The sequence below is a fragment of the Budorcas taxicolor genome, chromosome 8, assembly GCF_023091745.1.
Source record: "Budorcas taxicolor isolate Tak-1 chromosome 8, Takin1.1, whole genome shotgun sequence".
In the NCBI taxonomy this organism is placed as follows: domain Eukaryota; kingdom Metazoa; phylum Chordata; class Mammalia; order Artiodactyla; family Bovidae; genus Budorcas; species Budorcas taxicolor.
The window spans coordinates 54,541,100-55,643,752 of NC_068917.1; the positions used below are offsets into that span (position 1 = coordinate 54,541,100).

Sequence of the window (1,102,653 nt, forward strand, 5' to 3'; positions counted from 1 at the left end):
TCTGATTCCTGGTGAACCAGGGGTTGTTAATGACTTTTGAGTTAGAGATTGTCAGACCCCAGGAGAAAAACAGAAGAGGTCGGCATTCTATCTGGAAAAAGACTTTACCATGACAGAAGCTGAAATTCTTTTCTCCCTCTTTTCAGAGTAATATGGTCGATAGTGTGGATTATCTCTTTTTTAGTCTGTTTCTCTTTAGTCAGTATGTTCCTGATAAGAATAAAAATGTTTACCTAGCCTGTGAAAATATCTAGTATTTTATTTTAAAGAACCCTGGCTAGTGAGGTCACCTCTCCTTGTTGCATTTCTTTTGTATGTTCATAGGAATATTCTCTAATAGCATGAAAATTGACATCACTGGCCCTGGGACAAGACTAGTAAAAGTGAAGTGAAAGTGTAAGTCACTCAGTCATGTCTGACTCTTTGTGACTGCATGGACTATAGCCCGCCAGACTCCTCCATCCTTGGAATTCTCCAGGCAAGAATACTGCAGTGGGTTGCCATTTCCTTCCCCAGAGGATCTTCCCAACCCAGGGATTGAACCCAGGTCTCCTGCATTACAGGTAGATTGTTTGCTAACTGAGCCACCAGGGGAACCCCAGACAAGATTAGGGATAATCTGGTAATACCCAACTGAATTGATCGTATCTTCACCCAGAAGAAATCCTACTTAGAAGGATTGGACTACGTGTCTTAGTAGAAAGCAAGTCCCACGTTAAAATTGGCTAATAGGTAAGAATTCCATGAAGAATATAAGGTAAAACTAAGTGATCTAAACTTACCTGCCCTAATTTTACTGAATGTTAAAGGCTTGAAATCACATCTTTGCTGATGCAGTCTTCTATTATATTTATCACAATTATAGGTTTCAGTAGCGCTCAATACAGTTCTCCAAAATTAAAAGAGTTCCCAAAGTACTATTCACCCAAAAGCCTAAACACATCCTTCTTCCACAAACTACAGAAACCAGTAGGTCGTATCGCATTTTCATTAGATGTTTAATTATCATAGTCCTTCACAAAACATTTTATTTACAATTTCTAAATCATTTCACTTGGGATCACAGCCATTAGTCTATTAGAAAGATTTTCAGTAGAGTCTGGTTTTAAATTAAGATCAGCTGGCTTTCACAGATCAAGGAGCAGGTAGGAAATCTATTGTGCCATGCAGACCACCAGGACTATAAATTGATTTGGAGCTCTGGCCCCATAGAATGTTTACTCTCTAGGCAACTATCCAGAGACATCAGTAAAGAGGGAAATTCCCTTGTTTTGTAGTCATTCTCTCTCATATCATAGCATTTCTGTTTCAAGTTTAAATTTTAAAATAAAAATTTTCTATTAATGAGAAAGAATCAACTGAAAAATCTTTATTACATTTGTCAAATGATATTTTGCTCTTGGGGAAATTATCAATCAAGATATGAACCCGAAAAAACATATCTAAAACTCATATTATCACTGGTTTCCTTTGTTTATCCTTAGAGCAAGCTGCTGAGAACTGAGGAGGTAACTTCCTTCTGAAGTTTTCAAGTAGGAAGGAGGGAAGTCTCTTATCTTCCTTTAAAAATTTGTGATAGTATCATATGTCATTAGGAAAATGCAAATTGAAACAATAATAAGATACTACTGCCTACCTATTAGAACAGTTAAAATATGGAGCACCAACAGCACCAAAGCTGGTGAGGATGTGCAGCAACAGGAACTCCCATTCATTGCTGGTGGGAATGCAAAATGGTACCAACATTTTGGAAGGCAGTTGGTTAGATTCTTAAAAAATCTAAACATACTCTTACCAGATGATCCAGCAATCATGCTTCTTGTTACTTGCCCAAAAGAGTTGAAAACATGTCCACACAAAAACATGCATGCAGCTGTCTATAACAGTTTTATTCATAACTGCTGAAACTTGGAAGCAACCAAGATGTCCTTCAGTAGTTGAATGGATAAATAAATGGTATAGATTAATCAGTTTTACCCCTATTGTAGGAGATGTTGATAATATAGAAAGCTATGTCTGTGTAGGGACAGAGGTATACATAGGTTGGATATAGGTAGTCTCTGTACCTCTTCTCAACTTTTCTGTGATTCTAAGAAAATCAGACAATGGACTACTATTCAGCATTATGAAGAAATGAACTGTCAAGCCGTGAAGACATGGAGAAATTTAAATGTTTATTAACAAATGAAAGAAGCTAAGCTGAAAAGTCTACATACTGTATGATTTCAAGTGTATGACATTCTAGGAAAGGCAAAACTATGGCTTGAGAGGGCAGGCTCAAGAGGGAGGCAATGTATGTATACTTATGGCTTATCCATGTTGTTGCAGGGCAGAAACCAACACAACATTGTAAAGCGATTATCTTCCAATTAAAAATTTAAAAATGTTAAGGGACCGTGAAGACAGTATAAAAAGATCAGTGGTTGCCAAAGGGTAGGTAGAAGTGTTAGGAGGGGCAGGTGAATAGGAGGAGCACAGAGAATTTTTAGGGCAGTGAAACCACTTCCTATTATACTATAATAATGGTATATATTATTACACATTTGTCCAGATATATTGATTGAATGTACAGCCTACAAGTGTGAACCCTAATGTAAACTATGGACTTCAAGTAACTTTGATTACGGTATAGATTAATCAGTTTTAGCCCTCTGGTGGGGGATGTTGTTAATATGGAAAGCTATGTCTGTGTGGGGTATACATAGGGTGCATACAGGTAGTCTCTCTACCTCTTCTCAATTTTTCTGTGATTCTAAGACTGCTGTAACAAAAAGTCACTTTTTCTAATACAGAAATAAACACATCATTTATATTTTAAAAATCTGTGATAGTTTAACTTATGGCCTAGAGAATGAAAAATGTATCTGATTATGAAATGAAAGGATTCTAACTACCAATACTGCATAGTCTTTGCACAATCAAAGTAGAGGGTGTTTAAGTTTTATGTCTTAAAAGTGATGGATCATGAAGAAAGGTTAATAGATTTTTCATTCTACCTCTTCCAGAACAGGGCTCAGACCAGATTGCTAATTATTTTCCAGGGTCAAATAAACAGAGGGCACTCAGTTTTGAAAGACATCATTCATTCTTTCATTCTGTACCATGTTTTGCTCAATATACAAAGGAAGGAACCCCATTTAGATGGCATAATGACATTCTGGTGGGTATTTAGAACCCATCTTGAAGCAGCCTCTTCTTTTCTTTTTTGAATACTGTATTTATTTATTTATTTGGCTGTGCTGGGTCTTAGCTGTGGCACATGGGATCCTCTGTTGTGGCATGCAACCTCTTCGTTGTGGTATGTGGGATCCAGTTCCCCGACCAGGGGTTGAACCCTGGCCCCTTGCATTGGGAGCATGGAGTCCTAGCCGCTGGACTGCCAGGGAAGTCCCAAACAGCCTCTTCTGTATGAGAGCACCTCTGCCAAAAGCCTATCCAGCCCACAGGAAAAACTAGGACAGTTATCAACTGCTTAAATTTGGGCAGGCCCTGATGATTTATTCTGATGCAACAAGCAGTAGAATCTAAACGAGGTATAGGAGACAAAGAGAAAAAAAAAGGAAAGGAAGTTTGGTGACTGCTTATACAAGGGCGGTCTCTCAGCATTAATGTGAGAAAAGGAAATGACATTTTTATTTTCATTAAGATGCAGCAAGCATCAATGTCAGAAAATAGATCCTCTTTCCCCATCGCTGGAAGCATATAGGAGCAGATGAGTGGGTGCATTCTTCTGGGCGCTGCTGGGGAGTTCACTAACCCAGATCTGTCACCCTGCATGTGAGCACAGGCCTGTAGCGAGGAGGAGAAGAGATTGAGGAGGACTGGGTGGATCCCTGTTCTAGCAGGCACTTGGCTCATTCTGGAAGGCCCTTCCTTACTTCATTCCTCAAGTCTGTGTTGAATGCCTTCTCTGTACCAAGACACGGCAGTGCTCTCAGGTTCTTCCTAATCTAATGGAAGAAACAGATAATCTAGCAGACAACTGCAATATGGTGCTGAAGAATCACATGTAAGAGTTTTAAGAGCGTCAAAAAGAGCATTTACTTCTGACTTGGTTGATTCAAGGAACGCTTTGTAGGGGAGGGCAACATCTAGGTTGATACTCAAAAGATGAATAGGCCAGGTGACACCCCAGCAGTGAGGACAAGAGAGAGGGGCAGGAGCAGACAGGAGGCAGCAGATGAAGGCACTGAAAGGGTTCACAGCACGTTCAGAGGCCTGGAGGAGAATGGGAACATTGTGTGTGTGACTGAAGCATGTTCTGGACGGAGGAGATATGGGGCTGGATGGGGCTGAAGATACAAGAGAGGGAAGACGCTTATAAGTTACACTAAGAAGCATGAATTGTATCAGAGAGTCTCAAAAGCTGTGCTCTGGACAGTTTTGGAAGCTCTATAAATGTCCCAAAAGGTGTAAAGTGGATTCCATGGGAGGAGAACTGGGATTTTGAGATCTTTGAATAATCATATAAAGACCATGTAGGGAAAGGAAGTAGGGTATATAGCAGCAGCCTTAACAGTGCGAGAAGGATAGTTCATTTGTTCCTTCAGATATTTATAGAAACATCATTATCCACTTGGTGACGGAAATTCAGAGACAAATCAAGGAGTGGTGCTTCTCTCAGGATCTCACAGGGTGGTGCAATGTGATGAGAGGTGGGGCACGGTCATTGTAACACAGCAGGGTAAGTGCTGTGGTGACGACTTGTCAAAGGTTCTGGGGAATGCTGGGGGCAGGCAGTGAAAGCTCAGCCTGGTGGTGTGTGTGGTAGGTTAACTGGTGGCTCTCCCAAAAATATGTTCACCCAGAAGCTATGAATATGACCTTATTCGGAAAAAGGGTTTTTGCAGATGTAATTAGGGATCTCCAGATGAGATCATTTGAGATTGGGGTCTTAAATCCAAAGCAGTGTCTGTTAGAGATAAGAGAAGGAGAAGACAAAGACAGAGAAGAAAAGACCATGTGCAAATGGAGGTGGAAATTCTAGTTTTGTTGCCAAAAGCTAAGGAATGTTTGCAGCCTCCAGAAGCTGGCAGAGGCAAGACAGAACTTCCCCCTAGTGCCTTCAGAGGGAGTATGGCTCTCCCAACACCTGGATTTCACACTTCTGATCTCTAGACCTGTGCAAGAATAAATTTCTGTTGTTAGAAGCCACTCAGTTGTTGGTCATTTATTACAGTAGCCCATGAAACTAATACCCAGTGGAAGCTATGCAACTTCTTGGAGAAAGCATGCCTGAATGAAGTCTTAAAGCCAGAGAGAGACAGCTGAAAGGATGTGAGTGGGACTAGGAGGATGGAAAAGAGGTAGGGATGGAAGGACATGTGACATGGTGTTCAAGAAAGTGTCTTGAAAGATTAAAGGAGTGATCTTGAAAATGTACTTGTATCTAATTATCTCATGATTGATGTCACCAAGAAGAAAAGCGTTATTATACCTAGGCCTCAGAAGAGATTTCTGTGAACAAATAGTTTTGGAAAATGATGTATAGACTGCTCGTATTTTGAGACCCAAAGTTCACATAAACACATTGACACCTCAGGGAAATTCTGACTCTTTCCCCTAGAGCTTCCAACTTTGTGCTTGTGTGTATGAGTGTGAAACACCTATTAACAGCTCAAGGAAAATAGTGCTTCCAGAGGGCACTTAGGAAACAATGGCCCAGATAATGTTTGGAGTGTGTTAGGAAGACTCCTTTACCCTATGAAACCAAACTGTCAGGGCTCTTTTCCTTTTTTTTTCTTTCACGTAATTTTTTGGTAAATTTTGTAGTTGTGGGAGTTTTTTGCTGATTGTAATAACTGTGTATTTTCTAAAATTAACTTAATAATGGCCACTTTTTATTTTTAGTATTTTTTGGTAGTTGTTGAAAGACTAATCATTTGCTTCCAGGAGTTTACCCTGTAGGCTAATGCCTCAGAAAGTTTGAAAAGCTGATTCTGCAAAATGGGTTAAATTGGAACTAGTGTGAGAGGCCATGCAATATCCTGAGAAGAGTGAAAGGCTCGACCTCAGCATGGCCATGTGGTGGATGATGGTGAGGATGCAGACGGAGAAAGTCTGGGCAGAGTAACAAAAGCCAATTCTGGTGTCTCAGGGTCTGGTAGCACCGAAACTTGTGAGTTCACTCAGGCACTGACTCACTTGGACGAAGTGTGGCTTGTCTTTGTAGCTCTTTCTCCCCTGCTCTCTCATTCTGATTTCTGGCCAAGCACGCAGCCCTCTTAGGGGTTCTGAGAGAGTGATCCCCGGGACTGGAGCAGGACAGGTGTCCGTGTTCTGGTCATCTGTGTTAGCTTCTCCTGGGATAACACATCTTTTCCTCAGGATAAGCAGAAGAAGATGAACGACTTTCAGAGGATGACATGTGCGGATAAGTTCTCTTTGACCAAAGCAAGCTGCAAATGTGCAATGATTAAGCCAAAGATAATTGAAAATATTTTATTTAAATAATAGCAACAAAACCTCCAAGCCAATCCGGGCCTGTAAACTACACTTTATTGTGGTAACTTAAATGACAATTAAATGATGCCAAACACCTCAGAGTCACTCCTGAGCAGTCCTGGACCATGGTCCCCAATTTAGTTCACACTTGGGGTTTTGAAATCTTAACCAAAAGCAATTTACAGAAAAAGTTTTATTCCGTGACAAACATTTTAAAGCTATTAAAATTTGATTTGTCTTTTTTCTCTCTCTGTTTCTTTCTCTCGGCTTAGTTTTAGCTTTGTGCTTGTTTGTTTTATAGATTAGGCCTGATTTTAAAGTATCTGTAAATCTTTCCCTAAGTAAAGGACAGCTTGCCGATCTGTATGCAAATGATATACTTGCCTGCCTTAAAAATTTAAGATTGACTTTGAATTGACCCTGTGCTTTATCCCTCAGTGGAGAAAAATGAAAGGATATTTATAATACCTGTGGACATTGTATATGAGACCAGTGGGAGTTTTCTCCAACAATAGATGAATAGCAGAAACATGGGCAGAGTAAAATGTGGCAGATATATGCAAAAGGCAGATTGAAACTGATTTACATAGCTGGGTATTACTTACTGTAGTTCTCTACAGTTTCTGCCTCTCAGATACCTACACTACTATAATTTTTTGTAAAAATAAAGGATATAAAAAACTGAAAAAAGCGCACATATGATCACCTACGAATTGAGTCCCCAAAAGTTTGTAATATACAAGTTTTATTTTTTCTTTCTAAATGTATCATGATTTTGGTAACAACTAAAGCAGTTTCTTACAGTGACCTTTTTACCACCTGAGGGCAACTCACAAAAATGTGATTTGTATTGGAAGCTCATATGCTTCAAAATACATACCCCACTGCACATCAGTTTTCATGATTAGCAAAGACATTCTTTGTTTTATTTTTTGAATCTCTATTTTCACATTGCCTTAAAAAATTAAAATAGAGCAGAACATTGACCTGGGATGAAATATGGATTTTTTTACGCTTCTCTCAAACTCAAATTTTATTAAGGTTATTGAAAATAAGATCATTTCAAAACCAGAAAAACCAAAAGGATAAAATTGCATGAGATTAACATACCTATTCTTATCCTACAACAAATATATCTCAGTCCAAACCTCAGCGATTTCTTGGACCACACTGTTTCAAAGCTACATTTTTTAGTGTTTGGTTTTGATTTCCACAGTAGCACATTAACCATCCTGTGTTCTCCAATGAGAAGGTTGAAATCCCCCAGATCACTTGGGCAGTGGCTGGAGCCAGAGTCTTCATATCCTAAGGATCATGAGTTGAGTCTCTTCCCTTAAAGTTTTGCATTCATGGGGTCACAGTGACATAACTGCAAGTGCTGCAACTGAGCGCCCCAAAGACGTGATTGTGAAGCAATGAAAGGCGATACTCTCCTTTCTTTGCCCCTTGTCCACCTTCATGAAAACCTCCTACCCATAGCCTGTTACGTCCAGGGCTCACAGATGCTTTTCTCTTTCCTTTAGTTACCAAGAAACTATCTGATATCAGTCTCCTTCACTGAGTGCGTAGCAATAGATGTTTGTTATTGAATGAATATTCCAGTTGGAGGAGATGAATTAGAAAGAAAGATTAAAGAGGATGAAATGGGTCATACAGTATAAATAGATCTTTCTGGCAACAAAATAAAATAAATCACATGTGTGTCTTCCAACTCCAGTCTTTTTTTCATAGGGTAAATAGGAAGAAATATGGCTAAGATGAGTTGACAACTATTTCAGGAGCAGGAGGAAAATGAGAGGTGGCAGGAGAGGGATAGAACCTTCTGGGAGAAATCAAATTATTCCAATACCTTCCCATGTGTTCTGGCCTGAGGTCATATTCAGAAGGGAAATTACTACGGCGTGATGATGTGTTCAATAGTAGGAAGGAAAGAAGTCCAAAGACCAAGTAGAAGTTAAAGAGATATGTATATAATAGACACAGGAGTATAACAGGGCCCTAAAGTTTGTGGGAGAAAGTTCTGGGTTTGGCAGACCTGTTGCATTTCTTGCCAGCTCTGCAATGCATATAACAAAGCATGGAACCCTATTTCCTTAAGGTGAGGGCTCAACCTCATGGTTGCTAGATAGCTGGGTCTCAAATTACCCTTTCTCTCTGTCTTTTACCTCCTGGTGGTCCCTTGTGTGATAGGTGGGGGAGAAGAACAGGGACTCCTCAAAGAATGTGAGGTCACCTCCCTTTGTGGGAAAGAAGAACTTAGGATTCCTCTCTGAATGCTATGCTGAGTCAAGGAATGAGATTCCTTCATAGTTCCTTTTGGAGTAATCATCAACATACTCCCTGTCTTGTCTGTCACCAGTTCTTTATTGGGAGAGGTCAGAGTTAAATAATATGTTGTTTTTACTGGAGGAATTTGAATTTTATGACATTTCTTTCCTTAGGCAGTGAGAAAGTTTGATCCTTGTTAATGGGAATTCTGTCATTATTCAGCTACAGAAAAAGTAAGTGTTATACCAAAGCATTCTTAGCCTTCTCCAAACAAAATGAGGTAGACAGGTTCCTATCCTGCTGGTGCAGAGAGTGGCTGCTGGGAACAGAAGTGCCAAGTTCAAACTAAAAGGGGTATAGACCTCTACACTGTGATTCTGCATCTCTTATCTTCCAAGAAAGAGAGAAACACCCGGGAACCAGTCTGATGCTCACAGGCAGTCCTCAGTGTTAGAAGCTGGCCTGATACAGCTAGATGAGCTGTTCTCCAGTTGTATATAAACAGTCTCACAGAATGGAAGCATCAGGCAGGAGCACTCTTGCTCTGGAAAGATGAGAAAACTCGAGCCCACTTCATAATTTTTTCAATAAATAAAATCACTGTGCAATCCACAGAGTACCAAACATCACCTTGCTTGGCTAATATGAAGGACTGCCCTTCTTTACCAACTGCATTTCCCTTTAGACTGCTTTTCTTATAGATACAATTTATTGAGATAGCCTGTCATAAAATTGTTGCTTCTTTCAGACAGCCCTCAATCCAGAAAGCTCCTACTTCCTTAGTCCCAGCCTCAAAATACTATAAATCCTTTCTAATCCTCTCTTATTAAGATACCCATATTTCCTTATGGTAGGTACTCTTCTTTGCTAACAAATCCTCAATTTGTTCATCCACAGATGTGTACCTAGTGGCCTCTGGCTGGAGTGAACTGATACGTCACTCTTCCTGAAATGTGATAACCTTGTCTTCTGTTGGATCCTTCAGGACTTTGGTCACTGCTTTTCACACACCTGCTGCTAAAACACAAATCGAAAGGGTGACATAGATTAGATTATAGATACATGAAAGTTAGGACTCACATTTGCAAATGAAAGAAAACCCAACCTGAAAACATACTAAGAAAAAAAAAAAAGATGAGATCGTTATCTCTAGTGAATAATTCCAGGAATACATTTGGCTGCAAGAATGTCTGCATGGACATCCTGCCATTTGCAACATGGATGGACCTTACCTTGAGGACATTAGACTAAGTGAGATGTCAGTATTAACAAATACTGTATAATATCAATTATATGTGGAATCTAAAAAAGCCAAACTTGTAAAAACAGAGTAAGGTGGTGGTTACCAGGGGATGGGAGGGAGGATAGGAGAGAGATTGTTTAAGGGTATAAATTGTAGCTAATAGTAAATAAGCTCTGGAGATCTAATGTGCAGTATAGTAAATATAGACCATAATATTATATTATAATCATCAAGCTTTCTAAGACACTAGATCATAATTATTCCAACCACTGAAAAGCAATGATACTTATGGGATGTGGTAGAGGTGGTAATTATCACTACAATGGCAATCATACTACAATATATGAATGTATTGAATCAACATGTTATATATCCTAAAGTTTTACAATGTTCTATGTCAAATATATTTTGAGAAAAGAGAAAGTCTGTATAGGAGATTGAAACAACATAATAAAAAAATTGTTTCTCGCCATCTCTCATTCTTTTTTCTACTATATTGGAAATGTTCATCATTTTTGTTGGTTCTCATAAGCCTGTCACAATGTATCAGCAAAGTGCATTGTTTAGCTGGCCTAGCCTGGGTCATATGGTCCACCTCTGCATCTAGAAATGATCCCACCCAGGCCAAATGCAGCAAGAGCTTGAGATATGGGAACTGTCAGGCTGAAGTTCATTGCACATTAAGAATCTTATTGGCGGCAGGGATTTGAGAGGCAGCGACTGAAAGCTGGATCAAAGAGAGTTTGTGAAAGGATAGGTTTTAGAAGCTGTATAGATTAAAGAAATACCTAAGTCTCGCCCATGCTTGCTGGTATAGCACTGCTTTAAATAATATTTTAGAACTGGATGGATGTTGATGGGAGAAATTAAAAAAAAAAAAAGAGTTCAGGTGATACGTAGAAGCTAGGAGCAAGATTTTAGTGATTAAAATCACTAAAATTGATCCTTGAACAACATGGAGTTAGGGGCGTCCAGCCTCCACACAGTCAAAAGTCCACATTTAACTTGTAGTCAATGCTCCCTGTGGATTCAACCAACTTTAGATCATGTATTACAATTTACTATTGAAAAAAATCCACATATAAGTGGACCCATGTAGTTCAAACTTGTGTTGTTCAAGGTTGTTCAATTGTATAATTATGTGGGGCTAGTGTTTTACATTAAGAAGTGAATACACACACAGTAAAACAGGCTCCGTGGAAGCAAGAATTAACCTAGTTTTCTTCTGCCTGGACAACTCTCCCTGTCACTCTTCCCTGCTTTCCTAGTCATCCTCAGGTCCCAGCTAAAGAACATGTCCTCTGAATAAGTATTTCCCAATCCTTTAAAGGTCAGATCCCATGTGCTATAAATTTCACAGCATCATTTCCTTAAAATAACAGGAGAGCAAGGTGTTTGCACCTAGTGTCTTATCTGGCACATATGAGGTATGCATTGGATATTGACTGATAAATTTATTAGCAAACACCCCAACAGGTATTGGCTAATTTTAAAAGTATTTAAAAGCATACTGGAGTCTTTTAATATAGACTGTATTTTTGTCTTCTTAAGGGTAATAAAGGGTGAGCAGATACTCAGCCACATCAAAGGAGAGATCTAAAGTCTACATTGTGGCCTGTGAACAGAGCAATGCCTTTTAGCCTTATAGTCTTGAGAACTGTTAACCAAATGATCACTTGAAGTTTTTGTTCTTGGCGACACCATGATGCTGCAGGAGACCTGAGTCCAAAGTTCACCTGTTTTATTTCAGGTCAGTTGAGCAAGAACCAAGTGAGTATCATTGACCTAGCAACATACACCAATGGCTTCTCACACACACTAAAGGCTTTGGAGGTTTGTTTGTTATCTCTATTTCTACTGACATGGTTCTTTATAACAAATGAACTAAGACATTTGTCTACGACAATGGTTTTCAAATTATCACTGGGGAAGTATCACATTTTGAATTTCCAAATGATTGAGGAATACCTTTTTAAGGTTTCAGTAAAAGCAAATTGCTAATAACAGTAAACTAAAATAAACAAAGCACTTACCTAAGTTTTTATAGGTGAAAAAATATACTATGTCAAGTTGCTTAAAAATGTTTCTAAACACTCTAAAATTTGCACTTTTCTTGTTTATCTTGGCAACCTTACCTAATCTACAACTGATATGTTGCTATTTGCAATTGCAGAGAAGTCTCAAGACACCAGTTCAGTTCACACATAATGAGTGTGGAGCTTCTAGTAAATTATCATCTCTTTCTCACCAAATGAGTCTATAAAGGTCGGAAAGGCGGTATCAAAAGATATACTTTCCATTCATATACGGCAATTTGAGAAGGTAACAGTCTTGTTATAATTTGGGGTTCCACGTGAATAACATTTTTTCTATCAAATATTAAGAATTCAGCAAAAACATGGATGATACCTAAAAAGGAATGTGAAATGAGTGAAGCAATTTTTTATTTGGCAATATTTTAAAACTCATTATATACTTTAAAGTGTACACTTCCTTAAAAATGGGGCTCCCATTTCTATTACCCTGGAATTTAAATAAAAGAAGCAAGTCAAGTAAAGCACTATACCATATTGCCCTCTGACAACAAATTTCAGATCATAAGGATGGTAAATGTGGTGGTGTTAAAATGATTTTTTTAACTTGTGACCAGTATGACAAGACTTTCATTTCATACCGTTTGGTTTTATAGACAAAATATACTACTGGGATGAAATCAGATTTCCCTTGACAATCTGTAGGAGAAGGAAGGATCTATAGGAGAACTACATTATCATAATTGTGAGATTAAACACACACACACACAAACAGCATCCAAGTTATTCAGCACTGGGACACTGTAAAACTTGATTATTACAAAGGTGGATTGGCATATTAATTAAAAATAAGACTGACATTTGAAGCATATTTTAGATTTCATGGCAAACTTCATCATTCTAAATATAGTTTCAGATAATTATGACACATTGATGCTAAGCTATTTTAGAATTCAAAACATTTCCATCTTGGAATGGTTGCAGGAAATCAGGGTGTTTCATTAAGGGTGCAGAGAAAAGACAGTGGCTTTATATACCAGGTCTCTTCATATTCTGCTTTTAGCTTTTGCTTTCTGTGCAGGTTAAGTTGATAGAGTTATGCAAGGTGATGGCATTTTGAGTGCAAATGGGATTTGACATTTTGAGTATAAATAAGAATGGTTTGTCTTCTTGCAATATCAGTCACTTTTCACCAGCAGTTAAAGTGAAACCCACAGAAATGTGGGGTTATTCATTTTCTTTTAAACACACCAAGGAATTTTATATTCAGTTACATTTCCATGAACATTATTTTTACCCCTTTTTCAATTTATTGCCTCATTACAGGGATTGATAATGATATTTCTTCTAAATGACTATTATAGACATATTTTTTTTCAACTATGGCTAGCAGCTGGAGATATAACTTTTATCTCCCCTTTAGGGGGCTTCTTCGGTGGCACTCTTAACTCTTCCTAAAGTACATAAAACTTGAGAAACTACTATTCTTCCTCACTCTTTTTTCTTCTAGTGGTTTTATTGAAGTGCAGAACAAACCATGTAAAATGCAATTTAGTTTTCTCTCTAATCCCAAAATATGAGGGGAGGAGTCAGGAGCAAACTTAGAAAGGAAGAATAAGATTTCTGAGCTGGAAGGAATGATTAAATAATGCCACCAAGACGTCCCAGCTCCTTTTACAGATAAGGAAAATGAAGGACAGAGGTAATTTGAGTAAGCTTACCAACCTAGCTAATTATAGAACTGGCCATATAACACAGGTCAAAACAAATGACTTGGATGTGTAATTTCACAATCCTGAGCTTCATTTTCTTCATTTGTAAAATCAAGCTGTTAGTCAAGATAATCTCCCAAGTCCCTTCCAGCGCCAGTATTTCAAGGATTGTGTTGTCAGACATTAGGGTTTAAGTCCTGACTTTGTCTCTTTAGTCCCTGTGTGATTAAGGGGAGGCTGCTTAAACTCTCTAAACCTCAGTTTTCTTGGTTATACCATAGGGGTTAAATAATTAAGTCAACACACATTTATTGAGTTTCTCTCTTGTACTAGGCAATGCAGACACTGATGTGGGTATGGCAGAAATGGTCCCTGCTCTTGTAGGGCATTCATCCATTAATTAATTCAATCATTCAAAAAGCATTCTTGAATACCTACCATTTATTGGGCAGTTGACAGGTGCTGTAGATACCTAGGGATTAGATGATATTCCTAGAGTGAAGGCAGATGGCTAAAAAGTCTCAGCAGATAGCAATAGGTACTGTGATGGAAACAAATACGAAAGTGAGAGAAGGACAAGTCAGGACCGATGTCCTTTATAAGGAAGCCTTTCTTATAAAAGTAATATTTATGCTGAATCTTTTTTTATTAGTATATATTTTAATTGGAGAGTAGTTGCCTTACAGTATTGTGTTGGCTTCTGCTATACATCAACATGAATCAGCTATAGATAGACATATGTCTCCTCCCTCTTGAACCTCCCTCTCACCTCCCACCTCATCCCACCCCTCCAGGTTGTCACAGAGCACCAGGTTTGAGCTCCCTGTGTCATACAGCAAATTCCCACTGGCTATCTATTTTATGTATGTAATATATATGTTTCAATGCTACTCTCTCAATTAGTCCCTTCCTCCACTGTTATAAGTTAAGTTAAGTTGCTCAGTTGTGTCCGACTCTTTGCAACCCCATGGACTGTAGCCCACCAGGCTCCTCCATCCATGGGATTCTCCAGGCAAGAATCCTGGAGTGGGGTGCCATTTCCTTACACTGAATCTTAAAGGAGAAAAAGAAACTATGTAGCATGAAAGAGAATAACCTAAGTGCACCAGAGTAACAAAAAGAAAATCAGTGTAGCTGGTAGTAGTAAGATTAGATGACCATCGGAGAAACAGTCAAAGGCCAGACATACAAAGACTTTATTTGAGATTGCTTATTCTTCAGTTCAGTTCAGTTCAGTTGCTTAGTCATGTCCAACTCTTTGTGACCCCATGGACCGCAACATGCCAGGCCTCCTTGTCCATCACCATCTCCCAGAGTTTACCCAAACTCATGTCCATTGAGTCAGTGATGCCATCCAACCATCTATTCCTCTGTCATCCCCTTCTCCTCCTGCCCCTAATCTTTCCCAGATCAGGGTCTTTTCCAATGAGTCAACTCTTCGCATGAGGTGGCCAAAGTATTGCAGTTTCGGCTGAAGCTGAAACTACATCAGTCCTTCCAATGAACACCCAGGACTGATCTCCTTTAGGATGGACTGGTTGGATCTCCTTGCAGTCCAAGGGACTCTCAAGAGGCTTCTCCAACACCACAGTTCAAAAGCATCGATTGTTCGGTGTTCAGCTTTCTTTATAGTCCAGTTCTCATATTCATATATGACTACTGGAAAAACCATAGTCTTGACTAGATGGACCTTTGTTGACAAAATAATGTCTGTGCTTTTTGATATGCTGCCTAACTTGGTCATAACTTTCTGTCCAAGGAGTAAGCATCTTTTAATTTCATGATTGCAATCACCATCTGCAGTGATTTTGGAGCCCCCCCCAAAATAGTCAGACATTGTTTTCCACTCTTTCCCTATCTATTTGCCATGAAGTGATGGGAGGATACCATGATCTTAGTTTTCTGAATGTTGAGCTTTAAGCCAACTTTTTCACTCCCCTCTTTCACTTTCATCAAGAGGCTCATTAGTTCTTCTTCACTTTCTGCCATAAGGGTGGTGTCATCTGCATATCTGAGGTTATTGATATTTCTCCCAGCAATCTTGATTCCAGTTTGTGCTTCCTTCAGCCCAGCATTTCTCATGATGTACTCTACCTGTATTTCTTATTCTAAGTTTAGCTAAAAGCTACTGAAGACCTTTTGATAGTAATGGCAAGATAATGTACAGTCACTTCACCTAACATATTTAACATCTCTCTGTTTGGTGGAGCATGGATTGAGGGGTAGCGGTGAAGGAGAGTGGACCAGGCAGTAGCAAGTTGCAGTAGTTCAGGCAAGAGATCATGGCAGATGGACCCAGTGGAGGCAGAGGAAGTGGGAAGATGCAACTGACAGTGGGAACAGTCTAAGGTAGAGCACTCGGGATTTGCTAATGAATTTCATATGACAATTTTAGCAAATGGCCAAATTAAGGATGCCCCTAGTGTTGGGGACATAAATTTAGGGATGAGAAGCAGGAGTTCCATTTTGGACATTCTGTATTGGAATGCTGCTGAAGAAAGAAAGTAGAGCTGTCAAGTCATCAGTAAGACATGAGTCTAAAGCTCACAGAAGAGCACTGGACTGGAGAAAAATAAAAGTAGGCATCATGAGGAAAGGCCACAAGAATACATGAGATCACTAGAGAGAAGAGAGACAAAAATGCTTTAGTTAGTTCTGAGCTTTAAGGACTCTTCCATTCGTCCATCATAAAAACAGATCCCCTACGAAAAACTGTCAGAAGCAGTCAGAGAGGGAAGAGGGCATAAAGGCATTATGCTGTTAGAAGCTCCCAAAGAAGAACAGTTCATGAATGAGGGGACTCAGCAGTGTTGAAAATTGCTGAAGGATAATGGAGATGAGAGAAAAATATCTACAGACACAGGCCCATGATGTTTGCTGGTCAGTTTGTAAAAAGAAGATTGAGCTTCCTATCAGAAGAGAAATCCATTCTGCTGTGGGTTGAGCTGGGGTATGGGGGATGAGAGAGTGGAGACAGCACTTCTGAAAAGTTGGGCTAAGAAGGGAGCAAAAAATAAGTAGTAACTTGAGACAAACTTGGCGCCCAGGGTGTTTATTTTCCTTTTTGGAGATGGAGGTGTTGTACAGCATTGGCCTGCAGGTAATATTGGTATGTGGATAGTAAAGAGCTGGTGAAGAGGGAGTGGGCACAGTCATGGGACAGAAGTCAATGTTATGAAACATAAAACAGGGAACTGGAAAAAGCAAAGTCTTTGAGAAGCTGAGGCAGGTTGGAGCTTGGAGCACAAGCAGGGGAGCTCAGTGCAGTGTTGATGATGGTGGTGGCTCTAAGGGGCTTTTCCTCGCCTCTGTACTGGCTCTGCCTGAGAAGAGGCTGCAGTTGGAGAGAGGAGTCCTGGGAGTATAGAACAGCAGTGGGGTCACCACTTATCAGTGGCTTCCTAATGTAAAACAGCAAATTTAGGGGAAAACATTCTTGACAATAGAGACTTAATCACAGAGCAATCCTGGACAGGACAAAGAGGTTTGTAGGGACATTAGCAATGTCCTGTCTGCTCCCTACACTCTGCCACCTAAAACTATTTCCTCTCTTGAGTGCAAAGTGGAGAAAAATTTGGCAACACCTAACATGACTTCTCATACATTTGCCTTTTTACAAAGCACTTCCCTACTGGAATTTTGTCCAGAAGATACACTCTATAAATATGAAAAACAAAAATGAAAACACATGCAGAAGATTCACCACTGTGGCATTATTCATTTAAACACAATATTGGAAACATAAATGTTCATTCTTAAGAGACTAATTGAATAAACTATGATACAGTCACATAGTGCTGTAACTATGCTGTTTTGCAGTTGGGGAATATAATGAAGTGGTAAAGAGTGGTGTCTAGGATATATTGATAAGTGAAATATAATATGAATTGTATATACATATACATAATTTTTTGATAAGAGATTGCCCCTGAAATGTAAGCCAGAAAGAAATGAAAATGATTATGGGAGGTGGGTAGGCATACAGGGATAGAAACGGGATAAAAATAGTATCTTTTTGAAAATAATTTTTATTTAGTTTTGACTTCTTAATTATGTAAATATTAACAATTTTCTAAATGAAAAGAAAAATAGATTTGGATAGATAGATAAAGTATTTCCAATTCCAATTTTTGTCAATTTTTATTATAAATCCCTTCCTTTTATTCCTTTTATGATAAATCCTTTCCTTTTATTCCTATATTTATTCTTTTTATCCCAGTGCCTCAGCTCTGACCCTAATTTTGTCAGTTTAAAGATACTGGGTCAGTATTGTCCTGCATTGTACTGATTCTGAGAGCAATTTGATTATGTCCAGCTTGCAGGCTGCCATTCACTTTCATATTTCACTGTAAGTTAGTGACATTGCTGTCTTAAAACACACCGTTAAGTAGCTCTTAATACTCTCTCTTAAGTGGGACTCGACCTCCTAGACCCAAAGTCTAGAAATGTCATGGTCCTTCCGCCTCGGGTTTTGGGGGCAACCTGTCAAAGTGACCCTTGGAAAAACTTCCAGCTATTAGAAGGACAGGTAATTTTCTTAATCTGGAAGACCTGTCTCCTTTTCCTGAGCACTGGAAATAGTGGGTCAACGTGACAGCCTCCTCACTCATTCCAGAAGTAATTTTATCAATTTGACACTGTGACCTGGGGGGGTTGGGGTTATGAGAGAGTAATAGGATTTAAACTCCAATTCTTTTCAGCTGCTGGCTAGGATTAGCAAATAGAGATAAATAGAACCCCTTTGCTATTTTTATGAATCACAGCTTTGATATAGGCTTAGATTTGAAACATCTGAAATTTCTCCAGAGATGACATATAAAAGCTGCCAGTGGAAAGGTACAGAAAACCTATCTTTGGTTAAGGAATCTGGCTCAGTTTCTCTCCCAGACAGCATTTGGGGAAATGATCTCCATAAGGTTTTATTATTACTGATCACTCTATACTCCTTCTTGGGCATTTGTCAACAAATTGCTCCAATAAAAGCACTTGTAATAAATCCCATGTGCCCTGTGGATTCATCGCCTTGTAAGTACAATCCTTCTTGGAGATATTGCTGCTTGGTGGTTCAGTGACTTTGCAATTTAAACAGTAACTGGTAGAAGGAAGAAAACAGCCTCATCTTCTCAAAGTAATGATTTAAAGCTACTGTGCTGAAGACGTGAGAGTTTCACAGAGCTGTTGTTTCTGTCTTATTTCTGTGTTCATTAGAGTGTGCTCAACTGAGGAGGGCATAGTTAAGTCTGAGAACTATCTCAAATCAAGCAAATGTGTTTATTCACATTGGAGAAGAAAAGACATAGGGGACACATGCTTAAAATATTCAAACATTAGAAGGAAATATCATTTAGAGGAAACAGGCTGATTGCATTTCCAGCAAGGCTGAACTGTAAGCATTGATGAGAAGATACAGGGAGCAGGTTTGAATTCAATAGAAAAATAAATTTTCTGACACTATCCAATGGTGGAACAGATTGCCCAGCACTAAAAATATCCAGGTAGAGGCTAAATAATTCTGTCAAGGTTATAATTTAATCTCCAACATCTCTGTCAATTTTAAGAGACAATTCACTCATTCCACATTCATTCACTCATTCAAGTATTATTATTGATGAACTGTTATGTAAACTAGGTTACTGCCTAGACATTGTAGAAGCAATGATGCATAACAAGAGATGTACCACTTAACGTCAAACTCTGGTAGAGAGAGACAATGACTGAGTGGTCATAAGTGCCTGATGTTAAACTTGCGATGAGTGTCTTGAAGAGGAATATGGTCCGATGACGGCATAGGACAAAGGAAACTTCCTGAGCTTAGTGGTGGTAGAGTGGGATTGTGAAGAAGGGCTTTCCTGCTGATATCATGTGCAGGTGGAAAGTTGGGAGATGAGTAAGAGTAATTCTGGTATGGATGGAAGGAGGACGAAGGAAAAGATTTCCAAGGAGAATAAACAGCATTTGAAAAGTCTTGTGGAAGGAGAGATCATGGTATGTTTTTACCATTCTTTCCTGGTGGTTAGAATGACCTGAGGCTCTTATTAAGTATAGCATTTCTAGCCCTTCCCCTTAAAGTATTATTTAGTGGGCTTGGAAATTAATTTAATTTATTCAATAACTTGAACGGTTCCTATCATCACAGAAGTCTCAGACCTGATGTTAGAGGAACTTTTGAAGGCAAGTGTGGCTGAAGCCTAAAGCTTGTGGGGTTGTTGGATGATAGCAGGACATGTCCATGTATGGGGCATTATCATAAGAACAACAGGTAGATTTGTGGAATTGGTAACTGAAAACTGAGGGAAATTTTTCTTTTAGCTTCAGTTTTCTCTGTGATGGAAGGAAGAGAGATGGTTGGCCATACCCAGTAGCAGGAAGCTATCAGGCATCATCACAGGTCTGAGGAAAACGTAGACGTGAGAGGGCCAGTTAGCTTAGCGAAATTGGTGGGATTGATGCACAGTGCTGAGGGCTCGCTTGGGGTTAGTGATTATGGATTTATAGTGGTGACAGTTTGCCTTGTTGTGTTTTTCTCCAGAAATTAATAAATGCCTAAGTGTTACCAGACAGAAAACCCAACAGCAGGGTTGATTCCAAGTTAAAAGTGACAAAATACAAAGATATAAAGGAGTTCAGGGTATCAATGTGTTTTTTTTAATAATTAGTTTTTATTGAAATATATTTGATTTACAGTGTTTCAGGTTACAGCCAAGTAATTCAGTTATGTTCTTTCACATTCTTTTCCACTTCAGTTATTGTAAGATATTAACTATAGTTCCCTGTGCTTTGTAGTGGGTCCCTGTTGTTTATTTTATATACAGTATTATGTATCTGTTAATGCCAAGTTCCTAATTTATCCCTCCTATTCTCTTCCCTTTGGGTAACCGTAGTTTGTTTTTTATATCTGTGAAACTATTTCTGTTTTGTAAGTTCCTTTGTACTTTTTTTTTAGATTCCACTTATAAATGATGTCATATGATATTCACCTTTTTCTTCAGGTTTACTTCATTTTGTATGGTAATCTCAAGGTCCATCTGTGTTGCTATGAATGACATTATTTCATTCTTCACTATGGCTGAGTAATATTCCACTGTATATGTGTACCGCTTCTTCTTTGTCCCTTCATCTGTTGATGGATGTCTAAGATGCTTCCATGTCTTGGCTGTTATAAACAGTGGAACAATGAACATTGGAATGCATGCTCTTTTTGAATTCCAGTGTTCTCTGGATAAATGCCCTGGACTGGAATCACTGGATCCTATGGTAGCTCTATTTTTAGTTTTTTAAGGAAACTCCTTACTGTTCTCTATAGTAGCTGTACCAATTTGCATTCCTACCAGCAGTGTAGAAATGTTCTCTTTTCTCTACACCCACTCCAGCATTTATTATTTATGGACTTTTGGATAATGGCCATTCTGGTCAGTATGAATGAGAGTAATTTTGAAATGAATGATTATGGCATATAAACTGGATAAGGAAGAAAGTGAAGAAATTAAACAGGCTGAAGGATTTGTTAGCATATAGAGGTCAATATACCAGAGGTTCTGCTGAGTCCAAAGTGGAAATAATTGAAAGTATAATGTCATAGTCAAAGGCATTTAATACAGCCAGGTTCATGATTTGGAGATGAAGTCTTGTGTAACATTTATGTCCACAGTATTATGGGTTTGAGATAGATTTCTTAGGATTGAGTGGGGGAAAATTTTATTGGAAAAGAAGCAGCCACATATGTGTGAGAGAAAATCCTCTCATCTCTGCTACTATGATATAGGAAAATTAAGACTGAGGATTTTATTTCAAGACATGAACTGTTTTTGCTTTCACTCTACTAGTCAATGTCAGGGTAGCTATAGGTCAGGGAACTGTTTGGATGATGATACTGTTTTAGATCATCATAAACCACAAAAACCTTAGGGATCAAGACAGCAATATCTCAGGGTTCAGAGTCAACAGAAATCAGGAGGACATAAGTACCTGAGAACAAAACATGGCAAGTGGTCAGAAGTTGGTGGGGATGATTAGCAACTGGAAGACCTATAGGCACTGAGTAAGAAGCAAAAAGATTGAAAAATAAGCAGAAAGCCAAGCAAAATCAGAAACTGAGGTGAAGGCAAGCTAGGTGAGAAAGCAGAAGCAGCACATCTGTAGTGAAGAGTCACCCTGTTTTGACTCATCCTGGAGAAGGCAATGGCACCCCACTCCAGTACTCTTGCCTAAAAAATCCCATGGATGGAGGAGCCTGATAGGCTGCAGTCCATGGGGTCACTAAGAGTCAGACATGACTGAGCGACTTCACTTTCATTTTTCACTTTTATGCATTGGAGAAGGACATGGCAACCCACTTCAGTGTTCTTGCCTGGAGAATCCCAGGGATGGGGGAGCCTGGTGGGCTGCTGTCTATGGGGTTGCACAGAGTCAGACATGACGGAAGCGACTTGGTGGCAGCAGCAGCAGAGCTGTGTTATGTCATCCATGTGGCCCTGGTGCAAACTGATCCAGGACAAGCCTGGCCTGCAGGTGGTAGTAAATGAAAACAGCCAGTGATAAGAAAATGTCCGGTTGAAACAAATGCTTGGAACACATGGTCCTTTGTCTTTGAAGATGGTCCTATTATACTTTAGACACAAAATTGGGATTTTCAGCCAAAAACAATTTCTATTTTCTTTTCTCTGATGTTAGCTTATTAGCTTATTAGCCTATTATCCTATATAGGCACTGGAAAATAGGATTGTAATACTTCACAAGTCTAGAAATAACATTTCTTCAAAAATTCACCAGCTGGAGACTGAAAAATCTAGTGACCTTATCCCACTCTTGACCCAAATCAGTACATCTGAAGCTGTAATGCTGCATTTTTAGATGATTCACCTTGAGGAAAAGGTGATGACAAAGGCTGATAAACAATTCCGCATTTTGACCCAGGCAAGAAAGTGACTAAGCCTCAGAAATTCTCACAGTAGATCATGTCTGCTGAGCCTCATCCTTCCTATAGGCCAAAGAGTCCCTGGAGCCAGTGTGGTGAGCCTACCCCAAGAGGCAACCCTCTAAACCAGACTGATATCTGGGACCTTGGGATTCCTGTGTAAATGGCTTTGACCCAACTTTCAGAGCCTGGGTGAATCTATTGTTTCAGTCTTTGCTTCTAAAGACAAGAATGGCACCCCTGGTGGGTACACTCTGGACTAAGTAGTGACTGAAGGACACTGTTTGTGGAGGCTGTGGCTGGAGTTTATATACACCACCTGTGGGTCCACGTGGGAGAAAGCCAGGGATAGGAGGGAAGATGGCCAAAAGCCACAGGCTGGGAGCCATGGGCCATCTTTCCCTGCCCTGCCATGTTCTCAGACTCAGAATTCCAAATTCAGACCTGGCCTTTCAGGTTATTTTGAAGTTCTGTTTGTCACAGAAGAGTAGAACATGTTCTATTTAGCAGTCTGTTAGTTTGATGTATCCCTTTAAAATATTTAGACATATGTTACATGGGCCTTCATTTGTATTCTTCCTAAGCCCCAAATAATTGGGATAGACCTGGGTTGATGTGTGCAAATCACTCTAACTTTTTATAGTTCTCCATTAAGGCATTGTCTTAGGCCTGTTTTTGTATTTGTCTCTCCTGGATATTTTGCTCCTTAAATCATCTCCAATTTATCTTTAAATTTCCCAACATATAGCTGCCCTTTGCTGGAGCAGCCATGAAGAGACACCCCATATCCAAGGTGAGAGAAACCCCAGTAAGACAGTAGGCACTGAGAGGGCATCATAGCGCAGACAGACTGAAACCACGATCACAGAAAACTAGCCAATCTGATCAGACTTAAATTGAAGAAAGTGGGGAAAACCACTAGACCATTCAGGTATGAGCTAAATCAAATCCCTTATGATTATACAGTAGAAGTGAGAAATAGATTTAAGGGACTAGATCTGATAGATAGAGTGCCTGATGAACTATGGACGGAGGTTCCTGACATTATAGAGGAGACAGGGATCAAGATCATCCCCAAGAAAAAGAAATGCAGAAAAGCAAAATGGCTATCTGAGGGAGCCTTACAAATAGCTGTGAAAAGAAGAGAAGTGAAAAGCAAAGCAAAAAAGGAAAGATATACCCATTTGAAAGCAGAGTTCCAAAGGACAGCAAGGAGAGATAAGAAAGCCTTCCTTAGTGATCAGTGCAACGAAATAGAGGAAAATAATAGAATGGGAAAGACTAGAGATCTCTCCGGGAAAATCAGAGATACCAAGGGAACATTTCATGCAAAGATGAGCTCCACAAAGGACAGAAATGGTATGGACCTAACAGAAGCATCAGATAAGAAGAGGTGGCAAGAATACGCAGAAGAACTGTACAAAAAAGATCTTCATGACCACCAGATAATCACAATGGTGTGATCACTAACCTAGAGCCAGACATCCTGGAATGTGAAGTAAAGTGGGCCTTAGGAGCATCACTACTAACAAAGCTAGTGGAGGTGATGGAATTCCAGTAGAGCTATTTCAAATCCTAAAAGATGATCCTGTGAAAGTGCTGCACTCAATATGCCAGCAGACTTGGAAAACTTAGCAGTGGCTATGGGACTGAAAAAGGTCAGTTTTCATTCCAATCCCAAAGAAAGGCAATGCCAAGGAATGTTCAAACTACCACACATTGCACACATGCTAGCAAAGAAATGCTCAAAATTCTCCAAGCCAGGCTTTAGCAATATGTGAACCATGAACTTCCAGATGTTCAAGCTGGTTTTAGAAAAGGCAGAGGAACCAGAGATCAAATTGCCAACATCCACTGGATCATCGAGAAAGAAAGAGAATTCCATAAAAACATCTATTTCTGCTTTATTGACTATACCAAAGCCTTTGACTGTGTGGATCACAATAAACTGTGGAAAATTCTGAAAGAAATGGGAATACCAGACCACCTGACCTGCCTCTGGAGAAATCTGTATGCAGGTCAGGAAACAACAGTTAGAATTGGACATGGAACAACAGACTGGTTCCAAATAGGAAAAGGAGTATGTCACGGCTGTATATTGTCACCCTGCTTATTTAACTTATATGCAGAGTACATCATGAGAAACCCTGGGCTGGATGAAGCACAAGCTGGAATCAAGATTGCCGGGAGAAATATCAATAACCTCAGATATGCAGATGACACCACCCTTATGGCAGAAAGTGAGGAAGAACTAAAGAGCCTCTTGATGAAAGTGAAAGAGGAGAGTGAAAAAGTTGGCTTAAAGCTCAACATTCAGAAAACTAAGATCATGGCATCTGGTTCCATCACTTCATGGGAAATAGATGGGGAAACAGTGGAAACAGTGAGAGACTTTATTTTTCTGGGCTCCAAAATCACTGCAGATGGTGACTGCAGCCATGAAATTAAAAGACGCTTACTCCTTGGAAGGAAAGTTATGCCAACCTAGACAGCATATCAAAAAGCAGAGACATTAATTTACCAACAAAGGTCCATCTAGTCAAGGCTATGGTTTTTCCAGTGGTCATGTATGGATGTGAGAGTTGGACTGTACAGAAAGCTGAGTGCCGAGGAACTGATGCTTTTGAACTGTGGTGTTGGAGAAGACTCTTGAGAGTCCCTTGGACTGCAAGGAGATCCAGCCAGTCCATCCTAAAGGAGATCAGTCCTGGGTGTTCTTTGGAAGGACTGATACTAAAGCTGAAACTCCAATACTTTGGCCACCTGACGCGAAGAGCTGACTCATTTGAAAAGACCCTGATGCTGCGAAAGATTGAGGGCAGGAGGAGAAGGGGACAACAGAGGATAAGATGGTTGGATGGCATCACTGACTCGATGGACATGAGTTTGGGTAAACTCTGGGAGTTGATGATGGACAGGGAGGCCTGGCGTGTTGCATTCCATGGGGTTGCAAAGAGCCAGACACGACTGAATGACTGAACTGAACTGAACTGAACATATAGCTATTGCCTCTTGACACATAGTGTTTTCAATGTGATTCACCACTTCATCCCCTTGTCCTGGAAACTGAAGCGAGAACTGCATCATACATTGAGATTCTATGGTATAAAACAGAATTAAATGCAAAAATGCAGAACCCCAGAGATCAGGAATACTCTGAGAATGAAATGCTACCTTTCTTGAAAATTTGTAGAACTTCCAGAGAAAGTCTTGAACTTCCATGGATTGTGGAAGGAGTAGGAGTTCAAGAGTCATATCTAGACGGTGAGGTGTATTAACCATATCTTATACTTTCTGAATTTAGATGCTTTGACATCCCTCCTCACCTTGGAGGGACTGCCCCTATCAGCAACGGCCAGTTCCCAAAGAGTAAACAATTCACCCATAAGTATACCTTTGAAATGCAAATCATAGTTTTCCTTTGGCCGTCTGTTTCCTGACCAGCTTCCTTCTGTCTTCCTTCTGTGTCCCGCATGATGCGGCGTGCCCTCTCTGCTTGGGAACTAGGAGTATACTATTAATCTTTCCTTTGGTAGTGTCTGCTGACCTGTTGGCTCTACTGTATCAATAATAACAAAACGTGGGGCAGCTAGTACCCTTGAACCTTCCCATTGCAACCCTTTCTCTGCTTTCATTACCTCTCCTGACTTCCCTCTGGTATGGTGCTTGTAACAATTTGTTTTTAATGCTGCTGTCCAGACTCCTAGTAAAAATTGCTCCTAGCTTGTAAAGAGGATTCAAGTGAAGTTTGTTTGCAGAGAATTCACCTGGTTACCTAAATTTCTTTTTAATTTATTAGTGCTATTTATTTATAAAAATAAGAAAACATTATAAGAAAAAACTAGTACAAAAGTTTATAGAGTAAATGAGTTTAAAATATACATATAAAAGCAAATGTAATGTTTATTACGTTATCACTGTACTTTAGGGTTCTTATTTGAAAGTAAAGAAGTCTACTCTTGCTAACTTAAAAGCAAAAGCAGTTTATTGGAAAAAAAATTCAAGATATGATATCTGTAGATGGGGGACACAAAGAATGCCACTGATGCGCTAAAGCGTATTTCTTCCTTAAGGAAAATTGAATAAATGTTGAAGAGCTAGGAATAGATATTTGGAAAGGACAGGAATCAGAGTCATTCTGTGCACTGTGGTAGCAGGAACCCCTGTTTTAAGTATACATCAGCTCTGTTGAGATTCAGACTCCCAGGGAGATGTCAGATTGCTTAGCCTTCCTCTTGGCTGGGGTACCTTGACTGACAAAGGAGAGAGATGGTCTCTAGATAAAACATTACCAGAAACCGAGGGAATGGATTTATACAAACTTCAGATGTTCACTATAATTTTTCTCATGCCAACTGAAAAAAATGCAAGTTTCTTTTGGCAAAATGAGGGCCATAGCCTGGGAGACAGCATTTCAGATAGCTCTAAGAAACTGCTCCAAAGAGGGGGAAGGTTAATATATATGTGATTTTGATAAAAGGAAATTAAATCATACAAACATACTCTTTTTCCAGAAGGTTACTGCTAGTCATGAGGAGCAGATGTCACTATGAAGGATTTTAGCGCTTTTCTAGATATAAGGCAATGCAAGAATTGGGCTCATAAAATCTAAAAATATGTATCTGAAGCCCTGTTCTGCTAGTTTTCCCCAGAACACAGTGTGCCTTATTCCTGACCTCCACCCTGAACTCCTTTCAGGAGTGCTGAAGGTCAGCAACTGCAGCAGTTCATGATTCAGTCTTTGTGGAGGTAGATCAGTTCAGTTCAGTCGCTCAGTCGTGTCTGACTCTTTGCAACCCCATGAACCGCAGCACCTCAGGCCTCCCTGTCCATCACCAGCTCCTGGAGTTTACCCAAACTCATGTCCATTGAGTCGGTGAGGCCATCTAACCATCTCATCCTCTGTCATCCACTTCTCCTCCTGCCTTCAATCTTTTCCAACATCAGGGACTTTTCAAACGAGTCAACTCTTCACATCAGAGGCATGTGGAGGTAGATGACAGGTGCCAATTTGTAGTTAGCACACACGTCTGTATGTCATGGGCCTTCATTTACAGCAGCACGTATAAATCTACTTTTTATTTATTTTTTTTAATTTTATTTTTTAATTTTATTTTTTTTTATATTATGCAATTTATTATCAACTTTAATATTTTTTTTTAATTTTAAAATCTTTAATTCTTACATGTGTTCCCAAACATGAACCCCCCTCCCACCTCCCTCCCCATAACATCTCTGTGGGTCATCCCCATGCACCAGCCCCAAGCATGCTGTATCCTGTGTCAGACATAGACTAGCGATTCAATTCTTACATGATAGTATACATGATAGAATGCCATTCTCCCATATCATCCCACCCTCTCCCTCTCCCTCTGAGTCCAAAAGTCCGTTATACACAGCTGCGTCTTTTTTCCTGTCTTGCATACAGGGTCGTCATTGCCATCTTTCTAAATTCCATATATATGTGTTAGTATACTGTATTGGTGTTTTTCTTTCTGGCTTACTTCGCTCTGTATAATCGGCTCCAGTTTCATCCATCTCATCAGAACTGATTCAAATGAATTCTTTTCAAATCTACTTTTTAAATAAGGTGCAATGTTTTCTGAGTATGGATGAAGTATCCAGAGGACAAAACTTTTTCTTGAGCTTCCTCTTATCAGATTAGATCAGCTGATTTTAAACCATAAGGGTTTTATTTGACTCCTTATTTTCATATGCCTTGCTGACCTCAAAGTCTCTAACGTGGCCCACACTGCTTAAACAGCATTGAAAGTTGACTCCTGTCCTAAAAACTACATTTTTATTTAGAGCCAACTTCTTGAAATAAAACTAAGTTTGCATCTGGGTGCACGGAGTGTCTATTTTGCATTCTAGGTACAGTTGCAAAGTGTTCAATTTGCAAACATGCAGCTGCTAGCTATTTCCATAATAATAACTCCTATTTATTAATCATCTACCATGCACCGGGCACATTACCTACTTTATCTCTATTTTTATAGCTACCACAGGAGCTAGGTGCTGCCAACCTCTAGCGACATACAATCTGAGGCTCAGCAGGTGTTAACTGTTTCCCCAAGGTCACGGAAGAGCAGAGCTGGAATTTTAAATCAGCTGCGGTGCATGGATGGAGAAAGTAATGGTAACCCACTCCAGTGCTCTTGCCTGGAAAATCCCATGGATGGAGGAGCCTGGTAGGCTGCAGTCCATGGGGTCGCTAAGAGCCTGCACGACTGAGCAACTTCATTTTCACTTTTCACTTTCCACTTTCATGCACTGGAGAAGGAAATGGCAACCACTCTAGTACTCTTGCCTGGAGAATCCCAGGGATGGTGGGGCCTGGTGGGCTACCGTCTGTGGGGTCTCACAGAGTCGGACACGACTGAAGCGACTTAGCAGCAGCAGCTGTGCATGGAAACTTAAACTCAGCAGTTCAGCTCAAGCTCCTTTCCTCAGATTCCTCTTAGTGTCTGTGGACATATCTACCTCCAAAGTTATACTGGAAATGCCTCTGAAAGTACAGATTATTTTTAATTCTTATTGTGTATCCCATAGCAGTCATCATGGTGCTTCACATAAAGTAAATACTCTTTCTCTGACTGACGTCTGCTCTATCCCTCCTTTCTCTTTACAAATACATGTGTGCATACGCATACATACACACACACACAGATTGTTGGGGGAAAATGAGTTTTTTAAGATGATATAGTTAGCTATTGAATCTTTTCATTTTCTGATGAGCCAATTTCTAAAGTTAATTACTCAGCCATCTCTTCTTGTAGCAACTACCTAACTAAAAAGATTGAAAAGCTAAGTAGCTCCTCTTTATAAAGCACAAGGAACCGAACTTTAAAATCTCTAAAGTAACTACAATTGCTCCTTCAATAGTTTATCCACTTTGCTCAGGCTCAGAGGGAGAATAAATGAGCCTAAAAAGTCTTGAAAAACAAAAACACTTAATAAGTACAGAAAATAATTTCAAGGAGCCAGCAAAATTCTAATCTATGCAAGTGCAATAGGTTTGTGCAAATTAAAAATGAGGTGAGTGACCTTGGGCAGGAAGACAAGTGCTAGTAAAAGCCAAAACTTGAAAAAAAGTTGAAATACTCATGCCTTCTCATCCTAAGATGAGAAGAAGAAAGGAAGGCACTGTCATAGGGATGGTGAGGAGCCATGGGACTGAGGATCATTTGAGCAAAAGTATCCATAGGAAATTAGTGTACTTGAATTTACTTGTACTTAAATATACTTGAATTCTAACTTATAATGCAACTTTCGTCTCTCTGAAATGAATTTGTTCTTTTTTTTTAAGAGCCAAAGATTGTCTAGGGAAATGGAAAATCAGAATTGAGGAAACTTTTTTTTGATGACTTAGACCTCAAATTTCTGATAGTAAGATTAATGGGATTTGAATGTGTAAGGTAGAGAAAGGGAGATTGAGTTATCCAACTCTCCATCTGAATTTGTTATAAAGATGGATCAGTGATAAATCCTATAGAAACAGGAGCATTTTAGTATTTCAGGGAGCAATTGATTGAATAATTTTTGTTTATCTAATTTTGAGTTCATGTATGCATTTTAAATACCTGGTTTTCCTTGTTTATGGGACTTAAGATAATTTATCTTGTTGTTTTTTTTTTCTTGGTGAAATAGAAAAGAATAGCTTTATTGCTTTGCCAGGCCAGAGAAGGCAATGGCACCCCACTCCAGTACTCTTGCCTGGAAAATCCCATGGATGGAGGAGCCTGGTGGGCTGCGGTCCATGGGGTTGCTAAGAGTCGGATACGACTGAGCGACTTCACTTTCACTTTTCACTTTCATGCACTGGAGAAGGAAATGGCAACCCACTCCAGTGTTCTTGCCTGGAGAATCCCAGGGACAGGGGAGCCTGGTGGGCTGCCATCTATGGGATCGCACAGAGTCGGACACAACTGAAGCGACTTAGCAGCAGCAGCTTTGCCAGGCAGAGGGCCACAGCAGGCTAATAATTCCCTCAGAACTGTGTGTACCAACCTGGAAAGGGTAATGAGGAGTTTTTAGTAATGGTTCAGAGTCTGTGATCAACTTGTGGACATTCATCTATTTGGTTGGTGGTGGGGTAAGTGGGAGTCAGCATCATCAAGCTCCTGGTTCCAGTCAGTCTGGGGTCTATATGCTTGTGGGCAGCATACACTTAACTTCTCCTACCTGGTGGGGTTTCAGTACCTGTGAGCAACACGAAGATATTGTTATGAGTTTCCCTTGAGGGGGCCTAGGACTCTGCCCCAAGGCTGCACTATTAATTGTTTTTTGATTGTTCCTTCCTTGTTTCTGCATGCCCTCACTTCTCTCTGCATCCTCTCCTTTCTCTAGTCAGCAACTGTTTGAACCTGCCCCTAGAACTCAGGGGAGGTCACGAAGGCAGCCTATTTCCTGTAGTCACGAAATGGGAGACACAGAAAGGCTTTTGTGCCTAGGAGCCCCAGAGGGTCCTGCTCAGTTTCAACCCCTTCTTTTCTTTGATACTCCTCAATCTTGAGGAGAACAGGTGTTGGACAAGAAGGGGAATAATCATTCTGAATAGACATGTTAATCATAAACTCAGCAGAGGAACTCAGTTTTAGGGGGACTCAGTTTCTATGTCCCATTTTCTTTCAACCTTCCTCAAATTTTTTAGAGAACGGGGTGACAACCTCTCTGTCTACTTCTGCTGAGATGGGTCATTGCTTGCTTGCTCATTAGTCACTCAGTCGTGTCTGACTCTTTTGAGTCCCCATGGGTAGCCCACCAGGCTCCTCTGTCCATGGGGAATTCTCCAGGCAAGAATATTGGAATGGGTTGCCATGCCCCTCTCCAGGGGATCTTCCCAACCCAGGGATCGAACCCAAGTCTCTCTCACTGCAGGTTGATTATTTACCTTCTGAACCAACAGGGAAGCCCTGCCTCAATTTGGGAAACAGACACTTGAGTTCCAAGTCCTGGATCTGATTTTAGCATGAAAGATGGCTCTCAAACTATTCTGTATGTAAAGACTCCCTGAGAAATTTCTTTAAACTGTGGATTCCTAGCCCCTCACTCCCACCTCAGTCTAAGTCACTTGGGTGGTGGTTTCCTCCTGGACTCAGGGCTTTGAATATAATCCTAAGAGATTCAGATGTAGGATCCTAAAACTGTACTTAAAAAAAATATTGGTTTATCTAATAATGCCAATAATATGATTAATGAAACATCTAGATGTAAAGTATCATTAAACAGTCTTCCCGGGTGAATCAGTGGTAAAGAATTTGCCTGCCAATGCAGGAACCACAAGAGCTACAGGTTTGATCCCTGGGTTGAGAAGATCCCCTGAAGGAGGAAATGGCAACCCATTCCAGTATTCTTGCCTGGGAAATCCCATGGATAGAGGATCCTGGCGGGCTACAATCCATAGGGTCTCAAAGAGTCAGACAAATTGGTATATTTTCCAATTCATTTTTGGTCTTTATAATTTGATTGTTAGATAGCCTATATTCATGGATATGGTAAAATAAAGCGGAAGATATTCTAATACCATTTGATTATAACTCTTAGGGGGGAGTGATGGATCTTCAAACATAGTGTTCATGTTTGAATGGATATGAAGAACAAATCAAAGTAGGGTCAGAGAGCTGTGACCCACCTCTCCTGAAAGGGGGAAAAGGAGGGCTCCAACTATATCCCTTTTGGTCTTTTTCACATTCTAAAGAAGGCTGAGTGCCAAAGAACTGATGCTTTTGAACTGTCGTGTTGGAGAAGACTCTCAAGAGTCCCTTGAACTTTCAAGGATATCAAACCAGTCAATCCTAAAGGAAATCAACCCTGAATATTCATTGGAAGGACTGACGCTGAAGCAGAAACTCCAATATTTGGCCATCTAATACAAATAACTGACTCATTGGAAAAGACCCTGATGCTGAGAAAGATTGAAGGCAGGAGGAGAAGAGGATGACAGAGGATGAGATGGTTAGATGGCATCAACAACTCAATGAACATGAGTTTGAGCAAGCTCCAAGAGATGGTGAAGGGCAGGGAAGCCCCATGCATGGTGGGGTCTCAAAGAGTCAGACATGATTGAGTGACTGAACAACCACAGCAAATACTGACATGGTCAAAAGATTCTCAGAGTGTTGGTAGAAGTATGGTTTTACTGGTAGACATTGCTTCAGTCTATTTACAAATAAGTGCATCTAGTTGTAAGGAGAACATTTCTTGTCTATGTGAAGGTAGTCACAAATTTATAGGCAATGGTTGAGAAACAGTAGCATTACGTGGACAGAATTAATACTCAGAAATGGGATGTTAGGTTTATAAGATATAGTCTGAGTAGAAGGAGCAGAGTATTATGTAGCTGACTAGGGCTTCATTTGAAATCCATGACTAGAAACCCTAAATGGTTACTCTCTGACAATTCTGTTACAATCCTTTCACCAAGTATGACAAGCTTAATGAACAGACTTTCTTCCATAAGGATGAAGCAGGAAATCTCTTTACTTTTCTCCTACTCAGAAGAATGACCAAAATTTGCAGAGGTAAATTCAAACTACAGGACGATCTTTATATTTTGGAAGAGAAGAAAGCCCCATGGATTCCTATAATTTTTACCATCCTTATAATGTGTTCATCCACTTAATAAAACTTTGTATTCTGTTCAGAAGGAATCTCTAGTGGGAATATTCCTCAACTTTAGTATGGATTTTCTATATGTAGTCAATGTAAATATAAGTCACTATAAGTCAAAATTAACCTTCTAAGCCACTAATCAAAGTAAAAAATAATACTTATTACTGTATAATTTAATGTAAATTATTTTACTTTGTTTTTTCATGGTGTATGATTCTTTTATTTATTTTGTTGAAGTATTATTTATTTTCAGTGTGTTCATTTCTGCTGTTGATCAAAGTGATTCTGTTATACATATATATTCTTTTCATTCTTTTCATCATCCTGTTTATCACAGGATATTGAATATTGTTCCCTGTGCTATACAGTAGGACTCTGTTGTTTATCCACTCTATATATAATAGTTTGCATCTGTTGATCTCATATTCCCAATCCATCCCTCCCGCATACCCCTCCCACTTGGCAACCATAAGTCTGATTTTTAGTCTGTGAATCAGTTTTGTTTAGTAGACATGTTTATTTGTGCTGTATTTTAGATTCCATATAAAAGCAGTATCATACAGTATTTGTCTTTCTCTGACTTACTTTATTTAGCATTATGATCTCTAGGTCTATCCGTGTTGCTGCAAATAGCATTATTTCATTCTTTTTACGGCTGAGTAGTATTCTACTATATATATGTACCACATCTTCTTTATCCATTCATCTATTGATGGATTTCAGGTTGCTTCCATGTCTTAGCTGTTGTAAAATAATGCTGCAACATATGTTGGGATGCATGTATTTTTTTCAAATTATAGTTTTCTTTTGATATACACCCAGAAAGCGTGATTGGTGATCATTTGGCAACTCTATTTTTAATTTTTTGAGGAACCTCCATACTGCTTTCCATAACAGGTACACCAATATAAATAATTTTAAATTAGGTAAAACCAGTTCACATGTAGTTCATGGTAGGTGAAATCAATGAGGTATAAAATTAGAAACTGATAGATTTATTTTATCTGCATGAATCAAACTGGTTTAAACTGAAAAAAAAAAATTGGTCCAACTCATTTAAACTAACTCAAACTAGTTCTAACCAGTCTGCAAGATGATATTTTTAACCTGCTCAGTTACTTAACTTCCTCATCTCACAAAATTTTCACCTAGTCAATCTTACCTGAAATCTTACCCTCATCAGAAGTTGCATAACCTCTGAAATTTCTGTTTCAAGTAATAAATCGCTCTTGAATCATTGCAGTTTATTCTTCTGGTTGCTTCCTGTAGCTTCTTAACTATACCAGTTCTTCCCTCAATGAGTTTTTGCTCCATAATTCTACTCCCTTTACACTCCTCATCCCTCTGCTGTCTCTGTTTTCCTCCTCACTCAACTTGGATTCCATTCATAATCTATCATTGTAGTTGCTTCCTTGAAAACAATGATCGTTCACTTCTCACTCCCTTTTTATGTATTTGTACAGCAAAATTCTAAAATTGGTCAAATCAGATCATTCACTTCTTCTGTTCCTATTCTGGAGGAGCAAAGTACATGGGGGAACTATCACAATGTAGCTGACTGGCTTCACTTGAAATCTATAATCAGTTCAGTTCAGTTCAGTCACTCAGTTGTGTCCAACTCTGCAACCCCATGGACTGCAACACGCCAAGCCTCCCTGTCCATCGCTAACTCCCAGAGTTTGCCCAAACTCACGTCCTTTGAGTCAGTGATGCCATCCAACCATCTCATCCTCTGTTGTCCACTTTTCATCTGCCTTCAATCTTTCCCAGCATCAGGGTCTTTTCAAATGAGTCAGCTCTTTGCATCAGGTGGCCAAAGTATTGGAGTTTCAGCTTCAACATCAGTCCTTCCAATGAACACTCAGGACTGATCTCCTTTAGCATGGACTGGTTGGATCTCCTTGCAGTCCAAGGGACTCTCAAGAGGCTTCTCCAACACCACACTTCAAAAGCATCAATTCTTCAGCACTCAGTTTTCTTTATAGTCCAACTCTCACATCCATACATGACTACTGGAAAATCCATCGCCTTGACTAGATGGACCTTTGTTGGCAAAGTAATGTCTCTGCTTTTTAATATGCTGTCTAGGTTGGTCATAACCTTCCTTCCAAGAAGTAAGCATCTTTTAATTTCATGGCTGAAGCCCCCCAAAATAAAGTCAGACACTGTTTCCATTATCTCCCTATTTATTTGCCACAAAGTGATGGGACCGGATTCCACGATCTTAGTTTTCTGAATGTTGAGCTTGAAGCCAACTTTTTCACTCTCCTCTTTCACTTTCATCAAGAGGCTCTTTAGTTCTTCTTCACTTTCTGCCATAAGGGTGCTGTCATCTGCATATCTGAGGTTATTGATATTTCTCCCAGAAATCTTGACTCCAGCTTGCGCTTCATCCAGTCCAGCATTTCTCATGATGTACTCTACATATAAATTAAATAAGCAGGGTGATGATATACAGCCTTGACGTACTCATTTTCCTATTTATAATAAGAAATCCAAAGTAAATACTGCCTAACAGTCCTGTTACAGTGCTTTTGCAAACATGGCAAACTTAACAAATGGGCTCTTCTCCACGGGGACAAAGCAGGAAAGCTGTTTCCTTTCCACCAGTCACTGCTTTCCAATCCAATAAGTAGGAGTTCTCTTCCTCACCTACTAATGGCCTCTCAAGCACATTTCATGCTTTCTGACCACTTTCAGCCTTAAACAAATCACATTCTCAGATCAAGAAAAAAAGTATAGCCCAGTCTCAGTTACACCTTGGGCTTATCATTCAGGTAAAAGTTCCCCAGCTCTGGGTTGACCCATGGTTTGAAGATTTTCAGTGGAGGAGTAGAGCATAGTCTATCTATTCAGTGTTTCTTCGTCTTGCTCTTCCACTTCTTTAACCCCGCCCCCTTGTTATGTTTCTGTTGAATCCTAGAGGGTCAAGATTAGGAAAGGATGAGTAAAAATGGGGAAAGACCTTTTCACTTAGCTAAGGTAATGAAAATTCTCTCTTGTCTGTCAATTCACCTCTATCAGTTCAGGTATTCAAATGCTGGCTCTTGTGTTGTCTTTAGGGACTTCCTAACAGAGTTTTCAGTGACCTCCACCCCCAGCAGAGGGAATTTTGCTTTATTAGTGTTATCAAAATCTTATGACCCACCACTTCAGTTTCTGTACCCCAACAGCTCCACCAGTACTGTGAAAAAAAATAAGGACCAGCAGCCTTTTAAAGTTGGAGTTCCTTCAACCTTAAAGACAAAAAATTCCTTGGACAGAGATGCTATACGATATTCATTCTGACTCCCCTCTACGGCAACTACTTGCACCCTACAATAAACAGTACACATCCTAGGTCTGCTGGATCAGCACCTTGATCTGGGCTCTTTTCTTGTTTTCTTATTATGATCAGGTAAAAGCAGGGATCAAGTGTCTGTAGCTCTACATTTTTTTCCCCTTGAGACTCCCTCTAAAGACTCCCTTGGAGCCCTACCATCCTTCTACTGTCTATGGGGAAGGCAGTAAAATTATCATACAAAACTCTGTCTTTCCTCAAAACTCCCTTTCAAGCAATCATCCTCTGTGAGTTCTAGTGTGTGTATGCTTAGTCGTCTCTGACTCTTGGCGACCCCATGGACTGTGGCCCACCAGGCTTCTCTGTCTATGGGATTATCCCACCCAGAACACTGGAGTGGGTTGCTATTTCCTTCTCTATAGGGTATAGAATGTGATGATTACTAGGCCATTTTGCTATATGTTTGTAGATCCTTCATACAACCTGTCAACTCTGGGGCTTTAACTGAAATTCTGAAAATATCACATTCAGAATTCTTTTACATCTGTAATGTCTTTCTTTTAATCTTTGAGATGACTGTTTTATGGCTTCTTTCTCTTCATATCTGGCACTCATTTTCTCTCATTTCCTCTCAGCTGTTGACTTCTTCTCACACTTTGTGAAAGAACAAATATTGTGATAATGAAGGTAAAGAGGCAGATATAGCTATATTCTCTATTTTCCTTTTTGTTTCCAATAATAAGTATTCCTTTCAACTAGAATTTATTGTGGTGAAATTTCTGGGATTATCAGACTTGAGGGCAAGAACTTGTATAAAACTTGTTTTGGAAGACAAGAATCAAAGTGGAAATAAAGGAGAGAATAACTGGGGCTTGAAACCTGGCCACCAAAATTTAGAGGACACAACTATTTACACACAGATTTTAGAAATACTCCTCTATTGTAATAGAATGAAATTATGTACAACTTTATTTTATTTTTAGTTTTCATAAACATATTAACACAAGCATATGTTTATTTATATCCTCAAATACACAAGGACCTTTATCTGTTGTTTTTCTCCAAGAACAAACAACAGTAGCCCTTAACTCAATGAGTTGGAACAAAAAGGAAGATTTATGTCACGTACAAGACATGTTGAGATAGGGTTGTTTAACCAAGAGCTCAGTGATGTCAGGAAAGTTTCAGGTTCCTTCCACATGCTGCAGTCTGTGGATGTTCGTTTTCCCCTCAGTCTAGCTTCTTGGTGGTAGTCTTAGTCCAAGCATCAAATTTCAACAAGTCAGTTTCGAGAGAAAAAAGAGGAAACAATCTTCCAAGAATCTCCTTTCATATCTCAATGGACAGAACTGGACCATAAGACATCCTTTAACCCAGTCACTGGCTAGAGATCACAGGATTACCGTGACTCATTAGAGTAATTAGGATTTATCCCTTGGTTAGAGATGGTCAAATTCCCTGTGGAGTAGAAATCTGAATTCTGTTTGTAAGGAAAGAGGGAAAGACAGAACCATTGCAGGTGTATAATGAATGTAAAAAGCGATGTCAAATTCCCTCAGCTCCTCTCCCATTCCTGCACAGTATTTAACAAATTCATTCTTTCAGCCGATATTTATTGAGCATACACAATCAGTCAATTGCTGTTCTAGGTACTGGGGACACAGTAAGAAAGTTCTTCAATTTTTACTCCTGGTGGTTACTCCATATGTCTAAATTGTGTACTTATGATACAGTTTCTTGATATATCAAAACTAGAGCATTGCCTATTGAGTTCCTGTTATGAATCATGATAATTTAGCTATCTTGTATCACTACTGACACCCTCTATGTCACTCCTACACTTGTAGTCCCTCAGTGAATCTTCAAATAGGATTTTTAAAGCTGTTTCTTATTTCATAAATCACAGACAACCTCTCCCCCAACCCTCAACACTTAGCTAAAAGCACTTTAGCAACACAAATGTGAAATCTTTCTTCTATCTTTTCCTTTCTTGGAAAATATTTCAATGGCATTTTCAGTTGCTTTTATTTTCCACCTTTCGATGTCTTGGAGGTGGTACCCTTTTTCATATTACTTCTCTCTCAGTCACAGACCTACAGAGAGTGAGACTTGATACTCAATTTCTTTGGGAATTCAGTAGCTGAGGGCAATGGCAAAATCTGAGGGAAGGCTCTCATTTATAGACAGTGTCTCTTGGTTCCCAAATTTGTAAGATAAGGTCACTTAGTCCTCCCTCCACGATCCTCATCCTCTTTTTACCTCTTAGTCTTTATCAGCTATTGGGTTGGCCAAAAAGTTCATTTAGATGTTTCTGTAACGCCTCACAGAAAAACTCAAACTTTTTGGCCAACCCGATATAATCTTTCTTTTAATATTGTCAATACTAAGAATATTTAGATTTTATATCTTCTCCCTTGATTTACCCTTATTGACTCTAAAAGTTGAAAATCAATACTGTATTTTGTTAACAAGGCTTTTACATTTTTATATTAAAAGTTTCTAAATATATTTGTTATTATAGTGCTACCAAAGTATGGTACAGCAATCTGCATTTTAAATCTTTTAATCTCATTGTCATAATTAATTTTATAAATAAACAGTCTGTGCTAAGATTATGAAATAAGCTATGGTATTTTGTTTTAATTTTTAATACCTTATTGTGGTTTAATTTACATGCCATAAAATTCATTAACTTCAATATGAAACAATCAATGATTTGTGGTAAATTTAGAAAGTTGTGCAACAATATCATATTATGATTATGTAAATATTTTCTGTGCAGAGTCAAATAGTGTGCCCAGATTACATTTTTTCCTCCGTGAATCATACCAAAGAAATAAATCCTGTCAGAGGTTGAGATTGGATTTTTTTTTCTTTCTCTCTTTTAAAAAAGTAAGCCACCAATTATCTTATATTATCAAGTTATTCCAAGCTTTTAACCACATTGTATAATTCAGAAATTCCCAACAACCTTTTGGTTTTTTATAAAGGCTTCGTTTCATGGGTATGATTAATTACATCACTGGCCTTTACAACTGGTTCAACTTCCCAGCTCCTCTTTTCTTCCCAGATTTTGGAGGCGGAGGTGGGACTGAAACAGTGGTTGGAGGTGGGATGCTCAGTTGTGTCCGACTCTTTATGACCCCATGGGCTGCAGCATGCCAGACTTCCCTGTCTTTCACCATCTCCCCGAGTTTGCTCAAACTGAAAGTTCCAGCCCCCTACAAGGTTAGCTTTCCCGGCCACCAGCCCCCATCCTAAAGTGGCTTCCCAAAATCAGTCCATTCACATAACAAGACACCTTTTTGTTTTCATCGCTTAGAAAGGTTTTTAGGAGCTCTGTGCCAGGAACAGGGAAGGAGGCCAAGTGTGTACTGCTTTAAATCACCATATCACAAGTCTATCTTCAAATGACTTCCTAGAAATTATACTGGGACACAAGCATTCTGAGTCTTCCATTTCTCTAAATATCTTTATTCTGCCTTCACACAGGATTGATAGTTTGGCTAAAGATAGTCTTCTCATAATTTTGACAACACTGCTTAGTTTTCTAGCATTCAGTAATTGATGAAAAACTGGTTCCACTATTCTGTTTTCTGGTACATAACCTGAAAGCATTTAGGGTCTTTGGTTTATCCTTGATCTTTTGAAATATCACAGCGGGGAATCTGTAGAGCCATATCCATTCATTCAGTTGGGCACTCAAGGGACCTATTCATATAAATATCCATGTTCTTCTTTAGGTCCAAAAAATTTACTTCTGTTTTTCTGAAATTTTCCCTTCTGTTTTCTCTATTCTGTCTTCCTAAATTTTAAATCAGATCGATATCAGGCCTCCTAAATAAATCTTCACTTTCATCTTTCTTTACGCTTATATTTTTCTTTTCATACTGTTCTTGGGGTTTAGTGAAGGACATAGTGAAGGACCGGGAAGCCTGGCATGCTGCAGTTCATGGGGTTGCAAAGAGTCGGACACGACTTAGTGAAAGAGCAACAATAATATTTTTGTTTCTTCGTCTCTTTGTCCTATATTTTTGGAAGTTTCCTCAACCTTTACTCAAACATGGCTATTAAAACCCCAGAGCAAAGTCCTCCTTACTCTGAAATTTGGGACTGTTCAAGTATAAAAGCTGGTTCCTTATTGTTCAACCTACAGCAAAACCTTCTAATTGGCAAACCCCACCCACATAAAACAGCTTCTGCCCAGCCTTTCTATCACCTATTTTTCTTGTTTGCTTTTTAGATTTTCCTGAATGGTATTTTGATTATTTTTAATGGTATTTTGATTATTTTTTAATTGAGCTATAGTTGATGTGTAATATATATTACAGGTGTACAGTGTAGTGATTCACAGTTTTTAAAATATTATATTCCATTTATAGTTATTATAAAGTATTGCTTGTATTGTCTGTATTGAACAATATGTCCTTGTAGCTTATTTTATACATAACAGTTAGTACCTCTCAACTCCCTACTCCAAAATTCCCCCTTCCTCATTGGTAACCACTGGTTTGTTATCTATTTCTGTGAGTCTGCTGCTTTTCTGTTATATTCATTACTTTGTGGTATTATTTAGATTACACACAGAAGTGATATTGTATAGTATTTATCTTCCACTGTCTTATTTCACGAAGCATAATACCCTTCAAGTCTTTCCAAGTCATTGGCAATGGCAAAATTTCATTCTTCTTTTTTTTAAGGCTGAGCAGTATTCTATTGTGTGTGTATATCTCAATACTGCATTTTCTTTTATCCATTCATCTGTTGATGGACTGTTAGGTCATTTCCATATCTCAGCAATTGTAAATAATGCTGCTTTGAACACTGAGGTGCATGTATCTATCTGAATAAGTGTTTTTGGTTTTTTAGCTATGTACCCAGGAGTGGAATTGCTGGGTCATATGGCAGTTCTATTTTTAGTTGTTTATTTTTTTTGGCCATGATGGGTCTTCATTGCTGTATGTGAGCTTTCTCTAGTTATGATGAGCAGGGGCTACTCTTTGTTGTGGTGTGCCAGCTTTTCACTATGGTGGCTTCTCTTGTTGTGGAGCAGGGGCTGTAGGCATGCAGGCTTCAGGAGTTGTGGCATGTGGGTTCAGTAGCTGCGGCTTGTGGGCTCTAATGCACTGGCTCGGGAGTTGTGGTACTTGGGCCTGATTGCTCCATGGCATGTGGGATCTACCCAGACCAGGGGCTGAACCTGTACCCCTGCGTTGTGATGTGGACTCCTAACCACTAGACCACCGAGGAAGCTCTATTTTTAATTTTTTGAGAAAGTTCCATACTGTTTTCCATAATGGCTGTACCAAAACTATAAAGAAAGCTGAGCACCGAAGAATTGATGCTTTTGAACTGTGGTGTTGGAGAAGACTCTTGAGAGTCCCTTGGACTGCAAGGAGATCCAACCAGTCCATCCTAAGGGAGATCAGTCCTGGGTGTTCATTGGAAGGACGATATTGAAGCTGAAACTCCAACACTTTGGCCACCTGATATGAAGAGCTGACTCATTTGAAAAGACCCTGATGATGGGAAAGATTGAAGGCAGGAGGAGAAGGGGATGACAGATGATGAGATTGTTGGATGGCATCACCGACTCAATGGACTTGAGTTTGGGTAAACTCCAGGAGTTAGTGATGGACAGGGAAGCCTGGCATGCTGTGGTCCATGGGGTCGCAAAGAGTCGGACGCAACTGAGCAACTGAAGTGAGCTGAACTGAACCAACAGTATACTGGGATTCCTATTTCTTATTTATGTTCTTTTTGCTGATAGCTATTTTGACAGATTTGAGGTGATATCTCATTGTTGTTTTCATTTGCATTTCCCTAATGATTAGTGCTGTTGAGCGTCTTTTCATGTGACTGTTGGGCATCTGCATTTCCTCTTTGAAAAAATGTCTATTCAAGTCTTCTGCCCATTTTTTGATTGGGTTATTTCTTTTGATATTGCATTGTGTGAACTGTTTGCATACGTTGGATTTTAACCTCCTGTTGGTTATATCATTTGCAAGTATTTTTACCCCCATTTGATAGTCTGGTTTTTTGTTTTGCTGATTTCGTTTGCTCAGCAAAAGCTCTCTTGACTGAGAACAGATGATCAAGAATCATCAAGTATTCATAGAAGGCTTGTAACATGAAATGTAAATAAGCTAACTAAAGTTAAACTATCATAAACTATCAAAAAAATTGATTCCAATGAAAAGAGAGAGTTCTGAAATAAAAAGAACACAAAAATAAAAACTAGAAAAAGTTAATTTTTTTTAGGGGTTCAGAAGAGTCTTTAAGATGTGTCACTTTGGCATGTGAATTATTTTGAGCAAAAAGCAATGGAGACCCTGTGGGGTTAAGAGAAACTACTGCCCCTCCCTTAACTATCTAGAGGAATTTAAGTTGGAAATTTTCCCCAGAAAAAGAGTTATTACTAGAGGGAAATTTTATCTGAGTGGTCCCATCTATATGGCAGGGTAAGAATCTAATGACCAAATATCTGTTCTTTTTATCATTCTGTCCTTGGAAGCCTCAGGCCCCTACTCCATTCCTTAGCTCAGGATGGCACAGAGACATAATTTTACCTTTCTGATTTTGAGCCTCTCATGTGTATGGACTCTCTGACCCTCTTGAGTATGTAGGGTTCACATACATACAAAATTAATTTTATTTTTTCCTGTTAATTTGGGTCTTATCAACTTAATTCTTAGACCAGCCAGAAGAACATAAAAGTAGAGGAAAGTTTCTTCCATCCCAGCACTTTCTTGAAGAAATACCATTTTATTTAGCTCTACCTGGAGAAAGATAACAGGGTAGCAATTCATTGCATATATTTTCAATATAATCTCCCCATTTGCTGCACTTTTTCACTTTTGAATCCATAGCCTCTTTGAAATTTTTGCCTGACTCCCTCTTTAGCTGAAGTTCCCTCTGAAAGTATAACTTCCTCTATTTGTTTCCACTGGTTTTTGTTTCTTTTTTCTTTTTTAATTTAAATTTATTTACTTTAATTGGAGGCTAATTACTTTACAATATTGTATTAGTTTTGTTATACGTCAACATGAATCCACCACGGGTGTACACGTGTTCCCCATCCTGAACCCCCCTCCCTCCCCCCTCCCCATACCATCCTCTGGGTTGTCCCAGTGCACCAGCCCCAAGCATCTTGTATCCTGCATTGAACCTGGACTGGCGATTCATTTCACATATGATATTATACATGTTTCAATGTTATTCTCCCAAATCATACCACCCTTGCCCTCTCCCACAGAGTTCAAAAGACTGTTCTATACATCTGTGTCTCTTTTGCTGTCTCGCATACAGGGTTATTGTTACCATCTTTCTAAACTCCATATATATGTGTTAGTATACTGTATTGGTGTTTTTCTTTCTGGCTTACTTCACTCTGTATAATAGGCTCCAGTTTCATCCACCTCATTTTTGTTTCTTCAGAAGGTTTTAAAAACTCTCATCTATTAGTGTTGTCCCACATCTATTTCCTTTCTTATTAAGAAAAATATCTTTATGTATCTCTGCCATCATTTTACAGGATATCTGAGAGAAGACATTGATGCTTTTGAACTGTGGTGTTGGAGAAGACGCTTGAGAGTCCCTTGGACTGCAAGGAGATCCAACCAGTCCATTTTAAAGAAGATCAGGCCTGGATGTTCATTGGAAGGACTGATACTAAAGCTGAAACTCCAATACTTTGGCCACCTCATGCAAAGAGCTGACTCATTGGAAAAGACTCTGATGCTGGGAGGGATTGGAGGCAGGAGGAGAAGGGGACGACAGAGGATGAGATGGCTGGATGGCATCACCGACTCAGTGGACATGGGTGAACTCCGGGAGTTGGTGATGGACAGGGAGGCCTGGCGTGCTGCGATTTATGGGGTCGCAAAGAGTCAGACACGACTGAGCGACTGAATTGAATTGAACTGAGAGAAGACAATATGTGTTCTGTTCAAGATTTTGAACAGTGAAACAAATTTCAACTTTCAACTTTTTTGAAATATTTTTCATTTCATTTACTGGTTGAAGGTGCATATGCTTCCCCAAAGAGACTGCCTACTTATCAAGAATTGATTAAAATATTATAGTATCAAATGTCCCATAAAGTTAATCATCTCCATCTATTAAATGCATCCTGAATTATGAAGTCATAAAGTTCATTTGTGTTGTTAATTCTGGTCAGTGTTGCTAGTTACTACTCCAACCAGTTTTAGCACGCCAGCTAAGATTAGTCTAGGTGATGAGTGACTGTATTTGGCATGTACTTTACTCTTAAGAAAATTATAGCATAAAATATTCCTAAAAGGATTTTGTGAAAGAAATAAATATTTTTATATTGGGGTGACTTTGCAAATTTCTGACAGTGATAGACAGTGAGAGGGCTAGATCAACAATGTTAAAGTTTTGTTTGTGAAACTTCTAAAAGAGTTGAAACTTACTTTGATAAATACCTCTTTTTATATTTTAAGTATGCAATTGTATTTGTCAAAATAGAGAGCAAGTTTATTTAGAGATACACAATGTGTAGACAGAAAGCAGACCATCTCAGAAATTGAGAGCAACCTGTCAAAAGATTAAATAACTGCAAAAAGTACAAGTATCACATGTAAAATTAAACTATTACAACACTTTAAAATTTTATCCAGTAGAATCTAAATGAAATATGAATTTGTACCTATTTAAAAACACACAAGCAAGTTATCTTTAGTAGTATATTTTGATTACATTTCCCCTTCTGAATTTTATCCTAATGTAATATATATTTAGGTTTAACATCCTTTTTTAAAAATAATTTTTTTTTTTAATTTTTGGGCACTCTGCTCAGCATGCAGATTCTTAGTTCCTTGACCAGGGATCAAACCAGTACCCTTGGCAGTGAGAGTGCAGAGTCATAACCACTGAACCACCGGGGAATTTCCTGGCTGGAAAGTCTTTGATAGTCTTTATTGATTAATTCTACGTAAAAATATATATGAAAGTAAATTGAAATAGCAATGTATTTCCTGCAACTCGAAGGCTCTAACAGTTAAGTTTATTTTTATTGATTTATCGTTATAATCATTAGTAACAGCCTGTTGCACTCATCTCACACGCTAATAAAATAATGCTTAAAATTCTCTAAGCCAAGCTTCAGTAATAGGTGACCATGAACTTCCAGATGTTCAAGCTGGTTTTAGAAAAGGCAAATGAACCAGAGATCAAATTGCCAACATCCGCTGGATGATCAAAAAAGCAAGAGAGTTCCAGAAAAACATCTATTTCTGCTTTATTGACTATGCCAAAGCCTTTGACTGTGTGAATCACAATAAACTGTGGAAAATTCTGAAAGAGATGGGAATACCAGACCACCTAACCTGCCTCTTGAGAAACCTATATGCAGGTCAGGAAGCAACAGTTAGAATTGGACATGGAACAACAGACTCGCTCCAAATAGGAAAAGGGGTACATCAAGGCTGTATATTGTCACCCTACTTATTTAACTTATATGGAGAGTACATCATGAGAAAAGCTGGGCTGGATGAAGCACAAGCTGGAATCAAGATTGCCAGGAGAAATATCAATAACCTCAGATATGCAGATGACACCACCCTTATGGCAAAAAGTGAAGAAGAACTAAAGAGCCTCTTGATGAAAGTGAAAGAGGAGAGTGAAAAGGTTGGCTTAAAGCTCAACATTCAGAAAACGAAGATCCTGGCATCTGGTCCCATCACTTCGTGGAAAATAGATGGGGAAATAGTGTCAGACTTTATTTTTCTGGGCTCCAAAATCACTGCAGATGGTGATTGCAGCCATGAAATTAAAAGACGTTTACTCCTTGGAAGGAAAGTTATGACCAACCTAGACAGCATGTTAGAAAGCAGACATTACTTTCTCAACAAAGGTCCGTCTAGTCAGTTCAGTTCAGTTCAGTTGCTCAGTCGTGTCTGACTCTTTGTGACCCCATGAACCACAGATCGCCAGGCCTCCCTGTCCCTCATCAACTCCCAGAGTCCACCCAAACCTATATCCACTGAGCCTGTGATGCCATCCAACCATCTCATCCTCTGTCATCCCCTTCTCCTCTTGCCTTCAATCTTTCCCAGCAGAAGGTCTTTTCAAATGAGTAATCTCTTCGCATCAGGTGGCCAAAGTAATGGAGTTTCAGCTTCAAAATCAGTCCTACCAATGAATACTCAGGACTGATCTACTTTAGGATGGACTGGTTGGATCTCCTTGCATTCCAGGGGACTCTCAAGAGTCTTCTCCAACACCACAGTTCAAACACATCAATTCTGTGCTCACCTTTCTTTATAGTCCAACTCTCAGATCCATACACGGCAACTAGAAAAACCATAGCTTTGAGTAGACTGCATAGGGTATTGCTGAAGCCTAGTTTGGAGAATTTTGAGCATTACTTTACTAGCATTGTGCTGCTGCTGCTGCTAAGTCGCTTCAGTCGTGTGTGACTCTGTGTGACCCCATAGGCAGCAGCCCACCAGCCTCCTCCATCCATGGGATTTTCCAGGTAAGAGTACTGGAGTAGGGTGCCATCACCTTCTCCGTTACTAGCATGTGAGATGTGTTCAGTTGTGTTGTAGTTTGAGCATTCTTTGGCATTGCCTTTCTTTGGGATTGGAATGAAAACTGACCTTTTCCAGTCCTGTGGCCACTGCTGAGTTCCAAATTTTGTGTTTTATTGAGTGCAACATTTTCACAGTATCATCATCTAGGATTTGAAATAGCTCAACTGGAATTCCATCACCTCCACTAGCTTTGTTCGTAATGATGCTTCCTAAGGCCACTTAACTTCACATTCCAGGATGTCTGGCTCTAGGTGAGTGATCACACCATCATGATTATCTGGGTCATGAAGATCTTTTTTGTATAGTTCTTCTGTGTATTCTTGCCACTTCTTCTTAATATCTTCTGCTTCTGTTAGGTCCCTACCATTTCTGTTCTTTATTGAGCCCATGTTTGCATGAAATGTTCCCCTGGTATCTCTAATTTTCTGGAAGAGATCTCTAGTCTTTCCAGTTCTGTTGTTTTCCTCTATTTCTTTGCATTGATCATTGAGGAAGGCTTTCTTATCTCTCCTTTCTATTGTTTGGAACTCTGCATTCAACTGGGTATATCTTTCCCTTTCTCCTTTGCTTTTTGCTTTCCTTCTTTCACAACTATTTGTAAGGCCTCCTCAGACAGCCATTTTGCTTTTTTGCATTTCTTTTTCTTGGGGATGGTCTTGATTCCTGTCTCCTGTATAATGTCAGGAACCTCCATCCATAGTTTATCAGGCACTCTGTCTGTCAATCTAGTCCCTTAAATCTATTTCTCACGTCCACTGTATAGTCATAAGGGATTTGAACTAGGTCATACCTGAATGGTTGGAGAAGGCAATGGCACCCCACTCCAGTACTCTTTCCTGGAAAATCCCATGGATGGAGGAGCCTGGTAGGCTGCAGTCCATGGGGTCGCTAAGAGTTGGACACGACTGAATGATGTCACTTTCACTTTTCACTTTTATGCATTAGAGAAGGAAATGGCAACCCACTCCAGTGTTCTTGCCTAGAGAATCCCAGGGAAGGGGGAGCCTGGTAGGAGGCCGTCTATGGAGTTGTACAGAGTTGGACATAACTGAAGTGACTTAGCAGCAGCAGCAGCAGCAGCATACCTAAATGGTCTAGTATTTTTCCCTACTTTCTTCAATTTAAGTCTGAATTTGACAATAAGGAGTTCATGATCTGAGCCACAGTCAGCTCTCATTCTTGTTTTTGATTACTGTATAGAGCTTCTCCATCTTTGGCTGTAAAGAATGTAATCAGTCTGATTTCAGTGTTGACCATCTGGTGATGTCCATTTATAGAGTCTTCTCTTGTGTTGTTGGAAAAGGGTGTTTGCTATGATCAGTGCATTCTCTTGGCATACCTCTATTAGTCTTTGCCCTGCTTCATTCTGTACTCCAAGGCCAAATTTGCCTTTTAGTCAAGGCTATGGTTTTTCCAGTAGTCATGTATGGGCATGAGAGTTGGGCCATAAAGAAAGCTGAGTGCCAAAGAACTGATGCTTTTGTACTCTGCTGTTGGAGAAGACTCTTGAGAGTCCCTTGGAATGCAAGGAGATCCAACCAGTCCATCCTAAAGGAGATCAGTCCTGGGTGTTCATTGGAAGGACTGATTTTGAAACTGAAACTCCAATACTTTGGCCACCCGATGCGAAGAGCTGATTCATTTGAAAAGGCACTGATGCTGGGAAAGGTTGAGGGCAGGAGGAGAAGGGGACGACAGAGGATGAGATGGTTAGATGGCATCACCGACTCAGTGCACATGGATTTGGTGGACTCCAGGAGTTGGTGATGGACAGGGAGGCCTGGCGATCTGTGGTTCATGGGATCTCAAAGAGTCAGACATGACTGAGTGACTGAACTGAACTGAACTGAACAGCCAGTTAACTTAAAACAGTATAAATGTATCACAAATTTTGAAATGTATTAATTATAAAATGTGGAAGTGTATTGAAAATTAATCTTTTAATGAAATGGATAGAGCCATTTTTAAAAAATTCACATTACCATGAATAAGTATTTCCAGAATGAGAAAAAGTTCAGTGTATTTTTTATTCTTGTTTTTACTTTTATAGATATAATCACTAAGGTTTTACCTACACACACACACACACACACACACACACACACACATATGCCTATCACCTTTCTGTGCCAAAGCAGCAGGCTTATACATTATCTGAAGATCTTGCAATCATAATAAATTACTATTGCCTTATAATAGTTTTGGAAGACTTTGAGTAAAGGTAGACTGACTGATGATTATGTTGGGGACAGTGGCTTTTATTGCTTTTAAATACAACTTACAGTAAAACTCACAGGAAAATACAATTTACATCTATGTAACTGAAATGAGAGTTCTGTCAAAAAAAATTATACTTACCCTTACAATGTGAGATATTCCCTGATATTTTCTCTTCTGTCCTCTATTTTTCTTGTCTACTAAATACAGTGTTGCTCAAGAATTACCAAATTTATTTCACAACCCACTAATGAGTAATGATCTGCAGTCTGAAAATCATTGCTATAGCTCAGTTCAGTTCAGTCACTCAGTTGTGTCCGACTCTTTGTGACCCCATTGACTGCAGCATGCCAGGCCTCCCTGTCTATTACCAACTCCCAGAGTTTACTCAAACTCACATCCATTGAGTCAGTGATGTCTTCCAACCACCTAATCTCCTGTTGTCCCCTTCTCTTCCTGCCTTCAATCTTTCCCAGCATCAGGGTCTTTTCAAATGAGTCATTTCTTCACATCAGGTGTTCAGAGTATTGGAGTTTCAGGTTTAGCCTCAGTCCTTCCAATGAATATTCAGGAATATCTGTAGTCTGAACATCTTTGCTCTAAGGTCTTCTGAAAAACAACATTATGTCTTTGTATTAAATATTTATTTTAAAACAATCTTGTAAAGAGAAGCACTTACATTGAATTCATCTCTGCTTAGGAAAACCAAGCTGTTCGTATGCAAAGGGCAAGATTCCTTTGGTGGCAGCCAACCCCAATTGTAGGCACTGTGCATAGAATGAAGTAGTTTCTGAAATGCTACAGAATAGCAGTAAATAAGAAAAAAAAAAAAAACAGCTTAATAGAGAATCAAAGGCCTCATAAGCCAACCTTTTAGATGATGTAAGCCTTCTGTTCTGGGATGATAGAAAGGAGGGCTGAATGGGAGTGGAGGAGGCAGGGAGGCTGGGAAGGAGCAAGATTTGAGAGAACAGATGATGTAAGTGGAAAGTTACTGGATCCTCTTCACACAAATGATCTTCCCAACAGAGTGCTAGATTATCGATGTGTTCCACACATCTTGTAACTGATAACTGTCCTCATTTGCCTTTTCTCTCTAAGAGAAGAAATGTGTGGAATTAAACAAAGGCATCAACTGCCTAAGAATGTGCTATTGGAGTTGGCTTGAGTCTGAGGATAATGAGAGAACAAACACATCATTAGGGTGCAATCCAAGCAACTCAAGAAAGTGAACACAATAGCAAAGAGCTGTGAAAAGACTGCTGAAGACAAGAAGTGCTTTTTTTTTAAAAGGGAAAATATAAATTTCCAATTTTCCTATTACTCTAAGGAAATATTTTAAAGGGTTCTTTTTATAGTAAGTTAAAAAAAGTCAAAGACGAAACAAAAATATCTCTGAGTTACACAGTGTTATCACTTCCAAATCAAATTACAAAACAAAAAATTAAATAAGATTTATTATCCAGAAATGTATTATGATTGAAAAAAATACCCAGAATGCCTAGGACTTTGAACATTTCAAACACCCAAAGCTATCAATAGAGAATTTATTGGTGGGATTATTATTTAAAAAAAAAACAAAAACAAAAAAAACATTGTCCTGAAATCCACTGGCAAACCAACTGAAATGACCTTCAGTGGATTCCCAAATGGAACTACCTGGGAGAGCTTTGAGAGCATCAGAAAACACTGCCCAACCCAGACCAATTAAATCAGTGTCTGGGAATGAGACCCAGGCATCAGCACTGTTGAAAGCTAATATGCAGCCAAAGTTGAGAACCATGGCTCTAGACCCTTCCTATTCAGTGTCTTCTGTGGACCAACAGCAAGATTATCCCTTGGGAACTTCTTAGAAATTCAGAGCCTCAAGTCTTTCACCAGATTTACTGAGTCAGAATCTGCAGTTTAACAAGATTATCAGATGATTCTTGTGCGCATTAAATATTGAGAATCACAAATTTAAGATACACACTATTAAATTCTGCTGTTCACTGCTTGCTTAATACTGAACTGTTTCTAGAATGATGCTGATCTACAGCGTGGTATTTGGAGTGAGCCATGTGGCAGCCCTTGCCTTGTTTTACTACCTTTGACTTCTCTAATTACTCAGCGTTGGTGCCCTAATTCCTAAAACCGGAAAGACCAATTCCTGTCTTGATCCTAATTGTAAATAGCCTTGACCCTTCTCGGGTGGGATCTGAATCTTGCTAGTATCCAGTGTCTTTTGCTGAAAATCATATCCAGGACAAATTTTGGTATGCTAATCTTGTTTATTTAATTATTCTTTAGATTAGGCGTCTGAGTTAACACTCAGACCTTGCTCCTGCCTTCTCCCTCTCATGGTTTTCTTTTTCAGTTTCTGTTGCTAATTCTATTTAGAACCCTCCTCTGAATCCAAAAGAGTTATTGTACGGGCAATTGGCCTTCTTTGCTTGCTCTGTTTTTCAAAAATGTGTCTAGAATGCTGAATCCATATATACAACTGGATGATGATGCTACCCAATTGGTTCTGCTAGTACTGGCTTTTCCATGTATATGAACTTTCTGTGTCTTTTTTATTTTATTGGTCCACCAGGCTTCTGGAATGCACTGATGGTCATTAAAATAATTTCCAATATGACCTAGTCCCTTTGCAGTCCACCTGTAACTATAACATTGTTAATCAGCTATCAGTTCAGTTCAGTTCAGTTCAGTTCAATTCAGTCGCTCAGTTGTGTCCGGCTCTTTGTGACCCCATGAATCGCAGCACACCAGGGCTCCGTGTCCATCACCAACTCCCAGAGTTCACTCAGACTCACGTCCATCGAGTCGGTGATGTCATCCAGCCATCTCATCCTCTGTCGTCCCCTTCTCCTCCTGCCCCCAATCCCTCCCAGTATCAGAGTCTTTTCCAATGAGTCAACTCTTTGCATGAGGTGGCCAAAGTACTGGAGTTTCAGCTTTAGCATCATTCCTTCCAAAGAAATACCAGGGCTGATCTCCTTCAGAATGGACTGGTTGGATCTCCTTGCAGTCCAAGGGACTCTCAAGAGTCTTCTCCCATACCAAATAAAAAGTTTAAAATAAATAAAATGCAAGGGCTCATCCAATTTAGACTCACACATACTTCCAGTCTGATTAAACTTTCTAGATTACTTTCTAGACTAATCTAATCTAGCCTAGACTATAAAAGGCCATCTGGGTCCTAAGATTTAAACAAAGCATTCTTAACAAATTTCTTTTTGGAACATATGTTTGAGAACACCAGTGTAAAATGGATAACCAACAAGGACTTACTGTATGGGACAAGACTCTGCTCAATATTGTGTAGCAGCCTAATTAGGAAAAGAATTTGAAAAAGAATGAAAGTGAAAGTATAAATCACTCAGTCGTGTCTGACTATTTGTGACTTCTTGGACTAGAGCCCCTCAGGCTCCTCTCTCCAGGGAATTCTCCAGGCAAGAATACTGGAGTGGGTTGCCATTCCCTTCTACAGGGGATCTTCCTGATCCAGGGATCAAACCTGGGTCTCATGCATTGCAGGCAGATTCTTTACTGTCTGAGCCACCAAGGAAACCTGTGTATGTATAACTGAATCATTTTGTTGTACACCGGAAACTGGCTCAACATTGTTGACAAACTGTACTCCAATACAAAATAAAAAGTTAAGAAAAACAAACCAGAAAACAAACCAAAGAAAAACCAAAAAGAAATAATGTAAAGAGTAGAATTCTTCCTACCTTCCACTGAAGATAAGCCCTATACAGTAATTCTTCAGTCCCTAGCCCTGGAACTGAACTTATATAAAGTCCCAGCTCTCGTCTTCCTTTCTTTCTACCTATATTTGGTTGTATGTGAACCGTAAAACTTCATGTCTCATATCCAACTAACTTCTAACGTTGTGTATGTGGTAGATAATCAGTATATAGTCATCTCAGGTTCCTAAGACTCATTATAAGGAAACCACAGAAGGTTTCTGTGTATAGGGACAAAGAAGGAAAAAAAAAATAAAAGAAGAAATGCAAAAAAGAACCTTTACTCAACCATAAAAGTCTTTTTTACTATGTTTCTGGTGAACCTCAACTTATTCCTGGACATATTGTTGGATGGTTCTTGTGTAGACATGCTCTGAGATCCTGGGGAAAACGTGTCTCCAGGAACTAGAAGTGAAAGCCTCAAAGGATTCTATGATGACTTACTTCTGTAGTAATAGACTGAATTTAGGGACATGTGAAACTCTGGCTTGATGAAGAATTGATTTCTGAAAGGTAAGATGTGAAATCCCTCCAAAAAGGAACATAAAGCTTCATATGGCATTCAGATCATAAGAACAAGATAAGTAGTTGGTTTAGAATCAGGAACTTTTAAACTGAACAGCTGTAACCCATTTGGGCAGTCGTGCAAAACAGAAAGTTGGCAGACCAGATAGTCTTTTCAGACATTAAACACAAGATGCTTGGGGCCAAAAATTGTGATTAAGAAATCAAATGTTTTCTTTTTCTCCTTCCAACCTGTTCTCAGACTGTGGAAAGTTATGTGATTTTTCTTCTCTGACTCTCTGGTTGTAGTTATTGAGAACTGCCTATTTCTTTAGCCACTGGAGGTCAATTCACTTCAATTCAGTCCAATCCAATCCCATCCAGTCTAATCCTCATCTGTCTTTCTTTGGGGGAGACCTGTATACACATAAAGAAATTTAAGTGCCTTGAGGGCTGACATACCAGGTTGTCTGCAGCTCAGTTCATGAAATGTCTTGACTCTGGTGCAGTATCTATACTGCTCTGCTTCCACTGAGGACCTAGAAATATGGTTTCTAGACACTCTTCTGCATCTTGGATTCTGTCTCCTCTGTATTTCCCATTTGTCATTTGCTTTTGGGTTTTCTAATCATTTGGTCCTGACATGTTGCATTTGCGTCTAACAGGCATAACTGACATACCAACTCCCTCCCAACTCTCCCTCTCTTTTTCCTGTGCCTGTCTGTCCCTCTGTCCTTCATTCCAATCTATCAGGCTTCATTTTTTTGTCCCACAGCTTGGCCTAGTAGAGACTACTTCCTTTCAAAGGGTTCCCTTTGAAGTACACATGCAGAAATATGCATGAACATCAGGTGTGAGCCTTTTGTTCAAATTCAACCCCTAGTGAAATATAGAGACAGATAGAGACCCTAAACAAAAGAGAAAGAGGCAAGATTAATGAGAACAAACACGGGAGAAATGCCTTCATGTCTAGAAAATGTTCTGAACCTGCTTTGGCCACATTTGAACAGTTGTGTGTCTGGATTTTAGCCTCTTATTTTCTGGTGTACCTGGAATGGATTGAACTTCCAAGAGGCTTGGTGGCAGGATGTAGGGGGCTATAGTGAAAAGGAGCTGCTGGCTTCTGACGCTCACGAGAAAAGGAGAGAAGTCAGAGCTTCTAGTCAGCATACAAACACCCACAATAGTCATATTGGTTGTTAAAATATGGGAATGGCAGGCTGCTAATTGGTAACCAGCCTCTGCACACATCTTCTACCTATTCCTTTCTTTGGTTTGGTGGCCAGACTACCCCCACAAGTTCTTCTCATGCATCCAGCAACAAAGAGGCTAACACTTTAATTTGTGGATCCTGGGCTCACCCCCTGATTAAATGTTGTAGAAAAGAAAAAACATTCCTGGATGATAACTCTTGACTCTGGGAGGAACTGAATGTTTGGAGCTTCTTTAGGAACCAAAAGAAAAGAAATAATTTTTTAGGATCATCCTAGGAAGTACTGTGCTTGTAATGCCTCTTGAGCCCTAAGGCTGCCTAGATTCACCCAAGTCCTTTTCTTTCAACCATTCTCCTTATTGATTTGGCATTTGACTGTCTGATGACTTAGTCTTCCTTTTCCTCTGTCCCTCATCCATGGAGCAGGCTCCTTGGAGCCTGCTGTCTCCATTCAGCACTACTTGAAACTCTTTTTCTTCTTATGATCACCTCGTCATTTTTTTCTGGACAGGAAGTAGTCGGTTCTAAATCTGATGAAGAGTTTCTTCCCAAATGTTCACTCCATAACCCCATGCAGCCATGTGCCAACTTCTCTGCTGCTGCCACCAGAGGCAATCAGGTAGCAGTGAAGTCCAGAACCTCCTGCCGTTATTCTCCCAGACAGCATCATGGTAGAAGAGAGAGGAACCTATGGAATGAGATAGACCTGGGTTTGAAAGCCAACTTCTCTTTACTAACCAAGCAACTTGAACAAATGACTGATTTTTATAAGGGTATATTTTCATCTGCAAAATAAAGGTAGATATTACTTCTTAAGAATGAGAAAGAGGAATAAATGAAATGATGCTATTATTGTGATCTGTTTATTTTCTTGGTCTGTGCAGCATTTCTTTAGGGAACCACCCTTTCCTATTTTTATTCTACATAGTTTGGGAATAGAAATGCTCCCATGACACAGAGGACCAGAGTACTTGGTCACAGTGGTTGGTGCTGATATAGGAATATGACCCAAGTCTAGCCACTTAGTATCTTCCTTGAGAATTTGTTGAAGCAATCTACAAAGAGGTAGGCTCCTTTCATGAGTACATTTTGAATAGACAGTAGAAGGAAAATAATTATCTTTTAATTTATTTGTATCCAGTGTATTGTGTATTTTGAGAATAATGATTACAACAGGGTTCTTCTACTTGTCATCTAGAGTTTTCCTATACATAAAAGTTCTAACTCTACATATTTATTTCATATAAATATATGGTTTAGAGCATTAAAATAGTTCTTGATAAATGGTAGCTATTTTATTTAATCCTTAGATTAGCTTAAGAAAAAATGGAATTTTTTGGTTCATGTGTCATGGAGCTAAAATGGGGTGTTGAGGTAAAGAACTGGCCTTAGAGGCTCCAGGAAGTTTGAGAGTATTACCTCTGCTTCCCTGATAGCCATTGGCTTTATGACCACTACTATAAATGAGTTCATAAATGGGAACAGGGACATGACCAGAGATAATTTTAGGTCTTCATAATTTCAGTTCAGTAACTCCTGAGAAAAGAGAAGACATCTTTTTCTTTCAGTGTCTTTGAAGGCAACTTCCCCAAAGCATAATTTCCTAAAACTCAGGTTGGTCTGACTTGAATCACTTGACTATTGCTGAAACCATCGCTGAGATATATATGTATATGCGTGAATGGATGAGTGTGTTGTACTATGTAATTGACATTTTCACCAAAACCATTTGGATAGGGAGATAGCAATTCCTAAAGTAAAAGTAGATATAGCTACAAAAGAATGGTGCGAAGGAATGCTTGAGTAAGCCAAAACAGTAAATGTCGGCTATGATATCATCATCATCATCTTCATTCTCATATTACCAATCACCATCATTATTATTCTTGCAGGAAGTGTATATGCAACAGTGATTCACTGTCAGACTGATATTCATAGGACCTTTGAAAGCAAAGGGAGAAGATGAGTGTAATAAAAGGTCCTTTGACAAAAGTGACCTGATATCTCTGGCAACAGAATGTATGGATTGTATTTCTTTATTAAGAGGAAAAAGCTATAATTCCTAATTTATAGTAACAGATTGTCTATTTAAAATATTAGTGTCAGTAGGAGTTGAAAATAAGTTTTAGATATGCAGAAATTTTGTGGATCAAGTGCTCCTAGAAACAGAGTTCTGACCCAAAAGACACATCCCTGTAATACAGCCTCGTGTACTTTGTGGCTTTTTGATGAATATGAATTCAATGTGATTCTTGAACCAGGGGAGCAAAGGCAGTGTCTTTTAATAGTTATTTCCTGCATGTCACATCTTTGGTAATAAGGTGCCAACAGGGATATTTGTTGGAAAAGGAAATGACAACCCACTCCAGTATTCTTACCTGGAAAATCTCATGGACAGAGGAGCCTGGTGAGCTATGGTCCATGGGGTTGCAAAGAGTCAGACATGACTGAAGCGACTGAGTACACACACACACACACACACACACACACACACACACACACACACACACACACACAGGGATATTTATGGCTGTGGCTAGTTAGGCTTATTCCACGTACAGTAGAAGACATGCTAAATATATTTCCCTATTTTCTGCAGCAATATTTATTTGACTATATTCTGTAATTGAATTTATTAAAAATTAAGAAAAAGTAAAATATTCTTAGTATAGCACGTGAAGGTTGATGTGACAACCAGTTCTCTTAGTATATTGTGGATTTGGAAATTCAACAAATGCAGATGTATACTTAGGCAAATTCAAAAAGCACATTATCGAATTTCTACTTTATATAAATTAGAAAGTCATTTGGGGCTTTGTGGCTTTTGGTGATAAACTATATTAAATCAGCTTTGGAAGAAATAGAGTTTTATGAATTCTAAATTGTATGCATTTGGGCCTTCATCATGTCATATTAACATGCTATCCTTCTTACCAGACATCTACCACTTAGTAGCATTCATATTCCTTACTAAAAAAAATCTAATTTTTTTCAAAACAGAATGAGAACCAGTAACACTACTAGAATTATGTTCTGATTTCAGAAATGGAATAGATATTGCCCATTTGACACTCCTCTTGTCTATCTTTGTTTGACTCTGTGTTAGGATCACCAGATTTAGCATATAAAAATCTAGGGTGTCCAGTTAAATTTTAATTTCAGATAAACAATTTTAGTATAACTATGTCCCATGCAATACTTGGGACATATTTATGCTAAAAATTGTTTGTTGTGTTTCTGAAACTCAAATCTAACTGGACATCCTAGATTTTTTTTATTTGCTAAGTCTGTCAACCTTACCCAAAAATGCATTATTTGACTCCTCCATGATTGAGTGTCCTTCTATTATTTTTTATTGTCTTCCTGCTAAAATATGCACAAGGCAAAGGATCCCAAGCTCATTTTTCTAAGATATAAACCTGTAGGCAACCCTCATGGTCCATCTTAGCTTGCTGATATACCCAATAGAAGCATTCATCTGACTCAAAATTAGGCTTTATGGGAGGCAAATCTTTCCTGGTAGTCCCTCGAGGTTATAAAGTACATCACACAGTATATCATCTTAGAGAATGTCTCCTTTCCCAGTCTTTCTCCAAAGTGTTACTATGTGAGGAATTTTTTCCCACTCTCACTTTCTTTTCTCCCCAACTTCTTTATCAAACTCCCCTCTCTACTCTCACCCTCCATTATGTTCAGTTACCTGATCTTCCTCAGGCTTCAGCCATTTGCATTCACATTCATATCCCAGCTGATTGAAGGAGCTGTTGTTCAGTCACCAAGTCATGTCCAACTCTCTGAGACCCCATGAACTGCAGCACTCCATGCTTCCCTGTCCTTCATTATTGGAGAAAGGCAGAGGTAAAAAGAGGAAATGCCGTGGGTAAAAACTACTGTAGATGAGATACTTGTAAATATCTTATTGACTTGGATTGAGTTGGATTAAATTTAATCTTCCTCTAACTTTTCTTCCAAAACTAAGATGGTCTAACTCTCTTAAAATAGACCCCCCGCTTAGCATTGTTTGCAATTATATCGTCCTTCAATGTTTTAAGTGAAGACTTCTAGCATAAAATATAAAATAAGAATGCCCTTTTTCTTCCTTTTTTTTAGCTAGCAAGGTCATTATCAGAAGCCCAGAAATTATTCCAGGCAGGCAGAATTCCATATTCTGCCCTCTCTCTAGATAAATTGAGCTTGTTTGCAGTAATTTCTCTGTATTTCCATACCCACACTTATTACAGCTGCCATCGTCCAGCAATATTTTTCCCCACTTATCATCATAATAGTTTATAAGTATTTGATGGGATTAAACAGAGCCAACCTAATTCTGTCACTTAAGCAGCCAAATTCATGAGCCCAGTCATCAATATATAGTGATACAATGTCCAGAAACTCATTCTTGCTGGCCATCATCTGTACAGTGTGTGGGTGGGTCAGCCTGGTTTTAAGTTTTGGGGTCAGGTAGATAACCTATACAGCAAAGCAAGTGAATTGTGATATTAATAGTTGAATCAGCTGAACCACTGAGCCACCAGGCTATACAATAGTTGAATCACTTTGCTAAAATCTTACCCTGAATTTTTAAAGTTTTATATAATCAGTCCTTGGGAACAGTCAAGTGCATGCCTGAAAACAACTGTTTACCTTTTCACTTGCCCAGAATAAATAATGATTATTAAAAAAAAAAAAAAAAAAAAAAGATTATTTCTTGGTATGGAAAAAAAGGATTTGTTTACTTTATCTTGCTAACACTAGGACACCCACACCCCAACAACAACCAGGGAAATGTAGCTGGAAAAACATTTCTGAAAAGAAAAATAACAATAACAACAATGATAATAATTTAGTATTAGCAATGCATGTTCAGTTTGTGACCCTGTGGACTGCATACTGCCAGGTTCCCCTGTCCATGAGATTCTCCAGGCAAGAATACTGAAGTGGGTTGCCATGCTCTCCTCCAAGGGATCTTCCCAATCCAGGGATTGAACCTTTGTTTCCTTCATCTCCTGCACTGCAGGCAGATTCTTTACCACTGAGTCACTGGGGAAGCCCATTATTAGCAATAGTATATTCTATTTTTCAAATTATCTGCCTGATGCATTTGTACAAACAGAGTTTCAAAGCGTGATTTTAAAAACTATTGTACCGGGACTTCCCTGGTACTCCAGTGGTTAAGAATCTGCTCTGCAATGCAGGGGGTGTGGGTTTGATCCCTGCTCTGGGAACAAAGATCCCACATGCTGCAGAGCAACTAACCCTATGTGCCACAAGTACTGAAGCCCTGGAATCACAACTAGAGAGTCCATGTGCCACAAGTAAAGATCCCACGTGATGCAAGGATGATCCTGTGTGCCATGACTAAGACCCAACACAGCCAAATAAATAAGTAAAATAATGTTTAAAAAATTAAAAATATTGTACTACTAAAAGCTTGATCATCCACACTTGGAGTACAAAAAAATGTTATTAGCTATAATTAAAGCAGAAAGAAAGCTATCCTGCCTCTTTATATGCAGTTTCTCATTTTATAAATGATGTGCCTCTAACTTTGTAAATGAAACAGGAAGCATGTACAGAGTGAAAAAACACCCAGTTGAAAAATTGTTAATTTAGCCCGGTGACATTTAAAAATACAGTATAGGGCCAAAAAACTAATGGTTTCATATTATTTTGTGGACCCGTAGCATATTCTTAATCAACTGTTATCTGGATGACTCACAACTGGCTCTCCTATAGCTAAAAATTACCTTTTAAGCTGGAACACATATTTGCATGATGCAAAGATATTTTGCGACTCTGATTTTATCTTTCTAACGTGTTCTAGATTAACTGATAGAATACTGAGCCATACATGGATTCTATTGTTGGGGCTCACGTGCGTATAAAAAAAGCATTAAGTCAAAAATTTTAAAGCTGGATCCAAAAGAAAATGCACATATTGATTACAACTATGTAAAAGTATTATACACATTAGCAAAGAATAAAAATAGATTTGGAGGGTAATAATCTAAAGTTCACTAGGAGTGTGTGTATAAAGTTTGATTTATAATAGTTAAGAAAATACAAAGCATCCTAGAAGGAAAAGTGCCAAGGCAACACTAGCTTTAAAATAAAGTTTTGTACTATTAAAACATGCATGTGTAGCCAAGATAATTTATTACTAGGGATGGATTAGAGATATAGTATTTTAGTCTTTAAAAAAAAGCAATAGCACAAGATTAATATTTTAAAAATTTACTTAGAAACAAAACACTAGTGGCCTCCAGGATACCCTGTGCCAATTTTCCCCTCTGAACCATTTTTACAGACAACTTACAACCTCCCTAAATTATAGGTTTATGTGGAAAAATAGGGGGTTGTTGTATAATAAGGAAGCTGACAAATCTTTAACTCTAACAGTACTAGTTATTGCTACTGTAATTTATGCACAGATACTGATTCTAATTAAGTAATAGCAGAGGTTGCCTTTGAATTTATGAGGCTATAATCAGCTCCCTTGTGCTCAATAAATGCCACAGCTACAGTCTGTGGTGTTAATTTCACACTACAGTGGGAACTAGTGGTTGTTGCCAAATATACTCATAAGTCACAGGCAATTTGGATTATTACTGTAGTGTGTGCTGCATCAAGCAATGCACCACTCATAATCACTTTTTAAAGTCACTATTGAGTGTTTGTGTATGATAAGTCTTCTGACATTGACAAGGCAGAGTGCAGTAGCTTTTCTTTCCCGGAAATCATTTCCAGATAAAATAAATATGCTGAGTCCTCTGGAAAAATAATACTATAAGAAGCTCCCACTTCCTCAGCTCCCTAGCTATTTCTGATACATGAGAGCTGGGAACTTGGATTTTTTCCTATAAACTACCCTGCGTGTGATGTGCCCCAAAGGAGAGCACCTGATATGGGGTCACTTCCCTTTGGGAATTTCATGAATTCATGTGATAGGATTTCCTAAGTGCCCTGAGCTGAGCTTGCTGGCAGAACTGCATTCTGTTCTTTTCCAATTTCCTGAAGCTGGTTGTGAACTACAGACCCTCACTGTGAGCTGTAATGCTCGTTACTTTGCTCAAAACATCACAAAGAGGATGAGAAGAAAGCAAGCCAGCACACATGAACACAGGATCTCCCTCTTTCTTTTGTTTACTTTCTCCCTTCTATTTTATCAGAGTTACTCTTGACAGTTGGGATTTATGAAGTTCTACCCAGGACTGTGTCACATTCCACATCTTATGCTTAAATCCGCAGCACCAGAGTGGCTCCTTATCATCCAACAGTCAATGGGTCCAAATGCCAGCTGCGGACAATAGGGGTCTTCTTTGTGACTGAGTACAGTTTGCATTAATCACAGGGACAGCATGTTCTGACTGGTGGCAGGGGCCAAGGTTTCTGTTTGGAATATGGTTGCATCATTTCCTGAGGAGCGCAGCAGGCTTCAGTACCATCAACAACACAACAGGAGAACCATGTTTTCCTTTAAGGGGCAAGCACAGAAGTCAGGTGGCTCCCCAGGTGACGTTGTTTTAGACCTGCCAAAATCAAGATGCCAAGAGAGACTGAAAGCACTCAAGGAGTTTCACTATCCCGTTGTATTCTTCCAAATAAAATGACAGAGAATATTAAGTATTTCCGGTATGGCTTTTCATTATTGGCCGAGAGAGGATTCTTTAGACATCTGAAAGACTAGGTTCCTGGAGGTGAAGCTGCTCTCTTGGTGATGGGCTATACAGAGCAGGGTGGCTTCAGCAACCTACAGCCAATATGCTGTGGAGATAATAGGTAATTATTATAGAAAAATGTGTGTGTGTGTTCTGATCCTTCTTGTTAACTGACATTCCAGGGGCAGAAATTGTGGTCTCATAGTGGCACGTGCTGGAGGAGGGCATGTCAACCCACTCCAGAACTCCTGCCTGGAGAATCGCATGGACAGAGGAGGAGCATGGCAAGCTACAGTTCATAGTCAGAGTCAGACACAACGGGGGCGACTTAGCAGCAGTGGCGGTAGCACATAATCACTTTTCTTCACTTAACTTGTGACACAGGAGGACAAGTCTCTCTTCCAGTGTTGTATGGACACACGCAACAAAAAGTCAGGTCCGTTGCTCTATGAACAAAAAGGCTTTGGGGAGAAAAATTTCAATTGTACATTCTCCTCATTCTGTGCGGATGTACAACTTAGCTTTTGGGAAGGAAAATGGAGACCTTTAATAAACTCTACTTAACAACACAGTCATAGTCTGTTTGTGGTGGCCACAGAGGTGTGCCATTCAGTCCCTTCTAGAGGAAAGCTCTTGAAAGCATTGTCAGCACCTCTGTGGATGGGCATGGTGGGGAGACTAGAGAAGGGCCGCTCCCGTGTGATACAGGACTCAGAGGAGCCGGATGTGCACAGGGGCACCTCACCAGCCTGACCACAACTTTTCCAGAGCTGCCTTATGTCTGAGGCTCATTCTGCTCAATCCACCTTCTTTCCCTCTCCTTTTTGCACAGTTATCAGACCTATATCATCACTTGAATTCTCTCTGCTGTCTAGTCCTTTTGCCATACATGTCTGCAGATACCATCCAATGTCCGCTGGTTGAGAACTGTTAGAAAGTGAGAACACATCTGTAAGGAGAGCAAAGCACTTGCTCCCTTGGGCTCCTGGGTACTTAGGTTCACTGAGCAGTTTTTATATGTAATTGTCACTGTTTAGCTATCGGTTTCTCCCACAAAATTACAAGCTCCTCTTAAGGAACTGTCTTTTGTATTCATTATAATTTTCTAGCCATCTTTTGGTTCTGTTTAAAGGGTGCTGACTTTTGTTGACTAAGGGAAGAGAGTGAAGATAGCAGGAAGAGAGTGAAGGTAGCAGGAAGAGAGGGGCAGAGAGGGAAGGAGGACAAAAGCAAGCAGCTAGGCAGCCAAGGAGGCAGGAGAGAGTGACTGCAAGGCCCGCCTTTCCTCTGCTGGCCGAAGAGGACTATGATGAGTTTCTATACTTAAGCCTGTTCATTCCAAGTTCATTGCTTCCCATTTGGGCCTTTGTGCATTCTTTCTTTCCATGTTTTTGTTTGTTAAGGGACCACTCATTTATTATACTCCAAGTGTTGAAATCCTCTTTGGTTTTTGGACCTTCTCATGGTCTCGTCTGCCCACTTTGAGGCCGTTACCAGGCAACAGCTGGCAGCTTGTGGTCCCTCTCCAGTAGTTGACAGCAGTTAGCCATCAATAATGTGATCTCACACGCCAGGGCACCACTCCAGAGGGTGAGTACTTTTTGTTTTGGATTAACAAAAAAAAAAAAAAATTCTGCACAATGCTTGGTCCCAAGTGGAAAGGTAGAGAGGAATGTGATCAATTAACTTGGATGATGTCATAATCCACGAGTGGCAGAAGAGTTGGAATTCCAGCCCTTTCCTTGCTCAGCTCTTCTGGGGTGATTAGCTCTGTTCCAAGACCTTCAGCAGGCCATCGTGTTGTGTTTCTCTAACAATAAAATAGGCCTTGGAGACTTGGAAGAGTTCGCTTATTAAAATTATTTAAAACTCAGACTAGCAGGAATGAGAACGATGCTAGTAGGCAGAGCAAAATCATGCTAGTGCCTGTTTTGGCTCATCTTGCTCTCAAAGCCTGTGTTCTTCTAGACAGCAGATGTGCATGTATTCAACAGAGAGGCAAAGGAACTCTCTGTCTAGGCATGACCCAGGTATCACAACCAATGCTCGAAGTCCTCCTAACCCACACACTGACTCCTTCTAAATTTGTTCTCTAGACAGAGGTTTGCCAAGCTTAAAAATTTTTTTCTTTTAACTTTTTAGAGTTCTTAGTCTTTCATATTTTTCATAGTCTTCGGAACAGCTAAAAATATCCTTTGTCATCTATCTTTGACATTAAATAACGCTTTGCCACTGTCAGCCAAATTGGAGTTTTATGGAATCCTAAATTTGTAAGGGAGGAATAAATGATTAAACTTAGTATTCCCCAAATTTTAGTGAATAAAACATTCACCGTAGGAACTTATTAGAAATTCAGATTTTAATAAGGTCGAGGAATTTGGAAAGTTTTGGATAAAGTATAAGTTTCCTACAGCAAAATTCGTTTACTTAAAAAGTACACTTTGATGAATTTTGGTAATTGTACACAGTTATGTCACCTCCACTGCAATCACGATATAAAACAGTTGCATCACTCCCACAAAGTTGTGTTGTACCCCATTTGCAATCCATCTTTCTCCTCCCTTCCCCACAGCCTCCAGGCAACCATCAGTCTGCTTTCTTTTCTGTAACTTTGCCTATACTTCAATGTCATATAAATGTAATCATGTAGCATGGCATCTTTTGTGTTTAACTTTCTCCTTTAGTATAAAGTATTTGAGGCTCATCTGGAAAGGTTTTAAGTTTAAATCTAGAAACTCTAGATGATTCTGTGAAGGGAGTTCCATGGTCATATGTTGAGAAGCACTCGTCTCTTCTGAACTTCATTTCATCAATGAGGAAACCGAGGTGTAAATGTAAGCGCATTGTCTGAAGTGAGATATTACTGATAAACCATTGGAATTCTGTCCTTGGAGAGACGTCCTTGAGTCAATTTTCCTTGATCTCCCTGTGATAACAGATTGGGTCCCTGAGCACCTTAACAATCATATAAAGTACTCTGCTTATTTTGGATTCACTTGACCAATGATATGAGATCCAGTGTATGAAAGTCCTTTGGATTTTCTTCTGGGTTACAGGCCAGTTACTTCCAGGCCTTTCCTCAAATTAAGAAACATTTACTCAGAGACAGGTGATGTAACAAAATCTTTCACAAATGTATGTTCAAGAATGTACTCTTTAACATTCTTGATTATAGTGTTTGCTTTTGTACATGGTAAAATGTGATGCATGAGACCCCTAACTTGACATCAAGAAGCCTCCTCAGGTTCCTCCAAAGGAACTGTGTCTAACTGGCTGAATAGACTTCTTCCTCACCTGCCTATTCCATGCTTCCAGCTGGAAGCTGGTTGCATGGATCCTATAGATCTGGCAGAACAAGGTTTTTCCCCCACTTTTTTACTGGATCATGGTCACTTTGGGAATTTAATGAAAGACACAGAGCCTCTTGGGGGAAGAGGATGTTGAGGGACACACAGGCAGGTGATGTGGGACTAAGCAGAGGATCCAGGACCAGGCAAACCACAGTCAGGGAGCAGCCTGGGAAGGTCCTTGTGGGACTGGTTATAGCTCCTGAGGGCACATAAGAATGTCACAGCTCTGCCAAGTCATCCCTGCTGACTGAGTCCTATGATCTTCAGGCGTTCAGGTCTACCCCATGAAAACTACACTCAAGCTAATTTTATAGAAGAAGAAAATGAATTTCTGGAAAGACAGAAATCTGCCTGTAGCCAGTGCCTAGCTTAGTTATGCAGCCAGAATGGAACTCAGGTCACTATACTCTATCACCCATCCTGTGCTGTCTCTACTATTTGCCCTAAAACTGAATATAGGAGAATGATGTTGAGAAGCACATCAGCTAGTGACCATTTATAGGCAGAGCAAAAGTCTTCAAGGCCCTCACCATCTGCTCATTTATCCACAGGACCATTTTAAAGGACTAATAATCATTTACAAGGCTATTTTCCTTTTTTTGGTTGTTTCTCTAAAAATTGGACGTGAAACCAATGCCATAAAAATAATACGAATAATCTTCCTTCAAAAATTGCAAAAGAAGGGGGAAGCAACCAGAATGTATCCTTTAAAGTAAGCAGACAATTCTAAAGATAATACTCTTGATTTTCATGCATAATATTCTTAGACAAATGCTCAGTACTCTTGAGTGAGCATTTGTAACTTATGGATCCTGGAACAGAGTGCTCAGTCTTTGTCTTGAACGGACCTGTGATCTCCCATCACACCCCCAAGTTTGAGGTGAGATGGATAATCCTGTGATGACTAGCTTCTTTAATCCTTTTTCAGAACTCCTGAGAGCTAAAAAATGTGAATGCTAAGAAAATAAACAAACTGAAAGCATGAATTATCTTTAAATTATATATTCATATATATATATTTGTACATTGCAACAAAAATAAAAAACCTTGAAAGAATTTCTAAACAACACACAACACATGCTAAATGTATTTTAAAAGTTATCAAAGTAATCAAGTTCCTCCACCGTTCTTAGTCTCTCTCTGCTGAATCTCTCTCTCAGTGATTGGCTATGATTGTGTTCTCCCTTTTACTTTGAGTTCTTTTCCTTCTCTTTTCACCTGCAAAACTCTAAATCAATTCATTTCAAGACTTAACTTCAGTACCCACTACTATGACCTCCTAAGCTTGTTGTTCAGTTCAGTTCAGTTCAGTCGCCCAGTCGTGTCCGACTCTTTGCGACCCCATGAATCGCAGCACGCCAGGCCTCCCTGTCCATCACCAACTCCCGGAGTTCACTCAGACTCACAGCCATCGAGTCAGTGATGCCATCCAGCCATCTCATCCTCTGTCGTCCCCTTCTGCTCCTGCCCCCAACCTCTTAAACATTAATTAAAACACATACCTCATTGCATTATAATGTTTGTTTTCCTGTTTGTTTCCCTGTTAGGTTATGGGACTGTCTTGCTCATCTTTGTGTTCCCTGCACCTAGTGTAGTGCCTGGTGAACAACTGATACTCAGTCCAGCTAGACAATAGAATTAGTGAATGCCACCGCAACGCCTCCCCCCATTCCTTCTTATTGCTGGGTCTACCAACCTCTAGCTCACTTTCCTGTATTCATTGACAGCTTTACCATCTTGTATCTCTTATTCACTTCACTCCACTCCCTCAACTCTTACTATCATCCTGAGAGACTTCTATGTGGTCAACATATCCATCTTTAATATTAAATCAAATGGAATTTTCTTTTTGATTCTGCTTCATAAATTCATTTCCATGGCTCAAGAATGATTCTTCGTTTTGCCAAAGTATTTCCCTACCAAAATAATAAATTTCAATATACTGTCTTGTGATCACAATTTTGTATCCTTCCACTTTTATTCTTCTATTCTTTCCTACTCAATGAGATTTCAAAATGTTAGGGCTTCCAGTTCGTTTCTCTGATTATTTTGGGCCCACCCTGAAGTATGATTCCTTGTTTGCTATGTCCAAATCGTATGATTACTCACTTCATTTATCACCTATAGCCTCACCTCCTTTCACCTTCACTAATCCTATCCCAGAAATCTTTAGTTATATCTGCAGTGTGGTTACAGCCTTCTCATATTAGGACCACTGAATGCTGTTGGAGAGTAATGTAACATGACTTTGTAAATTATTGCCAGTATGAATATTTGTATCCAATATGTCTTCTATGCTGCTCAAATTCTTAGGGAGCTGATGACTTTTAAAGTCTTACTATTGTTGGCAAATTAACTTCCTATTTCAAGTACCTTTTCCACATAAGGTCAGAGCCTCTTGGCCTTACCTTTTCCAACCATTAACTTTGCCCCAGATGCACTACAGTGACCTTCTCTACATGGGCTCTGTCCAAGTAGAGCTTCACTTACTATCTGCATGTGGGCACAGTAACTCACCTTCCATCCTGGGGCTTCCCTGAGAAAATGCAAGGCACCCAGGTATTAGAAAACTAGCAGTGCAGACTTGATGCTTTCTGGGGCAAAACTTTGACCAGTAGAGATAGGAGCTACTGGAAAAATTCTTTTCCATTCTCACTCCTTCCCTGGATTGTCCTGCAGTCTTTCACAAAGCTTTCTTCATATCTACCTCTGTTAAAAAGCTCTACTTCAGTTAAAAAAAATGCAAGAGAATCTGATAAGACCATGGTTTTCAAAGTGTGGTTTCTGGTCCCCTGGGAATACCTGAGACTCTCCTAGGTTGTCCATAAGAGCAAATGTACTTTCATAATAACATTAAAGCATTATTTGTTTTTCTAACAAATTGATATTTGCACTAATGATGCAAAAGTAGTAGCGGACAAACACTTTGATGCTTTAAAATGAATCGAGACAGTGACACTAAACTGGTACTTGTTGGATTCTTCACTTCCTCCTGTTCACAGTAAAGAAAATTTCAAGATCCTTGAAAATGTCCTTTTTGAAATAATAAAAATTATTAGTTTTAAATCTCAGTCCTTCAGCGTAGGTCTTTTTAATAGTCTGTGTGACCACATGAGAAGTAAACATAAAATACTGAAATATAGTTTTTATCTTTAGGAAATTGTATAATTATTGTGTGATTTCTCCTTTTGTGTCTGTTAGGGGGCTTCCCTGGTGGCTCAGAGATAAAGAACTTGCCTGCAGTGCAGGAAACACAGGAGACATGGGTTTGATCCCTGGGTTGGGAAGATCCTCTGGGGGAGGAAATGGCAACCCATTTCAGTATTCTTGCTGGGAAAATTCCGTGGACAGAGGACGCTGGTGGGTTACAGTCCATAGAGTTGCAAAGAGTCAGACATGACTGAGGCAACTTAGCACACACACACACATGATTGTTTTAATTGGGGGGGTCTCTTAGCTTCAAACGCATTTTTAAAACCCAGCATTTGTACTCTCCTCTCCTCATCATTAGTATTCTTGATGTCATATCTTAGTCTGATTGTTTTGTGTATCTGTTAACTACTTATTGCAGATACAGGTGATTTTACCACTTTTGTCTTTTAACCTCCCTACTTTGTGTGTGGATGATCTCCTACCTTTAGTATATGTTTGCCTTTGCCAGTGAGCTTTTTTCACTTTGTAATTGTCTTGTTTCTGGTTCTAGCTTTTTCACCTGGAGAATTCCCATTAGCATTTATTGTAAATCTGGTTGGGTGCTGAATTCTTTTAGATTTTGCTTGTCTGCAAAGCTTTTGATTTCTCCATCAAAATCTGAATGAGAGCCTTGTTGGATAGGGTATTCTTGGTTGTATGTTTTTCCCTTTAATCACTTTAAATGTATCATGCCATGCATTTCTGGCTTGCAGAGTTTCTGCTGAAAAATCAGCTGATAGCTTTATGGGAGTTCCCTTGTTTGCTATTTGTTGCTTTTCCCTTCCTGATTTTAATATTCTCTCTTCATCTTTAATTTTTATCATTTGAGTTCATCTTGTATGGGATTCTGTGTGCTTTCTGGACAAATATTTTCTCACCCTGACTCTTCTCCTTCTTAAACTCCTATAACTCAAATAGTAGTCCACTTGATGTTGTCCTAGAGGTCTCTTAAATTGTCCTTATTTCTTTTCATACTTTTTTCTTTCTGTTCAGCAGCAGTGATTTCCATTACTCTGTCTTCCAGCTTACTGACTCATTCTTCTGAATCATTTAGTCTACTATTGACTGGCAAACTACTGCCTGAAACTACTATTGACTGGGAAACTCTAGCCTTCTAGTGTTTTTTTCATTTCAGTTATGTTATTCTTCATCTCTATTTGGTTGCTCTTTATATTTTCTAACTCTGTTAAAAACTTCTATCTTCTTGCTCTGTGCTTCTATTCTTCTCTCCCAAGTCTTGTGATCATCTGAACTCCTTCTCAAGTAGATTGCCTGTGTCCATGTCACTTAGTTCTACTGGGATTTTATCTTGTTCCTTCCTCTGAAATATGTTCTTCTGCAGCCTCACTGTGTCTAAGTTTCTGTTTGCATGTTTATGTATGTAGTAGGTTAGTTACATTTCTTGACCTTGGAGAAGTAGCTTTCTGTAGGAGATGCCCTGTGTCCCAGCAATGTCTTCCCTTCTCATCACCTAAGTTTTAAGGTCTTAGGATTCTGCCTAAGAAGGCTGCATGGGTCCTTCTGTTGTGGTGGGCTAACTATGTGGGCAGTCTGGTAGGCTTTGCTTGTCCCCCAGTCTGATAGATGTTTGCCAGGCTCTGCCTTGTTGTGGATGCTGCTGGCTGCTGTTTAACGGGGCATACTCATGAAGCGGCTGGCTGCACAACCCCAGGGGGATCTGGGGTTACCAATGGCTCATTGGTGGATGGAGTTAGGGTCCCGAAGACCCTGGAGCTGCTGCCCACCCACTGGTAGGTGAAGTGAGGTCTTGGGATTAGTGCTGGACTACTGGTAGACAGGTCTGGGTCCTGGAATCTGGGTGCAGGGCCCAGGTATCCTAGAGCTCATTTTAGATCACTGGTGGGGAGGCTGGTTCCTGGCACAGTTGGGTATGGGGTTCAGGGTATTCTGAAGCTTGTGTTGACCTGGTAGTGGACAGGGCCAGGGCCAGCTGGTCCCAGGGTAGAGTCTGGCTTGCTATCTGTGGACTTGGTCCACAGGCTGTGGGATCATAGTTTTCTTGTTTTGGTATCTTCCCCCATGTTGGATGAGGCTGGTCTAGGGGTTAGTGCATGCTTCCTGGAGGGAGAGGTCACTGCCTGCCCACTGGGGATGGAACTGGGTCTCTGCCCTCAGGTGGGCAAGATTGTGCCTTGGGGAGTGTCTAGAGGTGGCTGAGTGCTCAGGAAGTCTTTAGGTAGTCTGTCTGATGTTGGGTGGACCTTTGTCCCCATCCAGTTACTTGTTTGGCCAGAGGCATCCCAGCACTGGTGCCTACAGGCTGTTGGGTGGGGCCAGGTCTTGGTGCTAATGTGCCAAGATGCTCATTGCCATCAGTCTCCGTGTTGACAAAGTAGAATGTTCCCAAAAATGTCTGAAACCAGTGTCTGTTTCCTCAAGGTAAGCTGCAGTTGTCCCCCATCTCTCCAGAAGACTGTCCAAGACCAGCAGGTAAGTCTGGCCCAGGCTTCTATCAGATTATTGCTTTCTCCCTGGGTCCCACTGCATGTGAGATTTTGTGTGTGCCCTTTAAAATACAGTCTCTTTCTTCTCAAGCTGGCTTGAAACTCAACGTTGAAAAAAACTAAAATTATGGCATCCAGTCCTATTACTTTATGGCAAATAGAAGGGGAAAAAGTTGAAGCAGTGATGGATTTTATTTTGGAGTGTTCCAAAATCACTGCTGACAGTGACTGCAGCCATGAAATTAAAAGACACTTGCTCCTTGGAAGGAAAACTATGACAAACCTAGACAGCATATTAAAAAGCAGAGACATCACTTTCCTGACAAGGTCGGTATAATCAAAGCTACCTTTTTCCCAGTAGTCATGTACGGACGTGGGAGCTGGACCATAACAAAGGCTGAGCACTGAAAAATCAATGCTTTCTAATTGTGGTTCTGGAGAAGACTCTTGGGTTGGAAAGAGATCAAACTAGTCAATCCTAAAGGAAATCAACCCTAAATATTCATTGGAAGGACTGGTGCTGAAGTTAATGCTCCAATACTTTTGGCCACCTATTGCAAAGAACCTCCTCACTGGAAAAGACCCTGATGCTAGGAAAGATTGAAGGCAAGAGGAGAAGGGGATGGCAGAGGATGAGACAGTTAGATAGCATCACTGACTCAATGGACATAAATCTAAGCAAACTCCAGGAGATGGTAGAGGACAGAGGAGCCTGGTGAGCTACAGCTCACGGGGTCACAAAGAGTCAAATATGACTTATGACTGACCAACAATAAGTCTTTTTCCCATAGTCCTTCGGGGCTCCCCAAATTAAGTCCTCCTGCACTCAAAGCCAAGTACCTTGGGAACTCAACTTCCCAGTGTAGGACACCCAGCCTGGAGAGCCTGAGAAGGGATTCAGAACTCTCACTCCTGTGGGTGAACCTCTGCATTACAATTGTTCTCCAGTTTGTGGGTTACCCACCCAGAAGTATGGGATTTGATTCTATCTCCAGTCTTCCCCTTTGGCTGTAGATCTTTTCTGGTAAGTTCTGGTCTTTTCACTGATGGTTGTTCTGCAGATAGTTGTGATTTTGGTGTTCTCATTAGTGAAGATGAGCTCAGGGTCTTTCTACTCCACCATCAAGGTCACTCTCTATTGTGCAGTTGTTGAACTGTAAGCTATACTAGTTGCTGTATGTGAAATGCCATTTTTACTGGAATTACTGATGAACAGGCTGCACCAGGAAAGCCAGATGTAGACTTAAGTATCTGGCAAATATTTCCTAAAAATGAGGGAATGAGCCTGTCACAGAAAATAACTGAATGTTATCTGTTGCTAATGGTAAAATTCAAGCTTACAGGTGAAAATTAGGATTTTGGAAAACATAGCCACCTGTAAAATTTGAAAGCTTCCTCATATTTAAGGTTTTTTTGAGACTGAATGTGATATTAGCAATGTAATTTTTAAAAATATGCATTATGGGATGTGTCAACATTTGGAAGATCTGCATGACTTTGTGAACCAATGTTTTCCCAATAACCAATGCCTGATGTTAGAAAGTCATGCGTAAATAAAAGATCCTTTCAAAATGAAAGACAGATCAATGAATTTATAATTTAACAGAGTATGTAAATTTCATTGAAGTGGTTTTAGATCCCATATTGCAACTAACCTTTAAGAAGCTACAACTTGGCAAATTTTGATACAGTATTAATAAGAATATACACAGTTATCTGAAAAGGATATTAAAATACTCCTCCCTCTTCCAACTAAATATCTCTGTGAGGTCACATTTTCTTCATATACTTCAACTAAAACAACATAACTACAGGAGATTGAAGGTAGATATGGGAAACCAGCTGTCTTCTATTATGTTAGACATTTAAAAGATTTGTAAAAGTGCAAAACAACTCTACTTTTCTTACCAGTTTGTTATAAAAAAAAAATACACTTTGTTAAAAGATAATTTTTTTTTAAGTGCAAGTTAAATCATGACTTTCATACAGGCATAAAAATGAACACAGGTTAAAGATTTTACTCTACTTGCTAATTGGTAAGGGAATCAGGCAGATACTATAAACAGTTCAAAAAAATAAGTTAAATTCAGATTTATATGGAGTGAAGGTATATTAGTCAATTGTAAATGAAGGCAAAATGGATTTTCCAGTCTAACCTTTATCAGACAGGATATAATTTGCAAGTCTATTAGTCATCTATAATTATAGAGTTATCAAATGGCTCATAAAAAAGGACAAGTTTAGAGTTTGGTAACCCGGAAAGGGTGTCTTCTACACAATACATAGTTTCACACTGAAATAAAATTTTCTCAACAAATTAATTTTTATGAAAAAAAATTAGTTGTGTTAACAAGAAATAGTATCATTCTGGATTAAAAACACTTTCCATTAGCTGACTTTTTAAACTTTAATGACTTCTACTCCATTTTCATGATCAGACCCTAAAACTTGTCGTTACCAGGAACTCCTTCCCTCCATCCACATCTCACATTTCTTGACACAGTCACAGGTTCTTTCAGTTCCCTCGATCTCACTGTGTCTGCTTTCCAGTCCCTTTATGAGCTCTGCTCCCTCTTTCCTTCAGCTGTTCTCACATCATCTTTAGTCCCATCATGACTATAAAGCAAGTTTCCTAAGTCACCCTCTTGCCAGTCTTCAATTCTCTGTCTGCCTTTCATCTCCTACATCTGACAAACTCCTAATTTTATAGATCTCCAGTTGATTGCCTTTTCTGCCTCTACTCACAGGCTTCTCAGTGATACACATAAAGCTTGGTGCTCCTACAAATTCACCTTCTCTGATTCTGTGCAGTCTTTAAAGATGCCTTAAATTTATACATTTTATGAGTCATCTCTCTCCAGCTTTTTCCACATCTCTCGAGCCCACTCCACCACTCCTTTCTCCTCCTGTGCATCAGGAATGCATTTACCTCCTTCCTCATACACATACAATAAAAGGATGCCCTCTGGTGAGAACTCCCAACTTCCTGTCACTTCACCCCATGGCTGCATTCAAAAGTAGCTTTGCTTCCTCCTCTCAGATGCAGTGCCAGAGTCAGGAAGTGTCCTTTCTAAAGCTAATCCCTGTGTTTACAAGATGAAACAGACAGGAGCTGTGCCCCTAGTTGAAGGACGTAGCCAAATTCCAGTGACCCCACAGAGAAGGACTCAGGAAAAAAATACCTCGGTCTCACTTACTTTCTGTCTTTTTCTCTTGCAGTGCTTCCTATTGACTGAATCCAGTTGGAAGGAAGAGAGTAAGGGAGCCCACTGATACAATCCATAAAAAATTTCAACCTCCCAGGACCCAGGGTAGAGGGGACATGGTGGAGAGTAGATCTAGAAGCCAAAGGAAAATGTCCTCCTCTTTCAGAGCTGGGAACCGAGAAGGATCTTTTAGCATTTTTTTACTCCATTGGAATACGATCTCCATGGCACACCCAGAGTTCCAGTCATTTAATGTGTATGTGTGGCCACGGGAGGAGGGGCAGGCAGAGCAGATTGGAGTGGACTCAGACCCTTCTTCTGTATTCTGCTGTACATCAGGTCCTTTAGCTGGAAAAGAGCTCACCATTCTATCAGTAATACCCCTAAGAGGGTGGCAGCAACCTCACACCTTTCCCCTCATGTGCCTGCTCAAATAGATCCTGTGGTGGACATTCTGTGGCTACATCATATCTCCCTTTTCCTTAACTGCATTCTCAGTTTTTGGAGACATTTCCACTCCTCCACATGAAAAAATAACCCAGAGGACATCTCTCATGGTTTAGAAAACTCAAGCCAGGAGTTAAGTCAAAAATTAATTACCTAAGGGCCCTTGTTGAGATCACCTCTTCCTGTCACCTGCAGTGGGGAGCTGGGCTGAATGCACAACAGATGAGTTCAGAGAGAGATATAATGACCATTTGCCATACTTCCCTATGTGGCTGACTTCGCTCCTCCTAGCTCTTCCATACTTCAGATCCCTTTAAACAAAGCCCACTGTTGTAGCAAGAAATTGCTTTTGATATTAAGCATGTATTGGGCATAAAAGTTAATCTGTGTTCAGTCATTGTGTGTAAGAAATTAAACCAGAAGATTTTCCTAGTTCTGAGCCTTGTCGCAAATAAATATGTGCAAGCTATGTTAATGCCATGCTTAAACACACTGTAATAGAACAAGGAAGATGAATATCTGCCCTTCTGCTTTAGATTTGAGGGCAGATTGGATGGGTCTGTGCCAGAGCTATCCCGATCAAGACTGCAAGCAAATCACCTTTGCTGAGATCAGACCTGATAATGGAAATGAATTCACCAAGCTAAAATGTGTTGAGCCTTACAACAGATTTCCTGATGCTCCTGTTTATATAGGCAGATTACCCAACCCCATGGTTCCTAGTCCACTGCACTTGCTGAGCCTCTGCCTGCTATTTTTGAACCACCGATTTATCACAATGAGAATTTTATTTAAAAGGTACCCTCTGCTCTTCAGAGAACAAATATGAAAATCTGGTTTCTGAAGATATCAGAACCATTTATTTTTGAAGTTGGCAGCATCAGCTGTGAGCACTGCTCCAGGATGGGTCTCTTCTGTGGAAGGAGGAGTTATGTATTTTTCAGAACAAGGTTTTCTCCTTTCATCCACAAGAAACAATGAAATATTAAATATGGTATAAAAAATTAAAGGATTTTGAAAGGGAAAGAGCAAGCAAATCACATACCCTTGACTGGCAACCACTGCAGGGAGCCTCCCTGACAATAGGGGAGAGAAAGTGGTTGGCACCAGGGCTCTCTGATCCTTGCCTCTGTTCCCCAGCTTCCTGCAGATCAGGCCGCCCCATGCTGGGTGACAATGCTGGCTTCTTCCTGGCCATAATGGGGACAGGAACAGATGGGACATCTTTGAGGTGGCTGTCCAAGCCCAGCCAAGACCCACTATTGGAACACTAGAACAAATCATTGAAAAGTGAGAAAGTCAAGTGGCTAGCTCATCAACTGCTTCCTATTCACAAGTAGGAAGAGATGGCCTGGAATGAGAAAGAGTTGTTTAGGATTTGTAACTCAACCATTTACTCACTACCTGATCTTGGAAAAATTACTTATGTCCTTAGAAGTCCATTTCCTTTTCAAGGAAAAGAGAGACAATATGCACCACCTACCTGGAGGAATCGATTGCAATCACTAATGTAAAGCACCTGGGCTAGAGTAGGAACTTACCACAGTCATGGTAGCTGACACTTACACAGCACTGCTCCTGTGCCAGACTCTCTCTCAAGCTCTTTATAGGCTAGCTCATTTAATCCTATAACATCTGTATGATATAGGTACCAAAGTTGTATAGATACAACTTTTTTTTAAATTGGAGAATAATTACTTTATAATACTGTGATTATTTTGTTACACATCAGTATAACTTAGTGATAGGTGTCCCATCCATCCTGAACCCCCTTCCACCTCCCTCCCCACCCCATCCATCCAGGTTGTCACAAAGCACCGACCTTGGGTGCCTTGTGTCATACATAAAACTCACACTGGTTATCTATTTTACACATGGTCATGTTTCAGTGCTGTTTTCTCAAATCATCCCATGCTGTCCTCCCAACAAGTCCAAAAGTCTGTTCTTAGGTCTGTATCTCCTTTGCTGCCCCGTGTGTAGGATTGTTGTTACCATATTTCTAAATTCTTTGTATATGTATTAACATACAATATTTGTCTTTCTCTTTCTGACTTACTTCACTCTGTATAATAGACTCCAGGTTCATCCACCTCATTAGAACTAACTCAAACGTATTCCTTTTTACAGTTGAGTAATATTCCATTGTGTATATGTACCACAACTTCCTTATCCATTTATCTGCCGAAGGACATCTAGGTTACTTCCATGTCTTAGCTATTAAATAGTGCTACAATGAACATTGGGGTACATGTGCCTTTTTCAATTCTGGTTTCCTCAGAGTATATGCCCAGTACTGGGATTGCTATGTTGTATGGTAGTTTTAATCCTAGTTTTTAAAGTAATCTCCATACTGTTCTCCACAGTGGTTGTATCAGTTTGCATTCCCACCAACAGTGTCAGAGGGTTCCCTTTTCTCCATACCCTCTCCTGCATTTATTGTTTGTAGACTTTTTGATGATGGCCATTCTGACTGGTATGAGATGATATCTCATTGTGGTTTTGATTTCCATTTCTCTATTAATGAGTAATGTTGCACATCTTTTCAAATGCTTATTAGCCATCCGTATGTCTTCTTTGGAGAAATGTTTGTTTAGATCTTCTGCCCATTTTTTGATTGGGTTGTTCATTTTTTTGATATTGAGCTGCATGAGCTGCTTATATATTTTGGAGATTAATTCTTTGTCAGTTGTTTCATTTGCTATTATTTTATCCCATTCTGAGGGCTGTCTTTCACTTTGCTTACAGTTTCCTTCATTGTGCAAAAGCTTTTAAGTTTAACTAGGTCCCATTTGCTTATTTTTATTTTCATTACTGGGAGGTGGATCATAGAGGATCTTGCTGTGATTTATGTCAGAGTGTTCTCCCTATGTTTTCCTCTAAGAGTTTTATAGTTTCTAGTCTTACATTTAGGTCTTTAATCCATTTCAGTTTATGTTTGTGCATGATGTTAGAAGGTATTCTAGTTTTTTTCTTTTATGTGTAGGTGACCAGTTTTCCCAGCACCCCATTAGATACAACTTAATCTCCATCTTACAGGTAAAGAAATTGAGGCACAGCAAGTTTAAGTAACTTGCCCTAAAACATACATTTGCTTATAAGATACAAACCCAGGCAGTCTGATCATGGTTCTTAGTCTCTAGACTTGTGCTCTTCACTTTAGAAGAGCCTTATATGGATTAATGTTAATGTCCCCCTACCCATAGTAATAGGCTTCCCTGATGGCTCAGTGGTAAAGAATCCACCTGCCAGTGCAGGAGATGTGGGTTTGATCCCTGGGTCAGGAATATTCCTGGAGAAGGAAATGGCAACCCACTCCAGTATTCTTACCTGGGAAATCCCATGGACAGAGGAGCCTGGCAGGCTACAGTCCATGGGGTGGCAAAGAGTCAGACATGACTTAGCAGCTCAACAACAACATAAAATGAATTTTGTTTCTGTTATTTTTGTTTAGACACGGCTCCCATGAATTTGAGAGGATATCATAGGACTTTGCACTTCTTTTTTTCAGTGAATGGCCTCTCTTTTTACTATTTAAGAAATCCAGTACATGTCAGGTTGAGACTATTCAGTTTAAGCCTATGATGTTCCAACAGAAACCCACTGATTCAGTTACAATGATGTACAACAGACAAGTGACTGGGTATTTAGGTAGTTTTAATTTTCATCAGGTTGTCAGAGAATTGTGGCAATGGTATAAAGCTGGAGAATCCAGACCATCAAGATGCAATCCTAAAGTTATGATTTTGATGATAAACTTAGACATCAATTGCCAATCAGTAAGCTTTACTTAGCAAAAATGAGTCACTGTCAATTTTATATATGAAAACAAAAGGATACCACATTAAATCAGGATCTTGGCCGGTCCTGATTTATATATTAGTCTTGTTCTACATTAACTGATGTGTTTTTGTTAATGTGAGTATGGAAGTCATCAATAGATATTTTTATAACTGATTGAGTTAACCTCAAGTCAACTTCCCAGGTGGCCAATGCAGGAGTTGCAAGAGACATGGGTTCAATCCCTGATCAGGAAGATCCCCTGGAGTAGGAAGTGGCAACCCACTCCAATATTCTTGCCTGGAAAATTCCATGTCCAGAGGAGCTTGGTGGGCTACAGTCCAAGGGTTTGCAAAGAGTCAGACACAGCTAAGCGACTTAGCATGCAGTGCTAGTGTGCATGCATTGTGCACTGTATTGTGCAGACTCTGATTTTATTAAAACAGAAAGTTGAACTGCAAAAAAAAAAAAGTACATGGAGAATAAATTTCATAAACAAATTTTACATTAATAGGAAATGTACTGTTTTTTTTAAACCATTTCGTGAAATGAAAGCCTCCTCTGTGATGGAAATATTTGGGTTAATGTATGTATTCAATAATTCAAGTTTTGGTATGGTGAGATTTCTAAATCTGAAATTATGTGTGTGTGTGTAAATGTGTATATAATCCACAACAATGACACAGAACATAATCCTGAGCCCTTAAAGGGCATTGAGGTTTGAGAATGGGGTTCCCATGGGTGCCATGTTTGGTTTTTCCTTCAATATACACCTATAAGTTGTTGGCAGTAATTCAACAGTAATCAGACACCATCTGTGATTTCCTCTCTGTTTAATATCAAAATCTCACCCAATATAAATACCCTCCTTCCTCCCATCACCATGCCTCTCTCTGCCTACCCCAACCCCCACCAAATCCTCCCAACAGACTTCAGGGCTGCTGTCTAATCAGTTTATTTCAGTGAAAGAGGCACACAAGTTACAAAATAATGGCAAGATGAATTTTCCAAACGTCTTAGTGTAAACCTTATAGTCATCTATCAGTAGTGATATGAGCATGAACTAAAGCATAAAAACATTAAATTCCTAAACTAGGTTTATCAGCAGTTCAGCCTGATAACAATTTTATGTTTCTAATTATAGCTGATGATGCAAACATCAGACTAACACTAAAAATACATAAGTTCAATGGTATTTGAGGGAGTATGAAGGGGATTTCTACCCACATATACTACAGCTTTCAGAAGATCTGGACTTTAGCTAATGTGATCATTCAGATAATAAATGCACTTGTAGTGTCTTATTTACATAAAAGAAGGAAAGAGATGAGATGGGGCTGGGACTTTATCAAAATGGCTGCAAAGTAGGAGAGACCGAAATTGGTCCGCTGGACTTGAAACTAATTTGGGGGTCTAAGAATATGTGCATCTGGCACCCAACTCTTAGAAAATGTTTATAAATTCTTCTCTGTGACAAATATAATTTATTTTCTTTACATGTTGACTAGGTACACATTTTTCTGCTCAGTTGCAATATCAACTGTGCACATCTGTATGAAGGAAAAGATAGTCCTTGGTGTTAAGTGATGGCTCCTTTGCTTTTCTCCTGGCAATGATGCAGTCAATGTACCCATTACTGCTTTTAGTCCCCTTTATTTTCTAGGCCCAAGGTAAGCTAAAGGAGAGAATTCACTCCAAACAAAGAATAAAATAGAAAGGAAGAACAGAGAGGATTTGAGTGTTCATTACCAACGAAGAAACAAGGCAAAGAAAGGTCTCAGACTTACGTGAAATGTTCAGGATGTGGAAAGAGCCTGCAGAGTGGGCCTATACTGTTGGGAAAGAAGGTCTTCATGGGGAGGGAGGCAGTAAGAATAGGCTTGGATTGGTATAAATTAGGTAAAGGAAGACAGAGAAGTGGGAATGATCAGCAAAGACATGGAGATATGGAAAGATACTGAGTATAGACTTGAGAATTATCTCCACTGAAGGATCACTTGATGCCTTAAAAAATGAGTTTGCTTTGGTAATATCTTTAACTCATTATATTTAACATCTTATCGTGTTTTTCTGAATAGATCAATGTACTTTGGGGAAAAATAGGAAGGAATGTATATTCTAATTCAAGATACATTGAATATACATATTCACCTCCTCTCCTGTAGAGACTACATTGAAGTGAAGTTGCTCAGTCGTGTCCAGCTCTTTGCGACACCATGGACTGTAGCCTACCAAGCTCCTCCATCCCTGGGATTCTCCAGGCAGGAATACTGGAGTGGGTTGCCATTTCCTTCTCCAGGAGATCTTCCCAACCCAGGGATCAAAGCCGAGTCTCCCGTATTGCAGGCAGACGCTTTACTATCTGAGCCACCAGGGAAGCTCTACATTGTAATGATAACAAAAGTTTTTAAAGGAGTGGAAAGAGTGTAGAGAGGAGGAAATGAGTAGATGAGGGACTTCAAGAAACTTGTAGACAATAGTGGTTGAAGTGGTTGAAGTATTTAGGCAGATGAAACAAGAGTAGAAAAACCATATCCTAGAATGTGCTATGATGGTCTGAAGTACAGAAGAGCACTCACCTGTCTGGATGGGCTAAAGACTTGCAGCCACAGGAATGATAAGAAAGATGGGGTGAACAGAACATGTAAACAGGGGGAGGTTGTTTGAAAGTCTGTGTCTGGCAGCTCTGCTTGCTCCCTGACCACCAGAGCAGAGCTGCCGGCCACCTGGCCATTGTCTCCAGGATCCTTCTCCAAAGGTACTAAGCCTGGGAAAGCCATGACCTCTTTTGAGAGTTTTGACTGTTCAACCAAAGACATTCTTCCTTCTGGTCTTTGTATACCACTGAAATATCAGGACGCTCCATACCTACTTACCATAAAGTTGGTCTTTCCACATCCCCTTACCTTCTACACAGATCTTCCAAGAAGACCCCCAAGCAAGAAAAAAAATATTTCTACTAAACCAAGAAGGAAACATACACCTTCATTATTATATTAATAATAATATCTTCTCACGAGGATCAAACACAAGGAAAACAAGTAGCCTGAAAGAGAAAGACCACAATTATCAGAGAAAATAGATATAATTCAGAAAATAGAGAGGGACTTGTTCAAAATCCTCTGGTATTCTCAAAGAGATGTTAGAAGCTATTGTATCCTAAAATCAAATCAAATTGTTATGAAACAGGAACACAGGATAAGTAAGAGCGCTCAGAAATTAAACATAATTGCTGTAAGATAAAGCAGACAGAAATCTATAAAACAAAGCAAAAGGACAAAGAAATTATACAAAAATGAAAGTAAGAGACATTGCAGCTTAATTTTAAAAGTCCATCTTCTGACTCACTGAGGTTCAAGAACAGTAGATTTTAATAAAAGTAAGAGGTGAAAATTCTTTTAAAAATTAAGAGAAAAATGGCCCACAGATAAAGATAGACATGAGTATTCAGATTGAAAAGTCATACTGAGGGGCATATGGGATGAATACAAAAAAGACTCCTATCTGGAGACATCCTCATGGAACTTCAGAAAATGAAGGTTAAAGAAAAGTTCTTAAAACTTCCAGAGAAAATAAATTTAAACTTCAAAGGAGTGAGAATCAGACTGGCACAAAACTTCTTATCATTACCTGTGGATGTTAGAAGATAATGAGGAAAAGTTTTCAAAGTACTAAAGGAAGGTGGTTCTCAACGTAGACATTTTTCTTTTTCTACAACAGTTGAGGTATAGTACCCATGGTGAGATGCACAGATCTTAAGCGAAGTGCATGTGTGCTAGGTCACTTCAGTCACGTCCAACTCTTTGTGACTCTATGGACTGCCACCTGTCAGGCTCTCCCATCCATTGGATTCTCCAGGCAAGGGTGCTAGAATGGGTTGCCATGCCCTCCTCCAGGGGATCTTCCTGACCCTTAAATCAAACCTGCATATCTTATGTCTCCTGAATTGGCAGGCAGGTTCTTTACCATCAGTGCCACCTGGGAAGTCCAGGTGTAGAGCCTGATAAATAACTGCACCATCCAGCTCAAGATGTAGACTATTTCCTTCACCCCAGAAAGCTCCCTCATGTCTTCTCTCAATCAATACACATTACCTTCTCCCTCAAATAATCGATATTTGAATTCTAGCCCTGTATATTTGTTTCTGAGCTTTCTATGATTTTACTCATGGAGGATATACAGGTATGTCTAGCTTCTTTTGACTGATAATTGTTTTAATATCGTCCAAGTTGCTGGGTGTGGTTTGTCCTTTTCTATTCCTGAGAAGCCTTCTATTGCATTATTATGGTATGGTTTCTTTCTCCATTCTCCTTTTGGTAGGCATGGAGTTGTTTCTACCTTGATGCTATTTTAATTACAGCTACTGCAATCATTCTTACAAAGTTTTTGTGAATTGTTTGATAATTTCTTTTGGGTGAATTTGAATTGCTGGGTTGGTAATATGTGTTTAATTTATTAGAAACTGCTATAAAGTATTTCAAAGAGTTTTACCCTCTGATAAGCAATGTATTCAAAACTTCTGTTTAATTTAATTCTATTATTATTATTTAATAATTATTATTTAAATTTTATTATTTTATTTATGTTTATTTATTTCTATTCAATGTATTCTGTAGTTTCTCTACATCTTAGCCAGTACTCGGTATTATAAATCTTTTTAACCTAAGCCATGTTGGTCAATACAAAGTGATAGCTCACTATGAGTTTAATTTGATTTTCCCAGATGAGCATTAATACACAGCAATTTATCATATACTTTTAGCCATTTGGTTATTTTATTTTATTTTTTTATTGAACAATAATTGCTTTATGGCATTTTGTTGTTTTCTGTCAAACCTCAACAAGAATCAGCCATAGGTACACATATATCCCCTCCCTTTTGAAACTCCCTCCCATCTGCCTCCCCATCCCACCCCTCTAGGTTGATACAGAGTCCCTGTTTGAGTTTCCTGAGCCATATAGATATTCCCGTTGGCTATCTATTTTACATATGGCAATGTAAATTTCCATGTTACTCTTTCCATACATCTCACCCTCTGCTACCCTCTCCCCATGACCATAAGTCTATTCTCTATGTCTGCTTCTCCATTGCTGCCCTATAAATAAATTCTTCAGTACCATTTTTCTAGATTCCATATATGTGTGTTAGAATACAACATTTATCTTTCTCTCTCTGACTCACTTCACTTTGTATGGTAGGTTCTAGGTTCATCCACCTCATCAGAACAGAATCAAATACATTCCCTTTTATGGCTGAGTAATAATCCATTGTTTATATGTACCACTACTTCTTTATCCATTCATCTGTTGATGGACATCTAGCTTGCTTCCATTTTCTAGCTATTCGAAATAATGCTGCAATGAATAATGGGATACATCTGTCTTTTTCAGTTTTGGTTTCCCCAGGGTATATACCTAGGAGTGGAATTGCTGGGTCATATGGTGGTTTTATTCCTAGTTTTTTAAGGGCTCTCCACAACATCTTCCATAGTGGCAGTATCAATTTTTATTCCCAGCAAGAGTGCAAGGATGCTCCCTTTTCTCCACATCCTCTCCAGCATTTGTTATTTGTAGACTTTTTGATGATGGCCATTCTGATAGGTGTGAGGTGATATCTCATTGTGGTTTTGATTTGCATTTCTCGAGTAATGAGCGAGGTTGAGCATCTTTTCATGTGTTTGTTAGCCATCTGTACGTCTTCTTTGGAGAAATGTCTGTTTAGGTCTTTTTTCCACTTTTTGATTGGGTTGTCTGTTTTTCTGGCATTGAGTCATATGAGCTGTTTCTATAATTTAAAAATTAACCCTTTGTCAGTTGTTTTGTTTCCTATTATTTTCTCCCATTCTGAGGGTTGTCTTTTCACCTTGCTTATGGTTTTGTTTGATTAAACTTAAAAGTTTTTAAGTTTAATCAGGTCCCACTTGTTTACTTTTCTTTTTATTTCTGTTACTCTGGGAGGTGGGTCATAGAGAATCTTGCTTCGATTTATGTCATCAAGTGTTCTGCCTATGTTTTCCTCTAAGAGTTTTATAGTTTCTGGTCTTACATTTTGGTCTTTAACCCATTTTGAGTTTATCTTTGTGTATGGTGTTGGCAAGTGTTCTAATTTCATTCTTTTACATGTAGCTGTCCAGTTTTCCCAGCACCATTTGTTGAAGAGGCTGTCTTTGCCCCATTGAATATTCTCGCATCCTTTGTCAAAAATAAGGTACTCACAGATGCATGGGTTTATATCTGGGCTTTTTATCTTGTTCCATTGGTCTATATTTCTACTTTAGTGCCAGTACCATACTGTCTTGATGACTGTAGCTTTGTAATATAATCTGAAGTCAGGACTGTTGATTCCTCCAGCTCCATTCTTTTTTCTCAAGACTGCTTTGGCTATTCGAGGTCTTTTGTGTTTCCATGTGAACTGTGAAATGTGAATTGTGTTTTTGTTCTAGTTCTGTGAAAAACGCCGTTGGTAATTTGATAAGGATCTCATTGAATCTGTAGGTTGCATTTGATAGTATAGTCATTTTCACAATGTTGATTCTTCAGATCTAGGAACAAGGAATATCTCTTTGTCTGTTTATGTGATCCTTGATTTCATTCATTAGTGTCTTATAATTTTCTGTGTACAGTTATTTTGTCTCCTTAGGTAAGTTTATTCCTAGATATTTAATCCTTTTTGTTGCAGTGATGAAAGGGATTGATTCCTTAATTTCTCTTTCTGATTTTTCATTGTTTGTATAGAGAAATGCAAGTGATTTCTGTGTATTGATTTTGTATCCTGTATCTTTCCTACATTCATTGAAGAGCTCTAGTAATTTTCTGATACTATCCTTAGGGTTTTCTATGTATAGTATCATGTCATCTGCAAACAGTGAGAGCTTTACTTCTTAATTTCCAATTTGGATTCCACTTATTTCTTTTTCTTCCCTGATTGCTGTAGCTAAGATTTCCAGAACTATGTTAAATAATAGTGGTGAAAGTGGACACCCTTGTCTTGTTCCTGATCTTAGCGGGGGATGCTTTCAGTTTCTCACCATTGAGAATAATGTTTGCTGTAGGCTTATCATATATGGCCTTTACTATATTGAAGTTGGTTCCTTCTACGCCCATTTTTCGGAGAAGGCAATGGCACCCCACTCCAGTACTCTTGCCTGGAAAATCCCATGGATGGAGCCTGGTAAGCTGCAGTCCATGGGGTCGCTAAGAGTCAGACACAACTGAGCGACTTCACTTTCACTTCTCACTTTCATGCATTGGAGAAGGAAATGGCAACCCACTTCAGTGTTCTTGCCTGGAGAATCCCAGGGACGGGGGAGCCTGGTGGGTTACCATCTATGGGGTTGCACAGAGTCGGACACGACTGAAGCGACTTAGCAGCAGCAGCAGCAGCAGCAGCAGCATGCCCATTTTTTGAAGAGTTTTAATCATAAATAGGTGTTGAATTTTGTCAAAGACTTTCTCTGCATCTATTGAGATGATCATATGGTTTTTATCTTTCAGTTTGTTAATATGGCGTATCACATTGATTGATTTCCTATATTGAAGAATCCTTGCATCCCTGGAATAAACCCAACTTGAGCATGGTATATGAGCTTTTTGATGTGTTGCTGAATTCTGTTTGCTAAAATTTTGTTGAGGATTTTTGCATCTATGTTCATCAGTGATATTGACCTGCAGTTTTCTTTTTTGGTGTTGTCTTTGTCTGGTTTTGGTATCAGGGTGATGGTGGCCTTGTAGAATGAGTTTGGAAGTGTTCCTTCTACTGCAATTTTTTTTAATTTTTATTTTTACTTTATTTTACTTTACAATACTGTATTGGTTTTGCCATACATTGACATGAATCCACCATGGGTGTACATGCGATCCCAAACATGAACCCCCCTCCCACCTCCCTCCCCACAACATCCCTCTGGGTCATCCCCGTGCACCAGCCCCAAGCATGCTGTATCCTGCATTGGACATAGACTGGTGATTCGATTCTTACATGATAGTATACATGTTTCAATGCCATTCTCCCAAATCATCCCACCCTCTCCCTCTCCCTCTGAGTCCAAAAGTCCGCTATACACATCTGTGTCTTTTTTGCTGTCTTGCATACAGGGTCATCATTGCCATCTTTCTAAATTCCATATATATATGTGTTAGTATACTGTATTGGTGTTTTTCTTTTTAAAAGAGTTTTAGAAGGATAGGCATTAGCTCTTCTCTAAATGTTTGATAGATTTCTCCTGTGAAGCCATCTGGTCCTGGGCTTTTGTTTGGGGGAAGTTTTTTGATCACAGCTTCAATTTCAGTGCTTGTAATTGGGTTGTTCATAATTTCTATTTCTTCTTGGTTCAATTTTGGAAGATTGAACTTTTCTAAGAATCTGTCCATTTCTTCCAGGTTATTCATTTTATTGCCAGATAGTTGTTCATAACAGTCTCTTATAATCCTTTGTGTTTCTGGATTGTTTGTTGTAACCTCTCATTTTTCAATTCCAATTTTGTTGATTTCTCTCTTTTATTCTTGATGGGTCTGGCTAAAGGTTTATCAATTTTGTTTATCTTCTCAAAGAACCAGTTTTTACTTTTATTTATCTTTACTATTGTTTCTTTCATTTCTCTTTCATTTATTTCTGCTCGGATCTGTATGATTTCTTTCCTTCTACTAATTTTGGGGTTCTTTTGTTCTTCTTTTTCCAGTTGTTTTAGGTGTAAAGTTATGTTGTCTATTCAATTTTTTTCTTGTTTCTTGAGGTAGGATTGTGTTGATATAAACGTCCCTCTTAGGACTGCTTTTGCTGCATCCCACAGGTTTTGAGTTGTGTTTTCATTGTCACTTGTTTCTAGAAATTTTTTGATTTTCCTTTTTATATCTTTAGTAACCTGTTGGTTATTTACAAACCTGTAGTTTAATCTTCATATGTTCGTGTTTCTTACAGTATTTTTCTTGTAATTGATATCTAGTCTCATAACGTTGTGGTCGGAGAAGATGCTTGATACGACTCCAATTTATCAAATTTACTGGGGTTTGATTTGTGACCCAAGATGCGGTCTATCCTGGAGAATGTCCCACGTGCACTTGAGAAGGTGTATTCTTCTGCATTTGGATGGAATGTCCTGAAGATATCAATGAGATCCATCTCATCTAATGTATCATTTAAGACTTCTGTTTCCTTATTAATTTTCTGTTTTGATGATCTGTCCATTGGTGTCAGTGGGGTGTTAAAGTCTCCTACAATTATTGTGTTACTGTCAATTTCTCCTTTTATGTCTGTTAGTGTTTCTCTTATGTATTGAGGTGCTCCTTTGTTGGGTGCATAGATATTTACAATTTTTATGTCTTCCTCTTGGATTGATCCCTTTATCATTATGTAGTGTCCTTCCTTATTGCTTGTAATTTTCTTCATTTTAAGGTCTATTTTGTGTGATATGAGGATTGCTACTCCAGCAGTCTATTGCTTCCCATTTGCATGGAATATATTTTTCCATCCTCTCAGTTTCAATATTTGTGTTTAGGTCTGAAGTGGGTTTCTTGTAGACAGCATATATATGGGTCTTGTTTTTGTATCCATTCAGCCAGTCTGTGTCTTTTGGTTGAAGCATTTAATTCATTTACATTTAAAGTAATTATTGATGTATATGTTCCTATTGCCATTTTCTTAATTGTTTGGGGTTGATTTTGTAGATCTTTTTCTTCTCTTGTATTTCTTGACTGTATAAGTATTTAACATTTGCTGTAAAGCTGGTTTGGTGGTACTGAATTCTCTTAACATTTGTTTGTCTGAAAAGCTTTTCATTTCTCCATCAATTTTGAATGAGATCCTTTCTGGGCCCAGTAATCTTGGTTGTAGATTTTCCCTTTAAGTACTTTAAATATATCCTGTCATTCCCTTCTGGGCTGCAGAGTGTCTGCTGAAGGATCAGCTGTTAAACATATGGGGTTTCCTTTGTATGTTACTTGTTGCTTCTCCCTTGTTGCTTTTAATATTCTTTCTTTGTGTTTAGTCTTTGTTAGTTTGATTAGTGTGTGTCTTGGTGTGTTTCTCCTTGGGTTTATCCTGTATGGGACTCTGTGCCTCTTGGACTTGATTGACTATTTCCTTTTCCATGTTGGGGAAATCTTCAACTATAATCTCTTCAAAAAATGTCTCATACCCTTTCTTTTCCTTTTCTTCTTCTGGGACACCTATAATTCAAATGTTGGTGTGTTTGTCACCTGACAAGAAAAGTAAGACAGAAGTGTCCACAGAGGGGGCAGCAGAGGAAAAAAGTGACTTTTTTAATTCTTTTACAACCGTATTGCACAAACAGAGAAATAAGCCTCAGCAAACTCTTCAGGAAGACCTGCCAACAGTCGTTGAACCTTTATTGGAAATCACCAAACAGGAACCACCAAAACCTTTAAGATTCCTTCCTGGGGTCTTGATTGGCTGGGAAAATCAACCTTCTACTCTGGAATTGGCAAATAAACCTCTTCCTGTGGATGATATCCTTCAGAGCCTCTTGGGCACCACTGGTCAAACATACGAACAAGCTCAGTTAGGGACAGAACAAAACACTCTTAAGGAAATTCCATTTATAAATGAGCAAGCTAATCCAAAAGCAGGGACGATAGATACAGGAGAAGCAACTGGTGGTGAAGCCAAGGAAGTGAAAGTTAAAGGAGATAACCCTTCAGAATTGACAGATAATGCAGTAGGAGGAGAAGAGACGTCTGCACTGGGGGGTCTCTTCAGTTTCTGCTGGGCCTTTGACAGGGCTTAGTCTCAGAGGCAAACCACCAGATGTTTCTACAGAAGCATTCCTAACAAATTTATCAATTCAGTCAAAACAAGAGGACACTGTGGAGAGTAAAGAGAGAGTGTTAAAACAGCTGCTGCAAGATCAAGAGAATAATTTGCAAGATAACAGGACTTCAAATACTAGTCCTCCCTGTAGGTCTAATGTAGGGAGAGGAAACATAGATGGTAACGTGAGTTGCAGTGAAAATGCTGTTACTAACACGACAAGGGCCCCACAGTTTATCAACCTGAAAAGGGATCCTCGGCAAGCAGCTGGAAGAAGTCAGCAGGTGACTGCTCCTGAAAACAGAGAAGGAGAAGGCTGCCGTCAGGGAGAGAAGCCGCCGCTGCCTGGCCCATCGCACTTAGCTGAGCAGAGCAGCGTGGAGGAGAAGATGCCTTCTGTAGAGAAAAGCCCCTGTGTTCAGCAGAGTGATGATTCAGGGGCTGTACAAGACTCACCATCAGTAGAAAACATACAGTTTTCTCAAGTGGAACAAGCAAAACCCTTACAGGAAATTTTAATGCAAAATATTGAAACTGTACACCCATTTCGAAGAGGATCAGCAGCAACAGCATCTCATTTTGAGGTTGGAAATACATCCCAATCCGAATTTCCTTCTAAAAGCATCAGTTTCACTTCCAGAAGCACCAGCCCCAGAACAAGTGCAAACTTTTCACCCATAAGGCCGCAGCAGCCCAGCCTTCAGCATCTCAAGTCTTGCCCACCTGGGTTTCCATTTCCAGGACCTCCTAATTTCCCCCCACAAAGCATGTTTGGATTTCCTCCACATTTGCCACCCCCATTACTTCCCCCTCCAGGCTTTGGCTTTGCCCCAAATCCCTTGGTTCCCTGGCCACCTGTTGTCCATCTGACCGGCCAGCCCCAGCATATGATGGGTCCCCTCTCACAAGTGTCAAGGTATTTGGGCCCACAGAATTTTTACCAAGTTAAAGACATTCGGAGGCCGGAACGGCGCCATAGTGACCCTTGGGGTAGGCAAGACCAGCAGCAACTGGATAGACCATTTAACAGGGGTAAGGGGGATCGTCAGAGGTTTTACAGTGACTCACACCACCTGAGAAGAGAGCGCCATGAGAAGGAGTGGGAGCAGGAACCCGAAAGGCACAGGCGCAGAGACAGAGCCCAGGACAAGGACAGAGAGGAAGGGCAGGGACGAGGGGCATAAGGATAAAGAGCGGGCGCGGCTGCCTCATGGGGAGCGCAGGGTGGACAGCAGGGCGAGCAGGGAGAGCAGGAGTGCAGACAGGAAGCCCGACAAGCCGAAGGGCGAGGACCAGGAGAAGGACAAGGAGCGGGAGAAGAGTAAGCATAGAGAGGGAGAGAAGGACAGAGACAGGTACCACAAAGACAGGGACCACGCTGAGAGAGCTAAGAGCAAGAGGTAAAGCCGGCAGGCGGCTGCAGGGGTGCATTTAATAACTGTTCGATGTCGTGTCTTTGAAACTTCATGACTGCCTGCTAGGATCGTGCCATCTTTTGAATTTTTAATATTGGTGGTTTGCAGAAGAATAAATTGTGTGTGTTGGTGCAGAGTGCTCTGTGCCAGTTGCTCATCATCCCTTTTTCATACCAACAGCCCTAGTTACAGGAATTTAATATTTTTAAAAATTTACATCGCTGTATATTCAAAGATTTGTTTGATTAATATGCAATAAAGGCTCAGAAATTTTAGTTTTATTCCTTAATTGGTAAATATGGTTAACTGTGGAATATAGTTACCACCTCTAGTGAATGTCCTTTCTGTAATGACTAATTTGAGAGTAATGTGTACTCTGTAACTTTGTTTTAAATTGCACTGTTTTTAAAGAAACTCTAAAGGAGCAACAAAAAGCCAAGCAACTTCGTAATCAGATTATATTAATCATTTCATTTGGCAGTTTTTGACCAAGAATCAGAAGCCCAAGGAGTACATGTATTGCTTTTAATCTGCACTCACTGAAGGCGTTTATTATTGTGCTACAGCTTTGTGGTAGTCCATTATTTTCCTTTTCTTTTTGGCTTTTCAGAAACTTGAATACTTAAGCTTGTACATGATCTTGTGTTTTGCTATCCTTTTTACTGTAAAATGTAAATATTTTAAGGGATATTTTTATTCTAAATATGATAAAAGTTTCTCACCTAAAAAAACAAAACAAAACAAAACAAATGTTGGTGTGTTTGATATTGTCCCAGAGGTCTCTGAGACAATCCTCAATTCTTTTCATTCTTTTTACTTTATTCTGCTCTTCAGAAGTTATTTCCACCATTTTATCTTCCAGCTCACTGATCTGTTCTTCTGTTTCAGATATTCTGCTACTGATTCCTTCTAGAGTGTTTTTAATGTCACTAATTGTGGTGTTTGTCTGTATGCTTATTCTTTAATTCTTCTAGGACTTTGTTAATTGATTTTTGCATTTACTCTGTTTTGTTTCCAAGATTTTTGATCATCTTTTCTATCATTATTCTAAATTCTTTTACAGGTAGTTTGGCTATTTTCATTTATTTGGACTTCTTTGTTTCTAGTTTGTTCCTTCATTTGTGTAGTATTTCTATGCCTTTTTATTATTTTTTTTTAACTTATTGTGTTTGAGGTTCACTTTTCCCAGGCTTCAATGTTGAATTCTTTCTTCCTTTTGATTTCTGCCCTCCTATGGTTTGTCCAGTGGTTTGTGTAAGCTTCATATAGTGTGAGATTTGTGCTGAGTTTTTGTTTGTTTGTTTTTTCTCTGATGGGCAAGGCTGAGTGAGGTGATAATCCTGTCTGCTGATGATTGGGTTTGTATTTTTGTTTTGTTGGTTGTTTAGATGAGGCTTCCTGCACAGGGTGCTACTAGTGGTTGGGTGATGCCATGTCTTCTATTCTAGTGGTTTCCTTTGTGTGAGTTCTCACTATTTGATACTCCCTAGGGTTAGTTCTCTGGTTGTCTAGGGTCTTCGAGTCAGTGCTCCCATTCCAAAGGCTTAGGGCTTGATCCCTGGTCAGGAATGAAGATTCCACAAATGGTTTGTTATGGTGTTAAGTGAGATTAAAACAAATATCCAAAAATGAGAAACCAAAGATAAACCCCAGACAAATGGCTGTACAAAATCAGGCAAATAATAATCAAAATAATGGACTATACATGTGTACATATATACCCATGAACAAAGTCAAAGCAGCCCAACAAAAATAAATTACAATAGGTTGGCCAGGCTAACAAAGGAAATAAAAAATTACATTTACCAGTTAAGAGCAAAACTAACTAAAGCACAAACTAGAAAACAAAACTAAAGCAAAGTGCCAAGTGGGGAATAAAGCAATGAAAACAAAACTAACAAATATGTCGAGGGGAAAGGAAAGAAAGAAAAAGAAAGAATAGATATGCAGAGTTAAATAGAGGTAAATGAAGAAGATTTATATCTTCTTAAAGATTAACTGCAAGGGCAAAAGAGCAGTAGGAAAGGCAAAGAAAAGAATAAATGTAGAAAAAATATAATAGATTTTAAAATTTTGAAAAAGAAAAAAGAAAAAGTAGAAGAAAAAAGAAAAAAGGAACAAAAACAAAAACTCCACAGAACTGCAAAAGCCCAACAGAGATGCAGAGGTTTATAACAGCAATAAAAAGTGTGACTGAATATACACATATACATATACCCCCATAAGCAAAGTGCAAACAGTCCAGCCAAAGTAAAGTATAATAGAGTGACCCAGTGAACAAAGGACACCAAAAACTCTATCTACCAGTCAAAACTAACTAAAACACAAACTGGAAAACAAAACTAAAGCAAGATGCCAATTGGGGAATAAAGCAATTAAAATAAAACTAACAAATATGTTGAGAGGAATGGAAATAAAGAAAAGAAAGAAAGAATAAATATGCAAAGTTAAAGAGAGGTAGATGGAGATTTATATACATTAAAGATTTGCTGCAAGGGGAAAAGAACAGTAGGAAAGGCAAAAAAAGGAATAAGTGTAGAAAAAATATTGTAGGTTTAAAAAAAATTAAAATTATAAAAAAGAGAAAAGAAAGGAAACAGAAGAAGAAAGAAAACAGGAAAAAAGAGAAAACTCCACAGAACTGCAAAGTCCCAACATAGAGGCAGAGGTTTATAACAACTGTAAAAAGTGTGCCTGCATATACACATACATATACACCCATAAACAACATGAAAACAGTCTAGCAAGATAAAGTACAATAGATTGACCCAGCAAACAAAGGACACCAAAAACTTATCTACCAGAACTAAACTAACTAAAACACAAACTGGAAAACAAAACTAAAGCAAAGTGCCAAGTGGGGAATAAAGCAATGAAATTAAAACTAACAAATATGTTGAGACAAAAGGAAGGAGAGAAAAGAAAGAAAGAATAGATATGCAAAGTTAAATAGAGGTAGATAAAGAAGATTTATATATGTTAAAGATTAACTGCAAGGGGAAAAGAAGAATAGGAAAAGCAAGCAAAGAAATAAATGTAGAAAAATAATAATAGGTTTAAAAAATTAAAATAAGAGAAAGGAAAACTCCCCAGAACTGCAAAAGCCCAACATAGAGGCAGGGGTTTATAACAATAAAAAATGTGACTGAGAAAAAAAAGAGAAAAAGGTCAAAAGCTTAATTAGATTTCATAGTATAAATAAAATCGACAACTAAAACAGAGGGGAGAGAAAAAGAAAAAAAAAATCCAAAAAGAATCTACAGAACAAGTCAAAACAAAAATAATTGCTTTTCTTGAGTCATTGCTGTCAGAGTCCTTTCCCTTGCTGAGAACCACGGTTAACCTCACCTCCCTAAGATGCCACATAATACCATGCTGATCTCTGGACCTGCTGTGGGGGCAGTTCGGATTCTAATCTGGTCCTACCCCTGTGTGTTCTTGCCTCCAATGTCCACAGCTATCACAACTAGTGTGTTTTCTTTTGTGGGAACTCTCAGTGACCTTTTATATATTCCATAGACACAGAGTCTGCCTAGTTGATCATGTGGATTTAATCTGCTGCTTGTACAGCTGCTGGGAAGGTTTTGGGTCTTCTTCCTTAGCCACACTGCCCCTGGGGTTCAACTGTGGTTTTATTTCCACCTCTGCATGTGGGCCATCCACTGGGGTTTGTTCCTGAAGCTGCCCTGGAGGACTTGGGTTTGCCCCTGTGAGGGCCAGGTGTGGAGGTGGTGCAGCTGCCTAGGTCACAGAGTTCTGGCAGCACCAGGTACTCAGGGGAGTTGGCAGCTAGGGCAGCAGGAAATACAGTGCTCTAGAAGGGTATGGCAACCAGTATTGGCCAATATGCTCCAGTATTCTTGCCTGGAGAACCCGCCTCCCTGATAGAGAAGCCTGGCAGGCCACAGTCTACAGAGACACTACCAAAGAGACCCTGCACGCACAGACGGAAGACTTTTTTGCCTGTGGCAGCTCTGCCCCAGTGAGAGTTGAGCATGAAGGTGGTGCAGCTGCTTGGCTTGCGGGGACCCTGGCGGCACCAAGTGTGCAGGGACATGGACTGCCTCCACCGCAGGAGTTATTGCCCTATCAGAGTCTTTTTTTGAGCCTCTTGTAGCTGGCAGTCAGAATGCCTCTTTGGCCAGTCTTTCTCCGTAGCTCTGCCCATTCAAACTCTTAGAGGGCTCCCTTGCCTTTGATCCTTTTCTGTTTGGCTCCTTAGGCACATAGAGGGGCTGCCCCGACTGGGGTCCTACTCTGTTGTTCAGTGCCTCAGGCGTTTGATGGGCCTATTGTTCAGCTGCCAATGCTGGCCTGTGTGGGGTAGGGGATGGGGAGAGGCTATGGTGATGGCTCTACACCCTACACATGACTCAGCAGTATTGCCTTGCTTTTCCCACCACAATCTCCTCCCTCACATCCCCTCAATCTGTCTCTCTGAGGTCAACTGCAGCCCTCGCCAGGGGATTGCTCCACAATCCCTAAACTCCAGCTCCCAGCTGCTGCAGTCTGGGGTACATATGGCTGCGGCAAGGACATCTGATTCTCATTCCATTTAGGCTGCCACAGATCAGCTGTTTCACTTTCAGCCTTAAATGTTTCTCCTCTGACTCAGACAGTTGCCCCATGTGGTGATCGCTCCAGTTTTTCCCCCTACTTCCTTCCTCCTACTGAGTTTTGCGTGGGTCTGTATATTCTTTTCCGCTGGTCAGGTACTCCTGTCTGCTCTCAGCTGGTGTTCTGCATGCACTTCTGTGTCTGAAGGTGTAGTCCTGATGTATCCACGGAGAGATTTACTCCATGTCCACCTAGCTGCCATCTTGTTCGCGCCTCTATTTTCTTTTGCAAAGTTCCTATGCAGGTATTGGCCCATTTTTAAAAATTGGGTTGTTTAATTTTTCTTATTGACTTTTAGAAATTCTTTATAAATTCTAAATCCTGGCTTTTGTCAGGTATGTGTGTTGCAAATATTTCCTCCTAGTCGTAGCTCGCCTTTTTAATTCTTTATTTATCCTACAATTCTACACTTGGTCAAATTGTCCACTGAATATGAGAGTAAAAATAAAGACTTTTTTTAAGGTATACATGTCCCATTATCCCCTAATAGCCTTTCTTAGTAAGCTATTTTGGGATATCCTCTAAGAAGACAGGGGTGAAAAATAAAGAGGAATAGATAAGATCCAAGAAACAGTAGATCCAAGAAAAAATGAGGATAAAAGCTATACAATGGGCTTAAGCATCAGTACTTCTGTGTGGAGCAGGAGAATGCAGAGATGTGGGAATTCACTTTTTCCCCCAGAATTCCCTCAGAATTCCCCCAGAATTTTCCCTGGGGGAAAAAGTGAACTCCATACACTGAACAGCATGACTGATAGTCTAGATAATCCTGAGGATAACGTGAAGGTGAGTTATTCTTCTATGAATAAGAAAAGAGAAAGCAATTACTAACTTTAGAAAAAACAAAAATCTAAGTAGGAAATTCTAGGTCAGATATTATAAAATAAAGTAAAATGTGTCATGATTTTTTTGGATGTGGGATGCCATGATTTTTAGCATTTAATTGATTTGTCATAAGAGTGGGAAATTTGTTTGATTTGAGTTATTAGGATATAAATATTCTCCTTTAAATTGCTCAGGGTTATGTCATTAGACCTTTTAGAAAAAATATATAAGTCTAGCTTATTACTTGTCTTTGCAGTCATTCACATGTACATAGTTATGATAATGTAAATCTATTAATAGATTTTTGACTTTTAGAATCAACCTATTTATGTTTGAAAAGAAGAATGGAAACATTAAAAATCCTGATAATATGCAAAATATAAGTTCAGCTATAAAAGAATTGGGCACCATTAGGCTAGATGGCATCACTGACTCGATGGATGAGTCTGAGTGAACTCCAGGAGTTGGTGATGGACAGGAAGGCCTGGCATGCTGCAGTTCATGGGGTCGCAAAGAGTCGAACACAACTGAGTGACTGAACTGAACTGAGTTAAAAATAAGGAGTTAGTTGAACAATGAAAAGCCTGTGCACTGTACTAGAGAGTAGACCATGCTAGCCACAACTAGAGAAAGTCCTCAAGGAGCAAGGAATACCCAGTGCAGCCAAAAATAAATAGATAATAAATTTTTTTAAAAAATAAAGAGTTAGTTGAGACACTAATTAGGTGATAGAGCAGAAGTAGGAGACATAATGCAAGAATGTGGGTTCTTTGAGGACAAAGGTTTTTTTTTTTTAGTAGGGAAATCTCTTTACTGTTGTATTTCTGGCACCTAGAACAATGCTCAACACATAATTTGCCCTTAACATAAATGTGTTGAGTAAAACACATATTCAATGTAACAATTAGAAGAACAAAATATATGCAGCCTGCTACTTGATTTCCACCTCTTAATTCTTTCCTTAAGAAGGCCAATTTTGAGGTTCCTGATCTCGGCCTCACCCCTGGAAAGAATGTTTCACATGTCTCTTAGTTTCTGTCACTGCAGCCCACTACCCTTTCTATCTTAGGTTCTCACATACAGCCCAGTTCAATTCAGGCTGGTTGGTAAGCAAAAGCTGGACAGATGTCACTGGCCTACTCCAGTTCTGTTTCCAAAGAGTTCAGGGGTAGTATCCAGGGGCTGGAAATATGCCCAGTGGGAAGCACAGGAGAATAGGGGCCTGCCATGTGTATGCAGGATGGAACATATACTTCTAAGGGACTAATGCTGAAAGGGTTTATATGACTGAATGAAACAAAGAAGACAACATCAGTTAAACCCATATCTTTGAGGGGCCAAACTATTTGCTGTCAAGAGTTAGGAAATGTATTAAATTGGATTGCCATCAGTTTAGTTGCTCAGTCATGTCCGACTTTTTGCGACCCCATGGAATGCAGCAGGCCAGGCTTCCCTGTCCATCACCAACTCCCAGAGCTTGTTCAAACTCATGTCCAGCAAATTGCTGATGCCATCCAACCATTTTATCTTCTGTCATCCCCTTCTCTTGCCTTCATTCTTTCCCAGCAGCAGGTTTTTTCCAGTGAGTCAGTTCTTCACATCACCTGATGCGAAGTTTCAACTTCAGCATCTGACCTTACAATGAATATTCAGGACTGACTTCCTTTAGGATTGACTAGTTTGATCTCCTTACAGTCCAAAGGACTCTCAGAGTCTTCTCCAACACTTCCATTCAAAAGCATCAATTCTTCAGTGCTCAGCCATCTTTATGGTCCAGCTCTCACATACGTACATGACTACTGGAAAAACCATAGCTTTGACCATACAAACCTTTGTTGGCAAAGTAATGTCTCTACTTTTTAATATGCTGTCTATGTTTGTCATAGCTTTTCTTCCAAGGAGCAAGTGTCTTTTAATTTCATGGCTGCAATCACCATCTGCAGTGATTTTGGAGCCCAAGAAAATAAAGTCTGTCACTGTTTTCATTATTTCCCTATCTATTTGCCATGAAGTGATGGGACCAGATGCCATGATCTTAGTTTTTTGAATGTTGAGTTTTAAAGCAACTTTTTCACTCTCCTCTTTCATTTTCATCAAGACGCTCTTTAGTTCCTCTTTGCTTTCTGCCATAAGAGTGGTTTCATCTGCATATTTGAGGTTATTGATGTTTCAAAATACAAATTTTTGATTTGTATACATTTTTTATTGCCTTAACAAAGTACAATAGACTGAGTGGCTTAAACAGCAGCATTCTCTGTTAAAAGAGAATTCTTCTTTTAAGGGGTACCTGAACTGAACCGAATCCCATCTTGGGGGTCCCACATTCACGACCTCATCTAAACCTCCCAAAGGCATCTGCTCCAAATACCATCATCTTTGGAGGTTAGGCAGAGAAGGCAATGGCACCCCACTCCAGTACTCTTGCCTGGAAAATCCCATAGATGGAGGAGCCTGGTAGGCTGCAGTCCATGGGGTCGCTAAGAGTCGGACATGACTGAGTGACTTCACTTTCACTTTTCACTTTCATGCATTAGAGAAGGAAATGGCAACCCACTCCAGTGTTCTTGCTTGGAGAATCCCAGGGACGGGGGAACCTGGTGGGCTGCCATCTATGGGGTCATACAGAGTCGGACACGACTGAAGTGACTTAGTAGTAGTAGTAGTAGTAGTTGGAGGTTAGGACTTAAACACAGGACTCTTTAGAGGGACACCGATATTCAGGCCATAACACCTAGTAAATTTCAGTTTGATTTGGTTTTTGGTGCTCTTCATTTTCATTTTAATTTGAGAAAAGGAATTTTGTTACACTGATCAATTTGGGACTTTAAGGACTAGATACATAAGGACAAAACACTGGAAAGTGTCATAGAGAAATACAATGTTTGGGCAGGAAATCTCTAATTGTGATTTCCCTTCATTTATAGAAGAAAAAGGAAATAGGATTTTTGAGCGATTTTAAGACTTGATAGAGATATGGATGCTAATATGGTTAGAGAGAAAGATCAGAATCCGCTTAAATCTCAGCCAGTGTCTTCCTACAGTGTAAACTACTTCTCTCATTCTTGCCAGTGATCGACCATCTGTGGCCAGCAGTAAGGCATTTGATTTCTGTTGGCTAATTTTAAAAATCATGGCTTTTGTCATCTCCATCTAGAAAACCTTGAAAAATTATTTTTAGAATTTTAAGGAATGGCTGAGATAAATGAGCATCAGTGAGAATGTTTAAAGATCATAATAAACTGGAGTAAGAGGGAAACTTCCCTTGATGAAAGATACAATCCCATAAACAGTAAAAGGAACAGGAGAAAGTTTCCTATTGGAATTCATCTGTTGTGAATATTGGATACATACATTGTTTCTTAAATTGCTTTTAGTTTGGGGAGTCATTTAATAACATGCTACTACTTTTTAAATGTCTGGTTGAATCTAGTAAAATAACCATTTCATCAAGTTTTGTAAAAATTATTCATTTCATCAAATGCATTATCTTATTTTAATTTAACCTTTTTGGGTGAACCAAAAAAAAAAAAAGGCCATATAAGAAGCAAAATAAAAGGTTTATATAGGATATGCTTGAATATGCCTTAGGATTCTGGAAGAGTCTGCAAGAAAAAGGTAACAAGAACTGCCTCTAGGAGGGGGAGTAGAGTGAAGAGAATGTTGGCGAGATCTACATTTCAGCACAAACCTTTTGCAGCTTTTGAATTTTGTACCATGTGCATAAATTACCATTTAAAAGCTTTAAGCATCAAATTTGCTTTTAAAAAATAAAGGCATTTGAGTTTTTACAAGTTAAATTTGGAGAACACAAGGAGCTGTCTTGCTGCTGCTTGGAATACAATGTCCTGAAATATCCTGGCCGAATTTTTAGAGTCGGGCTGTGGCCTCCACGGTCACTGTACTGTTTTGCTTTGTTATTTACTGTAGCTGTGACGAGGTGGTGTGCAGAGCCCCAGAAGAGAAGCCTGCACCTTAGTCACTGGCAAAGTGCTGACTGGAGAAGTTTTGTTCTCTATCATGTTTTTTCAATAAAAACTGGCTGCATGCTCCACTATCTTTTTTTTTGTTTTTCCCAAGTCCATACAAATGTCAAAATTGCATTCACATTTCCAACTATAAAGTTAACATGACCAGCAAAAGGGAAACTGTCCGCTTCCAGGACTTGACTTTACTAGGGATTTTTCAAGCATGAAGTTTTTAATAAGCCCTCCGCATGCAGTATTTCATTTCCTTCAGACGAGACACTACCTCACGGCCTCCACATGGCCTCCCCTTGGCTCTCAGCAGCTGCTCTCTGTGAGTAACCTGCCCAGGGGGCTGTCCAGCCTCCTCCCATGGAACATGGCATGTTTCTAAAGAGATATGGCAGTTAAAAAAATTTTTAAGAGGTTTGTGTAGCTTCTTCACTCTAAACTCATGAAGTTGCATGTTTATGTGGTTATGGAGAGTACTAGGGACCTGGGCAAAAGCCACCAGTGCTTCAGGGACTACAGGTTTTTTGAAGAATGCTGATGGAGAGAGTTGTGAAGCTTTGGGACTTGCCACTCCTGGAATATCAAATATTTTCTCTTTCTTGCTTTCTTTTTTTTGAACCCCCAAAACAACATATTTTTTTTTTCTTCTTGGAATAAATATGGAATTTAGAGATGAACCTATAACCCTTTGGACATCAGTTTTTTATTAAGTGTTGAGTGGAGTAAGGTCAGCATTTCCAGAGAAAACTCGCCAAGAAAGGTGGTAAATCAGCATTTTTACAATCTACCATGAGAGTTTGAAAAAGCAAGAACTTAAATGACACTGCTGGGAATTACAGACTCTGCTATAATTGCGCACTGGGGCACATCCATATGGGAGGGAAGTTTTTATTTATTCTTCTAGTCATCTTTCCTCTGGTTGGTTGGGCTGGAACTGGGCTGTGTGCTGCCTTATAACATCTAGGACTGATGCTCTCAAATGTACCATCCATGGAGTGAGGTCAAAGGCTATCATTTATACCTCCACTGGTACTGCTTCTTACTGTTTGATGGGGAAGTGGAGGATGAGAAGAATTTAGAAGCCATGGAGAGATGGGCTCACTTGGGTGGGAACAATGAAGAAAATGTAGAGATGGTAGACCTAATATGGGCACTTTTATGTGTATTTTCGGAAAAGGCAATGGCAGCCCACTCCAGTAGTCTTGCCTGGAGAATCCCAGGGACGGAGGAGCCTGGTGGGCTGCCGTCTATGGGGTCGCACAGAGTCGGACACGACTGAAGCGACTTAGCAGCAGCAGCAGCATGTGTATTTTTGGCCTTTGCCAAAATATCAGGCTTGGTGTCCACTTGGATGAGATCTAATTTTGGTTCTTTAAAATAAGCAACAAAATAGAAAGTTCAGGACATGGAGAACCTTAGCAGAGACCCTCTGACTATCCAGAGAGTTACCTACTTCTCTTTAATGGTTTATCTCTGTGCTCACAAGATTCTTTCTTCGGTACCGTTATTTTCCTTTTATTTTTGATTGTCTAAGATGTGAGCCAACAACCTTCTTTTGAGGGAAGAGAGGATTATTTGTCAGCAAACTCATGTTTGCTTCAAAGTGAGGGTAAGTAAGAACAGAGGCTTATATGCTTATATTTTATATGCTTATATCTTTCTGGGGTTGGGAATGTGGAAGGCGAAATTGATTGGCAGTGCTGTCAAAAGCATATTGACTCTTTTTAATGTGGCTTCCCTGGGCAACATTCAACAGTAACAAAATCTTAGTGTGACTAGAAACACTTCTCTAGGGGAATTTGTAAGCATCATGTGTTCTGTTTATTGCAACAGTGTAAAATTTATCTTTCTGAGAAAGGTACATGCAGATCTCCGTGTGCTTTTACTTTAGTAAAAGAGGAAACAGTTACAATTTGCTAATCCCATTTGTTTCCCAAAAGAGGGAAAAAATCACTCATTTTATATCCCATATTTTATGGAATATAATGTCACTGACTGCAAGAACCACTGTTATTTTACAGATTGCTGAAGAAAGAAAAAATACTATCAATTAAATTTACATAACATTTTTGTCTCACTTAGAGTTTTTATTTCCTTCTTATTGAATGAGCTGTTTTAGAGTTATTTAGACATAGATTATTATAATATAGAACTGAGGCTTTTTTTTTTTTTAAAAGAAAAACAAACAAATTAAATTGGTTGAGATATTCCAAAAACTTCTTCACATTTCAATGTTGTCTCTTCTACAAACTTTTTCACTCAAAGCAGTAGATACTGTGATTTTCCACATACTATTGCTACTGACCTGGGTCTTAGACTCTTTAATCAATAGAAATTGATAAGAGGTCAGATGAGAGATTCAGGCAAGGCTTTATTAGGATTGAAACTGCAACACGGTGTGAAAACAAATGACAGGTACCCTTGCTCACTCTCTAAGCAGTGGCGAGTTTTTCCTTGAAAGGGGTAAGTGTAGGGGTGAGTCTGTGGGTTGGGTGGAGCGGTGGCTTGGGTGGTCTTCCCACCCCCTTGGTGATGCTGCATGCAGGGATCATGTACAGTACCCTGTTTCGCTCCCAACATATCAGAAGCGGCAGTTAGACTTTTGGCCTTTTTGCATCATGTTGTTCATAATTTGCCCTAACTGCTCATGCGTGCATTTGTGTTTAGTCCCTGATATGTGTGTGTGTTAGTCACTCAGTCGTGTCTGACTCTTTGCGACCCCATGGACTATAGCCCTCCAGGCTTCTCTGTCCATGAAACTCTCCAGGCAAGACTACTGGAGTGGGTTGCCATTTCCTTCTCCAGGGGATCTTCCCGACCCAGGGATCAAATCCAGGTCTCCTGCATTGCAGGCAGATACTTTACCATCTGAGCTACAAGGGAAACCCTAGCCCCTGATAGCTTCTTTGTATTCTGTTGCTTGAGGAAATGTTTTTCCAGGTACACAAACTGTAGCAAAGGGTTCCAGGTCCCAGGTCCCAGCCTGTCTCACTGTTATCTTCTATGGTGTCAGGAGCGTTGGTGACGTCATAGTTCTTTAAAACCATCCTTCATCTTTTCCACAAATTCCTTCAAAACCACTGATACCCACCTTACTACTTTGGATGTATTGTAACAACACACTGTGACAACCATATCCTGACTCTGCCTATCCAACAGGGCTTAGGAGATGCCTCATTGTTGCAGAGAAGTAAAACATGCAGGGAAAAAAACCCTGTGATGTAGAACTGACACCTCACCTTACAAATTGGAGTTTGTTGGAGGTCTTCTGAGTACGCATGATACTTTGGGAAGGACATGTAATGATCTTTTACATTTATATGCCATGATACCCCAGTTCAGTTGTCGGATTCATTCATTTATTCAACCATCCACCCATCCATCCATCCATCTATGTACTCAGTCATACAATACATTTATTGAAGGCCCAGGCATAATGCTTGATGCTGACAATACAATGATAATTAATATAGTAGGGTCCTGAACCTTAAGAAACTTGCAGAAAAATTCAGAAATAGACTTAAACACAATAGTTACAATATGATACTATTTGTGAAGCAACAGAAATATATGGCATCTGATCCCATCACTTCATGGGAAATAGATGGGGAAACAGTGGAGACAGTGTCAGACTTTATCTTTTTGGGCTCCAAAATCACTGCAGATGGTGATTGCAGCCATGAAATTAAAAGACGCTTACTCCCTGGAAGAAAAGTTATGACCAACCTAGATAGCATATTCAAAAGCAGAGACATTACTTGCCACCAAAGTCCATCTAGTCAAGGCAGTGGTTTTTCCAGTAGTCACGTGTGGATGCGAGAGTTGGACTATGAAGAAAGCTGAGCTCCAAAGAATTGATGATTTTGCACTGTGGTGTTGGAGAAGACTCTTGAGAGTCCCTTGGACTGCAAGAAGATCCATCCTAAAGGAGACCCTAAAGGAGATCAGTCCTGGGTGTTCATTGGAGGGACTGATGTTGAAGCTGAAACTCCAATACTTTGGCCACCTCATGCGAAGAGTTGACTCATTGCAAAAGACCCTGATGGAGAAGAAGGGGGCGACAGAGGATGAGATGGCTGGATGGCATCATTGACTTGATGGACATGGGTTTGCTTAGACTCTGGGAGTTGGTGATGGACAGGGGGTGGCTGGCGTGCTGCAATTCATGGGGTCGCAAAGAGTCCAACATGACTAAGCAACTGAACTGAACTGGTTACAAAAAAAAATAAACAAACAAACTTCTTTGCTAGGGAAGCCTGAACAGACCTAGACCTACTGTTTAGATGGAGCAGGGATATTTCTGGTCCCCAAAATAGCCTCACACATTTTTTAACCATACTACACTCAAGCAGAGAGCATTGTCAAATGAAAAGCACTGCTGTCCACCTCTGACTGCTGTTGGGTTGTTTACGGTGTAAATGCCTATCACTCCATGGGCCTCTCAGGATTGAAGAGCTATAGTCTTAGACAGGACGTGTGCTATAACTTCAGTAGCACACTAGTAGAAATTGGAGAGGAAGTTGGAAACATGTGGGCCAGAGCCAACAGGGCTAACCCAGGTGTGCAGCTGGCCACAAAGAAGCTAACCCATAGTACACATGACACTAAACCAGGGCTGTGGTCAACTTGGGGCTGACACTCAAGAGATGATCCTAACATTTCCTGGCAGACAACACTGTTATGTCAAGCCAGCTGGCAATGTTTTCTTTGCAGTAAGATCCAATCAACTACTGCAATGGAAAAATAGGTTCTTCTGTTGAGCCAGGGAAGGAGTCACACTGCAGTTATAGAGGTTTCAACCTGGGAAAACTGGAACGTGCTTATGAGAGCAGGGTAGAAGCCAGTCTTGGGATATCACAGGAAGATTTAGAAAGAAATGTTTTTCAATGGGCCTCTGAGCTCAATAGCTTACCCCAGGCACACAGACTTTATGCTCTAAGACTTATTCTACACTTTTTTCTCTGCATCCTGCCTCTTCCTTCCGGGGATAAGAGACCTCTAAGAGATTCCTCGAGCTACTCAGGATTGGCCCAGAAAATTCCTTGGGTAAACCAACAGGGAGAAGGCCTTTATCACAGCTAATGGGGTATGACTCCCACATTTTTTTCTGAGGGAATTGAGATCTCTAGGTGATAAAGAACTGCCGACATTTATCCAGCTAGGAGGTGGTGAAGGTGACAGCCTTTGCCTTGAACAGAAGCTTTCTGTTTCCAAAGTCCCTGAGGGGCATGTTGATAACCTAATAGGAATGGAAAGTCCTTCTCCCCTGGGCTTAGCCTCTGCACAAAGGAAAACGATTCCTGCCCATGCATCTTTTCCCCAGTTAGAGGACTCTAGAAGGAAATGTTAGTGGTTGCAACCAGATTTCCTTACCTGAGAGAAGGATTTCCTCTTTTTGTCCAAGCCTGACTTTCATTTGGTCACAGTTCACTAACGGGTGGGATCGTCACATTGAGAGCAGACAAGCATCTTCTGTTCACAATGGCAGTTTTCTCAGAGCAGACCCTTAGCTCACACTTCTGCTTCCTGCATTCTTCCCTTGGGCCTTCTGTTCTCACACAGGAGGGCCACTTGGGCAGAACTCTTGACCCACCTTGCAGAGGCAGGCTCTACCAGGACCCTTTCTCCCCAGAGGAAGCCAAGGCCTCTTTCATTTGCTCTCTTTCGTCTCATCTAACAGCTTCCTATCAGTTTGACAGCCCAGATAATGGGGTCTGGGGAGCCTAGGCAGCTCAACAGTATGCACTGGTGATAACTACATGATTTTTTTTTAAACTTCTTTCTTGTTTCCTTATTACTGGCACTGGTGAGTGTGTTTTGAATTGACTTTCCAATGTGGTGGAAGTTACTAGGTGTTAAGAGACTGAGACTTACTTAAACCTCTTGGTCTTAGCCCTGCTACAGAGCCTTTTCTAGAGGGGTCTTGATTATTGAGTATTTTCTAAGATATTTGACCTTTCTCACTCCTGTGTTCTGCGCTTAATACTTTTAGCATATAATCTGGAGAATAAAAGAAGTGAGAAACAGGATTTAAGCCCTAAAACCCAAATTCCACCTTGAACCCACTACAACAGCTTTGTCCATGATCAATGATAAGTACCAGTCAGTGATACGTGCTCAGTAAATGTTTAATTTTATAGAGAAATCAAGTGTCTGTGCATCATTAGTATGCTTCATCACAGAAAATATTTTCACATTTTCTAATCAATTAGTCCAAGGACCTTTTCTACCTTGTCCTAATAACTAAGAGCTGCCATTTAGCATATGCTAAATAAGTTTCCATATGAGGCAGTGACATTTCTAAATGAAGCCATAAACTATTATGAGTTATTTTCATTCACTAGCATCCAAGACAAACAGTGCATCTTATGCCTTTTGACAGCAATTGTTTGTTTGGAAGAATGTTTTAGGGTAATGCAGCATGAAAATAAAATTACTACAATCAGAAAGTTTTGCACACTAAAGAGGAGCAGACAATGTAGAATTGAAAGGAGGCAATGAGTCACACTGTAGGTTGGAAAACAATTCCTGAAACACTTGTGAAATGCCAGCTAAAGAGACATTCAGCTAAGGGATAACAGTTTTATCTAATCAGAATTTTTGGCATGATATGAAATTATTTTCTATGATTAGTGCTTCCTACATGACAGAAGTATCCTTTATATCCAAAATTATATTAAAAATGATGCAAAGAGTCAACTCATTAGAAAAGGCCTTGATGCTGGGAAAGATTGAAGGCAGGAGGAAAAGGGGATGACAGAGGATGAGATGGTTGGATGGCATCATCGACTCAATGGACGCAAGTTTGAGCAAGCTCCTGAAGGACAGGAAAGCCTGGCATGCTCCAGTCCATAGGGTCGCAAAGAGTGAGACACAACCAAGCCACTGAACAACAAATATCAAAAATAAAGGTATTTTAAAAAAGAAACAGAAATATTTCTTTCTGTGGCAGTGTCTTCTGAAGAGCGATAAAATGTTTCTTTAATTTAAAATAATACCTTGAGTTAAAGTTTTAGAGCTAGAGAGAAAGATTTCTTCAGGTGATTTGCATTGTCTTCACAATGCAAAGTTGCTTAGCTAAATTTCTGTTTCTTAAGAATTGTGGTTAGTTGAAATCTATGAAGAAATTACTTTTGGTTTTTGTCAAGGTGATAATCAGTAACTGATTCGACTCAACTTAATTCTTTTGGCCCATTATGCGATGTTGTATAAATCCAAAATTAAGAGAAAAGAGGTCAGGCCCGTGAAATGGCCACTGAATATTTAACTGGTTAATCTCCTTTGTGGTTTTGGATAAGTGAATTAAATTTACTGGGCCTTAATTTTCTTATTTGTAGAATTAAGGGAGTAAGTTAGAAGACCCCGTTGGAGGTCTCTCTGTTTTACTCCTCTTTCCTTACCTTCCTTTTACCACTTATTTTACTTGGGAAAAGAAGTCTGTATTGTATAATACTGCCAACCAGTTACAACTATTGCATTTACTCAGACATTTATTTCCAACCCTCTTATTTTATTGCTTCTATTTGTAGGAACAAAGAGATATAGACAAAATGCTTCATGTGTATGAAATAACTACAGCTGGAGCCTTACTCCTCTCTAACATGCTGTATGACTTTTAACAAGGAATTTGTGCTTTAGCATTGTGTACAGGCTTCCCTGGTAGCTTAGTGGTAAAGAGCCTGCCTGCCAATGCAGGGAACATAGATTCGATCCCTAGATTGGGAAGATCCCCTGGAGAAGGAAATGACAACCCACTCCAATATTCTTGTCTGGAGAATCCCATGGGCAGTAACGCCTGGTGGACTATAGCCCATAGAGTCTCAAAGACTTTGACATGACTGAAACGACTTAGCACATACAAGGGCTGATAACATGCCATTTGCACTACACCATGGAGCAGAAAAAAGAAACTATATATTATGGAAAATCCTGCTAATTTTATCAGACAATGTTGTGCCAACAAGAAAATAATACAAAACTGAGTTCTCAGACTGTTTGGCTGGGTTTGCTTATCTGAATGTATATTCTTTGAAATATCATTTCCAGGTTTATAGTTACTGCTGGAAAGCCTTCTAAGCAAGATGTATTTCTAGTTTGCACATTGTGGTAGCCATCCTCTACACAGTCCCCCAGTGATCCTTGCCTCCTCTGTTAAATAGGGTTGACCACTTCTAACTAATATGGTATTGTGTAAATGATGGCATGTGACTTCTGATAGTAGACAGTGAAAGACATATGGCTCCCACCTTGTATTCTTTGGAATTATTTTCTTGGAAGGAAGTCAACCACTGTGTCATGAAAACACTCCAGCAACTTTATATAAAATTACACATGGTGAGGAATTGCTGCTTCGTGCCAGCAGCCAGCTCCAACTTGCCAGTGATTGAATGAGCCATCTTGGAATCAGACCCTCCAGTTTCAGTCCATCCTTCAGATGATTACTCTTCTAATCATCATATTTACAGCAGCCGTGAGACACCCTGATCCAGAACCACCCAGGGCCCGCTAAGCTACTCTGGAATTCTTGAACCACAAGAACTATGTAAAATAAATGTTTAGAGTTGTTTTAAGCTTCCACTTTCGGGGGCTTCCCTGGTGGCTCAGATGGTAAAGCTGCTTATGAGGGTCACTTGTTACTCAGCAATAAATAACTAATATACAAGTCAAAAGAAAAGTGTAATGGCTTCTTACCCATGTGTAGGAAAGAAAATGTTCTTTATTTTCTGTAACTCAACATAATCTCCATTTTAAACTTCATTATATCTGATTATGGGAAAAATGAACAACTCATTCTGAAGTAATTTAGTAACTTCAGATTTTAACACAGGTAATTCAGGATTTTTCCTCACTCCCCATCTGGCTAGGAGTAGCACCTATGATCAGAGGAAAATAACTTACCTGATCTCATAGTATTAGAAGTACAGATGGAGCTCTTATCCCTTGTCTTTGCAAATGTCCTCAGTGCTCTCCACTAGAATATTAATGGCCTAACAGGTGATGTATTATAAAGGTGGACTTTTCAGTATTCTTTCTAGGTCAAATGCTTTTCCCTGTTTTATCATCTCTGATATTTCTTTACAATCCAAGGGAATTGTATAAGATACAGAAAAAAATGATAAAGTCTCACCTTAAAATTCTATGGCTTATTGCAGAGGTAGAAGGCCAATGTTAATTTGAATGTGTGAAATGGAAGTCATTCAGTCCTGACCAACTCTTTGCAACCCCATGGACTATACAGTCCATGGAATTCTCCTTCTCCAGGCCAGAATACTGGAGTGGGTAGTCTTTCCCTTCTCCAGGGGATCTTCCCAACCCATGGATCAAACCCAGGTCTCCCACATTGCAGGCAGATTCTTTACCAGCTGAGCCACAAGTGAAGTCCAAGAATAACTGGAGTGAGTAGCCTAGCCTTTCTGCAAGGAATCTTCCTGACCCAGGAATTGAACTGGGGTCTCCTGCATTGCAGGTAGATTCTTTACCAGCTCAGCTACCAGGGAAGTCCTTTGAAAGTCCTTTCCTTTTCTCTGTGTCATGAGTTATCCATGTAGTTTTAATACTTGAAAGCTTTCCTGGAAGGGCAGAAAGTAAAAGAAGTTACTTCGACATTGCTTGATTCTTTAAAGTGAATGATCATTTGGGGAGCTTTATAGTAGATGCCTCAAACTGTCTTCAATATTTTAAGATAATTTTTTTTTTAACCTGCAACTCTTTGGAATAGCTGTCATGACTCTCTCCTCCGGTCAGATAGAAGTGAGTGTGTTGAATAAATGACTAATAAAACATGTCAGTGATGGAATGTGGATTATTAGCATTCTGGACTGGAGTTGCCATCTAGTGAATCACATACTTGGGGGCAAGATTCTTTAAAAGAAATTACCTATGACAGTCCATCAGGACAGATGCTGCAAGGTGGCATGTCCCGTCACATGGTATGCCTCAGAAATGAACAAAATCGACCCTTATGTTACCTCTCGTTTGATGTTTTGCCCTTTGTTTCTTAGCCTTTGTTTCAGTACTAGAATTTAAATGACTTTCACCATGTTCTGTGTTCAGTGGCATCTCCAGGTTTAGGCTACTTCATCTAAGTAACAGCCTAAGACACGTTCCTGCCATACAACTCTCCTTCTATTTTTATCATAACAAAGCAATCCTCTTGTTAGCCTCTATAATTCTCATATAAGCTGAAGGATAAAAATAATACATTGGGAGGCCACTAGTAAGAGAAATTCTCTCCTTTTAGGAGATACAATTTCATGACCCAATTGTTCTTTTGATTTTTCTTGCCATTTCTTAAACCCCAGGTCAGCATTGCTTGTGAAATAACCTGAGTGCTTAGAATATATTACCATGCCATCAGTAGATGTGTATTTATTTTTCTACCTTACATGTTTTATTTGTTTTTTGGTTGCTTATCTATTTTGCTTTATCATTTTATAGTATTGATTTTTGATTCATTGCATGTCTTTTGGTATATGAAAGCAAGTCATAAAGGAATATCATAACACAGTACAAAAACTGATAACAGAACAATAATATGGAGTTCTGAAATAATGATTAAATCAAAGAAAGATGAAGAAAGACTGGTGTGATAGTAAGCACTATAACCAAGGTCTTCAAATGAGATGATTCCTGTTGTAGTTCATGTATAAAATCAATTTGAGAAACAAACATAAATTCTGATGTTTGAAGCAAGGTGAAAGGCAAGGTATATAAAGAGGACAGTGAGTGTAATTATTATAGTAACAAGTGACACACTGAATTGTAGGAACAGTCAATTACCTTGTCCCTTTGAATTTCCATTGCAGCGTTAGGGACTCTCAGTGAAATGTATTCTTGGAGAGACAGCCTAGTCTATTTAAAGTCAAGAAATTCTATGCTGTGAACAAAGACATCTCATTCCCCAAAATAATTTTCACTTTTATACTTCAGAAGCTTAGAAATATTATCCTGCTTTGAAAATATTTTTATTCTCTGTTGGCCATTTCAGTATCATTTGGAGATCTGTGGACTTGCTGTGTTACAGTGTCTGTGATGGACTCTGTAATCAGAGACTTTCTTTATCTTCTAAACTCTAGTCTTAAATGGACATTTCCTAACATAGAAATACACTTTGTTAACTCTCAGACAGGCAGTTTCTTAACATAGAAATGCACTCTGTCAACTCTTGTACATTCATCATCAATATCAAAAGTATCTGCTAAGTGGCTATTAAGTATTTATCACCATAAATATGCTGTAGTGAACCAACAATACATTCTAACTGAAAAACACAGCCTAGTACATTGTTGATAACCATATTACTTTTCTGTGTGAACATAGAAATAAAAAGCCTATCAAAATACTATCAATCCAAAATCAGCAGCATATACAGAAGCAATTACATCACAGATATAACTAAGTTTATCTCAGGGATGCCAAGAGTGGTTCCACATTGGAAAATTATAAATGTAATTCATTATATTAATGAATTTTTAAAAAGCCATATACCAATTCCATTTAAACAGGAAAATCATTTGATAAAATACAACACCCATTCAAATTAAAAATAATTTAGTAATCTATGAATAGAAGAAAAGATTTTATCATGATAAATATTATTTTAAAATATCTAGAGAAAACTTTATTCTTAATGGAAAACTATTGAAAGTATTCTCTTTAATGATAAAATTAAGATAAGGTGTTCACTTTACTGCATACAGTCAACTTTTATTGAAGGCTCTTGTCAATTCCATAAGACACACACACACACACACACACACACACACACACACACACAAACTAAAGGCATGGAGATTAGCAAGGGAGTAATAAAATGTTCATTATTTGAAGATTGCTGATTTATGTTATTTATTAGAATAAATAAGAGAATAAAGCAAATTGAACATAGATTAAATCAATATACCAACATTAATTTCATTTTAAAATACTAGCTAAACTTTGTTATTTTTAAAACTGCATGATATTAAAAATGGCAATAAAAATATAAGAGCCTTGGAAGTAAATCTAACAAAAATTGTGCAGAACCTGGTTGGAGATATTATAAAACTTTATGGAGAAATGTTAAAGAATACTTAAATTGTGAAATTTATCAGGTATACATATAGGAAGATCCAATATCCTAAAGATTTTAATTCTTCCCAATATGATCTATAAAAATGCATTCCAGTAAAAAAACAAAACAACCTCGATAGAATTTTTAGAGACATTCGAAAAGTTGCTTCTGAAACATATATGAAAGAACAAAATGCTAAGAACAGACAATGGGATAGTAGGATATGTCCCACCCACATCAATGCTCATTATAAAGCTTTACTAACTATGACAGTGTGGTGTTGGTATGGTCTCTGTTAAAAACAGAAGAGGAAAGTCAACAAAATAGGCACATACATTTATCAATACATGATACATTACAGAGTTACTGTTTTATAGTGTTGCTCAGACAATTAGTTATCTATGTGGGAAAAAATTAAATTATGTCCCTACCATAATCATGAATTAAAGGCTTATATGTGAAAGGCAAAATTTTAGAGCATTTAGAAGACATGACAGAAGAATATCTTTTTGACAGTGAAATAAGGAAAAAATTTCTTCAATCAAGAGGCATGAAACATCAAAGAAAAGATTAATGTTTGCTTATATTAAAATTAAGAATTTCTGTCTTTCATATAGTACAATATAAAAAGTGAAAAAACTAACCATCCCTTCCCAAAAAAAAGGTGAGAACATATTTGCAACAAATATAACAAGTATATAAGATCCATGTGTTAAAAAATAAAGAAAAAGAACTAAATAGATAAAAGGATAAACAGTATGAATAGGTATTTCCGAGAAGAAACCTGGGGCTTCCCTGGTAGCTCAGCTGGTAAAGAATCTGCCTGCAATACGGGAGACCTGGGTTAATCCCTGGGTTCAGAAGATTGCCTGGAGGAGGTCGGACAACCCACTCTAGTATTGTTGCCTTGAGAATCCCCATGGACAGAGGAGCCTGGCGGGCTACAGTCCATAGGGTTGCAAAGAGTCGGACATGACTGACTAAGCACACACACACAGAAGAAACCTGAATGGCCAACAAACATTTGAGAAGGTACCTAGCCTCATTAGCAACCAGGAAAATGTGAGTTGAGACCCCAGTCAAGTATTATTTTCCATCTATTTAAAGTCTGAAATACCACGTGTTGACAAGAATATAACTAAACAGATATGTATATACTACTTCTTGTGTGCTCAGTTGTGTCCAACTCTTTGTAGCCCCTGGGCTGTAGGCCACCAGGCTCCTCTATCCATAGGATTTCCCCAGCAAGAATACTGGAGTGGGTTTCTATTTCCTTCTCCAGAGGATCTTCCCAGCCCAGGAATCCAACCCACTTCTCCTGAGTCTCCTGCATTGCAGGAGGATTCTTTACCACTGAGCCACCAGGAAAGCCCCTTATGTATGCTAATAGAGTGCAAACAAGCAACAATTCTTTATAAAACAATGTATCATTATCTTATAAAATAAATGTTTACAGGACCTGAAATCCAACAATTCTACTTCTAGTTATATTCTCAGAGAAACTCTTGCACATGTGCACCATAATAGACTATGCCAAAGCCTCTGACTGCGTGGATCACAATAAACTGCGGAAAATTCTGAAAGAGATGGGAATACCAGACCACCTGACCTGCCTCTTGGGAAACCTATATGCAGGTCAGGAAGCAACAGTTAGAACTGGACATGGAACAACAGACTGGTTCCAAGAAGGAAAAGGAGTACATCAAGGCTGTATATTGTCACCCAGCTTATTAAACTTATATGCAGAGTGCATCATGAGAAATGCTGGGCTGGAAGAAGCACAAGCTGGAATCAAGATGGCCAGGAGAAATATCAATAACCTCAGATATGCAGATGACACCGCCCTTATAGCAGAAAGTGAAGAGGAACTGAAAAGCCTCTTGATGAAAGTGAAAGTGGAGAATGAAAAAGTTGGCTTAAAGCTCAACATTCAGAAAACTAAGATCATGGCATCTGGTCCCATCACTTCATGGGAAATAGATGGGGAAACAGTGGAAACAGTGTCAGACATTATTTTGGGGGGCTCCAAAATCACTGCAGATGGTGACTGCAGCCATGAAATTAAAAGACGCTTGCTCCTTGGAAGAAAAGTTATGACCAACCTAGATAGCATATTGAAAAGCAGAGACATTAGTTTGCCAACAAAGGTCCATCTAGTCAAGGCTATGGTTTTTCCAGTGGTCATGTATGGATGTGAGAGTTGGACTGTGAAGAAGGCTGAGTGCCGAAGAATTGATGCTTTTGAAGTGTGGTGTTGGAGAAGACTCTTGAGAGTCCCTTGGACTACAAGGAGATCCAACCAGTCCATTCTGAAGGAGATCAGCCCTGGGATTTCTTTGGAAGGAATGATGCTAAAGCTGAAACTCCAGTACTTTGGCCACCTCATGCGAAGAGTTGACTCATTGGAAAAGACTCTGATGTTTAGAGGGATTGGGGGCAGGAGGAGAAGGGGACGACAGAGGATGAGATGGCTGGATGGCATCATGGACTCGATGGACATGAGTCTGAGTGAACTCCGGGAGATGGTGATGGACAGAGAGGCTTGGCATGCTGCGATTCATGGGGTTACAGAGAGTCAGACACGACTGAGCGACTGAACTGAACTGAACCATAATAGAAATAAAAGTGTGTTCATTGCAGCACAGTCTGTAATAAGATAAACTGGAACCATACCAAGTGCCTGTCTATGGGACAATGGAATTAGGTCATATTCACACAATGAAACGTTATGCAACAAAATGGATGAATCTTAAAAACCCAAGAGTAAAAAGATAGGATGTATCTGTATGAACATTGGGGTACAAGTATCTCTCCAAATAGTTTTTGTTCTTTTCAGACATATACCTAGGAGTGGAATTGCTGGATCATTCAGCAGTTCATAGGGGCTTCCCTGGTGGCTCAGATTGTAAAGAATCTGCCTGAAATGTGGGAGACCCGGGTTTGATCCCAGGGTTGGGAAGATCCCCTGGAGAAATGAATGGCTACCCACTCCAGTATTCTTGCCTGGAGAATTCCATGGACAGAGGCGGGTATAGTCCATGGGGTTGCAAAGAGTTGGACACAACTGAGCAACTGAACACTTGAACAACATACACACATAGCAACTCTATTTTTAGTTCTTTTGAGAAACCTCCATACTGTTCTCCACAGTGGTTGCACCAATTTACATTCCCACCAACAGCATACAGAGGTTCCCTTTTCTCCATGCCCTTTCTCAAACTTGTTATTTGTGTTCATTTTGATGCTAGCCATTCTGGCAGGTATCAGGTAATATCACATTGTTGTTTTGATTTGCATTTCCCTGATGACTAGTGATGTTGAGCACCTTTTCATGTGCCTATTACATCTGTATTTCCTCTTCAGAAAAATATCTGTTCAGGTCTTCTGTCCATTTTTTAAATCAGGTTTTTGTCCTTGTAATGTTGAGTTGTATGAGCTGTTATGTATGTTTGATATTAACCCCATATTGGTCACATCATTTGCAAATATTTTCTCCAATTCAGTAGGTTGATTTTTATTTTGTCAATGCTTCCTTTTGCTGTGCAAAAGCTTTTAAGTTTAAGTAGGTCCCACTCATTTATTTTTGCTTTTATTTCCTTTATTTTAGGAGATAAATCCAAAAGAAATATGGCTACGAGACACTGGTGACCTGAAGGAGCAAGGTATGTGACTATTTTGGCAGGGATCCTTCTAGACAAAGGTTGATCAAGAACAGGGTACACGGATTGATCATAAGTGTTGGCCTGAGCAACAGAATGAATGGAGGTGACATTTAATGAGATGAAGACAGGTTTGGCCGGATGAGTGGGACAGGAGTCTATGGGAAATTAAGAGTTTGGTTTTAGTTGTGTTTAGCTTGAGATGTTCTTTAAGTCTCCAAACTGAAGGGCTGAGTAAACAATTGGGTAGATGAATTTAGAAGCCAAAGTGCATGTTGAGTTATATGGGGCTGCAGGTCAAAGCACATATGCAGTCATATTAAAAACAGGTAGTCATACAGGTTAAAATAACACTAAACATCCCTTCCTAACACAGTCCACTGATTTTTAAATGTAAAATAAATCACAAAATTAGTTTTCTTCCTGAGCAATTTACTCTTTCAATTTGTGTCCAAGAAGAAAAGCTTCTGATTCAGAGCTGTGGTCTATCATCTTTCTACTGGTCATTTCAAACAGCAAAGCAAGGTCTTGTCAATAAGGCTCAACTGAGCAGAGGCGAGGTCCTTTGTCTCACTAGTCTGGTGCTTGCTGGCCTGGTTGTGTGCAGCATCGTGCTGCACTCAGCATTTTTCAGGCATGAAGGCCATGTGGGTTGAAGAGCCACAGCACCATTGAAGCCAGTGCTTTGACAAGCAGATTTGCTCCTTCAATGGGCTTTCAATGGAGGCAGTATAACAAGGAGGACGTTCTACTAATTAGTGAATGACGATGGGCTGCCGGGCAAGCCATGCCAAGACTCAGCAGCAATTGTACCTAGAGACCAGAACATCCCATTTCCTCTTCCCCTGTGCCTCACATTCCTCGGATACCAATGTTTCATGTGGTTGTAAGTCCCCAGCAGCTCTCCCACAGCCCAGCAAGGCCTTCCTTCTTCCTCCTGTCTCTTGTGTCAACCATAGCTGACACTATGGTTGTGGGAGGGATCCACGGGTTTCAATTAGGCTCAGCATTGTGGTCTTTAGCCCAAACCTGCTCCCAAACAACTTGAGATCTTGGGAATAACCAAGCAATGGGACTCACTTAATTCAGAATATGGGATAGTCTAGTTCTTTGTATCTAGAAAGTGAGCATTACTTCTTTATGCCTCCTAAAGATTCAAAGATATGTCTCAAATATTTGTAATCACAAGGATGTTTAAATATATGAGATCAATGATAAGTACGCATGACTCCTTTGGAATCAAGAAGCTATACATTCTGTCCAGTGTGCAGAATTTATAAATAAAATTCAGATGTAAACTGAGGTTTCCATGACCCTGGAAGATCTCAGAGTTGACTCAAACTCAAATCCCCCCATTCTATGACCAGTGACAGTCCAAAGTCTTCCTTCATGATTTCAGTTAGTCCTAAAAAATTAAAATGCTTTTTGATCCCCTCTATCCTTTATGGTGTTGTTCAGTTGCTAAGTTGGATCTGACTGTTTGTGACTCCATGGACTGCAGCACGCCATGCTTCCCTGTACTTCACTATCTCCCAAAGTTTGCTCAAACTCGTGTCCACTGAGGCAATGATGCCATTCAACCATCTTGTCACTCCCTTCTCCTCTTGCCCTCAGTCTTTCCCTAAATCAAGTTCTTTTCTAATGAGTCAGCTCATCATGTCAGGTGGCCAAAGTACTGGAGCTTCAGCTTCACCATCAGTCCTTCCAGTGAATACTCAGGGTTGGTTTCTTTTAGGATTGACTGGTTTGATCTCCTTATAGTACAAGGTGCAGATGACACCACCCTTATGGCAGAAAGTGAAGAGGAACTAAAAAGCCTCTTGACGAAAGTGAAAGGGGAGAGTGAAAAAGTTGGCTTAAAGCTCAACATTCAGAAAATGAAGATCATGGCATCTGGTCCCATCACTTCATGGGAAATAGATGGGGAAACAGTATAAACAGTGACAGACTTTATTTTTTGGGCTCCAAAATCACTGCAGATGGTGATTGCAGCCATGAAATTAAAAGATGCTTACTCCTTGGAAGAAAAGTTATGACCAACCTAGATAGCATATTGAAAAACAGAGACATTACTTTGACAACAAAGGTCTGTCTAGTCAAGGCTATGGTTTTTCCAGTGGTCATATATGGATGTGAGAGTTGGACTGTGAAGAAAGCTGAGTGCCAAAGATTTGATGCTTTCGGACTGTGGTGTTGGAGAAAACTCTTGAGAGTCCCTTGGACTGCAAGGAAATCCAACCAGTCCATTCTGAAGGAGATCAGCCCTGGGATTTCTTTGGAAGGAATGATGCTAAAGCTGAAACTCCAGTACTTTGGCCACCTCATGCGAAGAGTTGACTCATTGGAAAAGACTCTGATGCTGGGAGGGATTGGGGGCAGGAGGAGAAGGGGACGACAGAGGATGAGATGGCTGGGGCATCACTGACTCAATGGTCGTGAGTCTGAGTGAACTCCGGGAGTTGGTGATGGACAGGGAGGCCTGGCGTGCTGCGATTCATGGGGTCGCAAAGAGTCGGACACGACTGAGCGACTGAACTGAACTGATAGTCCAAGGGACTCTCAAGAGTCTTCTCCAGCACCACAGTTTGAAAGCATCAACTCTTTCATGCTCTGCCTTCTTTATGGTTCAACTCTCACATCCATACATGACTATTATAACCCTTATATCTGTACCCATCTGTGCTGTGTCTCCCTTCTCCCATATCCATCTATACTCCAAATTAAAACCTTATATTGATTTTCACATACAAAAAGATTCACTCCTGCATCTAGTGGGTTTGGTAACTTTCCTAGGAGTTTGAATGGGAATATGGGGGGGGGGGGGGTCTGTGATGCACTGTAGGACTTTGGTCATCTCTATAGCTTTATCCCTCTTCTCTTCTCCTTCTTCACCTCCAAGGTCACAGTCAGTCTTTACTATGTTCATAGCAAATTCTGGTTCTAACAAAAAGTATGGCCTCTCTGGACTCTTAGCACCTCCATTTACACAGTCCTTAATATAAATGCCTACCTTTTACTGACTTTGAATCTCACTGAACTCATTCATGATAGGTTCCCCAGAATGCTATGTTGATATGTAATCATCAAATACAAATGGAGACCCAAGGAACACAGACACACATGTTGTACGTATCTCCTCTGCTCACACATGCTCCCTGTTTCATCAGACTTTACTTACAAAGCACAAGTTCAAAATGACAAGTTATATAAGAATATCAAGATGGCAACAGCAATTTAATCAAGTGTGTGAAACCCTTCTGAGCACGGTGCTTGTAAGACTGCACAAACTGTATGCCCCCAAAGCAGACCAGAAAGTGGATCTTCCTGTTCAAGTCAAGTCTTCACATTTCTGCAGTCCTGACTGATATCTAATAGAACGTTATGTGATAACAAACCAGAAATACTCAACTAAGCTTCTCCTGAATATCTGACCTGCAAGAACTGTGAGAGAGAATAAATATTTGTTACACAGGAACAGATAATGGATATACGAGTCTCCATAAAATGCATACTCATTGATTCTAATTCAGGGTCAGGTCATAAGCCAGGAATACGTATTTTAATAATAATCCCAACCATCAGGGAAGTACACATCAAAATCACAATGAGATACCAATTCACACCCACTAAGTTGGCTGTATTCAAAAAGATAGATAAAAACAAGTGTTGGCAAGGATGAGTAGGAATTAGAATCTTCACACACTGCTGGTGGGATGGAAAATGGTGTAGCCACTTTGGAAACAGTCTGGAAGTTCCTCAAGTGTTGACATAGACTTGCCAGATGAGCCAGCAATTCCATTCCTAGATGTGTACCAAGAGAACTGAAAACACATGTCTATAAAAAACATTGTGCACAAATGTTTATGGCAGCATTATTCATAATAGTCCCAACGTGAAAACAATCCAAATGTCTGTCAACTGATAAATGGATTTTGTTTTTTTAATGTGAAGCACAGTTCAGTTGTAAAAAGAAATGCAGTGCTGATACATGCTACAATGAAGATAAACCTTGAAAACATCTTGATAAAAGAAAGAACTGGGTCACAAAAGGCCACATATTTTATAATACCATTTATATAAAATACACCAAATAAGCAAATCCATAGAGACAGAAAGTAGATTGGTTGTCACCTAGGGCTGAGGAGCCTGGAGGGAAAAAGAGAGTCACTCCTAATGGGGGTATGGTTTGTTCTGGGAATGATGGAAACCTCCACAATTGATTGTGTTGATGGTTGTGTAACTGTGAATATGGTAAGAGTCATTGAATTGCACACTTTAAGCACATGAAAAGTGAATTATTTCTCAATAAAGCTGTTATAAAAATAATAATCCCCAGATGATTCTAATACCAGCAGTCCAATTTTCACACTTTTGATATGTAAGTCCAGTCTTTTAAAATTGATATTCATTTAAAATAAAAGCCTAACTATAATAAACTATAATAATAACTATATAATAACAATAACTATATAACTATTATAATAACTATAATAATTCTTTATTGTTGTGTTCATCACTTACACCTTCCTAGAGAGAAAATAGGACACAAGTGAAGAAAAACTGGGGATAAGACAGATCTTTAACTTCAGTCTGAAATTACTTTTAAACTACCTAGCTTTCTTGGCAAAGAACAAAAATGATGACAGTAGCTGTAAGGACTGAAATGAACTCTTGAGAAGAGAACAAGTGTGTCAGTAAGACAAGAAAACATTAATAGTTCCTCTTTATAGGATGTAAAGAGGAGCTTTAATTTCTCCACCAAGTGGCTTCTTTGCTTGTTCTCAAGACACTCTGGCTAGGCCTGGCCACCATGAGTGTCATTCATTTTGCTTTTTCTCTGAGGTTAGTTAGAGTCTCTCCTCTCAGCTGGGATGAGATGACAAGAAACAGGATGAACCTTATAATTTCAGTGAAAGCAGTTTTTAATTCTGGTTTGATGTCTGTTGATGCCTAGCATTTTGCCTTTTCTCTATAAAGCTTGCAGACACAGTAATTATTTAACTGCTCCAGCTCTATCTGTCATAGGCAGGGTTTGAGCGCTACTGAAGCCAGGGTTGAACTTGCAGAAAGGAAAGGAAAAGGCTCTCTGTGCCCCAGAACTTCTCTCTGGCAGTGTGCGCAGTCCTCTCGTTCTCTTACAAAATGGGAAAGGTAAAAAACTCCCTGATTTCCACCCTTTATTCCTTAACCATGAAATCTGAATGCTCAAAACAAAGTATGATCTTTTAAAAAATTTTGGCTTCTATATAATGTATAGAAACACTTACATGATAATAGATAGTAGATAAGTAGATAAATTTCTCATGTAACTCATTAACTGAGAATTATTTGCTAGGAATTCTAAATATCTAAGATGACCAATATCATTTGAAAGACTATGAAGTAGAGAAAAGCCGATTGCATGATTGTACTAGTTATATCAAAGATTGATTATGGATTTTCTAAGTTTATAATAAATGCTACTCTCTTCATGATTGAAATTTCATCTGAGAAGAAAACAAAACAAAACAAACAAACAAAAAAAAAAACTTTGATTTCAGTCCTGAGCATCTCCCAGGGAGGGACTGTGAATTGTTTGTGTGTGTATGAAAGTCGCTCAGTTGTATCTGACTCTTTGAGACTCCGTGGACTATACAACCCGTGGAAGTCTCCAGGCCAGAATACTGGAGTGAGTAGCCTTTCCCTTTTCCAGGGCATCTTCCCAAACCAGGGATCAAACCCCGGTCCCCACATTGCAGGCAGTTTCTTTACCAGCTGAGCCACCAGGGAATTGTTTATGCTTCCACTAAGCCCAAAGTGCAGCACAATAGCTGGAATATAGCTAGTGCTCAGTAAATGCTGAAGTTTACAGATTTACCTTGATAGCTTCCCTACTTCCCTTTGGGCACCTCCCTCTTGCTTCCATCCATCCCAAATCAGGATTCTCCAAGTGTTCCAAGTCTTGCCTTGTGTGGCCTTATCTCTACATAACCTCCTCCATGGCAGGATACCTTATAACAGGGCCTCACTGCATTTCTTTGAGCACCGTGTGCTATGAATCGTGAGGCGGCAAAACCACTTTTTAGGAATGGCTAGAATTTACCAGTTTTTCAAACTCTGTTGCTGGGAGAGGGGTTATATCCATCCCCAAAGGGTTAAATCAGTTCCATCTAGCTGTAGAGCCATTAATTTGAGGAAAATTCTTCAGTCTTCCTCGTTCTGCTTCAGGAAGCAAACTCTAGAGCTCATGAAATAGTCTAGCGGGTTGGGGAGGGGAGGAATAGTGGGGCTGCAGAAAGTAAAGAGCCCCCACAAGCAGCACACAAAACCCTGGAACATATCCTGTTCATTGGTAAGATCTGAGTCAAGGGCAATGCAGAGGACTATGGGATTACATATAGCATTTCCCAATATGGTGGACCTCCCAGTCAATCTGTTAATTTTAGTTGCCTGTGAGCCTGCAGGATGAATCTTCTTCTTAAAGACCTCTTGTCCCTCACGAGGAGGATTCCACAAATGGGCTTGTTATAGTTGAAAATTTTTACAAAGGTAATGGAGAGTGAGTAACAGTTAGAGGCTGAAATAGAACTTGTCAGCTGCCACCTTTTCTCTCTGCATCAATTTATTAATGATATCCTCATTAGTCCTCATCAAATGGGAGAGACCTGAAGAGTGGCTGATTTTCTGGGATTCTCCTAAGTCTCTAAAATTGGAAAAATAAATTACCACTTCCTTAGTAGGAGAATCAAGTGGACTGATTGGAATGTTTAAAGTCATTTTCTTTTTTTTTTCTTTTCAGGAAAACATAGGGCAAATTTGCCACATAGTTCTAGAGATATCCTATTTAAATGAACAGGAAGAAATCAGCAGAGTTTAATAGAAAAAGATCAGCTTTGGTTTTAAAAACTTTTCAAAGAAAGCAAAAACCACAACAAAATATGTTTTTAGTACCATTAGTTCCTACAGATAAAAGATAATCCAGTCTTTGTACAGATTTCCATGTCATGCTTTGTACTGCGTGAGGCTGGCTTCAGTGTATTCTTTGTTTATTTTCTCAGAAGCCCTTGTCTCTAGTCTTTTACCTGGAGACTTGAAGAATTTACCTGATGTTGACTGAGGGAGTGATTCTTATGAAGCAAAACTGGAAATTTTAGACACAAAATGAATCTTTAAGGGCCAAGCTTCCCCTCCCTGAAGCTTGGTCTCCTCATTTATGAGACTGAAGAGTCATACAGTATTACTAGGTGACCTTTATATTCTAAGCCTAATGATGATGATAGAACTACACGTATTAGTTTAACTTTCCCAATTCACCTTTAACTTCCATTTTATTCTTTCGTTGGAGTACATAGTAAAGAATGTGGACTTTGAAGTCAGTAAACCTATGTTTAAATCCTCAGTTGGCTCTTTGCTAGCTGTATGACCACTAATGAATTATACAATCTTTCTGAGATTCAAATTGCCTCTTCTGCAAAATAGCAATACTAATAGTGGATGATGATTGAACAAAATGAGCTATATACAGTCATCTTGTAGCATCCTCAGGGGATTAGTTCCAGACATGCCTTGGATACCAAATTCCATGATGTTCAATTAACATATTTGTGATTCTGCATCCATGGATTCAACAAACCTCTACTGGTGTAGTCACGTGGTACTTATTGAAGAACATCTGTGCATAAGTGGACCCGAGAGTTCAAACTCATGTTTTTAAGAGTCAAGTATACTGTGTTGTGGAGTGAATTCAACCTAAAATTCATATGTGAAAGTTCTAACCCCCTGTACCTCAGAGTGTAACCATGTTTGGAGATAAAAAGAGGTTAATAAGTTCAGATAGGGCTCTTGTGGTGGGACCTTAATCCGATATGACTAGTGTTCTTATACGAAGAGGAAGAGACACCAAGGAAAGGGCCATGCAGACACAACGAGAAAACAGCCATCTGTCAGCCAAGGAGAGAGCCCCCAGGATGAAGCAAATCTGTTAACACCTTGCTCCTCGACTTCAAGCTCCAGAACTGTGAGGAAATAGGTTTCTGTTGTCAGAGCCACCCAGTCTGTGCAATTCTGTTATGGCAGCCATAGCAAACTAATACAGCTTTTACAGTAGCTGTATAACAGTTCACTTTAACACAAATAGTAGCAATTATTACTGTTCAACAAACCTTGGTTGAGTGCCTACACTGTGCTGGGCCCCTAAGAGTGGAGAGCTGGAGAAGTAATGAAAAACAAATGCAGACTCTCAAGAAACTCATAGTCTACAGAAAGATCATATATTAGTAATTCATACATGGTAGTACGATTAATACTATAATGAAAGAATGTCCTTGCTTTCCAATTTTCCTCCTTTACTATGCAACTTCAATGTCATCCTTAATTTTATTAGAATATCATGCCAATCCTAATTACATTTTTCTCATTTCTTCTTTTCCTATTCAACTCTACATGTGCCTGAAGGGATTTTCTTGTTTTCTACTTGGGACCATCTGAATTCTCTGTTCTGTACCTTCATCATTCCAATCCTTTTTTTGTCATTTTTAGACCCATCACTAACTCATTTACTGGTTTCTGAGAGTTATCTTCTCAGTCAATTCCAATTGTTCTGAATAGCATCTGTACCTTTCAGTGTGATATAGCTAAGCAGTGGCTTTCCTGGCTCCTCAATTATATTAGGTTTCCATGACAACCTTAGCTTCCATTGATAGTTTTAACTTCTTTAGCTCTGAATTCCAAGTTGTTCCCTGCCCTGCTTTCCTCATTACTGTACTTGAGCACAATATTTTACTGTGGGTTGCTGTGTAATTCTTTTCTGCATGGTTTTAAGCCAAAGGTGTTTTGAATATGCAGGTGAGGTTCTTTTTAGACACAAAATTAATTTTATCTAGTGTGGGTCATTTAGATTCTTGACAACTGTTGACAGATGTGCAGGGATGCGCTGACTGCAATTACCTACTCTTCAGCTTTTCTACCCTCACATGGTCACATTCGCATTCAAAGATAATTGATGGGTGTGTCACAACGTTCATTAAAATTAGGACCCGTCTTGTCACTTAGAAAGGGCCTGACACATATCTAGGAACAAACCTCTAATTTGAGTGTTTTATGACTTTTCTATAAGGGAATTATTGTGGATTGAGAAGCCCAGAATGTCTCTCATCTCAGAAACTTTTTTTCCCACTCTCTTTCTAAACTGTAGTATCAATTTTTCATTATTTCTCCTTCTGGGAAGTTGAGAATGATCTTTATTTAATGGTTTATTCCATAAGTTGCATATGGATTCTGTAGCATTTTTGCCTCTTTGGAGTTTTCACCTGTACTTTGTAGGAGTAGTACCTGAAGATGTGGTGCAAATTGAAAAATCAAAAGAGCAACTGTGTCAGTTTTAAGGATGAGCGGAGGAAAGCAACAACTGAAAAAACAACAAAGGGTCTTGAAGCATGTGCACATTGTCAAGAAATGTAAAAGGCTCGACTGGATTCCATCCAACAGTCACACAAAAGGTGTGAACTGCTAGAGGGGAGAGGGAGCTGAACAACTAGATCAAGGTTTGCAAGAAAGGGGAATTGTCAGTGGAAATTCCTCTTACAACTGCCATTCATCACTTTTCATCTTAATTGAGGAATCATATGCTCTAGCCTTCTGGTGTCAACTACTGTGACCCTTTTCTCTCATTTGTCCTCATTCCAAGTGTCTACCATATTTCTCCATCTCTCTCTATAGCCACCATGATATTCAGGCTTCTTATCTTCTCACTACTGCCTTCCTCCCTTTGCCTCTCAGCTTTCCTTGCACTTCCTCTGTAGTATCATTAACTGAGATAATGCTTAGTGCACTTAGAACAGTGCCTGGTACATAGTCAGTGTCATTAAGGTTACTATTAGTCATCATCTCCAGCCTAACCATCATTTCTTCTTTTATATTTTCTACATGACTGTGAATCTTGGTTAGTCTATACTCCAAACCCAAACTCTTGAGCTGAATATCTGAGGCTTACTGTTAATAGGCGTGTGTTTAAACATGTCTAAACACATTTAGAAATGTTTTACACATTTTGTAATTGTCACTACACATTTTGTCACAAAGAGTCGGACACGACTGAGTGACTGAACTGAACTGAACACATCTTTAAGGTCATCGCTCAGGGTTGTATCCCTTAACCCCATTAGATTAACATGTGGCTTCTGTTTAGGTCTTAATTACCCCTGCTCTGGGAACATTTATGTCATCCTAGCTAACATTTATGCATCATCATTTTATTCCTCTATTTTATTGCTCTGTGCACACTATGCAGTAGGTATTATCACCCTAATTTTAAGATTAAGACATTTAGCCTTAGAGAAATTAAGCAATTTATTTCAAATGACATAGCTAAGACCTGGTCTAACCAAAACTTGGACCGAAATCTATACAAACTGTTTGAACTTCCCCAGGTTTTCTTGACTAGTCTCAGTCTTCCTCTCTGCTAATCCTCTGAGGCCATAATCTTATGTTGTCTTTTTTTTTTTCCATGTTGGATGGTTTACTATTCTTATTATAACCTCCTCAATCATGTAGTCCCTTATGTGGTAGAGACTGGTGTATCTTTCTTTTAATTGTCATCTTTCATCAAAGAAGATTGTCATCTTTCTTTTAATTGTCTGGATTAGCACTTGGGGTGGAGGGACATGACCAGTGATTGGTATTAGGCTTTCAGCTCTTTTTTTTTCTGAACACTCAGCAAGAAGACTCCTGGTAAACTCAATGACTAAGTGTGGGGTGAAAACGCTTAAGTGCTGAGCCAAATTTTCTGTCTGGTGGAAATCACCTGTCATAGCTAAGTATGTTGCATTTTTACCTAGCATATAAAAATATGCTATAATTCATCTAGTTTCCCTGAATTATAGAGCAACATGGGACTGGAGACTGGAAGGAAGGCCTTTATAATGCATTACATTCCCATGACTGTTACAGGGAACAGTCAACTTCTTTGCAGATCTTTGTGAGAATGCAACTGAGGCTTCAGTACTAACTGGAGACTGTGAATTAAACAGCAGACCACTCAGGCATGGGCTTTGCTTCCTGCCATAAATTGAGCTTCTCTAAAATCTTACTTCTATGTAAATGTCACTAATCTAGGATGTGCCAAAAATGTAACCTGTAAGATGGGATATTCTATGTAGAGTTGAACTTGCTGTATTGTCAGCACAAGAAAGCAAATGAAAACTTGGGGCGTGAAGGTGATACATGCGAGTGAATGTACTAAAGAGATTTTAGTTTCACACAAGGCTGAAGGGCAAACTTCACCCCTGCCACCTGAGCAAGGATTTCCAGGTTTGTTGGTTTTGGTCCCCCCAGCATCCTATAGCAGGTCAGGAAAGACTGGCTGCGAGCTACTGGGAACAAGGCTCATTGCTCTGCTTACTCTTCAAGGGACAGAAAGAATTCTCACCAGCTTTGCACCTACCAGCTGTGCCCTTTAAAAGGAAGAAAGAAGAGGTCAAGAATAAGCATTAAATCATGTTAAAGTCACACCCCTTTCAAAGTGCAGGTTCTGACGTGATGATTAACTCCACTGGCGATCAATTTAAATGGACTCAACCAGACAGGAAAAGAGAATTTAGATGGAATCATTTAAACAGTAAAAATTTCAGGAGCTGCTATATGAATTTTAAAGGGAACTTGGTTGCTTAATATCCTCAGAGCATTGCTTTGCTTTCTGCTGTTGTTGTCTTGGTCCTTTGGAAGATAAAGTGAATGCTTTGGTTAGGCTGAATGTGTTCTAGTCCCTTAAAAGTTGGGTTTTATCTTTGTATTGCATACTGCTGTGAATGAAAATAAGGAAATCTATCTTGCTTTTGTGACTACAAATCAAGAAAAATGTTGGACTATGCACCTCATCAAGAAATATATATAATATGTATTTATTATGCCAGCTGCTTCTAACCAGCTACCCTGGGTGCTTACCCTACCCTCTTCTAATGCTTTCTGTTCTCAACTTTTAGTTTTTTCCTTTTGTAGGCTTATGTGGGATCTCTTGTGTTATTGGAATGTTTCTTTTTGTGTTTATTTCTAAAGGATTCATAAGTAGTGTGTGAGGTAAAATCTGAATACTAATGCTACTTATTCTATTTTTACTCACTCATAATTTTCTTTTAGGCTGAGCCTTTGTATTTTGATCAATTTTTGCTTTCAAATTCTCAGCTAAATCTATTCATCTCTTTTGTGCATGAATAGCTCTCTAGTGGGAGATGTAGCTACATACTTGAGAAGGACGAAAGCTTTTAAACTTTTGGTACTTCGTGGTTTCATGACTATGAGTAGTCCTAGTGGATCTGTCAAATCCTAAGGAACTTTTGTAGGTTGTATATTGCATGGACTGCAGCTCACCACTCTCCTCTGTCCATGGAATTCTCTAGGCAAAAATACTGGAGTGAATAGTCATTCCCTTCTCCAGGAAATCTTCCCAACCCAGTGACTGAACCTGGGTCTCCCACATTGCAGGCAGATTCTTCACCATCTTTGCTGCCTGAGACTGCTGCCTCATACTGTTTTTAGGACACTGATTTCAAGTGAAGATATACTTGATCATTTTAACTCACGGTCTTCAAACTGCACTATAAAAATTTCATCATGACCCATTTATGTTTGTAAAAGACTGTGACACACCACATTTGGGATCTTAAATTGGCATCCTTGTGACATTTTATATCACTATTGCCATACTCCTAATTATTCTCAAAACTAGTTTCTTTCATTATTTGTTCTTTGTTAAAGAAATACAGCAGAAAGTGAAGGAATTTTTATCAAACATCCCTCTTTTATTCAGCCACATTTTCCAAGGGTCATTTTTTCCCTCTGTGGTTTTGGTTGCTCTTCACTTCAACTCTGAACAGTACCAAACTGAAACAAGGTTTTCCAGGCTAAGAATCCATAACTCACAACCAGTTGTACACATCTCCTAGGCAGGAGACAAATCTGAGAGAGATGAACGGTCCAGCAGAAGGACAATTACCATTGAACAAAAAGAAAAGGGAACTAAAGAGTCGCTATTATGGCAGCATTAGATATATTAAATGAAGCAAGCTGTCCTAGAAGCATAGATCTTCCCTGGCATTTCTCTTTGATGATTTATGATATGGTTACATTGAGTGTCCTTGTGGCTTCATATGCAGCAGACTTGACTTTGATTTTCTTTTTTTGGAGCTTCATTTCATTCCACAGAGCACAATCAAAGAAAGCCAGAGAGGCATCTGTTCAATGCACTGTACTCCATTTAAGCTAGCTCCCTTTCTGTTGACAGAGAAGAGGGAATTGGACTGGCAAATTTTATCTGGTAGAACAATGATAAACAACACTAGACAATTATTGCCTTTACTGGAATATTCCTTAACTCCCAATATCACATGATATGTTTTCTTTCACATGCTATTTTCCCACACTTACAGAAATCAGACAACTATAATCTTTTTTTAAATTTCTTTCTCTCTTCAACTGAGCTAGATATTTTCAAATACATCATTCAGTTCAGTTCAGTTCAGTCACTCAGCTGTGTCCGACTATTTGTGACCCCATGAATCGCAGCACACCAGGCTTCCCTGTCCATCACCAACTCCTGGAGTTTACCCAAACTCATGTCCATCGAGTCGGTGATGCCATCCAGCCATCTCATCCTCTGTTGTGCCCTTCTCCTCCTGCCTCCAATCCCTCCCAGCATCAGAGTCTTTTCCAATGAGTCAACTCTTTGCACGAGGTAGCCAAAGTATTGGAGTTTCAGCTTCAGTACCAGTCCTTCCAATGAACACCCAAGACTGATCTCCTTTGGGATGGACTGGTTGGATCACCTTGCAGCCCAAGGGACTCTCAAGAATCTTCTCCAACACCACAATTCAAAAGCATCAATTCTTCGGCGCTCACCTTTCTTCACAGTCCAACTCTCATATCCATACATGACCACTGGAAAAACCATAGCCTTGACTAGATGGGCCTTTGTTGGTAAAGTAATGTCTCTGCTTTTGAATATGCTATCTAGGTTGGTCATAACTTTCCTTCCAAGGAGTAAGCGTCTTTTAATTAGGTTATTTAAATTTCAATATTTCTGAGAGATATAATCACTAAATTCATTACAGAACCTTACATATATCATATATGTAGTAACTGGCAAGATTAGAATTCAAGCTGGAAGTGTCAGGAATGAAACTCAAAAGCTATATACCTTCATTACATAATGCTAAAATCTTGCTGAGTTTCCCTATTTCATATACACCATTAATGAAAAAGAAGATATTTTCTATACCAATAACTCATCCTGGGCATTCTACCTTTAAAAGCTCAAATCCAAATGATATTTGTGCATTCTGGTCCTTACACTCATTCTGTTCCCAACTGTAGGATTGTAGTCAAGCATTAGGATAAAGGAGGTCATCTTAGGACAAAAAGAAAGGGACTGTGTTTATTTTAACTGATGTAGAAACATTTCATGTCCAATTATAAGCCATTATTTAAGCCAAAAGGGAAAAACAGTTATTGTTTTGATGGCTTACTGTGACATTACGAAGGAAATCATCAAATCACATGACTCACAAAGAAAATGGCATTCTTTTACCAGATGGATGGTAGCAGCATATAATCAGAATTCTGAAATCAGATTTTTCTCTACTTTGGAATGAAATTATGGGTCTGAGTCACATTTGTTTTTAGTTTCATCTTTCAACTTCAAAGATTCTAGTCAGTGGTTTAACATCTAAAGTTTATGAGTTTCTTTTTCATTGAGTAAAAGAGAACATTTTAATTTGTTTATTGACAGTACTAACCCCTCCAATTAGTGTTATATTTGATACTTTAGCTGGATTTCCTTGTGTCTTAGATTGGATTCTTCCAGAAGCAGACTGGAGGAAGCATTTGAGCTCAAGTAGTTTATTTGGGAGATGATCCCAAAACACACCAGTAGAGAGGTAGAGAAGCGAAACAGGGAAGGAAATAAAGCCAGTAAAGTGTATGCTTATGAAACCAGCTATTACAGTGAGCAACCTGCAGAAGCCTTCAAGAACTATTTGTTACCAGTTAACAATGAGATAAATCCAAAAGATGATATAAAACATTTATAGACCCTTAAGCAAGTTGACATTGTCATGAAATACACATTGATTTTTTATGACATTTTACAAAAATATTGGCAAGAGACAAAAACTGGTACCTCACAAATCTAAGAGAATTCATTGCCAACAGAACTTCAATATAAGATGCTAAGAGAATTACTTTAGTCTGAAGGGCAATGATATAAGGAAATGTATATCGTTGAGAAGGAGTAAAGAATATCAGAGGGCTTCCCAGGTAGCTCAGTGGTAAAGAATCCACCTCCCAATGCAGGAGATGCAGGATCAATCCCTGAGTCAGGAAAATCCCCTGGAGAAAGAAATGGCAACACACTCCAGTATTGTTGCTTGGGAAATTCCCATAGACAAAGGAGCCTGGCAGGCTACAGCCCATGGGGTCACAAAGAGTTGGACCTGACTTAGGGACTGAACAACAGCAATAAAGAAATGGTAAATATCTTGGTAAATGTAAAATATTGTTTGTATTTAATTTTAAAAAACAAATGGACTATTTAAAACAAAATAGCAGAGCATTATCCTGTAATTTCAAAATGCATTTAACTTTAATATATATATCAATTATAGCACCAAGTTTGCCAAAATTGCCTATGTGATTTCAAAGTTTCTATGTATTAAGTAAAGTATTACAATGTTAACTTTATGTAGACTGTGAGAAGTTAAGGATGTATACTACTATTGCTGAAAAGACTACTAACAAATACAGAGCTGCAACTCTGATAATAAGTAAAATTTAAGGATTTATTAATAATCTCATTTACTAATGCCCCCAAGGTCCATCCATGTTGTCACAAATAGCAGAATTTCCTTCTGTCTCACGGCTGATTTCCTCCTTTTTCATAAACCAGCTGCTGGTTTTAAAAGGAAAATACATGTTGAAACTTTCTAAAAATTGAGAGCACTATAGTAAAATGCCTAGAAAACCAGAGAAAAATATTCATGTAGTAATAATTTTGAAAGATTATTTAATAGCAGGATACATGTAATTCTACTTTGTTTTAGATATTTGCCCCAGATCTATAAAGTTTATTTATGAAGTCTTTGCGAAGTATCCCCCAGAGCAGAATTTTGTAAACATGGGACTAAAAGAATTTAATGTTATCTATACATTTTTAATTTTATTTGAGGAAAACGGAGTTGAATAAATAGCTAATATTTTGAGGTGATAAAGTGGTCTCGAGAGAGTTTTCCTGTCTTTGCATTCTGATTTAAAAGGTTCTAAATATAAACCTTAACAACACTCTTGGACATCAGCATAAGAAAGATAAAGTGAGTGTCTTTATTTAGTAACTACAGACCCACACTTTGAGTTAGAAAAACATCCTGATATACTGTGATTTATTTTGGGATTTTAAATTTAATATTAGATGCAAAATTAAAACCATGTGTGCATGACATTCTGTTGTTCAGTTGCTCAGTTGTGTCCGACTCTTTGCGACCCCATGGACTGCAGCACACCAGGCTTCCCCATCTTTCACCATCTCCCAGAGCTTGCTCGAACTTGTGTCCATTGAATCTGTGATGCCACCCAACCATCTCATTCTCTGTTGTCCCCTTCTCCTCCTGCCTTCAATCTTTCCCAACATCAGGGTCTTTTCTAATGAGTTGACTCTTTGCATCAGGTGGCCAAAGTATTGGAGCTTCACCTTCAACATCAGTCCTTCTGATGAAAATTCAGGGTTGATTTCCTTTAGGACTGACTGGTTTGATCTCCTCACAGTCCAATGGACTCTCAATAGTCTTCTCCAACACCACAGTTCAAAAGCATCAATTCTCCAGCGCTCAGCCATCTTTATGGTTCCACTCTCTCATCCATATGTGACTACTGGAAAAACCATAGCCTTGACTAGATGGACCTTTGTTGGCAAAATAATGTCTCTGCTTTTTAATATACTGTCTAGGTTGGGCATAGCGTTTCTTCCAAGTAGCAAGCGTCTTTTAATTTCATGGCTGCAGTCACTATCTGCAGTGACTTTGGAGCCCCCCCCCCCAAAATAAAGTCTGTCACTGTTTCCAGTGTTTTCCCATCTATTTGCCATGAAGTGATGGAACTGGATGCCAGGATCTTAGTTTTTTGAATGTTGAGTTTTAATCCAGGTTTTTAACCACATGTGCATCATATTAGGTATGTTTACACAATGGATGCATAAGAATGAACTTTCTTACAATATGAGATATCCAAATGTGGACATTGTTATGATTACCAGCTGTTTAAGGGTATGAGAGAAGGTTGTAGGATTTTAGACCTCAGTATTTCTGGGGGCTCACTCAAACTATAAAGTTAAAAAACTAAATGACTGTTAATTCCAAGTTTGCCTGACTCCAACATGGACCTTTTCACCATTACACTATGAATGTTTATTTCTCTGCTGCCTTCTGTGTCCTCTGCCCCCAACACCTCTGCTCTTCATGTCTGGTTGTCTTTGTCGCTGCGAATATTTGATCATCTGTCCCTTGCTCTCCCTTTCATGTCTAGTGCTTTAAGTCTCCTGCTCAAGCCCCATGATGGACAAACAAATCCAGAAATGACCAGCAGAAGCAGCAGGAAGTAAGGGACATAGGAGGGGAGCAGCAAATAGAAGTAGCCCCTTTTAACTTCAAAGTGTATTGGACTAATCAAAATGAGATTAGAAAGGCTCTAGATGGAGCACCAGGATCTTGTAACTACATATCAGTAGTTAGTGAAAAGGGAGGAATCTGTCTCCTGCATGAAAGTAGTTGACTCCTGCAAGGCTTCTTCTGACCTTCCATTTGCCACCTTTGTACAGACACTGGCAGCTCCCGTGCTGCTTCCTGGTTGTCCAGCTTTATTCACTGACAAAATTTACATATCCTGTGTCCTGTTCCTTTATAATCCTTATGTCACATGTTAGCTATTTTGACAAACTGTTTTAGCAATGCATATGTATAGTTACCATAGCATCCTTTCTCAGGAAACATGTTGGCCTCCCAGAAACAGGTCTTATTCTCTTCTCTCTGCTCTTTGGAGGTCAGGCCACTAAGGGAGGCATTTGGAAGCCCTCTGAGGAGCCTTGATTGCATTGCGTGGGCAGTTGCTGCTCCTGCCTACTTTTAGGTACCAATTTGAGGAGTATACACCTTCTCTGCCCATCACTGCTTCTTTTGAACTGTCCCAAATAACAGTGCTGTCCAGTATATGGGTGAGGGAAGGATCTGACTTGCCAAGGATACCCTCTTCTGAGTGGTATTGACAGTGGGTGTGGTGGTGGAGGGGACCCATGAACCATGTGTGCTTCCTAAGAACTGCAAAACACAGCTCTAACATCAGAGCACAAGATCTAAAGCTGGTAAAGGCAAAGCCTAGATTGCAAACCAAATTATCCACCTGGAGGTAGCAGCACATCTGGATTTATTTTCTCTATAACATTGGAAAAGCAGTAAGAGAAGGGTAGGAGGAGAGCAAAAGAGAATGAGTCTGGGAAGGGTCTTGGAAAAGCAAGAAAGGGTCATAAAAGTAGAAGAGAGAAACTCTGCTGCTGCTGCTGCTGCTAAGTCGCTTCAGTCGTGTCCAACTCTGTTTGCGACCCCAGAGATGGCAGCCCACCAGGCTCCCCCATCCCTGGGATTCTCCAGGCAAGAACACTGGAGTGGGTTGCCATTTCCTTCTCCAATGCATGAAAGTGAAAGTGAAGTTGCTCAGTCATGTGAGACTCCTAGCGACGCGATGGACTACAGCCTACCAGGCTCCTCTGTCCATGGGATTTACCAGGCAAGAGTACTGGAGTGGGTTGCCATTGCCTTCTCCGAGAAACTCTTGGATATTCAGATTTTTCAACAGATCAGTAACAAGCATTGTGTTAGACAGCAAATCTTGGCAACTAAATATCCTGCTAGTAAGTAATATTGATTTTTCAGCTTTACGAAAGAAATGGCATGCCCTCCAGTCCTCATGAGTGATAAAGCCAGGAGCAGGTGAAGACCTCTGTCATCCTATCTACATGTGTGGGAGGTGGCAAAGCCACCAAGGCAGGGCAGCAGTCTCCAGGACTTTGCAAGCATAGCCCCTCCAGTATAAACAGGTTGGCTGTTTTCCCCTTATGTGCTAAGATAAAAATAAAACTACCTAACTCCCTCCTAGAGCCCCATGACCAGCTGCCTGCCATTTATTAGTAGGAAAGACTGGGTAGGAAAAATGACTTGTACTTCCTGCGTTTTGATCAAAATGGACTGAATTTAGATTTTCGAGTTCAGCACTGTATAGTTACTTCCCTACAGAGAACTCTACTCCAGCCTCGCTTCTCCCTCCCCTCCTGTCTGTCTTCTCTGTGTTTAAGATGAAGAGATAGCATAGAAGCACCAGGAATGGATTTATGGGGCTGGCTATCACCATGACTTCAAGATGCAGTTAATTTCCTGAAGCCCTGTGGTCACCTGGGAGTGGGAAAGGCTGGTCAATGTCAAAGAAACATAACAACCTTGTTTCCTTTTTTTTTTTTTTTTTTTAATGGGACTGATGGAAACCTATTTCCTTAGCTTGGCCAAGGAGGAGGTCGTTAATAACAAGGTTTCCCAGTATGGGTTCTGTCTGTATCAGGTCAATATTGTCCAAATATTGTTAAGGCCTCCAAACCTACTGATGGCCTTCAGTCTGACAATGACACGGCTGGCAGAGTCAGCTTGTGACTTTCAACCCGTTCACGAGTTGTGTGGAATCTGATTTCTACCTGTTTTCCTGCCCTCTCTCCTAGTCCCATCACCAACCCTCTTCTCCATTAATCTGTTCACCAACCCTTAGGCATGTTGGAGGTAGTCCTGCCAGCCAACAGTTGTTCACAATGTCACTCCTATCTAGGCTGCCTTTTTCATTCTCTTCTGTCTATCTTTCTGCTTCTCTGTCTCTGATGCTGTCTCTCTCCCTCTCCTCCCTTCTCTCTGTGTGTCCTCTGCTTCTTTCTGTTGTATTTACTGTTTAGGTCTTAGCTTGATTCTCTCTTTCCCTGTGAAGCCTTTCTTTCCCTCCCCCTCTTTAACTGTTTCCCCAGACGAGGTCCACATGCTCACAGCGTCACTATGGAAGCTTTGTTAGAAGTGCAGATTCTCTGGCCCCGCTCCAGATCTGCTGAATCATATGCTGCAGTCTGAAAGAACCCCAGGAAATTCATATGAATATTAATTTTAAGAAACACCTATTGCCTAGTTCAGGTGGCATTTTATCAGCTGTTTCCCCAAATAGATCCCAAGGTCTTGAAGAGATGTGGGTTCTAGCAATTCGTATCTCCAGTGCCATGCTCACAATGGCTAATGGTTCACTGTCATATAGTCACTCAACAAACATGCGGTGAGGCACTGAGCTTGGCTTCAAGGATATTAATATAATAGGATAACATTCTTTTAAGTTTCCAAGTGTATTTGTCCACCCAAGTTAAATTGCCCTGGGGTCGCTACACCAGTCAAAACAGTCAGCTTTAGTGATGTATAAGAAAAGTGGATTCCTCTTTTGCTAGAAAATTAGAATATTTTTTGTGAGCTTTGCAAGATGACCAGTTGGATTTTCTAAATTCCTTTATGTTCTCATTAGCACCTGAGGCTGGCTTAATCATAGAGCCCTTTTATAAGCTATGTGCTTAGCCACTCAGTCATATTCGACTCTTTGTGGCCCTATGGACTGTAGCTTGCCAGGCTCCTCTGTTCATGGGGATTCCCCAAGCAAGAATACTGGAGTGGGTTGCCATGCCCTCCTCCAGGGGATCTTCCCAACCCAGGGATCGAACCCAGAAAATTCCAGGTATAAGGTAAGGTAAAGGGACATTTCTAGCTCCTACCAGTCTCAATGAATTATGGGAAGGAAAAATTGGAGGTAGTGAAACAGGTTGGGAGACATGTTGGCCTCAGTTCTATAGCAGGGAGGTAGTAGAGATAAATCCAGGGGAAATCCAAGATCAGAGAGGCTTTTGTTCACTTCTCACTTGTGACCATGTAAGCAGGACAGACCACAGTGTCACTTTGCTCTGCAGGATCAGGAACAAAATAGAAATCTTAGCTTCCTTTAGGGACTCTACCACTTCAGGGCTAAGGAGGGTTGCACTGAGCAAGTGGACATGAGGTGTAAAGGAAACAGGCCTTGAGGTACATGAGCAGTAGACACAAAGAGGACACCCAAGGACAGGACTGAGGGATAAAAACCAATTAAAGATTTTAGTAATCAAGAGTTGGCATATGTCTTAACGTTAGGTTAACTCTTTACCTAAAGTAGGAAGAATCCACAGGAAGTTTATAGGAGGAAACTCCCTGCTTTGTTGCTGGAGATTTTTATTCTGAACTTTGCCATCCTTGAGGAATCGAAACTGGTGTTTCCAAATCCCTCCATTCAGAGTCATTGGTTTGGGCACTTATCAATCACCTGAGGTGTTGGAATGGAAATTCAGTTACTATAATACCTCTTTAAGACCTTCCAGTGAAGAAGGTCTGATCTAGTAAGAACTTAACAAGCATGAAAAATGTATTTAGTCATTTAATGAAATATTTTTCTTTGTTCTTTTTAAAGATACAGTTAGTAGACAGTAAGGTTTAACAATTAATATTCTGTCAAATTAAGAATGCCATAAACCAGAAGAAATCTTATTTTTAAATGGATTATGCATGCATATAGAAAAAAATGAAATGACTAGATGTGGAATAAGAAAGAATGACATTTAAAATGCAGCCCAAAATTTTGGTTTGTGGACAAAAATTCAGATGTCTGAAATGTTTTATACAAACTTGGCTTAGTTCCTAAGAGACACAGAAAATTCAGATAACTCATGTTTAGCTTCTCTAGTGTTTGGGGAGGAACGAAGTCAACAGCAGATGCCTCAATGGTGTGCATATGATGAAAGCTGAGTTACATTTTCACAAGATGGCAGGTTTGTATACCTGAAATTAAACTGTTGAACCACATCAAAGTCAAAAACCAATAATCCTACAAAACTGAAAATAAATTGCTGATCCTTTCTTATTTTCTCCTGAGAGACCCTATAACAAACCATTATCTTTTCCACCCATCTTCCCAATTTTTGCTCCTCTTATTTTCATAAATTAATAGAGGAACATATCATTGGTGTCTAAACTAATTTGGTTTTGTGGTTGCATAGAAGATTAAATAGTCAACTAACATAAGAGTGATTTGAAGGCCATCCCATCCCCTTTTGTATTCCTTGGTGAATCATTTGACAAGATGCCACCAAGGCAGCTCAGTTTAAAGAACAATATTAGTGTGGACACAAAACCAAGAAGCTCAGAGACCACTGTCAGCCAAAGTGTGTCTGCTTTTCAAACAGCGAACACATCCATGTTTAACAGTTCCTAATTGTGTGTGACATGCTGATATGAGGTTTATTAATGGAAAAGGTGAATTTGACTGGCCTCCTAATATAATACACATAACCAATTATATAGAAATGTTTTCAAACAACACTCCTGTTTTGTTGAGAATAGAAAAGGAAGAATGAAAATAATAACTGGGGGATAAAGTACAGTGGGATAGTGAATAAGACAATGTCCTGAAACTAAAGAAAAGCAAATGCAGATAAAGCAGTGACCTCCCTTCCTCCCCTGCACTCCAAGCCATCAAGAGAGAATAGAGAAGACAGATAAGGGCTATTTCCAATATCAAGATCTACTTGATGATTTAAAAAAAATAACAACAACCAATAATTATATTAAAAGAAAAGAAAATCACAGAATGACACCAGTTAACAAATTAAAGATCAATACTCTGACCCACTATCTTATGGGATGTGTTAAATTTCAAAAAAGTACCTGACAATCTCTGATGTGGGTGGGGAGTGGATATTCTTGCCAATAGACCTCAAGTGGTGGCATTTCAATGTGATAATTTAAACACCCTCAGTTTTGTTTATTTTATTCAGTTGGAGAATCAAAAACTCCAGCTCATCAATGCTGAAAATACAACTGGATGTAGTGATGCTGAGTCACACAAACTAAACTCACGGAGGCTTTTATAACATGCACTGTGGTTTAGTCACTCAGTTATGTCACACTCTTTGCAACCTCATGAACTGTAGCCCACTAGGCTCCTCTGTCCATGGGTTTCTCCAGGCAAGAACACTGGAATGGGTTGCCATGCCCTCCTCCAGGGGATCTTCCCAAACCAGGGATCAAACCCAGATCTCCTGCATTGCAGGCAGATTCTTTACCATCTGAGCCACCATGGAAGTCCTATTTATAACATAATGAAAACTTAATATTTTACAAGGAACAACATAACTCGCATGAGGAGTAGATTATTCATCTTAACCTGGAGAGTCTATTTTCTTCCTATAGAAAAGTCATACAAAGAGGCAAATAAAATTCAAAAGGTTGCTTCACAAATATGGAATGAAAAAGTTTAATGTCACTAGAAATTTAGAGCCCAGAACTGAACTGAACATCTATATTCACAACAGGGATTAACTACAAAGTGGATCTCTTCTTGCCAAGATGCTGTACTTTTTTAGACATTACTATTCTGACTTTTTTCCTTTTCTGAGTCTCTTTTGTCTCTATATTATTCCTGCTGACTTTCCTCCCTATCCTTCTGATTGATATATTCTTTCTTTAGATATGATAATAACATCAATGAAGGATTATTACTTTTGTTGTCATCATTGTTAGTCTGTTCTTTAGACTATTATTATTTTTTGAATCATGCTGAAGCAACTCACCACTCAAAGTATGGTTTAGGGACCAGCAGCATGGGTGTTGCCTGGAAGCTTGTTCAGTTCAGTTCAGTCACTCAGTCATGTCTAGCTCTTTGCAACCCCATGGATGGTAGCATGCCAGGCTTCCCTGTCTATCACCAACTCCCTGAGCTTGCTCAAACTCATTTCCATCGAATCGGTGATGCCATCCAACCATCTCATCCTCTGTCATCCCCTTCTCCTTCTGCCCTCAATCTTTCCCAGCATCATCATGGTCTTTTCAAATGAGTCAGCTCTTCGCATCAGGTGGCCAAAGTATTAGAGCTTCAGCTTCAACATTTGTCGTTCCAATGAATATTCAGAACTGATTTCCTTTACACTTGCGTGGTTGGATCTCCTTGCTGTGTAAGGGACTCTCAACAGTCTTCTCCAACACCAGTTCTTCAGTTCTCAGCTTTCTTTATGATCCAACTCTCGCATACATACATGACTACCAGAAAAATCATAGCTTTGACTAGACAGACATTTGTTGGCAAAGGTTTGTCTCAGCTTTTTAATATGCTGTCTAGGTTGGTCATAGCTTTTCTTCCAAAGAACAAGCATCTTTTAATTTCATGGCTGCATTCGTCATCTGCAGTGATTTTGGAGCCCAAGAAAATAAAGTCTGTCACTGTTTCCATTGTTCCCCCTCTATTTGCCATGAAGTGATGGGACTGGATCCTGTAATCTTAGTTTTTTGAATGTTCAGTTTTAAGTCAGCTTTTTCACTTTCCTCTTTCATCTTCATCAGAAGGCTCTTTAGTTCCTCTTTGCTTTCTGCCATAAGGGTGGTGTCATCTGCATATCTGAGGTTATTGATATTTCTCCCAGAAATCTTGAATCCAGCTTGTGCTTCATTCAGCCCAGGATTTTGTATGATGTACTCTGCATATGAGAGAAGGCAATGGCAACTCACTCCAGTACTCTTTCCTGGAAAATCCCATGGATGGAGGAGCCTGGTAGGCTGCAGTCCATGGGGTCGCTAAGAGTCGGACACGACTGAGCGACTTCACTTTCACTTTCATGCATTGGAGAAGGAAATGGAAATCCACTCCAGTGTTCTTGCCTGGAGAATCCCAGGGACGGTGGAGCCTGGTGGGCTACCGTCTGTGGGGTCACACAGAGTTGGACACGACTGAAGCGACTTAGCAGCAGCAGTAGCAGCGGCAACTCTGCATATAAGTGAAATAAGCTGGGTGACAGTATACAGGCTTGACATACTCCTTTCTCAGTTTGGAACCAGTCTGTTGTTCCATGTCTGTTTCTAACTGTTTCTTCTTGACCTGCATACAGATTTCTCAGGAGGCAGGTAAGGTAGTCTGGTACTCCCATCTCTTTAAGAATTTTCCACAGTTTGTTGTGATTGACACAGTCAAAAGCTTTGGTATAGACAATAAAGCAGAAGTAGATGTTTTTCTGGAACTCTTTGGTTTTTCTATGATCCAATGGATGTTGGCAATTTGCCTTTTCTAAATCCAGATTGAACATCTGGAAGTTTTTGGTTCACGTACTGTTGAAGCCTGGTTTGGAAAATTTTGAGCATTACTTTGCAAGCCTGTGAGATGAGTACAATTATGTGGTAGTCTGAGCATTCTTTGGCATTGCCTTTCTTTGGAATTGGAATGAGAACTGACCTTTTCCAGTCCTGTGGCCACTGCTGAGTTTTCTAAATTTGCTGGCATATTGAGTGCAGCACTTTCACAGCATCATCTTTTAGGTTTTGAAATAGCTCAGCTGGAATTTTATCATCTCCACTAGCTTTATTTGTAGTGATGCTTCCTAAGGCCCACTTGCCTTCAGACTCCAGTACGTCTGGCTCTAGGTGGGTGATCCCACCATTGTGATTATCCGGGTCATTAGGATCTTTTTGTATAGTTCTTCTGTGTATTCTTGCTTCTTTTTCTTAATATCTTCTGCTTCTGTTAGGTCCCTACCATTTCTATCCTTTGTTAGAAGCTTGTTAGAAATGCAAAATCTTGGGCCCTACCCCATACCCACTGAATCAGATTGTGTATTTTAATAAGATCATCAGGGATTTTGATGTACATTAAAGAATGCACTTCCAATCCCTACCTCTCCTTCCATCTCTGTTTTTCTGCTTTTGCCTTTACAGTTGGGTTAACTTCAATTCAACATTGAAAATAATCTCAAATATAAACTCTTTTCTATGCTGGCCCAGTGTGTTTTGAGTTTATATCTTAGTCTCAAGGAATACCTTCATGTCAGATTTTGGGGACTACTTTACTATTGTACCCATAGAAAAAAGCTCTCTGAAAATAGGGCCTGACATTGAGCCCAATAGCCTCAATGGTGTACTTGGAAGAAGCAGGCATACTTGAGACATAGCTCTACCATTGAGTGAATAAGCTAATTTCCAACTAAAATCTCCTTTGAGATAGTCAGGATTCTACCACTTGGAAGTTACAGAAAAGTGACGAAAATGGCTTAGGTCAATAGGAGAATTGTTAGCTCTCAAAATGTCCAGGGTTGGGGTTTGTGTCATTAATGATTCAGGAACCCAGAGCATCATGTTGCCAGGCTCTCACTCCCCACCGCTCATGCTGGTCTTACTCCCTCTGAGGATGGTTGTCAGCACTTAGAGATTCAGCCCCAGAGTAGCTTACAGTCTGATTTGCAGGATATTGCAAGACAATTTCTGTTCCTACTACTTGAAAGGCTAGGGTTCAGATATATTCCTGATCAAAGTTAACGAATTCATTTACTGCTACAGCCAACTATGGAAAACTGAGGAAGGCAATTATTAAGAAGCTTAAGAAGGAGAAGTAGAAGAAATATAGGCTCAGAGGATCTGGGCTCCTTCCTTGTCCTGTATTACCTCCAGGAACTGGAGGACCTGCCTGGTACTGTCACAAGATTAGTGGCCGCCCAGAGAGACTGTCTCCTTTTCAATTAAGTGTTATCATGTTTACCTACTTCAGTTTATAATCTGTTCATTATTTAGGTTTCTTTTTCCAGTGAGAGTCAAAATGCATATAAGCTAATCTGGCACTTCTAAATTGCTCACAGTATATTTAAGATTGAAAGCGAAAAGAATTCTTAACTTTATTCTAATCATCACATCATGGAACTTGCTCTATTGATGTTTGTGCGCGATTCCCAAAACATAATTTTTACATCTGTATGAAAACAAGAACAAACCACTTTTGGGGAGAAGCTTGTCAAGTTTAATCTTCTTTCATATTTGGAGTGATGTCTCATTTAGGGACTATGAACTTTACAGTACTATTTCTCCATTAAAAAAAAGCCTCATAAGGAATCATAATAAAAGCTCAAACTTTATGAATAAAATTAAAATCAATCATCCTTGGAAGGAATTACTTGGACTGCTTACTAATAAGAGCAAGTACAGAAAATGGATCCCACAGTGGCTAATGTTAATTCTTTTCTTCCTTTTTCTCCCCCTAATCAAATATAGCTTGCTTTTAAAAGTATTTGCCTAAGATTAAAACAGAAGTTTCTACTCTGTGGTAGAGAAAACAACAACAACCTTGATTTGGGAAGATTGAACATTCCTTAATTTGCTGAACTCATGCTGTGCTTAGTCATTTTTATGATTGTCTGTCCTACAATAGGACATGAATTCTTCAAGACAGAACTTAGAGACAATACAAGCATCAGCCTTTCATGAAGGACAGAAGTAGTGCATCTCAGCTGATCAAGACAAGATGCTGAGAAAGCTCATCATTTGAATAGCACTTTTAAAAAATGATAGGAACACAGGGCCATTCATGGGGGCAGACTGTCCCACCAAAATAATGCTGAAGGTGACTTATTTCCATAGGTGTGGGCAGAATGTCAGGGAAATGAGAGAAAGCATGGTGCCTTGAAGCTGATGACACTGGAGCACCTTTCCTACTGTTAGATATAAAAAGACGGGGATCTAGAGACAGAGCTAAGTATGGCCAGAATAAGGTTGGGGCAAGTGAAATGCTCAAGGTGCAAAATTGAAAGAGAAACCCTCAGGGTCCCTTCTCTGGCCCTGCCTCTTCGCCCCTGCCACATTCCCACCCGAGTGGGCGAACATTAACCCTGGAGGTTTAATTTCCCTATAATTCTGGTTCTCTTACATCATTGCATATAGCCTTGAGGCAGAAAGTGGGAAGACTAGCAGAGGAAGCTTGTCATTTGTCACAGGATGCCACCACTGTATGAGTCTGTGCCCGCTCGCTAGAACAGCTCCTGTAGGCAAAGTTAGCTACAGGGACCTGACCCCAGGCCCCAAGGCTACACAGGACAAGTCCTAGGTGGAGGAGCACCGAGACACAGTCCCCAGTGTCCTACTCCTTTGCTTTGCTTTTGACTCTCCCACCCCCATCCCATCAAGTCCAGACCTTTATCACCTTGGAGACAGGATTAGACACACTATTATGTCATGCATTTGAATATCTACTTTTCTAGTGGCAAAGATTAAAACCTTTTCTTTTAAGCTAATGTCTCCATCACAATTTATAACCTATATTTTGAAGCTCAAAAGCTGAGCATTGTATATTTATTTCTCCTCGTATTTCTGCTAAGACAACTCTACCCTGAACTGGGGAATGTGGGGAAAAAAGAATTAGAGTAGCAGAATATGGCAGCAAAAAGTATAGGCTAAAATTTCAAAACGTAATCTGCCTGCCACCTCCCCCCACAACCCTGTATTGAGTGGTAAAAATTATTCATTTTTGGATATCCCAGTCTTACCTCAAGGCATTGCTTACTCAAGAGGATGATGGCTTGACCTGCTCAATCTGTTCACTTCCCCACAGCACCCTCAACCTCCTACCCCAGCAAAGGTCCTGATGTGATAAACTGATTCTGAAATTGTCCTAGTTGGGAATCTGAAGAAAGGGGAAAAGAGGAGCATGGAAAGAGGCATAGAGTTGGAAGATTGGGAAGGGCTTGGGAGGAACCTCAAGTGAGAAAAGCAACTGTGGCATGTGAAGGCAGTGTTCAGAGCGGGGAAAAAGACATAGGAGCTTTAAACAAGTATTACAGGTGTTATTGGAGAAGGCAATGGCACCCCACTCCAGTGCTCTTGCCTGGAAAATCCCATGGACGGAGGAGCCTGGTGGGCTGCAGTCCATGGGGTCGCTGAGGGTTGGACACAACTGAGCGACTTCACTTTCACTTTTCACTTTCATGCATTGGAGAAGGCAATGGCAACCCATTCCAGTGTTCTTGCCTGGAGAATCCCAGGGACGAGGGAGCCTGGTGGGTTGCTGTTTATGGGATCGCACAGAGTCGGACACGACTGAAGTGACTTAGCAGCACAGGTGTTATATATATATGTATCTGTTGGTGTTCAAGAGATACATAATAGACGAGTTATTTTTAAATTGCTTCTGATTACAAGGACTATGTTCTTTTAACTGTGACTTTTCTCTGGGACTGAAGCGTGTGACTCACATTAAATATAATTCATATCATTCCCTGAAAACATGTCCCTGCCACTCTCTCCTTTCTCCATTCTTTCTCCTCCTAATCTCTCCCTTTCTTTCTCTCTCCTTATCAGCTGTATAAAGTGGGTTTATAGATTTATGGGCTATAAGGGCTGAGATATTATCCTATCCACAAATTTAGACCACCATGGTGATAAAAAGAAAATCATGATCTCAGATACTTGATCTTCAGTTTTTGGCTTTTGAATAATATTATGTCATTTATTCTGTGCTGTATGTTACAATCCTGATGTGCTCAGTTGCTCAGTCATGTCCAACTTTTTGTGAGCCCATGGATTATATCCTGCCTGGCTTCTCTATCTATGGAATTTTCCAGGCAAGAATACTGGAGTGGGTTGCCATTTCCCAGGGGATCTTCTAACCCAGAGACTGAACCCACATCTCTGCGTCTCCTGCATTTGCAGGCAGATTCTTTCTCACTGTACCACCTGGGAATCCCACAGTCCTAATGAGTGTTGCTAAATCTTTCTTGATTCTACCTCATTCTCTCTGTCATGAGCCCATCAGCTCTAAGGGCCTGATTTTCTCCTGAACTTGTCTCCAGCCCAGTGTTGCAACTCTTCTCTTTCAGACTGCAGCCTTCATTTCTATTCGTATTAGTTTCCTAGGTTGGCCTTAAAAGTCATTACAAACTGGGTGATTTCAACAATAGAAACTTTGTCTTCCAAAGTGCTGGAGGCTAGAAATCTAAAATCACAGTGCTAGCAGGGCCGTGCTCCCTCTGAAGGCTTTGGGGAAGAAACCTTCCTACCTCTTCCCAGCTTCTGGTCGGTGCCCGCAATCCTTGGCGTTCCCTGGCTTGTGGCTGCTTACCATGCCTCCACCTGCACGTGGCCTTCTCTCCTCTGTTGTGTCTCCTTTGTATGTCCGTGTGTCTCCTGTTATAAGGACACCACTACAGCTGACCCTTGAGCAATGTGGGGGCTAGGAGCACAGACCTGTGCAGGTGAAAATCCACATATAACTTTACAGTCAACCCTCTATATCCATGATTCTGCATTGATTCAACCTACAACAGATTGTGTAGTATTGTAGTGTGTGTTTCGTGAAAGAAATCCATGTATAAGGGAACTCATGAAGTGCAAACCTGTGTGGTTCATCAGCTGTCATTGGATTTAGCGTCCATCACAATCGAGTATGAGCTTTCCAAGTAGTAGGGTAGTAAAGAATCCGCCTGCCAATGAGGAGATGCAGGAGACTCAGGTTAGATCCCTGGGCCAGGAAGATTCTCAGAGAAGGAAATGGCAACCCACTCCAATATCCTTGTCTGTGGAATCCCATGGACAGAGGAGCCTTCTGGGCTATAGTCTATGGGGTTGCAGAGTCAGACATGACTGAACAACTGAACACGCACACAGGCACACACATAAATCCAGGATGACTTCATTTTAACTTTACTCATCACATCCAGGTTCCCAGGTGGCTGTGAATTTGGGAGGGCACTATTCAAGCCAGTACACAATTGAAGGCAGTGCAACAAGCACTTCCTCTGCACTTCACCCAAGGCATCATGCCAACCCAAGACTGCCAGTCGAGTCTGTGGCCAGGGCTAGACACTGGACTTGGATTTGCATCCCAACCCTGTGGGTTGCAGCTATGAAAATGCAACCTTGGGCATTCAGCTTGCTCTGACACTTCAGCTGTCACTTTTCCAGAAATAAATTCACCCCATAGGCTGTGGGGACATGTTTTTGCATGGGGAAAAATTGATTTGGTTGCAATGATGGGGTTTGAAGCTCACTGAGTGCAGCTAGCTATCCAGACAAGGCACATCAACTTGAATGCACAATTCAATTTATCCTTTCACAAAACACTTCAGAGAACAGGGACAGATATATTTTTTACAATGTTTAAACACTTCCCTAGTGCCAATAAAGGCAGAGCTTAGTTCTTGAGAGTCACTTTGACTTAGTGGTATCTTTCTGTGTTTATGGGCTGCCCTGTAATGCAGATTTATGGAACTAGAGTGAACTCCAAGTCAAAGCCACAAAGAGGAGGCCTTTCAGCAAAGGGCACAAGAAATTACCTCTTGCAATATGAGCTCCTGAATTGGGAAGTGCAAGTAAAATCCAAGTTTTGAAAATTAATTTAAAAATTGAAAAAATAGAACAATACCCTTAGCATTTATTTATTAATATATATAAAGATTCACATCCTGTATCTATGGACTGTGGTCACAGAGGCCTCTAGTTGCTGTGAGACTCCTTGACCACTGAATATTATTATGGCCTGGCTTGGGGCCTGAATTACTGATACTCTGTGTCTATGGGTGCCTTGCAAAACCGCTGGAAGATTGAGTATAAACTGTGCTGGGTGATAACTGAAACCAGTCACTAGGAAGTAATTTTATAAAATTTAAGATATATATACACGTACATGCATGCAGTTACTTCAATCATGTCTGACTCTTTGTGACCCTATGGGCTGTAGCTCACCAGGTTCCTCTGTCCATGGGATCTCCAGGCAAGAATACTGGAGTGGGTTGGCATTTCTTACTCCAGGGGATCTTCCTGACCCCGGGATCAAACCCACATCTCCTTACATCTCCTGCATTGGCAGGTGGGTTCTTTACCAGGTGGGCTTACCACTTGGGAAGCCCATATATATAATTTCTTAAAGGCCAAGAAGGTGATATAAACAAAAGAGGTTAGCTGGGCAAGGGCTGCAACCACTCAAAAGTGAGGCCCCTGCTACTAGAAGAAGCAGATACTTCAGTGGCTGTTGCTCCCTTAAAGGGTGAATTTCAGTAACAATACAGCAAGACATTCTTTAAGGAAAACAAAACATCCCAACGTTAATGTACAGTCCTACTTTTAAAAGATGTACATGACTGGTTAAATTGGTTTGAAAACCCAATTCAAGTAAAATCATTGTTATCATTATCATCATCAAGATTGAAGAAGCCTGGTTTCTGCAAGTATCCACTGATTTAAGTTTCCACCACAAGATTAAAGAGGAAATACCCCTTTTTAGGGGAAATTTCTATCCTCAGCCATATTTGTAACAATAGGTCTGCATTTTTACATAAGGAGACTTGGGGTGTATTCACAACTCTGCTACCAGTGAACTCAAAACCCTCCAGTAAGTTATTTTCTGGACATCAGTTTCCTGACGTGAGACCAGATGACTTCTGAATATTTCTGTTGTTCTCATTTATTCTGTGATTTTTGTGATGAAGCACCTTGAAGGCAAACATTGTATTCCTTTGTCCAGTCCACAGTGGCTGGCATGTGGTCAGCACTCAATAAGTATTGTTCACTGCAGGACTAAATGCATGAGTGAGTGAATCAGTGTTATCCCCATTTTCAAGATGAGTAAAATGAGTCCCAAAGAGGTTAATAAACTGTAGAAAATTCGGAAAGATATGGGAATACCAGACCACCTGACCTGCCTCCTGAGAAATCTGTATGATTTCAGTTAGAACTGGACATGGAACAACAGACTGGTTCCAAGTAGGAAAAGGAGTACGTCAAGGCTGTATATTGTCACCCTGCTTATTTAACTTATATACAGAGTACATCATGAGAAATGCTGGGCTGGAGGAAGCACAAGCTGGAATCAAGATTTCTGGGACAAATATCAATAACCTCAGATATGCAGATGACACCACCTTTATGGCAGAAAACGAAGAAGAACTAAAGAGCCTCTTGATGAAAGTGAAAGAGGAGAGTGAAAAAGTTAGCTTAAAACTCAAAATTCAGAAAACAAAGATCCTGGCATCTAGTCCCATCACTTCATGGCAAATAGATGGGGAATCAGTGGAAACGGTGGCAGACTTTATTTTTTGGGGGCTCCAAAATCACTGCAGATGGTGATTGCAGCCATGAAATTAAAAGACGCTTACTCCTTGGAAGGAAAGTTATGATCAACCTAGACAGCATATTCAAAAGCAGAGACATTACTTTGCCAACAAAATTTCATCTACTCAAGGCTATGGTTTTTCCAGTAGTTGTGTATGAATATGAGAGTTGGACTATAAAGAAAGCTGAGTGCCAAAGAATTGATGCTTTTGAACTGTGGTGTTGGAGAAGACTCTTGAGAGTCCCTTAGACTGCAAGGAGATCCAACCAGTCCATCCTAAAGGAGATCAGTCCTGAGTGTTGATTGGAAGGACTGATGCTGAAGCTGAAACTCCACTACTTTGGCCACCTGATGTGAAGAGCTGACTCGTTTGGAAAGACTCTGATGCTGGGAAAGATTGAGGGCAGGAGGAGAAGGGGACGACAGAGGATGAGATGGTTGTATGGCATCACTGACTCAATGGATGTGAGTTTGGATAAACTCTGGGAACTGGTGATGGACAGGGAGGCCTGGCGTCCTGCAGTCCATGGGGTCGCAAAAAGTCAGACATGACTGAGCAACTGATCTAAACTGAAAGAGGTTACGTGATGTATCTAAGTTTGTACTGTAAAAACAGGCAGAGCCAGTATAGGGAACTTTGGTCTTTCTGCCCTTGAGGTAGTGAAAGGTAAACCCTGAACATGAATGAGGACATACCAACTGCAAACTCTCCCGAGATTCTGTTGCCAGTCCAGCTGGGTCCAGTTCCTTGCTACTGGTCACTTCTCTCTGCCCGTTTTATTTTAAATTATCATTTACATTTCATAAAGTCACCCTAATTTTAGTGTACAGTTGGAAAGTTTTGTGAACACATAAAATCATATAACCACAACCAAAATCAAGATATAGAGAAGTTCTGTCAAAATTACACATGTATTGGGTATACATAAAGTTGTCCTATGAGTGGTGTTTATTATTTTTCAGACATTTTCTTCTCTGTGTTTCATTTTGGACAGTTTCTATTCCTATATCTTTAAAATCACTGATATTTTCTTCTTCAGTACCTAGTGTATTTTAATTCCATCCTGTATATTTTTCATCTCAGATTCGTGTTGTTCACACCTAGAAGTTCAATCTGGGTCTTTTTAAAAATATCTTCCATAGCTCTCCTTACTGTGCTTATGTTTTTCTCTATTGTTGTCAACATATAAGTAACAGTCATAATTATTTTAATATACTTGGTCCTAATCCCATTGTCTTTGTTACTTAGGGGTCGTTTTTAATAAGTTGATTTTCCTATTCATTGTGCATCATATTTTTCTGCTTCTTTTATGTCTGATAATTTTTGATTGGATGCCAGATGCCTTAAATTTTTCCTTGTTTGGTGCTTGGTATTCTTTCAGTGAACTTTGTGCTGGGATCCAGGTAGGTTACTTGGAAATTCTAGGATCTTTTTAAGGCCTTCTTTTTACTTTGTAAAAGTGGGATTAGAGGAGCCTTATTGTAGTGTTAACTTTGCCCCAAGATGAAACTGACAGCCTGTTGAGTCCTTTGCCCAGCCCTCATGGGCTTCAGGGTTTGCCTGCTTGTGGGCGGCAATAGGAACTATCCCAGGCCTGTCTGTGTGAGCCCTGGTGCTGTCTCCGCCTGCTCCTTTTCTGGTAGTTCACTCCCTGGCCTCGGCTAGTTTCTCCACACGTTTAAGAGGTGGTTAGTGTGCAGATCTCTGGAGCTTCTGCTCTGTGTACTTCTCCTCTCTGCTCTAGCTGCCTGGGCCTTCAAAAGCTCCCATCTCCGTCTCCCAAACTCAGGGAGACCTGGAGGACTTGCCTGGGTTTCCCTTTCCCATGATGAGGCCTGGGAACTCTCTGCAAGCAGTAAGTGGGGTGAGAGCAGACCTCTTCCTATTGTGTCTCCTTTCTCAAAGGCCATTGCCCTGTACTGTTTGTTGTCAACTGCCTGAAAAAAAAAATCATTTATTTTCTGGTTGCCTATTTCTTTAAGAATGTGTTTTGGGGGAATATAAGTCCAGTCCTCACTGTACCACGTTGGCAGGAAGAAGCCTTTGGCCTCTCTGATTTCCTCTCGTTCAGTCACTCGTGAGGTGGCTCTTTCAATGTCTTCTTCTTTAGTCCCTTAACAATGCTTGATTCAGCTTTCCTTCCTTGTCACGTTGTCTCTAGTTTGTAAGTAAATAGGCAATGGGAATAACTTCATTATTTTATTTCCAGTCAATAAGCATGGCTAACTCACTTTTTCAATCAATCTCTGTTGCTTGCAAATTGCTGCATCAGCCACTGCTTCAGTTTAGTATTGTTTCCTGGCACAAACACCCCTCTCCTGAGCTGCTGACCTGTCTGAGCTGTGTTCCCAGCATTTGAATTCACTCTAGACACCACCCCTAGTGTCTCCACTGTTCCACTCCTCTCCAAGGTTTCTATGATGCTCATATTCATTCAGAAATTGTTGTGGAGCATCCACTAGTCCAGCCCTGTGTTGGACTCTGGGAGAGCAGTGGTGAACAGAGACGCCACGGTTCCAGTCTTGGTGAACTTGATCACCTAATAGAGGGAATATATGTCAATCAAACATTCATATTTGTGAGAATACAACTCAGGAGCTATGAAAATGATGGATAAATTTGTTTTTTAAACATTCTTTAGAAAACCATAGCTGAGTGGCAGATATAGAGGGGAAGAAGCAATTGGTTTGATATAAAAATAGAAATTGCTTCAAAATAACATAAAATGGACATCAAAGTCCATATCCGTGGGGTCCTCAAGGCTTGTTTACAGCAAGCTATGAGTGAGAGGAAGCAAACCAGGAGCTACAGAAGAGAGATCAGGTCAGAAACCCTACTGAGGGCACACCCGAGGGAGTAATGATACGGTAGTGAGGCAGCCAAACTCCATCCCTCAGATGAGTTCATTTCAGTCTCACCCTCATCTCTGGGCAGAGCAGAATGAAATAAAAGGAAAACAGGTTCCTCTGAGACTCCATTACTACAGCCTTCAATCACCTGATATTGAGGCTTGAATTTAAATGTGAAGACCAAAGAGTTTAAGGCCAAAATTGTAATTTAAGGTGTTCCTGATAGTTCATAGGGGAAATGAATGCAAATGACTATTTAACATAGAGCAAGATGATAAACTTCAGTCATAATAAAAATACACTGAGATAATACTTTGCAGCTACCAAATTGGTAAAAATACCACAGTGTCTTGTTTTCTATTGCTGGGAGGTTGCAGAGGAAGACATTCTCATTGACTACTGACGAGTCTTACAAAATGCTCCTACTTCCATGGAGGAGACTAGTAAAATCGCATATACATCCACCCTGGTACACATGGGTCCTGTTTCTAAGGATCTGTCCCAACAATCTGCCAAAAAAGTCACAAGTTGATATCAGCAAGTGGCTAAAAATTGCAGCTCTATTTGTAACAGCAAAAAGCTCGAAACAATGCAAATGCTCATAGAGCAGGAGATGAATAAATTACTGTAATAAAGAAGTTGATTATCAATAAAACACTGTTATATACTGTTTGTGAGACATATTTCAGAAATAAAGGAACTTAAAATGATTGAAAGTAAATGACAAAAATATATATATAAAGCAAATGTAAACCACAAGAAGTGGGGAGGGGGTAAAAAAGTTTATTTTAGACAAAATAGAATTTGACAAGTTATTATAAGAGAGAAAGAAGATCAATGCCTATTAGTAAGTGGTAATTTCATCAGAAGATATATTTCTTACTTTGTCTGTACCTGTACTATAGCTTCAGTTCGGTTCAATCCAGTTCAGTCACTCAGTCGTGTCCGACTCTTTGCGACCCCATCAATCGCAGCACGCCAGGCCTCCCTGTCCATCACCAACTCCCGGAGTTCACTCAGACTCATGTCCATCGAGTCTGTGATGCCATCCAGCCATCTCATCCTCTGCCGTCCCCTTCTCCTCCTGCCACCAATCCCTCCCAGCATCAGAGTCTTTTCCAATGAATCAACTCTTCACATGAAGTGGCCAAAGTACTGGAGTTTCAGCTTTAGCATCATTCCTTCCAAAGAAATCCCAGGGCTGATCTCCTTCAGAATGGACTGGTTGGATCTCCTTGCAGTCCAAGGGACTCTCAAGAGTCTTCTCCAATACCACAGTTCAAAAGCATCAATTCTTCAGCACTCAGCTTTTCTTCACAGTCCAACTCTCACATCCATACATGACCCCAGGAAAAACCATAGCCTTGACTATACAGACCTTTGTTGGCAAAGTAATGTCTCTGCTTTTCAATATACTATCTAGGTTGGTCATAACTTTTCTACCAGGGAGTAAGCGTCTTTTAATTTCATGGCTGCAGTCACTATCTGCAGTGATTTTGGAGCCCAAAATAATAAAGTCGGACACTGTTTCCACTGTTTTCCCGTCTATTTCCCATAATGGGACCGGATGCCATGATCTTCGTTTTCTGAATGTTGAGCTTTAAGCCAACTTTTTCACTCTCCTCTTTCACTTTCATCAAGAAGCTTTTTAGTTCCTCTTCACTTTCTGCCATAAGGGTGGTGTCATCTGCATATCTGAGGTTATTGATATTTCTCCCGGCAATCTTGATTCCAGCTTATGATTCTTCCAGCCCAGCATTTCTCATGATGTAGCCTGCATAGAAGTTAAATAAGCAGGGTGACAATATACAGCCTTGACACACTCCTCTTCCTCTTTGGAACTAGTCTGTTGTTCCATGTCCAGTTCTAACTGTTGCTTCCTGACCTGCATATAGGTTTCTCAAGAGGCAATTCAGGTGGTCTGGTATTCCCATCTCTTTCAGAATTTTCCACAGTTTATTGTGATCCACACAGTCAAAGGCTTTGGCATAGTCAATAAAGCAGAAATAGATGTTTTTCTGGAACTCTCTTGCTTTTTCCATGATCCAGTGGATGTTGCCAATTTGATCTCTGGTGCCTCTGCCTTTTCTAAAACCAGCTTGAACATCAGGGAGTTCACGGTTCATGTATTGCTGCAGCCTGGCTTGGAGAATTTTGAGCTTTACTTTACTAGCATGTGAGATGAGTGCAATTGTGCGGTAGTTTGAACCTTCTTTGGCATTGCCTTTCTTTGGGATTGGAATGAACACTGACCTTTGCCAGTCCTGTGGCCACTGCTGAGTTTTCCAAATTTGCTGGCATCTTAAGTGCAGCACTTTCACAGCATCATCTTTCAGGATTTGAAATAGCTCCACTGGAATTCCATCACCTCCACTAGCTTTGTTCATAGTGATGCTTTCTAAGGCCCACTTGACTTCACATTCCAGGATGTCTGGCTCTAGATGAGTGATCACACCATCGTGATTATCTGGGTGGCGAAGATCTTTTTTGTATAGTTCTTCTGTGTATTCTTGCCACCTCTTCTTAATATCTTCTGCTTCTGTTAGGTCCATACTATTTCTGTCCTTTATCGAGCCTATCTTTGCATGAAATATTCCCTTGGTATCTCTAATTTTCTTGAAGATATCTCTAGTCTTTCCCATTCTGTTGTTTTCCTCTATTTCTTTGCACTGATCACTGAGGAAAGCTTTCTTATCTCTTCTTACTATTCTTTGGAACTCTACATTCTGATGCTTGTATCCTTCCTTTTCTCATTTGCTTTTCACTTCTCTTCTTTTCACAGCTATTTGTAAGGCCTCCTCAGACCGCCATTTTGCTTTTTTGCATTTCTCTTCCATGGGGATGGTCTTGATCCCTGTCTCCTGTACAATGTCATCAGGCACTCTATCTATATATAAAGCAAAACTTAACAGAACCCAAAAAGATATTGACAACTCCACTAGCTTAATAGAAGATTTTTAAGATTTGTAAATGCTAGTCAGGAGAGAAAAATCATAAGGATTATAGCAGAGAGCTACTTTCCTCTAATATCTGGGGTTATTTCCCTTTTTAAAAAAAATGTACTTCACATCGAAAGACTATATTTCCCAACTCCCCTGACACCCAGGTATAGTTCTGTGACCAAGTTCTTGCTAAAGGAAAAAATATGAAAGTGACAAGTATACTGTGTGGATCATGCCTTTTTAAAGAAATTGGCTAGACTGGAAATACGAAGGTAAGAGCTAGAGATGGACCAGGAGATGGAGGTCATGTGTTGAGGGGGAAGAGCAACAAAGCAAAAGGAGTGTGGGTCCTGGATACTGTAAATGCTTGCATGGCTTATATCCTAACTGCTGTATAAGAGGGAAGTAGACCCCTCTTTATCTTAAGCACAGTTTTTCTGGGTCGTTGATTCAATAGCTACATCACAACAAATACAAAGTTAGTCCCTGGAGATGGAGCTACAGGAACAGAATCTGGGTGACATTTGCTTGGAAGACACCCTACAGGCTCTGAGAATGCAGACAGGGCAAGCTGGAAATCTTGAGGCCTGCACAAATCACTTGGTAAATCTGTCTCCTCTGATACTTTGGCAGGTCTTTCACATGCTGACACAGCCTTCCTTCTCAACTCCTTTATTTTGAATGACTTCAAGGTAGCTGCCAATAAGTTGAAGCAGAATAGGATTGGCAGAGCATGGAGATCATTAATAAAACTCCAGAAGTGAAAAACTGCTGAGATTAGTGCTTTTCAACCTTGTTCACTCAAGCACTCAAAATATACTTTAATATTTATGTAGACCATAGGGGTACATCAGTGAGGCTACTTATAGCCGGTGGTGACCAAGCTGCATGCTCTGGTCATCCCAAGTAGAGCCCAAAGGGAACAATATCCTGGATGTATTTGTGACCTATTTGTGGCTACATAGTATGCCCAGTGCACTGCTTGAAGATTTCGGTTTTACATATGGTCTTAGGCTATGGCCATTCCAACGTGGAACTGACCAGAAGCAAGCCTAAGAAGCCTAAGGAAGTTTCAAGCCTAACTTAAAAGATCTGTCCTTGTTGACCTCTTAAAGTAGTTCTCAAGCCCCCAAGTCTGGAGAGGCTGGAAATGCCTGTAATGTGAATATCATTGCCTCACAAAAGAGGTGCACCTTCTCACAGCCTCTTCAATGTGCCACAGGACAGGTAAGGGGCAGGAAAACTCCTTCTAATGGCAAATCCAGAGGACAAAGGGATTCCTGCCAGATCTGAAATGACACTGCAACATGGGCTAAGCAAGAGTTTTCCCCCACTGTCAGGACAGCAAATCTTCACATGCCAGTAGCATTGAAATTTTCCTGTGAAGGAATGATTCCTGGGTGTTGCTAAAGTCCCCTTTTTTCAGTGAGGAGTTTTTATTGCCAGTATTCTGTTCATACTCCACAACCATGTAGGAGGCAGACAAGGGTGAGCATATAAACAGCCTTCATTGTAAGTGGCTGGGTCCTACAGAGGCAGGCCTGATGGAGTGACTAGGGCCTCTCCCAGCAATTCTGCACTTCTGCAGGGGATTTCAGGGACAGATTGTTATCTAGGGAGGAAAGGTTGCATTATGTGTAGTGAGAAGTATACATTGGCATGGCGGATAGGCATAATAATGATCATAACAGCCCAGAATTGCTTATGCTCAGACTGCTTTGGGAGAAAAATATACTTCTCCCTTAAGTCACAGACTTCTTGGGCCTGTGCTATTAATATATCTTAACCACTGGCATATAGCTTAACTACTAGAGGCACAGAGTAGATTTGAAAGCACAACCAAAAAAGCCAAAGGAAACATGCATAAGCATAGTCCTAGAAGCTACTTTTAGAATTATTTAAAAAAAACCTGAAACAATTCAAATATCCATCAAGAACAGAAAGGATAAATGTTATTTGTCAGACAGTAGAATATAAAGTAGTGGAGGAAAAACACAGGAATAAGCATGAGTCACCCATCACAAACATGATGTTTAATGAAATAAATCACAGAAAAATGCAGGCAGAATGATTCCAATTATGTAAAGTTTTAAATGATACAAAATCAGAGACTTATTGTTTAGGTATACATTCATAGGTGGTATATTAGACTCTTTGCAACCCCATGGACTGTAGCCTGCCAGGCTCCTCCATCCATGGGATTTTCCAGGCAAGAATACTGTAGTGGGTTGCCATTTCCTTCTCTAGTTGATCTTCCCAACCTAGGGATTGGACCTGGGTCTCCTGCATTGTAGGCAGACGCTTTACCGTCTGAGCCACCAGGGAAGTTCATATTCATTATGGTGGCTGATTTTATGTGTCAATATGACTGGGCCACAGGATGCCCAGATTTTTGTTCAAATATTATTCTGGATGTCTCAGCGAGGGTGTTCTTGGATGAGATTAAACTTTGAATCAGTAAAGCAGATTTCTCTTCCTAATGTGTGTGGACCTCATCTAATCAGTTGAAGGCCTGAGTAGAACAAAAAAGACTAACTCTTCCTCAGCATGCATGCTGTCACTTTAGTTGTGTCCAGCTCTTTGCAACCCTATGAACTGTAGCCTTCCAGGCTTATCTGTCCATGGGATCCTCTAGGCAAGAATACTGGAGTGGGTTGCCTTGCCCTCCTCCAGGGGATCTTCCCAACCCAGGGATTGAACTTGCCTCTCTCTGGCTTTAGCAGGTGGGTTCTTTACCACTAGCACCACCTAGGAAGCCCCAACTCTCTCTCTGCTGCTAAGTCACTTCGGTTGTGTCCAACTCTCTGTGACCCCATAGAGAGCAGCCCACCAGGCTCCCCCATCCCTGGGATTCTCCAGGCAAGAACACTGGAGTGGGTTGCCATCTCCTTCTCCAATGCATGAAAGTGAAAAGTGAAAGTGAAGTTGCTCAGTCGTGTGCGACCCTCAGTGACCCCATGGACTGCAGCCTTCCAGGCTCCTCCATCCATGGGATTTTCCAGGCAAGAGTACTGGAGTGGGGTGCCATTGCCTTCTCTGACTCTCTCTCTAGCAAGAGGAAATTCTATCTGTGTGATGATGTTTGAACTGGGATATTAGCTTTTATCCTGCCTTTAGACCCAAACTGGAACATTGGGTCTCAAACCTACTGGCCTTTAGGCAGGAACTACACCACTGGCCTTCAGCCTTGGGCTAGAACTCCACCAAGCCTCTCCTGGGTCTCCAGGTCGCCGACTCAGCCTGTGGATTGTGTGACTTGCCAGTGTCCATAATCACATGAGACATTTCGTTATAATAAATAATTTTCCCAGGCTTCCCTGGTGGCTCAGTGGTGAGGAATCTGTCTGCCAATGCAGGAGACACAGGTTCCATCCCTGATCTAGAAAGATCCTACATGCTGTGGAGTAACTGAACTCATGCACCACAGTTATTGAGCCTGTGCTCTAGAGCCCAGGAGCTGCAACCACTGAGCCCACGTGTCACAACTGTTGAAGCCTGCTCACCCTAGAGCCTGTGCTTTACAACAAGAGAAGCCACTGCAATGAAAAGCCCACACACCTCAACTAGAGAGTAACCCCTGCTTGCCACAACTAGAGAAAAGCCTGCATACAACAACGAAGACCCAGCGCTGTCAAAATAAACAAAATTTTTTTTAATTCTTAAAATTTTAAAAAATTGTTTAAAATTTAAATTTTTTCTTCTCCCTTTAGAACCTTATACAACTGTTTGAAAGAATAAAGCAAGGATGATTAATAATAAATTGAAGGCAATGGTCACATCTGTTAGGGACAGGGAGGAAAATCCATTCAGAAGGGGACACACAGGAGACTCTAGTGATCATGACGATGCTCTTTTGCTTCATCCAGAGTGGTGAACTTCATGGATGTTCACCTTATTATTAGCCTTTCAAATGTATTTTTATCGTATATTCTTTTTATATGGTATGTTTCACAGAAAAAAATGAAAACAAAATTTTTTTTATTAAAAAAAGTTGCAACTTTGAGAGTGCTGAGAAAGAGGTGAAAATGTCCATGGGTACCTACAGAAGGCTGGTCAGGGGTGGTGTCACTGATTGTTCCTGTAAGGACTTCTGGGTCTATAACTAACATTCATTTACTGATCGCATGAAGGACTTCCAAGTAAATACTTCTTTTTCAATATGCAATTGACAAAGGCAAGAAAAGTTCAGTTGCCTTTTAAAAGTGCCAGAGTCCCCTGGAAGCTCACTGGGACACCACTTTGTGCCCACACACACATTGAGATCATGTGACACCCACAAAGAGGCAGGTATTGGAAACACAGCCCTCCCCTAATTTGGTTCTATGATTCATTGGTTAATTCCACTGGGATTATCTCCAAGAAGAAAACTCTTATTCCCTGAGAAACACAAATGGTCAAAAGAAAGCACACAGGAGATCGCTGAATTGAGTGTCAAGGGAAGTAAATTCAGTTCACTCGGTTTTTAGGTATACTAATGACTCATTCATGGAAAAGTTTAAAATCCCAAAATCATTTATCATGCCAGTGAGGAATGTGGAGCTGGATGCTCTCGTTTTATCTGGATGCAAATTTTTCTTACACCTTACCTTGGAGTATGGAAACACCTACCCTTCATAGTGGAAGATGGTAGAAGGTGTATTTAACATGAAGAAATGTATTACAGACCAATCTATTTAAGTGAAAAGCATATTAGTAAAACAACAAAGAAAACAAGAAAAAGGCAATTGTGCTTTATGTGGCAATTGGAGTGGTTGTGTATATATGTATTCAGGGTTTTGAGAGTTGCTGAGATAGCAAAGTAAGAGTATCTTTCGTTTATTAAATGCCTACTAGGCGTTTTAGACACAGTGTCTCTTTTTTGTTGAAGTATAGTTGATTTACAATGTTGTGTCAGTTTCTGATTCAGTTATACATCTATATATTCTTTTTCATATTCTTTTCCATTATAGTTTATTATAAAACACTGAATGTAGCTCCCTGTGCTCTACAGTAAGACCTTGTTGTTACCTGTTTTATGTAGAGTAGTGTGCATATGCTAATCCCAAACTCCTAGTTTATCTCCTGCCCCTTTTCCCCTTTGATAACTGTAAGTTTGTTTTCTATGTTTGCTAGTTATTTTTGTTTTGTATATAAGCTCATTTGTATCATATTTTAGATTCCACACATAAGTGATGTCATATGGTATTTGTCTTTCTCTTTCTGCCTTTTATCACTTAGTATGATAATCTCTAGATCCATCCATGTTACAGCAAACGGCATTATTTCATTCTTTTTTACAACCGAGTAATATTCCATTGTATTTATGTCCCACATCTTCTTTATCCATTCACCAATCAGTGGACATTTAGATTGCTTTCGTGCCTTATTTCTTATTTTTAATGAATACTCTATGGTGTAAGTTTATTATCCCCACTTGACATAGGCAGGTTCAGCGTCTCTCCTGGAGCTGAGAAACATCCTTGGATTGAAGCAGAAAGTACAGAAAGAGCTGCCAGCTCTTGCCCACCTTGGGGTAGAGCACTGAAGTGGTGTGATTCTGTCTTTCCTAAGGTTAAAAAGGTAATGCCTGCCTATTCCTAAATAACTTGTCTAGTATCTTCAACAGTTTAAACGGTTGGAACTCTCCTTGTTCTTCCCTCCTTCTTGTCTGCATGCCCTTTTGTTGCCTTTCCTCTTATCCCTTCTTTCTGTGCTCCATCCTCCTCTGTTGGATCCTGCTTCTCCTTTGGGTCCTGATGTAGGCTTCTTGCTCTGGTTTCCATTTGTCATTTCTCTGGACCATCCTTTACCTTCCAAATGGAGTTTTCTGCAAGCCCTTATTTATGACCCTGGAAAGGATGGTCTAGTGTCAAGATTTTTGCTCCTTCCTCTCATTTCATTTGACAATAAACTATTGAGAATAGCCCTAGAGATAAAGTTCAAACTCTTTAACTGGTTTATGTAGCACGAAAATTCATTTAGATATCACTTTATTGTCTTATGTTAAGTCTACTGTAGGAGGCTCAAAGAATGAAAAACTAAACATTCTTTCCACTTGTATCCTGGAAGGACAACCAAGCCTCTGTCTCCTGGACTCCTTGTCCTAGTAATGTGCTTGTGCTTAGTCTCTCCGTCATGTCTGACTCTTTGTGAGCCTTTAGACTATAGCCTTCCAGACTCCTCTGTCCATGAGATTTTTCAGGAAGAATACTGGAATGGGTTGGTTGCCATTTCCCTCTTCCAGGGGCTCTTCCTGACCCAGGGATCAAACCGGCATCTCCTGTGTCTTCTGCACTGCAGGTGGATTCTTTACCTGCTGAGCCATTGGGGAAGCCCCAATGGAATAGTGAGGATTTATAATTCCTTTGTTTTTCCATAGTAGCACTAATGAATGCCTTTGTTTACAAGGCCTAAGAAGGATAGAAAAGCATACTTTGATAAAAAAAGTCATGTGACCCAGTCCTAGAGGGAGAACCAATTCTTTGTTCCTGTGAAACCAGGAATACAGGTGAGTTGTGGGTTTCATGGGAGAAGGCAATGGCACCCCACTCCAGCACTCTTGCCTGGAAAATCATGAGTGGTGGGACCAGGACTCTGCTTATACTTTTGGCCGTAGTAGATAGCAGGACCTCAGATATACATACATGCTGGGATGCTAGGCCCTAAGGCCTACATTTTGGAACCCATGGAAAATGGGTGTCTCTGCACTGTTCATCATGGATGGAGGGATACTGCTGGCTTTCAGATGGAGGGAAGCCCCAGCCAGGGTACACTGGAGCAGCAATAGGATAGAGGAAACATTACAGGTTCTCATCAGCTTTTCTGGAAAATGAATGCTCCATAATCCCCAGAGGAAATGATCGCGAAAAGGTAACTGAGAATAGATATCCTTCAATCCTCAGCAGAAGTAAATAGCCATTTGCTAAAATTAGAGATACATAACCTCTCCAGAGACTAGCACAAATTTATTTCTCCCCAGCGTTGCTTTACCCCTTTAACAAATTGTGTTTTGCCTTACTCTAGTTAAAAGTCTTTCAGTTTTTAAAATACACCATTAGTTCCTTTGCATCCAAAACTTTGTATTTGTCATTATATCTGCCTGAAATACTTCCGTTTCCTGTCTTCTCACCCCAACACATATACACACCCTTGCTGCTGCTGCTGCTAAGTCACTTCAGTCGTGTCCAACTCTGTGTGACCCCATAGATGGCAGCCCAGTAGGTGAACAGAAATTTGGAATGGGACCATGTGACCCTAGGGTTGATGGCAAACCTGCCTATTTTGATTCATTCATGTAGCTGACTGAGGATTTGCACTAGTTTAGTTTGGTCACTGCTAAATACAGTACAGAAAACTCACACAGAAAAATGCAATTTGTGTGTAGCCCTGATTTAGAAAGGAACACAAGTGCTAGCAGAGTTAAAAGAGTCCTGCACAGAAATATGTTTCTAATCATAGCTGAAAAATACTAGGAACCGGAAGACTGTCATTTGCCTTTTATTATAAATCTGATGCACTAGCAAAGACCTTGAATTGTTGAGCTCTGGTTACAAATACATGAAATAGTCTTCTCTAAGGAAGTATTTACCTTTCTTTATATAATACTCATTATAAATTAATTCTCTCTGACAACTAACTGGGGAAATATTTTAATCTGAATAGACAAAAATCATACTCTTCTAAGAAGTCACTGAAAGGTCTGTGTTCTGTATTAAGGTTCTGGAGTGATTTGCAAACTAATGTTGTTTTGATGTGTCTAATATACAATATAGTTTCTGAGTTTACCTATGGAATTAGTCCCTCTTGGTACACATTACATAGGAAGCAGTCTTGAAGAATGATAGTGAAATTGAACTTTGTTTCATGTTTTGATTATCTGTATTATTATTACTTCCTCCCTTGAAAGACTTTAAAAAAACAATTAAAATTTGGGGGGAGTAGAATGAAAGCAAATACTAGTCTGCCGTGCAGACATACAAGTATAAAAATAACACAAATGGTTCAAAGAAACCAAAGACAACTATGCCCAGTGGGGGATGGGGAGGGTTGTCCTCTTGTCAGAAGCCTATAGATTAAGTTTGCTATATTAAAATCAAATAATACATATTTCAGTCTGAGAGATATTGAAAGTAGAATTATATGTCTGTGTTCCATACATAAAACATCAGCAAATAATTCAGTGGAGGCAGAACAGTTGTTTCTTTGGGTCAGGACTTTGCCAGCACATTTTGTAGCTTTGCAATTCTCTTGAGCAAAGTGATAAAGGTGATGAATGTGTATTTTGAATTAACTCCCATTACAGTGAAGTGCCAGTTGATCCAAGCGCGTTCAGTCATGACGATTCAAATGTATCTCATTCTTTTTATAAAAATCTGAGTGATACCTTCTTGAAAAGCAAAAACAGACAAGAAGTACACCTCCCTGGAGATGAAGGATGGATGAGAATCATTGAATGGATTTGTGAAATGTCCCTGTCAGATTGCACTGGACGCTCTGCTATTGCTCAGTTGCATAGTTGCCCCCCAGCCTTCCTCTGTGTTCTCAACACCAATTCTGTCCAAAGCTGAGTCTTTGGAACTCACCCAAAAAGAAAAGGCATGGCTTTTTATGTCTTCCTAAATCTCTTTATGAAATAGTTGCGACCATTCTAAGTAGAATGTGAATATTACACTTTTGTGATAATACATTGAATCAGAAAATGATTCAAATCATGCCTGAAAGATCATCTTTACTGTAAGGAAATTCTGGCCATAGGAGGTGGCATAACCTGCCAGTCAGTAGAAAACCCTGAATTGGAACTTTGCATAATATATGATATAGAATAGCTACTCAATCAGTTTTAGCTGAATTGGATTGAATTGAAATATACTCTAGCTCATAATGCAACAAAGATGACTCATCACTTTACAGATGCTTAAGATAGCTCACAAAGTCATCTCTGGTTGAGAAGGAGAACTAACATTTCTTTAATTTATACTATGTGCCAAGCTTTATGCTAAGTGCTTTACATACATATTATTTTTACTGTTCAAACAGGTATATCTTTTGTCCTTCTTTTTGCTTCACACAAAGAGGCCAAGGATCAGGGAGATTAAGTAACCCAGCCAAAATTATCAAGCTATTGAACAAAAGAATAAGTCCAACTTGGGACAATCTAACTCCACAGCTTGTTTTTTTTTAAACCACTGTGTTATAACCAACTATTTTTACTGGCCAAGAAAAAGAATTGAAGGGCTCCAAGTGATGCCTGTCATGAAATACAGACTGTTGATACTAAGGGAGTTGAACTGAAAAATGCAGACAATAGTCTAATTTGACTTCTAATTCTGGTAACTTAGCAAACTAAACTATTCAGAAACTCTCATGTAACAACTACTTGGAGAGCTGGATGAATTATTTTCAAAGTGATATCCTTGAGGCACTTAGCAGGAAATCATACATACACATGTATGCTCATGCACATATCACACACATAAGAAACATATAGCTACAAGCAAAGACGAAGGATTTGTATTTGGGAAAGGAACCTTGTTGAAATTTAATTCTCATTCAAAATTACAAAACATATTTGAAAAACTCCACTTGTGTCAGTTATCAAGCACAACAAATAGCAGTTTAATGGCTCCCCAAATGGGATAATCGAACAATATTTTTTACACACACACGTTGTTGTTGTTGTTTAGTTGCTAAGTTGTGTCCAACTCTTTGTGATCTCATGGGCTGTAGCCTGCCCAGCTCCTCTGTCCGTAGGATTTCCTAGCCAAGAATACTGGAGTGGGTTGCCATTTCCTTCTCCAGGGAATCTTCCCAACTCAGGGATTGAACATGCGTCTCCTGTATTGTCAGGTGGATTCTTTACCACTGAGCCACCTGGATAGCCCCATATACATACATATATACATATATATATATATATATATATATATATATATATACACACACACACACTCATGTACACATGCATATATGCATAAGACACATATCTGAAATAATGTCAGAAATAGAACCCATAGGAAAATAACATGACACTGAAAGAAATAATAGGCAGATGTCAAGAAAAGAAAAATAAAACTTGAATTTATAAAAATGAAAAATATAACAATTTAAATTAAAACCTCAATCTATAAGCTAATTAGCAGATCAGACCTGGTGGCAGAGAGAACTGGCATGATTAAAGAGAAATCTGAGCAATTTTCCAGACAGTAGCTCAGAGATCTGAAGAAATGAGACAAATAAAAGGAGAGTCTAAGCACCATTGAAGATATGGTGAGAAGATGAAACATTATCTAATAGGAGTTCAGAAGGAAAGAAAAGAAAATGGTTGTTGGCAATGTTCAATATAATACAATATTCAATGATCGATGCCATTTGTAGAACAAGCAAAAGACACATCTTATCAGGTGGAATGCATGCAAGTCTCAAAGAATTTATTTGGCCAAAGTTTTGACAGACTCTGTCTTCTATGCCAATATTCAAATCAACTGTAGAGTTATCTATTGTAAGGCAATAAATTAAAAATGCAGAAATCCAAGAAAAAGTCATTAATAAAATGTTTTTTCAACAAGTCCATTTACCTCTACTCAAAATAACTAATCATCAGATATTATTCTCATTGTTTCTAAATATTACTTTTATAGTTTCATAACCTTCTGTGGTTGACATCTGTATCTTTAAATTGTTTCCTACTTTCATCCCTGCAGAACTGCCATCATAGCAATGACAGATCAAAAGAAGTTTGTCTTCCATAAAGCTTTGTGGACACAATCTAGCTAGTGCTTTTCCCAGAAAGACCACACATTTCCGAGAAAAACTAACAAAATTCATAAACATTTACAAGCTTTCTAACTCCTCAATGAGCAGGTATAGATGGAAAAGAGGAAAATTCAAACCAAGAGAAAACAGGTAGAGAAACCTAAGAAAAAACATCATTCAAAGAAAATACAAAGTAATATGGAAGAAATAAATTCAAGTATACCACTAATCACAGTAAATGCCAATGGGCTAAACTCACCAATTCAAAGATGGAGTCTCAGCTTGCTTTTTAAACAAGTACTGCTTTATTCTATTTAGAGAAGTCATCTAAAAACGTAAGATGACAAAAAGAAAAAACAAAAGGATGGAAAACATCAACCAGCCAAATACTAAGCAAATGTTATTATAGTGAGTAATGCTTAATACCTTCAGTTGAACATGGCCTAAGGGCAAAGACCATGTGGGCAACAGCTAGGATACACTAAGCATCAGAATTATCACATCAGTTTTCCTGGGATGTGACTATTTCATAATTCATGTACAATACAAGGAAGAAAAATAACCATTTTATTATTTTTTTAACTTATTTTTGAGTTGGAGCCTTATCTTATTTTTCAGTTTTCAAAATTTATGTTTTCAAGTATACATATATTTATTATATGCTGTAAATTTCCTACATATTGCTACATTCCATGAATATTAATATGCAGTGTTTTCATTGTTACTTACTTCTAAAATTTCAAATTTCCATTATGATTTCTTCTTTTGAGAGGTGAGAATTTCAATCTCCAAATACGTGAGTGTGGCTTTCTTTTCACTTTAAATCATGTTTTATGTTTAGGTATAAAGAACAGATAGTGACAACAGGGAAAAGTCATTACTTGTGAAAATAATAATTCTTGAGTAAAGTCTATTGGACTAATTGAATCTTTTCTTAGATTTACTATATAAATACTTGAAAGGACATGAAAAGATGTGCAGCTAAGCAACCTAGCTGTCATTTTTATATACTTCGAAATGATTTAACCAGATGTCTATTTATAATGTTTCACTAATTGCAGTGACATTATTGATGCCCTGCCCATGTCCCCTCAAAACACAAAAATTCTAGTATGGGCCCAAAACTACAAGCAGCTAAGTGCTTTCGCTTGATCCATAGGTGAGAGGAAAGCTGGAAGTGCTAGGGATTTAAAGCCCTTGGGAGCAGCCCTTAATCACTGATGAATGAGAACCATAGTCTTCTTGCTCCCTGGGTGAAACAGCTTCTGAGTGGAAACCATGTTCTCTAGTATCTCTCAGAGTGCCCCAGTGGGACCAAGCTCCAGGTGCCCACCTGCTTTATAACACTTGAATTTCTTGACTTTCAATCTTTTCTAATCTCATTTCCCCACCGCTTGCTGCTGCTGCTGTTGCTAAGTCACTTTAGTCATGTCCAACTCTCTGTGACCCCACAGACGGCACCCCACCAGTCTCCCCCATCAATGGGACTCTCCAGGCAAGAACACTGGAGTGGGTTGCCATTTCCTTCTCCATCCCCACCCCTTACTGGTGCTGCTAAGAAACCAACCCAAAACACCAACTGACAGCTTGAAAGAATCCAGTGTTTCTGAAAGGACAGACTTTGAGGAGAGAAGCTTTGATGCATTCGGTTACTATCAGTGTCATTATTTGCTTTTATCACAGATTAGAGGAACTTTTGGAGAAGGAAATGGCAACCCACTCCAGTGTTCTTGCCTGGAGAATCCCAGGGATGGGGGAGACTGGTGGGCTGCCCTCTATGGGGTCACAGAGGGTCAGACACGACTGAAGTGACTTAGCAGCAGCAACAGCAGAGGAACTTTTTCATATTTATGAAATAAAGAACTATAAGCAAATCAAGAAATACATTTTATCCCAGCAGAGAGCTTATGATCCTTCATTCTACTTTTGGAAAACTTGAAACTCTTTTAAAAAATATATTTCTGTTGTTTATGGGGACCCAGTATAAGGAATTCTGTTAGACAGCCAGGACAGAGTAAGACAAGGACTTTTTATCCTAGAAATCATGGGGGGACCAAAGAGTTAGTGGTTAGAATTCAGAGAATTCAACTTGGCCATAGATAGATAGATCTAGATAGACACAGATATAGATAGATATCTAAAGATGTATATATATTTTAATTTCAGTAGCCTTTAACTGAAATTTAATACATCCTTCAACTGAGAGTGTAGGTAACAAACCACACAGTAGAATTGGCAATACCTGTCATTTTATGACCTGTAAAAATTATTTTTTGTGTCACATTACAATAATTGTTATAGATATCTTAAAATATTTACACTCATCACAACTTCAAAACTATGATAGTTCTTACACCACTTAATGGAGAAGGAAATGGCAACCCACTCCAGTATTCTTGCCTGGAGAATCCCGTGGACAGAGGAGCCTGGCGGGCTGCAGTCTATGGAGTCGCAAGAGTCGGACACCACTGAGTGACTAAGCAGAGCACAGCACACCACTTAATAGTTCTTATTTTCTAATAAGATATATACAAGTACATATAACAACTATATCTTTTAAAATATAACTATTGAAAAATGTATCACATCTTTTGGAATCCTGTTGTATTTTATTTTATGTGTTAAAAAATAATTTATTTATTTATTTTTTTTTTTGAGAAGGGATCCATAGACTTAATCAGACTGCTAGGGGTTCAAGGCATAGAAAAGATTAAGAACACCTAATGGGCACTATTGGACTTCCCAGGTGGTGCTAGTGGTAAAGAATCTGCCTGCCAATGCTGGAGATGCCACAGAGGCAGGTTCAGTCCTTGAGTGGGGAAGATTCCATGGAGGAGGAAATGGCAAACCACTCCAGTGTTCTTGCCTGGAGAATTCCATGGACAGAGGAGCCAGATAGGCTTCAGCCAGTGGGTTCACAAAGAGTTGGACACGAGTAAGCACAGAGCACACAACAGGCACTATTACCCATTTCATATATTGGGAGACTGAGACAAAGACAACTAAGCAATTTGCTCAGGATCAGAGTTTATAAGGCACAGTTCCAGGATAGGAACCCAGGTGATCTGGCTCCAGAGTTCACGCTTCTAACCAGGACCCTGTAGCTGCCTCTCTGAGCGCCTATAAGAGCTCCTCCACTAGCCTACAGGCATTCCCCAATCCCCACCACTGTCATCTAAGCCACGCATGCGTGTTTCACCTAGCCGCTAGGTGCGCTCAATTAAACCCTCAATTGGTGTCTTTTTTCTACTGTCCTGCTGGTTCTAATCTTGGCCTACCTCTTCCAGCCTCTCTCCTGTGTTTTCCAGCCACAGTGCTCTTTGAATTCTCTCTTCTTGCTAGAATCCTTTTCCACCCTTCACTTCTTTGTCATCCTGTGACTTAGGCCCTCGTGTCACTGGTGCACAGAGGGCTCCCACGGTGAATTTATCAAAGTAAGTTCTCTTCTTTGTTTACTTTGTATGTTAATCCTTTTTAACATACAATCCTTTTACTTTGTATGTTAATCTGGATATTGCAAATGTGTTCCCCAATTTGGAACTTATCTTTTGGCTTCCTTAATGGAATCATTCAGTGAGGAATGTTCTTAATTTTAATAAGTCAAGCTGAGCAGTCTTTTCCTAGATAGTTTGTGCTTTTTGTTTCTGAAGCAGTCAGATTATCTACCTCCCAGGTCATTGGGATATACTTTTGTTTTTCTTCCTAAAAGCTTAAAGTTTTGCCACTCACATTTAAGCTTTTGAACATTTACAGTTGATAGTTGGCTATTCAGTTTTGTTTTGTTTTGTTTTTCCATATGGAGCTGAAACAATTCTTTACAATCCTTTCGTTGTAGGATATTTTAATTACAGAATACTGTATTTCCTAATGATAGAATTTGGAGTGCTTAACAAAAAGAGAAGATCCTGATGGTCTCTGTGTAGAAGTTGCTAGGATTTGTGGTGTGGAGGAATGAAGAAAGCATTTTTCTAGTTTATGCTAAGTATTTTCTAAAGAAAATTAAAACTGGCCAATTTTTTTTAAGTATTCAAATTTTAAATTCCTTAAGAAGGAAGACATGGGATTATAGACTTGTCAGTCATCTCCATGTGTTTCGAATGCTATTTCTTGAGGTAGTCCTACCTAGCAGTAGGTCCAGCAACTTGGCCCTTAACATCCAGCAAGTGAAACTTCTAGAAAACATGAGGTCAGGGGGAATGCTTATACATACCTGTATGCATACTTACGTGTCTTTGTATGCTTGTGTTGGGATTTGCATATTTGCTTATGTGTGAAGTAAAGGGAAAAACACAGCAATGGCAGGTGTGGCATTTCATCCTGAATAATGTACCCTCCCCCAAGTACAATGAAAGGAGACAGAGGGAGGTAGAGTCCTGGTAACAACACGGGCTGGAGTTGTTGCTTTTATAAACTCATTCATTTAGCCAGGCACCTCTCTTACTCTTATCAGGTGTAGGAAAAAGAAGGGAAGCAGGAAGGAAGTGGGGAAATGGCAGAAACTTCTGTGGTGAGATTTGCATGTACAGCCTTAAAACTTTGTGAGTAATTCTTGGCATACAGCAAGACATGTCAGGGCCTGGACTGTGGACTTGGAATCCCTATAGATGAATGAAAGGTCACAGCTGAACATCTGGAAAGATAACTGGTTCCTAAGAGTACATGATTATGACTGTAACTTCCCTATTGAAAGAGCAACAGCTTAAGCATTTTTTTTTCCCCCTTTAATTGGGCTTTAATCTGAAAATGGCACAGCAAGACTTATGTTTCAAAGGAAACACAGAGGGAAAAAAATCCTTTTCCAGACTTTTATAGAAGGATATTATATAAAATGACACTGGATAATTGCCACTGATTCTCTTACTAGGGCACCCTAAGTACTGTGACTGGGTCTAATTCTCAATATATTTTTAGGACATAGTTAAGAGCTCAGAACCTGGAGCGAAACACCTAATCCTCCAGCCACAATATATCACTTGTTTTTTCTTAAGTGACTGTATTTTTATGCCTAAATTCCTTTATCTGTACAAATGAGGAGAGAAAGTAAAAAATAGTATCTGCCTCATGGGTTTCTTCTAAGGGTTAGATGAATTAATATGTATTAAATGCTTGGTCAGAGCCTGATTGATAATATTATAGAATTGATAGACCCCCACTATCCCAAATTTCCTCTAGCAACTCTGTGTAACCACATGTGCTTGCCAACACAGCAAACTGAGTTAATAAGAAATAAAATGCTAATTGGTTTGATTTTATCATTGCTACTTTACCTCCAGGGAAGAAACTTGACATTTTGTTTCTCTAAAATGCCCCAGGATCTAGAGCTTGGTAGTTGGTGTTATTGTTCCTAGTTCTTCCATGTTTCTCCCAGTGAGTAGTTTACTTCCCTGCCTATCAGCTTGGCCATGTGATGTGTTTTGGATGATATATTTTGAGCAGAGTTGATATATGCCACTCCCAAAGAGAAACCTAAGGATCATTTCATAATATGGTCTTGCTTTCTTCCCATGAGGGCAGTTAAGGGCAGCTCCAACAACCTGAATCCACTAATGAAGAAGTTATGAATTAGAGTCATCTCCAGTTTGCAGCTGACATGAATATGAGCAGAAATAAACCTTTGTGTAAGGTTTAAATAAACCTTTATATAAGTCTCTTAAGAGTTTGTTTCTGCAGTACAACTTACATAAACAGATATAAGGGAGATGGAGAAGTGTTTTAGTTTGGGTAGTAGAGGCAGAAACTGTCAGTCCAACACCAGAAAAGAGTATGTTTCCAGGGACCCACACCTACTTTCCCTACCATGCTACTTTTCTGCCTAGAAAAGAGGACTGATCTGAGGAAAACAAACAGCTTAATGCATATAAGTGGGAAGAAATGTTAGTTATATGAGCTTCTGCTGCTGCTGCTGCTAAGTCGCTTCAGTCGTGTCCGACTCTGTGCGACCCCAGAGACAGCAGCCTACTAGGCTCCTCGGTCCCTGGGATTCTCCAGGTAAGAATACTGGAGTGGGTTGCCATTTCCTTCTCCAATGCATGAAAGTGAAAAGTGAAAGTGAAATCGTTCAGTTGTGCCCAACTCTTAGCGACCCCATGGACTGCAGCCCACCAGGCTCCTCCGTCCATGGGATTTTCCAGGCAAGAGTACTGGAGTGGGAGTGCCGTTGCCTAGCCTCCTCAAAAATGCCCTTGAATACACATCTTAAAGGGTTCAACCATGTTGACTTTTCTACGTGAGCACATCATAAGGACCACCATAAATTTAGGGGCTTCCCTGGTGACTCAGACGGTAAAGGATCTGCTTCCAACGCAGGAGATCCAGGTTTGATCCCTAGGTTGGGACGATCCTCTGGAGAGGGAATGACTACCTACTCCAGTATTCTTGCCTGGATAATTCCAAGGACAGAGGAGTCTGGTGGTCCATGGGGCCACAAAGAGTCAGACACGGCTAACTAACACTTTCACCATGAATCTAAAGCTAATAGGGTCTCCCTGAAAGATCTGGACTATGTAAGCCCCCACCCAGGGAATTTAGCCCAACCTGAATGGGATTGGGAGCCTAGGAAGGCCTGAAACTGAATTTCTCACCACCCTTACAAGATTAGAAACCTGAGATATATTTTGTGTACAGTTGTGGTAGTCATGAGTTTAGGCCTACTGTGTTTGCTTGTTAGAAGCTTCTTTTGAAACACATGATTACTTTAGCAAACATGTTTCCTAAATATTGAAGCAATAACTGAATTAGGGACCTTTATGGTATAATCCCTATGGTGATGAATTTCTAACACGGATATTTATTACTTCTGTATGATTAACATACAATTACTGCTTTGTTGGCTGATATCTTTACCTCATCTACTTCTTCAGAGTTCTTTGAATTGTTGACCTATATCCACCCAACTTTCCTCATCCAAGGGGGTTGCTTTTTAATTTGAAACTTGGATTGTGTCCACGGGGTTCTTTTACTATTGTGCGTGCTCTGTCTCCTCAGTTGTGTCCTACTCTGTGCACTGTGGCCCGCCAGGCTCCTTTGTTCATGGGATTCTCCAGGCAAGAATACTGGAGCAGATTGCCATTTTTCCCAGGGACTCAACCCTTATCCCCTGTGTCTCCTGAGTTGCAGGCATATTCTTTACCCACTGAGCCACCTGAGAAACCCTCTTTTACTATTAAATAATCCCAAATTCTTTTATTCTGTATAAAGCATTAAACTATTTGCTGTGTAGATAAAGTTATTCCTGGTAAGACAGGATGTTAATAGCAGAGTGCCAATGCAGAGTAAGCCCATTGGCAAGAGCCAGTTCCCATCAGCACAGAAACACACTACAATTTTTTCCAGGCTTTACTTCTCTGATCTTATTTTAAACTATGTTGTGACCTTGCTTTGGCTAAAAGCCATAGTACCATTTCTATAACTTTCCTTTCACTCAAATCTCCTTTAAAATTTTGTCAATTGTTATTTCCCATTCTTGTTTCTTTCTTAATTCCACTCCCATCTGGCTTTTACCTCTCACCTGACTCCACTCAAACTGTTCTTACCAAAAGTCACTGATGGTCTCCATATCATTTAATGTCCTAAGGCAGGGGTCCTCAAACTGAATCATCCTAAAACCACCACCTCCCTGATTTGTGGGAAAACTATCTTCTACAAAACTGGTCACTGGTGCCAAAAATGTTGGGGACCGCTGTCTAAGGGACTCTTGGTCTTCATCTAATTTGATCATTAGAAACACTTGGTATCTGATCACTTGACTCTTTCATAGCACATTTCCTTGGTTTTCTTTGTGTGGGTTCCTCCTCGTCTTCATCTCTTGCTATTGGAATGCTCCAAGCTTTAATCCTTAGATCTTTTCTGTCTCCTTTTGGTGATCTTATCTATAATAATTTCATATAACTTCTTTATGTTGATGTCCAAATATGTATATTCAACCTGGATTCTCCCCTGCCTCTAGACTCATATATTTAGTCACCTTCTGAAAGTGAAAGTGAAAGTTGCTCAGTCGTGTCTGACTCTTTGCAACCCCATGGATTATATAGTCCATGGAATTCTCCAGGCCAGAATACTGGAGTGGGTAGCCTTTCCCTTCAGGGGATCTTCCCAACCCAGGGATCAAACCCAGGTCTCCCACATTGGAGGCAGATTCTTTACCAGATGAGCCACAAGGGAAGCCCTCAGGATCTTCAATTAGAAGTCTTACACCATCTCACATTTTTCAAAAATCAAAATTGGGGTCCTTATCCTAAAATTGCCCACATCTGTATTCATTCTCATCTCAGAAAATGGAAATGCCCTCTTTCCATTCACTCAGACCAAATATCTTAAAGTTACTTCTATCTCACCCCTATCTCACCTCTATCTCACCCTGTATCCAAATCATCAGGAATTCTGGTGGCTACCTTTAAAAGAGATTCAAGAATACAACCACTTTCCATCACCAGGGTGAGCCAGTCTACCATCATCTTTGGCTTAGTGTATTATGGTAGCCTAACTTGTCTCCCTGCTTTCACATTTGCTCCTTGCTAAGGTTGCTACCAGCAAGACGGCCAGAGTAGTCCTACTAAACTTGGCACAGATTATTTTGAAATTTCAAAGTGACTCCTTATTTCTTCCAGGATTTAATCCATGGTCCTTACAATGTACAGTAAGTCCCCTTGTACTCTCTCACCTCTCTGACTACATTTCCTTACCTGTTTGCTGTTTTTTAAACACATTAGGCACATTCCTGTTCAGGGCCTTTGCACAGACTGTTCCTGATGTTCGGAATGCCTTCCCACACAATATCTGCCTGGCTTACTCCACATGTACCTCAAGTAATGGCTTAAATGTGTTCTCGCTGATGTCCAGTTGTTGTTTACTTGCTCAGTCATGTCTGATTCTTTGTGATCCGCCAGGCTCCTCTGTCCATGGGATTTCCCAGGCAAGAATACTGGAGTGGGTTGCCGTTTGCTTCTCCAGGGGATCTTCCCAACCCAGGGTTCAAACCCAGGTCTCTTGCATTGGTAGGTGGATTCTTTACCACTGAGCCACCTGGGAGGCCCATGTCCACTGATCCTCATAAATATAGAAACCTCCATCCAAAACTGTAGCCCTTTCTGACACTCCTGGTTTCCCTTATCCTTTCTCTTTTTATTTAGCCAGAGTACTTAGCCCGTTCTGACATTGTCTTATTTATTATGTTTGTTTTTTGTTGTTTGTGTTCCTTTCTGGGAATGTGAGTGCAGGAAATTTTGTTGATTTTGTTTGTCGAACACCAAGAGTAGTACCTACTACATATCAGATGCTCAATAAATATTTATTGAGTGAATAAATAGATGAAAGATGAAGTGCAGTACAGTGTGCTAGTGGTCACAGGCCAGAGCGAAAGCTCCATTCTGGTTTCACTGAGCTGTGCTGAAGTGAGGCGGGTCCCTGTGGTTGTGTCAAGCATTGCATGATTCTGAAAGGGAGAACCTCCTTAAATTTTGCACCCTACCAACTTCCCTACTCATCTCACACACCACTGACCCTGGCCAACCCTGACAACATCTGTTTCTTTTTTTCAATTAATTCATTTATTTTGGCTGCCCTGGTTCTGCACTGCTGCTCGTGGCCTTCCTGTAGTTGTGGCAAGCGGAGGCTACTCTCTAGTTGAAGTGCTGAGGCTTCCCATTGCAGAGGCTTCTCTTGTTGTGGATCATGGGCTCTGGAGTGCAGGCTCAGTAGTTGCTGCACACAGGCTTAGTTGTTCCACAGCACATGGACTCTTCCCAGACCAGTGATCAAACCCATGTCCCCTGCATTGGCAGGCAAACTCCCAGCCACTGGACCACAGGAAGTCCAGCATCTGTTTCCAATTCTGAATAAAGAAGATGATAAGGAAACAACAAAGTATATCTGAGTGAATTTTAAATTTTGTCCCCCATAAATCCAAGCATATTTTTTCCTTTTTTTCATTGAGTGCCCTACTGATCACAACAGAAAAAAACGGGAGAGGAAATGCTTTCTTCTCAGGAATGCAGGTGTCTTCAGGAAGAGAACTGTGATTACCATATTTTTAAAGGTTATTTGAGTCCACTACAAAAAAAGCTGTGAAGTCATACATTAATCTTTGAAAAACATTGTAATATAATCATTTACTGCTACCAGTTAGACTTAATAATTAACTCTCAATTCAGTTCAGTTCAGTTATTAGCATTTTCCTTCTCAAATATGCAAACATGGTTTAGTTATCTGGGAAATTCTTCCTAGGCTTTAAGAGTTCATATTCAGAAGACTTGAGAGGCAGGAAGCTGCTGGAATGTCATTCACACATTCAGAAACCTTATGCTGCAGCTCTAACTGGCATAAACTCTTTTGTATTCAGATCATAATATTGCTGTCTGTTTAGATTTTGATATTGAATTCACAAAAAAAGCCCCCCAAAAGGACTCATTTTATAACCCAGTACCTCAACTGTATCCAAAATGCTACTCCTTACTTCTTGGTATAAAGATTTCCAAGGAGGAAAGGAACCATCCTAGATTTTTATTCATTCGTTTGCTTGTTTCCTGCTGTAGTAGCAATTGCAGAGATTTAGAACTTCAAAGAGAGAGCTTGCTCCTTAACCAAATTAAAAGTTGTTCTGACTGCTTTAATGTCGGGTTTTATCATTTTGCTTTTCTTTAAGTCACAGACTGAAATTGACATTTAAAGTGCCGCAGCATTATAATTAACATTAATTAAAATGGCTATAGCCCAAGAGCCAGGAGGTGGTGTGGGGGGAAGCACAGTGGTCCCTCTTCAGGACACTCTTGTTAAAAGTGACCTGTTACACTCCTCCCTTGTGGCTATAGTTCAGTTTAATTCAACACTGAGCGGAAGGGGACACCTCTAATGTGAAGAGCTGTGAGCTTCTTTTTTGAACTGTTGCTGCTGCTGCTAAGTCACTTCAATCGTGTCCCTCATCAATACGTAACCTAATCAGCTAAAAAATAAATCTTCCATGCTTTCTCTTGGCACCGCCTTTAACCACGCATGGAGTATTTCTGTCCTTTGCAAGTGGTACACACCAGAGATGCAGGCTCTGAAAAAGACTGTGGGCAGTTGTTTTTGAAGTGTCTTTTTGGAGCAGGCCACAGAGAAAAATCCAGCAGGAGCATATGTTTGTAGATGCTTTTTATATCACAAATGGAAAAAAAAGGATGAAGGCACTGTAGGGATTGCAATTTACATTTGGATTACTTATTTATATGTTAAACGCAGACTCCCTGGGAGGAGTGTTGCTTTTAATGCAGGCCAGGATAGCCAACCATAACCTGGTATTCCTTCCTTCTGTGCAGGCTTGGCCACTCATTCAACCAACTGTCAAGCAAGGGGTTTGCCTCCTACCTAACTGACTATTCCCAAGCTCCCCCAGACTTCTTCACTTTCTTAAGTGGGTGCTAATCTTACACATTTTCCTAAGATACAGGGTAAAATTTGGCTGGAATGAATAAAAACGAATGAATAAAAATCTAGGATGGTTCCTTTCCTCCTTGGAAATCTTTATACCAAGAAGTAAGGAGTAGTAAAACAGAGGTAATGATAGCTCTTATCTCATATGGTTTGTCTTGGGACCAAATCTGTGTAAGGCATCTGACTCAGTGCTTGGTATATATTAGCCATTATTATTATTATTATATTTCTTATTGGCACCACAGAGTATATGCCTCCCAGGTAATTTTCATAAAGGAAAATATAAAATTCGAGTACATGCTAAAGACTTCCCAGGTTCTGCCCAGTTTGAGTCCACCGGAAAGTAGACACTGAAGCCAGGATATAGGTGGTGCAGGATCATAATGGTGGTTTTTATTCTTCAGTGTGTTAATGTGGCGTATCACATTGATTTCTTCGTGGATGTTGAACCATTCCTGCAGCACTAGAATAAATTCCACTTGATCACAGTGTGTGATCCTTTTAAAGTATTGTTGAATTTGATTTGCTAATATTATGTTGAGGATGTGTATGCCTATGTTCATCAGTGAACCTGGCCTGTAATATTCTTTTTTAAGGTGTCCTTGTTTGGCTTTGGTATCAGAATGATGCTGGCCTTGTAGAATGAGTTTGGAAGCATTCCTTCTTTAATTTTTTGAAATAGTTTGAGAAGGATAGGTAATAATTCTTCTATAAAAGTTTGGTAGAATTCACTTGTGAAGCCTTTGGCCTGAAATTTTGTTGATTGAGAATTTTTTGATGGCTGATTCAATTGATCTGTTCATATTTTCTGTTTCTTCCTGATTCAGTCTTGGGAGATTGTATGCATTGAGAAATTTATGGATTTCTGCTAGGCTGTCCAATATATTGGTGTTTAATTATTTGTAGTAATCTGTTATGATCCTTTGCTTTTTTTGTGTGTGTGATGTCAGTTATAACATCTCTTTCATTTTTGGTTTTATTGTTTTAGGCCCTCTCTCTTTTTTTTTGATGGCCCTAGCAAAAAGTTTATTACTTTCATTTATCTTTTCAAAGAGCTAGTTCTTAGTTTTATTGATCTGTTATATTGTTTTCTTAGTCTCTGTCTTGTTTATTTCTGCTCTGATCTTTATCATGTCTTTCCTTCTACCAGTTTGGGGTTTTGCGTGCTCTTCTTTTACTAGTTCTGTTAGGTGTCAGTTTGGTTTGTTGTTGTTTAGTTGCTAAGTTCTGTCTGACTCTTTTTGCCACTCCGTGGACTGCAGCCTGCCAGGCTCCTCTGGGATTTTCCGGGCAAGAATACTGGAGTGGGTTGCAATTTCCTTCTCCAGGGAATCTTCCTGGCCCATGGATCGAACCTGCATCTCCTGCCTTAGCAGCCAGATTCTTTACCACTGAGCCACCAAGGAAGCTCTATATTTGGTTATTTATTTGCACTTTTTCTTATTTCCTGAGGTGGACTTGTACTGCTATAAAATTCCCTCTAAACGAAGATCATGGCATCCGGTCCCATCACTTCATAGGAAATAGATGGGGAAACAGTGGAAACAGTGTCAGACTTTATTTTGGGGGGCTCCAAAATCACTGCAGATGGTGATTGCAGCCATGAAATTAAAAGACCCTTACTCCTTGGAAGAAAAGTTATGACCAACCTAGATAGCATATTCAAAAGCAGAGATATTACTTTGCCAACTAAGGTCCGTCTAGTCAAGGCTATGGTTTTTCCAGTAGTCATGTATGGATGTGAGAGTTGGACTGTGAAGAAGGCTGAGTGCCGAAGAATTGATGCTTTTGAACTGTGGTGTTGGAGAAGACTCTTGAGAGTCCCTTGGACTGCAAAGGAGATCCAACCAGTCCATTCTGAAGGAGATCAGCCCTAGGATTTCTTTGGAAGAAACTCCAAAGCTGAAACTCCAGTACTTTGGCCACCTCATGCGAAGAGTTGACTCATTGGAAAAGACTCTGATGCTGGGAGGGATTGGGGGCAGGAGGAGAAGGGGATGACAGAAGATGAGATGGCTGGATAGCATCACGGACTCGATGGACGTGAGTCTGAGTGAACTCCGGGGGTTGGTGATGGACAGGGAGGCTGCGATTCATGGGGTCGCAAAGAGTCAGACACGACTGAGCGACAGAACTGAACTGAACTGATAATAGTATTTGCTGTGTCCCATAGATTTTGGATTGTTGTGTTTTCATTTTCATTTGTCTTCCAAGTATTTTTTTATTATTTCTTTGCTTTCTTCAGTGACTCATTAGTTATTTAGTAGCATACTGTCTAGACTCCACGTTTGTGGTTTTTTTGTTTTTTTGGTTTTTTTTTTTTCAGTTTTTTTTTCCTTGTAGTTGATTTGTAGTCTCATAGCATTGTGGTCAGAAAAGATGCTTGGCATGATTTTAATTGAAGTTTACCAAGGTTTATTTTGTGATGCAGTATATGATCTATCCTGGAGAATATTCCATGTGCACTTGAAATGAATGTGTATTCTACTGTTTTAAAGTGGAATATTTTGTCTGTCTCCATCTCCCCCCACTTACATATATATATATACACACACACACACACAGAGAGACAGAGAGAGAGAGAGAGAGAGAGAGAGAGAGAGAGAGAGAGAGAGAGAGAGAGTTCGTCTGCTTTAATGTGTCATTTAAGACCAGCATTTTGTTATTGGTTTTCAGTCTGGATGAAGCATTCATTGATGTAAGTGGGATGCTAAAGTCTCCTACTAGTATTGTATTACTGTCAGTTTCTCCCTTTATGCTTGTTAACATTTGCTTTATGTATTTAGATGCTCCTATGTTGGGTGCATATATTTGTATGATTGTACTTTTTGTTGGATCAATTCTTTCATCATTATATAACGTCCTTTTTTTGTATCTTGTTACAGTTATTGTTTTAGTCTATTTTGTCTAAGTATTGCTATCACAGCTTTCCTTTTTTCCCACTTGAATGGAGTACATTTTTCCATTTTTCATTGTCAACTTCTTAACTTTAGATGTGAAGTGAATCTCTTGCAGCATCGTATATACATTTTTAAATCCATTCAGCCATTCTATGTCTTTTGAGTTGAAGCATGCTTTTTCACTTAAAATAACTACTGATGAGTATGTACCTATTTCCAGTAGTCATGTATGAACGTGTGAGTTGGACTATAAAGAAAGCTGAGCACCAAAGAATTGATGCTTTTGAACTGTGGTGTTGGAGAAGACTCTTGAGAGTCCCTTGGACTGCAAGGAGATCCAACCAGTTCATCCTAAAGAAGATCAGTCTTGAGTGTTTATTGGAAGGACTGATGTTGAAGCTGAAACTCCAATACTTTGGCCACCTGATGTGAAGAGCTGACTCATTTGAAAAGACCCTGATGCTGGGAAAGATTGAAAGTGGGAGGAGAAGGGGATGACAGGATGAGATGGTTGGATGGCATCACTGACTCAGTGGATGTGAGTTTGGGTAAACTCTAGGAGTTGGTGATGGACAGGGAGGCCTGGTGTGCTGCGGTTCACGGGGCTGCAAGGAGTCGGACATGGCTGAGCAACTGATCTGAACTGATGTACCTATTGCCATTTTGTTAACTGTTTTCTGGTTGTTTTGTAGTTCTCTTATTTTTTCCTCTTCTCTTGTAATTTGATGATTGTCTTTACTTTTCCTAACATTATAGTTAGTCTCAGGAGCCTAATGCACATGTAGGCCTGTTTCATTTTTCAGCTGTTAATAACCAATAATGCCATTTCAAACTCCTATGCAGCTCTTTCCCTAGAGACACACCCAGAGTGCCCTGGTAAATGGGACCAGGAGAGATCCAAACAATACACTCAGGACCAACTCTTCTTGCATCAGCATGGGCCTTGTGATTACATCTAGCTATTCAAATGAAACTTCCCCTTTCTAGATGATGAGTTAAATCTGAGACTGGGATGGCCTGTTTTCAGATGTAAAAACTATGCTGCTACTACAGCATCTTTCATTTGATTCTGCAGTTTTTTAAAAAGATGAAACATCTCTTATTAGTTGCAGCATAGAATTCTGGTGATGCCTGTTAAATGCATGGTCCCAGCTCAGAGACTCAGATATATATATATATAAAGCTACCTGTTTTATATTCTACTTGGATATAACTTGAGCTCCTCAAAATCACTTCAACTTCCTAAAATATGCTTTTCTTCTATGTTTCCTACTCAAAAAATAGGAAATGCAATAATCACGTACTCAGTTCCTCAAGTCAGAAACTTTAACATTTTCCTTGGAGCTTTCTTTCCCCTTACTCCTATGTGTAATCACTCACCAAGTCAGGTGTTTCTATTGAATAAACCTACCTCTCTCCATCCCACCTGCTACTGTTCTAGTCTAGTCCATATCTCATTTCAACTATGAAAAAAGCTTTCTAATAAAACTCTAGACATTCCTTCTTTCAATCATTCTTCATATTATAGCCAGTATGATGCATCTCAAACACACGAACCTAATCATATCTCTCTATACTGCTTATAATACTTTAATGTCCAGAATTCGGATGATCTGGCATTGCTTATCTTTTAAGGCTTTTTTCATCCCACTCTCCCCCTGACAACCTGCTGTTTGTACACTAAATTTCTTTCAGTTCCATGTGTGATTCAGGCTCTGTTTCACTTATAGGATGTTACACAAATATTTCCTCTACCTGGAGCATTCCCCCACCACTCTTCACCTGACCAACTTCTATTCATCTTTGCTTCTCAGTTTAAATGGTAGTTGAAATCTGGCACTCAGATTTGAGTAATTTCCTTTCCTGTGTACTCATAGCTCCTTTATTTATAGTTATCACTTTACTCTTCTTCAACTCCCAATAGATTATAAATCCTGGGAGAAAAGATCCTGAGTTTGCATCACCTTGTAAAACTAGCTTCTAGCACAGTACCTACTATGTGATCAGAGTTCAACAAATATTTGTTGAATGAATGAATAAATGAATTGTGAGAAGCCTTTATACACAGTTCATGGCTCTCCTACTTACATCATTATCAAATAAGCATCTAGGCAGTCAACAATAGAATCAAGTCAAGAGGTGCCTAGGATGGAAACTGAGTTTCTAAGTGTAGTTCTAGAAGAATTTACAGTTCTGTAGTTATCTTTTCTTTTTACTTTTTCTCTTTCTTGATGGTATTTAAAGATAACTCTATTTTTAATTGTATGCATATTCACTTTACATAAAATATTAATCCATTCACCCGAAATAATACTTGCTTTGTTTCTATACCTATTGCAGTTGTGATCATACTGTGTTGTTCTTAAAAACATTATTCATAAATAACATTTTAATGAACCATGAACTGAAGTAACTCATATTTTGATTCCATTGTTAAAATTATCTCTAGGAATATTAAAGAAATTTTAACTGCAATTAATATGAGCTTGAATTTCCAAAGAAAAGTATTTTGCAGTATATTGCTCTCAGCTGGGATTTTTACCAAATGGATAGTTGCCCAGATTTTCTGATCGGGAATGCCCTGGCACTTTTTAAGGCATCAGAGTCTCAGATCCCATCTCTGTTGCTATAGAATCCTCACAGTGAAAGTGAAAGTCTCTCAGTCGTGTCCGACTCTGTGACCCTATGGGCTGTAGCTCACCAGGCTCCCTTGTCCATGGGATTCTCCAGACAAAGATACTGGAGTGGATTGCCATGCCCTCCTCCAGGGGATCTTCCTGACCCAGGGATCGAACCTGCATGTCTTATGTCCCTTCTGCTTTGGCAAACAGGTTCTTTACTACTAGCGCCACCTGGGAGCCCAACAAGGGACACGGTATCCATAGTGCCTTCGCTTGTGTCATGAGATGCTAGAGCAGTAGAACAAACATCAGGCTAGGAGTTACTGAGACAAGAAGTCCAGTCCTCACTAACTTTCCCCAAACTCTGAGCCTGTAAGAAAGCTATTTAATGTCTCCAGGCCTCCAGTTTTCTTAACATAAAATGCTGATTCTTTTTCCTATGCTATTTACTCCAGAGGAATGTTGACCAAATTCAATGCCAAGATAAATATATATAACTGCTTTGAAATTTATACAGCCCTACACTGACATAGGCTTGATTAGTATCAGATGAAGGGTGCAAATTTATTATTTCTATGTGTATGGTTTAATCAATAGCATCACACTCTTGCTACTTTTCCAGTTACAAAGTTAAACCAATTCTAGGTGATTTTGAGTGAAATTTTAAATCAGACAGTGGCAAAGCTTTCTATTTAGATAAAGTCTCAATTTTCTCTATCTTATGAAAATAACATTTTGGCTAATCACTGGAATCTGCAGGAGGAGCAACAGCTCATAAAGGCAGTGTTTAGAAGATGGTCAGAGACAGGCTTGCATGCAGTCACGAAATTCTGTTTTTCACAGCTTTGATGTGGTTCTTTTCCCAACTCTCTCAAACAGCTTTTCCAGCTTTTTGAAAGATTAACCATTTTAACTTAAGGACAGTCTTTTAAAATACTAAAATTATTTAATTATTTGAGTAGTGTTTACCATTGTTTTCATATTTTTTATTTAATATACCAACACAGTGATGAATAGAGCCATTCTTATAGCTTTGTTTTATTCATGATTGTTTCTCAAGTTCTTATGCATGAAAACTTGCTCTGGGATCCTAAAGCTTAACTGACTCAATATCTATTCATGGTATTGAGTAAGTTCAAAAAAACATTTATCAAATATGTCATATTATATAACATATAGGTTGGGGCCGGGGAGAGAAAGATTGAGATAAAAATAATATCCTGATTGACTCTTAGTTCTCGTGGATACAATGCATCATAGTGGAAAGAACACAGGATTGAGAGTCAGATAGACAAGGTTTTGAAAGTGGAATCTGCCATTGCTAACTGCAGTGATTTCAGGCCAGATTTCACATCTGTCAGTATCAGTATTCTCATCTGTAAAATACGGATAATAGTGCCTTGCTGGTAGAGTTTGGAGAGATACCATAGAGAAAGTACTGGCGTGAAGTAGGCTTTTACCAGAGAACATCTGGTTTATTTCTCCTGGCACTGGAGCAATAGTTTATGGCTTTCATTTACCCTCCACATTCTTTTCCTGTTATCAAGTGGCAACTTTCATTTAATGCTGATGTGTTGACAAGGTAGGGTTTTTTTTTTTTTTCCTATTTCACATTTAAAACTTTTGTTTGGTATCCCAGCCCATTGCTCAGCTGTGATTGCATTGCCCTTCAGTTTATAGGAGAAAGGAGTTATAATACAGGTTAAAGAATAAAAAATAATAATAAGTGTCTGAAGCATGAGCAAGAAGCAAATATCAATATAGCCCAGTAGAAGTGAAAGTGAGGCTGGTGCTGAGAAATAGTCATTACCTCACTTCACAACATCAAATTTGTTGAGGGTCTGTTAGGTGTGTGGTACTGTTGCAACTGTTTTAAACACTCTATTTCATTTTTAGCACTGCCCTCCTTCCATGTTCAGCACAACCGTCCCTTTACTTTGTTTAGCTTGGTTCTTTATCTCTTATACTTTCTTTCCTTGGTCTGAACATCCTTCTGTCTCTCCCTTCTTCCTACTCCATCTATTTAAATCCCCATTCATCCTCCGAGGCTATGGCTTCACTAACATCCTCAATGAGAACGTTCTGTCTGCTTGAAACCCACCGAGGCATTCCTTCCTCTGCATGCCTCAGTTTCCATATTTGTGAAATGGAGGTAATAATAGAACCCATCACATAGAAGTATCATGAAGACTCTACTACAGGGTATATAAATTGCTTTGCAGAGTACCTGTCCTTTAAAAATGGAAGTGTTCTATTATTGATATTTTATCATCACCTGTAGCATCATCGTCGTTATCATTATTGCTTCTGAGTACCCATAGTATTTTGCCTATGCTTTATATTTGATGTATGTTTTATTCTGCCTGATACTGGTGGAAGCTCCAGTGTGTTTCCTCCAAAGAAATGTACATTGCTTGCAGAGAGCAAGGCTCTTCCCTAACTGTAGCCCCAGAGCCTTGCCCAGTGCCTGGTGAAGAGTGCAAATTTATGCTTCCTGGGGAGAAGTAGACAAATCCCTTGTTTCCAGAAAGAAAAATTTTAAGAACTTTTCCACAAAGAAAAATTCTCTGTGGTTTCGGTTTAGCAATTTTCATCATGAAAGCTGTCTCAAACATGCAGTGTGATTAAAAGGAGATTTTCTTTGTTGTCTTTTCTTTATTAAATGTTTAATGGTAAATTGGCATTTCCTTTTGCAAGGTAGTCCCTGAGGCCAAGGGTTTAAGGGAAAAAAAATGTGATTATGCAGATTTGGAGTAATGGGGCTTTTATACCCAGGGCCTGAGCCTTGGGAGTTGGTAAGGCCCACTAGGAGGCTCAGTCTGGCATTGAGGTCCCTGGAGAGTCATGTAGCTCAGTACTGTCAGACTCGGAGCTTGATGCTGGGCTGAACAGTCTTGGAAAAAAAGGCTTGCCTCGCCTCATTTCATTAAAACATCTCAGTCTTTGGAGTTTAAGTTATTTTTTAAAGTGATGGTGGTGTGGTTAGAGTAATATTTCCTGTACTAGATTGTATTTCTCTGTGCAAGACTGGTTTACAGGGTTAGCAATTATAGTTTTATTACATTTAGGAGGAAGGGGCTGGATCATTCTATGCTGGCCACTTCTCTTAGGTTTGAAGATTGAAGGTGGCAGAAGAATCCGTCTCTAGCTACAGGGATCTTGCTTCTATAGAGGCTACCAATGGAAGACTCTCTCCCCTAGGGGTTTGCTGTGGAAGTGGAGGCTGATCTACTGTCTGCATCTTAGGACTGTGTTCTTACATTTGGGAAGCTTTCTTTTTGTAGGGACTTCTAAAGATAAGGGCATTTTAAAAAATTGTACTTTTATGAATTGGAGTTTTGAAACCTAAATAAAAAAATGTAATCTCAAATTTTCAAGAAGTTAGGGGCTTGGATTTGCTCTTGAGGACAAATATTTCTTTCTGAAAGTCTATTTCTATTGACTTTTGGTGGTAAAAATGAAAGCAAAGAAAAAAAGCAAAGAATCAAATCCATTAAAATATCAAATTTATCTTATTTGTGGTAAGTTTGATCTCTAGATAGCACTTCTTTTAGGATTATTTTTTCCAAAATTGTAGATTTCACTGCCTCTAAAAAATTGCTTTTAAACATGGGTGTAGGTATCTGATTTTCTCATTCAAGCAGTTATCCACACACAAATAGAATTAGAAACCAGAAAATGATAGAAAGTTCTGGGACATGATCTCGTCTCATGCTGGTGGAAGATTTGATTGCTGACACCCAGCAAGAACCACGTTAAGGTTGTTGGTTGCAGCCATGGACTGAATTTCCTAGATATTGATGAAAATACTCATAGTAGTTATTTGTGACTGACATAAAACCCTGAACAAGGTTGTAGGGCAAAGCCAAGAGTAACTACCGACGACAGGAAATGCTTTTTTTTTTTTTTTCAATGAAAGTGTCGAGCATTGCAAAAGCCAATCATCTCAGAAGGTGAGGGATGTGGGATACAAAGTGAAGACTCTGGGAAGCAGAGCTGGAGCAGGTGTCTGTGGCCTGGGATGCCACAGGGAGCAGGCATGGCTCATGTTCTCTTTTCTCTCTCTCTCTCTCCAACCCACCCCCTCTGTTCCAGGGAGTATGGCAGGCTTTCTCCATGTGGAAGCAGGCTCAGAGCTAGACCGTGACACATCCAGGGGATCATAAGGTAAGGAGTTGGGCCCTTGTGGCTATGAGATCAGTTATATCTAGTATTTGAGCTTGAGCATCTATGAAATGTAATCCCCTCTGGCTATACCCCAGTTTTCAGTCAAGTTCGCTAAAGGTTTTGGCCTGGTTTGGGCAGCATAGTATGGAACTAGCTGTGTCTGAGCTTAGCATTTTGATGAGGACAAAAGCGGTTTTCTTACCCTCACTTCCATTTCTTAACTCCATCTTTTCTGAAATCATTATTGTGGCTTCTGTTCAAGGAAAAATTGACATCTTGAAAATTCCTGAGGTGACTGGGAGCAAAATAATTGGTCCAGGGCCGAGGAGTGAACAGTGATATGGAACCAGTCAGTGCTATGAAAACAACCTGTTTCCTAATCAGATGACAAGAAATCTTTACCAAATGGTCAAGAGAGAGATTTGCTCAGCTCAGTCACTGAATTATATTACCTGAGATGCTTTATCTGGCTATCAAAAGACCCTGAATTGTTGCTTTGATTAATGATGAACCAGACAACAGAGATAATTTCTATCATATGTGTTTTATACTAAAACCACCCTCAATAATTTTGATAGAATTATTACTATGTTTCTAGGAAAATGCTAGGAATTTTGTAAAGTAGGGTGATATGGTAGTAGAGGAGAAAGAACATCCTTATTGTTTTAGAAAATGACTCAATCCTATAGCTGAAAACAAAGATGACTGAACACCTCATGATAATTCGAGATAATTCCTAAGGTTTTGGCAATGAGAGATCATTTCACAGGTTTTATCAGGAGATGTCATTTCACCAGAAAGAGCACTCCCACCACAACCACAGTCAACAACCCAGTCAGTGTGCAGAATGGCTGGGGAGGTAAAACAGCTTTGGGAGAAAGTACAGTATCTCCTCTCTTCTTCTTCCCACAAGATGTGCAAGAATTCTCAACAACCACTGCTCCCCACCCCCACCCCTCATACATACACCACCTTAAAGATAAGGAAAAGGACACACAGGATAACTGAGTTTAAAGTTTGATAGTTGCTTCATGGAAGAAGTACATTCTTGCTCCGTGATGGTGTGACTTCCTTACTAGTAGGACTACTAACCATTCCCAGAGCAGTGCAAAGGCCACTGCGGGGTGTGGAATGGTAGCATGGACAGAAAATGAGGAAGCAATACTACCTGCCAAGGTATTCTTGGGCTTCTATAACAAAATGCTGCCGACTGGTGACTTCAGCAACAAAAACATATTTTCTCACATTTCTGGAGTCCAAAAGTCCAAGGTCAGGGTATCAGCAAGGTTGGTTTCTCCTGGGGTCTCTGTGGCTTGTCGAGGACTACATTCTTTCTGTGTCCTCATGTGGCCTTTCCGCCATGCATGAGCATTCCTGCTGTTCCTTCCTCTTCATAAAGCCCCACTCTCGTGACCTCATTTAACTTTTACTTACTTCTGTTTAGTGTTCTATGGAGGTTCTGAGTACCCTGTAGCCTCCAGGCTCATTACCCCTTTAGGCTCCAATTCTGGAAGGAAAACAGATTTATCTTTTATACTTCTCAAGAACATAATTTTGGGAGGATTGTTGTGGAGGACTCGATTGTGTTCCCCACAATTCATACATTGAATCCTTAACCTTCAGTGTGGCTGCATTTGGAGATAGGACCTGCCTCAAAATTTTATACTCATACATTACATTTGGAATTTTAAATATATTTTTCTGCAGTGAATCTTTGGATATCATCAAATGAAAGTGCTGTTCATTTTCATTAAAGAGGATCAAGTAAATGTTTCATTTGGCATATCTTTAGCTTTCAGTTACAGGTGTCTTGTAAGAGAGGAGATTCTTGGCCCACCTGAATCTGTCATCTACTAACGATTTCATGACATTTATGCATCTGGGTTATAACTAGGGCTTGATGGAGGAAGAAGAAGAAGGAGGAGGACAGGGAGCAATGAGGTCACCTCACCCAGGTGCCAATATGGAACACCTCTCTGGCTAACATCCAATGGCAGATTATAAACGGGGGTGCAGAACACTTATTTGGATTCGTCTGACCTCTCATATTCTTAAGAATCATAACCTCTAAGAAAAGAGACATCATAATAACAAAAGCATAGTTTAAACAAAGTCATAGTAATAATTAGATTTTCAAGGTCATGCTGCCAGCCAAATGAAGGACTTGAAATGGATTTCAGACATCTGTGCAACTAGACCGATCACAATATCCTTGTTATTTACCTCCAAAAAATGTCCTACTGTGATAACTGAAGAAAGTGATAGAAACAAGGGACGAATCATCAGAGGTTAAAAAAAAGGCTGAGGGGGTGGGGAACATACAAGATAAAAATCCTTCCAAATGTGACTGTGACAAAAAGACATCTCTGCAAGTCAATCTATAAAGCGTCTGTGATAATTCAGAGAAATTATTTAGCACTCAGGAAAACATTACCATGGAATGATGGAGGGGTCTGGCAGGAGAAATTGTCAGAAGATGGGCATCAATCACAGTTAAGTGTGGCGTCTCTGCTGATTACGTGTACCCTGCAGCGAGCCTGCCAAAACAGATCTCTGACACGGTGATGACACGCTGATAGGTGCCTGCGAGAGTGATTGATGGCCGCTAGCATCTGGGTCTAGAAGGAGTGGGTTGCCATCACTGAGTGTTTTGAATGCAGAGTAATGCTTTGTGATCCTGGCGTTACATCCTCGAAGCTCAGCGTACACAATGAGAAAGAAGTGACTCCCTGTGGATTGGCTTTCTATGTGTATGAGCCTATCCTCATTATTTGCTAGAGAAACCAAAGGTTTGAAATGGCCCAAGACTGGCCTGAACTATACCAAGAATCTGCAAAGAAATGCCTTTAGAATTTTTCTCATCAAAGTGTATGTTTATTGCATTTTCCTCATACTTTATAATGAACTCAAGAATAACACCAACAGCAGCTACCACATTTTGAGTCATTTATACCCTGTATACTTTATGCATTATTTCAGCTCTAACACTTGCCCTACCAAGTGAATATTGCTAAGCCCTCTATATAACTGTGGGACTTGAGGTCCAGAGAAGTTATGTCATTGGACTGAAGTCACCCAGCCTGTAAGTCGCAGACTTCCTGCTTGAGTTCAGGAATGTCGGGCTCCAATGACTATTCTCTGCCCATTCTGTTGTATCAGTTCAGTTCAGTCACTCAGTCATGTCCGCCTCTTTGAAACCCCATGGACTGCAGCAGGCCTCCCAGTCTATCACCAACTCACGGAGTCCACTCAAACTCATGTCCATTGAGTCAGTGATGCCATACAACCATCTCGTCCTCTGTCATCCCCTTCTCCTCCCACCTTCAATCTTTCCCATCATCAGGGTCTTTTCAAATGAGTCAGCTCTTCATTTTAGGTGGCCAGAGTGCTGGAGTTTCAGCTTCAACATCCATCCTTCCAATGAACACTCAGGACTGATCTCCTGTAGGATGGACTGATTGGATCTCTTTGCAGTCCAAGGGACTCTAAAGAGTCTTCTCCAATGCCACAGTTCAAAAGCATCAATTCTTTGGTGCTCAGCTTTCTTTATAGTCTCACATCCATACATGACCACTGGAAAAACCATAGCCTTGACTAGACCTTTGTTGGCATCTGTCATATCACCATCTCCCAAAAAACTGCTTACATGGTACTAGACACTGGGTCTGTTAAGAGATTATATAACCACCAGATGAGAAGTGGTGCCTTAGTTTTGAACTCGTTGTTTAGAACAATTAGGTTTCCCATAGATAAGAAAACTCAGAAATAATAGTTCATTTATAATAGTTCAGTTATAACTTCAGCCCTTCCATCATGAGGTCAAACTCAATCAGCCCCTGTCCAAATCCTACATGTGCAAGAAAAGTAAGTAACTGATAGCTTGCATGCCTAGTAACTGCCTATCAGATTTATCATGATCTAGATCGCTGCTGCTGCTACTGCTAAGTTGCTTCAGTCGTGTCCGACTCTGTGCGATCCCAGAGGTGGCAGCCCACCAGGCTCCCCCATCCCTGGGATTCTCCAGGCAAGAACACTAGAGTGGGTTGCCATTTTCTTCTCCAATGCATGAAAGTGAAAAGTGAGAGTGAAGCCGGTCAGTCGTGTCTGACTCTTAGCAACTCCATGGACTGCAGCCTACCAGGCTCCTCCATCCATGGGATTTTCCAGGCAAGAGTACTGGAGTGGGGTGCCATTGCCTTCTCCAGATCTACATCACTACTGTCCAATAAAAATAGAATGCAAGTCAAAAATGCTAGTCCCATAATATAATTAAAGATATATAATTAAATTTAAAATTTTCTAGTAGCCACATTTTAAGAAGAAACAGATGGGCTTTAATAATAGATTTTATTTAACCCAATAGTTCAGAGGTTATTTCAAAGTATGATCAGGACTTTAAGAAATGATATTCTTTTTGGTACCATGTCTGAAATATGATGTACAGAATGTCTCAGTTTGGACCAGAAATGTTTCAAATGATTGATAGGCACATACTGAACAGTATAGTTTTTGATAGTAAATGACTTGGCTTAATGAACCCAATGCCTTGAATTCAGACCAGATGTCTACTTTAGCCAGAGATACATCTGTCTCATCTCTCTATCAACTGATTCATTTATACAATATTCATTTATACAAGAATGTGAGGGAGCTGACATTCCTCTTAATATCATCAACGTCACCTACCAGTCTGTAAATTCTTATCATCTCAAACTTTGAAACCTTGACTTTGACCTGAAGTTCAGACCCCTTCCTCTTCTGTCTTCTGGAGATTCTGCATGGCCTTGAGAAAATTGTTCACTTGCTTTTCACTAAATTATCCTTTTCTGGTAATGTTCACAAATCATAAGTAGACAGCCCAATATATTCTCACTCAGAATTCAGATCAGAAAATCCTACTAACATCCCAAAAGCCCTCTTTCACCTTCTTATAGTCATCACCCTTTTCAAGATAACTACTATACTAATTTCTAACACAAAGATTAATTTTGCCCATATTTTAAAAACTTTATTTTATTTTTGGCAGCACTGGGTCTGCATTGCTATGTAAAGGCTTTCTCTAGGTGTGGTGAGTAGAGGTTACTCTCCAGTTACAGTGTGTAGGCTTCTCTTTGAGGTGGCTTCTCTTGTTGCAGAGCTTAGACTAGCATGCAGGCCTCAGAAGTTGTGCATGGGCTTCATTACCCCCATGGCATCAGGAATCTTCCTGGACCAGGGCTTGATCCTGTGCTGCCTACATTGGCAGGTAGCTTCTTAAGCACTGGACCACTAGGAAAGTACCATCTTGTGCATTTTTAGCATTGCATAAGTAGACTCTTCTAGGACTTACTCTTTTCTATCAGCTTTCTTTCATCCCCATTATATGTGCAAGAGTCATTGTGTTGTTGCATGTAGTTTATGCATTTATGCATGTAGTTTATCATTTTCACTGATGTAAAGTATTCCATTGGATGACTGTATCACTGCCTATCCATCCACTCTACCATTGATAGATATTTGGGTTGTTCTAGTTTCTGACCATTACACATCATGCTACTATGAACTTTTTTTTAAACATGTCGTCTGGTAGAAAAAAAAATGAGTGTGTATGTATGTGTATACATAATTGCTGAGTCATAGTAGATTACACCTGTGGTAAGTAGAATAAAGCCCCCCCCCCCCCCCAAAGATATCAGGTCCTGCATCCTGGAACCTCTGAATTTTATGTTATAAGAAAAAGGATCTTTGCTGATATGATTGTTAAGTATCTTGAGATGGGGGGTTATCCTGCAGATCCTAAATGTAATGACATGTTTCCTTACAAGAAGGAGGCAGAAGGAGACATCACACACACACACACACACACAGGAAAAGGAGATGAGAAGACAGAAGCAGAGAACTGGCATGACGCCACCACAAGGCAAAGAATGGGTTGGACGAGGCAAGGACTGTTCTCTCCCAGAGCCTCCAGAGGGAGCACAACCCTGCCAGCACCTTGCTCCCAGCCCAGTGGTCCTGATTTCAGACGGCTGGCCTTCAGAACTGTGAGATAATTAATTTGTGCTGTTTTAAGTCACCCAGTCTGTGATCATTTATTATAAGACATTAATAGTGCTAATTCGTTTTCCCAATTGATAGCTGTTTAGAAGAAAAATATCTTAGTTCTCAAATTACTAACAATATTAAAATGCAAACTATAAACTCTAAAGAGCAAGTTTCAAAAATAAAAGTCTACTCTTGCCATTACCATGTTTAAAAGAAAAAGTCGTCATCCAGAGGGCTCAGAAAAAAAACATACTCTAAAAAAAATTTACTGAAAGACACAGATGAAAACTTTGGTAAATTGTCTAGCATCCTTTGTAAAATACTAATATAAGGACGGCAGAGAGGAGCTACCCATGTCCGAGGTCAGGGGCAGCAGCCTAGAGTGACAGGCTGCGATGGCACAGGAAAGGCCGAGAGGAACTACCCTGTGTCCGAGGTCAGGGGCAGCGGCCGAGAGGAGCTACCCTGTGTCCGAGGTCAGGGGTGGCTGGGAGAAGCCATCTCCCACTGAGGCCAGGGGTGGTGACCCTGAGGAGCCACCCCGAGCCCGAGGCCAGGAGCGGCAGCTGGGAGGAGCCACCCATGCCCGAGGCCAGGGCCTGCAGCCCGGAGGAGCAACCCAAGGAGTGGTGGCTACGCAGACCCAGGAGGGCCCAGAGGAGCTATCCCACATTGAAGGTCAGGAATGGTGGTGGTAAGGAGATACCCCTCATCCAAGGTAAGGAGCAGTGGCTATGCTTTGCTGGAGCAGCCATGAAGAGATACCCCCACATCCAAGGTAAGAGAAATCCAAGTAAGATGGTAGGTGTTGCAAGAGGGCATCAGGGGGCAGACACACTGAAACCATACTCACAGAAAACCAGTCAATCTAATCACACTAGGACCACACCCTTATCTAACTCAATGAAATCAAGCCATGCCTGCGGGGCAACCCAAGATGGGTGGGTCATGGTGGAGAGGTCTGACAGAAGGTGGTCCACTGGAGAAGGGAATGGCAAGCCACTTCAGTATTCTTGCCTTGAGAACCCCATGAACAGTATGAAAAGGCAATATGATAGGATACCAAAAAAGGAACTCCCCAGGTCATTAGGTGCCCAATATGCTACTGGAGATCAGAGGAGAGATAAATATAGAAAGAATGAAGGGATGGAGCCAAAGCAAAAACAATACCCCGCTGTGGATGTGACTGGTGATAGAAGCAAGATCCGATGCTGTAAAGAGCAATATTGCATAGGAACCTGGAATGTCAGGTCCGTGAATCAAGGCAAATTGGAAGTGGTCAAACAAGAGATGGCAAGGGTGAACATCGACATTTTAGGAGTCAGTGAACTAAAATGGACTGGAATGGGTGAATTTAACTCAGATGACCATTATATCTACTACTGAGGGCAGGAATCCCTCAGAAGAATTGGAGTAGCCATCATGGTCAACAAAAGAGTCCGAAATGCAGTACTTGGATGCAATCTCAAAAATGACAGAATGATCTCTGTTCATCTCCAGGGCAAACGATTCAATATCACAGTCATCCAAGTTTATGCCCCAACCAGTAATGCTGAAGAAGCTGAAGTTGAACAGTTTTATGAAGACTTACAAGACCTTTTAGAACTAACACCCAAAAAAGATGTCCTTTTCATTCTAGGGGACTGGAATGCAAAAGTAGGAAGTCAAGAAACACCTGGAGTAACAGGCAAATTTGGCCTTGGAATGCAGAATGAAGCAGGGCAAAGACTAATAGAGTTTTGCCAAGATAATGCACTGGTCATAGCAAACACCCTCTTCCAATAACACAAGAGAAGACTCTACACATGGACATGACCAGATGGTCAACACCAAAATCAGATTGATTATATTCTTTGCAGCCAAAGATGGAGAAGCTCTATACAGTCAACAAAAACAAGACCAGGAGCTGACTGTGGCTCAGATCATGAACTCCTTATTACCAAATTCAGATTCAAATTGAAGAAAGTAGGGGAAACCGCTAGACCATTCAGGTATGACCTAAATCAAATCCCTTATTATACAGTGAAAGTGAGAAATAGATTTAAGGGCCTAGGTCTGATAGATAGAGTGCCTGAAGAACTATGGAATGAAGTTCGTGACATTGTGCAGGAGACAGGGATCAAGACCATCCCCATGGAAAAGAAATGTAAAAAAGCAAAATGGCTGTCTGGGGAGGCCTTACAAATAGCTGTGAAGAGAAGAGAGGTGAAAAGCCAAGGGGAAAAGGAAAGATATAAGCACCCGAATGCAGAGTTCCAAAGAATATCAAGAAGATAAAAAAAAGCCTTCTTCAGCGATTAATGGAAAGAAAGAAAGGAAAACAACGGATTGGGAAAGACTAGAGATCTCTTCAAGAAAATTAGAGATACCAAGGGAACATTTCATGCAAGGATGGGCTCAATAAAGGACAGAAATGGTCTGGACCTAACAGAAGCAGAAGATATTAAGAAGAGGTGGCAAGAATACATGGAAGAACTATACAAAAAAGATCTTCACGACCCAGATAGTCATGATGATGTGATCACTAATCTAGAACCAGACATCTTGGAATGTGAAGTCAAGTGGGCCTTAGAAAGAATCACTATGGACAAAGTTAGTGGAGGTGATGGAATTCCAATTGAGCTGTTTCAAATCCTGAAAGATGGTGCTGTGAAAGCGCTGCACTCAATATGCCAGCAAATTTGGAAAACTCAGCAGTGGCCACAGGACTGGAAAAGGTCAGTTTTCATTCCAATTCCAAAGAAAGGCAATGCCAAAGAATGCTCAAACTACTGCACAATTGCACTCATTTCACATGCTAGTAAAGTAATGCTCAAAATTCTCCAAGCCAGGCTTCAGCAATACGTGAACCGTGAACTCCCTGACGTTCAAGCTGGTTTTAGAAAAGGCAGAGGAACCAGAGATCAAATTGCGAACATCCGCTGGATCATGGAAAAAACAAGAGAGTTCCAGAAAAACATCTATTTCTGCTTTATTGACTATGCCAAAGCCTTTGACTGTGTGGATCACAATAAACGGTGGAAAATTCTGAAAGAAATGGGAATACCAGACCACTTGACCTGCCTCCTGAGAAATCTGTATGCAGGTTAGGAAGCAACAGTTAGAACTGGACATGGAACAACAGACTGGTTCCAAATAGGAAAAGGAGTACGGCAAGGCTGTATATTGTCACCCTGCTTATTTAAATTATATGCAGAGTACATCTTGAGAAACTCTGGACTAGAAGAAACGCAAGCTGGAACCAAGATTGCTGGGAGAAATATCAGTAACCTCAGATATGCAGATGACACCACCCTTATGGCAGAAAGTGAAGAGGAACTAAAAAGCCTCTTGATGAAAGTGAAAGAGGAGAGTGAAAAAGTTGTCTTAAAACTCAACATTCAGAAAACAAAGATCATGGCATCCGGTCCCATCACTTCATGGGAAATAGATGGGGAAACAGTGGAAACAGTGTCAGACTTTATTTTTGGGGGCTCCAAAATCACTGCAGATGGTGACTGCAGCCATGAAATTAAAAGACGCTTACTCCTTGGAAGAAAAGTTATGACCAACCTAGAAAGCATATTCAAAAACAGAGACATTACTTTGCCAACTAAGGTCCGTCTAGTCAAGGCTATGGTTTTTCCTGTGGTCATGTATGGATGTGAGAGTTGGACTATGAAGAAGGCTGAGCGCCAAAGAATTGATGCTTTTGAACTGTGGTGTTGTAGAAGACTCTTGAGAGTCCCTTGGACTGCAAGGAGATCCAACCAGTCCATTCTGAAGGAGATCAGCCCTGGGATTTCTTTGGAAGGAATGATGCTAAAGCTGAAACTCCAGTACTTTGGCCACCTCATGAGAGAAGTTAACTCATTGGAAAAGACTCTGCTGCTGGGAGGGATTGGGGGCAGGAGGAGAAGGGGACGACAGAGGATGAGATGGCTGGATGGCATCACAGACTCGATGGACGTGAGTCTGAGTGAACTCCAGGAGATGGTGATGAACAGGGAGGCCTGGCGTGCTGCGATTCATGGGGTCACAAAGAGTCGGACACAACTGAGTGACTGAACTGAACTGAACTGAACAGGTATAAACTCTATTAAAAGAAAAACTAGACTAGGTAAAGAGAATCCAAATTGCTGCATCTTAAAGAAAATAGCACAGGGCTATGTGGGAACTCTCTGTACTATCTTCACATTTTTTTCTGTAAATATAAAACTGTTCTAAAATAAAATGTTTAGTTAAAAAATCAGAAGAATAATAAACTCAGAATTCAAGATCAGGCTAACCTCCACTGAAGCCACTTTGTGGCTTCTCTTTGGCATATTTTAATGAGCAGCATCACTATTCTTGCACTTTGGGACTGTTATTAAGTAAAATAAGGGTGATTGGACACAAGCACTGAGATGCTGAGATAGTTGATCTGATAGCCAAGTCAGCCACTAAGTGACTAACACACCAGATAGGCAGAGCAAAGTGATAATTCCATGTTTTTGGCAGGATGAAGTGGGATGGCATGAGGTTTCATCACAATACTGAAAATGATGCACAAGTTAAAAGTGATGAATTGTGTATATCTGGAATTTTCTATTTAATATTTTCAGACTGCTCCTGGCCACAGGTAACTGAAACCACAGAAATTGAAACTGAGGGGGAAGGAAGGGCTACTGTAAAGAAATGAAGAGCTTAGAGCCTGGAATGAAGGTACTAGCAGAAAATGCTTTCTTGTACTGAGGGAGCAACTATATATTGAACAAGCTCACTCTAGGCAAAACTAATTAAGAAACCTACTTCTAGATACAGACAGGAAAAGAGACACAGTATCTTACTGGTACACAGACCAAATAAAAGAAAACATTTCTAACAAAGAAGCAGTAATCAATTTACCACAGAATTCTTTTCTGTAACATTACATTCCACACAAATCATGGAACAACACTTGGAGTTCTAGGAGAAATACTATGGCCCAATAATTATATAATTTAAAAATGCCATCCTTATACAAAGGTAATAGAAAGACATTCTCAGGTATTAAAAATCCCAGGAAATAAGCTGTCCACATCCGCATCTTGGAAAAATATATGTCTTACTTTAAGAAACTGAGATGAAGCAGTAATAAGTACTCCAGGACTTGGAAAATCATAAAAGGGCTGAGCAATATCCATATTTAAAATATTTCATAGTATTTTAAAGCTGTTTTAAAATGAAATGGGGAAACAGAAGATAATTATGAAAAGATATATAATGTATAGAACTAATTTCACAAGTATTATCTAGATCTTAAAACTAACATATATACAAACACATACATATCAGTGGCTCCTAGGAAGCCTCCCTTCTGCCCGCCCTGATACCACTATTGACTAGAACCCTACTTGCCCCTCCCTGCCAGTACAGACAATCTCAGGAACACAACCTGCCTAAGAGACTGTAAGAAATAACCTTACTCCATTTTTCACCTGAGTCACTTTGAACAGAAGCTCAACACTTCGAGGTCATCTTTCTTTACCTTGATCCTCATCTCCGCCTGTACATTCCTTGCTCTGATCCAATCTCCTATTCTACCCACCTTCACAAACCCTTACACTGTCTGCCAGTCCCAATATATTCAGCTCTTTTCTGAATGATTCTTGTATCTTTTTAGTCTGAGACCTGATTCTCTCCTCTGCCCCTTGTTTCCTGTCATCTGTCCCCAGAGTAGCTGTTTCCTCTTTACCACCTGTCAGGGCCACTAGAGTTAGGGCAGATATCCTCATTAGTACTCATTCCTTGAAGATGTTACAAGCTGGCTCACTGTCACTTTTTCCAAAATTCATCTTGTCATGATCATTGGTGATATTGATATCAATATCTGTGTAAATCAAACCAATAGACTGTTCTTCAGTAAATGTTCTATCTCTGCCTTAGCTCATATGGTAACCATTAGGTACAAGTACTGTTAAGCATTTGAAATGTGACTAGTGCAACTGAGGAACTGAAGTTTTACTTTCATTTAATTTTAATTAATTTAAATAACCACATGTGCTAGTGGCTACCATTGTGGGCAGCACAGACACCGGTGAAAATTTCAGTAGCCAGTACTCTCAGTTTTTCATCCTGTATTCTTCCAAGTAGCTTATCCTCACTGCTACACCATATTTTACTAATAAGACAAAATACTGCCCTGATTAAATCACTTAGGTAACTAAATGTAGCTGATGAAAAGCACACAATCATGCCAATCTGTCTCACTTTATATCCACCAGCTTCAAGAGGGCTTTTACCTCTCGCAGTTTTACTACATTTCACTAGTCCATTCACGCTCACTCTCTTAGACAAATGTGCTATGTCCAGTCAGACTCCTCTAACTCTGGACACCTCATCTCACTGTGTCTTCTCTGCCAAAGATTTGGTTCCCATTTCACTAAGAAAACAGAATTCATGAGCACAGAGTTTCTATAATGCTTCCCCTGATGCATCTCCCAGCCTAGCTGCACCTGTCCCCAAATATTCTGCTTCTGTTTGTGTGGAAAGTGCAGTGGATTCCAATCCCCTATAGCAATTAGGCCCCATATCTCCTGCATCATCAGTTTCTCCCTCTCTTCTACATATGCTCATCAATATGCAAACAAGCTACAATACCTCCCCATTAAAAAATGAAAGCTTTCTTTAACTTATTTGACTCATATTCCCCTTTAACTATAATCTCATTTCTCTCTTCTCCCTTACAGCAAGACATGGTGAAAAACTATCTCTTCCTCACTCAGCATGATTAATCATCAGTGTTAATATAGTTATCATTCCTTCATGCTGAACTTTAAAAAAAATCTATATTTATTTATGGCTTTCAATGTTAATGGACTGAATGTTCCAGTCAACAGACATAGGGTGGATAACTGGATTAAAAAAAAAAAGACACAACTATAGGTTGCTTACCAGAGACTCACTTAAGAGCTAATGACACATAAAGACTGAAAGTTAGGGGATAGAAAATCTATTTCATGCAAATGGAAATGACAAGAAAGTGGAAGTAATGCATCAGGCGAATAGTTTAATATTAATACAAAGTCTATTGTTGTCCAGTTGCTAAGTCATATCCAACTCTATGTGACCCCATGGACTGCAGCATGCCAGGCTCCTCTGTCCTCCACTATCTCCCCAAGCTTGCTCAAATTCATGTTCATTGAGTCAGTGGTGCTGTCTAACCATCTCATCCTCTGCTATCACCTATTCTTTTTGCCTTTAATCTTTCCTGGCACCAGAGTCATTTCCAATGAGTTGACTCTGTATCAGATGGGCACAGTATTGGAGCTTCAGCTTCAGCATGAGCCCCTCCAGTGAATATGCAGGGTTGATTTCCTTTAGGATTGACTGGTTTGATCTCCTTAAAGCCCAAGGGACTCTCAAGAGTCTTCTCCAGCACCACAATTCAGTGGCATCAGTTTTTTGGCACTCACCCTTCTTTATGGTCCACCTCTCACAGGTGTACATGACTACTGGAAAAACCATAGTTTTGACTCTATGGCAAAGTGATGTCTCTGCTTTTTAATATGCTATCTAGTTTTGTCATAGTTTTTCTTCCAAGGAGCAAGAGTCTTTTCATTTCATGGCTGCAGTCACCATCGCAATCTGTCACTGCTTCCACTTTTTCCCCTTCTATTTGCCATGAAGTGATGGGACTGGATGCCATGATCTTCGTTTTTTGAATGTTGAGTTTTAAGCTAGCTTTTTCACTCTCCTCTTTCACACTCATCAAGAGGTTCTTTAGTTTCTGTTCACTTTTGGCCATTAGAGTGGTATCATCTTCATATCTGAGGTTGTAGATATTTCTCCTGCAATCTTGATTCCAGCTTGTGTTTCATCCAGCTTGGCATTTTACATGATGTACTCTTATATATGTTAAATAAACAGGGTGACAATATATAGCTTTGTTGTATCCCTTTCTCAACTTGGAACCAGTCCATTGTTTCAGGTCCAGTTCTACCTGTTGCTTCTTCTTCTTCTTCTTCTTCTTTTTTTTTTTTTTTTTTTTTACTTTATTTTACTTTACAATACTGTATTGGTTTTGCCATACATTGACATGAATCCCCCATGGGTGTACATGAGTTCCCAATCCTGAACCCCCCTCCCACCTCCCACTCCCTATCATCTCTCTGGATAATCCCCGTGCACCAGCACCAAGCATCCTGTATCCTGTATCGAACTGCTTCTTGACCAGCATACAGGTTTCTCAGGAGGCAGGTAAGGTGACCTGGTATTCTTATCTATTTAAGAATTTTCCATAGTTTGTTGTGATCCACAAAGTCAAAGACTTTAGGGTAGTCAATGAAGCAGAAGTAGATGCTTTTCTGGAACTCCATCACTTTCTCCATGATCCAGTGAATGTTGGCAATTTGATCCCCACTTCCTCTGCCTCTTCAAAATCCATGTTATTCTCTGGAAATACATCTGGAAGTTCTTGGTTTATGATCTGCTGAAGCCTAGCTTGAAGATTTTGAGCATTACCTTCTAGCATGTGAAATAAGCGCAATTGTACAGTTGTTTGAACATTCTTTGGCATTGCTCCTCTTTGGGATTGGAATGAAAACTGGCCTCTTTCAGTCCTGCAGCCACTGCTGAGTTTTCCAATTTGCTGACATATCAAGGGCAGCACTTTAACAGCATTGTCTTTTAAGATTTGAAATAGCTCAGCTGGAATTCCATCACCTCCACTAACTTTGTTTGTACTAATGCTTCCTAAGGCCCATTTAACTTCACACTCCAGGATGTCTGGCTCTAAATGAGTGATCACACAATTGTGGTTATCTGTGTCATTAAGACCTTTTTTGTATAGTTCTTCTATGTTTTCTTGTTACTTCTTAATTTATTCTGCTTCTGTTGGGTCCTTATGGTTTCTGTCCTTTATCATGCCCATCCTTGCATGAAATGTTCCTTGATATCTCCAATTTTCTTGAAGAGATCTCTAGCTTTACTCACTCTCTTGTTCTCCTCTATTTCTTTGCATTGTTTATTTAATAAGACCTTCTTATTTCTCCTTGCTATTCTCTGGAACCCTACATTCAGTTGTGTATATCTTCCCCTTTCTCCCTTGCCTTTACTTTTCTTCTTTCCTCAGCTATTTATAAAGCCTTCTCAGACAACCACTTTGCCTTCTTGCATTTCTTTTTCTTTGGGATGATGTGGGTCACTACCTCCTGTATAGTGTTATTAACTTTCATCCATAGTTTTTCAGCCACTCTGTCTACCAGATCTAGTCCCTTGAATCTATTTGTCAGCTCCACTGTATAACCATAGGGGATTATAACAAAAGGAAAAAGAGTATTATATAATGATAATGATAAAAGGATCAATATAAGAAGAGGCTATAGTACCCATTAACGTAGATGCACCTAACATAGGCAGACCTTAATATAAAAAGCAAATATTAACAGACAGGAAGGGAGAAACTGATAATAATAAAAGAACAGTAGAAGACTTTAACACTTCACTTATACCAATGGACAGATCATCCAGACAGAAAATCAGTAAGAGTAGTCTTAAATTATATACTAGACCAGTTAGGTTAATACATGTCTATTATATGACTTTTCTTCCAAAAACAGCAGAAAACACATCCAAGTGCACATGAAACATTCTCTGGGATAGATCCCATGCTGGGCTACAAAATAAGTCTCAACAAATTTAAGAGGATACAAATTATATGAAGCATTTTTTTCTGGCTACCACAGGATGAAACTAGAAATCAACTACAGGAAGAAAAATGGGGGAAAAAACAAATACATGGAGACTAAACAACATGCTACTAAAGAACAAATGGGTTGATGAAAAATTAAAGAGGAGATCAAAAAACATGTTGAGACAAATGAAAATAAAAGCACAGTTTTCCAAAAACTATGTGGCCTTTAATTAGCATAGAGAATGTAGCCAATGTTTGATAATAATTTTAAATGAAGTATAATCTATAAAAAATTAATCATGGTATTGAATACCTGAAACCAATATAACATTGTAAATCAACCATACTTCAATTTAAAAATTAAAAAGAAAGTTTATATGTGTTTATATATAGAATATTCAAAGAGAGAGAAGTAGAAATTTTATGGTAAATTTTTTATAACTAGAACATCTCTAAATGAAGACCATGGGCTTTGAAAATTAAAAAAAATAGAGGCAATCCTAAGATGGCAGAGGAATAGGGCGGGGAGACCACTTTCTCCCTCACAAATTCATCAAAAGAACATTTCAACGCTGAGTTCTACAAAACAACTTCTGAATGCTGGCAGAGGACATCAGGCACCCAGAAAAGCAGATCATTGTCTTCAAAAACAGGTAAGAAAAATATAAAAGATGAAAAAAGAGACAAAGGAGGTAGGGAGGGAGCTCATCCTGGGAAGGGAGTCCAGTCCCGGGAAGGGAGTCTTAAAAAGAGAGAAGTTTCCAAACACCAGGAAACACTCTCACTGCTGAGTCTGTGGCGAGACTTGGAAGCACAGAGGGCAACATAACAGGGAAGAAAAATAAATAATTAAAACCAACAGATTACGAGCCCAATGGTAACTCCCCCAGCAGAGAAGCAGTGCAGACGCCTGCATCCACCACTAGCAAGTGGGGGCTGGGCAGGGAGGCACAGGCTGCAGTGCTTTTTAAGAATCGGGCCAGAATGCCCCAATTGTAACCAGAGCAAACTAACTTGGGCTAGCATACCAGACTGTGGGATAGCTGCCACACAAAAAGCTCTAACATAAGACACTGCCAGGACTGCACACAGAACAAAGGATGGAACAGAAATAATCGGCTGCAGACCATTCCCCGCCGGTGACAGGCAGCCAGAGCTGTGAGGGCTGGAAGAGGGCAATCATAGCCCCGGAGAGATTTACCTACTAAACTACAAGCAGGCTTCTTTGCTAACTAAGACTTCTTGGGGTTCTGGACAGTCACCATCTGCCTGGCAAGGGGCGCCAGTGGTACACCCAGAAAACTGAGCAGCAGGGAAAGGCGATAAGTCGCAGTGACTGCACTCGCCAAACACCTGAGCTACTCGGTCCTGGGAAGGGCACAAAATGCAGGCCCAACCGAATCTGCACCTCTGAGGGCTACCTGAGAGGCAAGCCTGGGCAGCTTAGACCAGAGAGGTGCATGCAGCCTAGGGCCGGCCTCAGACGGTTCCCGGTGGAGTAACGTAGAGTCTGAGTGGTGTGTGCCATGTGAAGGGGCATGGCCAGTGGGGCTGAGACACTGCGAGCACACGCCAGTGTTATTTGTTTGCCTCCCTCCCCAGAGTGCGACTGAACAAGTGAGCCTAAAATAAAAAGTGTCCACCACCGCCCCCATTGTGTCAGGGCAGAAATCAGACACTGAAGAGACCAGCAAACAGAAGAAGCTAAACAGAGGGGATAGCTTTGGAAGTGACCCCACAGTGCCCACAACACCAGAGAAAGTCCCAGAAATATCTTTACTATTCTTATGACCATTCTCTTTTTTTTTTTGATGTTGTTGTTTGACAGTTTTTTCTTCTTTTCTTTTTCTTCTTTTTTTTAACTTAAAAAAATTTTTAAGTCCTCTATTTCTCGTTTAATTTTAATTTTTATAACCTACTATCACTTTTCAAAAAAAAGACCTATTTTTAAAGCAAATGCCATATATATATTTTTTTGCTGTTTTTGTGGTTGTTGTTTTATTTTTAATAATTCTCGTGACTTTGTGTTTTTTTTTCCTTCTTGTTCTTCTTCTTTTCTTTAATATTGCATTTTTGAAAATCCAACCTCAACTCTAGATTTTTAATCTTTGCTTTTTGGTATTTGTTGTCAATCTTGTACATTTAAAAACCCAATCTTCAGTACCCAATTTCACCTGAAAGTCAGATTACTGGCTTGACCACTTTCTCCTCCTTTGGACTCTCCTTTTTCTCCACCAGGTTGTCTCTGTGTCCTCCCTCCCCCTTCTCTTCTCTACCCAACTCTGTGAATCTCTGTGTGTTCCAGACGATGGAGAACACTTAGGGAACTGGTTACTGGCTGGATCTGTCTCTCCTTTCATTTCCCTCTTTTATCCTCCTGGCCACCTCTGTCTACTTCCTCCCTCTCCTCTTCCCTGTATAACTCTGTGAACACCTCTGAGCAGTCCAGACTGAGGAGCGCACATAAGGAAGTGATTACTGGCTAGCTTGCTCTCTCCTCTTTTGATCCCACCTAATCTCATTCCAATCACCTCTAACTCCCCCCTCCCTCTTCTCTTCTCCATGTAACTCAGTGAGCCTCTCTGGGTGTCCCTCAATGTGGAGAAACTTTTCATCTTTAACCTAGATGTTTTATCATCGGTGCTGTAGAGACGGAGAAGTCTTGAGGCTACTGTAAAAATAAAACTGAAAACCAGAAGCAGGAGGCTTAAGTCCAAATCCTGAGAACATCAGAGAACTCCTGAATCCAGGGAACATTAATAGATAGGAGCACATGAAATGCCTCGATACCTACACTGAAACCAAGTACCACCCAAGGGCCAACAAGTTCCAGAGCAAGACATACCACGCAAATTCTCCAGCAACACAGGAACACACCCCTGAGCTTCAATATACAGGCAGCTCAAGTTACTCCAAAACCATAGATGTCTCATAACTCATTACTGGACACTTCATTGCACTCCAGAGAGAAAAAATCCAGCTCCACCCACCAGAACTCCGACACAAGCTTCGCTAACCAAGAAACCTTGACAAGCCACTGATACAACCCCACTCACAGTGAGGAAACTCCACAATAAAGAGAACTCCACAAATTCCCAGAATACAGAAAGGCCACCCAAATGCAGCAATAAAACCAAGATGAAGAGACAGAGGAATACCCAGCAGGTAAAGGAACAGGAGAAATGCCCACCAAACCAAACAAAAGAGGAAGAGATAGGGAATCTACCTGAGAAAGAATTCCGAATAATGATAGTGAAAATGATCCAAAATCTTGAAATCAAAATGGAATCACAGATAAATAGTCTGGAAACAAGGACTGAGAAGATGCAAGAAAGGTTTAACAAGGACCTAGAAGAAATAAAAAAGAGTCAATATATAATGAATAATACAACAAATGAGATCAGAAACACTCCGGAGGCAAAAAATAGTAGAATATCGGAAGCAGAAGATAGGATTAGTGAAATAGAAGATAGAATGGTAGAAATAAATAAATCAGAGAGGAAAAAAGAAAAATGAATTAAAAGAAATGAGGACAATCTAAGAGACCTCCAGGACAATATGAAATGCTCCAACATTCAAATGATAGGAGTCCCAGAAGAAGAAGACAAAAAGAAAGACAATGAGAAAATACTTGAGGAGATAATAGTTGAAAACTTCCCTAAAATGGGGAAGGAAATAATCACCCAAGTCCAAGAAACCCTGAGAGTTCCAAACAGGATAAACCCAAGGTAAAACACCCCAAGACACATATTAATCAAATTGACAAAGATCAAACACAAAGAACAAATATTAAAAGCAGCAAGGGAAAAACAACAAATAACACACAAGGGGATTCCCATAAGGATAACTGCAGATCTTTCAATAGAAACACTTCAGGTCAGGAGGGAATGGCAAGACATACTTAAAGTGATAAAAGAAAATAACCTACAGCCCACATTACTGTACCCAGCAAGGATCTCATTCAGATATGAAGGAGAAATCAAAAGCTTTCCAGACAAGCAAAAGCTGACAGAATTCAGCACCACCAAACCAGCTCTCCAACAATTGCTAAAGGATATTCTCCAGATAGGAAACACAAAAAGGGCGTATAAACCCGAACTCAAAACAATAAAGTAAATGGCAACAGGATCATACTTATCAATAATTACCTTAAACGTAAAAGTGTTGTGGCATTCATAAGGCAAAGACTGGCTGAATGGATACAAAAACAAGACCCCTATATATGCTGCCTAAAAGAGACCCACCTCAAAACAAGGGAAACATACAGACTGAAAGCGAAGGGCTGGAAAAAGATATTCCACACAAATAGAGACCAAAAGAAAGCAGGAGTAGCAATACTCATATCCGATAAAATAGACTTTAAAACAAAGGCTGTGAAAAGAGACAAAGAAGGCCACTACATAATGATTAAAGGATCAATCCAAGAAGAAGATATAACAATTATAAATATATATGCACCCAACAAAGGAGCACAGCAACATGTAAGACAAATGCTAACAAGTATGAAAGGGGAAATTAAAAATAACACAATAATAGTGGGAGACTTTAATACCCCACTCACATCTATGGACAGATCAACTAAACAGAAAATTAACAAAGAAACGCAAACTTTAAATGATACAATAGACCACTTGGACCTAATTGATATCTACAGGACATTTCACCCTAAAACAATGAATTTCACCTTTTTCTCAAGTGCTCACGGAACCTTCTGCAGGATAGATCACATCCTGGGCCATAAATCTAACCTTGATGAATTCAAAAAAGTTGAAATCATTCCAAGCATCTTTTCTGACCATAATGCATTAAGATTAGATCTCAATTACAGGAGAAAAGCTATTAAAAATTCCAACATATGGAGGCTGAACAACACGCTTCTGAATAACCAACAAATCACAGAAGAAATCAAAAAAGAAATCAAAATATGCATAGAAACGAATGAAAATGAAAACACAACAACCCAAAACCTGTGGGACACTATAAAAGCAGTGCTAAGAGAGAAGTTCATAGCAATACAGCCATACCTCAAGAAACAAGAAAAGAGTCAAATAAATGATCTAACTCTACACCTAAAGCAACTAGAAAAGGAAGAAATGGAGAACCCCAGAGTTAGTAGAAGGAAAGAAATCATAAAAATTAGGGCAGAAATAAATGCAAAAGAAACAAAAGAGACCATAGCAAAAATCAACAAAGCCAAAAGCTGGTTCTTTGAAAGGATAAACGAAATTGACAAACCATTAGCCAGACTCATCAAGAAACAAAGGGAGAAAAATTAAATCAATAAAATTAGACATGAAAATGGAGAGATCACAACAGACAACACAGAAATACAAAGGATCATAAGAGACTCTATCAGCAATTATATGCCAATAAAATGGACAATGTGGAAGAAATGGACAAATTCTTAGAAAAGTACGACTTTCCAAAGCTGAAACAGGAAGAAGTAGAAAATTTTAACAGACCCATCACAAGCACGGAAATTGAAACTGTAATCACAAATCTTCCAGCAAACAAAAGCCCAGGTCCAGATGGCTTCACAGCTGAATTCTACCAAAAATTTAGAGAAGAGCTAACACCTATCCTATTCAAACTCTTCCAGAAAGTTGCAGAGGAAGGTAAACTTCCAAACTCATTCTATGAGGCCACCATCACCCTAGTACCAAAACCTGACAAAGATGCCACAAAAAAAGAAAACTACAGGCCAATATCACTGATGAACATAGATGCAAAAATCCTTCACAAAATTCTAGCAATCAGAATCCAACAACACATTAAAAAGATCATACACCATGACCAAGTGGGCTTTATCCCAGGGATGCAAGGATTCTTCAATATCCACAAATCAATCAGTGTAATTCACCACATTAACAAATTGAAAAATAAAAGCCATATGATTATTTCAATAGATGCAGAGAAAGCCTTTGACAAAATTCAGCATCCATTTATGATAAAAACTCTCCAGAAAGCAGGAATAGAAGGAACATATCTCAACATAATAAAAGCTATATATGACAAGCCCACAGTAAACATTATCCTCAATGGTGAAAATTGAAAGCATTTCCCCTAAAGTCAGGAACAAGACAAGGGTGCCCACTTTCACCGCTGCTGCTCAACATAGTTCTGGAAGTTTTGGCCACAGCAATCAGAGCAGAAAAAGAAATAAAAGGAATCCAAATTGGAAAAGAAGAAGTAAAATTCTCACTGTTTGCAGATGACATGATCGTCTACATAGAAATCCCTAAAGACTCCACCAGAAATTACTAGAACTAATCAATGAATATAGTAAAGTTGCAGGATATAAAATCAACACACAGAAATCCCTTGCATTCCTATACTCTAATAATGAGAAAGTAAAAAAAGAAATTAAGGAAACAATTCCATTCACCATCACAGTGAAAAGAATAAAATACTTGGGAATATACCTACCTAAAAAAACTAAAGACCTATATATAGAAAATTATAAAACATTGATGAAAGAAATCAAAGAGAACACTAATAGATGGAGAAATATACCAGGTTCATGGACTGGAAGAATCAATATAGTGAACATGAGTGTACTACCCAAAGCAATCTACAGATTCAATGCAATCCCTATCAAGCTACCAGCAGTATTTTCCACAGAGCTAATTTCGCAATTTGTATGGAAATACAAAAAATCTCAATAGCCAAAGCAATCTTGAGAAAGAAGAATGGAACTGGGGGAATCAATCTGCCTGACTTCAGGCTCGACTACAAAGCCACAGTCATCAAGACAGTATGGTACTGGCACAAAGACAGAAGTATAAATCAATGGAACAAAATAGAAAGCCCAGAGATAAATCCACACACCTATGGGACACCTTATCTTTGACAAAGGAGGCAAGAATATACAATGGAGTAAAGACAATCTCTTTAACAAGTGGTGCTGGGAAAACTGGTCAACCACTTGTAAAAGAATGAAACAATCACTTTCTAACACCGTACACAAAAATAAACTCAAAATGGATTAAAGATCTACATGTAACACCAGAAAGTATAAAACTCCTAGAGGAGAACATAGGCGAAACACTCTCCGACATAAATCACAGCAGGATCCTATACGATCCACTTCCCAGAATACTGGAAATAAAAGCAAAAATAAACAAATGGATCTAATTAAAATTAAAAGCTTCTGCACAACAAAGGAAACTATAAGCAAGGTGAAAAGACAGCCTTCTGAATGGGAGAAAATAATAGCAAATGAAGAAACTGACAAAGAACTACCTAAAAAACATACAAGCAACTTATGCAGCTCAAGTCCAGAAAAATAAACGACCCAATCAAAAAATGGGCCAAAGAACTAAATAGACATTTTTCCAAAGAAGACATACGGATGGCTAACAACACATGAAAAGATGCTCATCATCACTTATTATCAGAGAAATGCAAATCAAAAGCATAATGAGGTACCATTTCACACCAGTCAGAATGGCAGCAATCCAAAAGTCTACAAGCAATAAATGCTGGAGAGGGTGTGGAGAAAAGGGATCCCTCTTACACTGTTGGTGGGAATGCAAACTAGTACAGCCACTATGGAGAACAGTGTGGAGATTCCTTTAAAAATTGCAAATAGAACTGCCTTATGACCCAGCAATCCCACTGCTGGGCATAGACACCGAGGAAACCAGAATTGAAAGAGACAAGTGTACCCCAATGTTCATCACAGCACTGTTTATAATAGCCAGGAGATGGAAGCAACCTAGATGTCCATCAGCAGATGAATGGATAAGAAAGCAGTGGTACATATACACAATGGAGTATTACTCAGCCATCAAAAAGAATACATTTGAATCAGTTCTAATGAGCTGGATGAAACTGGAGCCGATTATACAGAGTGAAGTAAGCCAGAAAGTAAAACACCAATACAGTATACTAACACATATATATGGAATTTAGAAAGATGGTAATGATAACCCTCTATGTGAGACAGCAAAAGAGACACAGATGTATAGAATGGACTTTTAGACTCTGGGAGAGGGAGAGGGTGGGATGATTTGGGAGAATGGCATTGAAACATGTATACTATCAGGTAAGAAATGAATCTCCAGTCTATGTTTGATACAGGATACAGAATGCTTGGGGCTGGTGCACAGGGATGATCCAGAGAGATGATATGGGGTGGGAAGTGGGAAGGGGGTTCAGGATTGGGAATTCATATACACCTGTGGCTGATTCATGTCAATGTATGGCAAAACCAATACAGAATTGTAAAGTGAAATAAAGTAAAAATAAATATTAATAAAAAAAAGAAAATTAAAAATATAAACAAGGCATTGAACAAAGAAGTCAGAAGAGATAAAGATATGGAAATTATGGAAGAGTATAGAGTAATAACAAGCTTTAACATATATCTGAGTTTCCAAAATGAAAAAACTGGAGAGGCACAAGTGAAGAGATAATATTATAACTGAAAGAAAGCTAGCTCAAAGAAGAACATAAGTTTTAGATGGAAAGCTACAGGAGATCCATAAAGCCAAATCCAAATCATAACAAAAACTATAAAATATAAAAGGGAAGACACACAATAGCTATCACAAGTAAAACGCCCATTATCTGTACAAATACAATAATCAGAAGAACATCAGTCTTTCCATCAGTATAAATAAAAGTCAGAAGTAAAAGACCATCTCCACCAGCAATGCACAGAAGGTCCCAGTTTCTCCATATACTTACCAATACCTATTTTGCTTTTTTATGTTATTAGTGTAGCCATTCTAGTGGATGTAAAGTGATATCTCATTGTAGTTTTGATTCACATTTCCCTGATGACATGATGTTGAATATCTTTTTATGTGCTTATTAGACCATTTTAATATCTTCTTTGGAAAAATATTTATTCAAATTACTTTTCAAAAGATTAAAAAAATTTTTTTTGGTGTGAACCATTTTCAAATCTTTATTGAATTTGTTACAATATTGCTTCTGTTTTGGCTCTGATGCATGTGGGATCTTAGCTCCCCAACCAGGGATCCAACCCATACCTCCTGCATTGGAAGTCAAATTCAACCACTGGAAAACCACTGGAAAGCCAGGGAAGTCCCTGTTGCCCACTTTAACTAAATTATTTGTCTGTTTATTATTTACTTCTAAAAGTTACATATACAAGTCTCTCACCAGACACATGGTTTGGTATGTTTGCTCCCATTCTGTGGGCTTTTCTTTTTACTTCTTGATATCATTTGAAGCACAAAGATTTCTAATTACAGTTTTAGTGGATTCCCTAGGATTTTCTAAATGCAGTGGGAAAAAAAAGTCATGTCACCTACAGATAGAGTGAATTTCACTCCTTCCTTTCCAATCTGAAAGTTTTATTTCTTTTAGTTGATTAATTGTTCTTATTAGAACTTCTGATACTATACAGTGTCAGATAAAAGTGGTAAGAATGGATGTCCTTGTCTTGTTCCTCATTTTAGAGGGAACACACTCAGTTTTTCACTATTAATTGTGATATTAGTTGTAATTTTCATATATGATCTTCATGGTATTGATCAGGTTAAGGAAGTTCCTTTCTATTCCTAGTCTGGATTTTCACAAATGCTTTTCTCACTTCTGTGTTATTTTTTCCTTTCATCTGATAATATGGTTTATTACATTGATTAATTTTTGTACATTAAGCCAACCTTACATTCCTGGGGTAAAGCTCATCTGATAATGGTGTATGATCCTTTTTATATGTTGCTGGATTCTTACCAAGATTTAGTTGCTTTTGTTGAATGAATATTTCCTCACTTGTTTTATGTCCTAAGACAATGTCCAAGGACTTAAAATTTTTATATATTTAAACTTTCAATAGTAAAATTGCTATTTTGTTATTTTGCCAAGGATATGGTCCACCAAACTCCTTATTCTGTCACTGTGAAAGATTTCATTTCATTCTTTCCTATTGTCATATATCATTACATTGTGTAAATGATATACTAAAACATTGTTTTCTACTGTCTATATTTGATTTGTCTCCAGTTGTCTTAGTTATTGTAAATTTTCTATTCATTATCTATTGAAATAAATGTGTAAGAGTTCTTTTTTTAATTAATTTATTTTTATTGAAGGATCATCGCTTTACAGAATTTTGCTGTTTTCTGTCAAACCTCAACATAAATCAGCCATAGGTATACATATATCCCATCCCTTTTGAACCTCCCTCCCATCTTCCTCCCCACCCCACCCCTCTAGGTTGATACAGAGCCCCTGTTTGAGTTTCCTGAGCCATACAGTGAAGTCCCATTGGCTACCTATTTTACATGTGGTAATGTAAGTTTCCATGTTACTCTTTACATACATCTCACCCTCTCCTCCCCTCTCCCCATGTCCATGAGTCTATGTTCTGTGTCTGTTTCTCCATTGTTGCCCTGTAAGTAAATTCTTCAGTACCATTTTTCTAGATTCCATATCTATGTGCTAGAATACGATATTTATTTTTCTCTCTCTGATTCACTTCACTCTGTATAATAGATTCTAGGTTCATATACCTCATTAGAACTGACTCAAATGTGTTCCTTTTTGTAGCTGAGTAATATATTCCATTCTGTATATATACCACACTTCTTTATCCATTCACCTGTTGATGGGCAGCTAGGTTGCTTCTGTGTTCTAGCTATTGTAAATAGTGCTGCAATGAACAATGGAGTACATGTATCTCTTTCAATTGTGGTTTCCCCAGGGTATATACCTAGGAGGGGGATTGCTGGGTCATATGTTGGTTTTTGGATTTGACCACCTGGTGATGTCCATGTGTAGAGTCTTCTCTTGTGTTGTTGGAAGAGGGTGTTTGCTATGACCAGTGCATTTTCTTGGCAAAACTCTATTAGTCTTTGCCTTGCTTCATTCTGCATTCCAAGGCCAAATATGCCTGTTACTCCAAGTGTTTCTTTACTTCTTACTTTTGCATTCCAGTCCCCTATAATGAAAAGAAGCTCTATACAGTGAACAAAAACAAGACCAGGATCTGACTGTAGCTAAGATCATGAACTCCTTATTACCAAATTCATACTTAAATTGAAGAAAGTAGGGAAAACAACTAGACCTTTCAGGTATGACCTAAATCAAATCCCTTATGATTATACAGTGGAAGTGAGAAATAGATTTAAGGGCCTAGATCTGATAGATAGAGTGCCTGATGAACTATGGAATGAAGTTCATGACATTGTGCAGGAGACAGGGATCAAGACAATCCCCATGGAAAAGAAATGAAAGAAGCAAAGTGGCTGTCTGGAGAGGCTTTACAAATAGCTGTGAAAAGAAGAGAAGTGAAAAGCAAAGGAGAAAAGGAAAGATATAACCATCCAAACGCAGTGTTCCAAAGAATAGCAAGAAGAGATAAGAAAGCCTTCTTCAGCGATCAATGCAAAGAAATAGAGGAAAAGAACCGAATGGGAAAGACTAGGGATCTCTTCAAGAAAATTAGAGGTACCAAGGGAACATTTCATGCAAAGATGGGCTCGATAAAGAACAGAAATGGTATGGACCTAACAGAAGCAGGAGATATTAAGGAGAGGTAGCAAGAATACAGAGAAGAACTGTACAAAAAAGATCTTCACGACCAGATAATCACAATGGTGTGATCACTCATGTAGAGCCAGACATCCTGGAATGTGAAGTCAAGTGGGCCTTAGAAAGCATCACTATGAAGAAAGCTAGTGGAGGTGATGGAATTCCAGTTGAGCTGTTTCAAACCCTGAAAGATGATGCTGTGAAAGTGCTGCACTCAATATGCCAGCAAATTTGGAAGACTCAGCAGTGGCCACAGGACTGGAAAAGGTCAGTTTTCATTCCAATCCCAAAGAAAGGAAATGCAAAAGAATGCTCAAACTACCACACTAATTGCACTCATCTCACATGCTAGTAAAGTAATGCTCAAAATTCTCCAAGCCAGGCTTCAGCAATACATGAATCGTGAACTTCCTGATGTTGAAGCAGGTTTAAGAAAAGGCAGAGGAACCAGAGATCAAATTGCCAAAATTCGCTGGATCATGGAAAAAACAAGAGAGTTCCAGGAAAACATCTATTTCTTCTTTATTGACTATGCCAAAGCTTTTGACTGTGTGGATCACAATAAACGGTGGAAAATTCTGAAAGAGATGGGCATACCAGACCACCTGAATTGCCTCTTGTGAAATCTGTATGCAGGTCAGGAAGCAACAGAACTGGACATGGAACAACAGACTGATTCCAAATAGAAAAAGGTGTACGTCAAGGCTGTATATTGTCACCCTGCTTATATAACTTCTATGCAGAGTACATCATGAGAAATGCTCGACTGGAAGAAACACAAGCTGGATCAAGATTGCCGGGAGAAACAGCAATAACCTTAGATATGCAGATGACATCACCCTTATGGCAGAAAGTGAAGAGGAACTAAAAAGCCTCTTGATGAAAGTGAAAGAGGAGAGTGAAAAAGTTGGCTTAAAGCTCAACATTCAGAAAACGAAGATCATGGCATCTGGTCCCATCACTTCATGGGAAATAGATGGGGAAACAGTGGAAACAGTGTCAGACTTTATTTTTGGGGGGCTCCAAAATCACTGCAGATGGTGACTGTAGCCATGAAATTAAAAAAGGCTTACTCCTTGGAAGAAAAGTTATGACCAACCTAGATAGCATATTCAAAAGCAGAGACATTACTTTGCCGACTAAGGTCCGTCTAGTCAAGGCTATGGTTTTTCCTATGGTCATATATGGTTGTGAGAGTTGGACTGTGAAGAAGGCTGAGCGCCGAAGAATTGATGCTTTTGAACTGTGGTGTTGGAGAAGACTCTCGAGAGTCCCTTGGACTGCAAGGAGATCCAACCAGTCCATTCTGAAGGAGATCAGCCCTGGGATTTCTTTGGAAAGAATGATGCTACAGCTGAAACTTTGGCCACCTCATGCGAAGAGTTGACTCATTGGCAAAGACTCTAATGCTGGGAGGGATTGGGGGCAGAAGGAGAAGGGGCCGACAGAGGATGAGATGGCTGGATGGCATCACTGACTCGATGGACATGAGTCTGAGTGAACTCCGGGAGTTGGTGATGGACCGGGAGGCCTGGCGTGCTGCAATTCATGGGATCGCAAATAGTCGGACCCGACTGAGCAACTGAACTATGTTGGTTTTATTCCTAATTTTTTAAAGACTGTCCATATCGTCCAACAGTGCAAAAGTTTTCCCTTTCTCCACACCCTTTCCAGCATTTGGTTGTTTGTTTTTTTTTTACTTTACAATATTGTGTTGGTTTTGCCATACATCTACATGAATCTGCCATGGGTGTACACGTGTTCCTCATCCTGAACCCTCCTCCTACCTCCCTCCCCATACCATCCCTCTGGGTCAGCCCAGTGCACCAGCCCTGAGCATCCTGTATCATGCATCAATCTGGACAGGTGATTTCTTTCACATATGATATTATACATTTTTCAATTCCATTCTCCCAAATCATCCCACCCTCTCCCTCTCCCACAGAGTCCAAAAGATTGATCTATACATCTGTGTCTCTTTTGCTGTCTCGCATACAGGGTTATTGTTACCATCTTTCTAAATTCCATATATATGTTTTAGTATACTGTATTGGTGTTTTTCTTTGGCTTACTTCACTCTGCATAATAGGCTCCAGTTTCATCCACCTCATTAGAACTGATTCAAATGTATTCTTTTTAATGGCTGAGTAGATGTTCAAGCTGGTTTTAGAAAAGGCAGAGGAACCAGAGATCAAATTGCCAACATCCACTGGATCATGGGAAAAGCAAGAGAGTTCCAGAAAAACATCTATTTCTGCTTTATTGACTATACCAAAGCCTTTGACTGTGTGGATCACAATAAGCTGTGGAAAATTCTGAAAGAGATGGGTATAACAGACCACTTGACCGGCCTCTTGAGAAATCTGTATGCAGGCCAGGAAGCAACAGTTAGAACTGGACATGGAACAACAGACTGGTTCCAAATAGGAAAAGGAGTCCGTCAAGGCTGTATATTGTCACCCTGCTTATTTAACTTCTATGCCGAGTACATCATGAGAAACGCTGGGCTGGAAGAAACACAAGCTAGAATCAAGATTGCTGGGAGAAATATCAATAACCTCAGATATGCAGATGACACCACCCTTATGGCAGAAAGTGAAGAGGAACTAAAAAGCCTCTTGATGAAAGTGAAAGAGGAGAGCAAAAAAGTTGGCCTAAAGCTCAACATTCAGAAAACGAAGATCATGGCATCCAGTCCCATCACTCCATGGGAAATAGATGAGGAAACAGTAGAAACAGTGTCAGACTTTATTTTTTTGGGCTCCAAAATCACTGCAGATGGTGATTGCAGCCATGAAATTAAAAGACCCTTACTCCTTGGAAGAAAAGTTATGACAAACCTAGATAGCATATTCAAAAGCAGAGACATTACTTTGCCGACTAAGTCCGTCTAGTCAAGGCTATGGTTTTTCCTGTGGTCATGTATGGATGTGAGAGTTGGACTGTGGAGAAGGCTGGACGCCGAAGAATTGATGCTTTTGAAGTGTGATGTTGGAGAAGACTCTTGAGAGTCCCTTGGACTGCAAGGAGATCCAACCAGTCCATTCTGAAGGAGATCAACCCAGGGATTTCTTTAGAAGGAATGATGCTAAAGCTGAAACTCCAGTACTTTGGCCACGTCATGCGAAGAGTTGACTCATTGGAGAAGACTTTGATGCTGGGAGGGATTGGGGGCAGGAGGAGAATGGGACGACCAAGGATGAGATGGCTGGATGGCATCACAGACTCGATGGACGTGAGTCTGAGTGAACTCCGGGAGATGGTGATGGACAGGGAGGCCTGGCGTGCTGCAATTCATGGGGTCGCAAAGAGTCAGACACGACTGAGTGACTGAACTGAACTGAATACTCCATTGTGTATATGTACCACAGCTTTCTTATCCATCCATCTGCTGATAGACGTCTAGGTTGCTTCCATGTCCTGGCTATTACAAACAGTGCTGCAATGAACATTGGGGTACACATGTCTCTTTCAATTCTGGTTTCCTCAGTGTGTATGCCCAGCAGTGGGATTGCTGGGTCATATGGCAGTTCTATTCTCAGTTTTTTAAGGAATCTCCACACTGTTCTCCATAGTGGCTGTACTAGTTTGCATTCCCACCAACACTGTAAGAGGGTTCCCTTTTTCTCCACACCGTCTCCAGCATTTATCAGCATTTACTGTTTGTAGACTTTTTGATGAGGGCTGTTCTGACTGGTGTGAGGTGATATCTCATTGTAGTTTTGGTTTGAATTTTTGGCCTGGTGTGCTGCGATTTATGGGGTTGCAGAGTCGGACATGACTGAGCGACTAAACTGAACTGAACTGAATAATGAGTGATGTTGAGCATGTTTTCATGTGTTTGTTGGCCATCTGTATGTCTTCTTTGGAGAAATGTCTGTTTAAGTCTTTTTCACACTTTTTGATTGGGTTGTCTTTTCACTTTGCTTATAGTTTCCTTTGCTGTGCAAAAGCTTCTAAGTTTAATCAGGTCCCACTTGTTTAATTTCATTTTTATTTCCCGTACTGTAGGAGATGGCTCAGAGAAGGAAATGGCAACCCACTCCAGGGTTCTTGCCTGGAGAATCCCAGGGATGGCAGAGCCTGGTGGGTTGCCATGTATGGGGTCACACAGAGTCGGACATGACTGAAGTGACTTAGCAGCAGCAGGAGATGGGTCATAGAGGATCTTGCTTTGATTTAGATCATCACGTGTTCTGCCTATGTTTTCCTATAAGAGTTTTACAGTTTCTGGTCTTACATTTAGATCTTTAATCCATTTTGAGTTTTTCTTTGTGTATGGTGTTAAGACATGTTCTAATTTCATTCTGTTACGTGTAGCTGTCCAGTTTTCCCAGCACCATTTGTTGAAGAGGCTGTCTTTGCCCCATTATATATTCTTACCTCCTTTGCCAAAAATAAGGTACCCATAGGTGCATGGGTTTATTTCTGGGCTTTCTATCTTTTTCCATTGGTCTATATTTCTGTTTTTGTACTAGTACCATACTGTCTTGATGATGGTAGCTTTGTTGTATAGTCTGAAGTCAGGAAGGTTGATTCCTCCAGCTCTATTCTTTTTTCTCAAGATGGCTTTGGCTATTCGGGGTCTTTTGTGTTTATGAATTGTGAAATTTTTTCTAGTTATGTGAAAAATGTCATTGGTAATTTGATAGGGATCACATTGAATCTGTAGATTGCATTTGGTAGCATAGTCATTTTCACAATATTGATTCTTCCTACCCAGGAACATGGAATATCTCTCCATCTGTTTATGTGGTCTTTGATTTCTTTCATTATTGTCCTATAATTTTCTGTGTACAGTTCTTTTGTCTCCTTAGGTAAGTTTATTCCTAGATATTTAATTCTTTTTGTTGCAATGGTGAATGGGATTGATTCCTTAATTTCTCTTTCTGACTTTTTATTTTTAATATAGACAAATGCAAGTGATTTCTGTGTATGATTTTGTATCCTGCAACTTTGCTAAATTCACTGATTAGCTCTAGTAATTTTCTTATACTATCTTTAGGGTTTCCATGTACAGTATCATGTCATCTGCAAACAGTGAGAGCTTTACTTCTTTTCTGATCTGGATTCCTTTTATTTCTTTTTCTTCTCTGATAGCTGTAGCTAGGACTTCCAGAACTCTGTTGAATAGTGGTGGAAGTGGACACCCTTGTCTTGTTCCTGATCTTAGGGGGAATGCTTTGAATTTTTCACCATTGAGAAAAATGTTTGCTGTAGGTTTATCATATATGGCCTTTACTATGTTGAGGTAGGTTCCTTCTATGCCCATTTTTTGAAGAGTTTTAATCATAAATGAGTGCTGAATTTTGTCAAAGGCTTTATCTGCATCTATTGAGATGATCATATGATTTTTATCTTTCAATTTGTTAATATGGTGTATCACATTGATTAATTTGCCTATATTGAAGAATTCTTGCATTCCAGGAATAAACCCAACTTGATCATGGTGTATGAACTTTTTGATGTGTTGCTGAATTCTGTTTGCTAAAAGTTTGTTGAGGATTTTTACATCTATGTTCATCAGTGATATTGACCTACAGTTTTCTTTTTTTGTGTTGTCTTTGTCTGGTTTTGGTATCAGGGTGACGGTAGCCTCATAGAATGAGTTTGGAAGTGTTCCTTCCTGTGTAGTTTTTTCAAAGAGTTTTAGAAACATAGGTATTATCTCTTCTCCAAATGTTTGATAGAATTCTCCTGTGAAGCGATCTGGTCCTGGGCTTTTGTTTTTGGGGAGATTTTTTTTTATCTCAGTTTCAATTTCAGTGCTTATAATTCAGTGCTTGGGTTGTTCATAATTTCTATTTTTTCCTGGTTCAGTTTTGGAAGATAAGAATCTGTCCATTTCTTCCTGGTTATTCATTTTATTGCCATATAGCTGTTTATAATAGTCTCTTATAATCCTTTATATTTCTGCATTGTCTGTTATGACCTCTCCTTTTTCATTTCTATTTTGTTGCTTTGATTATTCTCTTTTTTATTCTTGATGAGTCTGGCTAAATGTTTGTCAAATTTGTTTATCTTCTCAAAGAACCTGCTTTTAGTTTTATTAGTCTTTACTATTGTTTCTTTATTTCTGCTTGGATCTGTATGATTTCTTTCCTTCTACCAGTTTTGAGGTTCTTTTGTTCTTCTTTTTCCAGTTGTTTTAGATGTAAAGTTAAGCTGTCTATTCGATTTTTTTTTTTTTCTTGTTTCTTGAGGTAGGATTGTATTGCTATAAACTTCCCTCTTAGGACTGCTTTTGCTGCATCCCACAGGTTTTGAGTTGTTGTGTTTTCATTGTCATTTGTTTCTAGAAATTTTTTGATTTCCTTTTTGATTTCTTTAGTAACCTGTTGGTTATTTAGAAACCTGTAATTTAATCTCTATATGTCTGTGTTTCTTACAGTATTTTCCTTGTAATTGATATCTAGTCTGATAACACTGTGGCTGGAGAATAAGCTTGATATGATTTCAATTTTTTAAATTTACTGAGGTTTGATTTGTGACCCAAGATGTGGTCTATCTTGGAGAATGTTCCATATGCACTTGAGAAGAAGGTATATTCTGCATTTGGGTGGACTGTCCTGAAGATATTAATGAGAGCCATCTCATTTAATGTATCATTTAAGACTTATATTTCCTTATTAATTTACTGTTTTGATGGCTTTTCCATTGGTGTGAATGGAGTGTTAAGGTCTCCTACTATTATTGTCTTACTGTCAATTTCTCCTTTTATGTCTGCTAGTGTTTGTCTTATGTATTGAGGTGCTCCTATGTTGGGTGCATAGATATTTACAATTGCTATGTCTTCCTTTTGGATTGATCCTTTGATCATTATGTAGTGTCCTTCCTTATCTCTAGCAATCTTCTTTATTTTAAGGTCTATTTGTCTGATATGAGGATTGCTATTCCAGCTTTTTTTTTGCTTCCCATTTGCATGGAATATATTTTTCCATCTTCTCACTTTCAGTCTATATGTATCTTGAGGTCTGAAGTAGCTTTCTTGTAGACAGCACATATATGCATCTTGTTTTTTTATCCATTCAGCCAGTGTGTGACTTTTGATTGGGGCATTTAGTCCATTTACAGTTAAAGTAATTATTGATATATATGTTCCTATTGCAATTTTCTAATTATTTGGGGTTGATTTTGTAGATCTTTTTCTTCTCTTGTATTTCTTAACTGTATAAGTATTTAACATTTGTCATAAAGCTGGTTTGGTGGTAATGAATTCTCTTAACCTTTGCTTGTCTGCTGCTGTTGCTGCTGCTAAGTCACTTCAGCCATATCCAACTCTGTGCGACCCCATAGATGGCAGCCCACCAGGCTCCCCTGTCCCTGGGATTCTCCAGGCAAGAATACTGGAGTGGGTTTCCATTTCCTTCTCCAATGCATGAAAGTGAAAAGTGAAAATGAAGGCGCACAGTCGTGTCTGACTCTTTCAGACCCCATGGACTGTAGCCTACCAGGCTCCTCCATCCATGGGATTTTTCAGGCAAGAGTACTGGAGTGGGTTACCATTGCCTTCTCCTTGTCTGAAAAGCTTTTTATTTCTCCATCAATTTTGAATGAGATCCTTCCTAGGTCTAGTAATCTTGGTTATAGATTTTTCCCTTTCAGCACTTTAAATATTTCCTGCCATTCCCTTCTGGCCTGCAGAGTTTCTGCTGAAAGATCAACTGTTAAGCATATGGGGTTTCCCTTGTATGTTACTTGTTGCTTCTCCCTTGCTGCTTTTAATATTCTTTCTTTGTGTTTAGTCTTTGTTTGATTAGTATGTGTCTTGGTGTATTTCTCCTTGGGTTTATCCTATATGGGACTGTTTGTGCCTCTTAGACTTGATTGACTATTTTCTTTTCCATGGTGGGGAAATTTTCAACTATAATCTCTTCAAAAATTTTCTCATACCCTTTCTTTTTCTCTTCTTCTTCTGGGACCCCTATAATGTGAATGTTGATGCATTTGATATGGTCCCAGAGTTCTCTGAGACTGTCCTCAGTTCTTTTCATTCTTTTTATTTTATTCTGTTATTCAGAAAGTATTTCCACCATTTTATCTTTCAGCTCACTGATTCGTTCTTCTGCTTCAGATATTCTGCTATTGATTCCTTCTAGAGTATTTTAATTTCAGTAATTGTGTTGTTTGTCTCTGTGTGCTTATTCTTTAATTCTTCTAGGTCTTTGTTAATTGACTCTTGCATTTTCTCCATTTTGTCTTCAAGGTTTTTTATCATCTTTACTATGATTATTCTGAACTCTTTTTCAGGTAATTTTCCTATTTCCTCTTCATTTATTTGAACTTCTGTGTTTCTAGTTTTTTCCTTCATTTGTTCAGTATTTCTCTGCCTTTTCTTTTTTTTTTTTTTTTAAAGTTATTGTGTTTGAGGTCTCCTTTCTCAGGCTTCAAGGAAAGTTGAATTCTTTCCTTTGAAGAAGGTTGAATTCTTTCTTCCTTTTGGTTTCCTTCCCCCTAAGGTTGGTCCAGTGGTTTGTGTGAGCTTTGTATAGAGTTAGGTTTTTGCTGAGTTTTTGTTTATTTGTTTTTCCTCTGATGGGCAAGGTTGAGTGAGATGGTACTCCTGTCTGCTGATGATTGGATTTGTATTTTTGTTTTTTTTGTTGTTGTTGTTTAGATGAGGCATTCTACACAGGGTGCTACTGGTGGTTGGGTGATGCAGGGTCTTGTATTCAAGTGGTTTCCTTTGTGTGAGTTCTCACTATTTGATACTCCCTAGCGTTAGTTCTCTGGTAGTCTAGGGTCTTGGAGTCACTGCTCCCACTCCAAAGGCTCAAGGTTTAATCTCTGGTCAGGAACGAAGATTCCACAAGTGGTTTATTATGGCATTAAGGGAGAGTAAAGTAAATATCCAAAAACGAGAAACCAAAGATGAACCCCAGATGAGCAGCAATTACAAAATCAGGCAAATGATAATTAAAATAATGAAATATACACATATACATATATATCCATGAGCAAAGTGAAAACAGACCCCCAAAAAATAAAGTATAGTAGTTTGATCTGGCAAACAAAGGAAATCAAAAATTATATTTACCAGTTAAGAACAAAAGTAACTTAAGCACAAACTGGAAAACAAAACTAAAGAAAAGTGCCAAGTGGGGAACAAAGCAATGAAAACAACACTAACAAATATGTTGAAAGGAAAGGAGAAAAAGAAAAGAAAGAAATAATAGATATGCAAAGTTAAATAGATGTAGATAAAGAAGATTTATATACATTAAAGATTAACTGCAAGGTGAAAAGAACAGTAGGAAAAGCAAACAAAAGAATAAATGTAGAAAAAATAATAATAGGTTTGAAAAGTTAAAAACTGAAATTAAAAAAAAGAGAAAAAAAGAAAAAGGAAAACTCCACAGAACTGCAAAAGCCCAACACAGAAGCAGAGATTTATGACAAGAACAAAAAGTGTGACTGAGGAAAAAGAAAAAAAAGAGAGAAAGAGAGAAAAAATCCAAACAATCTACAGAACAAGTCAAGAAATAAGAATAATAAGTGTTTTTCATGAGTCTCTGCTGTCAATGTCCTTTGGCGTGCTAGAATCACAGTCCACCTTACCTCTCTAGGATGCCCTCCAACACTGTACTGATCTCTGGACCTGCTGTGGGGGCTGCTCAGATTCTAATCTGGTCCTACTCCTATGTGTTCTTGCCTCCAATGTCCACAGCTATCAGAGCTAATGTGTTTTCTTTTGTGGAAGCTCTCAATGTCTTTTTATATATTCCATAGACACGGAGTCTGCTTATTTGATCATGTGGATTTAATCTGCAGCTTGTATAACTAATGGGAAGGTTTTGTGTCTTCTTCCTTAGCCACACTGACCCTGGGTTTCAATTGTGGTTTTATTTCCTCCTCCATGGGTCGTCGCTGGGGTTTAGCTCCTGAGGCTGCCCTGGAGGGTTTGGGTTTGCCCCTGTGAGGGCCAGGTGTGGAAGTGGTGCAGCTGCTTGGGTCACAGGGGTTCTATCTACATATACTCATAATTTATTTTTCTATTGGATTATTTGGGTTTATTGATTTGTTTTCCAGTTTGGAAGTCTCATTTATGAAATCCTTTCCTACCCTAAAGTAACAAATATATGCTCACACATTTGCTTCTAAATATAAGCTTTAACATTTGGCTTTCAAATTAAAATCCTTAAGCCATCCAGAATTATTTTGGGGGCATGGTGTGAGTTGGGAATTAATTTCTTTTTTTGTTTGCTTGTTTTATGTTTCTCTTTATGGATAGTCAATTTTCTTAGTACAAGTTATTCAATATCACCCTTTTACCCACTTATCATACCTGATTGGTATATTTGTCTATCCTTAAACCAGTATAATACTATATGAATTATTATAACTTTTTAGTAAAGTCTTGATAATCTTGTAAGATAAGTTCCTAAGTCTGGTTTTTCTTTAAAATTGATTTAGCTATCCAAATGAGATTTTTACAAATTATAAAATCATGTTGTCATATTCCAAGAAAAATCCTTTTATGATTCAAATTGCATTGACTATAAAAAGTTTGGGATAATTGAATCTTCCTACATATGAATATGTTTCTCAACTTACATACTAAAAATATAATTTAGCAAAGTTTAAAATTTTATTTCTCTGCATTTGGAAATATTTGTATTCTTTCTTCATAAACATTTTGCTTTTCTATTCTTTTTCCAAGTTGTACCTTTTTTAGTTCATATTCTAACTCTGGTAAAAGTTAAGAATATCATTGATTTTTACACACTGATCTTTTATCTATTAACTTTGCTAAACTCCCTCATTGAGTCTACTAATCAGTCTGTTTTGGTTTTCTCAGTAAACAATTATGCCATCTAGCCTTAAATTCACTTTTCTTTTTCATTCCTTATGGCTCACTAAGCGCGGCCGGCTGCCAGAGCCGGCTCACTAAGCGCGGCTGAGAGGAGCTACCCGAGGTCAGGGGCAGTGGCCTAGAGTGACAGGCTGCGACGGCGCAGGAACGGCTGAGAGGAGCTACCCTGTGTCCGAGGTCAGTGGCGGCTGGGAGGAGACACCCAGTGTCCGAGGTCAGAGGCGACGTCCAAGAGGAGCTACCCCACATCCGAGGCCAGTGGCGGCCGGGAGGAGACACCCCGCGTCCCAGGTCAGGGGCAGCAGCTGGGAGGAGCCACCTCACACCCAAGGCCAGAGGCAGTGACCCTGAGGAGCCACCCCAAGCCCGAGGCTAGGGACGGCAGCTGGAAGGAGCCACCCAGGCCTGAGGCTAGGGCCACAGCCGGGAGGAGCAACCCGAGGAGTGGTGGCTGTGCAGGTGCAGGAAGGCCTAGAGGAGCTATCCCATGTTGAAGGTCAGGAACTGGGGCGGTAAGGAGATACCCCTCATCCAAGGTAAAGAGCAGGTTGTGCTTTGCCGGAGCAGCCGTGAAGAGATACCCCCATGTCCAAGGTAAGAGAAATCCGAGTAAGATGGTAGGTGTTGCAAGAGGGCATCAGAGGGCAGACACACTGAAACCATACTCACAAAAAACTAGTCAGTCTAATCACACTAGGACCACAGCCTTGTCGAACTCAATGAAACCAAGCCATGCCTGCGGGGCAACCCAAGATGGGCAGGTCATGGTGGAGAGGTCTGACAGAAGGTGGTCCACTGGAGAAGGGAATGGCAAGCCACTTCAGTATTCTTGCCTTGAGAACCCCATGAACAGTATGAAAAGGCAATATGATAGAATACCTAAAGAGGAACTCCCCAGGTCATTAGGTGCCCAATATGCTACTGGAGATCAGTGGAGAAATAACTACAGAAAGAACGAAGGGATGGAGCCAAAGCAAAAACAATACCCCGCTGTGGATGTGACTGGTGATAGAAGCAAGATCCAATGCTGTAAAGAGCAATATTGCATAGGAACCTGGAATGTCAGGTCCATGAATCAAGGCAAATTGGATGTGGTCAAACAAGAGATGGCAAGAGTGAAGGTCGACATTCTAGGAATCAGCGAACTAAAATGGACTGGAATGGGTGAATTTAACTCAGATGACCATTATATCTACTACTGAGGGCAGGAATCCCTCAGAAGAAATGGAGTAGCCATCATGGTCAGAAGAGTCCAAAATGCAGTACTTGGATGCAATCTCAAAAGTGACAGAATGATCTCTGTTCGTCTCCAGGGCAAACGATTCAATATCACAGTAATCCAAGTCTATGCCCCAACCAGTAATGCTGAAGAAGCTGAAGTTGAACGGTTTTATGAAGACCTACAAGACCTTTTAGAACTAACACCCAGAAAAGATGTCCTTTTCATTCTAGGGGACTGGAATGCAAAAGTAGGAAGTCAAGAAACACCTAGAGTAACAGGCAAATGTGGCCTTGGAATGTGGAATGAAGCAGGGCAAAGACTAATAGAGTTTTGCCAAGAAAATGCACTGGTCATAGCAAACACCCTCTTCCAACAACACAAGAGAAGACTCTACAGATGGACATCACCAGATGGTCAACACCGAAATCAGATTGACTATATTCTATGCAGCCAAAGATGGAGAAGCTCTATACAGTCAACAAACACAAGACCAGGAAGTGACTGTGGCTCAGATCAGAACTCCTTATTACCAAATTCAGACTTAAATTGAAGAAAGTAGGGAAAACTGCTAGACCATTCAGGTATGACCTAAATCAAATCCCTTATGATTATACAGTGGAAGTGAGAAATAGTTTTCAGGGCCTAGATCTGATAAATAGAGTGCCTGATGAACTATGGAATGAAGTTTGTGACGTTGTGCAGGAGACAGGGATCAAGACCATCCCCATGGAAAAGAAATGCAAAAAAGCAAAATGGCTGTCTGCGGAGGCCTTACAAATAGCTGTGAAGAGAAGAGAGGTGAAAAGCAAAGGAGAAAAGGAAAGATATAGGCATCTAAATGCAGAGTTCCAAAGACTAGCAAGAAGAGATAAGAAAGCCTTCTTCAGCGATCAATGCAAAGAAATAGAGGAAAACAACAGATTGGGAAAGACAAGAGATCTCTTCAAGAAAATTAGAGACACCAAGGGAACATTTCATGCCAAGATGGGCTTGATAAAGGACAGAAATGGTCTGGACCTAACAGAAGCGGAAGATATTAAGAAGAGTGGCAATAATACACAGAAGAACTGTACAAAAAAGATCTTCATGACCCAGATAGTCATGATGATGTGATCACAAAACTAGAACCAGACATCTTGGAATGTGAAGTAAAGTGGGCCTTAGAAAGCATCGCTACAAACAAAGCTAGTGGAGGTGATGGAATTCCAATTGAGCTGTTTCAAATCCTGAAAGATGATGCTGTGAAAGTGCTGCACTCAATATGCCAGCAAATTTGGAAAACTCAGCAGTGGCCACAGGACTGGAAAAGGTCAGTTTTCATTCCAATCCCAAAGAAAGGCAATGCAAAAGAATGCTCAAACTACCACACAATTGGACTCATCTCACATGCTAGTAAAGTAATGCTCAAAATTCTCCAAGCCAGGCTTCAGCAATACGTGAACTGTGAACTCCCTGATGTTCAAGCTGGTTTTAGAAAAGGCAGAGGAACCAGAGATCAAATTGCCAACATCCGCTGGATCATGGAAAAAGCAAGAGAGTTCCAGAAAAACATCTATTTCTGCTTTATTGACTATGCCAAAGCCTTTGACTGTGTGGATCACAATAAACGGTGGAAAATTCTGAAAGAGATGGGAATATCAGACCACCTGACCTGCCTTGTGAGAAGTCTGTATGCAGGTCAGGAAGCAACAGTTAGAACTGGACATGGAACAACAGACTGGTTCCAAATAGGAAAAGAAGTACGTCAAGGCTGTATATTGTCACCCTGCTTATTTAACTTCTATGCAGAGTACATCATGAGAAATGCTGGACTGGAAGAAACACAAGCTAGAATCAAGATTGCTGGGAGAAATAGCAATAACCTCAGATATGCAGATGACACCACCCTTATGGCAGAAAGTGAAGAGGAACTAAAAAGCCTCTTGATGAAAGTGAAAGAGGAGAGTGAAAAAGTTGGCTTAAAGCTCAACATTCAGAAAATGAAGATCATGGCATCTGGTCCCATCACTTTATGGGAAATAGATGGGGAAACAGTGGAAACAGTGTCAGACTTTATTTTTTGGGCTCCAAAATCACTGCAGATGGTGATTGCAGCCATAAAATTAAAAGACGCTTACTCCTTGGAAGAACAGTTATGATCAACCTAGATAGCATGTTCAAAAGCAGACACATTACTTTGCCAACTAAGGTCCATCTAGTCAAGGCTATGGTTTTTCCTGTGGTCATGTATGGTTGTGAGAGTTGGACTGTGAAGAAGGCTGAGCGCCAAAGAATTGATGCGTTTGAACTGTGGTGTTGGAGAAGACTCTTGAGAGTCCCTTGGACTGCAAGGAGATCCAACCAGTCCACTCTGAAGGAGATCAGCCCTGGGATTTCTTTGGAAGGAATGATGCTGAAGCTGAAACTCCAGTGCTTTGGCCACCTCATGAGAAGAGTTGACTCACCGGAAAAAACGCTGATGCTGGGAGGGATTGGGGGCAGGAGGAGAAGGGGACGACCGAGGATGAGATGGCTGGATGGCATCACAGACTCGATGGACGTGAGTCTGAGTGAACTCCAGGAGACAGTGATGAACAGGGAGGCCTGGCGTGCTGTGATTCATGGGATCTCAAAGAGTCGGACACGACTGAGCGACTGAACTAAACTGAACTGAACTGATAATTTTATTTTTTTTTTCTCTCTCGTCTGTTGTGTTCATATGAAATTGTGATCCTTTCATTCTTCTTATTATTATTGTTTTGTATTCTCTTTTTTCTTGATTATTCTTATTAGATGTTAGTCAGCCTTACTGTACTTTTCCAAAAAATCTATTCTTTTCAAATATCTATTAGCTGTGCTGATCTTCTTTAGTCTGTCTTCTCTACTTCATTAATTTATGCCCTTATATTTATTATCTTCTTTATTCTACTTTTTTGGTGTTAGCTTTGTTGTTATTTCATAAGTTAAATACTTGGCTCATTAATTTTCAGCCTTTCTTATTTTCTAATGTAAGCTTTTAAGACTATAAATTTTTTAAGTTCTGCTGTAATAACATCCTTCAAATTATTTGTAAATATTATTTTCATATTACTCACTTTTGATAATTTTTTTTATCTTCCATTGTGATTCATTTAAAAATTTTCTCATCACAAAAGGTGTTTGAAGTTGATTTGCCCTGAAAATCTTTTGCATTCAAAGAAAGCTCTTTCTAATCACTCATCAAGGATAACCTTATAGGAAATTAATTTCCTTTGTCCTTAAAGATCTCTGGTCTTCTCCCTCAGGGCTTCCCAGGTCGTGCTAGTGGTAAAGAACCTACCTGCCAGTGCAAGAGATGTAAGAGACATGGGTTCAATCCCTGGGTTGGGAAGATCCCTAGAGAAGAGGATGGCAATGGACTCCAGTATTCTTGCTTGGAGAATCCTATGGATAGAGGAGCCTGGTAGCTACTGTCCATGGGGTCACAAACAGTTGAACATGACTGAAGCAACTCAGCACGCATGCATGAACTTCAGTGCTGCTTTCCTTGGCTTTTTCTGTCACTCATTGACTGGATGAAATTAACACACCACTCTACTTCTGGCTTCTTCGATCCCCATCTCATTTTTTAGAGCATCTGTAACCAAATGTCTTGAGGTCCTCACGCAGTCTCTGAACTTTCCTCCACTGGCCAGTATCTCCATCACAGTCAAAGGTGACAGGCCAGAGCCCTGCCTAAAAATCCTTGGGCTTAATCCTGATGAGTTTCAACCTTAATGAATTGTCAGTTCAGTTCAGTTCAGTCGCTCAGTCGTGTCCAACTCTTTGCAACCCCATGAATTGCAGCACACCAGGCCTCCCTGTCCATCACCATCTCCCAGATTTCACTCAGACTCACGTCCATCGAGTCCGTGATGCCATCCAGCCATCTCATCCTCTGTCGTCCCCTTCTCCTCCTGCCCTCAATCCCTCCCAGCATCAGAGTTTTTTCCAATGAGTCAACTCTTCGCATGAGGTGGCCAAAGTACTGGAGTTTCAGCTTCAGCATCATTCCTTCCAAAGAAATCCCAGGGCTGATCTCCTTCAGAATGGACTGGTTGGATCTCCTTGCAGTCCAAGGGACTCTCAAGAGTCTTCTCCAACACCACAGTTCAAACGCATCAATTCTTTGGCACTCAGCCTTCTTCACAGTCCAACTCTCACATCCATACATGACTACTGGAAAAACCATAGCCTTGAATAGATGGACCTTAGTCGGCAAAGTAATGTCTCTGCTTTTGAATATGCTATCTAGATTGGTCATAACTTTTCTTCCAAGGAGTAAGCGTCTTTTAATTTCATGGCTGCAGTCACCATCTGCAGTGATTTTGGAGCCCAAAATAATAAAGTCGGACACTGTTTCCACTGTTTCCCCATCTATTTCCCATGAAGTGATGGGACCGGATGCCATGATCTTCATTTTCTGAATGTTGACCTTTAAGCCAACTTTTTCATTCTCCTCTTTCACTTTCATCAAGAGGCTTTTTAGTTCCTCTTCACTTTCTGCCATAAGGGTGGTGTCATCTGCATATCTGAGGTTATTGCTATTTCTCCCAGCAATCTTGATTCTAGCTTGTGTTTCTTCCAGTCCAGCGTTTCTCATGATGTACTCTGCATAGAAGTTAAATAAGCAGGGTGACAATATACAGCCTTGACGTACTTCTTTTCCTATTTGGAACCAGTCTGTTGTTCCATGTCCAGTTCTAACTGTTGCTTCCTGACCTGCATACAGATTTCTCAGGAGTACCTCCAATCATTTTATGCTTTGAGTTTTTCATCCAGTTGTAATTTTGTCCATTCTCCTATCATGGCTCCTTGCCTTGGGTCCTAATTAGCTCAACCTAACTTCCACCATGCTAGTTTCATAGATTGTTTGAAGTGCCCACTCACCCCTTTGCCTCTCCACTTCTCTACCTCCGTTTTATTCCTCCACACACATATACTTTTCAGTTTAGCTGATTTTCCATGGCTGCTCACTGGCCACATGCTTTCTGTGTCTCCATCTTTAGCCTTGACCCTAGGTTTCCACACTTTGTTCCTTGCAGTTCTCCATACCCACAATCCTTTATTCTCTTATTCTTTGCCTTCATTTCTATTTCTTTATTGTAAATGGAAACTAGATGCTATAATATTTTTTAATTTTATTTTTAATTGGAGGATAATTACTTAACAATATTGTGTTGGTTTCTGCCATACAGTAACATGAGTCAGCCATAGGTATGCATATGTCCCCTACCTCCACCCTCCCACCCCATCCCAACCCTCTGGGTTGTCACAGAGCACCAGATTTGGTTTCCCTGCATCATATAGTAAATGCTATTATCTTAACAAAAATTCTAGTTCTTACTATTAGGGTATACTAAGTACTACTTAAGCACTTTAAAAATTGTAATTTAGCTAATATTTATTACTCCTGAGGGATAGAGTTTATTATTATCACTGTCATTTTATAACTGCAGTAACAGAGGCAAAGAAACTAAATAAGTCATTCAAGAAAAAACAGCTATTAAGTGGTGGCATTGAGATTTGGACCCAGGTAAGCTGATTCTGACAAGTGCTACTCCACCATGCCCTTGCAAAGCCCTGTCTTGCCAGTATTCAGAATTGTTCTCTTCCTTCCCTAAGCTCCTACTGAACCATCTTTGTCCTGCTACCATGGCGTTTAAAGGAGATTGACTTTCTTACATGTTAATTTAGTGTGTATCTCCTCCTCAAGTTTCTATGTTCCCCAGGGTAGAGAATGTTCTTGTTTTTTCCACTCGCAGAACTGACTACCAGGTTGTTCAGAGTAACCCTTTAAAAAGTGCTTATTGAATAAGGAAGGTCTTTAATCAAGAGGCCACTCAGAATGCAGCAGTACAGGAGAAAGGGCAGAGAAACTTTGATCAGGAAAACTGAGTTAAAACTCTAGCTCTGGTGTTTGATGGCTATATGATCTTAGGCAAGTTACTTTGCTTTCTTGCCCTTTTCTCTTAATAGAAATAGGAATAAAGTCATCTAATTCATGTAACTTCAGTGTTTGATACAACATATATTTTACATGAATTATTATATTCTTCATCTATTATTCCTTTTTTTCCTAACTGCAGGTCCATGAGTCTCTCCATCTTTCCCTCTTAATTCTATACACCTCTGTCCTTTCACTTAGACTCCCTTCTTCACCTTTTTCTCTTATAATCTCATTGTATGTATGTGCTGTAAGTCCTTAAACTTTTGAGAAATAGCAACTATTTCTGTGTTACCTGTTGTGCTAGACGGTGCTATTGTCAGCTTGGTTAGGTGAGAAGCTAGATCTCTTCTGTCTTGGTAGCCAGTTAGAGTTGGTCAAAGCAGGAACCTGGATGAGAATTGGGAGGCAAATTGAAGCAGCAGTTATTATTCTCAATAAGTTTTTTTCACATCAGACACTGTTTTGGAAGGATGCAGTGAAGCCCAGCAGTCCTAGCCTGTCTCCAGTCTACTTTGCTCCACATGCAGTCATTTCCTGCCCATGCTGGGCAGGCTGCTGAACAGAACGGCCCCAGATGCTCCATACAGAGGTGGTGATGCTCCCCTTTCTCAGTATCTCTTCAGCAACAGCATGTGCTCAACTTCTTGGATTTCCCTGCAAGCTCCAGACTGTTCACACACGCCAATGTCTAGGTGAACTGATTAGGGAGGGACTCAATGTCTAATATCCTAACTGCCCCTTTCCAGACCTTTGTTTCCCCAGTTCCCCTCATATTTTAGCAAAGTCTAGATATACATGCACTATCTCCAGCTTATCTTGTGTGTATGAGAGAGAGACAGAGAAAGACAGAGAGAGAGAGAGAGACAGACCTGGCAGAGAATAGGTACCTAGTAAATGCTTATTAAATTAATAAGTGAATGTAAATATATATACTTACTTAATTCCCCTATAAGATTGTTTGACCCCTAAGATTGAGGACTACATCTAACAGCTCTTTAAATATCTTTTACAGTTCTAAACTAGTATTTGTTAATTTTCAAAATAGCTATGGAAGAATCAGAAATAATGATGAACCCTGATAAAGAGATAGAAGGGACAATTTATAGACTTTCATGCCACATAGTTGAGTTCCAAGGGAATACAGCTAAATACTATAAAATAAAAGCACAGGGTGACTCAGACCTTAAAAAATTTTAAATAAAAGCACAGGGTGACTCAGACCTTACAAAGCTAATGTGGGATACGATTAAGCAAAACAACAACTATTATGAAAGATTCTCCTTTACATGCATTTTCCAAATAATCTAGAAATAAATTTTAAGTGTGTTTCATATATAGATAGATTTCATGTCTTAAGAGTCAAATCATGTCCCCTTTTTCTTATATCTTTCTACTTCCAGTGAATAACCAAGAAGAATGAAATCTGTAATAGGAAAATCTGGTACATTGATTGAATATTATACGTGTTATAAATCTTTTGAAAATTCTACCCTAAGACTTCACTGTAGTCTTTCCTTTCCCTATTTTTTTCTTAGCTGTAATCATACCCACCCAAACGTTTGATCCCTGAACAAGTGTGATATGTTCAAGAGGTATACTTCATTAAGTGAGGATTTAACAGGAGCAATGGTGTGTAATTTTTCTTTTTGAACTACATAGAAAAGAGAAAGCCAAAACCTATGGTAATGTGACATTTAAGGTGCAAATTCAAACAAAAAAAAAGGAAATGCAAAAGTTATGGTTGTCATAGCAATTCTAGCTAAACCTCAGTATGCAAGTGTATTTCCTGAAACTCATTTACACTATAGAATCTTTTATGTTACATATTGTAGCATATATTTTAATGTTACATGGTTCACAATTCCTACTAGCATATGCATTTATATGAACACAAAACAAGCTCTTTTTTGTTTATGTGTTTTGCTATAGTAGTTCACATAGTAAAAGCTGAATCTAAAAACTGCTCCTAAAGTCATGCTAAAATTTTAAATTCTGGGTAGAGTTTGTTTGCTATGTCTTCCTTTCTCATCACCAGAACCTGATGTTCGGAGTAATGCGTTCAACAGCATATGAGATGATCTCATTTGGCTTCATCAGTATTCACATCAAAGTCCTCTTGACTTGAAAATGGTGCATTAAAAATTGTACAGAAGGCTGGATTCTTTAGTCCCAGTTGACTTCATCATTTCTATGTCCCACATTACACATTGCATGCCAGGTGCCATAAAGCTCTTTCAGCTTGGAAAACCTGATTTCTCCCAACTTAAAGACTTCTTTCTCAAAACAAAATAAAAAACAAAAAAACACCCCATCACTTCTCCAACCACTGTTCCACTATCCCCAAATGAGTACTTTTGAAATCTCATTTATTTTTGTAAGACAAGACAAAAATTGAAGGATCCCTCAGGCAACGAATAATAGCATGCATATCCTATCTTTTTTTTCCCCCACTAAAAGTTGTGTTTTACTTAGGGCAAAACTTGATAGAAAAGCCAAGATTTTTATGAATAACTTGAAGGCAAATTATTATAGCTCATACTTTTAGAGCTTCAAACCATCTCATCCAAGACAGTATATAAATATGCAATTTTGGGTATGCTGTATCAAACAAATCTAAAACGGAAAGGATTTTTTAATTTTCCTGTTATTTTTAAGCATCATTCCAGTTAAACATTCCCCTTTTCTAAAGGAAGACAGCAGGGCTGGGTGCTCTTAGCTTAAACCAAATCCAGCCAGCCTGTGGTTGACCTTGGCATCCTGTTTGTTCATATCACTTTTCTTAGTTTGTTACAGTGTTGTTTATTCATCTCTCTCCCAAGTAGAATTCAGGGTCCAGACCTTATCCTGTTCCTCTATTTTACACACCATTACATTCTGCCACTTCCCAAAGTGAAGCACTGTACATAGTACATGCAGATATGTATCTGTGGAATGAGTTAATTAATGATTTATAGCCTACTAAGCCTCTGTCTCACTGCCATGGATGCTATTATTAAATTCAGGGTAGGCACTCAGTAAGTTTTTGGTGAAGAAAAGGGGAAGGAAAGAGGGAAAGAACGCCTCTGGTAGAACTCTGAGGCAAGCTGAAAATTTCTTTTAAGACATCTAGGAGAGGAATATTGCTCCAAAGGAAATCACAGACGTCAGCGACCACCAGCATGTTTGTTATTTTAAGAATGTAATATATTTGGCATTGGATTCTGAGTCTCTGTTGCCTTATACCAAAATATTCACAGAAATGTCTAAATAAAATGTTTGCCTGTGGAGAGTTTTGCAAATCTCAACCCGTATTTGGCTGTCAGAACCCACTCAGATATTGAGAAATGTCGTTCTCTTGCATCCAGGTGTTTGGCTGCATCAGAGCCATTCTGTTTCATTTGCCCTGTGTTCTCACCTGGTAACACAGTCCACAGACTGAAAAAGCTCACCAGGCAGAGATCATAATGACTTAACATTGTTCAAAAGAGCCTTGGGCAAAAAGTCACCATTGCATAAATGCTCTGCAAGCATTTGAAAATCAGGAGATAACAACATATTAGAAAAACAGTTTCACTTGGTATAGGACAGGGAGTCACAGTAGGACATGGATATGGCGGGGCGGGGGGAGGGGGGTGAGTTTATTCTTCCTTTCAAAGGCACCCATGTGTAGTTTTTGCTCCACTCCAAGTCTGTGATCAATACATTGGATACTTTCAATATTCCTCTGTGGTTCTTTGTTCTTTATAAGTATTAACTCATTGGATTCATACAACATTATTACAACTATCCCGTGATACTATTATTTGCTTAGCCAATATCCATTTCCTCCCTTTCTTCCATGTAAATAATACCATAGTTTTGTTGGGGGGACAGTGTGGCCAGTTAAATTAGTAAAATCCTCAACCTTCCTTACATGGTAAATATGATGCAGTTCTGCCCAATGAGACAGAATTTTGAAATAGACTTGCATCATCAAATAATAAGATAGAACAAACCAAGACAAGACTCTTTTGCTTTTTGTCTTTCTGTTTTCCCCTCTTTCACATTCTGCCTAAAACATGAATATCTGTAGGTGTGGAAACCATCTTGAGATCTTGAGAATAAAAGTTATGTATTTGTTCCATACATTAAAGATGATGACAGAAAGCTAAGGAAAAAGTTTGGTGGCCTCTTGGAGCCATTGTTGCACCCCTGGACCGCCTACTCCTGACTTTTTGTTACCCTAGAAAAATAACTACTATTTGAATAAGCCTTTGAACTCACATTTGTTTTGGGCAGCTGAATCTAGTCTCCACTAATAGAGGTAGAGACTAAATCCCTATGTTTCTAGTGAGGAAACAAGGCACAGAGAGATTTAGTACCTTGGCCATGTCTGCCAGGCAGGAAGTGGAGGGACTCGGATAAGCTCCCAAGCCAGTGGCTCCTGGACCTTTGCTTCCAGCATCCTGATCTGAATGTGCACCCTCTTTCCCTCCCTCTCTCTCTCAATTTGGTTCCTACAGATCCTCAGGACCTTTGTACATTCTTCAAACCCTGGACCAGTTGTCCTACTTCCCTGATTCCAACAAAGAAAAAGACAAAGTCAGTGTCTACGACAGGCTTCTTCCCAGGTTTCAGGCTTAAAATAGAGCTAATTCTTCCAGAAAGAAATTACTCATATTTTTTTCTCTGAGAAACACATGAAAGTTTTAAACACAATCCTAAACTAATAGGCTGCAAATCTGTCTTGCAGTGGGCTCATGAGGAATAAACTGCAAACTAATGAAAACCTCTTTCATTTCCATGGGTTAAATCACTGTCTATCATTAAGACAGTAGTTCCAAGGCGGCGCCTGGAGAGCTATGGCTTAGTCATCAATCTTCAGCCATCATGCTCTCAATCTTTTTTCTCCTAGCAAAGTTTCAGTGGATGTGCATAGGCTTTGCTCTTGATACAAATTGTTTTAATTGCTTATTAAAATTGGAAAGGTACAACCATGAAAAGAAAGAAGAATACAAATGTTGTGTTAGGAGCCTCTCTTCTAGGAAATCACCCAGCAAGTGGCATGCCCATGGAGATCAAACTCTATCAAACAGAACACAGAGGGAGAAATGGATAGTACATCTAAGATCTGGAAATAGGATGAATCCACCCACTGACCTTAAGAGATATTCCAGAGAATGGTCATTTGGCTATAGGAACGACAGCTTTTACACTGCAAATTACTTTTCTATTCAAATAGAAATTTTCTGAGCGCTAGGATTAAATTCTAGATGATTTTGTCAGAAAGACCGTAGAGCAGCATTTCCCAGAGGGTAAAATGATCAAATTTAAGAAATACTATGCTTTGTAGACATTTACAATGTATATTAGCATATCAAAGAATTTGAAGGTTTCTGTAATACAGTGACAGGTTGGATATCATTCAATATACTTAAATACATTTGAGGGAAATATTAACTTATGCAGAAATTCAGAACACACATCTTTACCTTATCAGGTTAATGCTTACATGGACACTAATAATCCTCTTCCGCCACCAACCCCCCACCCCAGTCATAAAGCCCTTAGCTATGTGGGAAGTTTGAATTAATTATACATAGTCAGTTCTCTCTTTTTGCAGATCTGTATTCAAAAATCTGCCTATTTGCCAAAATTAACTTGTAACTCCCGAATCGATACTTATGGTGCTTTTGTGATCATTCGCAGACATATGCAGAGAGGCAAAAAAATTGTCTCTCATTGCGTGTGTTCACAACTGAGGGGAGAAAGGCAAGGCTCTGCCTTCTCGTTTCAGCTCTCATACTGGAAACAAGTGGCTTTTTCACAATACATTTAGTTCCACTTTTTTTTTTTTTCTGATGAGTTGGCTGATTAAAATAGCCCCATGTGAAGTGCTGAAGTGTGGTCTAGTGTTCCTAAGACCAAGAAGGCTGTGATGTGCCTACAGAGAAAATATTCATGTCAGATATATTCAGACATGAGTTATAGTGCTGATAGCCAATATGTAAGCTTGTGTATGTGTGTGTGTGTGTATATATATATATGCTTATATACAGTGGTAACAGATCAATAATATATCTCAAATATGTGCATGCTAAGTTGCTTCAGTCATGTCCAACTCTTTGTGACTCCATGGACTATAGCCTGTCAGGCTCTTCTGTCCTTGGGATTCTCCAGGATTGCCATTTCCTACTCTAGGATATCTTCCCAATCAGGGATCGAACACTCGTCTCTTTTGTCTCCTGCATCAGGAGGTGTGTTCTTTACCACTAGCACCACGTGGGAAGCACATATCTTAAATAAAGTGTCTTTAATAGCAACACACATAAAACAAGGCTAAGTGTTGATTGATTGACAAAAGTGTGGTGACCAGAGGCTCACACAAATCTGGCGCTGCCTTTCTCCTACGAGCAGTGTTTCAGTTTCTGCCACCTCAGTGTTCAGGACAACTTTATAAAACCTAACTACCACAAACAACAAGAATTGATTGCATTTTGTCAAATGTAATTTAAAAACTTTTTTCAATGCATAAGAACAAGTAACTGATAAGAAAACTTTATATATGACAGTTCTCATCCTCAGGACATTTTTATATAAGATGAGCAGGGATAGAAACAAAAATTATAAAACATTTACTGAGTGTTTGCTATGGCACTGTTTTATATCCTTTATATGAATTACTTCAAAAAATCCTTAGAACAACCTGTGAAGCAGGAACAATTCCTTGTCCATATAGTATCTGAGGAAACAGACACAGGGAAGTTTAGCGACCTGACCGCAAGCAGGCAGGCAGGACTCAGCAGAGTGGGGATTTAACTCTGCCTGCTGAGTCAGGCTCATCAACATGTGAACTCGGGCTGTGTGGAGAGGGGAAGGCAGCAAGATGCATTTTGATCCAGAACTCAGATAGAATGCATCAAAAATATTATGTTCAAAATGATACATGCCTGCTTGAGGGTGGTGAATAATACTGGAAATGTGCGAACTGAAGAGATTCCACTGGTAGTCATGGCATCAAATGCTGGAGGATGCTCTGGTTAAGGGTGCTGCTCTATATGTTTGGGCTCTGAAATTTAAAGTACTTTGATTTGGGGCAGATTTAGATCAGATGAGCTCTGAAGCAATAGCAGGCCCTGTGGATGAAGGGCCACTGGCAAATTCTTCTTAATTGCTGCTACTGCTCTCCCTCAGACACTTGGCCTGCAGGGAAGCTTGGTGGGAGACTCGTGGCAATCAGAGTGAGGGCGGAGGGGTAAAGAGTAAGGAGCAGAAAGGAATGTGCCTTGGAGTTGAGGGTTGGGGAGAGGTGGATAAACATGGAGAAAGAAAAAACTTTCTGAAATACTGAAGCTTTTTATAGGTGATTTAGAATCCCTTTCTCTCTCACCCTAGCAACTTCTATCTCTTCTTCAAATTTTAATGAAAACCTATGTGCTGACTGTATTCAGATGTCATCACCTGCCCAGCTCCATGGCTCTCCCTTTTCTGCTGGGCCTCTGCAGGCTGTGTTCACTTCCTGGCTGCTGCAATTGCCTGTGACTGGGCTCAGAGTGCAGAGAGGGTGGGAGGAGAGAGGGCTCAGAGCAGTTCCTCTCTACCCCTAGGGTGACCAAGTCATCCCAATTTGCCTGGAACTTTCCGGTTTTAGCAGAGTCCCCCATCCTGGGAAAACCTTCAGTTCCAGGCACACTGGTCCACCCAGCCACCCCACCTACTCCTCTCTGCTGGGGCACCATGTTCTCTGAGTGCCTGCATCCTTCCACGACCACAGCTCTTGTCAGAGGAACCCACCTCCATGCTTCCCTGTATCGTGTCTCTCTGGGTTCTATTCATTGCATTTCCTTACCTCACCTTTTTGACTTGCAGCTGGAATCTAGGTGCCACACTCCCTTTTGTTCATTCCCTAAACCCTGCCCACACCCTCACCTTCCTTTCATGAACATTTCTGTGTGAACTATCAAGAGTGAATTCTATTTCTATCATCACAATGAATGAGGCTACTCTCATGACCCTATTCAGAAATCATATCCCATCTCCTTTCCATCCCCTCTCAGAGGCATGTCTCACACTGGATATGCCCCTACCTTCTGCCTGGGCATGGCAACACTTGTTTGCATGTTATCTCTTTGTGGGTAGAGACTGTGCCTGATACTCCTTTGTAGTCCTCCCAACATTTAGCACAGAGCTGGACACTATGGGCCCACTGCTGCTTTGACTCCTGCACTGCTCTTTATTTTGCAGATTTGACTCAGTTTAGATGTTTTCCTCCAAATCCCTAATGTGGCACCAAACAAAGATATGAATTAAATTTTAAAAGGCTCTTCTGATTGTAGTGGACAGAATAATGGTCTTCCAAAGGTGTCACATCCTAATTCCAACCTGTGAAAATGTTGAGCTTTGTGGCAGAGGAAAATTAAGGTTGTTAATTAGGTGACCTTGAGATGAGGAAAGTATTCTGGATAACACAGGTGGGCCTAATAAGGTCACATGGTCCTTCACAGTGAAAGAGAAGAGAAGCAGGAGAAGCAGTGTCAGAGGCGGAGTGAGGTTTGAAGATGCCACACTGCTGGCTTTGAAGATGGAGGAAGGGACCATGAGGCAAGAGACGTGGATGGCTTCTGGAAACTGGGAAAGCTGAGGAAACAGACTCCTCTCCTCTCGAGCCTCCAGAAAGAAAACTGACTAGCCAACACCTTGATTTCAGCACACTGAGACCCGTTTCAGACTTCTGACCTCCAGAACTGTAAGGTAATTAATTGGTATTATTTTAAGCCACTAAGTTTATGGTGATTTGTTACAGGATCAGTGGAAAACAGAGTCGGGAACCAAAAAGTAATTGTGTTCTTTTAATGCAGATATTTGTTTGATTTCATAACCAAATCTTGTAGGATTAAAAAAAAAAAACTATGTCATTCAATTCTTGTATTCAGCTCTACAGTGTGATTTTTAGAAGTATAAATTCATAGTCTTTTTTTTTTTTGGTGGGGGTGAAGTTTAGAAACCTCTGGTGAATGTTAATGTTGGGTCATCGGCTTTGTAGGAAATTGTAAACTACCTGCTCCTGGTTTTCTTATCCACAGTGGCCACCTTGGATCTCTCTTGCAAACCTTTCCTCTTTGCCCCCTGTGGTTTACCTTCCTGTAGCTCATCCACAGTTAGTTGGTGAATTAATTCATTGGCTTACTCCATAAACCAGAGTTTCCAGACTGCAGGATGAAGTCCTGATCATACTCAGTAAAGCTTAACAGCACACAAAATCCACTCATACTCACCTCCTCCATCCAAAGAAATTTTATCTTAGGATTTCTGGCCAGAGATATTGCTAAACATCCTTCAAAAAACAATTATCTGCCCAAAATATCAGTGGTACTGAAGTTGAGAAACCCTGGTCTACATGGTTTATTACTTTCTCTGTTACCTACTTCATTCAGCATTTTTTAAAAAACAAACATTTGCTAAATAGCTACTGCACTCTTAACCCTATATAAGATTTGATTTTAGAGAACTTACAGCCTTGTTTGTAAGGCATTCACATTAACTGTTGTAGTTAAGAGAGATGGTATAATCACTAAAATATAAGCTCTATGAGGCCAGAGAGCTACTTTTTTGACATATCCCTTGTGAATTATCAACAAATACTTGTTATTTGAATCAGGTACTTAATACAGAGAGAGATGCACAAGAGTCTAGGGAACCCAGAACTGGTTTGGGTTGTCTTGAACTAAGGGGATCAGAATAAGCATCCTGAAAAAGATTGTCCAGACAAAAGAGATGGGATGTGGTAGAGGAGGGGTAGGGATGGTCACGAGGGATAAAGAGAGGTGATTTCAGAGAGATCAGTTTGGGTGTCATAAGACAAGATGCAGTCTCATTGTTACTGACCTTTTCACATATGTGTTCATGTCGTTATCTCCCGCTCCTGTTATAAGCAGACTGAGAGTTGGGATTGTGTCTAATCCTTTAGCAGAGTATCTCCCTTCTGTTCCTCTCCCTACTAGGGCCAGAGCAATGTCTTTCACAAAGCAGGTGCTTAATAAGTGATTGTTTATTAACCAGTATAATTCACTATAGGAAGAGATAATAACACCTCTGAATATATTATGGATAGCTTATTCTATGAAATAGGTGAGTTCTGAAAAAATGCACACTAAATTTTGTAAATTTTAAATTCTAAGAAATATCCTAAAAAGTAATCATAATTTATTGGATAATGCACAATATTTTTGTGATGGTGAAATTTTTCCCAGTGTCCTGGATCTGTTTTCTGTGTGTGATTTAGCTGTCTTGTGATTCCAGAACAATAAGCTTTAAGATGGAAAAGAAGCATGAGCAAAGCCTCAGTAGGCTGTGAGACAGTATTCAGCAGTGTAATCCATACCTGTATCTTGAGTTCCAGAAGGAAAGAAGGAAGCAAAGTTGAGGAAATAATGGTTGACAGTTTTCCACATTTGAAGAAAACTAACCCACCATTCCAAGAATCTCAATGAACCTAAGCAGGATAAGCACACACATACAAAACCTACCTAGTATAAAAATCAAATTGTAGAAAAGCAGTAATAGAGTCTTGAGTATTCTGCTTTTAGCTGCTGGTCCTCCATTTTCTTTCACTTGTTAAATGGGTATAATATCTGTCTTGACTTTTTTTTTAAATAGTAGAGCAGGTGTGTAAAGCAAACATGTTTTTAAGACCTCCATGACACAATGAATTTTTTTAAAGTATTTATTTATTTATATATTTGACTGTGCCAGATCTTAGTTGTGGCCCACAGAATCTTCCATCTTTGCTGTGGCATCTTTGAGTTGTGGCACATGAACTCTGAGTTTGGTATGCCGGATCTAGTTCCCTGACCAGGAATCGAACTCAAGCCCCCTACACTGGGACTGCAGACTCTTAGCCACTGCACCACCTGAGAAGTCTCACCATGGTGATTCTTAACAAAGGCGCAGGAAGAGCCTGTATCATAAACTCAGCTTGGCCACTTAGGGAATCTCTAGCAGGTTACTTAAGCTCTCTGTACCTTGGTTTTCTCATTGGTAGGACAGGATTAAAACCATCCTACCTATAGTGATATGAGGGCTAAATGAGGTGATGGCTACTTTGGCCACCTCATGCGAAGAGTTGACTCATTGGAAAAGACTCTGATGCTGGGAGGAATTGGGGGCAGGAGGAGAAGGGGACGACAGAGGATGAGATAGCTGGATGGCATCACTGACTCGATGAACGTGAATCTGAGTGAACTCCGGGAGATGGTGATGGACAGGGAGCCCTGGCGTGCTGCGATTCATGCGGTTGCCAATTGTTGGGCACAACTGAGTGACTGAACTGAACTGAACTGAAAATAGCTTAGTGTACTAGCACTAAAATAATGTCCTTATCCCCAAGTTACATTTGTAATTTCCCAACCTGTGAACCCTGCTCCAGGCTCCTTGGGTAGCAAAAGTGCCGTGTAAAGGATAGAATCAACCATCTACTTGGGGACGCAAACCGCAAAACCAGAAAGAATCTAGTTTCAGTTAGGATCTCCTAAAAAAAATGATCTATTTCTGCAACCACCATATGTTTAAAAATAGAAGAGCCTTTTAATAAAAAGACTTCTCTTTTTCCCCTAAAGATTAGAAAAAAAAATTTTAAACTATAATTGTAATGCCAAAATAAAGAATAAAACAGTGTCCCTGGAACTTTTATAATCACTTTTGTCTCTGCCAGCTCTTGTGAGCTTCAGAATTGTAGGTTTGATTTGCATTCTCAGTCGGTATTCATCCATTAAGGTAAAAAGTCCCACATAAAAAAAACACACAGGGAGGAAGGAGAAGATGGCAGAGGAATAGGATGGGGAGACCACTTTCTCCCTCACAAATTCATCAAAAGAACATTTCAACGCTGAGTAAAGTTCACAAAACAACTTCTGAATGCTGGCAGAGGACATCAGGAACCCAGAAAAGCAGATCATTGTCTTCAAAAACAGGTAGGAAAAATATAAAAGACGGAAAAAAGAGACAAAAGAGGTAGGGAGGGAGCTCCGTCATGGTAAGGGAGTCTTAAAAAGAGAGAAGTTTCCAAACACCAGGAAACACTCTCGCGGCCGAGTCTGTGGCGAGCCTTGGAAGCACAGAGGACAACATAACAGGGAGGAAAAATAAATAACTAAAAGCAACAGATTATGAGCCCAATGGTAACTCCCCCAGCAGAGAAGCAGCGCAGACACCTGCATCCGCCACTAGCAAGTGGGGGCTGGGCAGGGAGGCACGGGCTGCAGTGCTTTTTAAGAATTTGGCTGGAACACCCCGATCGTAACCAGAGTGAACTAACTTGGGCTAGCAAACCAGATTGTGGGATAGCTACCGCGTGAAAAGCTCTAACATAAGACACCGCCAGGACCGCACACAGAACAAAGGATGGAACAGAATTAGCCTGCTGCAGACCATCCCCCTCTGGTGACAGGCAGCCAGAGCCAGAAGGGCCAGAAGGGCGCAATCGCAGCCCCAGAAAAACTTCCAAACTGGAAGCAAGCTTCTTTGCTAACTAAGACTTCTCAGGGTTCTGGACAGTCATCTGCCTAATAAGGGGTGCCAGTTGTACACCCAGAAAACTGAGTAGCAGGGTCGGGAAAGGCGATAAGTCACAGCAACTGCACTCGCCAAACTCCCGAGCTGCTCGGACCTGGGAAGGGCACAAAACACAGGCCCAACGGAGTCTGCGTCTCTGAGGACTATGTGAGTGCCTGAGTTTGAGCGGCTTAGACCAGAGAGGTGCGTGCAGCTCAGGGCCAGCCTCAGAGGGTTCCCAACGGAGCACCTAGAGCCTGAGCAGTGTGCGCCATGAGTGGGGACAAGCCCAGAGGGGCTGAGACACTACGCACACATGCCACTGTTATTTGTTTGCAGCATCCCTCCCTCACCACAGTGCGACTGAACAAGTGAGCCTAAAAAAAAAAAAAGTGTCCACCACCGTCCCCCTTGTGTCAGGGTTCAGACACTGAAGAGACCAGCAAACAGAAGAAGCTAAAACAGAGGGAACCACCTTGGAAGTATAGATCTTAAGAAATATGAGCCAGACCAAGGAACTATCCAAAAATGAACTGACTCCACACTGCCCACAACACCATCAGAGAAGTCCCAGATTTGCCTTTACTATTTTTACGATCATTCTTTTTGTTGTTGTTGTTTTGTTTTTTTCTTCCTTTTTTTTAAATTCTATTTTAACATTTTTTAATTTTAAAGTTCTTAAAGCAAATGCCATATATATATATATATTGTCGTTGTTGATTTTTTAAAAAATAATTCATGTGACTTTTTTTTTCTTTCTTCTTCTTCATCTTTTCTTTAATATTGTATATTTCAAAATCCAACCTCTACTTTAGATTTTAAATTTTTGCTTTTTTGTATTTGTTATCAATTTTGTACCTTTAATAACCCAATCTTCAGTACCCATTTTTACTTGAGAGTGAGATTACTGGCTTGACCGCTCTCTCCTCCTTTGGACTCTCCTTTTTCTCCATCAGGTTGCCTCTGTCTCCTCCTTCCCCCTTCTCTTCTCTACCCAACTCCGTGAATCTCTGTGTGTTCCAGACGATGGAGAACACTTAGGGAACTGGTTACTGGCTGAATCTGTCTCTCTCCTTTTCATTTTCCTCTTTTACCTACCTGGCCACCTCATTCTCCTTCTTCCCTCTGCTCTTCTCTGTATAACTCCGTGAACATCTCTGAGCGGTCCAGACAGTGGAGTGCACATAAGGAAGTGATTACTGCCTAGCTTGCTCTCTCCTCTTCTGATCCCACCTCATCTCATTCCAGTCACCTCTAACTCCCCCCTCCCTCTTCTCTTCTCCATGTAACTCAGTGAGCCTCTCTGGGTGTCACTCAATGTGAAGAAACTTTTCATTTCTAACCTAGATATTTTATCATTGGTGCTGTATAGATGGAGAAGTCTTGAGGCTACTGTAAAAATAAAACTGAAAACCAGAAGCAAGAGACTTAAGTCCAAATCCTGAGAACATCAGAGAACTCCTGACTCCAGGGAACATTAATAGATAGGAGCTCATCAAACGCCTCCATACCTACACTGAAACCAAGCACCACCCAAGGGCCAACAAGTTCCAGAGTAAGACATACCACGCAAATTCTCCAGCAACACAGGAACACACCCCTGAGCTTCAATATACAGGCAGCCCAAGTTACTCCAAAACCATGGACATCTCATAACTCATTACTGGACACTTCATTGCACTCCAGAGAGAAGAAATTCAGCACCACCCACCAGAACTCTGGCACAAGCTTCCCTAACCAAGAAACCTTGACAAGCCACTGATAAAACCCCATCCACAGTGAGGAAAATCCATAATAAAGAGAACTCCAGAAATTGCCAGAATACAGAAAGGCCACCCAAATGCAGTAATATAACCAAGATGAAGAGACAGAGGAATACCCAGCAGGTAAAGGAACAGGAGAAATGCCCACCAAACCAAACAAAAGAGGAAGAGATGGGGAATCTACCTGAGAAAGAATCCGAATAATGATAGTGAAAATGATCCAAAATCTTGAAATCAAAATGGAATCACAGATAAATAGTCTGGAGACAAGGGTTGAGAAGATGCAAGAAAGGTTTAACAAGGACCTAGAAGAAATAAAAAAGAGTCAGTATATAATGAATAATGCAATAAATGAGATCAGAAACACTCTGGAGGCAACAAATAGTAGACTATCGGAAGCAGAAGATAGGATTAGTTAAATAGAAGATAGAATGGTAGAAATAAATGAATCAGAGAGGAAAAAAGAAAAACGAATTTTAAAAAGTGAGGACAATCTCACAGACCGCCAGGACAATATAAAATGCTCCAACATTCGAATTATAGGAGTCCCAGAAGAAGAAGACAAAAAGAAAGACCATGAGAAAATACTTGAGGAGATAATAGTTGAAAACTTCCCTAAAATGGAGAAGGAAATAATCACCCAAGTCCAAGAAACCCAGAGAGTCCCAAATAAGATAAACCCAAGGCGAAACACCACAAGACACATATTAATCAAATTAACAAAGATCAAACACAAAGAACAAATATTAAAAGCAGCAAGGAAAAAACAACAAATAACACACAAGGGGATTCCCATAAGGATAACAGCTGATCTTTCAATAGAAACACTTCAGGCCAGGAGGGAATGGCAAGACATACTTAAAGTGATGAAAGAAAATAACCTACAGCCCAGATTACTGTACCAGCAAGGATCTCATTCAGATATGAAGGAGAAATCAAAAGCTTTCCAGACAAGCAAAAGCTGACAGAATTCAGCACCACCAAACCAGCTCTCCAACAATTGCTAAAGGATATTCTCTAGATAGGAAACACAAAAAGAGTGTATAAACCCGAACCCAAAACAATACGGTAAATGGCAATGGGATCATACTTATCAATAATTACCTTAAACGTAAAAGGGTTGAATGCCCCAACCAAAAGGCAAAGACTGGCTGAATGGATACAAAAACAAGACCCCTATATATGCTGTACAAGAGACCCACCTCAAAACAAGGGACACATACTGACTGAAAGTGAAGGGCTGGAAGAAGATATTCCATGCAAATAGAGACCAAAAGAAAGCAGGAGTGGCAATACGCATATCCGATAAAATAGAGTTTAAAACAAAAGCTGTGAAAAGAGACAAAGAAGGCCACTACATAATGATTAAAGGATCAATCCAAGAAGAAGATATAACAATTATAAATATATATGCACCCAACAAAGGCGCACAGCAACATGTAAGACAAATGCTAACAAGTATGAAAGGGGAAATAAACAATAACACAATAATAGTGGGAGACTTTAATACCCCATTCACACCTATGGACAGATGAACTAAACAGAAAATTAACAAAGAAAAACAAACTTTAAATGATACAATAGACCAGTTGGACCTAATTGATATCTATAGGACATTTCACCCTAAAACAATGAATTTCAACTTTTTCTCAAGTGCTCACAGAACCTTCTGCAGGATAGATCACATCCTGGGCCATAAATCTAGCCTTGATAAATTCAAAAAAAATGAAATGATTCCAAGCATCTTTTCTGACCATAATGCATTAAGATTAGATCTCAATTACAGGAGAAAAACTATTAAAAATTCCAACATATGGAGGCTGAACAACACGCTTCTGAATAACCAACAGATCCCAGAAGAAATAAAAAAGGAAATCAAAATATGTATAGAAACGAATGAAAATGAAAACACAACAACCCAAAACCTGTGGGACACTATAAAAGCAGTGTTAAGGGGAAAGTTCATAGCAATACAGGCATACCTCAAGAAACAAGAAAAAATTCAGATAAATAACCTAACTCTATACCTAAAGCAACTAGAAAAGGAAGAAATGGAGAACCCCAGAGTTAGTAGAAGGAAAGAAATCATAAAAATTAGGGCAGAAATAAATGCAAAAGAAACAAAAGAGACCATAGCAAAAATCAACAAAGCCAAAAGCTGGTACTTCGAAAGGATAAATAAAATTGACAAACCATTAGCCAGACTCACCAAGAAACAAAGAGAGAAAAATCAAATCAATAAAATTAGAAATGAAAATGGAGAGATCACAACAGACAACATAAAAATACAAAGGATCATAAGAGACTACTATCAGCAATTATATGCCAATAAAATGGACAATGTGGAAGAAATGGACAAATTCTTAGAAAAGTACAACTTTCCAAAACTGAACCAGGAAGAAGTAGAAAATCTTAACAGACCCATCACAAGCACGGAAATTGAAACTGTAATCACAAATCTTCCAGCAAAGAAAAGCCCAGGTCCAGATGGCTTCACAGCTGAATTCTACCAAAAATTTCGAGAAGAGCTAACACCTATCCTACTCAAACTCTTCCAGAAAATTGCAGAGGAAGGTAAACTTCCAAACTCATTCTATGAGGCCACCATCACCCTAATTCCAAAACCTGACAAAGATGCCACAAAAAAAGAAAACTACAGGCCAATATCACTGATGAACATAGATGCAAAAATCCTTCACAAAATTCTAGCAATCAGAATCCAGCAACACATTAAAAAGATCATACACCATGACCAAGTGGGCTTTATCCCAGGGATGCAAGGATTCTTCAATATCCGCAAATCAATCAATGTAATTCACCACATTAACAACTGAAAAATAAAAGCCATATGATTATCTCAATAGATGCAGAGAAAGCCTTTGACAAAATTCAACATCCATTTATTATAAAAACTCTCCAGAAAGCAGGAATAGAAGGAACATACCTCAACATAATAAAAGCTATATATGACAAACCCACAGCAAACATTATTCTCAATGGTGAAAAATTGAAAGCATTTCCCCTAAAATCAGGAACAAGACAAGGGTGCCCACTTTCACTGCTGCTGTTCAACATAGTTCTGGAAGTTTTGGCCACAGCAATCAGAGCAGGAAAAGAAAGAAAAGGAATCCAAATTGGAAAAGAAGAAGTAAAACTCTCACTGTTTGCAGATGACATGATCATCTACATAGAAATCCCTAAAGACTCCACCAGAAAATTACTAGAACTAATCAATGAATATAGCAAAGTTGTGGGATATAAAATCAACACACAGAAATCCCTTGTGTTCCTGTACGCTAATAATGAGAAAGCAGAAAAAGAAATTAAGGAAAAATTCCATTCACCATTGCAATGAAAGGAATAAAATACTTGGGAATATATCTACCTAAAGAAACTAAAGACCTATATATAGAAAACTATAAAACACTGATGAAAGAAATCAAAGAGGACACTAATAGATGGAGAAATATACCATGTTCATGGATCGGAAGAATCAATACAGTGAAAATGAGTATACTACCCAAAGCAATCTACAGATTCAATGCAATCCTTATCAAGATACCAGCGGTATTTTTCACAGAGCTAGAACAAATAATTTTGCAATTTGTATGGAAATACAAAAAACCTCGTGCCGGGGGCCAGCGTGAGGAACTCCGCCCATGGCAAAGGTCTAGAGGAAGGCGGCTTGGCATACGCAAAGGCGTGATCAAGCCTCAAGAAACCCCCTGTTCCCGAGCATCCAACCCCAAAACCAGAGTCTGTTTTATGCTCTCACCTACACCTCTGACTTTACGGGGGGGGGGGGCTCTCCCTGTCACCATTTCTCTCGGAGAAGGAGTAAACGTGCAGCTCCAAGGCAATAAAAATTCCTGGGCGTGACAAGAGTGTTTCAGCTTATGGACACCTCTGAAGGTTATCTAGCCCGCCTGTATAGGTTCGTCCAGCCACATGTGATTGTTTACAGCCTCCCAACCTGAGAGGCACGAGATGTTTTAGACTTACTAATGGCAAATTCTTTTGGGGAGTTGGAAATTATTAGTATAGTGGGTTGGTTAGGAATTATATTGGTGAAGGGTTTTTCATTTGTTGTGTCAATAATTGCTGCTAATTCCCTGCTCTGGGTGGGACAAGGATGTCTCAGGTCAAACCTCTCTGCTGACAGACTAGCTTGTGTGACAGGATTATCCATACTCCTGCCACATGATTGTTTACTACCTCTTAACCATAAACAGCACAGAGAGTTTTGGAGTATTTTGAGAGTCTTAATTAGCATAGGGCTTTTTCTTCTTCTTGAGTCAATGATTGCCTCCAGGCCTCCATATCCTTAGGCACCTGGGAATATATTAATCAATGTATTTGGACTATAGAAAAGGAAATATAGTAGTTTTTAAGGTTAGCAATACTAGACTTTTTGAGTTAATGAATTTTCTCTTTTGTAATAGATCACTGTACTTTGTTATAAATCACTGTGTCCTTGCTATGTAAAAATGTAACTTTATCACTATCTCAAGACTAAATAGATCTTAAGGGGAACATTGGTGAAAGGATTTTCATTTGTTGGGCTGATGTTTGCTGCTAAATCTCCATGTTCCCTGCCCTTATAATGAATATAACTAGCATATAGGAGAAATAAGTATTAACCTTTAAGCATATAGAAGAAATAAGTATTAACCTTTAAGCATATAGGAGAAATAAGTATTAACCTTTAAGATTAATCATGTTAACCTTGGGTTAAATAGATTGCTTTCTTGATTGTAACTCACTATACCCTCACCCTATAGGAATGTAACTTTATTTGGAGGGTGGTGCCTGGTTTAAGAAAAAACACCCTTGGAAAAAATAAGTTTTTTGATTATCAGAAAGAAAGGATCATAAAATGTCAGTGGGTCTCATGGCCAGAAGATGATGTAATATTCCTAAGACCTTTTTTTACATTTATGTGAAGCATCTGATTTTGATAAAGGTCAGGACTGCTGACCCCCGCGTGACTCTTTATTCATCCCTATGTGTAACAAAAGGTATATAAACAAACCCAAAAATAAAGAAATCGGATCAGTTTCTGGAAAGACTGATTCCCTCATGTCGCTTCTTTCTTGCTCCCATTTTTCTGGCTGAATTCCCATCTGGAGCATGGATGCTATTTCATGTAGACCAAGTTATTCAGCCTCTTTTTCTACACTATCTCCTACTACACTATCTGTTTCTAATCTCCCTCTATATCTGTAATTAAATATGTATTTTTCCAAAGACGCCGACTCCATCCCCCCACCTTCAAATCACACTGGATCCACCGGGGCTGGACCCTGGCAACCTCGAATAGCCAAAGCAATCTTGAGAAAGAAGAATGGAACTGGAGGAATCAACCTGCCTGACTTCAGGCTCTACTACAAAGCCACAGTCATCAAGACAGTATGGTACTGGCACAAAGACAGACATATAGATCAATGGAACAAAATAAAAAGCCCAGAGATAAATCCACACACCTATGGACACCTTATCTTCAACAAAGGAGGCAAGAATATACAATGGATTAAAGACAATCTCTTTAACAAGAGGTGCTGGGAAAACTGGTCAACCACTTGTAAAAGAATGAAACTAGAACACTTTCTAACACCATACACAAAAATAAAGTCAAAATGGATTAAAGATCTGAATGTAACACCAGAAAGTATAAAACTTCTAGAGGAGAACATAGGCAAAACACTCTCCGACATAAATCACAGCAGGATCCTCTATGATCCACCTCCCAGAATACTGAAAATAAAAGCAAAAATAAACAAATGAGATCTAATTAAAATTAAAAGCTTCTGCACAACAAAGGAAACTATAAGCAAGGTGAAAAGACAGCCTTCTGAATGGGAGAAAATAATAGCAAATGAAGCAACTGACAAACAACTAATCTCAAAAATACACAAGCAACTTATGCAGCTCAAGTCCAGAAAAATAAATGACCCAATCAAAAAATGGGCCAAAGAGCTAAATAGACATTTCTCCAAAGAAGACATACGGATGGCTAACAAACACATGAAAAGATGCTCAACATCACTCATTATCAGAGAAATGCAAATCAAGACCACAATGAGGTACCATTTCACACCAATCAGAATGGCTGCGATCCAAAAGTCTACAAGCAATAAATGCTGGAGAGGGTGTGGAGAAAAGGGAACCCTCTTACACTATTGGTGGGAATGCAAACTAGTACAGCCACTATGGAGAACAGTGTGGAGATTCCTTTAAAAACTACAAATAGAACTGCCTTATGACCCAGCAATCCCACTGCTGGGCATAGACACTGAGGAAACTGGAATTGAAAGAGATACGTGTACCCCAGTGTTCATTGCAGCACCGTTTATAATAGCCAGGACATGGAAGCAACCTAGATGTCTATCAGCAGATGAATGGATAAGAAAGCAGTGGTACATATACACAATGGAGTATTACTCAGCCATTAAAAAGAATAATTTGAATCAGTTCTAATGAGGTGGATGAAACTGGAGCCGATTATACAGAGTGAAGTAAGCCAGAAAGAAAAACACCAATACAGTATACTAACACATATATATGGAATTTAGAAAGATGGTAATGATAACCCTCTATGCGAGACAGCAAAAGAGACACAGATGTAAAGAACAGACTTTTGGATTCTGTGGGAGAGGGAGAGGGGGTGGGATGATTTGGGAGAATGGTATTGAAACATGTATACTATCAGGCAAGAAATGAATCGCTAGTCTAGGTTCGATCCAGGATACAGGATGCTTGGGGCTGGTGCACAGGGATGACCAAGAGAGATAATATGGGGAGGGTGGTGGGAGGGGGGTTCAGGATTGGGAACTCATGTACACCTGTGGTGGATTCATGTCAATGTATGGCAAAACCAATACAGTATTGTAAAGTAAAAAAAAATAAAAATTAAATTAAAAAAATAAAAAATAAAAAATACCCCCCCCAAAAAATAAATAAAATTAAATTAAAATTAAAAAAAAAACACAGATAAAAAAGAATCAACATCACTCTTTGCACAAGAAAAAATAATTGACAATTCACTTAAAGGAGATCTGTCCATCATTCTTTAACTAAGATCCATCTTGCTTTGTTTGATTTGGCATCTTCAGTTCAGTTCGAATTCAGTCGCTCAATCGTGTCTGATTCTTTGCGACCCCATGAATTGCAGCACACCAGGGCTCCCTGTCCATCACCAACTCCTAGAGTTCACTCAAACTCATGTCCATCGAGTCCGTGATGCCATCCAGCCATCTCATCCTCTGTCATCCCCTTCTCCTCTTGCCCCCAATCCCTCCCAGAGGGAGGGAGTATCAGAGTCTTTTCCAATGAGTCAACTCTTCACATGAGGTGGCCAAAGTACTGGAGTTTCAGCTTTAACACCATTCCTTCCAAAGAACATCCAGGACTGGTCTCCTTCAGAATGGACTGGCTGGATCTCCTTGCAGTCCAAGGGACTCTCATGAGTCTTCTCCAACACCACAGTTCAAAAGCATCAATTCTTCGGTGCATGGCTTTCTTCAAAGTCCAACTCTCACATCCATACATGACCACTGGAAAAACCATAGCCTTGACTAGACAGACCTTTGTTGGCAAAGTAATGTCTCTGCTTTTGAATATGCTAACTAGGTTGGTCATAACTTTCCTTCCAAGGAATAAGAATCTTAATAAAGCCTTTTTATGTTAAAAAGACAAGTGTCTAATTCAGTAAGACCTTGCTTAGGGTGTAATTTTGAACTTATGTCATTTCATATCGTCATGGGGCAAAGAGGTCTAGATCGACATCTTGCCTCCTGCTGATTTTACTTACAACACGGAGAATCTCTTCTTGGAGGAATGAAAGTAAGTGCATTATAGACAACAGGTAAATGAGAGAAGATTAGTGCCTTTCCTGGTGAAATACAAATGACTTTACTTTCAAAAATGCCCCTTTGAAACTGACTGCTCATGTGTGTATGCAATTGACACTTGGAGTTATTCCATCTTCCCCTAAAGTATAGGCAAACTATCTTCGTCACGGTTCTTTTGGTTGCAAGTAATTGACAGCAACTGAAGTTTACCTGAGGGGGAAAAATGCTCTTATTGGAACATTCCTAAGTTCCCTTACAGAATTCAGGAGGAAATGGGCTTGCCAAGTACCTGCAGCCAGAACCTGAAAGGGAACAGGGATCCAGCCATCTCTCTCCCAGCTCTTTGTCTCTGCTTCTCTGTGTATCTCTGTTCTTCTCTCTCTACTGAGAAGTTTTGGAGTTTTTAAAATTATACTTAATTTTTTCATTGCACTAGAGTGGATTTATAATGTTGTATTAGTTTCAGGAGTACAACAAAGTGATTCAACTGTGTGTGTGTGTGTGTGTGTGTGTGTGTGTGTGTGTGTGTGTAATTTTAAGATTATTTTCCATTATAGTTTACTATGAAATATTGAGTATAGTTCTCTGTGCTACACAGTAGGTCCTTGTTGGTTATCTGTTTATTAAAGTAGTGTGTATCTGCTAATGCCAAACTCCTAATTTATTCCTCCTTACCTTCTCCTTTGGTAACCATAAGTTTGTTTTCTATATCTGTGAATCTTTTCTGTTTTTTAAATAAGTTCATTTGTATCATAATTTAGATTTCACATATAAGTGATATGATATTGAGGGCAGGAGGAGAAGGGGGCAACAGAAGATGAGATGGTTGGATGCTGTCACTGACTCAATGGACGTAGATTTGAGCAAACTCTGGGAGATAGTGACAGGAAAGCCTGGCATGCTGCAGTCCATGGAGAGCACAAAGAGTCAAACACGACTGAGTGACTGAACAACAAAAATATATTAATTTTTCTCTGACTTAATACACTTAGTATGATAATTTCTAAGTCCTTCCGTATTGCTGCAAATGGCATTATTTCATTCTTTTTTAAAGCTGATTAATACTCAATTGTATTTATGTACCACATTTTCTTTATCCATTCATCCATTGACGGACACTTAAGTTGCTTTCATGTCTTGGCTGTTGTAAATAGTGCTACTATGAACATTGAAGTGCATGTATCATTTCTAATTTGTTTTTGTCTTTTCTGGATATATGCCCAGGAATGGGCTTGCTGGATCACATGGTAACTCTGTTTTTAGTTTAATGAGCCTCCATACTGTTATTTACTGTGCAGTTTTTCACCATCTCCTTTCACAGGAGAAGGTGTCCAGCCTACAGCTCCCTCAGTTCCATTCATTTAGTCATGTCCTCAGGCTGAAATGAATGGATTATCTGTGACTCCCAACTCTGAGTTCAGTTCAGTCACTCAGTTGTGTCCAACTCTTTGTGACCCCATGGACTGCAGCACGCCCGGCTTCCCTGTCCATCACCAATTCCCAGAGCTTGCTCAAACTCATGTCCATAGAGTCGGTAATGCCATCCAACCATCTCATCCTCTGTCGTCCCCTTCTCATGCCTTCAGTCTTCCCCAGCATCAGAGTTTTTTCCAGTGAGTGGGTTCTTCGCATCAGGTGGCCAAAGGATTGGAGCTTCAGCTTCAACATCAGTCCTTCCAATGAATATTCAGGACTGATTTCCTTTGGAAATGGACTGATTGGATCTCCTCATAGTCCATGAGACTCTTAAGAGTTACTCTGAGTTACTAGGAGCCAAACTTTCTCAATGAGCTCAGATGGGATGCCCTCTGGTGGTCTAATAGGCACAGTCAGTGTGGGCACATAGTGTGGTGGATAGGACGACATGTGGCACAGACACGGATGTCTGTCTTCCATTTCTGTGAGGAGTTAGGGGCCATTGACTGAAAAAAATAATACACAATCTAAAAGTTGAGAACTCTGTTTTGTTTTGTAGACAAAACTGAGGACTTAAACCTGGGACATGGCCTGTCAGATAACTCTGAGGGACTGCTCCAAAGAGGGAGGAGACAGGATGCATAAGAGGTTTCGCCACAAGGACCAGGTAGTTAGAACTTCAAAAGATTACTACTAAAGAAAACCAAACATCTCAAGTTAGTAAATTTAGCACTTTTCTGAGTATGGAAGATGCAAGAGTCTGGGCTCATTGAAATCTTTCCCTTGATTAGCACCTTGGCTGCCTGGGGCCTGTGTTCTGTTCTCACCCATCCTGTGTCCCCTCAGGGTGCACCTCTGGGGGCAGCTGCAGTGGCCATGGGTGGCAGCAGGCAGCCTGTTTGTCTCCATCCTGAGATCCCTCAGGGCTCACTGGGTTGGCTGCGATGGCTTGATGGCTGCAACACCCTTTGTTTATTGATAGGGAAGCCAACATTTGTCACTCACAGGCAGTTTTCAGAGACAAGGGGAATATTTAGCAAATATCTGCACAAAGATTAAAAGACTTGCCTTTTTTTTTTTTTTACATAATAATAGATATAGAAGATAATGTCTACTCAGTGAAGAATTCAACTCTTTTATTCCACCAAAATGTATGTAAGCAGACGGTCCCATGGTCAACACTGGCCCAGCCTGAGAGAGGCCTTGGTGTGGAGAAAGGTGACTTGAAACAAGCTAGACCTACAATCGTAAGGAAAACACAGCTTGCTGTCTCGAGGTCTCCTGACACTTCTCTTCCATGACCAAACAACAGAGTTTTTATAGGATTCTTTCTGCAGTTAGTGGGAATTTGAATTCAAACTTAAATATTAGCAAAGATAAAATTTTATCTAGAACTTTGCACTGTTTATTTTTTAAAGCATTAAAATTTATAGCTGAGTTGAAGTTGGCTTAAAGTGTAACAAAACATGGGTTAGTCCCTTGAGATAATACTTTGGGAATATACAAAGCAGTTGATAAAGCCTGAAGGCATTTTCCATCTTGATGTGTTGACTTGATGATGAATTTGAACCTTCACCACAGTCTATATCAGAATGTTATTAAATATTTTTGAAATTATATATCAACTGCCTCCCTCTGATTTTTTTCCCTCAACTCATTCAGAATAAACTGCCTCTTCAGTTTCTTTGTAACTTCCCAGTTTCCTATGATGAACTCCAGGTCTCACAAAGTAGCTTTTAGAAATCATTTATGTTAAAAAATAATCCATTTGTTTTTAGAGATGTAGGCTGGATTATATTAGGATAAAATTATATGATATGTGAGATTTGCCTTAAATCCTTCAGTAGAGAAAAACAATAAGGGTACTAATGAAACTAATGTGATAAGGTCTATGTAATCAGTATATAACGATTTCCTGCACTATTTTCACTGGTTTTGTGGATATTTAAAATGTTTAGCAATAGCAGCACATCTTAATAATACAAAACAACATGATCTAGTCCAGCCATTCTTCCGATGTTAGAATTTTTCCTTAATATTCCTGGCCATGTGTTTGTTGAGCTTCTGCTTAAAAATCATAAGATCAGGACAGAGACTTAAGGTCCACAAGACCAGAATAGTTACAGTCTGGTTAAGAAAAAGTTTGCAGACCTCCATTCTAAAGGATGCAAGATGACAGTAAACAGATCTTCTAAGGCAGTCCATTCATTTTGGGGAAATTGTTGACTATTTCACACTGAATTAACATTTATTTACCTTAATCAACTATTACCTCACACTTCTATGACCAACACTGGCAAAACAAAATTGTCTCATCAACATTTTCAGAACTCTAGAAATTAGCCAAAGTATTGTAACAATCTAGGGATAGTTTGAGAGACCGCCAAATATCAGTAATAGCAGTAAGCTTTGTGGCATTTTAACTTGCTCTATTCCCATTCCCCACTCCGTGGTTTCACAGCAGCCTTGAAAACCAGCATGTCCACAATCACATGAAAACCAGCAACTCAGCAGCCTCTGGAAATGACAGAAAGGGCAAAGCTCTTCTTCCAGAGAACTGTCATTCTTTGTTCTATCTAGCAGTTCCCTGGAAAACTTCACTTGAATGGCTTGTCTTTATTTCAGGGCTCTGTTCATTAACAGATTTTCCTCCAGTGGTATTTGCAGAAAAAAAAAATGATATGTGTCAATAGTTTAATGATGAAACTGCCTGAGGTAGTGATAACAGTTGGGGCAAATGGTGAGCTGACAAAAATAGTTAAAAGCTGCAAGATGAGATATCTATAAAGAGGTTTTGAGAGCTCCCACATATTCTGGGGAATCTAGAAGACCACACATGTGTAGGGATGTGTGCATGCCCAGGGCTATGTGTATACTTAGGAAAGACCTGAGAAAGCCTTAAGTACACATGTATATGGCTGACTGTGAGAGCCATCTCAGTTATAAGCGAAGGAAAAGGCAGAGTGGCACCCTGAGCACTGAAGGCACACAACACACACCGAGAACATCTCAGCAATGGCTGGGAGACTTACTGGTTGCAGACATTTTAGGAAATCTCTGTCCACACATTAGCTGACCACTGAAGCAACCCAGTAGAGATTTTGGTGGCTGAAAAGGACAATAACTAGCCTAGAAAAGTCACTAAACAGCAACATCAGCAACAACAATGGTAACAAACTCTGGGGAAGAAGAATAATTTCCAGAATTTCCACTCTATGTTGTTAAAAATATCCATTTTGAACAACAAATTTTGAGACATACAAACTGTCAACTTAAAGGAAAAAAATGCACGTTATGAGAGTAGTGGGTTTAACTTTTATTCTGGGACCTTTCTCAGGACTACATCTTGGAAGACAGCCTCTCAGTAGCTTTGAGGGAACTGCTCCCAGAGTTAGGGGAGAAGGCAGTGTATGTCTGATTTTTCGCTAGAGAATCCATGCTGACAAGCAAACATCTTGAATAAAAGATGGCTGCTAGTCACAAAGAATAGTTATCTCAAGTTAATGACTTTAGTTCTTGTGTATGTATATATGTATGTGCTGCGACTGGACTGGCTTCTTCTGGTGGGCCATTACTACTCTTACTATTCTGCTATGGTCCAGGAAGTGGTTCTCCCTTGTTGTATCTTCTCATATCTAGAGTCATACTCTTATAATCATTTAACTCTTATATAGAACAATGTATTAGAGAATCTTTCAGGTCACTTAATCATCATTATTTTTGTTGAATGCTCATTTACACATTGGGTAATGTAAGAAACAAAAATCTTGCAAAATAGGCAAAATACAAGTAATAGTTACATTAATAAGGTCATAAGTAAGAATTAATAAGTCAAGAACTTCAGAAGCAAACCATATCCTTAAAGGATCACTAAGGCTAGAAAGATGATCACTTAAGGCAGAAACCTGATATTTTTAAAGTGGGTCATTAAATGCATTATATTCCTTAGTATGACTTAATCATTTTCAACATAAGAGGGCATTTCAATTTAAATAACTGGAGCTTGGTGTTACCTGTATAAATTCATCCCATAACTGAGGGAGAGTCCCTCCTGATAATTGGGAAGTTATTTTTGTTTTTACCAAAATTTAGCTCATTGCTCTGAACAAGCTTCAGTAACTTTAAAAAGAAAATTTCTTTTTATGGCCAGGGTCAGAGAAAATATGATTGGCTGGCCAAATGAGAGAATCTCACCTAGTAATATCAATAGTAGTTTGAACAGAACTGTAATTCTGCTTCTCTAAAATAAATTTTCTAAGTCATCTAATCAGAGGCTTAGAGAAGAGAAATCCACCAAGGTAAGCCAGAAGTACTGATGGCCATAAAAATAAATTTTCCTTATTACCACAAACTAACAAACTGAGTTAATTTTAAAACCCTGTATAAGGTCATGCCTATGATAGAAAAATATATGCTTTATATACAACAGTCCAAGAAATCAAGAAAACATAAATAATCATTAAGGTCAGGTCCAGCATCTTGGGATAGCTATCTATTAATATTTCTGATATCATTTTATTCTGCTGTGAGTGTTGTTTGTCCTCTGAGCATTGTTTTAAAGTAAGTTTGAAGTCCACAATTCTCTCTATAGATCAATCAGGTGCAGGGGGCCTTTTAAGGTTGTTGTTCAGTTGCTCAGTCATATCCAACTCGTTGTAATCCCATGGACTGCAGCACACCAGGATTTCCTGTCCTTCACTGTCTCCTGGAGTTTGCTCAAATTCATGTCCATTGAATCAGTGATGCCACCAAAACATCTCACCTTCTGTCATCCCCCTCTCCTCCTGCCTTCAATCTTTCCTAGCATCGGGGTCTTTTCCAATGGGTCAGCTCTTTGCATCGGGTGGCCACAAGTACTGGAGTTTAGCATCAGTCCTTCCAGTGAATATTCAGTGTTGATTTCCGTTAGAATTGACTAGTTTTATCTCCTTGCTGTCCAAGGGACTCCCAAGAGTCTTCTCCAGCACCACAATTTGAAGGCATTAATTATTTGGTGTTCAGCCTTCTTTATGATGCAACTCTCACATTCGTACATGACTGCTGGAAAAGCCATAGCTTTGACTATACAGACCTTTGTCTGAGCTAGTTAGGAGTACTTAGTAAGGTCCCTTGGGGCTTCACCAGTGGCTCAGCAGTAGAGAATCCACCTGCAGTACAGGAAATACAGGAGACACAAGCTTAGCCCCAGCATTCTTGCCTGGAGAATCCCCTGAACAGAGGAGCTGATGGGCTACAAACCATAGGACTGAAAATAGTCAGACATGACCAAAGTGATGGAGCACACATGAGCAATAAGGGCCCTTCTGTCTATGTAGGAGAGACTGCTTTATATGGATCATTTTCAGCATGTATAATCTCCTGGTTGTAGGTCATGATCTTCATCCAAAGATAGAGTACTGTGATAAACTTCAGAAACAAGCTTAGAATGTCCTTTTAATAATTTAATTAAACTTTTGCAGTAATGTAACATAGCAACAAAGAGCTATCTAGGAAGTGAGTCTTAGGCAACAACTCAAAGACAATTAACAACACTACAACTTAACATTCACAAAAGTATATTATTCAAAGATAGTTTTCCTCTAAAAATCACTTTCATTCTTATCAAAGATAGCCAAACTAAGATATTCTCAAAGCAAGTCCAAATGGTGGCCCATAAAACAAATCTTACTAAATTTTAAAGGATGGGTAGCATAAAAAGCTATTCTCCAATCACAGTAGAATAAAATTAGAAACCACATAGAAGAATATTTGATATATTCACAAACATAGGGATATTAAACAACATACTCCCAATAATACATCAAAGAAATCACAAGGGGCATTTTGAAACATCTCGAGATGAATTAAAACTAAAACTCAACAAAACTTACAGGATACTCTAAAATAGTGTTTAGAGAAAATTTTATACCTGTAAACAGCTATATATTTTTAAAAGATATCAATAGCATTCTACCTGAAGAAACAAAGACTATTCTAAACACAAATTAACCAGAAGGAAGGAAATAATAGATTAGACTGGAAATTCATGAAACAGAGTAGGAAAACAGTAGAGAATATGGACAAAGCAAAAATTTGTCTTCAAAAATATAAGCAAAATTAATATAACTTCAGTCTTATCAAGCAAAAAATACACATTACTAAAACTAGGAGTGGAAGAAGGGACATCCCTATGACTTTACAGAAATAAGAATTATTATAAGGGAATACTAGTATGTGTGTGTGTGTGTCTCACACAATCAAGCTGACAAGTCCCAAGATCTGTAGTCACAATCTAGAGACCAGGAGATCAAGTGATATAATTCCGGTCCAAGTCTGAAGGCTTAAGAACCAGGAAAAGCAATGGTGTCCAAATTCTAGAAGGTTCAAGACCCAAAAATAGCTATTGTTTCAGCGTGAATCCAAAGGCAGGAAAGGATCAAAGCCATCAGAGAGGGTCAACCTTTATGTTATATTTTAAATTGGTTGATACTCAAAAAGTGTTCTACAACATCCTACACAATGGGAGAAAATGTTTGCAAATCATAAGGGGTTAATACTCAAAATATATAAGGAACTCATACAACTGAATAGCAAAAAAATAAACAATCCAAATAAAAAATGGGCAGAAGAACTGAATAGACATTTCCCAAAGAAGACATGCAAATGGCCAACAGGTATTTGAAAAGGTCTTCAACATTACTAATCATCAGGGAACTGCAAATCAAAACCACAGTTAGATATCACCTCACACCTGTTGGAATGGCTATCATCAAAAAGACGAAAGATAACAAGTGTTGGCAAGGATGGAGAAAAGGAGACCCCTGAGCACTGTTGGTAGGAATGTAATTTGATAAAGTCACTATGGAAAACAGTATGGCAGTTCCTCAAAAGCTTAAAATAAAGCTACCATACAGTCAATCAATTCCATTTCTAAGTTGTTTATCTGAAGGAAATGAAAGCACTAAAGTTGAATGCATCTCCATGTTCATTGTACAGTAATACAATGGCTCCAACATGGGAACAGTCAAAGAATCCATGCACACATACACACACACACACTAGGGAATTTCATTCAGCTGTGAGAAACAAGGAAACCCTGCCATTTGTGACACCATTGGATGGACCTTCAGGGCATTATGCTAAGTGAAATAAGCCAAACAAAGACAAATACTACATGTTATCACCTCTATGTGAACTCTAAAAGAAAAGTCACACTCATCAAAACAGAATAAGAAAGTGGTTGCTTGGGATGGAGGGATGGGGGAATAGGGAGAAGCTGATAAAAGAGTACAAATTTATGAATGAATTCTAAGGATCTAATGTAAAACATATGGCTATTACTGATAACACTGTTACATAATTGAAGCTTGGTAGCAGTAGAATTTAAATGTTCCCATTAAAAAAAAAAGTGAGACGATGGGTGTGTTAACCAACTAGTTGTTGAGAATCCTTCCCCAGTATGTATCAAATCACCACAATGTACAATTTAAATATCTTATAATTGTATTTGTTATTTACACACCAAAGCTGAAAAAAAATCTCTACAAAGAGTTAGGTCCCATAAGACTTCACTTGTAAATTTATGTTTGAAAAGAATGAACACTCACTCCCTCAAAAATCTAAACACAGAATTATCATATGACAGATTTTCCAATCCTATGTGTATACTCATAGGATTGAAGGCAAGAGCTCAAACAAATGCTTATATGCCATTTGTTTACAATGTTGTTTACAGTGGCCAAAAGGTAGAAATAACCCATGTCTCCATTGATAGATGAATAAACAAAATGTGGTGTATGCATCCAAGGGAAGCATTATTCAGCCTTTAAAAGAAATCATGTTCTGATACATGCTACAATATAAATGAATTGTGAAGATATTATCTATGTGAAATAAGCCATTCACAGTAATAAAATAATACAAGGAGGAAATATTTCCCAACTCGTTCTACAAGGTGAGGGTTACCCTGGCACCCAAGCCAGAGAAATCACAAGAACAGTAGAGATCAATATTCCTTGCAAATATAGATGTAAATCTCCTCAGAAAAACATGAGCAAACCAAATCCAGCAACATTGAAAAAGAATCATACACCGAGACAAAGTGGGATTTATTTCAGGAATGAAATATGGGTTTTACATACAAAAATCAATATAATACACCATATTAATGGAAGGAGGAACAAAAACTACATGGTCATCTCACTTGATGCAGAAAAAAACATTTGACAAAATCCAACAACTTTTCATGATAAAAACACTCAAAAAATTAGGAATAGAAAGAAATTTTGAAACTGAGAAATCTAAAAGCCCAGAGCTAGCATTATATACTTAATGATGAAATAATGAAATTTTTTTCTCTAAGATCAAGAACAGGTCAAGGATGTCCAATCTTGCCACTTCTAGTCATCATTTTACTGGAGGTTCTAGCCAGCAGAATCAGGCAGAAAAAGAAATAAAAGGTATAAAAATGGCATGGGAAAATGTATCTCTGCAAATGACGTGATCCTGTATAGAAAATTATAACTGCAAAAAAATGGTTAAAGCTAATAGCAGTGTGGCAAGATCAATATGTAACAGCTATTTGTATTTCTGTACACTGGCAGTGAACAGTCTGAAAGTGAAATTAAGAAAATAATTTCACTTATAGCATCAAAAAGAATAAAATATTTAGGAATAATTTTAACAACAAGAGTGTAAGACTTGTGTACTGAAATATATAAAACATCATTGAAAGAAATTTAAAAGATCTCCATAAGTTGAAAGACATCCTGTGTTCATGGTTTGAAGGACTTAATATTCTTAAAATGGCAATACTACCCCAAGTTGATCTACAGATTCAGTGCAATATGTCAAAATTCCAGGAGCTTTTTTGCTAAAGTAGTGATAGAAAAACTCATCCTAAAATTCATATGGAATCTGAAGGGATCCCAGAGAGTTGAAATAGTCATGAAAAAGAACAAACCTAGAGGTCTCTCACTTCCTGATTTTAAAACTTATTACAGAGCTACAGTAATCAAAACAATGTGGTACTGGAATGAAGACAGATACAGAGACCAATGAAACAGCTTGTATATAAACCCTCACATGTTTTTAACAGCTTGTATAAAAATCCTCAAAAGACTTTTTTTTAAAAATAAAAGTGCCATGACTATTCAATGGAGAAAGGACAGTCTCTTTAACAAATGGTGCTGTGCAAATGTGAAATGGATCCCCATCTCATACCATACACAGAAATTAGTTCAAAATGGATCGTAAGGCTAAATGTCAGTGCCCAAACTCTAAAGCAATTAGGGAAAAAAAAAAAAAAAAACATAGCCATAAATCTTTATAGCTTTGGGTTGGGTAGTGGTTTCTTAGACATGACACTGAAAGTACAAGCAACAAAAGAAAAAATAAGTTACATTTTATCAAAGCTGAAAAATTTTGTACCTCAAAAGATATTACCAAAGAAGTGAAAATTTAGCCTATGGAACTGAAGGGGAAAAAAAAAAAAAAGATTTGTAAATCCCTTATCCCATTTGATAAGGGATTCAGATCCAGAATATATAAAGAATATTTGTACCTCTATGATAAAAAGTCAATCCAATTGAAAATGAGCAAAGGATCTGAATAGACGTTGTTGCCAAAAAGATATAAATGGCTAAAAAGCACAAGAAAAATGCATAATGTTATTAGTTGTTGTTGTTCAGTTGCTAAGTTGTGTCCAACTCTTTGCAACCACATGGACTGCAGCACTCCAGGCTTTCCTGTCCTCCACCATCTCCTGGAATTTGCTCATATTCATGTCCACTGAGTCTGTGATGCTATCCAACCATCTCATCCTCTGCTATCCCATTCTCCTCTTTCCCTCAATCTTTCCCAGTATCAGGGTACTTTCCAGTGAGTCCACACTTTGCATAAGATGGCCAAAGTATTGGAGCTCCAGCTTCAGTATCAGTCCTTTCAATGAATATTCAGGATTGATTTCCGTTAGGATTGACTGGTTTGATCTCCTTGCTGTCCAAGAGCGATATCACATAGGAACCTGGAATATTAGGTCCATGAGTCAAGGCAAATTAGAAGTGATCAAACAGGAGATGGCAAGAGTGAACATCCTCATTTTAGGAATCAGCGAACTAAAATAGACTGGAATGGGTGGGTTTAACTCAGATGACCATTATATCTACTACTGTGGGCAAGAATCCCTTAGAAGAAATGTAGTAGCCATCATAGTCAACAAAAGAGTCCAAAACCATACAATATCAGAGTAATCCAAGTCTGTGCCCCAACTAGTAACACTGAAGAAGCTGAAGTTGAATGATTCTAAAAAGACCTACAAGAACTTCTAGAACTAACACCCAAAAAAGATGTCCTTTTCATTATAGGGAACTGAAATGCAAAAGAAAGAAGTCAAGAAACACGTGGAGTAACAGGCAAATTTGGCCTTGCAGCACAGAATGAAGCAGGGCAAAGGCTAATAGAGTTTTGCCAAGAGAACACAATGGTCATTGCAAACACCCTCTTCCAACAACACAAGAGAAGACTCTACACACCAGACATCACCAGATGGTCAACACCAAAATCAGATTGATTATATTCTTTGTGGCCAAAGATGGAGAAGTTCTATGCAGTCAGCAAAAACAAGACCAGGAGCTGACTGTGGCTCAGATCATGAACTCCTTATTGCCAAATTCAGAATTAAATTGAATAAAGTAGGGAAAACCACTAGACCATTCAAGTATGACCTAAATCAAATCCCTTATGATTATACAGTGGAAGTGACAAATAGATTCAAGGGATTAAATGTGATAGAGTGCCTGAAGAACAATAAATGAAGGTTCGTGACATTGTACAGGAGACAGGGATCAAGACAATCCCCCAAAAAAAGAAATGCAAAAAAGCAAAACGGCTGTGTGAGGAGGCCACACAAATAGCTGAGAAAAGAAGAGACACAAAAACCAAAGGAGAAAAGGAAAGATATACCCATTTGAATGCAGAATTCCAAAGAATAGCACAGATAGATAAGAAAGACTTCCTCAGTGAACAATGCCAAAAAAAATAGAGGAAAACAATGGAAAGGGAAAGACTAGAGATCTCTTCAAGAAAACTAGAGGTACCAAAGGAACATTTCTTGCAAAAATGGCCACAATAAAGGACAGAAATGGTATGGAGCTAACCAAAGCAGAAGATACTAAGAAGAGGTGGCAAGAATATGCAGAAGAACTACACAAAAAAGATCTTCATGACACAGATAATCACGATGGTATGATCACTCACCTAGAGCTAGACAACTTGGAATGTGAAGTCAAGTGGTCCTTAGGAAGCATCACTATGAACAAAGCTAGTGGAAGTGATGGAATTACAGTTGAGCTATTTCAAATCCTAAAAGATGATGCTATGAAAGTATTGCACCACTTAATATGTCAGCAAACTTGGAAAACTCAGTAGTGGCCACAGGATGGGAAAAAGCCAGTTTTCATTCCAATCCCAAAGAAAGACAATGCCAAAGAATGCTCAAACTACTGCACAATTGCATTCATCTCATAGGTTAGTAAAGTAATGCTCAAAATTCTCCAAGCCAGACTTCAACAGTACATGAACCATGAACTTCCAGATGTTCAACCTGGTTTTAGGAAAGGCAGAGGGACCATAGATCAATTTGCTAACATTTGATGGATTATCAAAAAAAGAAGAGAGTTCCAGAAAAACATCTATTTTTGCTGTGTTGACTATACCAAAGCCTTTGTGTGGATCACCAAAAACTGTGGAAAATTCTGAAAGAGATGGGAATACCAGACCACATGACCTGCCTCTTGAGAAATGTGTATGCAGGTCAGGAAGCAACTGTTAGAACTGGACATGGAACAACGGACTGGTTCCAGATAGGGAAAAGAGTACATAAAGGCTGTATATTGTCACCCTGCTTATTTAACTTATATGCAGAATACATCATGAAAAATGCTGGGCTGGATAAGGCACAAGCTGGAATCAAGATTGCCAGGAGAAATAACAATAACCTCAGATATGCAAATGAGACCATCTTTATGGCAGAAAGTGAAGAACTAAAGAGCCTCTTGATGAAAGTGAAAGAGGAGAGTAAAAAAGTTGGCTTAAAGCTCACCATTCAGAAAATGAGGATCATGGCATCTGGTCCCATCACTTCATGGCAAATAGATGGGGAAACAGTGGAAACAGTGAGAGATTTTGTTGTTGTTTTTTTGCGGGGGGGGGGGGGGGGGCTCCAAAATCACTGCAGATGGTGGCTGCAGGCATGAAATTAAAAGATGCTTACTCCTTGGAAGAAAAGTTATGACCAACCTAGACAGCATATTAAAACAAATGCCAACATAGTAAAACATATGCCAATAAATGTCCGTCTAGTCAAGGCTATGGTTTTTCCAATAGTCATGTATGGATGTGACAGTCAGACTATAAAGAAAGCTGAGCACCAAAGAATTAATGCTTTTGAACTGTGGTGTTGGAGAAGACTCTTGAGAGTCCCTTGGACTGCAAGGAGTCCAACCAGTCCATCCTAAAGGAAAGTAGTCCTGAATATTCATTGGAAGGACTGATGTTGAAGCTGAAACTCCAATACTTTGGCCACCTGATGTGAAGAACTGACTCATTTGAAAAGACCCTGATGCTGGGAAAGATTGAGGGCAGGAGAAGGGGACAACAGAGGATGAAATGGTTGGATGGCATCACCGACTCAATGAACATGAGTTTGAGTGAACTCTGTGAGCTGGTGATGGACCGGGAGGCCTGCTGCAGTCCGTGGGGTTGCAAGGAGTCAGACATGACTGAGCAACTGAACTGAACTGAACTGACCTGTCCATGAGACTCTCAAGAGTCTTCTCCAGCACCACAATTTGAAAGCATCAAATCTTTGGTGTTCAGCCTTCTTTATGGTCCAACCCTCACATCCCTACATAACTACTGGAAAAACCATAGCTTTGACTATACAGACCTTTGTCAAAAATGTGATGTCTCTGCTTTTTAATATGCTCTCTAGGTTTTGGTTGTTTTTAATTTATTTTGATTGGAGGCTAATTACTTTACAATATTGTGGTGGGTTTTGCCATACATTCACATGAATCAACCATGGGTATAAATGTGTTCCCCATTCTGAACCCCCCTCCCACCTCCTTCCTCACCCCATTCCTCAGCATCATCCTTGTGCACCAGCCCTGAGCACCATGTCTCATGCATTGAACCTGGACTGGCAATCTGTTTCACATATGATAATATACATGTTTCAATGCTATTCTGTCAAATCATCACACTCTCATGTTTTTCCACAAAGTCTAAAAGTCTGTTCTTTTCATCTGTGTCTCTTTTCCTGTCTCTCATATAGGGTCATCATTACTATCTTTCTAAATTCCATATATACATTAATATACTGTATTGGTGTTTTTCTTTCTAACTTACTTTGCTCTGTATAATAGGCTCCAGTTTCATCCACCTCAATAGAACTGATTCAAATGCATTCTTTTTAATAGCTGAGTAATATTCCATTGTGTATATGTACCACAGCTTTCTTATCCATTCATCTGCCGACGGACATCTAGGTTGCTTCCATGTCCTGGTTATTGTAAACAGTGCTGCGATGAACACTGGGGTACACATGTCTCTTTCAATACTGGTTTCCTAAGTGTGTATGCCCAGCAGTGGGATTGTTGTGTCATATGGCAGTTCTAGTTCTGGTTTTTTAAGGAATCTCCACACTGTTCTCCATAGTGGCTGTACTAGTTTGCATTCCCACCAATGGTGTAAGAGGGTTCCTTTTTCTCCACACCCTCTCCAGCATTTATTGTTTGTAGGCTTTTTGATAGCAGCCATTCTGACTGGTGTGAGATGGTACCACATTGTGGTTTTCATTTGCATTCCTCTGATAAGGAGTGATGTTGAGCATCTTTTCATGTGTTTGTTAGCCATCCGTATGTCTTCTTTGGAGAAATGTCTATTTAGTTCTTTGGCCCATTTTTTGATCGGGTCGCTTATTTTTCTGGAATTGAGCTGCAAGGGTTGCTTAAATATTTTTGAGGTTAATTCTTTGTCAGTTGCTTCATTTGCTATTATTTTTTCCCATCCTGAAGGCTGTCTTTTCACCTTCCTTATGGTTTCCTTTGTTGTGCAAAAGCTTTTAAGTTTAATTAGGTCCCATTTGTTTATTTTTGCTTTTATTTCCATTACTCTGGGACGTGGGTCATAGAGGATCCTGCTCTAATTTACATCAGAGAGTGTTTTTCCTATGTTTTCCTCTAGGAGTTTTATAGTTTCTGGCCTTACATTTAGATCTTTAATCCATTTTGAACTTATTTTTGTGTGTGGTGTTAGAAAGTGTTCAAGTTTCATTCTTTTAGAAGTGGTGACCAGTTTTCCCAGCACCACTTGTTAAAGAGATTTTCTTTTCTCCATTGTATAGTCTTGCCTCCTTTGTCAAAGATAAGGTGTCCATAGGTGCATGGATTTATCTCTGGGCTTTCTATTTTGTTCCATTGATCTATATTTCTGTCTTTGTGCCAGTACCATATTGTCTTGATGACTGTCGCTTTGTAGTATAGCCTGAAGGCAGGAAGGTTGTTTCCTCCAGTTCCATTCTTCTTTCTCAAGATTGCTTTGGCTATTCGAGGTTTTTTGTATTTCCATACAAATTGTGAAATCATTTGTTCTAGTTCTCTGAAAAATACCATTGGTAGCTTGATAGGGATTGCACTGAATCTATAGATAGCTTTGTGTAGAGTACTCATTTTCACTATATTCTGATCCATGTACATGGTATATTTCTCCATCTACTTGTGTCATTGTTGATTTCTTTCATCAGTGTTTTACAGTTTTCTATATATAGGTCTTTTGTTTCTTTAAGTAGCTTTATTCCTAAGTGTTTTATTCTTTTTGTTGCAATGGTAAATGGAATTATTTCCTTAATTCCTCTTTCAGTTTTCTCATTGTCAGTGATTAGGAATACAAGGGATTTCTGTGTATTAATTTTATATCCTACAACTTTACTATATTCATTGATTAGGTCTAGTAATTTTCTGGTGTAGTCTTTAGGGTTTTCTATGTAGAGGATCGTGTCATCTTCAAACAGTGAGAGTTTTACTTCTTCTTTTCCAATTTGGATTCCTTTTATTTCTTTTTCTGCTCTCATTGCTGTGTCTAAAACTTCCAAAACTATGTTGAATAGTAGTGGTGAGAGTGGGCATTCTTGTCTTGTTCCTGACTTTAGGGGAAATGCTTTCAATTTTTCAACATTGAGGGTAATGTTTGCTGTGGGTTTGTCATATACAGCTTTTATTATATTGAGGTATGTTCCTTCTATGCCTGCTTTCTGGAGGGTTTTTATAATAAATGGATGTTGAATTTTGTCAAAGGCTTTCTCTGCATCTATTGAGATAATCATATGGCTTTTATTTTTCAGTTTGTTAATGTGGTGTATCACATTGATTGATTTGCAAATATTGAAGAACCCTCACATCCCTGGGATAAAGCCCATGTTGTCATGATGTATGATCTTTTTAATATGTTGTTAGATTCTGTTTGCTAGAATTTTATTAAGGATTTTTGCATCTATGTTCATCAGTGTTATTGGCTTATAATTTTGTTTTTTTGTGGAATCTTTGACCAATTTTGGTATTAGGGTGATGGTGGCCTCATAGAATGAGTTTTGGTTTACCTTTCTCTGCAATTTTCTGGAAGAGTTTGAGAAGGATAGGTGTTAGCTCTGCTTTAAATTTTTGGTAGAATTCAGCTGTGAAGCCATCTTGTCTTGGGCTTTTGTTTGCTGGAAGATTTCTGATTACAGTTTTGATATCTGTGTTTGTGATGGGTCTGTTAAGATTTTGTATTTCTATTCACATGCAGGTAATGATAACCCTGTATGCGAGACAGCAAAAGAGACACAGATGTATAGAACAGACTTTTGGACTGTGTGGGAGAGGGAGAGGGTGGGATGATTTGGGAGAATGGCATTGAAACATGTATACTATCATGTAAGAAATGAATTGCCAGTCTAGGTTCAATACAGGATACAGGATGCTTGGGGCTGGTGCACTGGGATGACCGAGAGAGATGATATGGGGAGGGTGGTGGGAGGGGGGTTCAGGATTGGGAACTCATGTACACTCATGGCGGATTCATGTCAATGTATGGCAAAACCAATACAATATTGTAAAGTAAGAAAAATAAAAAATAAAGAGCAAAAAATAAAATAAAAAAAAGTAGAAGTGAATCACTTGTTAAAGAATTAAATCTAATGAGAAAATAAGATTGTAAGTAAAAAAAAAAAAAAAGAGATTTTCTATTTCTTCCTGGTTCAATTTTGGAAAGTTATACTTTTCTAAGAATTTGTCCATTTCTTCCAAGTTGTCCATTTTATTGGCATATAGTTGCCGAGTGTAGTCTCTTATGATCCTTTGTATTTCTGTGTTGTCTGTGATTTCTCCATTTTCATTTCATATTTTGTTGATTTGATTCTTCTTTCTTTTCCTCTTGATGAGTCTGGCTAATGGTTTGTCTATTTTATTTATCTTCTCAATGAACCAGCCTTTAGCTTTGTTGATTTTTGCTATAGTCTCCTTTGTTTTTTTGCATTTATTTCTGCCCTAATTTTTATGATTTCTTTCCTTCTACTAACCCTGGGGTTCTTAATTTCTTCTTTTTCTAGTTGCTTTAGGTTAGGTTATTTATTTGATTTTTCTCCTGTTTCTTGAGGTAGGCTTGTATTGCTATGAACCTTCCCCTTAACACTACTTTTACTGAATCCCATAGGTTTTTGGATGTTGTGTTTTCACTTTCATTCATTTATATGCATATTTTTATTTCTTTTTTTATTTCTTCTCTGATTTATTGGTTATTTAGAAGTGTGTTGTTTAGCCTCCATATGTTTGTATTTTTAATAGTTTTTTTCCTGTAGTTGACATCTAATCTTACCACACTGTGATCAGAAAAGATGCTTGAGATGATTTCAAGTTCTTTGAATTTACCAGTGCTAGACTTATGGCCCAGGATGTGATCTATCCTGGAGAAGGTTCCGTGTGCACTTGAGAAAAAGTTGAAATTCATTGTTTTGGGGTGAAATGTCCTATAGATATCAATTAGGTCTAGCTGGTCCATTGTATCATTTAAAGTTTGTGTTTCCTTGCTAACTTTCTGTTTAGTTGACCTATCCATAGGTGTGAGTGGGGTATTGCAGTCTCGCACTATTTTTGGGTTACTCTTTAATTTCCCCTTTCATACTTGTTAGCATTTGCCTTACATATTGAGGTGCTCCTGTGTTGGGTACATATATATTTATAACTGTTGTATCTTCTTCTTGGATTGATCCTTTGATCATTATGTAGTGTCCTTCTTTGTCTCTTTTCACAGCCTTTATTTCAAAGTCTATTTTATCTGATATGAGTGTTGCTACTCCTGATTTCTTTTGGTCTCCATTTGCATGAAATATCTTTTTCCAGCCCTTCACTTTCAGTCTGTATGTGTCCCTTGTTTTGAAGTGGGTCTCTTGTGGACAATAATATGCTATCTAGGTTTGTCATAGCTTTTTTTCAATGAGCAAGCATCTTTTAACTTCACAACTGCAGTCACTGTCTGCAGTGATTTTGGAGCCCAGGAAAATAAAGTCTGTCACTGTTTCCACTTTTTCCCCTTCTCTTTGCCATGAAATGATGGGATCAGATGCCATGATCTTTGTGTTTTGAATGTTGAGTTTTAAGCCAGCTTTTCCACTCTCCTCTTTCACCCTCATCAAGAGGCTCTTTAGATCTTCTTTGCTTTCTGCCATTAGAGTTGTATCATCTGCATATCTGAGGCTATAGATATTTCTCTCAGCAATCTTGATCCCAGCTTATGATTCATCCAGCCTGGCATTTCACATGATGTACTCTGCATATAAGTTAAATAAGCAAGATAACAATATACAGACTTGATGTACTCCTTTCCCAATTTTGAACCAGTCCATTGTTTCATGTTGGGTTCTGTTGCTTCTTGACCTGCATACAGGTTTTTCGGGAGACAGATAAGGTGATCGGGGATTCCCATCTCTTTAAGACTTTTCCACAGTTTGTTGTGATCCACACAGTCAAAGGCTTTAACGTAGTCAATAAAGCAGAAGCAGATGTTTTTCTAGAATTACCTTGCTTTCTCTATGACCCAACTAATGTTGGCAATTTGATCTCTGGTTCCTCTATTTTTTCTAAACCCAGCCTTTACATCTGGGATTTCTTGCTTCACATACTATTGAAGCTGGGCTTGAAGGATTTTGAGCATACCTTGCTAGCATGTGGAATGGGCACAATTATACAGTAGTTTGAACATTCTTTGGCATTGCTCTTCTTTGGGATTGGAATGAAAATTGACCTTTCCAGTCCTCTGGTCACTGCTGAGTTTTCCAAATTTGCTGACATATTGACTGCACCGCTTTAACAGCATCATCTTTTAGGATCTGAAATAACTCTGCTGGTATTCCATTACCTCTACTAGCTTTGTTTGTAGTAATGCTTCCTAAGGCCCGCTTGAATTCACACTCCAGGATATCTGACTCTAGCTGAGTGACCACACCAGTATGGTTATCTGGGTCATTAAAACCTTTTGGGTATAGTTCTTCTGTATATTCTTTCCACCTCTTCTTAATATCTTCTGCTTCTTTTAGGTCTGTACTTTACATATAAATCAACTTTTAATACCTGATGCTAAGTCAAAATAGGCAGATGCAAAAGGTCACATATTGTATGACTCCATTTTTATGAAAAGTCCGAAGTAAGCATGTTCATAGACACAAAAAGTAGGCTAAAGGGTCAGGAGAGAGGAAGTTTGGGGTAAATGAGGAAACCATAAATCATTTTCTTTTGGAGGTGATGCAAACATGCTAGAATTAGATGGTGCTGATGATTATACAACTTCATGAACACACTAGAGACAAATATGCATTATTTACCATTCACTAAATTACAAACCCTGTCTCTCTACTGGGCATATCATTCTTTTCCCAGTAGGCAACTTCGTAGTTTAAGTGGCATATTTCAGTATTGGAAATTTGAGAACTCCTGGTCTGAATATACCCTCTAAGAAAGACACATTGCATAGGAGGTAGGAAAAAAGAATATCACTCACTTGGAAAGAATATTTATAAAAAGACTAAGAAATTTTCCCTTCTTTAAGTCTATGAGAACTATTACGGAACTAATCCTAAAGAGACATGTTAAGGTTCAGGGCACCTATGTACTGAGGCACATAGACATCATTCATAGTACTTGAGAATTTTCATTTCCATATATAGCAAGCCAGGGAAATAAACACAGCTTTGATTGATTTTTCTAGGAAAAGAATGCAATATGGTGTAAGCACATTTCTTGTTTTCCTTTTCCTGAAGAGAATGGTTCTGAGAAAACCGCAATAAGTTAGAGAGAATCCCGGGAGCTGCTTTTCAACTTCTCCTATGGGGAGCCCCAGGGCTCATTGGAATGGAGGGATTCCCGCAGCCTCCTATAACCTGTGCTGTTTGAGATATAAGCCATTTCTTTCAGTTTCTCCAGTTATTGCTTTTTTCCACTACAAATTTAACAGATAAGCCTTGTCCAGTGAATTGCCATGTAGCTCACTGAGATAAAAATGAGAAACTTTGGAAACAGTATTAGATCTTGAATGTAATATACCCCAAACAGAATCATTGATTTCCAAACGTTCCAAACCTGTTCTTCCCCTAGTTCTGTCCATCCCAGTAAATGGCATCACAAACCATCTAATTACTTAAGCTCAAAACCCAGGAGACTTCCTTATTCCTCCCTTCTTTTCACCTTCATCATCCAACCCATCATCAAGTCTTATTGGCTCTGTAACTCCAAAACATTGCTTTAACTCATTTACTTCTCTCTAAACCCACTGCTACTATCCAAGTCCAGCCATTATTTTCCCCAGTGAGGACCACTGCATAGCCTCCTAACTGATCTTTCGTGCTTCACAGTCACCCTACCGCAAGCCACTCTCTCCTGAGCTACTAGATTGGTCTCAGCAGGAAATTCAGTGTCCTATACAAACCCATCTCCTGACAAGTATCCCACTGGATATAAAAATAAAACCTAAGACACTTACAAAGCCCTGTTCTCTCAGACCCCTACCTCCCCTACTGACCTCCTCCTACTCTTGCTTCACTTACTAGACCACCGTCTTTTCCTCTAATAGGCCAAGTTCACCCCCACTTTAGACAGTTGCATGCCTGAAACATTCTGGTCATTTCAGGACCCAGCTTAAGAATCACTGCTTCAGAGTATCTTGAGCAATCTAATCTCATATATTTCCCCTTACTCAATTGTGTTATAATCATAGCACTTTATCTATGATTATTTAGTATGTTCTTCATTTAAAATTTTTGTTCATATTTTTATCATCTCTGAAATATAAGCCCCACATAAGGTATATGCCCAGATGAGATTACTAAGGAGGATATTGAACATTTTGACAGTTTCTTCTATCACCACAGAGACAGAGACTATTAATGTATTTCAAGCAGATTTGCCACTTAAAAGGTGTTGGGTCGCTAATAATAACATCCTAATATATTATTATAGTTGATATTATGATTAAGGAAATAGACTCAGCACATCCCTAAATTGCTAGTCACATGGTGACCCTGCTATGACAAGAAAGTAGCTGGTGCCTGACAGAAAGCCCCATTCACTTGGATGGGCCAGTCTGTAGTAGCATTGACCCAAATGCAAAGGCTGAGTCCAGGATGAGCAACATACTACTGGAGACCAAGCATCTCAAAGTTCTTGCCAGACTGGGCTGTGTCATGCAAGTGTCTATACCAGCTTGCAGACCATGGTGTGGAGTCAGAGCTGTTCATGAAGTATTGGCTGAGTACCTAGAGTACACCAGACACTGTGCTACACATGGAAATACAGACCTAGCTAAGACATAAGGCTGGTGATGCTGAATTATGGTTCATTTATTAAAACCAGTGCTCATCTCTTATCATTTTTGAAGGTTAATTTCAAACCACTTTAATAATTTTACAAACACTAATTCATTTATTCTGTATGAAATTTCTGTGGTTATTAAATATTATCATCCCCATTATTTTTTAATTCAGAAAGTTATGCTACAGAGGGATTAAGTGACTAGACCAAGGGGACATACTTGGGAAGTGGTAAGCCTTGCTCAATACCATCAGCATCTGCATCTGACTCAATGCCCTGACTCTGCCCTGTGGACTCAAATTCTGCACCTCCCCATGGATCTGATCTTACTCCTCTTGAAGTTGATCTCCTTGACTTGATATACATCTAACTTCCTCCTCTGCTTGTTGCTTTTGTTAACATCTCAACCTTCCCTTGATGGGAGTCTGAACCAACTCGTTCTCTGATTTATGAAAATATCACCCCACACACACACACAACTCCCAAGTCAAATTGTATGACAGAAGCTGCCTGTGGGCTATGAAGACTCTCCAGATGGGTTGGTTGTTTTGGATTTATCAGTTCAACAAAAATCAGGGACACTGTGATTCCCACATAGCTCGGAAAATGCATTCATATGGGAAACAAAGCCTCCACAACCACAGACAAGTATCTTGAGTCTCTACAAATAAGCTGCAATATAAATGCAAGACTGTTATATTTTCCAATGACTTAATTTGCCAAAGGGACACGAACAATGAACAACAGAGCTGAGAGCAGCACTGCAAATAGACAACACACTTTAAAATGTGGGCCTCTCATGGGGAAGTCGTAATTGTCATTTTCAATTTTTTAATGCTCTTCCACCCTATTGCCCTCTAGTCTTTTTAATAAGGCATTTCTGTGTATGCATGGGTATGCATGTGTGTTTTCTTTTTACATCTGAAGGAAATGGCTATGTACAATTGTTTTTATTATAAATAGGAAAGTCCATCCACTAGTGATTACAAGCTCCACAATGAGTCATAAATATTAAATTTTGCTTGGAGCTTTTGGCACTCTGCAATGTTGTTTCTCAGACAATGTGCATATAACCTGAGTTCTTACCAGTTTATGAACCAAAGGTGAAGACCACAGTGACAGTTCATCCCTAGGTGCTTCTGGATAATAACCTCTCACTTTCCAAGGGGCAAACACTCAGAAAACTCCTTTTTCCCTTTATTATATTTTGCTGACAGGCCCAAAATAAGGGGGGTTATGGATTCACATGTAATTTTCCCTCTTGCCTGTCCCTCTGCTTGTGTTCATGTTCTAGCCAGACTCTTGCCATCCCTCTCTTCTGTTTCCTGAGCACTTGACCTCAAGCACATCCTGCATTCTCCTGGGGCTCCTTATGAGGAATCACTGACCTGACCTTTATTCCTGTGCCCTGGCATCCTGTACTGTCACTGCCACTGCCACCACCACCCAGAGCTCTGTAACTGTCTGACCATGAATCTCGATCACCACATGTCACCTGCCATGATTCTCTCTGCTGCCCAGACTGTCAGACCACTCCTGTAGTGTTCCTGACTTGCTCTTCACCTCTGCACCTCATGTCTCCAGCTGACGGGGGAAACTGCTTGCTGCCTTATGTCTTGCTGTTTGGAAAGTAAGAGAAGGGGGTCTTTCAGTGCAGTCATGTGAGCATCTGAATGTCGAGTTCTCATTGTTTTATTTTTCATCCTTCTCTTACCCTAAACACTTAGGTATCCCCAAGGTGCCTCGGGGTGGTTCAAATATAGCCTCAGTTCATACCTTGAACCAGTGACCTCCTCAACTCACACCATACTGTTAAGCCTGGTGCAGCCTGTAAACTGTGCCACCCAGTCATCTTCTGCAAGGCATCCAACATACCCGTCTATGTCTGAACCCTAATCCAAGTTTTTTCCTCAGCCCCAAGGAAGTGTCACAGCGTTTAGCACTGTGTCACTCCCATTGGCCAACTTGTGACTGAGTGAGTTGAAAATGCACAGGGTTAAGAAATGGTTTTGATAGCAGGGACAAGGAAAGCTGGATCTGGAGTGGAGTAGCCAGTGCTGAGAGGCCAGAAAACAAGGGGACTCAGTGCTTACTCCACCAGGCCATGGAGGATATTGGAGAAACAACTAGACTGGATATCAAACAGAAAGCTAAAGGGCCAGACCACTGTAGGTCAAAAGCTTGGAAAGCCAAGAGACTATAATGGCCCAAGTGCAAAGCCAATTGGAGGTATGAAGCCAACTCACGTGATTGCACAGCGGAGCTATCAAAAAAAGCAAGAAAATCCACACACAGGACTAGCATCAGGATAAGAACAGCAACAGCAGTATCAAGGCGGGGGTCTGGAGACAGAGGCAGTCACCTTCTTCAAACTGAACCATCTCTAGTCCCTTGCTCAGTTGAAAGCTGATGGCAAGTCAGCATGACCCAAAGACCTGAGGCGAATGATATCAAGATAGAAAAGGGCAGGAGAAAGGCAGTCATTTAGTTTCTTAAGAATAACCATGACATCAAGGGGGATAGACAGCTCTGTGTGTGCATGTTACAGAAACTCCACAAGCTCATGAGCAGCTTAGATTCTGGGAAGATCTTAAACGCCAGGGATTTCCTAAACTATCCCAAAGTCCACTTGTCTACACATCCAAAGGTACGATGTCCATGGGACCACTGATACCATCTGCTGGTGGTGAACAGGGTAGATAAAGTTTTTCCCTGGCTTGCCTCCTTAAAATTAGAAAGTTGAAAATATCCAAATAGACATGCATCTTTATAACCAAAAGCAGAGAGTAGATGGACAAAAACCTTGCATGGAAAGTGAGGAATTTGGGTCTTCTGTCCCTCCTAAAGCCCTCATCTGCCCAAACCATCATCATTCAGTCCTTTAAATGCTAATTAAATTCAATAAGCATTTACTGAGGGCTCCTAGAGAGCCAGGGACAGTGTTAAGCAGCAGGAGAGATAAAGAAGAATGTCAATGCCTACTTTTGAAGAGCTTTTAATTTAGTCAGGGAACCAGTCAACTAATGACAAACAATCATATCTTCCAGGTACCCCAGTAGGATAAAAGAGTCTTGAAGGATGACTTGGTTTACAAATTTGAGAAAAGGTCTGTCTGAGGAAGCAATTGAAACAATGAATGAAAAATGCAAGAACAGAGGCTTTGGATAAAGGTGGCTGATTGAGTGCATGCATTTCATTTCACTCCCTTCTGAAGCCCTCTAAAATTTCACAGAGATTTTTAAGGCATATACTCACAAGAACAAAATAATATGGGAGAGGAGACAACAGTCACAAAACTTTGGAATCTGGGAAGCAAATAAGGAAAGTAAAGAATGCTAAATCCTAAGCTGGCAATGGGGAAGCCAAAAAGAAAACTGATTTATTCCACAGAATATACCAAAGTCTCCAAGATTAATTACCCCAGGTATCTCCAGCTGCTGCTGCTAAGTCGCTGCAGTCGTGTCCAACTCTGTGCGACCCCATAGATGGTCACCCACCAGACTCCTCTGTCCCTGGGATTCTCCAGGCAAGAATACTGGAGTGGGTTGTCATTTGCTTCTCCGGTATCTCCAGAAGTAGACCTTATTTGTGGTGCTGAAAGCTAGAGATAAACCTGGTTAAGAAGGGTGAGGTCCTGACCCCTTTGCTAACTCTGTCCAGTTAAGGACTAACTCTTGCCCACCTTCTTCCTAGTAAACAGAAACCAGAGAATTTTTAACTAGAGGATACTAGAGATAGTCAAGGGTGAGAGTATGATATGTAAACAGGAGGAATGAATGAATATTATGTTGAAAAACCAAGCCTTCTTCTCTCAGTTAATTTCTAAAACACTGTCAGAGGGAAGGTCACCGCAGGATAGTAGTGAGGCATTGGAGGGCTTTTCTATGAAATCTTTCCAGTCCAAAGGAAATGAAGAGAGTGATATGGTACCTCTCTAGTCCTGTCCCCGTACAGGGAGAGTCACACTGTACTAACCTCATATCCATGTTCAGAGTCCAGCCAGGTTATAGTGCTTCATTCTAAAAAAATGACCACTCCGAGGTCTCTGCCCAAAGAAAGGAAAACACACATCCTCACAAGTATACTTGTGGGTATTCATAGCAACAGTATTTACAGTAAAAGAAAAAGGGAAAACAACACAAATATCCATCAGTGACTGAATGGATAAATAAAATGTGGTACATCCATACAATGGAGCAGTATTCAGCAATAAACAGAAATGAAGTACTGATACATGCCAATGTGGATGAACCTTGAAAACATTGTGCAAAGTGAGAGAAGCCAGTCACAGAAGGCCACATAATGCATAGTTCCATTTATGTGAAATGTCCAGAATAGATAAATCCATAGAAACAAAGTAGATTAGAAGTTTTTAGGGACTGGAGGGACATGGGAATAAGAAGTGACTGATAATGGGTACAGGGTTTCTTCCTGGGATGATATAAATGTTCTATTATTTGATAGTGATGATGATTGTACAACTCTGTGAATATACTAAAAACTACTGGATCATACCCTTTAAAAGGGTACATTTCTAGAACATGAATTATGTCTCAAAAAAAAAAAACTGTTATAATAAACACACCTGCATAATCACATACATGCACAAAACCAAAATTCACCAGACATCTGAGGAGGGATGTAACACAGAACTGTCCATTGGAAATATAATGCAAGCTACATATATACTTTTAAATTTTCTAGTAGCCACATTAAAATAAGTAAAAATTTAAAAATTAATTTTCATAATATATTTTATTTACCCCTAATATTATCATTTCAACATGTAACCAATAATATATATTAAATACATCCTTTCTTTCATTCCAATTTCTCAAAATCCAGAGTGTTTGTTATACTTACAGTACATCTTAGTTTAAACTAACCAAATTTCAGTTATCCAATAATCCATATATCTGGTGGCTACTGTATTAGAGAACATGAATCGAAAATGAATGATCTGGACCAAAATAAACACAAAGGAAAGCAAAAACCAAGTTTTTTTTAAGAGAAAACAAACAACAGGGAGAGAAAAATTTTAGAAATAAGCTATCTGAGAATTCCCTGGTCATCCAGAGTTTAGGACTTGATGCTCTCACTGCAAGGGGGCCTGGGTTCAATACCTGAGGGGGAACTAAGATTCTGCAAGATAACTTGCATGATACAGCCAAAAAAGAGAAAGAAATAAGCTATTATTAATGTGCTCAGGGAATAGGAAAAGATTTGGACTCATTAACAAGAGCAGAATACTTAAAAAAAAAAAAAAGAACAGAGGACAAATTAAAGACTATTAGAAATTAAAAGTATGATAGCAGAAACTAAGAATTAAATAGAGGTATTCAAAGATAAAATTAAGGAAATTTCCCTTGGAGTAGAGTGAAAGAACAGAGAACTAGAAAATTAGAAAACTAGTCACAGAGAAGGGAGAAAATAATCAAAGGAATAGTTAAGAAACATTTCCAGAGCTAAAGAACTAGCTTCCTGATTGAAAAGATCCAGTGATTACCCAGAACAATAGATGAAAGGAGACTTACAATGAGACACATCAGTTGTGAAATTTTGGAACACTTGAAATTCAAAATGTTAGAGCTCTTTTTCCCTAGTGGCTCAGACAGTAATGAATCTGCCTGAAATGCACCAGACCTGGGTTCAATTCCTAGGTCAGAAAGATCCCCTGGCAAAGGGAATGATTATCCTCTCCAGTATTCTTGCCTGAAAAATTCCATGGACAGAGGAGTCTGGCTGCTACAGAGTCAGACATGACTGAACAACTAACAACACTTTGAAATGAAAAGGAGATACTACAAGCTATCAAAAAGATATAATAAAGGTCACAAAAGACCAGGACTTCAGCTGGTTTGAGGACTTCTCAACAGCAATGTTGGAAGCTAGAAGACAATGGATTGAATTCAGTTCAGCCACTCAGTCGTGTCCAACTCTTTGTGACTCCATGAACTGCAGCACGCTAGGCCTCCCTGTCCATCACCAACTCCCAGAGTTTACCCAAACTCATGAGTTGGTGATGCCATCCAACCATCTCATCCTCTGTCATCCCCTTCTCCTCTGGCCTTCAGTCTTACCCAACATCAGAATCTTTTCAATGAGTCAGCACTTCGCATCAGGTGGCCAAAATATTGGAGTTTCAGTTTCAAAATCAGTCCTTCCAATGAACGCCCAGGACCGATTTCCTTTAGGATGGACTGGTTGGACACCTTGCAGTCCAAAGGACTCTCAAGAGTCTTCTCCAACACCAGAGTTTGAAAGCATCAATTCTTCTGTGCTCAGCTTTCTTTATAGTCCAACTGTCACATCCATACATGACTACAGGAAAAACCATAGCCTTGTTGACAAAGTAATGTCTCTGCTTTTTAATATGCTGTCTAGATTGGTCAGAACTTTCCTTCCAAGGAGTAAGCATCTTTTATTTTCATGGCTGCAGTGATCTGCAGTGATTTTGGAGCCCCAAGAAAGATTTGGGGAATGATTTCCAACCCCGAATTCTATATATGTATATTTAATCATTCTATTTATTACTTGTGTGTGTGTTGTGCTCAGTTGTGTCCAACTCTTTGCAACCCCATTGACTGTAACCCACCAGGCTCCTCTGTCCATGGAAATTTCCAGGCAAGAATACTGGAGTGGGTTGCCATTTCCTCCTCCAGGTTATGTTCCTGACCCAGGGATCAAACCCACAGCTCTTGAGTTCTTCGTCATTGGCAGGCAGATTCTTTACCACTGCACAACCTAGAAAGCCATTTATTAGTTGAGATTTAACCCTCAATTTATTAGTTGTCATTTAACCTTTGGTGAGATTGAGGATTAAATGACATTGCAAGTACACAGTGCCTCAAAAAACTTAACATACCTGCCTCTTTTTCTATCAGGCATCTGAAAGATGAGTGCTATCAAAATTAATTGGAAAATCAAATTTATGCATACTCATATATACATTAAAAAGGAAGAGTTAAAATTCAGACAGCATGGAAAGGAGAAGTTTAAGAAAGACCCCAGAATAGCAAATGTATACCAGACAGAGAGAGAAATTTGTCCAGATTAGAGCACGTGAAAAGGTCCCATGAAAGTCATCTTTAACACAAAACTGGTAGAATAAGCAGTGTATCTGAACATCTTGAGAAGGAATTTGAAGAACTAGTGGAGAGTTTGGGATGAATTAATGATAAACAATAAAAAAATTAACAGAACACAATTACCAGTCCAAAACTTGCCCCCTCACCACCAAAAAATATATATGAAGTGGAACGTAGATAAAATAAGAATGGCCATGAGATTGTGAATATTGTAGTTGGGCACTGGGTACCTAGAAGTGTATCATGTGTGTCTGAGTTTTTTTGTTTTTAATATTAGAGCAGGCAAATTTGGCCTTGAGGTACAAAATGAAGTGGGGAAAAGGCTAACAGAGTTTTGCGAAGAGAACTCACTAGTCATAGCAAACACTTTTTTCCAACAACATAAGAGAAGACTCTATACATGGACATCACCAGACGGTCAATAGCAAAATCAGATTGATTATATTCTTTGCTTCTTCTTGGAGAAGCTCTATGCAGTCAGCAAAAACAAGACCAGGAGCTGACTGTGACTCAGATCATGAACTCCTTATTGTCAAATTCAGACTTAAATTGAAGAAAGCAGGGAAACCACTAGACCATCCAGGTACAACCTAAATCAAATCCCCTATACAGTGGAACTGACAAATAGATTCAAGGGATTAAATCTGACAGACAGAGTGCCTGAAGAACTATGGATGGAGGTTCGTGACATAGTACAGGAGGCAGTGATCAAGACCACCCCAAGAAAAAGAAATGCAAAAAGGCAAAATGGTTGACTGAGGAGGCCTTAAAAATAGCTGAGAAAAGAAGAGAAGTAAAAGGCAAGGAGAAAAGGAAAGATATACCTTTGGATGCAGAATTCCAAAGAATAGCACAGAGACATAAGAAAGCCTTCCTCAGTGATCAATACAAAAAAATAGAGGAAAACAATAGATTGGGAAAGACTAGAGATCTCTTCAAGAAAACTAAAGATACCAAGCCAATATTTCATGCAAAAATGGGCAGAATAAAGGACAAAAATGTTACGGACCTAACCAAAGCAGAAGATATTAAGAAGAAGTGGCAAGAATATAAAGAAATATACAAAAAAGGTCTTCATGACCCTGATAACCATGATGTTGTGATCACTCACCTAGAACCAGACATCCTGGAATGGGAAGTCAAGTGGGCCTTAGGAAGCATCACTATGAACAAAGCTAGTGGAGGTGATGGAATTCCAGTTGAGCTATTTCAAATCCTAAAAGATGATGCTGAGAAAGTGCTGCACTCAATATGCCAGCAAATTTGGAAAACTCAGCAGTGGCCACAGGACTGGAAAAAGGCAGTTTTCATCCCAATCCCAAAGAAAGACAATGCCAAAGAATGCTCAAACTACTGCACAATTGCAGTCATCTCACACACCAGCAAATTAATGCTCGAAATTCTCCAAGCCAGGCTTCAACAGTACATGAACTATGAACTTCCAGATGTTCAAGCTGGATTTAGAAAAGGCAGAGGAACCAGAGATCAAATTGCCAATCTCTGTTGGATCATCAGAGAAGCAAGAAAGTTCCAGAAAAACATCTACTTCTGCTTTATTGTCTATGATTAAAGAATTTGACTGTGTGGATCATAGCAAATACCAGACCACATTACCTGCCTCCTGAGAAATCTGTATACAGGTCAAGAAGCAACAGTTAGAACTGGACATGGAACAACAGACTTATTCCAAATAGGGAAAGGAGTACATCAAGGTTGCATATTGTCACCCTGCTTATTTAACTTATTTGCAGAGTATATCATGTGAAATGCTGGGCTGGAAGAAGCACAAGCTGGAATCAAGATTTCTGGGAGAAATATCAATAACCTCAGATATGCAGATGACACCACCCTTATGGCAGAAAGTGAAGAAGAACTAAAGAGCCTCTTGATGAAAGTGAAAGAGGAGAGTGAAAAAGTTGGCTTAAAACTCAACATTCAGAAAACTAAGATCTTGACATCCAGTCCTATCACTTCATGGCCAATAGATGGGGAAACAATGGAAACAGTGAAACACTATTTTCTTGGGCTCCAAAATTACTGCAGATGCTAACTGCTGGCATGAAATTAAAAGACGCTTGCTCCTTGGAAGAAAAGCTATGACCAACCAAGACCGTGTATTAAAAAGCAGAGACATTACTCTGCCAACAAAAGTGCATATAGTCAAAGCTATGGTTTTCCCAATAGTCATGTATGGATGTGAGAGTTGATCTATAAAGAAAGCTGAGTGTCGAAAAAGTGATGCTTTTGAACTGTGGTGTTAGAAAAGACTCTTGAGAGTCCCTTGGACTGCAAGGAGATCCAACCAGTCTATTCTAAAGGAAATCAGTCCTGAATATTCATTGGAAGGACTGACGCTAAAGCAGAAACTCCAATACTTTGGCTACCTGATGTGAAGAACTGACTCATTGGAAAAGAGCCTGATGCTGGGAAAGATTGAAGGCAGGAGGAGAAGGGGACGACAGAGAATGAGATAGTTGGATGGCATCACTGACTCGATGGACATGAGTTTGAGCAAGCTCTGGGAGTTGGTTACGGACAGAGAAGCCTGGCATCCTGCAGTCCATGGGGTCTCAAAGAGTTGGACATGACTGAGTGACTGAACTGAACTGAACTGATACTGTGTTCAGTAAACTGCATGGCTCAGGTGTAAAACATTTATTAAACATAGTAATGTTATTGTTGGCTGTTGATATGATCAAAATTATATAACCTTATTGGGAAGGGGAGAAAATGAAACGCAGAAAGAGTGACTCATAAAATGGAGCTAATTCTTAATCTTCAGGGTGGGGGTGGGGATAGAGTTCAATCAGTTGTCTTTAAACTTTAACTTGTTTAATGTCATTTGCTTGTTGTTCAGTTGCCCAGTCATGTCCAACTCTTTGAGAACACTGTCCCTCACCATCTCCCATGAGAATTCTATCCCTCACCATCTCCCAAAGTTTGCCCAAGTTTATGTCCATTGCATCAGTGATGTCTTCCAGCCATCTCATCCTTTGATGCCCTCTTCTCCTTCTGCCCTCAATCTTTCCTAGCATCAGGGATTTTTCCAAAGAGTCAGCTGTTCGTATCAGATGACCAAAATACTGGAGTTTCATCATCAGCATCAGTCGTTCTAATGAGTATTCAGGGTTGATTTCCCTTAAGATTGACTGGTTTGATCTCTTGGCTGTCCAAAGGACTTTCAGGAATCTTCTCCAGCACCACAGATCGGTGCTCCACTTGCTTTACGGTCCAGCTCTCACAACTGTATGTGACCACCGGCAAGACCATAACCTTGACTATATGGACCTATGTTGGCACAGTAACATCTCTGCTTTTCAACACATTGTCTAGGTTTGTCATAGCCTTCCTGCCAAGAAGCAACCATCTTCTGATTTCATGCTTGCAGTCACCATCCTCAGTGATTTTAGAGCCCAAGAAGGGGAATTCTGACACTACTCCACCTTTTCTCCCTCTATTTGCCTTGAAATAATGGGGGTGAATGCCATAATCTTAGGTGTTTTGGTATTTTAAGCTGGTTCTTTCACTCTCCTCCTTCACCCTCATCAAGAGGCTCTTTAGGTTCCTCTTCACTTTCTGCCATTAGAGTGGTATCATCTGCATGTCTGAGGTTGTTGTTCTCCCTTCTATCCTGATTCCAGCCTGTAACTCACCCAGCCTGGCATTTCTCATCATATGTTCAATGTATAGATGAAACAAATAGAGTGACAGCAGACAGCCCTGTCGTATACCCTTTTCAGTCTTGAACCAATCATTTGTTCCATACAGGGTTCTGACTGTTGCTTCTTGACCTGCATACAGGTTTCTCAGGAGACAGGTAAGATGCTCTGGTATTCTCATCACTTTAACAGCATTCCACAGTTCATTATAATCCACATAGTCAAAGGCTTTGGCACAGTCAATGAAACAGAGGTATATGTTTTTTTGGAATTCCCTGGCTTTCTCTGTGATCCAGTGAATGTTGGCAATTTGATCTCTGGTTTCTCTTCCTTTTCTAAAACCCAGCTTGGACATCTGGAAGTCCTTGGTTCACATAATGCTGAAGACTAACATGCCAGATTTTGCTTGTTGCTCTTGATCTATTCAATGCCATTCCCTTGCAAACTAAATTTCTCAAACTGCCTTGCCAATTAGCTCAGGGCTAGACTCAGTCAATGAAAGGCAGCAGAATCAAGAAAGAAGCTAGGGCATCCCTCCTCTAATATTCCTGTGAAGCTAGAAAGATCTCTGACAGTGGCTGCCTCGTCTCCATGGTTTCTCTCTCCCAAGCCAGACTAACACCTCTTTCCATGGCCCTAGCTCTCATACTGGGATTCTAAATCAGTAACAAATGATTTCGCAATCATCCTTTTTAAAAGAATACATGAAAAAGTTTTACTTTACAAATTGAAATTTTTAATCATTGCTTTCTTTCCCTTTTGGGTTTTTCAAATTTTTATTCTACTTCCTTGATATGCTTTTATATAAATGAAATGTTGAGAGTCCTTTACGAATCACTGTACCAAACAAATGTAAATCAAAATCTATATATAAAATTTTCAAATTGGTTTAATTTCCTATGACCTTAAGTCAGTGTGATCAAATTATTTCTGGAGTAAGTTGTCATTGCAATTATTATTGGTAAATATTTGATCTTAACTATTTTATAAAATTTAAAATAAAGTAATTAAAGTAATATATAATAAAGTAATAAGTATATACTTATTATATTATATTATACTTATAACTACATTATATTGTATTATAATATATAATAAAGTAATAAATAAAGTAATTAAAATATAGGAAGTAGAATTTTAGAGCAAGTGCCTTTCCATGAGATAGTTTTATTTATTTTCAATTAGTTCATGCATCTATGGATGAAAATGGCTTATTGCCAAAATCAAATAAGGCTCATCACTGATTATCCATTAATTCTATAAGTGTAAGCCCTGAGAAACCATGTGCACACATATGGTATGAATATTATTTTTTCTTTTAAAAATAAATGTCACTTGATGTTTTAAAATTCCTTCCTGGTTACAAGCTGAAATCCACATAGTGCTCTATCATCTAATTTTTTTTAAGATGATATATATGATGTATCAGTTGACAATTTAATTTATTCTTCTTTGATTTTGTGGAATGTGAAGAATTGGAAGACAACTTGAATCACAAAAATTTTTTTATGAGTTAGACATTTGAGCCATTAACTTTTTATATTTTAGGAAATATAGTCTTTATCCAAGCTTAGAAAGTTGTTATTAATTATACTTGCTACTGTTCAATTTAAAGGCATCATGATTAGCATAAGAAAGAATTGAGGAAGAGCATAATATTGTGAACCATAGTATACTTTGCAGTTGTATTATTTTCTGATAAAATACTATTATTTAATCATAATTAAATATACATTCATCAAAACCCTAGACCTACAGATTTTGCTTATTCAGGTTATCAGAATTCTTTACCATATAACTTAGTTAGGAAAGCTGATTCTTATTTTCTACCCATCAGCCATATAAATCAATCTTCCATCAGAAAAAGTCTTTTACTTTAAATAGCATATAGTTCAGAGAATATTTTTCTAGTACATATAAAACAATATACTACATTTTGCAAGTTACATTATCAAAAATATTCAGGATTAAATTATTATAAATCTAATCTAATTAATACATCCATTCTACAATATGTTTTTTTAAGATAATAAATCAATGCCCTGTTACTCATTTTCTACCTAATGAAAATGTAAAATGTTTCTAAGATTTTGTTTTTATGAAGCAAGAAGTATGATTAAAAAGGAATGACATTTAGTAAATATATTTTGATGCTTGGCTTTTAGGAGTAATAATTACATTTTAAATATCAGAAATAACTACATATTCATGAAACATTACAGTCAAACTTTACTTAGGTACTTAATGAAAAAAGCATACTCTGCTAAAAATTGAATAATTGGGTAGCATTTTTTGTTAATTCAAAATGAAAATACTAAATATTTCATAAGATAAAATATTATTCTTGAAATAATTATTTTGAAACATATTTTTTATAAAATAGTAATTACTGTTAAATGATACATCAGAATTTTAAAGTGATTACACACAAGTTTCATCCATGGGTTTTACCCACTGTGTCTGAAACATGCGGATAGTACTGAGAAATATCCTAGTTTTATTTATTTATTTATTAAAAATTTTTTTGATCATACCACATGACATGCAGAATCTTAGTTCCCCAACAAGGGATCCAACCCACGCTCCCTGCATTGGAAACATGAGTCTTAACCACTGGACTGCCAGGCAAGGCCTTATGTTATACTTAAAAGGATCTACCACACCAACCTATACTCAATATGCCAGCAAATTTGAAAACTCAATAGTGACCTCAGGACTGGAAAAGGTCAGTTTTCATTCCAATCCCAAAGAAGGGCAATAACAAAGAATGTTCAAACTACAGTACAATTGCTCTCATTTCACATGCTAGCAAGGCAATGCTCAAAATCCTTCAATCTAAGCTTCAACGTATGTGAATTGAGAAATTCCATATACAGAAGTGGGAGTTAGAAAAGGCAGAAGAGCCAGAGATCAAGTTGCCAACATCTGCTGGATCATAGAAAAAGCAAGAGATCTCCAGAAAAACATATACTTCTGATTCATTAATGATGCTAAAACCTTTGTGTGGATCACAACAAGCTGTGGAAAATTCTTAGAGGTGGGAATACCAGATCACCTTACCTGCCTCCTGAGAAACCTGTATGCTGGTCAAGAAGCAACAGTTAGTACAGGACATGGAACAACAGACTTGTTCCAAATAGGGAAAGAAGTACATCAAGGCTATATATAGTCACCTTGCTTATTTAACTCATATGCAGAGTACATCATGTGAAATATGGGGCTGGATGAAGCACAAGCTGGAATCTAGATTGCAGGGAGAAATATCAATAACTTCAGATATATAGATGGCATCACCCTTATGGCAGAAAGCAAAGAACTAAAAAAGCCTCTTGATGAAAGTGAAAGAGGAAAGTGAAAAAGCTGGCTTAAAACTCAGCATTCAAAAAACTAAGATCATGGCATCTGTCCCATCACTTCATGGCAAATAGATGGCGAAACCATGGAAACAGTGACAGACTTTAATTTCTTGGGCTCCAAAATCAGTGCAGATGGTGACTGCAGCCATGAAATTAAAAGACGCTTGCTCCTTGGAAGAAAAGCTATGACAAACCTAGACAGTGTATTAAAAATATAAAACACAGAGATATTACTTTGCCAACAAAGATCCATACAGTCAAAACTATGGCTTTTCTAGTAGTTTTGTATGGATATGAGAGTTAGACCATAAAGAAGGCTGAGCGCTAAAGAATTAATGCTTTCCAAAGAACTGTGGTGCTAGAGAAGATTCTTGAAAGTCCCTTGGACTGCAAGGAGATCAAACCAGTCAATCCTAAAGGAAATCAGTCCTGAATATTCATTGCAAAGACTGATGCTGAACCTGGAGCTCCAATACTTTGGCCACCTGAAGTGAAGCCAGAAAGAAAAACACCAATACAGTATACTAACACATATATATGGAATTTAGAAAGATGGCAATGACGACCCTGTATGCAAGACAGCAAAAAAGACACAGATGTGTATAACAGACTTTTGGACTCAGAGGGAGAGGGAGAGGGTGGGATGATTTGGGAGAATGGCATTGTAACATGTATACTATCATGTAAGAATCGAATCGCCAGTCTATGTCCGACGCAGGATACAGCATGCTTGGGGCTGGTGCACGGTGATGACCCAGAGAGATGTTATGGGGAGGGAGGTGGGAGGGGGGTTCATGTTTGGGAACGCATGTACACCCGTGGTGGATTCATGTCAATGTATGGCAAAACCAATACAGAAAAAAAAAAAAAAAAAAAGAATAAAATGAAACAAAATAAAAAAAAAAAAAAAAAAGACCCTGATGCTGGGGAAGATTGAGGGCAGGATGAGAAGGGGATAACAGAACCTGAGATGGTCTAATGGCACCACCAACTCAGTGGACGTGAGTGTGAGCAAGCTCCAGGAAATGGTGAAAGACAGGGAAGCTGGCATGATGCAGTACATGGGGTCACAAAGAGAGGGACTCAACTTAGCAACTAAACACCACCACCTATTTATACTGCTTCAGTTGTTGAAAGATGCTTTTTGTTCTCAGCTAGTTGTATGTGAGAATAAGTTGGCTGAGTAGCTGAAATGAATTTGTATTTTGATAATTTTTGAAACTGTTTCTGTGTTCAGTATTTTCTACTTCTTTGCTTTGCTCTTGTGGGAACTTCCCTCAGTGTTATGAAGCCTCCATAGTCAGGGACTTAAATAAATCTGTCATTACTGACATACTGTATCACATATCTGAATTCTGAGTATGCCAGCAAGAACAAACATACCCACTTTCCAAGAATAAGCCTCACCCCAAACTGCAGTTCAGTATGTATAAGAAAGGCTGTCCTACCAGGTAATGGGGGCTCAATCCATCATTAACAAGCCTTCTCCTTTAGATGGCACTGTTGAGATTTCTACCCACCAGGAAAGATTTTTCAATGAATGAAAAGAAATGCCTTTGTTTTGTCAACTGAGAGAAAAACCATTGTGACCTTAGACTCAGTTTCAGCTACTAAAATTTCAGGAAGGTGCATATATGGATGTTCAAAATCTAAAACTGAATATCTAAATCTGTGCCTGAAAGACCCTTGGAAAATCTTTGTTTGCCCCAATTTAAGGAATGCTGCTGCTGCTGCTAAGTTGCTTCAGTCGTTTCCGACTCTGCAACCCCATAGACCACAGCCCACCAGGCTCCTCCATCCCTGGGATTTTCCAGGCAAGAATACTTGAGTGGGTTGCCATTTCCTTCTCCATTGCATGCATGCTGGCCTAATCCATTTTCTCCTTGCAGTGTTTAGATTCAGCTGATGGTCGTCTGTGTGACTTTTGTGGTTTGTATGGGTGTGATATACTTATTAACTTGCCCAAGGATTCCTCTATGAGATCTCTATCCCTGAGGAACCTGGAAAGGTTTGAATTCAGAAATGACTGAATAGCTAGGTTTTCAGACTTGGTCTAATCTCTCTTCAAAGACCTGCTCCAATCTCTACAGTGGTACAGGAAAGGGTGGGCCTTTTAAGCTCCTTGGGTCACAGCCACTTCCTGATTAGTGCATGAGCTGAAAAATTGCTCATTGTGAAGTGCCAGGGTAACACTTCCTGGTTAACACAATTAGTAAACCCTCAGGGGAGATCATTGCAATGTTTTAACCACATCTTGTTCACTATTCTGTGGACTTCATTTATATAATCAAAAAACATTATGTTTAATAGTGTTAGTGTAAGTTGTTTTAATTATTTTGTAATCTTGATCATAATTTTCAAACAATCAGAATTTCATTAATGAAATATCCTATATTTCATGTTTTCAATTTTAAATAGGAACATTTAACATGTTTCCAGTGCCAGGCAATTATAGTAAGTGAAGTGGATGCAAAGATGAAAAAAGACAAAATTGTAAACTACAGAGGTGGAGAATAGATTAGTGGTTGCCAGGGGACACGGACAAGGGCAAGGAGGTGCATGCCACTAAAAAGGGGTAACACGAGAGAGTTCCTCTGTGGTAATGGAACAGTTCTGAGTCCAAAAGTATTTCTGAAAAAAAGATGTCAAGAAATTTTTTCTTAAAGCGCCAGAGAGTCAATATTTTAAGGAAGTTATGCTTGGAGAAACAATCAATATTAGCATGAAAAAGTGATTGTCTTGTAGATGGTTCACTTTGAAAAACTTGAAGGACTACTTTTACAGCTCTGACAGAACCTCCAGATCTGAATTTACTACTTTAGGATGAAACTGGAAGCCCTAGCAACAGAGCAAAGGGATATACAAGTTTATGAGGAATATGGAGGACAAAGAAAAGAAGGGAGAACAGAGAGAGGGTGATTCCACATGCTCAGCAGAAGTGGACTCTGAAAAGACTGACACAGTAGGAAAAGCAATGATTTTACATTAGAGTTGGCAAAATATGACTCAGGGGCAAATCTGACCGACTGCTTGCTTTTGTAAGTAAAGTTCTTTTGGAACACAGCTCCATCTGTTCATTTCTGTATTGTCTATGCCTGTATTAGAACCACCACAGCAGACTTAAGTACAGTTGGCTCTCAGGTATCTTAGGTATCCATAGGTTTGAATCCATATCCTTGGATTCAAACAACCTTGAATTGAAAATATCTTTTTTGAAAAATCCAGAAAGCTCTGAGAAGGAAAACTTGAATCTGCTGTGTACCAACAACTATCTGCATTGTATCTACATTTATTCAGTTCAGTTCAGTTGCTCGGGCATGTCCGACTCTGCAACCCCATGAGCTGCAGCATGCCAGGCCTCCCTGTCCAATACCAACTCCCTGAGCCTACCCAAACTTATGTCCATTGAGTCAGTGATGCCATCCAACCATCTCATCCTCTGTCATCCCCTTCTCCTCCTGCCTTCAATCTTTCCCAGCATGAGGGTCTTTTCAAATGAGTCTGTTCTTTGCATCAGATGACCAAAGTATTAGAGTTTTACCTTCAACATCAGAACTTCCAATGAACACCCAGGACTGATCTCCTTTAGGATGGTCTGGTTGGATCTCCTTGCTGTCCAAGGGATTCTCAAGAGTCTTCTCCAACACCACAGTTCAAAAGCATCAATTCTTCGGCACAGCTTTCTTTATAGTCCAACTGTCACATCCATACATGACAACTGGAAAAACAATAGCCTTGACTAGACAGACCTTAATCGGCAAACTAATGTCTCTGCTTTTGAATATGCTGTCTAGATTGGTCATAACTTTCCTTCCAAGGAGTAAGCGTCTTTTAATTTCATGGCTGCAGTCACCATCTGCTGTGATTTTGGAGCCCAAAAAAATAAAGTCTGACACTGTTTCCCCATCTATTTCCCATGAAGTGATGAGACCAGATACCATGATCTTCGTTTTCTGAATGTTGAGCTTTAAGCCAACATTTTCACTCTCCTCTTTCACTTTCATCAAGAGGCTCTTTAGTTCTTCTTTACTTTCTGCCATAAGGGTGGTGTCACCTGCATATCTGAGGTTATTGATATTTCTCCCAGAAATCTTGATTCCAGCTGTACTTCTTCCAGCCCAGCGTTTCTCATGATGTACTCTGAGTATAAGTTAAATAAGCAGGGTGACAATATACAGCCTTGACGTCCTCCTTTTCCTATTTGGAACCAGTCTGTTGTTCCACGTCCAGTTCTAACTGTTGCATGCTGAACTACATATAGGTTTCTCGAAAGGCAGGTCAGGTGGTCTAGTATTCCCATCTCTTTCAGAATTTTCCACAGTTTATTGTGATCCACACAGTCAAAGGCTTTGGCATAGTCAACAAAGCAGATGTTTTTCTGGAACTCTCTTGCTTTTTGATGATCCAGCGAATTTTGGCAATTTGATCTCTGGTTCCTCTGCCTTTTCTAAAACCAGCTTGAACATCTGGAAGTTCATGGTTCATGTATTGCTGAAGCCTGGCTTGGAGAATATTGAGCATTACTTTACTAGAATGTGAGATGAGTGTAATTGTGCGGTAGTTTGAGCATTCTTTAGCATTGCCTTTCTTTGGGATTGGAATGAAAACTGACCTTTTCCAGTCCTGTGGCCATTGCTGAGTTTTCCAAATCTGCTGACATGTGGAGTGCAGCACTTTCACAGCATTATCTTTTAGGATTTGAAATAGCTCAGCTATAATTCCATCACCTCCACTAGCTTTGTTCATAGTGATGCTTCCTAAGGCCCACTTGACTTCACATTCTAGGATGTCTGGCTCTGGGTCATGAAGATCTTTTGTGTACAATTCTGTGTATTCTTGCCACCTTTTCTTAATATCTTCTGCTTCTGTCAGGTTCATACCATTTCTGTCCTTTATCGAGCCCATCTTTGCATGAAATGTTCCTCTGGTATCTCTAATTTTCTTAAAGAGATCTCTAGTCTTTTCAATTCTATTGTTTTATTAGATATTATAAGTAATCCAGAGATGCCAAAGTATATGGGAGGGTATGCTTAGTTAAACATGCAAATACTAAACTATCTTCTATAAGAGACTTGAGCATCCAAGAATTTTATTATCTGCATGGTGTCCTGGAACTAATTCACCTAGGATACCAAGGGACCATTGTAATTGTAACTGAGACAATATGGTCCACAAAGCCTAAACTATTTACTGGACTTGACAAAAAAGTTTCCTGATCTCTATTTTACATTGACTTTAGACTCTGTGGCTTTCTTTCTGTCATTGTATTAATATTCCCACTCAGGTATCATAAGCATAACTTGGGAGTTATTAATATATTGAGTTCATCATGCAGCAGAGTTCTCTATAGATGTTAACAAAATTTTGTGTAACTTCTATGTGAAATGAAAAAAATAAATCTATGATTCAATTGAAAAAAAAGTAAGTTTTAGAAGAGAAAATGTAGCCTAAAGTCATATAAAATATAAATACACTCACAAAATAAAATACATATTTTTGTATACTTACAGAACAGTGGTTATGATGGTGAGGGTATAGGGCATTATCACTTTCTGGTTTTCACATTTCTGTATTTATTTGGATTTTGTGCAAAGGATATTATCTAGTAATCAGAGGGGTAGAAAAGCTCCTGAGAAAATAAACAAGTAAGAACATAAAATATTGCCAGTCCAGGTATATTCAAAGAAGAGGAGATTACTTCCAGTCAGTTGGAAGGAAGCAAACAGCATAATAAGATAATGCTAAATCCTAAAAGCAGTGTATTAGCAACAAGGCAACTGTGTGTGTTAGAATGGAAGGAGAAGGGTTGAATGGGCAGAGATTCTATGCTGTCAGGCCAGAGGGGAGGGAATATCACTATCAAGTCACACAAGGAAAACTAAAGAAAAATAAATTTCAAGATATGAGATTTTAAAATATTTTGAAGTATCAGGCAATTGTTATACAATATTGAACATGAGTAAAATTTGATAACTTTATTTAATCATTAATTTCTGAAATAAAGATGGCAGCTTATTCATTTTAATGAACTGACCTGGCTTCCAAGACAATATGTACAACATTTAATGTAAGTGGTGAATTATTATTCTCTTGACTATATTATCCTCCTCAATACCTCTCTGAGTAGAGTTTCTTACAATCCCCATAAGAGATTATGGTTAAAGCCAAGAGGCTTGTTTCTTAAACCACTATTAATTTTTGTGTATGCTGCTTTTACTTTTGCTGCCAATCTTAGCGAGCATTTTTTTCTATAAGAAAAACTTGTTCTTCTCTTTTATTAACCTATGAGATTGGCTTTGAGATCAAAATTAGTTATTAAATTGCTGTCATAAATCAAAATTTCAGTTAGTTACATTGATTACAATTGTCTTCAGTGGGGAACTCTCCAGGTAACAACTGTCAGTCAGTCAATCAGTTCAGTTGCTCAGTCGTGTCTGACTCTTTGCGACCCCATGAATCGCAGCACGCCAGGGCTCCCTGTCCATCACCAACTCCCAGAGTTCACTCAGACTCATGTCCATTGAGTCGGTGATGCCATCCAGCCATCTCATCCTCTGTCATCCCCTTCTCCTCCTGCCCCCAATCCCTCCCAGTATCAGAGTCTTTTCCAATGAGTCAACTCTTTGCATAAGGTGGCCAAAGTATTGGAGTTTCAGCTTTAGCATCATTCCTTCCAAAGAAATCCCAGGGCTGATCTCCTTCAGAATGGACTGGTTGGATTTCCTTGCAGTCCAAGGGACTCTCAAGAGTCTTCTCCAACACCACAGTTCAAAAGCATCAATTCTTCAGTGCTCAGCTTTCTTCACAGTCCAACTCTCACATCCATACATAACCACTGGAAAAACCATAGCCTTGACTAGACGGACCTTTGTTGGCAAAGTAATATCTCTGCTTTTCAACATGCTATCTAGGTTGGTCATAACTTTCCTTCCAAGGAGTAAGCGTCTTTTAATTTCATGACTGCAATCACCATCTGCAGATTTGGTCATAAAAGGTTGTAGCCTTGCACATATTTCCATGACAATAAATTAACAGACTGAAAGTACCTAACTGATTTGTAATATATGTAGAAAGAGACTACTCTATAAAAGAAATAGGTATTTTAATTTAGGTGAATTTCTTGATTTTAGGTAATAATGATTTTTTTACATTTATTTTTAACCACACTGCAATATAACTTCAAGACTGGTAAGCTGTGAGCTTTGGAAATATACACAAATATATACATGTCAAACAGAATTTCTTAAATTTAAAGTGAGAGACTGGCTAAAATTTCTATATATGAAGAAAAGTAGTAGAAGAGAAAGAAAATTAATTGGCCAAGAAATCAGAAAATCTCTTCTAGTTGCATAATCTTAGGCAAAACAATTTTCTGAACTTAAGTTCCTTACTGGAAAATAACTGAAAGATATAGTCCTCATGCTTCCTCACATGTGTGAGGGCCAAGACGGTAGTACATATGGAAGTGAAGTGAAGTCACTCAGTCGTGTCCAACTCTTTGCGACCCCGTGGACTGTAGCCTACCAGGCTCCTTCCTCCATGGGATTCTCCAGGCAAGAATACTGGAGTGGGTTGCCAGGAAGTGCTATGCAAATGTCAAACTACTGACGTCGTGTGTCAAGTTGTTCCCTTCTGTTACATTCACTGTGCTGAGTGATATTCAAAACAACTGTAGCAAAGAAAATTTCATACTATTCTCTAAAATACAGAAGCATAAAATTTCAGAGCTAGAAACCATCTTTGATATCATAGAGTTTGCTCTCTTAACTATTTGAAAATATTCCCCCACTCTTTGCCTCCAAGACACCCTGTCTTGATGGTCTTCCTACTGTTCTGACCATTCTTCCTCAGGCTTCATTGCCTGCCCATCCTCCAAGTTCAGGCTTTTTAACAATAGAGTTCCTCCAGGCTCATCTCCTTTCTTCTTGTGTTATATTCTTTCTCTGAGCCCTGCCACCTACTTCCAGAGCTTCTATCTCTACCAATATGTAACTGTCTTGTAAGATTCGATTTCAAGTCACACCTCTTCCTAGTTTCTACCCAACTAGCCAGCTGTCTACTTGATACTTCTGTTGCAGGTTTCGATAAAATCTTTCTAAAACTGACCTCATATTCTGTTTTCTGTCCTGCCCCCCCAAACTTGGCCCTCTTCCAAAGTGCTTACCTCAGCACAATTCATGCCCATGTAACCTGTTCCACAAATGAGAACCTTGGGTCTCATTGTTGTCATTTCTCTTTCTGTCACTTCCCATACCCAAGAACGTACTTCAGTCCTATAGATTTTGCCTTTAAAAAATATCAGGTCTATCTACATCTCTCCATCTAAATAACTAAAGAACTTTGGGAAATACTGAGTTCAACAAAATCTATAGACAAAAATCTCACTTGTGAATGCCCCAGAGACCCTATTCAGTTAATATCTATTAAAAATCTCTTCACTTATCTGGTTTCCCCTGTTTTAGAAACTGACATTTTGGGCCCCAAAGTGAGGGTATTTCCCTGGCATTTCCTTTAACAACTGTATGTAACTTTTAGCCTCTTACTCTGACTAGATACATAGATGACTATCTCTGGTCCAGGCCACCAACCACAGGGTCTTGGCTGGGACCCACTCAGTGCACATTGATGAGCCACCATAATTCCAAGTATCAGAGAGAAGATATGGGAAGGGAGCCTGCTACTTGTACCTTCTTCCTCAGAAGAACTTTGAACTTCTCATGTGAATTGGGCCATCTCTTTCTAGGACCAGCTTTGCATCCTAAGGACCAAGAAGAGTGGGAGTATTGATCAAGTAAAAACAGTTTTAACACTGTAGTTTGTAAAACTGAGTGGGTGCTTTGGTTCTGTGCTGAATAGTGATGTCTGCCCCTGTGACCTGCTGTTTCCACCCTTCAACACAGGAGAGGCTGTAATTCTGTGTCTTCTTAAATCCTATTTAATCTCTGCCTTAACAGCTGTCTGGTTATTTGCCTCCAGGATTGTGAGGAGCCTTAAGTGAAATAGAGGAGTTTGCATAGTTTGTGATATGGAATAAGTGCTCCATAAAGAGGAACTATTATTATGACTGATTACTTTAATCTCCCTAATTACTTTTAAGCACTGTAAGGACAGGGACCAAGTCTTATATTTCTTTGTATCCTCCTAGCAATTAGCATAGTGTCTGGCTCATAGTTGGCTTAATAAATATTTATTGAAGAAATGAGGTTGCTTACTTCACAGGTTTTTTGCCAGTCGATGGCCTTATGTTCCTTGGATCCCATTCAGCTAAAGAAATCATTGTAATATGAAGTAAACATGTGTTATTCTTAATACAAATTCCTCTGAAAAACCACCCTAAAGGATGCAGAAGAGGCAGAGTTTGAAAATTCCTTAGTTATGGCTACCATCTTGGAAGAGCAATTCCAAAACTGAATCAGACAACTCCTTAGAAAGCAACCTATTTGTCTCCACTGTAGCATAAACTTGAAGTTAGTGCCTGGATGGAGTTTCAGTGAAACAGTTTCAACTCCAGCATCATCCAAGAAGGACTGGTACTTCTCCAGGCTACTATTCCTCACTGGGACTGGTACTCCTCCAGGCTACTTTTCCTCACTGGTGAGTGATGCCTTGTCATCTGATTGGCATGAAAATCACAATCCAACTGTGGAGCCCAGGGCAAGCCTACTGTCAGCTAGCTCAGTTGTAAAGCTGGGAGTACAGGGACTGGGATGGCACAAGAGAAGTCTGATCCTTTGAAATAGGTTAGAGCTAGGAAACTCTCTCCTTAACTCTTTAAACCAGCACTATCCAGGAGAATATTTTACAATAATAGAAATGCTATACATCTATGCTGTATGATAGAGTAGCCACTATCTACATGTGACTATTACAAATGAAGAACTGAACTTTTCATTTTATTTCTTATTAATTAACTTTATTTATTTTAAAAAATTTTTGAAGTATAGTTGATTTGTGATATTGTGTTGATTTCTTCCATAAAGCCAAATGATTCAGTTATGCAAACATTTTTCGTATTCTTTTCCATTATGGTTTATCACAGAATATTAAATATAGTTGTCTGTGATTTACCATAGGACCTTGTTGTTTATATATTCTATATGTGATAGTTTGTATCTGCTAATTCCAAACTCCCAGTACTTCCTTTCTCACCGCCCCCAATGTGGCAACCACAAATCTGAACTCTGTATCTGAGTCTGTTTCTGTTTTGTAGATGTGTTCATTTGTCTCATATTTTAGATTCTATATAAGTGATACCATATGGTATTCGTCTTTCTTTCTCTGGCTTACTTTGCTTAATATAATAATCTCTAGGTCCAACCATGTTGTTACAAATGGCCTTATTTCATTATTTTTTATGGCTGAGTAATATTCCAATGGGGAATATTCCATTGGACTTCCCAGGTGGTGCTATTGATAAAGAACCTGCCTGCCAATGCAAGAGACTTAAGAGACACATGTTTGATCTCTGGGTTGGGAAGATCCCCTGGAGGAGGGCTTGGCAACCCACTCTAGTATTCTTGCCTGGAGAATTCCACAGACAGAGGAGCCAGGTAGGGTACAGTCCATTGGATTGCAAAGAATTGGACACAACTGAAGTAGTACACAAATATTCCATTGTGCATATATACCACATCTTCTTTAGTCATTCATCTGTTGATGGATATTTAGGTTAGTTCAGTATCCTGGCTTATATGCAGAGTACATCATGAGAAATGCCGGGCTGGATGAAGCACAAGCTGGAATCAAGATTGCTGGGAGAAATATCGAAAACTTCAGATATGCAGATGACACCACCCTTATGGCAGAAAGTGAAGAGAAACTAAACAGCCTCTTGATGAAGGTGAAAGAGGAGAGTAAAAAAGCTGGCTTAAGCTCAACATTCAAAAAACTAAGATCATGGCATCCAGTCCCATCACTTCATGGCAAATAAATGGGGAAACAATGGAAACAGTGACAGACTTCACTTTCTTGGGCTCCAAAGTCACTGCTAATCGATTTCTTCTGAGGGATTCCTGCCCGCAATAGTAGATATAATGGTCATCTGAGTTAAATTCACCCATTCCGGTCCATTTGAGTTCACTGATTCCTAGAATGTCGATGTTCACCCTTGCCATCTCTTGTTTGACCACTTCCAATTTGCCTTGATTCATGGACTTGAAATTCCAGGTTCCTATGCAATATTGCTCTTTACAGCATCGGATCTTGCTTCCATCACCAGTCACACCCACAACTGGGTATTGTTTTTGCTTTGGCTCCATGTTGCCCTCTTGCAACACCTACCATCTTACTTGGGTTTCTCTTACCTTGGGCGTGAGCAGCACAGCAGCTGCTCCTTACCTTGGACGAGGGGTATCTCCTTACCGCCGCCGTTCCTGACCTTCAACATGGTATAGCTCCTCTAGGCCCTTCTGTGCCTGTGCAGCAACCATTCCTCGGGTTGCTCCTCCTGGCCACCGGCCCTAGCCTTGGGCATGGGTGGCTCCTCCCAGCTGCCGCCCCTGGCCTCGGGCTCGGGGTGGCTCCTCAGGGTCACTGCCCTGGCCTCGGGCGAGAGGTGGCTTCTCCTGGCCACCCCTGACCTCGGACACGGGGTGTCTCCTCCCGGCCGCTGCCCCTGACCTCGGATGCGGGGTAGCTCCTCCCGGCTGCCACTGACCTTGGACACAGGGTAGCTCCTCTTGGCCGTTCCTGCGCCGTTGCAGCCTGGCACTCTAGACCGCTGCCCCTGACCTCGGACGTGGGGTAGCTCCTCTCGGCCGCGCTTGGGCGTGGCATATCTCTTCACAGCTGCTCCAGCAAAGCACAGCTGCTGCTGCTTACCTTGGACAAGGGGTATCTCCTTACCCCCACCATTCCTGACCTTCAACGTGGGATAGCTCCTCTAGGCCCTCCTGTGCCTGCGCAGCCACCGCTCCTCGGGTTGCTTTTAGAACTAACACCCAAAAAAGATGTCCTTTCCATTATAGGGGACTGGAATGCAAAAGTAGGAAGTCAAGAAACACCTGGAGTAACAGGCAAATTTGGCCTTGGAATGCGGAATGAAGCAGGGCAAAGACTAACAGAGTTTTGCCAAGATAATGCACTGGTCATAGCAAACACCCTCTTCCAACAACACAAGAGAAGACTCTACACATGGACATGACCAGATGGTCAACACCAAAATCAGATTGATTATATTCTTTGCAGCCAAAGATGGAGAAGCTCTATACAGTCAACAAAAACAAGACCAGGAGCTGACTGTGGTTCAGATCATGAACTCCTTATTACCAAATTCAGACTTAAATTGAAGAAAGTAGGGAAAACCGCTAGACCATTCAGGTATGACCTAAATCAAATCCCTTATGATTATACAGTGGAAATGAGAAATAGATTTAAGGGCCTAGGTCTGATAGATAGAGTGCCTGATGAACTACGGACAGAGTTTCATGACATTGTACAGGAGACAGGGATCAAGACCATCCCCATGGAAAAGAAATGCAAAAAAGCAAAATGGCTGTCTGGGGAGGCCTTAGAAATAGCTGTGAAAAGAAGAGAGGTGAAAAGCAAAGGAGCAAAGGAAAGATATAAGCATCTGAATGCAGAGTTTCAAAGAATAGCAAGAAGAGATAAGAAAGCCTTCTTCAGCGATCAATGCAAAGAAATAGAGGAAAAGAACAGAATGGGAAAGACTAGAGATCTCTTCAAGAAAATTAGAGATACCAAGGGAACATTTCATGCAAAGATGGGCTCGATAAAGGACAGAAATGGTATGGACCTAACAGAAGCAGAAGATACTAAGAAGAGGTGGCAAAAATACATGGACGAACTGTACAAAAAAGATCTTCATGACCCAGATAATCATGATGATGTGATCACTAATCTAGAGCCAGACATCTTGGAATGTGAAGTCAAGTGGGCCTTAGAAAGCATCACTACGAACAAAGCTAGTGGAGGTGATGGAATTCCAGTGGAGCTATTTCAAATCCTAAAAGATGATGGGGCGAAAGTGCTGCACTCAATATGCCAGCAAATGTGGAAAACTCAGCAATGGCCACAGGACCGGAAAATGTCACTTTTCATTCCAATTCCAAAGAAAGGCAATGCCAAAGAATGCTCAAACTACCGCACAATTGCACTCATCTCACATTCTAGTAAAGTAATGCTCAATATTCTCCAAGCCAGGCTTCAGCAATACGTGAACCGTGAACTCCCTGATGTTCAAGCTGGTTTAAGAAAAGGCAGAGGAACCAGAGATCAAATTGCTAACATCCGCTGGATCATGGAAAAAGCAAGAGAGTTCCAGAAAAACATCTATTATTTCTGCTTTATTGACTATGCCAAAGACTTTGACTGTGTGGATCACAATAAACTGTGGAAAATTCTGAAAGAGATGGGAATACCAGACCACCAGACCTGCCTCTTGAGAAATCTGTATGCAGGTCAGCAAGCAACAGTTAGAACTGGACGTGGAACAACAGACTGGTTCCAAATAGGAAAAGGAGTATGTCAAGGCTGTATATTGTCACCCTGCTTATTTAACTTCTATGCAGAGTACATCATGAGAAACGCTGGACTGGAAGAAACACAAGCTGGAATCAAGATTGCCGGGAGAAATATCAATAACCTCAGATATGCAGATGACACCACCCTTATGGCAGAAAGTGAGGAGGAACTAAAAAGCCTCTTGATGAAAGTGAAAGAGGAGAGTGAAAATGTTGGCTTAAAGCTCAACATTCAGAAAACGCAGATCATGGCATCTGGTCCCATCACTTCATGGGAAATAGATGGGGAAACAGTAGAAACAGTGTCAGACTTTATTTTTGGGGGGCTCCAAAATCACTGTAGATGGTGACTGCAGCCATGAAATTAAAAGACGCTTACTCCTTGGAAGTACAGTTATGACCAACCTAGATAGCATATTCAAGCAGAGACATTAGTTTGCCGATGAAGGTCTGTCTAGTCAAGGCTATGGTTTTTCCTGTGGTCATGTATGGATGTGAGAGTTGGACTGTGAAGAAGGCTGAGCGCTGAAGAATTGATGCTTTTGAACTGTGGTGTTGGAGAAGACTCTTGAGAGTCTCTTGGACTGCAAGGAAATCCAACCAGTCCATTCTGAAGGAGATCAGCCCTGGGATTTCTTTGGAAGGAATGATGCTAAAGCTGAAACTCCAGTACTTTGGTCACCTCATGTGAAGAGTTGGCTCATTGGAAAAGACTTTGATGCTGGGAGCGATTGGGGGCAGGAGGAGAAGGGGACAACAGAGGATGAGATGGCTGGATGGCATCACGGACTCAATGGGCGTGAGTGTGAGTGAACTTCGAGAGGTGGTGATGGACAGGGAGGCCTGGCGTGCTGTGATTCATGGGGTCGCAAAGAGTCAAACACGACTGAGCGACTGAACTGAACTGAAAGTCACTGCAGATGGTGACTGTGGCCATGAAATTAAAAGACGCTTGCTTCTTGGAAGAAAAGCTATGACAAACCTAGATAGCATATTAAAAAGTAGAGACCTCACTTTGCCAACAAGTTATGTCTAGTCAAAGCTGTGGTTTTTCCAGTAGTCATGTTTGGATGCAAGAGTTGGACCATAAAGAAGGCTGCGCACCAAAGAATTGATGCTTTTGAACTGTGGTGTTGGAGAAGACTCTTGAGAGTCCCTCAGACTGCAGAGAGATCAAACCAGTCAATCCTAAAGGAAATCAATCCTGAATATTCATTGGAAGGATTGATGCTGAAGCTAAAGTTGCAATATTTTGGCCATCTGATGCAAAGAGCCAACTCATTAGAAAAAAATCCTGATGCTGAGAAGGATTGAAGGCAGGAGGAGAAGGGGACAACAGAGAACAAGATGTTTGAATGGCATCACCAACTCAGTAGACATGAGTTTGAACAAGCTCCGGGAGATGGTGAAGGACATCTGGGAAGCCTGGCGAGCTGCAGTCTATGGGGTCACAAAGAGTGAAACACAACTGAGTGACTGAATGGCCGCAAATGTCCTGGCTATTGTAAACAGTGCTACTATGAACATTGGAGTGCTTTTTTTTTTTTTTTGAACTAGTTTAGTTCCAGGAGTGGCCTTGCTGGAACTCTATTTTTAGTATTTTGCAGAACTCCATAGTGTTCTCCATAGTGAGTGCACCAATTTACATTCCCACCAACAAAGCAAAAGAGTTCCCTTTTCTCTACACTTTCTCCAGTATTTGTTATTTGTAGACTTTTTAATCATGGCTATTCTGACTGGTAGGCAGTGGTACCTCACTATAGTTTTGATTTGCATTTCTCTAATATTAATTAACTTTAAATAGTCACATGAGGGTAGTAGCTATCAATTTGGACAGTGCAACCCTGAGCTATGGAATGCAGTCCTAGAATGGATAGTTAAACCAATGATGACTCTTTCTCTTATGCAAGGACTTCAGTTTCATAACCTGAAAAATGAAAGAAAACTAATCTGTTAAGTCACAAGATTTTTATGAGGATCAAAAGAGATGAGAAATGTGAAAGTACACAGTGATGATAAAAATAGAACCCTCTACCCATGAAGACATTTTAATACAGTAAGTACTACGTGGTATGATAGATAATAGATAGACAGATAGATAGATAGGCAGACAAGCACATACATAGGAAGAGAGGGCAAAACGATGGTTGCCATTTTATAAATTCTGTCTTTCCTACAAGATGACTTCTTGCTTCCTGGAATCTTTTTTTAAAACATGGGAAGGGAAGGAATGAGTTCAGATTCTTCTCAACTGGTATACCTCTCAACATATTTTGAGAAGGGAGCTGACCTTGCAGCTGGAAGTTCTCTAAAATTCTAACGAGAGGTATTCTGTGCCCTATGGTTAGCTATGGGATCTGATTGCCAATTTCTGGGAATAGAGAAGGACCCCTTCAGAAACCTCACAGCAGCATGTTACACAAGGAAAGGGAAGAGGGAAAGGAGTGTGGGGTGGAAAGAACCTGGGCTGGGGTTAGCGTGATAGTTACAAGAGGTCGAGTGGGTACATGGAAGCTTAGTGACAATGTTAGAAACCTGGAATACTCAGAAACTAAAACAGGAGCTCTCACATCTGAAAAAATGTGCACTTTCATTTCAGTGAGTATTTACTGTGCACTTGAACTGCATGGATCAATAAAACAAAGATCCACGTCATACTCATACCCCAATAATCCAGTAAGGAAAAATCTTACAGTATTTTATCCAGAGCAGTTGCGCAATATGGAAGGGTGGCTGCTGAACTTAAATGTGGCTACTGACCTTCTGAAATGCAGCTAAAGTATAAGATACATACCCAGTTTCAAAGACTTAGTACAAAATATCATGTAATATACCTCCTTAATATTTTTTAATATTGATTTCATGGTGAAGTAACATTTTCAGTATACTGCATTAATTATATTACCAAAATTAATTCAACCTGTTTCTTTCTACCTTTTTAGCCATGTGCCATGGAAAAATTACAATTACATATATATATATATATATATATATATAGTTCACATTATATTTCTATTGAGTAGTATTGATTTTGAGTCAACCCAGCTAAAAGTGGTCTGAGGCTTGCTTGAACTCTTACTGTGAATATTTGCAAATAGTGTTGGGTACCAATATACCTGTGAGAAGAAGGATGAGCCCTGAAAAATATCTGCAGCAGGAGTTGTCAAGTGGAGCCTCTCCGAGAAAGAGATTTAATAAATGCCATCAAAAGACCCACATTCACATTTCATGAAGAAGTATATTCTTGTTGCAAAAGAACCCTCTCAGTCAAGTCTTTCCAGATTCCCTACAATCTCTGAAATGACATCTTTCCTAATGTCCCTTCCTCTAAGGCTAGACAGTTTCTTTGATCCATTGAAACATATATATATATATATATATATATATATATATACACATACACATTATCTTTATACTTGAAATGTATGTATTCACACATGCAACTCACACAGATTGCATAGCCTTAATTTATAGACCATTTGGGAAAAAGCAAGCCTTGGGAACACTTGACACTTCTTTCTTGCTTGCTTGTTCCTGTAAGAATCTACATACAATTTTGTCTTCTCTCAGGAGGTTTCAATTCCAGTGAAAGGTCTCATGACTGGAGATTATTAGATAAAAGAAAGGATCTCTGGGACTCCTGGTTTTTGAAGACAGCTTCATGTGTTACCTTCATCTGACAACATTCTATATTCATATATGTCTATAAACTGACTGGAGATACTAACAATGACCGTTGTGCAGGAAGCAGTGATCCAAGCCTTCTTACTGCCTTTACTCGTGTGGTTATGGGATAGATGAGTCTTTTATCAGGAGCTACTAACATAATCTTTTCTTTAACCATGGGATTCTTGAGGTCTAAAGAACTACTTCAGTGACCAAGTTTAATCATTTTGGAACATAGCACTCTATGTACATTCTCTCATTTATGTGTTATGTCCCAAGAACATATGCATTTACAGAAGGCAGTCAACAAACCAATTTCATTTACAAAGAGAGGTTATGCATTCACACTGATAACATGTTGATGTTAAGTGGAAAAGGGCTGTGGGTCAAGTAGTGCTGTATCTCTAAATGCACTAAATACAAAGAAATATTTTCCATTTTTCATCTTTGGAGGGAAGACTTCTCAAACGCAGATGCTATATTGTAATTTCCAATCATTCATTAGTGTAAACTACATAATATTTTCCAGTCCACATTATAAACATTTCCAAAAAAAGAGGACTTTCATAGTTATTACAGTTACCTGTTGCTACAGATTGAACTGTGAGCACCCACTCCGAAATTCATATGTTGAAGCCCTAACAGCAATGCAGTGGTATTTAGAGATGGGGACTTTGGAAAGTAATTAGGGTTAGATAACATCATAAGGGTGGGATTCTTCACATGGCATGAGTGTCCTTTTAAGAAAAGACCCAGAGAGAGTGTCACTCCCTATATTTGTAAAGACCAGGTCATGGAAACATACAGAAAGATGACAGCCAACTAAAAGCCAGGAAGAGTCCTCCCCAGGAATTGAATTGGTCAGACCCCTGATACTGGACTTTCTAGCCTTCAAAACGGAGAAAATAAGTTTCTGTTGTTTAAGCCACTCAGCCAATGGAATCTTGGTCTCTCCATCCTCTTCTTCTTATTTCTATGAGTGGGTAATTGAGAGTTGGGCTGTGAAAAAAGTTGAGCACCGAAGAATTGATCCTTTTGAAGTGTGGTGTTGGAGAAGACTCTTGAGAGTCCCTTGGACTGCAAGGAGATCCAATCAGTCCATCCTAAAGGAGATCAGTCCTGGGTGTTCATTGGAAGGAATGATGCTGAAGCTGAAACTCCAATACTTTGGCCACCTGATGCGAAGAGTTGATTCATTGGAAAAGACCCTGATGCTGCGAGGGATTGGGGGCAGGAGGAGAAGGGGATGACAGAGGATGAGATGGCTGGATGGCATCACCAACTCGGTGGACATGAGTTTGAGGGAACTCCGGGCGTTGGTGATGGACAAGGAGGCCTGGCGTGCCATGATTCATGGGGTCGCAAAGAGTCAGACACGACTGAGCGACTGAACTGAACTAAATCATCATCTGTGTTTCCTTCTGCACTGTATCAGAAAGAGATTTCCATGACAAACCTTGCCAACCAAAGGAATTCCAAGAATATTCAGGCAAATGGCTACTTGTGCTCCTAAAGATTCTTGTCACTCTTTCTCTTGAAATCAAACTGTTAAGTAAATAAGAAAGCCTGAAAAAGAATCTATTTGTTGTTCTTTCTGCTGTAACAAACTACCACAAACTAAGTACTTAAAACAACACTAATTTATTCTTGCATGTCAGATGTCCAAAATTAGTTTTATAGGATTAAAATCAAGGTGCCGGTACAGTTGGTTCCTTCTGGAGTCTGTTCCTTACCTATTTCAGCTTCTGGAGGTTGCCTGCATTCTTTGGTATTACTTATCCTTCCTGGGCTTGCAGCCACGTAACTCTAACCTCTGACTTCCCTCATTACACCTCCTACTTCTGTAGTCCAACCATCTCTGTCCACCTTTTATAAGGACACATGTGACTAGCTGGATCATTCAGGACAATCTTGCCATCACAAGACTAATCACATCTGCAAAATACCATTTGCAGTATAAGGTAACATTCACAGATTCTGGGGACTAGGATCTGGATACTCTAGGCTTTCCTGGGGGCTCAGTGGTAAAAAAAAATACATGCTCCAATGCATGAAACACAGGTTCAATCCCTGGATCAGGAATATCCCCTGGAGAAGGGAATGGCAACACACCCTATATTCTTGCCTGGGAAATCCCATGGACAGAGGAGCCTGGTGGGCTACATTCCATGGAGTCGCAAAAGAGTATATCAGTCATGAGTTAGAAACTAAACAACAACTCTCTGGGAGCCATTTTTCAGCCTGCCACAAATAAATACCACCCCAAAAATGTCACCAATTTAATGGATATTATTACATAGCTTCTAACTTCCCATTTGATGATACAATTGTTGATCCATTTCTCTCTGTGCTATATAGAGAAGGTGGCAATTTGACAGAAATTGAAACTAGTAGCATGGACAGTTTCCAGAGCAAATGATATTTTTTCCAGGAGTAATCTAATTTTCTCATGTACTGGGGTTTAATTTTTCAACAACCAGGCAAGGTGGCAAAAGCTGACATTCTTTCTCTTGCAAAATGCAACCAATTTTCCTCATTTGTGGGTGAAATGACTTTTTATTAGTAAAAAGGTGCAAATTATCTTAATAAATTGGATAATTTTGCAAGTTGAGAAATGTCATGCCATTTGAGATGTTTTAGATATTCATATGAGAATGATAACATTGACTCAGGCAAACTTTAGCAGATGACTAGGAAAGAAGCCTGATACTGCCTGAATATAAAGTATACCCATGGCTTTGAACATAACAGGAAAGCAATAAATATTTGCTTCATATAAAACTGGGGAGAAGTGTGTGACTCAGAAGTTTTCTAATGAATCTAGTCCTCTCATTTTATAGATTAAAAAAACAAAGTACAGAAAGTGCTCTAAGATCACAGACCTATAAAGGCCCCTTGGGTAATTTTAAACTTTTGGAAATGTGATATATGGTTAGATGTGCAACTATAGGAATGAGCAGGTTATTTTGCTGTTTGGAGATTTTACCTGTAACAACCATCCCCCTTAGGTGCCTCCAATGTAAGCTGTCTCACACACTTCTACCATGTTATCACCTGCACTGTCCTTGACATGTACCCTGACTCCTGTGGAGGAAAGGAGGGCAGGCAGCAGACAGACCGTGGCGGGTGGAGGGAAGAGCAGTCTGGCCAAGGAGAGAAGGGCAGCCTGGTCAAGTCTGTCACAAGTCCTGTCCAGTACTTTCAATCAAGTGTGAACTTTGCCAATCAGCCTCCTCCTTCTACAAACAAGATCAGAGACACTTCTCTCTGTGATAGGCCCAGGTCTCACTTGCTAGTCTATAGCATCACTAACAAAAGCAGAGCCACAGACTGCTTCCCAAACCAGTGCTTTGCAGAGGCAATCTGCATTTCTTGAGGCTCCTGGTTCACTAATAAATGAAGAGCTCTAAAGCAGAATCACAAAAATTGTAGGATATCCTATAATAGGCTGACATCAAAGTAATGGTTTAATATTTTTAAAAGGGTTATAATATTCTCATTTTCATGGGATAACTATGGGATATATCTTATCTATACATATGTAATTAAAATATATAAGATATAATTGTAAGATTCTTAACTTCACAAGGTAACTATAGCATATATTACATAGGATATGGAGAAGGCAATGGCAACCCACTCCAGTATTCTTACCTGGAAGATCCCATGGACAGGGGAGCCATAATATTACATTACATGTAATATAATATAATGTTATAATATAGTGAACTTTTTGTTGACTTCAGGCAGTGTATTCTGGCAGAGAAACATTTATTTTATTTTACTTCATTTTATTGTTATTCATTCTAAGTATTATTTTTATTTCTTTTAAAATTTTATTGGAGTATAGTTGATTTACAATGTATTAGTTTCAGGTGTTCAACAAAGTGATTCAGTATATGCATTCTTTTTTAGATTCTTTTCTCATATAGGTTATCACAGAGCATTGAATAGAGTTCCCTGTACTACACAGAGGTCCTTGTTGATTATCTATCTTATATATAGTAGGGTGTGTGCATTCATACCCAGCTCCTGATTTATCCTGCTCTCCTCCACCCCCCCCACCACCACATTTCCCCTTTGGTAACTGTAAGTTTGTTTTTGACATCTGTAAGGATGTTTCTATTTTGTAAATAAATTCATTTGTTTCTTTTATTTTCCTTTTTTAAATTAGACTCCATATATGAATGATATCAGATGATATTTGTCTTTCTCTGTCTGACTTACGTCACTTGGTCTGATGGTCTCCAGGTCCGTCCATCCACGTTGCTCCAAATGGCGTTGCTTCATTCTTTTTAATGGCTTAGTGATACTGTATATGTGTACCACATCTTCTTTATCCATTTCTCCAGTAATGGACATTTCGGTTGCTTCCATGTCTTGACTATTGTAAATAGTGCCTCAGTGAACATTGGGGTGCATGTATCCTTTCTGATTATGGTTTTCTCCGGATATATGCCCATGGGAATGGGTTTGCTAGATCATATGGTAGTTCTATTTTTAGTTTTTTAAGGCACCTCTGTACTGTTCCCCATAGTGGTTGTACCAATTTATATTCCCACCAACAGGGTAGAAGGGTTCCTTTTTCTCCATACTCTCTTCAGCATTTATTGTTTGTAGGCTTTTTGATAATGGTCATTCTGGCTGGTATGAGGTGATATCTCATTGTAGTTTTAAATTGTATTTCCCTGATAATTAATGATGTTGAGCATCTTTTCATGTGCTTCTTGGCCATCTGTATGTCTTCTCTGAAGAAATGTCCAATTAGATATTCTGCCCATTAAAATTTTTTTAATTTATTTATTTATAATTGGAGGATAATTACTTTACAATATAATGTTGGTTTCTTTCATACATCAACATGAATCAGCCATAGATATACTTATGTCCCCTCCCCCCTCAAACCTACCGCCAACCTTCCAACCCTTCTGCCCATTTTTTGATTTGTTTGTATATTTTGGAGATGAATCCCTTGTTAGTCATTTGCAAATATTTCCTCCAATTCTGTGGGTTATCTTTTCGTTTTGTTTATAGTTTCCTTTGCTGTGCAGAAGCTTTTAAATTTAATAAAGTCCCATATTTTCAGTTTTGTTTTTATTTTCATTAGGAGGTGGATCAAAAAAATATTGCTGTGGTTTATGTCAAAGAGTGTTCTGCCAATGTCTTCCTCTGAAAGTTTTATAGTGTCCAGTCTTACACTTAAGTTTTTGATCCATTTTGAGTTAATTTTTGTGTATGGTGTTAAAGAGTATTTTAATTTCATTCTTTTACATTGCTGTTCTGTTTTCCTAGCACCACTTATTGAAGAAACTGTATTTTCCCTGTTGTACATTCTTGCTTCCTTTATTTTAGATTAATTGACCAGAAGTGCATGAGTTTACTTCTGGGCTTTCTATCCTGTTCCATTGACCTATTTCTATTTTTATGCCAGCTTTTTGGTACCATACTAACAGAGCATTAAAAAGCAGAGACTTTACTTTGCCAACAAAGGTCTGTATAGTCAAATATATAGTTCTTCCAGTAGTCATGTATGAGTGTGACAGTTGGACCATAAAGAGGTTGAGTGCCAAAGAATTGATGCTTTTGAGTTAAGGTGTTGGAGAAGACTCTTGAGAGCCCCTTGGACTGCAAGGAGATCCAACCAGTCCATCCTAAAGGAGATCAGTCCTGGGTGTTCATTGGAATGACTGATGCTGAAGCTGAAACTCCAGTACTTTGGCCACCTGATGCAAAGAGCTGACTCATTGGAAAAGACCCTGATACTGGGAAAGATCGAAGGTGGAAGGAGAAGGGTATGACAGAAGATGAGATGCTTGAATGGCATTACTGACTCAATGGACATGAGTTTGAACAAGCTCCAGGAGTTGGTGATGGACAGGGAAGCCTGATGTGCTGCTGTCCATGAGGTCACAAAGAGTCACGACACAACTGAGTGACCCGACTGAACTGAACTGTTACATTTTGATGACTGTAACTTTGTAGTATAGTCTGAAGTCAGGGAACCTGATTACACCAGCTCCAGTTTTCTTTCTCAGAATTGCTTTGTCTATTTGGTATCTTTTTTGTTTCCATGTAAGATCTGGGATTTGTTTTTTTTCTAGTTTTGTGAAAAATGCCATTGGTAATTTGATAGGGATTGCATTGAATCTGTAGATTGCCTTGGGCAGTATAGTCATTTCAACAATATTGATTCTTCTAATCCAAGAGCATGGTATATCCTTCCATCTATTTGTGACATGAATTTCTTTCATCAGTATCTTATAGTTTTCAGATTAGAGATCCATAGGTAGGTTTTAATGCTCAAAATTCTCCAAGCCAGTCTTCAACAGTACATGAACTGTAAAATTCCAGATGTTCAAGCTGGTTTTAGAAAAGGCAGAGAAACCAGAGATCAAATTGTCAACATCCATTATTGAAAAAGCAAGAGAGTTCCAGAAAAACATCTATTTCTGCTTTATTGACTACACTAAAGCCTTTGACTGTGTGGATCACCACAAACTGTGAAAAATTCTTAAAGAGAAGGGAATACCAGACTACCTGAACCTGCCTTTTGAGAAATCTGTATGCAGGTCAGGAAGCAACAGTTAGAAGTGGACATGGGACAACAGATTGGTTCCAAATAGGAAAAGGAGCACATCAAGGCTGTATATTGTCACCCTGCTTATTTAACTTATATGCAGAGTACATCATGAGAAACGCTGGGCTGGAGGAAGCACAAGCTGGTATCAACTGCATATCTGAGGTTGTTGATATTACTCCCGGCAGTCTTGATTCCAGCTAGTCAAGGCTATGGTTTTTCCAGTAGTCATGTATGGATGTAAGAGTTGGACTATAAAGAAGGCTGAGCACCAAAGAATTGATGCTTTTGAGCTGTGGTGTTGGAGAAGACTCTTGAGAGTCCCTTGGACTGCAAGGAGGTCCAATAGGTCCATCCTAAAGGAAACCAGTCCTGAATATTCATTGGAAGGACTCATGTCGAAGCTGAAACTTCAATACTTTGACCACCTGATGTGAAGAACTGACTCATTAGAAAAAACCGTGATGTTGGGAAAGATTGAAGGCAGGAGGAGAAGGGGACAACAGAGGAGAAGATGGTTGGATAGCATCACCAACTCAAGGGACATGAGTTTGAGTAAACTCCGAGAGTTGGTGATGGACAGGGAGGTCTGTCATGCTGCATGCAGTCCCTGGGGTCACAAAGAGTCAAACACGACGGAGCAACTGAACTGAACTGAGGTAGGTTTATTCCATTCAAGAGACTGATATGTTGTGTCCACCAAAGAAGGAAATAAAAGGTCAGCATTGACCCCTACAAAATCAAAAGCAATGCAAGAACTACAACTTACCTTCTAACATCAAGGCAGTCAATTCATGTTGGAATTCAGTCAGTTTATAGTCAACCTACAGATCGTAATCGTGCTAATAAGGAAAGTATGGGGGGTGGATCAGAAAACCTGGGAGGGATGAGATGGAGGTGGAGTGAGAGATTTCTTGGCTCCACTAAGCTTTGTGAATTTAGACCAAACCAGTCTACCTCACCTTCTTTGCTTACACATCTGTTAAAGGAAAATGAATAGGATCAAGTAGTTGAGTCACGCTGCACATACTGAAGAATTCTGTAATGTTTCAAGAATGAATGTTAACCTCATTTTCCACTCACTGTAGTTGTAATTGTTTTAAATTTTATTATTCTCTATGGAACTTTTGTAACCTAAGCCTGATATTCATATGCTTTTTTTGGAATAAGATAAAATAAAGTTTAAAAATTTTTGAAGATATTATTTTTTATCCCTTAAGGTTAAGGGACCAACAATATAGGCTGCTATCCAGTGCAGTAGGAAGAGAGTACAATTTGGGAGCTGAAAAGCTTTGGATTCAAATCCTTGTTTTGTCTGGTTAGGTAGCTCTAGACAACTCACCTTGAATCACAGCACCCATATTAGAGTGGCATTTTAAAGATTCATGAGGCAAGAAAGTATAAAATGCAGTCAGAACCTAGAAAATATTTCTTTCCCTCCCTGCTTAAAAATTTGATCTCACCCTCAAAAAAGCACAGATGACTCAGGGAGCTTCTTAAAACAATCATAGAAAAACAAACGTGTTGCAACAGTGGCTTCAGAGCAGCATTCAGTGTGCTGAACGCAAGCTAGAATGATGAAGGATGGGAGATGTTATGGAGCACAGCATTAACAGCTTTCAAGAAGGCTTTTCCCTTTTGGACAAAGCATTCTATCTCCCTTAATTTCATTATGTGCAACTGTGACTCTCCTTTAAAATATGCAGTAAACAAATTCTGGGTTCATTCTTTTAGAAGAAAAAACTATACATCTCCAATATGGGGACTAAGAAAGATTTTTAAAGAAGTAGAAATACATTTTAAAATAAAGGAATTAGGAGCTTTCCCTCTTCCCACCCCAAATCATACAAAACAGTATTTGTTAAATGTAGAATGAATGAGCCTAGCAGGCATTGCCAGCTAGTATGTACATTTCTTCTCAGATCTTTCAGATGATTCAAGGAAATGTTGTTGTTATTGTTCAGTCGCTCATTTGTGTCTGACTCTGTGACCTCACGGACTACAGCATGCCAGGCTTCCCTGTCTTTTACCCGGAGCTTGCTCAAACTCATGTCTATTGAGTCGGTGATGCCATCCAACCATCTTGTCCTCTGTTGTCCCCTTCTCCTCCTGCCTTCAATCTTTCCCAAAATCAGGGTCTTTTCTAATGAGTCAGTTCTTCAAATTCAGTTCAGTTCAGTTCAGTTCAGTTGCTCAGTCATGTCTGACTCTTTGTGACCCCATGGACCGCAGCATGACAGGCCTCCCTGTCCGTCACCAACTCCTGGAGTTTACTCAAACTCATGTCCATTGAGTCGGCAATGCCATCCAACCACCTCATCCTCTGTTGTCCCCTTCTCCTCCTACCCTCAATCTTTCCCAGCATCAGGGTCTTTTCCAATGAGTCAATTCTTCGCATCAGGTGGCCAAAGTATTGGAGTTTCAGCTTCAATATTAGTCCTTCTGATAAACACTCAGGACTGATCTCTTTTAGGGTGGACTGGTTTGATCTCCTTGCAGTCCAAGGACTCTCAAGAGTCTTCAACACCACAGTTCAAACGCATCAATTCATCTGTGCAGCTTTCTTTATAGTCCAACTCTCACATCCATCCATGACTACTGCAAAAACAATAGCCTTGACTAGACAGACCTTTGTTGGCAAAATAACGTCTCTTGTTTTTTAATGAGCTGTCTAGGTTAGTCATAGCTTTTCTTCCATGGAGGAAGCATCTTTTAATTTCATGGCTGCAGTCACCATCTGCAATGATTTTGGAGCCCAAGAAAATAAAGTCTGTCACTGTTTCCATCGTTTCCCCATCTATTTGCCAGGAGGTGATGGGACCAAATGCCATGATCTTAGTTTTTTGAATGTTGAGCTTTAAGTCAGCATTTTCAGTCTCTTCTTTCACCTTCATCAAGAGGCTCTTTAGTTCTTCTTGGCTTTCTGCCATAAGGGTGGTGTCATCTGCATATCTGAGGTTATTGATATTTCTCCCAGCAATCTTTAATTCCAGCTTGTGCTTCATCCAGCCTGGAATTTCACATGATGTACTCTTCCTATAAGGTAAAGAAGCAGGGTGACAAGATATAGCCTTTTCATACTCCTTTCCCAATTTTGAACCAGTCTGTTTTTCCATGTCCTCTTATAACAGTTGCTTCTTCACCTGCATACAGGTTTCACAGGAGACAGGTAAAGTGGTCTGGAATTCCCATCACTTTAAGAATTTTTCACAGTTTGTTGTGATCCACACAGTCAAAGGCTTTAGCGTAGTCAATTTAGGAAATGTAAAACCAGGAAATGGGGTCAGGGGACCCAGGTGGTGGACATTGACATGTTATGTTTCACTGGGCCACAATTTTCTTAACCAGCCTTGACAATAAGGACTCTCCAACTTCTAGATTCAAAGATAGGTAGATCCTGTTTTCATCATTTTCTTTAAAAATTCTCTCTTTGGAGGGTCCTTCTCATATCTTCCCTTGATTACACCCAAGGAAGTCTTATTCTATGATTTAAACTCTGGCTTGGAAAGGAATTACCATCTGGGAGAACTTGGAAAATTATGTAGTCCTTCTTAGTCTGTTTTATCACCTCTAATATAGCAGAAATAATATCACCTATAATATAGGATCAGAGTTCACAGAGGAAGTATAAGGTTTAATAAGTTAGTTAATATAAAGCCCTACCTGTGTTGTGTTTAGTCACTTAGTCATATCCAGTCACTCTTTGCAACCCCATGGACTTTAGCCCACCAAGCTCCCCTGTCTATGGGGCTTCTCCAAGCAAGAATACTGGAGTGGGTTGCCATGCGCTCCTCCAGGGGATCTTCCCAATCCATGGATTCAACCCAGGTCTCCCACATTGCAGCCAGATTCTTTACTGTCTGAGCCACCAGGGAAGCCCAAGTCCTACCTGATGCATGGAAAAGAGTAAATAAATATTAGCTATTGTTTATGATTAATATTGAGTTAGTTAAATTTGGCCATGGAATACAGAATGAAGCAGGGCAGAGGCTAATAGAGTTTTGCTAAGAGAACACACTGGTCATAGCAAACACCGTCTTCCAACAACCCAAGAGAAGACTCTACACATGGATATCACTAGATGATCAACACCAAAATCAGATTGATTATATTCTTTGCAGCCAAAGATGGAGAAGCTCTATACAGTCAAGAAAAACAAGACTGGGAGCTGACTGTGGCTCAGATCGTGAACTCCTGATTGCCAAATTCAGACTTAAATTGAAGAAAGTAGGGAAAACCACTAGACCATTCAGGTATGACCTAAATCAAATCCCTTATGATTGTACAGTGAAAGTGAGAAATAGATTTAAGGGCCTAGATCTGATAGATAGAGTGTCTGATGAACTACAGACAGAGTTTCATGACATTGTACAGGAGACAGGGATCAAGACCATCCGCATGGAAAAGAAATGCAAAAAAGCAAAATGGCTGTCTGGAGAGGCCTTATATATAGCTGTGAAAAGAAGAGAAGCAAAAACCAAAGGAGAAAAGGAAAGATATAAGCATCTGAATGCAGAGTTCCAAAGAATAGCAAGAAGAAATAAGAAAGCCTTCCTCAGTGATCAATGCAAAGAAATAGAGGAAAAGAACGAATGGGAAAGACTAGAGATCTCTTCAAGAAAATTAGAGATACCAAGGGAACATTTCATGCAAAGATGGGCTAATAAAGGACAGAAATGATAAGTACCTAACAGAAGCAGAAGATATTAAGAAGAGGTGGCAAGAATACACAGAAGAACTGTACAAAAAAGGTCTTCACAACCCAGATAATCACGATGGTGTGATCACTCACCTAGAGCCAGACATCTTGGAATGTGAAGTCAAGTGGGCCTTAGAAAGCATCAATACGAACAAAGCTAGTAGAGGTGATGGAATTCCAGTGGAGCTATTTCAAATCCTGGGAGATGATGCTGTGAAAGTGCTGCACTCAGTATGCCAGAAAATTTGGAAAACTCAGCCACATCTATTTCTGCTTTATTGACTATGCCAAAGCCTTTGACTGTGTGGATCACAATAAACTGTGGAAAATTCTTCAAGAGATGGGAATACCAGATCACCTGACTTGCCTCTTGAGAAACCTATATGCAGATCAGGAAGCAACAGGAAGCCACAGGACTGGAAAAGGTCAGTTTTCATTCCAATCCCAAAGAAAGGCAATGCCAAAGAATGCTCAAACTACTGCACAAATGCACTCATCTCACACGCTAGTAAAGTAATGCTCAAAATTCTCCAAGTCAGGCTTCAGCAATATATGAACCATGAACTTCCAGATGTTCAAGCTGGATTTAGAAAAGGCAGAGGAACCAGAGATCAAATTGCTAACATCCCCTGGATCATGGAAAAAGCAAGAGAGTTCCAGAAAAACATCTATTTCTGCTTTATTGACTATCCCAAAGCCTTTGACTGTGTGGATCACAATAAACTGTGGAAAATTCTGAAACAGATGGGAATACCAGACCACTTGACCTGCCTCTTGAGAAATCTGAATGCAGGTCAGCAAGCAACAGTTAGAACTAGACATGGAACAACAGACTGCTTCCAAATAGGAAAAGGAGGACGTCAAGGCTGTATATTGTCAGCCTGCTTATTTAACTTATATGCAGAGTACATCATGAGAAATGCTGGACTGGAAGAAACACAAGCTGGAATCAAGATTGCTGGGAGAAATATCAATAACCTCAGATATGCAGATGACATCACCTTTATGGCAGAAAGTGAAGAGGAACAAAAAAGCCTCTTGAGGAAAGTGAAAGAGGAGAGTGAAAAAGTTGGCTTAAAGCTCAACTTTCAGAAAATGCAGATCATGGCATCTGGTCCCATCTCTTCATGGGAAATAGATGGAGAAACAGTGGAAACAGTGTCAGACTTTATTTTGGGGGGCTCCAAAATCATAGCAGATGGTGACTGCAGCCATGAAATTAAAAGACGCTTACTCCTTGGAAGGAAAGTTATGACCAATCTAGATAGCATATTCAAAAGCATAGACATTACTTTGCCAACAAAGTTCGTCTAGTCAAGGCTATGGTTTTTCCAGTGGTCATGTATGGATGTGAGAGTTGGACTGTGAAGAAGGCTGAGCACTGAAGAATTGATGCTTTTGAACTGTGGTGTTGGAGAAGACTCTTGCGAGTCCCTTGGACTGCAAGGAGATCCAACCAGTTCATCCTAAAGGAGATCAGTCCTGGGATTTCTTTGGAAGGACTGATGCTAAAGCTGAAACTCCAATACTTTGGTCACCTCATGTGAAGAGTTGACTCATTGGAAAAGACTCTGATACTGGGAAGGATTAGGGACAGGAGGAGAAGGGGACAACAGCGGATGAGATGGTTGGATGGCATCACCGACTCGATGGACATGAGTTTGGGTGAACACCAGGAGTTGGTGATGGACAGGGAGGCTTGGCATGCTGCAATTCATGGGGTTGCAAAGAGTAGGACATGACTAAGCTACTGAAATGAATTGATGAATAATATTATTTTTCCAAAGTACTTCTTGTAATTTCTCTTTTCTTATGACTTTATTAATACTCTCACAGCTTGACCAATGGGTTAGGAATATGAGGTAACATTTTTGTTTCTAACTTGAAAATAAAATATTTAAGTGTGTGTTTTTTGAGCAGGGTTTCAGGAAATGTGTCTTTTACTTGTCACATTTGCCACCTTGACGGTTGAATTGGACCACATAAGAATGTATTTTGTACTACAGAACACAGATGAGTGATCAGTTCTTTAGTATGTCAAGGTTCTGTTTCTAACCTTAGTTTTTTCAGTGGTATCACAGGCATCTGAAGAAAGGCTATTGTTTCTCCCACAAAGTAAGGTGGCCCAGCACCATCTGTCAATGACTTTAGCTTTCCAGCTATAAAAAATCTGATTTTACTGTTGCTGTAATAGACTTAAGGCCATGTGAAGTTGGCTTTGTCTTGAGTCTCAGAATGGTTGGAATGGATTTTTCTTTCACCCCCCAAAATTGCCAGACCAGAAAGTTTTCAACAATTCCCAGATTACTCTTTGGGGAGGGAGGGAGGTGGGCAGGGGAGGGTAGTATTCAGTCTATCTTTCTTTGTGAAAATTGGCAGATCAAAAAGGAGGTACATGGCTTCTCTCTGCTTATTGGCCAAGAACTCTGATACCAGGTGGAGTTGGATGTGCTGCAAGATTCATTCTGCTTTCAAACTGCCAACCTTCAGAGGAAGGTCAACCTGAGCCTTTCCCAGTTAGTCCCTCCTCCTTGATGAAGCCTTCTCTGTCTCATACTCAGTCTGCTGCTGCTGCTGCTAAGTCGCTTTAGTCGTGTCCGACTCTGTGCGACCCCATAGATGGCCTCCTGCCAGGTTCCTCCGTCCCTGGGATTCTCTAGGCAAGAACACTGGAGTGGGTTGCCATGTCCTTCTCCAATGCATGAAAGTGAAAAGTGAAAGTGAAGTCACTCAGTCATGTCCGACTCCTAGCAACCTCATGGACTGCAGCCTGCCAGGCTCCTCCGTCCATGGGATTTTCCAGGCAAGAGTACTGCAGTGGGGTGCCATTGCCTTCTCCACATACTCAGTCTAGTCCTTACTTATTGTCTTTAATATTTGGTCCCCATTGCTTACTAATTCCAACAACTAGTAAACTATAGATTGTGGGCTGTGTTGATCACCATGGGTAACATGATCATGTCTCTCCCCATGGTGACCAGCACAGCCCTGAACCTATAGTAAGTGCTCAAGCTGATCTATTCTGACATCACAGCTTATTGTTCAAAACTATGCCCTTTCTCAGCCCAACCCACGTGTTTCCACCTGTGGAATTTCTGCTATGGTCTAGATGACAAACACTCTGATGGAGCCAGGAGACACAAGAGACTCGAGTCAAGAAGATCCGCTGGAAGAGGGCATGGCAACTCACTCCAGTATTCAGTTCTTGCCTGGAGAATCCCATGGACAGAGGAGCCTGGAGGGCTATAGTCCACAGGGTCACAAAGAGTCAGACATGACTGAAGTGATTTAGCAGGCAAGTGAAGGGGTTAGGGGCAGGCTTATTCAACATTACAATCCCATAGCCCAGGACAGTGGTTGATACAGCAGGCATGCAATAAATAATTGTTAATTTGAATAGAATTCTCACCATTACCTTTACTTAAAGCTTTCCTTTCTCCTTCTAAAACACCACACTGAAAGGAACTTTCAATCAAAAGTAAAGGAACTTTACTTTTTCTTTCATTTGTTTCTGTACTTCCAAGTGTGACAGAAATTTATCAGAATGTTAAGACTCAAGCCAACACTCTAGGTGAGGAGTAGGCAGATTATAGTGTCAAATTCCACCTGCCACTGGTTTTTTAAAATACAGTTTTACAGAAACACAGCCATGCCCATGAGTGTGTACCTATAGCTACTATTCTCCAGCAACTGTGACAGAGTTGAACAGTTGCAATCATATGGCCTATAAAGCCAAAAACCTTTCCTATCTGCCAGTTCAGAGGAAAAGCTTGCCAACCCTTGATCATTTAAATTACAAAACCATAGTATTTCTTCTTGTGTATTAGTTATGAACAGGAAAAGAAGCCTTGAAAATTCCCCAGTAAGGAAAATAATAGTATTTAATAATAGTTTTATGATAATGGCTATACATTACATATTACATATGTAAAACACATTTATAAAATTCTTTTATATATGTAATCTCATTTGATTCTATGAACATTTAGAAGAGGTAGACAGGGAAATTATATCCTTGTTTTACAAATGAGGAAATAAACTACTTGCTGTGGGGGATAAATTGTTTTTAAAAATTTGATTTCCAGTTGGGTCTTTCCCTAATACCCAGTCGTTGAGCAAAAACCAAATAATAATAATTTCACCTTTTAACCTTATTCCTCTTTTACCACTAAGCTGGTGCCTGAAAATGTCCAGCGTTGCGCTTTGAAGAATGCTGCTTGATAAAACTCCCCATGCTGGAGGCACCATGGTTCTATTATACAGATATTTAAATTTTTCTGAGCCCCATAGTCTGAGAGAGCACTGCCTTTGCTGCAGAAAATACTTGCAGCATAAAAACAGGGTTGTGAAGACCTTTGTTTCCCAGAATAACATCTGCGTCTCAATATTCTTCTATCGGGAGAATAAGTAGTGCTGTGTTCTTCCATGTGCTTCTCTAAATGCACCCCAATTCAATATTTTGTTTCAGAAGGTTTCTGACTTTTGGTAACTTCATAGGTTCCTGAAGGGAATCCAAAAGTCCCCATGCGTTCATCCCTGTGGACTGGGGCCAGAGCAAAGTAATGACAAGTTTCATCGCAATCTCCTCTTCAGTAAGTCCTGAAAGTTTGAATGTTCCCATTTCAGGCACTGTCATTCTGCCTAACTAGTTAATGGCTCCTACTGGTACCTTAACCAGGAAATTAGTTACTTAGCAGCAATTATATAGATCTGTATGTGTGTGTGTGTGCATAATTAAGCCAACAAACAGAAACTAAGCCATTTATTTGAGTAGGACTGTTATAAAGCACTCAGGCCGAAGGGAAGAAAACGAGAGATGGTATCTGGATAAAAAACAATGTAGCGCAAGTCCAACAGTTGTAGTTACAGAGATGAAGGACTTTTGAGGGCAAAGGAGTCAGAAAGTTCAGAGCAGGGCTCCTCAAATTTCATCATGCATCTGAATCACCGGGAGGGCCTGTAATAAACAGATTGCTGGGCTCCACCCAGATTCTGATTTAGTTGGTGATGCTGATGCCGCTGGTCCAGTGATCACACTTGAGAACCATGCTAAACTCTGAGCCAGTATTTCTCCAACTTTGATGTGACTGTGAATCTCTTGGGGATCTTGTAAAATACAGATTCTGATTTGGTAATTCTGGAGGAAAGAGGGCTGAAGCCCTATGTATCCAACAAGCTCCTAGGTGTTGCCAGTTCAGTATATCTGTGTACGTTTTCTGTTGTGTACAATAAGGGATTCCAAATTGTTCCGTAGAACAGGAGACCTATTTTACAAATGGAAGTAAGCTTCTGAAGTTGCTGTGAAGTTACAGCTTGCTTAAAGACTTTAAGTTCGCGTCAAATATTTTTTTCCTGAGTCTAATATCTATTTTTCTTGCTTTTATTCCTCTTTTCTTTCTTTCTACCTTTCCTCTTTCAAACTCAAGTTTACTCTCTCATCTTTACCTGTCAGCTGTGAATGTGTTACAGAGCTAAGGAGAGCTTAGTATAGTGAAGACATGTCTAAGGTTGGGTAACTTGCATTCTAGTTTGGTGTATGGTTCTGAAAGTTGTGGGGTGTTCAGCAGGTCATAGGATCTTTCTCAGCCTCAGGTTCCTCTACTTCAAAATGATGAGACTGTTCTAAATGATCTTTAAGGTCCTTGAAGCTCACAAAGACTTTGCTGTGTTAAATGCAGGCAAAAGCACACCAAAAAGCTATAGTACATGTGCTGCCACCTTTGGGTGGAAAACATAACTTTAACTGGACCAGACAAAACTTTGAAATGAAAGATATTATACTGAGACTCATGGCCTGCAGCCCCAATACCAATTAATGTTTCTTCCATATGATTGCAATTCATACTGACCTCCCTTTAACATAGAATTTCAGGCACAAACCAATATAAATTTGATTTTGATGTCTTTTGCCTTTTATATATATTGAAACTTCACAGCCTGATCAATGTTCTGTGAATTTTTTTTCACGTTGTGAAATTAACATAGTTGTAGAAAGTTTGAATTATGCTGGTTTATAATACATTCTAATTAAAATATTGATTATTAAGCAACTGACAACCCCCAGAAGTGCACAGTAGAGGAACAGAACAAAAAAGTTAGCTTTAGAGTACAATTAACCCGGATTTAAATTTTTGACTATTCTATTTTCTAAGTGTGTTTTTTTGGCAAGTCATTTAACTTCTCTGTGTTTGTTGTTGAGTGATCAAAATATTTACCTTGTAAAGTCTATGGCAAAGTTGCTGACACTTGTGAGTATTTAGTATATTGAAGATATTAGCAAATGACCACTGCAAGGTAGTCTATGATGCTGAAAACCAAATGAGCTTTAAACCAGAACAATGTTTCATTCTTAGTTGTTCCACTTACCAGTTTCATGACCTGGCACAATTCACTGAACCTTTCTGAGCCAGTTTCCCCATCTGTATAATGGAAACCAAGACCTTCTGGAACTGATTAAGGATTACATAATATTGCTCTGGACCACATTTTGTCTGCCTCCACCCACTCCCTACCTCTAGTTCATATGTTTAAGCCCTTACCCCTGAGGTGACTGTACTTGGAGGTAGAGTCTTTTTAAAACAATATTTATTTATTCATTTATTTATTTGGCTGCCCTGGGTTTCAGTTGCAGCAGGCAGAATGTTTGATCTTCTTTATGATATGTGGGACCTGTAGTTGTGGGATGTGGAATCTTGTTCCCTGATCATGGATAGAACTCAGGCCCCCAGCATTGGGAGCGTGGAGTCTGAGGCACTGGACCACCAGGGAACTCCCTGGGGTAAAGTTAAATTTTTAGTAGGTAAAGTTAAATGAGGTCATAAAGTTGGGGCCCTGACCCAATAGGATTAGTGTCATTATAAGAAAAGATAATAGAAAGCATGCTGTCTCTCTCTTGCTCTCTCTATCCCTCCCTTTCCTCTGTGCATTTGCACCAAGGAAAAACTCCTATGAGCAGACAGGAGGCAGCCATATGCAACCCAAGGGGAGAGTTTTCACCAGACATCAACCCTGCTCATGCATTGATTTTTTATTTCCAGTCTCCAGAACGATGATAAAATAAACTTCTGTTGCTTAAGCTAGCCAGTCTTTGGTATTCTGTTATGGTGGCCCAACATATCAGACTAATACAGTATCATAATGAAATGTGTGCAAAACCCCACTAGGGCTTTAAAACATTTTCTTTCTCCTTTACTTTTCTCCCTTACTCAAATAAAGAGAACGTTAAAATGATTAGGAATTTAACTCACTTCTGGACTAGCTTAGAATTAACCCAAAGTATTTTCCTCACCACTAGAAACATACTTCCGCTAGCATACTTTCTTTCAAGTGCCACAGTGACATATAACTAGATCCATTCTTCTGGCTTTCCCATTTGGAGACAACTGTGAAAGATGAAAAGATCTGTGCAAGGCAAATGAAGTTGTATATCTTCACCACTGACACCTGCAGATGGCACCCCAGAAATAGGTGACAGCTAATAACGGGGATCCTGCCATGAAAGCAAGCTATCAGTGTGAATAATAAACTGTTCTTTGTTCCTCACCCCCAGAGGCTCATGTCTTCTATTGGAATCAGTACTAGAGCAGGTTAACTTGTTAGCTTGCATGTAGGGAAAATCTCAAACCCTAACAGTTCCTCGTACTTTTTTTATCCCTGAGAAACCAAGATCTTGTTTATTTTTAAGTATACTTCAAATATCTCTTCTTCATAAAGATGTCCTGGTTAGTTTTTGCTTGTATCTGTAAAATAGGAATAATAATAATATTTACCTATTTGGTTGTTGTACAGCTTAAATTAGCTGATATATATAAGCATAAGTTACTTTCTACTTTGTATGCTTCTAATTTATTTTCGTATATTGTTCCTTCTTTTTACCTGTAGCTTCATTGGAAATAAATACTCAAGTGGGTTAATTTCAACGGTCCTCAAACGCCTAGCACAAAGAAGACATCAACTGCAATTCATTCATTCATGCGAAAACATATATTGATCACCTGCTTTGATCACCAAGTACTGTTCGTAGTGATATACTAAGAACTGTTGACACTAAATAGGAACAGAGGAAAAATACTAACCTTAAATTTATTTTTTCTCTTTTTAGAGGTATAAAAAGCAGGATTTGGGAATTGGGATTTGAGAAAAGCACTTACTTATAGAATTTGAGCCAGAATAGGAAATTGCTCTATCAGATAATGCTCAAGATTATTGCATGTAATGCTTCCTTAGAACAATCTAATTTTCACCATTGTGGAGTATGGGTGGGGAAAAAATGGTGATGTAATTTCAAAGGTTTTTTCCACTGGTACACAGTTTGGTTGATTTAGGTAATCCCTGGTTTTCTCGATTATTTGAAAATTCTATAAATCTGCAATTTCCCTTATCCAAGCCTGTCTCCTACATATTGTCTTTAGTTCTTTGCATGTGGAGCATGAAATCAACTTTCTCCAGAAGGCAAGTCTCCCGGTTCAATTTGGTTGGGAGACTCCACCCATTGCCAGCTTTTGGCATCTGACACTGGTAGAAAAGGTCTCAGCATTGTAAGTGTAGGAAGGGTGGGGACATCTCAATGACCTCACTCTTTCATCGAATGAATGGGTTTCTCCTGATAATAACCAGTCTGAAACATGCCAGCTGAAAGGGTAGGGCCAACTTCTAAAAATCAGTAGCCCCACTATCATCTGTTCAATCATGCCCACAGTCCCCTGAGAAAATCATTTTCCTAAACCATGGCTCAGCTGCTCTAAAACTATGCAAAATACATTATCTCCTTGAGAGATGTCTGAAAAGATAGAAACATGTCATAATTATAATCATATTTGCCACAATAAAAATAAGCATAGATACGTGTCAGAGGAGATAGTTTTTCTACATCCTTGACACAGCTCTGTATTAAAGAGACAACAGCAGATATTGCCTTTGCATCCTCTTGCTGGATCCCTTTGCCAAATATAATTTTCTTCCTGTGTTTATTTTTTACTAACTCAAACAGTACAAAACATAAGCAGCAGAAAACTCAGATTTTACAAGTGCAAAGTCGTATAACAGCTACCCGGGGAGCCACGTGCCTTCTCATATCATGTGACCAAAGAAAAGCAAAGATGGCCTAAGTGTTGAGATCCTCATTTGTTTTCTCATCCTAAGACTCATCCTCACAAAAACTTCCAGGATTACGTTTCCAAACAAAGCCAACTTTTCCAACATGGCTGACATGTAGAGATACTATTACCTGAATCAAGCTGAAATGTATTTGTTACATTTGCAGGAAATAGAGTTTATTGGTATTATAGCACATCTGGTTCTGGACTTAAGACAGACTTTGGGGGTCAGAAGGTGTCACCTTTAAACTCAATAACTCTGCTCTCTTGTTAAACCAAAGAAGTACAAGGGGCCTGCAGAGTTCCCGTGTCAGCATTATCTACCTCAGTGAACAGTTGGGCACGTACATAAATTAGTAGCAAGAGCTTCCCTGCAGTCACCAAGCTCTATCTGTTTTCCAAAAATAAAGGGGTAACTTTGTGTTAACAAAAAGGATGTGCTCTAATGAAACATCTTTTTATTGACAGAAACCTGACAAATAAGTGCAAAAATAACACAGACAGCATAGAGTTGCATCCTAAAGCAAAATGATTTTTAGATTATTAAAATCATCCCTTTGTTTAGCTGGTTAGTGAATATTCATCTACTGATTAACCCTTTCTGAAGGGTAATGCAGGCTCTTCCAAATCTAGAAGTTTCAGAATCAAATGGCAGCCCTTTTAAGGGGGCTTCCCAAGGTAGGGAAGGAGCTTGGGGATGTAGAGTGAGAGGGCCACCTACGCATCTCTCTGGGCCACCCCACCCCTGAGAATGTACTTGGGAGTGTCCCTCTAGGCTCAGAGGCCAAGTTTGTGTCCTGTCTTTACCTGCTTTTCATTCCTACAGCTCCTTTCATTGTGAACAAAGTCCTTCTTATCAGTTTGGAAAAAATGCAAATAGTTGTTTGATGGTTGCATGGGTGTTACTTGAAATGCAATCAGTTTGTCAGCCCACAGGTGATCAAGACATCTCCTTGCGTTGTCTTGGGTTAAGATTTTTCTTGGGTTAAGAGTGTTTCTAAAGCCAAACTCTAGAGTTTGATTACTAGATACCCTGGCCACATGATGTTGCATGCTCTGAACTTCATTTTGCTTTCTACCAAAACATCTGCCCTCTCTCTAATGTGAAGAATGAAATAACGAGTGAGAGAACACTTTGGGAGCTGTCAAGTGTGCTGCAAACATGAGGATGAGGACAATGATAGTGATTACTACTAGCGTGTGGCTCCAGACACTTTACCCCCTTGGAGCTCAGCACCCTCTTACAAGGTGTGTTTGTTTCCCCAACTCCTCACTCCATCAGAATGTAAGTTCCAGAAAAGCGAGTTCTTTATTTTGCTGTAGTATCACCAGGTACCCAAGGAGTATTTGTTTAATGAATAGAAGAATGAATTAACGGCTCGTGTATGCTGCCAAGTTGTGTGTGTGTGTTTGCTTATTATTAGATAACAATAACATACAGGAATTTCATTAGACAAAATCCTTACCAAGATTCAGTTGAAAAACCTTGTGTGTGTGTGTGTGTGTGTGTGCATGCATGCGCATGCACACGCCAAGTCACTTCAGTCATGTCCAACTCTGCAACCCTATGGATTTTAGCCCGCCAGGCTCTTTTGTCCATGGGATTCTCCAAGCAGTTGTGTAACTCAATTTCTTTGAGTGCACTTTTCAAAAATTACTGTTTGTCATATTCTGTTTTTATTGGAGTAGAGATATTATGTAATATCTTAGAAACTATATAAAACTAGAAATGGTGAACAAAGACAAATACTGTGTTCCCATCTATGAGGGAGAAGTCAGAGGCCAGAGATGCGAAGTTTCTTGCTTCTGAGGTGCAATGGCAGCATCCATGAGCTGACGACTGTGTGCTTTGCCTCCAGGAAACACTACCTCCTCTTCTCTCAGCAGACAAATTGGGTGCTGGGTGTCCCCTGCCATTCTAACTTTTGCTGGATGAGGAGGGCTCTCTCTGTCAAGCTACTTAAGTGGGTGTTGTCACATGACCAAGAATAAAGAGGAAAAGGAAATAAATGGGGGCTGGGGTCATAAAGATGGAACATCAGCCAGTGAGAAGAAAGAGATCAAAATGGGAAAAACTTAAATAACCTAGGAATCTAACAGAATGGTCATGCATTCATTTAGGAAACACTGAGCCCCTACTATCTGCATGACTCTGGGGGACCAAAGGTGATTGCCCAAGTTGATGTTTTGGTGGAGACTTCCTGTTGTCAAAGGAGCAAACCGAATTGAAAGATAAGAACTTACTTTAGCTTCGTTTTCTCATATCAAACAAAGTTGCAGCTCTAACTGGGTATGGAAGGTTTAAACTATTATATATATTATACAATAAATTAATAATTAATAATTTATCACTATAATTAGCTATATGTATGTGTGTATGCTCAGTCCCTCAGTCATGTCTGACTCTTTGCTACCTCATGCACTGTAACCTGCCAGGCTCCTCTGTCCATGGAATTTATCAGGCAAAAATACTGGAGCAAGTTGCCATTCCCAACAGGGATTGAACCCACTTATCTTGTGCTTCTTGCACTGACAGGCAGATTCTTTACCACTGAGCCACCTGGGAAGCCCAGCTACATGTATATATATACATTTTTCTGTTGCTCAGTTGTGTTCAACTCTTTGCACCCTGATGGACTGCAGCATGCCAAGCTTCCTTGTCCTCTTCGATTTCCCAGAGTTTGATCAAACTCATGTTCCTTGAGTTGATGATGCCATCCAATGATCTCATCCTCTGTTGGTCCCTTCTCTTCCTGCCTTCAATCTTTCCCAACATCAGGGTCTTTTCCAGTGAGTTGGCTCTTCACATCAGGTGGCCAAAGTATTGGAGATTCAGCTTCAGCATCAGTTCTTCAAATGAATATTCAGGGCTGATTTCTTTTAGGATTGACTGGTTTGATCTTGCTGTCATATGTGTGTGTGTGTGTGTATCTTTATATAGTCAACTGGATAACTCCACCTTATTTTAATGTATTTAAGACTAAATTTCCTCCCAAATCTCCACCTCTCATCTCTCAGCTTTGGATCTCTTTCTCACTCCATCTTCCACAATGCTGTCAGAGCAATCATTCTAAAATGCAGATATTACTACATATTACTTCTCTGCTCAAAGCCCCGAGTGGTTCACCTTGAATTTTAGGTTAACTTTCAATGGTAGCAGCAAGCAGGTGGAGAAGGCAATGGCATCCCACTCCAGCACTCTTGCCTGGCAAATCCCATGGATGGAGGAGCCTGGTAGGCTGTAGCCCATGGGGTCGCGAAGAGTCAGACATGACTGAGTGACTTCCCTTTCACTTTTCACTTTCATGCATTGGAGAAGGAAATGGCAACCTACCCCAGTGTTCTTGCCTAGAGAATCCCAGGGACGGCGGAGCCTGGTGGGCTGCCGTCTATGGGGTAGCACAGAGTCGGACACGACTGAAGAGACTTAGCAGCAGCAGCAGCAGCAGCAGCAGCAGCAGCAGCAGCAGCAAGCAGGACCTTTCATTATATGGCCCCTGACAGCCTGTTGTAACTTTTAAAAAAATGTGTTTTTTTAAATTTTTAATTTAATTGGGGGAAATTGGTATACAATGTGTTGGTTTCTACCATACAACACTGCAAATCAGTCATAATTATATCACCTCCTGCTTGAGCCTGCCTTGCCTTATCTGCTGTCCTTTTTTCCCTTCCCCTCCTCCTCTTCCCCAAAGCACACACATGCTCTTTGCTCTTTGATCCTCCCAAAATGATTTAGTTTGGTTCTCTGGAGGAGTCCTGCTCTCTTATATTGGTGGGACTGAGCATATGCTGTTCCTGGGCCTGAAATAGTCTCTGGTCTTTTTGTGTAATTCAGGTCAATCAGGCTTGTCTTTAAGGAGTCTGTGTGGTTACAGAATCTTTGGAGATGTCCTCCAGTTTCTGGTAGAACTGTGTCCTAGAACTTACCTGGCACCCTCATCTGTTTTCCCCACCAGATAATGAATTCCTTGAGGGAATGAACCATGTTTCAGTCAACTTTCAATCACTAAGCCTGGGAAATTAATGCATTTATAAATGAACAAATGTACAATAAAGAAACTTTTCTTGTTTATAAAGTTACCTATTAAAATCTTAGGAAAACTGGTTTTGACAGTGTTGTATAGTTGTGTACATAGTGTAATTGGGGAAGCTGGGTAAAGTGTATGTGGGAATCCTTTGTACTATTTTTGCAGCATCCTGTGAGTCTTAAATTATTTGAAATATAAAGTATTTTTTTAATCTAAGGAAAAGAACAATCCATGTAGCAATTAATTTCCTATAAATTATTCAAAAATCAACATGCTTCTAAAAAATTAAAATCAGTTGTTCTATTTTCTCCTAAAGAAGAATGGATGGCGTCTTCCAAGAATTTCTTAGGAAAACGCAGAAGGCATATTTTGATTATGTCTCCTTCTTCTCCGCTCCCCACTACCAATGTTTTGTTCAAAGACAGCCTGTGATACAAAAAGACTTCTCTCCCTTTTCATCTGAGAATAAGAACCAGGTTTAAAAAGTATGTGAACTCTAAACACTGATCATTGCAATGTGCTGTGCAAACAGTTGACAGCAGCATGAACTCCAATGCTATCTAGAGGAGGGGAGTATTTGCGATTTTTCTTTGTATCACTCAGTGCCTGGCCCAAGCACTGCATCAGGGTCCCTGGCCAGACTTTACTTTGGGTTGGAAAAGGTTTTATTGGGATAACAGAGAAGGCACTCTGACTCTTTTAGGCTGGAAGCAGCAGGTCAGATTATACTTACGTGATAATTGGCTGAAGTTCATCATCACTGTCTTAGCTTACAACAAATACCATAGAATAGGTAGTTGAAATCACAAACATTCCTTTCTCATAGTTCTGGAGGCTGGGAAATCCAAGATCAAGGTGCCTGCAGCTTCAATGTCTCATGAAGCCTGCTTCTTAGTTTGCAGATGGCTGCCTTCTTGCTATCAGTCCTGAATATACATTGGAAGGACTGATGCTGAAGCTGAAACTCCAATACTTTGGCCACCTGATGCAAAGAACTGACTCCTTGGAAAAGACTCTGATGCTGGGAAAGATTGAAGGTGGGAGGAGAAGGGGATGACAGAGGATGAGATGGTTGGATGGCATCACCGACTCAATAGAGATGAGTTTGGGTAAGCTCCAGGAGTCGGTGATGGACAGGGAGGCCTGGTGTGCTGCAGTCCCTGGGGTCGCAAAGAGTCAGACACGACTGAGTGACTGAACTGAACTGAACTGGCTAAGCACTGGTACTTAGGTTATTGGTATCATCCCAAAGGCTCCTACTGGCCCCCACTCTGCACACAGAGATGGGGTACACACCTCTCCCACATGCTCCAACAGGACTAGGTACTTTCTTCTCTTATAGGATCTATAGCACATATGAATTGTAGTTACAGGCTTGCCTGTCTGTCTTCTCCACACAGCTGTGATTACACTTCTTGAGAGAAGAGCCTGCACACTGTATCACTGATGCTCTCCAACATGGTAATAAACACCTGTTGAGAAAACAAAATGTTGTGACAACAGGTAGGATTCAAGGGATCAGTCTCTTCTAAACCAACAATTCTGTGATCCTGAAATTTCCTGTTGATTTTATATTTCCCACTGAATTAAAGGAAACAATTTTTGTTGGCAGTATAAAATCCAAAGTATACGTGAAACCAACAGAATGTTTGGCTAAAACAAAATCAAAGCTCAAATCAAAATAACCTCAGAAGACTATGTAAATCTGTATTCTTTCTCAAGAAGTACCCTTTGCTGCTGGCAGTGTACAATGAGCGGTCTACCAGTCTGCTTCCTTGATGGCCTTGGATTATCACTTGTCGTTTCCCCACCTAGGATGATTCCACTCTTCAATATGATGAATAATCTCTGGCACTTTTTGGAAGAGGTGATTTCCCAAACTGAGTATACTCTGCATTGCTAGTATCTTTCTTTATCTCCCTCTTGAAGATGAAAGCTGCTTCTGTGACACGCATCTCCACTGAACAGATGTTCCAGTTGGCTTTGCATAAATGAGTCATTCCCCCAAATCAAGACTTGTTCCCACCAGTGCAGTTAATGAATCTACCAGTTAATCAACAAATGTTTATTGAAGAGCAGGCACTGTTCCAAGCACTGAAAATACAGCAGGGAACAACACAGAGAGCCCTGCCTTCAAGGAGCTCACACAGGTCAGGAAATGTGATTGTAGCGATTGGCGGTAAACATACAAAATAAAATTATAATTTATAAAATATATCCAAGGTAATAGCAAAAGGATTTCCTGCCTAAAGGAAATAACAGGGTTTTGCTTTGTTGAGTCACTGGCTTAGAGCCAGAAAAAGCGCTAGTTGTAAGGATTATTATTGGAAAGAATTTGTTGTAATTAGGTAAACCAAGTACTATTAACTCTGACCTGCAGGGATATGGAAATAGAGAACTTCCTTTGAAATGGCATTGGCAGCTCTGGGATTTTGCCTATGGGCCATGGTGGGATTTCACATAGAACTCTATTATGTGGCACAAAAGGAATTTTCCTCTTTCTCCTGTTTGTCTCCAAGGAACAATATGAGGTTTTTAATGTATGTAAAAAAGTAAAAACTTGACTAGTTGCAGGAAAATTGGGGCACATTTGTTTTTCTGTCAGCCTGACTCAAGTCACTCATTAGCGGTCAATTCCATCATAGAACCAGAGGCACAACATGTGTGAGAATTTATCACAGAATCAGAAGATAGAACTGATGTCTATTTGTCAAGTCACTCTGCTTTGTGCTGCCCTCTGCACAGTCTTTGACTTTCCTGTGTGCCTCCTGTCCTGTTACTTACACACTGTTCTTTATGTTGATTCATTCTTTTACTTCAAAAACAAATTTGATGCCACCTGGATGGAAGAACCAGTATAATTGCCGTAAATAGAACACAGCCCTGAAAATCAATACAATAAATCAAGCAATACTATTGTATTAGAGCTAGATAATGCTGTCTACTAAAGGCTCTGGCTTTTGAGGTCTACTCTCCTTTTGTTAAAAAGAGAAATTGACAACTGTTAGAGGGGTTTTAGAGACATTCCAATATGAGAACGAGGCATCTCCTTGAGACTGTGAGAAGGGATGGCCAAGAACTGAAAAGGGAATAACATTTCTCAGTGTGTGATCTAGCATAATTATCATGCCCATGCATAAGTGAAAGTCACATACTGTTCTAGGAACAGGAGACTCTCAACACTTTGGGAAACACGGGACTAGATGGCTGATGCTGAATGGCGCCATGCTCTGAGACACATGCTCGGTTGAGGCATGAGGAGAGATACCACGTGAAGCCCACCAAGAGTCAGCTAGTGCTTCCCTTTCTCCCAGCCCTAGCCAAATATCATGTCCCATTTTCTGCCCTCCACCTGTTGGAGGCAAGTCAAATGACTTCAGCCTGGAAATCTCTCTTTAACAACACTGCAAAATAGAGGAAAGAAGAAAAGGTAGATCAGTTACAGAACTCGCAGAAGGCGATGGCACCCCACTCCAGTGCTCTTGCCTGGAAAATCCCATGGATGGAGGAGCCTGGTAGGCTGCAGCCCATGGGGTCGCTAAGAGTCGGACACAACTGAGCGACTTCACTTTGAGTTTTCACTTTCATGCATTGGAGAAGGAAATGGCAACCCACTCCAGTGTTCTTGCCTAGAGAATCCTGGGGACAGGGGAGCCTGGTGGGCTGCCGTCTATGGGGTCGCACAGAGCTGGACACAACTGAAGCGACTTAGCAGCAGCAGCAGCAGCAGCAGAAGTTACAGAACTAGGCATCGGAGCGATCCAGGACAAATGGAGGAAACTCTTGGCTCCTCAACCAAGTGTGTACCCACATGTCCCCTGCTGTGCTGTGCTAAGTCACTTCAGTCATGTCCCACTCTTTGGTGACCCTATGGACCATAGCCCTCTAGGCCCCTCTGTCCATGGGTTTCTCCAGGCAAGAATACTGGAGGGGGCTGCCGTGCCCTCCTCCAGGGGATCTTCCCAACCCAGGGATCAAACCCTTGTCTCTTAGGTATCCTGCATTGGCAGGCAGATTCTTTACCATTAGTGCCATCTGGGAATCCCCAAATCAGGGTATTTGAAAACATCTCTTAGGGAGGCAGTATGTTGAATCTTGATGGAATATGTCTCTTTTCACAGAAATATTTGGAATCTTATAAACAGCTCCTCCTATCACCCTCTGTGCCAGTCTATTCCCTGCCAGAAATATTTGTTGTCATTTATACACCTTAAGTCCCATATTTAATACGCAGACACACAAAATTCTAATATAGGGTCAGGACACTCCCAAGATTTGCTGATTTGTGAAGAAGGAGAAAGCACTAAACAGGCCTGAAATTCTTAACAAAGCTGAGGAGGAAAGTTAGAACCATTCACCTTCATTAAATTGATAAATTCTCAATCTTTGTTTTTGTTTACTCTTACCCATCAGTCTAACTAATCTCCTTTTCTGCTTTGTTCAAGCAAGGAATTAGTCACAATTTAATCTAAGTTTAAAAATGTTAATGAGCCCTCGAATTTGTTTTAGCTATGTACGAAAGACCATTTAGTTCGGCATGCTCAAATGTTATGGTTTACCTAAGCCTTTTCATTAAGACAATGCACAGAATTTCTACGATTTCAGAAAGAGAACTCCCTCTTGTGGCAAGAGCAGTTTTTGCAGCTAATTCTAGAGAATCTGAGTTCCTGATGCTAAAGAACTGGGTAAGATCTTAGAAATCCCCTTGTTTTACAGAGGAGGTAACTGAAACCCAAAGAGGACAAGAAGTAAGTTTTCAGTGTTTATATCTAGTTGGTGACTGAGCCAGATTGAGTATCCAGGTTTGCTGTCTACTAGCCAACAGCTATTTCTCTATATTTCAGATATCTCACTGATGTGATTTTTTTCCTCCCCAAGGTCCTGCTTTCTGCTGCCACTGAAAGCAGAACTGATAGGGATGTCCTCACGCTGAATAGGCAATGTTCTTTTCCATGTGAAAGCTGATTCTCGGTGAGCTTTCCCTATGACAAAATTAACCATTTCTCAACACTGGGCTGTAAGCTACATGCCTTACACCTGAGAGAAGTTAGGCCCAGAAGACAAAGATTCTGTTCATCTCTCTGGGGATAGCCGCCATCTAGCATCACTTAGCAGAGACGGCAATGGAGCCCCACTCCAGTACTCTTGCCTGGCAAATTCCATGGATGGAGGGGCCTGGTAGGCTGCAATCCATGGGGTCACGAAGAGTCGGACATGACTGAGAGACTTCACTTTCACTTTTCACTTTCCTGCATTGGAGAAGGAAATGGCAACCCACTCCAGTGTTCTTGCCTGGAGAAGCCCAGGGACAGCGGAGCCTGGTGGGCTGCCGTCTTTGGGGTCACACAGAGTCGGACACGACTGAAGCGACTTAGCAGCAGCAGCAGCAGCATCACTTAGACGCTGCTTCCTATCTAATTATCTTTCATAGGTTTTGGCTTGTTGGGGCAATGCTGTGCTGTGCTTAGTCTCTCAGTTGTGTCTGACTTTTTGTGACCCCATGGACTGTAGCCCTCCAGGCACCTCTGTCCATGGGTATTCTCCAGGCAAGAAAACTGGAGTGGGTTGCCATGCCCTCCTCCAATGGATCTTCCCAACCTAGGGATCGAACCCAAATGGGTAGGGCCAAACACAGTACTGAGATATAGAAGGACACACTGACAACTGGCTTCCTATAAGGAGTAAAAATTTTAAGTACTAGAAATATGATGGAGCTCTCTAAAGCCTTATTCCTCAAAATGTGTTCTGTGATCCAGTAGCAGCAATATCACCTTCCAGAAATACAGAATTGTGTTGTTAAAAAGCATAATCTGATTTAGTAGATGTAAGGGCTGAAATTCTGCATTTCTCACAAGCTCTCAGGTGATGTCAATACTGCTGATTCATAAACAACACATTGACAGGAAAGGATCGAGAGTAAATTTAAGTTACCAAATTGCACAGTTCTGTTTCTTCTGTAACTGTTTATGACTTGAAAGTTACTTATCAAAGTGAAGATAATTACAAGCTCTTAGTCTCATAAGCTGGAGAAGGCAATGGCACCCCACTCCAGCACTCTTGCCTGGAAAATCCTATGGACGGAGGAGCCTGGTAGGCTGCAGCCCATGGGGTCGTAAGAGTCAGACACGACTGAGAGACTTCACTTTCACTTTTCACTTTCATGCATTGGAGAAGGAAATGGCAACCCACCCCAGTGTTCTTGCCTGGAGAGTCCCAGTGACAGCAGAGCCTGGTGGGCTGCCGTCTTTGGGGTCACACAGAGTTGGACACGACTGAAGCGACTTAGCAATCTCATAAGCTTGTGAAGGGAGCGCCACTGACACAGCCTAACAAACTGTGCTTCACTCCACATTCATTCTTGGATTGCCAGAACACTTCTTAGACTGTTCAGGCTTCTTACCTCTAAGTCTGTCATAGAACTTCAAATAGAGAGTTTCTGTTTAGAATATCACCCAAGTCCAGCAGATCCATACACTGAGCCTCTGCTATCTATGAATAACTCAGCGGATTTCTATGAACCAAAAGATCTATTCCTAAAAAACTTCCCATGGAAACATACCTCTGTGTTTGGCTGCTTTGACCATGAGGCAAGGAAAAGCCAGAAGTGAGGGCATTTGGAAAAAGAACAAAGCAGCATCAGAGAGCCTTAAGGGATGCCTGGTTGGTAGGGTGGAGTGGGGGAAGTATTAAAAAACAGAGACATTATCTTGCCAACAAAAGTCTGTCTAGTCAAAGCTCTGGTTTTTCCAGTAGTTGTGTATGGATGTGAGAGTTGGACCATAAAGAAAGCTATCAGCCAAAGAATTGATGCTTGTGAACTGTGGTCTTGGAGAAGACTCTTGAACATCCCTTGGACTGCAAGGCGATCAAACCAGTCAACCCTAAAAGAAATCAACCTGAATGTTCATTGGAAGGACTGATGCTGAAGCTGAAACTCCAATACTTTGGCTACCTGATGCAAAGAACTGACACCTTGGAAAAGACCCTGATGCTGGGAAAGATTGAAGGCAGGAGGAGAAGGGGATGACAGAGGATGAGATGGCTGGATGGCATCACTGACTCAATGGACATGAGTTTGGGTAGACTCTGGGAGTTGGTGATGGACAGGGAGTCCTGGCAGTGCCGCAATCCCTGGGGTCACAAAGAGTCAGACACAACTGAGCAATTGAATCAAACTGAACTGAACTGGGGAACGAAGAAGCTGAATAGTCTGAAAACTACCCCAATTGCACAGTGATTCTGGTGACATCTGAGAAAAATAACACTGATGGTTGTTGATGATTGCTTTGACTGATTTGTAGCATATAGATAAATGTTTCTCATAGTTGTAATATTTTGGGTACATTAATTATGCATCATAACCTCAAGTTTCTCATCTATTATGGCTAGTAGAAATGATGAGACTTTTGGAAAAGCAGCTCTAGTCCAGTTTGGAATTGATTTTATAAATAATCACTCTTAGCAAAGCAAATATGAAGATTTCATGTCCCCGCCTGATACAGATGGGTAACTACTGAGCCCAAGCAGCATTCTAGGGAGCCTCCAATGTTAGTTTGGTCAGAAGCCCTGAGAAACAGCCTCTGTATTGGAGATTTCCAGGAAGCTGGTTTACTGGGGAGCATGATACAGAACCATACCTGTGAGGAAGCTGGTTTTTCCAGAAAGGATTGGCTAGAGGGAAAATTGATCTACAGTGCTCAGCAGATCTCATGGGGAACTCTGAAGTAGGGACACCATTCAGATAGGCCCCAGAACCTGGGGGCCATGCATCTTTACCTGTGCAGTCATTGGATAGGGACTGCTCCTGGGAGGAGTGCAAGCTTGGATGAGGTGCTTCTTTGGGTTGAGGCAAGTCCCAGGCAGGAATCAGGTATGAAGGGCGCCTACAGCTGTCAACAGTCTTAGAAAGGACACTCAGGGAATGAGAGCCTTTGTCTCTACCCTCTCATAGAGGGGAACTATCTGGGTACCAAACCATAGCAGCCACTTCAGTGACCAGTTGCACAGTTTTCTCTTCTTGCTCCTCTATACCACTGACGTCTTGGGGCTGCTGGCTTTCGGTTTGGGAGTATTTGCCTAACAAAGCAGAATCATCTGGGGCAACTTTTAAAAGTATCAATACCCAATTCCTGCTCTCTGATTGAATTGATTTCAGTGGGAAGCCAGGCTTGATATCTCTCTCTCTAATAGATCAGATAGTTATTCTTGAATCTGAAAGACGATAGTATCTCTTACCATGTACGTGCAGCATCTCAGGATTCCATTTGCCAGGCATGAGCCAAGGTTCTGAGCTGAGAATTCCAGCAACCACTGCTCCAAAGGGATTAATTAGAGATGTCAAATGCATTTAGGGGAATGAAACAGCCAACATAAACATATATACCACCACCTCAGTCATGCTGCCGCCTCCCAGGACTTTGCAGATGAGTTTTATTGGCTAGATTTTCGATGTTTAGAGCTTATAGTTTGTTTCTCTTTCTTTTTCTAGCTTGTAGTTTGTTTCTCTTTCTCCTTATTTTTGATTCAATGTCTGCCTTTGGGTCTTTGTATGAAGGAGACTTTATAGCTCTTACAGTCCCACCAGTGTGGGCTGAGGTACAGTAGTAGTTGCCTTTCAGAGAAGACCAAACTATCCATGAGTCTCGTTCAAATCATGTCCCCTAAAACATAATAGACATGTGATGTAAAATCAGAAGTTCCATCAAAGATGCCCTTCTCTAAGATGCTGTCATTATAAAGTCACTCTTCTGATGATGTGCTTTATATGTTATGTTTTGTGTTTGTGTTGTATGTATATATACATTTATTTGTAGTACGGGAATTTTCAAATATAACAATGTTGACATTTTCAAATAGAAATGTAGGAAGTATGACATATTTGATTCCTCTTTATTTATTACCTAGTTTCAATAGTTATTAATTTTGTGGCCAATTTTTCCACTAATACCTATAATTTCTGCCACCCCCTTCTCCGCTCCCACTCTAATAAAACCTGATTTGTCTTAGGCAAACCCCAGATGTATTATTCCATTCACAGATAATTCAGAAGAGACATGCTCTTTAGTCCCCATCAATATTACTAATTTATCAGCACATCTCCTGGTATTGATGTGAGCCATCAGTCTAGATCAAAGATGGAAGACTCCAGAATTATTCATTCAACAGATAGATTAAGCACCCTATTACATGCTTGTTACTTGGAACAGAAAATACTACTGGGAACGGTATTTGCCTTCAGGAGTTTTAAGTTCTTTGTGTGTGGTGCATATGTAGAGGAGTGTGTGTGGGGGGGTGTGGGTAGGTAGGTATTTGAAGGGGGAGGCAGGAAAGAAATGCATAAAGTTGGCAACAGTGCAATTTGTGATTGTTGTAGACAGAGAGGCACAAGCTTTGGGAAGAGTTCTTTGCCAATATCTTGAGTGAATTTTTGAAGATTCATTACCAAATGATAACGTGAAGGTTAAAATATGTTCTGGGCAGTGGAAAAAAACATCTGAAACTCCCCACCTCTGCTGTCTGTTAAGTGCCTATCTGCCCAGCTTTGAAATTGCTCTGTCCAATCAGTTTTCCCAGAGGAGTCATTTAGTATCACTTAGACACTTGCTGGAATCAAGATTGCCGGGAGAAATATCAATAACCTCAGATATGCAGATGATACCATCCTTATGGCAGAAAGTGAAGAGTAACTAAAAAGCCTCTTGATGAAAGTGAAAGTGGAGAGTGAAAAAGTTGGCTTAAAGCTCAACATTCAGAAAACGAAGATCATGGCATCCAGTCCCATCACTTCATGGGAAATAGATGGGGAAACAGTGGAAACAGTGTCAGGCTTTATTTTTTTGGGCTCCAAAATCACTGCAGATGGTGACTGCAGCCATGAAATTAAAAGATGCTTACGCTTTGGAAGGAAAGTTATGACCAACCTAGACAGCATATTCAAAAGCATAGACATTACTTTGCCGACTAAGGTCCATCTAGTCAAGGCTATGGTTTTTCCTGTGGTCATGTATGGATGTGAGAGTTGGACTGTGAAGAAGGCTGAGTGCCGAAGAATTGATGCTTTGGAACTGTGGTGTTGGAGAAGACTCTTGAGGGTCCCTTGGACTGCAAGGAGATCCAACCAGTCCATTCTGAAGGAGATCAGCCCTGGGATTTCTTTGGAAGGAATGATGCTAAAGCTGAAACTCCAATACTTTGGCCACCTCATGCGAAGAGTTGACTCATTGGAAAAGACTCTAATGCTGGGAGGGATTGGGGGCAGGAGGAGAAGGGGACGACCGAGGATGAGATGGCTGGATGGCATCACGGACTCGATGGACGTGAGTTTGAGTGAACTCCAGGAGATGGTGATGGACAGGGAGGCCTGGCGTGCTGCGATTCATGGGGTCACAAAGAGTCAGACACGACTGAGCGACTGAACTAAACTGAGACACTTGCTCACGGTCAGATTCTTATTCCAGACAGAACCTCCAAAATGAATCTAGTCACTAGGAGAGAGCAGGTCTATTCATCTATGACTGCTTTGACAGCTTGTACCAGCATTTTTGCCTTGGATCTCCTGTTGTTGTTTAGTCACTAAATCATGTCCGACTCTTTGAGGCTACACTGTCCATGGGATTCTCCAGGCAAGAATACTGTAGTGAGCTGCCATTCCCTTCTCCAGGGCATCTTCCTGACCCAGGTATCAGACCCACATCTCCTGCATTGGCAGGTGGATTCTTTACCACTGAGCCTCCAGGGAAGTCCCTGCATCCCCTGACCCACCTGGAGAAGTTCAGTCCAGCATGGAAGGAGATGTATATGGATCTGGGGGAATCAGAAGGCATCATCTACGGACAGTGACTTGGTGCCATCCTTTCTCTATGCTACCCACATGGTTGTTGGATTTGAGTGTTTGCAGCACAAAATGGAAAAGTAGATAAATGATATAGCCAGTATGCTAACAAAATCAATGAAATCAACTCTGAAGGTTGAGTTATTCTTTTCTCACATGTGTTCCATTGAAAAACTGTTAAAATGTTTGCAGGGAGAAATTGAAATACCATTTTAGAGCATTCAGAAGTATTTTGTAATACATAGTTCATAGAACGTTTATAATATTCACTGCTAGTTCTTAGTAAGAAACCACTATGTGAAGTAACATATTAAATCTCTTTTCAGAAATTATTTTATTGAATCTTCACTACAGATTTATGAAGCAGGCCCTAGAATTATACCCTTTACAGATAAAGATACACACACACACACACACACACACACAAAAGGTTTAAGGAACTTTCCCAATATCCTACAAGTGCTAAATCTGGTGTTTACACCCAGGTCATCTGCAGTATTTACACCATGTAGAATAGTTTCATTTATAGAGTTTTTGATATTTTGTGACTTTCATGTATATTCAGGCTATGTCATATGTTGTTTTGAGACTATGAATCTTGTTTTGTGAAAATCACTGAACCAAGAAGATGTGCCTCTATGCAGATGTCAGCACAGTATTATCTATAATCTATAACATACTCCCCCAAGTTGGAAATGGCTTGTATTGTCCACAATAGAATAATGGTTATATGTGCATGTGCTTTCCTGGTGGCCCAGATGGTAAAGAATCTGCCTGCAGTGCAGGAGACCCTGGTTCAATCCCTGGCTTGGGAAGATCCCCTTGGAGAAGGGAATGGCTACCCACTTCAGTTTTCTTGCCTGGAAAATTCCAGGGATGGAGGAGCCTGGTGAGCTACAGTACGTGGGATCACAGAGTTGGACACAACTGAACAACTAACTGGGCTTCCCTGGTGGCTCAGAGGTTAAAGCATCTGCCTGGAATGCGGGAGACCTAGGTTCCATCCCTGGGTCAGGAAGACCCCCTGGAGAAGGAAATGGCAACCCACTCCAGCACTCTTGCCTGGAGAATCCCATGGAGGGAGGAGCCTGGTAGGCTACAGTCCATGGGGTCTCAAAGAGTATGACGCTTTTTCACTTTCATATGTGCGTCTATACAATGTGTGTGTGCAGTATATTCATTTGATACACTCTCTTGCAGCCATGAAAAGACATATTTAAAAAACAAATAGGGAAATAGAGTCTATTTGGAATATATAAATGAAAATGAAACATTAAATTAGAATAAAAAGTATATATGTATATGTACATAGATTACTCATATACACGTTTAATTTGCTTAATGTATAATAAAAGAGAGAGAATGGAAGAGGAGAGAATAGAGGGGATTAAAAACAAAAGCCCAGATAATGATTAGAGGTTAAAAGTATTAGGGGAAGTTATGAAATATTTTTATTTATTTTATTGTTTTCTGCAGTCGTTTATACTCATCCAATCAAAAAAGAACCTTTTGTTTGTTCTTAAAGTACAGCTATCTTGAGCTTTGAGGAAATTAAACTTTTAGTCAAAGAATGTGTCATAATACAGCTAACCATGCAGTTTTACAATTGTACTTGTTTCCAATGCTACAGTTATCCCATTTTATGTTGGCAGAAAGATTCAATGAAAACTATAGTTAAATACTGTGATGAATATTTCTAGTCTTATCTTTGAAAGTGAAAGTTGTTCAGTCATGTCACACCCTTTGTGACTCCATGGACTATACCGTCCATGGATTTTCCAGGCCAGAATACTGGAGTGGGTAGCTATTCCCTTCTCCAGGGGATCTTCCTAACCCGGAGATCAAACCCAAGTGTCCCACATTGCAGGTGGATTCTTTACCAGATCTTTATCTCGACCCATTTCTAAATGCTTTTACCAGAAAACAGGGATATACCTTTATTATATCACCTTTCTTCAAGCCCCTGGAAACCTTTTTCTTCACTGGTATTTATCTGACACAGTAAGCAAAATGGTCATTTAGTCCATATTTGCAAAAAGATACATTAGGGAAAAAGATAATTAGAGTTTGTAAAATATCCTGTACTAAATAACCTACTGCAGTGTGGTGTGGCATAATTTTCTTCAATTTTACATGGGGTCATACTTCTTTCATGAATACTGCATGCTCAGAGTTGTCTTTTCTTTAAATAATGCAGTAAAGAAATTAAATAATTAAAAATAAGTATTAAAGACTTTAAGCAGAAAAGGGGGGAAGAGTGAAAGGAAAAACATGAACATTTTTTAGACAAAATACTTGAACCCTTACTATATCTGATATTTAACGAGAAAACTCACATGATTGAGACCTGGAGGGAGAGGGGAAATGGCCATTCATTCTTTGTTAGAACAGGAAATTGGTGATTTTTGTTGATGGTCTCATTTGAGTAAGGCCTCTGGTGTTATTGATTAGATTGCAGAGTTTCAGGTAAATTTTAAATTACTTTATAGACCCACCAAGCATCCTTCACAATGGTTGAACTTATTGGAAACAAGCCTCTGTGCTCTGGTTACTGGAGAAGTCAAAAGCTGCATTTTGTGGATCATGTTAGCAGACTGGCAACCTTTATGGGGAAGGTTAATGATATTCCACTTTCCTGCCCCTGCCTGGTTTTCTCCATATGTCGAAGGCTAGGAGATTATTTTGAATGGATTTTAAATATCTCAGAGAACAGAGCACTTTCCCCTAATCTAATCAAGAGCTCAAATCCTCCTACTTTGCTCAGAAATTGACTTTAAATCTTAAGGGAAAACACAGAGTCATAAAGATTTTCATTGGTTGAAGAGGAATTCCTTCATATTTTTCATCCTGAAGAGTTAGAGAACTTTGATTAAAAGCATTAAAAAAAAAAATTCTTAAAAATTTAAGGTCCCTAAGATTTGGCACTGAGAAGTATACCAAATATTAAAATCATATGATATTTTCATTCTATTTAAATTCAACCCCCAACTCATCTTTTAAAATTTATCCCAAGCTCTATTTTCTCCATGAAAATTGTTGCCTAGACCACTTCAGCAGTATCTTCATCCCCTCACCTTCTTTCTTAGTGTCATCACTTAGCATTACAATTAGACACATTAAATAACAATATAACAGTTCAAGAGTTTCACCAGATGGCTTAAAGCCTTATGAAACTGTGACTTCTGTTTTAGTTACTGATCATGGCACTTAGTCCAGGGTTAATAAATAATAAATAATAATTTTAAAGATCTTGTTGACTATTCAACAATTAATGAATTAGGAAGCATCTAATCTAGCAGATTAAAAGGAGTTTTGAGGAGCTGTACAAAATGAAAAATATTTGTAGGCAAAAATGAGCAAGTAAAAGGAAGTTATATTAGACAAAACAAAAAAAACAAAAAAAAAAGCGATTGATTATTGCAGAGTTACTTAACCTATAGGGAATGGGAGGGGCTTATCACGTAGATTGCCTAACTGCTGTGATTAGATGATTCCTGATTGACTGCTTTAAGAGTCCATTTCTGGGAAAGTCAAAACTGTAAAAGTGAAGTCTCAGTCTGTTGATGTGGAGCTTGGCATAAGGGACTCCATTTTGGCCCTGTTATCTTTAATACTACTTTTGATGGATGGATGGATGGATATGGTAATACTGGTAGTCAGAGAAGTAGATTTGGGGAATGCTATCAGAGTTGAGAGCTGACTCATTTACCATATTTATTGTCCCACTTCTCTTATTTACATTACACATACCTAATCCCTTTAAAGTCTCTCTGATTCTTGGAGTCTGAGAGATCCAAAAGGATCTAAAGAAAACGCATTAATGCAGCTAAAGAAAAAAAATCTAAAATACATACAGCCTTTATTCATGAAGATATTCTCTGTGGTATTATTTACAATGATGAAAAAATTGGAAACAATTTAAATGTTTTACAGTAGAGCTTAGTAAATTATGATACATCAACCCAATAGAATATGGTCATTAAAATGATAATTACAAAGACCACACAGGCATTGTTATAGTATATATTATGTAAAAAATGCAGAATATAAAAGTGTGTGGGTGTTGTGTTTATAACTTAATAAAGATATAGTTGATTTCATACCAGTACTAGGAGAGAGTACATAAATATGAAAATAGCTATGTTTCAGTAGTGGACATATTATTAGATATTTTCTTTTTTTTTCAAAATGTTCTAAACATATTCTCTTATTTATTATTATTCATGAAGATCAGGGTGATGAAGGACAACATGTGATAAATAGACAAATTGATAGAAAACTTGGAACAAGGAAGATATGGGAAGAAAATGAGGATATAGGGTAAAGAAGTTAAATTTACTGCAAAGGGAAGGAGATTTAGTTAATACTGCCTCGCTCCTGATAAAGCTTACTTGTGACATCTGCTACTTACCTGTATACTTCTGTGTGAAACTTTTTCTGTTGTTCTCAAAGTTCTATTGATAATTATGTGGAGTGTGTGTGTGTGTGTGTGTGTGTGTGATGGGAGAACACAGTTTTTAAAATGGCTCTATTGAGGTATAATTGACATAAGGAGAAAGTCCAACTTTAAAAATGTACCTGGGCCATCAAGTAAGAACAGCTGTGATAATTGGAACACTTATAAAAGACGCCTGTAACTGAGAACCTTAAAACCATTCCTTATGGAGAGTGTCCATTGTAATGAATTTCAATGAGATTTCACAATCGCTTCTCCTAAAACTAGTGGAGTTTCATCATATGGGCACATTGCAATTAATCACATTCTGAGTTTGCAGGACCTGGAAACTTAGCAAATGAAAAGGAAAGCTCTGAATTCAATCAGAAAGGAGAAAAAGCACTTGAGACACAATGAATCCCACATCTGCTTTCTTCCTAGAAACTTTTGAAAGGGTGTTGATTTGGATATTCATCTGGGGACAGAGCTGAGAAATGATTGGACTTTGAGGTGAAGAAAGATGAGGGGAGGGGTAGCTGCTACTTGATGACCGACTTGGAAACCCCTGAAGGAAGCCCTTAGCTATGAGTGCTCCAGTCTCTCTCCTCAACCAACAACACAAAAACTTTATACAGTGAGTGACTTGGTAAATGCACAGGAATAGGATGGAAGTATATATTTTAGGGGGCTTATCTTTGTAGAGACTTTGTTGCAACTCTGGTATGGTGGAATTAGCACAAACGCATAATTCAGAAAACTTGAGTTCCAGGCCAAGTCCTATCACTCACTAGCTGTGTGCAGCTGAAAATATCATTTCAGCACCCTCTTTTCATATCTGTAAAGTAACCCTGATGATTGTGACAGTGTTAAAATAATGACGAAGTCTCCACTTATTGGCATATCACTCCGAGGAGTAAATATAATAATAACCTGAAATTATGTTGAAAAGTTTAAACTCTCTCAGTGCTCTATCAGAAATAGTCCTCAAGAGCACTTGGGGTCATTATTTATCCAATCAAGGAGGCAGGGTTGACTTGTACCTTGGCTATAGAGATTTCAGTTACCTCTCTTTACTTTGATCCAGATGTTTTCAGGAAATTTTACTTTGAATTTGTAGAATGGAAAAGTCCTGTTCCCACCAAGATTCCATTTGGCAGAGAGTTTATCATTAAACATATACAAGGCATGACTAACACAGGAGAAATTGCAGCATCCAGGCCCAATATAAGTCAAAAGGCTATTGGATAATAGAATATTGATTAGATCATTTGTTTCAGAGTCATTAGTTTCCACACATAAATGAACCACTTCTGGAGCTTCACATCTTTCAAATCATGAGACTCCATCTGCTCAACCTAGAGCTCACCTCCACACAACACAGTTGGGCAGAAAAGGTGTTTTCCAAAATGTCCAGGGTATTAAATGCAAAATCAGTTCCATGTGCATCCAATTCTTTCATCTAGTCAATGGTGTGGCCTTGAATATTTTGCTGACCTTTAGGTGATCAGCTTTGTAGTTAAGTTTTTCATCTAACATCTAGCATCCAGCTCCTTTGAGCCTAGAAATCTTAACTTCTACCATCCCTTAGAATTTTTTTTCCCTAATAATGCTTACCCGTTTTATAGAATGTCACTAAGTTTTGCATTGCTGACATTTTCTGCAAAATTCTTTTCATTTTTCATTTCACTGCCAAAATGTCAACATGCAAATATCCTATGAGTTTGCCAACTTGTATCTGTATGGACACACACAAAAAATGTACAACAAAGACTAGAATAAGAAATGATTAATGATACCAACTATATTGCCTGTTCTTTCTGCACAAGATTTAATCTATGTTCACCTCTCATGGCTCACTATGCCACCAGATCTCAAAACAACGCTCTAATTATTTTTTAAATAAATGAACAGCAGTACTAGAGAAGGATGTCCTCCTTATCCATACTCTGATTACAATGCACAGTATTTTCATAAAACTTAGTCTCATCTTCACTCACAGAAGCAGGTTGTTTAGCATTTATAAGCCTATTTATATTATAGCCTTATTTAGCACATCTATGAATCTGGTTTCCCTGTTCGTATTTGGAGAAAATTGAAGAGAAAAGCCTTCCTCAGGGTCTCCAGTGGTTTATGGAATTCTCAGTCCTTGATATTCTGGGAGAGCTAACTAAGTCATAGGACTTAAAAGGGTGGCACTGCCAGAGTTCAAATCATAGTCTGTTTCCCTTTTTTCAGTCAGTATCTGGTTTTATGCTATCACAGGAAACTTGCAAATAAAAAGCCAGGGAAATATTATACTTTTTAAAAATTGGGAAGCCCCAAAATCTTCCTGTTGAATTGTATTTCTACTGCCTTAAGACAAAATTTTATCAATGAATTATTTGTAAGCATGGGATACCTTTTTGAAAATAGAGCATTGCTGCCATTCTCTATACAGAACAGTAAAGAATAGTAGCTGCTTATTGGCATGATGTTTAAACGTTTTTTCTTCCAGGCAAACTATTGCAGTGAGGTTCAGCTCTGGAGTACCTTACTGAGAAATACTGTTACCATGTGTTTAAAGTACAACAAACTATGAACCTTTTTTTCATGCATTCCTAAAATCTGAAGTGGGTTTAGAGAAGTATGGTAGGGAGCAGAAGCTTTAAAATGGTTATGTAATAACTACACCCAGAATACACTATCAGAAGAATGAAGTGACATCATGCATGTGGGTGCTGAGTGATCTAGATACACCATTTCTGGAAATGGTGAAATGTAACAAGCCTAAAGGATGTACTCACACTAGGTATCTGTGAAATAATTTTGCCATAATTTAAAATTTTGTCATTTATTTATTTATTTTTGGCTGTGCTGGGTCTTCATTGCTATGTGTGGCCTTTCTCTAGCTATGGCAAGCAGTGGCTTACTCTCTAGTTACAGTGCTAAGGCTTCTTGTTGCAGTGGCTTCTTTTGTGGAACACAGGCTCTAGGTTATATGGGCTGGGCTTCAGAAGTTGTGGTGTCTGGGCTCAGTAGTTGTGGCCCAGGGGCTTGCTTGCCCCACAGCATGTGGATCTTCCCAGACCAGGTATTGAATTGATGTCCCCTGCAATTGCAAGGCGGATTCTTAACCACTCCACCACCAGGGAAGCCTGTTTTGTCATAATTTATCTTGCTTCAGATAAACAAGTTAGCCTTCCCAGATATATTTTGAATTACAATGCATCATTTGGCATTACTGAATCAGATCTACACAGCCTAAACTTAAAAAATATTGTAATTCCAAGTGTCAGTTCAACTTGGTCTTTCTAAGCAAGATCAAGTTGAGTCAGTAGTTATTAAACCCTCGATTCTCTGAGGCTTAACAGCCTTGGAGAAAGGGTGCAGTGGCATTACAAAATGTCTTGAAGAAAGGGTCCAATGCCATTACAAAAGGAGCAAGACTTGACTCCTGGGGAAGGGCTGCTACCATTGTCATAGGATTCATTCCTTTTGGTGGGTGAAGCTCCAAGACCCAAGTTTATTGCTTTGATTTCTCCCACTTCTTCTCTACCTGCTTTTCCCTGAATTAGAGTCTAAGCTAGGGAGAGGAGAACATCACATCCATTCACCATATCTATCCTGATGGGTATACTGCTCTGAGATGAGGGATAGAACAGATAGTTGGTGTCACTTCTTCACTTCACTGAAGGAGGTCACCCACAACCTTTATACTTCGCTTCTGACTGGAAAGCTTTCTGAGAACTAGCCTGTCAGTGTAGGATTTGAATGTCCACAGATGAAGGCGCTATGTCAATCTAAGTCAACTTTAAGCAGCTCAAAGAAGGAGCTAAAGCTTCCCGAAATCTACAAGATATAAGTCACCTGTCTGTATCCCACTATTTAAATATTATACAATAAAAGTAATATCAAGCCTTGAATTAACTTTTTTCCTGGGCTCATATGTGTCAAAGGTCATATTTTTAAATGGTGGTGGCTAAACATCCAAAGAATCTGAAATGTTAATTCAAGTTTCCATTCTTCTGATTGAATTTATAAACACAAATTTGCAAATTAGATTAGTGTTAATCCTAGGTTCATAGTGTGCCATGTAGCCCTTCCTTTATTTATATTATTCACCTATGTCTTAACTTATTTTTCCAGGATAGGATTAATGTCTTCCAAATTAGTTTTTTAAACATGAAAGCCAATGTAATTAAAAACTTTTTTATTTTATATTGGAGTAGAGTTGATATTCCTGGCTTCCCAGGTGGTACAGTGATAAAGAATCTGCCTGGCAATGCAGGAGACGCGGGTTTGATTCCTAGATCAAGAAGATCCCCTGGAGTAGGAAATGGCAACACACTCCAGTATTCTTGCCCAGAAAATTCCATGAACAGAGCAGCCCGGCAGGCTACAGTCCATGGGACTGCAAAGTGTCAGAAATGACTGAGCAACTGAGCAATACACACACACACACAGTTGATTTACAGTGTGGTGTTAGTTCAGGTGTACAGCAAAGTGATTTAGTTATACATATTCATATTATCTATTCTTTTTCAGATTCTTTCCCCACATAGGTTAGAGTATTGGCCTCAATTTTCTTCTCTATTATATAAAAAAGTTAGAATCTACAATACCTAAAGTCTCTTTCAGTTTTGATATTCTGTGCATTAGATTAAGGCCTGAAATGTATTTGGCTCAGTGCCTGGCATATAACTAGTTCTTAATAAATGGTAGTAATAACTACCATTTATTATTATTATCATTATGAAATTTGACAAATTTTCACTGCCAATTCTGAATTTGATCGACTAGAAAAGTGATTAGAATCCCCATAAATTTACTGACTCCTCTACTGGAAAGTGAAATTTCTAGAGACAGTTTTCCCTCTTGGCAGCTCCAAACTGCCCATTATCAATTTATCACTGAGTCACAGAATCTCAGGTTGGAAGAGATCTTAAAGGTCATTTTCCAACAAAAGAGGTAGCAGAGGAAGAAATGAGATGTCTCAAAAGGCAGACTCCTCTCAGAATAATTCCCATTTGTAGAGTTTCAAGATGAGTCCGATGGAGTACTTTTTTCACTTCTGCTTGTACTAAACTGCCTGGGTTTCTCTTCATTGCATTTCACTGAATTTTTCTGTTAAGAGCTGTGAAGGACCTTGGCAGAGAGGCCAGACACTAGTGGGGCCTCATTATCAAGTAATATGTTCCTAAGTATCAGGCAGAGTAGAACTTCAAACTGCCGGGTTTCCTGCCATATGGCATGTTACAGAGGGAGAGAGGAGGGTCAGATCATGAGTGCTCCTCTTAGCATACAAAAACGAAGCATTTGGGGAAGACTTGGATTTCAGCTTTTTTTCCAGTGTTAGTGCTGGTAGTACTCTAACCGCTACTATTTAGTGCCTTGTTCTTTTGGCTGCTGAGGCATTGAAAATAGGGCTGAGTTGGATAACCAGCAGAGCTGAAGGTCATCAAAGAAGGTGATTTTCCTTTTTTGCTGCAGCTATTGATCCTTATTTGGAAGCTTCATTCTGGCCAACTGGCTCTAATAAGGAAGCTAATGAGTTCATTAAGGTAGACCCCAAAGCAGGAAGCAGTGTGTGCTTGTGCACCAGTAGGAGAGGGGCTTCTTTGGTATTATTTAGGTTTGAGAATCCTGCTCTCTGAGAAAACGCACATAACTGAAGTGGAACATAACCATGAAAGTGATGGACAACAAGATGAATGAATCTACATTCATACGCTTGATTTGACAGATGAATGGGGGCTCCAAGTCTTTATTATTTTTTAAAAACAGTGCTAGAGTTTTCCCTTCTAAGTGTATATGCATCCAAATGGAAGAATATACCCCTTGAGTAAGCTAAGTGCTGGCCCAGGGATTGGTTTACAAAGCAGAAAAGTGATTTACCCATTTCCTACCTGCCTTTCCAATTCTCTCTCATGCTTGGTGCTGTGAATGCTGTGTGTGTGTGCCAGGCAGGGCACACTCACAGAAGGCAAGGGTGTTAGTGGAAAGAAAAAGAGAACACACAACATGGAGAAAAAAATGTCAATGAGTAATTTGCCCCTCTTAGGAAACACCCTCCAGGCCTCAGGAGACTTGGTGCAGAGGTGGCTCCCCATTATCTTCAGAAGGTGAAGCCCAGAGGCAACACAGCCTACAAAGAGCAGCGTTTGGGGGCTGCCTTTGCTGTTCTAAATATTGGCGCCAGAGTCCCAGAGAAACCTACAGCCCATCCTACAAACTCAAGTCCTGAGTAGTTTATATAGTCCCCACAGTGGCCACCCTCCTCTGGGTCATCACCAGACAGGCTCTCAGTCCCATCCAACAGCAAATGCCTTCCTTTCTGAAAGAAAGGCTGACTGGCATATATTGGATTTTGACTGAGGTCTTCCCATCCCATGTGAAACCCATCAGTTTTCTACAGGAATAATCCAATGGCCTTATGAATAGGATACAGGTGGTCTGGATGGCAATTAACAGTGACCTAACAGATTGTAAACTTTCTAGGCTCCAGGCTGAAGAGGGAATGTGCAAAGGGACTAGCCAGTAAGGAGGCTGTATCAAAACTCTAAAGCCCAAGCATAGTATTTATGCTTTACCATCTACAAACAACAGCAACAAACCACATTTACATTTATTCTAGAGTTATTCAGAGTCTGAAATGCACTAGTCCTTGTTGACAGCCCCTGTCCCCCATCTTCCCCTTCCTCCTCTTTTTCCGGTATCCAGCACAATGCCTGGCACATTCTAGGTGTTGAAAAGATATGTGTCTAACCAGTCAAATAAGTAAATAAGTAAAATACATGCCTTTCTGCAAATGATTTAGTTCTTCTGATCTTCCACTTCTTCAGTAGAGTGGGAATAAAGTCATTTGGTGGGTTTATTTTCAAGGTTAAATATTTAATATGCCATACTTTATACGATGTGTAAAATCATAAAATGATACTTTTATGAATTTAACTATGAGTTTTATAAAATTTGCATCTTTTGATTCTGCAGCTCTGGTTCCGCTGAGGGGAGGAGGAAGAAAAGTGAAGCCTTAGGCAGATAAAAGAATCATTACCCAAGGTGTGATGCGTTAATTACCTTCAAATACAGTTAACCACAGCCTGGTAAGAAAGACAATGGGGGATGGGAACAGGAGAAAGCAAGGGTGAAGGGGGGAAGGCGGGGGGGGGCGGGTTAGTGGTATAGTGAATACTTTAAAGGTCAACTGAATTATTTCATAAGGGGTATGTATATTTTCTTTTCACAAGAAATCGTTCTGTGCCAGAAAAGGCGGGGAGGTTCTTCCCCAGAAGCGGGTAAATCCGAGCTTCTTCCTGCCTGCTGCAGTCACAGTGGAAGATACAGCAATGAAGGCGGCGTAGCCACACATTTATTTCATTCGAAATTCCTCTGTGGTCCTGTTTATATCGAACTCAGCACTGTTACAGGGCTGTTCTTGGAAAAGTTGCAGAACTTTTCCCTTGGTGGAGAAAAAGAAGTTCTCATCCGACTCAGTGGAACGAATGAATGAAGTTATTCCCTTGGCCCAACATCTCCTTCCACTTTCATACCAAATAGTCACAGAAACATCTTTCCCCAATTCCGCGACTGGAATTTTACTCTCCCGTGGTGTTGCCTAGTATTGGAAGCACGGATTTCGAAAGTCAGCAGGCAGGCAACACACTCGGCTTTGGAATTGCCAGTGATTGGCTTTTGTAAGAGTCGATGCGCCTTACCGTCCTGTGTGGTAGCTTCTCCCGGGAGCAGATTTTGTGAAATAAACAGTTGTTGAAAAGCATGAAGAATTAACGAAGTGAAAATCTCGGGCTATTTGTCCGGCAATTGACACGCAAGTGACCTCCTTAAATACTTACTTAAGGAGGTTCAGAGCTAGGATGAATGAATCTTGGGGTCGCTTGACCAGAACCAGCTTGTAAATCTCTTTAGTCTTTCGGGAAGTGGCAGTAAATTAATACAAATCCAGAAGGGAGAGGAGAGAAGAGGGTAAAACCCCCACACCGGAGCTCTGCTCTCAGCCCTTTGGAAAGACTCGCTTTTGCTGCTCTGGACCCTGTAGGTTGCAGCCCGAAGAACCCAGCGGCGCTAGGACCTGGTTGGCGCCTCACCGTGGCCGCTTTCGGGCGGGCGGAGGAGGGAGAGGAGGAGGGGGATGTGGGAAAGGAGGGGTATAGAGGGGGGCGGGGGGAGTCATTTATGCAGAGCAGGCGCTGCTGCCATTGCCACTTACACTCCCAGCGCGCTGCTCTGAGCTGGAGGGAGCGCGGGGAGCGAGCTAGCGAGCGCTCGGAGCCCGGGCCAGCAGAGGGGGCGCCCAGCCGCTGCCTGCACCGCCGCCTCCGCTGCGCTCGGGGGCCCCGGGAGGAGCGAGGGCGAGTCGGAGAGTCCGGGAGCCGAGCCCGGCGAGACCCAACTGCGGGAGGGCGCCCGCCCCACTCAGCCGCCTCCTGCGCCGGAGCCGGGGAGCGCCGGCCGACCGCCCCGCGGGCCGTAGAGCTGGGAGCACAGGTCCCCGGAGCCCCAGGGATGGTCTAGGAGTGGGTGCGAGGCTCGCTGCTCAGCTCCCTGCTGGGGCTCGCCGCCTCCTGCCGATCTCCCAGGGCTGCGAGCCGCGGCGGCCGGGGGCTGCGCGCTCGGGCGGCCCAGGCCGAAGAAGTTAGTTGTGCGCTCAGCTTAGTGAGCGGAGCAAGCGAGCGATCGAAGCAGCAGCCAAGCGCCGGGGCCATGGGCTGGGGGAGCCGCTGCTGCTGCCCGGGACGGCTGGACCTGCTCTGCGTACTGGCGTTGCTCGGGGGCTGCCTGCTCCCTGTGTGCCGGACGCGCGTCTACACCAACCACTGGGCAGTCAAAATCGCCGGCGGCTTCCCGGAGGCCAACCGCATAGCCAGCAAGTACGGATTCATCAACATAGGACAGGTAACCACTGGCTGGCCGCGTTCTCGGCCCTGAAGCTGCGAGGGCGGGGGAATGGGGGGAGTCCCCCACGACCTCGCGCTTGTCCCCTCCTCGTCTGTCCCCTCCCCCTCTTCCAGATGTGTTCTTGCAGCTGTTGCCCTAACTCTTCTGCGATGCTCTCTCTCTCCTCTTACTCACTCACACACACACATACACACACACACACACACACACACACACACTCGCTCTCCAAAGTTGCTACGATTTGTGTTTTGTTTGTTTCTTGCAAATCAGGAGGGACAGGTAGGGTCTCTGGAAGGATCACGAGTGTACATAAGTAGTTTCAGACCCGAGCGGACTTTTGCAGTGGAAAGTCCGGGAGCAGTGGACCCTTTTAGTGGTTAAAGGGTAAGCACGCTCCTGGTGCCGGCTCCCTGTGGTTTCTGAGAGCCGGGATAAGGGGGGAGGCAAGGAAGGGAAAGCCTTTCCTGCTCGGACCTGAATTTAGCCCTGAAAAGAAGTTTCCTCTTTTAGGAGCCAGAGAACCTCTGGTCACTCAGTGAAGGCGCCAGAGGCGTGGAGGGCTGGAGCTAGACTCGAGAAAGGGGAGAGAGGAGGCGGCCGGACCCGGCGTGAGCGAAGACTTGTGGGGAGACCTCCTGGCTTCCGCTCTCAAACTGGATAAGCGTGGGGGCTTCTAGATGGAGAGCCGGAGTGGGAGGTGTCAAACTTCCAAGACCACTGACCTGGTTCTGCTTTGGAAAACAGCGGGTCTTCCTTCTGGGAGTTACGTGCGGGACCCGGAGGTGGCGGTGGCGCGGGGTTTTCGTGAGGTGCTTTGGGAGGAGTTGCCCAGCTGGGGACTCGGAATTGAGGGATGTTATGAGAATGATTGGAAGCACTACAGATTTGGACGTACCTCCGGGCTTGGCTTCCTCGCTCTCTTTCCTGCAAGAAATGGATGGAAGGGGCAGTGGAAGCAGGTCCCAGAAAGTGCTCCCCTATCCTTACATCCCTCCCACTCGCTTCCCCTGGCCTGGCCTGAGGAGTGGCGCTGGTCTGACTCTGGTGAGACTCTACCGGGGGAGGGAGGCGAGGGTGATAGAGGCGCCCTCACAGCAGACCGCTGATGGGACTGCTCTGGCTGCACGCGCCCCGCGCGCTCTGCCTGGATGAGGGGGGAAGAAGATGCCGGCTAGGTCCACTGGAGCAGGAGAGCACAGACTGTTGGTTTCTGATGCTATGGAACTCCACGGCTAGGAACACATCCTCCAGCATGGGTACTCTGGGCTGCCTGGGGGACACGGCATCCAGAGCAGGCAGAGCTGCTGTTACTGCATCTAGCAGGAGCACTGGGGCTTCGGAGGAGCAGGAGGGGCCAGGTGAGAGGATCTTGCTGCTGTTTGAGGGGCCAGAGAGTGGACATATTCTGGAGAAACCAGTCTAGTGGAGGGCTGAGACCAAGGCAAGGGGCATGGTCTGTATTTCTCGTCCCCCGGTCTAACACACACCGGAAAGGAAGCCACAGCCAGCCAGATTTTTTTTGTCTGAGTGCTTGTCATTTTCGGGAGATTTTCATCCTAATGGCTTGTTGGGATTCTACCTGCTTCTTCTGTCTTCTTCTTCTGGAAGAAAACATTAAGTCTATTCAAATCTTATTTACATGAGCTTGAAGTTGGGGGGTGCTGCATGTGACCTGGGGAATGTAAAAGGAAAGACTAATAATAAAAGTAGTCATGTTAATAATCTTTCCAGATGCATCTTTCAGGTTCAGCTAACACTGAGCACCTCCCATAAAAAAAGGCGTATTTGGAAGAATAGTTCTTGACCATACACTTACTTCATAATCCACAGAGCAACCATTTTTGTTGAATATTACTTCACTTACAGCAACAGGGAAACTGATATTCTGGAGAAGTTACCCACACAGGTCACCTATCTAGACAGTACAAGGGTGTGAATCAGATCTAGGACTGTGTGGTCCAGGCCTATGCCTGCGGGTGAGGATGAAAGGAAGGCGGAAGAAAGTAAAATCCCCATTTCCCTGAATTCTGATTTAGTGACTCAGTAGATGGAAAGCAAATATCCAGGCTTAATACACAGATACCTAATTTCAACTGACCTGGACTTCTTGAACCTAAGCAGCTTCAGGAAATATGAAAGTGGAAAAATCTATATCAAAATAAACTCATTAAATATAACTTACACATTTGGAACCTGGCAGAACTGGGGAGAAGAAATTGTCACAGAACTCATTTTTGAATAACCAAACACTGCAATATCCTGCAACCTTGTCTGACTTTTTACAAAGGGCTTTATAGTGAAGATCCGTGGATTTTCATTTAAAAGGTAATGCTAAGAAAATTTACATTCAAGTAACACCAAATGTGGTTTATTGTAGTTTTTACAATGCCAGTGAGGAAATTGAGAGCTTACGGGGTGACAGAGGACTCCTTGAACTGATGCCCTAACCAGTGTAAAAACAATTCTTACAGTGAAAAGCATTTCCTCTGTAGATCAAAGGGCTAAGTCTTGAAGGTGGTAAATTGAGTTCACACAAGCAATATCATTGGACTGTAAGGGCCATCCTTTTGTTGTTCTTTCTTTATATCAGTAAGCCAGCTGTGGTTCAGTTGAGGGCAGTAACTAATTTGCAAACGTCTCTAGAATGTGCCCCTGTTTTTAAGCATTTGGGCTTGGGGTCCCACCTCATGTGTCACAGATTGGAACTGAGGCCTTTTATTGTTTCTATAGTCATTTAATATCCTGGTAGTATTTTTGAGGTCTTTCTGTGTAATATTTTAGGTGAATAAGGTAGTGACTTTGTACCACAGTGAAAATCTGGTTTTGAATATCTGTTCACTGTCATGTTTTGTGTAGCATCTTAGCATTTAAAAGCAACCATAGGTACATTTCTGGCCTGGAGATTTCTACAGAAAACCTGGCCTGTCGTGTTCAAGAAAGATAGTATGTAGAGAGTAACACAGGAGAAGTAAGCAAACAGGCAAAAAGAACATGCTTGACATCCTGGAAGGGAACAATAATGAAGCTTTTCTTGGCTTTGGTTCTAGAGATAGCAGTTGTTTTGGTAGATTTTCACATAATATTTGTATTTTGTGAATGGTTATGCCTCGAAACTCTAAAATGATGTTGTAACTAGTAGTAGTTTTCATGTCATTATATATCATATTTTGCTTGGCATTACAATCAGCTCTAGAAAGTCCTGCATTTCTTCTCCTCCAAGACCCAACTCCAAGCCGCCTCAATATTTATCGTAATGAGCACTGCTAGGCTGTCTAAGGGTAGGTACATCTGTCTGTTGGTCCACACCAGGGTGGAAAAAAGAGGCCTAGTTTTTAGCTAGCAGTGTAGTGGTGAAAGGACGAAAAAGACATGAAGGAATAAGACCCAACATGATGTTAATTGTGAACCTTTCTTTGGGTGCAGTCTACAAACCTGGAGGAAAACCTCTGGCTATTCAAACCCAGAGAGAAGGTCCTCTGTAAAGATTGTTTGCTCTGTGCACCAGCTGCATTTATCCTTCTGTGCAGTGCTTTTAATTCTTGATTCCAAACTGAGATTATCAGATTACCCTCCCTGCCCTCCCCCTAAAAAAAAAAAAGCGTGACTTATCTTGAGCAAGATTCCAGAAAGATAAAGCCAGCTGAGAGTAATACTGGGGAGAATGTTTTACCTGGCAGTCCCATTGAGAGCAGAGACTTGGAAACTCTACAGATGCCACTTGCAAGGTCTAGGAAAGCAGGAAAGTCAGTGAACTTAAAGGAGCCCCCGTTCCTTCATCTGTAAAAGAATAAATGAGATAATAGAGGGAGTCGGCTCTGCACTGCTCAGCACATAGTTAAGTAGCTTTGGAAGGCTTGTTGAATCCGGATCTGAAATAAGTGAGATTCAGACTTTATTTAGGTATGATAATAGGAAGACATTTTTATGATGGAAAATGCAACACACTGAAGATCAGGAAAATATGTTTGATGACTGAGTCAAAAAAGCTAAATCAGAGTTCTATAGACAGGGAAATGGGTTTTCCATTTCAACTAACAATTTGAAACAGTTTAAAATAGTTTTCTGCTGGGTTCTAAACAATTCTGGCTGATTTCCCATGGCAGTGCCCCCCTCCCTGGTTGATCTTTGCTGTAATCCATTAAATAATGTAGGATAAGCTCACTGGACATGGAAGAAAGGGAGAAAAAATAATCTGAAGACTGATTATTTTATAAAGCACCTTGCCTTGGTACATTATGAGAGATCATATATAAATTCCTATTTCACTTAATTCTGAAAGTGGTTTGCATGAGAAAGGTGACAAGAACCATTTTCCAAATCAGCAGGACAGGATGCCTTAGCAGGAAGAACCTTGTGCAGCAATGTCCTGAAGGTCTCTCACTTTCTTGGTTAGTTTTGACCTGTGAATAATGTGGGATGCTTGAGGTGCTGGTAAACAGTGGAGGGTGAGTACCCAGTGCTCATGGATCACTTCAGAAATAGGGGACAGGGCTAGTCTGGTGGGTTGTATGGGAGTGCACTGTGCTCCCCAAGTTAAATCCTTAGGCCTTTGTAAATGGATGTGGGAGTCCCAGAGTGATCGCTGTGTGATGCATTTGGCTTTGCACCAGGCAAGAACCTTGGCTCTGATTTCCACACCCAAGAACCTTAGCTCTGACCTCTGCTAGCCACCCTTACATGCTTGGTTCTCATGAGTGAGGGAACCTTTCAGGAGAAAAAGCCGTTCAGAGCGCTTGGCCTGCTGATGGTGGGTCTGTTGCTTTAACCTCATAGGCTAGGAATGGCTTGTATGTGGCCATTGGGATTTTCGGGGTCTATTTGAAATGAAACAATGCATTTTTGTGAGCCCCAAGGCAGTTGAATTTGCCTTATGACTATCTTTAATGAGTTTATATCCAAAGGTCCTAACCTTAAAGGTCAGCCAGAGAAGCAGGGTAGTGTGCTGGGAAAGTGTCCAGCCATGTCTGACTCTTTGGTTAAGGGAGGGAATCGTGACCCAGAAACATCCCCTGGGCAGGGAGGGGTATTTGTATTGTCGGTTCAAGTTATGCGAAGCAGTGTCTGGGTTTTCCCCAAGGCTGAAGTATCTGCAGACATCTCTGTGCCTCGGGATTTGATCACTTGGCTAATTCAGGTTGAATTAAATGACAAAGAAGCTGACTTTGGCTTCCTGGGTGGTAAAAATGAACACACATAGATGCTCATGTTATGAATATGCCACATATATGAATTTTTATATTAGGATTAAATTTGCACATGGTTTAGGGTTGCAAAGAGTCAGACATAACTGAGCTACTGAACTGACTAGAGTGCAATTGCGCGAGCAACATTCTCACTAGTTCAACAGATTACACCTCTCTACCTAAGTGTACCAAGGAGGAATTATCCAGGCCAATAAACTCCTATTTGCGTTAACCCTAGGAGCAAAGAGAGATTAGAAAGAAAACTAAACTAAGTCAGGAGGTTTCAATGAAACTCTAGGGTTTTCCCTTTTATTTATCAACCTGACCCTCAAGTTGGGTACCTGAGCACCTGCCCCATCTACCTCTCAGAATTGCTGTGTTATCGAGTGCCCTAAGAACAAACATGAACATATAAATAAAGACAGACATAGAAAGTATCATATGATCTATAAGGGCTCCAAGGAGATGGAGGCTGCTCCAGAGGAAAAGTAAGAGAATGCAGGAGTTACTAGGAGTTTCTCTAGTGGAGCACTGGTGAATTTCCAGGTTCTCGTAATTGCCCCTGGGGATCTACTGGAAACAGAAATGGTGAGGAGTCAGTGTGGCATCTGACTCTCCATTGTTGTTGTTCAATCTCTCAGTCATGTCCAACTCTTTGAGACCCCAGAGACTGCAGCATGCTAGGCTTCCCTGTCCCCCACCATCTCCCGGACCTTGCTCAAACTCATGTTCATTGAGTCAGTGATGCCATCCAACCATCTCATCCTCTGTCATCCCCTTCTCCTCCTGCCTTCAATCTTTCCCAGCATCTGGGTCTTTTCTAATGAGTTGACTCTTCGCAACAGGTGGCCAAAGTATTGGAACTTCAGAATCAGTCCTTCCAATGAATATTCAGGATTGATTTCCATTAGGATTGACTGGTTTGATCTCCTTGCAGTCCAGGGACTCTCAAGAGTCTTCTCCAACACCACAGTTCAAAAGCATCAATTCTTTGGTGCTCAGCCTTCTTTATGGTCCAGTTCTCACATCCACAGATGACTACTGGAAAAACCAAAGCTTTGACTAGATGGGCCTTTGTTGGCAGTGTCTGCTTTTTAATATGCTGTCTAGGTTTGTCATAGCTTTTCTTCCAAGGAACAAGTGTCTTTTAATTTCATGACTGCAGTCACCATCTGCAGTGATTTTGGAGCCCAAGAAAATAAAGTCTCTCACTATTTGCATTGTTTCCCCATCTATTTGCCATGAAGTGATGGGACCATATGCCATGATCTTCATTTTTTGAATGTTGAGTTTTAAGCCAGCTTTTTCACTCTCCTCTTTCACCTTCAACAAGAGGCTCTTAATTCTTCTTCATTTACTGCCATAGCGGTGGTATCATCTGCATATCTGAGGTTATTGATATTTCTCTCGGCAATCTTGTTTCCAGCTTGTGCTTCATCCAGCCCAACATCTCGCATGGAAAGTCTCACATTTCCCTTGAGAGCCTTGGAGGGTGGTGTAGGGCTGGGACAGCTGACCAGAGCATCAAGCAGCCAGGGCTCCCCATCTCTTGGCTGAACAGCTTTGGTTTATAAGGCATATGCGATGTGGAGGTTGCATGATTTTTTATTTTTATATAGACAATCAGACATAGTCTTTTAAGTTTGACTCAAATATGAGTTATGTGTAGGAGAGTAGTGGGAAATAAAACTGAAATATAGAGAGGCCCATAAAGAATACAGATGGGACTCTTTTGAGTACATGTGTGAAAAACCCAACTCATACTGCTCAAATAAAAACGATAAACAGGCAGATAAGGGAACAGGGAATCTGTTGGTTTAAACAGATCTACATGCCTTTATGTGCAGTTCTAAAGGCAGAAGCTGAAACTTTTTGCAGCCAAACCTCATCTCATCTGTACTTTCTTCATGGCAAAAACCTACCCTGACCTAAACTGACATCAAGTAGGACATTAATGTGTTTGATTGCAGAAGTCTATTACTGAGTTTGATTTTGAGGATGTTGTCCTTGATCCACATAGAGTGTATATTACACTCCACTGTACTTTTCTCATCTGAAGAATTATGAATTTCTGAAACACATCAAGTTTCAGAAAAGTGATTATGGGTCTATCCAGCTGAAAAGTCAGAGGTAGTACTAACATCGGATTCTTATCTGTTTCCCTGTATTTGCTTCATTTTCAATCAGGCCCTTTCCATGAGCAGTAGAGCTCTTTTGATTCTTAGTACCTCTTTTACGCAGTTTTGAAATTAACCCCTGAAAAAGATTGCAGTTCTTCCCAATTGGGTCATATCCCTATTTTCAGGCCAGCCCCTTTGTTTGTGGGGCTGGTGGTGTTTTGGTGAGTTAGCTTGGGTCACTTGTCCTCCCTTGAAGTGAGGGAGATGTTGACATTGGGTGGGCACCCTGCCAACTAAGGAAGGACAGTTTCCTAAAAGAAGAGAGGATGCCACCACTAGACTAAAGGAAAAGAGATGTAGAAGAAGAAAAATACCCACTACAAATCAGATTATAGAAAGCCTTAAATGTCTAGGTTAGGGAGTTTCAGTGTGATCAAGGAAGATAAAGAATTACATTGAAGTTCCCTGAGAAGGAGGCAACACCCTATTGATTCAAAACACATGAGAATCTACCATGTAATCCATAATATACTCTCTGCTCTCAGGGACCTAGGGTGTTTTTATCCATAACCGCTGTTAAGGAAGGCAAGTACTGATGGAGTCTCAGGCAGTGCAGTATGGTTCAGCCTTGCCTGGTGGGGAATTTGCTGGTAGCTGTGTGCATAACGAACTGGAGGAGGCAGAGAAGGTATTGTGCTGGGCAAAGTTATTGTTATAAACACAGAACTTGGGAAAACTGAAAGAATAGATTCGGAAGCTCTAGTACAATTGGATTCAATATGGCTTAGTTATCCAGTGGAAGGGGACGATGAGACAGAGTGAGAAGATGAAGAGGAAAGAGTTTATAGCTTGGGACCAGGAACATGGGGGTCATCTGTGGAATGAGGACAGCCTCAGGAGCGTTTCGGGGAACCACATGGGAGGCCCAGCTGTAGCGTTGTCAGCAGGTAGAGAGCCATACAGATGGAAATGTACAGTAGCCCAGTAGCCAGAAGAGAATTTAGGGCAGGAGAGAAGTGAGCACTGCCACTCAGCCATCTCAGTATGAGTAAAGCTGTGAAAGGACGCAGGATGCTAAGACGTGAAGCAAACAAGATGGGAGGGCTGAGAATACAACCCGAAGGAATGTCTCCATGTAGAGGGCAAGGGGTATAGGGAGTAGATGAAGAGGGTGGGGAGGCCCTGAAGACACAGTCATGAAGCCACAGAGAGCTACACTAGAGAAAATCTAGGTGATGAGAATTGGAACATGGTGCCCATGCTCTTAACACCAGTGCTTGACCGAATAGTGAGGGGACGTTTCACTGCCCGCCCTCCTACGTCATCTCCCTTCACCTCTTTCTCATCAATGTCCTGGTGTATTTAGGATCATAGGTATAGAACCAAAAGGGTTTGAATCCTAATATTGCCACTTCCTAGCTGGGGCACCCTAGGTGAGCATCTTAAAGATGCTTAAAGAAGCACCCATCTGTCTTACTTTCTTCATGTGTGAAAAAGATCTAATAGTATTATTTCCCTCCTAGAATTGTTGTGAGGATTAGTTAAAAGTAGTTAGAATGGTGTCTGGTACATATTACCTACCCAGTAAATCTTAATTGTCTTACCTTGTTTTTTTAAGCCAAGTTATGCTCAGTTTCTATACACTTACCATTATATTGTGAGGCTTTTCCAATGTTACTGAATACTTTTACACACACTTTAATGGCTGCATAATTGAAGGTACCATACTAAGTTGCAGTTAGTGTGACCATACACCATTCAGTCCTAACGGTAATCGGTCCTGAATATTCATTGGAAGGACTGATGCTGAAGCTGAAACTCCAATACTTTGACCACCTGATTCAAAGAACTGACTCATTTGAAAAGACCCTGATGCTGGGAAAGATTGAGGCAGGAGGAGAAGGGGATGACAGAGGATGAGATTGTTGGATGGCATCGCCAACTCAAGGGACATGAGTTTGAGTAAGCTCTGGGAGTTGGTGATGGATAGGGAAGCCTGGCATGCTACAGTCCATGGGGTCGCAAAGAGTTGGATATGACTGAGTGACTGAACTGAACTGATACCATATTTTGCAAGGGAGAGCATTGGTTTATGCCTGAAGTAAATCAGTTCACCTCCATTCAGTATTTTTTTTAATATCCCCTTCACTTTCAAACATATCTGAGTTTGGCAGAGAAATGATATGGTCAGGCTGATTGAATGTGTTTGTTTGTGTGTGGGTGTGGAATTGCATATCTGTTCTTCCACTAGCTGGGAAAGCCAGGCTGTGCCTCATTCCTATTTGTGTCCCCAGCACCAAGCACAGTGGGTGGCATAGGGGAAGCCCAGTGGGCACTTGGGGCAGCAAGCATAATGGATATACCTAGAGAGAAATGGATTTGGAAAGCAAGAGGAACATGGGTGCCTTGAGACTAAAGAGGAATGAAGGTGAATGGAGATTTAGGGAGTTCATGTTGGGGAGGAAAGGAAGCGAGCGTGTGTGGACGACGGCCTGGATCTCATTATCAGTTCAGAGGTGAAGGCCACTGGCAGAGAGAGGGGGAACTGGGTGAAATTAGTGGTCCAGTGCTTCAGTGTTTGGGAACATTGTTAGGAAATTCTGATAAGAGATAATGACCAATGCCAGTGAGAAGAGTTGCCAAATAGTGATGGCAATAGCTGCTTTTATGTGGTTATTGCTCAGTAAGTAGTAGTTAACAGAAAGAGTGAGAAAATGAACCAGCCTCCATTGCTTTGTGCTTTTGTCACTAATACTCAGGAACCTGAGGTTAGATAAAGACAAAACAGGGAGTTAGAATGTGTTAGGGTGAGAAAGAAAGGAACGAGAGACTGTGGGAAGCTGGGGGTGATGGGGATGAATGGTTCGTGAATGCAAAGGATTCCATCTTTGAAATGATAGACCACAGTGTCCAGGTTTCGAGGAGTGGTAAAGCCAAAATAGGACTGGTGAACCGAAGGAATAGGGCAGTTATAAAGGCTGTAGTTCAACATGGAAATGGAAAGCCAGTTTGGTAAGAGGAGTAGAGGTGGAAAGATGGAAGCCATCCCAGAGGGTAATTTTGTTTGTATAGACTAGAGCTATGCTGCATAAAGTTAAGGTCCAGGGTGGGATGACCAGATAGAGAACAGGTGAAGGCCAGTGAATTGGATGGAATCAGGAAACGGTAAGACTGTGATATTAGCAGGGTTATCAGCTTGGTTAAGATAAGGTTTCCAAGTATTTCGTGCTGGTGTACCCACTAGGCAGATAAACATGAAGTCTGCCCCATACTTCAATTCTCCTTTGGTAAATTTAGGTATTATCTCTACTTTACACATCTGTGCATTACTATTTGCACTGCAGGTCCTGTGTCAACTTGAGGGATAAAGACAGACACATGAGCGATTGCTTTCAATTCTCAAATGAACCTTCCCATATTTGATTTAAAACCTGAAGATTGTGTTGAGCACTGAATATGGAGGGAAGGTTGTAAACAGCGAATGTGAAGCCAGGAATAATATTTAAGGGTGATTTTAAAGTGTTTTGTATGATGTCCCATTTTATGTTTGCCTCTACCTTTTAGCTGTCATGTAGACTACTTTCCATTATAATAAATAATTATACCTATAATTTATTCACATCATGTATTCTGCCCTTTACATAATTATATAATATAATGAAACTATGTATCTTTTATGTATTCTTAGTTTAACTTTACTGCCTTATAAGAATATGGATATATTTTGAAATGTGTTTTCAATCTTATTTATAATTTGCTCTCTGTATAATGTATAATATTTTTAGATTGCTCTCTACAATCTTAGATTAATCTTGTTTGCATTTATATGTGAATCAGATTGTTCGGTTAGGGTGAGCATCATACAAGAAGCATGAAGTTTCTAGTTGAATGTTCTGTGCGTTATGCGTGCATGCTCAGTTGTGTCTGACTCTGTGACCCCAAGGACTGTAGCCCACGAGGCTCCTCTGTCCATGGGATTATCCCAGCAAAAATACCTGAGTGGGTTGCCATTTCCTCCTCCAGGAGATATTCCTAACCCAGGGACTGAACCCATGTCTCCTGTGGCTTTTGCATTTGCAGGCAGATTCTTTACTGCTGAGCCACCTGGGAAGCCCTGTCTGTGCATTATCTAAGGGGTTAATTCTGTCCTGGGCAAATTGCTTTGTGGATACCCTGCCATCATTGAAACTGGTTAAGATTTATTAAAAACAAGTCCTTCCCTGCTGCCTTTCCCAGTGTGCGTATATGTGTACACACACACAAATATATATATCTCATATATATTTTCCCTGAGTACTTAAGGGCTGATATTTTTGTAATAAGTACTTAAGGCCTGGTATTTTTCTACTCTGAGAAGCTCTTACAGCTGTAAAAATATACCAGTTCTCTCCATATCAGTGTTCCCAGGCTTGTACCTTGTTTTCACTAGTTGAAGTTTCTCAACCATAATAAAACTGGGCAGTGCTCACGAGTTTGAATGCAGTGCAGGCGGGGAAGACAGTTTCAGGACCTTTAGCCTTGTAAGCGTATATCCATAGCTACAAGTTTAGAAGTTTGCCGCTTACTCATCCTGGGCCTATTCTAGGTGCATTTAACTAATATGTTTTTTGTTTTTTTTTCCTCCTGTATGTGTGTGGGACCCATTCATCAATTTCAGCTTTTCAAGAGAAAACTAAATTGTAGGCCATTTAAGATTTATTATAGCCTAGTTTCCAGCAAAACCTTTTCTCTTTATTTTTTTTAACCTTGGGGTGTCTTTCCACTTGTTTGGTGCTCATGAGCCAGTTTACCAAGTGCTGCATTGTTTGACTCACGATAGGATGATGTCATTGCTTCTGGGCTGGTTGGACAATGCTGAGAATCAGTAAACAAAACTCAGGGATGAAAACAGGTGACTTGAATTCTCCTCTAGGTCCTGCCCTGCCACAAATTTTCCACATACTTGTGAACTGGTCACAGGTTGTTGTTGTTGTTGTTGTTGTTGTTTTTTCCTATCTTAAAGGATTAGTTTTATTCAGTTTTATTTTAAAAATAGTGATTGAAGGATACCATCAAGAAAGTCAAAAGACAACCCACAGAATAGGAGAAAATATTTGCAAATCACATCTGATGAGAGACTTGTATCCAGAATATATAAGGAACACCTACACTCAATACTAAAAGACAAATAACCCAGTTAAAAATGGGCACAAAAGATCTGAATAGACACATCTCCAATAAGCACATGAGAGGATGCTCAATATCATTAGTCATTAGGGAAATGCAAATCAAAACCACAGTGAGATATAATTCACATCATACTCAATTGGACTGCTATAATCAGAAAGACAGATAATCACAAGTGTTGGCAAGGATGTGGAAAAATTGGAACTCTCATATGCTATTGGTAGAAAAGCAAAGTGTTGCAACCGCTGTAGGAAGACGATCTAGCAGTTCCTTAAAAGGTTAAATGTATTAGTAGAAGTACCATATGATCCAACAGTTCCACCCCTAAGTGTACATTCAGGGGAAATGAAACATTTGTTCACACAAAAACTTATAGACAAAAGTCCATGGCAGCATTATTCACTGGAGCCAGAAAAACGGAAACAACCCAAATGTCTATCAACTGATAAATGGACAAACAAAATATAGTGTTTCCTTACATGGAATATTCTGCAATAAAAATGAATGAAGTACTAATACAGCTTCCCTGTTGGCTCATTGGGTAAAGAATCCACCCACAATGTAGGAGACACAGGAGACGCAGGTTCGATCCCTGGATCTGGAAGATCTCCTGGAGTTGGAAATGGCAACCCACTCCAGTATTCCTGCCTGGGAAACCCCATAGACAGAGAAGCCTGGTAGGCTCCAGTCCATGGATTAGCAAGGAGTCTGATATGACTGAGTGACTAAGAACTAATACAGCTACAACGGGGATGAACCTTGAAAACATTTTCCCTGGCTGGGTGAAAAGAGCCAGTCACAAAAGGCCATGCATGTAGGATTCTGTTTATATGAAATGTCCAGAGCAGACAAATCTACAGAGAAAGAAAGATTAGTGGTCATCTAGGACTAGAGCAGTGAGGAACTGGTGGTGGGCGCGGGGGTACTGCTAATGGGTTTGGGGTTTCTTCTGGGGTGATGAAAATGATCTGAAATTGAATGTGGTGATTTTTATACAGCTGTGTAACTGTACTAAAAATCATTGAATAGTATATTTTGATGAATGTATGGTATTTGAATTTTATCCCAGTAAAGCTGCTAAAAAATAATTATTGAGTACCTATTGTTTAACAGCCATTTTAATAGATCCAGTCCTACTATATCTGTCTTTAGTAAGATGTCTGCTCACATGGGAGATGGCAGTGGCAACCCACTCCAGTACTCTTGCCTGGGAAATCCCATGGATGGAGGGGCCTGGTAGGCTGCAGTCCATGGCGTCACAAAGAGTCGGACACGACTGAGAGACTTCACTTTCACTTTTGACTTTCATGCATTGGAGAAGGAAATGGCAACCCACTCCAGTGTTCTTGCCTGGAGAATCCCAGGGACAGGAGCCTGGTGGGCTGCCATCTATGGGGTCACACAGAGTCAGACACGACTGATGTGACTTTAGCAGCAGCAGCTGCTCACATGGAGCTTATATTTAGTGGAAGGAGCCAACCTATGAGGCCATTATGAAATAAAGTAATTTCAAATGATAAGTTGCTGTTGGAAAGCAGAATACATTGGTAGAGTCTCAAGTGCCTGAGGATGGGAGGACTCCTTTAGATAGGCTAGTTAGGGAGCCTCATTAAGTAGGGAGCACTTGAGCAGAGAGCTGAATAAGGAGCTGGCTACCTGGAGGGCTACCACGCAGAGGCGACAACAGTGCAGAGTCCCTAGAGGAACAGAAGCCAGCTGGTGTAAATGAAGTCTAGTGACCAAGGATGGAGGGGTTGAGCTTGCGATCGAAGAGGATGGTCTTAAAGCTTAATTTTGACGATGCCGCTTACCTGTTCAGAAGTCACCATTAGCCGCCATTTACCTTCTGCATTTAAACAGATTCTTCGTCTGTGCTTTTAAAGGCTCCTGTCTACTTGTCTCAAAATACTTTTCCTGTCCCTTTTTTTTTTTTTTTTTTGCTCTGTCCCTTAACAAAGCCAAACTGGACTTCCCATTATTCCCCAGATCCTATACGTAATCCTTTCCTGTTTCTGTGCCAGTCTTTCCACCTGGAATATTCACCTGACTCCTTGCTCTTCTGGAAATTCTCTTCTTCAAGGTACATCTCAGATGTCACTTGCACAATACCTCACTCTGGAAATACAGGTAAAATACAGGTATAGGCATAGTCACTCTGATATTTCAGTTTGTTGACTCCAATTGTATTTTGCCCCAAATCCTAATAAGCTGAGTGTAGTTAAGTTTTTTCTTCTTTTTTCTCCTTGTAAAAGGCTTAATTATTCTGTAGCACATAGCATGGTGTTGGCTCTATATAAATAATCATTAAATATTGATCAAATCCTAAAGTATATTATGAGCCAGCAATGTATATAAAATTAAATCTGAACGCTGGAGAAAAATGATAAAAAATTCTACTACCCAGTCAAAAGGGAAGGCTAACAGTGCATAGTAAATTCTATAGGGGAGTGTGATATAAAGGAGACATCCAGGATTGATGAGTCATGTGTGTGTGTATTCTAAAGTCCAGAGATTCCTGGGAAATAGCCTAATCCTTATCTTTGACTATTTCAGATCTTGGCATCGTCAACAGGGTTGTTCTTCCTGGCTTTAACTTCATGAGAATTCTTAATGGGAGAGTCAGAGTACACAGTGTGACATCTTCTACCCCTAGAGCCAAGTCCCAGATCATCCTTGCACTGGGATGGCTTTTCCAAGGATCCCAGGGAACCCTGAGGGCTCTATTTTCTGTGCTTATCTCTCTGGGGGTAACAGTGCAAGCTTTGTGTCTTTTGGACTGGGAGGAATAACAGCACAGAGGGTCCCTCCAGTGATGGAATTGGTCAGTAGTAAGAAGAGGTTTCAGATGGCAGGCACATTTTAGTCTGTGTGGAATCATGGGAGTAGCAAAAATAAGCAGATTTGGTGCACGTGACAGATCTTAAAGCTCTGTATAACATAAGCTGGAGAGTCTTGTGATAGTCAGAGGCCCATGGCTGGCCTACCTGGATCAGCCATGGGGAACTTACCTGGATGGGCCATTTTGAAAGGCTGAAGTTCTCAAGTTAAATCTGCATGAGAGGAGGAATTAAGGCTCTAGGACAAACAGGCATAAATTAAGCCCTGCAGCTAGTCCTTAAGGAGTAGCTTCAGAAATATCCTTGGAGATAGGAAATAAACTCAGGACAAATAGAGAAACTATCCATTGGGAGTTAGCTCCACTTAATTATGAATGGAATGCTCTCTTGGGTGACATGGCCAGAAGCCAGTCTCTCAATCAAGATGGGTCTCCCCATCTAACCTTTTCACTTTGATCAGATCTAAGCCTCAAATAACCTGTCCCTTCAGGTTCTGGCAGATAGAGGAAGGTGAGTTATATTTTCTGGGTCAGATCAAAGGGAGATGGGAAAGCTGAGTGTTCTTGTGCTATATACGGTTCTGGAGTGGAGCTGTTCCTTTCTCTCCATTGCGATGGATCTGCTGTGCGTGCGTGCATGTGTGCTAAGTCGCTTCAGTCCTGTCCGACTCTTCGTAACCTTTTGGACTGTAGCCTGCCAGGCTCTTCTGTCCATGGGATTCTCCAGGCAAGAATACTAGAGTGGGTTGCCATGCCCTCCTCCCTGGGATCTTCCTGACCCAGGGACCAAACCCACGTCTCTTATGTCTCTTGCATTTGGAGGTGGGGTCCTTGCCAATAGTGCCACCTGAGCAGCCCTTGCTGTATGTTAGCCCCCTGTTACTTCTTGTGTGGACCAGTCCTACCCTGTCCCTATGTCTTTCCATGCAAAACATGTCACATAAGGCAGTTTAATTTTTTCAGAAACCACCCTGGTCAAAGAAACTTCTTCCTCTTCCTCCTCTGCTCTTCACCCCTCTTCCCACCTCCCCCTCCCCTTACCACTCCCCTGCCCCGCTCTGCCACCCTCCGCCCCTGCCATCTATTCTAAATATCATTCAACCTAAATCTTTTGCCATTCTTTGCCCATGCACTGCCATGCCCTGCTTTCCTGCCCCTGATCATGTGGCTCCCACTGCCTGGACAGCCTCATGTCCAGTTCTTACTTGTTTAGCAAAGCCCTTCTCAGATGTCATTTCCTCAGATGAGACTGCCTGTGGATAAAACTTTTTTTGTTTAAACTCTCATTGAACTTGTAAGCTTCTTTTTCCTGGCATTTGACGTTTTCAGTTTGTATTCTGTTTATTTGTCTGTCTTCTCTCCTTTAATAGATATTAATCCCCCTAAAGACAGGATTTTCTGTCTGGTTCATCTTTGTATCACATATGGTACCTAGAAGAGTGTGCTCTGCCATTCAGAGGGCCTTGGAAAAATATTCTGAAATGGAGAAATGGTTGTGAGTAAGTGAAGGTGAGAAGGAAACAGAAACCATAGCATCATTAGTACTGGCCCGTGAATATTTTTGGTTCTCCTCCTTGCCTTGTGATAGGATTATATTTCCCCATTTGGGGTGTGAGTGTGCACCTCTAACTTCTGTGGGCCAATGAAATGTGAGCAGAAGTGACACATATCCCCTCTTTAATTGTCTGTGCTCTCCATCTGCCCCACTGTGACCTGCAAGCTCCAGGTGCTGGGTGCTCCACTGGCCTGGGTCCTTGCGGGCCATGCTGAGCGGTGCTCCCAGCCAGTGCACAATGGATGTGTAACATGAGCTAGAAACACACTTTTGTTGTTTTCAGTCACTGAGATTCATGGGTTCATTTGTTTCTGCTGGGGAACCTGGCCAGTTCCCACTAATACAAAAGTACAATAGCTTTCTCCTTAGCCTTGCACACAGTATACATGGAGATCTGTTATTGAAGAGGGAGAAAGATTATGTGATATTCTGGATAAGAACCCTGTGACTTAATATGAAGACCTCAGGGATCTCAGGAATGCATTTTGCTCATTATGCAAGTGATAATTATATTTATTAAAAAAAAATCAGAAACCAGATATTAGGTATTTCCCAATGTGTGTATAGGATTCTATTCCTTAGAGATTTGCATTTCCTGAAAGAAACCCTGAAGATCCCAGAGCTTAATTGCACCTCACTGCTTCTCTCCAGCCTTGCCAGCCAACTGGAGATTTGTTTCGTGAGTTCAGATATACATTCAAAAGACTAGGGAAAATTGAGGGTTATTTCCTTTTCCAAGGGGACAGAAACCATGTATTATAGTTTGTCTTATTTTTTTCCCATCAAATGAAGATAAATGTTAGCTTTGTACCTCAATTAATTGTTTAATAGCGAACCTGCTTTCTGCTTGCCAACTGCACTTGTTTGTTTGTGCCTTGGCTAAGGACCACACCATACTCTCAGATTATAACACCACTGCTACAGAATCCACTTAAATTTGCCGCTGCATTCCGTGGGCCATCGTTTCTTCATTGTTAGTGAACTGGCCTCCCAAACATGTGGCTATCCATGTTCTTACTGATTTATGTGAGGTGGACATAGTGGAGAACATCTGAGATTTAAAATGTTATGACCTGAATTTCCAACTGTTGACACGAATCCAAAGCAGCAGATTTTTCTTCTTTGGCAAGACAGAATTGAAGCAACATGCAGTGATTTGGTTCGCCAATTTGTGAGCTGTTAAAAATCGGAATAACTGAAAATGAGGAGAGTAAGCGCTGCATAATGTGAAAAATATTCTAAAGGTCACATGGCTGTGCAGCCTTAGACAAGTTAAGCACCATGAAACTAGAACTATTTTGAATAAATTTGAAACTGCATGTGAATGAACATGTGGATATTTTTTTCTCTGCTAAAATTTTGTTACCAAAGAAGTCAAAATCTTAGTTCAGTTCAGTTCAGTCGCTCAGTCATGTCTGACTCTTTGTGACCCCATGAATCGCAGCACACCAGGCCTCCCTGTCCATCACCAACTCCCGGAGTTCACTCAGACTCACGTCCATCGAGTCAGTGATGCCATCCAGCCGTCTCATCCTCTGTCGTCCCCCTCTCCTCCTGCCCCCAATCCCTCCCAGCATCAGAGTCTTTTCCAATGAGTCAACTCTTCACATGAGGTGGCCAAAGTACTGGAGTTTCAGCTTTAGCATCATTCCTTCCAAAGAAATCCCAGGGCTGATCTCCTTCAGAATGGACTGGTTGGATCCCCATTTAGTTCACCCTAAATCTGAAAATCTGGAGAGACAAAGGTTCTAATGAACTCAAGGAGGTCCTGATTCTGCCTTTTAGTCCTGCAGCAATGGAGCCATTTCTGGCCTTTTTTTTTTTTTTTTCCCACTTGTGGCTTTTTTTTTTTTCCTTTGCCATCACTCTGTCCTTCAACAGTCACTGCAAATATCTTAAAATATTTACCCAATGCTAAGTACACTACTAAACCCTGGAAATGCAGCAGAGCACAAAAATCTCTACCTTCTTTGAAGTTACAAGGATTTACAAGCTTGCTTCAAAATAAATCACCCAAAACCCTATGGCTTAACATGACAGTCATTAACTACTATGAGGCTGTGAGTCGACTGTTAGATTTTTCAGCCAGTGTTGGGCCTTGCTGGTCTGGGATGGCTTCACTAACGTTCCAGTGGTTGGTCCTGGCTGCTGGCTTAGATTATGGGGGTAACTGGCCATGGATCTCTCATCTTCCAGCAAGCTGGTGGGGCTTCTTCCCATTTTGACAAGAAGGTATCTCAGTGGCCAGAGAGAAATCCTCAATGTGCAAGCTCTTCTCAAATTTTTGCTTGTGTCCCATATATGAACCTAGACAGTATATTAAAAACCAGAGACATTACTTTGCCAACAAAGGATCATCTAGTTAGAGCTGTGGTTTTTTTCAGTAGTCATGTACAGATATGAGAGTTGGACCATAAAGAAGGCTGAATGCTAAAGAATTGATGCTTTTGAACTATGGTGTTGGAGAAGACTTGAGAGTCCCTTGGACTTCAAGAAGATCAAATCAGTCAATCTTAAAGGAAATCAATCCTGAATATTCCTTGGAAGGAGTGATGCTGAAGCTCCAATACTTTGGCCACCTGTTGGGAAGAGATGCTGCTGCTAAGTCACTTCAGTCCTGTCCAACTCTGTGCGACCCAATAGGTGGGAGCCCACCAGGCTCCTCTGTCCTTGGGATTCTCCAGGCAAGAACACTGGAGCAGGTTGCCATTTCCTTCTCCAATGCGTGCATGCGTGCTAAGTCGCTTCAGTCGTGTCCGACTCTGTGCAACCCTATGAACAGCAGCCCACCAGGCCCCTCTGACCAGGGGGTTCTCTAGGCAAGAATACTGGAGTGGGTTGCCATTGGGAAGAGATGACTCATTAACAGAGACCCTGATACTAGGTCTTTGCACTGGTCATAGCAAACGCCCACTTCCAACAACACAAGAGAAGACTTCTACACACGGACATCACCAGATGGTCAACACCAAAATCAGATTAATTATATTCTTTGCAGCCAAAGATGGAGAAGCTCTATACAGTCAGCAAAAGCAAAAACAAGACTGGGACCTGACTGTGGTTCAGATCATTAATTCCTTACTGCCAAATTCAAACTGAAATTGAAGAAAATAGGGAAAACCACTGGACCATTCAGTGGTTTGATGACCTAAATCAAATCCCTAACAGTTATACAGTGGAAGGGAGAAATAGATTTAAGGGGCTAGATCTGATAGAGAGAGTGCCTGATGAACCATGGACAGAGGTTTGTGACATTGTACAGGAGATAGGAATCAAGACCATCCCCAAGAAAAGGAAATGCAAAAAAGCAAAATGGCTGTCTGAGGAGGCCTTAAAATAGCTGTGAAAAGAGAAGTGAAAAGCAAAGGAGAAAAGGAAAGATATACCCATTGGAATGCAGAGTTCTAAAGAAAAGCAAAGAGAGATAAGAAATCCTTCTTCAGCGATCAATGCAAAGAAATACAGGAAAAGAACAGAATGGGAAAGACTAGAGATCTCTTCAAGAAAATTAGAGATACCAAGGGAACATTTCATGCAAAGATGGGCTCGATAAAGGACAGAAATGGTATGGACCTAACAGAAGCAGAAGATATTAAGAAGAGGTGGCAAGAATACACAGAAGAACTGTACAAAAAAGATCTTCATGACCCAGATAATCATGATGGGGGAGTCACTCACCTAGAGCCAGACATCCTGGAATGTGAAGTCAAGTGGGCCTTAGAAAGCATCACTACGAACAAAGCTAGTGGAGGTGATGGAATTCCAGTTGAGCTATTTCAAATCCTGAAAGATGATGCTGTGAAAGTGCTGCACTCAATATGCCAGTAAATTTGGAAAACTCAGCAGTTTCCACAGGACTGGAAAAGGTCAGTTTTCATTCCAATCCCAAAGAAAGGCAATGCCAAAGAATGCTCAAACTACCACACAATTGCACTCATCTCACACACTAGTAAAATACTGCTCAAAATTCTCCAAGCCAGGCTTCAACAATACATGAACAGTGAACTTGCAGATGTTCAAGCTGGTTTTAGAAAGGGCAGAGGAACGAGAGATCAAATTGCCAACATCCACTGGATCATCAAAAAGCAAGAGACTTCCAGAAAAACGTGCGCTTCTGCTTTATTGACTATGCCAAAGTCTTTGAGTATGTGGATCACAATAAACTGTGGAACATTCTGAAAGAGATGGGAATACCAGACCACCTGACCTGCCTCTTGAGAAATCTGTATGCAGGTCAGGAAGCAACAGTTAGAACTGGACATGGAACAACAGACTGGTTCCAAATAGGAAAAGGAGTATGTCAAGGCTGTATATTGTCACCCTGCTTATTTATATGCAGAGTACATCATGAGAAATTCTGGGCTGGATGAAGCACAAGCTGGAAACAAGATTGCCTGGAAAAATATCAATAATCTCAGATATGCAGAAGACACCACCCTTATGGCAGAAAGCAAAGAACTATAGAGCCTCTTGATAAAAGTGAAAGAGGAGAGTGAAAAAGTTGTCTTAAAACTCAACATTCAGAAAACTAAGATCATGGCATCCAGTCTCATCATTTTGTGGCAAATAGATGGGGAAACAGTGGAAACAGTGGTAGACTTTATTTTTTTTGTGGTCCAAAATCACGGCAGATGGTGACTGTAGCCATGAAATTAAAAGATGCTTGCTCCTTGGAAGAAAAGCTATGACCAACCTAGACAGCATATTAAAAAGCAGAGACATTACTTTGCCAACCAAGGTCAGTCTAGTCAAGGCTATGGTTTTTCCAGTACTCATGTATGGTGTGAAAGTTGGACTATAAAGAAGGCTGAACATCAAAGAATTGATGCTTTTGAACTGTGGTGTTGGAGAAGACTCTTGAGAGTCCCTTAGACTGCAAGGAGATCCAATCAGTCCATTCTAAAGGAGATCAGTCCTGGGTGTTCATTGGGAGGACTGATGTTGAAACTGAGGCTCCAATACTTTGGCCACCTGATGGAGAGAGCTGACTCGTTAGAAAAGACCCTGATGCTGGGAAAGATTGAAGGTTGGAGGAGAAGGGGTCGACAGAGGATGAGATGGCTGGATGGCATCGTCAACTCAATGGACATGAGTTTGGGTGAACTCCGGGAGTTGGTGATGGACGGGGAGGCCTGGAATGCTGCAGTCCATGGGGTCACAAAGAGTCGGACACAACTGAGCAACTGAACTGAACTGGTACTGGGAAAGATTGAAAGCAGGAGGCGAAGGTGATGACAGGAGATGGTTGGATAGCATCACTGACTCAATGGACATGAGTTTGAACAAGGTCTGGGAGATGGTGAAGGACAGGGAAGCCTGGTGTACTGCAGTCCATGGGGTATCAAAGAGTCAGACAAGACTGGGTGAATGGGCAACAACAATAAAGTATATGGATATTTCCTAAGTCAAAGCAAGTCACATAACTAAGCCCAGCTTCAAAAGGCAGTGACATAAACTTCACAACTCCATAAGAAGAGAGGCAGAGTTTGTGGTCTATTTTGCAGTCTATCACAGGGGGACTGTTAATAAATAATTGAGTGATGAACCAAAAGTGTGTCGACTGGTGGTAAATCCAGTGGACAGAAAGCAGGGAAGGGGAAATGTCTGGAACAGTTTTTCAGTTGCAAACAGGATGACTGGAGAAGTTTTCATGGAGGAGGTGACATGGGTAAAGATCTGAAGAAGGTGAGCTAAAGAAACGGACCTTTCAGAAATGTGGAGGAGACACATTCTAGTAGTGGAAGCAGCGAATGTTAAGGCCCTGAACAGGAGAGAGCTTAAAGAATGGAGGAATGGTAAGATGTTAAGGGAACAAGTCAGGTAACAGAGGGGCTGGAGAGGCAATAGGAATGGGAAAGAGAGGTGAGGGGGATTCTGTAGATCAGTGTTTCTCACATTTAAAAGAATATTTGAAGTACATTTGATTTATGGTGTTTCAGGGGTACATCAAAGTGATTCAGTTATGCATATATATATATTCTTTTTCAGATTCTTTTCAGGGTAGGTTTTTACAAGGTATTGAATATACAGTTATCTGTGCTATATAACAGTAGGACCTTGTTTATTTTATGACTTCACACATTTTAATATGCATAGAGTCACTTGGGGAACTGTGTCAAAATGGAGATTCTGATTAGGTCAGTGGGGCCAAAGGTTCTGTAGTTCTAACAAGCTCTCCAGTGACACCACTGCTACGGGTCCTGGGACCACACTTTGGCGCAAGCCTTAGGTCTCTGTAGGCCGTGCCCAGTAAGCACTGGACTTTCTCTGAGGGAAGAGGAAGGCCATTTGATAGTTTTGAGCAGAAGTGTGACCTGGTCTCAGTTATGTGCTGAGATATTAATTGTTTAGAATGTTGACATCCACAAAGTACAGGAGGTGGAAACATCATGCCGTCTGATGTGCAGTGGAGCTTGGTCTGAATTTAGCCTGCTGAGACTTAATCATCTGAGTGTCCTTTCCTCTACAGGGCTGTTTTCTTCTTTGTTGGTGAACATGAAAGAGACCTGTCTCTGAACATCCTCTCCCCAACCCCACTCCCATATGGGATTTGCTCTAGAGTAAACTGGCTCTGTCTCCTTGTAGTCACCCAAGTCCTGATTAATAGAGTTGGGCTGGACTCAGCCTTTTCTATCCCCCAGCCTCAGGGACCCTGACTAAGTGGCTGTCAGTATCTGGCTCACATTCCAGCCACCTGGGAGCCTTTAAGGATACCTTCAGTGCTTCTGATGAACAGACCTTGAGTGGGGTCTGGGCATCAGTCGTCTTGAATATGCAGCCAGGGTTGACAGCCACTGCTGTGCTCAGTTCTTCCTCAGCACCTGATGGCCTGGCTGTGTCCCCAGAGCTCAGAGCTTCTCTCTCCCCGAGGAGGCCACCTGCCCTCTACTCTCGTCTCAGCCTTCTCTCTCTTCATTACCATCAAAACACAGGAAATATCAGCTCGTTTTCAACTCTGTTGTACTTTGACAATTTCAGCCTCAGTAGTCAAGTTTTGCTAAATTACAATCTATTTGCTTTTGGAGTGGGGTGTTGGTTGTCTTTGGATAGCTACATGTATATAAATATTTGTTGATGTTGAGGTTCACAGATTTCTGTTTTTTGTGTGCAATTTCTGTTTAAAGGCCCTGGCCACATAAGAAATCGTTAAGTGAACTCTAGGATCTTCACTCAGTGGGTGGAATACCAGGATCATGGGCCTGAAAATCATTTGGCTCCTGGTTTCATGTTTATGAAATATCTCCCAAGTTGCTTATAGATGTAGCTTCATACCCTGAATACAATGTCTGCTTACTTTCATCTTCTGTCTCATTACTACATTTCACTATTTATAAGTACACTAGAAATGAATATACATTGTGCCTTCTGAAACACTTGTGGACAGCAGATATATTTTTGTATTACACATAAGCACTTAAAGAAATATGCTGCTTACTTAAACATTTCTTTATTTTACAATCCACCAGGCAGTGCAAAATATAAAAGTGGCCTGGAGTCTATCTCAACCTTTGAGAGGTCCTTAAAAAAATTCTTTAGGAAAGTACTTTTATCTTTTTCCTTTTCATCTAGTCTGTAAGTATATAGGTCTTATTTGAAGGTCTTATTCTTTAACGGCTTTTTGTTTTCTAATCAGAGTAGGAAATAAAGAAAAATGAAAGGCCAGTGCAAAATATTATCTGAAACTTGTGTCACAAATTTGCTGTATCATCATGTACCCAGAATGGCTTGTCTGTGCGTTATTAACTTGTAACAGATTTACACTAATTATTAACTCAACCAGATGGGTTTACTCAAGTGTTATCATAAAGGGCTTTGTGATGTGAGAGTATGATCAAGTTCCATAACATTTATTGCTTGAGTTTTGCTGGATCCAGCATTCCATTAAGGCACCACCTTGTGCATTATCACATCAGATTTGGCTATTCCTTATTGGAAAGAAAAAGTGTGTGGGGGGGGTGTTTTAATTAATGGTAATTTGTCTTGAAAGACAAATGCCACTTCCAACAATCTGTGGCTTTGGAAGATTCCTAATAATGTCTCCTAAAATGTAAATGCCCCATTAGGTAGCAAGACTCATCAGGTTTCAGAGTTGCTAGCAATTGTGTCACCTAGATCTTCGTTATGAAGATGAAGAATCTGAGGCCTCAAGAGAAGAGGTATAGTTAAAGCAATGAATGGGCATTTAGCAGACCTGAGTTATAGTATCTTTGAGCTCTGATTTTAAAAGTGTCTCCTGAGAACTGTCTTATTAATAATATAGGGAAGCTTTTCTGGTCATCTTAATCCTTTATAGGAAGGACATATATTTCTTTAATAAGTATTGCTAATAATTTTTGTATTTATCAAGACCTATGTTACTTTAGGAGATCTGTGAGTGAGGAAAATTTGTCAGAGGTATTTACATAGATAGGTTTGTGGTGTTTGAAAAATTATCTCTATTTTGGAGGCAATATTCTTTTCCCTATTTCTGTGAAAAATCTCACATTTTATACCTTTTGTTGTTAAACTACATTGAAAAGAAATGTTAGATTTTTTTTTTCTCCTGATTTTGGTACATCGAAAGGTCATTTTTATGGCGGTGGCTGTTTAGTAATGAGGTAAATGATTATCTAATGGCTGAAGCATGAACACCTTGCTTGATCTCTTGAACCAGAGAGCTGTTTTCTGGGGAAGGTCACAAGGCCCATTTTCAGAAAGGTAGGAGTAGTGGTCACTTTTACAAATAGGAATATGACCATGTTATAATGGGGGTGCTTGTTCCCATGATTGTAACCTGAACTGGGTTTGTTAATCTATATGATGAGGGGTAAATTGTTGTAGCCATTACACTGAGCACATACACATTCCCTTTATGGGTTTATGGAAGTTAGGCAGTAACTAAAATAACAGAATAGAGACATTTCAGCATATCGTTGTAAGAATTCAAATTAATATGATACATTTGAGATATGGGAGTAAATGCTTGTGACTGTCCAAACCATTCTCTGCCCTGGGTCTTTATCAGTTTAGTTTATTGCAGCTTTAAACCTATTTCACAGTTTAGCTACAAAATGCTGGCATGTTTGAACCAAGAGGGAGGAAAACTTGTGAAGCCCTGTTTTTCTGCTAAATTGCCTGCCTCTATCTGAGTGATGCAAACATTGCAATCAGGCAATATCCAGTGTTTGGAGTATTAAAATAATTCATTGGTTAATTTTTAGTCTTGTGAACACCTCACAAAATTAATATATATTATATTCCCTTACTTTTTTTTTTTATTTGTCCAGATATGAGGTATTTGTCCAGGTACATCTGTGTCTTCAGTTACTGCAAAAAAACTGTAAACATGGCAATGATTCTTTCAGTGAAACACTGTATTGGGTTTATCTTTTATGTCAACAGTAAGTACTTAGGACTGACAGAAGGGAAATACTTACCTCCCGAGAACATTTTCTTAAACATCACTTCTGACTTTCTATTTTATAGATACAAACATTTACTTGGTAGGCATAATGGTTATTTAAACCCTCATTTTGGGTTTATTTGACATATATTTAAGATCAAACAAGCTGCTGAGATAAAGGTCAATGGACTTTTTATGTTAAGAAAAAAAAAATTAAAACTTCAGCTGGCTCAGGAATTGCTGAGATAAAGATATTAGTCCTACAGTTAATCAGGTAGGAGTTGAAGCTTTAAAAATAATTGAAAATAGGGCTCCAAGCACAGATTATGATTTTTTTAAAGTCTATTTAGGATTTATATTGAATAATGAAACTAGCCCTGATCTTAGTGTCAGAAAAATCTTGTTTCTGTTACCACTCATAGTATACAGTTGGGTAAATTGCTGGATTTAGCTGGGCTTCAGTTTTATTATTTGGAAAATTGGGGTAATAATTCTTCACTTATCTCACAGTACTCATTCATTTATTCATTTTAGAAATGCTTAATGGGCAACCACTCTGTGCCAGGTACAGCCAATGGAGCAATATTTAAAAACAGTAAGAAAACAGTTTAATCAGGTAGAGAGTAACTGAAGAAGATTAGAGAACACTTTTTCCGAGGAAGTGATATTTGAGTTAAGATGTAAAAGATGAGAAGGAATTAGGTAATGGGAAATTGGAAAAAAGGGAATGCTAATTCAAATGGGACTACAAGTGTCCTGAGAAAGGTGGCCAGTGGGATTGGAGCATAGTGAATGAAAGGGAAAAGTGTTAGAAGATGACAATAGAAAGATACATAGGAGCCAGATCTGGTAAGCCAGATCTCCTTGTGGGCCGGATTACCAATTTTTAATTTTATTATAAAAGTGACAGGAAGTAGTTGGCTAGTTTTACAAAGCAGCATGGAATTAATTACTCATGTAGAACAATGTAAAGAAGAGATGGAAATTAATATTGCCATTTTCTGGGATAAAACAAGACAAAAACCTGATGAATTATTAATCCTGTTTACAAAAGTGCAAAATTCTTAAATTGGGCAATGGTGCTAAAACATGCAGATCATCCAAAACCCTGGCATTACAAAGAAAATTTATATTGGAATATAGCTGATTAATAATGTTGTGATAGTTACAGGTGAAGAGCAAAGGGATTTAGCCATACATACATGTGCATACATTCTTCCTCAGACTCCCCTCCCATCCAGGCTACCACATAACATTGAGCAGAGTTCCCTGTGGTATACAATAGGCCCTTTGTTGGTTATCCATTTTAAGTATAGCAGTGTGTACATATCGATCCCAAACTCCCTATCTCTTTCTCCCGTTCTTCCCTCCTGGCAACCATGAGTTTGTTCTCTTAAGTCTGTGAACACTGGTATTTCTTGCAAGTATTTTGGGCCAAGTTTATGCATGGATGTGAGGGGCAGCAGATCTGCCTTGTTGGTATTTTGCTTAAACTGATGTTCAGATGTTGTTGCCTCTGAGTATTTATCCACAGGAACTTCCCTGGTGGCTCAGATGGTAAAGAATCTGCCTGTAATACAGGAGTCCTGGATTTGATCCCTGGGTAGGAAGATCCCCTGGAGAAGAGAATTTATCCACAGAACTAGATGTCACCTGGGAACTGGCATTGGATTAAATATCTGCCCCCCATGGTTGAAAGAGTAGGTATTCCATTTGTGTGCAATCTTGAAGTCATAGCCCTTGGATATCGTAGACAGATAGTGTCAATAAAGCAGGACTCCAGAGGAGATATTGATAATGCAAATAAAGGCTTGTATATCTGATCGTATAATTATGATGATATTTGGGGCTACTTTATACATCTTCTCAGTGCTTGATAAACTCTCAGATGGATGAAAATAACATTTTTCTGCTAAGACATCTGTTGAAATATCAAAACAGTTTACTTGAAAAGAGGAAGAAAAACATGTTCTGATCTTTACGGCTTGAGATAGTTATTGGAAATTTAGAAATCATTATTGATCCTCTACACAGAAAGCAGAAACTAAGAAGATAGAGTCCACATTAAGTAGAATATGGCAAGACTTAATGGTTATTGTGAGACAACTTTTAATTTTTAATAGTTTCAATTATTAGTACATATATCACTTGTGAAGTTTTAGTTCTGAAACTTTATTCACTTGGTTATGGAATGAACTGATCCATCACAGATAACTATACCTCTCTTAGTACTATGAACATTATTAATGTTTTTAATTATCTCCTAGAATTGAGTTTGCATAAAATTCTACTTGAAATCCAGTTTTATTTAAAATATAGATTGGGCTCATAGCATTTTAAAAGGGTAAAGCCTATAATTAAAACCCTAAAACTATATAGATTGTATGGGAATATGGTGGGGGTAGGTTTGTACTTCACCTTGGCTGTACAGGTGAAGATAGCAACATACTCACGTCCTTTTCTAGATGTTTTTTTCATCAGTCATTCATGATGGCCATGTCCTCACCTCTTGAACTTAGAGTTGGCCAAGAGGGAAATGACTAGATTCTGATTCAGGTTGGGGTTGGGCACGGGAGTGTGCTCTTCTCCTAAGCTCCTGGGTGCTGTCAGTACTACTGATGCCTCTAATCCTGGGGCCATACCTTGAGAACCACCAATTTATAGATTTTTGCTTATTATCAAGGCAGTTATGTAAGATGTCATTAACAACATTTAGGAGACTGAGTCATTTATGCTTTTTCATTTTTGTTTCAAAATCACCAGCCATATTTTCATAGTTTACAGTAGCTTCATGTGACCCCATTCTTTAGCATAATCAGTTGTATTTTGTTGTGACTCAGGTGGTCATGTTCATGGAAAACAGTCCTTTACTAAGAGATGTTGCAAGACTTCATTCTTTTGATAAAAAGAAAGCTTTACATATTGTGGATGGTTCTCAGGGTTTCTCTTTGCACTGTGTAATTCCAAATGTTGAAGTGGTTGCTATGGCTTTAGGGAAGCTCTTTAATTGAATAAAGCCAATTTGGTAATATATTTTAATCCAAACAACTCCTTAACTTTTTGCTTTTCCATTTACATCACCTTTCCAACTAATTCACTTTTATTCCTGGACCTTTCCCTATACACATTTTTGGGGATCAGGTTTATTTGAGGTATTATTTGCATACATTAAAAATCTCTATATAGTTCTGTGCTGTTGCTGCTACTGCTAAGTCGCTTCCGTTGTGTCCGACTCTGTGCAACCCCATAGACGGCAGCTCACTAGGCTCCTCTGTCCCTGGGATTCTCCAGGCAAGAATACTGGAGTGGGTTGCCATTTTCTTCTCCAATTCGTGAAAGTGAATTCTCTCAGTCCTGTCCGACTCTTAGCGACCCCATGGACTGCAGCCCGCCAGGCTCCCCCGTCCCTGGGATTCTCCAGGCAAGAGTACTGGAGTGGGTTGCCATTTCCTTCTCCAGTGCATGAAAGTGAAACGTGAAAGTGAAGTCGCTCAGTCGTGTCCGACTCTTAGCGACCCCGTGGACTGCAGCCCTCCAGGCCCCTCCATCCATGGGATTTTCCAGGCATATAGTCATGTGACCGCCTACAAAATAAAGGTACAGAACAATTCTGTCACCTCAGAAGAACTCTCTGGTGCTCCTTTGTAATCAGCCTCTTACTGCTGCTGTGCTTAGTCGCTCAGTTCTATCAGACTCTTTGCGACCGCATGGACTGCAGTCCACCAGGCTCCTCTGTCCATGGGGATTCTCCAGTCAAGAATACTGGAGTGGGTTGCCATGCCCTCCTCCAGGGGATCTTCCCAACCCAGGAATCAAACCAAAGTTTCCTGCATTGCAGACAGATTCTTTACCAGCTGAGCTACCAGAGAAGCCCGTCAGTCTCTTGCTGCATTCCAATTCTTGGCAACCACTAATGTATTTTCTGGTTGATATTATCTCTTCCACAATGTCATATTAGTGGAATATGCATTTTTATACAACATTTTGAACCTGGTTTCTTTCCCTTGTTATAATGCATGTGAGATTCATTCCTAATTAATTAATGAGTAAACACATTCCTTTTAATCATTGAGTAGTATTCCATTGTGGATACACCAGTTTGTGTATTCATTCACCAGTTGTAGGACAATGGGTTGTTTCCAGTTGTTGGTGATTATGAGTAGAGCTGCCGTAAATACTCATGTACAAGTTTTTGTATGAACGTAAATTCTTATTTTTCTTGGAGAACATATTTAGGAGGGGAATTTTTGGGTCATATCATACGTGAATATTTACTTTTATAGGAAACTGCCAAACAATTTTCCAAATATTGCCAACACTGTGTGACCTTCCATTTACCTGCATCCTCACCATCATTTGGTTTTGCTGTTTTTCTCGTTTATTTAATCCATTCTAATAGGGCTTCCCTTATGGCTCAGTTGGGACAGAATCTGCCTGCAATGCAGGAGACCCAGGTTTGATTCCTGAGTCAGGAAGATCCCCTGGAGAAGGAAATGGCAACGCACTCCAGTATTCTTGCCTGGAGAATCTCATGGACAGAGAAGCCTGGCAGGGTATAGTCCATGGGATCGCAAGAGTCAGACATGACTTAGCGATTAAACCACCACCACCAATAGTTATGCATCTGTGACATCTTTAATACAAGTGGCCAATAGCTGTGTCCAGTGGCAGAGCCTCAAGAGCTATAAAAATGGGACCCAACCTCACATCTACTTAGATGGAGAAGTGAACACCTGACTGGACACCTCTCCCACCTCTCTCATCTGCCATTGTGCCACAGATGCTATTGCCTACCCCCTGCTCTGGGTTCTATGTTTAAGGTCACTTTCCTGCAAGTGTTAACATGGCCAGTCTCCGTTAAGGACCAAGATAGGGACAAAAGAACAGAGCGTCTCTCAACAGCCATTAGAAACGGACAGAGCTTCTCCTCCAAAAAGGTTTTTTAGCTGAGGGTGATGAGACCATCAACTGTCTTAAGCACACATTGTTTCTGTCACGTGTTCTTAATGCTCACAGCTTTTCCCTCAGAGTCTTCCCTTTTATGAATAAACTGTGTCATTTAAAATTCTGTAGAGCTCAACATAGCTTCTGTTTACTGGTATGATAAAATATAGGAAATTCTGAATCTGGTTATACTAAATACATTTTTCTAAAAACATTTTTTTGGGGGAAGATGGCTTCTGAAATAATTAAAAGGATGAATAAAAGAACAAAACATACCAGTTACATTAGTGCTAAAATCAAATTAATTAGATACTTTCTCATTGAAACTTACTTTAATTAATTAGATAGGAATAATTGAACAAAGATGATAGAATTCAGAGTAAATTGTCCTATTTCTGCAGAATTAGATGAATAGATTGGAATAGTGGTTGTTCACCTGTAGAATCATTTAGAATGCTTTTTCAAAGAAAATACTCATGCTCTGGCTTTAACTCATATCCTTATATCAGAATCTCTAGGCTAGATGTAGAGGGAAACTAATATTTAGTATTTTTTTTTAGCCTCCATATAACTCTAATGTATAGCAAGGGTTAAGAATCATTGAATATAAAGAGCAAATTTAGTGTTCCTGGTGTAATTCTAGAAATGTGGCCACCTATCAGAATGTGTTTGTTTCCATGTAGTATGTGGAAATGCTTTCAAGTTGCAAAGGTGATCAGTAATGAAACAAATAATGTAGGCTGTGTGTGCTCTTTCTCTCTCAGCCTCTCTTGGACTCTGCTTTGTGTGTATGTGTGTCTGTTTACAAGCAGGTGGAATAGATTAAATATTAAACAATAATTTCTTGTAGTTTCTCCAGAAATTACTTACGTATGGGTTTTTAAAAACTTTTCAAAAGAATAGCTGACTACAAACAGCAGTCATAAATGTTTTTATCTGAGGAATATAGTATGAGGATTATATTACATTAAGGGCATAATTATTCATTTTGGAAAAAAATGGATAGAAGAAAGTAAAAGCCTAACACCATTTACAGTTCATTCTTACATAACTGTTAAAAACATATTATACATTGAATGTGAAATTCCATTCTTATCTATAATAGACTAATATAACAAATTATTTCAGTGCTCTTGGGAGAAATATTCTGATTCAATAGAGAAGATGTAAATTTCAAACTTGCAATTGACACAATGCTGTTGTCTGAGTCAGGTCAGAATGTTACCTGCATCTTAACAGGGTCTTTGTTTTGTTCACTCTGTCTTCAGTATCTATGGATCAGTGCTTGACCTAGAGTGTGCTCTCAGTAAAGAACCAGATGTTTAGGCACACTGTGAATATATAAAGCAAAATATAGAAAATGACATTCTATATTCAACAGAAATGTAGATTTCTATCATTTACATTTAAGAAGTTAAAATATAGACTGGAGGAGAACCAAGTTAAAAAGGGCATCTGAGGAGTTTTCAGTTGGCTAAGTGCATTCTGCTAAAAATATTTCAATTCTAAGCTACTTCTAATAGCAGGACATCACCCAGGGAGGTCATAGGATCATGATTCCATTCTGGCTCTACCATACCTAGAATTGAGATGTGTTATGTTCTGGGCTCCAAGTTTTCTGGGGAAGCATAGCAGATATTTGCATGTCTAGGGGAAGCAACTTTGCGACAGCCTGTCCCATGAGGGAAAAAAATGGAAAAACTCGGATGTTCAGCCAAGAATAGGGAAGACCTAGTAGGGACGTGTTGGTTGTCTTGCACACACAAGAAGGCTGACCCTATGGGTTGCCATCACAAGCTAGAACCAGGAGTGAGGAGTGGATTTAGACTGATTATCTGGAATAACTTTGTAACAAATGTGCTGCCCCAGAAAATGCAATGCTCTGTGTTTAAAGGTTGAAGAATAGATTCCTGCAGTGGAGGAAAGGCAGATCAAAATTCTGTATAAGTTTTTTCCAACTCTGTTACTCTGATTTGTTTTGAGGTAGATCTCCTGTCCTATGTGAATAGTGGGGTAGATTGTCGTTTTCTCACTTGAACCTGGGAAAATCTGGTGCTTACTCTATTTTCTCTGTCTTAAATTTCCCTGGTGAAACTGTCATACCTGTTTCTTGCTTGCTTGGTATTTGTAGTCAAGATGTTTTTGATCATCCACTTTTATGATGAACTATAGGGACATAGATTCTGCTATGCTGTGCTGATCAGATAGCTTTAGAATAAAATAATGAGGCCTCATCTTGGTGAGGGCAAAAGGGTAGAATAAGGAGTGGGTATTTGAGTGTGTACACTGAACCGAATGTGGTGATAGAAAAAACCCTTTGAATAAATTTTAAATAAAAATCAAAGTGCTGTGACTAGAAAAAGCTTACATTTTTTGAGATCAGACTCAGACATTTTTTCACTTGGGCATGTTACTTAGCTCCTCCCAGGTTTGGACTGTTTTCTTCTCCATAAAATTAGAATAATTCTCCTTCTTTTGCAGGGCTGTTGGAAAGATTGGATATTATGTAGGAAAGCATCAGCAGGTGGTAGCTATTGTTGTTAGTAGTATTAATTACATAATGGTTTTGGAAAAACAAGTGACTTCCTCCTCTTTTGCTGGGCAAGTTGCTTTATCTTACTTTTCAGTTTGTTTTGAAGATTAAGCAAGAGAGTGCTAACAAAGATGCTGAGCAGAGTACAGGGCTGATACTCATCACTATCTGGCTTCCCTGGTGGCTCAGGTGGTAAAGCATCTGCCTGCAATGCAGGAGACGGGCATTCGATCCCTGGGTCGGGAAGTTCTCCTTGAGAAGGAAATGGCAACCCACTCCAGTACTCTTCCCTGGAAAATTCCATGGACAGATGAGCCTGGTAGGCTGTAGTCCATGGGGTCGCAAAGAGTCGGACACGACTAAGCGACTTCACTTTCACTTTCACAGCTACATAGAAAAATTGATAACTGAATACCGAGAGTCCTGAAAATTATGAAAAATAAACAAACTCCAAATACAAATAGTCTAGTTTCATTTTCTTTGCTTGTCATGCATGTCTACTGAGATACTAGTTTTATGTTGTATTAGTTTCTTATTGCTGCTGTAACAAGTGATCACAAACTTAATGGCTTAAAACAACATAAAATTATCTTTCAGTTCTTACGGTCAGAGGTCCTAACCTAAAGTGAGGATGTCGTCAGAGTTGTCTTCCTTCTGGAGATTCTAGACAAGATGAGATTCTAGACTCATCTCTTTGCCTTTTCCTTCTAGAAGCCACTTGAATTCCTTGACTCATCTGTCACCCCTTCCTTCATCATCAGAGCCAGCAACATAGCATCTTCAAATCTCTAAGTCTCTGTGATCTCTTTTTCTTTCTCCCTGTCTCCCCATCTCTGATCTCTGTTTCCATCTCTCTCTCTCTGACCTATGCTTCTGCCATCACTTCTCTCTGACTTTGCCACCTCCTTCTTATAAGAACCCTTGTGATCTCTTTGGGCCTACCCAGATAAGCCAGGATAATCTCCCTCTCTCTAAACTCTTAATTTAATCACAGCTGCATTGTCCTTTTTGCCATAGAGGGTGACATAGCCACCGGTTCTGAGGATTAGGATATGAACATTTTTAGGAGACCACTATTGAGCCTGCCACATGTATGCATGTTTTAGAAAGTTGCTCTAAAATCATAGAGGTAATAGATTTTCGCTTGAGTATCCTGATTTTAAAAAAATGATTGTAATGCTTTTGCTCTGATTTCATGTATTCTAATATGGTTCTCTGAAGATCTGAGTGATTGACTTGAAACTTCAAGTCTAAGGAAGACATTTTTCATATCATTCATACCAAGGTGCTTGGTACCAGGTATTATACTTATTTAGCTTAGAATGCCCCTTGAACTTCAAGGTGAAGGTGTGCCTTAAAGATACTTTCTCACCTTCATGAAAACACTGTTGTAAGTGTCTTGGGGTCAGTGGTAGAATAGGAACTAGAGACCAGGTTTCCTGTCTGCATAGAGGACAGGGATGGGCTCTTATTACTCTCAGGGATGCTTTTCAACACTTTCTTTTCTGTATCTGCTCAAAGTAGACAGAAATGTCCCTAAAAACATCCCCTCTGCATATAACTCTTAGGAGCACCATCTTATGGGTAATTGTTTTAAATTTCCCCTTAGAAACCTTTTATTTTAAACATCTTTTAGAGTAGTTAACATATGCCATGGAGTTAGTCTATCTGGAGTCAACCTGAGCTTGGCCCTTTCCTAACTCTGTGGCTCTAGGCAAGTTCTTAAATTTTGTGAGCTTATGCTTTTGTGCATATGAAACGGAAACTGTGATACCTACCTCATACTGTTGTGAGGATACAGGGCAATGATGCTGGGCAGCTCGTTTGTACTTCATAAATATTAGCAGTTCATCAGATTTCTGAAGTTACTTTCCTTCTAATTTAACATTTAATGAATTCAACGGCCTTGTTATACATACCACTTTGGTTCAGTGATTCTAAGAGGGCATTGATTATGATAAAATAAGAGAGGGAAATATAAAGGTAGATTTTGGTGATCATGTGGTTGTTCATAATAAATTATTAATTTTTGAACATGTTTGCTTATGATAATGTCATTCATTCAACATTTAATAAGAGTAAATTCTGTGTTATGTTATGTGTTAATGTTATCACAGAAAGGATTATAAAGAGATTTGCAAGAAGCCTTCCATAAGGTTTAGAGACATGCTCACTGTTGCTTTGATTACTTCAAGAGCATGGGCCATTCATTCATTCAATTATTTATTGGGATACCTGACACTGCTAATAAGAGCTAGGGCTGATCCAGCAGTGAGTAAAACAAAAATGCACATTCTGTGAAGCTAGCATTCTAGTAGAGGAAGACCAACAATACATGGGACAAATACAGAGAATATATAATGTTAAGAGGTGATAAGTGTGAAGGGGAAGATTAAATCAGGGAAGGGGCAATGGGGTATGCTGAAGAGGGAGATGGTAATTTCAAGTGGGATGGTCTCAGAAATCCTCCCTATGAAGCAGGCATTTTAGCAAACACTTGAAAGAAGAGAAGATGTGAGTCAGAGATTCCTAGAAGAGCATTTTTTGGCAGAGGAAAAGCAGGTGTAAAGGCCCTAAAGTTGGAGAGTTCTTGGTGACTTTGGAGAAAGCAATCCTGGCCACCTTCTCTTTGAGTCTCCTTTGAATGTTACAGAGTCTGGAACACAGAAGGCAAATAATAACAATGGTTTGAATACTTTCAGGGAAGTACAAAGGAGTCACCACAGTCAACATTTTAATGAAGGGAAATCAGTGTACCCTGGCACTGCTTCTGGAGCTTTCTGTCTGAATGGAATTTAGCAAGCAGGAGTTTCAAACGTTAATTGTGGGTATTAGAAAGATGTTGACCTGGAAGAATAATAATCTTACTGACTTGGTTTCTCCTCACCTCACCTGAGATGATGGGAGAAAATCTGGACTGAAGAGCCCTATGTCACTGGGTTCTTGCATTTCCCAGTCTCTGAATCATTCTGCAGATGGGAAAGAGAACCAGAAGTCATTAGAGGAGCTACAACTTTTGAATTTACCATTAAGTGAAGTGAAGTCACTCAGTCGTGTCCGACTATTTGCGACCCCATGGACTGTAGCCTACCAGGCTTCTCTGTCCATTGGATTTTCCAGGCAAGGGTACTGGAGTGGGTTGCCATTTCCTTCTCCAGGGGATCTTCCTGACCCAGGAATCGAACCCAGGTCTCCTGCATTGCAGGCAGACGCTTTACCCTCTGAGCCACCAGGGAAGCCCCACCATTATTCACCATTATTGAGGTATAATTTATCCCAAGGGCAGCCATTTTTAGGTGAGAGTAGATGAGCTTTGACAAAGGTACATACCCCGAGGTGTGCTGATAAACACTAAACAAGTGACTTTCAGAGAAAAAAAGAAATCTTAATTGTAACCTTTACCAGTTTTTCCTGATGTGCTAAAAACTTCTGCCATTGTTGATGTCAGGTCATCAATGTGATGTCCCTGAAGAATGTGTTGGAAAAAGATGCACTTGGATTTTACAAATCTTCATTGAGCTAGTTCCAGCGTGCAGGAGCACTTATCACTGATGGAATTACCACCACAGTCATGATACAGAAATTCCCCAGACTCCGAAGTTTCTCCAGGGTGTCCCCAAGGTTATCACTGATCTGTTTGTTGTCATGATAGAGTAGCTGTCCTAGAATTTACCAGTGGAATCATACAGTATGTACTCTTGGTGGCAGCATGCTGTTTTGACCTTCATCCATGTTGCTGCATGCATCATCAGAGGTTTGTTCCTTCTTATTGCCGGGCATTCCATTCTATAGATATGCCGTAGTTTATTTATCCATTCACTGGTTGATGGATATTTGCATTGTTTCAAGTTTGGGGCTGTTACTAAGAAAGCTGCTATAAACATCTGTATGTGAGTTTTTGTCTGGAAATAGGTCTTCATTTCTCTTTCGTAAATACTATAAATGAAATAGCTGGATCAGTAGTATGATATATGTTTCATAAGAAATGACCACATGATTTTCCAAAGATGTTGAACCATTTTCTCCTCCCACTAGCAATGTATAAGAGTTCTGATGCTCTGCAATCTCATTAAAAATTGATATTGTCTGCCTTTTAAATTTTAGCCATTTTGGTATGTGTATAGTGCTGCTATCATTTTAATTTTCTTTTGAGCATCTTTTCACATGCTTAGTGGCCATTTGTATATCTTTTGTGAAATGTCTGTTCAAACTTTTGCTCATTAAAAAAAAATCTAATTGTAGACTGGTGGTAAAAAGAAAAAAAAACATCAAAAAAGAGTACAGAATTTGGGGATATACGTAAGTTGGAAAGGATGGGAAGGAAAATAAGGCAAACAAGCAGCCTTAAGGAGCTACCGGTTCATCGAGGTGCCCGTGATCTCGGCACTTCATAACCAAGGTGACCGACTCTCTCAGTTTCACTGGGACTGACCCAATTTAAGCACCGAAGAGTCCTGTGTCCCTAGAAACATGTCCGTACTGAGCAAATGGCACGATTGGGCACCCTATAGAACTATCTATAAGAAATTTGCAAACTCTGTGTGTGTAATGACTATAAGTCATTAGGCTGGTGAGGGTTTTAGCTGCCAGCACAAGTGAGTCTGTTAGTAGTGAATGAATTCTGACAGGCCACAAGCTCCTCATCAGGGGTAAAGCCAGTGTATTATATGGGTCTTCTGGCTTCCAGCTCTCTGCTCAGAAGTTAACAGCTCACCTGTGACATAGAAATTTAGGAACACTGGAAAAGTTCTCTCCTACTGGCAGAAAAAGAGGTGGGGACAAAGCCTCCAATGATTCTTTTTTTGACAGTGATTTTTTTTTTTTTAATTGCAAGCACTGTGAATTCACTTATTTGGCTTATGTTTTAATTTTCTGATCAAATGCACTTGTCCATGGAAGAACCAGGACAGTGTCTTACTAGTCATTTACACCTTAGTAGAAAGAGTTTATAAAAAGCCTTTCCTAAGAACATAATCTAGTTTGAGTAAAAGTAGTGATAGGAAAATTCTGAGTGCAAGGATGAAGGGCTACGACTAAGGAAGAAAAAGCACAAATGCTTGACAGATTTGTAAATGAGAGATGAAATTCATCGACTTAGTGTTGTGTATAAGAGTTGTGTGCCTAGGCAAGGAAGAGAGTAGCTATATAAAAGAGGAGTTTAAAAAAATCAAATGGGAAGGAATTATTCTCGTTCCTTTATGTGGTGTTAAGGAAAAGTGTGAGCTTTGATCTGCTATTGATCATATACTTCATCTACTCCTTTAGTTCTTGATTTATTTATAAGATGTCCCAGTGTTAGTTATGTATTGTTCCTTGTTTTAGCCCTTGTTGCTATTGCATAACATATAAACACAGTCATGTTTTGTTTTACATTACCCCAGAGGATCTAAATGAAATTCCTGCTTATAGATAATATTACTGCTGTGTTTTCATACACTGTCTTTCTTTTGAATCACTTCCAACATGTTATGACATTTTTCTTCTTAGTGTTTATTAAATGCCCTCAACATGCACAATGCTGTTGAAAGAATATAAAAGACACAATTCTTGCCAATAAGAGACATATTACTAGATGAGAGGCATAATGATGCTTTTAGGTGTTTTTATATATAGATATTATTTTTATATTTATCTTAAACATATAAGAAAGATATGAAAATATTTAATATAGATTACTTTTTTTTGGATGAGGTAGAATAATTGAACTAATGCACACTGCTCCTTAGCTCTTGGCTTGCCAAACAATGTAGATGTCTCACCTACCACCTTCAGAACCATAATCCCAGCAGATTTGGGACTTCAGTTAGGGTAGAAATAAACCCCCCCCTTTTTTTTTTTTTCTTTTTTGGGGGACTTAATTTAATAGCTCTGTGATTCTCATACTGAAGATTTTGAATCAGATAAAGCTCTAACATCTGTAGCTTTAGCAATATAAGTATTCTGATTTTCACATCATTCATTCAAGAGTCTTTTCCCTCCTGAGAACACACTGTGTGTTGAGCCATGTACCGGGAACTGGGAACAAACAGAGGCACCTCTACCTCGTAGGAACTTACAGGCATGCAGGTGGGGACACAGATATTCAAAGAATAATTGCACTAATCCAGGTATGACTAAAGGTATATAATCTTAGGATTCTGTGAGATGATGTAATAAAGGAAGCTGACCAGGTCTGGGAGTTTGCAGGCTTCCTTCTTGTGGTGAGACCTAAAGGGTAAGGAAGAGAAAGCAAGGTGGGGGCTGCTGGTAGGGAAGGGTGCAACAGGGAGAGGGTCCTGGAACTGAAGGAATTGCCTGCAAATGTGACTTGACGCGAGGCAAGAGGGAGGCAGCACCCGATCCCACAGGCCCTGCAGGTCGAAGGTGGATCATGCTCTACTCCATGAGTCAAGTAAAGCATGTAGACTGCTTCCTGGTACAGCATAAATGTTGATATTATTATTATTTACTTTAAAAACGGTATTATTAAATAATATTAAATCTTACTATTTATTTTAAGAGCAAAGGGAAGCCATTCAAGGATTTGGATCAGGGGTATGACATATGACAGCCAAATGTACATTTTATACCTAACTCTGGCCACTGTATAGAAAGACTGGAGAGAGGAGTTTGGTGCAAGCAGCTGTGAGAAGCCTAGAAACCAGTGTAGCTATTTAACAGACAGAATATCAGAGTGGACACTGTGTCTCATCTGTAGCCTGGAGCTTGGTTTTGCCTGTAGCCCATGACTTCAGAGGTACATAACTTGGAGGGTCTCTAAGTCACGTGAGATTGTATATGCGTAAAATTACTTTTTCAGAAGTTGTCGTCTATCCAATTTGGAATGTTCAGTAGAGCCAACTGCTGCATCCAGTGCTTGGTCTGTTTTGGAAGACATTCACTATTGACTATTAAATAGCTTGGAGAATTCATCAGGAAGGCCAAGTTTCAGAAAAGGCTCCCAAAGCCACTACAGAATGGGCCCCCACCAGAGCAGCTGCTTCTGCTTCAGTGAGGCAGCTGAGGAGGGAGGAAGCTACCCTATGATACCCCTGTAGTTCTTCTCAAATCTCTTTCCAACTGACTGACAAAACAGGATGTGCAAATCAATGCCCAGAAAGCTAGCAACCAGGTACTAAGACCTCTACCACCGCCATCATTAAAAAACATAAATGTCTCCAAGAGCATGCCTCACAATGCCATAGTCTGCCTTTTTTTGGTAGAACCTTAATCACATTCAGAACTCTGGTTGCATAGAATTTAGCTCTGCAGTATAGGAAGACTCACTAGAAGGATGTTGGAATGCATCTTGTGAGCCCATCCATGAGATGCACCATGAAACTTAACTAAATTCACCCCGATGTGAGACAGTCAATAAAGGTATACATTTTATCACCTCACAATACCAGCTGTGTGCATTTGGACACTACTAGAGCCTTGACAGCCTCCTTTATCAAATTGGAGATAATGATATTTGTCTTCAAAAGCTCTTGGGGAGATGAAGTTAAATAACATGACATTGGTTCTACATGAAAGTGAAAGTGAAGTTGCTCAGTCGTGTCCAACAGGCATTCAGTAATTGAAGCATCAGCCAATCAGTGAACACCATTCTGCAACCTATAGAGCAGTGGTCCCCAAGCTCGATGGCAACAGGACCTGGTTTCGTGGAAGACAATTTTTCCATGGACTAGGGAGTGGTGATGGTTTCAGAATGCTTCAAGAGCATTGTATTTACTGTGCACTTTGTTTCTATTATTACATCAGCTCCACCTCAGATCATCAGGCATTAGATCCCAAAGGTTGGGGACCCCTGCTATTGAGGAAATGGAATCCCTTAAAGATCGATATTAAATAAAGATTACTGCTAAAAAGACTTATGGCCCAAATAGATGTGGCTCCCTGTATCAGTCCTATGGGATTGGATGAGCATATTTTCCCCTGGAAAAGTAGATGGCATTTGGTTGTGTACTGTTTCAGATATCTGTTTGTGTTAAGTTTAAAAAAACAATGCATCCACATAAATAATGAAATGAAAATCCTTCTTCAGTTTGTCAAGTTTCCTTCTTGAAATACCCCATTCATATAAACACACATGTCCTCTAGATTATCCCTTTTTCTCCTGAAAAAATTGGGTCATAATATATGCCTCTCTGCACCTATATTTATTTATTTACCCCCTATCTTGAAGATCAATCCATTTCAGTTCACGTAGAACCAATCACCCATCGACGGCAGCCAGTTGATTGCCTTCTTTTGCTTTTACAAAATTTGCTCTGCCGAATAGCCATTCTGGTTCATAAGTGACTATTATATCTGTAGAATTAATTTTAAGATGTAGAAAGGCTAAGTCAAAATTTCAGTACTGTGTATAGTTTTATTGATATGACCAAATGACTCTCCAAACACTGGTACCAGAGCTTTACCGACCCTGTATAACCTGCATTTGCGCCTGCGTCCTTGTCAACAGTGTATCATCAACCCTTTTGATTTTTGCCAGTGAAATAAGGGAGGTATATCTACCAGAGTAGATCAAGAGGAATCCTGACCAAGAGACAGAGGTGAGGGATTAATTTGAAGATAAGAGGTGAGAGAAGGTAGGATTTAAATATAAATTTACAAAGGAAACTCATAACCTTCTGCCGCTTACTGCGTGACAGGCAGTGACCTGTCGAGGCGATGTACCTGCTGTTACATTCGATCTTTATAGCCATGTGAACTCATAAACACTGTCATCTCCCATTTCACTCTGATGCCCAATTTCTGCGCACTACGCTTCCTGTGTCCTTATTTCACAGTTGAGGAAACTAAGGCCCAAAGAGGTGAAGTGATGTATCCCAGATTTCAGCGGAGTTAAGTCAAGATAAGGGTTCCACTTTCCAGCTCCATGTACATATTGCATTAGGCCAGGATTCTGGCCTGAACCATTGAAGCCACAAAGGATCTGAATATATTTTCAGGGTGTATTTCATCCATGGTTTAATAGTTGAGTTGAATTCAATCGTTTCCTATAGTAGAAGAAATTCTGTAATAGTTGAGTGGACATAATCTTAAACACACTGATATTTTTCATGTTAGTAATAAATTCTTCCTCAGAGATTCTCTGCTCCTTTTCACAAAAACTACTGTATTTACCCAAGGAGCATTCTTGACAGAAGCTCCATGAGATGAAAGCTCTAAGCTTCTTGGGATTTTAAGATTTTCTGATAAAGGATTAAGCAGCTTCTCCTGAATTCTACCCTTAGTCCGTTGGAATTTTAAAATTGGCCTGTAAATCCTTCTTAAAACACCCTTAGAGACTGGGACTGGCAGCTGTGCCCTCTTCCTTATTGTTTTCTATTACTTCAGAGATCAGGATCACTGAGATTAGAAGTTTTAGCTAGAATTTCCTCATTTCCCACTTGTTTGCAGAGTCCAGGATCTCTTCTGTGTATATCTGGGCAGTTTGCACTTGAATCAGAAGTGGGAGACTACAGACATTCATATTTAATGAAGATAAGAAACATTTAATTAAAGCATGAAGTCCCAATGAGGAGATGATTCTTAAATGGCACAGAAATTTGGTTAATCATCCCTATTGGAAGGGTGGGATGATGTTTGAGAATGTGATGAAAAGATGGGAATAAAAATAAAGCCTTTATCTGAAAAAAGTAATCTGAGCCAATGACTTCTGTTTTTTTTAATTAAGAAGGCCTAACTTTGGAATTGTCCTAATTGGAAAATATCTTGATCATAGTCATTCTTTTATAGTAGAGCAGTGCTGTTCTCGCAGTGGAGAAATAGACCCTTAATATATTTGCCCAAAAGCAAGGAAAGTATAAGTGTTAAAGAACGGAATCTGAGAGCCGTAGTGATCTTAGACATGAACTAGCCTGAAGTCCGATTTTATAGACAATGAAACTGAGGCATAGTAAGTATATGCAATTTATTCACAAAGACATTTTTGGTGACTGTAAGCCAAATCTAGAACCAAGCTCTCCTGCATTAGCTCGTTGCATGATTTAATGTCCATTATGTGATCCATATTTCATGATCTACTGAAAGAATATGATTGTTTGGGATTGTGTTTTTTTTTTTTAGAATGTACAGGGATTTATTTTTACAGCTATCCTAAACCTAATTGTTTTTAACTAAAGAAAGGGATGCATAAATGAGAAGACAAATCTGTTAAAAAATGGTTAAGATAAGGGCAATTAAGCTATTCTCACACAGGAAGCTTAGCTGATAAGACATGTAATCTTTGGTTTTAGAAATTCTGCTTTTAGTTTTGCAACACACGAATAAGGGCTATGTACTTATACTGTCTACTGAAGTCAGGAAACAAACTAGGTAGTGTTTTCTTTGCAAATGATAAACTGCTTAGGACTTGTTTCAAATTAATGATATAAGTAATCTAACAAGGTCTTTCATTGTACATTTATCAGAGCAAACAAAATGCAATGTGTTTTTATAACCAGATAGCTATTCGATTTTTTTTTCTTTCCCACATTTGGATATAGATTGATATAGAATTACTTAAAATGCTGCATATAAATTAAACATTAAAAAAGAGATAGGGAGAGCCTAGGCTGCCCCATTATAATCTTTAGTTCTGCAGTCACTGCCTCAAGGACACTCATTTCATATCACATGTCCTTCTTTTGAAAAGTGATCACCAAGGTTCAGGTAACATTTAAGCGTGGCCAGCAACTGCATAATTTATGTTTTTTTTTTTTTTTTTTCGTATAGTGTTCTTATTTTAATGAAAAACAAGAAAACGAAGATTTTTTCATACATTAACTCTCTTTTGTTCCTTCCCTCCTACCTTTTGCAGATCGGAGCCCTGAAGGATTACTACCACTTCTACCACAGCAGGACGATTAAAAGGTCAGTTCTCTCAAGCAGAGGAACCCACAGTTTCATTTCAATGGAACCAAAGGTAAGAAGAACCAGCTGGGTGGGGACCAAGAGATAGATCTTCTGCATTTTTCATTGGTAATCTCACACTAGGAGCTGGTAACTAGCACGAAGGCTTAAATTTCAAGAGCAGTCATACTCTCCAGTATCTTTATTTCCTTTTCAGACCAAAAATAGGCAATGGTTTGATTTCTTATTGAAGTGCCTGTATCATCCTAGTTGTAGAACAGCCCAGGGCTATCAGAAGTAGGAGCTGTCACAGAGAAATGAAAAGAGAGTATATGTGAGGGCAGATAGGGATGTATTCAGAAATAGTGAAGTGTTAAGGAGACCATACCTTCTGTGTATTTGCATACAAATCTGAAGTTCTATCTGAGCTCCATACAGGATCTCTTCCAGAAGCTTCAGGTCACCATGATCCTTGCAGTTTCAGTTGGCATTAATAGAGCCAGTCCATTGGGACCCCAAAGACCAGACCATGGCCTAGACCATGTCTGAGACAGGAGGAATTCTGAGCACAGAATGGATAGAAGCTGGCTACCTCTCTTGGGGGCTCATCAGAGATCTTTCTTACACGCTGTCTTGACCCCAATCCTTTGGGGCTGTACAGAAAGCATAATCCTAGGAGAAGCTCAGAGGACATCTGTGTCTATGTCTAGATTCTCACAGTCCATGTTGGTGGCAGTTCAGTTTTGAAATGAGAGATAGTAAGTGGTGGTGTTGTATTAGGGGCAAACAGGCTAGTTAACTGGCAACTAAAGCTCTGGGGATGAGTTAACTGTCTGTCCTTATTAAGTTGGAGGAAGGGATTGTCTCTGACAGAGAACCACTTGGCCTCCCAGATATGGCGAATAAGGAGGAAGAGAGGACACGGTACCAACCTGGTCATCTGTGGGTTCATATTTGTTGTTTACTCATTAGGAAGCGTTACTTTTTCCTCGTTATGATTAGGGTTTACTGTATGAGCTCATTTTCAAATAAATTGGTCAGCAAGTCCCTACCAGTGAGCATAACAATCTCACCTAGAGATTCCTCGAAAATTATATTCCTTATTAAATCAACAAGATCCCTATTTGAATTAATATGCAAATCAGGTTTGCAGTTTGGAGTCCTGCCCTCGGTTATGTGCCACAGTTTGCCTTGTTTAATTTTTTTCTGGAATATTATCACACAGTTGTCATGATTGTAAAATTATATCTTGGTGGTTAGAAAAAACACTTTTGTCATAGGGCCCAATTTTCCATGGGTTAGAGGAACATCCCCTGATACTTAATACTCTGGCAGCCTGTGGATTATATAAATATATATATTTCCCCTTCATCTCTATTCAGAATTAAATGTTACTGGAAAAGCAATCTGTTAGGACGTTCTTGAATTAGCAAAGTTTTTGAAGCAGAGTCACGTTTTTCATCTGTTAACTTTTCCAAAGCTTTCTTGAACTTCAATAATTTAAATGATTTTAATTTCAGACCTCATGTGCATAGTCAATGTGAATTTGGAAATCCGAGTACTAATTGGTTTGGGAGGTTAAAACAGAAGAAAACAGAGCTGTTTCAATCCTTAATGTTTCTTGGGGACGCTCAGTCTTCCCTTCCTATCTCAATGTATCAGATTGCACGTGCAGGACCCAACCGAGACCTCGGATGCTGGAACGCACAGTGCTCAGTGTGTTCATCCTTCCCCACCCAGCGCAGAGAAGCAGGGCTGGTTCATGCCAGCCTCAGGGTACACGCTCAGTTCCTCCTCCTCCTCAGTGCAAGGAACAGCCCAGGGTAGCACTGTACCTTCCTCTTCATTCTGACACCCCTGCCCCTCTTTCCCACCCAGCTGTTTATACAAGAGATGCCACAATTCTACCAACTTTGCAGATGGAGGGCCCCAAACGGGCAACCGTCCACAGTTTTTTTCAGATATTTCTTAAAGTCCGATCATCCCTTCAACTGGTCATTTCTTGAGCCTCTGGGATATGCCAGCCCCTGTGTTAGGCTTTGAGGATTTGTGGGTAGCGTGGTCTCCTTAGCAAGCTTGCTGCAGCCTCCCACAGTAGCTTTCAGATGTAGCTTTTTAAAATCACAAGATGTTACAATGCTTCTCAGTGTTGGGGATGGAGGAGCAAAGGAGATGGGGTCTACTATATTCTTCCTCCTTCTCAGTTTCCTCCTCAAAAAGCTCAGGGCTGCTTAGGTTAAGTTTCCTTTTTAATTGAAAAAAAAAAAAAGAAAAAAAAAACACCTTTATTACAGAGAAGTTGCAAAAGCATTATGAAGAATTCCTATGTTTGCTTTCCAGAGTCCCCAAATGTTAACATTTTTTTACATTTTATCATGCTTACTTGATCATTTTCTCTCTCTCCTCTCTATACACATGCAGGCACAGGTATGTATATAAATTTCTTTTTGAAAATTTGGGTGCAAATTGCAGACATAATGCCCCTTTAAATACTTCACTGTGTATTTACTAAAACCATGGACATTTTTGACACATAACCAGGTGTACATTGGCTCACATTTTGGTAAAATCTGTATATTAATATTGATTCAGTATTACTATCTAATTTACAGATTTTGTTCATATCTTGCCAGTTGTCTCTTTTCTAAGCCAGGAGCATATCAGTTGTCATGTTCCCCAAGCCCCTTCGGTATAAACACTGTCATACTTTCATCTTTTTGTTTTCTTTCTCCTTCCTTTCCCTTCTCTTCCCCTCTCTTTTCTTTCATGATCTAGAACTTTTGCAGAGTACTGACCAATTATTTTGGCGAATCTCTCAAGTTGGGCTTGTCTGATTGTTTGTGATTAGATTCAGGCTTGGTAAGAACCCGAGAAGTGCTATGTTCTTCCCAGTGTATCAGATCAGGAGGTACATGACATTGATGTGTTTCATTTTCCTTGATTTTAATTTCGGTTACTTGATGAAGGTGGTGTCTGCCAGTTTTTTTGTTTTTTTAATTTTCCTCCCACTTAATTAATAACTGTTTTGTGGGGAAAGATTTGGAGACTATGTAAATTTCTATTGGCTGAGTTTATATTTTTTCACTCCCAGCAGACCTCATGGGGAGTATAAAGTGGCAGTGTGACTTGCTTTCTAGGCAGATCTCCTTTTCTTTAATCTTGGGTGTGCGTGTGGTGGATGCTTTGTGTGCCAGAGTTGGAAGCACTCTTATGATTAGGGGATGGACCATGTGAAATGGCTTGGTGGAAAACATTGGTGATGCGTGAAGTTATTTTTGTTCATCATCATCTCCAGAATAGGAAAACACACATGGGTGAATTGCAAGGAATACATTCACTCAACAGATCCTAGCTTGTACTTGCTGGAGTAAATTGCATGGCTCTTTCTGCTCCCTGCTATCGTTTTTACTTAGAGGGTTCTAAAGAAGGATATGCAAAAGTAGCAATGTTATAAGAATAACCCTCTTGGTGCTAAGAAAATGCTGTGGTCAGTTGGGGCACATGAGCACAGAGAACAAGAATAGACTGGATTCCCATATGTTAACAGTATGTTATGATTAGCTTTCAAATGACAGGGATCCACAGACTTCTAAGATAGCATCGCTATACAATAATAATACAGTTCGGAGAAAAGTGTTGGTACAGTGTTACAGCAGTTGGTAGGGTGAGTCTTATAATGTTCTTGACTCACCAACTTTTCTCCAAGAGACCTAGGTTAAATTTGAGAAACAGCAGTCTTGAGTTAGCATTCCCAGAAGCCTCTCATTAATCTGCTTAGAAATCTTTGCCAGCCCTGTGGCATTTTGGTCAAAGAGGGCGTTATCTGCAGGAGCTCTTGTGAATAAAAGTTCTTTACAGCTCTTTAGCTGCCCATGCAGATACAGGCGGGGGCAGAGGAGATACTTTTCTTCCATTCTTCTCCTCCTTCCCCAGAACAGAAAATCAGAATCCTACATTTCCCATTAGAGCAGGCTTTTAAAAACAAAAAATATAAACTGTTACTCAGTGAGCCCCCATGACCTCTCCATGTATAGTTAATATACAAACACAACTTCTGCCTTTGCCCATTAGATTTTATCTTGAAGATACTGGCCTTTCAAGGCCTTTCAATCTCTTATCTTTTCTAATCCCTTTTCTGTCTTCAAATATAAAGATCAATTTTTATCCAAATCTAGGATAGTATTACCTTCTGCTCTGGTCTCAGGGATGAGCAACTTATCCTGTCTTATTTTTTCCTAAAGTTCATCTTATCAACCCATGGTGTTGCATGGGTGTTGTATGGCTGTGTATCTCAAATGCAGAAAAACTATTTACATCGTTTCATTTATTGTGCAGTCATAGGCTCCCTGGAGAAGGCAACGGCAGCCCACTCCAGTACTCTTGCCTGGAAAATCCCATGGATGGAGGAGCCTGGTAGGCTTGTAGTCCATGGTGTCACAAAGAGTCAGATGTGACTGAGCGACTTCACTTTCACTTTTCACTTTCATGCATTGGAGAAGGAAATGGCAACCCACTCCAGTGTTCTTGCCTGGAGAATCCCAGGGACGGGGGAGCCTGGTGGGCTGCCATCTATGGGGTCGCACAGAGTTTGGACACAACTAAAGCGACCTAGCAGCAGCAGCAGCATTGGCTCTTTAGAGTAAGATTTCTCTCTCTTTTATTCAATAGCTTTCATACCCTCCATCATATTCGTATGAGGATCATTTTCAGATCTGTTAAACATGCCCAATGACAGAAAGCTGAGTAATGGACAAGGCAAACATTTCTATAATTGAAGAGATTTAACGTGTTGAGCTAAAATCTGCTTGCCTGTAACTTCTACCCGTAGGATCTACTTTTACCTTCTAGATTTATACATTACAGTTCTTTATAGATTTGGAGCCCATCACTTAGTCATACAGAACTGCAATTGGTCCTCTGTCGGTGTGGCCCAGAATTAAGTTCAAAGCTTTAGTTTACAGAGAAATTGCTCATTTGTTACATTTATACATAAGCCATTTCCTCTGAAGGGAATTTTAGAATAGGGCATTCGAACTTTGTATGACAGCTAAAGGAGTGTAGGAAAAAGACAAGAAGGGAGAATGAAGTAATTAGAGATAGTTGGCAAGATCAGATGAAATCAAAACTGTGATGGAAGAAAGGTGAGCTCAATTCCTTGCTAATCCTGGTTGGTACCCGTTGTATCCAGGATTTGATTTTCAGATGATAGGAATTTTTCTTTTGGCCTCAAGGGTGAAGACCATGTAAAGTCCCAGTTCATCTCACTACCCTCTTTCCCTCTTGGTGTCTATATGCTTGTTCTCTGGGTCTATGTCTCTATTTCTATTTTGCAGACAAGGTCATCTATACCATTTTTCTAGATTCCACATATATGCATTAATATACGATATTGGTTTTGCCCTTTCTGACTTATTTCACCCTGTATGACAGTTTCTAGGTCAATCCACATCTTTGCAAATGACCCAGTTTTATTCCTTCTTATGGCTGAGGAATATGCCATTGTGTGTGTGTATATATGTATATACACACACACTATTGATACCATGTATAAACTAGATAGCTCATGAGAACCTCCTGTATAGCTCAGGGGGCTGTACACAGTGCTCTCTGGTGGCCTAAATGGGAAGGAAATCCAGAAAAGAGGCGATGTATGTATACATGGCCTTCCCAGGTGGCACTAGAGGTAAAGAGCCCATTTGCCAATGCAGGAGACATAAGAGATGCAGGTTTGATCCCTGGATCGGGAAGATCCCCTAGACGAGGGCATGGCAACCCCCTCCAGTATCCTTGCCTGGAGAATCCATGGATAGCGGAGCCTGGTGGTCTACAGTCCATGGGGTTGCAAAGAGTTGGATGCAGTTGAACGACTTAGCACTTTTCCACATGTATACATAAAGCTGATGCACTTTGCTGTACAGCAGAAATGAATACAACATTGTAAAGCAGTTGTGTGTGTGTATGCACTATATTCCAATAAAAACTAATTTTAAAAAGGCCATGTGATGAAGTAAAGTGAGAGTACAGGAGTACTTTGTTGTACATAGTGGTCATGTTCCTGAAAAGTTGTATACATCTATTTATCAGGCAAACCCCATTTCCCATGGATTCACTTTATAATTTCAGAATCAGTTTATCTTCACTGTAGATTGACATATCACTGATCTATGGAGACAACCAGCACATTAGTTTAGTCTTTTTCTTAACTCTGAAGCAAACCATTTATAAGTTGTTTGCACACACCTGATCTGCCCAGGGGACCTTTGAAAGTAAAGAAACCTTATTCAGTTAGAAATAGATGCTCAGGAGTGCCTGCGCTCCATCTTGCCCTATTCCCAGGCATGAACTGCAGCTTTGCCTCTTCCACATTCCTTCTACCCTGAGTACAAGTGCTTCCTGTTCCGGCTGCTGCCCCAGTTCTTCTCACCTCACATGCCCTCATTGCAACTGGGGTTCCCCTGGACTCCTTTCTCTGGTAGGTTAGTTTTCTGCTTTCTGGTCTGAAATTGATGCTAACTTCATGATTTCACTTTGTTCTGTGAAGTGCAGTTTTATAACAACATTCCTGGGCTTGTGCTCAGTGACTTGTGCTCAGTGACTGGGCTTGTGGGAAGATTCTGGGTATGTTCATTTGGACGAGAGGGGCAGTCTTCTCTGGGGCAGGAACCCGAGGCTGTGTGTTCTCAGCATGTGTCATAACCCTGATGACTACACACTTGCCTCGCAGGATCTCACCAGTGAATAAAGGTAGTTACCAGATATCTTGAGAATGCCTTGTGTTCTTCTGGAAGCAGTGTGGACTTGGGTCTGATGATAAGCAGAGAGGATGTGGATGTAGTGCTCAACAGGCATGTTGGGGGGCTCTCTTGTTCTGGATGACCTTCTTTAACCACCTTTCACCAGTTATGAAATGTGACTGCTATAGCAAAGTCCTGGCTTCAGCTTTTGATAGCATTTCTGTGCCTTTGCAAACCCTGCTAGATTGTGTAGACTCCTGGGAGAAGCATTTCAGCTGTAAGTTTGCAACCTGTGATGCAGGTATAATGGCAGGATGGCTGGGAGTGTAGCAGAGACAGAAGGAGTGTGCGGGTACAGATGCCACTAAGTCCTCCGCCTTCCCTTCTTTTCTGTCTTGTTTTCACACTCCTCGATGTCTGAATGATCAGAAACCAGAGAGTCAGATTGTATACGGCTAGGTTCTCTGGTGGGAGAGTTTGGGTCATGACCCAAATCCCTTATAGACAGGAGTGAATTCACAAAGTAGTTTTTAAAGCTACTTTGGAAAAGTTGCCAAATCTTTATTAGAGAGCACTTGGCAGCCTTTCATTTTGAAAGTTATAAACTCACATGCCCACTGTGGATTGGAGATAAGAAACAAGTATGATGGGCCAGATGGAAAATCAGTGGGCATAGGACAGAGGGGAGAGCCCCTGCCATGTGTGTGGGAGTAGCCACTGCCCAGCAGCATCATGTTAGTGAGCTGGCTCGGGCCTGCCACTTCAGAACCGGCAAGTCTGGACTTTCACAGGACATTTCTCAATTTGAAATGTTGGCCAATGATTTGAAAGTTTAAACATATGCATGGGGCCAACAAAAATGCATCCGAAGGGTACCCCAGGATGTCATCCCTGAGATGGGCAAGGTGGGAAGGCAGGTGTCAGCACCTTCATAATTTGGCCTCAGTCTTACCCTGACCTGAACGCTGGTTTCAGTGTGTCAGTCACACTCCCCTGGGTGGATCAAGCATGACTTTTCTCTATGTCTTAGTCTCCAAACCAAAATATCAAGATTTTTAAGGATAAATAATAGGCTCAGGGCTCTTGAGTTTTGAGGAAGAGGCTGCTGCAGGTGAGGACACGGTGGTGGTGGTGGTGTGGGGAATGTTCACTCTAGCTCTTATGTTTTTAACCAGTTTTCCACTGACAACAGTCTCAACAGGAAATGAAGCCTGGAGGAAACAGGATAAGTTGAAGAAAAGAACAAACAACAAATAAAGTAATGACCATGTAAACATAGGAAGAGGAATTAGGACAGGTAGATTATGGATTTTTGCTACTTCAGTCACTTGAAGGAGAGGTCAGATGTAAACTCTTTATTATTTTCTTAGTTTATTTAGTATTTCTAAGGTATGAGCTTCTTATTTAACTTCTATGCAGAGTACATCATGAGAAATGCTGGGCTGGAAGAAGCACAAGCTGGAATCAAGATTGCCGGGAGAAATATCAATAACCTCAGATATGCAGATGACACCGCCCTTATGGCAGAAAGTGAAGAGGAGCTAAAAAGCCTCTTGGTGAAAGTGAAAGTGAAGAGTGAAAAAGTTGACTTAAAGCTCAACATTCAGAAAACAAAGATCATGGTATCTGGTCCCATCACTTCATGGGAAATAGATGGGGAAACAGTGGAAACAGTGTCAGACTTTATTTTGGGGGGCTCTAAAATCACTGCAGATGGTGACTGCAGGTGTGAAATTAAAAGACGCTTACTCCTTGGAAGAAAAGTTATGACCAACCTAGATAGCATGTTGAAAAGCAGAGACATTACTTTGCCAACAAAGTTCCGTCTAGTCAAGGCTATGGTTTTTCCAGTGGTCATGTATGGATGTGAGAGTTGAACTGTGAAGAAAGCTGAGTGCTGAAGAATTGATGCTTTTGAACTGTGGTGTTGGAGAAGACTCTTGCGAGTCCCTTGGACTGCAAAGAGATCCAACCAGTCCATTCTGAAGGAGATCAGCCCTGGGATTTCCTTGGAAGGAATGATGTTAAAGCTGAAACTCCAGTACTTCGGCCACCTCATGTGAAGAGTTGACTCATTGGAAAAGACTCTGATGCTGGGAGGGATTGGGGACAGGAGGAGAAGGGGACAACAGAGGATGAGATGGCTGGATGGCATCACTGACTCGATGGACGTGAGTCTGAGTGAACTCCGGGAGTTGGTGATGGACAGGGAGGCCTGGCGTGCTGTGATTCATGGGGTCTCAAAGAGTTGGACATGACTGAGCAACTGAACTGAACTGAACTGACTGAAGGTATGAGCTTCTACAACAGCGGGTGATGAAATGAAAATGGAATTAAAACATTCTGAATTTGTAGATAGGTCTGGTCTTAGTTCAGGTTGCTTAGGACAAGATATCATAGACTAGGTAGCTTGCAAACAACAGAAATTTATTTCTTCTTGTCTTAGAGGCTGGGAAGTTCAAGGTGATGAACTTGATCAAGTTCAAGATCAAGGTGATGGCAGATTTCTTGTCTGGCGAGAGCCCACTTCCTGGCTCATAGACAGTCATCCTCTTACTGTAATATCACCTGGCAGAAGAGGCAAGGGAGCACTCTGGGATCTCTTTTATAACAGCACTAATCCCATTTATAGGAGCTCCACCCTCATGACCTAATTATGTTCCAAAGACCAGACCTCTAGATACCATCACGTTGAGTATTAGGTTTCAACATACGAATTTTGCAGAAACACAAACATTTGGTCTGTAACATGTCTTAAGAAGGCAACTTTAGAGCCACAGATTCTGTTGAACTCTTGGGCAACTTAGGATATAATAAGTAAGCAATAAGTGAAAACAGCAAAAAAACAACAAAAGCCAGCAACAACAACAAAACTCAAAGCTGTTTTATTTGTCTGACTTTGAAGAGAAACATACTGATTTATATATTTATTTTAATGAAAGAGTAAATAAGAGATCCAACTAAAACATCACCATTGAAAAGGCATGATTTGTTAAAAAGCGCTGTGAATTTTGTTTCTGTGCTCAATTCTACCAAACGCCAATCAATTCTTATGACATAAAAAAGAGGCAATATGGTACAGCAGAAAGAAGCTTTGGATCCTTATTCTTGCTCTGATCTCTGGGGATTGAGCACTTAATTTCCTCTGACCATTGATTCTCCCCTCATTTGAAGACTCATCATTGTTCATGCATGTACTTGATGTATAGTACAGTATAACGATTTGTACATATAAGAAAAGATCAAAAGCATAGGTTAAATTCTTATAATAAAATAGTAAGTTCTCCATTAAAATGATGTTATAAATCTATACATACTGGTAAGGAAAAATCTTGAAAATGATATGTAAAGTAAAAAAAATAAAAACAGTATAGAAGGGCCTATCCTGTTTATGTTTTATGTTTAAAAACAAAAAGACCTGTGTATATGTGTGTGTAGTTATATGCAGCATAGGTTTGGAAGGAAACACAAACATGTGAAAATAACTCTTAATAATTACCTTTCCACACTGTTTGACGTTTAAAAAAGTGTTTCTACTGACCCTGTTTTTGTTGATATCAACGATGCTTTGATATTTCATGTATGTGAGTTCATTTATTTTCTCATCTGCCTGTATCTTTCACTTGATGTGGTGATTGATCATTTGCTCCTTCTTGAAAAACAACTCTTTCTGGGTGGTTCTCCACCACCACACCTATAAATTTTAGAGAGCTCAGGGCTCAGCTTTATGCTGGTGCCCTTGCTTCTAATTTGTATCTCCTTCTCTCACCTCCCTGACATCTCCAATTAGATATCTAGTAAGCATCAAAACCATTCTATGACATATACAATACTTTTAATTTCCATTCATCACCATGCCACTTTTCCTTTTAAGTAAATGGCACCGTAATTTATCTAGATATCCTAGCCAAAAATAGAACAATCTATTCTTGATTCTCTCCCTTTTCCTCGTTTCCCCTCATGGAACCAGTAAGAGATCCTGCTGGCTCCACCACTAAAATTTATCTTGAAGCTGGGAATCTGGGCTTTCCTCTCCTGCACTGCCACCAGCCTGGTTAACCCACCCTCGTCTTTAACTTGGACCCCAGCAATTGCTTCCACATCCACTGTTGTTCTTCTGCAGTCATTCTCCACAGAAACTAAACTTCTTAAACTGTACAGAGATCAAGTCTTGTAAAGAGTTTCCATGGACTTTGGAGTAAAATCCTTTTTCTTAATCATCTTTCAGGTCCATCATGATCTGGCCTCTTCCTACCTCCATGAGCTAGGCTTTGAAATGCCTCTTTCTTGTTTATCACTTGCAGTCACATTGACCTCTTTCTATAAACACCAAACTCTTTCCCTTTGGCTAGAACAAATTTCCTTTGGTCTTTGCATAAAGGTTTCTTCTCCCCATTCACATATCAAAGCAAATGTCACCTACTTTGAAGGACCTTCAGGAGTCATCCTTGCTAATATACATCCTTAAGCTCATCTGCCCAGCTCCTGTCTAGCTTGACATATTAATTTCCTCTTTGATACCTATCTGAATTTGAAACCATATTGTTTCTTTATTTGATTATTGCAGGTTTTCCCTTCCAGGATAAGACTCAGTAAAGGTAGGAGCCCCATCTAATTAACTGTAGTATACCCTTGACCTGGAATAATATCTGGCACATAAGGACCCATCAATAGGAGAATAAATGAATGAATAAATGATATTTACAAATGAACTTTTACAGGAAAATAAATGATGGAGGAAATAATAAAGGGGCTATAACTTTCTCTCAATTTGCTTAGAACTCATCATTTTATGGTGACATACACAGTACTATCTCATTTTTGGGCAGCCAGTTGGAGAAACTGTTTCATAAAATGAAAGAAGTATTGAATAGAGTTGGGATATTTGGATTCTGGTCTTAGCAGTTCTCCTAGCTCAACTTGCTATTAGCAGGTTACTCCTCACTGGGCTTATTTCACTTGTAAAATCATGGAGCAGGTGATCTATTTTCTGACTTTCATTCCGAGCCATTAATTACCATCTTGAACCGATGTCACTTGTGATTTTGCTGTTGGTCCACATTGCCTAGCAAATGTTCCCTTTTCATATTCCTGTTCTAATGTCTTTCCAAACTTCCTCCTTCTCTTTCTCCCAGTACTTAGAATAGTTCTTAGCACATTCAGCTGTCCCCCTGGACCCTGTTCTACCCCAAAGAGTGAATTTTGCAATTAGACTTGAGGATAACCTGGTTAGTCTTGAGACAGATACAGACCTTACCTATTCAGCAATGCATATGATAAATGAGGAACAGGTAACATTGCTTCTTTGTTTTCACAGTATCTGTCTCTCACTGATACAAAAGAATGATAAAAAGAATGATAGTTATTATTACTGATGTTCATGAATTCCAAAAGGCAGTTTTGTATAGCAAGACATAGTTAACACAAGTTCTTCTAAGGAATTTAATATTTTATGTGGTTTTTGGAGAAATACCTTCTGAATGGACAACAAAAGGGAACAAATTTTTAAAAGCTTGCCAGGGAAATTAGAAATATATTGGGAGGGTAGTGAGAATGGTAGGTAGGAAGTAGAAATAGAAGAGGCCCAAAATAAAATCAGATTGAATAAGGGTGGGCACAATTCATGGAAACTGTTGGTGGGATGTAGATCCTTCTTTAATCTGTTGACAAAGCTAAACAAGTGTTTTCAGGTTTGAGTTTTCAAGCCTAGGCAGTGATCCTACACCCCAGAAATAAAAAGGGCAAAAGGCGAGCAGAGTGAGCAGATGAAGGGCAGGACTGTGTCTTAGTGCAAAGTTACTTGGCTCAGCTTGGCTCAGGTCAGCTCAGCTCAAGCTGTCAGCCTTTGCTCTAGACAGAATGTTCCAGTAATATCCCTCAAGATATGGACAAGCTTTGCAGACTTACTTTTTGGACCAGCGGGAAGCCCCTTTTCAAGATCCATCTATTCACTAGAGAATATGAGAAAGATGGAGACTCCATGGAGACTTAGGGGAAAATATGGGGTCATTACTCTATACAGGGAAAACTGAATTCTCCCAGAAATGAGATAGCCTGCGAGGACTGTCTGGAGTTCAGCCATTCTTTCATTTACTTTCTCCAGGTATAATTTTGAGAGCTTATCTTGTTCAAAATACTGAGCTAGACACCAGAGCTTTTTCCCTGTAGAGCTTACCCATGGAGCTTGCTGCTGCTGCTGCTGCTAAGTCGCTTCAGTGGTGTCCAACTCTGTGTGACCCCATAGACGGCAGCCCACCAGGCTCCCCTGTCCCTGGGATTCTCCAGGCAAGAACACTGGAGTGCGCTGCCATCGCCTTCTCCAACCCATGGAGCTTACCGTCTAATAAACCTAAAGTCCAGGCTGGAAGCCAGAAAACCCAGTTCTCAGCATTAGGTCCTATCCTCAAATAATTCTGACAACACTGGAAAACTGAGACTTTTGAAAGCATCAATTAATACTTTTGGGGTTTTGGTTTTATTTTTTTTGGCCACACTATGTGGCATATCGGGTCCTAGTTCCATGTGGGATCCTTGTTACCTTACCAGGGCTCAAACCTGTGCCCCCTTACATTGGAAGCACAATGTCTTCACCACTGGACCACCAGGGAAGTTCCCCTTAATAAAGTTTTAAAAGCTTTCCACGAACACTTTGAAGTTTCTATTTATATTTAGGCTTCCAAATAACAGAATATATTCTTAATACTAGCATGTCCCAAATATTGTATGGGCCATACTTCTATTAAAATAATATGTTTTCACCTGAAATGGAAAGTTAACTGAGTGTTCTCTGTTATTATTTTGTATGTCTGACAATTCTAATTTATAGGCAAATCGTTTTGAGATTACAGTTATGAAAAAGCATACTGATACTGAGACATTAGTACATGTAACTACCGTAAGGCACAGCTAAGGGTAAAAATGGATCAAAACCGCCTTCTACCACGACCACAGTAAATCAAGAGATTTCCCATGTTTCCTATGTCATGAAGTGTTCGTTATCATTATATAAGAGCCTGCTTAGAGTAACCATTATTTATTTACCATATGCGTATGTTGGGACATTTAGATTGATTCCCTAGCTTATAGTAAAGCCATTAAAGTTCCCCTGTCCCCACCCATGATAATTGCTTCTTTGTTGTTTGGTAGAAAATCTCTTTCAGCCCCTAGTAAAACATTTTACAGACTGTTCTTCTTGATTCCAAGAGACAAAGCCAATTTTCTCTGTGGCTGAGCTCTGTATACCTGACCTCTGTGTGTGTGGGCGGGGGAGAGGGGTGGTGCGATGGAGGCGAGGGAGCGGGTCACTACAGCTAACCTGAAAGCAGCCACAACAAGGGCATTTGAAATGAAAGCATCTATTTATCAGCCTTCTGATCAGCTGTGCAGATTTGTAGATTTTAAAGCAGTGTCATTGTAACGGTGCCCCTTCATAAGAGAAAGTTCCAACTCCTTAGACATGAGTTCTAACCAGTGGTTGTTATTAACTGATAGGAACAGGTTCGTAGAAGGCAATGGCACCCCAGTCCAGTACCCTTGCCTGGAAAATCCCATGGACGGAGGAGCCTTGTGGGCTGCAGTCCATGGGGTCGCTAAGAGTCAGACATGACTGAGCGACTTCACTTTGACTTTTCACTTTAATGCATTGGAGAAGGAAATGGCAACCCACTCCAGTGTTCTTGCGTGGAGAATCCCAGGGATGGCAGAGCCTGGTGGCTGCCGTCTATGGGGTTGCACAGAGTTGGACCCAACTGAAGCGACTTAGCAGCAGCAGCAGTAGCAGGAGGAACAGGTTGGAAGTCCAGCCTAGAACAGAACCTGAGACTGCTAAATTACCCCCGAGAGGGCAAAGGCTCCGGTGTGGCTCTAAAGGAAGATAACAAGATGAATCACTAGTACAGAGAGCTGGACTTTTCCAGTTCCTTGACTCGCCAGCTCCACCTTTGAAGGGCATTGCGATTATCTCACTGGGAATAAAATTTAGAATGTTTCTCCCTTTTGCATCAGTTCTAGCATCCTGTATATGAGTTAGTAACAGTGGTAGGGAATTAGGAAGCCATTCTTTAAGAGTCAATTTTCTCTTATCAGAAGTGTAAGCAGAGCCCATGTTTACCCTTATGTGTCTAATTCAAATTTATAGTTGAGCAAACTGTGAAGTGACAGGCATAGCTCTCTGCATTTGTGGCATAATTTACAAGTTTTTAATCTGATATGTTACATGCCTAGAAAGAATAGTCATGGGGAAAATGGTACCTAACAGCTTTTTAAGCTGGGATATGTTTTTATTAAATCCTTTAAAATCTTCACTGTGTTATGTATATATTTTAATTCTTCATAATTGGTTTTCCCCATTTCATTATGATTTTCAGACATACAGCAAAATTAAAGAATTTAAAATGATCACCATTATACTTGCTGTTTAGAGTCCACCATTAGCATTTACATGCTTTTTTTATCTCCTATCTATGTACCTATCCATCTTTACTCATCTATTAATCCATTTAATTTGCATATCTATGCACCTGTCTGTGATCATTTATCCATTTATCCATCTGGTTTTTGATGTATTTAAAAATAAATTGCAAGCATCAGTCCATTCCCTTTCAAGTACTTCAGCATGCATGCCATTAATGTATTTGCTTTCTGGGATTTTTTTTTTTAATACAAACTTCATGTACAGTGAAACTCACAAATGTTAAATGTACACAGTCTTGGAGACCTGACAAATGCATACATATGTGCAGCCTAAAACCCGTTCGGGATCTATATTGTTCCCATCACCCCCCAAGCCTCTTCCCCAGTCACTAGTCTCCCTCCCGAAGAAAATCACTGTTTAATTTTTTCCTACCATAAATTGATTTTTTAAAATTAAGGTCTAATTTACAGAGTAAAATCTGTCCTTTTTAGTGTACAGTTCTGTTAATTTTGATAAATGTAGAGAGCTGTGTAACCACCACCACAATATACAGATCAGTCCCATCACCACTAGAAATCCTTCTGCTTCGTTTACAGTCATCCCCCTTCCTCCACACCCAGCTTCTGGCAACCACTGATCTGTTTTCCATCCCTATAGTTTTGCCTTTTCTAGAATGTCATATGAATGGGTTAAAGAAGTTTGTAGCCTTTTGAGTCTGGATTCTTTCACCTAGTATAATGCATTTGAGATTTCATGCACAAGGTTGTGTGTGTATCAGTGGTTTGTTCCTTTTTATTGCTGAAAGAAAAGTGTTAGTCACTCAGTCATGTCCAACTCTTTGAGATCCCACAGACTGTAGCCCACCAGGCTCCTCTGTCCATGTAATTCTCAAGGCAAAAATACTGGAATGTGTTGCCATTTTCTTCCCAAGGGGATATTCTCAATGCAGGGCTCAAACCCAGGTCTCCTACATTGCAAGCAAATTCTTTACTATCTGAGCTACCAGGGAAGCCCTTTTATTGTTGAGTAGTGTTCTATTGTGTGGCTAGACCACAGTTTATCCATTCACTGGTTGAAGGACATTTGGATCATATCAGATTTTGGCAAATATGTATAAAGCTGCTATACACCAAGTGTAATAGATTTTTAAGTCTGCTATGAGGTGGATTTGCCCTACTCAGGTTTTGGTGTTTATTTGTAAATTCCCAGTCCTCTATCAGACGTGGGACAAATGCATAATCAGGAGTTGCTAGAAGTGTGAATTATGTGATCTGGGAAAAAAGTGTTTAGTTATTTCACTCATATGAAATTTGCAGCTTGTAAATCCAAGTTGTCAGTATGTGTTACATGACATTTTTCATTTTGACTTTGGAAGCCTGAAAAAAATATCATTAACTGTTTGAATTTCATAGTTTAAAGTGTCTGTCTTATGGGTGATTTTTTTCAGTTGGGTTTGGAGCATTTTTCTCTCCTTGGCAGGACAAATATTTTGATTTTCTAGCCTCATTTCAGAAGCAAGTATGTATAATTCACCCTGATGTACTGAGCACCAAGGGCAAAGATTTGATGGTAAAGGAGCAAGAAAAGTGAGATTGGGAAGAAAGGGTATGGGAGAGGGGAGGGCTCCACAGAACAGTAAGAACCACCAATAAATATTTCATTGGGTTGCTATGTGGCAGCGGTTACACCAGGTCAAGTTGCCTAACAGTAAGTCTGCTTGATGCCGGTTTTTAGTGAGCTGAGCGACTGATGAAGGGATAAATTTCACCATAAGATTGTGCTTTTGTTTTGGTCAGACATCCAGTGCCAAATGTGAGAAGCTGCCAGGTGCCTACTGGGATGAAACCTGCTTGTCTCTTCTTGCTTCTTGCATTTTCTGTGAAAGCAGAAACAATTTGGTCGTTTTACTTACATGCGTGTGTGTGTGTGCATTCATAATAGAGTTGGAAATAGCAAAACAAAGAGCTTGCTTTGTTCATTTGCTCAATATTCACTAGAAACGTATTAGGCAGCTATCAAATCCCCACACTTTTGAAATTTTAAGTCAGAATAATCAGACCTTAGTAAAAGAATAAGATTTCTATGTAGTTCTGTCATTATTATAAGAATTAAAGCAGAAGTGAAATTAGGCTTATTTGCCTCAGTAAAATCCTGTGGCGATGATAAGCTTCCCTCTTTTCTCTGAGCTAAAAGTCAAGAAGGAAACAGTGATATAGAAAACTTTGGACTTAGCATTGCACCAAAAGGTGCTAAACAGATAAACTTCAAATAGGAATAAAAGGATAGGAGGCCATCTGAATTAATAATTAATAAGATTAATAATTGGTAATTGTGTGACTAAACAGTACATGGAAACAGAGAAAACCGAATGATTTTGAATATACTTGGAATTTTGTTTCTAGAAACAGGCATGTTCCCCCCCCCCCCCCCCGCCCCCCGCCACATGTGTAGTTTGCTCATGATTTCTGAGACTCATCAGGGAAGCATTTTTTCTTTATAGGTATATTATCATTAAGATTAAGTTCATCAGTCATTTTAACACTCAAGGAACATCAATAATCTGTCTTTGTGTCTGTAGACCTGGATGCAGCTTATGAATTTACAAGTGTACAAGTTGGCTAATGATCCTCCTAGGAGGGAGGGGAAGTGCATCCTTGTCTAGCTCCCTCTCCTTCTTCTCCTGCTCAAGAAAGCTGATGTCTCACCAGGAAGACTCTGTGGTACTTTATCCTTATTATAATGATAGCTGTGTTACAAAGTTATTGAGTTACAGTGCCATGGCTTCTTTCAAGATCAAATTTATTCATAATTGCAGCTGTTACAATGGCAATTTGTTACACTTAAAATGCTTGGCTCTCCAAACACCACTATTAAGGCGAGTGAAGAGGGAGTTTGGCTGCCTGGGTCAAGTGGATTTAGACCTGAGGAAAACCAAAGGGATATTAATACATAAATATCCCATGGAAACCTCCAACCGCTCAAGTCAGCCGACAGACAGGAGCATGGCCAGAAAAACTGTCTTACTCTTTCGCTGTAGGGCTTTCTCAATAGGAGACCACGTCTGTGCAGCGCTTGCCAGCGAGAAAGGAAAATGATAAAAAAGCATGCTAAGACCTTCCTTACTAGTGGTGGCATACAGGTCTCTACTGCTGTCTGTTGACACTCTATCTAAACTATGAAACATCTTTCTTTTCTTGAATACACATCTTTCTCAAAAACTGTTTTGGAAATGTTTTCTGATTGACACTAAATATTGACTACATCCTAATAAAAACTCCATTTGTGTGGGTCACAGTCATTCAAAATAGATACTTGGAAAGAAAAATTAGCATTCATCAAGCCCCTACTATATGCTGAATCCCTGTGCTATGCAATTCATGAATGTTGTCATTTAATGTTTTAGACAAACTTTGGAAGAAGGGCATTTCTTTCCAGGACAAAGACTCAGAGAGGTTAGGTGGTTTTGTCAAAGCGTGTGCTCTTTTCACTCCACCATGCTTACTCCTGCCTTTGACAAAGATAAAAAGCAGGAGGGTAAGAAATAGCAGTTAAGAAAGTTTAACATTACTTAGGCTGAAAAATCAGCTTCCCTTGTCCCACCTCTTTAAATCCCCTCTCACCAACACTTTAGTCATTTCTAATGATTTAAGTAATTTTAAATAACTTAAAACACTTAAACTTCAGTTTTAAACAGTAACTTCCAATTAATTCAGTTACACTTAACTGACGTCGGGAAACTACTGTTATGTCTAAAAGTAAGAAAAAAATCATCATCATAAATACTGATAGCCTGCTTATTATGTGTCAGGCTCTGTAGTAGTAGCTCTATATTAATATATACTAACTTGGTGCTTTGCAACTATTTGTTCTTGTTATTGTCCTCCTCAGGGGTGAAATTCAATTAACCTTACTAATTTGAATTTGAATTAACTTCAATTTTACTATAATGAGAAACATTAAATAAGTTTTTTTTAAACATTAAGTTAAGGAATAAGTTTTTGTCAGGCAGAGTTGAGCTGAGAGCACCACAAACCGTTCTAATGTCTAAGATCTTTTCACCCTCCTACGATAGACCTCTTGGTGAGAATACATATACTAACCCAAATCATTTGATGCTAACCCTAAGAGTGAAGTCAGCCCTAAGCGTGAGGTCCTGTGATTAGTTTACCCACTTTACAGATGAGAAAACAAAGACCTTGAGAGGTTAAGTAAATTGTTTAAGAAGCTAAAGTTTCCAGGCTGTACCGTCTTAACCGTTTTGTGCTGTGTTGCTTCTGACTCTTTAGTCATTCATACCAGTAGATGCCTTTCTATAAATACATTTTACACTGTCTCAAACAGTAATCTTTGTTAGCAACGCGGTTGAGTCTGTCTGAGTCTGTCCTGTTTGTTACCTCCTAGTTAACATACATTTGAGTTCTGGCTTTGGCATACTTTGTAGATCTCAGCCTGAGCCCTTTACTCTGTCCCCTGTCTCAACACTTTACTCTTTTATCAACTTTAATCCTTTAGATAACCTACTACTGAACTCAGCAAGCAATCCATATATTCCAAAGTGCATGCATGTCCTGAGTCACTTCCCAGATAATTTCCCATTGCAGCATAAATTGTGGGTGGCTGTTCAACATCTCATCACACTTTTGAAAATCTATTAATATCATTTAAATGTTTCTTTGAAATAATTCTAGATTCATGGACAAAACAGTGAGTCAGATGGACCACCTTATGTGAAACCTAAGAGATTAATAGAAAGATTTGTATGTAACTTAAGGTGCAAACTAGACAGAAATATTGAAATGATAGCTGGAAGGCACTGCTGCCTGAAGATCAATTAGAGACAAAGATAAAATATTTTGGAACCTGGGCAGGATTATAAAACAGATGCAGTTTTTCCCTGGTGACTTGCCTCTCACTGAAGTCTTCTCTCTCCCCTGTATCTTTACATTTCTTGTTCTCAGCATTCTCAATATTCTCTTCTTCAGCAGTTCTGAGACTGACTCTCAAAGCCTTTAATTCACAACAAGTTATAAAAGACCAATAATTGCTTCAAGTAGTATTCCTTCCCAGAGGATTTGCAATTTGGCAGAAATTGAAGCTTAGACGTTAAAGGTGACAATTTCAACTCAGGGTAAGGAAATTCACAGGAGAGCTTTACTGATGTGCTCCTGGAAGCCTCCCCAGATGGCTGTAGAGTACAGACTCACCCATAGGCCTGTCTCTCAGGTTCCAAATCGAATTGAGGTGTTGGTTTCATGGGATTTCCTGTGTATCCACCTTTTCTAAGATGTGAACTCCGTGCTAAGTGAAGCCCACCTTCTCTTGGCTATTGTGTCTTGTTATGAAACCATGTCTTGACTCAGTCCTGAGAGAAGGCTATGGGCCCAGTGATGAGTGAGATGGCTTCGGCTCTTGGCTCCTCCCGGTGGCCGTGTGGGTGGTCTTGCTTGCCTTAGTTTCTCCATCTGTTTTAGTGGAAAGGATCTTAACATTGTAGGAGATCCCAGAACGGAATGTGCTGTGTAAACACAAGGCAATGTTGTTACAATAAATAGCAAATTAGTGACTCTAGCTTAAATTTCCTACACTTGAGGACTTGTGGGTGGACCAAAGAATCAGAAATTGTCACTAGGAAAAAAAAATTTCCTTCCTCCTATTTTCTGACAAAAACAGAATTTGAGAATTTTGGCTACCATCTGTTGAGAGACTCAGTTCTGCCTCTCCCAGTGGAAGGCTGGAATTGGGGCTGCAGTGGAGTCTGGCATTCTCTTAATGAGCTGGCTTGTTGAGATCTGCCTTAAGTGCTCTAAACTGTGTCTCTAGCTTTTTGGTTTTCTCATTTTTACAAATCTCATTTTTTTTAAATTTAAAATATCCTGTTGAAATATGTTGCTGTATTAAGATTGACATTCCCTGTTAGGCGCCAAGAGATGAGAATGTCTCTGTTACGGTAGTCTAGCTTCCTTATGAGACAATTGGACACATAGAAAGTGATGCTTGCTGGTGTTGAATGGCATTACTGTTTTAGGTACTTCTGTTCTGAGAGATTCTGTTTACATTTCACATCCCTCCCCCACCTCTCCAAGGATCCATAAGTGGGCGAACAGATCCTCCTTTCTCACCTGAGAGGGATAGTTTAAGAAACAGAGAAAAGGACAGCAGCTTTCTGCCCTGAATCCCGGATCTTAAGATTTGTCCCATGCAGTGTGCCATCATTTATTGGAGGTAATAATATCTGTCTTGTCTACCTAACTAGTCATCTTGAAGCCCCAATGACATTTGAAGATTTTTTGTAAACTTGGAAAGATCTGTAAAAGTGACACATGAGCGATAGCAAGCATAAGATTGAAATTGGAGTAAACCTAGCTAACTTTTTATGATGCCTGGGTGAGAACGGCCCCTGAGTTTATTGGGCCAAGAATAAACTCAGCCTTTGACCCAGTTCAGGCTCAACCATGGTCAGGACTTGACTTTTTGAGCTCCTGTCCCAGTTGGAATAGAGTGGAGTTCAGGAGTGGAGAATGAAGCAAGTTTATTAGGACATTCTACTCTGTGTATTCCACAGTGGTTTGTCCAACCTGACTGTAAACAGCAGCTGGAAGACATTCTGCTGAATCCCCCTGTGTATCCGTGGTTTGTGCAGCTTGGAGTTCAGGGGAAAGTCTTGAGCTGTAGAGGCTTAAAAAAAGCCAAAAAGCTGTTTACAGGAACAAGGCCACTACCTATGCGAGATTCATGAACTTAAAACACTTTGGGGCTCAGTTTATTCTGTGTGGCAGGGTTGTTTTAGAGGTTAATTGAGATAATGCACATGGAATTTTCTTTCCATGGAAGACTAGGCCCTTGATTTGAAGTCAGAAAAAAACATTTCTGTTTTTATTCTTCATTAACAGTGAATATTTGGGCTAATAATTTTTAGCTCTATGGGCAAAGGTTTCCTTCTCTGTGAAATGGAAATTATAATAAGAACTCATATAAAGGTTCCAGAGGCTGATTTATGCAGAAGACATGTTATAAAATTGAAAACAGTGTATTCATTCATTTATTCATTCAGTCAACACTACGCATCTACTTTGAGTTTTTGCCCATAACGAGTTAGCAATCTAGAGGCAGACAGAGAAACTGGCAATTACAGCACAATGGAAGTGTGCCCACGATGGAAGTGTGCCCATGACATGGAGGGAACATTGAGGAAAAAAGTGTAATTATTTGAGGAATCTGGAATATCTTCCTAGAGGAGTGGTGACCCATAAACCAAACTTTATGGAATAGAAGTTGGGCTGCAGGCAAGAAAACTGACAGGGACAAGGGTTTCTAAAGGAGAAGACTGGCGAGGCTTTCTGGCCTGTGGCAGGAAATGATGGTACGTTCACTTTGGCTGGAGCGGAGGGGTGTATGTGTGCCAGGAGGTAGGTAAGATGGGGAGGTACAGAGGAGGAGTCTGATAAGGAGGAACCCTAGGAACCAGGTCTTGATGCCTGCCTAGGTCATACCCAAGCATGTAGGCTTCAGCTTGCATGTGTTGGAGTGTCATGTCCTGCGTGTGAGACTACAGAATAGCATGGACTTATTCAAGGTGGATGCTGCAGAGCTACCGTGAGCTGCACATGCAGTCTGATACTCATCACCCCTTCCAAGATGAGAGAAGGATGGCAGTGAGCTTCTCACCTAAGCAGTCCACCACATTCCAGGGTGGCTGTGCTTGGGGCCAGCTCTGGGGCTCTGGCAAAAGTAGAGATGTTTGCCAGGTTAAGCTTAAGAAACCTTCTGAGAGTCAACTCACGTTGGTCTCATCTGCAACAATACACATTCAAGCTGAAAAAGCATTTACTGGGCACTACTGTGTATACGGCTCAACACTGTGCTAGGTGCAAGGGAGAAATAAAGACAAGTAATGATAGTAGCTGCCTCTCATCAAGCCCTCGGTGTGGCTTTGGCATGGCTGTATGTGCTTGGGTTAACTCCTTTAAACACTCCTCTGAGATGGTATTGTAATCCCTTTTCCTCATAGCTCAGAATGAGCAGTGTTGCATATACACCTAGTCTGTAGAGGAGCTGGGCTCTCAGACTCAGGTGCCCAGGACCAAGAATCCATGCTCCAGTGCCTGCTTGTGGCATGTGATGGAGACAGATGTATACATGACTAAATGAATGGAAGACGGAGACTTGAGAGTAAAGGAAATTGTGGGAAATAATGTAGACTAGAATTAGGTTCCTTTTTCAACTGGGAAATGAAAATAAAATGTTTATTACAGGATATTGAATAAAACATAAAAAATTAAAAAATCTTTCTTTTGCTTACATTTCTTAAATCCTAAGTCAGAAGAATCAATCAGGGCAGATGTCAGATTCTAACAAGCTTATGAATTGAAGGAGAAATGAAAGAATGGGGAGGAATAAGATTAGTTTGAAAGAACCAAAGATAAGGGAAACTAAACAGGCTAGACTTTGGAAGGAGTGAGAAGTCTGAGAAAGCTCTGTGGGCAGCTAATCATTGAAAGGAAGTGGGGGTGGGGGAAGCAAAGCCATAGAGAGACACTGTCACAGAAAAAACTAATTTGTAATATTCAGGGAAAACAAGGCACGTGATCCTGGGGGAAAGCCTGATTAAGGAGAGAGCAAAAGGATATTTGAAATACTGAAGATTGCAAATTTGATCTTGTTGGTCTAAAGTTGAGTTTATTCATTTTATTTATCGCAAGTTTGCCTTTGTTTGTTACTGCCCCAAATCATGTGCGTGGAACAGAGGAAGGACAGAGTGAGCATCGGGCATCCTCAGGACTCCCGCCATGCTGTTTGCTTATATGTAACAGCTGTTTTCCAAGTGCATGCTAGCACCTCAGATCTCCGCGAGGTTCCATGATGAATTCTAATCTTCCAGAATTTTGAGAGTATAAAGGGGTGCAGATGACACCAGGACAACAGGCTTGAACTGCAGATGTCCTGGTCCAACAGGGACATCTGATCACTCTGTCCATGATGTTTAAGGCTCTCCACGGGCTTAAGTTATTTTATTGACTGCCTTATAAATCAAACTGCAAAAAAAAAAAAAAAAAAAAATCAAACTGCAATCTGCATCCAATCACAATGAACAGTGAAATGGTAGAGTGCTGAAGGACTGGGTCAGGCAGCAAGTACCAGCAAGGACATTTTCTTGCTAATCTAAGAGAAGAGCTCTGTCTTGGTCCCTGATTCCACCAGTTACTGTCGCCCCAACTGAACTGAGTCTTCTGTGATTGGACTGAGCCCGAAGTTCAGGTTTCTGTGACTATGTAGCCTTATGTCCCTGACACGGCACAGATGGTGGGGCTGATGTACCACTGCAGGGAAATGATTCAGGGTTGCACTGACTTGATACAAAGTGACTTAGCTCCAGAGAACATCCAAGAGATTTAGAGCTTTTTAGTCAACTAGTGACATTTTCTTAACAGTTTAATTGAGCAATTGGTTGATATTTTAGAATTCATTCTCTCATTAAATCATTTAAATGAGTCTCCAGAATGGCAGCCACAGGTGGCCACTGTGTACTTGGCATGTAGCTAGTACAGCAGGGTGTGTGCTCAGCCCTGTCCAACTCTTCCCAACTCCGCGGACTATAGCCCGCCAGGCTCCTCTGTCCAGGGGATTCTCTAGGCAAGAATACTAGAGTAGGTTGCCAAACCCCTCTCCAGAAGACCCTCCCAACCCAGGGAACTAACCTGCATCTCAAGTCTCTTGTATTTGCAAGCAGGTTCTTCACCACTAGCACCACCTGGGAAGCCCATAGCTAGTACAGCTGTGGACCTCAATTTTTAAATGTACTTAATTAACTTTAAAGTTTAAAACTTATCCTTGATCCAGTTTTTGGAAACTGGATTTAGGTATCTTTGATACAATTTGGGTATATGAATCTATTATTTCTCCTGCCAATTTTATGGCATCTAAGTACAGACCAAGTATTACCAATGAAAATGTGATGTCCTAATTGAGATTTGTTGTAAGGGTAAAGTACATACCTGATTTTAGAGACTTAGAACCAGAAAACAGAATGTATCTCATTAGTATATTAAATGTGTCTCATTAGTATATTAAAATAGCTTGTTAATAATTTCTTATATTGTTTACATGATGAAATGATAATATTTTGGAGTAGTGTTAAAATTATTAAAATTCATTTCACTTGTTTCTTTTTGCTTGTTAATGGGTGGGGCCTCTAGCAAATTTAAAACGATGCACATGGTTGCTTTCTCTTTTTAATGAGTAGCTCTGATTCAGGTGTTGATTACCTGCAGTGTCTCCAGCTCTGAGCTTACCACAAACAGGCTTGGAAGCAGCGAGGTTCCTGCCCTGGTAGAGCCTAGGGTGCCTGTATGGAGGGCAGAAAATAAACAGATACAGACAAATAAGCAGCATGATCCAGATTGTGGTGCTGCAAAGCAGTTCTGCAGGATGATGCTGGACTGATTGGTGGAGGGAGGCCACATTTAGAGAGTGTGGTCGGGGAAAGCCTCCTGGGATACAGGGATGAATTGGCCTGAGACCTTGGAGGATGAGGAATTGCTGGGGGGATCACAGAAGGTTTCTTTGAAGAGAAGATCTTTGAGCTGAGCCCTAAAGGGTGGGTAAACTGTGCTTCTTTAGTTCATTCAGAAAGACTTCTTGGGCTACTGGGTCAAAAGGAGGATGTCGAGAAAGCGCCTGGCTTGAGACCAGGCTTGGCAACTCAGAAGGCTCAGCTCCAGCTGGGCCAGGGGCCAGGCCATCAGCCAGCACATGAGAGAGTCTGTTGGCAGATTCACCCTCCTGCAGCCAGCGGGGTGTTCAAGCTAGGAATGTGACAGGGTGGCCCTTCCATAAGACTCCAGACACTTTCAGTTTTGACAGCCGGGTAGTCACAGCAGAATACGCAGTAGATTTTAAAGCTGTGGTTTGTGCATGGCTCGGTTGTTCCGCCTAACCTTGGAAAGGGGTGGAACGCACTGGGATTGATAGTTATTGTCCTCTGCTCTCTGAAGTCTCGGACTGAGAACCTGCATTTGTGATGGACACACAGAGTAGGCCCATCTGTAAAGAGTGGCTCTGTCTGCGGGTTCCATGGAACTGGTAAGACATCACTCCCAGCTGGGTAGTTCAGATTGAAATGGGACCAACAAAAATGATGAGTGGTGCCAGAGTCCTTATTGGGCCTCTCCAGGGACTCAGCACTGGGCCTGTCTTGCTTCTTAAGAAACGGTGTATGTCATGATCAATCGCATGGGATTTTGAGGCAGGTCTTGTCTTAATCCTGCCTTGCCAGTCCCTAGCTGTGAGAACATGGGCAGAAAGCTAAACCTGTCAGAGTCTCAGCTTCCTCTTTGCTGATCACACCCTTTACATAATGCTAACTGACCTCCTAGGGCTGTTATGGGGATTAAGCAGCCACCAGGGAAGTTCCAAGATGTATACATACAGTCTCGCTTATAGAAAGTGCCTGATAAATTATAGCTATTATTATTATTGGTATCATTTTCATTATTCTCATTTTTCTTTCTTTTATTCATTTTAAATAGCATATAACAGCAGAGTTAAAGGATCAGCTCAGGCTCATGGCTCACTGGTTAGTCTTTTGGGGATACTTTATCTGACAATCAAGAGATCACTACTAACACCACTCTGGGGGGAAATAACGCAGTCTTGGCTCTCATCGGCTGCAGGCTCTGGCACATCTATGGAAATCACAGCTTTCCTTTGACATTATTCTCACATTTCCAGTTCTAACAATTTACAGTGAAAATCTAAGGAGCTTTTGTGTCTAAAATAAGCAACTTGGAAGTAGAATTACAGGGAGGCATCTTCACCTGAATCGTTTTGTTGGCAATGATTGCCCCGCTGCATTCTGACATTTAGTGTTTGTGAGGTTCTCAGGCAATTCAGAGAGTCGTGGACACCGTGCCAGGCAAGGAAGTGCAGGTAGTATCAGAGTGTTCAAGTTCATTTTTACTTTTGGCTAAGGAATAATTGAATGATGGCTTACAATGTAGCAGAAAAGCGTGGACAGAGCTGTGGGTTTGCATCCCAGCTCTGCGTGATCTCATGGGTAACCGTGAACTTTGCTGAGCTCTTTGAATCTCGGTTTCTTTATCTGGGAAATGGAGAGAACACCAACCTTTTGTTGGAGATTAGAGATGGCCTAGGTAGAGTACCCGGAACTAGACAGTGCAGTTCTTGGTGAGCGGAGCTGTTGGCGCTGGTGACTGAATTGTTCTGTCTCAAGAGAGCACATTTACATGTGGAGGGTTGAGATGGCTCAGGCCAGGATACTGGGAAAATGTAAATTCCACGCTTCGGTAGATCATATCATAACAGGGTAAAAGTTCTTTGGCCAGAATACAAACAAGTGAGTGTTCCAAGAGTTTCTTATATTACCATTTTTTCTTTCTTCTTCTTTTTTTAATTTTTACCTCAAGACAGTGAATATTCACATTGCTTGACTAATATGTTTGGAACTTTGAGAATACTCTCAGAACTCTCTTCTTGACATTATCTCAATGTACTTGAATATTTTTACACACATCTTGGCTTAGAATCAATGAAACAAAACTTGTGTTTAAAACACAGTTGTAAAAAAGGCCAACAGTGGGATGAGTTATAGGGTGGCTGCCTGCACCAAGCAAGGCTTCCTTCATACCTGGTTGTTTGTCCGTCGTATATTTGATGGTTACTAGGTGTGTGTCATGCGTGTTTTACATATGACTGAGGGAATAAAGTCCACAAATGCCAATGCATGACTAATAACAGCATAATTTCAGTTTGATGAGGGCCATTATTAATTCATGGTTCATTTCCCGTTCACATGTTAAGTCCTCCCTTCATATCTGCTCAATATGTTTACAAGGCTATTTCCTTGTAGGCTCACATTTTCTCTTTAAACGTTTTGTTTTGTATTGGGTTATAGCTGATGAACAATGTTGTGACAGTTTCAGGGGAACTGTGCGGGGACTCAGCTGTACATGTACATGTATCCATTCTCCCTCAAACTCCCCTCCTATCCAGGCTTAGGCTCACATTTTATTTTTATTTTTTTACTTTTGGTCTTTTTTTTCTAGGCTCATATTTTAAGTCAGTTTATTTTCAAACTTCAGAAAGCCAAGTTTTCTGTAAATAGCACCTTTGTCTCTTCCTGCCCATGTAGAGGGGTCATTATCTGTATTGATTCTGTTGCACATAAAAGCCAAGTATCAAGTATTGGACTGTGTAATGGTGGTCAAAGGGCAGGCCTCAGAGGAGGAAGAAAGACCTTCCTTATCACAAATAAACTCTAACCTCACTTGGATTCAAGTTCCTCATTTGTAAAATGAAAGGTTTGAGCTAGATAATTTCTAAGAGCCAAAAGGCAAAGAATCCATGGCCGAACATGAGTCTGCTAACTAATCATGCCATGGGCCTGGACTCCATGTTCATTGGTGAATTTTTTTGGTGAGGGTGTGTGCCCCTTTCTTAGGTGTATATAGCAAAGACTAATAGATGTAGAAAGCTAGCTAGCGTTTTGCTTGTTTAGTCACTGATTCCAGAATAGGAAGGGATTCTTCGGAAGAACAATATCCTGCACTCTGCACCTGCCACCCGAGGGCCACAGGTTCCCAGCAGTGACGGGGTTTGTAGTCAGGAAGTAGACACCCGCCTGTGAGCTGTGGTGAGCGCATTTGCGAAAGGCAGCCGAGCATGGATGACACGCACGGCACCATGTGGAGATGCACAAACAAGGAGCCCGTCCCTGCCCACAAGGGGCTGCTTTTGCCTCTCAGCCCCTGAATCAGTAAATGCCTCTGGAAGTTAGCTCCAGGGTTAATGCCTCAGATGCATATCAGCTTGTACCGAGGCTGGGCTGGAAGGGGCCCTGGAGGTAGGTCAGAGAAAGGAGGAATCTCTGCAGAAGTCCTGACAGGAGTCAGTTTCAGTGGGTTGTTTATTGGCTAGGAACTGGCCAAAATGCCTCTCAGAGATTGCTTAGACTGGTGATTGGGAAATCCAAACTCTGACAGTTTCATCCTTTTCTTAATGTGAGGTAGCTTGAGAGTGAAAAATGACTTCATGGTTGTCACCAGCAGTGCTTCCCTGGCCAATTTTTTTTAGTAGCCACTTACAAATAGAGTATTTATTGGATATTCCACCCCAAAAGAGAGCGACTTACCACCCCAACCTGTGGGAATGTGCTCTTGAAAAAAGTCTCTCTTCTTGTTATATAGTCCTGTGAACTTCAATTAAATTCAGTAACTCCATGTTTGAACTCCCAGAGTGTCCTGCTAGTATGTCAATAAACATATTTGATAGTTTGGTCTCAAGATGGTGAGGGGATTGGAAAGGTACTATTTTCTACAAATACCTACTGCTATGTGCCTTGGCTCTCTGCAAGTCAAGGTAACCTAAATTAAATAGATCAGCTCACTTGGGCAAGGATGTATAGGAAGTGTTGCTCTTTAAAATTAAATCTAGAGCCATTTTGTTTTGGAAAACTAGTTCTGCCTCTTCATGGCTTCTGGTTCTTTCCACGCAGGGCACAGTCAGCCTCAGTAAACAGAGTGTCTAGGAGGAAGGCGGTAATCCATTCCTCTGGAGCCTCACTGCCAATACAAGGTGATAGTTTTTAGCCAAGGCCTGGAAGGAGCCATGATGTGCCTTAGATGTTCAATTTTCACCAATACTCCTTTGGGTGAGGGTTCCTATTTTCTCTGTCGTTGGTCCACTTCACAAGACATAGTGTCGCAGAAAGAGTGTACTGCAGCTTTCTAAAGATGCCAACACAGACCATTTTAGAACAAGGGACCAAGGAGAATCCTCTTTTACTAAGACATACACTTCTTGGTGTTGTAATAACTGCACCCCATGAGCTGTAGTCTCCTAGAGGGTAGACCAGTCTGATCCTTAATTGCCAGCAATTAACTAAATTGTCTTGCCTACTCTGGGAAATCAGAGGCCTGTGGGTGGATTCACTGATGAAACACCAATGCCTGGCATGTGGTAGGTGCTCAGAAAAGGGGTCTCCAATTGGGTTGGTATGACAACTTAATAGCAAGGACCACTAGCGTCAAACAAACATGAGGTCAGTCTCAGGAACTAGGCCAGCTGAGTCAAGGCCTCGAATGCCAGTGCAAGTCTGTTACAAAGTTCTGTTCTATTCTTTCTGTGTTTACAGGCAAATTGATTCATTTAGCAATCACTTTCAGTAAGTCCTTTGTCAGCCAGGTAATCTGCTAAATGCCAAGGACGCTGACATGAGAAGTACAGTCTGTTCCTTCTAGGAATGTAAACTTTCATCGGGAAAGCCAACAAATCAATAGTTCAAAGGTTTGTAATAATGGTTGTAGTAGAGATAAACGTAGGTTTCTCAGAATACACCAGAGGAAGAAAGACACCTTCATCAAGAAGATGTTAGGATGAAAGAATTTACCCACTGGGGTCCTCTGGCAAGTTTGGAAGAGGAGAGAAATGAGGACCAAATGTTATAGAAATCCAACCAGGAAATTATTAGGGAGTTCAGTGAGAAAGATATGAGAGAATGAGGATCTGAGTTAGGGTGATGGCTGTGGAAATGCTGAAAAGTGGTCAGATCTGATCCATCAATGGTGAGGAACATTTGATACGGTTTGTGGGATCTTTTTGTGACCTTCTTTATCGTGAGCTTGTTTAATTATTTATATTATCTTAGAAGTCATCATATACCTTACTTCTTTTCTAAACTTTGCTTTGGTAAACTCTAAGACATATGCGTTCATTAGAATTGTTCTTTGGAAGGTCTGGAAACCCACCTGAATGGGGAAACATCATGACTGCCCTCAGTGGAATTCTGGCATCAATGTAGCTTTCCTTGGTTCTAGTCTTCAATCCCAGGCTACTGCTGATTAGTCCATAAGGAGAAAACAGTTGGGAAGTTTGTGTGCACACACAGACAAAAAAAAAAGGAAAAAAAGAAAAATCTTAATTCTCAGAGGTTAATGCAGATTGTCCTCATGCTAGACAAAAAGTAGGTCCAAAAATTTTAGAGGTTCAGTGGAATTTTACTCACCAGGTGGTATCTCGGAACTGGTGAGGGTCTCTTTTCTGGTGTGAAGTAAATACTTCATTCAAGAAATGGCCTGGTGGGGAGGAAGGGATATCCCTTGGCCCTACTGTTTAATCCCACCTCCTCGGCCTTGGAGGTTACTCTCTGAACCCCTAAGGCTGGCTCACTCTTCTGGCCTAACCCCTTGAGCTTGTAGAGAGAGAAACTGAAACCAAAGAGGGAACAAGGCTGGACTATAGATCTCCTGATTTCCAGTCCAGTGTGCCTGTATAAAACTTTGACCTTCAGTGTCACATTCTGGTCTTTGGGGACTGAACTCAATCTTGCAGCCTTTGGGCTAATGAGAACAGTAAATCCTTGGTGGGCATAGTTGGGCACACCAGCACATTGCCATGGCTGCGTGGTGGGTAGTCTGGTGGCAGGAACTGTGCTAAGTATCTGACATGAATCACTTCCTTTAGTCTTCAGTTTCATTTGTCTGCCCCATTTCACATTCAGAGGTTAAGTAACTTGTCTGAGGTCAGCGTGCTTTGCAGTGGACGGGCAAGCATTCTCAAACACAGGTTGCCTGGACTTCAGAAACCTCGCTTTTAATTAGTGACCATCGTGTTTTCTTTTGTCTCATCTTGTCCGTTCAGTGTAGTTCAGAGGAGCTGGGTAACCAAGGATTGATTACAGTGAGTTAGTGGGTTTTTATTTTTGTTGTTGTTGTTGTTTTGTTTTTTAATTTGGGAAATATTTAGACGTTGAACTTCATGGACTCTTAAATTACAAGTCAGAAGGTGCCCTTGAGGGGAAAAAGGATTTCTTTCATCACTGCCAGGGCTGTGCTGAGAATTTTTTTCCTGATTGAGATTTCTATTTTTCATTCATCAGACAATTCTCTCCTGCCATTTGCAGACTGAGTGTCTTAACCATCTTAAAATGCTTCCAGCTGTGTAATGGAGGAGCTCTGCAAAATTCCTTACATTGATGATAAAAACTCCAGCATTATGCCATTTCTTGTCTTACTTTCTTCTTTCTCTCACCTTTCACCCACTAAAACTTCTAATAAAGTGATCAGATTTAACTAATCTTCAGGCATAGAAATGTTATAATGACACAAATGGAAGGAAAAAGTTATGTTCCCTCAACCTTCTCCATCAGCTGAGAAGAGATTGCAGAAGGGAGCCACTGTGTTCTATAGAAAGAAACTTGGGCATAGATTTACTTGATCAGGATTCTTGTTTCAGGTGTCTTACAATTCTGTGACTTGATCAAATCACTTTATCTCCTTGTGCCAGGGGCTCCCCACTGGGGAAAGGATGATCATGGGACAGTTTCATGGTGTTAAAGAAACAATAGGTGGATTTGACTTTACGCAAAACCTGAAAAAATTCAGTTTTACTTTCAAAAGCAGTAACCAGTGAGTTCTTTACCCATTGGAAATCCAAGTACGGGAAAAAACCACCACTACTACCACCACCTATGTGATTTCTTCCTTTGCCCAGCAGCAGTGACCTCATTGGTCTATTTTGAGCCTAAATCCAGGGGCTCTGATCTGAAAATAACAAAAGAGCATTTCCCTCCTCTTGCCAGAGACTCCTGTCCTACGAGAACTTGCTTTTTGGCTTTCTCTAACACACTGGGGGCTGAAAAGTGACTGACCTACCCTTTATTCCTTTCCTGAAAGAGGAATTAAAACAGTCATTCATTCTGTGAATCCTTTCGGGGTGCCTGCTCCAGACAAGGCATGGCATAGATGCTATGGGGGCTGAGAAAGCCTGAGATGCTGCTTTCGGTCCCCCGAACCTTCATGAATTCTAGCTATCATCTTTAAGCCTGTTGCTTTGGTTTTCCTCCTCTGCCTTCCTTTCCCTAGATTCTGTGCTACCAAGTGTTACAATGAACCAAGTCTCTAGGAAGTAGACTCAGCAGGTGCTACAGTTTTGATGGCCCTTTCTCAAGTAGCCAAGACTCAGTGGGAACTATGGTCCAGGCCAGGCTCTCACTCCATTTCTGAGAGCCTGAATGTGCCATAGTGGGACACGTTGGAGGAGGAGAGTGAGGCATAGAACTGCTGACAGTGCCCGGGTGCAATAAGGGCATCGCAACCCCATGAACACTGACACATCAGACTGGATAAGCTATGCAAAAGACACAGCAGGGAAAAAGGAAGCTTGATGGGGAGAGCTGCAGCTCCTGGGTCTTCCCACTGAACAAGTGTCAGATTTGATGACAGTGATGAGAACGTGCTTTCTCTCTCCTCCCCTGAGCCTCAGCCCCAGGGCTCCCATAATTGACTGTGGAGGGTATGAGCTACGAGTTCTGGGAGAGGGAGGCCCAGTGGAGTGACTTGGCACTCCTCCGTGGTGACACAGAAGCCGCCAGGAAGCTGGGAGCCAGGCGCTGCCTGGCCTTCAGGGAGGGCAGGCGAAAGCTCCGTTGGGTGCACTCGCTCATCAGGCCCTGCTCCAGACTTTTATATGCTCTGACCTGCAAGTTTGGTCAAGTACCACCTTGCTGGAAGCCTTGTCAGTGGTTTCTGAGGTGAAAGAACAGCAGTGAAATTGAGAAAACATTTGGTTTGCCTCAGGCAACTGGATTTAGGTGAGAAAATGCCAGTCCCATTCCCGTTGGCCCAGGGATTTTGGACCATATTTTTCCCGGAGGCTGAAAGGCATGCTTTCCCCCCATCCTGACCAGAGTAGCTGTTTGCTGAATATTTCAGAGGGTGATGATGGTGTTTAAGAGCTGCCGCAATTCCAGTGTTTTTGTTGCAAAACATCCCTGCCCTCCCTGCCAAATGTAAGGTTAGAGTTCAGGGAGAGAAAGGGAAAAGAGTGGAAACCCAAGTCAGAAACCTTCCCGAAAGGCCCACCTTTCTCATTTCTCTCGACCTTCTGGGGACCCACCAGGGGGCTCTTCATCCAGACCTCTCCTCATCAGAGATGTCCTACTGCTCGCTGACAACACATTTTGAGCTCATTTTAGGTTTAAAAATGTCATGTAGCCTCAAAAGAGCATAGAACACTTGTGCAGACTTCGTGCATTCACTCCTGAAGTTGTACGTTTATCTTTTGGCAACAGGAGGAAGGGAAGACATTGATTTTTAGCCCAACCCCATTTGATTCATAGCGCTCAAGCTTACGAACCTAACAAGCAGTAGTTTCTTGATTTCCAGGATTTGAGACCTTAACAATAAAGAGGTTTACAGATGCTGGAAAGATTAAAAAACAGAAGCTACCCAAGTATTGAGAAGACCTCAAATTGAAAAAAGAATAAAATGGATGAAATTAAAACTTCGCATACCCAATTCTGATTTTTTATGTACTCACCCCTCCCCCTCAGGTTTTTTCCACTGTGATCAACTCATAACATTAGGGTCCATGGAAATTAGAAACAAAAGCTATTGCCATTTATATTTAAATAGCTTAGAAAATAAAACAATGTGTGCAGTGGAGCTGAATTAGTCACTGGAGAAGTGTTTCTCCTCGTATGACTATAACTTTCACAGTCATTGCTCGTGAGCTGTGGAATTAAGTGGTACGTTATATAAAGAAGTAAGATGCTGACACACTTTTGATATTTAGCATATCACCCCATGTCCTTTGCTTGGAGAAATAATGAGAATGACTGCCCTTTCCTTTGCCAGCCTTTGCCTCTTTTTATATTAATCTCAGTTGAATTGAAGAATTTCTCCACTCTGTACAAAATAATGCTCGTCTTTGTATTCACTTGATATACAACTTGAGGGCATCCAATTTTTGCAAATACAGATCTGGGAATATCTTGAATGATTTATACACAGAGTAGCAGGATTGGTCAAAGAGAATCAGAATCTATTAAGTGATTAACACTTTGTTTTAAGGTAAAATTGTCATTTTGGTAGTTATCTAAAACTTCAGCTCTATTAAGGGCAGAACGAGGTGTAATTTTAAATGCTCAATGGATTTTATTAATTATCTTGCCTTGGCTTTCAAATTGCTTAGAGGACAATTATTCAAAAGGCAAATACATGTAGAATGAAGTCATGCCATGATGTTTTTAATGCTGTGATAATCTTGGTCCCAGAGTGAAGCTGGAGGAAATTCTGTGCTGTCCCAATTTAATCCCTGCCTTAAGATTGCATTTAATCAAAAGTGTGAATTTAACTCCAGGTGGCATGCAGACAGTAGAATTAGTTTTAGGTACTTTAGAATTCCATTTCCTTTTAATACTTTTAAGCAGTCAAAATTGTTTTTGAATTTCCTCTCATTGCTTGTACTAAGTGTCCTAAAGTTTACAATAGAAGAACCTGAAACCCAACTTTAAAAATGTGAGATTCTTTGCCATTTAAGTATCTAGTGAGTTTATATCACTGGCTTTTCTTTCTACCACCTCTAGCCCATGTGCTAGGTGCATCTGTGTGCTTGCATACACAAACACACACTTTTCTTCTTTTTTTTTTTTTTTTTTTAACAAAAATTGAATTCTGTTTTTATGCACTGGAAAGCAATTTGGCATGCCTAGGAATAGGGAGTTATTTTTTTCCCAAGAGGACAAATTACGCTGGTCTCAAAAGACAGATATCTTATATTTGAATCAAATATAATGTGTCATGCCCTCAAGGGATTTTAATAAGTTTAGGAAGTGACACATCAATGGGAAAAAGAACCTAAAATCTTCTGAGATTATCTTTCCTGGAAAGGTAAAGCAAAATATATATTGGGTTGGCTAAAAAGTTCATTCGAGTTTTTCCTTAACTTTTTGGCCAACAACAATTTGTTTTTATTGAACATATGGGGAAAACTATTGCTTGTGGGTATTATTACTAGTGCCTAGGATGGGTGGTCTTGAGTTTAGAAGATAAGTGTTCCTTAAAGGAATATGCCCCAGCTTGTTTTTTTCTTATCAGTTTGGCACCTTTTCTCATTTTGCTTTGAGCTGGTTTCAGTCATTTTCTTGTTCTTATATTCCCCCTCTGTAACTGCTTTTAAAATCATGCTTCTCCTGTGTGCTTTGCTTGTGGACAAGTTGTTGACCATTTAAATATTGGAGATGCTCTTTATTAATCTGGGAGAATGCTTCCTTTAGTGTTGTGGGATTCATTGATTTTATTTAACCCTGGGCCCTTGTAGTTTATGAAAGACTGCTAGTTTCTGTGATAATATTCCAGATTCTTGTCCTGTGTCAACCACTACTTCATTCATGTATGTTTATCCATTTTAATTTAGACACTGTCTTTTGTTCTTCCAAGACTTAGATTGGTGTTGTGGAAGAAATGGTCCCATCTCAGAAGATAAAAGTCTGTACAGCAATAGATTTCAAGTTGGGATTAGGCCAAGAAAGGTTCCATGATACCTTAAAGTAGGATTATTATCCTACTTTAAGAAAGTACCATCCTATTCATTGCTAGTAAAATGAAAACTCTTGTGTTATCATCTTCCTTTTGTTGAACTGTGAAATACCGTATTACGTTTGATAGAGTTAAGCATATTCCCTTCTTAGCACTTTCTCCTGTTTAAAATTTCCTGCAATTTTTTAATAGCTAGAAGACCTAAACATACCTAATAGAAAATGTATTAATTCAATGTAAAAATATTATCTCTCCTTCTACACCTATTTATTGAGGGCCTATTTTCAAGCATTGCCCTTGATACTAGGAATACAAAAACTTAGTTTCTTTCTTTCAAGAAAGTGGGGGAAAAACATGCAATTCAAATTCAAGGTATTAAGTCCTGTATAAGCCTGCATGCATTTATATAGCACAATATATTTGGAGCTTCACAGCAATAATGTTATTTACAGATGAGAATATGGAAAGTTAAGATGTACATGGTTTGCTCAAGGCAGCCAGGCTAGTGATTGGTGACATTCTATCAAGAACTCAGGCGGCACACTTGCCCAGTTCATTATTCTGCACTGCCTGTCTGTGACGTAGTCTAGCCTAACTCTGTCTGTTTGGTTGTATGAAGAATACATGCTAGATACTTTTACATATAGCTCCAGAAATAGCCTCCTTGCTTTTTTAATATAAACTAGTTTAACGTGAAATTGTTTTGCAAAATTTGTTCCAATATGCTATTCTTTTTTTCATGGAGTTGCAGAGGTGGTAATTGATATGTCCTAGATAGCTGGATTAACTATATCTTCTGTTTTCTAATACAGTGTTCCATACCTGCTGTTAACACTAAATAGCGTTTTATGCCCTTTGTTGTTGTTGTTCAGTCACTAAGTTGTATCTGACTCTTTGCAACCCCATGGACTGCAGCATGTCAGACTTCCCTGTCCTTCACTATCTCACAGAGTTTGCTCAAACTCATGTCCATTGATTCGGTGATGCCATCCAACCATCTCATTCTCTGTCGCCTCTTCTCCTGCCATCAATCTTTCCCAGCATCAGAGTCTTTTCAGTGAGTCAGTTTTTCACATCAGGTGGCCAAAGTATTGGAGTTTCAGCATTGGTCCTTCTAATGAATATTCAGCGTTAATTTCCTTCAGGATTGACTGGTTTGATCTCCTTGCCATCCAAGGGACTCTCAAGAGTTTTCTCCAGCACCACAGTTCAAAAGCATCAGTTCTTCAGTGCTCAGCCTTCTTTGTGGTCCAACACATCTGTATGTGACTATGGAAAAACTATATGACTATATGGACTATATGACTATACGACTATATGACTATATGGACTATATGACTATATGACTATATGGACCTTTGTTGGCAAAGTGATGTCTCTGCTTTTTAATATGCTTTCTAGCTTTGTCATAGCTTTTCTTCCAAGGAGTAAGTGTCTTTTATGTCATTACCCTTTTCTTATGCTTGAATGCTTCATACTTAGTTTCCTTTCTGTCCTAGGAGTCATTTTATAATTTCTCTTCTATTTAGATGACATTGAACCTGTGGCTTTTATATCAGTATAACTGAAAGAACAGAGTCTTCCTCAAAGCTCCTTACTGGACCAGTTTGCAGTGGCTAGAATCGCAAGAGCATTGTCAAGATGGTGTTCTGCCCAAGGCCTCATGCTTTAGAGGGCCTTATGCTTTAGAGGGCCTCGTTCAACGTTTTTTTCAGCTGAGTTTTTGTCCCTATCAGCTGAGGAGTTGTTGGGGTCTGGGAAACATGCCCACCCTGAACCTGTGTCTTCTTGACCATTTTCCCTGGTAAGCTGGAGCCCAGAGTTAGTTGACCAGATGACTGGGAACCAGTTTGCATGACCTGTGTCAATTTTTTTCCTTATCCATCCACTGGAGGGCAAAATGCACTCCTGGTATATCCACCTCTAGGCCTCGAGGGATTGCCATAGGCATCTGTGGCCCATGAGTAAGCCAAAATAGAGATGCATAGTGTTTTAGGACCTTTGCATTAGTTATTCACATCTTCCTTGAGACATTTATATGACTAACTTCTTCTTATTCAGGATTCTGTTAAAATATCACATCTTTCAAAGAGGCCTTTCTTGACTGTCTTACCTAAATAGCTCCCTCCTCCATAATCACTCTGGACTGCCTTATGTTATTTACTTTTTGCACAATTTAACATTATGAAAATCTATTATATAATCTTTTATTTATTTACATTATTATGGTCTAACTTCCAGTAGAATGGAAAGGGCCTGAAGGCAGGAAATTGGTTATTTTGCTCACTGCCATTCTGTAGCATACAAAACAATGACTGCCACATAGTAGGTACTCAATATAATATTTTTGGAGTGAATAGATGAATGAAAGAAAACGCCATGAAGGTGGGGAATAAATTTTACTGCTTTAATTGGATGTAACCATTTTCATTTTCCCCTCTCACATGTCATTTTACCAGGAATGGGGAGGGAAAAAAAACCAGGTAACAGTTTAGGAAATTAAAAGTGTGCAAATAAGAGTGGAATAATTTGAGGGAATAAACATGACTTTAATTCTCTCAAAATAAATGATACAGTTACAAACATAAGGCCATGAGTTTTTCACAAAATGAAATAAAGCATGATTAAATTAATGACACATTTAAAAATTTGGGATTCTCTTGGAGAAAGCCAGCTAATTATAGAGTTTTAGGACGGTTGAGGTTCTTTACTGTGGCCTGTGTTGTCTTCTTTTACCCTGTTCTAAACATATGTGCAATGTTTATTTCACAACTTTCTTCTCAGTTGCCTTTCAAAACTGTATGATTCCTCATAGTCCTGACTAGACGATTCTCTAAGCTTTTGATGCCTACAGTCATTAAACAGGATTCAGTGTGCCTATCTCAAAGAAATCAAGTGAAAATTCTCCTACAGGTAAACAGTAACGCTTATTTTGTTACAAATATAGTTCTTTTAAATAGCAGAATTTGATTATGGTTTTTTCAACAAAAAGAGTGACTCATATCAAATAACAGTGTCAGTATTTAGTAACACCTTGATTATTTGTTAGTGACTAGATAGAAGACGGAGAAGGCAATGGCACCCCACTCCAGTACTCTTGCCTGGAAAATCCCATGGACGGAGGAGCCTGGTAGGCTGCAGTCCATGGGGTCTTGAGTTGGCCACGACTGAGCGACTTCCCTTTCACTTTTCACTTTCATGTACTGGAGAAGGAAATGGCAACCCACCCCAGTGTTCTTGCCTGGAGAATCTCAGGGGCCGGGGGAGCCTGGTGGGCTGCCGTCTATGGGGTCGCACAGAGTCGGACACGACTGAAGCGACTTAGTAGCAGCAGCAGCAGCAGCAGCAGCAACAGATAGAGGAAGATTTAAAGACTGGAGCATCCTTACCTGAATGCAGACTTTCACTGAATTCTCTGATTCTTTCACTAATTAACTCTGATTTCTTAATCAGTATTTGAGAAAACTTTGGGGATATGTTGGCTTCAGATTTTAAGGTTTGAAGTAGCTTGTCAGTGCTAAATCGTCTCCATCAGTCCCTTATTTCCAAAGGAAAAAAGTGCATAGTCAATATTCCCTTAAGTAGGACTTTTTGTTTGTTTGTTTTCAAAGTCAGAAGAAAACCGAGGAGAGAAATCCCTTTGTGCTCCGTTTCCCTGTTTTGTCAAAGGTAATAAAAATTGTGAAATATGGAAGCACACATATTTGTTTCCTGGTATCTGCTTCATCGAGTCATAAAAGTAGCAATATAATTTACTGTATTCCTTTCTAAATATTCATCTTGCATCTGCAGAGAATGACTTAAGGTCATCTGTCCACAGGAGCACCTGCCTCACCTCTGTATTGCATTTAACACGAACTTTTTATTCTCAGGCAAATCAGAGATAGACCACATACGCAGATAAACATTTCAAAGCCAGAAGAGAGAGTGGAGAGCATATTTAGTCTGTCTTCTATTATTACAGATAAAAGAGGCCCACAAAGATTTTGCAAGGTCACACAGGTGGCTGGTGGCGAATCTGAGATTATAAACCAAGTTACCCAAATTCCAACCCATCTTTTCTTATTTACCCATCTTTTCTCAATATTGACTGTGTTATAACATACATTAAAACCACCTAAGGTACTTTTTATATACTATGTTTATCATTATTGCTTTTAAAATATGTTATAATTTAAACATTTGTTACATTTGATATTATAGGATTATATAATAGTAACCAGTGGAATATGTTAAAGGAAATTTAAAATCATTTGTATAGATAACATACTTACATAGGTCAAAAGTAACAAGATATTAAAGGGTCGGCAGTAAATGGTTCCCCTCCTGTTCCTAGATCTCAACCCAACCACCTAGTTCAACCCCCACCCACCGATCCCCAAGAGGGCAGGAAAGCAGCCAGTGTTATCAGAGTTCTCTGTGTATAGCAATGACCTCAGAGAGGGGCAAAAATTGTATCTTTTATAGTCTGTGGTACTTTCCTTTTGTTTTTTTTTCCCCCCATCTTAGGCTACATCATGGGGACTATTCTCTGTCAAGACATAAAGCCCATTTCATTATCTTTTATGGTTGCATTGTACTCCACTATGTTGATGTGTTGTTATTTAGTTAATTAATCTCTGTCAGTATCTATTCAGGTTGTTTACTACTTCAGTTATTACTAGAAGTGCTTCAGTAAATAGCCTTGCATTTTGACATGTGTTAATAAAAATGGAGGGCAACAGAAATTAATGTAACATTGTAAATGAACTATACTTAAATAAAATATTTTTTTTAAATGTAAGGTAAATTTCTAAAAACTAAATGGCGTCTTCTTAGGATTTTTGTAGGTCATGTCCGGTTCCTCTCCACAGAGTTGGATAGATTTACATTCCCATCCCATTATGTGAGGATGACCGTTTTGCATTCCTCACTGGTAAAATGTCTTCGGTATTTAGAATGTCTATATCCAAAAGGTGAGATGTGAAAAGCTTTACCTTGGTGTGGGTTTGATTTGCTTTTTTGTGTTTATATTCATGAGGTTAGGCATGGTTTTATATGGTAAAGAAACTTGGCTTACATTTTCAGCTATTATTGTGCTATTGTCTTTACCTGTTTTCCTATTGCTTTTTCCTCTTACTGAGTGTAGGAACTCTTTATATCTCAGGGAAAGAGCATTTTATCTACGGTTGTTGTTGCTGTTGTTCAGTCAGTCAGTTGTGTCCAGCTCTTTGCGACCCCATGGACTACAGCACGCCAGGCTTCCCTGTCCTTTACTGTCTCCTGGAGCTTGCTCAAACTCATGTCCATTGAGTCAGTGATGCCATTCAACCATCTCATCCTCTGTCATCCCCTTCTTTGCCTGCCTTCAATCTTTCCCAGCATCAGGATCTTTTCTAAAGAGTCAGCTCTTCCAAACAAGTAGCCAAAGTATTGGAGCTTCAGCTTCCACATCAGTCTTTCCAATGAATATTCAGAGTTGATTTCCTTTAGGATTATCTGATTTGATCTCTTGCAGCCTCACTAGTCTTCTCCAGCACAACAGTTTAAAGGCATCAGTTCTTTGATGATCACCCTTCTTTATGGTCTAACTCTTACATCCATACATAACTGCTGAAAAATCATAGCTTTGATTAGATGGACCTTTGTCAGCAAATTAACATCTCTGCTGTTTAATATGCTGTCTAGGTTTGTCATAGCTTTTCTTCCAAGGAGTAAATGTCTTTTAATTTCATGGCTGCAGTCACCATCTGCAGTTATTTTGGAGTCCAAGAAAGTAAAGTCTGTCGCTGTTTCCACTGTTTCCCCATCTATTTGCCATGAAGTGATGGGACCAGATGCCATGATCTTAGTTTTTTGAATGTGGAGTTTTTCTGTGTGTGTTTTTCTAAATATTTATTTTTGGCTATGCTGGGTCTCATTGCTCTAGGTGCAGTGAACAGGGGCTACTCTCTAGCTGTGATGCATGGGCTTTTAATTGTGGTGGTGACTTTTGTTGCGGAGCACGGGCTCTAGGGCCTGGGTGCTTCAGTAGGTGCAGCTCATGGGCTCAGTAGTTGTGGTGCCTGAGCTTAGTTGCTCTTGGCAATTGGGATCTTCCCGAACAGGAATCAAACTTGCGTCTCCTACATTGGCAGGTGTAGTCTTTACCACTGAGCCACCAGGGAAGCCCAAATGTTGAGTTTTAAGTCAGCTTTTTCACTCCTCTTTCGCCTTCACCAAGAGGCTCTTTAGTTCCTCTTTGCTATATGTTTCTCTAATTTGTCTTTACCTTGTTTATGAAGTAATTTTTGCCATGCCATATTTATGCTTTATTTAGTTGAATTTATCAATTTTTCCAAATCACCTTTTTGATTTGTATTGTATGTAAACAAACATCATTCACTCTCAGGTTATTTCTTAAAATCTCCTAAAAAAAATGTGCTTCTTATGGTACTTTTATGGGATTATTTGTTTACTTTTAATATGATTCATTTGGAATTGATCCTAATGATTAAGATGTGGGAATGGTTTAAATCTTATTTTTCCCCCAGTTGTTTGGTGTTTCAGCATCATTTATAAAGTAGTCTGTTTTTGCCCATTGATTTATAATAGCAACCTTATGACTTAATCTAGTCTTGCATATTTTCAGTCTGTTTGTTGACTTTCCGTCCCATTCAATTGATATAGATATTTATGTCGGTAGTTATTTCAGTCATTAGCTTTAATATCTAAAGGGAAGATTTTTCCTCACTGTGGGATGCATTTTTAAAGTGACACCACATATTTTTTCAATTTCAGTTTTGAGGTATAACTCAAAACTGAAGCACTACATATTTTTTCAGTTTCAGTCAATGAGGCATAATTGACTTTTAAAACTATAAAATTGTACATCATTGTGATTTGATATATTTGATCTATTGAAAGGATTTCTCCCTTCTAGTTATTAATAATTAACACATCCATCACTGCCCATATTTATCTTTCTTTGGTGAGAACATTTAAGTTCTACTTTCTCTTTTAACAAATTTCTATTATACAATATAGTGTTATCAGCAATAGTCACCATATTATTCTTTAGACCCTCAGACCTTATTCATCTTACAACTGAAAGTTTATATCTTTTACCAGCTTCTCCCTATTTCCCCCATTATCCCCAGCCCCTGGCAGCCACCTTTTCTATATTTTTTATGAATTTGACTCTTTTTTTTAGATTCCACATGTAAGTAATACATGCATTTGTCTTTCTTGTAATACCACCATTGATTTTCTGTTTATGTTTTGTGATTAGCTATATAATGGGCTTCCCAGGTGGCACTAGTGGTAAAGAATCCACCTGCCAATGCAGGAGATGCAAGAGACATGGCTTTGATCCCTGGGTCAGGAATATAACGTGGAGTAGGAAATGGTACCCCACTCCAGTCTTCTTGCCTGGAAAATTCCATGGACAGAGGAGCCAGGGGGCTACAGTCCATGGGGTCGCAGAGTCAGACGTGACTGAGCACACACATACTGTCATACTTAGAAAACAGATTCATAGGATAACATCCTTCTCTCTGATTGGTGACAGATTTCCTTCCTCCTGTATGTAGTATCAGAAAGTTGGTAAATTCCAAAATCATGAGATATGCATTCAGCTGAGACTGTAGGTAGGCTTCCCGTAATCATCCATTAGCGTGCTTCACTTGGCATGTAAAACTAACGAAAGCAAACATGTTTCAACAAAGGTCCTGGAGTGGCAGATGTCCACTGTCCATGTGGGCCATCTCGGCAGTAAACTCTGAATATAGGGAGCGAGTGTCCTTAACACCATGTGCCACACATGTGGTGAAATGGGGAGGCTAGACTGAAACCACAGGACTGAAGTTTGAAGTTTTTTTTAACTCTGACTTTAATGTAGATTCATAATATATAGGAAATAGAACATTTAGAAGTTAAACCAGTGAGGGAAAGCACACTGTTTTCCTTTTTTCCTGGGCTGGCTGTAGTTTTATGAAAATAAATTTCTAAGTGGCTTTTCTTTGCATTGGGCTTCTTGTCAAGAGGTGAAACCTGTATAATGCATTACGTCTGAGTTTTTTTTTTTTTTTTTTAAGGTCTCAAGGACAGACATATGGATAATGGTTTAAAAATATAACTATGGTCTTTCCAGTCATAGAAATCTTCTGCCCCAAGAGGTGCTTTTCCTACTTTCCCAAAAATGTAGGGCTCAGGACTCATAAAGCACCAAAGCAAAATACATGGTATTTGACACTAAAAAAAACCCAACTGTGCTTTTCTTGAGTTTTGCAGCCCTATGATCAGGCAGAGTGACTTATAGTCAAGTGTAGGTGCCAGCTTGCTGTGTTACCTTCTAGCCACTGAGCCCTGTAACTAAGCATTTTTGTTTGGTAAAATTACAGAAGAGATGGTGCTTGGTGAGATAGTTTGTTCTATTTTCATACCTATAGTTCATCTAGGAAAATGACTGTCACTTGCTTGTCTCAGATACTTATCCTATTTATCCATTTCTCTGTGTGTGTGTACATAAGGAGAAATACATACTTACAGTGTCATTGTAGAGACAACTATTCACCCCTATCCCACTGTAGACTTGTCCTGAGCTTGAGTCATTTCATTATTGGGTCCACATGAGATTTAATGTCTGATTTGTAAACACATAGACATTGGCAGTTCAGAATTTATGGAGGCTCTCTTAGGAAGGACCACCAGCAATATAGGGTTAGTTTGAAAACCATTCTGTCCAAATGGATCTTACCAATTGTTCAAATATGAACTAGTTCAATCTTATTGGGTAAATCTTATAGACAGGACTATAAGAATTATAAATATAATTTGCATAGTCAAAATTTTCATGAATGATCTATTTAGTATAGTGATAGATCCTCCATCAGATGTCATTTATGAAGATAACGACATTTTTATGAAGTGAACAACTGTAGAATAATTGCTAAATATTCTTTGGTAAAATTAAGTCCTTCAGAGGCAAAGATTATTCTTAGTCATCTTTGTATTCCCAGCCCAATGCCTGGTATTGAATAGGCACTTACTTCATATTGAATGAATAAATGAGTGAAAGAAACTCATTCCTTAGATTGTCTGAAATAGATTAAAATGTTTTCTTGAAATAGACAAAATACATGCATGCCCATGCTTGCTGCTCTACTTTAAGAAGGAAGTTGATTTTGTTCTGTGTTTTTAGAAACATGGTCACTTTGGAAATTAGTCTCTTCATTAAAAATTTATACACATTTTTAATGACGCATTAGTTTCAATGTGATTTCTGAACAGCAGTCTCTTGAAATAAAGCAAAAACAAAATCCCTGTTAGCTTGCCTTGAAACTAGTTCAATAGTTTAAAGAAATAATTTGTAATACCTTTTATTTGGGCTTCCCTAGTGGCTTAGAGTGTAAAGAATCTGTCTGCAATACAGGAGACCCAGGTTTGATCCCTGGGTCAGGAAGATCCCCTGGAGAAGAGAACAGCAATCCATGCCAGTATTCTTGCCTGGAAAAATTCCAGGGACAGAGGAGTCTACCAGGCTACAGCTCAAGGGGTTGCAAAGAATCATACACAACTGAGCAACTAGCACAACACATCTTTTATTTAGTGTATACACCTGCGTCTCTGTGTTATGTGCATGTGTGTAAGTGATGCAGAATGATTCAGTGCCAGAGAGTCACTTGGTCTAGATTAATTAAAACAGTAACAGAAAACTTTCATTTTCCAGAATATTATTTTCATTTATTGAGTTTGTACTCATAATTTTGCTTAAATAACCTATCAGAGAAGGTACTTATATGATGTTGAGCTGTTGATCCTAATCATAAATAGATCTTATATTTATTTGGGAGGCTATGTGATTCTGTTTGCCTTGTTAGTGATATAACTAAGAATTCACTATTTAAGTTCATCTTGCACACCAGATTGTTATTCAGTCACTAAGTCATGTCTGACCTTTTGCAGCCCAATGGACTGTAGCCTGCCAGGGTTCTCTGTTCATGGAGTTTTTCAGGCAAGAATAATGGAGTGGGTTACTATTTCCTTCTCCAGGGGATCTTCCCAACCCAGAGACTGAACCCACATCTCCTGTGTCTCCTGCATTAACACGTGGAGTCTTTACCACTGAGCCACCAGGGAAGCCCTCCGATATTTTGTTGAATAATATTTTCCAATATGAGAATTGTAGAAATTTATTAGTTGGGCTTTTGGCCTTAGTATCCCTGGGTTGGGAAGATCCCCTGGAGGAGGAAATGGCAACCACATCCAGTGTTCTTGCCTAGAAAATCCCATGGACAGAGCCTGGTGGGCTACAGTCCATGGGGTCACAAAAGAGTCGGACACAACGACTAAACAACAAGAAACCTTGTTTATAGCCATGCATTTTGAGTGTATTCGTTTCTCCTTTAATATTTCTTCTCCTCCAGTAATGTTTGAAATAGGAAGGAGAGGTTTTAAAGTCATTATTGAATGGTATGGGTATAGGATCACAGTAGTGGACAATAACATCTCCATCGCTCTGTTTTTGATTCCTTTATGGAGAATACAGTTAAATGGTGGAAGGAAGCATTTTAGAATAGTATGACTAAATTAGCTATGGAAAGAAGAAATCAACAAAAGAGAATTTAGGAACAAATTGTAGAATGCCACCTGGGCTGATATTACATTTGAGATGCTCTGTTCAAAATGAAATATGCTTATTTTTATGTTGCCATAATGATTTCCTATTTTTTAAAATACCCCCATTCATACCCATATCATTTAGGTTACAAATCTGTATCTAACTCAAAAATTCCCTAATGTTTAAGCATAAGTTGAGGCTAAATGTTAAGATCTTCTCAAACGTAGAGGTTTTGAATTTTGGAGCTGGCAGAGAACCTGAGACTCAGGAAATTGAGTGACAATTCCCACTTTATGCCAGAAACAGGCCCAGTAGGGCTTTGATTTTCTGATTACCCAAATAGTGCTTTTCCCACCACTCTGTTGTGGATAGCCATTTAAAAAAAATTTGTGATCCTAGAGCATTTGATCCCTGGATAGTTTGATGTGTAATCCTAGAACACTGAAATTTTTTATATAAAATTTGGCCTATGGGCCAAATCCAGCCTCCCATGTGTTTTTATTTACTGTTTTATTGGAACATCAGTTAAGTTGCTCAGTCGTGTCTGACTCTTTGGGACCCCATGAATCGCAGCACGCCAGGCCTCCCTGTCCATCACCAATTCCCAGGGTCCACCTAAACCCATGTCCATTGAGTCAGTGAGGCCATCAACCATCTCATCCTCATCATCCCTTCTCCTCCTGCCCTCAATCTTTCCCAGCATCAGGGTCTTTTCAAATGAGTCAGCTCTTCACATCAGGTGGCCAAAGTATTGGAGTTTCAGCTTCAAAATCAGTCCTACCAATGAACACCCAGGACTGATCTCTTTTAGGATGGGCTAGTTGGATATCCTTGCAGTCCAAAGGACTCTCAAGAGTCTTTTCCAACACCACAGTTCAAAAGCATCAATTCTTCTGTGCTCAGCTTTCTTTATAGTCCAACTCTCACATCCATACATGACTATTGGAAAAACCATAGCTTTGACTAGACAGACCTTTGTTGACAAAGTAATGTCTCTGCTTTTTAATATGCTATCTAGGTTGGTCATAACTTTCCTCCCAAGGAGTAAGCATCTTGTAACATAGTTATACCCATTTATTTATTTACTGTCTATGGTGCTACAGTGGCAGAATGAGTAGTTATAGCAGAGACTGTATTACCTGCAGAGCTGAAGATATTTATTATCTGGACCTTCAGAGAAGAAGTTTGCCAGCCATTAGTCAGGATGAATAAATCAGGTTTTAAAACTAACACTATTGATTTAAAATAAATTGGGAGTTAAATGTGCTTTCTGAAAGAGTTTTAAGGGGTTGGCACACTGTTGAGAAATATGAATGATCTTTCATAAAAGAATGCAAAACCTACCTGCCTTAAAAAATAGAACCAGGGTTTCTAGGGACTCCTGAAGCTCCTGGACTTAGATTCTAGTCTCCAGAATGAAACCTGTGACTGACATAGCATGGGGACTGTCTCAGACTGTCATTGTTGTTGTGCTAACCTGGATGGAACTTGAACACTCACCAAATGTCCTTCTTGGCAGGTGGAGTGGATCCAACAACAAGTGGTGAAAAAACGGACCAAGAGGGATTATGACTTCAGCCGCGCCCAGTCCACTTACTTCAATGATCCCAAGTGGCCAAGCATGTGGTATATGGTGAGTTCAGCTGCCCAGGGCCAGTGGCATCCTGTTGTGTGTTCAGCAATGTTGGGACCAGGAAGACAGAGAAACAATGAGCAGGGACTTTTTCCTGTTTCAGGACCCACCATTGGAGGTGGGTTATTGGCCTGTGCTATTTTCTGGATCTTTTTTGAAGTTAACTCTCTGGTTCTAAGAGGAAAGAGGGAAATTCTGATCCTGAAGGTGTTTCTATTTGAGATCTTACTCTCTGTAGTAGCTTTGTAAGTTTGGATCAGAAGATGGGAAAATAATATAAAGGGCAGACACCCTGAGACTTAGCAATAGTTGTGTTCAGCTCTGGTACACATCAACTCTACTCTGAAACCAGTCTGGTTAATGAATACTGGCTCTTGGAAATCATTAAAATTACTTTGTTGGTAGGTAACAGATTCCTAACTTGAGATATCTAAATGTACCTTCTCACTTTGGGTAACAATTTTTAAAAACTAGACTAGCAAAAAAATAGTTGAAAAGTGTTTGACTTGTAGCTAGTTCAGTGGGTCAAGCCCACTCCAGTATTTTTGCCCGAAAAATCCCATGGACAGAGGAATTTACCTGGTGGACTATGACCAAAGAGTTGCAAAGAATCAATCTTATGTGACTGAGCATGCACACAGTGGTTCAAGCAAAAACTTTCAGCAAGGGAAACTTAATGTGTTGGGAAGGATGATCTAGAAATTCACTTGATGTTGCCTCCTTTGAAAATTTACTTCTCAAATATGTTTTATGTTTGTGATCCCTGAAAAATTGACTAGAATATGATACTTTATCATGAAATTTATATGTTATCAGTTTGCTCTATAATCTGCAAAAAGACCTTAACTTTTTAAAAACTTTTTGAAAATCTTTATTATAAATTATTGCCAGAATTATTCCCCCCAGTCTACCTTATTTTTTGCAGTCCCTGACCCTGCTTCTCTGTACATCCATTGCATTCCAAATATGTGTCTCATGCTTTTCTGCCTCCTTGCATTTCATTCCTTCTTCCCAGAGTGGCCTTCTGTCCTGTCCCGCCTCCTCAGGTCAGAATTCTCCATCCTTCAGAGCCCACACCTGAGGCTGACTGTTTCATGTCTCCCATGTCCTCATCTGTCAGTGTTTGTCCTTCTTCTGCTCTCCTGGGCCCGCTGTCTCTGCCATTCGTGACATCCTTGGCGCTTTGTTTTATAGTTTTCATTGTATTTTTAAATCTCCTCTGTTACTTTGTGTTTGGGGGTCACTTACATCCTCCCATCTGAGAATGTAGCCTAGTACCTAGCAACACTAGGAATCTGTGTTCATTTGGAGACGGGTGAATGTGGCTGGCATTTCTCCCAGTTTCCCTCCTCTTAGTCTTACCCAGAAGTGGAAGGTTGTGGAATGATTTTGGACCCCAACCAGAGTTTTACACAGAAAACTCTTTCATGCATAAGGGGAAATAAAGGAGCCATAAAGCTAAGTTCAAAGGGAGATGAGACTCAAAACAGCATTTGAGTAGAAATCACCTGAGGGGACCCTGATGCTGGGAAAGATTGAAGGCAAAAGGAGAAGGGGGCTGCAGAAGATGAGATGGTTAGATAGCATTACCAACTTAATAGACGTGAGTTTGAGCAAACTCTGAGAGATAGTGGAGGACAGGGGAGCCTGGCATGCTACAATCCACGGGGTCACGAATAGTCAGACATGACTTAGTGACTAAACAACAACAATGAGGGGACAGTGAGACACTTGCCAGCTTATTAGCTCCAAGACCAAGAAAGAATGAACCACAAGGGAAGGCATTAGAGGGAGTGTTAGCAGGAGCTCAGGAGCATTTGTCTATGCTGACAAGATGATAAGGATGTAATAGGATTAAGAATTAGAATGGAAGCAACATCCCCTTAGCACCTCTCTTCTCAAGGCCCAGGGGCAGTGAGACCCTCTTTGACTTGCATTTCTTTTTTGCAAGAAAGAACCACACTGCTATCTGCACATGTCCCAGTGGAGAGTGCAGGTGGACCACAGCTCTCCCTGACCCTCTCATCACTCCAGCAGGGCAGATTGAGCTGTTGCAGGAGCCATGGTCAAGCTGACTCCAAAGATTTCAGTGTGTATAGGGGAAGATCTCCTTACACCCGAGAACCTCTGCCGTTTCTTCGGAAATTCTCTTTTTGATGTGAGGAAAGGTTAAGACGGAAGAGCTTTTGTTTGGCTCTTTAAAATACTGGATGTTTTTCAATACATATTTGATGGTAATAATTCAAATAGATCACGTTCGTTGAGCACTTAGCACATGCCAGGCAAGGTGCTTATACTTTAGTGTTTTTATAATGTAGTTTAAACAGATGTGTGTTTAATACTGGCCCTGTGTTATAAGAGTTAGGAATCCAAGGCTCATAAAATTTAGATCATTTGCCTAAGATCACCCAACCTGAAAGTGATGAAACAGAGATGCCAAACCAGGCAGGTTGACGCGAGTCCACAGGATGAACGTGGCATCGTATCCCCACCCTTCTACTATTAACAACTGTAAGCGAGACACTACAGCCCTCCAGGAACTTCTAATCTGTCCATGGAGAAATGACTGAAGTTCAAGGAAGAATCATGGGTGCCATGTAGGATGGGCTAAGTGTCTTGGGAGCAGCCAAAGCACTTCAAAGCTTCCTATTAACTACATACTTTTTCCTTAATGAAAGCAATGGGAAATTGGTTACACACCTATGTTTATGTCGCTAGTACTGACAGAATTGAAGGCAGAACTTCAAGTCTGCAAACGTGGATTCAGTTCCCCATTACTTCGCTTATATGGCCATGGTTGAATCACTTAAACTCTTGTCAACTAGAAAATAAGAGTGTCTAGCTCTTCAGTTGAGTCAGTGACTGCTGGGTAACAAATCACAGAACTTAGTTTTTAAGAACGAGATCTCCTGAGTTCTGTGGGTCAGGCATGCAGAGAGGGCCCAGTGCTGATGACTTCTCTGTTCAGTGATGTCTGGGGCTTCAGTTGGAAGACTCAGAATTGTGACTGGAGTTGGAGGGTCCACTGACAAGGTCACATGGCTGGTTCTTCTCCACCTGGGCCTCACTAGAGGGCTGCTTGAGTGGCTCCTTGACATGGCTCTATCCTCCCCCAGGGCAAACGATTTAAGAGGTTGAGTCAGAGGTGGTGATGTCTTTTTATGATCTAATCTCAGAAGTTACTTCTGTAATTTTCTGTTGACCATGTTTGAACTCTAATTCAGTGTAAGAGGGGACTACATAATGGTGTGTGTGCTAGGAGGCGAGAATGGTTAGGAAGCTGCTAACCATAATTAAATGAAATACTACATGGGAAACCTTTAGCACAGTGCCTGGCAGTAGAAGACTCTTTAAAATAAATTATAATTGTTGTTCTTCTTTTGAATTACAATACATGCTATCTTCCTTTTATCTGTTTTCATTGCTACAGTTGAAAAAGGGTATGATCATATGTGCAGTAGACATCCTTCAGAGCGCTCAGTGATGTGTCATTGATACTGTTGAGATACAGTGCTGATTTCCTCCTTCCTTTTTCTGAGCCCGGGGCCCTGCTGCAGTGTTTTTTGAGGGTTACTTGGCAAACCTCCATAGGGTCCTGCCTTCGGCTCGTTAGCCTAGGCCTGGTCCTGTCAGTCTATATTTATCACAGGAGAACAGAGATTAAAGAATGGCATGAAGTGTGCCTGAGTGTCTCTTTTAATTAATTTAAAAGCTTTACCCCTGTCGCTCCTCCCCTTGGAAACTGGTATGTGAAACCATTATGTCCAGCCTTGAGGCCTGGGTAGTATATTCAGGGAAAGGTGCATTTACAAGAGTTTGTTATGGAGACAATGGCTGGCTAATTACTCCTCTGACCTGAAACGCTGTGCTCAGGCTTCCAGGAGCTGGCAGGGTCCAGTCCTAGAAACAGAACTCGCTTCTCATTGCATTGACAGACTCCAGCATCTCCTCTTTGTGAGCATGGTGGGAAGTGCTGAGGATTTAGGAAAACATGATCTGTACTTCCTTCAAAGATCAGTAAGGCAGAAGAGGAATATGTAAGTGCCAATGAATTTGCTGGACCAACAATTCTGCCCTGAAGGTGTCTCTGGGATCATGTGCATACACCCAGCTCCATGGGCTTTAGGTTCTAGTTTTTGCTTATAGATTTGCTTCTTCTGTTAAAATGTCTTGAGTAGTAATGGATGCCCCTTGGGTCCCCCTATAAGAGATTTTTATTTTTGGTATAGAGGAGGGCTCAGGCAGCAAGATTTCATAAGAATCCCCTGGTAACTCTAGTAGGCAGCCAGGAATTCTGAGTTATTTATTCACTGCTCACATCTGGGATAAATGCTCAATGAATGCTGATGAAATAAATAGATGAGTAAACTGGATATCAATGATCATCTTCATAGTTGAGAAAATAATCATCTGTGTCAAACATTTTGCCAAACTTTCATGTGTATTATCTTATTGCCAGTATTCCAGTGAGTTGGGACCTATTATTGTCTTCATTTTAGGGCTTCCTAGGTGGCACAAGAGGTGGAGAACCTGCCTGCCAATGCAGGTGACGCAAGAGATGTGGGTTTGATCCCTGGGTTGGGAAGATCCCCTGGAGGAGGGCATGAAAACCCACTCCACTATTCTTGGCTGGAGAATCCCGTGGACAGAGGAGCCTGGCAGGCTATAGTCCACAGGGCCGCATAGAGTCAGACATAACTGAAGTGACTTAGCACACACACATGGATTGTCTTCATTTTACACTGAAGAAATTACAGAAGAGACAAGTAAGTTGTCCAGACTCACACTGTTTACCAGTGGGCAGATCCTGTTATTTGAACCCAGTCACTCTGACTTCAGAGGCTAGACTTCCAACTGTTGTGTCACCGGACTTCATACTAATGGCATCACAGATCACCTGGAAGGATTACTACCCACCCCTCTCAGGCCCCCCAATGGAAATTTGGGAATTTGCATTTCTAACAAGCTAGTGAAGGTGATGGAATTTTAGTTGAGCTATAAAGCAGAGACATTACGTTGTCAACAAAGGTCTGTCTAGTCAAGGCTATGGTTTTTCCAGTGGTCATGTATGGATGTGAGAGTTGGACTGTGAAGAAAGCTGAGCCCCGAAGAATTGATGCATTTGAACTGTGGTGTTGGAGAAGACTCTTGAGAGTCCCTTGGACTGCAAGAAGATCCAACCAGTCCATCCTATAGGAGATCAGTCCTGGGTGTTCATTGGAGGGACTGAGGTTAAAGCTGAAACTCCAATACTTTGGCCACCTCATGCAAAGAGTTGACTCATTGGAAAAGACCCTGATGGAGGAGAAGGGGCTGACAGAGGATGAGATGGCTGGATGGCATCACCGACTCAGTGAACATGAGTTTGGGTAGACTCTGGCAGTTGGTGATGGATAGGGAGGCCTGGCGTGCTGTGGTTCATGGGGTCGCAAAGAGTCGGACACGACTTAGCAACTGAACTGAACTGCAATCCTAAAAGATGATGCTGTGAAAGTGCTGCACTCAATATGCCAGCAAATCTGGAAAACTCATCAGTGGCCACAGGACTGGAAAAGGTCAGTTTTCACTCCAATCCTAAAGAAAGGCAATGCCAAAGAATGTTTAAACTACTGCACAATTGCACTTATCTCACACACTAGCAAAGTAACACTCAAAACTCTCCAAGCCAGACTTCAACAGTACATGAGCTGTGAACTTCCAGATGTTCAAGCTGGATTTAGAAAAACCAGAAGAACCAGAGATCAAATTGCCAACATCTGCTGGATCATCAAAAAAGCAAGAGAGTTCCAGAAAAATGTCTATTTCTGCTTTACTGACTGTGCCAAAGCCTTTGTCTGTGTGGATCACAATAAACTGTGGAAAATTCTGAAAGAGATGAGAAAGCAGACCACCTGACCTGCCTTCTGAGAAATCTGTATGCAGGTCAGGAAGCAACAGTTAGAACTGGACATGGAACAACAGACTGGTTCCAAATCGGGAAAGGCTGTATATTGTCACCCTGCCTATTTAACTTCTATGCAGAGTACATAATGAGAAACGCTGGCCTGGAGGAAGCACAAGCTGGAATCAAGATTGCTGGGAGAAATATCAATAACCTCAGATATGCAGATGACACCACCCTTATGACAGAAAGCAAAGAAGAACTAAGGAGCCTCTTGATAAAAGTGGAAAAAAGTGAAAAAGTTGGCTTAAAGCTCAACATTCAGAAAACGAAGATCATGATATCCAATCCCATGACTTCATGGCAAATAGATGGGGAAACAGTGGGAACATTGAGAGACTTTGTTTCCTTGGGCTCCAAAATCACTGCAGATGGTGACTGCAGCCATGAAATTAAAAGACGCTTGCTCCTTGGAAGAAACGCTATGACCGACCTAGACAGCATATTAAAAAGCAGAGATATTACTTTACCAACAAAGGTCTGTCAAGTCAAAGCTATGGTTTTTCCAGTGGTCATGTATGGATGTGAGAGTTGGACTATAAAGAAAGCTGAGCACCGAAGAATTGATGCTTTTGAACTGTGGTGTTGGAAAAGACTCTTGAGAGTCCCTTGGACTGCAAGGAAATCCAACTAGTCAATCTTACAGGAAATCAGCTCTGAATGTTCATTGGAGGGACTGATGCTGAAGCTGAAATTCCAATACTTTGGCCACCTGATGTGAAGAACTGACTCATTAGAAAAGACCCTGATGCTGGGAAAGATTGAAGGCAGGAGGAGAAGGGGACAATAGAGTACAAGATGGTTGGATGGCATTACTGACTCAATGGACACGAGTTTGAGTACGCTTCAGAAGTTGGTGATGGACAGGGAAGCCTGGTGTGCTGCAGTCCACGGGGTCGCAAAGAGTTGGACATGGCTGAGCGACTGAACTGAACAAGTTCTGAATTGATGCTGATTTTATTTGACTCTCAGGACCACTTAGAGCTCTCCTTGCTCTAGCATATTTTTACCACGGGGTTTATGTGAACACAGCTGGCCTCCACCTCCCCATTATCAGTTGGAGGAAGAAGAGCTTTCAAAAAACTTAAGAGATACTTTAAAGTGCCCTTGGTCAATTTAGCTTGTTTCTCTTGATCTTATACATTTTTCTTACTGACAAAATTTTCTATCTGGGAAGCCAACAGCTTTAATGTGAAAAGATATTTTCACTTTACTGGCACTGATTGAAAAGTGCCCTTGCCTAAAACAGTCTTTCAAGATGTTCCACAGACAAAGGATATCTGATGGGAAAGATTGTGAGAATCTGACCAAGTGTTTGTGAACTTGGTGCAATAGAAATGTTTTTAACATACAAAGCTGGTATAATGGGCCATTTTGATCCCCTGAATAAAATTCACTTTGATTCTAGAAAGAACTTGGCTAAGTAAGATGCCCCTTCAAGAATCTGAGAATGCCAATTGAGCAAATTCAGGGAGTTAAATATTTTTTGTTACAAAATATTTAAGGCATACAGAAATTTGAAAGAGAACCATAAATGCCAGTCCACCCACCTCCTATCTAAAGAATAGAATGTTATCTATACAGTTGAAGTCCCTTGTGAGCCGTGTCTTTATAGTGTCTGTTGATCCCTTACAGAGTTATGACAGATGCTGCATTTGAAATACTGGAGGAGATGGGAATTCTCCTTTGTTGGCAGGATGGTTCTCGTTATGGGAGGGATTATTCAATTTATAGTAGATTTTATATTTTCTGAAATCATCCTAAAGCATTTATACATGAAATTTGTACTCAGGCTATTGACAATGAGTCCCAAGAAGGCAACTTGGAAGTGAAACTTGGAGGAAGCTATAAGTTTAGCCAAATAGCTCTTTTGTTCCTTTAGTCATGTAAATATTTTATTTCCTTAGGAACATGTTATAGCATTGTACAGTATTTCTCGTCTAACTGTTAAGAACTAATACTGATTTTGAAGAAGCCCATAGTGAAGTAGTAAAAAAAAATTTTTTTCCTGCCTTACAGAAGGCAAGCTCAATTCCAAAGGGAAAAGTAAAGAAAGCCCTGTGAAATCTTGCTATTTGACTCTCAAACTGGAGTAGTTGAGTATGACTGGCATCCTTAACACATAATTTTTTGTGATGAATATTGGGTGGCCTACTTAATATGCATTTTTAAAGCCAGGATTTAACAAATGGGCTCACTTTTTGATGTACTACCTCAAATTTCATGAAAACTCTCTGGGTGGGTTGTTTTTTTTTTTAAAGGAAAAAAATCATATTTGTGATCAGCAGAGTGAAAATTAACTGAGTTCGGCTGTGCGTGTGAGGCATATCTGCCAGAAACCATGAACTAGCTAGGATAGTAATTGTGAAAAATGATTGTAAGCCACATGGTTCTTTCTCAGCCAACTGGATGGTATTCAGTTCTCCAAGAGTGTGAGGCATTGCTGTTTCTGTGGTTGGCACACATTTTCCTAATGACTTATACTGTCATTTGACTCTAATAAAATCTGGTGGGGTTTGTGGCATTATTGTCCTGGCAGCTTGGAGATCATCCTTTTATGGCACCCCATTTAGCTGTTTTAATTGAAATTGCAACATGGTGTAAATCTGCAACCATGTGGCCCATCTTGACGCAAGCAGGAGGCCTTCTGAGAAAGGACAGACTCCAGCCAGGCAGCAAATGATTTCCTGGTAAGAACTACTGGGGATTGAGATGTGGTTTTGGTGCACTGATGTTTTGCTTCAGACTAACTTTGTATCCTGTGGAAAGGTATTTTAGCTCTCTCACCCTTAGCTCATCTGAACAAATGAGGAATCTGTACTAGATGCTTTCCTGAGGTCATTCCTGCTTGAGCCTCCTCTAAGTCCACACTGCAAGTTGAACTAGAGATTGAATCTTAGGGAGACATATACCACTACATCTTGATTTCCAGCTCAGACCTACCCTGTTCCTGACTGCTGTATCCCATGCTTTTGTTTCATTACTGCTTCAATCTCAGTGTGTCCCCTTGTTGGGGTCCCTGAGACCACCCCCAGATTTGATGATTCACTGGGAGGAGTCACATAATTCAGCAAAGAGTCATACAGCTATGATTTATTTCAGTGAAAGGATATAATGTGAAATCAGCAAAATGAAAAGCCACATGGGGCAAAGTCCAGGGGAAACCAGGCTGAAGCTTCCAAGAGACTTCTCTCAGTGGAGTAACAGGGAAAGCACTTAATTCCTCCAGCATGAATTGTGCCGTGTGTGACATGTTGGCTGCCAGGGAGCTCATGAGGGACTTGGTGCTCCGGGTTTTTACTGGGAGTTGGTCGTGTCGGTACCCAGGGCCTTCTATGTACCCAAATTCCATTCTCTCGGAGGCATTCAGCACAACCATATTGTTTGTGTAACCAGCTTGACACAGTGAGACAGTTTTACGAAGGAGTGGTGAAAACTCTCCCCAACCCCAAAGTCCCCAATGCCCACCAAGAGTCTTTGGGGAGCTAAACACATGAGTGACTGAGTTGGAATTATGCTCCTCCCTCCTTTATTAGAACTTTGTGTTCACTGAATGAATGAATTATCACTGAAGAAAAATGCTCATAAGTGATAATTCCAAGAAAAAGCAAACTTGAATCATGAGTGTAAGTCCATATTTGTTTTACAGCCTGAAAAGTCCCTTCATGAAGGATAATGAAATCGTATGAAGTCATCATTATTATCGTGAGTTAATTAGCAAGTTCCAATTACAGTTCTGCTGTTGGTACTCTCAATGGACTACCCTCAACTGACTAGACAAACTGACCGTGAGATGGTTGTGGTGGAAGTCAGTATATTAGAGGTATTAGTGTTAGGCACTCAATCGTGTCTGACTCTTTGTGACCCCATGGACTGTAGCCCACCAGGCTCCTGTGTCCATGGAATTCCCCAGGCAAGAATTCTAGAGTGGGTAGCCATTCCCTTCTCCAGGGGATCTTCCCTATCCAGGGATCAAACCTGGGTCTCCTGCATTGCAGGAAGATTCTTTACTGTCTGAGTCACCAGGAAATACATTAGAGGTATTAAGTTAACCTATAATTAACTAGTTAAAGTAATTTTAGAAGAGGCCAGTAAAAAATCACTTCGGATAATATTCATTCTTGCCTGGGACAAATTATTACAACCTTTATTAATTTCCTTGAGCAAAATATAACTTATTCCATACTGGTAGTTCATCTTCTCAGCTTTACTTACAAAGAGTAAAAGTATGTCCATAGTCCGATCCTTTGGCCCTGATTCTAATATGATGAAGGTCTGTTAACAGAAACAGAGTTGTTTTTATCAAGATTTTAGTAAGATTTTTCTTTAATTAGTAACTCATTTTCTGTTGGAGAGCTGATAGGATTGACCCTTGAGTTCACTTAATCTGTCGTTGTCTTAACATGTTGATTCAAGTTCCTTTATGAAAGTTTCTCTGAATTCCTCATTTCTTATTTACTTCTCATCCTGTATTGGGATTAGTTCTAGTGATCAAGACACATTTTTTGGCTTATTTTTTATACATTTCTCTGCCAATAAATAGGGTTCTCTTAGTAAGTACTTCATAAATATTTATAGATATAAAATGAGGAGAGAGTTGGTCATTTAGACATCTTCATTTTCCAGATTCACAGAACTGAGTTGGCTCTTCCTGAAAGATGATGGTGCATATTCAAATATCCTGTGTTGAGAATTCAAATTCTAAAGTTGTCTGAGACAGCAGCAGCTGAAATGCTGTTTTTTCCTTAATTTTGGTTGGCAGTGAGCTTGACTGGGAAATTAATGGAGTAAAAGAAATAATTCTTAGCAATCCAATGATGAGAAGAATAAGAAAGAAGAAAACGCTTTAATTGTCTGGGGAAGAGAAAGTACTAGTCATCTTTTATTGAATGCACTTCCCTGTGTTGTTGTGTTTTTTTCCCCCAGTTTCTCAAATGCTTAAAAAAAAAATTCCTTTGTAGACTATCTCAGCCTTGGGTATGGGATTGTAGGCCAGTGATAGATAATCTGGTATGCAAATCGTATGGACACCAAGAACTGCACCATACCAGATGAAGTGAAAGTATCCTGAGGCAAGTAGGATAAAACTTTAAGTTCCAGAAATAGGATTTGATTACTTAATTGAATAGGTCAGAATCAGATTGGGTTCACAATGCAAAAATGCTATTCTTGCTGGCAGACAGTGTGGACAAAATACAAAATGCATTCACTGATTATTCTTTCCTTGATTAAAAGGAGAAGAACCTGATAAGAAACCTAATTTCTTCCCTTACGTTAAGAAAAACAAAAAACGATTCCATTTGGATGATATCTATTCAGATATTTAGTACAACATTTACGGAATAATCTCTAAGACTGCTTGGAAGAAATGTAGCTTTGGAGGGCTTTCTTTTCTCTCTCAGTTTTCTGATGAGGTGAATTTTGTCTCTTGTAAAAGCCTCCCAGGATAGACGTTCTGATCCAGACATACCAAATTAGCATGTCTGAAGCAAAGAAAAGAAAATTATGCCCAGGTAACAAGACTGTGTTCTCCTAATGATCTCTTTGCATGGTTTCCTGAAGATTAGTTAAATTAGTGTCTTAAAAACTTGATGTCTGGGTTTGCTACCTAGTGATAGAGAAACCATCCTTATGCTTTAGTGAACTCAAATTCAGCAGTAGTAGGTTAAACATAGCAGGTATACATATTTTTTTTAAAATCATTCCTCTTCTGCTAACATGTTTTATTTGACTATTCTCATTGTGCTTTCATGCCTGCTCTGTGGCCTAGGCCCTTCTGCTTCACATCCATGAACTATACGCAAGCACCCAGAAACAGTACTGTGTATGTTTCTGCAATTAGCATCTTGAATCAGGAGGTCTTTAAGAAAAAGATATTAAAAAAGAAAAAGAAACCCTCTCTTGTAGACCACCAGATTGGGATGGGCCTAAATAATAACTTCATCCAAGCCCTCAGCTCATGCTCAGTCCCACCTTGTGTATTTTCAGTTATCAGAAAAATACGCTACTTGGGCAGCCCTTTCTTTCCATAATGAACGGTTCAGTTCAAAAACACCTCCTTGCAGTTTATCAGAAATGTGGGTCCTTGTCACGCCGCACACACACCCGATGGTTTAGATTCCAGATTGAGGATTACATCTGATCTCTGATTCACCAGCTCTCACTACAGATATTACAGAAACTTTTTGAAATTTTGAAACAAAAGTAGAGATAAAATAGAATGAACACTCCTTTCCCATTACCAACTTCAAGTAGTTACCAACTTAAGGCCGATATTCATTCATTTATTGCCCCCTCACTCTGATTATCTCAAGGCAAATCACATATTTCATTTCATTTCAGTCTTGAGTATTATAGTATTGGGTTGGTCAAAATATTTGTTTCGGTTTTTCCATAAGATATTACAGAAAAACCCGAATGAACATTCTAGTCAACCCAATATATATCTCTGTAAGGAAAAAAATTAACAAGAAAGCCATAATATAATTATCACATATAAAAAAAATTAATGATAGCTTCTTTATATTATCAAATATCCAGTACATTTTCAAATTATCCCTATTGGCTCATAATCTTTTCTTTGTAATTTGAGTCAAGATCCAAATAAGTCTCATATGTTGATTGGTTGTATATCTCTTCAATCTCTTTTATCCTGTAGATCTTTATTTTTTCCTTTGAAAATGTTCAGTTTAAGAATCTAGGTTATTTAGAGCTTCATGTGGTCTAGACTTTACTAACTGCATTCTAGTCCCAATATCATCAATAAATTAGTAGGTAGTGAAAACTAGAGGCATGATCAGATTCAAGTTCAATTTTTATTTTGCTAAGTGTGGGACCACTTACTATCTAGTTCTTATGTGTATGCAGATATGTTGAATCAGGAGGTACAACATATCTGCTTGTCACTCTGTGACATTACAAAGGATCTACCCTTGTGTGAAAGTGAAAATCGCTCAGTCATGTCTGACTCTTTGAGACCCCATGGACTGTGCAGTCTATGGAATTCTCTAGGCCAGAATACCGCAGTGGGTAGCTTTTCCCTTCTCCAAGGGATCTTCCCAACCCAGGTCTCCCATATTGCAGGCAGATTCTTTACCAGCTGAGCCACAAGGGAAGCCCAAGATACTGGAGCGGGTAGCCTATCCCTTCTCCAGTGGATCCTGACCCAGGAATCAAACCAGGGTATCCTGCATTGCAGGCGGATTCTTTACCAGCTGAGCCATGAGGGAAGCCCAGACTGGAGTGGGTTGCCATGCCCTTCTCCAGGGGATCTTTCCAATCCAGGAATTGAACCTAGGTCTCCTGCATTGCAGGCAGATTGTTTACCGTCTGAGCCATGAGGAAAGCCCAAAAATACTGGAGTGGGTAGTCTGTCCCTTTTCCAGGAGATCTTCCCAACCCAGGAATCGAACCAGGGTCTCCTGCATTGCAGGCGGATTCTTTACCAGCTGAACTACAAGGGAAGCCCACCATTGTATAGATCCTTTAATCATTCATTGGGATTTGCAAAGTAGTATCTTCTCTATCTGTGATTTCTTCACTTACTGGCAGAAATACTTGAATAGAGAGAAACTTTGCTGTACATTACTTGGTACAGTGAGGTACAGTCCCTACAGGGACGATGTTTACTAGGGGTTACTTCTTTAGCATTCACTGAATGCTACCAATGAGTTTTTTTCCGCTTGCTTCATTACAAGTTCATGGATTTAAATATATTTGATGTATTTTATTTCATTGAAATTATAAATCTTATTCTTAAATTGACCCATCTTTGGTCAGTGAGAAATTTATCTCGTAAGTCTTTTGATATGACTTCAGCATTCTATTTTTCTGGCTTGACAAGCTATTCCATACTCTTGTCTATTTTTTGTTCCAGATATGGAATCAGCCATTTCCCCAAAGACCCCCTAGTTCCCTTTTCTTAAAAATTGATATTGAAAGACTACTATATGAATGCTGAGACTCTTGTTACTATTGGGTTATTCTTCAGGCCTTTTTATTGAACAGAGTTGGAAATATGCATTTTACATATAAAATGCACAATGAATTTATATAGATATTTCCAGTTTAGAATAAATTCAGCAGAGTTGTTTACCTTCATCAGTCTTATATCTGTAACTTTTCCATGCTGAAAATCTCAGTGATGCCAACAGAATTCCTCCTTGGTTTTATCTCCCACTATATGCACCAGTAGCTCAGATTAACAGTACCTCAGATCAACAGATTAACCAGGACTATGGTCACTATAGACGATGAAAACTACGCACATGTCACATGATCAGATTACTCGTTTGAAATTACTTTGAAATGTTTCTCTTTCTATGAAAAGCTTCAGTGACTCTCATGGTGATCCAGAATCTTCTCAAGATTAACCATCCTCAGTTCCTTAAAAATAAAATCCTTATATTACATGTTATGTGGTTTCAAGTCTATTCTACCATCATAGTTGCTGTTTTATCAGCATGTTTTAGTTTATTTCACATTCTGTGCTGTTGATGACAGATAAAAGACATTACAGAGATAAGCAGTCTTCTGGCTTGTTTAGGAACATATAGATGCAGAGGAGCCAAATCATCTGTGCTAGCAACCTGGAAATTCATATTCTGTTTTGGAGGGATGACATTAATGCTACTAGGTCTGTGCACAATAGCATATGATCATTTCTCCTACTGTGCCAGTTTAGAAAAGAATGTGTTAAACTTGCCATTCTTTATTGATACAAAAGATGAGATAAAGCAGGACTAGAAACATTTCTAATTGTGAAAGTTTGTCCAAGAAAATGAAAGATTAAAGACATCTGTAATGATCAAACTGGATGCACTCTGGACACGTAAAAGAAATGTGCAGTGAACAAATCATTTAAACTAGTTGTACACACTAATGAACATTGAATTAGTTCTATCCTCCCAGGACTTAAGAACTAGGAGTTACCACAGATTGCTCAATAAAAGCATTAATTCAACATGTAATAGGAGGGAAAATGTCAGAAAGCAACAGGGAGTGTAATTCCCACAGAAAAAAAGTAAATTGGTAACGATTTTATTTATTCAGCAACATGTATTGAGCTCCTCCTACGTATCAGGCATAATTCAAACTGCTGGAGATACAAACATAAAAAGATTGTGTCATAGGCAAGCTAGGAAATAGCTAACTTTCTGTAATATCTAACAGTGTATTTAAGAATTTTGACATTGAGTTATAATCTTTGGTTTGAGTACCTGGACCTCAAATTCCTAACATGAAAATTGAAGTGATATTGAAATTAAATGGTGATATATGACAGGATTTCTTGGCAGGTAAATGAATGATTTCCACACAGTTATTACAAAAATTATTTCCCATGGAACATTACTTCTAAGGATTGCTCATAGGCGTCTCCAAAGTCAAGTGATTTGGCACATGCTGATATGAACAGACTTAAAAAGGTTTTTTAATTGCTGGACTTTTCAGAGCCTTTATTATCTTTGTGAATTGATAGGGGGGATATAAATGGAAACTAATAGTTGATCCATTTGTCCAAGAGAATACATCTTTAAGTGAAATATTGTTTCAATGGACATTGAGTTGTAAGTGATCAGAAAATTCAGTCCAAAGTGGAAGAAGGAAAAGTAAACAGTGGGCAAGTGGAGGGAATTTATTGGCTCATGTAGCTCCAGATGGGCATGCCAGACTTGATCCAGGAGGTACAGCAGGTCTCCATGAACCCAGTTCTTTCTGCCACTCAGGGAAACTCTGATCTCTCCAAATAGTGGTTTCATTCTCAAACAAGCTTTCCATTCATGGTTGTAAGATAACAGCCGGCAGTAGTTTCTAGTTGAAATCTAATGGGTTAAAAAAAAAAATAGCCTTTCCTTTAGTATGCTGAGAAAAATCCTCCTTCCCTAGTCTATTCTTGTTTTCTGAACACTGAACCTCATCTGTGTGTCGAACACCTTTGGAATGAAGTGATTTTTAGGGAGAGTGCGTACTAAGAGGTAGCTGGAATCCATAGAACAGCATGTGGCTTGGGAATGGAGGTCACCCCAACAGAAACCAAGGGGTATGTGTGAGCATCCTTGGCACGCAGGTTCCTTGGCAGAGTGAGTGAAGACAGCTGTTGAGAAGCCCTCACCAGACAGCCTGAAGAAGAGGTAGTTGGCTCACCGCCTCAGCAAGGGAAATGGGTGGTGTCCAAGGCCAGGGTAGCGGGTGGTCTGTAGACACTGGCTTGGCTTCCACTTGGCTCCTAGTGTGACTAGATGGCAACTGCCTCTTGCTGGGTCCTCTTGAAGTCTGTCGTTATGGCATGAGCTCTGTGCTCTATGCCCTTGGGAAACTAACATTTTTATTTTTTTTTTTTTACTTGTGCCAGAAATTTTTTCACCCCCAGTGTTTTGTTTTGATAAATTTGAAATCTACAGACACATGGAAGGAATAGTAGGAACACATACATTCTGTTCACCTGGATTTAACCAAAATTGATATTTTGCCTCTTTGCACACACACAGTTTACCCCCTGAATATTGAAAAAAATTGCAGACACTGTAAAAATACACCTCTAAATATTTCAGGATGCCTCTCCTAAGAATGGTATTTTTCTGTATAACAAAGTACCATTCTTCTAAGAAAGTTAACAATGGTCTTATCCAATTTACTGTCCATATTCAAACTTCCCCACTGGTCACAAAAATGTTTGTAATAGATTTGTGTCTTTTGATTCAGAACCTAGAATCCTACATTGACATTCGTCCCATCTTTTTATCTCCTTTAATTTAGAAGAGTCTGCCTACTGGGTGGTGGGGTGAGGAGGTGGGGGGAGAGTTGTGAGGAGTGGTTTTTCATGTTCATGATTTTAATGAGTCCAGGCTGGTAGTTTGTAAAACAACTCACTCTTTGGGTTTGTTTTTTCAGGACTTGAGAGGGATTAAACATTTCTGGTGCAAGAACTACTCAGATGAGATTATACATTTTCTGTGATTCATATTAAGAGGTAGATTGTTAGAAGTCTTGTTTTTAGTGATGTTAAATTTTTTTCCTTGGTTGGTTGAGGTATCTACTAGATTTCTCCATTGTAAAGGAGAATTAATTAGCTTTCTAATTAATAAGAAATTTGGGATGTAATAGTTTGAGTCTCATGAATTATCTTGTTTCCTGTCAACTCTCCCCCAAGGTTTTGGCATCTATTGATAATGCTTGCCTAAATTAATCATTAGATCAGTGATTACAAGATGATGATTATCTAATTCTGCAATCCCTTCTTCACTCCTCTTATCTTTTAATACCTTATGAGCTCATGAATTCTTTTAAAATGTTATGATTCATTACTGACATTATTTGTTTTTTGATCCTTACATTGCCCCAAGCTTGGTGAGTGGGCAGCTTTTCACATTGCCCCTGAGTCCTTTTGAGAAGACTGCAATCACTTTTTTAGTGCTTAGGGCCTCCTCCTCAATGGCACAACAAAGTGTTCACCTTGTATTTTCTCTACATCAGACCTAGAAATAATCAATTGCTCCAAGTAGATGCTTTCTTTTATTGAGGAGTGATACTTAAAAGTCAGGACTCTGGTAGCAAGGGCATCCTTGGTTGTAGGTGCTATTTCAGTGGACAGTGACGAGGGTTGAATATCTATTAGTGTTACCTCCAATTCTAATCCCATAATATGGCTTCATCCTCCTGCTGTTGTTCTTGAGTTGCTAAGTCATGTCTCTTTGCAACCCCATGGACTGCAGCCTGCCAGGCTTCCCTGTCCTTCACCATCTCCTGGAGTTTGCTCAGATGCATGTCCATTGACTTGGTGATGGTATCTAACCATCTCATCTTCTGCCACCCTCTTCTCCTTTGGCCTTCCATCTTTCACAGCATCAGGGCCTTTTCCAATGAGTTGGCTCTTTTCACCAAGTGGCCAAAGTATCGGAGCTTCAGCTTCAATATCAGTCCTTCCAATTAATATTCAGGACTGATTTCCTTTAGGATTGACTAGTTTGAGCTCCTTGCAGTCCAAGGGAATATCAAGTATACTCCAGCACCACAATTTGAAGACATCAAGTTTCCAGCACTCAACCTGCTTTATGGTCCAACTCTCACATCCACACATGACTACTGGAAAAACTATAGCTTTGATTATATGGACCTTGGTCAGCAAAGTGATGTCTCTGCTTTTTAATAAACTGTTTAAGGTTTGTCATAGCTTTCCTTCCAAGGAGCAAGCATCTTTTAATTTCATGGCTGCGGTCACCATCCACATTGATTTTGGAGCCCAAGAAGATAAAATCAGTCACTGTTTCTACTTTTTCACCATCCATTTGCATGAAGTGATGGGACCAGATGCCATGATCTTAGTTTTTTGAATGTTGAGTTTTAAGTCAGCTTATTCACTCTCTTCTTTCACCCTCATCAAGAGGCTCTTTAGTTCCCACTTTGCTTACTGCCATTAGAGTAGTCTCATCTGTTTATCTGAAGTTGTTGCTATTTCTCCAGGCCATCTTCATTCCAGGTCATGATTCTTCCAGCCTGATATTTCACATGATGTACTCTGCTAGAATTTTTCAGTTCATGTACTGCTGAAGCCTAGCTTGAAGGATTTTGAGCATAACCTTACTAGCATGTGAAATGAGTGCAATTGTATGGTAGTTTGTATGTTCTTTGGCACTGCCCTTCTTTAGGATTGGAATGAAAACTGTCCTTTTCCAGTCCTGTGGCCATTGCTGAGTTTTCCAGATTTGCTGAACATATTGAGTGCAGCACTTTAACAGCATCATCTTTTAGAATTTGAAATAGCTCAGCTGGAATTGCATCATCTCCACTAGCCTTGTTTGTAGTAATTCTTCCTAAGGTTGACTTGATTTCACACTCCAGGATGTCAGGCTCTAGGAGAGTGACCACACTATCGTGATTATCTGGGTCATTAAGACCTTTTTTATACAGTTCTTCTGTGTATTCTTGCCATCTCTTTTTAATCTCTTCTGCTTCTAAGGACCTAAGGAATGTTAGGTCCTTACCATTTCTGTCCTATATCGTGCCCATCCTTTCATGAAATGTTCCTTTGTTATCTCTAATTTTCTTGAAGAGATCTCTAATCTTTCCCATTCTATTGCTTTCCTCTACTTCTTTGCACTGTTCATTTAAGAAGGCTTTCTTATCTCTTCTTGGCTATTCTCTGAAACTCTGCATTCATTTGGGTATGTCTGTCCCTTTCTCCCTTGCCTTTTGCTTCTCTTCTTTCCTCAGCTCTTTGTAAAGCCATCTCAGACAACCACTTTGCCTTCTTGCATTTCTTTTGCTTTAGGATGGTTTTGGTCATTTCCTCAGGTACAATGTTATGCACGTCCATCCATAGTTCTTCAGACACTGTCTACCAGCACTCATTCTGTGAATCTATTCATCACCTCCACTGTATAATCATAAGAGAATTTATTTAGGGCATACCTGAATGGCCTAGTGGTTTTCCCTACTTTCTTCAATTTAAGTCTGAAATTTTGCAACAAGGAGTTCATGATCTGAGCCACAGTCAGCTCCCGGTCTTGTTTTTGCTGACTGTATAGAGCTTCTCCATCTTTGGCTGCAAAGAATATAATCAGTCTGATTTTATTATTGACCATCTGGTGATATCCATGTGTAGAGTTATCTTTTGTGTTACTGAAAGAGGTGTTTGCTATGACTAGAGTGTTCTCTTGGCAAAACTCTGTTAGCCTTTGTCCTGCTTCATTTTGTATACCAAGACCAAACTTATCTGTTGCTCCAGATATTGCTTGACTGCCTACTTTTGCATTCCAATCTCCTATGATAAAAAGTGCATCTTTTTTTTTTGGTGTTAGTTCTAAAAGATCTTGTAGGTCTTCGTAGAAACTGTTCAACTTTAATTTCTTCGGCATCAACAATTGAGGCATAGACTGGATTACTGTGATGTTGAATGGTTTGCCCTGGAAATGAAGCTAGATCATTCTGTCATTTTTGAGATTGCTACCAAGTATTGCATTTTGGATTCTTTTGTTGGCTATGAGGGCTACTCTATTTCTTCTAAGGGATTCTTGTCCACAGTAGTAGATACAATAGTCATCTGAATTAAATTTACCCATTCCCATCCATGTTAGTTCACTGATTCCTCCTCTTAGCCCATTTCATATTTCTCTATCCCCTCCCTCCACCACCAGTGAGAACCATACTTCTCATCAATATCACTAATGTAGTACTGCACTTACAAAAATGTATTGGAATTACAATACCAATACCACCACCATCCACAAACCTACTCTGGTGAAATTCAAGATTTCTTTTTATTTTTAAAATGTATCCCACTGAGGCAATATAGTCAGACTACTTGAATCGAAAGTTGCTTTAATAAATGCATTTTCTTGAATCAAAAGTTACTTTAATAAATGTATTTTCTTTTACGATTATGTCATTATCAATACACAGATTAGTTTGTTTCTGTCCTGTTCAGTTTTAGAGCTCCCTCTCCCATCATTATATATTTAACTCTGTTATTTAATTTTATTTTGGAATATGTAAAACATATATATCAAAGTGAGATACATAAAATAGTATAAATGCATTTTTTCTTTTTTGCCTTTATCACTTAATATACCCTGGAAATTACTCCTTGTTAGTTCATAGAGATCCTTATTCTTTGTTTACTGCTGTGTTCTGGTAGACTTACCATAATTTATTTGATTAGACATCAATGAATGTACAGTTAGCTTGTTTTCAAAATTTTGTTTTTACAAATAACTTCTCATTGAATAACCTTTTGCTATGTTTTTATGTTGTTGGAGGTGTATTTTTAGAGTAAATTCCTAACTGTGGGATTGCTCAGTCAAAAGGTAGATGCATATATATTTTTAATATTAGATCCCCCTCTGTAGGGGCTAGGCCAGTTTATATTCCCATCAGCCACGCTCAAGAGGACCTGCTCCCCTCACCTTGCTTGTTGTCAGTTGCTTCATTTTTGGCTAGTTTGATATGTGAGAAATTATATTTCTGTGTGTTTTAGCTGATGTCAGAATCACAGTGCCTGCTTTTGTATCATTGACATTCAAATAACCCTTTATTCCTGGGCATTTGAATTACTCTATTTTAGGAGTTAGATTCTGCCTTGTGAGCCAGTTTTAATGCATTTTTTGGAGAGACTTAAGATCATTTACATTTATAGATATAATTAAAAAGTCTCAATTCTGTCATGTTATTGTCACATTATGCTACATATGATTTGTATTGTGTTACATTTACTGTGTTTCATTATGTGGTCTGTTTTGGCTCTATTAAAATAACTTCTGGCTTTTGGGAGGATTTATATCATTATTTGAGTGACCATTAAAAATAACTTAAATCCTCTCGGTTTCTTTTTTCTTACTTAGGCTTCTATATTTGATGTATCAACTTTAAAACATATCCTTTAACTCTTACCTCACTGACTATTCATTAGCTTATTCTGTTTTATCATTTCTATTTCTTTTCCCCTTCCATTTTAAGTTCATTTTTCTTACTTTGTCAGAACACATACCTTATACTTACTCTTCTTCCATCCTTGTTCCCACCTTTGCTTTTATTCTTAAACTTACAATTAAATACATATTTCATGTGCACTCTCAGTTATCTTGCAGGTCATATCTTGATTGGATAGGTATCCCTGGTGGCTAAGTCAGTAAAGAATCCACCTGCAGTTCAGGAGACCTGGGATCAATCTCTGGGTCAGAAAGTTCCCCTGGAGAAGGAAATGGCAACTCATTCCAATATTCTTGCCTGGGAAATCCCATGGACAGAAGAGCCTGGAGGGCTATAGCTTATGGGGTCACAAGAGTCAAACATGACCTAGTAACTAAGCCACATCTTGCCTGAATAAAGCACATTCTCTCTCAGACTACCTAGGAGGGGCTTGCAATGGTTTTCCCTGAGATCTTCTGATGTGAAGAACTGACTCATTTGAAAAGACCCTGATGCTGAGAATGATTGAAGGCAGGAGAAGAAGGGGACAACAGAGTATAAGATGGTTGGATGGCGATACTGACTCAGTGGACATGAGTAAGCTCCAGGAGTTGCTGATGGACAGGGAAGCCTGGAGTGCTGCAGTCCATGAGGTCACAAAGAGTCAGACACAACTGAGCAACTGAACTGAACTGAGATCTTAATTGTATTAATGTAATTGTAAAGCCTTGATACTTCAAGGATATCTTGGTTGATTTTTCTTTCCTTGAAAGTGACTCTTTTTTTTTTTCAACCAATTTTCTTTAAAGAGTATTGTTAAAAATTAGATCTTTATGCCTATTTTATTAGTTACTTGCTCTTGGGTCATTTTGACTTCTACTTTTTTTTGTCCTTTTCATATATTTATACCTTTTCTCAGTGTTCCTGATTATACTTTCAGTTGAATCAACTCTCTCAATTGTTAATTTCTTCTTTATTTGCAAGATTAGTCAACTCTAGTTTCACATCTATGTTTTCTGTCCATATATATTTTTAACTGCTTTATATGAGCTATAATTTCATATCTACAGATTTTGATTTTAGTGTATTTCACTTCGCTTCAGGTGTTATGTTGCAGTTTTTTCCCTCATGTATTTTTGAGCAGAATTTCTATAAACTGGAGTACTTAGATTCACTATATATTATATTCTTGTAGAAATATTGAATAAATATTTTTACACTGGTTTCCATTCACTTTGAAATGTTTTATTTTCTTAGCCCATTAGTAGCAGTTGTATGTAGAAAGCTGTGGGAATTTGAATGACTTGTTAATAAGTTTCAGAGTTCAGTAGTGCTAGTATTTTGGTAAAGTTTATTTGTTTTGATCAATGTTTTTGGAGGGAGTTGAAGGAAGACAGTTGGTCTTGATTTTGTGATTTTCTTTTTATTTTGTTTCTTTACTTCTACTGTTCATCTCTTTCTTGTATCCCTCTCTATCACCTCTTCAAGGAGTGTTCCTTTCAAGTTGCCCCCTCTCCCCAGAATCTCTGCTCCTTTGCACTATGTGATTATTTTATCTGTTCTATCACCACTGGGATTCTGCTCTCTCTATCTCTGCTCAGTCTTCTCCTGACTTTTTTTTGCCCCATGTCATCTCCAGAGCTGCTTCTGTGGGGTTTGTGTGTTTTTATCCCATTAATTTGTAACTTGAGGTTTGTTATATTCTTTTTCTCCCAGCTACAATGTAGATATATTATCAGTATTTTAATATTTTCTATTTGATCTCTATTTGTGTATGTCTGTGTGTTTTGTCTTTTTTTTTTTTTTTTTTTTTTGTCAGAAATTGAGATTTAGGTGGTTTTCATTATCCTACTGGAGCCAGGATTAGATTCTTCAGTCTATACTGGATATGAAGAACAGGGAACACTGCATATTTCCTTCTCTTTAAAACTCTACTATAGCAATCTTAATTCTTCCTTAAGAAACATAGATGCAGTTGGCTAAACTACAAGACAAATTATTATCATTTTATAAAGAAGTTGTTGTTCTGGTGCCCGGTTGTGTCCAGCTCTTTCCAACACCATGGACAGCAGCATGCCAGGCCTCCCTGTCCCTCACCATCCCCTGGAGTTTGCCCAAGTTCATGTTCATTGCATTGGTGATGCCGTCCAGCCGTCTCATCCTCTGATGCCCTTTTCTCCTTCTGCCCTCTTTCCTAGCATGAGGGATTTCTCCAGTGAGTCATCTGTTCATATCAGATGACCAAAATACTGTAACTTATGCTTCAGCATCAGTCCTTCCAGTGAATAGGCAGGGTTGATCTCCCTTAAGATTAACTGGCATGATCTCCTTGCTGTCCAAGGGACTTTCAGGAGTCTTCTCCCACACCACAGTCTGAAGGTATCAATTCTTTGGCATTCTGCCTTCTTTACAGTCCACCTCTGAGTGACCACTGGGAAGAACCATAGCCTTGACTACATGAACGTTTGTTGGCAGAGTAACGTCTCTGCTTTTCAACATACTGTCTAGGTTTGTCATTGCTTTCCTCCCAAGAAACAATAGTCTTCTGACTTCATGGCTGCAGTCATCGTCCACAGTGATTTTGGAGTCCAAGAAGAGGAAATCTGTCACTTCTACCACTTTTCCCCCTTCTATTTGCCATGCAGTAATGGAGGCCAAAGAGGGCATCAGAGGGCAGACACACTGAAACCATACTCACAGAAAACTAGTCAATCTAATCACATGGACCACAGCCTTGTTTAACTCAAGGAAACTAAGCCATGCCCGTGGGGCCACCCAAGACGGGCGGGTTATGGTGGAGAGGTCTGACAGAATGTGGTCCACTGGATAAGGAAATGGCAAACCACTTTAGTATTCTTGCCTTGAGAATCCCATGAACAGTATGAAAAGGCAGAAAGATAGGATACTGAAAGAGGAACTCCCCAGTTCAGTAGGTGCTGGAGATCAGTGGAGAAATAACTCCAGAAAGAATGAAGGGATGGAGCCAAAGCAAAAACAATACCCAGCTGTGGATGTGACTGGTAATACAAGCAAGGTCCAATGCTGTAAAGAGCAATATTGCATAGGAACCTGGAATGTCAGGTCCATGAATCAAGGCAAATTGGAAGTGGTCAAACAGGAGATGGCAAGAGTGAACGTTGACCTTCTAGGAATTAGCGAACTAAAATGGACTGGAGCGGGTGAATTTAACTCAGAGGACCATTATATCTACTACTACGGGCAGGAATCCCTCAGAAGAAATGGAGTAGCCATCATGGTCAACAAAAGAGTCTGAAATGCAGTACTTGGATGCAATCTCAAAAATGACGGAATGATCTCTGTTCGTTTCCGAGACAAACCATTCAATATTACAGTATTCCAAGTCTATGCGCCAACCACTAACACTGAAGAAGCTGAAGTTGAACGGTTCTATGAAGACCTACAAGACCTTTTAGAACTAGCACCCCAAAAAGATGTCCTTTTCATTATAGGGGTCTGGAATGCAAAAGTAGGAAGTCAAGAAACATCTGGAGTAGCAGGCAAATTTGGCCTTGAAATACAGAATGAAGCAGGGCAAAGGCTAATAGAGTTTTGCCAAGAGAATGCACTGGTCATAACAAACACCCTCTTCCAACAACAGAAGAGAAGACTCTACACATGGACATCACCAGATGGTCAACACCGAAATCAGATTGATTATCTTCTTTGCAGCCAAAGATGGAAAAGCTCTGTACAGTCATCAAAAGCAAGACCAGGAGCTGACTGTGGCTCAGATCATGAACTCCTTATTGCCACATTTAGACTTAAATTGAAGAAAGTAGGGAAAACCAGTAGACCATTCAGGTATGACCTAAATAAAATCTCTTATGATTATACAGTGGAAATGAGAAATAGATTTAAAGGCTAGATCTGATAGATAGAGTGCCTGATGAACTGTGGACTAAGGTTTGTGGCATTGTACAGGAGACAGGGATCAAGACCATCCCCATGGAAAAGAAATGCAAAAAAGCAAAATGGCTGTCTGGGAAGGCCTTACAAATAGCTGTGAAAGAAGAGAAGTAAAAAGCAAAGGAGAAAAGGAAAGATATAAGCATCTGAATGCAGGGTTCCAAAGAATAGCAAGAAGAGATAAGAAAGCCTTCCTTGGAGATCAGTGCAAAGAAATAGAGGAAAACAACAGAATGGGAAAGGCTAGAGATCTCTTCAACAAACTTAGAAATATGAAGGGAACATTTCATGCACAGATGGGCTTGATAAAGGACAGAAATGTTATGGACAGAAGATATTAAGAAGAGGTGGCAAGAATACACAGAAGAACTGTACAAAAAAGATCTTCACGACCAAGATAATCATGATGGTGTGATCATTCACCTAGAGCTAGACATCCCGGAATGTGAAGTCAAGTGGGCCTTAGAAAGCATCAATACGAACAAAGCTAGTGGAGGTGATGGAATTTCAGTTGAGCTATTTCAAATCCTGAAAGATGATGCTGTGAAAGTGCTGCACTCAATATGCCAGCAAACTTGGAAAACTCAGCAGTGGCCACAGGACTGGAAAAGGTCCGTTTTCATTCCAATCCCAAAGAAAGGCAATGCCAAAGAATGCTCAAACTACCGCACAATTGCACTCATCTTACATGCTAGTAAAGTCATGCTCAAAATTCTCCAAGCCAGGCTTTAGCAATATGTAAACCATGAACTTCCAGATGTTCAAGCTGGTGTTAGAAAAGGCAGAGGAACCAGAGCTCAAATTGCCGACATCTGCTGGATCATTGAAAAAGCAAGAGAGTTCCAGAAAAACATCTATTTCTGCTTTATTGACTATGCCAAAGCCTTTGACTGTGTGGATCACAATAAACTGTGGAAAATTCTGAAAGAGATGGGAATACCAGACCACCTGACCTGCCTCTTGAGAAACCTATATGCAGGTCAGGTAGCAACAGTTCAAACTGGACATGGAACAACAGACTGGTTCCAAATAGGAAAAGGAGTACGTCAAGGCTGTATATTGTCCCCCTGCTTATTTTTTTATGCAGAGTACATCATGAGAAACACTGGGCTGGAAGAAGCACAAGGTGGAATCAAGATTGCCGGGAGAAATATCAGTCACCTCAGATATGCAGATGACACCACCCTTATGGCAGAAAGTGAAGAGGAACTAAAAAGCCTCTTGGTGAAAGTGAAAGAGGAGAGTGAAAAAGTTGACTTAAAGCTCAACATTCAGAAAACGAGATCATGGCATCTGGTCCCTTCACTTCATGGGAAATTGATGGGGAAACAGTGGAAACTGTGTCAGACTTTATTTTTTGGGGCTCCAAAATCACTGCAGATGGTGACTGCAGCCATGAAATTAAAAGACGCTTACTCCTTGGAAGAAAAGTTATGACCAACCTAAGTAGCATATTCAAAAGCAGAGACATTAGTTTGCCAACAAAGGTCCGTCTAGTCAAGGCTATGGTTTTTTCCGTAGTCACGTATGGATGTGAGAATTGGACTGTGAAGAAAGCTGAGCGCCGAAGAATTGATGCTTTTGAACTGTGGTGTTGGAGAAGACTCTTGAGAGTCCCTCGGACTGCAAGGAGATCCAACCAGTCCATTCCAAAGGAGATCAGTCCTGGGTGTTCTTTGGAAGGAATGATGCTGAAGCTGAAACTCCAGTACTTTGGCCACCTCATGCAAAGAGTTGACTCCTTGGAAAAGACTCTGATGCTAGGAGGGATTGGGGGCAGGAGGAGAAGGGGACAACAGAGGATGAGATGGCTGCATGGCATCACTGACTCGATTGTCGTGAATCTGAGTGAACTCCGGGAGCTGGTGATGGACAGGGAGGCCTGGCGTGCTGCGATTCATGGGGTCGCAAACAGTCAGACACGACTGAGGGTCTGAACTGAACTGAATGGGGCCAGATGCCACGATCTTAGTTTTTTTAATATTTAGTCTTAAGCTGGCTCTTGCACTCATCCTTCACCTTCATCAAGAAGCTCTTTAGTTCCTCTTTGCTGATAAAGTTACCTTTTGTTAGATTAGTGGTACTAAGGATTGCCAGAGTTAATAAATATAAATACAAAGTGTCCAGTTAAATTTGAATTTCAGATCAACAATAAATTTTTACTGTTTGTCAAGTAAACATCTACTAATATCGAGAGGCTTCTTCCTCTGTGAAGAAAAGCCTTTTTGTGACTTCTTCCTTCCTTCCTTCAATCCCAGTTGGGATGCTGGTGAGGAATGTACTAAGGGAGTGGTGGGAATTATCTTGCAACCAAGGGGCACTTTCAGAGGACAGAGGTCAGCTAAGCATGGTGGCTGAGCAAATACAAAGAATCTGGTTCTTTAATGATGTCATTAAGCTACTGCTCCAAACTCGAAATCCCTGCTTCCTGATTTCTTAAGGGATAATTAATTAGCTTTGTGACTGTGGTTCACTGGGCTTTCTTTTCTGTAGCTAAAAACATCCCAGACTGACACAGACCCTTTCTCACTGAAAAGTAACTTTCGGATTTATAGATTAAACCCATCTTTTTAAAGGCAGTTGTTTTTTGCCTGTTTGCTCTAGTCTTTTGGACACAGTCGTCTGTCACTTTGTAGTTCATTGTGCGCTTTCTTCCCTCTTACTGAAGGTAAGGTGCTGCTGAATGAATGGAAAGTGGGTGGGTTTTCCTGCCATGGTGGATGAGCAGCTCTTTGGATCTGTTCAACATGAATTCTCCATCTTTCAACATCTTTCTCTACTTTTTTCTCTACTTTTTCCACTTGGGAAATTCCTCTCCAAAGGTGTAAACATACCACTGTCAGATGTGGGAATGTTTTGGGCCATGATTGTCTGTGAAGTGTTTATATTAGTTACTCATGAAGAGCTTGCTAATTAGATAGGAAGGACCACAGATGCTTGGAAAACTATGTTCTAAAATATGTATGTAGTCCTGTGAATGTGTCTGTGGAATGCTGAAACGCTAGTGTCGGAGTTAATTGTATTAACATTACTGCTTTCATTACTGAATGGAAAGCAATGCGACTTGTGTTACAAGAGTCCTATTCCAGTTTACCCTGAATATGCCATTATAAGAGCTACTATAAAGTTCAGCTATTGTACAGCTACTTTTCTGGAATTGTTGTTTTTCTTTAACAGAAGGAATTCTGTAGGATACTTTTAAAGCTAGTTGCTTGGTTAAATTCTTTAAAGGAGTCAACATTTTTTATTAATAAAGAAAACGTTAGCAATTACGCTGACTAGTGTAGGATACAAATGACTTCAAATGACTTAGTTTTCTTGCTCATTATACTTTAGGCTCTGGAGAGTCTCACCAGTCGAAGAGGCAATCTTCTCTGTAGGTTCCTTTATTGAGTAGCTAATCAAATGCATTATGGAATCCTTAATCTTTTCTGAAGCATCTGTACTTGTCTAGAAGAAGCACTAGACGTATTTGTCTGTCAAGCAAAATGTTTCATTGTCCTTTCAAGTCACTTTGTAGATTTTATACTCATTTACATCTTCAAGTGGACAGTGAAAGCAAAGATGTCAGGGGAGATTCCGATGATGACTTTTACTTAGTCTAGAAGGACCGATATTAAAGCAGGCTTTTTAGTAGTAATCTGAATTGATTTGGCTGATTGTCAGAGGTGAGGTTTTTTTTTTTTGCTTTGCAACATAGATTTATTTTTCTGTAGATGCATCCCAGTAGTAGCTTGTGTCATACTCTTTATTGTTATAGGTTTATCTTAGAAAATGTTTTGATTTTACTTTGTTTTTGAAGTGTGATAATATTTTTTGTTTTACTTTTTAAACTTTAAATGACAATAGGCCTGAAATTTCAGTTTTGCTCTAACTTTCTTTTCTAAGGCTTGGATTTATTGTCTGATACCTATTAACTGGAAAATTGTAAAGAACTTAAGGCATAAATTTAATAACACATTTCATTTGTTGCTATCCAAGTTCTCTTTTTTATTTTCTTTGTGTTGTTCAGTTGCTCAGTTGTGTCCAACCCTTTGCAACCCAATGGACTGCAGCACGCCAGGCTTCCCTATCCTTCACCATCTCCCAGAGCTTGCTCAAACTCATGTCCATTGAGTTGATGATGCCATCCAACCAGCTCATCCTCTGTCATCCCCTTCTCCTCCTGCTTTCAATCCTTCCCAACATCAGGGTCTTTTCTAATGAGTCAACTCCTCACATCTATTACCATAGTCTCTAATTATATTGTTTGTCTCATTTGTCTATGATCTGTCTACTCTAACTTGAATGTAAGCTTTTTTGAAGTCTACACCATGTGTTTTCTCATTCCCTGATGTAAGCTCAGCATCTAGAAATCATTTAATTAGCATTGGAAAATTAAAAACAAACTAATAAAACATAAGTGAATGAATGAAATGTTTTGACAGTTAACCAATTTAGAGAAATGTTAATGGGTCTGCCATTCATCTAGCTATTATGGGACAAAATCATTATATAATAGAGAAAAGTCCTTCAGACGGACTTGCAGATAACTCAACTGGGACAAGTGTGAATTAATTATTGAATCTTACACAGAAGGTTGAAAATTCTCCAGCTGTTCATGTGAATGAATGAGCCATCTTAAACTTCCATGTCAGTCAAGACTTCACATGCTTGTAGCCTCAGTGAACATCTGACTGCAACAACATGGAGACCCCAAGGGAGAGCCACCCAGCTGAGCTCTGCCAACCCATTGAACTATGCACCATAATAATTATTTCAGCCATTCAATTTTGGGATTATTGGTTTGTGCTGTACAGGAAAAAAGAAAAAGTTAATATAAACCATATTTGTGGATACTAAGGAATTTCTCTCCAAGCAGTACAATTATTTTTTGATTCATTATAAATATCAGATCTCTTCTTTGATTCTATAAAAACATATAGACTAGATTATATCTGAAGAATTAATGTTATCAGGAAAAAGGAAAGATTCATGGGTGCCTAAGTGGGCTATTATATTGACAGGAAAGCAAAAGTGAACTCAAATTATGTCTGCAACTAATCATGATCATGTGAGCTTTGACCACCCTGCCTCTCGTGATATAATCACTTAATTTTAAGAATAAGAATTTTGACACACTAATAATATTACTCCCTCTTCTCAGTGTTTCTATACCACAATTATTATAGATTCCTTATAGAACTAATATATTTGAGATAATGATGTGTTATACAGCGTAGTGAAAATTCTTCAAAACCTTCAGGAAGTTGAGTCAGTAATCTCATATATCCAGAGAGAAGCAAACCTAAAATCTTAAAAGACTTTGAAATTCCATATCCATTAATTTATATATATAAGTCCAACAGACTAACACGCCTTTTTTGTCCTTTTCAAGTATCTACTTTCATCTCCTTTCTTGAGGCAAAAATTAAGGAAACCACTATTTAAGACCAGATTTATGCTGCTCTCTATGTTAACTTAAAATACATAGAGAGACTGAAGTTTATGTTCTATTAGGAAAGTTCAGGTGGTTCTTCTGGAAAAGGATGAGTTGTCTAACAGCTCTGGACATCACTTGACTATGCGTAGCTTCACTGTCATACAGATTTGACCCTCTCTTCCTCTTCCATCCTTCTGTATCATCTCCCTTATTATGTTTCATTTTTTGATTTGGTCTTGATTGAAGATATCCTTTTGAAGAATCGACTTAGGGACATGGAAGTGTTCATAAGCTCTGCAGGATCCTGGGAAGGTACACCTTCTTCAATAGAAATTTGGAAAAAAAAAGAACATTAAAATATAATAAGCCTTGGAAGGTAAACCTGCATGTATTGTCTGTTTGCTTCACTGTCTATCCACTCTTATCCCTCTGTTTGTCCAGTCATCTTCCATCCATCCATCTAAGAGAAAATGATTATGTGGTCAAAACCTGATGGCAGAATGCTTGAAGGTTTGGGAAGTTCTTGAATAGGTTTATAGTAGTTCTTCATTATTTTTCTAACTGTAAAATGTATTTTTTTTCCTTGCCTGAAAAATAGCTGCCTCTACTATTATGTTTCAGAAGAATATTGCCATTTATGAAACAATAGAAATGAAGAAATATGACATATTACGGTGTTTGAAGATATCCCATATCTTCAAATGATATTCAGATTTTTCCTCCTTGACCTTAAAGGTCTCTAATATTATTATTATTTTTTAATGTTATCTGTCATTTCTCTTCAAAACTTCTGCAAAAACTTCTTTGAAAACTTCCATTGAAAACCAGAAATAATGGAGCAACTGAATTCTAAAGTCAGCTGCTGACCAGCTATCCGAAGTAAGCTGCATCCTTCTCAGTGTAAGGAAAAGGCAAGGTCCTCCAGGCTATTGGCTTTTCTTCCTGAGATCTGGAAAAAAGAAGAGACAGGAGTTTCTGAGTAAGATTTCTACATAAAGGAGACAAGAGAGTAAGAGAGTTCTATGCAAGCAGAATTTTGTAAACTATGTAAACAAAGAAGTTACATTTTAGAAACGAATGAGGTTTGTTATTTGCTAATGTTTGCATAATTATTAAATCATGCTGAGTTGCTTCTCAAATTCATTTTCTTGAACTCCAGTGTAGGAATTATTTCTTGGCTTTATAGACTCTTGAGGAAAACATTTCAATTGATATTATCCCTAAGCAAAGACAACTTACTAATTTACTAATTGCACAGTTTGGACAAAGAATAGCGTGTTATGAATATTTGGTGCTTGATTCATAATCAGGAAAGTCATTTGGTAACACCAAATGTCTCCTCAACTCATAGAAGAATTTACTGCATGACGTAGAAGAAAAATAGTATTAAAATTAAGCCATTGACCGGACACCAGAGAAGGGTCAAGAAGTGTTTACTTTAAAGCATCATACCCTGTACTGTGCCAGAGGAAACAGACTTGCATCCCCAAATTCCTCTCTGGCCAGGAAAAACTTCCAAACAGCCTGTAAGGGGATAATGGCTCATGTATCACAGTGTTGTGTCTCTTCTGACATCTGCCAAGAGTGTTGAACATCATTAGTGGGGCATTAGTATACTTAGTACCCCCAAATGAATGTCCTTTTTTATTGGAATGTAATTGTTAGTTTCTGCTGTACAACAGTGTGAATCAGTCATATGTATACATATGTCCCTTCCCTCTTAAATCTCCCCCTCCCCACCCCATCCCACCCTTCTCGGTCATCACAGAGCGCCAAGCTGCTATACTGCTATACTGCAGCTGCCCACTAGCTAGCTATTTCGCACGTGGTAGTGTACATATGTCAATGCTACTATCTCAGTTCGTCCCACTCCCTCCTTTCCCCCATCCCTGAGTCCATAAATCTGTTCCCTCCATCTGCATCTCTATTCCCGCTCTGCAAATAGGTTCATCAGTACCATTTTTCTAGATTTCATATAGACGTGTTAACATATATTAATTTATCCCAAGGGCTTCCCTGGTGGCTCAGATGGTAAAGAATCCACCGGCAGTGCAGGAGAACTGGGTTCGATCCCTGGGTTGGGAAGATCCCCTGGAGAAGGGATTCCAGCATTCTGGCCTGGAGAATTCCATGGACTGTATAGTCCATGGGGTCACAAAGAGTCGGACATGAGCAACTTTCAGTTACGTATACAATATTTGTTTTTCTCTTTCTGACTTATTTCACTCTGTATGACAGGTTCTAGGTTCAGCCACATCACGGGTGACTCAATTTTGTTGCTTTTTATGAATGAAGAAATATTTCACTGATGGTCCTTTTTTCTTGTATAATTCCTGGTGAAGGCTTTAGTCCTTGCACATTTCCTATTATTTCTTGAATCTTTTGGTATTTTTTAAAATCTTTTGTTGGTAAAGTTGAATAAGTCGATGCCCTATTATGGGCCATGAGCAAAAGAAAAGATTTCTAGATCTTATCTGAACCTTTTCTATTATCTCCATTTATGTCTTACCTATGTAAATTTTCTTCTGCATTTTATCTCAGAATTGACTTCTGCTTTCTCCATTGAATATCAACTTATAAATTGTTGAGTATTTTTACTATGAACTCCAGAGGTTATTAAAATTTGTAATAATGACTTCATTACTACAAGTAGCTTGAAATTTCATTGAGAAGATAAAACCTATATAAAATTAGAAATTGATGATATGAGGGCTGTGAGGGATGAGCAGGAAAACACTGAGCTTCCCGTGAAGGGAATTAATCCCAGGGAACTCGGAATTTGCTTTCAAATTGTATATTTGATACATTAAGTCTTCTTACTGTGCTTCCTCCTCAACTACAAAACCAATTCTTTTTCCATTCTAGATAAGCTATCAATAGTTCACCTTGATTTGCTGATCTCTCCCCCTTTCTTTCTGGCTTGGCTTAGTTTCCTCAGACTTATAACTTTATGTGTTAGTTAGTTTTTGCTGTATAAAGACCACTCCCAAAATTTTGTAGTTTAAGGCAACAGCTGATAGTTAGATTTATGATTCTGAATGTCTGGAATTTGGGCTGAATTTGACTTATGGATGCATCTGTGAGCCATTCTAGGTCAGCTGGGGCCTAACTCATTTGGTGTGAGTTTAGCCGGGACAGTTTTATCTGTTCCATATAGTCTCCCGGCTTCTAGCAGGCTACTTTGGCTTGTACACATGGCAGCCAGGAAGAATTACAAGTGAAAGGGTGTGAGAAGTATAGAAATGGAGCGGTTACTTTTGCTACACTCTTCTGGCCAAAGCAGGTCACCAGGCCCACCCAGAATGAAAAGGCGAAGAAAAACCCTCTTGCTTCACGAGGAGTTCATGTGCTGTAGGCACAGGGAGCAGTGGAAATTGGGTCCTTGTTTGCTGTCGGCCACAGGTGGTGATGACCTTGAATTTGCTAAGACCGTCAAATTTATACACTATATATATATGGCCCTTAGGGAATTTGCACTTTGAGGCAACAAATGGCACTAGACAGTGTATGTTCATTGCCAGCTTGTGAAGTGGCTCAGAGGCCAAGATGTTAGTGCTTTATAGATGTGAAATAAATTTGAGGTGGGAAATGACAGTACGATGCCAATATTTTAGGAAGAATTCACTTGTGGATCTGGGCAGAAAGGAAATTTAGATCCACATATCCAATCACTATAGGCTCCTCCTGTTGGATGTTATTTAAATTTCCATGTTTCTGAAACTGAACTCACTATTTTCATTCTCCAGCCAAATTTTCCCCTCTTCCTGTGTTTCTTTTCTCAATAAGTGATCATTTGCTCTGTAGTCCAAGCCAGATATTTGATCTTTCTTGATTTCTCTCTCTTCTCTCACCATATTCATTCACTGTTGTTATCAACAAATCTGTAGATTGCCTGCTGTATATCAAATACTATGGTTTCTACGGTTCCACTAATCTAGACCTCTGTCATCTCTCAATCACTAGTTCTCTCTTCAGGTTTGGTCTCCATGCTTTCCTATATGTTCGAGAAGACCCATAATGACTTCTTAAAAGTCAATCTGTTCTTTCAGTTGGTATATAATTATTGAACTTCTGTGTGTTAGACAATGCAAATACAGAAATAAACAAGGCAAAGTGACTGGCTTCATGGAGTTTACAATCCAGTGTGGAAGACAAATAGTAAAGTGTCAAATTGATAGATAATATGGTCGTCAGGAGTGCTATGAAGAAAAGGAAATCAGAGTCAAGGGCAGAGAATGACATAGAATGCTATCTCAGATAGGTTTACTAGGAAGAGCCTCTCTTAGGAGGTGATATTTGGGCACAAGAGAGAGAGCCTTGCAGATTCTGAGGAAGAACATCCACATGTGGGAGAATAGTAAGTGTCAAGGCCCTGAGATGTGAGTAGGGTTGGAGAGGGAGAGGATAGTGTGGTGGGATGGAGTGAATGGGAATGAGGGGGGTGGGCCAGAAGGTCAGGGAGATGGCTCCAAATCAGGTCACGAGCACTTTATAGGCTGTAGAATAGACAGGGAGTATATTGGAAGTGTGAGGTAAAGTCACTGGGAATTATTGGAATATTTATTGAGAATAACTCTGACAAAATTTGTAAAGATCACTATTACTACTGTATGCAAAATAGACCTTAAAGAAATAAGAGATGATAGTAGCTGAAGTTGGTTTGTAGCCATGAAAATGGTGGGAAGAGGTCAGGTTCTGTAGCTGTTGGGAAGGATTTGCTGATGGGTGTTTATAGAGAAGGAGAGCAGCTGTTGTAGGGGAGACCGAGAAGCCTGGGCCTCAGCAGCTTTGGAGAGGTCAGAGACGGTGGAGATCCAGTGTTTTTCTTGAGAATTAAGTTTGAGATGCACTTTAGGCATCCAAACCATGTCAATCCCTACCTTACAACTCTTGAATGGTCTTTTCATCAAATTATGATAAAGTTCAAAAATTAGGCGGGGGGGGGCGGGGGGGAACATAGCTTGTAGGGACGTTTACAGTCTGGCCTCTCCAGTTTCATCTCTTTCCATTTTTCTCATCTTCCCCCCACCTCTCACATCTGTATCCTTCAGCAGTACTGAATTTTTTTCCATTCTTTGAGCATTCCAGTTTCTCCTTGATTATTCTATACCCTCATAAAAAATAGACACATCCACTTTTTAAAAATTTATTTTTAATTGGAGGATAATTGCTTTACAAAGTTGTGCTTGTTTCTGCCACACAATGTGAAGTAGCCATAAGTATATACATGTTCCCTCCCTCTTGAACCTCCCTCCCTTCCTACCCCTCTAGATTGTCACAGAGCATCGGGTTCAGCTCCGTGAACACATTCTCCTTGTCCCTTGCTTGCCCTCTGGCTAGTCAACTCATATTTGGGGGCTTAAACATCATTTTCTCTCAGAAGTGGTCTCAGCCTTCCCACACATTCCCCTGACTGGGTTCCATGTCCCCACAATACCCTGAGAACTCCTGTTACAATACTTGTGTTGTTTTTGGAAAAAAAAGAAAGAATGAAAAGTAAGTTCCTTGTTTGTCTGTCATACAAACTGGACTTCAAGGACTTGAGTGTAGTAATGTTTCTTTGGCCGTATAGTGGCCAGAATGTAGTGGGTGATTGATAACACTGTTTTAATACCAGGAGGATAGATTGAAAATCTAAACTGGGTTAAAGATTAAAAGTAGTGGATCAGAACCAATGACCTGAACTGCAAGGTGCTGTGGAAATCAAAGGAAACAGGAAGGGAGGAGGTGTGGTTTAAGATCCAGATTTCCAGATCTGAAATCTGGATCTGATTTTATAATCTGAGTTATTTGAGAATAGTGAGAACCATAGCACATGCAGAGGACCATATATGTAAAGGTAAGCTTGGTCTTAGTGTTGCAAAAATATCCAGGAAGTTTCAGAGACTGGTTACCCTTTATCATCACGGTCAGGTCATGTAGCTGAAACCAGTTCTCCAAACACTAAGACAAAACATGTTGAAATTCCTTAAAGAAAACAAGATTTGTGATTGTTGTTGTTGTTGGCTTATTGTTTTTGCTTTCTTAAATGTTTTCAGTACTGAAAGTTTCTCATTCGAGATGTATCAGGCTTGGAAAGATTCAAAGAGTATCACAAAATTTACAAATGAGAGAAAGCTTGTCCGCTAAACTAAATTCATAGATCATCCAGTTACTCTTTGGCTGCTCTTTGAAATTCATTTTCTTTTCTTCTAAAGACTAACTTTTAAAGGGAAGTTTTAACTTCACAGCAAATGGAGAGGAAGGTACACAGATTTCCCATATACCGCCTACCCCGACACATACCAGAGAAGGCAATGGCATCCTACTCCAGTATTCTTGCCTGGAAAATCCCATGGATGGAGGAGCCTGGTAGGCTGCAGTCCATGGGGTCGCTGAGGGTCGGACATGACTGAGCGACTTCACTTTCCCTTTTCACTTTCATGCACTGGAGAAGGAAATGGCAACCCACTCCAGTGTTCTTGCCTGGAGAATCCCAGGGACGGGGAAGCCTGGTGGGCTGCTGTCTCTGGGATCGCACAGAGTCGGACACGACTGAAGCTACTTAGCAGCAGCAGCAGCAGCCGACACATACACAGCCTCCCTCAATATCAACATCTGCCTCTAGAGTGATACATTTGTTACTGAATGAACAGTTGATGAACCTGCATTGAGACATCATATACCCTAGATCTGTAGTTTACATGAAGATTCACTCATAGTGTTGTTCACTGACAAATGTACAGTGACATGTATTCATCATTATAGTTTCATACAGAGCACTTCCACTGCCCTAAAAATCCTTTGTGCTCTCCTGTTTGTCCCCTGATTCTCAGTCCCTATCAAACACTGATCTTTTTACTTCCTCCATAGTTTTGCCTTTTCCAGAATGCCATATAGTTGGAAGCATACATTTTTTAGCCTTTTCAGATTGACTTCTTTTACTCAGTAATATGCATTTAAATTTCCTCCTAGTCTTTTCATGGCTTGCTAGCACATCTCTTTTTAAGCACCAAATAATATTTCCTTTTCTATTAGGCCTCAGTTTATCTATCTATTCATCCTCAGACATCTTGGTTGTTGCCAAGTTTGGGCAATTGTGAATAAAGCTGCCATAGTATCCCTTTGCAGGTTTTTATGTGCAACTAAATTTTCAGCTGCTTTAGGTAAATGCCAAGGAACACAATTGCTGAATCCATATGGTTAAGACTATGTTTAGTTTTCTAAGAAACTTCCAAGCAATCTTCTGAGTGCATATATGATTTTAATTTCTACCAGCAATGAATGAGAGAGTTCCTGTTGCTCTACATCTTCACCAACATTTGATGGTATCGGTGTTCTGGATTTTAGCTTTCATTCCAATCCCAAAGAAAGGCAATGCCAAAGAATGGCCAAACTACCGCACAATTGCACTCATCTCACACGCTAGTAAAGTCATGCTCAAAATTCTCCAAGCCAGGCTTCAGCAATACATGAACCGTGAACTTCCTGATGTTCAAGCTGGTTTTAGAAAAGGCAGAGGAACCAGAGATCAAATTGCCAACATCCTCTGGATCATGGAAAAAGCAAGAGAGTTCCAGAAAAAACATCTATTTCTGCTTTACTGACTATGCCAAAGCCTTTGACTGTGTGGATCACAATAAACTGTGGAAAATCCTGAAAGAGATGGGAATACCAGACCACCTGACCTGCCTCTTGAGAAACCTGTATGCAGGTCAGGAAGCAACAGTTGGAACTGGACATGGAACAATAGACTGGTTCCAAATAGGAAAAGGAGTACATCAAGGCTGTATATTGTCCCCCTGCTTATTTAACTTCTATGCAAAGTACATCATAAGAAACGCTGGACTGGAAGAAACACAAGCTGGAATCAAGATTGCTGGGAGAAATATCAATAACCTCAGATATGCAGATGACACCACCTGCTGGCGACGGAATGAAACACCAACACTGCAGAGTGGTTTGAATCTTTGTATTTTAACACTTGCTTTATTTTATATCCCTTGCACAACAACCTACAGGGCAAGCTGCCAAGCACTATGATTCAGAAACTATATAGTGCGCAGGCGCAGGGCGAGATAATCTTTACCTTGACTTATTTACTGCAGCTAAGACTTTGTTTTGGGGAACTTCCTTATCAACTTAGAATCCGTTTTGTCCCTGGGTCTGTTCCTTTTGAGGAATCAGAGAAACATCCTTATGTGCAAGAAATGTTCTTTTCCCATGGGAACAAACAGAGGATTCTTAACTGAACATCTCGTTTGCAAGAATGTTCAGCCCTGGTTGATAGTCTCGTTTGCAAGCACTTCTCAACCTTCCTTATACCTTGTTCCCTACAACCACCCTTATGGCAGAAAGTGAAAAGGAACTAAAAAGCCTCTTGATGAAAGTGAAAGTGGAGAGTGAAAAAGTTGGCCTTAAGTTCAACATTCAGAAAACGAAGATCATGGCATCCGGTCCCATCACTTCATGGGAAATAGATGGGGAAACAGTGGAAACAGTGTCAGACTTTATTTTAGGGGGCTCCAAAATCACTGCAGATGGTGACTGCAGCCATGAAATTAAAAGACGCTTACTTGTTGGAAGAAAAGTTATGACCAACCTAGATAGTATATTCAAAAGCAGAGACATCACTTTGCCGACTAAGGTCTGTCTAGTGAAGGCTATGGTTTTTCCTGTGGTCATGTATGGATGTGAGAGTTGGATTGTGAAGAAGGCTGAGTGCCGAAGAATTGATGCTTTTGAACTGTGGTGTTGGAGAAGACTCTTGAGAGTCCCTCGGACTGCAAGGAGATCCAACCAGTCCATTCTGAAGGAGATCAACCCAGGATTTCTTTGGAAGGAATGATGCTAAAGCTGAAACTCCAGTACTTTGGCCACCTCATGCGAAGAGTTGACTCATTGGAAAAGACTCTGATGCTGGGAGGGATTGGGGGCAGGAGGAGAATGGAACGACAGAGGATGAGATGGCTGAATGGCCTCACTGACTCGATGGATGGGAGTCTGAGTGAACTCCGGGAGATGGTGATGGACAGGGAGGCCTGGTGTGCTGTGATTCATGGGGTTGCAGAGAGTCGGACACGACTGAGAGACTGAACTGAATTGAACTGAATAGGTGTTTTAATCTGCATTTCTCTGCTGACATATGATTTGGAACATCTTTTCATATGCTTATTTACTTTATGTATACCATCTTTTTCAGTGAGGTGTCTATGAAGGTCCCTGGCTCATTTTTTGAGTTTTTTTTCTTCTTGTTGAGTTTGAGAGTACTGTGTACATTTTGAACAACAGTCCTTTTGCAGCTATTTTTTCCTGTCCTATGGCTTGTCCTATCCTTCTCTTGACATTGTCTTTCATGGAACAGAAGTTTCCATCTCTTCAGTAATTTCTTTCCTGCATTATGTCCTTAATGTTGTATCTAAAACGTCATCAACATACACAAGATCATCTGGATTTTTCTCCTAGGTTATCTTCTGGGATTTTGTTTTAGTTTTGCATTTCATATTAAAGTCTATGAACTATTTTGAGTTAATTCTCGCAAAAGATGTGATTCTTTTTTTTAAATTTTATTTATTCATTTATTTGGATGTGGTAGGTCTTTGTTACTGCTCACAGGCTTTCTGTGTCTTCTGCAACATGTGGGCTACTCACTGTGGTGCCTTCTCTTGGAGAAGGCAATGGCAAACTACTCCAGTACTCTTGCCTGGAAAATTCCACGGACGGAGGAGCCTGGTAGGCTACAGTCCACGGGGTTGCAAAGAGTCGGGCACGACTGAACGACTTCGCTTTCACTTTCTTTTGTTGCAGATCACCGCCTTATAGGTTGCCCAGGCTTCAGTAGTGACACATGGAATCTAAAACTTGGGCTCAGTAGCAGTTGGCATGTGGGCTTAGTTGCTTCGTGGCATGTGGGATCTTCCCAGACTAGAGCTTGAACCCATGTCCCCTGCATTGGCAAGTGGATTCTTAACCCCTGGATCACCAAGGAAGTCCCCCCACTTTTGTTCTTATTGCATGTGAATGTCTAGTTGTTTCATCACCATTTGTTGAAGGGATTATCTTAAGTCCATTATATTGCCTTTGCTCCTTTGTCAAAGATCCACTGACTATGCTGCCTCAGTTTTTTTATTCTCTTTTATGAGTGGAATTTTAGGACCTAGGTTTTTTCATTATCCTCTACTTGGCATATTTTATACAACATTTCTTCTAATTTTTTCTATTAAAAATTTTTTTTGGTATTAAGTGGGACACTCTTAAAATTTTGTGAGTGAGATATAATTTTCCACCAGTTACATTGTGTTGGCCAAAAAGTTCATTTGGTCAACCCATATTATGTGTGCTTAGTCACTAAGTCATGTCCAACTCTTTGTAACCCCATGGACTGTAGCCTGCCAGGCTCCTCTGTCCTTGGAATTCTCCAGGTCAGAATACTGGAGTGGGTAGCTGTTCTCTTCTCCAGGGGATCTTCCCAACCCAGGGATCGAATCCAGTTCTCCCACATTGCAGGCAGATCCTTACTGTCTGAGCCACCAGGGAAGCCCCAACCCATATTATGGTAGATGTAATTCATGGTTCCAGCAGAGTTGGCATACTAGTGTAAATATGTGAAGTAAAACATGATGATTCATAGGGGGTCATTTGACCAATGTACTAGAAAATAGTTGGACACCATTCTCTCTTCCTACAGCCCATTTGTAATCTCCTACCACCAGCTGAGGCCCCAGCCACAAATAAAATCTATTCAGATCATCTTAGCTGTCCTTACAAGGATCAATTGCCCTTTCAAGTTTGCCTAACCTAAACTCAAAATAATGAAGAGAATCATCATTTCATAGTAATCTATTTCTCCGTAGACCATAGGACTGCTTGGTTTAGAATCCTAATTCTGCTATTGACCAGCTGTTTGACCTCTAGAAGGTTAAGGGCTGATTAAGTCATGTGTTCTTTAGCTGTTAAAAGGAGATAATAAAAGTACCTCCCTCCAGCTGTTCTGAGTCTTACATAAAGCTAGTTCATATAAAGGGGTTAGTACAATGCTTGGTTATGCTAAGAATCTAGATGTCAGTTCTGTGTCCACTTAAGGGAGTAATGATTCTATTTTTTTTCCATTTCTTAGAACTCTTGGACTCCAGATTTTACAAAGAATTCCAGGCATATTTACACCTTAATAAGTTAACTAGATATGTTTCTGAGTTTGTCTATAAAATAGATTTTTAAATTTTAATTATTTTTATTGAAGTATAGTTGATTTACAATGTTGTGTTAGTTTCTGGTATTCAGAATATATATTTTCTTTTTTTCCAGATTATTTTCCATTATCGATCATTATAAGACATTGAACATTGTGTCCTATGCTATACAGTAGGACCTTGTTGTTTATCTATTTTATATAGATTAGTGTGTATCTGTTAATCCCAAGATCCTAATTTATCCCTTCCTCGCTTCCTCCATTTGGTAACCATAAATTTATTTCCTGAGTCTTTGAGTCTGTTTCTTAAAGCAGATATTTATATTTAATTCTACTCTCTTATTATCATTGTATAGTCAGAGATGCAGGCTTATGAACCACTGTATCAATGACAATGAACAACAGATGTTTTCAATGTTAACAGGCTATTGGCAGCATATAAATTGGCAGTTCATTAGAGACCTTAAGAACCTGGAAAAGTTTAAAAACAATGACATTGAGGGTTCCTCCCCACCCCCTAGTATGAAGAAAATGATGGTGAGAGCATAACAAAGGTGTTTATTTTGGGTACAAACTGTTCTTTCATTGAGCAAACACTGTGATATGTTTATAAAGACGAAAGAGAAGTGGACACACCCAGAGTGGTTTATAAGCAAAATAGCTCATAGCCCTGGTATGGAAGAGGCTGTTTCTAGAACTCACAGAACAATATCTCTAAAATTTCATTCCTGAAAAGAATAAAAGGTTTTACGGATAAGAGACCTAGATAGTAACCATTGTTTCTGCAGATATTTGCTGCTTTGTGTCCTTTCTAAATACTTTGTCATCTATGTATAGACCATCATTGAAACACAAGACATTTTTCAAAGCTGAAGGTACATAAATTTACTGTAAATATTTATCGTACCTATACAGCGCAAATATGTGTTTTTCATCAGCTTCAAATAAGCTGGAAGTTTCTGACCCGTCCCTTTTGTGAATACCAGTCTGCTGCTGCTGCTAAGTCACTTCAGTCATGTCTGACTCTGTGTGACCCCATAGACGGCAGCCCACCAGGCTCCCCTGTCCCTGGGATTCTCCAGGCAAGAACACTGAAGTAGGTTGCCATTTCCTTCTCCAATGCATGAAAGTGAAAACTCAAAGTGAAGTCGCTCAGTCGTGTCTGACTCTTAGCGACCCCATGGACTGCAGCCTACCGGGCTCCTCCGCCCATGGGATTTCCCAGGCAAGAGTACTGGAGTGGGGTGCCATTGCCTTCTCCAGAATACCAGTCTAGGGACTGCGTATGTGGTAACAGAATTTCAGAAACTAGTTTTATTAGTTCCACCAGTTTTCAACATGGCAAACTGAGTATGAGGAAGTCATAGTTAATATGTGCTCCTTTGGCCTTTGGGTGATGCTCTAACATAGACCGCTGTCAAATAAATAGAGTCCAATTTAAAGACCATTTTGATCAGGCGGTTAAGGAAATGATTAATTCCTTTTCACTGGGTCCATGTTGACTGGCATCGATATTCTCTTCAGTCTTTGCTCTTGGGGTACCTTGGGCATATGAAACAACATTAGAAACATGTTCGGAAGCCTGGAACACTTGAAATAGGTATTAAAAATCTAAAGGTCACATTCAGGTTAGAGGGTCCTGATATAAGGGTCCACTACTAATCTTATGACTTGCAGAAACACCCCTGGCTCTCATTATCTTTTTTTCTTTGACATTTCAGCCACCTGAAATAGTAAATTATCCATATGAAAGAATCAATTGGATATTTCCCCTCCTTCCTCTTTCTCCTGTATCATGTTGGCAGATGAAAAGAAAAAGTGGTACAAAAATATTTAATGGTGAAGTCAGATTCAACAGAAGCAGAGGTGGAAGAAAGAAACCTAATTGCTCCACTTTGAACACACATGTTTTCCATACACGGCTGGTTTTCTTCAATTTTCATAATTGCAATTTCAGGCAGCATCCTTCCACTCCAGGATGGTCATCCCATGTGTGGGTGACCCATTTCCTGTACACTTCCTTCCTCCAGCCCACTTCTTGGCCACATTAACATTACTTCATGTCACAAATGATACCACAGGTGGCCAGAACAGGTTTTGAAAAAGGAAAAAATGAAATAGAAACCTGTCAGAGTTGCTTTCTGTTAAATTAAAATATTTGATGAGGTGCGGCCCAAACTGTTGGCCAGAATGAGACTTCCGAAAAACACTGGCATTTTGGAAACGTGCACTATTTCTTTCGTGATCTATTAACCAAGCATTAGCTGGCTGGGCTATCTCTGACGAGGTCAGAGGAGCAAGCATTTGGCAGTTGTGAACTTGGATATAAAGTGAGAATATGCCCTCACTTTTGGGGTGTAATTGATCAGCTAATATTGACTGAAATCCTAGATTAGAACTGGTTTCCTGCGTAGTCTTCTAGGGGCTTACAGTCAAAGGAGACAAAATTTACATACAAGTTTCAACAGTCAACCATAGTGCAGCAGAATTCAGTGTGTAGGGGTTAGATTGTGTAGAACAAAATATATGTACGTGTCTGCCTGTCTCCATTCCTAAGAGAAGAGATAGCCAACTAGGCTGAAGAATGAGGGAAAGCTTTCTGAGAGGAAGTTGTTCCCAAGCTGTACTCCAAAAACTGGGGAGCAGGGGGAGAATGGAATTTAGGTCAGTGTGTGCAGGGCCTCAAGTGCCATAAGGAATCAAGAAAGTAACAGAAAGTTGCAAATGTTGATAAAATATATAAGCCTCTATTTTCAACAAAATTGATATTATCTGCATTGAAAGATGGGTATACCATTTGTTAGAATGAATCCATAAAACTACTCAAGTGTGTTTATAATGTTCAACAAAAGGCAGTCTCCTTTGGAGAATAAATTAACAAATTCATGTCAGGAGATACTAGAGGTATCTGCCACTTGTAACCATGTGACATTGAGGGATGAAATTCGGAAAGAGGTGAGCTTCCATTTTGTTGTTCAGTCGCTGAGTCATGTCCGACTGTTTGTCACCCCATGGACTGCAGTACACCAGGCTTCCCTGTCCTTCGCTATCTCCCAGAGTTTGCTCAAACTCATGTCCATTGAATTGATGATGCCATTTCATCCTCTGTCACCCCCTTCTCCTCCTGCCTTCAGTCTTTACCAGCATCAGTCTTTTCCAATGAGTTGACTCTTCGCCTCAGGTGGCCAAAGTATTGGAGCTTTAGCGTTAGTCCTTCCAGTGAATATTCAGGGTTGACTTCCTTTAGGATTGACTGGTTTGATCTCCTTGCTGTCTAAGGGACTCTCAAGGACTTTCATTTAGGTTGTATTAAAAATAGAAATCAAGTCATGGCTACAAAGCTCAGGATGACCTGACTTCTGTTATCCCTTCTAACCTGCTACCTCTGTGCCGTTTCCTCTCACATCCACTAATCTTGCCTGGAAAATCCCATGGATGGAGGAGCTTGGTGAGCCGCAGTCTGTGGGGTTGCAAAGAGTTGGACACGACTGAACTACTAAGCACAAGCACTACCAAGACGAGCTCTGAGCTCTTGGGCAAGCCAGCTGTTTCTCTTCAGACATATCTCAACTCACATTTCACTTTCTCAAAAGCTGGGGTCTTTTTTTGACCATCCTTCCGAGACAGGTGTGTACTCAGTCCCCTCAGTATTGACTGCCATACTACCCTCTTTAATTCCTTTAAAACATAAGGAGTGCTACAAATGGTCTTTGTTTTCTTTAGCATCTGTGTTTCCCGTTTAGAGAGATCACGAGGACAGGGGACCTCATTGTCCTTGTTCACTGCTATACCCCAAGTGCAATAAGAGCTCAGTAAAGTATGTGTTAGATGAATCCGTGTCAGTGGGGTCATCATTATGCCTCGAGCCTACAGAGCACGCGTTCTCCTCCCCTCCTGAAGTGCTGAACGGTTACAAAGCCGGAGGAAGATAGTGAATGGTTTGGACCTGGGGTGGCTTGCGTTGCCATGGCAGTAGGCTAGAGTGGCACATCCCTTTTCCTTTGTTCCTCTAACTGAGCCTTAAGAACCTGGAAAACAATACCACTCAGAGGGATATTTCACAGAGATGGACTTTGAAGGAATAATTGTGTGGGTTGGATGAATGCTAGTCAATTATATTGGGAAGAACTGCTGGTTTAATTCATCTCTTGATGTGTTTGTATGTTGTAGCCATTGTGGAATGAAATCACTACACATAATGAGCTAAGGTTCACTGGCTCTCCAGCCTGCCCTTCAAAGCCCTCGCACACATTTTCCTGTGTCTGTCCCCCGTCTGGACTGTGCACTCTTCTTCCCTCCCTTCTCAAAGTAGTGCTGAATGACTCTGTTCACCCCCTGCAAATTATGGTGCAATGCTCATTGTTAATTTACTGAAAGAAGTTTGAGGAGATTGTTATTTTTTTCTTTTTTATGGGTTTCTCACAGCAGTGGCACACCTCTGGCTGACACTGTACAGAAGCTGCTGAGGTTTTTCTCGTTTGTAGCCAGGCTCTACTAGGTGCCTGGTTAAGAAATTATAATGTTCTTCTGTTATCTAGTTTGGGTTTATAAATGAAATGCTACAAGTCCTTTTTTTATGTGTCACTAATAAATGCTAACAATAAAATGGTGCACTCATTGCTCTGCTATTGAGATACTTTATCATGTTTTTCCAAAGGATCTATGGTATTAGAGCAGGGCAGAACTGGCAGAAGAGATTTCTGTTTCACTTGCCTTACCCATGTCTCTTCTTCCTCCCTTCCCCTGTTGTCATGTTGGAGATCTGTGCTTCTGCTTGAACAGGCAATCCACCAAATTAATGTATTGCCTTAAGTAGGTAATTCTCCCATCTCCTCTCCGTTTTTGTAATCTACAATGTCCAATTTTCCCTCTTCCTCCTTTAGCACTGCAGTGACAACACACATCCCTGCCAGTCAGACATGAACATTGAAGGAGCCTGGAAGAGAGGCTACACGGGAAAGAACATCGTGGTCACTATCCTGGACGATGGCATTGAGAGGACCCATCCAGATCTGATGCAAAACTATGTGAGTGTTTACTGTGGTCAGAATGCCTTTCTTCCTGGAAAACAATGGAACTCATGGGAGGATGATCAAAATGGGGGAAAGCATGGAGATTTCCCAGGTGGCTCAGGGGTGAATATTCCACCTGCCAATGCAGGAGATGCAGGTGCCATCCCTGGGTTAGGAAGATCCCCTAGAGAAGGAAATGGTAACCAACTCCAGTATTCTTGCCTGGAAGTCCCATGGACAGAGGAGCCTGACAGTCCACAGTCCATCTACAGTCCGTGGGGGTCACAAAAGAGTCAGACACAACTTAGTGACTAAACAACAGCAAAAGGAGGAAAGTCACTGAAAAATAGCCGTTAGGTATTGCTTTCATCTTACAGGAGATTCACTCTCAGAGGACAGGAATCAGGAGATAATGCTGTCCACTTTTGTGTGCCTGTGATGTTGTGATGACAAAAAGCAGGTGACAAGGTAGCAGAGACCCCAGCTGCTGCTGCCAACAGCTGCTCCTCTCAACAGTTCACCCATGCAGCTAGAGAACACTCCTACTTCCCTTTATGGAGAAGGTGCACTTATAACTCTTCTCAAGGTGTTCTGTGAGTCTCTTTCTCTCTCTGCCTCTCTCCTTTTAAAGGACAATAATGAATATTCTCCCCCATAGTCCTCAGGAATCAGTCAATTCCCTTGTTTAAGAAAGAACCGTGATTCCAGGACTCAGAACATGCAGTAAGCCTGAGATCACAGAGCAAGTGAAAGGGCTGAGACTCAGTACTTTCACTGAAAACCACAGTCCTGATGCCCAGTGCTTAGTGGACACAGGTCGGTTTCTGTCCCTGGGGCCTCTCGGTCCCCTTTACCACTGTGTTATTTCCTGCCTGGAAATAGGTCAGTGACCCCTCTGTCCCCTATTCTCCAAACATATCCCTTCCACCAGCTTCTCCTCCCTAAGTTTGGTTAGAAGTCTGTAAGTTTCTCCCAATATGCCATTCTCTGCTACAAATGTGTGTTTCCTGATACCTCAGTGTTCTCCTTAAAATATTTATTTTGTTACTGAAGAGCCTCCATTGACTCCCTAGTATCTGCAAATGTAACTCTCTGATTGCTGTCAGGACCCTGCAGAAACTCCTGGTGGAGCCCACGCACACCAGTGCCTTCCACATTGCCTTCTGATCTCTTTCCTGTTGACGACTATTTCCGCTAGAACACTGGTATTGCTGCAACCCATCAAGACTTCAGTCACTTTTGCCCATGTCCCTCTCTATACTTCATGACTTCTTTTAATTCCAAAACTTTGGTTATATGAGTTTCCCTATATTGTTTTCATGTTGTTATTGAAAAAAAAAAAACATTGAAGTTGGTGATTTTCTATCAGCTTACAAATTTCCTTTCACAGCCTTGAAAAGACAAGCAGCTCTAAATCATGGTGAAATCAGGACTCATATTGACCCTTAAGGAGGAAAGTCAGGGGCCAGGGTTTGCCCTGTGTTTACAGAAGAGCCCCACAGAAAATTCTAAGCTATAACTCAGAGGACTACACCTCCTCAGATTTTTTTTTTTCTTCTCTCCTATTGGGTTGGCCAAAAGTTTCCTCAAGTTTTCATGTAATATTGTATTGAAAAACCTGAATTAACTTTTGGGTCAACCCAATATATTCATGGTCATTAAAGGAGCAACGTCAGCAAGCCCAGCCTATCTCATGGTGCCCTGAGCTGGTGGGAGTCCTGAGAGAGGCTGGGCCCATAGGTTTCCTAAACCAGCAGTACAGAAGATTCACCATTCTCACAGGCCTGCTGCTTTCTGTCCCCATTGCTCCTCAGTAACTGGTGGACACAGAAGCAGCCCTGAGGAACCTTGTAGTGGATGCCCTCAGAACGGACATGGCCTTTTCTTTAAGGCTGAGATTCCAAGAAAAGAATATAACGTCCTCTTGAAATCTGCTGTTTCTCTCTCTCACCGTTATCTTCAGCCTGGGAAGGCTTGGTTTCTCCTCACAGTGGAATCACCAGCTCTGTTTGTCTCTGTGACCATCTTTCCTCTGCCCTTTCTCTTAAATACCGCTTCAGCTTCACTTGAAACCATGTAGGTAGAAATGTCCATATATTTTCCTTTTGTGTGTGTGTGTGTGTGGTGGGGTGGTGATTATTGTTTTTTTTTTTTAATTTTTTTATTTTTACTTTATTTTACTCTACAATACTGTATTGGTTTTGCCATACATTGACATGAATCCACCACGGGTGTATACAAGCTCCCATCTCTCACCCCATATCATCTCTCTGGATCATCCCCATGCACCGGCCCCAAGCATCCATTTTCTTCAGTGTTTCTTTTTCATTTGCATAATATCACTTATTGCATGACCCTTAATCTCAAATTAGTTTTCCTTTTGTCAGTCAAACCTGAAAGGATTCTCTTTATCTTTGCAGATAAGATACTTCTAAGCCACTTCCTAGACACAGCAGAAACTACCACTGGCTCACACAGCCACCTCAATTCCTAACCTATGAAGACCTTCCTTCCCACAGGATCACCCAATATCACCTGATACTTTATGAACGTTAACTTCTTTTCCTCTCAGTATTCAATCCTTTTTGTTTCAAAAATTCAGCCAAGAAACTTCACAAATCAATTTCTACAATGAAATATTGAAAGTTTCTCCTAAATTAGATGATTTTCCTTAAGGTTGAAAAAGAGAGAGAGAGGAGGAACTGCAAATTCATTTAGTTCTCATTTGAACCAAACATTTGAGTAGCTGCCCTTACCCTGCCTCCAAGCACACACAGGTAAACTTCTGTCTCTTCACAGAATAGACTTTTAGAACTTACAAAGGAGCTTCAATTCAGACTCCTCATTTACAGGGTATACCCTGAGGCCTGAACACTAAAATGAGTTAGCCCAGGTCATATAAAGAATAGAACTATGGCTGTCCATGATAAGAAAGACTTCTTATCATATGCAATGCAGTTTTTATAGAGCCTTCCTATTCTCCACTGCATTGAAATGGATCTGATTAAATACAAAGAGCCTTAACCTAAATGTGATTGCATTCTTTACCTTTTTCATTTGTTTTCCTCCCTTGAAAGAAAATTCTCTAGAATTTACCTGTACAGTTAGTAGTACTGGTGCCCTTTTGGTTCTGCTAAAGTTAGAGCTGGTGAAAGTAGAGAAGAGCGCATTGGATTGGATGGGATGCCTGAGTTCCAGTTTTCATTCCATAGGCAATTCGTTTCATGCCTTTGGCCAAGTTACGTAACCTGTCTCAGGCCTCTGTTTTCTTATGAGTAAAATTAGATGATATCACCCTTCGTGCTTGAATGAACACTAACTTGGGCTGCTTTGTATGTTTCTCTGTATGGGAAGCAGGACTTACTATCTTTATATGTCATGCGTATTTTACTTACTTCCCCCAAACATTTCAAACTCCCTGTACCTATAAGTCATTTTTAGAAACGAGAGTCTTTGATAAGAAAGCAGAAAGCAAAGAGCTTTACTTTCACTAAAACTGATAACAGAAATCATAAAGCATAAGAAAATTCAAAACATCTTAAATTAGTTCTGTCTACCATGGTATAAATTTGAATGATGGAATAATCCACAAATTTTTTTTTCTTAGAAATTTGAATATTTTTCACAATTATTTAAAAAAGCAAATAAATGCAGCTTTGGTATCAGAGAAACTTCTGTTTCATTTGAAACCTTGACATAAAGTAAAACTTTATTATTTTGGTTGAGGCAAAAGCCTGTTGGGTATAAATAAGAAGTCTTGAATTGTAGACCCTTTCATAGTAGATAAAACATCTGAAACCAGACAAATATTGCCTCATAGAGGTCCCAAGATAACCTGATACAGTAGATTTCTAATACTCATTTTTAATTGACTCGCCAATTATTTGTGAATGATCTTTGTCTCCAGAAATCTCTGAATTGTGATAATGTATTTGCACACTCAAGAAATGAAGTAAGGAATAGAGAGAGAGTCTATGAAGAATAAATCACTTTGCTTCTAGGTGGTCTAGTAGTACTTTGCAGAGTAGGTGGTTATTGGGGTGAAGGGTCAGTGCGAGGTATGGGGGAACAGTGCTGGCAAGGATGGACTGAGCATGTCTTTGGTCTGTAGAGAGTATTTCATCACCTTTATGGGACAAAATATGACACTGATTGTTATCGAACAAGGCATTCTGACACCACTGGACCATGAGTGTTTTATTTAATCTAATTACTCTCTTGCAGAAATGTGTTTAAGGAGTCATGAGCCTTCAGGTTCATGGCTAATTAATGAACATCTGTATCCTTTCTCTCTCTCCTCTGTGACCCAGGATGCTCTGGCAAGCTGTGACGTGAATGGGAATGACCTAGACCCTATGCCCCGTTACGATGCAAGCAACGAGAACAAGTAAGACCCCGGTGGGGTGGCTGGTGTGTGGCCCGTACAGAGCTTTGTTTTCTGCTCTTGCCAAGGGAAATCTTTCCTTGGAAATCTTTGGTAACAAATGATCCCTACTTTGCTATAAGATAAACAAGTGTCTTTCTGCTAAAGCTTCTGGATATAAAACCGGGTGGCCCCCATGGTAAGAATAGTTGCAGAAAGAACCCAGGGGAATAACTTGAGGATGTGCCTGGGGAATATTGCTCCTCATGTGGTCACTGGCCCATGACCCACTTGTTTAGGAATAGAGATAATCAAGGGAGAGGGAAAACAAAGTGTCCCCTGGACTTTACTCTGTCCAGTTCAACATGTTGAATTGAATGTTGTACCTGAGGTCTCTGCCAGGGCTTTCCTGTTTCCTTCTTTTTTCTCTCTTCTACTCTGCAGTGATTATATTCTTTACTAACATGCCTGCAATACCTATATGATTTTTCATGTATGGAACACATTATCACTCTTATTCTCCAAGTCGAGCCCATGTAGCCACATTTACACTTTCCAGTTAGTACAGAAGTTTTTTGGAAAGCAAATGAAATGCACAATCATTTCTTGCTTGTGATGACCCAGGTATTTTTCAAAGATTAGTAAAATGTTTTTAATCTCTAGATCATATTAAATTTTGAGCTTTTACTTCAAAGTTTTTTCAGGATAATGTTGTGATTTAGAGACTATCATCTGAATTTTTACTTACCTGTTTTTGTTTGGGATCACAGAAGTTGTAAAGAGAGGTGTTTTGTTCATTTATTTTATACAGTTTCTACCCTGCATTTTTCCTAAGGGAAAATTTTCTCACCTGGTATTGTTTGATTAAGTCGATAAATTTAGATAAAATCATGCAGCCTGGATAATTGTGACTGTGCATGGGGTGTTCCCCTCCCCCTTCTTAACCATTTACAAAGAAGCCTTGAAAAAGTTACCATGAAAAATATGCTATTTGATAATATTAGCAATTGAATCAATGTTATAAATCAGATTCAGTGGTGAAAGCATTAATATACAAATTGATGTCGATAGAATTTTCCAGAACTTTTGAAACAAAAAATAAGGAAGGGCCCTAAAGTAAACCGGATAGTTTTCTATCAAGCCTGGTCATTACTGCCTAGATTACACTGTTTAAAGTTATAATCAATAATTTGAGACAACGTGAGCTAATTTACTTAACCTAATTTGCAAACTAACATGAAACACTGAAAAGAAACTTGAAGCGTCCATATTTAAAAGGTCACCTGTGATAAATTTCACTCTCTAGTGCAATCTACTCTAGTGCAACATATATGCTCCTAAAAATACTCGCACTCTGCAAAGTCTAAAACACAGAGTAACAGGAAAATGTAGTTGGAGCTCACACTCAGAAACTTCATCAATAACATGCACAGAAAAATGGTAGGCACCTATTAAAAATAATAGCCCAGTTTTATTCATTAAGTGATTAAGAAATACATAAAACTAATCAATGTGGCACTTTATCTTATATAAAAATTCTCCCAGCAGTGCTTAGATGTGAAGCAAAAAGAAAAAGGCTCAGATAGGTCAAGTGGACAAGGGTTAAACAGGTAGTAAGAGATGGAGATGTTAGGAAGCAAAGAATCCAACTCAAGTGGTTTACAAGCTCTTGCTCTGTATATTAAACATAAGGCTAAGTTCTTAAGGTAATGAAAAGGAAAATGATCCAAGTACCTTTCATTTAAATGAGTTGTGACTAGAGATAATTGGTTTCAATAACAGTAAGTTTGAGAGAATGGAAGATTGAATTATTGACCAAAATAGTCTGATAATACAGAGTGCTGAGCTGACCTTTGACATCTTGTCATAAAGAAGGCTAAAAAGTATGTGCCAGTCTGGTACTTCAAAATAGAAAGAATATAATTCAGAGAGCTAGGTTGGGTTCAGAGTCCCTTTCTATCAGTGTTATACTTAATCTGTGGTCTTATCATTATGAAATTAAATTTTAACTAGTTTGTTTATAATATAATTCTGTTGTGACACTGACTTCTTAAGCTGCACTGTTTTATTTTTATACAATTTATAGAAGTTATACTCCATTTACAGTTATTACAAAATATTTACTATGAAGTATTTCCTGTGTTATATAAAACATCTTTGTAGCTTATTTTACGCCCAGTAGTTTGAACCTCCCACTCCCCTGCCCCTATCCTGCCCCTCCTGTCACTTTATCTTGAATAAGACCTGAAATTGTCTTATGGAAGTGTGTGACCATTGCGTCTGCTTCTACTCACGTGCTTGCCACTCTGTGTGCAAGAGAAAAAGGAAGAAAAAATGAGATAAAGATGAAAAATTTGAAGAACAGAAAATAGGAAAATAATGAAATAGGCTGGGAGGAAGGAGTACAATTCAGCAGAGTGGAGGATACCCTCCTGGATGGTCTTTGGAAGATGTGGTGAGTTTTGTATCAAAACTCAGTGGTAATGGCTATTCTCCTAAGCTGTATTAGTCCTGTGACTAACAGTGCTCACCACAAAGTGTGTGTGTGAAGACAATTCTTTGAGTGTTGGCTTCGATAGCTTTTTTACTGGCCATCTTTTAAAAAGTGTATCCTTTGTGAGGACACCTTTCAAACTTGGTTGCTTGCCAAGACCTTTGCTCAAGAGGAGTAGCTACCTTCCTGGTCACACTGGTATATCCTAGTGTGTGCTGTTTTGACCCGTTCTAAGTAGTGCTCTTGAGTGTAGTGTGGGTATGAGTGTTAGAGGACACAGGCATGTTCTGGATGTGTGCTTAGGTTTGTAGCCTTGACAGTGAAATGAGACATTTTCCAGAGTGCAGCACCAGCACTCCTACCTCTGTTTTATGAAAATCATCAGTCACCTGGAGCATCAGATGGCCCTATCAATCCATGCACATCCAAGACACATGTGTGCATGCTTGGTTGTGTCTGACTCGTTCGTGACCCCATGGACTGTAGCCTGTGAGGCTCCTTTGCCCATGGAATTTTCCAGGAAAGAGTACTGGAATGGGTTGTCACTTCTTATTCCAGGGGCTCTTCCTGATCCAGAGATCAAACCCACGGCTCTTGTGTCTCCTACATTGGCAGGCAAATTCTCTATCACTGCCCACTTGGGAAGCTCGCTGCTACTGCTGCTGTTAAGTCGCTTCAGTTGTGTCCAGCTCTGTGCAACCCCATAGACAGCAGCCCACCAGGCTCCCCTGTCCCTGGGATTCTCCAGGCAAGAACACTGGAGTGGGTTGCCATTGCCTTCTCTGGGGAAGCTCACTAGTGCTGCCCAATTTTTCTTGGCTAACCACAGCATGTATCGGGTTGGCCAAACCCAAATGAACTTCTTGGCCAAATTTAGGCATTTAGGGTAAAAATATCATCTCTGTTCATTAGACCATAATTATAAATATAATTGATGGATCTGTCTTTTAAGAGTGGGTCCTTAGATAGATAATTCTGTATTAGTAGAAGTCACTTGACATCAGAAAATAAAGCGTGGTTTGTAGTTTGAGACTTGACTTTTAGCTTTGGTTCACGCTAATAGCTTTATGGTCTTTCAGTTCAGTCACTCAGTTGTGTCCGACTCTGCGACCCCATGAACCACAGCACTCCAGGCCTCCCTGTCCATCACCAGCCCCTGGAGCCCACCCAAACCCATGTCCATCAAGTCGGTGATGCCATCCAACCATGTCATTCTCTGTCGTCCCCTTTTCCTCCTGCCTTCAATCTTTCCCAGCATCAGGGTCTTTTCTGATGAGTCAGCTCTTCACATCAGGTGGCCAAAGTATTGGAGTTTCAGCTTCAACATCAGTCCTTCCAATGAACACCCAGGACTGATCTCCTTTAGGATGGACTGATTGGATTTCCTTGCAGTCCAAGGGACTCTCAAGAGTCTTCTCTAACACTTTAGGCTTAACTATTCTGAGCTTTAGTATTTTTAGAAATCTCTGAAATGGGCATAATAATACTTCCAAAGATTAGCAAAAAAATATGTAAAACAGCAGGTGTAGGGCTGCTGTATAATAGGTGCTAGTTATAACTTCTTATAACTATTCAGTTCCTACCTCCAGTTCTCAATAAATAATTAGTTAAAATGATAATTGCCTCAAAATACATGTGCATATGAACATTACAAATTTCAATTAAGACTTGGAAGCCTTTGTTTATTTCCATGGTCAGAGGTTTAGATGTGCTTTATGCTTCTATTGGGGCTGGGAACCGTGACTCATTTGGTAGACAGTAAATCTGCTTTTTTGAAAAAATAATATTTATTTGTTTGGCTGTGCTGAGTCTTTTCTTCATTGCAGTATGCAGAATCTTTTGTTGAAGCATGTGGGATATAGCTCTCTGACCAATGAATGAACCCTGCTCCCTATATTGGGAGCACAGAATCTTAGCCACTTGACCACCAGTTAGGAGGAATATTAATCTAGGGCAGTGCTACTCAGTGTGGTCTGTGGGTGGGTGCAGGACCATGAACTGTTTGCTGATGGGGAGCATTACGGTAGAGAGCTTGTGCGTGCATGCTCAGCCACTAAGTCATGTGTGACTCCTTTGTGGCCCCATGGATTGTAACCAGCCAGACTCCCCTGTCCATGGAATTTCCCAGGCAAGAATACTGGAGTGGGTTGCCATTTCCTTTCCAGGGGGTCATCCCCACCCAGGGATTGAACCCACATCTCCTGCATCTCCTGTGTTGACAAGCAGATTCTTTACTACTGAGCCACCTCGGACCACAGAAATCGCCAAATCTGCTTCTCTTTAATTCCATCCAATACTCCATCTCCCTTTACTGGACCATGGTGCCTTAAAATTAAAGTGAAGCTATGGTTTTTCCAGTAGTTATGTATGGATGTGAGAGCTGGACTATAAGAAAGCTGAGCACTGAAGAATTGATGCTTTTGAACTGTGGTGTTAGAGAAGACTCTTGAGAGTCCCTTGGACTGCAAGGAGATCCAACCAGTCCATCCTAAAGGAAATCAGTCCTGAATATTCATTGGAAGGACTGATGCTGAAGCTGAAACTCCAATACTTTGGCCACCTTATGCAAAGAACTGGCTCATTTAAAAAGACCCTGATTCTGGAAAAGATTGAATGTGGGAGAAAGGGACGACAGATGAGGTGGTTGGATGGCATCACTGACTCAGTGGACATGAGTTTGAATAAACTCTGGGAGTTAATGATGGACAGGGAGGCCTGGTGTGCTGCAGTCTATGGGAGTCACAAAGAGTCGGACACAACTGAGCAACTGAACTGAACTGAATGAGGGGGAGGAATTTCTAAACATCACCTGAATGCAGTTGAAGCGTATGTTGTACAAGTACCTTCTCATTGTACAATCTGACTGGCAGGCTTCAGAGAATATTTGGAATTATTTGACACCTAGCTGTGTTTGTTCATACTGTTCATGGGGTTCTCAAGGCAAGAATACTGAAGTGGTTTGCCATTCCCTTCTCCAGTGGACCACATTCTGTCAGACCTCTCCACCATGACCCCTCCATCTTGGATGGCCCCACAGGGCATGGCTTAGTTTGAGTTACACAAGGCTGTGGTCCTAGTGTGATTAGATTGACTAGTTTTCTGCGATTATGGTTTCAGTGTGTCTGCCCTCTGATGCCCTCTTGTAACACCTACTGTCTTACTTGGGTTTCTCTTACCTTGGACGTGGGGTATCTCTTCACGGCTGCTCCAGCAAAGCGGAGCCACTGCTCCTTACCTTGGACGAGGAGTATCTCCTCACTGCCGCCCCTCCTGACCTTGAACATGGAGTAGCTCCTCTCGGCCCTCCTGCGCCCATGCAGCCACCACTCCTTGGACGTGGGGTAGCTCCTCCCAGTCACTGCCCCTGACCTTGGACGCAGGGTATCTCCTCTCGGCCTCTGCCTCTGACCTTGGACGTGGGGTAGCTCCTCTTGGCTGCCACCCCTCGGGCATGGGGTCCTCCCGGCTTCTGCCCCTGACCTCGGACGTGGGGTAACTCCTCTCGGCCGCGCTTGTGCTTTTGGGTTCCAAAATCACTGCAGATGGTTACTGCAGCCATGAAATTAAAAGATGCTTACTCCTTGGAAGAAAAGTTATGAGCCACCTAGATAGCATATTGAAAAGCAGAGACATTACTTTGCCAACAAAGTTCCATCTAGCCAAGGCTACGGTTTTTCCAGTGGTCATGTATGGATGTGAGAGTTGGACTGTGAAGAAAGTTGAGCAATGAAGAATTGATGCTTTTGAACTGTGGTGTTGGAGAAGACTCCTGAGAGTCCCTTGGACTGCAAGGAGATCCAACCAGTCCATTCTGAAGGAGATCAACCCTGGGATTTCTTTGGAAGGAATGACGCTAAAGCTTAAGCTCCAGTACTTTGGCCACCTCATGCGAAGAGTTGACTCATTGGCAAAGACTCTGATGCTGGGAGGGATTGGGGGCAGGAGGAGAAGGGGATGACAGAGGATGAGATGGCTGGATGGCATCACTGAGTCGATGGACGTGAGTTTGAGTGAACTCCGGGAGTTGGTGATGGACAGGGAGACCTGGCATGCTGCGATTCATGGGGTTGCAAAGAGTTGGACACAACTGAGTGACTGAACTGAACTGAACTGTGTTTGTTCATTCATTTAGTGAGTAATCATTGAAACACTACCTGTTGAGCGGTTCTGTTACATGCTTAGGGGATACAATGATGCAGTAATAAAAGCTACTATCTAATTAGGAAATGACTTAGAATCTGTAACCTGAAGAGTTTTAGTCCTGTCATGTGCTATTTAGTTCCTATCTGTGCTGCGGAGCCTGAGGGTGTGGAGCACTGACTGTACTGTGTCATTTTGTATAAAGGACTTGAGCATCCTTGGAGTTTGGTATCTGCAGGGAGTCCCTGAAACCAGTGTCCAGAGGATACCAAAGGATGACTGTACTAACAGACAATGTACCCTCAAAACTATGTGCAAATCATCTCTCTCAGATTTACCTGATTACGTTTCTAACACTAAAGCTTTGAGGTAAAGAAAATCACCTCTGAAGTAACAAAGTTATCAAAGTCCTTTTCTTATCACTTTTTTCAAGTCCCCAAACAGTGGTGTGTCAAGCCTAAATAACAGATACTAAAGAAATAGCATGATTGAGAGAGACCATAAAACCTGTTCTCACATTTCACTTTCCCTCCATTCATATTAACTTGCAGAATAAAGCTGACTGCATTGTTCTAGGCTTAAAATAGAAAATGCCTCCCTATAAATGAAACAGTCTCCTGGCATTTCACGCCACTACTCCCATTTCTGATAAATGAATTATGGATGTCTGAGTTAGATTTTTCCTTCCCTAGGTTGCTTCTTTTTAAATGTTCCCTCTGCTTAAGAGTCATAGCAGCATATTTAGTGGGAGATGAGACCACACGTTGAATCTTGAATATGTGCTTTGTGAGCCCAGAATCTAATTTCCTTTCAAAACAAACTAATGCATAGGTTAAAGACTCATTTTACAAAAGGAATGGAGTTTTCGTCTTTGTCCCTTATCTCTATTCCCAGGAAGGTTTAGCCAGGGTGGATGGAAGTACGTTTCTTCCGGTTCTTTAGTGTTCTTTTCACACATCATTTCTGGTTTTAAGAATGTGACCGTGTTGTGTGGCCTTTTCATTCTCATCCCTGCAGATGAGGACTGTTGTCAGGAGATGGTATTCAAAAGCAGACCTGGTGAATGTAGGCCATGCTGTCTACTGTTACAGCAACCATTTTATCTCGGCACTGGAGAGAAGACCATAATTGCAATCTACAATCTTAGCCCGTAAGATCGTTTCTTGATACCCAGGATTTAGCCACACATGTTCAGATAAAATTATCCTGTAGCTAAGTAGGTCAGACAAAAACCTACCCAGCAGCAGTGGGGCCATTAACAGAGGCTGATTGGTTTTTTCCAAATATTTTTGAAAAATTTCCTCTCATCCTTTCACAAAATAACACTGTGATATACTATGTGGGATTCCCTTGTAGCTCAGCTGGTAAAGAATCCGCCTGCAATGCAGGAGGCCCTGGTTCTGTTCCTGGATCAGGATGATCCGCTGGAGAAGGGGTAGGCTACCCACTCAGTGTTCTTGGGCTTCCCTGGTGGCTCAGCTGGTAAAGAATCTGCCTGCAATGTGGGAGACCTGGGTTCGATCCCTGGGTTGGGAAGATCCCCTGGAGAAGGGAACAGCTACCCACTCCAGCATTCTCACCTGGGGAATTCCATGGACTGTACAGTCTATGGGGTTGCAAAGAGTCAGACACGACTGAGCAACTTTCACTTTCATACTACTATATGGAGAAGGAAATGGCAACCCAATCCAATATTCTTGCCCGAGAAAGCCCATGGACAAGAGGAGACTGGTGGGCTACAGTCCATGGGGTCGCAAAAGAGACACGACTTAGAGACTAAACAACAAAAATCACAACAATCCTACTATATACTTGATCAATAATTAGCACATGAATTCACGTAAGTGAAGTCGCTCAGTCATGTCCAACTGTTTGCAACCCCATGGACTATAGCCTACCAGGCTCCTCCATCCATGGGATTTTCCAAGCAGGAATACTGAAGTGGGTTGCCATTTCCTTCTCCAGGAATTTATGTAATGTTGACTACAAATGTACATACCAGAGTCCAAATGTGTTCAAAAGAGATGGTTGTGAAAAATAACCTTGATACTTTCCAAATACATCTATAGATTTTTTGTCCATGAAAGAACCTACAACAAACATTGTATAAAATTTGTTTCTATCACATAGGTTCATGATGCAGTGTGTTGAAATAAGTAACATTTGGGACCATCTTCTAGATTCTGGGAAGTGGTCCATGTCTGGGGCCTCACAGAAAACTGATTAGCAGTAGGAAACGTCTGCTCTCAGACAGAAGCCAGCCTTCCCATCCCTTCCCTCACCAGCCATTAGTCACAAGTCCTGACCATCCTCACCATTTAAGTCCACCTCTTTATAGCTCTCCAAAGACTGATGCTTGTCTCCCCTGTCCATCCATCCACACTAGCCTTCTGTTAGTCTAATCCCTTCTCACCTGCATCCTTGGAAAATCTCCTACATGGTCTCCCTGTCTCCAGTCTCACCTCATCCTGCTGCCCAAGTGATATTTTAGAACCAAAATAAGAATACTAAAAAATCTTTTAGACAATCAAAGATAGTATTAGTCACTCAGTCACGTCCAGCTTGTTGCAACCCCATGGACTGTGGCCCACCAGGTTCCTCTGTCTGTGGAATTCTCTAAGCAAGAATACTGGAGTGGTTAGCCATTCCCTTCTCCAGGGGATCTTCTTGACTCAGGGATCTAACCGGGTGTCCTACTTTGCAGGCAGGTTCTTTACCATCTGAGCTGCCAGGGAGATTTAATATCTTCAAATTTTATTAAAATGCAAGATCCTTCATGACCCGCCTCTTCCCTCATTATTAAGTCTGTTCTGCTCTGTGTGTCCACCCCTCCCCTCTCTTTATCAACCCTGCAGGACTTGCACAGTTCCCTGAAGGCGCCACACTCATTCAGCCTTCCACCATCTGCATCCGTGTAATTCCTCCTTTCCCTTCCACTCACATCACTTCTCCTGGGAAGCCTTCTCTCACCTCCTGCATCCGAGTTGGATGCCCTCCAGTGAGTTTTCACAGCATCTGTGAACTTATTTCTTTTAGTGAATAAAACCTTTGCTATTGTAAATGGGGTCACACATACCGAGATAGGGAATAGAGAGGCAAAAACAGATTCTGAGATGAGTTCCAATTTAGTTTGGGATATGAAATGTCTGTTTGGTCGTGCGAAAGTATCAGCCTTGACTGGCTCGTCTAGATGAATTAGCAAGGTGTATCCCAAAGTAGTAACTATTGAGGGGTGTTATATATAATGAACCTTGTGTTGGATAGCTTTTATCCTCCACCCAGAAAGCTGACCTCTGAGGACTGCATTAAGGGGCTCCCTTGCCCTCTGGCTTTCCACTGGGTTTGGCCAGTGGAACGTTCAAGAGCAGGACATCAGTGGGATGCAGAAGAGTAAAGAAAGGGTATTTACTTTCTGCTCCCTCCTTGCCGAGCCCTTGGGGGTTAGCTGTGTCCCAGGTGATCATATTTCCACTTAGGTGGCCCTAAGGCTGACTTCTTAAGAACTGCCTTTTGTGGGTTCAGTGACCACTTCCCAAAAGTTCTTAGATCCAGGGATTTCCCAGTGTTGCTAGTCTAGAATGTTGTATTCTTCCTCATGGATTTTTCCCAAATCCTGTCTGCTTCTCTATATAAGTCCCTCTAATGTACTTTTTAACACTAAGATATAAGTCCCTGGAACAAATTTTTATACCCAATATTAAAGAGCTCAGATACCTCTAAGAAAGAAGCTAACTATGCCCATAAGAGTTGTCTTGGTGGCCGTTTATTTATTCTTTAATGAGAGCTGAGTAAATACAGAAAGTGGTTGTCTAACCTCAAATTCCTGTAAGCCTAACACCTGAAGTGTATTTCTTTTATAAACTACTGTAAGCCTAACACCTGAAGTGTATTTCTTTTATAAACTACTGTATGAATGATTCCAGGGCTCATAAGCATGATTAAACGGCACAGTTTTCAGGCCCTTTGTTCCCTCTGTCAGTTTTAGTGTGTTCTCTTCAAGGACCTGGGGACATAGTCTCTTGGGGCTCACAGTACTAGTTCTGATAAGGGGTCTGATTGATGCTATAGGTTACAATGAAGTTTGGGTTTAATTTATGCTTAACATGCACTATTGACATGAATAATTGATAGTGGCTTCCATTTAAATTTCTTATTTAAGAAACAAACTCACAAATTCCTAAAGCCTCTAAAGCAGATGGAAATTGCAGTAAGAGAAAGACATAAGTATCCTTTTTAAATAATGGATTAAGCATTTGAGCAGGGTTTCCAGACAGGTATATTTATTTATCTTTCTCTTTTCATCTTCTCCTCTAACCTCCACCTTGGATCCTTCTATTTCTCTTGTTTCCTTATATCCAGAAATATGTACAGTTGAGAGCACAGAGACCTTGAGAGGTCAGTGCTAGCACTGTGTTATTTGTATTATTATTACAGAGAGGTGGAGAAGGCGTCCAGCACCATTCATGTGTGATCAACCAGTGTCCACAGGCTGAGCAGGAAACAAACTGAAGAGAAAAACACTGTTGTTTTGTTTATTTTACTCCGTATATAGATACCAGAAGAAGAATATGCTGAAAATATAATCAAACTGCAAACTAAGGGCTTATTTTAATATTAAGATATTATTAATATTTAGATATTCGTTGCTTTCTTATTCAAATAAAATGCCTCCTAAGATAAGGGACTGAAGTTAGAATTTTGTTTCTACAAGCTAAAGGAGATGTTATGATTTTTTGTTTTAGCAATTCAATTAATTACATTAGAAGCCTATTGTTCCAGTGAAGATAAATAAATGTGTGTGTGTGTGTAATATCCATGTAGCTGTCCTTTTCCATTATAATCCTTAATAAAAGGTAGAGAGGTAGAAAATATGTCTTAGATCAGGACATACATGCTGATTTTTCTTCTCATAAAATAGGTCACCAAAGAAGGCAAGGTGATAGAAAACTGTCCTGATTTTGGGTGAGATCTGGTTAACAGTCTCCACCTTGCTGTTCATTTTATCTGTGACTCTGGAGAAGCATTCTTGGCAAAGCCTCCCCCTGCCACATCAAGATCTCTGTGACCCTGTTTGACTTAAGCAAAAACAAATAATCTATATGTCTGTGGGGTTGCTACTCAGCTGCATTTGAAATCAGTGTAAACAGCTGCTAATACAGTGAGCACGTCAGCGGGTCCTCTCATTTACTGCTCACAACAACCCACTATCGGAGACAGAGACTGGAGAGGTGAATTAAAGTGGCTGTTGTCACCATGTGGCAGAATCGCAATTTGAACTCATTTGTTCCCATGCCATCTATTCACCTGCATAGTTAATTAACCTGTGGTCAAGTAGATGAGAAATTAATTCCTATGCTGATCACATGCTTCAGTAAGTTTACTACCTTGAAAGAACTGCAGTTACCAGAATGCCTTACTGCTGCATTCAGTAAAGAACCAAGAGCCTGGCTTTACCAAGTGCTGGTGCTTACAGCCTTGCTTCTCCAGAGAGAGGAGGTTGGTCCACAAAGATTGCCAACACCTTATGTATCCATGACTTTGACCAAATAACAAAAAGTCCTGTATTACAGAAAATGACTGTACAGGTCTGACTTCACAGTGGCATTTATTCTGTGGAAATCAATGAAGGCCACCCAAATTATACTCCAAAAAGCTTTATAGATTTTGGTTTTTCTTTTTAAACGATGGCTTCAGCTATGGTCTGATCAGAGGGTGCCATGTGGAAATTAGAGCTTGGGTCTCTGCTCTTAAATAATTCTACTAGTATATATTAATAGCTTTTAAACATTTTGAATGATTATCAGGTTGGTCATATTGTTAATGTAAATAAATGCTTTGGTAAACTATATAAAATTGCCACAGATATGGATTCTGTGAATATTATTAAGAGTGATAAAAGAGTAATAAGATAGTTTTAGGCTGATTCTCAGGTGGCAGGTAGTTAATTTTCTCTGTATGGATATAGGGACTGTTTGAAGTTGGAATCACAAAACCTAAGAGACCCTTTCCCAATGTTTTTACACGTAATTGACAGCCCTTGAGAGTGCTCTGGAAACGTGGATTGTGAAAGAATCTCTTTAGGAGGAAGAAACTGAGACCAATAAGAGCCAGTGGGAATCAGAAACCTTCTCCTGTGTGGAGAAGGCTTAGAGTATAGTAGGCATAGAGTCTTAAAGATGTGTCCTGCTTTGGAAAATTGTGACTTATCTTGCCTATAGAACACCTAAAATGACTTAAAGAAATTGAGAAAAACAGTTGACTACTCGTGATTTTCTAGCAGATCTCCCTGAATTCCCACTTTCTCTGCCTCATGTTCTCATCACAAGCTGCCATCTCATGAATTTCAGAAAAGACTGACCTTTGCTAGAAGAGTTTACCTCTTTCTATTTTTAGATATCCCTACACCATCTGCATATCATTTACATATACTAGTAAATGCATTTAAATTTGCATGAATTTCAGATAAAATACCTGTGGCTAGATCCTGGGCTGAGAGTAGCTGACTACTAAAGATTTTGTATGACCTTTATGCTCTTGGTTGATTTTCCCTCTTCCTGAGGTTGATTCTCACTCAATCACCTCCCTCCCACACCTGTCCTGATTACCAAATATAGACTTTTATTTTCTCCCCAACCCTCTAGCATCTCCCCCTCTCATATCACAGATCTCTCTCTCCCCCCAACGCCCCCCACCCCACCCCGATTCTGGTTGCTTAACCTTCCCATAGGCTCTGGCATTATATTGCCATTATGCAGAAGAACCTGGTCTTGGCACCAGTTTATATAGTTTGTACTGGTGAATCTGGCTAGAACTTGAGTGATTCAGCAGTTTTAGCTGGCACTTGTGTTGTTAATTTCATTGGCTGAAATTAACAATTTTCATACAATTGATACAATTTACATTCATACAACGTTCATAAAATTCATACAATTTAATTCCTTCCTAAAGGAACGACAGATCCCTTTCATGCTTCTCAAAGGAAAAAGGAGTATTTGAAACAAAAGCCCTTGATTATTTTTTTCTTTCTCTTATCCACCCATCTCACACATCACATAAGGAGTGTTGTGGGAGACTGGGTAATGGAGCATCTGAGAAAGGACTGGGATTTGAATGGAAAAGAATTAGAGGTCTTGATTTGATTGAAATTTAATTCAAAGGGAGCAAAAGGAGTCCCTAAGTGAAGGACAGTCTCAGAAGTAGCTCCATGAACAACCATGCATTTGCCTCATCTCATCATCTGCACTTTGAAGTATTACCATTTATGGGACAATAGAGGCCCCAGTTATTGTGGCAGCAGTTCTCCCTGATACAGAGGTGCCATAGCAACTGTGGCTTAATTTTTCAGTGCGCTAAATTTGTATCAAATTGCTCTACAGAGAGTAATGCTGGTGGCATTATAATGGTAGAACCACATTCTACAACATGGAAGTATGGGGACGAGACCCATTTTGCTGGTGTTCATTCATGTTTAGGAGTGTTTACTCGTATTTGTTGAAATGTTTGTAACTCAAATGCAAATCTGAGCAGTTATTCAGGTATGCCATTACAAGTTATATGGATATGTGTTCAGATTTTATGATCATATGTACTGTTTTTATATCAGTTGATGCCATTTATTATCATCCAATTTTCTAATAATGTTTCTATGAGCTTCTGTTAGAATCTCCATTGTAAAACTTATTTCAACTGAAAGGTCTACTAGCCCTTGCCTAATTCATCCTGGTTGAAACAAAATACCCACAACAACTTCATATCTGTTAATGTTTTTCCTTGTTTCTTATTAGGGAAATGTTTTTTCTGATGCTCAGAAAATAGACTTTGTTAACAATGGTACTCATCTTAAATTCACATGTTTTTAAATGCAGAAGCTTCTGTAATCTTTATGAATATAATACACATAGATTACCCACACATGTATCTGTAGTAAGCCAGGACAATGTGAATGGAGGAGGGAGGCCCAAGTAACTGTTAGGTAAGTTGCTAAATAAAATTGAATAATCCTTTTATACACTGAGAGGATATTTTGAGCCATACCCTCCAAAAGCATACCTGTGCTGATACATGGACAAACATGTATCATACCTGAAAATTCATGGCTATGTAATTGTGATAATTTTTGAAACCCAGTATATACAACCTGCTTGTTTGGTTCTCCTGTGAACAGTTCTGTAGCTTTGATGAGCTTGGTACATGATTTAGGTGGGGAGCGGGGAACAACTTTGTCCTGTAAAGAAACCTTGGCTGTTTTTCCCTTGGGCTATAAACTCAGCAAAGTCTAAATAGAGTTCATCAGGATCAGTATATGTTTTCCAAGAGAGATAAGAAAAAAGAGCAGATTTTCTGATTCCCTCACCTGGCATTAGTCCTTCCAAGACATTTCAGATTTCATCTTCTCAAATATAGTGGCACATCTACCAAGGATAATAATTTATTTAGAACTTTACAGCTCACAAAGCATTTTTACATATACTTTCATTTGACTTGTAAAAATTCATATCAGATAGGTAGTAGGTAGTCTTTGGGGCCCCCAGTGTCTGCGTTGTTTTTTATGTGTAAGGAATGTTCTGTCTTTTAAATCTTGATGGAGAGCCAAGACTGCTCTCCAGTATAGTGGCTAGAATTGCCAGATTCAGTAGGGACTTGCTCATCCTCCCCTGCTCTAGTCTTGGTCAGAGGCCATGTAGTCTAGATGCTAAAGGTCAGTAGCACATGTGCAAGCTGGTGAAAGAAAAGGCCAGGTAAGCCCTCCCTCACTTGCTCATGTTCTTTCTCTACAGCCTCTGTTTCTCCCAGCAGGTCCTTCCTCATAGAACAGCCAGGTGTTTTTCTTGATCCTTCGCCTCCATCTTGTTAATTCTATGCTCCCAACCATTCTGATTCTCAGCTTCACAGTGGCTTTTGAACAAACTGCTTTTCTGCTTAACTCAGTTGCAGCAAAGAAACTGAAATGAAGTAACACTGGTGTCCCTGTTTTTCCAGGTGAGGAAAATAAAATTCAAGACAGGTTCACATAGCTTATGAAAGTGAATCTTCCAAATTTGTGCTGTTTGTATCACATCATGCACTTTAATTTGGAACATGATACTAGGTGCTATTTTTGAATACAGTGTTGATAAATAATGAACACTTTTAGTTCATGGCAATAATTGGAGTTATTTTTGAGAATCTAGTGCTTATATTATGACATATAGTTTCATTCAGAAAAGACCTTCTGAAAACTTACTAGGAGAATAGCACTTAAAAATCAAACTAGTGATACACTTGAAAGTATGTAGAAATTTAAGATTTAATCCGCCGTTTAACTAATACAGTGATCGGTTACTAAACTGATACAGTAAAAACAAGCTATTAGGCAAGATGCAATTTGGAGACATTTTGTTTTTTGTGTTTCATGGAAGCCTGGAGTCTGTTGATCAATCTTAATAGGCTCTCTGTCAATCAGGAGGCTGTGTGGAATGGGTATAGTTCCTTCTTCCTCAACTAAACCACTCTCCTTTTTAAAAACCTCGTTAAAATCTATTTTACTGGTAGTTTTACTCCTAAAGGGCTTCCCTGGTGTCTCAGTGGTAAAGAATCTACCTGCCAATGCAGGAGACACAGGTTCGATCTCCCCTGGAGAAGGAAATGACAAGCCACTCCAGTATTCTTGCCTGGGAAATCCCATGGACAGAGGAACCTGATGAGCTGCAGTCCATGAAGTGGCAAAAGAGTGGGAGACAACTTAGCAACTAAACAACAACATTCCTCCTAAAATCAGATTTGAAATAAAGTGTTCTATTTATACAGAACCAAATAAACCACTGTAAACCAGTGCTACAGACCAGAGGAATAAGGTTTAGAAGAGCTGTCACTGGAGGTAGGTAGACATTATAGTGAAGTCTTCTGGAGCTGTGGCATTTGACCTGAGTCTTGAAAAATGACTGATGAGAGGGAATAATCATTACAAAGAGACTGTGTGGTGGCTGGAAGTGCCTTGGTATTAGTGAGCTCCTTGCAAGGTTTGAAATAAAAAGCATCTTCCTGTTTACCCATTTTGTTTTTTATTCTCTTTTGTTAAGAGAAGTCATAAATTTCTTATTTTTCCTAGAGCCTCTTATCTAAATTACAAATCTGAACATGTTTTTACTCTTTCTTCAAGCCCTTTGTGACCAAGTCCAAACTCTTTAGATATATGCAAAGAATTCATAATGTGTCCTCTATTTTTAACTTATATTGCATTATACTCCAGTTTTAACTAATTTTTTTTACAGCTCTCTGAAAATAGCATGCTTCATTTGTGTTGGACACTGGTGAATAATAGACATGCAATAAGTGATTATCATTCTGCCGTGCTTTGTAGTTGTTAACTATAAGGTGTAATCTTGATATGCATTATAATTATTACTAATTTAACACAATTGAAAGCTGAGTTTCCCTATATCTCTGCTCTGTGGCAAGATCATTGCCTCTTTTTTTCCTTGAGAAAACCAGGGGAGGAAAAAAGACCATGAAATGTGGTGAAGAATTTAAAACCAGTGCCAGCAATAAAAGATTTAAATTTATTTTAATTTGCCCTTAATCTAATATTCCAAGTTATTGAGTAAATTGCCCTAACAGCCATTTTTGTTTCTATTTGTATTTGTTCAGCTGCTAAGTCCTGTCCAACTCTTTGTGATCCCATTGACCCCACGCATGCCAGGTTTCCCTGTCTTTCACTATCTCCTGGAGTTTGCTCAAACTCATGTCCATTGAGTCAGTGATGCCATCCAACCATCTCGTCCTATGTCATCCCCTTCTCCTGCCCTTAATCTTCTCCTACCTTAAGTGACTGTAAATAACTAACAGTTTCAGTAACAGGAGGAGATCTTCCCTTTATATGCATACTTGTTAGTATTTTCCTTAGATTAAAATTAAGGAGCTTCATTTCAACTCTGAATAGCAGAGTAAAATTTACATGGAAAGAAAATATTGCAAGTTATGTGGAGCCATGTTCATTAATATCAATTGATCATTAATTCTCAGCCATCAGAAAAATTATAAATTAATTAAACTTTTATTTGTTGGTTTTTTTTTCTTTCAGATATTATGTGCTGGCTTTTCTTTAAACAGGGAGGTAAATCAAGTAGTATAAGCCTAAAAAATTATTTTCACAGAGTAATTTTAGTATGAAATGGTAAAAATAGACCATGCACATTTATTACTGATTAATGGAACTTTTGAGATAATTCCTTTAGAGATTTGAAATCTAGTGAAAATCTATCTTTCCATCTCATTACACTTAAATATCTTTCTTCTTATTGTGTTCTCATTTATTAACTACAATGTTGATATGAAAAATTATGGTCAAACTGCTTAAATATTTAGCATACCTTGGAAAGAAGCAAATCAGAAATAATTGGGCCAACTTAAGGAATAGCTTCAGATTTAGCATTTAGCTGAAAAATTAAAAATAATAATCATACATGAGTTCTTCATAATCAAAAAATAATAATGATTGAGGTCAGACATTTCCAATTATGTTTATCTTTTACTGATATGAGAAGATTAGAATTAATTTAGAGATTAGGAATTAAGACATGGTGATGTTTTTGAACCAGGAATACAAGCTGGAATTAGGGAATGGTGTCTAAGCAGAGTGACCGTGAATGAAAAGTCTGACATGGGGAGACACACTAAATGGTTACAGGAATAACTTGGGACGAATCTTTTTGCCAGTGGGGGACCTAATTGTCTCATATATAAAATGGAGACAAAAATAGCTCCTTCAATTTTTCTGTGAGAATTAGATAAAGCATTCTTAATGTTCAGGATTCTATAGGCCCTACTGGCCCATGTGATAATGCAGGGTATTAGCGCTGCTTTAGAGGTTTTATCATCAGGAACACTTAGCAATGTAGCTGTGAATGAAATGAATCATTGACACTTTTCCTCCTATTTCTCCAGGGGAAATCACTTCTACCCAGTTTGGAATGTTTATATTCTAAAAGTGGAAACAGTGGGAGTGGTATATGGATTTTAGTGGGACCGGGAGAGGGTGCAAGTCTGAAATTCTCTTGGAAAAACTAAATGGATCCCAGAGCTTAAGGAGTTCATCTACACTCTGTAACAATTGGTTGTTTCAAGAGTCTTTTCAAAGTCAGATTTTCATAGTTGAGTGTCAATAAAAGATTGAATATCCCTTCTGAATCTGTTCAAGAAAACTGATCAGAGTCAAGCCATTCTATGGAAATTACCACATTTCTTGCCTCATGCATTTGCTAAGAGGACATAGAAGAAGACGAACATGATCATAAATTTTGAAAGGCATTCTTAGGTTTACTTAATTGCTATAAGTTTATCTTGATTTTTTTAAAAAACCATTAAAAGATCATTTAATTTTGCATTTTATTATATGATTTATTTATTGGATTTACAGCAATCTTTCCTTCAAAGAATGACCCCAAAAACTCCTATCAATACAATCATTACTGTGATTATGAAAAGAATTATGACAGAACAGTGGTGAACACGCATCTCGGTGTATTCCTGAGATTACAATATGCTCTCCATCCAAGGCAAGAGAAAAGTTTTAAAACAGTGATTATTTCAACATTCTTGTTCAAAAATTTGATCTACCTTGTTTTCACCAGTTGGTGACTGGTTTCCATGGAAATGGAAATGGAATAAGCATTCCTCGTTTTAGATTCTCAGCTGCCCCATGCCAACTGAGAGCTGTAAATGCCATTTGGTTAACAGCAAGGATCCAGAATTCTTCCATTTTAAAGTGGCAGAGAGAGAGGAATAGAAAATGTTTGCCAAGTCATTTTGCTTTTCTCTCTTTGAAAAGGACACAGTTTTATGATTGTCGGAGTATTGACTGATGGTTATCGAACACATAATTCGTCCAAGAGTGCCTCTTCTGACTAATCTGTTTAAATCTCTTTTCCACCCTTCACAAAGTTTCTTACCTCATTGAGATTTAATTGGCCTGTGATTGCCTTCCTGGTTGTCCACCTGCTGTCCCAGTGATGGTCACTGAACAGAAAAATGTTGTCAGAAATGTTGGAAAGAGACAGTTGAGTGATTTCAATGACCTGAGACTTGAAAGGGAAAAAAAATCTGTTGAAAAAGGGAGTAGATGGGGGCAAGTTAGAAAATGATTACTCTTGAGAGAATGTTTGTTAATTTTGCCACAAAGATTTCCTATTTCTGAGATTGTCACCTCCAGCCACTACATTTTCTAGAACTATTCTGTAGGGAAGATAATGAAGAATACTATAAATAAATGCTTTAACCCCAAATATCCTTCTCAATGCAGTTGTTTTCTTTCATCTTGTTTTTTTTTCTTTTTGAGTCTAAAGAGTTGAATAGATCTGAATGCTGGAAAAGAACCTAGTAGTAGCATTAACACATACCGTTTTCTTTTATATTCTAAGGTGTTTAGATACTAGACCAAGAAGTTCTTAAATGTCACCCAGTGGAGTTCTATGAACTCACTTCTTGTGGGACGTAAAGAGTGTCGCAGTGTCTAACTTTAATAAAGAAAACCAGACATAATGACATCCAGCCACAGACCTTCCCTTTGTCCATCAGTGTGCTCTCACACCTAAGTCAAAGCAAGTAATGTGTGAACTAAGGAAATAAGAACCTCACCCCAAACTTAAACGGCATGACTACTTCAAGGGAAATCTTACTGTTGTTGATCATGCGATTTAGGGCCTGACATTTTCTATTATCACACTGTATTCATGGGGGAGTAGCCTTCTTATGATTGTTTTGGTGTAAACAGCTTGTGCATTCCAGTGACAAGAAAAAAGCACTTAGGCTATGGAAAGGGACTTGCATAGAATACACAGTGAAGGTCAAGATAACAAGCCAATTCTGAACATGGCAGTGACTCAAACTGTGACTGCTTCTGCACTCTCAAGAGAGGAGAGCAAGTTCCTTATTCTCTTACTTAATCTACAGCCTTCCTGGTTTGGAGAAGCTGTGCATGAGGGACTCAATACTGAAATAAATGGGTGTTGGGAGGAGAAAATGTTAAAAATGAATCTCCTTAAATTGGGGCCAGAGTCTTGTAATGAACGATACAAATGGTGTTTTATTTTAAACAATAAAACTAAAATGATGAAATACCTGTAGTTTATTATCTAACAGAACAGGCAGCTATAGCCATTCTTACATCAAACAAAAATGAATCATGTTTAAAGTTGTAGTTTTTATGTAATATTATGAAATTTGAATTTTAGTAGAGTAATAAACAGACTCAGTTTATAAAAATCTTTATCGTTTTTTCCAAGGGCCATTTGGAATCATTTTATTGACAAATCATTCTCATTTAAAGCCACTGTCACGTCGCCAGGCTTGTTCCATTTTCACTAAATCTCGCTCTTCTGGATCCTCTTTCAACAAAAGCTTTCAGAGTGATTAAAGCTATTCTTGAATATTATTTTCATTGATTGTATGAAATCCTGTGTCTTTTGCAAGTTCATTAGGCAGTTGTTTGCTTGATTTGCCTTGTATTGTTTGCAGTTTATATTTACACAGAGATAAGAAGTTTCTAGGGCTGCTGTCTATGGGGTCACACAGAGTCAGACACGACTGAAGCAACTTAGCAGCAGCAGCACTGAAAAGGGTGGGGCTGCTTGAGTCCTCAGTGATTTTATTAGAGGTAGGATCATTCGTGAATATCATTTTTACTTGCTTAGTTAGGAATCCTAATCATTATGATACCCAGTTTAAAAAGAACCTGTGGCAGTGATCCAAATAGCTTCAAACGTGTACTTGTGAGCATTCCTCTCAGAAAGTCTCAAGTCATCGTGACTTTATTGGCTCTGCTGAGTGTGTGTGCGCCTAAAGATAGATACATGTTTTTCCATAAATTGATTATGCATTTGCTGTTGTGGAAACACTAGGACTTGATGTCAGGAGATCTGGGTTCAAGTTCTTTTGCAGTAAACTGGCTGGATTACCTTGGTGAAGTCACTTAGCCCATAGCAATCTCCATTTCCTTCCCTCTAAGAGGGATAAAAGTACATGCAGTGCAAGATTATCAAAGAAATCAAATTAAATTAAATTTATGAGAATTTAGGTGAGATTATCTAATAATAAGTGAACCTTGCCGTTTGTGGATTTGATGTCTAAACTGCAAATTACATTAAGCATTCTTTCAAATGGAAATTAACCATTGGATATGAATGATACATAATAGCTACTGAGTTGATGAATTTACGTTAAAAAATATTCAGTGTTAGTATCAAATCATAGGAAGGGGAGGTAGAAAACACAGAAGCATGTTTTTGGTTACCAAAAAGACATAAATGACTATGGCTGTATTTACCCTGCATACCTAGAAGCCAGAAATTTATCAAACTGTACAATATAGGTAAATCTGTTAATTTTCTAGCTAAGAATATTTTTTACATTTTCAAAGGGTTAAAGAAAAAAAAAAAAGGATATGTGACAGAGACTGTATGTGGCCCTATAAAGCCTGAGAGATTTACTATTTGACCCATTACAGAAAATGTTTGCCAACCCCTGCTCATAAACTCATGCAAATACTATCATAATAAAGACCCATTCCTTATGTTGTTTCTAAATGAAATATTATTTCTGTGCTAAAATGCTGAACTGATAATTAGGAATTTGATAAATTATGTGTTTTGGAGGGAGGCATTCCTTAATTGTTGGTTTCATACCTCCATAATGTTGAGAACCTTCCAATATGTAAGGAAATGATTCTGATGGACTCTACAGAGAGAACCAAGAATAGCTGTCAATAAACAGAAGGGCTGGCAGGTGCTTGGCAGAGCTGAGCTGAAGTGATGATCACCCAGTGAATAGAAGGTGTTTGAGTTACTTATCTATACTTTAGGACCTCTTTCTCAAGTTCAGAGGGACCCTGGGACTAAGCGCCACCCAGCTCCTTGGATCTTGGGGCCATGGTTTACCTACTCTATTGCAAACAAATCTATAATAGTCAACTATTTTAGATTATTATTCCCTGCAAAGTACAACTCACATCTTTAAAAGTGTTTTGACAGTTCATTCATGATATTGAAGCAGTTTCAAGCAAATTGAAGTCAAATATTTATAAGATCACATTTCTCCATCAGTCAATTGTTAATAGATTTTGAGCAAAACAAATATTTTTAGCCTATTTCATGATGTATGTACCACTGAATGTACCACTGAATGGTATCTTTACCTGAATATTTTAGCAAAAGCAAATAGAAGCAGAATGTTAAATAGTTTACTGCTAAATGAACAGAGACTTGTGAATTACTACCTATTATTCAGGATTTCTAAGCCAACAGAATTCATTGAAAATACATTATATCATGGCTATTTTTCCCACTATTTGAATCCTTAGTGACTAGTACATTCCTTAGGATGTATTAGGTACTCAATAAATATTTGCTGAATGAATGACACAGAAAAGTTAATTAATTATGAACCAGGACATCGGAGTTGTCTCATTACACACACTTAACTAGATCATTATAATATTTATAAAATGAGAATTTACCTATATACAAGACCATGGGTAAAACTGAAATATTCTCCGTGTAAGGTACCTTCTAGCATCCTGGTCTCTTATTTTTTCTACTTTAGAAATATTTATATGGAGTGGTTTTCAGTATACATTTGTAGAAGAGAAGTATGTATGGAAAGAAATAGACCAGAAAAATCAAAATTATAATTTGATACAGGTCATTATTTCTTTCATTATCTTTATAGATCTTTTTCCAGTCTCCTGGTATACACACTCAGTATATTCTTCATATTTCATGCTTTCATGAGTTCTAATTATGAAATTTTCTTATAATTATGAGGATGCAGAATTACAGGAAAAGTCATTTCAGGTGTAAGGAAGAGACAGTTGTTTAGGCTGCATACCAAGCATTTTCATAAACACCAACCTGAAGTCAGAACTCTTGGAGCCGAAATTTCTGTAACACCTTATACATAAACCTTGATTAGTGTGTACCTCAATACTTGGTAATTATTTGCATACATTTTACAGTACCCCTGTCAGTGATCTTAGTTCATTGGTTAGTTGAAATCCCAGGACTCTTTAGGCCACAAGTGGTAATTAGATGGATAGAAATATAATGTTTTAGTAAGGCAGTATCAGCTTTATTTCTTCAGGAGGAGTGCTCACCAGCTCCAGGACTATTTTTTATCTTCCCCTGTCCCCCCACCATGACCCAAGTGACACCCAAGTGACACTGCTGGTGTGCTAGAAAGGAAAGTGTCAGAATCCCTTTGCCCTAGAAGCCTCGTGCTCTTAGGAACAGTATTTCTTGCAGTTGCCTGTGAACAGAGCTTGCAGGGCCACACAGGGAAGGTCACACTCAGTTTCCAGAGTCCTCTCTCAGAAGCCCAAAGCCACGACTCCTCACCATGTGTTTCTTGTTCTGGCCACAGACCTCCCAGTTGTGGTCACTCACTAATTAAATTTCAGTGTTTTGTTTTGTTTTTAACCATAAAGGGTGTTGTTTGGTAGCTGACATTCCACCTTTTTCAGATACCAAGGGAAATAGAGCTAGAATCTTAACGTAATTTTCCCATAGATAAGGAGAAAATCTTTTGTTAATCCTTTACTCAGACTTTTCCGCACCAAGACTGTGAGTGCCATAGCTTTGGATGCTTCAACTCTATATGCCCTTGTTAAGAAGATGTCTGGGACATAGGATGTAGATTGTCTGGACTTGAGAAAGGGAGAAGGGACAAATGGAAGGAAAGAGGAAGGAAAAGCTGGGAGGGAGGAATATTGTTAACTAAAAGAATTCTTGATAAGTACTTTAATAATTTTCAAAAAAATAAAATAGCATTCCGGACAGAGTTCATTGCTTATCTAAAAAGAAACTTCACATTTCCCTGTGCTGGAATTGTAGGTAGTAATTATCCTAGTAAAGCAGACAGATGTCCAGTAGAAAAGATGGGCATCATGTTGTCCCTCCAGCTCCAGGGATGAGTTGGAGCCTCCAGATCCATATTTATGAACTTTAAAGAGAAGACACTTGACTCTCAGCTCACTAAAAACACATCTAAAGAGAGTCAACAGGAATGACTAATTTCTGAATATTTGTAGTCAAAGGGTAAGGGAGATAATATCTCAGGTCCCCATTTGTGGTGAAAAATGATATCAGACTGTTCCCAAAGCTTTGACTACATGGAGTAAAAACTAGTTTGTGTAATTTTCAGAGACCAAACAGAACCCTCTGATAAGAGCTTAAGAAGCTGGAAGAGCAGGGTGGTGGGCTCTTAATAGATCCAGTGGGGAAGGAATAGCATCACAGAATTACTAGGGGATGTAGACAGGCATCGGAGAAGGCAATGGCACCCCACTCCAGTACTCTTGCCTGGAAAATCCCAGGGATGGGGGAGCCTGGTAGGCTGCCGTCTATGGGGTCGCACAGAGTTGGACACAACTGAAATGGCTTAGCAGTAGCATAGACAAGCATGGCAATGTGAATTCATAGAAATAAGCTCAAGTAACATGTGGAAATTAGTAAATCAAAATAGTAATCAATAAAGCAAAAAAGAGTTGAAAAGCATGATGGGGTAAATTTATAACATCAACCAGGGAGCCAAGCAAAAGGGCCTAATTTAATCATCATGATTCATGAATTTCATCAAAGGTATCTCTCATACCCAGTGCTTTGACATTGTCGTTGATGTATAAGATAAGGGTAGGAAGAGAGGTAAGCTGATGAAAAGCCTACCTTTTGGTCAGCCACTATATATAAAAACGTATAAAAATGCCTACTGTAGGCTTTTTTAAAAAATTGAAGTATTGTTGTTTTTGGACTTCCCAGGTGGCTCAGTGGTAAAGATTCTGCCTACCAAGTGGGAGATGTGGGTTTGATCCCTGGGCCGGGAAGATTCCCTAGAAAAGGAAATGGCAACTCACTCCAGTATTCTTGCCTGGGAAATCCCATGGATGGGGAGCCTGGCAGGCTACAGTCCATGGGATCACAAAAAAGTCAGACATGGCTTACTAACTAAACAACAAACAGACAGTGGTTGATTTACAATGTTATGTTAGTTTCAGGTATATAGCCAAGTGAGAGAGAGAGGTACACACACACACAGAGACACAGACACACACACACAGACACACACACACAGACACACACAGACACAGACACACACACACACACAGTGTTGGTCCCTGAGTCGTATTCAACTCTTTGTAACCCCATGGACTGTAGCCCACCAGGCTCTTCTGTCATGGAATTCTCCAGGCAAGAATGCTGGAATGAGCAGCCATTCTCTTCTCAAGGAGATCCTCCTGACCCAGGGATCAAACCTGTGTCTCCTGCATTGCAAGCAGATTCTTTACAGTCTGAGCTGCCAGAAAAGCCCACATATATATATATATATATATATATATATACACACACACACACAAACAAGTTTTTACTCCATGTAGTGTGTCTGTGTTGCAGATTCTTTCCCCTTATAGATGATCACAAAATACTGAATATAGTTCCCTTTGCTATACAATAGGGTTATCTGTTATAGAAGTGTGTGTGAGTTAACCTGCTGTGGGTTTTATTGTACTTCATCATTTCATACAACGTTATAGTTGGGAAAGCAACAGAAGTGAGGTAAAGAACTAGGTTTTCTAATAAACCAAGCTATCTATTCTTTCCTTTAAATGTGAGCTAGTATGTTTAACAGTGAATTTATTTATCAATGAATAAGTAATTTTCCTAGGCTGGGGAAGTTAAGGAGGAAGGAAAATGGCAGAGGTGAGAAAAAAATTCTAAAACAGTTTGACCACTTGAGATTTATTTATTTTCAGTATTTTAGGTTCTGACTGAAATCTTCTTGGATTACAATCAATATTATAATAACTGTACAAATTCTTCAAACCTACAATGATTTTTAAACTTTAAAGTAATTATAAACTCACAGCGAGTTTAAAAAATAGTAGAGATCCCCCATATCCTTCACTTAAATTCCCCAGTGGTAGCAACATGTGTAATTATAGCAAAATATCAAAGCCAGGAAAATTACATTAATGCAATTTACACACGTTATTCATATTTTCCAAGTATTTAGGTGTATTCATGTGTATATGTGTCATATTGACAATAATTTTAACCATCCATGAGAAATACTCTGTACCTTTTTTTAAATACTTATTAGTCATTTGCATATTATATTTCTGATGCTAATTCTTAGTAGTATTCTGTTACTACATAATGCTCTAATACTGTATTTTTTCATTTTCTTTCCTTGCCTGCAATGTATCTATTAGGCTTTGGAGCAATTGATGAATGCTTTTATTAATCTCTTCAAATATTGTATATATTACTCCTGACAGCCAAAAGGAGGATTCATAATGTGTGTTGCTAGGTATAAAAACTGTCATAATTTAAGTTCATGTTTAAATTTCTTTGCATATTAGGCTATCAAAAGGCCTGTGAATACAATCATATCTTACGTGCCCTTCACTGTCTTAATTCAGGCTACTCTAACAGAGTAGGCTCGGTGGCTTAGACAACAAACATTGATTTTTCACAGTTCTGGAGGCTGAGAATTCTGATATTGAGGTGCTGGCAGGTTTGGCTTTTGGCTTGTAGATGGCTGCCTTCTTCCATGGCAGAGGGAGAGAAGTCAGCGCTCTTGTGTCTTTTCCTGTACAGGCACTCTTTCCATCGTGAGACTACCGTACATCACCTAGTTGTCTCCACAAGGCCGCATCTCCAAATATCATAACACTGGGATTAGGGTTTCCATATGTGGCTTGGGATAGGATGGACAGAAACATTCAATCCATAGCAGTTATTGTGAATGCATTTTCTTGAATTTCTTCCTAGTATATTTTAAAAAATTTAGTATTATGGAAGCCCCAGCAACTATGTTTAACTGTCATCGCATCAGAAACTATTATCTTAATAGTTTCACAAAAACGAATCATCAGAAATTTGACTTGTGGCTTTTTTCCTCCCTAAAAATGTTCATTTACCCTTTCCCCCGCCACCCCCCCCGCCCCCGCCACCTCCCTGCTGCCAACATGTTCCCTAAGCTTTTTGCTGGAGATAGACTGAAAACCTATTTTCAGCTATTTCCCATTCTTCTGAAGTTTTCATTTTTAAGATTCCCAGCATTTGCTCCTTATAACTCAAGATGAATAATTTAGTCTGAAGATTCTATAAAATATATTGTCAAATACGCTGTCATCACTACTAACGAGGAAGTAGTTGCCTCTACCTCAGAATAAGCAGGGTAGTGGCAAGGAAGTCCAGAAATCTTGGCCATCATTCAAAGGCTTAGGAATATGGGCCCCTGTGAGTCTTACTGCAAGAGTAAAAAGCATTAATTTATCTATGCCCAGGAGACCCAGATCTAGTCATTGCCCCATCACAGTTTATACCTACTAATCACTCTATGATTGACTACATTTCTTGCAATAAGAGAAGTAGTGTCTGTTTTGCTTACTTTGCAGAGTTGAAGTGAGAACCAGATGAGGTTAAAATACTTTGAGAAGTGGAGAGGGTGATATAAACAAAGTGGTAATATTATCAAGAGCTACACAAGCAGTCAGAAAGAAAGGCTCTGCATGATATATTGGAGAATACCTCAAACATATCACTATCTTACTCTCCTGTCCCTTTCTAAGGGGGCTTTGAAGTAAGCTCGGATGGAAGGTTTTCACTCAGATTTAAACAAAATCAAAACATGCCAAGGTGAATGGACAGATCAGATGTCAAAGGGACTAGAAACAGTGGGGGCAGGAGCCTGGAGACAGAATCCATGAACAGCCGAAGATATTTGTTCTAATAAAGAAAAGACATAGAAAGTAGTCTTTCTCCAACTTTCCATTGCTTGATTCCATACAAGTATAATTTCAAGCAATGTAGTGATCACTAACCGGAGACCTCATGCATGTGTCCTGATGTTTGTGATTCATTGCTGAGCTTGTTCACATCTTACCTTCAGATTCATGGTAAATCTCAAATGAATTAATGTTTCCATCCCTACTAACGCATATGAAATTTAAAAAAAGTTTATAAGGCAGTGTGACTAGAGCAGGAGAAAGCAAACGAAAGTGAAGACAGTACTACTATGTAGCAAGATGTAATGGACCCCACAAATTTATGTTCTAGCCTCACTTCACTTGTATGAGCTCACAATATTAGAGAAATGACTTAACAGGCACTCTCTGATCTGATTTTCCATCTTTTCAATCAGATAGCCAAGGTAAAACTTGAGACCTATAATTACAGTGGTTTCTTGTTGGGAATATGTAATGTAGCAGATGAGAAAACTTATATTTCTGAGTAAGAAAAAGGGAAAGGACAAAGACAGATGTGATTTTTAAATCAAGATGCTCCTTAAGAGCCGAAATCGTTTATTCAAGCAAAGATTCCATAATACATAATGTTACATAACACAACATTTTACACTTACTAGGGCTGACATAACAACATCCTTAAGGGATTCAGAGAACTGATGCATTTTTAATTCCTAGTTTCTCTGCATGTACTTTATTTTAGATGCTATTCAATTTAAGTCCTTGAATTATATATCCTTATAATTTACGTAATTGGGTCATCTTTTAGAGGTCTCAGAAAATATGTTTCTTAGTAATATTGTGAACATATGTAATAAAGTTAAACAGGTGACTCACTTTCTTTCCAAAGAACATTGTATGGGACTTGGATAGTAAAACTTTTATTTAGGTACATGTGTGTCCAAGCTTAATCTAATGAGTATATTGTTTTCTAGACTAAAATCTACTAAGTCTTTCTTCTTATGCTAAAAATACTTTAAATGATCACACTCAGTCATGTCTGAAGAAAACTACATCTGAAAAACAGAGTTTTGTTTGTTTTGTGACTTTCCTATTTACTGACATCATGAATATTCTTTTTGTTGACCACCCTTTGTTTTTTGGGAGAAGGAAGAAATTGAGTCATGATCACATACTTGAATAGGTCATGATGATATATCCATTGTTCTATGATCTATTTAAAATCCATGTCAAAACAGAGTCTAACTAAGATATAAAAATAAAAAAGATGACTAGTACTTTACTTGGAATAATGATCATTGTCATCTGAAGAGTGGGCTGTTTAAATGTAGTTAAGCTGCAATTTGGACCCTCAATTACAGTATGCTGAAATATATGATTTAACTGATATTTAAAATATATGTGTCAGCAGTAGAGTATAACTTGCTTGTCTCCTCAAAATAGTCCACATATCATGATGTAGAGCCTTGTACAGAAGAAATGTTTTTATAAGGAAAATACTCACTGTGTTCTTCACTTACAAACATTCACTGTACATGAATGATGCACATAATATGTACAGGGCTTTTAGAAATACAGAACCAAGTTACTTCTATTTTTTTAGTGATATGGTAGAACAGATATTTGGAGAAGGCAATGGCACCCCACTGTAGTACTCTTGCCTGAAAAATCCCATGGACCGAGGAGCCTGGTGGGCTGCAGTCCACGGGGTCGCTAAGAGTCGGACACGACTGAGCGACTTCACTTTCACTTTTCACTTTCATGCATTGGAGAAGGAAATGGCAACCCACTCCAGTGTTCTTGCCTGGAGAATCCCAGGGACGGGGGAGCCCGGTGGACTGCCGTCTACGGGGTGTCACAGAGTTGGACACGACTGAAGTGACTTAGCAGCAGCAGCAGCAGAACAGATATTCAATTAAATCTTTCCTCCCACAGTATATCTAAAACTCATGGGAGAATATTAAAGAACTTCTTAGTGCATGGTTGAGCTATGGAGTGCTAGGGTATTTCTCTGAGAAACCTCAAATCTACAAACTAGGTGGGCAACACCAGGCATTTCTCAGGGTAACTAACCAATCCCAACCAGCTTGGAACTGAATTTTAAAAGTCCAGAGATAGCAGGAGACAAGGCTTTGGTCCAAAGGGCTGAGACCTGCATAAAGTGGAACCCCTGCGGTACTGTCTTCAGTGCAATAAACAGAAAAAGAAATCCTACATGGGAGGTGGAAGGATGTATTTGACTTTCTCTCCCTGGTTAATACATGGGACAAAGGGATAAATAAGTAACTGCTTTTGAGAATAACTCACAGTTCTTGGGGAATTTGCACCTGTAATCCACATTACTCGTATGGCCCACGTTTTTAATTTGGTGGAACAGGTCCTGGTTGGTGTGGCCCAAGGCATGTGTTAGAAGTGAATTTAAATGAGTTTTAAATGAGTTTTCCATACCATCCTCAAAGAAATCACAAAGATAAAAGCCTAAACAGCACAGTCTTCTAAATGGACAGTTCACTAAATGCATGGAGTAAACACTGCCATAAAGACAAGCCAGTAAAAAATGCAAATAGTAGAAATAGATTCACCTACTTAGAATTATTATTTATATATAATTTATTTGTATCAACAAATATTGAAAAGCATTTGTAAGAAAAATTGACTATCCAAATTAACCAGGGGGATTTGAAAAACGAACTTCAAAAATAAAGTGTATAGTATCTGAAAAGAATAATTCAGTGAATGGATTAAGTATCAGGTTAGTCATGGCTAAAGACAGGATAAGTAAAATATAGAACTGAGCAAGTTACAGAGAACACAGCCAAAAGAGCAATGTATTTGGGAAGCCTGAAGGTGAGATAAAGATTTTAAAAATGTGAAAAGGTCTAATGTATGCTTAATTGGAATTCTGTTAAGAACCATAGAATGATATAAAGGCATACATCAAGGTACTAGCTTATAAAGGTACTAGCTGAGACTTCTGAAAATTTAAATGTTAAACTACAGGTTTAGGAATTCCAAGAAAGAGGTTTTTAAAATCCACACATACAATATCTTAATGAACCTTCACAATAGAAAAGGCAAAGATCTGAAAAGCATCCAGAGAATTAGATTGCCAGATGGCTGACTTCTCATCAGAAACAAGGGAAGATAAAAAATGGTGGAATGGCATCTTTGAAGTGCTATTAGTCTAGAATTCTCTACCCATTGAAAAAATGCTTCTCTACCTTTTGGCTAAGATCGACTGTAGTATCTGTTCTTACTATTTTAACTATACCCACTGAAATTAGTTTTTAAGAAGAGCAATAGAAGTCATTTTCTGAGGCTATCAAAAGCTACTCTGATGGGTACATTTATAGAATGTTCTTCAGAAAGAAATCAGTGGTCCCAGAAGGAAATAAGTGCTACAAAAATAAACAAAGCAAGAAATGTAAATCTAAACAAACATTGATTGTTCAAAGTAGAACAGTAGTGGGTGATTTCTAGTGTTAAAAAAAAAAATCTAATATGTAACTATAATTATGGGAGGATCATCATGTCAAGAGCTGGATAATCAGACTTAAAACATTCTGACATCTGTACTGTTTGGGAAAAGCTGAAAAAAGTATCAGTAACTTTGTGATCTTATAAGCACTAAATAATAGAATGTATAACATCCAAACTAGTACAGGGGAAAAATACAGAAATGATTATGTGTATATGAATACTTAGATAATATAAATGGACTAACTCTTGAGTCAAAAACAAAGATTGCCAGGGTTTAAAAAAATTATATTTCTGAGGTATAACTAATATAAATAGAATATTTGAAAGTAAAAGGATCAAGTGGTTTATAGTTTAAATACTAACCAGATATCTGTAATTTTATTTAAGAAACACAAATTGTTATTAAATATTCATAAACAACTTGTTTCACTAAAAAGATTTGATAGTTCCATTCTAAAGGCAATAAAAATCGATAGAACCACAAAGAATATTAACAAATCCACAAAATAATGAACAAGCTTGACATGATGGACTTATCTAGAATAATTGGAAAATACATATCTTTTCAACCACATAGAACATTTATAAAAATTGATCACATACTTCACCATTTTGTTTTCTCACAAAATTCAAATGATTGCTTCATAAAAATTATTTTATCATAAGTTAATAAAGTTATTGATTATAAGAAATATAACAGCTGCAAACATTCAAAAAATTTAAATCATACTTCTCAATAACCCATGGGCCTAAGAATAAACCAGGGCAGAATTAAAAACAGATGTCCTTATGCTCCTATAGAACTTGGATTAATTAATAATAGATGCAATGTAGTATAAAAACAGTAAGCTCATAAAGGGAATTTGACATTTGAATAAAAATAACCTACACCAGGATGTAATATGCAACAAGAGGCTAATAAAAAATCATAGTAAATAATTGCTATGCTCAGGGGAAAATTAGTAGTTTAGCAAGGGGGTTCCAGAAGAAGTATTTTTTTAAAAAGAGATTGTTTTTTCTAATGATTAAAGTGGTATAACCCAGTATCAGGGGGCAAGATAATTATGAGTATATCAAGATTAAATATTGTGTGTGACAGCCTAAAAATTCCATAAACAAGATTTTCATGTTCCAAATAAAACATTTGGAAACATATTTATAACAGATATGATGGAAAGGCAATGAGTGATTTGGGCAAAAAGCATGAAGAGGTTATTCACAAGGCAAGACATAGAAATAGCTAATAAATATTTGAAAAGATGCATAGCAACAAATGTAATCATAAGGGATAAAGAGGGAAGTGACGATGAGATAATATTTTTCAACTCAGTTTGGCAAGGATGAAAAAGATTGAAAAACTCATATATAGGGCTTTATGTACGCAGAGATTTGTCTAGATATTTTCTCCATTCTTCCTTTTGTCATCCAACTTGGCCTATGGCCTATCTTTTCTTTTTGTCATGCATAACAATTTGGTATTTTATAGTAATATTTATCAGTCTTGCCATTTTTATGAGGTTCAGTTATACTACTTTCATCTTCTGTTGACGTTATGACAGTATATTCTGTACTCATGGATGCAGTAATTCCACTTCTAGAAATTTATCCCAAGATATTTAAAATGTATATACAAGCTATTATTTTTATATTTTATTAATACTAGCAAAAAATGGATAAATTTCTAGGAATAAAATTATGATGCATGTGTGTGTATATGTACACACACACACACACATATATAGGTATATGTAGATATGTTTATGCTATTTTATATAAATTTAAAAGATTGTAAAGAATAATTATAACCATTTAAATGATATGTAGATTAATATTTATGTAGAAGGAGATAGATGACATTCAGTTCAGTTCAGTTGCTCAGTTGTGTCCAACTCTTTGCGACCCCATGGACCTCAGCACACCAGGCCTCCCTGTCCATCACCAACTCCCGGAGTTCACCCAAACTCATGTGCATCGAGTTGGTGATGCCATGCAGCCATCTCATCCTCTGTCATCCCCTTCTCCTCCTGCCTCCAATCTCCCCCAGCATCAGGGTCTTTATCAATGAGTCAACTCTTCACATGAGGTGGCCAAATTATTGGAGTTTCAGCCTCAGCATCAGTCCTTCCAATAAACACCCAGGACTGGTCTCCTTTAGGATGGACTGGTTGGATCTCCTTGCAGTCCAAGGGAGTCTTCTCCAGCACCGCAGTTCAAAAGCATCAATTCTTCGGCGCTCAGCTTTCTTCACAGTCCAACTCTCACATCCATACATGACCACTGGGAGAGCCATAGCCTTGACTAGATGGGCCTTTGTTGGCAAAGTAATATCTTTGCTTTTTAATGTGCTATCTCAGTTGGTCATAACTTTCCTTCTAAGGAGTAAGCGTCTTTTAATTTCATGGCTGCAATCACTATCTGCAGTGATTTTGGAGCCCAAAAAAATAAAGCCTGACACTGTTTCCACTGTTTCCCCATCTATTTCCTAAGTGGTGAAAGCAGTATATCTCTTGTATAAACTGATGTGTGCCTATCAGTTGTAAGCAGCAACTTGTTTATAGTTGCACAGACAGTAGTTATATCCCATGATGACAGTGTAGAATATACTGTAAAATCAATAGTACTAAAACAGAATTTGGAGTCCTGACTTTTAGTCACTGTTGAGCTATTTTTGACGGATCTCTTTGTGTCTCAGGGCCTCCTTAACTCATTTCTCAAAATGTAGGAAAGAAGGTGAGCTTTGGATTTCATCATCATAGAACTATACCACAATGGTTGTCACCCGCTTCCTGCACCCAGGACAGGCGTTAGTCATCAGTCTTCCCCTTCTTTCTCTAGGCTCAACCATGCCTTAGAATTATTCTCAGCACATACTCTATTAGGCCACCATTTTTAAAGAGCTTGTCCTTGGCACTTGACACTTCTTTGCAATCCTTGGATAAGATCTTAGAAGTCCTTTCAGCTAAATGATTTTTGTGCTCAAAGAACTGTTATCGTGGTAAAAATTAACAGACTATCTTTCAGAAAAATTTTGTACTTTACTATCAGTCACATCTTCAAAAAGCAAGAAAAAAGGTGAAAACAAACAGGTGAAATAGGTTTTGATAATATATTGTATTGAGTATGATATTTTGACATGTAATTGATATGAAATAAGTGCTAATGCATTATTTTATGGTGTCTTTTCACTCAAGGTCTTTGAAATTCTGTGTGTATTTACAGCAGTCCCATTTTAGATGATAAATTTTCATTGGAGATACTTGATGTGTATCTAAATTTCCAGTCTACAAAGTACTTCTTTTATTCACATTCTTGAGTTTTCTAATAATTGAGTACTAGTTTTTAAATTTAACTAAAATTAAAATTAATATGCAGTCACACTTGCCACATTTCAGGTATCCATTAGCCTATGTGGCTAGTGGTTACCATGTTGGATGTTGAAAGTTCAGAAAATACAAAGAAACATACAATTTGATTTTAGCCTTCAAGGGGATTTTCTAGTTGAGAAAGCAAAATATAAAAAAATAAGCATATAAAAATATAACCCCAAATAGAATATAATTAAGTGCTAAAAGTTTACTATGGACAGACTAAGTGCTACATGGGTAGGAAGTTCCAGAAACACCCACAGCTTGCCACATTCTTCACCACTTTGAGGTCTGAGTGGTGGCAAGGACTTGCTGAGGGAGAATAAAGTGTGTGTGTGTGTTCTCCCTACAGGCACGGAACCCGCTGTGCTGGAGAAGTGGCCGCCGCAGCAAACAACTCTCACTGTACAGTCGGCATTGCTTTCAACGCCAAGATCGGAGGTATGGGACCCAGACTCCTGTGGATGCAGAAATGAGCCAAGAGTTCTTCTAACTCATTTTCAGAACCTTTTTGAACTAAAGACAAGCATATGTTTGCATAACAGTGTTCAACTACTTCCAACAGCAAAATGACTGTTAACCTGTGTTATTAAAACAAAGACTTTGAAGCAGCCCCCTGAAGTGTTGCAAACACAGAAATCTTTCTTTAAATAAAAATGAAAGAAGATTGTTCAGTAGCAAAAATGGGGTCATTAGCATCTATATGGAACTGTAAAATTGGTACCTAGGTCAGGAAGAACTAAAAAGAGAAACACCAGGCCAGAATATCTCTACAGAAAAAAGCATTTTGAAATTCTGTCAAACAGAAAATATTTGTTTTTCTTTCCCTTAGGCTTTACAAAAAGTTTCTTTCAATTTCAGTTTAAATAGTAAGATCTCCTTTTGAAAGAATATGGTAATACTATTACCATTAGTAATTGCAGATTATTGGAAAAGACTTTGATGCTGGGAGAGATTGGGGGCAGGAAAAGAAGGGGACGACCGAGGATGAGATGGCTGGATGGCATCACTGACTCGATGGACTTGAGTCTGAGTGAACTCCGGGAGTTGGTGATGGACAGGGAGGCCTGGCGTGCTGTGATTCATAGGGTCCCAAAGAGTCGGACACGACTGAGTGACTGAACTGAACTGAAAACACACACACAAACTTAAATATACGTATACTTACTACAGGGACCTAACCCAAGCAGTATACATTCAGATATTAATAGAAGCAAGCTCTCACTTTCCCATGTACAGTCATCTTTGTTAGTATACCCTGGTGCCAAAGCCACACACACATGGGAAGAAAACATTGTAAGAGATGTGTAGATCCTGTTGACTTTGGAAGTGTTCCCCTAGGCATCACCTGAAGAATTTCTTAAGATGAAGTTCCTGGAATTAGGCTGACATCCTCATTTCCAACATAATATTTGTCTCCACTTGGTGAAAATGAAAGTGTTAGTCACTCAGTCATGTCCAACCCTTTGTGACCCTATGGACTATAGCCCACCAGGCTCCTCTGTCCATGGGATTCTTTAGGCAAAAATACTGGAGTGGATTGCCATTTCCTCCTCCAAGGAGACACTCTGAGGTCCCTGTCATTACTCTTCAGAGCTAACCCAGCACTTCTGACCTTAAGGGAATGAAGGCATGAACTTCTGAACCTCACAGATAAGCTACTCACCTAGCTGATAAGAACTCTAAAAAATGAATGTATGGCAATGCCTGACAAATGTTCAGTCATCCTGAAAACAAGAACCTTCTAAATTATAAATGTAACCCCTCCAGATCCAAGGCATGAAGTCTCGCACTTAGTTAAATGAAAAATAAGTAACCATTCATCTTTAAACTTGCAAAAATAAAATTCTTATCAATTTCTGGTCAGAAAATTAATATTACCCTGTAGATACAATTTTATCAAGCATGTTTTCATGGACTTCACATGAATTTCATGATGTAGAAACCAAATTCAGATGTGTAGACACTCCTATGTTTAGACATACTGGTTAGATTATTTCAGACCTCCCTATAGTGGTGAAATAGTTCAGTTTTATGCTTTTAAATAGAAAGTAAGAATATGAAGTAGTTCATCTTACTTGGTGAAAACCATGCAGATGAGTTTTGAATATTCATGTCAAATCAAAACAAACTGATAGTTGCTGAGGACCCAGTGTGTGCAGAGCATCCGGCTGGGTAGTTTTCTCCCACAGAATAAACTGCTGAAGAGTTTTCAAAGTATCTTTTCCATTCCGGTAATTTTTAAAGGGGTATGTTCAAAACCTTTGTTTTTCACATCACCTGTTTTTCATGCACATGTGCTCAGTTGGGTCCAACTCTGTGACTGGATGGTCTGTAGCCTGCCAGACTCTTCTGTCCATGGGATTTTCCAGGCAACAATACTGGAATGGGTTGCCATTTCCTCTCCCAAGGGATCTTCCTGAACCAGGGATCGAACCCCTGTCTCCTGTATCCCCTGTATTGGCAGGTGAATTCTCTACCACAGAGCCCCTGGGAAACCCACCTGTTTATATATAATACATCTCCTTTAAAAATATGCAAGTCTAGAGGAAAAGATAGTCATGAGATATAGTAGCCAAAATCTTTAGGGATGTTTTGGGGAGATTTAAGGTTGAGTGGGTGTTTATTTCTTCCCTTTTTTGGAAACAATATTAAAGGATAGTGTCTTATCTGTCATGTAATTTTAAATGGTTTAGCTTAGTATTTATATTTTTAGGTGAAGAAAATGTGGCAAAATGTTAACAGTTGTTGAGCCCTGGTTATATCTGGGTTCATTGTCATTCTTTGTGTTTTTCTATGTTTGTAATTTTAAGTTAAACATTTTTAAAAGCACAAAAAATATATATGTCCTTCAAGAATATTTTTTTATATTCTACCAGTTCCTCAAGCCACATTGCCTCTAAAGCTGCCTGATTTAGAGTTTTATTATTTAATCCTCATTTATTGGTAACCAATAAAACTTGAAATCCTACTAGATAACAACATTTTCCTAAGGAGTAAATTTGGGCTATAAAGATACAATTTTAAAATACTATGATGTCTCAGTGATGGTATATAGCTTCAGCTGAAGGAAAGATATGTTTACTTAACAATTAGATGTTTCATTGCTCATTGCTATTGAGAGTCTATAAAATTAAGAGAAGAAAGCAAGCTTTGACATAAAATTTATGTTTTAGATTTTAGTCTATTTTAGCAAATTAAGGTTAATAATAAATTCCTATCTGTCTGGTGGGAATACTTACATGAAGATTAATGACTAAACATTGCCAAAACCCTTTGAGAATTATTTGATGTGTTACATGCACAGAGGGCATTCTCATTTATTATTTGACTTAATAAATAACTTGGCAAAGAAGTAATATATTAAGTTCACATCAGTATTTCAGATTAGGAGATAATATTAAATATGGAGGAAATTGGAGCACTCCAACTTGGCAGCTCTCCAAATTTTCGAAGACTGCTTAGGTTAGAATGTTTCATACCAATTATGAGTACAAGGAACCTAATGAAGAAAAGTTTAGGGAAGATGGATTGCTTGAGGCTCTCTTTATCAAGCACTCATTTAAGACAGGGATAAAGAGAAGGGAGAGAATGTGGAAACATAGAAAAAGAGAACAGTTGGTAAAGAAGTTTTGATCTTTTACATGCAATATAGTTTCCATTTTAAAATGCTGCAATTGAAATATATCTTGGTCTGTTTGGAGAAAGCTTCTAATAGAGTTGCTTCTCCTTTCTGTCTTGAAGGAGTTCGAATGCTGGATGGAGATGTCACGGATATGGTTGAAGCAAAATCAGTTAGCTTCAATCCCCAGCATGTGCACATTTATAGTGCAAGCTGGGGTCCAGATGATGATGGCAAGACTGTGGATGGACCAGCGCCACTCACTCGGCAAGCCTTCGAAAACGGTGTTAGAATGGTAGGTTTTTTTCATTTTAATTTTATTGGAGTATTGTTTATTTACAATGCTATGTTAGTTCCAGGTGTGCAGCAAAGTGATTCAGTGAAACATGTACAAGTATTCATTCCTTTTCAGATTCTTTTCTCATGTAAGTTATCCCAGAATACTCAGTAGAGTTCCCTGGTAACCATAAGTTTGTTTTCAGTCTCTGTAAGTCTGTTTCTCTTTTGTCAATAAGCTCATTTGTTTCATTTTTTTAAATTAGATTCCACATATGAGTGAGATTATATGATACTTGTCTTTCTCTGACTTGTTTCATTTAGTATGATAATCTCTAGGTCTATCCCTGTTGTTGCAAATGGCATTATTTCATTTTTTCTGATGGTTCAGTAATATTCTATTATGTATATGTACCACATTTTCTTTATCCTTTCCTTTGTTGGTGGACATTTAGCTTGTTTCTGTGTCTTGGCTATTGTAAACAGTGCTGCAGTGAGTACCGGGATGCACATATCCTTTCAGATTATATTTTTCTCCAGATAGTTTTTCCCAGGAGTGGGATTGCTGGATCATATGATAGTTCAGCATTTAGTTGTTTTGGGAACCTCCATGTTCTTATCCACAGTGGTTGTGTCAATTTGTATTCCCACCCACAGTGTGGGGGGTTCTCTCTTTTCCACACCCTCTCCATAATTTATTGTTTGTAGACTTTTTAAAAAATTAATTTATTTTTATTGAAGGATAACTGCTTTACAGAATTTTGTTGTTTTCTCTCAAACCTCAGCATGAATCAGCCCTGCTGCTGCTGCTAAGTCGCTTCAGTCATGTCTGACTCTGTGTGACCCCATAGACGGCAGCCCACCAGGCTCCCCCATCCCTGGGATTCTCCAGGCAAGAACACTGGAGTGGGTTGCCATTTCCTTCTCCAATCCATGAAAGTGAAAAGTGAAAGTAAAGTCGCTCAGTCATGTCTGACTCTTAGCAACCCCATGGACTGCAGCCTACCAGGCTTCTCCATCCATGGGATTTTCCAGGCAAGAGTACTAGAGTGGGGTGCCATGTATACATATATCCCCTCCCTTTTGAAACTCCCTCCCATCTCTCTCCCCATCCCACCCCTCTAGGTTGATACAGAGCCCCTATTTGAGTTTCCTGGGCCACACAGCAAATTCCCATTGGCTATCTAGTTTACATATAGTAATTTAAGTTTCCATGTTGTTCTTTACATACATCCCACCCTCCCTGCCCTCTCCCCCTGTCCATAAGTCTATTCTCTATGTCTGTTTCTCCTCTGCTGCCCTGTAAGTAAATTCTTCAGCACCATTTTTCTAGATTTTACAATATTTATCATTCTCTGTCTGACTTCACTCTGTATAATAGGTTCTAGGTTCATCCACCTCATTAGAACTGACTCAAAGGCATTCCTTTTTATGGCTGAGTAATATTCCATTGTGTATATATATATATTACACAACTTCTTTATCCATTCATCTGTCAATGGACATCTAGGTTGCTTCCATGTTCTAGCTATTGTAAAGAGTGCTGCAGTGAACAATGGGATGCATTTTTCTTTTTCAGTTTTGGTTTCCTCAGGGTATATGCCTAGGAGTGGGATTGCTGAGTCATATGGTGGTTTTATTCCTAGTTTTATTCATATGATGAATTTCATATGGTCAGAAGGTGGTTTTATTCCTTGGAAAGGAAAGAAAGAATAGATATGCAAAGTTAAATAGAGATACATAAAGAAGATTTCTATATATTAAAGATTAACTGCAAGGAGGAAAGAACAGTAGGAAAGGCAAAAAAAGGGATAAATGTAGAAAAAATATATTAGGTTTAAAAAAATTAAAAGTTAAAATTATAAAGAAGAGAAAAGAAAAAAAGGAGAAGAAAAAAGGGAAAACTCCACAGAACTACAAAAGCCCAGTGTAGAGGCAGAGGTTTATGACAACAGTAAAAAGTGTCAATGAATATACACATATACATATACACCCATAACCAAATCAAAACAGTCCAACAATAATAGAGTACAATAGATGGACCCAGTGAACAAAGGAAACCGAAAATTATATCTATCAGTTAAGAACAAAACTAACTAAAGCACAAACTGGAAAACAAAACTAAAGCAAGGTGCCAACTGGGGAATAAAACAATGAAAATAAAACTAACAAATATGTTCAGAGGAAAGGAAAGAAAGAAAAGAAAGAATAGATATGCAAAGTTAAATAGAGGTAGATAGAGAATATTTATATAAATTAAAGATTAGCTGCCAGGGGAAAAGAACAGTAGGAAAAACAAAAGAAGGAATAAATGTAGGAAAAAATAATAGCTTTGAAAATATTAAAATTAAAAAAAGAGAAAAGAAAAAAAGGGAAAAATACACAGAACTGCAAAAGCCCAATGTAGAGGCAGAGGTTTATGACAACAATTAAAAATGTGACTGAGAAAAAAAAAATCTCAAAAGCTTAATTAGATTTTATAATGCCATTAAAATTGACAACTACAACAAAGTGGGAAAAGAAAAGGAAAGAAGAAAAGAATATCCGAAAGAATCTACAGAACAAGTGGAAACATAGGAATAATAAATGTTTTTCTTGAGTCACTGCTGTCAGAGTCCTTTCCTCGCTGGGAGTCACAGTCCATCTCACCTCCCTAGGATGCCCTCCAACACTGTGCTGATCTCTGGACCTGTTGTGGGGGCAGCTCAGACTAATCTGATCCTACTCCTGTGTGTTTTTGCCTCCAATCTCTATTGCTGTCAGAACTAGGGTATTTTCTTTTGTGGGAGCTCTCAGTGTCCTTTTATAAATTCCATAGACACAGAGCCTGCCCAGTTGATCATGTGGACTTAATCTACAGCTTGTATAGCTGGTTTGGGGTCTTCTTCCTTAGCCACACTGCCCCTAGATTTCAATTGTGGTTTTATTTCCACCTCTGCATGTGGGTTGTCCACTGGGGTTTGCTCCTGGGGCTCCCCTGGAGGACTTGGGTTTGCCCCTGTGAGGCCAGGTGTGGAGGTGGTGCAGCTGCTTGGGTCGCAGGAGTTCTGGCAGCCCCAGGTACTCAGGGAAATTGGTGGCTAGGGCAGCAGGAAATATAGTGCTCTAGAAGGGTATGCATATTCAAAAGCAGAGACATTACTTTGCCGACAGAGGTCCGTCTAGTCAGGCTATGGTTTTTCCAGTGGTCATGTATGGATATGAGAGTTGGACTATAAAGAAAGCTGAGCACAGAAGAATTGATGCTTTTGAACTGTGGTGTTGGAGAAGACTCTTGAGAGTCCCTTGGATTGTGAGGAGATCCAACCAGTCCATCCTAAAGGAGATCAGTTCTGGGTGTTCATTGGAAGTACTGATGTTGAAGCTGAAACTCCAATACTTTGGCCACCTCATGCAAAGAGCTGACTCATTTGAAAAGACCCTGATGCTGGGAGGGATTAGGGGCAAGAGGAGAAGGGGACGATGGAGGATAAGATAGTTGGATGGCATCACCAACTCAATGGACATGGGTTTGGGTGGACTCCAGGAGTTGGTGATGGACAGGGAGACCTGGCTTGCTGCAGTTCATGGGGTCGCAAAGAGTCAGACACGACTGAGCGACTGAACTGAACTGAACTAAGAAGGGTATGGCAACCAGTATTGGCCAATACACTCCAGTATTCTTGTCTGGAGAACCTCCCTGACAGAAAAGACTGGCAGACCACAGTCTACGGGGATGCAAACAGTTGGACATGACTGAAGCTACCCTGCACGTATAGATGCAAGATTTTTTTGCCTGTGGCAGCTTTGCCCCAGTGAAAGTTGAGCATGAAGGTGGCGCAGCTGCTTGGCTTGTGGGAACCCTGGTGATGGAAAGTGTGCAGGGACACGGACTGCCTCCGTCCCAGGAATTATGGCCCTATCTGAGTCTTTTTTCGAGCCTCTTGTAGCTGGGGATCAGAAGGCTTCTTTGGCCAGTCTTCTCCGTATCTCTGCCTGTTCAGGCACTTAGAGAGCTCCCTTTCCTGGGGTCTTTCTCTGTTGTTCAGAGCCTCAGGCACATAGAGAGGCCCCCGTGGCTGGGGTCCTACTCTGTAGATCGGTGCATCAGGCATTTAAAGTTGAACCCTGGATGGGGTCCTATTCTGTAGTTTGGTGCATCAGTCACTAAAAGGAGTCTGCTGGTCGAGGTCCTATTCTAGTTCAGTGCATCATGCATTTGATGGGCCAGCCTCTCAGTTGTTCAGCTGGGGATGCTGGTGAGTTGGGAGAGAGGCTATGGTGATGGCTCCATCCCCTACATGTGACTCAGCAGTATCACCTTGCTTCCATGGCTGCCTGGCTTCCCTCCACAGGCATTTCGCACCACAATCTCCTCCCTCACATCTCCTCAATCTGTCTCTACACAGTTAACAGCAGTCCTTTCCCTGGGATTGCTCCACAATCCCTAAATTCCAGCTCCTAGCCGCTGTGCCTTCCAGAGGACCCGCATCCCTGTCCAGGATATGTATGGCTGCAGCAAGGGTGGTCTGATTCTCATTCTATTTAGGCTGCCACAGATCAGCTGTTTCACTCTCGGCCTTAAATGTTTCTCCTCTGACTCAGACAGTTGCCCCGCTGTGGGGATCAGACCCCTGCTTCAGTTCCCCCACCTGTCGAGGGCAGGTCCAGTCCCACTAACACTGCTGTTTTTCCCCCTAGTTCCTTTGTCCTCCCGAGTCTTGCCTGGTTCTGTGTATTCTCTTCCACTGGTCAGGTACTCCTGTCTCTTCCTAACTGGTGCTCTGCGTGCAGTTCTGTGTCTGAAAGCACATCCCTGGTCTATCTGTGGAGAGAGATGTGCTCCACGTTCACATGCTCCTCTGCCATCCCGTTCTCCTGTTTGTAGACTTTTTAATGGTGGCACTGTGAATGGTTTGAGGTGATACCTCGTTCTCTGACAATTAGTGATGATGAGCATCTTTCGATGTGCTTTTTGGCCATCTGTATGTCTTCTTTGGAGAAATGTCTTTTTTAGATCTTCTGCTCATTTGTTGATTGGGTTGTTTGGGGTTTTTTTTTTTACCTAGAGCTGCATGAGCTCTTTGTGTATTTTAAAAAGACCTCAGTTCAAACTGTGTTGCTTGGTGATCATGAAGCCACTTCTGAAATGGGTTTCCAATTCTCCCAACTAGAGGAATGGATGGAGCTCTACACTGAGTCAGTAGACAGGATTGTGTATCATATCTGTCCTGCAAATAAGCTAAGGGTTAAAGAGTTGCCTCTGATAAGAACAGAGGTATATTTAGATGCTTAGATTTGTTCAAGGGAAATATTTATTAATGTGAATGTTAGCATCATCATTGTTGTTGTTCAGTTGCTTAAGTTGTATACGACTCAGTGACCCCATGGATTGCAGCACACCAGGCTCCCTGTCCTTCTTTACCTCCTGCAATTTGCTTGGGTTAATGTCCATTGAATCAGTGATGCCATGCAACTATCTCATCCTCTGTTGCCCCCTTCTACTTTTCCCCTCAATCTTTCCCAGCATCAGAGACTTGAGTCAGTTCTTCATATCAAGTGGCCAAAGTATTGGAGCTTCAGCTTCAGGATCAGTCCTTCCAATGAATATTCAGGGTTGATTTCCTTTCGGATTGACTGGTTTGATCTCTTTGCTGCCCAAGAGACTCTCAAGAGTCTTCTCCAGCACCACAGTTTGAAAGCCTCAATTCTTCAGCACTTAGCCAACTTTATGGTCCAACCTTCCTATCTGTACATGATACTGCAAACACCATAGTTTTGACTATATAGACCTTTGTTGGTAAAATGATGTTTCTGCTTTTTCATACACTGTCTAGATTTGTCATAGCTTTTCTTCCAAGGGGCAAGGGTCTTGTAATACTTGGCTGCAGTCACCATATGCGGTGATTCTGGAGCCCAAGAAAATAAAATCTGTCACTGTTTACACTGTTGCCCCATCTGTTTGCAGTGAAGTGATGGGACAAGATGCTATAATCTTCATTTTTGAATGTTGAATTATAAGGCAGTTTTTTGACTCTTCTCTTTGATTTTCATCAAGAGACTCTAATTTCTCTTCACTTTCTGCCATTAGAGTGGCATCATCGGAATATTTGAGGTTGATGATATTTCTCCTGGAAATCTTGATTCCAGCTTGTGAGTCATCCAGCTTGGCATTCTACATGGTGTACTCTGCATTAAAAAAAAAAAAAAAGTTAGATAAGCACAGTGACAATATACAGCCTTGACGTACTCCTTTGCCAATTTTGAAACAGTCCATTGTTCCATGTCTGGTTCTAACTTGTTGCTTTTTGACCTGCATACACGTTTCTCAGGGGGAAGGTAATTTGGTTGGTATTCCCATCGCTATAAGAATTTTTCACAGAATGTTGAGATCCACACAGTCAAAGGCTTTAGTGTAGTCAATGAAGCAGAAGTAGATGTGTTTTTGGAATTCTCTTGCTTTCTCTATGATCCAGTAGATGTCAGCATTTTGATCTCTGGTTCCTCTGCCTTTTCTAAATCCATCTTGTACATTTGGTAGTTGTTGGTTCACATACTGCTGAAGCCTAGCTTGAAAGATTTTTAGTATAATATTGCTAGCATGTGAAATGAGTGCAATTTTGTGGTAGTTTGAACATTCTTTGGCATTCCCTTCCTTTGGGATTATAATGAAAACGTTTTTCAGTCCTGTGGCCACTGCTGAGTTTTGCATATTTGTTGGCATATTGAGTTCAGCACTTTGAAAGCATCATCTTTTAGGATTTGAAATAGCTCAGCTGGAATTCTGTGACCTCTGCTAGCTTTGTTTGTAGCAATGCTTCTTAAGGCCCAGTTGACTTCACACTCCAGGATGACTGGCTCTAGGTGAGTGACCACACCATTGTGGTTATCTGGATCATTAAGACCTTTTTTGTATAGTTCTTCTGTGTATTCTTGCCCCCTCTTCTTAATATCTTCTGCTTCTGTTAGGTCCTTGCCATTTCTCTTCCTTATTGTGCCCATCTTAGTCTTAAATGTTCCCTGATATCTCCGATTTTCTTGAAGAGATCTTTCTATTGTTTTCCTCTCTTTGTTTACATTGTTCACTTAGAGAGCTTATTTATCTCATCTTACTATTCTCTGGAACTCTGCATTCAGTTGGGTGTATCTTTCCCTGTCTCCTTTGCCTTTCATTTCTCTTCTTTTCTCAGCTATTTGTAAGGCCTCCTCAGACAACCGCTTTGCCTTCTTGCATTTTTTTTCTTGGGGATAGTTTTGGTCACCGCCTCCTGTACAATGTTATGAACCGCTGTCCATAGTTCTTCAGGTACTCTGTCTATCAGATCTAATCACTTGGAATCAATTCACGACCTCCACTGTATAATCATATTGGATTTGACTTAGGTCATACCTGAATGGCCTAGTTGTTTTCCCTACTTTCTTCAATTTAAGCCTGAATTTTGTACTAAGGAGCTCTTCATCTGAGCCACAATCAGCATCAGGTCTTATTTTTGCCAACTGTGTAGTAGTACTCATCAATATGTTAATTTTTAATTTGGATAAATTCTTGAAACCATGAGATTGAGAATTAGAGATGTTGAAACCCTCCAGGTGGTGTTGATGGATTGTCCCACAACACCCTTCTGTGCATATCCCTTGGGTAGTCCTCTCCTTCTATCCCAGGACAGACCTTTACCTCTTTCCCAGAACAAAATTATTTTTATGCTCTTCCCACAATCCCTAACTGGGCAGCTTAACTCATCATCATTTTCTTGATTTCAAAAGAATTCACTGACCATGCCTCCCCTAATTCTAATGTAACTAGAACCATAAAATTTAATATACAATATCTGTTTCAAATTATAGATCTTAAGAAATACTGTCTTATTTAAATTAAATAAAGATTAAGGGATAGATACTTGTAATATTCCATCAAAACCAATTCCTTTCTCTTTCTCACTTGTGAATGGACCATTGGGTAACTTGAAGCATACATTTTTTTTACTTTATTTTTTTAAAAATTATTGAAGTATAGTTGATAAATAATATTATATAAGTTGCAAGTATATAGTATAGTGATTCACAGTTTTTAAAGGTTATACTTATTAATGGCTATTGCAAAACATTGGCTATCTTCCCCATGTTGTGCAGTCTATCCTTGTAGCTTATTTTATACTTAATAGTTTGTACCTTTTAATTCCTTTCCCCTGTATTGCCCCTCCTCTCTTCTCTCTCCTGACTAGTAACCACTAGTTTGTTCTCTATATGTGTGAGTTTAAAGCACACATTTTAATCATGTTTATGTTAGGCAATTGTTGACCTGGGCCTGACCTCTTTTTTTTTTTACTTTATTTTACTTTACAATACTGTATTGGTTTTGCCTTACATTGACATGAATCCACCACGGGTGTACATGCGTTCCCAAACTTGAACCCCCCTCCCACCTCCCTCCCCATAACATCTCTCTGGGTCATACCGTGCACCAGCCCCAAGCATGCTGTATCCTGCGTCGGACATAGACTGGCGATTTGATTCTTACATGATAGTATACCTGTTACAATGCCATTCTCCCAAATCATCCCACCCTCTCCCTCTCCCTCTGAGTCCAAAAGTCCGCTATACACATCTGTGTCTCCTTTGCTGTCCTGCATACAGGGTCATCATTGCCATCTTTCTAAATTCCATATATATGTGTTAGTATACTGTATTGGTGTTTTTCTTTCTGGCTTACTTCACTTTGTATAATCGGCTCCAGTTTCATCCATCTCATCAGAACTGATTCAAATGAATTCTTTTTAACGGCTGAGTAATACTCCATTGTGTATATGTACCACAGCTTTCTTTTTGCTTCCTCATCTCTGTTTACTCTTTTGGAATTTCATCATTCACCACTCTTTTATTACTAGTATTGAAATATATTTGATTTACCATGTTGTGTTATTCGAGTGTACAGCAAAGTGATTCAACTGCATATATATTTTTTAGTTTATCTCCTATTATAGATTATTACAAGATATTGAACATAGTTTCCCATGCTATATAGTAAATCCTTATTGCTTACCTATTTTATGTATAGTAGTCTACTAATGGGCTTCCCTGGTGGTAGAGTGCTAAAAAATCTCCTGCCAATGCAGGAGATGTGAGTTCAATCTCTGGGTCAGGAAGGTCCCCTGGAGAAGGAAATGGCAACCCACTCCAGTATTGTTGCCTGGGAAATCCAATGGACAGAGCGGCCTGGTGGGCTACAGTCCATGGGGTCACAGAAGTGTCGGATATGATTTAGCAACTAAACAACACCAGCAAGTGTATTTATCTCGTACTCCTGATTTATCCCTCCCACTCCCTCTACCTTTTGATCACCATAGGTTTGTTTTCTGTGTCCGTGAAGCATACTCCACTCTCACTGGCCAGTAGCACATAGTGCTTTCTCTGCAGTATGTGGTCCTTCCCTCTCTCTGATGACCTACAGCTATACACAAATCCTATCTGACCATCGAACTGCAGCTAAACTGTTACCTCTTCCCAGAAGCCTTCCAGGGCCCAAACTAGAATTAAGTATATGTGATCTCTACCCTGTTTTCGCTGTACTTTGTGTTCTTCCTGGTGGTCTGTATAGTCTTTATTGTGTTGCACTCTGTATCAGATAGTTTTGCATGTATCTTTCTCACTAAATAATAAGTTCCTGAAGAGCAGAGCTTGCACTGTGTGTACATTTATGGGCTTTCCAAACCCAGAAGAAAGAAAGTGAAGCCACTCAGTTCTGTCTGACTCTTTGCAACCCCATGGACTGTAGCCTACCAGGTTCCTCCGTCCATGGGATTTTCCAGGCAAGAATACTGGAGTGGGTTGCCATTTCCCATAAAGTACATTGAATTCTAGTGAATACTCAGTGAATGTTTGTTGAATCTAATTTAATCACTGAGAATTATGTTAACCATCAGTTCAGTTCAGTTCAGTCGCTCAGTCGTGTCCAGCTCTTTGCAATTCTATGAATTGCAGCATGCCAGGCCTCCCTGTCCATCACCAACCCCCGGAGTTCACTCAAACTCATGTCCATCGAGTCAGTGATGCCATCCAGCCATCTCATCCTCTGTCATCCCCTTCTCCTCCTGCCCCCAATCCCTCCCAGCATCAGAGTCTTTTCCAATGAGTCAACTGTTCGCATGAGGTGGCCAAAGTACTGGAGTTTCAGCTTCAGCATCCTTCCCTCCAAAGAAATCCCAGGGCTGATCTCCTTCAGAATGGACTGGTTGGATGTCCTTGCCGTCCAAGGGACTCTCAAGAGTCTTCTCCAACACCACAGTTCAAAAGCATCAATTCTTCGGCGCTCAGCTTTCTTCACAGTCTGACTCTCACATGCATACATGACTACTGGAAAAACTATAGCCTTAACTAGACGGACCTTTGTTGGCAAAGTAATGTCTCTGCTTTTGAATATGCTATCTAGGTTGGTCATAGCTTTTCTTCCAAGGAGTAAGCGTCTTTGAATTTCATGGCTGCAGTCACCATCTGCAGTGATTTTGGAGCCCAAAAAATAAAGTCTGACACTGTTTCCACTGTTTCCCCATCTATTTCCCATGAAGTGATGGGACCGGATGCCATGATCTGCGTTTTCTGAATGTTGAGCTTTAAACCAACTTTTTCACCCTCCACTTTCTCTTTCATCAAGAGGATTTTTAGTTCCTCTTCACTTTCTGCCATAAGGGTGGTGTCATCTGCATTTCTGAGGTTATTGATATTTCTCTCGGCCATCTTGATTCCAGCTTGTGCTTCATCCAGCCCAGCATTTCTCATGATGTACTCTGCATATAAGTTAAATAAGCAGGGTGACAATATACAGCCTTGACGTATTCCTTTTCCTATTTGGAACCAGTCTGTTGTTCCATGTCCAGTTCTAACTGTTGCTTCCTGACCTGCATATATGTTTCTCAAGAGGCAGGTCAGGTGGTCTGGTATTCCCATCTCTTTCAGGATTTTCCACAGTTTATTGTGATCCACACAGTCAAAGGCTTTAGCATAGTCAATAAAGCAGAAATAGATGTTTTTCTGCAACTCTCTTGCTTTTTCGATGATCCAGCAGATGTTGGCAATTTGATCTCTGGTTCCTCTGCCTTTTCTAAAACCAGCTTGAACATCTGAACCATAGGGTTGTTATAAATGCAGCCCTAATTTGAAGCAGTGAAGTGCATGCAGTTAATGTGGCCGCTCGAGTACAAATAATTATCATTCTTTCACCTTTGTAGGATTGGTGTTAGGGTTTTAATCAGAAGACTTGACTAAGCCATTTCCTGGTTATTCTGAAAGAGCCTGGAGGAAAAGCTTCTGTACTTGTTCTGTATGCACTTTCTAAATGTAGTTCAGGTTTGGTTCAGACATTCCTAGCTCTGTCAATTTTCAGCTACATTAGAACCCTTTGAAACAATAGGATAATGTTCTAAGTTGTTACATAGGCTTTTCCTTTCAGGGTTGCCGGAACACCAAATAAATGTACTCTAAGTAATCTGGTGATATTATTACCAAAGCTCTGGACTACACATTATTATTCTCTGTGTACATCATTAATGGAATAGTTATTCAAGTTAAATAAGTCATGTTTAGTTCATATTTCATTTTCAACTGTTTGTGTCTAGCATTTAACACAATAAAGAACAATCTGAAATTTCTCGTTAAAATGGATCTATTTATGTCAGTAATGCACAAAGCCTCATGAATATGTCCGTATATGGAGAGAATGTCCTGTATTCAATAGCTATCATTGAATCACATGGTGTGGACCGATAGTTTTCAATTTTATTTTTGCTAGTGAATCTTTCATTCATTGAAAGTCTTAACTGGAAGGCTAATATAAAAAACAAACACAAATGTGGTATGTTGACTGAAGAAGAAAAGAGCCAAGATTATAAACAAGATGATCTGAGAAAACTAGCAAACATGTAGGAAGATTATATTCAGAAATGAATAATTTGAAAAAAATTATTCTATGCTTATCATTACTTATAAAAGTAACCCATGCCTGTTACGATGATCATTACTGTAACAATCAAATTAAAATAGATTTCCTATCCAACTAGAACACTATTGCTAAGAGTATGGGCTGCATCTTTCCATACTCTGTCCACATTCATATGCCAAATGGGGGTCATATGTCTGTACACGTTGCTGTTTTCACCTAACAGTGCAGCATGGGTATCCGTCTGGGGCATTCCTTAGGATAGGACTCATTTATTTTTATTTTTTAAAATTTTTGGAGTATGGAAATCCCATAGTTTATTCTACTTTCCCTAGAGGATCTTTCAAGGTTTTAATCTGGAAAAACAAGGACTTTAGTTTTAAAACAAACCATTTATTATACTTTTAGAGTTAAGATAGTAACAAAAGAAATAGTTCTTCTAAAGAACAAATTATTCTAACTCTCAGCATTGCATATCTAATTATGGAAAGGTAGTAGTGACTCATTTAAATGTGATAAGATCAGCATGAAAGGGTTTTCTTGTGTTTAAAACACATGGGGCTTGGGACTTAGGCTAGCATTGAGTCTAGGATTTGTCATTTACTGTTCTCTGACCTGATTTACATCAAATTACCTCTCTGCTTCCATTTCCTCATCTACAGTAGAGCAAAAATGGCATTTACTTACAAAGATGTTATGAGTAGTAAGTGAGATGATAATGCATATAGAGCAATTGACACAATGCCTGGAACATAACAGGTGCTCAAGAAATACCATATATGTTTTTTTTTTTCAAGAAGGAGATCTTGTCCTTCCATAAAACTTTATATATATATTCTCAATCCCCCATTCTTCTCTCCCATATCATTTCCACACTGTGGAGTTCTAGATGATTCTGTTTAGTTACTTATAATGGTAGATTAAAATAATATGATAAAAGCCAGTATAGACTTTTTGAGTTCTATAATGTCATTTATTTTGTTCTTCCTATGTCTATACTCACCTTCAATTTTACTTGCCTTATATTAGCTCATCTTTAATTTCATTAAAATAGCCTATCAGTATACAGATTCATTTCAGTTATCTATGATTGTGGCTTGAATTATTTCCCAAAGGCTGTTTCTCTAAATATCTGTGACTATATAATTTATTACTTTGAAAGTCATATATTAGACAGTCTTTTCCAAGTAAAAGAACTCATTCATTCTTCCATTATCAGGCATCAAATGAAATAGTAAAATTTATATTCTTTGAGATTATTTTAATTTGTGCTCTTTATATAACATTGTCAAATATATGGAAAATAATTGGATAATTACTTTATGTAAAATTAGATTAGAGAGCACAATAACAAAAGAAATAAGTGATATATTGGCTGAGTTATTTAAGGAATGAGGGAATAAATGAGTAATAAAATAATTCCTTCAAGGAACCAGTTGAAAACCCATGTGGCAATTTAGTCACTGTAACTTATTACAGTTTTACCTACATCATCCACAAAGTACAGGAATTGGAATTTCTTCTTTTTATTAAGCTTAGTGAACTTCCACACTGTAGGTAAAAGAGAGAAGAGAAATCTAAGTTTTTTATGTAATGCCTAAAAGTTGCCCCAAACTATCAAGACTATTGAACTAAGGCTAAGAGTGATGAATGGAGTTAAACTGATGACTAGGGGTGGGGGGCTGCGGAAGCATGTTTTAGTTAGGGAGAACAGGGAGTCATCTTTGAGGAGGAGGCAATATATGAATGGAGACCTACATGATAAGAAGCCAGTCAGGTCGATAGATGTAAAAGGAATGTTCTCTGCAGAAGGGATAGCAAGAGCAAAAAAGCACTCTGAGTGGAGAATGATTCGGGTGTATTTCCATAACAGAATGTTTATTTGGGTGTTGGGAGCAACAGGAACAGATAGCAGACAGTAGGAGGCTGCCGCAGATGTAGGCGGGAGGCAGCTCAGCAGGGCCTCCTAAACCACGGAGGGCATTTGCCTTTTCATCCCATAGAGAAAGCCAGTGGAGGTTTTCAGCAGAGTAGCAGCCTGATGGAATACACAATTTGAAAACATCGCTGCTGTGTAGAGAATGGACTGCAGGTGGGGTGAGGGATGGAAAGGCAAGAGAGGAAGGTTGAAATGGTCCAAGACGGAGCTGTTAATGAGGCAGACTAGGATGACAGCAATACCAAGACATCTGGAGAGCCTGGTGGCAGGAGAGAAGACTAAGGATCAAGAAGGATTTTTCACAAAGGAAATAAATTTTGCTCAGGGAGTCCAGGTATTGATTGCATTCTTTACTTCTGCTTGCTAATCAAAAAATATAGCAAATATTGAATTTCAAAGCGCTCTCTGTTTGTTTAAGTATTTGACCTGGTAAAATGGAACAGTTTTCAAAGACTTTAACAAAATCAAAATTGATTCAATTTATCGCCCCTTTAGAATTAATGTGCCAAAACTGCTTAAGAGAAACCATGTCACAGGTGACAACTTACTCTTTCTCTTAAAGATGTTAGTAGCACTTTATTTGATGCTAAGGGGCTATAAAATTAAATGTGAAAATTAGAGTTATATGATTTGGGCTGCATGAAAATAATAGTAATATAGTTAACATTTGCCAGTCTGTTATACTTTATACACTCTCCTAAGCCCTAAAATAGATAGCTTTTAATCTTAACAATAATCTCATAAGATATATATTCTTCTCAATTTTGTAGAACATAGATAGCATAGCTAAAGATGTCAGAATGCAGGCTTCGATGAACTAATAATTTTGCTGTTAAAGTGCTGCACTCAGTATGTCAGCAAATTTGGAAAACTCACCAGTGGCCACAGGACAGAGAAAGGTCAATTCTCATTCCAATCCCAAAGAAGGGCAAATGCCAAAGAATGTACAAACTACCATACAGTTGCACTCATTTCACATGGGAGCAAAGTTATGTTCAAAATGCATCAAGAGAGGCTTCAGCAGTATGTGAACTGAGAACTTCCGGATAAACCAGCTGGGTTTAGAAAAGGCAGAGGAACCAGAGATGAAATTACCAACTTTCTTTGGATCATAGAGAAAGCCAGGGAATTTGAGAAAACATCTACTGCTCTTTCATTGACTGCACTAAAGCCTTTGACTCTGTAGATCACAACAAACTATGGAACATTCTTAAAGAGATGGGAATACCAGACTACCCTACCTGTCTCCTGAGACACTTGTAAGCAGGTCAAGAAGCAACCGTTAGAACTGAACATGCAACAGTAGACTGGTTCAAGAATGCAAAAGGAGAATGTCAAGGCTATGTATTGTCACCCTGCTTTTCACTTATGTGCAGAGTATATCATGCAAAATACCAGGCTGGATAAATCACAAGCTGGACCCAAGATTGCTGGCAGAAATATCAACAACCTCAGATATGCAGATGGTATCACTGTAATGGCAGAAAGCTAAGAGGAGCTAAAGAGCCTCTTGCTGGGGGTGACAGAGGAGAGTGAAAAAGCTGGCTTGAAACTGAACATTCAAAAAATTAAAATCATGGCATCCAGTCCCAGAAGTTCATGGCAAACAGAAGGGGGAAAAGTGGAAACAATGACACATTTTATTTTCTTGGGCTCCAAAATCACTGTGGATACCTAGACAAAGTATTAAAAAGCAGAGACATAGCTTTGTTCCATGGACTTCACGGAGATTAAACCAGTCAATCCTAAAGGAAATCATCCCTTAATTTTCATTGGAAGGATAGATGCTAAAGCTCCAATACTTTGGCCACCTGATACAAAGAGCTGAATCATTGGGAAAGACCCTGATGCTGGGAAAGATTGAAGGCAAAAGGAGAAGGGAGCGGCAGAGGATGAGATGGTTAGATAGCATCGCTGACTCGAACATGAATTTGAGCAAATTCTGGGAGATAGTAAAGGACAAGGAAGCCTGGCATGCTGCAGTTCATGGGGTCACAGAGAGTCAGATGCAACTTAGTGACTGAACAGCAATAAAGAAGTTAGAATGTGGGCCTCAACAAACTAATATTTTTTTGTGTCATTTTTATACTGTTTGGTGCATCTAACCTTCTCCCTTCACCTGTGACCACACATTCAAGCTTTTCTCCTGTTACCATGGCAAATTAACTGCTCTTCTGCCTTAGTCTGCTTCCTCTATTTCTTCACTGAACTGCATTCCTTCTCACCTCATCAGTGACAGGGCTCAGTCAATTATCTTTTCTTTCATCTTCAGAATTTCTCTCTTAACTTTATTATTGCCACCCACATTCATTCATACTGCTAAAAAGAAAGAAAGGAAAAGCCACCTCTGGTCTACTTGTGCATACGTGTGTGTGTTCAGTCGCTCAGTCGTGTCCAACTCTGCGACCCATGTACGGTAGCCCATCAGGCTCCTCTGTCCATGGAATTCTACAGACAATAATATGGGAGTGGGTAGCAATTCCTTTCTTCAGGGGATCTTCCCAACCCAGAGATCACACCCATGTCTCCTGCACTGCAGGTAGATTCTTCACCGTCTAAGCCACCAGGGAAACCCTTCCAATTACTCCCTTTTTTTTCACTTTAAAACAAAATTCCTTGAAACTGTAGTCATACTTGCCCTCTACAACCTCATTTTTCCTATTATCTGGGAAGCCATGGCATCTGGACTCTGCCCCATCCTTCCACTAAAGCTGTTCTTGTCAAGTCAGTTCATTCACTCAGTTGTGTCCAACTCTTTGTGACCCCATGGACCGCAGCATGCCAGGCCTCCCTGTCCATCACCAACTCCCGGAGTTTACCTAAACTCACGTCCTTTGAGTCAGTGATGCCATCCAACCATCTCATCCTCTGTCATCCCCTTCTCCACTTGCCTCCAATCAGGGTCTTTTCAAATGAGTCAGCTCTTCGCATCAGGTGGCCAAAGTATTGGAATTTCAGCTTCAGCATCAGTCCTTCCAATGAACATTCAGGACTGATTTCCTTTAGGATGGACTGGTTGGATCTCCTTGCAGTCCAAGGGACTCTCAAGAGTCTTCTCCAACACCACAGTTCAAAAGCATCAATTCTTTGGCACTCAGCTTTCTTTATAGTCCATCTCTCACATCCATACATGACTAGTGGAAAAACCATAGCTTTGACTAGATGGACCTTTGTCGGCAAAGTAATGTCTCTGCTTTTTAATATGCTCTCTAGGTTTGTCATAGCTTTTCTTCCAAGGAGCAAGCGTCTTTTAATTTCATGGCTGCAGTCACCATCTGCAGTGATTTTGGAGCCGAATAAATTAAAGTCTGTCACTGTTTCCATTGTTTCTCCATCTATTTGCCATGGAGTCATGGGACCATAGGCCATGATCTTCATTTTTTGAATGTTGAGCCAGCTTTTTCACTCTCCTCGTCAAGGTCACAGTTAAACCCAGTACTCTTCCCTGAGTTCTTACCTAATGTCCTGACAAGGAGGCCTGCCTGGTTCTTTCCATCCGCAGTATAACACACATGCACTCCAAGCCATCAGAACCCCTTCTTGGCAATTTTTATTCTTCCTTCCGTGTAATAGATATACTTACTATGTTGATTGTCTCTTCCATAAAGATCCAGAGTTTGACTGTTTTGTTCTGTAATATATATCTCAAGTACCCAAAACAGTGTCTTGCACTCAGTAGGAGTTTAGTGAATGAATGTATGAATGACTTCCATGGCCACTTGCTGCATATATTGAGTTAATTTGCCTAAGGATAACCCTTGCATTGTTTTTGGTTAATATTTTGGAAGTTAGTTATTATACATGATATAGTGTAGTGATTACTGGACCCAGACTCTGCATTCAGACTCTCTAGTGAGTTCTGATACCTTGCCCTTTTCAAGTCAGTTAGCCTCTCTGAGTATCAGTTTGTTCCTCTATACAATGGAGCTAAATGCTAGTAATTACTTTGTAGAACTATTATGAGGATTATAGGATTAATGCCTGTAAACTACTCAGCAGAGTTCTGGAACATAAGAGTCTCTAAATTATGTTATGAATCTTAATCGTTATCATTAGTAAAATGGCAAGAGTAATAAAAGTAAAATACCAATTAATCACGTGAAAGACTAAAAAAGTTTTTATTGTTCCAAATTTCTGGATTTAATCAATTTCATATTGCTGAATGATCCTTAGGGAAGATAAATATATAATCCTGAGACTGTTATTAGGGAGTGGCCAAAATAAATGGAAGAAAATGGGAGGGTATTTTCTAAAGCTTTTCTAAAAAACACCAATAAAATGCTAAAAAGGGGGTCCAATAGAGGGATTTTGCTATCAAATACACTTGAGAAATACCACTTACTATATGCTTTCTTTATAAATTTAAAAGCATATTAAAAGCTTTGAGAAGTCCTCCAGTAGAAAGATATGTTTGTTTATTTAATCAATGTTCTAAACTCTAACCACAAGGAAGCTTTTCTTTTCATGACCTCTTTTGACTTGCTATTAAATTTCATTGTAAATTCTTTAGAACTGCTTTGTGAAAATTCAACTAATCTTATTAGGCATTTAGAGTTAGAATGTTAGAATGGAAATAATTTTAGTGATTGAGTTGCTTTTACCAACACTTCTGTATGTATTTACTTTAATGTTATTGCCATTCACCCAATCTCCCTTCCTGAAACTTGTCATTTCCTCTTTCCTTCATTCTAGTCATGTAATAAGTCTCTCTTTCCTGTCCTACTTCTGAAAAGTCCATGGAATCTGGCCTCTTGTCCTTAGAACCAACATTTCTCCCACAGGCTTTGGCAATAGCATGATTTCAAAACTTCCATCCTCCCAGCTTGAGCGTCAACTTTCGATGCAGCATGAACACTGAAGCCGAAGTACTTTTACACGTACATCTTTACATTTGTCTTTATAAAACCCATCACTTCTCCCTGTGACCAACAAGGAACATTCTAAGCTTCTTAGGAGGGCACATAGGGTCTCTTTCAATCTTTTCAGGAGTCCCAGAATCAAAATCTTGAGAAAGGATCGTTTTAAAAATTTGCTCTCATTCAAATGGATACTATTTCACTTACCAAGGGATCCTGTGATTTGGCTCCTTGGTATGACTGGCAAAGACTCCTCTCAGGGAAAACGCTTGGCTTCATCTGCCCAGACAGTTCTAAATAAGAAATGATTTTATAAAATGAGTGAGTTGATTGACAGTGTTTCAGGGATAGGTGACCAAAGATCTGTGTCAGAATAAGGAGCTTATTGCCTAAAGTTGTCTTCAATTGACTATTCATTCATTTATTTCTTACTGTATTCAGGAAACACTCACTGGTGCTTTGGCTCCAAGCACTTTGCTAGGTGCTAGTGAAAGGTGAATAACAGTCAGGACTTGTCTTTGGGGAACTCAGCATATAATGATGAATAAAGGTTCTAAATTAAGTGCCAACAGACTCCCAGATCTATTAAACAATAAGGACAGGATAAAAACACCTAATAAAACTTAGTGCCTTGCAGTCATCTGTTTTGCTCTATTTGGGTTATTAAACTATAACAATACATTTGATATTCATCAGCAGGCATCTAATGCATTGACAGTTTTGCAATTTCCTGACAACTGTTTATAATAATAGCCTTTAGAAAACAAGCAAGAAAGCCTAGAATTAAATCTTTTTCTTTTCCCATAATCAGAAAACCTTATATTGGGGTTACCAGTACTTCCCTGATTATTTTACTCAAGAACTGTTTCTTCATTTTTCGCTATATATCAAGCGCTGATTTGACATTTAGCTTAATCTTTCATCTGGAGAAATCATGTACTTCACTGTAGATACTGTAGAAGCGTGACTTACAGTGTTTGCTTTGCCATTTTCCCTACACAAGTATACTTTCAATTCCAGGTTCTTTTTATTTGAGCTTTTTAGGCTTTGGGATTATCAATTAAAACATTACAATGATTTCATATAGAACCAGTGTCAAGGATGAGGAACACAAGTAGGTGAAATCAGCGTCAGTGGTCTCTAGTCTCCCTGTTGGACCAGTGGCCTTCATCCCATCCTCACTCTGCTCTCAGGAGTCCAGAGGGAAACCAGGACATTTGATGAACATCTGTTAGCATATGTCAGGTTGTTGAGTCTCTTGTGAAGTCTCTGATAAGTATATCTCCTTTCTATCATCAATTTTGCTTTCAATTTACCAGCATTTACAACTGATTGAATATTTGGAATACTTGCTGAAAGCACAAGCTTGCTTTATTATCACACATTGTCTCATTTACACACATGTGCACACACACACATTTCTTCACCCTTAAAGGAATATGTTCACCAGAACAGGAGAGAAGAGATATAATGAGCTTATATAATAAAGCAGTAATAATCGCTCAGTTGTGTCTGACTCTTTGTGACCCCATGGAGTATACAGTCCATGGAATTCTCCAGGCCAGAATACTGGAGTGGGTAGCCGTTCCCTTCTACAGGGGATCTTCCAAACACAGGGATTTAACCCAGGTCTCCTGCATTGCAAGTGGATTCTTTAGCAGCTGAGCCACCAGGAAAGCCCAACAATCATAATAAAATTAATCAATTCCTCTTGGAATGTTTTTATCCAATACACACCCAGCTGTAGCAGACTTGGTACCAGTTTGCATTTTAATAAATGACAGATTGCTGTGAAATTAGTTGGCAAATGATGAAAAACTTTGAAATAAAATATGGGTAGGCAAAGACAGACAGGGGAGCTTTTTTTATATCGGTTCCACTTCAGGAAAATTGACTTTAACTGGAGTTTGTTTTAAAAATCCTCCCCTAGAATTGAACTACGTCCTGATGGAATTCTGTGTTTTTAGAACATTAACAGAGCTAAGAAGTTACTTGCCAAATGGACCCAGAAGATCATTATCCATTTTAGAAACAGAGATATGTTTTCATAAATACATAGGTGGTTTCACATTCTGTAGTTGAAAATTATCTGGTATCTGAGTATCAGATTCAGATTGCTATATCATTGTGAATTGTGCTGCATTTATATTGAAAGGAGCACGCGTTTATCCTGCCTTGTATAATGCACATGTCACGTATCTTTTGTCACCTTATTTTTAGTTTAGAGATTTGTTATTAATACTGTGAGTAGTTTTTATTAACTTTTGCAAATTCCATTCTAATTCCCTTCATTCTTCTCATGGATTAACCAGATATCAAGAATAGTCCTCTTTTCTTTTAGTTTGTTTTGTTCTATTTTTAGTGACTACTGGGCCGCCTGGGGAATAAATGAAGTCCTTATCACAGAAGTCATTCTAGTATAGTCTGGATGTCTGTGTTATAGGGAAGATACAACGTTATACAAGGATTAGATTGGGTCAAGTTCAGGTTCATACCAATTCTGAGCTTCTGTGATTCTAAACATAGATTTGAGAAAGCTGATGGGGAGGACAGATACATCAGTTTCCTTCAACAAAACATGTCAGCAATCAGAAAAGACAGGCCACCATGTAACAGACAAGGATAAATTGAACTGAGTTGATAATATCAAATGATTTAGAAGTATATGTGACTTCCACTGAAGACTTTTTTTCACTTTCCCTGAGCCTATGTTCCTCATCTTTAAGATGAAAACAACCAAATTTAATACTCAGGATTGTAAACATTATTATGATTATTACCTCTGATGGCCTCTTGAGTTAGGCATAGAGATAATCCTCATGGAACCTCCCCCAGTTTATAGATTTGGAAACTAAGTCTTGGCAAAGTAGGTAACCTGGCCATTAAGAAGCAAGACTGTGAGTCGGACTCAAGCCACAAATCCAGTTCTCTTGGTCCCCATGCTCTGTGTGATGTCTGCTTTTATGAACGCGTCTCCTGGGCCTGTCTCTGCATACCCAGCTCTCAGTGAGCAGTAGCTTTAATTCTGGTTGTGAAAGTGAACACTGCAACAGGGATCTCTCTCTCCTCTGAATTCCTGGTGAATTTATCATTTGGGCAACTGATTTGCCATAGCCTACCCTTCCCTATGACTTCCCTGGTGGCTCAGACGGTAAAGCATCTGTCTACAATGCAGGAGACCTGGGTTCGATCCCTGGGTTGGGAAGTTCCCTGGAGAAGGAAAAGGCAACCCACTCCAGTACTCTTGCCTAGAAAATCCCATGGACAGAGGAGCCTGGTGTCCATGGGGTCGCAAAGAGTCGGACACGACTGAGCGACTTCACGCACTCACTCACTCACACTTCAGTATATTGTCTCTTCCCTTCATCCCTGGATGCAGCCCATGATGATGTAGAAAGTATTGGCTTTAAAGTCACAAAGACCAGAGTTGAAATCTCAGTTTGGTTTCTCTCTAGAGTTCTGAAAAGTTACTAAGTTATCAGAGTTTACATTTCCATGAGGCAAAGCTATGATGACACTCACTCTATGGAGCCATCATGAAGACTGACTGAGGCCCCACATACACGCCTGTCAGACCAACTGCTGGTCTTCTCCCCAGAGGAAGGCCAACATTTGGTGCATCTTTAAGGACCCTAGAGTATCTTTCACAATCTTGTGAATGATATAGGTGTAATATCAGTCGTAATTTTTTTCAGAAGTATGATTTGCTTTCATTTGAATCAGTATTATTATGGGAAGAAAATGTAAAGGACCGATTCACACCCTTTCGGAAATATTATGAGCTACCCCAGAGAAGGTCAAAGTCATTGCTTCATGGAGTACAGGCCTGTGACATCAAGCTCACGGTGGGCTTCAGAGAAGGGCAGCTTTGCTCACCCCTTCAAAGCTGAACTGGGAGTTGAAACTAGCCGGCAGGAGATATTCACTTCTCCAGAGCTGCCTGAGAGAAGGCGATCAGTTTTTCATTATTACTGGATCATCCTCTATCCTTCTTTCCAAATGCCCTTTCAAACATTTACAATAAATTCTTTTCATTGTTGTTGCTGAGTTGCGAAGTCACGTCCGAAACTTTGCAGCTCCATGGACTGCAGCACGACAGGCTCCCTCATCTTCCACTATCTCCTGAAGTTTGCTCAAACTTGAGTTCATTGAGTCAATAATGCTATCCAACCATCTCATCCTCTGTCGTCCCCTTCTCCTCCTGCCCTCCATCTTCCCTAGCATCAGGGTCTTTACCAATGAGTCAGCTCTTTGCATCAGGTGGCCAAAGTATTGGAGTTTCAGCTTCAGCTTCAGTCCTTCCAGTGAATATTCAACTTTGATTTCCTTTTAAGATTGACTGGTTTGATCTTGTATTCCAAGGGACTCTTAAGAGGCTTTTCCAGCACTACAATTCCTGTTGATAATAAATGTTCTCATTCTCTGTGAAAGGAAGTTTTCAAGTTCTACTCCTTCAGTATAATTGAAGGGTGATGATATCTTTCTGGGCAGTTTCAAAATAGAGAATTAATGTTAGTATTGACAATATCCTTCTCCATTTCGTAAATCTGGCTCTCCGCAAAGTCTGAGCATGACACTGCATTTGCTTTGTGATGACCCAGGATGGAGAATCCTTTGGGAGGTGTGTCTCTTTTTCCCTCAAAAGGGGAGTGCTGGGACGGTGAATGTACCCAGAATAGCTATGTTGGTGCTGTTCATTCTTGTGATTATTTCTGAGGGCAGAGGTTCACATGTACTTTTTCAGTTGCTTGGAATGAGAAACTGACAAACCCAGATTGCCTGCCCCTCCCCTACGACCAGTGGTCGCCTTCCCCAGGCCCTGAGAGAATCACTGGAACAGGGCTTAGAGCTTGCAGGACTGTGGAAGTGACCAGAGTTAATATTGGTAATAAACCTGAGTATTACTTAGGTTCCCATGAGTCAAATGAGGAAGACAGGAGCTGAGAAAAAAAAAAGGGGCCATTGATCAGTCTGAATTGACCATAGTTAAAACATGAAAGGCAGACAATTACTTGGAGATTGTTGACTTGGTGAGTGAGATAAAGAAGGAAAAGAAGGATTTGGGGGTTTGTTTCTTTTTTTTTTTTTTCCTCTCCTCTAATGCACCATTTCTAAGCAGTGTTTCTCTAAACTATGTTGTTAAGCATTTTTAGCAATACCTAGTGTCAGTAAGAGTCAGTGCAGGACAGCATTGGTCGAGGTGGGACTGGATTACTTGGTCCTCGCCCTGCCACTGATTGGCTCTGCTCACTTTATTCCCTTAATTTCCTTACGTAGAAATGTAAAAATTTACATTTAAAAATGTGTCCAGTTTTAAATAATATTCATAGCACATTCTTGGGCTCCACGTTTTAATTATGTGGAGTTTTTAAATGTACAGAAAATCCACAGGTCAACAGGAATAGAATTCCTTGCTTGAAAGCATACTTATTTCCATTAGTAAACACACCTGGTTTTTATTTACTCCTAGATCTTCTACTATCCTTTCTCCCTGAAAGACTGACTTTCTTCTTCCAGTTAAAAATAAACAAGGGTAAATAAATCTACCCTGATGTCATACTGTTCTCGGGACCCAAGGGTCACACCATTGTGCACTTGGTGATAAAGTGCAGAAGCTGTATTGTGTGTCCGAGTCCTCGGTCAGCCCTTCGAAGAAAGGGCAGCTCTGATAACAGGATTGATTCTACACGTCTTCAGTGAGCTGATGCTTTGCTGAATTTATATTCTGGCAGATATGGTGAATAAGCAATTCAGTGTGTTTTGTTTTGTTTTCTTTTATATGTACTTGGTAAATATAATAGTAGCTTTTTATCAGGAATCTGAGACTGGAAGAATTCTGTATTTGCAGCATTGATTGGTTATTCTTGACACTAGTCTTTGACTATATAACTGTAGGTGTCCTTTTAGAAAACTGAGCTAAAGTCCCCTTGAGGTTCCCTGAACTCAATGCATCATGCTGCTCCTTCCTATACTTGAACACAAAGAATATGGTGGAAAGACCCTAAATATAGATACTTCAGTAGAATTTAAAATGGTGGCATTTTACCAGAAATGCTTGCAGTTCTCGTCACCAGCATCTGATACTACAGTCATCACCATCAGGCTTTCTATTTCTTTGAAAGGAAAGTCAACTGCACGTGGTATGCTCAGGAATCATATAAAATGGATTTTCTTTCGTGCATGGTAAAATAGATGAGATCGCTAATAACTACATCTGTTGTTTAGTCACTGAGTCATGCCGACTCTTTTGAGACCGCTGGGCTGTCCATGGGATTTTCCAGGCAAGAATACTGGAGTGGGTTGCCATTTCCTTCCCGAGGGGATCTTCCCCACCCAGGAATTGAACCCATGGTTTCTGCTTTGTCTCCTGCTCTGCAGGCGGGTTCTTTACCACTGAGCTCAGGTTTATTTCCTGGGTGGGGAAGATCCCCTGAAATAGGAAATGGCGACCCACTCACCAGTATTCTTGCCTGGAAAGTCCCATGGACAGCCCAAGGGTCACAAAAGAGTCGGGCATGCCTAAGTGACTAAACAACAGCAACAATAACTGCATCTGATATTTTCAGTGTGTTATTAAAGAGCCAATAGGACATTTAAAAATGCTTAATAAATGTGGCTTAGTGACCTATGCAGCAAATCAGAATATGGAAAACTGATGTGGGGCAGAAAAGATGGGTGAGGTTGAGACGGAGAAGAAGAGAGGGCAATGAAGTACTATCACTTGAGAAAAGGGAGAAAAGACAGAATTGCAGAGAAGTAGGTTATCATTCACAAAGCCTTCCTTAACTGCATTTGTATTTTCAGACTTTTTCTCTCATCAACCATTGTTTGATAGGCTAAGTAGCATAAAATGAGACCGGTAAAGACACTCCCACAGAGTGTTTTTGTAAGTCAGTCTGTGAATATTTCGATGGTCCTTCCACCAAATCCAATTTCCTGCTACAGGAGCAGTTCTGGAAGTGGACACATGAAAGCAGGGATGGAAAGATTGAGAACAGCAGCGGAGCAGGCTCTGGAGCCACGGAGGGCTGAGCCCCGCGGGTGCTGGTGGAGAACACCCTGTTGTTTGTTGGCTGCCTGTTGAAATTGTCTTTGGGAAGCTGTTGCTGTCCATTTTTAAGCTTTTTTTAATCCTAGAATTTTTGCTTGGAAACAAGTGGGTAGCAGCCTGAGTCTTGCTGAGACTGCCCTCAGAATCACCAGATAAACCACAGTAAATGACAGTGTTTTATTTTGGTTTTTGTCTGCAACTCATGGCATGTGGGATTTTAGTTCCTTGACCAGGGATCACACCTGCACCCCTGGAGTGGAAGAATACTGTCTTAGTCACTGGATCGCCAGGGAAGTCTGACAGTTTCGTTTTGAAATGCTTAGAGTCAGTCCTCTGTTTACCTTAATAATCCTGAGAACATGATAACTAAACATTCTGAACACAGAGCCAGAACCGAGAGAAACCTGTATACTTTGCACGTCGGGCACTCCACCGTTACGGAGTAGATCATAAAATCAGTCTGGTGTGCTTCTTTCCCAGGGGAGGATGCTGTGGCTGGCACAAGTAGTGCCTCAGCATAGGATTGCTCCCAACAAAAGCAGCACTTAATCCCTAGATTCCTCACTGTCAGAGGCCACATCTCCTTCTTTTACTCATTTAAAGACACCTCATATCTGTCTGCCTCATTTAATTCCCTTGGACATTTGTGGGGCTTGACCCACTTTATTCCCTGGGTCTTACTCCATCTCATATGATTAATTTCCTCATCCTCATCTTGCCCAGATTCACTGATTGAAGAAACAAGTCTCAGGCTTTAGTCTTTCCCAAAGACGTCTACTCACGCATCTATCCCATGACTATGTTCTCTTGGTATCTTCCCAGAGAAGGCTTCCTCCCACCAAGTTACATCACTGTAGTCTCCAAGGCACCAGAAGCTGTGTTCTCCTGATTTGTTTTGAATTGTGGGTTAGATTTCTTTTCAGGTAACATTTAAGAAAACTTCATTTTCCTGTGACTCATCTGTCCTTGTGATGATCGTGACTCAAAGATGTATTAAGTATGACTTTAAAATGCAATATGTATATATTTTAAATTCTGAAACAAGCATCTTCTTTGTTGTTGCTACTGTGGTGCCTTTACATCATGATTCTAGACCAAAACTAAGTTTTTCAGTGAACCTAGCTCTGTTAAGGAACAGGATTTATTTTGGAAATGTTTGTCAGAATACTTTCGAGCTTTCAAAAAGATGAACAGTTCTCTCTTCATATCTGAGGGACTGAACAGTCATAGGTGTCCTTGACTTTCTCCAGCCTCTTCCAACCTGAAACCCCTTCCTGGTGGATCATGGATGGAAGAGCTTCCATAGAGGGCTGCAGTCTTCTCTCACTGATGTGCAAAGATCAGAAAAAGGCAGGCAGCAGAGCACTGAGGGGCTTTGGTAAAATTGGGTATCGGGCTGTACTTGGGAGACATGGCCTTTAAATGAGAGTTCCTCCTCCTTCAGTTGTTTTATTGTGTCTGTCTCTTCTTGTCAACAGATATGTTAGGTTCTGATCAGACTTAGTCTCCCTTTCCTGTCTCCATTCTACTCTCCTTACATTATAGTGTGCCCATTACTTAATGTTACTCACGTTTTTATCTGTAAAAATGCGTATCTAACTGGCTTGAAATTAACTGATAGATGTGAAAGCATCCGGCACAGTGTCCTGCCACGTCTCTGTGTTGCCGGAAGCCTCTGGTCATTTAGTCATGCTCCTGAAGAATGCAGTTGACCCTTGAACAACACAGGTCCACTTTGACATGGATGTTTTTTCAATAGTAAATACTATAGTATTTACTAATGTAAATACTATATGGTAAAGAGACCCAGATTTGATCCAGAAACATACACACAATTAGATATACAATGAAAGAGAATATTTAACATTTGGTCAAATGGGTCCTCCGTGGATTTCACAGTGTATTTCACTGTAAATTTACTATCTTTTGACTTGGCACTCATATTAGAGGACCTTTTTTTCTTTCATTCAGAGTTACCAGTTGTAATCATAATACTTTACCACAGTATAAAATAATGTTATTTCCTATACATTGGGTAAATATGTCTCAAGATTTTTTTCTCTTTAATATCTTCTGCCCACCTTCCCTTCTCCTTACATCCCACATTAAGAGTTAATTCTTAAATTACTCTGAATTTCGGAGAAATGTCCAGATTTCTTTTTACCCCATATGTTTTGGTTTTCCAAATATTGCACACTAATGAAAATTCCCTGTGCATCTGTAGTAAATAAACCTTTGAATTACTAATTGTTTCAGATTAGCCCCCTAGATCTTTAGCAGCTGTCTTTATGGCATTTTCAGCCCACAAATTCAGTCTGTTTATTTCTGGGACTTTAATCATCGGCCATACACACAGGCAGAGAGGTCTGGTTGCCTTGTAGACAACGTGGGGGCAGCGTCTGTATGTGCTGTAGCCTGGGGGCAGGGAGGGGGGTCTACTCATCCTTTATCTCCTCCTCTCACCTTGTGTCATTCACTGCCAGACTGCCAGCCCACTACCTGGTGGGCTGAAACAGCACAAATGGATGTTCTCACAATCTGGAGGCTAGAAATCTGGAAGCCCATGATCAGGGTGCTGGCAGAGTTCCTTCTGGGAATGCCTCTCTCCTCAGCTTGCAAACAGCTGCCTTCTTCCTGTGCTGTTAGGAGGTCTTTCCTCTTTTGACACTCTTTGGTTGTCTCATCTTCTTAAAAGGACACCATCCTGTCTGACTGTGGCCCACTCTTCTGGCTTCATTTAACATTAATTTACCTCTTTAAAGGCTCTTGTTTCAAATACAGTCTCCTCAGGGGTTAGAGCATCCTCTGGCTTCTGGTGGCATCCACCCAATGGGTACATTAGTGGAAAATGGAGGAGAGGGAGGAAGAGACGGGTCTTGCTCAATGCATAGTCCCTGGGCTCCTTCCCTGCAGGACCAACATGGGCTGGCACACCCCCTGACCAGTTTTCAGCTCTGTTTAACCCCACAGTCTCCAGTTTCTGTGACTCCCTCTCTCTCACTCGCTTCAGGCCTGGGGATGTGGTGGTGAGGTGATTACAGTCTCCATAACCTCCTCCCCTGGAGTTTTTGCCTTTACCATGCTCAGTTGGGTTTAAGCTTTGGGTCTGGCATTAGTGAGCATTTCTGAGTCCCAATTTGCTCATCCGTTAAAAAAAATTGATACAGACTTGAACTGTGCAGAATTATTGTGTACAATAATAATAAAAAGCAGAGACATTACACTGTCAGCAAAGGTCCATCTAGTCAAAGCTATGGTTTTTCCAGTAGTCATGTATGGGTGTGAGAGTTGGACTATAAAGCTTAGTGTCAAAGAATTGATGCTTTTGAACTGTGGTGTTGGAGAAGACTCTTGAGAGTCCCTTGGACTGCAAGGAGATCCAACTAGTCCGTCCTAAAGGAAATCAGTCCTGAATGTTCATTGGAAGGACTGATGCTGAAGCTGAAACTCCAATACTTTGGCCACCTGATGTGAAGAACTGATCATTTGAAAAGACCCTGATGCTGGGAAAGATTGAAGGCAGGAGGAGAAGGGGACGACTGAGAATGAGATGGTTGGATGGCATCACCAGCTCAATGGACATGAGTCTGAGTAAACTCTGGGAGCTGGTGATGAACATGGAGGCCTGGAGTGCTGCAGTCCATGGAGTCGCAGAGTCAAATACGACTGAGCAACTGAACTGAACTGATTGTGTACAAACAGAAAAATGTTTGTACAGTGCTTGATGTATAGAAAGCCTCTGTAAATGTTAGCCTCTGTGGTTTTTAGGGCACAATGAACCTTCTGTGTGTAAAATTCCTCTTGATCATAAAACAGACATTATCTCTTAAGAATTAGCCCTGGATTTTCGGTCTTAATGGAGAAATAAATGTGTTTTTTTCTGTTTATAAAAATCCTACATGGTCACAGTAGGATGGTATTAATAAAATAAAATTCCTTTCTAATCTTATTGAGCAGGAGAAATTCTATTACATTGTCACCTGATGGTAGCTTTAAGCATATCACTGTATTGCACATTAACTTCATTGCATATACCAGCACATATACTTCTAAACTGAGATTGTACTATATCATTTTGTATCCTACATTTGTAATGATATTACAACACAAAAGTGTCTTTCAAATTTTGTCTTACAAAATATTTTTTTTTAATTTTTTGAATCACATAATAACAATGCTTTTTATTTTATTAGTTCTTTTAAATTGGAGTAAATCGAATATGTTTTAAAAGATGTTTTCGTTGAAGTTTATACATAAACACACAGTCATAATTTTATATAGATATATAAATGTGATTGTGCCATATGTGCTTTTCCATCATTTTGTGGGTTTTAAGCCATCATCTCTTATGGGGCTTTTTAAACCAGGTAAGTTTTGGCATCATCTCAAGCATTCTGTTTGGTCAGGTAAAGCTTCCACGTGACCATGCCTTTTCCTGATGACAGAGCTCCTCAGTGTGTGATGGAAAGGACAGATGTTGGTGATGAAATGGGACCTTCTTCTTCTTCTCTGGCTGTGATGTAATGTATCTGAGATACAGATACGGGTCAGTCACCAGAGTTTCTCAATTTTGCCATCCACATCACAGTGAGGAGTAATTCCCTCTAGAGAATTAAAAGCATTGAACAAAATCTTTCATTTATGATATCTGGGTGATTTTTGCATCTTTCTCTATGTTTCATGAATATTTGGATGGGAAATTGAAGGATGGTAAACCAGGCCCAGCTGTCTAGTGGCAGTAACGTCCAGAAGTCTCTCCCCCCTCTCTTCATGAATTTTTCCCATTCCTCTGTAGTCATATTGCATTTTTCCACATTGAAGGACAGAAAGAAATCTATGCTCATGTCAAGTCAAATCCTGTCATAAATATTCTATTCCTTGAAAATCCAAGGTCAGGGAGAGTTTATCAGAGATACTCCAGATTCTTTGTTGTCTCTCTTTCTTTGGCTCTTTTTCTAGAAATTCCAGGACAATACACTAAATACTTTGAGACCATAAGACTTGGGGCCTGGAAAGAAATTTAACCATCACTAGCTTTGTGACTTTGGTTCTCAGTTCCTAATTACAAACTAGCTTCCCACGTCGCACTAGTGGTAAAGAATCTGCCTGCCAGGGCAGGAAATATAAGAGATGCAGGTTTGATCCCTGGGTTGGGAAGATCCCCTGGAGAAGGAAATGGCCACCCACTCCAATATTCTTGCCTAGGAAACCCCATGGACAGAGGAAGCAGGCAGGCTACAGTCCATGGAGTCACAAAAAGTCAGACACAACTTAGAACACATTATTGTATTCCTAATTACAAAATGATAGATTTGGCCTAAGTTCCTCCAGCATGCCTTATAGATTCGATATGGTAAAATTTCTGAAGGATTCCGCTATAACTGTTCCGAGAGATCTTCAATTTGGCTTATTTTTCTCTTTTCTCTGGAAGATCTCATCTTGTATAGAAAAATAGTCAATACATCTATGTTCTTTGCTTCTTCTCCTTACTTATGTTATGACCCTAGGAAAGTCTTTAAGTTTATGCCAAGTTTTGTAAGAAAAACCAGAAACTTCTTGGATCTGGTTGAAGAAGATATCCACAAGCAAATATGTTAGGAAATTACAAGTCATGCCACCCTTTTAGGGCTTTGCCACGAGTGGTCACTCACCTAAAGACTCTTCAAAATTCTGCAAAAAGGAAACCTGTTTAATTTGCTTAATTCAGTTTCCCAAAGATATCTGATCTTGAAATTCTCATATTTCTGGTAGCATCTATTAACATCCCTCATAATTAATGTCCCTGCCATACATAGAGGAGATAACTCTAGACTGAAATTCTGCCCTTTATTGACAGTGTGATCTCAGAGTAAATACATTACATTACTTTTGGACACCTCACATTACTCATATATCAAATGAGGTACATAATAGCACCTACTTCATGTGGATGTAGATTTATAAGAATATCATATGACTATAAAATGTGACTAATAATATGCCACCTCTGAGGTCTGGCTGTCTGGGTTCAAATTTTGTCCTACCATTTACTGGCTTGTGACCTTAACATTATTTCTGTATCTCAACTCTTTATCTCGATGAGGGGGACAAACTTTGTACCATTCTCACAGTCACTGGAGGAATTCAGTCCAATTCATGTAAAATATTTAGAATGGTGCTTGGCCCACTGTAGGTATCTAGCAAATGTTAGCCCTTATTATTGTCATTGTTGGTGCTCTTATTACTTCTATGACTATCTCAGGTAAAGGGATTATTTTTGTTTCTTTGTTTAATCGGGATATAGTTGACATTAGTTTCAAGTATTCAACACTAATGATTCAATATTTGTATATAATTGTGAAGTGATCACCACAGTGAATCTGGTTGACATCCATCACCATACATAGTTGCAGTATTTTTCTTTGTGATAAGAAATTTTAAGATCTACTTTCTTAGCAACTTTCAAATGTACAATATAATAGTGTTAACTATAGTCATCAGACTGTACATTGCATTTGGATTATTTCATTAAAAGCAACCCCTCTAACCTCAGAAAGCAGCTCAGAGCCATCATATTATTAACAGAGGTTCATGTGCTGTGCTCAGTCATTTCAGTCATGTCCAACAGTTTGCGGCCTATGGACTGTAGCCAGCCGGGCTCTTCTGTCCATGGGATTCTCCAGGCAAAAATACTGGAGTGCCCACCCAGGGGATCTTCCCTACCCAGGAATTGAACCCATATCTCTGGGGTCGCCTATATTGCAGGCAGGTTCTTTATCCACTGAGCCACCTGGGAAGTATTATACCCCTCCTGCAAATGCTTACTTCTGCTGTGTTGATATTGATCTTGTCTTCATTCGGAATCTGTGACCTATTTCTGTTTGTGCGCAGGGGCGGAGAGGCCTCGGCTCAGTTTTTGTCTGGGCGTCAGGAAATGGTGGAAGGAGCAAAGACCACTGCTCCTGTGACGGCTACACCAACAGCATCTATACTATCTCCATCAGCAGCACAGCTGAAAGTGGAAAGAAGCCTTGGTACCTGGAAGAGTGTTCATCCACACTGGCCACAACCTACAGCAGTGGAGAGTCCTATGATAAGAAAATAGTATGTACCATTTGCTTCTCTGGCATGATTAGTTTATTTATCTTGAAACACAGAGGGAGAATGCATACATTTATATGCACAAGTAATATATGGAAATAGAAAGTTAAATTAGCTAATCGCTTCCCTGGTGGCTCAGATGGTAAAGAGTCTGCCTGCAGAGCAGGAGACCCAGGTTCAATCCCTGGGTAAGGAAGACCCCCTGGAGAAGGAAATGGCAACCCACTCCAGTATTCTTGCCTAGAAAATCCCATGGATGGAGGAGCCTGGCAGGCTATAGTACACGGGGTCGCAAAGAGTCAGCTGTGACTGAGCGACTTTACTTTCCCTTTCTTTCAACACAAGTATTTGTAAATGTAACCATTCTGTTACCAAGTCATTAAAAAAGCCTTTCTGGGTCATTTACATTCCAGCATTGAATGTGGCCTTAGACAGGATTAGGCCTCAGTTTTCTCAAAGACAAATGAGTGGACCACATTCACCCTGTGAGTTAGTGGTAGAAAAGAGACTGGATGGAATTCTCAGCCCCGTTCCCTATTACTCTGTCCCCATACTGTCTTTGAATTTCAGTTTCAGATCTTTGGTTTCAAAGTAGGTACAACGAATTCAGTGTGACCTAAACCTCTGTCAAAAGTGTTTCTCAAACACCAGCACAAAGTTTGCCTGAACAAAAAACACAGTGCTCTTGTGTGATCTGCTTACCAAGATGCCCTCCTTATTATGCAGATGGTAAAATGGTTAAGAGTTCATGTTTGCAGAACCAGCCTGCTTAGGTTGCATTCACTGTTGAACCGTTTGCTAGCTGGTATCTTTGGGCAAATTACTTAATTTTTCTGTCTCAACATCCTTAACTGTCAAATGGGGACATTTAATAATATGTAGTTCACAAGATTTATTTCAGCGATTATGGGGAAGTAGATAAAAAGTGCTTTGTACATTGATCCATTGGTGCTCAAGAAAGATCTGACTTTTGGGATGCCCCCACTCAGTGCAGCCGACTCTGAATTTCAGACACCTTTGCACTTCTTTTCCCAATCATGATTTTGCAAAATGTCTCAGGATTTGTCTTTTAAAGTGAAGCTGAGCTGCTATGTCTGAATCTTTTTAGCATTTAGCCAACACCCTGCTTTTAGATCCCAGGATTCATATAGGTTTGGGTCACTCTGCGATGCTCCCTCTGCCTTTATACAGTGCTGGAAATAGAGGTGATAAGGTACTATGTCCTCATGTAATTCTTCATCCATATCCATTTGGTTCCTCTTGATTCCTGATTATTATAGGCTTCATATTTGATTTCTCAGCTACCTTCTCCTATCCTCTTATTTTATTTATTTGTTTGGTTGAGTTGGGTCTTACTTGCGGCATGAAGGGTCTTCATTGCATCATACAGGATCTTTCCTTGTGGCACATGGACTCTCTAGTTGTGGCACACAGGCTTAGTTTCCCCGTGGCATATGGGATCTCAGTTCCCCAGTCAGGGATCAAGCCCACGTCCCCTACATTGCAAGGTGGATTCTTAACCACGGGACAACCAGGGGAGTCCCCTTTTACTATCTGCTTTAGTTACATTTTCAGATTGATTTAAATAAAAGCCGCCTACCAATATGGATATAATACCTTCTTTCTCTAATACCTTCATAACAATTGGATTAAACATATTCATATAAATTTCCCTGAAAGTACTTCCATCATTCATCAGTAAACATATTCCACAATACAAAGTAAAATATGAAAGGAGAAAATACAGAGATGACAAGTTTTGAAGTATCATGACTTTTTTCATGGGAAATGATGCTCTATGATATTTTACCTTCATAATGGAAATGCTTTCATCTAGGAATGTTTCTTTGGCTTCCAAATTTGCTTATCTCTCAGAACTCATTGGAGAAGGCAATGGCACCCCACTCCAGTACTCTTGCCTGGAAAATCCCATGGACGGAGGAGCCTGGTAAGCTGCAGTCCACGGGGTCACTAAGAGTCAGACACGACTGAGCAACTTCCCTTTCACTTTTCACTTTCATGCATTGGAGAAGGCAATGGCAACCCACTCCAGTGTTCTTGCCTGGAGAATCCCAGGGACGGGGGAGCCTGGTGGGCTTCCGTCTATGGGGTTGCAGAGTCAGACACGACTGAAGCGACTTAGCAGCAGCAGCAGCAGCACTCATAGTCAAGGCCCACTAATACTGAGTGACATCTATCAGTTCTGCATCGTGGAAATCCTGATGAAACTCTCTGGAATAAGAATTGTCTTCTCAAACTTCTAGAGTCTGAATGCATCTTAAGGTATCTTACCGTTGCCTCAAAGTTAACATGCCTATCTAGTGCTATTATTTCCTGCGGGACGGTTGTGAGAAAGGTGTTTTTAATACCTTTATTCCATAAATACCTTCCTTAAGAGAAGCTTATAGTCCAGTGGGCAAAATATCCAGGAAGAAGGAAGGGTTGCCTGGGTCCAGGTGGAAGAGCACAGTGTAGATAGAGGGACCTTGGAATCACTCCCCAGAGATTTACTGCTTACACTTGACCTCCTAGGGCCTTTCATCCCTATCTCCTGTGATTGTGTTGCAGCTGCTATGGGTCCCATTGACTGGGTGGCCATTTAGGATTCTCCTACGGATGGACAAATCAATCATTCTGTGATGAAAGATAGGGCTTAAGAGAAAAAATGGACACTGTGAAATAACGTCGATATCCTAGATTCGGGTCATATTTCACTTTTCCCTAGTTGCTGCTACTGATATCAAAACCTTTACTGACTTACTCAATGTATAAATTTATCTATGTAACTTCTACTTGGCTCCACCTTTTGTTTAACCTCTCCCATTCTCATGGCAGCCATTTGTTAGTAATTCTTCTGTAGCCAATTCTCAGAATTTCTTATTTTGCCTGAATCTCCAAATTACTCTTCATTGGACAGGAGTGCTGTAGCTGTTTCAAATTATAATTTCTAGCTGCAGACAGACCACTCAGTGCCTAAGTAACTTCTGGAATCTTGGTTCCCTTATCTGTAAAATGGAGGTAAAGCCAGTACCAACGTCATGCATGTTCATGAAGATAACAAGATACTGAGCATGAGATATTTGCACAGCTCCTACAGCAGCGAGCCACCTAGTAAGTGGCTGGTATCCTTGTTCCCTAAGTCAGTGTAGCTTTCTGCATCATGGGAGCTTAGGCCAGTCATTTTTCCAGATGTTGTTAATGGAGGTGCTTCATTTTTCCAATCTGTAGAACCATGATCTGCTCCATCCACCCCATAAAGAAAGGCGCTTTGAAGGTGAACATGTTGACTAACAGTTTGAACATGAGTTGGCAGCAGCATCAGCCTTCTATGGTCCAGCTGCCCCTTTCCCTTCTAGATGTCAGAATGACAGATAATCCAGCTCTGCACTTGGGACCTGTTCTCCACCAGGCTTTGAACAAGCTGCCTATGGTCCCTCAGAGATGCCTGCATCCTGCTAGTGGCATCTGTGATTGAGTGTTACAGGAACAGTGTCTCCCTTTGTTCTGGAGCTCCCCTCCCCAGGCCGTCCATTTCCTTTTGTAATTTGTACCTTCTCAAGAAGAGCACAGTTGTCATTCTTCATTCATAGAGCACCTTTGTGAGTTGAACTGAGGCAGACACTGAGGATCCAGGAGAGAGGAAGGGTCTCACTGCTTCTGGGAAAGCACTTTTGTTAAATAAATTTTACTTGTCTTTTTAATGGTGTTCAAGCAGGAAAACCTTGCCCTGAGTTTCAGAATGTAGCCCAGTCTCTATCCCGTTTTCCTGCCATCACTATCGATACCGTTGTGGACCTTAGTATTCCACTCATGCTTTAATAGATTGAGATCAGTGTTGGCCTTGAACCTTATTACAGCAAACGAACCATCCAAAATATCAAGATTACTCTGATAAGAAGCTTCCCTATAAGCGAAATAGAAATCAGTGGAAATGACTGGCTATTATGAAATAATATGTTTTTCTTAATAACACCATATCCATTTTATTCCATGCTGGGCATGTAGTACTTTTATAATTATATTGAAATATTGTAAATGTAACATTTTGCCCTTCTAATGTATACCTGGCAGTATGCTGTGCACATTCAATGTACCATCTCTTTGTATCCTCAAAACCCTATGCAGGAAATCAGATATTGTACCCATTTTACTGATGAGGAAAGTAAAGATTAAGAGAAACACAGCTAGTAAGTAGTAGAGTCTGAAATCCAACCAAATTTGGGTTGAACCCCCCAGCCCACCTTGTGACCAATGTGCTCTCATGTCCAGTCCAAGGACGTCCAGCATGGGGCTCTATGAAAGAATGGCATTGTTCTTGCCTGTTTGAGGTTCTGTTCACAGTGATCAAAAAAATGAAAGTTTGTGGAATATATAGGCATCCATTGTTTTTCACTACTTGGCCCACTATTTTTTCTAATATGAAAGTAATCTTAATTTTTAAATTTAGTACATTTACTTTCATTTATATTCTTGGCAACAGTATATTCAACTTTTATACACTGTGAATACAATGAACAATTTGTTTCATAGTCCTTTATATCAGCGTGGTCCAGTAGAACTTTCTGCTATAATGGAAAGGTTCTCCATTTGTGCTGCCAAACTGGTAGTCACTAGACATATGTAGTTATTGTGAAATGTGGCCAGTCCAATGAAGGAACTTTAATTTTAATTTGTTAAGTTTTAACTGATTTAAAATTAAATATCCACATGGGACTAGTGGTAATTACATCAAGCAGCGTATTTTTATTTTTATGGCTCACTAATTTTGAATTTCATGCCTTTGACCTCTTCTTAACTGCCTCAGACAATCAGTCCTCTTGCAGAACACCTAAGCCCTTTGCCAGTCTGCGTGGCTAATTCCTATGGCCTGGCATTGAGCTCCCCAAAGTTACTATGCCTTTTGTGTGATTTCAAACCGGAACCCTCACCCTCTCATGTGAGACATGACATCTGGCAGGAATACTGTTTCCCCAGAAAGCACTTCTTTTATGCCTCTTCTCAAAGTTTTCTTCAGGAGGACTGTTCCTCCTCACCATCCCTTGAAGGAATGGTGTGACCCTCCCCTACACTCTACTCTTTTATCCTGTTCAATTTTCTTTCCAGTGTCCTTAGAGCTACTTAATGTGATGTTACACATTTGCTTATTGACTATACATTTTCCATACCAGACTGGAAACCACTTGAGGTTGAAGACTTTATTTTGTACCTTCCCAGAACCTGAGCTCCATAAATGTTTGGGCATAACTGACTCTCAGACACTGGAAAAGATAGAAGCATCACAGGGGGTTCATATTGTGACAGGAGACAGGTGGGTGTTCTCTCTCTTTCAGAGAATCTCCTTCTACTGGTAGAAAGGTTGGTGAAAGGCAAAGGGTATTTGACGATATATTTCACATAGGAAATTGCCTGCAGGAATCTTGCTACATAAAACTGTACATCCAACCATTCTTAGTGTCAAGGAGCGTTAAAGGTCCTGTCTTTATATAACCCTTCACTCCCTCCTGAATTTCTCCCAAGTTCTTTGTTAGAGATAAAGCTTTCCTCTTCCCCCAGTCATTCCATCATTAAATTATCTGCTTCTTTTGGAACTAGTTCAGCCTTTTACCTTTTTTTTTTTCTCTAGTAATTTGTCTCAGTGTTTGGAATATGGAGGCCATTGTAGTCCTCCTCAGAGGGGTTTTGTGAGCCAAGGTTTAGAGAATGTATGCTCTGCTCAGCCCTCTTCTGATGTCATTTTATTCATTTGTGTTCATGTCAAACTTGCTGCCTGGGGTATCTCAGGGTTGGCCTGAAAGACCAATTCCACGTGGAAGAATTATCTTATTGCTTTTAATATTCCTAAGCAACTACACATTTCCTTTTTGCAGAAAGTACCCTCTCTCACTACCCAATTCATTATTCAGAAGCAGTCATTACTATCATCTTTCTGTTTCTCCTTTTGATTTGGGAAATGTCATGATTTTTCATGAGTCAAAGCTAGCAAATCCAGATGTGTTTAGTTTGTATGGATATTTGATCCATGTTCTCTCAAGAATGTTAAATAGAAGGAGGGAAAAATTTACTCCTGAAAAGTTCTAATGTTGATTGTGGCCTGAGGGAGAATGGAGATGCCCACCTGCTGACAGGGAGGGAGCCCAGGGGTGGTTCCCCTGAGATTGCCAGTGATGGTCTGAAACTGCCACCTTTGCTCTGATCGGTGACTACACTCCATAGCTCAACTTTTTATTTTGCTGCCATTTCAGGATTTAATACTTCACCCCTTACTAGCTCTTTAGTGACTGCATGTCCTTGGGCTCATGAGTCTTTCTGAGCCTCCATTTCCTTAGTTAATAAATAGTGTATTTCCCTTGTAGAATTCTTGAGGGATCAAAGGTAATTTTGCATACACCGATGTGTGCATACACCTACACACCTGTTGTTCACTGCCCTCTCTCTCTGCACTTGCTGCACTTGCCGTGTTAGTCACTTTCAAAGCAGGGCATTTAGTGTCAGCAGTGCATCTAGTAAGAGGAAGGGTTCTGCTGTAGCCCCGGAACTGTGTATACACACATACACACATGATTTTTGTAGGCTGCTTAGAAGTTTATATGAGTCTTATTTAGAAACCGATAAAAAAAAATAACCTTGAAGTCTCTCCTAACAAGTGGGAGAGTTTAAAATATAGAAGAAAATGAGCGTAAAGTAGCTTGACACTAGTAATTCAACATAGCCAATACTGCACCTTTGCTCTGTACTCAGCACTGAGCTGAACATTAGAGAGATCCAAAAAATAAAAATAAAAAAGATATAAGATGGCATCCTTCTTTAGTAATAGCAATCTCACATATATAAGCAAAACCTTACGTTTGCACTCTACAGTTACAGATTCTCATTGCAGCATGGGAGTGGAATTTTGTGTGGCCTTGTCAGTCATGAATGAATTCTACACCGGTCTTTGTGACTTCAGTGAACACAGAAAGCTTTTAGTTGGTCTTCAGTTCCTTTTTATTTTGCTGGCTTAATAAGTCAGCATCTCCTCTTTTATTCATTAGCATATTTAAGATTTTGTTTCTGTCCTCGGAGCACATTTCTAATCTAAATCCAAATCAACACCAGAAATAAATTCAACCTAACAGAATCATTTCATGTTTTAAAAATATCTCTTCAGCTGTTCTTTTAACAGATATGAGACAATATGGCACCTTCAAAATAAAACAGATCACAGGGTCTCAGGGAGATAGAAACTCTTAACTGTAGGGTTGCTATAAAGAATTGTCATTTATGGCCCGACTCAATCTGAACTGAGATTCCCTGGAGAATTACATCAACAAGCTAGAATAAAAGATCCAATCAGCCCAAGTAATGAAATGTGAAATATTAGGAAATAAGAGCTTAGGATGAGAAAAAGGGATGGTTCTTCTCAGAGGGAGCCTGACTCGACCTGAACAATACCCATCCCTTTTCACCAGATCAGGACGACATCCCTAACTTTGCAGACTCCAGAAGCCATCTGCTACCCATCCTGGGACAGGCTGAAAATCTAATTTGCTGATCAAGACAGCTTTGATCTGGCATGGGGCCCAGTGTCATCTCCTGTTTCCTTCACTCTGATGGACAGAAATGATATTTTCTTGAGCAATATGAGAAGTTCTGTGGAGAAAAATCCTGTTTCTGATTTGGGTAGTGAATTTAGGGAATTTGGAGCATGCAAGATGCGCCAGCGGGACCAAAACCAAATTCTGAGACACTCTCTGAAATGGAATCGAAACTTAAAGTGCTTTGTTGTTCTGTTTTCACATATCACATCTCTGAACTCCCAGCCCCATGATGTGGGCTGACCCTTGAATGCAGCTCCTCCTTTAAATTACACTGTCAGAACTTGTATGTTCTGCATTGTGATTAATGGGGTTACCCCATGTGGTTCCAGTTTGGGGAACATCGTTTTTCTTCGAGATTGCTTCTTGGTGGTCTTTGCCTTTTCCATCTAAAGATGGACATAAAAATATCCTGATACTGTGGCTTCTCTTAATGATGAAAACCCTGCCTTAGATCGTTTTGGTAATTTACACCTAAATATCTCCACCACTGACAGTAATTTCCTCTTGAAATGACCCAGCTGGAATTTTCACTTAAAGCAGGATGAGAAGGGAGTGAGGATGTTTTTGTTTCTTTTTTCTTCATTCCTTTTAACCTCCCTTCTTTCCATCACCATCCTGTTCTAATCCCTTAACACTGCTACTCACTGCTCAAGTTTCATTTAGTGAAATTGATTGGGAGAAAAATATAAAAGCACAACAATGATGTTGTTGAATTCTACAAACCTATATTAATAGCATTTAACAGTAAATTGGTGTTTATATATAAAGGTACTGGGTAGCTTTTCATTTACTTACATATCATGTGTGTCTATGCCTGCTGACTCTATTTGGATGGGGCATATGGCAAATCCAACATTATAAAATTTTTATTGTTCACGTTTGAGATTGGCTGGAGGTGGTTAGTTTTTAGATTCAAAAACACTACATACACACACTTGGAGTGTTTATTCTGGATTTGTTTCTGTGCATTGAAAGCGGTGCATTCTGATGCAGCTGAAGAATAAGCAAAGTGAGCCAAGTGGGAAAACATCATGAAAAATCTTGAATTCAGGCACAAGTCATTGAAAAAAAATAGAACTTGGCAAAGGAATGTGGCCATGAGGGTGAGGTAAAATGAGAAGAATGCAGGCAAGGCCATCTCTCAACAGCAGTGTATCTAGAGACCTGGAGAAAGGCTGCGTCTGTGGTGTTTATGCATTGACTTAGGGACCAGGCCTTTGGAAAATAAGGCTGCAGATTCACCCATATATTCGCATGAAATAGAAATCACTTTTTGATAGTCCATCAGTCCCACTTCTGGGTATATATCCAAAAGAATTGAAAACAGGATCTGGAAGAGACATTTACAAACCCATGTTTATTGCAGCATTATTCACAATAAGCAAGAGCTGGAAGCAACACATCCATTCATCTGTCATTTGCCCATTGACAGATAAACCAATAAAGAAAATATACTATATAACACAATGGATTAATACAGTGGAATATTATGCAGCCTAAAAAGAAGGAAATCCTGCCATTGTCTACAATACGGATGAGCCTTGAGGACATTATTCTAAGTGAAATAAGCCAGTCACACACACTCACACAAAAAATGCTGGGTAATTCCACTGACATGAGGTACCTAGAGCAGTGACAGGCATAGAAGCAGACAGTAGAGTGGTGGTTGCCAGGGAGAGGGGGTGGGGAGTTGTTCAATGGGTAGAAGTTCAGTCCTGCAAGATGAAAATATCATAGGGCTCTAGAGTTGCACAACAGTGTGCATGTAATTAACAATACTGCACTATACATTGTTAAAAATTATTAAAAGAGTAAATCTGTGTGTTTTTTTACCCACACCCCCCACAAAAAGAAATACCTTTTTAAGTCAACAACTGAATATCTCAGAAGTTTCTTTTTTAATTTTAAAAAAATTTATTATTGGCGTATCATAGCTTTAAGGGCTTCCAGGTGGTTCAGTGGTAAAGAATCCTCCTGACAATGCAGGAGACGTGGGTTTGATCCCTGGGTTAGTAAGATCCCCTGGAAAAGAAAATGGCAACCCACTCCAGTACTCTTTCCTAGAAAATCTCATAGACAGAGGAGCCTGAAGGGCTATAGTCCATGGGATCTCAAGTAAGTCAGATGTAACTTGGAACTAAACAAATAACAACATAGTTGCTTTATAATGTTGGGTTGGTTTTTGCTGTACAGCAAAGTGAATCAGCTGTAAGTTACATATAACTCCTCCCTCTTCAGCCTCTCTCCCACCCTACCCCCAAACCACCCTCCTAGGTCATCACAGCACTGGACTGAGCTTCCTGTGCTATGCAGCAACTTTCCACTAGCTGTCTATTTTACATGTTCGTGTATATATTTTAATGCTTCTCTCCCAGTTCATCCCACCCTCCTCTCCCTACATCATGTCCCAGTATCCCTTCTCTACATCACATCTCTTTTCTTGCTCTGCAAACAGGTTCATCTGTACCATGTTGCTAGATTTCATGTCTATACTTTCAGTTCAGTTGCTCAGTCGTGTCTGACTCTTTGTGACCCAGTGGACTGCAGCACACCAGGCTTCCCTGTCCATCACCAACTCCTGGAGCTTGCTCAAACTCATGTCCATCGAGTCGGTGATGCCATCCAACCATCTCATCCTTTGTCGTCCCCTTCTCCTCCCGCCTTCAATCTTTCCCAGCATCAGGGTCTTTTTAAACAAGTCAGTTCTTTGCAACAGGTGGCCAAAGTATTGGAGTTTCAGCTTCAGCATCTGTCCTTCCAATGAGTATTCAGGATTGATTTCCTTTAGGACTGACTGGTTGTATTACCTTGCAGTCCAAGAGACTCTCAAGAGTCTTCTCCACACCACAGTCCAAAAGCATCAATTCTTCAGTGCTCAGCTTTCTTTATAGTCCAACTCTCACGTCCATATATTATGCATTATGCATAATGTATACAGTATTTTTAATGTGTATGCATTTTTATTTTTAATGTGTATGTATTTTTTTCTCTTTTTGACTTACTTCACTGTGTATGACAGACTTTTTAGGTCCATCCACATCACTACAAATGACCCGATTTCATTCATTTTTGTGACTAAGTAATATTCCATTGCATACATATACCACATCTTCTTTACCCATTCACCTGTCAATGAACATTTAGGTTCTTCTGTGTCCCGGCTATTGTAAATAGCTCTGCAGTGAACATTGGTGTACATGTGTCTCTTTGAATTGTGACTTTTTCAGGGTAAATGCCAAGTAGTGGAATTGCTGACTCATATGGTAGTTCTAGTTTTAGATTTTTAAGGAACCTTCATACTGTCCTCATAGTAGCAGCATCAATTTACCTTCCCACCAACAGTGCAAGAGGGTTTCTTAATGGAGAAACAGGTAGGGCTCTCTTTACCCAGCTATCTCTTGAATATCTACAATGTGGAGGCTCCATGGATGGCTGGCTAATCAAATCTGTGAATCTAGAAACAACTCCCCCTGCGTGCCAAACACACTGTTGGGCTCTTGCCCAGCAATCAGTTAGTCCAAAGAAGAGTATAAGACTCTTCTCTCCTCTACTGCCACCATATCTATGTGGTTATCTATATTTTTGTTCTTTCTCCTACTTCTTTTGTATCAGCACCTCTCTAGGATGGCTAAGCTGGTAACATTGTGTGCGTGCATAAGTCACTTCAGTCATGTCCAACTCTGCAACTCTATGGACTGTAGCCCTCCAGGCTTCTCTGTCCATGGAATTCTCCAGGCAAGAATACTGGAGTGGGTTGCCATTTCCTCCTCCAGGGTATCTTCCCGACTCAGGGATTGAAGCTGTGTCTCTTAAGTCTCCTGCATTGGCAGGCGGGTTCTTTACCACTATTGCCACCTTGGAAGCCCAAGCTGGTAATATTAGAGGTGTCAAAAGGCATTAGGAACAGACAGTGAGCACTGATGGTGTTGTGTGAAATGATATCACCAAGATGTCCATCTTGTTTTATAACTGATAATTAAAGAGTCCCTTCAGACATCCTCACACAACGCCAAGGAAACTTTTAGGGGAGGATTCATGTCTAAGGAGTTACGCGTTAGTTTCTTTCGGTGATGATCAAGTTTCTTTCCAAGTCAGCTTATCTGCATACTTCTCTTGAAGGATGCACCGTAGAAAAACAGAAAAACTGATTGCTGGGCTTTATTTTTGCCACCTCTGTCTCCCTGTACCTTTCTGCTGATCTTTCTCCTGTTTTCCTTTCTTCTTAATTTTTCTTATAATTTTATTTGTTTACCTATGGCTGTGCTGGGTCTTCATTCCACACGGGTTTTTCTCTAGCTGCAGCAAGCAGGGCTATCTCTGGTTTCAGTGCCCAGGCTTCTCATTATGGTGGCTTCTCTTGTTGGGGAGCACAGGCTCTAAGGTGCATGGGCTTCAGTAGTTGTGACAGAAGGACTCAGTAGTTGCGGCTCCTGGGCTGTAGAGCACAGGCTTAGCTGCTCTGCACCATGTGGAATCTTCCGAGATTAGGGATGGAACCCATGTCTGCTGCATTGGCAGGCACGTTCTTTACCACTGAGCCACCAGGTATGTCCTCACTTCAGTTTTCTTATCTGTAAAAGATGGGCGATGTACTTATCTTGATGCCTGAGAAAGCTTTACCAATGTCTTTCAATAGCTGCGATGTGAGTCCTAGTAAGTTCATCTCATAAGCCTTATACCTTCCCAACAGGAGGGCTGTTAGTCCCAAGGGGGGAGCGCAAAAATGGATTCTTATCAGGGAGGAAGGATTTTTAAATCTTAGCTGTTATAATGGTTTGCAAAATTTTTTACCCTTATGCTTCCTTTCGCTGGTTATGAAGAATCTGCTTTTTAATTTTCTTCCTTCAGGAAATGATCATGAAACACAGGTTGAGAAACCCTGCCCTTGCTTATGGGCATGTTATTCAACCACAGCTAAAGTGCACTGGTTTCAGTCCAAGAAGAGACAATGATCTGATTCTTACATTTTGGTTTTCAAAAAAATGGAAAATGGCTAATCTCCTGTAGTTTTCAAGCATGTACTTAGGGCTGTTAATTTCACATCAATTGCACTGGCTTCAACCTTGTTTTTAGTGTTTGTGTTAAATGTGTCAGGATTTAAATCTTGGTTCATCCAAGTCACATTTCTGTGTATCCTAAAAATGAGTCTTTAAGCAAACGTTCCTTCTAAAACAGAACAAATCTTTTGCTTGCACCTGCAGCTTTTCCAAGGTGATAGTTCCAGGAGGGCAGGAACAAGACCCTGTACTTTTATTCCTTATGCTGATCATGTTTAACTCAGTGTCTGGTGATTGGCTCAACATGTTTGATTATTTAAAATGTTGGGGTAATAAAAGTACATTGATGTTAGCTAAAGCTGGGACCAGAGTGAGGCAAGTGAGGTGGCTAGGTGTAGATTTTAAGGATAAACTTGCACAATCTGTGTGTTTCAGTCCAAAGGCTCACCTTAGTCTTGACCCCGGTTGTAACACAAGTGGAATCCAATTTCCAGACCCTTCCCTTTGCAAAGTTGATTTACACAGGCAATTCTCTGGAAGTGATACGGTCATAGGAGCACAGGAACCAGGAATTTAAAACAACTATTTCAACACCCCTCCATTCCAGTTTTATGAGTAAATTTCTTTCTACTTGCATGTGACTCACATTGACTCCAGAGCCCTAAATTTTCCACTTCTGTCTTCTAGATCACTACGGATCTGAGGCAGCGTTGCACGGACAACCACACAGGGACATCAGCCTCAGCCCCCATGGCTGCAGGCATCATCGCATTGGCCCTGGAAGCCAAGTAAGCCTTTACCTCCATTTGTCTCCACTGGTGACAGCCCCTCAGCTCAAGGGCACTTTATCCCTTTGTTAGTATATAATCCCTAGCACAACCCAGAATATAATCTTCACAATTCCACCTTTAAAACTTCAAAGAATAGGGCTTAACAAATGGTTCCCCTATATCAAGGGAAAAGGCAACTTTTGGGGTTATCTTCTTAAAAAATCAAACAGTGTAATTACTTTATTCTGGAGTCATAGTGTAAGCTTGCCAGTTGGCTGCAACACTCTTCTTGCCTTGTTGAGGTTTTTATTCTAGTCTGGGAATGTTCTGTGAGTCTCAGAACGCTTAGGTCTGCCTACTTCTGGGCCCTTTCCCTGCAGGTCAGCAATGCAGCTCAGATTCCATGACAATAGAATCATCACAGACTCACTCTGGGGAATAACATATGTCAAGGGTCGTATGATGGGAGCCCAGGAAGAAAGGCAACCCACTTACCATAAAGCTCTGTTTAATGTAGTCAAATCTGGTGTTTCAAAGATCCCTTTGAAAGTCCCCCTCAGGTTATTTTAGGTTCTTGGATTAGATTTGTATGGTGGTAGTTTTTGTCTCTTCTTTCTCTAAGCACCGATAGTTCAGTTTGTTTTAACTATTTGAAAACCCAGTAGAGATCGACACTTTCTTATCCTCAGTTTCAAAAGCCAAAATGCGCCCAAAACTGACAGTAGTGTTTGCAAATCTGACACCAAAACTTATTTGATGGCAAAGCTTGCCCTAAACTAATTTGAGGCTGTTCACAGTTTTTCTTTATTGTGAAAATTCATACATTTCCCTGCAGAAACGTTAATGTATTTGATTATGAGGTTCTGGCTTGGACCTCACTGGAACTAAGGATACCGTACCTGAAAAATCTTGAATTCCAATCACACCTGGTCCAAGAATTTTGTAGAAGGGATTGTGGACCTGCACACTGAGGCCATCGTACAAGAGGGTCATGACAAAGAAAAACTGAAGTAATGACGTTAAGTGTTTTTCCAAAAATAGCTCTGCACCACTGCCCTAGGGAGGACTGGAAAGAGTCTTTCATCTAAATCTGCTGTAGAACAATAGCAGGTGACAGGAAAAGAATATAAGAATCATGACGAGACTTGGGCATTAATAACAGTACAGTTTCATTCTCAGTACACAGATGGCTTCCCAACATTTACAGCTGATTCTTTGTAAGGCAGAACAGCCTCTGTAAGGCAGTTGGGCCTCAGTGTAATGTGGATTCAGTCAATTGCTAAGTCATGTGTAATTCCTTGGACTGAGACAGGGAGAAGAACACAGACTCTAGCACATTTGAGCTGTTGTGACAAAATACCATAAGCTGAGTACCTTATGAACAACACTTATTTCTCATAGCTTGAGAAGCTGGAACATCCAAGATCAAGGTGCCAGCAGATTCAGTGTCTGGCATGGACCCACTTCCTATTTGGCCTTACATGGTAGAAGGGGAGGGCAAGGGAGATCTCTGAAATCTCTTATAAGAGCACTGGTCCCATTCAAGAGGGCTCCAACCTTGTCACCTGATCACCTCCCAAAGGCCCCACCTCCTAATCCTATCACATTGGGTGTTAGGTGTCAACATATGGATTTTGAGGGGACACAGCTATTCAGACCATAGCAGGTACCCTATCTTTAGGTGGCCTCCTGCCCCTTAGCATTGACATTGAATGTTTGGATTTTTTGGACAGTGTTAACTAAGTGTTAAATCATCTCAACATATTATATCTTTTAAAGTGTTTTAAGTTTAGCAAGGAACTGGCACTTATCCTGTTCTCACTTTATAACCTTTCTCTGGACTGTTGTGACAGCAGATTAAGTGTCTGCGTTTCTAGTTTGGTGACTAAATTGGATTTTAAAGAATATATCATCTTCATTCTGAAATTCTGGGTTGTTTCTCTGGAATATTTTTCTGTCCACAAAATACTGAAAGAAAATCAGGAATTCTTCCTGCATCTCTCTGTGCCCCCTATACCCCACCAAAAAGAGATAAATAATCTCAAATGTAGCAACCAAGTACTATAACTGTGGAAATAGAACCACATGCTACTTAGTTACTTGAAATATTACTATAACTCTAATATTTTCAGCAATAATTCCTTTAACCACTATTCAAGCTCAAATGAAAAATCCTTAATTTTATGCTTCAAACAACACACTAAGTTGGATAAGGTTGCTTTGGGTCCAGGGAACACACTGGAAAGCTGCCTGTTTTCTTTTCCTTTGCATTTTGAGCAAATTTTGAGTATTTTTTTAAGATTGATTTTTGCCAAAACTGTGATGGGTGGAAGGAAGTTGGTAAAAATATAGCTTAGGTAGAAAATCCACTATATTTTAAGGTTTTTAATGGCCTAGTCCAGTGATTTGTCCACAGTATATAGTAAATAACCTGATCATATGAGAAAGAATAAATCTTTCCATACATCTCCATCAGTTTGTTCTACAGGCCAATCTCTGCTTGTAAGTGAAGCTGAATGTTAGGAAAAAGAGATCTGAGTACCTAAAGAATGGGTCAAACATGGATAAACTAGCTCCAATAAGCAATAGGCCTCCCACAGGAGAAAAAGGATCTAAAACTAAGAAATTGTAGTGAGGAACTCAAGTAACGTACCATGGTTGCAGTTGTCCTAAAGCTAAGTTTAACCCTGGTAAGTATACGTCACCCAACCTCTCAGCCTGTACCACTAGTACTTCTTAGCAACACTTCAACATTGATAATATTTTGAGATTCAGCCTTTACTATCACATGTTGAAGAGCCTGATAGTAGTTCCCCCTTATCCATGTTCCAAGTTAAAGGCATGTAGATGCCTTTAACTACAGATAGTACCAAGTCCTATAATACGATGTTTTTTCCGTGAGTACAGATCTGTAACAAAGTTTAATTTATAAGTTAGGCACAGTAAGAAGCGAACAACAATAACTGAAAATAGAGTAATTATAATAAAACACTGTACTAACAGTTATATGAATGTGGTCTCTTTCAAAGTATCTTATAGAACCATAGTACTGTACTTACTTTTCTTGTGATGATGTGAGATGATGAGATGCCTCCATGTTGAGAGGAAGTGAAGTGAATGACACAGGCATCCTGTTGCCCTTCTGATGGTGCATAAGAAGGAGGGTCATCTTTGAGTGATCTGGATCATCACCCCATGGTTGGGGATCCCAGGTGGGACGGAGCTGGACTGTATGAAATTTCATCACACTACTTAGAATGGTGTGCAATTTAAACTTATGAATTGTTTCTGGAATTTTCCACTTAGTATTTTTGGACCAGGCTTGATGGGTCATTGAAACCACAGAAAGAGAAAACAAGGATTGGGGTGGGGAAGTGGACCACTATACTCCCTTATAAAAGGAGGGAAGAGAGAGACCGCAGAGCTGGGCAGAATTCTGCCCCAGAACTCTGGCCAACACTTCAGATACACACCCCCTGCTCAGGTCTGATGAGTCCCTGGATGAGGTTGAGTGTTCTGGTGAAAAACTGCAGGCATAGACTGCCAGTCCCCATTCAGCTGCATGTCTTAGCTCTTCCTGTCTGACGAGGAGAAATGTGTCATTTCTCACAGTGTCACTAGTTCCAGTAGTATTTACTTGGGGAGAACTCTCACCTCCCAGCTTCCCTACAACCTGCTTCCTTTACATCCGCAAGTGCTTGCCTGCATCAGTAGGACTGTGGCTCTTACTCTGGATGCTACTCCAACCATTGACCCCTTTGCCTTCTGAGTCTTCTTGTTGCCCTAAGGTTGGAGCTTTTCTGAAAAATCTTGGGAAACTAAGGGAAGAGAAAATAAATATAAGATATAGAGACAAATAAGTTAAAAGTGTTCTGATCTCTTATCAGAATGCAAAAAAGTTTGATCATTAACTCTGCTGTAATAGGACTTGTAGGCCATCCTTATCCTACAGGGTTTGTAAGAACATGTGTTGCAACAGTCTCCACTGTAACACACCCCTGGACCCTGCGGTAAAAGTGTACCACTCCCCAGACTGGAAGGATTCTTCAGTTCCTCCAGAAAGCTGCCTCCCTTCCTTTTTTGCCCTGAGTCTGAGCCTCTTTAAGCTCTACAGCCACCTCTGACAGTCTGATCATAACTTTACCTCTCTAATTACTAGGCAACTTGCTCCTGTTCCCAAGGATGCTCCCTGGCTGAAAGAAGCTCTAAATATTTTCCCTTCTAAAAATAATGACCAATTTCAGAATAAGAGAAAACACTAGTATCTTAAAAGAAAGGAGAGAAAACGGTTTCTGTGTTGGGGTACCCTCATCACACATGTATTGATTCAGAGATTTATAGCATTTCTCTAATTTGGATTTGTGGATTTGGAAGTAATTTTCTCGGTGTTTTTTTTTTTTTCCGAGTGAATCAGTTCAGTTCAGTCACTCAGTCGTGTCCGACCTTTTGCGACCCCATGAATCGCAGCATGCCAGGCCTCCCAGTCCATCACCAACTCCCGGGAATTCACTCAGACTCATGTCCATCGAGTCAGTGATGCCATCCAGCCATCTCATCCTCTGTCATCCCCTTCTCTTCCTGCCCCCAATCCCTCCCAGCATCAGAGTCTTTTCCAATGAGTCAACTCTTCGCATGAGGTGGCCAAAGTACTGGAGTTTCAGCTTTAGCATCATTCCTTCCAAAGAAATTCCAGGGCTGATCTCCTTCAGAATGGACTGGTTGGATCTCCTTGCAGTCCAAGGGACTCTCAAGAGTCTTCTCCAACACCACAGTTCAAAAGCATCAATTCTTCGGCGCTCAGCTTTCTTCACAGTCTAACTCTCACATCCATACATGACCACAGGAAAAACCATAGCCTTGACTAGATGGATCTTTGTTGGCAAAGTGATGTCTCTGCTTTCGAATATGCTGTCTAGATTGGTCATAACTTTTCTTCCAAGGAGTAAGCGTCTTTTAATGTCATGGCTGCAGTCACCATCTGCAGTGATTTTGGAGCCCCCCAAAAATAAAGTCTGACACTGTTTCTACTGTTTCCCCATCTATTTCCCATGAAGTGATGAGACCAGATGCCATGATCTTTGTTTACTGAATGTTGAGCTTTAAGCCAACTTTTTCACTTTTGGCTTTAAGCCAAATTTTTCAAGTGAATAGGGGATATGTAATCAGTGATTACAAGTAAACTAATTATCATTTGGGTCATCACTACTTAAAATGATGTCTTTTAAAATAGTGTAACTGAAAACATGTAAGTAAAATGTGTCCTGGAAGCAGGTTTCTTTATTTTTTATTGAAGTGTAGTTGATTTATAATTTTCTATTAATTGCTGCTGTACAACAAAGTGGCTCAGTTATATATATGTGTATACATATATATACATATATATACACACAGATTATTTTTGAAATATTATTTTCCATTATGCTTAATCATAGGATGCTGAACATAGTTGTTCTCTGTGCTGTACAGTAGGACCTTGTTTATCCATTCCATGTACAATAATTTAGGTTTGCTCACCCCAACGCCCAGTCATCCCTCCCCCAAACCCCTCCACCATGGCAACCACTGGTCTTTTCTCTGACTGTTGAGTCTGTTTCATAGATAAGTTCATTTGTGCCATATTTTAGATTCCACATGTAAGTGATATTATATGGTACTTGTCTTTCTCTTTCTGACTTACTTCACTTAAGAATAATAATCTAGTTGTATCAATGTCACTGCAAATGACTTTATTTCGTTCTTCTTTATGGCTGAGTAGTATTTCATTGTATATGTATGTATACCACCTCTTCCTGATCCACTCATCTGTTGATGGATATTTAGGTTGTTTACATGTCTTAACTGTTGTGCATAGTGCTGCTCTGAACATAAAGGTATGTGTATCTTTTTAGTTTAGAGTTTTGTTTGGATATATGCCCAGGAGTGAGATTGCTGGATCATATGGGCATTCTGTTTTTAGTTTTCTGAGGAACCTGAGAGCAGGTTTCTTAAATGAAGAAAGTAGTGAAACATGACGAATAGTTTTGAGTGAACAACCTAGAAAAACATCAACTCATATTTGTAAGGTGCTTTGTATCTCAGTGCTAGTATATATTACCAGTATTCCAGACAAGTAGAAAGAAAAAAATATGTTGCTAGCAAATGATGTTTTATATAAAATGGTTTATAACATAGAGTTGAAATAACTGACATTCATAAAAACATAGTGTTCACAATCATAAACTCTGTTTTACTGAAAGTTTTCCTGCCTTGAGTCTGCAACTATTAGCAGAGGAAAGCCATTTTCCCTAGAATGTTTTATATGTTAAATTATCAGCATTAGCTCAAGAAATTCAAAATGTAAGTTCACCAAAAAAACTTTTTGCCTTGAAAATGCAAGTGATCTCTCACTGGAAATTTGAATAATGTGAACTCAGCAAACTAGAAATGTTACACAGTGAATGGTAAATAAAAGGGACTGAGTTGGGTAGAAACATCTGAAATTATTTAGGACTGATACAAGGAATCTGCCATGAATTCTTGGTTTAAGTGACCTAAAGCCTTTGCCTCAGATTTCATACCTCAGGGACCAGAGGGGGAGTGCCCTGAGAATATATAGTATATCTAGGTCTAAATAAATAAATTGGGGTGGCACCTACTATTCTGTTCTACTCTGTATTCTATAATATGTTTTCCATTCTATACATATGTCTATTCAATATCTGCATGTATGTCTTCTGTGTATACTAAAAATAGACCTGGTGCATTGAATGGTAGCTCTCCTTGGTATGTGCTAATTTGCTTCTTTCCTGTCTAACTCTTTGTGACCCTATGGATCATAGTTCGCCAGGCTCCTCTGCCCATGGGATTCTCCAGGCAAGAATACTGGAGGGGGTTGCTATGCCTTCCTCCAGAGGATCTTTGCAACCCAGGGTCTCTTCTGTCTCCTGCATTGGCAGGTGGGTTCTTCACTACTAGAACCACCTGGGAAGCCTCCTGCCCTTGGTATGCTCCATATATGCATGCATGCATGCACACACATTCCTAGGTAGGCTCATCTACTTTCTGTTTATCTGTCTGTTCTTTCTTATTTCAATTGTGCTATGACTGTTGGTTTATAGAATATACCATATAGATATATCTAGAACAAGACTGTAGGATATATAAAGGAAGAATATAGTTCTAGATAACTAAGACAGTTTCTGTTCTTGTACAGAAGATGTTTTCGTATGTATTAGCTTCCAAACAAGGCTTAAATTCCTTGAGAGTAAAGATTGTACTTTACAGTCTTTATTAATGTATATGTAATCAATATCTATTGTATACTAAAAATAATTTTTAAAGCATCATGATAGGAGCTAAGTGAATTAGGCAGGGCATAATTTAAATATTTGTAAAATATGTCACTTGTCCTGAGAAGATCTTTTAATCTCATTAGGGGTGCAAATGGACACTAACATTCATATCTAAACAGTTTAAGAAAGTCATTGAAGTAGTTTTGGTGGAAAGGTGATAGAGGGTACAGGATTTGGATGAAAATCTATATCAGACTTGATGATCCAAACTGGAACCTTGGTGTCATGACACCTTACGTACAATGTTTTGAACAAGGTCGATTCTAAATAAACATTAAATATCCATGTATTTCAACTTTCTTATTTTTTGTACAAAGGAAATGAAGTTAACGGAATTGCTCAATTTGATATATTTTTACTTTACAGTTTCTCTCCTTGATACTGCCTAGCAACTTCTCCCATCAGTTCAGTTCAGTTCAGTCGCTCAGTGGTGTCCGACTCTTTGCGACCCCATGCACTGCTCCAATTCATCCTACCCAGTTTACTAATGGTACCTTAGACCTGGGCTTAATCTGGGTGAAAGGGATAACGTGAGACATAGAAAGATCTACATGCAAAGAATTAAAGATGTGTTGGGCCACAGGATGATTCACACCATATGCTGTTGGTTTCAAAATACTATCCCCAACATTCTTTTCTTAGGTAATTGAACCTACCATCTGCATTTCTTATAAGCCCCAAATGTCCATCTGTATAAATTTTATGCAGTTCCCATTCATCAGCCACTTCATGCCTGTTTTACCTTTCATTGTGATCTCTCTCTCGTGTGTACTTCCAATGCAGGAAAAATATGGGCCACTGCCAAAAAAATTTGAAATGCAATTATTTTGAGAAGTTAATACATAAGACAATTGAAAAGGAGTCTGGAGTTTTTAAAAAACAAGTTAAAGTAACTCATTTAGGGGTTCAAAGCTCTCAAACCAACCGTCTTGAAGGGAGACCACATAGAAAGTATGTGATAGGCATAAACATTTCTAAATATTGGAGTTAGCATCTTAGGCCTGATACCTTGTAAACTGTTCTTATCTTCTTTGTTTTAATTAGAACCACATTTCAGGATAAAATGTTCCATTAACAATTCTCCCAAGGGCCACATTCAGCTGTATGAAATGTTGCAGTGGGCGGAGAGCATGAATGCATTTGGTGATTGAGGTAAAATAACGGTGGATATACCAGTTCTTTCCTTTTAGGAGAGTTTTATTTATTTCAACAAGAACTTAGCACATGCACAGATAGTGAGTATACAGGCCTGTATGCCCAGAATCTGTATAATTACCGGGTAAAGAAGGCAGTATTACACATGCCCTTCCTTTCACATACTCCTAATGTTTCTCCTGTATTGTAGTGTTGTAGTTCTGGCGTAGAACTGAGCTGAGATTTCTGGCATGAATGGCTGGGCTATATTCTGCAACAGGGGGACAGAAAATTAAAACGTAGTCTAGGAGGAGGGCTGAAAAAAGAGGTTTGTGGAGTAAAAACAGCACATATTTCCATGTGAGGCTGAGCAGACAGAAAAGGGATGTACTGCACTGGGTTGTTCCCTATAGTGAAATAATTGTAACCAGACCCACAGAGCAGTTACCACAGGCCTTCTGCCAGGACTGTGCTTGAAAATAGCTTTGTTATGTCTACACACACACAGACAGTACACTATCCTCTAGCACTTTTCAAGTTCAAATATTGTAGAGCCAATTTTCATTGAACTCAACTTTGTACCTTAACTGATGGTCAGTGGTTTAAAACAATGGACCTTTCAAAGTTATCCTTTACTGCTAGAAAGGCCCTGGTCATTAGGCTCATTCACCTTGTATTCTGTTGAGATTTAGCCAGTGTTTTCCATCTCCTTCCTAAGATAAGGAAACTAAAAAACTTGATGGATGATTGAGTTGCTCAGAGACTCAGTTGAGAACAGAGAAGCTATCAGGTTATTATTCGCTGAAAGTATGTTGCTCTTAATACTGTAATAATAAAGATTATTTCTTATAATAAAGGTTATTTCTTAATAATAGTTCTCAGTCTTGTTGCAGTCCCCAGAGTTTTTCACATATAGCTGACCAAATGTCATTTTCAAGTGTCATATATAGAAATGTCTCATGTTCCAAATATTCAAATTGTGATTTAACCTAAGCAGTAATGCTGAAAGATTGGGAGTGGGAAAGGTCTTTACAGTGTCCTCTGGGATTTGACTGATTTGATAGCACTGATATAATTATCTGTGATATGTGATCCTCTCCACCACCTTGACAGAAATCTGTCTGAAAGGACACTATATCTGAGAATTTCATAAGTAATGACACCACTCTGAAAAAAACACATGTTAGGAAGTTTTTCCCAGTTTAAGTCCACACACAAAAAAGAGGAGGTATAGAAGAAAGGAGTTCAGAAGGAAATTTCTCATTTTTCTTATCTCTAAAAGTTGTATAAAGAGACGACGGGTATTGGTAACTCTACAAAAGGACATCACCAGATGGTCAACACTGAAATCAGATTGATGTATTCTTTGCACCCAAAGATGGAAAAGCTCTATACAGTCAGAGAAAACAAGACCAGGAGCTGACTGTGGCTCAGATCATGAACTCCTTATTGCCAAATTCAGATTTAAATTGAAGAAAGTAGGGAAAACCACTAGACCATTCAGGTATAACCTAAATCAAATCCCTTACCACTATAGAGTGGAAGTGAGAAATAGATTTAAGGGACTAGATCTGATAGATAGAGTGCCTGATGAACTATGGTCGGAGGTTCGTGATAGTGATCAAGACCATCCCCAAGAAAAAAAAATGAAAAAAGGCAAAATGGCTGTCTGAGGAGGCCCTATAAATAGCTGTGAAAAGAAGAGAAGTGAACAGCAAAGAAGAAAAGGAAAGATATAAGCATCTGAATGCAGAGTTCCAAAGAATAGCAAGCAGAGATAAGATACCGTTCCTCAGTGATCAATGCAAAGAAATAGAGGAAAACAATAGAATGGGAAAGACTAGAGATCTCTTCAAGAAAATTAGATACGGAAGGAACTTTTCATGCAAAGATGGGCACAATAAAGGACAAAATGGTATGGACCTAACAGAAGCAGAAGATATTAAGAAAAGGTGGCAAGAACACAGAAAAACTGTACAAAAATGATCTTCATGACCCAGATAATCACGATGGTGTGATCACTCACCTAGAGCCAGACATCCTGGATTGTGAAGTCAAGTGGGCCTTAGGAAGCATCACTACGAACCAAGCTAGTGGAGGTGATGGAATTCCAGTTGAGCTATTTCAAATCCTGAAAGATGATGCTGTGAAAGTGCTGCACTCAATATGCCAGCAAATGTGGAAAACTCAGCAGTGGCCACAGGACCGGAAAAGGTCACTTTTCATTCCAATCCCAAAGAAAGGCAATGCCAAAGAAGGTTCAAACTACCTCATAATTGCACTCTTCTCACATGCTAGTAAAGAAATGCTCAAAATTCTCCAAGCCAGATTTCAGCAATACATGAACCGTGAACTTCCAGATATTCAAGCTGGTTTTAGAAAAGAGAGAGGAACCAGAGATCAAATTGCCAACATCTGCTGGATCATCAAAAAAGCTAAAGAGTTCCAGAAAAAAAAAAAAAATCTATTTCTGCTTTATTGACTATGCCGAAGTCTTTGACTGTGTGGATCACAATAAACTGTGGAAAATTCTGAAAGAGATGGGAATACCAGACCACCTGACCTGTCTCCTAAGATATCTGTATGCAGGTCAGGAAAATACAATTAGAACTGGACATGGAACAACAGACTGTTTCCAGACTGTTTCCAAACTGGGAAAGGAGTACATCAAGCCTGTATATTGTCACCCTGCTTATTTAACTTATATGCAGAGTACATATATGAGCTTCTCATATAACTCATATGTTATATGAGAAACACTGGGCTGGATGAAGCACAAGCTTCAAGATTTCTGGGAGAAATATCAATAACCTCCAATATGCAGATGACACCACTCATTGCAGAAAGTGAAGAACTAAAGAGTCTCTTGATGAAAGTGAAAGAGGAGAGTGAAAAAGTTGGCTTGAAGCTCAACATTCAGAAAACTAAGATCATGGCATCCAGTCCCATGATGGGAAATAGATGGGGAAACAGTGCAAACAGTGTCAGACTTTATTTTTTTGCACTCCAAAATCACTGAAGATGGTGATTGCAGCCATGAAATTAAAAGACACTTACTCCTTGGAAGGAAAGTTATGACCAACCAAGACAGCATATTAAAAAGCAGCAACATTACTTTGTCAGCAAAGGTCCTTCTAGTCAAGGCTATGGTTTTTGCAGTAATCATGTATGGATGTAAGAATTGGACTTTAAAGAAAGCTCAGCACCAAAGAATTAATGCTTTTGAACTGTGGTGTTGGAGACTCTCGAGAGTCCCTTGGACTGCAAGGAGATCCAACCAGTCCATCCTAAAGGAGATCAGTCCTGAATGTTCATTGGAAGGACTGATGTTGAAGCTGAAACTCCAATACTTTGGCCACCTGATGCAAAGAGCTGACTCATTTGAAAAGACCTTGATACTGGGAAAGATAGAAGGCGGGAGGAGAAGGGGATGACAGAGGATGAGATGGTTGGATGGCATCACCGACTCAATGGACATGAGTCTGAGTAAACTCCGGAAGTTGATGCTGGACAACTCCTGGCATGCTGCAGTGCATGGGGTCGCAAAGAGTCGGACACAACTGAGTAACTAAAATGAACTGAACTGAACATAGACCTTAGATAGAATCATTCATTCATTCATTCATTCAACAAACATGTATTAATGGTCTGCTGGTTATCTGTTCCTATGCTAGGGGTTGTTAATTGACTGGTAGATTGACAGAGGTGGAACTTTCATCCTATTTGTTGAGGCAGTCCATTAAAAAAACTAAAGCAAATCATAAGCACTAAGAAAACAGGGTAGGATAACAGAGAATAACAGATATTTTTGCATACAGTGGTTAAGGACAGATCTCTGGGAGGAAGCAACATTGCAGCTGATTCCTGAAACAGAAGAAGCCTGTCTTGTAAAGAACTGGCCTGTGCATTTCAGGGAGAGGGAGGAGCCAGCTGGGAAGACCATGTATGTAGAACAAGGTTTCTAGTTTTTAGTTCAGTTCAGTCGCTTAGTCGTGTCTGACTCTTTGCGACCCCATGAATTGAAGCACGCCAGGCCTCCCTGTCCAAGTTTTTAGTAGTAAGATCTATATGGCTAGTTTGAGGAGAGGGTTGGAAAAGTCCAGTTTACATATGGCATCATAGTAGGTAACCATGATAGAGATCTATGGAGTGTTCTAAGGAGGCAGACTTACTTTGATTAAATTTTTTAAAGGTTATTCCAGATTCTCCTTGGAGAAGTCCTAGTGTGGGAACAAGACAGGTAAACCATTTTGGAAGTTAGAGCCATAGTTCAGGAGAAGGTAGGATAGCCTGTTCTAGATGATGGTAACACAGACAGAGAGAATTGGATAGATCTGCTGTACATTTTGCAGGTACAGCAGAGAGGGAATTAGATCATGTGTTTGGGAAAGGAAAACCTGAAGTCTGAGTTCTAGTTTCTCAGCTGAGCTCTTGGGTGGATTACATACCATTTATTGAAACAAATACCCTTTACTCTTCATAGAGGATCCTGAGAATTAGAAGAAGCAGAAATGCCCAATGGAATAAGATCCCTAGGTTTACAGGTCTTGTGACAAGACCTGTAGCAAATTTCTCCTGCAATTATTGACTATGCTTTGGTGTATCAGCTCCCTCAAGTTTATTAATTAATCCTCAGGAAATACTTCACTGAGACCATGATGGCGATAAATGTCTAAGAAATCTTACATTTTAAAAAGGAGAAAGAAAATTAAAGAGAATAGATTTATTTACATTATAAATTGCTCATCTGCTGCCATATTCTTTAATATAAGTAGGGTGTTAATAGCAAATTACTTTTTATGCATACCATAAAATTGCTTAGCAAGCCTACTGATGTATTATTGGGTTTATAAGAAGTATGTAAAATTCAGTATTTATATTTAGTCTCATGAGGGTTTGTGGATTATATTCATTGCCAGGAAATTTTTGTTCTTGATAGTGTCTATGGTAACACTCCAAATACTAGCAAATATAATTTAACTTGCTAGGAATAAAAGAAGCTGACTTTTTTCTAGGGGTCATTATAGTTTCACATCATAATCTGGTACTTAATCACTTTAATCAAAGCATATTTCAGTACATTCTGCAAAATGACTTATTGTCATTATGGCTTCCTCAAATACCACTATCTTTGTATTTGAAGTTTGTTAGCTCTATATTGAAACCCAGTTAAAATTCAAATCTACTTTTATACCAAGTGTTCTTGGGCTGCATTTTGAATCAATCTTGCCTATGCCCACATTGTCTTGACCTACAATTTTTTACTTCTCAGACATTTTTGCGTCATTTTTTTTCAGAAGAGCATACTTGTTCCTAGTGACACTAGCATCTAGTTTTTGTATTTAAGTGATAACTGCAGATGGTGACTGCAGCCATGAAATTAAAAGACGCTTAGTCCTTGGAAGGAAAGTTATGCCCAACCTAGACAGCATATTAAAAAGCAGAGACATTACTTTGTCAACAAACGTCTGTCTAGTCAAGGCTATGGTTTTCCCAGTAGTCATGTATGGATGTGAGAGTTGGACTATAAAGAAAGCTCAGCACTGAAGAACTGATGCTTTTGAACTGTGGTGTTGGAGAAGACTCTTGAGAGTCCCTTGGACTGCAAGGAGATCCAACCAGTCCATCCTAAAGGAGATCAGTCCTGGGTGTACATTGGAAGAACTGATGTTGAAGCTGAAACTCCAACACTTTGGCCACCTGATGCGAAGAACTGACTCATTTGAAAAGACCCTGATGCTGGGAAAGATTGAGGGCAAGAGGAGACGAGGACGACAGAGGATGAGATGGTTGGATGGCATCACCGACTCGATGGACATGGGTTTGGGTGAACTCCGGGAGTTGGTGATGGACAGGGAGGCCTGGCATGCTGCAGTCCATGGGGTCACAAAGAGTCAGACACAATTGAGCGACTGAACTGAACTGAACTGGTTTCAGCAGACTTTCTCTCTTTGTAAAGAATTTTAATTATAATACACTTTGCCATCAATATGAGAGACAAATAAATAAGAGAAATACACATGACGGATTGGAAGGCATGTCATTTCACTAACATGTAAGATTTATTCATCCTGAGATCAACAAGTCATCTGTGGCATTTGATATGTCAAAAGTTCAAAGCAACAAGGTTGTAGTGAAATAAACTATGATACCTGAAATGAAGCATGCATAAAACTTTAGTTGTTAGAAGATTAGTTTCTTATCATCTTGGATTAAATGTTCATTTCTCTCTTCATTCTGATTCCGAATCTTATTGAGTAACCATATGTGTGAGATGAAGTAAAGTTTTATGTTCTTTGAATATTATAGGGAAAAAACCCAGTAGGCCTGCAAAAGTTGGTACTCCCATCATAACCAATTAAGATCATAGCACATCTGACTGTGACATACTGTGTATAGGCAAAAGATTCTTCTTGCCACTGGCCCCAACTGAGTGTGGAAGTAGTGCATACCAATACAAGAAAGTAAAATAAAAGTAGCTGTCAGCTTTTATTGGATTGTTAGTCTATGCCAAATAGTGTGCTCAGTATTGTCATTGGTCATCTCATTTAATCCTCAAAGCAGTGCTTATAAAGTAGACAATATCACAGTATTTCAGATGTGGAAACTGAGGCCTAGAAACTTGCACAGGTAAGAAGTTGAACTCAAAGTAGTGTGACACCAGAGACCACCATTACATTACATCATCTATCTATTTTAAGACCCATAATAAGACATGATTTATAAATGGTGGCTCTGAAGCATAAGAGCTGAGAGTTTGGAGAAGGGTGATGAAATTTTGAACACGGATGATTTAGGAAGATTTTACAAAAGAAGACGGACTTGATCTATCCTTTGGAAAAAATTTTTTTTTGGAGTGGATTCACAGTGTTGTGCTAATTTCTGCTATACAGCTAAGTGTTTAAGTTATACATATATATGCATTTTTCATATTCTTTTCTATTATGGTTTGTCACAGGATATTGAATATAGTTCCCAATGCTATACAGTAGGAACCTGTTTATCTGAAGAAAGTTTTCTTAGCTTTAATGTGCATGTGAGTCATACGGAATCTTGTTCAAAAATGCAGATTCCGAAGTCCTCAAAATACTTCGGGTGATTCAATTGCAAGTGACCCATGGATCATAAGAACACCCCCACCTGACTGTAAGCTCTCTTGAAACTGGGTATGCTGCTGTAGCCCAGCAAGAAGATCAGTGTCTGACACATGGCAGGCAATCAAATACTTATATAATGAAGAAATGAAGGGACGGAATGGAGGAAGCAGGCTAGGAGGAACCTCTCCCTTTGGTCTCTCAAAAGTATAGAAAAATATCTATTCAAGTAGCTGGAGTCAGTGGGGTGTAATGACAAGTTTAGCCTTAACTCTTTTTATTGTTGTTTAGTCATGTCCAGCTCTTTCTGACCCCATGGAGTGTAGCCTACTGAGTTTCTCTGTCTATGGGATTTCCCAGACAAGAATACTGGAGTGGGTTGCCATTTCCTTCTCCAAGAGATCTTCTTGACCCAGGGATGGAACTGACATGTCCTGCATTGGCAGGTGGATTCTTTACCACTGAGCTATCTTGGAAGCCCCATTCTTAACTCTAAGTATTGATTAATTCATTTAAGAAAATTATTGTTGTTCAGTCCCTCAGTCATGTCTGATTCTGCAACCTCATGGAGTGCAACGCACCAGGCCTTCCTGTCCTTCATTGTCTCCCAGAGTTTGCTCAGACTCATGTCCTTTGAGTCAATGATGCCATCCAACCATCTCATCCTCTGTCTCCCCCTTCTCAATCTTTCCCAGTATTAGGGTCTTTTCCAGTGAGTCAGCTCTTTGCATCAGGTGGAAAAGTATTGGAGCTTTGGCTTTAGCATCAATCCTTCCAATGAAAATTCTGGCTTGATTTCCTTTAGGATTGACTGGTTTGATCTCCTTGCTGTCCAAGGGATTCTCAAGAGTCTTCTCCAGTACCACAGTTTGAAAGCATCAATTCTTTGGTGCTGAGCTTTCTTTATGGTCCAACTCTCACATCCATACATGACTACTAAAAAAAACCATAGCTTGGACTATACATACGTTTGTCATTAAAGTAATGTCTCTGCTTTTCAATATGCTGTATAGGTTTGTCATAGCTTTTCTTCCAAGGAGCAAGTGTCTTTTAATTTCTGCAGTCACTGCAGTCACTATCTGCAGTGATTGTGAACCCCAAGAAAATAAAATCTGTTACTGTTTCCATTTTTTCCCCCATCTACTTATATGCAGAGTACATCATGAGAAATGCTGGGCTGGAAGAAGCACAGGCTGGAATCAAGATTGCCAGGGGAAATATCAATAACCTCAGATATGCAGATGACGCCACCCTTATGGCAGAACGTGAAGAGGAACTAAAAAGCCTCTTGATGAAAGAGAAAGTGGAGAGTGAAAAAGTTGGCTTAAAGCTCAACATTCAGAAAACAAAGATCATGGTATCTGGTCCCATCACTTCATGGGAAATAGATGAGGAAACAGTGGAAACAGTGTCAGACTTTGTTTTGGGGGGTTCCAAAATCACTGCACATGGTGACTGCAGCCATGAAATTCAAAGACGCTTACTCCTTGGAAGAAAAGTTATGACCAACCTAGATAGCATATTGAAAAGCAGAGACATTACTTTGCCAACAAAGGTCTGTCTAGTCAAGGCTATGGTTTTTCCAGTCATCATGTATGGATGTGAGAGTTGGACTGTGAAGAAAGTTGAGTGCCGAAGAATTGATGCTTTTGGACTGTGGTGTTGAAGAAGACTCTTGAGAGTCCCTTGGACTTCAAAGACATCCAACCAGTCCATTCTGAAGGAGATCAGCCCTAGGATTTCTTTGGAGGGAATGATGCTGAAGCTGAAACTCCAGTACTTTGGCCATCTCATGTGAAGAGTTGACTCATTGGAAAAGACTCTGATGCTGGGAGGGATTGGGGGCAGGAGGAGAAGGTGACGACAGAGGATGAGATGGCTGGATGACATCACTGACTCGATGGACGTGAGTCTGAGTGAACTCTGGGAGTTGGTGATGGACAGGGAGGCCTGGCGTGCTGCTATTCATGACGTTGCAAAGAGTCGGACACAACTGAGCGACTGAACTGAACTGACTGATTGGGCATTAAGTAATGGGACTCGATGCCATGGTGATAGTTTTTTAAATGTCGAGTTTTAAGCCAGGTTTTTCACTCTCTTCTTTTACCTTCATCAAGAGACTCTCTAGTTCCTCTTCACTTTCTGCCATAAGGATGGTGTCATCTGCATATCTGAGGTTATTGATATTTTTCCCAGCAATCTTGATTTCAACTTCATCCAGCCCAGCAGTTCACATGATGTACTCTGCATATAAGTTAAATAAGCAGGGTGACAATATACAGCTTTGATGTACTCCTTTCCCAATTTTGAACCAGTTCATGGTTCCATGACTCTAACTGTTGCTTCTTGACCTGCATACAGATTTCTCAGAAGGCAGGTAAGGTGGTTTGGTATTCCCATCTCTTTAAGAATTTTCCACAGTTTGTTCTGATCCACACAGTCAACGGCTTTAGTGTAGTCAGTGAAGCAGAAGTAGATGTTTTTGTGGAATTCCCTTGCTTTCTCTATGACCCAGTGGATGTTGCAATTTGACCTCTGGTTCCTCTGCCTTTTCTAAATCCAGCTTGAACATCTTGAAGTTCTCGGTTCATGTACTGTTGAAGTCTAGCCTGAAGGATTTTGAGCATTACCTTGCTAGCATGTGAAATGAGTGCAGTTGTGCAGTAGTATGAACATTCTTTGGCTTGGCTGTTCTTTGGGATTGGAATGAAAATTGACCTTTTCCTGTCCTGTGGCCACTGCTGAGTTTTCCAAACTTGTTGGCATATTGAGTGGAACATGTTAACAGCATCATCTCTTAGGATTTGAAATAGCTCACCTGGAATTCTATCACTTCTACTAGCTTTGTTCGTGGTGATGCTTCCTAAGGTCTACTTGACTTCACACTCCAGGATATCTGGCTCTAAGTGAATGATCACACCATCGTGGTTACCTGGTCATTAAGAACTTTTTTGTATAGTTCTTCTGTGTATTCTTGCCACTTCTTTTTAATATCTTCTGCTTCTCTGAGATCCATACCATTTCTGTCCTTTATTCTGCCCGTCTTTGCATGAAATGTTCACTCGTATCTCTAAATTTCATAAAGAAATCTCAAGTCCTTCCTCTATTTCTTTGCATTGTTCACTTAAGAAGGCTTTCTTATCTCTCCTTGCTATTCTTTGGAACTCTGCATTGAATTGGGTATATCTTTCCTTTTCTCCTTGCCTTTAGCTTCTCTTCATTTCTCAGCTATTTGTAAGGCCTCCTCAGACAACCACTTTGCCTTTTTGCATTTGTTTTTCTTGCAGATGTCTTGATCACCACCCCCTATACAATGTCATGAACCTCTGTCCATAGTTCTTCAGGCACTCTGTCTATCAGATCTAATCCCTTGAATCTATTTGTCACTTCCACTGTATAATCATAACGGATTTGATTTAGGTCAAACCTGACTGGCCTAGTGGTTTTCCTTTCTTCAGTTTAAGTCTGAATTTGGCAATAAAGAGTTCATGATCTGAGCCACAGTCAGCTCCTGATATTGTTTTTGCTGACTGTGTAGAGCTTCTCCATCTTTGGCTGCAAAGAATAGAATCAATCTGATTTGGTATTGACCATCTGGTGAGGTCCATGTGTAGAGTCATCTCTTGTGTTGTTGGAAGAGGGTATTTGCTATGACCAGTGCATTCTCTTGGCAAAATTCTGTTAGCCTTTGCCCTGCTTCATTTTGTACTCCAAGGTCAAATTTGCCTGTTACTCCAGGTATCTCTTGACTTCCTACTATTGCATTCCACTCCCCTATGATGAAAAGGACATCTTGTTTTGGCGTCAATTCTGGAAGGTCTTGTAGGTTGTCATAGATCCATTTATTGACAAATTGCTTCGCTTCTTATCTTGCTCCCACCTCCTCCCTGCTCTCAGGAATTTTGCTCTATTGTTGAGCTCATCTCTGTATTTAAAGTCCCTGTCTCTCTCCTGAGTTTTTTCTTCAGTATTTTAAATGTGTCCAAGCCTCTTCCATTTTTAAGGTCTTTCTCAATCTCTGCCTTTCCCCTAGTTTTTACCTTGTTTTTCCTCACTTTGACAGCAAAAAAAGAGAAAAGTTTATTGTGTCATACTTGTTACCATCACTTCTTTATTTTGAAATAAGCATTTTTTTCATATTTCTGAAATTGTAGTGCATCTTACAGTCATAGTTATAATCTTTAGCACCATAGTCACAATATGTGCCTGGTAATATGCTTGGAACTAGAGGATACCTATAAGCAAAACACGTATGTTCCATGCCAGAGATACCAGGCATGGTAGAGCAGATTGAGTACAAGTGTATGGGATCCTTTGGACCTGGCTCCTGTAAAGCATACATTCCATAGATTAAAGACAATTACACTAACATTAAGTGCTATGAAAGAAAAAATAAAACATAATACTGTGACAGAAAATAGAGTAAGAGTAGAAAAAGATCAGTAATAGCAAATAAAGATAAGGCAAGGCCATCAATGACAAGGGTCCTTAAAGTGATCCAACGTATACCTGTGTTTTGTGAGTTTTATTGAGTTATTGTTTGATTGCAGAATTAACCAGGTTTCACCTTTTTTCATGCAATGGTGCTGCAGTCATGACCAAGAAGGCAACAGAAGGCCAAATAAAAGGGAGAAAAGCCTGTATGATCTATAATTTTTTTAAATTCCTACAACCAAACTTAAATACATGCCTGTATATGAAACTGGTGAGTATCACTTCAAAGATTACAATTGTTCATCCAGTCAGAAAGAATGCAGCAAAAATCTTAATATTTGTCTTTGATGTGTACCACCAGTACATCTGAAAAACTTGGTCCACAATTGAGGAATTTGGGGAAGAGAAAGGAGAATTTGAGTGAAATTTAAGATAGGCTTTCAGAAGAGTCTGCTTGTTATTTAGCTGTTGGAAACCTTTACAGGTGACTTGAAAGACTGTTGTAGAGAGCTTCCTGGAGAGAGCATGTTATGGAAGTGATCATATTAGTCATGCTGAATTTTTATTCATTGCTCTGAATTTTGGTGCCATTGGAGTTGACATCTCATAGCCTCATTTTCCATAACAGATGTATTCAATTTTGTAATTTTCATTGTGCTAAAACTCTCAATTACATGTGATACCATACCTGGAACATAAAATAATTGTTATCAGTTTGTGTGAGACATCATAACATTGGAAGGTTGCCCAGAGACCATCTGGTCTGTAGAGATGCTGTTTAGTGAGAGTGTTTGAAGATCAGGCAAAGGAGAAGATTAGTAATGTAATGTAGCTTATTTTAAAAATAAAGTTGTGGTTTTTTTAGTTAAAACTGTATAAGTGATTTATTAGGGAATTATATAGTATTTTTATATAAAGTTTTCTTAATTATGTGAAATAAATAAGGCTCTCTCTATTTGGCAAAATTAGAAGTTATCAATCATCCACTGATTCCTCTGCCACTAACTTCTACGAAGCAAATAAATATTTAATATTGAAAGATCCTAGGAAGAGCAACACCATAGCCACTAATATTATCAGCAGTAGGACCATTTTTATAACTAGATTATCACTAAAATAATACATACTCTTTGTTAAAAAAAAGAATATAAATCTGCATGTTGCTTTCTCTTCAGATTTTGTTGTGTATTTTGTCATCTCTTCATTAGCTTTTTTACCATACTTTTTAACCAAATAATGCTTTCTCGATTGTGTAATCAAGGAAGATTCAGATTTCAAGTTTTTGTGGGTTGTGTCTTCTCCTGTTGGAAACTGGGTATTAGAAATTCCTAAATTTTAAGAATTAATATTCAAATTGAATTTCAGAAATGTATTTCATTGTCACTCAGAAGGGTAGGAATGCTATGAATTCTCTATATATCACCTAATCTTTCATGTTATTAATACTTTTCTTACAGTAATCTCAATATGTTACCCCCAACCATAGTTATTACAAATATTTTACTGATTTGTCATTTGCTTTTGAATTTTTTTCATGCTGTTTTGACATAGTCTGTATCTTTATTTTTTAGCTATTATTTAGTCAAATATTTGTGTTCTCTATAAGTTCTTCAGTTCATCACACCTCATCTTTTGGTACCTCCTGGAGAATTTTCTGTATGCTGATGAAAGCTAGGTATGCTTTCCCCGTGCTGCCGCTGCTGCTAAGTCGCTTCAGTCGTGTCTGACTCTGTGCGACCCCATGGAATAAGCCCAAACATACATAGCAGGGGATTTGCTGTCGCACAGGTTCATCTAGTACCCCAGGTTAATAACTCTTAGGTTAGTCCTTTCCCATCTCAAAATCTATTAATCAACAATTTCCATTTGCATCTAGTGTTTTCTTGATGCAATTCAATGTTAAAATCTAATCAATTTTTAAATTTTTCAGTGTTAGTATCTAATCAACTGGAGCTTATTTTGGTGTTCAGTGTGAGCATCTAGATTGAATTTTTATAGAGTTCTCCATTTGCCCAATGTCATTTGTTAAGTAATCTACCTCCTCACAAAACAATTTGTTTTCCATTCAAATTGCTGCATTTATGAAGGCCTGTTTTAGAGTTCCCTTTTCTATTATTCTGACAATTTTTTTGACATTATAGTATCACCTTACCTTTTTTTTAAGTTTCACAAGTTTATAGCTGAATTGTATCAACCTACAAAAATTTTCCAATCACCTTTTATTTTTACCCTATTTTTAAAAATTATTTATCTTTAATTAGAGGGTAATATCTCTATAATATTGTGTTTGTTTCTGCCATATACCAACTGGAATCAGCTATAGGTATACACAGGTTCCCTCCCTCTTGAACCCGCCTCCCACCTCCCAGGCCATCGCACTAGCCCTCTAGGTGCACAGAGCGTCAGATTTAAGCTCCCTGCGTCATACAGCAAATTCCCACCAGCTGTCTCATTTTACACATGAGAATGCGCATGTTTCAGTGCTCCTTTTTCAGTTCTTCTCACCCTCTCCTTCCTTTCCTGTGTCCACCAGTCCATTCTCTCTATCTACATCTCTATCTCTACCTTGCAGACAGTTCATCAGTACCATCTTTCTAGATTCCATATATATGTGTTAATATACAATATCTATCTTTCTCTTTCTGACTTATTTCACGCTGTATAATAGGTTCTAGGTTCATCTACCTCATTAGAACTGACGCAAATGTGTCCCTTTTTGTGGTTGAGTAACATTCCATTGTGTATATATACCACAACTTTTTTATCCATTCATCTGTCAATAAACTCTAGGTTGCTTCCATGTCCTCAGTTCAGTTCAGTTCAGTCGCTTAGTCATATCCGACTCTTTGTGACCCCAGGAACCACAGCACGCCAGGCCTCTCTGTCCATCACCACTCCTGGAGTCCACCCAAACCCATATCCATTGAGTTGGTGATGCCATCCAACCATCTTATCCTCTGTCGTCCCCTTCTCCTCCTGCCCTCAATCTTTCCCAGCATCAGGGTCTTTTCAAATGAGTCAGCTCTTTGCATCAGGTGGCCAAAGTATTGGAGTTTCAGCTTCAACATCTATCCTTCCAATGAACACCCAGGACTGATCTCCTTTAGGATGGACTGCTTGGACCTCCTTACAGTCCAAGGGACTCAAAAAGTTCTCCAACACCACAGCTCAAAAACATCAATTCTTCAGCGCTCAGCTTTCTTTATAGTCCAACTCTCACATCCATACAAGACCCCTGGAAAAACCATAGCCTTGACAAGACGGACCTTTGTTGACAAAGTAATGTCTCTGCTTTTTGATATGCTGTCTAGGTTGGTCATAACTTTTCTTCCAAGGAATAAACATCTTTTACTTTTATGGCTGCAATCACCATCTGCAGTGATTTTGAAGCCCAGAAAAATAAAGTCAGCCACTGTTTCCCCATCTATTTGCCATGAAGTGATGGGACCGGATGCCGTGATCTTCGTTTTCTGAAAGTTGAGCTTTAAACCAACTTTTTCACTCTCCTCTTTCACTTTCATCAAGAGGCTCTTTAGCTCTTCTTCACTTTCTGCCATAAGAGTGGGGTCATCTGCATATCTGAAGTTATTGATATTTCTCCCAGCAATCTTGATTCCAGCTTGTGTTTCTTCCAGTCCAGAGTTTCTCATGATGTACTCTTCATATAAGTTAAATAAGCATGGTGACCATATACAGCCTTGACTTACTCCTTTTCCTATTTGGAACCAGTCTGTTGTTCCATGTCCAGTTCTAACTGTTGCTTCCTGACCTGCATACAGATTTCTCAGGAGGCAGGTCAGGTGGTCTGATATTCCCATCTCTTTCAGAATTTTCCACAGTTTATTGTGATCCACACAGTCAAAGGCTTTGGCATAGTCAGTAAAGCAGATATAGATGTTTTTCTGGAACTCTCTTGCTCTTTCCATGATCCAGCAGATGTTGGCAATTTGAGCTCTGGTTCCTCTGCCTTTTCTAAAACCAGCTTGAGCATCTGGAAGTTCACAGTTCATGTATTGCTGAAATCTGGCTTGGAGAATTTTGAGCATTACTTTACTAGCGTGTGAGATGAGTGCAGTTGTGCGGTAGTTTGAGCATTCTTTGGCATTGCCTTTCTTAGGGATTGGAATGAAAACTGACCTTTTCCAGTCCTGTGGCCACTGCTGAGTTTTCCAAATTTGCTGGCATATTGAGTGCAGCACTTTCACAGCATCATCTTTCAGGATTTGAAATAGCTCAACTGGAATTCCATCACCTCCACTAGCTTGGTTCATAGTGATGCTTCCTAAGGCCGACTTGACTTCACAATCCAGGATGTCTGGCTCTAGGTGAGTGATCACACCATCGTGATAATCTGGATGGTGAAGATCTTTTTTGTATAGTTCTGTGTATTCTTGCCACCTCTTCTTAATATCTTCTGCTTCTATTAGGTCCATACTGTTTCTGTCTTTTATCGAGCCCATCTTTGCATGAAATGTTCCCCTGGTATCTCTAATTTTCTTGAAGAGATCTCTATTCTTTCCCATTCTGTTGTTTTCCTCTATTTCTTTGCATTGATCACTGAGGAAGGCTTTCTTATCTCTCTTTGCTATTCTTTGGAACTCTGCATTCACATGGGTATATCTTTCCTTTTCCATGTCCTACTATTGTAAATAGTGCTGCAATGAACATTGTGTGCATGTGTCTTTTTCAGTTATGGTTTCCTTAGGGTATATGCCCAGTAGTGGAATCATTAGGCCATATGGTAGTTTTATTCCTCTTTTTTTAAGGAATCTCCATACTGTTCTCCATAGTGTGTGTTTGTCACCCTGCTTTTTGACCATTATTATTCTGTTCATCTTTCCAGATAAAATCTAGCATAATTTTGCTCTGTTCCAAAAACAATACCAGTGATAATTTATGAAAGTTATATGAAGCCTAATCTCTTTATAGAAGTTGATTTTCCAAAGTTTTAGACTTGTCTTTAGTTCCATACTTTGAGAATTAGATATTTTTAGAATAGTCAGTATTTGTTTTTGCTATTACCATATGCTGGAGAAGGAAATGACAACCCACTCCAGTACTCTTGCCTGGAAAATCCCATGGGTGGAGGAGCCTGGTAGGCTACAGTCCATGGGGTCACAAAGAGTTGGACACGACTGAACGACTTCACTCTCTCTCATTATGCCTTTAATTGATTGGTGCTTACAGAGCTATTATTTTTCTGTTTCTTATCTCTTCCCTCTTTAATTACATTACACTGTAACTGATTACCTTTTTTTTTTAAATACATAGCATCTGATAGTAATAATTACCTCTGTTCATTTAAATATTTTTGATGTTTGTTCTTATTGTATAAATTGGCCACCGTAAGTTCAGTTCTTGGAGTCAGGTTGATTTCAGTTCCAAACCCGTCTCTACACCAGTTTTACCTGTGTAGCCTTGAGCAAGTGAAAACTAAGTTTCTTAACCTTCAGTTTTAGTTTCTTCATCTGAAACGTGAGTTAATAACCTAGAATCACCAGATTGTGACTAGAATTAAATAAATTTAGGTATATGGAAGCTGATACCATGACAATATTTCTATTAACTAACCATCTGAAGTGTTAAATATCAAGAATGACAGGAGGCTTTCATGTCTTGGTCCTGATTTTCACTAGATTTTGGGAGGTATTTTTACTTACCTTTTTTTTCACTTTTTATTGATGTTTGTTTGTGATAAGTCAGAAAAAGAAAGCCAATTGTATAGCAGCACAAAGTTATAAAGATTTTGTTAAGAATAGAATTTGGATTTTTTTCCTTAGTATCTGTTGAGATTAATATATAGTGTCTCATCTAGAATTGTTCATGTGACTTACTAGGATAATAGATTTCTTAATATATTTTATTCTTATATTCATGAATTAAATTAGTTCTTTAATATGCTACTGGTTTGGCTTTACAATATTTTATGCTTTTGTGTGTATTTTTCTTTGTAGAAATTTATAATTTGTTTTAATGAATAATGTGTGTGTGTTCTTGGTAGCAGCTTGGTAATAATAATCATGTACTTGTGGCAGATAAACAGAACCTTTTAAAGTATTCTTTTTTTTTTTCATTCTTCTTGTTAAAGGTAACATAGGTAATAAATGAAGAGCCAGACTTCCTAACCCCGATTTATTTTACCTTGAAGCTGGCCTCTGTCTCTGCCAGTTTTTGATACCAAGCAATGTAAAATTCACAAGATAAATTGTGCAATTTTGCAATATTTTTTCCTCTGGAGACACTTAGGATTGCTGTCCTTATAAGTTTAAAGGAAATCATCTGGCTCTAGAGCCTCTTTGAAAGGCATGTCTCTGGTAAATTTTCTCAATTTTAATTTCTTCATTTATATTCTCCAGAGTGATGTCCATTTTATATGAGTTTTTAAAAATTTTAGCCAATGATATATAGATAGATCGAGAATTATGTATATCAAGACGATCCCCTGGAGCAGGGCATGACAACCCACTCTGGCATTCTTGCCTGGAGAATCCTATAAACGGAGGAGCCTGGTGGGCTACAGAACAAAGGACTGCAAAGAGCTGGACACAACTGAAGGACAGAGCATGCATGCACACATGCGCACATATATCTGCGAGTGTGTATATATATGTAAAGCTGCAATTGAATTGTATGTGATACCAGTATGTATATGTATAGATAGATAGATAGATAGATAGACAGACAGACTGTATATTGTCGACTGAAAAAGCACAGTCTAAAACTTGAGAGTTAATGTTTTATTCAGTGGACAAAACTGAGAACATAAGCGCAGGACATGGCATCCCAGATAGCTCTAAAAGACTGCTCCAAAGAGGCAAGGTGGGGAGCCAGGATATAGTTGGAACACCAAACAATTATTAATTAAAGAAAATCAGATATTTCAAGTTCAGGAATTTAGTGCTTTTCTATATACGAGACGATGCAAGCGTCTGGGCTCACTGAAATCATTCCTTTGATATGTACCTCAGCTACCTGGGGGCAGAAAGGGGAGGGGGTTGGCTGCAGTGTCTGTTGATGATGGACATTGTGTTTCTGTCCTGAATTCCCTCCGGGCTTACCATGGGGGTGGCTGTAATGTGATGGCTTGATGGCTGCAATATCCTTTGATTACTGATTTGTTGTGGTTTAGTCATTAAGTCCTGTATGACTCTTTTGCTGCAGTATGGACCATAGCCTCCCAGGCTCCTCTGTCCATTGGATTTCCCAAGCTAGAATACTGGAGTGGATTGCCATTTCCTTCTCCAGGGAATCTTCCCAACCCAGGGATTGAACCTGCGTCTCCTGCATTGGCAAGTGGATTCTTTACCACTGAGCCACGAGAGAAGCCTGTGATTACTGACTGATATGGCAGGCAATAATTTTTGTTCACAACATTATTATATTTGTTGTTCAGTCACTAAGTCATGTTTGACTCTTTGCAACCCCATGGACTGCAGCACGCCAGGCTCCCCTGTCCTTCACTGTTTCCCAAAGTGTGCTCAAACTCATGTCAGTGAAGTCAGTGATGCCATCCAACCATCTCATCCTCTGTCACCCTCTTCTCTTGCCCTCAATCTTTCCCAGCATCAGGGTTTTTCCCACTGAGTTGCTCTTTACAGCAGGTGGCCAAAGTATTGGAGCTTCAGCTTCAGTCCTTCCAATGAATATTCAGTACTGATTTCGTTTAGGATTGACTGGTTTAATATTTTTGCTGTCCAAGGGACTCTCAAGAGTCGTCTTCTCTAGCACCACAATGCAAAAGCATCAGTACTTCAGTGCTCAGCTTTCTTTATAGTCCAACTCTCACATCTGTGCATGACTACTGGAAAAATCATAACTTTGACTAGATGGACCTTTGTCATCAAAATGATGTCTCTGCTTTTTAACACACTTTCTAGGTTTGTCATAGCTTTTCTTCCAAGGAGCAAGTGTCTTTTAATTTCATGGCTGCAGCTACTGTCCACAGTGATTTTGGAGCCCAGGAAAATAAAATCTGTCACTGTTTCCACTTTTTCCCCCGTTTATTTGCCATGAACTGATGGGACTGGATGCCATGATCTCAGTATTATGAATGTTGAGTTTCAAGCCAGCTTTTTCACTCTCCTTTCACCCTCACCAAGAGACTCTTTAGTTCCTTGTTGCTTTCTGACATTAGAGTGGTATTATCTGCATATCTGCAGTTGTTGATATTTCTTCTGCAATCTTGAGTCCAGCTTGTGAGCCATCAAACTCAGCATTTCACATGATGTACGCTGCATATTATGTTATACTTATGTATATGCTATAGTTAAAAGTTATGACCAACCTAGACAGCATATTAAAAAGTAGAGACATTACTTTGCCAACAGAGGTCTGTCTAGTCAAGGCTATGGTTTTTCCAGTTCTCATGTATGGATGTGAGAACTGGACTATAAAGAAAGCTAAGCGCCAAAGAATTGATGCTTTTGAACTGTGGTGTTGGAGAAGACTCTTGAGAGTCCCTTAGACTGCAAGGAGATCCAACCAGTCCATCCTGAAGGAAATCAGTCCTGGGTGTTCTTTGGAAGGACTGATGTTGAAGCTGAAACTCCAATACTTTGGCCACCTGATGCGAAGAACTGACTCATTTGAACAGATCCTGATGCTGGGAAAGATTGAAAGCAAGAGGAGAAGGGGAATACAGAGGATGAGATGGTTGGATGGCATCACCGACTCAATGGACATAAATTTGAGTAAACTCTGGGAGTCGGTGATGGACAGGGAGGCCTGTCGTGCTGCAGTCCATGGGATCTCAAAGAGTCAGACATGACTGAGAGACTGAACTGAACTCTGCATAGAATATACAGAGTGACATAAATATGCAGAGACAGAAATACGCAGTGACATAAATATGCAGAGTGACAATATACAGCCTTGAGGTACTCCCTTTCCAATTTTGAACCACTCCATTGTTCCATGTCGAATTTGAACTGTTGCTTCTTGTCCTGCATACAGAAAGCCATCTCCTTGCATCTTCCCTTTTGTCCTTGCATGGGGGTTATCTTTTTTGTTGTTTTCCAACATCCCCCTGTCAATGGTGTTCAACAGCTAGTTGTGATTTTGGTGTTCTCGCAATAGAAGATATTATATAGTATCATTATATTAATATGCCTATACACATATATTCAGAGAAGGCAATGGCACGCCACTCCAGTACTCTTGCTTGGAAAATCCCATGGACAGAGGACCCTGGTAGGCTGCAGTCCATAGGGTCGCTGAGGGTTGGACACGACTGAACGACTTCACTTTCACTTTTCACTTTCATGCATTGGAGAAGGAAATGGCAATTCACTCCAGTGTTCTTGCCTGGAGAATCCCAGGGACAGGGGAGCCTGGTGGGCTGCCGTCTATGGGGTCGCACAGAGTCGGACACGACTGAAGTGACTTAGCATACACATATATTATTTTCTTTATTAGATGTTTGTGTTCTTGTTTTTTAAAAGGTCAGTTCTTAGATTTATTTTTCAGTAATGCTCTTTTTCTTTGGTTGCATTTTTATTTTGTTGTTTCTTGTTTTCCTTAAGATCACTCTTTGTTATTTTATGAATCTTACTGGTTGAATCATGGTTCATTTATTTTTCCTTTTACATTAATACAATTTTTAGAAATGGACATTTACCTCTGAACATACTTTTGGCTGCATGTCATTATTTTCTAAGAACGTCTTCCTGTTTGATAGAATGACAGTTGAGAATAGTAGTGTTAATCGTTTAACAAACTGTTTCTATTGAGATTTACTATTGACTGTTTTTTTTTTTTTCCACTGCATTGTGGTCAGATAATAAAGTCAGATAAACAATGGCAGTGTTTTAAGAAGTATTGTTTTTTCATCAGGTCAGTCGTTGAGATGGCCTAGTGTATCTTCAGTTTTTCTTCCAAAACTCCTTAGGTAATCCATGAATTCTGAAGTGTGTTAATATAAAATAGTAGTCACAACCTAGAAGTTGAGAGTTACGTTTTATTTGGCGGGAGTCTAGGAGGTACAACTCTTATTATTTCCTGAAACATATTGTGTCCTTTCAGCTTCTCTTGGACATCTTTAATCAGGTGTGATTTTGATTCCTGATAGAGTCTGCCGTAGGCCTTCAAAGATTGCAGCCTAAGAGACCTGGCTTCAAAGTCCCATTCTGGCTGTCACTGTTACGATTTTGAGAAAGATATTCAACTATTTGAAACCCTAATTCCTATAGGTTAGCCAAAACATTTGGGTTTTTCAGTAACATCTGTAAAAATGGAGAAATGATACTGTCTACCTCGTGGAGTTGTTATGTATGCATTAAGTGAAGTAATGTATACAAAATACACAGCAGAACATCTGATGAATAAACAGTAAAGACGAGTAGATGTCAGTCCTCAGAAGAAGACAAAGCTAGTTTCCTGATGTAGGTTTCTGTTTTCTGTCTTTTGAATCTATCATTTTTTTTCTTTCCTTGTCATCCTTTCACTATTTTCCTTAAAAAAAAAAAAAAGAATTGTGGAAAATTCTTACATGCATATCCCACATCATTATTTCAGTTCTCCACATCAGCTCCCCAATATCCATACCTGTATCAAGTTGTTCCCTCCAATGCAAACTCCGCTTTTGCTAATACCACTTTATACTCTTTTGTAATCTTTCTCTCAGCTTCTGTTTTGACATCTCAGCTTACTTGCTTGACTGATTCCTTTTTTCTGCACTGTCTTTTCCGTGGGCTCCATATTATTGTGTTTCTTCTACTACTTTCTTCTCTCTCTTCCTTTTCTTTCCTGTCCTTTACATTCTCCTCTTATGTTTCTTTTACCTTTAAATTTTTTCCTTCCTTACTTTCTTTGTTTCCATTCTTTGCTTTAATTTTTTTTTTTCCTCAATGAGAAACTCTGGCTTCAAAAAGGGTATTATGCTGAACTGCTCTGGCTAGCATCCAGACATGGATCTAATCCAATCTGCCATTAAATTGTGGGATGAGGGACAAAATCCTCAGTCAGCTCTGAGATGCTGGCAGAGATCCATTCAAAGTAAGGCTGCTGACTGAGCACAGGATCATTTCCTACCCCTACTATCAAACTGGAGGCTTGCTAGCCAGTCTCTACAAGCACTGTTACCTGACTCTACCCCTTGTGGCCCCTCATCCGGTACAAGACATGGTGGTGGAGTAGGTCAGATCTAGAGCTCTGGAGTTAGACTGCCTGGAGCCAATTTCAGCTCTTGCTAACCATGTGACCCTGAACAGGACTGTTAAACTTTCTCTATTTGGATGCCTTTATTTCAGCAATAAAAATAGTACCTGTCTCATAATGGTACCTGTGAGAAAGAAATGAATAATAAATATTGAGTACTTTTCACAATGTTCCTGGTACATAGTGAGTACTCAATAAATGCTGTCTAATATTCCATAGTTTTGGAGATACATATTTTAGAAATTTTATTTAGTAGCTAAGTGTGGCTAGTACAACAGGATATCCTCAAGTCAAGATGTTGGTTCAGAAGCTCAAGGCTACCAAGGCCAAATCTGTATTATCTCTTGACCTTCCCTTAATGACTGCTGCAGTGCCAGCCACCATGTCTGCATTCAAGTAAAAAGAGGAAGGAAAGAAAGAAGGAGGATCAGGCATTGCCTGCAGCAGGAAAGCAGAGAAATGCTCAGTAGACTCCCCCTTATGTTTTATTAGTCAGAGGTCTGTCTTTCCTCACTGGAAAGATTTTGGCATCCCACCATATAGAGGAGTGGAAGCAATAAAAAAGAAAGTTGAAATGTATCCTTTATTTTCTGTCATAGTTTCTGGGAATTTGAGACACTGATAATAAAGACAGGAGAGATATCAGAGTTAGTACATGGACTGCCTTAAAATTTAAAAAAGAGTACTTGTATAGTAGGGAATTACCTACCTGATTTTTCAGTCCATTAATATCGTGGTTCTTTAATTCGGGAGACAGATAGGAAGACAGGGCTGAGGTTTGAGGAATTTGTTACTTTTTGCTCATCTACTTTCCCTTAGGTCACAAGTCAACTTTGTTTTCTTAATGTGAAGTATGGGAAAGTTAAAACATTATTTTTTTCAATCCAATCACGTCTGCCAAGGTGTTATTTGAAATACCTCAAAAGTATTTTAATAGATTTCTGTTCATCTTAGTTGATCTTTTCCTTGGTGTGTGTGTGTGTAGCATGAAATTTTTGAAAAATATTTTCTGTTCCTATTGAAGCCTAATAATTAGAAAAATTGTTAGGAGTTGACATAATAAACCAAGAGTGTCTAAAATAGAATAACATTTACTTAAAATTCTAGAATCCAAAATGCTTAGTAATTTTAAGTTCAAAATTAAAGCTGAATGTTGAAAGCCTCCATTTAAAAACATAGTTTGTCAAAAAGCATATAAAAATGATCATTTTAATTTTGTGTTTAACAGGAAAAAATAATGAGAGAAAAATTCTATAATTTAAAATAATAGTAATAACAGAGATGCAATAAATATTTTTGCTGCCTGTCCATGGGTTCACCTGCTGGCTTTTGAGGTGAGAACTCTGCAAATCTTTGAACTGCGTAGAAAAGTTTCAAAAACACTTCAGTCTGGCAGTTCAGTTAAGCGAATAAGTATGTCCAGTCTTCATTCTAACATCTGGTACTTAAAAAGCACTAGGATATAAAATCAAAGAACATTTTTACCATTTTCTACAATGTCACATCAGTGTCCAGCCATCAAAAGAGATCTTTCCGCAAATAGGATTCTTTACAAACACAATGGGTACAAGCAGTTCTTTCCCAACCAGTCAGCTTGCTGCCTCCAACATCAGTTTTTAAAACCAGAACTTTTGTCACATCTTAGCATTATTATTTCACTAAACAGAAATATGTCAAGGTGTTGAAAATGCTATTTTGCTCAACTATTATAGAAACTAAAAACATAATATTAAAATTTAGGAGCATAGAGGAAAGTGTTAGTTGCTCAGTCATGTCCAACTCTTTGCAACCCCATGGATAGAGGAAAACAGCTTAATTGAATGGAAGTTCATCAGATGTTAGTATAAATTCAAAAAGTGGTCCTTCGAAATTTTTCTAAGATGATAAGCTGTTCCTCCCAAATAATCATAACAACTATAGTTTTTGAGAGCCTGTTATATGCCAGGCACTTCATATTCACTACTTCAAATTCTTGCAACCAAGAATTTGAGGTGGTGAATTTGTTTCTGGATTTCAGGTGGGAAACTGAGTCCAGAAGGTTTTAGTAAACGATCTAGGGTGACAGACCTATTAAGCAGTAGATCATTAACTACAAGTCTTTCTGAGTCCAAAACAGATGTGTCAATATTGAGATTGGTATAAATCTCATGTGATTGAAAGCTATGTTCATATTATTTTGAGAACAAATTTAAATGAGAAATACATAATGGGAGTCATAGTGTCTTCCAATGGGACAGGATCAATTAGCTTAGAATAAATGTATTTATTTATGCCCAGCGCTGGATAGCCTACAAAATTAGCAGAGAGGTAGGAGTGAGCTGTGTCCTCCAGCTTCTGTCCCAGACTAGAGTTTCTCCTAGCTTCACCAGGATAAACTTAGGGAGAAAGTTTTAATACCAATATACTCTGTCCACTTCAAACAATTTCAAAGTTTGGTGACAAAAATGAGAGTCATATCTAGATTCCCGATTGTGGTTGCATAGAGAGGCCTTTTTTTTTTTTTTTTCCTTTTTTGATTGAAGCAGAGTTGATTAACAATGTTGTATTAGTTTCAGGTGTATAGCAAAGTGATTCAGTTATAATAGTGTGTATATGTTTATCCCAAACTCCTAATTTATGGCCCCCTCCCCACCCACACCTTTCCCCTTTGGTAACCATAAGTTTGTTTTCTATGTCTGTGGGTCTTTTTCTGTTTTGCAAGTTCATTTGCATCATTTTTTTAGATTCTTGTATGTAAGTGATATTATATGATATTTGTCTTTCTCTGTCTGACTTCACTTGTATGATAATCTCTAGGTTCATCAGTGTCACTGCAAAATGGCATTATTTATTTCATTCTTTTTTATGGACATGTAATATTTCATTGTGTGTGTGTGTGTGTGTGTGTGTGTACACATACATGCATTTTCTTTGGTCAGTGGACACTTAGGTTGCTTCCAAGTTTTGGCTATTGTGACTAGTGCTGCTATGAATGTAGGGGTACATGTAGCTTTTTGAATTTGAGTTTTCTCCAGATATATGTCCATGAGTGCACTTACTAGATCATATGGGAACTCTATTTTTAGTTAAGAGTTTCCTTATTATTTTCCATAGTGGCTGTACCAATTTACATTCCCACCAATAGGGTAAGATGGTTCCTTTTAGGAGAGAGGCCTTTAGAATGGCCAGAATTTGTGATCTCAGGGTAATATTTTCGGAGAAAATTGAGGGTACCACAGAGCAGGTGGAAAGAAAGTTCCATGACTATGAATTGATTTCAGTGCATGTGATCTCAGCTTAGAGTACCTGTGCCTGACCTCTCATCAGATTTTATTCCATAAGCATTTACATAGCAAAGCACTTCAAGGAAACGATTATTGAGCTTACAAACGAAACATCTTTGCAAGGCTACAGGAAACTTAATCGATGTCTTTTAGGTGTAATGACAAATCCTACAGATAAGCCAGGATCTAAAATGGAAAGAAAGCACTTCAGTTTAAATGACAGAATTTTTCTTTGTAAATTAGGGCTGTCTTAAATATGTTTAGACACCAAGTTTCCATACCTTTGGTTTAGACTAAATTCACGGAATCAGTGAGTAGTTTCACAAAAGAGTAAAACAAAAGTTTTACTTAGTTGATCTCGCACGAGTTTTTTCTCTTTTTCCTGCTTTGGTTCAGGTGTGGATGGATCAGAAGCAGGGGTCCAAGTGATAACAATACAAGTCATATTTCTAAATCTGGAGGTATTATTGACTGTGTTTTCTGTTACTACAACCCAACATTAGGCCTAGAACTTTTGAATAAATTTAGAACACAAAACAAGTACATGCCTTTCAGTGATATATTCCTGCTCACAGTGGGACTCACCACCTGTTGATCCCCTTGGAGTCTTCATTACCTGACAAAAGAAGATTGGTGCCCTTTGTTGAAAGTTCTGTTGAATCATTGTTGGCACACATAGGCTGCAGTTAGAGTAATGTTTTTCCCAATCTCTGCATGCTTTAAACACTTACAACCCAACATTAGGCCGATAACTTTTGAATAAATTTAGAAGACAAAACAAATACATGCCCTTTAGTGATATACTCCTGCTCACAGTGGGACTCACCACCTGTTGATCCCCTTGGAGTCTTCACTACCTGACAAAAGAAGATTGATGCCCTTTATTGAAAGTTCTGTTGAATCATTGTTGGCACACATAGGCTGCAGTCAGAGTAATGTTTTTCCCAGTCTCTGCATGCTTTAAACACTTCTGCCACATCTTGGTTATTCTAACTCACAATAAATCCTTTTGCATAATTGCAGACTTATTTAGCATCTGTACAATGACATTCATTTTTGGCTACTTATTCCCATTTTTCTTTTATACAATCTTAGGAAACATAAAAAGAGACTGCTTTGGTCTCAGATTTTGGGTTGACTGTTTAGTAAGTCGGATATTTGATGATGGTGATTGCCCACGCTGTTTCCTGATAGGTCTGGTCCACGTGATCTCTCAACATTGCATTAGATGGACTCACTCTTGTGTTTAAAGAAGACTGTCCTGTTTAGGGGCTTCCCAGGTGGTGCTAGTAGTAAAGAACCTACATGCCAATGCAGCAGACATAAGAGATGCGGGTTCAATCCCTGCATTGGAAAGATCTGGAAGAGGGCTTGGCAACCCGTGCCAGCATTCTTGCCTGGAGAATCCCATGGACAGAGGAGCCTGGCGGGGTCGCAAAGAGTCAGATACGACTGAAGCAACTTAGCACACACATGCACATCCTGTTCAGAAACGGTTTTCATTATTTGCCTTTGCTGTTGCTCCTCTTATTGATCTAGTCTCTTTCTGTAATAAGATGTGCATTTGTTGTTCCTTTTATCAGTTGTCCTTAAACTGCCTCTAATGATAGATCCATCTAGGGGTTTGAGGGAAAGGTGAGTTGTTATTTTTTTTTAATAAATGCAGGTGAATCAGTCATTTGGGTTTTAAAATTAGTTCTTATTTTTAAGGACCACCAAGTACAGATTTATTCACATGTTTGCAGAATTATCTGGGAAAACTCTTGGGGAGAGATTTTTTTTAATGCTAGCAGTTGCACTTAGACCCACTCCAGTGTTCTTGCCTGGAGAATCCCAGGGACGGGGGAGCCTGGTGGGCTGCCATCTATGGGATCGCACAGAGTCGGACATGACTGAAGTGACTTAGCCACAGAAACAGTTGCACTTAGTGCTTATGAGAAGCACTAGACAGAATGTCTCTCCCGGGATTTGTCCTACTTCTTCTAAACCTGTTGTTGGGCCCACGAAATACTTTGAACAGCTCAGAACAAAAATGCAGCACAAACACCAGGTAGTGATAGTGTTGTTCCCGATCCTGTTTTTGCAGCTGGCCACTGGAAGTGTTTGGGATGAGGTTCAGCCGAGGCTCCCTAACTGGAGGGGAGTTACCTAACCAGGCTTTAAACCACATCAAAGTGTGAGTGTGTCAGGCAAGGCAACCGGTTCATAACAAATGTTGAGGAATGATAGGATGTTATGACATCTAGTATAAAATATTATTTTAGAAAAGGAATATGGCTTTTCCTAGCTCACTATCTTTCTGTTTACCTTTGATAAAGTGTGGCAAAGTTAGGCCTTTGGAACCTGAAAACTCAATGCAGGCTCAAGAATCTCCTGAATTCAGTGGCAAATAAAACATAGCCAACTGGGTTGAGATTGACAGAGTGGGAACAAAATTGTGTGGCCATGAGGACAGGATGTGCCATCTTTGGCTTCCTTACCCAGCTGTTAGAGAACCACCTGAAAACCCACTGTGTGTACTTTGGTTTCAGGTTCATGGATTTATCTGTAGATGGTATTAAATAGCAATTGACTGCGCACTCTGCAGCCGAGTGCAGCTGGTTGGAACTATAGCTCTACCACAACCTACCTGTATGTATGTCCTTGAGTTACTATGTGGAACTCAGTCTCACTTTTGTCATCTGTGAAATGGGAATCAAAACTTTACCTCTATCATATGCTTTTTTAAGATTACACAGTACATGTACACATACAGCATTGAGTACCTGCCCCTGGCCAAGTGTTCAGTAAATGTTGGGTACTATTTTGAAGTCATCAAAGGATGCAAAAATCCCTTACAGGGAAAGATGACACATACAGGACTCCTCAGAAAATCATGTAGTCTTGAAAGGTCATCACTAGTTGGCCACATTTTGCAGGCATTTATACATGTGACCTTTATGTGTATATTGTTGGCCAAGGGTAATTGTTAATGATTCTAAGAAGAAACCCAAGGGGTATGCGGCATAACTCTTGGTGGTGTTTCTTTTTTTTTTCCTGGTGGCCTACTATGAGATTGGTGGTCACTGGGCTCGGAGTTGAGAGGTACCACTCTTTTTCTCCAGGTTGGTTAGACTTTGGGCTTTTTTTATTATTATTTGCCCTAAAGCTTTCGAGGCTTTGGCTGTGAGAGGCATGCTGGTTGTCAGAGGCCAGTGGAGTATGAGTCCAGGGTAATTGGCAGAATAGGGTAAGTTTCAGGGGGCCCTCTGTTACTGTCAGGTACTGTGGCATTTACGGTACAGGGCAGCCTGCTTTCGCTCTGTATGTGGCTTATTCCATGTTTGATGACTTCTTCACTCCTACATCATCCCCATGAGCATGAAACAAGTAGGTCATAAAGTGTGACTCAGACTTTCTCATAAATAAGAGTTCTCTCAGGATACTAGTCACTTAACCTGTGGCTATTTCCCGAGCTGATCAATTACCCTCCCAGGTAGGAACACCACTGCTTCAAAAACACATTGGTTTCCCCTATTATCTTTCTCACTTTATTTTGCTGAAATTCAGGAAATTTTGAAATTAAATCATTTCTGAAGTTGTGCATTATCAAATGTCACAGTAAAATTATGTGACTGCCTCCTTACTTCCACGTGTAGTTTCAATTTCCTGAAGCTAGTTTCTCCCTTCTAATTATGAGCACTCCAAGAAGAATTAGTTTTTGCAACTCAGCATGAGAGCAAGTAACTCTTATTTCTTCAGGCTGAGTTGAATGCAGGAGACTTCCTGAATGTGCCTGAATACAAGTGCCTAAGGTAGAAGATAAGTGTTTCCTGTTCTGTTATTATTATTCTATTTTTAATGCTAAGGGTCACTGGGGAAATGATTTCCCAATGGTCAGAACTGTGTGCTTGATATTTCTAAAGGAATTTTACCCTGGTGATAGGTAACAAGAAAACTTGTGTGATTTCTTTTTTTTTTCCCCAGAAGGGTAACATTTATGTGAAAGTTTCAACTGTGTGTTAAATGTTATTTTAAAATTACAAGGTTGATTTAGATATATTTATCAAATCCAAGTGTACTTTTAGGTATCTTACTGTTTGCTCATGAAAAAAATAAAAGCATACATGTTCACTTAAGTGGATTTTGCTTTCCCATAAATAAGTGACTAGAATGTCTTTCCACACTGAACTTTTTGTTGTTCTTTTCGCCCTTCACCCAAATAACTAGACTGGAAAAGGGAAAGGAGAGTAACATTGCATTTCAGGCAGAACTAAAACATCTTTTGTTGAGAGTAGTGTTCAGAATTATCCATGGACTCATTCTTCTAATTTTCCTGACCGTAACGCATTGAATGTACCAAGGGTTTTTGTTGTTGTTGTTGTGTTTTTGTGGATTCAGTATTAGTTAGTAAGAACCAAATATGCTAACTGTTTTAGAACCAGAATTCTTCTGCTTCCTGGGATCCGGCACACAACCTCCCTCGCTTTCTTGAGAGTTGTTGTACCTTGTCTGGTTCTAAAGTTGGTTCCTAACAAATATTGTATCAAGACAAAGCAAAAACAAGTCTGCTTTCATTGTTCTCATATCTTTAAAACTCATGTGCCTGGGTTTTAATTCCTTAGTGTAAGTTCTTTTGTTAATGCAGTCTTACAAAATAGTCAGGATCCTATCTTGTTCCCTATGGAAACCTTGGAAATGACAGTAATCTCTCTCATTTTTCATCTGAGAACATAACAAAAAGGTATAAGAACTCTGTAGTACTTTTCTATCCCCATCTCCTTTATTTTCATATCATTAAATAGGAACTATGACTATTAATTTTAGCAAAATAATGTACTGTCTACCACTTCTAATAGCTTATTATGCACCAGGAACTAGGTTAAATACTTGGCATGACAGTTGACTCTTGAACAATATAGATTTGAACTGCACAGTTCTGTTTATATGCAGATTTTTTTTTCACTAATTGTGTACCACACAGCCTGCTGTTGGTTGGATATATGGATGCAGAACCATGGGTATGGAGACCCAGCTATAAGTTATATTCAGACTTTTGACTGTTCAGGGACTGGTACCCCTAACCTCCACATTGATCCAGGGGCAACCATACTTTGATTCAGTTGGTACAACAAAGTAGATATTAGCATCCACATTCTAAGTGGGGAAACTGACTCTTTGAAAAGTCAATTTCACATAGACAGAAAATAAAGGAGCCAGAAAAAGGTCGCTGGGCCCCCTCTCATTAGGAGGCCACCCTCAAAAACATGGATGTGGTGAGTATGATAAGAAAATGTAGTATCAAGTGAAGCAGTGTGCAGTTTCATCAGTGAAAGTTAGCTGTAAAGATAGCGGGCTCTCTGTCTGCATGGAGACACACCAGAGTACATACATGCCCATATGAGGGGGTGCAGAGATTACCACCTGCCCCTGTCATACCTCAAGGGAGGTAGCGAGTCATTCTCTCTCCTCCTCCAAATGTTCTGACCCATCCCTTGCAAATATCCTTTCTAAAATGAAGGTGGTAGATGAGAAGCAAAGAAAATAACCACACAAGCTGCATGATAAGTTGCCATGTTTCCAAGTTAGGAAAAGAAAAGAGTCATAGCTCACATTCAAGATTGAATTGAATAAGTATCCTGATTAGAATTTCTTGCAGGCACTGAGTCAAATGCTGTCTAGGAAATAACATGTTCTTTGAAAGAGAAGGAAAGACTGTGAATATGTACTCAGATTTGTTTTCTGTGTGTTTATTAGTTTTGCAGTTCTTTGATGAAAGTATCTTCCATTCAGTAGTGTCTGTGATCTTCTGTGCCAGCAGCCATAATAGATATTCAATAATTTAATAACTGTTTATTGCAAATTAAGATCACTCCCATAGCTGTCTGTGCCTTGGTGCCCAGTGTTGGGCTCTGTACCACATCCTCTTTCCTTCAGAACACTGAAAATGGAGACTCAGTTTCAATTCAGACTTTTTTCGTATCCCACACATCCATCCAGAATGGTTACCATTGCTAAGTTCTTTGTTAAATTACAAGTCTACTGCCTGGCTAAATAAGTGAACAAGCAATGTTCAAGAGCCCTTCAGTTTTGGCTTTAGCTTGTTGTAATTTTCTAATGATGATGCAAGATTCTGCACACAGGATGACAGGGCCAGAATTGGGAGCCTTTTTGAGGAAACTGAAAATCCTCACCCTTTTAAAACCTTACATACTAGTATCACACTATTTCTCAAATTAAAGGTTACATTTTCTGCCTCCCTAAGACTAACGTCACCTCTCCAAGTGGAAAACAAGAGCGGCATTTGGCATTCGTTTATCCCAAACCCAAATCGCTGACCCTTTGTTTTTAGTACTTTGCCCTTTTGCTTTTGCTTTTTTAATTTGCTTGTGACTCTCTGCTTCCCCCATCTTTTTTTTTTTTGGTACAATGATTCTTACCTTGTCTTTCCCCAGTCCGTTTCTGACCTGGAGAGACGTGCAGCATGTTATTGTCAGGACTTCCCGTGCAGGACATTTGAACGCTAATGACTGGAAAACCAATGCTGCTGGTTTTAAGGGTGAGAACTTCTTTCATCTTCTGTCACAGGCAAAATATTTTTATTTTCCCCCATTTTAAATGGAGAGCAGGAAACAGAACCCCTCCACAGAAACTTTACATTTTGTACTGACACAGGAAGAGGTTGATCTCTTAGTAAAAAAATTAAAAAGGCAGATTCCTCTTTTAAAAAAATTAAAACAACATATTTATGGCAGATTTCCTTGGCTTCCCATATCATAGGTCAGATTTTTTAAAGGTAACCATCTCCCAAGTATTGTCGACCTATGAGGCTCCTCATTAGCTTACTATTTGCTGTCCTTGATTATCTGAGTGATATTTGTAACAATGAATTTAAAAATTCCTTACCTTCTGGAGTGATTACTTCCAGTTAATAACAGCTGGTATCTTTTGTTCCTTTGAGGGTAGCACTGTTAGTTGGTAGGCTATGCTTTCTATATATTTTGTTTTTGTTTTCCCCCAAACTTCCACAAATAGGAAAACAGGCCTAATTCTATGACATTACTTTACATAAACTAATAATTCTTCTGAAGCATCATAATGCAGTCTTATGCAAGTGTACACAGGCTATAATAAGTGCTAACTATTTTTCCCATGGCTGATAAGGATTATAGTTCCCTCAAACTATCTTACTAACAGTAACTATTTTGTTTGTTGTCATCCGTAACATATGCTATAATCAAAAGAAAATAATTATATAAAGTGGATGTCCTTCAGTTTAGTATCTTTACTCAGGTTTCAGATAACCTAAATTTTAAACCATTAATTTAAGTTATAACAAAGATTACTTTTTGTCATATCTGCAGACTTACATTTATTCCCAAATAATATTTGTATCATTATATATCCCTATAGATGAAAAACAGTATTCCATAACAGAAGGAACAAATTGCAGTTCTGGGCCTCAGATCATTGGTAATAAGCTGAATAATCCTGGGCAAGTCCTTTAATTTTTCCAGGCCCTAACTTCCCCAACTTAGTTTAGAAGCTAAATAATATTAACTACATAGAATATCTTATGTATGAAATCCATATATCCATAGTGTATTATACTCAACGTATATAAATATTCATGCTGAAAATGTAACGTGTAATTTTAAAAATTATTTGCAAGGAGCTTATTGGAGTCTCATGCTTCGCCAAAACCTTTCAATATGCCAGTTAACCAGTGCCATATAAAAGAGTTCTTTGACTAACATCTTCACTGAAGACTTCACTTTTAGAAAAGATAAAGACTAGCCCTCTTCTTTTGAGTATTATCAAATACCTTTCCATGCTTGTAAACTATTTAATGCAGCAGTGTTCAATGAGCTTTTAATCGAAAGCGTTGTAAATACCAATTGGGATCATATTTTCCGAAGCCCAAATCAAGACACAGTCCCAAAATAGTAAATGCTATGTGCAGCATAAAAAAACATTTGAAAGTTCAGTTGTTCGAGAAAATCCAGGATGTAATTTGGCATATGTATGTTTCCTTTTGATTAGCTTCCACATGCTTCCAACCCCTACTATAAATTCAGGCAGTCAAGGGGTTGAGTTTGGGGAGCAAGATGAGGTGGGGGAAGGGATGAAAACATAACCTTGGTTGGTTCAACACTGCAATGAACTTCTTAGTAGAAGGTTCATAGACTAAGTACATTGACCTCCATGAAGCTGAGGAATCAACTTTAACCCAAATAAAAGTCTTAGTTTTACTTATTCCTTCTTGGCAACTTAAAAAGAGCAAGTGGTTCTAATAAAAAAACGCAACTCTTTTGAAAACCTCTGTTGGTTTTGGAGAGGGGGAAGCGGAGGCTTTAGACTGAATCTCACCAGATCCAAACCTGAGTCTGAATGGGGCTATCCTCTGCTTCTGGCAGGGGGCAAAGAGCGTTTTACTATTGCACGTGGCAATATTTAGTATAATATTTCACTCTTCTCTTAGATTACTGCCAAGAGTAACAATTAAAGTTCGCTTTTTCATAGATGAATTACCCTGAATGGTCTGGACTCCCAGCAGAATTGTTTTGTAATTTTGTTGATGGCGAGCCCCATATTTCATCTAAACATGATCATAATAAGAAGAATTTTTGACATTTTCTTCCCTTCTCTAAGCATTCTCATCCCCTCCCTAGCATCCCACAAATAAAAGCAATGAAGGCAGAGGCTAGCAGGAGAGGAGTCGTGCTCTGGCAGGCAAGGGTTGGGGAATGCAGGTCACTAGGACTGGATAAAGATGGGCTGACTTTATGGAATAAGAACTGAATGAACAAAAAATAGGGAAGGCTTGGAAAATGTTCATGCAAAGAGAGCTCATATTTTAAATTAGGTCAGCCAGCTTTTGCAGGCCTTACTTAGAGGGAACACACGGCCAAGTGTTTCTCCTTAGGCAACAGAAGTTGCCTGCAAACAGAAGCCTGCGACCCTGGGTGTGCTCCCTTACCACTGGGCTTGGTCCTAATGCTGAGTGAGATGTAGGTACGAAACAAATCTGAAAACACCTGCGCTTCCCTGAGCTTGCTCCTATGGCCTCATGTTGAGTGATTTAACTTGTATGAAGAGTAGGGTGTTGGGTTTGTTTTTTTTTTTAAATCACTAGAATTTCATAAACTGGTTGGCAGGTACTCTTCTGCAATGCGGCTGTCAGTATTAATGTCCAGACTTCCTCTTTCTCACCTGGTAAAGCAGACAGCTCAGTCTAGCAACCAGTTGGGTTTGGGGGTCTCGCCATCAATAGACTTGATAGTCAGTTCTCACTGGTAACTTGGGAGAAGCCAGCACCCTACAGATCAGTCTTTCCCCAAACCCTGCCAAGTGCCTTCATACAGCATCCTTACATATCTTTGAACCTACCCACGTGTGGTCCATCTAAATTAGAGAACAGACCCAGATGCTATCAGATCTAGACTGATGTGGGTCTCCGTTCAAGGCGGACTTGATCCACTCTTACCTACATGTGTTATGGGCCTGGATTCCTGGCCCCTGGAAGGACATTCCTTCCAGAAGCAACTGCTGGCTTCCGTTAACTGGCATTCAGGCAAGGAAGTTGCCTAGGGAGGACTGACTCCTCTGTGCGTTTCTCTGAGAGCAGAGTTACAGATGAGCTGGATGCAGAGAACTTTCTTCCCCTTTCTCTGCACTCTCCTTACAGTGAGATCAATTTATAAACAGTCCTGCCGTGAGATCCATTCACAGTGAAGGCAGCCCCAAACCTGGAAGCCACTCATCAACATTTTTATGTTATGGTAGCTTAACTTTTAACAATGTTAACTGAACTAAGATGATTCTATCTTGCTGCTTCTTTATAATAATAATAATAATCTAATATAGATAAAATACCTTTTGTAGAAGATCTGTTTTTTAAAATAAACATAATTCAAGGAATACATACCTATGAAAACTAACTGGATGTTGTTTAGATATGTTCATCCTGTGAATAATCCTAGTTAAGTTTCAGATAACACCTTTTGATTTTAAACCTCTTCCAAGATAGTTTAATAATAAATGGAATAAATATGATGCATCTATCAAATAATCTGAGATTATGCATGAAAATAGGAAAGTATTTGCATGAAACCACATCAACAGATGTGCTATCTGCCACTAGAGAACTAAAATCCAAATTCCAGTATCTTTGCTACTGACCAACATTTACAATGCCTGGAGACAACTTTGGCATTCAATTATTTGTTTGGGAGTTTCTTTAGTATTGCTTTCTCCTTTTTTTCCCTTTGCTCTTATGAAATGTCTTTTCTATTTTTTTTCGTTCTGCTCTTTTTAATAACCCCCTCGTGCTCCTTAAAATGTGCAAATCAACCATTGAAGTGAGGGTTTTGCCATCTGGGTGATTTTCTTCAAGGAATTTAATTTATGTAGTCTCCTGATTTGGCAACCTGCTCCAGTACCCTTGCCTGGAAAATCCGATGGACAGAGAAGCCTGTTAGGCTACAGTCCATGGGGTCACAAAGAGTCGGACACGACTGAGCGACTTCACTTTCTTTCTTTCTTTCTTTTCCTGATTTACTTATTCACAAATATTTCCTGCACACTGTCAGCAGGCCAGCCCAACACATGATGAAGCACACCCAAAGAGCAGACGCAGAAGGAAATGTCCAGGTCCTATGACTTTGCCTCCTGTGATCTGGCTGCAGTGTGATTTACCTACAGAAACAGAAGTTTACGCTGTAATTTTTTCTCCCTCCAGTCAAATCCAATCAGTCTTTCAGGCTCATGTTTATAAAAGTGTCAGTGATCCTTCTCTCACCATCTAAAATGCAGCCCAGCCTGAGCAGCAGAAGGCTAATGAAAGAATCTCTCCTGTGGCATGCCACATACATTTTGATGAGTTCTGTTTTTACAAAGAAGGTGTATGGATCCTAGGGCCCTAGAGAGGGCTTGCTTGAATTCTGCATTCTTCTAGAATCCATGGCTCAGAGCCTTTCAGGAAGAACCCCTCCCTCTTTCTGCTTAAATTTGAGGACCCTACCTATTTCCTACCCATCTCTTCCCCCAGTCTCCTGGGCTGTGCTCACTGAATCTTTCCCCCGCATCCATAGCCCTGGTTTGCTGATGCAGCTATGAGAAGTCTAATTGAATGCATGCAACATCAATGCTATAGTTTTTTTTTCAAAGTGTCTGTATTTCGATATGATAACTTGATATTATACAGTTAAACTCTCTTAAATCTAGGAACAGGAATAGACGTCAGATAATAAATTAGGAACTTCTGTCATCTTTACTAGGCGAAAGAAAGAAAAAAATGTCATTGAAAATCAAAATGACAACTAAGTGAGCGAGGTTACCACGCCTTCCATTTCACTGCCCTCCCAGACTATGTAAGTCTCTTTATTTCTACCAGCATGTTGCTGAAACCTCCTCATCCCCCACTGACTCTTTCTTTGACCACAACTAAACTACTAGATTTTTAAATTTTTATTTCTAACTGATTTCCCACTGGGGAAAACAATTGACAGTCTAACATGACTTCTTAGCCTCAAAGGCCCTTAACTTTTAATAACCTTTATTACTTTTAATTGCCATCATTTTATTTCTACTGGTAGGGCTAGTAATTTTAAGATGTTCCAATATATTTTTAATACCTATTTGTCTTGCTTTCAGTTTGTAACACTTATTTAAAAAGAATTTAGAAGTGCTGAAACCATTAAGCATGCCATGTGTTAATTTGAAACGAAAGGTTTTGAAATGTGTGGGGGTTTTTTTTGCGTATATAAGTGATATCTGATGTGTTACCATTTGAAAGAGTAAAGCTATATTGTTATCATATTATTTCACTGTACAAATAACATTTTATCTTTGCCACCTAGCATGCTGATGTGATGTTGGTAGCTATGTTTAAAGTCCATAATGTACCTTAATTGGAAATGTACACATCAAGTTTTCAAAAAAAGGTCAAAGTGAAATGTTATTCATCTGGTCAGTGTCGGGGGGGATATTCAAATCAGATGCTTGACTTCAGTCCCAATCCTGTTTTCAGAAATTTAGTTCTTTTAAAATGCCAAGAGGTATATAAATACATTTGATCCTACCTAATAAAATTTGCTCCCTAGAAATGCTACCTGAGTTTCCTTCACGATTCTGAGTTTTATTCCATTGTACTCTATGAACTCGTATTTATTTAATATATTAACTTAAAACCTTTCATTTTGCATTTATTGATCATTGAATATATGAGCTTACCTTCTTGCTCATTTATAAAAAAGATATGAATCACACATAATTTAGGGATTTTACTTTTATTCTTTTGTCTCTCGGATGATGTACCTAAATATCTACCTGGGAACAGCAATATAGGACCCCTGACAGCCATCTCCCTGATCACTGCTCAATCTGGAGTCTTGTATTCACAGTGCTCACTTGCCCCATCAGAGTGTTCTATTCATACATACTAAATATGTGAGATTTAAAAATATTTTCTGCTAATGAAAATGCAAACAAAATGTTGTTTTCTCATTGCTGGTCTTTGAATGGTAGTGTTAGGTTTGTTAGACTTTGGGGATAATTTTGTTTTATACCCCTGCACACAGAAGTTTTAAATGTATGTGGTTTCACACTTAAAATCCTTCTTCAAAATAGAATTAAAATGATGGTTGTACTACATGACTGTTACCTCTTTACCAGATATAATTAGTTAATGAAGGGAATTATGTTTAGAGTAGTTTTGTGGTTTTGCCACAGTCTTAAGAACCTTATTCTAGTAGAGAGTCTGTTATTGATATTTTCTTTGGCCTTTGAAGAAACCAATTAAAGTTTTTGTATCTTGGGTTTTTAGAATGTGGGTAACAAAATACCAAACATAATGAGAAGGCTGAGCTGAATGAAAAGTGCTTTGAAATTGGAAAATACCAAACATAAAAAGAGCCTTGACAAAGATAAGACTCTTAAAGTGTATTTTCATATGTCACAGCTTTCTACTGCAAAATAAGGATAAAGATACAGAACTACGTTGTGAATTAGAATACTGTTTTAGGGCTGAAGTTAATTAAATTATCTGAGTCAGCAAGACAAAATGCATTAAGGCTTTTGTAATGAAATTAGCACAATAGGTCTTCCTTTTATTCCGTAATTGCATATCAATGACTATACTATAATCATATATAAACACAGCTCTACTGTTTTGCAAATTAATTTTCATGTTTAAATATCACCTTGACGTCAACCTACTAAATCTTGAAAATTTGTTTTAGCATAGGAACTAATGACAGAAATCTGAACTAATTGTAGTTATAAATGTCCTGTCAACTCTTTAGCCATTAATGTATGCTACAAGCATAAGATTTGATTTTTTAACAATATGCAAAATTTGTATACTCAAGAGACAGTTGATGTCTCTTTTTGTGTTATCACCTGATGAAACTCAATTTTGCTAATTCCAATCAGGCTGGACTTCCTTAGGTATTTTTAAAACTCTTCTTTCAGCAAATGAGTTTGGCTATCCTTCATGTTAACAAAGCTTAATATTTTGTGGTTACAATTGATATTTTAGACAAAGATAAAAATCATCAATCTGTAAACTTGGTAATTACAGGGAGTGATCAACCAGGGCCAATGCTATTTCGGACCAAAAGTGTGTTGTTAACCATGAAGTAAGGAAATGGATTCATGTGAATCACTAATAATTGGATTCTGAATCCAGTTCTAAAATAAGATGCCTGAAAGACTTAAGCCGAGGCTGTCTTATCGAAAAACACTTAGCTGCACATACGTGCACATTCTCTTACAGAGATTTTTAAAATTTAACAGTGATTTTCTTATGTTAATTTAAAACAAAAAAAACTCACTTAGCATAGTAGTTTGGAGCATGGGCTCCAAAGTCAAATAACCTGGGATTGAATCCCAGCTTTACAAACAAATAAACAGTACATCTGGAAATCTGCATACATTCTTAACTTTATTGGAGTGAGTTTACATATTATAAGAAGTACTATTTGAAATGTATAGATGTATACATCTATATAACCATCACCACAGCCAAGGTGTAAAACATTCCCATCACCCCAAAAATTTCTTTTGCATTCTTTCTTATCCCCCCCACCTCCTCAATCCCGCCCTGTGCAACCAGATATATTTGCTATTACTATAGATTAGATTGTCTTTTGTAGACTTTCATACAGATAGGATTATTTGAAATTGGCTTCTTTCTCTCCATATATTTTTTTGAGGTTCATCCATATCGTTAAGTATATGAGGGGTTTATTCTATTTATTACTGACCTATATTCTATTGTAAGAATGTACCACAATTTGTATTATCATTCACTATTTCATAGATGATATATATACCATGTCTACTTAATCTATTCATCTGTTGATGGACCCTTAGGTTGCTTCCATATCTTACTAATTATAAATAATGTTACTGTGAACATTGGGGTGCATATACCTTTCCAAATTAGTGCTTTGGTTTCTTTGGATATGTACTCAAGGGTGAAATTAGTGGATCATATGGTTCTCGTTTCAGTTTTTCTGAAAAACCTCCATACTCTTCTCCATAGTGGCTACACCAATTTACATTTCTGCTAACAGTGCATGAAGATTCCCCTTTCCATGGATAATTTTACTGTTTCTCATTTGGGGGTGTTGTGAGTAAAGCTGGTATGAATATTCATGGACAAGCTTCTGTGTGGACAAATTACAACTTTTTAAACTTTACATACTAGGCAAAAGACCTAATTTAAGGAGAGACTTTGAGGAGTAAGGGGATGGTCCAAAAGACTAACCAGATGTAAAGAACATTTCAGGCCAGGTATATAGCACATACTAAGACTCAATCAAGGAAAAGCTGGAAGATCATTCATCCTAGCTGCAGTGTGTGACAAAGGGAAGAAGGAAAACAGTATCATATACAGAATTGAGCACAGCTCTTCCTTCTTGGTAGACACTCAGGGAACTTGATCATCTACATGTTATGCATCTTTCTCATACAACATTTAATATTGAATTAATAAATGGTTAATATTGGTAGAAATTTGTAGGATAAAAATGGAGCATGCATTATATATATATATGTATATATATGCACACACACACACACACAGAATGTAGCTTAGGAATGAAACTAGCTCTACTCTCCCTTGCAAATATGCCTTTCACTACTATATTCACATATTTCTTGTAATTCTGCCCCCCTCTCTGTAGTCTATTTTATCTGATTTGGGTTCTTGTTTCCATTTGCCAAGATTTTAGTTGATGGTTCTGGATGAAGGATTAATTTCCTTATTTGTGTTCTCTGCTTTTCTGGAAGACTACTTGGATTTCAAGAAACAATAGGTAGACTCAGAAGTTTTGAAAAAAAGCATAATCTGCTGATCATGAGTGATCTGAGTTAATGGCATGTATATAACCTAGATGAGAGGCACAGATGAGTATTAAGAGACTGTTGAACTCTCAGTTTGAGAGCTACTCCTGGGAACCAAAACTTGTATGAAATAGTTTATAAAGCAGTTAGTTTAAATAGATGCATTATTTTTTCTTTGTATCTTGGAGGATTTTGGGGATTAGAACTGGAGGAAACAGCTGTGCTAAAAGCATTGGTCAGGATAAGGGAGGAGAGAGCAAGGCCGGTATGCAAAAAGGGTAGGTGTCATGTGATGAGTGAAGTAATTTAAAAGAAACTGAGGACAAAGCTACCTGAATCTTAGAGTAAAAAGTTCTTATTTGATTTGAAAAACATTTTGGAGCCGCTGCAGTGATTTGAGAAAGTGAGCTGGATAACAGTAATGACTTTCAAGAAAGTCAATTCCAGTTGCTTTGATGTCGAAGTTTTCTTTTTTAAGCTGATTGTGTAAATCCGTGGGTCCTATGATATGTGCTGCCAAATGACATGGACAGAAGAAACTGACTTGCTAAAATGGGTGAAAATGCTCTTGCCATGATGTTTTCTCTCATCTTAGCATGCAATTGTACATTCCTCACCTCAAAGGTTGTGACATTCAGTGGAATTTCTTCTCATCTCATGGTCTCCTAAATGAGGAGAGTTATAGAGGTGGTATATATAATCATCTTTGCTAAATTCTTTTTTTTTTAAGTAAAGACAAAGAAATGCTTTTAGAAATGGCTCTTTAATAAACCCAGGGCAAAGGGTGTGGTGAAGAGATTACTTCTTGAAAAGTGTCAGGCCAAAACCTGTACTTTAAGAAGACTTCACAAATTTCCTTCAAACCAGTCTTTTTGTTGCTTATTATTGTTCACCATGACCTTCAGAAAGCCACTTAACTTCCAATATTTGAATTATTTTCACATAGAGCTGTAGTCTTTGAATTTGCCATGTCAGTTCGCAGACATTTAAAGAAAGCCAGTGACACAATTCTTGTTAGCTTCTGGAGTCACTGTGAGACTCTTGCAGGTAGAGTGACAGATTCATTTACAGTTTATAGGTGACTTTTTCCCTTTCTTAAGTTTTACATTAGTATTCTTTTTCTTAGCTGTGAAGCAAACTTAGAATCATCTGTAGTCCTAGGAAGCTGCATACATTTTTTGAGCCTGCCAGAGGCTACAGTGTCAATGCTTTCTTAATATACTCTATGGGATGGTTTTGTCTGGAAATCCTTTGCTCTTCTTTATATGGTTTGCCCTCAGAATTGTCTTTAGAACCAAGGAAAAAGATATGTGTCCAGCTTTGTTCCAGAGTTCAATATTGTGCATCTTACAAGCCTAAAACTTGCACTAAACTCCAGCTTTATATGATTAAACAATCAGAGGATATACCTAAAGATGCATGATGTCTATGATTACATGTTAGGGTGTACCATAGTTTTTTGTACAGATTATTTAACTGAACTAGGGAATCAAATAAGGAAATTGAGTGGAGATTGAAATCTAGCCTATAATTGACTCAACAAGTCATATGCCCCAGAATGGGATGTTGTTGTTTAGTTGCAAAGGTGTGTCTGACTCTTTTGTATCCCACCAGGCTCCTCTCTCCATGGGATTCTCCAGGCAAGAATACTGGAGTGGGTTTTCACTTCCTTCTCCAGGGGACCTTTCTGACCCAGGGATCAAACCTGTGTCTCCTGCATCAACAGGTGGATCCTTTACCACTGAGCCAGCGGGAAAGCCCCCAGAGTGGGATGGCATTCCCCTAAAGCAAGAGGCATCTAATTCACAGGAGTCCCATGTAGGCAACCATATTGCATGAAATTTGGTTGTAATTTCTCCCACAGTTGTCAAAAAGGCATGGGTATCTTTCAAAAGGTATCTCTCCAGAGATGGTTTTGATCATTTTAACCTTCATCTATTGCTTCAAGCTTGACATTCACAGGACCTTCATTTGCAAAGTTATTGGAGTCAGATAGTTTCCCAATATCTTTTTCATCATCCCCAGCTTCTAGACATAGTTTGATGTAAAATCTTAGAATTTTGAATGAATGAGTTTAAGCACAAATCTATTTTTCTCTTCTTATTCTTTCTCCATTCTGCCTGATTTTTTGACCAAAAATGATTGAAGCTTCATGAATTCAAATGTATGCTTATTTCATGTGGAGTCAGTAGGAGACTCTTATGTGGGGTGATTAAAAATTGACATATGCAGGATACATGAGCACAGGCAGAAGGCAGTGGCGAAAAAGCTATATGAGATGCTTTCATGATTATCAACAAGCTGTCTTGTAAGGTACTCCCAAACAGACCTTTTCTACAAAGGAATAGAGCTTTAAATGTGAGAGAGAGAGAGATGTGATGGAGGTACACAGGAGGAACTCTGTCATTGAAATTAGTCCTTGCCTATCAGTTTTGGACTCTGGCATCAGCTTTCCCAGAACAGACTATGGCACCAATTCCCTGACCCCCATGAGGGACAGGAGGCTCTTACTTGCTGTGACCACGCTGAGACCATGCCAAATGGGCAGTGTTCCAGCTGTGAAGATCGGTTCAAGATCAATGTACATGCTGTGCCATGCTAAGTTGCTTCAGTTCTGTCTGACTCTGTTGAGACCTTATGGACTTCCCGCCAGACTCCTCTGTCTGTGGGATTCTCCAGGCAAGAATACTGGAGTGGATTGCCATGCCCTCCTCCAGAGGATCTTCCTGACCCAAGGACTGAACCCATATCTCTTAAATTTCCTGCATTGTCAGGCGGGTTCTTTACCACTTGCGCTGCACAGGAAGCCCTCAAGATCAATAAGTTAAGCCAAATGAATGAGAGGAAAGGGGGCCTTATTACATCTTTTTAAACTTTAGTAAAGATGGTTTTGCCTATCCTTTTTTTCTACCCATGGAGATCTTTATATCCATGCTAGTGTCTACAATATAAACCAGACCCAAGGATTCAAAAAGAAATCCTGAAAATTAATCCCTCGCTAGTTTTATGCGTAACTTCCTAGGGCCACTGCATTTAGGAAGATACAGTTACACACACCAGGCGTTCACTTTGTGGAATCCATCTGGATACATCTTCTGTGACATAAATAGATCCAGACTTTTTTTTCTTAGAATCTCAATTCAACTCTTTACACATGTTCACATCTTGCTAGCCTTAGGCATTTCAAAGCAATTAAACTTCCATCACACATCCCAGTAATAGTTTCAACAGGCTTCATTTTATGATGTTCTACCAGAAGCCATGGTACACCCTGAAGTTTCCAGAGTCATCTTTGAAAGAGCCAAAAAAAGAGGGTATTGTGATCACTGCTGGATGTTAACAAATGGGAAGCTGCTCTTTGCCACCCAGTGCCATTTGTTCATCTGTGCATGCCTAGTTAGCTGTAATAAAAAAAAATGGCCTCAGCATGAATATAAAATAAAGTAACTTTGCCATATTAATAATATTTTCTCACTCAGGAAAAACTCCTGATAGAAATGACTGAAGAAGGTCATTTCTCAGCAAGAATAAGGGCTCTGGGCCAGTTAACTTTTCTTCCAAACTTCACATATATCTTTTTCTGCACATACGATTTTAATGAGTTTTGAAAAAGAGAGCCATTTTTAATGCAGTTGATTTGCAGAAAGCAGAGAGGATAAAAATGTTCCAGTGTTCATTTGTGATGTATAGATAAATCCCAAAATGTCCCTCCCAACCTTTGTTGTCTTATTCTGAGAATTTATGACTGATTTGAGTACTTTCATTGAAAGAAATACTATGTGTCTTTTGTATAATGGTGATCACTGAATATGTATATAATAGATGAAGATTTTGAATACTTGGGATCAAGTCCCAGTGAGTTTAAGAGTTTTTTTTTGTTTTTTTTTTGTTTTTTTAGTGTTCATGAGACTTAGTATTTTCAGCTGTGAATTGTGAATAATCAGTTTAGTTCAGTCACTCGGTCGTATCCGACTCTTTGCGACCCCATGAATCGCAGCATGCCAGGCCTCCCTGTCCATCACCAACTCCCGGAGTTCACTCAGACTCACGTCCATCGAGTCCATGATGCCATCCAGCCATCTCATCCTCGGTTGTCCCCTTCTCCTCCTGACCCCAATCCCTCCCAGCATCAGAGTATTTTCCAGTGAGTCAACTCTTCGCATGAGGTGGCCAAAGTACTGGAGTTTCAGCTTTAGCATCATTCCTTCCAAAGAAACCCCAGGGCTGATCTCCTTCAGAATGGACTGGTTAGATGTCCTTGCAGTCCAAGGGACTCTCAAGAGTCTGTTCCAACACCACAGTTCAAAAGCATCAATTCTTCAGCGCTCAGCCTTCTTCACAGTCCAACTCTCACATCCATACATGACCCCTGGGAAAACCATATCCTTGACTAGACAGACCTTAGTCAGCAAAGTAATGTCTCTGCTTTTGAATATGCTATCTAGGTTGGTCATAACTTTTCTTCCAAGGAGTAAACGTCTTTTAATTTCATGGCTGCAGTCACCATCTGCAGTGATTTTGGAGCCCCCAAAAATAAAGTCTGACACTGTTTCCACTGTTTCCCCATCTATTTCCCATGAAGTGATGGGACCAGATGCCATGATCTTCGTTTTCTGAATGTTGAGCTTTAAGCCAACTTTTTCACTCTCCTCTTTCACTTTCATCCAGAGGCTCTTTAGTTCCTCTCCACTTTCTGCCATAAGGGTGGTGTTATCTGCATATCTGAAGTTATTGATATTTCTCCTAGCAATCTTGATTCCAGCTTGTGTTTCTTCCAGTCCAGAGTTTCTCATGATGTACTCTGCATGTAAGTTAAATAAGCAGAGTGACCATATACAGCCTTGACGTACTCCTTTTCCTATTTGGAACCAGTCTGTTGTTCCATATCCAGTTCTAACTGTTGCTTCCTGACCTGCATACAGATTTCTCAAGAGGCAGGTCAGGTGGTCTGGTATTCCCATCTCTCAGAATTTTCCACAGTTTATTGTGATCCATACAGTCAAAGGCTTTGGCATAGCCAACAAAACAGAAATAGATGTTTTTCTGGAACTCTCTTGCTTTTTCCATGATCCAGTGGAGGTTGGCAATTTGATCTCTGGTTCCTCTGCCTTTTCTAAAGCCAGCTTGGACATCAGGAAGTTCATGGTGCACATATTGCTGAAGCCTGGCTTGGAGAATTTTGAGCATTACTTTACTAGCATGTGAGATGAGTGCAATTGTCCGGTAGTTTGAACCTTCTTTGGCATTGCCTTTCTTAGGGATTGGAATGAAAACTGACCTTTTCCAGTCCTGTGGCCACTGCTGAGTTTTCCAAATTTGCTGGCATATTGAGTGTAGCACTTTCCCAGCATCATCTTTCAGGATTTGAAATAGCTCAACTGGAATTCCATCACCTCCACTAGCTTTGTCCATAGTGATGCTTTCTAAGGCCCACTTGACTTCACATTCCAGGATGTCTAGCTCTAGATGAGTGATCACACCATTGTTATTATCTGGGTCGTGAAGATCTTTTTTGAACAGTTATTCTGTGTATTCTTGCCACCTCTTCTTAATATCTTCTGCTTCTGTTAGGTCCATACCATTTCTGTCCTTTATCGAGCCCATCTTTGCATGAAATGTTCCCTTGGTATCTCTAATTTCCTTGAAGAGATCTTGCTAATAGGATTATTTTAAAGATTTCATTAGCTAATGTATTTAAAAGGTGCATGTATGAGATATGTTTACCGCCCATACGAAACTTCTGGGCCTCTTCTTTTGGGAAGCATACTTGAAACATGCTTGATAAGTGCACTTCAGTTATAGAGGCAGTAGGGTTAAGAGATAGCTACCTCACTGCATTTACTATTTTCAACATTGTGATTGACCATGATTTTGTATCTCAATCAAACGCTGATTCTATCTAACAATGTAGAGAACTTAACTCTTCAGGTGATGTGCATCCAAAGAAGAAAATACATACACAAACCTGTGCTTGAACAATGAGGGATCTGCATCTATAGATTAATTAGGAGAACTTTATCATGTAAAAGTTTTATAAGAGAAGCAAAAACATTTCTGGTAGGTAGCCCACATGAAAAGATATTGACATGATCTTCTGTGTAAGCAGCTTACTTCTGGCATGAGGGCAGGATATTTGTAAACCATGCCTGCAGAGACTCAAGCCCTGTGTTGGAGATATTAGCCTGATTATCCAGGCTTTATCACTGGTAAACTAGGTTTCCTGGAAAGATACTAATTGTAGTAGTTTCAAGAAATGGCTCTCAAAGTGGGGTCCCTGAACCAACAATATCAGCATCACCTAGGAACTTGGTAAAAATGCAGATCTGAACCTTGCCTTGAAACTACTAACCAGTGGGGTTGCACAGTGTGTGCCCTAACAAGTCCTCTGGGTGATGTACATGTAGGTTTGGGAAACACCAACCCAAGTTATCCACTGTATGTAATGAATTAATTTCTCTCCTAGTCAACTTCGAGTGTTGCTAATTGAAATAGTATCCTCAGAAGAAATGAACAAAATTTCTGTCATGACTTTTTTCTGTAGCTTGGATAAGGAATCCTGTGTGTGAAAGATGCTCCATAAAAAAGCTCATCTCTTGTGATTCTCTTACTGCATGCATGTACTCCCAGCTGCACGTATTCTCCTTTTGGTCAACTGGATGATCACGTTCTCTTTTCAAACTTTGTATCTCCCATTTCAGGGGAGGGGGGACCTTTTACATTATCCTCCTGTGTTAGTTCTGTGCCTTCTTACACAATTAAAAAATCCCAACAAGTAGTGTGATTTAGGGGCTTCCCTAGTGGCTCAGATAGTCAGGAGTCCACCTGCCATGCAGGGGACCAGGATTCGATCTCTGTGTTGGGAAGATCCCATAAAGAAGGGACTGGCAACCCACTCCAGTACTCTTGCCTGGAGAATCCAATGGACACACAGTCCATGGGATCGCAAAGGTCGGACACAACTGAGTGACTAACACATCAGTCTGATTTGGCTGCTTCCGTTTCCTCTCTCCTGCAGTCTTGTTTCCACTTCCACCTTTGAAATGCAGTTACTCTTTAAGATGTTCAACCATTTCCTGCTTGCCAGATCAGAAGAATCCTTGTTTTTCTCCAGGGTTTCATGCTTTTGATGTACACAGTCCAGAACTACTTGTCCTTGCCTTTTGTGCTGCAGAGATACAGCCCCGTTCTCCTGAGTCCTTTCTCTCCCTTTCCCTGGGCCATTCCCTAAGGACTGTTGCTTTGAGAGCTCTAGAGGGAGAACACTCTCTTTCCTTCTCTGCTCCTCTCTGCCTTCTTCTTTCCTCCCTTTCACATTCTCTTAATTCCACATTCACATCCCTGCCTTCCATTCAATGACAAAGACCACCTCCTGACTAATGATTCCCAGTTCTACCATCTTCCACATTGACTTCATCCATTACCAACCTAGACTCTCTGCACAAGGCTCTCCTGTGTCATTTAAAACTCAGAACTTCTAAAATAGAACTATCAGTCGTCTTTTATGAAGCAATTTCTCCCCCAAGGTTACCTCTATCCTCAGGGAACATCCTTCTCTAAATCACCCCATTCACTCTGATCCTGTTCACTCTGACTGAGCGTCCTACAGTGTGAGATGTGAAATTTCTTTGCTCCTTTCTTATGCGATTTCCTATTTCATTCACCTCTTCCATAACCTTCTTTATGGTCTCCCATGCCTGCACCATTGAAATAACTAGTTCCCTGCCTCAGTCCTTCTGCTATTTCATACTCCACACATCAATGCCAGATCAGTCTTTCTAAAATATTAATTAAATAAATGTCATTTTTTGATTGCTGGCTACTTCATTACCTGCAGATTAAATCCATCCATGGGATTTCAGGCCCACATAGCTTTCTTGAGGAGACACCATTCCAAATATCCCTGTCTCATTATTTACCCCATTAATTATATCTCCATGAATCCAAATCTTACTCCAGGACATAACCATCTCAAGTATTATTTCTTTTAAGAGAATATGCATCTTCTATAATGGCCTATTTTTCTGAGTTTTACAGAAATTTCCTTATTATTGTTCCTTATTTGAGTTTTATGTAAATGAAAAGGAATTTTCATGAGAAGCCTTATATAGCACTTGAAACTTTAAAAGATAAGTGTTAGCTTTCTTCCCAATCAGAAGGTGACATTCCTAGCTGCAAGGAATACGTTCTTCTGTGTATCACGCTTTGTGGTTTGCCACCCATCATATCAACAGTAGGTAATGGCATCATATCAGGTGAGCCATGGATGTTTGGTGTAGTTGGATAAAATAATCATATCTTTGCAACCTCTGTTAACTACTGAGTATGAAAATATACTCACTTGAAATATAAACATCAGTCAGATTTTCTATTCCTTTATGCAAATTTAAGGAAAAGGCAAACATAAAGGAAAGTTAAATGAAGAGTTATCTATAAATAATATGCGAATAATTCAAAAATAAGAATTTTTGACTGCTGGCTCATTAAGATCCCAGTCTGGTAATTGTTTGTCCAGGTTATGTGCCAAGAAGATCTAGGCTGGGGAGCTAACATATGGTCAGTCTAATCTTCAGTTAGCTTTCACCCAGAATCCCTTGCGGGACATTTTTATTCTGTTTTTATCTCTGTTTAAGCAATCATAGTTTCCTAAAAACAAGCCCAGTTGTGATCTATGTATGCCTAGGAATACATGGCTAAGTTTCCCCAAGGTAGTAAAATAGTTTTCCTACCTCCAGTCAAGAAATTCTAGTCAAGTGCCTTAAACAAATTACTTTCCTATTATAGTTGCTTTGGAAGCAAACAAAGGAAGAATGGCCAGAGAAGAAGAGAAAATAATTTGACATGTTTATCTTTTCTTAAATCCCCTTAAGAGAAGACAGGCGTATCTTCTTAACTCTGTAAATTTTAAAAGGTAACAGTAAATATGTATCTTAAATATGCATATGTAATAAACTGCGTGCATATGCACCAAGTATAATGAAGTACATTGTACATAGAGGAGAACTCAGTAGTGGTTTCCTAAACTCTTTTTACTTCATCTCTGTAATGATGAGCCTGCCTGACTACCTACAGCTGCTGACCAAACATATCCCGAGGGGCACTTTGAAGTGCAGACCCTGCAGACAGCCAAGTATCAGTGTCTGGAAACCTTCCACATGCAATTCCTTGATAGTGCTGGTGATGGCTGGCATCTTTGGATCTGGCTGCAGTTGTTAGTAGAGCCTACAATTTTAGGAAAAGCAAAGGAAAACTAAAAACAAACCATGCAAAGTAAGGCAATAAGGCAGGTGCTGGCTGTGGGGTTTTTCCTGCCCCCGGGGAGTCTGCATTTTGCTGGAGGAGGCAGAAGAAAGCACTGCAGCTCTAGTTCTGATTTCTCTAAGAAGCTTATGTGCTTTTCATGCTGAAATTTAAAGGGTACATAATAAAGAGATAGATGTCTGAGAAAGGGAGTAAGAAAAGGGAAGAAAAGGCTAATTCTGCAAGCGTCCTGTTTTCATTTGTCAAGCTGTTTGGGTGTAGAAATGCTGACATAGACGGAAGAGTATTACTTCTGCTTCTTCATGCTTATGAATCTTACATTTTATGTTTTCCTATTTAGCTGTTTACTTCTACTTTAAAAGAAGCAGTACTTAAGCATTTACATTATTCATGTGCAATGGGGTGCATTTCACGCCCTCTGCCTGGTTTGATTAGTAGGTGCGGGAGGTGCAGGGTCCCTGGTAGGAGCAGTTATTTCAGAACAGGTGGTTCAGCACATTGAGGATCAAAGAACCCAAAGGTGCCAGGACTCCAGGAGCCACAGGAGCTCTTTGATCTCAGTCGAAGTTCAACCCCACCCTGCAGATCAGCAGCCCCGCTCAAGCCAGGAATTTGCATGTGCCTAACTATCTCTCAGTCTGGTGGTTTCCCCTTAGGTAGAAGAACAGCAGCCTGACTGACGGCAGAAGATACCCCACAGTCACGGTTGGCATCCAGTTCCCCCACAGTCCACTCTCTCCCCCTTACTTCTGGCCACGTAGACTGCTAATGCCCATCCCCTGCTGACCACTCTCCCCACACGCCAGGGCTGCCGTTTTGCTCACTGCCCCAAAGAACGGTACACAGACCTGATGATTCTTTAATCAGGAGGCTCTGTTCTGGTCCCAGCTGTCCTCCCTGCATCTCCACCTCGCTGAATCCAGCAAGAGCTCCAAAGCCCAGTCCAGATATCACCTTCCCCTCCATGTCATCTTCCCAACTCCAAATTTCAGCTAACATAGGGCAGGCTCTATTGATAGCTTTTTATCCATTATCTTTTTTTTTTTTTTTAACTGATTTCTTTTCTTGACTTTTGAAGTCTTTTGTACACACTTACAGTGATTACACAGTTACCACTTTTGTTTCTTAGTGAAATCATAGAGCTATTCTTGTCTCATCCCCTGGCAGTCTGAGAACTCATAGCATTTTCTGTTTCTTTCAGAGCCTCATGGTGTTGACTATAGTAGGTGCTCCAAACCACACAAGTTGTATCATAATTAATGTGATAAATTCTTAGCTTATATCAGTGAAGTGTATCGAAACTCTCCCTTTCTAACAATTGAGTAATCGAATCTAATTTATCAACCACATTTCATATTTTGATGATTGAATACATCTCAACAAATACAAAGTTCAGTATGTCTGAGCAGCTGCCTCCTAGTTACTAGGCTGTTGATAGTAAAAGATGTGAAAGTGCCACTCCATACTCCCTCAGTTCCACGTGCAGTAGCTCCTCACCTGGTTTGCCCATGAATAAGGAGTTTCTCCAGGACAGGATTTCCGCGCTCAAACCAGGACAACGTTGGGTAAACCTAGACGTTTAGTCAAACTAGTCATAAGAAATGATTTCCCCAATGGAAGAAATTGACTGTACTTTTATACTAAATGCTCAGGAATGGATAGCTGTCACTTAGTTGTGTCTTTTGCAGTCACAGGCAAAATTTTAAATCTCTCATAGCCATTTTTGTTGTCGTTTGCCCTTCTGGTTGCTGCATAGCATTGTCTGTATATCTGACAGCTGGTAGCAAAAAGCCTTATTACTTCAGGGAGCTCAAAAAAGTTAAAAATCAAACAAACAAACTTGTTCCAATCAATTCCTTTATTATATCAGACAGGGCTTTACTAATAAGCCATTTAGAGTTATCATGAAATAGCCAATTTAGAGTTATCATGAAATAGCCAATCAGTGTGATATTTCTTTTTAAAGGGTTTAAAATAGCTGGCATCAGTAAGGATATATCAAATTCCCTAGTTATAACTTCCTGTGCCCCCAAATTCCAATTTTTATTTTCCTACTAAGTTTTCTAACTTTTCTTTAGAATTGACTTTTTTAGGTCTCGTAACTAGTACTGCTGTCTAAATCAACTGTATCTGCTTTTGAACTATGCAATTATTTACTTGTGTATTTAATGACTAGCTCCTCTTGGCATTTCTAGTCTCATTAGAAAATGAAAATATGCCTCCCGGGAACATCGTCCATCTTCCTCTCTCTGCTTGCCCACCTGACTAGTCCAAGCAGGAAAACCTTTGGATTACTTGGAATAAAAACTAGTTATACTTCTGGCACAAGGCAGTTCCACTTTTTGGAACTTCTCTGCATAAACAGTCATGCCATCTAATGGAACAAATATACTATTAAGCAAGTTTTTCAAATTCCTTTTATTAAGTTTGTTCAACCACATTCTTCAAAGAGTTAGATTTAGTTTCTGAAATACCTATCATAGCTGTGCTTCAAGCTATTTAGTCTATATACATGCTTTATTCCCTCATTGTCTTTCTAAATACAGAATCCATAGAATTTTGCATTTGGCACAGTGCCTGCATGGAGAGATTCCACTTGATCCTCATAAAATTATTTTCAGGCTCAGGTCGTGGCATGAGAAATGTGCATAGATAAAACTATTTTAGTTATGGAATGGTCATATCACAACCAGTGATGGCATATTATATACAGGTAATTGTAAAATTTTTGAAAGTGGGAATATTGGCTCTACACTAGGATACATTTTTAGTTATTAATGATGAGTTTATAGGAGTCTGTAACAAAAAGAACAGGCCTCCTAATTCCCCCTTACAATTCTCCTGTAAACATTTTATGCCACTTGGTGAATTAAATACAGTTTCTCAGAACAGTTACATTCATTTACTTCACAAATACATTTGGAGCCTCTTCTCTAAGCCAGATGCTCTGCAGTCACGGAAGAGAAATCATACCCCATGTGGGGTGGTAACAATGGTAACAGTGTGATGAGCAAGATGTGACTCAAATGGTCAGCAAAACAGAAACAAACAAAATAAAACACATGTTCTGAGTTTATAAGTTAATTTTAGAGTGTGAAACTTCATGTCATATAAAAAATTATTACATGTCACTTATATCTCATAAAACTAGTAGAGCTTTCAAACCATTTAATGGCTATTTTCCCTGTTAACACCATGTTTTGAAGGAGTTTATCTGCCCAACGCATTTATTGTGTAATTATTTTCTCTTTGGTATTTACCAAAAATCAAACAAATAACTGCCATTCAGAAGAGAGTTGATACATTGCCGGCACTGCCCCCCTCCTCCCAAAAAAAGAAAAAATAAATTTATTTCATTTTTTTCCTTCAGCTGTGTATCATGACTGTGGACAGATTCTCAATTTCAGTATATTAAAATATTTTAAAATGCTGCAAGTCTCCATTAGTGATTCGGTGGCCTTCACTGATCTAGTCTAATTTCCTTGTTCATTAATATTCTAGTAATAAACATTTTTTTCTGTGACTTGCCAGTCTGTAGTTTAACTGGAGCTACTCAGCCTCTGTTCTGAACACCTTCTTTGTGTATTGCATGAACAGACCTTTTCTCTGGAGGGTAGGAATTGAGTCGGAAAAGGAAACAATTTACAGCCTTCATAAAGACTCAAGGTGCTTTTCTACTTAACTCAAGTGGTTGTTTAACAGCATGAAGTGTTTGTTGTATTTGAGAGCTCTGCGTGTTAATTTATTCTAAAGGTTGTTAAGTTGACAATTATTGGGGGTGGGGAGGTGGGGAAGGGCAGTGTGCAAAGCTGAGCTGGGGCCAAGACACCCATTTTGCAGACTATTCAAAATCCTTACCCTCCCCAAACCCACCCCCTCACCCTCTTCCCCACCCCCTTCATATCAATTAAATCTCTCATTTCCCTGAACTGAGATTAAATTATAAATTATACTGGTTTAAAATCACTTGACAGTGGCTTGGAGATATTTGGGTACCATGAAGAGTTAGAGAGCCTCGCATTGCGTCTTCGTCAATAATTTCAATTCCTCCAGGGCAAGAAAAAACCTTTGAATATCCATGGTGAAATGATATAGACTGTGGTTAAGTGATAAGTGATAACATAGGATTTCAATGAACTTTACCAAAAGAGCTCCACAATTTGGTTTCTTTAATCCCAAATTTGACATTTCTCTTCTATTATATGTGTGTTACTCTGTATCTTTTCAAATTAAGGAGGCAAACTTGCCTCATGTAATATTATGTAACTAAATCTGAATAGACTTGTTAATAACAGTTACGGATTTGTGATGAGGTTATTGATGAGTTTTATTTATTCTTTTCTGGATGTAGTTCCAAGTTTTTACAATGAACATACATTGTTTTTTAATTAAGAAAAATATCATTTATAATAAAAGTTGCAAAAGTACCTGTATAAAAATTCTACATATATCTTTGCCATAGCAAAGTATGACTTTGTGTTTAAAGATATAAAAGAGTTTAATGCAAGGTGGAGATTTTATGTATTCAACTGAGATTTTTAAGTATTTTTAGAAAGAGTTGCAAATGTAGATATCACTGTATCATCATTAAATTTTCCTATATATAAGTAAAGTTTCTGAGAAAGTTAGGTCAAATTTATCTATTGATCTAATAGATATTCTCATTGAGAACTAAAAGTTTACAACATCCAAGGATAAGAAGGTGTCATGAAAGTTTAGAAGCCTCCAAATATTTCATGCATAAACTCTAATAAGTTTTTCATATGCTAAAGGAAAGGTAATGATTTATGTCTTCTAGGATTTTCAACCAAAAAACTAGATATGTCAGAAAATTGGTATTTCTTGCGTGTTAGTTCTGACTGCACTAAGAGAAGTTGTGTACACTTCTCTTTAAACCTACTAATTATTTTATCTTACAAACGGGATAGTGTTATCACCTGAATACAAGTGGTTTACAAGCGGAGCCTGGTAGTAAATCTTTGTGGGTTAGAATTTGGCTCAACCACTGAACTGCTAGTCAGTCTCAGCCAAATTTCTTTCTCATCCGTGAGTGACAATAGTAATAGCACTAACATCTTAAGATTGTTAGGAGGATTAAATGCAAAAATACGGGCTAATACTTGCCATGTAATAACAATTCATAAATGGTAGTTCTGGTACTAGTTATAATATGTGTTCAGTGAACAATATGCATGAATCTTATTTTCTTCTTTTGATTATTTACTTGTTTTATTTGTTTTTTAATTGTTGCTAGAAGGAAAGCTTGGCTCCCATTGGGTTGTGTCTGGCTTTTCTACAGAGTGAAAGTATAAGTCAACATATATAGCATAGGTTGCTGCCAACCATGGTAAAGCTGACCGACTTCTTGCCTTCTGTAGTGAGCCATCTCTATGGATTTGGACTGATGGATGCAGAGGCCATGGTGATGGAGGCGGAGAAGTGGACCACTGTTCCCCAGCAGCACGTGTGTGTGGAGAGCACAGACCGACAAATCAAGTAATGCTTGCTGCCAGCAGACAGCATGACCGTTCCCTAAAAGAGAGCTGGCCCACGCAGATGTCTTGAGACAGCCCTGTGTTGCACATAAAAACTAGTAGTTTGTGTAGTTTTTTTCTAATGTGATTATAAAATCTTAATATAATGTCCAAGACCCTAAACTGTTAAATCCATCCTAGTATAACCTGCCATGCCCTACTCCAGAGGATCTTTTCAACCTAAGGATAGAACCCAGGTCTCCCACATTGCAGGTAGATTTTTCACCATCTGAGCCACCAGGAAAGCCTGCTAGCATAAGCCAAGGATCCTTTAAAAAAAGCATATTTTATAAGGGGATGGGAGAACCCTTACAGGTGGATATTCTTCAAGTTTCTACTCTGTAAGTATTTCTGTTTGATGGTAGAAGTATTTCCCATAAGTTGGTATACCCCCAAAACTACACCTTATGATCTGGAAACTTAGCTACTTACCATGTAGTTCTCTGAGAGTGATGCAGGATGCACAGTGAGACTGCACTTTACTCAGATTCCAGGGCCTAGTGTCCTGTTTCAGTCACACAAACCTGGAGACTGTGCAACAGGATTTACCAAGTGATACTGAAGTCTCTCCTAGGCACTGAATTTGAAGAATTAGGATTTATTATAGTGATTTTATTAGTATTTTGCTTTTGGCTTTCTTTTTATAGAGAGTTAGCTGAGAAAAATACTTATGAACTTTGGTTTGTAATAAGAACAGAGCCATTATAATTCTTGAGGAAATTGTTAGGAAGCAGAAACAAATGGACTAAATTTTTTTCTCATTCTACCCATTTGTGGCAAAGAATATGAAAAAAATAAACAAAGGAGTAAAATGTTAACCAGTATTTATTGCGTTCTTACAATAGGTCAAGCCCTAGCAACTTAATGTGTGTTTTCTTCTTAAAACTTGATAACAACATGGGTTTTATTCCCTTTTGACAAATGAAGAAATGAGATCAAATGGAATAATTGTTTATTTCTACACAAATTTCATTTACCAATTCAGCATCTATTTTTCTTTCATTTATTGGATAGCAAGAACGGGACTAGTGGCACATGCAGCTGGGAGGAGTCCAGATCTCCTCCTGCGTGGGCTGCACCTCTGCGCCCTTTCTGCCAGATACCCAGGACCCTCAGAGCCCAGTGAAGAGGCTCAGACCCAGCTGACCAGAGGCACCCAGAACCATGTCAGAACTTTGAGCAAGACCTGGTGACAGGGACCAGCTGTCACCCACCAGTCTTCCCAGCCCGACTTCAAGATGCTGAGCCTGAAGCTTCTGAGGCTGTTCAGCATGGAACATATGCCCCAGCGATCAAGCCCTGAGCCTTTGGAACAGGAGCACTGACTCCAAGACTAGGGAGTATCAAATAGTGAGAACTCCCACAAAGGAAACCACTTGAATACAAGACCCTGCATCACCCAACCACCAGTAGCACCCTGTGCAGGATACCTTATCTAGACAACAAACAAAACAAAAATACAAACCCAGTCATCAGCAGACAGGATTACCACCTCACTCAGCCTTGCCCATCAGAGGAAAAACAAACAAAAACACAAAAACTCTGCACAAATCTTACGCTATACAAAGCTCACACAAACCACTGGACCAATTTTAGGAGGACAGAAACCAAAAGAAAGAAAGAATTCAACCTTCATCAAGGAAAGAATTCAAATTTCCTTGAAGCCTGGGAAAGGAGACCTCAAACAATAACTTAAAAAAACATAATGGAAAGGCAGAGAAATACTGCACAAATGAAGGAACAAACTAGAAACATAGAAGTCCAAATAAATGAAGAGGAAATAGGGAAACTACCTGAAAAAGAATTCAGAATAATGATAGTAAAGATGATAAAAAAAAAAAAACCTTGAAAACAAAATGGAGAAAATGCAAGAATCATTTAACAAAAACCTAGAAGAATTAAAAAATAAACATACAGAGACAAACAACACAATTACTGAAATTAAAAATACTCTAGAAGGAATCAATAGCAGAGTATCTGAAGCAGAAGAATGAATCAGTGAACTGGAAGATAAATTGGTGGAAATAACTTCTGAAGAACAGAATAAAGTAAAAAGAATGAAAAGAGCTGAGAACAGTCTCAGAGACCTCTGGGATCATATCAAACATACCAACATTCAAATTATAAGGGTCCCAGAAGAAGAAGAGAAAAAGAAAAGGTATGAGAAAATTTTAGAAGAGATTATAGTTAAAAATTTCCCCAACATGGAAAAGGAAATAGTCAATCAAGTCCAAGAGGCACAAAGAGTCCCATACAGGATAAACCCAAGGAAAAACACACCAAGACACATACTAATCAAACTGACAAAGACTAAACACAAAGAAAGATTATTAAAAGCAGCAAGGGAGAAGCAACAAGTAACATACAAGGGAAACTGCATATGCTTAACAGCTGATCTTTCAGTGAAAACTCTGCAGGCCAGAAGGGAATGGTAGGATATATTTAAAGTACTGAAAGGGAAAAATCTACAACCAAGACTACTGGACCTGGCAAGGATCTCATTCAAAAATGATGGAGAAATAAAAAGCTTTTCAGACAAGCAAAAAGCTAAGAGAATTCAGTACCACCAAACCAGCTTTACAACAAATGTTAAATGGACTTTTTTATGGTCAAGAAATACAACAGAAAAAAAGATCTACAAAATCAACCCCAAACAATTAAGAAAATGGCAATAGGAACATATATATCAATAATTACTTTAAATTTAAATGGATTAAATGCTCCAACCAAAAGATACAGACTAGCTGAATGGATACAAAAACAAGACCCATATATATGCTGTCTATAAGAAAGCCACTTAAGACCTCAAGACACATATAGACTGAAAGAGAGAGGATGGAAAAATATATTCCATGCAAATGGGAAGCAAAAGAAAGCTGGAGTAGGAATCCTCATATCAGACCAAATAGACTTTAAAATAAAGAAGATTACAAGAGATAAGAAAGGATGCTACATAATGATCAAGGGATCAATCCAAGAGGAAGACATAACAATTGTAAATATCTGTGCACCCAACATAGGAGCACCTCAATACATAAGAGAAATACTAATAGACATAAAAGGAGAAATTGACAGTAACACAATAATAGTAGGAGACTTTAACACCTCACTCACACCAATGGACAGAACATCAAAACAGAAAATTAATAAGGAAACACAAGTCTTAAATGATATATCAGATGAGATGGATATCATTGATATCTTCAGGACATTCCATCCAAATGCAGAAGAATACACCTTCTTCTCAAGGGCACATGGAACATTCTCCAGGATAGACCATATCTTGGGTCACAAATCAAACCTCAGCAAATTTAAGAAAACTGAAATTGTACCAAGCATCTTCTCTGACCACAATGATATAAGACTAGATATCAATTACAAGAAGAAAAGTGTACGAAACAGAAACACATGGAGATTAAACAACACATTTCTAAATAACCAACAGGTTACTGAAGAAATCAAAAGGAAATCAAACATTTCTAGAAACAAATGACAATGAAAAGATGACAACTCAAAACCTATGGGGTGCAGCAAAAGCAGCTCTAAGAGGGAAGTTTACAGCAATATAGTTCTACCTCAAGAAACAAAAAAAAAACATCAAGTAGACAACCTAACTTTACAACTAAAACAACTGGAAAAAGAAAAATTTAAAAACCCCAAAATTAGTAGAAGGAAAGAAATCATAAAGATCCAAGCAGAAATAAATGAAAAAGAAACAATAGTAAAGATTATTAAAACTAAATGTGGTTCTTTGTGAAGATAAAATTGACAAACCTTTAGCCAGACTCATCAAGAAAAAGAGAGAAGAATTAAATCCACAAAATTAGAAATGAAAAAGGAGAGGTTACAACAAACGGTGCAAAAATACAAAGGATTATAAGAGACTATTATGAACAACTATATGGCAATAAAACAGATAACCTGGAAGAAATGGACAGATTCTTAGAAAGGTTCAGTCTTACTGAACCAGGAAGAAATAGAAATTATGAACAACCCAATTACAAGCACTGAAATTGAAGCTGTGATCAAAAAACTCCCAAAAAACAAAAGCCCAGGACCAGATGGCTTCACAGGAGAATTCTATCAAACATTTACAGAAGAGATAATGCCTATCCTTCTAAAACTCTTTCAAACATTGCAGAGAAAGGAACACTTCCAAACTCATTCTATGCAGCCACCATCACCCTGATACCAAAACCAGACAAAGACAACACAAAAAAAGAAAACTACAGGTCAGTATCACTGATGAACATAGATACAAAAATCCTCAACAAAATTTTAGCAAACAGAATTCAGCAACATATCAAAAAGCTCATATACCATGATCAAGTTGGGTTTATTTCCAGGATACAAGGATTCTTCAATATATGCAAATCATTCAGTGTGATACACCATATTAACAAATTGAAAGATAAAAACCATATGATCATCTCAATAGATGCCAAAAAAGCCTTTGACAAAATTCAACACCCATTTATGATGAAAACTCTTCAAAGAATGGGCATAGAAGGAACCTACCTCAACACAGTAAAGGTCATATATGATAAGCCTACAAAAAACATTATTCTCAATGGTGAAAAACTGAAAGCATTCCCCCTCAGATCAGGAAGAAGACAAAGGTGTCCACTTTCACCACTATTATTCAACATAGTTCTGGAAGTCCTAGCTACAGCAATCAGAGAAGAAAAAGAAATAAATGGAATCCATACTGGAAATGAAGACGTAACACTGTCACTGTTTGCAGATGACATAATACTTTATATAGAAAACCCTAAAGATAGTATCAGAAAATTACTAGAGCTAATCATTGAATTTAGCAAAGTTGCACGATACAAAATCAATATACAGAAATCACTTGCATTTCTCTATACTAACAATGAAAAGTCAGAAAGAGAAATTAAGGAATCAATACCATTCACCATTGCAACAAAAAGAATTAAATATCTAGGAATAAACTTACCTAAGGAGACAAAAGAACTGTACACAGAAAATTATAGGACACTAATGAAAGAAATCAAAGACCACATAAACAGATGGAGAGATATTCCATGTTCCTGGGTAGGAAGAATCAATATTGTGAAAATGACTATGCTACCAAATCCAATCTACAGATTCAATGCGAACCCTATCAAATTACCAAGGGCATTTTTCACAGAACTAGAACAAAAAATTTCACAATTCATATGGAAACACAAAAGATCCCAAATAGCCAAAGCAGTCTTGAGAAAGAAGAATGGACCTGGAGGAATCAACCTTTCTGACTTCATATTATACTACAAAGCTACAGTCATCAAGACAGTTTGGTACTGGCACAAAAACAGAAATATAGACCAATGTAACAAGATAGAAAGCCCAGAAATAAACCCATGCACTTATGGGTACCTTATTTTTGACAAAGGAGGCAAGAATATACAAGGGGGCAAAGACAGCCTCTTCAATAAATGGTATTGGGAAAACTAGACAACTACATGTAAAAAAATGAAATTAGATCACTTGCTAACACCATACACAAAGATAAACTCAAAATGGATTAAAGACCTAAATGTAAAACTAGAAACTATAAAACTCTTAGAGGAAAACATAGGCAGAATACTCGATGACCTAAATCAAAGCAAGATCCTCTATGACCCACCTCCTAGAGTAATGGAAATAAAAATAAAAGTAAACAAGTGGGACCTGATTAAACTTAAAAGCTTTTGCACAGCAAAGGAAACTATAAGCAAGGTGAAAAGACAATCTTCAGAAAGGGAGGAAATAATAGCAAATGAAACAACTGACAAAGAATTAATTTCCAAAATATACAAGCAGCTCATACAACTCAATACCAGAAATACAAACAACCCAATCAAAAAGTGGGGAAAAAAAGACCTAACAGACATTTCTCCAAAGAAGATATACAGATGGCTAACAAACACATGAAAAGATGCTCAACATCACTCATTATTAGAGAAATGCAAATCAAAACTACAATGAGATATCACTTCACACCGGTCAGAATGGCAATCATCAAAAAGGCTACAAACAATAAATCCTGGCGAGGGTGTGGAGAAAAGGGAACTCTCTTGCACTGTTGGTAGGAATATAAATTGGTACAGCCGCTATGGAAGACAATATGGAGATTCCTTAAAAAACTAGGCATAAAACCACCATTTGACCCAGCAATCCCACTCCTAGGCATATACCCTGGGGAAACCACAATTGAAAGAGGCACATATATACCATTTTTCATTGCAGCACTATTTACAATAGCTAGAACATGGAAGCAACCTAGATGTCCATTGACAGATGAATGGATAAAGAAGTTCTGGTACATATACACAATGAAATATTACTCAGCCATAAAAAGGAATGCATTTGAATCAGTTCTAATGAAATGGATGAACCTAGAACCTATTATACAGAGTGAAATGAGTCAGAAAGAGAAAGACAGATACTGTATTCTAACGCATATATACAGAATCTAGAAAAATGGTACTGAAAATATTTACAGGGAAACATTGGAGAAACAGATGTAGAGAATAGTCATATGGACATGGGGAGAGGGGAGGAGAGGGTGAGATATATGGAAAGAGTAACATATTACATATTACCATATGTAAAATGATAGCCAACGGGAATTTGCTGTATGGCTCAGGAAATCAAACACGGACTCTGTATCAACCTAGATGGGTGGGATGGTGAGGGAGATGGAAGGGAGTTTCCAAAGGGAGGAGATTTATGCATATCTATGGTTGACTCATGTTGAGGTTTGACAGAAAAAAGCAAAATTCTTTAAAGCAATTATCCTTTGATACAATATAAATTGAAAAAAGATTGGGGCTAGATATTAGGGATAGAAACAGGAATAAATGCTTCCACATTTATAGAGCTTACAGTCTATTGGGGAAGTCAAACCAAAATAATACAATAAATAGGTAATTACAAGTTATAAAAAGTGAAATAAAAAGGGTAGAAAATGAAAGGTAGGGAACATGATTTTCCTATGGTTCAATGATGGGCTTAGAGAGTGAAATTTAAGCTTTGATCATGAAAGAAGAAGAGTCAGCCATAGGAACAGCAATAAAAAAGCACTAGACGCAGAGTAGCATATGCAGTGTCCCTGAGCTGGGAAACTTGAATTATCCCAGAACTCAACCAGTGCTGGTGTGGCTGGAACCCAGTCTTCAGATGGCAGAGAGGTACAGGAGGAAGTTTGGGAAGAAGACAGGACTTCTAGGCAAGAGGAAAACTGGGCTCTTAGTTTATAGAGCAAGAAAATGGTAGACCAGGGATTTGAACCAAGGTCATAGTAGTCCCCAAGTCCCCTATACTGGTGGTACCCAAAGTGGATTCCATAGATCAGCAACGTCACTGTCACTGGAGAACTTGCTGGAAATGCTCATTCGTGACCCACCCCAGGAACTCCAGTTCCAGAGCCTAGTAATCTGTTTTAACAAGATTGATATCCACTGCCTTCATGAAGATCAAAGACACCTTAAATTCCCCACTCCTCTCATTTACGTCTTTCTCACAGTCCAAGCAGGATTACTCCTTTAAGCGACCTAATCATTTGCGTGCAGGACTGGTCCTTCAGCATGCAGCACCCACTGCTTATCTTACATCATGTAGTCCTGCCAGGCCTGCAGGTTCACTCAGTTGAGCTCTGCTGTGCACTTTGCTTAAACTTCTTCTCTCTGTTGCAGGACAATTCGCCCCAACAGTGCAGTGCGCTCCATCTACAAAGCTTCGGGCTGCTCCGACAACCCCAACCATCACGTCAACTACCTGGAGCATGTAGTTGTGCGCATCACCATCACCCACCCCAGGAGGGGAGACCTGGCCATCTACCTGACCTCACCCTCAGGAACCAGGTCCCAGCTTTTGGCCAACAGGTACAGTCATGGCCCCTGACCATCAGTGAGCACTCAGCTACTCATTAAGCTGGAAAAAGAATGAAGAATCAGCAGTTCTTCTCCTTTTTCTTTTCTTTTTTTACTTTTTACAAAGTTGAAGATTGTGCATGTACAAATATTATAAAATCATGATTATGTATACAATTTTTAAATATTACTTTCCGTTAACAGTTTTTACAAAATATGGACTATATTCCCTGTGTGGTTACAATACATCCATGAGCCTGTCTTATACCCAATAATTTGTACCTCCCACTACCCCCCCTGTATATCACCTCTCCCAACCCCATCCACTAATTTTTTCTCTATATCTGTCTGCTACTTTTTTGTTATATTCACTAGTTTATTGTAGTTTTAAATTCCACACGTAAGATATACAGTGTTTGTCTTTCTCTGACTTATTTCACTTAGTACAATGTTCTCCAAGTTCATCCATGTTGCTGCAAATGACAAAAATTGTTTTTATGCCTGAGTAGTATTCCATGTATATATGTATGTATGTGTGTATCTATATAGAGATGTATGTATACATACATATATGTGCTCAATCGTAGCTTACTCTTTGCAACCCCATGGACTGTAGCCCACCAGACTCCTCTGTCCATGGAATTTTCCAGGCAAGAATATTGGAGTGGGTTGCCATTTCCTTCTCCAATATATACGTATACATACACACACACACACAGACACACACACACACACACTCTTATACCACAGCTTCTCTATTCATTCATCTTTCAATGGATACTTAGGTTGCTTCCATATCTCAGCTGTTGTAAATAATCTGCTATGCACAATGGGGTCTACTTATCTTCTTGAATAACAACATGATTAAAAAATAGGCAGAAGAACTGAACAGACATTTTTCCAAAGAGGAAATGTAGATGGCCAACAGGTACGTGAAAAGATGCTCAACATCACTAATCATCAGGAGAAATGCAAATCAAAACCACAATGAGTTATCACCTCACACCTGTCAGAATTGCTATCATCAAAAAGAATACAAACAACAAATGTTGGCGAGGATGTGGGGTAAAAGAAATTCTTGTACACTGTTGGTGGGAATCTCAATTGGTGCAGCAACTGGAAAACAGTATGGAAGGTCTTCAAAAAACTAAAAATAGAACTACCATTATGACCTAGCAATTCCACTCCTGGGTATAGATTTAAAAAAAAAGAAAATTTAAAATACACAGCTATTCTTTAATTTCTTACTACCCTAAGAACTTCAGTGAGGGGTGCCACGTAGATGTCATGATCAGACGGTCATAGCTCTCACTGCCCACACATAAATAGAGTAATGAGCTGCCTAGAATCTATTGGCATGAAACAGTGTAACACTTAAGATGTGTGTAATATTAAAAGGATGCCACAAAAAAGTTAAAGGCCACCTGTTGTTCTTTATCCTATAAAAGAAATGCAGAACACTGACTCTTTAGGCCTCTGAGATGGTATTCCTGGCCCCTAAATGTCTGCTGGCATTTGTTGCAGATTAACTGAATGCTCTTGCCTGAGCACTTTCCAAAGTTAAAAGAAATTCTATTTGTTTTAAAAAAGATTTTGGCACATTTTTTTCTACAAAGATTCAGTTAGTAAATGTTTCAAGCTTTGCAGGTCATGTGTCTGTTACCACTCCTCAACTCTGCCATTAGAGTGCAAAAGTCATTGTAAACAACATAAATGAATGTGCATGGCTGTGTTCCAATAAATCTTTATTTATACAAACAGGCCAAGGGCCGGATTTAGTTTGAGGGCCGGCATTAGTTTCCTAACCACTATTTAAAGGTTGGCCCTTTAGTCTTTATGGGCCAAGGGAACACTCACTTTCCCTTTGTAGCTTCTTCCATTCTCTCCACTCCCTTCAAACATTTCTCCAGCAGGTAATTGTATTTCCAGGATCCTGCTGAAAGGCCAGAATGTTCTAGCACAAGTCTTTTGCTCCATTGGCTTTTTGAGTAGTTGGGATCATGGGTGGGGGATACTTGTCAGCAAGTGGGACCAGATGGGGAAAGGCCAGGTTTTCTTATACACCCCATTCCCATTATGGTTCCAAACTACAAGCCACAGTGAGAAGCCTAAAAGTTTCTTTAATTTGATGTTTTACTCCAAGAGGAACATTTAATAGGAGCAAAAACCTTACTGTCAAAGGCCTATACAGTCCAAATGAAAGTCAAACTTTTATGTCGACAAGGCCACCTGTCCACGTGCCAGGTGTCCGCGGCAGTGGTAATCTCTGGTAGGACACTGACAACAGCCCAGACGAGCTGAGGAGCCAAGTCCAGTGCAGGCCTGCAGAGCCAAAAGTGAGACTGAGGAACTCTCAGTGGCTTTTCAAAATCTCCAAATTCATCTGCTGTAGGACAGTAAGAAAAAGAAAAAGCGAGAACATTTCTAGAGTCTCTCATTGCATTTTATTTCTGTTCTTGGAAGTCTTCTTGTGTTCGTCCCTAAAACCTAACAGCCTTCATTAGAGCATGAGGTAACCTGGGCTTCATATTCTATGAAGTGAAACTTTGCCAGGATCAGTATATGCAGCTGTGAGAAACTGAAGGATGCTTTGGCATCTAGTCGCTGGACACGCCCTCCTCCCTGTGCAGTCAGGGATCGCAGCTGCTGCCAGGTCTTGCTACTACCTGCCTGAGGCTTCTCTTCAGCAAGCAAGGCCTTCGGATGCACAATTCTATGATTAAGGGACATCATGCCAGCTGTTGTTACCGAAGCCAGGGAAGACCTTGTTCTTGATTTCTTTTTTCTTTTCTTGACTGCTGTTCATGTGCATTGAATTTGGAGTATCCAGGTGACCCCAATGAAGTACAGAGGTTGGCTTCACACATGTGTAGCTCTTCTCCCTGGAGCCCCCTCCATTGTAGAAAAACCGTCCACCCACAGTTGTTTTCTTGGAAAACTCAGTCCCTTCAGCCTTTCTGGGATCTTTTGCGTATTTCAATATTTCTTGTTGGCTTCCCTGGAAATGACTTCAGTGAGGAAACTTGTGAGCAGAGGAGCAAAAGATTCCAAGACAGGCATTTGGTGAATTACAGTGTCACTGGCTCCAGTTCCTCGTGAATTCTTCAACAGCAGGCATCCGCTTTGCTCTTTGCAAAGTGCTGAGCCCCAAAGTGCTGCCTGACTTGTGTCAAAGAAAAGTAACAGGCATTTCCAATGCTCGGTGACCCATCCTATGGTTCCCTTTAGTCTGTCCCACAGGGGCCCCCTGGGAATAAGGTCTGCTTGCAGAGTACATCCACTTGGTCCAGAGCATTTCTTTAAGTGCTGCTCTTTTGTCTCTTCCATCTCAGAGCTGAAAATAAGTAGCCACCCCCCAAAAATGGCGGATAAAACGGAGTGGAGGGAGGAGACTGGAGACAAGGGATGTAAAAGGATGTCATGAATTCATTTGCCCACAGTTCCCCAAAACACTGCTATGAACATCTGACCTTTTAAATGTAAAACAGCTGCACTTGGTCCCCAAACCAGTCTGGCCACCTTCCAGGGCCTGGCTCCCCCATGCTTTTTGTACTTGACACTAGTAGAATCCTTCCTACTGAGATAGCTAAGGCAAGATGGTTTCTTTTGGCATTTTTTTCCTTCTGACATATTCCAAAACTTTAATTTTATAAGAGGAAATCTCTCTTCAGAACTTCCCAGGCTCTGACCTCCAGGCAAAGAGGCCTCTGTGTCCTCTCACCTTGGCCCTGTTTCAAAGCACACTCCCAGGACTGGGATCTGAGGGCAAGAAGCATCAACAAGGGATGGGCAGGTGGTGAGGGGAAGGTCTGCTTTGCTCCTGGTGGCCTTCAAGTTGGCCTGCTGACCTGGGCACTATACCTGTCCTCAAGGAAAAGGTGACCAGGTCAGGGTTTAGAAGGAATTTGTATGTCAGAGATTTTTTTAATTTTTTTTAAATTGAAGTGTAGTTGATTCACAATGTTGTGTTGATTTCTGCTGTACACAACAGTGATTCAGTTATATATACACACACACATATGTAGACATTCTTTTTTATATTCTTTTCCATTATGTTTTATCATAGGATATTGCATATAGTTCCTTATGCTATACAGTAGGACTTTGTCATTTATCCATTCCATATGTAATACTTTGCATCTGCTAATCCCAAATCCCCCTTTCCACTGGGCAGTCTATGTCTGTTTCTGTTTCATAGATAGGTTCATTTTTGTCATATTTTAGACTCCACATATAAGTATATCATACGGTATCTGCCTTTCTCTTTGTGACTTAACTTCACTTAGTATGATAATCTCTAGGTCCATCCATGTTGCTGCAAATGACATCATTTTGCTCTTCTTCACAGCTGACTGGGGTTCCACTGTATATATGTACCACAGCTTCTTGACTCATTCATCTGTCAATGGACATACAGGTTTTTCCCATGTCTTGGCAATTGTGGATAGTGGTGCTACAAACATAGGGATGTGCATGATCTTTTTGAATTATAGTTTTTTTCTGGATATAATTGTAGTTTTTTCCAGGCATGGAATTGCTAGATCATATTATAATTGTATTTTTAGTTTCAGGAGCCTGCATACTATTTTCCACAGTGGCTGCATGAACTTGCATTCCCACCAATAGTATAGGGGGGTTCCCTTTTCTCCACACACTCTGTAGCATTTATTTTAGACTTTTTAATGATGGCCATTCTGAGTGATGTGAGGTGATACCTCACTGTTGTTTAGCTTCGCATTTCTCTATTACTGATGTTAAGCATCTTTTCATCTGCCTGTTGGCCATCTGTATGTCTTCTTTGGAGAAATGTCTATTTAGGTCTTCTACCCATTTTTCAATTGGGTTGTTTTTTGTTGTTGTTGTTGAATTTATGAGCTGTTAACATATGTTGGAAATTAAGCCCTTTTGGTCACATCATTTGCAAATATCTTCTCCCATTCTGTAGGTTGTCTTTTCATTTTGTCTATGGTTTCCTTTCCTGTGCAAAAGCTTGTAAATTTGACTAGGTCCCATTTGTTTATTTTTATTTCTACTGCCATGGGAGACTGACCTAAGAAAACATTGGTATGGTTTATGTCAGAGAATGTTTTGCCTATGCTCTCTTCTAGGAATTTTATGATGTCACATCTTATGTTTAAGTCTTTAGGCCATTTTGAGTTTATTTCTGTGTATGATGAGAGGGTGTGTTATAACTTCATTGATTTTTACATGCAGTTGTCCAGTTTTTCCAACCCCACTTGTGGAAGAGATTTTTTTTCCATTGTATATTTTTGCCTCTTTTGTCAAAGATTAATTGACTGTAGATGTGTGGGTTTATTTTCTGGGCTCTCCATTCTAGTCTGTTGATACATATGTCTGTTTTTGTGCCCATACTACACTGTTTTGATTACTGTAGTTTTGTAGTATTGTCTGAATTCTGGAAGGGTTATGCCTTCTGCCTTGTTCTTTTTCTCTTTGGCATTTCAGGGCCTTTTATGGTTCCATATAAATTTTAGGATTATTTGTTCTGGTTCTGTGAAAAAAATATCATGGGTCATTTGATAGAAAGTGAAGTCATTCAGTTGTGTCTGAGTCTTTGCATACCCATGGACTATAGGCCGCCAGGCTCCTCTATCCATGCAATTCTCTAGGCAAGAATACTGGAGTGGGTAGCCATTCCATTCTCCAGGGGAATCGTCCCAACTCAGGGTTCTAACCCAGGTCTCCTACATTGTGGGCAGATTCTTTACTGTCTGAGCCACCATTTGCTTGGGACCATATAAAACCTGTAGATTGCTTTGGAGAATATGGTCATTTTAACAACATTAATTCTTCTAATCCAAAAGGTGGGATATCTTTCTATTTCTTTGACTCATCTTCAATTCCCTTTATTAATGTTTTATAATTTTCAGTATATAAGTCTTTTACCTCCTTGGTCAAGTTTATTCCTAAGTATTTTGTTTGTGTGTCAGAGATTATTATTGGGGACAATAAGTAGTTCCCCTATTAGACACTCATCTTTCTTCCAGAGAAGTCAGTATTTCTGAGGAGGACCATGTAAAACAAAGAACACTGTGCAGTTAAAAGACAGGAATCCTGAAAGGCTTAAAACACAAAGTTTTCCTCGTGAGGTCATCTGGGATGAAGAGTTAGAGCTCTGGTGGCTGAGTCATCCCTATTTGACCTCTCCTGTTTGTCCATGAGGCACGACTCTTGACAGTGGACTGGGCATTTGCCTCTGTGAGAAGGAAAGATACTGAGGTCCAGCTCAGACTCAGAATCCAAGGCTCACTCGGTAGCATCTCCCCTTAATGATGATACGCATCTCCCCTTAACTAGACATGCAGACGAGGAGAATAAGCTAGGAAGGAAGCTGAGGGGATAGCAACCCTCCTCCCTTATTACCTTCATTTTGGTAGTGACAAAACCTGTGTCCTAGTCTTGGGACCAGAAACTGCTATCCATAACGGTAAATTCCAAAAACAAAGAGGCCATGGTTAGCATTCCAAAAGTCCTTATTTTCCTCGACATTTCAAAAGGAGTGTCTTCAGTGTTGCTCAGCCCTTCATCATGGAAATTCCTCAGGAACGGATTTTTTTGCAGTCGCTGAACATGTTGCCCATGTGGGCCGTCTGGAGCCCCTCAGTGCCTCCCCATCCTGGCTGCTGGGCACTTACTAGAGCTCCTGTGGAGAACAGCTGTTCCAGGAAGCAGGGTTTACCCGAGCATCTGCAGGTGCTGAGCCCTGGAAGGCACTCGGCAGCCTTCACAGCTAGTCCAACTAGAGCTGCGTGCCCCATCAGCCCAGCAGGCAAGCCCCGGCACCACCCTTAGCAGGTCAGATGGAGGATTTAGTGGGTTGACAGAGCCATCCCGGAGTGGACAGTTAGTGCCTTCTCTTCCCTTTGTTTCCTCCTGCCCTCCCACCCTCTGTTCCTCCTCCTGGCCTGTCCACCCTGCCTAACAAAAAATCAAACCAAATAATCAGCACAAATGCTTTACTTCTAGGGAGACTGTGGGGATCTGGCATGAGTAGGGGAACCTAGATGCGCTTAGATCCCTTTATGATAGATTCAAGAGCAACTATATTTCATCATTGTTGCACTGAGCTTCTTTTTATTTTTTAAATTTATTTTTAATTGGAAGATAATTGCTTTACAATGTTGTGTTGATTTCTGCTGTACAACAGTGTGAGTCAGCCATGTGTATACATATATGCCCTCCTTCTTGAGTCCCCTTCCCACCACTGTATCCCACCCCTCTAGGTCATCACAGAGCACTGAGCTGGGCTTCGTGTGCTCTACAGCTGCTTCCCACTAGCTATCTCTTTTACACATGGTAGCGTAGGAATGTCAGTGCTCCTCTCTCAATTCATCCCACTCTCTGCTTCCCCCGCTGTGTCCACAAGTCCATTCCTAAAGCAACTTTAGATGCTACCCCTTATGACCACATGTTCAACTTCTGCCTACAAATTTTCCAACAGAAAGCCTGTCCCATCACATTCTTCCTTCAACTGCATTTGTCACAATTGTAAAACACCTTGCTTTTTTTCTTCCCGAAATACCCGCATACTTTCTTCAACTCATTGAGTTTTAGACTTAGTTTAGCTATACTGGCTCTCTGTTCTTGATTTTGGCCTCTGACTGAAAGCTGAAACTTTGCCTTTCTTTCTAAATTTGATTACAGATGTGTATCTCTGGTTCTAATTATGGTCTTAAGTGGAAAGAAGGTATACTTTCTCATCTGTATAACCTATAGTTTCTATAATTAACTGTGTTTAACTGTTGTGTTTCTACCTGAATATTTTTGTCACTGCCCAAATGTTCAATGACTGACTACTGACATTTTGCAAAGTCATGCTATATAAATGCAGGTATGACTTGACAAAATTACACTTTTGCTGTGGAAGTTTCACATTGCACAAGGCCTCACCATGAGAAAAAGCTTCTTTCTTTATTCAAAAGACAGTACAGCCTTTGGAGTTAGAGCTGGGGTGGTCTTGATGTCACCCGTTTTTATGTTCAACTTTGGAAAAGTGATTTTTTTCATCTAGAAAACAGACGTAGTTGTATCTGCCTCACAAGTCTGTTACAAGTAGTAAATAAGATAATACAGTAAGCTCCTAGTATAGTAAGCACTTGTAAGTGCGAACCCTTATACACACAGTGCTTTTCAAAACACCTTGCAAATGACTATCACACAGAGATGACTGGATCCTTCTCCCACAGAGGCTGATCCTAAAGGTCTGGGAGAGGCTCATGGATCTGCGTTTCTCATAAGCTCACAGGTGACGCTGAAGCTTCCTGACCTGTCTGCAGATCACGTTTTTAAATAGCACCGATTTAAAACATCACCCAGCTTTTTCAAACACATTCTTCTTATTTTCATGTCACCAAAAGACTTGTGAGCAATATGCTGCTGGGTGCTGTGAAAGTCACTTACAAAGGCATTTATAATGTAAACCAGATATTTAGATAAAGTGAAAAGTGAAAGTGAAGACGCTCAGTTGTGTCCGACTCTTTGCAACCCCGTGGACTGTAGCCCACCAGGCTCCTCCAGCCATGGGATTCTCCAGGCAAGAATACTGGAGTGGGGTGCCATTTCCTTCTCCAGGGGATCTTCCTGACCCAGGGATCAAACCCAGGTCTCCCGCATTGCAGGCAGACGCTTTAACCTCTGAGCCACCAGGGAAGCCATATTTAGATAAAGCCTACTATTAAAGAATAAATCTTCAAGATGATTAAGTGAGTACTTATTTACAAGTACTTATCATGTACCCACAAGGATGAATGCCTTTGGGGGTTGGTAAGTTAGTAATAGTGTACATGTTGAAAGTTTATTTTGAAACTCGTGTTTTCAGGTATTCCAAACTTCTAGAACCAGTACCTTTCTCTCGACGTTTCTTAAATGATTAAGGAGAGAGCAAAAAACTTAATAGTGTGTTTTAAATACCCTATTTCATAAGCAAATTGTTTAAAACTTACAAAAGGCAAACATCTAAAGAAAATCAAAAGTTCAGTTTCAACTAAGCCAAATGAGTGCTTTACGCATTCTATCAGCTTTATGTTAAATTGTGATGAAGCACTAAAAAAAAAAAAGAAAGAAAAGAAAAAAGAGAACTTCCCAAAATATTCCATTAATGTCTAATTCTGTAGTGAACACAAACACCGTCTAGGAAGTCGTGGATAATTCTGAAATTAATATCCGTTTACATTTGGGAAATAATAATACGATAACACATAGCTGTCAGTAGTTATAAAATGTCTTATTATGTAGCTGCCATAACCTTATAGAAGTACATGGTAGCCCTGACACCTTGACTGACTCTTTTATAGCCCTGACGCCTTGACTGACTCTTTTAAGTGAAAGGGGAGGAAAAAAGCTTCCAGTAATTATATGAGTTATTTCCTGAGTTAAGTAACCCTCAAAAGGATGTACTACATTTAATGGCAGTCCTTTCTACCAGGTTTCATCCAAGCAATTTATTTGAAAGCCGCTCACAGGGATAGGGCTATGGGGCACCATTTTAATAACTGGCTACATAATTTGTGCCACCGCATGCGTATATCATTTCAGCGAGCACATGATTATGAAGTCAAATTGGCAGAACAGGGTTTCACTGCAATAGGAGATATGGACACGGGCATGGAGGTAATCTAGTCCAGCTTTCAGCACACTGGCCTTGCTTTATTAACATCTGATCCACACTAATAATGCCGACATGTGTCTGTTTTCTTCACTGCTGGCAGAGCACAGACATTCAGCGAGCACTGGACCTCTTAGCTGATAAACAACCACACAATTAGAATCTCTATAGCGGTGTCCAGCGGTTTGACACTTGGTTTGCGCAAGTATATTCTTTGCAACACGAATCTCATCTGCTACCTACGTTACCTTTTGTTATATGCAGACAACACAAGGTTTTTAAACAGCACAGTACTAAAGATAGGGAATAGATTAAGTATTGAATTGGAATAAAAATAAAAGGGTGGGATTAGAAAAGTCACTGCCCAGCTAGTTGAAACAACAGCAATCAGTGTCTATTTCTCTCCTCATCAACTCTTTTAGCAAAACGCAGTGATCGTGTTTGGCTGCATTTTAATTCCTCTCCTCAACTTTTTTGTCCACATGAAATTAATGAGCATTCCAGCCCTGCATAAAATGAAGAGACCAGGGTGGGAACCATTTAGCCAGAGAGACAAAGCCCGTTTATATTTGGGCTTTAAGACACTTTTGTGAGTAGTGAATTATGGATAGTTCTTCTGGGTACTAGTTTACATTTAATTTTCATTCCAAATGTGATTTTTAAATGATTGATAGCAGTGGAGTGATTTTCAAAGTTGGAGAGGAAAGGGTGTAAGGGAAGAAACGTAGGGTCTGCTAATCCAGCAGTCAAATAACTGCCCCGTGAGTAATTAAGAGTTGGCTGAGGTTGTGGAAACAAGGCTGCCCCTCATGTGATGGCAGCCTCCAGTCTCCTTTGTAGTTCCTGGACCCGAGGCAGTGAGCCAAGTGTTCTGTCTAAACTGTTTGGGAATTGCTTTTAGGTTCAGCACTCTTGGAAAGGTATTCCATGACAAGTTGTTGTTTCAGTGCCCTCAAATGGCACAACAGCCTCAATGAACTGGAACCTAAATTGGAACTGAGAAGGGCTGAGAAGTGGTTCTAGACCAATTTTCTGCCTCCATCCATTTCTGTGTCAACATGTTCGCTTCAGTAATGTCTCTCAGGCAGGAAGGGTTATTTGAAAACATTCCTTCTTCTCTACATCTGTGTCTCCATTGCAGCCAACACACACTTTCTGGGTTTTGCATGAAGGACTCAATATGTAAGTCAGTTGTTTAATGGCCCAGCAATTTCTTCCTGGCCAAGTCCAGTTTCAAGCATTAACTTGTAAAACAAGCCCTACAGTGATAGGGCATGCATTGTAGGATCTCCTGGATGTATGTACCACCCACAATCTGTTGAAGATCATTTACAGTGGAAAGACACTCATGTAAGGAACCACCATTTCCATCTCTGTTAGCATGAGGGAAAGCTGCCTGCTCCAACAAGGTCCTCGTTGAAATGCCACACCCCTCTGTTCAGAAGTAACCTTTTCAGATAGTGTACAGATATTCTAAAAAAAGAAAAAGGCCTCCTTCATTATGAATGGAGGCAGTGATTTTCAAAACTTATATGAAGAAGTCACAAAACACATATGAATATTCGAAAGATCTGTAATGTTCTCTAGTAAAGAGATCTGTTCAACTTTAACTCAGCCTTCTCAATTTTCTGGACATGGGACACTGAGAATGCTGCTAAAATATTTTTTTCTTCTTTCAAGAGCTCAGGAACATGTAACAGGTGATTTTCCTGTTTATTGTTCTTCTCCAAGTGTCAGCCACTTACCTTACACAGTCCCTATTTACACCATCCAACCCTTCTGTTTGAGAAGCCAGCTGATATTTTAGAGGGAGCCTCAAACACATTTATATAACACACACACACACACACAAAAATCAGAGTTGTTATGTATTAGTTACAATGAGATTAAACTGGTTTTTAGAACGGCATATTTTTCTCCCAATGGGAAGAACCACAAGTTCAAATTAGAGCCACCAGTTTCCTTGGTGAACATGAAATTAAAGCAAGGAGAGTTGACTGTATGTCATAAATAGCTATCAGGATCCAGTTGTCATGACTTTTGTATTTATCTGCTCTGAAGGATAGATAATATCCTAGTAACTGGATATGGTTCAAGCAGAAAAAGATTTCATACAGGGAATTAGGAACTTAGAAAATTATTGGACAGACTGGAAGGACAGAATCTAGGCTGCAGTTCCAGGCATGACTTCCTGAACTGGATAATATTAATGGGCATGGTCTTTTCATTTAGGGGTAATTTCCATACAATCCACTTTCAATGTAAATAATCGTGTAAGTTTTGATAAATATATACTTGCCTAACTATACATTAGTTTCAAGATATAAAACTATTCCTCCACTCCCAAAACTTCCATCATGCCCCTGCCTCCTCCCTCCTGGCCTGTGGCAACCACTGATCTGTTTCTGTTTAAGTAGTGTTTTCTATAATGTCATATGCAGTTGAATCAGAGAGTACATAATCTTTTGTGTCTGACTTTTTCCACTTAGCTTATTGCCTTTGAAATTCATTCATGTTGTTGCAGTTATTAATCATTCAAATTTGTATTACGAGGTAGTGTTTCCTTGTATGAATATAGCATAATTTATTTATGCATTCCCCAGATGATGGACATCTGAGTTGCTGATAGTTTTTGACAATTATGAATAATGCTGCTGTGAACATTCATGTGGAGTTCTTTGTGTGGACACATGTCTTTACTCCTCTTGGGTAAATAAATATCTGGTGGTGGGGGGGGATAGCTTAGTCATATGGTGAGGACTGCCTAAGTGTTATCCAGAGCAGCTGCACCATTTTGCCTATCTATCTGCAGTGGAAGCAAGCTTCAGTTGCTCCACATCTCCAGCTCTTGGTACTACCAGGCCTGTGGGTAGAGTTTTAGCCTTGGTTCCCTGATACCCACGTCATTATCCCTCCCAGATTTGTTACTGCATGCAAGTCCCATGCCTGTTTCCCAATAATATTGTGTGTGTGTATTTGGGTCTACTAATCGGTGATGCCTAGGATGAAGACAATCTCCAGTGCTGAACTGAACATGTGATGGATACAGGGAGGTCATTGATCATGGTCTTGACTGGACCCTCACTAGATTTTAAACAACACACAAAACAATGTTTTATGGCTCTCTCTCAGGCTTTTTGATCATTCCATGGAAGGATTTAAAAATTGGGAATTCATGACCATTCATTGCTGGGGAGAACGAGCTGCTGGTGACTGGATCCTGGAAGTTTATGACACTCCCTCTCAGCTGAGGAACTTCAAGACTCCAGGTAAGAACTCTCTTAATATAATTTGATTTACTGTACAGAAAAACGGTGTATATTCTGGCCAATAAATGTGTTTCACATTCATATATCAATGTGAATCCTTTATTATGTGATTCTATGCCTCGAGTTGTCCTCCTGTACTCCAATTCTTGACATTACCATTAGAAAAGTAATAATTTAGGATAAGAATTCAAGAAAAGACCTTTAAATATAAAGACAAGATAAAACATGACAGCTATTGATTGATATTTCAGAATTATGATCCATGTCTCTAACCACCTTCCATTACTTTATCAAAAAACAAGCCAGCCTTGTCCATGTGCAGTGGGTTAAATTGCATAGTTGTAAGATCAGACAGGTTTCCTTCAATATCTTTTTTCTGAGTTTGCTTTAAATTTAATTTTCAGTGCAGACAAGACCTTGAGCTTGGCCGATGCCAGCTAAACTGGTTGCCACTAAAGAAAATGAGTGATAGCGTTCTGCCCTGCATGAGACCAAGAGCTAAGTAAAGAGCAAACTTTCCTGATTTGTGAAACATGGTAATGAATGATGTCAACAGAATTCTTTTCAGGTCATCTCAGGCTGTGTTGCCACACATGGCCTGTTTCCCTCTTCCTGCTGATGTATGAACCTTATTTGTAACATAAAATAAGGAAAAGTACAAATGCAGCATGAGATGGGAGACTGAACAGTTTTTCGCAGCATCCTGTGTTCAATATCAGTAATCCAAGTCTATGCCCCAACCAGTAATGCTGAAGAAACGGAAGTTGAATATTTCTGTGAAGACCTACAAGACCTTCTAGAACACCCAAAAAAGATGTTCTTTTCATTACAGGGACTGGAATGCAAAAGTAGGAAGTGAAGAGATACCTAGAGTAACAGGCAAATTTGGCCTTGCAGTACAAAATGAAGCAAGGCAAAGGCTAACAGAGTTGCGCTAAGAGAACGCACTGGTCATAGCAAACACCCTCTTCCAACAACACAAGAGATGACTGTACACATGGGCCTCACCAGATGGTCATTACCAAATCAGATTGATTATCTTCTTTGCAGTCAGAGATGGAGAAGCTCTATACAGTCAGCAAAAACACCACCAGGAGCTGACTGTGGCTCAGACCATGAACTCCTTATTGCCAAATTCAGACTTAAATTGAAGAAAGTAGGGAAAACCACTAGGCCATTCAGGTACGACCTAAATCAAATCCCTTATGATTATCGGTGGAAGTGACAAATAGATTCAAGGGATTAGATCTGATAGAGTGCCTGAAGAACTATGGATTGAGGTTCGTGACATTGTACAGGAGGCAGTGTTCAAGACCATCCCCAAGAAAAAGAAATGCAAAAAGGCAAAATGATTGTCTGAAGAGGCCTTACAAATAGCTGAGAAAAGAAAAGAAGCAAAAGGCAAAGAAGAAAAGGAATGATACACCCATTTGAATGCAGAGTTCCAAAGAATAGCAAGGAGAGATAAGAAAGCCTTCCTCAGTGATCAAAGCAAAGAAAGAGAGGAAAACAATAGACTGGAAAAGACTTGAGATCTCTTCAAGAAAATTGGAGATACCAAGGGAACATTTCATGCAAAGATGGGCACAGTAAAGAATAGAAATGGTATGGACCTAACAGAAGCAGAAGATATTAAGAGGTGGTAAGAATCCACAGAAGAACTATACAAAAAAGATCTTCAAGACCCAGATAATCACAATAGTGTGATCACTCACCTTGAGCCAGACATCCTAGAATGAGAAGTCAAATGGGCCTTAGGAAGCATCACTGCAAACAAAGCTAGTGGAGGTGATGGAATCCCAGTTGAGCTATTTCAAACCCTAAAAGATGATGCTGTGAAAGTGCTGCACTCCATATGCCAGCAAATTTGGAAAACTCAGCAGTGGCCATAGGACTGGAAAAGGTCAGTTTTCATTCCAATCCCAAAGAAAGGCAATGCCAAAGAATGTGCAAACTATCACACAATTGCACTCATCTCCCACACTAGCAAAGTAATTCTCCACGCCAGGCTTCAACAGTGTGTGAACTTCCAGATGCTCAAGCTGGTTTTAAAAAAGGCAGAGGAACCAGAGCTCAAATTGCCAACATCTGCTGGATCATCGAAAAAGCAAGAGAGTTCCAGAAAAACATTAAATTCTGTTTTATTGACTATGCCAAAGCTTTTGACTGTGTGCATCACGACAAACTGTGGAAAATTCTTAAAGAGATGGGAATACCAGATCACCTGACCTGCCTCCTGCAAAACCTGTAAGCAGGACAAGAGGCAACAGTTAGAACTGGACATGGAACAACACACTGGTCCCAAACCAGGAAAGGAGTATATCAAGGCTGTATATTGTCACCCTGCTTATTTAATTTATATGCAGAGTACATCATGAGGAATGCCAGGCCGGATGAAGCACAAACTGGAATCAAGATTGCTGGGAGAAATATCAATAACCTCAGATATGCAGATGATACCACCCTTATGGCAGAAAGCAAAGAACTAAAGAGCTTCTTGATGAAAGTGGAAGAAGAGAGTGAAAAAGCTGACTTAAAACTCAACATTAAGAAAGCTAAGATCATGACATCTGGTCCCATCACTTCATGGCAAATAGGTGGGAAACAATGGAAACAGTGAGAGACTTTATTTTCTGGAGCTGCAGAATCACTGCAGATGGTGACTGCAGCCATGAAATTAAAAGACGCTTCCTGCTCCTTGGAAAAAAAGCTATGACCAACCTAGACAATATACTAAAAAGCAGAGACATTACTTTGCCAACAAAGGTCTGTGTAGTCAAAGCTATGGTTTTTCTAGTAGTCATGTATGAATATGAGAATTGGACTATAAAGACAGCTGAACACCAAAGAATTGATGCTTTTGAACTGTGGTATTGGAGAAGACTCTAGAGAGTCCCTGGACTGCAAAGAGATCCAACCAGTCCATCCTAAAAGAAATCAGTCCTGAATATTCATTGGAAGGACTGATGCTGAAGCTGAAACTCTAATACTTTGGCCACCTGATACGAAGAACTGACTCATTTGAAAAGACCCTGATGCTGGGAAAGATTGAAGGCGGGAGGAGAAGGGGACGACAAAGGATGAGATGGTTGGATGGCATCACCAACTCAATGGACATGAGTTTGAGTAACCTCTGGGAATTGGAGATAGACAGGGAAGCCTGGTGTGTGCAGTCCATGGGATCGCAGAGTCAGACATGACTGAATGACTGAACTTTGTTGCCTGTGGTGGAGCCCTGAGTAGTACTTGCCTAGTAATAGATGCTCTCTCTCTGTTTGATAACTACCCAAGTTCCCGCCCAGCTGTGGCCACATCTTCCATCATCTAATAAGTTGTTGCTTCTTAATCCTTTGTCTAGTCCATCTGCAGAAGAACAAGGTTTGAGGGCCATTATAGGACTGGTGTACAATTCTAAGTCCTCTTTTGATCAGAACAGATTAACCCAAGCATTCTGTAGTTAACTGTAATGGTATGTATCATTTGGGTACTGTGGGTTGTATAGGACAAAAGAAGCAATCAGTAAAGTGAAGAGTGAAGCGTACATTTTTTTAAAAATTTGTTTCTAATAATTTATTTTACTGTGTCGGATCTTAGTGGAGTATGCAGGATCTTTAGTTGCAGCATGTGGAATCAAATCCAGGCCCCCTGCATTGAGAGCACAGAGTCTTAGCCTCTGGACCACCAAGGCAGTCCCCTGATGCATACATTTGCCACACTTTTGCCCACCACTCAGGGGAAGTTGTTCATTCTGAGAGATCCATTTTTAGGGCACACAGTGTAGCCATCTCTTTTCCTTTATTCCATGATGTGGTTTATCTGTGTTGCCACAGTGGTCCCACACTCAGGGGATTCAAAACCATCATGGTAGCAAGGTCACAATGAATCAGGATAAAAGTTTTGTGAAAGCATATCTGAGCCCAGCACACCTCCAGCAGCCACCATATATGTAATAATTGCCAAGGTCTTACTCAGAAATCAGATGTTTGTCAACAAGGCAGGGTTGGTAGAAAACATCTGAATAAACTAGATCCTAGTTACTGGAAAGCTTTCACTTGTTCCTAATCTCAGTTCCCAGGACCTTCCCCTCTCCTTCCCTCTTCTCTTCAAACCATGCTTCTTGCTCATGCCTTGAAGATGCACTATGTCAAGGCACTCAGGGGCAATACCAGGCTGGACTGGGCTGCCCTGACCAAAGGGCAGCTCCCACTGGATCCATCAGCATGTGTCACTCTTACGTCTCAAGAGATCTAAGCGAAATAAACACTGTCTGGATGTGGCAGCTGTGTGCCAAGAAAGGTGCAGCCTACAGACATGAGGGGTGCATTATCTATTGAGAATTTGAGACAGTTATGTATAAAAGTAACTCTTTAATATCGCCATTCTAATGCATCTCAGTGATAAAATGCTCCTCCCCACAAGCAGACTGCCCCTGGGGGCACACTGATGACAGACCTGGGGTTTGCATGCACAGGTGTGAGGCTATCTCTCTCTCTGCCCTCAAGGAGTTCAGAGTCTGTCCAGAGTTTATTGTGATTACCTGTGTTAAAAGGTCTCTGCAGTAGCTCTGACCATCTAGAGCTGTCTATTTTGTATCATTGACTTCTCCTTATACTATTTAAATGTTTAACCCCAGTCACCTCCAGTCATCTTAAGAGATGTTCCTTTGTGCCAGAAGAGATACCCTAATGCTATATAACCTGGGGTCAGAAGTCTTTAATAGAAACACATGGTCTTCAGGTATCCTTTCTTTAACTAACCTTTCAGGTCAGGATTAGATGCAATTTTGAAAAGGGACTTTCACTTTTTTCTGTTTCTGTCATTGTTACTATGGCATGCAGTCCTCCAATTAATGTGGGATTTCTTTAGTAATTCAGTTGCAGATGTAGACTCTTCTAGCCCAATTAAATAGTAGAATCATTCCCAAATATATGTATATGGCTCCAAACTGAGTTTACATTTATTTATTATTTCTTCCCACTTATTATTAAAACATAGTAAGGTTTTTGGAGGATTTTTTTCTTATTCTTGTTCCATTGCATATTAAATCTATCTTTGATTTTTACCTTCGGCAGATTGCATTTGAGTGTTAGCAAACAGAATGGATTTTCTCTTATTCTGCATTTATATTGCTATTTCTTCACAAGATATTGCCATTTCCACTGCAAAATCTCCTACAGAATTTAGCAAATGGAAAAAGTAGTAGGGGAGGAAAAAGATGACAGCCCAAATATGGCAGCATTTGATGTGAATTGCGGCAGAGATCCTAAGGAAATGAAATTACATAATAAGTGAAAAATAAAAAGATAAATTGCCCAGCACGGGTGTCCCCAGAGGGCTTATGATGTACTTCAGAAATGGGACCAAGGGAAATAATCAGTTATGAGTCAGCACTCTCTAAACACTTACAAGGGTAAATTTTTAGATCCAAGATGATCTTAAGTTAAATGGACCAGGTTTTAGAGTGACTGATGGATTGGGTTTCCCATACTGTCTTTGTATCATGTGCTCCAATTATGCACTTGAGAGATGCTGTAAGGAAAAGAGGTTCTCTTTTTTGCATTGCCACCTAAAGGCAGTCAGATAGGTCATTAATTTCAGGCAGTCATTCATTTCTTGACAGCACTTAATGTCTATGACTTGAAATCCTGAGACTGAATAATACCCTAATTAAGATTAGCATAGTCATTAACAAGTGAGTCCAAAGAAAAGCTGTCAGAGGGCAAACCAAATATAAACCAGCCTGCTGGCCCAGTGCAAATGTCAGAAAACAATGAATGTGGCCCAGAATACGTTTATTTTTAAACTTCATATTCTTATACTCCCAGAAATGACCAGGAAGACAGAATTATGTAACAGTTTAAGAATGTAAGATTTGGATACAGAATTTTTTTTAAATTGAGGGGTAATTGACATATTAGTTTTAGTTGTACAATTGTACAATTTTATATTTGTATATATTGCAAAACAATAACCACAATAAGTCTAGTGAACACCCATCACCTCACATAATTTCTTTCCTGTGATGAGACCTTTTCAGATACACTGTTTTAATGACTTTGTTGTATATAATACATTATTATTAAATAGACTCAACCAATCTGTACCTTATATCCCCAGGACTTAATAATTTTTAACTGGAAGTTGGTACCATTTGATCCCCTTCATCTATTTCATCCACTCCTATACACCTCCTGCCTCTGGCAACCACCAGTCTGTTCCGTGTATCTATGTGTTCAATCTCCTATTTTTTAAATTTTTTTAAGACTCCATACATAAAAGATCATATAGTATCTGTCATTTTCTATCTGACTTCACTTAGCAGGGTCCACCCATGTTTTCTCAAGTGGAAAGATTCCCTTTTATGGCCAAGTATTATCTATATACATTTATATGTGTATGTGTCTATATTTGTGTGTGTGTGTATATCCATTCATCCATCATTGGACATGTGGGCTGCCTTCTTTTTTAGGCTGTCTAAATAATACTGCAGTGAACATGTGGGTATATATAACTTTTAAGAGGTTTGTTTTTTTTTTTCCCCCAGAAGTGGAATTTCTGGACCACATGGTAGTTCTATTTTTTAATTTTTTGAGGAAATCCCATAATTTTTCCAGAGTGGCTGAAAATTTACATTCCCACCAAGAGTGCATAAGGATTCCCTTTTCTCCACTTCCTCACCAATATTTGCTATTTCTTGTCTTTTTGATAATAGCCATTCTAACAGGTGTAAAATAGTAGCTCATTGTGGTTTTAATTTGCATTTCTTGGATGATTAGTGATGAGCACCTCTTCATGCTGGCCATCTGTATGTACTCTTTTGAAAAATGTTTATTTAGATCCTCTTCCCATGTTTTAATCAGATTGCTTTTCTGCTGTTGAGTTGTATGAGATTGTTATATGTTTTGGATATTTGCCCTTTATCAGACATATGCTTTGCAAATATTTTCCACAAGTTACATTTTCATTTAATTAATGATTTCCTTTGCTGTGCAGAAGCTCTATAGTTTGATATAGTCCCATGTGTTTATTTTTGCATTTGTTCCCTTTGCTTTTGTTGTCAAATACAAAAAATAATTCCCAAGATCAGTGTCAAGGAGTGTGCCACTGGTTTCCTTCTAGAAGGTCTTACATTCAGATCTTTAAGCCATTACAGGTTAGTTTTTGTGCATGGTGTTAGATAGCAGTCCAGTTTTTCTAACCGTTTGTTGAAGACTACCTTTTCTCTATTGCATCAATGTATTCTTGTCTCCTTTGTCATAAATTGACTATATACATGTACATCTCTATTTCATTCATTTATCTGTTTTTATGTCAATACCATTACAATTTGATTGTTATACCTTTGTAATATAGTTTGAAATCAGGGAGCATGATAACTCCAGCTTTGTTCTTTCTCAAGATTGCTTTGGCTATTTTGGGTCTTTGGGTTCCATAAAAATTTTAGGATTCTTTGTTCTATTTCTGTGAAAAATGCCTTTTGAATTTTCCTAAGGATTACATTGAATCTGTAGATTGCTTTAGGTAGTAGGGACATTTTCATAATATTTCTATAATTCATGAACATGGAATATCTTTCCATTTATTCATGTCAATTTATCAATTTCTTACAGTTTCCAATGTACAGATATCTCACCTTCTTGGTTATATTTATTCCTAGGTATTTTGTTCTTTTGATGCAATTGTAAATAGGATTGCTTTCTCTGATAGTCTATCATTTGTGTAAAGAAATGCAACAGATTATTGTACATCAATTTTGTATCTTGAAACTTCTTTGACTTTGTTGCTTGGTTCTAAGTTTTCTGGTAGAGTCTTTAGGGGTTTCTGTATGTAATATGTCATCTACAAATGTTTTACTTCTTCCTTTATAACTTATATGCTTTTTCTTTCTTTTTGTTGCCTACATCCTTGTTCCTGATCTTTACTATGTTGACAAATGTTCCCTCTATAACCACTCTGTTGAAAGTCTTTTTCGTAAATGGATGTTGAATTCTGTCAATGCTTTTTTGCATCTATTGAGATAATTATGAGTTTTAAGCCTTCATTTTGTTGCTGTGGAAAATGAGAGTGATTGATTCTCAGATGTTGAAACAAGCTTTCATCCCTGAAATCCCATTTGATTATGATGTATTTATTATCCTTCTAATGTATTGATGTATTCAGTTTGCTAATATTTTGTTAAGGATTTTTGCATCTATGTTTACATCTAGTTTTGATATCAGAGTAACATGTATGCTCAACTCAGTCACATCCTATACTTTGCGACCACATGGACTATAGCCCTTCAGGCTCCTATGGCCATAGAATTTTTCAGGCAAGAATACTGAGTGGATTGCCATTTTTTACTCAAGGGAATCTTCCCAACCCAATGATCAAACCCTTGGCAGGCAGATTCTTTACCACTGTGCCCCCTGGGAACCCATTGGAGTAATAATACTGACTTCATAAAATGTTTTGAAGTATTCCTTCCTCTTCTATTTTTTGCAATAATTTGAGAAGGATCGGGCTCCCAAGGTGGTGCTAGTAGTAAGAACTTGCCTGCCAATGCAGGAGACCTAAGAGACACAGGTTCGATCCCTGAGTTGGGGAGATCCATGGGAGGAGAGCATGGCAACCTGTTCCAGTATTCTTGCCTGGTGAATCCCATGGATAGAGGAGATTGGCAGGCTACAGTCCATAGGGTCACACAGAGTTAGACACAATTAAAGCAACTTTGCATGCACGCACAAGGATTGGTATTAATTTTTATTTAACTGTTTGGTAGAATCCACTAGTGAAGGTGTCTAATCCTGGACATGCCTTTGTTAGGAAGTTCTTGATTACTGAGTCAATCTCTTTACAATAATTCGTCTATTCAGATTTCAATTTCTTCATGATTCAGTCTTAGTAGAATATATATTTCTAGGAATTCATTCATTTCCTGTAGGTCTTCCAGTTTGTTAGTATATAATTGCTGATAGTAGTCTTATGAGCCTTTTAAATTTTGTATTAATTAAAATGTCTCCTTTTAAATTTCTGGTTTGAGGCTTTTCTCTCTTCTTCTTGGTGAATCTGCCTAAAGATTTATCAATTTTATTCATAGTCTTAGGGGATGTGTGAACCTAAGCCCCACTAACCAGCAGAGCCAGCAACCTAGAAGTGTCCCCTGGGTGCCAGCTGAAGGTACAGGCCCCTTTCTTTTTGGTACCAACAAGATGGAGAGGCCAAGGGAGAACACACAGATGGCTCCCATGAGCCTCCATCTTTGGAGAGTATTCAGTGGGTCCTTATCTGTATATTAAATTACATGTCTGCCCCTCAGCCAGTGCTTTAAGATAAGCAAATAAGCCTATTTCACAGAAAGTCTGGGTGCTTTGCAGTCAACCACCTCTGTATAATACCCAAGGGTGAGAGCCTACGCTTGTGAACTCTTTAGTGGACCCAAGCCCCACTGGCTTTCAGAGATACATGGTCTGGGGGCTCGAGTGCAGGTCTTAAAAGTTGTGATACCCAATGTGGGGGTCAAACTTTTCACTTCTTGGGGGAGAAGCTGGGGGTACTGTGTCCCCTCCTGGTTGGTTGCAGCACAGAAGGTGGAGTTTATGGTGAGATGTGTCTAAGCCTCTCCTACCCATTTTGACATGTGGTTTCCTCATTTTCCTGATGAGTAGGAGGAGCCACTCCCAGGCGGTGCAGTGGTAAAGAATCTGCCTGCAATGCAGGAGACCTGGGTTCAATCCCTGGGTCAGGAAGATCCACTGGAGGAGGCAATGGCAATCCACTCCAGTATTCTGGCCTGTAGGATCCCATGGACAGAGGAGCCTGGCGGGCTATAGTCCATGGTGTTGCAGAGTCAGACACAACTGAGCACACACACACAGGAGCCACTCAGCTGCTTTGGTTTTTTTTTTTCTGGAGGAAACTGTCCCACATGTGGCTGTAGATTCACTGAGTGTATGAGAAGCAGTGAGTTCAGGACCTTCCTATATTACTCTTACATCAGAACCCCCAAATAGGTCTTCTTAATATCAGTCCGTCCTCTTACTGCTTTGGGGAACTTTATCAGCCTCTGTGACTCCATCTTCTCATCTATATAGTGAAAATATCTATTTCCCACTTGTGACCACTGAACAGAATAAAATGTACTTAGCATATAGTCAGCACTTATAAAAAATAAGCATGAATTTGATGGGGAAAATAGATGCTAACAGATAAATTATCAGACATCTGAAGTTCATCACTCTCTGGACTGTGACAGAGCCCAACCCCAACCTTACCTAGATTCTCTGTATTATGCCAAGGTAAGGAGGAGATCTAAGGTGTGTGGGGGTAGGGGGGAAGTATCCTCCCTTCCTGCCAGCATATTTCCATGTTTTTGATGATTCTGTCTTGATCACTTTTACTTAAGATTCATATTAAAAAGAACTATATTAAGTCAGGGAAACATGTTTTCTGTTTACTTTTTGCATTAAAGATTTTAGTTTTATAAAGCTGAGAAATGAATGACTAAATAAGGATTAGGCAAATGTTCCTTGAGAGCCTGCCATCCAGAGGAGGTAAAGCACTTCCCTCGTGCCCCGAGGTGCCCTTGGCCAGGAAATGCTCTGACAGTGCCACCCAGTAGAACATGCTGCCAGTAGTGGAAATGTTTCCTATAGCTGTGCTGTCTCGCGTAGTGCCACTAGTCATATATGCTTACTGAGCACTTGAAATGTGGTCTGACTGAAGAACTGAGGTTTTAAATTTTAGTTACACAGAAACAGCCAAATGGGTCAAGTGGCTGTCATTGGACAGCACAGGTCTATCAGTTAATATAGTGATGTATTCCTGAGACTGACTGATCATTTGAATTGGGTGAAACAAAGTAGTTGTTATAATCTTTTTGATAAACAAGTCAGAGAATGTCGATCCTGCTTTTAAATGTAAATATGACCTTTATACCTAGAAAAAGAAAGCCTTCTGTAAGATTCTAGGATTCTCTTAAATACTCATAATTTCAAATTCAGCCCTTGATCCAGCAATCTGAGATGGTTGTATCTCACACAAAAAAAGCTGATTAAATTAGGATGTATCCTGCAATCATTACTCAGGAAATACATGGTATGTGAATTATTAAATAGTTAATTCCGCAAGCAATGGAAAATGCATTTCTAGCCCTGTATGTGATGCAATGATTCATATGAATCTGTTTCCCACAGTTCTATTCTTCTACTGCTTTTTCTTCAGTTAGAAGAAATGAAAGAAATTGTAAAGCTCTAGAGACAGTGTTTGCTCATGATCTACTTTTATTATTGTTTCCCAAGGTAAATTGAAAGAATGGTCTCTGGTCCTCTATGGCACGTCTGTGCAGCCATACTCACCCACCAATGAGTTTCCTAAAGTGGAACGTGTCCGGTATAGCCGAGTCGAAGACCCCACCGACGACTATGGGACGGAGGATTATGCAGGTGAGCTGGCTTCCAGTGAGAAGGCAGGCTAAGGAAAAAAACTCATGCCTCATTCCCCCAAGGAGACACACTTCTACTCATATTGTGATCTATTTTAATCCATCTTCCTTTCTATCCCTTAAACATATTTGTATGTGTACATTCATATATTCAAATATCCATGTTTTTTTCTTCAAAACGAAAATCACACTGTATATAGAACATTCATATCCTTTTTTTTCCCCATTAAAGGTATTATTAAGAGCATATTTCCCTGTTGTCAAATATCCTTAGAACACATATTTAAAAGACAGCATAATCGTCCATCCCGTGATTGTATTATATTTAACCCATAATCTGAGATATGTAGTTTGCTTTACATTATATTTTACACTATTTTAAATAAGAGCTCAATGAATATCATCATCAGTTTTTGACTATATCATCTTTGACTATTTCTTTAGAACAGAGTTCTAAGAATTACCGCATCCAAGGGAACCGTCAGTTTTAGGGCCTGGCTATGTTGCTTTCCAGACAACATGTACCAGTCTACATGACCAGTGCATGGTTACTGCCCACATTCCTGCCAGCCTCGAGCGGAAAGAGAAAAGCAAAAGAACAGATTTAAATTTTTATAGCTCTGACTCCTAGTAAATCTAAACATTTAGTAAAGCTAACCACTTTTTTCCTTTGTAGTTCTCTGAATTGTGTCTTTTACTCACTTTCAATTCAAAGTGGCAGCATTTTTCTTATTTATAAAAACTCATTGTATGTTATTGACTCTCACATTGTCTCATATTTGCTGAAAACCATCTCTCTGTTATCACCTGCTTCCAAAATGCAGTTTTTGTTTGGAGGGCAGAGTTTATAGTTTCATATAACATTTATAATTTCTTTAATACAGAATGTTTATTCTTTAAAAATAAATATCCAAATGCATATTTTTGTAATCTGATTTTGCATTTGGCCATTAACTCATCTAGAACTTACTTTGATTTATAACATACAGTGTAAAGTGAAGTTTTGTCTTTATCCTCCAAACAGACTAATGACTGAATTGCCATCCCTACTTTTATTAGCTTGTTTCCTTTATAACAGCACAGTAATTTCTTATACCAGGTCTCTTCTGGTATCACTTTTTCTGATTTATCAATCTAATAATATAGTAGCACCCACACTATATTTTAATATGCTGAACATCTACTTATTCTCATAGCAATTCTTAAGTCCCTCTTTAAAAATCTCATTGAAATTTATTTTTATTTTTTATTTTATTTTTTTACAATGTTACATATTTACCCCAGAATTTTTAAGATTTACTTTCATAGCAATTTACTTACAGATTTGTAATGCAATATTATTAACTACAGTCACCATGGTATAATAGTGGCACATTACATTTTTCTTTTTTGTTTTGTTTTTTCATTTGTTTCTTTTTTTAACATTTATTTATTTATTTTTTTTTACTATATTTTACTTTACAGTACTGTATTGGTTTTGCCATATATCAACATGAATCTGCCACAGGTGTTTGAATTTACATGCAATCTCATGGGAAGAATTCTTTTTACAGTTTACAGTCTTTCCATCCAAATAAGACTTTTTTACTGAAATCTTTTAATTTTATGAAGTGTTTTTCTTGGTAGTGTTATTTCTACATATTTTGGGTCTAGTTACTACTGTAGTGGAAAATATCCCATATTTTCTAACTACTGTATTCTGGTATCACAGATATCTATTGGCTATTGTATGTTTATCTTACATCTGACCATTTCGCTTACCTTTATTAATTTGTGTATTTTAGAGTTGATTTTCTGGAGCAGTTAGGTACTGTAGCCGTATCATCTGCAAATATCTTTTCTCTTTCCCAGTGTATTTCTGAGTCCTGTCTTATTGTATTGTTTGCCACTTCCAGCAGGATTCAGTTCTTCTGGGATGTAACACTTAGAGAAAAAGGCTTTCCCTAATGGAGAACTGTTTTTAAATAGCAGTTGATTGTACCTTTAGACCAGAACCATCTTGTCTTCCTGCAGCTAAGCTCTCTGAGATTCTTTTTCATTAATCACTTTAACAGAGTATTTAAAATATGCATTTGGTTCCTTTTATTCTGAACAGGTAGTATCCCAGTGTCAATAGAGAATTCAGACCAATTGAACTAACCAGAGCTGAATTGTGTTCAACTTTTGCTTTGAGTTTATAACATTACTGTTCATGTTACAACTGGCAAACCATTTATTTTGTCTTTTCTGATAAGAGAAAGTATATCTAAAAACATAAATGGAGCATAATAATAATATATTACTATGTGTCTTATGGTATGTTTCCCATTCAAATTTTGGTAATCTTAAAATTCTAAACAGTTACATACATTTTGTGGTTTTTCTCACTGCATCTCCAAAATGTCCACATTGGCACTTGTGAGAAAACAAAGACAATTATTTCATTATTACCCAGGAACCTAAAATGCTAAACTGCATCTGAGATAGTTTAGGATTATGAAACAGCATGTGACCCTGCCATACAGAGTCCTTTGGTACATATCAAGAATAAATGGTTTGGGTTTTTTTTTTTTTTTTAATTGTAGAAATCATCTGGTGAAAATTTAGGGCCACCCAATAACTCCTTTTCTTTGGAGCTGTGATTTTCACTTTCCTTAAGAAGTCAGCCTTTGAGAGGGTCAGATGGCATTCTCATAACCAGGTCCCTGTACTGTTTCATCGAATTCCAGGCACTGTGAGACCCATAGCTGGCTGAACTTCAACTCTTAGGCAGGAGAAGCATTCTCTCCTCATGGACTACAGTAGTCAGCTAAAATGTTCCAAGTTGCAATAGCTGTGGAACTTAATTTCAAGATCAGTTTTATTGGGAAAATAGAGATAAACAGTGTCAAATGACTCAGGATTAAGCAGCAATATACGTCAAGTCTGTAGCATTTTAAAATGACTCATTTCTATTCAGAGCCAAAGGTCATGGCTTACCCTTAGTAGGAGACCCAAACTAAGAAGCAAGACCTCTGTTGACCCCAACTCTCCTAGCTGTATGATCAACTAGGCACACCACTATAACTCTTGGAAAATCATTTTTGTCTGTAAAATGAGGGTGTATGGCTACTAGATCTTTCTCCAGGTCATTCCTCCCCTACTTCTACCATTTTATGTTTCAATTTAGTAACTGTATAACATTGTAGGACTATGACTAAAGGAAAGCAAATTTCAACAAAAGTAAGACCTTTTGATTAAAATAAGCGTGGCTCAAGACAATTCTGGTACCCTCAACTGACTTTTTGTGCATTTCATGCACCATGTAAATCTCTAGTTAAAATCATGTAAGTTTTCAGTGGGAAATAGCTTGAAGATTATGAGACCAAATGTCTCAAACTACGGAAAACAAAAAAGGGGAGTCATAGAAGTAAATTATCTATAACTAGCCCATGTCATTAGAAAAATCTCTTTTCATCAATCACAAAATAGTTCTTTTTAGCATTTTTTTTCCTGCCTGTGCATTCTTTCTAGTTCTTCACCAAAGAATACACAGCAAGAGAGATGAGGAAGCGTCATCCTTGGTCTGGAATTCTTTAAGCTTGCTTGCACCTTTTAAACTTATGTGTCATTTTCTTTTGTTGACTTGCCCATTGGCCTATGGGTAGGATGCAATTTTAAATCTATTATCTGTGCCTGTAGTACCTGCTTTGTAATCCAAGATGAGATGCTGATAAAATTGTGCCAGACGCCATAATGATGTTTCTTTCTGGCTCCAGAATCTCAGAGGTACTCAGTGGCTTTAATGACCTTGGATGAGAGAGGCAGTCTGGTCAGGACATTGAATAACAGCCCTCTTTTCTGCCAACAGCGTAAAATTCTCATTTTTCTATAAATCCAACATTTTTATTATTATGCATATTTAATTGCAATCAGTTTTTGTTTTCTTTTTAGTTTCTGCAGTGGTTTTGTTCTTTGAATTCTGGATTATTTGTCATTTCCCACAAAGCAACTATATGTATACTTTGAAGACAAGGTCCCGACTAGGAGTTACATGCTTGATACTTAGGTAATTGAGGTCCCCACCCCCACCCCGAGAAAAGCAAGAATTCATCTCTGGGCTTATAGCCACATTAAACATTATTCCATCTCACTGCATTAGAAACTCTTAAGAAAAACTCTCACTGCATAAGGGGGAGAAAAAGCCTATTTTTATCCCAAATTCAAGTTAACGCTTACTTGCTTAAAATCACTTTTTCCAAGTGTTGTTCTGATTTCTTTTGGAGGTCCCTGTGACCCTGAGTGCAGTGAGGTGGGCTGTGATGGGCCAGGACCCGACCACTGTAATGACTGTTTGCACTACTACTACAAGCTGAAAAACAACACCAGGTAAGAGAGATGCCCCAACAGGATACCTGAAGCCCGCCCCCTGGTGGCAGTTCCTGGGAGCTCCCACAGTTCACCAGGGGCAGGATGTTCCATGGTCTCCCACCAGAACCGAAGCCCAGATGCTGCTGCACAGGCCCCTACACCTTGCTGCATCATTTGAATAGTGAAACTGATACTGAATTACAAAACACTCGATTTTGATCGGCTAGGAAACTGCAGAGGTCTTTTCTCACATTTCAAGGATGATGGGGACAGACTAGTTATGCACATGCCTGATCTTCCCTTCTAGACCTTTCCATCCCACTGATGTTTGATGCCCCAAAGCTGCACTTTCCCTCCAGGAAATGGATGATTTTCTGAATTACTCAAAGTGTAAGCTTTCCATATGGCAAAGCCACTGGTCCCAGTGCATTCTCACTGCTCTGCTCTGGATAGTAAGGTGGGCCTGCTTGAACCCACGCTTCTGAGCCCCTGGCTTCTGCCTCGAGCAGATATGTATCCACAGGGAAGGCTGTGGAACACACTGCTCATCAGAAGCCATGTTCTTCCAGGCTGTTTCCCACATCCCTAACACCTCCCTATCCTGTTTCAGAAGGAAACTCACTCTGGGAAGCTGACCTGGTATCCACACTCCAGTCACGCAGGAGGGTCATGCTGGAATTTCAGTTCCTTAAATGGAATATAAAGCAAAAATTAAATTTAAAAAGAATTTTTAATTAAAAATCAATTTCTTAAAAGGAAAAGTCCTTGGCTACCCCAGCCCCTCTCATTATCTCCTAGACTGGCAAATGCCTGACATTTAATTAGTACTCAGTAAGTACTTGTTTTAAATAAATAAATAAAGCCCAGATCTTCAGTTATGGGCAAACAAAGAAGTTTTTTTTTTTTTTTTTTTATCATAAACAGCATTAAATTTTCAAATACATTTTTTTTCTTGGCTATGCCACACAGCTTGGAGGATCTCAGTACCCCAACAAGGGACTGAACCCAAGCCATATCAGTGAAAGCCCAGGATCCTAATCACTAAGCCAGGAGGGAACTCCCTAACTATATTAGACAATGGCATACATACCCCAGAATTCATATAACAATATACAACAATAGAAGTTAATCCTTTATATAGGGATTTTTGCATAAAATCATGGTTCACATGTCTTCCCTTCAACCCAACAGACAACCTTCCTGTTGAGACTCAGGTTCTAACCATCATCCCCTTTAAAGAGCTAGACCCGAACTGGAAGACAGTTTGGACCAAGACATTCCTTGCTTGGTGGACTTGGTATTAGGTAACTGAAGTGCTGTGTCAGCACCCTACATACGAGAAGGCTTTAACCAACAGAATTTGGCCATTTGGATGTGGTATTTCCATCACAGTTTAAAAAGGATTTTAAGAATGAGGACAGCTGTGTGCTCAGCACCTTACTCACTCAGGACTGAGTCTCTGGTAACACTGCTCTTCTTTTTCATTCCACAACGCAGAATCTGTGTCTCCAGCTGCCCTCCTGGCCACTACCACGCTGATAAGAAACGATGCAGAAAGTGTGCCCCCAACTGCGAGTCCTGCTTTGGAAGCCACGGGGACCAGTGCCTGTCCTGCAAATATGGATACTTCCTGAATGAAGAAACCAACAGCTGTGTCACTCACTGCCCTGATGGATCATATCAGGACACCAGTGAGTTGATTCTCAAATTTGGTTTTTAGAGAGGAAATATAAGGTTTTCACTTGCATGACCTTGGGAGGGATAGTCCCCCTCATGAAATCTAGGCCCTTTCTTAATATCAAAAAAGAGCTAGTCAATTTTTAGGAGAACACTAGAATATTTTGTAAAAATGAACTTATAGAAAATTTTGCAAAAAATATTTTGTGTAAAAATGCCTGTACCTAACTCCTTCAAGGGGTGCTCTGCCTCAACCTCAAATTCACTGACTTGCTAGGAGGACCCAGAAGACTCAGTATATAATTGTACTCAAAAACTCATAGTTATAACTTGAGTAAAGAGATACAGAGTAGAATCAGCAAAGGGGAAAGGCATATAGGACAAAGTCTGGAGGAAACTAGGTACAAGCTTCCAAGAGTTTTCTTCCAATGGAGTGACACAGGATACATCCCATTCCCCATCAGAAATCTGTGATTATGTGTGAATGTCAGCTACCAGGGAACCTCCCTAGAGTTTCAGCACCCAGAGTTGTAACTGGTATCTGGTCATGAAAGCTCCTCTGATGGCTCAGTAGTAACGAATCCACTTGCCAATGCAGTTGGCAACCAATGGGTTTGATCCCTGGGTTGTGAAGATCCCCTGGAGAAGGAAATGGCAATCCACTCCAATATTCTTATCTGGGAAATCCCATGGACAGAGGAGCCTGGCGAGCTACCGTCCATGGCGTCTCAAAAGAGTCAGACCTGACTTAGTGACTGAACAAAACCATGAAGGCACCCTGTGCCTGTAACATACCAACCTTCCAGACTCTGCAAAGGAAAGCAGGTGTTCAATAAAAACCATGTTGTTTCTACAAACAGTTTAGGCGCCATGAGCCACGTGAGTCAGGGTAGTGGGAAACTTCATGAAATCCAGCTTCCCAGATGTCAGCCATGGACCAACCTTATAAAGATAGCAGCCAGGCCTGTTTTTTCCTGCACACTAAGCAATGGAAACAGACTTTTATGATATCAGTAAGGTTAAAAACATGGCTTTCATGTAAATAGAGAGAGACTGGAAATTTATCAGTTATTTAACCCATCAATAAAGGAACCTAAAGGTGATAAGTGGGTTTAAAGACTATCAGGTATCACAGTCCACCAGGAAAGGCAAATGAACTCCATTTGCTGAGTTAGAGAAAAAAACTGAATAAATTTCATACATGGGAATACAATTAGAATCTTGGAGGGTTCTTTTTTCAAACGGGCAGAACTCCCTTGCAACTTTTATCAAACAAAAATTTATAAATTAACATGTAACTTCACAGAATGTGGACTCTAATCAAATGTCATTAGTGAACAGACAAGGCACACTCCCTAGAGAATCCAGTAATCCTCGGGCATACCTCTTTTTAGACAGTGCTCTATTATAGCCCTGGTAAAGACTGCAGCCATGAAATTAAAAGACGCTTACTCCTTGGAAGAAAAGTTATGACCAACCTAGATAGCATATTCAAAAGCAGAGACATTACTTTGCCAACAAAGGTCCATCTAGTCAAGGCTATGGTTTTTCCAGTGGTCATGTATGGATGTGAGAGTTGGACTGTGAAGAAAGCTGAGCACAGAAGAATTGATGCTTTTGAACTGTGGTGTTGGAGAAGACTCTTGAGAGTCCCTTGGACTGCAAGGAGATCCAACAAGTCCATTCTGAAGGAGATCAGATTTCTTTGGAAGGAATGATGCTAAAGCTGAAACTCCAGCACTTTGGCCACCTCATGCGAAGAGTTGTTGACTCATTGGAAAAGACTCTGATGCTGGGAGGGACTGGGGGCAGGAGGAGAAGGGGACGACAGAGGATGAGATGGCTGGATGGCATCACTGACTCTATGGATGTGAGTCTGAGTGAACTCCAGGAGTTGGTGATGGACAGGGAGGCCTGGTGTGCTGCGATTCATGGGGTCGCAAAGAGTTGGACACGACTGAGCGACTGAACTGAACTGAAGGACTGCAGGAATTTTTTGCTTTACTTCTGAGCGCTGGATAATTTATCTGAATGAGAGTGTCACACCACAGTATGACAGTGAAATTTCTTGTTTCTACCCAACCTAAGAAAAAAGAAAACCCAACATTAAAGGAACAAGAGTTTTTGGGGTTTTTTTCAAAAGCAGCAAGAATTTTGAAGTGGATACCCTTGCTCCTTAAGAAGTTTTTTGATTCAAACACAGGCAGCACTTCTCTATGGGGAGATGGGGCTTTTGACTTACCTTTAGAGCAATGGGGAGGGGTTCCAGCTGTAATTTTTATTTTCCCTCAAGTTTGGAACATGACCTGCATGGGCAAAGGAGAAAAAGAATGCGGAGCAGACCTAAGGGATCAGAAGTGAGTAGTATTCCTTGAAGAAAAAATTCAACATTCTGTCAAGAAGGCTGAACCTTGGAAAAGATGCCCAGCCCCAAGGAGTGGTTGTGAACCAGCTCTTCTCCCATCATGTGCCCTGGGAGGCACGCCTGAGCCACCACCACTGCCAAGAACCCCAGGACCAGGCACACCCTATATCAAGAGGATGATGACCAGCATACACTGAGGAAAGAGGCAACAGGCATCAGTACTAAAGTAGCCCTTGCACCAAATATGTTAAACCCACACAAGCTACACATGAACTCCCCCACATATAAATAGCCCTCCAAGACCACGATAGGTAATTCTTTTTCCTAAACTCACAAGGTAAGAGGAGTAAAATGAAGGAGAGGAACTACTCTGAGTTAAAAGACCAAGAGAATTCCCCTGAAAGAACAATGAAACAGACCTTTTCAGCCTAATAGACACCGATTTTTGAAAGGAGATAATGAAAATACTGAAGGAATTAAGAAAGGCTATTGACAGAAATGCAGAATACTGTAAAAAGGAACTAGGAACTATAAAGAAAAATTAGAAAAACTCATTTACAGAGATGAAAGCTGAGCTAATGGCAATGAACAGCAGAATGAACATTCAACAAGAATGAATAAGTGATCTGGAAGACTGGATTATTTCCATCATCCTATCAGGACAGCAGACAGAAAGCCAAATGGAAGAAAACAACTGGAAACAATATAAGAGATGTATGGGATAGTATAAAACATGCCAATGTACACATGATAGGGATTCCAGAAGGGGGAGAAAAAGAAAAGGGGATAGAAAATGCATTTTAAGAAATTATGGCAGAAAACTTCCCAAGCCTAAAGGAAACAGGTAACAAGGTACAGGAAGCACAGAGAGTTCGAAATACAATAAACCCAAACGGATCTATACCTAGACATAATAAAAATGGCAAAAGTTAAAGAGAGGATTCTAAAAGCAATAAGAGAAAAACAGAGCTAATGACAAGAAAACCCCCATAAGGCTATCAGCTCATTTCTCTACAGAAATGTTACAGGCCAGGAGGGAGTGGCAAGATATAGTCAAAGTCCTGAAAGGGAAAAACCTGCAACCTAGGATACTCTACCCAGCAAGATTACCATTTAGAATAGAGAGATAAAGAATTTCTCAGATAAAAATCAAAAGAATACAACAATACTAAACCTATCCTAGGACTTCCCTGGTAGCTCAGACAGTAAAGTATCTGCCTACAATGCAGGAGACCCGGTTTCAATCCCTGGGTGGGGAAGATCCCCTGGAGAAGGAAATGGCAACCCACTCCAGTATTCTTGCCTGGAAAATCCCATGGACGGAGGAGCCTGGTAGGCTTCAGTCCATGGGGTCGCAAAGAGTCGGACACGAATGAGTGACTTCACTTTCTTTCAAACCTGTGCCAAAGGAAATATTAAGGTCTTCTCCAAATAGAAAAGAAATAATATATAGGTAAGAGAAAAATCACAGCTGGAAAGTAAAGTGATAGTTCCCTAGTCATGTCTGACTCTTTGTGATCCCATGGACTATACAGTCCATGGAATTCTCTAGGCCAGAATACTGGAGTGGGTAGCCTTTCCCTTCTCCAGGAGACCAGGAACCCAGGTCTCCTGCATTCCAGGTGGATTTTTTACCAGCTGAGCCACCAGGGAAGCCCATGAATACTGGAGTGGGTAGCCTATCCCTTCTCCAGCAGAGCTTTCCAACCCAGGGATCAAACCGGGGTCTCCTGCATTGAAGGTGGATTCTTTATCAACTGAGCTATCAGGAAAAAAACCAGGGCTGCCATTTTGCACACAAACTGATAAGCCAGTACATAGATTTAAAATTAAATCAAAAAATATCTATGAAAGTAACGACAATTACAATGAATAGCAAAAGGATGAACATGAACATTTTGCTGAAAGTTTTACCTTATTTTCAGTTCGAAGGATTAGTTAACAAAAGCAACCACTCATTGCACACCCGATGAACAATTTTAATATATTTTAATAGAGGATTATTTGACTTAGTTTCAATTATATAGTCATTAAAGAAAAGAAATAAAAGCAATATAGAGAAGTAACAACATACATTATCTCCAAATTGGGCCGACAACCTACAACTAGACTTGAATAGTGCCTTAAAGTCCTGAATGACAGCAATCTGGAGTCCCAGGTGGGAAACGGTCCCAGGAAGTATATACACTCCATGGGTTAAGACTTGAAATTGCAGTTTGGGGAGCTCCTGCTTATAATCCCAGGCCAAAAACTGATATAGTCATCACTTTGTATGCAAAACAGCAGCCCTGGTTTTTTCCTTTAACTTTTACAATGCTATTTGTTTCTCCTTGTGAGTCATAAGACTTCTTAGACCTTGGAGAGAGGAGGAGGCTGGCCAGGCCCTCAAGGGCTTAAGAAAATTTCAAGACCCACTAAACTTTCTTATGTAACGTGCCCCTTAACTTTCCAGCAACAAGTGGTGTACTTATAGGCAGGCACATAGTCCTGGCAGGGTCAGAAGTCAGAGGCCTGCTCTCCTGCTTCTGAAGCCTGAACAAGACTACCTCTATTTTAATTTCACTAACAAGATATAAAAGAGGACAACAAAGTTATAAAATGTGGAGAAGAGTAAGAATGTGTAGATTTTTTACTTCTAGAATGTGTTTGAGCCTATATGACTACCAGTCTAAGGCAAGTAGATATAGGAAGGGGTTAACATAATTGAAAAACAGGATAACCACAAATCAAAAACATACAATAGATTCACAGAAACCAAAGAGAAGAGAACATTAAGTATAATACAAAAGAAAATCAAACCGCAACAACAAAAAAAGATAAAGTGACAAAGAAGAAATTTAAAATCAATGAGAAAAAATAAAATAAAATAAAAGATAAAATAAAATAAAATCAATGAGAAAGCAAGGTTTAAAATGGCAATAAATACATATCTATCAATAATTACCTTAAATGTCAATGGTCTAAATTCTCTCATCAAAATACACATAGTGGCAACTTGATTAAAAAAATACAAGAGACTACAATATGCTGCTTATAAGAGACCCATTTTTAGGGCAAAAGACACACAAAGATTGAAAGTGAGGGGATGGAAAAAGATATTTCATGCAGATGCAAATGAAAAAGAAAGCAGGGATCATAATACTTTTATTAGATGAAATAAACTTTAAAACAAAGGCCACAAAGAAAAATAAAAAAGGATACTATATACACCACAACAAATTAAAGAATAAAAACCATATGATCATCTCAATAGATGCAGAAACAGCTTCTGACAAAATTCAACATTCATTTATGATAAAAATTCTCCAGAAAGTAAGCATTGAGAGAATATATGTCAACATAATAAAGGCCATATGTGACAGACCTACAGCTAACATCATACTCAACAGTGAAAAGCTGAAAGCATTTTCCCTTAGATCAGGAACAAGACAAGCAGGTCCACTTTTATTCACCATAGTTTTGGAAGTCCTAGCCATGGCAATCAGAAAAGAAACATAAGTAAAAGAAGTGGAAAAGAAATAAAACTGTCACTGTTTGCAAATGACATGATACTATACATAGAAAATCCTAAAGATGCTACCAGAAAACCACTGGAACTCATCAATAAATTCAGGACGTTGCAGGATACAGAAGTAGTACACGGAGATCTGTTGCATTTCTATACATTAACAACAAAAAGCAGAAAGTAAAATTAAGAAAACAATCCTATTTACCATCATATCAAAAACAATAAAATACCTAGGAGTAAACCTAAGGAAAGTATGCTATAAACTATAAGACACTGATGAAAGAAATCAAAGATGACAAACATTGAAATATACCATGTTCTTGGATTGGAAGAATCAATATTGTCAAAATGACTGTACTACCCAAGGCAAGCTACAGATTCGATCAAATTACCAATGGCATTTTGCACAGAACTAGAACAACAACAACAACAACAAAAATCGTAAGATTTTTTTAGAGATACAGAAGACCCTGAACAGCCAAAGCAATCTTGAGAAAGGAAACTGGAGCTGGAGGAATCAGGCTTCTTGACTTAAGACTATATAACAAATCTATAGTCATCAAAACAGTGTAATACTGACACAAAAAGAGAAATATAGATCAGTGGAAGAGGATAAAAAGCCCAGAAATAAACCCACATACCTATGGCCAATTAATCTACAACAAAGGAGGCAAGACTGCACAATGGACAAAAGATTTTTCAATAAATGGTGCTGGGAATACACCATACACAAAAATAAAACTCAAAATGGATTAAAGACCTAAATGTAAGACTGAGTACTATTAATATAAAACTCTTAGAGGAAAACATAGGCAGAACATTCTTGGGACATAAATCACTGCAATATCTTTTCTGATCCATCTCCCAGATGGAAGTAAAAACCAACAAGTGTTACCTAATTAAACTCAAAAGTGCTTCTACAGTGAAGGAAACCTAAACAAAATGAAAAGACAGCTCACAGAATGGTAAAAAAAAAAAAAAAAAAAATGCAACCAAAAAGGGATTAGTCTCCAAAATTTACAAATGGGCAGGAGACCTAAGTAGACACTCCTCCAAAGAAGATATACAGATGGCCAAGTAGCACATAAAAAGATGTTTAACATCACTATTAGAGAGATACAAATCAAGACTACAAAGACATATCACCTCACACCAGTCAGAATGGCCATGATCAAGAAAATCTATAGACAATAAATGCTGCAGTGGGTGTGGAAAAAAGAGAACTCTCCTACATTGTTGGTGGGAATGTAAATTGGTAGAGCCTCTATGGAGAACAGAATGGCAGTTCCTTAAAAAACTAAAAATACAGCTACCATATGATCCAGCAACCCTACTCTTGTGCATATATTCACAGAAAAACATGGTTTGAGAGAGTACATGCACCCCAGTGTTCACTGCAGTACTGTTTACAATAACCAAGATATGGAAGAAACCTAAATGTCAATCAAAAGATGAGAGGTTAGAGATGTGGTACATATAAACAATGGAATATCCCTTAGTCATTTAAAGGAATGAAATAATACGATTTGCACCAACATGGATAGACCTGGAGATTATCAAAGTAAGTGAAGCAATACAAAGACAAATATCATATGATATCATTCATATGCAAAATCTAGAAGAAATGATACAAATGAACTTATTTACACAACATAAACAGACTCACAGACTTAGAGAATGAATGTATGGTTACCAGAGGGAAGGGTGAAGGCCAGAGATAGATTGGGAGTTTGGGATTGACATGTACGTACTACCATATTTAAAATAGATAATCAACAAGCACAGGAAACTCTGCTCAATATTCTGTAATAACCTAAATGGGAAAAGAACTTGAAAAAGAATAGATACATGTACATGTATAACTGAATCACTTTGTTGTACACCTGAAACTAACACATTATTAACCAACTTCAATATTGTGCTCCAGTATAAGATAAATTTTTTAAAAAGCTTCCTTACCATTTAAAAAAAATAACAAGAAAAATCTCACATACACACTTTCATCTACCACTTAATAAAATTAGAAAAAGAAGAATAGGGACTTCCCTGGTGGCGCTGTGGATGGGAGTCCCCCTGCCAATGCAGAGGACACAGGTTTGATTCCTGGGCCAGATGGATTCCACAGGCCGTGGAGCAACTAGGCCCATGCACCACAACTACTGAGCCCATGTGCCGCAGCTGCGGCTGAATCCCATGTGCCTAGAGTCTACGTTCTGCAACAAGAGACGCTCCACAATGAGAAACCTGCACACCACAATAAAGAGTAGCATCCACTTACTGCAACTAGAGAAAGCCCACACAAAGCAACAAAGACCCAGCACAGCCAAAAATATTTTTTTTAAAGAAAAAGAACAAACAAAATCTAAAGTCAGCAAAGGAAGGAAATAATAAAGATCAGAGAAGAAATAAAACAGATTTTTTTTAAAAAATAGAAAAAAGTCAATAAAACCAAGACCTGGTTCTTTGAAAGAATAAACAGGATTGACAAACCTCAGACCAGGCTCATCAAAAAGAAAAGAGAGATAACCCAAATAAACAAAATAAATGAAAAAGGAAACATAACAACTGATACAGAAATTCCAAAAACCATAAGGGAGTGCTATGAACACTTATATGCCAAAAAATTTGACAATCCAGAAGAAGTGGACACATTTCTGGAAACAAACATCCTACTAAAATTGAATAAAATAGAAAGATAATTTGAAAAGACCAATCACTAGAACCGAAATAGAATCTAATTTAAAAACTCTCAACAATGTATGACGACCAATGGAAGGATGGGGGGAGTGGGATGAATTAGGAGATTGGGATTAACATATATATGCTGCTATGTATAAAATAGATAACTAATGAGTACTTACTGCATACCACAGGGAACTCTACTCAATGCTCTGTGGTGACCTAAATGGGAAGGAAATTCAAAAAGAGGGGATATATGCATACGTATAGCTGATTCACTTTGCTGTATAGCAGAAACTAACACTACATTGTAAAGCAACTATACTCTAATAAAAATTAATTTTTAAGAATTGAGTAACCACTGGAGTAAAAAAAAAAAAAAAATACCTCTCTACAAACAAAAGTCTAGAACCAGATGACTTTACATGTTTGAATTCTACCAAACATACAAAGAGGAACTTATACTGATCCTTCTCAAGCTCTTCTAGAAAACTGAAGAGCAGAGAACACTCTTAAAGCCATTCTTTGAAGCTATCACCTTGATACCAAAACCAGACAAAGACACCACCAGAAAAGAAATTTATAAACCAGTATCTTTGATGAATATAGATGCAAAAATTCTCAACAAAATATTAGCAACTGAATGTAACAACACATAAAAACGATCATACACCACGACCAGTGGGATTCATCTGAAGTTCACAAGGATGGTTCCACATATGCAAATCGATGTGTGATATACCAAATAAACCAAAGACAAAAAACACATGATCATCTGAATAGATGCAGAAAAAGCATCTCACAAAATTCAACATCCATTCATGATAAAAACCCTTACCAAAGTGGGTACAGAGAGAACATATCTCAACATAATAAAAGCTACTTAATGACAAACCCAAAGCCAATATAATACTCGATGGTAAAAAGCTGAAGCCTTCCTGCTAAATTCAGGTACAAGACAAGGATGCCTACTCTTACCTTTTCTAGTCAACATACTAGGAAGTCCTAGTCACAGCAATCACACAAGAAATAAAAGGCATTCAAATTGGAAAGGAAGAGGTAAAATGCAGATGATGATACTAGACGTATATAAAACCCTGAAGACTTCACACAAAAACTACTAGAACTGATGAATAAATTCAGCAAGGTAGCAGGACATAAGATTAACATACAGAAACCAGTTGCACTTCTTTATACCAAAAATGAAATAAGAAAGAGAATGTAAAAAAAAAAAAAAGAAAAAAAACTTTTAAAAATTTCACCCCCAAAATAAAAGACTTAGGATTAAACCTGACCAAGGAGGTGAAAGACCTATTTGCTGAGAATTATAAAACATTAATAAAAGAAACCAAAGATGATTCAAAGAAATGAAAGATACCTCATGCTCTTGGGTTGGAATAATTAATATTGTTAAAATGGCCATACTTACCAAAGCAATCTATAGGTTTAATGTGATCCCTAAATTACCAAAAGGTCCAATACTTTGACCACCTGATGTGAACAGCTGACTCATTGGAAAAGACCCTGATGCTGGGAAAGATTGAGGGCAAAAGGAGAAGGGAGTGACAAAGGATGAGATGGTTGGATGGCATCATCGATTCAATGGACATGAGTTTGAGTAAACTCTGGGAGATAGTGAAGAACAGGAAAGCCTGGTGTGCTGCAGTCCATGGGGTCACACAGAGTCAGACATGACTGAGCTACTGAACAACAAATCAGGTTACCCATAACATTAGGTCTCCTGCATTGCAGATAGATTCTTTACCAACTGAGCTACCAGGGAAGCCCAGAACTAGAACAGACAATCCTAAAATTCATATGAAACCATAAAAGACCCAGAATTGCCAAAACAATCCTGAAGAAAAAGAACAAATCAAGAGGTATAACCCTCCAGACTTCAGACAATACTACAAAGCTACAGTAATCAAAACATGATATTGCCACCAAAACAGACATATGGATCAACGGAACAGAATAGAGATCCCAGAAATAAACCCACACACCTATCATCAATTAATCTTCAGAGGAGACACATATATTCAGTGGAATGAAACAATCTCTTCAGCAAGTGGTGCTGGGAAAGTTGGACAGTTGCATGTAAACCAATGAAGTTAGAATACACCATTACATCATACAGAAAAATAAACACAAAACGGCTTGAAGACTCAAACATAAGATGTAATACCATAAAGCTCCTAGAAGAGAACACAGGCAAAATATTCTCCGATATAAATTATACCACTGTTTCCTTAGGCTCCCAAGACAATAGAAATAAAAACAAAAATAAGCAGGACCTAATCAAATTTACAAGCTTTTGCACAGTGAAGGAAACTATAAACAGAATGAAAAAACAACCTACAGAATGGGAGAAAATACCTACAAATGATCCGACCAACAAGGGATTAATTTCCAAAATATACAAACAGCTTGTACTACTCAACAACAGCAACAAAAAATCCAACTGAAAAATAGGCAAAAGACCTAAATACACATTTCTCCAAAGAAGAAATACAGATAGCCAATAGGCATATGAAAAGATGCTCAACATGGCTAGTTATTAGAGAAATGCAAGTCAAAACTACAGCGAGGTACACCTCACAATGGTCAGAATAACCATCATTAAAAATTCTGCAAAAGCAATGCTGGAGATGATGTGGAGAAAAGAGAACCCACCTACACTGTTGGTAGGAATGTAAGTTGATGAGCCACTGTGGAAAACATTATAGAGGTTCCTTATAAAACTAAAAATGCAACTATCATATGATCCAGCAATCCCACTCCTGGGCATATATCTGGACAAAAGTGTAATTCAAAAAGATACATATACCCCTATGTGAATAGCACTACTCACAACAGCAAAGGCATGGAAACAACCTAAATGTCCATTGACAGATGAATGGATAAAGAAGATATGGTGTGTATACACACGCACAGACACACACACACACAATGGACAGTTCTCAGCCATAGAAACAAATGAAATAATGCCATTTGTAGCAATATGAATGCATCTAAAGATTATCATACTAAGTGAAGTAAGTCAGAAAGAGAAAGATAAATACCATATTATAACACTTATATGTGGATTCTAAAATAAGACATAAATAACTTATTTATGAAACAAACAGAATCATGGACAAAGAGAACAGACTGGTGGTTGCCAAGGAGGAAGGGGCTGGAGAAGAGATAGACTGAGAGTTTGAGGTTAGCAGATGTAAGCTTTTATGCACAGAATGGATAAACAACAAGGTTGTACTGTATAGCACACAGAACTATATTCAATATCTTATGATAAACCACAGTGGAAAAAGAAACTTCAAAAAGAATGTGTATAAAATGTATAATTGAATCACTATGTGTACAGCAGTAATAAACACTGTAAATCAACTATACTTAAAAAAGGTTTTAAAGGGATCAGAAACAAGTAGTATTCCTTGAGGAAAAAAAAATCAAAATTCTATCAAGAAGACTGAACCTTGGAAAAGAAATCTAGGTGGTACCTGATAGGAAAATGATAATTGAGACAATCAGTTCTTTTGCCAGAGCCTGGAAGGTAGATAATTAAAGAAGGCTATTTAAACTATTACTTCACTGATACACCTGAAGAAGGGAAAGGCTACCCATTCCAGTATCTGGCCTAGAGAATTCCATGGACTGCATAGTCCATGGGGTTGCAGAGAGTCACAGATGATTGAGCAATTTTCAGTTCACTCACTGATACAAGTGGTCTGTGCATTTCTGTCCTTCAAGGCAATTGCCTTTTGTTTTAATTTCCTCCTTTACTAAGTCTATTTACATATAGTATAGTGATATGTATGTGACTAGCAATAATTACTGCCAACATATCTACAGTTCCCTTGAATAAGGTCATTAACTCCTCAAGAGCAGCTCAGTGGTAGTCATCATTGTAATATTTAGTTAACAAATGAGCAGAGATTGTGAACTTGTCCACTAGAAATGCTAAGAGCAGAATGCCACTCTAGGTCCTCTGGCTTCAGGTCCTATGCCATGTCCAGCATTCTCGATGACCCTATGATGGGGAGGTCACAGACGGTAAAGAACTTTGTATTTCATGCCGAGGAGCTCAGAATTCTGCTAGACCTCTAGGAGGTCCTTAGAGGGATCCGGTGAAGCATTGCTTCTCTGTGGAACCCTGAAGAACACCAGCGTTTAAAGAGCAGAGAAGCCTATGGACAGAGCCTCGTTCAGTTCTATATATACCTGAAGTTAGGATCCACTGGCATCTCAGAGAAGGGATCAAAGTCTCCAGAAAAATTTCACCTGAGGTAAAAGGCCTTACTTACTATAACATCACCATTTTCCACTACAGGATAGTAACGTACTTGCCATCCCCCCTCAACCCTCCCCCCACCTCAGTGTTTGGTATTAAACAAGAAAGCCAGTATTCACAGTGTATTTGTTCATTCAAATATGTTTCTGTTCTCCAGAAATGTAAGTGCTGTCTGAAATATAGTAACATTTATATTGATTCCACAGCTTCTATAAACTTTAAAACAATAAAACAATGCAAGCAATAATCAACCCTTACCTGGCAATCTTAAAAGTCGTTCATCGGAGTAGTCATTAAAGCTGTGAGCATGCGGTCTACTGTTCCATGCTTCAGCTGCTAGTGTTGCCTCTCTGTACTTACTAGTGATGTGCCCCAGCTTCATTAGTGAGATTTTCACTGTTGGAAGTTAGGAAACTGCTTGGGAAAGAGAATAGGAAGAAGAAAAAAACCAATAAACTATTTAAGAATTAAGTGGGCTGCAGCTTTCTTGTCTACAAACTGGTAGATATTACTAAGGTATTTCCCAATGCTATATATTCCTACCTGTATTTGATTTGCTGAGAAGCGATAGGAAATGTTGAGTCTGGGGCTTTTCCTACAATTTCCTCCTACTCAAGGCCATGTATACTATAGCATGCATTAGCAAACATTAGAACATATGCTTTTATGAAATCCAGCTGACCAACTGATTTATAACCTTGTTCTTTTCTTTTTTTTTTAACAGAGAAAAATCTTTGCCAGAAGTGCAATGAAAACTGCAAGACATGTACTGAATCTGACAACTGTACAGAATGCAGGGAGGGGTTAAGGTAAGAGAGTTAAAGATTTCACCAAGTAACATAGCCCAAAGACTTCTCAATAAAATTGAAAGAAAAAAAGTAAATAGGTACCTCTCTTATAAGTCACCCTTGGTTTGACTCCCATTCAGACACTTGATTGCTATTTGCATTATCTCTATCATTTTATGTGAAAAATTGGATGCTACTTTGGCTTCGGAAGGTTTATAAGCCAAATAAAATTCTCTTTAGAAAAGATGGCTCAACTACAAGTAAATAAATGGCCATTTGAGAGGCTTTCTTTGGGCTTTTTGACCGGCAGTGTATCAGTCAAGGATTACTGCGTAGGTAACATCAATGAACTATATTTAATCCCCCAGATTCATTCCTCTGATGGTCGAAACTATTCCCTTATCTTTATTATTTCTCTCCATATAGCCAATCATTGTCTTATCTTAAGCACCTCAGGCTGGCTCCATTATGCTGTGGTTTGCACATAGATTTAATACCAGGGGATGTCATCCTTGAATGGATGAGACTTGCTCATTGCTAAAGTCAGACAGTTGATAGATTCTTTGAGAGAATAACACCCAGATCAAGTGAAGTAGGTATTCTTTATATCCTTAAAGAAGGTCAGATCATCCCATGCTGAGTGAGGGGCTGGACTCTGGCTTTATTACATAAAGCTAGAATTCTGCTCCATTCCATCCCTTTTAAGAGTTCTCTGTGGGTCATCCCCATGCACCAGCCCCAAGCACAGAGATGTTATGGGGAGGGAGGTGGGAGGGGGGTTCATGTTTGGGAACATATGTAAGAATTAAAGATTTTAAAATTAAAAAATAAATAAATAAAAAATAAATATTAAAAAAAAAAAGAGTTCTCTGATGGCTCAGAGGGTAAAGCATCTGTCTGCAATGCAGGAGACCTGGGTTCAATCCCTGGACTGGGAAGATCTCCTGGAGAAGGAAAAGGCAACCCACTCCAGTATTCTTGCTTGGAGAATCCCTGGATGGAGGAGCCTCATAGGCTACAGTCCACCAGGTTGCAAAGAGTCAGACACAACTGAGCAACTTCACTTAGTACCTCTATTTCCACTTTTGATCAAAGGCACAATAATCAGGGTCCAGGCAGTCTAGGCAGACAATCCTTTACATTAATTAATAGGGGAATGTCATTTTTGTTTCAATTAATTGATTATTTGTGGCTTTCTTTTTTCCCCCCATAAATGCATTCAGTGTCCATTTGTTTTGCACCTTTCATCTCAAGACTTCAGTTTTGATAATTATCAGTCTAGTCAGCATCCTACTACTTTTTGGAGAAGGAGCAGACTTATAATTTTTAAAAAAGGGAAGATAAATGTGGGCTTATTCTTTCTCTGCCATTTGTCAGCTGTGTGATCTTGGTCAAGTCTGTTCACTCCTCTGAGCTTCAGTTTTCTCATCTATAAAAGGGTGATACTAACCTCAAAATTGCTGGATTATGGTAAGGATTAATTGTGATAACATCTATAAAGCACTTATTCCAATATCTGACACTGAATTGGCCCATGAAAAATAAAAGATCAAGATTATTTTCTATATTGCTTAGGGAACATTTTATAGAGTAAAAAATGTGAAATGAGAGCCATATATATTAATTTTAAATACGTGAGTAGCCACATTAAAAGGAGTAAAAAGATACAGGTGAAATTTATTTTAATGAAATCTTTAACCAAATATATCCAAAATATTATTTCAACATGTAATCAATATAAGACAATATGAAAGATAATCAATGAGATGTTCTACATTTTGTTTGTAGTGCACAGTCTTTGAAAGCTGGTGTGTATTTCACCCTTAAAGCATATCTCAATTAAGACAGTAATTTTGGGGGAATATTTGATCTGTATATAGATTTTATAAAACTTTAGTTGAAGTAGATTTTAGATAGCCAAGTTGTTCTGCACTTATTTAAATGTTTTCTGATAACTGAATCAAGTGCCAATTTGTAAGATTTAGAGTGAAATGAACGAAAATAAAATGTTAAATTCTGTGCCTTGGCCACCCTAGCCACATTTCAAGTGCTCTCGAGCCCACAGGTGCTAGAGCATATGGGACGGCACACATCTAACTCAGCTGGCTCACCCCAGCATGAACCCAGTACCAGGTTTGCTTACCGCGCCACCCCTGGAGTTTGGAAGTGGCAGAGTGCATCAGGGTTCCCAGGTGCTCTGCTGCACGCCCCACTTAGCGCACTCCCTCCTCACACACTGCACCCTCTGTCTCCAGCTGAGCAAGTACCAACCTCGGAAGTAATTTCCTTCGTTAGAAAAACAAGGCAGCTTTAAAAAAAAAAAAAAATACCTTTGATAAGTTTATCAGTGGTCCTATTTCCTCCCACAAACGGATTCATTTGCTGCACTGTCCCCTTTTTCCAGCTCTACCAAAAAGAAAGGCATTTTCTTTTATTGGCTTTTTAAATGACACCTCTCTGGCCAGAAGAGAAGATCTATGAATGAAATACACTTTCTGTCTTCTTGAGGCTCCCTGTGTTTTTCTTAGGGGCTTCTAGGGTTGACCATTGTGCCTCAAAATACCTGTAAATTTTCAAATAGTGGCTAAGCAAACAACCTAGATAGCATATTCAAAAGCAGAGACATTACTTTGCCGACTAAGGTCTGTCTAGTCAAGGCTTTGGTTTTTCCAGTAGTCATGTATGGATGTGAGAGTTGGAGAGTGAAGAAGGCTGAGCGCCGAAGAATTGATGCTTTTGAACTGTGATGTTGGAGATGATTCTTGAGAGTGCCTTGGACAGCAAGGAGATCCAACCAGTCCATTCTGAAGGAGATCAACCCAGGATTTCTTTGGAAGGAATGATGCTAAAGCTGAAACTCCAGTACTTTGGCCACCTCATGCGAAGAGTTGACTCATTGGAGAAGACTTTGATGCTGGGAGCGATTGGGGGCAGGAGGAGAAGGGGACGACCGAGGATGAGATGGCTGGATGGCATCACTGACTCGATGGATGTGAGTCTGAGTGAACTCCGGGAGTTGGTGATGGACAGGGAGGCCTGGCGTGCTGCGATTCATGGGGCTGCAAAGAGTCGGACACGACTGAGCGACTGAACTGAACTGAACTGAACTGAAGCAAACAGAAAAATATCTATGCATAAAATACTAGAAGGATATGGATTAAAATGTGAACAGGACTGTTTGGGATTCTTTTTCATCTACTTTGGTTTTGTTCTTTCCAAATTACTTTAAAGAGAAAAATAAATATATAAAAATATTTATATACATATATTATAAAAAATAAAGGGAAAACTAAATGTTAGTTTTTAATAGTATGATCCATATACAAAGCATAGTCAAGTAACATGTGAATTGCACCAATGTAGAGAAATGTATTTTCTATAAGAACACAGAAAGCATTTGACCCTGTTGCTTAGATACCCATTTTCTAGAACTGTCTACTGGGTGACATGGGATTATGGTAACAGTCTCACTACTGAGTTATTCCATGAGTAATGTTTATATATTAAATGCTATAAATTTTAGACATTTGTTTTTAAGAATCAATCTGTAGGCTATAAAAAACCTTAAAGGTGATTAAAAATTAGAAGAAAATAAATACACATTCCTCATTCAACATTCTAGCAACATATTAGGTAATGCCTAAGAGTGCTATTTAGAGAAAACATAGCACAGATAACCAAAAATACTAAATAATAATGTAACTAAGAAAAGTTGAGATGTTTGGTGAAGCAGCAATATAAATAAATAATTTTGCCAAATATTTCATTAGAGTTTAAAAATTAATAAATGAAGCCATAGAAGCAAAAGTATGTTAGGATTCTCTTGTTTTGGTCCAAGAACTAAAATCAGAAGCACTTAAAATTTTAAAAAGGCTATTCCTGGGAGTTTGAGCTGAGGGTTGGGCAGGATAGTTGTACCCTTCTATTCAGGTGTAATTCATTTTGCCACATACTCCTACAACATATACAGTTACAGGACAACATTTAAGTTTATTGTGGAGTAGGTCTAGGAGGTCTGGGATTGATAGGCATATTGTTAGGTAAGGTGATTGTTTTGGTCCATAAAATACTTTTAAAAACCTCCAGGTTGTAAAATGTTGAGTAAAGAAAAAATGTGTCAGCCAGCCTAATAATTAAGGGGAATGTCCTCCAAACTTGCAGCACATGTATAGGCTACAGACTTATTACAGGCACAGAGAAGCATTCTAGGCATCGGGAGGAGAAAAAAAAGAGGGTACAGGGGCTATTTCTCCTGCTTTGAAGTTCTCCCAAGTCCAGTGACCTCTGGGGGAAACTACATGTTTTACATATGGCCTTGGGGGGTCATGACCTCTTTGCCTGACCACAGCCGTCTGTGTTTCCAGCCTGCAGGGGTCCCAGTGTGCCGTCACCTGTGAGGACGGATGGTACTTCAACGGCCAAGACTGTCAGCCCTGCCACCGCTTCTGCGCCACCTGTGCTGGTACCTCCCCCCCAACTCCTCTTATTTATTCCTCTAGCTCTGGTTTGGCTTTCATTTGTCTGTCTTTATCCATCAGTCATGCACACCCTCTTGGTAATTTTTTTTAATTAGACTTACTTTTCTAGCTTTACTGAGGCATAACTGACAAACATTATATACTTTAAGATGTATGTGTGATGTTTTGATATATATAATACAAGGTAATTAACATATTCATCACCTCACATAGTTTGTGTGTGGTGAGAACACTTACGATCAACTCTCTTAGTTGAGTTTTGAGTATACAATACAGTATTAACTATAGTTACCATGGTGTACGTTGGATTTCCAGAACTTATTCATCCTGCATAACTGAAACTGTACCTCCTTTGCCTTCAAAAGAGGTTTGATGTTTTTTGGCAAATGGGTTCAATCTAAAACTGAAGCCTTTTCCCCCAGAGAACATAAGGAAAAGTACAAATGTTACATTTCTCAAAATTGCAACCTATTAATGCCATTTTCACCAATTATGCAAAAAGCAGCCCGCTGTGCAACCTTTTCTGAGGCTTTGTTTCTGTTTCCTGCATTTGTCTTGCTTTTAAGGAGCCGGCGCTGACGGGTGTATTAACTGCACAGGGGGCTACTTCATGGAGGAGCGGAGATGCGTGCAGAGCTGTAGTATCAGCTACTACTTTGACCACTCTTTAGAAAATGGATACAAATCCTGCAAAAAGTAAGTGGATCCCCGCCCCCCCATTTAAGCTCCAGTGTTTGGCAACTGGATTCCTTATTTCACTGCCTTCATAAACAAAATGAAACGTATAATTATTAATGAAAAATAAGGTGCAAACATTGACACTTACACTCTGCAGCTTTAAACCCAGCTGATTTTTGTGTGTGTGCCTCAGGAGCACTTTAAAACCTCTAAAGTTGTTTTTCTGTTTCAAGTGCATGCTCTCTCCTCTTTAAAATCGGTCTACCTGCTAGGTTTTCTTTATTGTTGTCAATTAAAGCAATTCATGTAAGAAAATATTTTTGTGGCATCTTCAAAGGGAGAATTAAATTTAAGCTGTTAAGAGCTTGACAGTAAACACATCTTTTCCTGTGCCTGATGTGTGAAAGGGTGATACATTGTACATTCTCCCCATAGATGTGACGCCAGCTGTTTGACGTGCAATGGTCCAGGGATCAAGAACTGTACGAGCTGTCCCAGTGGGTATCTCTTAGACTTAGGAATGTGTCAGATGGGGGCCATCTGCAAGGACGGTGAGTACAACTGCTTATTTTGATCTGAGAACCATGTGATCCTTCCATGTTAAGGTCTAATATATATTTCCACTTGAAAATATTAACTATCAAGCATGTCTCAGGTAAGACATGCTGATGTCTTGTTGGTGTTCCTTGAACTTATACCCTCAACGGGTTTAGTTTTCTGGTTGTTTTAACTGCAAAAAGAACTAAAGCATCCATTTACAAAGATGGCGCTAGTTAATTTTTCTTAATTAGTGGACCTTGTTCTTGAAAACTTTAGAGCTTTGGGTTCAGAACAAAATTCAGCAGAAAGTAAAGAGAATTCCCATATATCCTCTGACCACACTGACCATACATACACACATACACACATACTCACTATCAGTATCCCTCACCAGAATGATATGTTTGTTACAGTTGATGAACCAACACTGACAAATCACTGTCACCAAAATCTACAGTTTACATTAGAGTCCACTTTTGGTGTTCTATGAGTTTGGGCAAATGTATAAAGACAAGTATCCACCACCGTATCCACCACAGCACCACACCACCACAAGTATCCATCATTCAGATCACCCTTCACTACCCTGAAAATCCTCCGTGCTCTGCCTATCCCTTCCTTCTTCCCTCCCCCTGGAAACCACTAATTTTTTTTTCACTGTCATCATAGATTTGACTTTTCCAGAGTGGCATATAGTTGGAATCATACAAACACTAACTAGAAAAGGCTACATATTGTATTGTTTTCCAATCTTCCATCATATGTACTTTTTGCTAGATTTTTAAAACACCACGTAGAGTTTTGTACCTTACTTTCTGCTCTAAGCATTAGATAAATGCTATGCTATGTTTTTACAAAATCTTCAGAAACTTCACTTTTAGTAACAGCTGAACAGTCTGTCTTGTGGATATGCCACAGTTTACTGCCACTCTCCTCTCATTTGGACTGTTTGTAATTGTGATATGTAAATAACAATCAGAAGGCATCTGAATCTTTTATTAAGCCATGCTGCTGCTGCTGCTGCTAAGTCGCTTCAGTCGTGTCCGACTCTGTGCGACCTCAGAGATGGCAGCCCACCAGGCTCCCCCGTCCCTGGGATTCTCCAGGCAAGAACACTGGAGTGGGTTGCCATTGCCTTCTCCAATGCATGAAAGTGAAAAGTGAAAGGGAAGTCGCTCAGTCGTGTCCGACTCTTCGCGACCCCATGGACTGCAGCCCACCAGGCTCCTCCGTCCATGGGATTTTCCAGGCAAGAGTACTGGAGTGGGGTGCCATTGCCTTCTCCAATTAAGCCGTGATAGATAGGCATTTATCTAATGATAAAACAATTACAGATTGGTTCCAATGCTAATATTGGTCCATTTTTCTTTTCATTGCACCAGTAGTTCTCAAGTAAAAGGCCAGGACCCCACACCTTCCCCCAAGATTCATTTAAATTGGTCTTGGGGTAAAGCACTGATAGCTTTAGAAGTTTCTGAAGTGTTTTAAATGTGCAGCCATTCCCTCTGATAATTTGGCAAATGCCAAGTTCTCTCATTTTCTAGCTTCCGCCATTTCCCTATCCATGAAATGAATGAATTTAAATTATTCCAACCCCAATATTTTATAAGCTTTGACTCTAGATATAATTCGTGCAGAGAGGACTCTTAAATTTGTGCCTAGACTTTATGCACATGTGCATCTCAACAATGTAGAAATAAAATGTTTGAACCATCATTGTTCTAAACATCTTGGACTGTTAGGGAAATAGGAAAATAAAAAACAATGCATTTGGAACAGTTTTCCCTGATAAAATCATTTCCCTGGGTTTAATCTTTGTGTTCCTTTGAATGGTTCCTCTTCTGGAAATTTCACAAGAGGCAGAAGAGTGCTATGGCTGGGAGAATGTAGATTCAGAAGTCAGAATGCATCATTCTTATCTAGACTCCAGACCTTGGACAGGTTATGCATTTTTGGGGGGCCTCACTGCCCTTATCTATAAAAATAAAAAGGATAATACTGTTGCCCTCATATGGTTATCTGATAACTTCCCATTAGGAATCTCAAACAACAAAGATATCTGAGCATGTGATGGCACCAATAGGGAAATCATTTATGCTCTCATATCCACAGAGCGTCTAAGTGACTTTGCATCTTCATAGCTCTTCTAATGTCTGATTGACCTGGCAGGGGGAGGCAGACCTGCTCAGGCTCTGCATTCAGACTTTTCATGGCCAGGGCTAATTCTCACCACACAACACTCAGGTAAGAAGACTGGGAGTGACAGCACCCCAGATACCATGTAAGTATTACTTTCTAGTTATCAGCCAGTGATCCTTACCCTCACGTTAAAAGCTGATCCCCCTCTATCTGAATATGATCAGAATTTTTCTTAGTTAGTAACTGAAAAACCAAGCAAGATTTTTAAGCCATTGACCCAAAAGATGCACTATGACTTGAAAGGTTCACCTTGTACTTGGTAACAGGCATTTGAAGGTTTATGATCTTTAACTGCTTTCCCTAAACCATGGTAAGCATGGGATCATTTATGCCAGTGGCACTTTGGTAAAAGTGGAGTGTCAGGATTGTGGGAAAAAGTGGAAAATGAAGAACCATGATTTGTGATGAGTCCCTTTTCAGGTAGGTTAAAGAATGAGATCATGGACGGCTCACTAGGCTTTTCAAATCACATGGCAATCACCATGTGCTGTTAGGGATGTGTTATTATTTTCTTTCAACTGTCATATTTCAGTGATTCTAAGACATACTTTTTTATTATATTTTAATAACTCTGGAATCAGATGCATCTTATAATTCGTGGCAGCTTACAACTGCTTTGATCCACAGGTTGATGTGATGTAGCTGTCATCGCCTGTGACTTAGTCACACATCTATCTAGTCAACTGAGGCACATGATCACTCCTACTTATGTGGCATTTAATTGCACTTCAAAACATTAAATTATGTTTCAATATTCAAAGGAAGGGTTATTACTTAAGCCCAGAAAAAAAAATCATGTTATGCAAACACTTTAATAAGCATAAAACAAATATGCTAATTGACAAAAGGTTATTGTGTCACCATTTAATAAGAATTTTTCTTGGCAGTACTTAAAAAAGTGGTGTATCTGAAATCCAGTGTCTTAGACTCAATGAAATATAGTATAAATGACTGTATATGCTCTTCTGTAGGTAATTCCAGAAAGAAGAATCCTCGCTTGTATTATTATTGATTTCTAATTTATTCTTTTTATAATCTTTTTTTCTTTTCATAAATGGATACCAATCACATTTACCGCTGGACTGCAAAACAATGCTTCTTGAAAAACAATGCTGTTGACTGAAATCACTCTGGGTGGACCAAATTTTCCTCCTGTTGACTGCTCCTGAATGATCCCTTCCAATCCCCCCAATCTGCCTCTCTGGCCAATCACAACCTTCTTCCATGTGTGTCCATCATGCTGCTCTCGTCCTCAACTTCCCCTGTCTCTTGCTGAATTCCTGGAAAAGCAACGGAAGAGTCCTGGGCGGAAGGAGGCTTCTGTATGCTAGTGAAAAAGAACAATCTGTGCCAACGGAAGGTTCTTCAACAACTGTGCTGCAAAACATGTACATTCCAAGGCTGAGCTGCCATCCTAGATTTCTTTGTTCCTGTAGACTTATAGATTACTCCATATTATTATTAAAAAGAAAAAAACAAGCAAAAAAAAAAAAAGCAAGCCACCTCTCTCTTTCTTGCTCTCTTTTTCTCTCTTGCTCCAATTTGTGCAGGGAGATGGTGAACTGTTTTGTCAGAACTTAAATGGAAAAAGAAATAAACCTACAACAAGCCTACCTTTTATAACTGGGTGTTTAGTGCTAAACAGCCAGAACCACAGAGACAGTATTGTATGACCAAAGCATCTGATGCCAAAATTTGACGTTAAAGTAATGATTTGATTTCCTGCCCTGTTTTTGAAGGTCCATTTTGTTTTTTGTTTTTCTTTTTTTCCTTTTGCATTTACTTGCTTGCTTCCCCCTTTGAGACGCCTAAAAATCCCTTTCAAAAACATCACAAGAGCAGACGTAGATCAAAATGAAACAGAAAGCTCTTGCATTCATCATTTTTCATGCTTGAGTCCACTGTTGGGGAAATGGCAGAAAACTGGACCTAAGGGCATTAAGAACATCCCACAGAGTTGTGTTCAGTGTCATTTGTCTTGGTTTTTCACAGCTGGCCATTGATACTTTCCACACATAATTTACTTCATGCATTATGTGCTGGTTTTGGCATTATGCCCACTTGATAAGTCTGCTCCACTGGTTTCATCAGATAGACTTGCTGCTACTGGCTTTTCCATGGTAGATTCGGTTATTTTACATACAGCTGGTCAAATGGGATTGCTCTGCATAGTCAAATTGGTGATGGACAGAATGCAAAGATTCACAGAATAGCTGAGACTGATCCAGCTCCCCCCAAATCCAGAGTGTTCACTCGTAAACCCTGCACATGCTCTTGGTGCTATTCAGCCATTACCCCATAGCATTTTTTTAAGGCCATCAGAAATTCCATGTATTAGTGTTTTGGATATGATGAAGGAAATTTCTTCCTAGAGTCAAAAGTTTCTAAAAGGTCCTGTATTTTTTAAGAAATGGAATTTATTTAAATAATATTTAAGCCTGTGCCCAAGTTGGCGGGGTAACATTTTTCAATGGTGCTTATTAGAAGTGTTTTTTCATCTTATCATTTTAAGAAGATAAAACTGGAAATGGAATATGGGCAGCATGATTGTACCCTCCTGGTTCTGTTCTTTCCCCACTCCTCTGTCGCTCTATAACCATGCTGATACACCTGTCCACTGAATGTCAATGAGACCATCTGTTTTCCTGGAAATATACTCACTGGTTTTCTATGAGTCCCCAAACACATCCTGGAATCTAGCAGACTGACTTATGTCAATACTCTTTGGATCAGTGGTCAGAAATGAGGAAGCTTGATAGATCTTTTTATAACTCTTGAGTTTCTTTAGGAGAGCAGAGACTAATATCAAGTTTCTTCATGTTTCATATCAAAGCTCCATTGGTGACCTCATTTGCTTTCAGAGTGACCAGCCATCTTGTAGGCTTTAGGCTTTGGACAGCCTCACTTCCAAGATGAGAGGAGGAATGATATCAATATAGGTTATCCTGGGAAATGGATGCTAACTAAGGTCCCCATCCAAGAAGCAAGCTAGTAAAAAGGCCTAACTTGAAATTTTGTATTCCAAGACATCAAAGTTAACATTTAACCCAAGGTAAATAATGAGTACAAAGTCTAATGACCCTTTTAATAGCACTGCAGTGATCCTAAGTCATGTAATGATTCATATATAACTAGGGGATCAACTGATTTTGTTGAGCAATTTTTCCTCTTCATAGCACTGCAGGCCCTTCTGACCTAAAGAAAGCAAGTTAGTGCTGGGTCTGGCATGTAGAGCCTTACATTCAAAGTCGTAGTCTCTTAAGTGGACGAAAGTAAGTGAGAGCCTGTCAAGTAGATGGTGAAACCAGATCTGCCTGCAGAAGAATCCATTTAACTGAACCCACCCATAATATTTGAGGCACAAAGTTACTATGAAGGGAAAAATAAAAATGATGTCTGTGTTCTTAGACAAATAACCATCAATCTGACAGTCAAAACCATTGGGGTCCACCAACATGTGTTCCATTTCTCACTGACCATGCAGGCACACATTGTGGAAATACTGGTTTAACTACTAGTGGTTACTGCCTCGTTTATCTACAGAATATTATTAACTAGAACATAATGCTTTCAAAGTTTAAGTTAATGTTATATATTATGTATAAATATATATATTCATAATGAGATATATGTAATGGATAGTACAAAGTTTGGAGACTTAACAAATACTCTAACCTAGAGCCAGAAGTCCTATTTTCTGTTTTCTTTTGTCTTTTCATTAGTGATCCATTGTTAAATCCAAATTCACTTTTACTGAAAAATACTGTACATGTGTAAAATGTTCAGTTGTTTTTTTGTAAAATATAGTAGAATGGTTGTAATTGATACTGGCCAAAATCAATGTTATTCCATATTTTATTTTTTCTATTAAATTAACCTAAGTTCCTGTTTATTTGATCTGTTCATAACCATGTGCAAACATCTCTGAAAGGGTGAGGTCATGAGAAACTTCTGTTTCCATACAGAAGCTGAATATGGAAGAAAGGGTGGTGAATGGAGCATATAAATAAGATTGGGAAGAAAGGGTGAACAGAGATGGGAACTGAAAGAAGGAGAATGTAACATCAATAGAAGAAAGGAACAATTTAGGTTTGGTCATGAATGACTGTTAAATCCCATTTTTAGTAAGCAGGTTGTGAAAAAATCTACAAAAGCTTGGTGCAGTTGCTACTGCATTGTACAGGTGCAATGTCCAGTGAAAGAGCCATCTGGACCTGCTCTTTCCCTGGCTTCCCCCAGGGCATGGACTACTGCACACCTACCTGTGGGTGTATGAAAGGGTGGGGACATGGTGCTGGGCACAAAGAGGTGGGGAGTGTGAAAGACGTTATAGAAGATGGCCTTATTCAGTTGGCTGATATCCTGTGCATCATTATCCCTGGCTGTATCATATCCCTGTGGCTGTATCCCTAGATGCCTAGAAGATGACTTTGTCTAAGACTAGTCTCTAGTACATGCTACAGGGTAGAACTGTATAGTTAGCAAATAAACAACCATGGATCATAGACCTTTGTGAACCCTGCTTGTGATGGTCACTAGCCCTGAAGGTTCAATGCCCTGCCTTATGCAAAAAGAAATGAGAAATCAACAGAAGTGACACACACATTGAGCTCTGATTAGGTTTAAAGATTTGGGGATACAAAAAGGTATAAGAAAGAGCTTCTGTTGCCATGAAGTCCCATTACGGAGATGGGGAGAAACTAATTTTATTGACCATTTACTATGTGCTGTACAATATGGGAATACAGAGTGTGTGTGTGTGTGTGTGTGTGTGTGTGTGTGTGTGTGTGTGTGTGTGTAGATATATTGGGTTGGCCAAAAAGTTCATTCAAGTTTCCCCTAAGATAATACAGAAAAACCTGAAAGAGCTTTTTGGCCAACCCAATAAATATACTCTTTTAAGTCTCACAAAAATTCTAGAACAGAAAGGGGTAGTATCCTCTGTTTACAAATGAGAAAGCTGAGGCATATGGACTTGAAATAAATTGATTGGGATTGCAAAACCAGACTCAGAATAATAAAAATAAAATTCAACAGTAAGACCATTAATCCTAAGGAGTGACTTCTAAATCTCAGATGAGTAAGTTAAGTTCAGACAGGTAGAAATCCCTTTGAATTGGATTAGTCAGGTGTTTCTTAGAGCAGTTTAGACTGGTATTGGATCTTGGAGGATGGCAGAGGCCTAACTAAGCAGATGGAACTAAAGCAGGAGGAGCATCACCAGCAAATCTGCTGCCCAAGAGTTGTTCAGGGAAGCAAGTTGATTGTTCTAATGGTTTTAACTAATTACCCCCATTGCTACAAAGAACAGTAATTCAAGATGTGATGGATCAGTCAAGAAGAATCGACATTTTTACATTTTCCATAAGATGGATAGTGTGCCCATTCTTTTCAATTTCCATACCCATGGGAGACCTTGGTATTCATTAATATCCATCCCTGGACTGATCAGCACTCTCTCATCTTTCAGCCAATATTAGAGCTCCATCATCATGCTACTCATCTCTTCTATCAGACTCCTCATTTCCACACAGCAATCTACTCTTCATTTTGAGGAATTTGCAAACTGAGTGCTTCACAGAGAAGGGAAAGTAACTGTTGCAGTAGCTGCTAAGTTAAAATTTCTCCATCAAGTGATCAACACTATAGGCACATCTGAGTATGTAAGTATTTAACATCCCCCAAAGATCATGCAGCTTAAATGTAAGTGGGCATGCATTCTTAACTGCTTTCATATGATCATTCAGCTTCACACAAGGGGCAGTGACAGACAGCAATTTGACAATCAGAGAAAACTGGAGGCAATTTTCTAATACAAAATGGGAGGGGAACACAAAGGCCAGCTGCAGTTCGACCTCACCTGTCCCAAGCTGGGCCTGGGCTCCAAACTCAGTATGTGTCAATGACAAGTATAAACCGTTTCTCTTCCCTGGTTGATGTCCATTTCCAAAGTTATTTTTGTTAAAAACCATAAAATCTGAAATTCTTGGCGGAATATTTTGGAGCCACTGACAAATTTAGCAAGGCATAGCCAAGATGGACCTAATTTCACTATGGCTCATGGAGCAATTTGGCAATAGCATTGGGGCTATAAACCATAAAATCATGTCTCCTCTTCATCATGAGAGGCAAAGATCTGGCCCAAAGTCAATTCTTGGGCAAGAAGGATACAGCTGTATAGCATCACTGAGTCTCCTAGGGCAAGTTTGGGACCTGGGAACTCCAGCTGTTCCTTCCTACCTTCTTCCTATAAGAGACTTAGAAAGATGCTTAACTGTCTTATTGCTGAAGGATTTTCTTGCAAGATTTTTTTCTCTAAAGGGCCATTGTTGAGTCCCTCACCACAATAATTGTTGCAACTCTTGGCTTTTTCCAGGTCAGATGTCAGGCAACAAAATATATTTTGCATCTCCACTTCTAGAAATTTACAGAAACATTCCCTGAGGTCTGAATTGTAAGACACTTTTTAGAAAAGAATATACTACAAGAATACAGTGTTTTTAAGCCAGCAGAGTTTTATTACAATGGCATTATTTAATTTTGCCCCCACAAAAATCAGAGCGACCTACAGAAACTAACTTTCTGTTGCAAAATTCACAACTATCAAGGATATGGATTAAAATCAAGCCCAGAACATCAAGTTTCTGTACAACACTGCCTCCCTTTTATGAGTGCCAAGGAGAAAACAAGTCCATATTACATACATTGCAAGACAGAGGTAAGAGCCTTTTCCCAAGTGTGGATAGAAAGCACACTATATTCCTGGACTTGGCTTTTTCTCCTTATTAATCCAAGTAAATTGCTTCCATAAACAAACTTCTTTCTATATACCAAGCACTGAGGGCCTTCGTGCCCTCTTCAAGCTTATGGTCTAGTGGTAAACAAACCAAATTACATGGTTATAACATGAAGCTCCTGAAAGGCCTTTTAAAAAGCATCACAATATTGCTGGGAGTGAAAAGAGCAAGCACACTCACTTTACTAATTAAGGGTTAAATGTACCATGGCTCACATGATAAGCTTTCCAAGGGCATCCAAAAATAACATGAAGCATTCAAAACAGATTTGCCTTTAAAATGTGCAAAATCAAATGATATTTTAATTAAATATCTACAAAATGCAACATATTAAACTAGTCAACTGCAGCTCAGCACTTCAGGAATCACATAATTAATGTGGGATAAAGGTGAATTTTAATGTTTGATATGATGTGGTACTCACAGAAACAGGAGAACCTAGGATCTGTTGGGTTTCTCATGTAACCCTGCAGAGGAGGGACAAATTCACTCCTCATGTAGGGGGAGGATATATTTATACATAATTCTGATGTCTTCTCTCAAGATTCCCACCTGTAGATCCAAATAGCTACCTGCCATTTCCCTTCAGATGGCTAACAGGCATCTCAAAATTAACATGTCCAAAATAGACTTTAGACTTGCTAATCCCCTAAACATTATCACAGATTGTCTCCCATCTCAGCATATGGTATTAAAATACATCTAAAAATCCATCCATCCACCAGTTGCTCAAACCTAAACCCTAGGATTTCTCTTTTCGCTACCCTCAAACCCAACCCATTGGCAAGATCCCACTGACCTCCATGATATATCCTAAGTGACTTCTCCCTACTCTGTAGCTGTAATTCTGGATCAAAACACCATCCTTTCTACCCTAAACTACTGCCAGAGCCTCCTAATCAGGCTCTCTGCTTCTCCCCCCATCCAAGCTCCACGCAGATGGCAGAGTGCTATTATAAACACAAAATCTGATTTCGCCTCTCCCTATTCACTCAGAATAAAATCTGAACTCCTTACCTGAGACCTTTCTGATACGTTGTCATGCTCTCTTGTTCATATTCTAATCATACCATTCTTTTTGTTCTCCAAACAAAACTAGCGTATTTGTGCATCCAGAATCCTGCTCTTCACATGGCTGATATCTTCTCATCCTATAGATCTTAGTTCAAAAACAGCTCTCTCAGAAGCAGCTCCTTCTACCATTCACCCAACACCTGCCCACCTTTTTGGTCTAGCACCACAAACATGACATTCTACAGTTCATTGGCTTGTTCATTGTCAGTCTCTCCCTCAGCACCACAGGAGCTGAGGTTTTTCCATCTTGTCCACAGTGGACAAGATGTCTAACACAGTGCCTTGGACAGTGTCTAACACAGTGCCTTGCTTAGTAAATATTTGTGGAATGAATGAATAAGACTTCAGTGAGAAGTTTCATTAGACATGAGTCTTGAAAGATAAACAGGAATTTATAAGTCAAAGAAGGTGAGGATATCGGAGAAGGATTCTTGAGAGAGAGAGAACTGGTACGAAGGGACAAAACCATCGAAGGGCTTGTGGACTGAGAGGCAGAGAGTGGGCAAGGTGAGCAAGTGAAGGAAGGGAATGGGAAGACCCCAGAGTTCAACTCACAAAGGGCCTGGGATGGGCTACTGCCCTCTTCAACCTCTTTATTTTTTGAATCATCAGGCTTTCTTTTCAGAGAGGCTAACTGACTTACTTAAGGACCCCATGAAGTCAACTTGTGGCTTCCTGCCAACAAATGCATTCAGGCAGAATGCTGAGAAGGCTGTATTTGCTTCAGTACCCAAGGGATTGATGGCTGCATTGAGCCAACTAAATCAAAGGACAGGGTACTAAGCAGAGCTCAACTATCAGATTAGCTCACATGAGAGGAGGCAGCCCATAGCTTCTCTTCACTGGGATGTCCATGACTAGAGCAAGAAATCTGGCAAAGCCTGTTTGCAAGACTAGGGGACAATGACTGGCTCATAATCTTCTTTTCCTTCTAAAAGAAAACCCTTTGTCCTCTAAACTGTCATTACCAGAGAAGAGTAAAAGGAAAGAATTAATAATATGTGAGGAACTACCCTTCATAACAACAGAACAACAGAAAGAGTAACTCCCATATATGGAATGCTACCTATGTACTAAGCACTGTGCTCAATTCTTTATATGAGCTATCTCATTCAATATTGCCAATAGCCTGATTTTATTCTCTCTACAAATCAGAATGCAGATAAGGTAAATGCTTTAAGCACCCTAGTGGTTAAATAGAAGATCTGGGATTAATTTAAATCCAGATGATCTGATATCAAAGTCTCCAAGAAAAATATAAGAGCCAAGGAAGTTGTCTGTTGAAACAAGCTTCAGGCTGTGATCATGATGCTTACATCAGGATTATATAGGTCACCTGACAATGTCTGGTCCAAGGTCCATGCTGTCTCTTGTGACTAGAGCAATCTCTACCCAGGACTACTGAGCACGGCCACATAGTGTTTTGTGGGATCAAGCTAGGAGTGTATTTCAATATCACTATGAGAATTAGTAGTGACCAATGGGCCATGTGGGCAAAGGAGATCAGATAGGACCTAAAGGAAAAGGAAATGAGGCAGTGACTAATAAGAAATGAGCACGTGATGTCTCTTTCATGCTAATTTCTCCTTGTCCTGGAAGTCATCATTTGCATTCTCTAGCCTCAAAGAAATGAAGAAGAAACAACAGAGATACAGGGAACACAGAAACATTAGAGTGCTGAAAACCATCACAAAATACGAATTCCAAGAGCTCCTTTGACAAATCCATTAAAAAAAATTCTTTCCAGGGGAGATTCAACAGCATTTTCTTGACACAAATCCATAACTGTTGCAACATAATAAAATCTAAACTATCAAGAAAATGTAAGTTTTATTATGTACAGAAAAGTAATCTTTAACTGACTTGTATCATTAGAAGCTAGGAGAGATAAGAAAGCCTTCCTCAGTGATCAATGCAAAGAAATAGTGAAAACAATAGAGTGGGAAAGACTAGAGATCTCTTCAAGAAAATTAGAGATCCAAAGGGAACTTTTCATGCAAAGATGGGCACAGTAAAGGACAGAAATGGTATGGACCTAACAGAAGCAGAAGATATTAAGAAGAGGTGGCAAGAATACACAGAAGAACTATACAAAACAGATCTTCACAACCCAGATAATCACAATGGTGTGATCACTCACCTAGAGCCAGACATCCTGGAATGTGAAGTCAAGTGGGCCTTTGGAAGCATCACTACAAACAAAGCTAATGGAGGTGATGGAATTCCAGTAGAGCTATTTCAAATCCTGAAAGATGATGCTGTGAAAGTGCTGCACTCCATATGCTAGCAAATTTGGAAAACTCAGCAGTGGCCACAGGACTGGAAAAGGTCAGTTTCCATTGCAATCCCAAAGAAAGGCAATGCCAAAGAATGTTCAAACTACCACACAATTGCACTCATCTCATATGCTAGCAAAGTAATGCTCAAAATTCTCCAAGCCAGGCTTCAACAGTACATGAACCGTGAACTACCAGATGTTCAAGTTGGATTTAGAAAAGGCAGAGGAACCAGAGACCAAATTGCCAACATCCACTGGATCATCGAAAAAGCAAGAGAGTTCAAGAAAAATACCTTCTGCTTTATTGACTATGCCAAAGCCTTGGACTGTGTGGATCACAACAAACTGTGGAAAATTCTGAAAGAGATGGGAATACCAGAGCACCTGACCTGCCTCCTGAGAAATCTATATGCAGGTCAGGAAACAACAGTTAGAACTGGACATGGAACAACAGATTTGTTCCAAATTGGTAATGGAGTACATCAAGGCTGTATAGTCATCCTGCTTATTTAACTTATATGCAGAGTACATCATGAGAAACGCTGGACTGGATGAAGCACTAGCTGGAATCAAGACTGCCAGGAGAAATATCAATAACCTCAGATATGCAGATGACACCACACTTATGACAGAAATTGAAAAACTAAAGAACCTCTTGATGACAGTGAAAAAGGAGAGTGAAAACGTTGGCTTAAAACTCAACATTCAGAAAACTAAGATCATGGCATCTGGTCCCATCACTTCATGGAAAATAGATGGGGAAAACAGTGGAAACAGTGACAGACTTTATATTTGGGGGCTCCAAAATCACTGCAGATGGTGACTGCAGCCATGAAATTAAAAGACACTTGCTCCTTGGAAGAAAAGTTATGACCAACCTAGATAGCACATTAAATAGCAGAGACATAACTTTGCCAACATAGGTCCGTCTAGTCAAAGCTACGGTTTTTCCAGTAGTCGTGAATGGACGTGAGAGTTGGACTATAAAGAAAGCTCAGCACTGAAGAATTGATGTTTTTGAACTGTGGCTTTGGAGAAGACTCTTGAGAGTCCCTTGGACTCCAAGGAGATCCAACCAGTCCATCCTAAAGGAAATTAGTCCTGAATATTCATTGGAAGGACTAATGCTGAAGCTGAAACTCCAATACTTTGGCCACCTGATGCAAAGAACTGACTCACTGGAAAAGACCCTGATGCTGGGAAAGATTAAAAGTGGGAGAAGGGGACGGTAGAGGATAAGATGGCATCACTGACTCAATGGACATGAGTTTGAGTAAACTCCAGGAGCTGGTGATGGACACGGAGGCCTGGCGTGCTGCAGTCCATGGGGTCACAAAGAGTCAGACATGACTGAGTGACTGAACAGAACTGAACAGAATCATCTTGATCATCTTCCCTTGAGCAGTCCCATATCTGATCCATCAGCAAATCAAGATAGTTCTACCTCCAAAATATCTGTTAGATCCATTTTCTGTCCTTCACCTGCCACCATCCTTGTCAACGACACCTTGGGTCAAGCTGCTTCCCACCTCCTTACTGAACGCACCCCTTATATCCACGCTCCATATGTCCTCATCTTCTTCCTCTAATCTCTACACAGAATAGATTATGCCGGAGTGCTATTTCTCTAAATTCAAAGCTCATATGAGATTCAACTGTTTAAACCCCTCGTGGCTTCCCATTTCACCTAAGATAAAGCTGAAATTCGTTTCCATGTTAATCAGGCTACTGTCAATCTGACCACTCCACGTCTCTAACCTCATTCATGCCATTCTCTCCCTCCCTTCATATTTTGCAGCAACACTAACTTTCCCTGACTCCTCTACTCTGCCTTGACCCTATAACTTTCCCACAGGACATGCCCCCTACTCTAATACTATTCCATCCCTAATTATCTACATCCAGCTAAATCTTATCTGGATCTCAGTTTAAATGACACTTCATTTCCTGATCCTTACAAACAAGATTAGATCTCTTTACTATAAGGTTTCATGGAAGCCTCTACTTTTATATCAATTATACTATTAATATATATTTAGTTGTAGGAATATTTGATGTATGTATTCTCAGTACAAAGTTTGTCCCACGGGGACAAAGTCAGCAAATGTCTTACATCTCACGTGTTAGTGTAGGTTGCTCAGTCATGTCCAACTCTTTGTGACTCCATGGACTGTAGCCTGCCAGGCTTCTCTGTCCATGGAATTCTCCAGGCAAGAATACTGGAGTAGGGTGCCATTTCCTTCTCCAGGGGATATTTCCAACCAAGGGATCGAACCTGGGTCTCCCACACTATAGGCAGATTCTTTACCACCTGAGCCATGAGGGCAGCTTACATCTCATGACTCTAGCAAAACGTGTCTCATAGACACTTGATAACTCTTTGATTAGTAGATAAGTTAACAAATGAATAATTAAGTACATAACTGAATAAATGACAGGGAAGAAATAGCCCTGGCCCAGACATCAGTACAACTAAATTCTAATCTTGAGTCCATATAATTTGAGTAGAGCCCCTTATGTGTCCACCCCAATTTCCACTGAGATGTGTCCACCCATCTATAGCATCATACCTATGAACCTTTTAAGCCCATGTATTCAATGGAAGGGAAAATCCCAGTGATATTCTATCACTAGCCCTAAAACACACCACACACAAAACCTTTATCACAAACTTACTAAAGCTAATGTTTTAGGATCTTTCCACTAATGTGTACAGCTGGTAGTTAGTGTGGTGGCAGAGTTATAAAGTGTCCCCCCAAGATTACCATCCATTCATTGCTGTGAAGAGATTTTACAGATGGAATACTATCAACTGACTTTAAAATACGGAGATGATTCCTGAATTATCCATATGGGCCCAAGGTACACATCAGAGGGATGGAGTAGAAGAAGGCAGAGAAGGCATGAGGCAGAAGAAGGGATCACAGAGTCAAGACAAGAGAAGGATTTGACCCACAGCAACTGGCTTTGAAGAAGCAGAAAGGGGGCCATGAGCAAAGAAATGCATGCAGTCTCTAGAAACAGAACTATCCCCAACTTACAGGTTGTTAAGTAAATAGAGACCTCAGTTCTGAACTTCTGTCATCAACCTGAATAAACTTGGAGCAGATTCATTCCCAGAGCCTCCAGAAAGAATGTAGCCTATGACACATTAATTCCAACCTTGTAAAACTAGGAGCAGAGAAGCAGCTGAGCCATACTGAAACCAGACTACTAACCTACAGAATGGTGAGAAGATAAATGTTTTGTTGAGCCACAAAGGTAATGGTTACTTGTTACAGCAGCAATGGAAACTAATACATATTAGCTTATTTTCATAACTGTGACCTGAAGAGCATGCTTCTAATTAAATACATATGTAAGGGCCTACTATAATCTTCTGAAGAGATGAAAAGTGGGTGCTATCTTTTGATTTTCCCTCTGCATGCTACAAAGCACCAGTATCTCCCCAAGGGGAGCTTTTATGTCTGGTTCCCCAGTTTTTGTGGCTGCAACCCAAGGGATACTTCTTGATTACCTAGCTCTGGTGGCCAGCAAAGCTTGCATTCCTGGGTCCTATGGAATTGCAACCAACAGTTTGTGGCTGACCACCACCTCAAGGGAACCTGTGCAGAGAGAAGACTGAAATGTATCCCCAGTCTCTTTGTGAAAGAAACCTATCTGCTTGCTTGGAGCTTTGGGCCTGATAGCAGGCTTCTGGTTTGGCACCCTCTACAGTTCTACTAAAATGCAGTCCTGGGACAGAAGCCAGTGGATGACATCTTTGTATCCCCCTTCCATCTCACTTCAGGTGGCTGGTATCTCCCAGAAAGGATCTTGTACACTTGTCTAGCACCCTGATTTTTGTGACTACCTTGCGGGAGACACTTCTAGATCACCTGGCTCTGGCAGCCAGCAGGATTTATACCTGGTCTCACAGAATTCTGTGTGTTTGTATACATTAAAAGCTGCTGCCTGTGGGTCTGGCTTCCAGTCAACCTGAATCTAGGTGCTGACTGAGATCTTTCCCTTTGGGAAACTGAAAGTTTTTAGCACAGTTCAACTACCCACTAAAATAAAATCATGAAGATGTGGGAAACAACCAAGATCTAAGACAGGGTTGAATGACAAGTTTCATCCCCTACACAAAGTTACTCCTTCAAGACTGAGAAAAGTGGCTGTTTAATCTTATGCATAGAAACAACACAGAGAGTCAAGGAAAATGAAAAAACAGAGGAAAATGTTCCAAATGAAACAACAAGGAATAAACCTCAGAAAAAGTCCTTAATGAGATGAAGGTAAATGATTGACCTGATAAAGAGTTCAAAATAATGGTCATAAATATGCTCACTAAACTTGGAGGAAAATGGATGCACACAGTGAGAACTTCAACAAAGAAAGGAAGCATAAGACTACCAAACACAAGTCATGGAGCTGAAGAATACAACTTAACTGAAAAATACAAAAGAGGGGTACAGCAGCAGACAAGACGGAGCAGGAGAAAAGGCCAGTGAGCTCAAAGACAGGGCAGTGGGACTCATCCAAACAAAGAATCAAAAAAAGAAAGAGTGTGAAAAAAAGTGAAGATAGCTTAAAAGACCCATGAGACACCATCAAGCTTATCACTATTCACATTATAGGGGCCCCAGGAGGAGAAGAGAAAGAGAAAAAAGAGCAGATGTGTTTGCAGAAATAATGACTGAAAACTCCTGTAACCTGGGGAAAGAGACATTCAGATCCAGGAAGTCCAGAGAGTTCCAATCCAGATGAATCCAAAGAGACACCTACACCAAGATACATGAAAATTAAAGTATCAAAAATTAAAGACAAGGAGATAATCTTAAAAGCAGCAAGAGAAAAACAGCTTGTTATGTAAAGGAAATCCCTTTAAGATCATCAGCAGATTCTTAGCAGAAACTTTGTGGACCAGAAGGGACTGGCACGTACTAGCCAAAGTCCTGAAAGAAAAAAACTTCCAATCAAAAATACTCTATCCAGAAAAGCTGTCATTCAGAACTGAAGGAGAGTTTTCCAGACAACATAAAGGAGTTGATCACCTCTAAACTGGCCTTATAAGAAGTGTTAAAGGGACCTCTTTAGGCTGAAAAGAAAGAGTACTAGTTAGTAACAGGAAAACCTAACCTCACTGGTAAAGATAAAAATACAGTAAAATTTAGAATAATCAACTGTTGTAGAGATGGTGAATTAATCACTTATAAAGTTAGTAAGAAGGTTAAAAGACAAAAGTAAAAAAAAAAATCTATAACTAAACTAGTAAAGGGATACACAGGATAAAAAGAAGTAAATTGTGACATCAAAACAAATCGTTGGGAGGGAGTAAAAATGTAAAACTTAAGAATGCATTAAAATGTTAGTTATTATCAATTTAAAATAGACAGTTATAACTTCAAGCTTCCCTGGTGGCTCAGTTGGTAAAGAATCCGCCTGCAATGCAGGAGACCCGGGTTGGATCCCTAGGTCAGGAAGATCCCCTGGAAAAGGAATGACAACCCACTCCAGTACTCCCTTGCCTGGAGAATTCCATAAACAGAGGAGCTGGGCGGGTTATACTCCATGGGATTGCAAAGAGTCAGACACAGCTGCATGACTTTCACTTTTTCACTTTCATAAGTATAATTTATTATAGGTAAGTTTCATGGCAGCCACTATGAAAGCAAAAATGTACAGCAGTACACAAAAGATTTAAAATATAAAAAAAGAAAGGCAACCATACCACTACTGAAAATCATCAAATTACAACGAGCAAAAGAAGAAACAGAGAAACTACAAAAGAGCCGAAAAGCAACTAACAGAATTGCAAAAGTACATACCTATCAATAATTACTTTAAATATATGTGGACTAAATTCTATCAAAAGACAGAATGACTGAATGGATTTTAAAAACTGAGACCCATCTATATGCTGCCAAATGAGACTCCCCTCAGTTGTAAAAGTACACAAAGACTGAAAGTGAAGGAATTGAAAAAGATATTCTATGCAAATGGAAACCAAAGAAAGCCAGGGTAGCTATACTTGAGAATAAACACTTTTTTTGGGTGGGGGGGGGGGGGGTGGGGGCCACGCAACATGGCATTCAGGATCTTAGTTTCTTGACCAGAATTGAACCTAGGCCCACTAGTGAAACCCAAGCCCTCACCACTGGACTGTGAGGGAATTCACAAGATTAAACAGACTGTAAAACAAAGAATATAATAAGAGATAAAGATGAGCATTGCATAATAACAAAGGGATTAATCCTACAAAAGGATATGTCATTTTAAATATTTATGCACCCAACACAGGAACACCTAAATATACAGAGCAAATATTAAAGATCTAAAGAGAGAAAATAGACAGTAACACAATAATAGTATGGGACTTTAATACCTCATTTATATCAATGTATAGGTCATCCAGACAGGAAAACAATAAGGAAACACTGGTATTAAACACCACATTAGGCCAGATAGACTTAACGGATACACAGAACATTTCATAACAGATACACAGAATATTTCATCAAAAAAAAAAAAAAAACACGCAGAATACACATTCTTCTCAAGCACACATGGAACATTCCCCAGGACACATCATGTGATAGGCCACAAAATTAGTCTTAAATAGTTAAGACTGAAATCATATCAAGTATCATTTTAAATCACAATGGCATAAAACTAGAAACCAATTATAAGAAGAAAGCTGGAAAATTTACAAATATACAGAGATTGAACAACATGCTGCTGAAAATCAATGGGTCAAAAAAGAAAGAGAGAAATTTTTTAAAATATCTTGAGCAAATGAAAATGGAAATACAACATACCAAAATTTATGGGATGCCATAAAAGCAGTTCTTGGAAAGTTGTTCATAATGATAAATGCCATCATCAAGAAACAGAAAAATCTCAAACGACCTAATTTTACACCTCAAAGCACTAAGAAGAACAAATAAAGCCCAAAGTTAATAGAAGAAAGAAAACAAAGATTCAAGCAGAAATAAATGAAATAAAAACTAAAAGTACAGTGAAAAGGATCAATAAGAGCTTTAAAAAAAAAATTGACTTTTAGACTCACAAAAGAAAAGGGAGGACTCAACATCAGAAATTAAAGAAGGTCTTACAACTGATATCACAGAAATACAGAGAACAATAAGAGACAGTTGTAAACAATTACATGCCAACAAGTTGAACAACCTAGAAGAAATGGATAACTTTCTGGAAACACAACCTACCATTACCAAATTATGAAGAAACAGAAAATAAGAGATCAATTACTATTAAACAGACTGAGTCAGTAATCAAAAACCTTCCTACAAAGAAAACTCCGGGCGCATATGACTTCACTGGTGAATTCTAACAAACATTAAAAGAAAAATTAATACAATACTTCTCAAACACTTCCAAAAAAAATAGAAAAAGAGGGAACACTTCCAAATTAGTTTTGAGACCAGCATCACCCTGATACCAAAACCAGACAAGGATATCACAAGAAAAGAAAATTACAGGCTAATATTCCTAATAAAATAGATGCAAAGGTCCTCAATAAAATATTAGCAAACTGAATTCAATAACACATTGAAAGCATAATGCACCATGATCAAGAAATATTTATTCCAGGAATGCAAGGATGTGTCAACATCCACAAATCTATCAATTTGAGTCACTACATCAACAAACTGAAAGTTGCTCAGTCATGTCCAACTCTTTGCGACCCCATGGACTATAGAGTCCAAGGAATTCTCCAGGCCAGAATATTGAATTGGGTAGCCTTTCCCTTCTCTAGGGGATCTTCCCAACCCAGGGATCGAACCCAGGTCTCCCGCATTGCGGGCACATTCTTTACCAGCTGACCCACAAGGGAAGCCCAAGAATACTGGAGTGGGTAGCCTTTCCCTTCTCCAGCGGATCTTCCCGACCCAGGAGTCAAACCAGGGTCTCCTGCATTGCAAGCAGATTCTTTACCAACTGAGCTATTAGGGAAGCCCTAACAAAGTGAAAGATAAAAATCATATGATCATCTTGATAGATTCAGAAAAAGCTTCTGACAAAATTCAATATCCATTTATGATTTTTCAAAAACTCTCCAAAGAGCAGGTATAGAGAGAATGTACCTCAACATTATAAGACCACATATGACAAGCCCATAGCTAACATCATACACAATGATGAAAGCTGAAAGAATTTCCTCTAAGATTGGGATGCCCACTCTTGCCACATAGCACTGGAAATTCTAGCCAGAGAATCAGGCAATAAAAAATAGTAAAAAGCATTCAAATTGGAAAGGAAGAAGTAAAACTGTCACTATTTGAAGATGGTGTATATAGAAAACCCTACAGACTCTATCAAAAAATGATTAACAAGCAAATTTAGTAAAGTTGAAAGATACAAAATCAATATACAAAAATTTGTTCCATCTCTTTAATTATGAACAATCAGAAAGAGAAACTGAGAAAATAATCCCATTTACAACTGCATCAAAAAAAATAAAATATTTAGTAATCAATTTAACCAAGGATATGGGAGATCCATACACTGAAAACTCATGGAAAAGAAATTGAAGAAGACTAATAAATGGAAAGATATTCAGTATCATGAAAACACTAATTATTTTTTAAATGTCCACACTAACCAAAGCAATCTATAGATTCGATGCAATCCCCAAAGTTACAATAGCAATTTTCACAGAAACAGAACAAACAATCCTAAAATTTGTAGGAACCATGAAAGATCCCAAACTAGTCAAAGGAATCTTGAGAAATAACAACACTAGATGCATATCATTCTCTCATTTCAAATTATATTACAAAACTATAATAATCAAAACAATATGGTGGTATTGGCATAAAACCAGGCACACAGATCAATGGAACAGAACAGAGAGCTTTAGAACTAGACCCATTCATATATGGTCAACTATAACAAAGAAGCCAAGGATATACAAGTCTTTTCAAGTGATGGTTTGGGTAAACTGGGCTGTACAAAAGAATGAAACTGGAACACTATCTAATACCATGCACAAACCTCACTTAAAATGTATAGAAGATTTGAACATAAGATATGAAACCATAAAACTACCAGAAGAAAGCATAGGTGGTAAGCTCCTTGTCATCTGTCTTGGTGATAATTTTTTAGTCAGGTAGCAAAAACAAGTGGAACTACATCAAACTAAATAGATCTGCATGGCTAAGAAAACCATCAACAAAATTAAAAAGGGACCTTCTGCAAAATCTTATATCTGATAAGTTAATATCCAAAATATACAAAGAACTCACACAACTGTACAACAACACCAAAAAAAACCCACAATCTGATTAAAAATGAGCAGAAGATCTGAAAAGACATTTTCCCAAAGGAGACATACAGTCAACAAGCACATCAAAAGGTGCGCAACATCACTAATTATCAGGGAAATGAAAGTCAAAACCACAATGAGATATCACCTCACCCCTGTTAAAATGGCAATTTTTATCAAAAAGACAAGAAATTATGAGTGTTGGTGAGAATACAGATAAAGGGGAACCCTAGTACACTGTCGGCAACAATGTAAATGCATGCAGCCATTATGAATAACAGTATGGAGTTGTCTTAAGAAATTAAAAATAGAATTATCATATGAGCCTGTCCATGGGGTCGCAAAGAGTCAGACACAACTGAATGACTAACAGTTTCACTTTCCATCATACGATCCAGCAATTCCACTTCTGGGCATATAACTGAAGGAAATGAAATCACTATCTCAAAGACATATGTGGAGCCCCGTGTTAACTGCAGCATTATTTACAGTAGTCAACATATGGAAACAACTTAAGTATCCACTGATGGATGAAAGGATAAAAGAACTATGATGTATTCAGTTCAGTTCAGTTCAGTCGCTCAGTCGTGTCCAACTCTTTGCGACCCCATGAATCACAGCACGCCAGGCCTCCCTGTCCATCACCAACTCCTGGAGTTCACTGCTGCTGCTACTGCTGCTAAGTCGCTTCAGTCGTGCCCGACTCTGTGCAACCCCATAGACGACAGCCCACCAGGCTCCACCGTCCCTGGGATTCTCCAGGCAAGAACACTGGAGTGGGTTGCCATTGCCTTCTCCAATACATGAAAGTGAAAAGTGAAAGGGAAGTCGCTCAGTCATGTCCAACTCTTCGCGACCCCTGGACTGCAGCCTACCAGGCTCCTCCATCCATGGGATTTTCCAGGCAAGAGTACTGGAGTGGGTTGCCATTGTATTCACCCATAAAAAAGAAGAAACTCTTGCCATTTGCCAATAACATGAATGGACCTTGAGGGCACTAAGTGAAATAAGTTAGACAAAGAAAGACAAAACTGTATGATCTCATTTATATGTAGAATCTTTATATATGTTTATATATGTATAGATACATGTGTATATATATATATAAGTAAGTGTAAGTAAGTGTAGTCACACAGTCATGTATGACTCTTTGCGACCCCATGGACTATAGCCCACCAGGCTCCTCCGTCCATGGGATTCTCCAGGCAAGAATACTGGAATGGGTTGCCATTTCCTTCTCCAGGGGATCTTCCTGACCCAGGGATCGAACCTGGGTCTTTTGCATCACAGGCAGATGCTTTACCCTCTGAGCCACCAGGGAAGCCCATATACATATATATATATATATATATATATATATATATATATATATATACACACACACACACACACACACACACACACACACACACACACACACACAGATTATATACAGAGAACAGATCAGTGATTGCCAGAAGTTGGCTGGGGGGGGTGGGGGTTGTGAAACAGGTTAACAGGGTAAAAAGGTACAAATTTCCAGTTATAAGATATATGTTATGGCAATGTCATGTACAGTGTGGTGACTATAGTTAATAACACTGTATTGCATATTTGAAAGTTGCTAAGAAAACAGATCTTAGATTACTTTTCAGTATATAGAAATATGAAATCATTATGTCATATACTTGAAACTAATGTTCAATGTCAATTATACCTCAAAAATAGAATAATATTCATTTTTTAAAAAGCTAATATGATTAGAATAAAACCGTGCAACCAGAATATATATTTTTGCAAAATCTTCAGATAATCTATAAACACAAAGCTTAAAATGCACTGCCACGGATGGACACTCCTTTCCAGAGTGTGAGAAGTGTACGCTTGATTTATTGAGAACCGCTTCTACAAACTTCATAGTGTTAAAGGACGCACACTGAGGAATTAGGCAGCTGGTTCTTGCTGCTGCTGCTGCTGCTGCTGCTAAGTCACTTCAGTCGTGTCTGACTCTGTGCGACCCCATAGACAGCAGCCCACCAGGCTCCCCCGTCGCTGGGATTGTCCAGGCAAGAACACTGGAGTGGGTTGCCATTTCCTTCTCCAATGCATGAAAGTGAAAAGTGAAAGTGAAGTTGCTCAGTCATGTCCAACTCTTCAAGACCCCATGGACTGCAGCCTACCAGGCTCCTCCGTCCACAGGATTTTCCAGGCAAGAGTACTGGAGTGGGGTGCCATTGCCTTCTCCGAGCTGGTCCTTGACTCGCCATTAATCATCAGAAATGAGGCAAGTTAACAGCAGTTTAGGTTAAACAGCCAACTAGAGGGCAGCTAGAGGGTTCTGATCCCCAGTCTGATCAGGGAGCCTGAAAGACTCAGCTATTTGAGCTGTGAATTGGAAATTTGTTTACAGGTTCCCAACAGTGGGTCTCAGCAGTTGATGCAGCAACAAAGTCTGTCCACAGCTACTTTAACAATCCAGTCAGTTCACCAGTAAGCTCTGCCTTGATAGCATTTGTACTTCCAGAGATAAAGGACTCTGTCCTTGTGACCATTTTCCACATCTGTCCTCCTAAATGAGTTGCATGATCAGTTACATTTTTGGCAAACAGGCAAGTGCAAGACTTATCCTCCTCCAATTCCCTTTCTACAGGTTCAAAATTATCACCGGCTTACTGATAACCTACTTTAGGTCAGGCACAGCACTAGGGCCTTCTGCATTCATCACTTGGCAACTCAGTGCAGTTGTCCCCACTTCAAGGTGAGGAATCAGAAGATTCGAGTGGCTGATTGCTCTCTCAAGGATATGTAATTAGCCAGGTCTGTTCCTAGTCCAGTGCTCTTTCTCCAACAGCTACCCCATCTGCTCCTCTCTTTCCACATCCCAGCCTTCCAAAGTCCTCCTATTCAGATGGCATATCTTCTACCACCTCCACCCACTTATGCATATTTGAGTAGTCACTAGGTTGAACCTTATATATTATACTACTAAATCCCCAAGCATCTCTAAGCTATGAGCCATGCCATACAAGGGCACCCAAGGCAGATGGGTCATAGTGAAGAGTTCTGACACAACATGGTCCATTGGAGGAGGAAAATGGCAACTCACTCCAGTAGTCTTGTCTGGAGAACCCCATGAACAGTATGAAAAGGCAAAAAGATATGACATTGGAAGATGAGTCCTCACAGGTCAGAAGGTGTCCAATATGCTACTGTGGAAGAGCAGAGGGCAATAGCTAATAACTCCAGAAAGAATGAAGTGGCTGGGCCAAAGTAGAAAAAATGCTCAGTTGTGGCTGCGTCTGGTGGTGAAAGTAAGGTCTGATGCTGTAAAGAACAATATTACATAGGAATCTGGAATGTTAGGTCCATGAATCAAGGTACATTGGATGTGGTCAAGAGGGAGATGGCAAGACTGAACACTGACATCTTAGGAATAAGTGAATGAAAATGGACAGGAGTGGCAAATTTAATTCAGATGACCATTATATCTACTACTGTGGGCAAGAATCCCTTAGAAGAAATGGAGTAGCCCTCATAGTCAACAAAAGACTCCGAAGTACAGTACTTAGGGTACAATCTCGAATATGACAGAATGATGTCGGCTCGTTTCCAAGGCAAACCATTCAACATCACAGTAATCCAAGTTTATACCCTAACCACTGATGCTGAAGAAAGTGAAATTGACCTACAACACCTTCTAGAGCTAACACCAAAAAAAAAAAAAAAAAGTAGTCCTTTGCATCATAGGGGATTGGGATGCAAAAGTAGGAGTCAAGAGATACCCTGAGTAACAGGCAAGTTTGGCCTTGGAGTACAAATGAAGCAGAGCAAAGACTAACAGAGTTTTGTCAAGAGAACACACTAACCAAGGCAAACACCCTTTTACAACAACAAAAGAGATGACTCTACACATGGACATCACCAGATGGTCAATACCAGAATCAGACTGGTTATGTTTTTTGCAGACAAAGATGGAGAAACTCTACACAGTCAGCAAAAACAGGACCTGGAGCTGACTGGAGCTCAGATCATCAGCTCCTTACTGCAAAATTCAGGCTTAAATTGAAGAAAGGAAGAGAAACCACTAGACTTTTGGGTATGATGTAAATCAAATCCCTTATGGTTAAACAGTGGAGGTGATGAATAGATTCAAGGGATTAAATTGGGAAGACAGAGGGCTTGAAGAATTAGGACAGAGGTTCAGAACATTATACAGGAGTCAGTGACTAAAACCATCCCAAAGCAAAAGAAATGCAAGAAGGCAAAGTGGTTGTCTGAGGAGGCTTTACAAACAGCTGAGAAAAGAGAAGTAAAAGGCAAGGGACAAAGGAAAAGATATACCTAAGTGAATGCAGAACTCCAGAGAACAGCAAGGAGAGATAAGAAGGCCTTCCTCAATGAACACTGCAAAGAAATAGAGGAAAACAAAAGAATGGAAAAGACTAGACATCTCATCAAGAAAATTAGAGATATGAAGGCAACATTTCATGCAAGGATGGGCACAATAAAGGACAAACAGTAAGGGCCTAATAGAAGCAGAAGAGATTAAGAAGAGGTGGCAAGAATACACAGAAGAACTATATGAAAAAGATCTTAGTGACTCAGATACATGATGTGGTCACTCAGCTACAGCCAGACATCCTAGACTGTGAAGTCAAGTGGGCCATAGGAAGCATCACTACAAACAAAGTTAGTGGAGGTGATGGAATTCCAGCTGAACTATTTCAAATCCTAAAGATGATGCTGTTAACATCCTGCACTCAATATGCCAGCAAATTTGGAGAACTCAGCAATGGCCATGGAACTGGAAAAGGTCAGTTTTCATTCCAATCCCAAGGAAGGGAAATGCCAAAGAATGTTCAAACTACCGTACAGTTGTGCTCATTTCACATGCTAGCAAGGTAATGCTCAAAATCTTTCAAGCTAGAATTTAGCAGTACAGAAACAGAGAACTTCCAGATTTGCAAGCTGGGTTCCAAAGAGGTAGAGGAACCAGACATCAAGTTGCCAACATCTGTAGGATCATAGAAAAAGAAAGGGAATTCCAGAAAAACATCTACTTCTGCTTCATTGACTACGCTAAAGCCTTTGACTGTGGATCAGAACAAGCTGCAGAAATTTCTTAAAGAGATGGGAATACCAGATCACCTTACCTGTCTTCTGAGAAACCTGTATGCAGGTCAAGAAGCAACAGTTAGAACTGGACATGGAACAATGGACTGGTTCAAAATTGAGAAAGGAGTGCATCAAGGCTGCATATTGTCACCCTGCTTATTTAACCTACATGCAGAGTACCTCATAAGAAATGCCAGGCTGGATGAATCACAAGCTGGAATCAAGACTGCCAGAAGAAATAACAACCTCATATATGCAGATGATACCACACTAATGGCAGAAAGTGAAAAGGAACAAAAGAGCCTCTTGATAAGGGTGAAAGAAGAGAGTGTAAAACCTTGAAACCCAACATTAAAAAAATAAGATCATGGCATCTGGTCCCATCACTTCATGGCAAATAGAGGGGGGTAAAGTGGAAACAATGATAGACTTCATTTTCTCAGGTGCCAAAAATATCACAGTGATGGCAGCCATGAAATTAACAAGACGCTTGCTCCTTGGAAGGAAAGCTATGTCAAACCTAGACAGCATATTAAAAAGCAAAGACATCACTTTGCTGACAAATGTCCATAAGTCAAAGCTATGGTTTTTCTAGTAGTCATGTACAGATGTGAGAGTCAGACCATAAAGCAGGCTGAGTGCGGAAGAATTGATGCCTTTGAACTGTGGTGCCAGAGAAGACTCTTGAGAGTCCCTTGGACTGCCAAGAGATCAAACCACTCAATCCTAAAGGAAATAAACCTCGAATAGTCACTGGAAGAACTGATGCTGAAGCTCCAATAATTTGGCCACCTGATGTGAAGACTCGACTCACTGGAAAAGACTCTGATGCTGGGAAAGACTGAGGGCAGGAGAAGGAGGCAACAGAGGATGAGATGGTTAGACAGCATCACCAACTCTATGGCATGAATCTGAGCAAACTCCAGGAGATAATGGAGGATAGAGAAGCCTGGTGTGCTGCAGTCCATGGGGTCACAAAGAATCAGACATGACTAAGCAACTGAACAACAATCCATCTCTAAATAAGTTCCAATACATCCTTTTCAGGATACGGATAGTTTAATATCATAATTACAATCACAGAATATGAAGGAAAGATGCCTGGATTCACACCTTGGCTCTGTTACTTACTAGGTATGAGATCTCAGTAAAAACCCACTTAATCTCTTGTGTCTCTGTCTCCCCATTTATAAAATGAGGATAATAATCATCTCTCTACCCGCTAGAGATGTTATTAGTTATTGTGAGGATTGAAACACTTAAAACGGTTAAAAGCACTTGTGCTTATATACATTAGACACAATATGTGTTGGTTGTTATTTTTACCTGAGCCAGAAACTTTGGATACATCCTTGATGCCTCTTGCCTACATCTGACCCATCTCTAAACCTAGTTAACCTACCTCCTGACTACCTCCTGAGTCTGTCCTCTTCCCTCCATATCTACCACTACCACATGAGGTTAGCTACCAAAATCATTTGCCAAAAGCAATCTGCAAACTATTCTCCCACATCCTCTCCAGTTGTTGCTTTACAAAGAAACCTAAGCAACATTTAAAATATTCAAATCTTGCTGAAACTTTCTGATTTTTAGGTATATTAGGGGTCTTTCAAGAGGGATGGTATGGGGAGGGAGGTGGGAGGGGGTTTCAGGAGTGGGGACTTACGTACACCCATGGCAGATTCATGTTGATGTATGGCAAAACCAATACAGTATTGTAAAGTAAAAATAATAATAATAATAAAATTAGAAAAATAAAATAAAATAAAATTTAAGGTGCAAAAAAAAAATCCCGAAAGTTTTGCCCCCCACCCCAATTTCTTTTCTCTCTCTCTCTCCCTGTCTCAATGTCTCCCTGTCTCCCCACCTTTCACTCTGGCCTCCTTTCAGCTCCTCATGCTGGCCAATCTTCCCCTGATGCGGAATCTTTCCAGATGCGTGTCCCACTCCCTTCCTCCACGTCCATCACCTCCTCCCTCAGCACTGCTGCAGTCACCATGTCACATTTGCTTTTGTGATTATTTGACTGACAGCTGTCTACCATTCCAGAATCCAGTTGCTCTCTGAAAGCAGGAAGAGCATTTGCCTTTCCTCACCATTGCATCTCTGTACTTAGCACTGTTACTGGCATATAATATTTTGCTCAATAAACTTTGTTTTAATTAATGAACAAAAACACTGTGGCACAACTGTACAGGCAGGACCAGTAAGGGCTGATGTGTCTCATGGATTCACTCCTGCTTGGAGAAAGGGAAGGTGAGGATTAAATTTTGTTAGCTTCAAAACTTCAAGTCGGAGAAGGAAATGGCAACCTACTCCAGTTGTCTTGCCTGGGAAATCCCATGGACAGAGGAGCCTGGTGGGCTCCAGTCCATGGGCTCTCAAAGAGTCAGACAAAACTGAGGAAGTAGCAGGTGCTCACGAGGCCCCAGAGCTTTTGACAGCAGAGCCATAACTGTGATTGAGGACTCCTAGCTCCCAGGCGTCTTGATCCTGGCTTCTCTCACCAGATACGAATATGGAAAACTAGAATCTAAAATATGCCTGAGGGCTTTCCTAGTGGCTCAGTGGTAAAGAATCCCCACGTGCCAATGCAAGGGATGCGACTTCCATCCTTGGTGTGGGAAGATCCCACATGGCACAGAGCAGCTAAGCCTGCTCATCATAACCACTGAGCCTGTGCTCTAGAGCCTGGGAGCTGCAACTACTGAAGTCTGTGGGCACTAGAGTCCATGCTCTGGAACAAGAGAAACCACCCCAGTGAGAAGCCTACACACCACAACTAGAGAGTAGTCCCTGCTTGCCACAACTAGAGAAAAGCCCACACGGCAAGGAAGGGCCTGCACAGCCATAAATAAAGTCATCAAACAAACTTCAAGTCATTGGCTGGATAACTTGAGTAGATGCAACCTTTGCCTGCATGTCACAAACTACGTTTGAAGCAGCTGAGCCAGCACAAGGGGCTCAACCAGAAGTTGGTTTAGCAAAGGTATCATCTCAAAATATGCTGTGCTTAGTCGCTCAGTTGTGTCCAACTCTCTGTGACCCCATGGACTAGGGCCTGCAGGGGATCTTCCTGACCCAGAAATCGAACTGGGGTCTCCTGCATTGCAGGCAGATTCTTTACCAGCTGAGCTACCAGGGAAGTCCATCCTTTCAAAATACACAGATCTTAAGGGTTACATAAAAAACAGAAGCTGAAAAATAGGCTTTCCACATTCTCACTACTTGAAACCTATTATTTCTTTAGGAACTACTCTCTAGAAAGATCTTAACCCCACCAAAAAAAAAAAAAAAAAAAATACATGTCAGTTTGCTATTATCTCACTGCTATGTGAGACCTTATTTCCTTCCCAGCTCTATGGGAGTAAAACAGCATGATCCAGACCTGTAAAGTAAAGACCCACCTATGCTGTTCCCACAGAATACAGTGTGAGGAAGTGGCCAGACATTTGCAGACCACAGAGGGCTTCTTAGGGTTGGCAATTTTCCATTTGATATCTATGTCAGAAAGGAAGCCAACTAATAGGTATATCATTTGGGAATGTTCAAGCTCACTAAACTCTTTTTTCCGTTTTCTTGCAAACATCATTTTATTTTCTGTTTATTTTTTAAATAACACATTTACAGGAGACTTCGCAAATACAGAGCAAAATTACATATAGTCTTGCTATACACTGTTTTAAGTAGATACCTTAAGATTTTTAGTTGGAGTTTCAATATGAAACTCTCAAAAAATAATAGAATAGATAGAAAAGTAGGATACAGTAGACCTGAAAAGCACTATGAACCAATTCAACATAATTAAGACTTATACAATTTTTACACAATATCAGGGTACAAATTCTATTCAACTTCCCATAGAATATAAACCAGGAGACACTGGAACATATCCAGACACATAAAACAAGGGGCAAAAATTTCATGGTCTAAAGGTATTGAAAATACAGAGCCTCTTGTCTTACTGTGGGATTATATTAGACATCAATATCAAAAGATATCTGAAAATAACCTACATATTTTCAAGTGCAATGTGACATTTACCAAGAGAGAACTTTGACTTAGCCATTAAAAGCCTCAATAAAGTTAAAAGACTGAAAAAGAGTGTGATTGCAGAGAAGCATTTCAAAATGAGAAATTAATATCAAAATGAAAGATTAATATCAAAGATACTTTAAAAACATCATGTATTTGGAAATTAAATGTTTACTTTTAAATGATAGGTGTACCTAAGAAGCCATAACAAGGAAAATTATAAAACATTGGTAACAGTAAAATGAAGAGAATTTATCAGAATTTGTTGCATGCAGCTGAAGCTGCTAGATGCAATTAAATGCAATGTGAATCTTGAATAAGGTATGAAAACAAATAATGAACACCAGCATAAGATTCTGTGAAATTTGAACAAAATCTCTACTTTAGTTAATAATACTATATCAATTTTTTATAATACATGATATTTCTTTATATTCTCAGAATTGGATTACAAGTTTCAAGCCTCATTCAAAAAAAATTTTTTTAATCACTAAGCTAATAAGCTTTCTAGACTTTTAGCATAATACTAGATACCAGAATAAATAGAACTATATCAAAGTTTTAAGTGAATATAACTTAGAATTCTAGCATTCTATTCATACTTAGACAAACAAGTAGAACCAAAATGTCAAAATTTTTAGCTAGGCAAAAATTTGTAAGTTTTAAAAATATGTATTATATTATACATATGTATTACATTATACATATACATATGCCATTTACATATGGTGCTCAGTTATATCCAACTCTTTGCAACCCTTTGTACTGTAGTTTGCCAGGCTCCTCTGTCCATGGGATTTTTCAGGCAAGAATACTGAAGTGGGTTGCCATTTTCTCCTCTAGGGGATCTTCCCAACCCAGGGATCAAACCTATGACTCCTGTGTCTCCTGCATGGCAGGCAGATTCTTTACTGCTGAGCCATTGGAGAAGCCCCCAGTTTATATATATATATACAAAAACTTTTCTGCTACACTTGATAAAGGCCTGAGAAAGAAAAAAAAATAGAGAGAAACTGGAAACATAAACTAAACGAAATGGGCAAGCTCACTAAATTCTTCATGAAACTGAGAGAGTATGAAGGTCAGGCTTCCTCCAAAATCTAATTCAGGCCCTGCCCCATTTTGTGACATGTGTTCTCTGGGCTTCTGATCATTATAATTTGGACTTCCGGTTTCATAAGCTCTAAGAACACACAGGTCACATCTAGTGTTGAGCATTCCGGATGCAAGTAGGTGCTTTAAAAATGCTGATAATGATGTCAACAGAAGCAGCATCACTCTCTTGGTGTTGTCTTAGGGTAATTATACAGATATTTATCTGTATCTAAAGATTTCAGAGGGCTTCCCCGGTGGCTCAGATGGTAAAGAATCTGCCTGCAAAGTGGGAGACTGGGGTTCGATCCCTGGGTCAGGATAATCCCCTGGAAAAAGGAATGTCAACTGACTCCAGTATTCTTGCCTGGAGAATCCCATGGACAGAGGAGCCTGGTGGGCTATAGTCCATGGAGTCACAGAGAATTGGACATGACTGAGCGACTACACTTTCACTTTCACAACGGTTACAAACAGCAAATACTCTCCAGGCAGTAAACAGAATTTCTGACTCTGCACTGGATTCCCCCTCTTCTCTCTTATATCCACTACTGGAAGACGTTACATCAATCTCTACAACAGTCTGGAATATCCTTGTACCGTGCACACTGGCCACTTTCTTCCACTTGTGCTAGATACTAACTCAGAGTAGCAAGCAAGATGGTGATTGTCCTTCCAAAAGACTTGAAGAAGAACAGCAGGGAGCACCTGTTCTCCAACTTGAACAGATATCAGAATCACCTGAAGAGCTTGTTCAAACACAGATTACTGCTGCCCCACCCCAGGGTCTCTGATTCAGTAGCTTTAAGGTGGAAGCTGAGAATTAACATCTCTAATAATGTAATAATTACATTTCTAATAATGTGAAAGCAGGTGATGCTGACGCTGCTAGTCCCACCCTGAGAACCACTGGCACTGATGTTAGTTACAGACCTAGTCATTAAACCAGAGAGATCTGGATTCAAGTCCCAGCTTGACCATTTATTGTGTACCCATGGATGCATTACTGAATCCCTCTAATGCTCACTTTGTTCATTAAAAGAAAAAAGCAATAATAGCACCAGATAATAATAACACAAGATAATGCATGATGACAGACAAGGGTGCATACAAACCACCCCCTTCCTCTACAGAGAAGGAACCCCTTTCCCTATCCCATGCTCTGCCCTCCCTCAAGGATACAGGATGCTCTCTGTGACTCTGCTGTGAGTCATTTGGGTGGTGGGCAGGGCACAGTGAATTCAGCCTCCGCCTGCCTCTCTCCAGAAGCATCCTATTTACAAGGGTTCCTCAGCCCACCTCACAGAGAGAGAAGCAGGCAACTGTGTTGACACTTCTGCAAGATCAGTATCCCCCACATGGCTTGCTGCCCTGAGACTGACAGGTTATTAATTCATCCCCAGCCACACAGCACCAATGGGGAACTCCAGAGTTTGGACAATACATCATCAGACTCTTCTACCACCAACGTGCCCTTGGAATTTTGGTGTATCCATTTCCTATGGCTGCTATAACAAATGACCACAACTTGGTAGCTTAAAAGACACACATTCATTCTTATTAGCATTTATCTAACATTAATTAATTGAACTATTCATTTACTCACCTTTTTACTAAATATTAACACTATGTGCCAAGTACTGTCTAGACACAGGGAATAGAATGAATGAGGAGCCCTGCCTTTACAGCTTTATACTGCAATGGTGGCTCAGTCAGTAAACGATCTGCCTGCAGTACTGGAGACCAGGGTTCAATCCTGGGGTTGGGAAGATACCCCTGGAGAAGGAAATGGCAACCCACTCCAGTATTCTTGCCTGCAAAATTCCATGGACAGAGGAGCCTGGTGGGCTACAGTCCATGGGTTACAACAGTCAGACATGACTTAGTGACTAAACCACCACGAGAAACAGAAAACGCTAGAGAGAAAGTAACCTGACCTAGCAACATAGACTATGAAGGAAAAAAAAAAACAACCCAGAGAGGAAATACTATCCATGCATATAGTAGAGAGAGTTGTCAGTCCTCTGGGCAGGAGGTTAGGGGTGGAAGGACAGAGTTGGAGAAAGGGGCTCGGAAGTGCCAGGAGCTTCTCCGGCCTAGAGTCTTGGGTTCAATAAGCTGGGGAGCAGAGAGAGAGATGAGCCAATGGTGCAGACCAGGGCCCAGCTGTGAATGGCCCCAAGTGCCCTGTAAAGGATCTAGACAGCATCGGGTGCTCTGGAGAGCCACTGAAAAGTTTAAGCAGCCCTCCCGCAATATCCCATCCCCCAGAAGCAACCAGGGCTCCAAGCAGGAAATCGTGGATGCTCTGGCCGCCTTTTCCACATCTAAGCATCAAACTTGGCAGACTTCGCTGTGAAGTGGTACTGGTTTCTATAAGCACCTCCTGCCTTTTCTTCCTCACTGAGACCCTTTGTGATTTATACTTTAAGAATTTTACTTTTAAAGCCTCCTCATATAGTGAGCCATCATCTCCCTCAGACTCCCTGTCAATTTCATTTTTAAAGTATTTTCTCTTAAAAATACTGTTAAACCCCTTGGATCACATTTAACCCCCTACTCTTTATGGTTCTTTTTATGAGGAAGTCCAAAAGACAGATCTACTATATTAACTATTAGTGCCTTAGGTAGCTCCCAGTGATTCTGAATGCTCAGGCAGTTATTCTTTTTTCCAGCCCGGGTGGTTTCTCTGAAAAGTGGGTTGATGAAAACTGTGATGTGAATTGAGTTGGGAATGCCTGCTTGCCTGATGTGGGGTCCCTGTCTGCTTCATCCCTCCACTTTACCTCCTGAAACATAACACTCCTACTTAGCATGCTTTTGTCAACCAGTATCATTCTCTCTGCGAACTTCAATAAATTGGCAGTACATTTCTGTGCTGGAAAGACATTTTGCATTAAAAATTGGACTCACATTGGGCAATCTGCCTGGGGACCACATGTCTAGGAAAGCAGTCATTTTTAACTACGGATATTACAAGTCTAGATAGAATAGGGCTAGTGTATTCTGAAGTGCAACTGTCTAGCCTACTGGAAGCAAAATTACTGTACTGCATGTTGGTAATTAACCTTGTCAACTAACTTTAGGAACAACTCCAGTTTAATGCCTACACTCACATCTTGGGTTCTATAGCTGTTGTTTCTGGATCTCATTATATTCCATTTGCAACCTGCATCCCTTACCAGCACTCCCCAATGTGCTTGCCCTATTTGCCTTGTTTTCCCTGTAGCATTGATTAGCTTCTAATTAGACAAAGTTTACTAGCTCACTGTACTTGTGGTTTACTCTCTAACTCCTGTGTTTGAACCAGGGAAGAGACTTGTGTCTAGCCCACCACTGTGTCTCAAATCACTGGAAGCATGCCTGGCATGCACTAGGTGATCAAAAATTATGTTAAATGAACGAATGCATACATTTCCACAGAGCTATCTAATACCAGGTGACTTTTTGGCATTCCTGACTCCAAATAGATTATTTACCAAAATGTTTTGACAAGTTTCATTGTTTAGTCAATGAGTTGTGTTCAACTCTTTGTGACCCCATGGAGCTCTAGAATTTTAATATGTGAACTAAGTTGTATGTCACTATCAACAGCCTTCTGGTATCAAGTCCTTTGCCAACCAAGAAAAAGCAGGCTTCTGTCATCTCTGGGTATTGCTTTGCCTTTATTTCTCTCTACAGTTTTCCCAAATGATTATTTCTTTTCCCCTCAGCATAGCTGAATATGGACACGCAACAGGCAAATTGAGTGATTTGGGGCAAACTGTGTAACTCTTATTTTCAGCTTTTTCATCTGTAAAAAAGGAATCTCCTAAGTGAATATCAGCTTGCCTGATAGTTAACTGATGAAACTTTCTTGAGAGAGATATACTTTTCAAACTGCTCGCTCTCCTGAACACAAATAATATCAAACTCATGCTCTCCCCTTCCCAGGCACTTAGCCAAGATTGATTAGCCTTGATTATAAGGACACTGCTCACTGCACCTTCCACAAGCATAGCCTCTGCCAGTGTGATGCGCCTTTAACCTACTAATGCAGTAGTTCACTTACCTGAGACTCGTCACTGATTGAAAAGCATGTTATAGGATGGGCATGAAACACAGGTAAGCATCTGAAATCACTATGATAAGAACCCTTTGTAACAACTGACCTTCCTTCTTCATGGGTTTTATATTTGAATGTCTACAGATGTTTGACTTTTCTGCCAAACAACCATCCGGCCAAGAACAGGATGGCCCCTCCACCGGAATGTGTAGGTGATGACATTTCTTTCATATCTTGGCATCTAAACATGACACTCTATCTGGTAATAATGCACTGAGCCCCTGATTGCTTATGGCATGGCTCTTGGCAGAATGGGCTGTGAACGCCTGCACTATATTTTACTCCATCAACTCTTGTTATACGTGTGTCGGATAGGGAACACAGATGCTCAATGTTGAGCAGACCCAGAAAACCACCACTGTCAAAATCCTGCCTGGGGCATCTGTATAAACACACAACACCATCCCAGGAATTGTGCATTTTCAAAACATCTGCCAGTTCATCGCAACCAGCTTCCCTCACATTCTCAGGCCCTATCAATGCTACCACCACTTCTTTAATGCCTAAAGTTCAAGTCCATGGATTTGATTTCTTGTTCTCAGCTCATCTCCTGTGTGCTGGAGCCATCATTTATCAATAATCAGTAATTGTATTTATTCAATGCTTATTATATGTCAGGCAGACTCCGTGCTAAGTGCTTTTCAGTCCTTTATCAAATAGTTGTCACAACAACTCTATACAGTAGGGCTATTTGTATTCCATTTTGCAGCTATGGAAATGAGGTTAGAAGTAGAGCCCAGATCCCACAGCTAGAAAGCGGTAGAGTCAGAATATGAATCCAGCTTTGTCTGTCACTAAACTGTACTGTATTCCCTCCTGTGGAGCATTAATCATCATTATCTTCCCCTTCTTTATAAGGCATTTTAAAGTTTCCAAAACATTGTCACAAGGCATATCACTTGATCCTCCAAATAAAATAGAGAACCAGGCAGGATATGTTTTAACCCCACTGTCACAGAAGTAACTAAAGCTCAGCAATTACCTGATTTACTCAAAGCTACATGTGCCTGAGTCTTGGACTCAAATCTGATTCTTTTCACTCTTCTCATAAATATGTGTTGTTTTTTTTTTTCATAGCAGTTATTTCTCCTTTGGAAATGACCAATATGTGAAATTTACTCAGAAGCCATTTTGGCCTACTAACTACAAAGACATTTCTGACAGGATTTTCCAAAAATGGAGGAGAAAGAGTTCTCCCTTTTCCTTTTCATTCAAACACTGGGCAGTCATTGGACTGGAAACCATTGAGACAATTAACCCTGATCCCTAAGGGAGGGGGAGTAGCGAGAGTAGAAAAGCTCCAAAATCCCCCTCTCCCTGAGAGCCTGTGACTCTGTTTTCTCGAACCACCTTATCATCATGATTTGGGTTGCAATAGCTCCAACTCCCTCATTCCAGGACTTCTGAAGCAACTTCAGAGCTGACTTTTCAGACCGTGCCCTCCAGTTCAGTCAGTCTCCCCTGAACAGGGTGATCATCCACCAAATTTATTCTCATCAGCGACACTATTCCTAGATCTTCCACAGCTCACTTTGGCCAACCACACCCATTTGATACACCTCTGTCTGATGTTCCATGGTCTGTATCCTCTATCCAAACTCAGTTTTAGCTTCAGTCAATCCAAACATTTTCCTGAGTCACAGAGACATCATGCCTCATCCAGTCTCCCAATCCTTTGCTTTCTAAGTGTTCCCCTCCTGAAATATGCTCCATTTCCCCCATATTTTTCAGGCCCAAGTCACTGATTTCAGTACAACAAACAAATATTTATTGAATTTCTCCCCCCAAAACACAAAACAAGTCTAGGACCTATCTTCTACTCATGCGGTAAAGCTACGAGGACCCAAAACTAAACAAGAAATGGCCCTGTCTTCAGGGAAGGGTACAATGAGAACCAGATGCCCTGGGCAACCATTAAGTTTTGAACACTTGATTCTACACAACTTAGCAACTAAACAGCAGCAGCAGCGTAGCTCATTCATGCTATTGTACAGCAGAAATGGACACAATAGTGAAAAGCAATTATACTCCAATTTAAAAATTAAAAAAAAAGGATAGTGCACGTTGTACAACTGAGGTGCCTAGGATTACATATTGTGAACTTATCCCCATACAAACACACACAAACACCCGACCAGTTATTCGAATTTCCAGTATTGTGGAAAAGGCACATGAGAAGTGAGCAGGGCCTGGGTTAAACACCATCTCCACTATCTTCTGGGGAAAGGAGTGCTGGAAAATCAGGATTAAAGAAGCAGAGTTTGGAATCTAACCTCTTGGATTTAAGTCCCAGCTCTGCCACCAGCTCAGTGACTGTAACAGGTCACTTCATATTTCATTGCCTCAACTTTCTCAACAGAAAAATGAGGATCATTTTTAAAAAACAAAATACCAGCTGTACAGAGTTCTCCTTTCCCCGTGGGGTTATTATAAGGACTGATTTAATACACGCCAAGTGCTCAGGACAATTCCAAGCATTCGGCCATCAGTGAGTAAGTGTGAGCTATTTGGATTATCACTAACTCAGTGATCTTCGACAGATTAAATTTCCTGAGCCTCAGTTTCCTCATCTTCAAAATGAGAGCAGTGCTTACCTCTACAAGTTGGCTCTGAGAATTAAATGTGGAACCATTGAGAAAGCACCCAGCAGCTATCCCAGAAAAGGTCCCCTTATATCTGATCCAGGACCTGGACTTCTAATCCCCAAAACACACATGACATCCTTCTCCTGTCTCTGCTCCTCTTAACAGTTCTGCCTGCCCATCATTCGTGCTACCGTAATAAGCACTTGTATTTATCCCATAGAAAATGCTGGCCTCTTACAAATTCATCTTTAGGAAATTACAACCTAAATTACACTCAACGATTGCATAACCAAAAGACCGATCAAGTTCCCGAGCCCACGGGAAGCTCTTCCACAGCCCATCCCTGCCCATTTTGGCGAACAGTGAGCGGCAGAGAGAGGAACCAGCCCTCTCCTGCTCTGGGAGGACTAGGGGCCTCAGGCACATTGCACCGTGTAAAATCTGGTTAAGATGAATATCAAGAGCAGCCTTGAAAGCAAAAAGGAGTCAAAGCAGGTCAGACAGCCGCCAGAGGGAGTTTGGGAAGGGGAGGAGAGCCTGACTCATCAGCTCTGCCTGTGGGGATCTCAGGGAGTTTATAGGGAGCGCCAGGCTTCTAGGAGTCCTGGATGATGAGCCCCACCTCTCTGCTGCTGGCTGCAGACCTGAAGGCAGGGGCTGGTCCCAGAGGGCCCAGAACCCACTATGGGGTCTGTTCCCCCACAGTGATGCTGAAGAGCCCCTCCCCTAGCCAGGACAGTGATGTACGTAAAGCAGGAAGATGCAGTGGCCCCTGGGGAGACGCTAAGGGTCTGCTTTGAGGTGGGCTTGCCTGTGAAGAATGGCAGTCAGGCCCAGGGGAGGAGAAGTTCCAGCACGTGTGCAAGTTTACACAGGAGAGAGCCCTGGGATTCACAGCTAGGACAGCTGGTTCCAACTCATATAAGCACTTCACCTGTTCCGGCCTCTCCTCTCTCTCAGTGAGGAAAGGCCAGCGCACAGTCATCCAGGGGCTCAATGGGAAAGAGAGGAATCCTGAAGAGTGGAGAGGGAGGCTAGAGCATTCTACGGTGGTGCCAAGTGAGCTCCTACTCCTGGATCCCATGCTCTGGGCAGAGCCTAAAGCTCTAATCAGACACAAACCATGCAGAAAGAGGCTGGTGGGCAGGGACGCACCTGAGACTCTTCCTTCTGACACCCAGGGAGTCTGAGGCCCCTTGCCTCACAACACGAACTCCCCCACCCATCCCCCTGGCCACACACGGAGCACACAACACTCACAACCTGCAACACCGCCCCCAATTTCACTGTCGTCCGCTTATGTGTGCCAGCGTCACTGAGACAGAGAGGGAACACTGTAATCTGTCCCAACGACAGCCAAGGAAAGAAGCTAGGGCCTGTCCTGGCTGTCCAACTGCAGTGCCCACCCCAGCATGCGGCTCAGAATCCCACGCTCTGTGCCTGACTCAGTGAGACTCTGCTTGGAAAAAGCCTCGTGTGCCTTCCCGAACTTCTATCTCAGCAGCCTGTAAAGGGCATAGTCACAGCCTCAGAAGTTTCTACAGCTAAATGCAGGGAAAGCTGCCTGCTCTGATAGAAGGAGGCTGGCTCCAAGGGGCTGCTAATTAGGTATGAAGATGACCTTACCTGAATGAGGTACGTGAGGTGTGCAAGTTGTGTCTTGCAGCTGAATTGCTTTGAGATGGGATTGTTCTCCATATACAGGTTGCTAATTTCAGTTGCCTCATTGCCACGGGCCTATGCAGGCAATATGTTCAAGTCCCCTCAAGGGTAGTGAAGAAGGCACAATTTGGGATCTAGTGAGACCAGGATATATGAGTGATGGTCAGAGAGTTAACATTTTGATGCTTAAATTCCCAATTAAGTTGATAGCTCCTGCCCTGGCTCATACATGGTAAAGAATGTGCCTGCAATGCAGACTCGAGTTCAATCTCTGGGTCAAGAAGATCCCCTGGAGAAAAGAGTGGCTACCTACTCCAGTGTTCTTTCCTGGAGAATGCCATGGACAGAGGAGCCAGGTAGGGTCACAAAGAGTCGGACACAACTGAGCGACTAACACTTTCACTTCACCTCACCTTATTAATTTGAGGTTTAATGAGATAACACACCAAAGTACATGATAACTGCAGCTACCATTCTTTTGTCCACTATGCAAGGCACTTTCAGGTCCGTTTTCTCATCTGATCCCCACCACATTCTGTGAGAAAGAAAATATTATCCACAATACACAGTACACAGAAGAGGAATGTCAGGGAAATATGTGACTTGATTAATGTCAGGCAGCTGGAGAAGGAAGCCAGAATCAAACCCAGGTGGTGGGGATAACTCTGAAATTTGTGCATTACCCAAGACAATTCTTCCTCCTAGGCTGGCACTCCACTGTAGGCACAATGCAGACTTTGGTTCCCTGTCTTATTTCCACACTTGAGTCTTTTCAAAAGCACAATCTGGTTACTGTCAACAAAACATATCACAGCCTGACTCATCAAATGTTTCCCCGGTCACTAAGGGACTGAGGTGTGCTGGGTGCCATGCTCCACTCAGACACGTCACTAGGCAAACCAAACCATCTCTTAGAAGGCAGCATCCCCTGCCCGAGGATGGGGAGAGTTAATGATGACCCAATGAAAGACTAAGTTGTCAATTACCAGCTCAGGTGCAGATGGAGCCCTAGGCCTTGGAAGGCAACTTCCTTCTCTTTCCAGGAGCTTCTCTTTCTCTTAATTAGCAATTAGTCTGCAACTTAGGTTAGCAGGCAGAGCTTGAAGAAAGACTAAGGAAGGGAAAGGAAAGATTAAAGAAGGGAGAGGAAAGATTAAGAGAGGAAGAGGAAAGACAAAAACAGTACTTTGGATGTGTTACTGCAGAGCAAGATTAGAAGGATAATTTGAAGATGTTCCTTCGAGGGGCACTGGCGTTGAGGAAGGGACAGTAGTGGTGCCTTGATGGGCTTAAGAGCATGGGTTTGGGCTTTTATGTTCATTTTTTTTTTAATTTTTTAAAAATTTTTATATAATTTTTAAAGGTGACTTTGCATTTACAGCTATTACAAAATATTGGCTATAGTCCCCATGTTGTAAAATACATCCTTGAGCCTATCTTGCATCCAGTACTTTGTAACACCCACTCTGCCAACACTGTACTGCCCCTCCCGCTTCCATGGGTAACCACTAGTTTGTTCTCTGTATCCACGAGTCTGTTTCTTTTTTGTTATATTCACTAGTTTAGATTCTACATACAAGAGATATCATACAGTACTTGTCTTTCTGTCTGACTTATTTCACTTAGTATAATAACCTCCTGGTCCATCCATGTTGTTAAAAATGGTAAAATTTTATTCTTTTTTTATGGAATAGTAGTAGTGTTTTACACATGGATATATATACCATGTATCCAATCATCTGTTGATGGACACTTAGGTTACTTCCATAACTTGGCAATTGTAAACAATGCTGCTATGAACATTGGGCTGCATTATCTATTCACATTGGCATTTGGGGGAGGTTTTTGGATAAGTACTCAGGAGTAAAATTGCAGGGTCATACGGTAGTCCTATTTTTCAGTTTTTTGAGAAACCTCCATACTGTTTTCCACAATGGCTGCACCAACTTACGTTTTTAAAAAAAAAAAAAAAAAAGGAGCAAGTTTTTTAACCAATAAAATAACCAACAACCAATAAAAGCAGTTATTTAGGGAGGCTCTCTGGGTCACTATAGCAAAGAAAGTGGATGATAACAAGTCTCGTCTTGTGCTTGTGTTCAGGACTCCCACCATCACAGAAAACACTTAGATTGTATTAAGATCCTTGGGAAAGACTTTGGGTTTAACCAATTCATGGGCTAGGACCTTTGTTTAGTTCAAAAGTGTCGGGAAGGCTCTGTGGGCCACAACCCTGCTAGTTTCACCTGCCATCTTCATCAGGTCTGAAGTGCAGGGAAATGGTATAGTCCTTAAGGCCTCATAGCACCCATGATCACTCACTGGCTTATAGGAAGCTCTAGTCAACAACCTCTCCTTTCAAGTCACTCATTGCCTCAATAAGCGTCACCCAAGCGTGGCCTGCCTCAGGTAATCAGCTATGTTTTCCAAAAGGTAAACAAGTCATTCTCCCAAATTATGGTCACTTACTTCCAGCACTGGGTATTGAACCTCACATAACCCCTTACTAGGAACATATCAGAATCTGTACGTTTTCTCCCATGAGTGGTCTCTCTGGTACAAATGTGGGAACACTGAGCACTAGGGGTAAAACCTCACCTCTGAGGAAGAGAGGGATGGAGTGCCCAGAAGAACCTGCAGTGAGTCTAGGTTCACTTACAGGAGAGCAGATAGCATTACCCCAGTTTGTACACCTCCAGTGGGCAAAAAAATGGCTCCTACCCACTGAACCCTGCTTGTGGGAAAGTGCTCACAGTTTCCCTCATCCACAGATTTAACAATAGGCTCTGTACATTTATTTTGTTTAATTACAGATAATAATCACACTCATACCTCTTGTGTTCTCTTGTGCCTAATTCTAAAATCAACTGTTCAGTGTCTTTTTAAATTTCAGCTTCCCTAACTAAGACTTAAGAGTGATTTTTCACTAACATAGAGGCAATGCAAAATTATCTTAATTGATAAAAAGATATATAGACACCAGTCCATCTATACTAAATTTTCATATAAATTGAGGGACCAGAGAGAGGTTACTATAATTCTGATTGTAAGCTATTTCTTAGGAGGTAGTTTATTTTGGTTTTGGACAGCAGTTAAGTATAGAAAAATCACTTTGCAGAGCTTCAATCAATTATTTTATTCATTAAAAGAAAAGTGGGGGTTTCCCTTAAAAGCTTCTATCCTAGTAGAGAGAATAAGCTGTTTGTAAGATCTCTATGCAATAAACAGAATTGTCTTTTAATAAATGGTGGCTATCGTATCAGAGAAAATAAATGTGGAGGGTATATTCAATCACTGAGTAAATCTGCTTAGTGCACCATGCCTGCTCAAAGTTCATTTGTTTACATAGTGAATTCCTTTTTGATACCCTTACCTCATCAAGTGGTTTAGAGCAGGCATGTGCTCTGTTCTTTCTCTTCATAAATAGCAAAGCTACTTGGAACTCCAAAAGTGGAAATGAGTTTGTACCAGGGAAATCTTGCAGAAAGAGCATGGGCTCAGACACATCTGGGTCACAACCCAACACTGTGACTGACCTAGTTGAATGAATTTTTTAATTCTCTGAGCCTCAGTTTCTCATTTATAAAACAGACTGTTGTTTGGCTTAAACATTATTGGCTTAGAACACTATTTCTAACATGGTAGGTGTCAGAGAATGGGAGTTTGTGTGATTGCTACATCACCACTCTATTCAGCTATGTTGGCCAAGACTTCACACTGGATACATTTTTTTTAGGTTCTCACTAGTTATCTATTTTATATAATACAAAGCAGTGTATATATGTCAATCCCAATTTCCTAATTCATCCCATCCATCCCCTTCCCCACTTGGTATCTGGATATTTGTTCTCTACATTTGTGTCTCTATTTCTGCTTTGCAAACAAGTTCATCTGTATCATTTTTCTCGATTTTACACATAAGTGATATTATATGATACTTATTTTTTCCCTTCTGATTTCACTCTGTATGACAGTCTTTAGGTCTATTCATGTCTCTGCAAATGGAACAATTGTCATTCCTTTTCATGGCTGAGTAATATTCCATTGTATATATGAATCTTCTTTATCCATTCCTCTGTTGACGGACATTTAGGTTGCTTCCATGACCTGGCTATTGTAAATAGTGCTGCAATGAACACTGGGGTGCATACACTGGATACATTTTTCTTTAAGAAGGCTGTGGTCAGGGTCCAAACAACAACAGTGGAAAAACTCAAAGGATCAACGTTTGATTCCTTACTCTTCATTCAGCATGCAGGTTGAAGGAAACTAAACATTTGCAATGTGTTGGGTCCACATTTTATGATCTGTCCTTTTTGCAGGAGTGCCAGGATATGTGGGGGGTGGGTGCCAGACTAGCCTTTCAGAGCATCTGCACAAATCACACAGAAGAACACTAGTGCCTGAGAATGAAAATGCAATGAGGTCACCAAAGATAAGTTTCATCACTTAGAAAAGCCTATGGGGGAGTAAAAGGGGGACTCATTGGCAGGACAGGAGAGAGCAGCAGGAGCCCCAGGCACCTCCAGGCTGTGGAAACACCTTTCCTTTGAGTCGCTTGATGCTCACTCTATCTTTGTGAATCCTAATGGAAAGGAGACAGTGTGCCAGCTGCCAGCTTTCTCCACTTCCTCACTTACCTCCTTTAGTATAAGGGGTCTCCCAACACTCAGTGGAACAAACTCTCTCTCCAAGATGGTTGGTGCTTTTCAAATGCATCTCCACAGGCTGATAATCCTGAGATTTTGGTTAAAATTAAGTATTGCCCTGCTAAGAAATAAACTCTTTGTGTAGACTTCGTGTGTGTGGCAAAATGTACATAATATAAAATTTATCATTTTAATAACCAGCAAAGACCTACTGTATAGCACAGGGAACTCTGCTCAACGTTATGTGGCAGCCTGGACAGGAGGGAAGTTTCAGGGAGAATGGATACATGTATCTGTATGGCTGAGTCCCTTTGTCCACCTGAAACTATCACAACATTGTTAATTGGCTATGCCCCAATACAAAATAAAAATTTTTTAAATAAAATTTACCTTTTTAACCATTATTAATGTATAGACCTACAGCAATAATTACTATTCCCACTGTAGTGCAACCCTTACCACCAAGGATACATCACAAGAACTTTTTCATATTCCCCAGCTGAAATTCTGTACCCTTTAGGCAGTTGACTCCCCCATTGTATTTCCCCAGCTCCTGGCAACTTCCCTTTTACTTTCTGTTCCTCTGAAGCTGATGACTCTAAGTACCTCATATAAATGGAATCATGTGATATTTGTCCTTTTGTGAACGAATTATTTCACTTAGCATATGTCTTCAAGGTTCATCCATGTTGTAGCATGTATAAGAAATTTCCTTCCTTTTTAAGGATGAATAATTGTGTAGACTTTTAAGTGAAGATATTACAGTCTCAGTTGATGGCCTCATATTTTGAGTCTTGCTGTAAACTCTACACTTAACGAGTCCTTAAAACCTGAACTATTTCATTAGTATATAACTTACAACTAGTTGAAAGTATTACTGAGCATATTTATTTAAGCTGGTGAAATGCAATAATATAGATTTTTTTCATGAAAACTATCTTCACACAGTGGTATCTTAAGTTGAAAACTAGTTATTGACATCCCTGCAGAGAAATAGTATTATTTGATTAGCACTTCTGGTTGTAGAGACATTCAGGAAGGTCACATTCTATGGTTTCTGGTATCTGAGTGCTAAGGCACTTAAACAGAGGTCTACAGATAATTCAGGTACCCCAAGAAAGAAAGCTGAGCGCAGAAGAATTGTTGCTTTTGAACTGTGGTGTTGGAGAAGACTCTTGAGAGTCCCTTGGATTGCAACGAGATCCAACCAGTCCATCCTAAAGGAGATCAGTCCTGGGTGTTCATTGGAGGGACTGATGTTGAAACTGAAACGCCAATACTTTGGCCACCTGATGCGGAGAGCTGACTCATTTGAAGAGACCCTGATGCTGGGAAAGACTGAGGGCAGGAGGAGAAGGGGACGACAGAGGATGAGATGGTTGGATGGTATCACCAACACAATGGACATGGGTTTGGGTGGACTCCGGGAGTTGGTGATGGACAGGGAGGCCTGGCGTACTGTGTGGTTCATGGGGACAAAAAGAGTCAGACACGACTGAGCGACTGAACTGAACTGAACTGAAGTTTGCTCACTGAAATAACTGGATCAAAACCCAAATGACTCATTTCTTATCCAATGTCCCTCCTGATTTTCCCTAATTAATCACCCTTGATAAAAAGTTGTTTTAAACTCACATTATAATCTACTTATATGTTTATTAATTTACTGAATTTATATATTTGCTTAAATATTACAATAAATTTGGCTGTAATCATTAAAGAAATATTACAAGGTACAAAAGAAAGCACAGCATTTCCACAGGAGACATGAAGCTCTTCTGGCCCATGTAAGCCTAAAAAATATTGTCATGTGAGTCTCAACCAAATTTAGTATCTGTGGAGGAGGTAATCAATGTTCACCTATTCTGGATGATTTCATAAAGTTTATTTATAACTTAGACTTGTTGAAACAAACACATTTTGCAATGTTATCAAGAGGTAAAACGGGCAGACTAAGCCTCTTTTACAAGTATTAATTTTTAAGCTGTGTCTTCAGAGACATCATTCCCAACCAGGAGACCCCACTGTCTCAGTGTCCTTTGAATTATTAGAAGATGAGAAAGAAACTAAAAGGAGAGTGAAAAATTTTTTGATGATAGAAGAAAGATAATTTGGACATGATAATAATGAATGAAGACACCAGAAGGAAGAGCTTATAGGATGAGGTGGAGAACAAAAATACTGACCCCTGAAGTCTGTGCTAAAAGTGATTTTCCTAAGAATTTTGTATATCACGCCTGTCATAAACATTCAGCTTCATTGTGCAATGAAGACAGATGACAAGAATTTATTGTTCCAACAACCAAAAATAAAAAAAGTGACTACATTGTTGGAATCTGGGGGTTTTTTTTTTTTGGTTTCAAATGTGCAGTGGAACTTTTGTGCCTCCAAGGGCTGGGGGTAGTAGTTTATGTAACTAATCGGACATCTACATAAATATGAAAAATGGGGCAGGTTCCTCTCTTCTCATCTGTTCTAAAGCCAGAACTTGCTCTCAAGTTAAGAGGCATGCAGACAGGAGAGAGATGAACAGTTTAGCTGTCCTACGCTGACTCTCTTACATAAGCTTCTGGGTTATGAGGTTTTCTCCATTTAGCTTCTAAATGGTAGGAGGGAAAAGGCTTGAAGAGTCACTTATTAGGGAAGAAAAATGCTTGGGAAGGTTGGTTTTAGGTTGGGGAGAACTTTTACAGATCAGAGGATGAAGATGTGAAGAAAACACTAAAGAAAGACTGGTGGGGAAATACTCTGAGGAAGGACTAAGAGCATTAGAGGGAGAGTTGACAATGGCCAGGAAAAAAAAAAAAATTAACTTCTTCAAAGACAGGGAACAAGTGAACAGTCAATAACACAGGAATTTTGACATTGAAAAAGAAAAAAAAAGATGCCGAGGATACTCAGTATCTTAACAGCAAATTAGGTAGTGACGTCACATTCTGAGAAACAGTGAGGATTAAATGGGTGGGACTTGGGTCTTGGAAAGGTTGGCCTTGTCCAAATAAGGAATGCAAGAGGGAACTAGACGGATGAATGAAAAAGATGACCAAGCAGCCTAGGGCTCCACCTAGGGTAAGCTAGATTCATAGTGGGGCATAAGAAGGTTGTGTTTGCTGTGTGTACTTGAAATCTCACTCGAGACGGGGCAATTCCAAGTGATGATTATATCTAAGTTGGCATTCTCTGAACACCAACAGAGGCCATAATAGGTGAGCAGATCAAGAAGTACAAGTCCAAGCTGTCAGTGCCACCTACTGGCTTACGGAAGCCAAAGAAGAGGCAAATCAGATACAGAGGAGAATTTTAAATTTTCACAGTAATAACTGGATAACCCTTGCTTGACCTAGCCATGCATCACCTGTAATTACAAAGGAGATTCTGGGTATAGATATGGGACAACTCTGAGAACCAGCTAAGTAGCATTCGATTTAGCAGAGCAAGGTGTATTTAGTTTAAAATCCTACCCTAGCATTGCCTCTGATATATCATGGAGGTTAAGGTAGATGGATACTAGGAGCTGGGAGACCCACATCACTGTGTCAGTTCCTACAGGCATGGGTGCTAAGGCACAGGGATGGTCTTGGCCTCTAGGTCTAGCAGAGTCTAGCATATGCCCTTGCTTTTTTAAGACCTTAACCTAGACTGTGCAAAAAGTCAAAGGCATGTGGCCAGCATTTGTATTATAACTATCTCTTTACAAATCATTCTACAAGAAAAGGGCCTTTTAAATTTTGTGTATCTAAATCTCACTGAGTACCTGGCACACAGAAGTTCAAAAAATATCCATGGCATGAATGAATGAGTGAGCTGTGTTCTCCATGATCCTACATTTCTCTAGAATATGCTTTCTTTGGATTTAGGAGTCTCTGTGACTGTCTCTCATTCCTGTTTCAGCACACATCTTTTGAAAGACACATAGCTGTCATCGAACTCTGTAAACACAGATCATTTTCATTGGCCATGTAGGCATGATCTGCTTCTTCCTACCTGGTCCACCCTGGGTCCTCCTCTGCTCTTTATCATGCTGATGCCTGGGCTGAAAATCACACTGCTCAACTGACTGTGCCTCCCTCAGCAAAAATGGAAGAGATTTCAGCAAGGGCAATAACAAAGAGGGGAAATGGAGGAGTCTGAATAAATAAAAAGAAGGCTGCAGAAATACAATGCCTGTATTGTAATTGAGTGAGACAGTCCCATCTTGAAACCAACACTCCTACTAAACAGAAATCCCAGCTTTTTCTGCCTCAGGATGCTGATTACCAAAAGTACAACTAGTCCTCTAAGACCTTTGAGTGAATTAGTAAAGGTTGCTCGCTACAGAGGCAGAGGCTGCCCACACCAGAGTGCCTGGCTTGGTGAGATGAACCTGGGGGGAGGAGAGATTTTCCGCCTCAGCTAGATGATTTGGGCTTTTAGCGCAGTGAACAACCTCTGCATTCTTCAGCCCTTCTGGTTCCTCACTCTCTAAGGGCTAGGACTTCTGGGAATCACTCCTGGGCTAAGAACCACAGTCCCATTCTAAAAATTACACTTGTCTGGTCCACATTGCATCCTGGCAATGAAGAAAAGAATCCAAGATATGCAGGGTGGGCCACTGTTAGATTCTTGATCTGCTCTGAGTATATATTCTTCCCCATTAATTAACAAAACCAATAGATTTAGTCTCTGTGAAAGGCTTTTTCTGCTATGTAAAGGCAAATTCTAGCTGCCTCTTCATTTTCACTTCTGTGGTTTAGTGCTAGCAAGTGGAAGATTTATGTAGGTAAGGTCTGCCTTACCCACCTCTGCTAGTTCAGTAAAGCTATGGAGAAAGGCAGAGGGGTGGACTTCACTCCCACTCCTCATCAGTAAGGTTCAAGTTTCCAGGGCTTTTTGCAAGGCAACTGCAATAAACCAGGCTGTGAACCTTGGAGTTTGAGTTAGACCATTTGACTTAACCAGGGGCAAGTCTTGCCCCATCTCTCTTCTGGCTGGATGGATCTCAAACCAACAACATTCAACAGGCTTACAGGGCTGAGGTATGGTAGGGCGGCAAGTGAAGGTTGTGACTCGACTGAAATCTGAAACTATATTTCCTGGGTGTAATCAGTTTCCACGTCATACAAAGTGGGTCTTCGGATCTGACTGAGACATTTTTCCGCCTTTTTTTTCTTTTTAAGACAATGATACCGTAGTGTGAATAAAGGGTTGAATTCAATGAATGGAGACCCATTATTGGATTATCACCAGCAATAAGGCTGGCTTCTCTCCACTGCCTTTGCCATGTGAAAAAATGTTTAAATGTCCCCAGGTTTGTGAAACATGGAACGTTCACGTGGGAAGGCCTCATATGGGTTTTTCTTTGGGAAAGATGAACTTCTCTGGCTATCTTCTTATTGTTACTCTCTCAGGGTGAGATGCAACTCACATCTGTCCAATGTCAGCCAAGATTCAATTGGCATTTGTGACTAGTAATCAGAATCAACCCCTCACCCTGGAGCAGTGGGACAAGATCTGGGCAGGTCATGCCTGTGACTTGACCTCAACCAGGATTATACCTGGGGTCTCTGTGGGCCAGGAGCCCTTAGGTTTTAACAGGAAAGTTAGTAGGAACTCAGTGTCCTGTGGGACACCCCACCTCAGCCTCTTTCTACTTAAATAACACATATAACACTTATATAACACATCTGTAACACATGTTGACTAGATTCAGAATTATGTCACTGCCTTATAACTTTCTGACGTTCTAACTTCTGGGACCCTTGGGAGAGTAATAGTTGTAACTATAAAGGAAATCAACTCTGAATATTCATTGGAAGGACTGGTGCTGAAGTTGAAGCTCCAATACTTTGGCCACCTGATGCAAAGAGTTGACTCATTGGGAAAGACTCTGATACTGGGAAAGATAGAAGGCAAGAGAAGAAGGGGACAACAGAGGATAAGATGGTTGGATGGCATCACTGACTCAATGGGCATGAGTTTGAGCAAACTCAGGGAGATGGTGAAGGACAGGGAAGCCTGGCATGGTGCAGTTCACAGGGCTGCAAAGAGTCAGACATGACTTAACAACTGAACAACAGCAACATAAGGTCAGGATTTAGGACTGTTGCTGAGCCATTCAAGGTCTCTTCTCTCTGAATTGTCTCCACTGTTTTTTCACAGCCACAGAGGGAACTGGCTGCTCTCAAGTAGAAATAAGATAAACAACTAGATTTTGTTCCCCAGGAGAATACATCGATGAGCACGGCCACTGCCAGATCTGCGAAGCCTCATGTGCCCAGTGCCGAGGACCAACCCAGGAAGACTGCACAGGCTGCCCTGTCACAAGGTGAGTGACCTTCCTCAGTATCTCCTGGGGTTGCAAGCTCATGGGAGGCAGGATGAAGAGAAGAGGTACTTATCACCTGGAGGCACCCCCTGGGCATACAAAAAAAAAGAATCAGCTTCCTTCCCCTGACATAGAAAACCACCGTGGTCTGGCCACAGCTCACCTCTGTTGCATCCTCTTGCCATGGTACCCCATAACCACCATAAGAATAGGTTCCCTGGACAGTAGATAAGCCTTCCCATCAATGAAGGTGGTGGTGGCTTTGATGCCTAGAATCTCATCCCTTTCTGCACACCCATCCTTCAACCATCATCTCCATCTGCTGATAAAATATCTATTCACTTTTCTAAAGTCAATTCAAGGGTGAACTGTTCTATGAAAGCATTTGTTACCTCTTTCCAATAGAATTAAACCTCACCTTTATGTCCCCTATACTCTGTACAAACGTCCATGATTGCACTTGTGACATTTTAAGACACTGATTCACAAATCTATTTGTTAGACTGTAAGCCCCTTAAAATGCTCGTCTTTGTACCTCCATTATCTATCACAGTGCTAAGAAACTAGTAGGCACTCAGTCAATGTTTGGTAACTGAACGAATGAGGAAAATAGCAAATCTCTGAATGGGACAAGCATGTTTGCTAATCAGTGAGAATCTCTAGTGAAGAGAGTTGGGAGCACACTGTATTTTTTTAATCAATATTCCTCTATTAATAAATTCTAGTATGTAATATTTGTTGGTCTCATCACTGCTCTGATAAATGCAAAGGAAGCAGGGTCTCTCCCAAGATCAATATAATGAGGCTGCTCCCGTGGCAAGTAAATCTCTAGCATGGACATCCCCTCTGCCATGCACAAGAGTTATTTCATCTAATTCTTTGTCTGGACTCTGATACCCTGAGCAGGAACTGTTGTGTATGTGTCTCTTTATTCTCTAGTGATTAGCACACAGTAATAAATCAATAAATAGAAGTTTTACCAAACCTGATAAAGTATATAACTAACATCATGAGCTTGGCTCTCCAAATAGCTCCCTCAGAAAGAAGAAAAGAAAGAGAGAGGGAGGGAGAAAGGGAAAGGAGGAGGGAGGGAGGGAGGAAAAGAAAGAAAAGAAAAAAGAAAGGAAGAAATAAAGGAGGGAAGGAGGAAAAGAAGGAAACAAAAGAAGGGTCTTACTAGGAATTCTTAATGCTGTGATAACATTTGGTAAGTGTCTCTTTAAGAAACCTATGCCTCTTGAATTTGTGTTAAGTCAGCTTCGAGGGATATTACTAGACACAGACACCATTTTGAAAATACATTCTGTTTCTCGGTTTCTCCTTTAAGTCCTCGCCATATCAAAATCAAACCCTACACCACGTTTGAACATCTTTGAACCAAGGGAACTTGTTAGTATTTGTTTAATAAGGCAGCTACCATCATCCAGTGTACACTACAGAAGTCATGACTTCCCCAGGCTCACCAGAAGTGAGAAAAAGTTCAACTACCATCAATGGCCATTTTTAAAAATCTAAGCTCATTGGTATAAGATCAGAGGTCTCCTGGGCCATTTGGATAGTCTGGCTTCAGCAGCCCATGGTTTAGCTTTTGAAGATAGAAAAGCAAGTGTGTAGATCTCAGAAACTATTTTGAAAGATAGAGTCATTGACTTGTTTGTTCTCAAAAGGGCAGCAAGCTATTTTCTTTAGGTGTTCTCCAAAGTATTTCCTTGACTGGAATCAGGTCTATTCAAGGCAATCTTCAGCACCTGCTTTATGTCCAGTTTTGAGTTAGGTGCAAGATCCATGAAAATTTTTTTTTAATAGGTGACTTGGGGGTAGTGGGTCAAAGTCAAGGGCTGATGCACTCAGGGACCAGAACACTGGGACAGCTTTTACACCCTAGGCCTGAAGCAAAACCTGTAGCCTTAGAAGAAAAGAGGCTTGATAGAAACTGGAGCTGAAGGGGACATAACCACTCCAGAAACATGCAAGGAGGAACCTGAGTTGTGGCTCCAGAAGGAATAATTACCATAACCTCTCTCCTCCCATCCTCAGATCTCCTGCTGGTGTTTCCTTTCCTTGTCTGAAGCATCTGAATCCCAAAGGGAAATACCACTTACAAGTGAGGAAAGTGAGCTTAGGAATGCAGTCTCTAGTGGGCCCTAGTGGGCACTAGTGGGCACAGCAGGTCAGAGAATGGCAGAAAATGGACATGGGGTAGCAGAAAGGTGCGGCAAACAAGACAAACAGGACTAGTGGGCCCTCTGAGTTTCTTTCTATTCTTATGCTTTTGGGGGATCTCTAGTACTGACAGAATAAAGGTCATCCCTAAAGGAGTTTTTATCTGGGAAAGAAACGTTAACTTAGAAGTTTTCTTAATATGAGAGAGAAGTAAATCAGTGGGAATGTAGATGAAACAATTATCAGCTCATGTGCTAATAATTGGTGAAGCTGAAAGAACCTGGGTGAGGGGCAGTTTCTGTTATGTCTTATTTATTTTACATGTTTAAGTTTTTCCATAATAAAAATTTAAAAAATAATTTAACTCTGAAGTTGTTTTCCAGGAAATTGAAAAGCCCTTTCTTTATCTTCTAGTTTTCCCTTTGGTGGTGGTGGTGGTTTAGTCACTTGTTGAGTCCAACTTTTGTGACCCCATGGACCATATACAGCCCACTAGGATCCTCTGTCCATGGGATTTCCCAGGCAAGAATACTGGACTGGGTTGCCATTACATTTTCTACAAACCTTTGGGTTTATTTTGCTCCTTCAAGATAATTAAAAACTTGGGGTACAGTCTTTGTCACTGCTATATAACATGTCTCAGGTTGGCCAAATGTTTGTTGGGGTTTTTCCAGAACATCTTACGGAAAATCTGAATGAAGTTTCTGGCCAGTTCAATCGCTCTATAATGTCATGGTCCTCACTGCCCAAGATAATTTCCCAACCCAGTCCTGAAGGAATTGCAGAGTCCATGAACTAATTAAAACCATGTAAAAGTTTTCTGACCCACCCTCAAACGTTTTATTTGATCTGTTTCCAGAATCCAGGGGGAAAAAACCTTTTGTCAGATTTCATTCTGTTACAACACTACCAAGAAATTACAGTAAATATTCTTGTGATGGTTTCAGTTAGGCAAACCAACAGTCAACACGGAGGTCCAGCTAATCCTAACTTGCATCTTTTCTACACACACACACACACACACACACACACACACACACTGGGGTCTCTGGAACATTTAGTGCCAATGTTGAGAACTTCACCTCTGGCAGCTCTTCAAACATTTGGTTTTACCACCTTCTTCCTTTCCATGAGGCCTGCTGGACTCAGAATGGTTCACTGCTAATGAAAAGGCCAAGAGCACGTGTGACCTGGGGACCATAGGGCTTCCCCAGTACAGATGAGCTTGCTTGGGTGTCTCAGAAATCCACAAACTGGATGACTGGTATCCCAGAGATGGCTGGAGTTGGCTTTAAAGAAAATTTTCATCGGCCCCATGAAGCCCAGACTAAGAGGATCTCTTTTCCCCCACTAGGGAAGATCTGTTGGTATCTGTGGGAATCTGTGTCACTTGAGATGGGCTTTTTCTTCAAGTTCCTTAACAATTTTTCTTAAGGAAGTTGGGGTAGGGGAGTTTGCAGGAGATGATGTAATTCAGTCCTTCACTCAAGCACAACTAGTTTCCTTATCATTCAATCTTTATAAAGAATTATGTTCTTAAAAAAAAAAAAAAGAATTATGTTCTTACAAAAACTGAGTAGGTCACTTGTGCTTTCTTCAAGGTAGGGATAGAGGGAGGTGGCTTAAGGCACAATTATTTGCTTAGTACTGTCTTAAACTCAGGCTCTCGAGTAAATATAGACAGCCCTTCCCCTGTGTAAACATGGCACCACTACACCCTTTGATTCACTGCCACACCCACTCAAGTTTCTGAATGGTTTTAAAAGGTTCCAACCATTGGCAGTATTAGATCACTCTCTCAAGAGAAATAATTGCCCCCAAAACCAATCTGTCATCTCTTCCCACAAAGAGTAAAATGATGATGTACTTTTCATTTTTTCTCAATTTAGCAAGAAAATGAACCTTCACAAATAAACATGCCCCATTCTCCTTCTTAGTGAAGAACAAAGTAGTTCAATTGTTTAAAAACCTCAGAAAGCTTTTACACAGTTTTTTCATAAAGGGAGGTTTCTTTCATGTTTCTTTTTTTTTTTAACTAGCCACATCCAAATTATTCCTTGACAAATCCTCTAGCTCAGAGACCAGAGCCAGGGTGGGGTCAGGATTTCCCAGCTAGCATTAGTGCCATCAGCTGAACGTCTGGCCTAAGAGCACAGTCTTCCCATTACAGGTCGTGGTGCAGGAGATCTCTTCTGACATGGACAGCCAGATGTGTATGCATGTCTTTTTTAGGGCTGGGACTCCACACCCTGCAGTGGGCCAAAAGTATTATTCAACGCCATTGTGCTGGGTGGGGTGACCAGAACCTGAGGGGCTGAGGATCCAAGAACAAGGCGGCCTTCTTGTGTGGTTGGCCTGAATTCCATTCTATTTCCAAGCAGATGCAAATGACACAGACTTTCAGGGATGAGGTAGATGATTCCAAGCAACACATACTCAGGATGCCTTGTCCCCACCACAGTTTCCTTCAAACCCAGGACTGAAATGCCAGTCCTCCATGTAGGGCTGATTCTAGCTATGGAAACAGAAGAAGTTTGACAAACCAATGCCACCCCAGGAACGAGCTGTGACATCATTCTGGGTGGAGAGAGGAAGAACCCCTAGCAGTGTTTTCAGGCCTTCAGCTCTCCCGGATGTGGATACAAGCATCACGCCCTCCGGGGAGCATGTGTGTGCTACTACTCAGACACCTTCATGACTGACACAGTGACTACTGCTGTAAGGAAGATCTCTGAGACACTGGTTTGCACCACCTGTATGACTTAGGTAGGAGTCATTTAGCAAGTTCCCCAATAACCTAGACCACCGCTGAGAAGTTTTCAAAGTAAATTCCCTAGACCAGCACCATGAACACGATCCAAGAACTTGTCAAAAATGCAGATTCTTGGCTCTCTCCCCCGAGGAATGACTGAATCCGAAACTGGGGTTGGAGCTCCCCAGCTCACTTCATCCATCCACATTACTCATCTGACTTGCACTTAGACATTGTGTATTTTTTTCTGAGCAAAATCTTAGACATTGTGTATTTTTTTCTGAGCAAAATTCTTGGATACAATTTACTTCATCACATGGGATTACTTTGCAAAGGAAAGAAGAAAGAAAACTTTGAAAATATTAACCATGACATTATGATATATATATTGCATGTGTATAAAACCAAAGGTTTTAGAAGCCCATATACTAACTTATCTGTGGTGTCCTTGTAGGTGATGGCAAACATGGTCAGAAAATAGAGACTGTGGTACCCTATACACCAGGAAACACTAGCAAAAATGACACTCAAAACCAGAGTTCATTGATTACTTGCCATATGTGTAGGTCAAGTTTATAAGTAGCACCTAAACTATAGGATAGTGCTGCTTCAAGAGCCCTTGGACGTGACATTTCCTTGCAAAGTGTGGGCACACTGATAACTAAAGAAAGATACTTTCTCCAAAGCCTCTGGATTCAAAGACCACTAAAATGCCTTGAAAGTTCAAAGACCCCCATCTCAGTGTTGACTGGGTTTGGCTGGAGCCTACAGTGCAGGTTTAATCCCCAGGGCACTGGTTAATTTGTTTGAAACAAGAATCAAGGTTACATCCACAGCCAGTTCCTGGCATGCCTGCTGTTGGGTCCAATCTTTGGCCAAGGATGGGTACGTGACTAATGCTCCCCATGTTCTAAGATGATCAGTCCCAGGCATCACCCTTGTTTCTGGAACAATGAAACAAAGTCTGTGCAGCAAAACACAAACACCACATGTTCTAATACTTAATGCCATCCCACAAAGCCACCCTTACAAACTAAAAGTCTGCTTGCCTCTAGGATTTTTGATGATGGCCGCTGCGTTTTGAACTGTTCCTTGGGCAAATTTGAATTCAGGAACCAATGTCATCCATGTCATTTCACCTGCCAAGAATGCCAAGATGAGCCTTCCAACTGCACCTCCTGTGGAGTAGGTGAGGGAGTCTGGTTGCTCATTTCTTCCCCTTACTTCAACTTGCTCTCCCACTGGACATTACTTTGTTTGACTCAGAAGCCTCATCTCTGGGGAAGAGGCAGGTGAGATTAGACAGCTGTTCATTAAAGAGTATGTACAACCTTGCAGTTTCTGCTTACTGTCAGAACATAAGTTCACACTGCTAGAGACACAGACCTACTTCCCCTGAGGAGGTGAGAGAGAAGCTAAGAGATGTTTTTCCAGAGAAGGAGAAAGTAAGGGCATGCAAACACAATGACAGGCATGAGCTAGACAGCAAAGCTAAGCTTCACTGAAGTGAAAGTGAAAAGCTAGGAAATTAAGACAGACACATTCAGTCTTCAGGAGAAACAGCCTAAGAGAGGCTGTGTCAGGGTCCCCTCAGCCCTGAGTGACACCATTTAGAAGCTGTCAGAGCCCTGTGGGATGGCAGGGTAATCTCTTCCAAACACAAATATGACCTTTACTGTCCCAGACCTTCACAATTCTAAAGCTTCTGGTGTCAATAAATTATATTCTATGGTCACTCTAGTCCTCTGCAGTTTGACCCTTGACTGTTCTCTAGTCTCCCTACTGCTGCTGGTAAGTGGCTTCAGTCGTGTCCGACTCTGTGCGACCCCACAGACGGCAGCCCACCAGGCTCCCCCGTCCCTCGGATTCTCCAGGCAAGAACACTGGAGTGGGTTGCCATTTCCTTCTCCAGTGCATGAAAGTGAAAAGTAAAAGTGAAGTCACTCAGTTGTGTCCGACTCCTAGCGACCCCATGGACCGCAGCCTACCAGGCTCCTCTGTCCATGGGATTTGCCAGGCAAGAGTACTGGAGTGGGTTGCCATTGCCTTCTCCGTCTCTACATATGCCTGTCCCCAAATTTGACTTCATGAGGGACTGATTTATATTTATATAATTAAATTTACTTATCTTTAATTGAAGGATAATTGCTTTACAATATTGTGTTGGTTTCTGCCAAACATCAATATAAATCAGCCATAGGTATATCTATGTCCCCTCCCGCCTTGACCCTCCCTCCCAACTTCTTCCCCATCCTGGGTTGTTACAGAGCTCTGGTTTGAGTTCCCCGAGTCATACAACAAATTCCCACTGGCTATCTATTTTACATATGGTAATAAATATGTTTCCACGTTACTCTCTCCATACATTCCACTCTCTCCTTCCTCCCACTCCCCATATCCGTAAGTCTGTTCTCTATGGCTGTGTCTCCACTGCTGTCCTGCAAATAGGTTCAGGGACTGATTTATACTTTATTTGCCCTACACTTAAAAAATTTGAATGAAATTGGGAAATTAAAAAAAATTTTTCTCTTGAAAACCTGGAAGATTTGGTAACAGTGCGTCTTCTGGTCCTCAAATGATTGACTAGAGACCTCCAGGCTGCTCTCCATTTGCCATAGTCCCCACCCCTCCCAGCTGTCTCACTGATCCTGAGGCTGTCAGTTACCACCATCACGACATTTACATGGTTTTACTGGTGGGGAAGAATTATTTAGCTTTATTCTTGCTTGTCATAAAACAAAGAAAAATGAAGAATAAATGAATAGTTTCATGCATTTGCAGAAAAGTGAGGGAGAACACATATCTTTGTGTAAATTAAAATGATTGATTTGTGTTTAAACAAAGTATATCTGTCCAATTTTACCTCCACCCTGCTTATTCTGTTTCCTTCCTCACCTGTAAGATGGTGATCATGGCTGCTTCCTTTAGGATTATTATGAAAATGAAATGAGACAAAATAATAAAGCACTCAGAACAAGGTGAACTGCACAGGAAGCGCACAAAAAATGTTAATAATGATCATTATTACTACTACTATTACTACTGTTACTGTTTGTACCACTTACTTCTATGGGCATTTCAGTCTCTAGCCGAGTCAGTTTTCTGCACAGCAGAAATTAAACACAACTTTTTTTTTCACATTTGTTAATATCACCGCTGATCTCATCAGAAAAGTTTTTGAGGACTGATGAACTGTTAGGCTCAAAAGTGCATGCAATAAACCCAACATTTAAATCAACTAGACTTCAATAAAAATTTTTTAAATGTATTGTGCCACTCCTGTGTACAAGTTACTCTACATAGGTGCCATGGAAGATACAGTAAATGATAGCATGATACTCACATTCAAGTTAACAATCTAAAAAACAAGTTTGTCTTCGTGTGTTATAAAATGAGAAGATATTAAAGACTGGATGAATGGCAGTAACCCTACCACATGTCACTACTTTCAGCTGTAGTGAGCAAAAGAGGCTTCCTGAAGAGATGGTTGGCCAGGTTCTGATTAGCAGAGTTTTCTGCCTGTTAAGAGTGCTATATCCCAAGACCATGTATTAGGGCAACTAATCCATGATTCAGTGCTACAGAAGATAGATGATGGAACGGATGCAGTTCTGTATCAAGAGGCTTTATTCAAAGGCTGAAATTCCTCTGGCTAAGGAGCCCCATCCACACACATAAGCCTCTCCCAACTCTTTGTAGAAACTTTACCTCTTGCTGAATTGTAACTTTGTTAAAGTTAGGTCTGAATCCTTTTGGAAAGGCAGAAGGCTAGCTCTATTGATGAAAATTCACTCTCACCCCAGTTTATCCTCTACCAAACTGAACCCGAAGCTAAATTCTACCAATTATACAGTAGCTGCAGTAAGCAAAATGTTGAAGTAAACTTTATAAAGTTTATTTTCAGAGTCCCCAGCCTTTCCTTCTTCCTTCCCAGCAATCCTGTTCCCATCCTGCCTGCAATCTTCAACCTTCTTTTCCTCTGGCAAACATCCAATGACTTCACGTTGGTCCACCCTCCCTTCTAACAAAATCAGCTGCCAAGAAATACTCTGAAAACAATTAATTACTCTTCAGTATAAATGAAAGCCAACCTGAACCTCTCTGGGAGTTTTTCGCTTTTTAACTTTCGTCTCACATTGCTGATGTGAAAGGTTTTGGCACCTAACAAAAATATCAGCCCTTCTTCTATCAGAACCAGCTTCTCCTACATATCATTACAGGAACTTAAATTCTGAGATTCTGGGCAAGTAGCCAAAATTTTATGTATGATATGCAAATCATTGAGGTATCCAAATTATCACCCAAAGCTAAGTGAGCTGCCATGCTGTCAAGCTATTAGAAATATGATCAAATCTTGGCATAATCCTGACCCAAGCAGGTGGGGAAAGCCTGCCATTTTGAAGGTGCCTAAGTGACTTCCTTTTGCACAGTCCATGTATTTTAAACAAGACCCTTTAAATCTGTCCTTTAAGCCAGATTATAATACCCAAAGGGGTTCAAATAACAAAGCCATATCTGAACAATCAATATGGAATTGAATAACATTTCTTCTAATATCTGAAATAATCATTTATTTTTAAGATTGTTGATCCAGTTGGATATGTTTGAAAAACAGGAATGTTGGCAAATATGAATTCACTCATTCATTCAATCATTCAATAAATACATATTTAAAACTCATAACCATATGCCAAGCTGTCCCCAAGCCTCTGGATCCTGAGTTGACATCAAGGGAAGGTGCAGGGGATGGACAGGAAGATGGAGGATAGGGTGGGCTTGTCACTGCTAGCCTTCACATCTTACTACCTATGTGTGGGAAGGCTGGCACTCTGTAAAGCAGGATCTTTTCTCAATGAGTTATGGTGGACTGAAAGGAACACAACTTGGAAAGTTGACCTTTCTGTGGTCTCTTGAGATTCCAGGTCCCACCAGATTAGGATTCTGTGCTCCAAATCTTGATCTGTAGCTATAGAATCACCAAGTGCACGTTGCATCCTCCCAAACACTCCTTTCCTTTAGAGGATAATGTTCTTCCAGGTCTAACCTGAAAACTGCAAACGCTTTTCTTTTTTAACCACCTCTTCGGAGGCTCTCTTTATATATCTTGTTCTGTAAGGACCAGCAAACTTCTGGCATGAAACTGCCATCAGAAAAAAAAGAGCACTTCAGAGTTCATAATTCCAGGGTGTGGTTTTTAAATTGTATTTCAAATAGGACTTCAATTAAATAAGAAAATTAGGTTAAATCTTTTTAAAGTGCTTAGTTTACAGGTAAAAAAAACAGCTGATTGTTGGCAAATTTATATGGTTCAATTTAATATTATTCTGACTTTTGGATTTTGCACTTGTAACATGAGGTCAGCACTATCTTTAGAAATCTGGCAGCCTTGCTTCTCGAAGGTCAATGGTTCAGGATCTTCATGTGGTAAATCACATGATGAGTGAGCTCTAGACACAGTTGTTTTAGGGGACACAGATATTTTCTAAACTAGAAGCACATGGGAGACCTGATTCACAGAAGACAGATGTCCTGGGCACACGCAGCACTAGTGAAAACTCCAGGGGATCAGTGGGGGTAGGGTAGAGGCTTTCAGGTGCATCTACATTAATCTTGTGTATTTAAGTGTGTGATTAGAACTGATTAGAATCCTTTTGCATTGATTATGATAGTTTGCATCCATTTCTCCAGTAGCAACATTGGATTCTCCACAGGAGCAAATTCCCAGTCTCATACTGGGGGTACTGCTGATTCTTTCCTAGTAGAGTCCAATGTTGACAGGACTTCCAGGAATTCATGCAAATGAGTCAAAGAGGGGTGTTTGGTTGAGAGCTTCAGTAGGCTGTCAATACAGGAGTTGGTAGTTATGCAAAAATTCAGTCCTTATACAATTAAGACAAGCATGTGATTTTGATAACAGAATTCAAAATCATTCTAAAAGATAGCACTATCATAGAAATGCATCAAGCACTTGTTTATTCTCATGGGATCTTTATAGTCACCAACTCTGAGAGCTTCCACTGACACCAAAAGGAGTTCAAGGAAATCTTTTCAACTAAAAGTTCAAAGAGACTGCATTTTTCATTCAATCCATTCTTATCTCCTTGATCTGCTGGGAGTAAAAGCACTTGGTCACATCTTTCAAACAAAATGTCTTCAGCTATTGTTATCTTCATAGCTAATTTTGTTCATTTTCCCTCTTTTCATTTTGCTCCTTTCTCTTTAGATAAGCATGGCAGAGAGCGGTTCCTGTACTGGGGGGAGTGTCGAGAGAGCTGCCCCCCAGGCTACTACCCTGACGAGGGCCACACCTGCCAGCCCTGCCCAGACAACTGTGAGCTCTGTCACAGCACACACGTCTGCACACGATGTGTGCACGGCTACTTCCTGGTGCCCTCCAATCACACCTGCCAGAAGTTAGAATGTGGACAAGGTAAAGCTGCCTTGGAGCCACTGCAGACAAAAGGGGCTGTACCCTGGATGCCCCAGAGACTTGAATATCTACCTGGTGCAATGGTCGCACCTGGATGATTTCCCACGAATCTACACCACAAGTGGGGACAGTGATACCTACCCTGCTCTCTTTCCCCAAGCGTTTGCTTAGACACAATCCAAGGACTAAGGAATGCAGCTAATCACATACATAGAAGGTGAACTCCAGTGGAGGGTTTATGGGAAAGGTAAAATGGAGAGAAAATCAGATTAGAATTCAAATGTCCTGGCCAACAATACTCTCCTTCCCAATCACCAGTCATGAGACCCTGGGCAAAATCAATCTAATTTCTCCATGCCTTGGTTTCTTCATTTGTGAGAGGGAGAGCATAGCATGCTCTGTGCTTGCTTTCTGGCAGAAGCCAGTGAGAGTCAGCCTACTTAAAATGACCTGGAAATATAAAAATGTTCTGGGAATATATGTGTTACTGTTATTGTTCAATTCCTACTTACACTGCAAAAAAGGAATTAAAAAGCAATACATATAGATTTTGCTCTTGTTAATGTAAAATGCTGCGGACTTTCTCTGCTGTATAAGAATTATGCCTGGTCTGGTACTGAGCGAGCTTTAGCACATTTCTAGAATAATGAAGACCTCTTTCTTTTTTCGTCTTAATGCTTACTAAGGTTGCTGTATGTGTGCTAAGTCACTTCAGTCATGTCCAACTCTTTGCGACCCTACGGACTGTACCCCACACCAGGCTCCTCTGTTCAGGGGATTTTCCAAGCAAGAATACTGGAGTGGGCTGCCATGCTCTCCTCCAGCGGATCTTCCCAACCCAGGAAATCAAACCTGTGTCTTTTAAGTCTACTGCTTTGCAAGGCAGGTTCTTTACCACTAGTGTCATCTGGGAAGTCCTACTAAGGTAGCACAGAATTTAAAACTTCTTTAAAATTATTTATGACAACAGACATAAGGAGATAGAGCTTCATCATTTTATATACCCAACCACATTTTCAAAACAGAACTTACTTCTTTAATAGATACAGCACACCAACTTGACTTCAAAACTAGTTGCATGGCATACAGTCTAACTTTGTTCTACTTATAGCCGATCAAGCTAATCCAATCTACTAAGTATTTATTAAATTAATAGAAGGAGATAAAAAATGTGGGTGACATACTTATCTCCAAAGCATGGTTTGGAGTTTCATAACTGCTCTACAATTTGCTTGAAAATAAGCTACACACCAACATATTTTTAGAGCAATTATTTGTGTTTCCATTCAGTGAAAGTAAAGTGAAATTGTGCTTTATTTCTCTTTATATTGTGTAGGTGAAATCCAAGATCCAGACTATGAAGAATGTGTGCCTTGTGAAGAAGGGTGTCTGGGATGCAGCTTAGGTATGTCATCTTCCCTTTTGCTTAGAGTTGAAACAACTGTGTCCTTCACACATCCTCTCCTGTCATTCCTTCAACAGGGACTCTCGTCATTGTTGTCATCATCAATACCCATTATGTAGGCTAACTCTGACACAAACGTGGTTACCGGGAGAGATACTCCCTTTTGAGGCAATGGATAGGTCACTTGTCTTCATGAAACTCAACTTTAGGAAAGGACAATCACGCAAGAAGGAAGTAGCATTTAGGGTCAAGAGATTTAAAGATAAAATACTAATTTTTTAGAAAGCAAAAACAGATCTAAACTAAGTAATGAAAGTATTAAAATCTAAAAGATGAGCAATTCCCAGTGTTTCTTATGAAGAGACAAGAGGTGGTCTTTCTTGCAGGGAACAAGGATAAATGTTTTGACAATCTTAATTTCACTTTTTTGCCCATTTCGGACCATATTTGCCCTTTCCCAGCTCATTTGCTCATTTTCCCAGCTAAATTTTGTGGTCTCTTTTTACACCTTTGCTTTCGTGTATTGTGCGTCCATGCTAACATCTTTATGCATCATGGATAGAGGGGTGTGTGCCTGTGTGTGTGTACGTATGTTTGTGTGTGTGTACATGCATGTGCATGTATGTAAAATCTGAAACCTATGATTTTGACTCTTAAAAGTTTAAAGGGATAGATGAATGTGTGTGGACTTATTTAGGATCAGTGAAAATCAAGGCATGGGGATGGGAACGGTGACAACCGTGCATTGCACCACCCCTCCCCTACTTGATTCAGTTAAAGATGAAACTGAGCCATCTTCCCTGGGAAAGAAATTCCATAGAAGACCCCAGCCATCTAGAGACTCAAATTCCAAAAGAATCAATCTGAAAAAAAAAGAGGTACATTAGATAGTTTGATTCACTTTACAAAGTGCTGTTAAAAGACTACATTCACTCCTTTAAGAAACTTTAATTGTCTACTGTGTGCAGAGTGTTGGCCATGGCAGAGGGAATTCAAAGGCCATATGATGGAGATTCTGCTGTAAGGACCCCTCTGGCTGCTCTAAGTGGCACACCTGGAACCATGTCTTTTACAGGTCAACCTGCCAGAGTAGAGAGAGCTGCACAGCGCGGTAGGATTACAGGAGAGGGAGGCGTAGAGAGGCGCAGAGCAATCTGCTACTTTCTAATTTGAAAATTTCTCTCAATTTATAAAAATCTCTAAATGTTGGACCTTGTTTATTCTGGGACTGCCTTAGCTGAAATCAATCATCTTATTTCTGAGGCTTTCATTTATCTTTCCAATTGAATTCTTTTTTCTTGTCTCTCCTTGTTTGCAGGTCAATGATCATACCTTTTACTGATGATTTATGTAATATTTGGTGTGTAATATCTTTCTGCTTAGAGAGTAATCAGTACTTGCAAACAAAACTCTGTGACTTATATACTCTGCTCCCACTAGAACCAGCAGCATGTCTAAGGTATAATAAAAGCACAATAAATGTGCAAAGCCTTGAGAGTTTCCCAGATTCAAAACAGAGATGCATGGTTCAGAACACAAAGGGATTTAGATATATTTTCTCTAGTCAAATTATGTTCATGGGCCTTTCTTCAGGCTGAAAACTGCATTTTACATAATACCATTTTATTCTAAGAGGATTTAATGCCAAATTCTTTGTCTTTCTAACCAATACCTTAAATGGAAATTTTAAATAAGATAAATCTACATAAGTGTCCTATATTATATCTCTTCATTAATTGAGAGGATGAGCAAATAGAATCATTTTTACACTTGACACTTAACTATAACCTAAGATTTGGGGCCCATACCTATATCACCACTGACTTAATGATTGATTTTCATCAAATTGTATAAGATCTCTTTACTTCCTTATCTTATCAGTAAAATAGAGGTTAATGTGCCTTTATCTTGGCTCAGAAATGGACGATGAAAACTGGTTAATATCTGCTTACTAAAATAGTGGTAGTTCCTACTCTTGGGGGGAAATATACATGAATTTGAAAATTTTTAAGTAACTGCAAAAAGAAAAAAAAGACTATTTAAACTAAATGCCAATTAAGGGGATAAATATATGTACCAAGTGAATTTAGCAAAGCAGGAAACCCCCAGGCACTCAAGTGATTAAGGAAGGCTTCCAAGAAAACGGGACTTGACATAAGTCTTAAGAATTTCCATGGAATTAAGATGGATAAAAGAACAGGGTTGCACCATGGAGGGGCTTTAGAACTGCAAGAAAAAACGTTTGGAGGGAAGAATTTCTACCGTGGATTAGACACTGAGTGTACTAATTTTGCAGAAGGAACATAAGGTTATAAATATAAGGGAATAAGCAAAGAGAAGTTTAGAGAAGTGGATGAAAACCATACCTTGAATTCTGGACTCATAAGTTTAAAAGTGTCCTGTGGCTAAAAGGGAATAATTTGAAGGTTCTTACAGGAAAAAAAAAAATGCTTTTTAAAGAGGTGTTTTAAGAAGATTAATTTTGTAACTATGATAATTATTAATATGTTCAGGGTAGCTGATAGAGAGTGAGGCTGTAGGCAGAGAAACCAGCTAGATGACTATTTCAGATTTCTAGGTACGAAGTAACAGGAGCCAGAAAATTATGAAGAGAGAGACAGGTTTTAAAAATCACATGAAACAAATGGCCCTTAAGCATAAGAAAAGATCCTTCGGTCATTATGTGAGAAATGCAAATTAAAACTACTGTAACATACTATTTCTCACCTATCAGATTGGCAAGATTTCAAAAGCTTATAACACACTGTACACGCAAGGCTATAAGAAGGCAGTCTTACTTGTGACTGATGGTACAACTACTGTTGAATAGCTGGCAGTACATAACACAATCACATATGAACTAATCCCTTGACCCCATGACACTACTTCTAGGAATCTGTCCCGAGGATATGCATCCACAAACTCAAAACAGCATATTCGCAATGTTATTCACTGTGGTATTATTTGTGGTATAGTTAGTGTTAGTCACTCAGTAGTACCTGACTCTGCGACCCCATGAATTGTAGACCTCCAAGCTCCTCTGTCGATAGAATTCTCCAGGCAAGAATACCAGAGTGAGTTGCCATTCCTTTCTCCAGGGGATCTTCCTGACCCAAGCATCAAACCTGAGTCTCCTGCATTGCAGGCAAATTCTTTACCATTTGAGCCACCAGGGAAGCCTGTATTTGTGGTATAAACATTTTATAAATTATTTTAAATGGCATAAATGCCTTTTGGTGGAAGAAATTCATTGAATCAACTAACGGACACATACTAATGGAAACTGAATGAACTAATGGACATTGAATCAACTAAATGGCATGTACTCTTTTATCCAACCATAAAAGAGAAAACATCTCTATGAACTGATAGTGATTTTACAATATACTGTTAAGCAGAAGGCAAAGTACAAAGGAACATACATAGCATGCCATCTTTTTGGTAAGAAAAGATAGTTAAATAAGATATTTGTGTATGTATATACATTTTTTTACTTAGTTTAAGATAAGAAACACAGAAAAGATAAATCAGAAAGTAATGAAAATGCTTGTGTGTGTGTATGCTCAGTCATGTCCAATTCTTTGTGATCCCATGATGGTAGCCCACCAGGATCCTCTGTCCATGGAATTTTCCAGGCAAGAATACTGCATTGGATTGCCATTTCCCACACCAGGGGATCTTCCTGACCCAGGGATCCAACCATGTCTCTTGCACCTCCTGCATTAGCAGGCAGATTCTTTACTATTGCACCACCTGAGAAGCCATGAAAATGCTTACCCATAGAGAAAAGGGTAAAGGGAATGGGCATGAGACTTCTCTAAGTATACCTTTTTACATGCTCTTGATTTGAACCATGTAAGTGGGTTACATATTCATACAAATGACTTAGTAATTAGTGTGAATGGGCTCCCAGTGGCCAATTTGGGACAATTTGAACATAAAAAAAAGTGATGATAAAGAATTACAATTCAATTAGTAAAAATCCAGGGGCTTCGCTAGTGGCTCAGTGGTAAAGAATCTGCCTGCCAATGCAGGAGACATGGGGTTCAATCCCTGGTCCAGGAAGCTCCCACGTGCTGCAGAGCAACTAAGCCTGTACACCACAACTACTGAGCCTGTGCTGATGCCCACATGCCCTAGAGCCTGTGTTCCACAACAAGAGAAGCCACTGCAATAAGAAGCCCACGCACCACAACTAGAGAAAAGCTCAAGCAGCAACGAAGACCCAGTACAGCCAAAAATAAATAAATAACAACCCATCCATCAGGAATGGTATTTTAAAAACAGCAAAGAAGAGGACAAAACCTGAATAAAGCAGAAAGCTCTTCTTTACAGTAAATTTTCACCTGGTATATATGCGGGAAAGTAATTAGAAAATTCTCATTTTACACCCCCTACTGTACTGACTCAAGGGAGAACAATCAGTGGATGCTAAAGTTATTAGGTGGAAAATTGTTCTGGAACAGAATAATCACACAGATTCAAAGTACTTCCATAACTACTAGTTAATCACAATAGAGAGATTTGCTGGTTACCAACTTAACCAAGCTATTGCACTAAACATCACCATCATTGGGTCCATATAACCTAACACCATGTGTCTCCTGATATGATACATTAATAAGTACACAATATCACCTAGTAGACCCGATAAAAGTGTCTAGATCAACAATTCTCAGCTAGAGGTGACTGTGACCCCAGGAGACATTTGTTAAAGTTTTGAGACACTTTTGATTTTCATGACTAAGGAGCTAGGAATGAAATGTCATCATGTTTACAACTTATTTCCAAATGGTTCAGGGGGAAAAAAGGATCGAGGTGAAGCACACAAAATTGTTTTTTGTACTATTTCAGGCTTTCTGCAGATGTGAAAAAATATTTAAAAGTTGGGAGGGAAAAAAGCACTTCATGCTCTGTCAGCCTAGAAGCAACATCTCAGTAGCAACAAGCACACCTAGTGCCCAGATCTTGATTCCTAACACTATTCTTCAATAAAAGTTACCAGGGCTCCTTGGCGAACTGGCCGATTGTAGGACTGGGAGAGGAAATGCACAAGATGAGGGGCAGCCTCTTGTAGTGACAGAAGTTAAGAACGCACTCAAAGAAAAACCCCACCATGATGGGGTGGGATGAGGAGACATCTGAAAGAGCTGCCAGTAGCTGAAGCAGGAACAATCTGAGCAACAACATAAATAAAGTCATATTGGCTTATAGCCTAAAGCATAAAATAAGAATCCAAGGGACTTCCCTGGCAGTCAGTGGTTAAGACACTGAGCTTCCAATGTAGGATGTATGGGTTTGATTCCTGGCTGGGGAACTGAGATCCCACATGCCTTGAGGCATAGCCAAAAAAATTAAATTAAAGAAATAAGAATCCATGAGCTCATAAGATACAAATAAATAAATGGTAGAATAAATAAGTAAATGAAAGAAAGGAGACACACCTTCAGTGCAAAAGAATTCCAAATAACTACCTAGGACTCCTCCCTCTAGGAAGCAGAGCATAACTCCCTACTCCTGAAGTGTAGGTCACACGTAGTGATTTCTCTCCAGGAGGGAAGCATGAAAGGGAGGAAGAGAGAAGAGCCTCACAGTGCAGGAAACTGACAAGTTCTACCTTACCCATATGATCAAGGTCAACATCAGCAGTGGCATATCAGATTAATAGGCAGGTACCCTTGATGTAATAAGATCAGAATGGCACTTTGCCTCTGCAGTTTTCCGTGCGAAAACCCGTGTGTGTGTGTGTGTGTGTGTGTGTGTGTGTGTGTGTGTGTTACTTAGTCACTCAATCGTGTCCAACTCTTTGTGACCCCATGGACCGTAGCCCACGAGGCTCCTCTGTACATGGGGATTCTCCAGGCAAGAATACTGGAGTGGGTTGCCATGCGCTCCTCCAGGGTCCCAACCCAAGGATCGAATCCAGGTCTCCCGCATTGTAGGCAGATTCTTTACCATCTGAGCCACCAGGGAAGCCCATGTATACTGGAGTGGGTAGCTATCCCTTCTCCAGGGGATCTTCCTGACCCAGGAATCGAACCAGGGTCTCCTGCATTGCAGGAGGATTCTTCACCTGTTGAGTCACCAGAGAAGCCCCCTCAAAACTCACAAGGCCAGTCTAGTCATGAGGAAAACATCAAACAAGTCTCAATAGAGGGATATTTCATGAAATACCTGACTAGTACTCCTCAACACTGTTAAGGCGGTAAAACAAAGCCCAGGAAATTGTCATAGTCAAGGGGAGCCTAAGGAAACATGAGGGCTAAATATAATATGGTATCCTACATGGGATCCTGGGACAAAAAAAGACAATAGGGAAAAACTAGGGAAATCTGAGTCTATTATGGATTTCAGTTAATAATAATCTTATCGTCCTCATCATAAAGGGCATAAGGTACTATCCTGCGTGTTGGAAATATTCTCTGTCTTGACTGTCGGGGTGATTACATGACTGTATGTTTGTCAAAATTAATAGAACTGCATACTTGAAAGGGGTAAATGTTACACAATAAAAATTGTATTTCAATACATGCGACTTAGAAAGAAAAGGATAACATTACAATGAGCCTACCAAGGCCCCTCTTTCCCATTTCCACATAGTAAAACCATGACAGTCAACTTATTACTAGCATTTATTGAGCACTTACTTGTGTTCTAAGAAGCAAGTGTAATTATCATTCTCATTTTTCAGATGAGGAGATTAAGCTCAGAACAGTTAAGCAACTTATGCAAGATAACAGGGCTGGGGACCATAGGACCAGGACTTGATTCTGGATAGCTCAAGATCAAAAGCCATGTGCTTTATAACCACTCTCCCCGTACCATCTAATGTTCTTTCCTTCTGATTCTACAGCAAAGAGTCTTATGCTTTATGGGATTATAAAAAGATTTTTCAAAAATCCTTATATCTGCCCCTTTCCTCAGTTCTACACACAATAGTGATTCTTTGTTTGGCTACAACTTTATGCAGATGCCATAACTAAATTTACCGAATCATGAAACTATTCATAATAGTCATGTAGATTAATCTGGGATCCCAGTTCACCTGAGGCTGTTAGCCTTCAGGACCTGCATCTGGAATGTTCTGAGGTGGGGTACAGAAGACAGTGCAATCCTTCAGAGTTAGTGGCACATTTTTGTTTAGCCCTGGATTCCTCTCTGTCACTTGACATCCCTTCAGTTCATTCACTTTCACAGTAATTCTCTTGCTTTCTGGAAAGTAGGTTCCGTCACAAGAGACAACCTTCTCTTCTCCACGTGAAGATGAGGTGTGCTCTCTCCCCCGACCCATGTTTAATTCAAGCTTCAGATCTAGGAATTACGAGAACCAACCTCACTTCCTTCTGCTACTGTATTTTCTATTAAGGAGTGAGACCTCGTTCATAGAGGAAATACTATCAAGACATTTGAGACATGAAGCTCACATTTTAGTTTTCCAGTGGAGCAGACATACAGGGTTTTTCAAATTAAACATCGTGGTCACAGATCACTCTTTGAATTTTACCCAGATCTCCCTTTGGACCTTTTCCGCAAAGTTGCAGGGGAACAAGAAAAGTGTCAAACAGTTTGGGCGCCTTTCAAAGAAAAGGCTTTGCAGAATAAAATGTATGCTAGGCTGGTGTCTCCTTTAAATTGGAAAGAAATTGCTGACGGTAAAAGTGAAACAAAGGGCCTTCTAGTGACCTATTGCATTACTCTCTGTCTGACCAACCTTAGTGCATGACCCAGGTGGTTTGCTACTATTATTTTCCATGGATAGATGGGGAGGGGCAGTTCAAAATGCCTCTTTTCTTTAAAAGGCCAACACAAGCCATCTTCAGAGAAAGGACTGGAATCTAAATGCACTGTCATCAGTTCGCTGAAGAAAAGAGAAACGAGCAAGCTCCATTAGACAGTCCAGACAGTACTGTCTTAAAGTGTGTGTGTGTGTGTGTGTGTGTGTGTGTGTGTGTGTGTATAATTTATTAGAGCCTCCTTCTCCCCTCATTTTCTAAATGCTACCTTATTTCAAAGGTGGTGGGTTAGAGAGAAAGAAACCTTAAGAAAAGAGAACCCACTGTTGAAAGAATTTGCATAAGTTTTGCAGTTTCATGGTTCCTTATTTATCTTAGCTTTCTTGATGAATTCACTTAGCAAATATTTATTGCATACTTTTGTGCTTTCCCATTATTTACTCCACAAATAATCGGACTGTTTAACCTAATATTTATCTAGCGTCATCATTCATTCACCAGGCACTCTGCTGAACGCTTAATGAAGATGATGTGTTTTCACATCTATAATCCAGTGGCTTTTACAGATAGAGAAACTGAGGATTAAAGAATTGCCAAAACTTGATCGATTTTATGCATATGGGAAGTGAAAGAGGAGTGAAGCTGTCAGTTTCAAGCAATCTTGTGTATGACTTTGCTTACTCTTTTTCACAGAGGAAGCATTTGGCTTTGAAGCTGTTTGTCCTAAGTATACACTATGATAGGCAAGGCTGTGCTATGATAACAGATGATCCCCAAATCTCAAGAACTTAAGTTAATAAACAACAAAAGTTTATTTCTCACTCATGCTATATCTCCACCATGGGTCAGCTGAGAACTCTGCTCTTCATGGTCCTCAGTCCAGGCCTCAGGGTGATGGAGCAGTCATTAATTACCTTGTTGTGGCAGAAGCAAAGTATTGGGTTGGCCAAAAAGTTTTAAGATAATATGGAAAAGCCTGAATGAACTTTGTGGCCAACCCGATACAATGGCTCTTAAAAGTTTCCCCAGGATTAACACTTGTAACTCCTGCTCACATATTTTTTGGTCAAAGCAAGTCATATGGTTCTGCCTGAGCCTGCAGACTGGGGGAGATACAATCTTGCCAGGTGCCCACGAAAGAGAAACTAATACTGTGAATACCCTAAGGACATTCTCACAAGATAATGACTAAGACTGTTACTGTATATGCTGCGGTCTCACCTCATATATTTGTGCATGAAACAGCCCCAAACCTGCACCCCATCTGCGTCACTGATTTCTCTTTTCTGCAGCTCTGAATCTTACCCAAGATAACTGTCACTATCTACCTTGGCAGTGTCTGTCTTTTTCCTTCTTTCAAGAAAAAAACTCTTCTGAAAAAGGTGCTATTTTTTTTTCAACTGATGGAGTTTTCCAAAGTATTCTACTATCTCACTTCTCTCTGATCCCTTGGCAACAGAAGAGTCAAAAAGAGGACCCGTGATAAATGACATGATAGGTAAAGTGTCAGCTGAAGGACCTTGATCTTTTTTACCTTGCACTTTTAAATCCCTGTTATGAGAATAATAAGATGCTGGTATCTCTTGCCTTCATCTGCTGCCCAAGAAATGTGCCCTATGAGACCAGTCTTGGAAATGTGGATAACTTCTCTCCATTTGTTGGAATTTAGTTCAAGAAACATTTACTGAGCACCTATATTTGGCTAAGCCTGGGGACATAGTGTTAGCGTTAGTCACTCAGTCGTGTCCAACTCTTTGTAACCCCATGGACTGCAGCCCACCATGCACAAGTGAAAAATATGCTCTCTGCTCTCAAAGGGCTCATGTGGAAATGGAAGGCTTGGTGATTCTCAGGCCTGGGTGCTTCTGAGAATCACCCAGGGTGGTGGGGGGAGGTGGTGGGAATGGAGAAATGCAGTGCTGAGACCCATTTCCAAGGTCTCTGATTTCATTGGTCTGGAGTGAAGTTCAGACACCCATATTTTTTTTAAACTCTTGGACTGATTCTAATGTGCAATCAGAATTAATTTAAGATTAGAATATAAAAAGATAACTTCACTATCATATTTAAATCACTTTGTTGAGGACAGAAGCTAAAGCACAGTCGGATACATTCTATCAACTACAACTTATAGTCCATTCCATATGGGGTGCTCAGCTAGGTAGGCACTTTACAAACATGATCTCTGTTCCCCAATACAACCCTCTCTGTTCGAAATCCTCATCCCCTCTTTACAGATGAAAAAGCCAAGGCCCAGAGAGTATGCAACTTGCCCACAGTCACATAAGTAGCAAGTTTCAGAATCAAATTTAAACTTAGGACTCTGGCTCCAAACCAACAGAATATTCAAATATATGCTCTTTTTCCAGAGCAGATTGCACTCCTACTGAAGGTTGTTAAGTCAATCTGCCATATTTGTTTCACTCTGGCCTATATTCTCCTGCTACTTACTTGTGTTTCCTGAAGTTTCCCCCTTTTCCTCCTACATTCATGTTCACATTCTTATGGCAATGAGGGAAAAGGAAATAGTGGGAAGGTATCCTAAGTTCAATGCTAGAGCGACTAGCTCATCATTGGCTCTTTACACTATTTTCCCCCAGAGCTGGGTATAATCAAAGTTCCTCCTACTTGTTGTGTAACTGACCTGTGAAGTCAAGCTGCAAGCCAAGGCTGTCTGAATCACGTATGCTTGCAGAGAAGAGCTGAGCCAATTACTTCCAAAACAAACCTAGTTAAACAAAAGCACAGAGTGTGGCTGAGCACAACACACAGGCTGGAGGGGTTCAGAAGACTGGCTGCCATTTCTGAAAGCACCATGGTGTCTGCAACATTAAACTGCCAGGAGTTAGGGGCAAAGGACACTTGGGCTGGGTGGGGATGGATTTCACTTTAACAGAGCTCTCTAGAAACCAATGAGAGTACCTCTTCTGTATTGGAAACACAAACTGGAAAAATGTTGCCACATTACTTTTTGTAGTGAAAGGTATTTCTGAATATTGATACTCAGAAATCCCTCAGTAACCAAGAGTTCAGTTTACGTCTATCTGCTAATTTTAAAACAAAAGTAAAAGTGAGACCACCAATAGTGACTGGAATCTTGGATGGTTAGATCTTACTTGATTTTGTGGAATTGTGGAAAATGGAGTCTATAATCATAGCATCTGTCTCCATCCTTCCCCTACCACAAATGAAAATCTTTGTGGTACACTTTTCATTTCCTAACTCCATCCTGTTTTGTAAAAGGAAAACATACATAAGTTGCCTTCCTTCTACCTTCTAATAGAGCCCTAGAGATTATAATGAAAACTAGAAAAATGATCATATCTTGGGCTCCCTAAGGGAGTGAAACCAAGAGGCTCTATTATTAATACCAAAATAAAATGCAATTTGCTTTCTCTCCATTTCCATACTTTTTCTTTCCTATCATCTCTGCCATCATCAAGAGGTCTGTTGCTATACCTGAGGCCGTATGTCTAAATTGCATGGCATCATGTCATAAGCACTTAGCATAGTGTTTGTCACCAGGTAAGTACTCAGTAAATACCCGTGATTTTTGTGCTTACCAGGAGCTGTCCTCTTCTGACCCCCAAGGCTCCATCTCCCAGGCACTGCTACAGTGCCGTTTCACAGTCCTTTGCCAGATGGTAAGAAGAGCTTTCAGCTCCACTGGCAGGGGGAGGGAAAAAACTGATTGAAGTCACAGAGCGGACACCAGAATTGAGAGAAGCTGAGTGTGGGTGAGGCGGGAGCATCTGCATGTTGATACCCAGCTGCTCCTCAGGCAGATCTCCAGCTGAGACTCAGGCCAACAATGAGTGTCAGTAAATTGCCTCTGCACCTCCTGGGTCTGAAATTCCAGCCTTCCAACAGTCAACAGGAGGGTAATTTGGTAGGAGTCCAGATTCATCCTTTCCATGAAGTCTCCCTGCAACTCCCAACAGAGGAACCTTGGCTACAGCCTGACACTCAGCCTCAGCTCAGCGTCTAGCAGAGTGGGCCAGCCCAGGGCACAAGAAACAGAATGGGGACAAAATGGCCAAGCAAGCCAGAGACAGCCAAGGGTGCAGGGACAGGGCCCAGGCAGCACAGATCCTCATTTCTCACTCCTTGGCCAAGTACCCAAAGTTGAAGTACTAGAAAGCAGGGGATAACCATGCCAATATCTCCCAACATTAGTCCTGTCCTCACTGGTGATGTTACCAGGTCAATCAAACCTTTTTCCTCTCTCCGGTGCCTATAGCCATCTGTAGCTGCCAACTTGTTTTTTAAATATTTTCCATTAAGACAGTGTGTTTTGTCTATAAACTATCTACCCCTAGGTGAGACAACTAGATAATGTTTTGTTATGAACTAAGCAAGCAACCCAGGGATATTTCCCTCCCAGCCCCTTCCTTGTTCCATGTCCACCAGGCACTGGGAGGCCCATGAGAGCACTGAGAGAGAGGAGCATTTCTGCCTGAGAAGTCCCCATCCAATCAGCTCATCAGGATCAGAGAGAATCCTAGGATACACACGGCATTACCTCCAGACTAATGGCAAAACATGTAAACTGATCTGGAGACGCAAAAGGTGGAATATTCGACCGGAAAAGTTCCTCAATCTCTCCAACCTCTAATTTGGACCAGAAAGAACTGACAGCTTGATTTATCATCATGATGGAACTTAATGCCCTAAAATAATTGCTAGAAACCTGGATGTTCCACTAGAAAAATAAATCAACCTAAAAATGTAGTCTCCATAAGACCATGTCCCCAACATTTCAGGATGACATCGAGCCGTTGGGTGAGGTCTGGAGGTGAGTGCAAAAAGAGAAAAGAGGTCATTCAGAAGGTGTGTTTATTGGAAAGCCTGGTACAATCATGCTAGCTGCCCACACCAACTGTAAAAGTGCAGATTTATTATGTTTAGCAGAAATGCAGTCTGTACATCTGAAATATTATCCAAATGACCTGGCTTCAACTTAAAAATCTTCTATGAATTGAAACAAGTGAATTAGGGAGGCTATTGCTTTTAGCACTGAAGGGTCTGTGGGAGGTGAGTCAAGAACCATTTATAGTAGTGATAAAACACTATATTTAAGGCTATAAAAATTTGGCATACAAGGTCTCAGTTCAGAAGTAAAATTGTTTTATGTGTTCAGCAAAAGAGCAACTGAAAAGTTTTACAAATGGGAAGTTTGACCTACTGAGATTTCAAAATATAAAATCCGTCAATTATTTCTGGGGACTGGGTATCGTAATTAACCCCCACCTTGAATGTTAAAATGCAAATCAGAACCATGAAATCAGTAACTGCTTACCCTGACCATGGCACACACGGCTAACGACAATTACCCAGAGCCATTGTCTGACTGTCACGTTATGTGCCCAGTGTGCATTAATGGGATGGGCCACCTGGGAACTTAGCAAGAAATCAGGAAAAAGCATTGGAACCCTGTCCAGTGAACAGAAACCTCATCTGATAGGGCGTAACACTTCTGCTCAGCCAAGAAGCCAGGGATCCTGTACTGGGGATTCTAAGCCTGATTCAAGTTAGAATTAGTAGAAAACACTGGGCAACTGACAGATGTGTTTTTAAATCCAAAGAGCCTTACTAATTTTAGCCTCCTCCACGACTCTGACCTCAACACTGCCTCTCTGCCCTCATCCTCACTCTCCAGCTACACTGGGGGCTCCTGCTCATGATTGTTTCTGGCCCATTCTTGATCCCAGGCCCTGCCCTCGCTGTGGTTTCCTCCACTGGAATACTTTAGATATTAACCTGGCTGGCTCCTTCCTGTCATCACATCTCAGTTTAAACATCACCTCTAAGAGGCTTCCCTTCAGCACTCAACCTAAAGCCAGCCTTTCCTTCTGTCTGTCTCTCGCTCTGTCTCTTTCTCCTCCCTGTCCCCAACCCTCACCTCCATTCTCATCCTCAACAAACACATACACACATGAATTACCTTTTTTTTTAATGTTGGCAGATCACATGCAATGATCTCATATTTCAATTTTGTATGTAGTTTTAAAACTTGTTTGCTGTATTTCATTAACATGTAACTGCCCGTCAGGCAGTCAGGGACTTTATTTTCTTTGCTATCCTTTCATCAGTTTCTGAATCCTGCCCACTCTGAGTAGATGCTCAATCCACAGTTTTAGAACAAACAGAAAAGCAGATTCCTAACAAGTAAACCAATGGTACAGGTTTGAAAGGGCCCTTGTGGGGAGTGGAAGAGCCAAACTCCAGCCCCAGAGCACACTATGCCAGCCAAGTTACTACACACTTGTCTATGGGCCTCACATGCTTGTCTGGACGCAGAGACTGGACTGTGAGTGGTCAGCCTCCTATTCTGTGAAGCCTTTCTCTACCCTACTGTCCACTTCTCCCAATTTAGACAGAGCAGCTTTGCTTTCCTCTTTTTTTTATGAATTCGATTTTCATAAGTTCCCATTTGATGAAGGATTCTGCTGCTAAAATAAAAATGTTAATCCTCCAGATTAGATAAACCCTTTGGCTTGAAATTAATCCAGGCTCAGCCTCTTTAGCAGTTGTCTGATTCTGGGAAAAGCATTTAACTTCTCTAAACTTCAGTGTCATCGTACATACTGGGGGCAATTTCGGTACCTACCTGGCAGCATTGCTGGGAGTCAATCCCTCTTTCGGGGAGTAACAGCTCCCCGAAAGATATCCACACCCTAATCCCTGAATCCTATGAATATGCTGCCTTCTGAAGCAGAAGGGACTTTGAAGATGTGATTAATGTTGAAGATTTTAAGATGGGGATATTATCCTAGATTATCCATATGGGCAAAACCTAAGCACATGAGTCCTTAAAAGTGGAGAACCTTTCTGTCTACAGTCGGAGAGAGATGAGAGAGAAGGGGAGAGCCATCACTGCTGGCTCTGAAGCTAGTTGAATCCCCCCCACCCCCGCTCAAGCCGAGGGATGTAGGTGGTCTCTCAAAGCTGGATACAACCGTCAGAGATAGCCAGTAAGGAGATGGATCTCAGTCCTACAACTGTGAAGAACTGAATTCTGCCAACGACGCAGATGAGTAAGGAATTGGATCCTCTATGTAGAGCCCCCAGAAAGGAGCCAGCCCTGCCACAGCTGTGATTTTAGCCTAGACCCATATTAGCTTTTAACCCACAGCACAGTAAAATAATCAGTCTGTAATGTTTTCAGCTGGCTACGGTAATGTGTTACAACAGCAATAGAAACCTAATACACCATTTGAAATATATAATTAATTAGGTACTTCGCATATGGTAAGGGCTCAGTAAATGCTGACATTTCTTATAGATATTATTAACAGCATAATTACTAATATTGTTTTACTATCTCTTCCTGCCTGGATGTTGAGCTCTGAATTCTGAAACCCCTTGTCCTGCCTCTCTTGGAACATCATCTTTGTAGCTGTTTTATGGGAACTGTTTACCAGTTTCAGGGGCTGAGTGGTGTGCTGGATTGCAGCTCAAGGAAATTTCTTGAGATGCAAAAAGCAACAGTGCAAATTAACGTCACTAAAGAGGGGCAGACGGATGGATGGATGTTGTATATTTCTGGATAGGATGGCTTGAGAAGGACATTGCATGACTTATGCAATAGTTTGGCTGAGAACGTTTAACCTGAATCTAACCAATAAGAAATATTAGGCAAAAGCAAAATGAGAAACATGCTATTAAAAAGGAACTGCTGCCTTTCAAAAATGTGTCACAAAGGACAAAGAAGACCAAGGAGTTGCTCCAGATTATAAAAGAGACAAGATAACTAAATGCAATATGTAATTCCAGATCAGATCCCCACTGGACATGATAGAGTCAACTGAAAAAAAATGGAATATAGAGGGTAGATCAGTGTATTTATCAATGATAAATTTCTTGAAGTTAATGACTATACTGTGGTTATATAAGAGAATGTATTTATTCTTAAAGAAATACACACTGAAATATTTAGAGATAAGGGCCACAATGTATGCATTTTATTTTCAGTAGTTCAGGGGAAAATATATGTAACCATTCCCTTCTCCAGGGGATCTTCCCAACCCAGGGACTGAACTTGAGTCTCTCACATTGCGTGCAGATTCGTAACTGTCTGAGCCACCAAGGAAACCCATGTATACATACATGCAAACACACACATATGTTTCTAATGTATGTGTATATTTGTAAGGTATATACGTGGGTATATATATGTGTGTATATATACATATACATATATGTGTATATATACATATATGTGTATATATACATATACATTTACATATATACATATATGTAAAACCAAGTGAGTAAATTATACACCAATCAGAGTGTAAACAACAGATAAATCTGAGTAAAGGATAAATGGTTTTAGTCTTGCAACTTTTTTGTAAGTTTGAAATCACAGGCATATCCTGGAAATATTGTGGGTTTAGTTCTAGATCACCACAGTAAGGCATATAGCACAAAAAAGCAACTCAACAAAATTTGTTTCTCTTCACCCAGTACAATGCTATGTTTACACTATATTTAGTCTATTAAGTGTGCAATGGTATATCTAAAAAAACAATATAAGTACCTTAATTTCAAAATGCATTATAACTACAAAATGCTAACCTTCATCTGAGCTTTCAGCAAGTCATAATCTTTTGCTGGTAGAGGGTCTTATTTCAATGTTAATGGAGGCTGACTGATCAGGGTGGGGATTGCTGAAGGTTGGGATGGCTTTGGCAGTTTCTTAAAGTTAGACAACAGTAAAGTCTGACACATCGAATGACTCTTCCTTTCACAAATGATTTCTCTGAAGCAGGCAATGCCATCAATGTGTTGATGGCATTTTAGCACTGTAAAACTTTTTGCAAAATTGGAGTCAATCCTCTAAAACCCTGCCACTGCTTTATCAACTAAGTTTATGTAATATTCTAAATCTTTTGCTGTCATTTCAACAGTCTTCATAGCATCTCTATCAGGAGTAGATTCCATTTCAAGAAACTACTTTCTTTGCTCGTCCATAAAAAGCAATTCTTCATGTGTTCAAATTTCATCACGAGATTGCAGTAAATCAGCCACATCTTCAGGCTCTACCTTGAGTTCTAGCTCTCCTGCTATTTATACCACAAGCATGCATGCTAAGTCACTTTGGTCGTGTCTGACTCTTGGCAACCCTATGGACTGTAGCCCACCAAGCTCTTCTGTCCACAGGAGTCTCCAGGCAAGAATACTGGAGTGGGTTCCCATGCCCTCCCCCTGACCCAGGGAACGAACCCACATCTCCTGCGTTGCAGGCAGACTCTTAACTACTGAGCCACCTGGGAAGCCCTATCCTCCACTGAAGTCTTGAACCCCTCAAAGTCATTCATAAAGGTTGAAATCAATTTCTTCCAAACTCCTATAAGTGCTGATATTTTGACCTCTTCCCATGAATCTCAAGTGTTCTTAATGGCATCTAAAATGGTGAATCCTGTACAGAAAGTTTTCAATTGACTTTTCCAATTGACTTTACCCTGATCCTCAGAGGAATCACTATGGCAGCAACAGCCTTATGAGATCTCTCAAATAATAAGACTTGAAAGTCAAAATGACTCCCTGATCAATGGGGTGCAGTAAGGATGTTGTGTTATCAAGCAAGAAACCAACATTAATCTTATTGAACATCTCCATCAGAGCTCTTTAGTGACCAGATACATTGTCTGTGAATACAGTACTCTTTTTTGTGATCAGATTTCAACAGTGGTCTTAAGATACTCAGACAGTAAAGAATTTGCCTGCATTGCTGGAGACCTGGGTTCAATTTCTGGGTTAGGAAGACCCCCTGGAGGAGGGCATGGCAACCTACTCCAGTATTCTTGCCTGGAGAATCCCCATGGAAAGAGGAGCCTGGTGGGCTACAGTCCATGGGGTCACAAAGAGTCGGACACGACTGAGCAACTAAGCACAGCAAGCCATGTTGTAAATAGATGTGCTGTCATCCAGGCTTTGCTGTTCCATTTTATATAGAACAGGCAGAATAGAGTTAGCATAATTCTTAAGGCCCCTAAAATTCTCAAAATGGTAAATGAGTATTGGCTTCAACTTTGAGTCACCAATTACATTAGCCCATAACAAGAGAGTCAGCCTGTCCTTGACGCTCTGAAGCCAGGCAGTGACATCTCTTCTAGCTATGAAAGTCCTAAATGGTACCATCCAACAGAAGTCTGGTTTGTCTACATTGAAAATCTGTTGTTTAATGAAGCCACCTTCATAAATGGTCTTAATTAAACCTGGATAACTTGCTGCAGCTTCTAGGTCAACACTTGCTGTTTCACTTTGCACTTTTATGTTATAAAGATGGCTTCCGAAACTTCATGAATCAACCTATGCTAGTTTCAACCTTTTCTCTCTGTAGCTTCCTGACCTCTCTCAGCCTTTGTAGAACTGAAGAGACTCAGGGCCTTGTTCTGGATTAGGCTTTGGCTTAAGGGAAATTTTTGACTGGTTTTCTCTTCTATCCAGGCCACTCAACCTTTCTCCACATTAGCAATAGGGCTGTTTCACTTTACCACTTGTGTGCTCACTGGTGTAGCACTCTTAATTTCCTGCAAGAACTTTTCCTTTGCATTCACCTCTTGGCTGACTAGTTGGCACAAGAAGCCTAGCTTTCAGCCTACCTCAGCTTTTGACCTGCATTCTTCACTAAGCATAATGACTTCTAACTTTTGATTTAAAGTGAAAGACGTGTGAGTCTTGCTTTCACTTGAACACTTAGAGGCCACTGTAGGATTATTTGTTGTGTTGTTATTCAGTTGCTCAGTCATGTCCGACTTTTTGCAACCCCAATTGGCCTAATTTCAATACTGTGTCTCAGGAAACAGGGAGAAACATACAATAATAAAGAAAAAGCTGGAAATAATATGAGAATTACCAAAATATGACAGAGACATGAAGTGAGCAAATGCTGTTGGGACAATGGTGCCAATAGTCTTGCTCAATACAGGGTTGCCACAACCTTCACTTTGTAAAATACGCAATATCTGTGAAGTGCAATGAAATGAGGTAAGCCTGTAAAATGTTAAAAGAAAAGCAATCCCAGTTTGCAAACCTGTAAAGGGAAACAATGGGTAGCTCTTGGTGTCCATTAAAGGCAAGTCACATGTTTTCTTCTGATTTGTCATTCCATCAGATACCCTATCTCATCATGCCTGTCTGTGTTCCAGGCATTTAGAATGTACAGCTTCCCAAACCAGCATCAAGACAGAAAATTTTCTCAAACTTTCCATTATATGTATTAAACATAAGTCTTAGTCAGAGACAACACAATTTTCAAATAATCCACTAGTTTTAGACACAATAGTTCTTAGACCCTGAAGTGCTTGCCGCCTGCTTAGAAATATCCATACAGAAGACTAAGTAAATGCACTGCCTCAAAAAGGTGGCACAGGTGTCAGCCAAAATGTCAGATGAATGAAATAATCAGTTCATCATAAAAAATAATTACATGTATCTACTGCACATAGACAGAATTATTGACAATAATGCACCTATAGGAGGGATCATGGTGGGCTGGGTAAATCACAGGTGCCTCCAAATAATTCTAAATGTTTGCCTATTTAATTCTCATTGCACTATAAGCCCTTTCATCTTTGGCAGTGTTGGTAAAGAATGTTGGTGTTGGGGGCGGTGTGCTTATGGAGACTGAATCCTCTTCCCTTCTATTCACACACCAAAATATATGAGGTTTTGAGCCTTCTGAGGTCAAGCCAGCCCCACTTCCCTCAGTGCCAAGTTTCTTTAGAAAACACTGGAGATTCCTAAAATGTATCAAAGCTTTGGAAAATTGCTCTCATAACCGACAAGAAACACGAATATGCTCAGGCAACCACGTATGCATCCATCATTTGACAACTTCTTATTCAAAACTGTCTCAAGACCCAGGAATGAAAATAGCAATGGCTCTCCTACCAGGTCAGTGGCTTCTCTCAAAGGGAAGAAAGAAATGCTGAGCATCTCATCCATATCATTTGTGACCATTAGAAAGACTGAGGGATGCGCTTCCATTTAATCCCTTTGGACTAATAACACAGCCCATCTGGAGCATAAAAACTCTGAGCCTAGAGAAAAGAGACAGCACAGATGAGCAGTTTCCACACTCTTTCTCCATTCAGAGGTGCTAATAAGGAAAGATGCCGAATTACTATGATTGCCCATGACTTGAAAATAGCTTATCACCTGCCAATATGAATGAAGGCCCCTGGAGGGCTGAGGAATGGCAGAAAGAATAATGGCCTTAGAGACAGAATCTTTGTGGAGACTGAGAGAGGAATCTCAGCTGACTGCAAAAGGGCCTGCCTTATAAAACAGAGCTCTTTTTCTAAGAGAACCCTGAAAACTAGTCCTGGGGTGTTCCCATGCCATGGAGAAAGAAAATAGAAGAGCATTCACAGAATAATCAGGCCCGTAAAATAAGAAATGAAGGGAAGACATCGTCAGCAATTACCTCAAAGAATCCTACAAGATAGACAGCCAATCAAAGATATTTCATGGTGGGGCCAATCTCTCTGCAAATTCGACAATTGTTAGCCTGCTCTCTACTTCGTGTGTTACTGTGCAGAATTAATGACACTGTGAAATCCCTCTTGTTTTCAGACCTAAGTGCCACCGGAATTCTGTTAGAGCAGTCACATGAGATTCATTAAGACGAGTTTGGCTTTGTAGAGATTGGGCATTCGGCTATTTCACAGACTCTTTTCTCTGTCATCACAAAGCCCCTGTGTTAGGGCCACTGTGGCTCCACAGTCCTGCATCTCCATCCCTGCGAGGCCCCGCAAGCCATCCTATCTCAGGGTGGCTTGCCTCATTAGCAGGTGCTACGTTTTTATTTTTATTACGATAATGGATTCATTCCCCATGGACTGTTGGATTAAGTATAGCCACAGCCTGAGTTCTCTTTTATGGTCAACTTTTCATTTTATTTACTGCAGCGCCAAAACAACTAGGATTTGTTTAGTAATCTCTGTTCTCTTTGGGAATGGCTACAAGGAGAAAGGGCTCTCAAAAACCTGAAGAGTATTACCTTTTCATTCAGTAATTTATTTCCCACCCTCACAAAACCTATATACATGCTTGTGGGTACATTCATATGCACACACATGTGTGTTTGGGGAACCCCCCACCATGCACCATAGACACATCAGTGTTCTAACATGTGATTGGGGGGTGGAGAGACTAACTCTGCGCTGGAAACAGGACATGTGCCCTTCATGAACAAGTGGGGAAGCAAATACATAAAAATGTTTCTGCTCTTTCACTACCTTCTCCAGATAAATCAGTGCTGTGCTCACAGTGCTGCTTCTAACCTTCTTTCCACTCTTTTCTAATCCTAGTCCTCCCCTCAATTCAGTACACTTAAGAAACCCTGAAAAACTACCCCTTTTGGAGAGTGTGCTCAGAGGGTCTCTCCCTTCTCACCCCACCCATCCCATACATATACACATGCACACGCTCAGCTCCAGTACTTTGTTCCTCTACACCCACAAACAAATGCCCTGCTTACTCCAAATAACATGCAGAGTGTTATTCAAAAAGCTCACGCTGACAAGATTTGTTACAGCATTGCCAGTTGCAGGTGATCACGTGTGGATTTGTGTAGTTCTTAAAGTGCCATAGATTTGTGTATCTCCTGTGAACTCCATTCTACCCGAGATACACTATAAAATGTAGTTTTGATCATCAAAGAACTTGAAGCCCTGGGCTAGTGGTCAGTAAATCTACATTGAAAGCTCAAACTGACACTAATTAGCTTCTTGCTTAGGTCAAGCCCTGAAAAGTGTAGGTTTCAGTTTTTTTAATCTGTACAAATGCGGGAGGGGTGGAAACTGAACAAGATCAAGGGCCTGACTTCAAATCCCTGCAGATGCCAGGCAGGAACCACAGCTGAGTGGGCCAGCTGGGGAGCTCAGGCCTAGGGCCAGGGGTCCAACAATCCAGATGAGTCATTTGCTGCTCAGCTATCTGTTGTGGCTGGTAGAACTTGAGCGTAATCCAGACTGTCATGAGAAATCTTTCGATTTCTTTAGACATAGTAGAGGTCAACCCTGTGCTGGTCCACCGAACATTTCTGCAAACCAGACTCCAGTTAAGCAGCTTCTGAACTACATGCCCTCCAAGGTCCTCTGGCCCTATTTTGTATAATGTTTAGAGTCATCCAGCAACTGGCATGCAAATCAAGTATTCAGAAGAAGGTATGGACACTGGGGAACCCAGTCACTGAATCCCTCAGATCACTGAACAATGATGAACTATGGTCATCACTCACTCAACACTGTTTCAGCAGGTCCAAGTGTTTGTGATGAAAATCAATATGGGATTGATGACTTTTGAGAAGGAGGAGGGGCTTAAAAGGAACATTAAAGGAAACAAAACTCCACTTTTAACTGTACATGTACTTGTGGCCGACAGTCTACACAATGAAGAGGAAGTAGGTCTCTATATAGTCTACCCACACAACTCTAGAGACTCAGCAAAACCTCCCAGGGCTGTAAGAAATCAAAGCACAGAAGTACAGAAAAAAGGAGCAATCAAAACATACCCAGTACTCCACAGAAGCTGTCATATAACACGAGAGAGAAAATGTGTAGAGACGAAGAAGACATTGAACACAGAAAAACTCGCAGATCAAGGGAAACATTTTTGAAGAAAACTATTTCCAAATTCTGTGAAGTTTTCAAAAGGTAAAGTAAGAAGCAAAGGCTCCAAACCCAGGGGGAAGGATAGATTCTCTGGCTGGTGCCACCTGATTAACGAGCAGAAAGTGATCCAGTTGCTATAGCGACTTGAAGATACACAAAAGAAAACATCACTTCTTTAAAATATTCCTGATGATGAATAGGCAGAGTCTTTCAAAATATCTTCTAAGAAAAGAAAGAGGCTCCTTTTTGTTTTTTTTCTTTAAGAGCCTATCACAGAGGATGGTGCTTAGATTTTTTTTTTCCCTCCAGATAACAGAACTTGTTTACACAAGCTCTAGTTTGCTTACACAAACGAGCAATTTGGGCAAAAAGTAATGACCAGAAAATATGTCTGTTGGAGAGTAAATTTTGTTTTTCAGCAGTTTTGTTTCTGTTTAGGCAGCAAGGGAGAACAACGTATGTTGTCTTGTTTTTTCTTTTTTTATAACGATATATTTAGCTGGAGAATTTCCGTGGATGCTGAGGTTGTGAAGTGCACCTAAACAGAGTCAGGAAATGAAAGGTTATGCTTTCTGTAACCTTCTCTTGCCTGAATAGAGAGGTAATAAAACATATGATTTAGGGGGGACTGCACACCCAGTCCCTCTGCCTTCTCCAGCTTGGCTCCTGCAGCCCTGGACACTTATTTCAGGATCCAAAGGATTGCTCTGTTTTGCTCCAGGCAGTTTAACTTTGGCAAAGTATCCTGAATAGATTGGAGATTCCAAGCAAGTCTGGACATGAAAACTGCAATGATGAAATATCCTGGGGACCCCTTCTGTAGAGGGAGGAAGGCTCTTAGTTACATGATGTGGGTAGACTTAGTGCAAAGTCCAGCTAAAGTGTCCCAAGGCTGTGCCTGGACAGACATTCACTAGCTGACAATGTGATGTGGGCTTTTAATAATGGATAGACGAATCAGCAGTCTTGAATAGCACAGTAAGCCTGCATATTAAGATCTTTTAGAGTTGGTGTGGGAATATTTTTAAACAAAGATATGTAATCTTAAATAGAGGCAGTGTGGAATAGATAGAAAAGTCCCTTGGAATTCATAGGACCAGAAGTTTCAAAATCTTCATTTGTTCTGTATGATCTTGAATAAGTGGCTGAGATTCCTTGGGGCTCAGTTTACTCATCCTTAAAATGAAGGGCTTGATATGTATAACTATGGCTGATTCATGTTGATTTTTGACAGAAAACAACAAAATTCTGTAAAGCAATTATCCTTCAATTAAAAAAAATAAATTTCTAAAAAATAAAAAAAATTGGAAAAAAAATTAGGTGCTTGGACCACCTTCAATTCAGCCAATATATCAAGCACCTTCTACATGTCATCAGCTTCCACCTGTGTCAACGACCTCTACTCCTGAGTATATGGTTCCAAATAGAGTACCACTCAGCTGCTAAAGCCCAAATTCCCAGAAACTATTATTTCTCCTCCTCTTTCTGGGCTTTATTACAAATAGCTCTCCCCACAATTCAGAACCAGGTAAGCATTAAGATTTGGTGGGGGGTGGAATACAGAAACAGATCAAAGTGGAGAATGTGTTAGATCTATAAAAAGTGAGCCTCTTAACACTCCACCACCCCCATTAAACTTCCCATCTCAAGCATGCTGAGTCCCTTCTCCCAAACTCCTCAATCATGTGAGACAGAGCATTCCTCTTCCTCTTAAAAAGAAATAGGTGAATTACCAAGAAGAACTAGTAGCGATTTTTCCAATATTTTAAAGAAGAAGGCAGAAACACAGAGAAAAAATGATGGCCACTAAACACTAATATCACAGCATTCGTTTCCAAGGGCTACTATAATGAAGAATTACAAATTGAACTGGCTTAAAACAACAGATAGCATATTGAAAAGCAGAGATATTACTTTGCCAACAAAGGTCCATCTAGTTAAGGCTATGGTTTTTCCAGTGGTCACGTATGGATGCAAGAGTTGGACTGTGAAGAAAGCTGAGCACCGAAGAATCGCTGCTTTTGAACTGTGGTGTTGGAGAAGACTCTTGAGAGTCCCTTGGACTGCAAGGAGATCCAACCAGTCCATTCTGAAGGAGATGAACCCTGGGTGTTCTTTGGAAGGAATGATGCTAAAGCTGAAACTCCAGTACTTTGGCCACCTCATGTGAAGAGCTGACTCATTGGAAAAGACTCTGATGCTGGGAGGGATTGGAGACAGGAGGAAAAGGGGACAACAGAGGATGAGATGGCTGGATGGCATCACCGACTCGATGGACATGAGTTTGAGTGAACTCCGGGAGATGGTGATGGACAGGGAGGCCTGGCGTGCTGCGATTTATGGGGTCACAAAGAGTCAGACAGGACTGAGAGACTGAACTGAACTGAAAACAACAGAAATGTATGTTTCTCACAGTTTTGGAAGCTGGAAGTCCAAAATCATGGAGTCAGCACAAATGACTCCTTTTGGAGGCTCCAAGCGAGGTTCTTTTCTCACCTCTTCCTGGCTTCTGGTGGTTTCTAGTCATCCTTGCCTTCCTTGGCTTACAACTACAATACTCTAATCTCTTCCTCCGTGATCTCATTAACATTTTCCTTCTGAAACTGTATGTCTGTCTCCACATGCCTTCTTATATAAATATAAATCACTGGATTTAGGGGCTACTCTAATCTAGTGTATGACCCCGAAATCCAATGACTTGGGCCACCCTAATCTACTGTGAGGCTTCCTTGGTGGCCCAGATGGTAAAGACCCTGCCTACAAAGCAGGAGACTCAGGTTCGATCCCTGGGTTGCTACGGAAGATCCGCCAGAGAAGGGAATGGCAACCCACTCCAGTATTCTTGCCTGGAGAATTCCATGGACAGAGGAGCCTGGTGGGCTACATTCCATGGGGTTGCAAAGAGTCAGATAGGACTGAGTGACCTACAAGTAGGACCTCATCTTAATTTTGTTATATCTGCAAAGAATTTATTTCCAAGTAAGGTCACATTCACAGGCACCAGGGGTTAGTATGTGAGCACATTGTTTGGGGAACATAATTCAACCCAAACAGCCACCAAGTCATTTCTACTTTCTAAACATTGTTCACTCTGTCCACTTCAACCCACATCCACTACTATAGTTCAGGTCATAAACATAGTTCATCTGGATACTGCAATAGTCTTTCTAACTGGTCTCCCTAATTCTAATCTTTTTTCTATTCTTTCACTTCTGAATTTCATGCTCTATCCTGCAAAATGGCGTGCTTTCTAAAACTTAAAACGTGTTGTGACAACTGCCTACAAATCTAACGTGATTTCCTACAGCTCTGTGTAAAACCTCTATTCCTGAGCATGACATAAAAACTTTGTAATTTAGCCACTGGTTTCTTCCATCTTCTCGCTCCTCTCTCTTCGTGCTTCCTTGAGTCCTAACATCTACTCTACAGGAGCTACCGCAAATTCTTTGGAAACCACTTTTGTACTTTCCCCATTCTTTAGTTTAAAAACCTGTATGTTTTTAAGGTGAGGGCATCTATGCTATATTCTAACAAGGTTTTTGCCGCTCTCTCTATGGTTTCTTCATGGAGAATCTCATGAACCCATTTACTAAAGGAATTATCTCCATAAATTCAGCTCTTTCTACCTCTAGGCTTTTCCACATTAAAAAGTTTCCACCCTCTCTCCCCCTCAAACTCATTTTTCAGATCTCATCTAAGCTTTCACTTCCTCAAGGAACAGCCCCCCAACACACACACAAACACACACTCCTTTTTTTTTCTTCATAAATTGTTCACAATTCTGTTAGTAACACTGATCACATAGCATTCTACAATATCTTTTTACTTGCTGCATTGATCCATAGACCATAAGCGCCATATTGTATCAGAAATTAGTCATCATTGTAGCCACAGCATATAGTAGAACCCAAAATATACTTGCAAAAGGAATAAATTAATCCTGGGCATAACACGAGGGACTAGGGTTGCAGAGATGAGTAAGATACATTCCCTGAATATGGCAGATCATTAATAATTCACAACACCCCCAGTGGATAAGAGTGGCAGCATAAACACAAAATTCACTGGAAACTCAGAAAAGACTCATTCTTTTGGAAGAACCAGAGTATTCAAAAGAAACAAACAAAAATCCCTCATATTCTTCTAACATTTAAGCTGGGCTTTGAGCCTAAGTTCTCTGCTGACTCTTATATTTTATTATTCCAAGTCTTTCATCACAATTTCAGAGAACTTCCTACAACTCTTTTAGTGTCTTTCTGAAATGACTGATATTCTTTCATCCACCAAAATTTCACATCTGCTTCTCAAGGTATTTTCCTTCTCTTTATTAAGTCTCTTGATTCTTCTCCACAGTCTAAGAGCTGTTCATTTTCTTGGTTATTCTATTTTAGTATGATAGGTCTTCTTTCAGATCAAAGATATATGTTTATGCCATTTCTTGGGACTAATGCCTAGTTCAGTTCAGTTCAGTTGCTCAGTCGTGTCCGATTCTTTGTGATCCCATGAATTGCAGCACGCCAGGCCTCCCTGTCCATCACCAACTCCCGGAGTTCACCCAAACTCATGTCCATCAAGTTGGTGATGCCATCCAGCCATCTCATCCTCTGTCGTCCCCTTCTCCTCCTGCCCCCAATCCCTCCCAGCATCAAGGTCTTTTCCAGTGAGTCAACTCTTCATATGAGGTGGCCAAAGGATTGGAGTTTCAGCTTTAACATCAGTCCTTCCAAAGAACACCCAGGACTGATTTCCTTTAGGATGGACTGGTTGGATCTCCTTGCAGTCCAAGGGTCTCTCAAGAGTCTTCTCCAACACCACAGTTCAAAAGCATCAATTCTTCAGCGCTCAGCCTTCTTCACAGTCCAACTCTCACATCCATACGTGACTACTGGAAAAACCATAGCCTTGACTAGACGGACCTTTGTTGGCAAAGTAATGTCTCTGCTTTTCAATATGCTATCTAGGTTGGTCATAACTTTCCTTCCAAGGAGAAAGCGTCTTTTAATTTCATGGCTGCAATCACCATCTGCAGTGATTTTGGAGCCCCCCAAAATAAAGTCTGACACTGTTTCCACTGTTTCCCCATCTATTTCCCACGAAGGGATGGGACCAGATGCCATGATCTTCGTTTTCTGAATGTTGAGCTTTAAGCCAACTTTTTCACTCTCCACTTTCACTTTCATCAAGAGGCTTTTTAGTTCCTCTTCACTTTCTGCCGTAAGCGTGGTGTCATCTGCATATCTGAGGTTATTGATATTTCTCCCGGCAATCTTGATTCCACCTTGTGTTTCTTCCAGCCCAGCCTAGTTATCTTTTAACAACTCTGGAAAATTCTCAGGTATTCTATTCTCTTTGAACATTGCCTCTTTCATATTCTACCATCTCTTTTTGGAACTTAACATATATTAGACCTTCTCATTTTAACCTCCACTCTCTCTCATTGCTCTTTCCTGTTTGCTTTTTTGTCTATCTGGACTGAATTTTCTTTTGTTGTATTTGTGTTTGAGTTTACTAGTTTTCTTCCTCTTACGCCTAATCTACTTAATCTATCCACTGAGTTTTAAATTTAAATTTTTATGTCTTTCACTTACAGAGTTTACATATGGTTCTTTTCAACTGTTTGGTTACTTTTCTACTCTCAAGATGCTCTTTCATTTCTCTGAAATATTATATTTTTATTTTTATGTCAGATAATTTGAAGATCTGTAGTCTCTGTGGGTCTGATTCTGCTATTATTTCTGCTGACTTTCATTCAGAGCACCTGATTTCCTTATGACTTATGTTTTTAAATTGTGACCATTCTCCTTTAATGTCACAGTATTTCTTTTTTTAACCAATTCAACATAATTGAGATTTATACAATTTTCACACAACAGTAGAGTACAAATTCTATTCAAGTTCCCATATACTATAAACCAGGAGACACTGGAACATATTCAGGGATACAAAACAAAGTGCAAAAATGTCATGGTCTAAAGGTACTGAAATCATACAGAGTCTATCCTCTTACCACTATGGAATTACATTTGAAATCAATGTCAAAAGATGTCTGAGCTATACCCCAATACAAAATGTTTTTGACTTTAAAAAATTAAAATTAAGAAAGAAAACATACTACAGATGCTAGTGGTAATAAAAATGTTATCAGTTCAGTTCAGTTGCTCAGTCGTGTCCGACTCTGCGACCCCATGAATCACAGCACGCCAGGCCTCCCTGTCCGTTATACTAAAATGTAAAAAAAAAAAAAAAGGTATCTTGAAAAGAACCCATATATTTTCAAGTGCAATGGGCAATTTACCAAGAGAGATCTTTGACTTAGTACTAAAAGCCTCAATAAAGTTAAAAAACTGAAAAAACACAAAGGGTAATTGCAGAAAAGAAAGAATTTAAATGAGAAATTAATATCAAAATGAGAGATTAACATCAAGGATGAATGTGAGAATACTCTGAGATCCAGGTTAAGATTACATTTCTCTAGAGAGGATTAGCATTTGCCTCTACCAATTGCTTTGGGATACTACCTACCTGGGTCTAGTTTAAGTTTTCCTTATGAGAAACTTTAGAACACACAGATAACATGAATTCTGATTAAAAACCTATGTAAGAGCCCATGTAAGATGCACCATAATTAAAAACCTATGTAAAATCAAGTTCCCAGAAGAGGTTTGTTGTCATTGTTGTTTTAATCCACCCAATGCCAGAAGCAGGACCAGGATGGTTTGGTTGTTGTTCCGTGGTTGTTGCCTCTTCTCCAGGCAACTTTATTTTTTTATTCAGCCTTACACTGAAACTGTAGTCCTTAGGTTCTCATTTTAGCTTTATATTTTATCTGGCAACCCTAACAATAATAAGAATACTCTGAATTTTTCCATTCAAAAAGAGAGAGAAAAGCCTATTTAAAGGAGAAGAGAGGAGAATCACAACTTAGTTTCTTTCAGGCCCTAAACAAATATTTCTGTGGTGCTCTAGATTAAAGGTTTTTACATCTGTTTTACATTTTTCTACATCAAGATGTCTTCTCTAGCCAGCTTTGTTACTTTCTGTCCCCTCACCAGATTGCAAGCTCCTTGAGAGCACGGGTTGCCTTTCTTATCTGCATATACTCTGTACAACATGAAAAGCAGTGCATGAATTGCTTTCAGTTAAGTGTTTATTGCTCCTAAGTTATTTCATTGCTGAATTCTCCTTTTCCATCCATCCAGGTGCTCCAGCAAGAGTCAGGGAGTCATCTGACTTCCTTATCTCTCACATCTTACATCTATTCTCTTCAATTTTATCTTCTCAATTTCTCTTAAATCTGACTTTTCTTCATGACTGCATCTATAGTATTAGTTTATCCCTAATCATTTTTCCTCTACTATAGTCCTTAAAAGGGTGTTTCTCAATGTGTTACATGCAACAGTAGTTTTGCTATCTACAATTTAATAAAGGTAATCATGTCTACAGTAAAATAAGTTATTTCCTAATACAGCACCTCATGTCTTCCCATGACTCTTAATTAGAATGCAAACCAGTTACCTTGGTCTATAAGACTATATTTTATCTGGTCCTGCCCTGGACCCTGGCCTCATATCCTGACTCTCTCCCTTTCTCTTTATTCTCTTTAGCCCCACTGGCCTTCTTGACATTCCATAAACAGATCAAACTTTCTTGGTCTCTGTCTAGAATATTCTACCCTCAGAACTACACAGGGCTAACTCTGTGTTATCATTCTGATCTCTATTCAAATGTCAGTCCTTGAAAGGCTCTTTTCCAACTAGCCTAAGTTAAAGCCTACCTTCTCCATTATAGTCTCATCACTTCTAACCCTTTATCTGAATGTATTATTTGTTTTTCTTCTTCATTCAATGCCTATTTCTGGATTATGTGCTATATACCAGGCAATGCTGTTGATATTAAGGTACAGAAAAATAAAACCAAACAAAACAAGCTGTCTTCATGGAGCCTGAACTTTAGCGGCTACTGCTACCACCGCTAAGTCACCTCAGTCGTGTCCGACTCTGTGCGACCCCACAGACGGCAGCCCACCAGGCTCCCCCGTCCCTGGGATTCTCCAGGCAAGAACACTGGAGTGGGTTGCCATTTCCTTCTCCAATGCATGAAAGTGAAAAGTGGAAGTGAAGTTGCTCAGTCGTGTCCGACCCTCAGCGACCCCATGGACTGCAGCCTTCCAGGCTCCTCCGTCCATGGGATTTTCCAGGCAAGAGTACTGGAGTGGGGTGGCTACTTAATACATTTATTGAAAAAATATATTTTTTATTTAGATTCTAAAAATGATCTAATTTTTCTTTTATCATCTGTCTTCCCCCTAAAATGTAAGTCCTAGAATGAATGAATAAGTGAAAGAACCTAGAGCTATAGTGAGCAATCCTCACATGAACTCAGCTGTGTATACTCAGCCATCACTTTTACCTGCTAGTTGGTTTAGAAAAGGATGAAAATCCATAAACAGCTCGACTATTATGCTATTCCATTGTTGGAATCAGGAGGCTTGGTAAAGACTAAAATCCAACATAGAACAGAGCCCTCTTTAGCCAACATTTGTAGACAATGATTTAGATTATTTATTCATGTCTCTTCTACTACTGTGTCCCTTCAGTGGGTTGTGCCCCACTGTCAGCTGCACTACTTGCATTACTGCCAATTCAAATATTTATTCATTGTCCTTGGACACCATTGAGGACAAAACGATTGAAAATAATCAACAGTCCCCCTAAACAAATACTTTGTATCCCAGCACCACTGAACCTTCCAGAAAAATCTTCTGCTTTGACAAAGCTGTCAGAGGGTCCATTTCATATTTGAGTGTTCACTATTTGAAGCAATTATAAGTGCAAAGCATACTTGAATTATGTACTTTCTAGTGCTATTTGGGGCTTATAATTAGTTGCATTCTTTTGGCATATAAATCTCTTAACCCAGTTCATTTTCCTGGGGTTGGGTGAGGAACGTCACTGACTTGCCTACAGATTTGTACAGCACTGTGCAGTAACGAAGTACATATTTACTCTCAGAGAATATGCATTATTGACAATGTGCTTAATTGTTTCCCTAAACAATTTAAGTACTGGCTGCTTATAATCCTGTTTCCTCAAAGGAAGCAGCAGAGCACCTCAGTAGGAGGTGACATCCTACTGATGCTCCGAGAAGGCTGCAGCTGCTCATAAAGGGGTGGTTTTAAAATGGCTGGCCCAAGGGACAGCCCTAGTCCACTTACAGAGTCTGAGACAGAGCCAAGAACAACCCCATTTCCTTGTCAACTACCTTCTTTACAGAATCCTATCAGAAAAACAATTCATATTAAAAGTAAATTTTTACAAGGGAGTTTGTACAAACATCTGCCACTGTTTTAACTGCACCCCATGGAAGAACGTCAGTCCTGTCCCAGTGATGTAGAATTAGAGAATGCTGAGAAGCAACATGGAAAGATGAAAGAACAGAAGTGGGCAGGAAAGGGACAAAAAATGAAGAGCAGAACCAAAAGGCCAGCTTCCTCAGGGGAGATCTGTGGGCAGAGAGTGTTTCCAGACACATGGCCCAAAGGACGCCAGAGACTCATAACCTAAGCACTTTCTTTCTTCCCTTAATAGCATTTCTGATTCTAACAAATTCCATGACACACTCTTATGAGGAAAATAGAAAAATACACAGACACACAAACGAAATCACAGATGACTACTATTAACATTTTAGCTTTTTCTTCTGATTTTCTATAAAGTTGTATCTATACATACATATAGATGGATAGATTATACATGTACCTAGATATGGATTATCATCCTATTTCACCTAGCCTGTCATGAAAATGTTTTCATATCTCTAAACACTCACGAAAAACAAAATTTGAATGGTTTTGTACTAGCCCATCTTATACAAATATGCCATATTTTTTTTAACTTGTTCCCAACAGATGAACTTTTAGGCTGTCTTTTTCAGGGATAAGAGAACTGGTTATTTTCATCTAGAGAAATAAATGTGTGTACTAAATCTATAGAGGGTGGTGGAAAGGTAGAGAAAGTGGCACCCAGCACCATCATTGAAGCATGTTCATTCATATCTGTATTTTCAACTTTTCCTTCAACCCAAAAGTACTAGATGAACAAGTTGATTAGAATTATATAGTCTGTCTATAAATACAGGCTGGAAGTAAAGAGTAGGCAGTCCTTAGACATATGCATATGAGTGAACCCATCGGAAAGCCATTCCTTTCAATTATAACTTTAAGGAACCAAATGTAAGACACATTTTGGGGAGTTTAATATATGAATTCATTAGCTCAGATATGGAGAAGGCAATGGCACCCCACTCTAGTACTCTTGCCTGGAAAATCCCATGGGCGGAGGAAACTGGTAGGCTGCAGTCCATGGAGCTGCTGCAAGTTGGATACGACTGAGCGACTTCACTTTCACTTTTCACTTTCATGCATTGGAGAAGGAAATGGCAACCCACTCCAGCGTTCTTGCCTGGAGAATCCCAGGGACAGGGGAGCCTGGTGGGCTGCCATCTATGGGGTCGCACAGAGTCGGACACGACTGAAGTGACTTAGCAGCAGCAGCAGCAGCTCAGATATGGCTTTTGGTTAGGTGTGGCCTGAGTGAGTGGTCTCTAAAGTATACAAGACAATCCATTAGGGCTATAGAAAAATACAGAATTTGTATTCAGAATTATGTTATCCTTTTAAATCTTCTACTTTGGCATGCCTTTCTGACATATGTAAAATATTCATGCACCGTACATATAAATAATTTAGACAGACATATATGCATTGCAGGCACATGCTAATTTTTTTAAACATTTCAAAAAATATGGAGATTACTGCTTTTGATTTGTGTTGTTATGGAGCTTTGGAAAGTTATTGAGACTAGAAACCTATAAAATATGGGGGGAGCATCAGTCTGATCTAATGCTTTGCCTGAATGTAAGAGGCACTGGGCAGGTAAAGGCCCAGATTTTCTCAAGCCCAGGATATAGGTGACTGGACCCAAGAAGGTGACTGAGTCCAAAAGTTGGAATCATCTGAGAAAAGCAAGCAAGCTTCCAGGGTATGTTGAATTACAATGAGGTGGGCACTGTTTTATGGCACCTTTACAGACGTGGTCTAAGAGGCGACAGTAGAAGGACCCTAATGAATCTAGGACACCCGAGAAGAGACTGAGGTTTAGGAGCCTCCCAAGACTGCGAGTTTAACACACCCATTAGTCTATAATCCTAGGTAGTAACCTAGTAGGTCTTTGCAGTGATGGGACAGGGGTCAGATAGGTTTCAATAGCCAGTAGAAGATAGAGGCCTGGCTAGCATAGGGTGTGGATAAAAGTCCTAGGACCCTGAAAATGAATTTTGAGAAAAACAACCATAACTAAGTTGGGAGTACCTTGACATTAACTTTTCCCTACAGTTCTGCAGAGAGTCAATTCTGCCTAAACAATCTCTCTAACTCCTGGCTAATTCTGGCATATCTAGATATTACATGATATTAATAAAAGGCTATTCTTAGGATACCAAGTTTCTTCTGCCTCCCTCAGATGAAAAATAAACACACAACGAGCAACAAGTTTAGAAAAAGCAAACTAGAATCATTTTAACTTGTATGTATTTTTAATTCTGTGGCTCAAAGTTTATGTAAACCATAAAAATAAATCGTTTTTCTCTGGACATTTTTAAATGTTCAGCTCCATCTCAAGTTTAAAATACTCCTTTTCCAATATAGTTGGTAATTAAGAACTACTAACTCCTGACGTGGCCTGATCCACCCAACTCAGTGGTAAAGGCTATAGGTATTACTGAGAATATAATAAACTGGCAGAGAACATAAGCTGACCACTGAAGGGGACGCTGACAGCAGGAGTCAATGTCTCCACAAGGACAGTGCACTCATGCTGGGTTCCAGCTCTGCTGGTCTCCAAGGAAACTATGGAAAAGGGATGCAGAGAATCACACAGCTCTCTCCAGACAGAGTGGACACTGAAGTCCTACCCGTCCCAGCCCATCCGGTAAAAATGAGACAATAAAACAAATTTTTCCAAGAAGCGACGTCTTGACAAGGCATCTGCTCACACATTCTCCTTAGCTGGGATGTGAGCAGCTGAAGGTCAGTGGCTATTTCTAAACACTTTTTTCCAAAAGTAGAAGGCTCTCACTGTAAATTCTGTCTGAACTTGCCCCATCCCTCCTCAAAATATGCTCTCTCAGCTCAAGTTTGATGAGATCAAATAACCAGATCTATTTAAATACCCTACTCTGGACAACACCTTCCAAGACAGTTAACAATTCTAGCTTGTTTAGACTCTTCAACCGCCGCCCCAACACACACAGACACACACACACACACACACAAAGTCAGGAAAATGTATCTTTCTTCCTTAAGCCCTCCTTACCATCCAAATGCCAACTTGATGTAGAGTCAACTTCCAGGTTTGGGACTGTTACCTTACCTTTATCCCATAGCAGCTGCCTCCCAGTGGTCAAGCTAAATCCATTTAGGTTATATCTGACTTGTGAATCTTCTGGGGTAGAAAATTTTTTTCAACAATTCTTATGCTTTAGAACTGGTAATAATGAGCAAGACTAATGGGCATTCATAAGCTGTTATAAGACAGAGTTCTTGTTCTATGCATTATTCATTTATGCAAACTGTTGTAAAGGTACCAAATTCACTGTGCAACTGGGCTGGAAAAGTCCCTAGACTGGAGATTACATTGGTATGCACATTTCTGAGGCTTGGTTCTGTTTCACATTTTCATCAGTGACCTGCTTAAGGGAGCAGAGAGCAAACTCATTAAGTTCCTAGATGGGAGGGATGGCCAGAACATTAGAGAACAGGATTAGAATTTCCTCAGCCCTTGCCAAATTAGCAAAACTGTCAGAGTCAAATATGTTCATTGAGGACAGGCAGGGAAGAGGAAAGCTACCCAAATGTAAGCCAAGTAGTAGCAATTTCTTTAGGAGCATGACTAAAAAGAATGCAGATGCAAACACAGACTCATAGTGGGAAATACTTACCCAATATAACCACTAGTGTTCACTGGGACCTTTGCACCCTCTTAAAATGGACTCAGATCCCCAGTCAAAGGATTGTAGAAGCATAAAGCCCAGTCCTGAGAATTCCACAAATTCCAGTGAGCTTTTCCTTTCCATGATGACACAATTCGCCTGGTTTATGGTTCACTTTACTGTCCTGCTCAGGTCACCCGACAGCAAACCATGCTGACCCAGACACAAAAACTATTTCCCTCCCATGAGCAAATCATGGCCTCCTGCAGAAGGGCCTGGCCATCTCCTTGATTGTCTTGGCTCTTGTTTAATCATTCTGATTAAACTTGTATCCCAAGTGGCTTAACAAGATATTTTCCTAAATATAGACAGCTCTTTAGAGGAACTCTGGGACAAGCTGTTAAGATAATAATGTTTACATCCATGTTATCTAACAGAGGTGAGCATGACCAAGTCATGAGCCAACAGTGCTACAGCCAGGGGCTAGCACATGTAAAGTGATAGACAGTAAATACTTTCTAACTCTGTTTCAACCACTCTGAGGCTGTGGCATGGAAGAATTCACACACAATATGCAAAAAAAAAGGGGCTCCCCTGAGTAGGCCATAGATTGCCTACTCCTGCTAGACTTAGCTTCAGAATATTTGACTTTGGGGGAGGCTTAGCAACAGTCTTATCCAACAGAATCATTTTATACCTGCAGAAATAAGCACCCAGAAAGTAGAGTGATACTTATGCAAGTTCATAAAACAGTTAAGCCAGGGTGAAAACTTCAAATTAAACACAGGTAGCCCAGATCTTAGGCCAGTGCCCTTTCCATGGTATCATCACTAGACTGTTCCAGAAGGTTCTAGGGATCCCTGCTTACATGGTAGAACCTCTTCTAGAAACTTTTCCATGGATTTTCAGCACATGCATCAGTTGCAGTATGCGTGATACACAGCAGCGTTTAGGAGGAGCCAAGATGAAAACCTGACTCAGATGAAGTTGACTTTGCCATCAAAGAGCAGACTTCTCAAAAACCAGAATAAAGTCTAAATTAGATCAGAAAGGAAAACCAAGCACAAAGTTCAAAGGACATAATTTTATTGGGTTGGCCCAAAAGTTGGTTTGGGTTTTTCCATAACATCTCAAATGAACTTTTGGGCCAATCCAATATTTAATTTAAATAAAGTTAGTTCAGTTCAGTTCAGTCACTCAGTTGTGTCCAACTCTTTGCGACCCCATGAATCGCAGCACGCCAGGCCTCCCTGTCCATCACCAACTCCTGGAGTTCACTCAAACTCATGTCCATCGAGTCAGTGATGCCATCCAACCATCTCATCCTCTGTTGTCCCCTTCTCCTACTGTCCCCAATCCCTCCCAACATAAGGGTCTTTTTCAATGAGTCAACTCTTCACATGAGGTGGCCAAAGTATTGGAGTTTCAGCTTCAGCATCAGTCCTTCCAAAGAACACCCAGGACTGATCTCCTTTAGGATGGACTGGTTGGATCTCCTTGCAGTCCAAGGGACTCTCAAGAGTCTTCTCCAACACCACAGTTCAAAAGCATCAATTCTTCAGTGTTCAGCTTTCTTCACAGTCCAACTTTCACATCCATACATGACCACAGGAAAAACCATAGCCTTGACTAGACGGACATAAATCCTCATATATTCATTTCAAGAAGGAGCAACTGTTTTCTATCTCCTTTTAGAATGAAAAGAACAAACTTAGAGTATAAGATCACAGAAGGAACTTACTGGAAGTAACTCTGTCACTCACAAGAACTGCAGGCCAGAGGAAGTCACCAAATTGTCTTAATAACTGGATCTTGGAGTTGGGATCTTTCAGGGAGGGACAGGAGAGAGAAACAGTCTAAGTTAGTGATTCGCAAAGTCCTTTCTTTCTCATTAAGTCGCCTGAAAGTTGTAGGAAAGAGTCCTCTGAGCCAACAGGGACACAATGAATCACTGTACTTAATGCGAACAGGACAGTTTCTTTAAGAGGGTGGTAAAGAGTAGAACAAAAGGATATATTGTATTAGAAAAATAAATAAATACTTATCCAGATTTCAAAGAAGCCTCCCAGATGAGACTCCCTCACATTGCCATTAAGGGGTAACTCAATGAAAATCCACCAATCAGGTCGGAAGCTTGCAGTCCCTTCCAAATGTGTGTGTGGACACACCTGAAGCCTTTACCTAGGTTGTGGTCAGGAGCTTCTTTATGTAGATCATTCATGATCAGCAATTTGAAGACCCAGTAGCTTGGACCTATTCCTCCTTGAAAGTCAGGGCCAAGTTTTTATGAGAACTCATTTTACTAGCTTTAATAAAGATAAATTGTAGTGTACATCTTGTTACTAATTTAAAAATGGTGCAATCTACTCAAACATCATTTCTAGACAGTACATTTTGTAAAACCATCCCATAAGCATGTTTCAAGCCATAACTTTTTTAAAACTCAGTTTTTCAAATGATGAACTCGATGATTATTATTTTTATTATTATAATTTTTTTTCCAGATGATCCAGGAACCTGCACATCATGCGCTTCAGGGTACTACATGTAAGTCTGGTCTTTTTTTTTTTTTTTCCCATGGCACTAACTTTTTCTGCAGTTTAAGCATTAGTGACTTAATCTTAAATCCAGTGATTAAAGCGAAGAGGCCCTGCAGCCTGAAGCAACTCTCTCTTGTCAGGCTATTAATGAAAAATTCTTGGATTTAGCAATAAGAGCCCAGCTGTTTTCTTGCCTCGAAAGGAGGTCCCCTCTCTCTTGGTCCTGGAAGTCACCCAGCCTGACACTGGTGTCTAGGAATCTTGCCATGAGTTACCAAGATTCAGACCTTGCTGTTTATGGACAGACTTTAATAATACACTCGACCCCAAGCAAGTTGTTTCCAAATGTCTGCGTGGAGACCTCGTTCTAAAGGGCAGTCAGACAGTCCAGGATGAACCCAGGTGTTTGTTAAGCTCTTAATCCCCCTACAGGCAATGAGAAATGAAGACCACTAGGTTAAATGAAATGCAAATAACCATCACCCCCAAAGTTCTCTGATACAAATCCACAAATCAAGGATGTTTTGTCTCAGTATCACCTCCCCCTCCTACTCTTGTCTCCCTTCCAGGATACATTGGTGCCTATCTTGGAAGAAAAACTAAGAAAAGAAGGGAGACAAGGCTCTTTGGGGTGGTCTATGTTTGGTTCACCTCCACTTTGGTGGGCTGACTCCTTCTGTCAACACCTGGCCTTTCTCCTCCATCAGATTCCAAGAACTCAAAATGTGGTGGCGGGTAGAAAGAGGTTAAAAGGGGTGAGGACAATGGGAGAGAAGGGAAACCCAACAAGCTGAGACATACTAAAAATAATCTATTAACCTCAGCATTACTTAAACTTATGGTTTTAATTCAACTTTTCCAGAATTGCCTAATATTCTCTACATTGACTATGTCTCTACATCCTCTTGATTGAATGATTTAAATTACTGTCCCGTTTAAATAGGGGTCTAGACTTGATTATTATAAGGTAGACCAGATGACACTCAAGGAGCAGCCAGTACTTTGCCAACACATTCATAGCTGGTATGCGGCCCACCACACGAACCCGCAGCAGACAAGAAGAGCAGAAATGCAAGCATTTATAGCAAGGTCACATGGTTGGAGGTACAGAATGTTCCTCTAAGAGCCAAGAAAGGAGATCTCAGACTTAAAAAAAAAAAATAGCAACCATGCAGAAGCAGGTGAGTGATTCTCTTTGTCCCTATTACAGCTCTGCATCCCTCCACCTTGGGTTTGCCTGGTGGCTCAGACAGTAAAGAATCCACCTGCAATGCAGGAGACACGGTCAACCCCTGGGTAGGGAAGGTCCCCTGAAGCAAATAGCAACCCATTCCAGTCTTCTTGCCTGGGAAGAATTTCATGGACAGAGGAGTCTAGAGGGCTACAGTCCACGGAGTCACAAAACAGCTGGACACAACTTAGTGACTGAACAACAACCGACACCCCTCCAGCCTAGCTCTACCCTGCCTGCCTTCTTCACTTTGATACCAGAACACACCCCTTCATCTGCACCTACATCCTGTGTCACCTGAGAGCTGTTTCCTCTGTTGGACTTTGGAGCCCACCTCTCCACTTCAGCACTGCACACTAATGAACACATTTCATAAAACCCCTTGAGACACAAATACACTGAAAGAACATGGCCAGCATCATTAAGCATAAAATATCAGACATTTGTTTCCAGAAACACATATTATAGCCCTTTATGATATGCAGTCATTTCTAATACAGCTAATTAAACACTGCACAATAGATGTTGTTAAGGAAGAAATTCAAAGCTTCCCTGTGATATCTTTTTGACAGTGCGAAATTCATCAGAGGGCAAAGGTCAACTTCACTCCACTCCCCCTTCAAATAAACCTCAATGGAGTCTGAATTACAACGTTTTATCGTAGAACAAGAATAAGAAATGATCTATATAAAACGATAAACACAGAAAAGCTTGGGCACTTCACTGGTAATATCAATAATCTGATAATAGACATCATGGACTCCTGAGACTACCTGAACTCAACACTGACCTGTTTCAGACCTAGTGAGTGCCAGGTGGCAAAAGCACACAAGTTGTCTGTTCAAACAGACCTTGGGTAGAATCCCAGTCCCCCCTCTTACCTATGTGACTTACCTATGTAATTTTAAGGGAATTACAGTTCCCTCATCTGGAAATTAAAGATATGTAACAGCTACCATATGGGGATTGTGCAGAGGTTTAAGTGAGCTAATACCTGACACAGAATCAGTACTCCATGAATAAATGTACCCTTCTCCTTCTTCCTAGGCCCCTCTCTGCAGTCCCAATAAAGGGTGCTTGAAGTTTAGAGGGAGGTGGTTAATGACACACACACAATAGACCAAGTTTTCTCCCTTGAACTCAAATATGGACACCTGTTAAAAACAATGTGTAATACAGATGGAGAGATAAATTAGGAGTTTGGCATTAACATACACAAATTACTGTATATAGGGGCTTCCCAGGTGGTGCTAGTGGTAAAGAATCTGCCTGCCAATGCAGGAGATGCAAGAGACACAGTTCTGATCCCTGGGTCGGGAAGATCTCCTATAGGAGGAAGTGGCAACCCACTCCAGTATTCTTGCCTGGAGAACCCCTGGACAGAGGAGCCTGGTGGGCTACAGTCCCGTGGGGCTGCAAAGAGTCAGACACGACTGAGGGACTGGTCACACACACACACTACTATATATAAAATAGAAAACAAGGACCTACTGTATAGCAAAGGGAACTCTACTCAACACCTTGTAATAACCTATAATGAAAAGGAATCTTAAAAAGAATATAAATATAAAACTGAATCTAAAGGAGAAGATATATGTGTGTGTATGTATGTATATATATATATACTGAATCACTTTGCTGTACACTTGAAACACAATATAGTAAATTAAGTAGACCTCAATTTAAAAATGATGTGTAATATATGCATAAATAATTTACAAGAATGCACTGTACACACGGGAAACATAGTTAACATTTTATAACTATAAATGTAATATAATCTTTAAAAATTATGAATCACTATGTGGTACACTTGAAACATATATTGTACATCAACTATTCCTCAATAAAAAATTTAATGATGCACAATATTTGAAAATTGCTAAGAAAATAGATCCTGAAAGTTCCTATCACAAGAAAAAAAATTCTGTAACTACGATAACAGAGGTTAACTAGACTTACTGTAGTGGTCATTTTGCAATATATACAAATACTGAATTATTATGTTGTACATCTGGAACTAATGTAATGTTTATGTCACTTATATTTTAAGTTATTAAGGGAGAAAAGATTATAACTTCAAAAGAAATGATGTGTAGACACATAAGGAGATTACATTATGGTGATAAAGAGAAATATTAATACGTTAACATAGCTCAAGGAAGAAACTGCATCTTATCTCCCCAGGTTCAAAGACCACTGTTATAAAACCTGTCCTGAGAAGACCTACAGGGAAGAATTTGAATGCAAAGCATGTGATACCAACTGTGGCAACTGTGACCAGAATGAATGTTACTGGTGTGAAGAGGGCTTCTTCCTCTTGGGTAAGCCTGAAAATAGTTGCTCAGTTGTGTCCAACTCTTTGCGACCCTATGGATGGTAGCCTGCCATGCTCCTGTATCCATGGAATTCTCCAGGCAAAAATAGTGGAGTGGGTTGTCATTCCCTTCTCCAGGGGATCTTCCCAAGCCAGGGATCGAACCCGGGTCTCCTGCATTTCAGGCAGATTCTTTACCCTCTGAGCCACCAGGGAAGCCCCAAGCTTGAAAATAGGCATGGTACAAAGTGAGAACAAGGCTCCAACGCTCTATTCAGAAACAAGAGAGCTCGTCTGATAGGTTTTAGAGTCTTCCTGTGCCTCTTGTCCAAGGAGGAATTTTACTTTGGTTTGAAAATAAACATTAGTCAGGACTACTTCCTTCTGCTTTTATTACTGAAGCATATTTCCTACTTCACTAATTACTCTCAAGCATCTCCAAGCTGACAGAAAGCAGAGTGAGTGGAGGGGAGGGACAGACACTGAAGAGAAATAAATGCTTTGGAACTGAAGTCACCTGGAACATTCAGAACATGACTCTTTCCTTGAGACTTTATTCATGTTCTATAGTCCCTGCACTGTAAAAGTTAAATAAGATTTTTTAGTCTTAGATTTAAGTCAATTCATTGACTTTGATGGAAATGAATGGTTGGGAAGGAAATACACTGTGAGTCTTTCAATTGGGAGAGACAGTGGGGCAGACACAGTGACCTTCAGGGGTTCTGTATGTGTGGAGATCATTTTATCTGCAATTTTTCAAGGTCTTGAGAACATAAAGTCTTTATGCTCCCAACCCTTGATAGCCAACTTAAATTTTCAGTTGAAAGAGGACTTAAAGTGTTGGATTTATTAAAACACGATTCTTGGGCTGAAATACGCGAATGTCATCACGGTTTCTTTAAAAATTAAAAAATGTTCTTCAGCCTCCCTTTGGCCTGTTTAGAACTTGGCCCTGCGCAGAGCACCCGGCTCAGCCAGCCAGGCTTCCACTTCAGGCTTCCTGCCTTATATTCTCACGTAGGGGGCAGCTGTGTGAGGAACTGTGGCCCTGGCTTCTACGGCGACCCAGAGATGGGAGACTGTGAGCCCTGCCACCAAGCCTGTGAAACCTGCACCGGCCTTGGCCACAACCAATGCAGCAGCTGCCAAGAAGGCCTGCAGCTGCTGCGGGGGACATGTGTGCGTCACGACCAGACCCAGGAGGAAGGCAGCTTCTGGAACGGTATGTGCCCCCCAAGAGGGATCGCAGGTGTCCAGCTGTCTCCTCCCCCTCCCCCGACTCCAATCCCTTGCTTTCAGGATACCCAAGAGATGCAGGCTAGGCAGTGAAACAAAAGCGTGGCATCCCGGAGCCTCTGTGATACTCACCACAGGAGGGTGTGGCTGGCATTTGGTCAGGAGCTGCTGCCGTTTAGTCGCTCAGTCGTGTCTGACTCTTTGCAGCCCCAAGGATTGTAGGCCACAGGCTCCTCTGTGGGATTTCCCAGGCAAGAATACTGGAGTGGGTTGACATTTCTTCCCCCAGGGGATCTTCCCCACCCAGGGATCAAACCCAGGATTCCTGAATTGCAGGCAGATTCTTTACCACTGAGTCACCTGGGAAGCCCTTGGTCAGGCGGGAAACACCAAAGGGCAACTGACAACTGATCTGGCCACTTGTGTTTCTAGCTGGGTGGAGTGGGCTGCGGAGCACAAAAAGAGAGAAAGAAAAATGACTACCATTTTCTCAAAGATTTCAGAACAGCTTCAATGACATTCATATATCTCTTTATAAAAAAGAGAAAAGAAAATCACTAGAGGGACAGCCTGTCCAGTTAGACAAGGAAGTGCTTAGTCAGTAAGTTGTGTCTGACTCTTTGAGACTCCATGGGCTGTATCCCACCAGGCTCCTTCCTCCATGGAATTTTACAGGCAAGAGTACTGGAGTGGGTTGCTATTTCCTACTTCAGGGAATCTTCCTGGCCCAGGGATCAAACCCAGGTCTCTTGTATCTACTGCACTGCCAGGTGGATTCCTTATCACTGTGCCACCTGAGAAGCCTCTAGACAAAAAAGAATCACTGTAAAGCATGGGAACTTCAGCTAAAATGGCTGGTCTTTCTGGCTGGATTATTAGAATTTGCCATCATTCAAGTTTACCGTTTAAAATTTACCCTCTTTAGTTGCAGATGTGGGAAGCAGGTGGGCTTGAAAGGGGGCAGGAAGGAGAAAAAGTGTGGGAGCTTGGAGTCTAACAGTAAAGACCTACATGTATTCATTCCCACCTGAGTCTTCAGAAGTGGCCGCCAGACCCAGAAGCCTTGGTCACGGGCTTCCTGGTAAGGTAATTACAACCTTGCAGTGGCCTCTCCATGTCTGAGGTGGTTAAAAAACAAAATCCTCCTCCTGCTGGAAAAATCTGACTCACATTCCATGCAGAGACGCCGATGAAAACAAGAGATGCTCTCTGTCTTGATTTCAAGGCAAGGATTTGTTTAAAAAGGTCATTTCAGTGCAGAAGCAGCAGCAGCTGAAAGCAGGTCTGCTTGGGATGAGTCTTGTAAGAGCTGGAGGGAGGGATGATCTGGGGCAGGAGAAAAGCCTCTTGCTAAGTCTCAGAGGAAGGATGTCCTCAGCTGCTGTCTACAATGACGGTGTCACCTACGTGACTTAACGCGAGAAGCAGCTCAGACACCATCACAAACCCAGCGGCCAAAGGCCACCAAGAATGCGGGCTGATTTCAGAGACAGAGCTGGAAAGAAAATCATTCATTCCAGATTGGGATATCTTCTGTGAATTATAGCTGAACCAAAATGCTAAAAACGAGTTTGTCTGGCATGCAGGCATTTAAGAGGCGGTGCAAGCCAAGAGGAAAATAGTCTGTGCTGTGTTTCTAGCTCAGAACATCTGTATTTTATCTGGCGTCCAGATGATGAAAAGGTTTAGGGAGCCAAGAGCCAGAGCAGACTCGATTCCCCAAATGATTACACATCCCTTTCAACTGGACTACGCAGTCTGCAAGCAGAAATCAAGGCTTCACTGCTCCCCACTTTGCGAGGCACCACGTCTACCCCTCTGCCTTTTCTACTATCAAAATGCAATATTTGTGAAGCGAGAAAGGAATTAGTCCATCTGGGGAGATAGCACTAATGAGGGATTCACAAAGCAGATGAGACTGTTTCTCATGGCCGGACAAGAGCAATGAAGTCAATGACATAGCAGAACTTTTCCACACCTGCAATCCAGGGAATAATACATACATGCAGACTATGAATAATGAGAAAAAACTGTGTCTTCACTGAGCAAGATGAAGCCACAGCTCAGCTTCCCCAGCATGGTTTAGGCACCACTGAAATGGACGGTAAATGGCAACGTACTCCACAAGGCCCTGAGTGTATTTAAACCAATGCCTACATTTTTCCTCCTGATTTTTTTTCCTTAAGAAACAAGACTGAGGTTGTAATAGGAGAGTAGAGGATTCCAGAGAACAAGCACTATTAGCTGCACCTTTAAGATGATAGAAAGAAGACTGCGGTCATCCTTGGTCAACTTAGAGGGAGCCCAGACAAACCAGAGTGCTCATGAGAGAATGGAGCCATCCAGCTGGTACCAGCGAGGTGTTGTGTTGTTTTTGTCGTTTCAAACACAGACTCAGATACACGTAGGACAGAGCAGATGGGACAAACTTAATCCCATTTCTTCACTCACACTACTGCCAGAGGAAACAAATAAGATCATGCTTATATCCAAAAGCTAAAACCACCCCACTGTCTATGTCAGCATGTGTTGGAGAAACAATGCCTTGAAATAAAAATCCAACTAGAGTCCACTGGACTTCTCTTTTAATAAGGTGGCTCCTCATAATGAGAGTGCTGATGACGACAGGTCATCACCCTTTGTCAAAGCCCTTTGAGGGCTTCCTGGTGGTCCAGTGCTTAAGAATGCACCTTGCAAAGCAAGGGATACCTGTTTTATCCCTGGTCCAGGAAGATCCCACAATCCCACATGCTGCACAGCAACTAAACGCTGTGACTGCTGAAGCCCACGTGCCTAGAGCCCATGCTCGACACAAGAGAAGCCACCGCAATGAGAAGTCTGGTCACCACAATGAAGAGAAGCCCCTGCTCAGCCCAACTAGAGAATGCCCATGTGCAGCAATGAACACCCATCACAGCCCCACACCCCCAAAAAAGTTAAATAAATAAATCTTTAAAAAAAATTACCAACTGAGCAGGAATGCCTCCTACCCTGGTCCAAGATGGAGATTTACCTACACATCAGACCACGGCTGGAAAATCCTCAGCCAAAACTAAGTCATCTCCAAAGGTTCTTCTTGCCACCAAAAAGTCCCTGCACAAAAGCATAGATCATCCCCAGATTGCCTGTCTCAGTCACTAATATATTTGTGAGGACTATTTAGTCCAATGTCCCTGTGTGGCAATGACCAATGTCAAACAGACTGCTGCCAATGGCATCAGCAGGGCCTCAGGCATCACGCAGACCCACTGTTAGTGGAAATGCTCAGGTGTGGCAGGCCACAGGCTTTGAAAGACAACGATAGCTTCAGCTGGTTTCCTAAAACCATTGTTGGGAGTGGAAACAGTTTATTACTGTTAAATCACTTGGGTTTTCTTAAGTGGTTTCCCCCCGGTGGTGCTGGAAAGTCCTCGGAATAATTCCTGCACATTTCCCCTACCCACCTATTTCCATCATTGATTAAAACCATGCTTGTAGCAGGTTCCAATTACATATTCCAATGGTAGTCAAATCTACAAAGCGCAGACATGGTAAATTAAATTTTTATCTTTGACCACATCCTAACAATTTATCACTAGTCTGTCTTTTGATTTTAATTCGTATGCTCTGAGAAAGACTGAAATCCCAGAGTCAGTTACAAACCCTGGAAGCCACACGTGTGAAAAAAAAATTCTCAACAGTGGGGAGATATGTTACTTCATAGTAAGTGAACTTCAGACAATTTTTTTTTAAAAAACCATAAAAATCTGATTTTTTTTTTAGAAGAACTTTGTGTATAGTTGCCTCACTTACAACTGGGGACACAATATTTACTTAACTAATCAATCATAACTCAGAGTGCAGAAAATCATGGCTGGGCAGCTAAGTGAACTTCTGGCCTAGTGATATGAAGGAGCCATCTGTATCTGCTTACACTGATTATTAAACATCCAGGAATTTTATGAGTGGATTATTAAATAATTGGCAGCTTGAAATCAGCTATGGCGGGAATATTTACACCACTGAAATTGGTAAACATGACAAATCAAGTCTTTGTTGCTGTTTTGTTTTCCAAAGAAGCATTTTACCAGTACATCACTGCTTTGACCTCTACCAAACTATTTTGAAACTAAATGAATTACTAAAACATCTAAGGAAGATAGAGTTTAGAATTCAGCACACCTGAATTTAATTCCCGGCTCTATTCTTTACCAGCTCTGTGACCTTGAGCAAGGTATTCATCCTCTCCGAACCTCAGTTTTCTCACCTATAAAATGAGAACATGAAATGTCTCATACAAGGTCATTTTGAGAATTAAACGGAAGAATATATATGAAACCCCCAGTACATAGTATGGCGCAAAAATGGTCAATCTATTCGCTGACCCTTTAACCTAATCCAGTTTCAACCCACGAAACACTAGTTTACTTTCAAAACTGCCTTCTTGAGCTTATGAAATAAATCAATTTGGAGGCCTAAGGAGTAATATATGTCTGTTTAAAAAAAAAAAAAGAGTCCCAGAAAGAAGGGCAAATGATAGTCAGCTGGGATGCCTAATAGCCAAGTTGAGTCCTGACTTAACCAAGAATGTGTACAAAGATGTTGACAGCAGTTTTAGTTATAATCTAAAAAAAGAAGAGAGCAATCTAAAAATGTCATGAAGAAAAACATTAAGTGAATTAAGATTCATGCAAAAACACCAATCAAAAAAATATTTTTACAAAGAATTTTCATGGCAAAAGAAAATTCCCATAAGATTCATTACATTAATGAAAAATGTAAGATCAGTACTATATATGCAAAAGATGTCAATGATTACATCTATATACACATATGTAATTATACTCGTGCATTCAATACAAAGATGGGAAATCTAAATGCCAAAGTATACACCGCAGACATTTCTGAGTGGTAAGATTAAGGGTCAAAGTTTGTCTTCTTCATCCTTTTTGCATTAAAAAAATAAAACATTTCTTTTTTTTTTTTAATAAAAAAAGTACCTGTGTCCACTGCAAGCCCATCTTTGGTGAAGAGCCTGCTGCAGGAGCAACGAAGGTGGAAGTTTCAAATCAAAAGAGGTAACAGGGAAATAGGGAGGAGAAGATGATCAAGCATACCAGGAGAGTCTCTGTGATGTAAAAACCGACTCAAGAAATCAGGCAGTGAGGAACAAGCAGGGATGCAGAAGTCATGAGAAAAATGGAGAGAGGATGGGACCTGCGACTAAAATATAAGTGGGTATCCACAGGGAAAGACTGGCAGGAATTTCAGCAGTGGAGACTTCAAGAACATATAAGGACATTCCTGAGGCACAAAGTGGGTTATTCTTGAGAAAAGTTATCAAGAAAAGCCTCTGTCCTTGCAGGTCTTTAAGAAAAGCAACTTTTGCCTTCCTAGTCACTGCAGCCTTGTTTGAAATAACAAAGGTTGGAAAAAGCTAAACAGCTACCAACAAGAGTAGAAAAATGAAACACGACACACCCACACAGTGGGATACTATGGAGCCATCAAAAAGAATGAGGAGAGTCTTTATATACTGATAAACAATGGTCTCTGAAATACAGAACTACAAAAAAAAAAAAGAGAGAGAGAGAAGATGATAAACACCGCGAATAGTCTGTATAAAAAGGGTGGAGGGGGGTGGTAAGAGAGACTTTACAGTATATACCTTGTCTACATTGTGAACCTGTGAGTATTGCTTATTTAACCTAAAACATTTCAAGTAAGAAGAACCCATACTTTATTAGTCATATTTGAAGGCTATACGTTATATTTTCTTGGTCAAGGTGATTTTTTTGTTTTTGCAGGGGAGGGGGTGAAGTCCTGTTCAGTCTAGAATTTCTGGAGTAGAAAAAAGAGAAACTGAACAAAGTCAAAAATTTTACTTGTTGAGATCTAATCTTTTCTGATAAAAGAGCTCTTGCTGGGGATCTTTATCCTTTGCCCAAGCATGACTGCTAACGGTGTGTGCAGAGCACCCTCTAGTCGAGATGTGAGGACATTACAGAATTTTATACCAAGTGTACTGGAATGATATATCAAGCTACCAAAAGGTGAGATATGTATGTGTAATTATAAGCGTATGTATACTATGTGTAAATATATACATTATATTTTTTAAATGTGAGAAAATTAAAACAACTGACTTTAAAAATATAACATTTTAGCACAAAAATGATAAAATCAAAACAAAATCAATGCATGGCCTGGGTGTATAAAGATCTTCAAGGTGCTCAATATCAGATTAATATTTAGTTATTATTCCTTGAATAACTGCTCTCATCAAGTAAGCATCTTTTTCTCCCAGCTTAATTGAGATGTAACTGACATATAACATTATATAGGTTTATCACATATAAAATGATGACTTGATGCATGTGTATACTGCAAAATGATTACAATAAGGTTAGTTAACACACCCATCATCATCGCTTTTGTGAAAACCCAGGGACTAGCATTGCTCTGCACTGGCTAGCTGAACTCTTAACAGGACTGCCCAGCAGAGTACGTTAGTTAATCGGTCTACTAGAAAACCAGTACAAAATTTTCTCTCACAGTTGGAAAGAAAGTGCCACTCAGCATGGCAGCATGGACAATCGTTTATGTCCACAGACCTCTATCTCTGGCTATCTATTGCCTACTTAGCTATCAAGCTTTCTCTGCAGCAAGGCTCAGCAGTGTATTGACTGGGAGTGCCATCAGAGGAACCAAGTACCGGCTCCTGGTACCACTCCAAGAATGGAACAGAGGAAAGTGAACGGGAAATAAAACAGAAGCCTGAGAAACGGGGTGGAATGATAACAAACGAAGAAATGAAGCAGAAGGAACCACCATTTACTGAGCCACTGTGTGCATACTTTACACGTTATCTTACTCAGGTTTCACAAGAGTCCTGTAAAGGAAGAATCACTTGCTCTCATTTTAGAGATGTGGAAAGCATTATAAGACTGGAAGAGTTTAATTACTGTATCCATGGTTACCCTACCCAGAAAAAGCACACCTGGGATCTGAAGGCAGGTGTGACTAGACTCTGCCAGACTCTCAGGAAGAGAAGGAAGGAAGTGACAGGCGAGAGAGGAAGGAAGGGAGAGAGGAAGACAGGGAGGAAAGAAGGAAAAGGGGGAGGAAGGAAGGGAGGGGAGTGGTAAGATGCCAACAATAACCCTAACTGAACTTCAGGGCCATTTGTGTGACATTTTCTGAGCTAGAACTTCTTTTTCTAAATTTCCCCTGTATGAGTCACGCTGATTCCTGAGCGACTACTGGAATTTAGTCAAGATCTCTATGTGTACTGAGTGAGTGACGTCACTGAGGCTGTTTTCTTTGTTACACAACTATCCCGTTGAGTTGCTGCTGCCTTCCTGACAAAACCTGCCCAGCGAATGGTTGTGGGGGAAGAAAGGAGAAGCAGCTCACATGTTTCTCAGATTAATGGCTGTTAACCTGGGATGACCTTCCTGTCACTGACCAGCCAGCAAGCTCTCCGATGGCTACTGATGTTCAATGATGATTTTGGACAAATTTAAAAGATCAATTTAGGCTGCATCCCACAGTAGTTACTATGAAGAACAGAGAGACCTCAAACACTGACCAATTTATGAAATCTGGTCCTAAAGAACAAAAAAAGACAGGGCACAACGAATTCTCAGTTATCATCCTGGAGTAAAGAAAAGTGATCATCAAAGAATCTCGGAGAAATAAGTGATTACCTTTGACACAAAAACTCCAACACACATACACACAACCACACGTTTACAAAATATAAAATAAGTAACATCTGTTAGTTCAACTATCCCCCTATATTTATGGCTATCCTGTCACTGGAAATATGCAAAGAAAGTCTTCACATCAATTGTCAGTGAAGGAGTAAGGAAAATAAAATAAATGAAGTCCAGTTGGTCGGCAATGGGTGGTGCCAACATTTAACTTCTATCAAGTTGAAGGGTCTATTTAGGGTGAAAAGGGAAACGAGATTACTCATGAGATTTTCCCAACAATGCTATGCACCTGTTCAAAAGAGGCAGACTTCTTGTTTCTTTCCTTATACAGACCTTTTGAGAAGACACCAGTCATGCCACTCTTCTTGTAAAACCTGCCATGGATCGGCAACCCTGTGCACTTCATGTCCGAAAGGTGAGTGTGGCATGCTGCAGGAGGAAGCAGTGGCCAAGCCAATTTAGTTATTTGTCAGCATCTCGTGATATAGTCCCATCACATGTTGCTGTCACAGTAGGAACTCTGGAGAAACACAGGGACCCAAACACTGCCCTATAATAAAAACTAGTTTTCAAGGGACCAGAACAAAAAAGAAAAGAAATGGTTCTTATCCAAAGCTCGATTAAGTTAGTGATCAATTTGGCCACAGAGTTTGCTAGGGTCTCTGGCTGCCCGACATTTCTAAAGGTTCCATTGTTCCTTTAAAGTGCATTAGCTGAAACAAAAGAACTAAGGTAGAGAATCTACAAGAGGGTGAAGTGTCTACCTGGTATTTTTCTTCATTTTTGGCAGTGAATTTAGGTGAGGGGAAAAAAGCACAACAACAGCTCAACAAATTAATGGCTTCATCATCTATAAAATCAAGTCAGAAATAACTTTCCTGAATTAAGGTGATAGTTTATCAACATGGCACACTAGAAACTAAGAATGTTCTACTCCCATTAAAGCGATCATTATGTTAGAATGTGCAATCTGCTACCAATTCTACTTCTACAATATATAAAAGTCAACAACAACAACAAAAACCTGACAATTTTCTTGGAATTTTGGAGTTCAGGGTGATTTCTGGGTTGTTTTAATGATGATGCATCTGATTTTTTTCAATTAAAACTAAATAGATGGATTGTCCATTAAAGGTGGAGTTGGGTGGAAGGGTTGCTACTGCGTCAGTGTCCCAACAGATATGCTTTGAGATGCAGAACAGACTCCATTGAACCGTGTATACATAATTGCCTCACACCAGGAAGACAAAGGTCTTAATAGACAGATCACTTGGGCAAAGGGAAGCCCCATGGTAACCCGCAGCAATACCAATAGGAAAGTCAGAGAAACAAGCCAAAAGTCTTCTGTTGTCAATTTCCTTTCTAGAGTTTTAACTCATCTTGGAAGACTTCAGTTCAGTTCAGTCGCTCAGTTGTGTCCGACTCTCTGCGACCCCATGAATCGCAGCACGCCAGGCCTCCCCGTCCATCACCAACTCCCAGAGTTCACCCAAACTCATGTCCATCGAGTTGGTGATGCCATCCAGCCATCTCATCCTCTGTCATCCCCTTCTCCTCCTACCCCCAATCCCTCCCAGCATCAGGGTCTTTTCCAATTAGTCAACTCTTTGCATCAGCTGGCCAAAGTATTGGAGTTTCAGCTTCAGCATCAGTCCTTCCAATGAACACCCAGGACTGATTTCCTTTAGGATGGACTGGTTGGATCTCCTTGCAGTCCAAGGGACTCTCAAGAGTCTTCTCCAACACCACAGTTCAAAAGCATCAAGTCTTCGGTGCTCAGCCTTCTTCACAGTCCAACTCTCACATCCATACATGACCACAGGAAAAACCATAGCCTTGACTAGACAGACCTTTGTTGGCAAAGTAATATCTCTGCTTTTCAATATACTGTCTAGGTTGGTCATAACTTTCCTTCCAAGGAGTAAGCATCTTTTAATTTCATGGCTGCAATCACCATCTGCATCACTAAAAGATGTCTTGGTAATCCTGAAATAAGTATTCTGGATAGTTGGGTCTTCGTTGTTGCTGTTTAGTTGCTAAATTGTATATGACCCCATAGACTATAGCCCGCCAAGTTCTTCTGTTCATGAGATTTTCCAGGCAAGATACTGGAGTGGGTTGTCATTTCCTTCTCTAGGGGATCTTCCCAACCCAGGGATCAAACCTGCATCTCCTGAGCAGTTAAAAAAGCTGTTGGGAGTGTCAATTCTCTGCTTGGGTGCCATGTACTGTTAGAGGAGACACCTGATGATCATCTAACCTGTTTTCTTCCCTGGGACTCCAGGCACCTATCTGCTGGCTCAGACCTGCGTTCCATCCTGTCCCCAAGGCATGTGGCCCTCGGTGAGGAGCGGCAGCTGCGAGAACTGCACAGAGGACTGTGCCTCTTGCTCCAAAGTCAATCTTTGCCAAAAGTGCCAAACACGGCCAGACCACCCCCTCTTCCTCCACCAAGGCAGGTGCTTCACCAGATGCCCTGAGTAAGTTTTCCTCTTCCTTTCGCTTGCTACTCTGTGTTCCTTCTCCTGCAACACTGGGGGCAATTCCTCCCTATTCACCAAAGACCTCTTTTCTTCCCTACTTACAGTACCTATGTCCTCCTCCCTGCCTAACTGGCTGACATCACTCTCAGCCACAGCAGCCAAAGCTTACTTAAGGCCAGATGCGTGCTTCTCCCTTGTGACCACAAGATGTATATATTTTTACTCTCGTAAAAATATGTTTTTTATTTTACCTCGTATTTATGATCAAATAGTTGTCAGGGTTTTTTTTTCCCCCCCATGACAAAAGTGAGGTTGTGATAAGCTGTGGAATGCACGAATCTCTTCTACATGTTGAAAGAGAGGTATGAATCACAGATAATAAATAGAGAGTAATGCCTGCTTAGTTACTTATTGATTCCTTATGGCTTCCTCAGTCCCCTGGCTTACAATTCCTTTGCTCTTCCTATCAATGGTCCTGGCTCCAGGATTTACCTAAGTGGGAAGTGGGGATAGCAAGTGGAAAAGTTTATCAGGAAAATTTCAGTAACAAGAAACAAAACTGTCGAAGGGCCTGACACAAAATATGGGGTTTATTTATGCATACAATGCAAAGTTTGGAAGTATAGCATTTATTATTTCGGTGGCCAATGCTTCATTAGAAACCCACAATCCTTCCATTGTGCTCTAGTATCTTTCATAGCTTGTCCTCCCCAGAGTTCATATCGCCTGCCCATCCCCAACATCATCATCCCACGCTGCCTTTCTTCTTGTTTATCTCTTTTTAAGAGGAAACAAAACTTCCTCAGACTTCCCTTCTCATCTCATCAGCCAGAATGCATCACTAACACCTTCCTAAGCTGATCCCTGGCAAGGAGAATGGAAATATAAGGACTGACGTAGGCTGAACAAGATTCGCCCCTGAAAACCCACAAAAATCACAACACTGACAGCCAGGAAGAGTGGAGAGAAGGAGGCAAGAAATGGGTTTGAGAAAGCAGCCAACAACATCTAAAGGAACTAGAAATTTTATCTGCCTGCTACTTAAAAGAATTTCATGATAAAAACAACTCCTATTTTCTAATGACCTGTGTATATCCATTACTGAGATTGATCCTATAGCATACAAATATCAGTCAAGGAACTGACCCTCAAGAAGCATCCAATCTACTGTAGAAGCCAAACATATCCAATTCAATTCTACAGATACCTTTTGGGTGTTAAGAATTGATACTAGAAGCTAAGCTAACCTCAAGTGAAGGGAGTCTGAGTTTGCAACAGGCTTATAATCCAGTAAGGAAGATTTACATCAATTAATGTCATACTTCTCAGGTCCTTAATACACAAAGAGCTAAGAGATTCCAAGGGAAAAGAAATCATTTAAAAACAGATACTTACTGAGATCTTGCAATATCTAGGCATTGTGCTAAGAGTTTCAAACAAACATACCATCCCCTTTATTTTTTCCAATAAATACGGTACTACACAATCCACAGTTGGCTGAACCCACAGACGCAGAACCACAGATATAGAGGGCGAACAGAGAAAGTGAAAGAGGAGAGTGAAAAAGCCAGCTTAATGCCCAACATTCAGAAAACGAAGATCATGGCATCTGGTCCCATCACTTCATCGGAAATAGATGGGGAAACAGTGGAAACAGTGCCAGACAGACTCTTGAGAGTCCCTTGGACTGTAAGGAGATCCAACCAGTCCATTCTGAAGGAGATCAGCCCTGGGATTTCTTTGGAAGGAATGATGCTAAAGCTGAAAGTCCAGTACTTTGGCCACCTCATGCGAAGAGCTGACTCATTGGAAAAGACCCTGATGCTGGGAGGGATTGGGGGCAGGAGGAGAAGGGGACGACCGAGGATGAGATGGCTGGATGGCATCACCGACTTGATGGACATGAGTCTGAGTGAACTCCAGGAGTTGGTGATGGACGGGGAGGCCTGGCGTGCTGCGATTCATGGGGTCGCAAAGAGTCAGACACGACTGAGCGACTGAACTGAACTGAAGTGATGGGACTTAAGCGTCCATGTATTTTGGCACTCAAGTCAGGTCCTGGACCAATCTCCTACAGATATGGAGGGACACTATACCATTATTTCCCTCACTTCACAGATGAAAAAAAGGGTGGCCTGCCCAAAGTAATGGGGCTAATACATGGCACAGTCAGGATTTCAAACCAAATCTCTCTAACATTGAAATCCATGTGCTTAACCACTACACAATGTCACCTTCTCATTCAACCAGGGTTTCTTTTTTCTCTATAACAGCTTTGTTGAGATATAACTCACATGCCACACCATTTACCCACACAAAGTATAAAATTCAATGATTTTTAGTATATTGAGAGACTTGTGCAACTATCACCACAATTGATTTAAAAATCTTTCCATCACCCCCAAAAGAAACTCTGTACCCTTTCAGCAGTTATTCCTAATTTCCCACAGCCCTAAGCAACCACTAATTTACCTTGTCTCTAGAGATTTCCTATTGAACATTTTATATAAATAATACAGACTGTGACTTTTTGTAACTGACTTATTTTATTCAGCATAATATTTTCAAGTTGCCTCCCCGGTTGGGTATTTGAAAAGAGGCTTACTAGTGAAAGGGTCAGAGTAAGAAAACCCAGCAGGGAGAAGAGATTTTTTTCCTCCAAATGCACACACATGGATACATGGCAGCCTTTTTCCTTTTTCTGAGCAACAGGGAAGCTACTAAACCGACCTGAAAATCCTGCAGACTATGGAATCACAAGTATATGTTTTCCTGTCTTGAGTAGGGTGGTCTGATTACCATGGGATTCCCCCATCTTTATGTTTACCAAAAAAACAGGGGAGATAAAGTCTGAGGGACATATAATACCCAGCATGGCTTGGCAGCTTTGTTTCTCTTTGTGCAAAATTGCCTGTTTGGATGTATTCCATGGCCACACCATGAAAAGATTGCTCTACTAAAGCATCGTTCTTTTTAATAGAAGCAATTAGGCCCTTCAAACACTGGAGTTTCTCTCCTTTTATCAGTTGAGGGTCAGAAGTAGGAGCCAAGTGCAATGGGCATCCTATGACTATCTCAAGTGGTGAGAGTTTATGAGTTTCAAAAGGGGTGGATATGAGATTCAGAAGTACGAATGGCAATGCTTTTGACCAAGGTATTTGGAAAATGTCAGTTGCTCAGTCACGTCTATCTCTTTGAAACCCCATGGACTGTAGCCTGCCAGTCTCCTCTGTCAGTGGGATTTTCCAGGCAAGAATACTGAAGTGGGTAGCCATTCCCTTCTCCATGGAATCCTCCTGGCTCAGGGATCGAATCTGGGTCTTCCACACTGCAAGCAGATTCTTTACCATCTGAGCCACCAGGGAAGCCCTAAGGTATTGAGAGGGCCTCTACAAATTTTGCCAACTGAGTCTTAATAATGTCATTTAGTGCATTAGATTAAACCAGAGGATTGAGGGTAGTTAAGCAAGTGAAGTTGTAAAACTGGCCATACAGTGTAGACCTAAGTACATGGCCAATAAAATAGGTTCCTCAATCACAATAAGTTCCAGGTAAGGATAATCTTTTCTAAAGGGATTTATTTTAGTCACAGAAAAGGCAGTAGCCTGCCGGCAAGGGAAGGCTTCAATCCAATGTGAAAACATACAGACCATGGCTAAAGCTTATTTACATCCATTAGACAGAGGAAGTTTTACGTAATCCATTTGCCAGACCTCAAGTGGTCTGGGCAGTATAAAATGTCAGGGAACAGTAGGAAGAGGCTTCCCTGGGTTGTAGTTTAGATAAGCAGGACAAGTAAGGTAAATATTTTTTGTTAATGTTTCCCCATTAATACTGATTCATGAAGCCTACCATTTCATCACAGACTGAAGGCTTACTGCATGTAACCAGCGGTGGGGAGTGGGAATTTCAGAATCTCCAGTAGGACTGGCTTGTTATACAGTCCAAACGAGAGCTTTCTCTTTTTATCCAACTAACAACTGTTGAATTTCCAAACTTGTTTTTCTTTTTCTGAGGCCAGCTGTTGGACCTTTCTAGCCAGTTTTTCTAAATCATTTGGGAAAAGATATTATAAAATATCATTTAGCTGCCACTGGTCCCTTTAAGAGCAGCATTCCTTGCAGAAATATCAACAAGATGGTTTCCCTTAGCTTCCAGAGAGTCAAGTGAGAAGCCCCAAAACCATAATAGCTAAAGTGATGGGCAAAAAGTATATTCACTAATTATTACACATAGGGGGCATTTTAAGTTTTATTTCCATTGCTTCCCCAACATTCCAAAACCATGAGATACTCTAAAAGCAATTTAAATAGTGGCAGTTATGTCCTTGGCTAAAGTACAAACCTGTAAAAGAGCATATGATTCAGCCTGTTCAGTTAAAGTAGCCATAGCTAAAGATGCTGCTTCAACAACATCAAAAAGAGTGGTAATAACATACCCAGTACACTATTTACTATTGTCACCTTGTTAAATGAGACCATCAGTAAAGCAGGAGAAGTCAGTGTTGCCCAGTGGAGTCTCCTGTAGATCAGTATGAGGAATCAGAAGGCGGTCCTCAGCACTAAGCAGAGGTGAGCTACTTCATCGGCGACAGAAGGGAGAAGAGTAGTCGGGTTATGGTTATTCTAACATAAAAGAATTAGGTGAGGAGCAGTTAACAAAAAGACTTCATAGAAACCATCTGGCTGAGAAATGTTGAATGTGATGAGAATTCAGGAGAATCTGTACTGCACGAGGAACAAAAATGGCTAAACGGGATTCCACAACAATTTTCTCAGTGGCCTCAACTGAAAGGGTAGTGGCTATAATGAAAGGGTAGTGGCTATAATGACTCTAAGGCAAGAGGGGTATCCCCATTCCACAGGGTCCAGTTGCTGACTACAAGTACCCTGTGGGGTCAGAGGTGGTCCCCGTGTTCTAGGTGTTTACTCCAAGGGCATTCACAACCTTTTCATATGCAAAAACTGTATATGTCATTAAACCTTTAGAGCCTTTTAAAAATATTTTAACTGTTACATTTTAAACTGTTTTTAAATGAAAACCATATTAAATGGGATAAAAAGCATTTTCTACTCTAACATCAAAAAAAAGAACAAAAATTAAGAGATAAAATAGAAAATCAGAAGATGACTAAACTATATACAAATTAAAAAGTTGTTTTCAAACACCCTAAATTCACAAGGATAATCCCTACCCCTTTCATTTAATTTTTTTTAAACCTCTTTTTTTTTTTTAGCGCCTTCCCCAGGAAATCTGATGAATTCATTTTCGTTGACAACAGCCATAGTCCTTGCATTTTCAGCCCTAATTCTTGACTGCCAGGTGTGAATCAACTCCCTAGTTGGAAAGCTTCTCTAGTGGCTCCCTCTTCTTCCCACAGGGGCTTCTACGCAGATGATGATACTTGTGAGCACTGCAGCTCTTCCTGCAGAACTTGTGAAGGAAATGCCACCAACTGTCAGTCCTGCGAAGGAGGCCTTGTCCTAGACCAGGGGGTGTGCCGGGAAACCTGCCCTGAGAGGCATGTGGCCATGGAAGGGGTGTGCAAGCGCTGCCCAGAGATGTGTCAGGACTGCATCCATGAGAAAACATGCAAAGGTACCTGGGAGCCTCAGGGGGGAGAGGGCGGGGGCCCACTACCTGAGAGTGGGAAGTCCAACAAGATCTGGGGGAAACCATCTCCACGCCTTTACTGAAACTGACCTCTATGGGGGTCACTGAGAAAACTGAGGGTGACATAAAGCCTTTCCATGATGGATTCTGCAAACTAAGACAGACAATAGCCCATTTTTTATAAGACAGACAAGAGCCCATTTTTTAACAAGATTTCTCCCACACATATGTCCTGGGCAGTTAGGGTGTGACAAGCACTGTCCCAAGTGCTAGAGATACAGATAAGAACCCAAAGTTTCTGCTGCTCTGATCACAAAATCTCATGGGAGAGACTAATATTAACAAAACACAGAGGTGGCTGGAGAATTTCAACTGTTATAAAAGATACAAAAGTAAGGATCAGGCAACTGTAAGACTCGGAGAGTAGCCCTCTAGCTAGGAACTTTCTCTGAGATTATCTCCTGAGAAAGGCTGTCTAATTTCCTCTGCAGAATAAGATAGATTCATTTAAATGTTCAATCTGTCCAATCCAAAGGATTTGGTGTTACCTAAGTGCTTTCTGGAATTCCCCCACGAATAAGAGAATAGGCACAAAGAAACTAACAATGCATTCTTCATATGGATTACTGAACTGAACTGAACTGAACCATGTATATTTCATTAGTTTACCCTATCAGGGAATGGAAAATTAACTATTCCACTAATTCTGAAACTGCTTTCTGTATTAAATAGAACCAGGAGTGTTCAATAGATCTGTTAATGCTTTCTGGGCTTTCAGGACAATACATCCAGCATCTCAGCCCTGACTCATCTTCCCTGTGATTTTTTGCAACTGAAGCGGCAGATCACTTTAGGATTTGCACCCAGGACCATCTAACTGGGCCACCATAAGTGGTCTCCTTTCCCAAGGCAGGGCTTGTGAGACAAGGATGACGCCTTGGCAGAAGGTTGGGTGGGTGAGGTAGGTAGGTGGGGGTGGGGTGGGGTGTGTGTGCGTGTGTGTGCGTGCGCGTGCGTGCGTGTGTGTGCGTGCGCGTGCGTGTGTGTGCGTGCGCGTGCGTGCGCGCGTGTGTGCGTGCGTGCGTGTGCGCGTGCATGCGTTCAGTCATATCTGATTTTTGAGACCCCATGGACTGTAGCCCACCAGGCTCCTCTGTATATGGGATTCTCCAGGCAAGGATACTGGAGCAGTTTACCATTTCCTTCTCCAGGAAATCTTTCCGACCCAGATATTTAACCCATGTATCTCTTGTGTCTCCTGCATTGGCAGGCAAATTCTTTGCCACTTGCATCACCTGGGAAGCCCCTGGGAGGATGGCCGTGAGGCAAATGTACCCTGGAGTCAAATGGGTCAAAGTGGCAGGGGATGGACTAGCCCACTGCAGAACAAATGAATTCCTTTCTGCTGCTTCCCCCTCTCCCAGAGTGCATGCCTGAGTTCTTCCTGCACAAGGATGCGTGCCACCAGTCCTGTCCCAGCCACTTCTACGCAGACAGGCGCCACTGTGTTCCCTGCCATGAAGACTGTCTGGAGTGCAGTGGCCCCTCGGCGGATGACTGTGACCTCTGTGCCGAGGCGTCCTTGGTTCTCTACGATGGGCAGTGTTTAGATGAGTGTCCAGAAGGAACTTACTTTGAAAAAGAGACTAAGGTCTGCAAAGGTAAAGATTTTGGGCTGTGTCGCTGAGCACCACGTCCCAGGGAACCCACGATGATGATGGGTTTCTGCTGAGAGAAAGCAGGTCTGAGGTTTGTACAGTTCCAGCCCCAGAGCTGTGGTCTCAACTCTATACCTGTTCTAGTTTATTATTTATTTTTAAATGAATATTTCCTTAGCTTCATGATGTAACTTATTAGCACTGAATCACGTTGATCCCTCCTCACAACGGTAGCTGATCAAAAGGGATTTACAACAGAGATGATGAGCCTTTGAAAGTCATCCAAATTATAGAAATTTTTTCTTAAAATGTTATTTCATTAGAGGTTCATAGCAGTGCAAATAAAGCCGTGCCACAGAGGGTTTTCTCCATGCTTTTTGTCTCCCTAAAGCCCACTCCCCCTCATAATCACCTGCAGGCAGCCTCTACTGCCTGGGGTCCTCTATTCCACCTCCCATTTGGCATTTCAACCCCTATAAGTGCAAGAAAGGATCTGTTATTAATTATGCCTCCTTATGTTTTAAGTAGGCATGAATTCTTTGCTTCCTATTAGTTGTCAGGAAATAGAAAAATTAATTAAATATACTGTCCACCACTAGAGGAATTCTCAAGCAAGTAAGAGAAGCATTCTGATTGAAAGGACTTTCCTTTTCCCCCCAGTTTTATTGAGATATAATTAACATATATAGCCTTGTATAAGTTTAAGGTGTATGATGTGATGATTTGATATATGTATATATTGATAAATGGTGACCACAATAAGGTTGACCAGCTAATACAGCCATAGTTTTGTTTTTTGGGTTTTTTTTTTTTTTCCCCGTTAGAACACTTAAGCTCTACTCTTAGCAACTTTCAAGTATACAATATACTATTGTTAACTACAGTCACAGGATTCATTGCAATGAGGCAATTAGTGGCAATTTAGTTCCTTGGAAGAAGTGAAAGTGTTAGTCGCTCAGCCCAGTCCAACTCTTTGTGACCCCATTGATCCCAGCACACTCCTCTGTCCATGGAATTCTTCAGGCAAGAATACTGGAGTGAGTTGCCATTTCCTTCTCCAGGAGAGCTTCTCAACCCAAGGATCGAATCCAGGTCTTCTGCATTGCAGGCAGATTCTTTATCATCTGAGCCACCAGGGAAATCAGCTTAGCTCCTTATGTTGCCATTAAGCAAACACGAGTTGGTCATCCAAGGGCAGGCCCCCTAACCACAGTGAGAGCTCGAGGATGAACTTACGTGGCAGGAGAACCTCTTGGCCATCCACATCCTAGAACGTATTCAGGAAATGTGTTTGGTCAAATGTGAAGATGTAGTATGTTCCTACAGCCTTTCTGATCTAACCTTACAATCTGGATATACCTTTCTGGTGTGTTTTACATAAAGCCCTACTTAGTGACAATGTTCCCCCCTTTTGTGAAAGCACATGAAGATGAGTGGCTGTACCTGTGTAGCCAACCTTATCATGGTCACTACTTTGCAATATATGCATATATCAAATCATCACATTGTACACCTTAAACTTACACAATGCTGTATATCATTTTTATCTCTAAAAACTGATGGAAAGGGGCCGGGAGCGAGCACATGAGGAGGCTGCAAACCTATGGGTCAGTTTCTACAAGAAGGTTAAAGACTCTGCCAGAGGCCACCTGCCTGCACTAGGGTAGGAACTGAGGATCGCCTGGGCCTTTCTCTGGTGTTCAATAATAAAAGTAATCTGCCATATAGATAACTTTACAAGTTTCGAGTACATGTTCTTAATCTTCCTGATTTAATTTTCTTACTGAGAAAGCCCTCTGGTTCTCATCCCTGGTTGCCCATTAGAACCACCAGAGGAGCTTTGAAAAATGCAGATGACTGAACTCAGGCCAGCTCAGCTATTGGAAATTAACCTGTTATATTCCAGGCCCTCTAATGGGCACTCTGCTTTTCAAAATGACTATAAAAGAGGTTTATGTTTTTTTCAATCAATAGGTATTTACAATACACACTGGCAATTGTTATGTTAGAAATAAGCTCAAACTACTAGGAGGTCAGCAGAAGACCACAGAGGAGGAGTTACAGTGGCAAGAAGTCCACAGACTAGGGTGTGACTTTGCTGCCACAGAACTGCTGGTTATTATCATGCTGCAGTTTGGGTAATTATGGCAGCTCTTACTAACATTTCTGAGGTGGCTGCTGCAGGAAGGGACTGCCTGGGGATTACAGAGAAAGTGAACCAGACATTTTTTTTTCTCATCTTGCAACAAGAATGCCCCACCCTAGAGCCCAACTCCTGGCCCCACACCCTTGACACAGAACCCTAGAAATCTCTGAGCAAGGACGGCGAGCACACTTTTCAAGGAACTGATTCCCTCAAGGGGTGACCTGACTCTCTCTCCCTCGTGTGCTGTCCCCACCCCACCTGCAGACTGTCACAAGTCCTGCCGCACCTGCTCATCCTCGGGGGCCTGCACGATGTGTCAGGAAGGCCTGAGGGTGAACAACCACGGGACCTGTGTGCTTCACACTGAATGCACCGCCATGGAGTACTGGGACACGGAGGCACAGGCATGCAAGGCCTGTCATGCCAGGTGCTTCCACTGCACGGGGCCCTCGGAGTACCAGTGTCAGACCTGCCCACGGGACAGCCTCCTGCTCAGTGAGTAACTTCTCCTCTGAGGAGAGCTTGTCTTCCCCTCCATCTGGGAGACTACCTTGTACAATGCCTGGTGCCCTGCAGGAACTGGTGTCTTTTTTTTTTTTTTTTTTTTTTCAATTTTTCACACTGTATTTGGCTTTTTGAAGCCTACAGAAAAGATGCAAGAGGGAGAATAGTACAAAGAGCTCTGCACACGTGCCCTGTACCAACTGACCCCCGCTGGCCTTACATATGCTTCCTCTCACTCACTCACCTCGCTATAGAAAACATTGAGGACTTCAGTCTTCCTTATCCATCTGTCTTAGCTCCTCTTTCACATATCTCAGTAAACCTTCTTCCCAGCAGTTGCTGCTTCTTGAGACCATTCCAGATCCCCTGTCTCATCCCAATGCCCAAAGCTTCTTTTCTAATTATCTCCAATCTAGAGTGTTACCAGAGACCACCTCAGGTGACCTCATACAGAGAGAAGATATCTTATCACTACAAAGTGATCTTCTAACTAGAGATATAAATTAGACTAGAACCGAGATTTCAGTATTTGTGGTCCCTGCCAAAGCTGGATGCACGATGTCAAAGACCTGGTCTTCTCGTATTCTCCCGCCCTGCCCCTTACCGCCACCCCATCAGGGTGAGGCTACTTATACACTAGATAACTCCTCTGGAGGTTGTGGTAGTCTGAATAAAGTGAAAGTGAAGTCGCTCAGTCGTGTCCGACTCTTTGCGACCCCATGGACTAGTAGCCTACCAGGCTTTTCCCTCCATGGGATTCTCCAGGCAAGAGTACTGGAGTGGGTTGCCATTTCCTTCTCCAGGAGATCTTCCCGACCCAGGGATCAAACCCGGGTCTCCTGCATTCCAGGCAGATGCTTTAACCTCTTGAGCCACCGGCCTAAAAATGTACACAACCTAATCCTCAGACCCCCCCCCATGAATATGTTACTTTACATGGCAAAAAATATTTGCAGATGTGATTAATTCATTCAATAGGATTATTCTGTATTATCACAAGGGTCCTTATAAGATGGAGGCAGGACAAATCAGAGTCAATAGTTGAAGTCTATGTGACGTCAGACCATTCGAGCATCGAGAAGAAACTGGAGGAGAAGGCTACAAGCCAAGGCAGGCAGATGACCTTTAGAAGCTAGAAAAAGCAAAGAAACAGATCTTCCCTCAGAGTCTCTAAAAGGAACACAATCCCCTAGACCCACGTTAGACTTCTGACTTCCAGAATAATAAATTTGCACTATTCTAAGCCTACACATTTGTGGTAAGAGGCACCTAATACACAGGTGCTTCAACTTAGGGGGATTCAGGCCTCCCCCCTAGTTAACTAGATAACATTAGCTAGACAATAAACCACTGTCAACATTCATCTTTAACAGAATAGCCACTGAACCAAAACTGGCATTGTGCTGGGTGCTGGAAAAGCAGAGATGAATGACATGACCACTGTCCCTAAGCAGCTCACAGTCTCCAGGACAGAGTTTGGGTGGATTGACAGCACTAACAGCAACGCTAATATCATTTAGGGGTTTTTGGTTGTTGTTCCCACCAGTGCCTGTGCAAATGCTGATTGAAGTCACAGAGACAAACGGCTTCTGGTCTAGAGGTTTGTGACCAGTGGCTCATATTAATAAGGCAGGAGAGCCTGGCTTCTGTTCTATGAGGTTAAGCAGAAGTCAGGGAAGAAGGTGCCTCTAAGACTGCTTGTTAAACTGTGAAGCCAGAAAATCTCATGTTTTAACTTTATCATGAATCCACCCTTGCCTTCCACCCCCTAAATACTGTCAAGGAAGGTGAAAAGGCAAGAGTCAAGACTCCACCAGGATGGGTGGAGGAAGGACTCGGGTTATGTGGGGCTGAACAACAAACCTCCTACTCCTCTTGCTGAGCAGAGGATTCATGGTTAGAATATAATTCTTTAAATACATGGGCAAAAAGAGAGTCTCACTGCCCAGAGAACTTTGTGTCTCTATGGTAATGTTGTATGTCTGTCCTCCTACCACTGAGGAAACAAAGTTTAAAATTTCATTTTAATTCACTTGCATTTCAAGAGTCACACTGTCTGGATAGCACAGCAAAGCTGAGGGTAAAATCTCATAGTTTAGGCTAAAAATAGTTGAAATTATACGAACTTGTCATCACACTGGCCCTACACTTTGTTTTCTTCAATGGAGCCCTGATTCCTGCCATCCCAGTGCCCCTGCCCCAAATGTTCTCCCCATCCTGGGAGACCCATAACTTCCTCCTGCACACTCTGACGCCAGTGGTTTCTGTCCTGCCCACCACAGTCCATCCACTGTGATTTCTGTTTTTCCTCAACTCCTAATGACCTATGGTTGATTCTTGGACATTCATCTTAGCTCCTTAGATATCCATCAGCCCACAGGGTCACTGTCTCATTCCTCCTGCACCCCCTCTCATCGCCCTCAATCCCGGTAAACAGTGGGGAGCATATAGAGCTTTGGAAGACCCATGTCATGCCTGACATCAAGTCAGACTCTTTCCTCCCTTGGCAGACACAACCTGTGTGCAGGACTGCCCCGAAGGCTACTACGCTGATGAGGACAGCCACCGGTGTGCCCCCTGCCACAGCTCTTGTAGGACATGTGAAGGACGACACAGCATGCAATGCCTCTCCTGCCAGCCAGGCTGGTTCCAGCTGGGACAGGAGTGCCTGACCCAGTGCAGAGAAGGGTAAGGTGCTCAACACACTAGCCCATAATCACTCCAGATCTCACTGTTGGCAAACCCATTCTGCGTATGAGGAAGCTAACTCTTGGAACACTTAGATAGCCAGACTGAAGTCTTACTGCCAGTAAGAAACAAAGATGAGAGTCCAACCCAAATGTAATTGCTCTCTAGAGGATTTCAGCCAGTTCACAGTAATGGAAGAGGAAACAGGAAAGGCAGAGGGACCCCATGAGATAACACACAGAGTCAGACTGTCAAGTCAGACCCATGTGCCAAACATCACCAGTTGGAAGGACACAATAATTACAAGGCAGAGGTGATTCTTCTCTTAGAGAAGTCCATGACCATGAAGGTAGGTTCTTTCTCCTCTGGATCTGTTCTGATCATATTTAATACACGAGGTCTAAGCAATGGACATGGAGCATTGATTTTTATAAAGGGCACAATTTCCATTAAATATCTCCACTTTTACCCCACTAATTCTCCAACCTGCCATGCCCCCATTAATCCACAAATTGCAGGTTTCGCTACCATAAGCAACCTAGATCCACAGATGTGTCCTTTTAAAAGCATCTCACAGATAAGAGCTCTCCATCCTATGCTTATTCTGCTAGGAAACACTGTGAGTGTGTTTATCAGAAGGTCTGGTTACCAGCACATTTGGAAGAGGATTTGACTGGGCCATCTCTTCTGCCACCAGCATCCCCAGAAAAAATAAAGACTGATTACAGGTCTATTGTTAACTCTTCCTTCCCAGTCAGTAACCTAAAGCATTGAGAGTTTCCAGACCCAAATTGCAGGCCTATAATCTTGGACTTTCCCCAAATGCTCTTGACCAAATGTGCATATCTCTTATCTTCAGTTCGGCAGGAATTACTGCTTGTATCATTGTCTTGTGTTTTGATTCACCTCATTCATTCAACACATGCTTAATAAAGAGTTAAGGTGAGTAATCAAGGACTTTGTAAGAGCCTATTCTTCTTATATATCTCTTTCCCAGAAAATTATAAGCTCCTGGAAGAAAAACACATCTTACTTTTCACACAAGTTTCTACAACACTCAGCACAGAGCCACACACATTAGCAGCTCTCAAAACACACCAGTCACATAAATCAATAAAGAAAGGTTCCTGCCAGACTAGAGAGGGAATGGGATGGCCTGGCTCAGACCTTCATCTTTATCTTAGTAAGTGCTTGAAAAATCTGGATGCCATATAAAGAATCTCCATCTTCCTCAAATCAAATCATTACATACTCTTATGCAGACACACACACACATACACACACACACACACACAAATCTAAAAAGATTGCAGAACATGCAATTAAGAAAACAATTATTCCATAGTAAGTGAAGTTCCCTTTGGGAAGTGAGGTACAAGTTGCCATAAATCCCTTAAATGGGGAATAAATAGGGTATTAATTAGATATAAGTGGCTATTTTATTGAAATAGTTCCTTTCATAAAATCACTGATCCACATGCATAAACTTTGTATGTTAAATCCCCTTGGCAAGGCAGGTGTATACTCTTCTGTACCCTGACCCCACGCACATCATTATTTTGGTGTTTAACCTCAGAACGTTTTTAAGGCCCAGTTACTGTTTGTAATTATACACGAGATCCTCTTCCAGGCTATGAGGTTCAAGTGATTTCATAGTCACCTCATGCAAAAAAAAAGGGAGGGGGGCATCCCTGATGACTCAGACACTAAAGAATCTGCCTGCAATGCAAGAGACCCAGGTTCAATCCCTGGATTAGGAAGATTCCCTGGAGAAGGGAATGGCAATCCACTCCAGTATTCTTGCCTGGAGAATTCCATGGATAGAGGAGCCTGGCTGATTACAGTCCTTGAGATCTCAAAGAGTCAGACTTGACTGAGCAACTGAACAACAACTTGGTGTGATCTGTGCTAGGTCTTTCCAGGTGTGTCATCTAACTTAATCCCCACAGATAGCAGAGAGGGATTGTAATGTCCAATTTATGGATAAGAAACTGAGATTCAATAGATGTATTAGTATAATTGGTAATGAATCTAATAAGTAGATTCTAAAAGCACTCAGTTTGTAACCATGATTTTTCCCACCACACCCAACCTCTGAGCAAGCTTAGTACTGATCCTTTGCTTCTCTCCTTGGTTCAGATATTATGCAGAAAACTCCACAGGACAGTGCAAGAGGTGCAGCAGGAGCTGCAAGGCCTGCCAGGGCCCGCAGCCCACAGACTGCCTGTCCTGCGATCCATTCTTCTTTCTGCTCCGCTCCAAAGGACAGTGTCATCGCACCTGTCCAGAGCATCACTACGTGGAGCAAAGCACCCAGACCTGTGAGAGATGCCACCCGACCTGTGATAAATGCAAAGGTGAGGGCCCATCTAATCATTTTGCACGTGTGAATGGAAAAATGCAAAGTTTTTCTTTCTGCTTTGTCCTTCTCTCCTTCCATCACCTTTGGAGGTTCCTCTTGCTTGCCAACCTCATAGCCCATCCTCTCTAAGATCAGCACCCAGTGCTCTCTTTCGGCTTCTGCGCATCAGCCCTCTACCCCTAACTGCTCCTGCACCACACTGCTGCCTCATCAGATCCTCCCATCCTTCAAGGCCCAGATAGAGACATCATCCCCTACAGCAAGTGTTTTCCACCTACTGCCTTCCTTCTCTGCCTGACTAACTTGGAATCTGCCAGGCAGAATTAATTTCATTATTTCAACAACTATGTTGGCCTAAAATTGTTCCAAGCTCCATCTTCTTCTCCAGAGACCTACTTGTCTGTCTCAGAGATTCTTAGACTCAACATGTCCCAGAGTAAATACAATCTGGGTTTCCTCTGATATTCACTCCTTCTGTTAATGGATCCACTGTCCAACCAATTGCCCAGGTCTGATATCTTGAAGTTATCTTTCATTTGCCTCCTGTACACTCACATACCTTCCAATAATGGTAAACTTCAAGGGCTATTTATTCTCCCCACTGAACATTTCTCTGCTCAGGTTTCTTTCTCAATTCCTACTATCCTGATTCTTTATTCTTAGCATCTTAGATGATTTTCTGAAATAGTCGGCATACCACCCCAACTCTGGTCTTGCTACTCCATACCCAGGTCATCCTGCACAATAAGTAATGCCAGAGCAATCTTTCTAAAATTCAACTTTGCTCATTTTTCTCCATAGTCTGACATAGAATATCATGGTGAATTCCTCTCAACATTTAAGAAATAAATACCTCCTATGATGTTTTTATTCTTAAAATATATTAGATTAATATTGATGGCTGGTAGGATACATTCCAATCATCTTGGCTATAACTTGCTCTTTTTCTATATAAATTTTATAATCAGTCACATATCATTTAAAGAGTCCCTTGGATATTAATGCATTGCACTGAAATCCATCTTTACAATCTGGAGTCATCACACTTATGAACATGGTATAGCCATCTCTCCAATCTATGCACTCACTCTTTTTCCTGATACTTTAAATAAATGTTTTCTATCTTTAAAAAGTAACTGAATTCTTTCCTCAGTCAGTCCTCTTAGTTTATGGTCTCAATTCTCCTTCCATATACCTTGAACCTGGAACCACCCAGAACCACTCAGCAGCCACCAAATAGATCATCACTTTTATTCCTCCATGACTTTTATCTGTGCATTTCTTCCTCCTGGAGAACAACACTATTAACTCTCAAGTTAAAGACCCAGGTTGAATGTAATCTTCTCCGTGAAGCTTTACTTAGTCTTCCCAGAAATCTTTCTTCTCCCTAATTTTACAGTCACAGCTGTTTTTACATTACATTTCAATTAAACATGTCCGTCTCTCTTACTAATTGTAAGACCCTCAAAGCAAGGACTGGACCACATTCATTTTATAGCCCCTATTTCTAGTCTAGAGTATCATACATAGTAAGTTTTCATTAAGTGTTTACCAAATGGATGAATGAATAGAAAACAAATAAATTCTAATCTCTTTTTGCAAATCAAAAAGTGTCAGGCACTCTGTAACCAACCAGTCCTCTGTTAAGCTCTCAGACTGATCTTTCTACCTGACTAATACTGTAGGACGTCTCTCTGCTAATAAGACTCTCCATTGATTTCAGGGTAGAATCTTAACTTAGTAGCTTTGCATAGGAAGTTCTTCATAATGAGACTCTGCTCATAGTCACCTCTCACCCCTCCTCCTCCTCCACCATCCTCTTATCCAAGCACAATTATTTACTGTAAACCTGAGCCAACCATGCTGCTTCTCCTTCTGGAGTACTTCTCCAGCCTGTTTTGTCTGGCTACCTCTTTTCCACCCATTAGAGTCAGCATTGTCTCTAGAAAGCCTCCTGTAACCCATCTCCACTTATCTGTGTTTGATAAGTACTCTATAATCATTCACCTTTTTATTTATGCAACACTTATTAAGCAGTATGACCCAGACAATGGCAGTACAACTGTGAACAGGAAAAACAAGATCCCTGCGGTCAAAAGGGCATATTTTATAATTGCTTGCTTACTTTTTTGTCTCTCTTCCTCTAGACTGAGATCCTCAAAGGCACACAGTAATGTGTCTTGCTTACCTTGGCATCTTTAGCACTTGGCACGGTCACAGGACTGGGTGGCAGCGACAGCGGGTTACTTCAAGGGCTCCTGCGGGCAATGGTGGGGACCTCAAGCCAGGGCAGCAGAGGTCTGGTTTGCAGGAAGAGCCCCGCACCTGCCCAAGGCCCAGGTTATGGTAGCAGCTACAAATGTCCGTTTAGTCAAGGCTATGGTTTTTCCAGTAGTCATGTATGGATGTGAAAGTTGGACTGTGAAGAAAGCTGAACACCAAAGAATTGATGCTTTTGAACTGTGGTGTTGGAGAAGACTCTTGAGAGTCTCTTGGACTGCAAGGAGATCCAACCCGTCCATTCTAAAGGAGATCAGTCCTGGGTGTTCATTGGAAGGAATGCTGCTAAAGCTGAAACTCCAATACTTTGGCCACCTGATGTGAAATGTTGACTCATTGGAAAAGACTCATGCTGGGAGGGATTGGGGGCAGGAGGAGAAGGGGATGACAGAGGATAAGATGGCTGCATGGCATCACCGACTCGATGGACTTGAGTTTGGGTGAACTCTGGGAGTTGATGGAGGACAGGGAGGCCTGGAGTGCTGCAATTCATGGGGTCGCAGAGTCAGACACGACTGAGCGACTGAACTGAACTGACCGCGGTCCTCAACACACCTTAAGGCAGGGGAGCTCTGGGCTCTGTACCATCTCTACCTCAATCCATCATGACCATCAGGATGCCCGCCCCCGCAGCTGAGGCAGACAAGAAGTCCATCTCCAACGAGGAGGTGATGGAGACGCTGGAGGGCATGGCACGCGCACCGGCTTTCCAAGAGCACCACAGGCCTCCTCCACTTCAAGGGTGAGGTGGAGACTAGAGTAGTCAGTTCTTTCCTGACCCGCCTCCAGGGCAAGACCATTCAGCTCAGCAGCTTCGCTGACGTCCTCAAGGTGAGCACGGCAGAGTTCAAAATGGATTTCACCACCCGCCACTATGGGACTCCTTCACCTGTGATGGAAGGAGTGAACAAAACGCTGTCGCGATAGGCCAACCCAGAAAATGGCTCCTCCCGAAGGAGGAGGGCTCGGAGAAGCTGAGCGAGGAGGTTCTGCTCGAGGAGTCTAAGTCTGAGGAAATACGGCAGGTGACCCCGGCAGGCAGGAGATGACCGACCCGAACTTCCACACATTCAGTCTGGGGGACACTGGACCTCTGGGGTCCAGCACGACGGGTCTTCCGAGCCGCCGGCGCCTTGCGCGGGGTGACACGTACACAGGCGAAGCTTACAAAGCCGTGGTTGGCGGCCTCCAGGTTTCTCTGGATTAGACCAAACACCTGAGTGAGGCCTCAATTAAGAACTGGTTTCTCAAGCGGCAGAAGTTTCTGCAGCTGAAACAGCAGACAGAAGAAGAGCGCCAGAGAGGCAGAGGCACAGGAGGAGCAGAGCAAAGGAAAACAGAAAGAACTAGAGGAATTGGAGAGAAAGCATAGAAGCTTCCGCATGAGGGAACTAAAGCAGAAGGGCTGGGAGGTCCATCAGAATCTTTCTAGAAGCTGCAAGTAAAGGAGCAAAATGCTGCGAGGAAACACACACACACACACACCACACACACACACCACACACACACACCCCCCCACACACACACACCCTCACACCCCCCACACACACACCACACACACATACACACACCACACACACACACCACACACACACCACACCACACACACCACACACACACCACACACACACACCACACACACACACCACACACACACACCACACACACACCACACACACACCACACACACACCACACACACACCACACCACACACACACACACCACACACACACACACCACACACACACCACACACACACACACCACACACACACACCACACACACACACACCACACACACACACCACACACACACACACCACACACACCACACCACACACACACACACCACACACACACACCACACACACACACACCACACACACACACCACACACACACCACACACACACACCACACACACACACCACACACACATACCACACACACACACACCACACACACACACCACACACACACCACACACACACACCACACACACACACCACACACACACCACACACACACACCACACACACCACACACACACACCACACACACACACCACACACACACCACACACACACACCACACACACCACACACACACACCACACACACACACCACACACACACACCACACACACACCACACACACACACCACACACACCACACACACACACCACACACACACACCACACACACACAGCCCCCTCCCCCCCCCACACACACACACAGCCACAGCAGGTCAGGAGGAACCTGCAGCCCATAATGCTAATTGCGGGGCGGCTGAGCCAGGCCAACGTACCGCCCCGCGTGGCGCTCACGGTCTCCATCTCCAGCCTGGGACCGCCTCTTCCAGCTAAGATGTAACCTGTGGGGTTTTTTTTAAAACTCCCAGCCACGACCTCCCTCCTCCTTCGCTGGTTGCAACCGTAACACCCGCCCCCGCCCCCCCATTGTCTTAACACGAAGAGGGGAAAAACTTGGTGAGAAGGCTCAATACAGTTTTTGTATTATTTTAAAGTAACTCTAAGTAAAACATTACATTACTCATAGCTGCTGCTGCTAAGCCGCTTCAGTCGTGTCCGACTCCGTGAGACCCCATAGGCGGAAGCCCACCAGGCTCCCGCGTCCCTGGGATTCTCCAGGCAAGAACACTGGAGCGGGTTGCCATTTCCTTCTCCAATGCGTGAAAGTAAAAAGTGAAAGGGAAGTCACTAAGTCGTGTCCGACTCTTAGCGACCCCATGGACTGCACCCTACCAGGCTCCTCCATCCATGGGATTTTCCAGGCAAGAGTACTGGCGTGGAGTGCCATCGCCTTCTCCGTTACTCATAGCTGCTGCTGTTGCTGCTGCTGCTGCTGCTAGGTCGCTTCAGTCGTGTCCGACTATGTGCGACCCCATAGACAGCAGCCCACTAGGCTCCTCTGTCCCTGGGATTCTCATAGCTAGAAAGTACTTATAGGCTAGTGGAAAACCTCAACTATCCTGGGAATGGTCATGTGCTTTTCATAGTAGTCCTAGAATTTCTTTTATGTATCTCACAGCATGGTGTGTCACCTCTGATCAATAGAAAGATAATCTAAGGCAGATATATCTTAGTATTTTTCATAGTCACATTTTGAAAAATGAATAAAATTAATATATTAATCAACATAAAAATATTTAACATATCAATATGAAAATTATTTAGATTATACTTTCTTTTGTACTGAGTCTCAAAATCTGATGTTTATTTTATATTTATGCACAACTCAAATTGGAGTAGCTACATTACAAGTGTTCAATAGTCACTGTATGGCTGCTGCTGCTGCTAAGTTACTTTAGTAGTGTCCCACTCTGTGAGACCCCATGGACGGCAGCCCACCAGCTCCTCTGTCCCTGGGAGTCTCCAGGCAAGAATACTGGAGTGGGTTGCCATTTCCTTCTCTAACTGTATGGCTAGGAGCTACCATATTGGACAGCTTATTTCTAATTTACAACAGCGGTTTCAGATTGTATTTTAGCAGTAGGCCATCTTCTTCTGATGAAACCTTTGGCTGAATCCTATTATGTAAATAATCAGGGCTGCTGCTGCTGCTCAGATTGAAGCAGAACAGGATATCAGAGGCCCATCTGATGCCCCCATTTGTCCCCTCCCAAGCACTTCCTGGCAGTTCTTGAGGTAGCTCCATGAATCCATAGCATACAGCGGTACCCATTCTTCACTCAGCTACAACTGATTTTAATCTTTCAAAGCATTACCTTCCAAACAAACTGCATTTAAATAATCATTAATTTGTGTTCTTCCCCCCTCCCCATTTCAGAGGCATGTATAGTTGCCGCTCAGAACTTTTAATCAGGATCAGATAACAAACAAGAGATTACAGTGAATTGGGGGTAAAGTGGGAGAGTAGTGGGAACTTTGCATTGTCATTGGCCCTGTGATAGTAAATATTGACGTTCTATGAGGTTTTTTGGAAAGTTGAAGGTAGTACCTCTGCTGCCACTGTTACTAGATATGAGGGGCTTTCATTCCATCTAGGATTGCCAGATAAAACACTGTATTTTAATTTCCTACATATAAAAACACAAGTCTCAACTCCCTAGTTCAGTGCAGTGCTACTTGGGGGAGGAGAAACATTTGTTAATAGTTTCTAACCAGGATCAGGCCACCATCATTAGGTAAGTTAATGTTTCTTAACATCAGTCAATCAAAACAGGGCAACACCAGCTTTTTAAGAATTTTGTGGGGATTGGAAAAATTTTTAGTGATGTCAGCACAGTTTGAAAAAACTATAAATTTATTTACTTGTATTTGGGATTTCCTGAGTGAATTAATGATATGGTTTGGAGCATTCCCAGGCTCAAAAATTCACTAATACCTTCAGATAATGGAATACTTGTCAGTATTAAAGAGAGATGAGCTATCAAGCCATAAAAAGATACAGAGGAAACTTAAATACCTATTAGTGAAAGAGGCAGCTCTGAAAAGGCTTCATACTGTATGATTTCAACTATGTGACACTGTGGAAATGGTGTCGTTTCAGGAGGTGAGGGGGTGGGGGGTGTGGGATAGGGAGAGTTGAATAGACAGAGCACAGAGGATTTTTAGGGTAGTGAAAATATTCTGTATGATACTAAAATGATGGATACATGTAATTATACCCTTGTCTAAACCCATAGAATAGTCAACACGAAGAAGGAACCCCAACATAAACTACAGACTTAGGGTGATTATAATATGTCAAACAAGGTTTATCTTTGTTTAAAAAAAAAAATTCCATTCTGGTGAGTCATGTTAATAATGGGGAAGGCTATGCATGTGTGAAGGCAGGAGGTATACAGGAAATCCTTGTACCTCTCTGTCAAAGATTTTGTTGTAAACCTAAAACTGCTCTAAATGAATAATAATAGTAAAGTCTTAAAGATAAAGTTCATTAGCACAGCCTCCCTGAGACTGTATTCCAGGGATGGCGGGACATAGCTGGCTGAATCTTAAAGCCACCCTGAGTGTTTGTGCCTCCCCTCTTGTACTTGACATGAGCCTCGAGTATTCCTGGTCAATGCTTTCTATCTCTGATGTTCATTTCTTCTGCCATCCTTTCTTCACCTACCACACACATCCTTTACTGGTTAATCAATCTTTGTGCTGCCTTCTGATTTTGCAATATAGAGACTGCAAAATTTGGGGACAAGCTTTCTCCTGGGTTGTAAACTGGGTGAAAGAACAAAGGATTAATTATTTCCTTCTTAAAGTATTAGCTGTCAGACTAAGAAATGAGGCTGCATAAAGGGTCCAGGGGAAATTTCCCACCCTAAATAAGTAACTTACCAAGTAGATTGTGTTTCATTCACATTTGACTGCCCAATAATATTACGCTGTTACAAAATACTTAAAAGAACTAAAGGGGTTGGGGAAGGACAACCTACTAAGGACCAGTATGTATCTTTTATGCACCAGGTTTCTTTATAATTAGCTCTTTCCTTGCCTTCATGCATTTCGCTTTGTATTTATCCTCCACACAAAATTGTTTTAATAAAAATCCAGGGTGATTAACCAAAGCCTCCTAACTCTCTCCCAAGCTGCCTCTCTCTTCCAGTGTGGAATGACACCACAGACAGACCCTGGGGTGGCTCTGTATTATTGAATTCATCCCTTGGGGGTCAGTCCAAGGGAGAGCAGATGGTGAGCTGTTCTGAATTTTAGGGAAATACCAAAGCTGTCTTTATAGGTCCCAAGGTTCCTACAGATCCTTCAAAGCAATGATAAATGAAAGGTGTTAAACGTGAAAAAAAAATAGAAAACATTCTGGAAATTAACAAACTACCTTTTGCAAAAGACACAGAGTATCCTAAGTATGCAGATTTTGCAACAAATCAGCGTTGGAGATGTAAATAGAGTCCTGGCTTGTCATCCAGAGGTGACAGGTATTACCTTTGGGAATTTCCCAGAATCCAAGCCAAATTTCTCCTGGCCTCCTGGGAAAATGTAAGCAAACTTACAACACAAATTTTGTAACCTAACCTTTTACACCTGTTTTTCCCCTCTGTTAATTTCTGCTACCTTTAATTTCTCTTCATAAAGGAAAAAACCCCACAGTTTTGTATTTCAAATTGGAGTAAGACACTGAAGATATATTTTAGAAAACTGGCGAGGGGGAAGGAAAGAAGTAGAAGATTGATTCTTTCATCAGAGACCACAATTGTGTTCCGGAACATATAGGAAATTCTGTGTGAAGCTGGAGGGAATAGAGAAACAGAATGGTTTTGAATTTATATCACTATAGGCAGCCCCCAATCTAAGAAGTTTGGTAATAAAGATTTATTATCTGAGCTGTTGTTCAGAAGTCAGAATTCATTTTTTCATAGAAACATTATAAATGATAGTTCATAGATATTTCATAGATCAAATATGAAAAGTAGATTGAAATCCATAGTGAGTTTAAGATGAGGACTCAAGGTTCTACTTCAAGTTCAACTAACCACCCTTTACAATATTTTTCTAATGGAAAGCTCTATAGATCACGTTCTAGCTCATGGTATCAGGCACATTCCATGCCTCATCTATCTCCCTGCTCCTGTTTCTCTTTCTAATGCAGTGAACTAGAGCTCAGTTCTCCTGTTCCCAAACTCTCTCTAGAATTTATCCCTTGCTAATTGCATAGAAAGAAATGCTTGGCTTAGTCATTCTTTGGGTCTCTGAATTAGGAGAGAAGTGTACTACCTCCACAGGCAGCAGACTTCCTCTACTTGGTTCATGTGTGAAGGCAAGTAGTATGATCAAAGAGCACTGCACTGTCAGTCAACAAACCCAGTCTAACTCTTGGCTCAACCATTCTCCATGTAACCTTGACTGATGAATTCACGTGTCTGGGCATTAGTTTACATTTATTGAAAAATTAAATAAATAGGATGTCAAATTTATGAGAAGAGAGTTGACTGCTTTCTAGAGAATTTCAAAGGAACCTATCATGACAATGCTCAAAATTAAGAACTACTGGACAAAATGATCTGCTAAATTCTTTTAGCCCTAGCATTTTAAATTGCAAGTCTGGTGTTGTTTCTTAATTAGGAATGGCCCATTCGTGATTTACTTATAAAGTTTTGGAGCCCTCCAAATCATTCTCATCCTCTCTACTGGTTAAACAATAAGCAGAATGATAAAAACTATTACAAACTTTCTACATGATTTGCCATTCTCTGAAAATCTTTTCTTTTGCTGTAATAAAATATCTGTCATCTCCTAACCCATAATTTCCAAACTGAGAGTTTATGTTGATTAGACTAACTGGATAATTTTTAGGTCTTTACTTGGTATCTCATAGACTTTGTTTTTCCATATCCTCAATCAATTCACCTTTCTACTTCAAATTATTTGACATGTTCCTTGCTCCTGTTTCAGATCCAAGACAGAGGCTGAAATCTAAGGTCAGTCTCATAACTTGGAATTTTTTTTTTTTTCTTTCAGGAAAAGGATCATTGGACTGCTTATCCTGTGTGTGGAGTTACCACCTGATGGGAGGACTCTGTACCTCGGATTGTCTTGTGGGGGAGTACAGAGTGGGAGAGGTACAGAGCTGGGTGTGGTGTGCCTTCAACCATTGCTGCAGAGGGACGTGAGCTAGTTTCTGCTTGTCATTTTGGGAAAAGTCCAAAAAAATCATAAAATTGCTACACACACTATAGCTCAGGTTTAATATTTGTAAGTCTTCTACCATTGCATTGTGGAATAATGGTACTACCCATCTGTAACCTTAATTCCAATCAAAGGAGCTGAAAAGACCTGAGAGAAATAATGGGAAGTTATTTAATGAGGACAACAATATATTGCTCACAACCCTAGAAGTTTCAGGTCTACATAGGAATATTATGCCAGAAATAAGAATTGTCTTCTCTTCTCCCCCTCTGCTGGCTAACCTGAAACATCTGAAGAATGTTAGAACTACACAACCAATGTTGGTCCTTCACCTCCTCCCTTCACAGACTATCAAGAGAGAGACATTTCATTTGCTAGCCTAGAAACCATGGATTCTGAGTCCAGTTTTTAAAAAAATTTATTTATTTTTTACTGAAGGATAATTGCTTTACAGAATTTTGCTGTTTTCTGTCAAACCTCAACATGAATCAGCCTTAGGTATACCTGAGTCCACTAACTTCGTGATTGTGTTTCCAAACTTTAGAAATTAAGTAAATGGTAAAACACACATGACCCAGCATATTCACATATGTCACTCTCTTTAATTCGGATAAGAGTACACTCTGGAGAAACTGAGAATCTAAGAGGTTAAATGCAGTACACTGATAAAGATTATACAACTAGTAAATAATGAAGTTGGGATTAAACCCAGGGGTTCTGGCTCCTAATCCAGGATTTGATGAAATCTCAGCTGAGAAAGCATCTTATCAGCACCTGGAACTTGTCAAGCAGTGGCAATTTCCATTCCTTCTTTTTCTGCCTTCCAAAGTGCAGAAGTGAAATAAGAAGGTATGTTCCCTCATCCACATTTTCAGCACCAGTGAAACGAAGCAGCCTCTTGGGAGGGAAGTCACTTTATCTAATCTCTCAACAATCTTTCCACTGATATTTCACTGTGTTAGCTACATAGTCACGATTTATATTATCCTAGGGTAGAGGCTGTGAAAAGAAGGGAAGCAAAGGAGAAAAGGAAAGATATACCCATTTGAATGCAGAGTTCCAAAGAATAGCAAGAAGAGATAAGAAAGCCTTCCTCAGCGATCAATGCAAAGAAAACAATAAAATGGGAAAGACTAGGGATCTCTTCAAGAAATTAGAGATACCAAGGGAATATTTCATGCAAAGATGGGCTCAATAAAGGACAGAAATGGTAGGGACCTAACAGAAGCAGAAGATATTAAGAAGAGATGGCAAGAATACACAGAATAACTGTACAAAAAAGATCTTCATGACCCAGATAATCATGATGGTGTGATCACTCACCTAGAGCCTGAGATCCTGGAGTGTGAAGTCCAGTGGGCCTTAGGAAACATCACTACAAACAAAGCTAGTGGAGATGATGGAATTCCAGTAGAGCTATTTCAAATCCTGAAAGATGATGCTGTGAAAGTGCTACACTCAATATGCCAGCAAATTTGGAAAACTCAGCAGTGGCCACAGGACTGGAAAAGGTCAGTTTTCATTCCAATCCCAAAGAAAGGCAAAGCCAAAGAATGCTCAAACTGCTGCACAACTGCACTCATCTCACATGCTAGCTAAGTAGTTCTCCCAGCCAGGCTTCAGCAATATATGAATCGTGAACGTCCAGATGTTCATGCTGGTTTTAGAAAAGGCAGAGGAACCAGAGATCAAATTGCCAACATCCGCTGGATCATGGAAAAAGCAAGAGAGTTCCAGGAAAACATCTATTTCTGCTTTATTGACTATGCCAAAGCCTTTGACTATGTGGATCACAATAAACTGTGGAAAATTCTTAAAGAGATGGGAATACTAGACCACCTGACCTCCCTCTTGAGAAACCTGTATGCAGGTCAGGAAGCAACAGTTAGAACCGGACATGGAACAACAGACTGGTTCCAAATAAGAAAAGGAGTACATCAAGGCTGTATATTGTCACCCTGCTTATTTAACTTCTATGTAGAGTACATCATGAGAAATGCTGGGCTGGATGAAGCACAAGCTGGAATCAAGATTGCCAGGAGAAATATCAATAACCTCAGATATGCAGATGACACCACCCTTATGGCAGAAAGTGAAGAACTATAGAGCCTCTTGATGAAAGGGAAAGAGGAGAGTGAAAAAGTTGACTTAAAGCTCAACATTCAGAAAACTAAGATCATGGCATCTGGTCCCAACACTTCATAGCAAATAGATGGGGAAACAGTGGAAACAGTGGCTGACTTTATTTTGGGGGGCTCCAAAATTACTGCAGATGGTGATTGCAGCCATGAAATTAAAAGATGCTTACTCCTTGAAAGGAAAGTTATGACCAGCCTAGACAGCATATTCAAAAGCAGAGACAGTACTTTGCCAACAAAGGTCCATCTAGTCAAGGCTATGGTTTTTCCAGTGGTCATGTATGGATGTGAGACTATAAAGAAAGCTGAGCACAGACGAATTGATGCGTTTGAACTGTGGTGCTGGAGAAGACTCTTGAGAGTCCCTTGGACTGCAAGGAGATCCAACCAGTCCATCCCAAAGGAGATCAGTCCTGGGTGTTCATTGGAAGGACTGATGTTGAAGCTGAAACTCCAATACTTTGGCCACCTGATGTGAAGAGCTGACTCATTTGAAAAGACCCTGATGCTGGGAAAGATTGAGGGCAGGAGGAGAAGGAGACGACAGAGGATGAGATGGTTGGATGGCATCACTGACTCGATGGACATGGGTTTGGGTGGACTCCGGGAGTTGGTGATGGACAGGAAGGCCTGGCATGCTACGGTTCATGGGGTAACACAGACTCATACACGACTGAGCAACTGAACTGAACTGAGGGCAGAGGCACACAAGAATCTTAATAGCCACAGAGGCAGGGCAGATCATGTAAATGAGTGAAGAGTGTTGGGTCAAAAAACAAAACAAAACAAAACAGGGCAAACTTGACCATAGGCAGAATATTACATTGCATCTCTGTGTTGGTGACATCAGAGCACATTCTGAGGATTGTATCAAATAGAGCATAAAAAGGGGCCACTGCCACTCAACTCCATCTGTGATATGGGAGTGATGATTCCAGTGTTGATAAGTCTGATAGTTTTGAAAGAGAAACTCAGAACTGACTTATGTGTGAAATATCCCAGTTTTGAAATGTAGGCAATGAGTTCAAATTTTTTTAAGCCATGAAATCCAATTGAGTATGAACCAAACAAAACTTGTCCTTGACCAGGTACAGCACATGGCTGTCAGGGTGTGACCTGAGCTCTTCTAGGAGCTTGTTCTCTCACTATTATTACCAGCAGATCTCATACGAAAAGCTCAACACTGGCTCCATCGAGTGCAGACAGCTGGTTCTTTCTTTCACCCAGAAGAGTTAAAATGGACCCAGAGCAAATCACCTTTCTGCTATCCCCAACCTGCTTCCTTCCTTTATCCAGAGGAGAGGGAACCCCCATCTGGGAACTCTCAGTGCCTTGTTAATTTCTCCACACTCAAAAGGAATCTGCTTGTTCTTAACAGGGGGAGAAATTTAACTGTGAAAAGTGCCACGAGAGCTGCATAGAATGCAAGGGACCTGGCAGCAGGAACTGTACCGTGTGTCCTGCCAACCTGGTGCTGCACATGGACGACAGCCGCTGCCTGCGTTGCTGCAATGCCTCCGATCCCACCAATGCCCAGGAGTGCTGTGACTGCCGTGACACAGAAGGTGAGGGGAGGGGCAGAGAGTTTTGCAGAACCAGAGGAAGGGCATGTCCCCAGGATTCTCACAGGAGCTTGAGGGAGAGAGGGATGGGACGTTTCAAAGGATTGATAGAACCACCTTTTTTTCTAATGACTTTTTTTTTTTAAATTTTAAAATCTTTAATTCTTAAATGCGTTTCTAATGACTTTTTAATATATTTTTTAATTGAAGTACAGTTGATTTATAATGTTAGTTTCTGGTGTACAGCAAAGGGATTCAGTTATATATATGCGTTTATGCATGCTCAGTTGCTTCAGTCGTGTCCAGTTCTTTGCGACCCCATGGACTGTAGCCCACTAGACTCCTCTGTCCATGGAATTTTCCAGACAAGAATACTAGAACAGGTTACCATGCCCTCCTCCAGGAGATCATTCTGACCCAGGGATTGAACCCATGTCTCCTGCATTGCAGGCAGATTCTTTACCACTGAGCCATGAGGGAAGATATATGTCATATATATATATATATATATATATATATATATATATAGAGAGAGAGAGAGAGAGAGAGAGAGAGAGAGAGAGTCTTTCATATTTTTCCAGTATGGCTTATTATAAGATAAAGCTACCTTTTTATTGAGTGCTTACTATATGTCTAGTATATTTGGAATTTCCTGTCCACTATTTAAGTAGATATTATCAATCCCATTTGACTGATGAGAAGACTTGGGTTCAAAGAGTTTGATTAGTGTGCCCAAGTGTTTCCCTGGTGGCTCTGACAGTAAAGAATATGTCTGCAATGAAGGAGATCTCGGTTTTATCCCTTGGTTGAGAAGATCCTCCTGAAGGAGGGAATGGCAACCCACTCCAGTAGTCTTGCCTGGAGAATTCCGTGGACAGAGGAGTCCATACCAATGTGAAAAGGCTCACGTGAAATTAGAATATGGATCATATGGACTCAAAGCCAGCATTCTCTCCACTCCTGTGCTGCCTCCCAGATTCAAACTCAAGCAGGTCTAAAGCTTCATCTTTATAAATTTATAAACTTTATTCCTTTTTTTGGGGGGGGGGGGGTTTGTCCTTTCTTAGGAAAAAAGGAAAAGAATCACCTATCACAGAAACTGATGCTAATATTATATTGATTCTCTTGAAAAATCATTCTGTGGAAGTCAGTTCAAATCCAGGGCTCCCATTAGAGACTTAAGACATTTTATAAATGAGTTTTTATTTAAGGCTTTCTTACAAAACCCAATTTACCAACTCCAACCCCCCAACTGTCTCCCCACTCCAACCCCACTTGTATAGATACTTGGTTCTCATTGGCTATAAGCTTAGAAAGGCCCCAAATGGAGTGATATCATCTAAAAAGAAAAATATAAATTCTTATTTATTCATTTTAATTGGAGGCTAATTACTTTACAATATTGCAGTGGTTTTTGCCATACATTGACATGAATCAGCCATCGGTTTACATGTGTTCCCCATCCTGAACCACCCCCCAACCTCCCTCCCCATCCTATCCCTCTGGGTCATCCCAGTGCACCAACCCTGAGCACCCTGTCTCATGCATCAAACCTGGACTGGCGATCTATTTCACATATGATAATATATATGTTTCAATGCCATTCTCCCAAATCATCCCACTCTCTCCCTCTCCCAGAGTCCAAAAGGCTGTTCTATACATCTGTGTCTCTTTTGCTGTCTCGCATACAGGGTTATCGTAACCATCTTTCTAAATTCCATATATATGTGTTAGTATACTTTATTGGTGTTTCTCTTTCTGGCTTACTTCACTCTGTATAATAGGCTCCAGTTTCAAGCCGAGGGATGGGATGGGGAGGGAGGTGGGAGGGGGGTTCAGGATTGGGAACACGTGTACACCTGTTGCAGATTCATGTTGATGTATGGCAAAACCAATACAGTATTATAAAGCAAAATAAAATAAAAATAAAAAGTAAACTGTGAAAAAAAAATAGGCTCCAGTTTCATCCACCTCATTAGAACTGATTCAAATGCATTCTTTTTAATGGCTGAGTAATATTCCATTGTATATATGTACCACAGCTTTCTTACCCATTCATCTGTGGATGGACATCTAGGTTGCTTCCATGTCCTGGCTATTGTAAACAGTGCTGCAATGAACATTGGGGTACACGTGTCGCTTTCAGTTCTGGTTTCCTCAGTGTGTATGCCCAGCAGTGGGATTCCTGTGTCATACGGCAGTTCTATTTCCAGTTTTTTAAGGAATCTCCACACTGTTCTCCATAGTGGCTGTACTAGTTTGCATTCCCACCAACAGTGTAAGAGGGTTCTCTTTTCTCTACACCCTCTCCAGCATTTATTGTAGATTTTTGGATAGCAGCCATTCTGACCAGCGTGAAATGGTACCTCACTGTGGTTTTGATGTGCATTTCTCTGATAATGAGTGATGTTGAGCATCTTTTCATGTGTTTGTAAGCCATCTGTATGTCGTCTTTGGAGAAATATCTGTTTATTTCTTTGGCCCATTGTTTGATTGGATCATTTATTTTTCTGGAATTGAGCTGCAGGAGTTGCTTGTATATTTTTGAGATTAATTATTTGTCAGTTGCTTGCTATTATTTTCTCCCATTCTGAAGGCTGTCTTTTCACTTTGCTTATAGTTTCCTTCATTGTGCAAAAGCTTTTAAGTTTAATTAGGTCCCATTTGTTTATTTTTGCTTTTATTTCCATTACTCTGGGACATGGGTCATAGAGGATCCTGCTGTGATTTGTGTCGGAGAGTGTTTTGCCTGTGTTTTCCTCTAGGAGTTTTATAATTTCTGGTGTTACGTTTAGATCTTTAATCCATTTTGAGTTTATTTTTGTGTATGATGTTAGAAACTGTTCTAGTTTCATTCTTTTAGAAGTGGTTGACCAGTTTTTGCAGCACCATTTGTTAAGTTAAAGAGATCGTCTTTTCTCCATTGTATATTCTTGCCTCCTTTGTCAAAGATAAGGTGTCTGTGGGTGCATGGATTTATCTCTGGGCTTTCTATTTTGTTTCACTGATCTATATTTCTGTCTTTGTGCCAGTACCATACTGTCTTGATGACTGTAGCTTTGTAGTATAGCCTGAAGTCAGGCAGGTTGATTCCTCCAGTTCCAGTCTTCTAAAAAGAAAAATATAAATTCTTAAAACATTCTACAGTGCAAAAGCATATCATTTCTTTAGGGCTCAGCTACATCATGGCTTGACCAAAAAAGAGACATCAAATTTATGGGAGCCTGTCCATTTACTAAAAAAGTAAATCCCAGATCCCAAACCACTACTAGCCTTTTCTGTTTTATTTTTATCAACCTTTTCACTTACTTCTAAATATCCTCTTTCCAAAAACTAATTATTTCCTCCTTTCAGCAATCCTGCCTCCAGGAGCAGCTGGTTTCCCCAGCTATTCACACATCCACATGCCTAATATTCATTCTGTGTCAGCTAAGAATAATAACCCTCATTACATTGATGGCTTTAAATGAAACCAGAAGTGTGTGCATGTTGGATGTAGAGTTTCAGCAAGCGTTTTACAACTAAGAACTACTTATTCAGCTTTCTTGGGCTTTCTGTAGCTCTTGAAGATTAAATACTCAGAAGACTACATACTCTTGATTACCTGCTCATTCTTTACTGAGACACACTGCTCCTTCAAAGAAGAACCCATATCACAGAGGCTGACCCTAACTCTTCAAACCTAAGACTGGAGGATAGTAAGACAGGCTTGCATATGATATCCTATTAATTGAAACAACCTCACAAGGTCTTTTATTGAGTCTCCTGTCTCAGCATTTATCATGAAGTACCACATACAGAGGGCTTCCCAGGTGGCTCCAGTGGTAAAGAATCTGCTTGCCAATGCAGGAGACACAAGAGACATGGGCTCAATCCCTAGGTCAGGAAGATCCCCTGGAGGAGGGCATGGTAACCCACTCCAGGTTTCTTGCCTGGAGAATGCCATGGACACAAGAGCTTGGCAGGCTATGATCCATAAGGTCACAAAGCCAAACACGACTTAGCATGCACACACCACACACAGATTGCAGTCCTTATTGCTAATTGCTTATCCTTTCCTCTAGTGCTTTAATATTCCCTCCAGTGGAAAAATTCTGTTCTAGTATATTAATGACAAAAGTAGTCATGATAGTATTGTTACTTTAGGAGATGAAATTCTATTTGATGGGCAAAATCCCACAAGGATGAAAGTTAGGATAAAAAAAAAAAACTTGTTTATCACTAACAAAAAGAGAAGGAAAGAAATACATAGTGGTGATGAATCACACCGAATTGGCCAATATATATTAAGCAAAAGTAATTAACCCTAAAATAACTGCCACAGTATTATATTCATTAAGCTAGTGTATATAATGTACCTAGAATCTCATAAAACATCCTGAGGGCAGAACTAGTTGGTTCAAAAAATATTTATGGAAAATGTACTGTTGTATTTCAACTTGTACATCCGGTAAAGCCTGCTAGTTTTTCTTTCTAGTTCTTTCATACTCTCACTCTCCCATTTGGTGGGTTAAAGAATACAAAAAAATATTAGGTAAATCATACCACCTGAATAAATGAGCGAAAATGAGTTCATCACTGAGTTAGGAAACTGTTTTGTTTGCTGCATGTTCTCAATTAAGTCATCAAAACCAAGAATGATGAATGAGAGAGAGACAGAGCTCTCAGCTTCAGAAATCTTAGTTATAATAGAAGAAATCTATCTCTCAATTTGGCAGTCAGAATTTAAAGAAGAGGGAAAAAAAGGATTTAAAGATGGTAGTTTTCTTCCTGCCAGATAAGGTCCACAGGATGTTAGAAAGTAACACAACAACAACAACAAATACATTGCCGGTGTTTTGCCCCACTGTCTCCAGACAGTAGCCTAAAGTAAGGATTCCTGGGTTTGAATTCTGATCACTCCACAAACAACTCCTAACCTCTGATGGTGTGATAATTCACTTTCTCTCTATGGGTCTCAGTTTCCTCAACTATCAATCAACAGAAAGACCTGTGATTTCTACGGCCCCACATAGGAATGAGTCAATGCTTTTATAAATAATCTGTTCCTGTCTTTGAATGATGGGACAATCCTGTTGAATCAGGTTTAAATGTAAACCTGATTTAAAGCTGGGGAAAAGACTCAGTCTTAGAAAAAGCTAAAGTTGAAACAGAAATAGAGCATTTTACAATAACTGAAACCTGGTCCAAAATGGAATATTTCTCTCAAGAAGGAAATAGAAGAATCGATTTAGTAAGGTTGGACACTTGATGACTGACCCATGAGGTATGGGTATGATGGGGGACTCCCTTTGGTCCTCAGACTGACCTCCACCCTAGAAGAGTTTGTTGGTACCATCTGGGATAGGCTGAAACTCTCCTGGAGTACATACAGCAATTCTGTAGAGGGATATGCTCTCTAAGGAAATCAAAGACAGTGGTTCCACTATTTTAGATTCAAAAGATAAAGGTGAAACCCTTTATTTCGGAAACTAATTTTCACCATTCCATTTCTTCTCTTCCACTCTTCCCCTCTGTCCTCTTCCTTTGGGATCATCTTCCAACAGATGAGTGTATCCTTCGAGCAAGTGAGGTTGAGCCTGCAGGTGAGCATTCCAAGACAGCCCTGTTGATCACTTCCTCCATTATGCTGGTGCTTCTGCTCGGGGCAGCTGTGATTGTCTGGAGGAAATCTCGGAGCAGAGCCAAGTCAACAGAAAAAGCCGGCTATGCAAAGCTGGCTGAACCTAGCGTGTCTTACTCCTCCTATAAGAGCGGCCATCGTGAGAGCTTTGAAGAGGATCAAGTGATTGAGTACAGAGACCGGGACTATGATGAGGATGATGATGATGACATTGTCTACATGGGCCAAGATGGCACTGTCTACCGGAAATTTAAGTATGGGCTGCTGGATGATGACAGTGAAGATGACCTGGAATACGATGATGAGAGCTACTCCTACCAGTAAACAGAGGTCACGCACACCCCACCACATTCCACTCATGGGCATGCATATGAGCATTACAGTGTTGGATTTTATCCCAACATACCAGGCTGACGTGAGGGTGCTTGTCTTCTTAACCAAGAGTCCAACTAGAGTATATGAGAATGCTGAAATATTTTGTTCTTCTTTTGGATGGTTAAACTCAATTAACTATAATTATTCAACCATGACTGAGGGACAAGGATAAAATTCGGAGTAATTGTTCTCAAAACAGTATCTCAAGACACAAAACATAAGAAGTTTTTAAAAAATAGTGAAATTTTTGTGCAAACTGTTTCATGTGATTAAGAAAAAAGAAATAGACCTGTAGTAATTTTGTTTCTCAGCTGCATTGTAGAGATATTTGCTACCTTTTTGATTTCTGATATTTCTGTAATTGATTTGGGGGGATGAGGAGACAAAAGAACTGCTTGTCTTAGGGGATTTTCCTCCCCTTTTAGTTCTCTTGGGGCAGAGATTTGTTCCTTAAGGGACCACTAAAGAAAGTTCTCCTTCTCATGCCATTTACTTCAATTACTCCAGCTCACCCCTGAGTAATAGAGACCACCTCTGCTGAGGCTGATCAGGATCTATTTATAGACAGGAGGAAAGACATGAGAGGCTGCTTCATAGCCAAGGAAGCATGTGTCCTCCATGCCCTGGTTCCTCTGTCCATAGTCATGATGATTCTAGAGCAAGCTCAGGCAGGAGATTGGTGGCAGCAAGCCCAGAAGGAAAGACATCACTGTTTCTAAGAATGTCAGTCTTACACTCTCATGATTTTTCTAAGGGTGTTTCTGGTTAGAAACATCAGCTAAAACATCAAGTAGTAACAGAAAATGGGTAATGTTAACCTAACATAAAATGATATAAAATGACAGAAACTTCAGATACTCTTTTTAAAAAAAAGACTTTAGCTACTAAATTAAAGAGCTTTTATGAACAGCCCATCACAGAACTGTGGGCTCTTCAAAGAAAAAGTTAGGATGGAGTCTAACATGGAAATTCTCAACATCCTGCTCACCAGCTTAATCCAGCTGCTGATCAGCCTTCCAACACTCTTCATCTCTATGATTTTTGTTTCTAGACACCCTAGGCATCTCTTTTTCCATCCTCCTGTCCAGTACACTCTTGGATTTGCACACACAGGACAGTTTTTTTGCAGGCAATACAGAGAAGAGCTCCTGCTAAGTGAAATTAAGTAAGCAGGGTTTTATGGATTTCCTTGTCAAAACAGAAGTGATAGGCAGTCTTGGGAGTGAACCACTAGAAAGAGATATTTTCAGATAATGAGGACAATCACACAAAAAAATAAATGTATTTCACTATGTACTAGGTACCGAGCTAGACAATTCCTTTTAAAAACTCACCCCATTTAATATCACTGTAACTTCTTGAGGTTGGTAACATTATTACTCTTTTTTTAAATGGGAAAGCCAAAGCTTATGAAAAGTTAAATAGCCCAAGGTCACAGAAAGCTTATCAAGATTTAAGAAAAAAAGGATGACTCTGAAGTGTGTGTTCCTAAGAACTATGCTACACTGACACGAAGTAGAAAAAGAAGCATCCTAAATCTAATAAAGTCCTATCTTACTTTATAATATGGCAATGCTATTATCTTTCCTGAATATGTACATTTTCTTTTAAAAAAAAAAAACATATCACTGACACAGAAATCTTTGTAAAGAAGTCTTCAGTTTACTGAAGGCCTCTGTGTTTCTCTAAGGGAAAGCTCTTAAAACAAATATTGGCAAACTTTCTCTGAAAAGAGCCAGATAGTAAATACTTTAGGCTTTGCACAACTATCAACCCTGCCATTGTGGCATGCATGCAGCCAACCCACAACAAATGGGTGGGCTGTGCTCCAAGAAATCTTTATTTATGGACACTGAAATTTGGATTTAAGATAATTTTCACATCTCATAAAATAGTATTCTTCTTTTGATTTTTTCCTCAGTCACTTAAAAATGTGAAAAACCATTCTTGCCTCAAGGCAGTACAGAAACAGGTGATGGGCCAGATTTGGTCAAGAGATTGTAATTTGCTGACAGAAATTCCTAAGAGACCATGTATATCACAGACACATATGATATGCTCCAAAAAATTTTGATCATTTAAAATCACCCCCTGAAAACCTATATGAATGCTTTATAGATCCTTTCCCAAACCTTAGAAACAAATAGAAATACATATAAGATAGCCATCTCATCATGGAGAATGAAACGGCAATCTACTCCAGTATTCTTGCCCAGGAAATCTCATGGACAGAGGAACCTGGTGGACTACAGTCAGTGGGGTTGCAAAGAGTCAGACAGGACTGAGTGACTGAGCATGCACGCACCAGCCATTTTATCAATGGAAGAATTCTTCCTCTCTTGTTGTGTAATTGGAGTGTAGCCTATGGAAATAAGTAATTTTGTTTATACTGTGTTGTGTGTCTTCCCTGATAATTCAAAACTCTGATAAACTGAGTCTGACATTTCCTTGTGTAGCCTGGAAATCGTTTTCCAAGAAAATTCTGTCTTTAGGATACACAATTAAGCATTAAATGAGGTCAAGATGACCTTGAAAACTAAGAAAAATTGTGTCATTACTCCATGTGATTGTAAAAAGAAGCCTCAAACTATATATGGGTACTTTGACATCTTTCCTTCTTTGTTCACAGTTAGGCCATATTATTCTCAGACTTCTTTGGAATATTCCACTAACAACTATCTAAAGAGATAAATATGTGGTTGGAAAACAAAGTCACCTTTTGGTTTTCTGTTTGGTAACAACTTCAAAATATTGAGAATCTTCATAGACTGGAAATACACCAAGAGGCTGGGCAAGAGCTTGGAAAGTTCTAGTTCATAGAAAGTAATTTTAAAATTTAAAATGAAATCAAAACCAGATAATGCTATAGCGGCTAGCTTATTAATGAATTACCTCTGAGGAGATCAGTCCTGGGTGTTCATTGGAAGGACTGATGTTGAAGCTGAAACTCCAATACTTTGGCCACCTGATGTGAAGAGCTGACTCATTGGAAAAGACCCTGATGCTGGGAAAGATTGAGGGCAGGAGGAGAAGGGGATGACAAAGGATGAGATGGTTGGATGGCATCACCGACTCAATGGATGTGGGTTTGGGTGGACTCCGGGAGTTGGTGATGGACAGGGAGGCCTGGCGTGCTGCGGTTCATGGGGTCACAAAGAGTCAGACACGACTGAGCGACTGAACTGAACTGACTTTTTATATGATTAGTATCATGCTTTACCAAGTAAGAGTACAAAGCAATGAAAGTGCTTCTTTCCCCTTCCTTTTATCTTTCTACTTCCAATGACTGAGTTAGTCATATCAATGATAAACCTTCTTAAAAATCAAATCCAATCTGTCAGTCCCATCATCACTGGCTCAATAAGGCTCTTAGTCTCTCTCATCTGGACCCTTATTATAAAACTTCTCCTGACTTATTACTGAACTTCAGTCTCTTTCTCCCAATTTATCTACCCTGCAATCAGTGATCATTTCTAAGTTATATCAGATCATCACATTCAGGGCTCAGCATCACCTACCTTGATTATAACATTCAAAATTCTGCAAGATGTGACGACTGCCTCTATCTCCAATCTTAACATCCATCAGTTCTTGGCCCCTCCTCATTTCCTAGCTTCTCTACTTACACTCAATAGTACTGAATTACTTCTAAGGTCTCTGGGGTATATCTTGTTAGCTCATGTCCTTGGGCATACATTGTTCACTCTCCTTGGAATATCCTACCCCCACCCCTACTTTGACCTGGGAAATTTCTAACCATTCTTTAAAAATCGTATTACCTTATAACCTCTCTTGGGAGCCCTTCCCTGACCTTCTTGAAGAAGGTTAATCACTTTATCACTTCTCTGCTACCTAGATCAGAGAAGGCAATGGCACCCCACTCCAGTTCTCTTGCCTGGAAAATCCCATGGATGGAGGAGTCTGGTGGGCTACAGTACATGAGGTAGCTAAGAGCTGGACACGACTGAGCGACTTCACTTTCACGCATTAGAGAAGGAAATGGCAACCCACTCCAGTATTCTTGCCTGGAGAATCCCAGCGATGGGGGAGCCTGGTGGGCTGCCGTCTATGGGGTCGCACAGAGTCGGACATGACTGAAGCGACTTAGCAGCAGCAGCAGCTACCTAGATACTATGTGCAAATAGTGTGTGCTTTCATATCATACTCCATTATAACTGTTTCATTTACATTTATATCTACTCAGAGGCTGGGTATATCTATCTACTAAGACACTGGGTACTTCTTGAGGCAAATACTATTTCCTTTCCAGAACCTAGCAATGTCCAGCATTTGATAAACAACCAACAAATATTGATGGAATTGAATGTTCAGAAGACAGGACTCATAAATATGAAGTAATCAGGCAATGATATAGACATATATTATGCAGTCCGTTCCTATTTAGTCTTGAGTGTAAATGATAAGGCAGGTGGTGCAGGTGATTCTGTCAGTTAAATATGAAAAGTATGAGATAAACACAAATTAGACCTTGTTAGGGGTGGCTTCATGGGAAAAGGACTCATGCTTGGATTTGATTTGAAATAGAAAAGAGGATGCAGAGTGTATTCCTCAAGGAAGGCAGTGGAGTTAAAAAGTTGTTGACCTGGCTTTTACTATAATTATAATGTTTATTCACTAAGTGTGTATTAAGAATTTACCACATTCTAGGCACTGTTTTGGAAATAACAGTGAGTGAAATCAAATCTTGGACTTAAAAGAATTTTCAGTCTAGTGGGGGAGAAATAAATAATAACACAACTACCTTCTATGTGCCAGCCACTGTCTTGGGCCCTTTTCTCATATGACCTCATTTAATCCTTACAGTACAAATGCTGTAGAATAGGAATGTGCTCCCTCTTTACAGATGAGTGCCATCAGACGGGGTGTGAGTGGTCCAACTGGGGTGTCACCTAGAACTTTAGTCCACCTTCCTTCTGCTGTGCCACCCTACTTCTAAGGGAAGAAAGAATATGGCCTTTGTCAGTAATCCCTGGATTTCATTTGGGGCTTTTTTTTTTTTAGCTGGATGGAATCATCAGATTCCATTCAGATGGAATTCGAATCATCAGAAAGTGATGCCAGGGAAGCACCCATGGGATCCTGCAGTTCAGGTGCCTAATGTCACCTAGAGGCATAGTGTTGAGGGGTAATGAGGAAAAGAATTTTAGGTAATTGTGCACATTAACTGTGTGTAAGTCAAACTATTAAAAAGTATTCATGAAAAAATAAAATACAATTTTAAAAGATACAAGGTATTCATGAGAGATTCTACCATATAAAAGAAAAAAAATTTCAAATATTAAGAATTTCCAAACATGGAAATCAGAGGGCATCAAGTGGGGAGAGAAGACTGCTATTAGAGAAACTGGAGATAACGATTTTAGGTGTGCTGAACACAAACACTTGACATTGGAGTAGACCTTTTAAGATCTGTTCAGAGTTAAGGAGGTCTACTTCAGAGCTCATGAAAAAAGAAGCTGCTTAGGGTACTACCCCGTTGAAGACTGAAGTTCAGATGCCATCAACTGAAATAAAGAGTAGCCTGCATTTTACACTGAAATGTAAGAACTGTAAATAGATTGTGTTTCCAAAGGAAATATATGAATTTTATCAGTGAATGTTTGGCATAGACTCTGGGTCTAACTAATCACCACACAGAAACAACATCTGATACTGAAGAAGTGAGATAAAAATTTGAGGCTGTATTTGGAATTTCACTTTTAAAGCCTCCTATGTCTACCTTGGGAGAGTGAAAAAGGTGGCTTAAAACTCAACATTCAGAAAACTAAGATCATGGCATTTGGTCCCATCACTTCATGGCAAATAGGGAAACAACAGAAATAGTGACAGACTTTATTTTCTTGGGCTCCACAACCACTGCAGATGGTGACTGTAGCCATGAAATTAAAAGACACTCCATGGAAGAAAAGCTATGACAAACCTAGACAACATATTAAAAACCAGAGACATTACTTTGCCAACAAAGGTCCATCTAGTCAAAGCTATGGTTTTTCCAGTAGTCATAAATGGATGTGAGAGTTGGACCATCAAAAAAAACTGAGTGCCGAAGAATTGATGATTTTGAACTGTGGTGTTGGAGAAGACTCTCGAGAATCCTTTGGACAGCAAGCAGATCAAACCAGTCAACCCTAAAGGAAATCAACCTGAATATTCATTGGAAGGACTGATGCCGAAGCTGAAGCTCCAATATTTTGGCCACCTAATGTGAAGAACTGACTCACTGGAAAAGACCCTGATGCTGGGAAAGACTAAGGGCAGGAGGAGAAGGGGACGACAAAGGATGAGATGACTTGATGGACATGAGTTTGAGTGAGCTGCGGGAGTTGGCGATGGACAAGGAAGCCTGTTTTTAAAAGTCATAAGGTAAAGAAAGAGTTGAGGAATGAAGTCTGTTTTACTCACTTATGCAGTCTTAGTTACCAACACTAGGTAGAAAGTCCATTCATTTATTTACAGGAATGAAAATCATTGCATATATATGAGTGCCTTTGGAGCTAAGGGTAGAAGAAGCTAGAACAAGGTCTGCAACCATGCTTAACTGTAAAGAAGGCTTGAAAACAAGTATTTGGTATAAGGATATGAGATTACCATGACGAGTTTAGTACAATCATGACTAATCTTCTAGGGCTTTGCCACCAGAATGAAAGCTTTCCATCATCCAGAAAGAGGAAGGTAGGACAGAGTAGCTGTTAGGTAGCCTGATAAGAAGGCCTCTCTAACAAAAGCGCTCATTGATAAGAACTGATCCCAGCCAGCCAGGGAAATGATATAAGCCTTGGTAAAATATTAAGTGAAAAAGAAATATGTTTGTACAACTAAGAATTATAACTAATACTGGAGCAGAACCAGATTGAGGTCAGGAGCATTATCATCCCTCTGACTAAGTTATTGTTATCCAGGAAGGCTCTTTGTTTTCCAGGAGTGTGATTCTGGGCCTGATAAGCTGATCCTTGAACAATCTGGGTTTGAATTTCCTGGGCTCACTTACAAGCAGATATTTTTCAACAGTAAATACTATAGTATTGCTGTGTTTGGTTGAATCCTCAGATGTGGAGGAACCACAGATATGGAGGACCAACTATAAATTATGCCCAGATTAAACCCTAATGTTGTTTAAGGGTCAACTATCAATTCTGCCGTATCCTTTAGGCTTTTAGTTTTAAATGTTAGAAAAGTCAACCCAAATTGGCCTAAATACAAAAGGAATTTATTGGCTCATTTAATCAAAAAGGTCTAGGGCTAAGGGTGAAATCAGGTACTGCTGGAAATGGGGCTCAGACAATGGCATCAGGTACAGGTTTCTCTCCATCTCTTGCGTGTGTTTTGCTCTATTGGCTCCCTCCTCCTTGGAAGTCTCCCTCACACTGACAGGATGAGGGCCTGCAATATCAGACTTGGTCCACTTCCAGTAGGAAAAAGGCCCTACCTCCGATCACATCTCAGGAAAACTTGTGTGCTATCTCATTGGCTCGGAAAAGGCATTTGCTAGTTTCCAGGTATAAATACTCCACCTGTGGCCAATTTCAAGCTTCAGATGTGATGTCAATTAATGTGCAGTTGAAAGAAATGCTTAAAGGTCAACATTCAGAAGACTAAGATCATGGCATCCGGTCCCATCACTTCATGGCAGATAAATGGGGAAACAGTGGAAACAGTGGCTGACTTTATTTTTCTGGGCTCCAAAATCACTGCAGATGGTGATTGCAGCCATGAAATTAAAAGAGCTTACTCCTTGGAAAGAAAGTTAGGACCAACCTAGACAGCATATTAAAAAGCAGAGACAGTACTTTACCAACAAAGGTCTATCTAGTCAAGGTTATGGTTTTTTCAGTGATCATGTACGGATGTGAGAGTTGGACTATAAAGAAAGCTGAGCGCAGAAGAATTGATGCTTTTGAACTGTGGTGTTGGAGAAGACTCTTGCAAGTCCCTTGGACTGCAAGGAGATCCAACCAGTCCATCCTAAGGGGGATCAGTCCTGGGTGTTCATTGGAAGGACTGATGTTGAAGCTGAAACTCCAATACTTTGGCCACCTGATGTGAAGAGCTGACTCATTTGAAAAGACCCTGATGCTGGGAAAGATTGAGGGCAGGAGGAGAAGGAGACGACAGAGGATGAGATGGTTGGATGGCATCATCGACTCGATGGACATGGGTTTGGGTGGACTCCGGGAGTTGGTGATGGATAGGGAGACCTGGCATGGGGTCGCAACAGTCAGACACGATGGAGCAACTGGACTGAACTGGAAGAAATGTAAAGAGGGGAAGCATTATATAGCATTTCTATTGCACAGATGCATCAGATTCAATAACCTCAAGAACACAGCTAATAGTAGAATGTAAAATAATTAGGAAGTTATCAGGTTTGCTTATTTGTTACCTGAGGGTTTTTTTTGTTGACTACAGCTTTAGTAGAAAGTCTTACAACTTAATTGTTTTAGGAATAGCTGTGTCTGAGAGTCTACCAACTGATTCACAAGATTCCTGACAAATTAACAACTGGGTTTCTAATCTGGGACAAGACAGCTTCAGCATTCCACTCTTCTACTCTTTTTTAAGTAGAATCTTTTCTATGATCTTTTTTTTCTTTCTCTCAATAATAAATAGCTCATCAAGAATTTTCTGTCTTTTTTCCCACAAGTTCCCCCACTCTAATACTCAGAAGAAATAAAATAGTAATAGTAATAGTATGACTGTTATTATTATGCTCATTTCCACCAGAAATCAAAGAAAAGCAAATTTAATCAATAATGTCACAGCAAAAACTCTTTTAAATATAGCATATAATTCTGAAGTTCTGTCCACTGCCAGCGATAGTGACATGGACAATTTCATGTATTACTTGGTATAGGGTATGCCAATATATCATTTTTTTATTCCTGCATCACAAACTGCCACAAATTTAGCATCTTAAGATAACATGCAGGACTTCCCTGGTGGTCCAGTGATTAAGAATCCCCTTGCAGTGATTAATTCCCTGGTTCAATTCCCAGTCCGGGAGGATCCCATCTGCTATGGAGCAACTAAGCCCACTTTCCCTAGAGCCTGTGCTCTGTAACAAGAGAAGCCTTTACAATGAGAAGTGATGCACTGCAACTACAGAATAGCCCCCACTGGCTGCAGATGGAAAACAAAAACCTGTGCAGCAGCGAAGACCCACCAGAGCCAAAAATAAATAATTTTTTAAATTAGCATCCATTTATCATCTCATAATTTTATAAGTCAGAAGTCCAGGTGGGCTTGACTGGGTTCTCTCCCTGAGTCTAACAAGGTCAAAATCAAGGTGTCAGGCAGGCTGGCTCTTACCTGGAGGCTCTGGAAAAAAACTGTTTCCCAGGTACTCAGATTGCTGGCAGAATCCACTTTCTTGTGGCTGTAGAATTGAGGTTTCTGTTTTCTTTTCTTGGAGAAGGAAATGGCAACCCACTCCAGTGTTCTTGCCTGGAGAATCGCAGGGATGCGGGAGCCAGAGGTCACTCGGTTCCCAGAGGTGACTCTCTGGGCTTCTTCACGCCCTCACAGTGTGGCCCCCTTCAAAGCCAACATCCATGCATTGAATCCTTCTCATGCTCTGAATCTGATGATCCCTCTCATACCATCTGGAGAAAACTTTGCATTTAAAAGTCTCCTATGATTCCTCAATTAGGCCCACCTGGAGAACCTCCCTTTGGCTTTAGTGTAACATAATCACAGGCATGATATCTTATTGTATTCAAGGTCCTTGGGATTACAGTGAGAAATCTTGAGGCCTTTAGGTGTTATTTTAGGATTCCTCTTACTATAACAAATAAAATTCTTTTACAAATCAATTTAACAAAAGATGTTAGTCATTTCAATGTGTGTTCTATTTGAATTCACCAATTCCCTGTTAGGAAATATTATAAACAGAACCAAAGCATTAAAAAATCATCATTGTTTATAATTTAAAACTACTTTACAGAATTGCCAACATTCATCGGATCATCAAAAAAGCAACAGAGTTCAAGAAAAACATCTATTTCTGCTTTATTGACTATGCCAAAGCCTTTGACTATGTGGATCACAATAAACTGTGGAAACTTCTGAAAAAGATGGGAATACCAGACCACCTGACCTGCCTCTTGAGAAATCTATATTCAAGTCAGGAAGCAACAGTTAGAACTGGACATGGAACAACAGACTGGTTCCAAAGAGGAAAAGGAGTACGTCAAGGCTGTATATTGTCACCCTACTTATTTAACTTATATGCAGAGTACATCATAAGAAACACTGAGCTGGATGAAGCATAAGCTGGAATCAAGATTGCCAGGAGAAATATCAATAACCTCAGATATGCAGATGACACCACCCTTATGGCAGAAAGTGAAGAAAAACTAAAAAGCCTCTTGATGAAAGTAAAAGAGGAGAGTGAAAAAGTTGGCTTAAAGCTCAACATTCAGAAAACTATGATCATGGCATCTGGTCCCATCACTTCATGGGAAATAGATGGGGAAACAGTGGAAACAGTGTCAGACTTTATTTTTCTGGGCTCCAAAATCACTGCAGATGGTGATTGCAGCCATGAAATTAAAAGACGTTTACTCCTTGGAAGGAAAGTTAGGACCAACCTAGACAGCATATTAAAAAGCAGAGACATTACTTTGCCAACAAAGGTCCATCTAGTCAAGGCTATAGTTTTTCCAGTAGTCATATACAGATGTAAGAGTTGGACTGTGAAGAAAGCTGAGCACCGAAAATTGATGCTTTTGGACTGTGATGTTGGAGAAGACTCTTGAGAGTCCCTTGGACTGCAAGGAGATCCAACCAGTCCATCCTAAAGGAGATCAGTCCTGGGTGTTCATTGGAAGGACTGATGTTAAAGCTGAAACCCCAATATTTTGGCCACCTGATGTGAAGAGCTGACTCATTTGAAAAGACCCTGATGCTGGAAAGATTGAGGGCAGGAGGAGAAGGGGACAACAGAGGATGAGATGGTTAGATGGCATCATTGACTCAATGGACATGAGTTTGGGTAAACTCCAGAAGTTGGTGATGAACAAGGAGGCCTGGCATGGGGTCGCAAAGAGTCAGACATGACTGAGTGATGGAACTGAAGTTTACAAAGACTATACAAAATACCCTTAAATAGTTACATATAATAAGCAAGGTATAGAAATTCATGTATACTACCTTTCATGTGTATTTCTGAAATTAAAAAGCTATGTGGACTATGCAAGCTGGATTGTAAAAAGCAAAGATAAACAACATTATCTGTCCCCAAAGAGCTTAATACTGAGATGAAAAAACAAATACATGTACAAATAACCACAAAATGAGGGAGAATGAGAGCAATACAACAATTCCAGGGGGAAAAAAAAACACAACAAAACCATTGGAACACAGAGACTGTTAGATAAAGCAAATTTATGCACCTAAAACCTTTCTGGGGAGAAATACTGAGGAAACACTCATTCTTCACTAAAGTGATACATTCTGGTTAAAGGACCATATACATATTTCATAACTGGCCAAATGCTTGACATTTAATGAAACCTGTTTCTCCTCACACAACTTACCACTCTCTACAAACCAACTAGCAGAAGAGTTTCTTAATAGAAATCCTATTTATACTGTTACTGTCCAAGAGAAGCCATGTTTCTGCAATAAAACCCTCCTTTCTCCCCAAGTCTTAAAAACCTCAAATGTTAAGGTTTTAGCTACAAAGCCACCGGTGATCTTAGCCATGTGCTGAGAATATTGGAAAAGGAAAGACAACAGGAATTGAGACCCTCTCTAGGTCACTTTCACTTTGAACCCATGTAGAAAAACCCTTAGATACAGGATTGGAACATGGCCTGAGAAGAAAGTCAGAAAAGCTGGTGCATCTGAACTGTGGAGGTGAAAACTCAGGAAAGCCTTCTTTGCCCCAAAGGGCTGAGCTCAGGATGAACATGTAGGCATCACACTGCTTCACTCAGCCAGTCAGCAGTGGGCTGGACTTCAGACATCAGGTTGGAGAGGGAGCTGTGCAAACAGGACAGGCAGGCAGGAGATCACCAAGTCAGACAACTCGGTGGAAGTAAAACTCTAGTCTGGGTGCTGCAAGATTGTCAAAAGGTGGTGGTTGGCCTGGGTTCCAGAGTCCCCGGTCTCAGGCCGGCAGCCTTATAAATTGGCTTCGGAAGTATTTTTATTATCGATCTGTTCCTGAAACAAAAGAACACAGAAACCTAATCAAATTGCAAATCAAGAAGTGACTGGGCAAGGATAGAATTGACAAAGGCCAGACTTTGTGATCCTTATCGCTAGGCTGTAAGGGATCAGAAGGGATCCTTGTGACGGATGCTTCAGGATTATCTAAGAACAATATCCCTCTCTCCCCCTCCCTCCCTTTTGGCCTGGGATTGAAATTTTCATCCCCGTGATCCTTTTGGCCAAACTCCATGAGTCCTTTACTGCCTTTGCAACATGCTTTGCAGCACAGCTGTATAACATGTGGATAATTTCTCTGTCCTGTTTTTCTGTTGATTTGCAAGTTTAAACAGCTGTTTGCTGTTTCCCTGTCAAATCAATTTCATCCATTGTAGGTGGATTTCTGTTGGCCTTAAATAGACCTGCCTGCTAACACTTGCACATGAGCATGAAAGGAGATAAGACCTGTGAATATCTATGGTAAACCCTAAGGTGCTATACCAATGTTATTTCCCCTGTTCACCTGTAGTCCATCCTAGGCAGGCATGCCACTTACACTGTGAAACTGGAGAAATCAAACAATATTCTTGGGGAATTCCCTGGTGGTCCAGTGGTTAGAACTACTGTTTCCATTTCAGGGTGCCATGGGTTAGATCCCTGATTGGGGAACTAAGATCCCACAAGAGCACTTAAGAAAGAAACAAAGAAACCCAAAAAACAAAACAGAAAAACTAGTTGGCCAACCATTTGGGTGTGGTTTCTCAAAAAAACTAACTGGGTCAGTCAGAGGCAGCTATGTAAATCGTGAGACCCAGAATAAATATTGAGAATTTTAAGATGCCGGCAGCAGAGCATTGAAACTAAGCCTGGGGCCCTTGCAAGCATCAGGCCCTGTTCATCTTCTCAGGTTGCACAGCCATGAAACTAAACATGACTTCAGTATATTCAAAGCAATGTGAGGCTTGCAAAATGCATCCACTAATGCAAATGAGTCCAAGTATTTAGATACCAAAAGTGGTAACTTTGGGGAAAGGGGGTGAGAAGGTCTTTAAGATCTACAAAACATATAGCTATAAAGACAACATTAAGGAAGAGTTCAAGATATTAGAAGAGGAGGGATTTCTTTTCAGGATAAAAAGCTAAATCGAAAGACAACTGATCTTCCAGTCAGGATAACTTCATTTCCACCGTAGCTCTATGAGATGTTGGTTGAGTCTTTGGAAGTGATGTCACAGCCTGTGCTTTGTATATTGTAAGCTTGTAAACTGTGAAACAAAGTGTAAACTTTTACCATTGCCATTTTAAAGGGTAGTTCTTGGTCCTTTTAGAAAAGACAGACACACATTCTGAGTTGGTTGCCACCTAGATGCAGCTGTATACTCCTTCCAAGGCAACAGATAGAGAGGATTTTGTGTGTGTGCTAAGTCACTTCAGTCATGTTTGACTCTTTGCGACCCCATGAACTAGCCCGCCAGGCACCTCTGTCCATGGGGATTCTTCAGGCAAGAATATTGGAGTGGGTTGCCATGCCCTCCTCCAGGGCATCTTCCCAACCCAGGGATTGAACCTGTGTCTCTAATTTCTCCTGCATTGGCAGGTGGGTTCTTTACCACTAGTGTCACCTAGGAAGCTCCAGGAAGGACTTTATAGTCTCCCATATCAGCCTCTTCCTCTGTCTCTCTCCCTCTTTTTTTCTAGCTTCCACTGCCTCTGGGCTAAAAAGAAAAGCAAACCACCTTATCAGTTTGTTGATTTTATGTGTAACCTGCGTGGACATCTTTGCCCTGCTCAAAAGGACAGTTAGGGCGGGAAGAAGGGCTGGACATAGTTACCCAGCCTGACCTTCCTTGGGTTGTGACATCAGAGCTCTGTTTACCTAGTTGAAGGGCTGGGAATGTTGGAATGGAGGGAGGAGACTGCATGGATGATTCAGGAGGCTATATCAGCTCTTATTTTCCTGCTGACTTGTCAGCTGTTCTGAGCAGCAACGAGAGATGAAATGTGTAAACTTTTTCTCTGGCATGTGGCTTCATCTGTTCCCTTTCTCATTTCTTTTCTGAAAACCATTTTCAATAAACACAGTGAAGTAGACAACAGAGGATGTCTAGGAGAGCAAACTCATGTTTCCTCAAGGGTAGATCTTTGGCATCTACAGAAAAGTCTCCGGTGCTGCTGTTCTTTGCTCCACATCTTGAAGGTACTGGAAAAAATAAAGGGACGTGATGCTCCCTTATTTACTGCATCTGGGTGAGGTAGAAAGTTCATGATTCCTGTCACAGAATACGTTCAACATATGGGCTTTGCAGGAGGCGCTAGTGGTGAAGAACCCACCTGCCAATGCAGGAATGTAAAAGACACGGGTTCAGTCCCTGGGTGGGGAAGATCCCCTGGAGGAAGGCATGGCAACCCACTCCAGTATTCTTGTCTGGAGAATCCCATGGACAGAGGAGCCTGGTGGGGCTGCGGTCCATAGGGTGACAAATAGTCAGACATGACTGAGGCAACTTAGCACACACACACCCATATATCTACTGTGGACCAAAAATATACCAGGCACCACACGGAGCTGATGGAGATCAAGTCAAATAAACTGCAATTTCTTTGGGAAACTGTATGTTCCTCAAACATTGTCTTATTCTACTTTGTATCCTTAACGCACAAAAGAGTTCTAAATTGCAGTAATTGCTCCATAAATATTTGTGGAGGGCCTCTGTGCTCACAGAAGTCATTGTCTTTAGCCAAACAATACTAGACACTCTGCATATAATCTAGGAAAGAGTTTGCAGTGTCCTTAAAGTGACAATGTTATCTTTGGCCAGAGGAGAAAATAACCACTTTACAACAATAATTAGCATTGATCAAGTAAACACTTTTTCAAGTACTGTGGGAACCACTACTCATGGATCAACTTGTTTAATCCTTTTGTCATAATAACCCCATGAGGTAAGCGCTTTTGTTATCCTTGTTTTGTGGGTAACACTCTAAACCAGAAAAAGGTAAAATAACTTGCCCAAGTTTGAATAGAAACTGGTTCCACAGGCCTTGTTTCTAATCTCTAAAACTAGAGCTGCCTGTTCCTTCCAGAACCAAGCACAAGAAGAGCAAATTAAAACAGGGGCTTTGGAACGTCTTTTGACTATAATCCACAATTTAAAAAAATTTTTTTATACCAATACCTGTATAAAACTGCAGCAAAAGTTTCAAGAAAAGATCAGTTCAGTTCAGTTCAGTCGCTCAGTCATGTCCGACCCTTTGCGATCCCATGAATCGCAGCACACCAGGCCTCCCTGTCCATCACCAACTCCCGGAGTTCACTCAGACTCACGTCCATCAAGTCCATGATACCATCCAGCCATCTCATCCCCGGTCGTCCCCTTCTCCTCCTGCCCCCAATCCCTCCCAGCATCAGTCTTTTCCAATGAGTCAACTCTTCGCATGAGGTGGCCAAAGTACTGGAGTTTCAGCTTTAGCATCAGTCCTTCCAAAGAACACCCAGGGCTGATCTCCTTCAGAATGGACTGGTTGGATCTCCTTGCAGTCCAAGGGACTCTCAAGAGTCTTCTCCAACATCACAGTTCAAAAGCATCAATTCTTCGGCACTCAGCCTTCTTCACAGTCCAATTCTCACATCTATACATGACCACAGGAAAAACCATAGCCTTGACTAGATGGACCTTAGTCGGCAAAGTCATGTCTCTGCTTTTCAATATGCTATCTAGGTTGGTCACAACTTTTCTTCCAAGGAGTAAGTGTCTTTTAATTTCATGGCTGCAGTCACTGTGATTTTGGAGCCCAAAAAAATAGTCTGACATTGTTTCCACTGTTTCCCCATCTATTTGCCACGAAGTGATGGGACCGGATGCCATGATCTTCATTTTCTGAATGTTGAGCTTTAAGCCAACTTTTTCACTCTCCTCTTTTACTTTCATCAAGAGGCTTTTTATTTCCTCTTCACTTTCTGCCATAACGGTGGTGTCATCTGCATATCTGAGGTTATTGATATTTCTCCCGGCAATCTTAATTCCAGCTTGTGTTTCTTCCAGTCCAGCGTTTCTCATGATGTAGTCTGCATATAAGTTAAATAAGCAGGGTGACAATATACAGCCTTGACGTCCTCCTTTTCCTATTTGGAACCAGTCTGTTGTTCTATGTCCAGTTCTAACTGTTGCTTCCTGATCTGCATACAGATTTTTCAAGAGGCAGGTTTGGTGGTCTGATATTCCCATCTCTTTCAGAATTTTCCACAGTTTATTGTGATCCCCAAATTACATTTTTTCCATCATATTCTAATTTTTTTTGAAGCTTACTACCATCAATTAATTTGATTTCATAATGCATAGCTTAAAAAACCCTGGGTGAGGGAAAAGAATTCAAGATTACCTGACTGACTCAGCTTGCTGTACTTAAAATGGATTCTCTGAAATTTCACTCTTGGGCCAAATATCCTGCAATGTTTGTTGTGCATCCGAGCCCCTTTTAGGCCCCTCGGAGCCTGAGCCTGAGGAAGGAAGGAAATCCTTCCTCTGCTCATCTTCTGTGTTACATCACTGCTCCAGGCTGCCATCTTGGGTAGAGTCTCGTTTGGATGTGATTCCAGCCAACAAAGGTCCATACAGTCAGAGCTATGATTTTTCTGGTAGTCATGGACAGATGTGAGAGCTGGACCATAAACAAGGCTGAGTTATGAAGAACTGATGCTTTTGAATTGTGGGTGCTGGAGAAGATTCTTGAGAGTCTGTTGGACAGCAAGGAGGTCAAACCAGTCCATCCTAAAGGAAATCAACCCTGAATATTCACCGGAAGGACTGATGCTGAAGCTGAAGTTCCAATACTTTGGCTGCCTGAGGTCAAGAGCCAACTCATTGGAAAAGACCCTGATGCTGGGAAAGATTGAGGGCAGGAGGAGAAAGGGGCAACAGAGGATGAGATGGTTGGATGGCATCACCAACTCAATGGACATGACTTGAGCAAGCTCCGGGAGATAGTGAAGGACAGGGAAGCCTGGCATGCTGCAGTCCATGGGATCGTAGAGTCGGACATGACTGAACAACTGAACACAACAACCAGCCATATCTACATTTCTGGTCCATGGGAAGCAGGCACCTTTGCCCCTTACCCTCTCCCCTCCATTGAGGATGAAAGTGCCCCCTTCTCTCTGCCCTGTTGGCTAAGGCCAATCCAGCTACAGCTTCTCATACAATTTTTATGTTCTACTTCCTAACTGAGGGCCCACAGGCTCTCCGTTGAATACACTTGATGGGGCTACAGATAGAGTACACTGCTATTTATCTCCAAAGGAATGTTCCCTCTTCCCCTCTTTAACTCCACTCCCCCATAAGTAGAAGACGGGTGGTGGGCAGAACAGTTTCACATTCTTTTAGCATGGCCTAGATTTCCTAGGATTTAGTATTGAAATATGGGGGACTTAGCATCATCTATTACAGAGATTTTCTCCTTGGCAAGCTCTTCCAAAAGCAGGATGAAAAGAAAGGCTTCATATTCACATCATTTTACAGATGGATGGGATATGGGTAAGTGGAGGGAAAGGAAAAGAATGATCAGAGGCTTGGCATCTGGGATAAGCAGAGTCTAGGGATTACTAGGGAACATGAGCTTGCCGTGGAGGGTCCACATGTGATGGAATGAAGACTTATTTGTTTGTGAACTTGCTGCCTTTTTACTACCTCAACTAAAAGGTTGATCTCAGCATTGCTAGCTCTATCCTGTGTCTAAAACTCTCCAGCTAGTAGAGGAAAGAGCCAAGCAAAGACTAAGCTGCCATGTCGTGCAAAAACTGCAAACTCACAGGGAGCTCAGCTCAGTGCTTTGTGACGACTTACAGGAGTGGGATGGGAGTGGAGGGAGGAGGGAGGCTCAAGAGGGAGAGGATAGATATATACATATAGCTGATTCAGGGGCTTCCTCGATAGCTCAGCAGTAAAAAAAAAATCTGCCAGCAATGCAGGAGACCCAGGAGATGCGGGTAGGATGCCTGGGTTGGGAAGATACCATGGAGGAGAAAATGGCAACCCACTCCAGGATTATTGCCTGAAAAACCCTATGGACAAAGGAGCCTGGTGGGCTCCAAATAGTCACAAAGAGTCAGATATAACTGAATGGCTAAGTATGAGCATGATAGCTGATTCATGACATCGTACCGCAGAAACTGACATAACATTGTAAGGCAATTATACTCCAATTTAAACAATAACTTATTTTAAATAAAGCTGCTAGCTGATGGGCCTGGGGATTGTCCTCACCTACCACTCTACCATCCATCACTCCCAGACTCCCATATACTCAACTCCTCCAGGACTGGGAGGCTAAGCCTGAGTCTATAAGACTTATTCCCACCTGTAATGGATGAACACCTGGGTTCCACACTCAGCTCTGAAATTTTCTGCCAACGCAGTTCAAGTGGGTCTGAGTTTACTTTTGACTTCCAGTTTCTTCATCTGAAGTGTAGTTAACAATTACACCTAGCAGGATGTCTCAGACTTCTTGTGAGGAACAATAAGAGTAAAGACACATTGAAGTTCCTGGTGGTACAATCACTGCAGTTTACCACCAGGCAATAGATAAGATGGAGAGAATGTAACCACTCCCATCTTGAATCTCTATAGTGGAATGTGGGGACCTTACTCTTCTTTTGAATGTTCAACGTGTGCTTAGTTATCTATGCTTGACTTTTAAAAGTATATTCTTACAAAGAACATGATCTCCTTTGTGTACTTAAATTGTTGCAGTGATATTTCACATTAGCCATAACTTTGCAAGACTGTTTTGAAAGAAATGAAGAAAGTAAACTTTCAAAAGGGGCAGAGAATCCAAGATAACACTTGCTTCTATCTTCTAGAACTTCAAAAAAGTATTCAAACCAAAGCAATAGGAAACAACAGAGAACAGGCCAAGCTGGTTAGACGAGGAGCTGGGGAAATCCTGTTTTCGAAATATGGTGGAAATCTCAGAATATTAGTATTACATTTTGTCAGATTCAGGAGATAGATGTGAAAAAAAAAACCACTTCATTTGACAGAAATACTGTCATGGATGGGAAGCCTTTAATTCATTTGAAATATAAGCTAATCTGTAAGAAAAACAACTCCCTGGACAACGGTAGAAAATATTTTGCAGGCTCAGTTCAGTTCAGTCACTCAGTCGTGTCCGGCTCTTTGCGACCCCATGAATCGCAGCATGCCAGGCCTCCCTGTCCATCACCAAATCCCGGAGTTCACTCAGACTTGCGTCCATCGAGTGAGTGATGCCATTCAGCCATCTCATCCTCTGTCGTCCCCTTCTTCTCCTGCCCTCAATCCCTCCTAGCATCAGTCTTTTCCAATGAGTCAACTCTTCGCACGAGGTGGCCAAAGTATTGGAGTTTCAGCTTTAGCATCATTCCTTCCAAAGAAATCCCAGGGTTGATCTCCTTCAGAATGGACTGGTTGGATCTCCTTGCAGTCCAAGGGACTCTCAAGAGTCTTCTCCAACACCACAGTTCAAAAACATCAATTCTTCAGCGCTCAGCCTTCTTCACAGTCCAACTCTCACATCCATACATGACTACTGGAAAAACCATAGCCTTGACTAGATGGACCTTAGTCAGCAAAGTAATGTCTCTGCTTTTGAATATGCTATCTAGGTTGGTCATAACTTTTTTTCCAAGGAGTAAACATCTTTTAATTTCATGGCTGCAGTCACCATCTGCAGTGATTTTGGAGCCCCCCAAAATAAAGTCTGACACTGTTTCCACTGTTTCCCCATCTATTTCCCATGAAGTGATGGGACCAGATGCCATGATCTTCGTTTTCTGCATGTCGAGCTTTAAGCCAACTTTTTCACTCTCCTCTTTTACTTTCATCAAGAGGCTTTTTAGTTCCTCTTCACTTTCTGCCGTAAGGGTGGTGTCATCTGCATATCTGAGGTTATTGACATTTCTCCCGGCAATCTTAATTCCAGCTTATGTTTCTTCCAGTCCAGCGTTTCTCATGATGTACTCTGCATATAAATTAAATAAGCAGGGTGACAATATACAGCCTTGACGTCCTCCTTTTCCTCTTTGGAACCAGTCTTTTGTTCAACGTCCAGTTCTAACTGTTGCTTCCTGGCCTTCATACAGATTTCTCAAGAGGCAGGTCAGGTTGTCTGGTATTCCCATCTCTTTCAGAATTTTCCACAGTTTATTGTGATCCACACAGTCAAACGCTTTGGCATAGTCAATAAAGCAGAAATAGATGTTTTTCTGGAACTCTCTTGCTTTTTCCATAATCCAGTGGATGTTGGCAATTTGATCTCTGGTTCCTCTGCCTTTCCTAAAACCAGCTTGAACATCTGGAAGGTCATGGCTCACGTATTGCTGAAGCCTGGCATGGAGAATTTTGAGCATGACTTTACTAGCATGTGAGGAGTGCAATTGTGTGGTAGTTTGAGCATTCTTTGGCATTGCCTTTCTTGGGGATTGGAATGAAAACTGACCTTTTCCAGTCCTGTGGCCACTGCTGAGTTTTCCAAATTTGCTGGCATATTGAGTGCAGCACTTTCACACCATCATCTTTCAGGATTTGAAATAGCTCTACTGGAATTCCATCACCTCCACTAGCTTTGTTCATAGTGATGCTTTCTAAGGCCCACTTGACTTCACATTCCAGGATGTCTGGCTCTAGATGAGTGATCACACCATCGTGATTATCTGGGTTGTGAAGATCTTTTTTGTACAGTTATTCTGTGTATTCTTGCCACCTCTTCTTAATATCTTCTGCTTCTGTTAAGTCCATACCATTTCTGTCCTTTATCGAGCCCATCTTTGCATGAAATGTTCCCTTGGTATCTCTAATTTTCTTGAAGAGATCTCTAGTCTTTCCCATTCTGTTGTTTTCCTCTATTTCTTTGCATTGATTGCTGAAGAAGGCTTTCTTATCTCTTCTTGCTATTCTTTGGAACTCTGCATTCAGATGCTTATATCTTTCCTTTCTCCTTGGCCTTTCACGTCTCTTCTTTTCACAGCTATTTGTAAGCCTTCCCCAGACAGCCATTTTGCTTTTTTGCATTTCTTTTCCATGGGGATGGTCTTGATCCCTGTCTCCTGTACAATGTCACGAACCTCATTCCATAGTTCATCAGGCACTCTATCAGATCTAGTCCCTTAGATCTATTTCTCACTTCCACTGTATAATCATAAGGGATTTGATTTAGGTCATATCTGAATGGTCTAGCAGTTTTCCCTACTTTCTTCAATTTAAGTCTGAATCTGGTAATAAGGAGTTCATGATCTGAGCCACAGTCAGCTCCTGGTCTTGTTTTTGTTGACTGTATAGAGCTTCTCCATCTTTCGCTGCAGAGAATATAATCAATCTGATTTCGGTGTTGACCATCTGGTGATGTCCAAGTGTAGAGTCTTCTCTTGTGTTGTTGGAAGAGGGTGTTTGCTATGACCAATGCATTTTCTTGGCAAAACTCTATTAGTCTTTGCCCTGCTTCATTCCTCATTCCAAGGCCAAATTTGCCTGTTACGCCAGGTGTTTCTTGACTTCCTACTTTTGCATTCCAGTCCCCTATAATGAAAAGGACATCTTTTTTGGGTATTAATTCTAAAAGGTCTTGTAGGTCTTCATAGAATCGTTCAGCTTCAGCTTCTTCAGCATTACTGGTTGGGGCATAGACTTGGATTATGGTGATATTGAATGGTTTGCCTTGGAAACTAACAGAGATCATTCTGTCGTTTTTGAGAATGCATCCAAATACTGCATTTCGGACTCTTTTGTTGACCATGATGGCTACTCCATTTCTTCTGAGGGATTCCTGCCCACAGTAGTAGATATAATGGTCATCTGAGTTAAATTCACCCATTCCAGTCCATTTTAGTTCGCTGATTCCTAGAATGTCGACATTCACTCTTGCCATCTCTTGTTTGACCACTTCCAATTTGCCTTGATTCATGGACCTGACATTCCAGGTTCCTATGCAATATTGCTATTTACAGCATCAGACCTTGCTTCTATCACCAGTCACATCCACAGCTGGGTATTGTTTTTGCTTTGGCTCCATCCCTTCATTCTTTCTGGAGTTATTTCTCCACTGACCTCCAGTAGCATATTGGGCACCTAATGACCTGGGGAGTTCCTCTTTCAGTATCCTATCATTTTGCCTTTTCATACTGTTCATGTGGTTCTCAAGGCAAGAATACTGAAGTGGTTTGCTATTCCCTTCTCCAGTGGACCACATTCTGTCAGCTCTCTCCACCATGACCTGCCCGTCTTGGTTTGCCCTGCGGGCATGGTTTAGTTTCATTGAGTTAGACAAGGCTGTGGTCCTAGTGTGATTAGAATGACTAGTTTTCTGTGAGTATGGTTTCAGCGTGTCTGCCTTCTGATGCCCGCCTGCAACACCTACCATCTTACTTGGGTTTCTCTTACCTTGGGCGTGGGGTATCTCTTCACGGCTGCTCCAGCAAAGCACAGCCGCTGCTCTTTACCTTGGATGAGGGGCATCTCTTCCCACCACCCTTCCTGACCTTCAACGTGGGATGGCTCCTCTACCCGCCTGCGCCTGCACAGCCACCACTCCTTGGGCGTGGGGTTGCTCCTCCCGGTCGCCACCCTGGCCTTGGACACGGGGTGGCTCCTCTCGGCCGGCCGTTGACCTTGACCTCGGACGTGGGGTAGCTCCTCCCGGCCGCCGTTCCTGGCCTCTCGGCTGCCACCCCTGGCCTCGGATGCGGGGTAGCTGTCGGCCGCGCTTAGTGCACCGGCCGCCGCCACCTGTGCTTAGAGCAATTCAAAAAGAGACCTGAGATTAACCTGGAATTCCCATGTGTGACTCCTAGTTAGAAGCAGGTATTTTGTTTACATGGAGCCAAGGCAGAACCTACACCAGGAATCCTCTCGAAGCCCCAGAAAGAGCGGCTCTTCTAGGATTTATATCCATCTGCTTCCAGAAAAGTGCTTGCAGTACTGTCTTTTGAAATGTCAAATGAAATCGTTGACATGGAAATCAAGGACATGAACCCTGAGGGAGGAGGGTGTGAGTAGGTTAATCCATCCAAGCAGAAGTTAAATATTTCTTAGCAATGGAGGCCTTCAACATTCAGAAAACAAAGATCATGGCATCCGGTCCCATCACTCCATGGCAAATAGATGAGGAAACAGTGGAAACAGTGTCAGACTTTATTTTTTGGGGCTCCAAAATCACTGCAGATGGTGATTGCAGCCATGAAATTAAAGGACGCTTACTCCTTGGAAGAAAAGTTATGACCAACCTAGATAGCATATTCAAAAGCAGAGACATTACTTTGCTGACTAAGGTCCGTCTAGTCAAGGCTATGGTTTTTCCTGTGGTCATGTATGGATGTGAGAGTTGAACTGTGAAGAAGGCTGAGCGCCGAAGAATTGATGCGTTTTAACTGTGGTGTTGGAGAAGACTCTTGAGAGTCCCTTGGACTGCAAGGAGATCCAACCAGTCCATTCTGAAGGAGATCAGCCCTGGGTGTTCTTTGGAAGGACTGATGCTAAAGCTGAAACTCCAGTATTTTGGCCACCTCATGCGAAGAGTTGACTCATTGGAAAAGACTTTGATGCTGGGAGGGATTGAGGGCAGGAGAAGAAGGGGACGACAGAGGATGAGATGGCTGGATGGCATCACTCACTCGATGGACGTGAGTCTGAGTGAACTCCGGGATTTGGTGATGGACAGGGAGGCCTGGCGTGCTGCAATTTATGGGGTCGCAAAGAGTCGGACACGACTGAGCGACGAACTGAACTGAACATACTCCCAGGTGCCTAAGGATATGGAGGCCTGGCGGCAATCATTAACTCAGCAATGAAACCCTTCACCAACATGATTTTTATCTTTAGAGAAACCCTATGCTAATTAAGACTTTCAAACTACTCCAAACTTTCTGTGCTGTTTATGGTTGAGAGGTTGTAAACAATCATGTACTTAGCAGCAAGAGTGTGGATAATCCTGTCACACAAGCTATTCTGCCAGCAGAGAGGTTTGACCTGAGACACTCCTTTATATGTAGGAGGCTATTATCTGGAGCTCTAAGTTAATTTTCCAGAGAACGGTGGTCGGGGACAGCCCCTGTTAATGTCAGAATAGTAGCTGAAAGCATAATGCGGTAGGGCAGGCAGACTCTGGTTTTGGGGCAGATGCACGAGCAGATCCAGCGAGGCTCCCTTAAGGCCCGACTCACCTTTGCCTGTCGGGCCCTTTAACCTCATGACCTTTGCCACGGGCGGGACTCCTCGTGCTGGCTCCCGGCAGGCACTGTCCTCAGTGAACCAGCTCTCTGTGGTCATTCTGGCCCTGCGTTGAGGTCCCCTTTGCTCAGAGGTCCCCTTTTCCCACCCAGTTTCCAGCTTTCCCATCTATTCCCTGAGCTACCCATCATCCTTCCAGTAAATTCCTTTCTAGCCTAAATCAGCCAGAATCCATTTGCTACTTACAAACAGATTCCCAGCTGAGCTGGTAACTATGAGGCTGTCTGCCATGGGAAATATAAAAGATGAAACAGTGCTGTGCTTAGTTGCTCAGTGGTGTCCACCTGTTTGTGACCCCATGGACTGTGGCCCACCAGGCTCCTCTGTCCTTGGGGATTCTCCAGGCAAGAATGCTGGCGTATTCTTGCCTGCATGGGACTGCCATGCAAGGGATCTTGCCAACCCAGGTCTTTCGCAGTACAGGAGGATTCTTTACCTTCTGGGCCACCAGGGCCTGTTCAAACTCAACCTCGGCTATCCCAGAGTAAAGAGTCTGTGGCCAAAATGCAGAGAGGCACAAAAGAATTAAATTAGGTTTGCATTACCCAACAACCTAGGTTTTAGAAATTTAAAGGTAAGTTAAGTTTTCTGGGACTTCCCTGATGGTCCCGTGGTTAAGATCCCACACTTCCACTGCAGGTTTCGCTGGTTGGGGAACGAAGATCCTGCAAGCCATGTGGCCAAAAATTTTGGGGGTCCTTTTGACCTCTGTATCTGTCTTTTGACCTCTGTATCTGCCTTTTGATCTCTGTATCTGCCTTTGACCTCTGTATCTGCCTTTTGGCCATGGTTGCTGACTTTACAACCTAACCTCTTTGTAAGATGAGGCTCCTCTCTGCACAGCAATGGTAAGCACACAAGACTCAGATGTACAGGGACTAGCAACAACCCCTTTCCTGCACACCCTTCGGCAGCTCTGCCCTCCCCAATGTCCTGAGTAACCCAGGTAACTAGTACTGGTTTAGAACATTAACCTTAATAACTTCTATTAAGACTAATACCCTAGGGGTCATTTCATGTGTGTGTGTGTGTGTGTGTGTGTGTGTGTGCTTGCTTAGTCACTCAGTCATCTCTGACTCCTTGCAACCACATAGACTGTAGCCCACCAGGTTCCTCTGTCCCTGGGATTCTCCAGGTATCAATACTGGAGAGGGTAGCCATTCCGTTCTCCAGGGGATCTTCCTGACCCTGAGATTGAACACTGGCCTCCTGCTTTGCAGGTGGATTCTTTACAGTCTGAGCCATCAGGGAAGCCCTGGGGGCATTTCATATCTAGTTTCAAAGAGAAAAGTTACAAATACTTTACAGATGATGCCTTTGTATCTTCTTTGCTCTCAATTCAACTGCTCACACCTGTTTCCATTAGAGATAGAGAAAAGAGAAGAAGAGAAGCGGGAAGACAGGCGGGAGAAGAGGAGAGCCTGAACAAGAGGTAAAGGAAGAAGGAGAGAGGGGAGGGAAGAGGTCATCTACTTCGTTTCACATCAGGATTTCTGGCTTAGTTTGTTCAGGCTACTATGCAAAATATCATAGACTGGATGACTCAGGGACAACAGAAATTTATCTCTCACAGTTCTGAAGTCTGGAAGTCTGAGATCATAGAGCCAGTATGGTCCAGTCCTCCTGTGAGACCCTCTTCCAGCTTGCAGACTGTCCACTTCTCATTATATCCTCACATAGTGGAAAGACAGTGAAAGAGCTCACTGGGGTCTTTTTTTTTCCCTTGTTTTGGGGGAGGGTGCTGCAATGGATCTTCCTTATTGCATGTAGGCTTTCTCTAGTTGACTTCCCTGGTGGCTCAGACGGTAAAGCATCTGTCTACAATGCGGGAGACCCGGGTTCAATCCCTGGGTTGGGAAGATCCCCTGGAGAAGGAAATGGCAATCCACTCCAGGACTATTGCCTGGAAAATCCCATGGACAGAGGAGCCTGGTAGGCTACAGTCCACGGGGTCGCAAAGGGTCGGACACGACTGAGCGACTTCACTTCACTTCACTTTCTCTAGTTGTGACGAATAGGGGCTACTCTGCAGTTGCAGTGTGGAGACTTCTCTTTGCTTCTCAATAGCTATGGTGCATGCATGGGCTTAGTTGCCCTGAGGCAATGTGAAATCTTCCCAGACCAGGGATTTACATTTACCTGTGTTTTTATTTGCCAGTATAATTTAACTAGTGATCTGCAAAATTTTTGATCTAAAAAATAACATTTTGCATCACAATCCAACATACACACACACACATATAATATATATATACACACATAAAAGTGAAACAGAAGTTTTGCCAAAAAACATCTACCCTGCATATTAATTTTTTGAGGCCCCTCCCTGTTTTTTAAGCAGTTTTAGGTTTACAACAAAATTGACAGGAAGGAACAGAAATTCCCGTTATACTCCCTCCCCTCACATGCATAGCCATTATCAACAGAGTGGTACTTTCTTTTTTAAACCAAGGATGAACTGCATTAACACATCAAAGCTTAGGTCATTGATCTTTCTTTTCTTTGTATTTAAAGATGTAATATTTTGATAGCATTAGTTACATCCTATAAACTTTTGTATGTTGCATACCATCATTCAACATAGCTCTCCATTGTGTTATTTTTAAAATACTGATTTTTCTCCATTATGTTGTGATGTGTTCATTCACCAATCCTTAGAAATGTTGAGATGTTTTGTATATCTTGTACAACAGCTGCAGCTGAGGTCATCACCTGACAATTTTGATAATACAGTCATTTCCCAAGACCCATCAAGCTTCTGCACAGCCTGAACAGATTTGAACCTCTTGCCTGCGCTGGGCTTTTCACTGTGGCATGCAGGCTTCTCTAGCTGCAGTATGCGCACTCAGTAGTTGTGGCACTTGGGCTGAGTTGCAGTATGTGGGAATTTGGTTCACTGACCAAGGATTGAACCTGGGCCCCCTGCATTGGGATCGCAGGGCCTTATTCACCGGACCACCAAGGAAGTCCCTGGAAGATAGGAGACTCTACCTTGAATCTTTCTGTATTTTTAATGATGGTACTTGGCAATTTCCCAAGATATAGCAGATTTGGTTTACTATTCCAACTTCTACTTGGCCCTTGTTATGGTCAGGGAACCAAAATGGGGATTCCTTCAGTTGTCAGGTATGTATGTCTATCCCAAATGCATACTCAGAAACAGGGGAGGTAAGCACACTGTAGGTCCAAGGGCTGAGTTACCTGTGACACAAGCTTGGGCTCAACCTCCATGTATGACTTGACCCAAAAGGAAGCCAACTTCAAAGAAATGTTAAGTCCCAGCCACATCACAAAGAGCATGAGAGGTGAATTTGGAGTGTACATACAATATATCAGACTCAGATCTCATAGCTCAGTGTCTATGCTGTACTTAATCTGTCTGCGGAGCTTTAAATTTCAATTATTTTTTCATCAATATAAATTCTATTTTGACAATTCTTAAATCTGCCCGGCTTTTATAGAACTTTCTTATTTCCCCATTTTTGACAGTCTTCTTTAACAATGATTTCAAGTTCAGTATCTGATAATCCCTATATCCATCATCTTTGTAGAGTTTATTTTGTAACTTTGTTTTTGCAAACTCTTGCTTATGATGGCATCTCTTTCTACAAGGTAGATTTATTTCCTAGTTCAGTCCCTGAAGGTCAGATTGGTTCTCCTGTATCAGCCCCTGTCCGTTTTCCAAGGAAGAGAAGGAAAGGAAAAGGCTAGCACTTTCACCAGGGAAAGTGGAGCTGTCCGCATAAATTCCAAGTAGACTACTGCTTACATCTCCCTGATCAGAACCATGTTAACAGCCCTAACTGCAAGCCTTTAAGCCTTCATAATTGGCAGCACTGGTGATCAAGTGTTGAAAGAGCCTCTGTGAATTTCTGCATATAGTAGAGATAGACAAGAGTCCCAGTTCACTGCTGTGGGGTTAGTGGCAAGTCATGAGAGTTACAGAACCGTTCCGAAGCAAGGAGACATGGAAAGATAGTAAGACCTATTTGAGTGCGTGTGTGCTGAGTCGCGTCAGACTTTCCAACCCCACAGACTGTAGCCCACCAGGCTCCTCTGTCCATGGGATTTTCTAGGCAAGAATACTGGAGTGGGTTGCCATTTCCTCTTCCAGGGGATCTTTCCAACCCAGGATCGAACTCATGTCTCCTGCACTGCAGGTAGATTCTTTACTGCTGAGCCCTCAGGGAAGCATCCAGACCTACTTACAGGGCCCCTTAAAGGCAAGGCCTCTGGTTGTAGAACCACTGCTGCTCGCCAGGGTCTCCCTGTAACTGTTGCCTGTAAGTCACTATTCAGGGCCTTTAACCTCAGATATGCAGATGACACCACCCTTATGGCAGAAAAGTGAAGAGGAACTAAAAAGCCTCTTGATGAAAATGAAAGTGGAGAGTGAAAAAGTTGGCTTAAAGCTCAACATTCAGGAAACGAAGACCATGGCATCTGGTCCCATCACCTCATGGGAAATAGATGGGGAAACAGTGGAAACAATGTCAGACTTTATTTTTGGGGGCTCCAAAATCACTGCAGATGGTGACTGCAGCCATGAAATTAAAAGACGGTTCCTCCTTGGAAGAAAAGTTATGATAGCATATTCAAAAGCAGAGACATTTTGCTGACTAAGGTCCGTCTAGTCAAGGCTATGGTTTTTCCAGTAGTCATGTATGGATGTAAGAGTTGGACTGTGAAGAAGGCTGAGCGCCGAAGAATTGATGCTTTTGAACTGTCGTGTTGGAGAAGACTCTTGAGAGTCCCTTGGACTGCAAGAAGATCCAACCAGTCCATTCTGAAGGAGATCAGCCCTGGGATTTCTTTGGAAGGAATGATGCTAAAGCTGAAACTCCAGTACTTTGGCCACCTCATGCGAAGAGTTGACTCATTGGAAAAAACTCTGATGCTGGGAGGGATTGGGGGCAGGAGGAGAAGGGGACGACAGAGGATGAGATGGCTGGATGGCATCACGGACTCGATGGACAGGAGTCTGAGTGAACTCCGGGCGTTGGTGATGGACAGGGAGGCCTGGCGTGCTGCAATTCATGGGGTCGCAAAGAGTTGGACACGACTGAGCGACTGAACATAACCATCAACCAACAGATCAGGAATTCACACAGACAAAGCAAAAGATTCAAACTGACACAGAGAAAAAGAAGAAACATCACTTGGTCAAGATTTATTTCAAGGCCTGAAAACACTGACTAATCAAAAAAGGCCCTACTGCAATTTCTTATAATGTATAAATGCTTAATATAAAATTTAAAAAAATGTAGACACTATTAACTAACTTCTAAACCACACACTATATGATTTTCAAAAGCAAGTTATTTAACAAGACATAAGGTGATAATATCAAACAATTTTCACACTTAATGAAGACATAACCAGCAGCAAGCTATTCAACCACAAATGTTTTTTACACTTTCCATGTTGTTTTTAACTGTGTTTCAAAGAGTCACTGATAATCAAGGCTTCTATCAAGTATAGGATTTCTAACATTAAATTACATCTAACTATTTCTATAAAGAAACGAAAAAGACACAGACTACATTGTTTGCCATAAATTCATACATCAAAATGAAAAACAATCCAACTGCTTTTACTCATGGTTCCCCCTTCTCCAACATTAGCTTTAGATGTTTCTCCAAATATTATATAAACAGCTTTGTTCTAATTAGTTCTCTCATTTATGCAGATTAGGAGAAAATGATTTTATAATGAGTTATCTTTAAAATTAGCATTTAGATACTTATGCCCCCAACCCCCTCCCCAAACCTTGTGTTAAAGTGGACAATATTACAATGTGCTACAAAACCCAAAACAATCTGTAGTCTCAACTTCCTAAATATCCCAAATATCTGTTTTTGTTCTGCTAATATAAACAGAAGTCTTGAGTGGCTAAAAATCATTTCCTAGTAGTCAGCAGGAGGAAGAAATGCATAGCATGAACATTATTTAACTGAAACTTTATTACTTATGCCTTCCCCCCAACCACAAGCACTCTTTAGCCTTAAATTACATTGTGTGCACACAACTACAACAGTTTATATTTGCTCAGGAACATATAATCACATTAAAAATAAGTAACTTTCTACTTCATAGTTCAGTTGGCTTTTAAGTAAGTTTTTTTCTCTGGTGGAGGGGAAAAAAGTATCTTACGTTAAGAAACTGGTATATATAAATGAATGGCTTTGTGTTCATTTAAACTTTGAGAAAACCTAGAGATGAAGTTTGGGGGTGTTTTTTCTTAAATGCAAGAGATATGCAACTTCACCACTGTTCATATAGTGAAGGGGTGGAATGGCAGATACAGAGGCAGATGAAACTCTACATTTTGTAAATGGAAAAACTGATGTTGACTATTGGTTACAGGAAACAAAGGTTAAAGAAAAATGTTGAAGAATATCTACTCTTAAAAAGAAAGAAGTGCTATACAACACAAAAATGAGACCTAGAGAGAAGAAAAACACTCATTTTACTGTTTTAAAAGAAAAACAAATAAAAGGCAGGGAGTCTAGACCAATTAGAACTGAGGCAGCTGAACGAAAAATGGAACACAGTACAATGATTTGAGGCCTTAAAGGAAATGACTAATTAAAGTGAAATTTCACCAGTCTTCATGTCTTTAATAATACATAAATGCCCAAAATATAAAAAATATGAAGTCTGGATTTTCCCCTTAAGTTTATAATAAACTGTCAAACCTCTGCTTAATACAGTTACTTTTATAAGCTTTCTGATCAGCAGAGCATGCTATACAAGTACACAGATGCTAGAATTTTACCATGAGAATTATTGTTCTCATCTCAAACCAATGACCTGCCTGTTACCCATACATATTTCATTTCCATTATAAGACACTTAAGACCTTTCTAGTGGTATATTTTAATCAACATACAACATAAAAATCTTGATTATTTTTAAAATAAACTTTTTTAGTACTGTGACATGATGGGTTTAATTGAACAGTTGGAACATAGTATGGTAACTACATTGCACTATTTAAACTAATTCACAGCTGTAGGAAAACGTTTGTTTTTTAAAATATAACCAAGATGAGACTGCAGAGTTATGAGCAGTAAAATATTAGAAAACAGTGAATGAATAAATAAGGTGATTTTTCCATCAGTGGCCATTCATTATCTTGCTTTTAGGAACCTGGAAGAATTTGTCTTCTTTGAGTTTCAAATGTTCTGGTAAATCTAGTCGTTTCTTAGCTTCTTCGATATCACCTTGAATTGCTGAAATAAGTGACTCTGCGGAGAGAATATACCAGGTAAAGAAAATGAAAAACTGCTGCTGTGCTTTTTACTACTTTGTTCAGCGTCTCCTTAAATCTCAGAAGCTGGCAGTGTCCCTGGCACAGGGTAGATGCCCAGTAATGTTTGTTTCATCCTTTCTTCTAGACTTAAGTAAAAGTCAATGGTACATAAAGGACGTCCCTAATTGTCTTGCAATTACTTAGAGAAAGGCATTAGCAAAAAGGTACAAGTCATATATTAAATGAAAGAAACACACACTGTCAATTCTCTTCGGTATTTACACTTGTAAAAGAAACTCTACATTAGAATTAAAACTATCACACTACAATGAGATACTCAGCACCAATTAGTTTAAATGTTCTGATTTACTGTTTCTTATACTTCAAGTACTGCTAAGCACCCATTATTCACAAATATCAATTCCTACTTGTTCTTAAAATACAAAAGGAAATATATTTCATTAACTTCACACTGTTGGAGAGAGTCAGTTTGAATCTAGACTGCATCACTTACTATGTTATCCCAGGCAAACTACTTAACCTTTCTAACAATTTCCTCACCTGCAAAATAGACTATATAATACTTCATGTGGTTGTTGTGGGGATAAAGTGAGTTGATTCATGTAAGGCTCTTAAAACAAGGCCTGGCATATTACATGCTCAAATACAATCTTTCCTGCCGTGATTATTATTAGGAGAAGCAGTAAAAAGGGGCTGCAGCAATATCTAAGAAGATCTAAAAAAGAACTTACCTAAAGAATCAAAGTCCTTTTCTGGTCTGAGGTAGCCAACGATGGCTACTTTGAGGATTTCCCCATAAAAGTCCTCTTTGAAAGTATGCATGATATGAGTTTCCTACAGTTAAAAGATGTCAAAATTGAATATATCTTTATTTTTATGGTGGGGTCACTGAAATGAAAGAATCAACCTTCCTTAAATTTTTAAAGACAGGTTAAAATATACATGCAGTTTTTCCTAAACTCTTCCATTGCTCCTGTTCTTGACCCTGAGCTTACAGGTAAACATTATAACTGAGTAAGGTAGATGCTATCCCACAAATCCGGTGTGATTTGCTGTTTTTAGAAAAAGTTAACATGCAACAAAATAAGACTCTTATTAAGATGGAAAAATTGAGCAAATACACCAAAGAGGCAATAAGCAAAGAAACTCTTCCTCAAAAGACACCATTCCATGAATCAAATTAAAAAAAAAAAAGGCAACACAGTAGACATTTGTCATATGTAGTTCCAACAAAAGAACTGGATCCAGAATATATTAAGAACTTCTTTCAGTCATTAAGACAGACAATCCCATTTTTTAAAAAAGAAGTAAATAAAGACTTCAACAGGTACATCATGTACATCTGTTATCAGCAAAGAAAAGAAAAAAGAAAAACTCTAAAATGAACCTCCTACCAATGGAAAACTGAGTTTCTCCTAACTACAGAAGGCACTCCTTAACTGGCTCTGTAATAACAGTTCTGTTATCTGGGTAGCTAAATAAGAAAAAAATAGTCATGGGATAGCCTCCCCTCCCTTTCATTTCCTCCCTCACTCCACAGAAAAATATTTTGTGTTCTTTCATCAATTCTTTTCTTTATCTACGCCAACACACCCTTAATCCTGAAAAATAAGAGGACCATTGAGCATAATGGTCAGTAGTCCTGAACCACTTCTACTGCTTACACCAGTACTTTTTCAGCTAGCTTTTCAACTATGACAGATTTCTATAAACCCTTCAAAGAGAATGAAATTTAGATGACCAAAAGATTCAGCCATATCTAGAAGATTAAGCACTTAAGCTGTGTAAATTTGATAAGAACAGGAGAATATGTATACCCTCAAAGGGGGTTGAAAGATGAGAAAAAGCATCATTCTGCAATTTTATCAGAAAGCACCATTCAGAGGGTAAGCAGTTCTACCTTACCAGTTCACCTAAGCGTGCTCAGTCGCTGAACTCATGTCCGACTCTTCGTGACCCCATGGACTACAGCCTGCCATTCTCCTCTGTCCAAGGGATTATCCAGGCAAGAATACTGGAGTGGGTTGCCATTTCCTCCTCCAGGGAATCTTCCCAACTCAGGGACTGAACCTGGGTATCCTGCATTGCAGGTAGATTCTTTACCACTGTGCCTCCTGGAAAGCCCTAACAGAGTGAGCAATAATTAAAGGGTAAATGACCTACATTAACTGTGGTAAACTCAACTTTACATTAACTGTGGCAAACTCAACTTTATTTCACTTTTGTTTCTAGTAAAGGTAAATACAGAGGCAGTTATAAAAAATTTAATTATTGTAGTTTTGGTTTGTGATTCCACTTTCTATTTTCTCCATAATTTATAAAATTTATTAATCTATGTTATTGGGTACACAATGATGTTATCTGTGAGTTTTGGTCTACTACCAATTTGGTATAAATTCAAAATGGATTTTTATAACTTTAGGATGTTAAATGCAGTCCCCATGGTAACCACAAAGAAAATATCTATAGAAAATACACAGAAGGAAATAAGAAGGGATCAACATGTGTTACAAAAAAAATCAGCTAAAACAAGTCAGTAATCGAAGAACCAATGGACAAAAAAGCTGGAAGGCATATTAAAAAAAAACAAGTAAAATAGCAGAAGTCCCTCCTTAGTAGTAATTACTTTAAATGTAAATGGATTAAACTCTCCAACCAAAAGTCAGAGATTAGCAGAATAGTTAAAAATACAAAATCCAACTATACCCTCTTTATAAGAGACTCACTTTAGATCCAAAGACACAAACAGCTTGAAAGTGAAAGGATGGAAAAGTTATTCCATTCAAATAAACACTTCACTTTTAAACCCTTCAAATACACTGCCAAAATTCTAGAATCTGGATTATTGTTGTGATTACCACTGATGAGTTCTACCTGCATATTACTCTAAATCATCATCTCATCCTCATTTATGGAGTGAAATACAATTCTTACCATGGATTTTTTAGTATTCTTGTAGTATGGGTTCCATCCTATGCTCACCACCATCTTATGGACATCTCCATTTCCAACACTGGCCCAACCATAATAAATGCCAGTAGATATATCAGCTGGAAGATTATCTACTACTTGTTCAGGAAAGTTAGCTAAACAGAAGAAAATATGCTATTTAGCATTTCATATTCAATATTTACAAAAGTCACATGCAAGCCTAGTCTAAATCATCAAACAAGATTCCTAGGACTCCGACTAAGACTATTAATACCATCATTTCATACTCTGGCTAGGATTTCTTTCTCTTTTTCATACCAACTGGTTAGGAAAAAAGTACCAGATTATAAGTATGTAAGGTACCTTAGTTATCTAAGTGTATCAAAAAATGTAAAGTCTCACAGTAGGAGAAGAAAATAAATACATGAACAGCTGGATTTTTAGCCCTGGTCTTTCTTAAAGAGGCTCAGAATCTCTTGAAAAGATTCCTATTATTTGAAATACACAAGCCTAGGCCCTAAGCTCAAAGATTACTTTTAACAGGCTTAAGGGCAGTCCAGGAATGTACTTTTAAGGATGATTAAGCATACCTTCAGGTCCTGACTACGAGAACTAAGGTAGAAAGATCAAAATGATACCTGATTCTCATTCAAGTGCCTGTGTCGTCATTTGGACACAATTTACTAACGTATTTAAAGAAAGAAAACCATATTGCTGGTTTAAGAATTTAGCCTATCTGGCCCACATTTTCTAAAGGGCAAAACAGGCACCACGCCTGGCGGCTTGATCACAGCTGAACTGGGAGATGGGAAAGGGGGATCCGGAAACTCAGCTTCAGCTTTCTGAGGTCACCACCCCACAAGCCGGGTGAGCTCTGAGCCACGAGCAAGGACGCGCTCCATCAGCCCGACCAAAGGTCTTCTGCCTCACAAAGCGGGACCTGGGTGGAGGAAAGTGTCACCTCTGCCCGTAGTCCCACGACCCATCTTGGAGCTCCCCAGGCTGACGTCCCAGCTCCGCTCCCAGGTGACCCAGCCAAGGGCGGGTGGAGGGATTCCGCGCTCTCCTGCGCTCACCTGTAGGGATGCCCAACTGCTTCGAGCCGCGGCCGAAGCCCCGCACCACTTGGCCGCGGCAGAAATATGGCAGGTGCCTCATGACGCCGTCCGCTTCAGGTTCCGGCAGCGGCGGCGACCGCGAGTCCGGCGGGGCCGCCGTGGGGGCGGTGCCCGGACCCCCCGGACCAGCCGGGGGACACGTGAGGGAGCTCGGCCGGCCCGCCGGGCGGGCGAGCGGACGGGCGCACAACGGCCGAGCGGTACGGACTACACGCCGCCGCGAGAGCCTCACGCCCGCTGACCCAACAGAAGGTGCCGGATGACTCAGAGGCTGCGTCTGGGCTCCGGGAAGCCGGCGACCGCGGAAGTAAGTACGGGTGCGGGGCAGGGAGCGCGGTGGGGGCGGGCCGGCGCGGGAGGCACCCCAGCCCACCGAGTGCCGCGGGCCTGCGCACACGGCTCCAGCTGAGCGCCCCGGCGCCCGTTCGGCTTCCGTAGCCCCGCCCCCAACCGTAGCCCCGCCCCCAGCCGTAGCCGGGGAGACGCTGCTTTGCCCTTAGGTGTATCCCTGGCGTTGGGATCTGAGGCAGAGATGCATTTTTTTCAGCCTGAGGGCTGTGAAAAGCACTATTCTCGGACACTCCTAAGTGTTTCTTCCCCCCTTTTCCTTTTCATTATGATTTGACGCCAAAGAGAAACTTTCTTTAGCGCCTTGACAACTGCTAGATTGCTCTTCATTCATCAATCAGTCCCTCTTTAAACACTTTATAAACCTCAAAGATTTCAACTCGGAAATCACCTCTTCATTGGGGTTTTCACGACTACCTACCGGAAGTGATCCTCTACTCTAGACCACTTGTCCACGATCTGAAGTTATATTAGCATGTAAGCTCCAGGGAGCTTGCCCTGATCTGTAAACCTGCAGTCCCAGAGACGAGCGGAAGGTGACAGCGATGCAGTTTTTTTTGATAAGGACAGAGCTGTCTACCCGCTCTCCCTCTTTATCTCCTGGTCTCTCTGAGGAACTTTAAAAGCTTGATACAAGACTTGATCTCTGCCGAACTGCAATTTTCTGGGCCTTCAGACTCTTGGAACTGTAAACTTTACCTCTGGAAATAGTTTCTGGGTTGCTCACAAGACACATCCTCTTGTTCTTGAGATAGAAGTTTTAATTGTTCTCTTACTTTTCTCTACAAACGTGTGAAATTCTGTCCAAACTTTATAGTCATTTTCATTTTACCTTAAATGTAACTGATAGTGCTTGCCCTGTGTTCCAATTATCTTCTCCCTATATTGGTACTGAGAAATGGGCTATTGCCCCCCAAATCAGTAAACAAAGGGTGTCACATCATTAGAGATTACAGCTCTCCAAAGTGAGCTGGTGAGCCCTGAGGGAACTCTGGAAGGAAAGATACCTGCCATCTAGTAACCATCAGACTGTAGCCACTACCTACCGGTGAACGCTGACGGAATGCAGGATGTGAGACTATAGCATATTGGCCCCAGATAGCTGAAGTGCTTATCAAAGGAATGATTTCAGTGAGCTCAGACTCTTGCATAGTCTCATACATAGAAAAGCACTGAATTTATGAACTTGAGATACCTGGTTTTCCTTCATTAACAATAATCTTTTGACCTTTGGAGTGACTGCCCGTTGTTGCAAAACTTCTGTATAACCTTGACTCCCCTACCCCTTGCTTCCACAGAGCAGTTCTCTCAGGGTTACTTGAGATGCTGCCTTTTGGGCTTGAAGTCCTAAAAATTCCCACCAAACATAACATAACTCAGGTTTTAGGTTGTGAATATTTTTTAAGTTGACAGTACCAGAGGGGTCTTTGTTGGTATCACTGTTTTATTTCCCTAACACTAGCATAGCACCTTTGTTGTTTATTCAGTCACTCAGTTGTGTCCGACTCTGTGACTCTGTGGACTGCAGCATGCTAGGCTTCCCTGCCCTTCACCATCTCCTGGAGTTTGCTAAAACTCATGTCCACTGAGTCAATAATGCCATTCAAACATCTCATCCTCTGTTGTCCCTTTCTCCTCTTCCTGCATAGCACCTGGTTTATAGCAAACATTTTGTTAAGTATCTGCAGAAGGAATGAACTGATGAGCCCAGTGTTCACCAAGCACAATACAGGGTGATTGGGGAACAAAGGTGTCTGAGACAAAGACTTGGCCCTCAGAAGACTCAGTTTAGTGGGGGAGACCTATTGGGAAGCCTGATAACATAGCATTCTGTGCTGTGAATAGGCCAATGAAGTCCTGATAAAGTGCTTGGAAAGTTGCTAGAGGGAGAAGCCTACATATAAAAGGCATTTTGTGCAGTTAACGGTGAAGTGCGTAGGAGCTGGAGCCAGATAAGCCAGGGTTTGAATGCAGGCTCTGCCTCATTTAATTGCCGGGTGACTTTGGGCAGAATACTCTGTCTGAGTCTCAGTGTTCTTATCAACTAAATGGGAATATTAATAATTTTGTGGGTTTTAAGTGAGATAATGTATGCACTGCACTTAACAAATTGCCTGGCCTAACAGCAACAATGGCAGGAGCATCTTTATCAGTGATACACTATATAAGAAAAGCCTAGAAATACAGCAGCTCGGGCAACTCAATACCAGAAAAACAAACAACCCAATCAAAAAGTGGGCAGAAGACCTAAGCAGACATTTCTCCAAAGAAGACATACAAATGGCTAATAAACACATGAAAAGATACTCAACATCGCTCATTATCAGAGAAATGCAAGTCAAAGCTACAATGAAATATCACCTCATGTCGGTCAAAATGGCCATCACCAAAACGCCTGCACAATAAATGCTGGAGAGGGTGTGGAGAAAAGGGAATTCTCCTGCACTGTTGGTGGGAATGTAAATTGATATAGCCACTATGGAAGACAGTATGGAGATTCCTTTAAGAATTAGAAATGAAACTACCATACACCCCAGCAATTCCACTACTGGGCATGCAACCTGAGAAAACCATAATTGAAAAAGACACATGTAGCCCAATGTTCATTGCAGCACTATTTACAATAGCTAGGACCTGGAGGCAAGCTAGATGTCCATCAACAGATAAATGGATAAATATGAATGGTACATATATACAATGGAATATTCAGTTCAGTTCAGTCACTCAGTTGTGTCCGACTCTTTGTGACCCCATGAATCTCAGCACACCAGGCCTCTCTGTCCATCACCAACTCATGGAGTTCACCCAAACCCATCTCCAGTGAGTCAGTGATGCCATCCAACCATCTCATCCTCTGTCGTCCCCTTCTCCTCCTGCCCTCAATCTTTCCCAGCATCAGGGGCTTTTCAAATGAGTCAGCTCTTTGCATCAGGTGGCCAAAGTATTGGAGCTTCAGCTTCAACATCAGTCCTTCCAATGAACACCCAGGACTGATCTCCTTCAGAATGGACTGGTTGGATCTCTTTGCAGTCCAAAGGACTCTCAAGAGTCGTCTCCAGCACCACAGTTCAAAAGCATCAATTCTTCTGCACTCAGCTTTCTTCACAGTCCAACTCTCACATCCATACATGACCACTGGAAAAACCACAGCCTTGACTAGACGGACCTTTGTTGACAAAGAAATGTCTCGGCTATTCAATATGCTGTCTAGGTTGGTCATAACTTTCCTTCCAAGGAGTAACCGTCTTTTAATTTCATGGCTGCAATTACCATCTGCAGTGATTTTGGAGCCCAGAAAAATAAAATCAGCCACTGTTTCCCCATCTATTTGCCATGAAGTGATGGGACCAGATGCCATGAGCTTCGTTTTCTGAATGTTGAGCTTTAAGCCAGCTTTTTCACTCTCCTCTTTCACCTTCATCAAGAGGCTCTTTAGTTCTTCTTCACTTTCTGCCATAAGGGTGTCATCTGCATATCTGAGGTTATTGATATTTTTACTCAACCATAAAAGAATGCATTTGAGTCAGTTCTAATAAGGTAGATTAACCTAGAGCCTAGTATACAGAATACAGTAAGTCAGAAAGAGGAAAACAAGTATGGTATATTAGCACATATATATGGAATCTAGAAAGATGATGCTGATGAACAAATCTGCAGGGCAGCAATGGAGATACAGACATAGAGAACAGATTTGTGGACACAGTTGGGGAAGGACAGGGTGGGACAAATGGAGAGAGTAGTATGGAAACAGATACATTACCATATGTAAAATAGATAGCCAGTGGGAATTTGCTGTATGACTCCAGAAACTCAAACTGGGGCTCTGTGACTACTACAGTGATAGCATGGGATGGAACGTGGGCAAGAAGTTCAAAAGGGAGGGGACATATGTATGCCTATGGCTGATTCATGTTGATGCATGTAGAAACCAGCACAATGTTAGTAAGGCAATTACCCTTCAGTTAAAAATAAATTAATTAAAAAAAATAAAAGCCTAGAGATCAGAGCCTGAGAAAGCATATATGATGGGTCCTACTCCTTCAACATTACAAGAAGTGTGACAATTAAGTGAAGTAAAATAATTAAATGAGTCGGGATAAATGAGGTGGCATGGTCTTAAGAATGAAATGGGTAATAAGTACTTCAGACAGTATTTCACATAACCCTCATATCAGCTTTGGAGTAAAGCATTAACCCCAATTTAAAAAGAGGGAAAGGGAGACTTGGAGAATTTCTAAGATGAGGCATTTGGGCTCCAATTTTTTCAACTGTTGACATGTCAGTTACTATGCCTAAATATTGTGGTATCAGCACAGGATATGAAAAGCAAAAGCCTAACTCTTTTCCACTGCTACTCAATAGCCCTCAATGGCTCCCTGGTACAACAGAATGAAATAGCCTTTCAAGGGTCCCCTTCAATTTACCATTTGGGTTTTATCTCTAAGGACACCCCTCAAGTACTTTATAGACTAGTCTAGTCAGAGACACCCCCGCACACACACACCCCACTTCAGTGGCCAAAGAATATGCTTGAAACAACTCTGGTGATTATTCTGTAGCCTAAAGCAGCCATCTCCAACCTTTTTGGCACCAGGGACTGGTTTTGTGGAAGAAACATTTTCCACAGCCCGGGGATAGGGAGATGGTTTCAGGATGATTCAGCACATTACACTTACTGTGCACTTGGTTTCTATTATCATTACATAAGCTCCACCTCAGACCATCAGGCATTAGATCATGGAGGTTGGGGACCCCTGACCTAACGGATTTATTGCTTTTCCCACTCCTTTGACTATAAAAATATGCTACAGCATTTTCAGATGTAAATCTAGAGTGTGTGTGTCTGTGTGTCTTTATGAAGCTCCAAACCTTTAACCAAAGAAATATTAGGAATATGCTTTTAGATTTGCCCTGTGACCTGCACTGGCAGCATCATTTCCTCTGCCAATAGGCAAAAAGCGTACTTCTCTGCGGTTGAGTTTACTTTCAACAGGAAGAAAGAGCACAGTGGGGAATCAAGCGGGAGCAGAACTAGACAGACTTGTGAAGGAAAAAGAGAGGGCCCACCATAATTAAACAATAAACAATTAAAAATGAATTTGAAGAACTCTTAAAACTCAACAATAAGAAAACAAACAACCCAGTTTTTAAAAATGGACAAATAGCCTGGACAGACACCTCACCAAAGAATGTATAAAGATGTCAAGTACATATTTGAAGACATGCAACATCATATGTCATTAATGAATTACAAATTAAAACAACAGTGAGATACCACTACCTATTAGAATGGCTAAAACCCCAAACACGGACAATACTAAATGCTGACAAGGTTGTGGAACTTCAGGAACTTTCATTCATTGCTGCTAGGAAAGCAAAATGGTACAGCCACTTTGGAAGACAGTTTGGCAGTTTCTTACAAAGGTGAACATATTCTTCCTGTATGATCCAACAGTTTTGGTATTTATCCAATGAGTTGAAAACTTATATCCACACAAACCCTGCACATTTATGTTTATATGTTTATAGTAGCTTCGTTCAGAATTGCAAAACTTAGAAGTATAAAAAATTAAACAGAAACCTCAAATAGAGTTGGAAGACCATAATGGGGAAGGAACTCTATCTCTGGGCAGATAGCAGAGCTTAACAGGAAGACTCCTTCCCTGGAAAGAACTCAGCCAAAAAAAAGCCATAGACTCTTTATTTGCTATATAGGCTTCCCTGGTGGCTTGGACGGTAAAGAATCTCTCTGCAATGCAGGAGACCTGGTTCGATCCCTGGGTAGGGAAGATCCCCTGGAGAAGGGAATGGCAACCCACTCCGTTATTCTTGCCTGGAGAATTTCATGGACAGAGGAGTCTAGTGAGCTACAGTCCATGTGGTTGCAAAGAGTTGGACATGACTGAGTGCCTAACACTTTCATTTTTCCAAAATTCCTCTTCCTCTCTATAAAAGCATTCTCCTTCCCTTTCTATGTAGGGGACTTGTACATGATTTACAATGGTTGCTAACCCCAAAGGCAATTCTCTGCTAATCCCAAATAGACCCATCTTTGCTGGAGAAATATCTAGTAGTCTATTCATTTCAAGTCAACATTTTTATGACTAGCAGGAGACCACGAAAGAATTTTGATGGGGCTTCTCTGGCCATCCAGCGGTTAAGAATCTGCCTGCCAAATGCAGGGGACACAGGTTCAATCCCTGGCCTGGGAAGATCCCACATGCCACAGGGCAACTAACCCCAGGCATCACAACTACTGAGTCTGTACTGTAGAGCCCTTGAACTCAGCTACTGAGCTCGTGTGCAGCAGCAGCTGAAGCCTGTGTGTCCTAGAGCCTGTGCTGTGCAAAAAGAGACGAGCTCACACCAAAACGAAGAGTAGCCCAGGCCACAACTAGAGGAAGACTGTGCACAGCAAGGAAGACCCAGTGCAGCTCCCAGAAAAAGACTCCTGATAGCTCTGGGGCTGGTGAGCACACAGTTGTGATGACCACAATTGAGCCAGTGCCACTCACTGCTTTCTCACAGGCCCTAGAGTTGAAGGTTTTTCTCTTGGATCTGAGTTTGCGCCCTCTTTGCTTTACTCGGGTTTTACCTCTCCAGGTTTTACTCAGGATATATTCAAAGGTTTCTCTGTTCTGGTTAAGGCCTTGTTCTATATTAGAGTATTCATTTGGCACTTTTCTCTGACTTTATGATCAGACTGATTCACTGAAACTGGCTAGTCCTGGCCATTCATCGAGATCAGGGGTTGTTTCTCTGAAACTGTTTCTGAAGAATGCCCAGGATTTTTCAGATTTGACCTATTCCTTTGGAATGGCTGTCTTCTGGAGATGACTGAAAAAAAGTCTTTGGCCTGGCTCCCACCAAACCAACCTGTCTTCTTAAAACTGGCTGGGGTTAGCTTGCAAGCTATTTAAATTGAGCCATTTATGCTGTAAGTTGCTTAAGTCATTTGAGAATTGTCCTTTGTTCTAAAGGAAAAATCTCTAGGATGGGAGTTTCCAGTTATGTAAGTATTTTGAGGGCAGCTACACATAGGGACTCAGGCCAGTTTTATGTTTAAAATCCATGGCCCTTCTTCATGCATATTTCTAACTAAACGGACCAATATGACCAAAGGCAATTTAGAGTTTCAGTGACCACTACAGGGAATTTTTGAAATCTCTAAACTTAATTTTCTTAAAATTGAACTGGAGTACAATAACTCAAAAATTTCCAGAGTTCAGTGGAACATTTATTTCAAAGCATCCCAACATTATCAGTAAACTAAAATTACTCTCTGCAAAATAAGTGTTTAAGATTAACTGAGGCAAGCTGGTGGTCCAGCTTCTGCCTTAACTTCTATGCCAACTACCTCTCCACTCTACCCTAAAATCCCCCATACTGATTCTCTTGTCAAATTTCTCCTTTTCTCTGAAACTTTCCTACCCCCTTTACCCCCAGAACTCCCACGTATACAGGAGTTATCCATGTTTGTAAACTTCTGTTTGTTTTTCTCATTTTAATCTGCCTTTTATTACAGAGGGGTCTCTGCCAAGAACCTGAATGTAAACAGAAAATTATTATTTCTCTTCTATACCTGTTGATGTGCTATAGCGAATTTATTATAATTGGGTGTTGGGCTGCCTCCAACAGGCCTGCAAGCCCTGTATTTGCCCAGCTTCAAGACCAAAGAAAGAGTCTGGAATCAGCCTAAGAGATTCAGTGGTTTAATGGGTGGGGAAAACTTGCATGACTAAAGCAAGGTCCTGGAGCGGCCAGCACCCCAGCCTTCACTCCTTGTGGGGAGAGGGAGGTTACCAGTCATAGGGGGAAGTGATAACAGTTGGTTCACTGGTTACCAGGGAAACCAGCGGTGGGTATGCCCCTCACAGCCCCTTTGATCTCCTAGTGGAGATATTCAACCTAAAGCTATTGAAAAAATCACTGGCCAGAGCCTGGGTATAAAAAGGCCTGTCGCGTGAGTGGGGTATATGTGAAGCAGGCACTGGTTGAGCAGGAAATGTACAGAGACCAAGAGAACAACCATCTTGAGTGCCCTGATCATACATAAAGGGGCTGGCTGGGTGTAAATGTCTTCAGAATGCCATTCTTGAAAACAGACATGTAAGATGTCACAAGAAACCCCAATATAAAAGAGAAATGAAGCAAAAAAAAAAGTATCACCCAGTGTATTTTGTAGTTTAAATGTAGAAAATTCACTTTCTATAGTATCAGTTCAGTTCAGTCGCTTAGGCCTGTCCAACTGTGCGACGCCATGGACTGCAGCATGCCAATTGAGTCGATGATGCCATCCAACCATCTCATTCTCTGTTGTCCCCTTCTTTCCCTGCCCTCAATCTTTCCCAGCAGCAGGGTCTTTTCAAATGAGTCAGCTCTTCGCATCAGGTGGCCAAAGTATTAGAGTTTCAGCTTCAACATCAGTCCTTCCAATGAATATTCAAGACTGATTTCCTTTAAGATGGACTGGTTCGATCTCCTTTCAGTCCAAGGGACTCTCAAGAGTTTTCTCCAACACCACAGTTCAAAAGCATCAATTCTTCTGCGCTCAGCTTTCTTCACATTCCAACTCTCACATCCGTACATGACCACTGGAAAAACCATAGCCTTGACTAGATGGACCTTTGTTGGCAAAGTAATGTCTCTGCTTTTTAATATGCTGTCTAGGTTGGTCCTAACTTTCCTTCCAAGGAGTAAGCGTCTTTTAATTTCATGGCTGCAATCACCATCTGCAGTGATTTTGGAGCCCCAAAAAATAAAGTCTGACACTGTTTCCACTGTTTCCCCATCTATTTGCCATGAAGTGATGGGACCGGATGCCATGATCTTCATTTTCTAAATGTTGAGCTTTAAGCCAGATTTTTGCCAGCTGACAATCTTGATTCCAGCTTATGCTTAATTCAGCCCAGTGTTTCTCATGATGTACTCTGCATATAAGTTAAATAAGCAGGGTGACAATATACAGCTTTGACGCATTCCTTTTCCTATTTGGAACCTGTCTGTTGTTCCATGCCCAGTCTACCTATTGCTTCCTGACCTGGTTAGAGATTTCTCAAGAGGCAAGTCGGGTGGTCTGGTATTCCCATCTCTTGAAGAATTTTCCACAGTTTGTTGTGATCCACACAGTCAGAGGCTTTGGCATAGTCAATAAAGCAGAAATAGATATTTTTCTGGAACTCTCTTGCTTTTTGATGATCCAGTGGATGTTAGAAATTTGATCTCTGGTTCCTCTGCCTTTTCTAAAACTAGCTTGAACATCTGGAAGTTCATGGTTCACATGTTGTGGAAGCCTGGCTTGGAGAATTTTGAGGATTACTTTGCTAGCGTGTAAGATGAGTACAATTGTGCGGTAGTTTGAGGATTCTTTGGCATTGTCTTTCTTTGGGGTTGGAATGAAAACTGACTTTTTTCCAGTCCTGTGGCCACTGGTGAGTTTTCCAAATTTGCTGGTTTATGGAGTGCAGCACTTTCACAGCATCGTCTTTTAGGGTTTGAAATAGCTCAGCTGGAATTCCATCACCTCTACTAGCTTTGTTCATAGCTATGCTTTCTAAGGCCTGCTTGACTTCACATTCCAGGATGTCTGGCTCTAGGTCAGTGATCACACCATTGTGATATCTGGGTTGTGAAGCTCTTTTTTGTACAGTTCTTCTGTGTATTCTTGCCACCTCTTTTTAATATCTTCTGCTTTTGTTAGGCCCATACCATTTCTGTCCTTTATTGAGCCCATCTTTGCCTGAAATGTTCCCTTGGTATCTCTAAAATTTTTTTGAAATGATCTCTGGTATTTCCCATTCTATTGTTTTCCTCTGTTTCTTTGCATTGATCACTGAGGAACACTTTCTTCTCTCTCCTTGCTCTTCTTTGGAACTCTGCATTCAATGGGTATGTCTTTCCTTTTCTCCTTTGCTTTTTTGCTTCTCTTTTTTTCATAGCTATTTGTAAGGCCTCCTCAAACAGCCATTTTGCTTTTTTGCATTTCTTTTCCTTGGGGATGGTATTAATCCCTGTCTCCTGTAAAATGTCACAAACCTCTGTCCATAGTTCATCAGGCACTCTGTCTATCAGATCTAGTCCCTTAAATCTATTTCTCACTTCCGCTGTATAATTGTAAGGGATTTGATTTAGGTCATACCTGAATGGTCCAGTGGTTTCCCTACTTTCTTCAGTTTAAGTCAGAATTTGGCAATAAAGAGTTTATGATCTCTGCCACAGTCAGCTCCTTGTCTTGTTTTTGCTGACTGTATAGAGCTTCTCCATCTTTGGCTACAAAGAATATAATTAATCTGATTTTGGTGTTGACCATCTGGTGATGTCCATGTGTAGAGTTCTCTCTTGTGTTGTTGGAAGAGGGTGTTTGCTATGTCCAGTGAGTTCTCTTGACAAAACTCTATTAGCCTTTGCCCTGCTTCATTCTATACTCCAAGGCCAAATTTGCCTGTTACTCCAGGTATCTCTTGACTTCCTACTTTTGCATTCCAGTCCCCTATAATGAAAAGAACATCTTTTTGGGGTGTTAGTTCTAAAAGGTCTTGTAGGTCTTCATAGCACCGTTCAACTTCAGCTTCTTCAGCATTACTGGTCGGGGGATAGACTTGGATTGCTGTGATATTGAATGGTTTGCCTTGGAAACGAACAGAGATCATTCTGTCGTTTTTGAGATTGCATCCAAGTACTGCATTTCACACTCTTTTGTTGACTGTGATGGCTACTCTATTTCTTCTAAGGGATTCTTGCCCACAGTAGTAGATATAATGGTCATCTGAGTTAAATTCACCCTTTCCAGTCCATTTGAGTTCACTGATTCCTAAAATATCAATGTTCACTCTTGCCATCTCCTGTTTGACCAATTTTATATTGTAAGTTTTTTCAGTGAGGAAACATTAATGCATTGACAATCTCTAATATCTCCAAATTTGGTTCATATTACTGTATACATTTTTATAACATGCTACATCCAGAAAGTATCAATATATTATAAGAAAAATATTATATGAACTAAGTTCATAAATATATATCATAATAAAACTAAAACACACAGCTTGAAATTTATTAATCTTGTCTAACAGTATTATTTTGCAGAAAAGAGGACAGACCGAGAGCCTGAAACTTGCTAAATCCAGAAGAACATGAAGAATCTCTAGAATTCTGTGGAGCCATCCACCTCTGATGGCTATGGACCTAAGATCACCCTTTCTGAGGGAGTCTACCATCTCCAGGTAGACTTGGAGACATTCTTCTATATTCAACCATCCCATAATAACCCATGGTGAAACACATGTTGTGGTTGATGGTGATGCCCCTCACACATGGAGACAGAGAATTGTCAATAGTACTAACAGATAATTGTTATCACCTTCAGAATGTAATGGCTTCTCTGGTGGCTCAGACAGTAAAGAATCCGCCTACAATGCAGAAGACCAGGGTTTGATCCTGGGGTTGGGAAGATCCCCTGGAGAAAGGAATGGCCACCCACTCCAGTATTTTGCCTGGAGAATTCCATGCGCAGACCATGGAGTCACAAATAGTTGGACACAACTGAGCAACCAACACTTCCACTTTCATACAGAATGTAAAGAAAATTTCATCAACTTTCTGCCCAAATAGAACATTAATAATACTTCTGGAAGATAAGAGCCTAATATCAGGCTGGGCAGCAGGTGACCTTAAAAATCAGATTTTAAAAAATTCATTCATTCATTCACTCATTCATTGTGCTGCTTCAGTAGAGCATCTTCCAAGTCAAGATTGGGATAATTACTAATTTTTTTCATATATTTGAAAAAATATACTCACTAGGGAAAGATTGAGGGCAGGAGGAGAATGGGACAACAGAGGATGAAATGATTGACTGGCATCACCGACTCAATGGACGTGAGTTTGGGTAAACTCTGGGAGTTGGATGCCTGGTGTGCTGCGGTTTATGGGGTTGCAAAGAGTCAGACACGACTGAGCAACTGAACTGAATAGTCAAGCATCCACTTTCTTTATGCTTTTCTGAGTTTTCGCACTGAACCATTATTGCTTATATAATTGGAAAAATCATAAAAATACAACGTTAAACTCTCATCATGGGGAAAAAAAATCCTACAATCGTTCCATTCCATGTGCATCCACAAGGTGGCACATCACCACTTTGTTTTTTATTATTTCTCTGATACTTACAATTAGAAATGCCAGCAGAAATTCAAAAGTGAAGTAATCGTGTTCATTTCAGACACTACTAGTCACAGGAGAATTCTACCCTCAGCAGAAGAGTTTGACTTCCTGGTCCCTGCACTTGGATTTGGTTCTTTGTTAAGGAAGGACCTTTGAACTCTCCTCAGTCACGAGAGTATTTGAGAATCAATTGTTCTAATTTGAAAAGTTTATAAGTTTTGAAGCTCCATTTGAATTCACTAAGAAGAATAACATGGAAGAGAAGCCAGAATTATTCAATGGAAGAATACAGGCTTCTTTCCCATTAAAAAAAATGTTTTATATTATATATTTGGTGTGACTATGATATAGGAGAAAATGAAATTGTTAGTTGCTCAATCATGTCCGAGTCTTTGCAACCCATGGACTATAGCTCACCAGGCTCCTCAGTCTATGGGATTCTTCAGGCAAGAATACTGGAGTGGGTTGCCAAGCCTTCCTCCAGGGGATCTTCTGGACCCAGGGATCGAACCCATGTCTCCTGCACTGCAGGCAGATTCTTTACCATCTGAGCCATCAGAGAAGCCCTGGGGTAAAAGAGATGCTAAAATTTCTGAAAAGAAAGGTAAGAAAAAATTTCCGGGGCACTGGAATATTTTCAGAATAATTAGTAAATACTTCTCAGATTGTGGAGATACATTTTCACTTCTTTTCAGAAAACTTCCTTTTTTTTTTTCTGCAGCACAGATTGTGGGATCTGAGCCCCCCCATAGCCCTGGCAGTGGAAGCATGGAATCCTAATTCCACTAGACCTCCAGGGAATTCCTAGAAAACTTTCTTTTTTAAGGCAGGATTTACTCATCATAAAAATGGCCATTCTATCTCCAATGAGAGCCCCCTATCTTGATTTCTCTCAACTTCATGATAGCTTCACCATGTGACAATCAAGTTAAAAATATCAATGTTACGAAACCTAATTATATATTTAATTATTTAAGTTTGTCTCTAAAATTACTGGTGTTTCCTTTTTCACAGTTAAGATATGAAATTCCTAAATCTGCCTATGAAATTTCTAAATCTGCCGGTTTTTTTCTTCCCAGTATGAAACATTTCTACACAGAAAATTTCTCTAATTCACCGTGTTGTTTTCGTCATGGACTATGGCTATACTTGGAAGACAAAAGGAGCATACCTACGCAGGGTGATTCAGATTGAAAAGTGGTCACCAGCTGAATAAAAGATAGCATGGTAGTTTTTAAATGTTCACAAATTCTTTGCCACTCCTTCGATGGAGAGGCAGAAGCCATTTCCCCTCCCTATGAAACTGGCCTGAATCTGTAATTTTGACAAGTAGAATTAGGCAGAAGTGATGCTCTGTAGCTTCACAGAATAGATACAAAGAAATCTACAGCATTCACTTCGCATGCTTTTAATGTTCTCTTAGAAGCTACCCATATCAAGAGTACAGCCGCCTTGCCAGTGAGAGAGCTGTATGAAGAGAGACCTTAATACATCATGGACATTTCAGCCACAGCTGAGGTCCCAGAAGAAGAAATATCCAGTTAAGCCCCAGTCAACCCAAAGAATCATGCAAAGTAAACAATACTGGGATTTGATGATGGTCCAGTGGTTGACTCTGTGCTTCCAATGCAGTGCGTGTAGATTTGATTCTGGTCAGGCACCTAAGATCCCATATGTGTTGATGAGGCCGTAAATCAATAATTTTTTTAAGTGTTTTGTCATTAAGTTTTGGGTAATTTGTTCTGCAGGAATAGATAGCCTAACCAGCTAGTGAACTCTGTTTCGCCAGCATTGTTTGTTGTTGTTGTTGTTTTTCTTTTAGTTAGACTTTAATTTTAAGACTTTTTTTGTTTGTTTGTTTTAGTTTCATAGCAAATTTGAGCAGTTTTCATACATCCCTGATTCCCTGTGTGCACAGCTTCCCCCCAATCAACATCCGCCACCAGAGTGGTCCAGTTCTTAAAATGGATGAACGTGCACTGACATAATTTTCACACAAAGTTCATATTGCTTTCAGGTTCACTCTTGGTATTTTCCATTCTGTGCTTTTTAACAAATGTGTAATGATGTGTTATCTACCATTTTATTGTCATACAGAATGATTTCACTGCCCCAAATCCTCTGTGCTCTATCTATTCATTCCTCCCTATATTGTGCTTCCTGGCAACTGATCTTTTGAAACAACATTTTGTAAAATGTATTTCTTTTTGGCTGTGCTGGGTTTTTGTTTCTGTGCGCAGGCTTTCTCTAGCTGCAGCAAGCAGCGGGGGCCTCTCTAGTTCCTGTGCATGGGCTCCTCACTGTGGTGGCTTCTCTTGTCGCAGAGCAAAGGGGCTCTAGAGTATGGGCTCAGCAGTTGGGGCACACAGGCTTAGTGGCCCCGTGGTATGTGGAATCTTCCCAGAGCAGGAATCGAATCCAAGTCCCCTGCATTGGCAGATGGATCCTTAACCAATGGACTACCAGGGAAGTCTGCAATTGATATTTTTTTTAATATAATCTCCATGGCTTGCCTTTTCCAGATGTCATATAGTTGAAATTATATAGTATGCAGTCTCTTTAGATAACTGTAAACTCTTTCCTCACCTGTCACTCCGCCTCTCATTGAATGCTTTCTGTGTCAAGACAGAAGAACCCATGCTCTACTGAGTCCTGAGACGTGTTCGGTGGTTCCAAAATCACATTTTCCTTTTGTTTATAGGAATACTGGATCATGAAAGGGAATTTAGGTTCTGGTCTGGCATGCAAATAGTTTAGAAGTCACCACTCCATTTGACCAACAAGTAAAAATGTGAACAACCTGAAAAATAAACAAGTCTTTTTAGACCCGTCAGAAAACTGAGTTCACAGGGCAAATGACTGCTCCCCAAAATGGAAAGAGAAATTAGGGAGATACAACTCAATGGAGCAGAAACTTCCATGGAATTATTGCCAGGTTAGGAAAATCTGAGCTGTAATTGGTGAATTGCTGGATGTTCAATGCTTACAAGTCTGCCTGGAGCTCTACTAGGAAGGTGCTCACAGTAAATACCAGAGGAAAATCTCCTTGGGCTTTCAGCAGGGTGAGGGGAAAGTAACCATTTCAAATACAACATAGCGTTTCATTCTTCTGAAGAAAGTCTGCCCTTCAGGGAAATGACTTTATCAAAGGCCTAACTTATTGAGTTTTATCAGAGTCTAACTGACCTGAGTGAAAGAAAATACTCAGCTCCATCCCCCTCCAGACATCCTGCCTGACCTAAGGTTGGGAAAAAACTAAGAGGCATCTGTGAAGGTCACATGCCATTGGTACTGGCTCATCAAGAGACCAGAGACCTAAGCAAAGGGCTTCCCCTTCCCCACAGTTTGCTGTCATAGCACTAAAGGCTCATCTAAGTTGTTGTTTAGTCACTAAATCATGTCTGACTCTTTTGCAACCCCGTGGACTATAGCAGCCGGGCTCCTCTGACCGTGGTATTTCCCAGGCAAGAAGACTGGAGTGGGTTGCCATTTACTTCTCCAGGGATTCTGCCTGACCCAGGGATCGGACCCACATCTCCTGCATTGGCAGGTGGGTTCTTTACCACTGAGCCACCTGGGAAGCCCAAAGGCTTATTTATAGCAGTTTGTAAAATTCAGTGTACCAAACTTGACTTTCAACAAAAAACTTGCAGGGTATACTAAAAGGCAAAAAACACAGTTGGAAGAACTAGACCAAGCATCAGAACCGGACCCAGATAAAGCAGAAATGTTAGAATTATCTCACTGTGAATCTATCCATAAAACAACTACCATTCATATGCTAGGGGCTGTAATAGAAATAGTAGACAGCATGCAAGAATAGGCAGGCAATGTAAGAAGACAGATGGAAATTCTGAAAATAAAAAGAAATGCTAGAGCTCAAGAAAAACTGTAACAGAAATAAAGAATGCCTTTGATGGGTTGAGGAAAGAGTCTCTGTGCTTGAAGATATGTGGAAGCTTCAAAAACTGAGAAGTAAAGAGAAAAAGGCCTGAAAAAATTGGAACAGAACATCCAAGGGAAGTGAGACAACTAAAAAGGTGTAATATGTGCCTAATGAGGCTAACAGGAGGAGAAGAAAGAAAGGAACAGAAGAACTATATGAAGCAATAGTGATTGAGAGTTTCCCCCCAGTTAATGTTAGACGCCAAACCACAGACCCAGGAAGCTGAGACCATCAGGCAAGGTAAATGTCAAAAGAACTAGGTCATGTTCAAGTTGCAGAAAATCAAAGACAAAGAAGAAATTTCAAAGAAGCCAGAGGGAAAAACATCTTACCAATAGAGGAGAAAAAATAAAAATTATATCCCACTTCTCCTCAGAGGCATACAACCTGGAAGGGAGTGACATGAAATATTTAAAGTGCTGAGAGAAAAAAAGTCCACTAATCAATTAATTGAGTGATTAAAATGAGGTTGCAGGATACATGGTGCATATACCAAAACAAAGGAGAGTTTGAAATAAAATACACATTACCCTTTATATTAGCATCACCAAAAATAAAAGGCTTAGATATAGATCCAACAAAATATGTTAACTCAAAATGAGCTATAGACCTAAACGTAAGAAAGCAAAACTGTAAAATTTCTATAACAGAGGAGAAATCACCTTGCATATGGTGATGACTTTAACACAGCACCAAAGATGTGATTCATAAAACATACAATTGATAAGCTGCTGCTGCTGCTGCTGCTGCTAAGTCACTTCAGTCGTGTCCGACTCTGTGTGACCCCATAGACAGCAGCCCACCAGGCTCCCCCGTCCCTGGGATTCTCCAGGCAAGAACACTGGAGTGGGTTGCCATTTCCTTCTCCAATGCATAAAAGTGAAAAGTGAAAGTGAAGTCACTCAGTCGTGTCCGACTCTTAGTGACCCCATGGACTGCAGCCTACCAGGCTCCTCCATCCCTAGGATTTTCCAGGCAAGACCACAATTGGTAAGCTAGATCTCATTAAAATTAAAAACTTCTGTTCTTTGAAAGACATTGTCAAGAGAATAAGAAGGCAAACCACAGACTAGGAGAAAATATTTCCTAAAGACGTAACTGATAGAGGACTATTATTTAAAACAAAGAGTTCAAAGTCAATGATAAGAAAATTAACAGTGTCTTTAAAAATGGGCAAAAGATCAAAATGGATACATCATCAAAGATATATACAGGTGGCAAAGAAGCACATAAAAAATGCTCACGTCGTATGTCATCAGGGAAATGCAGATTAAGATAAAAAACGAGATACTATCACACAAAAGTTAGTATGGCCAAACTCCAAAACACTGATAACATCAAATGCTGCTGGGGATGGGGAGCAATAAGACTTTCTTTTTCATCGCTTATGGGAATGCAAAATGGTACAGACACTTTGAAGGACAGTTTGTCAGTTTCCTACAAAACTAAATATACTTCTACCATGTGATTCAGCAATCACACTCCTCGGTATTTACTCCAAAGGAGTTGAAAATTTGTTTCCATACAGAAAACAACACATGGATGTTATAGCATCTTTATTCATAATAGCCAAAATTTGGAAGCAACCAAGGTGTCCTTTACTAGGAAAATGGATGAATTAACTATGGCACATCCAGACAATGGAATACTGTACAGCATTAAAAAAAAAAAAAGCTATCAAGTCATAAGAATACATGGAGGAAAGTTAAACACATATTACTAAGTGAAAGAAACCGTATTAGTTTTGGATACTTGTGAGAGATACAAGGAAGCGGGTAAGGGAATGCTGCACTGAGAGCTTAGTGGGCTACATTTTTGTAATCAAAGGAAGAGTGGGGAGGGAAGAAGCCAACTTCTTCCTCTTTCTTGAGTAGACGCTAAGCTTCTGTCATCACTTCTTCCTCCACGTTGGGCAGGGGAGTTTTTGACCCTATGTGGCCCAAGCAGAACTGTCATGATGCTACGGAAATAAGCAAAAAGGCAGTAACATATACTAAAATGTAGTAAGTCATCTCAGGTTTCAGTATGTCACCTTTTCCCTATATTTCTGTTTCATACATGTTGAAAAATCTCCTAAAGAATCACCTGATGTGAAGAACTGACTCATTGGAAAACCCCGATGCTGTGAAAGATTGAAGGCAGGAGAAGGGAGCGACTGAGGATGAGATGGTTGGATGGCATCACCAACTCAAAGGACATGAATCTGAGCAAGCTCCGGGAGTTGGTGAAGAACAGGGAAGCCTGGCGTGATGCAGTCCATGGGGTCACAAAGAGTCAAATGCGACTGAGTGACTGAACTGAGCTGAAAGGATCACTAGCTTGCTGAGCCCAATGGGCAGGATATAGGTAGGTATCGTTCCATCACTGTTCTATGGTCTGGGGCATGTCTCATGCTACTACCGTTGCATGGTTTTGTTAAGCAAATCTGCTGGGTTTTGTTGCTAGGCAAGCCTGTTTGGTTTTGTTGTTAAGTAAGGGTAATTTCTTGGGTGATCATTAACATACTAGGGCTCCCATATTTTTTTCTCTCTGATCCCCCAGGGGGATTAACTGTTTAATCACCTACTTTGTCCCTTTCCTCTATTCTCATCAGTTGGTGGCTAAAGTAGTGTTAATCAGATAATAAGACTGTGTTGAATACTAACATCACTGTGCAAGGCAGTGCAGGAAAGAGAGTACTAAATATACATTATAGAAAGCATCTCTTAAAGATTTCATCATCTACTTTTCCTCCACCTCTAGCCAGTATAATTGTGATGCTGATGTGAAAAAAAATTTGTTTATCAAAGCTTTGTCTAGTTCTTCTTGGCCCATCTTTCATTCCAAAACACAGAGTAGTCTATTGTAGTAGATGGGACCAAAGATGGTCAGGTAAGAAAAATTCTACGTGGGTCTGAGAATGACAACACGTGTTTAAAATCATGGTTTAAAAATAGAGTATAGGGAGGAGGGAGGATTTATGAATAGGTTTATTTGAAGATGGCTATTGCAGTCCTCCGGGAAGCCTCCACTTTCAAAGAGAATCAATACACTACTGATACTATGTAAATAGATGACTGATGGGAGCATACTGCTTAGTACAGGAAACTCTACTTCATGCACTGCAGTGCCCTAAATGGAAGAAAATTCCAAAAAGAAGGGGATATATATACATGTACAGCTGATTCATTTTCCTATGCAGTAGAAGCTAACACAACAGTGTAAAGCAACTATACCACAGTAGAAATTAATTAATAATAATTTTTTAAAAAACCAAAGGGAATGGGGTGGTGGCAGTAAGAAGCCTTAAGTTAGTTTTGGAGTTTGTTAATGCATGACTGAACAAATCACTGAACTAAGAATGTGTCCTGTGTTAGCTGCACCTGGGCTGAGTGTTCATCAAGGAGCAGGAAAGTAAAGCCTGTTGAATTAATGTCAAATGGACAAGAGGAAGAAAATATAAAGTTTAATCACACCCCTGTGTAACCAAGGTGTCACATACGTACATAATGCTTAGATATGTATAGAATTCCTTACTCAAGAAGCTGATTGTCCTTACTCAAGAAGCTGAGGTGGGGGTGGGGAGGAGTTAATAGAGGTGGGAAAGAGAATGTTCACTCAACATGTGTTTTTTATCAAAGCTAATTTAAAAAAACTAATTACTTTAAAAAATTTATCTTTAAAAATAAGCTATGTTAAGAATGTATTTAAATATATAATACATGAAGGTAAACATTTAGCAATATAAAAATTTGCCCACTGTTACAGAGTTTTGTGTAAGTTCCTCAAACTGTTTGCTCTTTATGTTACAGCTAATACCACAGGGTAGGTTGTTATCGGGTAAACAATGAAGTGATAGCTAATTCTTTTAGTTTCTACTTTTCAGTCAATAAAAAATATACTTGTTTTAAAAAATGCCAATACTGCATTGTCCAGAAAAAAAAGTAACAGGTTTATTTATAATTGTTATAAAGTTGAACTGCTAAAACTTATTCATGAAACATTTTAGAGGTTTTTCGTTTGTTTTTTTCATTAATTTTTATTCGATAGTTGTTCCCAATGTTGTGTTAGTTTTGGCTGTACAGCAAAGTAAACCAGCTATATATATATATATTTTTGGATTTCCTTCCCATTTAGGTTCCCACAGAGCACTGAGTAGAGTTCTCTGACCTATACAGGAACTTCTTGTTAGTTATCTATTTAATAATTCCATGGACTGTATAGTCCATGAGGTCACAAAGAGTTGGACATGGCTGAGCGACTTTTACTTCTTCTTCTTCTGTCAATAGTGTCTATATATGTCAATCCCAATCTCTCAGTTCATCCTAATCCCCCATATATGGATCAGGACTGGCCTGATCCATGTTACAGATCAAAACCTAAGTCAGTCTGCACTTTATGGGAAACTCCAGTCAAGGAGATCTAATATCCCCCAATCACAATCGTCCAGCTCAGCTCATCCTAGAAAAGAAGACCTGCCAGCCTTGCAAGGAAATCCCAGATCTCCTAGCCACTCATGTCCACTTCTGCATTGTCTCTATGAATGTTCTACAAAATTTGCTCTCGCTCAAAATCCCTCCAGAAATATTCCACTGTTTATGAGGCACTGTATTCCCCACAATCCATCGATTATTTTCCCTTGAATAAAAGACATCAACCTCATTACTAAATTGCGCTGTTTTTGTCATTTGACAGAAGTGAGCTAAGCTTTTTGAATGAAATTGGAATAGTGCTATATTTAGCAAAACAATATTGCGCAGATCAGTGCACCAATTCCAATGTTTTTCTACTTTATAGCTAGGAAAGCTCTGATTTGAAAATACTCATTACATTATTACTAGATGTTTAGTTGAGAACTTGATCCTTCTTATCTCATTTGATTCCATCAAGCTGTTCTCATTCCTCTCTAGGCATATAATGTGACTCATTGGTTCCAAAATAAAAACTCTAATCCATAGGAAAATTGCATTAGCTTCCCTGTGTTACTGGAATGAATAAGAGCTCCCTATTAAATCTGATATCTTAAAAAAATATATGTTAAATAATGATATCAAAAGGCCATTTTGATGTAAAATTTATTTATATTATAAAAAGTTTACTTCTCTGAATTTACGATGTTTACTGCAAACATGAGAAGAATGTGGTTAAATTTCTCTTATAGCCTTTGGGCTTTTCTTAGAAGGTTAAGGAGTTTTTAATGAAATGGAAATATTGGTTTTGAAAAGAAATAGTAGAAGGTAACTAACAGTATTTGAGTGGGGAAAATAGGTATGAAAGATAATTTAATAGTTGTGCTTTAGAAAAGTATTTCTCTTTATCCTCCTCAAGACAAAGGACAAACAGAAAAAAACTTAAAAGATTTTGCATTTATCTTTTTATGTGATTTCCTATGTTCTGCCCTCAAATCAAGTTTATTCAGTGTTTTGAACTCTGTTGCCAAGCTTACCCTTTGCATCTCGGTAATTAATAGTAAGAACTGGAGCAACAGCCACGCCCTTGCATTTAACTGAAGCAAGCCTTACAGGGCTTGTTTTCTGTTTGTTTGCACTCAAAGGTAGAACTTTATTTTTAAGTGTTGAAGACAATGAGAATGCTTCTTTTATGAGATTTAACAGTTTAGAAGCCATGAACCACGTATGATCACAAATTTGTCTTTTATCTGCTTTATATCTAAACAATGATATAAGAAACAATTTTCTTTGGAATCAATCATAAAGTTATTTAGAAGTTCCTGAAATTATTTGCCTGGATAGGTACTAGTAAAATACAAGGAATCCTCCCTTGACTCCCCCTCTTCAGACTAGGAAGACAGCACAAGACGCATATGGATGAAAAATGTCATCTCAGCAGCAGAGAAAGAAGCGTGACAGATATTTGACAAAATGGGTCATCATTTTTTTTTACCCATTTCAGTGTTTATCAGAGTGTACTTCTCTGGCACCTAATTGAATCTCAGCACGATTATAGCAAATCTCACTCATTTTTCACCTGTATGATGGCTTTATTAGTTGGTGTGCAGACAGTATAATCTCAGTAATCCCCCTCTCTCCATTCTCTGTGCAGAATCCGTTACAGCCCCACCGCGATCTTCATCAGCTTTTTCACATGATTATTGGCAGAGTTGTTATCTACATATTTGTTGAATGAATGAAGGAAAAAAGAAATTGTTTAACATGTAAATCAATTTTTTCTATCTGGAGCAGTGGTACATCCTATTTTTACACTCTGGCTTGCATTTATTCCAAATGTAGTTGGGCCCTAACATAAAAATTACTGTTTAAAAATAACTTCAAAGAGAACTCATTTAAATATATTATACACACACAAGGTATCGAATTGAAAAGGTACACATATATGATATAGAATGAGAAGTAAGTTCCCACTACTGCCACCTCTCTCTGTCTTACCTCTAGCCACAAAGTTTTCCTTTTTCCAGGTCACCATAGTAACCCATTTCAAAAACCCTTATGAATAAAAGAATGGCTAGATTTGTTCCCCAAAATGACATGTCCCTTGCAGTTCTGCAACAAGAAAGAAATGGAGAATATCACAGATGCTTTTCATGCCTCCATGCGGTGAGAATTCTACAACTCTTCTAAGAATAACATACACTATAATACAGTCGAGTGAAATCCATAGAAGTGAGTCAATGTGATGCTAATGTTAAACTTTCCAGTGTGGAATGGGCAAGGAGTTTATTGCGACAGAATACTGTTTTGATTTCTGAAATAATTCAAAGGTTGGCTTTTGCTCAAATCAGACAGAGTTGGTTCATAGTGAAATTTACCTTATTAAAACTATGTTTTGACATTTTTCTATCCACCTTGCATTCACTATTATGTAGTAGAGATTTCAAAGAGTGGTTTACCTTTGAATAAAAGGATAGCGTTGACTGTTTAAACATTGTCTGAACTGTGATACTTTCTAAGGAGCCACCAAGGCTGGGGGAAGAATTGAAGAGTGTGTTTTCCCCTAGTGAAATGGATATTCATCCTCATTGATAGAAAAAAAAAAATTAGTCTTTATTCTCTTGTTGACTGTTATGAAAAGTCTTCAGTAATTCAATACGTAGTGTTCCTTCTTTTTTTCAAAAGTTAAACCGACCTATAAATGGAAGCATTTGTACACTGATCTGAGTAAGATAGAATTAGGAGATGAACAGTAGCTAATCTCTGTGTACCCTGTTCAAAATGAAAAGGAAAGAAGTTATATATTGATATCAGGGCAAACATGATTCATTTACCCCACCTCAGGCAACAGTAAAAATGAAATCAGTCAACCTACAACTAAAATCAACAGACAGATACACTTTTCCAGAACTTCCACTGAAAAAATCATATTGAACCACCACATAAGTTTACATGTAAAGCATTACCAAAAGGCTAAGAAAAGACAGTAGTTTTATTTTTATTTTGCTTTTAAAATACTTAATATTTACCAAAAATAAAGACTACTAAGTTTAGGCAGATGGCTATTTTAGGAAAAATTGTTAGTTCTACATTTCATAATGTACCCTGAATGAATTGCATTTGGATTAAATACTTACATGTAAAAAATGCTTAAGTGTTTACATGTAAAAAACAAGCCATAAAAGTAATATAAATTATAGGTAAAATTTATCTATGAATTACAAGTAAAAGCTTTTTAATGTGTGTTAAATATATAGTCGCCTCTTTCCATAGCTGCAGCTTCTATATCCATAGAGTTAACTGCAGATTGAAAATATTCAGGGAAAAAAAAATTTGAAAATTTCTAAAAAACAAAACTTGAACTTGCCCTTTGCTAGCAACTGTATTCTATGCATTTACATTAACAACTATTTACATGTAATTTGGGCTTCCCAGGTGGTGCTAGTGGTAAAGAACCCGCCTGCCAATGCGAGACATAAGAGATTCAGATTCAATCCCTAAATTGGGAAGATTCCCTAGAGGAGGGCATAGCAGCCCACTCCAGTACTCTTGCCTGGAGAATCCTATGGACAGCAAAGTCTGGCGGGCTAAGGTCCATAGGGTCGCAAAGAGTCGGACATGAATAAAGTGACTTAGCACTTATGCATATGTAATTTACATTGTGTTAGGTATTATAATTAATTTAGAGATGATTTTAAATATATGGGAGGATGTGCAAAGGTTATATGCAAATATGATATTTTACATAAAAAAGGTGAACTTCCTTAGATTTTGAGATCCCCACCACTATTCTTGAGAAATGGTATTCTAAGTGAATGCTAAGGAAAAACTGTATAAAAATGAAGCTTTGGGGACTCTTAATGCAGAAAACTATAAAAGAAAAGACTGTTTCATTTGATTACATAAAACTTCTGAATGGGAACAAAATTCTTCTGGAAACAAGATCCTGTCAAATAACTGATGAAAACTGGGAAAAACTATAGTTGAAAAAACTTTCTTAGGCATAAGGTACTATGTCTGCAAGCTGAAACTTAAATAATTTTTCTGTCCTTGTAAATGTTCTGCCTGAAATGACTAGTCAACCACTTTGGTTGTTATTTATTTAGTTCCTTATTCCTTCTCAGTCCAAACAAGATTGACTGTGTGACTCCGGCCCATCAGGTATTTTCCATTTTCCCTCTTTCTTCCTAATTCTTTATGCTAAAAAGGCTCCTATCTTCTGCCTCGTCTTGCAGTTCTTTAAATGGAGACCATCCACTTCAGGAAATATTAAATAAAGTTTGTTTGTATCACCTAAATTGTCTTCTCTAATCAATTTTTAAAACAACATGCAACTTTTGTGACAAGTAGTTTAATACATAATAAATTCTTATAAATCAATAAGCAAAAGTTCCTGTTCACTTCAGTTCAGTTCAGTCGCTCAGTTGTGTCTGACTCTTTGCAACCCCATGAATCGCAGCACGCCAGGCCTCCCTGTCTATCACCAACTCCCGGAGTTCACTCAAACTCACGTCCATCGAGTTGGTGATACCATCCAGCCATCTCATCCTCTGTCATGCCCTTTTCCTCCTGCCCCCAATCCCTCCCAGCATCAGAGTCTTTTCCAATGAGTCAACTCTTCACATGAGGTGGCCAAAGTACTGGAGTTTCAGCTTTAGCATCATTCCTTCCAAAGAAATTCCAGGGATGATCTCTTTCAGAATGGACTGGTTGGATCTCCTTGCAGTCCAAGGGACTCTCAAGAGTCTTCTCCAACACCACAGTTCAATAGCATCATTTCTTCGGCACTCAGCTTTCTTCACAGTCCAACACTCGCATCCATACATGACTACTGGAAAAACCATAGCCTTAACTAGACGGAACTTTGTTGGCAAAGTAATGTCTCTGCTTTTGAATATGCTATCTAGGTTGGTCATAACTTTTCTTCCAAGGAGTAAGCGTCTTTTAATTTCATGGCTGCAATCACCATCTGCAGTGATTTTGGAGCCCCCCAAAATAAAGTCAGCCACTGTTTCCCCATCTATTTCCCATGAAGTGATGGGACCGGATGCCATGATCTTCTTTTTCTGAATGTTGAGCTTTAAGCCAACTTTTTCACTCTCCTCTTTCACTTTCATCAAGAGGCTTTTTAGTTCCTCTTCACTTTCTGCCATAAGGGTGGTGTTCCTGTAAGAGGATGCAATAAAAGGACAAAGGACACAAGTATAAAATTTTTCAATGGAACAATTCAGTTGGTTACTAAACCTATGAAAAAACATTCACTATCTGTTATGGACTGAATTGTGTTATCCTCAGATTCATGTATGGATGACCTAAGCCTCAATACCTCAGAATATGACTATTTGGAGATAAGGTCTTTAGAAAGATAATTATGTTAAAATGATGTTGTTAGGTTCTTCTCTGCTGGTCCAGTGGTTAAGAATCCACCTTGTAATGCAGGGGACATGGATCCCTGGTTGGGGAACTTAGATCCCACATACCATGGAGCAACTCAGTCCATGCACCACAGCTACTGAGCTCATGTGCCCCAACTCAATACAGCCAAACAAAAAAAATTTTTTTTAATGATGTTGTTAGAGTAAGTCTTCATCCAATGAGACTGATATCCTTATATGACAAAATTTGGACACAGGCACACAGGTAAGGAAGACCACGTGAAGACACAGGGTGAAGACAGCCATCTATAAGAGGAGGGAGGCCTCAGAAGAAACCAACCACGCTAACACTTCTGAGACTTCCAGCCTCCAGAATTGTGTGAAAATACATTTCTGTTGTATAAGCCACCTAGTCTGTGGTACTTTGTTGTGGCAGCCCTATTATATTTTTTTATTGGAATATAATTGCATTACAAAGTTGTGTTAGTTTCCGCTACACAACATGGTGAATCAGTCACATATATACACACATCCTCCCCTCTTGAGCCCTCCCCCCACCTCTCGAGGTCATGACGGAGCACCAGGCTGAGTTCCCTGTGCTGCGCGGCAGCTTCCCGCTAGCTGTCCATACGCACAATACTGTGTGTACACCGATGCTGCTCTGTCGGTTTCTCCTACCTCTCCTTCCCCCGTTGCATTCACTAGTCTGTGCTCTCTGTCTGCATCTCTATTCCTGCCCTGCAAATAGTTTTGTCTGTACCATTTTTCTAGAGACAAAAGGGTGTGGAGAAAAGGGAATCCCCTTATGTTGCTGGTGGGAATGTAAATTAGTACAGCCACTGTGGAGAACATAATGGAGATTCCTTAAAAAACTAAACATTGAACTACCATATGACCCAGAAATCGCACTATTGGGCATATACCCTAAGAAAACCATAACTCGAAAAGATACATGTAACCCAGATTTCACTGCAGTGCTATTTCCAATAGCCAGGGCATGGAAGCCACCTAGACGTCCATTGACAGATGAATGGATAAAGATGTGGTACATGCATACAAGAGAATATTACCCAGCCCCAAAGAGGAATGAAATTGAGTCTGTTTTAGTGATATGGATGAACCTAGAGCCTGCCATACAGAGTGAAGGAAGTCAGAAGGAGGGAAATAACTTCTCATGTTAAAATATTTTGGTAAAATCCCAAACAGAACTAACACCAACTGGGTGTACGACAATTTAATTCTGACACTAACCACACAGAGTAACATCAGACTTCACAAATTAAAAACTTTGTGGTTCACAAGACAGCCCTCATTTCAGATGCCAGCCCTAAGTAAAGTCCCTAAGCCACCTATACTTCTGATCTACTGTCTGTAGACTTAGGAGTTCCCATGACTCAGTTAGGTTCAATAATTCACTAGATTGATTCATAAAACTCAAGAAAGTGCTATACTTATTTTTATAGTTTTATTATAAAGGATACACATAGAGTGAGGTCTGGAAGGGAACACAAAGATCCTTGCCCTCTTTTTGGAGAAACAGGCATGTCACCCTGTCTGCACATCAATGTGCATCTATTCACCAAATATGAAAATCCAATCACCTTCCATGTCTAGAATTTTTATTGGGATTTCAATACGGAGGCATGACTGGTTTAGTCATCGCCTACATAAGTGAACTCAATCTGCAGCCATCTAGAAGTTTCAGGAGGTTGGGCCAGTAGCAATACAAATCATCTCTTTAGCATAACAAAGATACCTTTTTCATTGAGAAAATTCCAAGGTTTGTAGACGCTCTGTGCCAGAAACCTGAGATGAAGACCCAAAAAATTCTTTATTATGGAACATAAAATATAGTTCAGTTCAGTCGCTCAGTCATGTCCGACTCTTTGCGACCCCATGAATCGCAGTACGCCAGGCCTCCCTGTCCATCACCATCTCCCGAAGTTCACTCAAACTCACATCCATCGAGTTGGTGATACCACCCAGCCATCTCATCCTCTGTCATCCCCTTTTCCTCCTGCCCCCAATCCCTCCCAGCATCAGAGTCTTTTCCAATGAGTCAACTCTTCACATGAGGTGGCCAAAGTACTGGAGTTTCAGCTTTAGCATCATTCCTTCCAAAGAACACCCAGGGCTGATCTCCTTCAGAATGGACTGGTTGGATCTCCTTGCAGTCCAAGGGACTCTCAAGAGTCTTCTCCAACACCACAGTTCAAAAGCATCAATTCTTCACTGCTCAGCTTTCTTCACAGTCCAACTCTCACATCCATACATGACCACTGGAAAAACCATAGCCTTGACTAGATAGACCTTTGTTGGCAAAGTAATGTCTCTGCTTTTGAATATGCTATCTAGGTTGGTCATAACTTTTCTTCCAAGGAGTAAGTGTCTTTTAATTTATAGTACATCAGTCCAAAAAACATGTGGGCAATCACAGTTAAAATGGTCTGTTGAAAATGCTGGGCTCCCCAACTGGCACAATGGTAAAGAATCCACCTGCCAATGCAGGTGATACACGAGACCCGGGTTCAATCCCTGGGTCGGGAAGATCCCCTGGAGAAGGAAATGGCAACCCACTCCAGTATTCTTGCCTGGGAAATCCCATGGACAGAGGAGCATGGTGAGCTACACTCCATGGGATCATAAACAGCTGGACACAACTGAGTGACTACACACACACACACACACATTGAAAATACCAGCAATTGAATTTAGAAGTGTTTACTATCTAGTTAGTTTAATATTACCAGACAGAATGATTTGAGATAAATTTGGAACAACCCAGGGTTCCGGCCCTTCTATATTCTAGTGGCTGTGACTATTAAGTAAGTCTTCAGTTTCCAGACTTTCAGTAAAATTCCTTTCATCTTGGACTTCTCTGGTGGTTCAGTGGTTAAGAATCTACCTTGTAATGTAGGGGACGTGGGGAACTAAGATCCCACATGCCGCAGAGCAACTAAGCCTGCGTACCACAACAAAATATCCAGCATGCCAGGACTAAGCCCTGATAGAGTCAAATAAATAAATAAATGCATTTTTTAAAAACTCCTTACATCTCTCAATTGTTGTGAAGGGCCTCTGAGCTCATGTCTCTGAACGAATCTTTAGAGTAATATCAAAACAATGATTATCATCGTGTATGATTCAGAGGTTAAGACTCTACTCTTCCCATCTTGGGGGCATGGGTTCAATCCATGATTGAGGAAGTTCCACATGCCAGAAGTAAATTAACAAATAAAACAGCTATAATGTCAGGGGATAAGCTGGGCAAGAAGGAGTTTTCTGAGCTATAGGTCAGGGTCATGTTCATGACGCATTGGTTTAGAGTTCAGCCTTAAGAAAAGTATATTAACCAGCTTGGGATGCCATGGCAAGATACTACCGACTAGGTGACTTAACAGAAATTTATATCTTCACAGTTTGGAGGCTGGGTGTACAAGATCAAGGTCATGGCAGGGTTGGTTTCTGGTGAGATCTCTTTTTCTGGATTGTAGACAGCTATTTTCTTACTATGTTCTCACATGATCTTTCCTCTGTGTATATACTTTCCTGGGAAAGCATATTTACTTTAATGAACACAAACTGAGTAGTCTAGAGTTCCAATTAATGGATTTTCAGGAAGTTCTTAGAACAAACAATAATCTCTTTTTGGCGTTTCATCTTTCTGAGTAAGAGTTTCCTAAAATAGGAACGTCAAGTAAAGTTGTGTATGTGTAGACAGGAAGTTATTTCAATGTCTCAAAAGAAACCTCTTTCAACATCTTTCAAAACGATATTGATGAACCTATTTGTAGGGCAGGAATAGAGACAGACACAGATGCGGAGAACAGACTTGTGGGCTCAGAGCGGGAAGGAGAGGGTGGGATGAACTGGGAGAGGAGCAGTGACATGCATACACTACCGTGCGTGAAATAGCTAGCTAGTGGGAAGCTGCCTACAGCACAGGGAAGTCAACTTGGTGCTCTGTGATGACCTAGACGGGTGGGATCGTGGGGTGGGAGGAAGGCTCAAGAGGGAGGGGATATATGTATACTTACAGCTGATTCGTGTTGTACATCAGAAATGAACACAACATTGTAAAGCAATTATACGCCAAATAAAAATAATTTTTAGAAAACTTCCTTCAATCCAGTGTTTCCCCAACTCAACATTATCACTCTCCTCTCATAAAACCCGTTAAAATGTCAAGAAACAGATCATAATAAACACTTTACTAGGAAATACATTTCTATGAGAGCATGAGGAACCAGAGGTTCTCAAAGGGTGGTCCCCAGACCAGCAGTGTCAGCATCACCTGAGAACCTGTTAGAAATGTCCTTATCTACTAAATCAGAAACTCTGGGGGTGGAGTCAGCAATCCACCCTCCTTGGGACTCTGATGCATTGCTAGGGTTTGAAAACCACTGCTGTAAGCCTCCTTACAACCCTTCTTTTTATTTTTCCGCCCAGTGCAGAATGGAGACAGGTGGGTGCCTTAGCAGACTAATACCTTTGAGTCCTTCCAGGAGACAGGCTTTAAATATTTGTCTGCATGTTCTTAGTAGAGATGGGAGCAAACCGCTTTTTTGTAAAAGGTGACAGCCTGTTTCTTTATACTGTGACTCATACTTTGATCTTTCTTGTCTTTTCTGAGATCTTTGAAAACAGTATTCTCTCTGCACTGGGACTAGTGCATTAGTGAGGAAAATAAAATGAACTCAAGATGTTGGAGGAGAGCCCCAGGAGAGGGGCTGAATAGCGTGGTCTCAGCGTTTTGCTTTTGAAAATATTAATTCTGGGGACTTCCCTGGTGGTCCAGTGGTTAACAATCCACCTTGCAGTGCTGGGGACCCAGGTTTGATCCCTGACAGGGGAACAAAGATCCCACATGCTACAAGGCAACTAAGCCCGTGCACCACAACTAAGACCCGACACAGCCAAATAAATAAACATTTTTAAAAAGCTAATTCTGCCCACGTTCCCTACCCCACCTCCATCTCTTCCCATCCCCTACTTGAGATAGCTCTTCTCCCATATCTCTCTTCTTGGCTTGGCAACTTTTGGGCAGTCTTTCCCTTCCAGTTCCTGACTCCATGCATTCTCTTTGACATTTTCTTCTAAGTTCAGTTCAATGCCCATAAAAGTTTCAAAAGTCTTCATCCCACCTCCACCTGCAAGCTAATAGTATCTTCAAGGAAACTGGAGGAACTATATTAAGACCAAAAGCTTTGTTTGTCTTGTGAACAAGAGCTTCCTCAGCTCCTAGGCTTCACCAAAGCTGTCCTGAGCAAGGGTGACATCACTTGATGTTTCCCTACATTGGCAGAGAAAACCTGAATTAAAACCATATCACGTTTCCAGTTTGTTCCAGTCAGATGCCAGAGTCTCCTTTCATATGGCTGTTCAAACCTGGGTGAGGCCCCCTTAGTGTGGGTTGGGTCCTGCCCCCACTGTTCGGCCTCCCTCCTGGTTACAGGGAGCCAAGCCCAGTGGGCAGAATGAAGGTTGTGTCCACAGGGTGTCACTGAGGGACTCTGTCTAACAAGCACACATCTGAAAGAGGCCAGTTGATAGCTTCTGGGGTGCAGTGTTATCTGCTTTCAGACTCAACTGCACATTAGAATCATCTGGGGAGCATTATAGATATTGACACCCGGCCATACTCTACATCAGTTAAATCAGAATCTTTGGTACAGACCTAAGCACCAGAAAACTCCCTGAGTAATTCCAAAATGCAGCCAATTTGAGAGCCACTGGACCAGACTGTATACACTACGAAAGCACTTCACATAGCTAAATTAGTTATACTGTCGTCACTTGCTGTTTCACAGATGGGAAATGTGATACATAAAGGGAAAATGTGACTCATAAGGAAGGCCACAAATGAACTGTTACAGAGGTTATAGAGGTGTCACTGCTCTCATCAAGGACTGAGACTTGGTAAACGCTGTATTACTGTTTGAGGTTTCCCGGGACCAGAAAGGGTTTGGAGAATCTATCAGTAAGTGAAAGATGAAGGCAATTTGAATGGAATCATCATGCATTAATTTCTGAATTAAGGTTTTCTGTGTGAGAAACCAGAACCATGAAGAAGTAAAGTGATTATGAATTTTTAAAATTAACAGTATGGTTTTGGTTTTAATATTAAATTTGACAGAACTGCGGGAAATGCTCTCGTGTGGTCAGAATCAACATCAAAATACTTTAACTGTGTTCCATAGCAATTCACACCATGTGTTTCTGGAGATACTTCTGTTCATCAGCTCTGACTCAAAACAAATGTCAAAAATATCAGACCAAAGGACTTGTCAGGCCACAGAATCCATGTCCTGGATGGTTACAGAATATTTAAATTACAGTGGGGGAAAAAATGAGAGGAAAGGAATTGATAGGGACAGAGCTTTTATTCTGAAAATTAGAGTTTTAAATTTCATTTCTTTCTTTCTTTTTTTTTTTTTTTTGTCCTCAGCAGGCAGATCTTAATTACTCAACCAGGGATTGAACCCATGCCCCACTGCAGTGGAAATGTGGAGTCTTAACTAGTGGACTGCCAGAGGAAGTCCCTAGTTTCATATTTTTAATAATCCTTTTCTCTGCTTGAGAGCTGGTTATAAATTACTAATCTCATCATTAGCATCTAGTGTGAAAGTCGTTCAGTCTGTGTCCGACTCTCTGCAACTTCATGGACTGGCCTGTCAGACTCCTCTGTCCATGGGATTCTCCAGGCAAGAATACTGGAGTGGGTAGCCATTTCCTACTCCAGGGATCCTCCCAGCTCAACCTCATCATAACCAGTAGCTGAATCAGTCAAAAGAAGGGCCAGGATTACTTTTAGCAGAACTGTGTTTTGGCTGCTTCTGTCACTTTTCCATTTTGCTTTCCAGAAATGAACGATTTCTGCACTGGGGTGAGCAGAACAGAAAACATCACTGGAAAGGAGAAGCCCTTTGGTTTTGGATCATCAGAGTGGAAAACTCCATCAACCTCCCTGAAGATTTGTCTCACCTGGAGATTATATAGAATATTCTGCAACTATTAATATGTGAATGGAAGGTCAACACTCTCCTAGAGGACTTGTTACAGCAGAGTTCTCCCACCAGCCTGTGGATGAAACCTGAAATTCTTCTACCATAAATTCAAACTTTAGAATAAAATGCCGTCCCTCTCATGGAAGATCTTGAGAGTTCCACAGTGACCATTATCTTCCCCTTTTTCTTGACAGATAAAGCAGAGGATGCCCAGTTAAATCTGAATTTCAAATAAATAATGAATAATGTTTGGTATAAATATTTCTCAAATATTATATCCCTATGCTAAAAAAAACCACAACACACATTTTTTTCTAGGTCAGAAAATCAAATTTAACAAGGCATCCTGTATATTTATTTACTAAACCTGGAACCCTTCTGCTAACCAAATGGAAATTCTCTTTCAGGCAGCAGTATGCCCATCAGCAGACATTAGGTCATGATTGGTCTAAAGTAATCATTTCCTCATTCTCCCAGACTTTCTTGCAGCTGGGGGTGTAGTGTCTTGGTCATTGAGACATTAAGGGAAGTCTGTGCATATGTGCAGGATATGGTTTGAAAAGACTTTTTTCTCTTTTGCAAGAGTAACTAGTGGTTCCATCTTTGCTCTGTTCCTCCTTGACTAGAATGTGGATATGGTGCTGAGAGGGGCTTCCCCAGTGGCTCAGTGGTAAAGAATCCACCTGCCAATGCAGGAGATGTGGGTTCAGTTCCTGGATTGGGAAGATCCCCTGGAGAAGGAAATGGTGACCCACTTCAGTATTCTTGCCTGGGAAATCCCATGGCCAGAGGAGCCTGGTGGGCTATACAGCCCATGGGGTCGTAAAAGAGTCAGACATGACTTAGTTACCAAACAACAATTCCTTTCATCTTCCCTTGCTTGGAACAATAGTGCAACTAATTGAGACATTATGCTATTGACTTGTGAAATTATCGTAATTTTCACACTGGACCTGTGTTAAATAAAATACTAACAAAGACAATCTCATATAACTTGCTGCCTCTCCCTGCCTGCACCCCTCTCCCCCAAACAAGACAGTGAGATAATAATAAAGGAGTGTGGGGACAAAAGAGAAGAGATCTGAAGCCTGTCTTGAGGCTTCACAGTGTTAAAAGGCCTGGGAGAGGAAGGGAGATGAAAAAGAACCAGTAGGCTTAGAAGGAGTGACAGGAGGAAAAGAGAGCATTCAGTGCCCAGTTGAAGAAAGCTTTTCAAGGACAAAGTGATAATTTGTCTGAAATGCTGCCAAGATGACGAATAAGATGAGTTCAGATAAATGCCTGCTGGATAACATGGAGTTGAATTTGACAAGGGTGATGTCCCTGGGGGCACAGGAGGAAACCCTGGATTAACAGACACGAACAATCAGGTTCTTCCAGAAACTCCCTTTGCCATGCTCAAAGGGAGGTTTATGTCCCCAGACCCTATGTTCTGTTCTAGAACTCTCATCTAGAATCCTGCACAGGGGAAGGTATAGAATAATGACAGCTTCCTGACTGGTCACTGTGAGGATGAAACAATGGTCTGCTTTCTGTAAGGCGGGGTGGGGGGGGGGGGGTGTTAAACTAATGCAAAGGGTGCCACACCCAATCATTTATGTGTTGTCTTGGGCAGAGACAAGAGAGCCCATAGTGCTTTAAATATTTACTAGCTCTCTGTCCTTTTCCAGAAAAGTTTGCCATGCTTTGCTGGAAATAGGGAGAGAGAGAGAGAATGAATTAAGGCAGTGAGTAAAGGATGAAAGGGTTTAAGAAAAGGTTTTTGTTTTGTTTTGCTTTAAAAAAGAATGAAATAGGACTTCCCTCATGGTCTTAGTTCAGTTGCTCAGTTGTGTCTGACTCTTGCAACCCCATGGACTGCAGCACTCCAACTTTTCTGTCCACCACCAACTCCCAGAACTTGCTCAAACTCATGTCCATTGAGTCTATGATGCCATCCAACCATCTCATCCTCTGTTGTCCCCTTCTCCTCCCGCCTTCAATCTTTCCCAGCATCAGAGTCTTTTCCATTGAGTCAGCTCTTCTCATCAGGTGGCCAAAGTATTGGAATTTCAGCTTTAGCATCAGTCCTTCCAATGAATATTCAGGGCTGATTTCCTTTAGGACTGGCTGGTTTGATCTCCTTGCAGTCCAAGGGACTCTCAAGAGTCTTCTCCAACACCAAAGTTCAAAAGCATCAATTCTTCAGTGCTCAGCTTTCTTATAGTCCAACTCTCACATCCATACATAACTACTAGAAAAACCATAACTTTGACTGGATGGATCTGTCTGCAAAGTAATGTCTCTTCTTTTTTTTTTTTTTTTGTCTCTGCTTTTTAATATGCAGTCTAGTCACAGCTTTTCTTTCAAGTAGCAAGCATCTTATTTTTATGGCTACAGTCACCAGCTGCAGTGATTTTTGGAGCCCAGAAAAATAAAGTCTGTCACTTCTTCCATTTGCCATGAAGTGGCAAGATGGGACCAGATGCCATGATATTAGTGTTTTGAATGCTGAGCTTTAAGCCAGCTTTTTCACTCTCCTCTTTCACTTTCATCAAGAGTGCTCTTTAGTTCCTCTTCACTTTCTGCCATAAGGGTGATATCATCTGCGTATCTGAGGTTATTGAGATTTCTCCCAGCAATCTTGATTCCAGCTTGTGCTTCATCCAGCCTAGCATTTCACATGATGTACTCAGCATATAAGTTAAATAAGCAGGGTGACAATATGCAGACTTGATGTACTCCTTTCCTGATTTGGAACCAGTCTGTTGTTCCATGTCCTGTTCTAATTGTTGCGTCTTGACCTGCATACAGATTTCTCAGGAGGCAGGTAAAGTGGTCTAATATTCCCAGCTCTTGAAGAATTTTCCACAGTTTGTTGTGATCCACAGAGTCAAAGGCTTTGGGATAGTAAATAAAGCAGAAGTAGATGTTTTTCTGGAATTCTCTTGCTTTTTCTATGATTCAACAGATGTTGGCAATTTGATCTCTGGTTCCTCTGCCTTTTCAAAATCCAGCTTGAACATCTGGCAGTTCATGGTTCATGTATTGCTGAAGCCTGGCTTGGAGGATTTTGAGCATTACATGGCTAGCATGTGACATGAGTGCAATTGTGTGTTAGTTTGAACCTTCTTTGGCATTGCCTTTCTTTGGGATTGGAATGAAAACTGAGATTTTCCAGTCCTGTGGCCCCCGCTGAGTTTTCCAAATTTGCTGGCATAAGTGCAGCACTTTCACAGCGTCATCTTTTAGGATTTGAAATAGCTCAACTGGAATTCCATCACCTCCACTAGTTTTGTTCATAGCGATGCTTCCTAAGGACCACTTGACTTCCCTGATGGTCTAATGGTTAAGAATCTGCCTGCCAATTCAGGGACATGGGTTCAGTCCCTGGTTCGGGATGATCCCACATGCCAAGAGGCAACTAGGCCCGAGAACCACAACTACTGAGTCTGCAAGCCCTAGAGCCCGAACTCCACAACAAGAGAAGCCCCTGCAATGAGAAGCCTGAACACCACAACCCAAGAGTAGCCACCGCTGGCCACAACTAGAGATAGCCCAAGTGCAGCAAACGAAGACCCAGCAGAGCCAAAATAAATAAATAGAAGAAGAATGAAATAACATTTGTGTATGCTGAAAAGATTCAGGAGAAAGAATAAAAATTGATGTTGCATGAAAAAAAAATTGCTGGGAAGTGTTCTCAAGTATCACAGAAGGATAGGGATCCAGTGCCCAAGCAGAAGAGTTGGCCTTGGTAGCACTAGAGACTTATACGTCTTTCACTGTTATTCTACGAAAAGATGTGCAGTCTCACACACGTGAGGAGACATTCTCCACGGCAATCACACAGCTCACCTGATTTGTTTCCTTTTTTGAGGGAATCACTGTCCTGTGCTGCCTGATGCCCTATTTCTTAAAACCATTATTTCAAACATAATTTTGATATATTTTGTACGATTTCTTATTTGCTTCAGATGGGAAGTGTTAGAACATAAAACCCAACTGAGTAAGTTTAAAACTTTTATTGGCTTTACTCAATATTCTAGAAATAGGATTCCAATCTAGCAGAGAAGAAAGGAGCTCCAAGGAGAGACAAAATGAGAGACTTTCATAGGAGATAGGAACAGGGAGTTATACTAGGCAAAAAAAAAAAAAAATTCAAATTGGTTATTGCAATGTTACTTTCCCTATAGGGGATGGCAGAGACCAATGAGGCAGATTGCCTAACACTGAACAGGTGATTCCTGTTTGATTGGTTGAAATTTCTGTTTCTGGAAGAGCAAAAATTATAGTTAAGCCTTGGTTTGGTGACATGGAGCTTAATATAAGCGATTCCATTTTGAGCCTATTGTCTTGTTTTTAACATCATGTAAATCAGCTCCCTCCTTCCATTTCTAGTTGAATTCTATCAAGCCCTTTATTTTAGATAAAATTAGCTAGCTGTAGTGAATTTTCCAAGTTTATTATATTCAATACACATAAAAAATGGAGTTGTTTTTCCTCATATTTCTCAACTATTTTATGTTTATACATCTGGCTTTGCATACTACCAGCAGAGGGCACTTTAGTCATATTTCAACCACTTACAAGTCAGAATTAAACAATTTTATCTTTGGGATGTTCCCGCTAATATAGAAAGAGAATTCTAGTCCTCAGCTTAAAATACTCTGTGAGCCCACCTGGCTCTTCTGTTTCCCTTAGCATGTCAGCCCACTCTTCCTGGTGTCCAGGCTGTGCCTAGTCGCTCACTTGTGTCCGACTTTTTGAGTCGTGTGTTCGACTTGTGTCTGAATTCTCCAGGCCAGAATATTGGAGTGGGCAGTCTTTCCCTTCTCCAGGGGATCTTCCCAACCTAGAGACAGAGCCCAGTTCTCCTGCATTGCAGGCAGATTCTTTACCAGCTGAGCCACCAGGGAAACCTGAGCCACTAGGAAAGCATAATGTTAATTTGTTTTTCCTCCACTGCCTCCAACTCTTCCCCTTCCTTTGCTATACTACTGCTGCTGCTGCTAAGTCACTTCAGTCGTGGTCGACTCTGTGCAACCCCATAGACGGAAGCCTACCAGGCTCCCCCGTCCCTGGGATTCTCCAGGCAAGAACACTGGAGTGGGTTGCCATTTCCTTCTCCAGTGCATGAAAGGAAAAGTGAAAGTGAAGTTGCTCAGTCGTATCTGACTCTTAGCGACCCCATGGACTGCAGCCTACCAGGCTCCTCCATCCAGGGGAGTTTCCAGGCAAGAGTACTGGAATGGGTTGCCATTTCCTTCTCCGTTTGCTATACTAATGCTTCCTAAATGTGAAACGTCCTCGAAGCCTCTCTTAAGTACTCTCGTCTCTTCCTAGGTGGCTTCTAGATGGGAAACACCTGAAATCCAGGTATATTTCTAGGAGCCTAGAGAGCCTCTGTTCTTTGAGATCCATCATTATTGCAAACTCAATGTGTCCAGATCCTGCTCAACAAATCTCTCTCCTTTCTCCTTATACCTTCTAGTTTTCTTAAGCAGATTTTTAAAAAAATCAGTATTATTGAAGTATAGTTAATATATGAAGAGGAGCTTTCACTTTTCACTCTCATGCATTGGAGAAGGAAATGGCAACCCACTCCAGTGTTCTTGCCTGGAGAATCTCAGGGACTGAGGAGCCTGGTAGGCTGCCATCTCTGGGGTTGCACAGAGTCGGACACAACTGAAGCGATTTAGCAGCAGCAGAATATGCCATGCCCAGATATGCCTCTTTGGCATAAGGATTATCTTGGATTGGTTATTTTTAAGAAACAAGAGACACAGGTGAAGTCCTGAGAACAGAGTAGAAGCTACCCTATTGTATGGGATATTTACATTTATAAGGGGAATCTCCATTTGAAAGGGTATCTTCCTCACCATACCAGGAATAGGAGGATGACTAAAGCTCTAGAAATCCTAGAAACTACTGTTCTTTCAAAATAACCAGTTTACAGTAATCAATATGCACAATTTGGGGGTAGTATATTTTGTTTCTCATCAGTACTACTTTCAAAACTTTAAGGAAGTTTCACAATTCAAAAGCTAAATTGAGAGATTGCTCCAAGTCTTATTGAACCAGTCTGTCTTGATAGTAAGTCCACTCAGTTAAAAGAGTTGTGTCTCATTTCAGGAGGTGAATGATGCTCTTTTCAGGTCTGTATTACATGAATCAGGCATTTAATAAGAGGCATTTCTATGGAAGGCTTCCCTGGTGACTCAGCGGTAAAAGAATTCTCATACCAATGTAGGAGATGTAGGTTCTATGCCTGGGTCAGGAAGAATCCCTGGAGAAGGACATGGGAACCCACTCCAGTATTCTTGCCTGGGAAATCCCATGAACAGAGGAGCGTGGCAGGCTATAGTTCGTGGGGTCACCAAGAGTCGGACCATGACTGAGCAACTAAGCACGCATGAATCCACAAACATGTGCTACTGAAACATAATTTTTCCCTCTAAAATCACCTAAGTTGGGCTTCTCTGCTGGTTCAGTAGTAAAGAATCTGTCTGCCAATGCAGGAGCTGTGAGTTCAATCCCTGGGTTGGAAAGATCTCTGGGAGAAGGAAATGGCAACCCACTGCAGTATTCTTACCATACTAAAACCTGAAGTTCTAAAAATGTAGAAATCTTTTGGTTTCCATCTTAGTTGGAAATGCACTAATCTCTCAGTTCCTCTCTAAATTTAATAGGATCTTCTGAAGGTGGAGATAAAAGGGCTTCATAAATCAGAAGATCTGCTGCTGGTCAGGAGACGTGAATGCACTGCCGTGGAGGTCCAGGGTACATCAGCAAAGGACATTTCATAGGAAAGCCTGAAGAAGAGCCTCATAGAGCCCTGCCAAGTAGGGGGAATTATAAGAGACAGCAAAGGGAGCCCTACTGTCTGTACCAAGTGCTTCTGCTAAATTCAATTCCTAACTTTTGGCATTTTTATGAGTAACGTGTATACTCTGGGCCTAGAGATTGCCTGGCATGCTCTCCATAAATCTTTTTTTTTTTCTCTCCATAAATCTTATAGGGAACAAGAAGCTAAAGCAGGTAGATGGGTCTGGATTTTGAGAGGGAGAATTTACATTGGATGTAGACATTAATTCTGTCCTTTCTTCTTGTTAAGGGACATAATTTCTGTCCCTTCTTCTTGTTAAGGGAGTCCTTGTGGCTAGCATTATATTTCCCTGTCTTCTTTTCAATTTGACATTTCCATCGGTATCCATCAGACAATTATTTAGAATGAGAGTGTTCTAAAGACTTTTTCTCTGTTGCGTACTAAGTTCCATCGTGTCTGACTCTTTGTAAGCCTAGCCTGGACCATAGACTGCTGGGCTGCTCTGCCCATGGGAGTCTCCAGGCAAGAAAACTGGAACGGGCTGCTGTGCCCTCTACCATCTTCTCTCTTAAACATAGCCATTCAAGGGATCCATCACATAGCCACTGACAAGTTGCCTCTAATGTTAGCCTCAATAGCGACTCAAACAAATGAGCCTTTTTATGGTTTAACCAAGGCAGCAAGAAGTAGTCCACAAGAGGGTAGAAAAGATGCAGCTCTCAAAAGATGAGGAAGATCCCCTCCCTTAGAAAGATCTAGCTGCAGATGGGGTGCGATCCATATTTCTGTCTGGTTAAGTCAGTAAAAAACAGTGTTTCCTGGCATGCTGAGAATTCTCACCCTCTGCACACTAGTCTCAGAGGTCCTGGGGTCCCTCAGCTGCAGCAGCCCTGCAGTGGGCAGAGTCCCATCTGCATCGCCACCTATAGAGGTAGAAAAGTTGTTCCTTCCTCTCTTCTAGGTTCTTTGGCTGGTCTAACAATTAAATTAATACAAGACAGGTTAATAGAAAATCAAGCAAAATTTAATAACGTGTACACCGACTGAGTGACTGAGCACATACCTCCTTATATACATGGCAGAAACCCAGGAAAACTGAGTAACTCTGAAAAGGCTAAAGCTGCCATCTGAAATACCATAGGCAGCTAAGACAAAAGATGATAGTGGTGGGGAATCAGTCATGGGAGGTTACCAGGAAAAGCACAGGAAACAAGTATAAGATTGTTATGCAGATTTAAGTCCTCATCTTCTCATTGGCAAGAGTTTTCTAGAAATTTGGATATCCTTATCTTCCTGGTGCAGAGAGGGAGACACCCTTTACAAATGAAGATTTCCCTTATAAATGTAAATATTTCTTACAGGAGGGCAACTGCCACTCAGTTTTCAGAGTTTCACCTATGTCTGCTTTTATAGAAAAAATAACCAGCTTAAAATAATCAATATGCCAACAAGGCATACCTTGGGGTGGTATATTTTGTATCCCTTCAGATTTAAGATGAGTGAATATTAATCATGGCTGAGCAACCCAGAGGCAATCATGAACCTCTTCAGCAAGGCAAGTCAGGGACTAAAAAATAATTTCTTGAGGTCTCTTATTCGTTTTGTTCCTGCCAAATCAGTTGAACCATTTGTGGAGAGATAGTAGCATATGTCAGGCTCTAAAAAGAGATATACTTAAAATGAAAAAAAGAGATGTTAACGGTCTAAGAGATCTTTAGATTATGCAAGAACTGGTCATTGTTTCTGAAAACTAAAATGCCAGTGCCCTTAGCAGTGTTATCTATGGTCTTGATTGCCTCTCACAGAAGGGCATGTACGACGTGAGCGTTATTTTGTCCGACTTCCTGGTGGCCCAACCAGGGATTTGTGTGGGAAGACTCCAGCGCGTGTATGCATGGACTGTGGTGACGATGAGTCTTTCAGGGATGTATAAAGTTATTGGGTTTCAGTTCCCACCATTTCCTCAGATCCTACAGAAAAAGTCCAGCTATGAGGCAACCCTTAGACAATCCAAAAGATTGTTATGCAAATTTAAGTCCCCATGCTGTTAAAGTGCTGCACTCAATATGCCAGCAAATTTGAAAAACTCAGCAGTGGTCACAGGACTGGAAAATGTCAGTTTTCATTCCATTCCAGAGAAAGGCAATGCTGAAGAAAGTTCAAACTAATGCACAATTGCACTCATTTCACATGCTAGCAAAGTAATGCTCAAAATTCTCCAAGCCAGGCTTCAACGTACGTAAACCAAGAACTTCCAGATGTTCAAGCTGGATTTAGAAAAGGCAGATGAACCAGAGATCAAATTGCCAACATCTGTTGGACAATAGAAAAAGCAAGAGAATTCCAGAAAAACATCTACTTCTGCTTCATTGACTAGGCTAAAGCCTTTGATTGTGTGGATCACAACAAACTGGAAAATTCTTCAAGAGCTGGGAATACCAGACCGCCTTACCTGCCTCCTGAAAAACCTGTATGCAGGTCAAAAGGCAACAGTTAGAACCAGACATGGAACAATAGACTAGTTCAAAACTAGGAAAGGAGTACAGCAAGACTGTATATTGTCATCACCCTGGTTATTTAACTTATATGCTGAGTACATCATGTGAAATGCTGAGCTGGATGAAGCACAAACTGGAATCAAGATTGCCGGGAGAAATATCAATAACCTCAGATATGCGATGACACCACTCTTTTGGCAGAAAGCAACAAGTAACTAGTCTCTTGATGTTGATGAAGGTGAAAGAGGAGAGCAAAAAAGTTGACTTAAAGATCAACATTCAAAAATCTGAGATCATGGCCTCCGGTCCCATCACTTCATGGCAAATAGATGGGGAAACAATGGAAACAGTGACAGACTATTTTCTTAAGCTCCAAAATACTGCAGATGGTGACTGCAGCCATGAAATTAAAAGACGCTTGCTCCTTGGAAGAAAAGTTATGACAAACCTAAAAATCAGAGATACTATTTTGCCTACAAAGGTCTGTCTAGTCAAAGCTATGGTTTTTCCAGTAGTCATGTATGGATGTGAGAGTTGGACTATAAAGGAAGCTGAGCACCAAAGAATTGATGCTTTTGAACTGTGGTGTTGGAGAAAACTCTTGAGAGTCCCTTGGACTGCAAAGAGATCAAACCAGTCAATCATAAAGGAAATCAGCCCTAAATATTCATTGGAAGGACTGATGGTGAAGCTGAAACTCCAATACTTTGGCCACCTGATGTGAAGAGCCAACTCATTAGAAAACACTCTGCTGCTGGGAAAGATTGAAGGCAGAAGGAGAAGGGGACAACAAACGATGAGATGATTGGATGGCATCAGCAACTCAATGAACATGAGTTTGAGCAAGCTCCAGAAGATGGTGAAGGACAGGAAAGCCTGGCATGCTGCAGTTGATGGGGTTGCAAAGAGTTTCAGACTGAGTGACTGAAAAACAACAACAAGGCAGAGTCCTGATAACAATCTGGGCAGTCAGGTTTTAGCTCTTGGTCAACAGGGAGGGAGAAAAAAAGGAAACATTAGTCTGGAAGTTGTAACCAGATGTTACATGAAACTGGAAGAATTGAAAACTTGCAAGGGCTGACAATTTGTACTAGGTGACAGGATCTAGTCCAAGTCACAGGTAAGGAATGAAATTGGCTTTTCCATAGCAATAAAGAAACAAATGAAATTCCTACCTGACAAATGAGTTTGCACATCCATCAGTGACCTGCAATTTACAGGCATGCAAAATAGCTCAAAAACAATGAATAGAACCAGAATTTGATCACTCCAGAGGATGTGCTATTGTTTTCTATGAAACATGAAATTTCTATGTTCATTCCTCTTTTGATGAAAAATAGCCTTAAAGAAAGATTATTCTTTATCACAAAATAAGACTGGACTCATTAAGATTGACCTGATAATGTGCAGGGGTGCAGCAAAAATGCTAATTTAACATATAAACCTTTTAAAGTTTGCTTTACTGGAATTTTTTCATAGGGAATTTCAGGTTGGACTTGTACAGACATCTGAAGGTTAGGAACCCAACTCATGAACTTGCCATCACATTTCACCTGCAGTATCTACAGATTTGGGTAAATCCCTCTCCTCTCTATGTCCCCAAATTTTTCTAAGATTCCTGGACCTCTCAAAGTGACCTTTCTTGCCCACCTGTAGGGCTGGAAACCTGTAAGCCAGGTACCAGGCCAGTTTTTCTAAAGGGGCTTAGTAAGACTTGGCTCTAGAATAAAGTCAACATTAGCTTCTTGAAAGTGAACAAAAATAAGTGAGCATCATTCTCAAATGTGACATTCCAGCCAAAGCCTTGGTTTTATCATATCCTATTAACAAAGAGGAGAGAGTCTTACTGAACCTATGCAAATAATTGTATTGCCATGAAAATAAGAATGTTCAATAAGAGATTCTTAATTCTGAGGAGAAAGCAGGGAAAAGAAAGATAAATTTTTCTTTTTTCTAAATTTTATTTTTATATATTTACTTAATATTTTGGCCATGCTGCATGGCATGTGGGATCTTAGTTTCCTGACCAGGGATCAAACCCCTGTCCCCTGCATTGGCAGTGTGTAGACTTAACCATTAGACCACCAGAAAAGTCCCTAAATTTCATTTCTGTTTATAAAAATGTAGTCTACTAAATTGTGAAGAAGGCTGAGTGATGAAGAATTGATGCTTTTGAGCTGTGGTGTTGGAGAAGACTCTTGAGAGTCCCTTGGACTGCAAAGGAGATCCAACCAGTCCATTCTGAAGGAGATCAACCCTGGGATTTCTTTGGAAGGCATGATGCTAAAGCTGAAGCTCCAGTACTTTGGCCAACTCATGCGAAGAGTTGGCTCATTGGAGAAGATTTTGATGCTGGGAGGGATTGGGGGCAGGAGAAGAAGGGGATGACAGAGGATGAGATGGCTGGATGGCATCAAAGACTCAATGGACGCGAGTCTGAGTGAACTCCGGGGGTTGGTGATGGACAGGGAGGCCTGGCATGCTGCGACTCATGGGGTCGCAAAGAGTGGGACATGACTGAGTGACTGAACTGAACTGAACTGAACTGAACTGAGAGATAGCTTAAGGGAAAAGAGAAAGAGGTTCTGTATATCCAGAAAAAATAGATTAGGGAATCAGTAATATTTCAAATAAAACTCAGAATCATCTTTTATCAGATCTTCATTCAGTCTCAAGTAATTAATGTTCTGATTGATCTTGGTTTGCAATCTCATGAGTGCATCTGCTTCTCTAGAGTTCTGGAAATCTCGACTCATTCCACTAGTATATCCTCAAAGTTACTTAAGTGATACCGTTGGAGGTCTGTGCCCAGGAGTGCTCAGTTGGCAGAGTTCTTTTCCAGGGGTCTCTGGGATAGTCCTTCTTGCAGAAGACAAAACACTCTGACCGGTAGCTGATTTGTAGGCACGTTTAAAGAAGCATCAGAGTAAAACAAAAAGAACTATCTGTGGATAATGAAACACTTAGAACGACCAGGGTTAACTTATAACAGATAATTTTCAAAAGTGGAAGATCTGATGAGAATTCATGACAAAAATAATTCAAGAAGCAAGAAAATTTGTTTATGTGGCATGCAAGAATGAAGTCAATCCAAAAACCAAAGGGGTTTTACCTGAAAATAGGGTTTGCCTCTTGGTGGATGTGGAGCCAAAAGATATAATCAAGCCCAAGAGCAGAAGGAAGGATTTATTACTTGCAAAAACTAAGGAGAAAACCCAAGGATGTTTCCCAAAGCAGTGTCTCCCTGAACAGTAAAAGTGGGAGGGCTTCGCTGGTGGCTCAGTGGTAAAGAATCCACCTGCCAATTCCGGAGATATGGGTTCTATTGCTGATCTGGGAAAATCCCACATGCCGTGCAGTAACTAAGTCCATGCACCACAACTATTGAGCCTGTGCTCTGGAGCCCGGAAGCCTCAACTACCGAGCCCATGTACTTCAACTACTGAACTCCACACACCCTGGAGCCTGCACTCCCCAGCGAGAGGAGCCACCACAATGAGAAACCCTCACAGAGCAGAGGGCCCTAGAGGGTAGGGCCCATTCACTACAACTAGAGAAATGCCTGCCCATCAACAAATACCCAGCGCAACCAAAAATAAACTTTAAAAATATCAGGAAAGTTTTAAGTTAAGGGTGCAGACATATTCATGAAGGGTCTTGAACACAGGAAAATTCGGCATAGAGTGGGGTAAAGGTTGACAGAGTCCAGGCTCCAGTTGATGGAGATCTAGGAAAGTCAGTGAAGTCAAAGGTAACATTTCTTCAGTTCCAGTTAGCCCCTAGTGTTCCAGGGCATTGGGTTCCACAGAATTCCTCAAGAATGTCTTTCAGACTAATCTTTACCTTCAAAAAAGAACTGGAAGTCTTTACAACTGATACATTATCTTCGATATGTCAAGAGAGCTATGTCTGGTTCTCTTCTTCCAGGGAACCTCTATGCTATCTGCCTGAAGTAGCAATAGAGGATTTTAAAAGTAAATATAGGAGGTAACATGGCTCTAAAGAACCATGGCTCTTTCAAAAAGTGAATAAACTTTGTTTTTCTTTTAAATAATCAAGAACATGATAAAATCAACCCAAGGCACAGGAAGTTACTATGATAAGATCTGAAATGTCTGTCTTCTAGGCAAAATTACTTTCCCTTTCTTAAAAAAATATATCCTGTAGATCTTACATAAAAAGTTGTCTCTTTCTGGTAGTATTTCTCCAAGTAGAGTCTCACCCACTGTTATGGGCTGAATTCAATTCAGTTCAGTCGCTTAGTCATGTCCAACTCTTTGCGACCCCAAGAATTGCAGCACGCCAGGCCTCCGTGTCCATCACCAACTTCCGGAGTCCACCCAAACTCATGTCCATTGAACTGGTGATGCCATCTAACCATCTCATACTCTGTTGTCCCCTTCTCCTCCTGCCTTCAATCTTTCCCAACATCAGGGTCTTTTCAAATGAGTCAGCTGTTTGCATCAGGTGGTCAAAATATTGGAGATTCAGCTTCAACATGAGTCCTTCCAATGAACACCCAGGACTGATTTCCTTTAGGATGGACTGGTTGGATCTCCTTGCAGTCCAAGGGACTCCCAAGTTCAAAAGTGTCAATTCTTCGGCACTCAGCTTTCTTTATAGTCCAACTCTCCCATCCATACATGACTACTGGAAAAACCATAGCCTTGACTAGACGGACCTTTGTTGACAAAGTAATGTCTCTGCCTTTTTTTTTTTTTTAATTAATTAATTTATTTTTTTTTTAATTTTAAAATCTTTAATTCTTACATGTGTTCCCAAACATGAACCCCCCTCCCACCGCCCTCCCCATAACATCTCTGTGGGTCATCCCCATGCACCAGCCCCAAGCATGCTGTATCCTGCATCAGACGTAGACTGGCGATTCAATTCTTACATGATAGTATACATGATAGAATGCCATTCTCCCAAATCATCCCACCCTCTCCCTCTCCCTCTGAGTCCAAAAGTCCGTTATACACAGCTGTGTCTTTTTTCCTGTCTTGCATACAGGGTCGTCATTGCCATCTTTCTAAATTCCATATATATGTGTTAGTATACTGTACTGGTGTTTTTCTTTCTGGCTTACTTCAATCTGTATAATCGGCTCCACTTTCATCCATCTCATCAGAACTGAATCAAATGAATTCTTTTTAACGGCTGAGTAATACTCCATTGTGTATATGTACCACTGCTTTCTTATCCATTCATCTGCTGATGGACATCTAGGTTGTTTCCATGTCCTGGCTATTATAAACAGTGCTGCGATGAACATTGGGGTACATGTGTCTCTTTCAATTCTGGTTTCCTCGGTGTGTATGCCCAGCAGTGGGATTGCTGGGTCGTAAGGTAGTTCTATTTGCAATTTTTTAAGGAATCTCCACACTGTTCTCCATAGTGGCTGTACTAGTTTGCATTCCCACCAACAGTGTAGGAGGGTTCCCTTTTCTCCACACCCTCTCCAGCATTTATTGCTTGCAGATTTTTGGATCACAGCCATTCTGACTGGTGTGAAGTGGTACCTCATTGTGGTTTTGATTTGCATTTCTCTAATAATGAGTGATGTTGAGCATCTTTTCATGTGTTTGTTAGCCATCCGTATGTCTTCTTTGGAGAAATGTCTATTTAGTTCTTTGGCCCATTTTTTGATTGGGTCGTTTATTTTTCTGGAATTGAGCTGCATAAGTTGCTTGTATATTTTTGAGATTAGTTGTTTGTCAGTTGCTTCATTTGCTATTATTTTCTCCCATTCAGAAGGCTGTCTTTTCACCTTGCTTATATTTTCCTTTGTTGTGCAGAAGCTTTTAATTTTAATTAGATCCCATTTGTTTATTTTTGCTTTTATTTCCAGAGTTCTGGGAGGTGGATCATAGAAGATCCTGCTGTGATTTATGTCTGAGAGTGTTTTGCCTATGTTCTCCTCTAGGAGTTTTATAGTTTCTGGTCTTACATTTAGATCTTTAATCCATTTTGAGTTTATTTTTGTGTGCGGTGTTAGAAAGTGATCTAGTTTCATTCTTTTACAAGTGGTTGACCAGTTTTCCCAGCACCACTTGTTAAAGAGATTGTCTTTACTCCATTGTATATTCTTGCCTCCTTTGTCAAAGATAAGGTGTCCATAGGTGTGTGGATTTATCTCTGGGCTTTCTATTTTGTTCCATTGATCTATATTTCTGTCTTTGTGCCAGTACCATACTGTTTTGATGACTGTGGCTTTGTAGTAGAGCCTGAAGTCAGGCAAGTTGATTCCTCCAGTTCCATTCTTCTTTCTCAAGATTGCTTTGGCAATTCGAGGTTTTTTGTATTTCCATACAAATCTTGAAATTATTTGTTCTAGTTCTGTGAAAAATATGGCTGGTAGCTTGATAGGGATTGCATTGAATTTGTAAATTGCTTTGGGTAGTATACTCATTTTCACTATATTGATTCTTCCAATCCATGAACATGGTATATTTCTCCATCTATTAGTGTCCTCTTTGATTTCTTTCATCAGTGTTTTATAGTTTTCTATATATAGGTCTTTAGTTTCTTTGGGTAGATATATTCCTAAGTATTTTATTCTTTTCGTTGCAATGGTGAATGGAATTGTTTCCTTAATTTCTTTTTCTTCTTTCTCATTATTGGTGTATAGGAATGCAAGGGATTTCTGTGTGTTGATTTTATATCCTGCAACTTTACTATATTCATTGATGAGCTCTAGTAATTTTCTGGTGGAGTCTTTAGGGTTTTCCATGTAGAGGATCATGTCATCTGCAAACAGTGAGAGTTTGACTTCTTCTTTTCCAATTTGGATTCCTTTTATTTCTTTTTCTGCTCTGATTGCTGTGGCCAAAACTTCCAGAACTATGTTGAATAGTAGCGGTGAAAGTGGACACCCTTGTCTTGTTCCTGACTTTAGGGGAAATGCTTTCAATTTTTCACCATTGAGGATAATGTTTGCTGTGGGTTTGTCATATATAGCTTTTATTATGTTGAGGTATGTTCCTTCTATTCCTGCTTTCTGGAGAGTTTTTATCATAAATGGATGTTGAATTTTGTCAAAGGCCTTCTCTGCATCTATTGAGATAATCATATGGTTTTTATTTTTCAATTTGTTAATGTGGTGAATTACATTGATTGATTTGCAGATATTGAAGAATCCTTGCATCCCTGGGATAAAGCCCACTTGGTCATGGTGTATGATCTTTTTAATGTGTTGTTGGATTCTGATTGCTAGAATTTTGTTGAGGATTTTTGCATCTATGTTCATCGGTGATATTGGCCTGTAGTTTTCTTTTTTTGTGACATCTTTGTCAGGTTTTGGTATTAGGGTGATGGTGGCCTCATAGAATGAGTTTGGAAGTTTACCTTCCTCTGCAATTTTCTGGAAGAGTTTGAGTAGGATAGGTGTTAGCTCTTCTCGAAATTTTTGGTAGAATTCAGCTGTGAAGCCGTCTGGACCTGGGCTTTTGTTTGCTGGAAGATTTCTGATTACAGTTTCAATTTCCGTGCTTGTGATGGGTCTGTTAAGATTTTCTATTTCTTCCTGGTTCAGTTTTGGAAAATTGTACTTTTCTAAGAATATGTCCATTTCTTCCACGTTGTCCATTTTATTGGTATACAACTGCTGATAGTAGTCTCTTATGATCCTTTGTATTTCTGTGTTGTCTGTTGTGATCTCTCCATTTTCATTTCTAATTTTATTGATTTGATTTTTCTCTCTTTGCTTCTTGATGAGTCTGGCTAGTGGTTTGTCAATTTTATTTATCCTTTCAAAGAACCAGCTTTTGGCCTTGTTGATTTTTGCTATGGTCTCTTTTGTGTCTTTAGCATTTATTTCTGCCCTAATTTTTAAGATTTCTTTCCTTCTACTAACTCTGGGGTTCTCCAATTCTTCCTTTTCTAGTTGCTTTAGTTGTAGAGTTAGGTTATTTATTTGACTTTTTTCTTGTTTCTTGAGGTATGCCTGTAGTGCTATGAACTTTCCTCTTAGCACTGCTTTTATAGTGTCCCACAGGTTTTGGGTTGTTGTGTTTTCATTTTCATTAGTTTCTATGCATATTTTGATTTCTTTTTTGATTTCTTCTGTGATTTGTTGGTTATTCAGAAGTGTGTTTTTCAACCTCCATATGTTGGAATTTTTAGTAGTTTTTCTCCTGTAATTGAGATCTAATCTTAATGCATTATGGTCAGAAAAGATGCTTGGAATGATTTTGATTTTTTTGAATTTATCAAGTTTAGATTTATGGCCCAGGATGTGATCTATCCTGGAGAAGGTTCCATGAGCACTTGAAAAAAAGGTGAAATTCATTGTTTTGGGGTGAAATGTCCTATAGATATCAATTAGGTCTAATTGATCTAATGTATCATTTAAAGTTTGCTTTTCTTTGTTAATTTTCTGTTTAGTTGATCTGTCCATAGGTGTGAGTGGGGTATTAAAGTCTCCCACTATTATTGTGTTATTGTTGATTTCCCCTTTCATACTTGTTAGCATTTGTCTTACATATTGCGGTGCTCCTATATTGGGTGCATATATATTTATAATTGTTTTATCTTCTTCTTGGATTGATCCTTTGATCATTATGTAATGGCCTTCTTTGTCTCTTTTCACAGTCTTTGTTTTAAAGTCTATTTTATCAGATATGAGTATTGCCACTCCTGCTTTCTTTTGGTCTCTATTTGTGTGGTATATCTTTTTCCAGCCCTTCACTTTCAGTCTGTATGTGTCTCTTGTTTTGAGGTGGGTCTCTTGTAAGCAGCATATAGAGGGGTCTTGTTTTTGTATCCATTCTGCCAGTCTTTGCCTTTTGGTTGGGGCGTTAAACCCATTTACGTTTAAGGTAATTATTGATAAGTATGATCCCGTTACCATTTATTTTATTGTTTTGGGTTCGGGTTTATACACCCTTTTCATGTTTCCTGTCTAGAGAATATCCTTTAGAATTTGTTGGAGAGCTGGTTTGGTGGTGCTGAATTCTCTCAGCTTTTGCTTGTCTGTAAAGCTTTTGATTTCTCCTTCATATTTGAATGAGATCCTTGCTGGGTACAGTAATCTTGGCTGTAGGTTATTGTCTTTCATCACTTTAAGTATGTCTTGCCATTCCCTCCTGGCCTGAAGAGTTTCTATTGAAAGATCAGCTGTTATCCTTATGGGAATCCCCTTGTGTGTTATTTGTTGTTTTTCCCTTGCTGCTTTTAATATTTGTTCTTTGTGTTTGATCTTTGTTAATTTGATTAATATGTGTCTTGGGGTGTTTCACCTTGGGTTTATCCTATTAGGAACTCTCTGTGTTTCTTGGACTTGGGTGATTATTTCCTTCCCCATTTTAGGGAAGTTTTCAACTATTATCTCCTCAAGGATTTTCTCATGATCTTTCTTTCTGTCTTCTTCTTCTGGGACTCCTATAATTCGAATGTTGGAGCGTTTCATATTGTCCTGGAGGTCTCTGAGATTGTCCTCGTTTCTTTTAATTCGTTTTTCTTGTTTCCTCTCTGATTCATTTATTTCTACCATTCTATCTTCTATTTCACTAATCCTATCTTCTGCCTCTGTTATTCTACTATTTGTTGCCTCCAGAGTGTTTCTGATCTCATTTATTGCGTTATTCATTGTATTTTGACTTTTTTATTTCTTCTAGGTCCTTGTTAAACCTTTCTTGCATCTTCTCAATCCTTGTCTCTAGGCTATTAATCTGTGATTCCATTTTGATTTCAAGATTTTGGATCATTTTCACTATCAATATTCGGAATTCCTTCTCAGGTAGATTCCCTACTTCCTCTTTTGTTTGGTTTGGTGGGCAACTCTCCTGTTCCTTTACCTGCTGAGTATTCCTCTGTCTCTTCATCTTGGTTATTTTGCTGCGTTTGGGGTGGTCTTTTTACATTCTGGTAATTTGTGGAGTTCTCTTTATTATGGAGCTTCCTCACTGTGGGTGGGGTTCTATCAGTGGCTTGTCAAGGTTTCCTGGTTAGGGAGGCTTGTGTTGGAGTTCTGGTGGGTGGAGCTGGGTTTCTTCTCTCTGGAGTGCAGTGGTGGAGTGACCAGTAATGGGTTATGAGACATCAAAAGTTTTGGAATAATTTTGAGCTGCCTGTATATTGAAGCTCAGGGGAGTGTTCCTGTGTTGCTGGAGAATTTGAGTGGTATGTCTTGTTTTGGAACTTGTTGGCCCTTGGGTGGAGCTTGGTTTCAGTGTAGGTATGAAGGCATTTGATGAGCTCCTATTGCTTAATGTTCCCTGAATTCAAGAGTTCTCTAATGTTTTCAGGCTTTGGATTTAAGCCTCCTGCTTCTGGTCTTCAGTTTTATTTTTACAGTAGCCTCTAGACTTCTCCATCTATACAGCACCGATGATAAAACATCTAGGTTAAAGATGAAAAGTTTCTCCACATTGAGGGACACTCAGAGAGGTTCACTGAGTTACAAGGAGAAGAGAAGATGGAGCGGGTAGTTAGAGGTAACTGGAATGAGATGCGGTGAGATCAAAAGAGGAGAGAGCAAGCTAGCCAGTAGTCACTTCCTTATGTGCGCTCTGTAGTCTGGACCGCTCAGAGGTATTTATGGAGTTATACGGGGAAGAGGAGAGGGAGGAAGTAGACAGAGGTGACCAGGAGGATAAGAGAGAGGAATGAGAAGGAGAGAGACAAATCCTGCCAGTAACCAGTTCCTTAGGTGTTCTCCACTGTCTGGAACACACAGAGATTCACAGAGTTGGATAGAGAAGAGATGGGGGAGAAAAGAGACAGAGGCCACCTGGTGGAGAAAAAGGAGAGTCCAAAGGAGAAGAGAGTGGTCAAGCCAGTAATCTCGCTCTCAGGTAAACTTGGGTAGTGAAGTTTGGGTTTTTAAATGTACAAAATTGACAACAAAAACCTAAGAGCAAAGATTAAAAATCTAGAGTAGAGGTTGGATTTTCAAAAATACAATATTAAAGAAAAGAAGCAGAAGGAAAAAGGAGGAAAGAAAGAAAGAAAGAAAAAACAAGAATTATTAAAAACAAACAAACAAACAAAAAAACCCCCAAAACAAACAAAAACAAAAAAAAAACAAAAAACCACCAACAACCATCCAAAGGCTATATATGGTGTTTGCCTTAAAAAAAAAAAAAAGTCTTTTTTTTTTCTAAATAGTAATAATAGGTTATAGTAATAAAAATTAGAGGAGAAATAGAAGACTTAACAATTTAAAAAAAAGTTAGAAAAAAAAAAAGGAATGATTTTAAAAATAGTAAAAATATATCTGGCCCTTCTCTGATGTTTTGGGCCGTGTGGGATCACTTCCAAGGTGGTTCCCTCTGTTTAAACTTCTTCCGTTTGCTGGTTTTTTAGGCTCACTAGTTCAGTCGCGCTGTGGGGAGGGGGGATGCTGCAAACAAATAGCACTGTCGTGTGCACACAGTGTCTCAGCCCCGCTTGACCTGTCCCTTCTCGCGGCGCACAAACCGCTCCGGCTCTACGATGCTCAGCCGGGAACCGTCTGGGGCCGGCCCTAGGCTGCGTGCACTTCCCCGGTCCAAGCCGCTCAGGTTCGGCGCTCAGGCCGCCCTCAGAGGCACAGATTCGGCTGGGACTGCGCTTTGTACCCTTCCCAGGTCCGAGTAGCTCAGGAGTTTGGCGAGCGCGATCGCCGCGGCGTGTCACCTTTTCTGCCGCTGCTGCTCAGCTTTCTGGGTGGACCGCTGGCGTCCCCCGTGAGGCAGATGGTGACTGTCCAGCACCCCCAGAAGTCTTAGCAAAGAGGCCTGCTTGCAGTTAGGTAAGTAAAGTCTCTCCGGGTCTGCAACGGCCCCTTTCCAGTCCTTACGGCTCTGGCTGCCTGTCCCCGGCGGGGGATGGTCTGCAGCCGGCTTTTTCTGTTCCGTCCTTTGTTCTGTGCTCGGTCCTGGCGCTGTCTTATGTTCGAGCTTTTTGTGCAGTAGCTATCCCACAGTCTGGTTTGCTAGCGCAAGTTACATCGTTCTGGTTGCGCGTGGGGCGTTCCTGCCCGATTCTTACAAAGCACTGCAGCCCGCGCCTCCCGCGCGTCCCTGCCCTGCCCCCACTTCCCAATGGTGGACGCAGGCGTCTGTGCCGCTTTTCCGCTGGGGGAGTTACTGTTGGGCTTGTAATCTCTTGGTTTTAATTATTTCTTTATTTTTCCTTCCTGTTATGTTGCCCTCTGTGTTTCCAAGACTCGCCACAGACTCGGCAGGGAGAGTGTTTCCTGGTGTTTGGAAACCTCTCTTCTTAAAATTCCCTTCCCAGGATGGGCTTCCCTTCCCGGGACGGAGCTCCCTCCCCACCTCCTTTGTCTCCTTTTTCATCTTTTATATTTTTTCCTACCTGTTTTTGAAGACGATGGTCTGCTTTTCTGGTTGCCTGATGTCCTCTGCCAGCCTACAGAAGTTATTTTGTGGAGTTTGCTCAGCGTTGAAATGTTCTTTTGAGGAATTTGTGAGGGAGAAAGTGGTCTTCCCGTCCTATTCCTCCGCCATCTTTCTGTCTCTCCCCTGTCTTTGCCTTTTAATATGCTGTCTAGGTTGGTCATAACTTTCCTTCCAAGGAGGAAGCGTCTTTTAATTTCATGGCTGCAATCACCATCTGCAGTGATTTTGCTGCTGCTGCTGCTGCTAAGTCGTGTCAGTCATGTCTGACTCAGCGACCCCAAGGACTGCAGCCTACCAGGCTCCTCCATCCATGGGAGTTTCCAGGCAAGAGTACTGGAGTGGGGCCCCAAAATTAAAATCAGCCACTGTTTCCACTGTTTCCCCATCTATTTGCCATGAAGTGATGGGACCAGATGCCACGAATTATGGGCTGAATTATGTTCTTTTAAAATTCATATAGTTTGGACCTAACACCTGCTGCTGCTACTGCTGCTAAGTTGCTTCAGTCGTGTCCGACTCTGTGCGACCCCAAAGATGGCAGCCCACCAGGCTCCCCCATCCCTGGGATCCCCATATATGACTGTATTTGGAGACAGGGTCTTCAAATAGTAAGTTAAATGGGGTCATTAGAGTAGGTCCTAATCCGATACAAACAGGATCCCTATAGGAAGTGAAAGTGAAGTGAAGTCGCTCAGTCGTGTCCGACTCTGCGACCCGTGGACTGTAGCCCACCAAGCTCCTCCGTCCATGGGATTCTCCAGGCAAGAATACTGGAGTGGGTTGCCATTTATAGGGAAAAGACAATCATCTACAAGCTAAGGACAGAGGTCTCAGAAGATATCAACTTTGCTAACACTTTGATTTGGGTCAAGCCTAAGGGCCTCCAGCCTCCAGAATGGTAAGAAAATAAAGTGCTGTTGGTTAAGCCAGTTAGTCTCTGATACTTGGTTAGTGTAGCCTTAGAAAACTATTTAATGATACACTTACAGAGAGAACTATGATGTAAATAACTGTAAACTCTTATATATTGCCATATTGTAGCTGCCCAGGCAAGCTAAAGAATATACATTTCAAAACTTTTTCCTGTGCCATATGTTTCCTTTGATCCCTGGGCCAGGAATACCCTCTGGAGGAGGGCATGGCAACCCACTCCAGTATCCTTGCCTGGAGAGGAGGAGCCTGGTGGGCTACAGTCCATAGGGTCGCAAAGAATCGAACAGCACTTAGTGACTACACCACTACCACAAACATGTAGTAGACACTGTTGTTTTTCAGTCGCCCAGTCACGTCCAACTCTTTGCAACCCCATGGACTACAGCAAGCCAGGCCTCCCTGTCTCTTACCATCTCCTGAAGTTTGCCCAAGTTCACATCCATTGTGATGCCATCCATCCATCTCATCCTCTGATGCCCTCTTATTCTTCTGCTCTCAACCTTTCCCAGCATCAGGGACTTTTCCAATAATGTTAGCTTATTAGTTAGCAAATCTAGATAATTTTAGGAAGAATGCGTCCAAATAGAATAAAAATGGGTGCTTTTTTATGCTTGATGATGATAGCTCAGAAGACAAGTTTTTATTAAAAACTTTTATTAAACTGACAACATCAGGCTAGTGTCATTTTCCAAATATTTACCTAAATTATGAGAACCTGAATTCTTTAAATATTTGGGATAGTTTCTGCGGAAGTACTTTGAAAGTACTCTTACTGAGTATTAAAATTTCATTTTAGAAGTATAGGAATAAATATATTAGAAGTTCAATTTCTTTAATTTCTGGGAATTTTAGGAATATTTATTTTCCCTAAGCTCTAACTTATTTCTGTGTCAGTCAGAACTGAGGACATTTTAAGAGATTTTACCATCTAATTTGTTAATACCATCTGTATTTAGGAAAGTAGTGTATGTATAAACATATATGGAGTTTCCAGGTGGCACTATTGTTAAAGAATCCACCTACAAAGCAGGAGACACAAGAGATGCGGGTTTGATTTCTGGGTCAGGAAGAACCCCTGGAGGGTAACCCACTCTAAGATTCTTGTCTAGAGAAAGCCATAGACAAGCTATGGGCTTGTAGTACATAATGGGCTACAGTCCATAGCATCGTAAATAATTGGACATGACTAAAGCAACTGAGCACATAGCTAACACACATAATACATATATTCTTATATGTATGTACACACATACACCCAAATAGAGACAGGCACAAATAGAAAGTTTACAGCTTCAATGTAAAAATTGCAACTCATTGGTTCATATAGATAGATGTGCGGCTCTCATCTTTTTCCCACCTCTACATTTTTACCACAGTTGTGTTTCTAGCCAAGCATTACTTGTTCAATATGAGGCTTAAGCATCACCATGCATATTGGTAGAGCAGACCTTTAAGATTTCCTCTGCCCTGATGTGTAATCTTATGGAGTCTGTGGGCTAAATTTGGGGAAAGGGACCAAGGAAAGATAAAGTGGTCATCTGTGTGCCTCCAAAGCCTACATGAGTAGCTAAAATATCCAGTCTGTTTCCAATGACTTTTTTTCAGGCAAGTGTTACCGCTGGGCTCCCTGAGGCCCTCAAGAGGCCCTGATGGGAGGAGGGTGTACTTTAAGGCCTGACGTTTCCTGTGCCGCCTTGATACTCAAGGGTCTCACCCTGAGTGCCCCTGCTCTTGTCTCCACTCAGCTAGCTCCCCTATCAGCCAGACCAGATGCTCTCCTGACTCCTCCTCCCCAGGGAGGAGTCTTACCTCCCTGCCAACCCACACAATTAAATAAGACATCACTTACTCCCACGGAAACCAAGGCTCACCATCACTTGTGTCTCTGCCACAGAGCCCGCCTCCCACAGGCCCTGCTGATTCACTCTGATGTTGAGTGTGACTCCCAGGTGGTCCTGAGTGACATGTGGTATCCTCCTCCCCGAGCTGAGCCTATCAATAAACTATCAGTCTCACCTGTCTAATATCAGGTGTTGTGTCTTTGACCATCTGGTTCTGTTTAGGGCAGGAGAGCCTTCACCAATGGAGTGAAGAGGAGGTGAGCAGAACAGAAGGGGCCCAACTCTTAAGAGGTAAGGATTTGAGGGGCTGCGATGGGAAGGGAGGGGTCCCACAGTGTGGATGGGGTTGGGGGAGATATGGGCATTGAAGGGGGACAGATCAAAGGATTCAAGGCAGCTGAAGAGAAGGTTCCAATGATAAAAGGGAATGGGGGAATGATGGGAAGGGAGAGTATGGCGAGATCCCATGTTTGCCAAAGAAGCCTCTGAAGTTCTAAATTGCTTTTGGTAAAGGTTGTCATTTTTGAAGATATTAAACTGAATTGTGACAAGCAAAGACTCTCTTTTTGTTGGAAAGAATAAAAGTAACTGCTTACTGTGATTCAACCCACAGTTGATTCAGGTCAATGTATGGCAAAAACCACTACAATATTGTAAAGTAATTAGCCTCCAATTAAAATAAAGAAATTAATTGAAAACAAACAAACAAACAAGAGAGGCTTCCCGGTGGCACTAGTGGTAAAGAACCCACCTACCAGTGCAGGAGACAAAAGAGGCATGGATTCAATTCCTGGGTCAGGAAGCTCCCTTGAAGGAAATGGCAGCCCGCTCCAGCATTCTTGCACGGAGAATCCCATGGACAGAGGAGCCTGGTGGGCTACAGTACATGGGGTTGGAAAGAACTGGACACAACTGAAGCGACTTAGCATGCACAACAAAGAAATCCAGAGCACTCGTTCAAGACCTGAATTTACCAAAGTTTCCAGAACTCACCAAAGTTTCCTCGAATCTCTGAACTGTTACCTTGTTAGGCAGAGATTCATAGTTTTTGAGCCAAGTCATAGCACCCGAAAACTGTCAAACAGAAACCAATCCCAGGTTTGGTAAGGGGCGACTTGATTCAAAAGCATTATTGCAATTCAGAGAAGGGGTTTATTGCACTAGGGGGAGGGGAGATTATAATGGAGAGTACTCCATTCGTAAGCTCTACAAGCTTTTGAAAGGTCAGGCAGCAAAGAGCCTTTCTTTCATGGGAGAGTCAACAAGGCTAGAATGAAAGAGTGAGAGGAACAGCTGGCTTGACCAGGCAACTGACCAGGAAAAGTTTTCCTTGAGGTCAGGAAAGGAAGGGGCTCCCCCTCCATCCCCCCACGTCCATCAGGTGTCATGCAGGCTCTTCACTCCCCAGCCAGGGATGTAATCCTTGTCCTTCCAGTGGAAGCATGGAGTCCTAACTCCTGCACCTCCAGGGAATTCCCAGGAAGAGGCTTCTTGGTAGGGGCAATTAGGGTTCTTTCCTGCCTCTCAATGTTAGCTTAGGCAGAGGGTCAATGAAAGATAGAAAAACTGGGGAAAGAAGAATGCCTAACTAAAGTCAAGTGGGCAGGCATTTTGTCCAGATAGGTAAGCAGGAAAAACAGTTCAGCTACTGATTTTAGGAGACAAAGAAGCGAATTTGGAGGATTCTGTGTCTGGTCTTATCATAGGGAGTTCTGGGTGAGTTTTATCTAAGTTACTTGAGGAAAGGTGGTGGTTCTTTGCAGTAAGCTATTTCCTGGAACATAAAAGGGTGTGGGGATGATGGTTTGTTTTCTTTTTAAACCTCCACTGTCTTTCGAGAGCACAGGGTTTGAGTTAACTTTAATACTGTCTCCTTATTTGAATTGTGCTTTTAATCAGTTTAATTATATTTTTAAAAATGTATCAGAAGTGTCATCACTGTAACAGCTCTGTTTATAAGCACTTCCCTGCATCTATAATATTAGAATAGTTAAAATTTGTAATTATGAGTTTACTCCTCATGCTGGTTATTAAGATGTGGCTCAGTCAGGAGACTTGGGTTTGATCCCTGGGTCAGGAAGATCCCCTGGAGAAGGAAATGGCAATTCACTCCAGTATTCTTGCCTGGGAAATCCAAGGGACAGAGGAGCCTAGTGGGCTACAGTCCATGGGGTCGCAAGAGTTGGACATGACTGAGCGGCTAAACCTGCCAACCTACCTACCTACCCTGCATCTATAACATTAGAATAGTTGAAACTTGTAGTTATGAGTTTACTCCTCATGCTGGTTATTAAGGTGTTATCTTGTGACTCAAGCCGATTCTTCTGTACTCTTCTGTGATGTGGGTGTAGCAAAGCCAACGACTTTTCCTTTAAGGTTTTGCCAATAGGGGGCGCTCGAGCAGAGCAGTGAGCTGGTGGAGGGAGCAGGGATTTGCTCCTTGCTGTTTGGTTAGTGGGGAAAAACAATTCAGGTAATCATTCCCACCAGTGTCACCAAGCAGTGGCTCTTTTACCTGGCTGCGGCAGTTGGTTCCAATTTTCCAATTTTCCAATGCTTAGTCTACCCTCTCTTCCGGCCTCAACACTTGCCTTCAGAAGTAGCATGTCCAGCTGGGTACTCCCCTCCTCAACCTCAGAGGTCTGAGTGCTGCTCCTCAGGGGCATTCTCCCAGCTCTTAGTTTCTTCTTATTTCACGTTTTATTTTGTATTGGAGTCTAGCTGATCAACAGCGTTGTGACAGTTTCAGGTGCACAGCAAAGGGACTCAGCCATATGTACACATGTATCCATTCTTGCCCAGACTCCCCTCCCATCTGGGCTGCCACATAATGTTGTTCCAGCTCTTAGTTTCTGATAACCCCACACTTCTCTCTCCAGCTCCACCAGTGGCAGCTGCTCCCCTCAGTTACGGGCATCTCTTTGTTACTGCCTATGTTTCCCTTTCTGCTTTTTCAATCCTCCATTATATGTTTAATTCCTTAAATTCTTAAATTCTCTATAAAAATAACTGCTATAACCTCTAAGAGATCCAGAAATACTTTCTGAACTTGTATAGATTTATGATGGATTATAAATTATTGTGATAATTAAGAATAAGTGGGTTATATCCATAAGATATATGCCACATCCAACTGACAAAAAAGATATATTCTAAAAGTTAATTTATAAATTCACTGTCTGGATCTTGAAATGAATTTTCCTAACAAAAGAATACTACACATTAAGTCAGATGATCAATTCATCAATGTTTACAATATAACTGAACAAACTATACAAATTGTGTTAGGCAACAGAACTAGCTTTGCTTGGCAATATATATTCAAAGTTGCAACTGTAATGATAGTGAAACCAAGCCCCCTAAAAATGAGTTCGCTTGTCAAGTTTATGACTAACCTCTCTATTCAAAACTTTATGCTCTTTCTTGTCATGCCCCTGTTTCCCTCAAGATCAAAGCGTTTCGAGCAAAGAGGGGATTGAAGCAGATCACCACCCTGTGGGACCTTCCCAGGTATAGAACCCCTCCATGTTGCTTCTTTCTCGTTTGTAGAAAAGGCTTTAGTCCTGTATGCCAAAGGGCAGACTCAAGCAGTTATCAATTAGGAAAGTGAGGGAATGCAGAAACAGAGGGAAAGCAGGCAGAAGACAACAGTGGAACACTAAAACATGCAACATTAAAACAAAGTCCTAGTTCCTCCTCCAGGGATACAAAGAATGACCTAACACATATCTTTGAGTTGTTGTCAAGAACCTAAGGCCCCCACCCACCCAGGTGCAGGATGCTGCTGACAAGCTGACCAGAAACAGTAGACCCCAGACTGCTGGGAACCAGAATGTTGACGATAAAGATTCTGCAAACAGCACCACTGACCAATCAGAAAAAAGTCCATGAGCTGCAACCCTCACCCAAAATGGTCTCTTTAAAAGCCCTGCCCTGAAGGCCGTCAGGGAGTCTGAGACTTTTGATCATGGGCTGCCAGTTTTCCTTGCTTGGCACCCTGCAAATAAATGCTGTGCATTCCTTCACCAAAACTGGTGTCAGTAAATTGATTTTGCTGCAAAATAGCTGAGTAGACCCAAGTTTGGTTCAGTAACACTAGCAACAAATTGTATTCACTCTTTTAATTAAAAATGTTTAAATACTTTTATAAAGAATATATCCAAAATACTGTCATTTCAATCTATAATTAATATTTTTAAATACATTTAAATGAGATACTAAAATTTTTTTTTCATATTAAGACTTCAAAATTGGCTGTGTATCTTACACTTCACTGGGAAAGGCCTGGTAAAATTGAGTAATTTTCCCAATTGGTTTAAGCCCTCACCTTAAATACCATCTTCAGCTAAAGATGAAAGAAGATGTGGGTGGGGTGGGGTATAGTCACTTTAGATAGTCATCAAAAATAAGAAAGCACAGTGAACAAAACGAGTGTTGTGATGCTTTGATAAGAATTTTTAGAGGTTTGTCATTCTCCCTCTTCCCAGTAGGACTTCCTTGGTGTCTCAGAGGGTAAAGAATCCTCCTGCAATACAGGAGACCTGGGTTCGATCCCTGGGTTGGGAAGTTCTCCTGGAGATGGGAATGGCAACCCACTCCAGTATTCTGGCCTGGAGAAGCCCGTGGACAGAGGAACCTGCTGGGCTACAGTCCATGGGGTTGCAAAGAGTTGGACACGACTGAGCAACTAACACTTCCACACTACCTCTTCCTAGTACAGGGAGAGAGACACCCTTACAAAGTTGTCCTATATGATTTCTCTTATATATAAAAATATCTTCACACAAGAGTAACTTTAACTTGGTTTCAAAGCTTTTCTTGTGTTTAAAATTTCTTAAAAATAACGAGTTTAAAATGACTCTTATGACAAAGGGACATGTTTTGGGGTGGCATATTCTGCTCCCCTAAATAGGAATACTAAGTATTGATAATTAAAAAAAAACAAACCAAAAAACTGAAAATATTCTTGCTGAAAGCACAGTAAGAAAAAAACTGGTCAAGTGAGGATGGAGGAAACATGTTTAATCTAGTGGAAGTGACAGGCTTAGTTTCAAACACTGAATTAATAAAATTTATGAATTTAATTTCATAATGCAGTATTAGAGTTTTAGTATAATTGATTTCACAATGGCTTGACTTAAGGAATTTAAAATTACCACTTTGTCTTTTAGTAAAAAAGGTCATCTGGATTAGCAATAGATTGAAAAAAAGTTGCAATTACTTTTTCTCTAATTCTGACCAATATGTACATGCCGTGTATATCTGCAGAAGATATTTTGGGTTCAGACTTTTGTTTCCATGATAAAAATATAAACCATGGCTTAGAGGTTCATGAACAAGGAGCTCCCTTTCCTTGTTCTAGGTCTTGCACATATGCATTTTAAGAAGATTCCTAAATAAAATTAAAGCAAGACTTATTTCACCTGGTGGTGAAAGAAGTCAGCATCATCAGCCTTCAGGTCTAACGGCTCTGCGATCTAAATGCTCCTGGGCAGTATACCTTGTTTCAGTATTTATGGAACAGTTCAAAGATATCGTGTGTGTGTTTGTTGATGAGGAAAAGGGACCTTGCCCCAGGGCTGCTGTTGATGGTTTCTCCCTGGTCTTAATAACGGCTTGAATCTGCTCAGTGGAACTTAGGGAAGGTCATGGAGGCTGAATGGAGGCTGTTTCCTATAATCAAAGAAATGGGGGACACGAAAGGCCTTGTGTTCAGGAGACCCACAGGACCCTGTAGACATCTCTCATCACGAAAAACAAACAAACCCAATGGTTACATCTAATTTTAACATAATATAAAGACCTCCGGAATTTTTTTTTTCCTTTGGTTATAAACCCTATTTTTAAAATCAAAAAAAGACAGCGCTTCCCGCGGTTCCTGCCTCCCAGGAAGCGGGAATAAAATTCTGAAGACCGCACTCAAGTGCTCAGTCCCTAAACGGTTCTCCCAACTAAGAACCCAAGTCAACCTAAGGAAGGAGAAAGAGGAAGCACGCAGAGTCGAGCACTTTCACCAGACAACGAAATGCCCAGAGGGCGCGCTGACTTGGGCCAGAAGGCCCATGGCAGCAGAGGTCTGCGAAGCAGGGATGCGCTGGGCGGGGCCTAGAGGGGCGGGCCCAGGGGCGTGGCGCACGGGCGCGAGGGTGGGCGGCCCGACACCCGGCCGCGCGGTCCTCCGGCGCCAAGAGCTCAGTCAGCCTAGCGCGGAGCAGCGCCGGGGGAGAGCGTCCCCGTGCTGCCCAGCACCCTCCAGCGTCTTCCGGGCCAGGCGCTCGCTGCAGGTAACCAACCCCCACCAGGTCTCCTGCTCGGCTGCCTGGCTGGAGGGGAGGAAATGGGAAGGATAGGCGGGAAGGAGGAAGCCGCCACTTAGCCAGGGCCCGGCTGCAGCGAGTGGGGTCAGCTCCTCCGGGGAAAGAGGACGCGGAGCCGGGGCAGGAGAAAGAGGATGCGCGGTGGGAATCCGCTTCCAGCTTGTGCGTCCGGGACCCGGGGTGGTGCAGAGCGCCCTGCCTCGACCCAACTCTTCCGTCCGGTTCGGGGAGCCTGGGGCCAGGACTTTGGTGCCCAGTATCACCTGGAAGCCACTTGTTTCTTCTGTCTTTCCCCCTGGTTCACGTAGCGAGTAGTAGCTTAGGAATCGGGAGTTGGCGGCTGCGGGCATGGAGAGGCCGGGCGCGAACAGTTACTCACTGTTGTGCTTTGGGGGCCAGAGACTTTAACTTCGCATAATGCTAACCGTGTCCCTGCGGAGAGGTATTTATTACCCCCATTTTACTGATAAAGAAAGAAGCCTGCGCCGGGATGTTAAATGACTCACCCTGGGGGCTAACCACTGGAAAAGACACGCTGCTCTAGGGTCTCCAAAGCCCTCACGCGTTTCCTCACCTTCCTGTTTGCTCTGCATGCTTCACGCCACGTCTAGAACGCGCGCTGCTACTGCTGGCTCTGTGGTGAAACAGGTGATTGTTCTTGAATGCATTATATTCCCTTCCTAGGTTCTTTTTGGTTTTGTGTTGTTAGCGCCCAATTTCTGATTCAAATGTTTCCAATTTTTGTTGATTAGCTTTTCGGAGTGGAAGAAGCTCTCCCTCACAGCTCTTTTCCGCCCTGCCTTGCAGCTCTGTTCCTGGATGCCGAGCAAAACACAGGCACCCCAGCCTGTTACACACTTCTCATCTTTCTCGGTGGATGATAGGTCGCCCGTGCATCCAGGCTGGGCCTTGCGGGCTGCCCAGTTGGAGGTGAGTCTTGTCATCTGGCATCCTACACACTTGTTGGCTTTGTTATTTCGGTCTAGGGGGAAGAGAGTCTTCATTTTACGAGTAGTAGGACAGGAGGCAAATTGAGGGGATATACAGTGTTCAGAGAAAGTATGGTGCCTGGAGATGAGAACAAGGCCACAGCTTTTTGTGGTCTGCATTTTGAGGGCTAGGTGAGCATCTGCCCAGACACTTACTTGTAAGCTTCTCTGGGCATCCTGCCCCCGTTTTAGAGCTGTTCTGAAGGGCAGATTTGTTTTACAGAGGGGAGGAAGAGGGCTGAATGGTTTTTAAAGATCAGTGTAAATTACCTGCTAGGAACCCAGGCAGTTCCAACCCCACTGCCCGGGATTAAGGAAAATGGCTTTCTGCTGTGGCCTAATTAAGCCTTCACGGATTTTTAGCAGGCCTTCAAGATGGTCCTTCAGGGAAACTTTGGAGTTCTCAGACACTGTTCCATGTTTAAAAATAAGGTAACACACGGTGAATTTACTTTTACAGAGTTTTATTGGTAGATAAAAGAAGTTGATTTTTTCCCCCTTCCATCTCATGGTGAGGGTTGGAAGGTTCTAGTCAGTGCCTCTCGGCCTTTCCTTCAGCCTGATGTTGGAAAGGAACTTCTCAGCCTTGGCCGTAAACACGTATTGGATTTCATTCATTAAATATAGTTCATCCTCGATTAACTATAGGACAGCTTCCAGTCACTAGTTACTTCTTATTTATTACGTTTGGCCATGGTGGGTCTTTGTTGCTGCAGGGACCTCCTCTGGTTGGCACCAGCAGGGGCTTCTCATTGGTTGCAGTGTGTGAGCTTCTCATTTTGGGGGCTTCTCTTGCTGAGGAGCATTTGCTTCAGTGGTTGCGGCATGTGGGCTCAGCAGTTGTGGCACAGCGGGCTTAGTTGCTCTGAGGCATGTGGGATCCCCTAGACCCGGAGGCCGACCCGTGTCCCCTGCGTTGGCAGGCGGATTCTTAACCACTGGACCACCAAAGTCCTCTAGCTCTTTCCCGTTTGCAGTTTTGTTGCTTAACACTAAGAACTGTTTCTCTTGAGAACTATGAACTATCTCCTGGTGAGCTACAGTCCAGAGTGTCGAATCAGAGGTGAGTTAGTGACTGAGCACCAGCAGGATCAACTCTGTACAAAATGAAATCTAGGGACTTCCCTGGTGGTCCAGTGGTTATGTCTCTGTGAGTTTCCATTGCAGGGGCCACTGGTTCAATCCCTGATATGGAAACAAAGATCTCCACATGTTGCTTGTTTTGGCCAGAAAGAAAAAAATAAATCACTACAGATCTACAGGGACTAAATAGGTAATTCATGGGGAGAGCTAAATGGACTGTAATTGGTTCCAGGTGACCTGCCAACATCTGGGCAGGTATCAGCCATTCTCTCCCTCTAATCGTACAGGAATTCTAGCCCAGTGTGACCAGAGCTTCCCTACCCAATAATTGAACAAACTTTATTTTTAAAAAAATGTAAAAAGTGATTTTAAATATTAGCTTTTTTTCTTTCTTAAAACACAAGAAATCAAATCAAATTTTGTTTATTCATTGTGTTTTCAAATCTCTTATAAACTGCTACACCTGGTGATCACATTCTCAAGTGAATGAATAATTCTGACCTATGATATATATGTTGTACATTTTTCTGAAATGAGATGGCAGGAAACAAATTAATACTATTGAAAGTGATCTCTTCTCAGTCTCAACTTCTGTTTTCTGTGATGTGTAGATTAGGTCACCTGCACCGACAAAAGTAGTCTTTTTATGGGCCAACCAAGGAATTGTGTTACTGTTTATTTATAGTTCTAGTTCAAGCTGTCAGCTGCCTTACTTCCTGTCTTAAAAAGGGAGTTCCCAAATGACTGTTCTTATAAATCTGGTGTTTCTCCTGGGGTCTGTCTGTATTTTTAAACACACTGGCTTTGACACAGGAGACATGGTTTAAGGTTGTCGTATGTCCTTGTTGCCTATATGTGGCAAATACATGTATGCTTAGACCAGAGTTCCTTCACTATGGCACTTCTGACATTTTGGGCCAGATAATTTCCTGTTGGGATTGTCTTGTGCATTGTAAGCTGTGTAGCAGTGTTCCTGTCTCAACCCACTGGATGCCACTGGTCCCCTCCGTCTAGTTATAACAACTAAAAATGTCTCCAGACATTGTTAGATGTCCCCTGGGGAGCATAGTCACCTAGTTGACCCAAAAAAAAAAGGCGAATATTTAAAATGCTTTAGACATTTATTAACTAAACTGAATACTGAACATAATTAACTTTAAACTTCTAATGACTAGAGAAGCTATCTAACACTTTAAATATTTTTATAATAAAGATGACTGAATCAGTGTTCTTTCTGAATGGCCATGTATAGCTTGCAAGACTTTGCCTCCAAAGAAATTTTAAGTGTTTGATGTGGCTGTCAAATTTCTAAAGTTTAAAATGTGGAAGCTAAAAAGGAATCCTACAGCAGTTTTCATTTTTCTCATTTTAATTGCGTGATGTCTTTCCGTTGTTTTTTAAGGTGATAGAGTATCAGTGGATGATGGTTGTTGATTTGAAAAAATCAACACAGTCTCTCATATAAGAATGTCAAACAAAAGTCTAAGCAAAAATTTAATAATGAGACTTGGTGTAAATTATGTGTAAAGTAGAATTTAGTTTTAAAAGAAATTAATTTTTTTTTGCCTAACATCAATAACTAGGAAAACTGTGTGTTTCTGTAGTCTAAGAAATACTAATTTTATGGAAGAGAATTATAAGTAATATGTGATTTTACTTGCCAGAAGAAAAAAATGTCCTGCAAATATAATCCTCGTGTATAATCCTGCAGGTGTAACATAGACCTTATGGAGGTTGAAAACATTGCCTTGGTTGTAAAAGATGCATTCTTAGCTAGGGACTGGCTATTCGTTGGGCCCCTTGCAGAAATCAGACTAATTTATAAGGTTCTAGGCTGGCTACAGAGTTTGTGGGGCCCCTTCTTTAAACATTATGAATTTTAAGATGGCAGCAGACAACTGAGCATTAAGCAGAGCATAGGGTCCTGGTAGCTTAAAAGAGGATTATAATCACAAATACAAATTCAGAGAACTGCTCCTGCTACCATTAAGCACCCAGAATTTCTGATTCATTGATTGTACTAATATTTCCAATCAGGAGTCTATGTGTATTTGATAATCAGTGCAGTAAATTTACTAAGAACTTCCTCCCATGATGAATTTTTCTTTTGCTAAAGAGGGAGCCAGATTGTTTGGGAGGGTCCTGTGAACTTGAATGACCCGCTTACTCACTGAACCACTATTTACTCTTTGAATCTAGGCATTATCAGCTCTGGCCTACAGCTGTGAATGGGATAGAAGTTCTCTACCTTTACGAACCATTTAGTCTAGTGTTTCAAGGACAGGGGGGCAGACAAGCACATAGTCACATAGGCAGTTACAGTCATAAGTAAAGCACAAGTGTCTGGAGACCATTTAACCTGGAGACCTAACCCAAATTAGGGGAGGGGATTTCTCAGGATAGGTCTTTCTGAAAAGAGGTACTTAAAATGAGGCCTTAAAAATGAGTAGAAGTCAGGTGAATTAGGGTTTAGTATTCCAGGCTGAAATGGTTAAGACCAAAGAAGGAATGTAGCTTGGGATGAGGCCTCTTGGGTCATCTTTTGGACTTTGCACTTTAATGAAAAGGTAGAGGGAACTCACTGAAAACTTTTAAATAAGAGATAAGATGATTAGATTTGGGTTTTAAAAATGATCATCCTCACTGCTGTGTTTGGAGGGGTAGGCCCTACTGGCATATATGGTGTCTGTGCAAACCAGGAAAAGACTCCCTTCTGGGTGGACCAATTAGAAAAGATGTACTGCTTGTCCCACTAGGTCAGCTCAGGGGCAGTCCCCTGAGCCAGTCACTTAGTGTGGGCACAGCCTGTCCACACACTGGGGAGGGGGAGAATGGGGTGTGGCCTGATAGTGCAAAGGCTTTTGCAGTCACCCAGGGGTAGAGAGGGGAGTAGATGGGGGACAGATGGAGAGCATGAGAGAGATAATGAGTTTGTTCCCTGGTGGCTCAGACGGTAAAGCGTCTGCCTACAATGCAGGAGACCTGGGTTCGATCCCTGGTCAGGAAGATCCCCTGGAGAAAGAAATGGCAATCCACTCCAGTACTATTGCCTGGAACATTCCATGGACAGAGGAGCTTGGTAGGCTACAGTCCATGGGATCGCAAAGAGTTGGACACGACTGAGCGACTTCACTCAAGAAGGTAGTTGCTGTTTGGGTATAGATGTTGGAGAGAAGCTATCAAAAATGATTTAAAAGTTGAGCATAAATACCTGAGTGGGATAGGATGGTGAAACCATTTTCAGTTGAAGGGGACTAAGGGAGGAGTGGGTTTGGCACAGGTGGGGGAGGGAAAGTAATTCCACTTGAGTCTGTTTGCTTTTGAGGCATTCCAGGTGGAGTCAGGGAGTAGGCAGAAGGAACTCCTGAAAGAGATCTGGGATGGAAATACATATTTCGAGGCCGTCGCAAATAAATAGTCCTTGCATATCCCTGGTGGCTCAGGCAGTAAAGAATTTGCCTGCAGTGTGGGAGACCAGGGTTCGATCCCTCGGTTGAGAAGATCCTCTGGTGGAGGGCATGGCAACCCACTCCAGTATTCTTGCCTGGAGAATCCTGTGGACAGAGGAACCTGCTGGGCTGCAGTCCATGGGGTCACAAAGAATTGGACACGACTGAGTGACTAAGCACAGCACACACCATATGAAAAAGATTTCCAGAACACCACTAGCTCAGTTCCTAAGAGGAAGAGATGCTTTAAAAAGATCACCCAAAGAGGGGTGTAGAATGAGAAGGGGAGGGGGCTTGCCTCGGAGAGTTTGATCATTGTGCTCAGAGGAGGAAGAGAAGCTGGTTAAGAGTTAGCTCAGTCACTCTGTTGTGTCCAACCCTTTGTGACGCCATGGGCTGCAGCATGCCAGCATCACCAGTTTCCGGACCTTGCTCATGTCCATTGAGTGGGTGATGCCATCCAACCATCTCAACCTCTGTCATCCCCTTCTCCTCCTGCCTTCAATCTTTTCCAGCATCAGGATCTGTTCAAATGAGTCAGTTCTTCGCATCAGGTGGCCAAAGTATTGGAGTTTCAGCTTCAGCATCAGTCCTTCCAATGAATATTCAGGGCTGATTTCCTTTAGGATGGACTGGTTGGATCTCCTTGCAGTCCAAGGGACTCAAGAGTTTTCTCCAACACCACAGTTCAAAAGCATCAATTCTTTGGTGCTCAGTTTTTTTTTTTATAGTCCAACTCTCACGTCCATATATGACTACTGGAAAAACCGTAACTTTGACTAGATGGACCTTTGTTGGCAAAGTAATGTCTCTTTAATATGCTCTCTAGATTGGTCATAGTTTTTCTTCCAAGGAGCAAGTGTCTTAATTTCATGGCTGCAGTCACCATCTGCAGTGATTTTGGAGCCCCCCAAAATAAAGTCAGTCACTGTTTCCATTGTTTCCCCATCTGTTTGCCATGAGATGATGGGACTGGATGCCATGATCTTAGTTTTTTTTAATGTTGAGTTTTAAGCCAGCTTTTTTACTCTCCTCTTTCATCTTCATCAAGAGGCTCTTTAGTTCCTCTTCACTTTCTGCCATAAGTGTGGTATTATCTGCATATCTGAGGTTATTGATAAATTTCTCCTGGCAATCTTGATTCCAGCTTGTGCTTCATCCAGCCTGGTATTTCTCATGATGTACTCTGCATATAAGTTATAAATAAGCAGGGTGACAATAAACAGCCTTGACATACTCCTTTTCCTATTTGGAACCAGTCTGTTGTTCCATGTGTGGTTCTAACTGTTGCTTCTTTACCTGCATACAGGTTTTGCAGGAGGCAGGTCAGGTGGTCTGGTATTCCCATCTTTTTAAGAATTTTCCACAGATTGTTGTGTTCCACACAGTGAAAGGCTTTAGCATAATCAATAAAGCAGAAGTAGATGTTTTTCTGGAATTCTCTTGCTTTTTCTCTGATCCAGTAGATGTTGGCAATTGATCTCTGTTTCTTCTGCCTTTTCTAAAACCAGCTGGAACATCTGGAAGTTCACGGTTCACGTATTGTTGAAACCTGGCTTGGAGAATTTTGAGCGTTATTTTGCTAGCATGTGACATGAGTGCAATTTTGTGGTAGTTTGAACATTCTTTGGCATTGCCCTTCTTTGGGACTGGAATGAAAACTGACCTTTTCCAGCAGTCCTGTGGCCACTGCTGAGTTTTCCTAATTTGCTGGCATAATAAGTGCAGCACTTTGACAGCATCATCTTTCTGGATTTGAAATAGCTCAATTGGAATTCCATCACCTCCACTATCTTTGTAGTGATGCTTTCTAACGTCCACTGGACTTCGCATTCCAGGATGTCTGGCTCTAGGTGAGTGATCACACCATCGTGGTATTCTGGGTCATGAAGATCTTTTTTGTATAGTTCTTCTGTGTATTCTTGCCACTTCTTAATATCTTCTGCTTCTGTTAGGTCCTTACCATTTCTGTCCTTTATTGAGCCCATCTTTGCCTGAAATGTTCCCTTGGTATCTTTAATTTTCTTGAAGTGATCTCTAGTCTTTCCCATTCTGTTGTTTTCCTCTGTTTCTTCCTTTGATCACTGAGGAAGGATTAGTGATATCTCTCCTTGCTGTTCTTTGAAACTCTGCATTCAGATGGGTAGATCTTTCCTTTTCTCCTTTGCCTTTCACTTCTTTTCTCAGCTATTTGTAAGGCCTCCTCAGACAACCATTTTGCCTTTTTGCATTTCTTTTTCTTGGGGATGGCCTTGATCACTGCCTCCTGTACAATGTTGTGAACCTCCGACCATAGTTTTATGGCACTCTGTCTATCAGATCTAGTCCCTTCATCTATTCGTCACTTCCACTGTATAATCAAGGGTCACCAGAAAGACCAAGTAATTAGAAGGGTGGGACTTTTCAGCCCCACAGGCTGACCTCTTGGAAAGGAAAGAGGTGCTAGGGATTGAGTTACACAGACACTTGAAGAAGCTGTTGGGAGACCTTCTGGGTTGATGGGCACATCAAGGTGCTAATAGAGGCAGCCTATCCAGAGAAGAAGCCAGGAAGCTTGGCACGCCTCCCCCACACCTTACCCTCTGTATCTCTTCCGTTTGACTGCTCATAAGTCGTATTCTTTCTAATAAACTGTAGTAGTAAGTAGAATGTTTTCTGGAATCGTAGCTGGGCAAGCAAATTTTCACACCTTGGGATTCATGAGAAGCCCTGAATTCACAGAACCCCCAAATTTATAATTTGGGCACCCCATTGCAGCTGATGCCCACAGAAGGCATTCTTGTGGGACTAAGCCCTTATCTATGGGATCTGGGCTAACTCCAGCTAGTTTATGACAGAATTGAACTGAATATTTGGGTACCCATTTGGTGTCAGAATTGGCTGGTGTCTGGAGGAAAAAAAAATCCCCATGTTTGGTGTCAGAAGTGTTTTAAAAACAGCTCAGCCCTGTACACCTGAAATAGCCTCTCACTGTCTTTTGTTGAAATCACCTTTGACCTTATACGTGATGACTGAAGGCATCACCTGAGAGCTTGCTTTTGATGAACATCAAGGCCCCTGGGTGGGTGCCGGGAAGGCTTCTGGAGGGGAAGGACATTCCCTATTCCTTTGTCAGTTTGCAGGTTTGTGTCTAGGTTCTCAGTGTTGACTGTACAGTAGGAACACCTGGCAGCTTTAAAAATTCCTGGCACTCAAGTCAAACTCCTGACTAATTCCATGGAATCTCTCGGGTAAGGGAATTGGTATTCTTTGAAAGCTCCCAGTGGTTCTAATGTGTGTGCAGCCAAGGCTGAGAGCCGCTCACTGGGATACCAGACCAGTTAAAGCCATTTGCCCCATTGAGCTCCAGCCCATTGCCCGGAATTTGCCTGTTGTGTATGAACAGTTAGGTCCAGACCCTTATGAATGAAATAGGTTAGCGCCCAAAGGAGGCGAATGACAATTCTATGGGATGTTGAAGGAGCATATGAAACCTTCTATTTATAATTTTGTAAACATTTAAGAAAGAAGTCAAGCTGTGTTATCTCTAGTCTCTGTAGTGTGGTGCCTTCTAGATTTGGTGTCTTGTATGGGGAGTGTGATTTTCTCAGGAGGAAGAGGTGAGGAATCCTCACCGGACCCCTAAGCGTATTGGAAAGTGTTGCAGTTTGCCAGTGACAATATCATGGAGTTATGAGGTTTTCTGAACACAAAGGCTTTAAATCATGGCACCTCTCAAATGGTGAATGGAGACTTACCTGTGAGTGGGTTACAGGTATCCTGAGATTCATTCTCTGTCACCCATCTCCCTTCAGCCAGGGGGCTGAAGTTGAGCAGTCACCTTCTTGGATATGTGTCCTAAAAGCATCACAGCTTCAGATGGCAGATGCTTTATCATCCATTGTAATGCTCTGGGCAGGGGGAGTGACCATCTTTCCACCACTTATCTTCCCTGGTTCTCTTGCAGGCACACATCTAAGAGTACTTGAGTTTACCGGTGTCTGCATTTTTCTTTAGCAAAAGACAAGGTTTCCAAATTGCCCCTTCCCAGTTTTGCTGTGCCTGTCAGTAGTTGCGATTGTCTTCCTGGGTGACTCAGTGGTAAAGAATCTGCCTGCCAGTGCAGGAGCCACAGGAGACTCTTTCCCTGGGTCGGAAGGATCCCCTGGACAAGGAGATGGCAACCCACTCCAGTATTCTTGCCTGGAGAATCACATGGACAGAGGAGCCTGGTGGGCTACAGTCCATAGAATCACAAAAGAATGGGATGTGACTGAGCATGCGCACGCGCGCACCCACACCCACACCCCCACACACCCACACCCACCCACCCACCCACCCATGCATCGGTAGTTGTTGTTACTTTGTAGAGCAGGAACAATCCAAGATAAACGTGAAGTTCACTCAAGGAGAGGGAGAGTGACCACATTTCAAAAGTAATTTATGCTACAGAGGCATTTGGAAATAACCATTTGGAAATGTTTGCATTGAATGTGAACATGTTGCCAAGAAATATGGTAGATTTATGAGTCATCAAAACTTGGGAGTTTGGAGGAAAATGGCACATGTATATGTAAGTCCCTTTCCTGTCTACCTGAAACTATCACAGTGTTGCTAATTGGCTATAATATAAAATAAAAAGTTTTTAAAAAACCAAAACTCTCCCCCTCCACAAAGAAAAAGATTGGAAGCAAAATTGTCTACCTGTTAAAGTGTTTTCGGTGAAGAGTGTCAGTAAGTTTTGAATCCATTTGTTGAATTTATAAAAATGTGACACCTGACTAATTTGCAAGGACAATTGATTGACACTTACCAGCTGAATCTCATCCAGGACCTTTGTGTAACTGGTGGATAGACAGAGAAGTAAGTATCAAGATTTAGGAAGGAGAGCTAAGAGTGTTCTTCTGTTTTTCCAATGTATCCTTGTCACCCTAGACGGCCATTAGAGCAAAATGTTACAGGACACTGAGCTTGGAAGCAGTCATTCAAGCGCTTGATGGCAAAGTAATTAACTGGGGTTTTCAAAGATAACCATATTTAATTTTTTGCTTCCATTACAAATATTAGTTACAAATTTGTAGTGAGCAAGAAGTTTTTTACCTTAATTAAGCTGAACTGAACTGAATTAACTGTTTCATCTTTTTATTTTGTAATGCACATCATTTAAAGATGTGTACAGATAAAGATGTGTACATTTAAAGATATGTACAGTAGTACTTGTAATTTTGAAAGAAATATGCATATATTGAATGTACTTACTGAAAGCTTTTACTCTTAGTTGTTTGTAGTAAAAATTTTGCAAGCTTATCATTAAAAACTTTGAGCCAAACTGCTATCTCCCCCACCCTTTGCCCCACAGTAGTCTGGAAACTTGCTTCCTTGTAAACTTTAATCTGAAACTTCCTCTTCCCCATGCTCCTATAGTTCATTCAGTGGGGAATGAAATTGTTATAAGAGTAAAAATAAATGTTCACACTCTGGAAAGTATTGAATACTGTCTTCTCTTGAAATGGGTACATAAACTTCCTTTCAACAAGCCAGTTTGAACACTTTAAGATACAAACACAAAAAGCCATGGAATTTGCAGAAATCTTGTCATCAGTTCTTTGCATTGGGACAGGTAAATGCTTTCAGTCATGTGGCTGTCCATCCTTTTATTCACTAACCATGGCAGTGCTATTGTCCATGAACCCACACAAGCTGGTTTGGGTAGTTTTGACAAGCAGAGATTGGTGGAGGGCTGCAGATCTTCAGGCAGGTGAAGGTTAAAAAGCCAGTCTCAGGTCAGCTATGTCCTGTGTTGGGGCTCTGATTGCCCCTCCCAGGAAACTTTGACTTGAGGCACAGGGAATCGAACATTCCAGGAGTCAGCTGAGTGTTAGATTCAGCTGACAAATGTGTTGGAGTCAAGGAATCACGAATTTTGTGGAATCAGCAGCTGGACTCAGGAATGCGCCCTAGGCACAGTCCAGGCTGCTTGAATTGTCAGGCTTCTGTGTCCTTTTGGTGTAAGCATAGGACATGCCTCTAGACTGTCCCAATCCATCCACATAGACGGAGCACCCTGATCTCATCTGGTTAAGATTGTTAAGATTCCAAGTTCTGATTGCAGAGGGCACAGGTTCTAGCCGCAGTGGGGGAACTAAGATGGGGCACACTGCACAGCCTGGCCAAACAAAAAACAAAAAGCCAAGATTTTCAAACACATGCACAAATCAAAATGAGTGCCTTTGAGTATCCATGAAACGAAGCAGGGCCCTGTGGGGCCCTCCCAAGGACAGAGCCTTTGAGTGCCCCTTGCAGAAACCAGTACTCGAGGAACCAAGCACCCCACTTGAAGAGTTGGAGAACTCAGATTTATTATGCCAGTGGGCCCAGAAGAGTTAACACTCCAAGCTCTGATCCCCAAACAGAGTTTTTGTACATGGACAGGCATGATTAAGCAGGTTTGTGGGTTTGCAGGGGCAGGACGATTGCAAAGAGCAGGACAAGAGTGAGTGAGGTAAGCTCCAGGGCCTAGTATCGTGAGTCCCCATCTTCTGAGACCTACATAATCCAGACTTTGCAAGGACCAAGCTGAGTTACAGAGGCAAAAGGAGCAGGAGGTTATTCAAAATTTTAACTTTTCTTCTTCATTCCCCTTTCTTGATGCTCCAATCACTCATTGTAGAAAGCATCATCTCATGTTTTGGTAGGACATTCAGAGCTCCCCATCATTTGAGGGGCTATATTGAACTATTACCATTTGTAACTTTATGGATTTAATCTGAGAGGTTATGAACTGGGTAATTGCACTGAGAATACAAGGGCCAAACAAGAGCACCACAAAGAGCATGAAGAGAGGACCTGTTAAAGGGAGAAGCCACGATGCCCAGCTCCAGATATTGCTCCAATTATTGTTCCAATATTTCCCCAGGAATTAGCTAGTTTCTCTCTCCTTTTTATAATTTGTTCCCTTAGCTGTTGGACTATGTCCCTGATTATTTCTGAATGGTTTACATAAAAGCAGCATCTTTCATTCAAGAAGAGGCATGGTCCTCTCTTTTCAGCTGTCAGTAGGTCTAGCCCTCTCCTATTCTGTAAAACCGTCTCAGCCAGGGAGCCTAGTTGGTCCTGTAATGAAGAGCAGCAGTAATACTGATCAGGGATAGAGGCCAGGGTTGACAATGAAAATCCATTAATATTTCGATAGCTGGATCCTCAAGCTTCCATCATGCGTTGACCAGTCAGCTGCCAGAGTGTGACTGGAGCAAGGCTGAAGAATCCTCAGGCTTCTGCTGTGTGTTGACTAGTCAGCTTCCAGAGTGACTAGAGCAGGGCTCAGCGTCCTTCGTGGGTGAGTGTTGTTGTCTTGGGAACCGGACCTTGAGGTTTTTGGGGTCCCGAACTGCTTTCCAGGTGTCATCACAGGAAGTCACTGCCTTCTTGACTCTGGTGTGGTGGATCCAAAGGATGACACCTATAACTTTAACAGCAGTAGAGGTTGCCAGGATGACCCTGTGAGGGCCTGTCCAAACTGGCTGAAGTGTTTGTTTTGTTTTTAATCTAACCCATACCTCTTCTCCTGGCTGATAGGGATGAACCCAATTGCCCAGAGGAATAGGTGTCCTTTCTAAGGTTTCTTGGATGATATGGCAGAAGACTTTTCCAGGGCCTGGAGGTGTCAGGACATTTCCAGGTCAGTTAGTTGTTGGTGGTCTCCCTTGAGCTTTTTTTTTTTTTTTTATCACTGGGATGGTCTCCCATATAAGATCTCAAAGGGAGAGTAGCCTGAGGACCTCGGGATGCATTTACGGAGGGCGATGAGTCCACAGAATGATAAGGCAGCTAGTTCCAGCATTGTCTGGGTGTTGGCTGGGGGATGTTTTTGTTGTACTACTACTTCGAGAAACAAGCTTAAGAAAGTTAAAGATATATGGCCCAAAGATTAATAGAAGTAGGAAAGCTGTGGTGGGGCTATCCAGGAGAACCAGGTCCAGACATTGGTTCATGACATTAGTGTTTCTCTAGGTATGAGAAGATGCAAGAATTTGGACTCATAAAAAATGTCTCCCTGAAAACATTTGAGTATCTGAAGGCCTGTTTTTCTGGGTTTTTCCCAGAGCACAGAGTGCCTTATTTTTTGTCTCCACCCTGAACTCCCTTTAAGGGGGTGTTGAAGGTCAGCATCTTGTAGTGGTCGTCATTTAATCTTTGTAGAGGCAGCTGGCAAGGGCCACCTTCCAGTCAGCAGGGCCCCTTCATAGCCACATATTTGACCATGTTTGGGGGGCATTTCATGGTCATTATGTCCCACAGTGCTGGGAAGGCTCATTCCCAGGTCTAACAAAGATTCCATTGACCTGCCACTCAATGTGTTGTCACTAGACGAGGCCTTGTAAGTAGCCAAAGTCTCTGAACCATACCTGTCTTAGTAGCCTTTTGGTCCAGGAAAATATTTCCTCTTGTTGCTTCTTCCTATATCTAGAGTTACATTATTACAGCTACTCCTAAATATTTCCTCTTGTTGCTTTTTCCTATATCTAGAGTTACATTATTACAGCTACTGCTCTCATATGGAACTCTGTATCAGCATTTTATCACAGGCTCAGTCACACATTTGGTATCATAAATAATCTTCTGAAAGAAGCTACATAGAAAATAATATAGCTAGCAGTTATTAGTAAGGTCACAAGCAAGAATTTAAGTCAAGAACTTTAATTGGGTGTAGCCCGGTATACCCCAGGTCATCTGACTCAGTTAAATGATTATAGCCAAGTATTCATCTTCTGATTGTACATCATGAAGCATCTGACCTTTATCCAAAGATTGGTTATTGAGATAAGCTTTTAAAACAATTTTAGAGTGTCCTTTTTAATAACTTAATTAAACCTTTTAGCAATATAACATAACAAGGAACTATCTCAGAAGTAAGTCTTAGTAAGCATAGACCTTAATTAACAAAACTAGAACTTAATATTCAGTGAAATATATATATATATTTTTGAGAGCTCATTTTGAAGGCCTTAACAGCATAGCCAGGGAAGGCTTTAACCCATCAAATAAAAATGAGGTCTGTCAGGGAGCTGGGAAAAGGCAAGCGGCTGTCTTGGATTTCCCATAGCCCTGGCTCTTTGATTTTTAGCTGTTGTTTATCCATTTCTAATTTCTTGATTTAGGAGCAGACCATAGCCATGTTTTAAGGACATCAGGATAGCAAAATTCTTACTGTGAGGGGTTATTTTTTTGTAGAAGCAGAATGAACTTTGTCTACATGTACCATAATCTTAAATAATTTTATTTACTTTACCAAAGTAACAAAAAGATTTTAAAAACAAATATAAATCACTTAAAGGCAAAGAAATTCATAATCTTTTATCAAAATCTGCATTCTAAGTAAACTTTGTTCTCCGAACAGAGGACCAAATTCCAGTCTGGTACCAGCTTACTGTTAATAACAAAATTTGTTTATCTGTTTAATCTTAGAAAGTCTTTTCCATATATCTTGAAGAACTAGCAATATTCTTTTAAAGGCATGAGAGTAAAACCGTAGAAGACATGTTTAAAATCTTATTCTATTGTAATTGGCAAAGAAACCTGGTCATTGTTGTGATATGTAACACTTTAATATGATAACTAGTATTATAATTGACCATATTCTATCAGGACATATCAGATCTATATGAATTTCACACAATTTTAGGATATTTATATTAGTAACATCAACCGTGCAGTATAACCTAAAAAGATTTTTCACCCCTTTAACAGTACTTCCCATGTAATTTAACATGTCCAATGAACCCAGGCAGCTTAATAGCTCTTTGGGATGTCTCAGGGGCCCTCTGAAGCATCTCAAAGTTAGCTGGAAGTCAAGTTATTTAGGAAGTTTTGTCAATAAATATCACAACAGTCAGACAGGATCATATAAGTCACTGTGAAATAAAAGTTATTTACTAAGCCAAAGTTAACAGAAGATTTCAAAGGTAAATATAGAACAGATCAATTAAGAGGTAAAGAAAATTAAATCTATAAAAGCAGTTCAACATCTGAAGAAAGTATGTCCTCTTAACAGAAAGGCTGAATTTAAGTTTTTACACCAGCTTACTTTAAACTCATTTAGGTAAATTTAATTAAATTTATTTTAAACTTAATTCTAACCATGCACAATTTTCCACAAACTTTTTAATCACTTTCTGTAACAGCCACCTATAAATCAGACCTACTTTCTTTTCCCTTTATAAAATGTAATTGTTTTTTATATCTTTATTAAAAACATACATCTACTTCCTTATTAGATTAGCAAACAAACATTAATACTAGATATTTAATATTGAATATTTCCCAGTTTACATGAACCTGAATTTTATTTAGGTTAATTTTTCTTGTATTTAGAATTGTTTGATTTCTAAGCACTTTTCTTTAGGCCAATTAAATTAGAACTCATGTACAACTTTAATATTATCAGAGAAAAACAAAAGACATACACTGAGACATAAATATAGACAGACAGAGATCTTATAGCTTTCTGTTTGAGATTTGAAATACCTCTTGGACTCCCCCTTTTTTTTTCTTTGCTTGAAGTTCTAATTTGCCCAAGACTGAGGTGTCAGGCAAAGTTGGCTGTGTGTTTCAAGGGCATGGAAAGGGTTAACTTCAAGCTTTTCCCTAGGCAGGCCTTTCAACAAGCTAGTTGTTTTTAATTGCATATACAAGAAGAATTGGTTTTGCAGTTTCCAAAAAGAAAAAAAGTTTCTCTCACTCCATTCAATTAGCAGTTACGCACTCACAATTACTCAGAGTCTATCCCAACGCCTCCCTTCTCCCAAGTCCCCAGGTTTCCTTAACTGCTGCTCCATTCCTGGGAGCTCCCAGGCGGTGATCATTCTCCTCCTCCACCCACTGGGGTAGGCCTGACTGGGGAGGGGCCCCGGGGCCTTAGCTGATCCTGTGGCCATTCCTGGTGAGTTAGTCCGTCCCTCCAGTGAGCCCGGTCAGGGCTCGATTGTCCAGAGAGTCGGAACACCAGTCCGAAAGAGAACTCAGAATACTGTCCGGTGGTGTCCTGCTCGTTCACCTCAGGGTTCCTTCGCTCCAGCCTGGCCGAGCCACCAGTCCAACGGCTCAAGGGGCCGGCGTGATTGGAATCTCGCTGGGGCCTCCAGAAATGTTGCAGAAACCAGTATTCAAGAAACCAAGCACCGCACTTGGAGAGTTGGAGAACTCAGGTTTATTATGCTGGTGGACCCAGAGGAGTTAACACTCCAAGCTCTGAGCTCTGAAAGAGTTTTTACACATGGACAGGTGTGATTAAGGCAGTTTGTGGGTTTGCACGGGCTGGGGGATTGCAAAGAGCAGGACAGGGGCAAGTGAGATAAGCTCCAGTTCCTAGTATTGTGAGTCCCCGCTTTCTGAGACCTACATGATAAGGACTTTGCAAGGAGCAAGCTGAGTTACAGAAGCAGAAGGAATAGGAGGTTATGTAAAATTCTAACTTTTCCTCTTCACCCCCACTTGTTGCTTGTAGGAAAAAGATTTTAGCCTCCTAGACCTTCCCTGAGTTCCAAAGGGCAGATTCAGTTACTCATTAGAGGAGTGAGGGTAAGCAGAAACAAAGAGGAAGCAGTCAAGAGACAATGGTGCAGCCATCCCAGTTCCTCGAGGGGATTTCTGAGCTCTTCTTCAGTAACACGGCCTCACACGAGGGCAAAGGGTGATAAACTTCAGGCTGAGAACAGGTCTGTGGGCCCCAGACTGGTTAGAGCCAGGAGGCTGATGATTGAGACTGTTGGAACAGCACCCCGTTTCTTCCTCATCCCCAGCCGATCGGAGGAAGGTTACATACCCTGCAGACCTATCCCCAAATTTTGCCTATAAAAACTTCCCTCCAAACCATTGAGGAGTTCAGGGGTTTTTGAGCATTGGCAGCCCCAGACTTACAATAAGGATGCATTTTCCTTCACTATAGCCCAGTGTCAGTAGATTGGCACAGATGTGTGGACCCGAGTTTGGTTCTATAACATCCTTAGATGTTTCTGGTCACTTTGAGGATTGTCCTCTGGGCTAAATTGGACCCATTAGCAAAGGGCCCAGTGTTTGATGGTAGATGTGATTTTGGAACTTGGTGAAAGTCAGCCTTACAAGGAAGCTTGACCCTGCTCCTTATTAATACTATTGAGGGTGAGGTGGGATGGGGAGGTTAAAAATATAGTGTAGTGTAAGAAACATACACTAGATTTCTTGTTGAACTCATACAAAGATTTTTTTTTTTTTTTCCTGTTTTTGGTTGTGAAATTTGACCTGTATTGAAAACAGATGGGAAAAACAAGAAAGACGTTCAATGGCCATTGACCACATAGGAATCAGATTTCCCTTCTGAACCTCTGTGGATAGCCCCCGCCTATCCCCCAACTCTCCTCTCCCACCAAACTGGGTTGAGGGAAAGCAGTAGAATGTGAAAAGGCACATTCTGACACGGTGAAGTTCAGAGTGAACACCCAGCTTTCCTCTCATTGTTGACCCTTAGAAAAGTCACTTGTTTCCCTGTGGCCCAGCTTGTTTAGTTAAAGAGGAGGGTGGGACTTGGAACTAGCTGAATTTTTTCCTTATGGGCTGGTAATCTGGGGCTCTAAAGTTTGTTCTTGGTCAAATAAGTTTCGGAAATGCTGAATACTCTTATCCCTTGACCCTGTCTTTAGACATTCATGGTAAGCATTGCCATCTTAAGAGCCTTAAGGAAGAAGCCCAGCAATGCAGCATTTTGTCTAATTTTGTTTCTGACCACATTTCTCAATTTTTTGGACCACAGAATCTACCCCACCTTCACAGCATAGTAACTGCCCCCAGAGCTGGTGTTTCTAGCAGGAATAGATGGAATCTCAAGTTTCTCTCAGCTTTACAATGGATGCATTGTTTCCAAAATAGTTTTTTTTACTATATTTGTTTTAGCCAAGCCTATAATTTCCCCCAGAAGGCTCAGCAAATAACCTTTGTGTGAATTCTTTGAGATTAGGGAGATGCATTTTCCTCAGAACCTGTATAATAGGTTTTGTGTAATATAGTGTTTTGTATAATAGCTCCTATGGAGTTAAATTAAGTGTATTTAGGTATTTGTTAATAAACTTCAAATACAGTTTCTTATTTGGGGGCCTCTGAAAAAAGTTACAAGTTTCCCTGATGGCCCAGGGGATAAAGAATCCACTTGCAACGCAGGAGACACAGGCAACGCAGATTCGATCCCTGGCTTAGATTTGAGTTAAAGATTTGAACAGTGTTCAGGTGAGGAAATATAAACAATCATCATAAACTGCTAATGTTCATTGAAGGTTCATTATATAGCAAGTATCAGTTCAGTTCAGTTCAATTGCTCAGTTGTGTCCGACTCTTTGCGACCCCATGGACTGCAGCACGCCAGGCCTCCCTGTCCATCACCAACTCCCAGAGTTTACTCAAATTCATGTCCATTGAGTCGGTGATGCCATCCAACCATCTCATCCTCTGTTGTCCCCTTCTCCCACCTTCAATCTTTCCTAGCATCAGGGTCTTTTCAAATGTGTCAGTTCTTCGCATCAGGTGGCCAAAGTATTGGAATTTCAGCTTCAACATCAGTCCTTCCAATGAATATTCAGGACTGAATTCCTTTAAGTTGGACTGGTTGGATCTCCTTGCACTCCAAGGGACTCTCAAGAGTCTTCTCCAACACCACAGTTCAAAAGCATCAATTCTTTGGTTCTCAGCTTTCTTTATAGTCCAACTCTCACATCCACATATGACTACTGGAAAAACCATAGCCTTGACTAGATGGACCTTTGTAGGCAAAATAATGTTTGCTTTTTAATATGCTGTCTAGATTTGTCATAACTTTTCTTCCATGGATTAAGTGTCTTTTAATTTCATGGCTGCAGTCACCATCTGCAGTGATTTTGGAGCTCCCCAAAATAAAGTCTGTCATTGTTTCCACTGTTTCCCCATCTATTTGCCATGAAGTGATGAGACCGGATGCCATGATCTTAGTTTTCTGAATGTTCAGCTTTAAGCCAACTTTTTCACTCTTCTTTCACTTTCATCAAGAGACTTTTTAGTTCTTCTTCACTTTCTGTCATAAGGGTGGTGTCATCTGCATATCTGAGGTTATTGATATTTCTCCTGGCAATCTTGATTCCAGCTTGTGCTTCATCCAGCCCAGCGTTTCACATGATGTACTCTGCATATAAGTTAAATAAGCAGGGTGACAATATACAGCCTTGACATACTCCTTTTCCTATTTGGAACCAGTCTGTTGTTCCATGTCCAGTTCTAACTATTGCTTCCTGACCTGCATACAGATTTCTCAAGAGGCAGGTCAGGTGGTCTGGTATTCCCAGCTCTTAAAGAATTTTCCACAGTTTGTGATGATCCACACCATCAAAGGCTTTGGCATAGTCAATAAAGCAGAAATAGATGTTTTTCTTGAACTCTCTTGCTTTTTCGATGATCCAGTGGATGTTGGCAATTTGATCTCTGGTTCCTCTACCTTTTCTGAAACCAGCTTGCACATCTGGAAGTTCATGGTTCACGTATTGCTGAAGCCTGGCTTGGAGAATTTTGAGCATTACTTGTATCAAATATAGTGTAAGCATATTACCAGTTGGCTCACTTACTCTCTTTAAAAACTAATGTATGTAGGATCCTTAACCCAATTAAATTGCTTAAAATTATTATTATTTTAACCAGTGAAGGAGCTGAAACTTGGAGCAGTTAAGGGCTTAAGAAAGTCTGAGTTGGTAGATGATTGTGTCCAGTTTTTGAACTGGATAGTCGGCTCTAGAGTAGAAATCATTGCTACCAGATTCCTTTCTCTCACATGTAGATAGACTCATATCGAGCCACTAGCAACGAAAGAAATACAAAATGAAGCCTCTCTGCTGTATCATTTTACAGTTGGAATAGGTCAAAAATAATTACACAGTATATGAATATGTACTACATAATTAAGATAATTATAGAGTTAATATAGAGACAATGATATTCAGATATTAGGGTACTCAGTTTAAGTAAATACTATAGTCTATTTGAAAGAGCATCAAGAGCCATAGAAATTGATAAGTTTTGATCTAAGAGTCCTCCTGGAATTCCAAGGAAAAGCTAAGAGAAAACAAAGAGATAAGTATATTCATACATGTCCATAGCTCATCTCTGAAGGCCAGTTCATCTCAAACACCATTTTTTCCGTCATTACATAGAGAATTCCTTCATTCTTGGGCAATAATTTCAAATTCAACAACTGGACCTAAATGTCATTTAGATAAAATGATAGATAAATGTTGCCCCTCAAGTTTATGAAGCTTCTTAAAGGGAACATTGGCTCAGCTCACATATGTGTTGAGGGTTGAAGAAGTTGTTCTGCTGTACCTTTGGTCTGAAGTCTTTAGGAGCAGATTGTGTCATAGTTACTCCTGAGGGACGACTTGGAAGGTTCTGGGGCTCCTTGTAAGGTGAGGAGGTAGGGCAAGGTATAATTCAAAGCTGTTAATAACTGGACCCAGTGTGGTTCTTGGCTAGAAAGTCAGACTGTTCTGCTCCCTCTCCTCTCTCCTCAGAGTCAGTTGTGGGTTGAGCCCCACCTCACCTCTTTCCTGCTGGTTAGCTGGAACAGATCACCAGTAGATGGTCATCAGAGCAGTGAATGCCTCAGTTTCCTTAACTGTTAAAGAGAAAACGTATGTAAAAAGAACTTGCCTAACATTTCCTTAAAATTTTTAAAATGTCCTTAATTCTGCAATCACTTCATTTGTATGAGCACCATCAACTTAGTATCAGTCTTTAAGGAAATTACTGCAGTCCCTGGGGTTGCAAAGAGTCAGACATGACTTGGTCACTGAGCAACAACAACAAAGGAAATTGCAAACAAGAAGCCACCATAGTAACGAACACACAGTGTGTAAATGCATCAAATGCCTGTCATTTTCAAAGCTGTCCATGTGGGAAGAAAAGTAAGATCTCACACTTGTGGAAATACATTCTAATTAAGATTTTGTCTTGCAGTGGGACTTCCCTACCATTCTGTGCTCTCTTGACTCTCAACTCGGTCAAAACTCAGCCTTCTCACACCTGGTCCTGTCCATCATCCATCTGCTGAAGAACAGCAGAATGCTTTATCACTCAGGTGTAGGTTCCCCTCACTGAACTCATCTGCCCTTGTGCACAGGTGAGGAGACTGAAGTGCAGAAAGGTTAAGAAAGGTAGGTCAATCCTGAAGATAGGATGGGAGCCACCCAGCATGAGGCCAGTCCTTTGGGGTTTGTTTGTACATGTTCATTTTGTGAGATCCAACACAGAGTGCTTTGAATTCATGTTACACTCACTGACAGACTATAATTTGGAGCATTTAAGTCCTGTACTTTAGTCTTATCTGGAAAAGACTGAGGTAGAAGGCCCAGTTAACAAGAAGCATCCAAGATACCACCCTACCTTTTTTGGAGTGGATTTTTCAATATTTAGACTTGTTTGTTTTGTTCATTCATTGAGTCCTTACTGGTTGCATAAGCCTGTGCAAGGCCCAGTGTGAGTAGGGTTGGGGAGGGATGGTGGTGTGGTGGTGGAGGGGTGGGAATGAAGGGTGAGGCTAGATTACTGATTACTGGGAGCTGACCAAGCAGGTGCCTGGATCAGTTCAGAGGTGAGGATCTGTGGAAATAAGTGACCAATGATGGTGATAACCCTTGTTTACTGACAAACTGATGCATACTAATTACCATGTTAGTTGCTTTATAGGTTGTTTTTGTTTTTTGAATCACCACCAACCAAATAGGGGATTATAAGCTTCATTTTTCAGATGAGGAAACTAAGGCTCAGAGAAATTAGGTAGCTTACTGAAGCTACTCCTTAGGACTTGGCATAGTTAGCATTTATTCTCAATTGTGTTTGACTTCACACCGCTGTTTTCCTCTGTGGCTTCCTATAGTGAATGATATTGGATTTCAAAGAAGGGGCAATCACTGTGGTTCAGAAAAGGGATCGTGTGCAAGAGGTGGAGTTGGATTTTAACATGTTGAAGGAAACTGGGCAAAGAGAGCACTTCTCATCCCTGCTGATGGTTAATTGTTTATTTTTCTGTATGGACTGAGAATATTTGCTCTGATGATTTTGCTTAGCAAGCCGAAAATCCAGACAGGTGGTATGATCTGGAAATTTGGGAATTCTTCTAAAAGCAAGACAGAATCTAGTATTTTAGAATTAGAATTTTTGGAACCCAGGAAGCGTTTAAACCCGAGAGTATTTAAAATTGAGATTTAAAAATATTCGGGACCTGTGGGCTTCATGATGATTGGGTGGGACAGAAACCAGAGCCACTGGTAAGATGTTTCTGCTTAAGAATTGTTCTTGCTGGGCGACCTTGCCAGCCGTGTACACTCTGTGTGCTGATTTTTTCATCTTTAAAATTATTTAGTGAGAGTGGGGAAAATGAACCTTAAGATACCTTTGAAATCTAAAATTTTATTTCTATGAAACTATGCTTTATTCAGTGCTCTCTTCAGTATTATAAACCACCCACTATTCATTTTTTTAAAAAGGAAAGAAAAAAAAAGTTTATTACTCTTCAGTCTGGAATTTTGAAGTGAACAATGAGACCCTTTATACTTATTTTGGAATGTAGTGGTGAGGAGGTTGAATATTCCTTCAAAAAACAAACTCTGTGTGTGTGTATGTCTGTATAAATAGATATATCTCTATTCAACTCTGATGAGGTCCACCTCTGCAAATGAACTTAGTACCATAGAGGATAGGTTTTTTGCATTTCACGTTTAGCTGTTACTTGTACTTGAAGGAAATTGGGATAATACTCTAGCCTTGTACGCAATAAGAAACACACTGGTCTTTGAGAGACAGCCAGACAGATGATCTTTGTTCTTTATCTCCAAGTTTTCATGGCATGAGACTAGGAAAGGTCTGTCTTTGTGTGTTCAAACCACCTGGGGTCACTCCTGCCTATACTCCTAACAAATTTCTCTTACTTGAAAAAGCCTCTTCTAAGTAACATTTTTGCCTAAATGTACACACCTACTGTAAAAGGTGTCAAGGTACAAGCCAGTGGCATCTTTTTAAAAATCATAACAGAGCTTAAAAAAAATAACCCTCAAGTATAAAACTGTGTCACAAATGGAGTCAGGGGAAATTCAGTGGCGTCAAGTATATTCAGAGTGTTGCACACCCATCTGCATTGTCCGTTTCTAGAACTTCTCATCATCCCGAACAGAAACTCTGTACTTACTGAACAATAACTTCTCCTCTCCCCCCCAGCTGCTGTAGTAACCTCTATTTTACTTTCCACCTCTGTGAATCTAATTACTCTCGGTACCCCTTGTAAGTGGAAGTATACAGTAATGTGTTTCTGTGACTGGCTCATTCATTTAACAAAGATGAATGTAGCATGTGTCAGAGTTTGATTCCTTCTGAAGGCTGAAGAATATTCCACTCTGTGTGTGCGTATATATATATATATATACGCACACACATACACACACACACACCCCTCGTTTTATCATTTGCTTTTCCTAATTGCTAATATAATGCACTAATTTTGATATTTTAGTACAGTCATGGACATTCTTTTGGCTTTTAAGGAGATGGATACAACTTGTATGGGTAAACCTATATATACTTCTACCACTAAATTGTAAATTTGAAGAGAAGTTGAATGAAGGATATTGAGAAACTATTGGTACCAACTGTGGTGGGATTAATGGGACTTTTTTTGCTGTGGAAAACACATGGTAGGCCTCAGGGGACACGTAATTGTAGAATCCTGTCTGAGTTGACCAGCTGTATTTCCCTGCACTCATTTCCTCGTGAGCTGGAGCCAGTGTCTTCAAGCTCTGCTTCTTTAGCCACAGGCCCACTCGGGCGGCCAGAGGGCACAGACAACAGAGTGAGAATGGGGCCCTCAGTCCATTCATTTTGATTCATTGTGTCTGGTGCTGCTGGTGCCCTATTTCTTTTTTGACTCCATGAATGTGTAACTCTAGGTTCTTAGAGAAAAGGACAAACCCAGGGCATTTATTAAGTTTTATTTCACTCTTTCAAGCTGTCATTGGGTATGTAAAGAGAGATCCAGATGAAGAACATTCAGAGGGTGTGTGTATAATAAAGGGTGTATGAGGAAAAGAAAGCGTTCAGAGAACATACAGATTAAGTCTACTCTGTGATCTCTGTGTACTTATTGTTTGCCATATATTCACAAAGGATATTTTCAGAACAGTATCTTGGTTCTTCCCAGGTTTCCTTCCTTTCTGGGGTTGAGCATTTTCATTATTACTGAGCAAAGCTCATTTGATGGATGGGATGGGAAGCCAGTCCAGGGAGGACAGAGCTGTGTTCCTGGAGCCAGGCTACCACCACTGCTCCTTCTGTGCTGGGCTTCTCCACAGCCTTCTGGGCTGCTTCTCAGGAGGACTTTTTATTATGAGTGAGAGTTTTAATCATTTGGGGTGGGTATGTGTCCCCTGTTTATCATCGCTCTTCTGATTTCTTCGCTGAAACCTGGCCTTTAGTTTCCACGAATGTGCTTAAACATCTACTCATTGTTGTGGTTCACTATAACTGAGAAACAGACTTCGTGTCATAATAGAATTTAAAAGAAGGTCCCTAGGGTTAAGGACGGAGAAGGCAATGGCACCCCACTCCAGTACTCTTGCCTGGAAAATCCCGTGGACGGAGGGGCCTGGTGGGCTGCAGTCCATGAGGTCGCTAAGAGTCGGACACGACTGAGCGACTTCACTTTCACTTTTCACTTTCATGCATTGGAGAAGGAAATGGCAACCCACTCCAGTGTTCTTGCCTGGAGAATCCCAGGGACAGGGGAGCCTGCTGGGCTGCTGTCTATGGGGTCGCACAGAGTTGGACACGACTGAAGCGACTTAGCAGCAGCAGCAGCAGCAGGGTTAAGGAACCTGAGTGGTACAACAGCTATTATTTCTTACCTTCCTCTTCTTGTTAAAGCTGCTTCTGTTACACATCACTATCTGGTCTTCCTTTCCGGCTTCCTTTGCTTCAGGCTTTCACTCCGTCAGCAAAATATTCTCTCTTATTTCCTAGTATCTAAATCCTACCCATTTTCAGGATTCAGGTGGGTTGCAATCGAGGAAGCCTCTGGGGATCCTTTCTTTTCCTCTAGAAGGACTTTAAGCTTTCCCCTCTGAAATAGTGCAGACTGGGGTGTATTTCATGGGTCCTGCCAAGCCTGTGTGCAGAAATGGTAGGTTTTAGTTATTGTTTTAGGCCATCAGCTGCCCAGCCTCAGGGGAGAAAGTGATGGCAATTGAGAAGATGAATACTATTTCCAGGCATGAATGAAATGCAAGAGTTATTTATTTAAATGACATTTTGTCATATAGTAGTGTAATGAGTAAGTGGAAAACATTTTCTGTAGAACTTTTCATGTCATTAATTCAGGCATGCGCGCCCTGTTACTCAGTCGTGTCCAACACTTTTGTGACCCTATGGACTGCAGCCTGCCAGGCTCCTCTGTCCATGTAATTTTCCAGGCAAGAATACTGGAGTGGGTTGCCGTTTCATACTTGTAATTCAGGCATGGAGAACCTTTTATTGATTTTTCTTCTGTAAATGACCACATGGATGAAACCTAGTTTTACTTAGTTTCATCTCATTTAAAATTAGGGACAGTCCTTTGAGACTTCCATTAATTTTATTTACTATGTACTTTAAAATTTTATATAATTATTAAATATGTTTTGATGTGAGTTAAACAGTTAATGAAGATATAAAAAGAAGGCAAAAATGGAAGAAAAGTTTTAATAATTGTTCTATTTACCAAGACTTGAGAATATGAATTTATACCAGTTATCTTTAAAAACTCATTGACTATCATAGCTCTTAATTTTATCACCACCTTTAAGACTAGAAAAATGTAGCTTTTATGTTAATCAAAGTTTATAAATGCACATTGTTTGAAAAAGCAGATATTTCCCCAAGAGTGTAACATCAAAGCTCTTAGACCTATCAAAGGTCTTAGATTTTACCCTACTTGAAAGCTAGCAAGTCTGTCAGTTTTCATGGATGCTTGCAGAAGACCTAAGACTCCTGGGCCAAACACAATGCATAGTTTACTATCTATAGCAATAACAGAGCAGAGTATCAGCATTTTTCATGTAGGTTCCTAAGTCCTAGTTCCCGCAGGGCAGTATGAACACAGCCAGGTGATAGTCTGCACAGAGTGGCTTGCATTACAGGGAAGGAACCCTGAGCTTAGGGAACCCGCATCTTTTATGGTGGGCCATAGAACATGCTTTCCCTTTGCTCCCAGAGATATTGCATTTATTATCCCAACAGTAAGCACACTGGCCCTTTGCTAGTGAGGGAAGCACTGTCTGTCTTTCAAGGCTGTTCACTGCACAAATAGCTTTAAAAAAAAACAGTCCAGACTGAAAAGGCAGTTAGTACCACATTTGCAAGATGTGCAGAAATATGAGGGACCCATGGACAGTTGTCTCTTAAAAAAAGTTGTAGTTATGAAAAATAATCCTTTCCCAGTGCCCCCAAAACTTCCTACTCCCTAGAACCCCAGTGTCCAATAAAAATAGGATGTGAGCCACGTTTAATTTTTTCTTTCTTCCTGTCTTTTTAATAACTCTTTTTTTTTTTCTCTTGCCCTCATGGCTTGCAGGATCTTAGTTTCCCAACCAGAGATTGAACCCATGCTCCCTGCAGTGAAAGTGCAGAGTCCTAAACACTGGACTGCCAGGGAATTTCCCCGAATAGTTTTGATTTGAGTTTAGTTGAATTCAAGGATGCAGAACTGACAGATAAAGAGTCCGTAGATGTGGAGTGCCGGCTGCATAATATAAACTTGGGGGGCTAGATTGTGTAGGTTTGAATGTTAGCTATTCCACTTACTAGCTTTGTGACTGATACTCTGATTTATAATCAATGTATATTTGTTAATCTGGTCCATTTCTGGCACAGAGCTCCTGTGAAACCCTTGGAATGTCCTAAGTGATGAGAGCAACAAAAATTGTCTGTTATGTTGATGAGGTGACCCTTGGATCCTACCTGAAGATGGGGGCTGGTTGCAGGAGGACCAACCAAGTGATTAGAGGGTTGGAACTTTCAGTCCCACCCCTTACATCCCTACCTCCCATCTCTGGGGAGGAGAGAGGATCTGGAGGTTGGGTCCCCCGATTGCCAGTGATTTAATCAATCGTGTTCATGTAATGAAACTTCCATAGAAACCCAAGACAGCTTGGTGCAAGTGTGGAGATTTGTAGAGTGGGGCTCTCAGAGCGTGGCAGCGCTGCATCTTTTCCCCATACCATGCCCTGTGCATCTCTTTCATCTGGATGTTCACCTGTATCCTTTATCATGTCTTTTTTATAATAAACCAGTAATCTACTTAGTAAAATGTTTGTTTGAGTTCTGTGAGATGCTCTAGCAAATTAATTGAACCTGGAGGAGGGGATTGTGGGAATTTCTGATTTTATAGTCTGAAGGTTAGACTTGGCAAGACTGAAATCTTAAACCATGAAATGGACACTGTCTCTGGTTAGATAGTGTCAGAATTCAGCTGACTTGTAAGACACCTGGTTGGTGTCTAGAGAATTGCTTGTTGGTATATTCCCCTTCAGTGGAATTTGGATAAGAACTCCTTTAGTGACCTTGGTAGCTATTTAACCTCTTTCTGCCTCAGTTTCCTCATCTGGAAAGTAGTGTCTTCTGTTTAGAGTTATCCTGAAGATCCTACGAGTTGTTTAGGTAAATCCTTTAGAAGAGCTCCTGGCACATATTAAGCATTCCAAAATACTGATACTCTTTTTATAATTACTGATGGGCTTTGTCTTTTGGTGGTGTGCTTCTTGCAATAGCCTGCTGAGAAGTTACATGCAACTTTGCATGTATGAAAATGCCTTTATTCTATGTTACATTGACAAACAGCCTGGCAGGTTATATAGAATTCTAGGTTGGAAATAGGTATGCATGTCACCTCCCTCTTGAACTTCCCTTCCACCTCCCATTCCTTTTCACCCCTCTTCCCTTCATTTTCGTCTTTCTCAGTGGAATGCCTGTTATTTGAATGTTGGACTTTCTGTATCAATTTTCTCATTTTCCATTTATCTTTCTGCTCCCCTGTCTTGGGGCTTTCCTTAACTTTAATTTCCGATTCTTCAATTGAATTTTTAATTTTAGCTATCATACTTTTGATTCCGAGAGCTCATTTTTATTCTCTGTTCCATTTTCTTAGTCTCTTGTTCTTGTTTCATGATTGCAATAGTTTCTCTTATGTCTTTGCTGATAAAAACCCTAGGATTTTTTCATCATCGCAGTTTTCATCTCTTGATCTTAATTTCTTCATGTGACAGAATATTTAATGGGTACAAATTCCTCCCATTGCAGTATCCGTGCCCCCTTGCAATGTGATTTTGCTTCCCTTCCCATCCAGAAGTAAAACCTTATTTCCTCTGGGATCATGGCAGGCCTCATGACTTTCTCTAATGGAATATAACAGATGTGATGTTGTGTATATTCTGCTGCTTAGCCCTTATGAGGCTTTGGAGCTGCTGGGCTCTCTTGGTATGCTGCCCTGAGGTGCCAGGTAAGGAATCTCGTCCAGCCTATACGTGATGAGAGGCACCCCAGCTAACATCGAGTACTGCATGCAGATGTGAACGAGCTATATGGAACCCTCCAATCTGGACAGTCCTCTATCTGCTTGTAGCTGCCTAGGTGAGCCCAGGTAACACCAGAAGGATTGCCCACCAATTCCAAAAGTAGTGAGATAATAAGTTGTTTTTATTTTCTGTCACTAAGGATTGTGGTTGATTATATGGAAATAGTTAACCTGATAACCTCCTCTGTTTTTTTCTGATCTCTTCTGTGTCATGAGCTTTTCTTGGATATCAAGTAGTTTTCTATTCTCTGAGGCTGAAGCCTGGAAGGTGTGTATGCCGGCCTGCCAGTATTCTGGAAATGAGGACCTTTGACTTAATTCCCTCATTTTCAGGTTGGTACTCCTGCCCTCATTTGTGCCTTGTGCCCTCCAGGTCAGATATTCTATTTCATATTTTCCAAAGTTTTCTGGTGGGGGTTAGGAAGGGTGTTCGCTGGATTATGAAGAATAGAGGGAAGGGTCTGGGAGTCTTAAGAGTCTTTTAAGTAGATTTTCACTCAGTGGAGTTTTACTCCACTTCGTGCTGCTTCCAGAGGAGTTTGTGTTGCCAACTCTGGAGTGTTTGGAGGGGAGGGATCGATGGCTGGTAGTGGGAGGGGAGGGCTTGGGGGACTGTGCTATAGATTGAGTGCTGCTCAGCTTTCTCTGCTGCCTGCTTCAAGGGTCAGCTTTCTGATATCTCCCAAGTCAGCTATCACTCCGTCCCTCTTGCAAAATTTTGGTGCCATTTCTTCAAGTTTTTTGAGGGGTTTAGTCATTTATTGGGGCTTCCCTGGTGGCTCAGATGATAAAGAATCTGCCTTAATTTTGGAGACCTGGGTTCAATGTCTGGGTTGGGAAGATCCTCGAGAGTAGGAAATGGCAACCCACTCCAGTATTCTTGCCTGGAGAATTCCATGGACAGGGGAGCCTGGTGGGCTACAGTCCATGGGGTCGCAAACAGTTGGGCACTGCTGAGCAACTAACACACAGACACAATCATTTATTATCATTTCATCTTTAAACAGTATGTTCTTCAGGCTGTACTCTCTAAGACAGGATAGTCCTTGCTCCAAGTGTAGAGAACTGGAGACAGAACTCTTCTCTGATATTCCAAAGGGAGAAAGGATAGGTGTTTAATTTCTAGCAGAGGAACTAGCTGACTTGAGAGAGAATTTATTCATTCAACAAACATAACTTAGTGATTCTCTGTGCCACCTTCTGTGCCTGATTCTAGGACATGAGGCTCCGAAGAAGGGAGACATGGGCCCTCTTTCCGTTTCCTCACATCATCTGGCTTTAATTCGTTGAGAAAGCACCCTTTCCCAAGGGGCACAGGAAATGTGGTCCAGTCTTATAGAAGGTCCCCTAGTGCCCTTGTTTCCTTAGCTGGATCCTGAGAAAACTCTAGGATGGATTCTAGGAGGCAGCAGCCTGAACTGTGGAGCTTGGAGCTGAGGTCCAGGGACCCAGAGAGCTTCTCCTGGTCAGTTTGGAGGGGCAGGCACTGTGGGGTCTCAGGAGTTCATTTTAACATGAACTCTCAGAGAAGCTAGGGAGCTCACCGCAGTGAGTCACAGCCAACAGCCAGATAGCGGAGACCACCCTCCAGGCAGTGCACAGCTGGAGGAGACAGAGATCAGGTGCCCCCAGGTGACTCGAGAGCATGGGGGTGCATGGGGCAAAAAGAACTGCAGTTGGCAAGTCCTCTGCCTTGGGATCTTACCTGCTTCCCACTCCTTCCCTTGGCCATGCTTTGGGGTGGCATTTAGGCCCCCTGGCTTGCGTCCCAGTCCTCGGAGATCTTACATGACCTTGGCATCGATCTCAGTAGTGGGCATTTAGCTCCTGTCACAGCCTCCAGAGACCTCGAGAACAATGGGACTTGGAGCATCTGCGAAATTGAGCTCCAGAGGAGTATCCAGTGGAGCTCGAGGGTGACTGAGCCTAGACTGAAAGCTTCCTGCTGCAGAAGGATGATGGGTCATGGACCCTGACATATCCATCAGCTATGCGTTTATGCAGACACACAGATGTATGCACATACTTAGTGTGGACACACACGTGTGTGTCTGTACTTTGTTGTGAAATATTTCCACTACTTAAAAAAATGGTACAATAGGCAACAGGCAGAAGTATTCTTATCTATAACAGTTTTATTTGGACTTAAACCAGAATTAACTTTGGTGGAAATTGTTGAAAAAAGAGTTTACCTTTTAAAATTCTACTCCTTTCTTCCATTATAGTTGACAGTTACGTCTGTCAGCTTTAACCTTCATAAAGGTTAACAAAGCTAACCAATGCAGAGCTCTTATTCTCTTTTTTTTTTTTCTCACTTTTTTGAACTTAATATTTTAAAAAAATGTATTTGACTGCACTGGGTCTTAGTTGTGTCACGCAGGAATCTTTGTTGTGGCATGCAGGAATCTTTGTTGCGGCGTGCAGGATCTTTAGTTGTGGCACGCAGGATCTAGTTCCCTGACCAGCGATTGAATCCCAGTGCCCCCCCGCCCCAGTGTTGAGAGCATGGAGTCATAGCCACTGAACTACCAGAGAAGTCCCTAATTTAATATTTTAATTGAAATATAGTTGATGTGTGATATTATCTAAGTTACAGGTGTGCAATATAGTGACCCACAATTTTTAAAGGTTATGCTCTATTTAAAGTTATTATAAGATATTGGCTATATTCCCTGTGTTGTACAGTGTATCCTTGTAGCTTACTTTTTACATAAGCATTTGTACTTCTTAATCCCTTGGGGATTCCCAAGTGGCTCAGTGATAAAAAATCTACCTGTCAAGCAGGAGCTGCAGGAATGTGGGTTCAATCCCTAGGTTGGGAGGATACCCTGGAGGAGGAAATGGCAACCCACTCCAGTACTGAGGGGAGAATCCCATGGGCCCCAGGAGCATCGTGGGCTACAGTCCATGGGGTTGCAGAAAGTCAGACATGACTGAATGAGTTTGCATGCATCTCTTAATCCTTACTCCTATGATGGCTCTCCCTTCTTCCCACTGGTAGCCAGTTATTTGTTGTCTGTATTTGTGAGTTTCTTTTTTGTTATACTCACTAGCTTGTTGCATTTTTTAGATTCCACATATAAGTGATGTCAGTATTTGTCTTCAACTTATTTCACTTAGCATGATGCCATCCAAGTCCGTCCATGTTGTTGCTAATGGCAGGGTTTCATTCTTTTTTATGGCTGAGAAATACACAAACACACCCCCACATCTTTATCTATTATCTGTTGATGGACACCGTCTCTGTCTAGGAGTCACAGGTGTAATTAGAGGCTGAACAAGAAGATTCTGATCATTTATGTATGTGAATTGTCATATAAATATGATAAATCCTTTTGCTTCCAAGTTCTGAATATGTTATATCATATTAATTTATAGTGAAACATATATTATTCCCCTTTCCCTCCCTCTTCCTGCTTTGTCTTTCTTTTTATTATTAAAAAGAAATTAATATATCCTAGCCACATTTAGCTCACTCTTTTACACATTTTTTTCATTGTCTTCTTTATTTTTTAGTTTATACATCTGAACCATGTGTTTATTTTCTTTTTGGCTGTTCTAGGTGATGGACAGGGAGGCTTGGCGTACTGCAATTCATGGGGTTGCAAAGAGTCGGACAAGACTGAGCAACTGAACTGAACTGAGGTCTTCATTGCTGTGAGCGGGCTTTCTCTAGTTGTGGCAAGGAGAGGCTACTGTTTGTTGTGGTGTAAGGGCTTCTCATTGCAGTGGCTTCTCTCGTTGTGGAGCACAGGCTTCAGTAGTTGTGGCATGCAGGCTTAGTTGCCCTGAGGCATGTGGAATTTTCCCAGACTGGGGCATTGAACACCTGTGTCCCCTACATTGGCAGGCGGATTCTTATCCATTGCACCGCAAGAGAAGTCCTTGTTGTCTTATTTATATGGTGATAGTTCTCTAGATTAAACTAACGTGTGATTGAGATGAATATCATCTTTTAGAATTGGATTCATTTTAAAATACAAAGGCATGTGCTAGTGATATCTAGTAGATTTTAATTTTTAAATGCCATTATAGCACTTTTTTTTTACATTGTGAAATCTTCTAATGTTTCTTACTTATTCCAAGCTGAAATCAGGATTTGATGCTCAGTGAGTTTTGGACTTCTCTTACATGCCTCTCCTTATCTGTTTATCACTGTGTAAACAAGCCTGCACTGAGTGGTACCCTTTCCCTCTACGTTATGTTTTTGATTAGCTCCTTACCATTTTGAGATGTTGAAGACAAAGAGCACTTGGGAGAAGAATAAAATTAGAAGGAGGCCTTTGCTTGGAACAGCAGTGTAATTCTAAACACCCAGCTGTGGCCAGTTATGTGATGCTGGGCAAAGTAAACAACCCCTATGTTTCAGCACCCATCTCTCCCATTGCTCTGTGCTCCTAATATTGTTCTATTGAATCTCAAGTGAAAAACAGTGTTTACATAATTAAGACTGGTGCTTTTCTGAGCCAACCCATGGACTGCATTGTGATATTTTTTTTCATCATTGTGTGATTCTAATTTCTTTGGGGTCAATAATAATTATCTCCCTATCCGCCTTTGCTTGCTTTCTTTTCAAAATAGTTATTACAGATTCACGCCCCAAACTCTGCCAGTTGTTTAAATGGGCTTTCAGTATGCTTATTCCCATCAGTTATTCCATCCATTTCATTTTCTTTCCATTCAGCATCTCTCCCACGGCCGTATGCTATGTTTGTCTGTTGGCCTGTTACACACACAGCCTAAGGTGTTCCTTTACTGTCATCCTGGTATTTCCTTTCTTTCCTTCTGGTGTTGTGATACAGTTTCTGATTCTGATGTTGTCCTCCTTGGCTTACAACATAGTTTTGATGGAGCTCATCAAAGTTCATTTCAGCTTCCTGAAAAAGGATGGAGAAGGGTAAATATTTTGAAGCATTTCTTCTCTTAATATGTAAAATGTTTTTATTTTATCCTTAATTTACATGGTAGTTCATCTAGTTTGAAGAATTCTCATCTGGAATTTAATTTCTTTTAGCACTTTGGAGGCATTGCTCCATTATCATCTGGCTTCTTTGTTTGGCTTTTATGAAATATGAAGACATTCTGCTTCTGAATCTTTTTCATGTGGTTTATCTCCACTCCCCGACCCCAGAAACCTACACAATACTCTTTTTCCCCAGTGTTCTGACATTTAGTGTTTAATAAGTACGTCTTGAAAGTGAAAGTCGCTCAGTCATGTCTGACTCTTTGTGACTCCATGGACTATTCAGAATTCTCTAGGTCAGAATATTGGAGTGGGTAATCTTTACCTTCTCCAGGGCATCTTTCCAACCCAGGGATCGAACCCAGGTCTCCTGCATTTCAGTCAGATTCTTTACCATCTGAGGTATAAGGAAGTCAAACCGGTTGTTCCATGTCCGGTTCTGTTGCTTCTTGACCTGCGTACAGATTTTTTAGGAGGCAGATAAGGTGGTTTGGCATTCCCATCTCTAAGAATTTTCCATGATTTGTTGTGATCCTCACAGTCAAAGCATAGTTAATGAAGCAGAAGTAGATGTTTTCCTGGAATTCTCTTGCTTTTTCTGTGATCCACCAGATGTTGGCAATTTGATCTCTAGTTCCTTTTCTAAATCCAGCTTGAACTTCTGGAAGTTCTTGGTTCATATATTGTTGAAGCCTAACTTGGAGATTTTGAGCGTGACCTCGATAGCATGTGAAATGAGTGCAATTGTGCAGTAGTTTGAACATTCTTTGGCATTGCCCCTTTTTGGGATTGGAATGAAAACTGACCTTTCCAGTCCTGTGGCCATGCTGAGTTCTCCAAATTTGGTGGCATATTGAGTGCAGCACTTTAATAGAATCATCTTTTAGGATTTGAAATAGCTCAACTGGAATTCCATCACCCCTGCTAGCTTTGTTTGTAGTGATGCTTTCTAAGGCCCATTGGACTTCACACTCCAGGATGTCTGGCTCTAGGCAAGTGATCACACCATCATGGTTATCCAGATCATTAAGATCTCTTTTTGTATAGTTCTTCTGTTTATTCTTGCCACATCTTCTTAATATCTTCTGCTTCTGTTAGGTCCATACTGTTTCTGTCCTTTATTGTGCCCATCTTTGCATGAAATGTTTCCTTGATATCTCTAATTTTCTTGATGAGATCTCTGGTCTTTCCCATTCTATTGTTTTCCTTTATTTCTTTGCATTGTTCACTTAGGAAGGCTTTCTTAAGTTTCCTTACTTTGTGATTCTTTGGAACTCTGCCTTCAGATGGGTGTATCTTTCCATTTTTCCTTTGCCTTTCACTTCTCTTCTTTTCTCAGCTATTTGTAAGGCCTCCTCAGACAACCATTTTGCCTTTTTTGCATTTCTTTTTCTTGTGGATAGTTTTGATCACTACCTCCTGTACAGTGTCATGAACCTCCGTCCATAATTCTTCAGGCTGTCTATCAGATCTAATCCCTTGAATCTCTTTGTCACTTCTACTCTGTAATCATAAGGGATTTGATTTAAGTCATATCTGAATGGCCTAGTGGTTTTCTCTACTTTCTTCAATTTAAAGTCTGAGTTTTACAATAAGGAGTTCATGATCTGAGCCATAGGCCACTCCTGGTCTTGTTTTTGCTGACCATATAGAGCTTCTCCATCTTTGACTACAAGGAATATGATCAGTCTGATTTCAGTATTGACCATCTGGTGATGTCCATGTGTAGAGTCTTCTCTTGTGTTGTTGTAAGAGGGTGTTTGCTATGACCACTGCATTCTCTTGGCAAAATTCTCTTAGTCTTTGTCCTGCTTCATTTTGTACTCCAAGTCCAAACTTCCCTGTTACTCCAGGTATCTCTTGACTTCTTTTGCATTCCAGTCCCCTGTGATGAAAAGGACATCATTTTTTGGTGTTAGTTCTAGAAGGTCTTGTAGGTCATCATAGAACCGTTTAGCTTCTTCGGCATTAGTGGTTGGGGCGTAATAGTTGGGGATGTCTTAATGGTTAAGATGCTTAACAGTATCTCTCAATGTTTGCTTTCCATTAAAGATTTGGAGTGGGGTAATAGACAAGACAGTTGAAAGAAGATGAGATTAGCAGCTAATTCATCTGTAGGATTGTCGTCAGTGGGCCAGTGAGCACTGGAAATTCTCACAGCAGGCATAGAGTATGTTGACTTTTCCAATCATATAGGACTATTAAGCTGTTCCTTGGCACACATTTTGGGAAGTGCTACCAGAGTTGTCTTTCAAAAAGTTCAACCTAAATTGCAGGATGTCTTCAAACCTTTAAAATGTTTATCCACAAATAGACTTTAAAAAAAAAAGACTGGGGAGAAGAAAATTTTAAGAGAGACATCAAGTAGTCATCATTTTGAAGAAAAAAGTGAATATGTCAAATTAGTAGACCAGTATGCTTTATGAGAGTATATGTATACTTACGTGGGCGTACGTATCTCTTCAAAAATTTTTCTTTTTGTTTCACATTTTTTTTTTTTTTTTTAAAAAAAGACTCATGGGACATAACACCACTACTGGATGCCTGGTACATTTAAGAAACCTGACTGCATGAGAAGCACTCTACATGGGCACAGAATGTTACCTGGAATCCGAGAACTAAATGATCCTGACTTTTCTTGATTTTAAATGGTAAAGTCTAAGTACTTTTTGTAATATTATTCTGTACTAATAATGGTCGATTATTTTTATTTGTATTATCAATATTCACAGATTATTTCCTAATTAAGCATTTAAAAATTCTAGTGCTAATTCTGGTGTTAAAAATTTTTCGAATCTATAAATCTGGTTTTGAGAGAGTTGATAGTATTTGACTTTCTTTGTTGGAACCAGTTGCCAAGTAATAAAATTGACTTTTGAGAATGAAACAGCATCTGTATGTTTGTAAACATTTTCCATAATAAAAGTGGGTTGGGCTCCTGGAATTTGAATACAAAGAGTCTTTCATAAGTTACAATTTGCATACGAGTGTTGTTTTTCAGCAAGGCTTAATTATTATAACCTGTTATAACCAGTGCAGGAAATACAAAGCTGTTTCTCTATTTTGGGTCATGTATATTTTCTCTTCCTCTGGTGCCTGGTATGGAACTGAACAAAGTGAGATCAACCCAAAACAGTTTCAAATCTGACCTGGTTTCACCTGAACTTTTCTGTTCCACTTTGAAAATCCAGTTGACCTGCTTTTCCTTCAGAGATTCTTAGCATCCACAGTCATTTCTGAACATATCCTTCAGTGGACCCCACTCCTAAGTTGATGAAGAGTAGAATGGATCTGAACTCTTCAAATATTTGGGGCTGCTGATGCCAACTGATGGACACTAATGGATGTGTCTGGAGAAACCCTGATTAGTAACAATTTCAAGGCAAGGGGTGCTAATTACCACTGGCCCAGGATCAAAAACTCACCAACTGAGACTTCCCTGGTGGTCCAATGGTTAAGACTTCGTGCTTCCACTCAGGGGGTGTAGTTCAATCTAAGATCCCACATGCTGTGCAATACAGCCAAAGAAAACAAAGAGCAACAATAACCCCTCCCTCCCCTGCAGAGTGAACACCAAAACTCGCCCTATGGAGAATTCAGTAATTACAGCTTAGGTCTTCAACTGTATTTTGCACCTCAATATACCTGAGAGGCAAAGTGTTGATTATAGGATATTCTAGCATATCCTTGTACTCAACTTTTTAAAAAAGATAATCTGGCATTAATACTAGAGATTATGGGTATCCTTTAACACTTTTCTCGGATTGACCCACTTTGTTTTTGTCTTCTGACCTCGTAGCAAAGAGGACAGCTTTTGAACCTGATGAGAAGATGTCATAAAAGATTCTATTTATATATGTGTGTGTACCCTTTCTATTTTTCTCTTAGTGCTATCATCCATTTCAAGATGCCTTTGCACTTTTGATAAATGCAAACTGACAAATCTCCAGACCACGACAGAGTGGAAATCAGTACTGCTTGAAGCCTGAAAGACTACTCTTAATAAAGCCAAGTCCCTAGTTGCTGAAATGCTGAGGAAGTTGTGGAGGAGGAAACTTTTTTCTTATCCCACTAAATACTGCTTCTTATTTCTTGCTTTTTCGGTGGTCACATTCACTGTTTTAAGAATTCATCAAAAGCCTGAATTTGTAAATTTTGGACATTTGGAGCTGTTTGAAGAGAATCCTAGTAGCAATGTTAATTGCACCAAAATTCTACAGGGTGATGTAGATGAAATCCAAAAGGTAAAGCTTGAGAGTCTAACAGTGAAATTTAAAAAGCGCACTCGATGGACAAACGATGACTATATAAACATGACTGGTGATTGCGCTTCTTTCATCAAGAAGCGCAAATATATTATAGAACCACTTAGTAAAGAAGAGGCGGAATTTCCAATAGCATATTCTATAGTGGTTCATCACAAAATTGAAATGCTTGACAGGCTCCTGAGGGCCATCTATATGCCTCAGAATTTCTATTGTATTCACGTGGATAGAAAATCAGAGAAATCCTTTTTGGCTGCAGCTGTTGGCATCGCATCCTGCTTCAGTAATGTCTTTGTCGCCAGTCAGCTGGAGAGCGTGGTGTATGCGTCCTGGAGCCGGGTTCAGGCTGACCTTAACTGCATGCAGGACCTCTACCGGATGAATGCAGGCTGGAAGTACTTGATAAATCTCTGCGGTATGGATTTTCCTATTAAAACCAACCTGGAAATTGTCAGGAAGCTCAAGCTGTTGATGGGCGAGAACAACCTAGAAACGGAGAGAATGCCATCCCATAAGAAAGAAAGGTGGAAAAAGCATTATGAAGTCGTGAATGGAAAGCTGACAAACATGGGGACTGACAAAATACATCCACCTCTTGAAACACCTCTGTTTTCAGGCAGTGCCTATTTCGTGGTCAGTAGGGAGTATGTGGAGTACGTGCTCCAGAACCAAAATATCCAAAAGTTTATGGAGTGGGCAAAAGACACATACAGCCCAGATGAGTATCTCTGGGCCACTATTCAGAGGATCCCCGAAGTCCCGGGGTCATTGTCCTTAAGCCAAAAGTATGACATGTCTGACATGCAAGCGATTGCCAGGTTTGTTAAATGGCAGTACTTTGAAGGAGACGTTTCCAAGGGCGCCCCCTACCCGCCGTGCAGCGGCGTCCACGTGCGCTCTGTGTGCGTTTTCGGAGCTGGTGATTTGAACTGGCTGTTGCACGTGCACCACTTGTTTGCCAACAAATTCGACACGGACATCGACCTCTTTGCCATCCAGTGTTTGGATGAGCATCTGAGGCATAAAGCCCTGGAGACGTTAAAACCCTAAATGTTGTAGGCGATTTTAGAAATATTAATAAGGAGGCAGGAGATATACCCCCATTTGATTCTTGCGCCTCCAGAATCCAACTGGATTCTTCAAGCCAGAGAAGCAACACAGTTTCTGCAGAGCAGGGTCAATTAGAAAGGCTGTATCCTTAAGCCTGTACTTACAGTTAATGAGACACTGGGGCAGGTTGCAAGGCATTGTAGGGGAAGGTAGCTGGGGAAGAGGCTGAAGGCAAGCTAGCCTTTTAAAGAGCTCAGGGACTTTAAACTCTTTTAAGATTTGACTTGTGCCAAAATTACTTGGAGAGCTTTAAATATGAGGGGTTTTCCTGATTTGAATAGATTTATAGCAATAACCCAATTGGGATATAATTTATCTTGTAGATTATGTTTGTTGAAAAAGAAATTTGACTTTATTCTAAATGACCTTGTAAATGATTGACTTTCTGCTGTTACTTTGAGCTATGTTGTGTATCTATATATGCCATCTCAGGGAACTTGAAAAAAATGGGCTTGACTGAATGTGAATATTTCTCATTTTTGTTTTTAACAATGTATATGTGTTTTTAAAAGACAAAAAGAAACAGTTTCTAGTTTAGTTGATTCTGTGAATCATCTTAGGTTACTTAAGAAGTTAAGGTATCTTGGGCTGTTATAGTGTCTACAGAGTAACACCCAATTTTTTCAGATATGTCTCTCTCCTCCTCCTCCAGTCTCCCCACACTCTGCTATCCAGATGTATATAAACTAGTTTTCATAGTGACCCATATTACAGCCTCAGTTCTCTTATGTTTGGTAGTAATTGGCCTGTAGAACTAAGAAAGGGTGAAGAGTCATATGAGTGTTAAAAAGCAGCAATCTGTACTATCCCCAGAAATTAAGGATATTGCTCTTTGGATCAGCGTGTGTCCATGCTCCAGACTCTTGCATCCAGCTGCCACTTCTGTCACCCTTTGAAAGGAACTGGCTTCCCCCACTTCTTATTTCTTCAAGTTACCGGCCCAGTGGTTAGTCCTTAGCTCTTGCATTGTAAGTTCCCTTCTCTCTCAGAACCTATGAGGAGGGGAAAGATGTGCTGCTGTACCCACCTAGTGTGCTTGAAGGCCTGGGAATCCTAAAGAGGAACACTAGGTCTGAGACAGATTGTCTCAGTATTGATATTATTTTTAGCATATAGTTTTTACTCTTTTAGCATATACTTTTCACCAAAAGACAGATTTGTGGTTGCTATTGCTATCTCATATCTAAAAGTAAATGAAGATTTTTTAAAAAGCACCAACTTGCACTTTTTCTAAGGTGATAGCATTCAGCCAAAGATCTAATAGGACATAGGAAGTTTTTATCATTACCTGAGGTGTCAAAAAAGAATTAAATTCATGAACTTTATTGTTAAAACTTAGCCAACTTAAATAGTATATGGGAAGTTCATAATATCACACAGTGTTCAGGCATTCAGCTGAGAAAACATTTTATTCCATAGAGTTAGGAAAGTTTTATCTTACAGAGAGATTTGTTATACCAACCCTCCTGAATGAAAGTTTCACACTTTGGGAGACTATCATTTGTAAACGTGCAAGTCAGTGGATTGCTGTGGTTTGCATGATTTAACATGGCAGCCAGTGTTGGACCAAGAAAAATATACCCACATTGAAAATTCAAGATGTGATGTCAATGAGGGCATTATATGCATAGCGTTCTGTCTCTGTTGACTTCTAAACCAACTTGTTCTTTTAATGCATGTCGCATGTCTCTCATGCTCTCTTTTAGAAGAAAAGTTTTATCTGTGAGTTGTGCCTTAAAAAAAAAAAACTCTAAAACTCGTGATTTTCGGTGACATACTTCATGTCTATGTCTTGTGTTTTCTTAACTTCTTTCGTGATGTCTTCACTACTATACTATAGACATTTTCAGGGTGGGTTTTTTTTTTTTTTTTGAATATTTGCAAAGTTATAGGAAAGTTAAAAGTAATGGTACAGTGAACATTATATAACCTTCACCTGGAGTCATTGGTTGTTAGCTTTGTGCCTATGTGCTTTCAATTGTATGGATTTTTAAATTTAACAAAATTGAAAATTGAAAGTTAAAGTTTATAAATATCTAAAGTTATCATTCATAGCACTGCTTTTATTGTAGTGTGACTAAATCTTATTAACATTTAAATTGGCAGCTTTGAGGGATTTTTTTCCCCATAGACATAAAAGCAATGATTTTAGAATCCATTTCCCCAAGCCCCACAGTAAAACTGTGGACTCACCATCTTTTATGAAACTCTGGTAACTTTTCTTTCTAGAAAGTTTACTTACTTATATGTGTCTGAATATTACCCTATTGCTACTAGCTTTACAGGGATTATATAGCCATTAGAACTCTTAATTTTATGCTTTTCAACGTAAATGAAATTCATACTAGTGGGACAAACAACTGGAAGAGTCAAAAAGATGGTTTCAAAAGGAAACCCATACTGCATTCAGGAGGAGCAGAAATGTAAGTTCTTTGGGAAAGATAAATTAAATTCCTATATTTCAGTTATTAAACACTAATTTCTTTTACTGTCATTTAAGGTCTTGTATAGGGAATTATTAGAAATTGTGTTCCCAAGTCCTTAAACGTACAGAAACTGTAGTTTTTTAATGGAAGTATTCTAGTTAATGAAGTGCTGATCAAGATTCATGTTAAGAATAAGAGTTAACAAAAACGGTTCTTCCTCGACAGGCGATTACCTAGGCTTTTCTCAGACCGTGGTAAGCCACCACTCAGCCTTGAAAATCAACTACTATTGTCTCTAAACATGTGTTGATATTTGTGTCATTCAAGTACAGTTTACTTAATGAACGTACATGGATGTTTTTGTAGTCATTTAGGGGAGGAAGAAGCCATGTTTTACTTAATTTCACCAGCAGAGTAAACTGACCTGAACTTTTTTAGTTGGCTTAGAAAAGTAAAAATCATTTCTCATTATGGTAAAAATAAATCAGTAAATGCAAGACTTTTGTGACACGTGTGGTTACTGTGGGTTTTACTCTTTTGAATGAGTGTGACTGAATGCATTTGGAAGTAGTCATATCACCATTAAAATCAGCTATTCAGAAACTGGTGCCTTATCTCCACAGTTCAGTTCAGTTCAGTCGCTCAGTCGTGTCCCATTCTTTGAGACCCCATGAATCACAGCACGCCAGGCCTCCCTGTCCATCACCAACTCCCGGAGTTCACTCAGACTCACGTCCATCGAGTCAGGGATGCCATCCAGCCATCTCATCCTCTGTCGTCCCCTTCTCCTCCTGCCCCCAATCCCTCCCAGCAAGTTAGTCTTATTTTGTTAGCTACATAAGTTACTATTTTTTTGGTTAGCTACAAGCACCCCAATATTAAATTTAGTAGTTGGATCTGATAGTTTGTAACCAACAAGTGTTTTGTGTGAGTAATTCAAAACATAAAAATTTATTCTTTAGGCAGAAATGTCTGAGAGAGAGGGTATTGTCATGGTAAAAAGTGTAACACAGTTTATGCCAAGAGCTTGACAGGGAACTTTAGAAGAATGCAGTTTAATAGCCAGTGTTGCTTTCTGGGCTTCACTAGCTTCAGCTTATATCTGCTGAGGAAGCTTATGTCTGCTGAGGAACAGTGACCATAAATACTAACAGGTTGTTACTTGCGGTCTGAATGTGGAGAGCACACCAGAGGGAAAAGGGAAGTCCCCCCGCCCCTTTCCAAATATTGAGTGCCAGCTCCAGATGTCTCCTCACCTGATCTGGTAAACCCCTCTGTGTGCTCTTCATGAGTGTCCCTCAGTCATGTCTGACTCTTGGTGACCCCATGAACTGTAGCCCACCAGGCTTCTCTGCCCATGGAATTCTCCAGCCAAGAATACTGGAGTGGGTTGTCATTCCCTTCTCCAGGGAATCTTCCTGACACCAGAATCGAACTTGGGGTCTTCCTGCATCGTAGGCAGATTCTTTACTGTCTGAGCTACCAGGCTGACTCTGGGTGCTCTTTAGCCCCACTTTATTTTATTTATTTCATTGGAGTGTAATTTCTTTACAATGGTTGTGTTAGTTTCTGCTGTACAATGAAGTGAATCAGCTATATGTATACATAATCTTTAGCCTTGTTTTAGATGAAACAGACTCTACAGTGTGGCACAATTGATTAACCTCAGCTCTTTCTTGAAAGCTTGAGAGCTTTATGTATCCTTTTTAAGTCTGCTTGTCAAGGATTTAATTTTAATATATGCTTAAAGTTCTCAGAGCTTGTCATCAGAATACTGATTTACTATTTTTCAGTGTAATAAAAGCCAAACTAGAAATGAGTTATAAGTATTGGGAAAGAAAAGGCTGTTTTCATTAGTGCAGATGATAGTCCAAGTTGAGTGCTCAGGAATCTGGACTTGAAATTAATAAGACATTAGCAAATACTGCCACACATGCAAAAACCAGTTTTTCCATATTCAAGCAAAAAAAAAAAAAAAATGTTGTTTTAAGATGTAAGGGGAATAGGTTATCTTTGATCATGGCAAGAAGCTCTGTAAAATGTATAGACAAACCTAAGATATGTGTGGGACCTGATGAATAAAATACTTCAGTAGATTAAAAAATTTTTTGCTCCTAGCTGGTAAATATTTTAAATATGTCCCTTCTGCCCAGATTAATCCATCATTCAAATATAAGTGCAGTGTCATATTCTCAAAGGGTTGGTAAAATTGTTCTGAATTTCATCCAAAAGGAAAAAATGTGCAAGAATAGCTAAGAATGCTTTGAAAGGGATTAATGAAGTCCACTAATACTATATATAAAGCCATATTTTAAAGATAAATGTTAAGAGAGTATTATAAGTTATAATTAAACTCTCAGACTGAAAACAGTAATAGCCCAGAAATAGATGCTGGTATATATAAACCATTGCATAGCAACCATCAGAACATGGTGAGGAAGAGGGGACAGGGATAAACTTACTCAATAAGTACCTATTTGGAAAACATTAAATTATAACTTTGTAATGTGCACCAAAATCCAGATGGATTAAGGATGAAAATAAATTGGAAGAACTTGTTGGTGAATGTCTTTGCATGTAAGGGAATTTTCCAGATAAAAACAATGAGATTCATTAAGGAACAGATAATAGATTTAATTCAAAGTATGTATTTCCCAAATATGAGAAGGCAAAAAACAGACTCAGAAAATTTGCCAACAAATTTTGAAAGAGGGAAATATGGAAGTTATTTTTGCTAATATTATTTTAAAAACAGCTTTTTGAGATATAATTCATATACCATACAATTCACCCATTTAAAGTTTCCAGTTTAATGGGTTTTAGTGTAACATTAGTCAATTTTAGAACATTTCCATCACTCCAGAAAGAAACTCTGTACCCTTTAGTTGTTACTCACCATTACCTCTCAACTCCTTATATTAATATATATTTTAAAAGTATTAAGATGCCGAGAGTAAAATGAACGAGTGCTGGTGCTAAGTCACTTCAGTCGTGTCTGACTCTTTGCAACCCCATGGACTGTAGCCCACCAGTCTCCTCTGTCCATGGACTCGCCAGGCAAAAATGCTGGAGTGGGTTGTTATTTCCTTCTCTAGTGGAACTTCCCGACCCAGGGATTGAACCCAGGTCTCCTGCATTGCACGTAGATTCTTTACCATCTGAACTACAGGGAAGTATTCACAGAAGATGAAATAAGAATACAAATTGCTAATATGAAAACCTGAAATTCAATAAGCTAAAACCAATTCCTGTGCATCAGTTTTGGTTTTATTTATTTTATGAGACTATATTGAGGAACGCATGCACTTACTGCAGGAAGAGCGTTAAAACCTATCATTCAGTGTCTTCAAAAACACTCAAATTCTTTGATCAATAATTCACTTCTTGGAAAATATCCTGGGCTAATAACCAGAGATCTGGATCCACATTTAAACCCAGTTTTTATCAGCTCTTTATTTATGGTGAAATGTAAAAATACATAAATCTCCAGTGATAGAGGAAAATTATATACTTTACAAAACGTATGTTGGGAATATGAAATATAGTATACCTATGCCATGGAAAATTACTGTAGGTTAAATGAAGTAAACAAACTGAACAGGACCTATAATGTGATCTCAATTATGTTTAAAAAAAAAAAATGATGCTGAACGGAAAGGAGCATTCAAAATTTCCCTGAAATATCACATCTTGATATTTTGAGAACTATTCCTTCCAGCTGTATAAAATTGATGCTTGCCAAATATTTATTTGGAGCATTTTCCACATATGCTTTGCCTTAGGGAGTCTTACTGAGACTCCTTACCCCTGGCCTTTACTTGCTGGATTGGGGGAAAGGAGCCCTGATTTCCTGGAGCAATGCTCTTTTACCTACAGAAATGTTTTTAGATTTAAGCTTTGGTGATTTTCAGTGTGTCCCGAGTCCTTATACTCTAGGCAACCCTGTCAGATACTCCAGTTGTATATCCTGGGTGGAGAGAACTTTTTCCAGAAGAGTCACTGAACCAGTCTCAAAGGACTGTCAACCTGCCTTCAGGATCCCAGGTGCTCTATAGATGGGATTTCATTTTCTGATCCCAGATGTTAATTGCTTACTAGGTGAGGATAGTTTGGTTCCTTTAGCTGCATACCAATGGCAAAACAAATGTTCTTCAGCAGGAGGACAGGAAAAAATTCAGATGGGTAGCGTGGGAGTCACTTGGATGAGCAATCTTGGTACAGAAGGAGGATCTTGTTAACTCCATAGTTTTCTTGCATTTCATGTGACGGCTTCACTACCTTTAAGATTAGCTCAGAAACAAAACCCAATGCTTTCTTTAAAAAACACGCACAATTTTTTTTTTTTTTTTTTTTTTTAAGATTTACTTCTGCAGAGCTAATCAAGAGCTTAAACATTACTTACTGGCTATTTACAGTTTACTTTCTTTGTCAAACTTACTAGTAAACTCTCACTGACCCAGTCAGAGTTCCTTCATTTAACTTTATTCAAAGGAGACAGGTTTTCCCTTGGGAAAATTTTCCCTACCTCTCTTTCTAAAGGAAAATGCCCCTTCAAATATGTTCCCTGAAACCCGTTGAGAGAATACTGACAACAGCTAATATTTGTTGAGCATTTCCTTTCTGCATGTTCTAAGCACTTTTTAATACTTCTCACTTCACAACAACCTTGGGAACTACTACTGGCCCAATTTAGAAAGAAGGTAAAGAAGTATGTGAATCTGTAACAGATGGCACATCTTAAAAAAAAAAAGATTTTCTTCTGATCTATTCATCTCCTTTCTATCTCAGCTATCCCATCCATTCCCCAGACTCTGTGCTGCTCTGAGTGTAGTACTTTAAAAAAGAGATGCAAAGGATGGAAACAAAAAGAACCATTGACTCTTGCTGAAATTATTCCCAAAAGACTGTGTGGGAGTGAGGCAGGAGGTAGATGCCCTGCCTCTCCACGCCCCCTCCCCCCATCCAGGGTAAAGTAATTGGAGAGTCATTCCCTATTGACTGAAACTGAGTCAAGAACAGCAGGACAATTGAGGGAGGAGTTTGGGCCCTGCCAAAACCACATATTTCTTGTTCAGGAGACCGACTCGACCACATATGCACAGAACAGGTTCCTTGGAGGCCAAAGGGGAAGCAATGTCAAGGGACGCTCTACCCAGATGCCTTTGCAGTAGCATCCATCTTGGCTAAGAGATGTGTACACACACATGGGAGGATCCTGAGATATATCAAATATGGACTGTGAACCAGGCAAATCAAAATGATTGGCCAAATGAAACCCAGAAGAAATACTCCATAAAAGTAATTCAAACTGCCACAAGGGTGTGACTCAAGGACTCTCCCTCTGAGTCGGCTCCTGTGCCTATCTACACGTACTGTCCTCTTTCGTCTTAATAACTGCTTTACTACCTTCACTACTTTCTGTCTTTGTGGGAGTTCTTTTCTGCAAAGCTGAAGGGTCAGGGCCCTTGTGACTGACCACTAGTCTAGTGGCTAGGATCTGGTGCTTTCACTGCTGTGACCCAGCCCAGCCTCTGGCTGGGAACCCAAGCCCTGCTCCAAACTGTTGCAGACCAAGGCTACCTGAGATCAGGAGCAGAGGAGTGTGGTGAACTTCATTTTGATGAGGGCGATTGAAAGGGAGAGATGGGCCAGAAATCCTGAGCCCTTACAGTCTTCAAGGTAGAAGAAAGGGTGGGGGAGAGGAGTCTTGAAGCCGCAAAGGGGAGTAGTTTTAACAAGTGCCATCCGTCTTCACACTTGAAGGTATGGGAGGTTGGACAGGGAAATATTTGGGCATAAAATATATGACAAGTGCCAACCTCCAGTTTCCAGAGACTAGTCTTCATGTAAGTATACTTTCCCTGTAGTCAGTGTTGCTTCTCCATCTAATAAGTATACCTTCAGACAAAGAAAGAAGGGTGGCCTGGGGAAGGTGAGAAGTTTTGTTTGGCTGAGCTGTATTTGCTTGCTTTTGCGTTGCTGAGGGAATTATGTAAGTGCATGGATTTTGCTAAGGAATGTGAGGGGAGGAGTTATCAGCTGGAAAGACCAGAAAGGACTATTGAGGGGCAGGGTAGTGGGTCAGCCTACTGAGAGGAACTTGAGGGCAGAGGGAGATGGCGAAGGGAGCCTTCACCTTTTCCTTGATGGTCAGGTAATCCGTCATCCTGCTCTGCCCAGGTAAGGGGTGGTGGGGGAGGAGGAGGTTCTTGGGACCTCAGACCTCCATTGCTAACACCAGGAGGAGGTGTTCACCCTTTGTCTTTCCACCCAAATCTTCAGGAAAATCTACATCAGTGAGAATGGATTTTATGCTTTCTGAGCATTAGCAATTTAGAAATTGGCCTTTGTGTTCAGTTGTTTAGTCAAGTCCAACTCTTTGTGATCCCATGGACTGTAGCATGCCAGGCTTACCTGTCCCTCACCAATACCTGGAGTTTGCCCAAGTTCATGTCCATTGAATTGGTGATGCCATCCAGCCATCTCATCCTCCATTGCCTTCTTCTCCTTCTGACTTCAATCTTTCCCAGCCTCAGGGTCTTTTCACATCAGGTGGCCAAAGTATTAGAGCTTCAGCTTCAGCATCAGTCCTTCCAATGAATATTCAGGGTTGATTTCCTTTAAGATTGACTTTGCTGTTTGATTAGTTGATAAGTTTGATCATCTTGCTGTCCAAGGGACTCTCAAGTGTCTTCTCCAACACTGAAACTCGAAAGCATCAATTCCTCGGCGCTCTGCCTTCTTTACGGTCCAGCTGTCACATCCGCACATGAGAGAGCCTGTAGGCAGGCACAAGAAAGAGCAGAGGGGCCACAAGCAGGCCCAGCCACGTACAGGTGGAGTTTCCCATTGAGGAGAGAATTCTATCCAAGCGGAGCTTGGAGATGGTGTCCATTTATGGAACCTGACAAGCCTCAGCTAAACTGTTTGCATCCAGGCATTCCCACCTCTGATGGGGCCTTTGGGGTTACATCTTGTTGAATGGGTAGAAATCAGAATAAGCCCAACAAAACTGATTCTGATAGGTGTCAATGCACATACCAGATCGTACCCACCAAACTGCAGTTTCTACTTGAGAAAACCCTTCTATGACCTACCCAGTCACTCAATTTTCATCCTGAAGTGTCCTCTCTCCCCACAGCCTATCCCTAAGGTTTCTTAATAATGCTTCACTCAGTCACTCCTCTCTTGCCATCTTCAGTCTCTCATCCTCTCTCACCTGCAGGATCGCTACTTGCCAGGCTGCCTGTTCTTGAATGCTGGCTTCCTGAAAATGTCACCAACAATCTGGTCATAAGATAGAGCAGAGCCTCTTGCTGATGGCCAGTGAAGGAAGGCTCCATCTCCAGGCTCCTGGTAGCATCTAGAGGGAGGAGGGCTTAGCCCAGCTATTTCAGAAGTTTTGAATTCTGCTTGGTGGGTCTGATGACTTGGGATCTTGGATAATGACAGTGAAGAGTAGTGTAGGATTGGAGGAAGCAGTGAAGGTGACGATTTTGAGGGAAAGGGTTCAAACAGACCTGGGGTATAAACCGTCATTTGATGCTTTTTATTTATTGCAAAATTCATTGGTCTTAGAGGATGTTCCTGCAGTGAAAAATGAAGCCATTTGCCACTTCTACCTTTCAGGACAAGTGTTTTCTGGAATAATAATATTGTGTTGATCAAGACCATGTGGGAGCAGATGAATTTGCTTCTCACCACCTTCGCTCTGACCTCTCACTCTTCTGATAACAGCAGCAATAACAACAACAACAATAACAAAATTTATTAGCACATTTAATCCTCACAACAGTCTTATGGTATGCACACAATTGTTCACATTCTACAAATGTAGGAATAAAGTAGCTCAGAGAGGTCAAGTTACTTGACCAAGTCACACATCACCTCCACCATCAGAGTGATTTGTCAGAAGTGAAAATTTGGTAATTTCACATTCTTAAACTTTTCAATGACTACCTGTTGCCTAAAAGATAAGTCCTGATTTCTTCAAATGGTGCAAAGGCCCTCCCTGATCTGTGTACCTCTCCAGTCCTCCTGTTTGTACATGATGCTCTTGTTTGGATCACATGTGGTTTCTGAACACGCCTGTGTGCTCAGTCAGTCAGCTGTGTCTGACTTTGTGACCCCATGGACTGTAGCCTGCCAGACTCCTCTCCATGGAATTTTCCAGGCAGGAATACTGGAATGAGTTGTCATTTCCTACTTCAGGGGACCTTCCTGACCCAGGGATCGAACCTGTACCTCTTGCCTCTCCTTCATTTGCAGGCGGGTTCTTTACCACTGCACCACCTGGGAAGCCTTGGTTTTCTGAACACATGATACTATTTTATGTCTCTTCGAATAGGTCTCATCTGGGTTTTCTTGTCCCCCCCCCCCGCCATTTCCAAGTGAAACCAATCTGAAAAAGTTATATATCCTGAATGATTAAGCAAAACTATGGAGACCGTCCAACCAGTCCATTCTGAAGATCAGCCCTGGGATTTCTTTGGAAGGAATGATGCTGAAGCTGAAACTCCAGTACTTTGGCCACCTCATGCGAACAGTTGACTCATTGGAAAAGACTCTGATGCTGGGAGGGATTGAGGGCAGGAGGAGAAGGGGCAACAGAGGGTGAGATGGCTGGATGGCATCACCGACTCGATGGACATGAGTTTGAATGAACTCCAGGGGTTGGTGATGGACGAGGAGGCCTGGCGTGCTGTGATTCATGGGGTCGCAAAGAGTCGGACACGACTGAGCAACTGAACTGAACTGATGGAGACCGTAAAAAAAAATTCAGTGGTTGTTAAGGATGGGGAGGGGAGGAATAAACAGATAGAGCACAGAGGATTGTTAGAGCACTGAAACTATTTTCTGCATGATACTAAAATGGTGGATACCTGTCATTATACACTTGTCAAAATCCACACAATGGACAATACTAAAAGGGAACCCTAATACAAACTATGGATTTTGGGTGAAGATTATATGTCAAGGTACATTCATCTCTTATAACAAATCAACCACTCTGGTTTGGGGTGTTGATAGTAGGGAAGGATAGGGGTGTAACGAGGGGACAGGAAACATAGGAAAACTCTGCCCTTTGCACTCAATTTTGCCGTGAACTTAAAATTTACTCTAAAAAAATAGTCTATTTGGGGGCTTCTCAGATGGCTCAGTAGTAAAGAATTTGCCTGCCAATGCAGGAGATAGTGGTTTGATGCCTGGTCCAGGAAGATCCCATATTCACTGTGAAACAAAACCTTACTGAAAATGAAATGTTGCACCTGAGTTCAAGGATTCTGCCCTGCCCGCAAGTATTTCTGTTCTGGGAATACGATCTTTAGTAATCTGTTGTTCTTTGCTCACTGCCTGAGCATGTGACCTAGGGAGCTGGAGAGCAGGTCTGATCTCGTGTGGTATCACAGAGTTTGCATCTTGGGCAGGTCAAGGTTCCCTTCATTCCCCGGAGGAAGAAGAGGGAGGTGGAGGCACAGGGCATGGTCATGGGCCCCTGGCTGTACTTCCCCTCACCCCAGACCCTTTATGGAAACTCACAAACAGGGTCAGGGTACACCTGTTTCCTATGATGCTGGGCTGCTCTTTGTATGATATGCAAAGAAGGAAATAGGGATGGGTAATGCAAATAGGAAAGATAGATGTCTGAAAACTTGCAGAGAAAAATACACATGGCTTCTTGGCTTAGGATGAGTAACAATAAACCAGTAAGACAGGAGAGAGAAACGCCTTCCCCAGGCATCTTTCCACACAACTACTCCATAGTGGGGACTCAGATGGTAAAGAATCTGCCGGCAGTGCAGGAGACCCAGGTTTGATCCCTGGGTTGGGAAGACCTCCCCTGGAGAAGGAAATGGCACCCCACTCCAGTATTCTTGCCTGGAGAATTCCATGGTCAGAGGAGCCTAGTGGGCTATAGCCCATGGCCTCACAGAGAGTCAGACCCGATTGAGCGTGGTAGGCATGCTGTTGGAGGGTATTGTGACTCAAAACTGTTGTGTCATTTCAACAGTAAAATATGGCAGGAGTGCAGTGTCCAAGGGTGAGAAATTGCCTACGGTGATTATTACATCCATGCTGGTAAGCAGGTTTGCCTCATCCTGGGCATGTTGACATTTGGGGCCAGGTTATTCTTTTTTTGGGGGGTGGAGTCTGCTGTCCTGTGCATCGTATGATGTTTAGCAGCATCCCTGTCCCCTACACTCTAGATGCCCGTAGCAACTGAAATGGCTTTAGATTTGCCAAATATCCCCTGGACATTTGGGAGGCAAAAATTGCCATTGTTTTGAGGACCACTGATTTATAGGAAGAATTCAGTTCCCCTCACAGCTTGGGAAGAGTGAATATTATGTGAAAAATCACTGAGTATTTATTACAGTCACTCTAGTGGACAGATATTCGTGGATGCTGCCCGTTTGATGCTTACATTTGGAGGATGAGAAGGTGGATAGATGGGTGGAGGGTGTCTCAATAGGTACTCCATTTATAGTTATTATAAAATTGGCTCCCTTTCCTGTGTGGTACAATATATCCTTATATCTTATTTACTTTTGGAGGGTTTAGAGTTTCTTGACTCTGGGTAACATGACCACAAATTTCTTTGGCTTTCACCCTCACAGCAATGCCACCCACTCTGCTTAAACAAAACAACTATTGTTGTCTCATGAACCCACAAATTTAGCTACTTCTCCACCTTTCCCATAGTTTCATTATGCACTGCAGGTGTTACTTTAGCACTTTCCCGAGAGGCCTTACAAAAAGATCAGCACATTTGCTCTTCCTGTTTTGGATGTTGATTCTTTAATATTGAACTCATGGCCAACAGCACTTGTATCTGAACCGAGCTCCTGTCACCCATGCTTCTCTGTAAGGCACATACAGCTTTCTGGTGCTAAGGAATGCTAGACAACATTTCAGCTCTGCTGGAGGGACTGCACGGGTTGAGGGAAGGGAGGTGGTGCTGAACAAAAAGCACAAAAATGCAAAAATCAGGCCACTAATTAGACCGCAAAAAGGACTATCTAATTTTTCAGAGAGTCTGTGGAAAAAGTATGAAAGCCTAAATGAGAAAACAGAGCCTTACCTTTTTCTCCCTCAGCCAGGAAGGTGCATATGGGATGACAAATTTTTTACCTCTTTGTATTTGTTGTCGAGTGATCATAAAAGTGCCATGAGTGATGCTTTTGGGATCATTAATGCATTTTAGTTAGTATATGAATTTGCAAATACATAATCCACAAATAATGAGAATTGGCAGTATCTATATTTTTAACAAGTTCTCTGTGGTACTGTGATACACAGCCAAATTGAGGAACCTCTGAATTACATAATTTGTGAATGTGAGGTAGTGCTTTTATTTGTGACAGTACAAAACTTATAAAAATTTAGAAATACATTTAGATTTAATGTCCTGCCCTAATTTAAAAAAATGTTAAAAGCTATGCCTATGCCTTGTGATACAACTGTGGCTGTTACCATTGGTTGAACTTCCCTTGAGGAAATCATTTTTATTCTTTTAACCATAGATAAGCAGAGAGATGTTTTAAAAATCGATGTGATGGAAGTATACAAAAATTTAAGTTACCACTGCAGAATTAAGATAGGAAAGTACAACTGGAATAATCTCACTTTTTAAAATCAGCTGAGCCTAAAGGAGCAAAGATCAGTGTATGGTGAACGTTTCTCTTTATATTTGATGCTCAGGAGAAATGAGATACTATTCTTTGATGTTTTTCCCCCCTAAATTGAAAAGAAAGTATCAAAAGATTCCTTGAACATGACATCTCCCTCTGCTTCTTTCAGCATTACCATGATCACAATCACTTTTCCTACCAATTGCTGTGTTTTGTCTCTCCTGCAGAATGTAAATACACTAGGGACTGTGTTTGTCTTATTTACAACCATGTCCCTGATACCTAGTGCATAGTAAATGTTCAAAAAAGTGTGGTTGAATGCATGTATTTTGAATGAGGAGGCAAAGGGGAAAGTGAATACTTCCTGAGAACTTACCATATGTTAAGCAAATTACTGTTCCATTTGTTCCTCACAAACCTTTATCATAAATATTTTGCATCCCATTCTATAGATGGGAAAATCAAGGCTCAGAGAGGCTTTGGAGGAAACCTGTGTCACCCCATCAGACATTATTAGTTGCTAGCTTAGCTTGCATCTCCCCTTCTTCCCTGCTGGTAGAGCCTGAATTATGTTGACTATATTGCACACTGCCTTACCCCTAACCCTCACATGCTTTAGAGGAAGGCATTCCTAGCCCACATTCCAAGTGTACGTCCTGACTAAGACAATCAGGGTGAAGTTGTTCCTTTTTTAAGTGATTAATTTGGGATTTGACATGTGACTCAGTTCAAACTAATGCTGGGGTTTGGATGTCCTGAAAAAGATTTATATTCCTAAGGGGACATTAAAAAATGTAGAATCTCTGGATTTGATGTTTCCTGGGTATGACGCCTGGAATAAATACAGTCATCTTGTGAACTGAAATAGCAAAGTGGAGAAGCTGAAGAACCTGGGTCTATGATGACATGAATAAGCCTTTGAGTTAACTAACCTCAAAGTCACTCCACCCCTGGACTTGTCAGATTGGAAAAATCCATTTCTGTATTGTTTCAGGCATTTTGAGTCAAGGTGGTGTTTTCAGATGAAGACATCCAGATTGACATGAATAGGTAGCTGGGAGTAGCAGGTCCAGATTTTTCCCTACATCTCACTCAGATATCTGTGTACTTTCCACTCCACTGTCTTTCAGAAAGTGAAATTGTTTAAAAGGCCAGAAATTTCTGAGTCTCAAGGGGAGCTGAATAATGGGCATTGTTGTAAACCACTCAGCTTGTCCACTCTAGCGCATTCTTCATACATTTGACAATAGAATTGTTCACTGTACAGGTCTATGTGAAGTAAGTGCTATGTGGTGCTTAAGTATATGTATGTATTTTTAATTTGGTTTTGGCTCTGCTGGGTCTTTGTTGCTACTTCGTCTTTTCTCTAGTGACGTTAAGCGGGGTCTACTCTCAGTTGTGCTGCGTGCGCTTCTCATTCCAGCGGATTCTCCTGTTGAGGAGCGTGGCCTCGAGGGCACATGGGCTTCAGTAGTTGCAGCGTGCGGGCTCAGTATTGTGGCGCACAGGCTCAGTAGTTGTGATGCACGGGTTGAGTCGCTCTGTGGCACGTGGGATCTTCCCAGACCAGGGATTGAGTGCATATCTCCTGCAAGTGGAATCTTTACCACTGGGCCACCGGGGAAGCCCTTCAGTATATCTAACTTATTTTCTTCTGTAATTGCCCCAATCTTTTCGTATGAACCCTAAGTTCTCTGAGGGCAGCATCTGTGCCTTGTTTTTCCGTAAGTGTGTACTTGTCGGTTTCTTTTTTCATTCTGATGCGTAGATATGCAAAGTGAATTAACTGAACCAGTAAAGGATGAAATTCTAGCTCTCGTAACCAAACCTCAAGAAGGGTGGAGTGGGCCTCATGCATGAGTGAACCCCAGAGTGGTCTGTAACTCATACACAGATCAGGGCTCGACAGCCCAGAAGGCTTTGCTTGGAACTTGATGCCTCCAGGTTCCCTTACTTGGCCATTTCCACATCAGAGGCGCACAGCTCCTGACACACGAGAAAGGTGAGACTGTGTTTTGGCTTCTAAAGAAGCCCCCTGGGGAAGGTCTTGTGCCGCATGCGCCTTCCTGGACCAGTCACTGTGGCTGGGTACCGTGACTGGCCCACCCTGAGCTCTGTGTCCACACCTGGGTTCAGAGGGGCTGGATATCTTAAAGCAAAGTATTTAGGACAGAAAGGAAAAGAGCTACCTCATCCTCCCTGGGCTTCTTTCCAGGCTGCTTGGTTAGTGTTGGGTAAATAGTGGTCAGTATAAATACCTAGGGAACTTGCGAACACAAACTTGTCTCTTACGGGTCCCAAATGAACACACAGACACACAGTGCCCCCTTACAAGCTTTTTCCCAGTTTCAGAACTCCATGCAGACACTATGGGAAGGGTTTCTGCACCCATATTTTAGAGTTGAGACCCTTTTACTCCCAAGTCTTGATGGTGACTTTAATGACTGCCAGATAGCATGAACCTTTCTCCGTGCCCCTCCTTCCCACTGCCACCCCCCAACCTCCCGAAGGAATGTAGCAGAGAGAGAATTCAACTCACACACATCAGCCATCTCAAAAGCACACAGCCTCAGCTCCAGTAACATGCCTTTACCTGCCTGCTTTGGGATTGAGAATTCTCACTTTTAAAGCATTTAGCCCCCAACCTTCCCTCTCAGCTCATGCAGGCTCAGTCACTGCAGTCATGTCCAACTCTTTGCGACCCTATGGACTGTAGCCTGTGAGGCTCCTCTGTCCATGGGATTCTCCAGGCAAGAATACTGGAGTGGGTTGCCATTTCCTTCTCCACGGATCTTCTCAACCCAGGGATCGACCCTTGTCTCTTACATCTCCTGCACTGGTAGGCTGGCTCTTTACCACTAGTGCCACCTGGGAAGATTACTTCCCTCATAGGCCACTCAAACCTATTCAGTCTCCAGCGTGGAGAAGGGAGCACAGAGATCACTGAGCAGCTTGGATCCCCCAGGGACCCAGGCTGAACAGGATGATTTCCCAGGGGGCATGGCTCTTCCAGCTGACCTGTCCTCATGCCAAATGCAGGCGAGCCAGGGAAGGGAGGAAACCATCCTGCCTTTCTTTTCTTGTTCACAAACTATTAATACTGTGAATAGTGACATGTTGGAAACTGAAAGTGCTTAGTCCAGTTTCCATGTGGGTCTGTCAGCCCAGATAACGATGTGAGAATGCTCAGGGCAGCCCAGACAGTTTTGATTCTGAGCTGATAAAGGAGAGTTTTGGTTTGTTTATCTAGTTTATGCAAGGATCACGTGGAAGTTTTATAGCTGAAAAAATGCTTAGTATTAATTTAAAATATGTTAGTGTTGATTTCTTCACTGAAATGCCTGCATCTTTTAAGCAGGAGAGAATAGTACCTTTATTGATATGGAAATCATCTTTGACATAAAAAGTGACTCAGCAAATGGATTTTCTGCATCTCTCAATGAAAAACAAACCAAAGAATTCAAAAGAGTAAGAGTATTTGCACCCTACCTTTTTTCCCCTCTGTATTAGCTTCCCCTTTGTATTGTATTGCTGTTGTAACAAATAATCACAAACTTAGTGGCTTAAAATAACACAAGTGTATTCCCTTATGGTTCTGGAAGCCAAAAGTCTGCAACCAGTTTCATTAAGCTGAAGTCAAGGTGTCAACGGGGCTGTTTTTTGCGGAGTCTCGAGAGGGGAGTTTGGCTTCCATCACGTTTCTGCCTGGGCTGTGTTCCCTGCATTCTTTGGCTCCCAGCCATCTTCACAACCAGCAAAGTAGCATCCTCAGATCTGCTTCTCTGATGATTTCCTCTGCGTCCTTCTTGGAAGGGCCTTATGAGCACATCAAGCCCACCCAGGGTAATCTGAGACAATCCCCCACACCAAGGCCTTTAATTTACTCACATCTGCAGTGTCATTTGCCGTGAAGATAGCACATTTGCGGGATCAGGAGATGAGAATGAGGACATCTTTGAGAGCTGTTATTCATGATTCATCCTAGTACACCCTTTTTACTAAATTAACAGTATAAATCAAGGGAGAAATGATGAATCAAGGGGCTATTTATTTTAGATTAGTGAAAAATTACTGGAAACATGTAACACATCAGATGCTCCTTGTTGAGCTCCAGAAATTTTTCTTTAAAAAATTTTGTTGCCTCAAGCCTGGGGCTGGTGCACTGGGATGACCCAGAGAGATGATATGGGGAGGGTGGTGGGAGAGGGGTTCAGGGTTGGGAACTCATGTACACCTGTGGTGGATTCATGTCAATGTATGGCAAAACCAATACAGTATTGTAAAGTGAAAAAAAAAAAAAATTAAAGAGTTAAAAACATTTTTTTGAAGTATTGATAACAATGTATAATAAAATGTACATACCTTCAGTATCTTTGCCTATGAGTGTGTATTTGTAAAACCATACCCAGATCAGTATATCAAATAAGTTAGCACCTCTGAAGTCTCCCTCACACCCTTGCCAGTCAGTAACGTCCCCCCGACCTTAGTAACCTCTGTTCTGAGGGCAGCCACTACGGATTTGTTTTTACCTGTTCTTCAACATACAAACGTATGAATTCTTTGGTATTTTGCTTCTTTTGCTCAATACAGTGTCTTTGGAATATATGCATGTTGATGTAGCTGTAGTTTATTCTTTAAAAAAATTGCTGTGAATGCCATAATATTTGTGTATCCTTTGAATGAATATCCAACTTTTTATGCATTCTCCCTTTAATGGACATTTGGCTTGTTTCCATTTGGGCACCATAATGAATAAATCTGCTATAAGCATATTTGTAAACGTGAGAAGTTTTTAATGGTTAAAAAAAGAAACCATGTCCTCAGGCACTATGGAAGGCTTTGAAATTTGGCTCGTCTGTTAAGATTTGGATCAAATATGTCCCCCGAACCAAGAAGTTTTCTTCCACCCCAGTGAGTATCAGTGATTTTGACCTCTGCCCACCCATGTCCATATTTGGTATTCCTCCATTATCTCACCTGGAAAAGGAAATGACAATGAACAATTTGGGAGGCTCCCTTTGAGAAGAAATTGTTGCATATATACTTCTCTGTAAACATATATGCTTATGTTTGTTTATGCAAAAGGAATTATACTCTACAAAGTGTTCTATGTACTTTGTTTCACTTATCAACAACTTTGTTTATAGCTGGATATCAGTATAAAGCATCATTGTTTTTGTTTTTTAGAAGTTTCTTCCTTCATTTACTTTTGGCTGTACTGGGTCTCTGTTGCTGCATGCAGCAGAGTTGTGGCAGATGGGGGCTACTCTCTGTTGCTGTGCACGGGCTTCTGATTGCGGTGGCTTCTCTTCTTGTGGGGCACAGGCTCTAGGCGTACAGCCTTCAGTAGGTGTAGCATGCAGGCTCGGTAGTTGCGGCACACAGGCTTAGTTGTTCCAAGGCATGTGGAATCTTCCTGGAGCAGGGATCGAACCCATGTCCTCTGCATTGGCAGGCAGATTCCAATCCACCGTACCACTAGGGAAGGCCCAGCATCATTGTTTTTAAAGATTATATAGCACAGATGAAGTATAGTTTATTTAAAGAGACTCTCCATTTAAAGGACATTTAGATTGTTTTCAGTCTTTTTCTGTAATAAATGATGTTTCAGTAAGTATATGTTTTCAGAAACAGTTTAAAGCATCTCCATAGGATTCCTGGCAATAATATTATAGGCTTAATAATTCCTGCTTTTTAAATCTTAAAAATGCCACATTATTTTCCAAAGATTTGTACTGTTTTGACCTCTTAACAGAAATATTTGAAAATACCTGTTTCTGGTATTCTAGCCAGCCTTGAGCATCATCATACTTTAAATATTTGCTATCTGCTAGAGGAGAAACTAATGATGCTTTAATTTGCATTTTTGGAGGATAATAGGTAAAAAATTTTTCCTTTTGGTTTTATTGAGATATAATTGACCCAGAGCCCTGTGTAAGTGGGGCTTCCCAGGTGGTATAGTGGTAAAAAATCTGCCTGCAATGCAGGAGACACAGGAGACCTGGGTTCAATCCCTGGGTTGGGAGGGTCCCCTGGAGTAGGAAATGGCAATCCACTCCAGTATTCTTGCCTGGGAAATTCCATAGACAGAGGAGCCTGGAGGGCTACAAACCATGGGATTGCAATGTTGGACACTGACTGAACAACTGAACACGCATGCATGCACTGTGTAAATGGAAGGCATATAGCATAGTGATTTTGACTTACATACTTCATGGAGTGATTACTACAATAAGGAATACTCATCATCTTATATAGATACAAAATAAAAATGTGATACACACATATTCATATACAAACATACACAAATAATGAAATATTACTCAGCCATAAAAAGAAAATCTTGCCCCTTATAACAACATGGATGAACCTAGAGGGTATTTATGCTAAGTGAAGTAAGTCAGAGAAAAACAAATACCATATTATTTCACTTATATGTGAAATCTAACAAACAAACATAACAAAACAGAAATAGAATCATAGATATAGAGAACATTAAGTGGTTGCCAGAGGGGAGGGGTTGGGAGAATGAGCCAAATAAATGAGGCAGATTGAGAGATAGACACTTTCAGTTCTAAAATAAACGAGTCATGGGATGAAATATACAACGTGGGGAATATAGTCAATAAAAGTGTAACATCTTTGTACGGTGACAGGTGGTAACTACACTCATCATGGTGATCATTTTGTAATTATCAATAGTAATAGTATGATATCTTTGTGTGGTGACAGATGGTACCTAAATTTATCTGGTAATCTTTTTGTAATATATGGAAATGTCAAATCACTATGTTGTACACCAGAAGCTAACATCATGTTGAGTTGTATTTCTTTATGAAGTATGACTTAGGTTTCTTTTACTTTATATTACTTCTGTAAACTCCACTCATAACTTTTCACCCTTTAAAACATTTTTTTTTGGCTGTGCTGGGTCTTTGTTGCCAGGCGGGCTTTTCCCTAGCTGCGGCGAGCAGGGGCTGCTCTCTCCTTGTGGTGCATGGGCTTCTCATTGCAGTGGCTTCTCTTGACGTGGAGCATGGGCTCTGGGGCCCATGGGCTTCAGTAGCTGCGGTGTGCGGGCTCAGTGGTTGGGGCTCTTGGGCTCTGGAGCACAGGTTCGGTAGTTGTGGCACATCAGTTTAGTTGTTATGAGTTTAGGTTATAAGTTTGATTGTCAGGTGGATCCTTTACCAGTGAACCACTAGGGAAGTCCCACTTCTGATCTTTTTAAAGTCAGATTGCTTCATACACATTTTATTTTATTTATGAGATCTAGCTTTGAGATGTACTAAAATCGCTATTTATTGAAGTGCTGACTCATTGGAAAAGACCCTGATGTTGGGAAAGATTGAGGGCAGGAGGAGAAGGGACAACAGAGGATGAGATGGTTGGATGGCATCACTGACTCTATGGACATGGGTTTGGGTGAAGTCCAGGAGTTGGTGATGGACAGGGAGGCCTGGTGTGGTATGGTTCATGGGGTCACAAAGAGTCGGACAGGACTGAGAGACTAAACTGAACTGATAGAATTGAAACTTGCTCAGAATCTGAAAAGTCTCAAAGCAATGCATTTTGAGCCACTTTTCCTTTTTTTTTTTTTTTTTAAAGCTTTAATGTAATTGAAACCTCTCAGCCATATGAAGGTCATTAAATTTTTTGACACACACTCATTTTGTTGTAATCGCTGTCAAAATCACTTTTCGTCTTTCTTCTCTTTTCTGGCTTTAAAAATTTTTTATTCATTAACTCATGCCATCTCATACAGCAGTGTTCTACTTGTAACAGAGCTGTCAGGAATGGACTGAAGTTAGCCAGAGTTCTCTGGGCAGGTTTCTCTATCTGCAGTTTCATTAATCCTGTAACCACTGTAAACTTGACCTTCTATCATGGGCTCTAAATAATTGTAAACCAGGAGCCTTTTACTCTTTCTTCCTCTCTCACTTCATGGTAGTGACAATTCTTCCCAGTATTTTACCTTTCTTGGATCTCAGTGTTAAGGAAACTGATTTTTCGTAAAAACAAGCACAGGTTTCACTATAAGGATGTTGCTCTCAGCATCATTTGGATTTGAAATAATCTAAATATTCAAATAAAGGGCAACAGCTAAATAAATTCATTCATCCATATAATGAAATGTTAAATAGTCATTAATGTGATGATATAGACCACAGTCTTCAAATTGTACTTCCCAGAACAGTAGCATCAGCACCAATTGTTAGACATGCAAATTCTTGTCCCCTCTCCCCAGCTACTAAAGTGGAGACTAGGTGATTGCATGGGTGAAGACCAAACAGCTTGTATTGTATGGCTCTCTTTAAGAGTATGCTCCAGTATGAGAAACACTGGATTTGTAAAGATGTCCAGACTGTAAAGTGTTGACAATGGTTCTCACTGAGTAGGGAGATTCCAAGTGACTTGATCTTTTAAAAACATTTTATTTGTGCTTTCAAACATTTCTTCAGTGAATACAAATTACTTACCTAATTTTAAGATAGAGTAAAATAAATATTCTCCATTCAGATAGATTTGGCAGATAAGAGGGACCGATCTGTACCCCGAAGTTTCACTCTCCACTTGGGAAATGTCTTTATTCTTGCTGCCATCAGCAGACTGGTAGCTGGAGAGCAGCGTTTCCTTCTAAATCTCTCAAGCAGACAGCAACAAAATTGCTTTGACTTCCTTAGTATGGCTGGAATTTTAAAAAAACATCTTGCCAAACATACTCAAAGATAACCAAAGATGAATAAGCCAGAAAATATGAGAAACACAAACTTCAGATCCTAGCACAGTTACCTGCTCCTTTTCCTGTTTCATATTTGGCATGAGATGTTTCTGTATTCTGGCTACGAGGGCAGGTTATCCCCATAAACACTTCCTCATCCAGAGTTCTTCTGAAGCTACAGACCCAGCTTCACATCTGAAGGCTACATTTTCTTCCAAGTGGCTGGTGGGACTCATGTCAGGCATGATGGATAAGCCTGTGCCTCACGCACGACTCTGAGTTATTATTTGTGTGTAGGGTGTGGACTCTACACACGTAAATATGCAATTGCTCTGTAACAGGTGTAACTTCACAGTCACATCAGTCCACAAAATTCAGAGGCACAAGAATATAACCTGAATTTGAAGTAAGTTAGCTTTATGTAGAAGATCTTGGCTCCATTTTCTATCTGGAAGAAACACTTACTTTTGTTAATCTTGTGAATTAATTTCTTCATTCTATTAACAGCTCAGGTTCTTAGCTTTTTGGATTCTTCAAAGTTAAACAACTATCCCATTAGGGGGAATGCTCTTTTCCCAGGGTTTTTCTTCCTCATTGCCTTCCCTCTCAATTAGTTCTAAATTCCTGGGTTCTTAAGCCACTGCCAATAATTGAAAGTGAGGAAGGAGTCATCTTGCTTCTGAGTCTTTCTCTCTCTTGGTCCTCTGCTTTCCTTTGGCCCCCAGTGTTTACTTGGCATTTGTGTGATACCCAGGGTGTCCAAAGTCATGGCAGATCTGTATGTGTGGATCACAGCACTGGAACCCATGGGGATGCCACAGTCTTACAGAAGTTATGATTTGTTTAAAAATACTCAGCATAAACATTGTGATATTTCTGTATCTGTTTTTAGGTTAAGCCCAAACCCAAGAAGTAGTACAGCATGCATAGTCAAAGAGTGATTAGCTAGGATTAAATAAAAAGAGGCTACAGTCCAGAAATGGTGGTTCTGTCAAAACAATACTTTGCTAATCAGCATAGTGAATGTTAGAAAGGGGATTTTATTGGAGAAACTAGTAGCTTAATTTATTAATAAACTTAATTACTTAGCATGATGATTCTTAGAAATGAAGTCTCAGTGGTGACATTAAAGGTATTAAAAATATGACAACTGGTTAAAAATACCTTAGAGAGGCTCCATAGTCTTGTATGAACAGAGTGTAACATTTAGGGAAATGTAAAATCTGGCTTGATCCCTGCTTGGTCCTTTGCCCAGCTATTGGTGTAGGAGGATTTCTGAATGATGCCAATTAGGAGGCGTAGAATCCTGATTCGAAGCATCTGCCACCTGTGAACATTTCCTGCAGTGCGGTTGGATCACTGAAAGGGTACAGAGCTAGAATATTATTAACAGGAAAGTGTTAACTCTTTGATGACCTCTGATGAATATGCGTGTAACAGACAGCTCTATGGGTGGCAGAATTTGAGTTGTGGTTGCTTTCTCTGTAACCTGATAGATGATGAGGATGTGGATAAATCCCACTTCCTCAAACTTCTAGTATTTTCTAATAAAAACAAACTAAAACATTTATGGATGCAGGAGTCTCCCTGTTCTGGGTGGACACAGCATAGTTTTAACACAGTATCAGGATCAGTTCAGTTCAGGTCAGTTGCTCAGTCGTGTCCAACTCTGCGACCCCATGAACTGCAGCACGCCAGGCCTCCCTGTCTATCACCACCTCCCGGAGTCCACCCAGACTCACGTCCATTGAGTCAGTGATGCCATCCAGCCATCTCATCCTCTGTCGTCCCCTTCTCCTCCTGCCCCCAGTCCCTCCCAGCATCAGAATCTTTCCAGTGAGTCAACTCTTCGCATGATGTGGCCAAAATACTTGAGTTTCAGCTTTAGCATCATTCCTTCCAAAGAAATCCCAGGGCTGATCTCCTTCAGAATGGACTGGTTGGATCTCCTTGCAGTCCAAAGGACTCTTAAGAGTCTTCTCCAACAACACAGTTCAAAAGCATCAATTCTTTGACACTCAGCCTTCTTCACAGTCCAACTCTCACATCCATACCTGACCACTGGGAAAACCATAGGCTTGACTAGACGGACCTTAGTCGGCAAAGTAATGTCTCTGCTTTTGAATATGCTATCTAGGTTGGTCCTAACTTTTCTTCCAAGGAGTAAGCGTCTTTTAATTTCATGGCTGCAGTCACCATCTGCAGTGATTTTGGAGCCCAAAAAATAAAGTCTGACACTGTTTCCACTGTTTCCCCATCTATTTCCCATGAAGTGATGGGACTGGATGCCATGATCTTCGTTTTCTGAATGTTGAGCTTTAAGCCAACTCTTTCACTCTCCTCCTTCACTTTCATCAAGAGGCTTTTTAGTTCCTCTTCACTTTCTGTCATAAGGGTGGTGTCATCTGCATATCTGAGTTTATTGATATTTCTCCCGGCAATCTTGATTCCAGTTGTGCTTCTTCCAGTCCAGTGTTTCTCACGATGTACTCTACATATAAGTTAAATAAGCAGGGTGACAATATACAGCCTTGATGCACTCCTTTTCCTATTTGGCATTATAGTGCTGTTGGGCACAGAATGGGTTGAGGTTTTGGAAACAGGACCTAGAAGGAAAAGCTGAAGGAAGTGCCCAATAAAGGAACATTGTTGGAGTACCTCCTGGGTGGCTTCCTGCAGTGAAAGTTAATGAAGGGGCTGCACAAGCACTATTCACAATAGCAGGACATGGAAGTAACCTGAATGTCCATCAGTAGAGGAATGGATAAAGAAGATGTGGTACATATATACAATGGAATAGTACTCAGCCATAAAAAGGAATGAAATATTGCCATTTGCAGCAATATGGATGGACCTAGAGAGTGTCATACTGAGTGAAGTAAGTCAAAGACAAATATATGATATCACTTATATGTGGATTCTAAAATAATGGTACAAATGGACTTATTTATAAAACAGAAGTAGAGTCACAGATGTAGAGAACAAACTTTGGGTTACCAGGTAGGGGGCTAGGAGGAGAGGGTTAGATTGGGAGACTGGACTGACATATACACACTATATATAAAATAGACAACAAATAAGGCCTTGCCGTATAGCTCGGGGAGCTCTACTCCATCCTCTGTAGTGGCCTATATGGGAAAAGAATCTAAAAATGAGTGGATATGTGTATACATATAACTGATGCATTTAGTTGTACACCTGAAACTAATACGACATTGTAAAACAACTATAACCCAAGAAAATTTAAAAAAAAAGGGGGGGGGCACACAAAGGGATCTAGCCTTTTCCCTGAGCAAGTGGAAGGGGTCTCTCGAAAGAGGGAAACTTGAGTATGTGTGGCTCTGTGGATGGGGCCCACCCAGCCGGCAAAATGTGAGCATGATCAGTGTTAATGCAATGGAAGACATTAGGGTTATGTTTTCTTAGGCCTTTGAGCCAACACGTTAGTAACTACCAGCACTGTTATTAAGACTGCCATGGCCCCTCAGCACATTTGCATTTGTGGGTTCCTTCCTCCAAGAAAAACTGTTTTTAAACAATTACACTTTACAGCTGCATTAGTATAAAGATGAATATAACCCAAGCTGGGTTTATTGTAATATATGTATATTTTTCTTTTGATTTTGAAATAAATCACTTTTGTGGGTCTCTAAAAGCATCGTGTGCCCTGGGCACTTTGCCAGCTGTGACTAATGGATACGTTGTTCCTGGTAACCACTTCCCTCTATTTTTTTCCAGCAGTTTTCTCCTCTCCTCTCACTTACGGCCCCTTCTGACTACTTTGTTGATCTCTATCCAAATCAGACTTTTTACTGACACTGGAAAGTTGCCCTGTAAGTGGGCTATGTTTAATCATTTGCCAGCTATTTCAATTAAAAAAGCACTCATTAAGTTATTAACTTGTTGTTTTCTAAAATGGATTTGCTATTTTGGAAAAATTTTTATCAACTATACACTCAACACAAATTTTCTTAAAAGCAGAGAGCTGTAGCTTTCTATGGGTACATGTGCCTCAACCCTAAAAACTTTTAGTTTTTTCCCCAAATCCCAAATCCAGTTTTTTTGTGTGGGTTCAGGAATCAGGGAATGCAGGGCTCTGATATCCAGAAAACGCCAAATTCAACTGAGTCAGTGTACTTAACTTTCGTGCCAGCCCACCCTTAGGCAACCCCTTGTATTAGTTTCTCCTTGATGGGAAGGTGCTGCCAAAAAGTTGGCTCTCAGATGAAAAATGAAACAAAACAAAACCCCAGCTTGTTCCCCAAAAAGAACTATTATATTTCCTTAGATTTCTATATTTGTCCTCTGCTCTCCATGTTGCTGACATTATACCACGTGTGTGTGCTCTCAGTTGTTCAGTCATGTCTGACTCTGTGAACCCAAGAACTGTAGCCTGCCAGGCTCCTGGTCCATGGGAGTTTCCCAGGCAAAAATACCGGAGAGTTACCATTTCCTCCTCCAAGGGATCTTCTCAACCCAGGAATCGAACCTGTGTCTCCTGCATTGGCAGGCAGATTCTTTACCACTGAGCCACCAGGGAAGCCCTGGAAAGAGGTTAAATGGATAGGATTGACTTCTTTAGGAGAGGCGGAATGATAACCCATCTGCAGATCTCAGGCAGATTGAATGTAAAAACCAAAAGTAGAAGTATATTCTTATAGTCCGCTGGAATATCAAGGATGAACCAGAAAAAAAACCCAACTACTGATATAAGATGTAGGGTGATATGTAGAAAGTTTGAACTGAGTATCTATGAGCTTTCCAAGAACTTTTAAATGCATCATCATCCCTTTTCTAGTGATCGTTTGGCCCTAACTTGCCTCTCCAGTTGGATGTCTCACACGTTCTTCCCTGTGCGTTATGCTCCAGCCGCCTCAAAGTTTTCATTATTCCTTGAGCATTAGAATATGCTCGCTTCAACTCAGCAGCATGAGTCCCTAGAGGGTGCCCTCTCCCCTGACGTTTACTCCCTCATCCTACCACCTCCTCCTCTTCCTTCCAGACGGCTTGCATGACTCTCCAGCCTCTGTGATCCCATGGGAATTGGTTCACTCTTTTATTTCAGGACCCACCAAAGAAGATGGCACTTTATCTGTTCAGAAGTCCTGTCTCTGTTTACCTGCATAGAGGGCATACCTGGGATACAAGACTGTCAGTGTTAAAACCTGATAGTCCCAGATAAATGAGCATAGTTTGTTACTGTGTACATAGCAGTTAATACTTTGGCCACCTGATCTGAAGAGCTGACTCATTGGAAAAGACCCTGATGCTGGGAAAGATTGAAGGCAGGAGGAGAAGGGGACAACAGAGGGTGAGATAGTTGGATGGCATCACTGACTCAATGGACATGAGTTTGAGCAAGCTCTGGGAGATGGTGAAGGACAGGTTAGTCTGGCATGCTGCAGTTCAAGGGGTTGCAAAGAGTCTGATGTGACTTTGCAAGTGAGCAACAACAACAACACAGCAGTCATGAACTTTTCATGAAAAAAAATAATTTGAGGATTAAAAAGAAAGATTTGTTGGCAAAATCAAGCCAACAAAGAATCAAAATTAAGTGGCCATAAATATGATAGGCTTTGTAAAAGAAATGGTAATAAGCGTCGACTGTATTTGTATTTAAAATGAAACCACTGTGGATGTTATAAGCCAGCATGTCTTATAAGTTTTATAAATTTTAACAAGGTACTATAATCATGCAAATAACAAATGTTGAGAAGTAGAGAGAGAGAGGGAGTCAGGAGGTCCTGTATTGTGCTAATTTATCTTTCATGATAGGAACTTGATTCTGTTTGAAATTGAAACAAGTCGGGGAAAAAAAATGACAAAGGAAAAAACCCACGGTGACCTCTACCTTCTTAATGGCTTTACATCATTAAAGCTTTACTGAGCCTCAAAAGGATCTTTGGGCAATGAACGTACCTCATTGTAAGGAAACATTTATTTGAAGTTACACTTTAATTCCTTTTTCTCCTTTTACAGAAGTATTAACTTTTAAAATGTTGTCTTAAAACTAGCATTTATAGTACAGGCATACCTCATTTTATTGTGCTTCATAGATATTGCATTTTTTGAAATAGATTGAATGTTTCTTGCAACCTGGCATCAAGCATGTCCGTTGGCACTTTTTCTTAAAAGAGCATTTGCTCACATTGTATCTCTGTGTCACAGTTTGGTAATTCTCATAATATTTCAAACTTTTCCGTGTTATATTTGTCATAGTGATCTGTGATCAGTAATTTTTGATACTGTTGTAACTGTTTTGGCGTGAGTGAACATACCCATATAAGATGGTGAACTTAATAAATGTTATCTGACTGCTTTATCGACTGCCCTTTCCCCATCTCTCTCCCTCTCCTCTGGCCTATTACCTGACACACAACACTGAAATTAGGCCAATAACTTCTCAGTGGCCTCCAAGTGTTCAAGTAAAAGGAACAGTCACGTGTCTTTCACTTTAAAGCAAAAAGCTAGAGATGATCAAGCTTAGTGAGCAAGGCATGAAAAGCAGAGATAGGCAGGCTTCCTGCACCAAACAGCCAAGTAGTGAATGCAAAGGAAACATTCTTGCAGATTAAAAGTGTTACTCCAGGGTTAAGGAAGTGAAACAGCTTTATTGCTAGTATGGAGAAAGTTCTGATGGTCTGGATAGAAGATCAAACCAGCCACAACATTCCCTTCAGCCAAAACCTAATCCAGAGCAAGGCCCTAACTCTCTTCAATTCTGTGAGAGTTCAGAGAGGTGAGGAAGCAGCAGAAGAAAAGCTTGAAGTTAGCAGAGGTTAGTTTATGAGGTTAAAAAAAAAGCCATATCCATAACATAAAAGTGCAAGGTGAAGCAGCAGGTGCCAATGTAGAAGCTATAGCAAGTTAACGAGAAGATCTAGCTAAGGTAATGAAGGTGACTGAATAACAGATTTTCATTGTAGACTTCTATTGGAAGAAGGTGCCGTCTAGGATTTTCATAGCTAGAGAAGAAAAGTCAGTGCCTGGCTTCAAAGGATAGACTGAATCTCTTGTTAGGAGTGAAGGGAATTGGTGACTTGAGGTTGAAGTCAGTGCTCATTTACCATTCTGAAAATCTGAGGACCCTTCCTAATTCAGTTCAGTTGCTCAGTCATGTCCAACTCTTTGCAACCGCATGGATTACAGCACGCCAGGCTTCCCTGTCCATCACCAACTTCCGGAGTTTATTCAAATTCATGTCCATAGAGTCGGTGATGCCATCCAACCATCTCATCCTCTGTCGTCCCCTTCTCCTCCTGCCCCCAGTCCCTCCCAGCATCAGAATCTTTCCAGTGAGTCAACTCTTCGCATGATGTGGCCAAAATACTTGAGTTTCAGCTTTAGCATCATTCCTTCCAAAGAAATCCCAGGGCTGATCTCCTTCAGAATGGACTGGTTGGATCTCCTTGCAGTCCAAAGGACTCTTAAGAGTCTTCTCCAACAACACAGTTCAAAAGCATCAATTCTTTGACACTCAGCCTTCTTCACAGTCCAACTCTCACATCCATACCTGACCACTGGGAAAACCATAGGCTTGACTAGACGGACCTTAGTCGGCAAAGTAATGTCTCTGCTTTTGAATATGCTATCTAGGTTGGTCCTAACTTTTCTTCCAAGGAGTAAGCGTCTTTTAATTTCATGGCTGCAGTCACCATCTGCAGTGATTTTGGAGCCCAAAAAATAAAGTCTGACACTGTTTCCACTGTTTCCCCATCTATTTCCCATGAAGTGATGGGACTGGATGCCATGATCTTCGTTTTCTGAATGTTGAGCTTTAAGCCAACTCTTTCACTCTCCTCCTTCACTTTCATCAAGAGGCTTTTTAGTTCCTCTTCACTTTCTGTCATAAGGGTGGTGTCATCTGCATATCTGAGTTTATTGATATTTCTCCCGGCAATCTTGATTCCAGTTGTGCTTCTTCCAGTCCAGTGTTTCTCACGATGTACTCTACATATAAGTTAAATAAGCAGGGTGACAATATACAGCCTTGATGCACTCCTTTTCCTATTTGGCATTATAGTGCTGTTGGGCACAGAATGGGTTGAGGTTTTGGAAACAGGACCTAGAAGGAAAAGCTGAAGGAAGTGCCCAATAAAGGAACATTGTTGGAGTACCTCCTGGGTGGCTTCCTGCAGTGAAAGTTAATGAAGGGGCTGCACAAGCACTATTCACAATAGCAGGACATGGAAGTAACCTGAATGTCCATCAGTAGAGGAATGGATAAAGAAGATGTGGTACATATATACAATGGAATAGTACTCAGCCATAAAAAGGAATGAAATATTGCCATTTGCAGCAATATGGATGGACCTAGAGAGTGTCATACTGAGTGAAGTAAGTCAAAGACAAATATATGATATCACTTATATGTGGATTCTAAAATAATGGTACAAATGGACTTATTTATAAAACAGAAGTAGAGTCACAGATGTAGAGAACAAACTTTGGGTTACCAGGTAGGGGGCTAGGAGGAGAGGGTTAGATTGGGAGACTGGACTGACATATACACACTATATATAAAATAGACAACAAATAAGGCCTTGCCGTATAGCTCGGGGAGCTCTACTCCATCCTCTGTAGTGGCCTATATGGGAAAAGAATCTAAAAATGAGTGGATATGTGTATACATATAACTGATGCATTTAGTTGTACACCTGAAACTAATACGACATTGTAAAACAACTATAACCCAAGAAAATTTAAAAAAAAAGGGGGGGGGCACACAAAGGGATCTAGCCTTTTCCCTGAGCAAGTGGAAGGGGTCTCTCGAAAGAGGGAAACTTGAGTATGTGTGGCTCTGTGGATGGGGCCCACCCAGCCGGCAAAATGTGAGCATGATCAGTGTTAATGCAATGGAAGACATTAGGGTTATGTTTTCTTAGGCCTTTGAGCCAACACGTTAGTAACTACCAGCACTGTTATTAAGACTGCCATGGCCCCTCAGCACATTTGCATTTGTGGGTTCCTTCCTCCAAGAAAAACTGTTTTTAAACAATTACACTTTACAGCTGCATTAGTATAAAGATGAATATAACCCAAGCTGGGTTTATTGTAATATATGTATATTTTTCTTTTGATTTTGAAATAAATCACTTTTGTGGGTCTCTAAAAGCATCGTGTGCCCTGGGCACTTTGCCAGCTGTGACTAATGGATACGTTGTTCCTGGTAACCACTTCCCTCTATTTTTTTCCAGCAGTTTTCTCCTCTCCTCTCACTTACGGCCCCTTCTGACTACTTTGTTGATCTCTATCCAAATCAGACTTTTTACTGACACTGGAAAGTTGCCCTGTAAGTGGGCTATGTTTAATCATTTGCCAGCTATTTCAATTAAAAAAGCACTCATTAAGTTATTAACTTGTTGTTTTCTAAAATGGATTTGCTATTTTGGAAAAATTTTTATCAACTATACACTCAACACAAATTTTCTTAAAAGCAGAGAGCTGTAGCTTTCTATGGGTACATGTGCCTCAACCCTAAAAACTTTTAGTTTTTTCCCCAAATCCCAAATCCAGTTTTTTTGTGTGGGTTCAGGAATCAGGGAATGCAGGGCTCTGATATCCAGAAAACGCCAAATTCAACTGAGTCAGTGTACTTAACTTTCGTGCCAGCCCACCCTTAGGCAACCCCTTGTATTAGTTTCTCCTTGATGGGAAGGTGCTGCCAAAAAGTTGGCTCTCAGATGAAAAATGAAACAAAACAAAACCCCAGCTTGTTCCCCAAAAAGAACTATTATATTTCCTTAGATTTCTATATTTGTCCTCTGCTCTCCATGTTGCTGACATTATACCACGTGTGTGTGCTCTCAGTTGTTCAGTCATGTCTGACTCTGTGAACCCAAGAACTGTAGCCTGCCAGGCTCCTGGTCCATGGGAGTTTCCCAGGCAAAAATACCGGAGAGTTACCATTTCCTCCTCCAAGGGATCTTCTCAACCCAGGAATCGAACCTGTGTCTCCTGCATTGGCAGGCAGATTCTTTACCACTGAGCCACCAGGGAAGCCCTGGAAAGAGGTTAAATGGATAGGATTGACTTCTTTAGGAGAGGCGGAATGATAACCCATCTGCAGATCTCAGGCAGATTGAATGTAAAAACCAAAAGTAGAAGTATATTCTTATAGTCCGCTGGAATATCAAGGATGAACCAGAAAAAAAACCCAACTACTGATATAAGATGTAGGGTGATATGTAGAAAGTTTGAACTGAGTATCTATGAGCTTTCCAAGAACTTTTAAATGCATCATCATCCCTTTTCTAGTGATCGTTTGGCCCTAACTTGCCTCTCCAGTTGGATGTCTCACACGTTCTTCCCTGTGCGTTATGCTCCAGCCGCCTCAAAGTTTTCATTATTCCTTGAGCATTAGAATATGCTCGCTTCAACTCAGCAGCATGAGTCCCTAGAGGGTGCCCTCTCCCCTGACGTTTACTCCCTCATCCTACCACCTCCTCCTCTTCCTTCCAGACGGCTTGCATGACTCTCCAGCCTCTGTGATCCCATGGGAATTGGTTCACTCTTTTATTTCAGGACCCACCAAAGAAGATGGCACTTTATCTGTTCAGAAGTCCTGTCTCTGTTTACCTGCATAGAGGGCATACCTGGGATACAAGACTGTCAGTGTTAAAACCTGATAGTCCCAGATAAATGAGCATAGTTTGTTACTGTGTACATAGCAGTTAATACTTTGGCCACCTGATCTGAAGAGCTGACTCATTGGAAAAGACCCTGATGCTGGGAAAGATTGAAGGCAGGAGGAGAAGGGGACAACAGAGGGTGAGATAGTTGGATGGCATCACTGACTCAATGGACATGAGTTTGAGCAAGCTCTGGGAGATGGTGAAGGACAGGTTAGTCTGGCATGCTGCAGTTCAAGGGGTTGCAAAGAGTCTGATGTGACTTTGCAAGTGAGCAACAACAACAACACAGCAGTCATGAACTTTTCATGAAAAAAAATAATTTGAGGATTAAAAAGAAAGATTTGTTGGCAAAATCAAGCCAACAAAGAATCAAAATTAAGTGGCCATAAATATGATAGGCTTTGTAAAAGAAATGGTAATAAGCGTCGACTGTATTTGTATTTAAAATGAAACCACTGTGGATGTTATAAGCCAGCATGTCTTATAAGTTTTATAAATTTTAACAAGGTACTATAATCATGCAAATAACAAATGTTGAGAAGTAGAGAGAGAGAGGGAGTCAGGAGGTCCTGTATTGTGCTAATTTATCTTTCATGATAGGAACTTGATTCTGTTTGAAATTGAAACAAGTCGGGGAAAAAAAATGACAAAGGAAAAAACCCACGGTGACCTCTACCTTCTTAATGGCTTTACATCATTAAAGCTTTACTGAGCCTCAAAAGGATCTTTGGGCAATGAACGTACCTCATTGTAAGGAAACATTTATTTGAAGTTACACTTTAATTCCTTTTTCTCCTTTTACAGAAGTATTAACTTTTAAAATGTTGTCTTAAAACTAGCATTTATAGTACAGGCATACCTCATTTTATTGTGCTTCATAGATATTGCATTTTTTGAAATAGATTGAATGTTTCTTGCAACCTGGCATCAAGCATGTCCGTTGGCACTTTTTCTTAAAAGAGCATTTGCTCACATTGTATCTCTGTGTCACAGTTTGGTAATTCTCATAATATTTCAAACTTTTCCGTGTTATATTTGTCATAGTGATCTGTGATCAGTAATTTTTGATACTGTTGTAACTGTTTTGGCGTGAGTGAACATACCCATATAAGATGGTGAACTTAATAAATGTTATCTGACTGCTTTATCGACTGCCCTTTCCCCATCTCTCTCCCTCTCCTCTGGCCTATTACCTGACACACAACACTGAAATTAGGCCAATAACTTCTCAGTGGCCTCCAAGTGTTCAAGTAAAAGGAACAGTCACGTGTCTTTCACTTTAAAGCAAAAAGCTAGAGATGATCAAGCTTAGTGAGCAAGGCATGAAAAGCAGAGATAGGCAGGCTTCCTGCACCAAACAGCCAAGTAGTGAATGCAAAGGAAACATTCTTGCAGATTAAAAGTGTTACTCCAGGGTTAAGGAAGTGAAACAGCTTTATTGCTAGTATGGAGAAAGTTCTGATGGTCTGGATAGAAGATCAAACCAGCCACAACATTCCCTTCAGCCAAAACCTAATCCAGAGCAAGGCCCTAACTCTCTTCAATTCTGTGAGAGTTCAGAGAGGTGAGGAAGCAGCAGAAGAAAAGCTTGAAGTTAGCAGAGGTTAGTTTATGAGGTTAAAAAAAAAGCCATATCCATAACATAAAAGTGCAAGGTGAAGCAGCAGGTGCCAATGTAGAAGCTATAGCAAGTTAACGAGAAGATCTAGCTAAGGTAATGAAGGTGACTGAATAACAGATTTTCATTGTAGACTTCTATTGGAAGAAGGTGCCGTCTAGGATTTTCATAGCTAGAGAAGAAAAGTCAGTGCCTGGCTTCAAAGGATAGACTGAATCTCTTGTTAGGAGTGAAGGGAATTGGTGACTTGAGGTTGAAGTCAGTGCTCATTTACCATTCTGAAAATCTGAGGACCCTTCCTAATTCAGTTCAGTTGCTCAGTCATGTCCAACTCTTTGCAACCGCATGGATTACAGCACGCCAGGCTTCCCTGTCCATCACCAACTTCCGGAGTTTATTCAAATTCATGTCCATAGAGTCGGTGATGCCATCCAACCATCTCATCCTCTGTCGTCCCCTTCTCCTCCTGCCTTCAATCTTTCCCAGCATCAGGGTCTTTTCCCATGAGTCAGTTCTTTGCATCAGGCAGCCAAAGGATTGGAGTTTTAGCTTCAGCATCAGTCCTTCCAGTGAATATTCAGGACTGATCTCCTTCAGGGTGGCCTGATTTGATCTCCTTTCAGGCCAAGGGACTCTCAAGAGTCTTCTCCAATGCCACAGTTCAAAAGCATCAATTCTTTGGCGCTCAGCAAAGTCCAACTCTCACATCCATACATGACTATTGGAAAAACCATAACTTTGACTAGACGGACCTTAGTTGGCAAAGTAATGTCTCTGCTTTTCAATATGCTGTCTAGGTTGGTCATAGCTTTTCTTCCAAGGAGTAAGTGTCTTTTACTTTCATGGCTACAATCACCATCTGCAGTGATTTTGGAGCCCCCAAAAATAAAGTTGTCACTGTTTTCATTGTTTTCCCATCTATTTGCCATGAAGTGATGGGACCAGATGCTATGATCTTAGTTTTCTGAATGTTGAGTTTTAAGCCAACTTTTTCACTCTCCTCTTTCACTTTCATCAAGAGGCTCTTTAGTTCTTCGCTTTCTGCCGTAAGAGTGGTGTCATCTGCATATTTGAAGTTACTGATATTTCTCCTGGCAGTCTTGATTCCAGATTATGCTTCATCCAGCCCAGCATTTCTCATGATGTACTCTGCATAGAAGTTAAATAAGCAGGGTGACAATATGCAGCCTTGGTGTACTCCTTTTCCTATTTGGAACCAGTCTGTTGTTCCATGTCCAGTTCTAACCTTTGCTTCCTGACCTGCATACAGGTTTCTCAAGAGGCAGGTCAGGTGGTCTGGTATTCCCATCTCTTGAAGAATTTTCCACAGTTTATTGTGATCCCCACAGTCAAAGGCTTTGGTGTAGTCAATAAAGCAGAAGTAGATGTTTTTCTTGAACTCTCTTGCTTTTTTGATGATCCATAGGATGTTGGCAATTTGATCTCTGGTTCCTCTGCCTTTTCGAAATCCAGGTTGAACATCTGGAAGTTCATGGTTCACGTACTGTTGAAGCCTGGTTTGGAGGATTTTGAGCATTACTTTGCTAGTGTGTGTGATGATTGCAGTTGTGTGGTTGTTTGAGTATTCTTTGGCATTCCCTTGCTTTGGGATTGGAATGAAAGCAGAACTTTTCCAGTCCTGTGGCCACTTATGAATTATGAGGACCCTTATGAATTATGTTAAATCTGCTCTGCCTGTGCTCTATAAAAGGAACAACAAAGCCTGAGTAGCAGCGCATTTTTTACAGCATGGTTGACTGAATGTTTTAACCCACTGTGGACACTTACAGCTCGGAAAGAGATTTCTTTCAAAGCATTACTGCTCTTTGACAAGGTGTCTGGTCACCCACGAGCTCTGATGGAGACATAAAATGAGATTAATGTTGTTCTCATGCCTGCTAAGTCAAAATCCATTCTGTAGCCCATGGAGCAAGGAGTCATTTTGATTTTCAGGTCTTATTGTTGAAGAAATATACTTCATGAGGCTATGTCTGCTATAGATAATGATTCCTCTGATGCACCTGGGCAAAGTCAGTTGAAAACCACTGGAAAGGATTCATTATTCTAGAAGCCATTAAAAACACCTGTTTACAACCTCCAGACATTCTTTTGATTTACTGGAGAGTATATAACTCCATTGCTAACACTAGCAAGTGGGTACTCTTTCTACCCCCTTCTGATGCCTATGTCAGAAGCTTTCTCTATCTCCTTTATACTTTAATAAAACTTTATTACACACAAAAAAATAAAAAAATAAATAAAAACACCTATGATTCATGGGAAGAAGTCAAAATACCAGCATTAACAGAAGTTTCAGTTCAGTTCAGTTGCTAGTCATGTCCAAAAATCGCAGCACACCAGGCCTCCCTCTTCATCACCAACTCCCAGAGTTCACTCAGACTCACGTCCATCGAGTCAGTGATGCCATCCAACCATCTCATCCTCTGTCGTCCCCTTCTCCTCCTGCCCCCAATCCCTCCCAGCATCAGGGTCTTTTCCAATGAGTCAACTATTCTCATGAGGTGGTCAAAGTACTGGAGTTTCAGCTTTAGCATCATTCCTTCCAAAGAAATCCCAGGGCTGATCTCCTTCAGAATGGACTGGTTGGATCTCCTTGCAGTCCAAGGGACTCTCAAGAGTCTTCTCCAATAACACAGTTCAAAAGCATCAGTTCTTCGGTGCTCAGCCTTCTTCACAGTCCAACTCTCACATCCATACATGACCACTGGAAAAACCATAGCCTTGACTAGACAGACTTTAGTCGGCAAAGTAATGTCTCTGCTTTTGAATATGCTATCTAGGTTGGTCATAACTTTTCTTCCAAGGAATAAGTGTCTTTTAATTTCATGGCTGCAGTCACCATCTGCAGTGATTTTGGAGCCCCCCCAAATAAAGTCTGACACTGTTTCCACTGTTTCGCCATCTATTTCCCATGAAGTGATGGGACCGGATGCCATGATCTTCGTTTTCTGAATGTTGAGCTTTAAGCCAGGTTTTTCACTCTCCTCTTTCACTTTCATCAAGAGGCTTTTTAGTTCCTCTTCACTTTCTGTCATAAGGGTGGTGTCATCTGCATATCTGAGGTAATTGATATTTCTCCCGGCAGTCTTGATTCCAGCTTGTGCTTCATCCAGCCCAGCATTTCTCATGATGTACTCTGCATAGAAGTTAAATAAGCAGGGTGACAATATACAGCCTTGACGTACTCCTTTTCCGATTTGGAACCAGTCTGTTGTTCCATGTCCAGTTCTAACTGTTGCTTCCTCACCTGCATACAGGTTTCTCAAGAGGCAGGTCAGGTGGTCTGGTATTCCCATCTCTTTCAGAAGTTTCCACAGTTTATTGTGATCCACACAGTCAAAGGCTTTGACATAGTCAATAAAGCAGAAATAGATGTTTTTCTGGAACTCTCTTGATTTTTCCATGATCCAGCGGATGTTGGCAATTTGATCTCTGGTTCCTCTGCCTTTTCTAAAGCCAGCTTGAACATCAGGAAGTTCACGGTTCATGTATTGCTGAAGCCTGGCTTGGAGAATTTTGAGCATTACTTTACTAGCATGTGAGATGAGTGCCATTGTGCGGTAGTTTGAGCATTCTTTGGCATTGCCTTTCTTTAATTCCAACCCTCATGGTTGATTTTGAGGGGTTCAAGACTTCAGTGGAGGAAGTAATTGCAGATGTAGTGGAAATAGCAAGAGAGCTGGAAGTGGAAGTGGCTGAGACAGTAAAGAATCTGCCTGCCAATGCAGGAGACCCAGGTTCAATCCCTGGGTTGGGAAGATCCCTTGGAGAAGGGCATGGCCACCCACTCCAGTATTCTTGACTGGAGAATTCCATGGACAAAGGAGCCTGGTGGGCTATAGTCCATGGGGTCACAAAGCTGGACTTGGCTGAGCGACTAATAAACACACACACACACACACACACACACACACACACACACACACACATAGAGAAGCAGAAGTGGAGTCTAGAGATGGGACTGAATTGCTTCAGTCTCATGATAAAACTTGAGTGGATGAGGAGTTGCTTCTAATGGATAAGCAAAGAAGGTAGTTTCTTGAGATGACTCTACTCTTGGTGAAGATCCTGTGAAGATTGTTGAAATGACAAACATTTAGAATATTACATAAACTTAGTTGATAAAGCAACCTCAAGGTTTGAAAGGATTGATGCCAATTTTGAAAGAAGTTCTGTCATGGATAAAATGCTATCAAACAGCTTTGCCTGCTACAGAGAAGTTGTTCCTGAGAGGAAGAGTCAATGGTGTGGCAAGCTTCACTGTCTTCTTTCAAGAAATTGCCACAGTCACCCCAGCCTTTATCAGTCGCCACCCTAATTAGTCCGCAGCCATTGACATTGACCCTCCACCAGCCAAAAGATTATGACTCACTAAAAGCTTAGAGTATGGTTAGCATTTTTTAGCAATATGGTATTTTTAAATTAATATATTCACATAGTCTTTTTAGATGTAATGTATTACATGCTTCAGTTCAGTTCAGTCTCTCAGTCGTGTCCGACTCTTTGTGACCCCATGAATTGCAGCACGCCAGGCCTCCCTGTCCATCACCAACTCCTGGAGTTCACACGCTTAGTGGACTACAATATAGAGTAAATATGACTTTCATATGCACTAAGAACCAACAAATTCACGTGACTTCCTTTATTGTGATGTTTGCTTTGTTGTAGTGGTCTGGAAACAGACCTACAATATCAGAGTGATGTCTGTATGTGCTTTTAATCTTTTGTCTGTAGTTCTCTCTCTAGTTGCCTAGCTGGCCATACAGAAGTTTTGAGGGTCACTACTCCAGTACTCTTGCCTGGAAAATCCCATGGATGGAGGAGCCTGGTGGGCTATAGTCCACAGGGTCGCTAGGAGTTGGACATGACTGAGTGACTTCATTTTCGCTTTTCACTTTCATGCATTGGAGAAGGAAATGGCAACCCACTCCAGTGTTCTTGCCTGGAGAATCCCAGGGATGGGGGAGCCTGGTGGGCTGCCATCTCTGGGGTCACACAGAGTTGGACACGATTGAAGCAACTTAGCAGCAGGAGCAGCAGATATCTATTGAGATTTCTTGTTGTGAGGCATTTGGATTTGGGATGAAGAGAAATAGAAATTCTTCTTTGTGCTTTTTTAAATTTAAAAAAAAAACTGTGATGGTTAATTTTATGTGTCAGCTTGGCTGGACTACAGTAGTCAGGTATTTGATCAACAATTATTCTAGATACCTCTGTGAATGTATTTTTTTAGATGATATTAACATTTAAATCGGTAGACTTTGAGTAAAGGAGATTAACCTCAATATTGTGGGTGGGCCTTATCCAGTCAATTGAAAGCCTCAATAAAAAAGACTGACCTCCCTCCCAAAGGAGGGAATTATGCCAGCAGACTGACTTTGGACATAAATGCCAATTCTTCCTTGGGTCTCCAGCCTGCTGGCATAAATTTTGGATTTGCCAGTCTCCCTAAATATATGTGCCAATTGTTTAAAATAAGTTTCTCTCTTCTCTCCAGCTCTGTCTATCTGTACATACATCCTACTGGTCTATTTCTGAGCACCAAAGAATTGATGCTTTTGAACTGTGGTGTTAGAGAAGATTCTTGAGAGTCTCTTGGACTGCAAGGAGATCCAACCAGTCCATTCTGAAGGAGATCAGCCCTGGGGTTTCTTTGGAAGGAATGATGCTAAAGCTGAAACTCCCAATACTTTGGCCACCTCATGCTAAGAGTTGACTCATTGGAAAAGACCCTGATGCTGGGAGGGATTGGGGGCAGGAGGAGAAGGGGACGACAGAGGATGAGATGGCTGGATGTCATCACCAACTCGATAGACATAAGTTTGAGTGAACTCTGGGAGCTGGTGATGGACAGGGAGTCCTGGTGTGCTGCGATTCATGGGGTTGCAAAGAGTCGGACATGACTGAGCAACTGAACTGAACTGGTCTGATTCCCTAAAGAATCTTGACTAATCCCTGCACCTAACACACATGTATAATATCTCTAAAAATAATAATATAATTACTTCTTTTTATAAAAAGTTAAGCTTCCATATGAGAAAATAGGTCCAGAAGCATTTGGGAAAATGTCCAAGAGGACTTACATAGACTCCTTCTGCATTAGTTAGAGATGGATCTGAGGTGAAGACCTGTGAATGACTGACTCAGGAGCTTACCCTTCTTTCCAGTGAATTATGATCATTTTAATTGCCTACTAAATTATGATATAGAAACAAATACTTGGAGAATACAGAATGTGAGATAGATCTTGATGAGTTTTTAGAATTACCTGGAGGAAAAGAGATGATGAAACATTTTTAAGGCAGTGAAGAGTGTTTTTTAAAGCTTTAGAGGAGGGAATGAGTAAAATGCATCTCTGAGATTGAGTCATTGTGGGACAGATATTAAGTGAAAAAAAGTCAAGGCATGAAGCAGTAGGAATGTTACTGTTTTTATATAAATGTATATGTATAAAATTCATATATATGTGTAGTCAGTTATAAAAATATATGCACATGTGTGTAATAATATATGCATATCTGCTTGTGGGCATATATTCATAAGGCTATATAAGGAAAACTTACCTGCATTTCCAGGAAGAAAGAGTAGCCATCATGCTTCCAAGACCTGAGTCCCTTATTCCTGAGGAACAAACAAATATACCTGTGTTGCTAAAAAACAATGCTCCATTAAAGTGATTCAGGACAGGTTTCACAAGAACTGTTAATTGTACTTTGTAGAAGGATAGGGAGGGAGAGTTTATTTACTTATTTATTTTCAATTGTGTTGCCTTCACATTTTAAAAATCATATGCGTGAGTTACCTTTTGTAATAACAATTGTAAAAACTAGTTTAAAAGAAAAAGGAAAAGGTGCTTATTAATGCCACTGAACTATATACTTAAAAATGGTTAAAAAGGTAAATATTATGCATATTTTAACATGAAAGAAAGGGAAAAAGAAAGAGAAAGAGTAAAAGAGGGGTAGGAAGGAAAGGGAAGGATATCATCCATTGATAAATATAGGACTAAAAATGAATGTGTAAAAATTGTTCTACTTTTACTGAAATTGTTCAGTCTTTGATGTGAATGTGCTAAAAAGAAAAAGCATGCTACTTGGGCAGCTTTAAAATTATCCCCCTAAGCAGTGAAAAAAGCAACATTTGGGGACAATATTTTTGATCACATTCCCTCTTCCAGGTTGGCTGTGTGCTCAGGCTAAGGGTGGCCCCAACTGGGGCCGTGGGACCCACCTTCACACAGAACAGCTCTGGATTTGACCTTCAGCAAGCTGCTTCCAGGAGCTGCCAAGCCCATGGCACAATTGTCTGGAGCTGTGCCCACATTGTTACTTCACTCACTTTCCCTTTAAAAATAGAGACAAAATAAAAACATCCCAGACCCCTGTGTTCCTTGGGTTAGAACTGGCCCAGCAAACTTCTCCTGGCCAGATGCCCACCAGTGGAGGGGAAGGGGGAGAGGGCAGGGTCCTCATACTAGGCCATGGAGGGAAGGGATGCTGGGTGTACTGCAGCCAGGCTGGACGGAGATGTCTTGGGAAGCTGGGTCCCCATCCCAAGAGTCAGCTCGCTGAAACCTCTGAGGGTTTCACCCTGAGGGGCCCTGCCTGACCTGACTCTTGCCTCCCTTCCAGCCTCCTTTCCTGGCCCCCCTCTGTCAGACAGACAAGATACCTTCACCCAGCCTTGCTGCTCCCCCATGGGGGGAGGCCAAGACCTGAGGCAGATATTTTGACATAATATTTTAATAAAAATTGTAAAGTATACATAACATAAAACATACCATTCTAATAATTTTTAAATATACAATTCAGTGGCATTGAGTACATTCGCAGTGTTGTGCTTGACACAGACTTTTGGTGCAGGGAACATTGGAAGACAATCCACTTGATGCCGTTGTTTTTCCCCAGCTTTGTTTTAAACACTTCAGAAGAATAGGACAGTGAATAGCCATTCACCTAGATTCACCATTTGTTTGTATTTTTTAAAATCTCAAATATTTTATTTATAAATAATATTGTTCTAAAGAGAATTTAAGGAAACTGAAAAGCAGCATGGCGTGACAAAAATAGATTCTTCATTTAACATTTTCTTTGATTTTCCTCTCTCTCTCTCAGTGTACACTAGTTTGATTTTTTGCCGAATCATCTGAGATTCAGTTACAGACGTCATGATGACAAGTCACCATTAAAATTTTCTCCATGTACTCCATGTTTCTTTTCAAGGCACACAAACTGTTGTGTGTTGTTGTGTTTTTAAATTCAGGATCCAAAGATCACATGGTATTTGATCATCATGTTTCCTCAGTATCCTTGAATCTAGAACACATACATATTTTTTTGTGTGTATGTGTCTTTCTTGACATTGTTGCTTCTGAAGAGCCCAGGCCAGTTGTTTTTACAGAGTATTTGTTGATTTGGTTTGGCTGTTTATTTCCTTGTGTTTGGATTCAAGTTGAGTCTTGCTGATAGGAGGGTTGTTATTTCAACACCACCTAGGATACTGCAGCTCAGTTCTGGTACTAACACCTGGAGTCAGCACAGATCCCACAATCTTCTGCTGTCAGCTCTAAGTTCAGGGGATCCCCAGGCTACCCATCCACTGACGAGCTGCAAATTCAGAGGTTCTAATTACACCCTGCCTTGAGTTCAGTAATTTATTAGAATGACTCATGGAATTAATAAAAATGCTGTTGTAGAGGAGGAAAAATACATCTCCATCTACTCTTCTAGGTTCTTGGCTATAAGACAGGTTGGCAAGAGAAAAATAAAAGTTGAATAGTATGTATACCTCCTGTATACATGAGAGAGATCCAGGAAAACTAACTCCCCCAAATGGCCCAAGATACCACCTTAAATACCATCTCCAGTTAAAGACAAAACCAGACATTTGAGGGCATGGGGACACCAGTTATGGAAGCTTACCAGGCAAAGCATAGTAAACAAGGGTATGTTGGTATTGCAGATTTAAGCCCATGCCTTCTCCACTGATAAGAATGTCTAGAGTTTTAGTCATCCTCTTCCTGGTACAGAGAGGGAGACACCCTTACACGTGGAAGTCTCCCTCACAATTGTACGTGTCTCTTACAAAAGGTAACATCTATTTGGTTTTCAGAGTTTCTCTCATGTCTGCTGGTTTTTTTTTGTTTGTTTTTTTAAGACCATCTCAATGTAATTCTAATGCCAAACAAATATATTTTGGGGTGGCACTTCCCTGGTGACTCAGCCGGTTGGGAAGATCCCCTGGAGAAGGGAATGGTAACCCACTCCAGTATTCTTGCCTGGAAAATTCCATGGACAGTGGAGCCTGGTGGGCTACAGTCCATAGGATTGCAAAGACTCGGACATGACTGAGTGACTAACGGCAACAAGGTTCTGCTTCCCTTCGCTATGCTGATTATTTTATTATAAAGAATACAACCTAGGAACAGTCAATGAGAAGACATATAGGCTGAGATCTGGCAGAGCAGAGTTTCTGTGTCCTGTTCCTATGAATGAGAACATATCACCTTCCTGGGACATTAATGTGTTCACCAACCAAGAAGGTCCACTGAGCTACAGTGTCTAGAGTTTTATTGTATTAACGTGATTGGTTGAGTCATTGGCCATATGGTTGAACTCGTCTCCAGCCCCTACCCCTTCTCCAGAAACTGGGCGGGCACAAATACCCGACCCTCTAATCTTGTGATTGGTAACCACCCCTCATCCTCAAGCTGGGCACCCACATGAGTCACTTTCTTAACATAAACTCAGGTGTGATCCAAGGGGCTGATAGGAAACAAAGGTACTTCTTTCACTCAGGAAATTTCAAGAGTTTTAGAAATTCTGTACCAGGAACCAGGGATACAGACCAGACAAATTCTTTATTATATAACAGCTATATAGGTCATTTTGTGTCCTTCTCGGTATATTATATCATGATACACATAATATCACTTTGTTCCATCATTACTGATAACAGACTTGGTAATATGTGCCACATTTCTCCATTATAAAGGTATTTTAGCCTTTGTAATTAGGTAATATTTTGTGTGAAATTCTGCATATTTAATTTCCCAAAATCTTTTCATGAAGAAGTTTTAACATTTAATGACCAGTGGCTATATGAGCTATTGCAAAATGGTTACTTTCTGACAATTCTTTCAAATTAATTAATTAATATATTTGGCTGCACTGAGTCTTAGTTGTGGCATTTGGGATCCAGTTCCTTGACCAGGGATTGAGCCCTGACCCCCTGCCTTGCAAGTGCAGAGTCCTAGCCACTGGACCACCAGGAAAGTTCCCAAATGGTTATTTTCTAATTCAATAATGTCATCTACATTTATTGTTGTTCAGTTGCTAAGTCATGTCTGACTCTTTGTGACCCCATGGACTGCAGCACATCAGGGTTCCCTGTTCTTCACCATCTCCCAGAGTTTGCTCAAACTCATGTCCACTGAGTCAATGATGCCATCCAACCATCTCATCCTCTGTCACCCCCTTCTCCTCCTGCCCTCAATCTTTCCCAGCACCAGGGTCTTTTGCAATGAGTCAGCTCTTTGCATCAGGTGGCCAAAGTATTGGAGTTTCAGCATCAGTCCTTCCAATGAATATTCAGGACTGATTTCCTTTAGGACTGACTGGTTTGATCTCCTTGCTGTCCAAGGAACTCTCAAGAGTCCCCCAGCACCACAATTTGAAAGCATCAATTCTTCATCACTCAGCGTTTTTTGTGGCCCAAGTCTCACATTTGTGCATGACTCCTGGAAAAACCATAGTTTCACTATACAAGCCTTTGTCAGCAAAGTGATGTCTCTGCTTTTTAACAGGCTGTCTAGGTTTGTCATAGCTTTTCTCCCAAGGAGCAAGCATCTTTTAATTTTGTGGCTGCAGTCAGCAGCCACAGTGAGTTTGGAGCCCAAGAAAATAAAATCTGTCACTGATGACACTTTTTCCCTTTCTATTTACCTTGAAGTGATGTGACCGGATGCCATCATCTTAGTTTTTGAATGCTGAGTTTTAAGCCAGCTTTTTCACTCACCTCTTCACCCACATCAAGAGGCTCTTTAGTTCCTCTTTGCTTTCTGCCATTAGAGTGGTATCATCTGCATATCTGAAGTTGTTATTTCTCCTGGCAGTCTTGATTCCAGCTTATGATTCATCCAGCCTGGCATTTCACATGATATACTCTGCATAGAAGTTAAATAAGCAGAAATACAGCCTTGCTGAATTCTTTTCTCAGTTTAGAACCAGTCTGTTGTTCCATCTCTGGTTCTAATTGTTGCTTCTTGATCTGCATACAGGTTTCTCAGGAGGCAGGTAAGGTGGTCTGGTATGCCTGTCTCTCTGAGAAGTTTCCACAGTTTGTTGTGATTCAAACAGTCAAAGGCTTTAGTGTATGTAGTCAATGAAACCAAAGTAGATGTTTTCCTGAAATTCCCTAGCTTTTGTGTGATCCAGCGTTTGTTGGCAGTTTGATCTCTGGTTCCTCTGCCTTTTCAAAATCTAGATTGTTCATGTGGAAGTTCTCGATTCATGTACTATTGAAGCCTAACTTGGAGGATTTTGAGTATTACCTTGCTAGCATGTGAAATGAGGGCAATTGTATGATAGTTTGCACATTCTTTGGCATTGCCTTTCTTTGGGATTGGAATGAAAACTGACCTTTTCTAGTCCTATGATCGTTGTTTTCCAAATTTGCTGGCATATGGAGTACAGCACTTTCACAGCATCATCTTTTAGGATTTGAAATAGCTCAGCTGGAATTCCATCACCTCCACTAGCTTTGTTCATAGTAATGCTTCCTCAGGCCCTCTTGACTTCATACTCCAGAGTGTCTGGCTCTAGGTGACCGACAACACAATCGTGGTTATCTGGGTCATTAAGACCTTTTTTGTATAGTTCTTCCGTGTATTCTTGCCACTTCTAGCTGGCATTTTTTTCTGTAAAGAGGAGCTTTCACTTTCCCCTCTGGTACTCCATTTAAGTTTTTAATAAAGTATCTTTATGAACTCATAGGTTTTATTACACACAGGTTTTTATTTTTATGCTCAAATTATCATAGATTTGAATAATGAGTCTCTTCATGTTCATTCCTGTATCCTATTTTGAGTTCTTACTCTGTGTTGATGAGGTTATTATGATTTTGTTATCAATTGATGCAGCCTAATAAATAACTAAAACAGCCATTAATTATCATGTAGGAGATGAGTCAGTCTTCCTGTCTCACAGGGACTTTTTCCGTCACTGACCCCACCTCACATGATGTGACTGAACTGGGGTGAAGGATGGGAGGGCAGTAAATACCCATGGAAAGATCACAAGTAGAGGAGAACAGGGTCACCACACTGTCTGGCTCAGAAAAGACTGTCAAGCCCAGTGATGACTTTGAGAATTCACTTTAGCTTCGTGGACTGCACATCAATTAAATAATCATATGTGTCCTTAACAATGACAGTTCACTTTCTATTAGTATGCATGTACACATACATAAAAGTATGTGTACTTTTTATTGCAGCCTTATTTATAATGCATGTCAGATGTATACTCAGCTCTGCAGAGAAATGTTTCAGGGGTGAAAAGGAGAGAAGGAAATTATGGCTAAAAATGATAACATTCTGATAAGAAAAAAAAGAATGTTCAACTAAATTTCTTATGATTTTCTTTTAGCTAAGTTATGTCTAAAATTGTTTATAGGCTTTTATAAATAATTGTTTTGAGGGAAAAATAACCTACTTAAAAAAATTTTATTGGAGTATAGTTGATTTGCAATGTTGTGTTAGTTTCAGGTATATAGCAAATTGAATGAGGTATACGTATATCCACTTTTTTTTAAAGACTCTTTCCCATATAGACCGTTATAGAGTATTAAGCAGAGTTCCCCATGTAATACAGCAGGTTCTTTTTAGTTATCTATTTTAAATAGTATGCATATGTCAATCCCAATCTCCCAATTTGTCCCATCATGCCTTTATCCCCTGGTAACAATAAGTTTATTTTCTACATCTGTGACTTTACTTATGTTTTATAAATAAGTTCATGTTTACCTTTTTTTTTAGATTCCACATATGAGTGATATTGTATGATATCTGTTTTCTGGGTCTGACTTACTTCCCTCAGTAAGACAATCTCTAGGTCCATCCACATTGCTGCAAATGGCATTATTTGGTTCTTTTTTATGGCTAATATTCCATTGTATATACGTAGCATATATTTTTTGTCCATTCCTTTGCTGATAGACATTTAGGTTGCTTCCAAGTCCAGGCTACTGTAAATAGTGCTGCAGTGAGCACTGAGGTACAGGTATCTTTTTGAATTGTGGTTTTCCACAGATATATGCCAAGGAGCAGTATTACTGGGTTACAAACAACCTACTTTGAGAAGAAGCTGATTTTAGAATCTATTAGATTAAAAAAAAATTCAAACTATTCTTTGAAAGTACTGTATGTTCATTCATAAATAACTCAAACAACACAGAATATAATAAGGTGGGAAATAAGCATTTCAGTTCCTAAGTGAAAAATTATGCAAGGGAAGGCACTTAGAGATGGATATCTCAACTTCAGCACAAGTGACCTTTGGGACTGGATAATTTTTTGTGGTGGGGGCTGCCAACTGCATTGTGGGACAGGGAGCAACAGCCCTGGCCTCTACTCACCAGATGCTGGTAGAACTCCCCGCCTCCAGTAGTAACAACCAGAATGCCTCCAGATTTTGCCACCTGTCCCCTGGGGGACAAAACTCCCTCACTGAGAACCAAAGTTAGGTAAAGATGTTCTATTGGACACATACCTGGTAATAAGAAGAGTGATTTTAAAATCAAGATACCTTTTTCCAAAGCTCCAGTTTCAAAGTGAAAGAAGTGAAGTCACTCAGGCAGAGAAGGAAATTATGGCTAAAAATGATAACATTCTGATAAGAAAAAAAAAGAATGTTCAACTCAATTTCTTATGATTTTCTTTTAGCTAAGTAATATCTAAAATTGTTTATAGGCTTTTATAAATAATTGTTTTGAGGGAAAAATAACCTACTTAAAAAATTTTATTGGAGTATAGTTGATTTGCAATGTTGTGTTAGTTTCAGGTATATAGCAAATTGAATGAGGTATACATATATCCACTTTTTTAGTCATTGCAGGCAGACGCTTTACCCTCTGAGCCACCGGGGAAGCCCAGTTTCAAAATACTCCCTAAATGAAAAGAGCCATGTCAAAACATCTTTGCTTCATCCTAGTCATGGTTATTATGGGTCACTTGCACCAAAGTAGCCTTCCCTCTATTTTTTCGCTTCCCACTCTATTTACATTTTAAAATTAAGTTCATGAGTACATAAACTCCCACCTTTGGCCTTGATGACTCCTTCCTCAGATCTCAGCCTGAGTGTACCTTCCTGGGGCATTCTTGGGATGTTCAAGGTGATTTCCATACTTTTTTATATGTTCCCACAACGTCCTGTCCTTACTTTTGTTTATAACACTTGTCACATTTGGAATTATCCGTTTAATTTCTATTTGTCCTGTCCGGCTCACTGCCAGTGTTGATTACTACAACTCATAGTGTCTGACATTAAGGATATGCCAAGGAAATATACTGAAATTTATTTTCTCTTTGGTTCCAAAATTATTCATTCTTAAATTCATATGTTACATTCTTTTTTTTTTTTTAATCATGATGAATGTACTTTAACTATGGTGAAAAAGAGTTAAGGTGCTTGAGGTACTTGTGAAGAGAAATAGATAACCATGGGTCAGGGTTGACTGCCTCCTTCCAGTCTGTGGCACCAGCCAATCCCAACACATATTGCACTCACTTTCCTTTTCAGAAGTCACAGGATAGTCTTATACAATGCTAAATAAAGAACATGATTTAAGAATTCTTAATAGGGTGGGATGATTTGGGAGAATGGCATTGAAACATGTATAATATCATATATGAAACAAATCGCCAGTCCAGGTTCGATGCATGATACTGGATGCTCGGGGCTGGTGCACTGGGGGACGACCCAGAGGGATGGTACGGGGAGGGAGGAGGGAGGGGGTTCAGGATGGGGAACACGTGTATACCCGTGGCAGATTTATGTTGATGTATGGCGAAACCAATATAATATTGTAAAGTAATTAACCTCCAATTAAAATAAATAAATTTATATATTTTTTAAAAAAGAATTCTTTTATATAAGTTGAGGAGATGTAACTGTCAAAGCTCATGTGTTTTGTTCCTTGCAGAAATGGTAATATACAAGGGTGGCTTGGCCTGCAGAAGCTTGAAGCAGGGTTCCGGTTCCCAGTCAGGAATAGAGATCAGGCCTTGGCAGTGAGAGCATGGAATCCTAGTCACTAGACCTCCAGGGACTAGTGGCCAGTGACAAGACTCTGCCCATCATCTGTGTAGAAATAAATTTTCACATAGAGACGGAAAGTAGAGAAACAAGTATTTATTAGAAGGAAAAAGAATATGTATGGATAGACACACAGGGTCAGAGAGAGTCACGCACTCATAGGTTGAATCACTTTTAGGGAGTATTTATTCCAGATTTCCTTTGGCCAGTCATCTTGCTTTGCCCGGTTCTGAGTCTTTATTTTAGGTCATACCTGAATGGTCTAATGGTTTTCCCTACTTTCTTCAATTTAAGTCTGAATTTGGCAACAAGGAGTTCATGATCTGAGCCACAGTCAGCTCCCAGTCTTGTTTTTGCTGACTGTATAGAGCTTCTCCATCTTTGGCTGCAAAGAATATAATCAGTCTGATTTCAGTGTTGACCATCTGGTGATGTCCATGTGTAGAGTCTTCTCTTGTGTTGTTAGAAGAGGGTATTTGCATGTGTTCTCTTGGCAAAACTCTATTCTCGCCCTGCTCCATTCCATATTCCAAGGCCAAATTTGCCTGTTACTCCATGTGTTTCTTCACTTCCTATTTTTGCATTCCAGTCCCCTATAATGAAAAGGACATCTTTTTTGGGTGTTAGTTCTAAAAGGTCTTGTAGGTCTTCATAGAACCATTCAACTTCAGCTTCTTCAGTGTTACTGTTTGGGGCATAGGCTTGGATCACTGTGATATTGAATGGTTTGCCTTGGAAACAAACAGAGATCATTCTGTCATTTTTGAGATTGCATCCAAGTACTGCATTTCGACTCTTGAGAGTCCCTAGGACTGAAAGGAGATCCGACCAGTCCATTCTAAAAGAGATCAGCCCCGGGTGTTCTTTGGAAGGAATGATGCTAACGCTGAAACTCCAGTACTTTGGCCACCTCCTGTGAAGAGCTGACTCATTGGAAAAGACACTGATGCTGGGAGGGATTGGGGGCAGGAGGAGAAGGGGACGACAGAGGATGAGATGGCTGGATGGCATCACTGACTCGATAGATGCGAGTCTGAGTGAACTCCGAGACTTGGTGATGGACAGGGAGGCCTGGCGTGCTGAGATTCATGGGGTCGCAAAGAGTTGGACACGACTGAGCAACTGAACTGAACTGCATTTCGAACTCTTTTGTTGACCATGATGGCTACTCCATTTTGTCTAAGCGATTCCTGCCCGCAGTAGTAGATATAATGGTCATTTGAGTTAAATTCACCCATTCCAGTCCATTTTAGTTGGCTGATTCCTAGAATGTCGATGTTCACTCTTGCCATCTCCTGTTTGACCACTTCCAATTTGCCTTGATTCATGGACCTAACATTCCAGGTTCCTATGCAATATTGCTCTTTACAACATTGGACCTTGCTTCTACCACCAGTCATATCCACAACTGGGTATTGTTTTTGCTTTGGCTCCATCCCTTCGTTCTTCCCGGAGTTATTTTTCCACTGATCTCCTGTAGCATATTGGGCACCTACCGACCTGGGGAGTTCCTCTTTCAGTATCTTATCATTTTGCCTTTCATACTGTTTATGGGGTTCTCAAGGCAAGAATACTGAAGTGGTTTGCCATTCCCTTCTCCAGTGGACCACATTCTGTCAGACCTCTCCACCATGACCCGTCCGTCTTGGGTGGCCCCACACGGCATGGCTTAGTTTCAGAGTTAGACAAGGCTGCGGTCTGTGTGATCAGATTGGCTAGTTTTCTGTGAGTATGGTTTCAGTGTGTCTGCCCTCTGATGCCCTCTCACAACACCTACCATCTTACTTGGGTTTCTCTTACCTTGGACGTGGGGTATCTCTTCACGGCTGCTCCAGCAAAGCGTAGCCAGTGCTCCTTACTTTGGGTGAGGTCACCCCTCCTGACCTTGAATGTGGGATAGCTCCTCTCAGCCCTTCTGCGCCCACGCAGCCACCACTCCTTGGACGTGGAGTTGCTCAGCACAAGAGCAAAGTGGTGATTGCAGCCATGAAATTAAAAGACTGTTACTCCTTGGAAGGAAAGTTATGACCAACCTAGATAGCATATTCAAAAGCAGAGACATTACTTTGCCCACAAAGGTCCATCTAGTCAAGGCTATGGTTTTTCCAGTAGTCATGTATGGATGTGAGAGTTGGACTGTGAAGAGAGCTGAGTGCTGAAGAATTGATGCTTTTGAACTGTGTTATTGGAGAAGACTCTTGAGAGTCCCTTAGACTGCAAGGAGAGCCAACCAGTTCATTCTAAAGGAGATCAGTTCTGGGTGTTCATTGGAAGGACTGATGCTGAAGCTGAAACTCCAGTACTTTGGCCACCTCATGTGAAGAGTTGACTCATTGGAAAAGACCCTGATGCCAGGAGGGATTGGGGGCAGGAGGAGAAGGGGACAATAGAGGATGAGATAGCTGGATGGCATCTCCAACTTGATGCACATGAGTTTGGGTGAACTCTGGGGGTTGGTGATGGACAGGGAGGCCTGGCATGCTGTGATTCATGGGGTCACAAAGAATCAGACAAGACTGAGTGACTGAACTGACTGACTGATTGAGGCTGTATTTGGTATGTCTCAAGGTCTTCCCATGTGCGTGCGCATATCTCTTAGCCAAGATGGATTCTAGAAATACCCATTGCTAGACTGGGTATTGATATCACTTACTATGGGGTGGCTCCCCCTCCCTTTTTGTCCTCCAAGGAGTCTTTCTGCACATGTGGAGTCAGGAATGTCTCCTTGACTTCTAGAATGAGGAATTTGTGGTCTCTCTATCTCTTATCTGGGCAGGGCCCAGCCTCCTCTCTCCTGCTATTCCGTAGTATCTGTCCACAGGGGACAAATTCCAGTTGCTCAGCCTGGGGCCCATCTATCTCCTACCTCCATCTGGAACGTAGACTCAAATTACTCAAAACATTCAAAAGATTCCTAAGCTCCCATTTTTTTTAATGATGGAGATGATGCAAGGTTTGAAACAAAGTTATTGAGACTTTCTGTGCAGGATATTTTTGGCTTCAAATAACAGAGAACCCAATTCAAAATGGATTAAGCAAAGAAAATTATCATTATTTTATATAATAAGATTCAAGGTGGGTTAGTTTCAGGTTTGGATAAACAGCTCAATAACATCTTTGAATACCTGACTTCTTTCATTTCTTCCATCTCCCACCTGCCTGTGTCAGTTTTATCTTCATTCTGGCTCAGCCATGGTAACAAAATGGCTGTCCTACTTCCACAAGTCACATCTAGCCCTCCACTGAGCAAAAAGAAACCATGTCTTCCTTTGTGTTTCTTTCAAAATATTTAAATTTACATAAAATTCACTATTTATCATGCAGTTCTTTGAGTTTTGACAAACACATACTCGCATCATCACTCCCACAGTCAAGATACAGAACACTTTCATTAAGTCCCACTTTTCTGTGTGTGTGTGTTGTCCCCATCCCTAAATCTGGCAACGATTGATATCTTCTTTGTCCTGGCTATTCTAATACGTGTGGTGATGTATCATTATGGCTTTTATTTGCATTCCCATAAAGCAGCAGTTAGAACTGGACATGGAATAACAGACTGGTTCCAAATAGGAAAAGGAGTATGCCAAGGCTGTATACTGTCACCCTGCTTATTTAACTTATATGCAGAGTACATCATGAGAAATGCTGGGATGGAAGAAGCACAAGCTGGAAGCAAGATTGCCAGGAGAAATATCAATAACCTCAGATATGCAGATGACACCACCCTTATGGTAGAAAGTGAAGAGGAACTAAAAAGCCTCTTGATGAAAGTGGAGAGTGAAAGGTTGGCTTAAAGCTCAACATTCAGAAAAAGAAGATCATGGCATCTGGTCCTATCACTTCATGGGAAATAGATGGGGAAACAGTGGAAACAGTGTCAGACTTTATATTTTGGGCTCCAAAATCACTGCAGATGGTGACTGCAGCCATGAAATGAAAAGACGCTTACTCCTTGGAAGGAAAGTTATGACCAACCTAGATAGCATATTCAAAAGCAGAGATATTACTTTGCTGACTAAAGTCTGTCTAGTCAAGGCTATGGTTTTTCCTGTGGTCATGTGTGGATGTGAGAGTTGGACTGTGAGGAAAGCTGAGTGCCGAAGAATTGATGTTTTTGAACTGTGGTGTTGGAGAAGACTCTTGAGAGTCCCTTGGACTGCAAGGAGGTCCAACCAGTCCATCCTAAAGGAGATCAGCCCCGGGTGTTCTTTGGAAGGATTGATGCTAAAGCTGAAACTCCAGTACTTTGGCCACCTCATGCGAAGAGTTGACTCATTGGAAAAGATTCTGATGCTGGGAGGGATTTGGGGCAGGAGGAAAAAGGGACAACAGAGGATGAGATGGCTGGATGGCATCACCTACTCGATGGATGTGAGTCTGAGTGAACTCCGGGAGTTGGTGATGGACAGGGAGGCCTGGTGTGCTGCGGTCCATGGGGTTGCAGAGTCGGAAACGACTGAGCAACTGAACTGAACTGAAAGCACAATGATTTTAGAACTTTAAATGTGCTTATTTGCCATCTGTATATCCTCTATAGTGAAGATTCTGTTCAAATCTTTTGTCCACGTTTTTATGTTTTTATTCTTACTATTGAGTTTTGAGAGTTCTTTATATATTCTAGCTAGAAGTTCTTTCTTGTGTATGTTTTGCCAGTATATCCTCCAAAGCCTGTGGATTGTCTTTCCATTCTTCTACTGCTCTGTTTTGTGAAGCAAAAGATTTTAATTGTGATGAAGTCCAATTTACCAATTTTCTCTTTCAACGATTATAGTTTTAATGTCATATCTAACAAGTCTTTGTATAACCCAGGCTTACAAAGATATTTTTCTATGTTCTAAAAGTTCTATCAATTAGTCAGTTCAGCTGCTCAGTCATGTCCAGCTCTTTATGACCCCATGGACCACAGCACGCCAGGCCTCCCTGTCCATCACCAACTTCCAGAGTCCACCCAAACTCATGTCCATTGAGTCAGTGATGCCATCCAACCATCTCATCTTCCGTCGTCCCCTTCTCCTCCTGTTCTCAATCTTTCCCACATCAAGGTCTTTTCCAGTGAGTCAGCCCTTCTCATCAGGTGGCCAAAGTATTGGAGTTTCAGCTTCAACATCAGTCCTTCCAATACTGAGGACTGAACACTCAGAACTGATTTCCCTCAGGATGGACTGGTTGGCTCTCCTTGCAGTCCAAGGGACTCAAGAGTCTTCTCCAACACCACAGTTCAAAAGCATCAATTCTTCGGCACTCAGCTTTCTTTATAGTCCACCTCTCACATCCATACATGACTACTGGAAAAACCATAGCCTTGACTAGATGGACCCTTGTTGGCAAAGTAATATCTCTGCTTTTGAATATGCTATCTAGGTTGGTCATAATTTTCCTTCCAAGGAGTAAGCGTCTTTTAATTTCATGGCTGCAGTCACTATCTGCAGTGATTTTGGAGCCCAAAAAATAAAGTTTGACGCTGTTTCCACTGTTTCCCCATCTATTTGCCATGAAGTGACTGGACCAGATGCCATGATCTTAGGAAAGGTATACGTCAAGGCTGTATATTGTCACCCTGCTTATTTAACTTATATGCAGAGGACATCATGAGAAATGCTGGGCTGGATAAAGCAGTAGCTGGAAACAAGATTGCTGGGAGAAATATCAGTAACCTCAGATATGTAGATGACACCACCCTTATGGCAGAAAGTGAAGAAGAACTAAAGAGCCTCTGATGAAAGTAAAAGAGGAGAGTGAAAAAAAGTTCTATAGTTTCCCGTTTATATTTGGGATCCACTTTAAGTTATTTTTTGTACAAAGTGAGAGGCACAGATTGAGGTTCTTTTTCTTTTTTTAACATAGGGATGTCCAATTATTTAACACCATTTGTTGAAAACACTGTCTTTTCATTTTTGAATTGCCTGTGTCCCTTGATCAAAATTATTTGAATTTGTGTGGGTTAGTTTCTGAACTCTCTATTCTGTTTGCCTAAGTGTCTGTTCTTTCACCAATATCAAATTTTCTTGATTACTGTAGCTTTATAATGATAAATCTTAAAATCAAGTAGTATGAGTCTGTTATCTTTTAGAGTCAGCTTCTCAGACTTCACAAAAGAAGAAAAATCTTTCTGAGACTTAAGACTGTATTGAAGCTATAGATCAATTTGGAGAGAATTGACATTTTAACAATATTTAGTTCTTCTAATCCATGGACTCAGTATAATGCATACTTTCGGAATTAATGCACTCTTAATTCACACTATGAGTGAGGAAATTTTTCAAGAAAAGTTCCTGGAAGACTTCATCTTGTCTCATGAACTCGAGTGGGTCACTAAGCCCAAAGCCAGTCATTGTCAAGAGAAGTTGGATTGACATGACAGGCTTAGACCAGTGTTTTGAAATTTGCCTCAGGACTTATTAGCGGGTTCAGAAGTCACATTTAGTGGGTCAGAGTTATCATTTGAAAAAGAAATATAATTGAAGAAGCATAGCAAAGCATAATGCACATTATAAAAATAGATATTCTATTAAGCTTTCTTTTCAATTTTCTGTAAAATCACATAGAATGCATATGTGTCCTTGGTTGCCGTGTGATATTTGTTTCTTACTCTGAATCACAGTCTAAAAAGTTTGCAGTGTCAGATTTAATCTTGAGCTGGGAATAGAGCCACCCTCTCTGGTGGATAGAGATCTAAGCAAGATACAGATCTCTTAGGAATGGTGGAAGACTAAATATTATTAAATAGAAAGCAGCAGAGCTTGTTATATCTCTTGACATTTTTTTCTTTGATGATGAATTCTTTGTTTGGGGTTCTAGTTAATGAAAACATGCCATTTTGCCCAAGTAACATAGATATTCATGTAAACATAAATGAATGAAGTAACACAGATATTCATGTAAACATAAATGAATGAAGGAACACAGATATTCATGTAAACATAAATCTTCTGTTGCTCTCCAATTAGGAGGCACTAAAAGAAAACCTGTTGGTTTTTCTTTTGGTTTTCTTTCAGTGGAAGCAGGAACAGAAATCTCTGATAATAACTACTTAGGAAAAAGAAATCAGTTCTGTATTTCAGATGGACATTAGTATATAATTAATCTGACAAAACAAAGAGAATGCTTATGCTCACCAACACAATATCACCACACTGACACTATTTAAAATTTTACATACTGTGCTCGGTCCCAGCTAATTCATTATGTCAGCCATAAACCAAAGGTCTCTAAATGTGGTTTGGTGGATTCTCAGAGTTAAAATCTTTGAAGATAAGAAAGGAATTTTGTTGCCAGATACTGTTTCTTGGCACTTGCCCTATTTCACCAGATTCTTAAGCCTCCAAAGCAATTTACAAACTCAGTTTCTGTCAACTCACAATTCATAATTTTGGTTCAGGAGTCACTTCTAACTGTCAGAAAATAAAGACATTTCACACACTTTAGAAAGAGAAATTGCATTTTAAAAGTTTACCTGAAGTAAACATAGAGGTTAATGTCAATTCAGCTGGTCTGTGGGGTTGTGTGGTCTCTTGACACATGAAGAGGGTCTTGCCTTCTGCCCTGTGTTGCTTTTTATGCAGGAATGTCCCGAGTGATATACTTTGCAGGTCCTCATGAAATAACAATATACTGGATTTGACTAGACAATTCCCCAGATGATGCAATATCAAATTGATCTGTTTCTAACTTGGTTAGAGGTTTCTGCTGCAAAAACTTCTTTTTCCCTTGGTTGTTTTCTTTATTGAAAAATTCATGGGACTCAGACAACCACCCCATTGATGTGTAGAGTAACCTATGTGTAGAGTAACCCTTTAGGTACATTCTTTACATCATACCTGCTTATTAGGAGCCAGTTACATTTTTTTTGGCTGAGGATCAGATTACTCAACTGGTAGGTATAAAGGCATGTTTGTTCCACAACTACAGCAAGAATATTTGAAGAAGTAGTGAGGGGGGCGGGGGTACAACCCACAACAAAAAGACCAACTCTACAATCTGTTTTTTAGCTTAGAATAAAAATCCCCCTTTTCTATGTCCAGAGTTGTTTCTATGCCAGCTGATTTCTGGAAACTTACACACAAACATTTACTTAAACTTAAGGTCATGCCACAAGTTAGTAGAAACTGGGAAATTTCAACTTTAATGGACACAGCTGCTAACTAAGCATTTGCTGGATTTTATAGCAAGTCTGAGAGGCATATCATTTCAAATGACTTAAAACACAGCATAAGAATATTATAAAAATATATAGTGTTTCTCTTCTAGATTGCCCTATATGTTTGAGACATTTGAATAACTTTGTATAACTGTGGTTAAATTTCATGATGTTGAAACCAATTCCCCTAGAAACCAAGTTCCCCTACTGGGCTTCTGATGAACCTCTCTATCCAAAACTTTATTACCTTTCTTGTCCTGCCCCTGTTGCCCTCAGGGTTGAGGAGTATCAGGGAAAACGGCACTGAAATCAAGCAGGGTTTAAAAGATATAAAAGCTGCTTAGTGTCCCCAGTTTCTTGTTTGTTTAAAAAAAAAAAAGGCTTTAGTCTTCTTGATCTTCCCAAGTTCCAAAGAGCAGGTTCAAGCAGTTGATGATTGGAACAATAGAGTAGCATATTTTTGGTTCCTCCTGAAGGGATATACGTGGCAATCTGATGTATATCTTGAGTTGTTCTGCAGAAGGCAAGACCCCAGCCCATGGTAGAAAATGCTATCTTCAAGCCACAAGCACATAGATCCCAAACTGGTTGGAACCAGAAAGTTGATGATTGAGATTCCTAAAAGATCACTGATATCTTGCCACTCATAAATCAGAAAGTCACAAACTGATCACCCACCCTAAGAACCTCTCCCCTAACACTTAAAATTTTTTTTTTAATTTTATATTGGAGTTAATTTACGATGTTGTGTTAGTTTCATGTGTACAGCCAAGTGATTCATTTATATCTATACACATGTATCCTTTTCTTCAAATTCTTTTCCCATTTAGGTTATCACAAGATATTGAGTAGAGTTCTCTGTGCTATACAGTAAATCCTTGTCTTAGTAATCCCTTCCCGGAAAGCCACTGGGGAGTTCAGGTCTTTTGAGCATGAGCTGCCCATTTTCCTGGCTTTGTTATTGTTGTTCAATCACTCACTCATGTCTGACTTTTTGTGACCCCGCGGACTACACCACACCAGGCTTCCCTGTCCTTCACCATCTCACAGAGCTTGCTCAAACTCATGTCCATTGAGTCAGTGATGCCATCCAACCATCTCATCCTCTGTCGTCCCCTTTTCCTTGGGCCTTCCATCTTTCCCAGCATCAGTCTTTTCTAACGAATCAGATATTCGCATCAGGTGGCCAAAATATCGAAGCTTCAGCCTCAGTATCAGTCCCTCCGCTGAATATTCAGGGTTGATTTCCTTTAGGATTGATTGGTTTGGTCTCCTTGCTATCCAAGAGACTCTCAAGAATCGTCTCCAACACCACAGTTCAAAAGCATCAGTTCTTCGGTGTTCAGCTTTCTTTATGGTCCAACTTTCACATCCTTACATGACTATTGGAAAAACCATACCTTTGACTAGATGGGCCTTTGTTGGCAAAGTAATGTCTCTGCTTTTTAATATGCTGTCTAAGTGGATCATAGCTTTTCTTCCAAGGAGCAAGAGTCTTTTACTTTCATGGCTGCGGTCACCATCTGCAGTGATTTTGGAGCCCAAGAAAATAAAGTCTGTCACTGTTTCCATTGTTTCCTCATTTATATGCCATGAAGTGATGGGGCCGGATGCCATGATCTTAGTTTTTTTTAAATGTTGAATTTTAAGCCTTGTTTTGCACCCTGCAAATAAAGCCTTCAGTTCAATTCAGTTCAGTTCAGTCGCTCAGTCGTGTCCGACTCTTTGCGACCCCATGAATTGCAGCACACCAGGCCTCCCTGTCCATCACCAACTCCCGGAGTTCACTCAGACTCGCGTCCATCGAGTCAGTGATGCCATCCAGCCATCTCATCCTCTGTTACTTTGCTGCAAACACCTGCTGTCAGCGTTGACTTTTTGCATGATGGGCACACAGGCCCCTACTTGGTAACAGAATCTTCACCCCAGATAATTTAAACTCCTTTCCAACTTCCTCTACTCCACTGTTGTTTTTCTACCCTGGTGGGAGATTTGAAGCATGGCCTCAGTGTACCTGGGGTTCAGACGTTGGAGAATTCTTCCAGCCTAGTTCCAGTAAGTACCTATGCCTTTAAAATCACAGGACCACAGACACTAAATCTGAAATACTATTGTTTGTTAGAGTTAAAGACATTTTAAGGAGTATTTGGCTTCACTGAAGGAGGAACTTGGGCACCAGGGAAATGGATTGGGGCCAGGAAATACATACCTAGTAATAATAGCTACAATTTATCTTCTGCTTACCATGTCCCCAGCACCTGTTATTTCACGTTAATCTTTACCTGTGAGGTAAGTATTTTTTATCCTTCAAAGAGTTTAAGTAAATTGACCAACATCACACATCAGGTATATTCTTTATCTTAGCCTTCTCAAGAACAGGGAAATTTTGTTGTTCATTATATCTTTGAAATGTAAAACAAAGCTTGGCATGCAGTAGGTGCTCGTTAAATATTTACTGAGTGAATGAATAAACAAAAGAATGTAATAATCAAAGTGAAAAGGGTAGGATTAAAACGTGGGTGTTTCAGACCTTGCTGTGTTTTGTCTTACTCTATCTTTACCACATTCCATAGTGTTCTCACAGGGTAGGAATGGATGTCCTTCCAGCATGATGGTTTTTGTGCTGAAGGCTCCCTCCTACGGGCTCCTCTCCCAGTGGGTGAGGCTGTTGAGGCCAGTGGACAGTAGCTTGCGCCTGCCGACTCTGATTTTGTCTAGGGCATCCTCCAGGTATTCTGTCCTGGAACGCCTTGTGTTGCCACCTCTGAATCTTCTAGTGTAGAGAAGACAGTAAATTGGGCATTGTGGCACAGGGAAACAAGCTGGGTGGTGAGAGTGGATAGAAGACTCAGCCCCAAACTGAGGCAAACCCACAGATCATGCAAACTTTTGAAATGACATGAACATATAGATTTCCTTTTTCTTGTGCAACTGCTATTTGTCAGCACTTCTCTCTGTTTGCTGAGAACTAGTGGGTGGGAGGACAAGGGCAAATCATACAGTGCAAATGAAGACGTTAACTCTCAGATGGCCTGAATGACTCTTTTGTCAAAGCAGAAGATGGGAACTTCCCTGGTGGTCCAGTAGCTAGGGCTCCACAGTCCCAGTGCAGAGGGCCCAGGTTCAATTCCTGGTTAGGGAACTAGATCCCACATGCTGCAGCTAAGTCCTGGTATGGCCAAATAAATAAATAAAGATAAAATTAAATATATATATATTTTAAAAAGCAGATATAATACTCCTAACAGTTATCCTTGTAGTTGGAAGACACAATATTATTTGTGTTGTTGTTGATAGGATTGGGAAAAGCAAAGAACCATGGTGTCTACTTCTGTTTGAGACTTCTGAACCCAGTCAGGTGACTTTTTAGTCCTTTGTGTCATGTGGGATCTTAGTTCCCTCACCAGGGATCGTACCTTAGTTCCCCTGCAATGGAAGCTTGGAGTCTTAACAGGACCACCAGTGAAGTCTCAAGTCCTGTGTTTAGAATTCCATGGAGTAGAATGTGCAGATTTCGTGAAATTGGCTGAGCTTTTCTTTCTTAAGGCAAAACATAAAGGTGAAGTGGAAGAGAAAGTGTGGCAGAGCAGAGAGTGTCTGAGCCCAAGGGGGCTTGGTGTTGTGACTTGGGCAATGGTATCACAGGTGTAAAGGAAAAATCAAAGATCTGGATGTAGGTTGTGTAAAAAAGAAAACAGAAACAGCTGCCGGATGCGATGGAAAGTAAATAAGCTTTGGTGGAACAGAGAGCTGTGTTTGAATTTCTACTTTATCAAGTACTGGTTTTTTAATTTAGAGTAAATGCCTCCATCCCTGAGCAGAACTCCTAAATGCCAATTTGGTGCCTCAGAAAACTGATATAAATGGTGTCTGAATTGCTGTTGTCATTGATGTGTGGCTCGTTGGTGGATTTGACTAATAATACACCTTCATTCTAGCTTCCTATTTTCAAGAGTTATTCTTACTTAATATATGTTCTGCTCTCTCGTTCCCTGCTGCTGAAGCAATGTGGATGATGACAAAGAAGCATATGAACTAGTTCTTAGTGGCATGATTATTATTTAAAATCTTTCTCCTTCTAATTCTGATTGTTCAGAATTAGACTGCTTTAGTCACCCTTCTGGCATTACTTATTTTCCTGTGATACTCAACTTCTTCTGTATAATGGAGAATATCCTTTATCTTGCTTGATATGCATTAGGCTCTAAATAAACAGCTATAATAATGATGATAATTCTAACAAGGATTCTGTGAGACTGAAGTCCTTCAAAAGCAGAACTTACTAACCTGCTTATAGAAAGGACAGGTGCTGCTGATTGCTGTAGAGAGAGCTTTCTTGAACAACAAAATTGAAAATAGGGTTGCCTTCTATAACCAATTCAGTGGTGTTGGAAAATTTTACTGCTTTCTGGACAATTTTCTTTTTCTTTTGGATATAGCAAGTTTTCACCCCCAAACACAGTAGCTATAGAGTCTATAAGAACTACTAATTTGACGTTATAGTTTTGGGCAAAGCCATGTTCACCAATTCACTTGACACAACAGTTTCTACTAAGAGAACATCATTGTGTGCCATGTGTGAACAAACTCATATATTTTGTTTTGCATATGTGAGGTGGGCAAGAAGGATGAATGGGGAGCATCTTCTTAGACTCTTCATGCCTGTTATGCATGTATATTATTAGCATATGTTTCAAAGCAGTCTCTAAATTGTTTTTCCATGTTACAATCTTAAGTGCATTTGAGTGTAAGATATCTATAAGCCACAGAAGTTGAAAACAGTGTAAAACAGACAAAACATACATCCCAAAGGACGTTTCCCATTTACCTTCTTCTACCACCCACCATCCATTCTTAAGACTGTTTTTCCTCTGTTGATCACTAGAGCAGTTTATGTTTTCACTAGTTTACGTTTTATGATTAGTCTTTATTTACTTTCAACTTATCCTGTGTTATTTAAACTTATCTCCAATTGTTTATTTTCTATATTTGGAAATCACTGAAGTATCTTGTTTGGGTTATTTAAGCTAGAATACATCATAATTCTTCTCATTAAAATTCATGGAAATTTTTTTTTTCATATAATAGTTTTGAGAGCATCAGGGTTTACCGGATGAGTTAAATTTATGAGGTGAAGAATAGATTGGAGAGTTAAACAAAAAGGTTTGTATTCTGTATTGATATGTCCTAGCAGCTCTTAAGTGCTGAAAGCTTTTATAAAGGGAGAGGAGAAAAAGACCATAGAGTGGTTACTTGAGTTTTTGACAAGACATAGTAGTACATGATAATCTTGGACAAGGGCAAAAATGCTCTTTGGGTTTTCCTCCTACCCAATTCATGCTCCATTCCTTCTCAATCTCTTGTATTGTGTCTTCTTGATTTTCTTGACCTCTCAATGTGAGGGTCCCAGATAGTGATATGCTGGTAAATGTTTAATATCTGACTCCATGGGGGAAAAAAAGCCTTGATTGTGGTGTTTGCCAATTTTCATGGTGCAAATACTGCCATGATGGCTGATGTCAAGCTATTTGCATCATGTTATGGAATGGGGATCTGGGAAGAGATGCACTTAATCAACTCTCACCAGCAGCTCACCCCTAGCTCTAGAATTTAATCAAACTTTTTGGTAGTCATCTCCTAGGTGATCTCCCCACATTCCATGTCTTTAAATGCCACCCCCATGCTGATGAATCCTAAATTAGATCTTATACCCAGTTAATCCGTTTGCACATATTCATATCCAGCTGCCAACTTGACATCTTCATTTGGATGTCTAATAGGCATGTGAAGTTTAACAAGAAGAAAACAGCACACTTGATTTCATCCCCACTTCCCTTCACATCTTCTACCATCTCAGTACATGGCATCATCGTTCACCTGGTCACTCAGTTCTAAACCCTCAGAATCATTCCTAACTCTTTCTCTCTCTTAAACATCACATGCAACTCATCGGCAGAGCTTATTAGCTACGTTTTTAAAATTCTTTCCAGATCACACTGTTGTGCGTCCATCTCCAGTCCCTGCGCTGTTACATCAGCTTGATTTCTCTCTATGGTGGCATCCTTGCCTCCACTCTATCCCTCTGCAGTCGGTTCTCTACATGCGGCCAGAGTAAGTCTTTATGATAGAAATCATATCTGGTCATTCCCTTGCTTAACCACCCCCCCCCAATTAGCTTATCATATTGGGAATAAAATTCAAACCCTGCCACCTCCCATAAGGCTTTACTGCTTTCTCTGGCCCTTATTACCTCTCCAGTCTCAGCTCTCTTGACTTTGCCTTTTGCTTGGGCTTTCTAGCTGCCCTGGTCTGCTTGCCCTTGTGAATACACCAAGCTTGTTCCAGCTCCAGATATTCTTATTTCTGTACCCTCTGTGTGGAAATCTCTCCCCGAAGCCCTATCCCATATCTTCACATAGTCAGTCCACTTCATTTAGAGTCTTACTCAAATGTTACCTCATAAGTGAAGACTTTCTTGACGACTACATCACAAAGAGTCCCTTTCAATCCCATCTATCAACCCTGTAGCCACTCTATCTTCTTTCCATATTTGTTTTCCTTAGGGCACTATCACTACTTACAGATTTGTTTCCATGAAAGCTAGATTTGTCTTATTGCGTGCTGTATTTCCAGCACTATGAAGGTGGCATGCACACAGTAGGTGCTTAATAAATACTAGATGAATGAATAGATGCAATGAGAAATGAAGCCATCTATTTCCACACAGCTTACTGTCTGTATCAGGGGTTGCAGACTTTCCCGTAAAAAGCCAAACAGTAACTATTTCAGACTTGATGGCCATACAATCTACATCACAGTATTTGAACTGTGTTTGTAGTGTGGAAACAGCCACAGACAGTACTTAAAGGAATGAACGTGGCTGTATTCCAATAAAACGTTATTTTCAAAAACAGGTCATAGACCGGATTTGATCTAGATGACCGTGGCTATAAAATTCTGCTATCTTCATTAACATGACCTTGCTTTTCCACTGTCTTCATCATCATGACTTTTCTATTCCAGGAAATTCTTGCTCAAGATAATAAAAGTTGCAAATAGCTTTGGAAAGACTCAATTGAGTGAACATTCAACTGCTGAGCTTTTCGTTGAATAGCATCATATGCTGGTTTTCTAAGACTCTTCAAAATGTATTGCAAAACCCTCACACTGCTGTGTCTCCCAGTCCTAAACTATTATATCACAATCCTGCATTGAAAGACCTGCCTTCAGTCGGACCTCAACACTTCATAAATATTGAGTACTTTAACTTGATTCTCCCAACCCTGAGATGCTGCTAAGACTCTATCAAGGTGGCAGTCTTCCTGAATACAGTAAAAAATAACTTCACAGCTATTTGCTGGCATTTTCAAGGAGTAGTCATAATGAAAGATAATCAAAGGAGGTTATTATATTATTTCTGCTATCATAATTTCTTGGCCCCAAATTAAAGGACATATTCATTCATTCAGTCTTTCAATAAATATGTATCAAGATCTTATTACACATCTGCCTCATACCAGCCATTCCTGATATGAGTGTATAAATACAAATCAGACAACTGTGCTCTGTGTAAATATGATAGAAAAAGATAGTCTTTTCCTCTACTGATTTGATGCCTTTCATGCTTAGACTTTTGAAATTTAGAAAGTTGTATCACCAGGGATTTTGACAGAGAAAGAAAATTTTGCCCGTTAAAATTGAGGACTTCTTGGTTTGCCCTCAGCTTTTCACGTCTCTTTTTATCCAGTCTCTTGAGTTCACTCATCCAGGAGTCTGCAACTCACAGTGCATATGGCCAAAAGTTTTCTGGAGGAATGCCAAGCATGGCTGAAGCATCAGCTTTCTGACTACTTGGGGGAAAAGTGGCCTCCATTGCCATCATCGTTCATAAAAACTCTGGAATTTATTTCACAAAGAGCTCATTGAGAGCTGACAGACCTGCTTCAGCCATTCCTTTATTCCCATGGAGAAAGCGTCAGAAAAACCAGCTGACTGGTTTGTGCCAATTCTGCACAGGCATTGTTGGAGAGTCTGGGCCTTGTGGGTAATCGGTGGGCCTGGCTGCCCTGATGGGCGGAGGTGTCAGAGAAGCCCGGAGAGCAGCCCAAGACTCAGAGTCAGGGCCTGACTCTGCCAACCGAGCAGTCACTGAGCCACCCAGAGCCTCTATGTCCTCATCTTGGAAAGGCAAATGGGAAAAAAGAGCAGCACATCACAGGAAGCTGTTGTTCATCAGCTGAGAGAGTGGAGCCTAGATTGTTGTGTAAACCTGACTCTTCTCACAAATGCCCATCATTATTATTTCATTAAGGCAGTGGTTAGAGCTGGCATTTTAGTAAGTCTACAAAATCTGCCCCCCCATAAGTGTCTTCCTTGCAGTGCCAGAATTTCTGTGAACAGAAAAAAAATAATTTCTGAGAACAACAACAACAAAAAAAAAACCAATCTTTTTTTGTTGTTGTTCTCTTCTTGTTTAGAATTTTTGAAAATGCAGGCACCTTCCAGAAGGCATAATACATCAAAGCAACCCAGACCGAAACTCACAGGGCTTCTCGAATGTTTTCTTTCTCTCAGGAGGGATCAGATAGCTACGGATGGATAACGAAGACAGGGATTACTAAAAAGTCGGGAAAAGTCATTTAAAAAGGAGGAATAACCTGCTGAATAACAGAACTGTAATCGCCTTGCAGATTATGAGCACCAGTGGTTTTTGAGGTGAAATGTTAGGTAGGTTCCTTTTACATAAAACAGAAAAACAAAACAAAGCTAGAGTGGGAGTTTCACACATTATCACAGCCTCTTGCTCATGCCTCCACAACCCTCAAAGGCCCTCTGGAGTTTCAAGGCTGTGAGGAGCAGAATTGGAAAACCTCTGCTCCTTGGCCTCCACCTTGTCTAGCAGAGGACAGTGCCTCCCAGAAGAGAGATGGACAGACAGCCATTCTCCTAATGTAGGGCTCAGGGCTGTACCTAAACACAAAATAATAATGATGAACATTTGATGTCTTACGATATGCCAGGCTTTTACCTTAATTGTGCAATTTAATCTCTAAAACAACCTTGAGCACCAGATACTCTTTTCCTTCCAGTTTTACGGATAAGGAAATGGAGGCTTAGTATGAAACAGTAAGAACTCAGGCTGGGGCATGTGTGACTCTAGGGCTGATGTTCTGCACTACATTGAACTCCGTATTTCCTCCCATCATATTGTTTCCCTGAAGAATATTTTTGTCTCTTTCTGACCCTTGTCACCACAAATGTCATCTAGAATGTCTATAGATTCTAGATGTGATTTCAATAGAGATTTGTCTGCAACACATGATGTCTTCAGTCTGGATTTATGTTTTGGAAGGAGAGAGAGTTTGACTCAAAATAGAAAGTTCTTTTTTGGGTGTAACAAGTAAGTGAGTCTACAGGCTTAGGCACAAGCTGAGGTTCTATTTTCCTCACATTTTGCCAACTTTGGGTCATTATTTTCTTTCTTTTCAAGTTTAGCATAAGCGTACTGAATAAAAGAAGAGGGGAAAAGTTGACATATTGCAGCAAACAAAACACCCAACCTTAAAATCTAAAATTCAGATGGGAGAATCATTCTGCAAAGCAAAATAACATTAGGTTCATTAAAAACAACCCCCAAACTTAGCTCATCATGGAAACTTTTAGGTGATCTCTAGCAGAGAGAAAGAGAAAGAAAGCAAATGAATAAGGACATTCTTCTTTCAGTTTAAACAGCGTCAGACAGAAGCGAAAAAATATTTGATTCTCTTACTGGCAAGAACAGATAACCATTTTCGTATTAGTCACCAGCAAAGTCATCATTCACTTGGTTCTGACAGCTATGAAATTATAAAAATAATAGTATTTTAGAGCTCTGAAAATTCTGCCCAAGGATGAACCAACCTCTCTTAGAGATAGGATGATGGAAAAATGGAGCAACTGACGGCCAAGCAGTGCACCCTGGTTTTAATGGGTTATTTGTCTCATTCCTGTCCATTTGCAAGAGCTCTTTGTATGGTAGAAACCCTAATACCTGGTGTTGGCATTACTCATTTCTTTGAACCGTATTTTTTGTCAGTTGGTTTTTACCTGGCACATTTTCCAGATTTGAGTTTTTCATTTATTTATGTTTAAGTATGTCTGAGTCTTTAAAAATATGTTTTGGGATTCCAGTCCCAGTTAAGATATTCCTCATCTCTACATGGTATATGCCCTACGTTTTCTTATAGTATTTTGTTTGTTTGTTTGTTTTTTAGTTTGCATTTAAGCCTTCCTTCTTTATGTAATTTATACAACTTTGTATTTAATTTTGTTGTGTTAATAAGTTTGGGATCTCTTCCAAGGCAGTTTTTAGTCATAATGATGATGGTGAGCATCCCTATATAGTTTCTGTTTAATTGAAATGGTTTTAGCATTTTGCACATTAGGATATTATCTGCCATCAGTTTGATAAATAACCTTTACATATTAACTAATTTCTTTAATTCTTATTTTACTCATGGGAATGGCTGCCACTTTACTAAATACATTTTAAACATCTAAAAATATGATCATATGGTTTTCTGCCTTCAAAGGACTGGTATAATAGATTGTGTTTAAACTTCCTGTTACTGAACCACCCTTGACTTCGTGGAAGAAGTCATGATTTGATTTTTATTTGTTTTTTGGTATATGACTAATTCTACCTGTTAATGTTTTATTTAGATTTTGCAAGTCTATACTTGAAATATTCTTTAATTTTCAGTTTTATCTTTATCAGCTTTAAGTTTATTTTGACTTTATAAAATGAATTGGAGTCTTTGTATCCTTTTCTATGGCTCAGAGTAGTTTAAATAAAATTAATATTTACTTTAAGGATTAGATAAAATTGTTAGAAATCCATGCCTGGTAAGTTTTTAAACATTTGTATTTCCCTTCTCTTTCCCACCCAACTTTAAGTACCTAGATTTTTCTGATATAATTTAGTGTTTTAATTTTATGTTGTCGTTTGAATTATTCTCATGAATCTTTTAAATCTTTTAAGAACCCTCATTTGAACTTACCTATCTCTACTTAAGAGTCTATTATTCGATATATGTGTATACATACATGTATAAAAACACATTGCTTACCAGTTACTCTTCTTTTTTTATTAATACCTTTTTCCATATTGAGATTTATATTCTGATTTATTTGATGTTTGTTTAGTCTTTTTCTGAGTATTTTCCTCAGAGTACCTCAGAGGTATACTGATGTGCTCTCTGAAAGCTTGCTTGTCCTTCCTCATATATATTTTCTTTCACTCTCACAGTCTAATGAGATAATGCCTGGGTATGGAATTTCTCTCGGTACTATATAATGATACTTTATTGTTTCCTGGCTTCCAGCTTTGTGGTCTAATGTGGTACCTGTTCTGATTATTTTCCCAGTGTAGGTAACGTGTTCATTGTACCTGGAAGCTTGCAAAATCTTCTCTTTATCCTTAGAATTCAAGACTTTCATTGAAATTTGGCTAAAATATGTCTTTTCCCACAATGCTGCCTTTCTTTAATGACTAATAATGTTGAACATCTCTTTATACATATATTGACTATTTGTATATCTTTGAAGAAATGTTTATTCAAGTGGTATATTTTTAATTGGGTTATTTGTCTTTTTATTGTGGCTATTGTGTGCTATGGAGAAGGCAATGGCACCCCACTCCAGTACTCTTGCCTGGAAAATCTCATGGATGGAGGAGCCTGGTGGGCTGCAGTCCATGGGGTCGCTAAGAGTCTGACCCGACTGAACGACTTCACTTTCACTTTTCACTTTCATGCATTGGAGAAGGAAATGGCAACCCACTTCAGTGCTCTTGCCTGGAGAATCCCAGGGATGGGGGAGCCTGGTGGGCTTCCGTCTCTGGGGTCGCACAGAGTCGGACACGACTGAAGCGACTTAGCAGATTGTGTGCTATATGCTTGTGTTGGATATTTGAACCCATGACTTTCTAGTGTTTTCTGGATTTCATTTTTCATCAGTGATCACATTAGCAACAGTAATGAAGTGAAGAGGAACTAAAAAGCCTCTTGATGAAAGTGAAAGAGGAGAGTAAAAAAGTTGACTTAAAGCTCAACATTCAGAAAACGAAGATCATGGCATCTGGTCCCATCATTTCATGGCAAACAGATGGGGAAACAGTGGAAACAGTGTCAGACTTTATTTTGGGGGGCTCCAAAATTACTGCAGATGGTGACTGCAGCCATGAAATTAAAAGACGCTTACTCCTTGGAAGAAAAGTTATGACCAACCTAGATAGCATATTCAAAAGCAGAGACATTACTTTGCCAACAAAGGTCCATTTAGTCAAGGCTATGGTTTTTCCAGTAGTCATGTATGGATGTGAGAGTTCGACTGTGAAGAAAGCTGAGCGCCGAAGAATGGCTGGGTGGCATCACCGACTCGATGGACGTGAGTCTGAGTGAACTCTGGGAGTTGGTGATGGACAGGGAGGCCTGGCGTGCTGCAATTCATGGGGTCTCAAAGAGTCGGACACGACTGAGTGACTGAACTGAACTGAACTGAAGGAATGAGTGCTATATAGATAAGAAGAGATTTAAGGCTGGAAAATGAGAATGAAAAAGCAAAGGAGGCTGAGAGAAGGCAGTCTGTGAGATGTGAGGAGAATTGAGAGAGATGGGTGACCTAAAGCCCAGTGAAGACAGCGCCTCCAGAAGGAGGGAATGCTCAGTTTGGTCAGGGGCAGCTGAGATGGAGTAAGTTGAATTGGAGAAGGGACCATTGGATTTGCTGATAGGGAAGTCACTGGTGGAGCTGATGAAAACTGCTTGGCTGCAGGGGTGGTGATGAAAGCTTGACTGGTGTTGATTCAAGAGAGAAGTGAATAAGGGATTAAGCATTTTTTCTATTATTATTATTGGCACTTCAAATAAAAAGGTTGTCATATTTCTTAATACTGAAACCTAATCATACCCTGGTTGGTAACTTCTGCTAATTTAAAATTAACAACTATGAATAAAACAAACAAACAAACAAATAAACCAGCTATTGAAGACACCCACGAACACACTTCACAGAACCAAGTACAAAACATACTGTGATCCTCTGGAATTCCTTTTGGAATATTTGTGTAGAAAAGTGGGCAGTTTTAGTGGGAAGGACAGCAGAGAAATGAGGAAGTGAAAGGAGAATCTTTCTTTTATGAATCGGGGGAATATTACAGCAGAGGCAGTGAAGAGAAAAAAATTGATGCTGCAACAGCAAGATGGAGCCAAGTTCCGGAGCAACACCATTGTGTAGCTGAGAAATCTAGCCATAAGTGGCAGGGCTGACCTCAGTTAAGGGACCCACGTTTCAGCCAGACAAACCAAAAGAAAGGAAGTGCATTCATGTAGCAAGGTGGGGACCTTGTGAAGGCCTGGGTGGGGATGTGTTCTTGTGCTTTTGTCCAGTTTGGACTCAGCTATGTCCTTCCGCTTGTTTACTGGTTTTGTTTGTGCTGAAATTATTTCACTTAGGGAACAGAGTGCTTTGTGTGCTACACTTCAATCTAAGCACTTTAAACTGTTTTCATATTTAAGATATGATCTTCCTCCTATCGCAGTGCTGTTTCTCTAGGTATGTCTTCTGCTTGTTCGTGTCCATCTTCATCTCTCTTACTGTTGGTCTCTTCAGATGGGTTGTATTTTTCTTTGCTGCTTGTTGGGGATGAGCTGTAGTAGTCTGAGTATCCACAGTTGCATACAAGAAAGCCTGATCTCTGTTCCGTGGTTGTTTCAATGCAGGCAGGTGCCAGTTCCTGCTGAGGAACCCAGAGGAAACTTCTTTAACTCCTTTCATCTTCTTACATCTGCTCAGACTTGGGAGCAGAGAAAACCCAGCCCACACATGGCCTGACTTGCATCTTGTGCCTCAGGATGAGTGGACACATTCATGTGGGCAAGTTTCAGTCCCCCGCCAGGCTCTGGTCAGGATCCCCTTTCTGATCCTCACCTGGTGCTCTTGCACTGTGGTCCAGGCAGTTGTCCTGTGATGGTGGTGAAACACCCACATATATTCCTTCTCCCAGCCCCTAAAAGTTGCTTGCACCTCGTATGCTAGAGACTCCTGCAGCCGTTTCACTGAGGAGGGTCAGAAGGCAGGGAGCTCCCTTATTCCTTGTCAGTCACGTCAGTGGTCTACAACCCTTTCACAGTGGGTATATTATTCCCCATGTGCCAAGCACTGTGCCCATTTCTTGCAGTTTGTCCTGCAGAACATTAGCGGGGCCATTAACAGGGTACTAATAGCTGTGTTATGGGAAAGCTGACTTTATACTTAGTTGGTTCAAAGAAAAATGAAAGAAGTTAACTGCAGGACCTCTTCTCTACTTTCCAGTACTAACGGGAGCACTGCAACAGCTTGTCACAGTTCTGTCCAGTGTCAGTACTTTTTGACCGTGAATCCTTTTCTTGAGGTATAGTTAAGAGAATACATCACGGGATGATAGCTGCTGAAACACGCTTCAGAAAATGTGACGTTTAGGGGTGAACTAGACAAGCACATGTGTATTAAATGCCATACTCCAGACCAGCCTCTTTATTATGCATTTTGTGTACATGACCCCCCTGTTTCTTGACCTCAGTCCTGCAAGGCAGACAGCGCTAGGATGTTGAAACTCCAAATTATGGCAGAGTTAGGATCTGACCTTGTTCTGTGCTACCACCACTTCACCACTTCTCCAACAACCTTTTGAAAATTGCTCAAAGAACTTTCAAAATCACTTAAGCACAGCGTAGCATTGTAAGTAAACCACTTCAGAAACCTGCTCCAGAGAGAGCATATAGTTTCTGGACTGCCATAGAAGAACTGTCTTTTTTGTTGTTTCTTTTCCCAGAATTTAGAGGAGAGGTTCAAAATGTTTCAGAGTTCTTCAGTGTTTTCTGTTGGAACCGTGCCCAAGCAATTCATATTAGGGTAACACTGGCTCCTGTAACAAAGATAAACAAGAATGGGTAGTAACTTAAACACAGTAAAATTTCACTTCTCATTCATTTACAGTCCAGGATGGGGTTTCTGGTTGTCAGGGGAAGGTGTTGCTCTCTGCAGACTTGTGGGACTTCATCAAATGTTGGCTTTTTCATTTTCAAAATGTTATGTCTCAAACTACACTGTTGAGATGGTGTATTGCAGTCTCAGGGAGCACCAGTGGCACACACAGCCACTCACATTCTACTTGCTAGAACTCAGTTACAGAACATATCTAACTGCAGGGGTGCAGGGAAATATCCAGCTGTGTGCTCAGGAAGCAAAGAAAACTTATTCTTCTGGACAGCTAGTGGATTCTGCAACACCAACCCCTGAGAAAGATATTAATATTTTTTATTTAAATTATTTATTAATATTTTATTTAAAAGATATTAATACCGGAATTCAAAAGCATAAGTTCTTCAGCACTCAGCCTTCTTTATAGTCCAATTCTCACATCCATACATAACTACCGGAAAACTATAGCTTTGACTATACAGACCTATGTCAGCAAAGTGACGTCTCTGCGTTTTAATACGCTGTCTAGTTTTGTCATAGCTTTCCTTCCAGGGAGCAAGTCTTTTCATCTGATAGCTTCAGTCACCGTCTGCTGTGATTTTGGAGCCCAAGAAAAGAAAATCTGTCACTGCTTCCACTTTTTCCCCTTCTATTTGCCATGAAGTTATGGGACAATGCCATAGTCTTAGTTTCTTTAATGTTGAGTTTTAAGCCAGCTTTTTCACTCTCCTCTGTCACCCTCATCAAGAGGCTCTTTAGTTCTTCTTCACTTTGGCCATTAGAGTGGTATCAGCTGCATGTCTGAGGTTATTGATATTTTTCCCAGCAATTTTGATTCCAGCTTGTGCTTTATCCAGCCCAGAATTTTGCATGATGTACTCTGCGTATAAGTTAAATAAGCAGGGTGACAGTGTACAGCCTTGTCATATTCCTTCCCCAATTTTGAACCAGCCAGTTGTTTCATGTCTGCTTCTTACTGTTGCTTTTTGACCTGCGTACAGATTTCTCAGGAGGTAGGGGTCACTAAGAGTCGGACACAACTGAGCAACTTCACTTTCAATTTTCGCTTTCATGCATTGGAGGAGGAAATGGCAACCCACTCCAGTGTTCTTGCCTGGAGAATCCCATGGACGGAGGAGCCTGGTGGGCTGCCGTCCATGGGGTCGCTAAGAGTCGGACACAACTGAGCAACTTCACTTTCAATTTTCACTTTCATGTGTTGGAGGAGGAAATGGCAACCCACTCCAGTGTACTTGCCTGGAGAATCCCAGGGACGGAGGAGCCTGGTGGGCTGCTGTCAGTGGGGTCACACAGAGTCGGACACGACTGAAATGACTTAGCAGCAGCAGCAGCAGCAGCAGGTAAGGTGAGTATCTCTTTAATATCAGCCAATAATAATTGTAATGATGATGATTTAAAAATCAAAAAGTACTTATAATTTGATGTTATTTACCAAATACATGAAATGTGCAATATACCAAACTGTTTTACATTTGTTATCTTTACTCCTCTTGTAAATCCTAAGATAAGGGAGAATATTAACCCTATTTGATACAGAAGGAAACGGGCTTTATAGCAGTTTAGAAAAAAACACAGAATCAGATTGAGTGGCAGGGGCCAGGTCTAGAACTTGGTCAGTCAGCTTCAAAGGCTGTGCGTAATCTCTGTTCTGTGTTCTACATTCAGAAAACAATTGTATGCTAGGGTTACAGCTGTGGGAAGATGGCGCATAAAAAGATTCAAAGGAGCATATGAAGTGCATACTAGTCATTGTGTCTGTGGTGTAGTTTGTATTTTTCTCTATTTTCTAAAACTATGCTGGCAGAAACTTTTTCCTACTTCAAATGACCTTTTCATTGGGATGCCATTTTTCGTTGAATTAAAGGAGAAGATTAATTTTACCAATTAAAATGTGGAATTTATAAAAACCATTAAGTCAAATCACCTTCTTGGTAATATTGGGAGGGGGAATGTGACCTTTTCTTTTTCCTGGAACTTGCTTTTGTATAGTCTCTCTGGGGCTTGTCTGTGGCTAGGGAATAAGAAAAGCTTCTGGATTGCTTTGTTTGGAATGGGCGTAGCTTTACCTTGTTCCACCTGAGTGGGTAACTTACTGGAAAGGGCGTTCTGTTTGCTGGGAAAGGCATCCACGTGGGAATCTTACAGCTTAACATTTTCCTGTCATCATGGTGTTGCATCTCTGGATGTTATATAGTCTTTCCTTTCTTCTGTTGCTGTTGTTCTTATTAACACTGACAACTAATTTTGGTTTAAAATGCATTTTATTTTAAACAATCGCAAACTCACAGAAACTGCAAGAACTATACAAAGAATTTTTTTTCCCTTGAACCATAAGATGCTAAGTTGACTATGTGGCACAGTATCCTTCTCCTTCCCCATTGTGTCAGTAGGTATTTCTTAACAACAAAGACATCCTTTTACAAAAGTGCAAATACATTCATTAAGAGCTGCAGATCAACATTGTTACATTACAACTCCAGACCCCACTGAAGTGTTTATCTTGTTGAGTACATGATAGCAAAAGAATCCACTTCAGAACCCTTTGTTGCATTTAGTTATCAGTCTCTTTCACCTTCTCAAGATCCATTTAAAAAAAATTAAAGTAGAGTTGATTTAAAATGTTGTGTTAGTTTCAGGTATACAGCAAAGTGATTCAATCTTATATATATATATATATTCTTTTATAATATATATTATTATATTCTTGTATAATATATATATTCTTGTATAGTATTTATTATATATATTCTTTTCCAGATTCTTTGCCAATAGATTTTTATAAGATATTGAATGTAGCTCCCTGTGCTATCTAGTAGGTCCTCATTGTTTTGTTGTTTATCCATTTTATATATAGTAGTGTATATGTTAATCCCAGACTCCTAATTTAACTCTCTCTCCCTCCTTTCCCCTTTGGTAATCATAAGTTTGTTTTCTATGTCTATGAGTCTGTTTGTGTTTTGAAAATAAATTCATTTGTATCACTTTTTTTAGATTCTGCCTAAAGTGATATCATATATTTGTCTTTCTCTCTCTAGCTTTCTTCACTTAGTAAGATAATCTAAGAAGGTCCATCCATATTGCTGCAAATGGCCTTATTTCATTCTTTTTTATGCTTGAGTAATATTCCATTGTGTATATGTACCACAAGTTCTTCATCCATTTGTCTGTTGATGGACATTTAGGTGCATGTATCTAGGCCCATTGTTTTATAGACATCACTCAGTCTGGGTCCTTCTGATACAAAATTTAGTTTATGCATCTTTGACAGGAATTTTTCAAGTGCTGCTTTATTCTCATTGCATCCAATCAGGAGTATACAACTTCTGTTTTCTCTGTTACCAATGATATTAATTTTGATCACTTGATTGAGGTAGTGTCTGCCTCCGTTTCCACTAGGAAGTTACTCTTTTCCTGCTGTCATTAATGTATATTTTGTTGGGAAGTTTCTGTGTAATTCTGTGTAAATATCCCATTCTTCATTAAACTTTCACTGTATCTGTCTATTTATATTGCTTAGGTCTCATGGTTTTCTATTTTATTCAAGAAGTTATCATCCATTATAATGATGATATATCTCCATGTTGAAGCTAGCATCTGTGTTCTTTTGATATGTCCCTATTAGTTCCTTGCTTTCTGGTTCAAAGTTCATCCTCTACATTCCTTTCCTCAGTCCTGCAATCAGCCATTGTCTCAGGAAGTAGAGGATGATTTCAAGAGTATAAGACCTAGACTGTGTTGGTTGCTATTAAAGGCTGTCTTAGCAGGGTATATGTGTATACCTATATAAACTTTTATGTACATATATTTCATAACTTGGTCTGAAAATGGGCTTCCTTGATGATTCAGACAGTCAAGAATCTGCCTGCAATATGGGAGACCTGGGTCAATCCCTGGGTTGAGAAGATGCCCTGGAGAAGGGAATGGCAACCCGCTCCAGTATTCTTGCCTGGAGAATTCCATGGACAGAGGAGCCTGGTGGGCTATAATTCATGGAGTCACAAGGAGTTGGACATGACTCACATACACACACATAAATATAAAAATAAATAAATAAAATATTTTATATATATATATATATATATATACACATTTTCACCTATATTTGTATGTTTATTGATTATAGGGGAACAAAAATTGCCATCTCAGAGTGTCTCTCTGCTATGTAGATTATTTGGAACTGAAAACAATCAAGGCCCAAAAGACTCAGAAAGAAACTTTGACCTTTCCATTAGTTGCCTAAAAGAAAGTAGAGAGAGAACCTGTTCCAGGAAAGAAACTAGCGCCATAGATAACTATGGTGTGAACTGTAGTGTATAACTATGGTATGACCCTCCCTCATGCAGGGAGGGTCCAACTGAAGTCTGTTAAAATTCCTCACTGTGTCTCATGGTCTCTGCAAAACCCAGAAAACATTTGTTTACCAAACACTTGCTTTTCCATCTTCATGTGCATTACCTTCCTTCCCTCTGAAATCCCGAACCCTCAACATCCTCTTTTGTCCTTAGCTGGAAATGCTATTTCAGGTGAGGGTTTCAGCCATTTTGGTGAGTTACTCAGTTCTTCTGTCTCTCTCCCATGTGTACATGTTATTAAACTTTTATGTGATTTCTCCTGTTAATGTCTCCTATGAATTTTAAAAATAATTTTATGTATTTATTTTGGCTGTGCTGGATTTTCATTGCTGCATGGGCTTCTCATCGCAGCAGCAATGCTCAAAAAGATGCCATGTAAATCTAAGGGCTTGTGGTTTATACTGGCCAAATATGCCATTATAGTACACAGTCTTTGGGACTAAATTTTATTTCATTTTTAAAATTTTATCTATTTTATTTTGGCTGTCCTGCATCTTCGTCGCTGCACGGGCTTTTCTCTAGCTGCGGTGAGCAGGGGCTGCTCTCTGGTTGCCTGGGCTTCTCGTTGTGGCAGCTTCTCTTGTGGCAGAGCATGCGCTGCAAGGTGCATGGGCCTCAGTACTTGTGGCGTATGGGCCTAGTCGTTACGACTCCCAGGCTCTGGAGCCCAGGCTCAATAGTTGTGGCACAGGGACCTAGTTGTTCTGGAGCATGTGGATCTTCCTGGACCAGGAGTCAAACTCATGTCTCCTACCTACAGATCCTTTACCACTGAGCCACCAGGGAAGCCCCATTTTTCTCTTGTTAATCTGTCCTTTAGTGCAGGAGGTTTCTCAGACAAGGACTTAAAAGAGTAAAGGAAAAATCTGCCTCCCCTCTACTTGCTGACGCTTCTCACCCTGTTTGGACTCTACGTCTATGCTAAGCCATCTTTGCAGAGCAGTGCTCTCTTCACTGTGCTGGGAATCCCATACCCAGCATGGGCGTCTCTTACACAAGGGCTCCCTTGGCTACCTAGGCCCTGATACAACCTGTGCCTCACTCTCCCAAAGGAGAGTCACTGAGTTCTAGCTAGCCACGCTGCTCTGGGCCACCACCACCTCTTCTAGAACTGGTCTTCAACCTTCTCCTCCTCACTGATTGGCTTTAGGGCTGCATTGTTCTACTGGGAAAGGGGGAAAGAAGAGGAAGAATAAGAAGAGAAACTGTCTTTCTTAGCCTGCAGTATTGTGGTGTGTGTGTGTGTGTGTGTATTTGGTGCTTCTGATGACCAAAATATCTTTCTCATATATATTTCGTCTTCATCCATGGTTCCTGGCTCACAGCTGCCTGAATCCTTTTAATTTCCCAAGCAACAAGAGTAATGGGACCATTACTTTTATATCGCTCTCTTGTTCTCAGTTCCTGAAATCTGTTATAACAAATCCCTTTCCACCACAACTGGGCTTGTGTTAACTTTTGGAAAGCACCTAAGGCTGGGGCACTAGCAGAAGAGGAATTAACTATGACTTGAGGGTTAGATCTTTCAGTCCAACCCCCTGATTTCTGAGGAGGGCAGAGGGACTGGAGATTGAATCAGTCACCTATGACCAATGATTTGATCTATGACACCTATGTAGTGAAGCCTCCATAGAAACCTGAAAGAAGTAGGTTCGGAGAGCTTCTAGGTTGCTGAACCAGATACCTCTATATGCCACTGTGCCAGACCCCAGACTCTGCAAGGACAGAGGCTCCTCTGTTTGCAACCTCACCCTTGTATCACTTTCTCTGGTTGTTGATTTGTGTCCTTTGATATCTTCTATTATAAACTTGGATCTAATAAATAAATAAGATTGATTTCCTAAGTCCTGTCAGCCTTTCTAGCAAATGAATCAGACCCAAGGAGTGGATGGTGGGACCTCCAATTGAGAACCAGTGGCTCAGAAGCACAGGTAGCAACTTGGACTTGTGATTGGCATCTGAGAGGATAGTCTTGTGGAACTGAGCCCTTATCCTGTGGTATCTCATGCTGTCTCTAGGTAGATAGTGTCAGAACTGAATTGAATTGTAGAACACCCAGCTGGTGTCTGTGAATTGCTTGGTGTTATGGGCACAATCCCCCCACACATTGGAATTAAGTTCAGAAACCTCACAGCCCTCAATCATCACTATGACAAACCCCAGGTAGACTCGTCAGATTCTATGCTTCTGATCAAGTTTATTTTGGAGACCATCTGTGGGCACAGAGTTGAAAATCTGGGTGATTATTAGCTTCAGCAGACAAGGCACCAGGCTAGATTTTAGGAGGCCTGGCCTTTAGTCCTGAGTCTGCACTTTATCAAGGGTGGGAATCCTGTTCTACCTCTAGCCCTTTGTATAAATGGGGTGATAAAGAAGCAAAATGATCGATAGGTAAGATGCCCAGTAGGAATCCTTTTTCTGCACATATGAAGTAGAAATAGTGGTGTGAATATGAATTGAGGTAAGACATTCTGAAATGTTTTGAAAACTCTAGAAACCTATGCATATATGACATTTTTTATAAGAAAAATATTTCATCAGGAAACACTAATTTAATACGAAAGTTTTAGCAGGGGAATATTCCAGTTTCTTTGATATACCCAAATATGCAGAGCTGGAAATGTGTGCTGGGGAAATAAAATATGGTACTCTGGGTAGGGGTTGGGGCAGCATGTGCTAGATCTTGCTGAAACCAGAAACTTGTAAGTTTGTGGAAGAGCTTTGAAGAACTTCCAGTTTAATTCAGTTTGCATATTTATCAGTTGTTTTTTTATAATCTTTCTAAGAGCAAGATTATTTTCTTCAATGATACTTCAGTCCCCGAGTTTACTTCCCCGTCTCTTCTGTGGAAATTTCCTGTGTACTGATACTGTTGTAGTTGCCTCTAAAACTTCCTTTTTCATTACTGTTTACCATATGTGTGGTGTGTAATTGAACTATCTTCTGTTTCAACAGAAGAAGCCAACTCAATGGGGGTCTCTGAAAATTCCTTGATCCCCAAAGCTTCCATTTATGCAAAAAGAATGAATTTAAGAATATTATGAACAGAACCCTTCTCTGGAATTTTTATAAGTGATTCTAATACATATTTAAATTACTTTTCACTTAGTTTTGAATGCTAGGATGATGAATTAATACATACAACTAAATCAGAAAAGGGCCCTGAGGCCATCAACCCATATGGATTACAAGTAAAGACTGGCTTCTAATGTTACTTTCTGTTAGAGGGGTTTGGGTTTTATTTTTTTAAGATTCTATAAAAACCCCAAGAAAAATTAAGTACTGTTCAAAAGAAGAAATGTGGGCAAATTTTAGGAAGGGCAGAGTTGAGAAATCCCCTCATTTGAGAAAGCTAAAGACAGCATAAACATTGCAAGGAAGTGGTCAGCTCTAGCAGAGAGTGGGCAGCAAGATTGAAAGGAGACGAAAACCACTGACTCATGGGCTTCCCTTTCATTTGGTGGGCTGCCAGGTGTCATTACACATTTTTTAGTTATTTCTGTAGGTATGTTGTAACTACAAGGTATTTCTTAGCTCAGCAGATAAGAGCCATGTAGGTAACTGAGCTGGAAAGTGAATGGGAGGAGGAACAGACTCTCTACAGGGTGACTCAGAGCGTCTCACTATATGGCCGCTGGTTTCAGCTGGATCGGATGACCTCTGAACATTAAGCTAATTTCATGTATATTTCTTCATTCATCCATTCATTCCTTTAGGGAGTAGATATTACATACATAGGGTCGTCAGGTGATTTAAACCAAAAATACCAGACACACAATAAAAATGTATAGACTGTTTTTTTGTTTTGTTTTGTTTTGTTTTAAAGAAAGCAACACCTAAACTTCCAATAATATTGAAAACGGATTAGTTAGAGGTTGTGGCCTGAACACATATATTTATCTTGGTTTTCTTGAAAGACTCCATTACAAATAGCAGTGAACTTTACTTCAAAGCACAGATGCATCAGAACAGAGAGTAGAAGAAACCACAGGAAGGAAGGCAAGATGGAAAGCCAGTAGATGAGTGGAAACTGATGTAGCCAACTCAAAGAAGTGAAATCCTAAGGGGACTGTGGTGGGAAGGGTGTCCTCCATTCATTTTGCACCACAGGTCCCAGAAATGCCCAGAAATCCGTGACACCAGGTCTCTCTAAAATGGGGGAAAAAACAGGTTGAAAATGTTTTTGAGAAGCTGTTAGACCCCCCAGCTCCCTTCTCAATGTCCTACAGACAAGGGTTGCTTCCCCACCCTTGCACAGGATGGAAAGTTCGTCTAAAGAGCTGAGCGGCCACAGTGGCCACTCAGCACATTGTGGTTTTCTGAGCGCTTGAAATGTGGCTCTTCTGAATCAAGGTGTGCTATACGTGTGAAATATACACCGGATTTGAAGACTTAGCACAATAAGAAAGAATGTGAAATAACCTTTTGATATTTAAAAATATATATTGATTCCACATTGAAACAATAGTGCTTTTGATATGTTGGGTTACATAAGAAAACATATGATTAAATTCATTTTCTTCTTTTTAAAGCATTTTTTTAATATGCTGAGAGAAAATTTAAGGTGATTTCCATGGTTCCCAGTATGTTTCTGTTGGACAGCATTGCTCTAGAGTGTGTGAACCAAGGGGGACTCTGGAGCAAGGGCACAGTCAAGGAGTTCCCATACTGAAAACAGGATGGCCAAGTGAAAGCTAACACGAAATAGTCAGACCCCAGTCCCTTCCCTCACTCGGATCCCAGAATGGCAGCTGGTCTGCTAACCTCAGGTTGGAGAGGGGAACACTCAGCCCATAACAGCCTAGGAGAAGACCTACAGAGCCCCAGGCAAACCCTGGCAGACCCTGCTATCTCCCAGTGTTCACTTCTGTGCATGAAGATGGGTCCCTGCAAATGCCTGCAACTCTCTTGGGTAGAATGTGCTTCTCAGCCTGCACATCTCAGCCAGAAATGCTGGAACTGATGTCCTTGCAGTTGGTGGATAAAGAGCCCAGTTGCCTGGCTCTTTCACTGGGTAGACAACTCTGAGCTGCAGGACCCATGAGGACTCAAATTTCACAGAGCATTGAGTTTGCTCACCCTGGATGGCCTTTTTCTTCTCCTGTCTCACTTCTCTGCCTTGTTGCTCAGTCCCTCAGTCTTGTCCACCTGTGACCCCATGAACTGCAGCACACCAGGCTTCCCTGCCCTTCACTGTCTCCTGGAGCTTGCTCAAACTCATGTCCATTGAGTCAGTGATGCAATCCAACCATCTCATCCTCTGTCACCCCCCTTCTCCTCCTGCCCTCAGCCTTTCCCAGCATCAGGGTCTTTTCCAATGAGTCAGCTCTTTGCATCAGGTAGCCAAAGTATTAGAGCTTCAGCTTTAGCATCAGTCCTTCCAAGGAATATTCAGGGTTTATTTCCTTTCAATTAACTGATTTGATCTCTTTGCTGTCCAAAGGACTCTCAAGAGTCTTCTCCAGCTCCACAGTTCAAAAGCATCAGTTCTTCAGTGCTCAGCCTTCTTTATGGTCCAACTCTCACATCCATATATGACTACTGGAAAAACCACAGCTTTGACTAAATGGACCTTTGTTGGCTAAGTGATGTCTCTGCTTTTTAATACATTGTCTAAATTTATCATAGTGTTTCTTCCAAGAAACAAATGTCTTTTAATTTTGTAACTATAGTCACCATCTGCAGTGATTTTGGAGCCCAAGAAAATAGGATCTGTCACTGCTTCTACTTTTCCCCCATCTATTTGCCATGGAGTGATGAAACTGGATGCCATGATCTTAATTTTTTTCATGTTCCTGTGATTACCTTGAAATTAATTTGCTATACTCAGCTCCTTGTCCCTGGGTCTGTTTTGTGGCTACCTAAACTAAGACCCTGGAAGCAACAGTCAGAACTGGACATGGAACAACAGACTGGTTCCAAATAGGAAAAGGAGTATGTCAAGGCTGTATATTGTCACCCTGCTTATTTAACTTATATGCAGAGTACATCATGAGAAACGCTGGGCTGGAAGAAGCACAAGCTGGAATCAAGATTGCCGGGAGAAATATCAATGACCTCAGATATGCAGATGACACCACCCATATGGCAGAAAGTGAAGAGCAGCTAAAAAGCCTCTTGATGAAAGTGAAAGAGGAGAGTGAAACAGTTAGCTTAAAGCTCAACATTCAGAAAATAAAGATCATGGCATCTGGTCCCATCACTTCATGGGAAATAGATGGGGTAACAGTGGAAACTGTCAGACTTTATGTTTTGGGCTCCAAAATCACTGCAGATGGTGACTGCAGCCATGAAATTAAAAGACGCTTACTCCTTGGAAGAAAGTTATGACCAACCTAGATAGCATGTTGAAAAGCAGAGACATTACTTTGCCAACAAAGGTCTGTCTTAGTCAAGGCTATGGTTTTTCCAGTAGTCATGTATGGATGTGAAAGTTGGACTGTGAAGAAAGCTGAGCGCTGAAGAATTGATGCTTTTGAACTGTGGTGTTGGAGAAGACTCTTGAGAGTCCCTTGGACTGCAAGGAGATCCAACCAGTCCATTCTAAAGGAGATCAGTCCTGGGTGTTCATTGGACGGACTGATGCTAAAGCTGAAACTCCAGTACTTTGGCCACCTCATGTGAAGAGATGACTCATTGGAAAAGACCCTGATGCTGGGAGGGATTGGGGGCAGGAGGAGAAGGGGACAACAGAGGATGAGATGGCTGGATGGCATCACCAACTCGATGGACATGAGTCTGAGTGAACTCCGGGAGTTGGTGATGGACAGGGAGGCCTGGCTTGCTGCGATTCAGGGGGTTGCAAAGAGTTGGACACGACTGAGTGACTGAACTGAACTGAACTGAAACTAAGACCCATTCTGAGAGTGCATGTTCTTATAGGAAAATAGCCCAGCTGTGTCTCTCTGCCGGGGAGCTGCTGTGGATAGACCTCAGCCAAGCTCTTAGCTCTTTCCAGAGCCTACTTTTAAATATGAGCAGGAAGCCTGAGCCACCAGACATTAAAGGGAATCCTCTAAGGATTCAGAGAGCAAAACAACATTTTTTAAAAATTACAGTCTATATTATGGCTAATTTTTCTGCCCTGCTTATGCATGGAAGTAGTATTTTGCCATAAGAATAAGACGAATGCACAAAACAGGTGTGTGTGTGTGTGTGTGTGTGCGCACGCGCGCGTGCGTGTGCGTGTCTGTTTCACTAAACAGAAAGCGGAAATACTGGGCTGTCTGGCTACTACCTACACTAGATGCCACTCAGTGAGTACTGGATACAGGGATTAGTGCCAGTCCCTGCTGTTGTAAGGAGATACAGTCCAAAGGAAAAGTCAGCCAAGAGGGGAAATGCTTATTGTGCAGCAGTAAAGAACAGGATAGACTCTGCCCAGTAGGGTAAGGGTGTCCAAGTGGCCCTAAAACAAACAGGCTGGGAGAGGGCATGAGGAAACATGTGCAGAGGGCCAGCTGGATGCTGCTGAAGGAAGGACATTTCCAGCAAGAACAGCGGATGGGACCATGAGAGGGAAACCAAAATATCCTGAGATGGCTGCACTAAAGGGTGTGAGCAGGAAAGGGTCCAGGAATGGGGCTGGAAGGGTGCCCAGGCCAGGCTTATCTTGCCAGTGAGGTGGGATGATTTTCTACAGGAGCCCAGGCATCATTGAAAGACTCAGGGCAGCTTCACCTAAAGAAGGATATCTTCAGAGGTCTCCATAGTCCATGTAGAGAAAAGGCAAACCACCACTGCCTACCTCTGTGTCTTTTTTAAAAAACTGAAGTATAGTTAATTTATAGTGTTGTTAGCTTCAAGTAAACAGCAAAGTATATATATATACACACACACACACTTTTCCAAATTCTTTTCCTTTGTGGGTTATTACACAATATTGAATATAGTTCCCTGCGCTTTATAGTAGGTCTTTGCTGTTTACATCTTTTACACAGAGTACTGTGTGTATATATTAATCTCATTCTGATATGAAGTGTGGTTGTTTTTCCATCTGTTTGAAAAATAGCAACGTAAGTGCTCAAGGCCTTCAGAATTCTTGTATGTGCTAAGTCACTTCGGTCATGTCCGACTCTTTCGATCCTGTAGACTGTAGCCCTCCAGGCCTTCCAGGTGCCTCTCTCCGTGGGATTCTCCAGGCAAGAATACTGGAGTGAGTTGCCATGCCCTCCTGTAAGGGATCTTCCTGACCCAGGGATTGAACCCATATCTTTTATGTCTCCTGCATTGGCAGACAGGTTCTTTACCACTAGCGCCACCTGGGAAGCTCATATATAGTAGTGTGTATATGTTAATCCCAAATTCTTCATTTGTCACCATCCCCTGCCCCCTACTATCCCCTTTGGCAACTGTAACATTGTTCTATGTGTGTGAGTCTATTTCTGTTTTGTAAATAAGTTCATTTGTATCATTTTCTTTTAGATTCTATGTATAAGTGATATGATATTTATCTTTCTCTGTCTGACTTCATTCTCTTAAGATATCAGGGTCCATCCATGTTGCTGCAAATGGCATTATTTCATTCTTTTTATGGCTGAGAAATATTCCATTATATATATATATATATATGTATATATATAAATCTCACATATTCTTTATCCATTCATCTGCTGATGGACATTTAGGCTGTTCCCATGTCTTGACTATTGTGAACAGTGCTGCTATGAACCTTGGGGTACATGTGTCATTTTGAATTATGGTTTTCTCTGGTTTATGCCCAGGAGTGAGATTGCTGAATCAGATGGTAGTTCTAGTTGTTTTTTTTTTTTTTCAAGCAAGGCCCCCATACTGTTCTCCATAGTGGCTACACCGATTTACATTCCCACTAATAGATAGCATATTCAAAAGCAGAGACATTACTTTGCCAACAAAGGTCCGTTTAGTCAAGGCTATGGTTTTTCCAGTAGTCATGTATGGATGTGAGAGTTGGACTGTGAAGAAGGCTGAGCGCCGAAAAATTGATGCTTTTGAACTGTGGTGTTGGAGAAGACTCTTGAGAGTCCCTTGGACTGCAAGGAGGTCCAACCAGTCCATTCTGAAGGAGATCAGCCCTGGGATTTCTTTGGAAGGAATGATGCTGAAGCTGAAACTCCAGTACTTTGGCCACCCCATGTGAAGAGTTGACTCATTGGAAAAGACTCTGATGCTGGGAGGGATTAGGGGCAGGAGGAGAAGGGGATGACAGAGGATGAGATGGCTGGATGGCATCACTGACTCGATGGACGTGAGTCTGAGTGAACTCCGGGAGATGGTGATGGACAGGGAGGCCTGGCTTGCTGCGATTCATGGGGTCACAAAGAGTCAGACATAACTGAGTGAATGAACTGAACTGAACTGAATGGTGTGAGAGGGTTCCCTTCTTTCCACACCATCTCCAGCATTTGGTATTTGTAGACTTATTAAGTGGTGGCCATTCTGACTGGTATGCGATGATAACCTCAATTTAGGTTTGATTTTCATTTCTCTCATAATTAGCGGTGCTGATCATCTTTTCATGTGCCTGCTGGCCATCTGTATGTCTTTGGAGATCTGTATGTTTTGAAAGTGAAAGTGCTTGGGCCTGTGGTGCCACGTGCAAGAGGAAGATGGGGTGGGTGCTTGGCAGTTGTGTGGAGTCTGCTCTTTGTGCTTAAGCGCCCCTCATCCCATGAGTAAAAGCCATGTTTTTGTTCTTCTCACTCAGCATCTCCATTTGGCCCAGACCCTGTCACCAAGGAGCTGAATGACAGGCCTTCCTCCTCCTGACACCTTTCTGTCTGGGTCCCCCTTCCAGTGAGGAGTCAGTGGATCAAAAGCTCTGGTCCTGGCTAACGTAGAATTATTCCCAAGTTACACAACACCTTAAACCAGTTATACAAGATGCATTTCTAGAAAGCACTAAGAATGGATCTGAGGGGAGAACATCTGATTCCTCACAGGGTGACAGGGGAGAGGTGTGCTGGTGGAGGTCCTCGTGGCAGCCCTAGATCTTCACCCAGACACGGGTCACCACACAGCCCTGAAAACCAACTGCAGCAGTAGGGCTTTTTGCCATTATAGAGCCAAAGAATGGTTGTGGCTGTTAGCATAAAACTTAACCTGCAAAAACAGGTGATGGTGGACAAAATATGGCCTATGGCCACTTTTTGTCAACTCTGGTAGAAAGGTTAAAAAAAAATCAAGTCTATGGGGAGACACATAAACTTGAACTCTAATCCTAGCTCTAATGGCTACTAGATATATGGTCTTTAAAAACATTACTTATGTATCTATTATTTTTATTTTTGGCTGCTCTGGGTCTTTGTTGCTGCGAGGACTTTCTTTAGTTGTGCTGAGCGGGGACTACTATGAAGTTATGATGTGTGGGCTTCTCACTGAGACATCTTCTCTTGCTGTGGACCATGGATGGGCTCTAGGGCATGTGGGCTTCGGTAGTTGTGGCATATGGGCCCAGTAGTTGTCATTCCCCAGCTGTAGAGCACAGGCTCAATAGTTATTTGCTCCATAGCGTGTGGGATCTTCCCAGATCAGGGATCAAACCCATGTCCCCTGCACTGGCAGGCAGATTCCTTACTATACTGAGCCACCAGGGAAGCTCTAGATAAGTGGTCTTCTGGAGGTTAGTTGACCTCTCCAATTCTTATTTCCTCGAATGTAAAATGGGATAGTAATACTCACAGCTAGTATTGTAACAAGGCTAAGATTCTACATATAAAGACCTTAGCACTATACCTGGCTACATAGGCACCCAACAAATATGAGTCCCTCTTCTCTATTTGACTTTTCCTTAGGCTGGCTATTTAAAACATTTAAAACATATGGGTGTCATTCAATACCCATTGATCCTTGGTTGGTTGAGTGATCAAATGGCAGATCCCAGAGAGGCAGGTTGTATGTCAGGATATTTTGGGGTCCCGTATTTCTTGGATGAAATATCCTTGGGATGTTTGTGTAAAGTTTGGAAGTCATTAAAGGGATTTGAAAATTTATTTTCTCAGTTAGTGTCAGGCAAAATAAACTGACTGGCTAATTGAAACAAAAAGGTAATTTACTGAAACAATATGGTGTAGCTCAGAAGGTCCAAGAGAAACTGGGAAATTAGATTTAAAACTGATGAGTCAGCTAAAAGGAGCCTTGAAGTGTGAAAAAGTGAAAGTGTTAGTCACTCAGTCATGTCTGACTCTTTGTTACCCATGGACTTTAGCCCACTAGGCTCCTCTGTCCATGGAATTCTCCAGGCAAGAATACTGGAGTAGGTTGCCATTTCCTCCTCCAGGGGATCTTCTCGACCCAGGGATTGAGCCCGGGTTTCCTGCATTGCTGGACGATTCTTTACCATCTGAGCCACCAGGGAGGCCCCTAGAGGGAGACTTAGAAGCAGACGTGCCTAATTGCTAGAAAACTTTGTTTCTTTTATATTGAAATATTTAGCTTAACATTCCAAGTTCTGTAGAAAGTTTGAATTGGATGAGCTTGGTTCTATGTCTGCTCTTTCATGATGCGAGAAAGGAAAGAGGAAGGATATGGGACCAACATCCTTCAGGGGCCCATTGACTTCCTCAGTTGAAGAGTCAGCACCTGGTTGAGTAAACTAGATTGTGACTACAAAAAGCTCTTATGAAGAGAAAGTTCTCAGACTCAAAAGAAGGCATCAAGACTGTTGGGCTGAAAGGCCCGCAGCCTTGTTTATCTGCTGTGGATTTTTCAACTTTGGCACTATTGACGTTTGGAGCAGAATCATTGTTTGTTGTGGAGAGCTGTCTTGCAAAATGTGTAGCAGTGTCCTGGTCTCTACTGAGTAGATGCCAGTAGCTTCACTTCCTCCCCTTCCATATCTTTGGGGTGGGGGTGGGGGCAAAAATCACCCCAGGTTGAGAACTAGAGGACTCCTTCATATTCCAGGGGCCCTCTGAATGTTATGCCTTCTTAGGTCTTATATAGCCATCCCTCAAGGACGTGGTCAACCTTGAGGACAGATTCAATTAGTACTTGGGATCCACTCTACTTTTTGAGGGGATCCTATATTATTCATTTACCACAAAATATTTTCATGAACTTTTCGATATGACCCTTTCTAAACAGCCTGAGATTCAGATTAAGCTTGCCTCGCCAGTGGTCTAGACCCTCAAAAGTGAATACATGAGTAAGTTAATAAATAAATTTTAGAATGGAAAAGAAACATGCATCTGATTTTATTCTTTCTCCACAGTGGCTATAGTAGTTCTTTCTTCTTGTGTCATCCCAGCTCCAATGTCTATTTTTCCTTTCTGATTTCTTTCGAGGCATTACCTCTTCCTCTTCCACAAATCATGCAGTGGTGGTAGGACGTGGAAACCCAGTCCTGCTTTCCTAGTAAGGAAGCCCGAGATCCCTGGGGAATTCTCTCTCGCACATTGCTATACCTCCTAGCAACTTCTAACGCAGCCTCAACCAGTTGGAATTTTTCTCACAGGAGTTTGAGGGCTGAGGGGCAAGGAAGGGGGAAGAGGGAAGAGGAATGGATAGTTGTGGAATGTGGGTTTCCAAAGAGATTAAGAGCATCTGGTCCGTTGTCTCCATTGTTTCTGAGAAAGCAGATGGGCTCAGCACCATGAACTACTCTGTCAGGAAAGAGGGGACTGATGGAGCCTTTGGGGAAGAAAAAAGAGATAGACATGGGTAGAAGAGGGAGCAGGAAATCATGCAAGAAGGAAGAGAAGCTGTTGCTCATGAAGGCAGTGGTGTGGATCCACCTGCTTATGACCCAGGCCTGTAGCTTGCCCCCCAGACCTTGGATTACTTACATGGAGAGTGAGTAACTCAGGGCCTCACCAGCTCATGAGGACCCTTGCACCATGTTCTTTGTAAACATGTGAGGCTGTGATTCTGGGCAGTAGCTTCCCTTTAAAAACAACAACTACCACGATCACTCCGGCTGTTTGTTATTAAGCTCTATGTAGTCTGTTCAACAATTGCATCTATTTTTCATTGGTTTCTCCCAGAAAGTCAATGAGAGGTGATAGTATTGTCCCCATCTTATGGATGCAGATATCGAGGTTCAGAGAAGTTAACTTGCCCAAAGGCAATCACAAGATTTGAATCAAGGTCTGACTCACTGGAGGGCCTGCACTGCAGATGGTGGGGACTTCTATCCTAGAACCTGCTAGCTCCAGATCCTGGAAAAATGGAGGACAGAAAATAAGAGTTCCCCACTTCTGAGTCCAGCTCAGATCCACTCGTATTTCTCTGCCTACAGCTTTTGAAGCAGAACTGTTTAAACTTGACTTTGGTCTGGCTTTGGAAGTGCAGTTGTCTCCTGATCCAGATATCCAGCTCTCCATCTGGTGAATTAACTTGCTTTCCATCTCCTCCTCTCCCCGGTCTATGGGTTAGCAGGCTACTTGATAGCATCTTGGCCAGAGAATCAGTGTATAAGGAAAGAAAATGAAGGAAAACTTAGCTCAACTCTTGTTACCTGAGGCGGCAGCTGAAACCAATGCCCACAAAGGGGGGGTTTTGTATTTCCCATGAATTTAATATGTCCCTGTCACTCATGCTACTAAATGTCCCGAGGTGGTGATCCAAAAGAGAATGCAACCATTGTGCCAGCAGGAAAGTGTATAAGGAAATAGTTCATAGCACAGTATACAGCAAAAATCCCGCGCCAAGGAGCTGTTCCTTTGTTGCTCCTGCCTTGGTTGGGGGTGGGGGGAGGGGAGGAGTGGCACTGTTGAAAAGCCCAAGGCCTTCGGGAGTCCAGGGAATGCTCCCCACTCTCTCTGTGGATCCAGGTCTCGCCCCCTCACTGCCTCTGTGCCGCTTCCTCACTCCTAACCCTAGGGTGGGGGTGCGACCTTTCTGTATGCCTTTTCCAGTTCTGGTCAGGGAACACTCAAGCTTGGTGTTTGAATTCAGGTGTCTAGATGTCAGAAAGGTACTGAAAGATTATGAGCAGCTACTGAGCCAATATTGGCTTCTGACAAGCTTGGCCATTGGAGGATATTTTCTGGTGGGCTTAACTATGAAGTTCTGGGGGGATCAGAGGCCATTCCTGTCAAAGGAATAACGGGTGTCTTCAAAACTTCTCTTTCTTTCTCTTCTTTTTTCTCTTTCTCCTTTTGTGATTCCTTTAAAAAACAAAACAAAACTGCTCTCCCACACAGATGGAGAGGAGCCACTGTTGTGTAAGAAAATGACATATTGGTTTACGACGCAGAAGTGCAGTGAAGCTCTGCTCCTAAGCCGACGGGTGATTCCATTTTAGGTGAAGAGTGATTCTATTTTATTTCTGAGGTTGAAAGTGAAACAAGAAGATGAAGCTTCCTAATTCTGATTTAAGTTCTTTTAAAAAAAGTATTATTTTTAGAAACGCCTTCAGTGTTAACGAGAATTACATTTTCCACTCTCTTCTCTCCCTTTCTTCTTTTAAAGATTTTCTGAAGGTTGTTACTATCTCTCTGATTTTTGATCATGAGGAAATCTCAAGCAAAAGTGAAAAAGAGAAGTATAGTAAATCCTCACGCACTGTAGGAAAATTTAAAAATAGCAAAAGTAGGGAAATAAGTGGAATGAAATAGCAAACATGGGAGAAAACAGGATTTTCACTTTTGAATTCTCAATAATAAAGACATCTCAACTACACACTAAGATATAAATTAATAAGACTTTCATCTTTTGGGAGAGTGCCACCTCTGGCTCAGCCCCTGAAATATGATTTTGTGGTTTCTTTCTTGCCTCAGGGATTCATGAATGTACACAGGTCTTAGATGAAGGCAGATGAAACCTGGGATTTCAGCAGAGCCTCATACATAAGTTTTCAGAAGAGCTAGCAGACCATCAGGCTGATAACATCCTGTGGGAGCTGCAGGTTGGCCCAGAGGGGAGAAAACAGAGGGATGGGATGGGGCAGACCAGAGAAAACATTTCCACTCACCTAGCCAGGCCATGAGGTCAGCATGCAGCCAGAGAGACAGAGTCTTCTAGACTAGGTTTGCACACACCCACAGAGCACCTGAGGATCTTACTGAGGTGCAGATGGAGTCAGTAAGTTTGGGGGAAGCCTGAGAACCTGCGTTTCTAGCAAGCTCCCAGCCAAAGCCAGCATCATGAGCTGAAACCTGTGCAGTCTCGCAAGGCCCTGTGCTCAGAAGCGAGCTGAGCTTGGTTTCATGGTCTACTGTCACCCTCTTGAAAGTGTTAATAGTCTTCAATATGAGCTTGTGTTTTGAAGGTAAAGCTGGATGGTCCAGTGTGGCCTGTGTGAGAATGGAGCAGATGCGTGCAGTGCAGTATGAATATGCTTGTCCCCTGTCTCTTGCTATGACATCATTGGGTACTGCAATGGGAAATGACCCATGACTATGAATTCTGGTGGGAGTTCCGCAGGTCTCAAAGCAAGTAGAAGGGAATGTGTTATGTCAGACTTAGGAAGGTTAGGAGCACTGACAGGCTTGGAAACAGGGTGTGCTGTGAACCAGATAGAAGGAAATGGTGTGCTAAGACACATGAATAACCAAGGAACCATTTCATACCCTTTTATGTTGCTTCTCTTTATTAAGCCAGCCACGTATGCTAAAAATGATGCTGCAGAAAGAAAGGAAAGTTTCATTTCCTTTCACTCCTTCCTTATTCGTCAGGAAAGAGAAGGTACAGATTGTTCATAGAATATGTGCTTATTAAGAGGTAGAATAACAGTTGATATATTCAGTGTTTTCACTGTTCTGTGAAGAACAAAATTTATATGTGTGTACAATTACAATATACAAATTGTGTGATTCCATATATGAATTTATCTTTACTTTTCCATTTAAAACCGGCATTACATGGTAAAAGGATAAATGGGAAATCCATGCTAGAAATGTAAAATCTTAAAGTGTCTGTACTTAGAATGATATTAAATAGCAAATATAAGACACTGCAACAATTTGAGGGGTTGTGGAGGAAGGAAAAAACTGTATCTTCAGTACCTGTCATGGTATGTTTTTCCTGCTTTTTTAGAAAAGGCTCACATTTTGATTTTGTACTGAGCCATACGTATTATAGAGCTGGCCCTGCCCTTAAGTGATGCTCATGTTCCAGGCCACATTTTGAGAAAATGAGAGTCTAGAGCCAGGTTTCAAAGCCAGGCAGTTCTGGGTTCAATGGCAGATACTACCACCTGCTAGTTGTTTCTGTGATCTTAGGGATTCCTTAAAGGAATACATAAAAGAGAGGGAAACATTATCTTTATGTCTTAATAATTGTCTAATCTGATATGTGATATTTTTGCTCATATACTTCAGTTTCCTTATCTTATAGAATGTGGATGGTAGTTCCTCCCGGCCAGAAATTCAAAATGCAACCCCCTCCTCTAAACTTCCTTGCTCTCTGCAGATGCTGGAGCTGAACCAGTGATCCATCCCTCCTCTGCTGTAGTTAGAGGTTGACCTGGACTGCCAGGGAACCAATGTTCCACATCTTCTTTATCCATTCATCTGTCAGTGGACATTTAGGTTGCTCCCATGTCTTGCCTATTGTGAATGGTGCTGCTATGAACATAGTGGGATGCTTGTATCTTTTTGAATTATAGTTTCGTATGGATATATGACCAGGAGTGGGACTGGCGGATCAAGTGGTAATTTTATTTTTAGTTTTCCGAGGAACCTACATACTGTTTTCCATAGTGACTCTCCCAACTTACATTTCTACCAACAATGTAGGAGGATTCTCTTTTCTCCACACCCTCTCCAGCATTTGTTATTTGTAGACTTTTTAAATGATGAGCATTCTGACTGGTGTGAGATGATACCTCATTGAGTTTTGATTTGCATTCCTCTAATAATTAGGAATATTGAGCATCTTTTCATAAGCCTATTGGTCTTCTTTGGAGAAATGTCTAGGTCTTCTGCCCATTTTTGGATTGGGTTGTTTGTGTTTTTGCTGTTGTTGAATTGTATGAGCTGCTTGTATACTTTGGAAATTAAGTCCTTGTCTATCACATTATTTACAAATATTTTTTCACATTCTGTCTTTTCATTTTGTCTGTGGTATCCTTTTCTGTGCAAAAGCTTGTAAGTTTGATTAAATCCCATTGGTTTATTTTTGTTTTTTATTTCTATTACCTTGAGAGACTAATCCGAGAAAACATTGGTACAATTTATTACAAAAAATATATTGCCTATGATCTCTTCTAGGAGTTTTATGATGTCACGTCTTATGTTTAAGTCTTTAAGCCATTTTGAGTTGATTTTGATGTATGTTGTGTGGCTGTGTTCTAACTTCATTGACTTACATGTGGCTGTCCAACTTTCCCAACACCACTTGTGGTAGAGACTTTTTCCCATTGTATATTCTTGCCTCTTTTGTAGAAGATTAATTGACCATAAGTGCAGGGGGTTATTTCTGGGTTGTCTATTCCATTCCATTTATGCATATTTTTGGTTTTGTTTCAATACCATACTGTTTTGATTTTTGTAGCTTTGTAATATTGTCTGAAGTCTGAGAGGATTATGCCTCCTGCTATGTTTTTTTCTCCCCCCTCAGGATTGCTTTGGCAATTCTGGACCTTTTCTAGTTTCATGTGAATTTTAGGATTATTTATTCTAGATCTATGAAAAATGTCCTAGGTAATTTGATAGGGATCACCTTAAATCTGTAGATTGCTTTGGGTTGTTTGACAATTTTAACAATATTAATTCTTCCAATCAAAGGGCATGGAATATACTTCCATTTCTTTGAATCATCTTCAGTTTCCTTTATCAATGTTTTATAGTTCTCAGTGTGTATGTCTTTCACCTCCTTGGTCAGGTTCATTCCTAAGTTTTTAATTTTTGGAGTTCAATTTTAAAAGATACTGTTTGTTTGCATTCCTTTTCTGGTATTTCATTGTTAGTGTAAAGAAGTACAACTGATTTCTGTATGTTAATCTTGTATCCTGCTACTTTGCTAAATTTATCAGTTCTAGTAGTTTTTGTGTGAAACCTTTAGGTTTTCTATCTATAGTATCATGTCATCTGCATATAAGAACAATTTTACCTTTTCCCTTCCAATTTGGATACCTTTTATTTATTTATTTTTCTTTTCTGATTGCTATGACTGGGACTTCCAATAAATACTGTGTTGAATAGAAGAGGTAAGAGTGGGCATCCTTGTCTTGCTCCAGATTTTAGTGGAAAGGCTTTCAACTTTTCACCATTATATTCATATTACTTTAGTGCACTATTCTACTTATTCCACATATAACACCGATTATAACAGGGTCCAACTTTACCAACTGGTGATCTTTACTAATTCCACAGTCTTCAAGTTTGAAGTTTTCCCAGGATTTTTTGAAAATTCCCAGGAAATTACATTTATATCCTCTGCTGTCCTCAAGGACAACTTCCCCATGTGACCTTTTTTGATCTTACATCAAGCTAGCCACAGGACTCTTTGTAAGTTTACCCCAAAGAATTCACTTCTACGCAAAGTGCTCTTTCTTTTCTTTTTTTAATTTAAATTAATTTATTTTAATTGAAGGCTAATTACTTTACAATATTGTATTGGTTTCGCCATACATCAACAAGAATCTGCCACAGGTGTACACGTGTTCCCAATCCTGAACCCCTCTCCCACCTCCCTCCTTGTACCATCCCTCTGGGTCATCCCAATGCACCAGCCCCAAGCATCCTGTATCCTGCATCGAACCTGGACTGGTGATTCGTTTCTTATATGATATTATACATGTTTCAATGCCATTCTCTCCAAATCTCCCAAATCTCCCACCCTCTCCCTCTCCCACAAAGTCCAAAAGACTGTTCTATACATCTGTGTAGAAACTGTCAGGGTAACAAAGACAATAACAAAGAGGTGTGAGCCCTCCCCACAATCAAAATTTAAACTCTCTGTCAGTGATTGTATTGCAGATTCTCTCTTGGGCTCAGTGCTGTGAATTCTATCTCACCACTACTCCCATTCCTCTTTCATTTTTTTACAGCACAATTTATTTCTCCCAAATCACTATCAACCTGTACATCTGTGCTATCCTAATATGACACGTGAGACCTTCTTTTATCATAATCAGTCTTCTTAAGAGAGTAATTGCAGCTGTATGTAGAAATATCTTTTGTTTTTATTCACACTATGGTTGCTTCCTCTATAAAGGGTTTCCTAAATCTTCCCTCCTACTTTCCAGCTTCTCAAAAAAATCCCTATTGCTTATACCATTTCTATTAACCTGTTAATACTTCTAATATGTAACTAACGAGGTTACATATTTGATGGTATATATGACTAAGGTCTGTCTAGTCAAGGCTATGGTTTTTCCAGTAGTCATGTATGGATGTGAGAGTTGGACTGTGAAGAAGACTGAGCGCCGAAGAACTGATGCTTTTGACTGTGGTGTTGGAGAAGACTCTTGAGAGTCCCTTGGACTGCAAGGAGATCCAACCAGTCCACTCTGAAGGAGATCAGCCCTGGGATTTCTTTGGAAGGAATGATGCTAAAGCTGAAACTCCAGTACTTTGGCCACCTTATGCGAAGAGTTGACTCATTGGAAAAGACTCTGATGCTGGGAGGGATTGGGGGCAGGAGGAGAAGGGGACGACCGAGGATGAGATGGCTGGATGGTATCACGGACTCGATGGATGTGAGTCTGGGTGAACTCCGGGAGTTGGTGATGGACATAGAGGCATGGCGTGCTGCGATTCACGGGGTCGCAAAGAGTCGGACACGACTGACTGAACTGAACTGAACTCTGTCTTTCTCTGTGTCCCTGTCTGGCTTTTCCCCTCCGTTTAGCTTTGTCTATAACAGGTTTGGCATTCATCTGTGGCCTGGCTCAGGAGAACTGCTCTTGTGTGTCTCTTCTCATCTCTTCCCTACTCTTCTTACAGTGACTTCTGGGAACTTGGGGTTGGACAGGCTCTGGGCAGGGAAGGAGTGGGAATCCCTTAGCCTGTGTTAGGACTGAGGGGCCATGAGATGTCCCCCTGAGTAACACAGAAGGGACTCCAGTGGGAAAGAACCACCAAAGAGGGACTCCAGTGGGAAAGAACCACCAAAGACCAGGACAGTTGTCACCCAGACTCACTGAGCAGACAAGGTCAGCCTGGAAGAACTGGCTCCTTGCCTGCTGCCTTTGCAGCCTATGGGTGGGGTACTTGTTTCCCTTCATTGGTCCCAAAGGGCTGGATGACATGACTGTGGTGTCCTGTTGTCAACAAGTGTGTCTCAGATGTTCCCAGACCTTAATGGGTGGTCTGACCTCAGCCCGACCTTGTCTCGTTCTCCTAAATTTGGAAATTGTCTCCATTGATGACTCTTCTCTCCAGGTGCTCCTGTTCATCAAGGTGGAAGTCTAGAAGCTTCCTCATGCTGCTTGCAGGGCCTCCTCAAGAGAGGCTCTGGTGAATGGAGAGAAACAAGCTCCTGTTGGAGGAAGAGGCAGTGGATAAGGGGGTGGACCACATCTATGCCTCCAGAGAAGGCTGAACATCACACCCGTGACTGTAGGGACAGAGGAAGCCACCTGGGACTGTCTGGGGAGGATTGAAATCAAGTCCCATTGAGTCTAAGTTAAACTGAGGCTGTCAGAACTGAAGCAGAGAGAGTAGGGGTGTAGATGACATCTGGGTGAGTCAGCACTTTGTGGGATTGGAGAATCTTTCCCTAATTTAGCCTCCTGTGGGATCTCTTTGTTTTGGTCTTCACCCCATATCACCTGGGCTCTTATTTCTCAGCTTGGAAACATGCCTGAAAGTGGCTGACCTGAACCAGGACTCACTGTCTCTGTGGAAATGGTGATTAATCTCTTCCCTTCCTTCCTGTATCCTTCTTCCCAGCACAGCTTGTGCTACCCAGGGCCTCTGTACAATCCAGTAGAACCTGGGTGAACAGAGGAGAGAGACTCCCAGGGAGGACAGGGTGGAAGGATGCCTTGGGGTGAGTGTGAAGGACTGTAATGACATGGGGACATGGAGCATGTGACTTTGGCTGCTGTCTTGTCCCCTGCAGTGTTTCTGGCTGCAGGTGGTCCTTTCTGTTTCCATTGGCCACCTTGGTAACTCCCTGTTGAAGGCAGCTTTCTGCAGACTTCCCATCAAGCTCACTGCAGCCAGGGGTGCCGCCCAACACCCAGGGGAGCTAAACTTCCTGTGTTATGGAAACTGGTGGACGACACCGCTCCCGATGGGTCCCCCTGGGACACCCAGCTTCCTCTCTGACCTTGACATTCTCATCTCCGGCCACCACCCTCTTATGTTGTACCCACCCCATCAGTGTCCTTTTCTTCGCCCTCACCAAAGCGGGGTCTCTCTCCCACTGTGTTTCAATTTTTTTGTGGTCTGTTTCCTACTCTGATGACATGTCCTTTCCTATCTAGCCACAAATCATTCAGACACTACATTGTGTTACCCAGTTAAACTTGGTTCCTGACCTGGTCTTCTCATCTTACTTCATCTTATCAGTTTATCAATTTCCCATCTAAAAAAACTTTTTAAAGAAACACAGTTCTATTTATTATTCAGCAAGCAGCAGGAGGGCACGGAGAAGGGCCCAGCGTGGACAGCCTCCCAATATCGCTGTGGGTTTCCATTTGTTTCCCCAACCTGGAGGGCTGAGAGGCTCTTGACTGTAGAAGAACATGAACCCAGCTGCTGACCCTTGGGCAAAACAAATGACCCTGGCCTAAGTACCAACTCATGAACCCGACCCCAGGCCTATCTCACTAGGGCCGCTGAGGCCTCTTGGAGCCAGGCTGGCTAGAGTCTGGGGTTCTGATTCCAGGTTGTGGGCAGGGGGACTTAGGTCTCAAGCTCCAGGCCAAGCCAAAGGCCAGCCTTCAGGTCCATAGCCTGAATGTAGCACAAACAAGCCACTGGGGCTATCTGGTATACTAACACTGCCATTTATGCTCCAGAGGAGTGGAGAAGTTAGGGCAATACAGCTCATCCTGGCTCCCCCAGGCTATTCACCTACTCTGGCTTCTGGAAAATGCCCCTAGAAAAGCAACCTTTAGTTCCTGTCAGATGGGACAGGCTTAGAGAGCAAACTAGCTTAAGGTATAGAAAAATGCATTTCTGCTTTAGATAATCTAGTCTATAATACTGCACATCCATCATTTCACTTGTCTTTTAGGATGTTTTACAAGTTTGGGTTGAAAACTGGGCATAATGTACTAAGTAAAAGGACCTGAATTAGGATTTATGTGGATCTGGCCAGGCATTAGGCTGTGTTTACTGTTTGCTGTAGCTGTGAGAGGTTCCTTGTCCACTGAGATCCTTATTTTTGTCTCCTTCATTGTCCCTGAGTTTCCCTAGAGACTTAACTCTTTCCTGAGACACACAGTTCTTCCCGTGTTCCCCTATCGCATGGGAGCCCTGTGATGCGAGGGGGTGGGGTGGGGTGGATGAGGGGAGGGAGGAAGCACTCTGTGCTCCTGTGATTAGGTCTCAGTCTTCATGAGCCTGTGCTGACCTTCGCCAGTGCTTCTCAGTTTCATTTTGTTTTTCTCTGTTAGCTGCGACAAGAAGGCTTAGAGGGGACTGGATTTGAATATTTTCCATCTCCAGGCTCTGGTAAAATCCCAGTAGGTTAGGGTCTAGTAAAAGTCTTAAAGGCAGTGCTTTGTAGAACATGTTCTGGGCATAAATAAAAACAGCCATTTTCCCTTCCTGCTGGAAGCACTAGGGAATTTTTCTCTGATCTTCACTGTGAAAAGTTAGTGGGGCTCCTGGACATCAAACACTTATAAAAGGTGTGGATCTCTGACTCTCAAGACTTGTTCACAACTGAGTCTCCAGCAATTTGTTAGTTATATTTAGGTTTCCCTACCTGGGTTCTGGTTCCCTCCAAGGTTTCTGCTCTTGGATTTCTGTTCCAAAAAATGATGATTTTCTGTATCTGTTTGTTGGTCTCTTCAGTTTGTGGAGGGGCAGGCAGATGTTTGGCCTGTGACCTCAGTTCTTTGGGGAGATAAGGGTTACTAGTCTGCAGTTTGTTCATCTTTTTTTGTGTGTTTGTAGACAGAAGAGACAACTCCCAAGTTCCTTACATTCTGGACTAGAAACCAGAAGTGTTCTCATTTAATCTGATTTTTTTCAGTTGAAGTTCAGAGATGTTTGGTCACCCACCCGTTAGGTAGAAGAGCCAGGACTGGAGAACTCAGGGGATGTGACTCGTGTCGGTGATCTTTCTCATATACCAGATGCTCACCGAAGGTGAGGCAGTGGCTTAAAACATCTCAAGACGCTGGCCCTGAGGAAGTCATTACCAGATCCCAATCTTTGCTTCTCTCTGCAATCAGGATTTCCATCCTCCAGGGGTTAGTACAAGCCCTGTCACAGGTGGCAAGGCAGAAGCATCCAGGAGAGATGCCTCAGTCTCGTTCTGCTTCCAGCACTGGATTTCCCTTCCCTATCCTGATTGTCGCCCACGTGGATAAGCAAGAGGGCTCATACAAGCAGGAAAGCTGTTGACTGAATAATGGTGGAGCGCTAAGAACATATTTGACCAGAAAACCTTTTCAGATGCATTCTGTCCACATTTGGGGCTACCAGTGTGGTGCCAATCTAGGCTCCATGATTAATCTTGTATAGGGTTGGGATTCTGCAGGAACCCCTGACATTGAGCACCAAGGGAGCTGGGGAGCCTACACAGCCAGCCTGCCCCACACCCTGTGCATGAATGTTCTGATTCCCTGGTGGTGGAGACCATGGCTGAGTCCCATAATCCCACCTCTCAGACCCACAGTTACTCCCTCTGTGTCCAGAGTTGTCTAAGGGGCTCCTGTTCCTGGAGGCAGTCTTCATGGCAGGCTTTCATTCTCAGAACTGCTCTGGAATCTTCCCATTTAGGACAGGGTTCTCTTTTAGGGACAGGAGTTCTAGCCTTTAAGGACTTTTATCTAGAAATTCCATTAACCCTGAGCACCTAGACGGAAACTTGTTATTTTCTCACAGACACAGGAACAGGTCTGGGTTTGCTGAGGGATCCCAGTGGGCGGTTGAAGGGGCTTGTAGCCCCTGCCTCCCTGCCCTTCCCCTGAGCCTCAGGCTCTTGTTTCTTCCTTCCATTGGAGGGGCTTAGAAGCGTACTGATTATCTTCACTGTGGGATGAAGTTTGGACTGTCGATGCCAGAAGGTGGTAATTTCCCTTGGTAGAGCTTCTTGTTAGCCCTCTTGTATCACTTCAAGTAATTTGCTTATGGTTGTCATGGGGTAAGTTACCAAGCTATTTATTGCTGTGCCCTAGTCCCTGTCTGAATAGACTTTCAAAGAAAGGAAAAGGTAAATTCATTTGCTTTTCTAGGCAATTCTAGACATCTGATCCTGAAAGTGGCATATTAGTAATACGATACTGTGTACCAAATTTTCTCAAATCATAGTAAGTCATAAAATAAGCACCATTTCTGATCTCACAGTTTCTGTCAATCAGGAGTCAGCTGCATAGCTGGCTCAGGGTCCCTCTTGAGGCTGCATTCCAGGCTTTGGCCAGGGTTATAGTCATCTCAAGGCGAATCTTGGGGAGAATCCATCTGCTTCCAAGTTCATTCACGTGGCTTTTGGCAGGCCTTGGGTTCTCTCTGGCCGTGGTCCTAGATATTAGTTCCTTGCCACGTGGGATCCTCTTTGGGGAAGTTCATAGTTTGGCCTCTGGCTTCCCTCAGAGCATTGAGGGAGAGTAAGATCAAACAAGACCAGACGGTCCTGTTTTATAAGCTAATTTTGGAGGCGTCATTCTATCACTTCTGCTGTATTCTGTTTGTCAGGAGTGAGTCACTAGGTCTAGCCCACACTTAAGGGGAGAGGATTACACAGGGGTGTGAGGACCAGGAGGTGGGGACCACGGGGAGTCGTCTTGGTGGCTGCCTACCACTGGTTGTTAATTTCTTTGTGTGTTTCCCTGCCCAGATCAGAAGTTACAGGGCATCTGTTATAGAATGTGATCCAGGCTCTTGTGTGGGAGGTGAATTTAGCCGGGTGTTCCTCAGCGGGCAGAGATGACCTGGAGATAGAGTCACTGGGTGGAAAGAGAGGGAATTGCCCAAGATTAGCAGTGGCTCCCGGGGCTTGAGGAAAAGTGGGCGGAGGAATCTACAAGCATCAGTGTCTTGTATGCAAGTGTCCTAGCAGCCAGTAGGACTCCTGATGGATGAGCTGACATACTTGCTACAGCTCTGTGATCGGCACTTCAGTCTCAGGAGCTGTGTGAAATTTGCTTAATCCCCTAGATGACAAAGAGGTTGTGGAGCCACCTGCCTGTGTGTAGAATGCATGGTCTTGGATAACAAACATCCCGGTAGCAACCATGGTATACCAAAGAATGTCTTTCCTAGGTAATTTTTTGACAGACTGTAACACTCAAGAGTTAAAGAACACCCAATAATGACTGATATTGGGAGGGTTCATGTAGTAATGAACAGTACTAGATAGAATTTAATTTAGGAAAAGTTATGTGATATTTCTTTTGCTTTAACATTTGTAAAAGTATATTACGTTTGGGTTTATTATGTACTTAACCTTGACAACTCTTTGTACGTATTGTTTATTCTTTTGATAGAAGGGAAATTGAAGCACAGAGAAGTGAATGTGAATATACGTTTAGGGGGCTAGCATAGAAGGAGAAGCCAGGACTGGAGAACTCTATTGTGAGGAATCCATTTACTTGGCTTAAACTAACCAAAGAATGGAAGTATACTGACTATAACTGAGAAGTCTGGGATTAGGGCTGTAGTCAGGCAGCAGGTATGCAGCGTGCAATTCAAGTCATCAAGATGCCATTGTCCTCTCCATCCTCATGTACTTCTGCCTTTCAGGCTTTATGTAATACCAGGACACCTGGCAGCAGGTTCAGACCATAAACCTTCCAGGATCAAGTGCCCCTGAAAATGCAGTGGCTCCTACAGAAGTCCCAGCCAAGTCTGACTGTGTCTTTCAGCCTCCAGTTGGGGGACACATTTGTGTCTGCATCTCTCACTGAGAGAATGCAATGCCCCTTTTGACTTGGCCTGGGGCACATGCCCATCTTGGACAATGGGCTTGTGGAGGGACGGTTCATTCTGTACATCAACCGAGACTGAGCACTGGAAGTCATTTCCCCAGAAACGAGCATTATTCAGTAGAGATACATACAATTGACTTCTTCCAGTAGAAATGATAACTCCAAACATGGCATTTTGTTGTGTCATTGGATAGTAACTGATTAAGAATCTATTAGAAAATAAATTTGGTCATTCCTGATATGCTATATACATTCAGTTCAGTATAGTTCAGTCACTCAGTCGTGTCTGACTCTTTGTGACCCCATGAACTGCAGCACGCCAGGCCTCCCTGTCCATCACCAACTCCTGGAGTCTACCCAAACCCATGTCCATCAAGTCGATGATGCCATCCAACCATCTCATCCTCTGTTTTCCCCTTCTCCTCCTGCCTTCAATCTTTCCC

General features: G+C 40.2%; 4 protein-coding genes, 1 non-coding gene and 1 pseudogene across 5 annotated transcripts; 5 read left to right on the forward strand and 1 right to left on the reverse strand.

The window, feature by feature from the left end:
- The first annotated feature begins 89,005 nt into the window (after positions 1-89,005).
- Positions 89,006-90,999, forward strand: LOC128052058 (PHD finger protein 3-like). Its single transcript, XM_052644524.1, is given in 3 exon segments — positions 89,006-89,536; positions 89,538-90,751; positions 90,753-90,999. Coding segments are annotated over 3 exon segments (1,992 nt in total).
- A 264,933-nt stretch (positions 91,000-355,932) lies between these two features.
- On the forward strand, positions 355,933-859,179 carry PCSK5 (proprotein convertase subtilisin/kexin type 5). Its single transcript, XM_052644706.1, has 38 exons — positions 355,933-356,124; positions 400,636-400,740; positions 449,245-449,358; positions 496,101-496,244; positions 500,540-500,616; positions 536,157-536,245; positions 539,549-539,721; positions 572,327-572,539; positions 585,798-585,898; positions 626,725-626,828; positions 650,257-650,374; positions 658,095-658,283; positions 671,029-671,165; positions 682,445-682,588; positions 686,832-686,934; positions 688,414-688,607; positions 702,161-702,245; positions 706,589-706,686; positions 707,269-707,398; positions 707,816-707,931; positions 758,957-759,059; positions 765,030-765,163; positions 770,198-770,404; positions 771,741-771,809; positions 809,661-809,703; positions 813,115-813,251; positions 814,266-814,466; positions 819,457-819,537; positions 822,509-822,592; positions 824,462-824,657; positions 830,041-830,258; positions 831,698-831,934; positions 834,342-834,572; positions 837,092-837,269; positions 839,409-839,626; positions 849,365-849,465; positions 853,049-853,235; positions 858,779-859,179. Exons 1-38 carry the CDS (start codon positions 355,933-355,935, stop codon positions 859,177-859,179), a joined length of 5,652 nt encoding a protein of 1,883 aa, XP_052500666.1.
- Positions 532,168-532,274, forward strand: LOC128052920 (uncharacterized; annotated as a pseudogene).
- A 29,692-nt stretch (positions 859,180-888,871) lies between the features above and the next one.
- On the reverse strand, positions 888,872-895,166 carry RFK (riboflavin kinase). Its single transcript, XM_052645061.1, has 4 exons — positions 894,939-895,166; positions 893,866-894,017; positions 891,663-891,765; positions 888,872-890,905 (listed from the first exon to the last, which is right to left on the reverse strand). Exons 1-4 carry the CDS (start codon positions 895,018-895,020, stop codon positions 890,775-890,777), a joined length of 468 nt encoding a protein of 155 aa, XP_052501021.1. The 5' UTR covers positions 895,021-895,166; the 3' UTR covers positions 888,872-890,774.
- Positions 895,167-963,951: 68,785 nt separating this feature from the next.
- On the forward strand, positions 963,952-964,023 carry TRNAC-ACA (transfer RNA cysteine (anticodon ACA)). The gene has a single exon. It is a non-coding gene; the product is annotated as a tRNA-Cys (tRNA).
- A 33,047-nt stretch (positions 964,024-997,070) lies between these two features.
- On the forward strand, positions 997,071-998,357 carry GCNT1 (glucosaminyl (N-acetyl) transferase 1). Its single transcript, XM_052645425.1, has one exon. It carries the CDS (start codon positions 997,071-997,073, stop codon positions 998,355-998,357), a length of 1,287 nt encoding a protein of 428 aa, XP_052501385.1.
- Positions 998,358-1,102,653: the final 104,296 nt, after the last annotated feature.

What these genes read in the sequence shown, in the direction of transcription:
- PCSK5 (XM_052644706.1), top strand. Translation starts at nt 355,933, where the DNA reads ATGGGCTGGGGGAGCCGCTGCTGCTGCCCGGGACGGCTGGACCTGCTC. An exon ending in GAGGAACTTCAAGACTCCAG is followed by an intron (nt 671,166 to 682,444) that starts GTAAGAACTCTC and finishes TTGTTTCCCAAG; the next exon opens with GTAAATTGAAAGAATGGTCT. An exon ending in GAAGTTTCAAATCAAAAGAG is followed by an intron (nt 819,538 to 822,508) that starts GTAACAGGGAAA and finishes TTCCTTATACAG; the next exon opens with ACCTTTTGAGAAGACACCAG.
- RFK (XM_052645061.1), bottom strand. Translation starts at nt 895,020, where the DNA reads ATGAGGCACCTGCCATATTTCTGCCGCGGCCAAGTGGTGCGGGGCTTC. An exon ending in GCAGTTGGGCATCCCTACAG is followed by an intron (nt 894,018 to 894,938) that starts GTGAGCGCAGGA and finishes TCTTCTGTTTAG; the next exon opens with CTAACTTTCCTGAACAAGTA. An exon ending in AGAATACTAAAAAATCCATG is followed by an intron (nt 891,766 to 893,865) that starts GTAAGAATTGTA and finishes TTTTAACTGTAG; the next exon opens with GAAACTCATATCATGCATAC.
- GCNT1 (XM_052645425.1), top strand. Translation starts at nt 997,071, where the DNA reads ATGCTGAGGAAGTTGTGGAGGAGGAAACTTTTTTCTTATCCCACTAAA.